We start from the raw sequence: 1139987 nt of genomic DNA, 5'->3' as shown, positions 1-1139987 counted from the left end.
TAAGGCTATTTAAACAAAAAGTCTTCACAGAAAGAGTTACCATTCTCATACCTGTCTCTTGTTTTCATGTCCAGATAAGCCAGTGGTTTAAACCAGGTGCTAACCTATCTGTGGAAATCAGTCACCATTCTCCTCTGTGCACCGTCTGGGGGTTTGGGTCTAGGTGCGTAGATCATTTCTGTGGCCGGGTGGAAGCCTGGGTAAACACAAGCATAAGCAGCATCGTGTGACGTCAGCCCCTAGATGTGGATTCAGGAAGAGTTCTGTCCAGGTACGCCCTGAATTCCTAAGCAGCAGGCTCTGAGCTGAGGCCAGAGGGAGCCTCACAACAAGCTGGGTTGGGTGGGGAAGGCAGAAAGCTCCTTTCACAATTTGAAGTGTCCCTTGTTTCTGGGGACACAGGCCCGAGTTCCCCAGCTGTGGCCCACCTTTCATCTAACAAAGAAAATCATTGGAAAAGGGTTGACTTGCCTCTGTCTTTGAAGGTTGTCAGCTTTCCCTCTCCACTGGGCCCGGCTCTGACACCCCTGCCATTTCCTCACCCGTCCTGTACCTTTATCACACTTTTGCTTCTCTCTGTACTTTCTTTTTCCAACTGCTGCCCATCTGCCTCCTGCACTTAGAATCCCAAGAAAGCACAGCCCAGCACTGGAAGGTGAGTTGCTAAACTATACAGGAATGTTCAACTGTAGATGATTGACATGCTCTGCCTTCCACTTCGGTGCATTCTGTTTACCCTGTAGCCCGTCTCAACAAAAGCCTCTGCCTCTATTCCAAACATGTCTTGATATGCTGATGGAGAGCACACAACCAAGGATAGAAAAGAGTGTTAGGCTAAATATTTTTGGAGCTAAGGGTACAAAGGAATTCCTGAATTTGCTTCCTGGAGAAAAATGTGCTTAGTGACCCGGAAACTAACTAAACATATCAAACTCAGAGATTCTGATGGTGACTCTATTAACTTTACCCTTAAGACATTTTAAAAGGAAAGACTTTTGTCAGACCTGGGATTCCAGAGTTTTAATAGAAAATTGGGGCACTTCCTGGATAAGTCAAGCCAAAATTATTTTCTGGGTTTGAATGGTTAGATAGTTGCTCAGTTCTCTGCTTCATGTAATCAAGATCACTTGACTCTACACAAGGCTAACAGAAGAGACGTTGTGGTTTGAGGTGTATGTATCCAAACCTTGAAGATTAAGGACCTGTCATTCAAAACTAGCAAATAAGGCCAGCTCCGTGCAAAATAGACCCTAATTCAAAATATGCCTTAATTCTGTACTTAAGAATCAACTCGTCTTAAAGGATGCATTTTTTTTTTTCTTTACTTAATGCAATGAGGAAATTCCCAGGTAGCCAATTCCCTCTTTAGTGCTAGCAGCCTTCAACAGGCTTAAACCCCACTCCACAAGGCTAAAACCCTGCTTCATTTCTCTGAGATTCGATCTAATAAGAAATGAAACATCCCAATGTGTACTCACATTCTAGGCAGCATGAGGCAGCTGTCTTAGAATAGTTAGTTGTTAGTGTACTTAAGTTTAAACGTGCACAACATCCAACATTTTAGGACTTTTAGGTAATGGTTTATGGAACACAATTTAGAGAATTAAAGAAGGGAACTAATATTTCTCAGAATAAGCAAGAAAATTAGGTGTTCCTTGAAGAGTGCCAAACCATTGGGTTTTCTACCATGAAACCAAGTTTGCTTTCTTTCCCTCTTTCCACCTACGCTGCTTGGAGAAAATGAAAGTTAGCATGAAATCATCTTTCTCTGGATGAATCACTGTGGGAAAGTCAGTTCAACAGAGTGTGTTGTTAACTTGGTTGAGACACAGCAGCTGGAGGACCATAGGCATCGTTCATTGTTTTGCAATGTGATTATGGATCCTCGTAAGTGCAGGTGAGCCATGTGGGGAGTTCATGTGTGTTCAGTACATATATGCTGAACCCATGAGCAAGCCGGTTATCGGTCTTGGAGCTTCACAGGTTTTTGCTTTATTGGAGTTGAATAAATCTCGTCCCCCTACAATACCTGGACTTTGGAAATGAGCGTAAATTCAAGTGATTCTGATCCATTCCCATGGGTGGTACTATCCTCAGAGATCAGCAAAGGAAATCCAAAGCACTGAGGGCTTTGTTTTTATTATGATTAGTAATTACATTAACACACCTCTGTGTTTATTAGTATACAGCTAATAATCATGACAAGAACTCCATCTTTAAAAACAATATAAAAATCCATCATTAAAAGAAAAACTGGGGGCTTCCCTGGTGGCGCAGTGGTTGAGAGTCCTCCTGCCGATGCGGGGGACGCGGGTTTGCGCCCTGCGGTCCGGGGGGATCCCGCGTGCCGCGGAGCGGCTGGACGCGTGAGCCATGGCCACTGAGCCTGCGCGTCCGGAGCCTGTGCTCCGCGGCGGTGGGGGTGGGGCACGGCGGTGGGAGGCCCGCATGCCGCAAGGGGGAAAAAAAAAAAATATATATATATATATATATATATATATACATATATAAATCCATCATTAAAAGAAAAACTGGGACTGACTGTTTAAGGTCATGGGATAAATCTGAAATACACTCTGTAAGGGTATTAGATGAAGAATGTGGGCTGTGGGCTAAACCTCACCCTCCCTAGATTTCTGGGGCTTTGGGGGAAGTCTCCCCACCTTTTAGACCTCAGTGTCGTCATCAGGAAGTAATGGGTCTGGACTAATTGACGAGGACTGGCCGGTCCGGATCTGAGAGTCTGTGGTTTGGGAAAGCACTTTCTCAGCTTGCTGGACAGAAAGGTGAATTAGCAAGTAAATAACAGCATCCTGCATTTGTGCTTCAAACTTCCCTTCCTCCTGCCAGGCAATTTTGTGTTTTGTTTGTTGTGTTTGAAGAGGGAAGGGATAAGAGGCTAATTGCTGTTTGATTGGAGACAAAGAAGCGAAAAAGGCTCAGCTACCCCCTCCAATCCCGTGCCACACACTGGATAGAGTTCTTTATAGCAAAGAGAGATTGCTACCCAGACCAGAAACCAGAAAATACCCTCTGTGCAAAACCAGTTGTATGATTTCAAAGGTGCTAGATGAAGAAAGCACAGCTTCCAAAGACTACAAAAACACTTTGTTGTGTAGAACACATCCTTGCCATGGCAGCTCTTGTAATTATGCTGGTTTATGTAGATAAAATCATATATAAAGTGCCTGTTCACACCTAGTCATTCACAAATGAATCACTATTTGGCTTAAAATATCAAGACCCAGACACGTGATGATCAGAGTCCCCTTCTGCATTTTGTCAAATTTCCTTTTTTGAAAATGATTGGGGACCTTCTCTGAAGACTGTCCAGACAGTGGTAAACTCCTGAATTTGACATACCTTTTACAGGAAGTCCTACATGGAGGGAAACCAGCAAAGGCATGGACCAGTCTTGTGAGGATGGATACCTTCTTTCCTTGGGCTACAAATACTCCATGAATCCTAATCCAGGAAGACCTCCGCAAAAGAGAAAAGATCAGAGAAGAAAAAGACAAACAACTCAGGAGAGGGAGAAAACTGTAGAGGGATATGTAAATAAAAAATCTTTGGCAAGTGGGAGTTTAAGAAGAGGTGTGACATTAGCAGTGCTGGAAGCTTCTGTAATACTCAACGTTTAAGATCTAATAAGAAAACAATGAAGTAAGAAATTCTGTTCTCTTGGGAAACTACAAACTATTAGCTGTTAAAATAGGTATTAGGTAAATGGATAGAACTAGATAACTAGGAGGATTTTTTTAAATTAATTTATTTATTTTTGGCTGTGTCGGGTCTGTTGCTGCGCACAGGCTTTCTCTAGTTGCAGCGAGTGGTGGCTACTATTCATTGTGGAGTGCAGGCTTCTCATTGGCTTCTCTTGTTGCGGAGCATGGGCTCTGGGGCCACAGGCTTCAGTAGTTGTGGTGCGCAGGCTCAGTAGTTGTGGCGCACGGGTTTAGTTGCTCCGCGGCAACGTGGGATCTTCCCGGACCAGGGCTCAAACCCGTGTCCCCGGCATTGGCAGGCGGATTCTTAACCACTGCGCCACCAGCGAAGTCCCAGAGGATTATTTTTAATTACAGTACTTTCCTGAACCGACTCCATAAAATAAAGTTCATAAAATTCTGGAAAATAATAGGCATCACCAGCCCTTCTCCACGTATTCAAAAATGATCAAGGCCTTTGGGCAGGGCAGAGAAGAGCTAGCGGGGGGCTTGCTTTCTCAGCCAGTTTAAACTTAGATGAGAAATAAGGCTAACCCACAGGATTCTTATGTGTCCCCACAGAGGCTCAGGATTTGTAAAATGCTTTTTTTTCCTTCAGAGTATTCTCTTGGTTTACAGATAAATCCAGCCCTGCTGCGATGGGATCCCTTAGCTCTGCCCTTAAATTTTATAAGGAGATGGGGGTGCAGGCCTATTACCAAGATAATCTTACAAATAGAACTTCCTCTATTCAGAGAGTTCAGAGTATGATACAAACAGTGCTTGGTTTTTCTCGTGTTAATTTTTCAGCCAGTCCTCTGTCAATCTGGAAAGAACCTGAAGGGAGTTTTACTCTGCCCTCATGGAAGGCATGAAGGAAGAGTGTTTTATTACCCCCGGGATTGGCCACCTCTTTCAGCACAATTCCCAGGTGCTGTAGTATCTATAGGGTCTCTTTTCTTTGCCTTAACAAAGAGTCCTATCAATTATCCTTGCTTGGAATGGGCCTGGGCCCCAGGAGGTCAGCAGTCATGTGCCCTAGATGATAGGGGATGAATGGAGGAAACTCAGCCTTGTCAGTAACAGACAACACTATTCCCAGTAAGGCTGGCACAGTCCCAGCTCCCATCCTTCTACCTTCACATGGTCTGTGCCCTGGAGCTTCCCCTCACTCCTCTCTCCAAATCAAGATGTACATTTCTTCCAGGACTGTTGATTTTAACTAGCAATTTGAAGGTTTAAATTTATCAATCTAACTCATATGATTGTGTGATTGAGCATTATTTCATGTTCACTTTCTAGCTGGTAGAGTTTTAGGGCATATAGTAGAGAAAAATTTTTAAATTTAGGCAGCGAGGGGAGAAATGTGGACAAGAGAACCTTATAAAACCACAAAATAGAAGCGCTTTAAAGGTTTTACCAAGGGATTGATTCCTCTAGCCATCAAGCTGCTTGGTGAATGGCTTGGGACCAGAACAACCATCTAGGACGGCTCCCTGGCACTAAGCAGCTTCCCTCCAGAGCAGGCCAGCCTGCGTGGGACTTTGCCCAGGTTCACACCATCAGCAACTTGTGGTGTTTTCAGCTATTCCAGCACTTTTGAATTCACAGGTTCTCTACTTGTCAAGAAAAAAATGGAAAAATCTCACTTGAGATGTACCGAGTATGCTACACACTATGCTGAGTACTGACATAGTGGGGTGTGACTAAGACCCAGCACCTATGTTGAAGGAGCTCACCTTCCGCTGAGGAAACCACCTTGCAGCGCAACAGGTGTTGGGAGTCGGTCCTGCCTTGATGTTCCCACAGAATCCTCTATTCTTTAGCTAATCGGCTTGGGAGATCAGAGAGCTTTTCCTGGCAGATGCAAACCTGAGATCTTATGAATGTTTGCCTGGGGGATTCCTACTGCATGTGTGTACAGGGCCGGGAAGCCATACATGGTTATATTATTTAGTTCTGTACTGGAGTAGAGGAGGAGTGGGCACTGAAATCCAACCCCAAGCTGCGTATGAACATATACGGAGGCTGCCTCCAACAGGAGGAAGGGGGACTTTATTGTAATTCATCCTCCCCAATAGGGTACCTTTTCCCACTTGACACAGAGACTCTTTTTTTTTTTTTTTTTTTGCGGTACGCGGGCCTCTCACTGTTGTGGCCTCTCCCGTTGCGGAGCACAGGCTCCGGACGCGCAGGCTCAGCGGCCATGGCTCACGGGCCCAGCCACTCCGAGGCATGTGGGATCCTCCCGGACCGTGGCACAAACCCGTGTCCCCTGCATCGGCAGGCGGACTCTCAACCACTGCGCCACCAGGGAAGCCCGACACAGAGACTCTTGATATGCAGGGAGCAGCCTTCCTATAGGGCACAAACAAAATGCACTATTCAAAGAACCACCTCGTGTTTGTTACGGCTGAGTTAGGGTTCAAGCTGAGGCTTGAGACATAGTCAGGATCTAGAGGAGAGGTTGGAGATCTGTGCTGAGAAATTGCACTATATCCAAAGGTCTATGTGAAACCACTGAGGGATTTTAGCAGTGAGGTGACAAGGTCAGAGGTGCATTTTAGCAAGAAAACACTGGCTGCTCAGCAGAGGATGAATTGGTGCTGAGGGGAGGGAGTGGGGAGGATGGAGAATTGGGGCTGCGGTAGGGGTGATCATAAGAATAACATAGAGGGGCTTCCCTGGTGGCGCAGTGGTTGGGGGTCTGCCTGCCGATGCAGGGGACATGGGTTCGTGCCCCGGTCCGGGAAGACCCCCCATGCCGCGGAGCGGCTGGGCCCGTGAGCCATGGTCGCTGAGCCTGCGCGTCTGGAGCCTGTGCTCCGCAACAGGAGAGGCCACAGCAGTGAGAGGCCCGCGTACCACAAGAAAAAAAAAAAGATAAAAAAGAATAACGTAGAGGAACTGGATAGGAAATCCTTGTCTTAGACCAGGCAATAAGTTAGGAGGGTCTGAGCCGAAACAGGGAAGATAGAGAGGAGGAAATAGATTCATAAAATGTTAAGACGGCGAGATAAAAGCCCTGGGAGAAGACGACTCACAGTGTGGGTGTCCTTGAGAATGAAGAGGAACTGAGGCTGGGGGCAGCAGTTGTTTGTGTTATGGGCCAAATTGTGTCCCCCCTAAAAAGATGTGTTGGAATCCTGGCACCTAGAATTGGTACCTACGTGCAACTCCTAGTCTCAGTACTTCAGAACGTGACCGTATTTGGCGACAGGGTCTTCTCAGAGGTAATCAAGTTAAAGTGAGGTTATTAGCGTGGGCCCTAAAACAATACAACTGGTATCCTTAAAAAGGGGGAAATGTGAAGACATACATACACAGGGAGAACGTCATGTAGAGATGGGGTTACACTGCCACTAGCCAAGGGACCACCAGAAGGTAGGAGAGAGGCCTTCCCTTGTGTCTTCAGAGGGATCATAGCCCTGCTGACACCTGTATCTCAGACTTCTGGCCTCTAGAGCCCAGAGATAATACATTTCTGTTTAAGCCACTCAGTTTGTGGTACTTTGCTACAGCAGCCCTAAAAAACTGTCTCTTTTATGATTAAATTATGTGTTAGTTGGAGTCTGCCGTTAATTAAATCCCTCTAATAAAGAGGAGGTTTATAAAGGTATTAGGTAAATACAGTTTACCTTGAACTCTGCAACTACAATCATTCCATTTTACTGCCAAACATCCTTTTAAGGTTCCATACTTTATTTATTACCTTCAAGTGCATCAATCTTAATCAATGTAAAATGAATAGGGAACTTGAAATGTTTACACAAATCAGTGAATTCTATTAAATACATATCACGAAAATTGATGTGATCCAGTCCTGAGTTCCAACCCATGGTGACATAGAATATGTGGGTGAAATGGCAGAGTCATAAAGGACTCTGGAGAAAATAATATAGCCCTCATTTTATAGATGCATATACTAAGGTCCAGAGGATTTATGTGAGCCGGAGCTAGTGAATTAATAAATTGGTGACAGGGCTAGAAGTTAAGATTTCCTCTCTTGACCTGTAGTCTATTCTTTCTCCTTATACTGCTGGTTCAGTGCTGAATTTCTCTTTGAACTGAATTGGTCTGAGGCCACCCCAGGTTTTTGAACGCAGGTGTGAAAAGTCAAATTATCCAGGACTCTCCATTTTGCAGTAGTTCAAGAAAAGAGATGTAATAAAAAATAAATAGCAGAGTATAAGGGAGCAAGCACAAAGTTCATGTAAAAAGAAAAAATTTTTTTGTTATCAAATCTATCTCATTGGCTACTGCTCAGTTTCCTTTGCTGATTGCTTCTTAATCTCAAAACACTGGATTACCCCAGGGATCAGGGACTCCTTTATTTATCATCACTACATACTTCATTCAGTCTCATTGCTTTAAAACCCTCTGTCACCCGGTGACTGTTACCGGGTGACTCCCCATCTGCAGTGCTAGGCCTTCTTCTCAGAGATGGATTCACTTCGAAGCTTGCATAGCTTAACCTTTAGGGCCTCTCACTTGTACACCCCTTCTAAGATGCTGTACCTAATTTTGAATTGAGTCTTGAATTCTTTGTCTTTTTTTTTAATTGAAGTACAGTTGATTTACAGTGTTGTGTTAGTTTCAGGTATACAGTAAAGTAATTCAGTTATACACATATACATATTCTTTTCCATTATACATTATTATAAGATATTGAATATAGTTCCCTGTGCTATATGGTAGGGCCTTGTTGTTAATCTATTTTATACATAGTATTGTGTATCTGGGTTTTTTTTTGGGGGGGGAGAGACACATACTGTTTTTTTATATCTTTATTGGAGTATAATTCCTTTACAATGTTGTGTTAGTTTCTCTTGTACAACAAAGTGAATCAGCTATACGCATACATATATCCCCATATCCCCTCCCTATTGCATCTCCCTCCCACCCTCCCTATCCCACTCCTCTAGGTGGTCACAAAGCATAGAGCTGATCTCCCTGTGCTATGAAGCAGCTTCCCACTAGCCATCCACTTTACATTTGGTAGTATATATATTAATTCCCAGCTCCTAATTTATCCCTCCCCCTTGAATTCTTTAACTTAGAAAAACTTCCCCTAGAATTATATAACTCTTGGTTCCACAAGCTAGGGTCCACCCCTTACTGTCTCCTGGGCCTCAAACTTGTGCACTACACCTCCACTTGGATGGCTGTGTCCAAAAGCCAAAAACAAAAAACCTCCTGATTTTCTCTTCAGCGGTAGTCATTGGTACTAGTCACCAAATATTTCCACCTCTCGGATTCCCAGACATGTGGTAGGGTTGCATTTCCCATCATCTTCTTTGAAGTTAGGCAGAGCTCTGTGGTGGCTTTTTCTGATTAAATGTGAGGGGAGGTGACTTCACTTCCCAGCAGGAGCTTGAGAAGCCAGAGTACAATTCACTAGGTTCCCTAGGGCCTCAGTCCCCCTGGGTCCCCAGATTAATAATCAGAGAAGAGCTCCCTGCCATGGTAGTAGACATGCACTATGAGTGACAGAGAGAATTTTGTGGGTTAATCGAGTGAAACTTGGGGGTCTGTTTGTTACCACAGCATAACCTGATGGATACACTTCCCCAATCTGTGCCTCTTCTCATTGTTCCACTCAATAAATACCATTCAATCTTCTGGGTAGCTCAGAACGAATCACTTGGCCTCACCCTGGACCTCTCTCTCTTTCACTGTATGTCAATAGTTCTGTAGACGGCACCGTCAAATACATCTAGAGACTGAATACTTCTCTCCACCTCCAACATTTCCCCAGTCAAGATGCTATCATGTTTTACTGGATTGTTATCATGTTTTACTGGATTATTGCAACAGTCCCAAACCCTTGCTTTCCTATGGTCCCTATGCCACATACCAGCTAGGGTGGTGGTTTAGAGCACAGGTCCCCTTATGCCACCCATCCCATCATTCACATTCCTAAAGTGCTTTCACATTTCACTCAAAGTGAAATCCGAGGTCCTGTAAGAAAGACATAACCCTGCCTCTCCCCCACCATCTTCCCCCTTGTTCATTCAGATCGAGTCACGCTCACCTTGTTAGTCCTCACACACACTAAGACTTGTCCTAACCATCCCCTTGGCCTGGAGCAGTCTTCCCCAGACAGCCCCATGGCTCAGTCCCTCTTCTTCATCAGCTCGGCTCGGATGTCTCCTTCTCAGTGAGGCCTTCTGACTGATCCTCCCCGGTGATACTGTGCTTTACAGTAAGAACTACATATTTGGTCTTCGTCCCTGTTTCTGACACACAGCTCCTAAACTCTTAGGATTTCCTAAGTGACGAGAGTGATAAAGGCATCTTTTGTTGTATTAATGAGGTGACTTTTGGATCAAACTTAAGGATGGGTGCTGGTTGCCCGGAGAATCAACCATGAACCAATCATGGGACAAAAGGGTTGGATCTTTTAGTCCCACCCCCATCCCTTGACCCCAGGGAAGGGGAGAGGGCCTAGAAGTTGATTCAATCACCAATGGCCAATGATTTGATCAATCATGCCTATGAAATAAATCCTCCATAAAAACCCAAAAGAGGGTCTTCAGAGAACTTCTGAGCTGGTGAACACGTGGAGATTCGGGAAGAGTGGAGTGCTCAAAGAGGGCATGGAAGCTCCCTGCCCTTTCCCTGTACCTTGCCCTTTGCATCTCTTCCATCTGGCTGTTCCCGAGTTATATCCTTTTATAACAAACTGGTGGTCTAGTAAGTAAATATGCCTCTGAGTTCTGTGAGCCACTCTAGCAAATTAATCAAACCCAAGGAGAAGGTTGTGGGAATTTTCAAAATATAGCCAACAGGTCAGAAATACAGGTGACAGTCCGGACTTGCGATTGGCATCTGAAGAGGGGGAGGCAGGCAGCCTTGTAGGACTGTGCCCTTAGCCTGTGGGATCCGACTCAGAATTCAGCTGAATTGTCGGAGCCCCAGTTGGTGTTGCAGAATTGCTTGGTAAGAGTGGGGAAACCCCCTCCACACGCTGAATTGGGGACCAGAATTGCTTCCCCTAAAGCATCAAGCCCCTCCCCAATGTGCCCATTAGTTTGTAATAACGTGTATTGAACTTCCTGCTGTATGTTAGGTTCTCTGTTAAACTCTTGACAGAGATCAACTCATTTAGTTACAACTATCCTATGCAGTAGAAACCATTCTTATTCTTACTGAAGGGGTAGAGAAGCTGTGGCATATAGATGTTAGAAACTTGTTTAATGTCACAAAAGCTGAGCGCCACAGCTCAGATTTATCTGTGTCAGACTCTAAGTTCATGTTCTTAGTTGCTCTGTAATTTCACTCCATAGATTAGGAAAATTTTGAAGTCATAAGAACACTTGATTTTTGCCAATTTTTCAGATAAGTATTCATTTTATTCTATTGGTGAACAAATTCAGGCCTTTCACAGCACAGAATTCAGAGCTCGCTGAACAATGGTGCCCACAGACTGTGGACGGGTGACAGTGTAGCCTGGAAACAGGTTTGGAACGGAATGACAGCATTCTCACTCTGTCCTGGTCTGCTCTCATTTTTATCACTGACCAGCATGAAGACTGAAAAGGTCACAAAACCGATGTGGCATCAATATTCAAAACATTTTGTTTTGCTGCAATAAAACCATAATAAAAACAAATCAGATGAAGCTTGACAGACTGTTAGGTTCAAAACTCACTCTTGTAAATTCAAGTGGAGAAAATGGGTCTTACAAAGTTCACGTAAAGGACCCTAGTGATTTAAATTGACCTGTCTCTCCACTGGACCAATAGTGTGACATCACACAGGTGCTTTTAGCAGCCATCTCAGTCTCACTAAGAAAAATCTCGCATCCAGATGGAGGAAGACTAGAGGTCTGTGGCCAACTGGGTTGCTAAACCATATCTGTATTATTCCATCCTAACATTTTTTCATCCTATTGTTTTCAGTTCTGAAGCTTTTAGAGGGATATTGATAAACTCCGGAGCACCAAGAAGACAGTGATAAGGATAGTGAAGTTTTAGGAATCAAAGCCAGGTGAGACTTTGGCAGGACCCAGAGTTGTTGAGCCTGAAGGGAAAACCTGGTGAGAAATAACCACTGTCAGAAGGTTTTAGTCTATTGTGTAAAAGAGAAGAGTAAGGGTCCAAAAGTGAAGATTACAAGGAAGATTTCAAGTCAATGGAAATAATTTTCTAATGAATAAATATGTCCTGTGTCCCTAATGGTTACAGGAGATATTCTCATGGATAGTAATGTAACCATACCCCTGCCTTCAAAGTGCTCACTGACCAATAAGAGAGACAGTTCGTTGACTTGTAAACATGGACTTGCTTAAATGCACGCTTTGAAGTTGCTGGAGAAGGCAGCAGTGGCACAGGGGAAGGAGTGATTGATTCTCTCTCCCTAGGTGGTCAGGGACACTTCACAGAAGTGATAATTAAGCATAACTTAGAAGCACAGGTATGAATTTTGCAGGGGGATACATGCGAGGGAAGTGTTCCCGGGAGAAGCCAGTAAGGGAGTTCAGGATACAGTAAGTCTTCTACATAACGAACAAGTTCTATTCTGAGAGCTCATTCATAAGTCCACTTTGTTTTTAAGTCCAACAAAGTTAGCCTAGGTACCCAACTAACACAATCAGCTATATAGTACTGTACTGTAATAGGTTTATAATACTTTTCACACAAATAATACATAAAAAACAGACACAAAAAATAAAGAAAATACTTTTGCTCTTATAGTACAATACCTTGAAAAGTACAATAGTAAGTACAGCAGCTGGCATCCAGGGGCTGGCATCGAGTGAACAAGCCAGAAGAGTTACCGACTGGAGGAGGGAGAGGGGGTGGGGGATGGTAGAGCTGAGGGATCCTCAGCAATAGGAGACGGAGGGCGAGCTGCAATGTCACTCACGCCTGACGTGGATGGCACAGGTTCTGGTTCCTTGCTGGATTCTATTCTATCTACCCTCTTGAGAAAATGACCCATAGATGTCTGGGTAGTAGTTCTTTTATTCTCGTCATAGATGACACGGTAGCACTGGATTGCATTCTGAACGGCTGCTGCAACCTTCATGTACAAGTCTACATTTCCGTCCTGTGCCTCAAAAACTAACGGTGCCTCTTCACATAAAGAAAATCCCCTCGCCATTCCCTGTGTCGTGAATCTCTTCGGTTCTTCAGTTCCTTCTTCCTCTTGTCTCTCTTCGTCCTTTCTCTGGGCCTCCAATTCCTGGCGCTTCTTAGCAGTACCAGCTACAACACCGCTGCTTTTTTTTTTTTTTTTTTGGTGGTACGCGGGTGTCTCACTGCTGCGGCCTCTCCTGTTGCGGAGCACAGGCTCCGGACGCGCAGGCTCAGCGGCCATGGCTCACGGGCTCAGCCGCTCCGCGGCATGTGGCATCTTCCCAGACCAGGGCACGAACCCGTGTCCCCTGCATTGGCAGGCAGACCCCCAACCACTGCGCCACCAGGGAAGCCCATCACCGCTGCTTTTAAGCTTGCTTCAAGACATCCGGACCTTGAAATAAAGATACTGTACTACTGTACTCTATACAGTACTGTACAGCAAATTACACAAAAGCACAACCACTTGTAGGGGATGGACGCATGGGACAATGTCTGTATGTCAGACACGTGAACTTACGTGATTGGGCATGCAAACGCACGTTTGCATCTTTAAAAGTTCACAATTGAAGGTTCGTATGCAGGGGACTTGCTGTATCATAAGGATGGGAAGAAGCTAAGCAAGAGTGCCATTTCACGTGAAGTCTCAGATTCACCCCGAGCTCTGGATCGTCAATGACACCTCGGTGTTTGTCCTCCTTGGAGTAAGAGAGCTGGGCTTCTCTACTTCCACACCAGTCTGTCACTGGTAATGGGCTACAATGATGGACGAGCAGAGGGAGGGGATGAAACTCCCAGGCATATCGGGAATAAGCAGGGCATCTTCAGGGTCCTGGGTGCCGGGAGGGAGCCACTAGCTGCAGAGCAGGCAGAAGTCAGAGGAAGGGTGCCAGATATTGTTAAAGGATCACATATGGTTCCAGGGATCTGGGTGCACACCAACCAAGTCCTCTCTCAGAGTCATGAAAGGGAGGGCCTTCTAGCAGAAGAAAAAGCTGAGCGAAGGTATAAAAAATGATATGTGCTTAGAAAAATAGACTCAGTGTTCCTCCACATAAAGGGCAAATAGAACATAAGGGACAACAGGCTAAAGAGCTATAGCGCGGTTAGACTTCTGTGGTGCCAAGGGGGAAAAATCCCAGCAGGCTCAGGAGAGGCGGGGATCTCAAGTAAGTCTAAGGAGAACTGCAGTATACGGACACATGATGGAGGCTGATTCTGGAAGGCGATTCAAGATTCGAGGATGCCCTGGGGATCTCACAGGCAGGTGTTAATGGATTAGTACTTTAGGTCTCTGACAGATTTTCTCAAAATTTCCTGGTTCAAAAATCCAGGGTTGAGAATCTCTTGGCCTAAATAAGCATCACTAACCTTGTCCGAGCAGAACTTTTTGTATCAGCAGACTTCTGAATTTGCTGTAAAGCTTCGGGGAGATACCTGACTCTGGTGCCCAGCAGCTGTCACCAGGAGTACAGGGCAATATGTCATAAGTCACAGCTATCCGGACACATATCACAGGACACAGCAGGGAGATTAAAGGACCGGTGGCCGTGGTACGGGCGCTGTGATTGGTCAGAATAAACCTTCCAGGAGCCAGATGGAGAAGATCCTTTTATCATTATCCATGGCTGTGTAACCAACTACGCAGGACCAGGACCATAGGGTGAGGTGAGGGAGGTGAGTAAGGTACCTTTGGTACAAAATGTAAGGAGGTTCACGTTCAGGGTCACGGAAATACGAGTGAAGCCCTGCTTACATTTTGTACCCTGGGTGCCTCACTTCCCTGGCCCTATTCCAATCTTCAGCCACCCGAAAACTGAATGGTTTGGCTCACAAACCCGTGGGTCGGAAATCTGGGGTGAGCTGAGCTGGGCAGTTCTTCTGCTGGTCTAGGCTGGGCTCGTCCATGTGTCTGTGGTCAGCTGGGTTTGGTGGCTTGATGATGGCCTTGGCTGGAATGTCTAGGATGCCTGGACCCTCCCTCCATGTGGTCTGTCATCCACTGACTTGCTCACGTGGATGTCTAAAGGTCTCAAAGGAAAGCAAGAGAGGGCTTTTTCAATCTCTGCATGTGTCAACTTTGCTCTTGTCCCATCAGCCAAAGCAAATCACACGCCCAAGCCCAAGTTAAAGCAGTGGAGAAATAGACTCCATCTCTTGATGGGAAGAACTGCAAAGTCAGTTTGCAAAGGTGCATACACACAGGGAAGGGAAAATTTCATTGCCACTTTTCAATTTACCAAAATATCATGTGCAGAGGAAAGGAACATGGTTTCCATCCCATGGCCAAGGGAGCCGTGGATGTCTTTTAAGCTAGGGAGTCATGATCAGATTGGGTGGTGAGAGATGTCACTGTGGCAGCTGCAAGAAAGAAGGAAGACAGGCAGTGTGAGATGGGAGATGGGAAACAATCAGGTGCAGGTGAAAAGTGATGAAATCTTGTACCAAGAGAGCAGCAGTTAGGATGGAGAAGAGAGGGCAGGATCAGGAATGTTCAACAGAATGAACAATCATGGATGATATAATTGGCTGGAAAAGAAAACTGTGGGAGTGCAGATTGAAGCTTCCCGGTCAGGGTTTCCGGATTTAGCCGGGCTCTCAATGATTCCCTCTTCCCGTGGTCGGTCCAGCCTTCACTTTTTTTATAGAAATGACGTTTAATGGTCTTTTGCATTATGCTTTATCACAGGACATTGACTATAGTTCCCTGTGCTGTACAGTAGGACCTTGTTGTTTATCTGTTCTATATATAATAGCTTGCATCTGCTAACCCCAAACTCCCACTCCTTCCCTTCCCTGCCCCCGCAGCCTTCACTTTCAAAACCCCTTCCATCCTCAGTCCTATTCTCTCTCAGCTGACCATCTTGCCTCCTGATTCACCAAGAAAATTGAGGTCAACAGGGGACCATCAACCCAACTTCCATCTTCCTCCATCTATTCCTCACATCCCTTTTTAACTGGTTTGTGTCTGTACCCAGTGTGACTATTTGCCAGGGCTCTCCAAGGACAGTCTCTTCCCACACAAGGTTAAGACCTCTTCCTGTGGTCGCCATCCCATCTTCTCTGCTCTCTTTGAATCTCACTCTATCCGCTTTTACAAAAGGCTATTGTCCCTGTTATAAAGTTTGAGCATTATGGGGATAAAGACATTAAATGTATTATAACGTATTATAGAGGTACGCTTGCAAAATTTCTGTTATGAATACAGCTGGCAAATAGTCAAGCACTTTAAAACCAGTTTGGACATTTTGTACAGTAAGGTGGACACCATAATGAAGTTTCTTTGTTCCTGGTTCCAACTTTGGAAAAGGGTATGAAAAGGGTTAACCCGAGTCCACACACCATGGTTTCCTTCTGGGTAACTCTGGGTAACTCTGGTTTCCTTCTGGGTAACTCTCATCAGTGAGGTGCCCTGGGGCCCAGAAGAGATGGAAACACTGGAAGAAGATCAGAGAGTAAGGACAGACATGACTGAGGGAGTAGGAGGGATTCATTTATGTGGAAACATGAAAGCAGGACTAACTAGGCAGTGACTAATGATATGATAACTGTCTACAAACACCCGTGTGTATGATTTGAATGCCAAGAAGTCATTGCCTCATTTGGCACAAAGTTGCAGTCTGAGCGGTAATACGGTAGACAAAAAAAAAAAAGAAAAATAGAGCATCCTTAATTACAGTCACAGAAGAAAAAAAAAAGAGTAGAGATAGACATGATTTCATGAAGACTACTTCCTTTCTCTAAGGACAACTCCTATTAATTAATTCCTTTCTTTAACAAACTTGAAATACTTAAGGAGCTATGAAGAAGACACCTCTTCAGCTTTCCCCATCCCACCTCAGAGGTCCCAGTTGCTAACCTTTCCTTTATTTCCTGAGTGGCTTCCTGAATCCTCTCCATTCAATGTTCGGCCAAGAAATTATTGATAAAAAGGCCAAAGCAATAGCATCTTGATGTATAATTTAACTCATCTAAGGAAAAAAAAAATCCACAGAAGGCTTGACACTGCATTCAAGTTGCCTGTTGATCCTGGAAGCAGGCCATCCTAGAAGGATGAAGCTTCAGCCTGGGGGATCACCACCACTGTAAAAGCCCACCAGGGTTTCTGTCACGGCCTCCAGATCAGCACACTGCTCAGTACTCCCCCGTCATGGACAAATTCTCCCCTTCTCCCGTGTGACATTGACTCACCCCTACAATCATCATCATCTTCATGGATCACCAGGGCAAGTGCAAGGCCCATGTCAAAGCAGATCTACTGACAGAGCGCCTCCTCTGGGGAAATTTATCATGAACATCACTGAAGCAAAGGAAATCGCAGTTTCACAATGACCAGTTCATTCAATAAACCCACATGGAGTGCAGGCATCACGCTAGGCTTTCTGCTGAAAGCTTAAAGCTGGTCTCACCTTCGTGAGACATGGTCTCAGCTTCGAGGAGCTGTCTGAGGGTTGCTTGCACCACTAGGTACACCGAGTTAGGAACTGCATTACACAGTGTCGGTGTCTAAGGCTGTGTGGAATGATGGTAATGGAGGGTCATGGGAGTTAGGTGTGTGGATGGCATAGGGCCAGACAGGAAGGAGTTGGAAATTCAGCAACAATTTGAAGGAGGAAGCCAAGAAGGCTTAGTTAATTGTGGAGGGATGCGGATTAGAGGTGGAAAATTGCTAAATGTATTAGACCGAGCACAGAGAAAGTGTGAGTCTGAGAATCCTGTGCTAGCTCCCAGAGACAGCTCAGACAGAAGGGAAGGGCCTTGTGAAAGATCAGGCAACCACTCACAGCATCTTGAACTTGAGACTGGGAACTATGGATAAAGGCACAGACTGCTGAACTTTTGGAACTGAATTACCAGCTTTCTTTTTTTTTAACTCCACTGATAACTTCAGGAACAATAGGAGTTTTAAAAAATTTATTTAATTGAAATATGGTTAATTTACAATGTTGTTAGTTTCAGGTATACAGTGAAGGGATTCAGATACATATATATATATATATATATATATCCTTTTTCAGATTCTTTTTCATTATAGGTTATTACAAGATACTGAATATAGTTCCCTATATTAGGCCCTTGTTGTTCATCTATTTTATGTACAGTAGTGTGCAGAATTACGAACTGTCAAAAAAGAAAATGGGCTTTAGATGTTAAACGGGTCTTTATCGCCATCAAGTGGTGGAACAAGGTAGCTCTAAAATAATCGGCTGTGAATTAATTTTTTTGAACACAGAGAGGCTGGAAGTTATTAAATTTGAAAGTAGAGTTTTAAAGTCTTTATTCCTTTAGCACACCATCACAATTTTGGAGATTTTCCTCTTTTTATATGTTTTGTATTAGTTGTCCCCTGATTTCTACTTCTAGCTAGATCAGCTGATTCCTCTAGCTTTAGTTGCTGACGACTGTATGGTTGGAGAAACGCTGCCACCTTGTGGGCAATGTGAAAACAAGCACTGAGGGCAAGAAAGAAATGGTTCAGCTTTGTGAGAGGGAAAATTGTGAGGCTTGCAGAACGAACCTTTGACATTTCTGTCTTCCTTTTTGTAGGGAAAGGACATACACTATTTTTGAATTATAGTTTGGTCACTTCCGTGTGGCTATAGGTAAATGAATTTTTTAGCCTCACTTTCCTTGTCTGTAAAGTACACATGACACATATATAACACAATAAATATTATTCTCCTTATTTTTTGCCTTCTTTCTTACAAGAGCTTCTTGTCTTTTTCTATCCCCCAAATGGAAACAAAGCGCCCTGTTTACATTAATTCTCCTAAAGTATGCGTAACCGCTCTGCTGTTTTATAGTTATGGCAGTCCATGAAGTGCAGGGGTGCAAAAATAAATCTTTATTTTTACAACTGAACATACTCTTCTAGACCTTGAATCTTCCCCATCCCTCCCTTTGGAAATTTCTAGCTTTTTGAGTTCCACTCGGTAGAATTCCAGTCAAAATGATGATTCAGTCCACTGGGTCCCTGTTTAAAGCCTCCACGGCCACTTCCTCCCACAGGTCACCTTGGGCCAGTCATCATTTACTCTGGTCTTTGTCTTGCACACATGGCAGATCCTGAGTGCAGGGGAGCCCACAGGACTCACAAGACACAGGTCTCCCAGAAAACAGCTCAAGGACATTGTCTAAATCCTATCTACTTAAGAACATGGAACCCCGGCTTATATATTCTTCTTCCTGTTTCTTTACAGTGGTAAAGGGAGAGATAGATAATAAAACTGGAAAAATGCTTTTTAGGAAATCATTATTTTAAACAATGAATAAGAAAAAGGGCCACTGATTTCCATTTTCCAAAATAAACACCTTGAAAGATGGGAACCCGTGAACTGGAAACCTGGGAAATTCCTATATGATTTAAATTTTTCAAGACATTTTGCTTATTTACTGCAGGTCCCAAGTGCCACCTGCCTTCTTTAATAGTACGGTAGTTGAGGAGAACACAGATTCCCAAACCTTATGTGGCGATCCTGAGGGCTCTGGATTTTCTGGGGAAATCCTCGCCCTTCCCGGTGGCCAGCAGGGGGAGGCCTGCGGCTTTCTCTGAGAGGAAGGCTTGGCCTCAGCTTGGGGTCTCCTTGGCCCCTTCCCATTCCACAGATCTTTCTCTCTGCAGGATTCTTAGCTTTTCTTATCTTTAATTTACATGTAAGAACAATAGAATCATAGATGCTTCAGTTCGAGAGGGACCAGACCTACTTACAAATATATTTTTTAGGAAACACTTGGAAGGCCTCAATCTTGAGTTTTAGGTAAATACGGAAGAAGGAGCAATTACATAATAAAGTCATTTCTGTGACAAGTGTAGTAATTGCTGAGGGGTGAAGAATAGGTTTAGGTGGCATTTCCAAAACGTCTCCGAAGATTACTCTGCAAAGTTTAGACACAGGTAAGATGGGGGGGTATTGTGGCTGGGTTGCTACCTGTTACCTGGTAGTGTTTTGTTAGTACATGTGCAGGACATTACCTTCAGGGAGAGGGCACCTGGTTTCCATTGTCGCCTTGGGTTCCTACTGTGTTTCTGAAAGGTGTTTCCGAATATCTCGAGGTGCCCACCGGTGGGCCCAGCAGAGCTCACCGTCAGCCTGTCACTCAGGAATCCCGCGGGGGAGCATTCCTTTAGCTCATCTCCTTCCAATAGTGACAAAGGTAGTTTGCCTCCCACTCAATTCCATCTGTCCGCAGCACTTTGGCTCCTTGGAAACATTTCCGTCAGAGACGGGTCCTCAGGTAGGCGGTATGGACAATCCCTTTTCCTTGATGCAGGGGCAGAGGTGAGTCAGCCGACAGCAGCAGGCACGTGAAACGTATGCACGCGCTCCCGCCTCCCAGGCACCCATCCCAAGCTCTGCGTCTGGGTCTGACCCTGTCTTCACCAACACCAGGCACCAATGATCATGATACTTCCTCTTTTCTGATGCTTTGGGATAGAATCATTATAAGTAAGTGATCCTGACCTGGAGTTCATGGATAGGTTTCAGAGGACCTGTGACCTCCTGAAATTGTAAGTGATGTGTATCTGTATGTGTTTTGCTATGTATGTTTTTCTGAAGAAAAATTCCATGTATTTCCTAGAATTCTCAGAAGGACTCATAATTCCTCAATGGCCTGTTAAATGGCTTTCCAGGGAATACCAGTCTGGTCCTTCAGACCAGTGAGTTACCTTCTTGGGACCCAACTATTCCATCTGCTAAAAGGAAAAGATGAAAGTCAACCAACATCTACGGAGCATCATCTCTAGGCCAGGCACGTCCGTAAAGAGTGCTCATCTCATCATCTCAACAACCACGCAAGGTCACTACCATTCCTCTGTTCACAGATGGGGGAGTGGAAGCCCACAGAGGTCAAGTAACTTGCCCAAAAAAACCTGGCATTCAAGTAAGAACAGGCAAACTTCGGAGATATTGTGGGTTTGGTTCCAGACCACTGCAATAAAGTGAATATTGCAATGAAGTGAGTCACACGATTTTTTTTTGGTTTCCCAGTGCATATAAAAATTATCTCTATACCATAATGTAGTTTATTAAGTGTGCAGTAGCATTATGTCTAAAAAAAAATCAATGCACATATGTTAATTAAAAAATACTTTATTGATAAAAAAAATGCTAACCATCATCTGAGCCTTTCAGCAAGGGGTAATCTTTTTGCAATAGTAACATCAAAGATCACCGATCACAATCACTATAACAAATACAATAATAAAGAAAATGTTTGAAATACTGCAAGAGTTACCAACATGTGACACAGAGACATGAAGCAAGTGTTGTTGGAAAAATGGCCCCAATTGACTCGCTCCACACAAGGTTGCCACAGACCTTCAATTTGTTAAAAAAAAAAAAAAGCATTATCTGCAAAGGGCAATATAGCAAAGTGCAATAAAATGAGATATGCCTGTATTCCAGACTCCAAGATGCACACGCCAGCCGCCACCCCCATGCACTGATGATCCGGCATCCCGCTTGGCTTCTTTGTCAACTCTCTCTTTATTCTTCCTCTTCAGCCACCCTCTGTTTTGTGAAAATCAACCCATTCCTATCTGGCGGGTGTCTGACCCTTTCCTCACTCGTTCTTTGCCTACACACTGGTGGGCCTTGGGTCAAATCTGCCCTGCAGTCATGTTTTATGATGAATAGTATTTTACCAATATTTAGGAAGTAGAATAATTCACATAAAAGTTTGGATGCCAGACTGCTTTGGAAAAAACTCAGAAGATCCGGCAACACCAAGCCCATGTTCTCTCCTGATCAGCGCAGGCTGGAGCTGAGTAGACAGGCCAGCGTTCCTCAGTTCACCGCGGTCCCCACCACCCACTCTGGACTCTCCTCCTGGCCAGCGCATCACTCCCCCACGTCATCTGCTGAGAGCCTTCGGCATCTGAGTATTCAACTCTTGTCTTCTCCCTTTTCTTGCTTTCTTCTTCTCCATCCCTCTGGCTTCCATACTCACCCAGCTATGGGCACTCCCTCCCCACAGTAAACTCCTGCGTGTCTTTGCCTTTCTCTCTCATGCTCATCTCTGCTCTCTTTCTCCTTCTATCCTAATAAAGAACCACAGACAAAGAGAGACAAATGGAGACGATGCTGTCTCTCCACTAGAACGTCTGAGCAAAGCACTAAGTAGGGTGAAATGGCCCAGGGCTTCCCCTGGTCAATTAATATCTCCTTTCTAGTGTTTCCCTTAAAAAGAAAGGAACAACCTGACACACATGAGCACTTTAGATGCCAGTTTTATCCCAACTGTCTTGCCTCTCAAAACAAACCAAAAAAAAGCAAAATGATCAAATCGGAGGTACTGAGGAAACAACTGCAAGTACATTGATTCCACCTGTGCCTCCCATCTTCTGTACCCCGTCACACACTCAGACCTTTGTGGTCTCTTGGCTGCTGAAGGCTTTTTCTGGGATGCTGGGTGTGTGATTGATTTTCAACATTCCGCTCTCTGAGTTAAGCTTCTCAAGGCTAATGTGATTGGATGTGCCACCACGTGGACTCATTTTATGGAGATTTTCTTTAGTGTTAAGTTATGCTCAAGTTCCAACGTGTCACCCTTTCTCTTTTGCAAATCTGGGAGGCAGGAGATGAGGGGGAAAAATGCCCTGGGGGATGGAGTAGTACTAAGGGTTCCCCTCCAAATGGCAAAAGTGCATTTATCAAGTTCTCCAGGGTCAAACTTCCTGCTCAGTTCAGGGATTTGAAGAGGGGAAGTCAGTCCCCCGGGGAGAGAGTGGTACATGCTATTTGTGAAGAAACCCACAAGGCCCTGCTGGTGGCTGTCATCCTTGCCCCTGCCAACATTACACACAGCGTGGCCTTCAACGCCCCACTCTTTGTTCAATGGACTTGTCCTAAATAGTATGTCATTGCAATGGGTTTGGTGAATGGAAACCTATTTTCCCATTGGCAGTGGGCGCCCCACTTCAGAGACGTTTAATCAGAATCTCTGGCTGATCTTTAGTAGATAGTGGCTCTCACCTCTAAGTTTACTTACCCATACCAATTTCTCCATTACATTTTCCGTCATGGTTACACCTCATACATTTAACGAAATCAGCTAGTCCAATGACTTTAAGTTTGAAGACTAGAGATCCCCGAGGGTAGCTAAGTTAGTGCAGGAGGCCAGAACACTAGCACTGCCGGTACTAGTCTGTACTGACTACTCACAGAATGATGAAGGATGGGCTAAACTGTGTGAGAACACAACAAGGTGGCAGCGGGGCACTGCCCCCAGGTGGAGCTCCCCTGCATACACTGCACCAGCAGAGGACCCCGTAGGGGAATCCTTTGGCAGCAGCCGCTTCACTATGTCTGCAAAATATCGTTTGTGGTATTAGTCTGAAGCACTCCTTGTTTTCCTGCTCTTTATTTTCCAGTAAGGTGTGAAATGGAAGGCCAGTGTATGGAGGAGTAGGTAGGGATATAGAGTTACCTGTACTGTGGTTTCTTCTCATCTGCCTTAACTCCCTTCTCTTCGCTTGTGGGCCACAGTGGACAACATTCTTCTGGCGAACATAACGTACCTTCCAGGCATTGTGGAGTCTGTCTCTGCTCTCCTAATGCCTTTGACTGAGGCCCTGATGTTGGTGTGTGGTGTGTCCAGGAATCGCATGAGACCTGATAAGATTTCCAGAAGCCCTGCCATCTGTCTGCTCTCTTCTGTCTCCTGATGGGCCATTGCCCACTGTGAAATCGCACGTTCAGGGAACGCTTTATCTGACCTTGAAGAGCTTATTTAAGGTTCAAGAGTTTTGATTTTAACCTGAGACCTGTCCCCAATGTGTCCTATGGTCTCGGACTGTTCATTGGGTTTCTTGAGTTCTCTCTTTCGTGCACTCATATGTAGGATTGTTAAATAAAGTGTGTCTTTCTGTTTGGAAAATATTAGCTGCTTCTTTTAAGGAATGTAGTTCAAATATTTCATATATCTACCACATGCATGTAAAACACTATAGTAGATACTGGGGTAGGGAAGGAGATGCAAAGCAAAGAAAGGAACCAAGAACTTTATGTTGAGGGTGTTATTCCCATTTTACACGTAAGTAAACTGAGGCTTGGAGAAGCCAATTAAGTCATAAAAGGGCCACCGACCTTGGAAGCTCTGGCATTCAAACACAAGTAGATTTAATATCAAAGGCTATGCGTGTCCTTCTCAATGTCCCATATTTGCGACAAAAATGATTGAAATATGGCTTCTGTCCCCAAGGGGCTTTCAGTGTAGAATGGGTGATAGTACATAAACAATAGCTACAATTCAAGGAATAGCCTTAAGTTCTGCATAACAGAAAAAGCATACAGCGGTGGGAGAATGGTAAATGCAGCGATTACTTAGGGTTATGTTTGGGTCTTTGTTATTGGTAGTGTTGTTACCAGAGTTATGGCTTGAACCTTTCTTAGAATTCTGAATTAAAAGCTGCACAGATGTCTATGATGATGCTCTGACATTACTGGCTAAATCCGTGCCATAGATGACAGCAAATGCTGGTGTCAAAGATGTTCAGGGAGTGGTAAGTGTTCCAACAGCTGTGGGGATCAGGCACTGGTGCGTTACCCCGACTCTACCCTGCCCTTTCTACCCATGGTTCACAATTTAAGCCTCTTTGTAGCACAGTGACGTAGCCAGCTCCTCTAGGAACCGGGGCTGATCGGAGCTCGCCCTGCCTGTGCTACCTAAGGTTAAGCGAACACCACTCCCCAAACGTGAGAATGAAGGATTTTGAAAGTCCCACTGCAACATTCCGTAAGGAGCCAAACACTCGTGCTCAGCAAAGGTTAAACCCCAGGCCGGATTCCAGATTCTTATCCTCTGAAGCTCTAGGAGAGAGTTATTACTGCATTCAGAGAATAAGGAACTGGCCCAATAAAAACAAGCCAAGTTATAACTGTGTGACAGACACATTCTGCTTGTAACTCTCAACTAAGAGGCATTCCGTGCTAGATGTGCAGCCCCATGACCGTTGTTCCTGTCATACTCAAAGCAGCGTCATCTGATTTTTAGGTACAGCATTTTTGGGATCAGACCCACCAGGCTCTGCAGCCCCAGAAGGCTGCTGGGTTTGGAACACCTGTAGCCAGTGCACGGGAATTAAGAAGCACTTGTTCCAGCCCTAAGCCTTGCCAAATGTCTCTGCACCACAGAAATGGAATCTGGCCTGTGTGGAGGGCAGAGGGCCCCCAGCTCGCATCACATTCTTCCAGGCTTAATCTACTCAGCAACCAAGTGGAAACAGCTATCCCCGACCCCGTGGCCAACCGAGTGTACAATAGAGTCTACTGTGGCCGCAGAGCAGGCTTCGTGGGTGACTGACTGCCCTGCATTCCCCCAGAGAGCTTTCTAGAACTCTGCTGAGGGCACGATTTGGGGGACAACAGTTCTTTCACAGGAAGGAGAATAACCTAATATGCATCTGGAAAAAGGTGAAGCTTTGAATGGCAATGACAGTTTAGTTCATGTTTATCTCTAAATTTCTTCTTGGATTCAGTGGAACAGGTAAGAAGACATTATGGTTGTGGCGCAATAATACAGAACAGGTGGTTCTGGAACTTCTGTTACAACTATGATCTTGTGCCTTCAAGTGGGACCCAGCTGGATGGGCGAACATACAGTGTCTTCAGTGCATCTCTCCATGACTTTATTCCTCAGAGCAGGAACTGGGCAAGGCAGCTTGGCGCTGACTTCACAAAGTGTGACCAGATGAGCTCTCTGAATCGGTTTCAGAAAAGGCGGAGCTCTGACTGTGCTTTGGGTTTTCTTACCCGCCTCAGGCAGCTCCCGGGAGGAGGACTTTTCAAAGACAAGAGGCAAGTGTCATCTAGCGTTTGTTTAATAGTTTTGTTCATACTAAATCTATAATTTCCAAAAGTATTTCTAACAAGGGTCCCTTTGTCAACTAACCTGTCTCAATTTCATCTCCTTTATCCTGTCTCTTCTTCCTTCAGAGGGAAGATAATGGAGTATCCTGCAGGAGACTTGGACCTGATTTCTTTCCCCCGAAACTCTGATTGAGGAGAAACCAAGAAAAATCTCATTTAAAATTATTTCAAGTATTTCCTGCCTTATTAGAAATGGCAGGTTGGATTTACCTTTGGGACATACTATCCTTTTGTTCTGGGCAAAACTAAAACAAAGCAGAAATACTTTATTGGTAGACCAGTTTCGTCTTGAAAAGTAGCCGTCACTGTTCTTGGAAGAAAAACTAAATGCAGTGAAGCAACTCAAAACTGAGAAATGAAATGTTCTGCTGGTAATGCAGTCAGTGAAGGTTAGTAACACTGCCTCTCTTATTTCTTGCTGTACTGTGAATGCTGAGAAGGGGTAGTGTCTGTTGCCCAGCAGGCACTCAATGCATATGTGCTGACTGATGGCCTGACTTGTGGCTACAACTTTAGAAGTTATGGCGGTTGCTTTGTTCCATATTGGGTGGGTTTCTCATCTTGGTCTGCAAGAGGGTGGGCCTTACCTTAAGCAAATGCTATGTGTTTCTCAAGTGGTGTCTAACTTGAATTCTTACAAAATAATCATTTAAAATGCACCAGGAAAAAAGCATTTAGAGGACCCCACTGTGAAACTTCTGTGGTGATTATCTTACAAAGATGAAGGTAGAATATGTCTCATTTGTTTGCGTTTGTATTTTAAAGCAGGCCATGTTTGCAGTTCGTTGGGATTACTACCACTGATAGAATTGAGAGTTTCTTTTGCCCCAAAAACTCTATGTTGGTTTTTTTCTTACTTTTTTTTTTTTTTCCACTGCAAAATTTCCTTTTGGTCTTTATTTTTCATTCTTAAACAAGCCGTCCATCCCACAGGCTATTCTCTGGCCAACTATGTGTTGCCCGGACTGATGTTCCATCAGTCCGTTGGAAATCTCTTACATACAATTTCTTACATTGTTGGAAATGATTATATCTCACCATATTAATTTCCCTTAATATTCCTGCTGAGGTCTTACAGGAAATCTGTTCTGCATGCATGCAACTTTTGTTCACTGATGGGAAGGGGTCTCCTTTGAGCCCCTCAGGAACATTGACAGGAGAAGGTTCTGGAAAGAGATTGTGAGTTTTGGTTTGTTCTGTTCTCCAAATAGCTCCTATATGAGTGTAGTGAGAGGCAGAGGGCAAGTGCATAGAAAACCACTCATAAGTTGGAAAAAAATAATTCAGATCCCCAAGGAAGAGAGGACAAATAAAGATAAAGCCCCAGGACTACTGAAGTCACCATAAATATTTTAAAAATCGTTGTATTCATGCCTAAAGGATATAATGCATTACTAGGGAATGCACTACAGTCAAATGTACGGCATCTCAATTTAAAAGAAGACTAAGATGAAGAGGAGGAGGAGGGGAAAGAAATCCCACAAGACAAAACAATAAAATTGTTTGGTTAAGTAGTACTTATGGTTGCCTAATGTGTTTTTTGTTTGTTTGTTTGTTTACAGGCCAGTCTTATCTTTATTTAAAACTTTGATAGTTTGCTCATCACGAATTTTTTTGCGTTAACTTTGATTTTTTATTTTTAAAATTTTTATGTATGTATTTATTTATTTATTGGAGTATAATTGCTTTATAATGTTGTGTTAGTTTCTGCTGTACGATGAAGTGAATCAGCTCTATGTATACCTATATTCCCTCCCTCTTCGACCTCCCTCCCACCCGCCACATCCCGCCCATCTAGGTCATCAGAGAGCACCGAGCTGAGTTTCTTGTGCTTTATAGCAGGTTCCCGCTAGCTATCTACTTTACGCATGGTAGTGTATATATGTCAATCCTAATCTCCCAGTTTGTCCCACCCTCCCTTTCCCCCTCTGTGTCCACATGTCCGTTCTCTATGTGTATGTCTCTATTCCTGTCCTACAAATAGGTTCATCTGTACCATTTTTCTAGATGCCACATATATGCGTTAATATATATTTGTTTTTCTCTTCCTGGCTTACTCCACTCTGTACGACAGACTCTAGGTCCATCCACATCTCTACAAATGACCCAATTTGTTCCTTTTTATGGCTGAGTAATATTCCATTGTATAAATGTGTTTCTTCTTAAGCACTATTTGTCTTCAAGTACAGAAGGATCTTCTCATAACAGCTATTGATTATATGGGTTCAATACCTTGTAGGTCTGATGTTTCTGGAATCAGGGCAGCTACAGAGGGTGATAGCCTAATGGATCACGACTGTTAAGCTCCTAGGTTAAGTGTGAATCCAGTTCCTTTGTCTATGGCTTAAAGAGTTTCTACTGTGTCTGTCACTTAAAAATACTAAGCTCAGAGTTTGGTCCCACACCAGCCTCGTGGGCTTCTTCGCTCCACAGCCTGTGAGCGATAGCCCTTCACTCACACCTGACTGGGCCTCTGGAGTGAAGAGGTGCTGCATGAAAGGAAATCTGAGGCACAGAGAAGTTAACTGTCTGATCCAAGATGACAAAACTAAGCTGTGTGGCTGACAGGGTCTTGGTGCTCTGGCCTGGTGTCAGGCCTGAGCCTCAGAGGTGGGAGAGCCGAGTTCAGGATATTGGACCACCAGAGACCTCCCAGCCCTATGTAATATCAATCAGTGAGAGCTCTCCCAGAGATCTCCATCTCAACGCTAAGACCCAGCTCCACTCAACAACCAACAAGCTCCAGTGCTGGATACCCCATGCCAAACAACTAGCAAGACAGGAACACAACACCAGCCATTTGCAGAGAGGCTGCCTAAAATCATAATAAGGTCACAGACACCCCAAAATACACCACTGGATGAAGTCCTGCCCACCAGAAAGACAAGATCCAGCATCATCCATCAGAACACAGGCACTAGTCCCCTCCACCCAGAAGCCTACACAACCCACTGAACCAACCTTAGTCACTGGGGGCGGACACCAAAAACCACGGGAATTACGAACCTGCAGCCTGCAAAAAGGAGACCCCAAACACAGTAAGTTAAGCAAAATGAGAAGACAGAGAAATATGTAGCAGATGAAGGAGCAAAAACCCACCAGACCAAACAAATGAAGAGGAAATAGGCAGTGTACCTGAAAAAGAATTCAGAGTAATGATAGTAAAGATGATCCAAAATCTTGGAAATAGATTGGAGAAAATGCAAGAAAATTTAACAAGGACCTAGAAGAACTAAAGAGCAAATAAACAATGATGAAGAACACAATAAATAAAATTAAAAATTCTCTAGAAGGAATCAATAGCAGAATACCTGAGGCAGAAGAACAGATAAGTGATCTGGAAGATAAAATAGTGGAAATAACTACTGCAGAGCAGAATAAAGAAAAAAGAATGAAAAGAATTGAGGACAGTCTCACAGACCTCTGGGACAACACGAAATGCACCAAAATTCAAATTATAGGAGTCCCAGAAGGAGAAGAGGAAAAGAAAGGGACTGAGAAAATATTTGAAGAGATTATAGTTGAAAACTTCCCTAATATGGTAAAGGACATAGTCAATCAAGTCCAGGAAGTGCAGAGAGTCCTATACAGGATAAATCCAAGGAGAAACATGCCAAGACACATATTAATCAAACTATCAAAAATTAAATACAAAGAAAAATATTAAAAGCAACGAGGGGAAAGCAACGAATTACATAAAAGGGAATCCCCATAAGGTTAACAGCTGATCTTTCAGCAGAAACTCTGCAAGGCAGAAGGGAGTGGCAAGACATATTTAAAGTGATGAAAGGGAAAAACCTACAACCAAGATTACCCAAAAGGATCTCATTCAGATTTGAGAAATTAAAACCTTTACAGACAAACAAAATTAAGAGAATTCAGCACCATCAAACCAGCTTTACAACAAAGGCTAAAGGAACTTCTCTAGGCAGGAAACACAAGGGAAGGAAAAGACCTACAATAACAAACCCAAAACAATTAAGAAAATGGTAATAAGAACATACATATCGACAATTACCTCAAATGTAAACGGATTAAATGCTCCCAGCAAAAGACATAGACTGGCTGAATGGATACAAAGACAAGACCCATATATATGCTGTCTAAAAGAGACCCACTTCAGACATAGGGACACATAGAGACTGAAAGTGAGGGGATTGAAAAAAGATATTCCATGCAAATGGAAATCAAAAGAAAACTGGAGTAGCAATTCTCATATCAGACAAAATAGACTTTAAAATAAAGACTATTACAAGAGACAAACAAGGACACTACATAATGATCAAGGGATCAATCCAAGAAGAAGATATAACAATTATAAATGTTTATGCACCCAACATAGGAGCACCTCAATACATGAGGCAAATGCAAAGAGCCATAAAAGGGGAAATCAACAGTAAAACAACCATAGTAGGGGACTTTAACACCTCACTTTCACCAATGGACAGATCAACCAAAATGAAAATAAATAAGGAAACACAAGCTTTAAATGACACATTAAACAAGATGGACTTAATTGATATTTATAGGACATTCCATCCAAAAACAACAGAATACACTTTCTTCTCAAGTGCTCATGGAACATTCTTCAGGATAGATCATATCTTGGGTCACAAACCAAGCCTTGGTAAATTTAAGAAAATTGAAATTGTATCAAGTATCTTTTCTGACCACAATGCTATGAGACTAGATAACAATTACAGGAAAATTATGTAAAAAATCCAAAAACATGGAGACTAAACAATACACTAATTAATAACCAAGAGATCACTGAAGAAATCAAAGAGGAAATCAAAAAATACCTAGAAACAAATGACAATGAAAACATGATGACCCAAAATCTATGGGATGCAGCAAAAGCAGTTCTAACAGGGAAGTTTATAGCAATAGAATCCTACCTCAAGAAACAAAAAAAATCTCAAATAAACAACCTAACCTTACACCTAAAGCAATTAGAGAAAGAAGGACAAAAAAACCCCAAAGTGAGAAGAAGGAAAGAAATCATGAAGATCAGATCAGAAATAAATGAAAACAAATAAAGGAAACGATAGCAAAGATCAAAAACTAAAAGCTGGTTCTTTGAGAAGATAAAGAAAATTGATAAACCATTAGCCAGACTTATCAAGAAGTAAAGGGAAAAAACACTCAAATCAACAGAATTAGAAATGAAAAAGGAGAAGAAACAACTGACACTGCAGATTACAAAGGATCATGGGAGATTACTACAAGCAACTATATGCCAATAAAATGGACAACCTGGAAGAAAGGGACAAATTCTTAGAAAAGTACAAAAAGCCAGGCTCTTCAATAAGTGGTGCTGAGAAAACTGGACAGCTACATGGAAAAGAATGAAATTAGAACACTCCCTAACACCATACACAAAAATAAACTCAAAATGGATTAAAGACCTAAATGTAAGGCCAGACACTATGAAACTATTAGAGGAAAACATAGGCAGAACTCTTTATGACATAAGTCACAGAAAGATCCTTTTTGACCCACCTCCTAGAGTAATGGAAATAAAAACAAAAACAAACAAATGGAACCTAATGAAAGTTAAAAGCTTTTGCCCAGCAAAGGAAACCATAAAAAAATATGAAAAGACAACCCTCAGAATGGGAGAAAATATTTGCAAATAAAACAACTGACAAGGGATTAATCTCCAAAATATACAAGCAGCTCATGCAACTCAATATCAAAAAAACAAACAACCCAATCCAAAAATGGGCAGAAGACTTAAATACACGTTTCTCCAAAGAAGACATACAGATTGCCAACAAACACATGAAAAGATGCTCAACATCATTAATCATTAGAGAAATGCAAATCAAAACTACAATGAGGTATCACCTCACACCGGTCAGAATGGCCATCATCAAAAAATCTAGAAACAATGAATGCTGGAGAGGGTATGGAGAAAAGGGAACATTCTTGCACTGTTGGTGGGACTGTAAATTGATACAGCCACTATGGAGAACAGTATGGAGGGTCCTTAAAAAACTACAAATAGAACTACCATATGACCCAGCAATCCCACTACTGGGCATATACCCTGAGAAAACCGAAATTCAAAAAGAGTCATGTACCAAAATGTTCATTGCAGCTTTATTTACAATAGCCCGGAGATGGAAACAACCTAAGTGCCCATCATCGGATGAATGGATAAAGAAGATGTGGCACATATATACAATGGAATATTACTCAGCCATAAAAAGAAACGAAATTGAGCTATTTGTAATGAGGTGGATAGACCTAGAGTCTGTCATACACAGTGAAGTAAGTCAGAAAGAGAAAGACAAATACCGTATGCTAACACATATAGATGGAATTTAAGAAAAAAAATGTCATGAAGAACCTAGGGGTAAGGCAGGAATAAAGACGCAGACCTCCTAGAGAACGGACTTGGGGTTATGGGGAAGGGGAAGGGTGAGCAGTGACGGGGCGAGGGAGAGTCATGGACATGTACACACTAACAAACGTAGTAAGATAGATAGCTAGTGGGAAGCAGCCGCAAGGCACAGGGATATTGGCTCGGTGCTTCGTGACAGCCTGGAGGGGTGGGATGGGGAGGGTGGGAGGGAGGGAGACGCAAGAGGGAAGAGATATGGGAACATATGTATATGTATAACTGATTCACTTTGTTACAAAGCAGAAACTAACACACCATTGTAAAGCAATTATACCCCAATAAAGATGTTAAAAAAAAATTGAGGGACTATAAATTATATAAGTTTTTAAATGTTAAAAAAAAAATCTAGAAACAATGAATGCTGGAGAGGGTGTGGAGAAAAGGGAACATTCTTGCACTGTTGGTGGGAATGTAAATTGATACAGCCACTATGGAGAACAGTATGGAGGGTCCTTAAAAAACTACAAATAGAACTACCATATGACCCAGCAATCCCACTACTGGGCATATACCCTGAGAAAACCATAATTCAAAAAGAGTCATGTACCACAATGTTCATTGCAGCTCTATTTACAGTAGCCAGGACATGGAAGCAACCTAAGTGTCCATCGACAGATGAATGGATAAAGAAGATGTGGCACATATATACAATGGAATATTACTCAGCCATAAAAGGGAACAAAATTGAGTTATTTGTAGTGAGGTGGATGGACCTAGAGGGGAGGGGGAAGGGTAAGCTGGGACGAAGTGAGAGAGTGGTATGGACATACAGACACTACCAAATGTGAAATAGATAGCTAGTGGGAAGCAGCTGCATAGCCCAGGGAGATAAGCTCGGTGCTTTGTGACCACCTAGAGGGGTGGGATAAGGAGGGTGGGAGAGAGACGGAAGAGGGAGGGGAGAAGGGGATATATGTATATGTATAGCTGATTCACTTCGTTATAAAGCAGAAACTAACACACCATTGTAAAGCAGTTATACTCCAATAAAGATGTTAAAAAATAAAAGAAAAATACTCAGTTCCCAAAAGCTATATCTAACAAAGGGTCTGACAAGGAAGTTGAAAAATAGATTGGTTCAATTCCTTGGAGCTCAACGTCAGCATGATTTTGGCTGACAGGTAAATACTGACTAAAGCAGACCTAAGAGCTGAGAGGAGGCAGACATGCAGAAAAAAATCCCTTCCTCATTCCTGGGGCAAAGGCCACAGTTTTTATTTTTCTTAATGATAAAAGGCTGTTGGAAGTCAAGCATTACATGGCGATGGCAATGTGCTCCCTTTCACCTCTGTAGGAAATGTAACTAATTCTGTCACCCTCCTGAGGCTATGACAGGAACTCAAGAAAATAGGCAGAGGGAAAAATCAGGGAGTGTGGTGTAGTGGTTTTAACATGTTGTAACAGAGACGAGAGTGGAATAACATGCCAGAGGTGACTAGAGATACGGAGTAGGGTAAATTTTTAAGCCAGGCATGTGGAAAGTTATTTCTGTACTCACCCTTAACAAATTTAGTTTTACAAATTCTGCTCCCGTATAGCAAAGTGTCTTTCTAATCTGTCATTGCATATGAATTAATTTTAGGGTCTGCTGTAGGAATGATATTAAGTTGATGCAGAAAGTGGGAGAGTAACATTTTACAGCAAATTTCTTTATGCTTCTTCTGGAAATGAAGACATGTTTCCCTGACTGAATAATGAATACCAATAATAGAGAGCATTATTCAGCCTGAAAGGCAAATTGAGTATACATATCTAATGAAAATAATAGCTAAATTTATTGCATACTTCTGATATAACAGGCATTATTCTAAGTGCACTGCATGGATTATGTCAGTCCCCATCTGGTCCTTTGCGGTCCAGTGGCCGAGGTGGATTCGTCCTCCATGGCACTGCCATTGTCTCCCATGCCCCCTGGCCTGATGCTTCTGCCTCCCCTTTTAAGTATTGGGGTGCCATCTAACTGGTCTTCTTGCCTTCCCTGTACCTGCTGCATCCCCAGTGATGTTCTTGAAGCCAACACAGGTCTTGGCTGGATTAGAAATGGATACTCGCTTAGAACAGATTAAGCATCTGAGCTTTCCCAGAAAGTAGAGCTAGCTATTGCAGACCCGTGGTTTTAGGCAAATGAACAGAACTGAGCCAAAAAGATTCATGAGCGAAGTTGGGGCGGGGGGGGCCCGGGTCAGAGCAACATGATGGGAAGTGAAGGAGGTGATTTCCCGGGCCACTCAGGACCATTGTAGTTTAGATGATAAAATGCCTTTCTCACACGGGGGATAAAGAAGGGGGACAATGCCGGGAGGTGGGTGGGCAGAGCATGCAGGAGTTCAGTCTGGCAGAGCTCAGAGCCCTAGATGTCTGAGACCTCGTGTGAGGAGGAACAAGCCTGAGGTGGGGTCTGCACTGTGGGTGGGAGAGGAGAAGGGCAAGTAAAACGGGCATAGTCCTTTGGCTCCCTTTGCCCACAGGTCTTATTTTTACTTCTGTAGTAGCTTTTCATCATTGACTTAAGAATGGTTATGTCAACACATTTCTTCAAACACTTGTTGGGAAGGTCCCACATTGGACAAATAATGCCGCTCCCTGGTGCCCACCCCCGGCTGCTTCAGTTCTGACACCTCCAGCCAAACCAGAGAAAGTGGCTCTGTGAATGGTCTGAGGACCCGCCCAGACCTCGCCTAGCATGGCGGCCAAATGCAAATGACCATGGCTGAGAGCATGGCCCAGCTCTGGTCCTGATGGGCTGATGAGAAGGAACCAGAATCTGTGCTTGAAAGGACATGAGCTGAAAACCACTTTGGGCTTCATTAGCACCAGGAACCCATACTCTGAAACTCATCCATTTCTCTGCTTTTGTGTTTTCCTTTCTTACCTTTGGTTGCTCTCCCACTGTTGTTTTGTAGTGAAATTCTTTTAGAAACATTCTAATCTTTCCTCAGTTGAACTGAGAGGCTGGGCCCAGGTGAGCTGAAGCCACAGAAAGGGAACTGCTTTGTTATCCCTCCAACATGGGTGCTTTCATTCAAATGGAGTCTTGATGGTTAGGGTCAAAGGGAGTCCCTTGTTGGGCATCTAATACCTTTCAAGAGCACTTTGTCAAACATTAGTGAAGGTAAGTGTTGTATCATCACTTGGAAAAGATGAGCCAGAGGAGACTGAATAATCGGACTCTTGACCACTTCCTGGGTCAGGGGTCACAAGGAGTCACTTGCATCTAAATTCAGCCCTTAGGAGTCTGAGTTCAAATTTCAGATTCTTCAACCAGTTTACTAGACATGAGTATCCTGAGGAGAGGAGAGAGCATGAGAAAAGAGGTAAGAGCACAGGCTTAGAGTCAGACACACCTGGGCAGAAACCCTGCCGTTTTATAGCTGTGTGGCCTTGAAAAAGTCCCTTAATCCCCCTGTCTCAGGTTCCTTGATGGCAAACTGAGGATAAGAAGTCACTGTAGAAACATCTTAACAATTAGATGAGATAATATAAGTAAAATTATCATTAGCACAGACAGTGGCCCATAATAAAATCTCCTAAATGGACATAGTACTTATTTATCTTGTACCTAATTGAGTGTCTGGAATATTGGAGGTATAAAATCATTATTTGTTGAATTTAATTGAATCCAAATTTTTTTTTTAACTGGACACATTCCAGTGAAGTGAAGTAGCAGAAGTTTAATACAAGGTTCTAGGGACTTCCCTGGTGGTCCAGTGCTTAAGACTCCGTGCTGCCAACGCAGGGGGCATGGGTTCAATCCCTGCATGCTGCGAAGCTTGGCCAAATAAATAAATAAAAATAAATAAAAATTTTTTTTCTTTTTTTGACAGTTTGACTCAGGTTTCAAACAAAGTGCACCCATTGCATTGAACTTTAATCCTTTTCAATCAGGAGCTGTTCTTAGTCCATCCTGAATGTCCCACATTCTGGATATTTCTGTGTATTTTCTCATTGTATCATTTAACTTGATCCTTTTTTTTTCTTTTTTTTTTTGCTGTACACGGGCCTCTCACTGCTGTGGCGTCTCCCGTTGTGGAGCACAGGCTCCGGACGTGCAGGCTCAGCGGCCGTGGCTCACGGGCCCAGCTGCTCCGCGGCACGTGGGATCTTCCCAGACTGGGGCACAAACCCGTGTCCCCTGCATCGGCAGGCGGACTCTCAACCACTGCGCCACCAGGGATGCCCCTAACTTGATTCTTTAGCTCTTGTATTTCTTGTAAACTGGAAGTTAGTTTTAATCACATGAAGTTAAACGTTTTTGGGGGTTTGGTGCAAAAGTCCTTTATAGGTGGTACCGTGTAGTTCTGTTGCATCACCATGGGAAGGTATAAGATATCTGGCTGCTCTACTTTGATGGTGATTTAATGTCATCTAACTCAGGTGTCATAAACTACGGCCCATGGGTCAAATCCCACCTACCACCCACTTTTGTAAATGAGGCGTAACTGGAAGACAGCTACACTCATTCCTTCAAGGATTATCTATGACCGCTTTTGCCCTACGATGGTGGAGCTGAGTAGTTGTCACAGAGATGGTATGGTCCACTGAGCCTAAAATATTTATTATCTGGCCTGTAACAGAAAAGTTTGTTGATCCCTGGTTTAGTGTGGTAATGTCATGACAGACTTATCCTTTAAATGAGGAACCTACGCTCTAAATGCTGAATGGATTTGTCGCACAGTCAGGGAGAGGAGGAAGCAGGGTCCTCCAAGCCTTTTATCTGTAGATCCTGTCTCTGCTCCTTCCTCCACTCTTTGCCCTCCCAATATCCTAAAAATCAAGTGGTCAGACACCAGTAAAAGTTTCATTCTATCCCTGGCCCATCAGCGTTCAAACAGAGCTGGAACCCCGATATTTGACAATGCACAGAGAAGGAGGTGTAATCTGATGTTTTTAGCTGTAACAGAAATCTGACTCAAAGTGGCTCAAACAGGAAATGTATTAACTCTCATAATTTGAAGTTAGTGGTACCCTCATGGGCCTGGGTTCCTTCTATCCCTCTGCTCTGCTCTGTGCCTATTTCATTTTCAAGTTGGTTCCCCTCGTGGTCTCAGACGGTGGCCAATGGTAATCAAGGCTGCAAGCATCCTTGCCACACCCAGTAGGAGAGAGAGATGAGAAACCTTATACTTTCAAAGACGGTGTATGAGTCCTTTCCTGTAGTCTGATTAAGTACCCCCTGTCCGTCTCTGGAATAATAACAGTAGTCAAAGAATTCATTAATTGACAGAGAATAATCAAGAGTCTCCCTCTAGGGCTAGAAGTGGGGTGAACACTTGAACAGCAATTAAGATTCTGTTAGGGTTTCCCTGGTGGCGCAGTGGTTGAGAGTCCACCTGCCGATGCAGGGGACACGGGTTCGTGCCCCGGTTTGGGAAGATCCCACATGCCGCGAAGAGGCTAGGCCCGTGAGCCATGGCCGCTGAGCCTGCGCGTCCGGAGCCTGTGCTCTGCAACGGGAGAGGCCACAACAGTGAGAGGCCCGGGAGAGGCCACAACATTGAGCGGCCCGCGTACCGCAAAAAAAAAAAAAAAAAAAGATTCTGTTAAAAAGAAGGGAGGGGAAAATCAGTTTGAGGGAGAGCTGTAGTTTAGGATCGTTGGGGACTAATAAAACTACATATTTCCAGGGTGATTAAAGGATGTTAATTGTTAACTAAATTTATTGTCTCCAACCAATTGTGTTACTGTAAGTTAGTTTTTTAGTTCAGAAATTCTGATTTAATCACCTCCCCCTGACCAGGTAATTCTAGCCTACACTCAGCTTTAGTTGGATCTAAAGACAAGCAAAGACCCCACAGAGGTGACTTCTCTTCTGGGCCTAGACCTTAGGTCTGCTTTCTAAACCTAAGACCCTAACGGTCATATTTCATTGATTCTAAGATGCCCTCAGCCTCCGCTCACCTCCACCAAATCTATATATACAGTCTCTGAAATTGGGACGTAATCAGCCAGGCTAGGTGCTCAGCCTGCCTGAGTGTGTGCATCATCACCTGTGACAGCAGTTTGGAGGAAAATGCTGGGACCAGTACAGTAAGTCCCCTATATATGAACCTTCAAGTTGCCAACTTTCAAAGATGCAAACGTGAGTTCCATCAATGTCAGGTGTGAGTAAAATTGAAGCTTGTCCTCTGTCTCCTATCACTGACAATCCTTCAGCTCTACCATCTCCCACCTCCTCTCCCTCCTCCAGTCAGGAACTCTTCTTTTCACTAGATGCCAGCCCCTGTATGCCAGCTGTTGTACTGTACCACTGTACTTTTCAAGGTCCTGTGCTGTAACATTAAAAATGTTTTCTTTATTTTTTGTGTTTGTTTTTTTTAATGTATTATTTGTGTGAAAAGTGTTATAAACCTATTACAGTACAGAACTATATAGCCGAATTTGTTAGTTGGGTACCTAGGCTAACTTTGTGGACCTACCAACAAAGTGGACTTACGAACGTGCTCTCAGAATGGAACTCATTCGTATGTAGGGGACTTACTGTATTGCAGTCCTTTAAGAAATGTGGTATATCGTGTGTTGCATGGACTCCCAGGACTCTCAGTCAAAAAGTGACTCAGAAAAGTCAATTCTCAAAGAGAGGGAATTTTGGACATTCTTTAACCAGCTTATTTTGCATAGATTTTTCATTTTAGGCATGCACAAGAGAAATGCATAATAAAATCTGTCCAAACAAATCTAAAAAAGCCTCTTGCAATAAATATAAAAAGAAAAATTCTAAGTGAGTGGAAAACTTTGGGTCATCATTTAATAGGTAGCAATGTTACCTCCTTTCTTGGTGATATAGAATATAATGGTGTATCTTGCAACCAATGATATCTTAGATTTCATGAAATATGGTATCAATGTAGTGTTGGAATAAATATATTTTCAAAAAAAATTATTGATTATAAGATGGACAGCATCAAAGAAACACTCTTATTTCTTTACTCTTCCTCCTGTGGTAACAAGATATTTATTTATTTGAAAATCAGCTTCTCCTTTCTATCTCAACAAGGTTGTCTCTGTACTTCAATCAACATGGGGCTGTCTATCCAGATAGTTTTTCTGACCCTGCTTTCAATATCCTTTGTCAACACTGGTTTAAGGGGGAGTCACTAGCTGTTTTGATGGCATACTTTGAAGGATGCTGAGAAGTTTGTCGTAGACAAAAGCACTATCCCTCAGCAACATCCAGACTTTAACAGACAGAGATTGTTTACTTTGGGTTAAGGCATTATCATTAGATGGTGTTCAATATATGCTTGACAGAGGTAGTACATTAAATACCTCTTTCTCCACTAATAATTTAGTAAATTCGCTTATTGGAGTATTTCAAGTGTGTGGTCGTCTGAGGATAGGATTTGAGATGCGAGAAGGGGAGGGAGAAAGAGTAGAGAGATGTGTCCAAGACACTGGTATGCTAGTATAGGTTTAACAACTGGCTGGATCTCCAGGGAGAAAAAACGCCCTGATCTGTAGCATTTGCCAATTTCCATGGTGTAAATACTCCCACCATGGCTGATTTCAAGCTACAAAGTGGTCACTGAACATGGAGTCGGGAAGAGACTCACAGGGTCAACGCACGTGAGCAGGCAGGAGTTTGTTCCAGCACGCCCCTGGGACACCTGGGGGAAGTCGTTCTGAGAATCCAGGAGATAGAAGAAACACAGGGGAACCTGGGAAAGTTCTTCAAGCAGACAGAAAGATAAAGTGGGCAGAGAGGAGAAGATTTTGGGCTTCCTCAAGCCATGCTAAAGGAATGTGCCTTCTGCCTCAGGATATGTTCTCAACCTATTTCTCTTTCCCAGTTTTTCAAGTATAATGGACACAGAGTTGTAATCTCACCATTATTTTTTTAAATTAAAAAAGGTATGGGGTGTGTTCATGACATCATAGTTCAATGGAGCATGGTTTCTTTCTCCAACTAACACGTGTAGAATTGAGCTGTAAATCTGTGTGTCTGGCATATTCAGTTAGCTCCAGTCACATGGTGGACGTGCAAGTATTTTTGGCTTTAGATCAAATAAATTAGAAGATTCTCATATTTATGGTCCTCTTGAATGGATATACCACATTATTTGTGGAGAAAAGACAGATGCCCAAGTACCAATAAAATCCAAGAAAAAAATATTGTGTTATTTTTATCTTATTAGCAGTTATTCCTTAAAAGAGGATGTCTGTTATGCTTTGCCCTTCAAAAGAGAGGGAATCATTGCGAGGCTTATGAGGTGCCAAACATTTCAAACTTTTGAGAAAAAGCATGAAATAGTAAGTACTTGAAACCGGCATTTTAGACTCTAAAGAAAGAATAAACTTTTCCTAGAAAGACATGTGGGTTAAAAGCTGCCTTTGGGATTTCTTTTCCTAATTATTTCTAATTAGTTATGTGTTGATGGTATGTCTGTCCCACATCAGTCACTTAGTTCCTCCCCTGAGATCAGTCCCTCAGTCATCAAAAGTCAGGATCCTCTGGTCAGGAAGAAACTGAAACGATTTTATTTATATAATGACATAGTGGATATAAAAGGCATAATAAAAAGGAAGATTTTAAGTAAGAGTTAAAGAAGTATAATATAATCCCTTTACCATTTTTTAGCAGAAGAGGGATTTTAAATCTCTAAATTTATGATTCTACCTGAAACTTACATATGGGCTCAGATTCAGAAGAGTAGTTTTTGTCAGATTTTTCTCATTTAATGCTTTTCCTGTCCTTCCAACTCTCTCCTTTCTCCCAGAAGATGAGGATCTCTGTCTTGGGAGAGGCTCACAGACCACAGACAGTCAGTGAATAAATGCTTTCCGGCACCTTTGCTTTCACTGTAGTGATTTGTTCATTTCACGGTCATTCGGGCCCATCAAAAATGTTTGTTGAACTTAGAAGAGTGTCAGGGTTTGGATGGGTCTCGAAAATAATTGTAATAGTTTTTCTTGCCCTTGTTTTTGTTTTTTTAACAAGAATGTCATGCCCCAGCGGCCATTTAATAGAAAAACAAACAAGCAATAAAACACCCTGACATAAATTCTGGTGGAATCCCTAATTTATAGATTATGTGTCCAGTTGAGTAAATCTTTGTTTAGTTAATACAAGTAGAGAAAATTGGACTAGGAGTTTTCAGCAGATAAGACACAATTTATGAATAAATAAAACTAATTGTCACTAGTATCAGAGACAGATGGATATCTTTGTTTCTTTTTTCTTTTTTTTGCGGTACGCGGGCCTCTCACTGTTGTGGCCTCTCCCGTTGCGGAGCACAGGCTCCGGACGCGCAGGCACAGCGGCCATGGCTCACGGGCCCAGCCGCTCCGCGGCACGTGGGATCCTCCCAGACCGGGGCACGAACCCGTGTTCCCTGCATCGGCAGGCGGACTCTCAACCACTGCGCCACCAGGGAAGCCCTTTGTTTCTTTAAGTATATAAATTTTTAAAGATATATTTAAATACATATATGCATATATTTCCAGCCCTATGAATTTTATGAAATGTTTTGTTGGCTGGCGTTGCTGGTGAGCACACCTTAGCCCCGATTTGCCAGCCGACTGACTTCCTTGTCCTCCACTTGCTAATTTTTGTCAATTCTTTGGAAATATAAATATAGTCCCTTGTAACTCTTCGATTCTGCATGCCTTATGACAACAAAGCAAATCTTTCCCCATGATGGCTGACTTCTAAATTGTTAAGGTTTTCCAATACTATGACTGGGTGAGGAATATACAAACTTCACGGAAGGGTGGCTTTGATTAATTCGGGTTTGCCTTTTTGAGCTGGGGTCAGTGTTTGATACTTCTCTTTCTTCCCAGGCCACCTCTTACTCTCTTCTTGAGTTACTAGCCATCTCAGCCACGAGGTCCGTATGCCTCCAAGGTGTTTATGGGGCACCTGCACCTGAGAATTTGATAAGGAATTCCTGCTGTGATAAAAAGTGTTCTTAGGTCAAATGTGTAGTGGTAAAATTAATTGCTCTGAGACTGTGTGTCTCAAGCCATCTATAAAAGCCATATTATTTACTGCCTAGGATGCCACCTGTATAATGCAGCTGTCTCAACCGTTTTGCACACATATACACACCCACACACACATACAGATTTACAGATTGAGAAAGAGAGACAGAGACAGAGAGAGACAGGGAAATTATATTCAAGGGGAGGTTTTATTTGGGTTAAAGCCCTACTCTCTGGAGGTTTTGCTTTCCCCTAATTGAAAACACCTACAATACTTCTGCCAAAGAAACCAGAACACGGGTCAACCTGGAGATGGGGCCCTCTCGCCTCTAAATCACGAATCACGGATGATCTTGCCTCATATCTAGGCCCAAGTATTGTACAAGGTTCTGCTTATCAAGTAAAAATAGTAGCAAACAGCAGGATCACTGAACTGACAGCTACCTGATTCTCAGCCAAAGAATTGTCTTTAGGCTTTCAGTCCCCAAATGTTTCTTGGAAGTAGCTGAAGTGAGGCTAATTTTAAATATCTCAGGGAGCTCAGGGAAAGGTCTTTTCTACTTGTACTCCCTGGTGCATAGTTTGTATTGCCATTTGGAATTTTCTTGCCCTCTATTGCCCAACTTCATTTCTTCTTATAGATTTGAATAGTAACAAGGCCTCGTTCGGTTCATTTATCTCTATTAATATATGAATCTCAAGTTAACTTATCTCTGAGATCCAGGATGCAAATAGAGCAAAGACCATTCTGAGGCCAAAAGAGGGGAGGCTGAGGAAGCTACTGTTTCTTCAGCCTAGATCAGGGCTTGGCAAACTGTAGACAACAGGACAAGTCTGACCTTTTGCCTATGTTTGTAAACAACGTTTTTGAGAACACAGCCATGCCCATTTATTTGTGCCTATCGCTGCTCTGTCATAATGCAGAGTGAGAAGGCGTGACGGTCCACAGAACTGAAGATACTGATTTTCTGGCTCCTTATGGGAAGCATTTGCTGACCCCTGACCACTAGGGGTTAGTGTTTGAGGACTTTCCTGGGTGTTAGAAACAAGTAAGCAAGTGGCCAAACTCTTGAGCCTGTGAAATAAAGTATAAGAGAAACCTCTGGAAAATGATGGCAGCAGGACAAATCTGGCCTTTGTATACATCAGTGGTGGGCTGTCTGTGAGAACTCACCACCCTGGGTGTATCTAAATGTGGAGAGGATATATGAAATTATATTTCCCAAACGTTGTTTCATAGAACCTTCGTGTCCTTCCAAAGTGAAATCATGCCATGGTGAAGCGATTCCCTTGGGGAAGTAAGTTTGTTAAACACTTGGGCTAAACAAAGTTCAAGAGTTTTCTTTACTCCAGGACTTGTAATTCACTCATGTGCTGTGGAACACAAGAGGAGTATTATTTGTACTCAAATCTTACTTGCCCATAGAAACCTTTCTCTTGGGACATCTAGAGATATCTTATGAGCTATATTTTCTCATGGAACACAGTCTAGGAATCCTCTCCAGGGTCCCAGCACACATGAAATCTGGGTGTTTTCTTTTTTCAAAATTAATTGCTCCAATTCTCCTTTTCATCTGGTAGCACTGGTATTTGCTAGGCACACAACAGTACAGTTTGTCCAGTTGTTAAATGGCTTGAAATACCTGTTGGCAAATAACAGCTTCTCTGAGCCCTCAGATATCTCCTGCAGCCCTGGCTATCCTGGCTCCTTCCCTGAGATTGTCCAGACTTCTGCTCATTCTAATAAATAAAGGTTATCATGTGCAGAGTAGTGGGGGGAAGAGGCTCTAGGACCATGTTCTAACACTACCCGTGTGTGTTCTAACTGGTCACTGCCCACACCCTATGGGCTGTTAAGTATTTTGAATATCACTATACAATTTTCAGCACAAGTGGGTAGATTTTCTACGCCACTAATAAATGTCTTGCCTGCCATGATGTAAATGTCACAGCTTTGCTGAAGCCAAACAGATTATGGTGATACATCAAGTTTAGCAACATCAGGACCATTGTATTGAGGAACTGGAAGGTTAGAACAATGGCCTAAATTCTCAAGTAGGCATGTTATTTCTCCCAGCCAAGTAAAAGTGGCATAAGTGGTGTGAAAGGTATCATGGGGATACCAGGAGTATTCTCTGAACTATCAAAAAAAAAAAAAAAAAAAGGTAAAGTTTGGAATTTTAATGATTATTAGTAACAAACTGGTGAGACATCTGAAAAGTAATTAATCTATATCAGTATGTAAGATGTGTTGGTCTAATGGGGGACTCAGACCAATAAATGGCCATTGTAATGTGATGGATAAAGGTTGTGATGGGAAGAAGCACAGAGCTGAGTAGCTCAGTGGCACTTCAGCAGAAGAAATTGATCATAAAATGTTTTCTGGAGGAGGAGACATGTGAGCCAAGTCTTAAGGTAGGAGTTGGTTAGGATGGGAAGGGGGTTGGTGGGGGGTGTTCCAGGTAGAGGGAACAGGGTATTCTGAGATGAATTCTGTTTCTCAGTCTCTTCTGTCTCATTCCTGTCCCAGAACCTACCTGCTGTGAAAAGCTTAGCTCAAATGCTATGTTTGGCTTTAAATTCCCTTATGCCATCAACCTGGTGGCCCTCTGCTTTGTGCTACTGTAGGCCTTGGTATTGCAGGGCAGGAAAAATAATTTTCCCTTTACCCTTCTGAGTTCCTAGTTGAGACCCCTGTAATAAAAGACATGTTAACAAGAGAAAAATAAACAGAAGTTTACTAACCTGTATACCTCATGGGCTACCCAGAGGAAAATGAGTAACTCCCCGAGGTGACCTCTAATTCAGGATCAAACAGCATCTTATAGGGAAAGCAAAGGGAAGATGTAGGATTCTCAGGGAAGAATAAATGATTTTTAGGAAAGCTGAACGGGCCTTTAGAAGAATAGGTGGGAGGTGTGATAGTTTGTGACAAGGTTAGTCAGGCTATGGTGTCCACTTCTAGACTCCTCTCCTGTGATGAGAGTCAGTCTTCCCCAGTTGATGAAACTCCCTGGCAGGGGATCTGTGACAATTGAGTATTGGTGGGGGGGCGAAGGGTGAGGAGGGTCTGTCTTTAGGCAGATAAGGGAAGTTCAGAGAAAGCCTCCCTCTGCAAGTGCTGTTTTCTCAAGTGGCTTTAGCTCAAAGCAATCAATATACCAGAGCAGCATATTTGGGGTGGCATGTCCTGCTACCCTTCCATACTTCCCTTGTAGTGCATTCCCAGACTTCTTAGTTTGTACTGAATTTGTACTTCTTATTTGGTACCCTTGTCTTATCTCGCGTATTAAACTGCAGTCTCTTAGAGAGCAGAGTCTCACTATCTTTTTACGTATTCACCAATACTTTGTACGTTGTACCAGCTTAAAAAAACTTTTGTAAAATTAAGTTGGGAAAAGTCCCCATTCATCTGATCTCCTGCTTTTCATTTGTTTTTTCATAACCTGCCAGATTCTCTTGCCACATTCCTTTTTGGAACTCTTGGAGAGAGCTAGATAATGTCTTTTATGTGTAGGGTACAATGGATGGTACCCTTTAATAGAAAGTAAGTATGTTCTCGAGAGGGAAGCACTATAATCGTCTGTGTCTTGAGAATCTGATATAATTTCACAGACTAAAAATATTTTTGGATAATTTTATTATTCACTTATTATATTTTGCCCATATTGTTTGGCTAAACATGAATTTGGAAAACAAGGAAGGGATAAATCCCAAATCGGATGAGTCAACATTTCTCATTGTAAACTCGATTTTATTGTCTTAGTATTTTTATCATCCAAAGATACATCTCCATCAATTGCTTTGGCAAACCCACATCAAACCAGTAAAAATGATGTTTCAGTTTTTTCCTGGAGTTTCCTAACAAGCGTCTTAAAGATTTCTAAGGACTTCACACTCAAGCACATAAAGCAGTTACCAAAAGAGCTAATCACCACGTGTTAGATGCTATTCTAGGGACATTAAGATATGGTTTTAGTCAAATCTCTTTTGAGTGCTAAGTGATAGAAATCTGTTTCTAACTATTTCATGTGTAAAGGGATTCAATGTGAGCCTATTGAATTAACTCCTGGCTATAAGGTCAGGAAGCTAGCAAAATATCATGAAGAACAGGGACTAAGAACTGGACAGCTATCCAGAACCCAAGGGGACGTGTTCTCTCATTTTATTTTGTCGTCCCCTTACCTCTTTCTCTTATTCTTTGGGCAGCTTTTCCTGCTTTGGCGATGCACAAGGCTAAATACCACCACCCACATTTTATCTCCTCAGCTCAAGTAACCAACCTAGATTTCCTAGAGTTTCTTATTTCTAGGCCAAGATTGTGGAAAGATTTGTTTGGATAACTTACTTTCTATTCAGTCTTGGAGATGAGGCTACTGTCAGACAGAACAAGTGTTCCTGGGAGCCTCTTATGTCCTATGGGGGTGGAACAGAGGTGTCAAGCTTGTCTGTGATGCTTACGCCACTCAGTATAACAGGGATCCTATGAGGCAGCTCTTATTATTTCCACCTTATTGAAGAGGTAACTGAGCTTCAGAGGGACTAAATGACATCCTCCAATCACAAAGTCAAGATCCCAAATCAAGCATATCTGACCCCAAATCTGTTCTCATCTATGTCCTCTCAGCTCCTGGAGAGAAAACAATTTGTTTCAGACGGGAGACCGTAACACACTTGGGCAAAGTAGACTGAATACTTGTCTGATATGACAGGGGTTGTGATGGTAGGCTAGCCATTCCCCACTTTTATCCCCTTTCTCATCTGAGAGCAGAACCAGAGGAAAACAAAGAGTATTTTCCTGGAGCTAGTCTTAAAGGGAGGTGGCAGAGTCTTTGGTCCAGAGTGGCATGGACTTGGGTGATGCTTGAGGCATCCATAATACCTTCTGATTTCAGAAACCACCTGTACTCTCAGAGACTGGTTGAATCATTAATATCTTCAGGAGCATGTAAAAACTATATAGATAGAAATTTTAAAAGATATCTGGAAATCAAGATTCAGAAATCAGCCTGATATTTTTCTTGTCCAATGAAATATATCTTCATACATAGAAAAAGTAGAACTGCTGTGTATTATTCAGCAATGCAAATGGGCTCCTAAGATTCTCTTCATACTCTTCATTCTTCAATCCATGAAAAGCCTGAAAACAGGTTTACATGTGGTCTCAATTATGGGTCTCACTCCCTCGAAGGTTTTGCTCCCTTTCACGTAAGCAGGATTTTTCAGCAGGTTTGTGACACTCAGCTAGACAAAGAACTACACCTTCTTGCCTGCCCTCACTTTGCCCTCTCTTTGCCCATATTTCCCCCAGAGGAAGTTCTGCTTATTTTCCCCTCTCTCAAAGGGCAATTTTCTCCTGTTTACTTCTCATCTTTGCAACGTTTTTTCCTTCATTCTTTTAAAAATCCAAGGTGTCATAATGCATTAACTTCCTTAAAAATGTTACACTTAGCTCTTCATCCTTATTTAATAAAAGTTTGTATAAAGCGATTCAGGGATGTAATTTGGCAGTGCCGTCGTTAGGCACGTTTCTTCATTCTCAACTAAGCTCCCAGCTTCCCTGGTGAGGTGTTTCTAAACATCTGTCCCGAAGTTCACATTGGTGAATCCTCCAGTGACACCTCACCACTTCTGTGATACCTCCAGACCCTTCAGCTGCCTTGCAAAGCATGCAGGCAGCACATCACAACCACCCAATGATTGCATAATGCAGACTTTCATCTGCATGGTCTGGGAATTGTCACTCAACAGCTATTGGTTAAGCACTTGCCTATATGGCCCTCCACACTGTGTGGAAAGCCCTGGAGACTGGAAAAAAAGAAGAAGAAGAAGAAGAAAAGAATATACAGGTCTTGTGCTGAGGAAGTTTATAGTCTAATAGGGACAATACTAAGTCACACAAAGACAACTAACAATAAGAGGAAGCAGACAGTAAGTGCCAAAAGAGAGGTGTGGTCATTAGTGGGTTTTAGAGACCAGACGCAGGAGGAGAGCACTTCTGCTCAGGGTGGGCAGGGAGGGCACAGGGGAAAGATCGGGAAGAGTGAATATCAAAAGACAGAAAAGCTCATAGAATGTGTTAAGCACTTTCTCTAAAATGGAAGGATCAACACCAGTGGGAGACGAAACTGTGAAAAAATTTAGGACAACTTGGGAACAGGACTTAGATATAAAAAAATAAAATCAGGATTTATCCTAAAGACAACCCCAAATTTAAATATTGTACAGTATGATCTGTCATTCTCCCTCTCTCTCTCTCTCCATTTGTTTATACAGTTGACCCTTGAACAGCATGAGTTTGAATGATGCAAGTCCACTTATACGCAGATTTTCTTCAATAAGTAGTTACCACAGTACTACACGGTCCGAAGTTGGTTGAATCTGTGGATGCAGAACCCCGGGTATGGTGGAACCACAGATATGGAGGGCTAAATAAAGTTGTACATGGATTTTTGACCGTGTGGAGGGTTGGCACCCTTAATCGCAATCCCACCACCTGCATTGTTCAAGGTTCAGCTGTATAAGTATAGAGATATAATATTCATCAAATATTAAAAATGTTTATTATCAGGTGGTAAGACTTGGGATCATCTGTGGTTTTCTTTTTTTATACTTTTCCTTGTTGCTTAAAACTTTTTTGTCATGAATGTGTATCATTTTCATAAAAACAAAGTCATCATTGTAAAAATTTGTAGGTGTAAAGTCACTTGCAAAATGATATCCTAAGTGTCACGTAGAACACAAGTTACAGGGAGGCCATGCGATCTCATTACACACAATGACTCCAAGTGACAGTGGGAAAGTCCAGGTGAATTCTTTGTGAGAGTTATTTTTTTTTTAACATCTTTATTGGAGTATAATTGCTTTACAATGGTGTGTTAATTTCTGCTTTATAACAGAGTGAATCAGCTATACATATACATATATCTCCATATGCCTTCCCTCTTGCATCTCCCTCTCACCCTCCCTTTGTGAGAGTTTTTAAACATTTTCATTTCTGAGCCCAAGTCAAATGACTGAACCAGCTGGAAAGTGAAAACTGAAGTCTAATTCCTTAACAACAGCAAGTCAAATGGTGTCAATCATCTCAATAATTTTTTAAGCTTTTTAAAACAGATCTGAGATTCACACATCCAACAACTTTCCACTTGGCTTCTTTCTATCCAAGTGAGAAATAAAAACAATTAATAGGCAAACACTAAATGATATACACATTTAAAACTTTTTTTTTCAAAGTACAAATGGCTTTACTTATAATAGAAAACACATAAAATTACACACACATATGACTTGGTCTTATTAATCAGTTTACAAAATATTAAGCTTTTTTTTTTTTTTAAACCAAGGACCGAATAAATTGCTAATGGGGGTATGACTCAAAATTGCAACAAAGATAAGGGAAACCAAGCTTATCATCACTCCTTTGAACCTAATATTAAACATGACCACTTTGCTTCAAAATGGAATCTTGATGGCCCCGTATTCTAGGAAGTGGTATCAGCGGTTTTTCAGTGAGTTTTCAACAGGAAATCACCTTTTCTGCATATTAGTATCAAAAGAACAGATTCACTGCTTCAATAGAAAATGTATCAATTATATGCACTATAATATCACATTCATATCTTAAACATTATGATCGATCTTTTTATCAAGAAATGTTCTAATTAAATTTGCATTTTATTAATTTTTGACTTAAGACATTTAAAACGTTTTTAACGGTATCAATTTATTTGGGATTTCACCACCTACTCATCCACACTATCTTGCAAATGTGTGAGGAGGCCCTGGGCACCCTGATAGTGTGAGGAATGCAGACTTTGAGTGCTCGCCCAACTTCAGGAGAATGAACAAGCACTGGACCATTCAGCCCCAAACTAACAATTGCTGCAGACATTACACTGTACATTGACTGTTTCAGGTCATAGGGAGAGAGAGGTTAACATAGATTGATGTATAGATGTTAAGTCAGAGCTCATCTTAGGATTTTGTTCTAATTATAAGGCATTTACAGTTCAGTTGGTTTTTGAGAAAGTATACATTTGCTTATAGCAAAGTCCATTATTGCACAGTCTCATTTACATCGTCAAACATTTCACCAAAACACGCCTTCATAGATTACTATCTAAGTAAAAGCCTGTTATATGTACCACTCTCGACCTACAAGGCTAATTCGTCCTATACCCCAATGCCAGCAATTTGTGGCAGTCTGTAGATTTTTAGTACTTGATAATTCCTCTGCTTTTTGATAGATATTTAAATTTGCATTAGTCAAACAACACTTTGGTGATTACAAGATTGAGAAAGAAAAAACACTGAGACACCTCTGGAGCTCACACAGGATTGTGAGATTTAATTCCCAAAGGGTCAATGTATAGATGGATGAGTGAGTCAATCAGCTGGGTATTACATAAGCTTCATAAGGAGATTTTTTCACTCACTGAAAACTTAATATAAAGGAAAACTCTGACTTTTAAATGATTACCTGGATGGTTGTTTCAATTCTTCAGTGTGCTTTGTTAGAAAAAGAGGCCCAGTTATAGAACAATTGTATTTTAGAGCTGGAAAGGACCTAAGAAATGGTTTCACTCGACTTTTTGAGGGTGAGAGCAAATGACACATTATTATCTATGATGATTTTCCAATTCTTCATTGAGACTTAAAAAATCTTATTTATGATTATCAAGCTATTAAATGCACACTAAAGAAAATTTGATGAGTACAAAATCTTATTTAAATCTGGTCTATTTCCTTCCAGAATTTTTCCCATATACCTACTACATAATGTCTTATCACAATACCCTTAAAAATGTTTTTAAAATTGTTGGGGGACATTCCATCATGTGGATGAACCACACTTAATTTAATACTTTAGTTACATTTTTGGACACAGATTTTTCTCTGAATTTTTGTTACGATAAAGCTGTGCTTACCTCTCTTTGTGTGCACCTCTGATTATATTTCAGGATTAATTTCTAGAGGTGGAATTCTTGTTGAAAGGTAGGGATTGTTCATCTGCTTTTCAGAAAATACAATAACAGTAGAGGAAGGTGCCAATTTATCTTTCTTAACTGCAGCACTTTATGTTTTCATAAACGTGCAAATCATGTTCTTTCTGGTGCTATAATGAGTTGAGGACATGCCTACATCATTATAGAGATAAGGAAACCAAGAACCAGATTGTGTGGTTGAATTGCCCAAGTTCACATAATTAGTGGCAGAGCTAAAGTTAGAACCAGACTCTCTTGAATTCCAATCTGGTGCTCTTTTGCTATAATTCTTTACACAGTCCTTAACCAAATATATTTATTATCATTATGGCTCTAACTATATATTTTTATTCATTTTAAAGACATTTATAGGTGGACACTAAGACATCAAGGTACTCAGTGTTTTATGCTGTGCTTTTTCCTTTATTTAGGAAATTTCCTTTTCTCCCCCTCATCCAAGTACCAGAGATGTTAAACTTGTAACATCAGTATCGTCTTGTTAGCTTGTTAGAAAAGTAGAATCTCAGGCCCTATCCAAGTCAATGAATCAGAATCTGCATTTTAACAAGATCCCTGGGTAGTTTACAGGCACATTAAAATTTGAGAAGTATTGTGCTAAAACATGTGGGTTACCTTACCTGCAAACTGGAAATTTTTTTAAATTGTCATATTAGAGGGAAATAAAAACATGTATTAACACCTTGAATTGAATTGATGGATGATATCTTTCCCCAAAATATGACTAAATAGTTCCTGGACAGACATAAGTTGGGCCATAATAAATAAAACTTTTATTTTCTATAGTGCAATAATAAACTTAAGGATTTGTCCCTGGAAGCCAATTTCTACCATAAAATCAGCAAATCTGATCACAAAATAAAGAAACATAATATAAAACAGAAATTAAAAATTTTAGCCTATTAGGAAAAAAATATTTATTTGGTAAAACCAAGCATTTTTGCTGTCTTTTGAGGCTTTCTGTAGGGATTGAATCGATGATATATCTTAAAGTACACATCCAGTGAAGTTAGGAGCATAATATAGATTTTTATCCCTGGCAACCATTTGTATTGCAAACAGAGGTATTCTTCATTGCTCCAGGCTTCTAAATTTTATTCAAAATTATGGCAATTGCTCTTAAAAAAGTTCTTGCTGGACTTCCCTGGTGGCGCAGTGATTGAGAGTCCGCCTGCCGATGCAGGGGACACGGGTTCCTGCCCCGGTCCGGGAATATCCCACATGCCGTGGAGCGGCTGGGCCCGTGAGCCATGGCCGCTGAGCCTGCGCGTCCGGAGCCTGTGCTCCACAACGGGAGAGACCACAGCAGGGAGAGGCCTGCGTACCGCAAAAAAAAAAAAAAAAAAAAAAAAAAGTTCTTGCTAATTTCATGCATATGAACGTTGGAGAAAATCTTTGAACGAGAAATGCCAGGGCAGCACTGGGGTCCTTTGTTACCTTGTGGTGGCCTCCTGCATTCCGTTCTTTGGTTGCTCGTTAAGATGAATTTCGTTTTTCCTTTGGATGGCTTGTGTGTGACAGAAAAACGTGTAAGTGGTTCATAGGGTTTTTTAAGATCTAGATCTCTATTTTGATGCAGCTCTAGGGGAGGTCCTTTGCCTACTGACTTCCTGGGCAGTTCTCTGAGAAGACTGATGTGCTGGCTGCGATGGGGAGAAAGGGAGGCCGCTGTAGAGGGTACACCCCTATTCACTACAAGTCTTCTCAAAACTTTCAAGGAGTCAGAAGAAAATGTTAAGTTCAAAGCTTTTGACTTTCAAAGAGTTAGTATAAAAGGACCCTTGAAATTAAAAACTTAATATAGAAATTATAGCAACTGCCAACATTTAAGACACTTTTTTGGGTCACTTTATAAGATTTAATGACAATTTGCTGTAGGATACAAAAACATAGCTGAAAAAAAAAGTTTTACTTTCCAAACATGAGATCCATTAATTTGGACTTTATGAAACCAAAGAACTCATTTGATTATCATCAACTTATCTTCCCCCATCACCCCACCCCAACCCCCTAAAAATGTACCGCTAGATATTTATTCAATCTTACTTGCCCTTCTAGACAGAAACCAGTTAAACTGCTTACCCACAAAAACTGTATCTTTTCCATTTCTGTCCAAACTTCTTTAACTTATGGAATAATAGTTCCACTTTCCAAAATGCTCTCAGAGAAAAAAAGAATAATTTTAACCTAACTTCTTTTTAAAAATTTATTAGCCAAAGGGAATTTTTCTCCCTCAGTCCCCCTCTTGGTAAAAATTGATTTCTTCTTTACAATGTTGATAATCAATAAAAGCCTTTACTTAAACTCCCCAAAGCACAGGTGGTAACCTAGTCCTTCGATAAATCTAGGGCCTCTCCCAGGGGTTTCCAGGCCAAGCCACACCACCACCACTTTTATGATGATATATGGGGGTCAGATCCAGGGACTTACCCCACATCCTCTAAATTAAAAGTCATTGGAGCAGGTAGTTTAAGGAACAGATTTATAACAAGTTTCAAATGAAACAAAGGTATTCCTCACAGCTGTGAGCCATCTGCAACCAATTTTCTCATACTCAGTGTATATTGAAGATAAATATTATCCCCGTACCCATCCCACCCCGTCAAGCACACACAGAGACTCGTATAATATGCCACCCAGAGGAACCTTAACATTTCCGAAGTGTACAGCTGCTCAGCCTCCCTTCGGCCTTTCTCTTGTAGTTTATATCAATTTCAAATCACTACTACACTTATTACGCAGACCCTTACATTGTTGTTGAGCCTGAATAAGCTGGTTGGAAAAGTAAGGATCATTTAATTGCCACGAAGTTCACTGCTATGACTGATTATTCAATGTGGTGGTGAGTAATATTAGAATCACAGTCTGGATAATTTCCCATAAGAGTGCAGAGAAAAATAGGGCTATAGAGCAATGTATCCCAATGGTCAAGAGCAGGGCTTGGGTCTGACAGACCTGGGTTAAGGCCTTCTCCTAGCTGTGTAAACTTGGCCTCCATTTTCTCAACTGTTACCTGGGGATATGAATAGTATCTGCCTCAGGGTTCTTGGGAAGATTAAATATGATAATGTATGGAAAATCTTCAGAAGGTATTTAGCTTCCAGTAAAGATTAGTTATTATTATCTTTATGAATGATAATATGTCCAAAGTTACTTTTATTAACCATGATGTCATATAATAAAATATGAAAAAGTGATCAGGTAATCTCTTTGATCTGTCGCCTCATAGCACAGCATCCTACACTACACAGCACAAACTGTGTTTATTCCAGCATTTACTTCCCAAGCTGTCCTTCATAGAACATCAACATCCCATAAGATGTAACATCTCCCTCCTTCTCTTTCTATTGATAAACAAGATAGAGAAATGCTGAGATGAATACAATCAAATAGTCTTTCCTGCCAGAACTTCACAGAGTCTTTAATATACTGGTTGTCTGTCAATTTCAGCATGGTGGTGATAGCAGCGGTGGCTACTTTAACGGGGTTGGGGGGATGGGGGGATTACATTTTACATCGTTTTCCAATCTTATTTTACCAAAGAACACTTTTTCATTGTTTGTTTTTCACAGAATATCCATCTAGGTGGTTTATTGAATGGTCTGAATTTGAGGTGTGTATCTCAGTCTGTTTGGGCTGCTATAACAAAAATATGGTAGACTGGGAGATTTAAACACAGAAAGCTATTTCTCACAGTTTGGAGGCCGGGAAATCCAAGATCAAGGTGCCTGCAGATTAGGTGTCTGATGAGAGCCCGTTTCCTAGTTCATAGATAACTGTCTTCTATGCTGTGTCTTCTTGCTGTGTCCTCACATAGAAGAAGCGGCAAGGGAGCTCTCTAGAGTGTCTTTTATTAGGGCACTAATTCCTAACCCTTCATTAGGAATCCATCCTCATGACCTAGTCACTTCCCAAAGGCCCCACCTACATCTCATTGCATTGGAGACTAGGTTTCAACATAGGAATTTTGGGGGGACACAAATATTTGGTCTATAACAGTGTGGTATAAACATGAAATAATTTTTTTTTTAGTTACCTTCTTCAACTACATACCTTGTGCCAAAGTGATACAGTCAGATCCCATAGCTTTCTAGTCATTCTAGTCCAATCCAGTCCAGTTAAAAACTTCAGTCTCCTTTCCAGTGTGGTACTATACACCATTCTCTTCCCTCAGCACAGGCATTCAAAATAGGGAGGGGGCTTGGTTTGCCCTTTCACCTCTTTTCTCTAACTTCTGGGTTCTATTTTGTCTGTGTTGGGATAGGAAAGAAAAATTAAAGGTTACAAAGAGCAAATGCTATTTCTGTGTGTGTGTAAATGGCAATGTAATTTAATACACTATTGTGTGTCACTTTTGGGTGACCTGCTTAACTGTGAAACCCTGTGTGTGACTTGGCAAGACAGACATTCAAATGCTACTTCTCTCATAGGGCCCTTGTTTACTTTCTCTGAGACATGGATCTTCACTGCATAATGCACTGATGAGCTCCTGGATTGATCGCTTACAACATTTCTCAGTTCCCACCTGCATGGTAGACCCTACAGCCTCTTGCATCTGGGGACCCCTCATCAACTGGCTGCCCTCCCAGGTGGAGTAGTGGCTCAAATCCAATGATCTTCATGGGAGTGCAGGTTGTTCCACTGCCACTTCTCTCCACCCTGGCTCCTCTCTCTCTGCAGCCCAGCTCAGACAGCCACAGACAGTAGACTAGCAAGTCCGTCGCATACGTGGACATTTGACCCGGGATTTAGATGTCTATCCCTCCTTCTAGAAGGATCTGCCAATTTCTAAAGGAGTCTCAACTAGCACCTTCTTTACTTGGCTTTTGGGGTGAGGAAGCAACCCTTCTTTTCAGAAGGGAGAGAGGGAAGAGCTATAGTACTAGGAGGAGAGCTTTGGCGCTTCGTGCCCTTGAACCTATGCCTTCCCTTCTTCCCCTCCTCCCTCCTATTCTTCTTGCATGGAAAATGGGTTTGGCTTGGGTAAGAATGGCAGTTATTGGAGGTAGTTCAGCTTCCAGTCACTTACTAAGCCTAGACATAGTAAGAATCTGGTCTCCAATTGCTTACAATTCTCTTTATCCTTTAGAATAGGGAGTATTCCTGACTTTGGGTCCTGTTCAGCAGAAAAGTCTGCTCAACATTTTGCAACCATTATTAAGTTCTTGTAGGACACTGAAGACCTGTGAGACACAGTTCAGCAAATGCTGGATTCTAGGTTTCATGTAGACAGGGTCTGTGATTCTTTTGTTCATTTGCATCCCCCAGTATTTTGTAGGAGCTCAGTAAATGTTTGTTGAATGAACATATTAATGAATAAATGATCAAGCCTAGACATTCTTTAAATTTTAGAATAGAATAAGAATCACTCATGGAGCTTATTTTAGTACAGATGCCCAGGCTTCAATGGCAGAGATTCTCATTTAATAGGTCTGGGGAGATGGGACACACTTTGAGAAATACTGGTTAGTCCATGCACAGCTTTACCTTGTATGGTTCTACACTTACTGGCTAATGATTGCTTCAACACATGTGTTTAATGCTGATTTCAACAACTTTCTCCTGACTGCATATGAAATAATTTGTATATATCCAGACATGCAGACACAACCACACACACATCACACATAGGTAAGAGAGAAGAGGAAATAAGATATGGGATTGATGCCTGAGTCAATACTTTGGGACTCATGAACACATAACCTCGAGGAAACTGTCCTTGGAAAACCCTATAACCATTTCTGACTTTTACAAATGGGTAAAAGTTCCTTTCCTAATTGTGATTAAATCACATGTTTGTATGCTGCAAATCAAGTTTCCTTAATTCCCAGGATCCTTGTCTGTGTGAAACCTAGGAAGGAGCCATGGGTAGGGCTGTGGTGCTTCCACTTTGTAGGTGGTACCAGTTATAAGAATAAATTATGGTTTCCTTTGCTGTGCAAAAGCTTTTAATTTTCATTAAGTCCCATTTGTTTATTTTTGTTTTTATTTCCATTTCTCTAGGAGGTGGGTCAAAAAGGATCTTTCTGTGATTTATGTCATAGAGTGTTCTGCCTATGTTTTCCTCTAAGAGTTTGATAGTGTCTGGCCTTACATTTAGGTCTTCAATCCATTTTGAGTTTATTTTTGTGTATGCTGTTTTGGAATGTTCTAATTTCCTTCTTTTCCATGTAGCTGTCCAGTTTTCCCAGCACCACTTATTGAAGAGGCTGTCTTTTCTCCACTGTATATTCTTGCCTCCGACGAAAAGACAATCCTTAGAATGGGAGAAAATAGTTGCAAATGAAGCAACTGACAACGGATTAATCTCCAAAATTTATAAGCAGCTCATGCAGCTCAATATCAAAAAAACAAACAACCTAATCCAAAAATGGACAGAAGACCTAAATACACATTTCTCCAAAGAAGATATACAGATTGCCAGCAAACACATGAAAGAATGCTCAACATCATTAATCATTAGAGAAATGCATATCAAAACTACAATGAGATATCACCTCACACCGGTCAGCATGGCCATCATCAAAAAATCTGCAAACGATAAATGCTGGAGAGGGTGTGGAGAAAAGGGAACATTCTTGCACTGTTGGTGGGAATGTAAATTGATACAGCCACTATGGAGAACAGTATGGAGGGTCCTTAAAAAACTAAAAATAGAGCTACCATATGACCCAGCAATCCCACTACTGGGCATATACCCTGAGAAAACCATAATCCAAAAAGAGTCATGTACCACAATGTTCATTGCAGCACTATTTACAATAGCTAGGACATGGAAGCCACCTAAGTGTCCATCGACACATGAGTGGATAAAGAAGATGTGGCACATGTATACAATGGAATATTACTCAGCCATAAAAAGAAACGAAACTGAGCTATTTGTAGTGAGGTGGATGGACCTAGAGACTGTCACATAGAGTGAAGTAAGTCAGAAAGAGACAAACAAATACCATATGCTAACACATATATGTGGAATCTAAAAAAGAAAAAAAATGGTCAGAAGAACCTAGGGGCAAGACGGGAATAAAGATGCAGACCTACTAGAGAATGGACTTGAGGATATGGGGAGGGGGAAGGGTAAGCTGGGACAAAGTGAGAGAGTGGCATGGACATATATACACTACCAAATGTAGAATAGATAGCTAGTGGGAAGCAGCCGCATAGCACAGGGAGTTCAGCTCGGTGCTTTGTGACCACCTGGAGGGGTGAGATAGGGAGAGTGGGAGGGTGGGAGACGCAAGAGGGAAGAGATATGGGGACATATGTATATGTATAACTGATTCACTTTGTTATAAAGCAGAAACTAACACACCATTGTAAAGCAATTATATTCCAATAAAGATGTTAAAAAAAAATTGTAATCCCAGTACTTCCAAAGAGTGGTCATCATCACCATACTTGTATAAAATCTACTTAAACTATGTACCAGGGTTATATGAATCCCAAAGAATCTGATTTAATTGGGAAAGATTTGAATTGTCAAAGATAAATATTTTTAACAGAAGTGAACTCAAACAGCTACAACTTATTACATATATTTCTTTCAATTTTTTTATTAAATAAACATACATACAAGAAAATGGACTTCATACATTTGCTCTTATTTTTAAGTTGTATAACTGAAATTCTGTTAGAAACAGGATAAATATATATCACATATTTTCTAGAAGTTAGAGGACATTACATGACATTTTACTATCAGATATAGTTGACATCTCAGAGAAAAATCAAGGAAGATATAAAGTGAAGGGGGTCACAGTTTCAAGGGTTTAAAGTGATGAATTTTTCAAAGCAAATGTCAGGAAGTACTTCCAGTCTTCAAGCTTCTGAGTTTTGAAATAGCCCCAGTAGCCCCTTTGCCTCAAAGATACTGCTTAGAATGAGAGCTATGATGATACGAAGAAAACTCAGAGGGATTGATGCCAAAGCTTTCTTAGATACAAGTAGAGACTCAAAGATTCATGACACGATGTAAATTATGGGATTTAAAAATATGTCTTACCAAGAAATAAATCAGCAAAATTCAAATCTTCTATCGTGAAATGCAACAGCTCATTTGTAGTTGGATATTCTGCTATGCCCTCTCCTCCCCTTCCCTCTGTTTCTTGCCCCTCCCTTCTTTCCTTATTTCCTTCCATTTTGTTTTGTAACTTCAGATTATTAATTTCTATTTGGACAGACTTAAACCCCTTATAAGGAAGAGGCTACAGTATGGATAATAAAAATGAACCACTACTCTGTCCCTAAGTCCTAGAAGAGAGGTCTTTCTTGAGTCTGTATTAATATCTCTGGCCCCTTGGGGACATGTGTGGAAGGGAAGAGAAAAAACCTGGGGAAAGAAATAAGACCAGGCATTTTAAATCACCTATGACATCTACTCAGGGCAGGCTTGTTTACTTGTCCAAAGCATTTCTGAAGTTTTAATTCCTTTCAACATAGAACTCTAAGTACTTCTAGAGTGGTCATAGAAAACCTAGTTTGATCCAGACTCCAAGGGTAGAATTCAGACATCAACAGAAAATCTGGATAATCTCTATAGTGTCTCAGAGAAGAAGCTGGGACAAAAGAGAGGTCTAGGAGTCCCCAGAGGGCAGGACATGGCTTCTGGGGTCACTTAATTCTCACTGTAATCCCCAGTGGCTCAAGTATTGTCCGAAGCTCAGCACTGTTTACAGACCGTAGGGTGTGGCATTTATAGAACCTATGTGGTACATTTTGATTTAACCACTTCCCAAATATGTTATGATTAAAATTGATCTTTCATCTTTTTAAAAAGAATAAGAAAATGCAAAACAAAAACCCAAACCTCTCTGCCTGGACATAATTTCTAACACTGAAACTAGACATATATGCCACTTCATTACCTGACATTGTGTTCAAAGCCCTGCCGGGACGTACTTCAGGAAGGTGTTAGCTTACTGAGCAAGGAAAAACCCAACCTCTTGAGGGATATAAAGCCATAGATACAAACCTAGAGGGTTCTTATATCATGCTGACTGATTTATGGATGTGAAAGGGAAATTTTAAAATGTACTCTATCTTTAGGGCTCTCTGTAAGTGTTAGGAATGAAAAAAATTCAGGAGTCCAATGAAATGTTTTAAAATGTTCTCACTGCTGTTTTTTTTTTTCTTTTCTTTTTGCTTTGATTCTTTAATAGAAGTACTCAACAGAAAACATGAAAACACATAAAAGTGCATGGCATAATTATGACCTAAAATTACAGTTGTGAGTCACTATTAGGCACACGTTTATGCATCCGCATGAAGCTAATAGCTCTCTTGCAATGATACCCAGATACTTTTCTGCTGAACGAACACAAAGGCATCTTGTATTTTACTGTAAAATTTCTTTTTCAAGTGTACTATTCCAATCTATTTCTTTACAAATTTTTATGAATTCATGGTTATAGCTCATTTCCTAGGGGTCTACTGTATGTTGATGATTTTACAACTATTCACAGCCTGGGTTATTCCTCCTCATGATATGTTGGAGGAGTTTCTGTCAATAAAAAAAGAGAGGTGCTGGAAACAGGCTGGGAACTGAAACAAAGATCAAAATTGTCCGTATGATTGGGATTGACATATACACACTGTGTATATATGCATAAAATAGATAACTAATAAGAACCTGCTGTATAAAAAAATTAAATTAAATTAAAGAAAAAAGTGTCTATATGTCTATGGGTATCTTTTTTTAACTGATATGCATCTCTAAAGTTGATAGCCAAATATAAATTATTTTTTGGTTATTCACAATCTGAATCCAAAAAACAAAGTGAAATTTTATGACCCAAATAAATAAATGGATACTCGTTATCAAATGGTTTTCTGTCTCTTAAGTGGGCATAGCCTAGCAAGCTAAATTGTGCCCAATTTTCAAATGTGCCCAATTTTCAAATGGATCAAATGCTAACCTTTGATTCTTGTCCCCAAGAATAGCCTTGCCAGTGCAGTTGCTCTATACTATGACTTATAGGACAGCTTTGTATATCCCAAGTAAAAACACAGGGCAACTAAAGGAATATTGATAAGCTTCTATAACTTACATGTTTATTTGTAAATATATCTGTGTTATGGTCTGAATGTTTATGTTTCCCTCAAAATTCATATGTTGATCATATTTGGATGTGGGACCTTTGGGAGGTGATAAGGTTTAGATTGTATCATGAGGATGGGACCCTTATAATGGGATTAGTGACCTTACAAAAAGAGAAAGAGAGAGAAATCTCATTCTCTCTGCACTAGCAGGCACTGAGGAAAAGCCATGTGAGGACATAGCAAGAAGGTGGCCATCTGCAAGCCAGGAGAGGGCTCTTATCAGACACGGAATCCTTGGCACCTTGATCTTGGACTTCCAGCTTCCAGAACTGGGAGAAATAAATTTCTTTTGTTTAAGCCATCAAGTCTACAGTATTTTGTTTGGGTAGCCTGAGCAGACTGAGACTGTCTGTTAGGAATGTATTACTCAGCTACAACCAACAGAAAACTCTATGAGAATGGGTGAGTGTAAGCGCCTGCCATTAAGCTTGTGATTATGAAGGCATCCATCTCAAAAGACATCTACTCTGATTAAGTATATCCCCAGCTGTATGACCCTAGCAGAACAATCAGGTAAGGAACTAGGCCACCCACACTCCTGAAGTTCCCTGCACCGCCTGGATAACAGACCCTATGTGTGATCCTCCCTCTAATCTCCTGAGCCCTGATTCCCCCTCATGCTTCGTATTAGCCCATAATGAGTGACCCTGCAAAACCCCAGACACCTCACCCTCGGACCCTAACCAAAGCAGAGCCCAGGTCCCTTCTCTCCGTCTCTCTCTCTCTCTGACTCTCTCCTCGTGATCTTGCTGTGTGGCCCTCGGGTGTGCAGTATACTTTCCAGAATCTCTGAGTAATAAATCTTGTTCCTTAAAGTTCCCTGAATTTTTTTTTTTTTTTTTTACTGAACTGTCTCCTGTGATCATAATAAACACTGCAAGTGTGGGCCTAGATACAACCCTGGGCCCAGATGTGGGCTTGGGAATGTCTGTGGAGCTTGCTAGGAGGGACAGGGCCCAGGGCAAGTGCCTCAGGCCTTCCTAGCCCAGAGCATTACCGTTAATAGGCTGGGACCAACAGGACAGAACAAGGGACTTAAATATTAGGATTCTTCTGACACACAAAGAAATGCAGGGAAGGGAAGCCAGCCCAAGGCAGGTGTGGTGGCTCAGGAGTACCATCAGTGACCCTTCCAGCATCTTTAACACGTAAGCCCTCATTTCCATGCTTGTTGCCTCATGGTCACAAGATAGCTGCTGTACCCCCTAGCCTCCTGTTTGTGTTCCAGGTGTGACCAAAGGGGTGAAAGAAATGTGAATGTTGTCCTGTCTTACTAACGAGGCCTTGTCTTTTTACTTGGGGAAGGTTGCCCTCACCAGGGACTTCTTTCTCTCTTTGGCTAGGCCACCTGACCACTCTGACCTGCAGAGAATGTTGTATATCTGTCTACAGATTCAGGGATCCTTTAGCAGGGAAAATGTGTTTTACCACTTGACCTCCTTGGACAATCCGCCATCCATCCATACCGTTCTTCACATAAGTGCACTTTATACTGAATGCATTTCCAGCCTCTCCAAGAGAATAACCCCAAGTTCTCTGCCCGCTGCTGTATTCCTCTTCAAGCTCAGGATGCCTAGCTGATGTGTAAGTCTCCCTGGCAGATCTGTGTGCGGCTCCACTGTCCTGGGAGGCTCATCACCCCACGTGGGCTGCACTGACCACTGACCTTTGGGTGTACCGTGGGGATGAAAATGGGAGGCACCAGCGAATCTACACATTTGTGTCCTTGATGCCACCTATAATGTTTGCACTTTTTTTACTCCTTTAGTAATAAAACCTAAGTGAAAGCAACCTTGAACTGAGTCCAAGTCCGAATTCTTGCTAACTTAGACTAGGTTTTGTGGTCAGGCCTAACTCATGGGGCTGGTTTTGCTGCTCTATGAGTCGTCAGAACGACTGGTGTGTTTCAGGGAAGAAAATCAGTTCAACCTGTCTGACTGAATCAGGGGTTAATTCAGTCAGCCTGGTCAATCTTGTAAAGTTATGTAGACTCAACTTCAGAGTTTTTCTGATACACAAACTCCAAAAGGGCCCACACAGACAAACACAATATCTTGAATATACTCACATCTTTCACCTGTACTTCCTTCTAACATGAGGCTTTTTAGAGAATTATTACCAGCCTCTCCATTCTTCCTGCAAAGGCCCCACTCCTTCCCTCAGTCAGATGAAAATGCCAGAGTTCCTAAGAAGTGGGCTGCATTCCACATTTATATTTCATTGTAAAAACAACAGTGCCGTCTGATTTACATTCCCTCTGGGACATGTAGAAGGAAGGCCCTGCTTGTAGAGCACAGGTTAATTGCCACCGCTGTCTTCTCTGTGCACTTTACAGCTTTTTCCTAGTTTCTGATCGATGGGGGGAGAAACTGAGAAATGCTTCCATACCCGAAGCTGATGAAATGAAGCATGTTTCCTATAAAAGTGTCTTTCAGTCTTTCTGAACCCATACCCCAATCCTGAGTTACTGGGCAGGGACAGCATGTGGGTGCCCATGTGCCATTTAATACAGGCAGGCAAATTATTTTGAAGAATCCACTGAGTGTAGGATTGACCCTACGTTTGTATGTCTCCGGGCACCTTAAGAGAGCTTCTGAGCCCCTAAGATGGCTGTTACTGCTTGAGCCGAAGCTGCATTTACTTTAGCCACTAGGGGGCAGCACCACACAGAAAGTGAGGGACAGGTAGAAGACACTTGTTTGATTTAAAGGATGCGAAGCAGCTTTCTGCGGCCTAGGGCAAGCAAGGAGGGAGTACCCCAAAAGCAAACAATCAAAAAATAACCCCTACAATTACCTCGTATGAAAAATTAAACAGATGTGCGATGATTGCCACATTTCTTTGGAATTCATGGTTGCACTAGAGAAAAATACACGAATATATTTAGATATTTATCTCCCATACCAGTAATGGAAGAAGCAACCAACTACTCAGTTAAACTGAGGGAAAGGTGCCAAAATCAGGAAGAAAGTTTAAAGTATACTTTCACTCATTTTGGGGACATCACACTTTAAAGCATTTACACCTAGGTTTATATGTCATTTTTATCATTTGCTGAGCTTTGTGATGCTGGAAAGTGTTTAATTCTCTAAGCTTCAGTTTGTTCACCTGAGAAATGGGGATAATAACAATAGCTACCTCATAGAGGGGTTGTAGCTTAAATGGAATCATGTATTTGAAGAGATTAACTCAGCTAGTTAGCCCTCATAAATATAGGCTCTGGTTATGCTGAAGGTCATCCCACAGCTCATTGTTAGAAATAAACTTTGCCCTTCCCAAGTCTTTTAAATCCTGGATTCAGGCTCCTAAGGGAGATACAGGAGTCAGGAATAAATGGGGCCAGCAGGAGAAGGAGGCAGAGGCGACAAGGCCAGCACTGTGGCCAACACCCTGGTCCTCCCATGGGCTTGGGCAAGCTGCCGCGGTGTAGGCAGGATGCTGTGGCCACTGGTTGGCTGGCTGTGTCCTCCAGGCTCCCTGCAGGAATGAGCAGGCTGGGAGCTCAGCTCAGGGATGGGCTGGAGGGAATGACAGTGGCTGATTCCTACCCCTCGTATCTTTGCCTTTAAAATGTTCTGCTGAGCTTGAAACCACAATGACGGGAAAGGCGATGGAGTGGGTAGTTAAGCAGCCTGCCCAGCCCAGGGGGAAGCCCCTGCCTCTTTTTCTAGTCTTACTACCCTTGGGAACTCTTTTCCTTAGTTCCTTCCTCTCTTGCTTCTTTCAGTCCTGCTCTAAGCTTATCAAACCCTCTGTTCTGCCAACAAGTATCTCCTTTATTTATTCATCCATCCAATAAGAATTTATTGAGGACTGACTGGTGCCACATATTGGGAATACAGTGCTGAATGGAGGTGAGAACCTTGCTTTAATGAAACTCTTTAGTGGGGAAAACATACAATAAACAAACAAAAAGTCAGATAATTTTAGATCATGGTCAAGTTTCAGATAAGTTAAAAGTTGAGGTGCATAAGATGGTGCAGTCAGGGAAGGCTTCTCTGAGGAGGTGACATTAAAGCCAGGGCCTAAATGATGGCCACCCAGGCACAGGTCACAGCATTCTAGGCAGGGCGAAGGCCCCAAAGTAGGCTTGTTGCACTGGGAGACAGAACCAAGGCCCATGGGAGGAGACAGGGAGTGGGGACAGATGACATCAGAGGTCAGCTCAGCATGTCAGCCTGTCAGCCTTTGGAGGTCAGGTTAGAGTCTGAATTTGCTTCTAAAGCAAAAGAGGAGTGACTTTTATGTCTTAATAAAGTGTTCCCTCCTTTGATGTCATAGATAATGTCTAATATTTTCTTCTATCTGTTTTGCAGTTTGGTTTTCTACTCAGTAGAAATAGCCTGGGAAGAAGATTGCTTCCTGTGGGGGAAGAAAATGATATGCAGAGAGATTTACAAATCAAAGGAACATAACCAAAATAATTGGGATCTCCTCTCAAGGCCCCTCCTGAGTGAATAATTATACTAATTCTTGCCTTGCAATTTCCTTGCCTTCTAAAGAGAATGAATGTGGAGACTAACATCTGAATGGTCTTCTGGGCAACACGGGCTGGCTCAGATATGAGGCGGAGCAACATGAAAGAGTACTAGGAAGTACAAAAACAGTACATATGTTATCACTGGCAATTTACAGCATAGCCCTTGCCAAACAACAATCTAAACACTGCCTAAAAGAGTGAAGCCAGCTGAAATAACTCAGACGTTCCCCCTGTTTGTAAAGTAAAATACACCACAGTAAACTGGGAAAGATGACATCAAAGTTGTCTGCAAGGCCAGGGTCTTCATGGAATCAAAGACATCCCTAAAGCTTTCAGGCATCTGCTCTGTACCATTGCCTGCGCTCCTCCAATCTGACCAGTGTATATCTGGAAAGCACACATCTGGAAACAATGTCAAAAGTACTTCAAAAGTTAATTCTTTCTTTGATAAGACTGTTACTTTCTTCAGGATGAAATAGTGCAGGTTTCCCAGTTAGGCAGATTCTTTATCTCCAAGAATAATAAGTAGTTTCCAGGTATAATCTAAAACAATAGAACAGAGATTAATAATAATTATAATTTCCAACAAAACCAGTTGGAAATTCTCAAATGTCAAAGTCCTTACTCGGACTTGTTTTGATTAAGTCTGTGCACGGATGTAAGATCTTCTGACACGTTGTGGGTATGTTCTCCTCATATCTTCTTGGGTCCCTTACCATTTCCATGCACAGTGGCCAATACCTACTCTGGGCTGCTAGAACCTGCTTTGCCTATTGAAATGCCTAGGAATTAATGACTCCCTAGGGGCATCCTTACAAATTACTTGAGGGTGGGAATACAAATATCCTAGCTCCCCTGCCCCTTGTCAGGATAACTCAGGTGTGTATGTGTTGATGCCTTTTCCCAGAGCCTCTCGTTGGATTAGGCTCTGGTTGCCCCCGAGGTAGCTGGCTTCATTCTGGGCTCCAATTGGCTGCCTTACTTGTTCTGTCTCATCTAACCCTGAACCTCCCAAATAAAACGTACATTCAGTCCACATCTTGGGGTCTGCTTCTCAGAGAAACCCGACTAATACACACCCCTGCTGAAATAATTTCTCTCTCCTTAACATTTATATGGAAAGGAAGCACATCTCCTAAAAAACGAGGGATGCTGCAGGATAAAAATCAGCTGAAGTTTCCTATCATCTGTGCAGCTGCAACCTGGCTGCAGATCCATGAAGACTTTAGTGTTACCAGCCCTGCCCTTACTCAATCCCTTCCACCTTCTTGTGCTCGGCTCTTCTTGCAGTGTGGGAGGAATTCAAGTTTAGAATAGAACCCTTAGCATGTCCCTTCCCATCACACAAAGCAATGAGGTTGTGGATACCATGAAATACTCCTGGCTAAAGAAACATAGGGGAGGTGGAACTTTTATGTTAAAATAGGAGGTTCCAAGATGATATATAAAGTGTATATTTATCTGCTTAAGAAAAGTTTGAGGTGTCTATTAACACTAGATTCCCAGCCTCAAGCCTCAGAAATACTGATTCAGTGGGTCTAGGGTAAAATCTAACGATCTGCTTTATAAATAAGTGTAGCAGCTTTAAAACATGGCCCCGTATTCTTTGACACTCCTGGCATTGAGGGCTGAGGTCCATGTCCCCTCTCCTTGACTCTGGGCACACTCATCACTTGACTGATAGAGCACAGTGGACGGGATGCTGTGCAGATTTCTGGGCCCAGGACTTAAACCGGTAGCTTTTACTTCCCGCCTCTTGGGATGCTTATTGTTTGAACCCAGCCACAGTGCTGTAAGGAAGCCAAGCAGCTGTGTGGCGAGGCTGTTTACAAGAGTTCCAGCTGACCCCCCAGTTGAGTGCTGACACCTAGCAACACCCCCAAGTCACGTGACTGAGCCCGTGTTCTGAATTCCAGTCCCTGGATACGGGTCACCTTTAAGCAGTACCTACTGACATTTTGTGGAGCAGAGACAAGCCAAGCCTGCCATGCTCTGCCCAAATTGAGGAACAATTGTTGTTTGCTCAACAGCAATACTAACCAGAACAACAAATTCTCCAGGTGATGCTTAAGTGCATTGCTCACATTCTTTTGAAAAATACTCTTTCCGGCAGTCAGCTGTGTCGGGAGATTATGCAGAAGTGAATGGGATTAAAAAGTATTAAACAAAATAGTGGTCAGTAGGGGGATGCAGAGGAAAAATATTTTAATATGAGGCCTCCATCCATAACGTGGAGAGCGTGAATCTTAGTCTATCTATTCAGAGGTATCAGAGAAATAACTTTGAAAAAATTTGATGACACAGCTCAGTTTGTTCTTTTCCTCCTTCCATTCCTTGGCAGTGCCGAGGCACTGGGGACTTCTGATCTTGGCCACCATGTGGTCGCTCTTTAGCATCCACTGATGCCTCCTTTGTCCCATGTCCATCAACAGAGATCACTGCTTGGGTTTCTAGTCCCCAGCTCCAACTCCAAGTTCCCTCAGCATCCAGATTCTGCGCTACATCTGTCCCTCCTTAGGACGGCACAGCAACACACTGTCTGTAGCCCTCTGGTCACTACTCTGCATCGTGTCGCCTTCCTCGGGCTTCAAGGAGAGAATAAACCAGTGAAGTGGACCAGTTCTAAGACAAAAGGGGCTGCCGTTACTTTGCTCTAGCTAGTTGCTGCCATGAGGGAAAATGGGCTGGAGTGCCAGACATCCTGGTATTTTGAGAGGGTCCTGAGGTGAGAATTGTTTTGTAGGCTGTCCCGATATGAACGGTGTATAACAAAGACACGATTTAAAAATATATTAATGTCAAACAACACTCATCTGTGGGCCAGCCATACAGCCTGCCAGTTTGTATGTTCTGACTTAGTTAATTTTATGTGTGTGGAGCTGTGGAGGACACAAAGAACAAAGCAAAGAATAAAAAGAGATGTTGGAACTGAGGTCCTATCTGTGAGTTTAAAACTTTATTATTCTAAAAAGAAAAAAAAAACAACTTTATGATTCCAGTAAAGGAGAGGAACTAAGGAACAGTATGAAACTGGATGAAAATGAGATTTCAATCTAGTTTCAAATGGGGGCAGTCTCTTATTATGTGTAAAATAATCAGCCACGCAATAAACAGTGTCCTGCCCAGATTTCAGAGCACAGAGAGCCCAGGGTCTGGAGAATTACATCTGAAAAGGAAAGGGGAGAGGCAAGAGAACTCAGTAGGAGCAGGCTGTGAAGCTCAGAGAAGTCAATTTATAGAGATTTAAGCAAGCAGGCTTTCTGATGGCCATTTTGAGCGTTACATTCATCCTCAGATTCAAAAGCAGAAGCAATTGAAATTTACAGTCAGTTCCTCATTTTGAATACGATCCCATTCTAAGAGTTATCATGCACCCTCCCACTCAGACATAATCAGAGCTAAGAGTTTAGCTCCTAAAACGTTAATTAAAACAATAGATTAAACTTAGGGGTCCAAAAATGAACAAGGGGCAGAGGAATGCAAAGGTTTGCTAGATGAATATGGGTCAACTGAGACCCAAGGAGGAAGAAGAGCTTAGTACAAATGTCCTGTGTGCAGCCAGGTTCCAAGATCAATGCTGTGGCTTTATTGGGGAAGGTCCAGAAGGAAGATTATATATTAGCTGGGAGATAGACAGAAAATTGGTCTAAAGTTCTCCATAATATGGGAGCTCCCTTTCCTTGTGGAAGGCATGGATGAGGGCATTTGGCGAATGCATAAGAGTGAAGGAGCATTTAGAGTTAGGACTCTCATTGAAGGTGACAAAACAAAACCTCCACTAGTCTAAAGCCAGAAGGAAAATATTTGCTCATAGAACTGACCAGTCCAGGGATACGACTGGTTTAGCTCTCAGGGTCTCAAATGATGTTACCAGGGCCTCAAATGATGTTACCAGGACTCAGTTACGCTCTTCTCTTGGCCCTGACTGGACACCAGCCTGGAAGCTCCAGGCTAACGTCTGAGGCCCAGGTTCAAGTCCAGTAGGAAAGAGAATATCTCACTCTGGTGGCTGAAGCCCAAGCTCCAAGATTGGCTCTGATTGCACCAAACTGAACTACACACCAACTCTTGAGCCAATCATGTGGTCAAGGGAAGACGAACCCTCTGACTGGTTGGGTCTAGGGCAGTTCACACAATCCAACATCAGAGATTTTTATTTTGTTTTTTTTCCCCCAGTCCTTTTTCTCTCTATGCTTCAGTTGAGGTCCTTTGCTTTGACCTTTCAGCTGATGAATTTTATCTTCTATTGTGTTCCATCGGCTTGTTAAACCAGTCTGTAGAGTTCTTACTTTCATGTCACATTTTTTTTTCAATTTTAGAATGTCCACTGGATTTTTTTTAATGGATTCACCCAAAGCCATGTACAAGTATGTTTTAAAAAAAACATTATTTGTAATAGCCAAAACTGAAACCAAAATAATTTCTATCAAAAGTGAATGGGTAAATAAATGGTGTTGTATTCCTAGAATGGGATACCATATACTAGTTAAATGAATGAACCCAACTATAGCCAACAACAAAAACTAAAGTTGAAAACATAAAATTAAGATAAAGACATCAAATGCAAAATATTGTGTGATCACATTTATATAAAGTAGTTAGGGAATACTGTTTAGTTAGTAAAAGTATAAATAAAGGCAAGGAAATAATTACAAATAAAGCCAGTACATGCATTTTTGGGTGGATGTATTATATTTTGCAATAAAGAAAGAATTAGATAAAGGAAAGGGGTAACTGTGGGTTTTGAAAAACCCATGAGAACATAAGCAGTTCACCTCTGCCTCTTATCTCTGTGGTCCTCTTCTCCTGCTGCCTCTTTTTTTTTCTTTCTTTTTCTTTTTTTTTTGTGGTACGCGGGCCTCTCACTGTTGTGGCCTCTCCCGTTGCGGAGCACAGGCTCCGGTGGCACAGGCTTAGCAGCCATGGCTCACGGGCCCAGCCGCTCCGCGGCATATGGGATCTTCCCGGACTGGGGCATGAACCCATGTCCCCTGCATTGGCAGGCGGACTCTCAACCACTGCGCCACCAGGGAAGCCCTCCTGCTGCCTCTTTTAAACACCATCGCAAGTTTCCACAATGATGATGAACTTTTGTCCTAGCAAAGTGGTAAATAACATTGTCTCCAGAAGTCTTCTGTTAAAATTAATCTAGCAAGGTAGAAAAGAAGTCAGTGTGTGCTCTAGAAGGAGTTATACCAACTGTCTCTACCATCACTTTGATAGGAGGTAGGTTCCAGGGGCCAACATGAGACAAACCTCAGCTATAGGAAAGGTGGATTTAAGAGACATGAGATGGTACCCTGGGAGTTAAACTATAAAATCAGGTAATGAATTAAAGCAGAGATTTGCAAATTTCTACTAAATAATAGGTAATATTTATTTAGTATTTACTAAGGCTAATGTGCTAAAAGCTTTACAAGCATACCCCTTACAATAACCTTGCAAGTTAAATGAGATTATATTCTTAATATTGCAATGGAGGAATGAGGTTTAGGCTATTTTCGATAAAGTCTTCAAGGTCATGTGGCCAAGAAGTGGCAGAACTAAGGTCATCTGGCTCCCAAGTCTCTGTTCTGAACCCCCTCATTATAATCCCTCGGCTGGAGAGGTCCAGTGGCTCCCAGGCCTGAGCAAAACTGGAGGGTACATGCTGTTATTTAACAGCAGAAGTGTGGAAAATCAGAGCAACTTGAGAGGCCAAATCAGACACTCTTCAGAAAGAGCAGCTATCCCGCCAATAGATTCTGGTTTTCATCAACCCTTTGGTTTAAGGCTGTTTCTACAGTGGGGCTGGATGTAAGTTTACTTAGCCTCATGATACTAAACGTTTTAATTATGCAAATAATCTCTCGTCTTCTGAGGTCTTTGTTAGCAAGCAGCTTTCTAATTATCATTTGACTTTCCAAAAAGAATCCCTTAGAATTTGGAGTCTGTCAATTTGAGTATGCTGGTGTATGTGTGACAGTTTTTGTTTTTCCTTGTCTTCCAATGTATTAGCATTCTTATATATACATTGGTTCCTTGACTTATGTGAATGTGAATTTTTTTCATTAGAAATTGACTTTGAATGCTGCATTTACAAAAATCTGACTTGTGAGTCTGAAAGACTGAGCACCAAGCTCTGAATTTTGACAGACTCATCAAGGTAGAGTTATCACAGGAAGTCTTTTGGGCAATAAACTATTGACCTTTTTCTATTCAGATTTTATTTTTTTTAATATCCCCTGTATCTTTCTTTCTTTCCTTTTCTTTCTTTCTTTCTTTCTTTCTTTCTTTCTTTCTTTCTTTCTTTCTTTCTTTCTTTCTTTCTTTCTTCTTTCTTCTTTTCTTTCTTTCTTTCTTTCTTTCTTTCTTTCTTTCTTTCTTTCTTTCTTTCTTTCTTTTTTTCACATCTTTATTGGAGTATAATTGCTTTACAATGTTGTGTTAGTTTCTGCTGTATAACAAAGTGAATCAGCTATATGTATGCATATGTCCCCATATGTCCTCCCTTTTGCATCTCCCTCCCACCGTTGCTATCCCACCCCTCTAGGTGGTCACAAAGCACCGAGCTGAACTCCCTGTGCTATGCGGCTGCTTCCCACTAGCTATCTATTTTACATTTGGTAGTGTATATATGTCTATGCCACTCTCTCACTTCGTCCCAGCTTACCCTTCCCCTCCCTGTGTCCTCAAATCCATTTTCTACATCTGTGTCTTTACCTGTTATGGAGTTTAACTTTTAAAACTTAACTTCTGTAAGCATATCACTTCACTTCACCTGGTGAATGATTGTCGTGCTATAAGGCAGAATAAACCATGAAGCCATTAAATTTCAGTGAATTGATATGGTAAAAGGCAGGTTAGAAGGGTGCTGTGGACTGAATTATGCCCTGCCCCCCAGATTTGTATATTGAGGTCCTAATACCCAATGTGATGGTATTTGCAGATGGGACCTTTGGGAGGTAACTAGGTTTAGATGAGGTCATGAAGGTGGGGCTCTCATGATGGGATTAGTGCCTTTATAAGAAGAAATACCAGAGAACTTGCTTCCTCTCTCTCTTTTACCCCACCCCTCAACCCCTTCCCCATGCAAAAAGAGGTTGTGATAATGGCCATCTACAAGCCAGGAAGAGAGCTCTCATCAGAACCAGAACATGCTGACAGCCTGATCATGAACTCTAGATGCTAGACCATGAGAAAATACATTTCTGTCGTTTAAGCCACCCAGTCTATGGTATTTTTTTATGACACGCTGGGCAGACTAGTACTCTTTTCCTAAGTGTTCACTGGAAAACAGGCAGGCAGCTCTTCTTTGAGTGACTGAGAGATGTGATGGCTGAGGCAGGACAGGCTCAAGAAACCTGAAAGGCGATCCCAAGAATATGAACAACCCAGACAGCATTCTTAAAGAGAAGAAATCTGAAAAACTACCTTTGCTTTTTTTAGGACTGTGTTGCACCTGGTATTCCATACCAGGCCTTTTTTCTGAGATTTTTCTTTGTTTCCCGCTTCTGTTTCATTCAGCAGAAGAGTTGCAGTAATGTCATCAACACTTAGAACATTTTTAGAAATCAAAACATTTGACTCAGGAAAAACATTTCATTATGTCATATTCCTTCTGCAGATCATTCTTTCCTTTCTGGAAAAGAATCAGGTTATCAAACCTTGGAAATGCAGTTAGCAGGACTTTTAAATGGTGTTTGATTTTTTAAAAAGCTTAGGCATCTGACCATGGGTTTTCCAAGTCAAACAGTAGTATAAAAACTTAGAGGCTTGGAAGTCAGGGGCCTGTAATGCTGTGGGGTACTTCTCTGTCTCTCTCCTGAAATAGTAGGTGAGATCAGATGAGAAAATTTGTACAGATACTGTTTGTGTTTCTCTACATAGAAGACCATTTCTTAAGAGTCTGCCCTATAAAACTTACTAAGGTTCTATAATATACTGAGCCACTTTTTGGAAATGTATAAGAAAAAAATTCAGTGTGCTGAGGAAATCTTGTTTAACCACACTGTTATTACTTTTTAAAAGTGTCATTTTTTTCTTCGCTTTTCAAATATGAATGGAAAGACCCAGAGTTTTGGAAGGCCACATAGCAAGCCATGACTAATCCTGATTTTAAACTCACAAAAATAATCTTTTTTTTTTTAAGTTGAAGTATAGTTGATTTACAATGTTGTGTTAATTTCTGCTGTACAACAAAGTGATTCAGTTATAAATATGTATACATTCTTTTTTTTAATACTCTTTTCCAATATGGTTTATCACAGGATATTGAATATAGTTCCCTGTGCTATTCAGTAGGACCTTGCTGTTTATCCATTTTATATATATATAATAGTTTTCATCTGCTACCCCCAAACTCCCACTCCTTCCCTCTCCTACCCCCCTCCCCTTGGCAACCACAAGTCTGTTTGATAGAGGCCTTTTTAAAGAATGCAAAGATCTCAGTAGCAATTCACACGTTACTATATATAAAATAGATAACTAATAAGGACCTACTGCATGGCACAGGAACTCTACTCAATACTCTGTAATGGCCTATATAGGCAGAATAAACAAGAGAAAAGAATCTAAAAAAGAGCGGACATACGTATATGTATAACTGATTCATTCACTTTGCTGTACACCTGAAACTAACACAACATTGTAAATCAACTATACTCCAATAAACATTTTAAGAAAATAATAGCTACCCTTTACATTGTACCTACAACATGCCAGTCACAATCCTTGTCATCTTGGATTATTTTTCACTGTTGCAGGACGTCAACAATGAAGATATTTATAGTGAATGAAGAAAGTAAGGTTCAGAGTAGTTAAGTAACTGGACCAAGATACGTTACTAATAAGAGGCTCGGTCAGAACTCTCCAACTCCCTGGCCCTGAAGTCCACATTCTTCCCACTACTATGCCATGTGACCTCCATAATGATACCTGCATTTCTGGAAAGACCAGATCAATCTATTAATAACTAATTTCTCATCCTAGAGTAGTAGAAAACTCACAGTGAGAGTAAAATGGATATTGGTGGTCTAGTGACGTGAAGGTTATTTCATTTCTCTGCTTTTGAAATTCTTCCAAAGCAAAGCTGATTTAAAAAATATATAGTGGTAAGAGTGTGCTGGAGAAAGGCCAGAGAGACTGAGGACTGTGCTTTACCAACAGGTTCTAATCATGCCATGATGACAGACCATCAAGGTATCGATCTGCAGAGCTTACAGCAATCACAATAATTCACATTTGTAGAGAACTCTATTTTTAGGTCTGAGATAAATTGTCTCAAAGGAGATAAGACAAGTAACTGGATCAGAAAAGAAGCTGTGCTATGTAGATTAGATTAGCTCTTTGTGGATTGTGGGGGGAACCTTGACTGGATCCAAGTTTCTGTGAGGGGAGCTGGGGAATTGGAGGTCATGAATAGTCACCAGGGAAGCAGTCTACATACAAAATACAACAGATAGAAAAATATGAAATTATGAATTGGTTTATTATAAAAATGGGGGAAATGAACACAGGTGATGAAGTTAAGGTAGTTACAAACACCCTGAGTAGAAGGAGGATTACCTGCAAAAATAGGGGTGAAAGGGCATCTTTGGGAGCAGTTTCCTGCACTAAAGAAGGAACGATGTCTAGTCTGCTCGACAGATCTATTTCTGTAGAGAAGGAAGGGAACTCAGTAGTTTTCCCTATCTTCATGGTAATGTTCCCAGGATAATCTAACCCCTGCAACTCTGATTCTGTACTCTCCAAGCAACCTTCCTATGGTGAATGAGTTTCTCCAACAGATTTCTCTTTTGGGAAGGAAATGAGTGGACAGACTGACATGACTATCCAATCGTCTTGGCAGTGTGATTTCTCACTGTAAAATTAAGACTCTGGCTCCTGCAAGCGATGTAGTTGGGTGATGTGTGTCAGGTCTTCTTCTGTGGTAGGCTAAGTATCAAGGCCCTAGGTATTGCTATTAGAAATGCTAATAGCGGGCTTCCCCGGTGGCGCAGTGGTTGAGAGTCCGCCTGCCGATGCAGGGGACACGGATTCGTGCCCCAGTCCGGGAAGATCCCACATGCTCCGGAGCGGCTGCGCCCGTGAGCCATGGCCGCTGAGCCTGCGCGTCCAGAGCCTGTTGCTCCGTAATGGGAGAGGCCACAACAGTGAGAGGCCCGCGAACCGCGGGAAAAAAAAAAAAAAAAAAAAAGAAATGCTAATAGCAACTATTTACATTACAGTAATTTACAGTTAATAAAGCTGTGTCACCTCATTTAGCTTCCATTATGTGTCCGTGAGATAGTTATTATGATCTCTATTTTATTAAGATTTGAAAAGGTTAAGTGAATTTCTCAAGGTCATATAGCTAAAAGCAGACAGGATGCAAAACCCAGGACTTCTGATGATAAATGCAGAACTCCTCCACCACAAGGAACAGGTGAGTACACAAATGTGTGGAGACTTGTGAGATGGAGTTTCCAACAACTTGCAGCCTCACTGATCTTTTGCTACAGCAGAGCCGGTGGGTAGAGGATGAACCTCTTTTTATTAAGCTTCTTTAGTCATCATCCCTGATCTCCCCATCATCTCCAGGCTTAGAAAACCACTAATCTACTTTCTGCCTCTATAGATTTGCCTGTCCTTGACATTCCACATAAATAGAGTCATACAATTATGTGCTCCTTTGTGACTGGCTTCTTTTACTTAGCGTAATGTTTTCAAGGTTCATCCATGTTGAATCAGTACTTCATTCCTTTTTATTGACAAATAACATTCCGTTGTAAAGATGTAATACTGCATTTTGGTTCCCTATTATATTTATCAGTTGATGGACATTTGGGTTGTTTCCACTTTTTAACTGTTTTGAATAGTGCTATGAACACCTGTGTACAAGTTTTTGTGTGAACATAGGTTTCCATTTCTCTTGGATATATAATGGGAAGTAGAATTGCTGGATCATATGATAACTGTATGTCTTAATGTTTGAAAAAACTATCAGACTCTTTTCAAAACAGTGGTACCAGTTTATATTCTTACTAGCAGTGTATGAGGCTTTCAATTTCTCCCCGTCCTCACTAGCACTTGTTACTATCTGACTTATTTTTAAGTGACTTTTTAAAAATTATTATTATTATTATTAATTTTGTGGTACGCGGGCCTCTCACTGTTGTGGTCTCTCCCGTTGTGGAGCACAGCTCCGGACGTGCAGGCTCAGAGGCCATGGCTCACGGGCCCAGCTGTTCCGCGGCATGTGGGATATTCCCGGACCGGGGCATGAACCCGCGTCCCCTGCATCGGCAGGCGGACTCTCAACCACTGCGCTACCAGGGAAGCCCTTGACTTTTTGATTAGAGTTATCCTAGTGGGTATGCAGTGGTGTCTCACTGTGGTTTTGGTTAACAGTTCTCTAATGTTTAATGATGGAGAACATTTTGCAATATGCTTATTGACCATTTGCATATTTTCTTTGGAGAAATGTCTATTCAAATCCTTTGTCCATTTTTAAATTGTGTTGTCTTTTTATCACTGAGTTGTAGTAGTTCTTTAGATATTCTAGACACAACACCCTTAAGAGAAGTATGATTTTAAAAAATACTCTCCCACTTTGCAGGTTGCCTTTTCACTCTCTTGATGTCCTTTGCAACACAAAAGATTTAATTTTGATGTTGTCCAATTTATCTGTTTTTTCTTTCATTGCTTATGCTTTTGGTGTATAGATGAATCATTTTGAATAAGAAGGAAACCTGATTAGATGTCTAAATACTGTTAACTGTTAATGTGATATTAAATATCACAGTTACTGTGATATTAAAAAAAGAAGTTTCAGAGGATAGGTATCAGCTTTCATGGAGTTGGCAAGGTGATGAAAAGGAAAACTAAAAAAAGAAAGAAGGTAGAAAACAGTAAAAGAAGGATAGAAAAAGTTTTGGTAAGGAATAAATATTGAAACTGAAAGTTCAACAATAGCTTATTCTAGCAATGTTTATTGTCCTGTTTTTTGGTAGTACAAACACATTATATCAGCAAAGTATAGCCCTTAAATAATATATTTTAAATTTAGATTCTTGGATGTTTTCCTAGAGGTGGACACAACTATGGCTGTATTGTACATTTGCCTTCAAAACTAGTATAAGTCAAATGAGTTGTCCATATATATTTGTATAAGATTTAACTATTTATTTTAGACTGACACTTTTGTGTCTATATCATTACTAAAACAGCACCTTGGTTTATATAAAAGGCTTAAATTTCCTCTGAAACTCTCATTTAACATAATATTGTCTCCTTATACAAACCAAGATATATATAGCTTCTATCTATGACACAATTAGATTTCCTGCCTGGTCTGTTGACAGGTATTTTATGAGTAACGTCTGTAATATCCAGTAATCTGTTGCAAGAAAAAGTGCTGATTTCATTAGAAAATAATTTGCCTTTCAAAACACTTTTTCATAAACTCTAAGAACTCTCTAATAATGTATCTTAATAATAGATCATCAAGGAAAATTCTGGGAACAGTAAAGAAAAAAATAAGTATATTCAGTTCAGTATTGAAAGGAAAAGTGAGAGGAGAAACTTTCTTTATCTATGCTTTTGCATGTATATATCATTATGATGGTTATAGTTGCTCTGTACCTACATTTATATCTAGGTTTAGGTTTATTAACTCATCAGAGTTAAATTTTGAAGTGCTGGTGAGCTGCAAACTCCAGGAATACTACTATGGTCCTAGAATTCAAACAACAAGGCTTAAGTGCTTAATCAAAGTTTTAACTAAACTGTTATTTAGAAAAACATATCTACATTAAGGCATTTAAACCTCAGCAAGAGTCAGCAAACACTGTACTTAAGAATGAAGTTCAAGGGTAACTTTGAAAGAAACAAAGTGTGGGTTATGATTTCTTACCTTCTCCATTTATTTTCAGTTTTTCTCTTTGAACGAATTCTAATTGCATTCTTATGCACAAATGCTTACCAGAAAGTTCTTCTCTGGTTGACCTTGTTCGTTCAATATGAAATTCAAATCTTCCTAGGTTTTGGGCCAGTTTCCCAGATTCGGGGATATTTTTGTAACAAAGTGACTTTAGGATTTTTTTTTTCTTCTCACATCTAACTGATTAAAAAGAATTAACTCCTTCTGCTGCCAGAAATAAACATATGCACACACACATAAAATATTATTTTCATTGTATTATATTATTTAATACTAACATTATATAATAATATATATACTCTACATAAAGTCTGTCTTTTTTAAAAAAATAAGCTTTAAAAACATAGTAGTGACAACACAGTGTTCAACATTAAAGTATCTTTTTGATGTGTTAAACATCTATAGTGAGGATAGTTAAATAAACTATATTAGATTTAAACAAAGGTGTCAATCCAGAGGAAAGTAAAGAAGAAATCGAGTTGTCATGGTTTACATTCTCAGTTATAAGTGTCAAGTGTTTGAAGTACTTTAGAGAGGGCCTCTGATATTTTCCGTATCTGGTGACCCTTTTGAAATAATCTGAGCCACAGTGACCTCGCAGGAGAGTGTACACTGAAGCAGCTCACAGCATTTTAGGATTAGGAAGGTGTTTTGACCTCTGCAAAAGAGATAAACTCTCCCATTGAGAGAAAGGGACTGCTGACCCCACAGATCAGTGTCCGTTCCCTTGCTCACACGCTCTACCCGGTCTTGCTAAGGGGACAGCATCAACAGGAGGAGGGTGAGGCCGCCCACAGGGCAGGGATGAGCCTAGAGTGGATTTGAGGCTCAGTGAAGTTATGACGGCAAATGGGGAACTTTTCCTTCTGCCATTCCTCATCAGATTTCAGTATTCCATTTCCCATTTAATGTTTTCCTCCACTCATAAAATTTACTGGGGCTTTGATTAGCAGCCCTCTGCCCACAGGGGAAGCCAGGCAAGCTCTGCAGGAAGCCCACCCCTCACTCTGCATCTGGGTGTCCAGAGCTCGGTTCAGACACCTGCACACTGGTCTATGATAGCACGAGTTTGTGGTTTTATTAACCAGCCCAGCACCCTTCAAGTCTGTTTCTAAGAAGTCTTCAGCCTTTTCTTTCCGAATGGCCTCCTTTCATCTTTCTTGGGACTTTGTCCTTAGTCTCCACCCTTGCCTGGAAACAGAAGCTCTGTTTTACCATCACTCTGTCATTTTGGATTTGTTCCATGATCAGAGCTGGCTTCATGGGCGTGTGACAATTACATATGGCCATGTGCTCAGAAGAGCCCCCTTCTTGGTTTACTGCTCTACTGTCACTATCTTGAAATTCTGAATAATTTCTGAACAAGGATCCTGGAGTTTTGTTTTGCACAGGATTCCACAAACTGTGTAGCCTGTCTTGTCCATGACACATGGCCAGGTTCTTTCCCCTGATTCGCTAGCACAGCCTGAGGCCCTGTGCAGAAGGAAGCCAGACCGATGGGGATGAGACTCCAAATACTTCTCTCCTTGACTAAATGGGAACAACTGTACCCATAGCTAAAGGGATTCTGTGACACCAGCTGAGGCTGCCATGGGGAAGCCAGGATTTGAGAGCATATTTAATAAGCAGATGTTGGAAGCTAGGACTGACTTAACATTTCCTTCTTTCAGGCAATGTTTTTTTTTTTGCGGTACGCGGACCTCTCACTGTTGTGGCCTCTCCCGTTTCGGGGCACAGGCTCCAGATGCGCAGGCTCAGCGGCCATGGTTCACGGGCCCAGCCGCTCTGCGGCATGTGGGATCTTCCCGGACTGGGACATGAACTCGTGTCCCCTGCATCGGCAGGCGGACTCTCAACCACTACACTACCAGGGAAGCCCCAGACAGTGTTTAATGAAGACCAAAGAGAGAGACAAAGAAGCAGCCAGTGCCCCTCATCCACCTCCCAATCTTATTGCAGACCTAAATGAGACCTAAGCTTGTATGGCAGAGATTTAAATTGAATGTGAGTTTGGAGCTATGTGGTTACCACGTAAGATTAACTTTTTACTTATTTAAGAGTGACTTACCATTTAATAGTAACCAGGAGAGCTGTGAGACCTGCCCAGCATTCATCCAGGGTCAGAGAAAGAACCAGTTGAGGGAGTGGGTTCAAAGAGTTAGTGGCAGAAAGAAAAAATTTGCCTTTTGCTTGTACTCTGTGGAATCCAGCTTATTTAATAATAAGCTAGACACAAGAGCCTTACTGCCTTAAGGCCAGTGGGAGAATGAGCAAGCAAATCATGAGGACATAACTTATATTAAACCACAAGTCCTATTCTTTTTATTCATGAGGCTGATCCTGAATTAATGCAGGGACTTATCTAGTCCCGACTAAAATAGTAACTACCAAGTTTTAGCTGTTTACTATGTGCCAAGCAAAGTAATAAGCATATTTTATGCATTATATAATTTCTACCTCACAATGAGGTCTTTTTTTTTGCGGTACGCGAGCCTCTCACTATTGTGGCCTCTCCCGTTGCGGAGCACAGGCTCCGGACGCGCAGGCTCAGTGGCCATGGCTCACGGGCCCAGCCGATCCGCGGCATGTGGGATCCTCCCGGACCGGAGCACGAACCCGTGTTCCCTGCATCGGCAGATGGACTCTCAACGACTGCGCCACCAGGGAAGCCCCAATGAGGTCTTTTAATAACTACATTACATAAATGAGGAAATTGTATGTTAGAAAAATTAAAGCCACTGAGTCATATAGTGGGTAAGTAAAGCAGCCAGCATCTGAAGGCAGCCCCATATAACTCCAAAGCTCATGCTCTGAACCACTAATTTATTCTGCTCTTAATGGAGCTAAAAGACTGAGTTATTCAGATTTTTTTAGCATGCCTTTCTGTACAGTCCATTAAAATAGCATCATTTTCAACCAAACAAAAGCAATGAAATTCCTTTCTCATCCCCCTTTCCCTATTCTCTTGCTCTTTCATAATTATACATATAAACTGTAAAACAAACAAAACACCCAAATATACTAATTATACTAACGTTAAAATTCAGCCATTTGTATAGCTTTTGTAAGTCCTGTTCTGCTAAAAACAAAAACAAAAAAACCCAGGTCTTATCCTAGTTTCTTGTCGATATCAAGTTTCAGATGATGAAGGAAACCATGAGAATCACTGTTTTAGATCAAAATCTGATCAACAAGAAAGAGGACCTGACTGCCCAAGAAGAGAAGGTTGTCCATGGTCAGATGTATCCTCAGAGTTCAGCAAAGGGCACAGAGTTAGGATCTCAGATTTCCAAATGTCCGTGAAGATATGAGGAGAGATGTAGCTGTACAGAGTTCTCTCTAAAATCTTGGCTTCATAAAATCAGGAATAAGATGCAAAAGGAGGAATATGCTTGTACCAGGAGTTACAAGAACCTGAAAGAAGAATAAGAAATAGGCCACTATTCAGAATAAACAAAGGTTTATGGGACTGCTCTCTAATCCTGGTTTAAGTGCCTTACACATCCAACAAAGATCTTTAAAGGACTCTAACTCCACTCTTGGGCTGGGGTTGGAGGAAAGGCTACAGATGTTTGGAAAAGGGACAGACCAGGCTCACCTTCCCAGAACCATAAATGACAGTGACAGCAGAGGGACTGCCCCCCACTTTAGGAAACTTGATCTGGCCCTTCAATGATTCTCCCACAAATTTCAGGTCATCTGGGCCAGGGAAGGCAGCACCTTCAGAACATAGAATAGGATTTTAATAGTTTTTTTTAACAGTTAGAAAAGAAGCCAATTTCCCTCCATCTGCATCTTTTCCTCTATAGCATGTGGTAGAAAAAATTGTATTTATCAGAATTTCCTTCTAGCAGAGAATGTCATCTTCAGAGAAAATTTTCAGTGAGCCCATTTCGAGAAGGTGAGATCCCAAAGGACCTGCCAGTGGGGATCTGTTCCCTACCTATCTAGAGGGCTGCTGTGAGCATGAGATGTTAAGTCTCATAAAGCGGGGGTTCCCAACCCTGGGGCCATGGACTGGTACCAGTCTGTGCCTGTTAGGAACTGAGCCACACAGCAGGAGGTGAGCGGCAGGCCAGTGACTGAAGCTTCATCTGTATTTACAGCTGCTCCCCATCGCTCGCATTATCACCTGAGCTCCGCCTCTTGTCAGCATTATGGTGAGTTGTATAACTATTTCATTATATATTACAATGTAATAATAATAGAAATAAAATTCACAATAAATTTAATGTGCTTGAATCACCCCCAAACCATTTCCACCACCCCCCATCCAATCCGTGGAAAAATTGTCTTCCAAGAAACCAGTCCCTGGTGCCAAAAAGGTTGGGGACCGCTGTCCTAAAGGACTGAGAACAATGTCTGCCATGTGGCAAGTATAATACCACGATACTTTATTGCTACTTTTTTAGAATCTTGCTCTGGATGAATCTCAAGATAAACAGTCTTTTATCTGCCATAGCTACCCTCTCTCCTTTTTAAAAATGAGGACAACATTTGCTGATTTTGACATTTCATATCTTTTCTATCTTTTCTTAGAAGACCACCTGCTTTCCTGTATGTGCTCCATGCTCTTTTCAAGCAGGAGGATATAATGTATGGGGGCCAAGGGGACTTGCACAGCCATTTACAATCTCCTTCCCTCTTTTGGACTTTGCTCTAATAATCATCACTTTCATTGATAGAGAAACATAAGTGAAACGGGCAGTTGGTAGTTATTCATTATATTATCCATCTCCTCCAAGGACCAGACCTGTGTTTTACCTACCCTTGTTCCTTCTCTAAGGTTTAACATTTTCATAGCTCTTAACATCTTGTATAAAGCTGGCTAGGGCTACGCCCACTCTGCCTGTCACTCTACCCAAACCCTCACCCCCAGGGGGCAGTGAGGGCTTCTGTGAGTCTGAGTTTGGGCAATGTCCCTTCATACTCACCCTGAAAGGTGCTTTTTTTGAGAACTAAGAAGGTGGGGAGGGAACAAAATGAAGAGTTGAAGGACGATTCCCCCTTGTCTCAGATTCTGACACCAGCCCCTTCTCCAGAGCCCACCTCTGTCTCTGTAGTACCTGAGCCCTCGCCCACTGTTGGCAGTTAGAGACATCCCATGGTGACTTAACTCAGGCCAATTCCAAGTGAAAGACTGAAATCTACTGAAGAAAGGAGATTTGTGAAAATCAATGTAGAATGTGTGAAGGTAAAAGCTATATGAATACCAAACACAAAAACATCAAACCTTATTTGAAGATAGAGGAAATTCCCCAAGAACATACCCTGAGAAATTCAACCTAACATCCAATTGGCATGACCACTTGTCCCAGGCCTGCCATGTTCTCATTTCATTAACCTTGTCACAATAACGCTCCTATTTTACATGTTTGAAAAAGTTTTTGGAGCTCATTTCTCAATATCATCAGTGGGGTTGGAAGGTATTTGTTAATTTATGGATTAATTAATTTTGCGGGCATGCAGTAATATTCCTACAGTAACGTTGTATTTTCCCTGACATAACACCTTCTAAGCAATACGTTTACACTTAGAGATTGTCTTTCCCAGGGACCTCAGAATATGACTAGTGCAGTGAAGTGAAGGGGGACAGAGTATTGCTATGAATTGGCAGCTGGGTTCTACGCTCTGCTTGGCCCATAGGCAGCTGTGTGATCTTGGATCAGTCAAATAATCTCTCGGGTTCTCTATCCTTACTTGTAAAATAAGAGGATTAAGCTATGATCTAAGATTTTTTAACTACAGTCATCTCATTGCAATGGTTTTGCCCTTTGTTTTCCTATTTATGTACATACCTTGATCTATGAATCAAAGAAGAATACCTATAATGGAGAGATACCTATAATGGCATTTATATGGTAACAGATGATTTAAAGTCATTCACATCCTGATGTTAATATCATGCTTACATCATTGACTTTCAAGGTATTTAATGGATATCTATGCACAAAAAGAGTTAACATAGCAGACCTGACTCCTGTCTTATGAATGGCTTGGCTGGCATCTGAGAACTTATATTTTGGGACGGATCATGTTATTCTAACTGGTAAGGGTGGCTCACAGTTTCTAAACTGTTTGTACAAAGAATTTGGCTAATGCTGAACACCTGCTTTCTTCTAGAAGTCTAGAATTTTGGTAAGTGCTAGGTAGAGGATGCCTATGTGCCCATCCCCCAGCAGAACTCCTGGACACTGTCTCTAATGAGCTTTCTTGGTAGAGAACATTTTGCACGTGTTGTTCCAGCCTGTTGCTGTGTGACTCCATTGGGAGAGGACTCTTGAAAGTCTGCTCCTGGTTTCCTCCAAACTCTGCTTCATGGGCCTTTTTCCTTCATTGATTTTGCTTTGTATCTTTTGGCTGTAATAATTATAACCATAAGTATTTCTATGTGCAGATCCTGTTAGTCCTCCAAGGGAATCATCAAAACTGAGGATGGTCTTGAGAACCCCTAACCCAGTATGCTTGAAATGTTTCCTTTTCCCTATATCATTTCAGGAACTAGTTCATTTCAGAGACATTTCTGGCAGGAACGTTCTATGTTATATACCAATTTCCAGCCCTGCATAGACTAAATGAATGGGGTAGCCATGTGAATTGACCTAGGATGTAAAAATACTGTTGCCTTTTTATCCAAGTGTTCTCATGAACATAAATGTTATAGAAAAGTGATTTTCAAACTTAATTTTTCAGTCATAGAATCCTTTGGGTATAGAAAGACCTTATGGGAAAGCCAGTCTATGTAACATTTCAAAGTAAGGATGCTTTGATTGAGGAAGGTCTCAGAGCCTTGCCTACTGCCTATCCTTCCCCCTTCCTGATATCAAGCTAGGAAATGTGACTTGGAGGTTACTTTTTTCTTTTTATAATATGTATCATAACTGTGAGTAGTCCCCTCACAGAGGGAGGGAGCTAGATGATTAAGCAATTGCATTACTTACCAGTGAGCTCATTAAGTGGAATGACGCAATTAGGTTATAACAACATCATGTTTAACTCTTTAACCAAAAAAACAAAACCTGAGCACTGGGGGAGTCACAGATGTCATAGCTAAAGGCATGGCTGAAGTCACTTCTGTACCTGACTGTTTTCCCTCAGTATATAAAGAGTATGGGACTAATTGTTTTAGATTTAGTGTGTTAGGAACGCACTACATATTGTTGCATTTAATTTTTAGAAAACCATTAGAGGTATTTTCCTCTTCATTTTACAGACCAGGAAGCAAAGTCTCACACTGGTGCAGAGTTGGGATTTAAATCTACCCTTGACTCTTTTTGCTGAAGCACATTGAGTCCCTAGGTGTCAACCTGTTAGGTTGTCTACTATTTGGCCCAATAGCCCCACTCACTAACCACATGTGCTGTGATCCTTTCTCTTGTGGCTGCTGAAGTCCTTTTATCCGAATGAAGAGTGGCTGCAAGGCCCTACTTCTGCATGCCCTGAGAAACAGACAGGGAGATTAACAGACTGTCATGTGGCCATCCTGCTCACAGAGGCGGTGCTGAAATCTGGATGAGCATTTAGCCAGAAATACCCTCAATGGTCTAGCAGTCCTTGCTAAACTGAGCACACAGGAAACGTTCTTTAATTACCACTGGCCGCAGCTATCTGAAAGATATTTTGCTGTTTTTGACTGCTTCAGCCTGAGTTTCCTAATTGTCTCCAGTTTTTCTGTGTTTTTGAAGTTATGCTTCAGTGAACCCGGAAAGCATTTCCTTTATCCTTCCCAGCTTGTGATTATCCCACTTCAGCCTGCCATACAACAGCTGTCTGGGATCCAGCTGTCACCCTCCAATGCATGTGAACAGTCCAGCAGAATGACATTAGTCTGTATTCTGGCTTCGCCCCAAGACTGTGGGAGGACATCACTCCCCATGGAGGGTGGAGGATTGAAGAACGAAGGATGTTAGGACAAAACTCATAGTTGTAAACACCCAATCCATCAGCAACGTGTGGTCCCAACAGGTGATACAGATTTGAACTGGGGAGACAGTATGTATCCTTATTTTTATTCATTCCCTGTCCTGAGGCTTAAAGACAACATTGAGATAGGGTACGCTTTTCAACACTGACTATGAAGCATGGTGAGAATAAGGGATTCAACTCTAGGCAGAAGGTGGGTCACTAGGAAACCAGCCTGTATGGCACGAAGGATGGGATTGTAGGCAATAGAAAGAAGTTCACCACTCATTGGCAAAGAATGAAATAATGCCATTTGCAGCAACATGGATGGACCTGGAGATTATCATACTTAGTGAAGTAAGTCAGAGAAAGACAAATATCATATGATATCACTTTTATGTGGAATCTAAAAATATGATACATGAACTTATTTGCAAAACAGAAATAGACTCACAGACATAGAAAACAAACTTATGGTTACCAAAGGCAAAAGGAGAGGGAGGGATAAATTAGGAAATTGGGATTAATAGATACACACTACTATATATAAAATAGATAACCAACCAATAAAACAGATAACTGTAGAGCACAGGGAACTATACTCAATATTTTGTAATAACCTATAATGGAAAAGAATCTGAAAAATAATAGATATATATGTATAACTGAATCATTTTGCTGTACACCTGAAACATTGTAAATCAACTATACTTCAGTTATAGTCTCAGGAATGGGGGGAGGACTGGTTCCAGTCCTTTTCTTAGTCTCAGAAGAAAAACAAAAAAATCCACATTAACTAAACTAAAAAAAAAAAAAAAAAAGAAAAGAAAAAGACCAAGCAGGAGCAAAATGGTTTCAGTTTGGGTTCAGATTGGGCTCAGGGAGGTCTGTAGAAAAATTACTAAAAGGATTACAAATTTCATTACTAAGGTACATTTTAATCCTTGCAATTTAAGAAGTATGTATCATCAGTACCATTTTATGAATGAGAAAGCCACAGCCCTGAGGGTTTAAGAAATTTGCCCAAGGTAAATATCATTAGTTCATGGTATAGCCAGGATATGATCCTGGTTCAGCTGAAGTGAAAGCCCTTGCCTGTCAACCATGCCACACTGGGATCAAAACCAAGGCAGCAGTATCAAGGTGAAATGTCAAAGATGAACTCTTTATCTCCCTCCAGAAATGAGCCCTCCTTTGTTCACTCCCTATCTTGGTTAAAGGCACCATGATTCCTGAGCTTGCCGAGTCTGAAACCGCAGATTCATCTAGGTACCTGCTTCTCCCTTACTCTTCAAGACTCAGCTCATAGGTCTCTTCCTGCACAGGTCTTTCTCAAACTCCTCCAGGATCAAAACTCCCTCTGCTATGCACCCATTCCACCCTTAGCATCTTGTAACACTGTATGTGCCTGTCTTCCTCCTCCACTATAACTGGGCATCTCCAGAGGTTAGGGACTGTGTTCTACACCTCTCTGTATGCCCAGTGCACAGCAAATGCCTGTCACATAGCTGGTACTTTAAATGAATAATAGAGAGAATGAATGAAAACCAGGATATCAAGGAAAATATGTTTCCTTTTATCTGTAAGTTTTTTCCCTTTAGCACTAACTGGTAGAGAATATTTCACCCAGGAGTGTTGAATATTATAGTGGGCATCATATTTGGTGGCAGTGTGCAGGAGGGAAATGACTAGCTCACAATATGTTTATGGTTTTAATAATCACTAATTAAGCACTTTGGATGGACACCACATATTTTTAAAAAAATGGCTTCTCCAAATTAATTCATCAAACATTCAGTTATGGGAAGCTATTTAGGCATTAAGATTTATATTGACCATCCTTTAGACGTGGCATTCATTCATTTATCTATCTATTTGTCTGACATAGACGCTGGATAAATGTGCATCCTGATTCCTTTCCCTTCATTGTACATAGCTTAGCAGAAGTCAGCTGGCAAGTGTAGGGCTAACTGTGAGACTGATCAGTTGCCCCCGCTTGATCACTGTGCCGTACCTGAGTCCCATGGAGTTGTTACTACATGTTTCACAAGGCTGGGGAATAAATATGGTCATATCTCTTGCATTTTTCCCAACAGTCATTTGAGAAGACCACTTTTCTTATTCATTAGAAGTCCAGAATCACACTTTTAATACTTTCTCTCACTAAATTGTCCAACAACCTTGAGAGTGTAATTCGTTTGGGGAAGGAGGCTGGGATTAGCCCTGCTTCCAAATGCCAGGTACAAGGAAAACTGGAAAAATGGATCAGTCTGTGGCTGCCACTGTCTCTGGTCACTACAGTCTGGTGTCAGATGGTTGGGGAGTGGCTTGCTGTCTGTCCAAGGGCTCATTGGAACCCTCTGCTTAGAATACTAGGCTAAGGCTCTTTTTAGCACATACCCATATGGCCAGTGGCTGTTACTAAAAGCACAGCCACTGGGCTAAGCTTCAGAGTGATTTCTGCCTTTGGTTATCCCCATGTTGGAACCAGTCCTCCCCCCATTCCTAAGACCTTGTGCTGAATGAAGGTCATCAGAATTGACTTTCCTTGAACAATGTGGAGCCTCTAGCGATCTTTGCTGTCAATAAACCCTAGTCAAAGCCCACTTGACCCACCAGCTTCTCTAAGTTACACTCTTAGGTAACCATGGGTTCAATCTTCCTCCCTCCTTGCCCCCAAATTCTTTGCTTCAATACGCAAACAAATCCCACTTTTACCTCAGAAATCAATTCTGCTTTTCAGAAGGAGCTTGCCTTGTTCCCTTCTCCCAGATAAGCGGGTTTTTCAATAAGAAGGTCAACTCCAGTGCTATAGATAAATAAAACAAATATTTTATAACATATATAAATATATATTTTAAAAATCATTCTGTTTTCCTCTTTCTGTAACTGTCTCATCTATGTATTCTATCATATATATATATAAAACCTCTTACAAATAATTTTCCATTTCTCCATTACTCAAGGGAGGAAACAAATCACTAGATGGATCTGTTCACACCACTGCTCTTTGGCACAGATTTATCACCAGTATCACTGGTCACAGAAAGAATAGCACCAGAGCCTGAGGACTGATTAAACCATGTTCCTGTAATAGCTAGAGAAACCTGTTAAACTCATTAAACTACAGGTCTATTGTTTATGAGCTGAGCATCCATGAGAAGAATATTTGTATATGGTAAGAACTGTACTTTTCTTCAACTAGTTATTGTTTATCTTATGGACACTCTGAATGTAACATTTGATTGTATTCTTCTTGGGTTGAAAATTCAGAACTAAATGGATGGGACCTTTTGGTATGCATGTATTTATTCTAATATTCCCCCGATTTACCAAAAATAGTTTAACTATACTTCCGTATTAACCCTGCTTTCTTTATTCTATTGAGTGAATACATTTCCTTAATGTATCTTTAAACCTTTAAACATATTTGGATAGAGATTATGTTTAAAAACTGAGGGTGGATTTGTAGTATCTTCTTCCTGTGCGAGGGCAACTGTTAGTATTATCTAGATCAGACGCTTTTCAGAAAAATACTCAGTGTGATTTACATCCTGTGCCAATTCTTAGTGTCTAATGTAATAATATACCCTAATGGACAAAATCTCATTGAGAAGATAATGAACCTATTTACATCTCTGAGGGAAGCAGACAAGGCCATTTGGATTTAAATATAGAAATATCTTTTGCCTTCACTAAAGAATGTATTTAAATGCAGGCTATTTAAAATATGCATTCATCAGAAGATGACAACTGATATGTAATGAAGTTCATTTGCTTAAGCATTTCCTAGAACTGGTCAGGAAGTCATCTCTAAGCACAGACAAAATTAAGAACAATTTAACGTCTAGAATTCATCTCTCACATGCCGTATTTGGAGGCTGTCTTGGATTATTACTTGAGATGTTAATTAACTAGTTAAAGGGATAAAAAGACTCTTGGTATTCTATCTGTTACTACTTAAGCAATGTTAAATAAAGAATTGAGAAGTTGCTGAGAAAATTCAATACAAGTTTCCCTCCCAATCCAAATACTAAACACTGGTTAACTCACTTCATTAGCATATGGTTCATTTAATGTCAAAACCAGGCTCAGTAACTTCAAGGGCCAGATAACCTCATGGAAAGAAAGAGCCACAGGCTGTGTGCACAGAGCACCAGGACTGGAAGGGACGAGGTATGAGCAAGGCAGGCACAGAGCTCATGGCGTGGGCCTGTGTTCACCAGATCATATTTCAAAGACAGAACGTTTGTTCACTGGCCTCATCACCTAAGTGCACTTCCAGGAACCAGAAGACCTATCCAGATGTGCCAAGCGCTGTACTAGGGGCTTTACATACATTATCTTATTCATTTATGAACTCAGATGTGAACTACGAAAAAGACTAGAGGCCAGGGTGGTAAGAAAAATGCAAACTATAGGAGCTGATGTAACTTCCTCATGTTATCGGATTTCTTGTTACCTTTTTACTACCCTCAGTTCCCTTAGAATGACAAGAACTTTTTTTTAGGGGCACAAGAAAATTTGGGGAGCCTTGTGGAGAACAGAGTTCAGGGTTGGAGAAGAAGGTGGCAGCAACAAGAAGAAAAACAAGAGAATCCCTGAGGCAGTGGTGAACTGGTAAATGTTTTAAAACTGGCTGTGATGGTAGGAGAAAGCCCTGATTTGTAACGTTTGTGGATTTGCCAGCTCTCCTGGAGTGAATTTTCTCACCACTGCCAAATTCAATACACTGGCATAACGTCACTGAACGTGCAGTTGGGAAGAGCCGCATACACTCGGCTACGTGCGCTGGTGGAGAGCTATCTCCAGCACGTGCCCGCAAAGAAAAGTGCCAGGAACTCCCTTGAGCCCAGAGACTGGAGCCACCTGGGGTTCATTTTAATGTTCCTGCCTTAGCTTCACGCTTCCTAAAGCTAAGACTGTGATTGTTCATCTTCATGTCCTTAACTTCTAGCACAGCATCTGACACATAGCCTGCCTGTAAATGGTCTGAAAGACAAGAGTCCAGATTCTAAATTCGGTCTCTATTACTGTTTGAGTGTTTGTCCTTGAGGATGTCACTTAAACCTCGTTTTCCTCATTTGAAATATTGGAATTAAATTTATTTATTTATTTTTGGCTGGGTCAGGTCTTAATTGCCGCACGTGGACTCGGTTGCCCCGTGGCATGTGGGAACTTAATTCCCAGACCAGGGATCGAACAGACATCCCCTGCCTTGGAAGGTGGATTCTTAAGCACTGGACCACCAGGGAAGTCCCTGAAATATTAGAATTTGAAGTAATTCTGTTCCCATGTCATTTCTGGCTCTGGGATGTTATGAAAAAAAGTATTTATTTTAAAAGTATTAATTTTCTTCAATCAAGATGCATGTGTACTCACTACTATATATAAAATAGATAACCAACAAGAACCTGCTGTATAGCACAGGAATCTATACTCAATATTTTGTAATAATCTGTATGGGAAAAAAATCTGAAAAAGAATATATATATAGACATATATAGATATATCTATATATATCTGAATTACTTTGATGTAGACCTGAAATTAACACAACATTGTAAATCGACCATGCTTCAATAAAAAAAAGATGCAAGTGTACAATGTTTCCCTGATTTCTCAGATTTTTTTTTTAAATTGAGAAATGGTGTTTAGTTTAATAGGAGTTATAGTTTGTAAATTTCTATGGGCTCTGAGCCATAAATGCTTCTTTTTCTAAGTGCTTAAAAGACTGTGGTATGAATTTTATAAGCCACAGCTTAGCTGTACAAAAACAGAACATTTGTTTTCTAAAACTAAGCTTCAATTCATTGTTGAATTCCAATTCCACTCTCTAGGAGCAAATGTAATCTTACAAAATCAAAGAAAACTCCACTGAATTCTGCAATTTCTCAGGCAATTCAGAGGTTTCCCTTATCTTGACACATCCAGGCTTGTGTGCTATCATTTTCACTTCTGCAAATGGAGGATCATTCAGAATTCATAAGAGCAGCATCAATTTGCTCTAAAGGCTCTTTACAAAAACACACGGGAATGGAGCAGGTTATCCTGACATAATCAAGTTAGTGACTCCTGTGATCTCTCTGAGAAGAGACCTTGGGCCTTGGTCATATCTCTGGCTAAGCCTGATGGGTTTTTTTTCTAGACTCCAGTGGCAGCCTATCCCACTCCACGAGGACCAACTAGGTTGCTCTTGAAGGGGGCGGTGTCCATTGTCTGCCTCGAGGACCTTGTGTAAGGATTTATATATGGAGCAGAAGCCTCACACAGGATGTAGGCAGACAGAGCTAACTCAGAGATAATTAGCTTCCTCCATACTGGGAAGGGAGACAACGTGGAAATTTCTAAAGTGCCCCCTAGGGCTTAGAATCAACCTCAAGGAGGAAAGGAAGAGAAAAAACCCTGAGAGAAGGTCTTTCTGAATCATAAACCTAAATGAGAAAATGGCTGAGTTGCATCGAGTTCAACTTAGAAACGAGTAGATTGTTTTCTTTATCAGCTAGAATTGTAGCTTGTAGACAGAAATCAAATTTGATTATTAAGTTGGTAATTGTGAAATTCCGACGCGATAAAATAATAATCTGTTTTAGTATTTTGTTAGAAATTGACACCAAATATGTCTATCTCCTCTTTTTTGGAGTGGCAACTTTTCTACTTCTTGATTCTCAACATTGCCTCTGTTTTCTGTAATTATGCAAGTTACAAAAATGAGCAATATTCACATTTGCAATTCTCAGTTCTTCAGGAAGGAATTCATCTCTGTCTGGAGATTTGTGTTTATTTAAAGCCACTAAGAGCTTTATTTCCAACTGCTTTCCACTTCTCCTGGGTTTCCATTCCCTTGCCATCATGCTTGTTCAAGTTTTCCGAGCCTGAAAATGACTGCTCCTTGTGGATTATAATGTACTTTATACTGAATGGATAGATAACACTTACTGTTAGCATGAGTTGTGGTTGATAGACGAAGGGTTATTATAACTAAGTGAAGCCCTGTAGATCATACAGTTGAAGTGAAGTGGGGAATTAATATAAATATGCAAATGAGCTTAGCCAAGAACACTTTTTAATTGATCTAGATAACATGGTTTTACAGCTTCAATTCTTTGGATACTTTAAGTGCTCAGGTTTGTCCCTTTACAGCCCACTGTAGATGAGGCTCACCTACAAAAAAAAGATGCTGTGGACAGATCCTTAGACAATTAGAATTTCGATTCCCTCCTGATTGGCCCAAGAAAGTCCAAGTCAAAGAATTAAGGGAAGCTTTTGAGATGCTAATAATTTTTCAATCTTTCTGCAGACTCTTCTCTGCCACCCTTTTCATGAAGACAGAGGTAGTTCACCATGACATTGAGGAAGCTTAAATTTCAAGGCCCTGAAGCAGCCCAAGCAATGTTTTCCTACAGACACGTGTTTTTGTAAGTTTCACAAACGTAGAATATTTAACTGTAATCTCTTCAGACATCTGAGTTGTTCTTCTCTGACCTCCTCTCTGTCATATTTACTCTCCTGTCAGGATGCCTTGGAGTGTCTGTGAACACTTTGGGGACTTGAGGTGAGAGCAGATTTAGGTTGGTATTATCTATGGGGTTTATAATCAGTTAAATTATAGCTGGTTTTTCCTCTGTGATGTGGTTTTCAGGTGTGGTGTGTGACACAAAGGTGCAGGACTTGAGGTGTATTGTGATACACCAGTACTTAGCACAGGAAGCAGGTGGGTCCTAAGGAGAAACATGGCTTGAAATATATAGACTCAAAAGCTAATTTATGGAAAATTATTTCAATCGCTGGATGTGTGCAGTTTTAAAAAGAGGATTTCATTCTTTTTGATTCCTAGTCAAAATAGAAGTTCTCTCATGTACAGAATATACTCAATAATGCAACATATACAATTGTCAGCCTACTATACTGTTAATTGGAGCTGCTGAAATAGAATTTATCAGAATTTATCTGTGTTTATTGGACAAAAAGCTGCACTCATTTTTTACAAACAGGGAGAAGGCCTGTGGCAGGGAGGCGTGGGTCATGTAATTTAATCATCTCAACTATTAATTAAAGAAAACAGATTTCAATTAGTCTTATTAGAAGAATGAATTATCTTTTTGTTCTTTCTATAGATTATTTTTTAAAAATTAACATATAAAAAGGTGATAAAGGAGCCTGCAACCAAAAACGTAGGGAAAAGCAATTACAGAACTATGTTAACAGTTATTTCAAAAAAAAACTTTTTGTTATTTTCTGGATTTTTGCAATGTCCTAGGTACTTTTCAGCTTCTTAAAATTTATAATTTGTGGTGATTTATTTTCTCATTCTGAACTAATATTCACTTTGTTACCTAATTTTGATATTTCAGTCTTTTATTCTTTTTCTTAACAATGTCTCCCACAAAACTAAAATCTCCCTTCACAAGCCACCATATTTCCAACTGATAAATTCTTTATCACTCTCACAGAAGAACACATTTCAAGTATTATTTATTGAGAAATTATGATGTACAAAAGCGTTTCATAGTTATGGTCTGACTTAGGGAAATTTGCTCAGCCTCCCTGAGGTGAAGATTCTTTATCTATAAAATAGAAAGCACAGGATGGCTCACAGCATTGCTTTCCAGATTCAATGAGGTTAAATGTTGCACATGGAAATACGTTCTAAATTATCAAGTGCTATTTAAACAGTTAGCCTGGCATACAGGCCACTATGAGAATGGACCACCCTCTGTTATATTCTGGCTCTACTTTACTAGTGACACTTTCTTGAATCTACTCATCACTTGTAAAAATGGGGAAAACATATCCAATTCATAGGGCAGTTTGTTATAAGCCTTAAATGGGTAATCGCCATTATTATTATTGAATTAGAGCTGTTATTCATTACCAAGATCTATGTCAAATAATGCCTCTAAAGAAATACAGCAAGTTACAGAGACCTTTTTAAATTGAAGTATTGTTTTTTATTAAAATGTATTATTATTTTTGTACTTTTCATTTGTATGAGATTCACTTATTTTGCAGCCATGAATATTATACCAGCTTTTAGTTTTGTAACTGATTTTTTAGCTTGAGCAATATGAATAAGAAATACAGCAATACATGTAGCAGAGTCTTAAATATTTGGTCACATCACTTATATTGTGAAGACACATCAGGTCAAAGAGCAATAGCAGACACTATTAAATATCTAGGACCTTGTAGGCATCATAAAATTTCATGCATGATTTGGCAAGACAAATTAATAAAACATCTTTCTTTTCTACCAGGTTTTAAAAAAAATATGTTTTTCCTTATTCTTTCACTCCTCTATCATTTATTTCAAAAGGATAGAATTCAAGAGTAACACTTTCTGGATTTCTTCCTCATTTAGGTCACCACATAGCATTGAGTAGAGTTCCCTGTGCTGTACAGTAGGTTCTCATTAGCTATCTATTTTATACATAGTATCAATAGTGTATGTATGTCAATCCCAATCTCCCAATTCATCCCCCCAACTTTCCCCCTTGGTATCCATATGTTTGTTCTCTATGTCTGTGTATCTAATAATTTTCTTTTTAAATGAAAAAAAAAGAGTAACCTTTATAAAAAGAGCTTTCCCAAACTTATGCTCTTTTCATTTCTTACCCCAGAAGGAGAGACTTCTCCTTCTTTCAATTAAAAAACGTCTCCCTACTTATAGCTATAGCTCACATATAGTTAATCAGGGAAATTGTCTTGGAGCCATCTTTGAGGTATCTAGTGTAACATCAGAGATCAGACAACAAGTAGAGCCAGAGGATTAGGAGGAAGATGACAACATTTGCTGGTGCTAAAAAGATAAGGATAGGAAATGCTGCATACCTGTACAATAAGCACTTGAGTCTGGTTTCCTGGAAACATCATCTTTCCATGCCCCACCCTCAAACAGTGTGTTTCTTTTTTGCAGTGTATTTCCACCTCTATGGCTTCCCTGTGGCTCATGTTAAATGTTCCAGTTACTATTGCTGAAAAACAAACCACCTCTAATTCAGTGGTATAGAACAACTACCATTTTATCGTGCTCACAGATTCTGGAGGCCGGGAATTTTGACCGAGCACAGTAGAGACCCTTTTATCTGCTCCACAAATCTGAGGCCTCAGTTGGGAAGAGTAGAACAGCTAGTGGTGATTTGAATGGTTGAGAGCTGGAATCATCTGGAAGCTTCTTCACTCACATGTCTGACTTATGGGCTGGAGGGATTCAAGTTTGGCTTCATCTGGAACTATTGACCAGAAAGTCTATTTCTGGCCTCTGCATACGGGTTGGGCCTTCTCTAAACAAGGCAGCCATGGCAGTTCAGGATTCCAAGAAACAGCACTCCAGGGAACAAGGTGAAAGATGGGAGCCCTTTCATGACCAACCTCAGAAGCAACATAGTGTCACTTCTGTCATACTCTATTGGTCAAAGCAGTTATAAGCCCACCCAGATGCCAAGAAAGGAAACACAGACCTCATTTCTCAGTTGAAAAGGTGTCAAAAAATTTTCAGCTCTTTTTAAAATCCTGCCTTGGTATACAACTTCACTTTTACAACTGAGGATCAGGGGTAAATGCACATAATTGATTTCCCTGGACCACACACCTCAAGATAGAAAACTTGGTGAGAAAAGCGAGATGAGATCTTATGCAATCTAAGAGAGGCAATATTCTGTACTAGAAAGGGCTTTGCGTGGAAGGAACTGATGAGTCAAAATCCTGTGTTATATGCTTGAGCTTTTTGCCTTCAAGGATCCATTTTCTGGTCAAGGCTAATAAAATGTGTTAACATCCATGGTTGACATGAAGATCCACTGAAATAATGTGAAGACCAATATGTGGCTTTAATTAGCATGCCCTATCTCCAAGGCAAACTTAAGACAGAAAAAAGATCAAAATTCAATAGTCCCTTAAAATCCAGTCTGGATTTAGGTTAATGAATCACAGATTACATCTTGAAGGGAAACTGTGACAATCTGATAAGCATTATAAAGTTCAATTTTATGAGAAGCTTTGTGGCTGGCAATTGGGAGTATGTTTCACTGTTTTAAAGACCTAAGTTACCCTTTAGGCCAATCATGCTTTATGACCACATATCAGATTTATCTATGACACAAAGCCATAATAATATAGCAGCAAACATTTTTTAAGAGCTTATTGTGTGCCAAGTATTATGTTAAACACTTAACAATAGATCGTATGATTATTATCTGCATGTTAGGATGGAGAAACCGAGGTTTATGGGAATTATGTACTTGATGAAGTTCTGGAAGCATGTAAGATATAGAGATATAAGTTAAATCCAAATAGCATATATTATACTGACTAATGATACAAAGCCTTCTTTTTTGATAACCCTTTTTGGACTATGCCAACATGACATTAAATTAGGTTCTGATTCAGTCTAATTAATTTAATTCAATAAATGTTTATTAGATAACTTCAATCTACCTGAACTAATATTTAATGAGAGGTTAATAGCAACCACGCACTGACACATAGAGTTGACAAGATAAAACCTTCACTTTCAAGGAGAGTGCACAGTTTATTAGAAGAAAAGATTATTGCAATACTTGAGTGGTAAATCCCAGTCTAGTTTTAAACATTGTGTAAGTGCTACTGAGGCTAGAAAAATTAGCCAGGTACAGTATCTGCCCTCAAATACCTGTAATTTACTTGAAGAACTGAATTCTATTAACACAGCCTCATCAGATAATCCAGGCAAATATCCACTCTGGTTCCTGGTTTACGGTTTCTGATGACTATTGGTAGTTTCTTTAGATTTCAAGATAGTGTTTCCTGATGAAACATTCCAACTTTTTATGAATGTAGCCAAAACTGTCAGAAAATAACCAATGATGCTTTAAATAAAAGAACAACCAGCAGTGCCTGTATAGATGACTATAGCACCACACAGAATGACTGTCGTTGTGGATGCATTGCCTTTAATTTTCAAAATGTTAGTTACAAAAGAGAAAACCCATCCTTGAGAATTTCCTCTTGAATGGCTAGTGTTTTCAGTTAGTTATGTTTTGATCTATCTATTCAACCATCCATCCATCCATCTAACATTCATTGAACTTCACAAGAGTGTGATGGCATGTTAATGTCATCTGTCAGCTGGGTGCTGAATCTGGCTCACACAGGCTTGTGACAATTGTTAAATTTCCAGGAATTTGCATGTTTTAAAAAATTTGCATGTTTTAAAAATTTTTTTAAAAAATTAAAAAAATATTAAATTATATAAATCTACAGTGCAATGAATTACAAATAAAGTTAATAAGTACTCAAAACTCATCATTTCCTAATAATTTTACTACATTTCAGTATTATCTGTGCTCTTAAGGTTATTTAAATTTCTGATATCTGTATGGTAGAAATATTAGATAATGGTAAATTGCTTTGCCTCTTTTCCCAACTCCACAATCAGTGATGTCATGTTGGTAGCTTGAAACCAATCATAGTGGGAGTATTTACACTTTGGACACTAGCAAAAGTACCTTTATGGGATAAAAATGGCTGGGGTCAGTGTTTTAAGTAATGGTGAGCTCAGAAGGTGTTAATTTGTTTGTTGTTAATTTATTTTGTAATGAATATCTTTTATTTTATTAAGCATTTAAAATAGACTAAATATATATGATAGTTTAAAAAATGAATCATCTGGGGAAGCTTTATAAAGGAAAAAAAAACCACCACAAAACCAGTTGAATACAGTCCTACTCTACATGCCAACTGCTTTTAACTCTTAACTGTTTCTTCTGGTGGATATTTTCGTAGTTAGAAACAATATATTTTAAAGTTTAAGATGTACAGCAGAATGATTTTTAAAATTGAGATATAATTGACCTATAAAATTTTATAAGTTTATGGTGTACAACTTGTTGATTTGATACATTTATGTATTACAGTATGGTTACCACTGTGACGTTAGCTAACACCTCCATCCTCACATAATTATCATTTCTATTTGGTGAGGACATTTTGCAATACAGTCTCTTAGCAACTTTGAAGTACACAACGTAGTCTTGCTGACTATAACCTCCATGCTATGCACTAGATCTCCAGAACTCATTCATCTTGTAGCTGCAAGTTTGTACCCTTTGACCAACATGCAATATAAGAAACAATATTCTTAAAATGCATACCATAAAATGATTTCAGACACCAAGATACCAATCTTATATTGTATTTTTCTGCCCCAAAATGATTAAATAATTTTCACTTAAATTTTTTTTCAAACAGAAAATAATAATTTATATTGACTTCATTTTACTTAATATTTATAACTAGTGATGATTTCATAAACTTGTAAAACTATGTCCCTTCAAATCTACAAAACAAAGATTTACTACAGTGAGCACTTAAAATTCCACAAACCATCTCCATTTGCATTTGATTCTAGAATTTGAGATTGAAATTATTTTCTCTTGGAATTTTGAAGGCACTTCGCCTTTGTTGTCTAGTAGCCCATGTTGCTATTGGGATGTCTGCTTTCTTTTACCTTTGTATTTGATCTTTTCCTCTCTGGAAGTTTTTGGATCTCCTCTTTATTCCTAACATTCTAAAGTTTCAAAATAATATCCCTTTATGTGTTTATTTTCAATTTAATGGGCTGGACATTCATTACACCTTTCATTTTCCTTTAGCTTTGTTACAAGAGAATTTCTTGACTTTATTATCCAACCATGTTATTATTATTTTTTTTAATTTTAAGAACTGTATTTTTAAGTTTTCTGAAATGTGTTTCCAAATTACTTTGTTTTAAATGTATCATATCAACATTTATTGGATTGTAGTCTATATCCAGTCTAAGAATCCTTTTGCTATTATAGGTGACTTCTAACCATTTGTTCATTGATGTGACATATATATTCAGTCTTAAATTTACCTTTTTATTTAATGTTATACTCTTTGCTTTTCATTCACTTTGTTTGGGCACTTGATGGGATTCTTCAAGCTGCAAATCAGAGCCTCATAGACAAATACAGCATGGTATTGGGGTTTGTTAATTTCATAACCTAAGGACTGAACCATCTTTTATTTCTCTAGACCTTTCCCAGCTATAGAATAATGCTGAGTTTATGTTATACATGTAATAGATATTGTCTGTTTGACATTCTACAGTGTATTTACTATATAGAGCTTGTCAGTGACCAAATTTATTTAATTCCCTCCAGTGCTTAGTGTTATTGGGCTTTATAAAAATTATTTATTGAATGACTAAGTGGTAAGATTAACCTATCCAGAGAATAGTTTTTTAAAAAATAACTTGTTTTCTCCAGATTAGTTTTTATTTGTGCACTATATGGTGCAAATATGTCAGAAAACCCAAACATGATCTATAGGATAGGAGAAAGACAGTTGTGAGCACTTCTTGGGTTATAGAGTTTTGAAAGAAGCTGCAGTCCTCAGTATTATACTACTATTTTTCTCTGGGAATCCTCCAATTTGTAATAGAAGTCAGTAGGGGAAATTTTCCTTATAGAAACTTACTCTATGATCTAAGTCAATTGGGCCCATCTGTTCTATAAATAACACAATGCCTATAAAAAACAATAACAAAAATATCCATTACACGATTTTCATACTTATCACATTATTAGATCTCTTTTAAATAAGACAGGCATTCAAATAGTTAAATGACACAGCATAAAGTATAACCCAAGATTTTCCCAGTTTAACCCCATTTTTTTTTTTTCTGGCTCCCTTTAATTAGCCTGGTGGAGTGAGTTCAAGATATCAAGTCTCATGTGAGCCTCGACCAAGTTCCCAGCTCATTCATGTCCAAGTGTAGCCAAGTTTCTCACAATTTTCTCCTTAAATGTAATACATATCAAACTCTATAGAAAGGAGAGATCTAAGATGATTCAGATTTGGCTTTTTGTGAATCCAAAACGATATGCTCTGTAGAGTTTATTCTTATGTGAAAGTTGATTAGCACTTGTAACTAACTAGGCAGTTTCTGGGCAAAGTCCCACTCAATTGGCTCCAGGATCAATCTAGAAAATTATCTCTCTCTCTCTCTCTCTTTTTAATCCCTTATTTCCTTCTTTCACATTTCCTTCCTTCCTTCATGTTTAGATGAGAAGGAACCTGTCTTAGTCCTTGACAACATTTCCATTAGCCTTTCCTGGTTCTCCTGACATTTGACATAGTCTGATGAGAAGTAGTGAGAGGCAGGGAATTTGGCCAGGAGATAAGAGTGAGGAGAGTGGGGTTGGTGTGTGCCAGTTCTCAAAAGAATCATCAATAGCCTGTGCCAGGCCTGGCACACAGTGTATGAGGAATTTAAATGGACATTTCAATCTTGAGATTGCCATCTGGTTCTAACAATAGACTAAAAGAGCTCTGAGAAGACCACATAGCTGATAGCCCTGTCTGCCTTCCTTGTTTCCCTTGGAGCACCACTCTGTGCCAGACACCACTCTGGTGAACAAAACACATAGGAGGAAACTGACAAAGAAACAATATACATACTAGGTAATTTACTTATCTAGGATCTTAGGAGGCGGTAAGTACCAGGGAAGAAAAGTAAAGCAGGGAAGGTCACAGGGAGAGCTGGAAACGGGGATTGAAATTATAGGCTCTACCCAAATCTACTGAATCAGAATATTCAACGGTTTGAGGATCAGGTATCTGAATTATGAACAAGCTCCCCATGGGCTCATTTTGCATTCCAAAGTTTGAGCATCACTGATCTAAATAAAATTCCTTGTGTTGCACTATATGTCATAAGAAAGAACAAACATAAACATTCTTCTCCAAAAGTTTCATAGATTTTGTTGCTTATTGAAGCTTTCTTCATTTGCTTTTCCTCTGAACAATTGAAAATTTCAGCATCCTCATGCTCTTTTCCATGGCTCTCATGCTGATCTCTGAAGGTTGGCTTTCAGAGGAGATGGTGAAGGTAAGAACACCAGAAATCTCTGTCTATAGGTAAGACGCACTGATTGGTTTCAGTCAAATAACCCAGAGAAGATGATACTTAGACAACAACGAGTTATCATAACAAAATAATTAACTGTCATATTACTTTATTCAATTACATAGAAGTGCTTTTGTTTGGACTTGAGGATGCAATTCAATTTCCTTTTGCTAAAAACATGCATGGTCATAAATTTTTATTATCTTTATCTATGGAAACAGGCTACTCTGTATGACTCTAACATCATATGACCTGTTGACTAAACATTTGGACAGCCCAATAAATCTTGATGAACTTTGTCCAGTGTTCTTATTAGTGAAAGATTAAAAACTGAGATATAAAGTAAATGATTTAATAAGTAACAGAGGCAGCGGGATTAGGGCTTGCTGTAGGGAAATGCAGTGGAGGCATAACTCTTTCCTTTCAGCTTCCCGTAGCAGCCTCAGGTTTCTGTCTTAGTGGATCCTAGTGTCCTCACATGAGCTGGATGTTTGTGCAGGACACAAGGAAGTGCTTTTGTCCTGACCTCTATCTGAGCCATGGGAAATAGGATAAAATGAGGACAGGAAATGAATAGAATATTTCCCATTCATTTCACAGTGAGAGTGAGTTATTAGTTTAACTCTTTTTCTAAAACAAAGTTACTGAACACCAATATTGTTGTATATTTTAAGCATACAACTTGAATACACTCCAATTTAACTTTGGTTCCAAGCAAAGAGGGTATACTGGGATTTTAACTGACGAAGTAAACATATTCTCTTTTCTGTCTAGAGAGCCTGGTCCTTTACTGAATGATTCTTAATTTTGAATTTGCTGGTATTTTGTTTCAGAGCTTGAGAAGTTAAATAAATGAGAGGCGTCTTGACATCGTTGAAAAAAATCTGGCGTTAGGTTTAGAAAACCTGATTTTGAATTCATATTACTACTAATTACCTCTGTAGCCTTCACTTTTCATTGGCAAAACTTGGAGTAATATGTAAATCCTAGGACTGTTGGGAGGATTAAAAAAAATAATATGCAAAGGCAGCTGGCATAGTACCTAGCATATAGAATAAGCTCAATTGACGCTAGTTCATATAACATGATACAACATGGCAGAAGGTTTCATTCAATAATCAATGCATATCCTTCAGTTGGTAAAGCTTTCTATACCTGCCTGTAGGAGGACTTTCATATGGGAAATGGTAGGGAATTTAGTATCAATGATTTTAGCAGAAATTTTACACTTGTTGGTAACTTTTGAAAGCTGCAACTGCTGGACATAATCATGCCAACTAAATGCAAAGAACTCTGGGGCAACATGCTATAAAATAGCATCTATGCATTTTAATAATTCTCTTCATGAAGGGAAGATCTGCTTCAAAAGACAACCCCAAGACTCTGTATGCTTGATTCTGTTGGTTCCCAAGAGAAAAGGAAACGCTGTGCTGTGTGTTTGGGTAGGTAGTGGAAGAGACTGGTATGTGTGTGTGTGTGGAGGGGGTGGAGCGTTTATCAGGACTCTGGGTTTAAAGGTTTATAAATATGGGGAGAACTAGAGCAAGATCACAATGCTGACCATGAGAAAGTAACTGCTCTGCATTAACTCACTTCTTCAAGTCTGGGAGACTGTTTAGCAACTTGGGACCCTGCCCTAGACAGGAGGATTGCTGTCATTACATCCTTCTAGTTTCTGGCTGCCAGAGGACATAAGACAGCAGCAATGAAGTTTATCTCCATCCTTAAAAGGCGAGCCTTAACGGCGGCTGTAGTCAGGACTTCTAGACAACATAGCATAGATATACTGTCTTGCTTTTCCTCCTTATTTGGGAAATATACTTGACCCGACCCTGTGACAGACACTCGCTTGCTTGTGAGGCAGAAAAATGAAATGCTCGTCTTCCAGACCAACAGAACCTTGGTGTCGCTATTACTACCCAGCCGTGATGCACACCTTTCTAGTCTACAGATTGCTAAGCTTGGCACCGCACGTTAGACTAAGAAGACAGAGAGTTTGTAGTGTAAGTTCAATTTACAAATTGTTTTCTTGTACAAAGGACAGTCTCAGAGGGTCTTTCATAAGACACAATTCCTTTTTTTTTAAAGTCCTATGTTTACACAGACTTGAGCCAGCAAATGTCTTTTACAATTAGTCTTTACTTATTAAACATTTCATCAACTCTTCCCAATGTGAGGATATAAACTTCAAAAGATTAGAAGTGGAAAATGAAGTAGTTCAATTCTAAAATAGTAATATTATTCCCAAATCAAATAATTTTTGAGGCATCACTATTTTCTTTAGCCCATTAGTAAGACAGTTTTGTCCATTCAGATTTGGTTTTTAATTGCTCCTCAGGAGAAATGTTTGTTACAGTTGGAAACTTTTTCGGAAAATTTGCCCAAGGGGCTAGAATATAAACTTCCAGTGTCACAGAACCAGTTTGTCGTAAGGCATTTTTCCCTATAAAGGAATACAGTCCTACTCAGTAAAGTGATTTATTTCAAAGCAATTCACTTAAATTGTACACAGGATAAGGCACTGTGGGAGGGGTGATGAAGAAGAGGGGAAAAGTACTAACTGTCCAAGTTCTGCTCCATACAGGCCTTCAGCCTTATTGAAGAAGGTAATGGGTAAATAGGATGCAATTAAATGGTAAAGCAAGGCCGCACTGCAGGGTTCCTGTGCCAAATCAATTGTATAGGCAGAAAGCGTTCTAGGAATGGAAGTCCAGCCAGCCAGATCAGGCTCGTGGTATGAGTAGCGTTTACATTACTCTCCCTGAGGCCTTTGGACGTTACTTAAAAGGAAAGGAGGAGGGACTGAAGAAGGATGGAATGAAGCAGGTGGAAAGTGGTGTGAGTTTTATAGACTTGAACCTGGCGTAGCAACATCTCTAGGGCTTGCAGATCCAAAATGCATGGTGGAAGTTTTTCTTCAGCTACGCTTCATGCTCCTGAGTCTCCCAGACACCTGATACAGTCCCTCATCTACCTAGGTGGGGATCTTTTTCCTTTAACTAAAGTCAAGTTGGTATAGGTGATGAACTGAATAGTCCAGTGACTTTGTTTCTCTGCCTCATACTATTAACAGGGTGAAATTAATAACTCTGAATCAAGTCATGAAGGCAAGCCATATCGGGTCAGACAGACTTTATTTACTATCTCAGAGAGGATTTTAGGTGTAATGTAGACTCTGCCATTGATTACCATCCATATTTTCTCTTTCCACAGATGATGTTTATTACTGGAACCAAAGCACATACTGGAGACTTGTTTCTGGCACTCATTATAACAAAATATTATAGTGTTTGGGGATGGATGTGGGGTTAGATCTAAGGATGACTTAAGTTAAAGAGAATTTGTAGAGCAAGTAGGGCAAATAAAATCTTCAATCTCAACCCTTTTCATTAAGGCTCCCTTCACCTTTAAGATTCTTTTTCAAAAACAAGTTTTCATTACAAACTAGGAAAATGATTCCTTGGCGTTTTCCTCCTGTGCCAACCATCTGGCAGTACTATTCTTGGTGACAGAAGCATATTTTCCCTATTATTTGTTAATGTTGGGGTCACATGTCACTATCTTCCAGCATTTTGGGGGATGCACCTGTGAAACAACAGGGCTGATTCTCGTCTCCTCCCATCCCAGGCCTAAAAACAAGTTTGCGAAACCATACAGGGCAGTAGGATGTGAACCAGGCAAAGTCGTGCTCTGACAGAGACCTTTAAAAGTAAACAAATCAGGGCTTCCCTGGTGGCACAGTGGTTGAGAGTCCGCCTGCCAATGCAGGGGACATGGGTTTGTGCCCCGGTCCGGGAAGATCCCACATGCCGCGGAGCGGCTGGGCCCATGAGCCATGGCCACTGAGCCTGCGCGTCCGTGCTCCGCAACGGGAGAGGCCACAACAGTGAGAGACCCATGTACCGCAAAAGCAAAAAAACAAAAAAAACAGTAAACAAATCAACCCAAGTTACTGTCAAGGTGAAATGTAACCTCCCTCACTTCATCTCTTATTCAAAGCTTCCTCAGACCAAATCTGGAAGAAATGCATCATTTTCTTCAACTCTAGAGTCAGTGAAAAAGGATCTATGATTTGATCCATTTCACTGTTAGAAGTTAAAGCAAATCTATAAGGCGCGTGGGATCTGAACAAACTCAGGATTCTGTGGCTCGAACACCTGTGGGTCTTTGAAGACTGTTACTGTGTGTGCCCTTCAACAAGGGGTCCTCTGCTCTTTAAGCTGTTGAAAGTTCATTCCTTTTGGCATCTGCATCTCTGGGCACAGTGGCAACAATAGGGGGCCCAAAATGCTTTGTCAGCTGTTACGTATGGGGTCTCCTGACACCACGTGCGACCGTACGTCTTCCCCGTGTGATTTAGCCATGCCACACAGCAGTTGGTGGCCGTTTCATAGACGAGGTGCGAGGGTGCCTCACAGCCCGTTCTCAGTGCTCTAAAGAGGCATCATTTCTATTTAACCTCTCCTGACTCTCCCTTCTTACTTGTTCTGCCCATAGCCCAGTGCTCCGTTACATGGCTAGCCATCCTGCCTGGTGTTTTTGATAACAATTTATTCATTATTTATATGCCATTTAATACAAAATGTTTTTTGAGATGATTTTGCAATGCTCTAGATCCCTATAAATGTGGCTTCTGCTGAAAGGAATGGGCAATAGTCCTTTTTTTCCAAACTGATAGTTCTTGCATTCACCTCAACTCAGGAAAAGGCCACAGATTTTTTTTTTTTTTAATAATGTAGGCGTACGTGCTGCAATGAACGTCATTCTGGAATAACAGAACGAGGTGACAATGCTCCTAGTCACTAAATAGCAACAGAAACCAATGATAAGTCCTTCTCAATAAGTTACCCTCCTACAGTAACATAAAAGGCATGTGGGATCCTAGCTCCCCGACCAGGGATCGAACCCCGGACCCCTGCAGTGGAAGCGTGGCGTCCTGACCACTGGACCACCAGGGAAGTCCCCAGTAACATAAAACCTTTAAACAGAGAAGTAACTATCCCCCTAACAGAGTCTGAAATGCTTTGTGGTTGTTTTGCATTCAGAACTTTCCTTTAAATTCTTCTTATTTTAGACATGGTTTCTATCAGAAAACAGGCCTTTCCAATTTACAGTCATATAGTACTTAGTCCAGAGTATAGTAAAGAAAACAGAGGAGAACACTTTTCTCTGTTTAAATAAAGAGATTCTCCACCACATGAAGAAAACCGAATAGAATTCAGTGTTCTATTTGATTGAAATTTAAACATATATATATGTATTAGAATTCAGAAAGAGGTTTCCTGCAAGTACATTCCATTGCCGAGTTCTAGACGTTTTACTTTGCTCACAAGATTTTGGGTTACCATAAGAGATTTGAAACAAGAAAAAACAAAGAGAGAGAGAAAAAATATATATCACTCAGTAAACTGTCGAAAGAAAAAGTCCATATTCCACATCTAGTTATGTGAAAAAACACCTGTTTTCCCCTGTGGCCCGCTGAAACAAATTGTTGGGAACAGGACCTTGCCTTAGTATGAGGAAAATATACATTCCACACTTTAGGTAGAAGGTGAACATGGTAAACAATGTGTGTGGGGAAGAAGTGGGAAAGATTTTGCTGCTTCAGTAAGAAGGGGATGCATGTCCATGCCACAGATTGGGGGTAGAGAGAGGGAGGTACAAAAACAAAGGAATTCCCTTAGTAAGAGGGGTAAGATGGGCACACAGGGTCAGAGGCATTCCTCGGATCTCTCTCTAAAGACACTTAACTGACACACATAATGATGATGGATATGTTGACTCCATGAGCTGTGCTTCTTAGTGAGCTCAGTAAATGCAGCATTTCTGTGTGCATTTGCCGCTAAATTTCTGGAAAGTTTACATCCAGACATTAATGACCCATCACATAATCTGTCAGATCAATGGATTTATTTTTCAATGACTTGCTAGATGATCCTGATTTAAGTCATCTACCTAAAAATCATATTCAAAGAGCTAGACAATTAAGATATAACCACTGCATCCCTAAATGGCTTCAATAGTAGTCCCATAAAGACAGCCAGGGAGACCCCATTCCCTTTCTTTGCTTCCTTCTACTGGTACCTCTAAGCACTCTAGCCAGGCCATCCAAGGATTGATTCTCTCTTGCAATGATACACAGTCCAACAGACTCAAGGGGCTGTGATACCTCAAACCCTTACCTGTCCATTTTATATTAATAGCGTATTTGAATTACTAGTAATTCTATATTATTAGCAATTTTAGTAATTACTAATATTATTAATAACTTTAAATAGTATGTTAGAATTAAAGGTAGCAGGCATATTAGAATTATTAGTAATATATTACTAATATAAAAATATATATAATGTATATATTTTACTGAATATATTATATTTACTGAGACTAATCTATTACTAATATAAACAGTAGTAATATATAAACTATAAATATAAATATTAGTAATAGATTAGTCATTCATTCAGTAAATAATTTTTGAATATTCATTTGTCATTCTTTTAGATCTATAAACAAACTTAAAACAGACACAAATCCTTGTAAATGCAGAAGTTTCCATTCTACTGGGGGAAAAAAAGAACAATAACCATAATAAATAAGTAAATTAAATAGTTGATGACTGCTACAGAAAAATTAAAAGTAGAGCAGGACAAGGGAAATCAGTAATGCTGAGGGGAAAGAGGCAATTTTAAATGAGGCAAGAATCACCGAGAAGTTGAGTCTGAGCAAGTCTTGAAGGAGAAGGGGGAATACCTGGGGGACACTAGATCCAGGTAGTAGGAGCAGCCAGTGCCAAGGCCATAAGGCAAAGAGCTAGGTGGAGTGTTCAACAAACAGCAAAGAGGCTACTGCAGCGGGCACGGAGGGGCCTGGGGAGAGTAAAAGAGGATGAGGTCAAGAACCGAAAAACAATGGGTGCAGAGTGGGAAATCTGATCACGAGTGCCCCATAGGACATTACAAGGATTGGGGCGCTTATCGTGAGTGAAATTGGAAGCCACAGTAGGGTTTTAAAAAGGGGCGTGACGCGATCTGATTTACATTTTAAGAGAATCACCCTGGCTACGTGGGGATAGAGTATAAGGGGGAGAGAAGAGGGGCTGAAAGAGCAGTCAGGAGGCTGCTCTGATAATCCAGTACAGGATGAGGTGGCCTGGACCTGGTAGTAGCAGTGACGGTGGTGAGAGGTATTCTGAAGTTACTGCCAACAGGATTTCCTTATGGATTTGATTACATCAAACCCTGCAGTACTTCTGAGTGGCATCCTTTGCGACCACTCCGCTAGTGCTATTTGGCTTTGGGTATGTCTGTCTGTAGATCAGATTAGGTAAAACTATAGCCCCATTCCTTTGCTCTCTCCTTCTTCATCTATTTCTAACTAAATATTTGCTGTGCATGTTCTTTCATTTTTCAAAAATTTTATTAAAGTATAGTTGATTTACAATGTTGTGTTAATTTCTGCTGTACAGCAAAGTGATTCAGTTATACATACATATATATTCTTTTTCATGTTCTTTTCCATTATGGTTTATCACAGGATATTGAATATAGTTCCCTCGGCTGTATAGTAGGACTTTGCTGTTTATCCACTCTATATATAACAGTTGTGCATGTTATTTCTTGTTAATAATCTTCTTCCTTTGACACTTAGGGAAAAAACAATAAGACATAACATGTGTTTAACAACTATTTAAATCAGGCCCTGTGCTGGGCACTTTAAATGAATATAAGGAATTAGCTAATATTTATTGAGTGCTTACTAAATGCCAGGCATTGTGCTAAACACTTTTATACAGATCATCTTATTTAAGCCTCTCACCAATCATGTGAAGCTACTATTATTATCCCTTCTTACCAGATGAGGATATTGAGGCTTAATAAAAGGTGAATTACCTGCCTAAGATTATCTCATAAGCAGCAGGGCAAGGAATCAAACCCAAGTTTGTCTGGAGCACTTAAGTATTTTGCTTTCCATTTAATCCTCACTCCCCATCCCCCAAAAGGCTGTGAGGGAAGAATTATTGTCTCCATGTAAGTATAACAAATTTCCAGTCAATTTGCTGTTATTTTTTATTGCTAGCATGCATATGTATGCACTTGCATATAGAAAAATGGAGTATATGCCACAGCATCAAGTATGATGCCTTGAGCGTAGTTAGGGTTGAGTAAATACAAGTTGATTGATTTTGTGCTGTGTTGTTTCATGACATCATCTTACACCACATGCAGGGTCAGATTCTACTTCTTTATGCCCCCAGAGTGCGCATTACATAGTGTATGCTCCAGAAATCTTATCCACAGCATATGTTTGTTACTTAATCTATTTCTATCTTTGCAATTCTGCTATGACTCTTTCAGTTCTCACCCAGCTATTTTGTCTGCTATGACTCTTATGAGAAGAAACAAATACTATTTTTTTTTGGAACATTTTTATTGTATTCCCACTTGGGCAGATAAAAATGAATCTGACATCAGGGCTCAAACAACAGCAGTGTTCACATGGACTTATTTTTCCTATCTTTACCAATCTCACGAGATCTGTAAATATAGTACTCTTAGCTTCTTCAACAGGTCCTGCAGGCCAATTGGAAAGAGATAGACAGCAATTAGAGCCAGGTCAAGGAAACAAGGACAGGTGTCACTGGATAATGTAAAGAAAAGGCATAAGGGCTTCCCTGGTGGCGCAGTGGTTGACAGTCCGCCTGCCAATGCGGGGGACACGGGTTCGTGCCCCGGTCCGGGAAGATCCCACATGCCGCGGAGCGGCTGGGCCCATGAGCCATGGCCGCTGAGCCTGCACGTCCGGAGCCTGTGCTCCGCAACGGGAGAGGCCACAACAGTGAGAGGTCCGCGTACCGCAAAAAAAAAAAAAAAGAAAATGCATAAGCCTAGCTGCTAATCTAGAGGTCAGAAGCTTAGGTTGGGTTCCTGAAGAACACAGGAGATCTTGTAAAGAATTGTATGTCAGTTACACACTAGCTTCTTGCCTTTCATTGAATAGTCTATTCTCGGGCCATATTGGGGAGCTCCACTTCTGAAAAACAAACAAACAAGTGAACAATAATGGCAAGAAGACATTAAAAAGCACATTCACCTACTACTTATCCTAACTTAAAAACGTTGATTTTCGTCATCCATGATAGGGTCTACATTAGTCAGCTCAGGCTGCCATAACAAAATACCATAGACAGGGTGGCTTAAACAATAGACATGCATTTCTCACAGTTCTGGAGGTTGGAAGTCCAAGATCAAGGTGCTGGCTGATTCAGTTCTTGGTGAGGACTCTCTTCCTGGCTTACATTCTTGCTATGTCTTCACATGGCAAAGAGAGAGAGAGATCTGGTCTCTCTTCCTCTTCTTATAAGGACTCTAATCCTAAAATCCCTTATGACCTCATTCAATCTTAATTATTTTAGTAATAAAGGTCCTATCTCCAAATACAGTTTCATTGAGGGCTTGAGCTTCAACGTATGAATTTTGGGTGGACAGAATTCAGCCCATAATAGGGTCTATCTTTGTGATTTATCTAAGACTGGGTTCTATTTATTGAATAGTTAAATATAAATTTTCTTTATCTATAGAATAGTGCTCTCACTTGTCATTGTTTTACAAGTGATAGATCTATTTCTGGAAAAGCTGAGTGTTGTATTATTCCTATTTTAAGATGAAATGAACAATAACTTTAACAGCAAAAGCAGATATTTAAAGTCAGCCTTGGGAGCCTGAATGCAACTGTTATCATTGTGTCATCAGAAAATCTCATTAACAATTTAGAAGGTCCCTAAAATGATGAGACAAATCTATTCTACTATTAGCTCTAGGATACAGATCATCCTTTTCAGGTATACTAATTTCCTTCATTGAGCACTGATCATAAAACAATAATATTCTAGGCTAACTTTTAATATCATGTTGTTAAATACCACCATATCCTTGGCTTTATAATTTAGTCAAAATAAAATCATGTCACTAAACCAGCAACGTTAGGAGGAAAAAGAATACTGTTGATCCCTGGCTTTACCTTACTAAAGCCATCTTCATCTTACTAAAGCCATCTTCACCTCAAAGGTGTCTTCACCTACTCTGCATGACTACATGCCTACTACTACTATGTCTACGTGATTTTCTAAACAACAGACAAGTTTTAGTCAATTTAGGGAAATAGCTAGCCAATATAATCAGAGAGAAAATCAGAGTAGTCAAATTCATTTTTGGGATCACATACATGTCGTCATGACTGTACTATTTATTATCCCATTTGAGTCAAACATATAAATTGTGATTGTTAAAGGCACTTTTGGAATATGGGCTGCAAAGTTCAGATTCTTTTGAAACAACCCTGAAAAAAAGGAGCTTAAGAGGTCTTCCAGCTCAACCTCTTTTTGGTGGCTGAAACAATTATTGCAGAAGGAAGGTAAAAAGATAAGAGCCAATACCCAGCAGAACCTCGACTAGAACGAGGGGCCAGGTTTCACCATATTGTATCAAGCTTCTCACCAATATCACCCCATTCTAGGTTTAGATTATTTTCGAAATACACCTCCATGTTCTTTCTCCGCCCAGTAAAACATTCTTCCACCAGTGATACCTGAAACATTTCCGATGAAAGGGTTTGAGATCCATACGTATTCTTAAAAGAGTATAAGAAGTTGCCTTTCTTTGATTTCCTAAGAACCGTGTGGACATGATGTCTGTAAATTGCCATATTCAGTTTTCTTCTTATAAACTTATAGTTTTAAAAAAGAGTTATGGGCTTCCCTGGTGGCACAGTGGTTGAGAGTCCGCCTACCAATGCAGGGGACTACGGGTTCGTGCCCCGGAACGGGAAGATCCCACATGCCACGGAGCGGCTGGGCCCGTGAGCCATGGCCTCTGAGCCTGTGCCCCGCAAAGGGAGAGGCCACAACAGTGAGAGGCCCGCGTACCGCAAAAAAAAAAAAAGAGTTATAATTTGGGGGATTTGAAGAATGTTCCTGAGAGTCTTAAGTTTTTATTTACTAGTTCCATTCCTCCATCATAACTATGTTGCTTTACATTCCTTTCCTGAAATCGTGAAACTTCATTTCCCTCTCTCACTAGCTTGGAAGAATCTACTCGTACTAACTAGATTTGGTGATTATTGTGGGTGAGAAAATCATGTGTGCCTATGCATGTATCTTCAGCAGGAATTGGTGAGTTGTCACCATTTGTTTTTGAAGACTCTAGAAATACGAGAATATATCTGCATATCATACTTTTAAAAACATATTGGAATCATTTCCTATATCTAAGTGGCATGTGATGTGCAACAGCTGAGATGTTTCAAAAATGGGGCAGATATATTAGAAAACACATGTACGTGAAAGACTTAAATTTAGTATTGGGTTTTGATAAATAGCATGAGAACTTCGGAGAGTCTAAAGATTTTCCAGTGTGTGATAAACTGAGGGTGCTGTCATATTTATGTGGCGTATGGTCAAACTCAAGCATGAGAAATAGCTTGGTTTTCTCATGCAGAGTGAGCAGAGTCAGATCATTGTGTTGCTGAACTGAATTAAGCAATGGTAGATACTCTCTATATGGACATATATACATTTACATGCATGTATATGCATTATATAACTGTAAATATAAGTATACTATAAAACCACATGTCAATATATAAATAAGATAACCTATATACAAATCAGGGTGCTAGATTCTGTGAGAACTGCAAAGACGAATAAGAGAGTGTGCTTGGGGAGGCAGGCATGTAAACATTTTAATAACATTGGTTAGAAAATGACCAGGACTCTTACAAAGAATCAGGAGACTTTAGACTCTAGGTAAAGGAGTCCTGAAAAGGTAAGGAGACACTGAGATCAGTGTTTCCCAAACAATGAAGAAACCCTCCGAACAAAACAAACAAAGCAAACCAAAAACAAATCCACCCTGCCTCCTTCACAGTTGTTTCCAGGACCCTTGATGAACCTAGAGTACTTTGAAAGATACAACAAAAACAACTCAAAACCCTCTCAGTAATTTCCAGATAAATGCCTCCAGTAATGTTTGTGTTTAGGCCTTTGAGCCTACATCATTAAACTGGCAACTCTTCTCTCCTTCAAGGATGCTAGAGTTTTATTGCTCTGTCTCTCTCTCTCTCTGTCTCTTCCCCCGCTCCCCACCTTGACATTTCAGATTGAAGCAATAGATACCTTTATGCCCTTTAGGTACTGAAAAGGCATAAATTGTTTCTTTCCCTAGGAAGACATATTTAATTTTCATTGATTAACATTTCCCTGGAAGAAGTTGTTGGAAAGGGGAAAATTTCCCTCTTGAGTAATAGTAAAATTGACACAAGACTAACAGTGCAAAAAGAAACATTTTAATTCATGCACATGGAGGTCTCATAGAAATGGGACCTAAGAAGTGGCCAAAGCAGGCAGCTTTTATTCTTTTTAGAGAGACAAAATATAAATTTGTGAGAAATTGACAGCATAAAGAAACGTAGGTTTTGAGAGCTCAATTAGTGAAGAATCTAAACAGAGATTGGGCTTGAGGCAGTAGATTAAAGAAGTAACAGTGTTTGTTTATGTAAGCTTCTTGGCCCTAATTCCCTGTCTCTGGCAATTAAGGGTGCCCTTCTACCTCCAGATGCAAAGAGTGTGGCTTTCCCATGAGAGATTTAATTCTTGTTTCAGGGCGACGGAAAGGAGGGTCAAGGTGTCCCTCTTGTGTTGGCCATTTCTTAAATTCCTTTAATTAAAAATAATCACTATGCCATTGAGGTACATTTGGGGGTGGCCTGCCTTGAATCCCAGCAAAGTCTTGGAGGGAGGAAAGGCTGGGTGGACATTTTTACTTTAACTATTAACCAAAATGTAATAGTTAATGTGAATAAACAGTGTGATCTTTCTAAAGTCATAGGACACATAAAATCATTTATCTCATCAGCAAAAAAAAAAAAAAAAAACAAAACCCAGCAAGATTTGAAGCAACAGTCTCAACTTTTAGTTAACTATGAAGAAATGGGAATTCAGAGGTTTTATATATCAGACTTGGAAAATTTGCTTACCTGATGTTTAACAGAAAGAAAGTGACTTGTGATTAAAGTCAATATGAAGAGAAAATGTCTGCACATACTTAAGTGATTCAAATATTTTTCCTCTTTGATTAACTACCAAATGGTTACTACAACCAAGTAAATTAAATTGAATAGCTTATCAGGGAAACAGCAACGGTCAAGTTTTCAAAGTGGTTGGTTGCTACCAAAAGTTATTAAAATATGCATGCTTGTGAAGAAACTAGATTTCTATTAACTATCCTGCATGTGATATCTAATTGCATCTCAGACTCCTAACAGAGTCCAACGGGGGTAGAAAAGGACACGGAGGAGACTGACCAAAACTTCGCAGAAGTGCAGGTAAGTTTGCCTGAAAGATCAGGTAGACAGGTGAGCCTTGGCTCTTCTAGAAAGAGGCACTCAGTGACTTAGAAGAACTAGAGGGATTAGGGAAAGAGACCAAGCATAAATGAAAGTGAAAGAGGAAGCCATCAGGAAAGACAGAAATTGACTTTTGTAGCAGACAATTTACCATTTCCATGCACCCAGGCCTGACTTCTAACTGTTGGCACCATTGGTCCTTGCCTGCAGGCTCTCTGACTGCCAGGAGAGGCTGGCAGTAAAGGGGAATTATTGCCCCTCAAAAAGGGGAGTTATTTCCCTCCAATCACTCATAGGAGTTTGTGGACAAAATGCCCAGCTCCCTGCAGGGAAAACTCTGAGCTGAGTCCTCATTGACTCCTAGAGCTCCCAGTGGGGATAAGTGCCACTTGCTTGCGGTGGTAACTGGCTTGATCTTTCCTCTTCACTGGCTTCCTTTTCCCTCTTGTTCTCTTCTCTGCACTCTACAGGGTTTCCTGGCACCACCACCTCACTAAACTACTTACACTGGAATCTTGTCTCAGGGTCTGCCTCAGGAGGAATTCAAACTAAGACAACTCAACCCAGCAAAGCACTTGGAGAAGAAGAGGACACTCTTTGTCAGAAGATGGAAAATGGCAATGTCCATACATTTCCTTCTTTCTCTCCACAAAGGCCACCTATGGATACAGATGGGAGCAAATGAATACCATTAACAATTCTTCTAAGCTATAGTAGCCCTTCTAAGTCTCTCCCATTGGAAAAAGAGGACTGATGGTCTCTGGTGTCATTCAACTTCTTCCTTCTGAGGTATGCTTCAGGTTGCCTGCCTTGCCACCAATCAGGAAACCCACACCTGGCTGCCCCTGTTCCTGGGTGATCTACTCCAAGTGCCAGTTTCTGCTTCCTTGAGTGACAGCCAGGCACTAGGCAGGATGTATGGTAGCAATTTAATGCTTAAAGAATGACTCCTCTATGCACCTGTATTTGGCAATGGATTATAATAAAAAAGCAAGCAAGGCAAATTCCTAGGACACCAGGTCAGACAGGACTCTAGCTGTTCACTTTGCGCTAGCTATTCACTTAGCACAAAAAAGCTAAGACTCTAATTCATGTCTCTGTTAGTCCACCATGGGTGATGTTGCAAACCTCACAATTTTAGGAGCTCTGATATGCAAGTGGCACAGCATTTCTTGAAGTGTTCCATGGTATGGTGAGAGCTATCATGCAATGAAGGATGAAAGAAACAAAGAAATGAAAGGTAACTAACTAAATTTTGGGAAATATTAGACCAAGATTAGACTAAAAATTAGACTAAAGAAAGTTAAACAGAGTTCTTTCATGAAGCACACCCTATAGACTTTAAGATGTCAGGATGCAATAGGAGTAGGAATTAGCTCATGTCTGCGTTTCCCAAACATTTTTTATAGCCAAACTTGTTTTCTTTTTGGCTTGAATTAGAAAAACATATGGCCTGGGTCAATTCTTTAAAATACGCAACTTCCATTGAATATCTGATGAAAGTCATACAGGTATTTTCAGCTCAGATGTCTCTATGAACTGGGTGAAAGCCTGAGGTGGGTAGAGATAAGAGTCTGTGACAAATTGGGAGATATTTTCCCAATCCCAAAGCATTTAGATTCAAATTTCTAAAAGCATCCTTCTGGCCAGGTATATTAGTTGGCTGTTACTGTGTAACAAATTGTCTTAAGGAAATTAGCATCTTAAAACAACACATGGTTCAAGAACCTGGGAACAGCTCAAGGTCTCTCATAAGATTGTAGCCACAAGGGTGCTGTCATTTGAAGCCTTGACTGGGGCTGCAGGATCCCTCCCAAGCCTAGGCCTTTGGCTGTTGGCTGGAGGCCTCAGTTTCTTGCCACGTGGACCTTTCCATAGGACGGCTCACAACATGGCATCTGGCTTCCTCCATAACCAGTGATCCAAGACAAAGAAAAGGCAGAACATTTTGGTGCCTTCTATATTGCTTCCAATTTTCTGTAATTATAAAATAGACTGCAATGAACATCTTTACAGTTAAATATTTTAGACATTCATAGTTTCCTTCACATATATTTTTAGAGGTAGAATTGTGCTCACACTGCCATCACGACTCAAACGTCATCGCCTCTGAGAGGCCTTCCCTAACCAGTCTAAAGTAGACATCTCTCCTGTCACTGCTTATCCAATTATTCTGTTTTATGTTCTATAGGATTATCACCGTCTGAAAGTATTTTAATAATTTATTAATTTCCTTCTTCTCATAGAGTGTAATCTCCATGAGGACAAAGATTTTGATTGTTACTTTACTATATTTCTGGCATCTGGAATAGTGCTTGGCATGTGTAATGTGTTCAAAAAATTTTTAACACATAAATTAATGCATATGAGTCCATTTTCCTGCCAACTACCTATCACTATCATTAAGAAAAAAATCTTCAAATAAGTAAAAACTGACATCTTGTTGATGGTGTCTTTTATGTCTTTGATCAATGTTTAGTTTGAACTTTTTTTTATATTCTTGCTGATGACTGTAGTTCTACTTTTAAATATTGTTCTTTCATATTCTTTCCCCAGTTCAAAACATTGGGGCATTGTTTCTTTTCCTATTGATCAGTAACAGTTCTTTATATTTTGACACTTTGGTTGCCATTTATATTGCTGGGGCAAATTGTTCCAAATTAATTTCTCTATGCAGGCCAGATCACTTGCAGGCATTGACTTTTTTTTTTTTTTTTTTTTTCTGTACACGGGCCTCTCACTGTTGTGGCCTCTCCCATTGCGGAGCACAGGCTCCGGACGCGCAGGCTCAGCGGCCATGGCTCACAGGCCCAGCCGCTCTGCGGCATGTGGGATCTTCCCGGACCGGGGCACGAACCTGTGTCCCCTGCATCGGCAGGTGGACTCTCAACCACTGTGCCACCAGGGAAGCCTGGCATTGACTTTTCAGTTCCAAGATGACAGTGACAGAGACTGATAGTTTGAATCAGAATGGCTGAAAGGACCCATTCTGTTTCTGGAAGTGCAGTTGCAGCTGCTATTTGCAGAATCTGAGCCTTTTGCTCGCTCTGAGTTTCATGTGTTAGCCTAAGGTCTTTAAAATTACTTTCCCATCAGACTAATGTGACAAAGCTGGGCCTCATCATTTGAAGCTGTGCTTCAAGGAATCCTTAAAATAGTACTCTTGTGCCAACCTGCTTGTGGCTGCCCTACTTTCACTCACAATTATGGAAGTTCCTTGAGTGTCTGGTGGTCATCTGTTTCCCACATGGGGTCAGTTTCATAAAGCTATGCCAAGATAAATGTCACTCTATTGTTGGAGTCCCTGGCAGGCCATTTCCTGGTCCATAAGTTCACAGGGAATTCCACTGGAAATGCTCGAACAAGAAGTGGCTTCTGAGGTAGGTACGACTCTCAAAATGTTCAGAGTTGGGCTTTAGTCTTTCAAGTCACACTCTGCCTGCTGTCATCTCAAAGGGCTTAGCCTTGTTTGTTCAGGTTTCTTCCTTGTCAATCTGTGCAATATTGGATTGATAACTTCCTGACACATTTTGGAGATGGCTTCCACCTTTGCATGACTGAAGAAACTCTTTAAAATATGAGTATATTCCTCTGAGGCAGTTTAACCTGTCTTGATCTGCTTTATCTCTTTCTCTCTGTCTCTCTTTCTCTCTTCTTTCTTTCTCTACCTATTTTTCTATGAAGAAGAGGAGAATGGATTATGACAAGTGGCAAAATGCAAATAAATATGGTCCAGTACCTCTGACCTATTCCTTTGGTGATGAGGGACTAAATTATATTATATATTCCTAGAATGGGTTTTAAATGAAACGATTACAATGGCCTTTTCTTCAAATTAAAAAAAGCAGGGAAATAGTAAGACCTTTAAACTTCAGCTCCATGCTAAGCTTCCAGTTGTTATAAAATGGGATGACTGGCGTTGGGCAGGGATGGACCAGGAAGTGAAAGAAGGTCATCATGTTGCCATTTAATTGGGTTGACCTCACGCTGCTCACTGAACTTTATAAGGACATAATTGGAATGTGTAAATGTAGCACCTCAAAATCAAAGTGAATCTTCTATAAAAGTTCTGTATGAAAACTCAGAAACACTTTGCTATGCTTTTTTTTTTTAGAGACTTGGCCTTCTCGGTTCAACATGTAATTGAATCAGGCCAGTGATAGAATCTTCTACTCAGAGATGATTGCAAAATTGTTCTTCTTGAATTGTTAATGCAGATGTGAAATTGAGGTCATGCTGTTAATTCTCTTGCTTTTTTTGTTTTTGATTGAAAACTGTATGACTTTTTGGTGTTTTCTTCTAAGAAAGAACGGTGGGAGCCATAATCTTTTGATTTCATTTTCTGAGAGAGCACCTTAATTGGGCCATGGTCATCTTCATCTCTACTTGGGCTACAGCTGAGAATCTGAATGGATGCAGACTACAACTTCAGAGGTCCTGGTAGAAATCTTGTTTTTGAAATTACTGGCTCTAAAGAATCCCTGGGCTTCTGTGGCTTGTTGCTAGTACACCCCTCCATCAGCTTGGGGGAAACAACTCCTGTTTTAGAAAATGAACTCTACTAACTTTTCGACTCTGGTCTTTTCTCCTTTGCAGAGGACGAGGAGCTGTGCCTCCAAGTGTGGCTGACGAGCTAGTACTCCACAGTGTTGAGGTACTTTACACACCACAGCAGCAAATCCACCAAAAGACCCGTGCTGTAAGATGTGCTGCAGTAGGGGCCATTATGGCAAGAATCTAAAACCAGTGGGACTATTGTTTTGTCTTCTTAAAAACAGGATTGGGGGCTTCCCTGGTGGCGCAGTGGTTGAGAGTCCGCCTGCCGATGCAGGGGACACGGGTTCGTGCCGCGGTCCGGGGAGATCCCACATGCCGCGGAGCGACTGGGCCCGTGAGCCATGGCCGCTGAGCCTGCGCGTCCGGAGCCTGTGCTCCGCAACGGGAGAGACCGCAACAGTGAGAGCCCCGTGTACTGCAAAAAAAAAAAAAAAAAAAAAAAAACAGGATTGGTACATACCATGCTACGAACGATTAGCTCCTGCATATAGGAAGGCTTCTCTGAATAGCTGATAATTTTTATGTCCTATATTTCCTTTTCATTCCCATTCTTGCTTGTACTTGAGTACTATATTCTTTCTATGCAATTTGGAACTGTTGGAGGAAGGACATTTAATATAAAATAGAAAGTAACAGTACAATAGCATTTCAATTGGACCCATGGTGCAGACCGTGTATGGCTCTTACTGTCACACTTACCACTTCAGTGGTGTCCTGGAGATGCTTATACTGGCTTCTGAGAGCTACTTTGCTCCTCTCTTCCCAGCCCCACATTTAGTGATGTCACGTTGGTAGCCTGAAATTAACCACAGTGGTGAGTCAGCCGTCATTTTTATACCTTTAAAAATCAGTCGTATTTCCCCTCTACCCCCACCACAGGAAGCCCAATTGTTAAACATTTCTCAATACATCTGGACTAATGGTCCACAAATGAAAGCAGGAGGACAAAGGTGAATCATAAAAATCCACCACTGGAAGTCTTCATGATGGTGGGAATATTACAGCTACTCCAGTTATGCAACAGCCCATGTTAACAGAGACTCTAAGGGCTGAGCAGTTCTTTTGAACAAGCACAACAAAATAGGGAGATCTAAATGTGTTTCCTTTCAAAATTCCTACTAGGAAAAATGATGCATTTTGTTCTGTTTAGCTGTCATTGCTCAAATTAGTTTTGAAGCCTCTTCTTGAAACCAGTTCCAGACAAATGTATATGAAGCACGTACACGTTTTATTACTTCATAGTCTGAGACGTAAGATGCAAAAATGCTGAAATATCTCAGTCCTTACCACACTCTGACATGCAGCTGGTAACATCAGCTGGCATTCCTCCACTAAGTTCTCTGCCCCTATGCTGCAGGGGTTCCCAGCAAGATTTCCAGTGTTCCATTTTCCTTGCTTGAATGGCATTTCAAAGATGAGCCAGCTCAGTTCCTAATCAGATATGTAACCAAAAAATGAATCATCAATCTCTACTTCCCAGTCACCGCAAACCTCATCAGACTTCTTGTGGGGCCGCCCTCCTTTGGATTCAGGGAGGCAAAGTCCTCTCGTCCCAGTAGGGGGAGCTGAAAGGAGGAAATAGTTACATTGCATAACACACTGTACTCCCCTAAAAGATGAAGTCTTTCTAGCTCCCATTTCTCCTCTTATATCTCTGAGGGGCGAGAAGAGGGGGAATAGAAATGCCTTGTCCTGACACCTCAAGCCTTGGAGAAGTGGTTGGACGCAGCTTCTCACAGTTCTCTTAGAAACTTAGCACCTTTTCTCTCAGCCAGGGCCATAATTGTTTAAAAAACCAAAGTCTCATCCAGCACCTAATACCAGGGATCTGGTTGTAAAAATAGTGGGGTTTTTTTTTTACAGCTTTTATGCTTAGAAACGCAATGTGTGAATAAATGGAGGCAATGCAACACAGATTTTTAAACACTACGACAGAATAGTAAATGGTGAGTTGTGTGTGTGTGTGTGTGTGTGTGTGTGTGTGCAAGCTTGTACATAGAGGAATCAGGACTTTCCTCTTTTTAGCAGCTCACAGAAGTCTCCTCAGGGCTGCTTATATTACTGTTCATTCATTTTTTTGATCTATGATTTTTATCTTTACTTTCTAATCTTTTGGGGAACACTATCATTTCAGAAACTTCTCTTTTAGTAGTCCTCTTGCCACTTGAAAAGAAACTGTGGAAGGTCAAGTAAAGAAGAAAAGCTTTGAGAAACTGTGTGATAAGTAACATCTACTCATTTTTATCCTGTTGGGAGAATCACATTCACTTAATGTATGCCACTGATTCGAAACAGATGGACACAGTTGTAGAAAACTGGTAGGAATGTTAGAAATTTGGTTCTTATCACAATTTCTCCCTCTCTGTGTGGTCAGTATCAGCATCTGAGGTACTGGATGCATTTGACTTAGAATTGACTTGAATTTGGGGATGAGATCAGAGCTGCATGTAGAAAGCTTAGAGTCAGGAAAGAATAAGAAAGAAGAGAGAGAGGACCTCTGGAGGATGGCAGTGGCGAAGGCAAGGGTAGGTGAGATGGGCTGGAGGTTCACCTGGATTAATAGGCAGGATGAGTGGAAGAAAGGGCGCTGCTGGGAGGGAGATATTTAATGAAATTGAATTCTATCGTAGCCAGTCCCTGGGAAGTGCTGACACAGGCTGAAGGATGTGTTTGGGGATGCAAACCACTATATAAATTATATTCAATGAATAACACATGGGAGAAGTCTTAGATGTGTACCTGATGCATAATGGAAATTCAATTAGTATTAGTTTTCCTTCCCTTCCTGCTGGTGATGATGCTACCAGGTGGCAGATAAAACATATTGTGTGAGTTTGGGTCAAAGCATCATTGTGACAGTATTGTCTCAGCAACATTTCCAATGCAGGTAAAAGTTGAACTCAATGTGTGAAATGGCTGAGTGAGAAAAACAGCAGTCACGGATCAGGATAGAAATAAAACTGCAGCCTTAGCTGGAGTTGAGAAAGAAATAATAGGGGTCTAGTTTCCCTTGGGGGAAGCAGGACTATCTTATATCCCTAGGGGCCCATCCATGAGCTAGTGACCATGACTCTGAGAGGCAAACTAAGCCTAGGGAAAAATGTTGGGAAGTCGTAAAAAATCAGGTGATATGGGAGTCCATAGATAACGAATCTTAGCATTTGGACGCATTCAGGAATTAAATCCATTTTCTATCTAAGGAAGCTAGGATGCACAGGACAATTAAAGGGGCAGAGATAGGAAGCTGCCTGCTTCTATGTGCCCTCTGGGTAGGGCTTGGAAGTACTGAGGCTGGGCCCTTGGAATCTTCTGCTAGCTAACAGGGGTCTATAGTGTCTCAATTGTTTGAGTTGCCTTTTTAGGGTTCCTTCCAATTATGAAATTTACACCTATTTGAGAAAAAAATCAAAATGAAACTTTTCTTTTCACTATTTAATCAACCCTTCAATCTATATTTAGATACTTCACACACACACTACAAATTAAGTTATTAATTTTCCACTACTCTGAAAGCCCTTCATATCTACTTGATCAGATATCACATTATGAAGCCTTCTCTACCTCCTTCCATTAGGATAGTTAAGCTTTCACAATGCACTGTAACACTTCAGAAAACTTTGGCTTGTGTAATGGACCTGCAACACACTTTTGAAACAACGCTGATTTAATTATCTTTGTATTAATTTGTAGGACAGTTGTTTATTGTTTTCTGCCACTCACAATCCATCACCTCCTCTTTTTTTGCTAATGGTGCCTTATTTACTTTGGGGGAGAATTATCTCTCTTCCATTGGTGTTTGTGATCTTTTCCCCAAAAGAACATATCCTGCCTTCTTCTAGTTGCAAGGTGGGCATATGAACCACGATGGCCAAGTAGACTCTAATGGAACTCTCTCTAGCTATTTAAGCGGAAGGGGATTTAGTACAGAGAACAAGGCTTCCAGGAATTACTGGCAGTACAAGATTGGTGTGCAAAGAGAATGACTCCCATCAGGAAGCTGAGGAATTAGGAAGCCACCATGCCAGCTTCTGGTGCCCACTGCAACTGTGGGCTCCAGGAATATGCCACCTGAGCTGTGACCTGGGGTTAGAATTCACTGCCAGAATTGGTGGTTCCAGAGCCATGACATCTGCTGGGACTGTACCAATAATATGGATGAGCTGTGCCATGCCTCTCAACACTTATTAAGCTAGTGGTTGGGTATTGGAACCTTGGCTAGAGATGTTGCAGAAAAATCAAACATCTTGATATCCACGCTCTGGAGTAGAAATTGCAGAAGCAGCACAAGTGTGGTCTCTACCTCACTTCTGCCTTTCCAATCTCACAGAAATGCATGTGACTAGTTGAATAATAATTTTCTTCCAGAACACTGGCTGCAAGGGAGACTGGGGAATATAGTTTTTAGCTTTCTAGCCTTTACCATAAGTGAAGGGATCCTGGAATAGGGCAAAATGAATAGAGAGCATCAATCCATCATGTGAGCAATGGACTCTTCTCCACACGTGGACTCTTGAGCCTAGCGACTGAAGGACAGAAGAAAAATGGTTGGAGCCAGTGCAGGGTCCTGGAGATTTGCCACTTAGATCTCCCCAAAGCCCTAGTTCTTGTCCTTTCAGCCTTCTGCTTCTTCAGGTTTCCCCTGTGAGCCCCACCCTGACCTCATCATGATTTCCCTTTCATCCGCAATTAGCCAGAGTTGAGTTCTGGTATTTATAATCAAAGACCATAAATGATACATATATGAACACTGTTTTGCAGTGTCAACAATCCCCAAATTCTTGCTGAATGCATGCATTAAACTCTGTATTTAGAGGTGTCTTGGAATTCTAGTTTCCTAGAACTCAAAAGCCAAAGAAGTTCACAGAGATCAGCTTATTCAAACTCCTTTTTTTTTTTTTAAGAGATGAAGAATCTGAAGGACAGAGAACAGCTAAACTCATTTCTTTTCTCATCAGACACATTCCCTTATTATTAGCATTATAAGGATTCTTCCTGAAATATTTCATCTATATAACAGCACAGTCCTAATTGTAACAGCATGGAAATCTCCTTGGAAGAAAAAGGTAGATAAACGCACTTTAAAAAAAATTAAAGTAACATAGGCTTTAGGTTGCTCTTGTCATTAGCTAAGAATTTTATTATAGAATTTGTAGCCAGATTTGTGAAAATTTATAAACATCTTATAGAAGTTTCTTTGATAAAGAAAATCACGCTCAGTGGAAAGGTTTTTGGGGTTTTTAATGCAGCCATTGATCTCCCCTTAAATTTTAAAACTACAATGAGCCCATCTGTCAAAACCTACTGTAATGTAAACTTTGCATATGGTCCAGCCACAGTCTTACATCCTATGAAGATTTCAAAATATGCTCCATGTCCTCCCTGCAAAAATACTTTCTGATGAAAAATGTTAAACCAGGTTTTTTGTTTGTTTGTTTTGGCGATACGCAGGCCTCCCACCGCTGTGGCCCCTCCCGTTGCGGAGCACAGGCTCCGGACGCACAGGCTCAGCGACCATGGCTCACGGGCCCAGCCGCTCTGCAGCATGTGGGATCTTCCCGGACCGGGGCACGAATCCGTATTCCCTGCATCGGCAGGCGGACTCTCAGCCACTGCACCACCAGGGAAGCCCTAACCAGGTTTTTTTTATAGTAGTGGCCCAAAGACTTTGAAAAACATCCTCAAGAAGCTACTACAGGAATTTCCAATTTAATGAATTTTAACAGCTGTTCTGCCACTAGGTCTATAAGTAGAAATTGATTTCCCCTTGCGGCAATTCTATTAATTTGTTTTTATTATTTTAGGATAGCTACTACGCTTTAGCTGGCTGGGTTCTGACACTAGAAACTGTGTGTGTGGCAAGGCAATTCTGGTCCTAATCAGTACTCCTCTGAGGGCTTCCGCTAAAGACCACCCAGACCGTGGACAGTGCAGGGCTGGGGTGTGAGTGGTGCTGAATTGCCCCATCCGGCACAGAGGGGTGGAACTCTTCTGCTAAGCACTCTGGAGAAGTTCTTGGAAGTTTTCAGTGCTATTATATGCCTAAAATGTGGAAATAAAGATGAACACATTTTTAAAAGGAATACTTCTATGTATTAACAAAAGTTTTCCTTAGATAGGAATCTGATATTAAGCTTACCTAAAAACTTTGTGCTTTAGAGATCATTTCCCTCTCCATACAATGAGGTTGAGATCAGGTTTCTCTTTTTACAATTTTATAGCCACAGGTGAATTTCAAAGGGAAAGAAGTTAGGATGTTTGGATTTTTTTTTTTTGGCCTCGCCATGTGGCTTGCGGGTCTTAGTTTCCCGACCAGGGATTGAACCCGGGCCCCCTGCTATGGAAGAGCACAGTCCTAACCACTGGACTGCCAGGCGATTCCCAGGATATTTCCTTGAAGAATCTGAACAGTTTGCTCAATAGGAATTCTCTGAGTGATTTATTTCCAATTTAATAATTTTAGTCCATTAAAAAAGTCTTTACATGACAGTATAAGGCATAGTTCAGTCCTTTTAGCCAAATTAATTTGTTAGCTTCTAACATAATCATTCAAAGTAAGAATGATGAACTTGAATTGCTAACTAAAGGTTCACATAGTTGAATTAATGCATTTTGGTACAATGACACGGGCTTTGTGTGTAAAATACATACATACATGAGAGCATGTAGGGAAAGAATCGAATCCTGCAACTGAATTGGCTCCCTGTGGTTTGTGTTGGGTTATGTCTCTATCATAACAAGTCATTGCTTGGGTCTGCCTGACTCATAGCGCCAAGCTTTACTCTACAGTTGATTGAATTGCGAATGATTTCTCAATGAGTAAAACAACTCTTATTTTTATTTTTCTCTTTGTAAAGCTGACTTGAGTTTTCATTTGATTATTGTTGCTGATTTTTGGAGTAGGCAGTCCTGCAAAGATGTGGATGTGGCTAGAAATTTTAAAAAATATATTTGTTTTCTAGTTTCAAAAAGTGTACATATTCACTGTAGAAAATGTGGAAAATTCAACAAAGCATGAGCAAGGAAGTAGAAATCACCCAAAATGGCACTATCCAGAGCAAGCCATTTCTATCATTCTGGTATAATTTTTTCTTCTTTTTATGTCCTATGTATATTTTGGTTTTTAAAATATGTACTACTTTGTGATCTATTTTTTCCTTGACATTAAACATTATTTACTTGTTCATCTGATAAGTATTTACTGTTTCAATTATATGTTTTTAAAGAGCTACAAGAAATTCAACATTGTCCATGTTTTACTCTGATCAACAAAAGATGGGAAAGGTATGGCTTTTTTTCTTTCTACTGTGTGTGTTGCCCTGATTCACCTAATTGAATCATTGTAATTGTATCTGAATCATTCCCAGTTGAATTTCTAAAGAGTCTAAAGTTTGAAGAACTCCTTAAAATCAGGAATTATTGTCATTGTCTCTGTCTATGAGTTATGAACCATTTTTTTACATTAATCTTTTTCAATTTATAGAACTGCTAGCCAACATCACTGACTATGGAAAGAACCTATAGTTTAATAAATAAATACCTTATGGCAAAAACTCTCTCTGTACAATTTAAATAAGCTTAAATCATTAAATATTTTTTATTAAAAATGATAAATATTGTATCCACCTTTTCCTTTATATTGGAATAAATTCAACAAATATGTTATAGAATCTATAATACAGAGACATGGAGCAAGAGGATACAAGGATAAATATACCATGATCCCTACTCACAGACAGCTCACATTCCAGTTGGGGACCCAGTCATGAATGTAATTATCTAACACTTACTTGGTGCTGTACTATAGATATAAATAAATAAAGTGCTATGGCTGCTTAGAGGAATTCGAGATTAATACTGATTGGGGACTGGGGGAAGTTTCACAGAGCAATTAGCATTTTAGTTTGCCTTAGAATTCCCTAGACAAGACCCTGATATCTTAACATGAGGATTTATGTGCAAGTGGTTTATTAAGGAGGTGCTCCCAGGAGAAATAGTAAGGAATCTAGGGAAGCAGGACAAGGAGAGAAAGAAGCCAAGCACAAGGGCAAGATTTCAGGCAAAGTCTGGCAGAATGTACCTTCAATTTGACACTGCAGGGTGCTCTTGAGTGTGTTTTATCTCAGAGTTAGCCTGAGTCAGACAGCTGGGTTTTCATGCTCCTGGACTGTTCAGTCAGAGCCAGAGTGATGCCCTGAGAGTGGGGGATAGGAGGTGAGGCAGGGCATAAACTCCCAAGCTCTCCGACCTCTTCCCCTTTGTGCACAATCTCTCCGGTAATTTCAGGACAGTCCTCTGAAGAGTCATAAGTACAGGCTATTAGAAGCAAAAGCTGAGAGGCACACAGAGCAGTAAAAGGGGTCTGAGAGGCTCTGGGTGGAACACTGGCAGTATTCACAATAGTGTTAGACATTCAAAGGAAAAATGCAGAGTTTCAACAGATTTGGAAATAGGGAAGAACATTCTAGAACTGTGCTATTCAATATATCAGCCTTTAGTCACATGTGGGTAGTAGCTACTGTACTGGTCCATGCAGATATAGAGAACACTTTGCCAACAGAAAAAGTTCTATTGGACGGTACTCTAACTAGACTGAGAATAGGATGAATAAAATCATGGAAACTTGGAGGAGCAAATAGTTTAATAGGGCCATAATGAAGATAGATGGCTGGAATACAGGCTGTGTTCAAATTTTAACAAGCTTTGGAAGCACTGATCCTATATCCTATATAGCCTCCATACCTGGCCTTATGCTGGGTCTCTTTGTGCCCCTAGCTGAAGACCTGGTCTTTACTTTGGTCTCTCTTTTCCTTTGGCTCCTTCTCCAGCCATTTCTCTTGTCACTTGTGCCACTGCCTGCTTTCTCAGCTCTGGCTTGAATCATAAATCCTGATTCAATGGTTTAGAGTACCTACCTAGCATTTTAAATTTCCTCCCTCTCTTATCAACTACTTCCCAGTCAGCTCCAATTTGTATATAAAGCCCACATTATACATATTAAGAACTAGGAGAGATAAGAGGTAGAGTGAGGAAAATTGGGTTAATGGATTTAGGAGTCCCAAGATGTTGGGTAGACTGCACGAAAAGCACCAGTGGGGATGGAGAAATGAAAGAAACAAATGACAGGGGAGATAATTAATGGAATAAGAAAACGTTAGAGAACAAGAAAGTTTTAGGAAAACAGTCTTCCTTAATTTCCTGGAAAGAACATATTTCCTGTCATCACTATCTGCTATAAAATGGAGACCAAGGCTATTGTACTAAGTCCTTGTGGTTTCTCAAGCTTTCTGTATAGAAAAATCTTAATTCCATCCTTTCCTCAACCTACATTTTTTTCTACATATGAATTTAAAAGAGGAGAAAATGACAAGACTACAAGCTTAAATCATGGAACATTTTATCTTTAAAAAAATTAATTGTGGTAAAATACACAGCAAAATTTAGTCTTGATCATTTTTGGTGTACATATGGTTCGACAGTGTTAAGTACATTTACATTATTGTGCAATCAATCTCCATAATTTTTCATGTTGCAAAACTGAAACTCTGGGGGATTGGTTCAAGATGGCAGAGTAGAAGGACGTGTGCTCACTCCTTCTTGTGAGAGAACCGGAATCACAACTAACTGCTGAACAATCATCAACAAGAAGACACTGGAACTCACCAAAACAGATATCCCACATCCAAAGACAAAGGAGAAGCCACAGTGAGACAGAAGGAGGGGTGCAAGCACAATAAAATCAAATCCCATAGCCACTGGGTGGGTGACTCACAAACTGTAGAACAATTATACCACAGAAGTCCACCCACTGGAGTGAGGGTTCTGAGCCCCACCACAGGCTTTGCAACCTGAGGGTCCAGCAACAGGAGGAGGAATTCCAAGATAATCAGACTTTGAAGGCTAGCGGGATTTGATTGCAGGACTTCAACAAGACTGGGGGAAACAGAGACTCCAGTCTTGGAGGGCACACACCAAGTAGTGTGCACATGAGGACCCAGGGGAAGAAGTAGACCCCATGGAAAACTGTACCAGACCTACCTGCTGGTGTTGCAAGGGCGGGTAGCTGTGGCTCACTGTGGGGAAAAGGACACTGGGAGCAGAAGTTCTGGGAAGTAGCCCTTGGGGTGAGCCCTCCCAGAGTCCGCTATTAGCCCCACCAAAGAGCTCCAGTGCTGGGTCACCTCAGGCCAAACAACCAACAGGAGGGAACCCAGCCCCACCAATCAGCAGACAAGCGGATTAAAGTTTTACTGAGTTCTGCCCACCAGAGCAACACCCAGCTCTACCCACCACCAGTCCCTCCCATCAGGAAGCTTGCACAAGCTTCTTGGATAGCCTCATCCACCAGAGGGCAGACAAGAGAAGCAAGAAGAACTACAATTCTGCAGCTTGTGGAATGAAAACCACATTCACAGAAAGAATAACAAAATGAAAAGGCAGAGGACTATGTACCAGATGAAGGAACAATATAAAACTGCAGAAAACAACTAAATTAAGTGGAGATAGCAACCTTCCAGAACAAGAATTCAGAATAATGACAGTGAAGATGATCCAGGACCTTGGAAAAAGAATGGAGGCAAAGATCGAGAAGATGCAAGAAATGTTTAACAAAGACCTAGAAGAGTTAAAGAACAAACATCTAGAAGAATTAAAGAACAAACAAACAGATGAACAATACAATAACTGAAATGAAAATACACTAGAAGGAATCAATAGCAGAATAACTGAGGCAGAAGAACGGATAAGTGACCTGGAAGACAGAATGGTGGAATTCACTGCCATGGAACAGAATAAAGAAAAAAGAATGAAAAGAAATGAAGACAACCTAAGAGACCACGGGGACAACATTAAATGCTCCAACATTCACATACAGGGGTCCCAGAAGGAGAAGAGAGAAAGGACCCGAGAAAACATTTGAAGAGATTATAGTCGAAAACTTCCCTAACATGGGAAAGGAAACAGCCACCCAAGTCCAGGAATCACAGAGAGTCCCAGGCAGGATAAACCCAAGGAGAAACACGTTGAGACACATAGTAATCAAGTTGACAAAAATTAAAGACAAAGAAAAATTATTAAAAGCAACAAGGGAAAAATGACAAATAACATACAAGGGAACTCCCATAAGGTTTACAGCTGATTTCTCAGCAGAAACTCTACAAGCCAGAAGGGACTCGCATGATATATTTAAAGTGATGAAAGAGAGCAACCTACAACCAAGATTACTCTACCCTGCAAGGATCCTATTCAGATTTGACAGAGAAATTAAAACCTTTACAGACAAACAAAAGCTAAGAGAATTCAGCACCACCAAACCAGCTCTACAACAAATGGTAAAGGAACTTCTCTACACGGGAAACACAAGAGAAGGAAAAGACCTACAATAACAAACCCAAAACAATTAAGAAAATGGTAATAAGAACATACATATCGACAATTACCTCAAATGTAAACGGATTAAATGCTCCCAGCAAAAGACACAGGCTTGCTGAATGGATACAAAAGCAAGACCCATATATATGCCATCTACAAGAGACCCACTTCAGACCTAGGGACACATACAGACTGAAAGTGAGGGGATGGAAAAAGGTATTCCATGCAAATGTAAATCAAAAGAAAGCTGGAGTAGCAAGACTCATATCAGATAAAATAGACTTTAAAATAAAGAATGTTACAAGAGACAAGGACGGCCACTACCTAATGATCAAGGGATCAATCCAAGAGGAAGATATAACAATTATAAATATATATGCACCCAACATACGAGCACCTCAATACATAAGGCAAATGCTTATGTATTGAGGTATGTATAAAAGAGGAAATCAACGGTAACACTATAATATTGGGGGACTTTAACACCTCACTTACACTAATGAACAAATCCAGACAGAAAATTAATAAGGAAACACAAGCTTTAAATGGCACAATAAACCAGATAGATTTAATTGATATTTATAGGACATTCCATCCGAAAACAGCAGATTACACTTTCTTCTCAAGTGCACATGGAACATTCTCCAGGATAGATCACATCTTGGGTCACAAATCAAACCTTGGTAAATTTAAGAAAATTGAAATCATATCAAGCATCTTTTCCAATCACAATGCTCTGAGATCAGAAATAAATTACAGGGGAAAAAACACAAACAAATGGAGGCTAAACAATATGTTTTAAATAACCAAGAGATCACTGGAGAAGTCAAAGAGGAAATCAAAACATACCTAGAGACAGATGACAATGAAAACACAATGATCCAAAACCTATGGGATGTAGCAAAAGCAGTTCTAAGAGGGAAGCTTACAGCAATACAAGCCTACCTCAAGAAAAAAGAAAAGTCTCAAATAAACAATCTAACCTTACACCTAAAGGAACTAGAGAAAGAAGAACAAATAAAACCCAAAGTTAGTAGAAGGAAATAAATCATAAATATCAGAGCAGAAATAAATGAAATAGAAACAAGGAAAATAATAGCAAAGCTCAATAAAACTAAAAGCTGGTTCTTTGAGAAGCTAAACAAAATTGATAGGCCATTAGCCAGACTCATCAAGAAAAAGAGGGAGAGGCCTCAAATCAATAAAATTAGAAATGAAAAAGGAGAAATTACAACAGACACTGCAGAAATACAAAGCATCCTAAGAGACTACTACGAGCAACTCAATGCCAATAAAATGGACAACCTGGAAGAAATGGACAAATTCTTAGAAAGGTATAAGCTTCCAAGACTGAACAAGGAAGAGATAGAAAATATGAACAGACCAATCACAAGGAATGAAATTGAAACTGTGATTAAAAATCTTCCAACAAACGAAAGTCCTGAACCAGATGGCTTCAAAGGTGAATTCTGTCATTTAGAGAAGAGCTAACACCCATCCTTCTCAAACTCTTCTGAAAAATTGTAGAGGAAGGAACACTCCCAAACTCATTCTATGAAGCCACCATCACCCTGATACCAAAACCAGAAAAAGATACTACAAAAAAAGAAAATTACTGACTAATATCACTGATGAATATAGACTCAAAAATCCTCAACAAAATACTAGCAAACAGAATCCAACAGCACATTAAAAGGATCATACACCATGATCAAGTGGGATTTATCTGAGGGATGCAAGGATTCTTCAATATATGCAAATCAATCAATGTGATAACACCATATTGAGAAACTGAAGAATAAAAACCATATGATCATCTCAATAGATGCAGAAAAAGCTTTTGACAAAGTTCAAAACCCATTTATGATAAAAACTCTCCAGAAAGTGGGCACAGAGGGAACCTACCTCAGCATAATAAAGGCCATATATGACAAACCCACAGCAAACATCATTCTCAGTGGTGAAAAACTGAAAGCCTTTCCTCTAAGATCAGAAACAAGACAAGGATGTCCACTCTCACCACTATTATTTAACATAGTTTTGGAAGTCCTAGCCATGGCAATCAGAGAAGAAAAAGAAATAAAAGGAATATAAACTGGAAAAGATGAAGTAAAACTGCCCCTGTTTGCAGATGACATGATGCTATACATAGAGAATCCTAAAGATGCCACCAGAAAACTACTAGAGCTAATCAATGAATTTGGTAAAGTTGCAGGATACAAAATTAATGCATAGAAATCTCTTGCATTCCTATACGCTAACAATGAAAGATCAGAAAGAGAAATTAAGGAAACAATCCCATTCACCATTGCAACAAAAAGTATAAAATACCTAGGAGTAAACCTACCTAAGGAGGTAAAAGACCTGTACTCAGAAAACTGTAAGACACTGATGAAAGAAATCAAAGATGACACAAACAGATGGAGAGAAATACCATGTTCTTGGATTGGAAGAATCAATATTGTGAAAATGACAATACTACCCAAAGCAATGTACAGATTCAATGCAATCCCTGTCAAATTATCAACGGCATTTTTACAGAACTAGAACAAAAAATCTTAAAATTTGTTTGGAGACACAAAAGACCCCGAATAGCCAAAGCAAACTTGACAGAAAAAAATGGAGCTGGAGGAATCAGACTCCCTGACCTAAGACTATACTACAAAGCTACAGTAATCAAGACAATGTGGTACTGGCACAAAAACAGAAATATAGGTCGATGGGACAGGATAGAAAGCCCAGAGGTAAACCCACGTACCTATGGTCAACTAATCTATGACAAAGGAAGCAAGGATATACAATGGAGAAAAGACAGTCTCTTCAGTAAGTGGTGCTGAGAAAACTGGACAGCTACATGTAAAAGAATGAAATTAGAACACTCCCTAAACACCATACACAAAAATAAATTCAAAATGGATTACAGACCTAAATGTAAGACTGGACACTATAAAACTCTTAGAGGAAAGCGTAGGAAGAACATTCTTTGACATAAATCACAGCAAGATCTTTTTTGACTCACCTCGTAGGGTAATGGAAATAAAAACAAAAATAAACAAATGGGACCTAAGGAAACTTAAAAGCTTTTGCACAGCAAAGGAAACTATAAACAAGATGAAAAGACAACCCTCAGAATGGGAGAACACATTTGCAAACAAATTAACAGACAAATGATTAATCTCCAAAATATATAAATAGCACATGCAGCTCAATATTATAAAAACAAACAACCCAATCAAAAAATGGGCAGAAGACCTAAATAGACATTTCTCCAAAGAAGACATACAGATGGCCAAGAGGCACATGAAAAGCTGCTCAACATCACTAATTATTAGAGAAATGCAAATGAAAACTACAACGAGGTATCACCTCACACTGATTAGAATGGGCAGCATCAGAAAATCTACAAACAACAAATGCTGGAGAGGGTGTGGAGAAGAGGGAACCCTCTTGCATTGTTGGTGGGAATGTAAATTGATACAGCCACTATGGAGACCAGTATGGAGGTTCCTTAAAAAACGAAAAATAGAACTACCATATGACCCAGCAATCCCACTACTGGGCCTATACCCAGAGAAAATCATAATTCAAAAAGACACATGCACCGTGCCCCCCGCCAATGTTCATTGCAGCACTATTTACAATAGCCAGGTCATGGAAGCAACCTAAATGCCCATAGACAGATGAATGGATAAAGATGTGGTACATATATACAACAGAATACTACTCAGCCATAAAAAGGAACGAAACTGGGTCATTTGTAGAGAAGTGGATGGACCTAGAGACTGTTATACAGAGTGAAGTAAGTCAGACAGAGAAAAACAAATATCGTATATTAACGCATATATGTGGAATCTAGAAAAATGGTACAGATGAATTGGTTTTCAAGGCAGAACTAGAGACAGAGATGCAGAGAACAAACGTATGGACACCAAGGGGGGAAGTGGGAGGGGGGGTTGGGATAAAAAAAAAAACTTGTTACTTAATATGGTAACAAAGTGTTTTTATGTGGGAAAAACAAAAAAACTGAAACTCTGTACCAATCAAACAGCAATTCCCCATCACCCCCTGCCCCTACTCTTGACAATCATCATTCTACTTTCTCTTTCTATAAAATTGACTACGTACTCTCGTTATCTCATGTAAGTAGAATCACACAGTATTTGTCTTTTTGTGACTGGCTTATTTCACTTAGATAATGTCCCCATGGTTCATCCATATTGCAGCATGTGACAGAATTTCCTTCTTTTTTAAGGCTAGATAATATTCTATTATATGAATAAGGTGAGTAATATTCCATTGTATGTATATATCACATTTTGTTTATCCAATTATCTGTCAGTAGATATTTGGTTTGCTCCCATATTCCAGTTCTTATGAATCATACTGCTGTGCTCATAAATCATGGAATTTTTACAACTAGCTCTTTTAGAATATAGCCTTAGCTTGGTACCAGTCATCATCTTCTTCAACTCATTTAAAAGATATATATTAATAATCATAATGGGAAACTAAAAGCATGCCAAGATACTTAAAGCTATCAGAAGCATTGTTCTGGAGGCCAGATTCCTTATTCAGGTATTTCCTTTTTTATGTTCTATTTCCAATCACATTCATAGTGATTACAAATTCAAAAGGCTACTTTTTAAGATATTTAATATCTTACTCTGTTTTTAGGTTACCGTTTTTAAAGAAATAATTCAATTATATTCCGTATACTGAGTTTCAAAACAGAGAACACTAGTCTAACACATTAGCATGATTCTCAAAAAATAAACATTGAAATAAAAATTGATTATGGGTAGCATTTTATCTTACCAGAATATTCACTTAATCAGAACATAATAAGTATGTCAATGCTTTACTGACTATACTGCAACCATAAAGAATTGTGCTTCAAAGGATGTGAACCCTTGTTTTAATCAAATGTTGAAAGACTAAAAATGGCATTTGTGTGTGGCTAATTTGGGGTAGTATGTCCTCAGCCACATGCAAGAACAGCATTTCAAATAGGTCGTTTCAGGACTGAACTTAACCCCAATACATGAGGCAAATCTTTTTAGAAGGATGAAGAATTCCTCAGCCAATTCAGCCAAGTTTCACCAACCGTAATTTTTACTGTTATGAATGCCTTCTCTCAGGATTTTTGTTCCTTTTTTTGGAATCTGTTAAATTGCATGGTGAGGTCTTTTTTGCACCACACACTCACTTGTGGTCCCAAGCCAACTAAAGACCTTGTAGCACATCTGTGTAGCTGATAAGCAAGCTCACAGAACAGTCACAGGGAACAACAGAAAGCCCTGATTTTCTAAGTGACACTGTTCTCTTCAGTGTGGGAGAAGGAATGTGTGATATTGAATGAAATAGCAAATAACCAGGCATTTAAATGCATCACTTGGGCCAAAAAAAATTTAGTCAATCCGTTAGTTTCATTAACCAAAATTGAATCACAGTACAGCTTGATTCACAATCTTATTTCTTTAGTCCTTTTTGGCTTGTCAAGGTGTCGATATTTAGATTCGACTTGTAACACCCCCGTTATTTTTTCTCCATCAAGGAGAAAGTGGTTATTATAATATCCTGCTCTTCTACCTCTCTGTTTAAACTTCTCAGTGTGAAAATCAGCAGGGCTGGCTTCCTGGATAAAAAAGACTTGGTTTTATATTTTCTACATCTCAGTACTCTTTAAAAAGAAGCATGACAGATACAAGGGACCAAAATTCAAAAATCAGAGCCTGCTGGCAAAGCTTGTGATCATGGCCAGCTAGAGTCCATGGTTTCCTACTAAACCTGTCCTTGAGTGGGTAATATCTGTTCTCTTTCATTCCAGTTCCTTCCCGAGGGATATAATTTTGTCACATGGGCGCTGTCGACCAAACCAGCCCGAACAGACGGTGAGTTGTATGACTGTGTACATGGGCAAGGGCCTCGGGAGGAATTTGAGGCTGTGGTACACAGTCACCCCAAATGGGGAGGGATTTCCTGGAAACTGAACTTTAGCCGAAACCCAGGAGTTTAAAAAAGGTAAGAAAGTAAATGTCAGCTTATACCACTGGAATAAGTTATTGACAGTGGATTATGGGGAAAAAATCATAGTAATTATCTACACATCCCTATCAACTATGTCTTTTTTGTAATTTAATAATACTTCTACTGGGTTTTAAAATGGTTTCTCAATGTTCATATTCGTGTGTGTATGAAAACAGAATATATTTAAAAAATAAGTGAAAACATAAAATATAAAAAGTTTGATTGTCTGTCCAGTTTATTTTCCTGCCTACCTTTTCTAGGTTCACAAATTTCAATGGGAACTCTGTAAACTAATTTGTCACATGATTCTTACTGACTTGAGAACTGCAAAGGAAAGATATTTGCAAAAGATGAAGCATATCATTGTGTTTCTTTCTCCTTTTCTCTACTCTGAAACTATCTAATTGCTTTTAGGAAAGACTTTCTTTCTTTGTTTCACTTTGGCCAATGTAACATGTATGGTGGAGACATGTATAACTCCAGGTCTACATATTCTTAAAAATTTTTTCCTGAGAACATTCAGAAGAAAGTAGAGAAACATGAAAAACTGTCATTAGACGCCTTTACTCAGAAGATCTGGGTTCAAGTTCCAGCTCAATTACTTAGCAACTTTGTGATCCTGAGTCTACATTCTAAGAGTAATGATACCTGTCTCACAAAGTGATTTTCTGGATTAAATGAGATGATGGATGTAAAGCACAGAGTAAGCTGAAACACACCACACGAATTTAAGACATTATCATTATAAGGTTTAGGTAGGTAAGTTCAAAAGACACCAAGCAAAGAAATTCATATTCTGGCCTTGAGAGCACTGAACTGATATGATATTATATGATATATATATATATAATACACACACACACACACGAATAATTCCTTGAGAGCCTCTAGATACTGTTCAAAACATGATTTTATTAATCTCCTCTATAATCCCCTGAGGTACTATTCTCCCATTTTACAGACATGGAAAAATGCTTAGCTGGGATACCCTGGTTGTATTTCTAATAGGTGGTAGAATCAGGATTCAACCACTGGTCTTGATGGCCTGCTGTCTAGGCCTCTCTACCAGCTACTTATGATACAGATTGTGTTCCCAAGAACTCTGTGAACTATTTTAAGAACTCCAGAAACCGTCTAATGATACTACCATAGGTCCTTATGGCTCATGTTCGTAACAGATAGATATTCACAGGATTTTTGAGATTCAGAGCAGAAGATAATGAGGCAGCATGCTTTAAGTACTTACTGTAAGCCAGACACAGCTCTAAATAATGTTTATGTATTGCTCATTTAATCCTTTTAACCCAACAACGTAAGCTGTTCTTTAAGGCCATCCCCATTTTACAAAGGAGGAAACGGCAGCAAACAGAGGCTAAGTAACTTGCCCAGAGCTGCACAGCTGGTGAGAGGAAGAAGAGGTCCTTGAACGTGCAGTCTGGCTCCAGAGGCCCAAGTTCTTAACCACTACACTGTGCCTCTGATGGTCTGTGGAAGTAAAAGCATGGACATAGAGTACTTGATTCACATTACTTGATCCGAAGCAATATAACTTCAATTTTGTTGTCATTCTTTTCAGTCATCATTTACTCTGCAGAAAACATATACATTCAGGGTCTCCATGTTCAATCATGAGATGCTATCTTACACAACATACTTATCATTTTCCTAAGTTCTAGCATACATGGAAAATAAATCATGTATGAAATATGATCAAAATAAATCAATCCTATCTCCTTGCTTTTTCTTTTTTGCTTCTGCTTCTCAGGAATCCAGACAAGTACAGCAGAATAAGCATGGCCTTTGGAAGGGGATTACTGTCCTGGCTTCAGCATATCAGCATACTAGCCAGGGTGCACTGTGACCTTAGGCAGGTGGCTTAACATCTCTAGTCTTAGAGATCTCAAGTCTTAGTTTTCTCATTTATAAAATAGAGATGTAAAATTTACTTAAAGGTTTATTATGAGGAATACAGAGATCATTTTGCAACGTGTCATGTTACCTAGGGTAAATGCGTAATAAATATTGATTCCTTCCACTTTTGCTTCTTTTGGTATGCATTACAGTTATCTAAGCATTTTTGCCTTCTATTTTCTTAAAAAAAACCCCAGGGCTTCCCTGGTGGCGCAGTGATTGAGAGTCCGCCTGCCGATGCAGGGGACACGGGTTCGTACTCCGGTCCGGGAAGATCCCACATGCCGCGGAGTGGCTGGCCCGTGAGCCATGGCTGCTGAGCCTGCGCGTCCAGAGCCTGTGCTCTGCAACAGGAGAGGCCACAATAGTGAGAGGTCCGCGTACCGCAAAAAGAAACAAACAAACAAACCAAAGCCCACCAATTTATCTGAATTTCTGAGGATATCTGATGCCTAAAAAGGTTTCCTAGCCATTTTCAAATATTTAGTGATCTTCGTGTATCTAGCGATACAGTAAGTCCCAGGTGGTATCTGATGCGCCAAAGGGTGACCCCAGGACAAAACCTGCCTTAAGATTATTCTGACCCTCACAATGACTGATTAGTTTAGCTGACATGAGTTACATTTATCATTAAAACTATCAGAATCATTTATTTCAAATGGTAAATCAGGGGAAGGTAAAGGTACAGTTCTGGCTGCTGTTACCGGACACACATTTTATTTGTTTGTCTGTTTTTAGACGAACTGATATTCCTGGACAGAGAAACATTCTTTCCAGATCTCTGGAGAATTTGTTGAGTGGGAAAGAAGTATTTTCTGAACAGGGGAAGCTGCTGGAAGTCTTGAAGAGGGGGATTCCAATGGCGATTTTTGCAAGAACACAGACACCAATGCCACTTCAACTTAGATAGTTCTGGAGAAAAAAATTGTCTAATATGGTCTGGCACATAGACTTTCTGCTCAGGAAGGACGACACCAAGAAATGCTTCCTTGTTGATTCTGGCAAAATCAAGGAAATTAGATGAGAAAGAGACCCTTGAAGGAGCTAGAGCATTTCCAGAGTAAGGAAGAAAGCAAAGCAAAATTGGAGAACTCTCATGTCCTCCAATATGCAAAGATAAAAAGAAAATTTAAAAAAGAAAAAAGATGGTAGAGAGGTTATTACACTACCAGAGATGAAAGACAGAAAGAGGGCCCCAGCCAAAGAAATGATGATTATATGCCAAACCAACATTGTCCAGCTACAGACTATTAAAATGAAAGGTCAAAGCACAAAAGAATTTCTGGGCAGCCTAATGTTGATGGTAAGGCACTTATCTGGTATAGTCAATTGGCAAGCATAGATGAAATTATCTAGGATTTACTCTATGTCCATAAGCCAGATAAATGCTGTATATTAACAAACTGAATTAGAGCCAGGTAGAAAGTAGCAGACTTCCTGGAACATAGGAAAGGGCAGATACCCAGTTAAAGCCAATGCATAAAGGAAAGCAGTGTAACCCTCAAGGAATGGCAAAACCTAGCCATGTCCCCAGATAGCCACAAGGGGAAAATGTTGACGCTTTGAAGCTGAACAGTAACTAGCCCTCAATAGAGTGAGAAACTGTGGTGGTGGGAACATAGTGGTACTTTTGAGAGTAGGAGTGTCTATGATTTTTGTTCAAGAATCCTAAAGAAACTAAACTTTTACAAAAGTATTTTCAAAATAAAAATTAACTTGCGTATAACATTCACTTAGGTTTAAATTGCATTTTAGAGCATGAGTAATGTTCCTTCAACAGCAAAAACATCTCAATTCTCAGCATTTTCCACAAGAGTAGTTGCTAAATTCTTCATGAAGTTGGACAATAACATGTGCAATAGGCATGGAAGGGTTTTTGAGTGAGATTAGTCCAGTTAAAATTAGAATCACAAATTATCAGTTTCCCAGCATGAGAATAGTAAAGCTTCGTAACCAAGTAAAACTTTTAGAACATTTTTTGGTCACATTTTTAGCTGTGCTTAAATATGTAGGAAATATTAAAAGAGGAAAATATGGAACTCTAAGTAAAGGTGAATAAACTAGAAAAACTTCCTGCTAGGTGAAGAAACTGCCCTTCAAAGCAACAGTTGGTTGGGAGATTCATACGAGCTCTGAGATATTGCCCCAAAACATTAGGATACCCTGTGTAATACTAAGTCAAATTTGATGACCAAACACATTTAACACTGTCTGTCAAAAAGTAGAATTGTTCATTTTAATATTTACTCAGTTGGGGAAACATTTCTTACATGCATGAAATTTAACTTCTCAAGACTAAGTTTGGTGAAAATATTGGTATTTAGAGATGAACATAAAAATAAAAAAAAACATGCTTTCTATCTATGTGAGGGTGTTATGAGGTGTGATGATTTGATTTTTTTAGAAAATAGGCCTTGTTAAACTTGGTTAAGAACATACCTTGAAGAACATACTTTTGGCAGACATATCGATAGGAAAGTACTAAATCTGAGTTTGAAGTGATCACTGCTGTTGGAGCTCACAAAGGATAACCTGAAAGAAAAAATTAACTAGTTGTGGTAAATTACAACTAGCTCATCCTTGGAGTACTAGAGGGATTAAGTATGTTTTCAGTGAATGTTTATCACAGTAAGTTTTCCATGTAACCAGCACAGCTGTTGTAACTCACTTAGCGATAGCTGGAAAGTCGACTGCCAAAGACTGAATGTTTGTTTTCCCTCCAAATCCACATGTTGAAACCTAATCCCCAAGTGATGGCATCAGGAGGAGGGACCTTTGGAAGGTGATTAGGTCAGAGAGTGGAGCTCTCAGGAACAGGATTACTTCTCTTATAAAAGAGACCCTAGAGAGCTCCCTCATCCTTTTCCATGTGAAGACACAGGGAGAAGATGGCCATCTTATGAACCAGGAAGACAGCTCTTATCAGACACCAAACCTGCCAGTGCCTTGATCTTGGACTTCCTAGGCTCCAGAAATATGAGAAATAAATGTTGTTTACGCCACCCATCTTTTGTTATAGCAGCTCAAACAGACTGCTATAGTCTACAGTCTTAAAACCAAGTAGTAAATGCACTGAAATTCAATTAAATATGGCTGTGTCAGTTAACCTGTGCTGGGTAACAAACTACTCTAAAATTTAGTAACTTAAAATAACAGCTATTTATTTGGCTCTCTACTTTGTATGTTAGCCGTTTGGGCTAGGCTGAGATGGGCAGTTCTCCTTGCTTTACCAATCTTGGCTAGTGTTACAAGCTGAATTGCATGATTCCCCCCATGTGGCCACTCAAATGCATATTTGCATATGACTGGTGTCCTTGTAAGAAGAGAAAATTTGGACAGGGATGCATACAGAGGGAAGATGATGTGAAGATACAGGGAGAACACTATGTCAACATGAAGACAGCTGTCTACAAGCCAGCGGGAGAGGCCTGGGACGGATTCTTCCCTCAGAGCCCTCGAAAGGAACCAACGCTGCTAACTTTGACCTCAGACGTTTAGCCTCCAGGACTTTGAGAAAATAAATTTCTGTTGTTTAAGCTACCCAGTCTGTGGTACTTTGCATTAAAAAAAAAAATTGAAGCAGAGTTGATGTACAATATTATGGTAGTTTCATGTGTACAATGTAGTGATTTGACACTTAAATACATTACAAAGTGATCACCATGATAAGTCAAGTCTAATCCCATACAGAGTTATTACAATATTATTGACTATTTTCCTTTTGCTGCATATTATATCCCCATGATTCATTTATTTTATAAATGGAAATTTGTACCTCTCAATCCCCTTCACCTATTTTTACCTAACCCCCCTACCTCTGTCCCCTCTGGCAACTACTAATTTGTTCTCTGCGTCTATGAATCTGTTTCTGTTCTGTTTGTTTCATTTTTTGAGATTCCACATATAAGTGAAATTACACAGTATTTGTGTTTCTCTGTCTGACTTACTTAACATAAACCCTCCAGGTCCATTCCTGTTGTTGCAAATGGCAAGATTTCATTCTTTCTTTATGGCTGAGTTATATTCTAGTGTGTGTGTGTGTGTGTGTGTGTGTGTGTGTGTGTGTGTGTATGTGTGTGTATAAGCCTTAGCAGACTAATACAGCTGGGCTTTCTCATGCATCTGCAGGCAGCTGGTGGACTGGCCAGGCCAGCTGATTATGATGGCTTCCGCTGAGGTGTCTGAAAGAACTGGGGTCTCTCTCACTGTGTTCTCACCCTCCAGCAGGCTAGCCAAGTTTGTTCACATGGCATTTGCAAGTTTCTCAGAGAGTAAGAATGAAGCTATAAGGTCTTTTGAAATGGAGACTTAGAACTGGCACACTATCACTCTTGCCGTATTCTATTGAGCAAAATAAGTTCCAGGGCCAGCACAGATTCAACAGTTAGGAAATGGACTCCACTGCTGGGTGGAAGGAGGTACAGGGTCTCGAGGTCATTTTTGTCATTTACCACAATAGCCATTTGACATTATGGCACAAAAGCTTTCCCACAGATCAGAAGTGTAGGCCAACATTATGCTCCAATATCAATTCTGGAAACCTCTTGAACAGAACTTTCCATCAAGATTATATTGAGGCCAATATCCAAAAAATAAGGACTAGGTTGTTAAACATCATAGATGTTTTTAAGTACATTCTATCCCCATAAACCAAGTTCGTTTCAAGTAGATGCTAACATACAAGACTGGATCCTTGATTTTAAAAAAAAAAAGAAAATTAATTCTCTATCCAACAGGCTGGTTATTAGATCTTAATTTTTATAGATAGAATTAAGCAATTAAAGGGATTATAGGAAGTCATTACCTGCTGAAACCTGCCTTTCCCCAGTTTAGGATTTTGAAAGCAGAGTTCATCTGCTTTGTTTTATAACTCAATGGCCTATCTGGACTCTTTAGTATTACCTTTTTAAGTGTCTTCCATTGATTGATAATTATTTAATGCGTTTACTTATGAAATAAATAACAGCAAGGGCCTTATTACTTACAAGGTCCCAGTAACACATCAGTGAACAAAGTAGACTTGATCTTTGCTCTTGTAGAACTTTAGTAAAGTAGAAGAAGACATTAAGTCAATAAAAGAACACACACAAACATAATTAAAATTGTAAAATTTTATATAAACATACATAAAGTGTGTAATAAAGGATTACTCATTCAATAAATATGTATTGAGTGGCTTATTATGAGCCAGTTAATGTGCTAGACAACGGAAATACCAATGTGAATGAGTCAGAGACACCTCTTTTTTTTAATGGAGCTCACTTTCAGCCCCAAAGACCAATAAGTTAATTAATTACAAATAAACAAAGACGTAACAATAACTTGTGATAAACGTTACGGGAAAACAAACGAACAAAGAAAGGGACAAAAGTGAGGCCATCTTTAGAGGCTGTGAGCTGATAAGATTTCCATAGAGAAGGTGATATTTCAGCTGAGATCTGAAGATGAAAGAAGTTGTCATTTTAGGAAGAGGTAGAAAATTTCCAGTCAGAGGAAACAGGAAGTGCAAAGTCTTGAGGGTGAATGATCGCGACCGGATGGAGAAGAAACCTTAATGGAAATCCAGTGACCAGAGCTGTCGGGGGCTGGGGGTGGGTGGGTGGCAGGAGCCAGATCACAGGGCTTTCGTGGGACAGCGAGAGAAGTGGGGATTTTATTCTAATGAAGTGGGAAGCCCCTGAAGGATTTTAAGCAGAGAGTGATCTGACCTATTCTAACAGTCTGCTGCCGTGTGGAGAATGGATTGAAAGGATTAGAAGTAAGAGTAGTGAGACCAGTGACGCAGCTGCTACAGTAGTCTAGGTCAAGGATGATGGCAGCCCAGACCGAGGCCACGGAAGGGAGGAATAGAGGAGCAAGTGGCATTTTAACGGGAATGAGGTAGAGCAGGAGGGTCAAGAAGGCTTCCCTAAGTAAGGTTAATGGAAGGTGAGACCCACGGCTGGAAGGTAAGGAGACGCCTTCATTCACACAGTGAAAACAGGATTAAATTAAGATCTAAAGAAGACTTAAATTCTGAAAAGACTATTGTTTTCCTCTTCCCCAAGACACATGAATAGCGATGTAATTCAAAAGTGAAACAGGACTAAACCACAAAATAGGTGGAAGCAAGTTCCACCAGATTCACAGTTTTTCCACCACGACTAGGTTAGTGTTTTCACTTTTGAAATTTTGAATATTGAATAATTTCAAGATAGTTTTGCTGATCTAGACCTGCTGAGCCTTTTTGTTTAATCTAGCCTTTAACAAAGGCCCTGAGAAGGGAAAGTGTTTGGAGTGTTTTTGACTGAAAGTAGGCTGCCTCCTATTGATGGATCTGCAGACCATGCAGTAACCTGCAAGCTAAACTGGGGACTGGAACTTCAGAACAAAGAAGGAGAAGGTGACACACCTCGGGGTCCTGCCCGGGGGGCGGACAGCGGGATGGAGGCGATCCTGGAGCAGCACCTGAAGGATGCGGTGAAGAATCCATCCACCGTTGGAGTCCTGTGCACAGGTTCACAAGGACTCGATCTGGGCTGCTGCAGAACCCTGTCAGCTGAGCATGCTGGGGTGATATTTGTTCTAGCCCAGCAAGCAGCTAAGCTGACCTTGGCCCCCACTGATATTCCTATGGTGTGTCTAGAATCAGGGAACATTATCATCATCTAGAAACGCGATGGCATTACAACGGCGGTGCACAAAACGGCCTCTTGACATTTCGTATCCGTTCCCCAGCAGCCTGTCACAGGGACTCAATCATACCTTGTGTTAATTATCTTATAGAACTGCGAGAGTTCCAGTAGTTAGGCCAGTCATGGAATGTGCATTGGACACTTTTCCATTAATTTTAGAGTAAGCTGCTTTTGGACATTCTATGGATTGACTTATCAAAATACTAGTTAAGAAAATAGCTTTTTGTTTTGTTTTGTTTTTTGGTCCAATGAGCTGGAGATCACAGATTCTTGGCTCTTGTCCCACACGGCTATCAATAAGCCATGTATGACTTGGTTATGTCTCTTCATTTCTCCAGCCAATGAATGAGAGTTTGGAAATTTCTTTCTAAATCGAAAACCCTCTCTTTGTTCTTTTCTTTTTTTTTTCTTTTAACATCTTTATTGGAGTATAATTGCTTTACAATGCTGTATTAGTTTCTGCTTTATAACAAAGTGAATCAGCTATACATATACATATATCCCCATATCTCTTCCCTCTTGCGTCTCCCTCCCTCCCACCCTCCCTCCCACCCTCCCTATCCCACCCCTCCAGGTGGTCACAAAGCACCGAGCTGATCTCCCTGTGCTACGTGGCTGCTTCCCACTAGCTATCGATTTTGTAGTGTATATACGTTTGGTAGTGTATATATGTCCATGCCACTCTCTCACTTTGTCACAGCTTACCCTTCCCCCTCCCTGTGTCCTCAAGTCCATTCTCTAGTAGGTCTGCGTCTTTATTCCGTCCTGCCCCTAGGTTCTTCAGGACCTTTTTTTTTTTTTTTTTTGGTTCCATATATATGTGTTAGCGTATGGTATTAGCATGTTTTGAAGGTATAGGTCGCTTTGTAGAGAGACTTTTGTTATGTTTAATAAATCTGGTTAGAAGGCGGGAAAAAGAACAAAGAAGGCTATTAGAGAGCAAGAGAGGAGCAGGGAAGTTCTGACTGGACCTGACTGCACTGACTCCACGGAGAAATGGGTGTGGCTAGATTACAGGTGCTGACTGCAGTGGCGGAAATGTTTTCTGTCCGTCAAAAGTCAGGTCAGATGATTCCGGAGGCCAGTTCTGATCAGAAAATGAATACCTTAGCTACTCTACTATTTTTTAAAATGCACTTATTTGTATACCATTTCTCTATTTTTTTTTTTTTTTTTTTTTTTGCGGTACGCGGACCTCTCACTGTTGTGGCCTCTCCCGTTGCGGAGCACAGGCTCCGGACGCGCATGCCCAGCGGCCATGGCTCACTGGCCCAGCCGCTCCGCGGCATGTGGGATCTTCCCGGACCGGAGCACGAACCCGCGTCCCCTGCTTCGGCAGGCGGACTCAACCACTGCGCCACCAGGGAAGCCCCATTTCTCCATTTTGAGTGGAGCAAAGCAGAGTTGAGAGTTACTTTAGTTGGTGTGAATAAAATGTCAGAGGCAATGTATTGGTCTAGTGACTTCTTCAAAAGAATTGAAAAATGTCATCATTTTTATATTTGGAAATTCACTCTCATTTTGTTCTGTTTTGATCTATATGGTTTGCCTTAAAGATAATACTGTAGCTATCCTGGTCTGTATGTCTTGCAGTGGCTTTTAACCAAACCCATTAAAATTCTGACCTGTAATAATTCACTTTTGACTGTGCCAACTTATTTTTTTTCTACATTTTTATTTTTCTTGACTCTCCTATTAGGCGATAAGCTCCTTTTCAATGTTTGAATTATCCAATTCTTTGGTCCACAGGTTTCAGAAACTTGAAGTGAGGAACCCATTCATCTTTGTATCTTGAGCAGAAAGACAGTGCATGAAACAAAACAGATGCCCAGTCTGCTTGTGGAATGGAATCTGGACAGCCCTGCCCTCAGGGAGATTGTGGGTGACCTGCGGAGTCAGCTGCATCAAAAATGACACAGTGCTGTTGTAAGTGGAACAGGGGAAGCATGTCATGATACAGAAGTAGAAGAGGGAAAGAGAGTGAGATGAGTTATGCATCAAAGTGTCAGGGAGACCATGAAAGGGGAGGGGATTCTAGGGGAGCAGCGGGGGAAGGACACCCAGGTGGAGGAAACACCATGCAAAGCAGAAGCAAGAAATATTCAGAGATTATAAAGTTCCACAATTCTTAAATGGGCTAAAATGTGCAGAAGGTAACACATATAGAAGGAGACAAAGTCTAGAGATAAGCAGGAGTAAAAACATCCAAGGCTTTGTAGGTCATGTTATGGAGTTGGGACCTTGTTTGGCAGGCTGTGAGGCAGGGGGCAGGGAAATGTCTTAGTGTGGATAAGCTGAGTCTCAGTAATATGAGATTGCTACGTCTCACAGCAATAGGATCAGACTTGCATTCTGCAAAGAGCACTCCGGCTGTGTCATTGGAGTGAGTTCAAGTGCACCGGGGGATTGACTTGGTAAGGTGCTGTGACAATGATGCAGATGGGAGTGAACTAGAACCTTCAGTAAAGCAGACGCCATGCAAATGAAGAGACCAGGTCAATTCAAGAGATGTATAAGATGATGCAAGACTTGATGACTAGATATGAGGATCTGGGGAGAGGGAGGTAACAGATTCATGGCTTAAGAGACAGGTAAATGATGGTGCTACCTACCAAGGTAGGGAATACAGGACTGTTTGTGGGGGAATGGGGCAAGTTGATAGTAAAGAGGACAAATCAATCTTTTGGGTCATTTTGAGTGTGGGGTAACTGCGGACCTTTAGAGTAGAGGACACTGCACCTCAGTGTCCTTGCATAACTGCCCAGGCAAAGGCAGTTTTTCACAAATATTTTTAATAACATTCATGCCTTTGTTATCCCTGTATAGCACCCTCTATATTTCATTGTTATGCACTTCACTTTTTAGAAAATCTGCATTTTCTCCTGTGCTTTCCATCCCCATTAATGGTGACATATTCTCCCCACTTAGCCAAGCTCATCACCTCAGAGTCGATCTCAATTCTTCTGTCTTTCTTACTAGTCACATCCAACATGTCACTCAGAATGTTCCTAATCACTCCCCTCCTCTCCTTTTTCTGGTCACTGTTTGGTCCAGCATACCTGTCCACTGCCATATACACCTATATCCCCAGCCCTCCCCAGTCAGTTTCTTTCTCCAGACTCTTGCAGTGATTTTCTAATTCCTATTTCTGCCTCTAAGATTTGCCCTGGAAAATTACTCATTACACACTATTGCCAGAGCAACCTTTCTGTAACCAAGTCTACTCATATCACTTTGTTACTTAGAAACATCAATGGCTCCTCAATCCCTAAATGGTTATGTACAAATACCTTGTTATCTCATAATTGGCCCAAACTTATTTTCTAGACATAGCAAATTATTCCTCACTTCACAAATGATACCTAAATTGACTTTAAACATTGTGAGTCAAAGGCACTCTGATATATTAGTTTTATGACTCTGTATTATTTCAGGTAGGTGTTGGACAGGTGAAAGAGGGACTCTGTCTCACTCCACCACTGACACAGACACACACACACACACGTGCGTGCACACACACACACTGTTAGGTTCAGTTCCAAAATTAATTCACCAAGGATACTGTTATGGGTTGAATTATATTACACTGAAAATGGATGTTTGAAATCCTAATCCCTGGTACCTAGGAATGTGACCCTATGTGGAAACTGGTCTTTGCAGATGGGATCAAGTTAAGATGAGGCCATTAGGGTGGGCTCTAATCCAATATAACCGATGTCCTTATGAAAAGGGGAAATTTGGACAACAGTCGCAAAGGGAGAGTGCTACATGATGATGGAGGTCCTGTAGCTACAAGACGAGGAATGCCAAGGATTGATGACCACCAAAGAGGCAAAGAAGGATTCTCCCCTTCCAGTTTCAGAGCGAGCATGGGACTGACAACATCTTGGTGTTAGACTTCTAGTCTCCAAAACTGTGGGACGATATATTTTTGTTGTTTGTGGGACCTGGTTTGTGGTAGTTTTTGAAGGCAGCCCTGGGGAGCTAATACAGATTCGAGATTTCACAGGATGCAGAGTGGCCACAAAGCCTAGCTTCTCCCAGCCTCTAGCATTTCTGGTGGGCACAGCTGCTCTGGCGGCACTGTCCCTGCATGGCAGAGGTGCCTTGGATCTGGAAAAAGTGCCACCACTGCACTTTTATGTGTAAACTTACAGCACCATCCCTGAAGAATTTACAAACTCTGGCCTTCTGTTCAAGAGAATGTTTACAAACGTGGCGTTCTACTCGTTCTTGATCCAGATTCAACATTGACAAAGCCACAACTTCATCCAAGGGGAGAAACGACAGTGAGTGTCAGGAATCTCTTAATCATATCTTTGTCTCTAGCTCCCTGGAAAGCCCATTTCCATGCAGACTCACTTTTTGATAAAAACTGTAAAATGTTACCTAGGCTTATACTCAGAAAGCTACTCCTATTTGTCTTTTTTCAGCATTGTGATTTACTTTATCAAAGGCTTTTATATCTTATTTTTCTTTGTAGGTGGTGTAGGGAGTGATTTTTGAGCAAAAGCAGTGAAATCCTGACCTTACCTCAATAAGGACCTTGTGGCATTTTACTTGACCAACTTTATCAATTTTGTTCTATTTCATTCGTTTCCAGGATACGCTATGCTTTTTTTTTACATCTCCTGGCTTTTGCATGTGTCATTTTCCTCACCTAGAACATATGCCTGATTCATTTCCAACTAAAGAACGCCATCACTTCGCTAATTATGATAATCAACACTGTCCTGGGTACGACACAGATATGATCCCATTCGTATTCACAACCTTGTGATTTAGACTGAGAGAGGTTAGAGTGATAAGGAGGTGGCACTGGAACCTGTCTCTTTCAGATCACAGAATCAATGTTCCTGTTTCTTAACCTCTTGCCAAGCCAGAAATCTTCCTTAACGTTCCTAGCCAAATATTCACTTTCTCCTCCAAGTTCCTGGAGAGTTTTGTACTTACTTTTATTGTGATAAGTCACAATAATTTATATTTTAATTACTTATTTGGGTTTGTAGCCCCAGTAGGTTGAATTCCGCAAGACAAGAAATGGCTTTTTGCCCACCTGCTTTAATCATGGCTCATAACAGACGCCCTCCAAATATTTGCTGAATGGATTAGAGCACGCTGAATAAATGCACGCATGGATTATAAGGCCACAGCATCTTCTATTTGACTGTGAACTTCTAGAAGACAGAGACCTTGCCTTTGTAAATTTTGAATCCCCAAAGTTGAATAAAAGTCTGTTGGCAGAATGAATGATTTAGTCAATGAATGATTTGGCTGAATGAATGATTATAGGTGACTAGAAGCCCAGCATGTGGCAGTTTTCCCTCCGTGCTTTATAAGATTTAGGAGCAGGACTTCCCTGGTGGTGCAGTGGTTAAGAATCCGCCTGTCCATTCAGGGGACACGGGTTCAAGCCCTGGTCCGGGAAGATCCCACATGCCGTGGAGCAACTAAGCCCGTGTGCCACAACTACTGAGCCTGCGCTCTAGAGCCTGCGAGCACAACTACTGAGCCCGTGCGCCACAACTACTGAAGCCCGCATGCCTAGAAGCCCGTGCTCCACAACAAGAGAAGCCACCACAACCAAGAGTAGCCCTTGCTTGCCACAACTAGAGAAAGCCCACGCACAGCAATGAAGACCCAAAACAGCCAAAAATAAATAAATAAATAAAAATTAAAGATTTAGGAGCAAGTGATATAAGATCATACAAAGAGGCAAAAATTTGTCTAATCTCTGTTAATCTCAGATTGAATGCAGCTAATCCAGCTTCATGATGGGGACTATAATCTGATTTTAAGATCAAGAAAATGAAAGTACTAAAAATGAGGAACAGTTTCATTATTTCATTCATTTATTCATTCATTCACTTACTCACTTACACTTGGGAATTGAAAAAGCACCCGAGAGCTGAGTAATTCATATCCTTCTTTTTTTTTTTTTTTTTTTTTGTCCAATTGTTGGAAGCCTGAGCTTGGGAAGCCAATTGGGCTGAATCCCAAAGACAGCCACTGTGGTAAGATGCCTTTGGGACCATCCATGACATATAAAGGAGTATGGGGCTTATAAATTAGAACAGTGGTTCTCAAAGTGTGGCCTGGCAACCCATGGGAGTCCCCAAGAGCTTTTCAGGGAGTTACAGATCAGAATCATTAGGACAATACTGAGCTCTTATCTGCCTTTTTAATTCCCATTCAGTGGACTTTCCCAGGCACTACATGGTATGTGGTATAACATCAGACTGAATGTAGAGGTCAGTAAGCAAATCTAGCTATCTTCTATTAAGTCAAACATTAAAAAGATTTGCAAAACCATAAGACAATGCTTCTCTTCACTATGTTTTGGAAACAGCTATTTCTCATAAGATGATGTCATTTATGTTAATATTTAATGATGTATACCAGTTATTTTAAGATAAATACTTACAAACATTTTCTCAGTTTTACTTTTGAACATGATGAATGTTGATAGATATAACCCACATAAACAAAAGTACGTTGGGGTCCTTTAAGACTGTAAAACTCATCTGAGACCGAAAATGTGAGAACCACTGACTTAGACAAACACGGACTCATAAGAAGTTTCAGACCCACTGCCCTCTCAGGAAGCATTGCCTAGAGTGTGCTTCCTTCTAGCTGGTGTGTAGGTGGGGTGTGAAGGCAGAAGGCGAATCATTTACAAGGATCTGGACACCCACCCCCTTCACAACTTCATTCCTCTGAACCTACTCTCTCCACAAGGGCCATGTTATTTCTGCTTCATCAGGGATCTGCAACTGGAACCAGATATTTACTCTCTGGTCTGAGGCCAAACTCTGACGTCCCTTCTCCCTACTGCAAGTCCCTCAAAGCCATCTTCTTCCAGCACCAGGGAGCCTCAACTCCTACAGAAAATCTGTTCAAGGGCGAGTCATTACAATCAGCTCCTGGAGAGTGGGCTGATTATGTGCTTTCTGAAATGTTCTCTCAATAAAGGAGCCATTCAGTGATGGGGGAAAATAAAATAACTCTTAATCACAGTTGCAGAATTTCTAATAAAAATCTATAATTAAAAAAGAAATTGATCCTCAAGCATTTTTACTTTTATTAAATTGCCAGAAAACAGAGTCGTGTTCACCTCTGGTCTTACAGGAAGGAGCCTAGCAACATGTATACATCCACTCAAGAAATAATGATGGACCACCCATTCTGTGTTAGGGATACTGGGAATGTTTGCAAATACCTGGCTGAGAAGATACGGTGCATCCTATGGCCAGCCCCTGATAAATAGTTACGAAACCTTGGCCTTTATAAAATGAAATAGAGATCAGAACAAACGTAGGAACCTGTTTTAAATGGACCACACCGACAATTAAATTGGTGGTTTACTCCCAATTCGGGTCTCCAGAGGGAAGCTGGACATGTAAATTGCCAAGTCGGTAACAAAGAATAGCATGGTCAGAGAAAAGGAGAGGGTCACGTAGCTTAGGTTAATCTGTGGTGATCCCGATTGGCCAGATCATGAAATAAACAGTAAGAGCTGACAGTATGCTAAGACAGAAGACTACGTGGTCTTGTTTTACCGGCTTCTTCATGCAACATGCCGGCTTGATACAGGCCTGGAGATGATTTATTATTTGCTTTCCTTGAGCAGATGATTCTGCCTGGCATTATGGCATCCAATAAGCTCACTTAGCGGCACACTGTTTACACACACTGAGCAAAATCTGAAAAACAACTTGACCCTCTGAAGTACTGAAACTAAACAGGGATCTCAGTTACCCTTCTTTCAGGGAAGTGTTATTGCTGGCTGATTAAATGAAACCTTCTGTGTCTGGAGGACTTTCTGAGAGGAAGCAGCAGTTACAGACAGTCTGGGTCTGGGAAATAGGACAACTTTATATCTCCACTGAGGTCCTAATGGCTTTAGTTCCTCTTGAATGGTTACATGGAAAGATAAATATAGTTCAAGCCAGGTTTTTGCTGTTTAAATGACAGGGTGAGCAAATAATAGCCCATATCCACATGGCACAATACTCTAAAAGAGCCAAATGAAAAACAATAACACTCAAGTTGTCTTTATCTATCTTTCATTACTTTGGAAGTTGTCACTACGTCTAATACAATTAACGTATTATATCTTTTTTTTTTTTGCGGTATGCGGGCCTCTCACTGTTGTGGCCTCTCCCGTTGCGGAGCACAGGCTCCGGACGCGCAGGCCCAGCGGCCATGGCTCACGGGGCCAGCCGCTCCGCGGCATGTGGGATCTTCCCGGACCGGGGCACGAACCCGTGTCTCCTGCACCAGCAGGCAGACTCTCAACCACTGCGCCACCATAAAAGCCCCAATTAATGTATTAATAACAACGACATAAACAACAAATGGAACAAACCAATAACAAAACTCAGCTACTATTAAGAAACAGTTTATGATATCCCAGTGTAACTGAAAGTGCAGTCTGGCTGCTTGTTACTCAAAAGCCAATAGAGAGGCAAGGTTGGTGGAAAGGAAAGTTTGCTTTATTTTGGATGCTGGCAGCCAGGGAGAGGGGAGGGTGGACGCCTGTCCAAAGGCCGACTCCCCACTTCCTACAACCAGTGGGCAAGAGCTTTTATAGATGGAGGGAGGGGGCTACATGCAGAAACAGTACAGTCGGCTCTGACAGTCATCTTGAAATTGGTCACTGGTGATCTGACCAGCATCATCTTGATTGCTTCAGGTACGGTTAATCTTCAGGTCAGTTTGTTTCCATTTCTTTGAGGCCAGTTCTCGGAATTGTAGCAGCTTATGTCATGGCTACAGCCTGCTCATGTAGTTAACTTCTTCCACCTGGTGCGGGCTTCAGTATCTTTAAGACAGCTCACAGGACATGGCTCAGAATATTACCTGTATCCCTTAAGGAGGAACTAAAGGTCCTTGACTATGTTTAATGACTAAACTACTTTTATTTGGTCTCTTTTGAGTGTTTTCCTTTGTTTCTCTACTTTTTCACTTCTCTGATTAAACTTATTCTTTGGCTAAAGTTTTTCCACAGACAAAAGGCAGGCTGAGGACATGGGGTGCATAGACCACAGGGTCCTGCTCCATTTCACTAGGTATTACTAGGTAGGCATGGATGTTCTTTTAAAATTTATAGCTAGGGCTGCCATTTATAGAGCTGTTGCTATTTCCATTTGTTGGGCATTTGGCAACTGAATGTCAAAACAGCCAACACATCTCTAGTTACTGTACCCAAGGTTGTCCTGTGAGATGGAATTATTTCCCAGCATTCCAGAACAATGTTGCCTTCTGGCTGGAAGTTATACTTGAGTGGGGATTTAACGTCCTTCTTTTATTAATGGACTTCTACTGAATGAGTACCTCGAAGAAGAACTCATCTGGGCTGCATAGGAGTTTACAGTTTAATCCTAAAACAGGTACACAAACATAGGATTATAAAACTGTTTGATAAAAGCTGTGACACAGGCAAAGCCTCAGTCAGATCCTAGCATTAGGGAAACAGGCTTAGGGGCAGGCCCAGGGCTGTGTGAATGTCCAGAGCACAAGCACACACAAAGGTAAGTGTATTTGCTTCTGCTATCTCTCCCCTCACATTCAGCTCCAATACTGCATACAGGAAAGCGTTGTGGTCTCTCAGCTTCTAATCCTTAAAATCACCTTCTTCTTCCACAAAAATTTTCCATCAGGTTACAAGCATGTCCCAGCCCTTGAACCTCCAAACCAGTTGAGACGCTATGGAGCTCTTAGCATTACTGGAGTGGCCAGCAGAAGGAGGCAAGGCTGCCCTCGGGGGTCTTTCCACTCTAAGTGTGATTCGCGGACCAGCAGCAGCGGTGTCACCTGGGAGCTTATGAAAAATGCAATGCAGCATCTCAGCCTCCTCCCAGACCTACCGAGTCAGAACCTGCATTTGAACAAGCTCCTCGGGTGATCAGATGCACTGGTCTAGGGCTGCCTAGGAGGCCAGTGTATTCCTTCGATATGGACACCTCCCAAGGCAAGCTACATAATTCAGCCTGACGTGCTGGAAAGCCACATTAAAGATTTGAGACTTTATAGTAAGCGCAGTGGGAAGGCCTTGGAGGTAGAAATGTTTGGGGATTTTTATAGGCCCTATGCACTCTGACTTTTGGAGGCTCTACTTCCACAGCATATTAAGCAAATATATTGGCATCACGAAAATGCAGACATATTTAAAAAAAAAAATTAATAATTTTTAAAGTTGTGTTTTTATATGGCTAAATTATTCCTTTTGTTTTCTGCTTTAAAATTGATAATATATATGCATATACATACAAATATACACATATATTCACACGTACACTTGAATTGCTAGTTTGCATAATGTCATCCTTTGTAGATATTTAACTCAACACTTTGTATTTTTCTCTTTTGTAGCACAGGGGGCAATGATTTTTTTCCAGGTCCCATATAATTCCACAGGTCCACAGGTCCTTGCTAACATATGGCTCTAAGCACTGTGGCTATATGCCTATTAGATTAATGGGCTTTGAGCAGAGAAGTGGCAAAGTCTGCTTTATGGTCTAAAAAGATCACTGACAACAGAGAGGCTAGCCCTAGGGCTAGGGCTTGGTGTGGGAACAGGAGTGGCCGCTGAGAAATGACGAGATGACTCTCTCGGCAGCTCAAGCAAGAGAAGATGTTGATGGTGGTGACAGAGGGAATCTCCTGAATATTAGAGAGAGGCGTGTGGCAGAATTTTCAGGACCTTGGGACACATTTCTTATGGGGAGTGAGGGAAAGCAGGACACAGGGATGACTCCCTAAATTCCAAACTAAGAAATCTAACTGGAAAACAGCTTATTCGTATAAGAGACACTGAAGGAGTCATTAGTTCTTGGGAACAAGTTGTTCCTTTACTTTTGGACATGTTGATATCGAGTGACTTGTATCTTGGTCCCTGAGGGGAAATATCACAAAGGTAGCTGAACAATCTGCTCTGGATCACGGAAGAGAAGTGCCACGTGGCAATGGAGATTCGGGAGTCACCAGCACGCAAATAGGGATGGAAACGAGGGCTTCTCTATGCTTCTCCGTCTTTACTGCGGAACTTAAAGGGGGCGCTACTTTTAAGAGGTCGGTCACTGACAAAGAGGAAAGACAACCTTGCTTAGGGGAGCAAGGACTTTCAACATTTACGGTTAGAGACAGAGTCATTGGCAAGGGAGACTGGGAAGGCGAGTCTACTGTTGTGAAGAAGGAAAGAAACTTGGGAGAATACGTGGTCACTGAGGTCACTCCTGTGAGAAGTACCTGCATTCAGTGCTGCTGAGATGTCAACTAAGATACACGTATTTCTAAGGAAACTAGAAATTGGTGACCTCTGAGAAAGTATCTTCGGTAGGGTGGTGGGAAGCCAGATTACTGAGTGCAGTAGGCAAAAGGACAGCTCCCTCAAAGTACATGCCCTAATCTCTAGAACCTGTGAAGATATTACACTTGCAAAAAAGGACTCTGCAGATGTGATTAAGGTAGGGATCTTGAGATGATGAGATTATCCTGGATTATCTGGGTGGACTGAATGTAATGACAAGGGTCCTTATAAGTGAAAGAGGGAGCCAGGAAGGTCAGAGTCGGAGAGAGCTTTGAAGATGCTAAGATGCCGGCCTTGAAGATGGAGGGGACCACGAGCCAAGGAACATAAACTTCCAGAAGCCACAAGAGGCCACAGGCAACAGATTCTCTTCCACGGCCTCCAGAAGGAACACGGCCCTGACGAAACCTTGATTTTAGCCCAGTGAGACCCATTTCAGAGTTCTGACCTCAAGAACTGTAAGGAAATAAGTGTGTGTTGTTGCTTGGTTTAAGCCACTAACTTTGTGGTAATTTGTTACAGCAGCATTAAGAAACTGATACACTGAAGGTCAAAGGAAAAACAGAGGAAATGAAGACAGTGAGTGTGGGAAGCTTGAGGAGGAGCTGTGTAAGATATAACAGAAGGAGCCTTTGCTTAAGGTGGGAGAAACTTATAAGCCATAAGCTGAGAGAGACATAAATTCCTAATGTATATAAATTAGCATATATATACATATACATATATATATATATATATATATATATACACTAATGGAAGGATATCAGTAAGAACAGGAAGATGAAAGATTCAGAAGTAGAATCACGAGGTTGAGGAATAAAGAGGGGCAGGGAGGGATAAAGAGCACAGGTGGGAGCACAGACGGGATGAAGGACACATCATCCTAAGAGGAAGTGAGGGAGGAAAGGACACATCCTGGTGCAGAGGGGTTTCTAAATCTGATGTGGGAATACTGAGGTAGCGCCTTACTAATGAGTTATACTTATTCTCTCCGTGCCTCAGTTTCCTTATTTCAAATAATAATAATAAGTAATAATGATAATAATAGTATCTCATAGGGTCTTCATGAGGATTAACTGCCTTAGCACATGTCAAGTGCAGTGCTCATATGCATTGTATGGGTTCCACACCTGTTAGTTATTATTATTATATTCGTTTTTCTAGGGCTGATGTAACAAAGCACCACAAACCGGGTAGCTTAACAACCACCCGGGAGCTTTACTGTCTCCCAGTTCTGGAGGCTGGAAATTTGAAACTAAGGTGTTGGCAGGGTTCGTTCCTCCTGAGGACTGTGAGGGAAGGGTCTGTTCCAGGCTTCTGTCTTTGGTTTGTAGATGGCCATCTCCCTGGGTCACTTTACATCATCTTCCCTGTATGTGTGTCTGTCTCTGTGTTCAAATTTCCCCTTTTTATAAAGACATCAGTCGTATTACATTAGGGCAACACTGTAGACCTCATATTAATTAACCACATCTACAATGACCCTATTTCCAAATAAGGTCATGTTCTGAGGTACTGGGAGTTAGGACTTCAACATATGAATTAGGAGCGGGGGTGCGGGGCGCACGATTCATTTCATGACAATTATTATTACTCTTTTCTCTGCAAAGAGTCAGTGAGGCTACCCGCCATGAGTAAGAGTGGTGAGAAGAAGGTTTAAAGAAAGAGGAAAAAGTTGGCCATTTTTATTATAATAGAGAGAAAGAGCTGACCAAGTAAATTTAGCAGGATTGCTAGGGAGTCTTTAGCAACCAGAAGTGGTTGGTATCAAGAATTTACAGTGGCCAAAAACCCTAACTTTTTATTAGTGTCTCCAGGGCCCTGTGCAATCTGACTCCAAGCTTTGCCCCACTGACTTATCCTTCATCACACTCCTCCAAGCTCACATGTTCCAGCCACCATGGCCTTCTTCCTGCTCCTGCACCTCACCAAGCTCCTTGTGGCCTCCTGGCCTTTGCTCTTCCCTCTGCCCTGCATGCACTTCCCCTGGAGCATCCTATGGTAGGTTTTATCTCATCACTTAGGCTTCACTCAAATGCTCCCTCTTCAGGGAGGTCTCCTCTGACCACCTCTTGGAAGTCGTCTTCCAAATCCAACCTATGTTCTGTTTTATGGTCTTTATAACACTTGTCAATATTGGAAAATATGTCTCTTAATTCTTTTTTTCTATTCTATCTCTCCTTCTCCAGAGTTTTTTTCTTTTTGCCTTATTCTTTCCTTTGCTCAAATATTCTACTCCCATTCCCCTTCTCCCACAGAGGCAAACGTTCCAATGTGCTAATTTTATATCTTTTTATTTGTATGTGTTTTTGCAAATTATTTTGTGCATATTTTTGATCTATGCAAAGAGTATCGTGTTATATATATACATATCTCAATTTCTTTCATTTTTCCATTAGATACTATATATTTAAGGTATATCATTTTTCCTTGTGAATATCAAATCTGTTGTTCTAAGTACTGTATAATATTCTACGGCATATCTCCATGAACAATTTACATATCCATTCTCTTGGAGATGGATACCTAAGTACCTTCCCTAACCACAATAACACAAAAGAAGCTTCAATAAACGTCCTTGTACGTGTCCCCATAGGGACCTGTGTGAGAATTTTTCTGGGCTATATAGTATACTCAGAAGCAGAATTGCAAGTGAGCTGTACTTAATCTTAATTTGAGCAAAGACGGCTCTCCAGAATGGCTTGACCAGTCTAATATACTACCACTGACCCAGAACTTCAGTTCCATGAGAACAGGGCTTATATTTACCTTGTTCCACTAGCACTCACTGTCCAAGTATAAGAAAAAGAAGATTAAAAAAGAAAAGAAAAAGAAAAAGAAGGTGAGAAGTGGGATTCCTCCAGGATGGGGGCTTCATCTGGCTGTTGCAGAATACATCGTTGGGGAGAAATACCAAGAGTGTGAAATAATGGACTGCACACTAAACTGAGTAAGAAGCAGCGTAAAGACAGGGAGGAAGAAAACAGAGGGTCAAAGAACTAGAGGTCACTTTAAGGTCAAACACACATGAAGAGAAAATAACTGAGCAAATAAGCTTGAAGGATGGAAAGTTGTGGTCACAGAGTATAAGGGCTTATCTTAGCCTGGGTTCTCTAGGAAACAGAGCCTGAGGCAAAGCTCACATGCTTATTCTTAATGGGGGGGGTGCTATCCTAAGGAAACAGGAGTGAGGGAGAAAGAGAAAATGATGGAGAGGAGAGAAAGCAGATTCAAGGTGATGCATTACCAATCTGTCACAGCTTCTCTAGAAAATAAAGCTGGTTGCTGAGTCATGCCTGATTAGCCAGAAGTACAGAACCATTGCATCTCTGAACAGCTCCTGGATGGGCAGGAAGGGTGAGCAATTACCTGCTGGCTTCTTCCTTGCTGTTGTCTCTCAATGGTCAGAGTCAGCTCCACAGCACATTAATTCCACTATATCTCTAGGGTAAGTTTTGGGCCCCTCCAGGCAGCAGCTAGGGAAGCCAGAACTTCTGTGGGTCCAGCCAGGTCAGACCTGGGAGCTGGAACCACTGAGGCTCCCTCTCCGGTGGGTGTTACGGAGGCCATGCTGGTCTGGTCCTGACTCCAGAGGAGGCTGAGGTCGGTGACAGGATTCACCGGGGCTTTACAACCACTGGAAAGGCATGAGCCCCTGCTGAGACCACTGTGTCTAAGAAGAAAAGCAAAGGGCTAAAGCCTTGGGGGCAGGCAGGGCCAAGATGTTCTGGGGTGCACAAGCCTCCATAATTTTAGAGAAGATTCCATGTCTAACTGTGGCAGTGAATGCCTGAAACTGAGTGGACACGAAGATTATTGGATACGAGGTCTAAGGAGTTGGGAGGCCAAAGTGCTGGATGGATGGTCCACATGGATTTTGAAATAGTACAGGATGTGGGATGCCAAACACTGTGAGCCTAGTGCATAGTTAGTGCACATTGGCTACACCCATAACTAGGAAAAAAAAATCACTATTTAGGAACGTCAGTGCACTAGGGACTAAAACTCAGTATGTGCAGGTAGAAACAGAACATAAAATGTATTTGTATATTGGTCTTTTGTAGTAAAATTTACTACTACCTGCTTGCTAATTGGGCAGACTATTAATTTCTAAATTGTGTCATTATTCCAAACAATTGTCTTTATTCCAGAAGGAAAATCAAGAACACATTTCAAATTCTTTCTACAGAATTTCAGAAACTTAAATACAATTCTTCTAGATAGTAAGTCATAACTCTCTCTATCCCTAGGATTTGGACCTTCAGTGGGTGCTGTGAGAGACACAGGGGAGATGAATCAGATGTGAACCATGCCCTCCAGGTATTTACAGTCAAGTAGAGGAGATAAGCAATGTAAATAGATAACAATAATACAAAGTAGAATGTGATAAATACCACCAGAAGGGCTGAGATAAAGTGCAGCTCTGAAAAAAGGAAGTACACTGAGAAGTGATAATTGAAGCTATGAGGAGCGGGGGGGGGGGGGGGGGGGGGGGGGGGGGGGGGGGGGGTGGTGGGTGGGGGGAGAGAGAGAGAGAGAGAGGGAGGAAAGGAAGGGAGGGAGGAAAGGAGGAAGGAAGGGGCTAAGGACAGAATCCTGGGAAAATTTAGAACGAGTAGGAGTGGGGTAGAGGAGGAAGGTCTTTCAAGGAGAACGTGGGCAAGAGACTGGTCAATTTAAAATGGGAGGCACTTGTAGGCTACGGCTGCTGCCTGGAAGGGCCAGGAGACTACCCTAATGCGCTGTGAGTTAATGCGCACAGGGCTCACCCTTCTCCCCACCAGGGATCAGCAGGGAGGGATTTGGCAAATGAGAAGCCATTGTCCCCTTGGAGACACAAAAGTGGGATGGAGAACTCAGCACTAGGCCCAGAAGATTGTGTGCTGTGTGTAATGGGCTCCCATAGGTTTCTTTCTCAAGTCTCTAGTATCCTAGCAAATAGTTTTTGTGCTTTTTGTTTGTTTTTTAAGAAAACAGAGACAGTAGATTAAAGAGTGGAATTGGGGGGATTGTTTTTCGCATTATGAAAAGACTTCAGCTATGTATGTTCTGAAGATATGAGTTAAAACAACAATGTCCCTGCTCTGATGTCCAGTAAAGGATGGAGACAAGCTGACGAGCCTTTGAGACTTGGGGCAGCACGCTCCTGTGGGGTCACAGAACCACCACTCGGCAGAATCAGGGAGACTTCATGGAAGGAATAAATGGCTTTGAAGTGAAGAAAGGGATGGTGGGCTGCAGGGAGGTTAGACAGCAGGAACACGGTGGTGGAATCAATTGGTCCTGTTTCATAAGCATATTGAGGATGCCGGCCCCTGGACAGCAGGAATGCCAACAGCAAATGGTAGTATTTCTCCTGGGTTAAGGTTTGGCAAAGCTGAAGTGAAAGAAGGGCACAGTGACCTAAGCTTTTGGCTTTAGAAATTGAAATGGCTTCTCACGAGGTCAGTCTGGTGAGATAAATAAGCATGCAGACAAATGAAAGAAGACAAGAGAGAAGGGAGCAGAACCAGAGAGACAGGGAGAAAAAACTGGGAACCAGGATGGTGGATGTGCCCCTCTCGTGCCCTCAGAAGAGCTTCTTCTGGTGACACAACGGAGAGAGCTCAGCTTGCACCCCGGGGTGCTCTGAGCTGGGCTCAAACTTTGTGAGCACAAAGGCTGATCTAATGGGGCAGCCAAGTGCAAGGGCAACTACAGAGTCTCCTGTGAGGGCATTTATCCCCAAAGAATAGTATTTCATCTAGATGAACGTGAACCAGAACTTAGTTAGGCAGGGCCTTGGGAGTCTGAGCTCAGGGGAAGCAGTCTGTTCCCAGCTTAGTCCCTTAGATGCATGTCCATGTGAGAAAGAAAGTACAAGAAACAGATTTTTCTAAAACACCAAGGCTGCTTAAGGGCTTCTTAACACAAAGATGGGCATTTTACTCTCCACATCTCCACAAGCCATCTCTGAGCTTTGACACCATGAGAGCGCTAGCGCTCTGGTGACAGTGCTTGGTGGGGACCATGACACCCAGTGGAGCAGAGGTACACCCAGTACTAGAGGATTTATTCATGAACATGGGTCCTGCACTACCAGTGGGCCCAGAGAAACCTTGCAGAGGGGGCCTGGAGGTTGCGCTCTGTTCCTCAGTCAGTGGCCGGGAAAGGCCAGTGAATTCTGGCTTCTCACCATCTCCGTAGAGGCAGAAGCCAAGATTTTAGGCTCTGGAATTAGATTGATTGGCTCTGTGACTTATAAGCTCTGTAAACTGGATCACGTTATTCAACCCTTTGAGCTTGCTTCCTCAGGTACACTTACCTTTATGGGTCGACGTAGTAAATGAGGAATTTCATGTACACCTTTAACAGGTGGCGTGGTCAGACCACACACGCGACTCCCTCTGCCTGAAGGTGCGTCCTCCTTACTTCTTGCTGTTACTCATCTTAAGTTTAAATGTCATTTATTTCAGAGGCGTCATCCCTGAGCTCCTGTAGCAGACTCTGGATTGGCTACCCAGCATCCACTGCCACCTTCTCCTTTTTTGTTTAAGTATCGACTCCTCAAAGAATGCAATCCTGAAAAATTCAAGGGCAAATCCTGAAGAGCCTTGACCAATTACGGTAATCCTCAACTCCCTGCCTCCGCGGCCCTCCTTCCCAGCATTTAGACATGCGTGGGTATATGACTTAGTTTGGACTGATGACGGGTGAGAAGTCTGCTAGAAGCTTCTGAGAAAGATTTCCCCACTCTGGAAAAAGGACATACTCTGCTACCATGGGGCACTGTCAGGATTGTCTGTCCTATAGGGAACTGCTCTGGACCGTGGGTGGGGCAGACCCAGTACCATGCTGGCATGCTGGAGATGGCAGGGGGAATAACGGAACCGGCCCTGGGCCTTCCCTGACAGCACTGAGCTGCTGAATTCACTAGATAGAGCCTCTTGACCTTGGGACTTCTTGCCATATGAAACAATAAATTTCCTTATCATTGAAGACATTTTAAATTGGGTTACTTATTAATTGTAGCCTCCCTCATCTAAATTATGACACCATCATTTTTGCTCTCATATCATATTTTCCTTCATAGCATTTATCACATATATAGTTACTTTTGTGTTTAGTTGATTGATGTCTGTTTCCCCCAACGGATTCTAAAGTGCCGAGATCACATGTTGACTTTGGTCACCATTAAATTCCCAGATTTTAGCACCGGGCCTAAGGCTTAGAAGCTGCTCAAGCACATTTGTGGGAAGAATGAATAAAGAGCTCAAACATGGTCCCTTTTCTTCTCCTCTTTCTCACCCTCCTCCTTGTTCTCTATAACTCTGCCCTGTTGCCAGAGCACAGGATCCCTAGGAAGGAACCTAAGTTCTCCCTCAAACTCTGACTCTGGGCAGCAGCCTGCACTACATCAGCGCCTTTCAAGTTTTACCTCAAGGAACAGTAAGAAAATACATATTACACGGTTGACCCAGTACACACACATTTACCTATTTAACCGAAGAGAAAGGTTTATAGAGCATATTTACTTGTACTATGTGTAAATGTCTCTGACATTTTTATCCTATTCTATTTCATTAGAAAAATGCAAGTTCTGGCCCAATACATCAATTTTTGGACCCATTAATTAGTTACCCACAGCACCACCGCCATGTACTAAATTAAATGTAAGGACTTTGAAAATCTCTGATTTTCTCTTTTTTTTGTTGCTTAACGGTCCATAAGGCCATTGACTTAAATGTCCATTATTACAGTGACTTAACAATGACTTAATTATTTTCCCTTTTCCTGTGGAATTCTTCTCCATCCCCATCTCCTCTAGTTGGGCTATTTCGAAGGCCTGCGTAAAATGGAAAGACTCTCTCATGTGTTCATGAAAAAGTACTTTGTACTTTTGCCGATTTTTTTCCAGTTAGCACACACACACAAAAACCAGGACTACATTTTCCCTTCTTTGAAATTTAATGGCCCTATTCAACATATTTTACGTGGGCCTAACTTCTATGTAAGTTTATATATGTACTAGTGCAGACCGGCATTACATGAGTCCCATTGCCACCCTGTGGTTTAAAACCCAAGGGAGCTGGGTTCTAACATTCTCTAGAGGCACAGTGAATAGACCCTCACTGTAGTTCCCATTCCTCCGCACAGAAACTGCCCTTGTCTTCCGAGGATTTACCAGTGAAATTCCTCTGGAGGCAGGAGAAAAGGGGACAAGCCACACGGAGATCTCACAACTCCAGGGCACAGCAAATAATGCGGTGGGGTATATATATATTTAGAAAACCATAATGCGAGCCTCAGGAAAAAACATGTAATCAAAAGGCGACGGGGAGAGGATTACCAACTTGGGTGATCAAGAAAGCTCCTTGCCAGAGGACCTAGAGATTCCGAAGGTCCCTTGAAACTCGGTTCAAACCACTGCCCCCAGCATCATGTGAACTGGCAAACTCGATACAAGTTATGGCTCCAGAGTCCGGGAAGAGCGCGTCGCCAAGCTGCTCCAGGGTCACATGTCTTCTAGAAGGGGACCGGTGTGACAGAGGAGAGCACGTCCGGGGTACGTGCGCCTGTTTGCGCTCTGGGAGTGAAGGCGAGGCGGGAGAGAGCCTGCAGTGAAAACGGACCTGGGGGCGGGGGCGGGGGGAGAGAAGGAGGGGAAGGAAAAGACGAACACCTCCCTGAACTTTCCTCTAGCCTCGTCCCACACACTTGAAATAGAAACAATAACATGAAAAAAAAAAGCTTACAACCACGACGCTATCTCCCTACTTAAGTTCTCTCACTCTGGGCGATGCTGTTGCCGCTACCGTGTCTCGGGAGCAAAGGCTGGGGCCGGTGTGGGTGCGCGGGCGGGTGACCCCACCTTTAGGGAAGCCGGCTCCCTGTTCTTCCACGCCATCGCCCCGACTGACCCCCGCCCCCTCCCTTTCGTCCTCGCCTCTCCTCCCTCCTTCCCCCCTCCCTCCCTGCCTCTCTCCCTCTCTCCCAGCGCGTCTTCTCTGCACCGGCCCCCGCGGAGAAGCCAGGCGGCAGCACGGGAGTCGCCGCAGCCTCTGCGCGCAACGCCCTCGCCCGTGCCCCCCGGTCTCACGTAGCCCGAGCGGCGGCGCCGGCAGCCCCGGGCCCGCGCTACGCGCCCCGCGCCCGGCCTGGCTAAACTGACCTGCGCCCGGCTGGGGCGCCGTGGGAGGCTGGGGAGGGAGGGAGGCGAGAAAGCGGACACGGAGACGCAGGGGCGGCGGTGCCGAGGGGACGAGCTGCGCACCTGGAAAGTTACCGGCTGTCTGGTGAGGCTCGCGGGCTGGGGGCTCGGGCACCGAGGGGCGCCGGGGGGCCGCGGCCGGGGTCCGCGCGGGTGTCGGCTGGGCATGCAGTGCGTGCGGTGCGCCTCCGTTCCACACCCAGCCGCTCTCGTGCCTGTGTTGCTGGCGTGTGGACGTGTGCACGCTGTGCGTTCGCTCGGGGTGGCAGCCAGCAGGGAGCTCCGGGAGGCAGGGGGAGGCTACTGGATTTCCAGAAGCTCGGCTCCGGGCGGGAGGGGCGAGCTCAGCCCGGGTGGGGAGACGTCAGGTTCTCATTCCTTTAGCCCCGGCGGCCGGGGAGACTGCTGCTCCGGGTTAGGGGCTTGGCAGTGCTCTCAGGGCGTGCGCTCCCGGCTTCGCTTCGCCGAGCTACGGGGAGCTGCTAGGAGACGAGGACTTGGGCGAGGACTTGTAAACTTGTGTGGGTGTCCTGTGTCACTCTCGGCACCGTGCGGCGCTTTCACATTTTTCGCTCTGTTTTTCCTGGTGAAGAAGCAAGAGTAAACAAACAAACAAAAACCAATCCGTCACTTTGGGGATGAGAGAAAAAGCAAGGGGTTCAAGTTTGAGAAGAACTAGGGTACGGATGCATAGCAGTTGAGACCCTGCAAAGGCACAACGCAGGCAGAATGAACAGGTAGAAAGGATGAAGCTCTGGTCTTCATCTCGTCGCTGCAGTTCCCAGGGGCTTCTCTATAAAGGAGGAGAGCAACAGACACCTGCCTGCGCTCCCCACCCCGAACAGTGCCTTAGAAATTGTTGTCTCTTTTCTTTGCAAGTTTCCATTTAACTCTTGGAGAAGACGATTACCTACATAACACACAGTAGGTGTTGCCAGTACTACTGTTCAGTTTTACGCAGGAGGATAGGCGCTAATATGGTGGAGAATTATCTTTGGAGAATTAGAGGCCATCGTCTCCATTGGAACATTGTGTAACTAAGAATAAACGACATAAAAAGATGGTACACAGAGATCTTTCTCTTTTACCTGAAATGCTCCATTTCAGTCCTCTGAAATCCTTACAAGTGAGGGCTAATTCACCTCACAGTGAAGGCGTATGTTGCCTGGATGCTGCCCAAGTCTTTTGAGCCCGTATTGTCTTGCTTCCTCTAGGCTATTTTCCTATCAATTATCCCCTCTTCTCCTATGTTTTCATTTTCTCTATATTCACTGATTCATTATTTGGGGCTTACAAATACTCTTCAAGTTTTCACAATTCTAAAAATCCACTGCCTGAAACATGGTACCATGTTGAAGTCTCTGCTCTCAGTGTCAGCTCTTCTCACCGTCCTTTGTAATCCGGTTTCTATCCCAACTCTTCTGTGAAAGGCCAAATTCAGTATATTTCCCTCATGTGCTTTAATATGTCTCTGGGATGTGAACTGCAGCTTGCTCACCTCTTGAAAATCTTATCTTTATGGTTTCCAATGTACTTCTAGATCTCTTATTGTACAACTGTTCCTTCACTGCTTTTATTTGCATCTCCTCCCCCTCTTCTCCTATAAATAATATCCACAGGTACCATCTAAATGTACATACGTAACCATAGAGGCATTCCTTTCTTTTTTTCCCTCAGTGATCTCATCTACTAGTGGGACTTCAGTTCTTACCTATGAAGTGTTCACTTGCCTTGACCTTTCTTCTTTGCTGCCATGTGTTAGACATTTCCACCTTGATGACTCATAGGCACCTCAAAGTCAACAAATATAAATCCAGATTCATCACTTTTTCCATAAAGCTTGCTTATTCTCTTGACTGTGGTCAGTGTCACAGTGCCTAACCCAACGATGGTGCTCTATTCATTTTTAATGAATGAATGAGTTCATAGTACTGCCTTCCTTCCTCCCCGCCTGCCAAGATCAAAACATTGGAATCTTTTTTGACTCCCCTTTTGTGTGCACCCACTTAATTACCACATTTAGAGATTCTGCCTCTGCAGTATTACTCCCACCATCTTGTCTTATACAGTTAATCCCTCCACATCCTTTCTCTAACACAATAGCTTCTTCTTAGCATCTCTAGTTTTTCTCTCAAACTTCATATAGACCTAAACACTTTTCTTCTCTTCATTGCCAATCTAATGGGCACTTTTATCTACTTCTTCAGCTTCAGCCTTTACTTATGATTGCTAGGTATTTTCAGCTCCCCCTTTTTGATTTTCTAGTCCCTTGTTTCTTACTGCCTACTGAACTTCTTGACCTTAAACTTTCCACAGTTTCCTCAAACTGTCGAAAATTAAACTCACTGTCATATCCCTCAAATCTGCTCCTCAGTTTGGTTAATGACATCTTCTCTTACCCAGTTGCCACAGTGGAAACTTCCAGATCTTTGTCTTTCTTCTTAACATCACTCAGATTCCATCAGCTACCATCTCTGGACCTACACCTATATAATTACATTTCTGTGTGTTTGCCTCCTTATCTGCTACTATGGCACCCCAAAATAGCTGAATGGAATGCCACTACATTTGGCAGTGAACATATGGGATATGTGGCATTTATAAGACTCACTGTAAACATTCTGTGGGGTGTGTGTGTTAGGGCACCATTACAAGGAGATAGCCTCAGGAGTAACTGAAACTTTGGTACAATAAAAGCTCATATGACTGCCTGACAAGAGAGAATTACTCCACAAATTAAAATGCCATAGACAGAGAAAACAAGCAGTAGATTCAAAACCGAGCCCAAGGTCAACAGTCACAAGGTCAGATGGACAGACGCTTTTAATTGTAGAATCAATATGAAATTGAGCTGTTTCTCACAAGGACAACTCTTTGTGGTTGCTTCAGGGAGGAGCAGCAGGGGGTTATATACTCAATGATAGTTAATTATTTTCTAAAAGACATTTGGTGAGACAAAGTTAAGAGTAACACCAGATGCATCGGTTTCATATGTACTTAGAAAACTATCTCGAGAAGGCTGTGTCATTCATTTGACTTCAAGCTAACCTGCCCATATCATGAAAAAGAATCTATTCTACTTTTCATGATTTATTGAAGGGAAGGAAATTGCAGAGTTGCCTATAGCCATAGCTTTTGCCAGATGCCCTATGATATTGTTTTTCTCTTTTGGAAATGGCTACCATGGAAATGGTTCATTTTTTCTTGAGTTCAAGATATTAGAATAGGGTTGGGACGCTTTCTGATGTTAACCCTGTTCTCATCCTCTCTTACTTGGATTGGTGCAGTAGCCTCTTATTTTGTCTTTCTTCCTCTAAGCTCTTTTCACTCCATTCCATATTTATTGCCAAAAAAAGTTGTTTATTTTTCTAAAGGACAGATCTGACCATATAACTTGAAAACAACTTGACCTACACTAAAATCCAGATACCGTAAATGGCAAATGAAATTTTTCAGTATCTCATTCTATTATCTTACTTTTTTAGCTTCACTTCTCATCACTCTCCTTCACCCATCATACATTTCAGCCTGTTCCTTAAATATGCCATCAGCTTTCTTCTGTTCACTCCTAGTACATGTTTTGTTTTGTTTTGTTTTTAATTAATAGAATTTCTTTTTTCAAGCAGTTTTAGGTTTACAGAAAACTAAGGTGAAAACTATGGAGAGGTTCCATAGTCTCCCCTTCCCTTTCCTATTCTTAACATCTTGCATCAATGTGATACATTGATGGACCAATATGGAAAAATTATTAACTGAAGTCCATAGCTTACATTAGAGATCATTTTTTTTTGTTGTTCAGTTCTATGGGCTTGGACAAATATATAATGACATGTATCCACCATAACAGTATCATACAACATAGCTTCACTGCCCCCAAATTCCCCTGTACTCCACCTATTCATTCCTTTCTCCCTCTCCCCAATCTCCTGGAAACCACTAAACTTTTTACTGTCTCCAAGTTTTGTCTTTTCCAGAATGCCATATAGTTGGAATCACAAAGGATGTAGGTTTCACAAATTGGCTTCTTTCACTTTGCAATATACATTTAAAGTTCTTCCATGTCTTTTCAGGGCTTGATAGTTATTGCTTCTCATCACCAAATAATATTCCATTGTCTGGATGTGTCACAGTTTGTTTATCCAGCCGTCCACTGGAGGATGTCTTAGTTGCTTCCAAGTTTTGGCAATTATGAGTAAAACTGCTGTAAACCTCTGTGTGGGCCTGTGTTTTCATATCAGTTGGATAAATACCAAGGAGCATGGTATCTCATTGTTTTAATTTGAGATTCTCTAATGACATAGGATATTAAGCATCATTTCATATCCTTGTATGTCATGTGTGTATCTTTTCGGTGAGGTGGTTGTTTAGATCTTTTGCCTATTTTGCAGCTGGATTGTTCTTTTTCTTGTTGTTGAATATTAAAGAGTTCCTTGTATATTTTGGATAGTAGTCCTTTATTAGATATGTGTTTTGCAAATTCTTTCTTCCAGTCTGTGTCTTGTTGTTTCATTTGCTTAACAGTGCCTTTTACAGAGCAGAAGTTTTTAGTTTTATTGAAGTCCGACTTATCGATTTTTCCCTTCATGGATTGTGCTTTCAGTGTTTTATCTCAAAAGTCATCACCAAACTCAAGATCACTTCCATTTTTTCCTGTATTGTCTACTAGCAGTTTTATAGTTTGTGTTTTACATTTAGGACCTTGATTCATTTTGAACTAATTTTTGTGAAAGATGTAAAGTCTGTTTCCAGATTCTTTTTTTTGCATATGGATTCCCAGTTGTTCCAGTACAATTTGTTCAAAAGGCTATCTTTTCCCCATTGAATTGTATTTGCTCCTTTGTAAAAGAACAGTTGACTAAATTTTTGTGGGTCTGTTTTTGGTCTCTCTATTCTGTACCATTGATCTATTTGTCTATTCTTTCACCAGTACCACGTTTTCTTGATTGTTGAAGCTTTATGGTAAGTCTTGAAGTCTGGTAGTATCAGCACTCTAACTTTGTTCTCCTATAATGTCCTGTTACTTTAGTACATATTTTTTGATCAATAAGTTTTTCCACTAAAATGAGTTGTTTTATTGGCTAAATAATGTTAACAGTAATAACAATAATATTTAATGCACATTGAACGCATACTATACGTCAAGCCCTGTGCTAAATGCTTATCATGGTTTATCTCATTTAACCCTCTAACAATTCTAAATGATATGCAACATTATTTTATCTATCTGTCAATCTATCTATGTGTCTATCCACCTCTTCTATTATTCACATTCATGCCCAATGTCAAGGCCTAGGGCTTATAAATACTAAGTGAAAGTGCTTGGATTGGGACTCTGGCTCTATAACATTAGCCAGCACTATACCATCTCCTGTATGTAGAGATATATATATGTCAGAATCCAGACGGGTAGAGAGAAAAATAGATACTATCTAGATCAGAGCCAAGATTTTGGTTTCAAACTACTTTAGAGCTGGAGGAAAAACAGACAACAAAGGCTAATTCCTCCCACATTGGCTGTCAGGCGTTAGTCTGCCTGCAAGAGCGTCCACAGTCAGTTTTGCTTTTCCTGTGTCTTTTCTAGTTACCTCTTGTATATGACATTTCCTAAATCATGATTAAATTAATGTAATAATAATTTATAACTTTATACAATTTTCCTCTCTTTTGCTAGATGCCACTGCTCATTGTATTCCTCGCTCCTGTCCCTGGCTGCAGAAGAATATCCCCTTCAAAGTGAACCATGTTTTTTGTTGCCTTTGAAGATTATTAGGTGGGCCCTTTTGGTTTAAGGATTTCAGTGTAATATGTGTAAATAGATAGAGGCTACATAAGGGAATGACAAAGGAGGAGTCCTTGCAGTCCTGGAACCTGGGCTGCGTTGCTTATGAAACTTTCTGGTCGTCATCTATTGGTGGGGCTTTGCTTAACTGGGAGGGTTTCCCAGGTTGTTAGTCCCAGAATGACTTTTTGTCTTAATGAAGACAGAGTAAGGATACCCCTCTCCCCTGCCCCCAATAATTTTCATCTTTAAAGACCTCTTGTCCGGAAGACATCCAGTCTACTAGACTTCTTCCCCACCCAGTAATGATGCCCTCTGGGCATTTCCTCATACCAAGTCACTTAGTGCCTTGCTAGTCACACACTATAAATGCTACTTGGTGTGTACTACATGCCTGACAATGCACAGGATACCTTACAAACATAATCTTCATAATAAATCTATGAGATGGGCATAATTATATCCACTTTCTAGATTAGAAAACCGAGGATTCTAAGTAATTTGTAGAAGGTAACACAGCTGGGAAAAGGCAGATTGTTTTTCTACCCTGGCTGGCTTGACTCCATTGCTTATGTCAAATCCTGATCTTCGTCTCCATGCTCATTTCTTATTACTTCACTATACATTGAAAACAAACAAACAAACTCATAGAAAAAGAGGTCAGATTTGTGGTTACCAGAGGTGGTGGTGGTAGGGGGGATTGGATACAGGCAGCCAAAATGTACAGATGTCCAGTTATAAGATAAATATTAGGGATGTCAAGTACAGTATGATACATATAATTAACACTGCTGTGTGTTATATATGAAAGCTGTTAAGAGAGTAAATCCTGAGCTCTCATCACAAGGAACAATTTTTTTTCTATTTCTTAAATTTTGTATCTATATGAGATGATGAACGTTCACTAAACTTATGGTAATCGTTTCATGATGTGTATACATCAAATTATTTTGCTGTACACCTTAAACTTATACAGTGCTATATGTCAATTATATTTCAATAAAACTGGAAGGAAAAATATCCTGATCTTTATCTCCAAGCTCATTTCTTATTACTTTGCATGCTGTTCTCTGATTACAAGAATGATTCTAAGAACCTATAGTTGCTAGATTGATGGAACAAAATCCTGTGGTTCAGTTGTGACTGGCAATACATATTTGAGAAATAGCTTGTCTCTCTTAGTGACTGATGCAGACAGGAAACAGAGGGAGTCTAATTAGGTTTTATGAAGCCAGACACTCGAAGCCTTGGCTTGAGGGACACCAGAATTGAAAGGGGTGAACTAAGTAAGAAATCAGACTTAGTATTGAGTCATTCAGTAGTCCTTACATATCTTAAATTAGCGACTTGAAAGATGGGTTAGTTAGTCTCATTTCATCCCTCTTTAGAATTCTAAATAGCTCGAAAGATTTATTCAGCTTCCAAACTGACTTCATTAAAGCCAGAGAATAGCTGGTGTTTTGGGAGAATTTAACCACCTCTGCCTAATTGTGTTTCAGGTTTGTAAAATTATTGGATTGGTACAGAATGTTTTGACTACCATACATAGAGCAAAAATGATTCTAAGCCTTTTCATATTTAGAATGCTAGAAGTCTTCTCTGTGTCGAATTTGACTGCAAATTCATGGAGCTATGCCCCTGGTATAGTACATGACACTTAGTTTGGTCTTAGTAAACAATTGTTCTATGAATAAAGAATGAGTTGTTAGATTTTAAAATGTTTGTGCTTACTTTTGTTCTTTATAAGGCAATTTCTTTTCTTCCACCCATTCCCCTCCCTCTATCCTGCCTTGGATTAGGAATGCTTGCCCATGAACCAAAAAAGCACATCTAGGAGATGTCTCATTGCTGCATGTTAAAACTTGTGCGCACATGAATTTAAGATCCCTTTGGGGGTACCCTTCTCATGCCTGTCATTCAGAATCTCATTCAAGTTTATTCTCAGGTCCCAATCTAATATCTTCTGAATTGCTTATTCAGGCTACCACAGTGTCCTGGGCCACTTCTTTGAATTCTAGTCTTCTTAACCTTTTTATATATTCCTAATATATAGGAATAGTAAATGCTGCCGAGTCAACAGAAACTTAAATGTTAAACCTGCCACATCTCTGCAACATATTACGGCAGTTCCCTGGAGGCTAATGTTTATTAACGACTACTTTGAACCTGAATTCTATGAAGAATGTCTGGGTATTGCAAGATTACTTTTATAAGTGCATTTATTTTCTGTTTCTACCATCCATCTTAGGTGACCTGCATTGACTATTTGGTTGCATCAGTTTGAAACTTAGAGGCTGTTTATGTCTCTGTATTGGTTGTAAAGGTTCATGATGATTCCGGTAGAGCTAGTGAAATCAGTCTAAGCTTTTATTTCTCTCAGAGTTTGAAATTTGGGGAGAGAGAGGGCCAAGAATGTGTGAGATTTATAACTTCAAACTTCCATCTATCTCGTATTAGATAATAAGCGGTCATTCAAACTTAGTTTACAAGTTTCTTGGGTTATGGCTGTCAAAAATTACACGTGCAAAGGTATGAAATTTAAGTAGCTAGCTTAAAAAGACTTAAACCTTATGATAATTAATCAAAGCAGTATTTTCCAAACTTCAGCCTTTCAAGTTCTTTTTGATTTTGCTCGTATGTGCTTATTAACTGCAGATGATTTCTTTTCTATTTTCATTGAATTGACTCAGTAAATCTAACTATCTTACTGAACCTCAAACTTTTGTGGTGCCAATTATTTATATTTCTAATGAATGTTAAAATAAATACATAGCTATTGAACTAAAAAACATTTTTAAAAAAATAAATTTTATTTATTTATTTATTTTTTGGCTGCGTTGGGTCTTTGTTGCTGTGTGCGGGCTTTGTCTAGTTGCAGCGAGCAGGGGCCACTCTTCATTGCGGTGCGCGGGTTTCTCATTGCGGCGGCTTCTCTTGTTGCAGAGCACGGGCTCTAGGCGCGTGGGCTTCAGTAGTTGTGGCTCACGGGCTCTAGGGCACAGGCTCAGTAGCTGTGGCGCATGGGCTTAGTTGCTCTGCAGCATGTGGGATCTTCCCGGACCAGGGCTCGAACCCGTGTCCCCTGCATTGGCAGGCAGATTCTTTTTTTTTTCTTGCGGTGTGCGGGCCTCTCACTGTTGTGGCCTCTCTCATTGCAGAGCACAGGCTCCGGACGCCCAGGCTCAGCGGCCATGGCTCACGGGCCCAGCCGCTCCGCGGCACGTGGGATCCTCCTGGACCTGGGCATGAACCCGTGTCCCCTGCATCGTCAGGCGGACTCTCAACCACTGCGCCACCAGGGAAGCCCTGGCAGGCAGATTCTTAACCACTGCACCAGGGAAATCCCTAAAAAACATTTTTGAATCAACTAAAATCATGCCTCATAATCCCCAGTCTGCCTGTTACATCCTGAGACTCACTGGATTAGTAACTACTTTGGGGCCTACACTGAGGATATTCTTTACAGGAAAATAATACAGTATCGTACCATAGGTTGTCATTTTTTGGACAATCTTGGCTTTAGGATATAAAGTAAAGGATGTAGAAGAACCCCCATGCCTCTGTTTTACCTTCTGGTAACTGCCATCCAGAAGTTTGCAACAGCGAGCGTTGTCAGAAAAGCCAAACGTAATAGGCACACACGGCTGGAGAAAAGTGCTAATACAGCAACACCAACTGTGCCTCCTCTGCCCGAAGTGCAGATGTGTTATTTTCTAAACTAGGGGGAGGTTTCTTAGTGTAGCCACTCAGGGTGCTGTGAGAGTTGTGACATTAACAAGCCTCTGCTGCGGTAGCTGCAGCTGCTCGTTGGTGTTTTATCTTTGCCATGCTGACATCCGAATCGCAGTTGTGTTGTGATGCTTTTGACAGCTGTCCGGAGAGAACGACCAAAGAGAAGAGCAGGTAACGCAGGCCGTTTGTGCAAAATGCTTATTAGGTGGGATGCTTGGGCCAGCAAAGGGATGGGGAAGAACGAAACCAAGTGCCAGCTCCTCCTCATTGAGGGACAAAGGGAATCAATCCGTTGCTTTTCTTCTGGAAGCGTGGGGGAATTTATTGCTTACCCAACAGTGATGAGCGCTGTGTTTCTCTTTATGAAACAGAGCAGATTGAGAGGGGTGGCGGTGGCGGTTGGGAAGTGAAACTCCACTAGGGAATCCCCAATTCTCTGCCCTCTCTCAGGTCCTTGAGCAAAATGGGAAATGGTTCCGTGAAACCCAAACATTCCAAGAATCCAGATGGCCACTCCGGGAACCTCACTACCAGTGCCCTCCGGAGCAAGGTGACAGAGCTGGAGAGAGAGCTGAGGAGGAAGGATGCCGAGATCCAGGAGCGGGAGTACCATTTGAAGGAGCTACGGGAGCAGCTGTCCAAGCAGACTGTGGCCATTGCAGAGCTCACGGAGGAGCTCCAGAACAAGTGCATCCAGCTGAACAAGCTTCAGGATGTGGTACACATGCAGGGAGGAAGCCCGCGTCAGGCGTCTCCGGATAAAGTGCCTCTTGAGGTCCACCGCAAGACCTCGGGATTGGTCTCCCTCCATAGCAGGAGGGGAGCGAAGGCTGGTGTGTCTGCTGAGCCCACCACCCGAACCTATGACCTCAACAAACCCCCTGAATTTTCCTTTGAGAAAGCGAGAGTCAGAAAGGACTCCAGGTAAGTTCCCACCCGCTTTTGGACTCAGGTGGCCTTAAATATTATGAAACATTAGAACGCTATTTATTGAGTCTCCTCAATGGAGAAGCGCATATTAACCCTTTCAGATTTTGGGATAGAGGGGCTTCTGAAAGGGTTTTGTTTTGCAACAGCGTCTCCCTTTAAGTAGAACTTCTCTTTAAAGCAGGACTCCTGCTTTACCTGGACTTTGATTTGTGATTTGCATAACTGAGGAACCGAGTTTACAAAAGTCATTTCTGTTACCTTGAAAACCCTAGGGGAGTGCAGAGGTGGTTCTAGGGAGTCTGCCCATCTCTCTTCCAAAGAAGTAGACTTAACGGGTGTACACAAATCACACTGAATTATGAATATGTATAGCAAAAGCCACTTCTTAGCACTTAGTCTGCAAGTGTCATGAAAAAGGGATAAGCTGATGCCTCTGAGGGGGGTGCATTCATTCATTCATCCCACAGTTTTAGTTAAGCACTGCCTTCTCCCAGCCACTGTGTTAGATGCTAAGTATATATCAGTGAATAAATAGACACAGAGCATTTCCTGTGGGAAGATAGTATACCCGGAAACAAGTAAACATTGTGTAATTATTAATTAAGATGAATGATATGATGAAACTGACAGTAGAGTGGGTGGTGTCTGGGATTAAGAGGGAGAGAAGGTCAAGGAGGGGACAGAATTGGGATTGTCATGGAGACCTGGTTGAGGAGGTGACCTTTAACTGAGACCCAAAGGAGAAAAAGGAGAATAGACCAGGTAGAAGGGGCACTTACTTCAGGCAGAGGGAACAATTAAAAGCTAGAATTAATTTTAAAAATAAGGATTTTTAAAAGAACATGTAAATATTTCCCACAGTATTCTTGTGTGTGTGTGTGTGTGTGTGTGTGTGTATGGGTACGTTTCTTTTCTGGCTCAAGTTTGAATTTCCTAACCAGGAAAGATTGATTAGAAACATTATGGTTAGGGTCTCCTTTCTGCACTATTTTTAAATGAGTAAATATTTATCAGTTGAAATTAGATCTTTTGCCTTGATAATGTCTTGGCTGAGCCTGGGTCCTTCTTGCAAAATCCAAGATTTGTGAAATTAAAACAACTTTAATTTATTCACACACATAAATAATATAAATCAAGATAAAACATTTGACTTAAACAAATAAATGATTAATTTTGATAACAGGATTATAAAGGGAAGTTTAATTCATCAATTTGTTGACAGTGCTTGGCACATAGTGAATGAGCAATAAATGTTTGTTAAGGAAACAAGTCATGCCGGATTATAAACGTACAATACTCTGTGGTTGAAAGAATCTGATTGACGTTAGAGTTCAGAAGACTTTTTTTAAGCCAAGAGTTTATTTATTAGTTGGCTTAGAAAGGTCTTCTGTATTCCCACTGCAAAAATAATAATTATTTATTTTTAATGGTGTGAATTCAGAAATTATAAACGTTGCTTACGAACTTACGCTTGTTTTTCAAAAATTGAACATCATAGTGTTCTCTTTTGATGTATAAGAGATATATGCACATATAATAATTGTATTATGCATTCTCTCTATATACGTACTATACACATACATATGTTATACATACTATATGTGTATACATAAGACAATATATTGTTTACCCACAAAAATTCTTTCAATAACAATGTGCTTATATATCTAGGAGAAGTGCGAGAGAATTTAATAGTAATTCATCTTCTTTGACCCTCTTCCTACATATTCCACCAGATTTCTCCTCTTGAATGAAGATTATTTTCAATTATTTTTTCCAAAGACTTATGCCCGTCTTGAGGCAAAACACTATTCTCCTGGTGTTAGGTAACAGAACAATCCAAGATAAGTACATTCTACTGTATTTTTTATTAGCTCTATTATAACGAGGTAGAGGAAATCAATAGCTAAGCACAGTTAGTTTTTGGGCCAAACCATCTGTCTGTAGTGAGTGGGACACAGGAGAGGAAAGACATTACAGCCCTTAGAAGGATGGATGAATAAGGATGAGCAATGATTCCCCTCATCCATCATAAAGGCAGGCCCAGTGGGTACAAGTTTGTGTTGGGGATACGATGAAGAAATGGGATAACTGATTCCTTAATGATTAAATCCTAAAGAGACCAAATTAGATTATTTATGCCTTCATAATCCCTTTATGCTTTCATAGAGCCTTTTAGTTCTAAATTGAAAAGTTAATTAGAATATGGGAACCACTCTTTTGTCATTGACTGGTTTATGTCTTATTTCCCCTTGCAGACATTTGTACCTGAATTTTCCCTGCAATTTCCCTTACAAAATGTCTTTCCCCTTAAGTCTGGAATAAGTGGCTAAACGCAGATAACATCAATTCAGAGATTTAAAAATGTCCAATTCTTTGAAAGTGCTCAATATTACAATTCATTTTCCATTTTCAAATAGTTCCAGTTTTAGAGAAAGTCTGTAAGTAAAGTTTGGATAATTTATCCAAATATAAATTTTATACAGTCTTTATATACAGTCTTTATACAGTCTATCAAAAATTTTGGAAGAAAAAACTTTCTGGAAGTTAGAACATTAGAAAAGATGAGAGCACCATTCATTGATAAAAGGATAATGGACAGTGTCCATTGGTTTGGCTACTTTTCCAAGCAGTTCCTGTTAGATAGATATTAGAGAATTTAAGGTAACAGTCAAAATGGAGCCTTCATTTAGTTTTAGGTTCTCATGATTTATTTGTTGAACTTTATAAAGTTTCCTGGCTGACTTTATGAATAAATTTGTTTTTACTAATACGTGTCAACTACATTTTGGATCAGGTTCTCCCTCCACACTGGATCAGAAAGTCATTGAATGGTGTTTTAGTCTTTTTGTCAAACAGTATGTCTCTGATGAGTACTTACCAATGAGAAAGAAAGTGGGGGGAGATTCCAGCCCTCCTGCAATCAACAGCGTGGGGGAGATATGAAGTACTGAGAGAAACCAGAGAATAACATTTGAGGGGATGATAGATTTCGAATTTGAGGATTCAGATTGGGTAATTCATGAGAGACTCTCAAGCCCATGCCACCGCAGTCTGCGAGTTTGCTGAGGCCCCTGTGCTCAAATGTATTGTAAATGGCAAGTGAACCTCAGCAACTGCCAGGAAGCCCACTCATGCCATCTTTGTTGTCTTGTACCCAGCAAGTGTACTTGTAAGGTAGGAAGGGGGAGCTTAAATAGTATAGTTGCACCTCCCTGCTTTATTTGGAGGAACTTGTATGCTCTAATGGCATTGGAGAACTCTTTTAATTTGTCTCTTGCAAAATTCAAGGGGCTACTTTTTAAGATCAGGTTCTAGAATAACTCAGTGCTGTTCAAGAGAATTTTCTGCAATGATGGAAATGTTCTAGAATCTGTGTTGTCTGATATGGTAGCCAACAGCAGAATGTAGCTGTTGAGCACTGGAAGTGTGACTAGTGCCCCTGAGGAATTGAATTTTTAATTTCAAGTTATTTTAAAATTAAATAGCCACATGTGTCTAATGGCCACTGTATTGGATACTACAGTTCTAGATTATGTGGTTTTGACTGTAACCGCTATCTTTTGAGGTGGGAATTGTGACCGTAGTGAAGTTTGAGAGAACTTACAGACAAAATAAGACCTGTGTTCGGTATTAGGACAATGTCACAGAAAATGAAAATGAGCCTGTCAGATTGAGGTGGGCACAATGTGGAATCCCTCTTCAGCTGAATGGAACCTGCAGTCTATCATAGCCTTTTGTAGGGACTTGGCTTTGTGCCCACTGACCATTTTAGATCTTCAGAAGCATACAACCATGTGGGCATGTAGCCCGTTTTATTATAGGTACTCAGCCTTTCTGAAGTATCATAAATCATGATCAGTCAGAGCATTCCAGCATATCATATACTCTGATCCCTGATTTAATCTATTATAGTAACTATCAGAAGACTTTAGGGCTGGAAGAATCTTAGAGATTGTTTCACGCTTCTCCCCTATTGCAGAAGTGAGGAAACAGGTGCAGGGGAGTGGCAGAATAGGCCATGGTAAGTGGCAGAGCTAAGATTAGAACCCAAGATTGACTTTGAAACCAGTTCTTTCCCTCTACAATCCCAAAAACAGTTGCGCAAAGACTGGATTTGCCTCTGGGTAGGTGTCAAGCCAAAAGACACTACCAAACCAAAGAGCAGAAGGAAGGATTTATTACCTGCAGCAAGTAAAGAGAACACTGAAGATATTTCCCAAAGTAGTATGTCCCTGAACAGCAAAATTGGGAGAGTTTTAAGCTAAGGGTACATGCATATTTATGAAGGGGCTTGGGCATTGTATGCATATTCATGGAGGAGAATTCAGTGTAGAAGTGGGGCAAAGACTGACAGAGTCCTGGCTCTAGTTGACTGAAATCAATAAAGGTCAGCATGATCATTCCTTAGGTTCCAGTTAGTCGGGTGGTTGAGTGCTTGAGGGAGTTTTGGATCCTGCAGAATAGCTCAAGAATATGCTTCAGACTGATCTTTATCTTTGAAATAGAACTGGGAGTCTTTACAACTGACTTATTGTCTCCAATATGGTTATTTTCTGGCCTGATCAAGAGCAAGCATTGTGGCCAGACTTAGATCACAAAATGGCTTAGGCCTAAAATGACTTCTCTTATGTCAAGAAAGATATGTCTGGTTCTCTTCCTCTGGGGGTCCCCCACCCTACCTACCTATACCAGTGTTCTTAACCCACAAAGATCAAAGGGCTCAAGTCAGGTTAGTTTGGGCACCAGTCTGCTTTATTTTGATACACTGTATTGGTTGGTAGGAAGAACAATGCTGCTTCCCAACTTCTTCCAAGCAGAGTTGAGCAGAGCTTACCCATTTCATTAATATTCACCAAGTGCTACATCCTGAGAGCTCAGACCTGTGTGAAAAGGACACAGAGAATGGATTTGATCCATCTGATGGTACAGACTGATATATATGGAGGGGCACGAATGGGTTCTGAAACAAGTACAGAGCTTCTCAGGGCTGAGAACTGAATATCAGTGGCAAAGGTGGGTGAGAAAGAGCTCAGATCGCATTTCTGTCCATGTCTGACCTGCCTTGAGCACCAAGACAACCATGCCTGCAGAGGTCAGACCTTTTACTGAAATTAAATTTTCTGTTGATGTAGACATTGTTTAACAAACTTCAGCACCAGCAGAACAAAATTATGAGCTCGTGCAGAATGTCTGGTGGAACACAGGCAAATTAATCAGAGACATCTGGCAAGTCGCTGGTATGACTTCCTTTCACTGAGAACGCTTTAACTATCATCTGAAACTATTGTTCTTCTTTGAAAAGGAGAGGTAAAACAAAGACTTGCCATCAGACTTCAGATGTTGACTCTAGTTTTAGGAAGGACAATGAGTCTCATTTGTCACTCCCACCCAGAATAGGAGCAGAATAGGTAAAAGTGGAAAATGCTAGTGAGTAACGCATTTAAACAAGATGTGGAAAAACAGCCAGGAAGAAAGAGTATGTTTGTTATTATTTGTTCTTCCTTTCGAAAGCAGTGCCGAGCATTTGAATGTGCGTTACAGAAATACAGCTCTTTTACTGAGCAGAAGTGTTTTCATGGAATGATAACGATAATAGTAATAACAACATTTATACATCGCTAATGATGTGCCAGGCACCACTCTGAGTGCTTCACAAATATTGGATTATTTAATCCTCACAACAAACGCATGAAATAGATATTATTATCACCATCATAATAGATGTGATTATGTATCATTTTATATATGAAGAAACTGAGGCTTACAGAATTAAATAACTTGCCTAAGGTTACACAGCTTTTAGTATTGGAACCGGGATTCAAAACCAAGAAATCTGCTATCTAAAGTCTGTTCTAAATAAGGACTGACTGTCTAGCACAGGGAACTGTATTCATTATCTTGTAATAACCTATAATGGAAAATAATCTGAAAAAGAATACATATATATAACTGAATCACTTTGCTGTATACCTGAAACTAACACAATATTTAAACCAAGTATACGTCAATAAAAAGTCTGCTGTAACAACTGCAATATCCCACTATACCAAAATGAAAATTAGAGGAGGATTCTTCATATTTTAGTTGGGAAGCCTCGTAAAAAATTAAATAAATAATTAGAAATAGATACGTTTCTAATTTTTTTTCCATATGGTTACAAACAGCTCCCTGCTATTGTTGTTAGGATGTTTGAAATCAGAATGTTTTATAGCAATAACGTGCATTTAGACATCCAGATCAGAGCTGGCTACTCAGGGATGGGGTGAGAAAACCAAGCGTTTGGGCAACTGCTAGACGTCTGTTGTTTTCTGTGTATTATCTCATGGAGACTTGCCTGGTGAGGTAGGTGTTACTTTAACCTTGGACCAAAGGTGAAACGGAAGCTCAGAGGCGTTCAACAGCTTGCTCAAGGTCCTCTGCTGAACCAGGTTTCCAGTGTGAGTCTGCCTGATGTGAGAAGTGTGTTCTCTACCGTTGTGTGCACGACTCTTAGAGCCAGAGCAGCCTGCAAAGTGAATGGTTCCCCCTTGGGGTTGGTGAGGGGTGTAGAGGGGATAGGCAGTGCTGTTAAACTTCAGAAAAAGGAGGGGTTAGGAGCACGGAGGAATTGAAGAACCTGCCTAGAATTCATTGGCAGCTGCCTTGACACCTCAGAGAAGTGAGATAGATTTTGGCAGATTTTCCAGAGTCTTGGCACCCAGCGCCCGGGACTTCCTGCCCCTGCCTTTTCTTCTTTGTCTCTAGAAGCCAAAGGGCCTGGGCTCTCCTCACTCTGCACCCCACCTAAGCCCTCTCTCAACCTCTCAAATTACCCTCTGCTTGGTTTATAGCCGCCCTCTGTTCCTTCTCACTTTATCCTCACATCTTCCAGTCTGTCAGTTGCTAGGTGTTAGGAAAAATGTGTAATTAAGCCTCAGGAAACACTCAGGACTCAAGGACTAATCGTTGTGAAAATCAAAAATCGAAATGCTGACTCGGAACCACCTTTCCCTTGCCTGGTGGTCGGCGTTCCTGAGTCACAGCATGTTCTGTGATGTGTTTATACTACTGCACAATAACCACAGCCATTTTTGACCCCATAGGCTTGGCTAGAAACATTCCCTTTATGCCTTCAGATGAACACATTCAGTTCAACAAATGTTTATCGAATATTGAATTCTTTAGTTTTGTTTTCTTTCCTTTCTTTTCTGTAGTTCTTTCTGTCTCCTCTCCCCCATTTCTTTCACTTATATGTTTATTTTGTTTGCTCCTAATTTTCCTCCTCTCTCAATTTCCTTTGAATCGTTCCAGGAGTGGTTGTTTGTCACGACAAATTAATTTGAATTAGTAAATTCCAAGCATCAACTTTCGTAGTCTTTTTGGGGTTTACAAATCAAGCTCTGAGAAATATGAAGGAAAGAAAGATCTGTAGCTTCCAGTCTCTTCTCTCCAGATGAGGTGAGAAAAAGGGAGGTAAAAAGGGATAGCCCTTGGAACGAGAAACTCAGGGAAACCCAGGTGTGTTTGTTTTCTATTGTTGGATAACAAGTTACCACAAACTTAGCAGCTTGAAACGATGCATATTTGTTATCTTGGCATTTCTGTGGGTCAGGAGTGTGGGTGAGGCTATTTAGGTCATCTGCTCAGGGTTTCAGCAGGCTGCAGTCAAGGTGTCAACCGGCTGTGTTCCTTTCTAGAGCTTTCTAGTGGAAGAGGTCCTCCTGTAAGCTCAAGTGATTGTTGGCAGAATTCAGTTCCTTGTGGTGGTAGGACTGAGGGCCCCATTTTCTTTCTGGCTGTCAGCCAGGGGCTGCTCTCAGCTCCTAGAGGTCTGCCCAGAGTTCCCTGTCATATGTCCCCCTCATATGACAGGGGCCCTCTCACAACATGGCTGCTTACTACTTCAGGGCCAGCTGGAGAATCTCTTTAGTGTTGACTAAGATGAAGTCTTATATAACATACGCTGGGTGACCCTCCCATCACAGTTGCTATATTGTGTTGTCAAGGAGCAAGTCCCAGGTTCCATCTCCACTCAGGGAGAGGGGATTATATAAGAGCTTGACACCAGATGGGTAGAGACAGTGGGGCCATCTTAGACTTCTGCACACCATACCAGCCCCTTTGCTTCTCTGGTATGAGATTCTCTGACTAAGAATCTGGCCATGCTAGATATGTAAAGCCATATATAAAAAGCCCAGAGTCTTGTACATGCATATTCATAGGAGGGAAAGCCCTTCCTTTTTCATGCTACAATATGAATGAATCTTGATGACTTTATGCTAAGTGAAATAAGTCAGACTCAAATTATTCCACTTTATATTAGGTACCTAGAGCAATCAAATTTCTAGACACATCAAGTAGAATGGAAGTTTCCAGGGGCTGGGAGGAGCAGGGAATGGGGAGTTATTGTTTAATGGGTACAGAGTTTTAGTTTGGGAAGATTAGAAAAGTTCTGGAGATGGGTGGTGGCGATAGGTGCAAAATAATGGGAATATACTTAATGCCACTGAGCTGTGCACTTAACAGTAGTTAAGATGGTACAGTTTGTGTTGTGCATTTTACCACAATTGAAAAAAAAAGTCCTGGGGCTGATTTGACAGCATACCTCTAAGTGCCAGGCTGTTTCAAGTTCCATATAGGATGCTGGAAGGAGGTAGAGTGATGATTTTCTCTTTTCTTATTTTTTTTTTCTCTTATTGGTTATCTTGTAAAGGAGAATAAGATACAGCAAAGTCTTGTGACAAACGAACATCAATTGATTATTGTTAATTAATCAGCCATTAATTACTTAATAGTAATTAATTGATTGCTTGTTGAGCCTTCAATGGAGGCTTGTTCCCAGTGCTGTGGGAAAATAGAGGGAATGAACAACTTCAAACTCCCTTGTGTTTTCTTGTTTACAGCTGTAATTCTTAAGCTTAAGTGCACATTGTAATCACCAGGGAAGTATTAAAAAATATTGATGTCCTGGTACGACCTCGAGGGAGTCTGATTAAATTGGTTTGAGGTAAAGGCCCTGAGTATCAGGATTTACAGAAGGTCCCTTGATGATTCTAATGTGCAGTGACAATTGAGAACCATTTTTTTTTATAGGAACAGGCTTCCCTGCAGCTGACTCTAGAAATATTCAGTTTGACACTCTAAGAGCAATGCTCATTACAGGCATCTAAGAGAACTATTTACCATTTCTACCTAATTACCATGCAGCGCAATGATGATTATGCATATCACTGAGTGTGTCAGACTAACTTCCTTATATGTTTTGGTTTTCAACATTTCATTATTAAGCTCTGTTCTTTGATGCTCCCGGAAATTGGATCATCTGCACACATTTGAGAAAGGGAGAGAGAAATGTTTGCTGTAAGCATGAAGTAACAGTAAACATGATTCAATTACAACTGTACTTAATTATGTGGGCAATAGGGTAAGAGAGTTGACAGGACAAAGTCATGCTCATTTTCTGATTATTCATGGAATGACCTCATCTTTTCATGCTGGTTTCTCAAATTATAAACGTGTGCATTTATTAGCTATTTTTTTCTTGCTGGTTTATTACTCAAAAAATTTGGGGGAAAAGTAAATAGATGTTTATCTTGCTTATTTTCTGTGCCTGTTTAGTGGATGATGGACATTTCCCACCTCCACTCTCGTCTCTGTACCCAGGATTTTTAAACTAGGAGAAAGAACTTGAATGTCCTTTAGTATTAATTTTGTTGAGTCCCTATTTTGTGCCAGGTGCAATTCTGATTTTAGGTAAGAGGATGAAGAAAGTGTTGTCACCCTTGAAGATCTCGGTCTCTTTGGGGAAATTAAAATGTATTGCAGTCTTGTGTGATTGATATTCTAAGAGATGGGTGTACAAAGGACGGAGGGAGCATCCTGTGCTTGGTGGGATCAGGGACACCTCCATAGATGAGCGCACGTTGAGCTGGGTTTTGAGGAGATATGGATGGCTGGGAGACCAAGCGGCCTGACACATCTGGGGACCTGCAAGCAGTTCAGTGGGCCTGGGGTACCCCGAGCACAGGGAGGCTGGCCAGGCGGGGGACCTGGATTGTCAGGAGTTTTACTCACATTGTGAAGGAGTCTCCCTTAATAAATAGTGGCGGTTCGCAAGTATAGAGTTTTTAGAGCTATTTTAACTCGAAGATTTTAAAGTTGCTGGTAATTTGCTGACATATAATAGTACAGCTATTCCTTCTGTAATATATTTTATGTGCCAGGCCATGTTCTTAGTGCTCAGTATTGTTAACTAACTTAATTCTCATAGAAATCCTATGACCTGTGGACTGTGTTTATTGTCATTTTACAGCTGAGAAAACTTGAGATTAAGTGACTTGCCCAGAGTTCCACCGTTCGTAAGTGGCAGAATTAGGAATCATTCCAGCTTTAGATTTTGGGCCCTCGACAAATATGCCTTCTAATATACTTCCTATTTGTATATATAATTAAGTTATGATATGCCACGCAAGTAAAGTTGCCTCGGCCTTTGTGCTCACAAGAAATTCTTGACAGATAAGAAAGTAGGTGGAAGCCCCTGGTCCCTGCTTGGCACTGAACCTTGTGCAAAGAAGTTTGCAAGACACATGCTTTGTCTGACCTGACAAAAACAGTGAGAACACAGGCTTCTAGTAAACAGTTCCAGAGAAGGAAGATTGAGGGCCCAGCTTAACAAGAACTGTCAGTGGACTTTGACAAATTAAACTTCCTGAAGCAACTTAGAGGACAGGAATTTATTGCTTCAAAGAATATTGATTATGTAAGTAGGGGGTGTAAAAGGATTATGGCACACTGCCACTGATGTACATACATTCGAGATCCAACCCTATTGGAGGAACTTTGAACTAAGCAGAGAGTCTTGGCAGTGCCTCTTTCTTTCTTTGTGGTTTCTAGAACTTTTCATACCCTTCCCCACAAAAAGCATACCATAACCACTACTATTGCCAACTACTACTATCACTGCCATTTATTAGGCATATATTAGCACCTTATCTGAGTTAATGTGCACAGTATCCTTATGATGCAGGTATGATTACTCAGCTCTATTCACAAAGAAGAAATCTGAGGTCCAGAAAGGTTAAGATCACACAGCTAGGAAGTGGCAGAGCTGGGATTTGAACCTAGGATCTTCTGCCTCCAAAGCTATGTACACATTTTATTTATTAAATGAATTTTTTATTGACGTGAACAAATCATAAAGTGAACACGCCCATGTAACCACCAAACAGATCAGGAAATCAGAAGCCCCTTTTGCTCCCTTCCAATCCCTATCCATTATCTACTTCTAAGGTAGCCACTATCTGCACTAGTATTATCATAGATTACTATGCCTATTTTTGAACTTTATGTTAGTGGAATTATAGAGTATGGTCTCTACAGACTCTGGCTCCTTTAGTTTATATAGTGAGAGTCATTTATGATATTGTGTGTAGCGATGGTTATTCATTATCATTGCTCTATAGTGTTTGTTGTGACTATGCTACAACTTATCAGTTCTACTGTTGATGGACATTTGGTTGATTCTGGTGTTTAGCAATTTTGAATAATGCTGCCATGAATATTTTTGCACTTTTGATTTATATATGATTTATGATAGGTATATAACTAGGAATGGAATTGCTGGGTGGTACATTTTATCTAAGTTCACATTTTTGTTTTATAAATTTATTTGTTTTTTACTTATTTATTTTTGGGTCCATGGGGTCTTCGTTGCTGTGCATGGGCTTTCTCTAGTTGAGGCGAGTGGGGGCTACTCTTTGTTGCAGTGAGCGGGCTTCTCATTGCAGTGGCTTCTCTTGTTGTGGAGCACGGCCTCTATGCATGTGGGCCTCAGTAGTTGCGGCACGTGACCTCAGTAGTTGTGGCTCGTGGGCTCTAGAGCACAGGCTCAATAGTTGGGGCACATGGGCTTAGTTGCTCCACGGCATGTGGGATCTTCCCAGACCAGGGATTGAACCCATGTCCCCTGCATTGGCAGGCGGATTCCCAACCACTGTGCCACCAGGGAAGTCCCTAAGTTCACATTTAATATAGATTGCCAAATAGTTTTCCAAAATGGCTGGACAAATATATACCCCCCACCAACAGTGTATGAGTATTGCTACTCTCCATCCTCACCAGCATTTAGCACTGTCAGTCTTTTTCATTTTAGCCATTCTGGTGGGTATGTTTATGTTGTGGTATCTCATTGTGGTTTTGACTTTCTTTTCCTTGATAATTAACAGGGTGAACACTTTTTAATTTATGTGTTTTCCATTGATGTCTGCTTTCCCTCTGTATCTCTGTAGTACAACCGTTGTCATAAATCAAGTATCTATATATGTTTAAGTGGGTTTTAGTTCTTTCTATTCAGGTCCAAAGGTCTTTTTTGTGCCTCCTTGTGCCAAGAGTATAGTCTCTCAATTATTTTGATTAATAATATTTTTTTTTTTGGCCACGCTGTGCAGCTTGTGGGATCTTAGTTCCCCAACCAGGGATTGAACCCAGGCTCTCGGCAGTGAAAGCGCAGAGTCCTAACCACTGGACCGCTGGGGAATTCCCAATAATAATTCTTGCTATCCATTACCTTAAGTCTTCTAGTTTTGTTATTGTTCTTCAATGTTGTGATGGCTATTCTTGGGCCTTCTTATGATTGTAAGAATTTTAGAATTAGCTTGTCAATTTTCATAAAAAATTTTTTAGAATGTCGATTGAGATTTCATTGAACCTGATCAATTTGAATAGAATTGACATCATTAAAAAATTGTCTTCTCATTCATGACTCTGCTATATGCCTCCATTTATTTAGCTATTCTTTCATTTCTCTTAATATTTTGTAATATTGTTTGTAGAGGTTTTACACATTTTTGTTATATATAATCTTATATAGTTGATCTTTTTAAAATGATATCATTTAAAAATTAGCATTTTCACTTTGATACTGAGATATAGAAATATGATTGAGTTTGTTTACTGACCTTGAATCCAGTGAGATTATTGAAATCACCTATTAATTTTGATGGTTTTACCCTGTCCATTCTTTTGAGTTTTCAATTTACATAACCATGTCTTTTGGAAAGAATGACAATTTTACTTCTTCTTTTACTGTGTTTATATCTTTCATATATTTTTTCCCTTTTGTTTCTTTTTTTCTCAATTTATTAAGTTTGCTCAGACTTTTTATTCAGGGTAGAATTGAAGTGTCCCATTTCTGATATGTGGAGGAAAGCTTTCAATATTTCACATGTGATATGATACTTTCTGTTTTTGTTTTGTTTTATAGATTTTTTTATCAGATTAAGGAAATTCCCTTCTATTTCTAATTTACTAAGTGTTTTTTTTAAAATTTAAAACTCATATACAGGTGTTTAATTTTATCAAATACTTTTTCCTCATACAATAAGATTTTGCTATGTATTTTTCTCCCTTATTCTTTTCATGTGGTTAATTACATTAATTTTCAATCTGGTCTAGACTTGTTTGTTTTTGACTTTTGTACCTATCTTCATTAGGAATATTAACCTTTAATTTGTCTTTGTTGTAATATGGGTTTTTGTTATTAGGCTATTCTGACACTCTAAAATAAGTTGGGAAAAATTTCTTTTTTCTATTTTCTGGAAAAGATTATGTAAGATTAATAATTTTTATCCTTGGGCTTCCCTGGTGGCGCAGTGGTTGAGAGTTTGCCTGCCGATGCAGGGGACATGGGTTCATGCCCCGGTCGGGGAGGATCCCACATGCCGCAGAGCGGCTGGGCCCGTGAGCCATGGCCGCTGAGCCTGCGCCTCCGGAGCCTGTGCTCTGCAACGGGAGAGGCCACAGCAGTGAGAGGCCCACGTACCTCAAGGAGAAAAGAAAAAAAAAATAATAATAATTTTTATCCTTAAATGTCTGGAAAACTTAATGGTAATGTCACCTTGGTCTAGAATTTTCTTTGTGGGATAGTTTTTATTTCTTTATTGCTAATCCAATTTTCTATTTTTTTCTTATATAAGATTTGATATGCATATTTTTCTAGGAAATTTTCATTTAATCTAAATTTTTAAAATAGTTGTTCATACTGTCCACTAATTTTTCCTATCTGTAATATCTATAGTGATGTCCCTTTTCTCATTTCCAACACTGTTAATTATCCTTTCTCCCCAACCCCCCATTTGCCATGAATTTTTTGGTTCTATTTGACTCTTCAAATAACCTATTTAGGACTCTTTTGATCTTCTTCATTGCACTTTTTTCTTTCTGTGTTATCTGTTTCTATTTTGTTATTTCCTTTTCCCTTTTTTGAGCTCAATTGCTTTTCTTTTTCTAGCTCTTTGAGATAGACACTTAGTCATTCATTTTTAATCTGTTTTCTTTTGTGATGTATCTATTTAATACTGTAAGTTTTCCTCTTAGTATTGATTTAACTGCATCCTACAAGTTTTGATAATCACATTTTTATCATTTATTTCAAAATATTATCTGACTTCCCTGTGATTTAATCTTCCTTTGATCAATGAGCTGTTCAGAAATATATTACTCAGTTCTCAAACATTTGAGGATTTTCTGATTATTTTTGTTACTGATTTTGTTATTGATTTCTAGCTTAAATTTTTAGCTTCTATTGTTTGCAAAGAATATACTCTGTATTATGCAATCCTGTGAAATTTGTTAGGTTTGATTTACAGTCCCCATAAGGTCAGTTTTCGTGAAGGTTCCACGTGTACTTGAAAAGAATGTGTATTCCAAATTGGTTGACTACAACCTTTAAAATAGCTATTAGGTCAAGAGATTAAGTAAAGTTTGATAATCAAGAGTTTAGATCTTCTATCTTCTAACTAATTTTTGTCTGCTTATTCTATTATTTCTTAGAGAGATATTTTAAATCTCTCAAAGTGATTGTGGATTTGTCTATTTCTTCTTTTAATTTTGTCAGTTGTTTTTTTGTCAAGTTGATGGTATCTAACTAGATGGATACACATTTAGAATATATGTATTTTCCTGAACATATCAATATAAAATATTCCTCTTCATTTCTAGAAATAATGTCTTTCTTTAAAGCCTACTTTCCTGTATCAAGGAAAATTTTCTTTATACAGGCATACCTTGTTTTGTTGTGCTTCACTTTACTGCACTTTTTTTTTTTTTTTGTGGTACGCGGGCCTCTCACTGTTGTGGCCTCTCCCCTTGCGGAGCACAGGCTCTGGACGCGTAGGCTCAGCGGCCATGGCTCACGGGCCCAGCTGCTCCGCGGCATGTGGAATCTTCCCGGATTGGGGCACGAACCCGTGTCCCCTGCATCAGCAGGCAGACTCTCAACCGCTGCGCCACCAGGGAAGCCCTACTGCACTTTAAGATATTGCATTTTTTACAAATTGAAGGTTTGTGGCAACCCTATGTCCAGAATATCTATAGGCACCCCATTTTTCTGACAGCATTTGCTCACTTCATGTCTTTGTGTCATGTTTTTGTAATTCTCACAATATTTTAAACATTTTCCATTTTTACTGTATTTGTTATGGTGATCTGTGATCAGTGATCTTTGATGTTACTACTATGACTTGCTGAAGGCTCAGACGATGGTTAGCATTTTTTAGCAAAAAAGTATTTTTTAATTAAGGAGTGTACATTGCTTTTTAGACATAATGCTATTTCACACTTAATAGTCTACAGTATAGTGTAAACATAACTTTTATATGCATCTGAGAAACCAAAAAATTTGTGTGACTCACTTTATTATAATATTTGCTCTATTGTTGGGATCTGGAACTGAACCCAAAATATCTCTGAGGTATGCCTGTAATTGGTATTTACATAGTATATCTTTTTCTGCCTTTTTACTTTGAATTTTTCTATATCATTATCTTTAAGGCATACCTCTTATAAGCAACATATACTTGGTATTTTCTTTTTTATTTATTTATTTTATCAGTCTGACAATCTGGTCTTTTAATTGGGGTATTTATTACATTTATATTTAATGTAAATACAAAATATTTGGGTTTAACATGAACATCTTACTATTTGTTTCTTATTTGTTTCATTTCTTTGGTTTCTTTTTCTCTATTTTCTTTCCATTTTCTTGAATTAATTAAATACATACTATTATTCCATTTTCTCTTCTAGTTAAACATTCTATGTCTAATCTTGTAGGGGTTACCCTAAATTGTAACATGCATCCTTAACTTGTTCAATTTCCAATATAGATTAGTGCTTTTAAATTACGTTAACTAACTCCATTTACTGACCATGCAGTTTTGGCTGTTTGTTTTCATACATTTTGTTTATCACATATTTCAAACTGTACAAGGTATTATTATTACTCTTTTATAAAGATGAGCTTCCTTTAGTCACCCAGATATTTACTTTTCCCATTCTTTCTTTCTTCTAACATCTACTAGTTTCCATCCAGGATCATTTTCCTTCTCTGTTAAGTCTGTTACCAACGGAATAACATTTTGAAAATATATTCATTTTGCTCTCATTTTTGAAGGCTGTTTTCACTGGGTAAAGATATTGGAATAGGCACTCTGAAGCACTTTGAAGGTATTCCACTGTCTTCTGGTTTCCATTATTTCTGTTGAAGAGTAAGTCAGTCCTGTTGTTGGTTGTTTGAAGGTAATATGTCTGTTTTCTCCAGCTGCTTCATAGATTTTTCTTTTTGTATTTCAATAATTTGACTATGATGGGACTAAATAATTTTTAATGTATATATTTTGTTTGGAATTTATTGTCTATGGCTTGATACATTTTCATTGATTTAAGAAAATTCTTGAATATGTTACCTTCATGTATTGTTTCAGGCCAATTCTTTCCCTTTCTTTGGTGGTCCAGATTACATATATGCTCAACTTCTCTATCATGCCATATGTGTCTCCTGTGTTTTGTTTTGTTTTTGTTTTTATTGTTCTATTTTCTGTCCTAGATCTTCTCCAGTCTTCCATCTGGATATATTCTACCTGCCCATATTCAGTTTGTAATCATTTTCAGCTGTGTCTTATCAGATTTTAAACCCATCTATTGAGGTCCAAGCTTCAGATATTGTATGTTTCAATTCTAGAATATCTACTTGATTTTTAAAAAGGTTCATGTTCTCTGTTGACATTTTCTATTTTATCCTTGATTTTCTTAAACCTATTATAGTTGTACTAAAGTTTGTGCTTGATACATACAATTTTTTTAATCTACTGTGGGTCTGTTTCTATTGTTTTTTTTCCTCTTGGTCTTCAGTCATTTGATCTTTTCTCCTGGTATGCCTGTTAGTTTTTGATATCATGCCAGATACTCCTTATGGAAAAATTATAGAGAAAATTTGAGTCCTAGATTTTGTGAACATCCTACAGAAAATATTCACCTTTGCTTCTCACAGGCAGTTAAGCAGGGGCAAATAATTTTAGCCAAAATAGGAATAGTTTCAAAGTTGGTTTGGGACTCTTTTTGCCTGTTTTTTTGTTAGTCTTTACTTCTAGTTTACAGCCCTTTAGATGTCCCATCTGAAATTCTGAGTGTTTACCAGGATCCTCTTTCATGGTGTGTCTTGAACACTGACCTGTGTCTTCCCAATCCTTTGAGACTGCCAAAACTCTGCTTCATGCTGCCTACATATCAATAAATGCCTTGAAGGAAAAAGCAGAGGTGAATGTCAAATTCATGTTCTCTTGTTGATCATCATTCATCAAGCTGTTGCTAAGTTGATAGTTCTCCAATGCCGTCAAACAGATTTGTAAATATATATTTTAATCAACTTTTATACTTGTTTTGTGTGAGCAGGGAGAGTTGTGCTTATAATAGCTGGCCTATATCATAGTTATAGGAGAAGTTACAAACTTCATACTCTTAATCACTGCTGTATGCGGCTTTGTAAACAGAAAATTCCAGACAAGACCCACTCCTCTAAGTATTTATGATTTAGTTTGGAGAAAACCTCATAGAGAGAACTCTTTTCTTTCTTTTTTTTTTAAATATATTTATTTATTTATTTATTTGGCTGAGTTGGGTCTTCATTGCTGCACACGGGCTTTTCTCTAGTTGTGGCGAGTGTTGTTGTGGTGTGCAGGCTTCTCATTGTGGTGGCTTCTCTCGTTGCAGAGAGACTCTAGGCATGCGGGCTTCAGTAGTTGTGGCACGTGGGCTCAGTAGTTGTGGCTCATGGGCTCAGTAGTTGTGGCTCACGGGCTCTAGAGTGCAGGCTCAGTAGTTGTGGTTCATGGGCTTAGTTGTTCCACGGCATGTGGGATCTTCCCAGACCAGGGCTCGAACCCGTGTCTCCTGCACTGGCAGGTGGATTCTTAACTACCATGCCACCAGGGAAGTACTAAGCACTCTTTTCTAATAGAATATTACAATGTGTTTATGGACTAAACTAAATTAAGAGGATCTGGGAACTCTTTGAGGCTATGGGCCATGCTTTACTAATTTTTATGTCTTAAGTATTTGCTTGATAAATTTGATGAGTTGGATGGACATGAAAACGAGTACTCTAGGAGTTTAGGGTAGAACAGAAGGATTGTGTGAGCTACAGTATCCAGGTAGAGTTGAGTAGGTCATAAGGGGTTTCTTGGTAGATGTCTAATGTTTGGGTAGGTTGAGGGGAAAGGAAGCTAAATTCAAGGAGAAAACATGTGCCAAGCCTGAAGGGAAAGCTGGCAAGCATAGGAGACAATGAGGAGACCAGTCTATCTGTAACAAAGGATTTGTGTTAGGGAGTAAGTGCTAGATGGATAGAGTGGAGGCATATGGTGGGAAATGGGGAATCCAGATTGTGGGAAGTTGATTGTCTTCCATGGCAAAAGGGTTTTCATAATACTTCCATGGAATGTTAACAGAAGTTAAGCCAAAAAAAAAGAAATAAATAAAGAAGACACTGAGGTTTGAGAAACATTGGTTTAAACAGATTTGTTTACTGCAAGATTTCTTTGAACCTTTAAACTGTGCACGCTGAATTTCCAAAATTGTTTAAACTCAGCAAACTTTTGATTATAAAAGAACAGTGATTCTTGGAACATATTTTGGGAAATTGGGATATGTGGGCATTGAGGAAACTCTTGCTGGAATGTTACACTAGCATGAAAGACTCATGAAATCTGGAACTTTTATGATATTGTTCACAGTTCTACCCTTGAGAAGAATATCTTGCAAAAGTATTTTCTCGGTATATCTTAATTGAATGAATTGTTGGTTTTAGTGGATGAAGGAAGAATGAGATCAGGGTGAAGTCAAGATGAATTTACCAATGTGAATCTGATAGTGTGGTATAGGATGGACTGCAGGGGGAAGAGGCTAGAAGCTGAAAAACCAAAAAGGAAGCTGTTAAAATTATCCAGACCTAAGATTTTTTCTTGGACTTGGTGACCCTTGAAAATGGAAACTAAAATGGATAACAGTGATATTTTGCAAAGAGAATTGACAAGACATAGTGATAGATTAGATGAAGGAGGAAGGAAGTTCTCAAGGAACCCAGAGAGTTCAGATGGCTCTGAGGTTGATGGAGTAGGGAAGAAGGAATTTCTGTACAAGACTTTGTTCTGTTTCCTTCATGAAGCCTAATGATTTGATAGATAGGATCATAAAGTATCTAATTCCATGAACTTTTTACCTTGTGTTTGAGAACTTTCTTTTTTTTTTTTTTAATTTAGCCATGCCACCTGGCTTGTGGGATCTTAGTTCCCCAACCAGAGGTCGAACCCAGACCCCAACAGTGAAAGCGCTGAGTCCTGAGTCCTAACCACTGGACCACCAGGGAATTCCCTTGAACACTTTCTGTGTAGAAAAGATCACAAGTTTTTAAACAGCAAAGCTATGTATGGGAGAGAGTTTGAATGAAAAATTCAGGAAAATACCCATATTTTAAAAGAATCACACTGAATTTGAGTGAAAGCAAATATATTGTGCAAAGATTCTGACTTAGGCAACTTTTCTTCCAGCTCGTAATTCTATGATATCTACATATAAATTATGCTAATTAGAACATTAGAAATTTAAGGTGATGCAGATTAGGCAATTATTTTGAGCTACTTCTTTTCCAAAAGAAACTGGAGTGTTCTAGGATTACCAACAAGTGGGCTTCTGATTTGGGGAGTGAATAGGCTGGGAGGTTGGAAATGTAAGTTCTGTCTAGTCTAGACGTACTAAGAGTCAAAACATAGGCAAACCTGAACTATCACCATCACCCGCTATGTCTGATCAAACCTTATGAGTCCCAAGGGAGCTGACTTCTCCACCTCAGAAGGAGCAACAGATGGAATGGAAGCAGCACAGACTTCAGACTCAGACTTAGATTTAAATCCTAGGGGAGGATAAGTTGCTTCTTAGCTTTTAGTCTACTTATCTATAAAGTCGGAATAGTCATCTCACAGGATAGTAGTGAGGATTAAATAAGATATAAAAGGACTAGCACTGTAGGAATTAGGCACGCGTGTATACATCAGTGAATGAATACTGTGTTATAGTCCCTTAGGTACACCTTCTACCTACCAACCAGACCTGCTTCCCATCTAAAAATCATATGTCCATTAGTATTGCATCTAGGGACCTTGAAGGTTGCTACCTTTGTGATGATGACAATTAAGAGTGATGATAAAATTGATTTAATAATAATTTTACCAGAAAAAAATATTCAAAACTGTTTTCAAAGGATTTCCAAGTAAAGTATGGTAGTTCTAAGGGTCAGGTGTTGGTGGGGCTAGAAAAAAATTTTTTCCTTGCTGGGAAAGTTGTAAATACATAGGTAGTAATATCAAGAATAAAAATGAAGTGACTCTAAACAGCAAATCACGGTTTTCACTAATTGTAACCAACATCTTCTTTCCATTATACCAGTGAGAAGAAGCTCATTACAGATGCCCTTAATAAAAATCAATTTCTGAAGAGACTGGATCCTCAGCAGATCAAAGACATGGTGGAATGCATGTATGGGAGAAACTACCAGCAAGGGAGTTACATTATTAAGCAAGGAGAACCAGGAAACCATATCTTTGTACTGGCAGGTGGGCTTCACAGATTTTTCCAGTCAACATATAATAAATATTTGCCTATAGTTTAATGATTTTTTGCAAACATTTATAAAAATGCAAAATTGGTTGCTCTATTTGTAGAAAACATAACAGATTGAGCTCATAGAATAGTAACCTTGTTGATCATGTTGCTAATACTTAATATTTACAGAATGCTTTCTCTATGTCCAGCATCCTACTGAGAACTTAATAGAAAGATCTCATTTCAACTCACCGACTCTGTTAGGCAAGTGCTACTATCTTCATGTTACTATGTGGACTGTGTCACAGAGAGGCCACACAGCTCATTAGTGGTGGAGGTAGAATGCAAATTTAAACAATCTGATTAGAGAGTCCATACTTTTAATCACAGTGCCACTCACTCAACAAATACAAGAAGGTGTTTCAGAGTATTCAAAACTGCTGCTTGTGTTGACCTTTTTCCATTGTTGTACCATGGAAAAGAAAACAATTATTTTTGTGACTTTGTAAAATATTTTCGTTATATACCAATGATTTCAAAAGACAATTTAGGTACATTTAACCAACAGATAAGTCAAATGGAATGCCTTAAGGTTAAAGCTGGTGTTTTTAGAACCATTTAAATGGCTTCCTCCATACATGATCCCTTGAACATGCTTCCATGCTGGGTAGATTATAATGGTTAGATAGGAAAAGGATTTATTTCTCAAATGCTTATCAAACACATAAATCTTATACTGGAATTCAACAACTTTTTTTTAGATATAGAAGCAAGAAATCATCTGAACAAGGCTTACAGTTATTGAATGCCCTGTCAAATTCTGAATTGACCCCAATTTTTGAGTTTTAGGGAAAAAAGTTAACTGGCTTGTTCAGAGGTAGTGGTAACCTGGGATGTGCTGTGGCGTTTTACTTTGCACTATAGGTCCTGACGATCTAAGCAATGCTTTATAAACTTTATAATTTTTTTTTTTTTTTTTTTTTGCGGTACACGGGCCTCTCACTGTTGTGGCCTCTCCCGTTGCGGAGCACAGGCTCCGGATGCATAGGCTCAGCGGCCATGGCTCACGGGCCTAGCCGCTCCGCGGCATGTGGGATCCTCCCAGACCAGGGCACGCACCCGCGTCCCCTACATCGGCAGGCGCACTCTCAACCACTGTGCCACCAGGGAAGCCCATAAACTTTATAATTTTTTATTGATGGCCAACTATGGTCAAAGCCCAGTGCTGAGTTCTGAGAGAGACACAGGTGAATAAGACATGATTCCCATGGGAGGTTACATTCTGGTAAGTGACCTGCAACTTTAGACAAATCCTTGTATAGCAAGGAGGGGTAAAAAGAATCACAGAAACTAAGAAACAAAGTTAAGCAATGCTTAACTTTGTTTCCTTGAGGCCTTAGGTGTGGAGCAGAAGTTGCCTATCCAAACAAATTAATACACATCTATTGACAGCGTATAAAAGATTGTTTTCTCTATTTTGATCCTTTAAACATGCCAGTTGCATAATTACTAGTGTATTATTTGCCACATACGTCTTTGTAAACGTCCTTAAAACTATAGTCATCCTCAAGTAATTATTCTCCCCAAGAAGTGAATTACAGTCTTAATTTAGCCAGCCTTCAAGTTTTAGGGACAGGTGACCCAGAGCAATTTCCCCCTCTTTCAACTTTTCTCTTGGCTCTTTCACTTCTACTTTAGCAACACTAGAACATTCTGGCAAGAGAAGATAGGGCATTAAGTCAACCAATATTTAGGAAACCTGCAAGGAAAGATGAGAAACTCATGTCAGCTCATCTTGTTCTTTGCCAGCAACTCTGATGAAAGGCTTGGGGAGAGAAGGGTTTGAACAGAAGTCAGTATCAATATAGTTATGGAAGTCAGGGCTATAGCACACATGGAAATGAAAATTGGATGCTTTCTTATTTGAATTAATTATGATGTTATCTAAGAATTGAATTGTGTGATTTAATTGATCGAGCAAATTAGTTTGTTAATTCAAAATCTCCCCTTTATAAAATAGAGCAAGAATAGCAAATAGTAAAAGCATATTTAGCTTAAAGTTTTGGTATTCCATATAATTGTTCAGTGTTGCTCAAGTCCCATGTGCCATAACGAATTAGAAAAAAACTTGAAATGCATAAAGTTCCATGATACTAACTCAACAGTGAAGCTAAGTAGTTTTGATGGAATAGAATTTAGTTATAATGAGAAATTATTAAATTGCATAACTAATATATAAGATTCGGAGCCAAAACAGAATTTATTTCTTACTAGAATATAAGTTCTAACAGGATAAATATTTTTTCTGTTTTGTCTACCCTGTCTTTCTTTCACCTGGGATAGTTCCTGGCACAGCATAGGTATTCATATCAGATGCACTGAATGAGTGGTTGGACGGAGATGACCCAGAGCTACTTAGTGGTGAATTAGGAGAAGGAAAGACCAGTTCTTCAAGGGAAAGAGAAATAACCCCACCATTTTCTTCCTCTAAAAATATAGATCTTTTTTGCAAAGCTTTTGATTAGCTAAGGTTTTATTTGCATTTGTTTGAAGGGAAAAGAGAAGAGAATTGCCAGGGCAGAAGCATGGTGAGGAAGTTGCCTCTCCCTTCCCCCAAACTCTGCTTAGCCAAAGATTGGTGTCAAGCACTCTTCTTTTTCTTTTTTATGAATTTAATTTTTAGAGCAGTTTTAGGTTTACAGCAAAATTGATAGGGTGGAACAGAGATTTCCCATATACCCCTGCCTCCCCACATCCACAGCCTCTCCTGTTATCAGCATCACTCACCAGCAAGCTACAGTTTTTTTGTTTTTGTTTTTTGCGGTACGTGGGACTCTCACTGTTGTGGCCTCTCCCATTGCGGAGCACAGGCTCCGGACGCGCAGGCTCAGCGGCCATGGCTCACCGGCGCAGCCGCTCCGCGGCATGTGGGATCTTCCCATACCGGGGCACGAACCCGTGTCCCATGCATCGGCAGGCGGACTCTCAACCACTGCGCCACCAGGGAAGCCCTGTGGCTTGTCTTTTAATTCTCTTCTTAGTGATTTCATTTATTAATGCATTTCAATGAATGAGGGGTTAGGCAGCAAGCAAGGCACGGTGAAGTAACGTACCCAAGGTCACATGGCCAAAGACTAGTCAGAGCCAGGCGGCCTGACTCCAGGGCCAGCATACTTCTCAGTTATGACAAGTTAGTCCTTCCGCCAGTGTGAACACCTGTGCTGTGTTTTCAAGACGTACAGTGATTGTTGTGTTCCTTGTGCAAGAGAAGTAGTTTCATGTGCTACATTTTTCATGGGGTAGAATGAATTTTAAATGAACCACTTGCCATCCACTGCTTCAGGAAAGAGCTTTGTAACAATCACAATAATAATAATATGGGATTTCGTTTGTTTGTTTTTGTTTTTTGTGGGTTTTTTTTGGCTGCACTGCACAGCATGCGGGATGTTAGTTCCCCGACCAGGGATAGAACCTGTGCCTGCCTGCAGTGGAAGCGCAGAATCTTAATCACTGGACTGCTAGGGAATTCCCAATAGCTAACACTTACATGGCATCTACTATGTGCTAGCCATGATCTGTGATCTTACCTGTAGTAACTTATTTACTTCTCACAACTGTATGAAGTAAATATTATTAATATTATCCCCATTATTGATGAGGAACCCAGGCAGAGTGGGTAAGTCTTCAGGCTAATCAGCTAATAGAGAGTGGGCTTCAGTCTGCATTCTTAACCACTTTATTATAATGAGAATCATAATATATCTTACCTGTATGCTTTGTATACCTTCTGATTGTTTTTTTTTAACTTATGGAATCCAGGTGGATTTTGATTACTTGTGTTTTCTTACATTCTACTTGATAGAGGGTCAACTAGAGGTGTTCCAAGGGGAGAAATGGCTATCATGCATTCCTATATGGACAACATTTGGGGAACTAGCCATTTTATACAACTGTACAAGAACTGCCTCTGTGAAAGGTAACAGGAGATGAAATGCTGTATTTTTTAAATTGTTACACAACGTTAAAGATAACCTAAGACACTGTTGCATCCTGAGTCTTTTTGTCTCCCGTTGTGCCCCATATGCTCTTATTAATAGAAAGGCTATGCTTATAAAAGGATTTATATTGAAGCCCTTGTCTAAATGATTCAAGCTTAAAAAGATCTTTCCGTCAGATACCTGTATATAAAATATGAGTATGGATTTAAACAGAATTGATTCCAGTATTTGCTATCATTGCCACTTCAATTTTGTATTATGTAGACATTTGCCTTTGGCTCATCCAGCATGTTTGCTTTCTATTCTCCATAAGGTTCTGACCATATTACAAACCAGAAAATTTAATTAAACCAATAAATGTGTATAAATATCAAAAAGGATATGAATTAATTAATGAGAGTTTTCATGAGTGACTTTTGGGATTAGTTCAGTTGCTTCTCCTTAGGGTTCTTGTTTTTATCGACTTTATTCATGGTAATATCAGGTTTTCTTCTGAATTACTTAGATGTGGTGTTTCTCAGAGTTTGGGATGAGGTTATGTGTGTCAGCATTGTTGCAGTATTTGATAAAAATGCAGATTCTGAGGCTCCACTCCAAATAATCTCTGACAGTGGGGCCCAGGGATCTCTATTTTTAACAAGAATGTCAAAATAATTCTAATTCACTCTAAAGTTTAGTAAACCAGAGATTTTGATTTTGATCTCTTCTGTAGGCTCTCATCACTCCTTTAAAAAATATCTTACTACCATAATTTCATACAGATTTTTTAGAGCTGCTACTTCTGTTCTTCTTCCTTTTTAGGTTTTATTCTTGATTTTAATGTCTTTCCTATGAAAACGTTGTCCCAAAAACTGTCTTGCATAATTTCTTTGAAAATGATTTTATATATTTTATGTAAAAGTAACCATAGAGATTCTTAAAATATATTGGCTCCCGTTAGCAACAGTGTCTAAACAACATAAAAAGACATAAAAACAGACTCACACGCAGAGATCTTTAACTCTCAGTTCTCTGCTTGTGAATTCTTCACTCTCTGGATTAGCTACAGGCTGGCTGGCTTTCTTTTGTATCACAGCACAAATCTAAAATACCTCCTGATGATGTAGTGTGTAATTAGGGATTGCAAACTAATTTTAATATCATCCTAAGCAAAACATAATTAGAATGGAAATCTTTTGCTGCTCACTTTCAAATCATCATTTATTTCAAAGCCAAAAATGATTTTATAAAATTACCTACTCTTTACATCACTACTTCCTTCCATTTGCATGCTTAAATAATGCATTGTCCAAGAAATATCATTTTATGAGAGTACATGAAAAATTTATTGATTAACATGTTGGAATGTTTTCTTAATCTAAGAGCTAAACAATATTTTATTATTTTCTTGATTTTTCTAAAGCTATTACCAATGTTAAAACATGGGCACTAGATCGAGAGGTATTCCAGAATATAATGAGAAGGACAGCTCAAGCCAGAGATGAAGAGTACAGAAACTTCCTCAGAAGGTAAGAATAACACGTTGGTGGCAGAAAGAGCAGAAGGTGGTATAGCCATATTGTGGATATGTTGGTTTTATCAGAGTAATTATTTTACTACAATCTTTCTTATTTAAACATTTTCCATATGATTAAGCCAAAGGAACAAAAGAATTCTCTGGCAGTAAATGACACTATATATATGAAGAATTATGTTTCATTCCCATTAGCCTTGTTCACTGATTTATTTCTCTTGCTAATTTTGCCCTTGTGTTGATGGAGTCATTGCACATAGTATAGAATAATGTGCATAAAATCCTAAAATATTCACTTGGGTTGCTCAGTTGACTTTGAAAGATGTCCTATAATTTGGAAGTAGATAACAAAAAATAATGCTTTGCTTAGAATAATATTAAAATAAATGATTTTACTATCCTTACTTGCTTTACCTGAGACATTTTTTCTCATTGGCATAGCCACGCCATCTTCCAAATTACTATTATTTGCAGCAAATTAACTTGCCAAAAATGTTATTATGCTTGCTATCACGACATGGATCCTTGGAACATACACATTTTGTCAACTGTTCTGAACCCCCAACAACTTGGACGCATCAAATTACAGAGAAACAAGTACCTATGTAACTGAAAAGGTCAGCTACACATTAAAAACATTTTTTTTTTGGAAAGTATAAGTTCCTTATTTAAACTATTTCTGTGTCTTTTGTGGGAGATTTGACAGTCTCTGAAACTGCAATACATACTGTAATGAAATGTAACCTTTGATAAGTGGTAATAACAATAAAATATCCTGTGGTTTCCAAAAATAAATTCCAAGTTCTTTTTAAGTATAGTGACTTTATCTTGCATAACTAGCCTGCAAGGTCAATGATTTTAGGGCTGTGCTGTGCCTATCATGTAGTGAGGACTCAGTGAATATTGAATGAAGGCATTGTTAATCAGTAGAACATTGCAGGCATTGAGATTTTTCATATGGACTCTTGCTGATTTACTTTCCCGGAAACAATAATGACTCCTGGAAGAGAACTGCAGTAATGACAAGAAGGTGCCTTACCTATACGATAATCAGTGCCTTAACCATCATGTTATGGGGTCTACCTGAGTATAGGTAATCTCAAAATCCAGCAACTGAGCAATGCAGGTCAGTATTTAAAGCTAATAAACTGCACTTATGCAAGGGCCAAAAAAGGATACATAAATAAACTGGTGCCCATGGGTTGCATCATGTCTGAGATAAAACCTGAGCCACTAGGTTTTCCCTTGGAGTCTAGTGCGTTCTGCCTTAGTGGAGGGAGCTCAGAGAATTTACTAGTACAGGTTCCTTCCCTCCTTTTCTTCTTTTTGGTATCTCATTCATGCATTCATTCATGCATTATTGCCAGGGGTAAACATTGTGGATTCAGTGGTGAACAAGATAAACCTGATCTCTGCCTTCATAGAGGGGAGACAGACAAAAGATTTTTTCTCATATCAATTTCCTCACCAATCCCCAAAGGTGATAGGCTTACAGGAGAGAATTTTCACTAACGCTACAGCGCCCAGTTTGGACCCGAAGTAGAACTTTCATGACAGGCATGTGTTAGTCAATTAAACCAAAGGAACAAAAAGTATTCCCTTTTCTTCTATATGCCACTATATAGAAAAAAGTTCTGGTTAACCCTTTTACCTTTTCATCCATAAGGAGACACATTAGAGAAATACATTTCTCTTCGTTTCATAATATACAGTAAGCTCTTTTTCATTTACATCTTTTTATTATGAAGTATCTGACATGTATCAAAGGATACATAGTACATATGTAAGTTTTAATGACATAATAATAAAGTGAGCCCCATCAAGCCACGGGCCCAGCCTAAGTAGAAAGTTAGCAATGTTGTTGGCATTCTCATTTGTTCCCCTATGTCATTTTCTAGCCTTCCTCGGGGTACCTCCTCTCCTTGGAGTAGTCTGTATTCTGAAGTTTGGTAACCGTAACCTTGCTATTCTTTATTATTCTGCCTGTAGCTTGGTTTAACCTTTTTTTTTTTTTTTTTTTTTTTTTTTTGCGGTACGCGGACCTCTCGCTGCTGTGGCCTCTCCCGTTGCGGAGCACAGGCTCCGGACGCACAGGCTCAGCTGCCATGGCTCACGGGCCCAGCCGCTCCATGGCACGTGGGATCTTCCCATACCGGGGCACGAACTCGTGTCCCCTGCATCGGCAGGCGGACTCTCAACCACTGCACCACCAGGGAAGCCCCGGTTTAGCCTACTTTTGAACTTTACAAAATTGGTGTTATTTTTGCAAGTCAGTTTTTTCACTCAATACATTTTTTAAGGTTCATCTACTTGGTTAGTGCAGTCATTTCTCCTGTTGTAGAGTTCTGTTATCTGACTCGACCACAGTTCATATATCTGCTCTCCCATTGGGCATGTTCCAGTGTTTTGCAATTACAAGTGATTCAGATGCAGACATTCTTAGACCCAGCTCCTGGCTACATGCCTCCTGGTCCTTGTGTTCAAGAATGAGTCTAGAGCTCTCTTTTCAAAACTCAGATCCAATCATGTATTTATGGAGGTGCATCATTTTTTCCTTAGGAGTGTCAAATTTTAGATGGTAAGAAAGAAGTATCTATCTTATAGAAATTATATCAACAGTCCTGAGTGAAAATGAGTAAAGTAGAAATTTCTCTAAAAGAACAATTTAATCATACTGATGGGTTAATCATACTGAGTGGAATTTTTTTTTTTGCGGTACGCGGGCCTCTCACTGCTGTGGCCTCTCCCGTTGCGGAGCACAGGCTCCGGACGCGCAGGCTCAGTGGCCATGGCCACGGGCCCAGCCGCTCCGCGGCATGTGGGATCTTCCCGGACCGGGGCACGAACCCGTGTCCCCTGCATCGGCAGGCGGACTCTCAACCACTGTGCCATCAGGGAAGCCCCTGAGTGGAATTTTTTATATTTTTTTCAAACAATTTCAGTATTCTGTCATTCTCTGTATATTATTATTATCTGTAAAAATGTTCCTATTACATGCCTCTGGCTACCATTAATTTTAAAAGACAGTACAATATGACTAATAATCAAGATCATTTCCATGCTAATTCCTACATTCCCTCCTGGATTCAGTCTTTACTTAATTTCAAGGATTTAGATGAAAATCTGATTCTCCTCTGGAAGCAGAGGTCCTCATCCATGCTAATAAAAGAGATATTGAGATGTGGAACACATTTCTGGATGTGATTCACTTCGTAAGCCAACAACAAATGTAATTTTTTTTTCTCCAAAGAAACAAAATTTGATTTTTTTCCTTTCATGGGGTCTTACTATTTTTATTTATTTACCTGTGATAAATGTCTGCTGTTATATGTAATTATATAATTTCAATGTATCTGAAATTCAGTTATTTATGTGTGATATATTTGGAGGTTTACTTTGGAAAAATTAAAGTGCATTGTATTTTTTAAATGCATGCATGAATCTATGTAGAGGTGTATATTTATAGTTTAATTCATGATGATAATTAAATAAAGGTTTCTTTTTAATTTTGCAGTGTATCCTTGCTGAAGAATTTACCTGAAGATAAATTAACCAAGATCATTGACTGCTTGGAAGTGGTAAGAAATTTTAAAGTAAAAACTATATTTCATTAAAAGATTATATGATCTAGTCATTATTAACACTGTAAATGATTAAAAAGGAAAAGATGGTGATCACCAGTCCACAGAGACCAGGAGCCTTTTTCTATTGTGAAAACTCACACTGAATTAAGGGGCTGGGGTGGGGTTCAGGGACTCTTCTGAAATATATAAAAGAAAATTGGATTTGCATGTGTAAAGTGACATTTGATTTACATATTTTAATCTTTTTAGTATATTTTATAAAACTAATCTGCCTCACTCAAGAGGCATTTGATTTTCTGCAATTAACATCACAATTCCTTACAGAGTTTTTGTAGTATGAAGGAGTCAGTGATGCATAATTAGGTAATGGAGTAGAGAAAGGGTATATTGGGACTTTCGTGAACAGGCTTCTGAATCAAGGTATGAAACATTCCATACTTGAAAACTCTAGGCTATGAAGACTTTAAAGAAAAAAAAAATAACAAAAAAACCCTGTACTTAAGAAGCACTTTACCTATTTTAACATCTAGGGAAAAATGGCGTATTGGAACGTGTTCAAAAATTCATATTAGGCATCACGCCGATGGTTGGTTCTTGTCCAAGACTAGTCAAGTCTTTTTGTGAATAATGCTTTTATGATATGTACCTTGGATTCTAATAATTTTCATTATATGAAAACCTCTTCAGAGATTAATATTCAAAGTAAATAACCTCTGTCTAACTTTTTTTTGGTGTGTGTCGGTCAATTTCATTGAAACCAAATTGCTTTTCGGGAATTTAAAGGAGGTAAGGAATAGTAAAGGAGTCAGATGTAGACTTTAAGATTTTATAAAGCTATTCTCAGTGGGAGACAAAAAATACCCTGCAAGACTGATTGTTGACAGATTCATGCCTCTGTCAATCTCAATATACAATGTAAACTAATACCTGTTGAGAAGGGAGCACCAACCATTTTATCCTTAAGTGTAAGTGACACCAGTAATGTTTCCATTTACAATTCATGGAACCCATCCAGCAGTTTATCAAGGACAGGCCATGATGACACAGTGCCTGGCCTTGTGTCCCCAGAGCGTTCAGATATGAAGTCATTTTCAAGAGGACTGCTTGCCCTGCATCTCTTGGGATTTTCTCAGTGTAACATAACCCAATCACAGATGTTACAAATTAATAATTCATCCTAATTTCTGAGTGTTTTTTTTTTAAAGCTGGAGAGGCCCTATTTTTTTTGTTAACCGAGGAAATCTGTTTTTAATATAACACTAATAGAGTAGATTCACCAGAGGGGAATTCCATGCTGACAGAAAATATTAAAATTTAGTATCATTAAAAATAAATGGTAAATTAGACATATTTATAGTAGCCACAGGCAATAGCTACAGAATATATAGATGGGGGCTCCAACCTAGTATTAATTAACACACAATTCGAATTTGAAAGTCTCATCTTTTAAAACACCCTAGAAGGCTTTATTATATATTAGCATTTGCAAACAGCAGCGTGGTTTATAAAGGGCTCTTTATTCATACCTGGCAAACAAATGTGTCTCTGTAATGTGTGAAAATTCACAAATTCGAAAGTGATTAACAAGGGAGTAATGGGATCTATTTAGCGCTAATAAAAGCACATAATTTGCCAGCATAGCTTGGACTAATGACCCATCAACTGGGTCCTGACCACAGCCAATCACTAATGCATTGGAGTTATGACAGAGCACCTGCTGAGTTCCAGGGCCAGCTGTCCCACAAACTGGCTCCATAATCTTTGAGAAAAACAGGCTGAATCTGGCATGCTATTTAGGAGTTGATTTTGGGTGGTTTTAAGTTTTTGTGCAGGGGGCGGGGAGGGAGTATCAGAATTTCCCATCACCAAGCAGTTGTTCTGATGTGTTTGTTAAGACTTTGGTTTGTTGAAGTCCTAGACCACATGGCCTGAATGTGCAGTGTTCCAACAGCATTTCTTTCTTTAGCATAAATCACCCAAAGTATTCAGTTCTGGAGGCAGACATTGCCTTTAAACCTCTTCTCGTGGTCTAATGGGAAAAGGAGGGTGGGAAAAGTAGCAACACATTCACTGGTGTGCTTTAAGAGTTAACTAATGAATACCCTAAAGCACGACACAGATTCCAAATGCAGTGTGACTATTAATGATAATGAAAATGACAATGTGACTTCTGTACCTGGCAGTTGGGTAGTACGGAAGACAAGAGTGGGAAGAGTTTCTGTTCCCACTCTTGGTGAGAGATCCGGGCGGCCCGGGATTTGACTGTGTGGTGGATCGAAACGTTACGGAACTCTTTGTTACAGAGATTTAGTGTTTGACCCAGTGACCCTCTGCACTGCCACTCTGACATGGCATCTTTCATGAAACTGGAGCTCCAGTGGGAGTGGGACTGGGGTAGGGAATGTGAAATGTCCTTGTCCTTAATCAGATCACCAGTGATGCTATTAAAAGGCAGATTCCCAGGTACTACCTCACACTTACTGAATCAGGAACTCTGGGGTAGGGACCCAGAAATCCACATTTTAACAACATGATTCTTTTTTTTTTTTTTTTTTTTTTTTGTGGTACGCGGGCCTCTCACTGCTGTGGCCTCTCCCATTGCGGAGCACAGGCACCGGACGCGCAGGCCCAGCAGCCATGGCTCACGGGCCCAGCCGCTCCGCGGCATGCGGGATCTTCCCGGACCGGGGCACAAACCCGTGTCCCCTGCATCGGCAGGCGGACTCTCAACCACTGCGCCACCAGGGAAGCCCAACAACACGATTCTTAAAGTTTAAAGTTATGAATTGAATACATATATTTAGGATTTGCCATAGTCTGCCTCATTAGTCACAAGTTTTCCATTTTTCATCGTTTTTTGAAAGTCTAGTCTTCCTTTCTTATAGTTCCTGCTAACACTTGCATAAGCCAGAGGGTTTTTCCCATTTTAATGGTTACATCTAGAACCATAAGAAAGTTGAGATAATTGTGGATTTTGCCAGTTTAGGAACTTGTTAAATAAAGGGGGGGTGCAGCTAGGTGTCCTAGAAAGTTAGCTAGTCCAAAGTCTGGAGCTTAAGGTTTATGGTCAAGCCTCTGTCCCTCGCAGCTGTCAGTTAATTGTGGTGGGCATCAGGGTCACCTCATCTATAAAATAAGGGGGTGCTGGGTCACATCTGTACGGGCTGTCTCAGTGTTTCAGTTACAAAATTCTATACAGTTGGCTCACCCAAATGGAGGAATTTCTGTTGATTTTCATTTTGTAGGCTCCAGTTCCTTGGAAATAAGCAATCAGATGCTAAAATTATGCTGGAATGGTTGATAGGGTCCACCTAATCCAGGTGTGTTTGCTTTAAAATTTCTAAGGTGTTTTAACTACTGTACTTGGACAAACAAAAATAGCTGGTAGCAAACCCCAATAAATGTATACAGTTTTTTAAACAATCAACTTAGGGACATGGTCACATGATGCAGGGTTGTGTGTGTGTGTGTGTGTGTGTGTGTGTGTGTGTGTGATCATACATCTGACTGTGTATCATCAATTCTTCTTTGTGATGAAGATTTCTAGCCGCACACTAAGGAAACTAAGGAAATCATAGGCTTGCTTCTTTGTCTTTGTCCTCCATCACCTTAGATTTTAATTCTGGTTGCATATATTCTATTTACAGGCACTCAGGCTCTATCTATCATTTTGCTAGCTATCACAGAATGAGCATTTTCTTTACATGAGAAACTCTTTCCATCTTTAGCAGTTTCTGATGTATGGTTTTCTTCTTCTTCTTTTTTTTCCAGTGTATGGTTTACTTTTAACCTCTATCTCTCAGTCTGCCCTGGAATTGATTTCCTAAGTTTCCTTTTGGCCATATACTAAGTACCTACTCTCAGTGTTTCTAGATATCTTCTTTTAAATCATCTTTTTCAGACTGTGGGACACAACTCATTAGTAGGTCATAAAATCAATTTAGATGAACACTTTAAAAAAATATCAGGGTAGTAAGCACAAGTATTGTTCAGATATGTTTCAGATTTATACAAATGTGTGTGTGCATGCTCACATGTGTGTATGTGAGTGTATATATAAAATATGTTTCTTACTGTAGGTCAGGGTAAAAACTGCTTGAAAACCATCGCTTTACAGGGTAGGGTCTATGGCTTCTTGGTCCTCTAAGGGACCCCTTTGCAATGTAACCACAGGACAATAAACCACACTGTTTGAAGTTCTCTTTTTGGTGTTGGTGACCACCCTGGCTAGACTGGCTGCACTCCCCAGTTGACAAACACTGGCTAGTGTGGCATCGTAGCCAGTACTTACCACTATATATTTATGGTCTGATCTACATCCACAGCCTTTTCTCATCTATGAAGTTACTGTCAACACACTGCGAGGTATTATTTATCTTCCTCCCATGGTTTTGGGTGACAAAGACTCATCCCTGGGAAAAATACCACCAGGAAGCTTGCCCCTTAAGAAACAACAAAGCGCTTTCTCAGTGTTCCATTTCCAGCTTCTGCCTTTTGGCTTATCCGACTGACAGAAATTAAAGCTGCACATCTGCACAGACCAGAGGCTGTATAATAACTGAAGAACAGCCTATAAGCAGTTCAAAAATTCTCCAGATTCCTTCTGCTCTGTCTGGGTAACGGGGACTGAGATTGAGATAGGAACAGGAGAGCCTGAGACCGCCTGAAACAGGAAAGCCCACCGTGACACTAGCAGTTCTAGTAAAGAGAATTGAGCATTAACTATATCATGAAGACTCCTGCACTGCAGTGTCATGGTCACTCACTTAACCTTTGCAGGTCACAGTCATCTGAATGGTAAAATCACACTTGAATCGAGTGAAGGTTTGTGATAGAGCTATAATGAGAAAAAATAGAGAGTTGGAGTAAGCAGTTTGTGATGTAAAAACTCAAAATATTATTTTCCGGGTAGAACAGAAGCATGTTTCTTGCTCACATAACAGTCCAGGGAGGATGGTCCTAGGTGGCTATGCAGAATCCTTCAGGAACCCAAGCTGATGGCTACTCTGCCATCTTCCACATGGTCCCTCTCCCAGGATTTCTCTGGGACATGCCGTTACAAATGGGGCACAAGTATGAAGGCATGTGTCTGGAATGGTTCATGGGCCTGGCATGGAAGTGGCATACGTTGCTTCTACTCAGACCCTTTTAGCTGGAAGTTAACCACATGGCCACAGCTAACAGCAGGGCAGCTGGGGAATGCAGTTTACCTGTGGAAGACATTGATGACCAGCTCACAGACTCTTTCGCAGGAATTAACAGTCACCAGGTGACTATCTCACTTAATCCTCACACATCCTTAGGTGTGGTAGGTCATACCATCTTAATTTTACAGAATAGGAAACTGAGGTCCAGAATATTTAAGTAACATCTAAGCAAACCGTTCTCAGCCTCCCCCTTAACATGGCAATCATTAATTGAGTATTTACTACATTTCAGGTGCTTTTAATGCATCAAAAATTAATTGTCTTTAATTGACTTATGGTGGTAGGCAAAAATGGACCCCCTCCAAAGTATCCACATCCTAAACCCTGGAATGCATAAACGCGTTATGTTACATGGCAAAAGGAACTTTGCAGATGTAATTAAGGTTTGGGACCTTAAAATAAGGGAGATTATCTTGGACTATCTAGGTGGGTCAAGTATTATTACATGGGCCCTTAAAAGCAGAGAATTTTCTCTGGCTGGAATCAGAGAGATGCAGCAGAAGTGGAAGTCAGAGAGATTCCAAGTGTATGAAGAATTTCATGTGCCCTTACTGGTTCTGAAATATCAGGGGCTCTGTGCAAGGACAGGAGAGAAGTCTCTGGGAGCTAAGGGGGCAGCCCCCAGCTCACAGCCATCAGGGAAATGGGACCTTATCCTACAACCGCAAGGAACTGAATTCTGCCAACAACCTGATTACACTTGAAAGCAATTTTTTCCCCGGAGCCTCCAGAAAGGAACACAGCCCTACTGACACCTTGACTTCAGCCTCGAGAGACCCTGAACAGAGAAATTCAGGTGAACCACACCGTGCCTGGACTCTCTGTCCCACAGAAACTCAGATAATAAATGGGGGTAGTTTCAAGCCACTAAGTGTGTGTGGTTATTTGTTACAGCAGCAATAGAAAACAAATGTGCTTATCTTCTCTCAATCTTTGAGTATAAATATTCTTATTTGAATTTTCTGGATTGATGAAAGTGAAATTCAAAGCAGAACTGAGATTTGAATCTAGATTTCTGTGGCTTCAAAGTGCCTTTTCCCCTGAGATATTCTGCTTCCTTCCATGAGATTTTGAATGCCTTGTAAAATGTACATAGTGCTATGTAAATAAAAGGTAAGTTTATTAGTATTAGGAGTAATGTTTATTCCATAAATGTAAATATGTTTTAAGAGTAAATGACCAAAAATGATACTGAACTATAGCAGACACAAAAGTAGTTTGTTTGGATTTTATTTTCAAGTCTAAAATAAAAATAAGAGAGAGCTATTGTGTTGTTCTTTATGCGTTTTACGAAAATTAAACAAGCCCATTTTTGTTTGTGTAAATAATTAAGAGATCCATTTTAGTTCTATGACTTTGTGCCAATATCAAATTAAAGCAAAGTAGGGATGGAAAGTTTAATCCATCTTTTATTTTCTAAGACACTGAATTACTTTTTTGGTCTGGCAGGTGGAAGAATTACTTTTCCCTGACAAGAATTCTCTGATTACACTCACCTATATGAGGGAAACAAAGAAATAAGTGACAGTTTAGGATTTCATGAGGTTAAACTTTGTTGAAAAACAGAATTTACATGTAAAAATTCTAATGTCAACCTTTCATGATGATAAATCTTTGGAAAGAATCCATATGAAAGAGCTCCTTACTGTGTATGTAGAATTTTCCCAACCTTTGCTCTGAAAGAAATTAGGAATTGAGGCTGATATTCCTCCTATCCATTGAGGATAATATTTTCAATTTATTAGATAATATTTGTCCTCTTTCTAAACTCTAGCGCCAGTTTCAGACTGTTGCAGATCACTGAACCGTTTGTATTTAGATTATTTGGGTGAAGCCCACCTGCGGATCGGTGATAATTGCCTTGCTCTCGTTTCTTTGTGTCTTCAGTGTCCATGCTTGAAATTCAGTATTCCAGGTGAATTTTTTTTTCCATGAAAGATAAACATAAATGCAGATAAACAAGCAAAAGTCTCCTTACTTTTTTATGGTTTAAGACTACAATATTTAAGAAGATTACAATTACAATAAGCAAAAAAATAACAGAAACAGGTGTGGAATGCTCATTTCTAAGACACCAGGAGTTCTATTTCATTTGTGTCATCTGAACGTCTCCGCTGCATCTAACTTTTTCTTTTTCTCTTGTCCCCATAGGAATACTATGACAAAGGAGATTACATTATTAGAGAGGGCGAGGAAGGAAGTACCTTTTTCATTTTAGCAAAAGGAAAGGTAACTATTAGTTAAAGCTTACTTAAAGTAAATCAAAGAATCATATCAAATCTGTTGGCCATAAACGCAGCAGTGTTCTGCATTGCAGCCCAAGTCCTCTGTCTGCAGTGAGCAGTTAAAGGACCTTCTGCTCAGAAGAGTCCTGGGGAAGTGGCGGGGGGCAGTCTGAGCACTGGCTTTGGGCCCACAGGAGACTTGTCTTGGGTTCCAGCTGATTTAGTAATTTCTTAGTGACCTTAGTCAGGTCACTTGGCTTTCTTTGGATGTTGTTTCATTGTGTATAAAATGACTGGATTATTTCTAATAATCCAATGAGTATGTGATTCTCAGCCCAGGGGTCTAAGATCAAGGGCTGGAACATTTCCCCAACCCACTGATAAGACAAACAACAGGTGGAAGAGAATGAACTAGACAATTGAGGACAGAATGATCAGGCATCAAGCTGTAGAACAATATGGCTCAGAACTTCAATTCGTACACAGTTGCTCAAGTTGATTTAGATGCTGATGAAAATTTTACGCTAATATAGACAACAAATCTTTTTTTTAACTAGATGTTGAGTGGATAACATGTTGTCGGTTATTCCCAGCTTGACTCTTTACAATGTTCCTCAGAGACAAAAAGCATTTGTGGAATGTTGATGGAAAGGATAAAATCTTGAGCACCTGTGTCTATAAACTGTCAGATTTTCACATATGCTCTTTCTTCCATGGAAGAGTTTATCATCAGAGAATCAGACACTGCCCTTTGTAAACTACTTTTGTGGTTGAACTTTGAACTGGACCCCCAGTGACGGAAAAAATTTTTTTAACATAATAGTTTCAGAAACTCTTCAACACTCAGAACCACTTTTTATCATTTCTCCTCAACCTGGACCTCATACTTTGAAAGAATCCTGGTTAATAAACAAATTGCATTTATCATTTAAAAATTTTTAAATTTATTGTGATTTCCGTAAGTGCTAACCAGAATTTCTAATCAGAATGATGCAGTCCTTCTTACCATGTTGAACTGGAATAATTCTAGCCACAAAAGGGAATATTGAAGTTTTTGTTTGGCTCTGCTATGGGGGTTCTTGAACCTTCCTGGGCTGTGGATTGCATTGGGACTGTCATGAAAGTTGTGGACCCTTCTCTATATCCACATTTTGCATTCAGTTTTAGAGGGTACACAGGAATCAACAAGTCAGTCATGGACATGAGATTTAGAATTCTTGATACTCAGTCTTATTCGTGATTGATTTGTCAACTCCATTTGGCTTTTTGAAAAAATAAAGTTCCCACAGGACCATTATTATTTGCTTTGAGCATCCTTAAAAAGGAATAACTGGATTCATGTAAAAAATTATAACTTTGAGTCGTGAGGTTTGGATGGAGAAGCTTCCTCTTATAAAAGGTGGATTGTGTTCAATCACAGGATTTTCTAGTCCATCCAAATGAGGTGACTATAGTTAGATTGTCATAACTACTGCAAAATTAAAGCAAAGGCTTTGATTTTTCCTTATTGAGTCAAGTTTATACAGAACAGGAGGGTCTGGATGAATGGATATGTGTTCAGATTTTCCTTATTTTCTTCTCTCTCTCTCTCTTCTTAAATTATTTGACATCATTTAGGTAAAAGTCACCCAGAGTACTGAGGGCCATGATCAACCACAACTGATAAAAACTCTGCAGAAAGGAGAATATTTTGGAGAAAAAGCTCTTATCAGGTGAATCTATGAATTTATATTCCATACTTAAATAATTCTTTGGTTGTTTTGCATGTGCACCTACCCACTGAGAGTTGTCAAACTGAGCTACCAAATTAATGGCAGCCATTATCCAGGAAATAAACAAATTTTTAAACTGAATTCTAAAATTTTCATTGTTAAGCAGGAAATAAGTATATTAATTCTGCGTGGGAAATAATTTAGAAAGTCTTAAGTCTACTAGTGAAAATAAAATTGGTCTTCTCTTAGAATTTTTAGTTTAAAAGAGAAAGAAATTAAAGGCATGAAATTTTAAATTTTCCCATAAGAATGAGTTTTTATATTTTCAAGGTTTGAAATATTGTCCTGTTTTACCCTTTAAGAAATGATCAAATAATGACTTTACGTATTTTTTGTGTTTTTAAATCATTATGTCAAAGGTAATATTTTCTTAAGAATTTTTATTGGCTCATTTTGCAAGCTTTAGAAACAACTCAAAATAGTGTATTTGACATTTCTACCTGAACCTTAGGCCTTTTGAGATATGAGTTTATTTACTGTTGATCTAAGTTATGGAAGAAACATTTGTAAAGATTAATCAAATTGCTCAGGAGACACTATGTGCTTCCTGGAACTCAGAAAACAACTTCAAGTCTAAAAAAAACTTTTCTTAAATATAAATAACTTTATAAAAATTCAAGTTAGAATTTTGAGCAACACACTCTTTTTTGGAGTTACATATGTTTTTAAATGAATACTTGAAATTAATTAAGAAAGAATTTAAAATTTATGTTATTACTAAATGCTTTTTATTTCATATTTATGCTTATAAAAATGAGTAGTGTGTCTGCTCATTTTTCTTCCTTTTTAATTTTTGTCTGTGAAGCCCTAGTTCTGCTGATTTACATGTCAGGATTACATTAAGTACAGAGCAAAGAAAAAGTGTTCATATATTACCTGAAGACAAATTTGATTCTTTAAAAATCATAAAGCTCTTATTTTTTAAAGAAAATTAAACTACTTAATCCTAGTAAGTTATGGCTGTTTTGTAAACAATTTAAAAATTGAATTTAAAGGCAAGTTGAATTTTTATTTCCCATTTTCTAGATGGTAATGAACTTGTTTCAATAACAGGGAAATTGTCCTCTTTTGTTTGCTTATTTGTGACAATATGAATTTGTTCATGTAATGTAATCATGTAATACCATTATTCAAGACTTCAATGTATTTGTTCTTAACATTAACACATTATTTTTCTCATACCTTCAAGCAAAACTATTAAAGTTTGAAAGTGCAGAGAAATTATTTATAAATGCACTATAGACTCAAGATAGCTCTGGAAAGGAAATATGCTGTCTGGTTATGCTGGATCTGAAATAATTTGTGCTCTATGTTGCAACCAGCCAATTACAGTGTTTTCCCATGAGAAACATGGGGATTTATATTTAATAAAGACACAACTCCCCAAAGCATTTAAAATGTAAAGCTAAAATCAATGAGGAGGAGAGTTGGATACAAATATTTTTACATTTTTGTACATTTTTATGCTATCACTTTTTAGGGTCACTGACTGTGGCTCAATGTTCCTTATATTCTGTGTATTTTCCATGTATTTCCATTAAATAGTCCCAGGAGTTCTTTCAGCATTTTATGTGCAAAAATAAATCCGTGGCACTTACACAGTTATTATGAAAGAAACAGATGTGTATTTGTAAACATCTAATACTTGTGCACTGTTTGCAGAGAATATTCCTAGTCAAAATCATGACACTGTCAAGTGAAAGGATGCCATACCTCTTTTTTTTTGAACTAACAAAGCAAATAGTTTACCCATATCCAAGATCATATCATATAGATATCTACACACATGCAAGTTGAGTGTAAACTACCCAGCTCCCAACTCAAAAGCATATCAAGCTGAAAGGTTTCACCAGTGTCTTCTAGCAAGGATCCTGTAAACTTGGGAGGGACTGTGAGTTATGTCAGAAGGTTTCTGGATGCCAGCTATGTGGATGGGGGACCTCTCTGGAATGAGAGATGGGCTGCCAGCGTTTTCCTGTCCCATCGCTAAAGGAAGATGAAAGAACTATACTTTTTGTGATGCTGTTTTTGATGAAGTTGCTTAGAGCAGTCTTAATATGATTGCTGCTCCAAGTTACCTTAAATAAATCTCAGAGCACTGAGTACCATATGGATGTACCTTCTTTTCAGGGTCTTTAGTTTGTAACTAATAGAGGGAGACAACTAACATAAACAAAGGTCTCTAAAGAAATACTTTACCTGGTGCTTGACCCATTGGTATTCATTAGGTAATTAAATTTGCCATCATTAGATCATATGCTATAATTCATTGTATCTAAGGGGATTATTGTGAGATGCACTATTATATTATGTACCCCTGAGAAAGAAAGACAGTGCTATTAATTACACTATGACTCATCGTCGATTGTAAGGCATGCTCTGATTTCAGAGATTTTAATGGAAAATGTACATCTTAGACTATGAAATGAAAGATTTTAGTATTTCTTTAATTCACTGGGTGATATGACACTAAAAACACTTTCTTCAGGTTTTATTCCTAACTGGTTTGTTAGAAGTTAATACTTCAATGTTTTTCTTATAAATTTCTTTGATCGGTTCATTTCAATTTTGGCTGCTTATTAATTAGCAATTCCTGTTTGATCAGAGTGGGGCTATCTTATTTGGGCTGACACAGAGCGCAGAATGAAATTCCACGCACAGTTGCACTCACTGATTCCTTTACATTCTTAGTGCATTTAGCTTCTTCTCCTCTGTATTCCTTGTGTGCATGCCCTTTATTAGGACACATTTCAAATCCTTTTTTTGGGAAGGGGTAGAGTATAAATTATGATTTTTTAAAAAAAAGCATAATCTTTGGAAGGTTTAAGTGACGGTGTTTCATACCAGTAGCAGATTTCCCTAATAAAAATGGATGTTTAATTTCTCACTAGAAAATTGACTTTCCTGTTTTTATCTGCAGTGAAGATGTCAGATCAGCTAACATTATTGCTGAAGAAAATGATGTTGCATGCCTGGTTATAGATCGTGAGTGAGTATACTGATGTTGTCGGAGAATGCAGGCTACTGCCACCTTTGAAGACTTGGCCTTCTGTTACTACAAGGGCCCATCTGTCTTCCCTTTCATCAGCACTTGGAAACGCTGGCCAATCCTCAGCTGCGAGTACATTCGATTAAAATTCATGGGAAGGAACTGGGCCTTCTGATCTGAATCTGTCTGCGGCAGTGGCAGATGCTGGCAGGCTAAATATTTTGTGTGCAGAGTTTGTACATAAATATCAGCAATAGACTGGTTTAAATTCTGCATCTTACAGAGAAATAAGCTTATTAGTACTCTCATGGATTTTTCCCCATACAATGTAGTGAACAATTTCATAATTTATTGCTAAAATGCTCTAAGCTGTCAAAAACCTCTCTCTCTCAAAATATAAAATGTTCATTAGCTAGATGTATTCCCAGAGAAGTTTTAGTTTAATGCTTGTAGTAATTTGCAGAAGATGTGTGTCAATATTAATCTCTAAATGTCTGAGGTTATTTCTCAGAATATTTTATTTTGTGTCCTTAACTCACTTCAAATCAAATTTGAATCTGACCCCTTGGATCTCTCATTAATCAGTTGAATATTTATTGACTATCTAGATATAAAAAAGGAAATTCAAATATACCAAAACTAGGCCATTGTCTGACAAAAGCCATGTATAGTCAAAAGAAATAGGGCATACTCATATGAAATATTAACAAAAAATAGTAAAATGACAATAGGTATCACAAGAGTATGTAGATGATTGCTAATTGAATACAACATTTATTGAACATAGAATCATAGAGATTTAGAGCTGGAAAGAACTTTGGAATATTTTACAAAATCTTTTTATTATGGAAAATTTCAAACATATTAAAAAATAGGATGATATTATGGACCCCATCATGCAAGCTCAAGAATTATCAATTAAAGCCTCTTCTATACCACTTTGCCATCCTCTCCCTGCCTTCTACACACTATTTATAAGCAAATTCCAAACATAAAATTATTTCATCTATGAATTTTACTAGCATCTCTAAAAGCTAAGTATTATTTATAATACATGACCACAATAACATAACATGCCTAAAAAGTTACCAATTCTTTCTTTCTTTATTATTTTTTAATTGAGGTATAATTGACACATAACATTATATTAGTGTCAGGTGTACAACATAATGATCCAATATACGGATACATTGCAAAATGGTCACTACAATAAGTCTAGTTAGCATCCATCACCACACATAGGACAATAATTCTTAGTATCACTTTGAGTTACTTTAATCTTTCCCTTACAGATAAAAAAAAGTAAGTCCAGGTCAGTTAAAGAATTGCCCCCGGGCTTCCCTGGTGGTGCAGTGGTTGAGAGTCCGCCTGCCGATGCAGGGGACACGGGTTCGTGCCCCGGTCCAGGAAGATCCCACATGCCGCGGAGCGGCTGGGCCCGTGAGCCATGGCCGCTGAGCCTGTGCGTCCGGAGCCGAGAGGCCATGACAGTGAGAGGCCCGCGTACCGCAAAAAAAAAAAAAAAAAAAGAATTGCCCCAACTGTGTCATCTGTGATGGAACAGGGGCTTCTGCCCAGGTCTTCCAGTGCCTTTCAGCAGTCTTTCCACCATGCCATTTGGCTTCCATAGCATGTGTTCAGAAGGGAAGCAATCACAATACTGTGAAGTGGGAACAGTTTTACTTTATTTTTTAAGTGTGGAAATGGGGCTTAAAATTCACAGGAGTTTTCTAGGCAAAGAGGAAATGTGGAAATCTCTCCAGGTGAAATCAACCTTAAAAACAAAGGCATAGGGCTAGGAAGTGCAAATCATGTTCAGATGAAGGTAATCTTTGGTGGCAGCTCTCAAATGGAAAATATATTGATATGGTATTGCCCTGACAATGCGTTGTTTTGTATATGAGTTCCTTAAAAATATATGCATGCACTAAATAGCATTAGCGGTGTGGTAAAATCTTATAAATTGCTCCAAAATGCAAGGACTAAAAACAGGATAGAAAGGAAGAACTCCTCCCCCTTTTCTTTATTATAATCACATAACCAAATATCTATACAATATCTCATGGATTCATAATCCATGTAAAGGATGCAATGGTTTTTGTAGAGTTTATAAATTATTTGGAAGTTTATAATTTTAAAACGCTTAATTTACATGTGCATAGTTGAGATTCTTATAACATAAAGAGTACTGTCCTGTTAGACACAATGAGACATTAAAAGTTACATGAATTTATTCTGTGCATAAGAGAAACTGAATATCAGGTATGACTGGGTTGACCTACATCCTGGATTTCCTGGGACAGTTCTGGTTATTCCAACATGTTTATGATTGGCACTCCCCTTCACTCTGGAAAACATTCAGTTTGAATGATAAATTATATGATCATTGTAGCTATCACTTATAAAGCTAGATTAAGATCCCGTAATAATTCTCCCATAGTACCCTTACATCATTGTTCACACTTTATTTGATTGCTTTATTTAACATCTGTCTTCCCACTCTTCTGTTTCTTCATGAGGACAGAAACATTTACTTTGTTCGCTGCTGTTGCTGTGCCAGCATTTGACATAGTCCTTGGCATAACAGGAAGCGATCCAGATGCTGGCTTAATAAAGGACACCATCCTTGCAATGAAATATAGTGACTGAAAGCCTATGGCTCTTTATTTCTTCTTTCCTAATTCATCATTTTAAAAATGCATACTTGAATGTTACAGCTAGAATGTTGTAGCCGTTTATACTTTAGTTTGTGGAGAATTTCTATAGACCTGTGACACCAGTGTCACATTTAAAAAATCAAATTTCTTTACAACAATACTTCAATTAGTTTCATAGCAAGCAAGATAATGGTGACATGTAGAATAAATAAAATCAGTGGGATAGGGAGGGTGGGAGGGAGACGCAAGAGGGAGGGGATATGGGGATATATGTATACCTATAGCTGATTCACTTTGTTATACAGCAGAAACTAACACAACATTGTAAAGCAATTATACTCCAATAAAGATGTTAAAAAATAAATAAATAAAAACAAAAAATTAAAAGAGACCAAAAAAAAAAAAAAGCAAAGTACAAGAAGTATTTCCTTTTACTTGAAAATTTCAACCATTGGGAATTTGAAATTGCATGGCAATACTCTTTTGTTTCTCACTACTGTACAGTCAGCAAAGGACGGTCCACAGAGCAGGGCAGAAAAGAGTGCCTAGTAGATCTGAAGGGGGAAATGGAAAATACCCGGCACAGTGCATAAGGTATACTTAATAATGTAAGTGTAGGTTGGTGGTCAGTTAAATGTGGGTAGAGGTCTTGAGGGCTAGGCAGGCAGTAAGTGGCAACAGTACACTAATGAGGGGAATTCTGGCTTATTGGTTTCAGTTTTAGGTGTTTTGAGGTAAATTTTCATTCCTTTCATTTCTTTATGTCCAGGAGCTTAAGATTTACTGAGGTGATTAAAGCATGGTTTCTAGAAGGATACTGTTTTGTAGTAGGGAAGAGAACTACCCTGAAAATCACGAATCCAGGTAGATTGTCAAGTGTGGGGTGCGGGAAGCATTGGAAGGATAATCCAGAAAATAGGTTTGTTTGGTGAGGAAGGGGATTCTTTTTTTCTCATGGGCAGTGCCCTATGTAAGAATTCCAAGAGATAAGGGACCAGGGACAGGCAGATTAGATGGGACACGTAACCTGTGATCCGTGAGGGTGAGGGAGGTAACGGGAAGATGCTGGCTGAGCCTCAGACAGGGAACTACTAAGTTAAGGTAAACGATTTGGATTTAATTATGAAGGAATGTGAAATGAGTAATATTATCTATGGACAAAGAAGAGATAAATTGTATCCTTGACTTTAAAAATAAATAGCTTAATTAATTTGGTTAAGCAAAGTTAGAAAAATCTGGAACCCATGTAACCTGTTGATTCAGTAAACAGATCATGTAGCCTATTTCCTTTTCACTGTCTTCTTTAAAAAAAAAAAAAAAAAGAACAATATTGGTAAACCTGAACCACAAGGGGGAAGATTACAGAAATGGTGTCTCTTCTCATTGATAGCCTCTTTGCTTTCAGAAACTCAAAAGATCAATTATATAGCTTCCAATAACTATTCTACATGTGACAGCAATTTTAATGTAACATAAATTATTGAAAAACAATTTGCAAAGCTGTGAATAACCATACAAATAGTCTTTTATGAGCTTAAGAAGAATGACAAGTTGCAATGGTAACTCTCAGCGCTGAGCTTTTTATTTTATCTTATTTTATTCATTTAGAACATTCAACCAAACAGTCGGGACTTTTGAAGAACTCCAAAAATACCTTGAAGGGTATGTGGCAAACCTGAATCGTGATGATGAAAAAAGACATGCGAAGTAAGTGGAGGAATATTTTCCTAAGCCGGATGTGGCAGTTGATAAAGAAGGGGACTGAAGGGTGTGGTTTGCTGTGGCGTAACTTTTAGTGTGTTGCCATTAGAAAATTTGGGGGAGTTCTTTTAAATTGTTCTTCCACAAAGAGGATACCATTTGCCTGGTATCCTCTACCAGGATAATAATAGTATGGCTATTATTTTAGTCAATAAATAGTTTCTTATTTTCAGTGATGGGTAGTAATGTTAGGAAGAAATTTCCTGATAGAAAACCTTGGGAAAGGGATTCTTTACATTGACTGGTGACTTAGTTCAAAAGGACATTAATTCAGAAAGGAAGGCTCTCTTGCCCATGGAAATCAAACAGGAATACCAAGGCATAGCGTAGCCCATTCATTCTGATTCCAGGTAAAGAGCTAGGGCTAGAGTCTGGGTTATTTCAAAATATAAGGGAGCTGTTGCCCATGGCGTTGTGTGTTGGGTTCTAAATGTAGTAATACTGATGAAAATGGTTTTTTGTTTAATAGAAACAATACTTTGTAAAATTAAAATTATTTGAAAATCCTTTGCTAAAACATTTTGTAGAATGAATACTTAAGCATATATTCACCAGATAGTACCATTACAATTGAAGAGTCAAGAGTTCTAGAAGACTGACCTTTGAGTTAAATTAGAGCATTCAGTCAGGACTGCATAAGTTTGTTTTTGCTTTTTTTTCTTGCAGGGAGTATACTTGCAGTTTTTATGCCAAAGGCCTTTTGTAGTGAGAACAATTTATAAATACGTAACCCAGAACAGTAAACTCTAATTAAAAGAGAATTGAGTATTTCCAAGTAACAATACTTAGACATAAAATATGAACTGTATTTTTCATGTTTCACAAAGCAGTTATTCTGGTTCAGCCAGAGAAATCTTCAAGATCTGACAAAAGTAGCAAAATATGGCAAAGATTCTCAGTGTGGAATCCTCCTGTGTGTGCAACAAAGGAAGTGGCTCTCTTTTCTGGTTTTATTTGCTCTCACTGATTCTTTGTTTTTTAAACAGCTTTATTGAGATGTATTTCAAATACCACACAATTCACCTGTTTTTACCTCTCATTGATTCAGTTTGACTTTTGTCTATTTTTTATTGTGTGTGAGTATATCTGTTTTTTATTTGTATAGTCTATTGTTTTTCTCCCCAGATGTAACTGAATCTGACCCTATAAGAGTTGAGATAAGCTCTATGGTAACTATGGGCAGTAATTACTGGCAGAAATAAGACTGTTGTAAGGGTGGAATTTATGTGTGCCGTGACCCCTGCTTGCCCAAGGGAGCGTATGTAAAGTTTCTCTTATCTCCTACAGGAGATCCATGTCTAGCTGGAAGCTGTCCAAAGCACTCTCTTTGGAGATGATTCAGCTGAAGGAGAAAGTGGCCAGATTTTCCTCATCATCCCCATTCCAGAACCTTGAGATTATCGCAACACTGGGCGTTGGTGGGTTCGGAAGAGTTGAGCTTGTAAGGGGTTTACGTTTCAAGCATCTGAGAGAAGCCTTTTGACTATTTTTTGTTTTGTATTCCAGTGTATGTCAGAGGAATATATGCATTGTTATTGCTATCTAAACATTGCTTTGAACAGAAATTGAGAAAGTACACTTTTCACTCTTTATGTTGTGTAATAGCAGGTCTGTGCTAGGAACTTATAATATAGCTGCGATTTCAAGCCTCTTACATCACATCCTTTTGTGATTTTTTTTTTTCTTGAGGGCAGTTAGTTATTGGAGAATGTACCAGTAACCATACCCAAAGGCTACAAAACATAAAATGTGTTTCCTAACAGCAAAATGTATGTATACATACGTTCACGATGCATTAACTGTATGCTAAAGCAAAGAAGAATGTGTCCAGTGAAAGTGTCATAGAAATGAAATCTTTAATACCATAGCTCCATTTCTTAAACAACTCCCCTGCCATGTCTGTATTTGGCTTTCATTATTCTATTTTTGGGTTGCCAAATTTTCTATCAAAAAAAAAAGCTGAATGCAAGGAGATATTTGAAGAGCAGCCTTCTGTAGTGCTGGTCAGGACAGCTGGGAACTTATGGCCTGATTTCGGCTGCATCTTCCATATCACCACCTCTCTGAGCTTTATAATCGCTTCCAAAGAGTAGCAGAGCGGTGCTGTCAGATCAAGTGCTCTGAGGAAACAGTAGAATGGAGATCTGTGACCTTACTGGGTAGAGATGGCTCTGAACCCTTGGCAATTACCAAGCCCTTCTTTGCCCAGCAGATTTGTAACAATTTGCTGTACATTAACCTTGGGAACTATGCTGACACTTCCATCTGATGGGTGGCCTGGGTGTGAGCAGATCTGAAATGCTGCCAGGAGACTCTGGGTAGTAAACTTTACACCCAGTCAATTCTTGGGTAAGGGGGGAAGAAACGATTTCTTAATAGGCCAAAGAGTATTTGTAGTGTTTCTTCTGCCATATGGAGAGATAAGGGAGAGATCCATCTGCTGTATTTTTCATCAAAATCTTGGCAAAAGGATTGAATTAACAATGCTGAGGTTTCCTTTTTATATAGTTAGATAATAATAATTGAAACAATAATTCCACCATTGATTTAAAAGTCATAGGCAGCACTAATGGCAACTGTGAGCAAAATGTGGGGTGCAACCATTTCTGCACAGTTTCATTACTTGTCAAATATAGTCTGCTAAAGGAGTTTTAAAAGTCTATCTGAATGCTTATTAAATTTTAAAAATTTCCTTTTAAGGGAAAATCCTGTTTGTCCATCTAGAGCATGGTCTCCAACAGAGCTTTCTGCGCTGATGGAAATGTTCAGTATCTGTGTGTCCAGTAGGGTAGCCACTGGCTATATGTGGCTGGAGAGCTTTCGGATCACGCAACTGAGGAACTGAATTTTTAATTTTAATCAATTTAAAATTAACCTTATGTGACTAGTGGCTATTATATTGGATCGTGCAGATATGAATCTTGATTTAATATGTTTTGTTTTGAAACTCAAAGAAGTGACTATTAAGAAAAAACAGTTTTTGGCAATTCTGGCCAAAGTTTTTCATGTCACATACTCAAAACTGAAGAGATTTCTAAACATTCAATCTTCTAACTAGAGTATTTTTCTTGTTTCAATACAAGCATTCTAGAGCCATGTTCCAGATATGTGAACTCTTTTGGAAATTACAGTGAAAAGGAAGTGTGTACACCTGGATAAAATTCAGTTCCCGGAGGGATAAGTGGTTAAAAGCTTACATGCTATTTAAATGTGAAAGAATTCGAACTCTCATTAGTTAACATGTTTTACGTAGATATTGCAAATCTTTCCTAGTAAGTTCATTTTGAGGGCTTGTTCTCTTCTTCCCTAGGTTAAGGTAAAAAATGAGAATGTTGCTTTTGCAATGAAGTGTATAAGGAAAAAGCACATAGTTGACACGAAACAGCAGGAGCATGTCTACGCAGAAAAGAGGATCCTGGAAGAGCTGTGCTCCCCCTTTATCGTGAAGTAAGCGAGCATCTCGCTCCCAGAACTTAGCATCTTAGGCTCTCCTTTTGAGTGTTTCCATGCAAGAGGACAGAGGAGGAAGAGAAGGCCTCGCTCTGAATTCTCCAGCCCAGTCACAGCGATGATACATAAAATGTTAGAAGTTTGAGATCTGAAGTCAAGAGTCCAGATTTTTTTATTCTTGGATAAATCTCAGGAAAGCGTGTAGGGTGTATGTGTGTGTTTGTATGTGTGTGTGTGAATATAAAATTATTGTGGCAATAATTTGAACTGCTTATTTAACTCAGACCCAATGCAGAATTTGGGAAGCAAGAATTCATTCAGAACCCTTCAGGGGACGTGCTGCTGTTGAATTTCGACAAGAAGTGGCATCTGGACGTATTTAGGTTGTTGAGGAGCTGGTCCTAACAGTGCCTGAGTGCCAGAAGATCCACCGCCTTTACAGTTACTGCTTTCTTTAGCTATCACCAGAGTTTGCAAGAGAAATGTATTATTCTAGGCCATGGCTCTCTTGTGAATTCATGGGTTAGTGGTGTAGGCCAGTTAAGGCATATTTTTTCCTACCTGTCTTAATGCTCCTGGAGTGTAGCTTTAGAGATTTCTGGGTGATGTAAAGTGCCTCTATAATGAGTAGCATCTATGCTTTTTTTTTTTTTTTTTTTTCGGTACGCGGGCCTCTCACTGTTTTGGCCTCTCCCGTTGCGGAGCACAGGCTCCGGACGCACAGGCTCAGCGGCCATGGCTCACGGGCCCAGCCGCTCCGCAGCATGTGGGATCTTCCCGGGCCGGGGCACGAACCCGTGTCCCCTGCATCGGCAGGTGGACTCTCAACCACTGCGCCACCAGGGAAGCCCCCAAAGTGTTATTGATGATGCTCTTAAGCAACTTGGAAGACATTTTAAAACTGGGTTTCTAATAATAACTGTGCTTTTCTTTATCTTCACAGATTATATCGCACTTTCAAGGACAATAAGTATGTATACATGCTTCTGGAGGCCTGCTTAGGTGGGGAGCTATGGAGTATATTAAGAGACAGGTAATGAAAAAGAATAATAAACAATAACTTTTGTCTCCTCCTGTGTCATCTAAAGGATGCTATGTTCATGATCATTTAAAGAGGCATGAAGAAAGTTATTAAGAAATGAGTCTAAGAACGTATTATCACTTGATAAAAAAGTAGTAGTAGTGATATTTTCTTAGCTAACATTATAATCATGTAATAGGCACCCTGTAAAGCAGTTATTGTCATTCTCATATTAGGGATTAAAGAAGCCCAGGCTTAGAGTGTGAACCATCCATGTCACATGGTTAGTATGAGGCAGAGTAAGTATAAACCCAGATGTTACTGATTCCGAATCTTGAGAAGAGAGATGATGAAAGGGGTGGAGTGTGGGGAAGCCCGGACTGAAAGGCAGAGTGAAATGTCTGCAAAGATTCCATTTTACAAAAGGGGTGATTTCCACACAATCAAAACCACAGGTATTTACTAAGCTCCACCTATGTATAAGGCTCCATAGGAGACAGTGTGGGAGTTTTCTAAACAAAGTAAACTGTTCTAACCCCTCAAAGTATAACGTTTTCCTCCACTGAGTTTAGATTTTGTTTTGGGAGATAATGTAATGTGCAATTCTAAAACATTTCATTATTTAACGTGAAAACTAAATATGACAAAGAAGTTGGCAGTTTGTAACGAAATGTCCAATGAGTGTTGTGGATAGTGAGCTTGGAGAAGAGGAAAGATAGAAAAATGTGATGGTCAAGGAAGGACTTGAGCTAAACTCTAAAGACAAAATTTGGAAAGGCAGAGAGGAAGGTAAACCGCAGGAACATTAGGATAGGATTAAGTGTCTTAACTTGCTGAGTAAGAGCAGAATTTGAATAGAGGACAAGGGCAGCAGAAAAGGAGATGGGAAGGTGGCTTTGCATTAGGCTGTGGAGGTTAATGCCAGGCCAAACATTTAGACAGCATTCCCTGGCTTAGTGATTCTCAGCCCTGGCTTCACGTCAGAGTCTCATGGGTAGCTTTTACAAAGTAAAAATGCTGGGCCCTAATGCCAAAGGCTTTGATTTGGTTCAGTTGCAATGGGTCCAGAAAATGACTTTTAACTGCCTTTCAGGCAATTCTAATGTTCATTCATGGTCAAGAATCACCGACCTAGGTAATAAGAGACTTTTGAGCATCTGAGTAGAGATTCATGTGTTGTACTGGGAACATATTGTTGGATGGATCTGAATGCGGGAAACCTGGAAGGGTTGAGGAAACTTGCATGATACCTGCAGAAGCATTTGCGTCTTCCATCTTTGCTTCCATACGCAAATCTTTTTAGAAAATATAAATCTGTTTAGAGGTGGGAGTTCCTACTCTAGTGTTAGGCACTTTACCTGATCCATAAAACAGCCTGTTAAGTCAGTAGTAAACCCATTTTGCAGATACGAATCTGAGGCTCAGAACAGCAGAACAACTTGCCTAAGGATGCAGTTAGTGGAAGAAGAAGGAGTCAAAACCAGTTTCTCTCGTTCCAAAGCCACAGCCTTCTATTATACCATGCAGCAAATCACCACCACATTTCAATAATTCAGTATGTAAACCTACACACAGTGCTGACACAGGGCAACTCTAATATCATCAAGGTGCACTAAATAGGAAAGAGTTATGACCCCGTTTCTACATAAGTTATTGTTACAAGCTATACAAACAGGAAATGAAAATGGTCACTTGAGTCGTTTTTAGTCAAGCAATCAAATGGAGAAGTGTGGTTCAAGCGCTCCATTGAAATAGTTGCTTTTTCCCCAGAGTTTGCCAGAGATGTCTTTGAAAAGTTTTATTTTCTTGTCTTTCCATTTTATATGTTCATATATGATTGCCAGAAACAATTGTTTGGATGTAGACACTTTAATTTTAGTGAAGTGGTTCTTGTTTGCATCAAGTATCCCCCTAAATTTCTTTATAATCAGTGGTCTAATTCATTGGCAGCATGAAGTATTTTTTAGTGCTAATGCCATACAAAACGTTTATATTGCATAAATTTACTGTATAATAATTGACACCTAGAATCTAGAACAAGGATGTGTGTCTAGAGTATTAAGAGGGAAAATGATTTCATTGCAGAGGCAGCTTTGATGAACCCACCTCCAAGTTCTGCGTTGCTTGTGTGACAGAAGCATTTGATTACCTGCATCGACTAGGTATTATCTACAGAGACCTGAAACCAGAAAACTTAATTCTAGATGCTGAGGGCTATCTTAAATTGGTAAGACAAATTCTGCAACTTACAGTATCGTATGAGATATTTCTAAACACAAAGCTGTGTTACAGTTGCAATTCTCTTTTAATTTTGGTACATTTGTTATTGTCATTCTGGGGGATATGGCCTTTGAAATCAGCACACTTAACACAGGGAGCTGTGCTACAAGTACATTCTTTTTGGCCTAGGCCTTTCAGGTTTCAACCATATTTGTGACTCCTACTAAGGATTCAAATAATAGAAAGCCTTTAAAATTGGATTTTGTTAGCATTTTTATATAATTTCAGGTAGGTTTTAATAAATTCCTGCTACATATAGGGATTAGCTATGAGGAATAAGGAAAGAAGATAGTACAGTTTCTGTCCCAAGACAGCCACTGTCTGTAGAGGGGGAAAAGATACACATATGAATGTTGGTAGTTTAAAAAAAATATTTGTGAGTGATTCTAAGGTACAAGCAGGGTTGAGAATCAGAACACAAGACTGTAGTTTGCTTGAGGACAGAGACTTTCCTTGCCATGCATCTTTGTAATGGATAGCATGCCTAACATGAATCCCCTTGCATGTCGCACAACAGAAAAAAATGCTACCAGTCATGTAAACTGCTTCTGGTGCAAAACTGTAAGAGAAATGGGCAGTCACAATAGTAGAAAGCAGGCATTTTGGATCTCAGGAGGGAACGTCATCAGGATGGGGAACCCAGGATGAATTTTCCCTGAGTCCCTTTTGTCAGGAGCTCAAGGACATTAAACCATCTCTGAACTTAACATTTACAAAGGTATTAGAAGTTTCTAATAACAGAACTTTTTTATATGGAAATAATAATAGCTACCATTTAAAGTGTAAAGCTGTGCTAAATAAACATTTTGCAGTTAATATATTTAACAATTGATGAGATGGGTTTTATCATCCACATGTTATAGTGTTCAATTTAAACTTAGGAATTAAATTCACGATGTGTAATTGCTAGGTGATTTCTCTCCATAGTGAAGGAATAAAGTAAGTCCTTTCATGTGAAATCTGGCTGACTTCCAAGAAACATTTTGATGCATTCAAGCTTTATTTTATCCATGAAAGACAGCTTTGGGAACTGGTGAGGTACTAACACAAGGCCTTAATCACTTGTCTCCTTCACAATTCCTTCATTGGGTATGCCTCTTACAGCTCTTTAGAAAAACCTTTTGGAATATTCTAGAAGTAAAGCCATCATGAAGGATGTAGATTATCCATTAAATTCATTCTTTTTTTTCTATTCAATTTTTTTTTTATTGGAGTATAGTTACTTTACAATGGTGTGTTAGTTTCTGCTGTACAATGAAGTGAATCAGCTATACGTATACATATATTCCCTCCCTCTTGGACCTCCCTCCCACCCCACACCCATCCCACCCATCTAGGTCATCACAGAGCACTGAGCTGAGCTCCCTGTGCTATACAGCAGGTTCCCACTAGCTATCTGTTTTACATATGGTAGTATATACATGTCAGTGCTGATCTCCCAATTCGTCCCACCCTCCCCTTCCCCACTGTGTCCACATGTCTGTTCTCTACTTCTGCATCTCTGTTCCTGCCCTGCAAATAAGTTCATCTGTACCATTTGTCTAGATTCCACATATATGCATTAAAGTATGATATTTGTTTTCTTCTTTTCATGCCTATTTTTAAGAAATCAGGTAGTATATTCAGTATTTATAGGCATAGACGTCCATAACCATCTCTTTTGTTAGCCATTGTTATCCATCAGCTAACTCATTTGACAACCAGCTAAATGAAGAGTAATAACTAAAGCCTTTAGAAATTAAAAAGTAAATGTTGAGTATTTCCATTTCTAGCTATATTTCAAACCAGATATATTGAAATTCTCTTATACAAAATGTCTCAAGTACTGGAGGAAACATGAAAAGCAGTATTATATGCCTGGCTGACTTTGTAAGACAGCACTGGGAGTCCCCTGAGGCCAAGAACCAAACTTGGGCAGTAGTGAAGGGTGGAACTCAAACATTGAAGCTGCTGTCTTGTGGGCACCCAGCAATCCTAGGTGGCCTAGAGGTTTTATTTTAATTGCTGTACCTTCTGGGAACAGGAGACCAAGTTTTGGACCTGGGCAGTGTGGAAAGTTGAATCAGAGAACATTGTCAAGAGCCAGGAATCATACAGATTGTACTTTCAGAGAAAAAGAAAACAGGGGAAAAATCTAATGTCTAAAGGCAGAGTACATGCAAGAAAACATGCTTTTCTCATTATTGGGCTCTTGGTAGAGGAACAAAAGAGTCTAAGAATACTTGGCCACAGGCTGGTCCTCATGGGGTTTTGGATGCCCAGTCTTCAAGGATGGAGAACCCCAAGAAAAAATTTAAATGAAAATGGATCCATGTTGGTAGCATGCCCAAGTTTCCACAAATCAATGTATATTCTCTCTGGAAGAATGTTCTCTCAACTTAGGATACAGAGAACTCCCAGAGATAAACTTCCAGGGAATATAAGCTCACATTAAAAAATAATGTTATATGCATGAGGAAAAAAGGTGCCAGGAACATTATTTGGCAGGCACATAAAAGTCTCATATATTGCAGTAATCAGATACAAAATATAAAATAAATACATCTAAGTCTTTTAAAAGTAAGAGAGGGACTAACAAATGAGTAAGGAACAGAGACTCTCAAAAAGGATCTAACATGTTTAGAAAAAAAAATAACAAATAAAACTTCTATTAAGAATATAATAATTGAAATTAAATATTCAATGGAAGTTTTCATTAATGGTGGAGTAGCTTGCATTGGACTAATCTCCTTGCTGAGGTTAATTATAATATATGTATAAAAATGTGTGAAAGCTTTGGAGAACAATAAGAAATAGACATTCAAACCTTGAAAATAGGGAACCACACTGGGTGAAATCCATATTAATACAGCTGTTCATTTCAAAGCACTCTTTATTGTATAAGGTATGAAGAATAAACTTTAGTTAACATCATACCTGACAGTGAAATATTGAATATTTTCCATTTAGATTATGAACAAGATTATTTTCTTTCACTACGATTTTTCAAAATCGTAACAGAGGTCTTAGCAAAAGAAATAGAACACAAAAAAGCAATGAAAGGCCAAAGATTAGAAAGGAAGAAGTTACCTGTCTTTATTTGCAGACAACATGATTGTTTATGTAGAAAATAATGAAGAATCTACCAACAAGTTCTGGAAAGAATAAATAAATTAAGCACAATTACAGGTACAAAGTCAATATACAAATAAAAATTTAATTTTTATATACTAGCAGTAAATATTTATAAATGAAATTAAAATGCCATTTGTAATATCAAAACATAAAATAAATGTGTAAAAATGTGTAAGACCTCTACATTGAAAACTACAAAGTTTTATTGACAGAAAAATGACTAAATGGTAAAATACACTATGTTCATAAATCATATAACTCAGTATTTCATAAGATGTTCAGTCTTGTCCAGTTGATCTACAGATTTAAGGCCAATGCAATAAAAATTGGAGCAGCCATTTTTAGAAACTGAGACGTTTATTCTAAAATTTACACAGAAACGCAGTTTAGAAGAGTCAATAACCACTTTGAAAAAAGAAGAACAAAATTGAGGAATTTATAATATGTGATGTCAGACTCACTATAAAGCTATAGTAATCAAGGCAGTGTGATAATGGTGTAAGGACAAATTACTTAATCTAACAGAATAAAGTTCAGAAATAGACATACACAGTCAACTGATTTTTAGAAAAAATGGAAGGGCTAGTCTTCTCAACAGATATTGCTGAAACAATTGGATATATATGGTCAAAAAAAGGAACATGACTCCCACCACACACCATATAAAAAAATTAATTCGAGATGGATCATGGACCTATAAAGCATCCATAAGTAAGCATAGAGTAATATCTTCACAACATGGGCTAGGCAGAGATTTCTTAGAACACTAGTAGTAAGCTTGAAAAGTTCAGGCTACTATAACAAAAATACTATAGACTAGGTGGCTTAAACAACAATTTATTTAGTTCTAGAAGCTGGAAAGTTCAAGGTCAAGGTGCTGGCTGATCTGGTGTCTGGTCAGGGCCAACTTCCTGGCTTATAGAGAGCTGTCTCCTCTTTTCTTCACATGGGAGAGAGACACAGAGAGAGACACACAGAGAGAGGGCTCTCTACTATCTCTTCTTATAAGGGTACTAATTCCATCATGGGGGTTTCACCCTCATGACCTAATTATCTCCCAAAGGCTTTACCTCCAAATTCCATCACATTGGGAATTAGGGTTTCAACATATAAATTTGGGGAGGGGAGATACAAACATGCAGTCCACAATAATTGGACTTCATCAAAATTAAAACATCCTCATCATCAGAATATACTGTTAAGAAAATGAATAGCCATGCCATAAACTAGTAGAAAATATTTGCAATATATCATTACATGACAAAGGACTTGTGTCCAGAAATATATAAAGAACTCAGTAAGAAAAGACAAACAACCCAGTTTTTAAAAATGATCAAAGATCTTGAAAAATCACTTTACAAGAGAAGATATAGGCATGATCAATAGACAATATCAATAGTCATTAGGAAACACAAATAAAAACCACAAAGTTGTGACATTTCACATCCACTAGAGTGGCTATAATTTAAAAGATTGACAATACCAAGTGTAGGTGAGGAAACTTGCCTAAATTTCAAGTGGGAAAGCAAAATTATAAACTGTTTGAAGAATAATTTGTCAGTTTCTCATAGAGTCAAACATACCCCTATTCTACAACAAGAAATTCCACTCCTTAGTAGAAATTCAACTCCTTGTTATTTATCCAGGAAAATTGAAATCGTGTTTTCAAAATTCTTGGACAAGAATCTTCATAACAACTTTTTCCTGAAAGCCCCCAAATCAGAAGGAGCCCAAATACCCATCATCAATTCAATGTATAAACATATAGTAGTATATTCATCAATGGAACTCTCCTCAACAGTATAAAGCAATGAATTACTACAGGCAACAACATGAATGAAGTTTAAAAACTATGTGGAGCAAAAGGAAGGCAGACACAGAAGACTATCCCTCTTTATGATTACATCTGTTGTAGAATAGATGGTAGAAATTAATGCAACGGTTGCCTCTGGGAGGAGCATTTGACTGGAAAGGGGCATGAGGGAACTTTCTGAGATAATGCAAGTGTCTGTCTCTTGACTATATATGGTGGTTGTGGTTACATGAGTATAATCTGCATCAAAATTCAATGAACTGTACACCAAAAATCTGTGCATTGTATTGCTTATAAATTATACATCAATTTGAAAAATGTAATGGAAAGGTTAAATAGTGGATGATTCACAAGTGAACAGAAAAATCAGTGAATTGAAAGATAAACTAATTTACACAGAATGAAGCATAGAGACACAAAAAGATGGAAAATAAAAGAAATTAGGAAACTTGGGGAATAGAGTGAGAAGTTCTTAAAATGTTCAATTGGAGTCCAAGATAAAAATATAGAGAATGAGAGAAAAGTATTTAAAGAAATAATGGCTGAGAATTTTCCAGAAGTTATAGAAAATACCAATCATCAGGTAAAGGAACCCCAGCAAATCCCAACTGAGAAAAATTGTATTTATTGTAGCTTCTGTCTTTGTGTAACAAATCACTCCAAAATTCAATGGCTTAAAATAACAAGGATCGTGGATGATCTCTCACAGTTTCTGTGGGTCAGAGGTTTGGGAGTAGTTCGATTGGTTGGTTCTGACTCAGGGTCTCTCAGGAAGTTCTGTCAAGTGTCGGCTAGGGCTGCAGATCCACATTCAAGGTGACTCACCCCTCTGGCTGGCAAACTGATGCTGGCTGTTGGTGGTCTTAATTCTTTTCCATATGAGTCTCTTTCCGGGTTGAACGTCCTCATGGCGTGGCGGCTTGGCTTCCCTCAGAATGAGTCATTCAAGAGACCGAGGAATAGCTACACTGCCTTCTAAGACTTACTCTCAGTCCCACACTGGTGCTTCTACTGTGCTCTGTCGGCCACACGGGGCCAGCCCTGATTTGAGAGAGGACACCTCTGAATACCAGGACAAGGGGATCATTTAGGCTCTCTTGGATGTTGGCTATTGTAGTGGTAAAAGTGCAGAACAAAAGCAAAGTCTTAAAACCTACCAAAGAGAAAGGACAGTTTACATATAAAGGAGTAAAAATTAGGCTTTCAGTTGACATCTCAACGGCAACCATAGAAACAAGAATGCAGTGGAATAATAGCTTTAAAATTCCAAGAGAAAACAAATTTGAATTATAAATCCAGAGAAATTATCTTTCAAGAAGGGTGAAATAAAGACATTTTTAAACAAAGATAAAGAGTGTTAACCACCTACAAAAGGATGTGCTTAAGGGAGATGAAAAATCCCTGATGAAGGGTTTAAGATGCAACAGGGAGTGGTGACTATAGAAAAATGGTAAACATGTGGTTAAATCTTTCAAAATTATGGTATAAAGTAATAATTCTCACTCTGCTGTGTAGTATTAAAAGTGAGAAAATGCTAAATAACTGAACAACAGCAGCAGGTAAACTGAGAGTAGGTGTAATTGGAATAAAAGTGGGAGAAGATGTCAATCATTTTAAAAGAAGGAAGCAAAGGAGAACAGGAAACCTAGAAAAAAAATCAAAGAGAAAACACAAATTGAAAGTAGAAAGAAATTTAACATATGTAAACAGACTTAACTCTTCAGATAAAAGCCAAACACTGTCAAATAGATTTCAAAAATAAAAATGATGTTTACAAGAGACAGACCTAAAACATGAGGATGCAGAAAGGTTGAAATTAAAAGGATAGAAAAGAATGTGTCTGGGAAATATTCAGCAAATTGAAATGCAGGTTTCATTATGTTGGTATCAGGGAAGAAGTATTACTAAAGATAGAGAGGGTTACCATATGACGATGGAAGGTTCATTTTACCAAGATAATGTAACAATCCAGATCTTTTATTTACCTACCAAAATGCTTCAAAAATAAGAAGCAGAATTTGACAGAACCAGTAAGGAGAAATGGACAACTGTTGGAAATTTTAATACTCCTCTTGCAGAAATTGATAGAACATTCCGACCAAAATTCACTAAAACTTTAGAAGATGTGTACAACACAATTTATAAACTTGATATAATTGGCATGTAGGATATTCCCAATATTTAGAGAATGCACATGAACAAAATTTGATCATATACTAGGTCATTAAGCAAGTTTCAGCAAATATAAAAAAAATAGGAATTGGGCTGGCAGCTGGCAGCCTAACAGTGCTGCTGCCTTTGAAGGTTCCTGAGGGGGTCCCAGTAGAAGTGAGGGCAGTGAGGATGCCTGGTCCAGCACCTCAGGAATGCACGTCTGGGTGACGGACACTGGGCAGTCCAGACTTGGACATGAATGTCCTTGAGGATGAAAGACTCCTTGAAAGGATGACCTTGGTCTCATTCTTCAAATTTTCATAAGTGGTGTTTTCATCTTCCTTTATCATTTCTTGGCAATATCAGTGAGAGGTCAGATATCTAAGGACAACAATAAGGAAAGACTTTTTTCCCCTCAGCAAAGAATAACCAGCAAAAGCCTGGAAAAAAGACCTAAGTAGGAGAAAGGTCTGCATTTTGAAAGTGTCTCTCTAGAGGCTATAGAGGTTTGCTCTTTAGTGATCATTACAGAAGATGTGTTTGTAGTGAGGGATGACGACTTGATTCTACTCTTCTTCCCCAATTTATGATCGAGAGTGCAGACTGGTTCAGTCCCACATGGAGCCCACCTGGTCTAAGCCATCTCCATCAGGAAACATATTAGGTGGAGAAGAAGCATTAGCAGATACTACTAAAGGACAATGGATATTCTCACATTACCATCTCTCTTCTGCCCATCCAATAATTTCCTAATTTTTTCTTCACTTTCAAGGCCAGGGGGAGCTGATGAAGGCAGTCATGGTTATGAGTCCTCCTTCTGGTTATAATGAATGAATCTGGGGTGATATTAAGATGTAGGACAGTACTTAAAGAGTTAAAAACTGACCTTGTTCTCAACCCAAGCAGAATTTATATAGTAGCTAGCCTTCTTGGGGTTGCACAGGAGAAAACTTGGTTGTAATCCAGTAAATCTCAGCTGTCACTCATCAATAAATGTTCTATATGACTGTGCTATTAATTCATGTGATCAATACACCTCATGTGATAACAGAACACCTCAATCTTACATTGAGTATTGTTTAAGAAAATACATTAAATGTTGATATTATTGCCTGCTTCTTTATGATCTCTGTGCCCGTCTGTGCTGATAGCCCCATAATGGCAGCAACTGTGCTATGGTATTTACTGCTGGACGTTAACACACTGCTTAGCACAGAAGAATGAATGAAAGGTCAATGAGGGGATTTCCCTGGTGGTCCAGTGGATAAAACTTTGTGCCCCCAATGCAGGGGGTACGGGTTCAATCCTTGGTCGGGGAACTAAGATCCCGTATGCTGCACAGCACAGCCAAAAGATAAATAAATAAAAAATATAAAATGACTGAGTAAACAATTTGTTAAAAAAGAAAAAAGTCATTGAGGTCACTTCCTCTTCACTCCCAAAATATTTAGGAACATAAAGCTTTTGTTCAGTGACATCAAAGTAGGTAAGGTAGAAATCAATAACAAAATTTAGAAAACAGGACTCCAATAAAGATGTTAAAAAAAAAAAAGAACTGTACAGCTGACTTAAAAATTGCTTCAAAATTTAAAAGGCTAGATCTCTTGTTAAGTGTTCTTACCATAATAAAAATTTAAAGTAAAAAAATAAATAAATAAAAATAAATAAAAAACTAAGAAATCACTAAAAATGTTTGAATTCATCTCATTGGAATTTAAAGGATATTTCAAAATAACTCATAGGATCAATGAAGAAGAAATTTTAATGAATATTATAAAACAGAATTGCATAGTAGAAAACACTACATATCAACACATGTGGGTTGCAACTAAAATGACAGAATAATGTTTATAGCTTTTAATGTTTCAACTAGGAAATAAAGAAGGCTAAAAATTATAAGTATTCAACTTAAGAATATGGAAAAGGGGGAAAAACAAAGAAAAGAGAAGGAAAAAACAAAGTTAAGAACATGAATTTATAAAATATAAAAGGATATGAAGTCAGGATGTTTTGAAAAACTAATGAAACTAACAAACTGTGAAAATACTGATAAAAAGAAAAAGAGAAGCGGTACAGATAAATGCTATAATGAGTGAACACAACTACAGTTATAGTAGAGAGTTACATGATTAGAAAGTATTTGGGCAACTATACTACTACATATAATATAGTATATAGTATATTATATATATAAATGGTTGGGTGAGAGCTCTCTTCCTGGTTTGCAGGAGGTTCAGTATTTTATAGGAGGCTCTACCCAATGCAGAAAGATACAGGTAAAATTAAAAGAAAGATTGGAACATAAACAACAAAACCTATTTTCCCATGTGATACGATTAACTCTATAGAAATCCAGAATGTAACAGCAAATTATTAGAATTTACTAGAGAGTTCAGTATGGTTGCTGGATGATAAGGTTAAATACCAGAAACATAATTGATAAATAGGAATACAACTGCCATTTACAAAAAGCATAAATATATAATCTATATATTTATATAATATAAATATAATCTATCTAGGAATAAATCTGACAAAAATATGTGAAAGCTTTACTGAGAAACATACAAATTTATAGAAAGATATTAGAAAGACCTAAATTAGTAGGTTCATTCTCATTTCTTTTGGGCACAGAGCCAGAAAACTTACCCCAGCCTTCTTTGTGGCTAGTTGTGACCATGTGACACAGTTCTAGCTCGTGAAATGTGAGGTGACACGCTTTGCACCGCTGTCAGACCTGGTCTGATGGTGATCTGTGCAGCTAATTTCTATGCCGTCTTTCTGGCTTGTGGCCGATGAACACAGCAGATTTGAAGTTGGCAGAACCCTAAGATGGAGGGATCCCGCGTCCCTGAACCACTACTTGGAGGAGATTTCCCTGCTGCTCAGGAAAACCCATTATGTGAGGAAGAAGTAAATTAATGGAGAGTGTAAGCTTCTGTACTTTCTTGGATATCTTTGTTGCAGTAGCTAGCATTACTCTAATTAACTCAGAAAAATGTATTAGGTTTAAAAATAGAAAGACTCAACATCCTAAAGGTATCGATACTTTGCAAAATGATCTGCAGATTTGATCCATTTCCAGTGGAATTCCAGCAGAGCTTTCCATGAAGCTTGGCAAGCTGATTCTAAAGTTTATACAGACTGATCAAAGGCCAAGAATAGCCAAGACATTTCTGAGGGCAAAGAAGAACATGGGAGGGAACTCTCTCAGATATCAGAACTAATTATAATGCTGTAGCTCAAAATAATTGCTAATGGGAGGTTGCAAGTTAAAACCACAGTGATTTAATACTTACAGATGGCAAAAAATAAAAGTTGATGTCACTAAAGGATGGTGAGGATGTAGAACAATAGGAACTCTTTACCACTGCTGTTGGTGAAGGGGTAGGTAATATAGGACCTAAGGAAAATAATTTGACAATAAGCAGTGAAGTTGAACATACCATGTCTTTGACCCAGAAATTCTACCTTCTTACACATGTCCAGTAGGCAAGATGGGAAATGATGTTAATAGAAGCTTTTTGTGTGATAACACGTTATTGGATATAAGACAAATTTCCATCAACGGCGTGAAGGACAAAAACTTTACACCATTTACAGCATGTTCTTTCAGTGGTGTATGATACAGCAATGTAAGTGTACTGCAAAATGGATTAAATTCAAAAATACGATTTTAAGTGGAAAAAGGCAGTTTGCCCAAGAATAGATAAGATTTATCTAAAAATTTTAAAAATGAGAACTATATATCATATAAGGATATTAGATATGTGGGAAAATTAGAAATGAAGGCAAGCAAATGATAAACACAAAAAGTCAGGGTAATGGTGACCTCTTGGCAAGGGGTAGAAGGACAGTGTGGAAGGAGCACAGAGGGCTTCTGCATTGGTTCTGTTCTAATTATTAAACTGGTGGTGGATACTGGGGTGTTTTTATTCTCATACTTTATAACTTGCATGTATGTCACATTATTTTACATGTGTCAAGTATTTCTTAACTTGAAAAATAAAAGTAATCATTGACTCTAACTATATTCTTTTTGACAGACCGTTATTAGCTGTACTTATTAAGTGACAATTAAACTTTTCCCACTAACATGCTTTTTATGTTGCTTTTTCCCTTAAAAATCTACTTACTAATGAATTTGCCTGTAATGTGAAGGTTCCTTTGGAACCTGGTTTCAGTCTCATCTTAAGTCTCCATGACCTTGCTAGACTTTAATTTTGTCATCTTCAACATTGAGATATAGTCCCTAACTCATAAAGTTGTTGTGAAGATTATACATGTACATCTTATTGAAACGGATGTTAACAGTTATGTCTTCATTCAGATTCTTTCATCAAACACATGTTGACCATCTGCTGTGCTACAGATGCTGTAGGGGGTACAAAATTAATAGGATGTAATGCCTCTCCTCCAGGAGCTAGATTTATTCACACACAACTAGACAGTGCTGCCGTAGGGGAGGTCATTGTGGAATAGAAACTGTTAAAGAACCTCAAAGAGAAAGGAATTGGTTCTGTAAATTCAAGGGAGGCTTCAAGGAGGCGGCGGCCTGTGAGTTGAGCCCCCAATGATCTGATTTTTTTTGTTTGCTCTCGTGTATGCAAAGCTCCCCATCATCGTTCCCACTTTCCACTAAACACTCTAAGTATTTCAGGTGAGTCACCACAGTCACCTAAAGAATAGGGTGTGGCTGTGAAGGCCTCGTCCGTACCATACCTTTGCCTCTCTCACTTGCTCTTGCCTCCAGTGGAAGCCATCCACAGTTGTCCGTTTTAGTAGATGGACCTTAGTATCACAGGGACATGAAATCCTCCTTAGTTGTTGGTGGATAGGATAAATAGATTCCACTTTACCTTTGTCTACACTCGGGCAAAGTAAGGGCCCTAAAAATGCCACATAAATATTTTTTGGGGGAATGTTATGTCTCCATGAATCATCTGGCTTAATTAGACTGGTCCTTTTGTATCCTTTTTTATGTGACCAAGAGAACCAGTAGCTGACAAATTTACTGACCCAGAGAGAAACTTCTGGGAAAAAGCTAATACTTACTGGATACCAGCTCCAGCAAGCCACAGCGCTAATTTTTCTTTCTGAATGAACCAATCATTGCTTCAGATATAGAAGCATCTTATAACCTTCTGGTGTGTTAAAATCTTTGGAGACAATGTTTTTAAGCTTTCAGCATAATGTAAGCTGTCTTTCATAATGGGAATTTAATAGAGACAAAGGAAAACCTGTGTGCAGCTTCTCCAGAGATTCTTCTTGAAAGCTCAGTTCTTCTAGGAAAAAATTTTTTTAAAGGGAAGGTGTCTATTTTCTTATCTTCTAGAATGAGCCCTTTGAAACATAAGCCAAGCCATGCATACCCCTTCTCTACCGCTGGAGGCTACCCCTCCAATGGCCTCCTAGAAAACAAATCTGAAACTCTTTCTATGGTTTACTAGACCACTCCACAATCTGCCCTCACTTCCTGCCACTTCCCGTCATACACTAGGACCCAGACACAGTGGCCTTCTTGCCAATCCTTGATCTTCACCTCGCATGTTCCCGAAGGTTAGGGCCGTTGTGCTAGCTCTTTATCTGTCAGAATCATTCTTGCTCAGATTTTTACAGAACTCTCATTCTTATTTCATGAATATTTCTGCTCCAATCTGCTCAAATGCTACCTCCTCAGAGAGACTTTTCTGATCACCCCATTTAAAGTATAATTCCTGTTGATCTCTGTACCTAACTGCTGTATGTTTCTCCATTGCATATATCACTATTTGGCAATATTACATATGCTATGATATATTTTTTTACTTTTTTATTGAAGTATAGTTGATTTACAATGTGTTACTTTCAGTACAACAAAGTCATTCAGTTATATATATACATAGGTATACATGTATATATATATATACACACACACACACACACATATATATATATATATATATATATATATATATACATTCTTTTTCAGATTCTTTTCCCCATGGGTTATTACAAAATATCGAGTATAGTTCCCTGTGCTACACAGTAGGTCCTTGTTGGTTATATGATATTATATTTTTTATGCATGTTCTCCTCTTTCTCTTAAATGTAAGCTCTAAGAAGACTGGGGACTTTGTCTGTACCCTGGTGATTGGTACATAATGGTTTTCAATAAATATTCATTGAATGAACAAAGGAAAGAACTTACATTTCTATTGACTAGAAGATAAAGGGTTAAAGAAAAGATTGAGGCTTCGTGGTGGTATCCATGCTGGTACAAGACAGAGGTAGTGTGAATTTTTATAGAAAATACACAGAACTTCACATCAGAAGATGTGGGACCTTCTATATTTGGCACATGACTTTGAATAGGTCTGAGCATCAATTTCCTCCAACCAAATGGATTAGACTAAAGTTGATAAGATCAAAGGAGATAAAGGAAGTGGTAAGTTTTCATAAATCTTAAAATCTTAATATAATTATTGCCATCTCTTTGGGTCAATATGTAAATACAAATGCAAAATCAGGTACTCAAATTAAAATTTCTTACTTTCAGAACTAGAAAAGCTCTCCTAAACATCTAATGAAATTCCAGTCATCCTTACATGGGAAACTTAAGTGCAGTTTAAAAAATGAGTTGAAGGGCTGTTACAGAACTACAAAATATAATATTTCCATACATGCATGGATGCAAATGAAATTATAAGCATTGCTTTCTTGTTTCTTAAATTTCAGTCTTTATAAAATTAGTTAAGATTTTCATATTGGTTCTTTATCTGAGGAATAAGTAGATATGCTAATTTCAGCTAGTTACAAATTTTAATTTCATAATATTCCCAGCTATCTCTTAGGTACAATCTTTGCGAGTCATTCTGTGTAGATAAAAGAAAAGAACAAAAGCCCACTTCAAATTAGGTTGTTTAAATTCCCTTTTTTCTAATAAGGATATCCTTGCTGTTATGTGATAAATACCAAAAAGCCTTAGTAAAAAGGTAAATTTCTAAGAGATTTTTAAACATATGACAAATGTTTTAAATATTAATATTTGAATAAATAAATGAGGGCTAGATTTTATAGTTCACTGATTCATATTTTTTTAAGTGAGGGCCTATTTTGATGTGTTAACCTGATTTATTTAATTTTTTTTAGCCATGATTATTGCCATATTATTGAGATAGTCCATGTATAATGAATCTATTAAAATGTGCATGTTGAAGCCCAGCTATAATTTATGTGTCTGTTTACTTGGAGGTGGAGGGTGGTTTTACTAAAATAATATCTTTATGTATTGGAGATGAAAAGTACATGCTAAATCGCCCCTGTGGAAGGAAACCAACTTTGTTTTGCAGGGCAGGACTTCAGTCATATACACTGCCTCGATTTAATGAGCGCGTCTTCTGTTGCTCCAGCTTTCTTTCCTGTCTTTATTCAGTTCACGGAGTTCATTGAATAGAGTCTCAGAGAAGTGGAAGGGCCTATCCTGAAAAGACAGAAGAGGGTAGCACCCATTCATCACGCTGGGAGAGCTCCTAATCCTCAGTCAGTGCTGAGCTCAGATGTCACTTCTTTTTTTTTTTTTTTGCGGTACGCGGGCCTCTCACCGCTGTGGCCTCTCCCGTTGCGGAGCACAGGCTTCGGACGCGCAGGCCCAGCGGCCATGGCTCACGGGCCCAGCCGCTCCACGGCATGTGGGATCTTCCCGGACCGGGGCACGAACCCGTGTCCCCTGCATCGGCAGGCGGACTCCCAAGCACTGCGCCACCAGGGAAGCCCCAGATGTCACTTCTTAATGACGTCTTTCCCCACCATCTTCTCCCTAATGTTCCAGAATTCTATGTCTTTTGGCTCTTTGAGTTTATACTTTGCATAATCTTCTACTATATCCTGTCTCACATGGCAGTTTTTTAATCACATCTGTTTAAGTATTCCCAGTACTCTGAGCTTCTCCTAGTCAACACTGTATCTGTAGCACAGAGCCTGGCCTATTGTGAGTGCTGACAGTATTTTTGCAGAATAAATAAGTTAATGCAAGTGCTGCCACCCTGAGAGAGACTGAGGGTGTACAGAGTTCAGCCAAAGTTGAGATGGGATGATCCTTGCTTTTACTTTGGACTGCCAACATTTAGAGGGTGCAGACATTGTGCATAAAGGTTTTTAAAGACTGTCCAGAATTTTAAGCCCCTCTTCTCAACAATGGTCCCTTTCCCAAACTCTCAATTCTGCTATCATTTTTCCTTTTATGATGACGCTCAAAGGGCGCAAGTGTCTATCACTTCCCCCTTCTCTCTTCTTGTCAATGAATACCACTATTGATTTGCAAGTTACTTGTCTGCTTGCCCTGAACTTCACCTTGGTTATAAGGGTCTCTCCTTGCTAAACCATCCCTCTCATCCTCGTGGGCGTAGAGATGTGTGCATGGAATTTTCTCCAATGTAACGAGATTTACACCTGGCCCTGCAAAAGAATAAATGAGAGGGTCAGTGGAGTGTGTGTGTGTGTGTGTGTGTGTGTGTGTGTGTGTGTTTGTGTGTGGTGTGAAGGGCAGGGTGGAGGTGTTGAAAGAAGATTGAAGAAGTTAGAGGAAGACAAAGAAGAATGTGAGTTTTACGGTCTCTGAAAATTTCTTTGATCTTCTTTTCCAGGTTGACTTTGGATTTGCTAAGAAAATAGGATCTGGACAGAAAACATGGACATTCTGTGGAACTCCCGAGTACGTAGCTCCTGAAGTCATTCTCAACAAAGGACATGACTTCAGTGTGGATTTTTGGTCCCTGGGAATTCTAGTGTATGAGCTCCTCACGGGCAAGTACGTACCTTGTGTTTTGTCTCTTCTTTAGAGAAGTGCAAAAATAACTTACTAATGATAAAAAATATATGATTTAAGAATTTAACATTTTGGAAGTGTTTTTGATTAAGCATGATGCCTTTTCCTCTTCACATTATGTCATATATAACATGCTTTCTAGCTTGTAACATGGTGAAAAGATTCAGGAAGGTGCAGGAGTACAAAATTGCTATGGTTTACCTAGAGTGGCAAGGCCTGTTATTATAGATAATATACCAAGTGTGTGAAGGTTTGGGGAATCCATCATAAAAATAAGAAAGGAAATTGAAGTTGTGGGCTGTTATTATTTCCTCATATTTTATTTTGTAGTTGAGAAAATAGCAATCATAATTCCATTAAATCCATTGATCAATTAAATTTAGCCGTGTTCTTCCATTTTCCCAATAAATCATTAACCAGAAATGCTGAAAGAAGGCAACATTGCTGGATTTAAATTTTAATCCCCTTGTCAACTGCTTTCTAGAGGTGCTAATGAACAGAGACAAGACACAGCAGGAGTTTTACAAGTTAAAATTGGATTGCCATTCCTGAAGCGATTAAAGGGCTGTATTAATGAATCCAGGATCCCAAATATTCAACCTGCCTGCACACACGTACACACTTATACACACACATATTACCTCACATCTGTAAAGCCCTTGACAGCTTACAAAGCACTTACATGTGTATTATCTAATTTTGTTTTCACAAGCTTGTATGGAAGTTAAAGCAGGAATTGTTTATTATCTTATGGTTTAAATTTGTATTATGATTATTTTATGATTTAAATCTTATAGATTAGAAACCTGGGTCAGAGAGCTACTTGCCTAAGATCAAGGATTTAATCTCAGGTCTTCTGACTCTAAATATGACACACTTTTCATTAAACACGTGTGCCTTATACATAAGAGTTTTTTAATATAATGCATGGCTGTATAGACAGGATTCAGATCAGGTAGTTTTCTTTCCTCCATTTCTCATTAACTGATTTGGTCATTCTTTTAAGCCTTTACAACCAAATATTCTCAGTCTTGATGTCAGGGAGGATTTGCATTTGAAATGGCACAAGAAATGCTGGAATGAGCCCAGTGACGGGGATTCCAGTCTCAACACCTGCGTTACAAAAGGAGAGTTTTGTAGAATCTTCTTGAGCTTTTTACACTGCAGATTTCAATGTTGGGTTACCCATGGCTCCATTCTTTTTCCTTGTCCACATGAAAGATTATTTGAGGACTTCCCTGGTGGCGCAGTGGTTGAGAGTCCGCCTGCCGATGCAGGGGACACGGGTTCGTGCCCCGGTCCGGGGAGGATCCCACATGCCGCGGAGCGGCTGGGCCCGTGAGCCATGGCCGCTGAGCCTGCGCATCCGGAGCCTGTGCTCCGCAACTGGAGAGGTCACAACAGTGAGAGGCCCGTGTACCGCAAAAAAAAAAAAAAAGATTATTTGATATCTGTAATCATTTTCAAATATTCATTGCTTAAGATTTTGAAGTAAAAAAGAGAAAAATTTCCAGGTAGTCATTCAGGGATAAAGTTGATTAAGGTCTCAGGACACAAGGATTTCTATTTCAAGGGTTTGTTTCCTCATCCCTGGAAAATTTGTCAGCTGCATTTCTAAGACATTCATGATGGCTCTTGTAGGTAACTGGAGAATATGCATTTCAGTCTTCATCAGCTGGAATAAATTGTCACAAGAAGTAGGGAAATAAAGTGAGAGAATAAGGAAGGGGAAAAAAATCCTCAATAACTTGGAGTTGCTGAAGTGACCTTGAGCTGTCATGAAGAAGGTGCAAAATTGCTGTTATAAAGGCTTTCGGGGTAGGGCGTGAGAAAAGTTCATTTTAAATGCCCTAAAGTCAGGAGGTAAAACAAAAGAACTAAAAAACCAAACCAAAACAAAACACAACCTACTTGTAAATATATAAATAAGTTGAAGGAATTGTAGCAATGGTTTTTGTTTTCTACCTCATTTTCTTTTCAAGTGAAACATAGATTATTGAAAAGTTGGTGCAACGGACTTGTTTCAGGTTCATTACCAAGAGTGGGAACTCTCGGTATCCAAAGGTCTCAAGCGTGACCAAGGTACAACAGAGTCATTCATGAAAATCATCTTTAATTTTCAAAAATTAAATGATACAATAGAATAGGTATGAAAGTGTTTTTAAAAGCAGAGTCCATGCATGAACGTGTTATCCAAACCCAGTGGTTAATTTCCAGTGCTTTCTTACTCGTCTTAGCAACAGTTGCCTTGAAATTCTCTCTTCGTGGTTTCTAGGACCTCCCTTTCTCTCATTTCTCTTCCCATGCTAGAGGCTCCAGCTCAGTGTCTGTTGCTGGATTCTTCTTGTCATCCTGACCTTCTTCAGTGGTCATCGGGCCACTTCAGTCCTTGACCTCTTTCCTACCCACTCACTCCTTGGGTGATAACATCAAGCCCTATGCCCTGTAGATACTGTCTGATGACTCCCCGGAATCATACCTCCAGCCCTAACCTCTTCCCTGAATGTCAGACTCATAAATGTAACTGTCTGCTTAGCATCTCTATTTGGATGTTCAAGATGCAACTCGATTCTCTTCCTCAGAACCTGCTCTGAACCTGCGCACCCCCAGCGTAACCTCCACACCAGTCTTAGTAAACAGTATCTCCGTTCCATAGGTCAAAACACTTCAGTATCCTTCTTGAATCCTTTCTTTCTCCTGCGTACCACATTCACCCCAGTAGCAAATCCTGTTGACTTTATGCCATCGAAATAATCCAGAATCCCACCATTTCTCACCACCTTCACCACTACCGTTCGAGTCCAGGCTACCAGGCCTGCCTTCCCCCACCGCTAGTACCATCACAGTTTATTTTCAACACATTTTTAAAAAGCTTACTCTGACTTCTGTAAATTAGATCACCTGACCTGAGAGTATTCCCAGGTCCTTCCCGTAGCCCGCTAGATCGAGATAACCATGCTGCCCTCACCTCTTACACTCTCTCCTGCTTCCTCACTCCACCAGCAACACTGCCCTCCTTTCTGTTCCAAGAACGACCCATGTCCACTCCTGACTCCTGGCCTTTGTACTTGCTGTCTTGGAATCCCTTGCCTGTTTGGCTCATTCACTCCCACCTCTGCTCAACTGCCAACATATGAGAGATGCTTTTCCTATCCACTGTGTCTAAATAAAACCACACCTCCTCTCTCTCACTCTCTGCCCTCCCCTTTATTTTTCTTTTTAGTGATTATCACCACTTGACAGATTACCTCTGTGTGTATGTGTGTGCGCGTGTGTGTGTGTATTTTGTTAAGTGATATGAAATTATTTTCTAGCATATATCCAGATTTGCTATAAAACAACTCATGAGAGGGAGGGAGGGAGGGAAAAAAAGAAAAGAAATTTAGTTGTAAATGTGTCTCAGATGCTGGTCCTAGTGTCCTATTTTGGCTTTTCTCTAGCCCGCCCTTTTCTGGGGTTGACCAAATGATGACCTACAATTTGATTCTCAAAGGAATTGAAAAAATGGATTTTCCCAGAAAGATAACCAGACGACCTGAGGATTTGATTCGGAGGCTTTGCAGGTGAGAATGACTATTAAAAACCCCTTGTTCTTGGGGGAAGGTGTGAAGGCTTCTCATTTCTGCTGCCACACATTTTAAAGTTAGGTGTATATTTACTTTTTGTACTTTTCTATGTAGTTAAATTATATTTAATGAAAATCATTTTCTATTTTGCCGTCTGTGCTAGAAGTTTGAGTTTCCTTCATGTAATACACAGTACCTACTCATAGTTTAAAAGAGATGCAGATTGTTCAGATTATCTTTGAGAATCATCTTTGTTAGAGGAAAATAGAACCACAAAACTTAGCTTAATAAAAGAGTAGTTTACAGCATTGTTATTTTGAGAGAAAATTAGTGGCGATGATAAAGTGTTACTGTATGTCCTCTTTCAATCTTCATTAAAAAAAAAAGTACCCCTATTTTAAATTACTCCAAATTTCTACTTACCACTAAAAATAATTTATTGGAGAACAGAAGACTTCTAGAATTTTGTTTAAGCTTCATTTTGTTGCAGTTTTCTTGCACACTTGAACTTTTTTAAAAGCTTTGAAATTTAGTAAATTTAGAACATGAAACCTAGCTGTGAGTTGCCCACAGAAATTTCTGCATGCTTCTAAAATTTCAGCTCTGTTGTAAATGATTCTCTAAAGCTTTCCCTGGTTCCCTTAGCAGACTTGGTAAGGTGGCATCGTCCTGTTCTTTTAAGCATTTATTCATAGCTCATTTAAAGCACTGGGAGATACCTATATCTATATATCCGTATGTATATACCTATATCTATATATTGGGATATATAGATATTGAATACATATATTCATATTCCTGACTGTAATTTGACTGTGGCTCCCCCAGAGGGGGCATGTGTTTTCCATCTCCTTTATTCTCAGATGTGCCTGGTCTATGAATATTGTTGACAAAATGAATGAATGAATAAAGAAAAATTGTTAAATTTTAATGTAAAATTCACTCAAACATAATTATTATAAATTGACTTAAAATTTTTATTTTAGGCAAAATCCAACAGAAAGACTAGGAAATCTGAAGAATGGAATCAATGACATTAAGAAACACAGGTACACAGTTACTTCTTTGCCCAGAAAAATCTAGAAATTTATTTTTAAAGTGTGGTAATCTTGAAGCTTCTCTCAGTCTGTAAAGATCCCTACACAAATGATCAAGTTTTCCTTTTTGGTGCTTTATTTTTAATTTGTGTTTTACTAGCTGCGATGAAGTTATAAAACAAATTACAAAATCACATATTCAAGTTATAGCAACTTAGCTTTTTATCTGCTGTAATCTCCATTATTTTTTAATATTAACTTGGATTCTATAAAGGAATCAAGTTCTAATTTTGACGTTTCATTTACAGTTAAAGTAGGATAGTTATTGTTCTCAATATTCTAGAGAATGGGTCAGCTAAACCAACTGTTAAATAGTATTCTACTTCAGTTTTAACCAATATTATATATTTATTTAAAATATAATTTTCCTTTGACCAGCTCTCCACATTTTGAAGCTTCCTATCGTATTTTACTTTTGGGGTAAAGTACATTGATTTCCACAAAACCTCAAACAGTGTTTTATCCTTATGTAATAGTCTACAAAGCACCTTTTTCAGGTCTGTGAATTTCTAAAGCTGGTCTTTAAAACCATCAATAACTTCCATAATATAAACTCTCTGATTTCGTTCCATATGTGGAAGTTCAGGCCTTGGAGTTTTTTTGTTTTTTTTTTTTAAATCTATGCCTAGCTAAATCCTGCAATCCTTGAGATGTTTTGATTTTACTTATGATTTACAGAAGTGAAACATCACCTATTGATAGTACAAAAAATAAATTTGAGAATTTCATTACTGAAAACCTTTGAGCACACTGCTGTGTTCACTTTCAGAAAGAAAAACACCTCTCAACATTTTATTCTTCTCTGGATATTTTTACTGAAGAATTAGGGGCACATCAACACAGTGTGAAAATAAAGGGAGAGATGCTGCTGAATAGAAACACTATTCGTTTTTCTGAACAGTAGTGGTGCAGCTCAAAAAAAAAAAAAAAAAAAATCCCCAAGCTGCCAGCCCTGCTCTATCTATTCATGAACTTTCTTGAAATAAAGCCATGTATTCAACATTGTAAATTCATATCGGGCTCTGCCATAAGGATATATCAGGACGGGGATGGGGAAGCAGGGAGGGAGGAAGAGATGGAGACAGACACATCTGTGGATTTTATAGACATCCAAATACGTATTTTATTGTTCTTTGTCATCTTTTGGATTGTCTTTCGTGTAAAGCTCATTATTTGTCTTAGATTCCAATTTATCTCTCTTCCTATGTGCTGTTATCACAGTTTCTTTTCTCATGATAAAATGACACATAAACACACCATTCATATTGAACAAACAAGTGTTCAGTCAGTAAAAGTCCCCCCTTCCAATGTATTTCCTCTTTTATCTCATTAAAGAAGCATCTTCATGTTTGCTCTGGGGTAGGTGGGAAATAGAAGTGATATAATTGTTAACAGGTTCCCGTTTTATCTCTTACTTCTTATTTACCTGAGGCTCATTTAAATATAGCTGTCAAGTTGTGATTAGATGTACATGCAGATTCATGCTGAAGGATTTTCTCACTTCAGCATGGTAATGAAGAATTTTGAATTTCCTTCCCCATAGGGATTAATTTGCCCACTCTTCTTAACAGGGTGTTCTTTGCCAAGTAGCTGAAGCATACAGCTGAAGCTGCTGTGTGTAGGGCAGAGTTCACTAATAAGATGTACCAAATTTACACAGTGCCTTCCGGTGAGCTCAGGGAGATCAAAAACATTATTTCATCTGATTTTCATAGTGCTTCTTAGCATACAAAGATGGGGCACGGGGGTCTGAAAAATAGAACTCTCTTTGCTTTCAAATAGGAGTGTTCTATAGCCTTGCGTAAGTCTCCAAGGCACATATAGCTTCACTACCCAGTATATTCTTGTAATGTTTTTTTAAAAAAGCATTCTTTCTAAAATTTGCCATGAGATTTTCCCACTCCTCTCTAAAGTAAAACATCTTTTTTCCTTGGAGAGTCATTTACTTCAATTTTGTATTTAACAACAATACACTTAAACGTGGCATATTGTTATATGTTTGTTCAGTCTGTGTTAAATCATCTTTCTTAAAAATAGAGTTCCTCCCTCTCCTATTTATAAGTTAACTTATAAACTAGGTACCAATCATGTCTCCCAACACCTCTCTGAAAAGAGGGATAATATAGTTGTAGGGTACAATTAAATCTTTCCTGCTAGGTAGAGGAGTAATTTGTTTCAGGTCTCTTAATGTTACCTTTAATATTTCCAGTCTCTAGAATTTTACTCTCAAGAATAGCTACTACTCTTTTAAAAATGAAGAAGCAATTTATGTACAGTTGCTGCTAATATTTCTTTAGTGAATATTTTTCACACACGACTGCATGCTGGCACTTGGATTACTTAAAATGTGGTTAGTGTCAAAAAGGCCAGGTGTTAAGTGAATAACCACTCATGTTAAGTAAATATTGCCATAAGTCAAATTGTAACAAGTACTCAGCAAGAAATGCATAGGCTCTTTGATTCAGTAGAGTAACAGTAATGATTTTTATTAATATTTATGGAGTAGCATCTGGGTAGAGAGCATTGTAAAATATGTGAAAAGGAATTGTGTCAGTCATCGGTGGCAAAAGAAAAGAATCCACAGAACTGTGTGCCTAGAAATCCCTAAAAATGGAGCCTCGGTCTGTGCAAAGAAGGTGATGGGTGGATCATGGAGAGGACTTCTGTGGTTTTGCAGCAAGGACAATGGAAGTCATACATCTAGGATTGCTGTCTGACTCTCACTCTTTGCTTAGAGACTCAACAGTGTAGACCAAAATGGCACTTTGGGTTAAGAATGGCATCTGAAATGGAATGTACTAAGAGCCCGCCCTCTCTGTTTTTAGTACTTTTTCTCTTGCTAAGCTTAGACTTGGAATGAGAAATCCAGTCAAGGAGTGACCCAAAACCAACTCCACGAGAGGGAGGAGATTGAAAAAGGTAGAAGAGGGTAACTTCGGATACAGTTGACAGACTGATGAATACGAGGGCCTCCTAAAATCTCCCAGCCTTCATTCTGATACCTCCCACCACCACCCTGACCTATCACGCCCCCCACTGCGATCATTCTTCACATAGCAGCCAGAATCGTCTTCTGAAAACGTATTTAGATTGCATCACTTCCTTACAACTTTCTACTGGCTTCCCGATAAGCATAAAATCTTGACTCCTTGTTGTGTTCTACAAGACCCTATAAGATCTGGCCTCTGGCTGGTTCTCAGACATCATATTTTTCTCTCGTTTCCCCTCCACTCACCACACTTCAGCTCATTCCTATCACTTTCTTCCATTCAGAAGGTCATTGCCACAAATCTTCCCATGGCTTCTCCCTTCTCTTCATTCTGGCCTCAATTCAAATATCACTTCTTCAGATAGCACCCTAGCTAAAAGCAGCACCTCCCAAGCCATCCGTATCCCAGTCATCATCCACCATTTTATTCTCTTTTATCTTCCTAGTACGTATTAGTATATGAAATTAATGTAAATGTTCGTATTGTTTACTTTTTTGTTTGATTACTTGTCACCTCCTGCCAAAATAAAAATATCTTGAAAGCAGGGTCTTTGTTGTTTTTGATGCCTGGGACCAAGTTGACTTTCCATAAATTTTTGTTGGCTGGCAGACCTGACCTCAGTGTCCCAATAGAAAAGATCAGTGGATTTAAACAGTATTATTCCAGGTTCTTTATAAGATTCTGAGAGACACAGTACATTGTTTCTGTCTGAGAGGAGCAAGTCCTCCTCATTTCTGGTGTTGCATTTCGAGCTCACCAAGCCTGATACGTATCCTAAAGACCAGATCAGTCCTTCCTTTTAGATTAATAGTTTGGAAGCAATAAATGAAAGAACTTCATCTGGCCATCAGCCTTCTCTCATTACAGATAACTGTAAAATACTTTTTATCTTGGAGCCTCTTATATACATTTCACCAATAGCATCACCACCATGGCAGTGTGTTACTGTAAGACATGATAGTTAGAGGTCCTATGTAAGGGTGTTCTCTTGTAGAGTCATTCAGTTATTCAACAGACATTTATTGGAGCCCCTGTTTTGTGTCAAGTACTGTTGCAAGTGTTAGGGACACAGAAGGAAAGGAAACAGACAAAAACCCCTACTCTCATGGAGCTTGCATTCTAGTTGGAGAGAAAGAAAATAAAGAAAATAATTAAGTGTATAGTAGGTATATTAGAAGGCAGTAACTTATAAGGAGAGAAAATAAAGTATGGAAGGAGGATGGGAAGTACATGGGGGTGGGGTTGGGGAGGGGTTGCCATGTTAGACTGGATGGCCAATGAAGGCCTCTCTAAGAAGATGACCTTCGAGAAAATACCTGATGGTGTTGAGGAGACAGACCATGTGGAAATCTGGGGAAAGGACAATTCAGCTACAGGGGCTCAAGTGCAAAGGTCTTGAAGTGGGAACATCCCATGCTTGTTGGAAGAATGTTGAGGAGACAAAGGAGCAAAGAGAGAGAGAAAGAGAAAGGTAGGGCAGTGGCAGGGTGGGGGAAGGGTGGTGGTGGAAAGGGTGATAAGGCCTCTGGGTTTTAATAAAGACATGGTAATGACTTTGCCTTTTACACTGAGTGAAATTGGAAGCATTGGACAGTTTTGAACAAAGGCATGATGTGAACAAAGGCTGCAATGGCTGATGGCTTCAGGCAGGCAACATTTAGTGTTTACTGGAATGACAGGCAACAGTTTTTTTTGTCTGCAGTTGATACAGTGATTAGATTACTCTTTCAAGTTTTCCTCCAAACTTAAAATGTTGGAGGAAACATTTCCTCCAAATGACTTGCATTTTAAATGATCACCCTTGCTGGGCTGTTTCCCATGGACAAAAGCAGGAGGACCCGTTAGGATGTTATTATACTAATACAGGCAAGAAATAACTGTGGCTTGGCCCATGCTGGTAGAGTAGAGGTGTTGAGTATTGGCCAGGTTCTGAATACCAACGTATTTTGAACGTAACAGACTAGATTTACATATGGAGTGAGATAGGATGTGAGAGAAAGGATAACTCCAAAGTCTTTGGTTTGAGCAACTGGAAGAGTTGAGGGAAGTTCGTTGCGGAAAATTTGGAGCTTCAATGTGGACCTGATACAGCTAGATGCCCGTTAGACATCCAGTGGGGAGATGGTGAATAGCACTTGTAGCTAGCAGCCTGTTAAGCAGTGTGTGTGTGTGTGTGTGTGTGTGTGTGTGTGTGTGTGTGTGTGTGTGTGTGTGTGTGTGGAGGGGGGCAGGGTGGTGGTGGAAATAGCAGTTTGGGAGTAATCAGTTTATACATGCTATTTAAAGCCACAAGACTGAATGAGATTTCCTAGAAAGTGGGAGTAGTTGGAAGAAGAGGTCCAAGGACTGAGCCCCAGAGCATGCCAACTTCCTATGGAAATAGCAATGGAAAATGAGAGAAAGCACCCAAGATGGTAAGAAGAAAGCCAGGACAAGGGCATGTCTCTGACGCCAAGTGAAGAAAGTGTTTTGGGAAGTGTGAGTGATGAGCTGTGCTAAGAGTAAGATGAAAACTGAGAATTAAGGGAATTCGCTGGAGTGGAGAGGGTGAAGCCTGATTGCGGTGTGCCTAGGAGAAAATGGGTAGCGTCGACTGAAGAAAAACACAACAACCTAAAAGTTGCAAGTTATGTTTTATTTGGAGACCTTACTGAGGACTATAGCCCAGGAGACAACCTCTCAGCTCTGAGGAACTGCTGCAAAGAGGTAAAGGAGGAATCAGGATATATAAGAGTTTTTGCTTTAAAAACAAAAACATGTAGTACAACATTGGAAGATTACTGCTGAAGTGGGGAAGGGCCATATAGGGGTTGGGGAGTAAGAGGTACAAACTATTAGGTATAGAATGAGCTATGAGGATATATTGTACAACACAGGAAATATAGCCAATATTTTGTAATAACTATAAATGGAGTATAAGTTTTAAAAATTGTACATCACTATATTGTACACCTGTAACTTACATACTGCTGTACAGCAACTATACTTCAATTTTAAAAAGAAAAAGAAAAAAATTTACCGCTAATCACAAATAGAAGACATCTCAAGTCAACGATTTTACTGCTTTTCTATATATGGGAAGATGTAAGAGTTTGGGCTCCTTGAAATTACCCCTTAGATATGCATCTTAACTATCTAGGACCAGTATTCAGTTTTTCTCCATCCTGAATCCCCCATCAGGTGGCTGCAATGGCTGACGGCTTCAGGGCAGGCAACACTTAGTGTTTACTGGAGTGGCAGGCAACAGTTTTTTTTGTCCGCAGTTGATACAGTGATTAGTTTACTCTTTCAAGTTTTCCTCCAATGGGAAGAGAGAAATGGAATGAGAGTTGGAGGGGAGTTCGGGTCAAGGGAGATTGCTTTGTGGTTGGAAGAATTTAAATGTTTCCATACTGATTCGAATGCCCCAGGAGAGACGATGTTAAAGATTCAGGAGAGAGGAGAATTTAAGGAGCATGTCTGAATAGAGAATGTCTACAAGATCAAATACACAGCAGAGGAGCTGACCTTAGAGAGAAGCAAGGGCAGTTTATTCATGGTGCAGTAGAGAAAGGGAACACACAGATGTGCCTACACAGGCAGGTTTGCTGGTGGAAAATTGTAGAAGTTCTCTTTTCTGCTCCTGGTTTCTTAGTGAAATAGGAAGTCAGGCCACCATTTGGGAGGGAAGATGGATAGGAGGTCTGAAAGTTTGAGGAGGGAGGACGAAGAATGGATTATGAGTCTAAGGGAGTGTGACGAGGGGAACAACAGGGAAACCTAGACTGACTGCTGGGCAGCATTAAAGGCCCCCCTGAGGGTAGTGGGCATGGATTTAATGTGAGAGACACACATGTGTGTGGGCATGGTTGGTATTTGCAGCTATACTGTTGCAGGCAGGGAGCAGGCAACAAAATGGGTGGACAGATGACTTGACATGCTAATAGTTTATCAGATAAGTAATATTTCTCTGTACTTTTCTGATTTCTCAGGTGGTTAAATGGTTTTAATTGGGAAGGACTTAAAGCACGGAACCTTCCATCACCTTTACAAAGAGAGGTATCGTATCTACTATATTACTCTCTTGATTTTTTTCCAAGTATTTGTTTTTGTAAACAGGTTTTAGGGGCGTGTGTGTGTGTGTGTAGAATAGATTAAAAATTTTTTTTAACAGTTTTAAAATTTAAGTGAAAATGTCTTTGCAATTGTGACTATATGGTCTAAATAGTATTATGTATTCAATGGACCTTAGCTCAGCTCTTAAGAATGGATTACATGTAAATCTAAATCCCAAGGTAGCCAGTGTTGGTCAGGCTGACAGATGGTTCTAAAAATATAATATGAACCTATATGTAATTTAAAATTTTCCAGTAGCCGTATTAAAAAAGGTAAAAAGAAATGGGTGAAATTAATTTTAATTATCATAATACATTAAAATATTATTTCAACATGTAACAAACACAGAATATTAATATATTAATAAAGATGTTACATTTATTTTTTTCATACTGAATTTTCAAAAATGCCAAGTGGTTTTTCCACTTTCAGCCATCTCAGTTCCGACTAGCTATATTTCCAGTGCTCAGTCCCCATTGCTGGTTGGACAGCACAGCTCCAGAGAAAGCAGAACATCTGCTAAGTTGGGGAGGGAGGGGGATGACTCAGGAATAATCTAGTCAACACCCTACAAATGTTATGTTGTGTTCTCTGTAAAGGAATTTTGAGGATCTTTGTCTTTCTTTGTACCTTTTTAGATTGACATCTGAATTTTTTCATTACTCGTCTAAGTCATTGTGGAAAATGTAATTTCGAGTATGTTGTAAATATTGACATTTTATAGTAAAACACTACTCTCACTTTGCCCCTTTAAATATATCCAGTGGAATCTAAATGCCATTGAGATATGAAACCCATCAGCCATTTAAAAAATAGACAGAAATATTACATGACTACTTTTTCTCTCTAAACTCCTATTTTCATGTTTCCATTAGATTTTCTCTATAAAATTTCATCCTAATGTAAAAGATTTTTATACTGGATGGTCTTCTATTAATCATTCTTTAAGTGCCTTTCAATTTTAGTTTTTATAAAATTAAAAATTTTTGTGAGGATAAAAATTTCGCTGGCAATACAGATATTTCTTCTGGATTCAGTTATAATTACATTTTTGTAGCATGCAGTATCAAACAACATACATATATTATAAATTTTTAAATAATTATTAAACAAAAATGTTTTGAAAAGAAATTATTAATGTACTTGTGGATGAATATTATTTACTAAAAAATGGGATCAGATTCCACATCAATTCTATTTCTTTTTAAAATTATTTTTCTGTAGATGAAAGTGCTAAGAGTTGTGTTCACATAAATAAGTAAATGAGAGTGGAGGATTTTATAATAGCAATGTCACTTTGAGCACCTTCTGAGTAGTCTCCTTATGCCCCCAAAAAACTCATTATGATGGATCATAAATAGTATTTTTAGTGATCTATCAGCTGATAATTCAATTAGGTACTAATGAAGATTGTTTGAAAGCAAAGAATTGGAAACCACTTGATTTGCAAAGTAATTTAATACCAGAGTAATTTCACTCTTTCAACAAAGTCACTAGTATTTTGAATTGTCCCTTTGTTTGACATTCTGGAGAATTTATACGGGTCAATTAACCCTATAAAAATTCAAGATCAGTGAGAAACTTTATTATAAAGTGGAAGAAGGATTCTGGCAAATTTTGATATTTTTAATATTTCCTTTTAAAATATTTTCCAATTTGAAAAAAAAAAAGAGACATCATTTCTGTCACCTTTTCTTTCAGAAATAACCCCTTAAGCCAGGTAGCTCCTACTGCATGTAATTCTGGGACCCGATCCATTTGTTCTAAAGGGGAGATCTCATGAGACTGAGAGTGTGACTCAAAAATGATAACTGGTTCTATTTTCCTTACATGTACATTACAAGTGGTTGCAGTAGAAAATCAGTGTTCAGATACAGAAAGCATTCCCCATATGTTCTAGCATGCTTTGTCAACGTTATCCTCACCTTTGGTTTCATCCTTTTTCTACTAGCTAAGTGGACCCACAGATCACAGCTACTTTGACAAGTATCCTCCCGAGAAGGGGGTGCCTCCTGATGAGCTGTCAGGCTGGGATAAAGACTTCTGACAGAAGAAAAGATGATTACTGCCCTACATACACAAAAGGACTATAAGGACCAACAATCCAACACTGATTATTTCTCTTCAGAGTATTATACTATCTTTTAGAAGACTATTAGAGAAAAGAAATCCCTGCCCATGAGCTGGGGGTGGGAAATAGTAGGTGCGGAGGTGGTTCTGAATGATAATGTCTCATTTAGATGCTGTGAATTATTCGTGTGTTCTGTTCTTTGCTTTTCTCAAATGTTGAAGGCTATCCTATTCCCCTCTTCAAAGTCAGAACCATTTTTGTCAAAGGGACATAATTTTCTCTGCAATCTGTTGCTCCGTCCCAATCATATTTGTCTCCTTTGAGTCCTAGTAAGGTTTAAAAAGTGTCTTGCCCTTGAGCAACTAAGTCATTCAAATAGAAGAAAGAACAAGGGTGAATTTTGGAAGATTTCCCCCGTTCTCAACAATCCCACGTAAGCATTATGGCATCTTGAAGTCATGGCTTGCCGTAAACTTGGTAGTCAACAGAAGTTCTTGATTTTCACCTGTGTTCAACCTAGAACTATATTGATAGGCTTCTGAACCTAGTCTGGGGAAAGGCAAATTTGAGTATTAGTCATTGGTACCACTTTCTAACACAGATGAGTTAATGAATCTAGCCAGGTAATTACATTCTATTGGGGAACTTAGAAACAATAAACAAAGCAAAAAATATTTTTATTCTCCTGTGACCAGCTGTGATACCTCAGAGACTTTTCAAAAGTCTTGTTAAAGATGGTTATAATGTGTGGTTAATTGATGGGCCTTTGGAAAGGTTTTATCTTATATATTAAATATTTTCACAATCAAATTAGAAAACACGCAGGAACTACATTGTGAAGGCTTTTCCTTCCCATTACATATGGAGGAGAAAAAATTCTAAAAGGTATAAATGCTGACTCTTTGAAACTCTGAGATATTTTGGCCAGTTCTGTGATTGTTGCTATTAATAAACCAAGAGTATAGAAATAACCACAGTTAATTTTTAATGGAAATCCCATTGGCAGATATTGATGCACGCCTAATCACTGCTGCATTAATAACTTTAAGGAGACATTTGAGTCATGGGAGTGTTTATAATTTTAGATTGTTAAGGCAGGCAAGCCACTAGAGAAGGGATGGGACGGTAAAAGGGACATCCAGCATCTGTCCCCCTCCTGGCTCCTCCCTGCAGTCTTCCAAATAACAAATAGATTTGTTTCAATAGCATTGGACGCCAGTAACCTAAGAACTGTACTAGTAGAATGTTTTATGTACCGATCATGATCATTCTTCCACCCTCCTTCCCAAATGGATGGGAAACAGATTTTCTTTTTATCTTTTTGATCTGGCAGAGTAAAAATAACGTCGAAGTTCCTGCATTATTCAAGCTTCTGGTTATACTTTCCTATGCTAATGTTCTATAGGAAAAGCATCGCTATCCACATCCACCCATATTTTCAGCATTCAGAGAGTCATCTATCTGCTTCTGAAGTGTTAAACCAGATAAGTGAGGCCCAACCCAGGAAGGTGCATCCTTAACAAATTAAATTTCCACATTTAGAATCCTTTTGCTGAACCAAAGAATTTTTGTTTCCTGTAGTAGTATTTTTAAAGTTTATGTATTGTACATAGAAGAACCATTTTTAATAGGATCAACATAACCTGCTTAATGAATTTCTAAGATTTTTTAAAGATTTTTATTTGAATTTGGTTTGTAAGCACTGTATGTTTTTCCATGTATATATTTTTAAATTACCCACCTATAAATGTAGGGAATTTATGTATTGGGTGGATATTAGAACTGTACAGTTATACTAGCAATGATATTCTCAAAGGTGATCAATAGTTGTAATTCAAAAAAGACTTACATATATACAAATAAAAACCAACTTAGGGTACTACAAGTTTATTTTGGCTATGACTGGCCATGTCAATATATAATCTCCACATGTGATTTTATTGTGTTTACTTTGGAGTACTTTATGAAGATGGAGAAATGAGAGACTGAACCATTAATACAATCCCATTTCTATTTTGTAGCTGGGTGACTTTGGAAAAATGACTTCACTTTTTTGAGTACTAGCTTTCTCACCTGTAGAAAAAGCACAGTAAAATAATACCTACTTTAGGCGCCTGTTTTGGGGAGTAAATTGATACCTAGACAGTCCTTTGCCAATTTCAATGAAATAATCAATGCTGCATAGATGGGAGCTACTGTTACTATCTCTATTAGAATTAAAGGGGCCTTAATAACCGTTTAGTCCTGGACCTTATGTATCATTGGTATCTGTATGCACAATTGTACCAATTAAATCCAGTATCAATCTTTTCTTTTTCTTTTAAATCATGAAGTAAAGATGGTTAATCAAATTTTAATGCATGTGATGAAGAGTTAACCCTCACCAAAATGAAGTGCTTTATTAAGAGTTCACTGCTCGGGCTTCCCTGGTGGCACAGTGGTTGAGAGTCTGCCTGCCGATGCAGGGGACGCAGGTTCGTGCCCCGGTCCGGGAAGATCCCACATGCCGCCGAGTGGCTGGGCCCGTGAGCCATGGCCGCTGAGCCTGCGCGTCCGGAGCCTGTGCTCTGCAATGGGAGAGGCCACAACAGTGAGAGGCCTGTGTACCGCAAAAAAAAAAAAAAAAAAAAAAAAAAGAGTTCACTGCTCACCTAAGTTCTAAGTTTTAACTTTTTATAAATTAAGGATATATATGTATATGTACATATATATATTCTTAGAAAATACAGAAAATTATCCCCCTATATACAGACCCATCATATTCCTAATCATTAAGTCATTCCTAATCTGTCTTTTCTGGGTGCAAAGTTAATTTTTCATTCTTGAGCCTCTTCTCTGCAGGGCCAACTTTTCATGACGATAGTTTCCTAATATGTTCTCTATTAAAATGTCTGGAGGGAGGAGAATGTAGTGGTGAAAAGTAAGACTTGGAGTCAAAAATTATGGGTTTGAATTCTTGCTCTGTCCAGGTTTGTGTGACATTGAATAACAAACCACATCTTTATTCACCTATAACTTAGAGATGGTACAGATAAAGCTTTGGAACACTGGGCCAGAATATTATTACTTGTAGGTCATTGATAATAATCATTTGGAAATATATCTGTTTCTTTTTGGTATAATAATAAATCCTTGGTTTTTTTATTGCCAGGTATTGTACTAGGAGCATTTGCATCCATTGTCTCATACACACAAGATTCTAAAATAATTATAAACACACTGACTATTGACTGCCTTCAAAGCTAAATATTGGCCTCAAATATGCCTTTCATTCTCAATTTAGCTGTGCTGGTTTTACATAGCTTAGATCCAGTTGCTATAACAATATAACAAATTAACCCACAACTTAGTTGCTTGGAACACCATTTTATTCTTCGGGATTCTGTGGGTCAGGAATTCAGACAGCACATGGCAAAGATGGCTTGTCTCTGCACCACAGAATCTGGGGCATCAGGTGGAAAGATTCAAAGACTGGGGTGACTCAACGGCTGGGAGCTAGAATCGCCTGAAGCCTTGTTCACTCATGTATCTGGAGCCTGGGCTGGGACAACTCAAGGACTAGGACTGCTGTTCAGTGTGCCCACACGTGTTCTCAACATGGTTTGAATTCCTCACATTATGGCATCGTTAAAGTAGTCAGACTCCTTTCATGGTGGCTTGGGACTTCAAGAGCAAGTATTTCAGCCAACAGGGAGAAGCTGCACTAAACTTTATGAACCAGCCTTGGAATCACATCACTTCGCTTCTGCCATACTCTGTGGGTAGAAGCACAAGCCCACCCAGATTTGTGGGGAGGGAACATAGGCTCCATTTCTTAATGAAGAGAGTTTCAAAGAATTTGCAAGCAAGTTTTAAAACTGCCACAAACCACTTTCTGTCCACAGACTACTTACATTATTGCCATATGCAAAATAAATTCATTCCCTCTCAAGAGTCTCCCTAAAAATATCATCTCATTACATCAGACTCAGGGTCAAGGTCCGGGATCTTGTCATCTAAGTTCAATTCAGGTGTGGATAAAGACTCCTCGGGTGTAATTCCTTGGATACATTCTTTTAGGTCAGAAAGCCTGTAAACTTAATTAACAAGTCATCTGTCACCACACTCACAACACTGAATGGCGAGACAACCAGTGGATAACCACAACAGATTCTTGCATTCTGAGAGGGAGAAGATGAGAGGCACAAAGCAGCACTGGTCCATAGAATTCTGAAATTTGGTGTGACTCGTGTTACCATTTCACTGCTCACGGCTCAGTCCTACTCCCTGTGAGTTGTTCTCTGCAGCTCTTGGCCCCACCATGTAGAATCTGGGTTCTGCCTCTGAGTTAGCCTTTTCGTTTGTTTGTTTTTTCTATAAGATATGGCTGGTATTTGCAACTGAGTAGACTTCTTAGCCTGTTTCCTGCCTGTAAATGTTTGGTGGTAGAGATGCCTTTTTAAAATTTGTCTCTCTCTCCATTGCAAGCTGATACATTTCTTTTAAAAACTTTGTGAATTTCCAATGTATAAATTCATGATCCACTCTATTAGGCAAAAGCTACACTCACAAATCTTTTCTGTGACGATGCTGTGGAAATAATGATTCCTAGAAGTTCTATTTTCTTAAAAGTGAGGGTGTGTACAGCACATGCTTAAGATGCTTGGAAGGTCTTTTGCCTTTTGAAAGGCTCTGGTAGTCAGTTTCAAAGATGCCTTCCAATGATCCTTGCTTATGGTGTCCATGCCCTTTTATAATCCTCTCCTCTTGAGTGTTGACTGAATCTAGTGACTTCCTTCTAACAAATAGAATATAATAAAAGTGATGGGAAGTCACTTCTGAGATTATGTTACAAAGTGAATCTGCTTCTGTCCTGTTCACCTTCTCTTGCTCTCTCATTTGCTTGCTCTGATAGAAGCCAGCTGCCATGATGTGAACTTCTCTATGGAGAGGCTCATGTGGCAAATAACTAAAGGAACCTCTAGCCAACAGTCAATGAGGAAATGAGGCCCCCAGTCCCACAACCTGTGATGAACTGAATCCTGCCAACAACCGCAGGAGTGAGCTTGGAAGTAGATCCTCCTTCACTTGAGCCTCCAGATGAGACTGTAACCTTAGCCAATACTTGGTCAAAGCCCAGTGAGAATCCATGAGCCAGGGGAGCCAGATAAACAACTCCCAGATTCCTGACCTGCAGAGACTGTAAGATAAGAAATGCGTGTTGAATTAAAGTACTAGGTTGGGAAGGAAAGACGGACACGAAGTAAGGGAAACAAGAACAAAATGGACACAAGAGAACAAACTGGCAAGCCAGAACCCAAGAAGACAAACTTTTGAATCTGTGTCTTTCATGGTTGCCAACCTTGGCCATATGGGTGGCTTGCAGGATAAGCTGACACCTTTTACGTGTACCTGGCTCGGGATGTGCAGATGCCAAAGGAGCAATCTGGCTGGAGCTAAAGGAACCACAAGCCTGAATGCTGCCCTTCACCACCAAGGTGAGGCAGCAAATCAACAAAAATGTGCATGAGCTCCAACTGTGCTTGGTCTTGTGCCGACGTCTGGAGTATAAATATGGCTGCTATCCACTTTGGCATTTCAGGTCTTATGCAGATTTCTCTTGTGGCAAGGCCAAACTCAGAACCACACAGAGAAGGAAAATCTGGGAACATATTTCTGGCTTAGCTGAATTGACACAGTACCAAGTCACTCAATTTCAAACCTATATATGTCATTATTTTTATGTAGTTTACTTAGAAATTTTAACTAATGAGATTTGCTTCCTGTCTTTCTACCCACTTTCACTTATCAAAGTGCACCTAGAGCACAGGCCACATTACTCAACTGAAACCAGCAATATCGATTTATCTCAGGTGATTTACAGGCAAGCTCTAAATTGAGTTAGAGCTCGAGCATTTTCAGTTTTGGAAAGTACAAAACCAAGATATTTTTGTTTATTTAATTGTTTGTTATAAATTGAAAATGGTGTAATAAAAAGTAACATGAAATTTGTTTTGACAAATACAAACTTCCTCAGTGAGGAAAAACCAAGTGGGCATGCATTGGGAAAATAAAAAGCAGAAGAAAATATGATGAGATCAAGGAAGAATACCAGCAATGCATCAATCCTTGAAACCAAGTAGAGCAAATGGGGCAAGGAGAGTTAAAATATTAAGGTATGCCTAGAAATACTTAAAAATTCGATCCATGAGTCAAGGCCAAAGAAAGAAAAGAAAGGCTAGTAAAAATATTAATATATATATATATTTTTTAATCAAAGGGAGTAAGTGGAATCATTCTAAGGAATAGTGAATGTGAAGAAAAATATTTAATGCATGTCTTAGTAGATTCATTCAACGATTATTAATAGAACACTGTTCCAGGCACTCTTCTAAGTGCTGAGGATACAGCAGGAGGACAAAAATCACAGTCCTAATATATATTCATACTTATTGGATGACTAGGTGATGACCTCCAGGTGGTGTGATCATGGATATTTTCTTCTAAGTTTTATACATTGAACTTATATCTTATAATAAAGAACATTCACTTTAAAACATATACTTGCATCAGAGAGATAGGATAGACACCAGAAAAATTATTGGGAAAAAAAGAGGGACTGGGGAACATCAAGTACAGATTTCACTGTATCAAATCACTTTAAAGGCAGGTGACAGATATACCCTCTCAGGCCTCTCCAGCATTAAGCTCTTATTTACATAAATCTTTGCATCAAACTTTTACAGACTCTTTGTTCCTTACCTCTAAATTCTGACCTATTTCTACAGATCCAAATTAAGGCTTTCACTTGTTAGCAACAGGTGATTTACTTCACTGGGTGTTTTTAGCTGTTTTTGAAAAATATCTAGTTCTCCTTCTGCCAGATCTCCTATGCCTTGTTCCCCCATCTTCTCTATCATCCCCAGGCAGAGTGTCTTCTGACACCAAATTCTCTCCACTACATGCATATGCATAAATTCATTAACTAGCTAATTAACCAACTGATTGATTGATTCCCTCCACAAATATTTGTGTGACTACTCTGTACCAGACCTGGCGTTTAGCAGTGAACAACATAAAGACCCCTTCCATCGTGAAACATATGTTCTAATTGCAAGAGGATGACAGGAAATTGTTAAACAAATGGAGGTCATTAAAAAATTTAACAACATAAAATCTGGATGTGCATAGATAAAATATAACTTAAAAAATGATGATGTTTATCTCATCTCCTTTGGGCTTCCACCTACTGGTTAGAGGGAGAGACATGAAAAGTCTCATCTAGTTTAAAGTTAATCCAATGAAGTAATTTAAACCGTCCTTTTAGGGCAGTGGTTCTCAAGTTTTGGTGGATATCAACTTTTGATGGGAACTAATACAAGTATAAAGGCCTGGGCCTTACTCCACTTCAAGGAGCCTGGGTCACTATGGGCTTTTTAAGCTCCCCAGGAGGTTCTGATAAACCACAGAGTTTGAGAACCATTGCTCTACAAAAGGTTCAGTCTCTCTTAGACAAAATTTCTCAGATTCTCCTTTAGAGAGAATCTAATTACGTCCCTGAGCAAGATGGAGGATAAGTCAAAGCTCTAAGGCCAGATATCTACTTGGTTGCTGTGTGTTTGACTGATGTTCATGGCAGAAGTTTATGGCTGGAGAAGCTCATCACTTATCCTCTCTGGGCTGAGACAGGGCCCAAGCCCTCCCTCGATGACTCAGCTTCCCTGTGGTTACTACTGGCACTAAAAACCTTTGGGGATTGCCTGTGGTCCCTTCCAGCTCTAGCTGAGACCTGCTCACTGTAAAGCCACCTACTGCCTACTAAGTTGATGCCCTCTGATGAGCGACCTAGCAGACCTTCAGAATTATACGTCCTGTTTTTACAATGCAGAAGCCAAGGGGACTTAGGATGAAATAGCTCAGAATCTCGTACTGCAGGCTACGCTGTGTCCCCAAAGTTACTATGCTGACGTTTATTCTAGAGCAGCCTGTCATGAGTCCCAAACATGGGAAGGAGCACCTTCCTCTCCTCCCTCTTTCCTTCCACAGTTCCCTGAGGCTAGAAAAGGGCAGGCTTCCTCCTCTTTCTCTTCTGTCTGGACTTTTCTTACGTACATAAAATTCTCTGGTCTCTTCCACAAAGCCTGATCCTTTATAAGCTAAAGGACATAGAGGAATTTAGATAATCCTTTCTCAGAACCAAAGCTTGGCTTTTGAATTCCAAAAGCATAATGTCACCTAAGACTTTCTCAGTTCTACCCTACTGGAACTAATCCTAATCAGCAGGTGGATGATTCTAGAAAAGAACCAAGATGTATTCTCATGAAGCCAAAAACAAGATCACATTAATAATTCAAAAGTAGAATTATTCCCTCTTTGCAAAAATAAATTAGAAATTTTCATCACAGCAATAAACTCTATTAATATAATTAAGTAGGTTAATATGACAGAGTGAGGCTGAAGAGAGGTGAGAATGGCTTTGAATAAGTGGTAAGGAAATGCTTTCCTGAGTAAGTGACATTTGAGATGAGATTTGAATGGTACAGAGGAAACAACCTTGAGACTGTCTAGGAAAAAGTGTTCCAGGCAAAGAAATTAAATGCAAAAGCTGTTGGGGGTATTAATGAATTTGACATGTTGGAGAAACAGAAGTCTTGTAAGTTTCCAGAGTAGTGACAGCTCAGAAAGGTAGGCAGGGCCAGAGTAGGAGAACCTCATGGACCACAGGCAAGTGTTTGTTTTTTATCCCAAGAGAAATGTGAAGCCTTTTTTTTTTTTTTTTTTTCCTGTAGAGCAGGAGAATGACTTGCGCTGATCTATGTTTTCAAAAGATCACTCTGATGACTGTGCTATCTTCATAGCACATAGCATAGATGGGGGAGTAAAGGAAGCAGGCAGATCAGTTAGCAGGCAGTTGAAGTGTTTAATTCAGAGGAAAACTAATGGGAACTGGTTCTGACTAGAATGTCAAATGGGTCACATACAAGGAGTGATACTGAGGTTGTGTTTTGGAAAGAGGTGACAGGTGAAAGGACTGGATGCAAAGAATGAGATAACGAGAAGAAGCAACAAGAATGATTCTTGGGATTTTCAACATTCTAGGTGAGTAAATAGATGTATACTGGTATATCTATATGTGTGTATATACGTATATGTAAGTATATGTGTATATGTATATGTAATTTTTTAAAAAATATTCTTTCTTCTTCTAAGAACCGCTTGTGGTCTCAGTTATTTTTCAAGTAGTGTTGCCATATATTGGTGATTACATTGTTCAAGTTAAAAGTAAAAAAAAAGGAAAGAGATTAACATCTTAAGCACTTATGTGACAGGCAGTGTGCTAAGTCCATTACAAATTTTATCTCAGTTGAACTTTATGCCTCAACTTTATGAAGTAATAGTTTCTACTACTTAATAGACGAGGATATTTTACTCTGGAGGGAAAAGAAACTTACACACTTCAAACATGTATTCAACCAACATTTTAAAAGAAACTTCTGTGTGCATTTTATTCATAGTTGAAGCTCAGTATGGATAAATAACAGTATTCCCATTACTATGACCATTTACTAGGGGAAAAAAAAAGGTCTTAAATCCTACTCATTGTGTGGTATATTTTCTGGGTGCAAAACTAGTTAAAATGAAAGACCTTGCCTTTCATGTACTAATTTAAACCAGACATAACAGTAGTGCTCAAAAATACTATCAAGCATATGCTGTTCCAGGGTGTCAGTCAAAATATGTATATTATATACAAGTCATGTTGTAGTGGTTTTAGATGGCGGAGTGTTTCAGTTTTTTATCCCTCTTCATGCTAACTTCAATTTCTACTATCTTTTTAGTTTTTCTTGGAACGAAGCAGAGTTGGGCTTCCAGCTGCTCTAACAATCCTCTTCACTTCTTGGATTCATCACTTCTTTCTTTTGTAGGAGTCTACATTCCTCTCTTCTATGGAATAGATCCAATCCACAGACTCCAATGCAGCTTTCTTAGTTCTCCTTGGTTAGTTTTCTAATTTTTTTCCAACTCAAGCTCAATTCTGGTTATTCCTAGCAGGGTTGTCCCATCAAATTTATCTTCTAGCTTTCACATAAGACTTTATTATTATTATTATTTTTGCTTCTATGACTTGCATTCATGATATGCAAGTATGAAAATAAGGAACAAGATTATTTTTAGTGGGAAGAAGTATATATTCAAACGATTCTTGGCTACTCAGGGAAGTCACCTATAGAATCATGCTATGAATCAATTTATCCTTTACTCCAACTTCTCTCTAGATGGAAAAGGCAACCTAAAGATATATGGAAACACATCAGAAATCCATGCCAGCCAAGTGTAAAAATATAGACTAATAGGATTGATAAGCAATACCATTTTGGTTCAGAATAATGTGTTGCTATCAAGAGAAGAAATGTACTTTCTTGTAACCCAGGAGATTGCCAAAATTTTTGGAGTGTGTAGCCTCCCAAGGAAATGTCTTTAGGCATGGAGTAAAGTTCTAATATGCTTGCTAAATATTAGGTCATACCACCTTATTCACACCTTCCTCTTCCACTTGCCAGGTTTTATTCATCTTTTAATTTTTCTTACTACCTGAATTAACGCTCACTGCTACTTCTACTCTTTAGTCAGACTCTGGACATTTATTTACTGTATTAGTTTTTGTACTGGTTGCTGAACATATCTAAAACACAATTCCTCTTCTTTCATCCCCCCAATCCTGCTCTTCTTCCCACATCTCTCAAGAGAGGGTCAAAGAGCTATCAGACGCGGCCTCCGTGGCCTATACAGGCCAACTAGCCTATATAAAGATACAACTATCAATTCAACACTTTGGACTTAATCCTCTATTCAGGACTCTGGTATTCACTTTCTCTTCATTCCTCACAACTGCTCTCTATCAAATCAAATCTTCGCTACTTTTCTCAATTCCTTTGGCCCCTCACTCCTTACAAATGGCTCCACTTCCTACCTTATTTTTTACTATTATCTGTGTAACTGTAACTCCAATTTCCTACCTCTAGAGCAGACCTTACAGCTGAGCTGCAGGCCAACAGGACTCTGATCATATCCCCTAAATTTTCTAGCTATCACAAACTCAGTTCAAAACATAACTCCTCATTCTACATCTCTCATCTCTGTTCAGCCTTGTTAAATCTCATCTCTTGCTGAGATTATTTGAACTCTTTAGGATTGTTCTCCTTTCTTCCACTCTACATCTGTATCAGTAACCATTTGTACTTCTGTTAGAGTATTTTTTTCCAAGGCACAAATTTAATGACAGAAAATTACTTTGTCTAAATTCATTTTTCTTAAAAACACTAAATCCAAATTAAAATTGTTTTATATTAAATTAACTTTGAGATAAAGGGTCTTTAGATTTATCAAAGATGTACTTATTGTGTTCAAAAGTAGATCGGGGGGCTTCCCTGGTGGCACAGTGGTTGAGAGTCCGCCTGCCGATGCAGGGGACGCGGGTTCGTGCCCCGGTCTGGGAAGATCCCACATGCCGCGGAGTGGCTGGGCCTGTGAGCCATGGCCGCTGAGCCTGCGCGTCCGGAGCATGTGCTCTGCAACGGGAGAGGCCACAACAGTGAGAGGCCCGCGTACCAAAAAAAAAAAAAAAAAGTAGATCAGAAAAAACAACCAAGCATGCAAGGCAATAAAACTAGAACCAATAATAGGATAGCTCCCAAACAACTATCGAGTAGGAAATTACTTTTTTCCCAAATGACTCTATGTTTTAAAGGTGACTTTAAAATATAAAATTTCAAGGTAGAAATTAAGAAGAACATGAGCAATACATTTCAAAAACTTGTGAGATATAGTTAAATAGTACTCAGAGGAAAATGTTTATTCTTACGTGAGCTTACTAAACCACTGTAAGAACTGAAAATAAGTAAACTCCATATTCCCCATAAGAGGGTAGAAAAATAAATAAATAAATACAAGGAAATTAGAAGAAACTATTTTGCTGATTAAAGCACTACCTAATGAAAGGGGAAAAAAGCTAATTTTTTTTAAAAGATCATTATAATAGGAAAAATATGTAAGATCAACATGGGGGAAAGAGAGAAAACATAAATGATGGTAGGAATAAGAAAAGGAAAAACTACAGATGTGGATTAATTTAAATGATAAAATAAATTACAGGGCTTCCCTGGTGGCGCAGTGGTTGAGGGTCCGCCTGCCAATGCAGGGGACACCGGTTCGTGCCCCGGTCCGGGAGGATCCCACATGCCACGGAGCGGCTGGGCCCATGAGCCGTGGCCGCTGGGCCTGCGCGTCCGGAGCCTGTGCTCCGCAACGGGAGAGGCCGCAACGGGAGAGGCCACAACAGCGAAAGGCCCGCATACCGCAAAAAAAAAAAAAGAAGAAAAGAAAAAATAAATAAATTACAAATGTAGATAAATTACAAATGTAGATAAAAAAACATTACAAATGTAGATAAAAATAAATTACAAATGTAGATAATTTCCAAGAGCATGTAAATCACTAAAAATCAACTCATGTAGAGTTATAACATCTGAATAGATCGAAATGAAATAATTCCCTACACCCACAAAGAAATCAGCCCAGATCCTTTACTAGCGTTCAGACCATTCCTTTGATACTTATACTCTTTCTGCACAAAGAAAGAAAAGTACTTCCAAATTCATTCTCTTAGCTAGTAAAACCATGATATCCAATTCTATCAATACTATATAACAACAACAAAAAAAGTGCACCAATCCTATTTATAAAAATAGTTGCAAAGTCTTAAAAACATCAGCAAATCAAATCCAAAACTATGTCACAAGATTCATTCACTGTAACCAGGTAGAGTTTAACTCTTAACTATTTGGAAAAGCATTAATGGAATATATAAGATAAATAGATTAAGGAAAATATATTTAATCATACTGATAAATCATTTTATAAAGATAAAATTTAAGATCCAATTTGGAAAAATCTCTTTGTAAGAGAAGCTATATATATTTCTAATGAACTTGACAAAATGTTTCTGAAGTTGATCTGGAATAGTATATGAAAAAGAATAGTCAAAAACTTTAAAAACAAGAACATGATACCTATCATATATTTGTGAAGAAATTTACAACTTCCCAATCATTGTCATCTGAATTATTAAATTTGATTGATTTGAGATGCTGATAGCACAGGTACTGCTGCCCTCCCCATTCAAGCCACCATTATCTTTTACATAGACTATTGAAATAGTCACCTTGCTGGTCTCACAGTTTCTACTTCTGCCCCCATTTTATTAATTCCCAATATGGCAGCCCAAGCGATCCAGTCAAATATAAGCCAGACAATATCACTTCTCTCTGCAAAACCCCATGATGACTTCTCATCACATTCAGAGGAAGAACCCAAATCACTCATTTCCTATAGTCTAACTCACTCCACCTCCATCTCTGCAATCTCCCTGACTTCCAGCCCCACTTCTTTCTCCTACTCACTCCACTCCCGTCACACCAGCCTTCTTGCTCTTCCTCAAACGTGGCAGTTCCACTCCCACCTCGCGCTCTTTGCACTGGCTCCTCCCTCTGCCGGGAATGTCTTTCCCCCTCACATTTGCCTTCTTTGATTTTGACTCAAATCTCACCTTCCAGTGTGCTTTTTCTTGATGACCCTACTTAGCATTGCAAATGCCTTGCTATTGTTTATCCCTATTCCTCTTGGTACTTTATTCCACAGCACTTACCATTCTCTAATATAATCTATATTTAATATATTTACCTATGTATTTTGCTGATTTTCTGTTTTCCTCCAGTAGAATATAAACTTGATGAAGACAGAGTGCTCTACCTGGTGTCTAGAATAGTGCTTGGCATATGTAGGCATTTCTTGGATGAATGAATGAATGAATGAATGAATTGTGGGTGAGGTAACTGAGCCCAGAAGATTTATGTAACTTCACTGGTGTCAGCGAAACTATTAGTGCCTCAGTCTTCTGATTCCCTAATCCAATATATTTTTCCAGTATACTCTTTTACCACTATGATATTCATATATTGAATTAAATTTGAATTTGTTTGGTTGTCTGTTACCTTTAAATACTTCCCAATGAATAGGGTTTGTTTTCATTCACAAAAATCTCAGAATTTAAAGCATGGCTTGAATCTGTTGATTTCACAAATATTTTCTTTTTAGAATTTAACTGCTTTTTAAAAAAAAACCAAAGCTATAACCTAACACAGATCCTAAAATGTTCAGATTAGTATGTTAAATAAAAGAGCATATTAGACAGAGTTGTACAAATATGCCAAATTCTATTTTTATGAATGCAATGAGATGTTGATACATTATCCAGAAATGCCAACATTTATAGTAAATTCAGGGGATGTCATCTTTAAATTTTTATGGACATTATGCAACGTTCTGACCTTCACATCAAGCTGCAAGACCTAATCTATCCTCATACATTTTTGCTTCAGAATGTTAGTGTTTGTCAGAGAACTAGGAAGAGAGAAAATAGATATTACATTACTTTTCTGCCTGAACGGTATATTGTACATTAAGAGAAAACCTACAGAGATAGGAAATAATATATATTATATATAAATATATATATATATTTTAATAATATATATATTTTAAAGTATCAAAAATATACCAGGGAGTTTTGTTTAACCTGAAATCTTCCTCTGTCTTGTAAGTCATATTTATGGTGCTCTATTACTGTCTGGTTAAAAGGTTGATTATTTTCCAAAGCCTCTTTTAAATGTCTCAATCATTCTCAAGGTAAGTAATGTGAATGTTGATGAAGGGGAGGCTCTGTCACATTTGTTACCCAGTTTGAGCTGTTTAGAGGGGAACAATATTAGACATACTAGTATAAACCTGTAAGGAGTTATTTTCTCTATTTCTAAATGAGGATTAAGTTAACTGATGGTAAGCCTCCTAGGGAAGCTGGGGCAATTCGTTTCATACAAATGAAGTGGAATGATTTTGAATTTTAAAAAGCACGAGTGCTCAGGGTTAGAACTGCCACTTGGGGTTTTGTTTGCCCTACTTTCAGCCACGTCTGATTTGTGTTTATATTTGATAGGTCAGGGAAATGCAGGTGGCTTTTAAAAACTCTGCAAATTTAAGCAGTATTCAAAGCTTAGAAAAGGATGACAATTGCAAAATTTGCCATGTCCTCTCTGAAAACTGATCAAACAATAATGTGACAAAAGGCACCCCTAAGTATCATTTTCTGAAAAAGTTGTAATTGAACATGTGCTCAAGAGGAATTCCATTCCAGATCATGTGGCATTTAATCCTTTAGATTCAATGAGGAGGTGAAACTATTTCTTGATTTTTTTTTTTTTCTTATTTCAGTGCAGCAATATTATCTCACCAGGCAAATCTAATAACTCAGAATGCTTTGGGAGCAGAAATATTTGACCGAGGACAGATATCTGCCTGAGGGATGCACAAAATACTCTTTCTCTTTAAAAACAATAAAAAAGAAAGGAGAGAGAAGGAGGAGGAGAGGGAGAGGAAGTGGGAGTCTAGGAACATTTAAATGCAAACTCGAAATTCTGCTGAAGAGCCTCACAAAAGGATAATTAATTCACAACAAAGAGAAAGACAAAACACTTTGATCTCCGGACTTATCTAGAATTGTCCCCTTCGGAAGCAAGGGCTGTCACAGAGCCTTCTGCACGGTGGCGGGTCACCTTCTGGGTGACCATGGAAGCTGGGATGCCCTTCAACATGCAGTGTTGTCTCGTTCAGACTAATAACTGGACTCCATCTAGTGGTCATAATAACAAACCGGGATCTAGCTGCTTCCAGAAAGAGACTTTACACCAAAGCAAATCAGTCCTCATCTTGAGATTTGACTTGCTGCTGTTGTCCGAGGGGGCTGTCATGACCGAATAAAACAACGGCAACACACAAAGCACACAGCCTTAGGCCTCTGTGTCAGACATTCTGCTACCCTCCTTTTGCAGGTAGGAGACCGTGTGGCTGAGGCCCTGTTGGCCGTGCAGCACTTTTCCTCCCTCTGATGGTTTGTGTGACGTATTTTATTATTATGTGAAACGTGGGAGGTTGGGGGGCACAGTACTGGGTGAAGCGTCAGGAGCATCATTTCTGCTATGTGACTTCAGGCAGATCCTGGGGCTAAACCTCTGTGGGACAGATTCTGCAAGTCTAGGGTGACAGCGTGAGATGCACAGCTTTTCTCCACTTGTCTGTTTAGTACCAGCCAGATCCTCTGCTGAGTACTCTGTGGGACTCAAAAATTTTAAAGTTCAAGAAAGAAATAAGTGTTTAAAGTAAATATTGAAAATACATTCTAGAAGGTACTAAATTCCATAGCAGAAGGCCACAAGAGAGTTCCATGTAGATGTCTGAGGGTTAGATAATTACTCATAGGTGTAGGAATGAGGAGGTGCCATAGAATATTAAACTGTATCTGTGTCTGTAACTGTGCTTGGCTATATCCTTGTCCATATCTGTTCTCTGTGTGTGTATACATATGTAAATATATACACATATAAATATATACACACATACCTCACAGTCGATTTTTTTTTTTTTTTTTTTTTTTTTTTGCAGTACGCGGGCTTCTCACTGTTGTGGCCTCTCCCGTTGCGGAGCACAGGCTCCGGACACGCAGGCTCAGCGGCCATGGCTCACGGGCCCAGCCGCTCCGCGGCGTGTGGGATCTTCCCATACCGGGGGACGAACCCGCGTCCCCTGCATCGGCAGGCGGACTCTCAACCGCTGCGCCACCAGGGAAGTCCTCACAGTCGATTTTAAAAATTCACAATCAGCCAAAGACAGATGACCACTCAGGGAAAACATTTGGAACATGAACAACATAAAAATTTTATATCATTCATGTATGAAGAATTTTTACCAATGAATAGCAATAAAAAAAAAACCTCCTTAGAGAAAAGAGGAGCAAAGTACATAAACAGGTCATTCTCAGACGAGAACTACAGATAGTCAAAAATCCATTAAAAATGCATTTAAGTTTACCAAGCAAATAGATAAATTAAATCAACTTTTAAGTAGTGAAATTAGTTTTAATTATTATTTAATTATGCAGTTAACTAAAGTTAACTGTTAATAACAATCTTTTATTATCTTTTATTATAAGACTTTGTGCTTTCAATCAAGATGGAAAAGATTCCACTTTTAGTATATCTAAAAGAAACAACTGGATGGACAGCTACACAGAAATGTATTTCTAATAACCTTCGTTGTAGCATTTTGTATAATAGCAAAGGAAATAGAAAAGAACCAGCAACAAGCAACCAACCCTAAATATTTTGCTATTTAGGAATGGTTAAATAATTGGGTTAGAGCCACATATTAAACTGTTATACTATAATGAAAATTTTTATAGATCTACATTTATAACATAAAATATTTATAATACATTAAGGACATCTAGCTTACAAAAGAATATATGTATGTCACAATTTTATTAAAATAGTGAATTGTCTATGCACATGAATTACCATGGAAAAATATCCAGCAAGATATAAATTAAAACACTACTAGTAGTTGTCGTTTGGTGGTGAAATTACAGACAATTTTCACTTTCTTTTTATACCTTTCTCTGTTGTTTGTATTTCTCACAAGTATGATAAATTACTTCTATTATCAGATAGATTAAGCAACTTTTATTGAAGATGGGAATAAAGCCTGAGCAACTGGGGCAAATTTCCACAAAAATCTCTAACTACGCCTTCCACAGTGTTTCCTAATCTCAATGTATAATTTCCTGTTTCAGTTTATTGCACTACAGAGCTAAATAAAGGAACTAACAAGAGAGATGTATCTTTCACAGACCATAAAAGTTCCATTTCACCGATAAAAAAATTCTCTCTTCTCATATCCCTTAGGCACGATATTAAGGCTCCATATGGAAGGAGGTAAAAAGGAAACTTGCAAAGACAGAAAGACGGTCTCTGCAGGAGGCAGGGTAACAAAGAGCTTGCATGGTCAGGACACATCCCTTCTGCCCGCAGTCATCACCCCACATGGTGGTGTGTGTGCTGTGGTCAGAATCAGGTGTCAGAGCTGAAGAAATGGCCAGTGAGAGATGAGCGTAGACAAGGGGGTGGTGGGGATGACTGAGGATACAGGCCTTTCCTGGGCTCACCGGTGACCACAGTGGTGACCATCCTGTCTCTATACTTATGGGCCAGGTCCCGATTGTCTCCCACCTAAGCTTCTCTGAGGACAGTCTTCCTCTTTAGTCCTTAATATTGCTGTCAAACTTACTCCATTGGCTGCTACAATGAGCCCAACAGCACTTGTGTTTAAATCCTGGCATTACCATTTAATATCTCTGTGATGCTTGGACAAGTAACTGAACTCTCCAAAATTTTAGTTTTCTCATCTGGAGAGCAGGGGTAATACCACTGCATCTAATTCTTGTGATGGGTTAGGTGGCGATAGCTGCAAGAACTATGACTGCACATAGTCAGTGTTCCAGAAATGAAAATTAAGCCATTCACTGTGTTTTAAAACGAAACAAATATTAACCTCCATTAGACATAAGGTGGGCGACCATATAATTTATGAGAGTAAAAGGAGGTGCTTAATTAAGCCAACGCAAGATGTAATTTGGGAACTGACCTGGGCAAATTAAGATGGATGATCATTCTGGTTATAAGGTTCTTAATTTGATTCCCTCGAACTGTACAGCATTCACAATGGCTGGTGTTTTATTATCAGCACCGAATCTGCATGGTTTCCTTATGGGACATGGGTTGGGAGAATCCGATGGTGCTCTGAGTCCACATCTATGGTGCACGGATGCCGCATTCCTATCATTTGCTTGCACGTCAGTGTTCCCGTGATGTATTATGTGACTTTTCATCCCTGGTGCCTAGCATATTGTACATGCTCAATAAATGTTTATTGAATTTATGACCAGATGCCCTGGAACAATTAGTCTCAGATGCCAGGAAATGGCTTCTGCATTTTCTGGGTGGTTCTTGGCTGTAAGCCCAGCTTTCTAGCAGTTGGATAATTGTACTGTGATGGCCAGCCTGAGGCAGCAACAATCATCTCTACTGCCTGTCAGGTCAAGAATAGAGGTTGCTGACTGCTGCTCTCCATATGATGTGCTAGGAATTTTTGAGGGGGCAGGACACCACCTGGTCTTCTTGGCATCCTGGCATGTCCTTCTGCTTTGCCGGCTGAATCACCTGCCCACTGGACTGTGGGCACTTTGAGATCAAGCACCAAGATAATCTTGTCTAAGCTTGTATTCCCAACTTTGACAGAGTGCCTGGCACAATGCTCACTAAATAACTGGGGAATAGATAAATAAATATGGTAATAATGAAATAATTACAAAGTAAGAGAATCGAAAACTAAAAGGTGGAAAGAGTATCATAACTTGCCATATACATTTAGAAAATATTATCTTTGAGTCTCACTTCTACTATTTATAGAATTGAAGTAATCGTATCTCATAGAATGGCATCCTCTTTGTCAGTTGTCATAAGTTGGAAACACTATTAATAGAGCAAGTCTGTCAGTCGTAATGGCTATGCTGTTAGCTTTGCCTTCAGATTAAATCAGAGTTCAAATGGAATCTATCTACCTTTTCTTAACTGTAAGATCTTTAACATTTACTTACCTTTTCCAAGTCTTGGGTTCTGCTGTTGTAAAGATTAAACTAGATGTGACGAAAAGAAATTAGTATTGTCCGTTGCTTAAAAAATGAAAGATACTATGAATATTATTATTCATACTGAGGATCTTAGAATTTTATGACTTTTGTTTCTATCATCTATGTAACACCTGTAAAATAAGAGTATTCTTAGCATTCTTATTCACACTTAGAAAGTCAGGAAGATTTATTAGGTTTAGGTTATTGGGAATTGAGAATGAATTGATAGATACAATGCATAGAAACCAATAATAGCTAAAAGTTATATTGTATTTTATGGTGCACAAAGTATTCCACAATAAAAAGATTCACAACGCTGGAATAAACTATGGGCTGTTGATAGGTTTCCATGAATTACTGTGGATTGCATTTATTCTTCTCCATATTATTTGGGAATTCCCATGAACACTGAAAGCCATGTGTAACTCATTTACCTGGCTGATTTAAGAGGCGTCTGATAGTTTCCGAAAGTTTCCACTCTCTCTTTCCTAGCCAGAAAGTCAGAATGCAGGTGCATCAGAGAGACGGGAGAGAGTTTAATGTAGATTTGTTGAGTGGGGGAGAGTAGTTGGAAAAACACTTTTTTGTAACTGTATGTGTGTGGGTGTGTATGTGTGCATAAACACACTCTGTCCACACACCACAAAAGAGAAAGAATAACGGCAGGGGAAGAGCTCTTCCTGCATGAAATGAGAGAGACTATGATAAAGAGAAGCATAACAGATTTGTTCTGAGCCATGGAAGAATTTCAGAGCAAGTTCTTTCCTCTCCAGTCTTTCTAAAACTCTCATTTAAATCTACTCAGCTTTGTAAGTAAATAAGTATACTAATTTATGGATTTCTCAACCAGAATTTATGAACACTTCTCAACCTTAACACTTTATCTATCCATGTTATTATATTATCATCTTGATTACCTATCATTGCTCAGCTTCCACTCCAAAAATCTTACTTCAGTTATGAACTTTTTCTCTAAACTGACTTGTAAGCAAGAATGAAAAAATTCAGTGCTCATCTTCATTTATCCATTCATCTCTGTAGATGGGATGCTGAGGAAAAAATTCTAGAGCTACCCACACATTTTGAAAACATAACTAAGATATATTTTACACACATGATCCCATTCTTAGTCCAGAAACATTAACACTTGCAGTCAGTTGACACAGGCTTGTGTACCCTGGAAAGTTAAAAACAATTTTTAAAAAGGGTTTTAGAGGGACGTAAGTCCTTCAGAAAACAGAGAGCAAGTATATTCTCTCTGGGTTATAGAGACTGAAGATTTCCCCTCAGCTTCTCTGGGCAAAGACCCAACATCACACAGAAAAGAAACTGGCAAGTCTGAAACTGACTGCTTTTGTCTAGTTTATACCCACAACTTTCTATTTTAGTCTGGAAAATGGCTACCTTTAGGACATAATTATTTTTAAATATTTATTACTTATTTTAATAGCAATCAATCTGTCTCAAAGGAAGGAGGACAGACAAGAAATTTGGAGAACCATTTCACCTTTTTATAAGATGTAAATATATAATTTTAACAATACTGTGATTTTTTTGTGGGGAGTAGTGTAAGGCCGGAAAGAGTAGCACAGCTGGGTTTGGTAATTAACATCTGTATCATAAATAGCAGGTGAGTAAAAACTGGATCCAGTGCCAGGAGAAATGACCTGAGGCAGATTTTAGGTTAGAGGGTGATTAACATAGAATCTTAAATAAGTACGGGTTATAAACTACACACTGTAATAGTTTGGTTTTTTTTTTAATGTTAGTTAGCCAGGAGGGCCCTGCATCTTTTACCACGTTTCAGAGCCTGCATATTGGCCGAGGATCTCTGTCTTTGATAGTGCACCTTGTCCAAATGAGAGACATAAAACAGATAACATTTTTCTGAAGAGTCAAAGTGAAACGACTTCCTGTTTATCCCTTAGATTAGCGCTATCCAAGAGAACTTTCTGTGATGATGAAAATGTTCTATATCTGTGCTGTTCAATAAAGTAGCCACCAGTCACATGTGACTATTGGGCACTTGAAATGTGGTTTGTTGGATTGAGGAACTGAATTTTTAATTTTATTCAGTTTTAATTAACTTGAAGTTAAACAGCCCCGTATGGCTAGTGACCACCGTATTTGTGCAGCCTTAGATTCAAGCTCTCCTAACTCTTTGGTCCACAGAGGGAATTTTCCTGAATGGTTTAGTATCAGATGCTAAACCTTTGAAACCTGGGCCAAAACTAGAATTTAAGTTTCCTATCATTCAAACTACTGAAGAGCCTCTTATTTAGGGTCCCTCCACTTTCAGCCACTACTATTTATATGGATTAATGAATACATTACTACTGAAGACTGCTTGTCATTGGTCATGTAACACTCTTCAAATTCCCAGTGGTTCAAAACAGACATTTTTATTTTCTTTTTTTGAGTAAGAGGTTTTATAAGCAAAATAATTATTTTTCATCAGTCATAAATGTCTAGGACTTGATGCTGTCATTTTCCCAGAAATACAATAAATGTAAAACAAAATCCTTTCAATCAGTAAATATTGAATGTGTAGATTCAATCATTCCATTTTGCACTTATTTTTTTCTGTGTATCCTAATTCAGGTTTGTAGACCATCATCTATATGTGCCTGGTAACAATTCTTGGGGCTATTGAGCCTTCTCACAAATTCAGATTTTATTCCGGAAAGCTGCAAGTGGCCTAAGAAAGAATAATAACACAGTCCAATATTCTTTAAGCTTTTTAAAAATATAAATAAAATACAACATTTTAATTTAAATCAATATACTCATGTTTGGGTGATTTCTCCCTTGTTCTCAAACCATGGGGTCATTTTCTTCCATGTCTAATAGGTAGTTCAAAGCAGAATGTAGTAGAGGAGTCTGCCTTCTGCAAGACGGAAATATCTCATCTCGATGATGAGTTCTAGACCTTAATTCTGTAACTAGTTGGAGTGGGATAGAATTCAAAACAACTCCTATACATAATAATTTGCATCTGCTAATCCCAAACTTCTAATATAGAATGGATAAACAACAAAGTCCTACTGCGTAGCCCAAGGAACTATACTTAATATCCTGGGGTAAGCCATAATGGAAAAGAATATAAAAAAGAATGTATATGTATGTATAACTGAATCACTTTGCTGTACAGCAGAAATTGACACAACATTGTAAATCAACTATACTTTTTTTTTTTTTTTTTTTTTTTTTTTGCGGTATGCGGGCCTCTCACTGGCTCACGGGCCCAGCCACTCTGCGGCATGTGGGATCTTCCCGGACCGGGGCACGAACCCGCGTCCCCTGCATCGGCAGGCGGACTCTCTACCACTGCGCCACCAGGGAAGCCCCCAACTATACTTTAATAAAAACAAAAACAAAAAACCAAACCAACAAACAAAAAGCAACTCCTATACCACTCTGCTAGCAGAATGGGAACTACTGATGACTTTAGCAACTTCAAAGTGCTCTCAGCCCAATCTATCAAATCTTAAACTTCGTAATATTTGTTGTTGTCCCTTGGAAGTGTTACAAAGTGAGCTTCAGATCAAAGGAAGTAGAAAGCACAGCTCCAAAGGGCTCAGTTATCTCCTGATGCATGTTCACTTGCCAGGCAGGCTAGCCACCTCTGCACTGTAAACTCCTCCAAACACTACCAACAGCTCCAAGTTTCCCAACTCATGTTATTGACACCAGAGCGTGGGCTCCAGTTTCCATATAGCGTTTGTCTATGTGACTGTTTCGACTGCCAAAATTTTGATATTGTGTCATTAATTTCTCCCATTTCTAACAAATAAGATGACTTAATGAAATTACATAGGCTGGACCCAATTTTAAAAGTCCATGCACGTTCATATGTATGTGTGTCAGTGTTTATAGTGATGGAAAATCTCCAGAAAGCAGAGCTGAAGTCCTATAAACACCAAAATGTTTCTCTTAAGTAAGTCCATTTTGGGAAAAGCTCTGTCACATGGTTCTTGCACATAACTGCCTCACCTCTGAACTGCTGCCTTCACATCTGGCCTGAGCCCCCATGAGGTGGGGCTTGGTTTTGACTGGAACCTGATGGCAGTTTGCCTGTGTTCTGAACCTGAAAATGCAGTTGGCTACCATTTTGAGTCAAGGGGTTGGAATATAACCATACCTCCCTCCCTGCTTCAGCGACACTGCAGTGGACCTAGCATCTATGTGTGTGTGTGTGTGTGTGTGTGTGTGTGTGAGAGAGAGAGAGAGAGAGCAAAAGATACTGGGCAAGGGCTGGGATGAAGGGAATGGGGGGGGGAGGAAAAACACCTGCTATTCTCCAATTCAACTTTCTCTGGGACTGGATTTCTTATTGCCCTCACAGCAGTGTTTCAATGCCCCAGATGGAAATGAGGACAAAATGAAAACCAAGTTGTCACACACTAAAATCGACACCCTTAAGGGTGGGGGGAGGAGTATGTTTCATATTCTCACCTTGTCAATTATCAGCAGCCTCCAATTGTCTCACAGGATAGACGTCTCTCTCCCTACAAGGCTAGAGCTCAAATACCCAGACAACCTTGGCCTTGAGGCAAATCAAAGATGGGTTTTCTTTTGACATCCTCTGATGGGCCTGGAAAAAATCGGCATAATAAACAGGGTAGGGGCATTCTTTTTCTTTTTTTTTTTCTGGCTGCGTTGGGTCTTTGTTGCTGCACATGGCTTTCTCTAGTTTCGGTGTCTACTCTTCATTGCAGTGCGCGGGCTTTTCATCGCGGTGGCTTCTCTTGCTGCGGAGCATGGGCTCTAGGCGCGCGGGCTTCAGTAGTTGCAGCACGCGGGCTCAGTAGTTGTGGTGCACGGACTTAGTTGCTCCGCGGAATGTGGGATCTTCCCGGACCAGGGCTCGAACCTGTGTCCCCTGCATTGGCAGGCGGATTCTTAACTACTGCGCCACCAGGGAAGTCCCCATGGGGATTCTTAAAAAGCAAATCCTAACAGCTACCTGAAATGATTGCTGTATATTGTGTTTGCTCCTTTTAGGTTGATGACAAACGTTCATTATAATTGAAAAAGTGATAGAAGACAGTTTGGATCACAAGGTATGTTAGAAGAGGCACTTTACCCCCCCCCCATTCCTCACCTTTCCATAAATGGGGCTTTACTTCTACCCCACTTGGCAAGAGGGAACATAGCAGAAAACACGTCTTGGGAAGGAGTGGCTTCCCCAGGGGAAGAGGAGTAACGATCCTAGTGGTGACAGACTCAGAACCAGCCATTCGCCAATTGGTCCCTATTTCTCAGTGGGGACATGGTAAGATTAAAGATTCCAGTCACTTGTGCTCTTGTTCTCTTGGGCTCTCTGAGCTGAATGGGATGTAAGGAAGTGCCTCACTTCCCACGTGACCGCATTATGGGGATTGGAGAAGGCTCTGAGTAACACCCCACCTCCCTCTTGTATCCCACACAGGCAGTGACGGGTCCTTTGTCCTCTCTGTGAGGGAACAGTGTGGGAGCACCCTTTTTAGTTCCTGTCTCCATCTTTTCTTTGTAAAGGGAGCAACTGATCTGATTGATGTTGTGAAGAAATGGAGACTGAAAGTACACAGTTCAGCCCTTCTCTGACTTTCCCGTTTTCAGAATTATCTGTTTGAAATACACATTTTTCCATGTTCCAGGATCTCAGCTCATGGGACAGTCTCTACACCACTTGGAGCTGGGCAGGGAAGTTCAGCTCCAGGGGAAAGGCCTCAGATCCAAACACTAGTCAAGCAAAACTTATTTTTTGCTCCCTATCCAATCCCCTTATTTCCCCCAAATTTTTCAGAACTCCAAGGGAATACATATTCTGATGGCTTTTTTAAAGTAGAGGCGTCTGAAGCAAAGTGGAAAAGAAAAGGACAGGGTGAGTCAACCACTGCTTGAATCTCAGCTCTGAAGCTACCATGGTTCTGACTTCAGTTAAACCAGTGATTCCCCTTGATCAGTAAAATGAGGATAATCCCTGCAATCCTACATCTCAGGTTCAAATGAAGACTCATTCATGGAAATGTATAAAATGCATTTAATAAATCAAAAAGCTAATATTCTAGGACATTTACTTTGTGCTGTCAACATTTCTAAGTGTTGCATGTGTAATAACTCAAGTAATCCTCACAACTCTGTGAGGTAGGTTCTGTGTTTTGTTCTTCTTTTACACGTGAGGACATGAAGCACAGAGAGGGTTAATAACTTGTCCCAGGGCACACAGCTAATAAGAGACAGAGTTGGGATTCTAATGCAAATAGTCTGGCTCCAAGCCTGAGCCCCTAACTCCCATGCTGTCCTCTCTAATTAATGACAGATGAATCTAGTTTAAAAAAAAATTATTTTCCTATTAAAATGAGAGAATGAGTGCTTTAAGTTAAATACAGGCATGAAAGGTAGAGGCATCTCAAAAGCACCATCATATGATAGAAGTGCAATAGAATCCCTGATCACCTAAGTTGAGGGCAGGTTGACCCCCTTTCCTAGTCCTTTCTCACCTGCTTTCCACTCTCCCTTTCATCAGTACTTTGGCTGTTTCTTCCTAAGACATGATCAGGACAAAAATTCTTGGAAGTTGTGATTTAGTAAGAATGTCTGGATCATAGAATCTGGTACACTTGAGAAGGAGGGGTCTCCACTGAAGAGAAAATTAAGGCCACCAGGTGGTGAAGGAACATAACAAAGCACACGAGCCCAGAGCTTAGCAATGCCAGGGCCAGAATCCAGGGTTACACCAAATACAGCCAAAAAAAATGAACATTATAACCCAATTTAAGTGTGAAAACTCATACCATGAGAAGATCCTTTTTTTGTGAACATAAGTGCATGAAGAGAAGACCTGTGGATCCTTAAATTTTGTGTTGTGGATCTAAATGTATAACCCTGTGGCATTGTGGTTTTGCCCACTGTGATAATGTTTTAGCATTATTTGTTGATATTCATTTGATAATAGTTACATATACCTAATTTCCAGTTCTGAGACTGTGGACAACTTAGACATTGATGTTCTATATCATCAAGCACATCTCTGCTAACTAAGATAGGGTTTGTTTTTTTGTTGTTGTTTGTTTGTTTGTTTTTGCAGGGACAATGTCATATTTATTTTTACATCCTCTAAACATCTGGCATAGGACCTTCTTCGCACTGAATAGATGCTTACTAGGTGTTTTCTGTTTTATTTTTTCAGTTATAGCTATATGCATATAAATGAATAAGCAATATTGCCAAATATGTATAACATTTTACAATGTTCAGAGAGCTCTCCCACCCATTAGCTTCTTTGATTCCTGCAACATTACAAAGGTAACTGGTTTTGTGACTTGGCAGCAAGCAAGCCAAAAGTAACTTTATTCCAACTCACCACTGTCCCTTTAAACCTAACACCATAGAATCAGTCTTCTCTGTCGCTGGATAAAATCCCAGAGAGTTCTTGTAGCTTTCCCCACCACTTCAAGATTTTGAAAGTCCCAGTCCAGTCTAATATTAAAGTTTCAAACCCTCATTCAACATCTAATTTCTCCCCTCCCCGAGCTTGGGTTAGTGCCAGGCTCAAAAACCTACATCGGGGAGTTGTAGGAGCATGGACAATTCAGCTTTGGTTTCTCTTTGCCTTCTTCGGCACTGATGGTTTCTGGCCTCTCCAAAGTCAGGTAAACGGAAGGAAAAAGAGATAAGAAGGCCAAGGAAAGGTCTCTCTTGTTAGGCACAGGTGTAATCTGGTGTTACGGCCCCTCCCTGGGTGTGGCAGTTGTCCACATGTGGACTTGATTCTTTCTCTTCCGTGACCCCCTTTATAAAAACTTTTTATTTTATATTGGAGTAGAGCCGATTAACAATGTTGTGATAGTTTCAGCTGCACAGCAAAGCAACTCAGCCCTACACGTACATGTATCCATTCTCCCTCAAACTCCCTTCCCATCCAGGCTGCCACCCAAGGGATTAGTCTCCAAAATTTAAAAACAGCTCATGCGGCTTAAGATACGGTTTTGTACAAGCTGAACAGTCTTTAGGAATACAAACATCCCATGTCTTTACGATTCGCGGATACCGTGTTTTTTACAAATTGAAATTTTGGGCAACCGTATCAAGAAAGTCTGTCGGCACCATTTTCCCAATAGCTTCTGTTTACTCTGTGTCTCTGTGTCACATTTTGGTGATTCTAACAATATTTCAAAGTTTTTCATTCTTATTATGTTTGTTATGGTGATCCGTGATCAGTCAACTTTGATGTTACTGCTGCAAAAAGATCACGACTCGATGAAGGCTCAGATGACAGTTAGCATTTTTTAGCAATAAAGTATTTTTTAATTAAGGTCTGTACATTTTTTTAGAAATAATACCAGTGCACATTTAATAGACTACAGTAGAATGTAAACATAACTTTTATATGTACTGGAACGCCAAAAAATTTGTATGACTCACTTTATTGCAGTATTTGCTTTATCGTGGTACTCTGGAACTGACCCCATCTCTGAGGTGTGCCTGTACTAAGTGATTTATAGGATGATATGGATTTGTACTCAGAGTTCTTATTCTCAACCCTTACCTCCACCATATCTTCTGCTGATAGCTACAAAGTCTTATCCTAAGAGGTATTTCAAGGCAATTCCTCTGGCATGAGAACTGAGTCAATGAATTACAGCAGTGACCTTTTTGGAAGTCTTCATGAGTCACAGAACTGGCCACCCTGATGGCATGATGACCTGGTTATTATTCCTCAAGGGCACATGTCACCCTGATATTAACTGGCAGTGCCAGGATTCTAATGTAAAGTTTTTTTGACCTCAAAGACATTGCTCTCTCATGATGCTCTCTCTCTCATTCATGATGTTACGAAGGGTCCTAATACCAGTTTTCCTAGTAGTTTGTCAGATGACACTGAGCATACTCAACAACTCGATACAGTGTAGTCAAGATTCTTTTGGCTGCAATTTAGACATGGGCTCAAACCTGCTTATGTAAGAGTTAGCCCGTTACTGAGTTTGCAGGGATATCTCATGTCATCCAAGGACAGAAACTGCAGTTTCTGAGAGACAGGATCAGAAACAGGAATATCATCAGGAACAAGGCAGCTATTCTCCTTACTCTGTAAGGCTCAGTGTTCTACCTGCGCCAGATTCATTCTTCTCTCTCTGAATTGTCAGATGCCCATCTTTGTTAGTGTCAAGGAACCCATGTCTGTTGGTGGGAGCCAGTTTTCAGAAGAGGGCATGATGAGCAGACAACCAAATAGGTGTAAACCACAGCATGTCTACATTTCCTTATTTGGAAAATGAGAAGACTGGATTAGATAATAATAATAATTGATAGTAACTAAATCTTTATTCTGCTTCAGGTGCTTGGCAACATAATTTATGTGTATAATCTCTTTAAACCTTGTAACAACCCTAACATAACTTATGTGTATAATCTCTTTAAACCTTGTAACAACCCTATAAGGCAAGAAGTTTATTTTAGATAAGTGAGGCATGGAGAGATTAAGGAACTTGTTCAACGTGATCTTCAGAGTGCCTGGTAGTTACAAAATGCTATGGTTTTTTCTTTTTTTTTTTGTGGTACGCGGGCCTCTCACTGTTGTGGCCTCTCCCGTTGCGGAGCACAGGCTCCGGACGCGCAGGCTCAGTGGCCATGGCTCACGGGCCCAGCTGCTCCGCGTCATGTGGGATACTCCCAGACCGGGGCACGAACCCGTGTCCCCTGCATCGGCAGGCGGACTCTCAACCACTGCGCCACCAGGGAAGCCCTATGGTTTTTAATTAAACAACACAGTCTGAATAAATGTAACAGAGATAGATTAAATGAGTGAAAATAATATGAAAGTATATTTTGTTTCTTAACCTCAGGTCATTTTTCTTCTTAAAGAGAAAGGTATAGCCTAAACAAAAATGGTGAACTACATCACAATGATCAGATTAATTAAATTAGATGCTTATCATCCTAAAATGGACAGGACATGGTAACAATGACAGATGAAATAAAGTTATTGTCAAATAGCAGGCATCCAGAAAAAATTTTTCTAAGTGGAGTTTGTGGTTAAACAAGAAATGCCGAGAGAGAGAGAGAGAGAAAGAGAAAGAGAGAGAGAGAAAGAGAAAGAGAAGGAAAATATGAAACAATTCAAATTGAGTTTCTCAAGTTCGGAAGACATAAGAGTTTTCTCCTTATGGGTATATTTCAATATTGTCTCACAGTGTTAATTATATTTCATGTTATGTTGTTTGTAGGTTATGATGCTCCATTCATGATACCATTTGAAAATGTTCAACTCTGTGCCCAAACTTTATTATCTCTTTTCAAATGCACCACAGTTTTTCAACTTTTTCAAGTTTTGAAAATGTAGTCTTTCCCAATGATAAGTAGAGGAGAATGGGGAGGAGTTCAGTTAAGCAATTTTATTTCCAAACTGTATAGTGAAAAGCTCTCCATTACTGGAGGAAAGTGATACAAAGCCAGCAAAGCTTACACATCAGTAGTGAAGCGTCCTTCACAGTTTCACTGCAATACGCCCCTTTAGCAAATGTACTGAAGAACCAAATGTCATTTTGCACGTAATAATTGTAGTAAAAAGAACCTTTTCTCACCATCTAAGTACGAAAATTATTACCATTGTAGATAGGAAGGCAATAGTCATTAAATAAATTAAAAGCATCTTTAAAGTTTTTCCATATACATATATAATATATATTTTCAAAATTGCCATCGACTGTACAAGCATTCAGTTCTCAACTAAAACATTTACAGAAACTACTGTAGAAAGCCGAAGGGAAATCTTGGTTTTTAGGAAAAGGGGATCATTTAAGCACCTATAAACTACATTAAAATACAATTCTCAAGGGAAAAAAGATATACAGAGAAGTCAGACTTAACCAAGGTATCGTATTTAATCTCATATTTAATCTTACACATCAGGTGTGCAAAACTATTTTTTAACCCAGCCTTGATTCAACCAAATCAATATTCAGGCATTTCTTACTTGCTAGCACAGAGAAAAGTGAAAGACTAAAACTGAATAATGTAATTATATAAAAAATTTTTATAAGCCAGACTGATAATAGTATTATACACATATGATTGTCTATGAAAATAATAAATGGGCAAAAAGGGTTTTTTTTTTCAGAAATGTTAAAGTAAAAAATCTTAGCTTAATGAATAAATGATCATCAGTTAATATATAGCTAGGTGAGTGTCAAAATTGATCTGGAATATTGTAGTCCTGAAATCTGGGGAGTCCAATCTTCCAGTTTAAATTCTACAACCCCAAATCCTGTAAACTGCATATTATTTACACAGGTTACAACAAAAACCTTTGAAAATACTATATCGACATCAGCAGTCCCTGAATTTGAATTCAAGAGAACAGTTACTGAAAAAAAATTCATTTTTAACTAACTGTGTGTGTGTGTCTCATATGTAGGAATGGGGGTGGGAGGGTGGTTGGAAGAGAAAGAGGCATGATTTAGGAAATGGCATTATAAATATAATTTCCCTTCTCATTAAAGCCACTTTAATATCAAGACATTTATAAAAAGTTTATATAGTAACTATATAGATACTAGTACCTAACAAATTGTGAAATAATCAATTTTCCAACTATTTCATGTATATTTTTATTAATTAAAATATTAACTCATTTATTTCAACCACTTCAACCCCTTGAAAAGTAATCTTCCTTTACTTTGGGGGACTAAACATTTTCCCATTTAAACTGTAATATTTGCTCAATACGGTAGAAAGTGATGGTTACAAGGTCACCGAGAAATAACTACTGCTCAAACTCTTTCATTATGTTGTAATTTTGTCATATCAATTGTTCTTAAAGATAAAATATTAATTAGATAATTTTTTTTTTGGCCATTGTAGGATTTAATCTGTAACAAGTGGGCATCAATTTAAATGAAGAAAGGTAACAGACAGACATCACAATAGAAAAAGGCTGAGAAGTACAACTGGACATTGCTAGAGGTTTTGGTTGATACATTTCTAGAAAAAACTACATTAAGAATTTCATTTCAATCTACCAATGAAAGAAAAGTTTTCTTTATTGAAAGACACTATGACCAGGATAGGGCAGCCACACACTGCCTCACTTCTACTACATAATTTTGCTTTCAAATTTTTGACAAAATTTAGTAAAAAATAATTTCATCCCTTGTCTCATTTTGAATCTTTAACTTTATGCTACCAGAACAGAAAATGACTGGAAGAAACCATAGTAACTCAGGAACCAAGACTTAATTCATTATTTAGAACAGGTGTGTCTCATTCATGGCGTCAACACACACTCCAGAAGTGTCAAAAACTTCTTTTCATGGCACTTTTTTAATGGGTTTCCAGTAAGAGAGAAATACTACTTAAACCATGGAGGATGCCATACTCACTCATAAACAACGAAGAGTAGGATGTTTTTTCCTTTGGTTTATGAATAGCTATATTTGCAGTGTTTTTAAGCTCTATTGCTACCATCCATTCAAGGAAGATGTGTGTGACCTAGCGAGTCCTGTACTGTAAACCCAAGCTTTCGGTAGCAGAAGGAACTTCCAGCTCAACTAGTCAGCCTCTTTATTTTACCAGTGAAGACACTGAAGTTAACACATGTCTTTCAGAAAGTAGATGCTCAATTAGTATTATTAAATTATGAACCACCATAGATAGCTATAGGCAGGGACAGAACAAAACCCCGTGTCTTCTGATACTTCACAGCCTCTGAAATGGCTTAGTTGACTCTATTCAGGTCAGACTGAACTGAAATAAGGATTAACCACAGATAGAATATCAGCAACAATCCATGGTCTGACAACATTTCTGTCACACACATAAATATAGTGAGGAAAAGATTTTTGAAACAATTTCTTGAAGGCAAAAGTGTAAGAGGAGATATTTATGACAAATAGAAATGGGAAAACACCAAGAAGTGTCTATATTTGACTCCCATTCTTGTTGGATAATTTTCAGTGAGTTTTGCTAAAATGTAGATTCCCCGTCTGAGCCAAAGGCCTTGATCCACGTGAAAAAGTGCCTGGACCTGGATGTGGCTGAACAACGATATTGAACGTGTGATTGTGATTAGATTGATCACTTAAAGAAATCGCCAATATTCCCTTCACTTCTGAGCCTCGGTATCTATTGATTACTTCATAGGAAGTAAAGGCATATCAAGAGAATTAAACAACTGAATTTTTAAGTTCCATTTAAAAGAACAAATGAAAGCACTCATGGAAAATAGATATGGAAGAAGAATTACGTCTGGGTTTTTGAAAATTGGGTTGCTGGTTCCCTTTCCTGGGAGGCCATGAAATGAAAACATCAGTATTTCCAAATAAATGGCTGAGCCAAGTGGTAACTCTCTGCATATGCTTTTGGATCAGTCTATTCTTTTCGGTAAAGTTCTCGTAACTGAATGGAACTTGCCAGAACATGAAATGAAACAAAACAAGAATCCTGTGCAGACTGAATTATAAAGCCATGTTAAGCAAACCTTCCTAAAGAGGGCACAGGCCCCTGGCAATGTGCTCACATCCATCTACACAGAGCACACACTCTGCACTCAGCTAGTCACACAATGACCTGTAGAGACAAACACAGGTAAACTAGTCTCCATAAATTTTAAGACAAACATCAGAGCTGATAGGATTATTTAGCACTTGATGCATTGCTCAGGAATCTAAGGCCATAAGCCTGCTTTAAGATATGAAATGATTCTATTCTCTATGAGCAGAGATCAATGATAAGCTATTGGGTTTTTCCAATCTATTTTCAAAGCCCATTACAAAAATAAATCAGTTTGTTCTCTAATAGTTCTAAAAACAGTTTGATCACTTGTCTTGCTTAATTTTTTTTTTAAAGAAAGAGATGTCCATATTTTCTAAAATCTTGCTTTGAATTACATTCAGAAACAGATACAGTCCAGTTCTCCCTGGTGGAAATCATCAGTCTATTTACTCATTCTCTTTTGACCATTAAAAAATCTTTTGAAATGAAAGGCATTGGCAGTGCAAAAAAAAAAAAAGTCCATAAAAATAAACTAATGATTGAATTAAGCATTCAGATGAGTTCTTTGCTGGGTTATCTGCAAGCGCAAGACTCTACCGTCATGTTTGGATATACCTTAAGTACCACATTCTTATTTTCATCAAAGAATAAGATGCTGAGCGAGGACATCTTTTCTGGCACACAGCAAGGCTCAGGAATCCCAGGAACGACGCCAACAGCTCTCACTATACTCTGGATGGTAGCATGATTTGATGGCTTCAAAGACTGGAAAAGAAAAGAGAGAACACCAATTAGGTGGAACTGCTTTTCCGCTCTCCAGCCCTCATCGCTAAAATGTATATATTATGAACCCGTTTCAACAGCTTACTAAAGCCCTGGCATCGTTACACATTCAACCCAACCTCCAATATCACCATCACCAAAACGGTGATTTGTCATTTACTAAGTGCCGGCTCAGTGCCAGGCATGTTCTGTGTAATATTTCTAATCCTTACAACAAAACAGCCATCTCATACATTTTACAGGTAGAGACATAGACTCAGAAAGCTTAAACGACATGTCTAAAGTCATGTAGACATGTAGAGTGAGGATTTTAATCCAGTTTTTAAAGCAAGAATTGTTTAATTAAAAATGAGTTACTCCCCAGAGAATTAATACACCCTAGGTTGTTCTGTATAACAGGTTTGCAACGGAAACAATTTGATCTTGATCCTATGCTAATCATAAAGAACCCTTAACAAGAACCTATTTAACATAGATATTTTTGCCACTGCTATAGTGAAATTTATACTTTGTTTTGCAAATTTATATACAAATACATATACAAAATACATATACAAAATACAAATACATTTTGCAAATGTATAAACAAATTTATACTTTGTTTAATGATTACCACCAGGATGAATTGATGGTGATTACACAATTGGCCACTGGGGGTCACTGTTGCTCAATGGGTTCAGACTTAAAGGTTGTAGCGTCTTCTAAGTCTGGGGCATATCCTCAGGGAATAATCTAGAGGGCCTGAGGTTATCCCATGGCTGTCAGAAGTTTGACCAAAGAAACCTGGGTAAAAGCTGTTCCCCAGAAATGCCAAATGGGATCATTAACGTCCACGGGAGACGTGTGGTTTTATCTAGAGAGTATCATCCAGCTCTGCTAAGCATTGAAGACTGGTCACTCTTCCAAGCCCAGAATGCTTAGGTATTGCCAGAGTGGTAAGAACTTCTTCATGAGCGGTGCCACAATTTTCAACATTAGTTCTCCCCAATGTCTCTTTTAAGCAGATGAAACCAGTTTTGTTTCAAACAAATTTAAAAACAGGAATTTGGTAACTTGCCAGGGATCATGTGTCAATTCAGGTGTGGGATTTAGGCCAAAACTCTGGTTTTCTAATGTCAAGATTTTGAGCCATGTTTCAGAGGCACCTCTGCCCCCAGTGAATTAATTGGTATTCTAATTTTACACACCTAAAACTCTCAGTATGGGAAACTGCAACAAGTTAAAAGGTTAAGAGTATATACAAGCCAAGGAAGAAGCAAATAATATAGAAAGCTGGCACAGTGTAAAAAAAAAAATAGGACTGGGGGGAGGGGGGCAGAAAAAGGGCAAATCTGATTTGTCTCATCTCATCTTTCAATCTTAGTGAAAAAAATTATCCATACATTAGACTTCAACATTATTGCTAACAGGCATAAATTATTTTAAAATTAGTCTGATGATGGCCAGCTGCCTTATTTACTCTTTCTTCCTAGAGATTTTAAGTGTATGTTAAGAAGAGTAGTTAACTTACAATTAAGTAGCATTGCAAAGAAAGGTGTTCTCTCTCCTTAAGGATAAGAAGTCTATGTTGCTCTATTTTGCATATCATGTGCCCTGTGGCAACAATACTATCTGTGTAACTGACAAACTGCAATCCATATTGTACAACAGGGCTCAATGGCCACTGTTTGCTATTTCATTAGTATTGGTGATTTCTAAAGAAAACTTTTGCAGCTACACTTTTCTCTATTAATTTATTTTTAAGATTCAATCATCCAAACAGCATATGATAATGCCCCAAAGGATTTTTTAAAAACCATAGATTTTATGACAATATTCTGTTATTGTTAATGTTTTACTGACTCCTATACTATTTAATTTTCATATAAAGTAGATCTATTTAAGTAGACGAGGACTTGATCCATAAATCCTGCTGTGCATGGCTGGTCCTCAGTGCCTGAAGCAGAGCAGGCTTTCTAGGCACTGAATTAATACTTGCCAAATGGATGAAATACTTATAAATAATAACATACCCTCCACTGTACCTATTTCTGTGGAAATAATTCCCATCAACAAAAATGAAAGGTTCTGAGCAAATGACCTGGCGCAGATATGGAAAATATTCATGGGTGTTCCCTAGGAAAATTCCTGTCATTTTTTTTTTTTTTTTTTTAAGCTCTAACTCACAAATGATAGATTCAGGAACTATGAGCTGTCTCTGGTGGGCTCACTGGAATCCAGGTGCAAGCCCTTGATTCCCTGCTGGTGTGTCTTATCAGCAACCTCTCAGTTTTAGAGGGAGTTGTCCCCTTTTTTCTCACTGTGAAGTTCTCTGATCAAGCTGCCGTGACCAGGAATAATTATATCATGCACAAAAGATCCATGCAGTCATTTGCTAGTGTGGAGCATTTGCCAGTTTATCATTTTTGTTTGTTTTTGAGCTCCGATTACATTTCTCAGGACCCTCTTTACGTAGCTTAAGAAACCTAGTGATGGCAAATGCAAACCTGTGTTGTTTTTCTCCCCAGTCTCCCTTTTTATTGAAGGTGAAACATGACATTGACATCTGTTTAGGTCATTTTTTTTTTTTTTTTTTTTTGCTTAGGTAACTCGGTACATCAAGATTTAGGATTTTTAGAGTTCATCTTCATGATCAGAGATTGGAACTGGAAACCTCAGGAAATTAATTGAGGGCACATCATTTTGACCTCATCCATGTGAATTTCTTCTTTATATAGGATGCTTGGTTCAAAGTGTTTAGCTTCCTTGCTCCCTAGTTCTGTGTCTTTGCTATTCCCAGCCTTAGCACCATTCCATGAAAAAAGTCCTTCACTCCTCCAATCCTTGCTGGTTTCCTTGGACCTCTGTCAGCAACAATGGCTCAATCATTTTCATCTGAAATCTCTGTTTTCCATCTCTTTTATGGTGGTGAGGGGAGGCAAAAGCATACGGCTTGGCTAAAGCTACATGGGTATTTCTCATCTCATGGCAGAACGCCAGGGGTCTCTCTCCCTGGGAGGACAGATTGGCTGTAGGGGCTAGAAATCAGAAAAATTCAAGCTGCCGTGTCTGTGAATGAAATCTGCAGTGGTCAGGCCCGCACCTGCCAAGCTGTGGATGATGTCCTCGAGTTGAATTTGATTACAAATGCGTTAGCAGGGGAGAGTATGTCATCAGCTCCAAGCCTTCATTCCTGACTCAGGCCATGGGGTTTTGCTCCACACTCTTCCAGCCCACATGGGTGTGATAGCCCAGAAACTATCTAATTGGAATCAGTGAAAGGGCAAAGCCAGGAATTTGGGAAAGGCAGAACACAGCTGTTCTGAATTACAGACAGGTTGTCAACTTTTGCAGACAAAGAACCCGCTCTAGAGAGCAGGCTCTCACTCAGGAGGCCAGAAGGAAGGAGGGCCAGCAGAGGAGTCTGGCCTGGGAGAAATTTTCTCTGGGGCAAAATGTATATCTACAGTCTGAAAGTTCTTTGGCACCTCACTTATTCCACATGTGTTTGTACTGATCTGGTCAGAGACCTTGTTTTCCTCTGTTGCTCAGACTATATTTTTATTTAAATAGTTTACTCTGCTTACCATGCTGGACACTGCTGATAACAGCAACACTGATTAGGTACCCCTGATGTCACAGCTTCACACTACTTCACGCTTCCCATCCTTTAGGTGACTGTACCATTTGAAAGACACAAAGCCTGGAACACTTAAAGGGAATCACTAAAAAGCTTGAAAAGCAGATCCACACAACGTGATGAGAGACTGAGAACTCCACATCACAGCCAAACTTCTACTCTCAACTTGGCAGAAGGACATCTCCAACTCAGAGAGAAAACACCCTTATCCCTGTTAACTCTCCCTGCAGGTCTGATGCCATCTCAAGTTTTGACAACTATTATCATGAGTTCAGTGCTGCAACCAATGCCCTCCTGATTCTATTACCCTCCAAAGAGGTTATGGACTGTTGGACTGAAGGGAGAATCCAGTTTGAAGCTTTGTGATGTTAAAAAGGGGTAAGAAACATGTACAAAACTTTTTCTTGTCTTACGTCTTCTATTCTTTTGATCCCTTTTCCTAAGTGGTTTTTCTTCAGTCCCCTACATTTGATTTTCTATTCTCCTCAGTCCATTGGCCATTAATACAACAATAATAATAAACAATGGCCACGAATAATCATGTCAATGGCAAAAATTTGTTGAGTGCCTACTAAGCACAAAGTGCTCTATGATCTCATTTTCCCACTGTTTTCATTATGTAGATACTACGATATTTTTATTTACTGTGGTACCTCTTTCAAAGATGAGAAACCTAACATACAGAAAGTTTGAGTAACTCCCCCCCAGCCAAAAAAAAAAAACCACAAAAAACCACAAAGCTGGTAAGAGGTGGAACCAAGTTTTAAGGCAAAAGGATTTGACGGCTCAAAGTACGATGTGTGGACCAGTAGTATCAGCAACATCTAGGGGCTTGTGAGATATGCAGAATATTAGGCTCGACCCTCAGAACCACTGGATCAGAACCTACAGATTAACAAGATCCTGAGGCAAATTGCAGGCATCTTAAGGTTAAGAAACCCAGCTATGGTCGAGCACGCACATTTAATCATTCTGTTGCACTACCACACTTCTTTCCTTAAACTTATCTCTTCTATTCTTAACTTTTGAATTATTATTCTTTAGATCACTGAGAGCCACGATGAAGATCTATGGAAGCAATGTTTTTGAACAGGAAAAGCAAGAGGAGCCGACAGGAAATGGGAGAGGCAAACTGGGGTAATGTGGAGACCAGGCCAGGTAAGCCAACTGACTAAGTATCGCCACATTATCATGGCTCCCTGGGTCTTAAAATCTGGAGTCAAGAAGAAAGAGGGAAACTCCTTCCCCAGGCTACCTAGAAGGAACCACAGTTTATGAGAGTGAGAGGGATTATTTGGAAAACTCAGAGACCCACTTAAAATCAGTCATCCCAGGTTTAGAGACAGTTTGAATCCATTTCTGCCTCTCAATGCCACAAAGCAAGCCACACTGTAAAATAAAGATTCATCACTGCCTGTTATATTTGGCATCCTTGTTGTGTGTTTTAAATGCTATCGCAGTTTGACCAAGTTTCGTTTGATCAGTAAAATGTCCTTTATAAATATTTAGACAAGATAAGGCAGTTTATGTCATTATAAATGTATATAATGCTTACTTTGTGTTTGTGTTGACAAAACATGGAATTCACAAGGTCTAGAAAATGTAGAAAGCTCATCCTCCTGAGACATTGTAATAGGAAAATGGGATTTCGGTCAAGGTCCTGGCCCTGAGGCTGACCTGGTCTTGTTCAGTTGGCCCTTTGCTTTATGGGTGTGTTGCCCTTAGCATCCCAATGATCACAGGCCTGTAACATGAACAAGCTGCTTTAAAGATCTGTAAGCAGAAGTTGGTCACTTTTTGAGGCAAAGGGTTTTTTTCCTCCATCCACATACAATAGCAGAAGTTGATTCACTTCAAGTTTTGCAACAAACAAACAAACAAAAACAAAACAAAAAAACACTCTTATTCTTCCTCTGAATTCTATTTCTAGGAACACTTTTCATTGTATAATCCAAATTGTTACAAGCTAAGAATGAAAGTGCAGCAGTAAGCTTAATGGAAGGCAAAGGGGTACAAATATGTTTTATTAACTCTAAATTCAAAGAGAACAGTCGCTTGGACTTGCTGTGCAAGATGGAGGTGGGATTGGGAAGGCTTCTGAGAATATATCTGTCAGGATTCTGAGTACTGATAGGACGAAGTTCAGTCCATTGATTTTGGAAGAGGCACAGGTAAGCTCTGACTGGTTGAAACGGGTCTTAGAAGTCTACAGAGTCATTGTTCCGTATTCTGACTCCTGTTCTGATATTTATCAGAGAAGCAAACGATATAAGCATCTGGTGGATTTCATGAGGTAAGTTTTCCTAGCCCAACCCTGGTCCTAAGCCCCATGATGACAATTCATTGCACAAGAGACTATCAAAAAATGTTCTGCATCAGGGCATCAGTCCAATTAGTCCTTCCTTTTGCTCTCATGACTTTCACTCATTCCCTGAATACCCCCTCAAAGATCAGCCTTCTACCATTTGGGGCTTGCTTGTTGTGGACCGGCACAGATTCACATGTGACCAGGTAGCTGAATATGCACTGTGTTTGGAAACAATGCAGAAAACGTGTTTTACACATACATTTTTTTCTCATATCTTTCTTCATACCAATATTGACTTCATATTACTTTAACAACCATTAAAGAAAAACCAAGCATAACCATGTTACCTATTACACTTTAGAATGCAAGAATAAAGGTCCAGATGGATTTTGTAAATGGAAACACACACTCAACATGTGCCTTTCTACTCTGTGGAAATAGGAAGGACAGGACAAAGAACAATGGCTACCTTTGGCATGGGGAACTGGCATGCTCCGGAGCAATAATAGGCATCAAAGGACTTGGGGGAGATAATCCATTCACTCCAGCCAATATCTGCAAAGTCCACTTTAAGGTACCGCCTGGCACAGTTGCGAGGTTCAATCCATTGCTTTCTTCTTGCCTTCTTCAGGGTCTGTTCATCAAACTGGAGCGTCTGGCTCTTCTGGTGAGGTCCCTTTCTCTGTTTCTTTTTGTTCTTACTCTTTTCAGGGGGCTGAGTCTGAAGAGTCTTGTAAGGTTTTCTCTCCTCCCATACCCCATCCTCCTTATACTGATATTCTGCCCCAGGAAGCTCATTGTTCTGCAGAGGCAGCAGGACCCCAGCAGAGCGCTTCTTCCTCCGTTCAGTAGAAAGGGCAGCCCTGATATGGCTATCCAGTTTGGGCACAGCTCCAGTGGGGAAATTCCGGTGTCCTTGCAAGCTTGATACCACACTCTCGGGCTCAGAAATCGCAATATCATTGGCATACACCAAGATATAAGGCTCAGGAAAGGGTGTTATCTTCTTTGGCAGCTGGTGGCCTTTGGAAGTAATGTTAAATCCTATGAGGGACTCCTCATTTTCCTTGGCTTTCCTCAAAAGTTGAGTGATGTCTTTAGACAGCCAGGAAACAAAATCTCGATGAAGTTTCGCTCCATCTACTGAAAGATGACCCAGGAGTTGACTTTGGTTTCCGGTGGATTTGAGGATCCACGTAGAGAGCTCAATGTGAATGTGTTTCCTTTGGGAATGATGTGAGCATCCTTGGGACACAGGACAACTCAGGCTGATATTTATTAGCTCTCCAATATAGAAATACAGTGTGGCAGATAAAATGTTTTCAGACTTGGTTAGAGAAGTCAGGTTAAAAATATGCAGTTTCTCATTTTCAAGGGTTCCTAGGAAGAAAAAAAAGAAAGAAAGAAAGTAAACAGGAGTAAACGTGACCCCTACCTCACATCATATACAAAAATTAACTCAAAATGAACGAATGACCTAAATATAAGCACTAAAATCATAAAATTCTTAGAAGAAAACATAGGGGTAAAATCTTCATGGCTTTGGATTTGACAGTGGATTTTTATATATGACACCCAAAGTGCAAGTAAGAAAAGAAAATAACATATAAATCAAAAAAGTAGATAAATCCATAAAATAGATAAACTGGACTTCATCAAAACTTAAAATTATGTGCATCAAAAGACATTATCGGGCTTCCCTGGTGGCGCAGTTGAGAGTCTGCCTGCCGATGCAGGGGACACGGGTTCGTGCCCCGGTCCGGGAAGATCCCACAGGCCATGGCGCGGCTGGGCCCGTGAGCCATGGCCGCTAAGCCTGCGCGTCTGGAGCCTGTGCTCCGCAACGGGAGAGGCCACAGCAGTGAGAGGCCCGCATACCACAAAAAAAAAGAAAAAAAAAAAGACATTATCAAGAAAGTCTGTACAACCTACAGAATGGAGAAAATATTTTCAAATCATATATATGATAAAATCTAGGACCCAGAATATAAAAATAGCCCTTACAACTCAAAACAAAAAGACAAACAAACCAATAAAAAATGAACAAAGGAATCAAATAGACATTTCTCCAAAGAAGATATACAAATAGCCAACAAGCACATGAAGAGATACTCAGCATCATTAGTCATCAGAAAAATGTAAATCAAAACCAAAATGAGGTACCATTTGACATATACTAGACTGGCTATAATAAGAAAAACAAGATAACAAGTGTTAGTGAGGATGTGGAGAAATTGGAGCACTTTTACATTGCTGGCTATAATGTAAAATAGTTCAGCTGCTGTGGAAAACAGTTTGACAATTCCTCAAAGTTAAACATAGAAATATCACATGACCCTGCAATTCTACCTCAGGTATAAACCCAAAAGAATTGAAAACAGGTGTTCAAACAAGTACACGTACATGCACGTTTATAGCAGCACTACTCTTCACAATAGCCAAAAGGTAGAAACAACTCAATGTCCATCAGTGGGTAAATGGATAAATAAATGTTGTATAATCATATAATGGAACATTATTCAGCCATAAAAAGGAATGAGGGACTGATATTACTACAATGTGGATGAACCTTGAGAACATTGTGCTAAACGAAAGAAGTCAGACACAAAATGTCCCATGTTGTACGATTCCATTTACGTGAAATATCCAGAACAGGTAAATCCGTAGAGACAGAATGCAGACCAGTGTTTGCCAGGGGCTGAATGTGGAGAAATTGCTTAATGGGTAGGGGGTTTTACGTTGGGATTATAGAAATATTTTGGAACTAGATAAACCTGGTGGTTGCATAACACTGTGAAGGTAACAAATGCCCCTGAGTTGTTCACTTAAAAATAGCTATACTTAAATGATGTAATTTTCACCACAATTAAACAAAAGGAGTAATTTTATCAACTGGATGAAGATTAAGGCAAGGGTCAGCCATTTTTACTAATTTTCTCTTTCCTTTACTGAAACACACTTGTAAACATAGTGGTATGAGAGCTGGGAGTTCTGGCTTTTAATTATGAGACCGCCAAGAACTATTCCTAGAATTTTGGCACAGTGTCATGATAGCATCTTATCTGAAGCAGCGTCTAGCCTACTGGTTACAAGCATTGGTGGAAGGAAATTCACATTGATTCAAATCCTGGCTCAGCCACTTATTAACTATGTAACTATGTAACTCAGCCACTTATTAACTACGTAACTAGTGCTCTCATTCATTAAATGGAATAATACTCCTGTCATCAGAATTAAATGAGATGTGTGTAAATCAGTTCATAAAGGGTCCAGTAAGTGTTTCTTAAGTATAAATTATTATTGTTGTTCGTACTGGTGTTAACCATAATACAGGGATTACCCCTTCTTCTATCTTCCTCACAAAGTTAAGGGTGCAGGATGAGGGCGGGTAAGCAAGACCATATAGCTCCATCTTCAGATAACATCTGAAAAATGAGTCACACAGTCAAGCGTGTCATGAAGAAGTAGTGCTGTTGTGGAGCTTGTCTAAAGTTTATGCAATTACATGAATATAAGAGTTGAATTGCTTCTGTAGAGTGCGACAGAATTATCGAAACTGGGCAATTTGTATTTCCAAGTCTTCAGATGCAGAAATGAGAGAGAGTAACAGAATGGGCAATTGATTAGTAAGGGCAGAAATTGGTTCCTGTTCTTGAGATCATCTAATGACCTAATGGTAAGGCTGAGCTTAGGCTCAAGAATCCTCTGTCCTGGGATCAGTCACCAGAGCCTGGGCCCTCCTCCATACACTTGTTTCATATACATATTTATTTCAGAAACATACACGCAATCGTGAAATTATGCTCTTGATCAAAAACATATTTTAGTAAAAACAAAACATTTTTATAAAGATCTGGAAACTTAAAATGAGTTCATTGAGTCCTCATTTATAAGGGAAGTGCAGTGGGAAACATATTTTACTCATTTCTAACATTGTGTGAGGGAAAAGGAGTAAACTGCCATTTGTGAATGTTTGTATAATCCATGACACCAGGATAATATTTTACAGACGTTTATAACAAAGCCATGGCATCAGGCTTGTTCAGACTCTAGCTTTAATTCATACTTTTAATTCATACATTCAAAGAGCGTGTACTTTTACCCAGATGGAAGTTTTAAATGGAAGGAAAGAGAAGTCACTCTGTTCTAAGTATGTGGCAATCAGATGGTTGCCAAAGGAACACACTGGCAGGGAAGATATGAACTCCGAGGGATGTGGGTGATGGTGTCTTATTGGGGAAACCAATCCTACTCCTTTTGCCTACATTTTGCTTCAAAATATTTCCTTCTTTCACACATGTTTCCAGACACCTTGTGCTCTGCTGTTAACCAGCCTTCACCTTGTGTCTAATCTTCAGTATCGTCTCATAAATGTCACAGAACTCGCCATACTGCCTCTTCTGATGGCTTTAATTTTAATTCAGTGCCTTCGTTTGAAGTCAAAGCCCTATGGCCCTGCCTCAGCTCCACCACACCCAATAGCTGTACTCAGGCAAATTACCTAAACTCTTCAAGTCTCAGTTTGCTCACCTGTAAAATGAACCCAATAGTATCAACGGCAGAGTTGTGAGAATTAATTGAAAGAATGCAGGTAATGCACATAGCCCTTAGGAAAAACTCAATGAATGTTAGCTAACTAGACCTGCAATGTCCACTATGATAGCAACTAGTCACTTAAGTTTGAATTGAGATGTGCCGTAAGTGTAAAATACACACTGTATTTTGAAGCCTTAGTATAAAATATCACATTAATATATTTTATATTGATTACGTGTTGAAATCATAATATTTGGATACACTGGGTTAAATGTTGTGATACTGTGATTTATAATAAGAAATACATATTTGGTCTTTGTCTCCGTTTCTGGTCTAGAACTCCGAAAACTCTAGGAATTTCCTAAGTGATGAGAGCCGTGAGGTGTCCTTTGTTATGTTAATGAGGTGACTTTTGGAGGTCACCTAAGAATGGGGTCTGGCTGCCTGGGAACCAACCCTGTGATTGGGGATTTGCACTTTCAGCTCTAATCCCCACCTCTGGGGTGGGGAGAGGGGCTGAGGGTTGAATTAATCACCAATGGCCAATGATTTAATCAGCCATGCCTACATAAGGAAGCTGTAACAGGGAAGAGCCAAATGTGACTACATACTGGATCTGTTTCTTTTACTTTAACCTTTGCTTTCCGCTGCTTTTGTTCACCAAAAGGATACCGTCTATACATAATGGCCTGCCTCAGGGAACCCTGCCCCTCTGCCTGAATGTTAAACCAAAGTGCCTTTGTTCAGGGAAGCATCCGGACCCTGTCCACCTGAGGATGGCTGCAAGAAAGAAGAAATTACCACACCCCCTCCCCGAGGCTGGCCATTCCAGGGGATATTTCCAAAACTTATGGCCTTTTTACTTTACTTCCTTATCTCCTCCCCCTCTCTGTGCTATAAAAGAAACGGGCATCCAAACCCTGATAAGATAGTTTTTCAGAGACACTAGTCTGCCATTTTCTTGGCTTTCCAATCCAATATTTTGTCCTGTCCTGTGGTGAGCAGAGCGAACTTGGACTTGGTAACAAAGCCTCCATAAAAATTTTAAAAAACAAGGTTTGGAGAGCTTCTGGGTTGGTGAACAAAATGGAGATTGGGGAGAGTGGAGTGCCTAGAGAGGGCATGGAATCTCCAAGCCCTTTCCCCTACCTTGCCCTCTGCATCTCTTTTATCTGGCTGTTCCTGAGTTACATCTTTTTATACTAAACTGGTAATCTAGTGAGTAAATGGGTTTCCTGAGTTCTGTGAGCCACTCTAGCAAATTAACCAAACCCAAGGAGGAGGTTGTGGGAAACTCCAATCTGTAGCTAGTTTGGTCAGAAGCACAGGAAACAACCTGGGTTTGGGACTGGCATCTGAAGTGGAGGACAGTCTTGTGGGACTGCGCCCTTTACCTAGGGAATTTGATGCTGTCTTCGGGTAGATGGTGGCAGAATTCAGTTGAATTCTCAGACCCCTTGCTGGTGTTCAAGAATTGCTTGTTGGTGTGGGTGCAGAACATTTAAAATGTAATATATTATTGAAATTAATTTCTCCTTTCACTTCTCATGTTTTTTAATGTGGCTACTAAAATTTTTAAATTACATATGTGGCTCACATCTGTGGTTCAAAGTAAATTTCTCTTGGACAGTGGAATGACCACCATTTTTGTGGTCATATAGTCCAAAAGGAAAGAAAAAAGGCATTGTTTTACAAAGGCGGTGAAGAATTAGGAATTTGCTAAACATGAATATGCAAACCAAAACATAAGTTGAGCAAAAGATTATTTTCTTGGAATGCAACACACCTTCCTTTATTAAGGACATTATATTAAGATAATTTTGGTGAATACTTTTAAATTTTCCCTCCAGCTGAAGCTAATCAGTTCAATCTGCAATCAAAAGTCTAAGACCAACAAACTGCTCTAAAATAGAGTTAAATGGGCAGTTGAGCAACAGTGCTTTATGGCAAAGCAATTATACACATAGCTTCAATTGTGTTATTTGTGTATTACACATATACAACCACTACAACCAACAAAGAACAGGAACTAAAGCAAAACAAATGTTTTACTTTAACAAATATGAATTGAACACCTATTAGGTGCTGGACCCTTGGCTGGGTCCGCTGCCCTGTGGCCACTGCTGTCCACACCAGGACAAGGGGAAAAGATCAATATGCAGGTAGCTACGCCGTGATGATGCTACTTTCCGTCAAAGGTGTTAACTATGCTTTTGGAGCACAAAGGAGGGAGCAATGAACTTTCCCCATGTATGGGGAAGAGGGACATATGGGGAAGATGCAACCTTTAACCAGACTTTTAAGAATGAGGAAAGAAAGGCAAATATCATATGATATCGCTTACATTTGGAATCTAAAAAAAAAAAAAAAAAACTGATACAAATGCGCTTATATACAAAATAGCAATGGACCCACAGACATAGAAAACAAACTTATGGTTACCAAAGGGGAAGGTGGGGAGGGATAAATTAGGAGGTTGGGATTAACAGATACACACTACTATATATAAAATAGATAACAAACAAGGAGCTACTGCACAGGGAACTACACTCAATATTTTGCAATAACCTATAAGGTAAAAGAATCTGAAAAAGAATATATATATGTGTATAACTGAATTACTTTGCTGTATACCTGAGACTAACATGGCATTGTAAATCAACTATACTTCAATTAAAAAAAAAATGAGAGGAAAAGGGAGTGTTGGGCAGGAGATAAAAGCAGCACATTCTAGTCACAAGCAGTGTTGGACATCTGGAAGATTTTGCATAAGCAATATTTCCAATGTTTAATGGGAACTTATAAAAATATCCCAGATTAACGTAGTTATTCGAAGTCCTTACAGACACCTAAACTGCCGAAATTCAGAAAAGGAATGGCCAATTCACATTTAGCTCCTAACTAAAGGTGTTGTATGATACCTAGCACTCGATGCCTTTGCTATTTCCACCCAGATGAGGAGATGCATTACCTCTGCCTGTCCTAGATCTCCCTCCTCCCCATGTCTTTTAAAACAGTGAGCTAGAAGTCTCAACAATTCCACAAAACATTCCTTGAACCCATACTTTATTTTTGCCTTCCCTGACTTTAAGCATTTCATTTCCGTGCAAGTCAATGCTCTTTTCCCTAAAACAAGTCAACAAGTACTTAGTCTTTATAAATGGACAAAAAGAGTAGTGAGAGAGCTGCATGGAGTCGAGTAGATGAGTGCAGTAGAGTATATAAGATAAGATAAATACCTCCCTGCAAGTTGAAATATGTGGTAATAATATCTATTCAATTACTCTCATGCTTTTTTAGATTTTATATTAATTTATCTTTTCAAAAAAGTATCTTCTCGTATACTTAACAACAGGAGTTTTGCAGTAACATTCTCTCTCTTCCCCATGAGTAGCAGACTTATCTGTGAAGAAGGTATCTATGTTGAAATATCAGTGAATGGAAAATACTTTCGTGTTCACTTTTTCTATTCTTCTGAAATATTCCAATACTTACCTATTTGGAATCGATGAATCCGGAAACGGAGGTATACTTTCTGGTTAATAAGAACAAACATATAATAATAATATTAAAAAGCAATGGCAGATGTTATCAGGTTACAAAACAATAGTTTATGTATTTTTAGGCTGTTGGTAGTCTTCAGGTATTAGAGAACGTAACTGTGCCATGCCAATCCAATTCTATCTAGAGTTGCATGCTTAATTCTGGGTGCTCTTATTTTAACTAGCTTATTGATATAAAAGAGAGCAACTAGGAAAGTAACCAAGATGTTGGTCTTAAAGTTATTTCTTACAAATTTGAGTTAAATAGAGAATACCTGCTCTGGAAGAAGAAAAAAAAAAGGTTAATCGGTGACGTGAGAATTGTTTGCAAATATTTGAGGGGCTGCAGAGAGATCAGGGTTTTTCTTGTCAGTGTCAAAGATGAGAATTAAGTCTAAACGTGATAGCTGAATGGAACCAGAATAAAGGTCAACGTAATGACTTTCTAAGTGTCTAACCTGAGGGTGAGACCCCTGTGGGACCAGGCAGACAGAAGAGAGATGGTCATAATTCAAGACTATTACAGGAGGATCTCTTTACGGTAGGGAAGGTGTGAAAAGTGAACTAGATAACCTCTCAGATCCCTTGCAAGGAACTACCATAGGCTATATTTCCAGCTCTTCCTAAGGAAATGTTTTTGATGCCAAAATATAACTACCAATAGGTGGTGCTGTTTTCTTACTGTTTGCTGGCACTAGCACAAGCTTGGATTTTTCCTTGCTGAGAATACGTCTACTGTGGTCTAGTTAGGATGTGCCATTGGCATGATAATCTTATTCTGAATTTTCTAGAGTCATAATACCTGTGAATTGGAAAGGGGTTTAGAAGTCAGGTGAGTTTCAGAGCAAGCCATACTTTCCTTTGCACATCTGTTAGGACTTTGCCGCTGCTGCCATTTCTCCCTGAAATGCTTTTACCCAACGTAGTTCTCCTTGATTATTATCCAGATTCTATTTTTAAGGCAAAGCAGAGGCAAGCTTGTCACGACAACCCACTCCTTCGGTTCAGACCCCTCGTCTATTACTATTTTCATTATATTGTTATTCCTTCCTAAGCCCATAAATTCCGTAAAGACAAGGCTCTGTAGTAATTACATCAGACTCTTCAGTCCCGAGCGTGGGGCTTAACTCTTAAGCGGTGCTCAATAAATGCTTCTTTTGTGAATAAACAGATTTAGTCCAACCTATTCATTGTAGAAATGTAAAAATGAAGGCCCATAAAGGCAGCCAGCTGGTGAGCATTGATTTTGGAGAGGAACCCAGGTCTTGTACTACCTATATGGACTTTTTTAGGAGTTTGGTTATTAGATAAAGGTACAAGATCTATTTCTGTTTTCATCTGAAAAGAAAGCACCTGCACCTCATGAAACCAAGGGCTCAGTAAGGAAACTGTGACTTGGGACCAGCTGTACTATTGCGACAGTTCAATTCCTCTCAGGGAGCAGCTGAGGCAGTGCCCAGGGAGTGGTGAGTGGAAGGTCACCTTGGTGCTGGCCCACACAGAACGTTTTCAAAGGGAAATAGAATATACAATGGAAAGCTTTCTATGTAAAGTCTGATTTTAAAACAAATAGACTAAATGAAATCTTGATGATTTGTTAAATCCCCAGGAAGCAGGGAAAACATTTTAGTCATACAGAAAATATGTAACTAAGAACAACTCTTTTTTTTCCACCTCTTTCTCCAAACAAAGCACAGCTGCTAGAAATGCAGGGGTGCCTAGGACAGGACCATATACGCCCATGGTCACTGGCTGAATATTTGCTGTAGATTATGGAGTCAAGGCTGCAGTTCCTCTATGCCACCTTCGGTTTCCGGGCAAAGGTGAGATGGAGAGATTCTAAATAGAACACAAAGTCAGAATGTGGTTTTTCTTGCAGTGTTCCAGTCAAATAACTGACTTTTATGGGATCTCAAAACAACCGTTCTCTATGTCCAAAGTAAAACATGGCCAAAGATGGTATAATGTATGTTTTTCTAGAACAGCAAAATGTTCACTAATCAGTTTATCTGCTCTTAGCCTCCACCCGAGGGCATTCCTAGACTGTGAGCTCTCGGAGGGTAGACCCATGTCTGGATAAAGTTTTGAACTCCTAGTTCTTTGCACAGTCTGGAGCATTGATATCCTGAAAAATACTTGCCAAATTTGTTGAATGAGCAACGGTATAAACTTACCAGATTCTAAAGTGTTTCCTACTTCACACTAAAGTGAAAAAGCTTTCAAGTGAAAAAACTTTCAAGTCAGCAAAAGGCCTTCTTGGGGATAAGTACTGTTGGAGTTTCAGTTCATCAGAAAAGAAGCATTACAAGAACAGTGGTATATAAAATAGAATAGTTTTGCCATTCAACGTATATTTTGTAAAGTGCCTCATGGAAAATTCTTTCATGGCAATCTTATTTTTAAAGGATCCTTTGCCTGGCAAATAGTTTTTCTACTATTTTTTCTTATCTAGTCCTCTGAACATCTAATTCAGGTCAACTGAAATATTTACTGAGTGCCTACTGTGTGGCAAACTATGCCAGGCCTTCAGAATACAAGCATGAAATGAGATATGCCCTTTGCCCTCCAGAGACTTGGCCCCTGCCCCATCATCCTCTTTCTAGCAATCCTATCAGGCCCCAAACTCTCTGCAGCTGTGAAAGAAGGGTAAGACGTCTTTATCAACTTACTTTTGAACTCCTCCCCAGGGTAAAACTGTCATAAAGACATTAATATACCTTCCAAAGTGAAAGAAAGTTACCCTTACATAAGTTAATAAACCATTTGTCTGGGGGAAAGGCCCACTAAAAGGGCCAGATGAGACCAGAACTAGAACGTTAATCAATCCTAGATTTCAGACGCTGGTTAAAAGATACTCAAAACTCCAGAGACGTGAGCTTAGAACAGAGTGTCTCAAACATGCATCAGAATCACCTTGATGGCCTGTGAAAACAGAGATTTCTGTGCCCCAAGCTCAGAGTATGATTCAGATGGTTTGGGTGGGCTGGAGAATTTCTAACAATTCCCGGGTGATGTTGCTGCTGCCAATCCAGGGACCATACTTTGAGAAAAACTAACTTCAAGAAATCACTATAAAAAGGTGCAACTCTGCTGCATGCAGCCACCAAGGTTAGGACAGAAATGGTAATTTCTCGAATGTAGGTTTGGCATAGCATAGATTGTATTACAAGAGGACTACTACCGGTTCGTATTTACGTTTCTACCCAAATATATCCTTTGTGCTACAAACAATTGCAATTATTAATGTTTTACGTAGGTTTAAGGTTTTGTGGGAAGCTAGAGAGAAACAGTATCTCCAAATATTAAGAATACCTCATTTATATAGGGCTTCCAAACTTTTAATTCATTTTCACACTCAATTTTTTTCAATTAAGTTGCACCATCTTTCTGTGAGACTAGCACAGTAGGTGTGACTTAAGCCATTTGATAGATGTCAAAACTAGGCCTAGCAATATTAGATAACTTTATTAATTAGCAATTCAGCCAAGATTAACATTTAGATCTCTTAATGCTAAGCCTCAGGAAATAGAAAAACTGAAACTCTAGGAATTTATTCTCTTCTTGAAAACCATTTATCTTAACCCATGCCTAAGTGCAGCAATTATACTCAACTCAAACAGTCTTTAGATTAATACCATGCAATTAAATTAAAATTTTCTTTGAAGGAAAAGCAAAGAAGATCACGTTGGGCCTCAATAGTTTTAATTGTAAAATCAGAGGACTGGGCAAAGAAGCTTTCATTTCTAAAGCTATTGGATGCAATTATTTTATACAAGGAATATTTAACACTTACTATAATATTTAATAGGAATATTTAATATTTACTCACTCAATAAAGGAAGAACATACTGAAGTTGCTAATACAGTAGGATCAGTTTGTCCAAACACTTTTATTTACAGTGTGCCCAAATAAAATCAAGGCACTGCATTTACTGTGGTTCTATTGCCAAGAAATGATGGGTCGTAAAGGAAGGTAGATCATTGAAGGAGTCAATAAAACCCCATGGTCAATTGGCTTTATGACTTACATGCCGATGTTTCAGATGAAAAAAGAGACATTCGTGCCTTTAATAATATCATCCCTGAAAATATTCTAGGACACAGCCACTACTAACATATGAATAGACTAGCAATATTAATGGATTTTTAAATATATTCCATAGATGAGGGCTCTTTGGTCATACTGTCATGGTTTACTATGGTCCAAAGTAGATATTATCCTGGTATACTTGTGTCACTTGATTAATACTATGTCAGTGTTTCCATTACAAAATTCTATTTTAATGTGTTCGTAACGTAAACCTAAAAATTCACTCTGAATTGAAACTTGGCGTAGGAAAGTTCAAATAGAGACTCTTTGTGATGCCAAGCTTCTTTCCACCATACCACTGAAATAAAGTTATTAAGATACTGATTACTAGGGTATACACATTGGATATATGAGAAAACCATTAAAATTTTAGGAGAAAAGTTCTGACGTAGGAGCACAAAAATCCTGAATAGCAAATACAAAGTATATGCAAAGTTGCTCAATAATTTTCACTAGGCTTTTTGATAGGTATGAGCTTTATTATATCTAATAAATACAGCAAACAAATTGGGATTATATAAGAGATTTGATAGGTATCTATAACCAAGGATTAATTGTGGTAAAACATTAAAGAAGTGATGTGCATGACCTCTAGTGAATTTTTCCACAAATAAAGTAGCTTTTCTTTTAAAAGAATAATACCAGATTAGATGTAAAATAATAAATATTAATCCTATAGAAGAAAACAATGAAGGAGAATTCATAGGGAAACAGGCAAAATCAAATTTAATGACAGAAACTCTAAAATTACATTCAGAGAAGTTTAAGATATTTAATCAGGAAGATGGTAGAGTCGGCCCTTGGTATTCGCAGGGAACTGGTTGCAGGAACCCTGCAGATACCAAAATCCACAGATGTTTAAGTCCCTTATATAAAATGGCATACATAGTATCTGCATATAACCTACCACATCCTCCCGTACACTTTAAACCATCTCTAGAGTATTTATAATTCAACAAAATCAAGTTTTGCCTTTGGGAAATTTCTGAAATTTTTCTGCTCAAATATTTTCAATCTGTAGTTGGATCCTTGGTAACCAGGGATGTGGAGGGCCAACTGTACAATGCCAACTGGACTCAAGTCCAAAAACTAACAATGTAAGTAAACATCCTGAATAAACAAATGAGAAATGAGACAGTTTTCAGTCATAATATTCACTTGAATTTTGCATATCTTCTTTCTTGAGAAATTAGGAAGGCTCTGAACCAATGTTTACCCAAATAGATATCTTAGAACCATAATTCTCTAAAATGCTCTCTTGGGGAGAAAGTGATCCACGCTTAAGAGGGTCCACTAGCATTTAAAGGACCTGAAAGGTCCCAAAGCAAACTGATCATTTTTCCCAAACTTATTTGACCAGGGAATGCAATTTTATGTAACAACTGTTAACATCTTTTAAAGACCCTCTTTTAAAAAATTTTCTCCTAGAAAATAAGATGATTAGAAATCATAGGTTTTGAGATAAGCTCAGTATGTTTGAAAAACTGTCTGGCAAATACATCATGATGCCCATTGCTTCTTCCATTTAAGTAAGGGGTTGGACTTGCTTTCTTTAAAGCCTCTTCCAAATACAAAATTGTATAATCCCAAAATGCTTAAGAGCAGGTTTGACATCCACATCTCTATTCAATTCTTAGAAAAATCTGAACTGGGTCAATCAAGTGCTTATAAATTTCCACTGCTTAGATAAAATGTCTGTAACCCTTTTAATATATTCTTAATTATGTATATATTTTTAATGTACAAATATTCCCCTAGTGAATTATCTGCTTAGGCGATGTTTTTCATTGACCCTCATGGTCTCTTGGTCTCTTTGAGTGTGTCTAACTATACTAAAAAGCTAAATTTAAATTATTTTCTATGTAATACATTCTCTTTCTCTTTTCCATTAGCATAGATAATCAAGAATTCATGGTTTTATGGATTTTTAAATGTCAGAGATTGTAAAGCTGTCTTGTCTATTACAGTAAAAACTTCATTAAGGGCTATCATGTATTCAAAGTAGTGTGTAATTCAAAGCAGCTGCACATCCAGCTCCCCCTCTCCAGATGTACTATTGTTCTTGGAATAAAAACATCAGATAATCTAAGTACTCTTTAATTTCAAGCCTAGTTTCTAGGTGCCAGGAATTTCAAGGTAACTGTGTTTTAATAAAGTTGTTACATCCCCTTGCCATCAAATCCATCAAAAATGATGCTTTCCCACTGGCCCATGCATTTTACAGGACTGGCTCCTATTGGAATGATTGTTTAGCCCTTAATTATATCTTTCCTAAAGCCTTATATTTTAGACTTACACTTCAGAAACACGTCACTTTACAATTCTTCATTTTTAAAGACTTTTGGTTACAGTAGGAAAGACTCTCCCCTTTCTCACTGAAGGAAAATATTCACTTTTGGGTCTGACTTTCCTCAATTTTCTTTTCTTTTTGTCTCTGAAGTCTATGTGATTTTTTTTTTAAGGTGACATAAATCCACTGAAATGCAACCATTTTTGTAGTTACATGTCATAAATTAAAATAATGATAGTTTCCTGATAAGAACATCTGTGCTTTAATTGCTTTCCCTAAAGAGGTTAAATTTATGATTAAGAAAAATAAGATTAAGTGACTATGGAAATGATGAGAAACTAATGAACACAAAGTATGTATCTTAAAGGACCAAGCCAGGAGAAAACCTCATGTAAAATACTCTTTTTTTATTACATAGAAGCCAAGGACAACTTAAACTAAGATTAAAATAAAAGCTGATTTCATATCCCTCTTGTCTTCCTTTAAGACGGTGTGTTTTTCTAAAGCCGAACTTCTCTGTCATCAATAATTTTGTAAATTACCTTTTACAAAGGGAAAGATAAAACGTATCTTTATGTAAACCCTTACACATCACAAAAAGACTTATGAGTTCTCCAAACTTACGGTTTTGGCACACCAACTGCACACCATTGAGGGAGGAGAAAAGGGTTAGCAGAAAGTGTATTTAGGATGAATGCCACCCACCATCAAGTAATGGTTTAAGTAGAAAGTAATCAGAGGGAGACCACAGCAGCTAAATTTCAACCAAAGATATTCTAGGTTTAGAACAATAAATAATTTTAATCAGGTATGTTCCAAGGAGCAAATAGGGCTCTAAGGCTATAACTCAGCCTGAATAAGCACTGGGAAAGTCTGCCAGAACAGCAGCCACTCCATAGATAGAGCACACACCTGACCTTCCATTAAAATCTGTAACATCCTTGGTACGGAGAAGCCCATACATTGTGAAACTTAAACACTACGGACTAGAAAACATATCTAATTTATTAATGCAGACAGCATCTTTCGCCTGCATCAGAATGTATGTCACAAGCTGAAGGATGTTACAGAAATGCTGTTATGGATAAAGGAGAGACACACACACGAAAGCCTTAGCACTTTCCTGGAGCCCTGCCTTATTAAAGCCAGAACTGCCTCATAATAAGGTCCTTCTAGTGTGTTAGTAACTAAACACTCTTGGAAGGGGTCCAAGGCGAACAGTCTCTCCAGAAGTCTCCAATGTAGTAACAGGACACTTCAGCTTCCACAAAAACCAGTGTCTACATTTGATGAATAAGTCATTAAGACAGTCTCTAGGATGTTAAAGGAATTACTTTTCTTATCAGGGCACGCAGCCTTGTATATAGGCTTCAAGCTGCAATTCATCATTTCAAGGGAACTTCTGGCCTCTGTATCAGAGTTTATCATTTGATGGTATAAGACTACAGAGAGGCTGATAAGGGACACTCTGAAATTATAATGCATGGAGTGAGTTGGACCCCAAAAGTAAAGGGGGCTGAGTTATTCAAATCCTTATCCATCTCCCACTCATGGTTCCCTCAGTCTAAAACAAACATACAAAAACACTATACAATAGTTGTGAATGAAACAAACTCACATGCTACCTCCAAACCTCGTGATTCATACTAAAATGAAACTTGCCAATACCAAAAATGCTATTCACCTTTTGGGTACCTCAGCTACTCCCTGGGAATAGTACCAAGAAAATGAATATCGAGATAAGAATGATTCCAGTATCTTCATTATTGCCACCTGCCTTGCCCACCCAACTACCCTTGTTTCTCCCACACTACTTCTTCATTGAGCTCTGCCCTTGGAGTTGCACTAAAGTAAACAGGGCATTCACTGGTGTGGTCAGCTGTCAGGACAGCCTTCTCAAGTGGCTGACACAGTGTGGATGAACCAGAGCAGGTTTCTGTTTCCGTAGCAAAGGCCAGCTCCTTATAGATCATGCTCGTGGTTTTAAGAAGAAAGTGAAATCTGGTTCAGCTCAGACTATAGCTGAAGACTCCTGCATTAGAAAGCATAATTCACGTTTATTGTAAATGTCATCATGCCTATGAGCTCTAGAGTATATTTACAGTGTCAACCTAGGGCTTTCCTTGATGGATGCTTTTGTGTTCCTCTTTTCCAGGAGTCCTACATATCAAAGCTTTGGGAGATTTCTTTCTAGTGATTCTGACAGAATTGATAGAGCGTGAGGCACGGCCTCCTTACTTGAAGTTCTTGGCTATTTTTCAACGGTTCACTGAAGACAGGTCCCTTTATCATGAATGTAGTGAACAAAAAAGCCTGGTGCATCCTCAAAGCACATAAACCGAGTTAGTGTCCAGGAAACTTTCCCTCAAGCTGTTAGCACAAGGGAGGCAGGCTGTTAGCATAAGTTATTCGCTTCACCGCAGGGGCCAGGAGAAACCTTGTTAAGCCATGAATTTCAGTCCGCAGTGATCTGTGTGTTGAAAAACGGGATGAGCAGATTTTCATCGGCGGATTCCAAGAGGTGTTTACATCCTCGGCTGCTCCCCTCCCTTCCAGCTCCTCCCAGGGTGGGTGGTACAGCCCCTATTTGCCCAGATGGGTTTTAAATAATCGAAACACCCAAGCACCTGGTTTAGTTTGTGTGTTTGCCACCAAGGGACTATCAAGTAGAAAGTGTCAAATAATAGTAACACAGAGGACTCGAGTTAAGAGGAGGTGCAAGGTCTGGAGAAACGACTGTCTAAAAGCCCAAGGGAAGGCATCTAGTTCAGGTGTGACTTTTCTCTCTGGTGCCCCCGGGATTGGCATAAAATGACATCTGCCTCTAGGTAAACATGGCTAAAGCCCAGTCCAAGGGAATTTCCGCTGACCGACTTAAGAAACATCAGCACAAGATACCCCAGAGAAGCTCCAGACACCCAGGGCAGGAGGACCCGGTGGGCGGGGTGGGGGGCAGCCCCTTCCCTTCTTTCACGCACTTCCTCCAGCCGACTCCCTCCAGGGCTCAGCGCCCTTTTCTCCACTTCTCCCTCTCAATTCGGACTCTACCATTGGGCTGACTCACAGGCGGGATGCGGGGTGTGACAGGACCGAGGGGCTCGGAGGGCAGCTGGAGGGCGAGGGAAGGTCTCTAGGTAACACAGGGCAGATGAGGAAGCCGTGGGGGTCCCGGGAGACACCTGGGGCGGGAGCGCGGAAAGGGGGCGCCTCGGGCACTCACCTGCTGCTGCGGCTCGAAAGCTGCGAACCGTGTTGCCCTCGCTCAGGGGCTGGGGGAGCAGAGGGGGCGAACCCCGTTCCGAGGACCCCGGTGTCCGCGCCGCCTCGGCTCTGCCGCCGCCTCTGTACCTGTCGTAGAGCCGCAGCATGTGCTCTGACACCTTGTCGAGCGGCTGCGGGAGGGGGTCTGGGCCACCACCTGCCGTACGGTCGCCTGGCACGGGCTCGCGGAGCTCCGGGAAATGCTGCTTGAGTCTCTGTCCGTGCGCCAGGCTCACGCACAAGCAGCCCAGCCATAGATGGAGCAGTCTGCGAGCCCCAGCCATAGCGAGGTCCGCGTCCGCTGCTGCGTCCTGGGGGCTCCCTCTGCGGCGCGCAGGGCCGGCGGCAGAGAGGAAGGTTGAACTCCCAACGAGCTGAGCGAGGGCGCCCGGAGCCCGGACGCTGCCTGAGCAGGACAGCGACCAGCCCCACTTTTTGCGCCGGTCGATAGCGGACCGGCAGGTGGGCTCTTCCCCGGCAGCGGCGCGGACCTCACCAGCGCAGGGCGCTGCCGGCGCAGTCTCCACTCGGACCCCAAGAAAGAGCTGAAGTCGTGGCGTGTGCGGCCGGGGTGTTTTCGGATCTGTCTGTACCCTCCCTCCCCGCTTTATTTTCGGGAACACCCGGCCGAAGTTGCCGCGCTGGGCACGGGGACTAGCGCCGTGTCGGGCGCAGAGACTGAGCGGGGTTGAGCGCCGCGGTTCTGAGGACGCTCGCTCGCCTTTTGCAAGGATTGGAGCAGCCGCGGTGCGGCCAGTCCGAGTTTTGAGTGTATGCGTGTGTGTGTGTGTGTGTGTGTGTGCGCGCGTGTGTGTTGTGTGCAAGAGAGAGAGAGAGAGAGAGAGAGAGAGAGAGAGAGAGAGAGAGACTGCCTTCGTTCTCTGGCTGATCTGTACAGTCGGCAGCCAATCTTGCTGTATCCCTCGCCCTCGCAGACGGCTGGGACCCCGCTATAGCCGGGAGAGAACGGAAGGGGGAAGTAACCAGCAAACCAGCAGTGGGAGGGAGAGAAGAGGAAGCAAAGTTGGGGGTGGTAGGGGAGAGGAGGGGGGAAAGGAGAAGATCGAGGAAGAAGGAAAGGGTAGGAGGGACGGGGTATTACTTTTTTAATCCCTTCAAGAACATTGGCTATGTCCCGGCCAACAAGAGAGCAGAGGAAAAATAAACTTCTTCCTGGACACTTTCGCCTCTGATTCCAAACAACATCAAGATGTGAACACCATTCTCGCTTCCTTTCGTGGGCCTCTCGAGACCCAGGTTGCGGACCCTGCACCTGTGCCGGGTTGCCATCTCTCCCTGTCTCTCTGAGAGCTTACCCATCATCGCTCCTTCTCTTCTGCATCTTCACTTTGAATCCACCTCATCCCCCCTGCCCCCAGGAGAAAAGTATGTGCGAGTGGAGTCAATCCCGTCTTAAAACAATAAACAAGCAAACACACTACAAACCCCCCTCCCCCCTACACACACATTCCCCCTCGAGAGGATTCTCTGCAGGATTGTGAGCGGTGGTGAAACGGAAAGACTTCTGGGACACGCCAGAATCCAGAGTGGGCTCTCAGAGTTAGCACCTCTTACTTAGATCCTTCCTCACCCTGTCTTTCCTGTAAAATGTAAAATGGTGATTAAACTACTAGCTAACTAACATTTTACCCCACACTTACCATGCCCTAGGTACTCGCTGTTCTTTTGATTTCAAGTGTATTGTCTTTAAAGGATTTTAACGAGAAAGCCCATTTTACCGATGAGGAAACTGAGGCAAAAGGACACTCCTAGATGGCAGACCTGAACTCCAAACTCAGGGAGTCTGATTCCTGGGCTCAAGCAGTTAATCATCACACTATTAATAATGAAACTAGCATTTATTTAATTTATTTTTTAAACATCTTTATTAGACTATAATTGCTTTACAATGGTGTGTCAGTTTCTGCTCTATAACAAAGTGAATCGGTTATACATATACATATGTTCCCATATCGCCTCCCTCTTGTGTTTCCCTCCCTCCCACCCTCCCTATCCCACCCCTCTAGGTGGTCACAAAGCACCGAGCTGATCTCCCTGTGCTATGTGGCTGCTTCCCACTAGCTATCTATTTTACACTTGGTAGTGTATATATGTCCATGTCACTCTCTCACTTTGTCCCAGCTTACCCTTCTCCCCTCCCCGTATCCTCAAGTCCATTCTCTAAGAGACTAGCATTTAAACTGAATTTTCAGTGTGACAATTCAGGTACATGTTCTTAGCACAGTTCCTGGCCTCCTGCAGTAAAGACCCCAGTAAATGTCTGTTGCAGCGTATCTATCTGTTCCCTCGGTGGGAGCAGAGTGGGGTTTATGGAAAAGAATATAGGCTGTGCGATCACATTGGGCTTCCAAATCTCCCTTTCTTCTTTGAAGGTGAATAAGCACACATTCCTTTTAAAGTTTTGTTTGGATGACAATGGAAGACAGTGCTAAAGTGACTGGCACACTGGCTAGCCTCCAGTAGGGGCTCAATCTCTTTGTATCCCAAATTTATCCCAAATGCAGACTACATCCTCCCCACTAAGTCACTTCTCAATCCTTTGTGGTTTGGATTTTGCCCTTGGCCACCCCTGGAACTGTTCTGCAGATAATAACACAAACTTCAAGGCTGGTTGTGAGACTTATGTGAGATCGTGTGTGTGTGTGTGTGTGTGTGTGATCTTTGCCTGGCATAAAGAACATAATAGCTTTTGTGATTAATAATGAAGACCCAATTGCAAAATTCAATAGGCCCTGGAAATTCTCTCCCCCTTTGATTTTCCTCTGTGAATCTTTGGTTCATTCTCTCTGCTTCTTGCTCTCTCTCAGCTCTGTGATCTGCCTCCTCTTTCTTGGCCTGCCTTCAGTGTTTCTCACATGTTTATAACCTGCCCTGAGAGGATACCAAATTGAGAAAAAAAATCTCCTGCTTTGGTGGCCACCTCTGACCTTCAAATATATAGCTCTGGAGCTCTCTCAGCCCCAGTCTGCATTGCTTAAATTTCACCTTCCTCCATTTTGAAACCATCCCCAACACTTCCCTTCCTTTAGCTCCAGTGCATAGCTCCATTGCTACCTCTGCTACTTTGTACTCGATGTAATTTCTCCTTTTTAGAAGCTGTGCTGTGACTGCTGGAGTTGACCATATGTCTTCAACATCTACCCTTACTTCTTCCTAGATGTATACACTTTCCCTTCCTTGTGCTGCCATTTTCTTATTTGAGTCGTAAGTATAAAGTAATAGTTCCTGTTGACAGAGTCATTGTAAAAAATCATGGGACAGCCCATGTCAAGAGATTAGTACAGTGCCTATCACATAGCAAATGCTTAAGAAGAATCAGCTCTGAGCTAAGAGAGATTGCTTGTATGTTTTTGTCTAAAGCAGAGGTCAAAAAAAAAAAAAAAGCAGAGGTCAAACCATACTCATCTTTATATTTTAGTGACCAGCCATTACATTCAGAGTAAACAAAGTGACAAGGAGATACTAAGCAGGTAGACTTACCCCTACCTGGGACTCTCACCTGTAATTGCAAGACCAGATTGAAAAGTGTGGATAAAAGCTGGCAAACTGAAGAACACTTGTAGCAGCCAGATCCTGGACCAAAAGTGCCTCATTTACAGCTAACCTACACCCAAGTAGATGGAGCAAGGGATGAACAGTTCAAGCCAGCAGCATAATGTTCTTCAATGACAAAGAAATGACACTCATGTCAGACCCTCTGAGTGACCTCCTGAGAAACTGAATTGAAAGCAAATTGAATTGGGAGTAATAGTTCCTTCATCAGAGTACCTAGAGATGCCATCTTATGATACTTCACAACCGTAGCACAATGTTTCTTTTTTTTTTTTTTTTTTTTTTTTTTTTTTTTGCGGTACGCGGGCCTCTCACCGCTGCGGCCTCTCCCGCCGCGGAGCACAGGCTCCGGACGCGCAGGCCCAGCGGCCATGGCTCACGGGCCCAGCCGCTCCGCGGCATGCGGGACCCTCCCGGACCGGGGCACAAACCCGCGTCCCCTGCATCGGCAGGCGGACTCCCAACCACTGCGCCACCAGGGAAGCCCCACAATGTTTCTTTTATCAAAGTTCACAGAATCAGAGATCTGGATGGTTTAAATTGTCTCAGAATGCTGGCATCTTTAGATGCCTTCCTCCAAAAGGGATGAAAGATGGGATTCATAATTCTGGCTCAGCATCTGTCTTACCTGATACTTGGAGGATTTGTAGCTATGCAAAACAAGGAACTTCTGAATTGAATCCAATGGTGGTACATGGTCTGATTTCTTGTTGAGTCTGGTTAATTAAAATCTGTCTTATATTTTAGTAATAGGAGTTTCCTATTTTTATCTTAGCGAGTAGCTGTTACTGTTACTGCCAACCACTGAATCATAAGACACATAGTCTCTTTTCCTAAACACAAGGAGAGTTAAAGAAAGACATTTCTGTAATTTAACAGCAGATGCAAATTAGAGATTTTAGTGGATTCCGTTGAGTTGAGTTCTACTTTTGACGACAAAATCATGTCTCTGTGTGTGTGTATATATATATATATGTATGTATATGTATGTCTCTGTGTGTGTGTATATATCATGTCTCTGTGTGCGTGTATATATGTATATGTATGTATAGACATGTATGTACATGTGTGTATGTATATATATAATGCATGTCCTCTTATTAGCCTTCTTAAGCACTATATACATTTATTTTCTAAAAACATCCTGTGGACAATTTTTATTGAATACTTACATAAGGCTGCAGTAGCAATTGTGGGGAAAATATATAAGAAGATTGTGTCTTAGGCTTGGAGGAGTTTAACCTTCTAGTAGGTGAATCAAAGAAAGCCACATGGGCCAACTAACAAATAATGGGAGAAGTAGCGTTCAACCATGTTTTGTAGACTGTATCACAATTTGCTGTGTCAGTCAAAAGGAGGAAATCAGTGGGAGATGGAGTAGCCAGAGAAGATTTCCTGGAAAAGGTGAGTCTCTTTTTAGCCTTGGAAAACGGGTAGGACTTTAGACAAGTCAAACATAAAGGACTTGTAATTTAGGAAAGAATAGCAGTAAGAGATGAGTTGCAGAAGTAAGAATGAGCTTGCCATGTTAATAAGACTGTGCCTGTTGGGACTAAGGTTGATCTGATTTGAATAGAGCATGTATGTATGCTGGAGAGTACAGGAAATAGAGATGGATTGTCGGCTAGAATGAGTTTATGGAGGACCTTGAATGCTAAATCAAGGGGAAAGTAGGGAACCATAGAATGTTTTTGAGAAGAGAAGCATTTCTAATGGTCCAAACTCTCCAAAATGGTCTGGAAAGTTTTAATAACTAATAAATTTCCTGCCTCTGGAAGTATGTAAACATAAGGTAGATGACAACTTGGAGAAATTTTAGAACTGATTCAAATATCAGAAGGTTGATTAAAGATATTTAAAACCTTATTAGTGGGCTTCCCTGGTGGCACAGTGGTTGAGAGTCTGCCTGCCGATGCAGGGGACACGGGTTCGTGCCCCGGTCCGGGAAGATCCCCCATGCCGTGGAGCGGCTGGGCCCGTGAGCCATGGCCGCTGTGCTCCGCAATGGGAGAGGCCACAACAGTGAGAGGCCCGCGTACAGCCAAAAAAAAAAAAAAAAAGCCTTATTAGTTGCAAATTTACTTGACTGCAAGGAGATATATATATATATATATCTGATTCACAGTGGCTTAAACATGATATATATATATATATATATCTGATTCACAGTGGCTTAAACATTATATATATAGATATATATATATATATATCTGATTCACAGTGGCTTAAACATATAGGGATTTATTCTTCATCCTGTTGTAAGAAATCTGCAGATAAAGAGCTGTTGATATTTTTTCAGTGGCCTGACAATATCATTAGTAATGTTTAGGTGACTCATCTTTTCTTTCTTACTGCCTCAGGGTCACCAGATGGCTCCTGCAACTTCAGCCATCCAGCCCTTGTTTCAGGAAGAAAGAAGGAGGAAAGGGGAGGCACCATCTATATCTCTTCCTTTTCATCAAGCAAAGCAAACGTTCTCTCAGAGCTCTGGCTGTTATCACTTATATCTCACTGGTTGAAATCTTATCTCATGGCCATCTTTACCTGCAGCCATTCAAAATTATCTGAATGAGGGGGACTGGAGTATCTTGTCTCAACCTGGGCACATTGCCATTGCAAATAGAATCTGAGTTCAGTTGTCAAGGAAGAAGGGAGAATGGAAAATGTAAAGTAACTAACAGGGTTTGATATAAGGACCCTCCCAATGTTGAGAGTCTATGAATCTTCAATCCATTTATTAGTTATTTTCTATTCTGCCTGTAAACTTGTTTAGTTTTTCTCCATTCTAAAAACAAAAACAAACATCAAAACTCTTTTCCATATCTATTTCACAAACTGTCATCCTCTCACTTTCTTTTCTTTGATCTCTGAACTTGTTTAAAAAGTAGTCTACACCTAATATTTCACTTTCCCACTACCTATAATCACGTCACTTCATTTTATTTCTTACCATCTGTAACAAGTTCTTTGTACTCTACTGAAACTGTCCTTGTATTAGGCACTAACCTTCTAATCACCAATCCAACTGCTACCCTCCTCCCACCCCCACCCCCAGGCTTCATCCTTACCTGAGTGTTTGACACTATCTACCACCCTTTCCTTGAAACTCTCTTCCTTTTTTATCTTACCTATTCTGGTTTCTTCCTATCTTTCTGATTGCACATATTGTTGTTTAATTCATTCAACAAATATTTAGTGTCTACTGTGTTTTATTTATTTATTTATTTATTTTTGGCTGCGTTGGTTGGATCTTCGTTGCTGCACACGGGCTTTCTCTAGTTGCGGCGAGCAGGGGTTCCTCTTCGTTGTGGTGCACAAGCTTCTCATTGTGGTGGCTTCTCTTGTTGCGGAGCATGGGCTCTAGGCACATGGGCTCAGTAGTTGTGGCTCACGGGCTCCAGAGCCCAGGCTCAGTAGTTGTGGCGTGTGGGCTTAGTTGCTCTGTGGCATATGGGATCTTCCCGGACCAGGGCTCGAACCTATGTCCCCTGCACTGGCAGGTGGATTCTTAACCGCTGTGTCACCAGGGAACTCCTCTACTGTGTTCTTGATGCTTAGTTTGGTATTGAGAATATAGAGATGGAATGAAATTGTCCCTATCCTCTGGAAACTTGGTCTACTGGGGAGATAGGGATATTATCACTTAAGAAACCTTAAGATAATTTTGAATGGCTGAATAAAGTGCTACATGGATGAGATGATACTTGAACTGAGATCTGAAAGTTAAATAAGTGGTTTTCCAGGACCATTTCAGATATGATATTCCAGGCAGAGGAAGTATCCAGAACACAGAAGTAGGAGAGGCCTTTCTTCTGGGATGTTCTTCCAACTTCATACCAATCTCTCTCTCTAATTATTTCCTTGGTAGTTAAGTCACTTTAGCTATATACTTTTATTTACTTTTCAGAAACTCCCCAAATGATTTTCCTAACCTACAAAATTTCAGACTCCATTTTTTATAAGCTTGTGGATGTTCTGTTGGCATCATAAATTCTGTGCATCTGTAATGAAACTGATCATCACCCTCCCCATCATCTTATTCTTGGTTTCCATTCTTCTGTGAATGGCACCATTATCCTTATAGCCATCTAGGTTCCAAGTCTTAGAGTCACATTTGCCTTCTCTCTCTGACCACCATATCTAATCATTGCTAAGTCCCATGCAAGTTATCTCTGTGATATCTCTGCCATCTGTCCCCTTTATTTTTATTGCAATCTCTTTCATTTAGTTGCTATTATATTCTAATCTGGATGAGCTGTCTCCCAAATGGCTTCCGGTTCCTCGTCACTCCAACTGTTTTTGATTTCTATTGCTGCATAACAAATCACCACACACTTAAAGGCACAAAACAATGCCCATTTATTATGTCACAGTTCTGTAGGTCAGATCCAGTGGGTTCATCTGGGTTCCTGCTCAGGGTCTCAGATTGAAGGTGTTGGATGGGTGGTGTTCTTATCTGATAGCTCTGAGTAAGAATCTTCTTCCAAGCTCATTCATATGTTGACAGAATCCAGTTCCTTATGGTTATAAGACTGGGTTCTCATCTTTTTGTTGGTCTTGTTATCAGCTCCCAGAAGCCACTTGCCATTTCTACCACGTGGTTCTCTCCATCTTCGAACCAGCAATGGAGAAGTTCTTGCATGTTTTATACAGTGCTTCTAATCTCTTTCTCCAGAAAGAATCCCCATCCTTTTAAAGGACTTGCCTGAGGTCAGGCCCACCCACCAAGGATAAGCTCCCCTTCTTAAACTCAATTTTGCCATATAGTATAATCACCAGAAGGATATCCCATCATATCTATAGCTTTCTCTTACACTGAAGATTGTACAAATGACTGGAGTCAGTTTAGAATTCTGCCTACCATGGTAATCATCTAAATACTGCTACTAGATTTATCCTCCTAAAACTTACTTCAGTAATATTATAAGCTTTCTCAAAAACAAATAAGTAATTGCTCATTACCAACTAAACTTAAGCAAAATAAAATAAATCCTCAGTTTGATACTCATAGCCTTCCACAGTATGTCCTCAGCCCAGTTTTCTGGTGTATCTCTATTCTTTCCCACATATTCTCTATGCTCTAGCCAGAGTAGATGGTTCTTTTCCACTTTTTTTCACTTGCAGTCTTCCTTTGCCTGGTTTGTAATCTTCAAGATCCATCTGAAAATGTTACCTTTTCTGTGCAGTGATTCCTAATCAGTCCAATGGCTTGTGAGCTCTTAATCCTTTAAATCTTCATAGCATTTAGTACCTCTTATAGCACTTAAGAGATTCTGTCATATGCTGCTTTTGTTTACTTTTATAAAGAAATAGCTGCTTCTCTAATAAAACCCAGCTCCCTCACTGTTGGCAGCAATGGGAGAACATCCACCTGCGGAAGAAGTGGTTGGAACTCTTGTCTGACTCTCCGTCCCCAGAGATTTTCCATCTGCCCCATCTTTCTCTGGCTGCTTCCTATTTTTACTACTGCACTGCACAAAAGGATTCTGCTACACCTTCTCTCTCATTCTAGCTAAGCTTGAACACACAACTAATTTAATTTTGGATTTTTGTCACATAGTTGAAGCAAGCCTGGAACTTGCAAACAATAATTGACTAAAGGTTCATGGAAATAAACACACAGATATCAACATACAGCTCCATCATCTGACTTATACCACATTTTGATTTTCTGCTTTTTGGGTCTTTTTCTTCCTGGCTCCTGTCCTACCATAATTTTTGCTAACAATTATTTAACTGAACATCCATCGTGTATCAGAAATCCCTCTGCGGTGCTGGAGAGGCAATGGGAACAACATGACTTTTTTTTTTTTAATCTGGGGTCAAGTTAGTAAGACCCAGAGAGGCAGAGGCAAGTGCTTCCTCATCTATTCATTAATATTCATTGAGCATACGTTATAAGCCATACGCTATTCTAGAAGTTGGGGATATAGCCACACAAAAGACCATTGAAATCCTACTCTCATGGAGTTTATATTCCAAGAGAAATGGACAATAAAACCAAGCCGAAAATTTAAGAATTTCACAAAAGTATCATGAAGATAATACAGCAAAGTAACAGGATCTAGAATGGTATGTGTATCTGGAAGGGGATGCTGGGGTATTCCAGGACGATGAGGTGGTCAAGAGACATCCTCTGAAGACCCGGCATTTGAACTGAGACCTGGAAGTGTCCTTACATTGATCCGACTTCTTATTAGATGCAAAGGCAGGGAGAATTATTCATCTTTTACGCCCACCACCTTCCTCTAATTTCCTTACACTTCATTACATGCTTAACATAATATTTGTGGAACAGAATCCAACTGAATAGTGATAAGATGAAGGGGTGTTGCACCAGACATCTCCTACCAAACACATTTGTCTTCCTATGTAAATACATAGAATAAAGCGTGTTTATCTTCCTATAACACAAAATAACTTGATTTTAGCTGTTGCTTATTCCCTTTTTTTCTGAATTCATTTCAACTGCTTTTCAACTAAGACATTCCTTAAAATTTGAACGATGTGAAAATTAAAGATGACTAAACAAATATAATAAGGAAAAAGAATTAGATCCTTAAGGGCAGAAACAGTATTTTATATACTTTCACATTATCCGTCGTCATAGGACCGAAAGCAAACCAAAATTAGCATCTTGGGATATAACTTCTCAGTCTCCCTTCTTCTGTGCCTAGGGCATAGAATATTTCCACGTGTTAATTATATCTTTAGAATCACACAGTATTTTGACTTTTTACTGTTTAATAAAAAAAATAAAGAAATTATATTGTGAGGGGACTGGATCCTTTTTTATGCTTGACGATGTTGATTCTGCTTCATAATCAACATATCAGAACCACATGTACACTAAGGTTTTATAACTGACATGCCCAGTCATATTCTCTCTTGTATTATTCAATTCCACCTATACTGAAAATTTCAACTGATAATGATGCTATGAGAATATGCCATTACACCTCCCCCCCCCCCAAGAAAAGGGAAAGAACCTTACTTATAACAACTGATGTTTTTCCCCTTGGTAGAATGTTTTGTGTCATGCTTGAATCTCAGCATGAGAAATTTTGCAAGCCTGTCTTGAAGCTTTCCTTCCACTGGTTGTTCATTTAGTCCTTGTGATTTGATAGCTGGAGTGTCTCCTCAAGTGCTGGTCCTACTGTTTTCCGAGTGTTGTCTATAGGATTTGCGTGTGGAACTCTACCTGCCATATTAATCAGCTTCTTCCTGCAGGCAGTTCAGGTGGCATCCTTCCTCTGGAATTCGTGTTTTAATTCTTACGGCCTCCTAAAGATCTTTTTACCAGCAGATTTCTCTCTCTTGGGCTTAGCTGTTTCTGTACATGGCAGCTTACTGCGTTTGATTCTTTTGGGAAAAGCCGTTACTTTAAAAAAAAAAAAAATCTCTTCTTCTTAGAATTCATCTCTCTGTTCTCCCTCACCCTTTTGGTGATTGTTTCCTAAACTGATTTCTAAAAGTGTAACACTTAAATTATTTTGTGACCTAGCACAATTCAGTGAATATTTCCATTCATATGTCCATAATACTCTCCCAGGTAGTCATGCCTCTAAGCCCCCAGAGGTGAGGATTACCTGGCAATGCAGAAATACATGTGGCTGTCCCATTCCTCTTCCGTTCTCAGGCTCACACCTCTCTCTCTACCTTTTCCTACTCTCTTAATTCCACCTCCTTTTGTCCCTCTTCCCTCCCAACTGGCCCTACCTCTAAATGCAGTCCATATGATGGTTGGCAGTAGGACTATGGATTGAAAAGGTTACTGACCCTCCAGTATCTGGAGGGAGGTGATCGCAGTTGTCACCTTGGCAACCCAGGGATCCAATCATTGGCATGGCTGCAAGCATCTGCCTTTTCACCCTGCAAATAAATTTCCAGGCGTAGCTGCTCAGATGACCCATGTAAAAGCCTTAACAGGATCAATTAAAGTTGCTTACGTATGGTGATGAATCCTTTAAAAATATGGACAGATGGGGGGTGTAGAAATGATAAATATCACCACGGGGAACTAATTTTATTCTCTACTTTCACTTTAGGATTTCCAGGTGTTTTTCTGTCATTTCTTCCTTGAGGGAAGTCATTTCAAACTGCTCCTGGATATCTGCCCACAGAAAAGCAAACAGCTTTCTTTGACCACAAATGATCAGCACCAACAACTCCTCCACCCTGTTTTTCAATTTTTGAACTCTGGGGTAAATTCTTGACTTATAAAATTAAGATCTAGATAACTCTGGCAAGGAGCCAGCCCCTGCAAACCCATCTTTACTAGGCAATGAAGAGTGATTGCATAAATGCTATATAAATGCTTCAGGTCTCCATGTCGTCAATCCTGGTAACCATTGCTGAGCTGTAAACAGAGCAGGAGTGTCTGGGTAGTGCTGGGCGAGCTAAGTAGGATTTGGCTGGACTGGAATTAACATGGAACGGAAGCTGACAGATCCTGAGCTCAGCAAGACCAAAGGCTGCTTCTTTTCCATCTTTGTCATCCTACATCTATGCTAAGTATACATTTTTATTGAAATCCATATTTTGAAGGAAGTGTAAATAATTAACAAGAGATTCGTGATGATCTTTGTAGCTAGTTCAGCATATATTTTTGAATTCTAAGGAATTGACAAGGAATACCCTCAAGGAATATGCTGCTGTCCTATGGCAGCTGTTCTTGCTTTAAAACACTCTGGTGCAAATTTCCTCCTAATGTGACACCCAAGCCAAACCAAAATGTGAATCTTCTCCAGATCAGCACACTTCAGATTTTATTTTTTTTCATAAAGTTTTCCTGGATGACTTCAGGCCATTATTATCTGATACATAAACATATGAGAAGTTAACTGACCATATAAAATGGGCATTTGTATACATTTGCGTCTCTATTTAGAATGCAGCCTCCTAAGAACAAGAATCACGTGTAGTGCCTGGGAGAGCTTTTTGCCTACAGTAGATATTCAGTAGCTACCCTTTAGAAAAGTAACTGAAATAAGAGCACTGAGGCACAAATAGTGATATCCTAGTTCTGTCACCTAAGATGACATAAAGATGAAAAAGAGAAGCTTTAAACTTGGGATAGTCTATTATATCTCCAAATCCCAACAGGGCTGTTATACAGAGGAAATTCATGTTGATAGCAGAAATGTGTTTCTTTTTTAGAGAAAAGCAGTACTACTCTTCCAGTGATGAAAAAGATTGGGAGAAAAAATTTTTTTCAGTACTTTTCTCTGTTCATTCAGCACTTGTACATAATGTGAGTGTAACTGCCTTCTCCAATATTTGTAAATGATGCATGTCATAAAAGATATGCAAGTGATCATACAGCAAACCTCAGCCCCTGAGTGCCTATTTCCCACTTTCCTTTTGAATCATGTGTAATAGACTGACTATTTGAAACTAATTTAGGAAATCAGATATAAGTTCCAACAAAGAGCAATAGACAACCAGGTATTTTTCTAGTGGTTTCAAATTGTTCCAATTTTTCCCCATTTAGGTAGGAAAAGGTCTTGAATGTTGCTGATCTTGGAAGTGCTGTGGGAAATGTCTGTCCTGCTAGGTGAAAGAAATCCCAGCTGGTGGCAGTGTTTGGATTGTACTCCCAGCAAATGTCAAGGCACAATTCACTTACTAACAATATTTGGGCACAAAGAATGGAGCGACAAAATATTTTCAGGGATCCTGCTGCTTAATGAGGAGGTGGCTCAGACAGAACCAGATGGGTCCTGACGTTAGAAACTTCTGGGCACAAAGATGATTCTTTTGTTCCCACTTCTGTCCTTAAGACAAAGCAAAACCTCAAAGTATACTGGTTGATTTAGTAGGAGAAGAGGTTTTCTCTGGAGATGTTCTCTGGGGTGGCAGCGCAGGGGGTGAATGGTCCCCTGGGCAGTAGACAGTGTGAGCAATGAGAAGAGAACAAACTGTCCATCAGCGGTTCAAAGAGCTCTTTTCCTTGGTTCCTGAAATTCATCCAGGCTTCAAGAGCTTCCTAATAAAAGGTAGGTTTCCCCGGGGGGTCTAACACTTTGAGCACTATCAACAGGTATCAGTTAACACCTTGAGGGAAACTTGGGAGAGTTGCCAGAAATTGGTAGAAAAAGAAAGGGAAAATAGAAACAGTCCCTGGGATAAAGTATTATCTACCATCCCTCCAGGATGGGCCCTGCTTTAATCTCCAGAACAAGTGGACTTCTGTCTTACCTCAGTGGCCTTGGGCAAGTCATTCAGCTAAGCTAGTTTCTGCTTTATCTGTTAGTAGGGGAGAGTAATCATTCTTTATCTCATGAAGGGTGTTGGGAGAATTTATGGTCTATAAAACATTTGAGATTTTTCAGTGTGAGGCAATTCATAAGTACAAAGTGTGATTAGTGGTTTTATTACAGGACTGTAAACTTGATCTATGTAGTATCATAATGGTAATATTTTGTGGAAGTACTTATCTCTAGTTCTGCAGAGAGGTGGACCTGTTTGTATCCCCTTGCCGGGCCATGGTAGAAGTCCTACTAACCACTGATGAATATAGAAGTCCTGATAGAAAGGAGATGTTGTTGACTTTTATTACCTAACACAGGTGTTTTATAGTATTTCTTATCAGAGAGTGATATCCGAATGCATAGCTAAGCCCCATTCAAAGCAGTTTGGATAGATTTTTTTTTTTTAATCCCTTGAAAAAGTGGAAGGCCTTCTTTTCCATGTCCACAGTCATTTCTATTCTCCCCCTCTTCCATGGCAGCCACACTTGTCTTCATGCCAGCTTAGAAGAATGGCTTGCTGATGTCCCCTATCTCTGTCCACACAGAAACAGGACAAGAACAGCCGACGACTGCCTGGCTGCTTCATGTTTCGGGAATCTCCAGTGACTGTCCAGGGCCTAACAGAGTTAACACTTGAACTCCTCGGTCCAGAATTCAAGGGCTTTTAACTTCCATCAGCTTAATTTCCATTTCCATTTTTCCATGAACTCAGTACATCCAATCATTTTGCCACTAATGGCTGACCCTCTGTGTCACAGCTCCATGACTCTGAGGACAGTTAGAGCCTCAGTACTGCGAAAAGCATCTGGTTCACAGTAGCTGTTCAATAAAGAGTTGCTGAATGCAGGAATAAATGATTTAAACCCCGAAACACTTTTCCTCATAATCTGTGTTGTTGAGTCATCAGGCTCAAAACTCAATTCCTTCAGGCAGCCTTGTAATCCAGTGTGGTATATTTGCCAGAATAGGCAAACTCATAGAGGCAGAAAACAGATTAATGGTTGCCAGGAGCTGGGGAGAGTGACTACTTAATGGATATGGGATTCTGTTTGGGGTAATGCAAAGATTCTGCAAGTAGCTAGTGGTGATGATTGCACATTGGTATGTGTACCTTTATAATGGTTTAAACGGTAAATTTTGTGTTACGTGTACTTTACCATACACACATGCAAGCTAATGCAGTGCTAAATTAATATAGTCTGACTTGTGATTGGCTAGATAACTTTGTGCCAACAATAATTGGAAAGATCTTGCAAATCTGTGTAACATTAATATTTCTTTTTGCCATGCAATTTACTGCAGGAAGAGACACTTTAATGTAGGATGATCACCTTGTCTTGGTTTGCCCAAGTCTATCCTGGCTTTAGGACTTAAAGCTCCATGTCCCACTTAATCTCTCCATCCTGGACAAACCACGATGGTTGGTCACTGGATTAGTCAAGGTTCTCCTGCTCTCAAGACCTTCAACTAATTGGACAAAGCCCACCCCACTATGGAAAATAATCTGCTCTATTTAAGTTCAACTGATTGTGAAAGTTAATCACATCCACAAATATCTTCACAGCCACATCTAGACCACTGTTTGATGAAATAGGCACCATAGCCTAGCCAAGTGGACACATTAAATTAATCATCACAGTCATGTCACTTTAAATGCCTCTTGAAATTTTGATGTCTACAATAATACAATCTTGAGGAAACAATGGAAATAAGACATTTCAAAAAGAAATCTCAAAAAAATATGGATATTGACAGTATACTTTGCAGGGCACTAAACGTGAAGTGAGCTATTATTATTTTTTTTATAAAACTGACATAGAATTGTGAATAATACTTCAGAGTGATGAAATAGTTGCATTTTCAGTTAGAGAATTTCCAATTTATCTGAAATTGAATCTAGAAGGACAGAGCAGGTGGAAGAGGGTAGCATGTTATGCTATGGTGCACGTGAACCCAGTGAGATTATTGTTCTTCAAATACAGATACTGCAGTGATGGACCAAAGAGACAGTGGGAGGACACATTGAAAACACACTGGCTGGAGTCAAAGAGTTGAATTCAAATCTTGGTTTATACACAGTACTATATATAAAAAATAGATAACGCACAAGGACCTACTGTAGAGCACAGGGAAATATACTCAATATTTTGTAATAACCTATGAGGGAAAAGAATCTGAAAAAGGATATATATATATATATGTGTGTGTATATATATGTATATATGTATACACATACATATCGGAATCATTTTGCTGTACACTTGAAACTAACACAACAATGTAATCAACTATACTTCAATAAGAACAAAACAAAACAAAATAAATCTTGGTTTCTCGACTAATGGCTTAGTGGACTTGAACAGGTTATTAAACCTCCATGAGCCTCAATTTACTCATTTACAAAATTTGTTGTAAGGTTGTTGGAAGGAGTACACAAATATCCTTTTCCCGCTGCAGTGTTTGACTCCATTGACACTCACTATATGGCAGCTACAGAGAGGGTAAGAGAGCGTTTGAATGGTTAACAGTCATTTCATACGCTATGAGCTGTACTAGTCATTTTACAGGCATTATTTGTTTAATCCTCACAATCACCAATTATGTAGTGATTGTTATCGGTCCTCATTTTACCAGTGACATAATCAGGCTTGGAGGGCTTAACCAATATTCCAAGGTCAAACACATAGTAAATGGTAGAACTAGGATTTGAACCCAGCTGCTGAGATTCTAGAACCTTCTAGCCTAATCCTTTTTTTTTTTTTTATAATGTTAATAATGCCTTGCAGGGTTACAGTGAGACTTAGAAATAATGAAAGGTTTTTTTTTTTTTTTAAAGAAGATGTTGGGGGTAGGAGTTTATTAATTAATTAATTAATTTTTGCTGTGTTGAGTCTTCGTTTCTGTGCAAGGGCTTTCTCTAGCTGTGGCAAGCGGGGGCCACTCTTCATCGCGGTGCGCGGGCCTCTCACTATCGCGGCCTCTCTTGTAGCGGAGCACAGGCTCCAGACGCGCAGGCTCAGTAGTTGTGGCTCACGGGCCCAGTTGCTCCGCGGCATGTGGGATACTCCCAGACCAGGGCTTGAACCCGTGTCCCCTGCATTAGCAGGCAGATTCTCAACCACTGCGCCACCGGGGAAGCCCTAGCTTAATCCTTCTTGCACGTTGACTGTTTGAAAAAATTAGTTAAGGTTAAAGTCCCTAGATGAGGCTAAGTTTGAATAATTGTTGAGCCAGTTATTTCCTAGATGGATGTCCTTGGGCAAGTTATTTAAGCTCTCTCTATTTCTCTATTAAATAGGAGTAATAATAATTATGGTCAATCCTTATTATGTGCAGATTCTGTATTTGCAAATTCACTAACTTGCTAAAATTTATTTGTATCCTCAAAATCAATATTTGGCACTTTTGCAGTCATTCATGAACGTGTGCAGTGTGGTAAAAAATGTGAGCTGTCCACCGTGCACATCTCCAGCTGAAGCTGAACAAGGCAACCCTCTGCTGTCTTACTTCAGCTCTCATACTATAAACAGGTGTCCTTTTCACAGTCCAGCTGATGCCATGTTTTTCACATTTTTGTGCTTTTTGTTGGTGATTTTGCCTCAATATGGCCCCAAGCATAGTGCTCTAGTGTGTCTAGTGTTCTTAAGCACAAGGCTGAGATGTGGTTTACGGGAAATAAGATAATGTAATGGATTTTTTTTTTTAACATCTTTATTGGGGTATAATTACTTTACAATGGTGTGTTAGTTTCTGCTTTATAACAAAGTGAATCAGTTATACATATACATATGTTCCCATATCTCTTCCCTCTTGCGTCTCCCAATGTAATGGATTTAATAAGATAATGTAATGTGCTTGGCACAAAGTAGAAACTCAGCAAATTATAACTAGATTTTTTTTCTCTTTCAAGATGCTGTATCACTTCATTCTAATTTAGAGAATATTTAGTACAAATTTTACTATGCTGTTCTAATATGTCATTTTTAAAAGTTACCTTTAAAAATACACGTTATAACCTATATCTCAAAGAAACAACAGAAAACATTTTTTGAATATTACAGTAGGAGGCAAAAACTGTTGCCTATTAGACCTACTGTGAATCCTCATGCGTGGATGCACAGAACTATGGAATAGAATCAAGTAATTAATGTTTCAAAAGACAAACTCTTATTGCCTTGATTCTCCCAATCATAAGAATAAAACATGGATTTAAAAAAATCAGGAAGCTTCTATAAATGCTCATACAATTGAACAGAATCCTTTACTTGGCAGGATTTTTTTTCTTTACTAAGGTCTTTTCAGTAGAACAAAGAAGAATGAAACACATCAAAAAACCTGTAAGAACTCATGTACTTCGTAAAAATATTGAATGAATAGGTCACTATTTTAAAACATTTTTATCTATCTCTGTTAGATTATATGGAAATGTTAATCTTGTTCAGCTGTTTTTGAGACTTTCATAAAATTTCTTAATTTCTCTCAAACAGGATAATTTCTTTACATCCTATTAACCTCGTCTCAAAAGAATATGTATTATTCCCTGGAAAGAAAACCTTTTAAGTTTAAAATTTACAAGATTGGTTTCAAAATCATTTAAATGTCAACACAATGGGTTTTAGTTTTCTGATTACTAGTCAGTTCTTTCTAGTAGGAAAGTCATCCACAGTGGAAACACGTGGCAAAAGCTTGCTTGACATTTGAGAGAGTTCAGATTTTACTTCCTTTGTGAAGTCTCTCCATAGCCAAGGGGAGCTTTCCAGTCTTCTCTGGAAGCATTCCCAGCATACTGTGTTGTCTTTTGTTTCACTATTAGTACCTTATAATTCCCCCTCTGCCGCCCCCCAGGGTGGTGAACAGTGCCTAGTACAAAGAGGATGTTCAGTAAAAGCTTGTTGAATGAATAAACGAATGAATCAACTTCCCAGTGTTGTGTGTGCGTGTGTGTATGTGCCCGTGTATGTGTGTGTATTTAGCTACAGCGTGTTTGTTGCTTTTCTTATCCAAGGCACATAGCTAGTAAGTAGCAGGGCAGGGTTAGGAAAAAAAAAGTTCTTCCTGATCCAGTGTTCTTTACACTTTATCCTTAATCTTTACACTCTAATTTTAAATTTGGGATCCTTGAGACCTAGTGTGTTCTGACAAGGAGATCTTCTGGTCTGTGAAACGAGGTGAGTTGATAAAGCCACGTCCTTAAGAATAAATAAGAGGTCATTCTCAAATGTGTTTTTCTTCCTCTAGCACTTACCTTTTTTGGTGTAATGAATGATATCTCCACCAACTGTAAAACAAACTTAGCTCTAATGCAGCATATGTTAACATTAAGGATCTTACTGATGAAGTTAAGATAAGAAACCTAGAAATCTAAGAACCACTCTTGACCCCGGTGCCTGGAGAGCTGTGAGCATTTTGACACGTCTTATCACTTACCACCGGTTTGAGGAAAACTTACTGATTTCTTGGTTTTCTATGGTTCTTAGAATGACTTAGCTCATTTATATTAAGAAATTATTCCTTTTCATGTGGAATTTCTCAACCAAAAGCTTCTCATAATTTTGCAATCTTTCCTTCCTCTTTTACCCTCTGTTTCTAATTGTTCTCGAGTTTTGCCAGTTCTTCTGGTAAAGATCTGATCCTTTTAAAAATATTCTCATTGACACCACTCTAGTTTACATTTCTGTGTCCTGAGGACTGTTTATGCAGCAACCTCATTAAACAGTTTTCTGACCTTTCAAATTCTTGATTCTCCTTCCCATCCATCCATTTTTGCATACAAGTAATGCATCATCTTTCTGCAGTACAAATTGATTCTGCCTTTTTTTTTTTTCTGATAAAAACACATCTGTGGTCCCTTTTGTCCATCTGACTAAGGATAAAAAGTCTGGGTAACTTAGGGGAGCTTCATCATCACTCTTACGTTTCTGTGACATGGACATAAAGTTTATGCGCTATGCCCATCTTTGCTCATGGCTCTGTCCCGGGACTCAGCAGGGCATGTGGCATAGAGGAAGCACTCATGCCTAATTTTTGAGTGAACAAATCAATTTTAAAAAACGGTGTTTAAATTCCATTTGACTTGGGTTTAACCTCTAAATGAAATAGGTAGTTCTGTGACATTTCATATTAATGTACATGGACTCACATACAAAGGCACTTTGAGCCTACAGGAGACATAAAGATATGAATTTAGTTCTAGTTTTGCTTCCCAGCCCACCTGTATGTATTCAAGTTTCCTTAGCATTTTGCCTTTATGTATTAAATTATCCAGAAATAACAATAGTTCTTGGATGAGTGATTGTGTCTAAGACTAGTTGTTATTGTTTTTGTTGTTTTTATTCATATTCCAGTAATGTGGGAAAGTGATGAAACAATGGGAGTTTGATTATTCAGTTTTTCCCTATTTCTTCCAGACCCATTCCTAATAGTCTTCAATTTTCCTCTCCTATCACCATTTCTGGGTAAAAAAGATTAGTGGGAAATCTCTCCAATAAATATTACGGAAGTTCAGCCTTTTCTGCCTCTTCTCTATTTCATCTCTAGTGATATTGCTATTCTGCTCCAGACTTGGGTTCTCTAAGGCTGCTTTATTTCTAAGCCAACTTTTACGCTAAGGAGAGGGGAAATCTGGTCTTCATCTCACCAGGAGCAGATGTGTATCATTTCACATTATTAAGGCAGTATAGATCAGCTTGACCATATTTACTTCTAAATACAGGCGGAGAGTGTTTCAATCCTTAGTAGTTGACCACTCTACCCACTAAACCTTGTGAATCCTTTCTTGGATTGTGACAAAGTCTGGGCTCAGCTGTGACTTTTTTATCAGCTTTCATGGGATGTCCAGACTGGCCTTTTCTACTTCTTCCTGGCACTTTTTCCCCTGCCCCTCCTCCCTTCTTCCCATCCTCTCTGCCTGTTACTGCTCTTGCCCAACATCTGCCCTTGGCCCAGAGGGCAATTTCCAGCTCTGGGTATTGTCTACTTTTTTTCTTTTTTACAACATCTCCTTCAGGGCAATAAACACACATTTGCATTTCAAGAGCAACTCCTGGCTATGTTTAAAAAGTACCACCCACAAATAATTAATATTTTAACACGAGAAACCCTGATTCCCCTTTCTGGTCTGTCTCCTCTCTGCTTTCAGAAGGGAGAGGGGGTTGGCCTAAACTTCTCACACACTGCTTGCTTTGAGTGCAAGTGAAACTTAAAATAGTCATGCTTGACTAATTGTGCTTTTCACACTTTGAACTTGTGATGACTGTTCGTCCATTTATGGTTGTAACTGCTCTCACCTTTTTCCTTGGGGACTCACCACACCTTGTTTCCTATAAACCATCCAATGTTTGACTTGCGGAGGGAAAAAATGGAGACTCCCTTCTCTCATTCACACCTTCCGCAGACAATCCCTCTCCATCACGGAGAAAGATGATTGAAGACTCTTCAACTTCTTTTGTACAAATGCTCACTTCTCCCTTTCCCACTCTACCCTTAACCTCACCCCCCCCCCCCACACCCCAGATAATGTAAAGGTAGATTGAAAGGGACAAAATCTGTGGAAACATACCAGGGACTTTTCACTTTTTTCAAGGAAGTGAAATAAAAATTACTTAATTGTGTAGAGCATTTGTAAATTCCAGAGTGCACTCATTTGAAAATTACAATGACCCTTTGGGGTAGGAAGGATTATTCAATTATAACATTATTACTATATACATTTTCCTAAAGAAGAAACTGAGGTTTAGAGAAGTAGGTTACTTGATCACCATTCTGTCAAAAACCAAACAAATGAAAAAAAAAAACCAAAAACAAAACCCACAACATATATTAGTCTGCATTTCCTATCCTCTTACAGTCCAAGACCAAACCCATTCATTTATTCATTCATCCAGCTAACATTTCTTGAATTCCTACTATGAGTGAAGCTGTGTCGACTGCAAGACTGGGAGGTGCTTATGTTAGATGATGTGGCTTAAAGTTGTTCTACAGATGTCTTAATAAACCTCTTCCCCCTCCCGCCCCCCTCCGCCGCTTGGTGCTTTGACACTATTTTAGCACTACACAGTTGATTCTCACATATTACGCCATCTATCCTTCCCATAGTGGACCCATGGGAACTGGTTTTCTGCAAGCTTCAGTTAGAACTTTTGTAATTGTTTATTGTAACATTCACTTCTCAAGAATTAATGGCTTCTTATTTGTTGGACTCAGATTCTCCTGCTCATGTGCTTTTCCAGATTATTACTTCTATTTACATTGTTTTTTTTGGGGAAAAAAATATCATGTATAAATATTTCTTATCCCAAGTTAACAAAGGTGCCATATAGATATTTCATTTGCCAACCTTCTATTAGACATTGAAAATAAGATATATGATTTTTAAAATATGTATCAATGCTTGATAATAGACGAATCAGAAAAGAAAATAGCAAATGAGTATATCTTTGTTGCAATACTTGAAATAACTTGGTCCTGGTGTAACAGGCAGTTCCATTCATTTGAAAATGTATGGAGGCAGGTAATGAGGAAGATGTGCTATTGTCATCCTAAAGTGTTTTTCCTTTAGTGAGCAATTAAAGTGATAACTTATTGGCACTAAAAACTTGACAAAAATATTTTCTCACATTGTAAAGTTACTTATACAACAATACAGTAGCCATACACTATAAATTAAGGGCAAGGTAGAAAGTGAGACAATTTTCTAGGAATGGGTTAAATTATATCAACAAATCCATAGTACAAATTGCACACCCTTCTTATTGTACAGAGCCATTTTTGAGGTAAGATGGCAATATACTTGTGTTGGTATCATCCAATGGTCAATTAAATTGATTCATAATCAGCCTAGATAAAATACTGAGTTAACTTTTATTGAGAACTTAGTATGTGCTAAGAACTACTCTAAGAACTTTATGTTGATTACCTTACTAAATTATCTTAACCCAATGAAATGCATACTATTATTATTCACTTTGCAGATGAGGGGCCTAAAGCTTCATGGGGTTAAGTTACATTCCCTAGTTCACACAACAAGTGAGTAACAAATAGGGACTGTGCTATGAACCCAGGCAATCTGGTTTCAGAAACATGAACTCTTGAAATTAGCTCATTCAAGTCCAAGTTCTATCAGATACATTTTGAAAGATCACCCTCATAAAGCCCATTGATGATAGAGAAAGTAAAATTCTATTCTGACCATATTTTCCAAACAAAAAATTAGTACACACAGTTTGACAAACAGTAATATACTCTGTATGGCACAGAGGGGCCACTCAGTAATTGCCTGGGGTGAACACGGCAAGATGTTTGAAATCAAGGTTGTCTTGGAAACCCTTGGGAGATTTGGTGTTGTATACATGCTCTTCAAGGGGCCAACCATAGACTTTATGCATAAGGTGAATATGTGATATTCCTCCTCTAGAATAAAAGACTAGTTGATATTCTTTTGCAAGGTCTGTTGGTATCCATCTAGTCATTCACCTAGAATTGAATCATTTAATCTTTTGTTGACTGGTAATATTTAATCCATGGTAATTCATGTATTGATTGAATACTTGACTTACCTGGTAAAGCACGAAGTCTAAAATCTTCTTTGTATTATTTATAATTAACTTTAATCTAGGTTTGATGCAGCATTATAGAATTTTTTCCTGTTCAACTGGGGTAACTATGTTGGGGTTTTTCTTAAAAATGAAATAGTGTACGCAGGTTACTATTTAGCAACCAAACATAAAATCAAAGCAAGGGAAGGGAAAAAGAAAGAGGAGAAGTTCTTTCTCCTTTAACTTGTTTATAAAAATAAAACGAACATTTCAAGAAGCATTGTCCAGTTCCAAACTTTAGGAGGTTACAGCCTTCCTAAATCACTTTGGAAAATTCCAACAACTCTGTCTCTCTATGAGGCAGGGACCCAGCAGCGATATTGATGAGTACAGAGTGGAAATTTCAGGATACTGTGTTAAGTCAGGTCTTTACATGAAAGAAAAGAAACAGTAGAAACAGCTTGTATCTGGCCTGTTATCATTCCTGCAGACCCTCACCTCCTGATGCCATGGAGCTTCAAAAGAATCTTTCAAAAATAAATATAAAAGGTAGGACTTAGTTCAACTGACTTGGAAGACATCTTAAGCATCAGCAGTGATGTGGTAATGGTAGTATTATGAAATAGAAGGTGTAATTAATGAGTTCTTGTGATCCTGAAATAGTGTATTGGTGAAAACATCCAGACACACATAGGAGGGCTGATATAACCATAGGAGAGAAGTGATGTATTATTTACATTACACTGTTTCATCCAGTTGGTTTTATATTCCCAGTGACAATTTGTGTGTAGATTTTACATTATGTAATTTTATATTTTTTTAAATTGATTTGTTCAGTCAAAATAATCCCTGAATCGGAATGGGTGCTATGCTTATGGGAAAGATGACAAATGGATATTATAAAGACAACTGAGTTTTTTTCAGATATTCTCCTGTGTATGTGATATATATAATGCTGAGTCACTTGTACTTTTAATTGTTACATTCACAATCTTTTCTTTAAAATGTCACCTGAATGTAGAGGTTTTGCCATCACCAAAGAATAAAAAATAGTAAAAATAAGCATATGAAGTATTCTTAGAAGCAATATATCAGGGTGGATAAGAGAATGAACGGGGGCTCAGCTCCATGTGTTCAAACCCCAGTTCTGCTGCTTAGAGCTGTGTGACCCTCAGAAATTTACCTGACCTCTTTGTGTCTCTGTTTCTGCATCTGTAAAATGAGGACAATTAATGGTACTTCCTTCAGAGGGTTGCTTAATTAATTAAGATTAATTAAGATCACACAGTCAAGTCCTTAGAACACTGTATATATGTGCTAGCTACTTAAATTAACTGCAAATCCATTCCCTGCTGAAGAAATAGTTTGCAAAAGTGCAATCAGGAGAGCGTCCCATTCTAACTGAGGTACCTAAGCTGCTTCTTCAGGAGATAAAAATAAGAACCATAGCCTCATTAATGTTACTGCACACCAACTGATGGTGTGTATCAATGGAAGATTGGAATTGGTCAGGGGAGACAAGGAGCAAGAATTTATCAGTACAGACTAGATCTGGCAAAAATAGAGGTTCCCCTGTCAGGTTAGGCCCATTGTAGACCCAGACATAATGATGTTATTCTTGAGTTAATCCAAACCCCTTTGCACCTACCCCATGCTCGCTCACCAGAGCCCTTCTGAGAGGAGTTTAGTTTCTCATGTGCTGGGGACAGAATAGACCCAATCAACCTGAGTATTACCATTTTCTTGGCATCTATATTTCTTTTTATAATTCTTTCTATAATTACATTTTGGGTCATATCAGGTTCTGTAAGTTTTACTTCGAAACGTAATATAGTATTGTGCAGAAGTTCTCAAATTTGAATGGGTAAAACAATCACTTAAAATTTGTTTAAAAAATTAAATGTCTGTCCCCCTTCCCCAGCAACACACACACACACACACACACACACACACACGCACGCATGCACGCACACACACTCCAGCCTGGGGTCCAGGAACCTAAACAGACACCCCAAGTGCTTCTTTGGACCACACTTTGTATTGGCATATCAGGGAAAATTAGCTTCATAATTAGGGAGACCAGGGCTTGAAACCAAGCTCTGCCTCCTACAATTTGTATGATTTGGGGCATTTCTCAACATTTCTGAACTTCAGCTTCCTCTTCTTGTATAAGATGGGACTGATGAGGCTCTAGTGAGTACTAAAATACGTATTGTGGGGAAAGTGCCTGATAACTGTGTGGCAGTTATTATTATTTCATCAGTGTGAGGCAGGCTCTAGGAGCCTATTCATCTCAAAGAGAAGTGAAGCACCTATTAATATGCTCCAAACCATGAACGCTCGAGACTAGACCATAGAAAATGTCACCCCACCAAGATGTTACCAACTTAGTGTACTTACCTCAAGCATCTAACCCACTGTGGGTGCTAACTGGAAATCAAACTCTTTCCCTCCTGCATAGACAGGAGGCATCCCTTATTGAGATCTTTTACTTATATATCCTTTGTTTCAGAATTTCCAAGATGACCAAGCAAAGTTCCAAAGCACACACTGGTACATCACATTTAGTCTGTTTGGGACAAACATCCCCAAAGTTAAAATACTTTATTTTACTTGTAGAATCCCTGAATCTTATCTATGAAGTTAAAAAAGTAAACTACACCCTAGTGATGCCCTTATTTGTGTTATAGAGATTTGAGGCTGAAAACGACCTTAAAATCATCTGGTCCAGATCCTGTCTAATGTAAAGATGAAGAAACTGAGGCCTGCAGACACTGGGAGCCAGGTCTCAATTCCTGTTTCTTATCCCTTCGGTTCCTCCAGTTTTTAATGGTTCTCTAGGTAGATGTGTCACAGCTACTCAGAGAGCTCTGTTCCATGAGTGTGGCTCAAGAGGGGCAGGTTTCTTGGAGAATAGGCTCTGGTCATTGTAAGAAGGTGGCTGTGTGAGTGACTTTAACAGCTTTGCTTTGCTTCCCAGATGAGAATCTGACGAAGTCCAGGCACTTTGGAGACTGCTGTGTGCTGACAAATGGCTTGACAAATGGGAGACGTGAAGAGGGTGCTGGTGGGTGGGAGAGGGGCTGATTCTTCCCTTGGGAATACTTTAGACCAAAAGCCAAGGGCTACAAAGTGATTTCTGAGTGTGTGGCCTCATTGGATTTAACTGGACGGCTTCTTTTTGTCATGAGTAGTTTTGTATTTCACTTGATATTCAACGTCAACTATCAGAGAATTGGTCCTTTTTCTTATAAAGGCTAAGTTAGAAATTCATTTTGGTGTTAAACAGTGTATCAGGCAGGGTCATTATGGGAATAAAAGGAAGTGTACTTTGTGCGTTCTTTATAGTACTATAATCTTTTTTCTCTGTAAGATATTAAGATCTGAAAGTTATATGCACAAACATTTAGACCTTAACCTTGGTTTGTACATACTGAGAAGGGTCAAAATTCAGCTGCTTATCCCAGAAATTAATTTTTCACTCCAAACTTTCAATGGGAGTGTTTTATATGCCTCTGGGTAAACTTATTTGACCCTCACAACACATTTTTGTTCCCCCATTAACAGATCCTCACTCTGTGACTACTTTTTGTATCCTATTTGGCCAAATGACTTTTGCAGGATGAATTATATGTGGTATACATCATTGGTAAACAGTGTCATATATAATTTCAGACTTGATAACCAAAGAGCAACAATAAAATAGTGTTAGGGAAAGAAAGAAATGAGGAAGAGGGGAAGGAAGTAAGAAAGAAGGAAAGAAAGGAGTAAAGAAGGAAGGAAGGAGTGATGGGAGGGACGGAGGGAAGAAATGAGGGAGGGATAAAAATACAAACTACAGGGAGAAATTCACTGTGTGACTAAGTTAAGGCCTAAAGGAAAGTAGTGTGTTTCTATGAAAATGAAGGGCTTGTAAAAGTAGAGGGAAGATTATGTGCAAAGGCAAAAGCTCTATTCCTGTTCATCCCTCTCTCTTTCTGAGAATCATCACTCTATGCTACCAGATAGTTCTCTCCCGTTGAAATATTTTATTGAAGACTTGTCTACTGTGTGACTATTCCCTTGTGTTCTGCTTCCCTACTTCTGGTAGAAGCATCAAGGGACTGAGAAGTGTCTGTGTTCAATGTCCTTAATGCCATCACTTATTGACTCTGTCCAGACAGTCTGCTCTAGCAGGAAAGAATGGAATTTGTAATCTTACATGTCAGACTAAAAGCACATGTCTTCAATATATCTACAAGGTGGTCTTGCACAAGTTATAAAACCTCTCTGACTCTCAGTTTCCTCATCTGCTTAATGGGGATAATAGGCTTTTAGAGAGGTGTGCTGGAGGGGCTTGTACCAGCTCCTAAGAGCCCAGTGTGCATAACTCTTCTAACTCCGTGATCAGAGATGTCATATCAGTAGTTTGAAATTGAAATCGTAGTGGTAGAAATATTTACACTAAATAAATTGGCAAAGACTACAGATCAAGGCCCCCTTTTTATTTCAGAGAGCCTATTGTTAAACATTTATCAGTACATCTCTGCCTATGTATAAAATGAGATAATGAATAGGTTCTCATCAATTGTAGGGAGGCAATATGAATTTTCCTTCACCTGAGCCATCCCTATAGAGCACATGTGTCTGAAAATCTTTGATTTCAACACCTCTAGACAAAACAGAATGATAATAGATTTTTACTTGGAAACTTAATTTCATATTATATTATGTGACTCAGTTCTCTACTCTCTGTTTCTCTCTCTCTTTCAACCCAGCTCAGACAAGATCAGAAATTCAGCCTCTTTTCTCTAATTCTCCTTACCTATGCCTAATACAGTGTCCGTGGAGATCATTATAATATTGCACTTTGGTGACGGTTTTCAGTGTGTGCATAGATAGTTCAACATCACTTTTAACGGACTAAGAGGCACAAGTTTAACATGCTAAGAGTTATAATGGATTTAACACATACTAAAGGAGGAGAAAAGATTTCACTAGGGAGAGGGTATTTGTGCTGATGTGCAAAATATGGTAAAATGTCCCTGGGAGAAAGGTGAGAATAAAGGGTAAGATAGGTAAGTGAGAGAAACCTTAGCTGTGTGACGAAGGGCAGAAACCCAGGATACAGCTGATACGGGTCAGGCTGAGACTACATCTTAAAAGGCAGACAGAGCAGTTTGTACTTCCTTGACTAGATAAGGGAAGGCTGTGGAGTATGAAATAATCAGAATTTTACAAAGATAAATGAAGTAGTGTGAAAGATGAAATGAGGAGAGAAGAGATTAGAGAGTTGTGGAGAGTATCAGTCTCCCCTAGCTTCAGTTTCTTTGCCCATCAAGTGTGAACAGCAATGTTCTCTTGTAGGGGTTATGATGATGATCAAATGAAGCTTCATCTGTAAATGATGGACATGCACCTGGCACAGGATAGGTATCAAGAGGGCCCTTCTCTCTTTCCAAATTCCTCTCCTTATAGTTGACTTTCAATTCCCCAATTTCAATTAGGGGAAATAACAGCATGTTTCAGACAGAACTGGGAGCTGATAACATACAACTGGATGGAAAAGATGCCAGGAATCTGTATAGAAACAGATGGAAATTGTTTTCCTTAAAAAGACTGAAGACAAGAGAAAGATATGTGAGAGGCAGACAGGCTATGGAAAAACCGTTCTAGTGTGTAGTCTCTGACTCGCAGCATTCACGTAATTAGCACGTCTTGACAGGGGGAGAGTGGCCACCCAGCCTCTCCCTTTGAAGGGCCAGAGGTCATTGACAGCTGCTGCTTGGGCCTTTGGGGGGATATGCTGCTTGAGACCAGCTGGGGGAAATAGATCCCCAGGAAGAGTGGTCACTCAGTGATGAGAGCTCTGTTCCTTTTTCTTGTAAACAGTGAACACCCTTGAAGGCCCATCTGCACTTTTCCAATACATTCTGCACCTGGGTTTTTGTTTTCTTTGCTGAAGAACAGTTGCCTGGTATGCATCAGGAGTTCCCATCTGTCTCACAGATAGTCATGGAACTCTTGACTGTGTGCATTTTATCTGAGAATGAGTGACTCAGTTCATTCTCACTCCAAATCAAAATCTCATCCTGGTTCCAAATCTCAATATTATGAATGTTTCAGTGGCAGAATAGGATTGTAACATAAAATACAGAATTATATACCTACATAAGACTTAGAAATGATAAACTTCTTGCCTGTCATTTAATGTAAGTCTTATTCTTCTTCAGACTTCGACTTCAGAATTTTTGGCAAACTGCAGTGTCTGCAAAAATACTGTTCCTCTGAAAATTCCCAAACACTTTACTTTTGTCATTTGGTGAGGAATACTGAAATTTGTATTTTATAAGTTAAAAAAAGCAGGAAACGAAGGAGAAAAATACTTGCCAATACCATTTTTGAAAGCCGGAGAAACAAAAGGGCAGATAATTTAGAAATCCAGAAGCACCCAACTTCTAATTCAGAGGACTTCACCACTAGGTGGCAGATCCTCTAGATAGGAGTAGGATTCCTATTCCCTCTTCCCGGGTTCTATCGAATTGCGTTCGCTGTGTGAAGTGGAAATCTGGTGGAGTGCCCTCAGCCAGTGATTCCAAAGTGCCTTTTTTACAGTGATGGGGTGCCACTGAAAAACAGTTCAGAACAGGTTTTGGCATTTACTGCCCAGTGTGCCTAGATGAGCAAACTAACTCCACAAAGATATGGATAACAGAACACTTATGTGTGCTTTTCACAGAATTTTATTTGGTTTGTCTCTGTCCAAGGATCTTTACCCTTAAAATGGGGGATAATGTGTAACTTGCAGTGTTGTCTCAAGAGTGAGATGAAATAACCCTTGAAAGATTACCTGGCACATACTAGTTCCTCCCTAAATATTTGTTCAAAGAGTGACTGAATTAGTCAACAAGAAAATAGAGGTAGATAGTTTTCCTGAAATGCCCTGAATTGAACATGGCCTTGTCCAAAGAAAAGGAAACTTAAAAATTATCTTACAAGAAAATAAAGTAGACAAAATCTTTTTATAAAATACAAATATATATACATATAAATGTAAAATACAAATATATATATATATATATATAGTTTAAAATACACTTTTCCAAAATTTCTGCTAAAAGGTGACCTACTGTCTGGCAATACTATGAGAGAAGAGTGGGTTATCACTCTAGGCCCTGGATGAAGGTCTATTGCAAATTCAAGGACCGTGGTAATTCACTAATAGTGTATCCTTTTCCCTTTGAGCTGCTATTTCTTTGAGGACTCTGTAGCTGCAGATGATGGAAAATAAAGTGTAAACTACTCAGTATTTTTTAGATGTTTAAAAAAATTGTCGACAATAATATAAATCCATGTCTATGTATTTTGAATAATTAAGTAAGTCCATTCTAAGCTTAAGACAGCTTCCAGGATTTACATGGTAAGAAGCCTTCATTCTATCATTTAAAAAGCTATACAAATGGAAAGAGTAGGATATATGATGAACGTACAGTCTTAAAAAAAAAAATTCTCCAAACTCTGTCATGTTAAGATACTTAGACATGTTCAGACACTTAGACACTAACAAAATCCACTAAAAACAAAGTAAACACACACAGTACAGCCCCAGCTATCTCAGTTCTGCCATGTGATTTATTGTGTAGATGGCATAACTGCAGTATAAGTTTTCATGTATTTCAAAACAAAGTCTCCTAAAACATCTCACGAGTGAGTCAAATTATACACATTTTTTGGTTTACTTGTTTCTTGGATGATAAGATTCCCTTTCATTTGACTCTTTATTTCATACACTATTCTCACTACATTTCTCTTTGCAACATCCCTGTAAGTTACGTTCATTATGAAGATGAAGACTCTGAGACTCTGAGAGGCTCTTTCTCCTCAGCCACACAGCTATTACTACTCAGTAAAAACAGGATTCAAATCCAGATCTTCTGACTACAAGTGCAGTGCTCACTCACTTAGCAAGGCCGTAGGCTTCTGGGTGGTTTAGGAAACTGAATTTGGATCTGAATTAAGTGAGTTTTAGCTGTAAAGAGGACTGCTGATCAAGTCCTATGTCATTTCCAACTGTAGCAAGAGTAAAGGAACTAATACTAGGCAGGTTGGGACAAGAAAAAAAAAAAAGAAAAAGAAAAATATTTATAATAAGGTAAAAGAAACAAAAAAGAAAAATAGAGGAGAAAATGAATGGAGACATGGGGAAGAAAGCCACACATGAGTTTTCAGATCATTTCTTTGGAGTTTGCTCCCTTCCACACGCACAGATCCCGTGACACATTTAGTTACTTCTGCCACGTACTTCTACAGAATACTGTATCTCTCAATTATTACCACATCATATTATATTGCTTGTTTAATCATTTCCTTGTTATTTAGTAAGCCCCATAGAGGCAGGTGATATCTTTCACACCTTTGAAATTGGTATGTGATATGCACTTACTAGATGTACTTTGAATGCATTAATAAATAGGTAGGGGATAGTCTAATACCTTGGGCTGCTTGGATGCCACTACATTTTGCCCACATATATTCTACAGGGAAGGGATCTAGAAGCTGGAATGTTTGCTTGAAAGTGGATCACAAATGGTTGGATCCTTAAGGAGTTGCCGTTTGGATTGACTAATTTGGTATTATTCAAAAAATGTAATGGATATTCAACACTTTAAATACATTGAGAGAACAAGTTCTCCTCTTTTGAATTTTGGATTATTTTCTGAATGAGTGCTGATTACACTCTGTTTCTTTTGGGTAGAGTTTTCAAATTACATAATTGGACACGATTCATGTTATACTCATATTAGAAAGTGAATTTATTCAATACTACCGAATACCATAATTTGGCGGTGGAAAGTTTATTTCTTTTTCTTCACTAATTTGATTAGGAAGCCCCTGTTTCATTCTCTTATAATAATAATGGCTGTAATGTTTTTGATCTGTGCCCGAGGTCATTTATACCTCAAGAGATTTATGCGTCTTTTCTATGTTGTTTCACTTCCTGAGTTTAAGACTATCTCTATTAAAATATTAGGTAATTAAATAATAGGTAAGGGAAAAATGTCTCTCCAGGGACAAAAACAATTTCTTTAAGTTTTATGTTATAATTAATAAGAAATATTTGAACTTTATAGAACCCTAGAAAAATCTCTCTCCCTGCTATTTAAATCTTACTTAAACTGGAAAATAGGCATGTGTTTTTAGACCACAGAAAATCATAAAATGCAACTCTTCAGCTTACTCTATGTATTAATTACTTCGACTAAATTGTATAATATGGATTGTGTTATTAACATCAAACTTAAACAAGTAAAGATTTTGTTCTTTGAAGCTTAGAACTCCTTTAAAATTCTGAGTTTCTGAGACACTAATCCTAATCTGTCTGGTGAATAGTTCAGAAATGTATTGGTTAAGAAGACTTGAAATTCTATTAAGTTTAAGATCAAAGAGAGCTGTGTGTATGTGTGAGTGTGTTTATGTGTCCTGTTCTTTGACTATGCATTTTCAGTTGTAAAAATGTCTTTCAATGGGCATATTCTGACTATGTGTGCTAATACAGAGTCCTCTATATGGAGGCAAGGCAATTGCTTAGGCTGGGGATAGGGTCTGGAATTTCTGAAAGGGAAGCAAATTTTATAAATAAGATTATTGGTTTAGTGTATTTTTTTTTTTTTTTTTTTTTTGCGGTACGCGGGCTTCTCACTGTTGTGGCCTCTCCCGTTGCGGAGCACAGGCCCCAGACGCTCAGGCTCAGCGGCCATGGCTCACGGGCCTAGCTGCTCCGCGGCATGTGGGATCCTCCCCGACCGGGGCACGAACACGTGTCCCCTGCATTGGCAGGTGGACTCTCAACCACCATGCCACCAGGGAAGCCCTAGTGTATCTTTTATCGAGAGTTTAAAATCTTTATTTGGTCTAGTGTTGGTTCCTTCCTCCTCCTCCTCTTTCTTTTTTCTTCTTTCTTCTCCTCCTTCACTATCTCCAAGTTCTTAGTAAAGTCTATTTAATGTGTTGGCTTATTGCCAGTCATGCCAAGAGCAGGCAAGGGAAGTCATAGATGAGCACTGAGGCCACATAGACAAGAGAGCAGTGGCCCTGGATGATGCTGCGCTCTTGGCAGCCATAATTAACGGCCTTTCTCCCATATGGAGGATGCATTTCCAAGGAGACAAAAGTTAAGGTTACAATGCCTACTGACTTTTTCCCATGTGGAGATTATTTTGTATTGCCAACCTTGAAAAATCTTAGTTTATATTCAGTAAATAAAGATAACAGTCCTGTAATTGGGTACTCAGATAATGGTTGGAGAGTATATAAAGAAGAAGAAAGTGTAGTCCCAAATTTAAAGAATTTGAAATAATAAGAAAAAATATTAATATTTGCATCCTACATTAGATTTTACAAGGCACTTCAACACACATATCTCGTAATTTTGCCATCGTCTTCATTTTACAAATGGAGTGGTCACTTGCCTAAAGTCTCTGGTAGCTCAGCCTGGGTGACACAAAACAGATTTGCTGTTGTTCTGACTTCAAAGCCACATGTTTTTAAAACTATTACATCATCTGGTGTTTTAATTTTTATCTTTTCCTTAAAAATTACAAATTATGAAATATTTATACATACCAATACCAAAACTTCAGAAAATAATAACACACACATATATACTACTACTAAGTCAAAGAAGATATTCATTTTTCTCCTTTATTTGTTTCAGCTTTCTCTTTTTCAAAACCTCTCATTTTGAACAATGTAATACATTAAAAAACCAAACAATTAAAAAAAAATACGTTGAAGAGCACTGTTGCAATTCCCATCTATCTCATACCCACCAACTATGGGTAACCACTTCTACTAGCTCCCGTTTTTCTGTCTCTCATTTTTGCTTCAGCAAAGAACATCTACTAACTGCTTAGTGCCAGTGATACACTAGTAAAAAATACAAACAGCCCTTGGACATTACAGTCTAGAGAGAGAGGCAGACAGTAAAAATATACACAAATAGTGGAAGTATTACAGATTGCAGTAAGTTACTTAAACAAAATAATAGATACTGAGATGTCAGTGGTTCTTAAAACTGAATGGGCACCAGAGCCATCTTATTCTTTTAAAACAGAATATGTTAATACATCCACCTTGTAGAAATAAACTACATACAACAGAAAACTATATAGTAAAAAGCATATATATCCCCCAAATGCTTTTCCTCAGAGGTTAAGTTGTAATAATTATATGCATTGCTCAAGTTATTTTATATATTAATTCAAACATATTTATAGGTACATATATAATAAGATGTTAAATATGACTTTTTTATCTCAGAATTTCTGCTGAGGCTCCAAAGCAATAGATCTATTGCTCCTAGAGCAATAATAGACGTACCAAGTTCTCCTTACATAGTAAAGCAAGATGCCAGACTGTCTATACAGGATGTATTGAGAAGCCATAAAGCTTGTGTGGCTGCTATTGGCTCATCACAAGGCAATAAAAAAAATTGGGAGAACAACATTTTTAGGAAGTCATTTTTCTGCTGTATGGGTTCCTTTCCCCAATGAGGGGCACTTGGGTGATCCTTCCTCTTCACATTAGCCCGCTTGGGAAAGGACACTTCAAGAGAATTGCTTAGAGATCTTGCCTTGTGCTATCTGGGGTTTGGAGGACACAGTGACCTTGACTCATGTTTGCAACGTCAAGGACAGGAGACTCTTGAGGGACAGAGCAGATTGAGGACTGCAAGTACCTATTTTCTGAAGGAGAAGATGCAGGGAGAGGCAAATGTAGGTGAGCGGAAGGAATTCTATTGGGAGTCATCTTAAAAGGTATCTCATCTAAGAGGACTGCCTGGAAGGGCCATGTAACCTCAATAAAAGGCTGGACTGTCTGAGTCCAAAGGCTGAAAGAATGACCTAAACAATCAGCCAGAGAAGTAGTCAGAGACCATTTGGAGGTCTCCAGCCTGAAAACTCTGGCCTCAAAAGAAACCCGTAGGAGAAGAGTTATAGTGACTGTGCAGCCACTGCAGTCATGGGGAACCAATGCCAGGTTACAACTGCACCAGCTACCTAAAGCTGTGTTCTTTCTCCCCAAGCTCCTTTCATTTGAAGCCCCACCTTAGAAAGATCAGCAACAGCAGGTACTGAGTGGCAGAGGAGAATTACGAAAGTAAGAAAGGAGAATAGACAAGATGCTTGTCATGGTTTCCAAGCTAGGTTTCCAAGCCTAAAGCTAGCCATAGTCTTGGGGTTAAGGGAATGGAGTATTATTATATTTTAACTTTTTTACTACTTTACTTTTTAAAAAACTTTTTATTAACATCTGTTTAATGTAACATTTATGCTTAGAGTATAGTGCACAGCCTTAGGGAGGGGGTAGTTTTAAGACAAATTTTATGTTATTCTATTTGACTGGTGTTAGTAAAACTATATCCCCTCCCCCCAATCCTGATTTTTAGCATTCACCAATTTTGTGAATGCTAAACGATTGCCAACATCAAGCTACCAAAACTTTAACAACTAGCAGGAAAGGTCTCCGAATAGTAGATACATTTTAACCTCAACTGAGTCGGTGCAAACTAGTTGAGATTGTTCTGCAGTAAACAGAGAAGGGAAAAGTTATAGGATAAGTTCTTCCTCATGGAGTCTAGGGTGGGGAATTGGTGTGGGTAAGAGAACAGGCCAACAGAATCAGTTTAACAGGGAGTGTTGAGAAAGAATTACATATCTGTATGAGGGTTCTCCAGAGAAACAGAACCAGCAGGATATCTTTTTATCTATCTATCTATCTAACGATTGATCAATCTATCTATCTGTTAAAAGGAATTGTCTCAAACAATTATGGAGGCTGAGAAGTCCCAAGATCTGCAGTCTGCAAGATGGAGACCCAGCAGAACTGATGGTTTACTTCCAGTCTGAGTCCAGGTTGAAAACCTGGAGAGACAAAGATAAAAGTTTCAATGCAAGTCCAAGTCAGAAGACAAGAGAAGACCCATGTCCCAGCTCAAAATCAGTCAGGCGGGGGGGGGGGGGGGGGGGGGGAGAGAGAGAGAGAGAGAGAGAATTCTTTCTTACTCAGCCTTTTTGTTCTATTCAGTCCTTCAATGGATTGGACAATGCCCACCCACATTGGGGAAGGTAATCTGCTTTGGTGAGTCTATTGATTCTAATGTCAATCTCATCCAAAATCACTCTCAGGGTCACACCAGAAATAGCGTTTAACCAAATATCTGGGCACTCCATGGCTAGTCAAGTTGATACATAAAATTAACCATCACAATATTTTTATTATTGAACTCAGCAGACTTGAGTTTAAATATCTGTGGAACAGGGTGTTAAAGCGACTTCCTAAATGTTGGCTAAGACTGAAAGTGGAAAACAATAAGAGATAAGTATTTCCCTATTCTAAAGAGAATTACTACATTTACCTCCTCTTTTTGCATGATGAGTGAGCTTGTCTCTTAACTAGCAGGACTCAGCTAAAGCATATAGGAAAGAAAATTACAATTTGGAGAAATCAATTTCCTAAAGAAATGTGTCGCAGTAGGAAATATTTTGACTTTTCTCTTCCCAGAGAAGAGAAGAGGGTACTTCTTTTCTCAGCCAAAGGAGAGTCTCTAAGTCAAGAAACACTTAAGAAGACTGGGCAGGCATGCACCAGATATTGACTAGGCTGAAGCACAGCTGTGGGCATGGACCAAAGCATCAGGTATGATCTCAGTGCATGTTCTCTAGGGGTCGGGAGTGTATGTAGTTATAGGGATTAGTGGTTACTTCCCAGCTGGAGAATTATGAAAGTGGGAAGCTAGCAGGGTGAGGAAAGCAGGCCACAGCTGGGTAAGCTGCCCATTGGTGGAGAAATAGAGCATGCCATTTCCTGAAGATCAGGGACATTTCGGATGGTGGCTAGGTCTGAGCTGTCTTGAAAGGAGCCTCCCCCAGAGTGCTGCCTGCTGGGCTGGGCCATGGCACCCAACTGAAAGGGGATATCTCATGACTTCTAATGACAGTATATGAATGTGCCACTGCCTGAAGATGTTGATTCCTTAGAGCTAGGATGTAGCTTTATTTTTAAAAGACTTTCCCAATTACTGAGTCGAGCTTAAGATCCACTGGATTTTTAGATGATAACCTCTGTGAACATCCCTACACAACCACCTGCCTAACTATCTTCATTACTGCCTCCTTACAAGTGTAACAAACAATCTAGAAATAGTATACATTCAAACTTTTAAAAAACTGCAAGTATAACATCTAAATGCGAACATACATGTAATTAAAAAATGATGTTTTACTTCCCTTACTGCTCAAACAAATGCATACTCTTTACTTCTAAACAGAATCTTTTTCTTTAGCATATTGCTGTTATGTTGCTGTATACCCAGAAACTGCTAATCGCTACTCAGAGAAGATATAACTATCCTCAGTTCCACCCTATTTTAGAAAATGGCGGGATTAAAATCCAATAAAATAGATTAGCTTTCTGATATTTTCTTTTTAACCTTAAGATGATTTTGATCTCATATTTCAGCATCTTCTGTAATTTTCAGCAATCTCAGTTAAACCCACATAGAAATCATACTATACAGCCGAAGATAACACTTGAATGATATACACATATTATATGCTTTTCGCGTGGGAACACTTTTTGCTGCTAGTGCTTTTTGTTTATTTTAAGGTATAGTATTTTTCCCCGTGTTTCATAATATCACTTGCACTATAAAGAGAATGGCAGCAGAGTTTAGGAGAGCAAGTTGTTATAGATGAGTACACACCTGCTCCTGAAGCAGGTTCAGCTTTGACAGCTGTTCCCAAGAGCTGAGCTTCACCAGGTGCTTTTGATTATTACCATTTTGAGACACTGGCCAGGGAAATGGCCAAGATCTGTGCTTTTATGACACATGGCTGGCTTCAGGAATTTATTCATTAGCTTTGATTTCTAATCTATTGTTAAGATCTAGCTCTGAAAATTTGGAGAAACTGGGTAATTTTCCTGGAGTATGAACCACCGAGGGACCTGGTGTATGAGTTTCTGAAATTGTACAAGTCTGGCTGCAAGTCACATCCTTGAATCTCTCAAAACAAACAAAAAACATAAAAAAACCACCCAGCTCTATATTCCTTCTTTTAGACAGGGAAAGTCTTATACATGCACAGATAAATCAGATAATGAGCCCCTTCTGCCTCATTTCCACGCACAATCCTTCTCCTTTTATCTTAATACCAAACTCCAGCCAACTGACACTGTTCTCCTCATTTCTCCCGCCTCAAGTTTCTAATCTGGTGTTATGCTGCCCCAAACAGATCCATATGATCACGGATTCCCCAATTCTGGGGACAGTGAAATATATTCACACCCAGACCACATCCATTTCAGAATATGTTCATCGGATGTGAATGCGGCAGAATTATTGATGCTCACATTTTGCACTGGGGCAGAAATTAGTTGAGTGGGTTCAGCTTCTTAATTTCACTACGAGAAAACTTAGCTCTTAGCCTCCTGGAGTTAATATCCTGTGTATATCATTTCCTTCATTAAGGATAATATGATTGACCTGTTGCAAGTATTTGGATGGAGTGACTGGCAGGTTTAGCCAAATTGGCTTTTCTATTTTCTATTGGCAAAAATACCATACAAGGCTCAGAAAGCCAGAGACTGAATAGGATTTCAGAAATGAAGATTTATTATGCAAACCCGGTGTAAGGCTGTCCCCAACATAGGGAAGTAGACTAGCCTGTTAAGAATATTGCCATCCAGTGTCCAAATGATATATTACAATTTTAACCTTTCACACACAAGACCAAATGGATTACCACTTTACCAAAGATGTACAAAGCTAAGTGCCCTCAAAGATAAAGTATTATTCTGTCTATGGCCTACCTTTGTGCTCAGAAAAGAAAAGCATTTGCTAGTCTGTGGCCCTGGGCACAGAGAGCCTATAACTTACAAAGTTAAGGTTTAGACTATAGTCGGAGATGACTACCTCTAAGTTTCCTGAACTTTCCTGGACATCATTTTCTTCAAGTTTTGTGAGTATTAGAGGACATAGTATGCAAAAATACTCTAAAACAGTGCCTGCATATAACAGGTATTTGGGAAATATTAATGCCTTTTCCTTTGGCCAAGTAAAATTACATAGAAACGACTCTGAGAGTGGTACAAAAGCCACTTCTGTGCATCTTCTTTACGTATTAATGACATGCTTGGCCAACATTTTAGAAAACATTTTAAATGAAAAATCATACTAAATTATAAACTTTTAGCTCTTGGATAATTTTCAGCTGCTCCATGAAGATGCTGGGCTAATGTGTGCGAGTCAACATAATAAATAAAGCAAGGTTTTCTCCCACCTCCACCATGAACTCTGTGCCACTTTCACTAGGTTTACTATCGCTTAATGCCATCATCACTTTCCCAGTTTCCCAGGCTGGAGATCACTAGGTCATCTGCAATGTCTTCCTCCCTCATAGCCAATAGGTCTCTAAATCATGTTAATACTACTTCCCCAATATTTCTCACATCTGTTTTCTTCTTTCTAGACCTCTGTCACCCCCTGATGATTCGTTCATGAATTATGGCAAGTGCCTCCTAAGTGACCTTCTTGTCTCTCATCTCTCCAGCTCCAATGTTTCCATTACACTGAGTGATCCAGTCATATCTCTGCAGAAGCTCAAGAACTAACCAAGCCTCTCCTTTTCTCTCTTCAATCCCATGTCATCTAATCTACTAATTAAAATGCCCCTTCTTCCATTCTGTCTTACCTCAATCCTATTGATATTTCAGCTTTTTCTGTCTAGTTTTCCCAGGTTTGTCAATACAAAATACAAATGCATGGGTAGCATGCAGGAGACCTTTCATGATCTGGCTGTTGTTCACCTCTTCTTCCCGTCTCGCCGGGCACATCCTGCTGCAGACACTTTGTTCCAACAAGCCTCGTTTATGCAGAGTTCCTCAAACACATCCTGTTCTCTCTCTGTGTCTTTTCCTGTAGATGTCTCACCTTTGCCTGGGTCTTTCCTCTCCTTCTTTAGGACTTATCTTAGGTATCGCCTCATCCAGAAAGCAGTCTTGGTGCATCTTCTTTAGACTATCAAATAATCTTGTGAAAACTTCTGTCATACTCTTTACCCCATTTAATTAAAATCATTTATTTATCTATTCCTACTACTATGTTCTCAGTTCTCAGAAATTCTTAGAATTTCTCAGAAGCAGGTTAATTCACCAAAAGTTGAATCATTGAAAATAAATCATGGAAAGCCCATCAGACCCTTAAGTGAATTAAACAAGTATGAAGTGGCTGAGAATTTAAGCTTCCTGTGGGCAAAGCCCTATATTATTAGGTTTGGTGTCCCCAGTTGCTCCTCTAGTGCCCAGCAGAGCAGGCATTCAATACACAATGTCCCCAATATAAATTAATTACTTCTCCCTTTATGTCTCGTAAATGTTGTCAGTTCCAACAACACTGATTTTCTTGTTTCATAGAAATACCATTTTCCAACAGTGCCCTTTTAGAAGTAGAGTCAATATTATGTAGGAATAATGAAGTTATTTTCTATGTCAAGAAGGTGATTCTCTTTTCTGAAAATATTGAACCAGTTTCCTTATCCCTCTGTATGACTCTCACTTCAGCCCATATAATTTGCACTTTCTTTGGCGAAAAAGTCCCAAATCCAAGGAGGACATTCTTAAAACATTTATGTGGTTATCATTTCTGGGAAAATCATTGCCCTGTCATCCATATGTTTGGCACATTTGTCTCACTCTGTCTGCCTAGGGTTCTGGGCTGACATTGCTTAGAGACAACAACATTGTCATTTTCAAAATATGGAAAAATAAGGAAATCAGAGAATGGAGAAACAAACATTGGAGCATCATTAAAGAACCATATCAACCATAGGGAAATTGTTCAGACTACAAGAATGGTCATGGTCTGAAGATTATCTACAATGTTTATTGCATTGTATGTTACAGAGAGACCCAGATGATACTGTTGTATCAGAAGATTTTTATTATGACTGCCTTCTAAAACTGTAATATGATATTTACTCTTTAGTACCATAAAGATAATTCAATAAAATTAGTTTTAAAACTCTAAAGTGTTCCTTTTAAAGCAGATCAGATATGTTATACCAGTTCTTTAAACTAGTCATGAGGAAATGACATAAATGTGTGCATTTTCTACACATTTATTTATTCATTCTTTTATTCTTTTTGTTCAACAAAAAAAGTCTTGAGTATTTATTTACAATGACCTGAACTCAGAGCATTGGGGGTTCAAAGATAAAAGTCAAGATTCTTGTTCTTGAAAAGCTCATAGATTTAATAAGGACAAAACAACATTTCTGTATTAAGAAGTTAGAAGGAACTAAAACAAAATTAAGAGACATAAACAGGGTAAAGAAAGCACAGAAGAGAAAATGATTCATCTCCTGCTAGAGAAATCAGAAAAGGCCACTTGGAGGAGATGGCAATGGATTTTGAATTTGAAAGACAACTAGAATTTCAGCAAGTGGTGATGAAGAGGAAGCAATTCCAGACAAAAGATGTGCAAAGGCACAGTGGTGGGAAAGTGAAGGACCGATTTGGAGAGTAGCTTATAGACATTTCTTAGATATGTAACGGTGAAGGGAAATAGTGGAAGATGTCTACAATAAAATTATAAATTCTTTTATATATAATGTTGACTCACTGGAGTTACACTTGACAGATGAATGGTTGCTACAGTCTTGAGCTGGTATAAGAGCATAGGGATGTTCTTAAATTGACTAAACTAGCAGCACATGAGTATTCATTTTCAATTGCTGCTGTACCAAATTAACACAAATTTAGTGTCTCAACACAAAATTATTATCTTCTAGCCCTGTATAAAGGTCAGAAGTATGATGTAGGTCTTGCTGGACTAAAATCCAAGTGTCTGCAGCACTGTGTTCCTTTATGGAGACAGTAGGGGAGAATGATTCCCTGTCCTTTTTTTTTTTTTTTTGCTCTTTCCAGCATCAGAAGCTGCTTGCATTCCTTGTCTCTGGCCCCCACCCTTCATCTTCAAAGCTAGCAACCTTACATCCTCTGACCTTTTCCATTTAGTCACATTGTCCTTGGATCACAGGAGGAAAGCTTCTCTGATTTTAAGAATTTGTGATTAGGTTGGGCCCACCTGAATAATCCGCAATAACCTCCCCATGTCTAGGTCCTTAAACTTAATCACATCTGCAAAGTCTTCTTTTGCTGTGTAAGGTGACAAAGTCACAGGTTCTGGGAATTAGGATATGGCCATCTTTGGGGGCCATTATTCTGTCTTTCACAATGTAGGTGGATTGAAACTGGGAGGAGGCTCATCTTAGGAATTAATTAGGTGGCTTTTGATCCTCCCTAGGTAGGGAACAGGATGGACTTGGGCCAGGGCAGTGGCACTGAGAATGTAAAGAGGAATTGACACAGGATTGGACTTTGAACTAAGTAGAAGTCCTTGGATATCATAGAATATCAATGGGAATGGAAGTATCAGGAGAAGTACAAAGTTTAGAAAGAAATATTACGAATTCCATTTTGAATTTGTTGAGCTTAACGTGCCATGACTTATTCAGGCAGAAAAATTCAACAGGCAGTTGGTAAAATGCATCTGAGTTTTGGGAGACTGGCTGAGGCAGAGAAATGTTATAGTAAAAATATATGTTCCTGTATCAGGGGGCTATGCATACCCCTACTGACTATGTGATACAACAACTTAGATGAAACATCCTTATATAATGTCCATTGTAAAAATAAAAAACAGACTGCATCTTGTCAAATGAATACAATTAATGGAGGAAAATTGGTAGTCCCCAAATTGAATTCTAATCTATAATATTTTCTCATTTTATGTTGTCAGCTTTCAGAATGAAATGCAAGCATTTGACTTGGCATTTAATATTTCCACCCTAAATTTCATTATGTTTAGTAAATTTCTTTGGCATTTTTTAAGTGGGTTGCGTCTATTTCAAAGAAACATATCAAAATATCAAGCATTGGAATCTCAGTCTAATATCAGGGTATTGAGGTTTGCATCTCAAAAATGCTAACAGTTGAGATAGGATCATCTGTATTTAATTTGGGGTTTAGCCACCTCTTTCCTGGCCCTGCGCCCGTGTTGTTCTGCCATTGCCTACTGATGCTCTGCTGAAGCTAACAGAACATCAGGATATGTTTTACAATGGGCAACAGGAAGAATTCTGCACTTTTGGGTATTTTTGAATTGTTCACGAGCCTTAAAAAGGACAATTAAAAGAAGACATAGCATTGAAAAAGAATGTACTTTTTGAAGATGACTTTAACTTTATAAATATGTTTCTCTTTTTCAATATTTTATTGCAAGGGGTTGTTTCAGGTCTTATATCAGTTAATTCTAACAAAATGTATATGATTATCGCTTTTTTTCATGTGAGGAATCTGAAGATTGGAAAATTAAATTGTGATTTTCTTAAAATAATTCAGCTAAAATGTGAATAAACTGGCACACAAATGAAGGTCTCTTGAGTCCAAAATCATAGCTCTTTATATTATGCTACAATTGTTCCTCAATCTTAAAAGCACAGTTGAAAGTTATAGAATAATGCTATCCTTGGCTGTTTCTTTGTCTATTGTCTGTGTTCCTCACTGGAAAGTAAAATCCCTGGGATCAGGGGCTTTGACTATATTGTTTACTGCTTTAGTCCCAGGGCTTAGAAGCTTGCCTGGCACATAGTAGGTGCTTAGTATTTGTTGTATGAATAAATAAATAATACACACTGTAACAATGTCATTATTAGGTAGTGAATATTCATATTTCTAGGCACTTCACAGTATGTGACAGTGTCAGATGCAGGCCTTCAGGTTGATGCTATGTGGTGCATGCAGACTCTCATCAGGAGACAATTGGATGAGTGCCCACAGGCTCTTCCTAAACCCATATGAGGGGGTGAGAGGCCCTGTACAATATTCTAAACTGTGTTTGACTGCAGTCAAGGAATTATGACACGTGAGAGCTGCACGGCTGAAGATGGGCCCAGAGCAGTTAAAGAACTTACTCAAGTAAACTGCAGGGGGTAGAACATCAGAAAATGAACCTGGATCTTCTAAAACTAAGGCTGGTGAAGGTTTTTGGGATGTTTTGGTATGTATGGCGTGGGAGAAGTAAGTAAGGGTACCTTCTTACTTTGCATTACAGATATGGCTGGGCAGAGTTACAGTCAACAATAACAGTTGTAGAATTTGGTAAATGTGCGTTTAGGTACAGTAATGCAAAATCATAGATTTTTATCACTTACATTTCCAGGAGTCTCTTGAAGGTTTTTATTTATTTGATTCCACACCCCCACCCAACCCCTCCATTTATATCTGATTTTCTAAGTTTTCAGTTTCCTTAGTACACTTTTGGACTTAGACTGGAATTTCTCATCATTATAATAGTTAATCCATTGTACAGTGATAAATAGAAAGAAACACTGACCAATTTAAAAATAATTGGCAGGAATTCTGGGAAGGAACTGCTCTGTATACCATGCAGCCTCCTCGGAGTTGTAGTCCTGGTCCTGAGGCAACTGCAGAGTGAGCGCATCGTTTATTTGTCTCTTCAAATCTCATCTTGCAGAAAGGAGGGGGAATGAAAAAGACACTGAAGCCATGTGGCTGACAGGGTCTTGGTGCTCTGGCCGGGTGTCAGGCCTGTGCCTCTGAGATGGGAGAGCCGAGTTCAGGACATTGGTCCACCAGAGACCTCCTGGCCCTATGAAATATCAAACGGTGAAAGCTCTCCCAGAGATCACCATCTCAATGCTAAGACCCAGCTCCACTGAACGAACAGCAAGCTACAGTGCTGGACACTCCATGCCAAACAACTAGCAAGACAGGAACATAACCCTACCCATTAGCAGAGAGGCTGCCTAAAATCATAATAAGGTCACAGACACCCCAAAACACACCACTGGATGAAGTCCTGCCCACCAGAAAGACAAGATCCAGCCCCACCCACCAGAACACAGGCACCAGTCCCCTCCACCAGGAAGCCTACACAACCCACTGAACCAACCTTAGCCACTGGGGGCAGATACCACAAACAAAGGGAATTACGAACCTGCAGTCTGCAAAAAGGAGACCCCAAACACAGTAAGTTAAGCAAAATGACAAGACAGAGAAACACACAGCAGATGAAGGAGCAAGGTAAGAACCACTAGGCCAAACAAATGAAGAGGAAATAGGCAGTCTACCTGAAAAAGGATTCAGATTAATGATAGTAAACATGATCCAAAATCTTGGAAATAGAATAGAGAAAATGCAAGAAACATTTAACAAGGAGCTGGAAGAACTAAAGTGGAAACAAGCAACGATGAACAACACAATAAATGAAATTAAAAATTCTCTAGAAGGAATCAATAGCAGAATAACTGAGGCAGAAGAACAGATAAGTGACCTGGAAGATAAAATAGTGGAAATAACTACCACAGAGCAGAATAAAGAAAAAAGAATGAAAAGAATTGAGCAGTCATAGAGACCTCTGAGACAACATTAAATGCACCAACATTCGAATTATAGGGGTCCCAGAAGAAGAACAGAAAAAAAAGGGACTGAGAAAATATTTGAAGAGATTATTGTTGAAAACTTCCCTAATATGGGAAAGGAAATAGTCAATCAGTCCAGGAAGCACAAAAAGTCCCATACAGGATAAATCCAAGGAGAAACACACCAAGACACATATTAACCAAACTATCAAAATTAAATACAAAGAAAAAATATTAAAAGCAGCAAGGGAAAAACATCAAATAACATACAAGGGAATCCCCATAAGGTTAACAGCTGATCTTTCAGCAGAAACTCTGCAAGCCAGAACGGAGTGGCAAGACATATTTAAAGTGATGAAAGGAAAAAACCCACAACCAAGATTACTCTTCCTTGCAAGGATCTCATTCAGATTTGATGGAGAAATAAAAACCTTTACAGACAAGCAAAAGCTAAGAGAATTCAGCACCACCAAAGCAGCTTTACAACAAATGCTAAAGGAACTTCTCTGTGCAGGAAACACAAGAGAAGGAAAAGACCTACAATAACAAACCCCAAAAAATAAAAATAAATGGTAATAGGAACATACATATCAATAGCTACCTTAAATGTAAATGGGTTAAATGCTCCAAGCAAAAGACATAGACTGGCTGAATGCATACAAAAACAAGACCTGTATATATGCTGTCTGCAAGAGACCCAATTCTGACCTAGGGACACATGCAGACTGAAAGTGAGGGGATGGAAAAATATATTCCATGCAAATGGAAATCAAAAGAAAGCTGGAGTAGCAATTCTCATATCAGACAAAATAGACTTTAAAATAAAGACTATTAGAAGAGACAAAGAAGGACACTACATAATGATCAAGGGATCAAACCAAGAAGAAGATATAACAATTGTAAATAGTTATGCACCCAACATAGGAGTAACTCAATACATAAGGCAAATGTTAACAGCCATAGAAAGGGAAATTGACAGTAACACAATCATAGTAGGGGACTTTAACACCACACTTTCACCAATGGACAGATCATCCAAAATGAAAATAAATAAGGAAACACAAGCTTTCAATGATACATTAAACAAGATGGACTTAATTGATATTTATAAGACATTCCATCCAAAAACAACCGAATACAGTTTCTTCTCAAGTGTTCATGGAACATTCACCAGGATAGATCATACCTTTGGTCACAAATCAAGCCTTGGTATATTTAAGAAAATTGAAATCGTATGAAGTATCTTTTCTGACCACAACTCTATGAGACTAGATATCAATTACAGGAAAATATCTGTAAAAAATACAAACACATGGCGGCTAAACAATACACTACTTAATAACCAAGAGATCACTGAAGAAATCAAAGAGGAAGTCAAAAAATACCTAGAAACAAATGACAATGAAAACACGATGACCCAAAACATATGGGATGCAGCAAAAGCAGTTTTAAGAGTGAAGTTTATAGCAATAAAATCCTACCTTAAGAAACAAGAAACATCACAAAAAAACAACCTAACCATATACCTAAAGCAATTAGCAAAAGAAGAACAAGAAACTCCCAAAGTTAGCAGAAGGAAAGAAATCATAAAGATCAGATCAGAAATAAATGAAAAAGAAATGAAGGAAACAATAGCAAAATCAATAAAACTAAAAGCTGGTTTTTGAGAAGATAAAAAAATGATAAAACATTAGCCAGACTCATCAAGAAAAAAAGGGAGAAGACTCAAATCAATAGAATTAGAAAGGAAAAAAAGGAGAAGTAACAACTGACACTGCAGAAATGCAAAGGATCATGAGAGATTACTACAAGCAACTATATGCCAATAAAATGGCAACCTGGAAGAAAAGGACAAATTCTTAGAAAAGCACAACCTTCTGAGAATGAACCAGGAAGAATCAGAAAATATAAACAGACGAATCACAAGCACTAAAATTCAGACTGTGATTAAAAATCTTCCAAAAAACAAAAGCCCAGGACCATATGGCTTCACAGGCGAATTCTAACAAACATTTAGAGAAGAGCTAACAGTTATCCTTCTCAAATTCCTCCAAAATATAGCAGAGGCAGGAATGCTCCCAAACTCATTCTATGAGGCCACCATCACCCTGATATCAAAACCAGAAAAGGATGTCAAAAAAAAAGAAGACTACAGGCCAATATCACTGATGAACATAGATGAAAAGATCCTCAACAAAATACTAGCAAACAGAATCCAGCAGCACATTAAAAGGATCATACAACATCATCAAGTGGGTTTTATCTCAGGAATGCAAGGATTCTTCAATATACTCAAATCAATCAATGTGATAAACCATATTAACAAATTGAAGCAGAAAAACCATATGATCATCTCAATAGATGCAGAGAAAGTTTTCAACAAAATTCAACACCCATGTATGATAAAAACCCTCCAGAAAGTAGGCATAGAGGAAACTTACGTCAACATAATAAAGGTCATATATGACAAACTCACAGCCAACATCATTCTCAATGGTGAAAAACTGAAACCATTTCCTCTAAGATCAGGAACAAGATAAGGTTGTCCCCTCTCACCACTATTATTCAACATAGATTTGGAAGTTTTAGCCACAGCAATCAGAGGAGAAAAAGAAATAAAAGGAATCCAAATCAGAAAAGAAGAAATAAAGCTGTCACTGTTTGCAGAAGACATGATACTATACATAGAGAACCTAAAGATACTTACAGAAAACTACTAGAGCTAATCAATGAATTTGGTAAAGTAGCAGGATACAAAATTAATGCACAGAAATCTCTTGCATTCCTATACCCTAATGATGAAAAATCTGAAAGAGAAATTAAAGAAATACTCCCATTTACTATTGCAACAAAAAGAATAAAATACCTAGGAATAAACCTACCTAAGGAGACAAAAGACCTGTAAGCAGAAAACTATAAGACACTGATGAAAGAAATTAAAGATGATACAAACGGATGGAGAAATATACCATGTACTTGGATTGGAAGAATCAACATTGTTAAAATGACTATACTACCGAAAGCAATCTACAGATTCAATGCAATCCCTATCAAACTACCAGTGGCATTTTTCACAGAACTAGAATGAAAAATTTCACAATTTGTATGGAAGCACAAAAGACCCCGAATAGCCAAAGCAATCTTGAGAAAGAAAAATGGAGCCCAAAGAATCAGGCTCCCGAACTTCAGACTATACTACAAAGCTACAGTCATCAAGACAGTATGGTACTGGCACAAAAACAGAAATATAGATCAATGGAACAGGGTAGAAGGCCCAGACATAAAACCACGCAAATATTGTCACCGTATTTTTGATACAGGAAGCAAGAATATACAATGGAGAAAAGAAAGCCTCTTCAATAAGTGGTGCTGGGAAAACTGGACAGCTACATGGAAAAGAATGAAATTAGAACACTCCCTAACACCATATACAAAAAGAAGCTCCAAATGGGTTAACAGACCTAAATGTAATGCCAGACACTATAAAACTCTTAGAGGAAAACATAGGCAGAACACTCTATGACACAAATCACAGTAAGATCCTTTTTGACCCACCTCCTAGAGAAATGGAAATAAAAATAAACAGATGGGACCTAATGAAACTTAAAAGCTTTTGCACAGCAAAGGAAACCATAAACAAGACCAAAAGACAACCCTCAGAATGGGAGAAAATATTTGCAAATGAAGCAACTCACAAGGGATTAATCTCCAGAATTTACAAGCAGCTCATGCAGCTCAATATCAAAAAAACGAACCACCCAATCCAAGAATGGGCAGAAGACCTAAATAGACATTTCTCCAAAGAAGATAAACAGATTGCCAACAAACACATGAAAGGGTGCTCAACATCACTAATGATTAGAGAAATGCAAATCAAAACTACAATGAGGTATCACCTCACACTGGTCAGAATAGTCATCATCAAAAAATCTAGAAACAATAAATGTTGGAGAGGGTGTGGAGAAAAGGGAACCTTCTTGCACTGTTGGTGGGAATGTATATTGATACAGTCACTATGGAGAACAGTATGGAGGTTCCCTAAAAAACTAAAAATAGAACTACCATATGACCCAGCAATCCCACTACTGAGTATATACCCTGAGAAAACCATAATTCAAAAAGAGTCATGTACCACAATGTTCATTGCAGCACTATATACAATAGCCAGGACATGGAAGCAACCTAAGTGTCCATTGACAGATAAATGTATAACGAAGATGTGGCACATATATACAATGGAATATTACTCTGCCATAAAAAGAAACGAAATTGAGTTATTCGTAGTGAGGTGGATTGACCTAGAGTCTGTCATACAGAGTGAAGTAAGTCAGAAAGAGTAAAACAAATACTGTATGCTAACACATATATATGGAATCTAAAAAAAAAAAAAAAATGTTTCTGAAGAACCTAGGGGCAGAACAGGAATAAAGACACAGACGTAGAGAATGGACTTGAGGACACGGGGAGGGGGAAGGGTAAGCTGGGATGACGTGAGAGAGTGGCATGGACATATATACACTACCAAATGTAAAATAGATAGCTAGTGGGAAGCAGCCACATAGCACAGGGAGATCAGCTTGGTGCTTTGTGACCACCTAGAGGGGTGGGATAGGGAGGGTGGGAGGGAGACGCAAGAGGGAGGAGATATGGGGATATATGTATATATATAGCTGACTGACTTTGTTATAAAGCAGAACTAACACACCATTGTGAAGCAATTATACTCCAATAAAGATGTAAAATAAATCAAAATTGGCAAATTAAAAACTAAAAATTTGGTTTATAAGCTTACTGACCTTTTGACTTTGACATGTGGTTATGACTTGCATAGTAAGCACATTTTCCCCCACTATCACATGCCAGCTATGGAATTAATAAACTGCCAAGAAAAAGCAGAAATTATTTTTCAATTTTAAATATTACTTATTACATAATGAGATTAGCAAACACCTACTTATTTGATTTCCTGAAAGAAATAACCACAACACATTACTGGCTGAATGTTCATATTTTTTGGAAGAAAATTATGCCTGAGAAGGGGAAATCTTTCAGATAGTGTTCTCTTTTTCCATTATGAGCCAGTTGAAAATGAAATAAAATATCTTTTCTTAAAAATTGACAGTTTTGATCTTTAAAAATAGATATTTTAAAAATAAGAATCATCAGTGGCAAGGATTGGGAGAACCAAAAGGAAGATTTGAAAGCTGGTAGTATTCACTCAAGTATTGTCCAAAGTGTAAGAACAGAGCAAATGAAATATTGGAGAAATTGAGATCCAAAGTGGTCTGGTGAGAAAGAAGTGAAAGTAAAATAAAGACTGATTCAAGGTATCAGTTACCAGGTATCCAATTCTTATGCATGTTTTCATGGGCTATTGGAGGCTGAAACCCACCAATTAGAAAACATTGCTTGATTTATGTTTATTTGCTGTTCATCATTAACTAATAATTTTCTGATTATTATGGCAGTACCGTACAATTTAAAGTCTTCAAGGAGGCTGGTATTAAGTGCTATCACACTAGGAGGACTTGATGCAGTTTTCCTAACCTTATAAACACTAAATTATTAAATCTAATAGAGCCTGGAGGGAACCCCTATTAATTAAAGTCTGATAAAATGGATTGAAAAACATGTGATCAAAAGCAAACTTGTCAAACTGAAGAAGGATATGTGGTGCTTCACACACCCACTAATTATGGCCTCAAGATGCAAAGGCATGATCTATACCTGTGGTTCTCAACTGCTGACGATTTTGCCAACCATGCGAGTTCTGGCAATGTCTGCAGACATTTTTTCTATTACAAATGTGTAAGGATTGCTACTAGCTAGAGGCCAAAGCTGTTGCTGTACATCCTACAGCTCACAGAATATTCCCCTCTACAATAAAGAAGCTATTAGCCCAAAACATCAATAGTGCTGATGCTGAGAAACCCTGGTCTACCTTACCTAGAGGGTTGGATAGGAGTCCTCTGCTGTCTTGTGCTCCCCTCCCCAACCTTTATTTTAAAAATAATTTCATCATTTGTCCCAATGAAGTATTTCTTGAAACATAAAGAGCTGTTGTAGCTGAAAATGCACAGGAATCTTGGAGATCCATTAGCTCTGCCTTCTATTGCACTTTGAGATGGTCCTTAAGACTTTTAACCGTAACTTCAGGGCTCTGAAGAATACAATTTAAAAACAGCCACTATGGAGAACAGTATGGAGGCTCCTTAAAAGACTAAAAATAGAACTACCATATGACCCAGCAATCCCACTCCTGGGCATATACCCTAAGAAAACCATAACTCGAAAAGATACATACACCCCAATGTTCACTGTAGCACTATTTACAATAGCCAGGTTATGGAAGCAACTTAAATGTCCATCAGCAGAGGAATGGACAAAGAAGATGTGGTACATATATACAATGGAATATTACTCAGCCATAAAAGAGAACAAAATAATGCCATTTGCAGCAACATGGATGTACCTAGAGACTGTCATACTGAGTGAAGTGTCAGACACAGAAAGACAAATGTCATATGATATTGCTTATATGTGGAATCTAACTTAAAAAAGGGTACAAATGAACTTATTTACAAAACAGAAGTAGAGTCACAGATGTAGAAAACAAACTTTTGGTTACTGGGGATAAACTGGGAGATTGGGACTGACATATACACACTACTATATATAAAATAGTTAAGTAATAAGAACCTGCTGTATAGCCCAGGGAACTCTACTCAGTACTCTGGCCTATATGGGAAAAGAATCTTAAAAAAAAAAAAAAGAGTGTATATATGTATATGTATAACTACTTTGCTGTACACCGGAAACTAACAGAACATTGTAAATCAACTATACTTCAATAAAAATTTTTTAAAAAAAACACTGCTCTCTCACATGTGTACCATTATTTTACCACTCTTAAAATAACTGCACAAGAAGAAGGAATCCTTGCAGTAGTGTGTATGTATGCCCCAGGTACAAGACCCTTGAGCAGATAAGAAGAATCTTGGTAAAAGTGCATGCTGGGAATAACAATTGTCACAATATCTTTTGGTGCTTGGCATGATGAGCATAGGAGAAAGTCCTAACTCAGCCTAGGACAGATACACAATATAAATGACTGCTAAGGACAGCTGCATGCGTTCTGCTGTGGTTGAGGAACATATGTGAGTAGATAATTCAAGCAACATCCAAGTGCAGAGTGAGTGGAGACAGTGGAAATGTCACCATCTTCCAAGGTCTAGATAGATTTTACTTCATTGGACAATTAATTTAAGTGGCTAAAATTTATTGAGTATTTACTATGTGACAGATATTATTCTAAATGTGTACATTCCTTATATGACCTTTTGGAATTTGAAAATATTAAAGATAATGTAAAAAAATTATTGTGTGAACTATAAAAAACGTAATGAAGATGAATGTGCTCTAAAGGACATTAAAAGCTATTATAAGAAAAAAGAAATTAAAGCATGCAATGACCCAGCAATACATGAGATAGAGATACTAGAAATGAACTAAAAAACGGGTGAATTTATTATGATAAATTTGGGATTTTAAATTAGTGAAGAAAAAGTGAATTATTTTGAAAAATACTGGGACAAATTAATAGCTATTTCAGAAAAACATTATGTTAAATTTCCTGCATCATCCCTTATATCAAAATAAATCACAAATGTGCAAAAATGTACATCTAAACAACAATAAAAGTATCAGAAGAAAAATTTTAATGTTATTACCATCTTGGAGTGGGGAAATCTTTCTGCCATTAAATGCAAAAGCTAAGCACAATTGAACTTGACTACTTAAAAATTAAATCCTTTTGCACAACAAATGTTACCATAGAAAATCAAATAACAATAAACTGAGAAAAATATTTGCATCACATATTTCAGAAAAAAAGAATTGTTTATATATCCCAAACTTTCTCAAATCAATTAGAAAATAAAGAACATCAAAATAAGAAGTAGGCAAAAATGCAAAAATACATAAAGGTATTCAATAAATACATAAAAATATGTTTAAACTCACTTATGATTAAATAAATACAATGAAACTACAATGGAAAACAAATATTTACCTATTAGTGAGGCAGATAATGAAAAGATCGCTAAGATGCAGTATCAGTGAGGAGAGAGATGCACCTTCATATGCACTTTAGGGCTATGAATTGGTGTAACATTTTGTGATGGCAATTTGATAACTCCCATAAACATTTAGACATACCTTTTGACCCAGCAGTTCTATGTTCAGGAATTTCTCTTACATGTAAATTCACTCCATGGCAGAAAAATACATGAAAAAAGGATGTTAACAAAAGTATAGTTTGTGACAACAAACAGTTAAATACCATAAATACCAGACTGGTTAAAAACATTATGGCGCATTTCTACAATGGAACAGCATGTAGTACTTAGGAAGACTAAAATATGTTCATGTTCTCTTGGTCTTTTTCTTGCGTAAATAACTACAACAGCAGGCATCTTAATATTTATTGAAGTGAGTGGGTGACCTTCATTCTAAGTATGGAGCAATAAGAAGTGGCATGTAGCAATGATCCCAAGTATTTAGGGGAAAAAAAGCCACACATACATATACATGCAACCACAGACAATTTCCTGGAAAGAGAGAAAAGAAACCATTAGCAGTAGTCTTTTCTAGAGTGGACTGAGTACAAGAAAGCAGAGCCAGACCTACAGTGAGGTGAATTAGGCACCTAGGCTACAGGTTACAGGAAGCACCCTGAGATTAAGTACCTCCTTAAATTTTGTGCCCAGGCATCTAACTCACTTCACTCCCCACCCCCGACCTATGAGGGAGGGGACTTGACTTCCAGTTTTCTATTTTTCAATCCTGTTTGAGTTATTTGCCGTGAGGAGGTAAATGTAATTTTGGAATTTAAAAAAAAGGAAATTACTTGATAAAATTAGAATTTAAGAATAGAGATTTCATTCTATAAAAACTTCAGTCCCTTATAAAGGTACTGAAGGTGACATTCAAGCACTTTAAAAACAGAATTGAGAACAACTATCATAAATATTGCTACAAAACTGATTTTAAATTTCAGTAAATATTATTGAAAGAGAGGATATATTAAAAATGAAAATAATATAGCCTTATACCTTAAGATTACATTAATAAGTACTGAAAAATGTTGGGAGTGGTAATAAATTGGGCACTTATTTATCAGACAAATAAAAACAGATATAAAGTAGGGCTGGTATTTTAAATTTCAGAAAAAAATAGGATGCAGGTTAAAAAAAAAAAGGAAATTGAAGGTTCTTTTCTTTTAGTAAAGGTAAAATCAATGCTGACAATGCCCATGAACAACAGCAAAAGAAGAGTTTCAAAATTAATTAAACAAAAATTTTTAGATTTACAAGGAATAATAAACACTTTTTAGTAGAAAGCTTGACTATATCTCTGTTAGCCTCTGATGGGCCAAAATATATACATTCATACATATGTACATACATACACAGATATACACATAAAATAAGAGATATAGGTACTTGGATAATATGTTAATAAAGTTTAAATGCATATTAAAACAATACTCAGTTTTTTCAACCATCTGTGGAACACTAAACTAAAAAAATAAAACTAACTCTAAGCTAAGTAACAAAAGAAAGAAATAAAATCCCCAAAGTAGGAACTATAAAGGCAAGGTTCTTTGACAACAATGCAGTAAAATTAGAAATCATGTTCACAACCTTAGACAAAAGTAATTAGGGTTACTTTGAAATTAAAAAAGGATTCAACAAAAATTTTGTGCTAAAGTCAAGTGCAAATCTACAAGTGTGGAGTACTTAATAAATAAGAAAAATGATGACACTAATTCTCAAAATTTGTTGATTGTGGCCAAAGCTGTTCTCAGAAGGAAAGATTTTGTGTTAAAAGCTTTCATTATTTTAAAAAAACAGAAATAAAAAATAAATGACTAATCACAACTCAAGGAGTTTGAGCAAAACAACAAAACATACCTAAAAAGGCATAAAGAAGGATGTGGTGAAGAATAAAAATTAAAATAAAATTAATAAGAATCAATTAAAAAATAAAATAGTAAGCTCTTTAAAACCAAATATCTTATGAATATAATTAAGGGAAAAGGTCAACACAAATTTTAAAAATAGGAATTAGATATTTTATATCACAAAAAAGTATAGAGGAAATATACTATGAAGATATTATATACTATTCTATGAAAATATATTAGAAAATTTCAATGCAGTAGATATCTGAGAAAAATTTAACATTCAAATTGTCTCAAGAAATAAAAAGCATTATTTTCTCTTATCAGAAATAATCAAAAATTTTTTGTGAAAAGCTATGAGCCATGTGGTTTTACCGTTGAGAATTATGTCAAACTTTTTAAAAAAGATAGTCGAAATTCTACATAAAAACTTTTCTCAAATATGGAAAAAGCCAACTTTGATTTTTAAAGAGTCTTTTAAAGATAGTATGAAAAAACTATACTGTATACTTTAAGAGAATGAAAAGAAAAGCCACAGATTGGGAAAAAAATATTTGCAAAGTGTATCTGGTAAAGGACTTGTGTCCAAAATATACAAAGAACACCTAAAACAATAAGGAAACAGTCCAATTAAAAAGTGGACAAAATATTTGAACAGATACCGACCAAAGAAGATATACAGATGGAAAATAAGCATATGAAAAGATGCTCAATATCATATGTTATTAGGAAATTGCAAATTAAAACAACTGAAATACTATTACATACGTACTATGAAGGCCAAAATCCAAAACACTGACAACACGAAATGCTGACAAGGATATAGAACAATGGGCACTGTCATTCACTGTTGGTGGTACAGCCACTTTGGTAAACAGTTTGACAGTTTCTTGCAAAGCTAAACATAGTCTTACCATATGATCCAGCAATCACAGTCCTAGATATACACCCAAATGAGTTGAAAACCTGTCCACACAAAAACCTGCACATGACTATTTATAGCAGATTTATACCATAACTGCCAAAACTTGGAAGCAACCAAGATGCTTCAATAGGTAAGTGGATAAAGAAACTGTGGTACATCCAGACAATGGACTATCATTCAGCACTAAAAAGAAATGAGCTCTCAAGCCATGAAAAGACATGGAGGAACTTTAAATGCATATTACTAAGTGAAAGAAGCCACTCTGAAATGGCTATGTACTACATGATTCCAACTATATGACATTCTGGAAAAGGCAAAACTATAGAGACAGTAAAAAGATAAGTGGTTCCCAGAGGTTAAAGGAGATAGAGGGAGAGGGATGAGTACCTGGGCACAGGGAATATTTAGGGCTCGATATTTGGATATCTGCTTTGATAACTGTTATGGTAGATACAAAACAGTACTTATTTGTCAAAATCCATAGAACTAAATGACAGCACAAAGAATGATCCCTAATGTAAACTATGGACTTAGTTAATAATTTTTCAATTTGGTTTATTAATTGTAACAAACATAGCACATTAATGCAAGATGTTAATAACAAGGGAAGCCATGTAAGTATGGGGAGAAGAGGTATATGGAAACTATACTTTCTGCTCAATTTTTCTGTAAACCTAAAACTTATCCAAGAAAATAAATTCTATTAATTAAAAAAGTTACATAAAATTCAATATCCAGTGTCCATAAATAAACTGTTATTGGCAAAGAGGAAAACTACATACATAGAAAGCACTCTCATAAATAGAATTGCAGAAATCTCAAATAATATATGAGCAAAACAATTTGGATGGTCTATTGAAGAAATAATTCAAGAAGCATTTTTACCTGGAAGACATCTCAAAATTTATACACATAGCACACTGTACAACTTAATTTTATTCATAATAATTTCAACTGATGGCAAAACTGCATTTGGAAGGAAACACTGACATCCATTCCTGGTTAAGTCTCAAAGCAGCATTAGGAATAGGAGTATATTTCCCCCCAGATTAAAATATTAATATTAAATCAAGAGTCAACATCACACTAATGATTTTTAACTAAGTGTGTTGCTAGTTTCAAGAGATTTCATAGTAGATATTTCGTGGGTGTCTTCCCAACTTATGATAATCTCCCCTTCTCTAGAAACAGCCCTTGAGACATAGGGATGAACTTCCAAGTGTTATGTCTACCATCCGACCTTGACCATTGCTGACTGATGCAGTGGGCGACACCTGACCCTCCTGTGGCTGATCAGGTTCCATCTCCTGAGAATTTGAAATTTGGGATTGACAGAGACTGGGAAGTGGATGGAGCTCTGCTTTATTTACTGACAGTGTTTGACAGAGAGGTTTCCAGAATTCTTTATTCTTTCTTTCCTGAGTCTTAGCTTTCAACGATTCCTTGGATTCTAGTATACTCCTATATCTGCTTAAATGTGTGAGATTTGTTTTTGTGGCTTGCAAACAACAACAGAAAGCCTCTGGTAACTCAGACACTAATAGGTGTTTGATGGTGAAAATGGAGAGGTGTTGATCAGTGGACAATTTGTGTGGGAACTTAAACAAACTTACAGAGCTGTCTTTATTTTGGAACTTCTCAGAGTCAATAAAATGCCACATTGTAAGTCTCTAGGAGAAATCTGTGGTATGCAATTTCTCAGCCTTATGCGACCACAGAAAATTTTAATTTTTGGAAGATACTTTAAAAAGACTAGTGTGCTACAGAACATACTTTGGGAAATACTTCCTTAGTGGTATTCCCAATAAACCAGCATGGTCATCCTCATGACTTCATATGTTTCTGGAAAGTCTTGGCCAATCCATGGAACACCTGTAACAATCTATTGGTAGCTGTAATGAGGAGGAAATCCATCCATAATAGCAGCAGCATCAGCAACAAAAATAAAAGCATAAGATCCCTCAGATTTCTTTTTAATCCAAGTTGGCGAATTTCTTGAGGGAAGCACTTATTCAGTATTGTGCCCCTGGAAGAGTATCTGGCTCACAAGAAACAAACAAATGAGTAAGTAGTGTGTCCTCTATAATTAAATAAGTAGATATTTCTTTTTAATTTCCTTGAGATTAATATAGTTTCTGGTTATTGTCGATTGTTTAAATCAGATTATTCTGGAAAATACAATAACATTTGAGGAGGTTGGTCATAGATCAGGCAGGTTTAATTGTATAATTTCTTATCTTAGAAAGCTGTGTTATAAAGCAGGAATCACACAAAAAGAATATTCATCCAGTCACATTGCCACTGCTGCTTTTCTTGCTTTTGTCACCACCAGTGAAAAGAGGAAGAATGAATTGCTACTCCAATGACTGAGTACCTTAGCATCCCAGACTTCTCCCTTTTCTCTCTCCTAAACTCTCTCTCTATTCCATTGAACTGGGTGCATTGTTTTGTCACAGAATTACCTGCTTTTCTGAAGATTCTCATTCATTCACAAAATTGTTATAGTTGTATTAAGGAGAACATAAATCTTCCCAGCCTGACAGTTCGATTTTAGTGGGGCTTGGCTCCCGACTGATGCTGAGTCAAGTTTCCCTTCTCTGGGCAAAAAAGAGAAGGACTTGGGGAAAAAAGAGAAGGGTGAAGGGAGGGAAGGAAAGAGGGAGGAAGAGAGAGAGGAAGAGGGAGAGGGATGGAAAGGGGGAGAGGAAGAGAGAGAAAAGTGTGTCTGGAGAAACAGAGAGGCTGTTTCGTTGGAAAGAATAATGATGCACAGGGAAAAATACAGTAATGAGATAGAGCGGGATGTCTGATAGTGTTCAAGTGTTTGATTATGATTATTCCTGGGATGCAGGCATATTCCTTTCTTTAGTTCTGGGAGACCCCTCAGTGTTTTTATAATAAGGCTTCAAATTGGTTAGCCATCACTTGCAACTAGAGTCTTGGACAATGCACTTAAACTATCACTTGGAGAAAATTACACTTACCTAGCAAGGTTATTCTGTTCATCTGAGGGAGTCTATAAATAGATTAGAAAAACAGCAAGGAGAAATCATAGATGTTTTGTATTTTGAAGGGACCTTCAAGAGCCAAAGTCTGGAGAGATAAAGTGATTTGGCCAATTACCAACATCAGCTTGCCAAACAGTCTGGTTCTTAATGCTCTTTACTTTGTATTGCATTGCTCGATTTCTGGTTTCATTTCCTTTCTGTTGGCTAGCTCATTCTTTGGTCCTGTGTCTTTGGCCCGCTGTTCTGCTGATTCTCACATTCATTTCACATATTCCATTTCCTTGGCCCTGCATTCAACCATTAACTTCAAGTTAAAATTACTTTCTTCGTGTACCCTGGACTCAGGCACAGCAGCTTTCTAATTGCTCTCTCTTCTTTACTGGGTAAAAGTCAACCTAATGAGCTTCCATAAAAGGAATTTCCACTTACTAATAGTTGCATTAGTTTGACCTCAGTACTGCGACCACAGAGCAAGGTAAGATGTGAGAGATAAGCTCAACAAAATGGGATGTTATTTAAACATTTATAGGAATTGTGGCTCTGTTGACAGAAAGAATATGAAAAAAAATCAGAAATAGAATGAAACCTTGAATATCAGTCAACCTGGGTGGGTGCTGCAAACTTAAATCAGGCTACAAAACTAGGCAATATGACATCTGAATCCAAGGCCATCCACATTTAAAAGACATGAACCTCAGAAGGAACCCTCAGAAGTCTAGACTTGGCTTAGCATTGAACGAGACATTCTAATCATGAGAATGTCCTGGGTATTTGTAGTCCACAACCCGTGTTATGGGCCAAATTGTGCCCAAATTCATAGCTAAAGCTCCACCCCGCCCCCCCACCCCACCCCTGGTACCTCAGAATGTGATTGTACTTTGAGAAAGGGTGTGTAAAGAGGTAACTGAGTTAAAATGACGTCATTATGGTGGATTCTAATCCAATCTGACTGTTGTTCTCACAAGAATAAGAAATTTTGACACATGGAGAGACACCAGGGACGCCTGCACAGAGGAAAGACCATGCAAAGAACAGCAAGAAGCATGCCGTCTGCAAGCCAAGGAGAGAGGCCTCAGAAGAAACCAAACTTGTTGATAACTTGATCTTGGACTTACAGTCTCCAGAAGTGTCAGAACATAAATTTCTGTTGTTTCAGCCACCCAGTCTGTGGTATTTTCTTATGGCAGCCCTAGCAAACAAAAACATCCCATAACCTAACTCAAATCTCTGTTCAGTATTTACTATCATTAAATTCAGTTCAGAAGGTAAAGTAAAAATTACTTGTGATGACATAATTAATTTTTGTGTCTTAAACCATGGGACTAAATATAGGAATAATCTGTAAATATACAAAGTATTTTAAATATTTGAAATACCTACACTTAAAAATATTTAAAATAGTTAAAACATTTAAGAAACACTGGCATAGTAGAGGATAGAGTATTTAATATGTAAGCATTATTTTTCCAGTTTAAAATGTTTACAAAACAGAAACAGACTCACAGGCATAGAAAACAAATTCAGTTAAGTCCCCTACACACGAACAAGTTCCGTTCCGAGAGTGCGTTTTTAAGTCCAAAAAAGTTAGTCTAGGTACCCAACCAACACAACTGGCTATATAGTATTGTACTGTAATAGGTTTACAATACTTTTCATACAAATAATACATAAAAAACAAACAAACACAAAAAATAAAGAAAACATTTTAAATCTCACAGTACAGTACCTTGAAAAGTACAGTAGTACAGTACAACAGCTGGCATCCAGGGGCTGGCATCGAGTGAACAGGCAAGAAGGGTTACTGACTGGACGAGGGGGTGGAGGTGGGAGATGGTAGAGCTGAAGGATCGTCAGCAACAGGAGACGGAGGGCAAGCTGCAATTTCACTCACGCCTGATGTTGATGGCACAGGTTCTGGTTCCTTGCTGGATTCTATTCTTTCTACTCTCTTGAAAAAATGACCCAGTGATGTCTGGATAGTAGCTCTTTTTTTCTCATCATAGATGACATGGTAGCACTGGATTGCATTCTGAACCTTGCAGAAGGTTGCATTGCTTCAACCTTTGTGTACCATTCTACTTTCGGGTCCTGTGCCTCAAAAACTAACAGTACCTCCTCAAATGAAGAAAATCCCCTAGCCATTTGTTGTGTCGTGAATCTCTTCAGTTCTTCAGTTACTTCTTCTTCCTCTTGTCTCTCTTCCTCCTTGCTATGCACAGCAAGTTCCATTGTTATCGCTTGGCGTTTCTTAGCAGTACCAGCTACATCACCGCTGCTTTTACGCTTGATTCTGGACATCCTGGGCTTGAAATAAAGATACTGTACTACTGTACTCTATACAGTTCTGTACAGTAAAGTACACAAAAGCACAACCACTTGTAGAGGATGCACACATATGACAATGTACGCCAGGCACGTGAACTAACTTACGTGATTGGAGATGTGAACGTACTTTCACATCTTTGAAAGTTTGCAACTGAAGGTTTGTATGTAGGGGACTTACTGTTTATGGTTACAAAGGGGAAAGGAATGGGGAGGGGAGGGATAAATTAGGAGTATGGGATTAACAGATGCAAACTACTGTACATGAAATAGATCAGCAATAGGATTTACTGTATAGCACAGGGAATTATATTCAATATATTGTAATAACCTATAATGGAAAATAATATGAAAAGTATCTATAACTGAATCACTTTGCTGTACACCTGAAACTAATGCAACATTGCAAATCAACTATACTTCAATAAGAAAAAGAAAAAATATCTAAATTAGATCAGCTGAGAGGCAGCTCCTAGAAAAAAGGGATTAAGAGAAATTTAAATCTTGATAGAAGTTACTTTTATTTAAAAATAAAATAAAATGTGATATTTGAATAGTTAATTCAGACTATTTTAAATTGAAATTTTATAAATTTATGAACTATATTTAAACTTTAAGAGAACATGAATCATTACAATTTTAATTTATTAAATTTATGACAGCTATTTAAATGTGTATGAAAGCTTATTTGTTACTTGGAAATTTGAATTCATTAGAAAATTGAATGTAATGAAGTTCATAAATAAAATTTAAAATGTTTAAAGGAATTTAGTTAACTGAACTATGGAAGAAATAAAAATGATTGCTAAAATTTCATCAAATCTATAGATAGAACAAACTAATTTGTGTACATACTTAAAATATAAGTAGAGTTTTGAACTGATAAATATAATAAATCAAATTATTTTATTTCAAAAACAATCTCAGACTTACAGAAAAGCTGCAAGTACAGCACAAATAATTTTTCCCCATAAAATTTTATAAATAATTTGCTGACATGATGCCCTTTGACTCCCAAATGCTTTAGTGTAATTTCCTACGATCAAGGACATTTTCTAATATAACCACAACATAATCATCAAAATCAGGACATAAACATTTTTATATTACTACCATCTAATCTTCAGAAATCATTCAATTTTCACCAGTTGTCCCCAAATTCCCTTTATACGGTACGAATGAAACTCAGAGTCTTGTGTTGCATTTGATTATCATGTCTCTCTAGTCTCACTCAATCTGGGACAATTTCTCAGTCTTCTACTTTGATGATCTTGACACTTTTGAAGACGTCAAGCCAGTTATTTTGTTTAATGTCCTTGGATTTGGGTTTGTCTGTGTTTTCTCTTGATTAGATTCAGGTTATGCAACTTTGGCAGGATTATTACAAAAGGGATGCTGAGTTCCTCTGTTGCATCTTCTTCGGTGGGGAACAAATTCAGTTCACCTCATTACTAATCATATTCTCTTTGATCACTTATGAAAGTGGTGTCTTTCAGGCTTTTCCATTTTTCCCTCTGTAATTAGTAAGTATTTTATGTGAGATACTATGTAAATATCCCATTCCTCATCAATTACTCATTTACATAGATCAGTATAGACTCATGGTTTCCTATTTTATGCCTGTTGTTATCACTATTTATTTTGATGCTCAAACTGTCCCAGATTTGGCCAGTGGGAACACTTTCAAGGTGGATTCTGTGTCCTTTTGATAAGTCCCCTTCATTTTTCCAGAACTGCTTTGCTTTCTGGCACAGAGATTCCAGACTCTTTTATTTTCCCTGCCTCAGCCCTGGAATCAGTCATTTTTCTAAGGATCCCTTCTTCCCTTTGGCAGAAAATGGTGTTGAGAAACTAAGATCTGGGTGCTAGGTGTGCTGTGCTCACTGATATTGGGTGCTGCTGCTCCAAGGCACTCTCAGTGGATGGAGCATTGGAATATGCAGACATACACACATTAACATATATTCTGTACCTGTTGTATATATTGAAAATGATGAGATCACACCAATATATCCAATTCTAATTTAACACCACTCTACTCACCTAGACTGAGATCTGACACCTCGTGCCAGACCATCACCTCCATCATGAATACAGCCTTGTCACCCCATTGCAACCGGGGAATTCCTGCTCCAGGATCTCCCACCCCCGTACCCACACTGAGCAGACTTCTACCTTGCTTGGCTCCACCTAATTGCTTTAGAACTGGATTGTTTAGAAAGGGAAGAAAGACAATGGGAAGGAGAAGAGGAAGAGCCAAATATGAATCTTAAATCACAAATGGCCTCTGAACATCTTTTCTGCACAAAAGTCACCTGCAGGGGTATATTAGGAAAACATGTTCTTCACTCTTCTGAGGTCCTCATTTCTCTAAAATCTTCTGGTTTCCTTTAGATTTCATTTTCTCAGCTTTATTGTCATGGGGTTCATGTTGTCCAGGCACATAAACATATCAAACACTTCAATCATTTTATACATCATCACATGGGATATTTCAGATTATATTTACTCATGTAGTGCTACTAAAAACCTTGTATTTATATTTCCTTATGCCTGTCTTCCAGTGATTTCGGGAGCTAGCACTGCCATGTGGTATAAGGCTTGGCCTGCTATATTTGGCAATAGTAGGACCCAGAACATTTTTGGAACATTTGGAAACGTGGAAAATCTGAGGTACAAAAGAAGTCACTAATTACTATATCTTTGAAATAGCCATAAGATTTTCTCCCATGAACTACTGCAATCAGCTTCAGTGTTTAGGGGGAAAAAAATTAGAAAAACCTCAAATCAGATTAAGAAGTTATTTGTACCACAAAACAGATAATCAAGATCATGATTTTCTTTCTAATTTCTTTATCAACTTTTATTATTCTGATTTGCCTTATAGCTACAGGACTCATTTATTATTCTAATTTGCTTCTGGTTATAGGAGTCATTTAAGTTTAGCAAACCATTAGGAAACCATCTAACATGTTGGTAGTTAAGTCTTTCTTCTGGAAATGTGGTCAAAAATGACAGCTTGTATGTAGAGCTCTGTCTGGATAGGGGTTCTAGTAGAGTTGTCACCTGGTTGAGCCTAAAATACAAAAATCATATCGTTAATCAGTCCAGTCCATGTAAATAATTAGCATTAAATGAAATTTCTTCGTGCTTCAATGTTGCAGCAAACAGAACTAAGAAGGCTGTGGCCATGGAGATATGTTTGTGTTTCCCCCCAGATTCTTTTTCTCAGGAGCGGTAATAATTCCAATCAGGAGATTTGAGGCCCTGGGTTGTGACATTACTGAAAATATCTAGGATCGAAGCAGTGTTCCCCAGGTTCATGCTTGTCTAGACTCTGCTGAACCCCATGGGTCACTAACTCTGCAAAGTTCCCAGGGGAGGGTTTTATAAACACATGTGATTGCAGGGTAATAAGTCAAAAAGAATGCTATCTTGATTTCAAGTTTGTCAAATAAAAATGTCTCAAGTTTGGAACTGGTTCAGACTAGTGTAACTAACTACCTGTCCCTGGTGGGTTTCATAAAAAATTTCTTATCAGTTTAAAAACTATTTGATCTACTTTTTTTCCCCTTTGTATTGTAATCTGTGAAAAAAGGTTTGGTCCTTTTGCCTTTATTCACGATAGTCTGTCATGCTTACAGGCTCCTAGGGAATGCCTATGGGGGCAAGTGTTCACTAATGTGGTACTGGTAAGAGAAAACAGATGCTAAACGAGTCAGACAATATCTACAATTGCAAAATATTAGTCATTGGGCCTTTTCTATATTTGAAGTACAAAAGAATGATGTTACTCGCTCTCCTTCTCTTGTAGGAAGAGATGATAAGAAATTTAGATCTGGGACTAGAGAGAAGCTTTGATATTGCCTTTTCTCCATAGTATTCATTTTCTTACACTAGTGAGAAAGAATATATTTGACCCATCTTTGGTTAAATAGAGTTTGTAAAATTGTAAAGATTTTGAAATGGGTAAAACGAAAGGAGTGGGTGTCTCGAGTGGCTTACCCATCCACGTTTTTGTGCCATTTTACAAATCTTTAAGTTGGAGAAAACTGATAATAATGCAGTATATTCTTGTCTACAAAGATGCAAATTAATTACGCCCAGTGGCATGCAATTGATTATTGCCCTGTGTTGGGACCTGCTTTGTACCAATTTGTAAATTAATTTTACATATTTTCCTTTTTGCTATTTTTGCGTTTTGTTTGTGTTTTCGGAACTTTTACAATGAATAAATTATTCCCCGTTGGTGACAACAATGATTCGAAATTTGATTTTACGTCTTAACCTTAGTGATCTCTGTAAATAGATTAATAGATCACCGAGATTTATTCTTTCTTGAGGGAGAGATAACAGAGAATCTGATTTGTTAGCAGTTTTTCTTTATTTGTTTACTTGTTTACTTTGAAGAAATTAAGAATCCCATGTGCATCAGGAAAGAGGACAACTCTTTGATATATGGACTGGTAACTTCTTTGCATTTACTTTTGAACTGTGGCTAATGTTTAGATTTGAAGCTATACGTTCCCTACATGTCTGTGTGTATATATGCTTAGAATTCAGAAAGGCCTTTACATCTTTATGTGTGAGTATATAATATTTTCCTATCTCTGGAGGAATTCATAAATTAGATTTAAAATTCTCCTAAATTAAAGAAACTCTGTTCTGATTGGCCTATAGAGTTCTTACACAAGTAAGTTCTTATGTAAGTCAAATATTTATAAACTTCCAGGAAAATATGGAAATTAAAGTTTGGATACTTTAAATGTGCTATCCTTAAAAAGTTATTCTCACAGAAATGTTTAAACAACTTAAGGTCATTTAATTGAGATAAATATTTGGTAAATCAGACTACTGTAATAATTTTGGTTTAATGCAAACAGCTTGTCCTCTGATTTATCAATGTTAGGTATAACATAAGCATATACATTTTATTCTACTGTACTTGGGTTTACTTTTTTTTAACTTATTGAGATATACTGGTCAAATAAGCTAACATTACTCTGACACAATCTTTAAGATAATGAGAAATGCAAGTCTGTATTCAACAAAATCAAATCATTTTTCTGACAACTTTATGTCAACAGTAATTTTGTTTTTTACTATGTCAGCTTGAATATAATTCCCCAGATCTTTAAGTAATATAAAAACTTAGACAGCTGTTAGGTTGAATTACATAATGAATATTCATATGATACCCAGATAGTTTCTAATTGTGATAGAATACTGAAAATTTGATGCCTAATTATTAGGAATAATTTTAAGTTTATATACTTTGCTTATATCCAATGGAAAGTTCCTATCTTGGGTCATGTTAATGAACTGTTCATTTTGTCTCTTTAGAAAGGTCTGTGTGTGGCTGTACAAAGATGTAATATAAACTTTGCTTGTCTGTTAAAATGCTTTTAGGAGAGAGACAGTACTTAGTTATCCACCTCTAGTTTTCTCTATGAAATAGAAGTTACTTTGGTTAAAAATCACAATTAATATGAATGGTTGAGACTACATCATAAGCAATAGGGACAGACTAATACCACTGTCTCTTTGCTTTTGTGTTTCAAAGAGAAAGTAGTTATATCCTATAGTGGAGGCTTTATAACAGTAAATAGTAGTAATTATACGTATCTATATACACATATAACACATTTATATATAACATACATTTATATATTTATAAATATAATTTATATAATTTTTATATATTTATAATTTATATATGTTTATATATATAAAGTCACAATTATAGGAACTTCCCTGGTGGCGCAGTGGATAAGAATCTGCCTGCCAATGCAGGGGACATGGGTTTGATCCTTGGTCCGGGAAGATCCCACATGCCGCGGAACAGCTAAGCCCGTACACTACAACTACTGAGCCTGTGCTCTACAGCCCGCAAGCCACAACTACTGAGCCCACGTACGTACCACAACTATTGAAGCCTGTGCTCTGCAACAAGAGAAGCCACCACAAGGAGAAGCCTGCGCACGGCAACGAAGAGTAGCCCCTGCTTGACGCAACTAGAGAAAGGCCGCGCGCAGCAACAAAGACCCAACGTAGCCAAAAATAAATAAAATTAAATCTTTAAAAAAAATCACTGCTATACACCGTTATAATTATACACAATATATATTAAACATAACTATATAATGTATATATAGTAGTGCTTTTCAGGCTTTTCTTTTTTTCTCTTTTGTTCTATCTCAGAACCTCTGTAAAATCTTGGGACTTACTGAAGACCACAAAGAAATTTTATGTGGATTATAACTGTCAATATTTACCATACTGGAAGTGGAAATTGAGCAAATTTAAAATACTGATTCATTTGATTATAGCTATGATGAATATAATTGAAATGTTAACAGAAATAACATCTTACTATTAATATAAAAATTATTTTGAGTTCATGGATCTCCTGAGAATTGCTGTGATATGAAAAAGCAAAATGAAGGACAAAATTTGGAAGTAAATTTTCCTTTCCTTGGTTTATAGTACTTGAGTCTGAATAGAAGTGATGAAATGTGCTAAAATTTTAGTTAAGTTTGCCCTGTCTTGATTACTGGCTAATTCCTTTGCCTACTATATGAAAGTCTTTTCTTTTCTTTTTTTTTTATACCTTCTGTGTAATCTGTCTAGGTAGCAAATTGTGTCTTACAAGAATAATTTTCTGTCCTTTATGATGAATTTATTACATCCTTGATTGTTTAAGAAAGAAAAAAAAAAGAAACAAATAAAAGAAAACAAAGAACAAAAATTCCTCACTTATAAAGAGCTAAGGTTCTTTACAATCATGTTAATGTAATGTTTATTTTTAAATGTTTTATTGTCTTAAATGTTTAATTAGTCAACTCAGTATTATTTTTTGTAGCACCCTGATCCTATCTTAATCAAGTGTCCAAATATCTTCTGATAATTTTTTTCCTGATTTTTGACTTTCCATAATTGGATCCTAAGTATAAGAAAAATTAAATAAAACCTTCCAGATATATTTTACACCAGAAGCTATATTTGTGATTTCCCAGAGGGCCCCTGGAAAAATCATAAAGATTTATTTTTTCACCTTTGAAAAGAGGTGCCAGAAAGAATTAGATTTTTCTGTAGAATTCTGTGGGAAGAGTTGTTAAACCAGAAGAGGTGCTCAGCCTTGTCGAGGTTAGATTTGTATAGGTATAATATTATTAACATAAATATTTCAGATATTTTGTGTGCTTTTTGGGAAGTCCCTGGAGTTATGTCATTGCCCTTCTTGTCTTATAATATGGCTTTACCCTCAGGGAAAACACTGATTGCAACTCTTAGGAATATTTCCATCAGGTTTTGTTGTATTTAGCAGAGTTCTGGTGGTACTGAGCCTGATGATATTAGACAACAGTAGTATAATGTTATCTGTCATAATTTCAGCTCTTGTTTTTAAAGATACAAATGTTTAGGTCTTACTGCAGACTTACTGAACCTCTTACTTGACGTTCCTGTTATAAACAATTATATCTCAGGATTATTTTACGTCATATCTCAATAGTTCTTCCTCTATAAAATTATTTTCATCCATTTTTCTGAATCAAGTACAGCACTCACAAACTTCTTTTAAAATAAATTTAATCATTATCCTTAGATGGTTTGTCTTTTTTTTTTTTTGCGGGGGGGCAGGGAATGGCTTTATCATCTTTGTTTTGCATACCACAGAAAGCACTAACCATTTTGTTTTCTGCATTATTCTTATTATGAACCCTCATCAGACTGTTCACATTTGAAAATTATTAGTAATAAATCACTCAGACATTTTAAGTCCCTATCACCTACAGATGGTATTGTTTTACTCTGATGCTTTCTTGAAGTCTCTCTTATAGTTACAGGTGAGAATCTGTGTCTTCAACTAAGAAGAAAAGTGTCAGAATATTGTAGAAAATAACTATACCAGGTACTTCAATTATTGACACTTCAAAGCTGAGCTGACATAGATTAGACAACTTCCAAACTGCACCGCCGATTTCCAGGTCCTGTTTTGGCCAAACGAGAGGACTGCATAGGACAGCTAACCAAAGATCCAGTGGAGCAGGAATCAATTATAATAAGACTGAACGAACTAATAAGAGAAATTATATTGTGGCTATTTGTCTGGAATATTCTTGATATTCTTTTAAGCTTCTATTTTCAGATATATAAGAACTACCCTATCTCTCTCTTGTTAAGCAATATGTAACCTATTGCAATTTAGTAAAGTCTGCTTTTGTAAACTGAAGTGAAACATTTTAAAATGATATCTGATTCCCACTTCTCTTCCAGGATTCAGAAATTTATATTAAGTCTCCTTACTTTCCACGGCCATTTAGTTATTTGCATAGGTTAGTTAATGCTCTGTCAGCTATAATTGTACATAATATAATTGTACAAATTATAAAATCAGGGCCTTGACTAGAATGTCATACTTGAAAGTAATGCTTATTTAATCAGGTAGAAACAGCCACTCTTTTCAGGGATTAAGTTTGACTTTACTTATGGAAGCAATGTCTACGAAGCCCTGGCCTATTTCTTGACTTAAAAAGTCCAAGAATATTATATATTCTGTGTAACTAACTTGAGCATTCCTTAGGCTTGGTTTCCTAGCCTCAGGTCAACAAATAATAGAGGTTTTTAAAAATCCAATTTGAGAGTTCTTATGAAAATTTCCAAGCACAGTTTAATTTAGTATTTGTTCAAAATTGTATGGATTTAGGGTTTACATGGGCAACTTAAGGTGTCCAATATGGTAAATAAAATTTTTACTTCACCTATGTAAAAAATCAGTCAACTCTAATGAGACCAACTTTATTTTATAAGAATAATCTTTCTTTGAAATTATTATGATAAAAAGAGGGGAGGAGACTGTCAGGGAAAATTGTGAGAGACTGTGAAAGGGCAAAAAACAAATGGTGACTATCTTGACTACTCACTAATTTAGGTTTTCTCATCTTTGATTGATATTACAACTCTGTAAGTGGTAGAAATCTGATAATAATGCAAATACTTCTTGTCTGTATAAATGCAAAGCAGTTGTGTTTGATGGACTGCAACTAAGTTTTGCACTGATTTTGATAGACCAGTTTTGCATCTAGTTGTAAATTCATTTCAAAATTTCTTTTTCCCTTTATATGTCTCTGCTCTGAATTCTTCTTGGAATCCATAGTAACATCTACCAGTTCCTCATTAATTAATGAGTTAAAAATCTTTGATACATGCTCATTTTATATCTATAACCTTAATGATAGATAACAAGAATGCTAGAAATAATCTCACATATACAACAACAACAACAAACAATGCAGTTGGTTGAGAAAATTCTGCACTTAGAAAACTCTGACTCCAAGTTCACAGCACTGTAAGGACTTGCTAAAAGACTTCTGCCTGAAGTCACTACTAGGTCCCAGGAGAGATGGGGACTCCAAGCCAAATATAAAATATGAGTAAAACAAGACACTGAGATAAGATCATTGGTTATAAATTGCTGAAAAAGAATAATTGACCAAACAAAGTAAAAAGACCCTAAACTTACTCTACAAAAATCTGAGAAAAGTTATAGATTTAAATGTATAGAGGAAACCATAAACCAATCTACAAGAAAATATCATTAAGTACTTGCCCATTCTTAGTATGGGAATCTTTTTAAACATAGAAACATGGGAAGAAATCAGAAAGGGGAATCAGTAGTTTGGACTATATAAAATTTAAAATTTGTATGCCAAAAATATTATAAATGTGAAAAGATAGATATCTAAATTGGAATGTGTCACGAAGAAATATGAAAGCCAAAGATTTTCTACCTTTCATACTTTAAATTTAATGAAAAAAAAACCCTACTAAAACTCCATAGAAAAGTGTGTAGAGGGCAATATACTAACATGCATGTGAAAGAAATGTTCATCCCTGATAATAATTGAAAATGAAACTCAAAGTGACCCTCAATTAATCTGAACTATAAAATTAACAAAGCTTCAAAAGTATGCAAAATAAATAGAGCATGGTTTGGGGGCAGTCTTAAACAGTTCAGGTATAATTGTAAATTGATATGGGTTAACTGCCAAGTGATTTGACAATATCTCTCTAAAGCTTTACAATGTATGTATCTTTTGACTAAGCAATTTCCTTTTTAGTCCATCTTAAAGAAAAAAATCAGAAGCTTGGTTATAGAGAGTTGTTATTTAAACCTAGGGAGAAAAACAGAAACCAACCTAAATGTCCATCAGTGGGAAATCCTTATATAAATGATGAGTACTTTATAGGGTAGAATATTGTTTTACAGCTTGCTTTTTCCATTTAATAGTGTAAATAAACATCTATCCATACTAGCACATCAACTTCAATAAGTATAGCTTTAACTCATTTTTAAAGCTGCTTCATACTATTTCACTGTGATGATGTACCATAATTTATTTAATCATTGCCCAGTCATGGACATATGGATTATATCCAGTTTTTAACTATTCCAATAAAAAAATGAAATTCTTTTAGAACGTTCATTTTTTTCTAAGTTGATACACCATCAGGAAACAATATCTATTCACAGAGCACCTATTCAATAGCACATTAAACATGTTCTCTCATTTAATCAGCACAACAGCCTTGTGTAAAATGGTTGTTTTTTACAGATTTAACAGATGAGAAAACCGAGGTAGAGAAGTGCTCCGAAGGGGTTAAGTAATTTGCCTTAATCACGAAGCGGATAAGATCTATTTAACTCCAGCTCATTTTACCTATTGCCCCTCTTAAACAGCTTTTCCCTGCCTGAGTCCTGGTGGTTATTCCCCACACTTTGCCACTTGTCCTGTTGTTCTTCTAGCCCCTTTCAATTGATCCCAGGCATTTTGGAGAGCCCTTAGGTCTTCAGTTCTCAAATGGAATTCAGTAAGAGACTTAGACAGGTCTTGTGAATATCCTAAAATATTATTATATTACTCTGTGTGTGGCCCCATGTGTGCATTTTCTTTTCTGAGCAAATCCATAAAATGTATCAAATTGTTAAAATAAGTTGTGTTTCCCAAAAGGTTAAGAACCTATTCTCTGGAGAGCAGTCTCACGTGCTTGTTAAGGCAGTGTTCTGGGTTACCAAGTTGGGGCTGCCATTTGTTTGTTTGTTTTATTGTGTTTTTTACTCTTACTTCAGCTATTTGAGGCTATGTGTATCACTGAGGCCACCAATATTTATGCTGAAGACATCCCAAGCAGCAATAACCATTTAGAAGTTATCAACATGAGATTTTTCTCTCTTGCCAATGGACTTGATCACTATTCATGCTAGTGTGTTCCATGTTCCAATATATTTCAATATCCCTCAACCTGCTTTAGGATTTTAGTGACTCAGAAACTGTAAGCATCTGCTGGCATGGTGAATCGTTAAGGAGCTGACTATGTGTTCAACTGTTGAGACCCAGAAGAAATCATGCTCTCTTTGAATTAGAAATGATCCATTAACTGTGGTCTTGCACCAACAATGACTCCATGCCTGACTGTGTTTCTGGTGCCTGCTTCTCTATCATTAGTTATCAGTCTTTGAAATCATGAAGGAAACAATTATTTTGTTCTTATTTAAACCTTTCATTTAGCCAAGAAACTAACCTTCCATTCTTTCCTTCCTTGTCCTGATTTGTGATAAATTTTGCAAAAAAGTGAGCATGAATTGGGGCTAAAACTCTCTTCCTCAAATTTCTCCATTCTCATTTCTGTTTTGGCCTGTTTTACCATTGGCATAATGTTTGATTAGGCTTTCCTAGTCAGAGGCTTAAAACAATTTTCCTTTGTCATGTATGTTTTATTGAAATATATACTTTTCTTTTCACAGCAGATATTCAACTTGGACAGTGAAGGGTTATCATTCATACTTTCATTACTAAGCATTGATATATATATATGTATATAATTTTAAATTATATATTTAATTTTTTTCTTTCCTCCAGCTCACCTTTTCTGTGCTACACCTTATTTATGAGTTCATATATTGGACCCTTAACAACAATGTGCTTATCTCTAGGGGTTGTTGCATAATACTGCATAAAAATTAAAATCAGTTTTCCAGGTTGAGAAGAGGTCATCACATTTAAGCTTTAGGAGTTTTAATTCATAAAAGCCAAGCTCTGTTGTGTAATTTTTAATGTATTCCTCAAGGCCATTGATTTTAGCAGTTAGTTGAGTAAATACTTAATTTATATGTGGTGGACTTTCAGTTCAGGTATACCAGGTGATTGCCCAGGGGAGAAAATGTTTAAAAGCTCCTTAGTATGTGGGTGTTTTAGGACTATAATCAACCAAACATTCAATAATTTGGGCAGCAAAACCAGAAAGTTGGCAAGGCCTCCGCTTTACTTAATAACTGTGACTGTGCCACTGTTAAAAAGCAACTTTTACAAGAGCTCTCTGAGGAAAATCCAGGAGCCAAAAAAGTGGTGCTGGTGATTCAGTAAGTATCCCTTGCCCCATTAATTCAAGTTTGCGTGGAGTTGAGGGAACGCTGTTGGAGACTTTGAAGAAATCATAGTTTCTCTTAAACCTATTCTAGTCAATATGGGTTCTTTTTAAAACTATCCAATAGGAAATATACCTTGGCCCTGTAAAAAGACAGACTGTAAAACTGAGGACCTTCAGTGAGGGTGGAGCTTCAAGAGAATAAATTCGAACCATCTGCGGGAAGGATGTAGGAATGTTATGGGCCACCATTTTGAGAAGAGAAATTTCAGCCTGTGACAGGCTCCAGATGATTTTAACATAGTCAATGAACTGGGAGGCAGAATTAGGAGGCAATTAACACCTTTCCTACTAATAGTAGCAAGTGTTTGGGTGGGGGTTTGCGGAACAGAGGAGAGAGGAGCTGTGAGGAGGTATTGCTGGAATCGTCCTCTAAATTCAGCAAACAAACAACCAAAACCCCCCAAAACAAAAACATATGTTTTCATTAGTAGAAGTTATTTTTAATTTTAAACGTTGTTCACTAGATATTGTTTTGCTCGTAGAAAAAGAAAGTAAAATGTGGCTTTTTGATTTTTTGTGTCTTTTTGCATCTGTATCATATACAATAATGACTATACATTCATTTTTAAAAAATAATAAGATACCAAGAACCTAACACAGCGCCATTGCCCTGGACACCTAGAATCAGCACTCCAAAGTTCAGCAAAGGACCCCCAGGGTTAACTCACCTACCATGGACAGAAAAGCACCAAAGTCAATTACTCTGGCAATTTTCAACTCTTTAAAAATAGCATTAACTCTACATATGTTTCAAATGTCTAAGATCCTAAAATAGTTTAAAGTTAACCTCAAAAGTTTCCAGGATATTTTTGGCCCTCCTATTCATTTCTTTAGCAAATATTTAATATTCAGTTTATTCATTCCACAGATGTTTACTAAGCACCTGCCATATGCTAGCACTAGAGACCAGAAAGGGTTTCTGCCCTACGTTTCAGTTTATGCTTTATGAGTCTCTGTCATGTATGTTTCATAGAAGCCTCTGGGCAAACCTACCTGACAAAATGATTCTTGATGAGGCCATGACAGCAAGAATGAGTACCATCACCCTTATTCTATAATGATCCAAGTAAGGAAGGAAAAATTTATCAGTGGAAGCATCTACTGTGGTCATTCATATTACTGTGGAGGTTATCCAGAAGCCTTTGCTGTACGGTTTGTACTTTGTAGTCAGTTTGTGCAGTCTCAGGAATGTGTAATTTAGACTACTTAAAATTAACACTGTTGACTTAAAAGGTGTTTTAGAGGAATGAAGTTTGATTACCTTATGGACATATGGTAAGGTGAAACAATAGCTAATGATATATCACTATGAAAAGCAGTATATATCAAATCCAGCTAATCTTTAAGCTCACCTGAGGAGACATTTAAAAATACTCTTGGGCATATATCTGGAGAAAACCATAATTCAAAAAGACATATGCACCCCAATGTTCACCGCAGCACCGTTTACAATAGTCAAGACATGGAAGCAACCTAAATATCCACTGGCTGATGAATGGATAAAGAAGATGTGGTATATATATACAATGGAATACTATTCAGCCATAAAAAAGAACAAAATATTGCCATTTGCTGCAACACAGATGAACTTAGAGATTATCATACTAAGTGAAATAAGTCAGACAGAAGACAAATATCATATGATATCATTTATATCTGGAATCTAAAAAAATGATACAAATGCACTTATTTACAAAACAGAAATAGACTCACAGGCATAGAAAACAAACTTATGGTTACCAAAGGGGACAGGTAAGGTGGGGCATAAATAAGGAATTTGGGAGTAACATATACACACTACTACAAACAAAACAGAGAAACAACAAGGACCTACTGTATAACAAAGGGAACTATACTCAATGTTTTGTAATGACCTATATGGGAAAAGAATCTGAAAAAGAAAAAAAAAATAAATGTAGAACTGAATCACTTTGCTATACACCTGAAACTAACACAACATTGTAAATCAACTATACTCTAATAAAATAAAATATTAAAAAAATACAAATTCCTGGGCCTTGCCACAGACCTATGCAGTTTGAACCTCTAGGGGGTGGAGCTTAGTGTTCTCCTGATTGGCTGGCGTGAGGAGAGAGGAAGGGGAAATGCTATATAGAAGTGAAGGAAATTGCTACTAATCAAGCCATGGTGGGCTGGATGTTGATGAAGAGCTCTTGTGATAACAGTTTGCATTCCAAAGTAGCACATTTTTATGTTTGAACAGTTGTGATTTTCAAAAAGGGGAGACTGGGTTGGGGAGCACCTGCTGTATAGACAGGAGTATTGATATGTAAAGAGAAAAGAAATACATCCTGCTAAATCAATGCACGGTCTGCATTTGCATATTGTCCAAGTTCTGTGACACTCAGGGTGAACCAGAAAGGTTTATGCTATAATAATGTCTTGTTTCAATTTCTTACATCTAGTAGAAACCACACATCTCTAAGATCTTTTAACATTTTTGTTTGTTTGTTTGTTTGCTTGTTTTGTTATCAGCTATTTATCAGGGAACTATATTCAAATGCACTCTATTAGACACGAAACAAAGTAATAAAAAGGAGCCTCTGTCTTACTGAATTTCACATTTTTCATACAATTGATTTTCTTTTGAACACCAATTGGAGTTTAGCCAACAGAAAAATAACCTCCTTTCAAAATGTCTTAATCATTTTTGTACTCAGAAATTTTGATTCTAAGTCATAACACAAATGGTACAGATTTTCATTGAACTGTGCAGAATGGCAAAAACTCATTAGATTTGGCTTCCACTCTTGGAGTTCAATTTTCTCTCAAAACTTCTCTGCTATTTCTCTCCTTCCTGTACCTTGGTCTCAACTGCTTGCAGTTAAGAATCACCTGGGAGCTTTTAAAAAGTATGGATGCCCAGGCCTTCCACCCAGACCAATTAAACTAGAATCTTCGGGGATGAATCTTTGGGGATCAAATATTCTAAAACTTTCTGGGTGATTCTGATGTCTGGCCCATGCTGAGAATGACTCTTTAGCCAAAAGGAGCTCCTCTCCCTTCCCATGTAGCCGCATGCTCTGTGCTTCCACACCTTTTATGTGATGTTCCTTCCTATCAGTATACTCCTCTGCTCCAGTCCTCATGTTTTCACCATACTCATCCTTTAAGATCCAGTTCAGATGCCATCTCTTTCATTAACTTTTTTTTGAATGCTTTAGGTCCAAAGTAACTTCTTCCTCCTTTGAATTCTTGGAGCATTTTCTTTCCTCTCAGGTCACTTTCCAGCTTGCCATTTCTCTGCGTATTTTATGTTCTCACCCGCCCACCAATTAACCTATAAGCTTTTTAGGGCAAGAAACCCACCTTTCGGGTCCACTTTTTATACCTCACAGTGCCCAGTAGTTACTCAGTAAACATCAGACGAGGAACAGGAGGATGGAAGGAAGAATGAAGAGGCGACAGACTGACTAACATCCATCCACCTTTTTCTCTATACTCATCCAGCACTAGAACTAACTCTCTTTCTCTTTCCTAAGTGTTGGAGTAAAGTGAGATCTCTCAACCACTTTTTCTTCATTGATATATTCTCTAAGTTTTGTCTTTACCTGGATGGCCGGGTAGTTGTGATACTAAAAACGTAACTCAGAAACATCCTAACTGGGGTAGGGCCCCTAATTCTGGTTCTCTTTGCTCTTCACCTGGATTACTGTTATGCTCTCATTTTCTCCAGTCTTTCTCCCTAGTCTGTCGTGATCAACACCCTCTAATCTCCTTAAAACACAACTTTCTTCCTGTTATTTCCCTGCACAAGAGCCTGGGCATATTTCCCTATTTCCTGTCAGGTCTACTCCAAGGTCTTCATCAGTCTTGCATTCAAGGCTTTTCATGACCTTTCCATGCTCAATTCCCATTCTGCTCCTTCTCCAAACTAATTCAGCAGCCAAATTGAACTATTTAGGTTTTCTTTGCCTTTGTTTTACACTCATCAACCTTATCTTTGCTAATAGGTTTCATTCCTGGCATTATCTTCTTCTCCATCTCTATGAGTTCAATTCTTAATCATTCTTCAATTTCAGGTAAAAGATTACCTCCTCTATTAATAATCACCTAATAATCCCCAATGCTGTCCCCTCACCGTCTCCTTTCCACTGGCTCCTGCTTCAGATCAAAAGTCATCTCTTCCACTGAATCCCCAAAGCATTTCTCTTTTTTGCAACATATCACTTTCTTCCTTATGTTGCAGTTATATTTTTTACATGCCTGTTTCCTTAAAAATCTTTCAAGCACTTAAAGGGCAAGGGTTGAACTCTTGCTCATCTTTACATTCCCTATGGTGTCTCAAATTTATGTTTAACCTCCATCGCTAGAGTCTACTAATGATGAACTCTGTGACCTTGAACAAGTCATTTAACCTGTTTGTGTCAATTTGTTCATAAATCAAAAACATATTCTAATTTAACAGTCTTAATTTGAGACAGCTTAAATTACATATTCCTGGGACTGCACAAGAACACTTGAAAGCACATACCAAATAAAGGTTTCTGCATAACCTCAACAAAGCCTACAATTATGGCAACACTAGCTGTTTCCACTGATAAGTTCTTGTAATTTATTTTTTGACTTACTTGGATCAATACAGAGTGGTGTGACTGTACCCTTTCTAGCTATCACTTTTACCTCAAGCATCAGTGACATAATCCACTCCTCAACTTTGAATTATTATAGCATTATATTTGTGTGTTTAGAGGGAATCATTCATTTAATCATTTGTTCCATGAATATTTATTAAGTACCTATTAACCAGACATTTTTCCAGGTGATATGTTCTCACATTAGTTAATAGAAGAGGGGAGGGGAAAGGAAAAAAGCTGGTGTAACTGTGGAAGATGTTTCCTATTTTAACCATTTTATGTCATCTTATTAGTAGATCATGAAGGTTTTAGACCACCTATGTTAGGCTAAGACTCAAAGCAAACTCTTTCAGGTTAATGTTTCCTAAAAGTAAAAGAAAAATGCCTAGTTTTTCTCATTTGTCCAGATAGTGCAGAGGAGTGAGTGCAAACTGTGTCCCCTTAGTCCTTCTAAAGGTAATACAATGGAAACATTTTGGTGGGTGTGAATCACTTAGACAAGCATTCTTCACTCAAAAGTAGAAACTGAACTTATTTTTTCCAGATGTTATGCAGCTGCAGGGAAGTTAAAGCCAGTGGTCCTGTTTTCAGTGCAACCAAACTCTTATTGCATTGGGAATTTATTAACCAATGAACTCATATTACTTGTTCTAAGACCTGCACAATTTTCTTTTTTCCACTCTTACCATTCACAAACAACTATGTTTCATAGGAAACATGCTTCAGAATTAATGAGTCTACATCTGTGTTGTACAAAGGAAACACATCCTGTTTACCAGTGTTTCCACTTTTCATTTATCTTGACCCCTTTAATTTTAAGCATAAAATATTTCAAAGAGAGTACTTGAAGGAGAGTTGAGTTGTGTTGTTCTTACAACATTTTATAGCACTTTAACTATGAAGTTATTAGAAGGTGTTCATCTTAAGAAGAATTATCAGCAAAATTATTAAGAAGAATACTGACTATAAAAATGTAACTCGTATCGTTGTTTGTAGTTCAAAAAACTTGACATATTAGCTTATTTCTTCACTCTCCTGCAGGCCTGTAAGAGCTGCTATGTGGATGCATGAAATATAAAAGGATCATGGCTCTTTGAGGAGGGTGAAAAAGCTAAGAAATCAGGTAGGTGATGTACATGCTACTTTTATATCTAGTCCATAAAAATGAAAATATATGTGTTATATTTTGTTTGAGAACACTTGTGTTTGGGAACAGAGTACCAGATCTCTTGAGATTATTGTGCTTTTATAGATAAGACTTTTTCAAATTGTGGTTCATGGCAATCTACAGCAGAATCACACTGGCCACTTATGAAAATATGTACTTCTGGGCCCAGTTGAGTCAGAATCTCTGTGAATCAGGTCTGAGCCTGTAGAAGGACTCCAGAGATCAGAAAACAATGATAACAACAACAACAATAAATTCTCATCTTCCAGTTGTGAACAGTAAAGCCTAGGGAGGTAAAGTGAATTTCTCAAGGCCATGCAGCCAGTTAATAGTAAAGTAAGGCCTAGAATTTTGTTTATTAATGCTGAGACCGACATTCTTTTCCAGTAAGTTTTTATCTTTAAAAAGATAAGCTTAAAATAAAATTTAAAGAAATAGAAGTACCCAAATATCATTGGATGTCTCACCCAATAATTCTTTACTTTTATCATTAATTAACCAAATCCTTGTTCATTCTCCAAGATTTTGGAAGTAACTTTCCTTCAGACTCATCATGAATCTTTTGAGTTATAAGTAAAATCTTCCAGGAAAAAAGAGGAAGACGTTATATTTCATGGATTGTTGACTAAGTCTTTGAAAGATCATGATTGATTACTTTGTAAATGTGTGTTTTAGTTAAAGTTATTTGAACCAGTCAAGCAGCAGTTTGGATTCAATAATGATTCTTCAAAGACATAGACAAAAACTCTAATTCATGACATACATTCTTGATATATGTATATGGCATCAGTTAAAATAGAGCCCTAAAAGAGTCTGTGTGATATCATTCAAAACTGATTCAAAAATTTGTTTCATACGTCTTAATGATGCTATAAATCAATTTATATCTTTTCTTATGTACATAGTTTAGCCTTCAAAAAGGAAAAGACTCTGTGAATGCTATTTATTAAGTTTTCTGTAATTTGCCTCAAATGATAACATGTTCACACCCATCTATGTTGAGTATAGAGGCACCACCAGAGAGAAGATGCACTCATAAACTTCTCCGCTATTCATAGATTCATAATAAATATGGCCCTACTGATGTTCAGGTCCAGTCCCTCATCTTACTAATGAGAAACCTGAGAACAAAAAAAAAAAGAGTAATGTTCTTTTGAAGGAGATAGTGTTGTGTCAGAAACTGTCACCATGGTTGTTAACTCTAACTCTCCCCCTCCCCCAAGGGAATGTAAGCTGTGGGGAAGTGTTATCTTTGTCTCACAAGAAACCACCAGAAGAGAAAAACAGGAGGCCACCAGAACTGGTTAGAACTGGCCAAGTCTAAAATGGCTGATGACCTGGTCTTCAGTAGACCTTGAGCCCCATCATACACTCACTGTAATACACGAGCATGCTAAGTGACACGCTTGCCGGTGGCCATAACAGGAATTACCACACCATAGAAGGAAAAAAAGGAGGTGGCAACCAGTTCCAGGAAGAACCCCACCTATTCCCAGAAAGCCAATGCATATGCCTCCCTGTCATTAACCCTACCTTTAAAAATCTTGCCTTGATCACCCCCTGACTAGAAGTTGATTTGTGAACTAAGTTCCGGCTTCTCCATTCTCTGGCCATTGAATAAAGCTTGTGTTATTTCAATCTCAGCATCAGTTTTGTTATTGCCTGTGCAAATCTGAACAGGAAAAGAAGCTCCCTCGCCAAGGCAGGTGTCTTCAGCCAGGTTAGGGCACAAGGGTGGGGTGGGGGGTGCTCCATAAGGCCAATATAGTAACAGAACTGCTAGTTGTCTACGCAAACCTCTCTTCTCCTTTTTGTAGAACTCTTGTTCTACAAGACATATGACTACCTAAATAAAGATTACATTTCCCAGCCTTCCATGTAGCAAGATATGGCCGTGTGACTAAGCTCTTGCCATGGAACATAAGTGACCATGAGTGTGGTAGCTTTGGGGAAACTTCCTTACAAGGCAGTGGGGGCATGTTCTTTGTACCTACTCACCTTCTTCCATACATTCTGTTTAAAAGGTGGTTGTTTTGGCTGGAGATCTATGTTGGCCTAAGAGGATGAGGGCCACCTTGGCCCAGATGACAGTGTAGCTGCCACTCCAACTTTGGACAGCCACTATATAGACTTACAAGTGGGAGAGAAAGAAGTCTCTTTTCTCTTTAAGTCACCAGCTTGGGGTTTCTTGTGTTTGAAGCTGTATCTGATTCAGACAAGAATCTATTTCATGCTACAAAATTTCCTTTATTCATTTTTTGAGCACATAGTTACTAAGTACTTTTTATGAGCAAAGAACTACATTAAGTGGATATGAAACTAAATATTTTTTATTTTGAAAAACTTTTTGAAAAGGTTTTAGATTAAGACTCCCCTTTACCTTCAGTCCATTCTTTACCTACCCCAGGCATATCACACAATTTTATTCCTTCACTATGAAGAACTATTTCTCTTGACTTTGGATTTTAGACTGATATTGTCATGTGAGTAACATGTTTTCTAAAAGTTAGAAAAAAAACCCACCAAAGCAACCCAAGCACATACGACTTTTACGTTTCAACCTTCACCCCCAGCTATATGACAAATCATGATTAAAAGTCATGATGTAAACGTAGTCTTTGAAAATATGTAAGATGTAAACATTTGTCTTTGAACAAATTCAAAATATCATGGCACATGTTTTAAAAATATTTAAATCAAATGTATTTTCTAAGTTAATGCTCAGAAATGCAGTAAACACAACACTGTTTTCAGTGTTAGTCACATACAAAAAGGTATGTGTGTGAGGTGAGAGTCTCTCTTCCCTAAATGACTCATCTCCCTTTTCAGAGCAGAAAGTTACTGGACTCCCCAGAATCAGAGCAAACAGATTTGCTGTCACTGACTCCCTTACCTAATTCTGCTGTCAGGCATGAAGAAGTGTTCCCACATGTGAGTTCCATTTAAATTCCTCCCAAATTCTTCTTTGTTGATTTCTGATAATTTATTGTTTTGAAGTTTTTTTCTTTAAGGAGAGTAGATGCTCTAAGTTTCCACATATCTTTTCACTTCTAAATTTAAAAGCTTAAGGTCAAATATTTAATAATTTTTGAATGATGGTAGAGATACAATAAAATTTGAGGAGATACCTAAGTGTAAAAGCAGACTTACCTTAGGGTCCACGTTGAGAATTTTTCTGTCTCTTTTGTATTTGAAAAGTAAGCCTTCTGGATTATCAGCAATCACTTGGTAGTTGGGAGTTGAATTCCAAACAGCAACATGACTGTCCCAGTTGTAAAAACTATAGAAATAAATATTTATTAGGAATTAATATGCATAATGAATTAAATTGACAAATATATTTCAGAAAATATTTGGGGCAGTTCAGCTTCAAAATAAATGGATAGGATCACAGTCTATACAACAATGTAGACCACATGTGTGATTAAAATTCTTGCAGAAAAGATTAGACTGGGTTATTTTCAAATCATTTAGATACATATTTATGAATGTTTTGCATGATTTCCTGGTTTGGACACTCTAGGACCTAGGACCTATTCCAGTATCATATTCCCAGGAAGTCAAGAAGAAAATTGATGCAATTTAAGGCTATTTCTTCTAGTTCAGACTCTTCAAGATATTGAGTATTCAGGGTATTAAGAGACTGTTTACTGGAAGGAAAGGCAGGCTAAGTCACCTCTTTTCATTCAAAACAAATTAATTCATTTCTTTAAGGTTCTATTTTTCAATAATATGTTTCCCGGGCAGTAAGAAAACTACTTGTGTTTGAGAGGTTACCAGAGGCCAGGCATGATGTGATGTATTCTAAAACAACACCCATATGAATTTGCTCTTATTTCACAGACAAAGCAAGGATACTATGGGAGTTCAACTAGCATAGTTAACACCCTGCAACTAATACATCATAGGGTTAATATTTCAACCCAGATCTGTGTGTTTCAAAGCATATTCATGTTCTTTCTACTGTTCAACATTGCCTGTTCAATCCCTTCTTTGGAGGTTTGTCTATGGAAACTTTCTATTTTTTTCCATCTCTCATTTTATACTTACTTGTCAAAAACAAATATAATGCTGTTATGTTCATTGGAAGTATACTCAATACACTTATTTTTACATATCTTATTCCCATTAACACATTTCTAATATTATGTTTGCTTTTAAAATGACAGCCACAGAGATAAGTCATGTAGAGCTCCCAGCCCAGTATGCCTCTCAAATATTTGTAATATTTATTTTTAATCATTTTCCCCTTATCCTATTTCTGGGTTGTTTTTCCCTCTATTACTCCTCTTTTTCATTTTGAAAGAGTAGATTTCATTGATTAAACTCACTCTGAATTACATTGTTTTCTGAGGCATCACCTTTTTGCTACTACCTGAAAATGTAATATGTTTACTCTCAAATTTTTTAATACTCAGAAAAAACTAATTATATAGATCATATATTTATATCTTTGGGGGTGCATATTAGTGAGAACTAGTCTCTCTCTTCCCCTCTTACTCCTTCTGTGGCCAAGACATTGGAGTGTCTGCCTTTTCTGAGGCACAGAGTCAGGAAAAGTGGTTTTCCAACCATCTCTGTCTGTTTAATCAAGCCTCTGCAAGAGAGCAGGAATGACTATCTGATTAGTGAACTGAGAAAAGGAGCTAAACATTCATGGCTTTCTAGGTCCTCACTTTAGCCAGCTTTCATGAGTGAAGTTTATCATGGCAGGCTCAATGCCCAATAGGGTGATGATAGGAGAGCAGCCTATAGTACTGGTGATAAATTCAATCCAGTGGTAAAAGTATTACAAGCCAATTTGACTATGCACCTAAGCTGGGTCCCCCAATTCAGTTTAATTCATAATAAAGAAGATAAATTGACCTCTATTCTCCTGGCTGTTCAGTTAGGAGATTCACAAATTGGAACAGGGGACATGGGTATGATCCTCAACTATATATATATATATATATATATATATATATATATATACACACATACATATATTTCTGAGATATATGGATATACATAACCCCAATAAAATGCTTGAGTCATACAGGCAGATTTTATATATATACACTTTATCAAAAAAAGTTAATTTGTGTAGCACGTGGTACTTTTGATGAAGTGATTTGGATTGTTAATCAATACTTTTGTTTTACTAGGCAGGGAAGGGAAACAGGTTTCATCTCACATGCCAATTCTAATAGCTAATAATTATTAGTATTTAATAAAGATAACTAACACTTATTTAATAAGCACCACACCATGTGTTGGGTACTGTTCTGAGACTAATGAATCTATTATCTCATCAACCTTATTGTCAACACCATGAAGTAGGCATAAAACTATCCCCTTTTATACATGCAGAGCCCAAGTGATCTTGAAGTGTACTTGTGGATGAAGATGAGGGACTGGATTTGAGAAGACATTGAAAAGTGGATTTAATGGTTATGAGAAAGACATCAATGAGATAAGAGTCTAGGATTACTCTCAGATTTCTGTTTTGAATACTTAAGTGGATGGAATTATTTACTAGGAACTAAAATACGAGGTAAGGAACAGATTGTAGGAGGTGAGGTGGGGGGCGTGTAGTTCAGTTTTAGACGTCTTGAACTTGAAATCCTTATGAAATATCTAAGAAAATGAAAGCAAGGATCTTGGTTTGTGTTGTTTACTGCCCTATTTCCAATTCCTTTTTTCAGACCATGCCTCACAATGGTAGATGCTAAATGCATATTAATGGAAGAAATAGATAATGGATGAATTTCTGAAGTTAGAGACTTTTGTTAGATGGAGTAATGTATCTAGAAGTATCAGCAGTGTTTAAATTCAAAGAGGTGACTGAGATGGACAAAGGAGAAGATGGAGATAAGAATGAAATCTGGAACATCAATTTTATCGAGTAGGAAGGGGAATCAGCAAAGGAGAGTAAAAAACAGTGATCTGAAGCATCAGAAAGAACCAGGAAAGAGTTACTTTTTTGCAAAAACTGAAGAGAGGAGAATATATCAAGAAACAGTACTTTAAGAAAGACAATAGTGTCAAATGCCTCATATATTAGATAAGGCATGAAGAGAGTTCATCAAAATTTGCACTTGGAAGGATATTACAGGAAAAGCAGTTGCAGTAAAATGGTGGGGGCAAAATTCAGTTATAGAGAATTTAAGGGCAAGATGGGAACAGATTACTGAATAAAAAATTCCTTTATTAATTTAGTTATAAAGTAAACAAGAAAACTAGGGTAGCACTGGGGATATAAAAAATTAAAGTTCAGCTTTTTTTAAAAAAAAGATGAAATATTCTTGAACATGTTTCCATGGTGTGAAGAGGGAAAAATAGAGAAAGCAGGATCCTAAAGAGGCAGGAGCTATAAAAAGGCTTTGCCATAAAAAATTCTATATGAGAAGATGTATCTAATATACAACAGAACTATGATATTCCTATATATATGTAGGTTAATTTGATTTTAGTAAGAACCCTGCATATTATTTATTACTATTCCTATTATATAGATGAGTGAACTGGAGCTAAGAGAAGATAATAAAAAATTTGAAGTTTACATTACTAGTAAGTACTAGAATACAGTCTCAGACCTAGCCTATAGAATCTAAAACAAGTACTTTTTCTAAAAATTTTTATTTTATTGTGGTAAGAACACTTAACAGGAGACTTGCCCTCTTAACAAATTTTTAAGTGTACAATACATTATGTTGACCGTAAGTACAATGCTGTACCGCAGAGCTTTATAGCTTATTCATCTTGTTTAAGTGAAACTTTATGCCTGTTGATTATTAACTCCTCAATTCCCCCTCCTCCCCAGCCCCAGGTAACCACCATTCCATTCTTTGAGTCTACGAATTTGACTATTTTAGATACCTCATATAAGCGAAATCATACAGTATTTGTCTTCCTGTGACTGGCTTATTTCACTTTTCATAATGCCCTCAAGTTTCATTCGTGTTGTCACATATTGCAGAATTTCCTTCTTTTTTAAGGTTAAATAATATTCCATTGTATGTATATACCACATTTTCTTTTTCCATTCATTTGTCAATGGACATTTAGGTAGTTTCCACATCTTGACTGTTGTGAATAGTTTCTTTTAGACCGCATATAGTTGAGTGTTGTTTTTTAAAATCCATTTAGCCATTCTGTTTTTTGATTGGGGAGTTTAATCCATTTATACTTAAAGCAGTTATTGATAGGGAAGGATTTATTCTTGCCATTTTATTAATTGTTGTCTGTTAGTCTTGGAGTTCTTTTGTCTTTTTTTTTCCTCTCTTGCTGTCTTCCTTTTTGTTTTGTTAGTTCTTTTATTGATATATTTTGAATACTTGATCTTTTTCTTTTGTGTATCTTCTATAAGTATTTTTTTGTAGTTATCTTGAGGTTAACATAAAATATCTTATAGTTGTAAATGTTAATTTTAAGATGATAATAACAAGTTTAATCACATACACAAACTTTACATTTTAACTTCTCCCATCCATGTACTTCATGCTACTGTCAAAATTTATATCTATTCATACTGTGTATCTTTAACTTTTTTGTTATAATTATTTTTTAATACTTTTGTCTTATAATTTTTATAGTAGAATTAAAAGAGATTTACCCACTGCCATTACAGTAATACACTACTCTGAATTTTTTTTATATATTTACCTTTATCAATGAGTCTCATACTTTCTTATGCTATCATGTTTCTTTTTAGCATCCTTTCATTTTAATTTGAAGAACTCCCTTTAGCATTTTTTATGGGGCAAATCTAGTGGTGGTGAACTTTCTGAGCATTTTTTCTGTGTGGGAAAGTCTTTATCTCTTCTTCATTTTTGAAGGACAGTTATTCTGGGCATATTACTCTTTGGTAGTAGCTCTTTTCTGTCAGCAGTGTGAGTCTATCATCCCACTCCCTTCTGGCCTGCAAGGTTTCTATTGAAAATCTGTTAATTGTCTTATAAGAAGGCGAGGAGGGTCCATTGGATGTGACAAGTTGCTTTTCTCTTGCTTCTTTCAAAATTTTCTCTTTGTCTTTGATTTTTGACAATTTAATTATAATGTGTGTCTTGAAGTAGATTTATCTGATTGGTGTCCCTTAAGCTTTTTGGATTTGGATGTCCATTTCCTTCCCCAGATTTTGGAAGTTTTCAGTCATTATTTCTTTGAATAATTTTTCTCATCCTTTATCTCTCCTCATTCTTGGAATCCCATAATATGTGTATTGGTTCCTTGATGGTGTCCCATAACTCTCTTAAGGTTTTTTCACTCTTTTTCATTGTTTTCTTTTTGCTTCTCTGACTTAATTATTTCCAATGACTGGTCTTTGAGTTCATCGATGTTTTATTCTGCTTAATCTAGTCTGATGTTGAAACACTTTAGTGGGTTTTTTTTTAAGTTTAATTATTGTCTTTAGCTCTATGATTTCTGTTTTGTACTTTTTAATATTTTTTCCTTGTTGAATTTCTCCCTTTGTTCATTAATTGTTTTCTTGACCTCAGTGAGCACCTTTATGACAGTTATTTTGAATTCTCTTTTAGGTATACTATCAGTACCTTTCTGTAGTGTCAGTATCTGGAGATTTATCTTATTCCTTTTGGGGAGAACATTCTTGCCTGATTCTTGATTTTCCTTGACTTTCTGTGTTGCTGCCTGCATATTAGACAAAGTAGGCATCTCTCCCAGTCTTCATGGACTGGCCTTATACAGGAGAAGACCTCCACCAAGCAACCTGGACAGAGATTCACTGGCCTCTTCTAACTTTTTCCCTCCCCAGGGAGAAGCAGGCAGCTGTGGGTTTTGTCATTTGCTATGTGATGAGCAGGGAGTAAGATCTATGTATGATGTCTACCAGCCCAAGCTGCTGTCACCATTTTCCTCCAGGTGCATGGAATGTGCCTGGCCCACCAGAACTCCAAGACTGGCAAAATTGAAGTTAGTCCTCTGGGGACCCCCCCCCCCCCCGAGAAGAGCTGGGCGTCTGAATGCACAGACCAACCCCTGCCTCCCTTGGGAGAAGCTGAGAGTTAGGGTGTTTCTTTTTCATAGTATGGTGCTATGCTGGCAGTAGGGATTCCAGTAAGACGGTGTCCCAAACCTCTCTACTGGCTTTGGTGAGGCTGGCTTTGCATTTGCCTGGGGATACAGGGACCTTTCAATTAGCTTCTGGATTTATCACAAAGGGAATTTGTCTAGGAATTCTTGCTGAATCTGTGTATTTGTGGGAGGAGAGTCCAGGGCTTCCTACTCTGCTATCTTGCTGATGTCACCAATCCAAATGCTCTTTTTAATCTGCTATTTCTTGACTTCTTTTATTTTTAATTAATTTTTATTGGAATACAGTTGCTTTACAATGTTGTGTTAGTTTCTACTGTACAGCAAAGTGAATCAGCTATATATATATATATATATATAGCCTCCTTTTTGGATTTCCTTTCCATTTAAGTCACCAGAGAGCATTGAGTAGAGTTTCCTGAGCTACACAGTAGTTTCTCACTATTTATCTATTTTATACATAGTATCAATAGTGTATTTATGTCAATCTCAATCTCACAATTCATCCCAACCCACCTATCCCCCTTGGTATCCATTTGTTCACGATAAAACTTTTCCTAGAACTAACAAACATATGAATTTCAGCTAAACAAGGAAAAGAAAGAAAGAGAGGGAGAGAGAAAGAAGTAAAAAAGGAAAGAAAGGAATAAAAAGGGGAAAGGAAAGAAGAGAAAAGAGATTTAAAAACTTCCCCAAACTTAGATTCTCTCCAGGTCATCACACTTTTCTCCTAATATATTATAATTAAATCTATCTTCTCTATGCCAACTTACCTCGATCGCTGTTCCATCTCAGTTCTCTCACCTGAGCTGCTTATCCACATGACTTGCTCAATTGTAAATATTTACTGGGATAAATCATAGACTCCTCAATCTCAACATATTAGAAAATAAATTTTTCCCACCTTCCAAACCTGTTTAAACTTGCTGTACTCTATCTAACAATAAGTGGCACTCGAGCTTCCCTGGTGGCACAGTGGTTGAGAGTCCACCTTACAATGCAGGGGACACCGGTTCGTGCCCCGGTCTGGGAAGATCACACATGCCGTGGAGCAGCTAGGCCCGTGAGCCATGGCCACTGAGCCTGCACGTCCGGAGCCTGTGTTCCACAATGGGAGAGGCCACAACAGTGAGATGCCCGCGTACAGCAAAAAAAAAAAAAAAAGTGGCACTCAATAAATGTTCATTGACTAAATTAATGATATATGTCCATCTTTATTATTATTTGTGATACAGCTGATTACAGTATTTTTAATTATTACAGAATTAAAATAAAGAAGTAGCAAGAAAATTTACTTTAAAATGTAATTAAGAGAATTGATCTAGAACATTGATCTGGGACTTAGGAAATCTAAACCCTCATGCAGTGGTTTCAATTTTCTCTTATCTAAAGTTTAGAGGTTGAACTATATATTGCAAAGGCTCTTTACAATGGTAATAGACTGTTATTATGAAAGCTTCCTTTGATCCAATGAGTTCTTACACGTTATTTTAATTTACGTCTAAGTGGTCACATCTAGAAAATACTTGTAGAAAAGTTCAAACATACTGTATCTAAAATAGATAGAAGAACTTAAGGGGTAACTTATGTGAAATTATTTAAGGTTTAGGAATAAAAGAACAATTTTCCATTTGCTCCCCATGAAAAGCATCCAAGGTTTGGGCATTTTGTTGTATGAGAGTGTACTTATACACAACTTATACAAATAAGTTGGGATAGTGAATTGAGATAAATATGTGTAAAATCTGTTCACTAAGTGATAAGGGGGTCCTCATGTATGTTTTTGGAAACAATTACCTGTTTGTCATCTATTTTACATGATAACTCCTGATACCAGAGAAAATATTTTTATGACATTACACGACAACAGAGCATTGGACCACCAGGGGGAGTAAATTTCAAAGCCGTGTCTCCAGAATACTTTGTTTGCCCTAGTTTTGCTCAATATCTTCCTTCAAATGGAGTGGAAATGGCATATTTAGGGAAATCATGAAAGCACAAAATGGGCAATGCTATCAAAGATTAGAAAAATTTGCACTTAAAAATACATTTAAAGGCAATCCAAGGCCTTAGGGGTGAATACAGAACAAAAATAATGACTATAAAAATTGTAGTCTCCAGTACATAAAGCACAGGGAAAAAATAAGATCATTACCACAAGAACAGGGAATTTGAAATCACAGAGAACACATCACTGAAATAGAAGCTATTACCATCTAAGAGATTTTCCCCATGAATATAACCAATAGTTCATAATGATTAGGAGGGAGATGTTTCAATCTCTATTAATTATGGAATCTTTTTGGGTTTTAAACTGTTGGACAAGTAGGCATGTACAGTACCTAATACTTGAATATGCTTATACAGTTAAAAAAAACATTTCATTTGAGAGAAAAATAAAGAATATTTATAAGATATAATTTTTAGGACAGAGAGATATTCATATTTAAAGGAAATTTGTAAAAAACAGAAATAAAATTAAAAACCTACAAAAACATTTTTTGTGAAATCAAAAGATTTTTATTGAGGGACTTCCCTGGTGGTCCAGTGGTTAAGAATCCACCTTCCATCGAAGGGGACGGGTGTTCGACACCTGGTTGGGGAACTAAGATCCCATATGCCGTAGGGCAACTAGGCCCATGCGCCACAACTAGAGAGCCTGCATGCTGCACACTCTGGAGCCCCCATGCTGCAACAAAGAGCCTGCTCACAGCAGCGAAATATCCCACATACCACAACGAAGATCTCACATGCTGCAGCTAAGACCTGATGCAGCCAAATAAATAAATAAAAAGAAACACACACACAAAAAAAAACAACTGACAGTGGTTTACACCCATAGTTCACTTCTTTAAAAAAAAAAGATTTCTATTGAAAAATGAAAATTCAGGGGATTTTATGAGAGTCATGGGGACATTTAAGCATTAAACATTATTGTCTCCTTTTTAATCTCTGTGTAGACAGTCTGTAAGTAGGATGGCTTTACAATTTTACTTTCTAAACTAGGCTCCTTCTGTGAAAGAAGAAAGCTGCTACTAATTGTGCCAACACAATAAGAGTGAGCCCAGACGATGCCAGGAAAACTGAGATGTGTGGTCTCTACACCTACAAACCATTTAAACACTGCTGTTTTAGAGCTGATTTATCCAATGTTTGTGCAAAATGTTTCCAAAGTTTTGCCATGGATTTGCCAAAAATATGATAAAGTTGTTTAAAAAATGCTAAAACATGTTTTTTTATGGTTGATACTTTTTATTTTATTTTATTGCTGTGGAAAAATTATATTATATGAAATTGCAATTGTGGTATAGAGACATGAAATTTAATCTAGAATAATAAACACTCCTGTTCTTTTTCTATTTTTCAAATAATATCAAAGCAGTAAAACATTCTATAACAAACTAATTTCCTGAAATATCATATTCCATGTAAAAATATAGGTTTGATCAGTTATTTTGGTTGGTAAGAATATGAAATCTAAAGTTTAGTGTTTCCATAAGTTAGTTAACTTGGCTCCTATTCATAACTATATAATGTATCTCTAACTTCAATCAGCTATTTAATAAATGCATATGCCAGTTGGGAAAATATAAATAACTGTTGAACAACCTACTGTAATTATTAAAATAATTGAGAACATTAAAAGCCCTAGTAACAGGTAGTCAGAAGGGTCATTCAATTCAATTCAACATGTCAAAAATGCAAACAAAGGATTATAATACAGCATGAAAAATGATACAATAGAAATTTGTGTGAGGTATTTTTGGACTGTAGAGGTCAAAAACAATACATATCTTGCTGAAATATATTTCTAATGAGATTTTCCTGATGGAAAGAAGCAGGGCCAAGCATTCCAGGTAGAAAGGATAGTAAAAGTTAGATTAGATAAGAACTGAAAAATGTTCATGATCAGTGTTAACATTTATGAGAGATATTCAGTAGTTTATTGCTAATGAGGCAGAAAGCAAATTGCTGTGAATTGAGAATTGAATGTGAAATGTGATTATTAACTGTCTTCTACCAAAGTGCAGAAAGTTTGGGTGTGCATTCCCTTTGGGGACAGAGTGGCTCAGAGCAAAGGAAGCAAGGAGAGCTGGTAAGTTTGGCTTTCCTATCCCTTTAAGGCAGTGGATAGAAGGGAGTGTTCATTGCCAGTAGGCTATTGCTCTTAATTTTCATTTGAGTCAGAAAACAGATATCTATCATGTTCATCATATTATGTGCTCTGAACCCAAAGTGCAATGTCAAGTATATGGACTGGTTATGGAAGGTGCTAAGGGAGAGATGAATGTAATATAATACCTGGGATACTTGACTATTTGTGATAAGCCCCCAACGGGGACTTATCAGGGAAAGATTCTGAGGAAATATTCCATAACTGCTTCTATACTCCTATGCTGGCCTCCTCACTGAAGACCCTAGCCCTCTGGTGGGATGTCTGGAATGCTTCATTGCTAGCTCCATGCAATGGGAAAGAAGCAGGTGATAATCACAGATGTACTTATAACCATATCTTCCCATAGTAAGGCTATGGAGATAGATTTATGAGTTACACAAAGCTCTTTCTGATTTTGCAATCAGAGCAAGTATTAGAAACATCCTGAGAAGTATTTGCAACTTCTCAGTTGCAAATCATAGAATGAGAACCTCAAGGTCAAGCAAGAATGCCAGTAGCTAGTCCTATAGTGGCCATTCCCGGTGAAGAGATTGCAAAGAAAGCACTTTCCCAAGGCAGAAACCTGAAGGAATAGTACAGGGATGGGGTGGGTGTCCCAGAGAGCCCTACTTAATTTCATTCTCTTTCTGATATTATTATTGAAACAACTGACACTTGTTATTTTACATTGATGTAGTGCTTTGTCATCTAAAAAGAGCTTTCACGTTTATACTCTTGTTTAATGTCCAGAATAATGATGTATTAGGTAGGGTATTTATTTATAGCTTATTACAAAATATTGAATATAATTTCCTGTGCTATACAGTAAATCCTTGTTGCTTATCTATTTTATGTATAGTAGTTTGTATCTGTTAATCCCATACTCCTATTTTGTCCCTTCTCCCCTCCCCTCCCTCTCCCCTTTGGTAACCATAAGTTTGTTTTCTATGTCTGTGAGTCTGTTTCTGTTTTGTTATATGCATTTGTTTATTTTTTTGATTCCACACATAAGTGATAACATAGAGTATTTGGTTTTCTTGGTCTAACTTATTTCACTAAGCATAATACACTCTAGGTCCAACCACATTGTTGAAAATGGCATAATTTCATTCTTTTTTATGTATGAGTAATATTTCAGTGTGTGTGTGTGTGTGTGTGTGTATACACCAACTCTTCTTTATCCATTCATCTGTTGATGGACACTTGGGTTGTTTCCAAACCTTGGCACCTGTAAATAGTGCTGTTATGAACACTGGGGTGTATGTATCTTTTAGAATTAGTGTTTTCATTTTTTTTCCCATATACACACCCAAGAGTGGAATTGCTGGATCTTATGGCATTTTTTTGTGGAAACTCCATACTGTTTTTCACGTGTCTATATCGATTTATATTCCCACCAACAGTATACAAGTGTTCCCTTTTCTCCACATTCTCACCAATGTTTGTTATTTGTATGCACATTTTATGTTTTTGATGTCACAGTTTACACTGAGCATACATAAGAGATGAGCCCGAGAAGGAGACAGAGAATTGCATACGAATGTACGAGGAGTAAGACAGTGCCATGACAACCAAAAGGAATAGAAGGCATGAAAAAACAATGAGGAGATCCCCCTTGTCAAATGCAAGGAAGGAATGAGAAAATAACCAAAATGTGATGGCTATCATTGGTAATTGTTCTCTTTGGGGTTAGCGAGCATTTATCTTAGGCTAAGGAGATTGTATAGATAAGTAATCTCTGTTGCTTCTACTGAAATTACAAGATTAGAGTTCTGTTACTTAAAAATAACAAACATTCTTTGACTTAACATACTCTTTCTATCTGGAAGGTCTCAACAGCTCAAATTTTGTGAATATGAAAATATTTTGAACCATTGCTCCACTCAGCAACCTTTTACATTATGAATATTGCGATGTTCTTTAGGTTTACTGATCTTTCTATGAGTAGTATGCCAATTCTGCCCTGTAATCACCATAGTTTTCCTTCATATCTGTGGATATATTTCTAGAATTAGAATTTTCTAGTCATGACTATGTGAGAAGGCAAGGCTTTTCATTAAAGAAATGTCAGTATATTAGGGAGAGGAAATCATGGTGGGTCCTGGGTCCTAGGGACCAGGGAAAGAAACCAGAAGGGAAAACTGGAGTGTAAGTATGTTGTGAGGGAGACTGGCCACTCCCCCAGGCTCAGGCACTGTAATTGCGCTTTCAGGTAAAATGGCTTTGAATTTGTGTAAACTAAAAGAGATGTGCAATTTAGAACTATATTATAAATGAGTTTAATGAAACAAGGTTTAGAGTGAAGCTATGATGGAGGAACTTAATGCTGGAGGAGAGAGACTTCCTTCTCTCCTGCTATACTTGGAGACATCACCCAGGTTAGCAGTAGAACCCCAAGTCATTAAAGTACTTTTCTTAAGTAGATAGGAGTTTTGCTAGGCATTATCTGCCTGGTATGGTATGTTTGTCTAGGAAATGGGATCATTTGGCAGCACAAGTAAGATGATTTTGAGAACATTAGAGTCTCTGTGCTTAAATCACAATTCTCTAGAAAGGAAAGGCATCTGAGCTTCTAGGTGGCTGGGTTTCAACAGGCACAACGTGTTAAAAGGCGGCTCCTTGGCTACTGAAGATGGTTTTGTGACTTTGTGTCCTTCAAAGGATAGTAACCAAGACTTACTCACTTTGGAACAGGTAGGCTTGGTAGGCAGAATTCAAAATATCTTCTGTGGTCTCTGCTCTTTAGGGTTGGATCCGCAATATGTTATGTCACTTGGCAAAAAGGACTTCACTAATTGTTTGACCTTAAAATTGGGAGAAAATCCTAGATTATCCAGGTAGGCACAATGTAACCATAAGAGCCCTTCAAAACAGAAAAGCAAGCCAGAAGTCAGAGAAATTCAAAGCATGAGAAGGATTGGATGCACTGTTGCTGGCTTTAAGATGGAGGGACCACAGGGACCTCAGTTCTATAACTAGATAGAACTGAATTCTGCCAACAGTCTAAATGGGCTTGGAGTGTATTCTTCCCCAGAGCAAGCAGAAAGGAATGCAGTTCTGCTGACACCTTAATCTCAGTCTTGTGAGACCCTGAACTGAGAATCCAGCCACACCATGCCGACCTGTGGATGGTGACATGAGTGTTATTTTAAGCTGCTAAATTTGTGGCAATTTGTTACTCAGCATTAGAATGCTAAGATAGTAGGCATTGTAAGTGCTTTGGAGTTAGCTTAAGGGAGTCTGTTGAGGATGAAATAAACATTTTATCACAGTTGGGAGGCTGGGATGGATCGGAGGCTCAAAATTTATTTTGAATATTAAAAGGAATGTGACCTCATTTTGTACTCGAGATTGGTGAAGCAGAATATCAGTTATAAATATAATGTGATCAGGGAGAAATAACAAAAATAACACTGAAACAACACAGATGAAAGCAATGAGAATCCATGTAGTAGAAAAACAACCTTAGGCAGAAAGAGAAGCCTAACACTTCATAGCCTTTGACTTTTCATTGGACAATTTTGCATTTCTGTACATGCTATGTAAAACTATCTTCAAAAAGTTTATGTCTGGGGCTTCCCTGGTGGTGCAATGGTTAAGAATCTGCCTGTCAATACAGGGGACATGGGTTTGATCCTTGGTCTGGGAAGATCCCACATGCTGCAGAGCAACTAAGCCCATGCACCACAGCTACTGAGCCTGCGCTCTACAGCCCATGCTCTGCAACAAGAGAAGCCACCGCAATGAGAGGCCCGTGCCCCACAACGAAGAGTAGCCCCCGCTTGCCGCAACTAGAGAGAGACCACACGCAGGAACGAAGACCCAAAGCAGACAAAAAAAAAAAGAGAGAGAAAAGATGTGCTGGCTCTTCTGGGACAGAATGAAAATGGAAGCAGCTATTCATTGGGGCCCATCGTGGTGAAGGTAGTAAGAATTGAGGGGGCAAAACATTAAGTGGAAAGAATCAGAGCTGCTCATTCAGCTCTCCTTCCTCAACTGACATATCTCCCTTGAAGGCCTTCTTTATTTAAATAATAAAGTGTTTAATGATTTATATTTACAAGTGAGACCATTACCTTATACTTGTTCTTTTATACCAGAGCTCTTTCTACTACACTACAATGCTACTCAGTCTTTTTCCTGCAAATGATTTTCCTTCTTCCTTTGATATTTTTTTAACAGTGAAACAGAGGAAACAATGTTTTATCACGTTTATGAGCCATGATCTGATGAATGTGAGTCACCAGTAAGTGATACCACTATCCACCCTCGCACCTAATCTAGAAATGTGGGTCACCTCAGGCTTTTCCCACTTCCTCACCCTGCATCCTCTCTCCCATCAAGTCTCATAGATGCTATCTCCATAACCTCTCATGTCCACATACTCCTCTTCAAATGCTGCATCTTACGCCAATTCTTACCTGAATTAATACAATACCTTCACAATCAGTCCCCCTCCCCCTTTTGTCTGCATCCCCTATCATCTATCGTTCTTGCAATCACAGATATCTTTAAAAATATCGCATCAGCTATTACATTCCTGCTTAAAATATTTTCCTGACACCTATGGCTTTCTAAACACACTCTGTAGCTTAGCACACTAACTCTCCAAAACCTGGAAGCTGCCTCTCTGGCCGCCCCACACACTCCCAACCCCAGATTTCTCTTAAGCTTTTCCCACTATCTTCATTTCTTTAAACATGTCATTCCAGGCCCTGCCAGTGCCTCTCTACCATTGGACATGCTGTTTTCTTTGCCTGGACTGTCCTCTCCACATTTCTTTTTCTCACCTAGTTAAGTACTACTCATTCTCCAAATCCGGTATCATGCAATACCTCCCAAGGGAACCTTCAACCCTCACCTAGCCTAATTTATATTCCAGTCTCTGGGCTGAATAGTTACCTACTAACAGAAACAAAAGTTCTGTCCTGTAACAATTGATTTACTATTCTGTCTTCTCAATTAGCCTGTGAGCCTCATTAGGGTAGGAACCAGCTTTATCTGACTACTCCTAGAGCTTCTTGTGGTACCTGGCACTTGGTTATTTCCAACAAATGTTTAACCTTTCCCTCCACTACCATGAGACTGCCATGAGGGATATGACTTGACTTTCATCTTCAGCATCAGCTTCTCTTTTGCTCTTGGGTCTACTGTCACCTTCTTTGTCCTTTCGTCTTCACTGCTCTGCTAAGAGCTTTGATTCAGGACATTATGAACTACAAATACATTAGCACAAAATATGTGACTTCTTTCATTTGCCAATGTCATGGATCTCTAATTGTCGGGCTGTATGCTCTGTCACTTTTAAGAGGACACATTTTTGTGTGGGAGGTGAGGCAGTTTCCTGACTGTCCTTCAACCACATCACATACTCAGCAACCTCCTTAGTTTATACAAAGCATAACTCTCTTGTCAATATGACCGGAGCATCAGGCACCCCATTGGAAATTGAGTGGCACAGATCACTAGAGTTGGGTAAAACACACTGCCTTTAAAAATCCATTGTTTCACCCTTAAGAAAGCTGGTAAGATATGCCTTTGACAAGTATTTGAACTTGATAATAATGACAAAATGGAAAAAGGTAAATTAGCAATATTTTGTTCAGTAAAGATAGAGTAAGAAGACCAAAAGACACTACACATTGAACGTTAAAAAGCCTCCAGAGGAAATGAAAGGGAAGACATATAGGTTACGCTTTATTTGATTGGCACATATCAAGGGATTTCTCAAGCTTAAAAGTAATGGAAGAAATCCTAAAGGAAAAGATAGATCAGTTTAACTTCATAACAATTTAAAATATTTTTATGTCATGAGAAGTCATAAATAAAAATAAAGGCAAACAAAAAATAAGGAAAATATGTGGTATAAATTATAAAACTCTCTTATAGAGTAATTTTTAAAATTTCAATGATCCTAACTTTTAACATTGGGAGAGACCAAGGATAGATAGATCACGAAAATAAAATAATAACCAAGAAATAATTGAAATGAGCATAAACTTTGCTAATAATAAAAAGAATGTTTTTGACTTTTAAAATGGGGAATAATTAAGAAGCGTGTAATACTTCCTACTAGCAAGGGTGCCATGAGACTGTGCATTGATAGCTTGTGAGAGTGCAAGTTACTACATTTTTGGAAAGCAACTTGGCAATGTGCATAATAAGTCTTGTAAGTATTTATATCACTTGACCCAGCAATTCCACTTCTAGGCACTATAGACAAAGATGTATGCACATAAAGACTCTTCACAGTATTATTTATAAAAATGATGGCTTGAAATCAACTTATGTGGTCCAAACTCTTATTCTAGGCAGGCAGGAGGCCAAATTCTTACTTAAACTGGGTCTGCAACTAGTAGTAGCGATGAGGAGTTAGTAGTGGGAAAAGGCAGACTGGGAGGTAGAACATGTAGAGACAGTGGTTTTTAAACCGCAGCTGTTGTGAGTCTTTTTTGAATTGCAAAATCAATTTGCTGGGCCACAATCAGAATGAAAATCCAGAATGGTGTAGAATGGAGTAGAAAATATTGGAGGGCACTTTACTGGGTAATTTTTATAAAATGTTTATCTAGAGTATTTATTTAGAGACTCAGGGCATCTCCTCTTCCCCTTTAAAAAAATGTTTTTTGAAACATTTCAAACACACCTAAAAGTAGAGACTGGAGTAACAAATCCCCATGTACCCATTATCTAGCATCAATAATTATCCACAAAGAGTCTCTCAGTTTCATCTCTCTCCTCCCACAAACTCACTCCCACCAACCAAATTAGCAAGTTCTGGACTTTATATCATTTCATCTGAAAAAACTTCAGTATGGATTTCTGTGATATTGTGATATAATAGGAAATATATATTTGGTCTTCTTCCCATAAACCCTTGTAATTTCTTGAGCAGTAGGAGTGAGAGGAGAATGTTTTGTTATTCAAAATAAGCCCTTTTCAACCATCCCTGAGTGTATGCTAATGAGCAGACTTTAGGTGGGGTCCTAGATAGCTTCAGGATGGGGGTTTGTTGCCAGAGGAATTGACCTTGTGATTAGAGGGTTAGAACTTTCAGTCCCACCCTTGAACTTCTAGGAAGGGGAGAGGGGCTGGCTGGAGGAGCTAGAGATTCACGAGTGGCCAATGATTTTGGAGAGCTTTTGGGTTGGGGAACGCATCCTTGTGCCAGGAAGATGGTGCACCCCGAACTCTACGGGACAGAAACTCCTGCACACTTGGACCCTTCCAGACCTCACCCTATGAACCTCCTTCTCTGGCTGTTTGTCTGGGTCTTTTATAATATCATTTATGATAAACTGGTAAACATAAGTAAATATTTCCCTGACTTTCATGAGCTGTTCTAGCAAATTATCAAACCAGGTGGGGGAAGGGGGTGGTGGGAACCCCTGACTTTGCAGCCATCTTGGACAGAACCATGGGTACTTGGGGACCCACTGCTTTCAACTAGCATCTGAAATGAGGGCAGTCTTGTGGGACTGAGACCTTAAACCTGTGTAGTCTGACTCTAACTCTGGGTAGTTAGTGTCAGACTTGCATTAAATTGGAGGAGACCCAGTTGGTGTCCTGAGAGCTGGAAAATTCATGAGGGGAAACCCCGCACCCCATATCCGGTGTTAGAAGTATTATAAGTAGAGAAACAGCTTTGCTTTAATCTCTAAAAGATAGCCCTTTTTAAAAATATAACCACCAATTTTTATCATACCTTAATATGACAATAATTATTCAATACCACCAAGTACCCAGTTACCATTCAAATTTCACCAATTGTCTTATTAGTTTCTTCTTTACATAGTTTGCTCAAGTCAGAATCCAAACAAGGTCCATATTTTGTAGGAGTCCTGAGACTTCAACCAATGGAGGACGAAGAGCCTTAGAGGGCACTGAAATTATTTTGAAATAATGCTTAATAATTGAAAATTGGTTAACTAGAGACAGCACCATAAAGTGAGGTACTGGCAGCTGTTGTAACTGATATCCATGAAGAATTTTCAGAGAGAAGATAAAGTGCTTACTATGTAAGATTCAGAGTTGCATATATACAATAAGACAGCAAAAAAACACATCCATGAACACACCTACACATACGATTGACTACTTGACAGTTGCCGCCACCTTTGATAGATCTTTTCCCTCTTTATAGTAACATCACAGTAAAAAAGGGCAAATATGTTCTTGAATGCTTACTGGCCCTTAGAGCGACACATATACTATACATGCTGTTTTGTATATATCCTGAGAGACTATAATGAAAGGCAAAAGTGAAAGGTTGTAGTGGAAGAGATAGTGGTAGATGTGGAGAGAGGTACACAGTTTGGGACCCAGTTAGATTCAATTCCAACTCCACAAACAGGTGTGCCTGAGAATGTCTGTAACCCCCTCCCTGATTGGCTAGGGGCAAACTTGTATTATCAGCAATCCTTTGAAGGCAAAGCCTGTAACAACCAGGAAGGAAACCCTCCTTGGGCTAGTGATGTTTTCCCCTTTGGAATAGGTTATTTAATAAAAATGTAAATGTTTTTCTGCTCTTGCCTTTGTTTAGCAAGTAGCAGGCATGTAACTGATTATATGGCACACATTTGACCTACAGTCACTGAACTGAACAGAATTTTGCCCAATAGCCAATTTTCTATCTCTTCCTAATATATATGTGTGTGTCTATGTATGTTATACATACATATATTTTATATGTTATATATCTTTGTATACTGTTTATATTTATAACATTTAAAATAATTGTAAAATTTTCTGTTTATGACATTTTAATGTTTATAACACTTCAGGATTTTGAGTTAGGAGAGATTTTGATTTTCTCTTTTATACTTTATATGCTTTTATAGTTTACATGTTTTCCACAATGAGCATACAATAGTTTTAAGTCCAAAAAGAGCAAAATGTTTCTTTTTAAATAGAGGAAAAAGAAAACTCTTTATTATAATACATATGTTAAATAAATAAAATACATGGTTTTCTTTTGTTTCCAAGTATGTCTGGACATGATATGCTTTGCAAGATTATATGAAAAATCTTGAAGTATAAACTGGGGGGCTGATTTTGAGAAAAAAGAGTATTCTTGAGTTTTTATCTGGGACACTAAAAATTTACATGAAATCCATCTATAAACAGTAAGTTATTGTTTTATTTTTGAGAAAAATATTTAAAATTACCTCTCAAGCTTTTAGTCATAAAATCATGAAAAAGAGTTGTACCTGTTTCCTTACCTTTATATATTTAAATTTGAAAGTAAAAGTTAATGATATTTGTCAACTGTCTATCTCAAAACATATGTGCTATTCACATATACACAAAATAATAATAGTCATTCTTCAAAAACAGTAAACAAAACTGGTACTCCTATAAAAGGAGCATTATCACTGCTAATGGTATAAAGAACGACCTCCTTGGATAACTTCATTTTCTCTCATTGTGTTAGTTACTACTTATATTTTTAAAATTCCACATCCATTTCTCTGCCTGGACATCTCAGAGATTCAGAATTTTATATCTATCTACTGTATTTTAGATATTCCACTGGCACTTTAAATGCAACATATCCAGAACTGAGTCCTTGATCTTCCCCCTGAGCTACTGTTGCCCTGAATTTTCTTTCTTATATTTGTTGGTACCTCTGTTTATAGAGATATTCATGTTTTAGATCTGGAATTGGGCTTGACTCTCCTCTCTCCTCTCCACATAGCCCGTTTCCACTCAGTTCTGCCAGTTTCCCTTCATTAATATTTCTCATATCAGGTCCCTGGTCATCCTGCCTCCCTCGCTACTGCCCTAATCCAGGCCCTTAGCTTGTCTGTCTCCTTTCTTCCTGTCTTATATCTATTCAGTCCATCTTCAACACAGCCTCCAGGGTTTTTCTCATACTCAGATTTAACCACGTTGCTTCCCAATGCAAATCCCTTTCAATGACTCACCGTCACCTGTAGCATAAATTCCAAGCTTCTTAATTTGGTTTGCATGGGCCTTCATGTCTTATAGCTCCCAGTTTGAGGTTTAGGCTGTAGCAACCTTGAACTGTGAATAGTTCCTTTCCTATGGCATTTGTTGTTTTTTAGTTTTATGCCCTTGTTCATGCTGTTCCCTCTGCCGAAATGCCATTTCCCCATCTTCCATGCCTGGAAACGCCTATGCATTCCTTAAGAATGAGTTCTGTCGGCACCTCCTCTAGAAAGCCCTGTCTTTTCCCCACATGAATTCTTTCTATATTTTCCTCTATAATTGGATATGCCCTGGGCATATCTATATCTTGCTATTTCTAAACTGTTTTATAATTGTTTCTCTATGTCTCTAACTTTTTATTGGACAATGTGTTCCTTGAGGGGAGGAACTGTATCTTATCTTTTATAAAATCACTTAACGCTATGCCCAATGCATAGTAGGTTCATAAATAGAAATTTAGAAAATAAAATAAAGATATGTGGGAGGATAAACTGAACTATTTAAAGATTAAGGATATGAGAACTGGGCTTGGTGCTTGCATTTGTCAATTAATATGGGGGAAACAGTGTCATGAAAATTTAGACTGGAAGGAGACAAATGTGCATATTAATAAATAAGAAAATGGTTATTTAATTCATGAGAAATAGAATAAAAGTCAGGTTAATAGAAGTACTTTGTGGGTTTTAGAAGGATTAGGTTGAGTAACACTTGATAGGGAAATCATATTCTATTGGTAAGTTGGGTTTACTTTCAGTTACTTTTAAAAAGTTAGCCACAGCCAAGAATAGAAGTCCTCATCCCTACCTTAACCACATCTCAACCTTTCCTTTCCCAAATCCCCATGTATACTCCTAGAAGTATTAGAAACTGAGGCCAGAGCTTCTCGCTTCCTGTGGCAGAAAGAAGTCATGGATATTTAGGGGACTTCTGGACATTACTAAAAAGTAACATAAAGAGACTGGAGGCTGAGGCGTCACTATTTTGTAGTAAAAGTCACATATCTTAGGGCAGACTGGCTCAGAGACATCACACAGAAAGGAGCTAAAAGGAAGATGCATTATGGGAAGAGAAGGTAGGAGAAGGGGCTAGAACTAGAGGGTAAGAGGACATCCAAGTGGCATACCCTCTCAAGGTCTAAAGACATCATGTGAAGACCTAGGTCATGAATCTTGGCCTCTTCTGCAGTCCAGGAAGCAGGTTAGGTACACCAACACTACAATCTGGCTCGTATTCTATATGACCCACCCCCGTTTGATTTGCTTAGCATTGATTCAATTTGGTTTAGTTAGGAAATACTTTCATCTCCAGTGGGATCTAGTGTGTATTCAATGGAGAAAAGATAGATGAGTCACATTCAGAGTGAGGAGCTAGGAGTCCAGCTCCATATTCATTTGATGGATATTGACAAATCTGCTTATGACCTCACTTGTCAGGAAGGAATTTTGACCAGGATTATTGGTCTTGCTCTATAAGTTTGAAAAGGTATGTATAATTGTAGAAGTAACTTCAGTGCAAGATCCTGGGGTGGAGCTGGAGATGGAGAAGTGCATCACACAAGAGTAGTATTTTGCATAGAGGAGGTTTTACAAGTCCAAATTTTTACTAAGAATTAAAAAAAAAACAGTTTAGATAATTCTTTAAGAGAGAAGTTATGTCTGTGGCCTATATTGTGGAGCTGGATGGGGTATCCTAGAAGGCCCATGTACACTGGGGCACGTCAAACCCTGCCTATGCAAATGATCTGAGGTAGGCATCCTACTTTTGACACCTGAGGGAGTTAGGTTCATGTAAGAAAATTACAGCTCCCTTTGATATTATTTGGATGGTGATCTTTGCAATAGTAGTATCTAACATTGGCCTGGAATTATAGACACAATAAATTTTCCTTTAATGAACCTGATGTCCTGATTCTATGTGAACCAGATAAACCTGGACCAAAACAATAGAAAATGATGCCCACCTAGAAATGAAATGATCCAGACATTGAACTTGTGAGTCATGGATTTGACTCAGAGAGAAAATAGTTTCTCATGTACCTTGTAAAATGAGAGGACTGCTTAACTTGAAGTAACGGATAATTCAGTTTCACCTGAGGATCACATAGTAAGAGCTGAAGATGGAAAACACTGCAATAGCCTGAAATTATAACAGAAAATTCTACCCATTTGAATTATAATGTGCTGAAAACCGCAGATGACTGCATTTCTGTCTTAGACATGATTGTGACCTGAGGCTAAATTCTTGAACTTCATATACCACATTTGTCCAGTAAGTTGAATTAGAGGGTTGCATGGTAATTCAACATGGTTATTAAAACGTATGGAGGCTAAATACTGATATAATACATTGGATTATAACCTGAATTGTGGAATCTGGAAACCATTCTAACTAGGAATATTCTGTTTTGTAATTTGCTCCTTGTAGTATGCTTTAGGAATTAACATTTAGAACTAAATGTGCGTTTACTGAAATAATAAGAAGAAAATAAATCTAAGTCCTCAGGGTATTGGGTTCATTGCCAGATTGTGGAAACTACAGACAGTCTCTGGCTTTTGCTCATACAATTTACAACCAACAGTTACACATGATATTGTGTGTGGGCTCTTCCTTTACCCTCCTGATTGACAGAAGGGCCTGTACTGCTGCTGGAGACCTCAGCCACATCACAGTCTACAGATCTTTTACTTCTACTTAGCTTCCTTACAGATGGACACTGTAAGTAGAACTTACATCCTCAGAAACCACTTCCCTGAACCCAGAGTTTCCCTTGATTTAGGGGAAGCTGCTATTGAGGCAGCCCAGACACTGCCTGTAAGATGTCATTCAGCCTCTCTTCCTTACCTATCCCCCTCTCTTTGTTTACTGGAGCTGGATTGTGACACTTGTGCCTGAGTAGGGTAGGAAATTTTTTACCTTTAGGGTGGGAAAATTATGTTATTGGATATTATATATTATTAAATTATATTAAATATATTATTATATTAGATATTAGGCATAAACATTAGAACTTATAAAATGTTTTTTACATAAAACCACTACTATAGATAAAAGACAGTTATCAGTTTCCCATTAAAGTTTACAGACACCCCCATACACACAACACACTACAGAAGTAATAGTATCATTGAACAGATCTGACTTCGATATGTAATATTGTTGGAAAAATACAGTAAATGTTTCTAATAGCCAGTTTGCAAACTTTTGGAATATAAATCATTTGTAAATTGGGGTCTACAAAGATAAGCTAGATATGATTAGTCATAAATTAGATTATATCATTTGTTAGTTTTCCCCACCATTTTAAAGTGGGGGGAAATTTTACTTTGTTATTCATAGCCATGGAAACTAGAAATTCATCTTGTAATTAGAGTCAAGGCATACAGTAACAAAAGAGATATAGGCAAAATGCTTGTTTCAGATGTGTTGTGAATTCAACTGAATCATCGTAGGTCAATTGGAGATTACCCAGTGTTACCCAGCCGCTTTATGAGTTTAATAGAAAACCAGGGCAATGTAAGATACCAACATTTAAGGTGAAGAAATCAAAAAATCATGCTTGATTGGCATCTTCCTATCTTAAGAGAGGCTTTAAAAATATTTGCAAGGAGCAGAGCTAATGGTACAGCATGTAGCACTGAACAGATATCACATTTAATTCTAGTTCTAACTGTGTCATTAATCTGGACAGGAAAGTATACCATTTCCTACCGACAATTTCTATATCTATATAGGAAAGCATCTGGAGTTGGTGATTTCTAAAGTCCCCTGGAATGCTATAATTTATGTTTTTGTCTAATGATTAATTTAGAGTAACAGTGGTGAATGGATTGCTACCCTAGGAAATTATACAGAACAGAAAATTGTGTGATGTATTCTGGAAGTTGTCTGTGTTATGAAATGAGCAAAAGAATCATCTATTGTGTTTTTAGAGCCTATTTATGCTGTATGAAATCCTTCCTCAAAGCACAAAAGGCTCAGATTCTTTGGGAAATGCGCCATGGAAAGGAAATGAAAGCATTAGCCTGGTAACTGCTGGCGGTGACTATTGAACGATTTGGAGGCTTGTTTATCTGAAGGTTAGCCAAAATTCTGGTAAAGAATATGAGCTGGAGTTCCCTCAAACACAACATTTTACGTGAGGCTTCCAATACTTGTGTAAGTAATTACACAGAAGAATAGCTTCCCTTGAATTATTATGATATTTCTAATTCCTTTTCAAATCTAGAAACCAAAAGACATTCAAAATCTAAAACAGAGAAAATATTATTATTAGTTTTTCTTTTACCAAATTAAGACTGATATGAGGATAGAATTTTGAAGGGTAATGCATTTGAGAAGTGACTAAATTCATCCATACTGACCATGTCATTTTTTATCTAGACTTAGGTCTCTTGCCCAGATCTATTATCTGTAACACAGTTGTCTTTCAACAGCCTCCAGGACATGGTTACTTGGACGTGCCACCTTCATCAGGAAACTCAAGTCCAAAACTTGCTCATCTTCTCCTCTTGAAAGCTATTTTTCCTTGCCCATTTCTTTTAGTATCATCCTGGCTAGAAATCTTGGAGTCATCTTTGACTTTTCCATTCCTAATATCTTATACCCAGTGTGTCACCAGGCCTTTCCTTTCAGATAATTTCTTCCTTCCAAATGTTGCTCATAGTAACCACCTTCTCTCTACTGCTCCACACTTATCACTGTTGGGAAATGCTGGATTACTTAACTTCCTAGCTGGTCTCCCTATTTCCACACTTTCTTTCCTTGAATATACAACAAAAATTACTTCACCCCAGATTTTATTCCCTTGTATTTTATCAGTTACCTTTTCAAAAACCAATAATAGTTCCATCCTTACACTTGAATTGAGTTGTAACTTGGCTGCTCAGCTAGACTTTCAATGTCTTTTATAACTTATTTTCTCCTAATTATATAATCCCAGCAACCACTATTCCCTTTCTGTTAGAATTTTCTGGAACCTGCCCTGGCTGAATTGAAAAATAAGGAATTTATTAAAGTATCGGAGGAAGAGTTCCCAGAACTCACCCAAGGGATTAAAGTAGTTCAGGTTCCCTTCAGCTGAACTGTAGGTATCATAATATCTGGGTTATTGGGCAGAGTCATTGCTCTGAATCTGCCCAAACACAGCTTGAAAACAAATGTCAGAAGGATCTTACTGATTCCATATAACTTAATTACATTTCAGGACAAAGTGCTACACTCTTTAAAGGAATACAAAAATATCCAGCACCCAAAAATGTAAAATCCACAATACCCAGTTCTAATCAATATACTAGATATACAAAGAAGTAGGAACATGTGATCCACAGCCAGAAGAAAATATCAATTAATGGTAATATACTCCAAAGTGACAAAGATGATGGGCCTAGTTTATAAAAGAGCCAGTATATATGTTTTAAATATGCTTAACAATGTACCTGGGAAAGAGAGAACATGGAAAATATGAAAATAACCCAAATGAAATTGTAAAGAGAAAAAATATAGTATTGGAAATAAAAAATAAACTTGATGGAATTAATAGCAGATTAGACACTGCAGAAGGAAAAACAATACCAGTGAACTTGGAGACACGGCAATAGAAGCTATCCAAAAAAATGTAACAGCTCAGTGAGCTAACAAAGGTGTAATTGGAGTCCTCAAAGGAGGTTAGGAAAGAGAGGGAGGATCCAGAGGGGATAGTAAAGAGGGAATTCAGAAAAAAATACTTGAAAAAATAGAGGCCTAAAATTTTCTAAACTTAGTGAACACTACAAGCCTGCAGCTGTAAGAGGCTCAATGAACTTCAAGTAGACGACACATTAAAAAAAATACACCAAGGCAGCAATACACCGAAAATTGAGGAAAATATACCAAATTGTAGAAAATCAGTGATGAAAAGAAAAATCTTAAAAACCAGAGAAAAAGATACATTATGTGCAGATTAAAAAAAGGGATCAGAATGATAGACAATATCTCATCAGAAACTGTCTGCTAAAGAAAATGAAGTGACATCTTTAAAGTACCTAAGGAAAAAAAAATCTGTCAACCTAGAATTCTATACACAGTAAAAATATCTTTCAAAAATGAAGATGAAATAAAGATGCTTACAAAGATAATTGAGAGAAATTTCCAAACATTTTAAAACAACCCACAGATCAAAGAAAAAAATCACAAGAGCATTTAAAAAATACTTTAAATGAATAAAAGTGAAAAAAATATATAAAAATTTGTAGGATGAAGCTAAAGCAGTGCTTAGAGAAACAGCAATAAGTACTTATACTGGAAAAGAAAAAAGATCTCAAATCAATGATCTAAGAAAAAAAGGAAATAATAAAGATAAAAGTGTACTTTTATCAGTAAGATTGAGGACAGAAGAATGACAGAGATAAAAATCTATGAAATTAAAACCTTGCTCCATGAAAAGATCAATAAAATTGATAAGACTCCAGTTGGCTTGATCAAGAAAAAAGAAAGCAGACGTATCCTACAGATGGTAAAGAGGATAATGAAGGACTATTATGAATAACTTTCTGTTAAATAAATTTAACAAATTAGATGAGACTGACAAGTTCCTTAAAAGACACAAACTATCAAAGCTCAATTAAGGAGACAGGTAACCTGAAGAATCCTATATATATGCTCATACAGAGATGCTCACTGTCTTCATTATTAGAGAAATGGAAATTAAATCCACAATGATACACCACTACATTAGAGGTTCTCAATAAGGAGGTGGTCATTTGCCCCCAGGGGACATTTGACAATGTTTGGAGACAGCTTTTGTTGTTATAACTAGAGGATTGTTATTGGACAGGCATGTTTCTAAACATCCTACAATAAACAGAAGAAAAAATTATCTGGCGTCAAATGCCAATGGTGCTGAGCTTAAGAAACTGACACTACATACACAGTAGAGTAGCCAAAATTAAAAAGTCTCACAATACCAATGTTGGTAAAGATGTGGAGCAAAAGGATCTCATAAAATGCCGGTGGAAGCAAAAAATGTTACAGCATCTTTGGGAAAAAGTTTGGCAGTTTCTTAAAATGTTAAACATGAGCTTATTGTATCCAACAATACTCCTGCTAGGTGTTTACCTAAGAAAAACAAAAACGTATGGCCAAACAAAACGTATGACTTGTTTATTGTCATAGCCATTTTATTCATTTTAGCAACAAACTGGGAAGAACTCAAATATCCATCAACTTGTTAATGAATAAACAGATTGTGGCATATCTATATAATGAAACACTACTCAGCAATAGAAAGAAATACACCATTGATGCATGCAACAGCATGGATGAATCCTGAAAGCATTAATCTAAGTGAAAGAAGCCATACTTCAAAGACTACATGCTGTTTAATTCCATTTTTATGAAATTCAGGAAAAAGACATATTATGGTACCAAAAAGCAGACCACTAGGGCCAGATTGGGGGTTGGGGATTGACTACAAAGGGGTGAAAGTTGTATTTTAGGGGGTGATGAAAATGTTCTACATTGATTCTTGACTGTGGTGGTATTTGGTGGTATTTGCATGACTGCATACATTTGCCGAAACTCACAAATTGTACATTTTAAACTCAGGAAGTTTTATTGTATGTAGATTATGGAATAAACCAATTAAAGGCGGAAATAAAGAAAGAAACTGCATTCCAAATGAGGGAAACTCCTTCTATAACTCTGGGTTTCAGAACCACTCAGCCTCTGTCAAAATTGGGAAGCCCACTGCCCAAATAGGAAGCTGCCTCTACAATTCCAGTTCCCTCTACCCCCTTCAGAGCCATAGTTCACACTTCCAAACTGGATGCTCACCACCCGCCTCCCTCTCCATAAACACACATCCAAATTGAAGTAGGGAAACCTATTTTTCAGAGTCTAGCTGTACTGGGGTCTGAGCAATGTGATTTTTAGCTCCAGATTCCATAGCACATTAAGGCATATTAAATGGAAGTTGGAACCAAAAACAAATGAGCCAGTCCAAAGTGTTCACCACAATTCTTCAGCTCACCTTAAAGTAGTGACTGGCTAGTCTCTTCCCTGCTTCTCTTCATGTAATTTATTTTCTTCTTTCTCATTTGGGATCTCTCTCTTCCTACCTTCCAACCTTTCTCTCTCGCTTACTGTCAAGTCCTTCTTTATTCTTATCTGGATCCTTACTATCTTTCCAAGCCTAGCTCCAGCCCTTCTTTCTGGCAATACTGCTCCTAGACCCAGGGAAGCAGGGCTTACATATCAGGGGCCCCTATTCTTTGGAGTGCCCTTCTAAAAAATGTCAAAATACCTTTACAGTGGTACTTAGTGGTGGAGATCAACTGTGGTAGGCAGTGCTGTATGGGTGGAGAATCAGACCACCAAGACCTGTGTTTTCCCTGGTCCCCGTTTTCCCCCTTGAAGGTCCTCTCTGACCCTCCTTTATCCCTAACTCATGCTTGTGGGATCCACCAGAAGACTCGAGGAGCTCTAGGCTTCATACTTTCAGAGTCTTCCTAGACCAGTAGCTGGATCCTCTAGCATGAGATCACAAGAGATTGTGCTGCTAAGAATGGGGATGAAGTTGATTTTGAGTGAGCCTCACTTATGTCTGACACAGGAAGTATTCAGGACACCAGGTTACCCCTGATGGATGTGTCAACTTTGCCTGTTAGGATTGCAGCCCTGCTCAGGTCTACAGTACTCTATGGCCTACACAGGTCCCACGCAATGAAGAAGGCAGTGTTCCAGGACTGGTCATGTCAATCCTCTCCAAGGGCTTTCAACACTATTGCTCAACTGTGCCAATTAGCTCTTCCAATTAATGTTCTCTCTTGACTCTGACTAATAAGATGACATATTGTTTGCCTAGGTCTGTCTTAGGTCATATGGATCTAAGGTTGTACCTTCTTCATTCCCATTGACCATGAGTCCCTTGCCTGTCTCCTGGTAAAGACAGGTGTGTGGTGATAATCTGATGCCCAGGTATTCTCTAACTGCAGCCTAAATGTTAATTATGCTGGTGGAGGTAGAATAAGTTCTTGGAGAAGGAGCACTGTATCTTACATTTCTTTTGCATTTCCAGTGCATCTAGCTCTATTAGGCACTGGCATGCCATTACTGTTGTATGTTTGTTTGTTTTTTCTCTGACAGATTGGAAGGCCCACAGAATACTTAATCTTCTCAATAAATCAAACATTTCATTCAGGGGATCAAATGCTTAATATTTTCTCTGAAAAAAGAAGCTATTAAATAATGTTGGTCTATTGCCTTGAGGTCAGCATTCCTTAAATTAAAAAAAGGAAAATACACATTTTTTTCTTTAGATAATTCCAGCCAAATTCTGCTTGTGAAAGAGAGTTCTTTGTCAGTTATGTCACAGACTAAACCATTTTGCATGGTATAAAAAAAGTCCAAGTAAATAGACACAGGTTTCTTGAATGTAAAACAAGTGCCTCTTCCTTTTTTGTAAATCATTTTCCCTTTCAAGAAGTACTTCTTATGGCATTATGTTGATCCTGACAGAAGCAATTCTGATTTCCTTCCTCTGGTATGTGGTATGGTTTTAAAGGTTGGTATGATGTGCTTTGGTATGACATGAAAGTCATCATGAGATTTATGGAATTGACCAGCATCTTATTGCAGCCAGATTTTTTCCTAACAACCTAAGCCTGACATCAATTTGGATGATGAATGTACTCAACTTAAATTTCTTTTTAGCATACAGACAAATAAATGGTAAAAAAAAAAGAGAAAAAAATCTGCCATTTGGAATAGATACCTGGTTCTGAATCTATCCAACACCTGTGTTGGTCATAAAATTAAACCAAAAAAATGTTTTGATTCTCTTTCTTCTTTAATCAACACATTCACTAGTATATTTGATACGAAAATTCTTGTAAAACCAATTTGTATTTATGTCAGAATAATGTCTTCAGAAGTGAGTTTGGCAGAATAGAATGGGAGGAGTGTATGAGTGAAAAAGATGAGAAAGGTTAGAAAAAAGAGTGATTGCAATAGAAAAGGAGATATTTTATATATAAGATGGCTTAAAAAAAACAAAATCAAGCAAAAACTTTAAATAATGGATCTGACCAGAGGCAAAGAAACAAAAAAGGAACAAACCACTTATGTTTCATTTTATTTAGATACTCTTGAAGTGCTCAATTGTAAATGTATAAATACTTTAAATATAAATACTTATTTTAAGAATAAAATGTTAAGTTTGGGATGAGTCAAAAAACTGAAAGCCAAAGATTAGGAAAAGTTTGTAAGAAAAAGTGTTACTGAACATTTATTACATTATCCAAATTGCTTTTTTTTTTTTTAATTTGGAAGCACTTCTAGTAATCTATCTTGAGAACTAGAGAAGGTGGTACAAATCTTGCAGAGAACTTTGACTTTCTATTTCCCAGACTATTTTACTTTTAGAGTAGAAAATGATAACACTGACCATTTTAATGAAGTCAATAACTTATGTAAAATAAACTGTCTATTTGGAGATAAAGTTCAGATGTAAACTTTGTTGTGCTAATCTGCTGGGCTGAGAGGACTTTTTATGATCAAACATACATTTAGTTATTCTGAACCTTTTCCTTGCATATTGAATTTAGATGTAAATATCAATTTGTGGACTTTTTAAAGTATGAATTAATTCAAGCAATTGTTATTAAAAACATCATTAATAGCAGGTTGTTTGAATTCCATTTATGGTTTTCAAAAATTCAATTATTTGACTAAATTGAACCATTTAAAAAACCTGTTTTCGTTGCAAGCCTGCTTCAGAAATTGAATAGAGAGTTTAAAGCACGCTGTTTTCTAAATTTTACATAGGCCATTTTTTCCTTTTAAAAGCACAGAGATTTTATTTATCGTTTTGGAATTTTGAAACGAAATAACTTGTAAAAATGAATAAGAATTTAAAAATTATGGTAATTTCTCTTTCCACTTGAAGTTTAAGAAAGGCAAGGCATAATAAAAAAAACTTTCTCAGAATGAAAAATTTACAGCAGCAAGGCATACATTGTACATCAAATTTAAATGTTTCCTGGGACTCTAAAATACATATTACTGGTAGGTATTCCTTTGGAATCATTAGACCATTACATAATAGATTCATTTTTCATATCTGTTTAGAACAGCTAATTATGAATTTATCATTAAGATTGCCACAATTAAATTACAAATTTTAATCTGGTGCCATAGCTGGAAGGAAACTAAATCTTGTAACAAATATGCAGATAAATTCTAGAAAATACTGAACCCTTTTTTACTGCAACCATGAACTAGCCCAAGCACTTGCTAAAGTTTGGTGACTATTGAACAAAATATAGTTAATTGTTAGTATTCAAGTAGTAAAAAATATAAAGTCAATTGGTAAAATAGATTTGGATTTAAATTCACAGCCACTCTAGACGTATATTTTAAGTATGTGCTTACAGGTTTTGCATTTGGAAAATTGGGGAGAATTGTGAGAATTAATGAAGTTGCGTATATATTTGGTAGAGTAAAAAGCCTTTACAATGCTATGAGACTTTCCACAAGTTTGGGTCATAATCAGCATCAGGGCATGACTCTCATTAGCTGAGGGCTTAAATCAGGTGGGACTAGGGCAGAATGTGAGTTCAGATGTGTGTTTGTGCGCACACATGTACGTTAATGTGTGTAAGTTTAAAATGCATTTTCAAACATTTGCATTAGATCCAGAGTTATATTTTTGGTATAGATCATGCACAAGAGTAAAGTGGTGATGAAAGAGGTGAGCATTAACACCTAAAGATAACTTCAATAAACTTGCAAACTGCTTCAGCAAATATGTCAATTGACAATTTGAACAACCTTAGCGATTTTACACAAGGTATAGTACACCTATACCAACAAGGCAATTTGGCTTGCACACTTACTTCCAAAGGTCATTTTAATCTGGAGATGTAATGAGAATCAGCTCTTAAAGAAATGCTTTCCCTCTCCTGACTCTAATGTGTAGGGGCAGGTGCATCACCAAAGCAAAGTATGGAAAAATAAAATCCTGGCATGGGAGCAACTCTATCTTGGATCACTTCTCCACTAATTTTTCCCAAACCTTGTTACTTAAGCAGGTAGGAATGTCACGCTAAACCCATATTCTCAGAATATTAAACAAAGAAGCGGTGGAGAACAAAACTTGAACTCAGAAAAATATTCTTAAAGTTTAAACTCTATGGGACATTCTATCAGCAAAATAAATTAAGCGTACTTGACTGCGTTTTGCGGCTGTTTTCTCAGCGTTGATAAATGTAACCCGCAGGATTTGTCCACTGCCTGCAGTCAAGTCGTCATCATATACAGATGTAAAGTGTCTCAACTGAAACACCAGAGTTCATTACGCACTCGCTAACAGTGATTATTGGGGACCACTGAAAAAGTAGTAGAAGCGTTTGTGAGAACTGAGAAGTTCCAACACCAATGAACAAGACACTTCAGGCTCCCTGAAGCAAAGTTTGAAACCATTTTGCATTTGCCTGTTAATCTCAAGATGAAAAAGCATGATGAAAAATTGCAAGGATGAGCCCTTTGCCACAGGGAAACTGCATTGAAAGCTAACAGTAACTAAAAGAACCGTTTTCCCACTGCAGCAACAAGGTGATGGGGCATGAGCTCCCTTAAGCTTCCTGGCAGGTTTCTCCTGGTGAACTTGATGTATTTTTGGGAACCTTTCTGGGTGAGAGAGATTCAGAGTAAAAACACTGTCAGGAGATTTTCTTTGAGTACTAAGAACATTACTGCCGTGTACATCCAAGTCTTTTGAATTCTAGTCTTTTAAAAAAGACATATTTTCTGGTTAAAAACTATTTTAGTGATTAGAAGGAACAATGGAAAGCAGCCCAGCAGTCTCTGTTGAAGAGCAGGAATTAGATAGCAGTCTTTATCTATGGGCAAACTCACCAGTAAGTTTGGTTTAATAGCTGTTTTCCTTTATTCCTGGCTTTTTTCACTGAATGGACTAGATTCAAATATAGTTACCATTAAGCTGATGGACTGAAATGATCAAATAATTGAAATGATGAAAGTTGGTTGGCAAGTAGTACATAGGTTTGCATTGTAACCAGGGAGTGCTCTTTTAGTGTAATTAAGCATTTCCAGTTTTTCCCAATTTCAAGAAATGGGGAACTTTAATTTATAAAGTATAGGGAGTGGGAGTACTGTGTCTTTTAAAAATTGTTTTAACTTATAAAATTTTGATCATGTCTTTATTACAAACTCATGTAGAATTTCATTATCTCACACATACTTTTAAAATATCATAAAGCTGGATATTCTAACAACAGCCTATCACATTGCAAAACCATTTTGCATTCATCTCCCACCGTACAATGCTTTCTTCCTCATATTCAGCAGATGTTTTTTATCGCCTGTGACAAAGGCTTAAGATACTCATGTTTGCTTCTTATGACACATATCACCTCACCGGCTTCCCTGAGGATCAATATCGGTTTTACTGCATATCAAGATTCACTTCTTCTCACTAAGATGTATAAGTGGATGATTTTTATTATTAGGCTTTTGTCCCAAATTCCAGTGCATTATCTTGAGTGCTAGGCTGAACCATGGATGGCTTTCCTAGACCAGGTTGACTTAAGGCCTGTAAAAAACATGCTGAACAGCCTCCTTGTTCCTTTTATCTTGGCCTGGTTGCCAATATAGGTTTCTCCAGATATTACCACACCAATTGTGAGGAAAGGCAAAGCCCAAGGAAAAGTCCTTCAAGGAAAGTGAGGGGGAAAAGAGCATTCCCTTAACTAGGGTATGAAACAAAAAGATGAAATTATCCAATGTAGAGCTTCTTAAACCGTTCCCCATAGCATCCAAGCAAAAGGACCCTACCTGCCAATCTGACCAGGACCTTGGGGTGGGATGGGGTGGAGAGAGGCAGGTGTCTTTATGTCATTACTGCAGCAGGCCTCACTCATTGACTTGCCAATATGCACTCCACGACTCTAAAAATAGTTGAAGCTGTTCCCACCTGACTTTGAACCATGTTCTGAGATGCATTGCTTGGATTCAGTGTTCCTCACACCAAACATTCCTCCAATTGAATTTCAGGATTAAGCCAGATAACACTTAGTATCATGCTTGGCAGAGAGCAATGAAGGCAACATTTCCAAAAACTATACACTTGAAACTGGGAAACCTTCAATTTTACTTTAAATCCATAGATAATTAGCTAATTGCACTGCACATGTATTGCTTAAAGTAGAATCTAAAGCACACAAGTATATCATACGAATCATTTTGAAATAATATTACCTCTATGAAGTGTATTGCCAAATAAAAAGTGATAGAGTTTCTACTAAGTATATGTGTTTTTGGGCAATTCAGAAATGTTTCTCTATGTTCCTGATTAAGTATAAATTGTTTAGCTTTATTTTTCTATGAATCCCTGTATAAGTGCAGGGAGTAATAAAAATTTCTTGAGACTAATGACTATGTGTTACATCGCTGTGTATGTTATAGATAATCAAAATTATTTAATGGGTTTCACTGAATTGACTGATAGATGCCTCTCAGATATATGTTTGAGGAACTTTCTTACAACAAATAAAATAATTACAAACAGTCCCCAGCTTAACAATGCTTTAACTTACAATTTTTTGACTTTATAATGGTGTGAAAATGATACGCATTCTGCAGAAACTGTACTTTGAATTCTGAATTTGGATCTTTTCTTGGGCTGGTGATATGCAGTATGATACTCTCTCATAATGCTGGGCATTGGCAGTGGCAGCAGACACAGCTCCCAGTCAGCCATGTGGTCACAAGTACATATGGATAAACCACCCATATGCTTACAATCATTCTGTACCCATACAACCATTATTTTTCATTTTCAGTATAGTATTCAATAAATTATGTGAGATACTTGACACTTTATCATAAAATAGGCTCTCTGATAGATGATTTTGCCCAACTGTAGGCTACTGTTAAATCAGCAGTCCCCAACCTTTTTGGCACCAGGGGCCGGTTTTGTGGAAGACAATCTTTCCACAGACCAGGGTGGGGTGATGTTTTCAGGATGATTCAAGTGCATTACATGTATTGTGCACTTTATTTCTATTATTATTATTACATTGTAATATATAATGAAATAATTATACAACTCAGCATAATGCAGAATCAGTGGGAGCCCTGAGCTTGTTTTCACTTGCCACTCACTGATAGGGTTTTGATATGAGTCTGCAAGCAATTGATTTATTATGGTCTCTGTGCAGTCAAACCTCTCTGCTAATGTTAATCTGTATTTGCAGCCACTCCCCAGTGCTAGCATCGCTGTCTCAGTTCCAGCTCACATCAGGCATTAGATTCTCATAAGGAGCACACAGCCTAGATCCCTCATAGGCGAAGTTCACAGTAGGGTTTGCACTCCTATGAGAATCTAATGCTGCCACTGATCTGACAGGAGGCGGAGCTCAGGCAGTAATGCAAACAATGTGGAGTGGCTGTAAATACTGGTGAAGCTTTGCTTCCTTGCCTGCCACTCACCTCCTGCTGTGTGGCTCAGGGGTTGGGGGCCCCTGTGTTAAATGTTTTGAGCAGTTTAAGGTAGGCTAGGCTAAGCCATAATGTTTGGTAGGTTAGGTGTATTGATGCATTTTCAATTACAATATTTTTAATTTACAATTGGTTTATGGGGATATAACCACATTATAAGTTGAGGAAGATCTGTACTCTAAAAAAGAATTTACTAGAGCAGTTGAAATAATCTTGTATGACAGCATGATTCAAATTTTGAAAAAACCTGTATTAGGATCTACATATTTATGTGTACCTATATTGATATCAATTTTGCTATTGCTAATTATATATCTTCACAACTAAAGGGATACCAGAAGGAAATATCAAAATAATAACAGTAATATCTTGGAGTGATAAAATTATGGATGATTTTAACTTTCTTTATACTTTTGTATACTATTTGTCTTCACTAAAGGTAAATTAGCTTTATAATTACAACCAAAATAAGGGCGATGATAAGAACACTTATGAAAATAAGTGTTATGATAAGAACACCTAGGAAAAGTTCTTTGTATTTGATTTTAATTTTTTTTCTACGTAACTGTGATAGAACTAGAAATCTGCCTTCTGGAGAGGTAAACTTTTCCCTTTTCCATTCCCCAATTTCTCTGGAATTTTAGGTTGTTTGTTGTACCACTAGGAAAAATCTCTCCTTCGGCTATGCAGACCAATGATATATGGTCATGGACAACACCAACACTGAGGATTTCTTATCCCTGACACATCTGCAGACAGACATGTGATTTGAATTCTGAGGTCAGGGTGTCCCAGTGGGGCAACAGCTGTCAAAATGAAAGATGCTTTGTAACATTCCATAGTCTCCTCTATCCAAAAAGGTAGGAACTTTCAATATCATCTCACCAAAGATTTAGGTTTTCTCACTTTGTCTTTGCCAATAAATTCATTTAAAAGACTTATCTTTGACTGAGGATTCCTAAGAGTCTAGTAAATCATGATGACCTGGTTATAGTGTAATGCTTTATATGAAATTATACCAAAATATTGAAATAATCTCAATTTATTTGAAGCATAATAATATTCACTGATTATTTATAATATGTATACATAAATGGCATATTTATGTGTAAATATAATTCAATAATCCACTACCATAATGTCCTATATACAGGTATAGCTCAGAGATATTTCAAGTTTGGTTCCAGACCATCAAAATAAAGCAAATATCACAATAAAGCAAGTTATATAAATTTTCTGATTTCCCAATGCATATAAAAGTTATGTTTATACTATACTGTATTCTATTAAATGTGCAATAGCATGTCTTCAAAAAGTGTGTCTTCAAAGTGTGCATAAAATAATGTACATACCTTAATTTAAAAATATTTTTTGCTAATGTTCATAGCAGCACTATTTACAATAGCCAAGACAGGGAAACAACCCAAGTGTGCATCAACAGACGACTGGCTTAAAATGTGGTACATATATATACAATGGAATATTACTCAGCCATAAAAGAGAATGAAATATTGCCATTTGCAGCAACATGGATGGTCTCAGAGAATATTATACTTAGTGAAATAAATCAGAGAATACAAATACTATATGATATCATTTATATGTGGAATCTAGAAAAAGAATAAAAATGAATCGACATACAAAACAAACAGACTCAGAGATGAAGAAAACAAACTTATGGTTACCAAAGGGGAGAGGGAAAGGAGAGGGGCAAATTAGGAGTATGGCACTAACACATACAACTACTATACATAAAATAGATGAGGAACAAGGATTTATTGTATAGCACAGCGAACTATATTCAATATCTTGTAATAAACTGTAATGGAATATAATCAGAAAAAACAACTTGAAACATTTTGTTGTATACCTGAAACTAAAACAACATTGTAAATCAACTATACTTCAATAAAAGATAAATAAATAAAGTAGTAGGATTTTTTTAAAATTTTTTTTGCCTAAAAATGCTATCATGGGAATTCCCTGGTGGCACAGTGGTTGAGAGTCCACCTGCCGATGCAGGGGACATGGGTTCGTGCCCCGGTCCAGGAAGATCCCACAGGCCACGGAGCGGCTGGGCCCGTGAGCCATGGCCACTGAGCCTGCACATCTGGAGCCTGTGCTCCACAACAGGAGAGACCACAACAGAGAGAGGCCCACATACTGCAAAAAAAAAAAAAAAAAAAAATGCTGTCATGCATCTAAGCCTTTGGCAAGTCATAATCTTTTTGCAACAGTAACATCAAAAACCACTGATCACAGATCACCATAACAAATATAAAAATAATGAAAAAGTTTGATATATTGGGGGAATTACAAAACTGTGACACAGAGACACGAAGTGAGCATATGCTGTTGGGAAAATTGTGTTAATTGACATGGTGGGTGCAGTGTTGCCATAAAACTTATATTTGTAAAAAATGCAATAGCTGCAAAGCACAACAAAATGAGGTATGGAGATTGGTTCAAGATGGCAGAGTAGAAGGACGTGTGCTCACTTCCTCTTGCGAGGGCACCAGAATCACAACTAACTGCTGAAAAATCATTGACAGGAAGACACAGGAACTCACCAAAAAAGATACCCCAAATCAAAAGACAAAGGAGAAGCTGCAAAGAGACAGTAGGAGGGGTGCAATCACAGTAAAATCAAATCCCATAACCACTGGGTGGGTGACTAACAAACTGGAGAACAATTACACCACAGAAATCCACCCACTGGAGTGAAGATTCTGAGCCCCACCTCAGGCTTCCCAAACTGGGGTTCTGGCAATGGGAGGAGGAATTCCAAGAGAATCAGACTTTGAAGGCTAGCAGAATTTGATTGCAGGACTTCTATAGGGCTGGGGGAAACAGAGACTCCACTCTTGGAGGGCACACACAAAGTAGTGTGCACATCGGGACCCAGGGGAAGGAGCAGTGACCACAGGGGAGACTGAACCAGACCTACCTGCTGGTGTTGGAGGGTCTCTTGCAGAGGCAAGGGGTGGCAGTGGCTCACCGCAAGGACAGGGACACTGGCAGTGGAGATTCTGGGAGGTGCTCCATGGCATAAGCCTTCTTGGAGTCTGCCATTGGCCCCACTGAGGAGCCTCTATTCTCCAAGGCTGGGTCGCCTCAGGCCAAAGAGGGAGGGAACTCAGCCCCACCCATCAGCAGAAAAGGGGATTAAAGTTTTGCTGAGCTCTGCCCAGGAGAGCAACACCCAGATCTACCCAACACTAGTCCCTCCCATCAGCAAGTTTGCACAGGCCCCTTAGATAGCCTCATCCACAAGAGAGCAGACGCAGAAACAAGAAAAACTACAATCCTGCAGCCTGTGGAATGAAAACCACATTCACAGAAAGATAGACAAGATGAAAAGGCAGAGGGCTATGTAGCAGATGAAGGAACAAGATAAGACCCCAGAAAAACAACTAAATGAAGTGGAGATAGGCAATCTTCCAGAAAAAGAATTCAGAATAATTATAGTGAAGATGATTCAGGACCTTGGAAAAAGAATGGAAGCAAAGATGGAGAAGATGCAAGAAATATTTAACAAAGACCTGGAAGAAGTAAAGAACAAACACCTAGAAGAGTTAAAGAACAACAAAAAAAAGACATGAATAATACAATAACTGAAATTAAAAATACACTAGAAGGAATCAGTAGCTGAATAGCTGAGGCAGAAGAATGGATAAGTGACTAGGAAGACAGAATGGTGGAATTCACTGCTGTGGAAAAGAATAAAGAAAAAGAATGAAAAGAAATGAAGACAGTCTAAGAGACCTCTGAGACAACATTAAACGTGTGAATGTTAACATTATAGGGGTCCCAGAAGGAGAAGGGAAAGAGAAAGGACCCAAGAAAATATTTGAAGAGATTACAGTCGAAAACTTCTCTAACATGGGAAAGGAAATAGCCACCCAAGTCCAGGAAGGGCAGAGAGTCCCAGGCAGGATAAACCCAAGGATAAACACACTGAGACACATAGGAATCAGGTCGACAAAAATTAAAGACAAAGAAAAATTATTAAAAGCAACGAGGGAAAAATGACAAATAACATACAAGGGAACTCCCATAAGGTTAACAGCTGATTTTTCAGCAGAAACTCTACAAGCCAGAAGGGAGTGGCACAATATATTTAAAGTGATGAAAGGGAAGAACCTAAAACCAAGATTACTCTACCCTGCAAGGATCTCATTCAGATTCGATGGAGAAATCAAAAACTTTACAGACAAGCAAAAGCTGAGATAATTCAGCATCACCAAACCAGCTCTATAACAAATGCTAAAGGAACTTCTCTAAGTGGGAAAAGCAAGAGAAGAAAAGGACCTACAAAAACAAACCCAAAACAACTAAGAAAATGGTAATAGAACACACATATTGATTATTACCTTAAATGTGAATGGATTAAATCCTCCAACCAAAAGACACAGGCTCACTGAATGGATACAAAAACAAGACCCATACATATGCTGTCCACAAGAGACCTACTTCAGACCTAGGGACACATACAGACTGAAAGTGAGGGGATGGAAAAAGATATTCCATGCAAATGGAAATCAAAAGAAAGCTGGAGGGCTTCCCTGGTGGCGCAGTGATTGAGAGTCTGCCTGCTGATGCAGGGGACACGGGTTCGTGTCCCGGTCCGGGAAGATCCCACATGCCGCGGAGCGTCTGGGCCCGTGCATCATGGCCGCTGAGCCTGCGTGTCCGGAGCCTGTGCTCCACAACAGGAGAGGCCACAACAGTGAGAGGCCCATGTACTGGAAAAAAAAAAAAAAAAAAAAAAGAAAGCTGGAATAGAATACTCCTATCAGATAAAATAGACTTTAATACTTTTAATATAAAGAATGTTACAAGAAATAAGGAAGGACACTACATAATGATCAAGGAATCAACCCAAGAAGATGATATAACAATTATAAATATATATGCACCCAACATGAGAGCACCTCAATACATAAGGAAAATGCTAACATCTATAAAACATCCATCTGAAAACAGCAGGTTACACTCACTTCTTAAGTTCACACGGAACTTTCTCCACAATAGATCACATCTTGGGTCAAAAATCAAGCCTCAGTAAATTTAAGAAAACTGAAATCATATCAAGCATCTTTTCCGACCACAACACTATGAGATTAGAAATCAATTATAGGGAAAAAAACGTGAAAAACACAAACACATGGAGGCGAAACAATACATTACTAAATAACCAAGAGATCACTGAAGAAATCAAAGAGGAAACCAAAAGATACCTAGAAACAAATGAAAATGAAAACATGACAACCCAAAACCTATGGGATACAGCAAAAGTTGTTCTAAGAGGGAAGTTTATAGCAATAAAATCCTACCTGAAGAAACAAGAAAAATCTAAAATAAATAATCTAACCTTACACCTAAAGGAACTAAAGAAAGAAGAACAAACAAAACAAAAGTTAGTAGAAGGAAAGAAATCATAAAGATCAGAGCAGAAATAAATGAAATAGAAACAAAGAAAACAGTAGCAAAGATAAATAAAACTAAAAGCTGGTGCTTTTTAGAAAAAAAAATTTTAAAGTTTTTTTTGTTTGTTTATTTCTTCTTATTTTTTAATAATTTTTTTAATAAATAGGTTTTTCCTATTTTTTTTATACAGCAGGTTCTTATTAGTCATCAATTTTATACACAACAGTGTATCCATGTCAATCCCAATCACCCAATTCATCACACCACAACTCCCAACCCCCCCGCCCCGTGGCTTTCCCACCTTGGTGTCCATATGGTTGTTCTCTACATCTGTGTCTCTATTTCTTCCCTGCAAACGAGTTCATCTGTACCATTTTTCTAGGTTCCACATATATGGGTTAATATACGATATTTGTTTTTCTCTTTCTGACTTACTTCACTCTGTATGACAGTCTCTGGATCCATCCACGTCTCAACAAATAACCCAATTTCATTCCTTTTTATGGCTGAGTAAATTCCATTGTATATATGTTCCACATCTTCTTTATCCATTCATCTGTTTATGGGCATTCAGTTTGCTTCCATGACCTGGCTATTGTAAATAGTGCTGCAATTAACTTTGGGGTGCATGTGTCTTTTTAAATTGTGGTTTACTCTGGGTATATGCTCAGTAGTGGGATTACTGGATCATATGATAATACTATTTTTACTCTTTTAAGGAACCTCCATACTGTTCTCCATAGTGGCTGTATCAGTTTACATTCCCACCAACAGTGCAAGAGGGTTCCCTTTTCTCCACACCCTCTCCAGCATTTGTTGTTTGTAGATTTTCTGATGATGCCCATTCTAACTGGTGTGAGGTGATACCTCATTATAGTTTAGATTTGCATTTCTCTAATAATTAGTGACGTTGAGCATCTTTTCATGTGCCTCTTGGCCATCTGTATGTCTTCTTTGGAGAAATGTCTATTTAGGTCTTCTGCCCATTTTTGATAGGGTTTTTTTTTTTTTTTTTGTAATATTGAGCTGCATGTGCTGTTTATATATTTTGGAGATTAATCCTTTGTCCGTTGATTCATTTGCAAATATTTTCTTCCATTCTGAGGGTTGTCTTTTCATCATGTTTATGGTTTCCTTTGCTGTGCGAAAGCTTCTAAGTTTCATTAGGTCCCATCTGTTTATTTTTCTTTTTATTTCCATTACTCTAGGAGGTGGATCAAAAAAGAACTTGCAGTGATTTATGTCAAAGAGTGTTCTTCCTTGGTTTTCCTCTAAGAGTTTTAGTGTCTGGTCTTATATTTAGGTCTCTAATCCATTTTGAGTTTATGTTTGTGTATGGTGTTAAGGAGTGTTCTAATTTCATTCTTTTACATGTAGCTGTCCAGTTTTACCAGCACCGCTTATTGAAGAGACTGTCTTTTCTCCATTGTATATCCTTGCCTCCTTTGTCATAGATTAGTTGACCATAGGTGCGTGGGTTAACCTCTGGGCTTTCTATCTTGTTCCACTGGTCTATGTTTCTGTTTTTGTGCCAGCAACATATTGTCTTGATTACTGTAGCTTTGTAGTATAGTCTGAAGTCAGGGAGTCTGATTCCTCCATCTCCGATTTTTTCCCTCAAGACTGCTTTTGTTATTTGGGGTCTTTTGTGTCTCCATACAAATTTTAAGATTTTTTGTTCTAGTTCCATAAAAAATACCATTGGTAATTTGATAGGGATTGCATTGAATCTGCAGATTGCTTTGGGTAGTACAGTCATTTTCACAATATTGATTTTTCCAATCCAAGAACATGTATATCTCTCCATCTGTTGGTATGATCTTTAATTTCTTTCAACAGTGTCTGATAGTTCTCTGTATACAGGTCTTTTGTCTCCCTAGGTAGGTTTATTCCTAGGTATTTTATTCTTTTTGTTCCAATGGTAAATGAGAGTGTTTCCTTAATTTCTCTTTCAGATTTTTCATCATTAGTGTATAGGAATGCAAGAGATTTTTGTCCATTAATTTTGTACCCTGCAACTTTACCAAATTCATTAATTACCTCTAGTAGTTTTCTGGTGGCATCTTTAGGATTCTCTATGTATAGTATCATGTCATTGGCAAACAGTGACAGTTTTACTTCTTCTTTTCTAATTGTATTCCTTTTGTTTCTTTTTCTTCTCTGATTGACAAGCATAGGAATTCCAAATCTATATTGAACAATAGCAGTGCGAGTGGACATCCTTGTCTTGTTCCTTATCTTAGAGGAAATGCTTTCAGTTTTTCACCATTGAGAATAATGTTTGCTGTGGCTTTGTCATATATGACCTTTATTATGTTGAGGTAGGTTCCCTCTATGCCCACTTTCTGGAGAGTTTTTATCATAAATTGGTGTTGAATTTTGTCTAAAACTTTTTCTGCATCTATTGAGATGATCATACGGTTTTTATTCTTCACTTTGTTAATATGGTGTACCACATTAATTGATTTGCGTATATTGAAGAATCCTTGCATACCGGGGATAAATCCCACTTGATCATGGTGTATGATCCTTTTAATGTGTTGTTGGAATCTGTTTGCTAGTATTTTGTTCAGGATTTTTCCATCTACTTTCCTCAGTGATATTGGTCTGTAAGTTTCTTTTTTTGTAATATCTTTGGTTTTGGTATCAGGGTGATGGTGGTCCCATAGAATGAGTTTGGGAGTGTTCCTTCCTCTGCAATTTTTTGCAAGAGTTTGAGAAGGATGGGTGTTAGCTCTTCTCTAAATGTTTCATAGAATTCACCTGTGAAGCCATCTGGTCCTGCACATTTGTTTGTAGGAATATTTTTAATCACAGTTTCAAATTCATTACTTGTGATTGGTCTGTTCATATTTTCTACTTCTTCTTGGTTCAGTCTTGGAAGGTTATGCCTTTCTAAGAATTTGTCCATTTCTTCCAGGTTGTCCATTGTATTGGCATAGAGTTGCTTGTAGTAGTCTCTTAGGATGCTTTATATTTCTGCAGTGTGTGTTGTAACTTCTCCTTTTTCATTTCAAATTTTATTGATTTGAGTCCTCTCCCTCTTTTTCTTGATGAGTATGGCTAATGGTTTATCAATTTTCTTTATATTCTCAAAGAACCAGGTTTTAGTTTTATTTATCTTGGCTATTGTTTTCGTTGTTTCTATTTCATTTATTTCTGCTCTGATCTTTATGATTTCTTTCCTTCTGCTAACTTTGGGTTTTGTTCATTCTTCTAACTCTATTTCTTTTAGGTGTAAGGTTAGATTTTTTAGTTGAGATTTTTCTTGTTTCTTGAGGTAGGCTTGTATAGCTATGAACTTCCCTCTTAGAACTGCTTTTGTTGCATCCCATAGGTTTTGGATCGTCTTGTTTTCATTGTCATTTGTCTCTAGGTATTTTTTGATTTCCTCTTTGATTTCTTCAATGATCTCTTGGTTATTTAGTAACGTATTGTTTAGCCTCCACGTGTTTGTAGTTTTTACATTTTTTCCTCTGTAATTCATTTCTAATCTCATAGCGTTGTGGTCAGAAAAGATGCTTGATATGATTTCAATTTTCTTAAATTTACTGAGGCTTGATTTGTGACCCAAGATGTGATCTATCCTGGAGAATGTTTTGTGCACACTTGAGAAGAAAATGTAGTCTGCTGTTTTTGGATGGAATATCCTATAAATATCAATTAAATCTATCTGGCCTATTGTGTCATTTAGAGCTTCTCTTTCCTTATTTATTTTCATTTTGGATGATCTGTCCATTGCTGTAAGTGAGGTGTTATTAAAGTTCCCCACTATTATTGTGTTACAGTTGATTTCCTCTTTTATAACTGTTAGCAGTGGCCTTATGCATTGAGGTGCTCCTACGTTGGGTGCATATATATTTATAATTGTTATATCTTCTTCTTGGATTGATCCCTTGATCATTATGTAGTGTCCTTCCTTGTCTGTTGTAATATTCTTTATTTTAAAGTCTATTTTATCTGATATTGTATTACTACTCCAGCTTTCTTTTGATTTCCATTTGTATGGAATATCTCTTTCCATCCCCTCATTTTCAGTCTGTATGTGTCCTTAGGTCTGAGTGGGTCTCTTGTGGACAGCATATATATGGGTCTTGTTTTTGAATCCATTTAGCAAACCTGTGTCTTTTGGTTGGAGCATTTAATCCATTCACATTTAAGGTAATAATTGATATATATGTTCCTATTACCATTTTCTTAATTGTTTTGGGTTTGTTTTTGTAGGTCCTTTTCTTCTCTTGTGTTTCCCATTTAGAGAAGTTCCTTTAGCATTTGTTGTAGAGCTGGTTTGGTGGGGCTGAATTCTCTTAGCTTTTGCTTGTCTGTAAAGCTTTTGACTTCTCCATTGAATCTGAATGAGACCCTTGCTGGGTAGAGTAATCTTGGTTGTAGGTTTTTCCCTTTCATCACTTTAAGTATATCATGCCACTCCCTTCTGGCTTGTAGAGTTTCTGCTGAGAAATCAGCTGTTAACCTTATGGGAGTTCCCTTGTATGTTATTTGTTGTTTTTCCCTTGCTGCTTTCAATAATTTTTCTTTGTCTTTAATTTTTGTCAATTTGATTCCTATGTGTCTCCGTGTGTTTCTCCTTGGGTTTCTCCTGTATTGGACTCGTTGCACTTCCTGGACTTGGGTGGTTATTTCCTTTCCCATGTTAGGGGATTTTTCAATTATAATCTCTTCAAATATTTTCTTGGGTCCTTTCTCTCTCTCTTCTCCTTCTGGGACCCCTATAATGCGATTGTTGGTGTGTTTAATGTTGTCCTAGAGGTCTCTTAAGCTGTCTTCATTTCTTTTCATTCTTTTTTCTTTAGTCTGTTCTGCAGCAGTGAATTCCAACATTCTGTCTTCCTAGTCACTTATCCGTTCTTCTGCCTCAGTTATTCTTCTATTGATTCCTTCTAGTGTAGTTTTCATTTCAGTTATTGTATTGTTCATCTCTGTTTGTTTGTTCTTTACTTCTCCTCAGTCTTTGTTAAACATTTCTTGCAACTTATTGATCTTTGTCTCCATTCTTTTTCCGAAGTCCTTGATCATCTTCACTATCATTGTTCTGAATTCTTTTTCTGGAAGGTTGCATATCTCCACTTCACTTAATTGATTTTTCTGGGGTTTTATCTTGTTCCTTCATCTGGTACATAGCCTTCTGCCTTTTCATCTTGTCTGTCTTTCTGTGAATGTAGTTTTTGTTCCACAGGCTGCAGGATTGTAGTTCTGCTTGCTTCTGCTCTCTGCCCTCTGGTGGATGAGGCTATCTCAAAGCTGGTTCTTTGAGAAGATAAACAAAACTGATAAACCATTAGCCAGACTCATCAAGAAAAAGAAGGAGAGGACTCAAATCAATAAAATTTGAAATGAAAAAGGAGAAGTTACAACGGACACTGCAGAAATACAAAGCATCCTAAGAGACTGCTACTTGCAACTCTATGTCAATAAAATGGACAACTTGGAAGAAATTGACAAATTCTCAGAAAGGCATAACCTTCCAAGACTGAACCAGGAAGAAACAGAAAATATGAACAGACCAATCACAAGTAATGAATTTGAAACTGTGATTAAAAATATTCCTACAAACAAATGTGCAGGACCAGATGGCTTCACAGGTGAATTCTATGAAACATTTAGAGAAGAGCTAACACCCATCCTTCTCAAACTCTTGCAAAAAATTGCAGAGGAAGGAACACTCCCGAACTCATTCTATGAGACCACCATCACCTTGTTACCAAAACCAGACAAAGATATTACAAAAAAAGAAACTTACAGACCAGTATCACTGAGGAAAGTAGATGGAAAAATCCTGAACAAAATACTAGCAAACAGATTCCAACAACACATTAAAAGGATCACACACCGTGATCAAGTGGGATTTATCCCAGGGATGCAAGGATTCTTCAATATATGCAAATCAATCAATGTGATACACCATATTAACAAATTGAAGAAGAAAAACCATATGATCATCTCAATAGATGCAGAAAAAGTTTTAGACAAAATTGAATACCCATTTATTAAAAACTCTCCAGAAAGTGGGCATAGAGGGAACCTACCTCAACATAATAAAAGCTATATACAACAAACCCACAGCAAACATCATTCTCAATGGTGAAAAACTGAAGGCATTTCCTCTGTGATCAGGAACAAGACAAGGATGTCCACTGTCACCACGATTACTCAACATAATTTTGGAAGTCCTAGCCATGGCTATCAGAGAAGAAAAAGAAATAAAAGGAATACAAAATGGAAAAAAAGAATTAAAACTGTCACTGTTTGCAGATGACATGATACTATATATAGAGAATCCTAAGGATGCCACCGGAAAACTACTAGAGCTAATCAATTAATTAGGTAAAGTTGTAGGATACAAAATTAATGCACAGAAAACTCTTCTATTCATATACAATAACAATGAAAGATCAGAAAGAGAAATTAAGGAAACAATCCCATTCACCACTGCAACAAAAAGAATAAAATACCTAGGAATAAACCTATCTAAGGAGGTAAAAGACCTGTACTCAGAAAACTATAAGACACTGATGAAAGCAATCAAAGATAGCACAAACAGATGGAGAGATATACCATGTCCTTGGATTGGAAGAATCAATATTTTGAAAATAACTATACTATTCAAAGCAATCTACAGATTCAATGTAATCCCTATCAAATTACCAATGGCATTTTTACAGAACTAGAACAAAAAATCTTAAAATTTGTATGCAGACACAAAAGACCCCGATTAGCCAAAGCAATCTTGAGGGAAAAAAACGAAGGTGGAGGAATCAGACTCCCTGACTTCAGGCTACACGACAAAGCTACAGTAATCAAGACAATATGGTAGTGGCACAAAAACAGAAATGTAGATCAATGGAACAAGATAGAAAGCACAGAGATGAACCCACGCACCTATGGTCAACTGATCTATCACAAAGGAAGCAAGGATATACAATGGAGAAAAGACAGTCTCTTCAATAAGTAGTGCTAGGAAAACTGGACAGCTACATGTAAAAGAATGAAATTAGAACACTCCTTAACACCATACACAAAAAGTAAGTCAAAATGGATTAAAGACCTAAATGTAAGACCAGAAACTATAAATCTCTTAGAGGAAAACATAAGCAGAACACTCTGTGACATAAATCACAGCAAGATTTTTTTGACCTACCTCCTAGAGTAATGGAAATAAAAACAAAATAAACAAGTGGGACATAATGAAATTTAAAACTTTTGCACAGCAAAGGAGACTATAAACAAGATGAAAAGACAAGCCTCAGAATGGGAGTAAATATTTGCAAACGAATCAATGGACTAAGGATTAATCTCCAAAATATATAAATAGCACATGCAGCTCAATATTAGAAAAAAAAAAAAAAAAAAAACAACCCAATCAAAAAATGGGCAGAAGACCTAAATAGACATTTCTCCAAAGAAGACATACAGATGGCCAAGAGGCACATGAAAAGATGCTCAACATCACTAATTATTAGAGAAATGCAAATCAAAACTACAATGAGGTATCACCTCACACTGGTTAGAATCGGCATCATCAGAAAATCTACAAACAACAAATGCTGGAGAGGGTGTGGAGAAAAGGGAACCCTCCTGCACTATTGGTGGGAATGTAAATTGGTACAACCTCTATGGCAAATAGTATGGAGGTTCCTTAAAAAACTAAGAATAGAACTACCATATGATCCAGCAATCCCGCTACTGGGCATATACCCAGACAGAATCATAATTCAAAAAGACACATGCACCCCAACATTAATTGCACTATTTACAATAGCCAGATCATGGAAGCAACATAAAAGCCCATCAAGAGATGAATGGGTAAAGAAGATGTGGTACATATATACAATGTAATATAAATAGGAACGAAATTGGGGCATTTGTAGAGATGTGGATCGACCTAGAGACTATCATACAGAGTGAAGTATGTCAGAAAGAGAAAAACAAATATCGTATATTAACACATATATGTGGAATCTAGATAAATGATACAGATGAACTGGTTTGGTTCATCTGTATGGGCAGAAATAGAGACATAGATGTAGATAACAAATGTATGGACACCAAGGGGAAAAGTGGCTTGGGGCAGTGGTGTGATGAATTGGGAGATTGGGATTTACATGTATACCCCAATATGTATAAAATAGATAACTAATAAGAACCTGCTGTATAAAAAGATAAAATAAAATTCAATAAAATAAAATGAGGTATATCTGTATACTATTTTACTCTGTAAAAACAACTTACTCTTGTACTTGAACAGTTATAAAATCTAATTGGAAGTAAAAAGTTGTTTATCAACTTCTTTAAAAATTACTTCCAGGAATCTGCATTTATAAAAAGTGATGTTCTCTTGAAACCGTTTCTTCTGTGGTTAGCAAACCAACCATGCTTTTTTTTTTTCACCAAAGGCTGATGATGTACAGTCATCCCTCATCCACATCCTGGAGATACCAAAATCTAGGGATGCTCAAGCTCTTTATATAAAATGTAGTAATACAGTATTTGCATATAACGTATGCACATCCTCCTGTATATTTTAAATCATTTCAATTCCTTATAATACCTAATACAATGTAAATACTATGTAAATAGTTGTAAATACAATCTAAATGCTATGTAAATAGTGACCAGAGTATGAAAATTCAAGGTTTGCTTTTTGGAACTTTCTGGGTTTTTTTGGTTTTTTTTCTGAATATTTTTGATCCACAGTTAGTTAAATCCATGGATGTGGAATCTGCTGATTGAGGGCTGACTACTGCAGTCCTAACTAGAGATTACCTAAATCAGATTTGAAAAAAAAGAACAGTACTAAAAACCAGGAGCCATCTTCTGCCACATATTTATTGTAGATATGCAGATGGTTGAGACAGCTCTTACTTCCATCCTGGCCCCAGAGAAAGAAAGGGCTCTCTGGGTTACATGTTCTGCAGCTTCTCCTTCCTTAGGGAAAATGTTCAAACTTTTCTCACAGAGAAATGTAACTTCAGGGCATCTCACAATAAGAAAGAGGGAGGAACCTGACTCAGATGAAAAATATCACAATTTTACTATTTAAAGTTCCACTCTTGAATATGTGTAAAAGTGTGTAACTTTAGAGATGGGGATATCAGAGAATGGGGAGAGGGAAAGAAAACATTAGCCTAAGGCAAAAACTAATTGGCCAACTCAGGAAGAAGGGGGGGAATTTACCTGGCAATTTTTGAGAAGGAAAAATGAAAACTATTCTAAAACTTTGAAAGATTAATTTAGAGTTCTCTTTGGAAACTGTCGGCTTAATAAGTCTCTAGTCATATTTAAGCTAAACTAGGTATCCATATCTGAAAGAAATGAGAGAGTTGGACAAATAGCTGACAGTGATTGAGCCAAGAGGATAATATGTTAATAATTATTAAATCTGTAGTCCAGAAACCTGTCATTCTAGACAGTGGAATAAGATGAATATTTGCACAGTGACCAAATTTCAGTGGGTTTTAAAGTTCCAAGCAGATAAAACAAGCTGTCATATACCTGTGGCAATACCTAAGGACCATAAACATCTTAGAATTGACAAAGTGAAGGCAAACATCTTTCTTGAAAATGTTTACTATGATGGAATGTGAGAGCAAATGATTTCTGTCCTTTTTTCACCCTCAGAAAGACCCAGAATGTTTAATAAGAATATCCAGTAACATACATTACATAATTATACTGCTTCATCCAAGGGAGAAGAGAATGTCTCTAGCAGATCCTGAGGGCTGCTAAAAAAAATCAACCCTTTGATAAAGCAATGGATTTCAAAAATTTAAATTGCTTAATATGTAATGTGTTCGTGTGTGTGTGTGTGTGTGTGTGTGTGTGCATGTGCATGTGTGCATGTTCTAGTCTATGCTACAGATTCTATATTTGAAACTGTTTTATTCTGCATTGGGTATATTTTGTTTACCCTTCCACATTCCTTCTCCACCCCTTCATGCCCAAAGGGAGAGTCCTGCCTCAATACGCAACCTTGCCATCTGATTTGTGCATAGTTGCTTACTATGGTGGTGACTTGTGATTTTTCTCATGCTGTTTCACAACTGTCCATTTTCCAGTTTTAGAACCAAAATTATTCTAGCACTTCACGTATTTTTCTCAAAGTATATTCCACATGATAGGTGGTCTATGAAATTTACATTTTTACTGGCCTTCATAAATTCCTTTTAATCCTGCATTTTTTAAACCAACTTCACTACTCATTGACACTCAGCACTTAATGAAATAATTAACAATGCCTTAATATATTAAGTATCTCCTATGGGTTAGTTTTCATGCTAGGTACTTTACATGCGATACCATATGATCATATGATCCTCTATCATTTGAGGAAGATATTATTTATCAACTTTTATAAGATGTAGAAACTAAGGGTCATAGAAGTCAAATGCTTGTCCAAGATGACAGAACCAGAATTAGAAATGAAGGTTGAGTGATTCCAAAGCCCAGGCTCTTTAAATATAAGGCATATAACCAGACAAGGACATTGCTATTTTAATACCTCCCTATTATAATCATTGTGTAGTTATAGGAAATGGGCATGTACACATATAAGAGAAAAATATAAAAGAATTGATTTAGAATGACATAGGATGGGATGATTTGAATGCCATTCCGTTTCCTTTTTACTCTTCTATCTTGTCCTAAAGAACATTTTTAGTTCTCATATCTCTCTTCCTTGATTGACTACTATTCTCATCTACCCCTACCAACACACACACACACACACACACACCTGCAATTTCTTCCACTTTGATTTCTTTTCTCATCGAACTTCTAGAGTTTTCTACTCATGCTGTTTCTCTTTCTCCACCGCCAAGTCGCCTTTCAATCCACTACAATACAGTTTTCCCAATACCACCACCATGTGACAGAAACTGTTCTTATAAAGTTCACTAATGTTCTCCACATTTCCAGACACAAGGGACTTTTTAAAATGCTCATCTTAATCAATAGATGGCACTTCTTCATTCTTTTTTCCCTAGCTTTACTGAGTTATAATTGACATATAACATTGTATAACTTTAAGGTATACACTGTGTTGATTTGATACCCTTATATACTGCAAAATGATTACCACCACAGTGTTAGCTAATACCTGTATCACATCACATAATTAATATTTCTTTTTTTGTGATGACATTTAAGCTCTACTCTCTTAGCAACTTTCAAGTATATAAGAGTGTTATTAACTATAATCACTATGCTGAATTCCATCATATGATTGGGCTCTGCTTTTCCTTCTATGTCACTGTACCTTCCTTCTGTTTAGTTTACTGGGTTCTTTTCCCTTCCCAACATCTAAAATTTGGCATTTTCACATTATATCTCTTCTATTCTTTCCCCTAGTTAGCAACATTCCTTCCCAGAGATTTAAATACTAATTTTCTGTTGAATACTTTCAAATTTGTATCTCTAGACCTATCTCATAGGTAACTCAGACTTAACATGTAGGAAAAGTTAATGATAATGACAACCGTTTTTATTACACATATTATGTGTCAGTCACTGTTGTAAGTACTTTACACACACTAAATCATACAATCCTCACAGTAACCTTCTTTGGTAGTATTATTATTATCTTTGTTTTATAAACAAGAATAATGTGAGAGTTTGAGTAATTTGCCCAAGATCACAAAGTAAGCAAGAGGCAGAGAAAGTTTTTGACCCAGTTTAGTTCTAGAGATCTTGCTCTTTACTAGACTCTATATCTCTTTGCCTAAAATCATCTTTCCTCACTCTTCATGTGGAAAGTTAGGAAGCACTCTCCTCTTTTAGGAATAAGCCTACATTTTACCTATTCAGAAAAGCTGTCCTTACTCATCCTATCTGGAGGAACTCCTGCCTGCTTGTTCTCTCTTAGCCTCCTATTTATTTCTTTGAAATTATTTATTACAAATTGTAAGTCATGCAATTTACTCATCATTTACTTCTGTCAGATAACATGGATTGTTTTGCTCAATACCCATTCTAATCCCTTTTTGGTGTGCCTTCCTGAACTGCTGAGGTGGGAGGCCTAAAATCTACTTTTCTAAAATTACCTTGCAGCTGGGTTTTTCCATGTGATTTAGTTTCCACCATTTAGAAGCTCTCACAGGGGTAATTAATTTAGAAATAAGTTATGTGGGGCCATAAGGAACAGTTTTGCTCAAACAGATTTTGGCAGAAAAGGCACAGTTCTAGAAGTGGCAGGTGTGGCAGAAAATTCAAGGTACTGCAGCTCCTGATTGTTGCAGAACCAGCATGGTTCTGGAGCTGTCAACAGTGGTAGAAGCTTCTTGATAATGTAGTTTCCTGATTGTGGTGGAAGTTGCAGCTTTTTGCCAGCTCAGTTCTGCAGTGTGACTTAAGTGTAGAAACTCAGTCTGGAGTCTGTTTCTTCAGTCCTCCAAATGATTTTATGAACTTATATATTTATAAGTTATATAAATATTCTTATTAAATTCTTATTAATATTTATATTAAATCTCTTTGTGCTTAAACCAGATTTAGTAGACTCTGTTGTCTGCAACTAAGAACCTTGGTCATTATATCTAATAATTTTTGTTTCTGTCTTATCTGCCAGACTATAAGCACTTCAAGAGAAGTTAGCCTTTTACTGTTGATTGCTGAATTCCCACTGTCAAGTAGAGCTTAGCTCATAGCAGGTGTTAATATATTATTACTGAATTTCATGACAAAGATTTAAAAATGTTTAATTTCTTCTACAATTATAGAAACTGCTTTGGAATACCAGCTAAAAAACTTCCTGCCAGCCTACCTTCCTCTTTCTCTATGTGTATTATATTTCATTTCACCTTGGTCCTAGAATATGATGTATCAAGGAGACCAAGATTGCTGAATAGGTATCAGTTACTCACTGTTCCTAAAATTTGTCATGGTTTCTCATGAGCTTTTGCTCCTATTTGGAATACCCCGTCCTCCACTTTTCTACTACATAGACTCCTACTTGTTTTTCAAGGACAAGCTAAATTATTTTCTTGCAGCAGCCTCTCCTGTACTTCCCCCAAGTGATTAATTAATCACACCTTAATCTGTGTTCTTGTAATACATTGTAGATATTTTATTATAGTATTTATAACATTTTAATATTATATATTAATGTGATTAATAATAATAACATTTTATTATTCTGAGTCATTGTGTTACAATTACTAGGTGAAATAAAATGTATGGGTGAAGAACATTAAAACAACAAAATGCTTTTGTGAAAATGTGCTATAAACTCACAAATGTAAGTTATTTTTTCTTTCCATGTGACCAAATAGGGTTTATTCCAATAGTACACTCTCAGGAACTCTAACAACATAATTTTTATTCTTTCTCATTTTAAATCATGTCAAACTCACAGAACAGTACAAGAACAGTACAAAGAACTCTCATGTACCCTTTACCCAGAGACATTATTCAAGTTTTTCCAACTTTCCCAGTAATGTTCTTTAGGAAAGGGATCCATCCAGGATCATGTGTTGCAACTAGCTTTGTCTAGTCTCTGGGAACAGGTCCTCAGCCCTCCCTTGACTCTCATGACCTTAATATTTCAAAAGATTACAGGTCAGTTATTTTGTAGACTCCACAAGTTTGTGTTTGTCTGATGTGTCTTCCCAATAACATGAAGATTATGTGTATTGGGCAGGAACTACATATTGATAGAACGATGGGTGATGCTGCATCCCCTTGAGGGGCACTTGAAGTTGATTTGCCCCATGCCTGGTAGTTTGCTCACTAGAGTAAGGTGGCATTGCCCAGATGTCTCCACTATAAAGTTTCTCTTTTTCCCTTTGTAATTAATAAGTATTTTTGTGGGAAGATACTTTGACACTAGTAAATATCCTGTCCCCTGTCCAACTTTCACTCCCTAGTTTCTTTTTCTTTTTTAACATCTTTATTGGAGTATAATTGCTTTACAATGTTGTGTTAGTTTCTGCTGTGTAACAAAATGAATCAGCTATATGTATACATATATCCCCATATCCCATCCCTCTGGTGCTTCCCTCCCACCCTCCCTATCCCACCCCTCTAGGTGGTCACAAAGCGCTGAGCTAATCTCCCTGTGCTATGCAGCTGCTTCCCACTAGCTATCTATTTTACATTTGGTAGTGTATATATGTTAATGCTACTCTCTCACTTCGTCCCAGCTTACCTTTCCCCCTCCCCATGTCCTCAAGTCTATTCCCTACATCTGCATCTTTATTCCTGTCCTGCCCCTAGGTTCATCAGAACCAATTTGTTTTTAGATTCCATATATATGTGTTAGCATATGGTACTTGTTTTTCTCTTTCTGACTTACTTCACTCTGTATGACAGACTCTAGGTCCATCCACCTCACTACAAATAACTCAATTTCATTTCTTTTTATGGCTGAGTAATATTCCATTGTATATATGTGCCACAACTTCTTTATCCATTCATCTGTTGATAGACCCTTAGGTTGCTTCTATGTCCTGGCTATTGTAAATAGTGCTGCAATGAACATTGTGGTACATGTCTCTTTCACAAATGTAAGTTATTATCTTTATTTTTACATGCAGAAGCAGAGGAAAGTTATTGCTCAATTTCACTTATTTCTCTTTCCAGGTAGGTAGACCTCCAATTTCTTCCATTTATCTTCTTTTTGTGGACTGACTTACACATGACCTGACTTTTGGAAGCCCAAGAAAGAAGGGCCAGGAAGCCTTTGGCATACACATGCTAATCTGTATGGCTGACTTGAAGTGTAGAAGCCTCCCTCAGAGTAATTCCTCAGAAAATTAAGGAACAATTCAGTTTGGAGCTAGTTCATTCCTGCATACAAAACATTATAATACTGTCCTCAAACAGATAAACACAAGTGAATGATTTTTACTTTTTTTGTTCCTTTTAAATGATTTATACTCATTTTCAAAATCATGCTGTATTGCAAGTATACCAAAATGACTACTTCTCTGGTCATTTAGAGAATTTTCTTTCATAACATTTAATATATTAGGTGACTCATATTCAAACAATAAAAAGGTTTATTATTTCCAATATTTTCAATTTTCTTCTTTAGTGGCTTTTGTTAGCACATGTTTGAAAACAGGTCTTATTTTGTATTTTGAATATTTTATTTGAAATATCTAGCATTTGTAATATTAATACATATCTCCACTGATTTTTATTTTATTTTTGTTAATAAACAAATATTTACATCAAAAATAAAGTAAAAAATCAAAGAGATAATATTTACAATATTAAACATAAGCCAGATGTGGAAGCATGCTTTTCCAGATTAAACATTTACTGAGTTGGCAGAAAACGGCTTTCTTCCTCATTCATCCAAGTTAAGTTTTGTTTGAATGGATTCTAATTTCTTATTCCTTTACCCTTTTCACCATCTTTCTGTTGCTTTGTTTATGTAATAGTGATTTTTCCTTACCACTGCCTTCCACAGTTCTGTACAGCTGCTTCCCAGATGAGCTAAATAGCTCATTTTCATCTTTACACAAGTCTAAACTATGGGTTAATCCTACATGGCTTTCACAGACACAGTGACTGAAATCTCCTTGTGACAGTTCTCATATATACATGCATGTTTTTATTTTCTGCAGATATTCAAGTAAACTTGACTATAGAAAAGCACAAAACATCGTCATCTGGTTCTGCATCCTTCAAATCTTACGTATTCTTTGAAAACTAGTGGAGACAAGGTCTCAAATTACGAAGAACATAAAGTATGCATTTGGAAATAAAGAAAATGGACCTTTCCAGCAAATTGAGAGTTTCTAATTTTTTTCTTTTCTACTAAAGGTTGATTAACTAATTTCTACAGAGTATTTCACCCAAATGCCTTTAAAGTGGCTTCAATCAACATGAGCTGATGAACTAAAGCAATAATTTCCTTTCCTTTTTTTACTGTGTTCATTTTTCTGCACTTTCTTGACAGTTCATCACAGACAAAGGACTTAAGCACCAGCATACTCTCCAACTTAAACAGTAAAATCCCAAGGATCAGACATGCAGGCTTCCATTCAGATGGATGATAATGGACAGAGCTTGTGGGAACTAATAAGAAGGATTGTTGGCATTCCCAATGACTTGCCTTTTCATGTTGGACTTGTTTATTGCTTTCCTTATTTGAAGGTAAGGGAGGGAAATGAGAGGTTGAATTCTGGGTTATGGCTAAAGATGCTAAACCATTTAAAGTGCCATTATTCCATTTCATTAAATTTTGGCACAGAAGTGCATGCACATGTTACCAGATTGTAAGGTGTGTTCATGAATCAGAATTACACAGCTTGAGGGCTTATCTGGTTCACATTCTTTCTCGAAAAATGATTATGTAAAAATAAGTAAAAATCAAATATAAATGTTGATATAAAGTAAAGATCCTGAGAGTTAAAGAATAAAAATGTTGGTATGGAATTTTTAGATGCATGTCATCAAGTTAACTTCCCTTCTGTTGTGCCTTTACAAATTTATGCATGATGGAACATAAATGACTCAGAATATGAATGTGTTAACAAGCCTTTACAATATTTGTGTGTGTGAGAGTTTGAATATATACACTGTATTGCTGTTTCCATAGCTAAATAACATCAAATTGTGCTAATGTGGGAAAGTCAGGAAATCAAAGAATTATATTAATTGTTTCTGAATTCAAATGCTCAGGCAAACTGCAGTTGGGTTTGCCTTCTTCAGCTGAGTGTGCCTAGGGCTAGGTGTGAAATCTTTGTATGTTCCTGGATCCTCTTATAGAAATAGACAAAGGTAAGACATATCAGGATTTTGATTTCATTCTTCTCATTTGCTCATGAAAACAAAATTGAGAAATCATCAAATTGAACTGAATTATTTAATTCTTTTAAAATGAGCAGCCTTACTCGTAAAAGTAGGGTTAGGGAAAATAAAAAATAACACACAGAGTGTTCTCTTTACAACAAAATCTTTAAGATCAGCTTGATTTTTCAAATTGTTCTGGTTTTGAAATTTATGTGAAAAATTTTGTAACATTTGAAAATGAAATCATATATTGTTTAAAGAAACTGGTCTCACGTTGCTTCATTCAATTTCATAAATTAGTAGAACTGGAATGAATTTAATTTTACAAGTAATTTGGCAGTTCAAGTTCTAAATTTTATAAGCTCTTTTATCCCGCCTTACTGCCCTACACTCCCTTTATGTAACAAAGTAGAACCAAATGGAAATTTGATAATATAAAGAAATCATTTCTATACAAAAACCAGAAGAAAATTCAGATACTTTGTACATATCACACTCTATATTCTTGGACATTTATGAAAATAGTGAAAGATTATACTAAAATTTTAATTAGTTTTTGAATAAAAGAGGCAAGAGTGGGCATCCTTGTCTTGTTCCTGATCTTAGAGGAAATGTTTTCAGTTTTTCACCATTGAGAATGATGCTAGCTGTGGATTTGTCATATGTGGTCTTTATTATGTTCCATCTATGCCCACTTTCTGAAGAGTTTTTATCATAAATCAATGTTGAATTTTGTCAAAAGATTTTTCTGCATCTATTGAGATGATCATATGGTGTTTATTCTTCAATTTGTTAATGTGGTGTATCACATTGATTGATTTGTGGATATTGAAAAGTCCTTGCATCACTGGGGTACATCCCACTTGCTCATGGTATATGATACTTTTAATGTATTATTGGAGTCGGTTTTCTGGTCTTTGTTGAGGAGTTTTGTATCTATGTTCATCAGTGATATTGGCCTGTAATTTTCCTTTTTTTGTGTGTTATCTTTGTCTGGTTTTGGTATCAGGGTGACAGTGGCCTCATAGAATGGTTCTGAAGTGTTCCTTCCTCTTTCATTTTTGGAATAGTTTCAGAAGGATAGGAGTCAACTCTTCTCTAAATGGTAGAATTCACCTCTGAAGCCATCTGGCCCTTGAATTTTGCTTGTTGGGAGTTTTTTAATTACTGAATTAATTTCAGTACTGGTAATTGGTCTGTTCATATTTTCAATTTCTTCCTGGTTCAGTCTTGGGAGATTGTACCTTTCTACGAATGTGTCCATTTCTTCTAGGTTGTCCCTTTTATTGGTGTATAGTTGCTTGTGGTAGATTCTTATGATCCTTTTTATTTCTATAGTGTTGGTTGTAACTTCTCCTTTTTCATTTCTGATTGTATTGATTTGTGCCCTCTTCCTTATTTTCTTGATGAGTCTGGCTAAAGTTTTATCAATTTTGTTTATCTTTTCAAAGAACTAGCTTTTAGTTTCATTGATATTTTCTACTGTTTTTTAGTCTGTACTTCATTTATTTCTGCTCTGATCTTTATGATTTCTTCTGTTCTACTAACTTTCTACTACTAACTTCTACTAATAAACAAAACTTTTGGGTTTTGTTTGTTCTTCTTTCTCTAGTTGCTTTAGGCATAACATTAGGTTGCTTATTTGAGATTTTTCTTGTTTCCTGAGGTAAGATTGTATCACTATAAACTTCTCTCTTAGAACTGCTTCTGTTACATCCCATAGGTTTTGGATCATTGCGTTTTCATTTTCATTTGGCTCTAGGTAATATTTTATTTCCTTTTTGATTTCTTCAGTGATCCATTGGTTGTTTAGTAGCATATTGTTTAGCCTCCACATGTTTGTGTTTTTTGCAGTTTTTTTTTTCTCTTGTAGTTGATTTCTAGCATCACAGTCTTGTGCTTGGAAAAGATGCTTGATATGATTTAAGTTTTCTTAAATTTACTGAGGGCTGCTTTGTGGTCCAGCATGTGATCTATCCTGGAGCATGTTCCATGTGCACGTGAAAAGAATGTGCATTCTGCTGCTTTTGGATGGAATGCTATATAAATATTAAGTCCATCTGGTCTAGTGTGTCATTTTAAAGCATGTGTTTCCTTATCAATTTTCTGTCTGGATGATCTGTGCATTGATGTAAGTGGGGTGTTGAAGTCCCCCACTATTAATGTTTTACTGTCAAGTTCTCCTTTTATATCTGTTAACATTTGCCTTATATATTGAGGTGCTCCTGTATTGGCTGCATATATATTTATAATTGTTATATCTTCTTCTTGGATTGATCTTTTGATCAGTATGTAGTGTCCTTCTTTGTCTCTTGTAACAGTCTTTAGTTTAAAGTCTATTTTCTCTGATATGAGAATTGCCACTCCAGCTTTCTTTTGATTTTCATTTGCATGGAATACCTTTTTCCAACCCCTCACTTTCAGTCTGCATGTGTCTCTATATCTGAAGTGAGTTTCTTTTTTTTTTTTTTTTTTTTTTTGCGGTACGTGGGCCTCTCACTGTTGTGGTCTCTCCCTTTGTGGAGAACAGGCTCCGGATGTGCAGGCTCAGTGGCCATGGTTCACAGGCCTAGTCAATCCGCGGCATGTGGGATCTTCCAGAACCGGGGCACAAACCCATGTCCCCTGCATCGGCAGGCGGACTCTCAATCACTGCGCCACCAGGGAAGCCCTGAAGTGAGTTTCTTGTAGGCAGCAAATATACAGGTCTTGTTTTTGTATCCATTCAGCCAGTCTCTGTCTTTTGGTTGGAAATTTAGTCCATTTACGTTTAAGGTAATTACCAATATGTACATTCTGTGGCTTTTTTGTTAACTGTTTTGGATTTGCTTTTGTAGCTCTTTTTTTCCACTTTCTTCTTTTGTTCTCTTCTCTTGTGATATGATGACTATCTTTAGTGTTATGTTTGGGTTCCTTTTTCTTTTTTGTTGTATATCTATTACAGATTATTGTTTTGTGGTTACCATGAGAATTTTGTATAGGAGTCTGTATTTATAAATGCTTGTTTTAAGTTGCTGATCTCTTAATTTCAAATGCATTTTAGATACCCTGCATTTGTACTCTCCTCCCTCCATAATTACCATTTTTGACTTTATATTATACATCTAATTGTTTTGAGTATTCCTTAACTGTTTATTGTGGATACAAACGATTTTTACCACTCTTGTCTTTTAACCTCCCTATTAGCTTTGTGTGTGGATGATTTCCTACATTTATTGTACGTTTGCATTTACCAGCAAGCTTTTCCATTTTGTAACTTTCTTGTGTCTAGTTGTGGCTTTTCCTTTTCTGCCTAGAGAAGATCCTTTAGCATTTGTTGGAAAGCTAGTTTGGTGGTGCTGAATTCTTTTAGCTTTTGCTTGCTTGTAAAGCTTTTGATTTCTCCACCAAATCTGAATGAGAGCCTTGCTGGGTAGAGTATTCTTGGTTGTAGATTTTTCTCTTTCATCACTTTAAGTATATATAATAAGTATATCATGCAACTCCCTTCTGGCCTGCAGAATTTCTACTGAAAATCAGCTGATAGCCTTATGGGAGTTCCCTTATATGTTATTGTTGCTTCTCACTTGTTGTTTTTAGTATTCTCTCTTTAATTTTTGTCATTTTGATTACAATGTGTCATGGTGTATTCCTCTGTGGGTTAATCCTGTAGGAGAATCTTTGTGCTTCTTGAACTTGGGTGACTGTTTCCTTCCCCAGATTAGGGAAATTTTCAGCTATTGTCTCTTCAAATATTTTCTCAAGCTATTTCTCTCTTCTCCTTCTGGGACTCCTGTAATGTGAATATTAGCATGCTTGATGTTGTCCTACAGGTTTCTTAAACTGTCCTAATTTCTTTTCATTCTTTTTGATTTTTTTCTGTTTGACAGCAGTGATTTCCATTACTCTGTCTTCCAGCTCACTTATCCATTCTTCTGCCTCATTTAGTCTACTATTGATTCCTTCTAGTGTATTTTTCATTTCAGTTACTGTATTCTTTAATTCTGTTTGGTTGTTCTTTATATTTTCTAATTCCTTGTTAAAAACTTCTAATTTCTCACTCTATGCAACCATTCTTGCCACTTTTATTCAACACAGAAAAAGAAATAAGAGGAATCCAAATTGGAAAAGAAGAAATAAAACTGTCACTGTTTGCTATGCAGATCCAGCTTTTCCTCAGGCAGCCCTGATGCCTGGCATTGACAGGGGGAAGTAGAGGCATCCTCTAGACCAGTGGTTCTTAAAGTGTGGTGCCTGGACTAGCAGCATCAGTATCACTTGAGTATTTATTAGTAATACAATTTCTCAGGTCCTACTTTAATTTTACTAAGTTAAAAGCTCTGGGAGTAGGGTCCAGAAATCTGATTTTAACAAGTCTTCTATGTGATTCATGTGTATGCTGAAGTTTAAGGACCCATGATTAGACCAACTTTAACAGAAAACCCAGTGTATGGAATTACTGGACTACCATTGAGAAAGTTGACATTTTAGATCCATTAGCCTCTGTTTTTCTCTGCTTCTATCTTTACTCTCTCCATAGTTTCCTCTTAATTCTAGAGACAGCATGATCATGTAAAAATTTAATTCACATCACTTCTATTACATTTACCCTTTTGTGCTTAAGCAAGCCGTTAATCCTCTTCTCACTTGTGAGATTTACACGTAAGCATCCTTAGATATTTAGATTTTCAATCATCACCAGGTTGATAGTGTTCCCCAGGTTATGAATGTTGGACTTTTGAACAGAATCTACCCGGAATGTATTGATTTGCATGTATTCAAAGAATAGGAACTGATCTTGCCTACTACTCCAAAGAGCAAGATGTGTTCCCTGAAGCATGTTACCTTCCTTTATGATTCCATGATGGTCACAGATATGTTATCTGAAGGAAGATTATCATGGTGTGTCCCTACTTATTTAATTAACCCAAATGGGATGGTCACCATATACGTGAGGCAGGGAACTTGCAAGAGGGTGGAGACATTATTTGCTGTCACAGAGTTTCTTCTTGCTACATAAAACAAAATTAATTTTTCAAAAGAAATAATGGGTTTGGCATTTTGTGAGCTGACCTAGGAAATGGACTGATAGTTTCTCTAGGAAAATGGTTCTGAGTTCCATAAATAAGTGCAGTTTTGGTGCACAGTTTATCTACATATTAGAAATTGTTTATGATTTCTGACAGCTCTACAGTATAACTTTATTTGAATTCTGTTATAACAAATACTTTTATTCTGATTTAGAAAATTAAATGAAAAAACTCTGGATATCAAGGTTAATTTGCTACTAATAGTCTTTCTTTTAAAAAACATAGATTTTAAATAGGAAATAAACAAATACATAAATGTTAGTTCATACTAGTTTAGCTACTATAAAATTTTCCCAAGGAAAATAAAATATAGCTTTTCAGAAGAAATATTTAACAATTCTTCTTTAACTAAGGGGTCAAATTGAGTATCACTAACTATAAGACAATTTGACATTAAGAACCTTCTGATATGATGCAATACATAGTTGTCACCAATAGAGAATTCTTACTGAAAAAATATTTACACTTAATACAATCAAGCTTTTAGACTTATCTCCCAGTTTAAAGAAAATACAGATATGAGAGAAGCAAATCAAATAATACTCCAAGGAAACAATCAGACAAATCCAGAATACAGGACAATGTAAAAGGCAACTGGCCTTATCTCTTTAAAAAAACAATATCACGACCAAGAAAAAAATACCTTGTTGGAAAGTAGGGGAGAAGGTGTTATCTTAGAATAAAAGAGAGTCAAAATACATAAGTAATGTGATTTTTGTACACTGTTTGGATGATGGTTCACAAAACCAGCTACAAAACACTTTTTGGAACAATTAGGAAAATTTGAATATGAGCTGGATATTAGATAATAATGGGAAATAATTATTAATTTTCTTGTATATGATAATGGTAATGTTATATAGGAGAATGTTGTTATTCTTAGGACATGAATGGTGAAACATTTAGGGGTAAATCTGCAAGCTACTTTAAAATGGTACACACACACATACACACACACCAACATACAAAAGAGAGATAAAGCACATTTGGAAAAATGTTAACAGTTGTTCAGTGTAGGTTGTGAGTATATTGGCATTTATTGTACTGTTATTCAAACTTTTCAAAAAATTTTTAAATTTTATAATAAAAGTTGGAAGAGTTGCACAGTTTGAATGTACTTAATGCCACTGGACAGTACACTTAAAAATGGTTAAAATGGTAAATTTTATGCTATGTATATTTTACCAAATTTTTTTAAATGCTGGAAAAAATCTTGTGTAAAGAATAATACTGTCACAACCACAGTAAATGTTGTCAGTGAACTAGAGGTTGTCTCAGATCTCTAATTATTCACTTAAGGTTTACCCAGAGACACAATCTTCAGGGAAACACATTCTAGACAATTAAAGATACTACCAGATAATTGCTCTGGGATTCTGACTTTTTTTAAGGCAATGAGCCAAACAGCCTAGATAGAATTCTACCATAGAATAATGTAGACAGATATTTCAGTAGGAGTTCGGTAGGAACTATTCTAGTATATTTGGGTTTTATAGACCAACAGAAGGAGGTCCAGCTTTCAGATCTCTCTTCTCCATCCTTGAGTCTTCCATGAGAGATAGTAGTTAGTGTTTACCTTTGGATAAGGAAAAACTAAAATGAGTTAAGTATTGGAAAATTAAATTTATTTGTAAAAGAATTCCATGTAGATATTACAAAAATTATGTGAACCACAGTTCAGAGGATATGAATAGATTCTAAAAGTATCCTGGAACGTAACTGAGGTTCAACAAGTCAGGGCCAATTTTTTCCCTAAAGATTTTTAGGCTGAAGCCACAATTAAAGGCCACTTTTAATTCTGTCCTGAGCTCTTCCACACACAAAGCTGTGGGACACTATAATTCTTACTCATAGTGACTGAAAATAAAAGCCTGGTCAAGTACAAAGAGTTGTTTTCTGCCAAGCTCAATGAAAGGAGGAAGTGGCAAGGGTGGGTACAGGATGGCTGAAATTCCCCAGTCTTAACCATGGATAGCAGGATTGCTTAAAGTTCTGAAAAACAACCCCAAATTAGGTCTTGTCAAGTCAGATACACATCTGCAAAAGAAATATATGACAATGACTAGGATATGGATATGAGACCAAAGGGGAAAATATCTTTTCATGACAAAGTCCTAAAGTAGAATCATATAGCATCGATTAAAAAAAAATCATGGGGCTCCCCTGGTGGCGCAGTGGTTGAGAGTCTGCCTGCCGATGCAGGAGACACGGGTTCATGCCCCGGTCCAGGAAGGTCCCACATGCTGCGGAGCGGCTGGGCCCGTGAGACATGGCCGCTGAGCCTGCGCGTCCGGAGCCTGTGCTCCGCAACGGGAGAGGCCACAACAGTGAGAGGCCCGCGTACCGCAAAAAAAAAAAAAATCATGACATCTGGGGTTCCACAGATCTCTATTTGGTCCTGGATTGTGAGTGCAACCGTCTATGTGTAACTTTGGTTAAGCCAATTAACACCATTATGATGCATGTTCTTTGATGTTAAAATGTGAAAAATATTCCTAACCCATAAGGTTGTTGTAAAGAGTAAGTGAAATGATGTATATAAATTATTTAGCACAGTGCCTTGTGCACGGTAAGCTCTCAGTTAATTTTTATCAGCATCATAACCATCTCAGGCTTTGACTCAGACCAGTCACAGTGGTATGGAACAACCTGAGAGAGCCCAAGGGCTGAAGTTAAACCCGCCCAGAGGGGTCTAGCAAAGGAGATCATGACTGGGCTAATGGCAAATATGACTTTAAAAACCTAAGGTGGGAATTTAGACCGGAAGTCACAAACTCAAATGCCTAGAAGAATCTGATAGGTGTTATCTGAATGAGTGACTCAAGGATGACTGTGCAGTTAGTATGAGTGGGCAAGTCTCTGTTAATCTGGTGAGAACATACCCCATCTCACGGAGCAGCTTCTATTTAATTCAAGATCATGGCTGGAATGAGAGAATGTAGGCTCAGTGTGGGAAGACCTTATCAGTCTTTAGGAGAATCTGCAACTCAAAGATATTTTATGTGACATTTCCTGTTTCTAGAACATTGACATTGACACAACTTTTAAATATATTGTGCAGGCCAAATAAAACATGTCTGCAGCCAGACCCTATTAAATGGTGATCTCTAGTTTATGACTTCTTGTATCACACCTACCTAAGATCAGTATTGGTCCTAAAGATCAGGATGGGAGTGCACCTCTGGGTTGGGGACCAGCAGACCAGAACAGTGCTGTGTGTGTGTGTGTGTGTGTGTGTGTGTGTATAAGGTGAGCCATAAACATGAGCTATATATGTCATTTTGAATTTCCTAGTAGCCACACTAAAAACAAGTAAGAAGAAATAGGTGGAAATAATTTTAATAATATATCTCATTTAACTCAATATATCTAGCATATTATTATGTTAACACATAGTGAATGTAAATTTATTAATAACATATTTTATATTTTTATGATGTCTTCAAATTCAGGTGTGTATTTTACACTTACAGCACATCTTAATTCAGGGTTAGTTACACTGAAAGTACTCAATAGCCATATATGGCTAGTGGTGACCCTACTGGACAGCATAGGTCTACAGTATGCTTCTCAAACTTTAATATGCATATTGAAATTTGGGGGATCATGTTAAAATGCCATTTCTGCTTCACTGGTTGGGATAGAGCCTGAGATCCTTCACTTCTTACAGGCTCTCAGGTGGTGTCAGTGCTCCTGGTCCATGGACCACGCTTTGAATATCTAGGAGCTAGATGGTTATGGCAAGTCTTCTTCAATCAGCACTTTCTCCCCCCAAAGCACTCCCTTCTCTTTCAAATTTAGCAAATATCTGTTGAAGAGACTAAATTGATATTCTAATGTTTGGTCACCATATTTAGATGTGGAATAATATTAATAACTTTAAAATAGTCAATATTTTATATACCCCTTGTAGAAGCACTGAGTCATTTACTCCTTTTTTTTTTTAAACTTCAGAACCTGCCAATATGTTACCAGATGCTTTCATGAGAATGCGTTTAAGCACAGGATAAGTGCAACTTTATAGTTCTAACTTCAGAGATTTGGCACATTCAACGTTTTAATAAAACAGACAATGGGACGGCAAGGGAAATTTGACAATAATACCTCTCTAAGCTTTAGTATTTAGGGGCATTCCTCGGTCAAGGGTATGAATATTTCATGGACTCTCCAAAGAGAAACACAAAGAGAACTTTTTCATTTCCTCCTGACCATTCTATTTGAGGGATCGGTAGAGCTCGACAGGCAGACCTTAGATCTTTGTTCAACAATACATAAATACAGAAATTTAAGCAGCTAAATGTGGGGCAGAATGTAACTCAAGGATTCTACGTAGTGCAAATGTCCTCAGGATACAAACGCTTTTAAACCTAGAAGAGTGTTTTGGAAGTAAGCAGTGAATTCCTAAGAACTTGTTCTCACTTATCACTGTTTCACTTGTGAACTTTAGCAAGTGATTTATCCTCTTTTATCCTCCCTCAGATGTTAAGAATAATGCTTGTTGAACCTATTTCACAAAGTTGTTCTAGGGAAGTATAAAGGAACTTGGTAAATGGTAACATGCTATTTGCTTATAGTTTATTCACAATCATGCCCAAAGGAAGGTACTGAATTGTAAACACATGGTCAAGATGAAGTCTGAATTGACAAGGTGATCAAGTTCTCGGCCCTTTCTACTGCTGCATTTCATAACAGTTGCAGCTGTCTGCTCATATTTATGTTTTCCACAGTAAAAATGCAAGGCAGGATTCTAATCACAGAACTACTGTCTCTTCCTACACAGAATAAAACAGCATGTCAAAAGATAAGTAAATAGAAAGGGACCTTTTGAAAGCTTTATAAAGTCTTTGTTTTAGTTCTGAATCAAACTAAGTGTGGAATTATGGATACCAAAGATATTTTTTTCCTCTAGTAACAACTGTTTAAGTCATTTAATGGCATGAAATCTCTTGAGTGAAATATCTGAAGTATGATTCTGATGGATGGCGTAAATTAAACTCAACATGGTAAAGTTTTACAGTGGGATCTTCGTAATAGAGCTAATTTTGTTTGAAAGCTCAGAAATCTGGCACCGAGGAGGAAAAAAAACCCAAAATGACAAAACTCTTTAATTGAGAAAATTATAAAATATTATTAAAAGAAATTAAAGGGGCATAAATAAATGTAAGTAAATAAATGGAAGACTTAATACCATAAAGATGGCAATCAGTGGTACATTGGTCATAACTTGAAAGCAATTCCAATCAAAATTACACCATTTTGTGTGTGTGAATATTTGAAGTTGACTAAATTTATAAGAGAGAGTAAAGGACAAGCATAGACTAGATACGCTTGAAAAAGAAAAACCAGATGGAGAAATTGCCTTTCTTTATATCAAGAATTATTATGAACATATAACAAATGAGTAAGATTTTATTATTTTAAGGAGAGACTAGTAAAACAAAAGAGTGAGCCCAGAAACAACCCAGCACATACAGAACTCAACTTTTGACACAAATGGTGTTGCAGATGTGGGAGAAGGGATAGTGGACTTTTCAATAAATGTTGCTAGGACACATTATTAGTCATATGGAAGACAAAACAAAAAGTGCACCCTTACCTAACCACCATATATAGTTTTAAATTCAGGTAGGTTAAAGATATAAAATAAAAAGCAAAACTACAGTACTTTATAGGACAATATCTTTATGACTTCCAGAAAGGTAGGAATTTGTTAAACAAAACACAAAAAATGCAAACCTCTGAGGAAAAGATTAATAAAATGAACTAATCTATCAAAACTTCTGACTTCTGACCATCAAAAGTCCATGTAAAGGAAGTGAAAGGAGAATTACATACTGGAAGATTATATTTTTCAATATATATAAGAGGCAAAGGATTAATCAATATTCAAAAAAACAAAAGGAACTCCTACAATTTATAAGAAAAGGAAGAATAAATAACCAATAGAAAAAATGAGGAAAAGTCTTAATAAATACTTCAAAGAAAGGAAATCTGAACAACCAATAAAAGATCCCCAATCTGACTAGTAATCACAAAAATAAAAATTAAGACCACCATGAGACATCATTTATAACTTAGCACAGTGGAAAAAAAAAGTTTGTAGATGTCATGTGTTGGTAAGGATGAGGGCTAATGAGAGCACTTATATAGTATTTTTGGTGGATATAATATAGCATAACCACTTTGAAAACAATTTGGCACTATCTGTATACTCTTGTGCTTTCAGCTTTGCATTTTTTATAAACTAAGGAAAATAATAAAACATTTATTTTGTTTTTCTGCATGAATTGAATTCCATTTCAGGGCAATCAAATAAACAATGAGGAAAAGTTATTCTCTGTGGAAGAATTCTAGTTAAAAAAATGCAGAATGAATGATAGAATTAGAAAATCACCATTATACAAACCTTAGTAAAAACATTTAGGTAGACTTCATTATTGTATGCTAAAACCACTGGGTGAAATTTGATGGGAATTTTATAATAGAGTCATCAGACTGACACCACCTGAACCCACTGATCAAACTCACAGAGTTTCACATTAAAAAAAAAAAAACTTACCTAAAAAAAATTGAAACTGAATTTCATCAAGCCAGTTGACAGGAAATAGGAGGATAGAGGGAGTGTGTAACAAACAACAGCATGAGCACGATCAGTCACATTTAGAATATGACATTTCTTAGGACAAATGACCTAGTTTCTCCAACAAATCACAGCATAAAAGATAAAAAGAAGAAAGGGGGCTGTTATAAAGTAAAAGAATAACACAATATTATTTGGATTTTGATTTGGTCAAACCAGCTGTGGAAAGATAACTTTAAGATAGTCAATGAAGTATGAATAAGGACTAACTAGGTATTAGATGATATTAAGGAATTATTTTGTTAGGTATAATGTCATGATGGTTTTATTTAAAATGTTATCACATGAAGATTCATACTGAAGTGTTTACAAGTGAAATGACATTTTATATTTGCTTTAATATAAACAGAGCTTTTAATATAACAGAATCTAGTATTTTTAGTAAATCGTTAGTTATAGAGGTGGTGGTGATGGCGAGGAAGAGGTCTAGGATAACATTTGGATTTTGCCTTGGGTTACCAGGGTGGTACTATTTGCCAAGAAAGGGGACACAGAAGCAACAGTAGGTTTCACAGATAAAAATGATTTTAATTTTGAAAATAAGTTTTAGATGCTAATGGGATACCCAGAAGGTTCTCAAGTGAGCAATAGGATAATTGAGTCTTAAATAAAGAAGAGATCTGTGCTAGGGTTATAGTTTACCAGAAAACTGATCAAATCACTCAAGAGAATGCATATGGTAAGAAAAGAAGTCCAAGGATGAACCCTGGTGATTACCAACATGCATGAAATAAACAAGGGGAGAGTTCAATGAGAAATTCTGACATAAAATGTTAGAATATTTGAATAGTTTTGAGAAGAAAGAATTAATCAGCATAAGGATTAACCAACAGTAATTAAATAAGGTCGAGAAGTTAAATAAGATGAGAAATAAAAATAGTGCATAAGATTTTGAAATTGGCAGTCACTGGTGATTTTAGCAGGAATTGTTTCATTTGAATAACCGTGGCAGGGGCTTCCCTGGTGGCACAGTGGTTGAGTTCGCCTGCCGATGCAGGGGACACGGGTTCGTGTCCCGGTCCGGGAAGATCCCACATGCCGCGGAGCGGCTAGGCCCGTGAGCCATGGCCGCTGAGCCTGCGCGTCCGGAGCCTGTGCTCCGCAACGGGAGAGGCCACAGCAGTGAGAGGCCCGCGTACCGCAAAAAAATAATAATAATAAAAAAAATAACGGTGGCAGAGGGCTAATTACAATGGGTTAGCACCTACATGAGAAGTGAGAGTTGGAGACACTTGTTCTTTTGAGGAGCTTAGCAGGAAATTATAAGAGAGGTAGAGGATTTCTTTTCTTTAATATAGAAATGGTTCCAGCATGTTTAGAGGCAAGATAAAAGAGCCAGTTGGGAGAGTCAGTTTGAGAATGTATATATATAAAAAAAGAGAACGATAGATAAAGTATGGCTTCAGTGAAAAGAAGGGTGAAAAGGATAAAAAACAAGTTGAATAAATTAGCTCTAACCAAGTCAAGGAGTCCTTTTCTCTGAATCTGGAAAAGTGTGGTGAGAGTAGATGCATGTATAAAGGAATATTTCACTTAATAAAAATGAACTACTAATTTTTTTTTCCAGAAAAAATCTGTTTCAAAAATTAGAGAGTGCAGCCACTTATTTTATTTCAGAAATGTCACCAGAAAAGCCTGAGTCACTCTGAGGGCATATACTCCGTCGTGGTCTTTGGGGAAGCCTAAGGCTTGCTGTGTTGGGAGAATGTGGACAAGTGTGTAGCAAATTGGGCCTCTGAGAGGTGGGCTGAGGGAAGGAGGGCATGTGGTGTTCTAAGAGTTAGGGGCAGATGTGTTCTGAACATAGATGGTGGGCCCAGGGGCCAGTAGCAGCCAGAATGGAATTGTGACTGGGAATAATCAGAAGGGCACTCTGAGGGGGGCACCAGCTAGTAAGGAAGCTGATTTTGGTTGACAGAGAGACAGATCAGGTGTTGGTCTCTATGTTTAGACATAACGTTCTCTGTGAAATGTGAGGCAAATATGGACAGGAGTCAGGGTCAGCAGTTGAGAACAATGATTTTGAGAGAGAGGTGCAGCTTCAGAATATTTTGGGGGGGAGAATTGTAAAACTACGAATTGAGAAACAGCAAATAAATGGGTGGCTGAGGGCCAAAAAGGGGCTGGCTGAGTTTGGAGACCATAAATTATTGGTAGCAGCCATCCACACCTTTGTGAAATTTCTTAAAATTTCCTTCTGCGTTACCCAGGGGTCAAGCTAACGGTGCAAGCAAGAGGATAATTGGGTCAATCTGCTTTTGAAGGTCATCAGGACAGATACAACCAAAGCACAAAAAGACATGGGCCACTGGGATTATTGCAAGAGGCAAGTTAAATGATTTTGCTATGCATCTAGGTTGGATAGGAAAAGGGGTATGTCCATGAAATGGTGATGGGTTATGAAGTCTTTAGATAATAGCAAGAAGGATGGACACAAGAGGGCAGGAATGTCAGAGGAATAGTGTTGTTAAAAGTGTCAAATAATTTGCTGTACAGTGAAGTGGAGTTCCCTGTGCTATACAGCAGGTTCTCATTAATACCCCAATTAAAAAAAGTATTAAATAATCTGGATATGGCAGTGGAGAGTTAAAGCAGAATGCTGCTACTACTTTTGTGTTCTGTGATAAGTGAGAGGTATAGAATAAAAAGTTTAGCTTGAGAGCTATTCAGGAGGTGGTAGAAGGATCGGGATCTATAAATAGGTTGACTTTGTAGAGTAGATCCTATGTGGTGGGATAAGGGTTACAGAGGAAAGGATAGGGGTCAATAGTAAAAAGAATCATGAGTAGAAGAAATCCCCAAATAGGCCAGTGGTGAGAGTAAATGAAGGTGAGCTACTCAGAGGCCTGGATTTTGGTTGGTGACCAAAAAAAAAAAAAAAAAAAAAAAGTGGGAGGAGAATGTGGAATGTGTTCCATGGACTGCTCTTGAGGCTTTTAGACAGATGAAGTCCCAAGTAGTGCAAGAGCCATGTGAGAGTAGCAAATTTTAGGCTCTACTTATCATTTAAAAGGAATGTCACTGAGAATTTACTTATCTCATCTCTGAAGAGTTCCCTTCCTCAGGCTGTTAATGGAAAATATGCATCTATGTTCATTCCCTGTTTTAAAATGTATTTACTTTTTATTCAAACCACTCTTACCACATTCCTGCTATATATACATTAATGTTCCAGAAAATAAAATAAAAATCCTTATCTTTACCTCTGAGAAGCTTGCTCTCTTATTGAAGTTGTGAAAAATGTGCACAACTTACCTCATATCTGTGGGTCTTGGAAGAAGTCTTTTTTTTCCACTAAAGTAGACTTCAAAATCTTCAGTCTTTAGCCTGTGAGCATAGTCAATGTATCCTGACACCTCCTGCCCATGAGAATTTCTGTCACGAATAAAGATCACGGACTAGTACATAGAAAAATAGAGAATGCAGAGAGTAAATGAACAAAACTCATTTCAATAAATTTTACATGATAATAAAATCTACAGTTATTGAGTGATACCTGTGTTATACCCTATTCTAAGTGCTTTATGCTTCATACTTACCATGATCCTATGGGGTAAGTATTATTATTTTCTCCTGGCAGTGAAGAAATTTATGAAAAGTTAACTGAACATGCATATAATGTTTATATATAGCAATTGTATATAACAATATCAATAAATAATTCATAGAAGTCTTCCTAAGGACAGATATTATTTTCAGTATTTGAAAATAAAACATTATTTACTTTTTTCCCAGTCCCATTGTCTTCTCTTTGTCATCATTTTGCAAGTTAAAAAACTGAAAAACAGAGAGGTTGAGTACCTCACACAGCTAGTAAATTGAGAAGCTCAGATTAAAACCCAGGCTCATGTGTTTGTACTTCTAATCATTACATTCTTTTTCCATTTAAACAGCTATATATTTTATGTTATATATAGAAAAATGGGGTCCCTTCTTTTTACTATCATAAGAGTCAAAAAAAATCTCTACAAAATTAAAATCTCTTTGCAAATTAAAATCTTTTGGGACTTCCCTGGTGGTCCAGTGGTTAAGACTCTGTGCTTCTATTGCAGTGGGTGCAGGTTTGATCCCTGTTCAGGGAACTAAGATCCACATGCTGCACAGCATGACCAATAAATAAATAGTTTAAAAAAAATGAACCACTTAAAAAAAATCTCTTTACAAATTAAAATCTCTTTAGAAAATTAATTTTATAGGTCAAACCTATACAGAAAGTACATATTTCTCCTTTGTATCAATTCCTTCACGAATATCTTTGAGCAGCTACTACATGTGAGACACTGTTGAATGTGCCAAGGATACAGTGATAAGCAAGATAGTAAAGGTCCTGATCTCTTGGAACTTATGTTTAGGTAAGCAGAGACAGACAATAGACATGAAGAGAAAACAATACTTACAGTGAGGGATAAGTGTTATAAAGCAAATAAAGAAGATGGTTGGCTAGAGGAGTTGGTGGTGGTGAAGGCTACTTTGGGTAGAGTAATCAGAAAAGACCTTGAGGAGGTATTTAAGCCAAGACTTGAAGGCTAAGAGGTAAGCCTTGTAAAGATCTAGAATAGGAGCCTATCAGGAAAAGGGAACAGCTGGTAGAAAGGCCCTAAAGTGGAAACAAGGTAATGCAAATAGAAGAATTGTAGTCTTTTCCTGCTTAAGCCAGTAGACATTGATCTCAAGTTCTAGGAGGAAATAAAGAAAAAGAAAAAAAACACTAAGTGTAATTGGAAAAGTTCATAATGTATTCATTTCCAAATCTAGATCAAAATGTAGAATTTCATGGAGAAGTTCTATATTTGGAAGAACCTGTAAACAAGCCTTCCTGTTCCTCTTGAGCAATTACTGGATTGTTACTTGTTGGGTCTTTGTGTAGTCAATTATAGGGAGCACTAACACAGGTCGCCTCAGATAGCAGAGTTTCCAAAAGGGTGAAGTTAGAAAATTGAAATAATTCTTTCCCCTGCTACACCTATGAAAACAGGTTGCTAACAATATGCCAACAGAAAAATGGAGGAACAGAGGCACAACTTAGAATTATTTGTTATTCTGCTGATGCTTCATCTTCCAGCTTACTATGGAACAGCATTGGGTGCTGAGAAGAATTCTGAGGCACTTTCTTAGCCCAAGGGGAGGGAGGATTGTACTGGATTAGTGATGTTTCCCATAGATATGCCTGGATGAACTAATATTCATTGTTATTTCTGTGCCCAATTGTGTATAAACTCAATCCATAGTCCTCATTTCCCCCATGTAACTCCCAGTTAAATTTATATGGATTTCTCCATGCTTTTAGTCACCTAGTTTTTAGTTTATACAGCACAAAATTTAAATGGATAGTAACTTAGACTTCTTGAGATTCTCACACAACTAAACCAATAACTAACTTTGCTGTCCCTACTTAAACAAGGCCATGAGCTATACATATTTCATGTGTAATACAAAAGGTGCTTGTAAACTTTATTCAATCAAGGCTGCTCCTGATGTAAGGCAAATCATGCAGGGACTGAGAGGGGGAAAAATATCCAAAATAAGTCCTTTCCTTTCAAAATGGAACTCTATTAACAGAAAAGAAAGCTCCTCTGTCTCTCTCTGTCTCTGTTTTTGTCTCTGTTTCTCTGTCTTTCTCTCTTTAAATGAGAGACGGACCAGCCTTATTCTTCTAGCAGAATAGCATACCAGATATTGTAACTGACCTTCCTGCTGAAAACAAATAAGAAATCTGGATAAAATCTAAAAAATTTTAACATTTGTAACATGCATTTATACACTGGCAAGAAAATGATGAATACTCAGAGTCCAAAAAGTAAATGAAAGCAGGAGCCCAGAGAGGAAAGCAGAACCCTAAAGTCATCCTTGTCTTGCAGGTATTTGCCCAACCTTAGAGAATCTCAGCAAAGATTTCATGATTATGTCAGGTGGGGGTGACAGGAAACAAAATCCAGTCTTTCAGATAGAGAGACTAACAGGACCTATTGCAGCAACATAAAGCTGAGAAACAAATAAAGGATGAAAAAATATCTCCACTGTGTTCAGAGAAAAGAAGAATCATTCCAGAGTTACATCCAGAGAAAACACTTTTATGGTGAACAATATATAGATTTTTTAGACCAAATAAATAAATAAATAAATAAATAAGAGACTTGGCTAACAAGAGCCTCTTGCTCAAAGAAATTCTGCAGGATGTACTTCAGGCAAAAGAATGTGACTCCAGCTGGCAAGTTAGAGATAAAGAGTAGAATAATAAGAAAAAAAAGAATAGATAAGGAATAGAATCAAATATTATAAATATATAGGTCAATATAAACAAATGTTAACAGTATCTTCTGTAATAAAAATAACAGTATGCCTAAAATTTTTTATATAAATGTATGTTTGGAGAAAGTTGTCAGAGTTAAAGTTGGAGTGTCTAAATTTTTTAGAATGAGGGCAGCTATACTGATTAACTTTAGAATTTGCTAAATATGTATGTATAAATTTGGGTCATGACAGGAGATAGTGTATATCATCTTTAAATTATTAGAGGATAAAACAAAGTGAGGAAAAAGCAATCAATCAATGAAACAGAAGGCAAGAAGGGAGAGGAAAAATTTGGAAGAGGCAGGACAAGTAAAATACACAAATGTAATGATAGTATTATGGGCTGTATTGTGTTCCCTCAGAATCCATATGTTGAAACCTAACCCTGAGTACCTCAGAGAATGTTTTAGACAAAGGACCTTTAAAGAGTTAATTAAGTAAAAATGAGCCCATTAGGGTAGGCCCTAATGCAATCTGACTTTATAAGAAGAGGAAATTTGGACACACAGAGAGACATTGGGGGGTTGTGTGCATGGAGAAAAGACCATGTGAAGACACAGTGAGAGGAACCATCTGCAAGCAAGGAGAAAGGCCTCAGAAGAAACCAAATCTGCCAACACCTTGATCTGTTTTGGACTTCTAGCCTTGAGAACTATGAGAAAATAAATTTCTGTTATTTAAGCTACCCAGTCTATGGTATTTTGTTATGGCAGCTCTAGCAAATTAATACAATAATAATAAATTTAAATAATTAAGTAATTACAATAAATGTAAATGGCCAAATGTTTAAGTTAAAAGACAAAGATTATTAGAGTGAATACAAAAATATGAAGTAAAATATAAGGTTGAAAATTAAATAATCAAAGAATACACAAAAGAAAGTTCCTATCCAAAAGAGAGCTGGTATTGGCATATTAATATTAGGCAAAATGGACTTTAAGGCAAAACGCATTACTAGAGATGGAGAGTCACTAGATAATGATGAAAGATTCCATTTACAGAAAGATATAATAATTCTAAACTTGAATGAACCTTTGAAAACATAGCCTTAAAATAGCTAAAGCAAAAATTGATAGGACTGTAGAATAAGTCATCATCACTGTGGTAAATTTATCTCTCTCATTAAGCTCTAGATCCAAGAGAATAAATATTTAAATATTATAGAATAAATATAGATTGTAAAGAATTAAAATATACAAGCTTGACTGTTCAGTTTTAACTTAGTCAAGTACCTAAACATCTTTAGTCTTTAATGTTCTTGTGGATAAAATGACTGATTGTCTAAAATGATGTATATTTGACCATAATTTCACTATTTTACTTTATTATATATATCCTTGCCATGTGTGTTAAAGCCCTCTGCCCATGGAAATCTGAATAAATTTCAAATCTCACTTCTCTAGTCTTGTGAGAGTTAAGTGCCTGCTCTGTGATTTTTGTGAATCCTGAGATTTTGGGGTCTTCTGAAGCTAGATAACTTCAGTTAAGGCCAAACTGGGTATAAGTGTGATTCCCTCCATGTTCACTGTGTGTCTTTGGGTGGGTTGTTCAAACTCTTAATGCCTCTCTATATTCATAAGTCCTATGCCCTTAAATAGGTTCCTGCAAAATCCAGCAAGTCTCTACACCAAACCAAACTGAACACCCCCCAAAACAAAACAAAACACACCAAAATAAACAAGAGGTCAAAATCCTGCTTGGACCTAAGCATTTAGTTAGTTAAGCCTCCTCTTTCTTTTTTCTTTTTCTTTTTTATTGAAGGATAGCTGACTGATTCTGTATATTTTCACTTACATGTGAAATCTAAAAAATAAAACAAATATAACAAAAACAAGAAACAGACTCACAGATACAGAGAATAAACTAGTGGTTACCAGAGGGGAGTGGGGGAGGAGAGGGGCAAAATAGATGAAGGGGATTAAGAGGTATAAACCACTAGGTATAAAATAAATAAATTACAAGGATGTAATATACAGCACAGGGAACATAGTCAATGTTTTATTATGACTTTGTATGGAGTATAATCTATAAAAATATGGAATTACTATGTGGTACACCTGAAGCTGATATAACATTGTGGTTAAGCCTTCTTGCAACCTCTCCCTTCTACCTGTTTTTCTTTCCACTCTACAGAGTAACAGAATAATCTCTTCCTTTTGTCTTGCATGAAACTGCTAAATTCACATTTAGGTGCTGCCAAAGCCTTACCTTCTGCCCTATTCACCCAATTTGTAAACAACATGCAAATACTGTTTCTTTCCCAACAGGAATTCTGGTGATCATTGTATCTATGATTCCTTTTATTTTCAATAAAAACAAAATGTTCAACTAAAATTTCTATAATTTTAGACCTGGGAAAATATTCAGAAGGAGCTGTTTTCAGAAAAATCTGTACAGACCAAATGAAAATTACTTTATTCATATCTTTCCAAGTATGGTTACATATGTGTAAAAGTATATTTTTTAAAAAAACTTTTTAGTAAAATTAAAAAAAATTTGCTAAAATGAAAAATCTTCCTAATGAATAACACGCTTTATGAAATTATTTTAAAAATCTGGTTAGAACTGTTGATGTATAGTAATTGGTGATAGTCAGGAAATTACAAATTTAACTTTAGAAATGCATCATTAAAAAGCACAGTGTAGGGACTTCCCTGGTGGCACAGTGGTTAAGAATCTACCTGCCAGTACAGGGTATATGGGCTCAAGCCCTGGTCCAGGAAGATCCCACATGCTGCAGAGCAACTAAGCCCGTGTGCCACAACTTCTGAGCCTGCGCTCTAGAGCCCGCGAGTCATAACTACTGTGCTCGTGCCACGACTACTGAAGCCTGCGTGCCTAGAGCCCATGCTCTGCAACAAAGATGAGCCACTGCAATGAGAAGCCTGCGCACCACGCGAAGAGTAGTTCCCCGCTCACTGCAACTAGAGAAAGACCGCACACAGCAATGAAGACCCAACACAGCCAAAAATAAATAAATAAATTAATTTAATAAAAAAGCACAGTGTAGGGTAGTAGAAAAACAGTAAGACAGAAGAGGTGAGAGGTAGAGAATTAGAATGAAGTTAACTAATGCTCTTGATTAATTAATTTAATGTGTTCATTTATAAAATGTGTATTTTCCTCCAACGTGAATAATAATTACTCCTACCATTAATATTACTATCTATCATCTATTAAGAACCCACTATATTTTGAGCAAAATATTAGCTTTATATTTATCATCTTATTTAATTCTCTAAAGTATATATAATGGCTAGATAGCATTATTATCCTCATTTTATAAATGTAGGACCTCAAAGCATTGAGAGTTTGAGGAACCTCCCAAAGGACATGCAGCTAGAGAGTGGGGCACATACACTCACACACCTACTTCCCATGAAGCCCATGCTCCTAACCACCATGCAGTGGACACACAGACCTGGATCCAAATGTCGACCCTGCCACCTACTTACTTTGTGACATTGGTAAGTTAGTTATCCTTTTTAAGATTCAGTTTCCTCTATCACAAAATGGTCATAACACCTGCCTCTTAGGGTTGCTGTGTGAATTAAATAAGACTATTTTTTGCTAAGCACATAACAATGCCTAGTACATGATAAAACCTCAGTAAATATTACCTATTGCTTAAAAAAATTTTACTATATTGTCATTATTGTAGTTATACTGTGTTAAGAGTTTTGTCAATACCTTTGGGATAAGGAAATGGAATGATCATATCAGAATTCCATTACCTAAGTTTGTATAATTATGTTTAGGTTGCAGTACATGTTCAATTCATTTGTTAAATTTAGTCATCCTCAGTTAAAACTTTGGATGTATTTTGAAGTTAAAATTTAAACAATCTTTCCAGGTATTATACAGGATGGGCCTAATTGACAGTAAAATCATGATTCTGGCATCCACAATGGATATAATAGGTTAACAGAGCCCCTTTGAAGAACCAGGTTTATTTCAGCTTGAGTGTGACATATTTTAGTAACTGAAAGCTTTTTTATTTGGATACCTCTGTTGTTTCAATAGGAATTAGAAAATGTTATAAATAATTGTTTTAAACTTCTCTACTAACCTTTCTTTTTCTTTTAAAAAATATAATAGCATTATTGAGGTATAGTTTACATAACATAAAATTCATTCTAAAGTTTTAAGTGTATAATTCAATGACTTCTAGTAAATTTCTAGAGCTGTGAAACACAACGTAGCTTTAGAATATTTTCATCACCCCAAAGAGATCCCTTGTGCCCATTTGCAGTTAACCCTGTTCCCACCCCCAGTCCCAGGCAATCACTAATCTACTTTGTATCTCTATAGACTTTCCTTTTCTGAATTTTTTTTTCATATAAATGGAATCATACAATATATGGTCTTATTCATTCTAATAACCTTTTAATCAGAGTTAATTTCCCAAAAGACACATGAAAACTCTATACTTTATATATCGAAGGGCTCTTTTAAATGATGATGCTATGTTTATAAGAGGAAAACTTCCAAAATGCTCATAGTCCTTAGATAAGACCCTTTAATCTTTTCTAGAATAATTCAAGTTACAACCAACACAAGTATTTCAGTAAACCAAATGATACTCATTTGAAACCATGAATAATGGTCTACATTTATTTGCAACCTAAGCAAAAGACACAGATTTTTTTTTTAAGTAACAAAAACAACAATGAAAAGCACAAGAACAAGCTATTGATCAATATCAAGATACAAGCATTCCTGAAATGGAAGTGGGGGGTCAGACACCAAGGAGCATGTGGAACCTGAGATTTTACTGAGATGGTCTGTGACCTCAAATGTGAATCAAAAGACTTATGGAATGCTTAGTTAGGTTCTCATTACTTCTCATGTGTTGGGAAAAGATGAATTAAAGTACAATTTAGACCATTAATATATCATTTGGATCTCTGGCTGCTTGTGTTTTCCCAGAAGTGGATTAAAATACAAATTCATAAACTTGTTATGAGTTGAGTACATGTGTTGCCTGATTTTTCTTGCCAAACACTAATGAGGAGGCATAAACCTGATACATCGAAACGGGACTTTTTCAACAGTGAAGCCAAAGTCAGTTAAACAAAAAGCGCACTAAGCAGTATGTTGCTGCACAAAAACTGAAACATCCATTTCAGAGTATGAAAGCTGTCAGACAAGCTAAGTACTGGTGACTCCCCCACTGAGACTGTCAGTATGCTCCCTGATAAAGACAAATGAAGAGAGAATTTTATCTCCTAGAATTTTAAGACTCTGGAATGCCTTTATGAATCATTAGTTTTAGGGAATTATTTTGTTTTGGAAGAGAAATGATTTTGCAAATGGAGTCTAAGTTTGGACAAACAATTGTTTTCTAACATTTCAAAATGTCTGTCACTATAAATTTCTCTGATACAAGTTATTTTCTGAATTTTTTATGCTGGTAATTATTTCAAAATTCTATATCTTCTTATTCATTTGCGATTAGACATATCTTTTCACTATTCACACACTTCTCAGGGTTATGTGAAAGACAGCTTTTGTCCTCCCTGTTGGAGGCTTACTCTCAGAACCAGCAGACTTTTCCTTCCACATCCTGTTGCACAAAGCAGGTCACAGGCCAGCTGAGATTCAAGAGGCAGGCAGAGTGACTTCTCTTCTTGATGGGAGCACTTGCCAAGTGTCATTGCAAAGGGGCACGGATAAAAGACAAAGTGAAGAATGGTGGCTATTTTTTGCAATCTATAAGTATTTACCATAAAGAACCTAAGAGTTTTGCTCATATTTCGACAGTTGGAGATTTGATTTCTGAAGGGAATCATTGACTTTATTAATTTTTTTTCTCTCCCAGCTTACAAAAATGTCCATATTTAAAAAGGTTCTTCTTTGCATTACCAGTGAGGTTAAGAACTTAGGAACGTCCAATCTCACTGTTAGTATCCAAAATGTTCTGGAAATTTTAATGAATGAAAATAATATTAAAAGTATATATAAGCTCTAAATACTGGAAAGGAGAAAAATTATCATATTTGTATATAGAATGATAATTTACTTAGAAAATCAGAGACAGCTAACTAAAACCAGTACAAAATATCTACACACAAAAAAAATAGCTTGGTTTCACACTAGAAATAACCTATTAGCTATTGTGCATACAATCTTTATTTTCAGTATGCTTTTTAAAAATTATAACATTCTTCCAAACATCTTTTATGAAAAACTTTTCTAAAATAACATAAAAACTAAACAAAGAGGTTACATTGCTGAAGGAAATATATTATTATAAAATAAATGTATTAAAATTTTAAGCAAAATACCAGTGGGGTACTTTTGACTCCTTAGAATTTTACCTTGAAGATCGTGGTTAACATTATCTAAGATAATTTTGAAAAGGAAGAATAAACAGCAGAACTTGCATTATTAGATATGAAGTTACAAAAAGTAAATCTTATATCATTGGTAGAGTGATAGATGGATAATGGAAAGTAATACTTCAGAAACACACCCTTACACACAAATGTGTATGCGTATAGTGTATATGTTTTTCTATAGCATGATATTTTCTAAATTTTCTATAATGAATGCATACTCTTCTTTAACTACACGACCCCAAAATCTTTTGTCCAAACATACCACTCTCTGAACCTCCACCTCCTATTTTTCTAGCTAACATAATCTGGAAGCACTTTCAGATCTTTGGAACTGCTGATCCATTAAACTACCATGTTTCAATGTTTACTACCCTCTTTATATACTCGTTTTCCGCTTTATACAGCTAAGATTCCATGGTGGAGCATCATAATTGTTCACTTGCATACTTCTTTAAATTCCTTGCACATATCCTGTTACACTCATTGAAAAAAATTCCAGTACTGTTTCGACCCAACTTTCCTTTTATTTTTTTTGCATAGCTATGACTGAGTTTGGCAAGAAAAAAAGAAAACTATAATGACTCTTCTCACAAATATTAATGACCATAAACTCCTTTGGACCTATAGCGCTTGCATAATAATTGTCTATGATAAGCTCTTCCCCTCTCCCACACTCCCATTTTTTTATATCTTCTCTCCTCAAACTTTCAAAAATATCTTTTTTTCCCTCACATTCAATGATTTTTCCCTCTGAAAATAGAAGCATCTTGGGAATTTCCTCTGCTTGTTACCTGAGCTCCCATAACAGTTTAAAAAATATTTTTCTTTTTGCACTTACTATTTTATATTGTAGTGTTCAAGGTCCTTGGAGACTGGAGACTATATCTTTATCTAACTTTGTATGCTTAATATCTCCCCTGGCCCTTGGTTCAAAGAACATGTATAACCAACATGGTTTTGGATTTGAGGTGATTAAACAAAGTCCAACAAGATAAACTGCGAGCGTGCTATTTATTTAATCATGCTTCACAGAAAGTGTCACCATGTAACAAAATAATACTAGTGCTAAGAGCTAACTTTTAAAGAGTGTTTACTAAGTGCCAAAATTTCTCTCATTTAATCCTAACACAAGTTCCACAATGTAGGTAACATTATTAATCCTATTTTACAGATAAGAAAACTAAAGCAAGAGGAGGAGCTAGGGCCCAGGCTTATATGGTTAGCGTATCAGACAGAAGTCCAACAGAAAACAACGGCAACATTTGTGTATGTATGCAGGGATTAATGGATGGCATATATGGTCACCACAAGGGATCCTGCATGAAGCCAGGGCTACTAGTACTGAAACTGACACTATCCCTACAACAGGCCTCTCCCTCACCCCCAAGTGGGAGAGTTTATCAGAACCCAAGAGGGAAGGAGAGATGCACAGGCTGAGAGCGTGCTGGAGCAGAGCAGATAACTGATGTCAAAGGACATAGATAGCTATAGGTAATCTCACAGAAGGAGGATCAAGGGAATAAATACCTTCCTGCTGGAGCCTCATATTGGCCAAATCTAACTGGGTCCAGATCCCTGATACCATGCATGTACTCCATAGAAGCAGCCTCCCTAGGTAGAGAGTAGGGTGGAGAGAATAATGGAAGAGGCTATGAAGAAACAAAATCAATGTATGTGGAATAGTTAGTGATAATGCTGGGATTTGTACCCAAGCATTTGACTACAAAGCCTCTGCTATGCTCGTGGGGTGGCAGGCAGGAAGGGAAGTTTCCTTTACAATTCAGATTCCAAAAACAAAGTGATTCTTATGAACAAAGGGATTTTTACTTCCTTTCCACCATTAACATTGATGGAACATTCATTTTGCAAGGATAATACAATTGCTTAGGGAATAAGATAAAAATGACTATGACATCACATATAGATTCTTTTTAGCAAGCTGATAGGCACTTCGAATTTTGCATGGTGTTATTGGTTTGGATCAAAGGGCTTCAGGCATGATTGAAGACTAAGAAATCAGAAATAAGAGAGGCTGACAGAACATGGTCATCCCAGTGGGATAACTGCATCCTGACAATGAAGATATGACAAAGCCAGAACATAGTCTCTTCAATTAACAAGACTAATTGTGGGTTAAAACCACTTCCTTAGTGAGGAGAAACTATAAATTGGTATCTGAACTCATTATATAGTGAGGTTCTATAATTCATTGAATATGAATGTGTAGTAAATTATTTATCATTCTCATTATAGACTGGATTCTGTCAACCTCAAAAAATTTTTTCATTGTCTCCATACAATTCGAAGTTAAAAAACTCATCTATATCTTTTAATATAGGCTTCTGAACAGAGTTAATCATACTTTGCTTTGGAGGGGCTCATTCAAATATACTTATTGAAAGACCAGTGTGCACCGGGCGCTGTCCTAGGTGCTGGAGATACAATACTGAACGAAATAAGAACCTGACCTCATGGAGTTCACAGTCTAATGAAGAAGACAGGCAACTTCTCCATATGGAAATCTGGAAGGAACTTCTTCTCCTTTACCATCTGGGCATTTTCTCTTATTCTTAGAACTCATTTTCTTGGAGGATTTTGTGGACCTCTGCCCCTATGCAGTATTTCCACAGAACCCATTTCTTAACTCTCCTCTCAACTATCATACTGTATCTTATTGGTCTCTTGACTGTCCCCCTGTTAGACTGTAAGCTGCTTGTGATCAGGGATGTTACCATCATGTACCTTTGTTCCTCCACAGTCAAGCCTCATGTCCAGCACAGAGAAGACATACGATAATGTTTATTGATTAAATGCATAACTGAACAAAAGAGAGAAGAAAAATATCTTTCTTCTACCCACTTTCCAAACGTTAACCTCAAAATGGGCATGAGTCATATGCACACTTGATGGCGAAAAGTATAAGAGTCACAATTTATTGATAGTCCTCTATGTGACAGGGGCTTTACTTGCATTTCTACTAAGTAAGTTAGGCATTTCTATTTTCATTTTTTTAATCACATAAGAAAAATATTATATTTTGCCCAAGGACTCACAGCTAGTAAAGGCCGAGTTGGAACTCCGAATGAAAGTTTCCAAACTCAAGTCTTTGCTCTCTCCAACACCAGACCACCTCCCAGCAAGCATGGAAGAATGTCTCAAAATTAGTTGTAAATTGTTGTTATGACAATGAGCACATTCTCTAGTAAGATGTCCTCAACCCTATGTATAAATTAGGAACATGGTGGGATTGTAAAAACTCACACAGCCATACTTTGCCTTCTATACAAGATTGTGCATGGTCTAAAGGATATTGCCTATCAACATTGCCTGGAAGTGAGTACCTTCTGGAGGAAACAAGAACTTATCCAAGGGTTTAGTAAGTGTCCACCTCTCTGTCCTCAGCCCCCAAAGAGAGGTGATGCTGCCCCACCCAGCAATCATAAGCAAATGAACAAAGGAAGCCTGTGCAGCATTACCTGGAATGTGAAATGCAGGGTGACCATGTGGACAAGTGGTCCCCAACCTTTTTGGCACCAGGGACCGGTTTTGTGGAAGACAATTTTTCCACGCATGGTGGGGGGCAGGGTGGTTCAGGCAGTAACACGAGAGATGGTTCAGGCAGTAATGCGAGCGATGGTGGGAATGGTCCAGGCGGTAATGCAAGTGAGCGACGGGGAGTGGCAGATGAAGCTTTGCTCACTTGCCCACTGCTCACCTCCTGCTGTGCGGCCCGGTTCCTAACAGGCCAGGGTTTGGGGACCCCTGATGTGGAGAGTTAAAGGGATTAGGTAAAAGCTAACTGATATAAAAGTAGCAAAGTCCTAAACAATATTCAATGCTGAATACATTTCAGAGGTATGGGACGGGGAGTCAGTGGGGACGAGACTACTACTAAAGAAAGATTTCAGGTCATTCATTCATTCTCATGTTTAATGAATATTTATTGAGAATCCATAAGCAGATCGCTGTTCTAAACACTGATAATAAATGGTGAATAAGATAAGGTCCCTGCTCTCACTACAGTGCTTTTCAGTAGAGAAAGAAGAATCATAAATATGTAAACAAATAATTGTAGGTATAGATACTGTGCTGTGAGAACAATGAAGTTGATATTAATTGGAAAGGACCTAGCTACTTTAGATAGTGAGGTTGAATCAGGCCTCTCTGAGGAGGAAATGTTTTAAGTGAAACTTGAATAATACAAAAGCCATGGGAAGATGCTAGGTAATAACATACCAGGCAGAAGGAATAGCAAATGCAATGGTCCTCTTACAGGAAATCGCCTGGCTTGTTCAAAAATATAGAAAGAAGGTCATTGTGTCTGGATTACTGTGAGAACAGAGAAGTGGATGGGGAAGGGATGACATGAGGTAAATTTTAGGATTAAGTAGGACCTAAATTTTGTAGGCTAAGTGGGCTCTAAAAATGGCTTTCAATTTGATTTAAATGAGATAGGTCTGCGTCTTTATTCCTGCCTTGCCACTAGGTTCATCAGTACCATTTTTCTAGATTCCACATATATGTGTTAGCATACAGTATTTCTTTTTCTCATTCTGACTTACTTCACTCTGTATGACAGACTCTAGGTCCATCCACCTCACTGGGGAGGCTGGGACGAAGTGAGAGAGTAGCACTGACTTATAGACAATACCAAATGTAAAATAGATAGCTAGTGGGAAGATGCTGTATAGCACAGGGAGATGAGCTCGGTGCTTTGTGACCACCTAGAGTGGTGGGATAGGGAGGGTGGGAGGGAGGCTCAAGAGGGAGGGGATATGGGGATATATGCATACATATAGCTGATTCACTTTGTTATACAGCAGAAACTAACACAACACTGTAAAGCAATTATACTCCAATAAAGATGGGAAAAAATGCAATAGGAAGTCACTGAGTAGTTTCATGTAACAGAGTACCATGAGTTTTAATTTAAAGACATCGCTGGAGAATTTAAAAGGTCTTCTGGAGAAGAAAGTATGGGGCTGGAGCAGATGGTGCTGTGATAAGAATGGAGGTTGGAACAGAAAAGACAACTGAGATGTATAAGACTTTGTCCCAACCTTCAGGACTAGAAGGCTGCTGCAACCAATATGAACACAACAGCCATAAATTCTATTTAGTCATGTTTTAGACAGCAAATTGGCATTTAACTTACATTATTGTTGAAGAAATGATAGTAAGATTGGATTTAGCACGAATACCCCAGACCCTCAAATCCTATCCACTACCCACTCCTGCAAAGCATCTGAAGGAAATGAAAACTTAACGCTAGTGAACATTCCCGATTACTCGGAGGTTCTGTTGGCAACACGTGGTGTCATAGACTAAGGATTTAGGCTGAATCACGTGAAAGGGCAACTGTTATTAAGGTGCCCGAGGTGACCCTGCATCTAAGATTATAGGTGGCTGAAAGGCATCCTCTTCCCACATCCCATTTAAGCTCACATCCAAGCTTCGGTTATTGTTATTAAAATCTAATATTTATTAAACGATCAAACTGGGTCATGCACTGTGTAGACTGGGCCATGCGCTGTGCTAAACACTTCACATGCATTATTTCATCTAGTACTCACAATGAACTAACAAACAAGCACACTTATCACCTCCACTTTACTGATTAGAAAACTGTGACTTGAGAGAAGTAATTTCCCCAAGTTATAGCTATATGTGACAGAGCTAGAATTAGAATTAGAAACACGCCTCTGGCTCGTTTTCTTGCCAAGATTTTCTCATTAGCCTGGTAAACAAAGAATTACAGAAGACGGCTTGTGTGAAAAGGAGACAAGAAGTTCCTCTTAGTCTATTTCAAGTGTCTTGGGTCACTTCAGACAAAATCTAGTACAGACAAAAAGGCATCCTTCGTGTGGTTTAGTTTCGCTCATCATGGGATTTGGGACAAAAATCTCATTTTAAATGAGGGTACCCATTTGCCTGGATTATTACCTTAGCATTCTATTGGGAAAGTTTGTTGTCACACAAGTTTTAGTTGTCTGGGGATCAAATATAATTTTTTGGATTTAGATTGAAATATAACTGTAATACTACCTTAGATGTACCTTACATTACCAAGCATAATTTTGTAATATTTTAATTACTTTCTTGGTTTCTAAAAATCTTGTTTAAGGAGTACGTTATAATAGGAATTTATGAGCCTGTGTGGATTTGTCTGCTCATCTGGGCAGCAGAACAATACAGTCAGAGACTGTGTTGGAACATCAACTTGGGGGCGTTGTAAAATGTTATTTGCACAGGGACGTTTGTATGGTCACTTTGAGCATTAAGATCTTCAAGACCAGTGCTCTAGAGGTTATTTCCTTCTAGATAGGAAGAGTTTGTGACCTTTATTGCCCATGAGACCACAAAATCGAGGCTAATTGAACAGCTAGGCTTCAATTACGATGCCTACATCAGCCAAAGATGATGCACTGATTCCACTGTTACGTGATAGAGCAAAGTGAGCACTGGTCAGCAGCTCCACTATTCAGTGTATGTTTATAAAGTGTTTATTGTTATTGTGTGCTAGGCACATGGATGAACAGGACACCATCTTTGCCGTCAATCTTCCTCAATTCTAATGTATAATGACATATTTATCCTTCTTGGAAACATTTAGTTGTCATGAGTGGCAGTTTGGGATAGTGGAAAGAGTCTAGATTGGGTAAGAGGGAAAGCATCAGGGGCTTTTCTAATCTCTGCCTTTAACCAGCTATATGACCAGAGATAAGCAACTTAAGCATTTTGTGACTTATTTTCCTCATATGTAAAAGGAAAGTGGCAGGAATGTTTAGACATCTCAATCTAAAAATCTAAGAGGTAAACATTTTTTTTGAGGCTATTTTAGTTTGGTGTTTTCCAAAAATTCTGGAATAACTTGTGTGCTTAATAAATATTAAATAAAAATAAGATCATCTTGATCCTCTTCTTCCTTTGCTCATAAGTCCAGAGGATCTTTAAAGAACTTAAAACTCTTATGTATCATGCTAGGGAAAAAAAATCAAAACAAACTCTGAGAGTAAGCATAAGATAAAAAGAACTGCCCTTAATCCTAAACTCTCTGAAATTCAAAACATGCAGGATGTGGTTTAAGGGTAATGTGCAAATACAACATTGTGATCTCAAGATTAAAAAAATAATAAATGTGTGTTTATCTTTGTTATCTGCCCATTTAAAATACTTTTATTTTTAACCACGATAATTATGCCAAATAACCCAATAGCATCTACTTTTAAAACAAAATACCAACTTGTCTACTTATATTTACATCATTTTAAAATATCAAGTCATCCAAGTCCTTTCTGTCTGTATGATTTGTTTAGGCACTTTAAGGCTATCAAACATGTAAACATTTTTGATAGTCATAGCCATAGAAATAGTTGATGCTATTTATTAATGAAGATTAATTAATGAAGATTAAAGCATAACATACAGCATCTAGTTCAAATCACATATTTTGATTATGAAAAACATGAATTTGAATGTGGATCACTCAAATCTGAAATGTCAGATTTGTGAATTTTTAATAAACATGAAGCTATTAACATCAGCAAAGCAGATAGATTAATAGATGAACTTTTTCAATTTTCCTGAGTTAAGCACCTAAAAACAATGTCTTTGCATAAGGGTTTGCACAAAAATTTACTCATTTGCAACTCACAACAATCCTGTAAGGCAGTTTCGTCATCTGTAGAATGAGTACAATCTGTAGAGTGGGTACAACAATAACACTTCAGATAAATTCGGCTTCAGCATGGGCTGGGGTTTTCCTTGCTGGGACCTTGATCGTTTCTTGGATGTTTCCAGAAACTTCAAGGTCTCAGAAGCAAGGAAGGCAAGTAAATTGCTCTAGTGTGGAGCCACAGAGCAGAGGAGGGACTTTTATTACCTTGAAACACATTCAGGGGATTTTTAAATTGGGGATTCCACAGAGAATGTCTTTTAAAAACCACTTATCCCCTTGGGAATTCCCATTTGAGAATGTGATTTTAAGATGACAATGAAAGAGAATTTGGTTTTTATGAGAAATATACCTTTTTAAAAATAAATTATCTTCTATTTTTTAAATATACCCACAGTATAGCTTAGTGGTATACGTAGGAAAGAAATTGCTACAGGGGCAATTTTGCAGGGTGAGGAAACAGCACAATGGCCAAGATAACTTAGCTTGCCTAGAGTTAAGTCTGCTAGTGAAGGCCTGAAGGAGTAGGAGGCAGATCTCCTGATTTTTTTTTTAACCCCTTAAAATGTTCATTAGATCACACTGCCTTTTTGTGCTCATAACTGGCCCATGAATTCACCAGTACAAGACAGTATTTCCTTTCCTGTGTATGATGCAAGAAAAACATGTGTTAAGCATTTCTGAGGACATTCTTTGCTGTTCTAGACAATGACTTGTCATTTTCTCAGTAAATGCTTACGGATGATGCTGATAATGATGAGGAGGATGGGGGTGTGATACTGCTGAGCAACCAACAAATGTGCTATAATTACCCACAAGGGGCAGAACAGTATGATAAGCACAAGAGGAATACGAAGAAACATAATGAATATCATTTGCCACCACGTAGTTCACAATTCATTTGGAAGAAAATGTTAATCCATAGAAAAAGTAATGCATAATTCAAGGCAGCTCACATGTACCTACCAAATGAACAATCTACCAAAGAAACAGTTTAAATCTTTGGAAGAACCATATCACTGTGGACTGGCATAATCAGGATAGGTGCATTGGAAGAGAGGGATATGAATACATTTTGATGAATTTGTGGATTTGGGACAGGCAGAAATGTCCACATACCTAAAAAAAAATCGGCAGATGAGAGTCTACTAGTTTTCTCTAATGTTTAGGCAACACTTTCAGTTAACGTGTTAGAAAAACACAATGAATCAATAACTTGGTTACAATGGAATTTAAAGAACCACAAGAAGGACTATAGGTCAAATATTTGTGACCTCTTACTTTAGCTCTTTTTTTCCCTTTTGATAGGCACTGGTAAAATCAATATCTCCATCTCAGCTTGTTAATTTATAAAAATAGGATAATTCTTGTCTTTCACTTCAAGAAAGATCATCTAACAAGTAATTAAACAATATATTTTAAATAGTATTGCTAAAATTATTATATATCTTTTTTTTTAACATCTTTATTGGAGTATAATTGCTTTACAATGGTATGTTAGTATCAGCTTCACAACAAAATGAATCAGTTATATATATACATATGTTCCCATATCTCCTCCCGCTTGCGTCTCCCTCCCTCCCACCCTCCCTATCCCACCCCTCTAGGCGGTCACAAAGCACCGAGCTGATCTCCCTGTGCTATGCGGCTGCTTCCCACTAGCTATCTACCTTACGTTTGGTAGTGTATATATGTCCATGCCTCTTTATCGCTTTGTCACCGTTTACCCCTCCCCCTCCCCATAGCCTCAAGTCCATTCTCTAGTAAGTCTGTGTCTTTATTCCTGTTTCACCCCTAGGTTTTTCATGACATTTTTTTTTTCTTAAATTCCATATATATGTGTTAGCATACGGTATTTGTCTCTCTCTTTCTGACTTACTTCACTCTGTATGACAGACTCTAGGTCTATCCACCGCATTACAAATAGCTCAATTTCGTCTCTTTTTATTCCATTGTATATATGTGCCACATCTTCTTTATCCATTCATCCGATGATGGGCACTTAGGTTGTTTCCATCTCTGGGCTATTGTGAATAGAGCTGCAATGAACATTCTGGTACATGACACTTTTTGAATTATGGTTTCCTCAGGGTATATGCCCAGTAGTGGGATTGCTGGGTCATATGGTAGTTCTATTTGTAGCTTTTTAAGGAACCTCCATACTGTTCTCCACAGTGGCTGTATCAATTTACATTCCCACCAACAGTGTAAGAGGGTTCCCTTTTCTCCACACCCTCTCCAGCATTTATTGTTTCTAGATTTTTTGATGATGGCCATTCTGACTGGTGTGAGATGATATCTCATTGTAGTTTTGATTTGCATTTCTCTAATGATTAGTGATGTTGAGCATTCTTTCATGTGTTTGTTGGCAGTCTGTATATCTTCTTTGGAGAAATGTCTATTTAGGTCTTCTGCCCATTTTTGGATTGGGTTGTTTGTTTTTTTGTTATTAGGCTGCATGAGCTGCTTATAAATTTTGGAGATTAATCCTTTGTCAGTTGCTTCATTTGCAAATATTTTCTCCCATTCTGAGGGTTGTCTTTTGGTCTTTATGGTTTCCTTTGCTGCGCAAAAGCTTTTAAGTTTCATTAGGTCCCATTTGTTTACTTTTGTTTTTATTTCCATTTCTGTAGGAGGTGGGTCAAAAAGGACCTTGCTGTGATTTATGTCATAGAGTGTTCTGCCTATGTTTTCCTCTAAGAGTTTGATAGTTTCTGGCCTTACATTTAGGTCTTTAATCCATTTTGAGCTTATTTTTGTGTATGGTGTTAGGGAGTGATCTAATCTCATACTTTTAAATGTAGCTGTCCAGTTTTCCCAGCACCACTTATTGAATAGGCTGTCCTTTCTCCACTGTACATTTCTGCCTCCTTTGTCAAAGATAATGTGACCATATGTGCGTGGGTTTATCTCTGGGCTTTCTATCCTGTTCCATTGATCTATATTTCTGTTTTTGTGCCAGTACCATACTGTCTTGATTACTGTAGCTTTGTAGTATAGTCTGAAGTCAGGAAGCCTGATTCCTCCAGCTCCGTTTTTCATTCCCAAGATTGCTTTGGCTATTCGGGGTCTTTTGTGTTTCCATACAAATTGTGAAATTTTTTGTTCTAGTTCTGTGAAAAATGCCAGTGGTAGTTTCATAGGGATTGCATTGAATCTGTAGATTGCTTTGGGTAGTAGAGTCATTTTCACAATGTTGATTCTTCCAATCCAAGAACATGGTATATCTCTCCATCTATTTGTATCATCTTTAATTTCTTTCATCAGTGTCTTATAATTTTCTGCATACAGGTCTGCATACAGGTGGGAGCATTTAGTCCATTTACATTTAAGGTAATTATCGATATGTGTGTTCCTATTCCCATTTTCTTAATTGTTTTGGGTTCGTTATTGTAGGTCTTTTCCTTCTTTTGTGTTTCTTGCCTAGAGAAGTTCCTTTAGCAGTTGTTGTAGAGCTGGTTTGGTGGTGCTGAACTCTCTCAGCTTTTGCTTGTCTGTAAAGGTTTTAATTTCTCCATCAAATCTGAATGAGATCCTTGCTGGGTAGAGTAATCTTGGTTGCAGGTTTTTCTCCTTCAACACTTTCAATATGTCCTGCCACTCCCTTCTGGCTTGCAGAGTTTCTGCTGAAAGATCAGCTGTTAACCTTATGGGGATTCCCTTGTGTGTTATTTGTTGTTTTTCCCTTGCTGCTTTTAATATGTTTTCTTTGTATTTAATTTTTGATAGTTTGATTAATATGTGTCTTGGCGTATTTCTCCTTGGATTTATCCTGTATGGGACTCTCTGTGCTTCCTGGACTTGATTAACTATTTCCTTTCCCATATTAGGGAAGTTTTCAACTATAATCTCTTCAAATATTTTCTCAGTCCCTTTCTTTTTCTCTTCTTCTTCTGGAACACCTATAATTCGAATGTTGGTGCATTTAATGTTGTCCCAGAGGCCTCTGAGACTGTCCTCAGTTCTTTTCATTCTTTTTTCTTTATTCTGCTCTGCAGTAGTTATTTCCACTATTTTATCTTCCAGGTCACTTATCCGTTCTTCTGCCTCAGTTATTCTGCTATTGATCCCATCTAGAGTACTTTTAATTTCATTTATTGTGTTGTTCATCGTTGCTTGTTTCATCTTTAGTTCTTCTAGGTCCTTGTTAACTGATTCTTGCATTTTGTCCATTCTATTGTCCATTCTATCTCCAAGATTTCGGATCAACCTTACTATCATTATTCTGAATTCTTTTTCAGGTAGACTGCCTATTTCCTCTTCATTTGTTAGGTCTGGTGGGTTTTTATCTTGCTCCTTCATCTGCTGTGTGTTTTTCTGTCTTTTCATTTTGCTTATCTTACTGTGTTTGGGGTCTCCTTTTTTGCAGGCTGAAGGTTCGTAGTTCCTGTTGTTTTTTGTGTCTGTCCCCAGTGGCTAAGGTTGGTTCAGTGGGTTGTGTAGGCTTCCTGGTGGAGGGTACTAGTGCCTGTGTTCTGGTGGATGAGGCTGGATCTTGTCTTTCTGGTGGGCAGGTCCACGTCTGGTGGTGTGTTTTGGGGTGTCTGTAGACTTATTATGATTTTGGGCAGCCTCTCTGCTAATGGGTGGGGTTGTGTTCCTGTCTTGCTAGTTGTTTGGCATAGGATGTCCAGCACTGTAGCTTGCTGGTCGTTGAGTGAAGCTGGGTGCTGGCGTTGAGATGGAGATCTCTCGGAGATTTTTGCTGTTTGATATTATGTGCAGCTGGGAGGCCTCTTGTGGACCAGTGTCCTGAAGTTGGCTCTCCCACCTCAGAGGCACAGCACTGACTCCTGGCTGCCGCACCAAGAGCCTTTCATCCACAGGGCTCCTTAATTTGGGATGATTCGTTGTCTATTCAGGTATTCCACAGATGCAGGGTATATCAAGTTGATTGTGGAGCTTTAATCCGCTGCTTCTGAGGCTGCTGGAAGAGATTTCCCTTTCTCTTCTTTGTTCTCACAGTTCCCCGGGGCTCAGCTTTGGATTTGGCCCCGCCTGTGCGTGTAGGTCGCCGGAGGGCGTCTGTTCTTTGCTCAGACAGGACGGGGTTAAAGGAGCCGCTGATTTGGAGGCTCTGGCTCACTCAGGCCGGGGGGGTAGGGAGGGTCACGGAGTGTGGGGTGGGCCTGCGGCGGCAGAGTCCGGCGTGACGTTGCAGCCTGAGGCGCGCCGTGCGTTCTCCCGGGGGAGTTGTCCCTGGATCCCGGGACCCTGGCAGTGGCGGGCTGCACAGGCTCCCCGGAAGGGCGTGTGGCTAGTGACCCGTGTACGCACACAGGCCTCCTGGTGGCGGCAGCAGCGGCTTTAGCGTCTCATGTCTGTCTCTGGGCTCCGCACTTTTAGCCAAGGCTCGCGCCCGTCCCTGGAGCTCTCTCAAGCAGCATTCTCAATCCCCTCTCCTCGTGCACCAGGAAACAAAGAGGGACGTAAAAGTCTCTTGCCTCTTCGGCAGGTCCAGACCTTTCCCCGGACTCTCTCCCGGCCAGCCGCGGCGCACTAACGCCCTGCAGGCTGTGTTCACGCCGCCAACCCCAGTCCTCTCCCGGCGCTCCGACAAAAGCCGGAGCCTCAGCTCCCAGTCCCGCCCGCCCCGGCGGGCGAGCAGACAAGCCTCTCGGCTGGTGAGTGCCGGTCGGCCCGATCCTCTGCGCTGGAATCTGTCCGCTTTGCCCTCCGCACCCCTGTTGCTGTGTTCTCCTCCGCGGCTCCCAAGCCCCCCACTCCACCTCCCGAAGTCTCCACCCGCGAAGGGGCTTCCTAGTGTGTGGACACTTTTCCTCCTTCACAGCTCTCTCCCGCTGGTGCAGGACCCGTTTCTATCCTTTTGTCTCTGTTTAGTTTTTTCTTTTGCCCTAACCAGGTACGTGGGGGGTTCCTTGCCTTTTGGGAGGTCTGAGGTCTTCTGCCAGCGTTCAGTAGGTGCTCTGTAGGAGTTGTTCCACGCATAGATGTATTTCTGGTGTATCTGTGGGAAGGAAGGTGATCTCCGCGTCTTACTCTTCCGCCATCTTCCCGGAAGTCCTATATATCTTTAATTCAGGAAAAATAATGATTCCAGTATAAAAATTACTCTAACAATAATGATTCTGAAAATGGCTGAAAGCCTGGAACTGTATTTAGCAGCACTATACAAAGATTAAATATTTGGATGAGTAATGTTTTAAATAAGTATTTTACTTAAAGTGAGTGACTTTAGAAAATAATTAAGATTAAAAAATCAAAAAGGCTCTTTTATTTTCTAAAAGTAACTCGAAATATTAAAATCTCCTACATCATCAAAATTAGGTGGTGGAACTAGAAAGGCTAGATCATGGACCCCAAGGATATCCATGTCTTATCTCTGGAACCTGTAAATATGTTGCTTTACATGGCAAAGGGACTTTGAATATGTAATTAAGGTTAAGAACCTAGAAATAGAGAGGTTAGCGTGGATCATCTGGGTCAACCCAATGTATTCGCAAGGGTTCTGAAAAGAGGAAAAGGTTTCCCAATGTGATCAGGGAGGAGCTGTGACTCTTGAAGAAGGGTCATCAGATAGATGGAACACTGCTGCATTGAGTATAAAGGAAGGGGGCCATGGGCCAAGGAATGTGGGCAACCTCTAGAAGCTAGATAAGAAAACTAATTCTCTCTATAAATCTGCAGAAAGGAACTCAGCCCTGCTGCCACTTTGATTTTAGCCTGATAAAACTCACGTCAGACTTTCGAACTATAAACTGTAAGATACTAAATTGTGTTGTTTTAAGCTCCTAACTTGGTGGTAATTTGTTATAAGTTGCATAGAAAACAATGCAGCAAGAAATTTAGACTACTTACTTGGCTTCTACATTAGAAGGGGTTATTCAATTATTAGTTACAACCACGGATTATTTAGAAAAATCAAATCATATCATTAATTATACACAGGCTGACGGTAAAAGTGCTAAATCAATTTAAGAATTACAGTAACTAAGAATTAAGTAAATAGGGCCAGTAATTGAGATACAGAAATTTCTCAATGCTAAATATGTAACTGTATCTAAAATTGAAAAGTGAAATGGAAAAAAATTGAGCAAGTTATGTCATTCAGTAATATGAAGATATCAGACAGGGACTTTTCACTCATTTCGTTCAGGTTCCCTAAAAAGTGTTCTCAGAAAAGTATATGAGTCTTAATGGCAGCAAAGGATGAGAGATATTTCATTAAAAAAAAAATTAAAGCTAGTATATTTATTTCCCTCTTGCTGCTATGAAAATTACCATAGACTTGGTGGCTGAAAGCAACAGATATTTAATTCAATCTCAGTTCTGGAGGCTGTTAAGTCCCAAATAAAGGTGTTGGCAGGTCTTCACTTCCTCTGGAGGCTCTAGGGGGAGAATCTGTTCCTTGCCTCTTTAAACTTCTTGTGACTAAATTCCTTGGCTTGTGGCTACATCACTCCAATCTCTGCCTCTGTCTTCACATGGCCTTCTTTGTGTGTGTCTAATCCCTCCGTCTCTCTCTTATAACACTCGTGATGGCATTTAGAGGCTGCTTGCTTAATTCAGGACAATTTTTTTTTCATTTCAAGGATCTACTGTAATTATATCTACAGAAACTTTACAGTATATGTTAACATTCACAGGTTTCCAGGATTAGGACTTGATAGCTTTGGGATCACCATTCAGCCCACTATAGCTGATTTCTGGAGTGCTGGTAATAATGTTTTTTTGTTTTTTGTTTTTTAATCCTGATGCTATACTAAGTTGCATTTAGTTTAAGAAATATGTCTGACCCTAAGTCTTAACAAAACCTGCATTTTAACAAAATCCTCAGTTGATTTCTATGCACATTAAAATTTGAGAAGCACTATTCAATAAATAGTTGAAGGTGACATTGTCAGAACTTGAAAAGTGACTGGCTGGCAGTGAAGAGAAGTAAGGAGTAAGTAAGAAGGCAGTATGTAAGACTTTAGCCAAACTTTTATATTTTAAAGGAATAAAGTTTTAGGCTAAAGGAACAATGATTTTTGGGTCTAATGAGCACATTTCCAAAATGAGAGAAGAATGGCAGAGATATTTGTGTCAGTCTGTCACTGAAGTCTCTGAAATTATTCTCTGTAGGTGGATGCCCATTGTCCAGAGGTGCAAGTCTCTCCTGTAAGTACTGATGACAGCCTCCAGGCTCATCCAAAATGTTCCACAGCTAACATCATACTCAGTGACAAAAAGCTGAAAGCATTTCCTCTGAGATCAGGAATAAGACAAGGATGCCCACTCTCACCACTTTTATTCAACATAGGTTTGGAAGTTACAGCCATAGCAATCAGAGGAGAAAAAGAAATAAAAGGAATCCTAATTGGAAAGGAAGAAGTAAAACTGTAAGAGGCCATCAGAAAACTACTAGAGCTCATCAATGAATTCAGTAAAGTTGCAGGTTACAAAATTCATATACAGAAATCTGTTGCATTTCTATATGCTAACTACAAAATATCAGACAGAGAAATTAAGGAAACAATCTCATTTACGATTGCTTCAAAAAGAATAAAACACCTAAGAATAAACCTACCTAAGGAGGTAAAAGACCTGTACTCAGAAAACTACAAGACACTGATGAAAGAAGTTGAAGATGACATAAACAGAAGGAATGATATACTGCGTTCTTGGATTGGAAGAATTAATATTGTTAAAATGACCATACTACCCAAGGCTATCTACAGATTCAATGAACTTCCTATCAAAATACCAATGGCATTTTTCACAGAACTAGTGAAAATTCTTTTAGTCGTAAAATTCAGAGTTTCCAAAACACTTTGGCCTCACACGAAACATCAGCCATTGTAGTACTGGTAACAACATAATTGATACTTGCAACCATCAAGGGCTTATTTGATGCCTGGCACTCTCTGTGAAAGAGCTTTATGGTCTCAAATAATGTTTACAGCAACCCATGAAGTAAGGGAGGCACTTCACAGATGAGGAGACTATGGCCTTTCTTGCACATCTGGCCCCCGGTTGCTTCAGGATGCCTCTATCTCACTGGCATAGTGTCTTCAATCACAAGTGAGTATTAGAAATACTCACTAGTTCATTCATTCAGAAAATATTTATTGAGCGTGAGGTAATGTGAAGGAGCTGGGGTATATGTGCACTCTGAGGACAAAACAAAACAAAACAAAAACCAGAAAACCAAAAAACTGAGCTTCTTTAGATGCACATACAGTTAGGGAACAGCGACTATTTTCTGTATGAGATAACTGAAAGAGCTTTACCTTTTTACTCCTCTCTGTGAACTTGCAAACTTATCACTTCTATCTACTCTCCAATATACCACTGATTTGGGATGTTCTCAGCTGGCCTCCATTTCTTACTCTACTCTGGGCCAAAAATTAATCCCTGGAATTCACTGAGAAGGTTGATATGGGGTTGTCTGTGTATCACTGTATCAGTAATGTTAACGCTAGAGAGACCATATGTTATTTCACATCTACCAAGGAAGCTTTTTCCTTCATTAGAATAGGCACAGTCTGGTAGACAGTTTTCCATGCAGGGTAGGTTCCACTGTTTGCTTGCATTTGAAATTATTTATTCATTAAAATATCTCCAATAATCAAGCAGTCATACTATTGGGGGAGAATGAATGGATGTATGAAATATAGAGAAAAATCCTTAAACATACTTTTAATCAATAATATCATGTATTTTCTTATTAAGCTTATTAGAACTGCCAAGTGGTAATAAAATTGTCTCATTTATGTTTTGCTTCTTTTCCTTCCCTCCTGATTTCCTAAAAGTACGTGCTGCACACACTGTGTGGCACACAGTAGGTCCAGTACATGGTGTTTCTCTCCCTCCTTGCAGAACTGTTGATAATGCTATAAATTAACGATGAAGCAGGTAGCTGGGGAGGGCAAGATTAGTGTTAGGGAGGTCTCATGGGTTCTCAGTTCCCAAATAAGCAAATGTTGATTTTAACTATCAATATTCAATATATTTTCAGGTTTAAGAACATGAATATATTTGTCTTCACTACAGAACTCTGAAATTAAACTGATAGTACTTCATAAAATAGGTTTATGGGCTTGTAAATTATGCCTTTTATTATCTGAAATATTTGACCTACTTTAGGTTACTATGTTCAGTAAATACTGCAAAGTCTGTTTTGCATAATCACATGCTAATTGAGTAAAGTAAAATATCATTAAAATGTATGGTTAAGGGCTTCCCTAGTGGCGCAGCGGTTGAGAGTCTGCCTGCTGATGCAGGGAATGTGGGTTCGTGCCCCGGTCTGGGAAGATCCCACATGCCGTGGAGCGGCTGGGCCCGTGAGCCATGGCTGCTGAGCCTGCGCGTCTGGAGCCTGTGCTCTGCAATGGGAGAGGCCACAACAGTAAGCGGCCCGCGTACCGAAAAAAAAAAAAATATATATATATATGTTTTCTTAACCATATATATATATATGGTTAAGAAAACATAATTACTATAAACTCACAAAAGTTCAAGTATAATACTCTCTTCCAGGTATGAATATTTCAGGTTTAGACTCTTATAATACTTGGATTTAGAAGATTAAGAAAGCAAACATCAAGAGTAAAAGAGATATGCCTGATTATTTTTAAGAATAAGAATTTTTTAAAACTAAGTATCTCTAAATGGTAATAATTATGTCAAATTTCTTGAAATTTTGAGATATACTATCTTCTTGCTTCTAATGTACATGTAAAGTGAAAATGTTTATATTCAAATCTCTGATAAAAACATTTACTTAATCATTATATGTCTATAATAGAAAAACACATTCTCTAAGTGGGACCTCAGGTTTTGTGATAACAAACACTATTGCTTTGCAAACAAACTAAAAAGGCAGTTTATTGTTTACATAGGCAGTCAAGATTAAAATAAACAATCTTAAATCTTTACATTTTAAATTAAAGCCAAATTAAGGAAAAATTAAAACTTTACTTTGAAATTTAATATTTTTAAAAAGTTGTATGAACTTTTTTTTGACTAGCTGCAACAGTTTTTTTATAATTTTTTGAACCAAATTATCAACGATCTTATCTTTGGTGAGTACATGTCTTACTTTTATTTACCAATGTACTTTCGAGCTATTTAGTCAACAATGTACATGTACCATTTCAAGTAAAGGACATATTTCCCAATGTGATGCCATAGAAAATAGTAAAATAAGACTTAATTTAGAATTTAAAAATTTTTTTGGGATTTAATTACTGCCTCTGAGAGTTGTCACCATGTTGCACATCATAGCCCATAGTATGCATGGTGTCCCCTGGAGTTGTGCAGTGCACATCCTGCATCACTGTACATGACAGCCCTAACTAATAGACACATGGGAAACCAGTTTCTGGGGAGACTCAAAGCCCATTAGCATTAAACAACAAATATTTTGAATCATCAGAGGAGTAAAAATCCATTCCTATTGTGCTCTTTGCTCTGACACAGAAAAACAAATCTGACACATGTTTTCTGTGGAAGCGTTATTTGGAAACAGCTCCTGTAAACTTGCCGTGGCCTAGATTTATTATGAACGGGCATAGTACAGTTCTGACATGCAGAATTATTTGGAACACCATTACGGAGTAGCAGTTCCTACTGATTGAAGGATTTGTGTTCTCTCTTTCACACAATAGTGACTGATTTGGGAATGACTGGAAATGGAGTATTATACTTTTAAAAAGTAAACAAAAAGGAACAGAGAATTATTAGATGCTAAAATGGTGTGTCCTCAATATACATTATCACTGTTACACATTTGGAAGATTAATGGTATAGCTTTTATTATTAAAATACCTCTATAATATGAATGCAGATAAATACCACATACTATTAGTTGTCAAAATTTATTGTACATAACTGTCTCTTGAGAAGGCAGTTAAAATGTAGTTTCTGAGCCACACTCCCAGAGAGCCTATATAGAAGCATGGGAGGGGACCTAGGATTTGCATTTTTAATAAGTATTCCTGAATTCCTAATGCCATCAGTCTTGCTCTCCCATTTTGAAAAACACTGCCATAAATTGTATATAATGGCAGCTCTCAGCCCTAGCATCTCTGAGAAGTTTTAGAAAGATACAGATACCTCTCCATATATTTATTCCATGGAGTGAACTCCAGACATGCCTTGATTTTAAAAATGCTAAAGGTGGGAGGGTGGAAGGGAGGGAGATGAAAGAGGGAAGAGATATGGGGATATATGTATAGCTGATTCACTTTGTTATAAAGTAGAAACTAACACACCATTGTAAAGCAATTATACTCCTTTAAAGATGTTAAAAAAGAATAAAAAAAATAAAAATGCTAAAGGTGATTCTGACTCGCAGCTAGGCTGAGAAACAATGGGGTAAATAGAATTAACTTCTATTGGCTGTTCATTATTAAATGCTTTTAATATTTGACCTATTTAACTTAAGAGAAATAGTAAAACTTCTTTTGATATTTAGATCATGAAACTAATAAATTATATATAACATCCATTTCCATTAAAGTGTTTAAAAAATATTTTCATTATCTTGACCCCCTTCCCCAATACACCCTCTCCCATTATTCTTCAGTAAATGGCCATACCTTCTACCCAGTTGATGAGAGACTGTCTAGATAGTTGTTATGAGCATGTGTTTGGGAGTGAACCGTCCTTGACTGCAGCCCTAATTCTGCTATTTCCAATCTGTGCTACACTGCACACGTTACCCAGCATTTCTAAATTAGTAAATACCTCATAGAGTATTGTGAGAATTAAGTGGGATGATTTATGTAAAGTGCTTAATACAATGCCTGGGCCATGATGAGCTTTTTTAAAACTCAGTTGTTGGGAATTCCCTGGCGGTCCAGTGATTGAGTCCGCGCTTTCACTGCCGTGGGCTAGGGTTCGATCCCTGGTTGAGGAATTAAAATTATCCCACAAGCCGTGCGGTGCAGCCAAAAAAAAAAAAAAAAAATTAAAAAAAAAGTCAGCTGTTATTATCACTCTTAATTCCTGTTCTTCTCATAGGTAGTCACCATTTTCTGACTCTTTCACTTGTTAATCAGCTTGAATATTGTCCACTTGTATCCACTCTTGTTGCAATTACCCTAGTCCAGCCTATATGACCTTTTACCTGGATTACTACCATAATTTGGGGCCTTAATGAACATTTTCATTCCTGGAATGTGCTAGATTCCCTTTTGCTTCTGGGTCTATGTACATATATTTCCTCTGCCCAAAGCACATATCCATCTCTCCTCATCTTCTCCTCATTCCTCTGGAAGGTTATCCTTCCCTTCAACTAGGCTTGATCACTTTTCTATGGATTTGCCACCTTCATAATATACATGGTATTTTATTGTGATTATTTGTTCATTTGAGTACTTTTCATGCTGGGATATGGGAATCTGCATGGTCTTCACATGCATTATTTGACAACTGTGAATCCTATAACAAATTAAAAAATTTGATGACAATCTATAAAAATAAAATAAGTATGTTCTGGAAAGCTGGATGACTATGCATTTTAGTGTCCGTATTTATTTTCAATTTTTTAAAATTGTAAAATACATATAACATACAGTTTGTTATGTTAACCACTTTTAAGTGTACAGTTCAGTGGTGTTACATATATTCATACTGGTATGTAACCGTCACCATCATCCATCTCCAGAACTCTTTTCATCTTGCAAAACAGAAACTCTATATTATTCCCTCTTCCCTCCAGCCTGTGGTAACCACCATTCTACTTTGTCTCTATGATTTTTCAATACTCTAGGTACCTCATATAAGAGGAATCATATAATATTTGTCCTTTTTTTTGTGTGTGCCACACGGGCCTCTCACTTGTTGTGGCCTCTCCCTTTGCAGAGCACAGGCTGTGGACGCGCAGGCTCAGCGGCCATGGCTCACGGGTCCAGCCGCTCCGCGGCATGTGGGATCTTCCCAGACTGGGACACGAACCCGTGTCCCCTGCATCAGCAGGCGGACTCTCAACCACTGCGCCACCAGGAAAGCCCAATATTTGTCCTTTTGTTATTGACATTTCATTTAGCACATCTTAAAGGTTCATCCATGTTGTAGCATATGTCAGAATTTCCTTCCTTTTTAAGGATAATAATATTGCATTGTATATACATGCAACATTTTGCTTATCCATTCATCCATTGATAGACACTTGGGTTGTTTCAACATTTTAACTGTTGTGAAAAATGCTGCTATGAACATAGGTGTACAAGTACATTTCTTTGAGACTGTACTTTCAATTCTTTTGGGTATATATTCAGAAGTGGCATTGGTAGATTGTATGGTAATGCTATTTAAAAAATTTTTGGAACTGCCATATTGTTTTCTATAGAACCTATACCATTTAATTTCCATCAGCAGTGCACATGGGTCCAATTTCTCTACATCCTTCTCAGCATCTGTTATTTTCTGGGTTTTCTTTTTTTTTTTTTTTTTGATAGTAGCCATCTAATGGTGTGAGATGGTATCTCACTGCAGTTTTGATTTGCGTCTCCCTAATGATTAGTAATGTTGAGGTTTTGTTTTTGTTTTTGTTTTCATGTGCTTGTTGGCCATTTGTATATCTTCTTTGGAGAAATGTCTATTCAGGTCTTCTGTTGATTTTTGAATCTGGTTGTTTGGTTTTTGTTGTTGAGTTTTAGGATTTCTCTATATATTCTGGATATTAATACCTTATGAAATATGTGAATTGCAAATACTTTCTCTCATTCTGTAGGTTGCCTTTTTAATTCTGTTCATAGAATCTTTTAATGAAAAATATGGTTTAATTTTCATGAAATCCAATTTGTCTATTTTTTCTTTTGTTGCCTGTGACTTTAGTGTCATATCCAAAACATCACTGCCAAACCTAATGTCATGTCATGAAGCTTTTGTCCTGTTTTCTCCTGAGAGTTTTATAGTTTCAGCTCTTACATTTATGACTTTAATCCATTTTGAGTTAATTTTTGTATATGGTGGTAGGTAAGGGTCTAATTTCATTCTTTTGCATGTGGATATCTAGTTTCACCAGTACCATTTATTGACAAGACTGTCCTTTCCCCCATTGAATGGCCTTGGCACCCTTGTTGAAAATCATTTGTCCTTATATATGAGGGTTTATTTCTGGGCTCTCTGTTCTATTCCATTGATCTATATGTCTGTCTTTGTACCACACTGTTTTGATTACTAGAGCTTTGTAGTAATAGGTTTTCAAATTGGAGAGTTTTCCAACTCCACTATTTTTCAAGATTATTCTGGCTGTTTGAAGTCCTTTGAGATTCCATATGAATTTTAGGATGGATTTCTCTATTTCTTTAAAAACTTCATTGGGATTTTTATGGAGATTGCATAAAATCTGTAGATCACACTTGGTAGTAAGCACACTTTAGCAATATTAAATTTTCTAATCCATGAACATGGAAAGTGTTTCTACTTACTTATGTCTTCTATAATTTCTTTCAGCAATGTTTTACAATTTTCAGCATACAAACTTTTTACCTCCTTGATTAAGTTAATTTCTGAGCATTTTATTCTTTGTGATGCTACTGTAAATGAAACTATTTTCCTAAATTCCTTTTCAGATTGTTCATTGTTAGCATATAGAAATGTGATTGAGTTTTGTGTGTTGACTTTGTATCCTGATTTTTTGCTAAATTAATTTATTAGCTCTAAGAGTTTTTTTGTGGAATTTTTAACGTTCTCTACATATAAGATTGTATCATGAACAGACATAATTTTACTTCTTCTTTTCCAATATGGGTGCCTTTTATTTCTTTTTCTTGCCTAATTGTTCTCAGTAGGATTTACAGTACTATGCAGAATAGGAGTGGTGAGAGTGGGCATTTTTACTTTCTTCCTGCTATTAGAGGTAAAGCTTTCAGTTTTTCACCATTGAGTGTGATGTCCACTGTGGGTTTTTCATATATGGCTTTTATTATGTTGAGGTTGTTTCCATATATTCTCAGCTTGTTGAGTCTTTTTATAATGAAAGAATGTTGAATTTTGCCAAATGCATTTTCTGCATCAATTGAAATAATCATGTAACTTTTTTCTCCTCCACTCTGTTAATATGGTGTATTACATTACATCTATTATCATATGTTGAACCATCCTTGCATTCCATAATAAATCCCACTTAGTCATGATGTATAATTCTTTTAGCATGCTGTTGAATTCAGTTTGATAGTATTTTGTGAAGATTTTAGCATCAGTGTGTATGTTTACACTTATTGAGATCTTTATTTCCTCATATGGCTTCAAATTACTGTCTAGTGTCTTTTCATTTTAACTTGCAGGATGCCTGAGCATTTCTTACAGGGCAGGTCCAGTGGTCATGAACTTCCTCAGCTTTGTTTATCTGCGAGTGTCTTAATTTTGCATTAGTGTTCATAATGTAGCTCCACATATCGAATATCAAATGAGTCACAATATGATATATCAAGGAAAGCTTCATAGAAATGAAAATAGAAGTGATTTTACTCTTGACATTTTATTATGAAAATTTACAAACATGTGGAAAAGGTGAAAGAATTATACAGTGAATCCTCATATACTTGGTGCCTAGATCCTATAATTAACATTTTTGAAAGCAACTCTATTCAAATATTAATTCTATAACTTCTTAGCTGGGTAACCTTGGGCAAGTTAACCTCTTTGAACTTCAGTTTCCTTATCTAGAAAAGGAGGATAATGACAGTACTTACTTTATGCATTGTTGCAAAGTTTAAATGTTAGGATCTGTGCAGAATATTTAACACACTATCAGACACAAATAGATATATGCAGTCAGTGAAAGCTATAGTCGTTATTTGTTGAATAAATGAATGAATGAATAAACAAAGGCATAATAAATTTCCTGAATCTTCTAAAGGAACTTTAATGTCTATATTTCAGCTGCTGGATGTACAAAAGTGGTATATCTATTTAAGAATAAGTATTCTGAAGAATATGAATATGGAAATTTTTTCTTTTTTTGTTTTTTGGAAATTGTTTCTTAATAGCTGAAACAATGTACCTAAATAAGCATTGTACCAGCCAAATTATTTATTATTTAAATTCTGGTTACATGCAGTGAAAGAAAGTCCCCAGTATATCCCTTGGATTTCTTTCATAAAAACAATAAAAAGACAATATGAGGGAATTGTTACAGTTTCTGATTTATTAATATGTAGTAGTGATTGACTACTGGCTATACTGAGTTTCAATTATCTGCTGGAGCAAAGAGGAGAGGTATGGGAAACAGGAAATGGAAGGGTCCTAGGAGCAATCTTGGCAACACAAACCAAGCCTCTTGCTCTCTCCAGGTTTCATTCCTGTCCCTGAGGAGTCCAAGTGCATGTGTTTAGGGTTAGGGCAAGGGAAGAGGTGCTAAGTAGGTCCAGGTGGAATTTTTTAAGGCAAACTGGCTTTTCTCCAGCTTCAGGTTTTGCTCACATAATTTCTACAGCTGCATTGCTCTTAAACCACAGCTGGTGCGTTCTCTCTGGTCCAAGAATGGTTTTGACTATTCCTAAGATTGATGTAAGTTATTTTAAAGACCATCAGAGAAATTGTTAATGAGAAAAAAATGAGACAAAACCAAAAGATTTAAATTTGCTAGAATCCCTAAACAATTTGAGATAGTACCCAACTTTTTACTCATTTTTTTTACAGAAAATTACTGTACCATTGACAAATACCAAAGGAAGCCATGCACAAGATAGGCTGTACAATATTCTAGAAAGAGTATATTGTATTAGAAGCTTGAAATCTAGTTTCCATGTTAACTCTGTGCCCCTTCTTATGTGGCCCTTGGTTATGTTATGATACATCTTTGGGTGCAATAATTTTCTATTTTTATGCCCTCTCATAAATCTTATCCAGTTTAAAAATTATAAGTGAATTGAATCTTAGGTTTTTGAAGCCACAAAATTATAAAAGTTAGCTCTCCTTTATTTCTCCTGTCATGAATAAGCATTAATCAAAAGCATTGAGTGTACTGAATATTTAAAATACCAAGCAGGCTCCTTAAAGATGTTAATTATTGTATTTGAATATATTTGAAATATTTATTTCATAACATGATGAATGTTACTACATATATTCCTATTTATTCATTACCAACTTAAATCATATTTTCTGAATTATTTAGAAAAATATTTCAAACTCGAATTCATAGAAGAAAAAAAGACCTTTGTTGTCAATTCCAAGAAATCCAGTTCTGAAAAGTTTTCAAATGTTAGTGAAGGCTTTTCAGGTTACGTGAATGCACCTGCTTGATCAGACCTTCAACTAAGTATTTTCATTGGCAAATGTGTAATTTATGAATAAATAAGAAGTTGGATCCTGAGAAAGTGGAATAATAAGCTCCATGCCTTCAAGTCTTTGTGTAAACTCTTGCATGAAGTTTCTACCCAACTTCTGCAAAATTAATTTCAGCAAGTCCAAGTGCTTGGGATACAAGGGGATGACTGCATACAGAGGCCTTTTCGCAGTCAGCGGTTCTTTTCTATTAGCCCTCTTGGCAGTCCAGCAAGCCCTCGGGAGGGTCCTTGGTAAACTTCTTTCAGGTGTGTGTGTGTGTGTGCATGCGTGCGTGCGCACACGCACGCGCGTGTGCGTGTGTGTGTGTGTGTGTGTGTGTGTGTACACTGAGCCAGAGGATGGTTACCCATCCACCCTCAGTCCAAACGTTCCCCCTTGGATGAACAATCCTGCACTGTGAGTGTTCTGCAGGTGTCTCTGGTGTCAGCCGGCTTCTGTTTATTATTGGTGTGCTGTGTACAGGGAGGCCTAGTGGGCCATCAGTAACAACTCTTGGCAAATGGGTCAAGGAAATGAAAATAAATCCTGTGCAGCAGGAACTTCTAACGTCTGGGGTTTTGCTGGCAAGCTCTGCCTGAGTTCCTCTTTAGGTGCTACTTTAAAATTGCTACTTGTTTGACTTGGACGAGACTTCACATGGCGAGGCCGTGTGAGATATGTGAAGGGGGGGACCAGCTGCGAGCAGGTGTGCTGCTTTTCCATTTTAGCTTTCACCAGAACGCATCCTCTGCTTGGTCCTGAGGCAGTTCTCTTCTTCAGAAGTTTGTTTGTATAATTTGTTTTCCAAAAGTGAGGGAGGGGGGTTACTATTAAAGGAGCTAAGAATCATTCATATGATTTTGAACTATTTTATTTTTCAAATCTATTATGCACAGTTGAATAAAAAGAAATAAACATCTTTTCAAATGGGAACCGTTTTCCTCCTCACGTTACATTTTCAGAGACCCAAAACTAAGAATGGAGCTTCTTACCATGATGGTTCTGTGATGAATTTCCAAATGCCCCTTCATACATGGGAAGGTTACTGGTTTATTTACTAGGCTCACTCAAAGTCAAGTGTATGAGATTTACAATCTTAATTACAATATTCAAAAACAATTTCTGCTGAAGGAATTGCTAATTAGTAGAAATTACTTAGCATAATTGTTTTATGATAATTCAGTTCTGTGATCCTCTTTGCCATCTTTCCCCATGACTACTCTAATAATATTGTGGACCCTATTCACTACATTTAAAGGGATGTGGTAAAGTTAAAAGTGGCTCAGGATTATTAGGCTGGGAATCTTTTAACTGGTTCTCAGTGCTTAAAATATTCCTCTCTGTCTAATGACCTCTAGTATTCCAAATGGCAGCTTATATTGCTTGAGAAGTTGCTATTTCTTATATTCATAAAATCTATCATCAGTCATAAATATCTCCATTCATTCATTTACTCACTCAGTGAACACTGACTGAACCATCAATGTGTGCCAGGCAATGTGCCCGGCAAGGCAAAGTGAAACAAAGAGAATGATGGTGTCTTTCCAGCCCCTTCTCTGCCCGCCCACCACACTGATCCATTGCGTCCACAGGTACCCTTTAAAAACATGAGTCAGATCACGTCGCCCCTCTGCCTAAAACTGAGCTACACCTCTAAGGCTGGCACCTCACTCTCTCCCACCTCATGTCCTGCCCGACTCTTGCCCTTAGTCTGCTCCAGCAGCAATGGCCTTCTTGCTGTTTCTCAAACACACTGCCCCCAACTGCTTGTTCTACAAATTGTAGCTGCATATTTCTTTATTAACGCTCTGGTATTTATCTCCTGATCCGATCCCGTTCTCATTAATCTCTAGCTTTGGTCTGATCTCTTATTCAAGTTTCACGAGGTTAGAGTTTTTTGTTGTTTCCCTCTTGTTTCCCCTGGGTCTGGAACAGTCCTTCATATAGTACAATTTCAATAAATATTTGTTCAATAACTGAATGAATGCATCCATATGTGGTCTTTAGGCTACTTAGAGATATGTGAAAAAAGAACCCTAATATATCACCATAAATCTTTAGTGTTATCGTATAAGATGTTATAGTGATCATATACCTGTCTATATTTCTTAAAATGGAAATTTACTAAAGTGTAAATCCACATGTTACTAAAGAAGTGTTTAGAAGTCAGGGAAAGCATCATTTATTTCAAACTTTATTATATTACTAACATTTCTTTCGGCTACTGTGATACAGACACTTTTATCTGTAATTCTCTTATCACTTCTCAAATTGTCTGGAGGCCAAAAAAAGAAAAAAAGGAAAAAAGAAAAGAAAGAAGGAAGGAAAGAAAAAAAGGAGAGAGGGAGGAAGGGAGAGAGAAAGGAAGGAAGAAAAGCTACTTTCTGAAAATTTTCAGCTGGTTCTCAAGAACTTTGGCTAGTTAGACTTTCGAGTTAGTCTTAGGAAAACTCATCACAGTTTGACTGTCCATGAGAATGAAGCCTTTTAAAAGGTCTCTAAAATAGTAGGAGCCTGGTGTTGACAACACTTGTATTTGTTTTTGTCAGTTTTATATTAAGACTCTCACAGTACTTACTCAAGCTAAAAGCTTTTTTAGATTTTATGAGTTGGGATGTTTCCCAATAGACTTTTTTTAGTTTGGGTAAATAGAAAAGAAATGATTAAGGTCAGTGTTCACAGACATCATTCCTGTATCCTGGAAATGAATAATTCTATTGTTCTCTTACTTATCCTTATTATGATTGTAAGTTACAGCAATTTCCTCCTCTATACCAGTTAGCTGCTTTCTTTTTCTTTTTATTTGTCTAGACATCAAGTTAATTCTGACCACTTCCCTGGATTACTTGACCTGGAAACTTATTTCTTGTGGACTTGGTTAGTTCATTAGTACAACTTTTGTGTGAAGCCATTCTCAACAGTCTCCAAAATCTACCAGGTGGTTTGATCTCTTTTTTCAACTAACACACTCTTAACACTCCTAACCGTAAGTCTTAGGCTGCCTGCACTCCCTGATGTGGCTTGCCTTTCGTCAGTATTTTTACACCAAGGCTCTTCTAAAGACCTCCTGTGACTTTTCTGAAGCCCACAGACAGTTTTTACTCTCTGAAATTTTTCTCACATACTTGAAGCCCTCATAAATCCTACACAGCTTCTTCTCCTAGCTGAGGACTGACTGCTCAAATGTTATTATTTTCAGCTTTCTCTTGCCACACATGAAATCAGTTTCATATACAATGACTTCCTAATATACCTAAGTCAACGAAAATCACATTCCTCCAGTTCTCCTTGTATTGCACGTGTCCTCCAATTCATATAAGCAGTCATTTTTCTCACTCTGAGTTACATGTATACACTTTCCAAACCTGGTTTATAACAGTATGAAATGAAAGTATTTTCGTTCCCCTCCTGGGTTATTTTCTATTGAGAGAGAACCTCTCAGCTTACCTCCCCTTCAATGTGCTCCAGTAATTTAGGTGTTACTTTCTTTTCTTTCTTTTTTTTTTTCTAAGATTTTTAGTGAGTTTTATTTAATTCAATTGAATCATACCATAATGACTTAATAAGCAAAAATCTTAAAGAGTGGGTAAAAGGACAGCATTTCAAATAGGCAATATGAAGCCTGAGGGAGGAGGAGAAGAAGAGAGAAGGGGTGGTTCACCAGCCACCATTTTGCCAGGACAGTATATTATCCTGTTTGGTTTGACGGAACAGGTTTTTATGGGTAATATTTCCCAATCCAAAATCAGGGACTACTAGGTTGTTGTTATTGTTTGTTTGTTTGTTTGTTTGTTTTCAGGACACGGGCCTCTCACTGTTGTGGTCTCTCCCATTGCGGAGCACAGGCTCCGGACGCGCAGGCTCAGTGGTCATGGCTCACGGGCCTAGCCGCTCCGCGGCATGTGGAATCTTCCTGGACCGGGGCACGAACCCGTGTCCTCTGCATCAGCAGGCGGACTCTCTACCACTGTGCCACCAGGGAAGCCCATTATTGTTGTTTTTGTTTCAATAAAAATCATATGTACTTAAGGTATACAACATGATTTGATATACACAGTGAAATGATGACATCTACATCACATTTTAATGTGAAACTCATTGTTTTTAGTTCCTTATGTCAAAGTGTTACCAAGGCTCTCCAAATCTCTATTCTACTAGTTCTCTTTGATCTGCTTTTTCCAATTTCAGCAAATTATTGTACATCTAGATTTTTTTTTGGTGGGTGAAGGTGACTTGATACAACAGTTCCTTATATTTCCTTGAGAGAATGTAAAAGAATCTAATGATATGTTAAAGAGAAGAGTAATGATGCATTTACAGTTGAACTTTAATATTCTATTACCAGCTAAGATGTTGTCAGATAGAGCAATGGAACCAAACATAATATAGTAGACATAGTACATATAAAATAATTTAGTATATGAAAAAGTAGTGTTTTGAAACAGTGGTAAAAGAACAGTTTATTCAATAAAAAGCTATTGGAAAAAAAACTGGCAAACTATTTGGACCCAAGCAAAAGAAAATTTTTAAAAATTATTTTCTAAAATCAAAATAGATTACGTATTGATTAAAGCTGATTAAAACATAAAAGGAAAACTATGTAAGCACTAGAAGAAAAATAATAGCACTAGAAGAAAGTTGGGATGATGATGAACATAACGAACATGCCACCAAAGCCATAAATTAAAAAAAAAATATTCCATAATTAAAAGTTTTTTTAAAACCTTGATTTTAAGACACAGATAAAATTAAGAGGCAAAAAAAGTTTGGGAAAAAATATTTGAACCTACCTATAAAAATGTTTTTGAACAAGAAATAATTCTAATTACATACTACGTGCCAGATTTGTCCTATATGTGAATCACTGATAAAGTTTCTAGTCTAGTGGAATTAAACATATTTTATTATATTAAACAAATATCCACATGGGTGAATATAGAGTTAGAATCTATGATAAGATCTGTGAGGAAAAATTGCATGATGGTATAAAAAAATAATACCAAGGCAATCTAATTTGTATTTTGGGGTCAAGAAGACCACATTAAGGTAGCTGGATTTGTAATGTAATTTTAGTATATTCATATTAATACTTTAAAGCCAATTAATTTTAATTTATTCATATATCAATACTTACAAAATATATAAACTGTGAATATATACATGTAAATTATATTATCATTTATATATCAGTCTGTATATTAATATACTATATATTATATCCCATGTATTCTCATCACTTGATGAGAAGAAAGGGAATGGATTCACATTAGCACAATTCATAAGAATGAAATGCATATCAAAACTCCAATCTATTAATTTTCACAGAGTATGTAACTGACATGAGGACCAAAATATTTGTCTTGGCTGACAGTTGAAAAAAATCTCCTTGTGAAAACAAACTGATACCAGAAGTTTTCTTGATTTGTATTGTATCAGGGAAAAAAAGTGATGGTACTAAAAGATACCTGCTTTCAAATCGAAATAGTCCCATAATACCATTTTCTATATTAGAAGGATGCATTTTCCTTTACTGCTGAAGGTACACTGATATTTTTTTTCCAGACTTAATGTAGATTCTACATTTTATTTTATCTTTCTTATAGTTTAATTATTGGTTCTAAATTTGGAAGAATCTTATCCACAACCATTCACAAATCATTTGCAGGGTGAGTTGCTCCTGGGGAAATTCTGCATATATTTTATATAAATTATTATCCTAAAGAGGGTGTCTTTTTTAAAAACCTTATTCTCTAATTCTGATGTACTCTACTAATTCATTGACTTTACGAGTGTCTTTGTAGAAATGGTTTGTCAGATAGGAGTTTTATGATTATGTTGTAATAATTTTTTTCTGATTTCAAAATGTTTTTGTTGATACAATTATCTTTGGAAAGTAGCAAAATCTTTCTTATTTTTAATGTTACAAGTATTGTAAAAATATTTTATTGGTAAAAAATATTCACTGCAGTTTTCCATCACCACTCCCAACCCTAGTTCAATTCCTACTCAGAGGGAAACAATGTTAAAAATTTGACATATACCTTTCTAACCCTTTACCTATGCACTCACATTTAATCATATGTACTATACACAACATTCAAACATAATTGTGGTCACAGTTTACACAATGTTCTGCTACTTGCTATATTTTATTTTTATAATTGACTTGGAGAACGTTTTAGGGCTCCACAGTATGCTTACAACAAATTGATGGCTATAGTACCTATTTTAATAGATAATTGTTATTAATATTTATTGTGATAAGCAATGTTTGCTACCTTATTTTTCCTGCCATCTTATTAATTTTTAAACAAATGTCTCATCACTTAATACCATTATATATTTAGTTTGATGTCATCCTCTTTCTTGAGTTTTTTCATGTTTATTATTTCAACCTTCTTATATATTAAATATAACTAGAAAAGAAAGGGTCTGTAGTTAGTGACTTTCTAAGACCTGACTCTGAAAATTATTTTCAATATTGGGAGTTTCTTTTATTTCTTTGTTTATTTCTTTCCTTGCATTTTCTCAGTCCTATCCTTCTAGAACTCCTATTAGACAAATAGTGGAAATCGTAAATTTATCTTTTGTGCTTTGGCTTTTCTTTCACATTTTCCATCTCCAGTTCCTTTTGTGTTACATTTTAGAGATTATTTTGATCTTCCAGCTCATCAATTCAATCTTCAAAATGCATCTATTTTGTGCTTCAACCCATATATATATATGAAGCTGTATTATTTAGATTATCACATATATCAATCAGGGTTCCAGCTGCCCTCTGGCTAGATTAGGTAGAAAAAATTTAATAGATTAAATTAGATGTTTACAAAATCATCTGAAGGTCAGGAGGAACAGTCCGTAATTGGGAAGTCCTGAAACAACTCGCAGAGCATGACAGAACTGGCCAGGCTGAGGGCTGCTACTTGTGCTGCTGCGAAGAATCTGCCACCACAAATGCTGGCTCCATGTCTAAGTGCCTCAGTCCCAGCTCAGGGATAAGGTGTCATTACGTTACATCTCTGCTGGCTACAGAACATGCAGCCTCAGCCATGACATGTACCAGTAAACAGATGTCACATGCTGCTTCTGAATGCCCCTGAAGCCAGAGGACAGACATTTGGAACTCTGCTAGAGCTGCCTCAGAAAAGCCAAATGCCTGCCTGACTGTACTTGCCAGCAGACACAACAAAAGCAGCTCGAGTGTGGCCTCCACCTCAGCATGTTCACGTCTGCCTTCCAAACTTCACACATTGCATTCTCCTTTTAAGAATCCATCTAGGTCTCACGCAGATACCTAGAGGGAAAGGAGTTTGAGAAATACAGACTTCCCAGTCTCTAGCACGCAATAGGGAATGTTACAAAGGGGTTGGAACAGAGTTGAGAAAGGAAATCTGCTGCATTTGCCACATCATAGTTTTAATTTTACAAAGGTTTATTTCTCTTTCTTAGTAGCTTAACTTTATTTTATAGATGCAATATCTTCTCAACTCTAAGTACATTAAATGCCAATTTTAAAGTTTTTCTCTGTTTGGTTGCTAATTCTTCCGTTGAGTTTGGCACTTCTCTTTGGCTATTGGTTTTCATCAAATGTTTGGCAAGTTTGTTTATTTGTTCATATTTGTACTCAATAATTCCAGTTTGCCTTTGGGCAATGTAGGTGCTGACTGCACTGGCCAACTTCTTCTGACTGGTGTGTGTGTGTACGTTTGTGTGTGTGTATGTATACATGTGTGCCCAGAACATGTATCCATTTGAGATGTATGGGTGGCATGTCTTCTAGATTTTATATGTCTTGGGTGGCATGTCTTCTAGATTTTATGTATCTCAGGGCACTATCCTGATACCTGGGTCAGAATTTTCAATGCAAACTTTATCCTAGGAGCAAATTTTATTCTTTATTTTATTTTTTTCTCCTTTACTGTCCTTATGCAGATAAGAGGTTACCTCAGACTTTGCCCGGCTTATTTTTCTAGCGTCAATATTCACTAGGGACTTCCTCTCAGCCAAGCTGTTAATTTGTTAAGAAAGAAAATGAAGATTTTTTTTAACCTTCATTTTAAATTAATAGCTGAAAGCAAGTAAAAAGAACTCTAATTTCTAAATACTCCAAGGAAGTATTTTAACTCATGCATGTAGAGCTTAAACTAGTTGGAGATGTTAAAATGACTGCCAAATTACAAAGAATCTTAGGAAAAAATCATATGAACACAAAACTCACTGGGGAGTTGATTTCTTGCATATTTTTCTGTGGAATGTGTGTTCTGGCTCAAGTATTCCCCTTTCGTTGAAACTATCTAAAGGCCTTCAAAATCCATTATAAACATGAAAAAAATGCCTCTCTATGGGTTTACTAATGACATGATGACACTCATGTCCATCTGGGTTTGATACCAAATGCCAACATCAAGTACACTTCCAGAGCATGAAACAGGCACATGCTTTTAACAAGTTTGGAGGTTCCTGAGGAACACGTGTGGATGTCTCAACAACATTTTAAAAGGAAAGAACATCATTAGCTCACTTGTTTAAGGGAAGTGATGAAGTGTAATTGAATTCAACTTATTCAAACACACTTCACAAATCTTTGAGCAGTAGAATTCTGCTTCTTAAAGTTCTGGGATAGTGCAATGACGAAAGACAGAGAAAGAAAAATAGTTGTGCTAAATAAAACTTGCCAGTACTTTTGAGAGATAGCTAACATATATGCAGTCACATCAGATTGTAATATGTAGAATAATGTACACCAACTTTTAAAAACATAATTAGAAAAGAGAAAATAAACACGATCAAATGCAACCTATCTTTACTTAGCAATGAAAATAAATTCAGACAAAGTGACCAAACCGATGTTACAATAAGCTAAGGACTTTTCCAGTACTCCTTCAAATTTGATTTTTTTTTTCTGGGTAAGAAATTATACCAAATTTTTGGCTGCATTGGGTTTGGCTTCATATCTATACTTATATTTCTGACAATGATTTTTGTCAGAGTGATGATGTTATTTTCATTTATTTGTTAGTTTCATAAACCCATATGGCTACTCCACATATCCCCTCCCCACCCAATAGATGTTTAAATAAACTCCGGTTTCCTAAACTTCTGAATTCTGTGTGAATTAAATCAAAGTCTTGATTCATGTAAGTTCTGCCTCATTTGGTACAGATTTAGTTGATGAGCCATAGGTTTTATTGACAAGCCCAGAAGACTTATTATTTGGAACAGATACCTACTGCCAATAAATATACTAGGATAAAAAGAAGATGTCCTTCCTGTAAATACATATAGAGAGCCACTTTGCCTCATTGCTTGCTATCCTATATACAATGCTCCTTGATTTTCACAAAAAATCATTTGAAGAATTTAATATAGTTTTAAGAATAAACCTTTAAACTCCAGAAATATTCCTTTGTTCATGGAAACCTGCCTTTCATAAATCTAGTTGTTGAGTGATAGAAAACTGCTTCTCAGTTTATGTCAAAGACCCAGTATAATAATTTTCCTCATCTATTTAATGACAAACGTTTTCTTCTGTGTTAATAAGTGTACTTTAAGCATGTGGATTTTTACTTGCATATCAACATCTTGTGAATACAGGTAGAATAAGCATTTATATGGATCCTATAATTTAATAGGTGATGAGAGGTTTTCATATTAGTTTTATATTTAAGTGTTCAGTTAAAATATTTTAAAGTTTTAAAGCAACAGTTTTCTCCTCTAATTTAACATTTTGTGAAAGTTAATAGAACACTAAAAGAGAAAATAACACTTCATGTGAAAAGTCAATAATCTCTTAAAGAAATGTCTGCAGACTTTAATGGGTATGCTTGTAAATAAATATATTAGTGATATTGCTAGACCCAATGTGAAATATGGAACCAACATACATTGTAATGATTAATATAGAAGTCTCAACCATATTGTAGCCAGTCTTTAGTATAAAGTGATCTGAAAATTGTTCATGCAAATTATGATTAACCAAAGTGTTTCCTCTGTAGCCATTCCATTTTTAACACAAATGCTCTATTTTTCCTAGGTGAATGTTTTATTGGTATGAAAGCAATGTAAAAACTATTCCTGCTAATTTGACCATATTTGTTGTCTGCACTGGACTGCAAGGTCCAGATTAGATTGTAAAAGCTCTAAAGGTTTATCAAGCCCTCTAAAGTGCCTTGAAAATAGTAGGTGGTTCAATAAGTACTTACTAACTAAATAAGTGGAACAAATGCAAGCTACTTTTCATGATAAATTTTAGTGCTTCCACCACTCTTTAGAGCCTCTTTCTTCAGTTTAAGTGCCATTTCATCTTGGAAGCTTTCCTTGCTGAATTCCAAAACAAAGGAGGGGACTCTTTTATGTAATATGTAATCCCACTACATACAAATTTCTATCAAAACATTTGTCACCTGTACTTTAATAGTGTCAGTACATCCAACCACCTCTGCAATCTTATGGGAGGTAGGAACTATGTGTGCAGAGAAGCTTATGGCACCTAACAGGTGATCAATAAATGCTGAAGCAAAAAAAAAAAAAAAAAAAAAAAAAAAAAAAAAAAATCAAGGCAATCGGAAAACCGTTCCTTCCAGCTATGACTCATTGGTCAACTCAGCTTACTGGGTATAGACGATAGACACAACCTAGTCGCCATTTTTACAAGCTTAACTTTTGGAATTTTGGAATGTATAAATACATTACTGACTCATTAAAAAGAGACTTTATCTCCCACTGTTGAAACTATGTGGCTGCTATTGCAATCCCCTTTCACATAACTTAGTTGTTCTTCAGCTACTTCATACATTGCATTTTTATGTATTTATGACCTCCCATAATCCTGCCTTATTCTAGCTTTTTTTGATTCCCTGATTCTTTCCAAATTTCTGCCTTTATGTTTTGTTCTGCTTTTACACCTGCTCTCCTTTTCATCCAATTTTGGCTCTGGGCCTTCAGTTTACACCAAGATTAACCTCTCAAGTCTGAAGTGCCAGACGCCTTATCTTCAATCTTCGATGCCCTTTACAACCAACTCTCCAGTAGTGCAGCTTCTCAACTCACTGCCCTTTGAACACAAAGTGGACACACCTGACCCAGTGTCACAAATTTTTGAGTCAGCCAGCTGTGGTAAAGGGGACAGTCTGTAGCTGCAAAACTAAGTAGGCCATAAGGAGATAAAACCCATGGCCTTAGTTACGGTCTTTGAAGCACTATGTACAACTCAATGAAACAGTCACTAATACATCTGTCATATTAACTTAGATGGCAAATTTGGATTACATGTTTTCAAGCATGCAAACATTTTCATCTAAAGAATTTACATGAGAAACAAATTATTATCATAGCTGATCACAATGTATATAATTAAGTCATATGTTAAAGAATAGCTACACCGTGATGGCCATATATTATATATAATATTTGTTTTGGGAATATATCATATTTTTTGCAATTGATGATGGATACATATGCTTCTGGCTATCAATGTGACATGTATCACTGAAAAGGTATTTAAATATACATTTTGCATATTTTAAATATATAATTTGTATACTAACAATATCTTGATAAAAGATGATTGCAATTTAAATGAATTGTTTTGAATGGCAGATTTTTCAATAAATTTACAGAATCATATTATTCATAAAGTTCAGAGGTGATTTGGATCAATCAATTAACATTTATCACAGCCTATGGCATTAAAATTGCTCTAAGGAGTATAAAAATGTGTGGGGATAAGATTTCAACCTTATAAGGTTTATAGTCCTTCATGTGCAAAGGCAAAAAGGGAAGACAAGATAGGAACCAAATGAGTAGGGCTGATGGCCTTTCAGTGAAGGTTCAGAACAGAAAGCATTTGTGTCAGGCTGGAGTGATTTAATTAGAGAAGGTTTCACCACATAGGGAGGAATTGAACAGAGACTTGAAAGGTGGATAAAATGATGCCTACATATTGGCTTCCTGAGGATATCATAACAAATTACCACAAACTGATGGCTTAAAATAACAGAAATTGATCACAGTTCTGGAGCCCAGAAGTCTAAAATCAAGGTGTGGGCAGGGTTAGTTCCTTCTGGCAGCTCTAAGTGAGAAAGCATCCCATGCTTCCCCCTAGGCTCTGGTGTTGCAACAATCCTTGGTGTTCCTTGGCTTGCAGATGCATCCCTCTAATCATTACCTCTGCCTTCACATGATTTTCTTTTCAGTGTCTTTCTGTGTCCTCTCTTCTTAGAAGGACACCAGACAAGAGATTTAGGGCTCACTGTAAATCCAGGATGATTTAGCCTCAAGATTCTTAAATAATTACATCTTCAAAGCTGCTATTTCCAAATAAGGTCATATTCTGAGGTTCTGGATGAACATGAATTTTGGAGGGACACTATTCAACCCACTGTAGATGGCTAGGTAGTGCTCACAGAGGTAGAGGACTCTGATTATATTTCTTCAAGGACTCGGAAGTAATAAGTAAGTTACTAGACATCAAGATCAGTCTAAAAAATTGCAAATTCAAAAAATAATTAAAACATGGCTTGCCAGATAATATACTTCTGGAGGAAAGATTTAGCCAGAGGATACCTGGTGTGTATTCTCCAATAAACACCAATAGCAATAAAAATAGCTCTCAATTTGAGAGTGCTTACTATATGCCAAGCACTGTTATAAGTGTTTGACATGTTGATTAGTATTTGGAATTTTCACCAAGACCCTAAAATGTGGATGAGATTATTAGAGCCACTTAGATGAAGATATTGAGACCCCGAGTTGTTACATCACTGGCCCCCAGTCATGCAGCTGGTCAGTAATGTGACTAGACCTCAGATCTGGACAATCTGAATTCAGTAGGCCACGGACATTTCCAAACACAATATTGATGTAGCCCTATAGGAAGGGATACACCAAGAAGAGGAGTTTGGGAACAGCTTTGGAAGTTTGTGAAAGCCAGGTATGGGAAGTTCTGCAAGGAACAGAGTCACTGAAGTTTTTGGCAGGATGCATAACATGATAGAAACAAGGAACTGGGAAGATTGTGCCAATGGTTAGTGTCCGGGAGAGACTGAAGAATGAGGATCTTGATGCAATCCGTTAGGAGACATTTGCACTAAGAATCCTTGCAATCAACAGTCAAGAACAAATAAGGGTCTGAACTAGGGTGGTGGTAATTGACTCATTTCAAATATACACTTGGAGGGAATAATCCTGGCTGTGTAGAGATCTCTCATTCCCCTTCTCTCTTTCTCTTTCATAGAATTTAAAGATTCTCTCTATGCAGTTAAGAAAAAGTATGAAACATTATCGTAGAACACTTGCATGGTTTATTCTGTGGACAATTTTACTTCCTTAAAAGTTGCATCTAGATCGAAACAATGCAATCCTCCTGTTTCCACCCAAAGGATTTAGCTATAATACACTATCAACAAAACCATGAGTGATTCCTTCTCATATAATTACAGGGTGTGCCACGGTACAGATGTATCCATGCAAAGCAGGAGTAGCCTGCAATTAGTCAGAATTCTGCAGCAAATGTGGTTAGAGGCAAAAGGTTTACTCTAAATTTGACAGCTTGAGCTATAGCTATAAATAGTTTGTTGGGTTAATTTTTTTTTTTTTTTTTTTGGTCTTTGTCAGGACATTTTTGCTTCATCTGAGCATTTTCTGCAAAATAGTGAGTGTTACAGCTATGGATGCCATATGTAAAAGCTGTTTTTGCTTTGGATTGTTTTTCTCCCCCCATTCAAAATGGTCTGAATAATCCATTATGAAAATGTCTTTGCATTTTCCCTGCATCTGGAAGGTATGCATATGAATTTATAATGCTTATGTGAGGCATAAGTTAGTGGCTAATCCATCTGATTGTAAATCCTGTGACTATGTACCGTGACCACATTAAAACTTAACCACAAATAAAAAGGGAGAGTGGGCTCTAACCTATAATTGTGGCTCTTAGAATCAAGACTCTTGCAAGCATTTAGTCCTAAATGTGTCACATGTAAAAGATGCTTGAAAAATCATATTAGTTAATGTCTAACATGTGCAGCACATGAAGTGACAGGTTAGCAGCTTTTGTAATGCTTATTTTATGGAAAGAGAGAAAAGGATCACTACATACTCAGTGCAAAGGCAGTAGGGTTCACCACATAACATATACTGAAATCAAAGATGTTTACTTCACAAAACTCAATAACTTCCCTGCACGTCAGAATTAACAATGTATTTTAGAGTAATGTGGAGTATACATTTGAATTCAGAATTAAGTTTAACAATTTTTTTTCATGAAATCACAGTGCTGTTCTGCAGGAAAATAACTTAAGATACAGACTGACAACACATCACTATGTTTGGTATTTCACGTTAAACTAATGCTTCCACCGTTGTGCATGCAAATGCCTTCACAAAGGTCATCCAAGGTAGCAGCATATTATGATCTATGAATGCCAAATTCCTTCTTCAAACAGAATTGTGATTAGTAACCGGCGAATCTGGTTTTGTCATAATGATAAACATATGGATCTTAGAAAATTTTAACAGCCAAATTAATTGGTTTGACTCAGTATTTCAGTATCAAAATGGAAATACTGAAATATAATCTTGTGAACTTTTGAATATTTATATACAGAATCCTTTAATTTATGCATAATATTTTTAAAAGTTCCATATTAAAAAATTAAATGCTTATGTCCCCCTTTGTTTTCTTTGCTCTTGACTAACAGGGTTTAAATTGCTCACAGTCCATAGGCAGGTTCTCTTCCTGGTTTTTCCTATTTGTGACGCCTGCACGCAAATTTTTGAAATAGGGCGATTCAACAAATGAGGTTGCCCCACCCACCTCCTCCCCTCAACCGTGACTTTTAATTATGACACAATGAAATGGGTTATGTTTTCATTTTAACTCCAAGATCCACCATTACTGAACTGAGGCTCCCTAGCACGTAAGTTTTGAAATGTCTGAAAACTGTTATTCGTCAGGAGAATATAATAAATTACTATCAGAATTTTTTTTTTAACGCATGATCTTTGTCATGTTTATTCAATGTGAAAGCCCTTCTTTAAACCACTTAGAGCAAAAGAACAGCATCTTTTCAGTTCATTGGGCCATAACCTAGGATTGATACCCAGGGACCTTTATTAAAGATCAGATTTTAAGAGTGTATTTTCCTACTAAAGTCTTTTCATTAAAAATTAAATAATTTTATGTATTGTACCTGAGTCACTGAATTTTTTGAAGGATGAAATAAATATCTCAAATGCTTTCTGATTTTTCTCTGGTGCTTCTTTGTGATGAGCACAACCTAAATTGTGCATGTTATTGCGTAGTTCAATACCTATTAGTTACTTCACAACTGGCAGACATATTTATTAATTTTGAATTTAAACCAAATTAACTCCAAAAACTGCAATGTAATTCTGTGTTTTGATTCGTGAGATGGTTATGCATTTACAGCATACATACATTTCACTGTAAAGATAACTTTTCTTTAAAATATTTGGGTTTATCTGTAGGCAAAATGGAGGACCAAAGTGTTTTATATTTATTCATCACCCGCATTATAAAAAAGTTTATATATTTTTTAATTTTAATTTTTTTTTTTGGCTGCGATGGGTCTTTGTTGCACGCGGGCTTTCTCTAGTTGCAGCGAGTGGGGGCTACTCTTCGCTGTGGTGCGTGGGCTTCTCATTGCGGTGGCTTCTCTTGTTGCGGAGCACGGGCTTTAGGAGCGTGGGCTTCAGTAGTTGCAGTTGCAGTGCGCGGACTTCAGTAGTTGTAGCACGTGGGCTCAGTGGTTGTGGCTTGCGGGCTCTAGAGCGCAGGCTCAGTAGTTGTGGCCCGGGGGCTTAGTTGCTCCGCGGCATATGGGATCTTCCTGAACCGGGGATCAAACCCGTGTCCCCTGCGTTGGCAGGTGGATTCTTAACCACTGCACCACCAGGGAAGTCCCAGTTTATATATTTAAACAAAAAAATCAGTCTTTAAAATAGAGAACCCTGTTTAAGGGGGATAATTTACTTCTAAGAGAAGAAGTACAACTTTACTTCTATAAACCGCCAGCCTTCCTTCAGTTGACAAGTTTGACACCTCATGAGTAGGTCCCAGGGTAATTCTTTCTTATCTTCAAAGCATACTTAATATGATTCAGCCTATACTTTTACAATTATTAACAGAGAAAATGATGTCTTCAGATGATTAAAAATCAACAAGATACACCCTAGAGATATTCTGGCATTTTCTACCATCTAATAGGTTTTAGATTTTCTTAATATATTATCATCTAAGAGGAAGTGAGTGCTGTGTGTGAACAGATACCTTGGAAGCCCTGTCTCCCTCAGGACCTTTGAAAGCCTTCAACTTCCTTTAGCGATGTCTGACACCTCCTTGTTAACCCAGCAAATTCCAGTTCATCCTTCAAAGCCTACCCTAAATGTCCAGGCCTTCTGTAGTTTCTACTGACTCTTCTCAATCACTGGAATTAATTATCTCTTCATTGCAGGTCCAATTGCACTGGAAAATGAACTCCACAGGGCAGGGATTTTTGCTGGTTTTGCTTGTAATGTATCTCCAGTGGTACACCTCTAGAACACTGCCAGGTTCATGATAGGAGTTCAATAAAATTTGTTGAATGAATCTCTCTTTGTAAATTCCTTAGTATTTTCACATTATATTTTGGTTCTGTATCTGACTGCCATAGGAAAGTTTTTCAAGGACATCTTTACAACTCCAGACCCTAGCACAGGGCCTGCTACATAGTAGATGTTCAATAAATACCTAATGGACTAAAGTTTAGTAACATGGTTTTAGAAAGCAAGCAAAGGGTCTTTTTCTGAAAACATAAACAGAGGTAGAAGATGCGGAATTATGAATTAACCTCTTTAACAGGACTTGATGTTAAATGATAACATTGGCAGTGTGCTCATCAATGACTGGCACATAGAATATATTCAAGAAATTGGGCATTTTCAATCATTAAATCAATCAGCATGATTTGACTTACCTCATTTTTAAGAATGTGCAAAGAGAAGTGAGTCCACAACCTCTCTTAGTTGCTATTTAGTAGTTTACTGTTCTGGCATTTAAGACCTCCTTCTTATATCTGATTTATTATTATTTTACATGTTATTAATTATTATAGTTCTCCCCAAGTATGTTATAGGATTCTTACATTTGTTTGTATTCTCAGAGCTTTTAGCACATTACCATGCTCTGAATAGGTATTCAAAGATTATTTGCTAGAAGTATTTTTGCTTTAATTTAAAATCACTTATTTTATGAACTAAAGAGATATAGTCCCTGATTTTGTGAAGCATTATAATTCAGTGGGAAGGCCTTACTTACATCAATTTCCTCTGAAGGTTTGTGGTTCTTTTTTTTTTTTTTAAATGTGTGGTGACAAAAACTGCACTCTGATAAGCATTAGAGATACAGAGTATAGTGAAAACTTGCAAGTGTTATTTTTGTATTTTTTAATATCATCTATAACATACGACATTCTCAAAATTTCTTTAACTTAAACACTGCACCCTGAAGTTTCTGTTTGTGTTCCCAAAATGAAGATTTTAATAATGAAAATGTAAAGTTTTGCTTCTCTGTACCTTAGTTTCTTTTATCTATAAAATGGAAATGATAATAATGGGATGACTGCAAAAATTAAGTGATAATATAGTAAATTCTCAAACATGGCAACACTCATTTCTTTATATCACATTTTCTGTAAGTTTGACTATTCTCAATTTGTCAAGGTCATCTGGAATTTAATAGTACTCTGACATAGTATTGTTCCTTGAAATTATTTAGAGATCAAGTATATGAATAAAGACGACAAGGAGCATGTATAATAATAGCAAATCAGTAGAAATAGTATCTAGAGAGTAGAGAAGAATGAAAGAGGCAATGGTTAAATGCTTAAATTTATGTATTATCTGCATGAAAATTTCACAAACCACAACAGAAGTCTGTGTAACTATATGGATAAGAATAAAGTAAATTTTCTTAAGTTCAGTCATGTTTGCTAATATACTGACAATATGTATGCGTCCATTATACTCACAAGTTGATTTACAAAACCATTTTAGAGGTATTTTTCCTAATATTTCTAATGATTCCACTGTTATATGTAAAGGTAAAAAACAAATCAGCAAATTCTCATTTATCTAGATGGATTGTGGGTGCTCCAGTTAATTGAATATTTTGGTTATAAGAGTGTTATTACCTCATAATTTATACATAAATGATCAATTTTCAAGAGATTAAAGTTATAGCTGACACAATTTAATAGTTCATTAACCACTGCTCTAAATGTTTTACATTTATTAACTCAGCTAATCCTCACAACAACCCTCAATTACAGTTTAAGTAACTTGTCCAAAGGCTCACTACTAGTAAGTGTTAGAGACAGGATTCATACCCAAGAAGACTGACAACAGAGTCGTGGCTCTTAACCCTTACATTATGTTGCACAGAGTCAGGTATAAAACACTTAGGTTAAGAAGACAATCAACTAAGACTTTTCTAGATCAGAAACTATGCGTCATTCTTGGAATCCTGCTCCCTCATACCCACTATCAAGTTGATAATGTCCATTCAGCTCTACTATCAATCCCCCTTCCCATGGCACCCCCATGATCACCACCTTAGTTCAAAACCTCCTCGTCCTTATAGGGACTACTGCAATAACTTCTCAGTTAGTCTGTTTGCTTCCAATCTGTCCACCTTAAACCATCTTTCAAACTGCCAACAGAGTGACACAAGTTGGTCATATTATTCCCCTGCTTAAAATATTTCTTATTGTCTATGGCTGGATCAGTCACTGTGGTGGCTGTGTGGCTATTAAAGCATTTGAAATGTGGTTAGTCCTAATTAAGATGCACCATGAGAGTAAAATACACATGGGAATTTGACAACTTAGTATAAAAAAATGTAAAATATCTCATTAGTAGTTTTTATTTTGATGATATTGAAATGGTAATAATTAGCCATATTCAGTTAAATAAAATATATTTTATATATTATGTATAAAATGCAATGTATTATATTCTGTATGTTAAGTATCACTAAAATTAATTTACCAGCTTTTTTCTTTCTTAATATGGCTACTAGAAAATTTTAAATTACATATGTAACTGGTGTTGTTTTCTACTGGACAGAACTGACCCATAGGATAGGATAAATGTAAGCCTCCCCTTGCTCCAGTTTCCACCTTCCTCTCCAAACCCTTAGCTGATCAATGAATCAGCCCATGGTCCAGGCTGTGACTCAGTTTGGTATACACTCTGTGACCCAGCCTGTGATACTTTTACATTCATTCAGACTTCTAAATATCCTAATCTCTTTGATGGAAAGCCTTTCAATTTTTTTTATTCCCTTGGTGAAATCCTAGTAACATTGCAAAACTTATTTCAATGCTTTTCTTTACGAGATCTTATCTGATCTACCCAGCTAACATTGACCACTTCTTCATTGATGATGCTCCCATATCTATATGTATGTTAATAATTTCCCTTATTGCACTATATTGTAATCATTGGTATACACCTGTCTCCTGTAACAGGCTGAGAGTTCTCCCACAAACTCTAGATGCACTTAATAAGTGTTCATAGGATGAAAGAACATAAATGAAATTTGGAGTAAAAAATTATTATTATTATTTTTTTGCGGTACACGGGCCTCTCAGTTGTGGCCTTTCCCGTTGCAGAGCACAGGCTCCGGACGTGCAGGCTCAGCGGCCACGGCTCACGTGCCTAGCCGCTCCACGGCATGTGGGATCTTCCTGGACCGGGGCACGAACCCGTGTCCCCTGCATCGGCAGACGGACTCTCAACCACTGTGCCACCAGGGAAGCCCTAAAAAATTATTTTGAATTATGTCCTCAACACTGATTACATAGGGGAATTTTAAACTTTCATTTAAATTCTAATATGCAGATAATGTAAGAGATTGAGCTGAATCTGTTAATTATTCTATTGTATGCCATTTGACACTCCTTTAAAAAAATATATCCTTTATATCAACTTCCTTGCCATTAACTTTTTGTCAATAAAGGACATTTCCTTATTTTATAAATAAAGATGTTTCCAGGTTTTGGTTTAAGGTTAATGAGAGATTTCAGTATAAAAGAATTACCGAAATCATACAGATTAATAATGCAATAATGCATAATTTAGAATGGCAATTTGTTACATATTGTATTTTTTTAACCTTAGGAAATTCATTATAGTTAAATGAACAAAAATTGCTTGTATAGAAGAAAGGCCAAGTGAAAGACAGTATAATCTTTTCAAATTATACCAAGTGAGGGAGATGGAAAGAAATGAAAGAAGGCATGGTGGGGCTCATTTCAAATATTGACCTTTTTCCCAGAATTTCTTCTAAACACTGGAGGTTTCAAATATCAAAGACTGTTTTTGATGGCAGAAAAAGTGGAGTGCATCTGAGAGCTTCTAAGATGGTGGAGGGAAAATCTGAAGTGCTCATAGATGACCACTAATGAACCGACATCATAGCAGCTAATAATAAAACCGAGTTGAAGGCATGTATTAGAGAACCCATAATTCTATTATTGTTTTAAAATGAAATATGATAGAATGAGAATAAGAAATGAAAAATAAACAATACCACAATCATATATACCACAACTCAAAGAACTCAACCACTTCTAAAAACATATATCTTGAGTAAATCCAGGCCTCAAAACGGATATGCTTAAGTGTTCTAAAACCTCTGTCCCATTGCATTCAAAATACATTTAAAATTAGTTATTTAATCCCTATTTCCATTCCTACATTCCCTGCATCTAGTCTTTCTGTTGTAAAAGAAGACAGGTGTTGGAGATAAGAATGTTTCCAAACCCTTTAATTAAAATGATGAATAAAACAATCCTATTTTGAAAGTTTTAGGCTCATTCATTTTGAACATTTAAACCATGTTTTGAAAAGTACAGTGTTTTGTTCTTTGTGCTAATTTGTAACTTCCTGCTTCAGCAAAAATGGCTTTATAGAAACACACAACATGTTTCTCTGATATCAAAAAGTGCTTGCAAAACATTGTTGTGCTGAATTAGTTGAAAATGAATCAGAAACATAAGGATTGCATTTCTACTGAACGTCACAGGAGCTTGAATGTGAGAAAGCAAAGACTGCTTTGGGCAGAATGGTTTTGAGACTTTACTTAACCCATTCTTGTGAAAGTCAGAGACATCTTTTTCTGCACAAAGGTTTGCCTCTTCCAATTTGATGGACAATCTACTTTGCTCTCTTTCGTCCTTCCCAGTTGATGCTATAACTCTACAGAGCTTGAGAAGAATCTGAAAACAATCCACCAGTGATGAGTGGAACATGACTGACACCCCTTCATGATTTCTTCTGCTAACCATGAGTAATAAAAAGCAAGATTCTGACTTAATTCATAAAACTGATTTGGAACAAATGCTTTAAAATGCAGCCTTTATTCTCTCTTATGTATGTAAATTTAATGAACAGCCTATCAACTTCTTGTCAACCATTTTTTTAAGTAATGACTAACAATACATTTTTCTCTTCATTTGGATTTCACTTCACAGAAAATTTCACTAAAAATTTTAGAGTAAAGGGATAAAAATCAATACATTACTTACATTTGTTATTCATGAATTTTATTTCATAATGCTTTTTTGGGGGAGGAATAACTATTGCAGGTAGAAAATTCTCAAAAACATTGTTTCAAAAATTAATCATTTAGCATCAGAAAATAATTTTTGAAGCTCAAAATTCATTGTTTTTGTTGTTAAACAAGAAGTAGGTGTCCCTCAGTTACATGTTCAGGAAATAAGAAAATTGGATATCATTAGATCCCTACTTTCAGATAAATATTATGGGAGGACCAAGCCCAGAATCTCCCTTTGATCCATAGCTAAATATGCCCAAAACATAAGATGACCAAGTTTTTAGTTAGACCTAAGAGTTGTACATGGATATATGTTGATCTTGCAAAATTCAAACTGCTTACACAAATTGGGTTGTGGAAGGGATAAATGCAGAAAATCTATCTGAACAAACATTTCAAAATACAGATTATGTTTATGTAGGGATATAAAGAAAAGAAATTCCAAGTGTGGTTTACTTAACAACCTTCAACTATTTGCCTAACAATACTGTCTCAAACCCACAGCCACTGAAAAAGTAACATTTTCATGATTAAATAACATTATACTTAAAATTCATAATCACTATAATGACAGCATCATATATTAACACTATGATTCACCCAGAATTTCTAGAGTTGCAGCGCATTTCTACCTTTTCTAATGGTTGTTTAATTCTTTCACTATCGCTAGGAGGCATTTTCCTACTTACTTGTCTGGTCTATCACTCATGGTTTATGAATTTAATCCAAAAGAATACTAAATCCTACTGCAACTCAGTCAGAAAATTCAACTTTCTTACGAGACCAAATCAACCCAGATACAATTTTGCTGTACAGTCCTACCAGATGCCTACAAAAGCTTTACTAAGTCAATAGTGTGAAACAGAGATTATATTCTGTTTTTTTGTTATTGAAGATCCAACTTGGTGCCACTGAGATTAGATTTTCATTTAACTTTAAATAAATATTAATTTTAATATTCACATGTAGTAGATGACCATATTGGAAAATTATTACCTGATAAAAATTTCAAGCTACATACCTAAAATTATAGGTAATAATCTGATAACACTATATAAATTTTCAGATCAAATTTATTGTAACATCCAGTTATTAATTTCAACTGATTTGGTGTGTTTTCTGTTTAGTAGCTCTTGGTCAAAGCTGTTAATATTTGATAACCCTGCTCCTCGATGTTGTCTGCCAAGATTCTAAGAACATGTGGATAATTAAGATTTTATGCATTTTAAATATATATTTGTCAGTATTTCCTTGAGAGGGAATATGGTCTCAATTTCCTTTTTCAGTGAGCTTCTATAGTTTATATTGATCATTTATGTAGGCAACAATACACCTTAACTCCTTGAAATCTTTACTCATTGGTCATTATTCCCAGGCTCATTTTCTTTCTAAAGTCAGCTCGCACCTATTTAAGGGTTTGCAAAAGTGCAGTAAAGCAAAGACTGGGGGGAGAGGCAGAGTCAAGATGGCGGACTAGAAGGACGTGGAATTCACATCTCTGCACAACTAGGGCACCTACCAGGTACTGGTGGGGGAACACGGACACCTAAGGGGACGGGAGGTGCCCCCAGTGACCGGGTAGGATGTGGGGCTTGGGGGGAGTGAGGGGGAGTGAGGGGTGGAGGAGAAGTGGAGGCAGGAGGGGACTGGCACCCCTGAGGGGCGGCTTGGGGAGGGGAAGGGATCCCATGCCTGAAAGGGGAAATTGGGGGACCATTGCGAGGGCAGAGGATCAAAAAGGGAGTGTGGCCAGGTTTCCCCTGCTCACTTGGGCCCCCTGGCAACCTGCTGAGATCCCAGGCCTGATCCTCTGTACACAGAAGCCCCCTCCAGACGCCAGCAACCTGAGGGAGTGGGAGGGAGGGAAGGCAGAGCAAAAGTAAAGGCCAGACCTATGGGACCAGCACCTGTGAGGGGTGGCTGGGGGAGGGGAGGGGTTCCTACACCCAGTGGGACCCACCCATGGTTAGGGGTCCAGCAGGGTTGGGGGAGACCCTGGGGGGGGGAGCACAGAGGAACGGAATGTGGCCAGTGATTTCCCTGTCCACTTACTCACCGGGGAGCCTGTTGGGCTCCCAGGCCTAATCCTCTGCCCTTGGAGCCACCCTCCTACCATTCAGAGTCCAAACCCCACCCCTACACCCCCACCCAGGGCCCTATCTCTACACTTGGAGACCCCCTCCAACCGTGCTGGGCCTAACCCCCACCCACACACCCTCACCCAGGGCCTTACCTATAAACTCCAGAATTCCAAATTCCAGAGGCCCCCCTTTAGACATGCTGCCTCTCCCCTTCCACGCACATCCTAAGCAGAGGCCCTGCTCTGCGCTTGAACGTAGCCCTGCCTAGGCCCTGCCCCCAAGGGTTTTTCCAGCTTCATGGGTCCTGAGCCAAGGCCCCCCCCAGCTGCCTAGGTCCTGCCCTACCCTAAACCCCGCCCCTGCCTAAGTTCCACCCCTGCCTAAACTCTGCCCCCATACCCAAGGCTTTTTTTTTTCTTTTCTTCTTTTAGGTTGGGGTTCTTTCTCCTTGTTGTTGCTGATTCATTTATATTTTTATTTTTTCTAATAAATCTTTTATTGTTCTAATTTTATTTTATTCTTTATACTTTGTTATTGTTCTGCTTCTTTTGGCTTGTGCCCACCCCCACTTTTTTTTTCTGTTGTGGTTTTGTTTTACCTTGTTGCAATTACATTTTTATTTTTAAAATAAAAAATTTTTTTTTATTTTTCCTAATATATTTTTTATCTTTCTAATTTTGTTTTATTTTTATTCTTTGTTATTGTACTGCTCCTTTTATTCTTTTTTTTTTTTTTTTTGCCATGCCACACAGCTTGTGGGGTCTTGGTTCCCAAGTCAGAGGTTGGCCAGAGCTCCTGTGGTGGGAGCACAGAGTCCAAACCACTTGACTAACAGAGAACCTCAGACCCCAGGGAATATTAATCAGAGTGAGGCCTCCCAGAGGTCCTCATCTCAGCACCAAGACCTGGTTTTACCCAACTTCCCACAAACACCAGTGCTGCACACCTCAGGCCAAACAACCAGTAAGACAGGAACACAGCCCCATCCATCAAAAAATAAAATGAAATGACAAAAAAATATGTTACAGATGAAGGAGCAAGGTAGAACCCTATAAGATCAAATGAATGAAGATGGGATAGGCAACCTACCTGAAAAAGAATTCAGAATAATGATAGTAAAGATGATCTAAAATCTCAGAAATAGAATGGAGAAAATACAAGAAATGTTTAACAAGGATCTAGAAGAACGAAAGAGCAAACAAACAGTGATGAACAACACAGTAACTGAAATTTAAAATATTCTAGAAGGAATCAATAGCAGAATAACTGAGGCAGAAGCATGGATAAGTGAGCTGGAAGATAAAATGGAGGAAATAACTGCTGGGGAGCAGAATAAAGAAAAAAGAATGAAAAGAATTGAGGACAGTCTCAGAGACCTCTGGTACAACATTAAATGCACTAACATTCGAATTATACGGGTCCCAGAAGAAGAAGAATAAAAGAAAGGGTCTGAGAAAATATTTGAAGAGCTTATGGTCAAAAAATTCCCTAACATGGGAAAGGAAATAGTCAATCAAGTCTAGGAAGCACAAAGAGTTTCATACAGGATAAACCCAAAGAGAAGCATGCTGAGACACATATTAATCAAATTATCAAAAATTAAATAAAAATAAAAAATGTTAAAAGCATCAAGGGAAAAACATCAAATAACATACTTGATGGAATGTTAAGAGAATCCCCATAAGCTTAACAGCTGATCTTTCCGCAGAAACTATGCAAGCCAGAAGGGAGTGGCAAGACATATTTAAAGAGATGAAAGGGAAAATCCTACAACCCAGATTACTCTGCCTGGCAAGGATCTCATTCAGATTTGACAGAGAAATCAAAAGCTTTACAGACAAGCAAAAGCTTCGAGAATTCAGCACCACCAAACCAGATTTACAACGAATGCTAATGGGAAACACAAGAGAAGAAAAAGACCAACAAAACCCAGCCCAAATCATTAAGAAAATGGTAATAGGAACATACATATCAATAATCACCTTGAATGTAAATGGATTAAATGCTCCCACCAAAAGACACAGACTGGCTGAATGGATAAAAAAAAGACCCTTATATACGCTGTCTACAAGAAACCCTCTTCAGACCTAGGGACACATACAGACTGAAAGCGAGGGGATGGAAAAAAGATATTCCATGCAAATGGAAATCACAAGAAAGCTGGAGTAGCAATACTCATATCAGATGACTTTAAAAGAAAGAGTTACAAGAGATAAGGAAGGACACTGCATAATGATCAAGGGATCATTCCAAGAAGAAAACATAACAATTATAAATATTTATGCACACAACATAGGAGCAATACATAAGGCAAATATAAACACCCATAAAAGGAGAAATCAACAGTAACACAATAATAGTGGGGGACTTTAACACCCCACTTACACCAATAGACAGATCACTCAGAAAGAAAATAAATAAGGAAACACAAGCATTAAATGACACAATAGACCAGATAGACATAACTGATATTTTTAGGACATTCCACCTGAAAGTGGCAGAATACACTTTCTTTTCAAGTGCACACAGAATGTTCTCCAGAATAGATCACATCTTGGGTCACAAATCAAGCCTTGGTAAACTTAAGAAAACTGAAATCATATCAAGCATCTTTTCCAACCACAATGCTATGAGACTAGATATCAATTACAGAAAAAAACTGTAAACAATACAAAAAATGGAGGCAAACAGTGCACTGCTAAATAACCAAGAGATCACTGAAGTAATCAAAGAAGAAATTTAAAAATACCTAGAAACAAATGACAATGAAAACATGACGATCCAAAACCTATGGGACGCAGCAAAAGCAGTTCTAAAAGGGAAGTTCATAGCAATTCAAGCTCACCGCAAGAAACAAGAAAAATCTCAAATAAACAATCTAACCTTACATCTAAATCAACTAGAAAAAGAACAAAAACCACCCAAAGTTAGTAGAAGGGAAGAAATCATAAAGATTAGAGTGAGATGAATGAAATAGAAATGAAGAAAACCATAGCAAAGATCAATAAAACTAAAAATTGGTTCTTTGAGAAGATAAACAAAATTGATAAGCCTTTAGCCAGACTCATCAAGAAAAAAAGAGAGAGGACTCAAATCCATAAAATTAGAAATGAAAAAGGAGAGGTTACAGATGACACCGCAGAAATACAAAAGACCATAAGAGACTACTACAAGAAACTATATGCCAATAAAATGGACAACCATGAAGAAACGGACAAATTCTTGGAAAAGTACAACCTTCCAAGACTGAACCAGGAAGAATTAGAAAATATGAACAGACCAATCACAGGTAATGAAACTGAAACTGTCATTAAAAATCTGCCAACAAACAAAAGTCCAGGACCAGATGGCTTCACAAGAAAATTCTGGCAAACATTTAGAGAAGAGTTAACATCTATCCTTCTCAAACTCTTCCAAAAAATTGCAGAGGGAGGAACACTCCCAAACTCGTTCTATGAGGCCACCATCACTCTGACACCAAAACCAGACAAAGATATCACAAAAAAAGAAAATTATAGACCAATATCACGGGTGAACATAGATGCAAAAATCCTCAAGAGAATACTAGCAAACAGAATCCAACAACACATTGAAAGGATCACACACCATAATCAAGTGGAATTTTTCCCAGGGACGAAACGATTCTTCAATGTATGCAAATCAATCAGTGTGATACACCATGTTAACAAACTGAAGGATAAAAACCATATGATCATCTCAATAGATGCAGAAAAAGCTTTTGACAAAATTCAACACCATTTATGATAAAGAGTATCCAGAAAGTGGGCATAGAGGGAAGCTACCTCAACATAATAAAAGCCATATATGACAAACCCACAGCAAACATCACTCTCAGTGGTGAAAAACTGAAACCATTTCCTCTAAGATCAGGAGCAAGACAAGGATGTCCACTCTAGCCACTATTATTCAACATAGTACTGGAAGTCCTAGCCACAGCAATCAGAGAAGAAAAAGAAAAGGAATACACATTGAAAGAGAGGAAGTAAAACTTTCACTGTTTGCCAAGACATGATACTATACATAGAAAATCCTAAAGATGCCACCAGAAAATTACTAGAACTAATCAATGACTTTGGTAAGGTTACAGGATACAAAATTAATGCACAGATATCTCTGTAAGGTTACAGAATACAAAATTAATAAACAGATAGTGTATCCTATACACTAACAATGAAAGATCAGAAAGAGAAATTAAGGAAACAATCCCATTACCATCGCAACAAAAAGAATAAAATACCTAGGAATAAACCTACCTAAGGAGGCAAAAGACCTGTACTGAAAAAACTACAAAACACTTATGAAAGAAATCAAAGATGACACAAACAGATGGAGAGATATACCAAGTTCTTGGATTGGAACAATATTGTGAAAATGACTCTACCACCCAAAGCAATCTACAGGTTCAATGCAATCCCTATCAAATTACCAATGGCATTTTTTTTTTTTCGGTACATGGGCTTCTCACTGTTGTGGCCTCTCCTATTGGAGAGCACAGGCTCCGCATGGGCAGGCTCAACAGCCATGGCTCACGGACCCAGCCACTCCGCAGCATGTGGGATCTTCCCGGTCCGGGGCACGAACCCATGTCCTCTGCATCGGCAGGAAGACTCTCAACCACTGCACCACCCGGGAAGCCCACCAATGGCATTTTTCACAGAGGTAGAAGAAGAAATTTTACAATTTGTATGGAAACACAAAAGACCCCAAATAGCCAAAACAATCTTAAGAAAGGAAAACGGAGCTGGAGGAATCAGGCTCCCTGACTTCAGACTATATTACAAAATTACAGTAATCAAGACAGTATGTACTGACACAAAAACAGAAATATAGATCAATGGAACAGGATAGAAAGCCCAGAGATAAACCCCCTCACATATGGTCACCTTATCTTTGACAAATGAGGCAAAAATATACAATACATGTAAAAGAATGAAATTAGAACACATCCTAACACCTAACAAAAATAAACTGAAAATGTGTTAAAGACCTAAATGTAAGGCCAGACACTATAAAACTCAGAGGAAAACATTGGCAGAACACTCTATGACATAAAATCACAGCAAGATCCTGTTGACCCACGTCCTAGAGTAATGGAAATAAAAACAAAAATAAACAAATAGGATCTACTGAAACTTAAAAGCTTCTGCACAGCAAAGGAAACCATAAACAAAATGAAAAGACAACCCTCAGAATGGGAGAAAATATTTTCAAACAAAGCAACTGACAAAGGATTAATCTCCAAAATATACAAGCAGCTCATGCACCTCAATATCACAAAAACAAACAGCCCAATCCAAAAATGGGTGGAAGACCTAAATAGACATTTCTCCTAAGAAGACATACAGATTGCCAACAAATACATGAAAAGATGCTCAAGATCACTAATCATCAGAGAAATGCAAATCAAAACTACAATGAGATATCATCTCACACCAGTCAGAATGGCCATCATCAAAAAATCTACAAACAATAAATGCTGGAGAGAGTGTGGAGAAAAGGGAACCCTCCTGCACTGTTGGTGGGAATGTAAATCGATATAGCCACTATGAGAACAGAATGGAGCTTTCTTAAAAAGCGAAAAACAGAACTACCATATGACCCAGCAATCCCACTACTGGGCATATACCCTGAGAAAACCATAATTCAAAAAGATGCATGTACTACAATGTTCACTGAAGCACTATTTACAATAGCCAGGACATGGAAGCAACCTAAGTGTACATCAACAGATGAATGGATAAAGAAGATGTGGCACATATATACAATGGAATATTAATCAGCCTTTAGAGCAACGAAATGGAGTTATTGTAGTGAGGTGGATGGAGCTAGAGACTGTCATACAGAGTGAAGTAAGTCAGAAAGAGAAAAACAAATACCGTATGCTAATGCATATATATGGAATTTTAAAAAGCGGTACTGATGAACCTAGTGGCAGGGCAGGAATAAAGATGCAGGTGTAGAGAACAGACTTCAGGACATATGGAGGGGGAAGGGGAAGCTGGGATGAAGTGAGAGAGAATCATTGACATATATACACTACCAAATGTAAAATGGATAGCTAGTGGGAAGCTGCCTCATAGTTCAAGGAGATCAACCTGATGCTTTGTGACGACATAGAGGGTTGGCATAGGGAGGGTAGGAGGGAGGCTCAAGAGGGAGAGGATATGGGCATATATGTATACATATAGCTGATTAACTTTGTTGTACAGCAGAAACTAACACAACATTGAAAAGCATTTATACTCCAATAAAGGTGTGAAAAGGGGAAGATGGTGGAAGAGTAGGACGCGGAGATCACCTTCCTCCCCACAGATACACCAGAAATACATCTATACGTGGAACAACTCCTACAGAACACCTACTGAACGCTGGCAAAAGACCTCAGACCTCCCAAAAGGCAAGAAATCCCCCACGTACCTGGGTAGGGCAAAAGAAAAAAGAATAAACAGAGACAAAAGGATAGGGAAGGCACCTGCACCAGTGGGAGGGAGCTGTGAAGGAGGAAAAGTGTCCACACACTAGGAAGCCCCTTCGCGGGTGGAGACGGCGGGTGGCAGAGTGGGCGAGCTACGGAGCTGCAGAGGAGAGCACAGCAACAGGGGTGCGGAGGGCAAAGTGGAGAGATTCCCGCATAGAGGATCAGTGCCGACCAGCACTCACCAGCCCGAGAGGCTTGTCTGCTCACCCACCGCAGGAGCCGGGGCTGGGAGCTGAGGCTCGGGCTTCGGTCGGAGTGCCGGGAGAGGACTGGGGTTGGCAGCGTGAACACAGCCTGAAGGGGGTTAGTGCACCACGGTTGGCCAGGAGGAAGTCTGGGTAAAAGTCTGGACCTGCCAAAGAGGCAAGAGACTTTTTCTTCCCTCTTTATTTCCTGGTGCGCGAGGACAGGGGATTAAGAACTATGCTTAAAGGAGCTCCAGAGACGGGTGCGAGCCGCGGCTAAAAGCGCGGACCCCAGAGACAGACATGAGATGCTAAGGCTGCTGCTGCCGCCACCAAGAAGCCTGTGTGCGAGCACAGGTCACTATCCACACCCCCCTTCTGGGGAGCCTGTGCAGCCCGCCACTACCAGGGTCCCGTGATCCAGGGAAAACTCCCCCAGGAGAACGAACGGCGCGCCTCAGGCTGGTGCAATGTCACGCAGGCCTCTGCCGCCGCAGGATTGCCCTGTACTCCGTGTCCCTCCCTACCCCCCGGCCTGAGCGAGCCAGAGCCTCCGAATCAGCAGCTCCTTTAACCCCGTCCTGTCTGAGCGAAGAACTGACGCCCTCCAGCGACCTACATACACAGGCGGGGCCAAATCCAAAGCTGAGCCCCTGGGAGCTGTGAGAACAAAGAAGAGAAAGGGAAATCTCTCCCAGCAGCCTCAGAAGCAGCAGATTAAAGCTCCATAATCAACTTGATGTACCTTGCAGCTGTGGAATACATGAATAGACAATGAATCATCCCAAATTAAAGAGGTGGACTTTGAGAGAAAGATTTATGATTTTTTCCCCTTTTCCTTTTTTTGTGAGTGTGTATGTGTATGCTACTGTGTGAGATTTTGTCTGTATAGCTTTGCTTCCACCATTTATCTGAGGGTTCTATCCATCCATTTTTAAAAAATTTTTCTCTTAATAATTATTTTTATTTTAATAACTTTATTTTATTTTACTTTATCTTTGTTCTTTCTTTCCTTCCTTCCCTCCTTTAGACAACAAATCATCCCAAATTGAGGAGGTGGACTTTGAGAGCAAGATTTATGATTTTTTCCCCTTTCCTCTTTTTGTGAATGTGTATGTGTATGCTTCTGTGTGAGATTTTGTCTCTATAGCTTTGCTTCCACCATTTGTTCCAGGGTTCTATCCATCCGTTTTTTTTTTAACCTCTTAATAATTATTTTTTTATTTTAATAACTTTATTATATTTTATCTTACTTTATTTTATTTTACTTTATCGCCTTTCTTTTTTCCTTCCTTCCCTACTTCCTTCCTTCCTCCCTCCCTCCCTCCTTTCTTTCTTTCTACTTCTACTAATTCTTTCTTTCTACTTTTTCTCCCTTTTCTTCTGAGCCAAAAGGCTCTTGGTGCTGCATCCAGGAGTTAGTGCTGTGCCTCTGAGGTGGGAGAGCCAACTTAAGGACACTGGTCCACAAGAGACCTCCCAGCTGCACATAATATCAAATGGCGAAAATCTCCCAGAGATCTCCATCTCAACACCAGCACCCAGCTTCACTCAACGACCAACAAGCTACAGTACTGGACATCCTATGCCAAACAACTAGCAAGACAGGAACACAACCTCACTCATTAGCAGAGAGGCTGCCCAAAATCATAATAAGTCGACAGACACCCCAAAACACACCACCAGACGTGGACCTGCCCACCAGAAAGACAAGATCCAGCCTCATCCACCAGAACACAGGCACTAGTACCCTCCACCAGGAAGCCTACACAACCCACTGAAGCAAACTTAGCCACTGGGGACACACACCAAAAACAACAGGAACTATGAACCTGCAGCCTGCAAAAAGGAGACCCCAAAAACAGTAAGATAAGCAAAATGAGAAGACAGAAAAACACACAGCAGATGAAGGAGCAAGATAAAAACCCACCAGACCTAACAATTGAAGAGGAAATAGGGAGTCTACCTGAAAAAGAATTCAGAATAATGATAGTAAAGATGATCCAAAATCCTGGAAATAGAATAGACAAAATGCAAGAAACATTTAACAAGGACCTAGAAGAACTAAAGATGAAACAATGATGAACAACACAATAAATGAAACGAAAAATACTCTAGATGGGATCAATAGCAGAATAACTGAGGCAGAAGAACGGATAAGTGACCTGGAAGATAAAATAGTGGAAATAACTAATGCAGAGCAGAATAAAGAAAAAAGAATGAAAAGAACTGAAGACAGTCTCAGAGACCTCTGGGACAACATTAAATGCACCAACATTCAAATTACAGGGGTTCCAGAAGAAGAAGAGAAAAAGAAAGGGACAGAAAATTTTTGAAGAGATTGTAGTTGAAAACTTCCCTAATATGGGAAAGGAAATAGTGATTCAAGCCCAGGAAGCACAGAGAGTCCCATATAGGATAAATCCAAGGATAAATATGCCAAGACACGTATTAATCAAACTGTCAAAAATTAAATACAAAGAAAACATATTAAAAGCAGCAAGGGAAAAACAACAAATAACACACAAGGGAATCCCCATAAGGTTAACAGCTGATCTTTCAGCAGAAACTCTGCAAGCTAGGAAGGAGTGGCAGGACATATTTAAAGTGATGAAGGAGAAAAACCTGCAACCAAGATTATTCTACCCAGCAAGGATCTCATTCAGATTTGATGGAGAAATTAAAACCTTTACAGACAAGCAAAAGCTGAGAGAGTTCAGCACCACCAAAGCAGCTCTACAACAACTGCTAAAGGAACTTCTCTAGGTAAGAAACACAAGAGGAGGAAAAGACCTACAATAATGAACCCAAAACAATTAAGAAAATGGGAATAGGTACATACATATCAATAATTACCTTAAATGTAAACGGATTAAATGCTCCCACCAAAAGTCACAGATTGGCTGAATGGATACAAAAACAAGACACATATATTTGCTGTCTACAAGAGACCCACTTCAGACCTAGAGACACATACAGACTGAAAGTAAGGGGATGGAAAAAGATATTTCATGCAAATGGAAACCAAAAGAAAGCTGGAGTAGCAATTCTCATAACAGACAAAATAGCAAAGATCAATAAAACTAAAAGCTGGTTCTTTGAGAAGATAAACAAAATTGATAAACCATTAGCCAGTCTCATCAAGAAAAGAAGGAAGAAGACTGAAATCAATAGAATTAGAAATGAAAAAGGAGAAGTTACAACTGACACTGCAGAAATACAAAGGATCATGAGAGATTACTACAAGCAACTCTATGCCAATAAAATGGACAACATGGAAGAAATGGACAAATTCTTAGAAAGGCACAAGCAGCTAAGACTGAATCAGGAAGAAATAGAAAATATGAACAGACCAATCACGAGCACTGAAATTGAAACTGTGATTAAAAATCTTCCAACAAACAAAAGCCCAGGACCAGATGGCTTCACAGGTGAATTCTATCAAACATTTAGAGAAGAGCTAACACCTATCCTTCTCAAACTCTTCCAAAATATAGCAGAGGGAGGAACACTCTGCAACTCATTCTACAAGGCCACCATCACCCTGATACCAAAACCAGACAAGGATGTCACAAAGAAAGAAAACGACAGGCCAATATCACTGATGAACATAGATGCAAAAATCCTCAACAAAATACTAGCAAACAGAATCCAACAGCACTTTAAACAGATCATACACCATGATCAAGTGGGGTTTATTCCAGGAATGCAAGGATTCTTCAATATACGCAAATCAATCAACGTGATACACCATATTAACAAATTGAAGGAGAAAAACCATATGATCATCTCAATAGATGCAGAGAAAGCTTTTGACAAAATTCAACACCCATTTATGATAAAAACCCTGCAGAAAGTAGGCACAGAGGGAACTTTCCTCAACATAATAAAGGTCATATATGACAAACCCACAGCCAACATTGTCCTCAATGGTGAAAAACTGAAAGCATTTCCACTAAGATCAGGAAGAAGACAAGGTTGCCCACTCTCACCACTCTTATTCAACACAGTTTTGGAAGTTTTAGCCACAGCAATCAGAGAAGAAAAGGAAATAAAAGGAATCCAAATTGGAAAAGAAGAAGTAAAGCTGTCACTATTTGCAGATGACATGATGCTCTACATAGAGAATCCTAAAGATGCTACCAGAAAACTACTAGAGCTAATCAATGAATTTGGTAAAGTAGCAGGATACAAAATTAATGCACAGAAATCTCTGGCATTCCTATACACTAATGATGAAAAATCTGAAAGTGAAATCAAAAAAACACTCCCATTTACCACTGCAACAAAAAGAATAAAATATCTGAGAATAAACCTACCTAAGGAGACAAAAGACCTGTATGCAGAAAATTATAAGACACTGATGAAAGAAATTAAAGATGATACAAATAGATGGAGAGATATACCATGTTCTTGGATTGGAATAATCAACATTGTGAAAATGAATCTACTACCCAAAGCAATCTACAGATTCAATGCAATCCCTATCAAACTACCACTGGCATTTTTCACAGAACTAGAACAAAAAATTTCACAATTTGTATGGAAACACAAAAGACCCCGAATAGCCAAAGCAATCTTGGGAATGAAAAACGGAGCTGGAGGAATCAGGCTTCCTGACTTCAGACTATACTACAAAGCTACAGTAATCAATACAGTATGGTACTGGCACAAAAACAGAAATATAGATCAGTGGAACAGGATAGGAAGCCCAGAGATATACCCATGCACATATGGTCACCTTGTCTTTGATAAAGGAGGCAGGAATGTACAGTGGAGAAAGGACAGCCTCTTCAATAAGTGGTGCTGGGAAAACTGGACAGCTACATTTAAAAGTATGAGATTAGATCACTCCCTAACACCATACACAAAAATAAGCTCAAAATGGATTAAAGACCTAAATGTAAGGCCAGAAAGTATCAAACTCTTAGAGGAAAACATGGGCAGGACACTCCATGACATAAATCACAGCAAGGTCCTTTGTGACCCACCTCCTAGAGAAATGGAAATAAAAACAAAAATAAACAAATGGGACCTAATGAAACTTCAAAGTTTATGCACAGCAAAGGAAACCATAAACAAGACCAAAAGACAACCCTCAGAATGGGAGAAAATATTTGCAAATGAAGCAATGGACAAAGGATTAATCTCCAAAATTTATAAGCAGCTCATGCAGCTTAATAACAAAAAAACAAACAACCCAATCCAAAAATGGGCAGGAGACCTAAATAGACATTTCTCCAAAGAAGATATACAGACTGCCAACAAACACATGAAAGAATGCTCAACATCACTAATCATTAGAGAAATGCAAATTAAAACTACAATGAGATATCATCTCACACTAATCAGAATGGCCATCATCAAAAAATCTAGAAATAATAAATTCTGGAGAGAGTGTGGAGAAAAGGGAACCCTCTTACAATATTAGTGGGAATGTAAATTGATACAGCCACTGTGGAGAACAGTATGGAGGTTCCTTAAAAAACTACAAATAGAACTACCATATGACCCAGCAATCCCACTACTGGGCATATACCCTGAGAAAACAATAATTCAAAAAGAGTCATGTACCAAACTGCTCATTGCAGCTCTATTTACAATAGCCCAGAGATGGAAACAACCTAAGTGTCCATCATCGGATGAATGGATAAAGAAGATGTGGCACATATATACAATGGAATATTACTCGGCCATAAAAAGAAACGAAATTGAGCTATTTGTAATGAGGTGGATAGACCTAGAGTCTGTCATACAGAGTGAAGAAAGTCAGAAAGAGAGAGACAAATACCGTATGCTAACACATATATTTGGAATTTAAGGGAAAAAAATGTCATGAAGAACCTAGGGGTAAAACAGGAATAAAGACACACACTTACTAGAGAATGAACTTGAGGATATGGGGAGGGGGAAGGGTAAACTGTGACAAAGCGAGAGAGAGGCATGGACATATATACACTATCAAACGTAAGGTAGATAGCTAGTGGGAAGCAGCCGCGTAGCACAGGGAGATCAGCTCGGTGCTTTGTGACCGCCTGGAGGGGTGGGATAGGGAGGGTGGGAGGGAGGGAGACGCAAGCGGGAAGAGATATGGGAACATATGTGTATATATAACTGATTCATTTTGTTGTGAAGCAGAAACTAACATACCATTGTAAAGCAATTATACTCCAATAAAGATGTTTTTTTTTTAAAAAAAAGTAAAGAGACTCAGATTTTAAGAATTCTGCAAGGTCAGTGAGAATCAGATATCATTTTAAATGTATTATTTCAATTATAAATGCAGAGTTACTGTTTTGAGTTGCAAATAGCTTAAGAAAAAAGCAAAAGGACTTCCATACATATCTGGAAAATGGCACATTCAAACAACACCAACAATATTGAAAATAAATAGACCAATGTAATTTCTCTCCTTGGTTCACTCAATCCTATGTAATTAGTTGGGTTTTTTAAAATTTGTTGTTTGTTTTTCTGCTGGAGCCTAGGTTACCCATATGCTTGCAGGTGGCTAACTTTTTGTGGATTAAAATGAGCCTTGGAAATTCCGAGTCAGTTCACTGGTATGGTCTGGAAGTTATCTGAGTGATGTCTGCTCAGAGAGGCTCTACCTGCGAGTCTACGCTTTAGTGTCAATAGTTTGAAGTGCCTGATGGAGTACTTTTCCACAAAGCTCTGAGACTTTCTTTCTTGAAAGCACATTTTCTGGGGACTGCCCTGGTGGCCCAGTGGTTAAGAATCCACCTGTCAAGGCAGGGGACACGGGTTCAAGCCCTGATCCGGGAAGATCCCACATGCCACGGAGCAACTAAGCCCACAAAAAAAAAAAAAAAAAAAAAAGATGTGCAAAAAAAATGCAGTAAAGCACGTGTTATTTTACTTCTCCTTCACCAATAATGTGATTATTGGTGATTTCAGTATTAGATTCTAATGTGCATGAAGGGTTTACTCCTAACTTATCAAAATATGTACCACGTCTCAGTAATTGCTGTAACTGCTAATATATATTGAAGACCTCCCTTGTGCAAGAATGGTACTAAATACTTTCTGTGGATTATCTTACTTAATCCTCTCTACTGTTCTTGAAAGTAGGTATCATTATTCCCATGGTTATCCCCTCGTCTAAGAGTCAACGAGGTTAAATATTTGTCCAAGTTCACACAGTTAGGAGACAACAGAGCTAGGAATCAAATCCAGTCTGTCTGACTTTAAAGCCCACAGACTTAAATAGTTTTTTCCCCTGAAACTCTCATCCATAACAGGGAAATTTTACCTTTTATGTTCATGAAACAAAAGGAGACTTGCTAAGTAATGTATTTCCTTTCTCTAGAATAATAATGAAAATTACAACCAGTCAGAAAATTCAACTTCAAACTTTGTTAATGTTAAGATCTAGTTAAGGTCTAGTCATTGAAAATTTAAGAGATTTTTTGTTTTTCCCCTGAGGGAGAAGGCATGCATGTTTGGCCTTATATCATTAGAAATTGCAAAACCTCACTTATATAGTTCATGGTTTGAGATATATTCAAAAATAAGTGTCCCATTAGAATTTTAACATGGGAACCGTTTCTGCTATTCAGGATTTTGGATGGAATATTACTAATCTCATCCTTAATTAAATGTTCTTTGCTCACATGTCTTTAGCAGGTAAATCTCCTAGTTTATCATCTGTATGCTGATTGTGGTTCAAGATGAATCCCAGTGTCTATGAAAAAGAAAATCATACTGTGACAAGTAAGACAGGGACTTCCAAACCTTTTGGAGTTTGTGAAATCTGTCTCTGTTGTACTGCAAAGTGGTAGTGTGAACTAGAAAACAATGGAGAACATCCTTTGGCCACAGGTAAATTCATATTTCAAGGAAACCTACGCATTTAAAATGGAACCTGGTGGTTTTCAAACTCGTAAATAGTAAATGAGAATAATGTTTCAATAAAAATGATAACACTTGATCCTACTTTATGCACAAAAGAACTATAACAGGACTTTGCATGGAAATGCAAAAAAAAAATGGATTTGTGAGGAGAGAATATAGTGATGTAGACTCTGACTTATTTGATGGATGATCTTGAGCAAGTCTCCTACTGATTCCTACTAAGGAAATAAAACACTGGTATATTAGTACCTACCTTACCTAGCCATTATGAGTAGAATATGTGAGGGTAGAAAGCACATTTTCATTTTTTTCGAAAGCAAATTAACTCTTAGGTGAGGGGTCTATATCAGCAAAATAATTGGATGGCTAACATACAGAGAAAGTTAATGCAGTTTTAAAATGTGTGAACAGGTGAATAGATTTTCATCCTTGATGAGGAGAATTTAGCTGAAATGTAGTAAATTCTAGATTTGCAGTCAGGAACTGGTCCCACATCTGCTTACTAAGAGTTATTTTCTTGGGCAAATCTCTCTTATTCAGAGGTTCTGTTTGTTCATCTCCAGGACAGTGATAAACATCAGCCATGTGAAGAATAAACACATGTCAAAGAGCCTAAACATAGTATATGCTTAATAATGTTTGGTTTTTCATTCACAGATGGTGCAAGTAACTGAGCAGTGATTTGTAAGGATGTTTAGGATAGAATGATTTATCAGCGTTTTAACAAACTCATAATAATCCTATATCAGGTAATTTTCTGTTAGTATTAACTTTTATCCAAGTTAATGAAGTTATTTAAAGTAAGTAGAGTAGATTAGGTTCTAACTGAAATCAATTCCAAAAGTTCATTCTGCTTTCCTCGCAAACCCCCGCCTAAGTATATGAAGAAATCAGTTTGGCACTTAAGTCACTCCAACATAGGAGTAAGATATTTCTCAGTTTTCAGGATTTTGGTGGTAAGAATAGATTCAATGACATTCTAAAGACCTGACAGACTGAAGCACCTTCCTTCCTGCCCAACCCTGGTCAGAACAGGCCAGTTGTGTATTTCAATCAGATGTTAGCTGTTCACCTATACTTCCTAGAATTTGAGACTTTCTCTTAGTCAAAATCCCTCCGTGTTTTAGTGTACACACATGCAAAATCTCCAGATGGAAAACTAACCTCACACTATATGTTAATCATTATTCAAGAACTGTATTTCAGCAACCCTCAAGTGACTTGGCAATGTGCCAAGGAGAGCAGCTATAGGAGATGAAGAAAGTATTAGATGTTTATGTTAAGTTAACCACATTTAATTTAAAGGTTTATCCATTCCAATGAAAACCAAAGCTTTGAAAATTCAAGAACATATTGTCTAACCCTAAACCACTTTTTAATAAACAAGGACTTTCCAGTTACCACAGAAAATCATGTTTCAGAGACCTATCATGTGTCCTCTTGTCCTCTATGTAATAGCTTTTTTTGTCCTCTTGCTTCCATTGCTCACCCCCACCCCTCCATAGAAGCTGACCAGTACAAACTGTGCAGTTAATATGGTTAGTAGCCAGAAGAGAGAGACTTTTCAAACAAATTTATTCATAATTCTAATAAGATACTACTTACTAAGTACTTAAGATGCACTAGCAATGAGCTCATTACTATACACACACACACACACACACACACACACACACACTTCAAAACCAATAGAGAGGATTATATCAAACATATATTTATATATGTAACATATGTCAATACATTTCATTTAATAAAATAACCAGATATGGGTTATCCTAGTTTTTAATCCATAAATATAGATGAGGAAACTGAATGCTTGACAACTAAAATTAGATACTCAAGTTACCAAACAGCTAGTTCAGCTAGTTGTTGGTACAATAAGATGCATTTCTGCCTCTCCCCCAAGTCTATAAGATTTTATTTCTCAGTACTGATTGCTTACTGAGTGTCAGGCACTGTGCTCAGGTACTGAAAGTACATAGAGTTGCCCCTTGGTATCTGCAGGGGGATTGGTTCTAGGGCCCCCTTGGATACAAAAATCCCTGGATGCTCAAGTCCCTTATATAAAATGGCTTAGTACCTTAGGCTCTCCTCATCCATGAGTTCTGCATCCATGGGTTCTAAACCAAGTCCTTTGCCTTCAAAGAGTTCACAGTTGAGTTGGGGAAACCCTACATTGTCTTATCATTTTCTATGTTTGATTAGAACCTGGAACAGTGAGTCTCAAAGTGTATCCCTACATTACCAGTATCAACTTCTCCTAGAGACTTGTTAGAATTTCAAAATTTCAGGCCACTTCAGATCTACTGAAACAGAAACTCAGGAATCTGAACTGCAACAAGCCCTGCAGGTTTCGGTGCACACTGAAGTTTGAGGGCCTAAGTACACAGGGATTAGAAAGAAACACACGGGAGAAAAGGGAACCCTCCTACACTGTTGGTAATGTAATGTGGTGGTAATATAAATTGGTGCAGCCACTATGAAAAACAGTATGGAGGTTCCTCAAAAACTAAAAATAGGGCTTCCCTGGTGGCGCAGTGGTTGAGAGTCCACCTGCCGATGCAGGGGACACGGGTTCGTGCCCCGGTCCGGGAAGATCCCACATGCTGCAGAGCAGCTGGGCCCATGAGCCATGGCCGCTGAGCCTGTGTGTCCGGAGCCTGTGCTCCACAACGGGAGAGGCCACAACAGTGAGAGGCCCGCATACTGCAAAAAAGAAAAACAAAACAAAACAAAACAAAAACAACTAAAAATAGAGTTGCCATATGATCCAGCAGTCCCATTCCTGGGCATATATCTGGAAAAATTATAGTTCAAAAAGATACATGCACTCCAGTGTCCATAGCAGCACTATTTACAATAGCTAAGACATGGAAACAACCTAAATGTCCATTGAAATGAATGGATAAAGAAGATGTGGTACGTATATACAATGGAATACTACTCAGCCATAAAAAAGAATGAAATAATGCCATTTGCAGTAACATGGATGGACTTAGAAATTATCATACTAAGTGAAGTTAAGTCAGAAAGAGAAAGACAAATACCATATGATATCACTTATATGTGGAATTGAAAATATGACACAAATGAACTTACCTACCAAACAGAAACAGACTCACAGACATAAAGAACAGACTTGTGGTTGCCAAGGGGGAGGGCAGGTGGCAGAGGGATGGACTGGGAGTTTGGGATCAGCAGATGCAAACTATTATATATAGAATGGATAAACAAGGTCCTACTCTATAGCACAGGGAACTATATTCAATATCCTGAGATAAACCATAATGGAAAAGAATATGAAAAAGAATGTATATATATGTATAACTGAATCACTTTTCTGTACAGCAGAAATTAATATTGTAAATCAACTATAGTTCAATAAAATAAATTAAAAAAAAAAGAAACACAGATGTTAACTTGGAGGTTAACTGATACTTGAGCTGTGGGGAGGATTTATAAATTTTTTCCAGGCAGAATGGACATTAACAAAAGCAGAGAGGAAAGAATGCCATTTGTTTGACATTCCTAGAAATTGAAAGTAAGAGGTAAGGGACGGTAATAGATACACTGGAATTGGAGTGTATGTGTATGCCTTAAATATTGCAGGTCTTATCTCATACAGTGATTCGTATAAGGGCTGGAGCAAATAACTTCAGGGACCCACTGTGAAAAGGACCTGGAATTGATGTAAGATTTGGGTTTCCTGTTTGCCATCTGCTACAGACCATGGCTTTCCGGAACTTCCTCAGGATGCTCTTAGGTAGTGTGAGGAAGACACTTTGCTGTCCAGTGCTGGGAGAGAAGGAAAGAATCAGAAGAAGGGAGGGAGCCTCAGACTCAGGTGCTTCTATATAGGTGCAGAAGCTCAGGGACGCAGCTGGGCTGTGACAGATGTAAGCAAAGGTGACTGAGCTGGAGTAAAGAGAGGGAAGAAAAGGGGTGGAAGGATAGCAAAAAGTGCTTTTAACTAAAGTTCCCTTTATTCTAAATAAAACAGACACACACAACAATAACAAAAACAACATAGGGGGAATTAAATTAACCACATAGATATGTATGGCTATTATATAGTTACTATAGATAGTTCACAGACCAGGAGATAGAACATTATCTGTACTTCATCATCATCTAAGATACTATTGACAATGACAGGGTCAAGCATCAGCTCTGCACACTTTCATTTATTCCTTCTGTTAGTTTCCCAGCAATCTGTTATTTACAAGTTTGGGAGTGTTATTTTATAATCATCAAGCCCATTTTATAGGGGCAATCTCTGAATATCTTACCTGTCCATTTTATTGATCCAGTGTGTCAGAGGGACAAACCTCTTAGCACAAATGGTATAAACATTTTGAGCAGTGAGGGATTACATTTAAAGTGAATATTTTGTATCAATCACTGGGGAATCTGAGTTACAGAATGTGGCTGACTTGAGAATTGGTAGCGCTGCAGCAACCCAAAAGCACTTTCGAACTCTGGAGCCTCCAGTGGCTGAGGCACAGCTACAAATTTAGCATTCCCTCATTTTAAACATTCCAAAATATTTTAGTGATTGTCTTGATAGGATTCCAGTAAAAAACAGCTGTCAAAATGTATCATATATTTGCAAACCTCCTACACAGCACTGTTACTATAATTGATTGAGGGTTTTTGGTTTTTTTTTTGACTTTAAAAAGGTTGGGCAAAGCGTAATTTAGGTTTGGTCAAACTTTTATTAATGTTCACTGGAGGACTATAGTCCATAATTAGACTTCAGTTTTTAAGTATTTCACATTTGAAAAGTAAGCAAGCATAGAGGTGGCAATTTTTCTTTACAGCTTCATTAATCTGAAAGTCAAACCCTCTTGGACTGTAGTATGTACATAGTATTGCAAATCACCACTTTTTAATCTGATGTATCTGCTCCATCAAAGAGCCAAAATAATTTGGTCAGCAGTGTTTTCATTGGTTTTAATATCTCCTTCCCCACCCCCTTTCCACTCCAAACTATGACTTAATTGCACTAGGGTTATCCTTTTAAAGCCCTGACATTAAAATAGCCTGGAGTACTATAGTTCTTTCTGCAGAAACCATAGTCCACTAAACAGAGGGTCTATTTCACCAGCCACATGTCTATCACGAGGTCTTAGAGTTTAGGGTAACTAGTTTACTGGTTAAATCAGAGCCAAAGACAATAGCAATTCCAAATTGCAAGATTTCTAGAAAATATGTGGAGGTCCTTTCTGACATTGAAAGGAAAAAAAATTAAAACTTATGAGGTTTTTTTTTTTTCATTATTCCATTCTGCTTGGCCCTGAGCATTGAGCTTTATTGCCAGACTCAAGAAGAGTAACTCAAAAATATTATTTTTGTGCTCTGAGTTTCTTTAACTGTGTTTTGAAGCAAGGCACTTTCCTATATTGATGAAACCAATTACAGACTCTTTCAGTTAAAAAAAAAGTTACACTGTGAAGAATATTAACTCTAGTAATCACTGGGAAAAATATCTATTCATATGGCTTCAACAGGCAGCTCTATATGCCTCATGATCAAAACTTCTATCCTGACTTTTTATGCTCCATGCGGTCTAATGACTCTTACTATCTACAGACGTTGCTGTGTCATCATTATCCAAAGCAAGTGTGTTTACATAAGACTCCATAATTTCACTTTAGTAAATGAATGTTTGATGCATTTAATGCATGAGCCCAGCAGAGTGTTACTGGGGTGATTAGAATATGGATTGAAATTTTGACCATGGAAATGAAAAGAAAATGGTGATCTTAGGGATGCTCTGCAAGAAAAATTCTAGACATGATGGAGAAGAAAACACCTTAGCTCAAGGACAGAAGTACGTGGGATACCATTGGAAGAGGTGGGAAAGTAGGGCACCATATATAGATATCCCTGAAAGTATAACCTTTTGTTTTCATCAGGGAACTTTTAACACATATAAATAAGAATCTTAGCTTTAAATAAATAAATAATGACAAGCTAAAGATGAAGTGCTAAAGCCACAGTGACATGGAAAAAGAGGTTTCTTTTTGTCGTTAGGGTATTCACAAATACTTTCTCAAATAAAAGTGATACTAAAATTTGGCAAAATGTATCAGCCAACTTGATTCTGTTGAAATAATGTTTTAAATAAAATTGTTGGATACAACTTGTCTTCTTTATCAATCAGAAAGCATTTACCTGTTCTGTAATATGGAACATGCCATATGAACAGCAGAGCATAAGGGTATTTGTACAGTCATTAAACTCTTGACTTTATCAACTGGGTAAAGCCTTCTAAACATACAGTTGGTCCAAAAAAAGTCAATATGAAAGGATGAAGAAAAACAGGCTATTTAAAGCAAGAAGAAAGAAGGAATATGGATGAAATATTAACCATTCAGAATATTTTGGTGAGCTAAAATTTTTTGGAAAATCCCCTAAAACTGTGCTCTACATAGGGTTAATTTTTCACTTTACTTACAATTTGCTTCTTTCCAAGTAAGTTATTTACTAGTTAAAGGTGTAGGGATGTTGGGCTTGTCATTCTGTTTGCCTCCGTGGAACATCTTTGCCCGTTTATGCCTGGCTCCATTCCCTGAACACTGATCCTGAGAAGTGCACTCAAGGCTCCCAAACTGGCTGGCTTCTGTTTGGGTTTGGCCAATGGAGATGCCAGGAAAGTTGCTCCAAATGCCTTAATATACATGAAATCTCTTTGAAACAACCTTTTGCAAAGATATATTATTTTAAGCCTCACTAATATTTACTACAGTTTTAAAACAAAGACATGTTTCAACATTAAAGTGAGAGAGACATTGTTTTACATTCTATAGTTTTACATCCATATATGAAGGAAAATGAGTTGCTGAACACATTAGAATTAAGTAATAAATAACTTTTACTGAGACAGTTAACTAAAAAGCATTGCATTGTGATTAAGAGAGCAGATTCTGGAAAAAGACTGTATAAGTCCTAAATCTTGGGGGTTTTTTTAAAGTTTTTTAATAATTAATTAATTAATTAATTTTTGGCTGTGTTGGGTCTTCGTTGCTGCGTGAGGGCTTCCTCTAGTTGCAGCGAGTGGCGACTACTCTTCCTTGTGGTGTGCAGACTTCTCATTGCGGTGGCTTCTCTTGTTGCAGAGCATGGGCTCTAGGTGTGCGGGCTTCAGTAGTTGTGGCACACGGGCTCAGTAGTTGTGGCTTGCGGGCTCTAGAGCGCAGGCTCAGTACTTGTGGTGCATGGGCGTAAGCTGCTCTGCGGCATGTGGGATCTTCCTGGACCAGGGCTCGAACCCGTGTCCCCCGCTTTGGCAGGTGGATTCTTAACCACTGTGCAACCAGTGAAGTCCCCAAATCATGTTTTATCACGTAATAGCTATGTGACCTTGGACAAATTACTTAAATACTCTGTCTTAATTTCTTCATATTTAAAATGGAGATAATAACATACTCTTGTATGGTTAGCCAGTCTCCAAGGTGGCCCCTGATGGTCCCTGCCTCCTGGTATTCACGTCCTTGTGTAGTCGCCTCCTACACTGAATAGGGATAACTTGTGTAAGCAATAGGATGATATGCAAGTGGCAGAGTATCACTTCCAATACTCAGTCATGAAAGACAGTGAAGTTTCTGTCTCTACCGGATCATTTACTCTTCTCTCTTGAAAGTGGATCCTCCAGCCCCAGTCAAGTCTTCGGGTGTCTGTAATCCCAAATGGCATTTTAGCTCAAACCTCACGAGAGACTATGAGTCAGACCAGCATCAAATAAGCTGAGTCCAAACTCCTGACTTACAGAAACTATGAAACAATGAATGTTAAACTTTGGTGTAATTTATTATGCTGCAATAGGTAACTAATATACCCTGCCTGATAGGTTGTGAGATTAAATGAGATAAGTATGTGAAGCCAACAGAATAGTATCTAGAATATGATGAATTCACATAAGTGTTTGTAATATTCCTGAGCACCAGTGTGTTTTAGAAACTGGGATATATATACATATATGTATATGTATATATATATCTCCTATCCTCTATCCTAGTTCATATATGTATACATATGTATTGTCTCACTTAAACCTCATATGGTTAGCATTCTTTATGTTTCAGGTGTCCGAAGACTCAACTCAAACTGGCTTAACTGAACACCCCTCCCCTCATAAAATAAAGAATTTTTGGTTGAAGTAACTAAAAAGACAAGGCAAGAGCTTCTTTCACAAACTGCTAGATTCAGGGGCTTACACAATACCACCTTGTCTCTCTCTCCATCCTTGTGCTTTGCCTTCTTCCCATGTTATTTTAGTTCTCAAGCTCTCCCCAGCAAAGGCTCCCAGCAGCTTAGGCCCTAGATTCTTCTCGGTTCCAGTCCAGTGGGAAAAAAAATGCCTCTCTCTCCCAACAATCCCAGAAAAATTCTCATTGTATCACTGTTGCTCTGACTGGACAACGTAAATGTCTCTGACCCAATCACAGAGCCAGGGGAAGGGCACCATAATTGGTCAGGTTAAATCACATGCTTCCTCTGATGAACATAGGTTAAAAGTAGGGGAGGGGTGGCTGCCAGAAGAAAACTAGGGTACTAGGGTCTCATGATTAGAAGAAGGGTAAATGGATACTGGGCAAAAATAATAAATATCTCTCATACCTCACAACAATTATATGAAGTAGTTGATATGATTATTACATTCCACAGGGGACACTGAAGTACAGAGCTTGAGTGGCTTGCATGGACTTGCACAGCCACACCTGGAAAGGCCAGTCAGATTCCTGATTCCATGTGCTACACCACATTATTATATTACCTCTCTAAGTGATCCTATGAATTATTATTTTACTGTGGCTTGGTGATTTGAGTTATTCAGACACTACACCTGTTCCACTCCCTCTCTTCTAAATTATACTCCTACCCTGTATAATCTGGTCAGTTTCTTCAATTATCCTATATACTCAGCTATGAAACCTAAATTTTTGAGTCATGGTCTGGGCTATAGAAAATCAGTGTACAATCTTGTTAATTAAGCCTTCCCTTGTGGTTACTGGATGAACAAGTGTTAATAATTTCCCTCAGGCCTTGCAAATGGTCTTATTCTAGTTTCCAGCAAACCAAGATCAAGGGCTGTGACAGTCAAGTTTTTATTGGCTATCCTTTCTGCTCTTTATGTAATCTAACCCTTGAAGATTAAATCTCAAAAACAATCTACCGTTCTAGAATACTATACAAATATATAGGTGCTTACCTATTCCTCTTCATTTAACATATCAGTATTGCATATATCTGTTTTATTTGACATCCACTCTTATCCCAGGCTCTTTTTTTTTTTTTTTTTTTTTTGCGGTATGCGGGCCTCTCACTGTTGTGGCCTCTTCCGCTGCGGAGCACAGGCTCCGGACGCGCAGGCTCAGCGGCCATGGCTCACGGGCCCAGGCACTCTGCTGCATGTGGGATCTTCCCGGACCGGGGCACGAACCCGTGTCCCCTGCATCGGCAGGCGGACTCTCAACCATTGCGCCACCAGGGAATCCCCCAGGCTCTTTTGAAGTACCACTTTAATATTGCTACTGATTATTAAAACCATTCTTAAGTTTTTCAAGATCAATGATATTAATCAAACAGTTCTGATGATGATAAAATAATTGCCCTCTTTGTCACTTTCCCTGAAACAAAGAAAATAGTATGACTTTTCCCCCAAAATAGGATTCTTTAAACTACTCAACAATATCAGATACTTGAAGGCATTAGAATTTTCTTCTTCCTTTCCTTAATATCTCATACTATGAGATATTAATATCTTAATATCTCATACTATGACTTCTTTAACTTGATTAATTATAAATCTCCTTTAAAGAAAACAATATGGTATGATAATGTCTAAATATGAAAAGTATACAATTATGAATGTCATAATTATGTAATACACATTTTATATAAATTTCTTATGGCTGAAGTTTGTCACAAAGAATCAGCATAAGCATGAAAATACATGGGTTTGGGGTCCAATTCATAGGCATAACATACTTAGGGAAAAAAATCAACTTAACCCTTTTTTATTTATACCAACTGCATTTCTACCATAAACATAGATTTTTATTTATACATACCAACTGTATTTCTACCGTAAACATAGACTGTGTGTATTTAGTCACTGACTGTGCAATCACTGACAGGCTTAGATATTACTTTTACATATGTTTCTTTCCCAGATTCAGTTGTATAGGCATATAAGCAAAACTATTTGAATTTTCATTAGTATAAGTCATTAGGAATAACTCTATGCATATGATCAGAGACAAACATTTTTCTAACTAAAAGTCTGTAGCAACAGATTTGAATGGGATTATTGGTTTTAAGTGAACTATGAGGCCAATAAGAATCATTTGCTTGTTTCTAAGGTTACCCGGAATTTAAATATTTTCCTTAAACACTGTGTACCTCATATAATTTCTATACCCCAAGCTATGATGTTGTAAACATTTCAGTTATTCATTTAACAAAAAATGTCTGTGTAGGCCTTATATGTAGTATGCTCTGCTAATTGCTATGGGAATGCCAAGAAGTACTTTGCCTGATTAAGTAGTGGCAAAGATGGGATTCTGAGAAAGTTGCACTGCCATTCAAGAGCTTGTAATGGCACAAAGAGACCATCAGAAGTCATAAATCCCAACATAAGCCAACATATTATTAAATGCCAAAAGGATGCATTGGTACAGGCAATAGCAGCCAAAGAGATGCTGGGGAGCAAAACAAGGAATGGGAGTGGAGTGAGAAAAGGAGGCGGTGTCTTAGATAGAGTTTGTTTGGAGAATGAATAAGAATTGCAAATGTGGAGGGGAGGAAGGAGAACAGTTCAGGTAAGGACAAAAAAGTATGAATCAAAACAAACAATGAATAATCATGGCAACAAAAATGGAAATGTGGAGAAGAGGAGAGGAAGGTCCAGAGGGGTGGAATGAGTTGTATGAAATAATGTAAAAGTGGAATAAATAAAAGCAGAGGTGTTTTAAAGCTGTGTTCCACGGAGCCAGGAGCTTTTATTCAACGGGATTCTGGAGACCTTTTTCTTTTTTTTTCCCAATAACTATTACATACTGGAATTTCACATATGCTTTCTTCAAAGAAGAGTACTACTCTTCTCACACATAAATAAGTAAATAGAAACTGACAGCCAAAGATTGAGAAGAAGACACTACAATGCTGAGTAGGAGAGTGACAAGGTGAAGATTTAGGAAATGATGTGCCAGCTGGATGAGAAGAAGAATAAGTGTCATTGTGGTGGGTGAAGAGTGGAGGCAGGGCTGGAAGAGGCCGGAGGAAATAAAAGGGCTACAGTCTGTTACAGTATATATATGAACAGTGTCTGAATATCTTAATTTATTATCTTGAGGAACTGAGGTGTGTAATGACAGGGTCTGGACCCAGCTGTGGTGAAATGAAGAAGGAATAACAGATTCAAAGGGAAAGAAGGCAAAAAATTCTTGTTATTATCTCTGCAACACTGTGCTAGACAGTTGACTTGCTGAGTCTCACTTAATCCTCATGCCACTCCAGTAAAGTAGGATAGATAGATAGCTAGGTGCTGGGCCAGCTGTGACCTGAACTTAGAGTCACAAAAAATAACTTTTCTGTCACAGAACTAGATGACATATTGAAATAGAGATGTTGGCTCAAAAAATTCTCAATTATTAAGCCCATTTAGAAAGTATGGAAGAGCTGAAAAATGAACTAATTTGTCAGGGCATACAGTGTAAAGATTAAGAGCACAGACACTGGATCAGAATGCCTAGCTCAAGTTTGTACTTTCCCCCTGGTTTACTATGTGACACAGGAGTGAAGTACTTAAACACTCTGTGCCTCAGTTTTTTCATTTTTAAAATGGAGAGAATAAATAGTGCCTACTTTCTAAGTTTGTTCTGAGTACTAAGTGAGTTAATATATGTAGGATGCTTAGAACACTGTTGGGCATATATTAAATACTATATGTGTTAGTTATTTTTATGATGGTTCAGTTAACACATGGTAACTGTACAAAAGCATACAAGTGAAAATGTGTGGGTTAACCTATACATTCAGCAAAACTGCAAAAACCAAGTACATATACACAAAAAAGTACAAATAAAATTAAGGAAGTCTGGATAAGATTGATGGGTTGTATCAGTATCAATATACTCGTTGTGATAGTGTACTATAGTTTGTAGGATGTTAGCAAAGGGGAAAACTATGCAAGAAGATATTATTTCCTACAACTGCCTGTGAATCTACAATTACTCAGAGTATAATTTAAAGAAGGTGTGGGTTGTTCTCTATCCCTTTATAAATCTGTGGAAGAAATGGCTGTGTTGCAGTGCACTGGTTTATGTGAAGGGGAGGATTTCATGTAATACAGAGAGAACAGTCATCTTTTAAGGGCTTAAAAGCAGTTTGTACCAGCAGTGTGAAAGAAGGTGGTAGAAAAACCAGTGAGAGGAGGAGGGGGTAGTTAATCAGTAATTTTCTACGAAAAATAAAAATCAGTTTGAATAGCAGAGCCTGGATGATGGAGAAAATATTCCATAATCCCAAGGCTGTCTCAAGAACGTGTTCAATTTGTTCATTAAACAATAATGCCCAGCTGAGGGATCAGCAAAGGCTGAAACCCAGATCCCAAACAAGTGGCCTCTGCTAGAACCTTTTTTCTAATTCACACAAAGGAGCTCTAAGGACCAGTACAGGTACACAGTAAGACTTGCTCCTCTCCAAATTGGTGTATAAAGCACATTCTGTACAGGTGGTTTGTAAATATCTGTTGCATTTTAGCTAGGAAGTCTTGAAGTAGTGTCTACATCACAAATTTGAAAGAAAGAAGAAAAAAATTTAAAAATGATTCTAAGCCTCTATAAAAGGACTGAAACTTTGGAATCTAGAATTGTTGCTTTGACTTTTTGTGCTTCTGAGGAAATACCTGGGATTTCGGTATAATAAAATAATTCCACAGATATGCCTTTTTAAAATATCAATTGTAATCTCATTTTGTTCAACTCAAATAGCTGGAAGTAATTTCTTTCTCTTTTTAAAGTTTTGGCTTTTTTATTATAGAAATGTTCTAAAACACAAATATAGGTATAGTAATATGGTAGATTTCCTATATTCATCAACAAGCTTCAAAAATTATCAACATGGTGGGACTTCCCTGGTGGTGCAGTGGTTAAGAATCCTCCTGCCAAAGCAGGGGACACAGGTTCCAGCCCTGGTCCAGGAAGATCCCACATGCCGCGGAACAACAAATCCCATGTGCCACAACTACTGAGCCTGCGCTCTAGAGCCCACGTGCCACACCTACTGAAGGCCACGCGTCTAGAGCCCATGTTCCGCAACAAGAGAAGACACCGCAATGAGAAGTCCATGCACTGCAACGAAGAGTAGCCCCCACTTGCCACAACTAGAGAAAGCCTGCGTGCAGCAATGAAGACCCAACACAGCCAAAAACAAATAAAATTAATTAATTTAAAAAAATCATCAACCTGGTAAATCTTAAATCTCCACTGAATTCTATTAAAGTAAGTCATGAATATCATATTACTGTGTTTGTAGTTTGGTACATGCCTCTAAGAGTTAAGGGCTTTAAAAAAACACATCCAAAATAGGATTATCACACTTACAATTCCCCAATTGTTTCGCAAATGTCTTTTTTCAGTTTATTAAAATCGGGACACATGCAAAGTTCCAGCACTGCATTAGATTAATATGCATTCAAGATAATTTCTCCTCTCCCTCCCCCTCCCCTTCCCCTTCCTCTTCCTCTCCTCTTCTTCTTCTTCCTTCTCCTCCTCCTACTTTTCTCCTCTCCACTTCTCCTCTTCTCATTCTCCTCTTTGTTCTTCTATCTGTCTGATGCAGAAACCATATGCCATTAGAATTTTTGACATTCTGGATTTGGTTGACTTTATACCTGATGACATTTAACATGATCTTCTATATCCTTATGGCTTTTATAGTTATATTTATAGCTTTGATCAGATTCATCTGGTTTTCATAGTTTCTGGTTCATAGTTAGGTGTCAGTCTTGCTATAGCTTCACTGAGGGAAATGTGTTTTTTTTTTTTTTTTTCTTTCTCTCTCTGGCTGTTTTTACAATTTTTTCCTGTTTTAAATTTTCAGAAGATTTTTTTATGGGATACATAGGTGTGGGTTCTTTTCATTCATATTCTTTAGGATTAATAAGGTTTTATTAATTTATGATATCTTTAGTTTATTATTTTTTTAAAACTAGTATCTCTTCAAATTGTGCTTCCACATCATTATCTCTCTCCTGTATATTAGAACCCCTGTGACAGGTTTTCACTGGGTCCCATGTGTCTTACATTTTTTTAATGTATCTTCCATCCTTCTTTCTTTCACTGCTTTAGTATAGTTTTTATCTGCTACTAAACATATCAGTTGTGCTCTTAATTTCATTAATTGTGTTTTTCACTTTTAGAATTTTCAATTTTTGCATACATTATGACTCTATGGTGAGTTATCAATACTGTCATTTATTTTCTTAAATATATTAATCAGTTGTTTTAAAGTCTACACCTGGTAACTTCATTATCTTGACACTTCCAGGCTCCCTTTTTATAACTTGTTTTCCCCTCTTGCTTTTCACTTGTCTTGTCTCCTGACATTTCTGGTAGTTACTGATTAAATGTCAGGCATTGAGTATGAAAAATTATAGAAGTTCTGGATAAAGTTATGTTTTTCCAGAGAGGATTTACTACTCTTCAAGTTGTCAAGAAGAGTTGGTAAAAATCAAGAACTTTGATCCAATCAAGGGCTGAGAGGGATCAAAGATGGGAGTTAGGTTTTGTGAAGTCTTTCTAGTTTTGAGTTTGCTCTTAGTCATAGACCATAGTCTTTCTGAGGTCTCAACTGAAAAACATGTATTTTCCAAGATTCTTTGATACTTTTAGGTTTCCTTTCTATTATGGCACTGGCAGCCCTAAAATCCAATATTTGTCCCTCCATTTCTGTGAGAGAGACATAAAGTCATGTCTGCTTTACAGGCTAGACAGTCTCTGAGAAAACACTCAACTCTGCCCTTGTCCTGCAGAGCAGCCACAGACATTATGTAATCCAATGAGCATGGCGTATACAACAGGCCAGATCTGGCCCTCGGGTAGCAGTTTGCTGACCCCTGCTTTAGGTTATTGTTTTCTGTTGCACCTCAGTGCTGTGACTAAAATTTGCCTAATATTCCATGGGGAAAATGGCAAAGGAAGTTGAGTCACCTAAATTTCTTTCTGGAATGTGGAGCCCTCAAATGCTGGCTGCTTTGGTTGTTGTCCACTGATTAACTTTAAAACATTGTATTTATTTATCTATTAATTTTTTATCCTGCCTTTATAATTATACTAAGTAGAAGAGATGGTCTGATGATAGAGATTACTCCATAGTAGCCAGAAATAGAAGTTTCATTTACCTATCATTCTTCTTTTTTGATTATGAAACTGTCTTCCACACAACCCCAGTATTCTTTGAGAGCTTCCTTGATTTCTAGCATGTCAGGATATTCTAGGTTTATGTCCTATGTTTGGAGGAGGGCAAGCATTGCAATCTTGACAGGCTGGCTTCACTTGAAAAATAAAGACATGAAGTAGGAGATAAGAAATACGTTTTTAACTGGGGAGATGGGGGAGGGAAGCAGGGAGCAATCCAGCTTAAGTGAACAGCAAATCAAAAGCCCTGAAATGGAAGTTTGTGTGGAATGTTTTAGGAACAGTAAGAAAGTCAGCATGGATAAAACTGAAGAATAAGTGGCGGGGGTGTGGACAATAGTAGAATACGTTAAAGGGTAGAGGGATACATACGGTATAAGGCCTAAAATTTGCTAAGCATTTACTGAGCATTCTTCAGTTTTCTACATGTATACAATATAATAAAAATATAAATGCTGTTAAAAATTGAATGTAGAAAAGATGGAAAGAAGAGAGCTGTTCTAGAAAAATATGTAGAGGTAATCTTTTCTAATTCTTATAACACTATGAATTGTATATTAATATTTCCATTTTATAGATGAAGAACTTGATGCTTTGAAATGTTATATAAAAGGTCCAAGATCACACAATTAATAAGAGATAGAACTAAGAATCAAACTGCAGTGTTTTGCATCTGTATGACTTGTATTTCTCCATATGCCATGCTGGAAAATGTAGAAGCATTAGTTAAGATCAGCACTGATGTAATTAAAGAGAACCTTGCCTAATCTGAATGAAAAGTCCAAGCAAGCACATGAGTGACTTAACAGTAGGTGAGGCCAAACAATCAAATGTCCTAGTGATAGAAAAGAGTAGATCAAGTAGGTGTGGGGGCTGGAGTAGAAACGGGAGATATGCAATTTCATTATACTTTATGGAATTGTAGCAAATATTACATCTGAATACATGAAAAATTATTTGATTTTCAAAGATGAGAAACATTTGTTATGGTTTCCTCCCAAAGGTAAGCATTTCTCTATTAATATAAGATGAGGGTACAGAATAGGAGGAGGATTAATCCTCTTTGGTGTGTGTGGTTTAGATCACACCTGAAATTTGCAAGCTGGGAACCACACTTGAAGAAGCAATAAATGATCAAAGTGGAATATGTATAAAAGAGAGTGGACATGGTGATGGGGCAACCAGTCTCCAGAAAGGAAATGTTTAAGAAAATAGTGTTTAGAGTGGAGGAGATTTTAGGAGTAAATGGTGAAGTATTTGTTCTATTAAAATGTTATAATCAGCTCAAATGACTAGACTTATTCTGTTTTGTCCCAGAATGAATGTGTGTGTGTGTGTGTGTGTGTGTGTGTGTGTGTGTGTATTTTTTAAGTACTTGATCTATTTGAAAATGTAATCAGCTACCTCTGCAATGGTTCTTAATTCTTTTGAGGATGCTCACATTTTTGGGAACTTAAGATATGAAAACTAACACATGAATCCAAAAATTTGCATGTAACTTCAAGGTATTATATGATCCCTAAAACTTGTTTAGGTACTCCTATGGCATTTGTGACCCCAAGTTAAGAACCTGGGAGAGATTGAGAGTTCTCTGTTCTAGAAACATTTAAGTAGAGGCTGAGCAACCACTGTGGCCTGACATTGTAGAGAAGCATGCTTTGTTGAACTTCTGGCTACGGTCCTAAAATAAGTGTGAAAATTGCCAAATTAGCATGATATATCTCTATGTTCCCTCTCTTGATCACCTGTACAAGGGTATCCTTGTATCCTAAACAGTCATAAAAGCCTCATTACCTTGAAGCATTTCATCCATTGCACCTTTTAAATTATTTCCATGGTGTTAGAATTGGCAAGAGAATACTTTGAACCTGGTGGCAACGATCTCAATCCAGGGGCACAAAAAAAGTAAAAGAGATGCAACCTGAGCCAGAACCACCATCTACTCTACAAGACAATTTCTTTTATAAAATGCCAATATCCTCAAATGGCATCAAATTGTCATATTTATTTTGTTGACTTAGTTGGTTCCTAAATTGCAATTCAAATCACTTACTGGAATATTCCAATGTGTTAAAAATAATATCGAAGCAAACAAAGACTCATGCGTTTCTCACTTCATACAACCATTTTGTTTATGAATTTACATCCCAGACAAACTTGTTTTATTTGGATGGCCAGTGTTTCAGAAATATTCTCCAAAATGCTCCCAAGCCCAAGATTTTAAACTTTTGTACAAACATATTTGCACTGAATTTTTTTTCACTTTTAGTGTTCTGGTGCTTCTTTTAGTTAATTTTCAAATTATTTCTTGTTTTGCAGTGTAGTCTCAGTCAAAGAATGCTTGCTTGGAATTTGGAAAACTGTGCTCTAATTTCATTCCCTAAACTGATGAACTAGATGATCAAAAATTACACCAACTAAATAGAGCCAAATAGCAAGAAAATAAATATGGTGTGTTACAGATGGAAGAGGCCTAGTCATGAATTAGTGAATAGAATGAATGAATGAATATATAAAATTGAATATCCCTTATTTTTGTTATATGCTTTAAATAAATAATGTATTATGTATAATTATTAAAGTAATGCATAACCATTGAGGAAAACCTGGATATACAGAGATGCATAAGGAAAATATATTTTAAAATCTGTAACTCTAGCAACCTGAGATATTGAAATTATGTTGTAATACTTTATTGTCTTCTTTTATACCTTACAAATATATCTCTCTATACTACATATTCATTTTGATTAGAAGCATATTTATACATAGGTTTATAGCTTAGTTCTCCACTAAGCAATATCCTCATGAAATTGTTCTGAAACTAAGTTTTTAATAGCTACATCATAGTTCACCAAATGAAGACAACTTTTTAATGAGTCTTTTCTTTGGATGTTTAGTTTTATCCAATTTTTTAAAAAGTATGACTGTGATGAATATCCTTGCCTGTAAATATTTTGAAACAGAACCAATAGATCAAAGAATGTGGATGTTCTAAGCTTTTTGACATATATCACCAAGGTATATGCCAGAGAGTCTGCCTGTTTTCCAGATTCATTTTACCAGGACATCATTACCCTGATACCAAAATCAGACAAAGACACTACAAAAAAAGAAAATTACAGGCCAATATCTTTGATGAATAGAGACGTAAAAATCCTCAACAACGTATTAGTAAATTGAATCCAGCAATATATAAAAAGTATCATATAACATGATCAAGTGAGATTTATTCTAGGAATGCAAGGATGGTTCAGTATCTGCAATCAATCAATGTGATATGCCACATTAGGAAAAGAAAGAATAAAAATCACATGATCACCTCAACAGACACAGAAAAAGTACTTGATAAAATTCAACATCCATTCGTGATAAAAACTCTTCAAAGCTGGTATAGAGGGAACATATCTCAACATAATAAAGGTCATTTATGACAAACCCACAGCTAACATTATATTCAATAGTGAAAAGCTGAAAGCTTTTCCTTTAAATAAGGAACAAGACAAGGATGCCCACTCTTGCCACTTTTATCTAACATAGTATTATTGGAAGTCCTAATCACAGCAATCAGACAAGAAAAAGAAATAAAAGGCATCAGAATTGGAAGGGAAGAAGTAAAACTGTCACTATTTACAGATAACATGATGCTATATATAGAAACCCTAAAGTTTCCACCAAAAAAGTATTAGAACTAATAATGAATTTAATAACATAGCAAAATACAAGCTTAATATACAGAAATCTGTTGCTTTTCTAAATATATACTAATAATGAACTATCAGAAAGAGAAAGCAAGAAAATAATCTGTTTAAAAATCACATCAAAGGGCTTCCCTGGTGACACAGTGGTTGAGAGTCAACCTGCCGATGCAGGGGACACGGGTTCGTGCCCTGGTCTGGAAGGATCCCACATGCCACGGAGCGGCTAGGCCCGTGAGCCATGTCTGCTGAGCCTGCACGTCCGGAGCCTGTGCTCCGCAACGGGAGAGGCCACAACAGTGAGAAGCCCGTGTATCAAAAAAAAAAAAAAACACATCCAAAATGTCTAGGAATAAACTTAACCAAGGAGGTGGAAGACTTATATTCTGAAAACTATAGAACATTCATGAAGGAAATTGAAGATGATACAAAGAAATGGAAAGATATCCCATGTTCACAGATTGAAGAATTAATGTTGTTAAAATATACATATTACCTAAAGCAATCTACAGATTTAATACAATCTTATCAAAATATCCATGACATTTTTCACAGAACTAGAACAAATAATCCTAAAATTTATATGGAACACAAAAGACCTCAAATAGCCAAAGCAATCTTGAGTAAAAAAGAACAAAGCTGGAGGTATCACGCTCCATGACTGCAGACTATACTACAAAGATACAGTAATCAAAACAGCATGGTACTGGCACAATAACATGGTACTGGCACAAAAACATTGATCAACTGAAGAGAACAGAGAGCCCAGAAATAAACCCACACAAACTCACACACATATAGTCATTAATCTTTTCTCACACCAAATATAAAAGTAAACTCAAAATTGATTAAATACCTAAATGTAAGTCTGGAAACCATAAAACTCTTAGGAGAAAACATAGGCAGAATACTCTTTGACATAAATCGTAGCAATATTTTTTTGGATCTGTCTCCTAAGGCAAAGAAAACAAAAGTAAAAATAGACAAATGGGACCTAATTAAACTTAAAAGCTTCTGCACAGCAAAGGAAACCATTGCCTAATCAAAAAAAAAAAAAACAACCTACTGTATGGGAGAAAATATTTGCAAATGATATGACCAATGAGGGGTTAATATCCAAAATATACAAACAGCTCACACAAATCAATGCCAAAAAGAAATCTAATTAAAGGATGATATGAATAGACATTTTTCCAAAGAAGACATACAGATGGCCAACAGCACATGAAAAGATGTTCAAAATCACTAATCATCAGAAAAATGCAAATCAAAACTACAATGAGATATTATGTCATATCTATCAGAATAGTTATCATAAAAAAGACCACAAATAACAAATGTTGGCAAGGATACGGAGAACAGAGACCCTAGTACACTGTTGCTGGGAATGACATTGGTGCAGCCACTATGGAAACAGTATGGACGTTCCTCAAAAAACTAAAAATAGACCTATCATATGATCCAGCAATTCCACTTCTGGTCATATATATGAGGAAAATGAAAACACTAATTTGAAAAGATACATGAACCTCAATGTAGCATTATTTACAATAGCCAAGACATGCAGGCAACCCAATTGTCCGTTCTCTATGCCTGCATCTTTATTCCTGCCCTGCCACTAGGTTCATCAGTATGGCTTTTTAAAATTCCATATATATGTGTTAGCATATGGTATTTGTTTTTCTCTTTCTGACTTACTTCACTCTGTATGACAGATTCTAGGTCCATCTACCTCACTACAAGTAACTCAATTTCATTCCTTTTTATGGGTAATATTCCATTGTATTTATGTGCCACATCTTCTTTATCCAATCATCTGTTGATGGACATTTAGGTTGCTTCCATGTCCTGGCTATTGTAAATAGTGCTGCAATGAACATTGCGGTACATGTAAAAGATACTTAGTTTTTATATGCACTTTTGTTTTGTTTAAATTGGTATTACTCTTATTTTTCAAAATATAAGTATTACTATCCTTCCTCCTAAGAAAGTATTTGTGTCAAATTTTGGTGACTGTGAGGTTAACTCTTGTGCCTGGAAAAATTAATGATAGCTATTTGGATTCTTTAAATACTAAATTTAATAAATTCACAAAATCACAGATCTATTTTACCTAAGACTTTAACTTCAAATTTTAAATTATCTTACATTTTTCTTCATTATTAGTTTCATAAATTGAGTAAATTTTAACAATATCTTTCAAGAGAGCCTTTGATTAATGTTTAACCAGTCTAATATAAACAAACTGAAATTTCTTAACAATCTCTACCATTTACAAACTTAGTTAATTAAATTTCTTGAAACACTTTCAACTACAGCTCATGTATAAATTTGTTTTTAACTTTCTTTTCAAGTAATTCAGTTATTCCAAGTTAGAAGTTTGCTGGAGTACTTAACTTTAGTAACCCAAATATATTAAACTCTGAAGTATGACACCTAAGACTCACTAATAACATGAAAAATTCTTTTATAACGTTAGACCTACAAATTGCAAGTCTCAAAAAATTACTCAGGTACACATTTAATTGAAATCTAAGGCTCACCTGCTAAATATCACTTCCAATTTCCTTATTAAAATATTTAAAATATCAAATAAATGACTGATAAAATTATTACAAAAATCTGCATTTCTAGATTTAACAAAAATATAATAAGGCCATGCTTACAATTTACTCTATCACTTATATTTGCAATTCTAATACTTCTGGAGTTTTAAAGAAAATTATCCACCAAGGAAAAAAGAAAATTGGGATAACCATTTTTTTGCAGAATGAAAGAAAAAATGGACTGCAGACATCCAGATGGATTTTTCCCTTGCCAAACAGGGACACATTGGGCCACTAGTCACTATAACAACCATGGATTCAAGTCCATACCTTCCACATGGTGCTGGCTAACATCAACTCAGGGCTCTCAACTCAGGAAACTAGCAAAGAATATCTTCTGTCTGGTTTGAGTCATACCCTACTCACTTTAATACTTACTAGGATTCCATGAATCTATCCCCTGCTTCATGCTATTCTGAATTTGTTTCATATTCTTACAGTATGCCAGGCCATAATTCTTAAAGGATATTTAAATGATATCTGATTATATTCCTTATATCTGAGCTATGCTAGTTCTGAGTGCATAATAGGAAAATGTGCTTTCTCAAGTGGTTATAGACAAATATTAACCTAATTATATGTGAGATTTTAGTTTAATGATTTATATAGAGTCACTATTTTATCCAGCCTAGAGATGAGTTCCCTGAGATGGGAGCATCATCTGAATAGAACTGAATGAAATTAATAGCACTTATTCCCCCACACTATTGTGTTCCATGTCTTTATACGTCAGTCATATCCTCTTTTCCTCACAACCTCTGAAGCAATCAGATGCCTGCACCACACTTTTTTCTGGCAACTCTTAACATTTTTGTCATGTTTCTTCAGGCTCCATTGATGTTTATAATGTCCTTTGTAAAGGAAAAAAATTCTACTAATTTCTTATTGACCACTGATCTTTACCATTTATTTGGTTGCTATCTTAAATGTGCTTCTCTGCCCAGAGTCAGTAAAACCTTAGATTTTCATACCCTATGTGATTTGCCTACCGTTGGTTAGCCAGAAATGATAGGTCAAAACCAGTCATAACAACCTGAAGTACTGGCCAACAACACTCAGGGCAGCAATTACAAAATATGTCAGTCACTGCTAATGGTCCTCTGATCTTCATTTTTCTTTTTTCTATGATAATAAAAAATTTTGGCTGAATCTGCCATTGTTCATCAAAGACTAAATTTCTTAGAGACCTTTGCAGCTAGGAATGGCCATTTGACTAGTCCCTATAAAAAATGGGATGTGAGAGAAAGCAACTGTTAGTCATTCTCTTAAATAGAAATGTCCATGGACATGCCCTCTCTGTTCCTCCCCTTGTCCTTGTTAGCTAGAGTTACAGCAGGGGTCAGAGGAGCCACCTTAGAGTACATAATGGACATAATGGAAGACATGTTTTTAGGATGGCTGAGCAACAACATGGAAGGGGCATGGGTCTCTACCATATCAGACCTAATTGCTTATAGTTAGCCTAATACTTAAGTGAGATTAAAAAACCTATCTTATACTTTACCATTTATTAGTACTTGAATAGACTTCTAACTAATAATATAAGCTGAAAAGTTGCACACAGAAGTGCCAGAGTAGTTTTTATTGGTTGAGATCATGTAATAGATTTTATTCAATTGAATTGACTGGGTACAAGAACAAATTTAGTTATATTAACTGTACTAACCAGTATTGTAATTAATGTTTATATATGTAAGATGTTTCTGTATCAAACACCTATATTTCTGAGCAAATATGGATTTATCTCTTTATGGGTGGGAGGTAAATAAATTTGGTCTGTGCCTGATACTTTGAAAAAGCATGTACATCTATCCTGGCTTTAACATATTAAATTATGAAATATGCTTCAGAATAACTCTAGGAGATGGCAGTATAACCTAATATTAAAAGAAGGAGCTTTAGAGTAAAAGAGGTCTGGATTTAGATTATGCCTATTTCAAGAGATTAAAAGTTGTCTCACACACTTCAACCAACTAGAGGACCTCTAAGAAGAGGAGCCAAAGAGAAAGCAGTTATCTCACAAAGATTTGTGAGTATGGATTTGCCTAATGGAGTGAATGTCATGGAAATTCATGGAAGGCCCAAAAAGTCCTTGAAAAAATTCTATTAGTACAAACATCTCAAGCTTGGCTGAAAAGGACAGAGGAAGTACAAAATGAAAGGAGGCTGTTAGACTGCTCCTCCCCCACCCCCGCCCTGAAATTCTGCTGCCAAGAAGCAGGCAGATAAACTACTCAACTGCAAACTACTTTTCATAAAGAGAAAGGATGACTCAGAGGGTGAAACCTAGAGCCCAGAGGGTGGAATGAAGAACCACAGAGAATTATTCACAGCCTTTACAAAGTAATCAAGAAACTCTGGATTACAGAACTGTTTTGGACCAGTGACTCCTTTTGACCTTCCATTTCTCTGCTTTTGAACCAGAATGTTTATAATCTGATATGCCTGTCTCACCTTGTATGTTGGTAATGCTGTGAACAGACTACTTTTCTGTTTAATTTTATAGATCTACAGGTGGAGGGGAAGTGTGCCCCAAGAGTTGTATTTATGGATTATGGTAGGAGCCTCATCTATACCCCATTAAGATGATTTGGATGATGAAATGTTTTTACTTTAAGCTAAGGAGATTTAGATACAATTTTGGACTTGACCTGAATGGATTATGAAATTTTTGTTTAGATGATGGGATTTTGGACTACAGCTGATGGTGTGATGAGATAAGTCTTTGGGGGACTTCAGAAGGGGAGTGAATGTATTTTGCATTTGTAAGGGCAGACAGTTCTGAGAGGGCCTCCAAGATTTTGGTCCCCTGGTGTATACACCTTGTATAGTCACCTCCTTTCAAATGTGGGTGGAACCTGTGAATATGATGGAATAGCCACTCATTTTCAGGTCAACTTTTACGCCAAATGGTGATAGGATTGTCACTCATTGATTACTTTACATTATATAAGACTCCATCATAACAATCTATAAAGGTATCTAGAAGTCAGAGGGATCAGCTTCTCCTGGCCTGGAAGAAAGCAAACACTCACATTGTGAGCTTCTTATGGGTGTCAGCTGGAAAGGAACTGTGGGCAGCTTCTAGCTGCTAAGAGCAGTCCCCTGCCAACAGCCAGCAAGAAGACAAGGACCTTAGTCACAGCCACAAGGAAATGAATCATGTCAACAGCAGATAAGCTTGGAGGAGGTTCTTGAACTTCAGATAAGAATCACAGGCTTGGTGAGACCCTGAACAGGGGACTGAGCTAACCTGGACCTGTACTTCTGACCTATAGGACTATGAGATAATAAATGTAGCCACTAAGTTTACGGTTATTTTTTGCACAACAATATAAATCTAATATAGCTATAAATAAGCTATGTCACACTCAGTAAAATTCTATAACAGACTCACTAATTCTGAGTTAGAGAATCAGTAAAATAGGATAGTAATACCTCTGTCATACTACCATGTATTGAATGAAATAATTCTCATTAAGCCAAAGCAAAATGTCAGGCACCTAGCAAGCAATTAACAATATATATATATATATATATGTATATATGTATATATATATATATATATATCATTATTTCCAAGAAAATTACAAAATCCTTAAATTTTTCTTTCAACTTACTATATTGACTTCTATCAAAGGCTTAACCTAAGGTTATCTAATCTGCTCTGCTTATCTACTTAATCTCCACCTTTAGAAAGTATTGCTGTACATCACAGATCAAATTAATATCTCTTGTTGCCTAAAGCTTTACTTGAATCCTCTCAGACAGCATTAATCAGTCCTTCCTTGGAGCAACCACAGTATTTGTTATTTGTAGTTCTATTTAAGGCATACTTTATCCTACCCTCTATCTGGATGTTTGCATGTCTATATTCCCCTTAAATGTCAGACTGTTTGAAATGTTTTATTTTTCCTGGTATCTCTGTCTTCGACCCTTGACCCCAGAATCTAACAAAGCATCTGGTACACAGTAGAAGCTTAATCAATATGTACTGAGTTAAAATGAATCATCAGAAGGAAATTCTACACGATGTATTCAGTTAATAAAACACTTTGAATTTCCCATAGCAAAAAAAAACGTGATTTTCTGTATACTTGTGATGGTTAAATATTGGACCTACTTAGGCAAAGCAATAGAATAGGCCTGCTGAATAATAAATTTATTTTCATGTTGCAAATATGAATCTATCTTTAACATTGCTAGTAATTACATGCTAGTCTTTATATAGTATGGAACAGCCAGAAAATTTATAAAGTTCAGTTAAAATCAAATGTTTTGTTCAGTAGATATGAATAAAATATCATCTGGATAGATTGGATTTTTTATATTTCCACTGAATTTTTTTCTCATTAGAGATTGTTGAACAATCTCTATCTCCTTGACTTTAGGGTAAGCCATTATACTTAAAATAGTAAACAGATACAAGTTACTATTAGGTGATGCCTTCTTACTTCTCAGGTGTATGCATCGTATGACTTCTTGATAACATCTGTGGAAACCTCTACACTTTTTAAAAGCTGTGTTTTAGAATCTTAGGTAGCATTTTTAAAGTTTGGTTACTGATGATTCAGCCTTCCTGAAAGGGAAAAAATGGGTGCTAATAATGTTGATGGCACTCTGGACCTCACTTATTAAAATGCTCTCACTTGCAAAACTGAAACACTAAATATATTTTCAAGTCCAAAGCAAACATATTGTGTATAACTAGAAATAATACATTTTACTAGAAATTACAGCACTAGTTTTAAAACATGAATGCTAATATTAATTTATTTGACAAAGATGTACATAGGGTAATTAAAAGGAAATGATAAATAACTAGTGGAACAAAAAATAGAGATTCTTCTTTGATGAAGGAGAGTTGTATTTGATAAATAATAAATGGAAAAATCAACTTAAGTTCTTCAAAAGAATGAAAGTCATCCAATAATAGAGCAATAAGTCAGGTGATAAAAGTCATAAGAAGGAGACAATTGAATACTGAAAATAATACTAAGTCTGTTATTGTCCTTATTGCATCATTCAGGGCTTAACAGAAATGCAACAAGACTCATATCTGCTTAAAACTAAAATCTGCTCCTTTAAAACACATACACACAATCACACAGTTTTTAACAAGTTGACTCTCCACTTAAGATTCTTAAATCAAGGAGTTAAATAGGAATGAGGAAATGGCTTTATAGCAATTTGCAAAGCAAAATTTGATGAGATCCGGCAAAATTTCAGTTACTTAGACCTCAAATACAAAATGTCATTTCTAGAATGTTATCTGGCACTCACAAAATCCCAACATTCATGATAGTTCTTTTTTTGTTGTTTTTTGGTTGCTTGCTTGGTTTTAATTTGTGTGGCATAATAAAGAGAGTGAAGGAATGAGTCAAAAACGTCTGAAGAAGTCTCAAAGTATTTTAGAACCTCAATCTCACTCTCTGTAAAAGAGAAATGGTACTCCTGTCTGATTTAACTCTGTGTGTGTGTGTGTGTGTGTGTGTGTGTGTGTGTGTGTGTGTGTATGTATGTCTGAGGGCTATGTAGAAATGTTGTCAAAGTGTTGTATTAGCTGAAAAGACCCCATAAATGATATAAAACTAGTCTTTGGCCATTGCTAATGATTTCATATTTCAACTGTGTAGAGAGGATAAAATTCAATTATCTTAAGTGCTTAAAAATGAGCAAATTATTTCCTGTATATATTACACATCTGTATAAGTAGAATATTTTACCTAAACAACAGTTTAGAATTCTAGTGTAACATTTATTGTCCTTGTGAAAGTTGAAGCTATTTTCTCATTGTCTTTTGATCTCTATTGTTGTTGACGTTTCATACTATTGTGTACATTTTAACTTGTCAATCTGTTTTTCTTTGGTAGATGACCTGGATTTTTTCTATAGTTATTTTGAGTATTTTCTTTGTTCTTGTTGCTATACATTTCACTATATTCTGTCTAGGTGATGGTTTATTTTTATTTATCCTGCTGTTAACTCATTATGCTTCTCAAGTCTTAAGATTCATGACTTTCAACTACTCAAAAAAACTGGGGACTATTGTTTGTTTAAATTTATTTTAAAAAAATTTTACTTTTAAAAAATTGAAGTATACTTTGATTTACAATATTATATTAGTTTCAGGTGTACAACATAGTGATTCAAAATTTTATAGATTATACTCCTTTTATAGTTATTATAAAATATTGGCTATATCCCCTGTGCTGTACAATATATTCTTGTAGCTTATTTATCTTATACATAGTAGTTTGTACCTCTTAATCCCTTACCGCTCTCTTGTCCCTCCTGGCTACTGTTTTTTCAAGTACTGCTTCACTGCCATTTTCTCTGTTCTGTCCTTCTGAAACTTATAGTAGATGTGTGGTCCAACATCTCATGTTATCATTTGTGTGTCATAACCTTTTTATTAATTACAAAATATTATATCTCTATACTGCATTCTGGGTAATTTATTTAATTCTATATTCTGAATTACTAATTTTCTCTTCCATTTTTTTAATGTTATTTAATCTGTCCATTGAGGTTTTCCCCTCCTTTAATTATAATACAATGTTTTTATTACATTTTAGTTCACATCAGTTCTTTTAAAATTTAACATTTTCATAGTGTCTTGTTCTTTCTGATGACCTATTTATTTTATTTTTTAATCTATTCATTTAAAAACACTAATTTTAAAATTTCAATCTAATTATCTTAAACTCTTGAAACTCTAGTTCTTTAGTATATTTATGTCTACCAATTAATATAAAGTGAATTTTCTTGATATGTTTTATAAAGCATAAGGCTTCCTGAACCACGTGGGTAGAGTAAATTTGGACCTCAGCAGGGGCTAGGCCCACATCCAGCAGTTGGACTTCTCTTTTTTTTCCCTTCCTATGCAGTATCTTGGAAAAACAGATAGCCCTCTTGTGCCATTAGGCAGGTTACCTGCAGTCCACTCTTTCACCAAGTGTACATGTCACGGATTGGGTTCTCTGAAATACAGACTGAAAAAAGAGTTTAGTGCTCAAGCCATTAGGAATGCTCTTGGGATTAACACCTCTGGAAGGAAAAGAAAGGAAATAAGATTGGACAATGGAAGAAGTTAAGCTGTATGCAATTACATTAAATGCCTCTGCTGACCTTACGTGTGGCTTTGGAGTTGGGATGGCCCTTTATAGTTTTTTCTCACTGAGGAAACAGGGCCAGGTCTTTATACCCTTGTCGATCAGTCGTTGGATGCTGGCCACCCTGGGACAGGGGCATGGCTCTGGTGAAATAGCTCTCTTTAGCTGAGGCAATTTCCAAAGGGGGCTGGTAGCAAAGGACTGTCTGCCAGGCACTCCTAACAACTGGAATAATAAGCATTTTATTGAAAGGGGATCTAGAAATACGTCATTCACTACAGTACAGACTTTAAGGGCCCCAACTCCCCTCCTCTGGTGGGCTCAAGACCACATCTCCTATTCCTACATGAGCCTTAAACTTACGCTCTAACTTACTGACATCAAAACTACAAACTCAATTCTCACCATATTCCATCCCCCACACCAGGACCAGGTGCATTAATAGTCCATGAGCTTCTAGTTCCTGTTTATAATTAGTGGAGTCATCCAAACCAAGATATTTTTGGAAGTCCACTTACACTTGGACGGCAGGACTGTCCCAGGCAAAAGGAAAAGCATATCATTTATTTCACGTATCTTTCTTTCTTGTGATTTTTATCCACGAGATCAACATTTTTATATTTCATCCCCAGCATTTCTATGTATGTGTGGGAAGTTTTTGATGTTATCTTAGTCCATCAACTTGCAAGAAAAGAAACGTAGGTTTTCAATTTTTAAAACTTAACCTAAATTTATCAGATTGCATCAAATTAATATATGCATATACTGTTATATTTTTTACCAAGTTAAAATCCAGCACCATTTATGGAATAATTAATAATTTATCTATTGATTTAAAATGATACTTTATTATATTTGAACCCCAAACACACATAAACATGCACAAAGATATTCAACCACATTTCCGTTCTTGTGTTTTCTATTCATCTCCATTAACCTGCTTATCTACTTCTGTACCAATATCACATTATTAGATATTTGTAGATTCATATTTCTTTTTACTATACAGGATTCCCTTATGCTCTCCTAACATAGTTTGACTATTACTTAAAAGAAATATTAAAATCGCCTTTAAAACTAGATAAACTTGCATTGGAAATTTGATCAGAGCTTGTTAACATTATTTAAAGCCTGAATTTTTTTGTTAAGCTATTTCTCTAATTATTGTCTAATTATTTTATATTTATTATTAATTTTCATCCTTTACAGAGTTGGCTATTGTAGATATAGAGGAAATCTTTTGCTTTTTTTCCTGTATACATTGTGTAGGCATCTACTTTATTGAATATACATTTTAGGTTTTTTTAAATAAATTTATTTTTATTTATTTAATTTTGGCTGTGTTGGGTCTTCATTGCTACACGCAGGCTTTCTCCAGTTGCAGTGAACAGGGGCTACTCTTTATTGCGGTGTGCATGCTTCTCATTGCGGTGGCTTCTCTTGTTGTGGAGCATGGGCTCTAGGCACGTGGGCTTCTGTAGTTGTGTCTCGTGGGCTCTAGCGTAGGCTCAGTAGTTGTGCCACACGGGCTTAGTTGTTTCACGGCATGTGGGATCTTCCCGGACCAGGGCTCGAACCTGTGTCCCCTGCATTGGCAGGCGGATTCTTAATCACTGTGCCACCAGGGAAGTCCCTATACTTTAGTTTTTATAGCCTGGGTATTTGAATCTAAGGTGAAGCATTCTCTTTTTTCCCCCTATATTGATACAAATATATAAATTTTTCAGTTTTGAATAGTGCCGCACATCATTGCAACTAGAGATTGACCATGCTGATAACAACAGGAAGTAATGCGCCCACGATTGTGGTTTCTTTAGTAGTCTAATTCTAAGCAAAGTTCCACTTGTTTTAGTTTACAGGAGAGTCCTCTTATATTTTCCTTTGGAAAAACAAAGACCACCATAGTGACCACCCAGAAGTAAAGGACTTGTTGCTAAGAGGATATGGAGAGAGAAAAAAACATTTTCTTAAACACATGTTCTTGTTTATATTATACTTCTAGACAAATTTAAATTGAGATTTTTTTAAAAAAATGCAGTTTCTATCTGATATAATTATTTCTAAAACATCTGCTGTGAGACAATAATATCAATTAAAGCATACTTTTATCTAGGACCAGAAGAACTTTTAAATGACAATCCTCAGATAACTGAATTACTATCAAAATGAGTATGGGGACAGGAAGAAATTAAATATATTTATAACAGTTTACCAAAGAAACAGTAATTTGTTCATCACAGGTTACGCAGTCCTCCTGGGGACTCAGCATTCTATTGATAGTTATCCTGAACTTTTTTCAGTTCTCCCAAGACACCATGATATCTCTTGGTTCTGGGGCATTTCACATGTTTTCACACGTTCCTTCCTCTACTTCTCTCCCCCATCGTCCATCACATCTGTTCACCCATCAGGTATTAGTTTAGATGTGTCATTGCCCAGGAAGTCTTCTCTGGTGAACTCTTTTGGAAAGGCCTCTGCTGTTCCCATTTTTACGGGTACTTCTTATTACACTTTTATTTTGTTTCTTACATTTTTGTCCCTGAAAAAAGTTGAATTCTGAGAAGAAGTGGCATTCTTGTTTAGAACCGCATCTTCAACAACTAACAAGGGGCTTGGAAACTTGTAAGTGCTTATTAAATAACTGTAAAATAAGTGAAAGTATATATAAATGATTTTTTAAAAAGAGCAGTGTGGTAGTTTTGTACTGTGTCAACTTAGCTAAGCTGAAACTGTTTCTCAGAATCCCCTTCCCTGGATAATTCCTGGCTAAAGTTAGGCAAAAGAGAAATTTGCACAGGGTTTGGAAATTGGAAATTACCCAGTGGCCATTGCGCTTTGAATGCCATTGTGGTTAGATATGGTGGAAATAGATGCAGAGGGGGTAGTGGGTCTTAGTTTGTTCTATCTCTCCCTTGCTCTATGTCCAGCTCTTCTTCCTTCCGGACACCTAAATTATTCCCCAACTTCTTCCACAGCTATGTAAGATGCAATTCCTACAATGGGTCCATTATTCCATAATGCTCATAGTAGTAGTTCTGCTTTGTGATGAAACCCTGATTGATACAGAAAGTAATAACCACTATTTCTCTCTTTCAGGTTATTTCATACTTTGTTAAACATGCTAAAGATCAAAATTCAGGTTAGTGATTTCTTAGTAGATGTTCATTGCAGAAATAAATTGAGCCAATATGAAAATTTAAAAAGACAGTCTAGCTTTGTGAAGTTTATGAAAGCCATAACGTTGACTAAATCAGGGTAAGCTAAATAAAGATTTTTCTCCGTCCTTGGACATATTTCTTAGACTTGTAAAAAGGTTGTCTGCAGCTATGGGCAAACTTAGCCATAACATAATCCCAAATAAAAAACTGCTGTGATAAGATCTAGAGGGTTTTTTAATATATAAGGAAAAAAATGCTTAAGGAGATTAAGTCCATATTGAGGTAAATAAAGCTATGGAAAATCAGGAATAAAATATGGGATAAAGTTATGGAATTAATTAAGTTAGTAAATAAATTCAGTGTAAAAGTTATGCAAATCATCATTATTTTTATTTTTGTTAAATCCCTGTAACACTGATATCAAATACTTCCAGTTTTCTATGTTTATGGCAAGTCTGTCCTATACTCTAACAACAAGAACAACAATAACATAATTCCAAAAAAAAAGTATAATAATTCCACAAACAAGTGAAATAATGGTGATGTCAAAATTGCCATGGATATACAATAGTCAATATTATTAATTTGATATTTTTTCCCATTTCTTAACATAGGTCAGAATATTTGTTGAAAGGAGCAACATAAAACAACAAAACCAAACATATAAAACAAAAGACAACTTTGTTCACATTTTTCTTCTATGGTTTTTAAGTACAACTATAATCATAACTACTATCCACTCATAAGTTTTTAATGAGTACAAATGAAGTTCAAAGTATAACAATGGCATTCAAGTTTTTCGCTTTAATAGGATCTCAGACTACCACTTTAAATCTTTTTTCTCATAACCTTATCTGATACACATTTGGCCATGTAGGAATTGTACAAATTCTACATCAACTGTTGGACTGTGAGCACCTGGAGAATCAGTCTACATACTGACCAAGTGTATATCCTCCTTCAGAGCCTAACACAGTGCCTGGCAAATAGAGGAATTCAAAAAGATTTATTGAAATAAAGTGATTCACTAAAACCACGCTAAAAAAAGAAATAGGAAGTTTTAAGCACGAATATTACACAAATCAAGTTTTATGTCTTTTTGTGGTCATGACTTATTTTTTATAAAAATATAAATATATTTTTCAAAGTAATTTCAGTGAGCTTCATCACCTCTTTTCCAGAGTTAATTTTAAGAATAAGAATCCAGGACAGTACAAAAAACATTAATAATGCTTTCCTGCTATTTTAATATTTAGAAGATGGTAGGAATTCTTTTTGGCCAATACAATTTACCCTGATTTTATCCATATTTGAGGAAGTTTACTTCTGCTTTCTGGACATCTTTGACATATAATTCTCTCTGTTTTGCTAGCCTTAGAAAATATACCATCTTTACATGCCTGACATACATTTTTTTGCAATCAATTTAATAAAACTTTGAAAAGGGCAATATTGTTATATCTGTATTAATATCATTTAGGTCCACAAAGTTATGTCCTTTAGAAATTCTTTATTATCCTTTATTGTTTATATAATGCATATGTTATAAAACATAGGTCTAGGAGGAAATACCAGTTTAATTCAACTTAGATTGGGAAAATTAAAAAAGTGATTTTGTGGAAAAGTTAGAACTAATGTTTAACAATGAAAAAATGTCTACATTAACTTGCTAATGTCTAATACTAAGCTAGCAATATGAATAATGGAATCTTACCTCTGGTAAGAAACTATAGAAGCTTTCAGGATAAAGGTAACAAACCCAATTGTTTGTAGTCATGAGAAATACAATTTTAAAATTATTTTTTACTGAATTTTGAATCTTAAACAATCTTTTTTTCTTTTATTTTGCGGTACGTGGGCCTCTCATTGTTGTGGCCTCTCCCGTTGCAGAGCACAGGCTCCGGATGCGCAGGCTCAGCGGCTATGGCTCACGGGCCCAGCTGCTCTGTGGCATGTGGGATCTTCTTGGACCGGGGCACGAACCCGTGTCCCCTGCATCGGCAGGTAGACTCTCAACCACTGCGCCACCAGGGAAGCCCCAATTTTTTGATTAATAATATATTTTTAAAATTGAACTTTCAGTAGTTATCAAACATCTGATATTTTACTTCTAATTATAATTTTTCTTTCTCTTTTTAAAAAATTCTGTTCAATGTCTCATATAAACTAATGAAGAGAGATTATAAAAACTGACTTACCAGAACATTAGAAAAACCAAACATTGATGTGTTATGGGAATAGAAAAATAGTACTGATTTCTAGGTGTGGTTTGAGTGATTATTTTCATTATTTTAAAATTGATTAAAACCCCAACCATGGTGTGGACATTCTTGGGGAGGAATCAGTATTAGCTGCATGTAACCACAAATATCAACTACATTATTTTGTAAAAATCCAGTACATTTTAGGACATCATGAATTCTAGGTAATGATAACAATGATAACTCCTTTGCATCATCTACTGTTTGGCACACTTCTTTCTCCTTGAAATATTCTTGATCGTGATCAATCTAGATACTTTATAGACAGCAGAGGCCAACAAACATTTCCTGCTAATTGGCAGATCAGTATTTTAGGCTTTGTGGGCCATACAGTTCTGTGGCAACTACTCAACTCTGCTCTCATAGCAGAAAGCAGCCATAAATATTTCAAAGACACACGGGTGTGGCCGTTCCAATAAATTACTGAAAAATACTAAGCAAATAAAGTTCTAATAAAACTCGATTTATGGCCATTGAAATTCGAATGGCATAATTTTCATGTGTCGTAAAATATTATCCTTCTTATGATGTTATTTTAAAAATAATTTAAAAAATATGAAAACCATCCTTAGCTCCTGAGTGTACAAAACAAGTGATGGGCTGGATTTGGCCTGTGGGCCATAGTTTGCCAACTCCTGACACAGAGTACTGAGGAGCCTGTCAACTGAATTCAGTTGTGGGATAATAATCTTAAGCCCACTGATGGTGGTCAAACAGGAAACTAATCACAGGTTTTCATACTTAAAGAGTAAACTGTAATATGTTTGTATAAAGACAAATAGATGCAGTGACACTGTGCAAAGGCAACCAGCCAAATATCTAAACCATACTTTCTTCAAAGAAAGAAAAAAATGAAAAACTTGGGGCACAGAAAACAAAACTAATGAAGACACACATTAATCTAACATGCTATTTGATTGTCTAGCTGGAGAACTATTACAATTGATTCAAAGTAGGCATAGTATTTTCTACATTAAAACTACCTAAATTGCAAAGCAGAGGTACATGGGCTTCCTCTGAAAATGAGACAGGCTGGGACCTGGGACCTGGAACCCTTTGCTGCAGTGCTTGCATCTAGACAAACGTCTCTTCAAGCAACAGAATACAAAGAAAAGATAAGGGACTAAAAATAACATACTCAGTTGGAGCAAATTATGAACAACATGATACAAAAAGACCAAGTGCCACTTCTGAGGTGTTGGGGGCAAAAGCAGGGTCCTGCATAGGATCCCTGCACACAGCACCACCAAGTGGGTGAGCAGAACACCCAGGCCACCCTTCCTGCCTGACCCCAGGATCTACCCTTACCCTTACCCTACTTAAGGAACAAGCTCGCCCCCCACTCAGGGAGTAAGCAAGGGAAACTGTTACCTGTTTTCACTCCCTCATGTTGTAGCATGAGTCCCAAGAAAGTCTTGCCTGAATTTCTTGTCTGGCTTCTTATCAATTTCTATTGATTAAGGAATCCAAGAACCCTGGTCAGTGACAAGAAGATGAAATTTTGAGGGACAACAAGGGGTCTAACGGAGGACATGTGTTTTTCCCTTCATTTCACGACCTTGGGTAACATGTTTTCTTGAAGGTGAGAGAGCAGAGTCCACACAATATAGCTCTCAGATAACTCTAATGAGAGAGACCATGGGCAGGATGGGAGGGTTGCCCTAAAACTGACACTAGCCCTTTGTTACCAAAAGCACCAAAGGAAAGAAACAGGCCTGCTTGAACCAGTCTTTTTTATTTATTTATGTAGAAGTACAAAAATACTTGCTAGTAAAATGAACTAAGCGGATGTTTCTGCTGGCCACAGAGTTCTAATGAAAACTTCACTGCTCACTGACCAAGAATTAGAAAGGGAGCCCTTGAGTTTCTCAAGGATTCACAAAGACCTATCTAGGACCTATCTTGGATTATGTTGGATTTCCACTTCCCATTTAGCTCAACTTCTACTTTCATTATCACCCTGAGGAGTAAAAGGTGAACTTAATAATTGAATGAAATCATTTTCTACACAATCTTTTAAGTATTTGTTCTACAGGATTTATGGTCCTTTAATTTCATTCTCAAAGTATTTTGTCATAATATATAATTGAGAAAACATTGAAGAATGGTTTCAAAATCAATCAAATGAAATGGAACGAAGTATTAGATTTTAATGTCTTACAAAGAGTTTAGCATTTTTCACCCATGATTTGTGTTTGGTTGTTTTTCTTTTGTTAGATCTGACTCCAGAGCAGGCAATTTTGTATTTAGCCTAATGCCTATTGGTTCTACTCACCTCTCTCAAAGAGCAGACCAAACAATGGTACATTATGACTCTTTCTATAAAACTATCAGGCAACAATAGTAGAGAAATAAAACCACTGCCCATGTATCTACCTCTTCCCTCTTCACCCCATCCATAGACTCGGCTCTATCTCATTTGGTTACTATCGACCTAGAAAACCTCAGACTGCCTGGACCTCTAAGACTAAGATTCTTGTTGCCGATTGACCATTAATGACTTAGAAATGAACACCTGTTTCCACACAGGAGGTAGACAATACCTACAATACCTTCGACAACCTGCAAACACAACTTTTCTTGAACTCATCAGAGTTGAAGTCACAAACTAACTAACATGAAGTCTACGGAAAGGCAGGCATCTCCACAGACAGAATACAAGTTTTCTTGCTTACCTAGAGTGGATCCCAGTGAAAAACTGGAAGAATTCAGCTAAAAATTTTAACAAACTGCTGAAGGCTGACTGTGGACAGCAAGAGAATATAGAACATGTGAGAACCACAAACACAAGGGAAATTCACACAAGCACTCAGGTTCTTCCTGCAAAAAAAAGACCAATGAGAGTCATGAGAAAGTATATGTAAGGCACATGCCTAGGGGAGTTGAAGAGTGACCACTTTTAGAAAAGGCTCAACACCTGACCAGATCTTCCTCTTATTTCCCTAGGGGGAAGAAAGGCCTTAAAATGGTGGGGGAATGCCAAAAAAACTGTCACCCTTAGGGACCTCCTGAAAACTCACTGCAACTAGAAGAATGGAACTAAGAAAAAGTCCACTTCGCCCCTGGAGGAGGAGAGAGGAGGGGGATATATGTATGACCCAGAACTGAATCCGGGATTGGGACAGAGTCACTGAGAATGCCCTATTTCAATACCCATTGACAGAGTGCTTACCTACACCTAGTTCTTAATCAAGAAAAAATGCCCCTGTCCCCCACCCCAGCAGGATGGCAAGCACTGAGTAACAGCAGTCTTCTTACTCTTGGGAGAGGGACAAGAGGTGGTAGGAAGACAGTCTAAGGCACTATGCAAAGGGAAGACCTAAAGTTCAGGGTGGAGCAGCCTAAAATAAGTATATTAGAACAGAAAAAAAAAAAAAAAAGAAGAAAATCAATAGTCCCTAGGTATTCATCTCAGAGAGACAGAAAAACAATAAAAAATAAATGAAGAAAAATACAATGAGGGGAATATAAAAGATAAAAGCAATAGAGTGGAATCTCATAGACAAATTTAGATCTTTGATAATAATAATAAAAATGTCACCTGGTGATACTGACTGTTCAACAAAAGAGAGAGAGAGAAAGCATAATCAATTCCAAGAATGAAAAAGGAACATTACTTCAGGTCATACAGACTTTAAAAAGGTCAGAAAAGAGTTTTACAAAGTTTATGCAAACAAATTGGAAAGTCTGTGAAGATATAAAATTCCTAGAAAAGCATATCCCACTACATTGACATAAGAAGAAATAATTTCATTGAATACATAAATAAAAATCTTTCTTACAACAAAACTCTATCTCAGGGCTTCCCTGGTGGCGCAGTGGTTGAGAGTCCGCCTGCCGATGCAGGGGACATGGGTTCGTGTCCCGGTCCGGGAAGATCCCACATGCCGCAGAGCGGCTGGGCCCGTGAGCCATGGCCGCTGAGCCTGCGCATCCGGAGCCTGTGCTCCTCAACGGAGAGGCCACAACAGTGAGAGGCCCGCATACCGCAAAAAAAAAAACAAAAACAAAACAACAACAACAAAAAAAAACAAAAACAAACAAAAAAACTCTATCTCACTCTATCTCAGATAGTTTCATCAGTAAGTTTTACTAATCACTTAAGGAAGAAACAATGTTAATCTTGTAAAAACTCTTCCAGAATACTGAAAAAGAGAAAATACATCCAAATTTGTTTTATGGGGCTAAGATAATCTTGATGCCAAAATCTGAAAACATTACAGGAAGAGAAGATTACAGGCCAATCTAATCGATGAATATAGCTACGAATATTTATGTTCAAAATATTAACAAACGAGGGAATCCGCCTTCCAATGCAGGGGACACGAGTTCCAGCCCTGGTCCGGGAAGATCCCACATGCCGCAAGGCAACTAAGCCCGTGCGCCACAACTACTGAGGCTGCACTCTAGAGCCCACGAACCACAACTACTGAAGCCCGCATGCCTAGAGCCCGTGCTCCGCAACAAGAGAAGCCACTGCAATGAGAGGCCCGTGCACTGCAACGAAGAGTAGCCCTCGCTCGCGGCAACTAGAGAAAGCCCGCGTGCAGCAACAAAGACCCAACGTGGCCAAAAATAAATAACTAAATAAAATTCTATATAAAAAAAATTGACAAACGAATTTTAGTCATATATTTAAAAAAATCCATCATTGCCAGGTTAGGTTTATTAATATTAGAAAATCAGTTGAGGTTATTCAACACATTAAGCAGAATAAAGGGGGGGGAAATAAAATTATTCCCTCAAATAACATCCAGAACGAAGCATGTGTAAATTTGTGATTTAAAATATCTCAGCAAAATTAACATTAGAAGGGTATATTCTTAATTTTATAAAAAAATCAACAAAAAATTTAAGCAAATCTCATAATTAGTGGTAAATCTTTCCCTCTGACACCAGGGGAAAAAATGGTTGCCTGCTATTAGCAATTCTATTCAAATTGTAGTGGAAAGCCTCATCAATGAAATTTTAAAAAAGGAGAAAAGTAAAAAAAGCAACATCTATGAGTTTTAAAAGAAAAAAATAATAGTTTATTTGTGTATAATATGATTGTATATATAGGAAATGCAAAAGATTTTTTTAGAGTAAATGAATTTAACCATTTGGCTTGATAGAAAGTTAATATTTTTAAAAATCAATCATATTTGTATTTAAGAGCCACAAAGAGTTAAGAACATGACATTTTCAAGTTATCATTTATGATAATAACATCAAACACTTATAAATCTAGTAAAAATTTTAAAACATTATCTTGAATAATGAATAGAAGGAAATATCATATTCATGAATTGAAAAGGCCATTTTTTTACAGGCTCCCGATTTTCTCAAAATGGTTTATGAGTCAATAAAATTCAAAATTCCATCCAATATTTTTGTGAAAATTGACAAAATGACTGTAAAACAGTTATGGACATGCAAAGGTCAAATAGCCAAGACAACCTTGAAGAATAACAAGATGGGAGAACTTATTCTGCTTAACATCAAGGTGTGTTTGTGCAAGTACAGACAAATAGATCAATGGAACAGAGACAAAAGTAGAGACAGTTCTATGGAATCAATCATCTCATTTACAAGAAAGGTGCCTCTGAAGGGTAGAGGGGAAAGGAAAGTTGTTTCAGTAAATGGTCCCAAATCCAAGGGATATCCATACAGGGGAAAAAAATAAAACCTGACTTCCCTACCTCATTTTATGTACAAAAACCCATTCTAAGTGTTTGGTAAACATAAATATGCAAGATAAAATGGGATAACATGGGAGAGTATCTTCATGTCATTAGGACAGGGAAATATTTCTTAAACATGGCAAGAAAAAGGCACTAACCATAAGAAAGAGATTGATAAATTGGAGTACATTCATTTTGGGAGCTTCTCTTCATCAAAGACACCATTCGAAGAATGAAAATGCAAGCTATATGGCAGAGATGATATGTGCAACCCATGTGTATTAGTTTCTAAAGCTTCTCTAACTGATTACCAAAAACCAATACAACAGAAAGGTATTCTCTCACACTTCTGGGTGACTGAGGTCTGAAATCAACATCACTGGGTCAAAATCAAATTGTCAGCAGGCCCTAGAGGGAGAATCTCTTCCTTGCCTCTTCAGGCTTCTGAGGCTGCGAGGACAAGGCTCTAAGTCTTTGTCGCCTTATCTTCTATGTCTTCGCCAAATCTCCCTCTGCCTCCCTCTTTTCTTTTTCTTTTTCTTTTTCTTTTTTTTGGCGGCACGCGGGCTTCTCACTGCAGCGGCCTCTCCCGCTGCGGAGCACAGGCTCCAGACGCGCAGGCTCAACGGCCATGGCTCACGGGCCAAGCCGCTCCGTGGCATGTGGGATCTTCCCAGACCGGGATACGAACCCGTGTCCCCTGCATCGGCAGGCAGACTCTCAACCACTGCGCCACCAGGGAAATCTTCTCTGCCTCCCTCTTAAAATGATGTTTATGATTGCATTTACAGTCCATCCAGATAACAAAGTGTCATCTCTCCATCTCAATATCCTTAATTATCACTTCTGTGAAATTTCCATCACATAAAGTAACATTTATAGGTTTCAGAGATTTGGACCTGATATATCTAGAGGGCCGTTATTCAGCCTACTGCACCATGTACCAACAGAGGGCTCAAATCTAAACAATATAAAGAATGCTTACAAATCAACAAGAGAAAGGCCAAGACAATAAAATATGAAGCACACAACTTCACAAAAGAAGATATCTAAATGGCCAATAAAGATAACCAAAAAAAAAGTCAACTCTATATTAGAGTTTGCAGGGAAATGCAACTCACTAGAATGGCTAAGAAAGAGACTGACAGATCTCAAATTTTGCTGAGGCTCTTGAGCAACTGGAAGTCTCACACATTCCTGATGGGGATGTGTTAAAACTACTATGGAGAACTGCTAATATTTTGTACTACACGAGGAGCTAACGACAAAGCAATTCCACTGCTAGGTCTATTTCCTATATTGATGTATAGAATGTATAGAGAAGCATAGAAGTATAGATGTATAGAGAAGTCCACCAAAAGACAAGTCAAAGAATGTTCAAAGCAGCATTATTCATAATAGCCAAGGGTTGGAAACCAACCCAAATGTCTGTCAACCATATAATGGATACATAAATCCTGGTGTATTTATACAATGGTATATTATTTGTAACAGATCTTCAGCACTCCATCCATATGTCCTTGTACTCCTTTGCCATCTTCCTTGGTGTACTTTCATTTTCAGCAGCCAACACCTGCACCTAGATCAGGCTGTCTTTAGACTACAGGAACCTAATTTATTGTGCACCCAGAGAGCCAGAAGTGCCTGAAAATTTATGTACCTTATGGGCAACCCTTAACCAATGAGTGATAGGTGCAAGAGTCTAAGTTTCCCAATTCCTCTAGCCCTGATCCAGATAGCTCTGTCTTCAAGTTACTCTGCACAGGGGTCCCGTGTGAGACTGGGCACAATTCCTCCTGGCAACTTTGCTTTATATTGTACTTACCTTGCTTGGCCTCTAACCTCTATCCCCCTCCCACAGTCCCCTACCATTTTTTTCCTTGGGATTTTATTAGGAATGATAAAATCAGTTTAACATAATCTGTTATCCCAGGTTTTGCTTCTGGGGAACATAATCTAAGACATTTTCAAACATGAAAATGAATAAACTATTGCTACACACAACAACATAAATCCCACAATAATAATACTGAGCAAAATAAGCCAAACACAGAAGAATACATACTGCATGGTTTATTTACATAAAATTCAATACCAGGAAAAACTAATCTATATTGGTTTGCTTTACGGAGGAGAATAAAAAGGAGGAATAATGTATCGGTGATGAAAGAGGTTAAAGGAGGGCTTCTGGGATGCTGGCAGTGTTTTATTTCCTGATCTTGGTGGTATTTATGTAGGTGTGTTCACTTTGTGATAATACCTTGAACCACAGCTTGTGATTTATGACTTTTTTTACATTGAATAGAATATTTAAATAAAGGTTTAAAAAATTAACAACCGCATACGTAACTATCATAATAGTTATAGCATGGTCTAAGTTATCCATGAATCCTCTATTTCTAATTTATGTTACAGCAGAAATAAATTTCAAATTAAAAAATATATAGAATGAATTATTTAATATATCATCAAGAAGTTGGATCATGTCTCAATCATAAGTAATTATTCAAATCAAAATAATAAGCTGGATGCACATATAAACTCTGTGATATAAAAGACCAATTTTAGGTAATGGTGTAATTTAAATACACTTATTTTGCTAGCCTACCATTTTGCCTAAAATTAACCTTAATAATACTCTTAGAAAGTTCTTCTTAATACCAATTTCAGTTGCACTGAGAATCTTGGTAGTGTAACAGAATTGAGAGGTAGATAATATGTTTAGATGTAGAGAAAGTATAGATTTTAGAACCAGGTGCTAGATAATGGGCTTTCAAAAATATTTAGAGTTGCCTGCTTCCTCTGGACCAAAAGTGATAAAGGGGAATCAAAGACAATTTCCAGATCCCTGGTGGTGCAGTGGTTGAGAGTCCACCTGCCGATGCAGGGGATATGGGTTCGTGCCCCGGTCCGGGAGGATCCCACATGCCACGGAGCGGCTGGGCCCGTGAGCCATGGCCGCTGAGCCTGCGCGTCCGGAGCCTGTGCTCCGCAATGGGAGAGGCCACAGCAGTGAGAGACCCATGTACCGCAAAAAAAAAAAAAAAAAGACAATTTCCAGCTACTTGAGAATTTTGGTTATTCATCACCATTACCATTATCATCATCATCCTTGTCCTAATTTTCAGCTTTGTCATAAGTAAGTACTTCTACTTCATATCCTTAAGTAAAGGCTCCATAAATCACAGTCTGCATTATTTTAAGAACGTATTAGATTTCATCTATTGAGATTTTTCTTATTTAAAAATACTGAAATGGCTTTTTCCCCCCTAATGACAGATGCATTTCTTGAAGTTGTTCTTGGTATCCAACTTTACAGAGACATTGTCTGTAATACCACAGACTGGATGGCATATAAACAACATAAATTTATTTCTCACAGTTCTGGAGGCTGGGATGACTAATATCAAAGTGCCGAAAGATTCAGCGTCTGGTGAGAACCTGCTTTCTGGTTCACAGATGGCTAGCTTCTTACTATGTCCTCACATGGTGGAAGGGAGAAAGGAGCTCTCTGGGTCTCTTTTATAAGGGCACTGATCACTTTGATGAGGTCTCTGTCCTCAGGACATAACCACCTCCCAAAGGCCCTACCCTACTTCCAAATACCATCACACTGAGGATTAGGTTTCAACATATGAATTGGGGTGGGGGCTCAAGCATTTGGTCTATAGAAGACATATTAAATTAGTATGTGGAAAAAGTAATAGTAATTATATTGCAAATAGAATGCTTCATCTTTTCAGTATAGGAATAGTTGCAAACAATAGAAATGTAAGCTGAACTTAAACCAGTCTGATTATGTTTTACAAAAATACAACACCATTTCTTTCAAAAGAATATTTAATATTTAACGAAAAGAAGACAACTCAAATTAGGATGTCTGCATACCTTTATAATTTTTCACTTCCTGGTTTACAACTTGTTAATTTTTTAAAACTTAAATGTAATTTAAAAAATGGTCTTTTTCCCCCTTTTAAACTAAATTACCTAACTCTTTTTCATTTCAGATTCTTATTCCGGAGTGATAGCAAAGAGGTAAAACTATAGGGAAATGTATTAAGGCACATACACTTGGAAATAATTTTGGAAAACAGACCATGTATACACTTATAACTAAAACAATCTTTAATATAGAATATTTCTTTGAACTGAATATTAATGCAGAGGGCTTGGAATGTTTCAACATTTCTCTTGCATAAATAACAGCTAAGGACATTATACTTACTTTGCTCCCTGAAAAATTAATCCTACTCATGCATACAATATTATTATATTCAACATATTAAGTATTTATTGAAAATGACTATAGCCCTAAAATTCAAACCTGTCATCATGTGATATGTATGTGAATTTAGGAATATATATTTCCTCTACCATGAAACTTTCCTAAATTTCTTTGGCTGGAATTAATTGTTCTACTCTTTTTGTATTCTAATTTGCTCAAAAACATACTATAGAAACTTATATTGTGCTCCCCAAAATTCATACGTTGAAGTCCTAACCCTCAGAATGAATGGATTTGGAAAATGAGCTTTAAAGAAGTAATTTAAGGTAAAATGAGGTCATGTGGGCTGACCCTAATCCAATATGACTAGTGTCTTTATGAGGAGAGGCAATTATGACACAGAAATACAGAGGAAAGACCATGTGAAAACACCAGAAGAAGGCCATCTACAAACCAAGCTCAAGAGGCACCTTAGAAGAAATCAAACCTGCTGACACCTTGATCTTGGACTTCTAGCCTCCAGACTGTGAAAAAAAAATGTTCTGTTGTTTGAAGCCATCCAGTGTATGGTATTTGGTTAAGGCAGCCCTAGCAAACTAATAGAGTACATAATTTTACTCTTTAGTTAGAGATAATTGTACAGGTGAATATTTTAGACATTGGAGAGCAGGGATCTCATCTCTTTCCTCTTGTTCTGCTCCCTCTTCCTGTCTTTTCTTTGTCTTCTTGCCATTCCTTCCCATCTTCTTCTTCTTCTACTCCTTCTTCATCATATTTCTCACAGTACCTGTTTGTCAGTTAATTTTTTAATAAATAAAAATTTGTGAGCAGCAACTCTGATATTCAGAGAAGGCAGAGTAGAGAAAATCATGGAAACACTTTTGGAAAAATGAAAGTAATAACACTAACCTGAAATTTTCAAAGAATAAACTTTAAAAGATAAGAAAATTGGAAAGACAATTCTCTCTTTTGAACAAAGCTCCTCACTTGCTTCAACTTTTACTACTCTGAAGGCATGTAATTGATAAGACTTTGTGTTTGGAAATTTATCATGCTGCCTGGAATTCATACTTTCCTCTTCCTCCCTCCTTTCTCAGGCCTATATTATAAGTTGACAAGTAAAAGGTGAACCAAACTTCTGAAACTCTGAACATGGTATTAACTTGCAGCATTCTTTATGATTTTGTCTTTCTTGAAGAATAGTTTAAGCAGAGTCTGACATAATCCAAAGCATGTTTTTTTCTGATGTCACAACATGATCAAACCATGGTATTGCAAAAGTAACTCACACAGGGGCTGCGGCTTTCAATATGACTTAAACACAAAGAATCCTCTTCCCATTTAAGTATGCAAAGCACTTAACAATGATCTAGATGTGTCAGGCATATTGTGAATACTTTAAAGTGATATCCTTTAATTTTTAAAAATATTACTACTTTTGAATGTAATTCAACAAGGGTAGCAGAGAGACTTTTCATTATAATACCATTTTAAACAGTTTAAATGATTTGTCATGAATTTGTATAACTTATTCATACAATATTAGAAATTTTACTTTAGAAAAAATAAGTATTGGCACGTGTCATATTTTAGAATATATTTTATAGTATAAGCAATCATTTCATACAAAAGATTTATCTTCCTAAGTTTTACTTTAGTAATTGCTAAGATTTATTAATTGCTTACATAGTGCTAGGTACTGTGATAAATGCTTCTTTTTTAATCCTCACAACAGCCCTATAAGATGAGATTTTATTTCCATGTTATACATAAGGAAACCAAAACAAGTAGCTTGAACAGCTCTTACGTGGTGCAATGAAGATTCAAAACCAGGTTGTACATTCCAAAGCCTTGTACCTCATACTCAGTATTACCTCCATGCATTGAACACCATGTAGCATTATTATTCATGATTCCCTAACTATTCAATAAATGTTTTAAAATAAGTGGATGAATGTTCTTTTTCTATTTAATGGCATGTAAATAGAGCCCTACCATATATGTCTGCACAAATGTTTCCTATTAACTAGTGAATGTGAAATGGTTAAAGAGAAAAAAATCATATCATTCTATAGAGAAAGAGAAAATTAAGAGAGTTGTTAATTAGGAAGTAGTATGGTCTTCATGCTGCTGTATTGTATATATGGGCAGAAGTTTACTTTTAATATTGGACCCCAAATGTTTACCAAAAAGAAAGATTGAACCCCACCCATTGTTGCAGTGTGGCAAAAAATACACAGGCTGAACACATGGGCAAGTAATCAGAATGTACAATCCTTCCAAGAGGGCAAAGCCAGTTCCAGGTCTATAAGCAAATGGTGGCAGAGCATATGGATGAGAAGAGATCGCCTTAGGGATATGATAAATAAAGACACTGTATTAAAATCAATTTGAGCAAATTCACAAACAGTGATAACATCTAAAACCAAAAAAGGGATATTCCAGCATAAATGAGAATGTGGAAAACACCATGATACATTTTATCCATTCAACAAAAATATACTAAATAGGGCTTCCCTGGTGGCGCAGTGGTTGAGAGTCCACCTGCCGATGCAGGGGACACAGGTTCGAGCCCCGGTCCGGGAAGATCCCACATGCTGCGGAGCGGCTGGGCCCATGAGCCATGGCTGCTGAGCCTGCGCGTCCAGAGCCTGTGCTCCGCAATGGGAGAGGCCACAACAGTGAGAAGCTCATGTACCACACACACACACAAAAAAACTAAATAGTTACTAAGTGTCAAAAAAGAAAAAAACAGTTATGTTTTCCTGGAGTTTACAATCTAGTAGGGAAAACAGACACTCATCTAGGAGAGTGAAAAGAGATAAGGTTGAATAAGTCAACAAGATGAAATTATGCCCAATTGTTTAAGCTACATTAAGGGATAAAGGGATTTTTATTACTCCAAAAGCATGGGAAATCACTGAAGGGGGTTAAACAAGGGAATGACAACTTAATATTTGAATTCTATCCTTTTTTTGGGGGGGGGTGAGCCTCGAAGCATGTGGGATCTTAGTTCCCTGATCAGGGATCAAACAGACCGTGCCCCCTGCAGTAGAAGGGTGGAGTCCTAACCACTGGACCACCAGGGAATTCCCCTGCATCCCAAATAGATTACTCTTCAATGTGAAAAAGGCACTGGGGCTACAGGGTAAATGTAAGGGTACTAATTAGAGAGCTGTTGGTGTAATCTATGACTTGATGGTGGCTGAAAAGAGAAATATTTAATAAATAGAAGGCAGGATTATGCAGGCGACAGTATATAACAGTTGAAAAAGAAAAGGTGGGTATAAAGGATGATTTCCTAGAACTTGGATAATAGGTGTGATTTACCTAACAAGAGAACATTGGAGAGTTGTAGAAAGTTCATGAGTTCATTTTTGGACATATTTGATTTCAAGTGCCTGTAAGCTGATAAATCAGGAATTCAGAAAAAATGTTTGATCTGTAGATATAAATGTGTAATTTTTCAGCATATAGCCATGAATACAGATAAGAACACCTGACATGGAATAAACAGTGAGAAAAGAAGAAAGTTTGAGTGAGATCACTATGAATTTTACCATTTCAAGTTGAATATCATAGAATTTGACCAAAAAGACTGAGAGTAACAAAAAATCAGCTAAGTACTAGCTGTGTCAGGGCAGACAAAGGAAAATGCTAATTGAGTAAAACTAGCATGCAGTCAACTATGCGGAATGCTACCAAGATATTATAGAAGGTGAGAATGTAAATAACACAAAAAGAAACCATAGGAAATCCTAAAGATGTCACCAGAAAAATACTAGAACTAATCAATGAATTTGGTAAGGTTGCCAGACACAAAATTAATGCACAGAAATCTCTGGCACTCCTATATAATAATAATGAAAAATCAGAAAGAGAAATTAAGGAAATAATCCCCTTTACCATCACAACAAAAAGAATAAAATACCTAGGAATAAACCTACCTAAGGAGGCGAAAGACTTGAACTCAGAACGTGATAAAACACTGATGAAAGAAATCAAAGATGCCATAAAGAGATGGAGAAATATACCATGTTCTTGGATTGGAAGAATCAATATTGTGAAAATGACTATACTACTCAACACAATCTACAGACTCAATGCAACCTCTATGAAACTACAAGTGGTATTCTTCAGAGAATTAGAACAAAAAATTTTACAATTTGTATGGAAACACAAAAGACCCTGAAGAGCCAAAGCAATCTTGAGAAAGAAAAATGGAGCTGGAGGAGTCAGGCTCCCTGACTTCAAACAATACTACAAAGCTACAGTAATCAAGACAGTATGGTACTGGCACAAAAACAGAAATATAGATCAATGGTACAGGATAGAAAGCCCAGAGATAAACCCACACACATATGGTCACCTAATTTATGACAAAGGAGGCAAAAACATACAATGGAGAAAAGACAGCCTCTTCAATAAGTGGCGCTGGGAAAACTGCACAGCTACATGTAAAAGAATGAAATTAGAACACTACCTAACTCCATACAAAAAATAAAGTCAAAATGTATTAAAGACTTGAATTTAAGACCAGACATTGTAAAACTCTTAGAGGAAAATATAGGAAAAACACTCTCTGACATAAACCACAGCAAGATCTTTTTTGACGCACCTCCTAGAGTAATGGAAATAAAACCAAAAATAAACAAATGAGACCTAATGAAACTTCAAAGCTTTTGGACAGCAAAGGAAACCATAAAAGAGACAAAAAGACAACCCTGAGAATGGGAGAAAATATTTGCAAATGAAACAATGGACAATGATTAATCTCCAAAATATACAGACAGCTCATGGAACTCAATTTCAAAAAAACAAACAACTCAATTAAAAAAATGGGTGGAAGACCTAAATAAACATTTAACCAAAGAAGACATACAGATGGCCAAGAGGCACTTGAAAAGATGCTCAACATCACTAATTATTAGAGAAATGCAAATCAAAACCACAATGAGATATCACCTCACATTGGTCAGAATGGCCATTCTCAAAAAATCCAGAAACAATAAATGCTAGAAAGGGTGTGGTGAAAAGAGAACCCTCCTGCACTCTTGCTGGGAATGTAAATTGATACAACCACTATGGAGAACAGTATGGAGGTTCCTTATAAAACTAAAAATAGAACTACCATATGACCCAGCAATCCCACTACCAGGCATATACCCTGACAAAACCATAATTCAAAAAGAGACATGCACCACAATGTTCATTGCAGCACTACTAACAATAGCCAGGGGCTAGACCTTCAAGCTGGCAGAAGAGTAAGATGTGGAGATCACCTTCCTCCCCACAAATACATCAGAAATACATCTACATGTGGAACAACTCCTACAGAACACCTACTGAACACTGAAAGAAGACCTCAGACTTCCCAAAAGGCAAAAAACTCCCCACATACCTGGGTAGGGCAAAAGAAAAAAACAGAGACAAAAGAATAGGGATGGGACCTGCACCTCAGGGAGGGAGCTGTGAGGGAGGGAGCTGTGAAGGAGGAAATGTTTCCACACACTAGAAGCCCCTTCACTGGTGGAGACGGGGGGTGGTGGGGGAGAAGCTTCAAACCACAGGGGAGAGCACAGCAATAGGGGTGCAGAGGGCAAAGCAGAGAGATTCCCACACAGAGGATCGATGCTGACCAGCACTCACCAGCCCGAGAGGCTTGTCTGCTCACCTGCTGTGATGAGTGGGGGCTGGGAACTGAGGTTCTGGCTTCCGAGTTCAGACCCCAGGTAGAGGACTGGGGTTGGCCCCCTGAAGGGGGCTAGTGCACCGCAGCTAGCTGGGAGGGAGTCTGAGAAAAAGTATGGAACTGCAGAAGAGGCAAGAGGCCATTGTTTTGGGGTGCGTGAGGAGATGGGATTCAGAGCACTGCCTAAACGAGCTCCAGAGATGCATGAGAGCCGCAGCTATCAGCATGGAAACCAGAGATAGGCATGAGACGCTAAGGCTGTTGCTGCAGCCACCAAGAAGCCTGTGTGCAAGCACAGGTCACTATCCACACCTCCCCTCCCAGGAACCTATGCAGCCCACCACTGCCAGGGTCCTGTGATCCAGGGACAACTTCCCCGGGAGAGCACACGGCATGCCTCAGGCTGTTGCAAGGTCATGTTGGCCTGTGCCACCACAGGCTTGCCCCGCATTCCATACCCCTCCCTCTCCCCGGCCTGAGTGAGCCAGAGCCCCCAATCAGCTACTACATTAACCCCATCCTGTCTGAGCAAAGAACAGATGCCCTCAGGTGACCTACATGCAGAGGCAGGGCCAAATCCAAAGCTGAACCCCAGGATCTGGGCAAACAAAGAAGAGAAAGGGAAATCTCTCCCAGCAGCCTAAGAAGCAGCAGAGTAAATCTCCACAATCAACTTGATGTACCCTGCATCTGTGGAATACCTGAATAGACAACAAATTCATCCCAAAATTGAGGCAGTGGACATTGGGAGCAATGATATATATATTCTTTTCCTTTTTCTCTTTTTGTGAGTCTGTATGTCCATGCTTCTTTGTGTGATTTTGTCTGCATAGCTTTGTTTTTACCATTTCCTAGGGTTCTCTCTGTCCATTTTTTGTTTTGTTTTGTTTAGTGTAGTTTTTAGTGCTTGTTATCATTCGTGGAATTGTTTTTTGGTTTGGTTGCCCTCTTCTTTCTTTGTTCTTTTTTATTACTTTTTAATTTTTTTTATTTTTAATAAGTTCTTTTTATTTTAATAACTTTATTTTTTTCTTTCTTTCTTTCTTTCTTTTCTCCCTTTTCTTCTGACCCACGTGGCTGACAGGGTCTCGGTGCTCCGGCCGGGTGTCAGGCCTCTGCCTCTGAAGTGGGAGAGCCGAGTCCAGGACATTGGTCCACCAGAGACCTCCTGGCTCCATATAATATCAAATGGTGAAAGCTCTCCTAGAGATTTCCAACTCAAATCTAAGACCCAGCTTCACTCAATGACCAGCAAGCTACAGTGCTGGACACCCTGTGCCAAACTAGAAAGACAGGAACACAACCCCACCCATTAGTACAGACGCTGCCTAAGGTCACAGACACCCCAAAACACACCACCAGACACCTGCCCACCAGAAAGACAAGATCCAGCCTCATCCACCAGAACACAGGCACCAGTTCCCTCCACCAGGAAGCATCACAACCCACTAAACCAACCTGAGCCACTAGGGGCAGACACCAAAAAAAATGGGAACTATGAACCTGCAGCCTGCGAAAAGGAGACCCCAAACACAGTAAGTTAAGCAAAAAGAGAAGACAGAGAAACACACAGCAGATGAAGGAGCAAGGTAAAAACCCACCAGACCAAACAAATGAAGAGGAAAGAGGCAGTCTACCTGAAAAAGAATTCAGAGTAATGATAGTAAAAATGATCCAAAATCTTGGAAATAGGTTGGAGAAAATACAAGAAACGTTTAACAAGGACCTAGAAGAACTAAGGAGCAAACAAACAATCATGAACAACACAATAAATGAAATTAAAAATTCTCTAGAAAGAATCAATAGCAGAATAAAAAAGGCAGAACGGATAAGTGATCTGGAAGATAAAATAATGGAAATAACTACTGCAGAGTAGAATAAAGAAAGAAGAATGAAAAGAATCGAGGACAGTCTCAGAAAACTCTGGGACAATGTTAAAAGCACCAACATTTGAATTATAGGGGTCCCAGAAGAAAAAGAAAAAGAAAAGAACTGAGAAAATATTTGAAGATATTACAATTGAAAACTTCCCAAATATGGGAAAGGAAATAATCAAGTCCAGGAAGCACAGAGAGTCCCATACAAGATAAATCCAAGGAGAATCATGCCAAGACACATATAATCAAACTATTAAAACTTAAATACAAAGAAAAAATATTAAAAACAGCAAGGGAAAAACAACAAATGACATACAGGGGAATCCCCATAAGGTGATAAGCTGATTGTTCAACAGAAACTCTACAGGCTGCAAGGGAGCGGCAAGCTATATTTAAAGTGATGAAAGGGAAAAGGCAACAACCATGATTACTCTACCCAGCAATGATCTCATCCAGATTTGACAGAGAAATTAAAAACATTACAGACAAGCAAAAGCTAAGAGAATTCAGCAATACCAAACCAGCTTTACCACAAATGCTAAAGGAACTTCTCTGGGCAGGAGATACAAGAAAAGTCCAACAATAGCAAACCAAAAACAATTAAGAAAATGGTAATAGGAACTTACATATCAATAATTACCTTATATGTAAATGAAGTAAATGCTCCAACTAAAAGACATAGACTGGTTGAATGGTTACAAAAACAAGACCCATATAAATGCTGTCTACAAGAGACCCACTTCAGACCTAGCGACACATACAGACAGAAAGTGAGGGGATGGAGAAAGATATTCCATGCAAATGGAAATCAAAATAAAGCTGGAGTAGCAATTCTCATATCAGACAAAACAGACTTTAAAATAAAAATTATTACAAGAGACAAAGAAGGACACTACATAATGATCAAGGGATCAATCCAAGAAGAAGATATAACAGTTGTAAATATTTATGCACCCAACATAGGAGCACCTCAATACATAAGGCAAATGCTAACAGCCATAAAACAGGAAATTGAGAGTAACACAATCATAATAGGGGACTTTAACACCCCACTTTAACCAATGGGCAGATCATCCAAAATAAAAATAAATAAGGAAACACAAGCTTTAAATGATACATTAACCAAGATGGACTTAATTGATATTTATGGGACATTCCATCCCAAAACAACAGAATACACATTGTTCTCAAGTGCTCATGGAACATTCTCCAGGATAGATCATATCTTGGTTCACAAATCAAGCCTTGGTAAATTTAAGAAAATTGAAATAATATCAAGCGTCTTTTCCAACCACAATGCTATGAGAGTAGATATCAATTACAGGATAAAATGTGTAAAAAATACAAACACATGGAGGCTAAACAATACACTACTTAATAACCAAGAGAGCACTGAAGAAATCAAAGAGGAAATCAAATATACCTACAAACAAATGACAATGAAAACACAATGACCCAAAACCTATGGGATGCAGCAAAAGCAGTTCTAAGAGGGAAGTTTAAAGCAATACAATCCTACCTCAAGAAACAACAAACACCTCAAATAAACAACCTAAACTTACACCTAAAGCAATTATCAAAAGAAGAACAAAAAAACCCCAAAGTTAGCAGAAGGAAAGAAATCATAAAGATAAGATCAGAAATAAATGAAAAAGGAATGAAGGAAACAATAACAAAGATCAATAAAACTAAACGCTGGGTTTTGAGAAGATAAAAAAAAATGATAAAACATTAGCCAGACTCATCAAGAAAAAAAGGAAGAAGACTCAAATCAATAGAATTAGAAAGGAAAAAGGAGAAGTAACAACTGACACTGCAGAAATACAAAGGATCATGAGAGATTACTCCAAGCAACTATATGCCAATAAAATGGAAAACCATGAAGATATGGACAAATTCTGAGAAAAGCAAAACTTTCTGAGACTGAACCAGGAAGAAACAGAAATTATAAACAGACCAATCACAAGCACTGACATTGAAACTGTGATTAAAAATCTTCCCACAAACAAAGCCCAGGACAAGATGGCTTCACAGGGGAATTCTATCAAACATTTAGAGAAGGGCTACGCCTATCTTTCTCAAACTCTTCCAAAATATAGCAGAAGGGAAGAACACTGCCAGACTCATTCTACGAGATCACCATCACCCTGATACCAAAACCAGACAAAGATGTCACAAAGAAAGAAAACTACAGGCCAATATCAGTGATGAACATAGATGCAAAAATCCTCAACAAAATACTAGCAAACACAACCCAGCAGCACATTAAAAGGATCATACACCATGATCAAGTGGGGTTTATCACAGGAATACAAGGATTCTCCAATATATGCAAATCAATCAATGTGATACACCATATTAACAAATTGAAGAAGAAAAACAATATGATCATCTCAACAGATGCAGAAAAAGCTTTTGACAAAATTCAACACAAATTATGATAAAAACCCTCCAAAATGTAGGCATAGAGGGAACTTACCTCAACATATCAAAGGCTATATATGGCAAACTCACAGCCAACATCGTTCTCAATGGTGAAAAACTGAAACCATTTCCATTAAGATCAGGAAGAAGACAAGGTTGCCCACTATCACCACTCTTATTCAACATAGTTTTGGAAGTTTTAGCCAGAGTAATCAGAGAAGAAAAAGATATAAAAGGAATCCAAACTGGAAAAGAAGAAGTAAAGCTGTCACTGTTTGCAGATGACATGATACTATACATAAAGAATGCTAAAGATGCTACCAGAAAACTACTAGGTTTAATCAATGAATTTGGTAAAGTAGCAGGATACAAAATTAATGCACAGCTATCTCTTGCATTCCTATACACTAATGATGAAAACTTTGAAAGAGAAATTAAGGAAACACTTCCATTTAGCTTTGTAACAAAAAGAATAAAATATCTGAGAATAAACCTACCTAAGGAGACAAAAGACCTGTATGCAGAAAACTATAAGACACTGATAGAGAAATTCAAGATGATACCAACAGATGGAGAGATATACCATGTTCTTGGATTGAATGAATCAACATTGTGAAAATGACTATACTACCCAAAGCAATCTACAGATTCCACACAATCTCTATTAAACTATCAATGGCATTTTTCACAAAACTAGAAAAAAAAATTTCACAATTTCTATGGAAACACAAAAGACCCCCAAAGCCAAAGCAATCTTGAGAAAGAAAACGAGAGCTGGAGGAATCAGGCTCCATGAATTCAGACTATACTACAAAGCTACAGTCATCAAGACAGTATGGTAGTGGCACAAGAACAGAAATATAGATCAATGGAACAGGATAGAAAGCCCAGACATAAACCCATGCACATATGGTCACCTTATTTTTGATAAAAGAGGCAAGAATATACAATGGATATAAGGAAGCCTCTTCAATAAGTGGTGCTGGGAAAACTGGACAGCTACATGTAAAAGAATGAAATTAGAACACTCCAAAACAGCATACACAAAAATAAACTCAAAATGGATAAAGACCTAAATTTTATAGTGTAAGGCCAGACACTATAAAACTCTTAGAGGAAAACATAGGCAGAACACTCTATGACATAAATCACAGCAAAATCCTTTTTGATCCACCTCCTAGAGAAATGGAAATAAAAACAAAAATAAGCAAATAGGACCTGATGAAACTTAAAAGCTTTTGCACAGCAAAGGAAACAATAAACAAGACGAAAAGGGTACCCTCAGAATGGAGAAAATATTTGCAAATGAAGCAACTGACAAAGGAGTAATCTCCAAAATTTACAAGCAGCTCATGCAGCTCAATATCAAAAACACAAACAATGCAATCCAAAAATGGGCAGAAGACCTAAATTTACATTTCTCCAAAGAAGATATACAGATTGCAAACAAACATATGAAAGAATGCTCAACATCACTAATCATTAGAGAAATGCAAATCAAAACTACAATGATGTAACACCTCACACCAGTCAGAATGGCCATCATCAAAAAATCTACAAACAATAAATGCTGGAGAGGGTTTGGAGAAAAGGGAACCCTCTTGCACTGTTGGTGGGAATGTATATTGATACAGCCACTATGGAGAACAGTATGGAGATCCCTTAAAAAACTACAAATAGAACTACCATATGACACAGCAATCCCACTATTGGGCATATACCCTGAGAAAACCATAATTCAAAAAGAGTCATGTACCACAATATTCACTGCAGCACTATTTACAATAGCCAGGATATGGAAGCAACCAAAGTGTCCATCAACAGATGAATGGATAAAGAAGATGTGGCACATATATACGACGGAATATTACTCAGTCTTAAAAAGAAACGAAACTGAGTTATTTGTAGTGAGGTGGATGGACCTAGAGTCGGTCATACAGAGTGAAGTAAGTCAGAAAGAGAAAAATACCATATGTTATCACATATATATGGAAACTAAAAAAAAAAAAAAAAAAAAAAAAAAAGGTTCTGAAGAACCTAGTGGCAAGATAGGAATAAATATGTAGACGTAGAGAATGGACTTGAGGATGTGGGGAGGGGGAAGGGTAAGCTGGGATGAAGTGAGAGAGTGGCATGGACTTATATATACTACCAAATGTAAAATAGATAGCTGGTGAGAAGCAGCCACATAGCACAGGGAGATCAGCTCGGTGCTTTGTGACCACCTAGAGGGTTGGGATAGGGAGGGTGAGAGGGAGAAGCAAGAGGGAGGAGATATTTGGATATGTGTATACGTATGACTGATTCACTTTGTTATAAAGTGGAAACTAACACAACATCGTAAAGCAATTATACTCCAATAAATATGTTAAAAAAATACCCAGGACATGGAAGTAACCTATTGTCCATTGAAAGATGAATGGATAAAGAAGATGTAGCACATATATATAATGGAATATTACTCAGCCATAAAAGGAAACGAAATGGAGTTATTTGCAGTGAGGTGGATGGACCTAGAGTCTGTCATACAGAGTGAAGTAAGTCAGAAAGAGAAAAACAAAGACCATATGCTAACACATATATATGGAATCTGTACAACAGAAACTAACACGGTCTTGTGAAGCAATTATACTCCAATAAAGATCTATTTTAAAAAAATAAAATTATTGCTTAAAAATGCTAAAAAAGAAAAAAAGAAAAGAAAAAAAATCATAGCCAGGATTATTCTTATTGTCCATGGCTGCCAACAAGATAGTAAAGAAAAGGAAGTGAAAATTTGCTTCAGAACTCTATTATATAACTATCTTATATATAGCTATAGTCTCATGAAGAAGAAGATTAACAAACTGGACTACATTCATATTGGGAGTGTCTGTTCACTGACACCCCATTAAGGAAATAAATGTAAAGGCAAGGTACAGAGTGAGAAATCATTTTTACAATCCATGTAATGGACAGAAGCCTCAATACAAAGTATGTAAAGAATACTTATAAATCAACAAGCAAAAGACAAACCAATAAAAAATTCACAATTGCTTCCACAACCTCACCAAAGAGATATCTAAGTGGCCAGTAAACATATGAAAAAAATTGTCAACTCCATTAGAAATCAAGAAAATGCACACTTATACCACAATGTGGCACCTCTATAAACTCACCAGAAGGGCTATAAAAGGTCAACAATCCCATGTTTTGGTGAGGTTGCAGACAAACTGCAAGTCTCACACACCAGTAGGCATATAAACTGTTAAAACTACTATGGACACCTGTTAATATTTTCTACTAAATGTGGGCCTAAAAACAACCTATGGTCCAGCAATTCTACTGCTATTTCATACACACACACACACACACACACACACACACACACACACACACACACATATATATGTATATTTCCTATAATAATGTTTGCACAAGTCCACCATAAAAGAATGTTCACATCAACATTATTTGTGATAGCCCAAACCAGAAACAACTCAAATGTCTGGTGTTTGTTTCCTCTATCTGTTATTGACCCTAATCTTTCTCTTACAAAGTTCTGCCCAGTTTTAAATCATATTTCCTAAGAACTGTGTCAACTCTCATATATATCACATCAAACTCACTGAAATTAAGGAATCTCCCTATCCATATCAGAAATAATTTTAATTAGGTAAAATTTGTGTCACAGTGGAACAGACACATGCACATAGAAACAAAATCATCACTGGCTGGCTAGTAGCTGCCTCTTGCTATTCCAAGACAAACTACAGGGCTAAAACCTGTGGAAATCTGGGAAGTGTCATTATAAGAATGAAGCAAAGAGACATTGAAAAAGGGAAAGAGAAAAAACATGATAGACATCAATCTTTGCTTGGAATATTGATTTTTAAGAAATCCAGACAAGGGCAGTTAAATCCCAGCAACTCTATTCAATGTGATAAATCTTTATCACTCCAGTAATATGATGTGTACCTACTAACTGCTGGGTGCTAAAGAACAGCTCCCCTTAAACCACTGATAATCCCAATGAGCAGATTAGAAAGCCCTCAGCTAACAACTGCACAGCTAATGAAGGCATACCACTGTGCTTAAGGTTAAGTACCAACAGTCCTGGCACCCTCCTTTTTTTTTTTTTTTTTTTTAAAGTGACTTCTCCTCGTCAAAGTAATTTGATTAGTCGTGAAAGCACAGACTCTAGAACTACTGCCTTGCTTTAGGGAAACAGAGCTGGATGCTTGGGCTATTGTCCATAGATACGCTAATGGCATCTGTACTGGAAGAAGAAAACAAACTCATCTGTAAGCCAGCTGAGCTCCAAACACAAGGTTGCCATTTGTTTGCTCACTGATTAATTTCATTGAGGCTTTCTAGTTCCACCATGCTCCTCCTTAAAAAAATTAAAATAAAATAAAGAAAGCTTGGACCCAGGAATATTTCTTTTTTGTGCATGTAGCCATTCTTTTTTACCCAACTTTGAAAAATGTGTTCAGAAACATTGGCTATATTGGGAGCCTCAAAGTTCATTAATTTTAATGTTGTTTTGTTCTCTCGAAGCAGTAAACAATTAGACTACCAAATGAGTCTGTATTTCCTATGATTATAATTATTATCTAGAAATATGTTCAGTGTGCAGGCTGTTGAACGTGCTAACTTGGGAAGAGCACATGCCTTTAACAGAGACAATAATATTTGCTTTCAATGGCATTTTACAATTTTCTAAGTGTTTCCATTTGGAGGCTATACCAGATTCAATTAATCTGCACAACAATATTACTTATAGATAAAACAATTCCAACTTATAGATGGTCCCAACATGAAAATGTTTGTTAAAAAATAGAGATTTTAAGCAACAAACCTAGCTGGAACTCAGGATTCTGGTCAAAATGCCTTTTTCTCCAGTTTCAATTTTTATTTTATATTTAATAGTGATACTTTTAATGTGACAAACTGCATTCTCTAGACCTTAATTATATAATCAACTCATTAGGATATAATAAGCATCACCTTAGCATCACTTGATTATTCAGTTTATTAATTGCATATCTTCTTTCTTATTTTTGGCTCCTCTTATTCTATTTGTGAAAGCTCTTCCACTCAAAAATGGCAACCCCACCCAGTCCCTAGAGCTGGAAAGGAATTATTTTGTGCATCATCTATTTATGTTCTAAAGTTTCATAAATTTAATTAATTGTTGATTTGAGATATTCTGCCAATTGTTTCAACCAATTTACTTCTGAGTCCACCTTAGACTTTGGTGTCTGGAATTGATGTGATAAATATTATGCCCTTTGCTTAAAACAGAATTTGACTACATTAGTAAAATTAAGATCAGTATCAAGCTAGCATCTACATTTATTGAAATCTTAAAGAGCCGTGGAGTAAGTTCATTTGTAAATTTCTCAGTCATGTACTGTGTATATATTAAACTATAAAGTTTCTTCCATACCTGATATATTCTGAAACTTTACTTAGTAAAAACTTAAAGAGCGTTTAACCATAGTACACATGTATAAAGAACTTCTATATACTGCTTGGAGCAAATAAATTTATATTCCTACTGGATGTATTATTTCTAAGTCCTCTTTATATTTAGATATACTTTACAAATATATGGAACCTATTTCATGGAAATGTTGTGTAGTAAATCAAACTATTCCAGTGCTTTTTTGAGATTAATACAATTCTATTACAATAATGGAGGACAGATTAGCTAAACTATGAAACAAAGACAAACAATCAAATATCCAGCTCACCCAGGCAAAACCTATAAATCTCCTTTATATTACAGAGCATCAAATCCTATCTGCAAAGATTTCGACGGTCTCTCTGACATACACCAGTGGCGCCCTCTCCTTTTTTTTCCTGTATCTTTCTCTGCTTCTCCATCTCAGTAGGTCTAAAACCATCTTCCACCTGCTTCAGATAAACTTAAAATTGGCCTGTAAATAGAGATTTCTTCCAAAACCAAATTAAATAGAAAGCAGAAAGAAGAAGCAGAGAATATTAAATTTCCTTTAGGCTCCCTGCCTAATTCTTCTTGGGCTCAGAGCCCAATTTCCATTGAGCCCATTCTGGTTTCTTTAAAGCCATGGATACAAAGGCCAGTACTTATTATCATTATCACTCAGTCTTACCCAACTTGTCATATTCTGAGGACCATTTCCTAGTTCCTAGTTTGTTTTTCTAATGCCCTTATTTGTGCACACAAGCTTTGAATGGGCTTGATTAGGTTACTTTTTACAGGCTAAATGAAAAATGCATTTCAGTTAGACTATATACTATCTTTTTTCTATTTTCACTATCCACTTGAATAGAAGTCTATAAAAACAGCCGTCTGTCCCAATACTAGATTATTTTCACTATAGAATTAACTCCTGTTTGACTATGAATGTAATTTTAATCATTAGTTACTCAAGGGTGATTAGACACTAAGGAGCTGACCCATCTCTGCTCCTGAAGGAAGTCACAACAACCTGATTGATATCAACCTCTAAATTTGATGAACAACGAAATTTTAGCACCCTAAAAGCTGAATAGATTCTAGTGAAACCAAGTGCAAAAAATGTTACTTCCCTTAGTATAATAGTATATATTTCCAAATTAAATATTTTCACAAATTAAGTAGGCTTACTTCTCAAGTCACTCATTTTTAATAGATTCTTATAAAGCACTATGCTGTGCCCAACTCTTTACATGTGGTATCTAATAATATTTTTAAAGCTACTACTTATTAATAACATTATATCAAGGAACTATATCAGAAATGTAGCATGCTTCATTTATTTTAGTCCTTAGAACATCCTCTAAAGTGGAAGGTGGCCCTTTACTGATGAGTAAACTGGCTCTAGGAGATTATTTGCCTCAGTACAAAAATCTAATGAGAGGTTGAACCAAGACTCAGGCATAGGTCCTTTTTGTTTTCTGTGATGTTTCCAATTTTTTACTTGCAGAAAAGCTCCAGGTCCTAAATTGCTTGTACCTTGGGTTTTTACAACATGACTACCTCAACTCAGATAGGACTGAGAACCAGAAGATTCTAGGAAATTGAGGTAGAATTTGAATTCTTTGGGAAATTTCTTAGCTCAAGACACATATCAGGCAAATGAAAACACAATCACACAAATCCCTACTGAGGGATGTTCTGACCAGTACTCCTCCAAATTGTCAAGTCTTCAAAAACAGAGAAGCCAAGAAGAGGTAAGGAAACATGGTGACTAAATCTAATGCAATATCCTGTGTGGGACCCTGGAGGAGAAAAAGGACCTTCGGTAAAAACTAAGGAAATCTGAATAAAGTAGGGACTTTAGTCAATAATAATGAATCAATATTGGTTCATTAATTCTGATAAATGTTTCAAACTGATGTAAGACATTAATAGTAGTGTAAACTGAGTATGTGGTATATGGGAACTCTATATAACCATCACAAATTTTCTGTAAATCTAAATCTATTCTAAAATAAAAAGTTTACTAAAGAAGTTTAAAAAATGCTACTCTATACTTCATTTTTACTAAATGAAACCTATAAACACAATTCTCAAACTGAATGCAAACTTTTTGAAGACTTCCTAGAAACATATAAAGGAAATTTTATTTGGTGCAGCATACCCACGTGCAATATTCCAACCTGCAACTTAATTAATTAAGGTTTGGTTCATATTATGTTGGATCTGCTGGTCATTTTAATAATATTTTTATACAAACTATGTCATTAGTTTCATACATACCGTCAAGGCAAAACTTTTCACAAACTCCTTAACTCATCTCATTCTGTTTCTTTTTTTTTTTTAACATCTTTATTGGAGTATAATTGCTTTACAATGTTGTGTTAGTTTCTGCTATATAACACAGTGAATCAGCTATATGCATATGTATATCCCCATATCCCCTCCCTCTTGCATCTCCCTCCCACCCTCCTTATCCTATCCCTCTAGGTGGTCGCAAAGCACCAAGCTGATCTCCCTGTGCTATGCAGCTGCTTCCCACTAGCTATTTTATATTTGGTAGTGTATGTATGTCAGGGTTACTCTCTCACTTCGTCTCAGCTTACCATTTCCCCTGCCCATGTCTTCCAGTCCATTCTCTATGTCTGTGTCTTTATACCTGTCCCGCCCCTAGGTTCATCAGAACCATTTTTTTTTTTAGATTCCATATATATGTGTTAGCATATGGTACTTGTGTTTCTCTTTCTGACTTACTGCACTCTGTATGACCGACTCTAGGTCCATCCATCTCACTACAAATAACTCAATTTTGTTTCTTTTTATGGTTGAATAATATTCCATTGTATATATGTTCCACATCTTCTTTATCCATTCATCTGTCGATGGACACTTAGGTTGCTTCCAAGTCCTGGCTATTGTAAATAGTGCTGCAATGAACATTGTGGCACATGACTCTTTTTGAATTATGATTTTCTCAGGGAATATGCCCAGTAGTGGGATTGCTGGGTCATATGGAAGTTCTATCTTTAGTTTTTAAAGGAACCTCCATACTGTTCTCCATAGTGGCTATATCAATTTACATTCCCATCAATAGTGCAGAGGGTTCCCTTTTCTCCACATCCTCTTCAGCATTTATTGTTTGTACATTTTTTGATGATGGCCATTCTGACTAGTGTGAGGTGATACCTCACCTAGTTTTGATTTGCATTTCACTAATGATTAGTGATGTTGAGCATCTTTTCATGTGCTTGTTGGCAATCTGTATATTTTCTTTGGAGAAATGTCTATTTAGGTCTTCTGCCCATTTTTGGATTGGGTTCTTTGTTTTTTTGATATTGAGCTGTATGAGCTGCTTACATATTTTGGAGATTAATCGTTTGTCAGTGCTTTGTTTGCAAATATTTTCTCCCATTCTGAGGGTTGTCTTTTCAGTTTGTTTATGGTTTCCTTTGCTGTGCAAAAGCTTTGAAGTTTCATTAGGTCCCATTTGTTTATTTTTGTTTTTATTTCCATTTCTCTAGGAGGTGGGTCAAAAAGGATCTTGCTGTGATTTATGTGATAGGGTGTTCTGCCTATGTTTTCCTCTAAGAGTTTGATAGTGTCTGGCCTTACATTTAAGTCTTTAATCAATTTTGATTTTATTTTTGTGTATGGAGTTAGGAAGTGTTCTAATTTCATTCTTTTACATGTGGCTGTCATTTTCCCAGCACAACTTATTGAAGAGGATTTCTTATATCCATTGTATGTTCTGGCCTCCTTTATCAAAGATAAGGTGACCATATGTGCCTGGGTTTATCTCTGGGCTTTCTATCCTGTTCCATTGATGTATATTTCTGTTTTTGTGCCAGTACCATACTGTCTTGATTACTGTAGCTTTGTATTATAGTCTGAATTCTGGGAGCCTGATTCCTCCAGCTCCATTCTTCTTTAAGATTGCTTTGGCTGTTTGGGGTCTTTTGTGTTTCCATACACATTGTGAAAGTTTTAGTTCTCATTCTGTGAAAAATGCCATTGGTAGTTTGATACAGACTGCATTGAATCTGTAGATTGCTTTAGGTAGTATAGTCATTTTCACAATACTGATTCTTCCAATCCAAGAACATGGTACATCTCTCCATCTCTTTGTATCATCTTTAATTTCTTTCATCAATGTCTTATAGTTTTCTGCATACAGGTCTTTTGTCTCCTTAGGTAGGTTTATTCCTAGGTATCTTATTCTTTTTGTTGCAGTGGTAAATGGGAGTGTTTCCTCACTTTCTCTTTAAGATTTTTCATCATTAGTGTATAGGAATATAAGACATTTCTCTGCATTAATTTTGTATCCTGCTACTCTACCAAATTCATTGATTAGCTGTAGTAGATTTCTGGTAGCATCTTTAGGATTCTCTAAGTATAGAATCATGTCATCTGCAAACAGTGACAGTTTTACTTCTTCTTTTCCGATTTGGATTCATTTTATTTCTTTTTCTTTTCTGATTGCTGTGGCTAAAACTTCCAAAACTATGTTGAGTAATAGTGGTAAGAGTGGGCAGCCTTGTCTTGTTCCTGATCTTAGTGGAAATGCTTTCAGTTTTTCACCATTGAGAATGATGTTGGCTGTGGGTTTGTGATATATGGCCTTTATTATATTGAGGTAGGTTCCCTCTATGCCTACTTTCTGGACGGTTTTTACCATAAATGGGTGTTGTTGAATTTTGTCAATAGCTTTTTCTGCATCTATTGAGATTATCATATAGTTTTTATCCTTCAATTTGTTAATATGGTGTATCACATTGATTGATTTGCATATATTGAAGAATCCTTGCATTCTTGGGATAAACCCCACTTGATCATGGTGTACGATCCTTTTAATGTGCTGTTGGATTCTGTTTGCTAGTATTTTGTTGAGGATTTTTGCATCTATGTTCATCACTGATATTGGCCTATAGTTTTCTTTTTTGTGTGACATCTTTGTCTGGTTTTGGTATCAGGGTGATGGTCGCCTGGTAGAATGAGTTTGGGAGCATTCCTCCCTCTGCTATATTTTGGAAGAATTTGAGAAGGATAGGTTTTAGCTCTTCTCTAAATGTTTGATTGAATTTGCCTGTGAAGCCATCTGGTCCTGGGCTTTTGTTTGCTGGAAGATTTTTAATCACAGTTTCAATTTTAGTGCTTCTGATTGGTGTGTTTATATTTTCTATTTCTTCCTGGTTCAGTCTCAGAAAGTTGTGCTTTTTTAAGAATTTGGGCATTTCTTCCAGGTTGTTCATTTTATTGGCATATAGTTGCTTGTAGTAATCTCTCATGGTCCTTTGTATTTCCCCAGTATCAGTTGTTACTTCTCCTTTTTCATTCCTAATTCTATTGATTTAAGTCTTCTCCCTGTTTTTCCTGATGAGTCCAGCTAATGGTTTATCAATTTTGTTTATCTTCTCAAAAAACAACCTTTTAGTTTTATTGATATTTGCTACTGTTTCCTTCATTTCTTTTTCATTTATTTCTGATCTTATCTTTATGATTCCTTTCCTTCTGTTAATTTTGGGGTTTTTGTTCTTCTTTCTCTAATTCCTTTAGGTGTAATTTTAGGTTGTTTATTTGAGATGTTTGTTGTTTCTTGAGGTAGGATTGTATTGCTATAAACTTCCCTCTTAGATCTGGTTGTGCTGCGCCCCATAGATTTTGGGTTGTCAGGTTTTCATTGTCATTTGTTTCTCAGTATTTTTTGATTTCCTCTTTGATTTCTTCAGTGATCTCTTGGTTACTTAATAGCATGTTGTTTAGTCTCCATGTGTTTGTATTCTTTACAGATTTTTTTCCTGTAATTGATATCTACTCTCATAGCGTTGTGGTTGGAAAAGACGCTTGATATTATTTCAATTTTCTTAAATTTACCAAGGCTTGATTTGTGACCCAAGATATGATCTATCCTGGAGAATGTTCCATGAGCAATTGAGAAGAAAGTGTATTCTGTTGTTTTTGGATGGAATGTCCCATAAATATCAATTAAGTCCATCTTGGTTAATGTGTCATTTAAAGCTTATGTTTCCTTATTTATTTTCATTTTGGATGAAATGGATTCATTTGGATTCATTTCTGTCCATTGGTGAAAGTGGGGTGTTAAAGTCCCTTATTATTATTGTGTTACTATTGATTTCCCCTTTTATGGCTGTTAGCATTTGCCTTATGTATTGATGTACTCCTCTTTTGGTTGCATAAATATTTACAATAGTTATATCTTCTTCTTGGATTGATACCTTGATCATTATGTAGTGCCATTCTTTGTCTCTTGTAATAGTCTTTATTTTAAAGTGTATTTTGTCTGATGTGAGAATTGCTACTCAAGCTTCCTTTTGTTTTCCATTTGCATGTAATATCGTTTTTCATCCCCTCACTTTCAGTCCCTATGTGCCCCTAGGTCTGAAGTGGATCTCTTGTAGACAGCATATGTATGGGTCTTGTTTTTATATCCATTCAGCCAGTCTATGTCTTTTGGTTGGAGTATTTAATCCATTTACATCTAAGGTAGTTATCAATTTGTTCCTATTACCATTTTCTTAATTGTTTTTGGTTTGTTTTGTAGGCCTTTTCCTTCTCTTGTGTTTCCTGCCTAGAGAAGTTCCTTTAGCATTTGTTGTAAAGCACGTTTGGTGGTGCTGAATTCTCTTAACTTTTGCTTATCTGTAAAGGTTTTAATTTCTGCATCGAATCTGAATGAGATCCTTGCTGGTTAGAGTAATCGTGGTTGTAGGTTTTCCCTTTCATCACTTTAAGTATGTTTTGCCATTCCCTTCTGTCTAGTGAAAGATCAGCTGTTAACCTTATGGGGATTCCTGTGTATGTTATTTGTTGCTTTTCCCTTGTTGCTTTTAATATTTTTTCTTTGTATTTAATTCTTGATAGTTTGATTAATATGTGTCTCAGTGTGTTTCTGCTTGGGTTTATCCTGTATGGTACTCTCTGTGCTTCCTGGACTTGACTATTTCCTAACCTGTGTTAGGGAAGTTTTCAACTATAATCTTTTCAAATATTTTTTCAGATGCTTTCTTTTCCTCTTCGTCTTCTGGGACCTGTATAATTCGAATGTTGGTGCGTTCAGTGGTCTCTGAGACTGCCATCAATCTTTTTCATTCTTTTTTCTTTATTCTGCTCACTGGCCGTTATTTCCACCATTTTATCTTCCTGCTCACTTACCGTTCTTCTGCCTCAGTTATTCTGCTATTGATTCCTTCTAGAGTATTTTTAATTTCAGTTATTGTGCTGTTCATCACTGTTTGCTCTTTAGTTCTTCTAGATCCTTGTTAAATGTTTCTTTTATTTTCTCCATTCTGTTTCTGAGATTTTGGATCATCTTTACTATCATTACTCTGAATTCTTTTTCAGGTAGACTGCCTATTTCATCTTCATTTATTTGGTTTTGTAGGTTTTTACCTTGCTCATTCATCTGTAACATATATTTTTGTCATTTCATTTTTTGTTTTTGATGGGTGGTGCTGTACTCCTTTCTTACTGGTTGTTTGTCCTGAGACATCCAGCACTGGAGTTTGCAGGCAGTTTGACAGAGCTGGGTCTTTGTGCTGAGATGAGGACCTCTGGATGCCTCACTCAGATTAATATTCCCTGGGGTCTGAGGTTCCCTGTTAGTCCAGTGTTTTGGACTTGGAGCTCCCTCCACAGGAGCTTGGGTCTGACCTCTGGCCTGAAACCAAGATCTTGCAAGCTTTTTTTTTTCCTTTCCTTTGTGCTTAGTCTGGTTTCACTTGCTCACAGGATGCTGTGTGCAGAGGCCTTGCCCCCAGCACCTCAGACCAGAGTTCCTGGTGCGATGTGGCTGCGCCCATCACTTCAGCTTCAGGACCGTGGGCAGAAGTTGCAGACAACACTCAATTCAAGATGGCGATCTCTCATTCTGTTTCTTTGTGTTTAAAGTGGGGATAAAAATTGATAACCCACAGGATTGCAGTTGGGATGAAATGAGATAATGATATCAATACTAGTAGTACAGATGAACCTATTTCCAGAGCAGGAATAGAGACGCAGATGTAGAGAATGGACATGTGGACACAGTGGGGGGAGGGGAGGGTGGGATGAACTGGGAGATTAGATTAGACATAAATACACTACCATGTGTAAAATGGATAGCTAGTGGGAACCTGTGGTATAGCACAGGGAGCTCAGCTCAGTGATCTGTGATGACCTACAGGGGCGGGATGGGGGTGGGGGGAATAGGAGGGAGGTCCAAGAGTGAGGGGATATATGTATACATATAGCTGATTCATTTTGTTGTACAGCAGAAAGTCACACAACATTGTAGAGCAATACTCCCCAAAAAAGACTAGTGGAAGATCTTTATATGTTACCTCTTAAAATATATTGCACCCTATTCAAACATTATTTTTGTTGAGTATAGGACATCATATTTTGCTTCCCTGCTTGTAACCATCTGAACACTTTCAGGGTCATGTGGAGAAGATTAGAAATATCCCTTTGAGATTTCACTACAAGATGGGCTAAGGCACATGGCCTCTGGATGAATCACCAAACGTGAGTATTGAGGTGTTACAACACTGTGATGTGCAGCCACCATTTCTGAAGATTTGCTGTGTCACTGCCTCAAGGTCATGTCCTTCTCTGTGACTTAATGCCTGCCTACACTGTGGAGTTGGCTTAGACACTTGTATGTTTATGATCTTCATTTTAAAGTCAGTGTTTATCTGTCCTTTTCAATTTTTTTTGGCCAGATGAGTCATTTGGCTTTGTCTTGGTTGAAACAAATAATACATTAGAAATTCCTCTTTGGTAGGGCAAGCCTTAGTTCAGAATGCTTTTATTCATCTACCAGAAATGTTTTCTTATCCCTCACTGCCACATATAAGGTGACCAACCCAACTTCCCAACCAGTGGAGTAGTATTTTGCATAACTTTTGAAGTGATCTGTATCTGAGATGATTTGGATTTTTTTCAATCATGGAGCTCACTTTCTCAAGTTGAGGAGAAATTTGAGGCTTATTATTATAAAAGGTGGTCAAATTCTTAAAAAATCAATGTACTTCCTGTAAACTATATAAATGACTAAAATGAATAATTTATATGCTGGGTAGATCTTGTGTGTTAATAGGAATTAATAAAGTAAACAGCCTTTAAAAAGGAAAACAAGAGAACCATAAAAGGTAAGAGAAAGGAGGTGCTCATAGGCAGGAAGCAGGACTACCTGCCCAAAATGGTGCCCTAACATTCAAAATGTCAAGGCTGACCTGCATTAGTAATATATGTATATCAAGTTTTTCAAAAGTGAAAATAAGTGCCTATTCATCTATTTTTCACTATTTTCCTCCTGTTCTTATGAACTATAGTAAACATCTCTGAGTTGGCTGGTCAGGGTTACAAACAGAGACACAGACATAGCAGGGATTACAACTACGACCTAAATGAGGCACAGTGTCCTTGGATTCTTTCTAGGACATCTGAACAATGGAAAGACAGCAATAGCACTTCTTATAAGGTCATTATATTGCTCTCTTTAAAATGAGATGTCTCTGTTGTGAAGAAACTGCCATCTTATTTTCCTACCCTTTTCTTCTATTATCTTCTTTCACAAAAAATCATGAACATTCAGTCTTATCCTGAATTACTTAAGTAATGTTATCGTATTCTTTTAAGAGATAAATGAAATAATCTAACTTACAGTTTGTAGCAAAATACAAAGATATTATCTTTATGGAAAACTCACATCTGTAAAGAGTTGAAAACAGATTGAACTAAATTTCCCAAGGAACAGCCTGGGTCCATATTTACAATCTGGCAGTAATCATATTTACTATAAATGATGAAAAAGACCACTTGTGTTATACATGTAGGCATGAAAGACCTTTAGATATATTTGCTTTTATGGCTTCTGACATGTGGCAAATTAAGTCATATTTTATAGATTTCAATTCTACTCATTCTCAAATACCACTGAGCAGCTGAATAGTCTCTTTTAAAGATCCCTACTTAGACTAAGCCAGAAAATAGTTCATGAAAACCAAATCATTATATATTGTAGACTCAAAATTCAATTTAACATTATTTTATATTTATAATCATTTATATGCATGTATTAATGGCTATCATAAAATGCATTTCCTATTTTATCGGAGGTCAAAAGCTAACCATGGGATCAGATAAACCTGTGTGTGTGCATGTGTGTGTGCGTGTGTGTGTCTGTGTGTATGTATGTGTGTGTATATATAGAAAATAGTATAAATAAATATAAATTATCTAAAGAATTAGTTTGGGTTATGATGTTCAAAATTTTCCTTCCTTTTTTGTCATTTCTAGCAACATGTTATATGTGTATAAGTCATAGTTCTACAAATACTTTTCGCTGAATATTTCTGTGCTGGTTTGAGATTGCTCCTTTACCATTTACATTCCAAGTTACAGGATTAGCATAGGAAATTCAAGGAATTATGGACCAAAAGTGAGCACTGCTCAATGTGGAATGAAGCTTGGCTTCTGACCACATATGACAGTACGTTAACTTTTTAAAATCAAGTGTATTTTATGAATTTAAATGCATATTTATCAGTTATTTTTATGATTTTGGGGGCAAGGATTTAGATCTCCTCTATAAGGAAGAAATAAGAATTGTTTTATCTATTTAGACATATTCTTTCAAAACCTAATATTTCCTTGTGTAATCAATATCTCACTAAATGGGAGTAAAACAGTTTGATTTAATTTTAGAGGCAATATGTTCTCTCAGATCTAACTCCTAACTGCTGATGAAGAGAACAAAATTCTATCTTGTCTGAAAATGTTACCAGCTACCTGAACTTGAAAAAGAAACCAATGACTTCAACCCAACTTCTTCCTAGAGATAAAAATCATACCCGACTGTTTTCTATTAACTAATTACCTGCCAACATGCCTCAAAGAAACCCTAATACTTTAATGATCATTTACAAAATAAGTTTGAAAAGTTGCTTGAACCTTGTTATGAATGAAACACAGTATTATATAACAGACATATTGTGTGTATAAACATACACTATATATATACTCACACAATGTTTCAATGACATATAAAATAAATATCAAATTTGACAACAAGCTACACAATCAGGTTGAGTCAAATACAGAAGTTGTTAGATGCAAATATTCTTCAAAATTATCTCACTTGTAGAAAACCTTTTCAGATCCTGATCTCAACATTCTGATAAAGAGCTCTTCCCTTACCACCTATCAAAATAGCCCACTCATTCTCTGACCTGTCAGTTTTCTTCATAGCACTTACCAGAGGCTGACATTATTCTTTCTATCTGTCTGTCTGTTTATCTGTCTGTGTCTCTTTATCCTAAGTATATGATAGATTTATTTATGGTCTATCTCTACCACTATAATTTCACCTCCCTGAGGGTAGGGAATTTGGTTTCTCTCCTGCTACAGCCTAGAACTAGAATGGTGCCTGGCGCTTTTTAGAAACTCAATAATTATTTCATGAATGACTAAGGAAATGAATAAATAAATTTAATGACTTTTATTAGAAACTGCCTTATTTTTCCTATAAGAGTTCTATCTATACACTTCTTATTTTATTCCCTTTCTAATGCCCTACGTTAAGCTGAGACAAAATTAGCTGTTCATTAAAATTGGCATAAGTTCAAAGAGTAACTTGGTATTTCATTAAAAATTTATTTGCATGCCTTTACAAGTGATTCACAGATTTTCAGTTATAGTTCAGGCTAGTAGATTTATGTAAACTTCAAAATTATTATATGCAGAACTTAATATATTATTGTCTCAAAATTATAGACACATGCAGATGATAAGCAACCATAATCACATTACTGATGTGGGCTCAATTAACACTGATTTAGTAGTATACGTGTATATTCCAGGGAGTTTTGAAAGTAACCCATGTCAAATGCTTCAATAAGGCTTATAATTCATCAAGAGTTAGAAAACAATGCTACATTTATTGTCATAGCTCTTGGCAAATAATGAAAAATTTATCCTGAAGTTCGTTCTTGCTGCCTTTCCTCAAAACATTTGTTGAGAGTCTATTATGTAACAGACTCTTTTCTAACAGGAGGAATACAGAGAAGAATGAGCTCAAAGTCTAGAGTAAACAGAAGAGAATACAGCAATGTGACAATTACTCAGTGTGGGGACTCAGGAAAGGGTATCAGAGAATACCTTTCTCAAGTTAATCTTGAAGTTAGAAGAGGAATTCGTGGGGAAAAAGGAGAAGAATAATGACCCTTAGGGACAATTGCTACTCTGCATCTAAAAGTTGAATTGGAACAGTAATAATTAAATATTACAGTGTTGCAAAATAATTCTTCTCCAGTTGCTGTTTCTTTTCTTATTTATAGTTGAAAACTCGTATGCATGTCTTAAATAACCCTTGTATGTGGTCTCACTGTGTTCTGTATTTCCAGTCAAAAGGGAAGATACTTTCTTAATTATTGAAAAGCTGAGGAAGCAAGGTTAATGTGTAATCGAAAAATAAGCAGCAGGTCATTCTATGCATCTGGAAACAGCAAGGAGATCTAATAGGTCAAGGTGTGTGATTCTTAAAGCAAATTCCCAGAGTATCTATGGCTTTCCTCCAAGTAAACAGCAAGATTTATGAAGGAAAACCATTAAACTGAACACTTTCTTTCAAATATTCCAACCTTCCTGGAACACTTCCAATCAGATTGGTCTTTTTCCTGCTTTCAGTGTCTACACTCAAGACATACAATATATATATATTTAATGCAGGGAAATATTTGTACAGCATTTTAAAGGAGAAATCACATAACAAAAAGAAAAGTTTATGAAAGCTTTCAGAAATGAGGCAATTTGGGGTTATAGCATAGCAAACACATGAGAAGCTGATAATAAAAACTATGAATTATAGAAATAAATCAGTAAAGAACCACACTGAGGGCTGATGAGAATTTAAAAAGTCAGGGAATTTTTAGAATTCTATACCTAGGAAATGAAGTGGTCATAATCGTGACATTCATTATGAGAAAACTTATGAAAAGCTGATGAAAGTCAACTTGGCCAAAGGCTTCTATAGTTTTAGGCCAATGAACTTAAGAATACAAGGTCACTCACTACTAGATTATGGTGAAATCAAGGAATTCTTTTCCTTTCCATGGATAAACTGAGCTTGCCAAGGCAGTGCTAAATGAGTGAACGATGAGGGCGAAGAGATGGAGTGGGCACTGGGGTAACACCCAGTGATAACGGGATTAAGTAAAAACAAAAACATGTTAAGAACCAACCACACCTGCACCCATTAAAGCTTAGTAATGGCCACTGGGCCCTGACAGAAACCAGAACGTTTGACTTCTTGTAATTTGAAAGTTACTTTACAAGCCATTATTGTGCATTTCCCCATGCATGCCTTCCTTTTTATTGTCAGTGGAGGTTTCTAGGAAAATTGCCACAGGGCTTTTTTTTTTTTTTTTTTTTTTGCGGTACATGGGCCTCTCACTGTTGTGGCCTCTCCTGTTGCGGAGCACAGGCTCCGGACGCGCAGGCTCAGCAGCCATGGCTCACGGGCCCAACCGCTGTGCGGCATGTGGGATCTTCCTGGACCGGGGCACGAACCCGCGTTTCCTGCATTGGCAGGCAAACTCTCAACCACTGCGCCACCAGGGAAGCCCGCCACAGGGCATTTTTAAAATGCAGAGGATCTGATGATTTTACTGTGTCTGCTTTTTTACCCATATAGTCTAACTTAACATTTATTCCAACAATGTGGAACTACCTTGTACATGCTTCAGTATGTGATTTGATTGGCACTTTGAAGCTTTCAAAAGTTAAAAAATAAATAAATAAACCAGGGACCTACTACTCTCACAAAGGTTTTACTTTATATGAAAAGTAGGTGTCATCTTTAAACACACACACAGAGAAAAGAGGCACATAGAATTAGGTTATATGTTTATGAGTCAGAAGATCTCTCAATTCATTACAACAGAAAGTCAACAGTCAACAATTTCTATACTTACAAAGCATAGAAATAATAGAGAGGAAGTGCTATGTAATTTTACCATCTCAGGAATCTCATAGTAAGACTAGAAAACAAGTGAAGATGAAGGGCAGATAGGAAGAAGAAAGGCATGCGAAAAGGAGGGAAGAAATGAATCAACTCGGTATGTATGGGAATTTCTAAAGTCGTTCAGTACTTTAGCAGTGTAATTAAGCTAATGGCAGCCAATGCATTGCATGGAGGTGTGATAGTTGTAAGGAACAGTGTATTGGTTATTTACTGCTCAAATGACCCCTAAAATTTAGCAGCTTAAAATAACGAACATTTATTATTTTACAGTTTTTGTGAGCTAAGAATCTGGTCCCAGCCGAACTGTGTGCCTCTGTCTCAGGGTCTCTCAGGAGATTGTAGTCAAGCTGTTGACCAGGGCTACAGTCATCTCAAGGCTTGATTGAAATAAAGGATTAATTCCCAAGCTCACTCAAGTGGGTTTCTTCCCAGGACTGCTCATAACATGTCAGCTTGCTTCCCCCAGAATGAGCCATCTAAGAGAGAGTGCTCAAGAAGGAAACCACAGTCTTTTTATAACCCAATTTCAAGAGTGACATACCATAATCTCTGCTGTATTCTATTTGTTAAAAGTGAGTCATAAAGTCCAACTTATTCGAGGGAAGGAGGTAGCATAAGTGCATGAATATCAGGAGGGTAGGACCATTGAGAGCTACCTGCCTAAGAGGCTGCCAATCACAAACATATGTAAATTTCCTTCCAGGCATGCTTAAGGTGGCACTGCTGAGGCTGAGGGGTCAGCAACCTATAAAAGCTCTGAGGTGGCACTGGTGTAAGCCAAAGCTTTCACACAGAACCTTATATACTGTTCTGCCTATGAGACCAAACTGGTGGCCTCAGTTCCAGATGACTAGGAAATCTGTGAAAGCTTTGTGGCAGCACCCAGAGTAGACACTTATTAGGATAAAGATGCATCTACCTTCCATTTTTTGTGTAATCTCAATCTCATCATTGAAGGGGGACAGCCTACAACAGCAATCTGCAATCTTTTTTTTCCATCTACCTAAGAAACTTTGTCTTGGTTAATCGAACTCACTTTTCCTGATCACAGGAAAAAGGAGTAGATCTCTTTTGGTTGTATGTGGGTTGGGGGGAGCAAAAGCATCCTTTAAAAACTGAGTGTACATTGGTGCAAAGGTCAAAGCAAGACACTGAATAGGTAGGCAGGAACCAACAAAACTAGGCTTTATCTCTCACCCTAAAAAGCCTAGATTTGCCCTATGGGCAATGTGTGACTTCTGAAGGTACTACGTTTTATAGAGATCACATTGACAGTAACGTGGAAAGAGTGGGTTTGAAGGCTATGTTTCAAGGATGATTATTTCTTCAAGTCCTCATATTTGGGACTGGTGCAGGAACTAAGACAGGGACAGAAAAGACACAGAGAGAATGGAATTGAGAGACTTTTTTTAAAAGTAAAATGCATGAGATGATGATTGATTGAATGCAGAGTATATGGAAGAAGGAAGGATTTAGGTTAGTTCCCAGTCTCCTAGTTTACTTGATGAGATCAATTGGGAAGACAGAAGGAAATGTAAGTTTGAAAGTAATTATAACAGGAAAAGATAAATATAGAATATGGCTCTGAACAGTTTCATAAATCTGAGGTCAAAAGCAAATGAAGAAAGAACTAAAATAAGTGTTGTTCCTGGAAAAAGAGTATTATTTTAAAGAAAACAGAATCTATAGTAACATTCTTCAGTCTACTGTTTTTTGTTTTTCCACAATATTTTTAGTCTATTACTCTGCTATCATTGTAATATGTAGAAAGTGCTAAGCCAAAATTTTTTAGACTCAGAATTAAAGAGAAAAGCACTAAGATTAGAGTAAATAATATTCTACAGGTTTGGAAAAATAAGGGGATAAAAAAAGAATATCACTATTGTGCAATAAATCATATCAGTTTTAAGACTACTTACTGAGGATTGAATATGGAGATATTAAGGATAGTTTCCTTTCCAAAACCAACTGGAACTTTGTTATTGCTATTAATTTTTAAATTGTAATATGTTCTGAAGGAAAATCCCTGATATTCATGGTTTTAGACATAGCAATTGTTCTTTTGTTATTCATTAAATGCATAATTGACTTGAGCTTTTCTTAGACTGCCAATTAACAGTTGCAAAAAGAAATTCTATTTATAAATTTATTAATATTGCTGTCACTTCAAAATAGGATGAGGAATTTCCGAACATATTTTGCCAGTAAGTTCACATTTGTTTTCTAGACCATTTTCTGAAATATATTTTGCTTGTCAATGGAAGCCTAGGAAATCAAGACTCAAGACCTAAAGATCTGTCCCAAATCTAACAACAGAATATTCTTGGGCAACATCTTAAAATGATTTTCCTTGATTTGGTAATAATGATAATAATAATAATATTGTTACTAGTTTATGATAATAATGACAATTAATACATAACATTTATTGAGTTTTTACTAAGTAACTGGCCCTATGTAATGCTTTTTATGTCTTACCTTTCTTTAAATTTCTTAACATTTTTATGTGGTACTATTATTAGCCTTATTTTTAAAATGAGGACACCAAGGGCCATGCTTCCACAAGACAATAAGTGGTGGAAATAAGATCTGAACTCATGTAGTCTGGCTTAAGAGTCCATTACTCTTAACCACCTCTACATATTTTTCCAGGCATTTGTTGTCCTTAAAGCAAAAACACATGGTAGTGCATGTAAGTTAATACAATTCATATTCTACATTCTTTATCCTCTTGGAGGAGTAAAGTGAAGTACAGCCTAGTTAAATAATTTTCAGAAGATATTCTAGCTATTTTAAAATATTATAGCAGTAAAGTAGTAAATAAAATGTTCCAGAAGGAAAATAAGAACATGTAGATACCTTCATTAAATGACCTGGAATGCTGACTATGTCATATTTTACTAGTGAGCTGAAATAAAAATATTTTTTCTAGAAAGGATACATAGACGTTCTTTCACATTGAAAGTAAATATTTTCCTTAAAATATCTAAATGTTATCTTGGAACATATAGGACATTGCCCTAACTCATGGCGATCTATTTTCTTTTATTTATTTTTTACTTTATTTTTCCTGGAAGGCTGGGGGTGGGGGGTGGAAAGAAGAAACCTTTAGATTTTCTCTGAGGGAAATTACTGAACTGAAAGAAAAACAATACAATCATGAAAAGTATTCCTAGATGAGAAAAGACCAACTGATAAACACATATCTGCATCCAACTGATTATATAATACCTCATGGGTGTTGTGGTAATACTGTCAAAACATGGATTGTATCTTTGAAATATCAGATTTAATTTAAATCAATTTCAAGCCAACTACTTTATTCCACCATTGGTGAGTAATACAGCCAGTCCCCACAATGTTTAAGTTAGTGAAGAAATGGAAAATCAGGAAAAGAACATATGCTAGTTTTGATCTGCTATGAATGTGAAGTGCCAAAAGCATTACAGAGAAAGATAGCTCATAACACATTTCAACACCAGTGAAGTGTGGGGGAAAAAAGTTAATCTTCTTGATACATTTTGTTTTTTCTTTCCTTTTAATTCTCATTATTTGATAATTACTTATTCAACTTTGAACACAGGTTGTATAAATGTATTTGTTTTATTTTTAAGTATATTTAAAGTAAGTATACTTTAAATATACCTATATATTTAAAGTAACTATACTTTAAATATACCTAAAATAAGTATAAAAAATTTATTTGGAGGCTTTTTAAGAGGCATTTTCTTCTCTCTTCTAAGATAAACTTACCAAGTATTAGTGATCACCTGATGGGACAGTTTTTTAAAAATCCAAAAGAAAACCCATCCAAACACTTGAAAATTACAGACAGCTTCAGTATATAAATTTTAATGTTATAATTCTAATTATGTCATACAGGAAGAGTCTTATACATACAAGCTTCTGGTTAAATTTGACAGATTGAACACACTCATTTACCTCTGCTCCCCCTGGAAAGCCTAATGAAACAACAGTAAAAGGATACAGATTGCATGAACTCACAAGAGCAAAGAGAATTAGGGAGGAAATGAGTGACAAAGAGAGAAATCCACAAAACCACAGAAGGTATCAAGCAGATTGTTGAGCACCAGTTAACAGCAGAAGAGGTTGATGCCCAAGTGTTCTCTGCATAGGGGAAAGAAAATGAGAGGCACTCGGTGTAAGAGGGTTCCTCTGGGAACGGGGCAGAAATCAAAATTATGTGAAAGCCTAAATGGATACCACTTAGAACTATCTTCCATCCCCTCCCTAGGTTTGGCAGCCAGGAAAGTGTCTCTCCTTCCCTTACCAATGCAAGAGTTCAGAAAAGTTGAAAAACACAGGGTCTCTGGAACTCAGAGATCAGTCAAGCAGGAGGATCAGAAGCCACAGTGAAAACAGGATCATGAAGTGAAAGACAACAAACCAGAAAGTCTGAATAAGAAGACACCAGGCCTTCCCTGGTGGCGCAGGGGTTGAGAGTCTGCCTGCCGATGCAGGGGATGTGGGTTCGTGCCCCGATCCGGGCGGATCCCACATGCCGCAGAGCGGCTGGGCCCGTGAGCCACCATGGCCGCTGAGCCTGCGTGTCCGGAGTCTGTGCTCCGCAACGGGAGAGGCCACAGCAGTGAGAGGCCTGCGTACCCCCCCCCCAAAAAAAAAAAAAAAGAAGACTCCAGCCCCTTGTTCTTAACGCTCAGGTTGGCAGTGAAGTCTATAGTTGCCCCTTTTTAATCTCCCTTGTGGGCAGAAGATGAGAGAAGTCCTCACTGGTGCTGACCTCTGGAGAGAAAGAATCTGACTTGGAGTAGGGCTCCCATAACTAATTAGGTTCTTCTCCACTCAGTACCTCCATGGTGAGATATACTTTTGTACCTTTGGAAGAACTCAGCCACAGGGATAGAGACCTTCCAAATGGCCTTTTCAGTGCATTTTCTTAAATATAAGTAAACCAAGGATCTCCAGACATTGGAGGGAAGTTTCTAACATAAAACAAAGGTGATAAAAAAGACAAACTGAAAAGGAGACTCGGAAATATAGTCTCTTCATGCTAATGAAGAAAGCAAAAATAAAAACCTCAAAATATATAAAATTAATATCCTCAAAGAGTTAAAAGAAAGAAGTTCATCCATGATATAAAAAAGAAACATTCAGAGAATAAGGCAAATCTTTTGGGAATTAGAAAAATAATGAAAATAAACTATTCAATAGGAAATATTAAGAAAGTAGTTGGATGTAGTTGCATATTAAGGGTGGGATGATGGAAATGGCCTTACCTGGGTACAGGCAAGAAAGGGGTGCACTGTGTGTAGAAAATTTTAAAAGAATAAAACCAACTAAAAGTAGTCTGCTTTTTATTAGTATCATGAGCCAACAATTCTAAACTGTGTCAGTGATAAAACAGTCTTATCCATAACAAGTTTGTGTGCATCTAACTTCTAAACAGTTGTTGCAGTTGCTGTTGAGTCTATGAAGAAATGAACTCAAGGAAACAAAGATATGGACGGTACTAAAATTTCTGGAATTTATTGTGAAATGAAATGAGATATTTATGTTTTAACAGAGGTCTATGTATTATCATTTCTTACCTTGTATAATGTTGCTTCCCTTCCCTTTTTCCTTTTGAAATTAGCTGGTGGTTTGTCTATTATCTTAGGGGTTTTTTTGTAACAGCAAGGTTTTGAATTATTAGTTAGGTAGGCTATTTATCTATTGTCTACCTCATTATCTCTACTTTTATATTTAATAATTCCTTTGAGCTTCCTTTGATTTGTTGTTTTTTATCTAGTTTTTTTTTTGTGGGGGGCTGTAGGTATTCAACTCATTTATTCATTTTATTTTTATATTTTAATAGGTACCATTGACATACATTAAAATATGCACACATATAAAGTGTACTATTTACGTTTTAGCTACGTAAAACCATCCTGACAATATGGATAATGAACATACCCATTACCCACAAAAGTTGTCTTGTTGCCTTCCATACCCTTCCTCCTACTTCTCCCCAACCTCTCATCCCAAGACAATCGCAGATCTGCTTTCTTACACTGTAGATTAGTTTGCATTTTTAGAATTTTGTATAAATGGAATCATCTATGGACCCTTTTATCTGGCTTCTTTCACTCAGCATAATCATTTTGGGATTCATCCACGTTGTAACATGTATCAGCAATTCATTCCTTTTTTGCTAAGTAGTATTCCTTTGTATGTATATACTACTGCTTTTTTATCCTTTAGCCTGTTAATGGATATATGGGTTGTTCCTAGCTTGTGACTGTTATGAATCATGCTCCAACCATTCATGTACAAGTCTTTGTATGAGGATATCTTTTTGATAACTGACTAGGAAAATAAGTCATATAGTAGGTGTATGTTTAACAGTTAAGAAACTGCCAAAAAAGTTCTCCAAAGTGATTGTACCATTTTACATTCCCACTATAGAGTATGAGAGTTCCACATCCTTGCCAACAGATGGTATAATCAGTCTTGTTTATTTTAGACATATTAATAGGTGTAAAGTGGTATCCTGTTACAGTTTTAATTTGCATTTCCCTAGTGAGGTTAGTAATGTTGAACACTTTTTCAAGTGTTTATTTGCCATCCATGTATTGTTTTTGGTAAGGTATTTGTTCAAGTCATTTGCCTGCTTTTATTATTGCATTGTTTGTACTCTAATAATTGAGTTTTGAGAGTTCTTTATATATTCTGGATACAAGTCTTTTATCAGATATATGCTTTAAAAGTATTTTTACCAGTCTGTGGCTTGTCTTTTCATTCTACTAAGCGCATCATTTGAAGAATAACATCCTAAAGTTTAATAAAATACAATTCATCAATTTTCCTTTTATGGATTATGCTTCTACATATGTTAGAAAACCCACAACTTGTCATTATTTTTGCTTTAAACAGTTTATTATATTTTAAATATATTTAAATAAATTAAAAAATCTATTTACCAATGTACTTATCATTTCTGGTGTCCTTCATTCCTTTGTGTAGATCCAGGATTCTATCTGGTGTAATTCTCCTTCTGCTTAAATGACTTCCTTTAACATTTCTTGTAGTACTGGTCTGATGGCGATGAATTATTTCAGCTCTTCTATGTTTCAAAATGTCTTTATTTTGCTAGTTTCTTGAATAATTATTTTGTTGGGTAAAAAGTTCTAGTTTGACAGTTTTTTCTTTCAGTTGTTTAAGGACGTTTCCCTACTCTCTTCCCACTTGCATTATTTCCTACCAGAAATATGCTGTCTTCCTTATCTTTGTGTCTTTGGATATAATGTATCTTCTCTCTCCTCCCCTTCTTCCAGCTGCTTTTAAGATTTTTATCTCTGATTTTTATCTCTATCACTTGCTTTAAGGAATTTGATTGTGTTGTGCCTTAGTGTAATTTTCTTCATACTTCTTAGACTTGGGGTTCATTGAACTATTTGGATCTGTGGGTTTATAGATTCCATCAAATTTGGAATTTTTCAGCCATTATTTCTTCTCATTTTTTTTTTTTTTGCTATCCCTGTCTTTTCTTTGTGAACTACAATTGTACATATATTAGGTTGTTTGAAGTTATCCCTCAGCTTTCAAAATTGCTATATTTTTTTCATTTTTCTTTCTGCGTTTAATTTTGGATAGAGTCTGTCATTAATTCAACAACTGCATCTTTTTTGTTAATATTTTTTCCTCAATGTCTAATTTACTATTAACCTTATCCAGTATATTTTTCATTTCAACTGCTATAGCCTTTATCACTAGAAGTTCAATTTGGGTCATTTAAAAAATACCTTCCAACTCTATTTTTTGCATTGTACTCGGTATTCTTTTTTTCTTTTCTTTTCTTTTTTTTTTAACATCTTTATTGGAGTATAATTGCTTTACATTGTTGTGTCAGTTTCTGCTTTATAACAAAGTGAATCAGTTATACATATACATATGTCCCCATATTTCTTCCCTCTTGCATCTCCCTTGCTCCCACCCTCCCTATCCCACCCCTCTAGGTGATCACAAAGCACCGAGCTGATATCCTTGTGCTATGTGGCTGATTCCCACTAGATATCTATTTTACATTTGGTAGTGTATATATGTCCATGCCACTCTCTCACTCTTTACTTAACATGTTCAGTCTTTTCTCTAATTTCTTGAACATATGGAATACAGTTATAATAACTATTTTAATATCTTTGACCATTAATTCTATCATCTGTGTCAATTCTGAGTCTGTTTTGTTGGTTGAGTTTTCTCCTCATTCAATAGAATCTATTATGTGTAGTATTTTTCTGTTTCTTTATATTTTTGGTAATTTCTATTAGATGCCTGACATTGTGAATTTTAACTTTTTGGAGTGCTGGATATTTCTGTATACCTATAAATATTCTTGAGCTTTATTCTGAAGTTGTCTAATTACTTGGAATTAGTTTCATCCATTCAGTTTTGTTTTTAAGGTTTGTTAAGTGGAGCCAGAGCAACATTTAGTCTAGGGTTAATTTTTCCTATTACTGAGGCAAACCCCTTCTGAGTACTTTACCTAATGCTCTGTGAATTGTGAGGTTTTCCACTCAAGTTACTGGTCCTGTGTTGGCTTTAAAGATTGTTCTTTCTAACCCTTTCAGGAAATTAATTCCCCCCAACTCCAGACAAGTTGCTCACATGCATTACTAATACTCAGCTGATTGCTTGAGAGAGACCCTCTACAGATCTCAGATGTTGTCTCTCTGTGTAGCTTGCTCTTCTCCAGTCAACTGCTCAGTGAACCATAGCTGTCTTGGCCTCCCCAGGTTACCAATTTCATCTCTTCATCTCATGGAGACTTCTGGACTCTGCCTGGTTTCCCCCTCCCTGCATTGCAACCTATACACTTTCTCCAGGCAGTAACCTGGGAAAACTGCAGGGCTCATTTCATTTATTTTCCATTTTCAGGGGTAACTGCCCATTGTTTTCTTGATATCCAATGGCAGGACAACTGTTGTTTCATACATTTTAATCTATTTCTTTAGTTGTTTCATGAAGAAGGTAAATCTGGTCCCCATTACCCCACAATAGTCAGATATGAAAATATCTTAACTATTTGTAAACTATCCAGGGCTGGTATCTCATTTACCTGCTTCTCCCCCACTTCTCCACCTATGTACTAAGATGGTAGCAGCAAAGGTCTTAATTTAATAAGTTTTTGGATTTTCTTCTGATTACTGTTTAAATATATGCCATTGGTCCTGATATGTAGTATTTTTAATTATTATTACTATTTGCAAATTCTGTTAGATCAGTTTATTTTTCCCTTTTTATCTGAAAGTTGTTTAATAGAAGATTTTATTTTTAATTTACAGATGTAAGGACCTTTTTGGTCTTTATTTTATGAATAATTTCTAATTTTATTGCCTTGTGATTGAAGAATATTTTTTGTAATATTTTTACATCAGGATACTTACTGATGTTTTATTTGTGACCTAATATATAATTGACTTTTAAAATAGAAATACGTTTTTAAGAATTATTTTATTTTTTGTTCTTATTTTCAGTACTTTTAAAACCTTCTCTTCCATTAAATTCCTAAAGTCTCCCTACCATCAATTGTTTACTCTTTTTTTTTTTTTTTTTTTGGCTGTGCTGTGTGGCTTGCAGGATCTTAGTTCCCTGACCAGGGATCAAACCTGTGTCCCCTGCACTGGGAGCACAGAGTCTTAACATTTGGACCACTGGGGAAGTTCCCAATTGTTTACTCTTGACAACTGTTCCAAAATACTATACAGAGACACTGCTACTGTATGTTTGCTTGAATGAAAATAACTGTTTTAAGCACATTCCTTATTGAAGAGATCCTTTCCCCCTCCACCTGTATACTCAATTCACAGAAACAGTGACAACTGTTCCAAAATACTAAACAGAAACATGGCTCCTATATGTTTGTGTTGATGAAAATAACCATTTTAAACACATTCCTTATTGACAAGATTCTTTCCTCTCCATCTGTATATTGTTACTTTTTAAATTTTTTAATTTAATTTTTATCTTATATTGGAGTATAGTTGATTTACAGTGTTGTGTTAGTTTCAGACCACCTGTATATTCTCCAGTTCACCAAAAAATTGAGCATAATGTGGGTACCACAGATACCAAGTTGAAGACTTGGTCCCTGTCCCAGAGGAAGCATGGTAATCTGCCATGTCTTTTTTTCTCCTTGAGTTTTGCTAGAATCACTCATAGTTTTGTTCCATATTTTTAGGTACAATGTTCCAAAGAGTTAGTACTGCCATGCAATGTTACTCAAATTATTGTAGAGTCTATCTATAAAAACTATATTAATGATCACTATAACAATATTGTGTACCATCTTCACCTCTTCATGTTCTCGCTTACCCTTCCCTGAGTTATAAAGACTCTGGCTCCAACAATTAGTAGGGCATTACTATTACCAAGTGTAAAGTTAAAGGAGAGGTCATAGAAAAATAATACATACTGGAGAATTAATACACAGTTATAATTATAAAACTAAAAATGGTCAAAAAATTATAGTGATTAATAATAAGAAGGTATTTGTGAAATGGGGAAAGTCAAATGCTTTAGCTAGCACACAGTTGCACATGTAATATTTTATAAAAGTAAGACTTCATGATTAATAGAATAAGAATTAGACAAACTGCACCTCAATTTTTATTTGCACAGTATGGTGATAAAAATATCAACTTATGGGGTTGTTGATAAGATCAGAACTAATGAATGCTATGCTTGACACAGAGCAGGTGCTAGATATATGGTAGTTCTCGTTTTCATTATTAGTGCATTCTTATATAAAGATAGACATTAAAAAAAAATTTTTTTAAAACAGTGATCCTGAAACATAAATAACTTAAAGGCCTTTACAGGATACATTTTGGGGGAATTTAGATATTTTGTCTACCAGTAGTTGGAAAGAAAGAGTAGTAGTCATATGTGATTTTTGCTGACCTGAGTTTATTTCCAGTAACACACAGTGGTCACAACAAAGCATTCAAATATGACTTTGTATATCTCAAATGTCATGGGAGAAGCTGGAACTACACAGAACAAAATCATTGCCAGACTTTCTGGTTCTCTTCTCTCATTTAAAAACAGCTAACTCAACTCATCCTTCGGTTTTTTGCTTAAACACGCTCACTTCCTTAGTGAAGCCATTCCCTTTAGGCTAGACTCCTCTAAGTGTCCTAACCTCAAATTCCCCTATCATAATATTCATCACATTTTTTCATAGTTATTTTTTAGCTGTATATCTTCTCAATATATTACAAACTCCATAAAAATAAGAGGCCTGTCTGTCTTATTCATTGTTGTTGCCCCAGCACTACACAGACTGTTTGGCACAATGTTGTCAACTCATTATTTATTGAGTAAATGAATAAATTCCCTAACAGACATGGAAATTTCAGTGTACAGCCAGAGACAGTTCTAGAATCTGGGTCTGAAGTAAACACCAGAGAACATGCAAGCACACTCCTCCAAACGTCTTGATAGAATGAGAAAATTTTATCTGCATCCCCAGAGCAACTTCTCTATCATTGATAATGATGACAGACCTTCAGAGACCTTCAGGATTGGCATTGCTTTGGAACGAGCAAAGATTCCTTAATCCACAGCTATGTGTTGAATACTTACATATTCAGATTCAACTAAACTAGATTGTAGAGAACTAGCTATGTACTAGGCTAAGAGCTATGTGCTTTATCATGCCATTTTACTCAGTGGCACAAACTATAAGGGCGTAGGATGATCATTTCTACTATAAATAAGTAAAGTGGCCATAAAATATGTCATAACTGATCAAAGTCATGTAGCTTGGTAGTAGAAGAACCAGGATGCATATACAAGATGTAAGTTTACATGTTGGGAGTGAGTGTTTTAAGGTAAGACACAGTGAAGTGATTACATTCAAGTTGTTTTTGCATGGGTGTAAGCAGGTGCACGTGTCACCAATGGACTCAACTGAAGCTCAAACTAACGTAGTTATATCATATATTAGGAGCCAGAGTTATCCTTACTGACATTCGCCTGTTGTCAGACATTAGATATTTTAGCTTTCTAAGCTTCCTTTTCCTTATCTGCAAAGTGAAACTATGTGCCTTGTTTCTCTCACAGGATCGTTGGGAGGAACAAATAAATATAACATAACAAATATATGTTTGTTATATTTATATATATAACATATATGTAACATATATAACATATAACAAATAAACAAACAAACAAATATAGAAGCCACATTGTGTTAACATATCGCTTCAAAGTTTTTAAGGGATTGTTAACACACCTATCATATTGATTTTCTTACTCTATTTTACTGAACAAGGTCTGCTTTCTTCCTTCTTTCCATTGGAGTTTTATAGCGTTATAGGTTACAACTCCTGCATTCTTTCAGTCCCATGAACATTATCCTAGTAAGTTTACAAATAGGAGAATTATTTTCAGTTTCTGACATAATGAGAATCAAACCAGGGTCCCAGAAAAATAGCAATTGCTTACAGTACAGGTTTGTTATCTCTTAGGTACACCAAAATGGGTACAAATTCAAGGTTTGTTGGAAACACTGGACATGACTTTTAAACGCAGCTCTGCATTCATTATCATTGCAACCATTAGTTTGAAATCCTTGCCAATAAAATGGGGATACTAAACTCTAAACTTCTTAAAATCATCAAATGCCATCAATTTTTTTTGATATTTGAATTTTATTTTATTTTTTTATACAGCAGGTTCTTATTAGTTATCCATTTTATACATATTAGTGTATACATGTCAGTCCAAATCTCCCAGTTCATGACACCACCCACCCCCACCCCACCGCCACTTTCTCCCCTTGGTGTCCATATATTTGTTCTCTATGTCTGTGTCTCAATTTCTGCCCTGGAAACCGGTTCATCTGTACCATTTTTCTAGGTTCCACATACATGTGTTAATATACGATATTTGTTTTTCTCTTTCTGACTTACTTCACTCTGTATGACAGTCTCTAGATCCATCCATGTCACAACAAACGACCCAATTTCATTCCTTTTTATGGTTGAGTAATATTCCATTGTATATATATGTACCACATCTTCTTTATCCATTCCTCTGTCGATGGGAATTTAGGTTGCTTCCATGTCCTGGCTATTGTAAATAGTGCTGCAAAGAACATTGGGGTGCATGTGTCTTTTTGAATTATGGTTTTCTCTGGGTATATGCCCACTAGTGGGATTGCTGGATCATATGGTAATTCTATTAGTTTTATAGAAAACGTCCATACTGTTCTCCATAGTGGCTGTATCAATTTACATTCTCACCAACAGTGCAAGAGGGTTCCCTTTTCTCCACACCCTCTCCAGCATTTGTTGTTTGTAGATTTTCTTATGATGCCCATTCTAACTGGTGTGAGGTGATATCTCATTGTAGTTTTGATTTTCATTTCTCAAATATTTAATGATGTTGAACAGCTTTTCATGTGTTTCTTGGCCATCTGTATGTCTTCTTTAGAGAAATGTCTATTTAGGTCTTCTGCCCATTTTTGGATTGGGTTGTTTGTTTTTTTTTAATATTGAGCTGCATGAGCTGTTTATATATTTGGAGATTAATCCTTTGTCTGTTGATTCATTTGCAAATATTTTCTACCATTCTGAGGGTTGTCTTTTTGTCTTGTTTGTAGTTTCCTTTGCTTTGCAAAAATTGTTAAGTTTCATTAGCTCCCATTGTTTATTTTTGATTTTATTTCCATTACTCTAGAGGTGGATCAAAAAAGATCTTGATGTGATTTATGTCAAAGAGTGTCATTCCTATGTTTTGCTCTAAGAGTTTCATAGTGTTCGGTCTTACATTTAGGTTTCTAATCCATTTTGAGTTTATTTTTGTGTATGGTGTTTAGGGAGTGTTCTAATTTCATTCTTTTACATGTAGCTGTCCAGTTTTCCCAGCACCACTTATTGAAGAGACTGTCTTTTCTCCATTATGTATTCTTGCCTCATTTGTCATAGATTAGTTGACCATAGATGTGTGGGTTAATCTCTGGGCTTTCTATCCTGTTCCATTGATCCATATTTCTGTTTTTGTGCCAGTACCATATTCTCTTGATTACTGTAGCTTTGTAGTGTAGTCTGAAGTCAGGGAGTCTGATTCTTCCAGCTCTTTTTTTTTTCCCTCAAGACAGATGTGGCTATTTGGGGTCTTTTGTGTCTCCATACAAATTTTAAGCTTTTTTGTTCTAGTTTTGTAAAAAATGCCATTGGTAGTTTGATAGGAATTGCATTGAATCTGTAGATTGCGTTGGGTAGTATAGTCATTTTCACAATATTGACTATTCCAATCCAAAAACATGGTATATCTCTCCATCTGTTTGTATCATCTTTAATTTCTTTCATCAGTGTCTTATAGTTCTCTGCATACAGGTCGTTTATCTCCATAGGTAGGCTTATTCCTAGGTATTTTATTATTTTTGTTGCAATGGTAAATGGGAGTGTTGCCTTAACTTCTCTTTCAGATTTTTCATCATTAGTGTATAGGAATGCAAGAGATGTCTGTGCCTTAATTTTGTATCCTGCAACTTTACCAAATTCATTGATTAGCTCTAGTAGTTTTCTGGTGGCATCTTTAGGCTTCTCTATGTATAGTATCATGTCATTTGCAAACAGTGACAGTTTTACTTCATCTTTTCCAATTTGTATTCCTTTTATTTCTTTTTCTTCTCTGATTCCTGTGGCTCAAACTTCCAAAACTATGTTGAATAATAGTGGTGAGAATGGACATCTTTGTCTTGTTCCTGATCTTATAGGAAATATTTTCAGTTTTTCACCATTGAGAATGGTGTTTGCTGTGGGTTTGTCATATATGGCCTTTATTATGTTGAGGTAGGTTTCCTCTAGGTCTACTTGCTTTTTTTTTTTATCATAAATAGGTGTTGAATTTTGTCAAAAGCTTTTTCTGCATCTATTGAGATGATTATACAGTTTCTATTCTTCAAACTGTTAATATGGTGTATCACATTGATTGATTTGTGTATATGTAAGAATCCTTGCATCCCTGGGATAAATTCCACTTGATTATGATGTATGATCCTTTCAATGTGTTGTTGGATTCTGTTTCCTAGTATTTTGTTGAAGATTTTTGTATCTATATTCATCAGTGATATTGGTCTGTAATTTTCTTTTTTTGTAATATCTTTGTCTGATTTTGGTGTCAGGGTGATGATGGCCTCATAGAATGAGTTTGGGAGTGTTCTTTCTCCTGCAATTTTTTGGAAGAGTTTGAGAAGGATGGGTGTTAGCTCTTCTCTAAAGGTTTGATAGAATTCACCTGTGAAGCCATCTGGTCGTGGACTTTTGCTGGTTGGAAGATTGTTAATCACAGTTTCAATTTCATTACTTGTGACTGGCCTCTTCATATTTTCTATTTCATCCTGGTTCAGTTTTGGAAGGTTATACCTTTCTAAGAATTTGCCCATTTCTTCCAGGTTATCCATTTTATTGGCATAGAGTTGCTTTAGTAGTCTCTTAGGAGGTTTTGTATTTCTGTGGTGTCTGTTGTAACTTCTCCTTTTTCATTTCTAATTTTATTGATTTGAGTCCTCTCCCTGTTTTTCTTGATGAGTCTGGCTAATGGTATATCAATTTTGTTTATCTTCTCAAAGAACCAGCTTTTAGTTTTATTGATCTTTGCAATTGTTTTCTTTGTTTCTATTTCATTTATTTCTGCTCTGAAACTTATGATTTCTTTCCTTCTGCTAACTTTGGGTTTTGTTTGTTCTTCTTTCTCTAGTTCCTTATGGTTAAGGTTAGATTGTTAATTTGAGATGTTTGTTATTCCTTGAGGTAAGATTGTATTGCTATAAATATCCCTCTTAGAACTGCTTTTGCTGCATCCCATAGGTTTTGGATTGTCGTGTTTTTATTGTCATTTGTCTCTAGGTATTTTTTGATTTCCTCTTTGATTTCTTCAGTGATCTCTGGTTATTTGGTAACATACTGTTTAGCCTCCATGTGTTTGCATTTTTTACATTTTTTCACCTGTAATTGATATCTAATCTCATAGTGTTGTGGTGAGAAAAGATGGTTGATATGATTTCAGTTCTCCTAAATTTAGTGAGGCTTGATTTGTGACCCAAAATGTGAACTATCCTGGAGAATGTTCTGTGTGCACTTGAGAAGAAAGTGTAATCTGCTGGTTTTGGATGGAATGTCCTTTAAATATCAATTAAATCTATCTGGTCTATTGTGTCATTTAAAGCTTGTGTTTCCTTATTAATTTTTGCTTGGATGATCTGTCCATTGGTGTAAGTGACGTGTTAAAGTTCCCCACTATTATTGTGTTACTGTTGACTTGCTCTTTTATATCTGTTAGCACTTGACTTATGTATTGAGGTGCTCCTCTGTTGAGTGCATATATATTTATAATTGTTATATCTTCTTGGATTGATCCCTTGATCATTATGTAGTGTCCTTCCTTGTCTTTTGTAACATTTTTTATTTTAAAGTCTATTTTATCTGATATGAGTATTACTACTCCAGCTTTCTTTTCATTTCCATTTGCATGGAATACCTTATTCCATCCCCTCACTTTCAGTCTGTATGTGTCCCTAGGTCTGAAGTGGATCTCTTGTGGACAACATATATGTGGGTCTTGTTTTTGTATCCATTCATTGAGCCTGTGTCTTTTGCTTGGAGCATTTAATCCATTCACGTTTAAGGTAATTATCGATATGTATGTTCCTATTACCATTTTCTTAATTATTTTATGTTTGTTTTTGTAGGTCCTTTTCTTCTCTTGTGTCTCCCACTTAGAGAAGTTCCTTTAGCATTTGTTGTAGAGCTGGTTTGGTGGTGCTGAATTATCTCAGCTTTTGCTTGTCTGTAAAGCTTTTGATTTTTCTGTCAAATTTGAATGAGATCCTTGCAGGGTAGAGTAATCTTGATTGTAGGGTCTTCCCTTTCATCACTTTAAATATGTCCTGCCACTCCCTTCTGGCTTGTAGGGTTTCTGCTGAAAAATCAGCTGTTAACCTTATGGGAGTTTCCTTGTATGTTATTTGTCATTTTTTCCCTTGCTGCTTTTAATAATTTTTCCTTGTCTTTAATTTTTGCCAATTTGATTACCATGTGCCTCAACGTGTTTCTCCTTGGGTTTATCTTGTATTGGACTCGCTGCATTTCCTAGACTTGGGTGGCTATTTCCTTTCACATGTTAAGGAATTTTTCAACAATAATCTCTTCAAATATTTTCTTGGGTCCTTTCTCTCTCTCTTCTCCTTCTGGGACCCCTATAATGTGAATGTTGCTGCATTTAATGTTGTCCCAGACGTCTGTTAGGCTGTCTTCATTTCTTTCCATTCTTTTTTCTTTTTTTTGTTCTGCAGCAGTGAATTCCAACATTCTGTCTTCCAGGTCACTTACCCGTTCATCTGCCTCAGTTATTCTGCTCTTGATTCCTTCTAGTGCATTTTTCATTTCAGTTATTGTATTGTTCATCTCTGTTTGTTTGTTCTTTAATTCTTCTAAGTCTTTGTTAAATATTTCTTGCATCTTCTTGATCTTTTTCTCTACTCTTTTTCCGAGGTCCTGGATCACCTTCACTATCATTATTCTGAATTCTTTTGCTGGAAGGTTGCCTATCTCCACTTCATTTAGTTGTTTTTCTGGGGATTTATCTTGTTCCTTCATCTGGTACATAACCCTTTGCCTTTTCATCTTGTCTGTCTTTCTGTGAATGTGGTTTTTGTTCCACAGGCTGCAGGATTGTAGTTCTTGCTTCTGCTGTCTTCCCTCTCACAATCAAATTTTAAATAGCAATGTTATTAAAAAATGTATGTAAGGAAGACATCCATTCAAGGGAAAAATGTGTATTTTCTATATTTAAAAGCAACTTTTCTTTTTTAAAAGACAAATATTTTATTTCTGAAAAGCACTTTCCCATAATGTTAAATAAATTGATGAACAATGGAATATATTTCTTTGACATCACTCTGTAGGCTCAGTTAGGTGTTTCAGAAGTGCAATATTTATGACAACCCTCAGGAAATTAAAATATATGCTATTTCTAGATGAGAAACAAGAAAAATAATTTATGCCATCACAATATTTTTGTGGAAAATATTTCTTGATCTGTTATTATCAACAGCAAAGAGACCTAAGTATTGCCAGGATTTGCAGGGATATCAAAATATATCTGTGGTAAGCCAACTTGCCTTTTTTTTTTTTCTCGTCTCTTAAAGTTTGGGTCATACAGAGGGAGCAAATGTTTTGTGTTTCTTTTTCTGTGTTCCACCCAAATCATACATCCAAGTTTCCGTACAATTATGTTTATATAGTGAACTTCAAATACCTATTTCCTAATTTGGATTGATCAGAACATCTTCAAAACATCTGCCCAACTTGGTACATTGCCCAGGAAGTCTAATGACTTTTGAGAAGAGAAAAGAGATTTATTGGCTAAGACAGGGAACTACCTGGAAAATTATGAGGTTTTAGTAAGACTATCAATACTCCTAAGTTTGCCAAGAGTCAGCCATGTGGAATGCAGTAAGAACTCTAGGCAGCCTTAAAATAAACTCTTTGATTAAATGCAATTATAAAAAATTGTCAGCTGTCAGAATTGATATTTTTCCTTGGAATAATGTAAGAAGTCATCAATGTCGGAAGTATGATTAGTAGATTTCCAAAACGGGCTCAATTTTCTACATGATATGGTCTGGAGGTAATGGAAAAGCCAGCTTTCTCAGAACTCTATCTCCCTTCCAAGTTCTAAGATGGAGATGCTTACAATTTGAGTTTCTAAACAGGTCTTGTAAAACTTTCCAAAGGGAAGGGACATATAGCCAAGTAAGGGTGTAACATAGAAAGACAATCTGGATTATTGCCAAAGAGCATTAAAAGAGAGCATTTTCCTTGATGGATTCACCATTACTCCAAGCCTATCCTCAGGGTGTCAGACTTAGAATTTGATCTGGGAGCATTCTGGGAATGGATTTGCATCTCAGAAACTGACTCACACTAACCAAAGGTGACAGACATGTAACAGATAAAACCAGATGCTATTTTAGGGATTAAAATTGAGAACTATAATGGACTGTGTATCCAGGTACTTCACCTTTACTCAGAGAACCCTCTCCAGGTAGTCCAACCACAGTGAAAGTTATATTATAATCAGACATTTGCTTTGAAGGACAGAATCTGAATACGGATGTTTTTACTATGTAATTTGCATGCTTATATTCATGATACAGGATCACTATTTTAAAATTAGAGTTAGTCCTTCTAGGAAGTAACCCATTCCAAGTACTTCTGAAGCCTCTCTCTTTACTTTCTAACCTTGTATAGCCCACTCTTCATATAAAAATATCCTCTAGGAGAAATATCCCACTGAATCACTAATAATCATAGATGTTAAAATCAGTTTCTCAGATAACTTTTATCCCAAGAGGTGGGAAAGAGAGCATTAAATCACAGATAACCTAGTGAAGAGGATAAAAGTCAACAAGAGCTGCTTGTAAATTTTGGAGATTAATCCTTTGTCAAACTACCCAATCCTAAAATGGGCAGAAGACTTAAATAGACATTTCTCCAAGGAAGATATACAGATTGCCAACAAACACATGAAAGAATGCTCAACATCATTAATCATTAGAGAAATGCAAATCAAAACTACAATACAATATCATCTCACACCGGTCAGAATGGCCATCATTAAAAATCTAGAAACAATAAATGCTGGAGAGGGTGTGGAGAAAAGGGAACACTCTTGCACTTTTGGTGGGAATGTAAATTGATAAAGCCACTATGGAGAACAGTATGGAGGTTCCTTAAAAAACTACAAATAGAACTACCATATGACCCAGCAATCCCACTACTGGGCATATCCCTGAGAAAACCATAATTCAAAAAGAGTCATGTACCACAATGTTCATTGCAGGTCCTTTTACAATAGCCAGGACATGGAAGCAACCTCAGTGTCCATCAACAGATGAATGGATAAAGAAGAAGTGGCACATGTATACAGTGGAATATTACTCAGCCATAAAAGGAAACAAAATTGAGTTTTTGGTAGTGAGGTGGATGGACCTAGAGTCTGTCATACAGAGTGAAGTAAGTCAGAAAGAGAAAAACAAATACTGTATGCTAACACATATATATGGAATCTAAAAAAAAAAAAAAAAGGAGAACCTAGGGGCAAGACAGGAAGAAAGACACAGACCTACTAGAGAATGGACTTGAGGATATGGGGAGGGGGAAGGGTAAGCTGGGACAAAGTGAGAGAGTGGCATAGACATATATACACTACCAAACATAGAATAGATAGCTAGTGGGAAGCAGCCGCATAGCACAGGGAGATCAGCTCGGTGCTTTGTGACCACCTAGAGGGGTGGGATAGGGAGGGTGGGGGGGAGGGACATGCAAGAGGGAAGAAATACGGGGACATATCTATATGTACAACTGATTCACTTTGTTATAAAGCAGAAACTAACACACCATTGTAAAGCAATTATACTCCAATAAAGATGTTTTATAAAAAAAAGTCTACAAGAAATAAGGGTGAAGAGACAAGAAGGGCTGAAAATATATTCTACTACTTCATAAATTTAATAGGGCCTGCTTTGTAGCTTACTTTTGTTTGGGTATGAGCAGACTCCTCCAGAGTTTAAGCACCTGTCTAATGACTGCAAACTTGGAAGTTAAATGCCTCTTTGAAGCGTGGGCAAAAGCAGTCACAAAGCCCACTCACTTGACTACTTTAGTAGACAAGTTTATTTAGTTTTTATTCTGAAAGTCATTAGTATTTTATGCAAACTTAAAGTTATAAATAAAATAAGCTTGGTTGCATAGCATAGTAGCTAAGACCATAGCTCTAAAAAAGATCTGGCTTTGAGTCTCAGTTCACCCAATTCCTAGCTGTGTGACCTTCTCTCAACATGGAGATAATGAGTACCTAACTCAAAAAGTCACAGTAAGGACTGCGCTGGAGCATATAATGTCTTGGCAGAGTTCCTGGCACCAAGTAAGCTCTCCATAAATTCTGGTTGCTACTGTTGTTGCCACTGATGTTACCATTGCTGCTATTGGTGATGTCTTTGTGGGATTCTTCTGATATCCTCGAATTCTTCCTACATTCTAGAGAACGATTTATTTTCTATGGAACAAGAACAGCCTACTTCAGACCATCATCATCTCTTGCTTGGCCTCTTGCCTTGAAGTCTGATAATTGTCTTTTCAAAATTGCACACAGCTGCCTGTTGCACAGCTGGATATGCAATTCTTCTGACTTCAGCTCTTCAGTGGCCTCCCTTCAGGGGCTCAAACCCGTTAACAGAATCCTTGTAGCCAAGCTTTTGCCCAACTCTCCAGCCTCTTCTTTTTACTTTATGCTCCATAAACACCATTAACCTTTAGTTCTTTATACTTTGTGCTGTCTCTCACCTCCACGCCTCTGCTCCAGTTTCTCTGCTCTCTTGGAATGCACTCTCATGTCCCATCCATCAGGTTAACTCCGGCATATTCTCAAATAGTCAGTTCTTACACCCTCTCCTAGGCTCCCAATTTAATGGTTGGCTCACCACTATTCCCTAGCACCCAGAATAGTGCTTGGCACACTGTTGGCTCTCAAAGAATGAATGGATGAAAGGATACCCCTCTGATAGGGTACCTCTCCCCCCTACAGAGAGATGATGAAATGGAGGCATATGAAAGTTTCTGTTTACAGGTTCAAAGTACAATACTGGTCAGAGTGTACAAAACATGTGAACATAGCAGAACCTTTAGTACCATTTTGTTAAATCTAAAGGTCAACAGATCATTTTTGGACAAACTATTCACTGACTTATTGAATTAATCAAGTTATTATGGAAAGACAAATGATTCCAAATCATTTCTATATTTGATTTTTAAAAAGTCTTTGGCTCTACAACAACATTTTGTTGTTGATTTGAAAGTTTACAGTTTACTCATTTTAGTGAAGAAAATAATTAAAAATTGTTAAGTATGGATCGTAAAATTAGTCATCATTACTGACTTACACATTTAATTTGTTCAAGTCAAAACGACAATTTTTTTTTACAGCCAGCACTGCAAGCTCAAGCTAGTAGCTAAGAAACGAAGATTGCCAGTGTTAGCTGGTCTTCGTCATACTTTATGTTATCACATATAACCTAGATTCTGGACTTAGTACTTATCTGAAGTTTTTGTTGATACATGAGGTTAAATGAAGCCAATCTACTCTATCCTGGCTGTACTGGCTTTGCAATGTTAACAGTGGTACAGATGCAGGGTTTTCTTCTCAGTATGCTAAACAGTCATAATTCAGATAGTACTTAAGGAGCAGATGTTAGGAGATAATGGCTCTCAGGGCAGTATGGCTGTTGAGAAGTAACCACATGTGTTAAATACATAAAGGATGCATGTTGTCAGACACCTGCACCTTTAGCTTTCAAGAAGTATGGTTACCTCATTACCACAGCCTCAGCATGTGTGAACTTACAAGAAGTTTGGCTTCATTAAACTTTTGAGGACTTTTTGAACAACATTTTAAACTAGATAACTATTGCCTCTTCAATACTAAAATGAAAATTTAATGTTAGTACATTAAATTAATTTTACAAAATTTAATTACAGAGGATCCTGTGGTTTAGAAATGCAAGCAAAATATAACTTTAAACATTGGGATGATAACTGCAACTTTACATTTTGATCTGCTTTAAGAATCAATTCTTAGAATTTGTGTTCTACAATGCCTGGTCAAAGAAGTATCTCTTAAGCCTACTGGGAGGGTCTATCTTGAAGTAACCTTATTTGATGAAAGATAGCAACTCATTTTTACAGCATAATTAGGACATATGTCACTCTGGATGAGAACATCTCCAACATGACTAAATACTTCCACTTTTTAGGTTCATAATTTAAAAAATAGCAATAGTGAACACTAGTTTAAGGAAGTATGGTACAATGGGAAGACTTTCAATCTTGGTTCCAGTTAGGTGAGAATTAGGACCGTGGCCCTGCTACTCACAAGGTATGTGGCCTCAGACAAGTCATTAGCATCCCTTAGGCTCAATTTAATCATCTGTAAATTAACATAATGTTACTGACCCTGTAAGGTGGTTCTGAGGGTTACTGTCAAGCACATAAAAGGAGGCCAAAAACTAGCCAGTATTATTGTTCATTCTATCATTATCTGCAGAGACTGATGAAATTTTAGAGCAAAAAACAAAACAAAACAAAACAAAACTAACAACAGCAAAAGACAATAGAAAGAGAAGTATAGAGACTGCAAAATCAAACACTGTCAAGGGCAAACACTGTCCTCCTTGAGCAAGGAGGACAAAGGGTAGAGGAGGGGAGTCCTGGTAGAATCAGGAAATGTATAAAAGCCTCTTTAAGGCTTTAGATTCAAATCTTTTAAACATCATGGACAAAAAGTCTCACTTCAGTTCTTCAAATTAGAGACCACGCCATCAATCTGTAATGCAAGATATTCCAACATAATTATTTTAAAAGTAAGAAAGTCATTGCTCAGAGAGACTGTTACTTGTCTTAATCACCCAGCAGCTTGGCAGAAGAGTTGGAATTAGAACTTGCTTCCCTGGTAGGTTTACTTGAGCTTCTTTCTCTCAATCACAAGTTTGTCCCTTTTTGGCATCCCTAAAAAAATCAAATTTCCTTTTCTGTTTTCTGTATGTTGCTTTCCTTAAACAAAGGAAACCTTTTTTTCTCAATCATCCTTGCCAATGAGAAGACTTCACCTACCTCCACAATGGGTCTCAAATAATGAAGCTCAGATAAAATGCTCTCCCAGTTCACATTCTTCTGATTTTTTGACCTTGAAGATAGCTGGCTACAGAGCTTCCTTCCCTCTTTGAGCCCCAATTTTTAGTCCTATAAAAATTTGTTCAGCTACTCGATTATCACCATGGCCTTATATAATTCAATCTTGATTTATCATTCTCATCATTCTGAGATCAATTTCTCCAGCTGGCATTCAGATAAATTTGACAGTTTCCTAATAGCTATTGATTTTTATTGGTTATCAGAGATATGAGAAGTCAATCAATTGTGCACTACTTACTGTATATGCATAGCTGTAAGTATTAAGTATACGTGTCATAGTGTGCTGTGGCTAAATAACTGTGATAGTTGTTAACATTCATTATGTGCTTTATAACTGTCATAGGGACTTTAAAGTTAAAATAATTTTAAAGAAAATGAGAGTCCCTGTTATCTACCGGCCCAAGCTCCCTCCTTATCTTCCTGCCTTTCTTCCCCAGATACGTCTTGAGCTCCGACAATGTTGAAGCAATGTGTTTAAGCAAAACCCAAGATTTTTGCACACTGCCACCAACATGAGTGAAATCTAGATCACTGTATAAGTGTTGACTTAGCAAAACACACTTCTTGTTCAACCAGTCTGATCAACCCTGTGCCTGATGACCCAAAGGAACCAGGCTGTGTTTGTGTTGCATTTTATCTAGCTTACAGATGACAGAACACCATGGGCCTCTACTGAATCAGATTGTCCAGCATCTGAACTACTAGGGGATGGGTGAAGCACTAATACACTCAAATTGAAGAAGAAATTTAAACTTGGGAAGAAACTTGCTCAATAATTGTTCTTATTCATAGGGGTAGCAATTTATATCAAAATATGAATGAGGATAGCAGCAATATATAACAGTGCTTCTGACAACCATGATATTTAACCCAGATTACATATACATTTTACAGGCTTATACTTGTTTGCAACCTTGGCAAAATTTTCTTTTGTCTTTATACTTTACAACAGCATCAATTACTTTCATTTACCAATACAACAGAGAGGCTGTAAGTTAAAACGTCTTTCAAAGAAGCCACTTCCTTTAACAAATGTAAAACATGTGGAAGAATCAAACAGCTAAAGTCCAAAAAGAAAAATGGATTTTTCTAGCTACTGACTGATATCTAAATGCAAAAGCGCTTGGCTATAAGAATATATTTGCCTTTGTTATAACATTTACTGGGCTCACATTGGTTTGGTACACTTTTTCCAGCTATTGGAAAAAAAGTAAAAGTGTTAATAGCTATAGTATTTATAATAGTAAAAACAGAGCTGACATTTATTTTGTGTGACTGTTACAGGTTTAAGATTGATACTCTACAGATCAGATGTCAAATTAACCATACCCTGATTCCCTCTTTAAATATAGTTTTTCTTTACATTTAAAACAATGCATATAGTCATCTATTTTAATATTTTAAGTTGTGCTCTTGGTTATTAGTAACTAAAAGTTCAAATTCAAGGGCATTTTCTTATGATTTATCATCCTTACATGTTATTTGCTTTTTAACCACATTATTATTGCCTAAGTGACTCTCTCCACTGAAAAAGCTATTTGAACATGTCCATATGTACTTCTTTCAGTATGTTAAAAATACTAACATCAAAGGCATTTTTTCATAAATATTTTACACTAATTTAAAATAGAATCCTAGCAAATCTTGTAAGAAAACTACCAACTGACAGTCTTTCCCAATTGAATATCTCTATAAAGGGAATAATTTGAACTGTAAATAGTACATTGAACCTAATAAAGAAAATGCCAGACATCATGTGGAATGTTGGACTCACTTTCACTTATATTCAGTAAAGTAAAAAGAATCTGGAATACATTCACATAAAGAGCAAAAAGATTTAAAATAATCTATCTCCTACTAGGATTGGACTCTTTCCTAGGTGGTCTGCAAAGACAACAAGAATGTAAAAGCACATAAATAAGTCACAGGATGTTATAAAAACAAAGGAAATATAGTGAATAATATTGTAACAACTAGTGATGGATGATAACTGGTCTTAGTGAAGCAATCATTTCATAACATATGAAAATATTGATTCACTATGGTGTACCACTGAAACTAATATAATATTATATACTAATTATAGCTCAATTAAAAAGTGTAAAAGCATAAAGCATAAATTTCATCAGTCCTTTTTTTCCAAGCCAGCTCAAAAGGAGGACTGGTTGAAATCTAAGAAGAAAACATGGTGTAAGAAAACATGGTGCATCAAACTGTGAAAATTATATCAAGTGAAACAATTTAAGTGAAAAACTTGCCCACAGTTGGATTTGCTGGTAAGCAGCTATCACTCAGATATACTAGTGAAGTTAACATTCCTGACTGCTATTGATACTGGGTCCAGATTTCCTGATTTGAAACCAATAGTGTCAAGATTAAACTACCTGTCCCTCATGGATGAAAATAATTGAAAGCTCCTGATTTGTGGTGCCTAGATCTGCAGATAGTACCTCTTCAGATTCCGGAATTTTTCCTTCCTCCTAAGACCACTTTCTCTAATTCATCACAGCTAAAGTGGTGGTGACAAATAGCCACATGTACAATGATACTTTCTTGAACTAGAAGAAAATGCTCATTTACTACAATTTTGTGTTTGCTGCACAGATAGTTAAAATTTAGTAACATGTGTGACTCACTCAATGAAGTTTTAAATATTCAAAATTAGAAATAATGGGATTACTGTCCAGAAATGAGACAGAAATAAACTTGAATGGAACATTTGGAACTTTAGAATTTGCAATGCCTAGAACAGGAAGAGTGGGAATTAAGAAGTGTTGTGAAATAAATAAATACTTGGCAGGTTGAGCTATTGATCTGTAGTAATGGTGAGGTTGTGTATGCCCTAGAAGTTACACAATTCTAATACACAAAATAAATGATAATTATGGCATGGACTAAAGTAAAGGCGATCTAAACATCAAAGTGAAGAAGTACATTATTGGTGATTATAAAGATTACCAGGAGAGAAAGATATAATAAGTTTGTGTTAGTTGAGAGACTGATAAAATGGCATATTAACGAATGTAGCTAAAAGAAGGAAACAAGTTGCATAAGAATGAAACTGAAGACACAATACACTGGTGAGGAAAAATTGGAGGCTGCTATGGCAAGGTAACCATAAATAATGAATAAGAATGAGGGGAAGTTGAAAATATTGGAGTTTCTTGTTTTATAAATTTGATAATGCTGGACATGAGCAGTTTTGAATGACACATGAAGGAGTCTTGCAAGTGGATAACTGCCATGATGTACCAATGAAACCTAAAAGAGCCAGGAAAGATGAGAAACTGTAAGATCAGAACATTAAGACTGTCATTATGTAAATGTTGAAGTTACTAAAAGTAAATATAACTAATGCGTAAAAGAAAAAAGTGTGAGTTTGCTATTAATATACTTGAGGAGGATAAATTCATTCACTCTTTCATATAACCATCTAACATTTATTGAGTTCCTTCTGCTTTTCAATGACACTGAATCAAGTGTAAGAAATTACATATTTTTTTATCTTAGAGATAAAGGTGGGAACCAAATTTATATGGGAGTAACATGAATATCAAAAGAAACTCAAAAGAACTTAATTCTTTCATCAATACTAAATCAAACCTAAAAGAAATGTTAAAGAGCCTTCTCTAAGTGGAAAAGAAGTAAAAATCTATAGGAAAGAGAAAATCCCACAGGAAAAGTAAATATATAGTAAGGACTGAGGATCAAACACTTAAACCAATATAAAGATTGTAAAAGACAAAAAAGTGTAAAAGAAACTATAACTACAATAAACAGTTAAGGTATAACCATGAAGATGTAAAATATAACACCAAAAACACAAAATGTAGGGGGAGGGAGTAAAAAATTGTAGATCTTTTAGAATGTGTTTGAACTTAAATGACTACCAGTTTAAAACAAATAGATATAGTGATAGGTCAAGGTATATGAACCCCATGCTAACCACAAATCAAAACCCACAATGGGTACAATACTAAAAAGAAAGGAACACAAGCATGCTAACAAAAATCATTAAACCCCAAGGAAAGAAACACAAAGAAATGAACAATGAAGAACTACAAAACAACCAGAAAACAAGTAATAAAATTGTTATTTGCAGTAGGTAAATATTTATCAAAAATTACTTTAAATGTCAATGGACTAAACACTCCAATCAAAAGACATAGGGTGGCTGATTGGATAAAACAAACAAACAAGCAAACAAACAAAACCAGGACCATTTGATATGCTGCCTGCAAGAGACTCACTTCAGGGCTAAAGACACACACTGACTGAAAGTAAGGGGATGGAAAGAGATGTTTCATGCAAATGGAAACAACAAGATAGTTGCGGTAGCAATACACATATCAGACAAAATAGTCTTTAAAACAAAGGGTATAACAAGAGACAAAGAAGGGCATTACAGAATGATAAAGGGATCAATACAAGAGACATTAAGCTCATTAACATATATGCATCCAATACAGGAGCATCTGAATATACAAAGCAAATACCAACAGACATGAAGGGAGAAACTGACAATAATACAATAGTAGGGGATTTTAACACCATACTGACATCAATGGACAGATCATTCAGACAGAAAATCAATAAGGCAACAGTGGTCTTAAATGATGCAATAGACCAGTTGTACTTAATAGATATCTGTAGGACATTATATCCAAAACAGCAGAATACACATGCTTTTCAAGTGCACATGGAGCATTCTCCAAGATAGGTTACATAATAGGCCAGAAAATAAACCTCAACAAATTTAAAAGGATAGAAATTATATCAAGCATTTTTTCCAACCACGATGATATGAAACTAGAAATCAATTACAGAAAGAAAAACGGGAAAATAACAAACACATGGAGACTAAACAACATGCTACAAAAAAAAATTAGGTGATACTAAACAACATGCTACTATAAAACTAATGGGTGAATAAAGAAATCAAAGAGGAAATCAGAAAATACCTTGAGACAAATGAAAATGGAAATACAACACTCCAAAATCTATGGGATGCAGCAAAAACGGTTCAAAGAATGAAGTTTATAGCAATACAAGCCTTCCTCAAGAAACAAGAAAAATCTCAAATAAACAACTTAAACTATCACCTAAAGGAATTAGAAAAAGAACAAAGCCCAAAGTCAGCAGAAGGAAAGAAATAATAAAGATCAGAGAGGGAATAAATAAAATAGACATCAAAAAGAAAAGAAAAGAAAAGATCAATAAAACCAAGAGGTGGTTTTAGGAAAAGATAAACAAAATTGAAAAATCTTTAGCAGAGCTCACAAAATTGAAAAATCTTTAGCCCAGCTTTTAGCAAAAGATAAACAAAATTGAAAAATCTTTAGCCCAGCTCACCAAGAAAGTAGAGAGGACACAAATTTTTAAAAAAAAGAAATGAAAGAGGAGAAACAACAGCTGATACCAATTGGACAACCTAGAAGAAATGAGGAAATTTCTATAAAGATTCAACCTGACAAGACTGAATTAAGAAGAAACAGACAATTTAAACAGACCAATCACTAGCAGTAAAGTTAAATTTGTAATAAAAGGACTCCCAGCAAAGAAAAGTCCAGGACTGGAGGGCTGCATGGGATAATTCTGTCAAACATATAAAGAGGATCTAATACCTATCCTCAAACTATTCCAAAAAATTGAAGAGGACAGAAAACTCCCAAATTCATTCTACCAGGCCACCCTGAAATCAAACTAGACAAACACTACAAAAAAAGAAAATTACAGGCCAGTGTCTTTGATGAATATACAAGCAAAAATCCTCAACAACATATTAAAAAACTGAATCCAGCAATATATAAAAGGATCATACACCATGATGATCTTTGGAATTTATTCCAAGGAGGCAAGGATGATTCAATATTCACAAATCAATCAATGTGATATATCACATTAACAAAGAAAGAATAACAATTACATTACCATCTCAATAGACAGAGAGAAAGTATCTGACAAAATTCAGCATCCATTCATGATAAAAATTCTCACCAAAGTGGGTATAGAGGGAACATATCTCAACATAATAAAGGCCATTTATGACAAAGCCACAGCCAGCATCATACTCAATGGTGAAAAGCTGAGAGCCTCTCCTTTAAAATCAGGAACAAGAGAAGGATGCCCACTCTCTCCATTTCTATTTAACAGCGAATTGGAAGCCCAGCCACAGCAATCAGACAAGAAAAAGAAATAAAAGACATCCAAATTGGAAGGTAAGAATAAAACTGTCACTAGTTACAGATGACATGATATTTTATATAGAAAACTCTAAAGTCTCCACTGAAAAACTATTAGAACTAGTGAATTTAGCAAAGTTGCAGGACACAAGACTGACATACAGAAATGTGCTGCTTCTCTATACACCAATAATTAACTATCAGAAAGAGAAAGTAAAAAAAAAAATCTTGTTTAAAATTGCATCAAAAAAGAGTAAAATACCTAGGAATTAACTTAATCAACAAAGTGAAAGACCTATATTCTGGAAACTACAGAACACTGATGAAGGAAATTGAAGTTGATACAAAAGAATGGAAAGATATCCTGTGTTCTTGAACTGGAAGAATTAATATTGTTTAAATGTCCATACTACCCAAAGCAATCTACAGATTTAATTCAATCCTTATCAAAATACCCATGACATTTTCCACAGAACTAGAACAAACAATCCCAAAAGTCATATGGAACCAAAAAAGGTCCCAAATTGCCAAAGCAACCTTAAAAAAAAGAACAAAGCTGGAGCTATCATCGTCCCAGACTTCAGATTATACTACAAAGCTACAGAAATACAAACAGCATGGTATGAGCACAAAAGCAGACACATAGATCAATGTAACAGAATAGAGAGCCCAGAAATAAACATACACACCTATGGTCAATTAGTCTATGAAAAAAGTGGCAAGAATATACAATGGGGAAAAGACACCCTCTTCAAACTGGACAGCTACATGTAAAACAGTGAGATTAGAATATTTCCTCACATCATATACAAAAATACACTCAAATGGATTAAATACCCAAATGTAAGACCTGAAACCATAAAACTCTTAGAAAAGAACATAGGCCAAACATTCTTTGACATAAATCACAGCAATATATTTTTCAATCTATCTCTCAAGGCCAAAGAAGTAAAAGCAAAAGTAAGCCAATGGGACCTAATCAAACTTAAAACCTTTTGCACAGCAAAGGAAACCACTGACAGAACAAAAAGACAATCTATGAAATGGGAGAAAATATTTGCAAATGATGTAACTGACATGGGGTTAATATCCAAAATAGTTAAACAGTTCATACAACTCAATATCAAAAAAGCAAACAACCCAATCAAAAAGTGGGCAGAAGACCTGAATAGACATTTTTCCAAAGAAGACATACAGACAGCTAAAAGGCACATGAAAAGATATTCAACATCACTAATTATTAGAGAAATGCAAATCAAAAACCACAATGAGGTATCACCTCACACCTGTCAGAATGGCTATCATCCAAAAGTCTACAAATAACAAATGTTGGTGAGGATGTAGAGAAAAGGAAACGCTTGTACACTGTTGGTGGTTATGTAAATTGGTGCAGCCACTATGGAAAACAGCATGGAGATTCCTCAAAAAACTAAAAACAGAACAACATATGATCCAGCAGTTCCATTTCTGGGTATATGTCTGGAAAACATGAAAACACTAATCCAAAAAGATACACATGCCCCAATGTTCACAGCAGCACTATTTATAATAGCCAAGATATGGAAGCAACCCAAGTGTCCATCAATAGATGAATGGATAAAGAAAAGGTGGTATATATATATATATATATATATATATATATATATATATATATATATATAGTGGAATATTATTATATACGTATAATGGGATATACATAAAATGTATATTATATATATATATAATGGAATATTACTCAGCCATAAAAAAGAATGAAAAGTCTGCCATTTGCAGCATTGTGGATGAGTCTAAAAAATCTTATGCTTAGTGAAATAAGTCAGACAGAGAAAGACAAACACCATATGATATCACTTATATTATGTGGAATCTAAAAATGAAACAAATGAATGTATATAGCAAAATAGAAACAGACTCACAAATACAGAAAACAAACTAGTGGTTACCAGTGGGGAGAGGGAAGGGGCAAGGGGCAGGACAGAGGTATGGGATTAATGGACACAAACTACTATGAATAAAATAGAAAAGTAACAAAGATATATTGTATAATAAAGGGAATTATAGCCATTATCTTGTAATAATTTTTAATGGCATGTAAGCTGTAAAAATGCTGAATCACTATGCTGTACACCAGAAACTAACATAATATTGTAAATCAATGTACTTCAATAAAAATCTTAATTCTTATAACTCTTAATTTGATACAGAATTTTATTTTATAACATCACCTATTTTTCTTATGTTTTTATTTTAAAATAAATACATCAGATATTTACCACCCCCAGTCCTTGACCTTTATGAAATATCACCTTATTTACAGCAGAATTGCTGGACTGATTCAGTATTTTTAAAAACATAATCTGAATTGGAATCAGTAATTGGAATCTAAACTCAATATTTTCCTCTTTTTCTATCCAAATACACTTATCCAAATTATGATGATCACAACAGTGAAAGTGATTAATTTTTATAAATCCACCAGAGAGCCTCCTGGAAATTACAGTCGCTATTAAAAAGTAATATTAACTAAACCTTATATTAGGAGATAAAATGTTTCATGGTTTTCTTTATTCAGTCAACATTTTCTGAATACCTACTATATTGCAAGCACAGTGAAAGAAGAAGTTAGAAACATAAGTAAGATTTGAAGGCTGTATTTGGAAAATTCATGTTCAAGTCATTGGAGACAAATGCTAACATGTAATATAGAATACAATAATATCAAAGCTATAAAGAACCTGCTGGGGTGGGAACAACTAAATCTTCTAGGAGAATCAGGAAAGGCTTCAAAGAATAGTTAGTAATGAAGCTGTGTCATGGAATGCTGATAGGGCACAAAATGTTTAGGGACGTTAAATGTAGTTTGGTTAGACCACTGAGTGAAGGAGAGGATCACATGCGGTGGTGGTGAGTGGGAATGATGTAGTGAATTATTTTCTCAAAACATGCATGTATGATTTTATCCTTCATGTAGAACTCTTTAATGGCTTACCCTTCACTTTGAATAAATCTAACTTCCTTTTAAAGTATGAAATACCTTGAATAATGTCTTTCCCTCCATCTATGCCACTCTTTTCCTCACATGCTATGCTACATCCCACAAAAACAAATTTAGAAACATATTTACTGAGACCTATTCGGTGCTGGGGGTGCTGATGACCAAAACAGGCTCTGTCTCAGGATCTTTGCACACATTGTTCCCTTAATTAGGACACTCTTCCGTCCATTCTTTGTAAGAACAACTCTTCTTATCATTTAGGTTCAACTTCGGTGTTCACCATAGAAAAGGATTCCCGATTCTTCGATATAATGGCGACTGATCATTTATTCTTTTTCAGTTTTGCTTGTTTCTTCCACTAGAATGTAAACTCCATTAGTAAAAGGATTTTTGACTTTTTTTTCTCCAGTAAGTCTACAGTGCCTAGAATAGTGTCTGGCTCAGAGAAAGGAACTCAGTAAGCATTCTGAATGAATAGCGTTAGCTACACTTTATAAATATTTCACACGTTTATTTTTTACTTTATTTTACTTAATTTTATTTTATTTTTGTTCTGCTATCCAAACTTGAGTGAAAACCCATGAAAGCAGGAATTAAGCCTGTCATTCACCCTGTACCTTCTCACCAAGACTAATACAGTACCTGGCACTTAATAGGTGCTAAATATTTATTAGATTTATAAATGGAAAGAAATGAAGGAGTTGAGGAGGTTGAGGAGTTTAGTAACTGCAAAGATGTAAATCATAGAGACATTCTTGATGAAGGTGCTGTATAGCCAATACTATATATGACATCACTTAGAAGCACACATCAAAACAGACATCACTATCACCATTGACTCACAGATAGCTGCACGATTCTAAAGCAAGAAAACTTTTCCTTTAAAAGGACAGATAGTAAATATTTTAGATTTTTGGTGGTCAAGACACAAAATTGAGGAAATTATGTACTTATGTAATTATAACAATACACATTTTATTGATGAAATTCAAACAATAATAGTAATGATAGAATTCAACTTTTTATAAGACAAGCCTATTACCAAAAATTGAATTCCTTGTTTTTTTAAATAATAATTTACTTAATTAAATTTCAAATATATTGTTCAAATCAATTGCAAATGCTCATCTGTTAATGCTGATCTTCGATGAGATTTTATGTATTTCATATTTGAGAATGTCTTTTCACAAGACAGGTATTGCCAACTACTGATATCAATCTATAAAAATATGATTTTAATTGAGTATATTCATTCCTTGGAAGGAATCTGTTTAGTTCTACTACATTAATCTTTTTATATTTTCCCTTAAGCATGTTATTACACTGCAGATGAATCACTTCTAATTGAGAGTTATGTCAAAGCTTCTCAATGGCACAGTTAAGTGGATTTTTATTTATTGAAATTTTCTTTGTACTTACATAGAGGTCTGAAAAACACTACTGGATCTATAGTTTGAGTTCAGAAAATATATCCATTGCAAATTTGTCTGGAAATGGAGATCTTGCTTTTCATTTTACCATTCAACAGCAATGGAAGTGTATAAAGCACCTTGACATCACTAATGTGTGGTAGGCAGAATTCTAAGATGACTCCCAATATTCCCACCCTCTGTGTACACACCCTGTATAATCTCTGAGACTGTGAGGGGATGGAATTTACTCCCATGATTAGGCCTGACCACAGGAGCCCTTCAAACCTGTTCTAGAGGTCAGAGATAGAGGAAGTCTGAGATTCTAAGAATGAAAAGGATTTGATGCACCTTGCTGGCTTGAAAATTGAGAGTACCATGTGGAAAGAAATGTGGGCAGTCTCTAGATGTTGAGAGTGGTTCTTTGATGAAACTGTCAAGGAAACGATTTTTTTGTCCTAAGACTAAATGGAATTGAATTCTGCCAACAAAACGAATGAGCTTGGAAGTGGATTTTTCCCTAGAGTGCCCTTAGGAGAACTCAGCCTGGCTGACATCTTGATTTCAGCATACAGAACTGTGAGTTAATAAATAGGTTTTGCTTTAAGCTGCCTACTTTGTAATAATTTGTTACACATCAATAGAAAAGTAATATATTTAATAAGTCATTGTTGAAATGACTTTACTGCAATAAAAATTGCACATATATGCACTGTTTTGCTTATAAGTTTAGGTTGAATCCATTAAGAAACATTACCAAGTCTGAAGCAAAGCTAATTTCCAAAATCATTTAATATTCAAAAATAGTCATTGAAGGTTGTTCTTCCTATTCAGAAAAACTTCAATCTCAGCCTTGAGTTAAAAAAGAAAACTATAATAAAACTTGACCACTGTTACACCATTGAACTGCCACATGGTGGGGCAACTCAACATATTCAGTCTCTATTTCTGACCAAAAAATGCCTAGAAATGACAGTCGTTAATGCCACAAGAGTGAACGAAGTTCACCACTAACACAATTAGCTCAATAATACACTACAGATTCAAATATTTCCCACAAAGTCCCCGGTGATGAATAATAGTTTAAACACCTTTTCATTTTCACAAACTTTGTAAATTTGTATAACAAATCCTTCTCTGCTTGATATATATCTTCAACACTATTATAACGTCTTAGCTGATTCCGCTTCAGGTTGTACTGAATTAGTGTTTTTTTCAAGTTCTTTACAAATTTCTTGCCTATGGTCTATTCATAGGGGCTAATTCTTCTGTTACTTTACACTTGGCATTGACTGTTCAAATTAACAGCAGTATCAGCAACATTCGTGGGCTGATCAACAGCCAAGGAAATCACTTGTTTTGTTTTTCAACTGACTATTGATGTTCCTCCCAACATCCTCAATTCTTTCAGCAACTGTTCTTACCAAAAAACTAATAGTCTTAAACAAGTTTATTTTCTCCCGATAAATTTCTTCAACTATTGCAATCAAACATGATTTAACTCAACATCAGCAAATGACTTTCCTTGTTTAACAAATGAATGATTCAGAAACTTACTATGGTTGCATCTTCATTCTCATTTTTATTTTTGTGAAGGAATTCTGCTATGGTGAGAAATTCCATTTTAATTTTCTAATTTTTTGACTATTGTTTTCTTATCAATTTGGAATATTACTAGTGCATGCTTAATTTGGTGATGTTGACATATTTTATTATTTTAGCACAACCACAGTGCCACTGCTTTGCCAATGACATGATATGACCATACGTGTGGCACTTGAAAGACTACATAGAATTATAACTGTGTCACTGTGATTTGAAGTGCACTGAACAGCAATGAAAAGTGATGATAGCATACCATACAGTGGTTGCTACTTAATTTTGTCATTATAGCATATGAACTGCCATAGGTGATATGTAAACAGATGAGCATAAATAAAACTTAAAAAGCTTTATTTTATGGGCACTGAAATTTGAATATAATTTTCACGTATCATGAAATATTCTTTCAATTTTTTTAAACCATTTCAAACTGTAAAAACCACTCAGCTTATAGGCCCAACAAAAACAGACAGGCCAGATTTGGCTCACAGGCCATAGTTTCCTAGCCCCTGTTCTACAGCTGAGATATTTCATGTTCAAAGGGAAACTGGGTGGGTTATTAATCAGGAACTTCATGTGTCACTACAGAATTCAGGTTAAATATGGGTGGCACAAAATATTCATTTCAAAAATGTCGTTTTGCATAAGGCTTGATGTAAGATGCATGATAAAGGAGTTGAACATTGAAATATTCCTTGAGTCACTCCTTAAGGCAGTGTTTCTGTTTTTTTTTTTAAACATCTTTATTGGAGTATAATTGCTTTACATTGTTATGTTAGTTTCTGCTGTATAACAAAGTGAATCAGCTATACGTATACTTATATCCCCATATCCCCTCCCTCTTGTGTCTCCCTCCCATCCTACTTATCTCACCCCTCTAGGTCGTCACAGAGCACCAAGCTGAACTCCCTGTGCTATGCGGTTGCTTCCCACTTGCTATCTATTTTACATATGCGTTGACATATATACACTACCCAAGGCAGTGTTTCTTGACATGTGATCCATGGAGCAAGCACCTTGGAGGGGGTGCTGATAATAAATGCATATTCATGCCCTTCTAATTTTATTTCATTGGAAATCTACACTTCTATTAAGCTATCTAGTTAATTTTTGTGTGTACTTAAGTTCAAGAACAACTTTCTTGATATGGAGATACTTTGGTAGGTATTATTTAAGTGATGAAATCAATGTTTCATGCTTATTACTGAAACCAGAGAAGCCCATATGTATATCTAATTATCCATAGAAATGTCAAAACTGACTGTAGCATAAAACTATTCAGTAAATCTCACTCTAACGAATTGGTATGAGAGCAAAGGGAAACTGCAAAACTCAGTCTTACATGCATGCTAAACATACACACGTGGTACACACACAGAGACATACACATTGCCACACAATCCTCTGTCCCATAGCAGGAAGAAATTCAATGTATCTACGAAATTTTTATAAATTTCTCCTTACAATTATTCAGGCTATAATTCCATATATGATTTCATTAATGATTATTAGGAATTTGTACATTTGCATGTTGGGAGGGTATTAGGAGAGAAGAGAATAATAATTTCAAATATGATTTGAATTCATGTTTTTCCCAGAAACCTTACTTTTTTGGGAAAACCTTTATTCTTTGAAACTTTGAAGCTTGTGCTAACTAGTGAGGCCAAGACTTAATATAAGTAATTTTTCCTTTAATCCTTAGACAATATAGGGATTCTGGAATATTCTCATTTGTTTTAATTAAAATTTTTAACATTTTAAGATATGTTCACACAAACCCAACTCCCAAATATGAGAAAAAATAAACAATATTTTCTTAAGACATAGCACAGACCACAAAGTAACAAAGGTCAATAATGATGACAATTTTTTAAGGAATGCATCTGGGCATACTTGCTAATGAGAGCCTACATTCAAAGTCAAGTTAAGATTATAAGAGAATTATAATATGAATTTTGAAAAATCCATAGTAGGCTTTTAAACATAACATATACATTAACATAACATAGGCACTTAAACACATTTGAGAAACTTGTACTTACCATTTAAAAAGCAAGAGTTTTTATTTATTGCATAAACAGTATTGAGGCAACAGCAGACATTTTTTAAATGAAAAAAAAATATGTAAAATCCCACTACTTTAACAAATGAATATTATCATCCTCTTTAGTCAAAACGCACTCACTATTTTTTAAATTTTTTTTTGTTAGGTGAAAATTTTAATTAAGAAATAGTCTGGAAATTCATAAAGGACATATCAGCTAAAAGTACCTTTGTAACAGCTTTATCTCACTACAATTTATATACAGTAACATTCACCCATTTAAAATATATAATTCAATCGTTTTTACTTTATTTACAGAACTGGCCAATAACTAAATTTTAGAATATTTTTAAACATCTTTATTGGAGTGTAATTACTTTACAATGGTGTGTTAGTTTCTGCTTTATAACAAAGTGAATCAGTTATACATATACATATGTTCCCATATCTCTTCCCTCTTGCGTCTCCCTCCCTCCCCTCTAGGTGGTCACAAACCACCTAGCTGATCTCCGTGTGCTCTGTGGCTACTTCCCACTAGCTGTCTATTTTACATTTGGTAGTGTATATATGTCCATGCCACTCTCTCACTTTGTCACAGCTTACCCTTCCCCCTCCCCATATCCTCAAGTCCATGCTCTAGTAGGTCTGTGTTTTTATTCCCATCTTACCCCTAGGTTCTTCATGACCTTTTTTTTTTTTCTTAGATTCCGTATATATGTGTTAGCATACAGTATTTGTTTTTCTCTTTCTGACTTACTTCACTCTGTATGACAGACTCTAGGTCCATCCACCTCACTACCAAAAACTCAATTTCGTTTCTTTTTATGGCTGAGTAATATTCCATTGTATATATGTGTCACTTCTTCTTTATCCATTCATCTGTTGATGGACACTTAGGTTGCTTCCATGTCCTGGCTATTGTAAATAGAGCTGCAATGAACATTTTGGTACATGACTCTTTTTGAATTATGGTTTTCTCAGGGTATATGCCCAGTAGTGGGATTGCTGGGTCATATGGTAGTTCTATTTGTAGCTTTTAAGGAACCTCCATACTGTTCTACATAGTGGCTGTATCAGTTTACATTCCCACCAACAGTGCAAGAGTGTTCCCTTTTCTCCACACCCTCTCCAGTATTTATTTTTTCTAGAATTTTTGTTCATGGCCATTCTGACCAGTGTGAGATGATATCTCATTGTAGTTTTGCATTTCTCTAATGATTAATGTTGAGCATTCTTTCGTGTGTTTATTGGCAATCTGTATATCTTCTCTGGAGAAATGTCTATTTAGGTCTTCTGCCCATTTTTGGATTGGGTTTTTTTGTTGTTGTTGTTATTGAGCTGCATGAGGTGCTTGTAAATTTTGGAGATTAATCCTTTGTCAGTTGCTTCATTTGCAAATATGTTCTCCATTCTGAGGGTTCCCTTTTCATCTTGTTTATGTTTTCCTTTGCTGTGCAAAAGCTTTTAAGTTTCATTAGGTCCCATTTGTTTACTTTTGTTTTTATTTCCATTTCTCTAGGAGGTGGGTCAAAAAGGATCTTGCTGTGATTTATGTCATAGAGTGTTCTGCCTATGTTTCCCTCTAAGAGTTTGATAGTGTCTGGCCTTACATTTAGGTCTTTAATCCATTTTGAGTTTATTTTTGTGTATGGTGTTAGAGAGTGTTCTAATTTCATACTTTTACATGTACCTGTCCAGTTTTCCCAGCACCACTTATTGAAGAGGCTGTCTTTTCTCCAACGCACTCATTATTTTTACAGTTGCCAATCACAGTGGGGATAAGACTTTGTGTCCTTGGAAAAATAAGAATTTTCCACATTGCCTCATCGTCAAGGGTCATGTATAGTTGTGACACTGAACAGGTGAATTCTAAAACAATTCAACAGTTTTCAAATGTTGGATAATGAGTGTAATTGCTGATTTCTTAATTTTAAAAATGTATTCAAACAAGGTCTAACTAGAAGGAAACCAGCCACATGTTCCCAAACATGAAGTGGCACTTAGGGTTAGGTAAGAGATAACCTTCCATATTAGATTAATATACCAGTTACTGTTGTCACAATGCCTACTAAGCAGTTAGCATGGCACCAACTGTGAGTTATTCTACACCCCTTTTCCTCTTTTCCTAGGCACACAACTAGATTACATTCTTAGCTTCCCTTACAATTAGGATTTGCCACATGACAAAGTTCTGGATAATAGAACAAAATTTAGCACAATCAACGTGCTACACTTCTATATTGGCCCATCAAACTTCCCAGAAGCCAATTTCCAGGAAACTTCTCATTCTTTCATTGGGAGGAGACAACTATACAACCTTGGAAGCCATGTCTTGAGTATGGCAGAGACTTCATTTACCTGGGTTCCTGCATGACTAAGCGGAATGAAACATTCCTTACTTTCCACTAAACTGGAATAGCTCAGGACTGTTTTGTGAGCAAGAAACAAACTAGTTGTTCAAGCAATTATAAATGTTGTGGCACATTTTTTATAGCAGTTAGTATTACCCTATTATTATGTAATTGGGGATATAGGTGAAGAGGAAGTTACATTTTCTCTTTCTTCTTTCTGAGACAAAACTGCTAGCACTCCTTTCAAAAAAAATTAAAAAAAGAAGAAAACTGCTAGCACTCTTGTCCCTCCAATGCCTGTCAAGCACTCCTGACTTTATTGTCATTACTGTCTCTAGTTTCTACTTGAACCTGTATTAGAGTCTAAAGCCAATGGTTCTATGATCTCCTGTTTATACAAAAACTGGGTGAGCCTTATCCAATTACTATCATTGTATCTAAAATGGGAAAATAACCATTTAATCCTGTAGTCTTAGTTCTTCTTAACTGACAGCTCCAGTAATGTAAAACCATGTATATCAACATTCTATAAAACAGAATTTTATATTTATTAGAATTGATTGAAACCTCCATAAGTGCTTGGTACATCTGCAGATATAGTTCTATCTAGGACAGGCTGGTATTACATTAGATTATTTTTTAGCAACCAATAGTTATCCATTTTGTTAATATTAAAGGCTTGAAGAAAGGCATGCTGCTTCTGCAATTTCAGGAATGTCTGATCTTTTGCCAACAATAACACTGACATGTAATTATGCCTTTTATCTGCTATGTCTATCAGGAACCTAATCATAAAATGTAACTGTACAGCATCATGCCTTATTCTTAGAAATGAACAAAAAATGAGATTCCTTAATTGCAACTTGCATCATCTCTATATGTATCTAATCTCAACTAGGTCTTCAATTTAACTTTGCATTCCTTAAATTCAGCTGACAACCTATCTTATTTCCTATGATAGCCCTTCCAGAACTTTTCTACTCTTCTTAAGTGTCTATCATCTCCAACCCTGCATTTCTCATTTTCAGCAGTTATGTTACTGAGAAGATGCAGGCCATCATAATGAGTTCACTCAAATTCTTCAACTTTCACCTATCTATAAAATAACTCTCCAGCATCTCTTTGAAGCCTTATCATTCACTACCTCCTAGACTCTAGATACAGCCCCATCTTTACCCTTGATTCAGTTTATTTTCACCTCCTCCAGGTTTTCTCTATCAAGCTTCCTCATTTTCCCAGTACATACAATTTTCTCTTCTTCTCTATTAATTTTCTCAGTCTAAAGCAAAATTCTAAGGACAAAAAGAAAAGAGAAAGGAAATCTTCCTCAGGAACTTGCAACATTATTTCACCTTTCTCCTTTTTACTAACAAACTTTTAAAAGGATAACCTACATTTTCTGCTTCTTTTCCTTTCCCAGCTGCTGGTTTCTTAATCAGTTTTAATCTAGATGTATGAGGAAGTGGGCTGGATATTGTCCACTGAAGATGGACTAAGATAGGCACAGAAATAGAAGAGCAAAGTTGAGACAAAAAGACAACGTTTTTGGAAGGAAATATATTTATCTTGTTGGGTGGTTGTAGAGAAAGAAAGGGAGAAAGGGCTAAGAAGTAGACTATGATAGAGTGTAGAGGGTCCTGAATATCAACATCTATGTAGCATATTCAGAATTTTCATTACAGTTATTTTTAAGCAAATAAATATTTCATAACCTCTAGAAGCACCGAAATATGAGAATACACTTTAAATTCAGGAAAATGGGTAAGTAAGGAAATTTAGCTACTCTTCTTGGTCCCAAATCCTTGTATTTTGCTACATCCTATCACTTATTCCTTGCTATTATATTCTTCTGCCTTTAGACCAAATCTAACTATCTACGTCCTTATCACATTACAACAATTCACAGCTTTCTTTGCCACTATCAGAACTGACATTTTCGTATTTTATATTTCCCATAATAAATGAAGTACAGTGAAGAGAAATCTGAGTGTGTAAATAAGCCATTAATACAGGATATTCTGGTTAAAAAATGAGGAATAACTAACCGTTTACCATCACTTCCAGTATTTCTTATGGGCTTTTTGAGATATGATTCTTTCACAAGATTGCTGTGACTATAATGGGGAACTTACTGAAGAACTAATTTAGCCTTACAAATAGATTTGCTCTTTCAGGAATATATACAATTGTCACTGTTCCTTCTAAGCTTTCTCATAGAGTTATGGTGTGTAATGGGTTTTGGGTGCCTGCTGAAGCAAAGTCCATGGGCTAACCTGATATGTGCATAACTATCTACAGGAATTGATTTATTGATTGTTGACTTGTTGATTTTTTATGTGTTCCATACACTGTTCCATATGCTTTACATTTATTAACTTATTTATTTATTTTTTTTTAAAAAGAAAGGTGGCTTGGAGAAGCCAAGGGTTTGAGCTAAAGTAGAAGAGACAGGATCTGCCCAGGTAGATGAGTAGGTGGCCCACGCTCTTTTCATCACATAACTGGGACTTTTCCTAAGGCACCAAAAGCTGCTACTGCTATGTACAACCTTTCCCAAGTCCCAGTAAAAACAGGTCATGCAGACAACAAAGGCAAGGAGTGTTTTTACAAAAATATCACAATTTAAGGGAAAGTGACCTGAGAAAGAGATGTTCTATTTTCTCCCAATTACAAGCAAACTTGTGTGCATCAGTTTACCTGGTTTTCAGATTAGATATTGCTCTGTAATAATTAAATAGAAATTTGATTATTTTTCTGTATGGAAGTGAAGGGCCAAGATTATTTATGCACTGTTGATTACAGAAGGACAAATGGGCAGTAACAGAGAAGACAGGGGTGGAGACCAGAGAGAATTCTATAGATATTTCTAAAAATTTCTATAGATATTTCTATTTTGTTTATAGGTCTTAATTTTCCAGGGTTCAAGTCTTACTGTTTAAAATTTTCATCCTTGGTCACAAGAAAGTTCCTGTTATTCTGTACAGAAGGACAAAAGATATGCCAATGATCAATATCATTTCAATAACTGACTATATTAACACTTCATTGTCTTTAAGGAGATATATATATAGGGCAAGCTAGACTGATCCTTCCTTAGGTCTTCAAAAATTGACATTTCCCCTAAGGTCATAGGGTGTTAGCTACAGACAGCAGTAGGTCAGTAGATCCAGGTCCAATCAAAGACAGTCTTTGATCACAAAGATTTCAGTTTAATGAATAAGAAAACTACAGATGTTAATTGAGGTTAACCTGAAGCAACCAAGACCTATTAACTTCTTTATTAAGAAGACATATGCTATGTTTGTGTTAAGGGGCAGGAGTAGATTCCCCTCCAGTCCCACTAAGACAAAACAGGTCATGGAAGGTGAAACAGACGTAAGTAGGAAGAAGACAGCTGAGTCTATGTCGAGCTGGAGGTTGATCTAACTATGAAGGATGGCATTAGCACAGTTTATTTCCATAATATCTTTCCAGAAAGTTAAGCATTTTTTCTTCCATTATGTCAATTTTTCCAAGGCTAGTTCTGAAATGCTCCATGAATCAGAATACAGACTCAATTGGAATAGTTTCCAGTTTATCTGATGAGGCTTATTTGTTATATGATACAAGATTTTAAACCCCATTAGCAGTTAACTAGCATGAAATACTTAATATAGGCAAACTTAATTGAGACTTCATATGTTTATTTTTAAAAATATAAAATGTAAAATATTTGCAGATTCATTTCTTTCTTACTTAGCAGATGTTGTGAGGCAAAATGGGCAGGAAAAAAATATTCAATGAAATTCCAGAACTTACCCAAATAGCAAAAACTTTAAAAAAGGGACAGATAAAAGTAGTTGCATGGTCTTATCTGAGTACAGTTTTCTAGAATGACCTAATATCCATCACAGACATGCAGATTAGCTTGTACCGATGCCAACATTTCAGACATTTGGTAAGATATTTATCTCCATTCCACTAAGGAACAGCTTAGTGCTGTATATTAAAGCAGAAAAATAAATTATTTCTGCAGCATTTCCAAGAGAAATTTTCTGTGCCATAAGTTTCTTTAATTGATAAATGTCTTTTAAACAGATGGGAAAAATGCAATAAACCAAGTATGGATTCATGAAATGTATGGAAAAAGAGTTTCTGGAAAATGAATATTTACAAACATTGAAATACATCCTCTACATTGTATTAAGCAAAAGAAAATACAGGGTAATGAGTATGGAGAATGAGAATGAGAACGTCCTAACCTTGTGATTAACTGAAAAGGGCTGAGAAGATTTTTGAAAGGCCATTATAAAAATAAATCTATTTATGCATCTCCTCAAGCATCACTGTAGAGTTTTTCCACTCCACCTCATTCTCCCACCTGTTTGGAAAGATATGTCCTGGCAGTGTGTCTAGAACCTAATATCATTCCTAACCACATACAAATTGAATTCCAGCCTCATAGCATCAAATCTCTGGGGAATAAAATCTGGCCACATACAAAGAACACAAACTGTTCCTTAACAAGATGGCAGGTATTTGGCACATGATTTGGATTTTGTTTAAACAAGCTGATTAGCAGTATCACGTTGGCAAGTTCATTGTTTATAATCATTCTATTTCATTTGCCTATTAAAAGTAGAAGCACACATTCTGTTTTATAAGCCTGGTATGAATCAGTACAGATTTTTTTTCCTCTCAAGTAAATACTGCATAGATAAAATAAGGGGGAAAAAGATAATTTAAGTACAAGGGATTTTAAAGCCCACCAACATTGCTATAAGGAAAAGGTTTCTGCTAACAATTACCCCATTAACAACATTCAAACTATTGTGGAAAAAAAACAGACAAATAGACACACCAGTAAATCTCACTGTATTTCCTGCCTAAAATCAGTTTAGATAAATGGACTCACATCTAGGATTATTATTTTTAAATATCACTTTCAAATCCTTCTTGCCAAAGGAGTCTTAGCACTTCCTCAAGAGAACCAACAGATTTAGGTATTCTTGAAAAAGCAGTAAGTTCATTAAAATTGTTTGATGACTGGTGTTTGACAACTGAATATTAGGATTTAGACATTTTTAATATAAATAATATTTCTGTTTTCACAGTGTCCAAGGTATGAGAAATCTGTTCTCTATATCCTCTCACTCGTTTAATATCTTCCTTTCTAACCCAACCCAAAGATTCTTCAATCATATCCTCAACTATATGATGCTCTTGATTTATCCATTCTTTTAAAAAAATATTGAAATATAGTTGATTTACAGTGTTGTGTTAGTTTCAGGTGTACAGTAAAGTGATTCAGTGATACATACATATATAAATATATATATTCATTTTTTTACATTCTCTTCTATTATAGGTTATTACATCGACTTTTCCATTTTTGTTCTCAGTTCTAACCCGAACTCTTGTTTTTAGGATCACTGTCCATTATCCCTTTTATTCCAAGTATGGGAAGCAAAATAGTACAGTGCTTAAAGACAATAACTTTGGTAACAGGTAGTCCTGGGTTCAAGGCCACACAGTCCAGCTTAGCCTCTCAAACTCCAAGCTTTCTCATCCAGTACCCATCTTGCTTGGCTCTGAGGGTCCAGTGGGATAATGCATGTAAGTACTTAGAACGGTGGCTGACACAAAATAAGTATGCCTTTTCATTAGTAAATAATTAATATTAGTTTTTATTTTGATTTTTATTGAGTATTTTCCTTTCCTTGCCATCCTCTGGCTTTGTATAAACTCAGTCTATAAATATATTAAATCTAGTTTTTTATTTAAAATATTTTAAGATTTTATTTTTAAAAAACTTTATTAAAAAATTCTTCCTCTCTCTGACTACTGCCATACATATTTTTCTCTCATCTACAACTTCTTGAACGAATATGCTAGACATCCTATCATCACATTCTCATTTTATTTATTCCTGAACAAATTGGTTTCTGTTTAGTTCCCAAACTCTAGCACGTTTTTTTAGAAGGCAATCTTACCTACTCACATTCTTCTAGCCAGACCCCTTGCTAGAACTGCAGGCTCATCTTCTGGTGGTACATTGCTACCTGAACATATGACTGGCACCTCAGACTCAGTAAGTCTAAATTAAAACATTACCTTAGTTTTCAAGTATACTTTGCCTCTTCTATTGCCCATTCCAATTAGTGGCACCATTACCATCCATTTGATAAAATAATAAGTATTATATTAACTACAAACTATAACAGCAATGACTAAAGCTATCTGAATGTTTACTGTGTGCCAAGCACTGTTCTAAGTATTTACAAATATTAACTCACTAATGATCCAAAAAATCCTAGGAAGCAATTACTACCATAGCTGATGAAAAGCAGGCTTAAGTAACTTGCCCAAGGTTACACAGCTAGTAAGTAGTAAAACCAAGTATTCTGCCTTTGGAGACTGCATATTTAACCACTTTTGCTATACTGACCTCAGCTTAGAAGACAGAAAGATGAAAGTCACCTTTAACTTCTCAATTTCCTTCACCTCCTTTATTGGGCTAGTATACCAAATTCTACACATTTTATCTCCTATATACCTAACAAATAGATTGCTTCATATTCTCATGTTATCTCACCTATGTGGTTACTACATTCTTTGCTTCTAGTTCTTTCCAATCCATCTACCCTAATCCTGCCGAAAGGATCTGTCTAATATTAAATCCTGATGAGTTACTTCCCTGCTTCAATGGTTCCCAATAACTTTGAGGATAAAAACTAAGTTTCACTATACAGATACTGCCTACCTCTTCAATGCCAACTCTTGTCATTTTTATCCACACATATAACTAGGGATCCCAAATTGAGTATAGACTGTGTCCAGAGCTGAAGTTCAGGCATGTGTGATAACCTAGCAGTCTATTGAGGCAGGGACTTAGGAACTTTCTGGGAGAATTTAAACCCAGGGACAAAAAAACAAACCCAGTAAACCAAGAACTAGCTGAAAAAAATGGGACATGAGATTAGGATTCAAGGTAAGTTTGAAAGGTAACATAATGAGTTAAATTTTTGAAATATTGAGTTTGAAGAGCCAGTGGCATATCCATATGGCAATGTACAATAAACTAGTGTAAACTTGCACTAGTAACAAAGCCCTGGTTATCAGAGGTAAGGAGTTATTTCATATATAGCCATTGACCATCTCTTCAACTGTTCTATGGAACTTGACTACCTGTAACAATTGAAGAAGCCGTAAAATATTAGCTAACAGCATTTCTCGGGCAACTCTAATAAGGTATAAGTCAGAGGAAAGTCACCTTCCCATTGCCCATTTTGCCACAGATTGCTTCCCATCTTGGGCACTATGGGGATTCAGAGTGTTTCTGGTACTGCCTGGTGGAATAATAAGTATGCTTTCTGCATCTGGGGAAAATGTGGCAGGTGGTTGGGAATTATGGGGTCTGGAAAAGCAGCCATAGATAACATGGTATCTGTTGGAGCAGCGATGAAGTTGTAGACTGAAATGTTGACAGGCAACCCATAGCCCAGCAGACAGCCTGTCCTGCCCAACAGAGCAAATGCAGAACCTGTTTGGAACAAAGTTTTTTTTATAAACACGTCTGAGATAATACTGACTAGTCTCAGACAAAACTAAGTTGCTGGGGTGAAGGGATGTATCAATTATACCCCTTTGGGGTCTGCGAGCTTAAGGCACTTACTGCAGAGGAGAAAGAAGCTGCAAAATTTAATTATCACTGTTAAGTGATTTCTTTGGTACCAGTAAGCTTATGAGGACTGAGGAAATTCAAATTGTGCCAGAAATATTAAACATTTAGTAATTTTCCAAATAAGCTTAACATGCTTAGGATTCTAATTCTTATCTGTGTTGGAATTATTTTGCGGCATATGTTGTGAAGTCTTTGAAGGCAATGATCATCTAACTAAGAGAGTGCTTAATATATAGTAGGCACCTAAAAAATATTTACTGGATTGAAAGTCGAGAAAGAAATCCAATTAATTTAACTTATTAAGAAATTCAATTGCAGTAGAGTCAGTCATTCTTTTATTTATTCAAAAACATTCATTGACTACCAGGTCACTGGGCTAGATTCTAGAGATGTAAATGTACTAAAGAAAATATCTGTCCTCAAGGAGCCTATGGTGATAGAAAACAGTAATGGCAACTGCTAATTTGGGGTATTTACTATAGGACAGACACTTTGTTAGTGTCTGCAAATGAATTATTTCATTTAATTCTCACAAAAATAATGATGAAATTTGGAATATTCCCCCCATTTTATAAGAAGTGGTCCCTCAAAGATTAAAGTGATTTGCCAAAGTCATACATTTAGGACGTCAAAGCACCAGAAGTTCAATTTTGGTATCTATGTTAGGTCAAGGCTCCCATTCCTCAATCTTCCATCGTTCAGCTATGAAGTTGACAATTTTTGTCATATAAGGTACTATTTCCATTTAAATATTACCTGTCTAAAGCAATACTGTCTACAAAACCCTTAGTTTGATTTGTTATAGTTCTTTTCTTCATAATATTCATTAAAATAAATATATTTCTAACAAAATTAAAAGTTTGTCCTCATGCAACCACAAGTTATCTTGACTGCCACTTTGTATGGACAGATCTTGAGACATACCGCCCCATGTCACGCGTGGTAAATTGGAGGGCTAAAGTGAAGCTGAGTAGTAGCATCCATAAATCTTGCTCTTGTCCACTTCCATTGTGAGAAATCTAAATGTTATGATCATGCTTACCTTTCACCCTGGTCCAAAGCCACAATTCTACAAATCTAAGAGGTTTTCATGACACTTCCCAGGGAGTAGCCCCTACTACTGTCACCCAATGTCACTGCTGAGGTTTAGCCTAAGTTGTGTAGGTTCATAACACCAAGTCCAAAAGGCCAGGAGCCACTTGATTCTTGTTTCAGTCTGTCTTTTGCAGTTGCGGTTTATTCTGTTTATGTATTCATTTGTTTGGAGATGAGGCTAGTCGTGGCTCCTGTACTTGCTTGAATAGACTTGGAAAGCTGAGGCAATAGGGTTCTATTATGAGAGTGACAGCAATTAAAAAGACAACAAAAACAGTGATTGCACAAACACAATTTGCTTCTAAAATTACCCCCAAACCTTAGGCTATCCTATAAAGAAATTCATCCTCCTCAAGGTCCCCTTTAACCAGGATCTCCATTTCTGAGATAGATCATTTTCTTGGTAACTAGAAATAACTGCTTTAAGGAATGTTTAATTTTTAAAGATTTAAGTACTTTGATTAAAATCTTTTTAAAAGCATCAGTCTATATGGTCTCAAATATACTGAACTTCATTTTTTTCCACTGACACAACAGAATATAATCCAAATTGCTTCTCTTCACAAAAGGTCACATGTGATTTGTGTCTGGCTACCTCCTCCCACCCTCATCTCATACCACTCTTCCCAGTGCTTACATAGTCCAAGTATATTGGCCTTCTTACTGTTCTTCATGCACCTTAAATTCATTTATGCCTCAAGGTCTTCACATTTACTACTCCTTCTGCCTGGAACACTTTCATCAGTTCTTCCCTTTGCTCTTCCAGCCATTCAGCCCTCCTCTCAAATGTCACTTTCTCAGATAAGCCTTTCATAACCACCTTTGAAAGTCTTTATCATGCCTTGTTTTCATTCCCTTTTGTATTTTTCCCATGAAATGATCAAGTTTATTTTTATTTATGTGTGTCCCCACATAGAATGTAAATTACATAGAAAGAGGAGATTTGCCTGTTTTATCCTCTGTTCTACATTTTCAGTGTCCATATCCTTACTCACTGTTCTATATCCTTATTCGCCATTCTGTATCCTTACTATATAGAACACAGAAGACAGTAATTATTAAAGAAAGAACCATTTTAGAGAACAGGTGATGAAGTCTGTAGATTCACTGTACTTTCACAGATCATGTGCTGCTTTCTTTATTTTTCTGTCTCTTATCTTGGTATTTGATTGTCATTTGTCACTTTTAACTGCTGTCAGGAGGTTCTCCTCTCACCATGGTGCAGGAAAACCATACTATTCTGCATAATCCAGCTTCTCCTCTTTCCTATATGTCCACTGAACAAATGACTCATTTTAAATTAGTAACTTTAAGTCATAGTGACTCAAATTTTTCTTCTATAATTTTTTTTTTTTTTTTTTTTTTTTTTTTTGCGGTACACGGGTCTCTCACTGTTGTGGCCTTTCCCATTGCGGAGCACAGGTTCCGGACGCGCATGCTCAGCGGCCATGGCTCACGGGCCCAGCCGCTCTGGGGCATGTGGGATCTTCCCAGACCGGGCACGAACCCGTGTCCCCTGCATCGGCAGGCGGACTCTCAACCACTGTGCCACCAGGGAAGCCCTCTTCTATAGTTTTAAAAATACTATATACATGAGGCTTTTGTCTATTTATGCCCAAGTTTTTGTACCATTTAAGGTGATAAAAATGTGGTTTGCATTGGTGGATTTCTGATACAGTCAACTCTAGCTTTATGAAAGGAGAGGAACATTTGAGGATGTGGTGGTGGGGAGTAACACAAACAAAATTTATACAGGTGCTCACATCCATTTGGGTCATATTTTCATTCTGAAAAAAAAAACAAACAAAACATGTGGATGGATAAAATACAGCTTGCCCCATCTGGGTAGTGAAGGTACCTGCCAAGGACGGCAACTGGACCTCAATGCATGTGAGGAAGCTGTCCCTGGAATAAGGTAAGTGGGAAGAAGCTAGGTGGTAAAAAGCAAAAAACAACAACCAAAAAAACCCAAGAAGGTTCTAGCAGTCCATATATTATCACTAGACTTAACTGGTAAGATATGCTAATGAAATCAATTTTACAATATACCTAGGATTATCCAGAATAGTCCACACTGCCTATTAGTTAACAACACAGCAAATATTTCCCCAAATGAATGATGAGGTACGGATGTGCTATCGAAATATTATCCTGTGCCTAAATAAGAAAACCATGTGCACATTCATATTAATGTGGCTCTCATCACATATATGTGTATACTTAGTTTGTTTAATGACGCTATTTTGAGACATTTCCAAACACTATAGAGTGTATAGGGTTTGTTAGCAAACCTAAATGGTCTGATAACCACTAGAACAATTTTAGCACCCCAAATTTGGCCCCTGCATCTAAAAATAGGTCAAGTTATGGAGACTCATGGAAGCTACACAAATGAAGTCTTGGTTTCTGCTTTGGACTCTAAACCTTATAATGCATTTGTTCTGCACAATTAAATCACAGTAGTTTTTCTTTACGTTACTTTAAAAAGTGTCAGATTCAAGACACAATGAAAAAAATTTCAACTAAAAACATGTTGTAAATAATCTGAGATTTCTTAAAAATAGTAAACATGTTTTCCACCCACAATTGACATTTATGAATAATAAACAACAATTTCTAATGAAAGTAAAACTTTTTAAAGAGCTATTGCCAAGTTAGAATTCAAAATATCAATTAAATATTAATTATTCTGGCAAGTAATAATTAAATTCACAAACACTACACAGATACTGGCAACTCTTTTGCACACCTGTTATTACAAATTACAATGAAATTTAAATATTCAGTGTATTTGGCAAGTCATCTACTTTGAAACTATGTTGGTAGATAAAGTTGAGAGCAGTATATAGATGTACCCTGTTCCTTCTTACTGAGAAAACATTACCATATATAAAACTACTGGTGACCAGCATCTGGTCTTGCAAAATAAGAATAAAAAACACAGACTCCTCCACTCTCAGTCAGGTGGCATGAGTGCTGAGCTTTTTGCTTTTCATTAGAATCTGCAGGAAAGAGCTGAAGAACGCCTGTCTTGTGAGACATATGTATTGACCTCAAAGGGTGAAATGCAGGGCACTATTTATTCAGGTGAAAAAATACAAAGCTTTGCGTGTTGTTCAGCAGTGATCAAACAAAGAAGATTCCAAAGAATGTACTCCACGTGTGACTTTCAGAACTCAACTGTTGTATTTCCAATATTAAGTGGTGAGGCAGAAACACCAGTTCTTAGGGCAGTGACAATTTTATTCATAGTAAACTTTAAAATGGAAGTTTTAAAATAATTTTTATGTATAAATAGTAAATACTAGGAATGACTCCCTCTATGATTAAATTTAGCTGTTTATGACAGCTATAAGGGCATTAATCTGCTGAGATGAAAGAAAGATTTTTACAAATTATTGTGTTGGCCAAAAAGGTCATTTGGATTTTTCCATAAGATGTTACAGAAAAACCTGAACGAACTTTTTGGCCAACCTAATATTTTTGTTGCAAAGTTTCTAATGATGGAAGCCAATACTCTACATTTTGGATAGCCTTTAGATGACGAAAAATGGTCACCATTTTCCATCATGTAAATCTGATCAGGATGTCATCATCAAATTATTTACAAAGCACCCGTTACATACTTGCTAGGTGATGAGTATGAGACCCAAACTCTGATCTCAAAGAATTTACAATTGTGATGCCCACCCACCACCCACCCCCTTCCCCAGGGATAAATCCTTCCTCTGTGTATCTTTAAAGCTTTCTTCAATAGAAAGCTATTAATTTTATCTTCCATGGCTCTCAGTTTTCTTACTTATAAAATGAGCTTATTAAAATAGGTCACTTATAAAGCTCCCTTTAGGTATGAAAATTCTGAAATCCTACAATAACTAATTTCAAGAGTTTTGAGGCTGAGGAGATCCAGGTTGGTAGAGCTGGAGTTTGAGATAAGAATGTGAAATATGGAGGTTTAATAAATAGAGAGGAGGGAGGAGCACATTCCAGGGAAACGGAATTGGGAGAGCACAGATTAGAGGAGAGTTGACATAATAGTTTCAAAAGTCCAGTGATGGGTCAGATTTGTTCAAGTGAAGACACATTGGAGAGTGGCAGGAGAGAAAGTTGACTAGTAAGTTGGGCCAGATGGCATAGTGACTTAATTACCCAGCTCAGGGTTCAGGATTTATTTTAGAAGCAAGAGTGTTTTCTAAGGAGAAGGGGTAACTTTTGCAAAGTACGTTTTATAGAGATTTATGAAACTGATATGTGTGGGTATTTTAGAGGTGATAAGTCCAATTAGCAAGCTATAGGGATATAGGAACAAGTATATAAGGAGCATAACTCAGGAGGTTTCAGCTGGATGTGTAAAGGGAAAAACAGAAATGTTATACCATGCACATGGTCTCCAAATCACTGCACTGTAGAGTGGAGATGAGTTTTACATGCAACTTTGGAGGAAATTAGTCCATATTTTCATTTGATGGGGCAGATGCTTCACATTGTGGTAGAAATCTAGGCTCAGGAAAGGCCATATCCTGGTTAAGTGCCAAAGATATGATCAAAAATTATATTCTCTGGAAATCTTCTTGCTCCTCAGAATTAAGAATGGCATCTATGTGCTGCCACTGCACCATAAACCCTGCCATTGTGCAATAGCAATAAGACCCATGAAACAGGGAGACCTGGGGCAGCATTTCTGTATCCAGTAGGGTGACAAAATTTTTCTTCACATGCATTTGTATGATCATAATGAACTAAAAAATTACTCAGCTCTAATGATTCTTTTAGGAAGAGAATAATATTTGTAATGCAAATAAAAGGATTTTTATAACATAATCTCAAAAAGGAGCAAGAAGAAAGTACAAAAATGCTAGAGAGGCATATGAGCAACTGGAGGGCAGAAGGTTGCAAAATGTGGATTTCACTAGATAGGTCAACAATCTAAAAAGTTCTCTTAGGAGTTGATCCTAATAGCATCCAAATGAAATTTTCACCAAAGTTCTCATGGATTTATTTAATCCTCAATACGTAGTCTATATTTGGTTGGTTAGGGCAAATTTGCAATTAAATTGTGAAAATGGTTCTTAGCATGTTACCTCTGGGGTCCTTTTTTCTAACTTAGTTCCCACAAGAAGATGAAAAATATTAAGAACCTGAATCACTCAGTAATACTTGTGCCAGATATACTATGTAGATCCCATGGCAGGCATACTTAATGAGGGAGTCAGTTGCTGCCTCAGTTCTAATTTGGCCTTTCCCAGTGTCCAATATGTTTCTCTCAGATGAACTGGTCCACTGGGAGCTTCAAAAAGTCAGGGTGTATGAAGAGAAGGAACAGGAAAAATTTCAGCGTTATGACAGTTTTCTGCAAGCTTTATTTTTTACAAAGTTATGCTAATTGATTTCCATGGTTTAAATTAACCAGAGCATAGGCACCTTAATTAATCAAAAAATCCCCCTTAATATCAATTCACACACATGCTACCATTCCACTGTAGAGTAAGATATTTCTTCATTGTCCTACATATGGTCCAAATTAGCACCTGCATAGTTCAGTTATTAAATGAAAAACAGCCCTTTACTTGACCTAGAGAGTTCTTGTATACAAGAACCTATCCAACAGCATTATGTCTTCCCTTATCAGATCTGTGTGGTATGACATAATGAATGTAACACTTCAGTGCAATTGGCAAGATTTCAATTCCCAAGCACGGGGTCACATTTCCCTGCTCATTGTTTTGAAAGCAGACATTATGTGTTGGGTAGCTAATGGTGACGCTCTGCAGTTTTCCCCTCAGAGATCTCAAACCAAATCTAAGAAACTAGTAACCTAAATTTAATAACATTCTGAAAATTCATTCGCTGAACAAGAGCTTCTTAGAATAAGTGATGAAAACTACAGAGAAATGTTAGCTGAATGTGTGAGGCCAGCCCCAAAGTCTCTTTTATCTGAAAATTTTAAAGGACAATAGCATTGTATAGAGTATTCAATTCTGGCTTTGTGGATAAGTTTCCTATTTGTGTCGTCTTGATAAAACAACATACAGATACAAATTTTAAATAATTTTCTAATATCATTTAAATTGTGTATAATTACACAAATAATACATATCGATATCATTGTACTGTTTATATAACTTAAGTATTTTACCATTTCTATTTTTAAAATTTTTTCTGAGACGTTACTGGGACAGACATAATATACATGTATGTCTGAAGTGCCTAGGCTTCAATGGAAGAGAAACAGTTTTGTTTTTTGTTTTTTTGTCTTTTTTTTTTTGCAGTATGTGGGCCTCTCACTGTTGTGGCCTCTCCCGTTGTGGAGCACAGGCTCCGGACGTGCAGGCTCAGCGGCCATGGCTTACGGGCCCCGCCGCTCCGCGGCATGTGGGATCTTCCCGGACTGGGGCACAAACCCGTGTCCCCCGCATCGGCTGGCGGACTCTCAACCACTGCGCCACCAGGGAAGCCCTGAGAAACAGTTTTGAGACTGTGTAAACAGACATAATAGAACCTACAGAAAGATGGACTTTTACTCAGAAAAAGTGTGAAGGTAATTGTAATAAGAGTTTTTAATGATGTAAAGCCTAGTAGTCCTGGGTAAGAGTGGCTAAACCTTATCCATTGGGTGAAGAACAAGAAAAATGGAATTCATTTCAAAGAGAAGGGGTCTAGTTTAGATAATATTAATGACTTCCTGATTCTAAAAAATTAAACCAGCATATAATAGTTAGAAAGATTAAAAAATAGATATCTCAGGATAAATGGCAGAAATAAAACAAAGAAAAACATCTTAAGATGCCCTGGAACAACAAATAATGGTCACTCATACCTAGAAGTTTACATTCTGATTAATCAGTTATGGAACAGAAAAGATACAACTACTCTGGCAAAGATTCAGAAATGGACAACTGCAATTAGCAAGGATGTTATGTAGCTCTCCTACAAGATTATATTAGAAACAACTGGGACTCCAGTTTGTAAAGTGAAATTTAAAAATAGATATGATTAAAGTCTATAAAATCCTAAAACTTATAAAAATGGACTACTCCCCCAAATGTTAAGACTAGAACTAATGTGCACTCCTTGACACTCAAAGAAAGACATTTTATAATACGGAAAAGAAAATACACGAGATTTCCATAACACAAAAGCTCTTTAAATAAATACTTATTGAGCATCTGTTATGGATAAGGCACTGTGTAAATAGTATGTACTCAATAAATATCTCATAAATTTTGTGCTATTCCTATTTTTCAAAACTAAAATTATAAAAAAGTTCTAAAATATTTATTTTAGGCAGTTCAGTAGTAAACATATGGAACTCATTAACCTTAAAAGCAAAGCTAAAAATACAAATATGTTCAAGAGATATTTCATTAAATTCAATGTGGATAGATCCACATTAGGTTAGTTAAAAGAAAATGGAGATTTTCCAGGTAATCCTGTAGGTTTTATGTTATAAAATAAATACCAGTCTCCTCTATTAAACATCTTTTGGTAATGATAAAATAAGACATTATGAGATAGAATGTTCAAGGGGAACTTCTGCAAGACTTTTTGAGTTTATGAAAATTTAGACATCAGCCACTAGGTTTTGTTACTAAGAAGCATGAGGACTTATAGATATTTAAGAAATAAATAATATAATTATTAATGTATTGGCATGGAGCAGAATGTATTGGGAGACCCGTTGAGATATTTTCACTTTGTGAACTTAAAAATAATAGTTTATAGTCTTCATATTTACACTGTATTCTGCCCACCACCATCACCACATCAGCCCATAGAACAGCAAATTTATTCTCGTATTATCTTTAAGATAAAGGTGTTATACTAGAGAAGGAAAAAGAATTTGACAAAAATCTGTGGACCAGGTTTTTAAAAATGGGCTGAATGAGAGTTAATTCACAACCTGTAAATCAGCAGCCTGCATAGAACGTTGAAGGATGAATTGATACAATGTAAGAACTGCTCTCTGGCAGATGACCTCAGGGCTCTGCTCTTGGTACCAATCTTTTCAACCGTCTTATCAACAATTGGGATGATGACAGGGAAGGTTTTATCCATTGGCAGCCTTCAAGAGCTAGGAGAAAGGGGTAGGATGTCAGAAACATTGGAAGGATCTCAATGGGCCAGATTTGATAGAGTGAAACTTGAAAAATGAAATCTAAGTGATATGCATAAAATACTGGCTTAGTGGGGAAGATCTAGACTAAAAGCAGTGAAAATATGACCTTTGAGAAAGGGACTTCACCTTCTCAGGCTCAGTTCCCTCATTTATGTGATGGAGGCAGTAATATGGTTGTCACAAAGAATAAATGTGCTATGCGCATAGAATGTACAGCTTAGCACTCAAATCTTAGCTATTGTTCTTCTTATTCAAAAGAATATGAAATAAACAACAAAACAGATCACAGTTTCCTACCCCAAATGTAAGGTGAGAACTTATCTGATAATAATAATTGTGCATTAGACTAAAAGTTTGATTTAGACTGGACTGGACTTTTAAAAACTGAAAGTGAATTTGAATTAACCGTAAGACTATCTTTAGTGGGGAAAAAAAAAATAGAAAACTAAGCCTGTGATATTGTCCAGGGAAAAGGAAGGCAGATTCCACAGGACAAATCTAAAAGCAGTGGTTGGAGAAGAATAAAATTGACCTTTTTTGTATATCCCACTGAAATCAGCCCGTTCAACAGCTAATTTCTCCCTTTTCTCTTTCACTTATATTCCAATATCACCTTGTATCTCTTTTCTCTACCACTTTCTAAAGTTGTAAGTTTCCAAGGCCTTCCCCAAAGTTCTGGGAACTTTTGGTGGTCTAATATTCTGCAAGTTCTTGAATTCAAGGGCTGCCTTTGCATTGGGCTACATGGATGCAGGCATGAGAATTAGCCCTTTGGCAGTTTAAACACACCAAAATGTTTCTCACACAAAGCATTCATGAGCTTAGGGGACTTTATTGAATATTTCGTAGTTACTGGTCAGGATCACAATTATGCATCTTATACATCTTGCCATCTGTTAAATTACCTTTGGCTAATGCTATGCTACATTACATTCTCTTTCTAATTTCATCCAGTTTTTATGCTTCACCCTTCCCTTTCAACACGTCAGGAAGAGTTCTCTCCTTTTCTCTGCTTCTATACCTCTAGGTCCCTGGGCAACTAAAGATGTGGGTAGTCCTAATTCTAGTTCAGATGCATAAGTGGAAATGTTCTCTACTGCCCCAGTTTCCAGCATTCCAGCCCCAAACTTTCCAGTTCTACAAGCTTCCCACCGCCTTTCCTCCACTGGCCTCTCCTAATTGTTTGCTTCTGGTGCTAACCCCTTGTGATTTTTCTTGTTTACCCAACTTACTTCTTTCTGCACACCTGGGTACAAGTTGTCTTTCATCCTTTGTTAAACTTCCACCTCGTCAACCTCCTGATTGATGGGGCATTAACAAACATATGCATGTACAGAATTCACAAGAGATTTCCCTTTGCCACAGGAAGGGCTACACATATATTCGATAGAGAGAAGGACTACTTTTCATAATCATAATATTAGCTAGGAGTAGGTAGGGAAAGGAACTAAAATGCTATCATGCAGAATTTCCAAAGATTGTATTTTTCATAAAAACTTCAGAGTTAGAACACATCTAGACATAATCCATTTCAATACCCTCAGTATAAGGATAAAGAAACTGAGGCCAAGATGGATTAGTTTGCTGATGACCACATAGCTAGTTAGAGACTAGAACCAGAATCTCTAAACTTCTCAACTATTATTCAAGGTTGTTTCCATTACACAATAATGTCTTCTTTGTATTCTAATGGTTCAGGTATTATTAATATCCAAAAATATGCAATATTCTCCTGCACTAAAAAAAAGATGGAATACTAATTGCTTTGATTCTATGCCCATTTGTGTGGCTGAGTAAAAAGAGGACAAAAAAATGTGGTTGATAACTAAAATTCATATGAAATTTCAAGGCACCCCAAATAGTCAAAACAACCTTGAAAAAGAACAAAGTTGGAGGTCTCACATTTCCTGATTTCAAAACTTACTACAAAGTAATCAGTGTGATACCAGCATAAAGAGAAGTATAGACCAAGAGAATGGAATATAGAACCCAGAAATAAACCCTCACATGTATTCTCAAATGATTTTCAACAAGGGTGCCAAGACCTTTCAACAGAGAAAGAATAGTCTTTTCAAATGGTGTTGAGAAAACTGGATATCCACATGTAGAAGAACAAAGTTAGACTCTTACCTTAGAGCATAATCAAAAAATGAACTCAAAATGGATCAAAGACCTAAACATAAGATCTAAAACTATAGAATTCTTAGAAGAAACAAAAGGGGAAAATCTTCATGACACTGTTTTTGGCAATTATTTCTTAACTATGACATTAAAAGCACAGACACAAAAAGAAATGTAGATAAATTGGACTTTATCAGAATTACAAATTTTTATGCATCAAAGGATATTATCAACAGAGTGAAAAGACAGTCCACAAAATGGAAAATATTTTCAAACTATACATCTGATAAGGGTTTGATATCCAGAATATATAAAAGAACTTTTATAACTCAACAGCAAAAAAACAAACAACCCTATTAACAAATAAGGCAAAGGACTTGAATAAACATTATTCCAAGGAAGACATACAAATGGCCAATAAGCACATGAAAAGATGCTCAACATCCCTAATCATTAGGGCAATTAAATCAAAACCACAAAGAGACACCACTTCACACCCACTAGGATGGCTACTATCAAAAACAAACAAACAAACAGAAAATAACAAGCATTGGCAAAGATATGGAGAAATTAGAGCATTGCTTGTGGGAATTTAAAATGGTATAGCCACAATGAAAAACAGTAGAGCAGTGTGAAAAAAGTTATATATAGAATTGCCATATGATCCAGCAATTCCACTTCTGGATATATGCTCAAGATAATTGAAAGCAAGGACTTGAACAGATATGTTTACACCCATGTTCACAGCAGCATATTCACAACAGCCAAAAGGTGGAAGCAACCCAAATGTACATTGACAGATGAATGGATAAACAAAATGTGGTATATATATATACCATGGAACACTACTCAGTTTTAAAAAGGGATGAAATTCTGACCATGTGACAACCTGGATTAACCTTAAGGACGGTATGCTAAGTGAAATAAACAGTCACAAAAGGGAAAATATCGTGTGATTTTACTTGCATGAGGTACCTAGAGTAGTCAAATTCATAGAGGCAGAAAGCAGAAGGGTGGTTCCGTGGGGCAGGGGCTAGCTATTTTAGAATGGGAACTTATGGTTTAATGGGTACAAAGTTACTGTTCGGGAAGATGAAAAAGTCCGGAGATGGATGGTGCTAATAGTTGCACAACCATCTGAATATACTTAATGCCATTTGACTGTACTGTTTAAAAAAAGTAAAATAGCAAAATTTATGCTATGTGTATTTTACCACAATATAAAATGTTGGTCAATAATTCCATTCATATCTCAGTAATCCTTAATCAAAACCATGCATACGTTCAAAATATTTAAATATTCAAGGTCCAAAAACTGAAAGCTAAAAACTGTGGGGATACAAAGAAAAAAACATAAACTATTTCTTAAAGAAAATTACAAAAGAGTAGAACAGAAAAAAATCATCATGTAAATAAATGAATTCCAATGTATAAAACGATAAGAGAAGTAATAGAATTTGAGTGATCTAGGAACTGGAAGATTACATTTGTAAGGGTGAGGTTAGGGCCGATTATGGGAAGAAAATGCAGAATAAAGGCTTGACCACAGGAAATTCTGGTTTAGGTATGAATAACAAAAGCAGTCCTGTTTGTCTGTAGTACAGAGTAATGGAAGGATAAAAAGAAAATAAAAGTAGATGAGCTGATCTTGGAGAGCCTTGAATGCCAGACTATGGAAATTGAAGGCAAGCCAGTCATAAGAAATGTTCAATCACTCTTCATCCCTTGGGAACTTTGATGTTAGGCTTTCTGCTTCAGCTGTCCAAAATATCAGATGGTACCATCAAGGTTTGATAGAAGATATGGTGCTTGGTGAGTGTGACTACTGCATCTTCTTGCTTAGCTCCTCCCTATTTGGAGGTATCTATGTCACATGTAGAAATCTAGTTGCAAGACAGTCTAGAAATATGTAATTTTATTATTTTCTGGCATCTAGAATTTGAGAAGTCAAAATAGAAAGGGGCTGGAATGGCTGTTGAATGAGATAACTCTGCTATCAGTATTGAAAAGCTAAAAGTGATAAGCCTTGATGAATATTGTGGGAGATTAGGTTAGAAGGAAGATATTATCTATAGGATGATGTCCATGTTCCTGGCCTTTTCAAGTAGTAGTGGGGAAACACGGGGCTTGGAATAGGGGTAAATGAAAAATAATAAGTTCTGTTTTGGAGAAGCTGAGTTTAAAGTGTCTGTAGAACAACTCAGTGGAGATTTCCAGCAGCACTTGATGATATGGTTCTGGAGTTCATAGGAGAGAGCTGAGATGAAGAAAGATCTGTTAGCCTTGAGCATGAGGTGAAAACTTGGGGAAAAAAAGAAGTACCCAGGGTAGAGTAAGTTTAATAAGAAAGGAACATACAAACACGAATAAAATTCAGATATATTTAAGAGGCTAGCAGTGACATGAGATGCTGCTATGAAAAAGTACCAGGTCTGGAGTAGAAGGGAGAGTTAGAAAAAGGCAAAAAGCTTAAATGCCTAATACTATCAAATGCTACAAAGAGAATTCAATCAAGTCTTAGAAGTGAGCAATAGATTTAGCCACGGTACACAATTCTAACCCCAGATGTCTCATAATTTTGAGACATACAAGTAGTATATTAAAAAATATTTTAATGATACTTTTGCATTATCAATATTTAGAAAATATTTTTAAAATATTGATAATAATTCAAAATCATTTTTCACTTCAAAATTCATAATAATGGGTATCAAAACTATTTTTATACTTTAAGTGTTAACTTTCCTTCCAAGGAATCCTTTAGCATTTAGAATCTTCATGGAATAAACAAGATTACTATAGATGAAAGTTACATGTTTTCAGCAGTAGTTTAAATAGTAGATGCTGACCCCAAATACAAATGATAATCAACATTTTTCTTTTTGTTTGGAGATTTTTTATGAAAAAATCCAAAGCTTTTTTTAAATAATAAATTAAAATTTAAGTTAATAATAAGGTACGCTCAGAGAGGTAACATTTTCAAAACGTTAAAAATTTAAAAAAAATTAAAAAGAAATAATTTAAAAATAGAAGAAATGTATGGCTGGACAGACACAAGAATTGAATAAAAACATGAAAGCTAATGAAAAGTCACAAAGTTCTAGCTTTGTCCTAATAACAAGAAATATATGGCAGGGAGCACATTAATTATTTCACATGGCTTTGATAAAAGCAAATGACTATCTTCAATAACTCAAAATTGTATTAATAATTTTGAGGGGTAATCATAAAAAAACTAAATAGAATTTTTTGGAAACTGTGAAAAGGAAAAATTTCTCTACCTGTTGTCAAAGAATTTTCTAAAAATTTTCAAAGTGTACATTAAGTAACTTAAAATATATCTCAAAGGCCCCATAACAATAATAGTCCATTTTGTACAGTATCAAAATGCAACAATAATAGTTCTGCCTTAAAAATGTTCAACGCAAACTGAAATAGCCAAGAAGATAAAGTCACACTTTCTTTTTAATCGGAGCTGAGCATTGGTCTATGCATATTCAAAATGATGCTGCACAATTTACTGCAGCTGCTCATTTTGAGCAGATGAGAGGAAATCATTAAAGCAACTTCAAACCACCTGACTTCCACCTTCAAATAGAAGAAGTACGTGGCAGAGAGCAGGGAGATGGTTTACATGTCAACAAAGGGAAGAGGGTGACAAAATGTAAATTTCTTTGTGATATCTGCGAATGTTTTCATAAAACGCAGCTGGCAGCTTTCCAGCTTTCCTTGAAGGGTCCCCACGTTTATAATTTCAGTAGCTAAAATCCACATAATTACAATTTCAATTTCAGTTTGAGGATATTGTTGGTCTTCTTTTGTGCCTGATCAACTGAACAGCTGTCTTCAAGTTGAAGTGTCTACTCACTGTTTCAAACATTTTAAGGAAATAAAATGAAGATAATATTTGGGACTACTATTAAAAGGAAAAAAATATTCTCATGCCCTTGGAAGATGAGGGGACTGCTTTATTATTCGCTCTTCAAGAATGATACATGCATAGCATTTGTGAAGCCAACACAGCTGCAGGACCCACTTACCATACCAAGTCTGTCTACCCAGTATCCTTTCTAGCTTTTATATAGATTCAGATTTAAGACACATGAAATGTATTTCCTGCCATGATTCCAGAATATATTGGTTTTTAAAATAAGTATTTCAGTGATATTGTATCAGGTACCAATGGAAGATAGCTTATCTTAGTACTTTTCAGTGTCACCTTTACTTCATAGTAAATCCTTTCTTTCTATCCACTATGCTAGAGAGACTGTTTAGCAAATAATTACTGGAAATGATAAATGGACAACTGATATGTTATCAATAATTTAATGGAAAAAACCTATTCAAGTTAATCAGTTTCACTGAAAATCTTCACTGTCTTTCATTAATTCTGTGCAGAATACAAACTCCTAGGACATTATTTTTAGAAATAAAAGTAATAAGTTAATATTGATAATTAGGTGGCATTGCCTAGAATTCACCCTTAATGTCTTTTATGAAAATATTCCCTTGGTCGGGGGGGCTCTGACTAAAGGGACTAGGAAACAGAAGTCTTGGAATATTTCTTACTTATATAAGTGGAAATATCTATTATTTTTTAAAACCAATATTTAGAATAATGAATATAAAATTGCACAAATTAATAAATTAGTGCAATATAGGTGGTGTATCTGTGGACACTCTTACATTTGTGTGCTTACTTTAAATTTCTATTGACATTTTATCCCCAGATAATCATTCATTTACGTCAGAAAACTTCACAGTAAGATTAACCAGACCTGAAACACAGCGTGACCAAAAAGCTGAAAAAAGGAAAGAAACCAAGAACCATAAACACATTATTTAGTATAGGGTTTGACAAGACCTAATAAGAACTATCAGGTCTTTGGAGCACCGCAGAATTTAAGAAAATTCCATGAGCCATCTACACTGACCAGTAAATACCACCTAAATACCTGCCATCTAACTTTATGTCTTTCTTTTTGTGCCTCTCTTTATCCTAAGAACATAATGAATCACTAAATATGCTTCATCTTCCTTGAACATCAGCAATTAGACAGATACACATGAACCCAATAATGTATTAGTATTGTTGATCTTCTTAATCAGCTTTCAGAAGATGTCTATCATTCCCCAGTACTCCAACATTATGGAGCTTTATAATCAGGTTAGCCACAATTTGAAGCAAATCTTATACCTGAAATGGAGTAACTGCAATGAGTGAGTATCTGGAAAAAAAAAATCAGCTTAATGCTTGCCTATTGCATTCGTATATAAAAATGAATTCTCCCTAATTAGCACACTATGCATACCCACATCTACATAACAGACATTACTAGTATGTGAGCAAATTGGACACAGACTTCATGGCAGTGAATAATTTCATAAAACACTCACATGAAATGTTCAGCAAGAAAAGAACACTACATGGCTGTCCAATTTATTGAGAAAAAAATATCTTAGACTATGAAAAAATTTCAATATTGGAGTGTAATAATTCAAGTGATAAACTTCAAATAATTATAGTGGAAATCAAATATAAAAACGAAGTGTTTCTTGATGCCATCATGAATATCCACCTTGTATCATGTAAAGTATTATACAACTGAGTAACCACTTTTGAGATAGTTCTTAATTTTCCCTTTGCTTTCAGGATGTCAGCTGTCTCCTCACATTTTTTTGTCTGTGCCTACCTCACAAGTACTTTCCTCTAGGAGAACTGGGAAACCAGATAGTGAAATTTATTATACACTATATTTAAATTAGATGGTCAGGATTATGAATAGCCCTTTTTATATTGTCAAAACTTTTAATTTTATCCTGCCTTTCCTAAATAGCATATATTCCATAACTATCCTAAATTTATGCTATTTTATTAACCTTTTAAAGAATATGCACTATAAGTAAAATTAAAACACAGAAGTATTTTAAGTTTGTACCATTTTTGTTTATTATAAATAGATAAATATATACATATATATTTATTACTTTACTAACATGGATGTATGTTTAAACACAAATCAAATATATTTTTAAAGGATGCAATAGAGATGAAATATAGAATTATTTTTTAACATCTTTATTGGAGTATAATTTCGTAGTATATATATGTCCATGCCACTCTCTCACTTCGTCCCAGCTTACCCTTCTTACTCTCCATGTCCTCAAGTCCATTCTCTAATAGGTCTGCGTCTTTATTCCTGTCCTGCCCCTAGGTTCTTCATAACCTTTTTTTTTTTTTTTAGATTCCATATATATGTGTTAGCATATGGTATTTGTCTTTCTCTTTCTGACTTACTTCACTCTGTATGACCAACTCTAGGTCCATCCACCTCACTACATAAAACTCAATTTCATTTCTTTTTATGGCTGAGTAATATATATATATGTGCCACATCTTCTTTATCCATTCATCTGTTGATGGACACTTAGGTTGCTTCCATGTCCTGGCTATTGTAAATAGGGCTGCAATGAACATTGTGGTACATGACTCTTTTTGAATTATGGTGTTCTCAGGGTATATGCCCAGTAGTGGGATTGCTGGGTCATATGATAGTTCTATTTTTAGTTTAGAATATTTTTTAAATAAACATGCTTCATTTCCCCTCCCCCCTAAATTTACATCTAACACTTTGTAAAATAGTGCTTTAAAAATCTGGTTCTAAATTTGGATTAGCTGCCCACTTGCTCTTGATGTCTGTCAGAACTGAAAAAAGATAACCCACAAACTTACTTAGATGCAAGTAGAAAAGTTACAAACCAAGATGCACTCACTAAATCATGACACTCATTTTTCAATTACATCCATAAATTACACAATTTTTTTGGTTAAAATTCAGCTAGCAAATTTTCATCTTCTCTAATGTTAATTTTTTTCCAGACAAATTAATTGAAAGATATTAGATATTAGAGCTTTTATCTACTTTTTAAATGTCTTTTATTTAATCTAGTCTCCCTAAAGGAAGATTTTCCTCACTTAGAAAATTTATTCAATTTAAAATTTATTCAATGTATTCATCATTAGTATCATTCCTAATCATTCCTAATCAGCAGGCTTTCTTTCTTTCCCACCCTCACTTTCTCCTTTCTTCCATCCTCCCTCCCTCCCTCCCTCCCTCCCTTCCTTCCTGCCTTCCTCTCCCCTCTCTCCTTTTCTTTCATTTTGCAGAAATATTTGTTAGTTTCTTGTCCATTTTCTGAAGGTTAGTTTAATTAAAACTAGATATTATAATCAGTAAATCCAATTAATTTGTCACACATGAACTGCAATACGTTAATATATGCTGAAAGGAAGAAAATAAGTAAAGGTACCACTAGCCAATTGCTAGAGTTTTTAAATTCCAACTTGCTCCTCAATATATCTTGTTACTGTTCATAACCAATGGCCATAGACTATATAGATTGAATGAAAAAAAAAACAGTGCCAATCCAGCCAATACATATTTTAATACTAATAAAGATTAATTTCTTCCTAATTTTATATATTCACAACAAACACAAAATGTTCTCAGCACAAAAAAGAAATTATAATTATGTGATGTGATAGAAGCAGTAGCTAAAGCTACAGTCTTAATCATATTGAAATATATAAACGTATCAAATCGACTTGTGGTACACCTTAAACTTACACAATGTTATATTGTCAATTATACCTCAATAAAAAATAAATTAAAAAACCAAATATAAATATGTGTTAATGTTTTCTTCCTGCACTACACTGGTTTGTCTTGCCCACCCTTAAGGTTTGCACTTTGGAGACCACTGATATAGACATTGAGGAGAAATGCTTTTTGAACAGGAGGATGATATTGATAGATCGATGTTCTAGGATGTTCACTCTGTGTAGAGAATAAATTTGAGTAGGCAATATGATAGGTCAATAAGGTCATTTGTAATTTTTAATTTGTTACTACATACATAATCTAGCTGAGTAAAAATGAAGCCCTAAAACTATAGCAGTGAGAGGGAAGGAGGAAAGGAAACAGATGGCCAGGGTGGAGTCACTGGAAATGAATGGGGGACAAGTTCAGGGTGCCTCCTATGACTCTTATCTGCACCATTTGGCAGTAGCCCTGCAATTCATCAACACATAGCACAGGAAGAGGAGGTTTAGGGTAAGTGTGAGGAATTATGCATCCACTTTAGTATATGTTTGCTATACAAGTAGGGCATGCAGCTGAATATAGAAACGTGGAGCTGAGAAAAGAGGTTTGGGATAAAAATTAGACATCATTTCAAAGTTTTAAGTGGACAGCAGAAGCGTGGGCCATTGTCTCTGAAGGCCATCGATAACAAGAGACAAAGGAGAGAAGAGGCTCTATGTCTTTTATTAACAATTTTCATATAGTATTAATGTTTTAGACTTGTCTATTCACCATTTGGAAAACATGGGGGCCTGAATCTGAGACTCTATGGCAATAGGGCACATGTAAGATAAGTAACTTGGGAGTGAGTCAGGTTTAGAAGCTCAAGCTCATTAATATGCTTCTTGGAGAGAACTTACCCAAGGTATTTTGGCAGAGAAAACTGAACAGCCATATCAGGAAGGCATCCACCAGAGAGCAGTGAGAGAGCACCAGAGGCAGAACAGAAACACAAGACAGATAGGAAGGAGGTCAACACAGTGTGGAAACGTGATGGGGGAAGGGGAACCAGACATGAAGGAAGTATCTGGCACACAGGACACATTCAGAAGTATTGACTATCACTGTATTTATTTTAGATACTTTTGTGATTTCAAAAATCATTAAAATATTTTAATAGCTTCTTCAAACAAAGCCTAGGCATAATGTATACATAAGGGATAATAATGATAATAACAACTTGTGTAACCACCACCACTTTGAACATTCTCAGTAACTTGTTGCCCCTATTTACCCTATTCACACTCCCTTTCCTCTCTCCCAAAGGTAACTACTAACCTAAAATTTATGTTTTTCATTTTTTACTTTTCTCTATAGTTTTGCCAAATATATAAATACATATTTTCTAAAATATTGTTCATAAAATTTTTGTACTTGGTGAAATTTCACCGCATGCAGAGAATTCACTTGATGAAGTATTTTTGGCACTGTTGAAGTTCTATATCCATTAACAACAGTATTTCATCATCTAAAATGTACAGTGTCCCTTCTAATGGGAAACATTTATTGGCAATCATGCACTGAGTTTCAAGTTTTCATCAGATGAAAATTTCATTGTGACAATCACAGCCTAATTTGTCTTGAGTGTTTTGAGAGACTTAATCATACCACTGACTTTTTATCTCCTAGCATAAGTGTAGATTTTCATCTTCATAGGAATTCTCTCTTCTGTTCTATTCTCAAAACCACCCAAATACACTAATTCTGAGTAGAGTATGTCCTAGATTTTAAGAGCATTATCTTTCTTTTAGAGAGAATTCATTAGCCCCAGAACATTTTTAAGGCCTTAAACTTGCAACTTAAGTGAATCCTCAAATTCATAAATATATGGACTGTTTAAATAGGCTTTGACTTTTTCCTGAATGAAATTGAATAATATGTAGTGGATTAATATTTCAAAATTTATCTGAGTGCTTTTTCCTTTTATGTGCCCATTTACAGCCCCATACCACACACAGACCCCCCCCCCACACACGTGCATACACCTAACAGCCTAGACAAAGAAGCAAGATATTTAGACTAGACAAATCAAATTATAAATATCTACATTTCAAAAATGCCATAAACAAAATATCAAAGCAAGGGACAGGATGAGGAAAATATTGGCAACTTAAATGACAAAAGGTACCATATAAATTCACAGAAAAGTACATTAATGTGCAATTCACAAAAATATAAATAGCCAATAAATGTAAAATATGTTCAACACCAAAGAAATGATTTTTAAGCAGAAAACTACAAAGAATAAAAATAACAAAAACAATGATGAAATAATGATGCTACCTAGGATGGGAGAGTTTAGAGAAAGTAGGCATTTAAATTGGATAGCCCTTTCACACTATGAATCAAAAGCCTTAAGACACTTACTGCCTACATCCTTGTACTGTCCTCTAAGAGATGGGCACAAATATTTAGGTCTCAGGTAGTTCACCTTCATGGTTACATTAGAGGCAACATGAACAGTGTAAATGCCCACCACAGATGACTAAATAAAATATGATATATCAATATGATAACATTTGTGTAAGCCTTAAGATCCCGTTCTTAAAAACTGATTTAGAGGACTTCCCTGATGGTGCAGTGGTTGAGAGTCCGCCTGCCGATACAGGGGACACGGGTTTGTGCCCCGGTGTGGGAAGATCCCACATGCCGCGGAGTGGCTGGGCCCGTGAGCCATGGCCACTGAGCCTGCGCGTCCAGAGCCTGTGCTCAGCAACGGGAGAGGCCACAACAGTGATAGGCCCGCGTACCGCAAAAAAAAAAAAAAAAAAGATTTAGAATATTAAAAAGATGTTAATGGGATATGCTAAGTAAAGAATTAAGTTTAAAAAATGATATATCAATATAATTTTTGTAAGAAAACAGTAAAAAGAAATAGTTTACATAGTTTTATGTATCCATAAAAGATATATCCTACAAATTATTTTGGGGGGATGGTAGGATAAAAAGTAATTTTTTTGTCTTACTGATGTTTCTAAAAAGTTTTTCGTTAAGTATTAATTTAAAATTGTTATTTAAAAAATGAATACCTCATACACAAAAGTTACAGCTCTCAATTTGTGAATACTATGAATTCTGCAAACGCTTGCAAATATTGACCTTCCCAACATATTTTTAAATGATTCTATATATGAACTGTATTCATATTTCTCATACCACATGCATTATATAAGGCATTTCTGTATTATGAAGTTATTTTGTCACTATTTTGCTTATTTACAAGCTAACCTCTCAAATGAAAGCCCGTTCAGCACTGAGAAAAAAAAGACACAATTGTACTTCTTTCCCTTATTAATCATGAATAATACTGAAAGTCCATTTCACAAGGAACGTATTTTTCAGTGATTTATGAAAGGAAACTCCTTAATGCCTAAACATACATGAAACTGGACCATATGACAACAATTAGGAATCTTTCAAAAACATTTAAAATCCATTTTAGTGGTCTTTTAATAATAATACAATTTGAGCAAACATTTTATTTTTCTACAAAATAAACTTGTATTTTCATTTTATTTAGAAATAATGATCAGTTTTGATCTAAAGGTTTTTTAAATTAATTTTTAACTTCAGTCAAATGCCTCCAAGATAGTTAGTGGTGGACTTTCTGAATCTAAGAGAAAAGGACAAATAAAGCAGGAGGAAATGATAATTTCTTAATTTAAATTCCACTAATTTGGAATTTATTTTTAAACTTCAACAGTAATTACCTTAAAATGAAGGGAAATTGTTTGACTAAAGTCATAAATTATTTTCCATTGCACCATATCAGTATCACTGTCTCTGGTCTCTACCTCCTTCAAATTATGCCCAGTAAGTAGATCCGAAATATGGATCCATCAAAATGAATTAAATTAAAGTTAAATTTAAGTGTCATCTCCCCTATGAAGACGCTTCCCTACAGGCAGAATTAGTCATTGTTTCATAGGTTCTCCCATAATACTTCATACCCTTCTTAACAGATGTTCCATAAATTAACAATCAGTGTCATTTGCAGACTCAGGCAACGTCAGTGGCTCAAAAAAGACACTTACTTAAAAGGTCCAATGCCTTGGCCTTCAGGCAGCTCCCTCCCTCCCGATTCCAGGACCAATCGCTTCTACCCTTCTTTATAAGTACTTTCCGCTTCTCTTGTACCATCCTTTGCTGAGTTTCCTCTCTGCAATTACCTTTCCCTCTATCTGCCAGAAAATTTTAAGACTGAGTTTAAACTTACTTCCTATGTGAAGTCTCCCCTATTCCCTTACTGGGAAGGAAGCCCACCATCCACTGATTTCCTTTGTATCAATCTGATATTGTCTTGTTCCTACTCTTCTTTCTAGAGAGCCCAGGCAGGATCTGAATCACTTTTGAACATTCTAAAATAGAGTATTTGAAGCATATTTTGATAAAGAAATACTTTTTTGATGAAAACTTATATAAATCTCCCAATATATTAAAATGTGCCTTAGAATTTCTTGTTTATGTTTGCATTTATGATCTTTACTTATTTTGTAGTTAATCAGTGAAAACAATGAGGCTGTTTTGAGAGACCTTTGAAAAGAGAATCTGAGTAACATTTATTTTCATGCCTAACAGCTGTACTTTTTCACTTATTTCTGAATTTTCTCTAGGTTGTACAATAACAAAAAATCATGACTCACACAATTAAGTTGCAAATGGTAATAGATTTTTAACTCCTTATTTTTCAGTCTCAAGATCTTTCAATAACATTGCCCCAGAGCATGAAAGAGGAATAAAAGGAAATGTCAAAGTTGAATTATGGTAGAAGGCCTCTTCACTGACAGACTGGTAAGTAGTCTGTGTGTCAAAAAAACAGTTAAGGAGAGGATTATGAAAGGATACAAACAATTTAATTTTTCACGTAAAACATACAAAGGTCCATATTGTGGCCGTTTAAAATTTTTTTTTATTGAGGTATAGTTGATTTACAATGTCGTATTAGTTTCAGGTGTACAGCAAAGTGAATCTGTTATACATATACATATATCCACTCTATTTTAGATTCTTTTAGATCCTTTTCCCATTACAGAGTATTGAGTAGAGTCCCCTGTGCTATACAGTAGGTCCTTATCAGTTACTTATTTTATATATAGTAGTGTGTATGTGTCAATCCCAATCTTTCAATTTATCCCATTTTAAAACTATGGATAAGCCTTTTCTAAGTAAGCAGCTGCTCCTCAGAGCTCCTTATGTATCATCTATAAAGTCTAGTATCTGTTTCTTTAAAACATGACAGGAACTCAAAGATATTTAGAAGCAACTGGCACATGAAAATCATCTAGATTTTTATGATTCTTTTTCCAATAATTTATAATTATTTTTTCTACACCTAATTTAACTGTGATTTTAACCAAAACTTTCCAAAGCATTTACCTTACTTTTCTTAGAAACAACATTTCTTTTGCTCCCGTATTTCATCTCCTATGTAACACTCAATTACGTGAACAATTAAATATTAAATTTAATGTAATGGTAAATAAGAGAACAACTAGCATACACAGGTAGGGAAACAAAAATAAATGGCTCTTGAGTGGCATGGACATATATACAGTAACAAACGTAAAATAGATAGCTAGTGGGAAGCAGCCACATAGCAGAGGGAGATCAACTCGGTGCTTTGTGACCACCTAGAGGGGTGATATAGGGAGGGTGGGAGGGAGGGAGATGCAAGAGGGAAGAGATATGGGAACATATGTATATGTATAACTGATTCACTTTGTTATACAGCAGAAACTAACACACCATTGTAAAGCAATTATACTCCAATAAAGATGTAAAAAAAATAATAAAAAAGTAATAAAATAAATGGCTCATGATTAGGATACAGCACAGCTAGAGGGAGCAGGAGTGCACAGGGCTGCAGCGGAGTATTTCACTAACTTTGAACACCCATCCTACCATGGGCTTTCAGAGGAAATGGATCATTTCATAGTCCAGTGAGTCATGAAATGTAGATTTAGAGGCTTTCTACTGTACTAATTACTTAACAATATTTGGAATTCCTGTTAGAAATATAAACTGGAGAGGAAACATAAAATACATGTGAAATCTATCTGTAATGCCATTTTAGTACTTGCCGTTAAAACATTATTTCATGTTATTCAACGGACAACAAAGATAAGACCATCCACCAAACAAATGTATCTGAGACTTGACTGATTTTTAATTGAATTCTATGCGAGTAAGTTGAATTGATTAATTAATGTTCATTGACTCCCAAAACATGCAATAAACTGTGCTCAGTTCAAGAAATATACTGATAAAAAGATCCATTCCTTTATAGAACCTATATTCTTTAGAGTTGTAGTCTCTAAACTTATTGTTCACACATGTCTACCAGTAAAAATATTTGAGGATTATATATATCTCTTTATTTATAAATATATGCTTATCTATATAATTATCTATGTACATATATGCATATATACACATATATGCATGTTTATATATGTATATTTATAAATTATATGATGTACATCTGTACATATTATGCTTTATGAAATATTCACAGTCAACTTTGGATTCCATGGTTCTGAATGTAGGAAAATTATTTGTTACTTCCACCATTTTACATAAGGGGACATGCACAGAAGTGAGTTTTTCTTTTTAACATGACCAGTGCAAAGATACAGTCATCCATTTGATAAAAAAATTATCAGATGAGTCAACTGCACCATGATTGAGAGTTTATTCCATGGTCTACACCAGGGGTCCCCAACCCCAGGGCCATGGAGCAGTACTGGTCCACAGCCTATTAGGAACCTGGCACACAGCAGGAGGTGAGTGGTGGGCAAGTGAGCAAAGGTTCATCTGCCCACCTGCCACCCCCCATCGCTCGCATTACTGTCTGAACCATCCCCCCTCCCCGCCCCGTCCGTGGAAAAATTGTCTTCCATGAAACTGGTCCCTGGTGCCAAAAAAGGTAGGGGACTGCTGGTCTACACCAGAAATAAATACACCTGTCTTCATAAGTAAACAAACTGGTGGACCTAAAAAATTTTACAATGCACATGAGAGTTTTTTAAATTATATTTTAGGGAATGTTCACAGAGTTTCTGTGAAACCCTAGCATTCACTAGCACATGGTTTGAAGGACACTACCCTCTGGTCTGGGGCATGTAGGTCCACTGTCTGGCACAGACGCTCTCTCCATAATATTTATTATTTGACACGTTATTTTAAGGAGAATTGTTCATATACTTTAACAATAAACTACTCCTACACTTCATTTTCCAGTGCTTGGAAATATTTATATATTCAAAAAACTGAAAAACCTAATTGAAATCCAATTTCAAGTCTTTTTTTTTTCACTCTATATATTTCAAAATCACAGTGTCAGATTGGAGAATATAATATAAAACCAAAACATTATTAAATAATTAAGAATATTTAATATTATTAATATTATTAATTATATTTTTAAATATTATTAACCCATTCTGCATTTATGTTACTTTATTAGCACACAAAATATGGCTTATAGTTTGGAGAAAAAAGAGGGAGAGGGAAGAGACAGGGACAGGGAGAAAAGGGAAGGTGGAAAGAAGAACAAAACAATATCAAGAATTTCCACGTTATCTGGAGTCTAGGATTTAGAGAAGACAGTGAATATCACCAGTCAAAATGCATTGTTTTCCAGGAATGAATATGATAAAACTGTGACACATGACCTTGTTTTCTGATAAAACTTTCAAAATGATTTGGATTGCTTTTTTTCTAACCTTTCAAAACACTCAGAAATTAAAGCGGCTCACACAGGAGATAATTAATTAAATGTAGAATTTGTAAACATGAAACTGAGAATAAGACTTTTTCTGGAATAAACTGCAGCACTCATATTCTGGGCAGTAGATCTATTGTAATCAGCTGATGAGAAATTAGGATAATAAGTCACCAGCAATCAACAATTTAAATTGGATGCAGGAAGCCAGCATTGGCATGGTGCTGTTTGGTGACAGGAAAGACATCATGGGAGAATTTCCAGGCTGACTAAATATCACATCTGGGTGAAGCATGTCCACTCCTTTCTTTTTCTTTTTTTTTTAACAAATATTGCATGGGATGAAGGAATGTCAAGGCAAAACTTTCTAATACAGATGCAGAACACATGCATTTGTGCCAGCTCAAAGCAAGATTACAGACACTGGAGGCACTGTTGTGGTTTGGCAGTTGAAATCATCCATTTTCATTAACTTGTGGTTCAAAGATACAACCGCGTTTAGGAAAGGATGCTGCCTTTTCGGTGACTGTGTGTTAAAAGCTCAGTCCTAAAAGCTAAAGAGTGAAACAACCACATGTTTGGAGATCATGCTAAATTTCAAATATTTCGGACTGAAAGCAATTCAACCACAGTAAAAACACAGGTTCTAAACAAACATTCTTTGCAGATAATGTCTACCAAGCACTTTCCTCATTTTTACTTGATATTGTTTGTGAGAAAAGGCACCGCCAGCACTTAACCTTCCGAGTCACGAAGGCCTTGGAAAATATGCCAAGTAATAGAAAGAAACCCACACAATAGAAGCCAAATGTCTCTTCCCCACCTCAAAAATAATCCAAGTGATGGGAATACATTTCAAGCACCCAGAGAGCTATTAGTTCTCCCATTTTTCCTAGTTATTTTACATTTCATAAGTTAGATGACTTGCAACTGACTGTTGCAGGGTGACCTAAAGAAGTAATTAATTCAGCTTCTGAATATAACATTAATTTAAATCAGCTATAATTCTAGGCAGTTACTTGCATTATATAAAGTCAAACCTCTTGCTCTCAATGTCGTCTACTTGGATAATGGCATTCTAATCTTTCAAGGCAAAATAAAAGTCAGACTACCTCTACAATATAGAGGGGAGTTTTCCCTGGCAATATGATTTTTGACTAGTATGGGTTTGGGAAGTGGAAGATAATTTTGCATTTTCTAGTTGGGGACACAGGTCATACTTTGCCCAACAAAGGGAGCTGATTAAAGGCGGGGACCCAGCAGCACCACTCTGCTGTGGGATGCTTCCCAACTGCACAGCTCCAGTCACACTGAACAAGTGTGGCATCAGGAGATTCACCGTCACACGTGGGCTAGACATAGGGGAAAAAATAAGCCCTAATTATGTCCCATAACCAATTTATTTTATTCTTTTAATTCTCCTGTGTTTCCAAACTCATACACTAAACTCTTACTGTACAAGTGTGATTTTATTGGAACACCTAAGAACACATCAGAAGAAAGGATATTCCTGACCCCGTAGCCTCATGCTACTCATATCATGTTTGCTTTGACATTCTCTCACTCCAATTACTTTATAAATATTTGACACCCCACTCTACTGTCCTTTTGTTGTGTGTGCGTCTAATTTGCACACATTTTCTAGGGTGAACCCATGTGTTAGGTAGAATAGTGGCCCCAAGAGACACTCACATCCTGATCTATAGAACTCAAGAATATGTTGGTTACTTGGCAAGGGGGAATTAAGTTTAGAGATGGAATTAAGTTTGCTAATCACTGACTTTGAGACGGGAAGATTAGCCTGGGTTATCTGGGTGAGTCCAATGTAATCATAAGGGTCTTTATAAGTGGAAGAGAGAGGCAGAAGAACATAAACACAAGAGATGCAGCATGGGAAACATGAAGCCCAACATTCGGAGAGGGATCACAAACCAAGGAATGCAGGTGGCCACCCTAAGCTGGAGATGGCAAGGAAACAGATTCTACCCTTGAAACTCTAGAAGGAATGTAGCCCAGCCAACACCTTCATTTTACCCCAGTGATACCTGTTTCAAGCTTCTGACCTCCAGTGTTTTAGAATCATGAATTTGTGTTGTTTTAACTCACTAAGTTTGTGGTAATTTGTTACAGCAGCAAAAGGAAACTAATACAGGGAAATAGAAAAAAACAAAGTGTATAAAAGATGCTAAATATCGGACTTTCTGAAGGCTCAAACTGGGGAGAATCCACTTCCAAGCTCATTCTCACAGCTTCTGGCAGGATGAGATGAAGTAATTCATGGGCTATTGGACTGTGGGCCTCACCTCTTTGCTTGCCGTTGAAGAGCAACTCTACATCTGGATAAATGATAGACATCTCTCTGGTTCCCCCTCTTCTGCCTCTGTGTGTTACAGTTATAAGAACTATAAGTATTTTAAAGACCCTCAACATTTGTTGAGATGGCAAACATTGGAGAACAGTGTTGGGAAAGATGCGCAATTCAGCTTGAGCAATGTCAGGTTTCCAGTTTTGATCTAATGAAGAGCATCTGTATGTAAAGTAGGTACTCTGGAACTCAGGGAGGAAGTCTGAGCTGGAAGACATAAATGGGGTAAGACTTCTGTGGGAGAATGTTGTGTCACATAAGTTAGATTAATAAAGTCTTTCAAGAAGGAAAGCAACAAACACTGATGAAAGATCAGTGAGAGTGGAGGTGAAAAATACTTCTGCGTCTAATATCCTTTTTTCTTTTTTTGCTCACAGTTTTGCTATGAATTAGGCATTTTAAAAATTATTTCATTTCATAATGAAGCATGAGAAATATTGCCCTTTGAAGTTAGGCAACAGGCCCAGAGTCATACATAAGCCCATTACAGGGGCAGCAGCTGCCTCAGGCATAAAATTCTTCCAAATAGGTTGCAAAATCCACTTAAGGAACAGAAGTTGGCATTCTCTAAACTTCTGAATTAGGCTTCATAGAACACTTAGACAAATACTTATTATTGTTTCCTTCAACCCAATTACCAACTGATCTGTAATTCCATGGGGATACAGGAAGAAGAAAATAGGATAGTAGTATGAAAAGTCCAAAATATGAAAAAAGTCAATATAGTTTTTTTATAAAAAGAACCATAAAATTGAATTGTTAAGTCTGGTTTCTGGTGTTGGGTGTGTTACTGAAGGATGATATTGAATAATTCAGTCTCTATACCTGTTTTCTCTTTAATTTTTAATTAAATAAAAGTATATTCATTATCATCAGTGAAACAGTGAAAAGATATGTAAAAACAAAGCTATTAATCCCTCCATCACTCTTTCATTCTCATTCCTCAGAAGTCAGTTAATGCTAATAGCTTACTATGTATCCTTTTGCATTGATTTTTCATATTAATAACATGATATACAAAAATATACACAAGACACATACTTTGTTTTTATAAAATCTGGGATCATAATAACTACATTACCCTATAACTGGCTTTTCTCACCTGACAAAGATATATTGGAAATACCTCTAGTCCAGTAGCTATAGAGCTAACAAATTTATTTTCAAATAACTACATAGTATTCTCCAGTGTGGATGTACCATAATGAATTCAACTACTTCCCTATTGATGGACATTAGAGCCATTGACACTATATCTTAGAATTTGCATGATGCAAAAATCAATATCTCATACAGATACTAAAGCTGCCTGTACTGCCTAATGTTACAAATATCTTTCAAAAGACATATTACATTGTAACATGAAAATTTTCTCTTTTTTCCTTTAAATCTATTATAAAATAATATGTTTCTGATTATTGATGAGAGTTACACAAAAAACTCATTCTCAGCTAATTTCCTTGATTCTTATTTTTCTGAAGCAATGAGAACTGAAGCAGTAAGAACAGAACTTCCATATGTTCCCTCAATCATACCTTCCAATCCCTTCGTCTGGACCCCAAAACTGTATTTTCCCTTATCATACAGGATGAATCATCCATCTTCCTATACAAGAGCCAACTCTCCAACTTGCATGCTGGATGCCATTGCCTCTCACCTATTCAAAGACATTGCTCTAGAATTCTTCCCTTTACTTACTTTATCATCACGTTTCCTTCTCTAGTGGATTTTTCCATCAATAAACAAATATCCTACAATTTCATCCACTTCAAAGCAGACAAGCCAATGACTCCATGACCCCTCTTTCCTCTCTAGCCACTGGCCTCTTTCTATACTCTTTATTATGGCAAAGTCTTCTGATAAATGGTAGGGTCTTTCACACTTATTCCCTCTTCTTTTTTTTATTGGTCCCACTCCACTCAGGTGTCTATCCTCACCCTTCTCTTCAAAGCAGCTCTTCATGAAGTCACCAACAACTTTCATCTTGCCAAATATAATGACCACTTGTTTGTCTTCTCCTTCCTCTACCAGCAGCATTTGACCCAGTAGGTCACTCTTTCCTTTAAACAATTCCTTTACTTCTGCTCCAGTTTAGCATCTCTCTGGATCTTCCTCCTATTTCATTCAAGTGTCCTTAGCTGTTTTTCTACCACTAAAATGTAAGCTCCATGACAGGAGGGTCTTAGTTTCTGTCCCTTTTATTAACTGCTTAATATCCCAGCACTTAAAGTAGGGTCTGGCATGTTGTAGCCCATGTAGTAGGTCTATGGTATGCTTGCACAACTATTGACTTTTCACCAAATTACCAAGGTAGATACTGGTAATTTTGGCACAGTGAACCTCAAGAGTTCCTACTAATTTGTAAAATGTCTAAACAATTGATTATATTCTCTCATAAATCAACTTTTCTCCTGACTTTCCTAGTTCAGTTAATAATGCCAACATTCATTTCCCTGCCTGGCTAGATTATTCAGAATAGTACTTAAATCCAAATTTAATCAGTTGCCAACTCCTGTGAGGTTTTATGTTTACTGTATCCCTTCCAACTGCATCCCTTGGCCTCTATCCTTCCATAGTTTAAATTACTCTTCACACTGTTAACAGATTAATTCTCCTAGACAGAAGATTTAGAATGATAATTTGCAATTTATAAATGTTTTAACTCCCTAAAAACAACAGATTAAGCACAAACTCCTTAGACTGGCCTTTAAAGGCCCTATTAAATGCAAACACATCCCCCCTCCATTAGCTTCATTTAGTTACCCCTAAATATCCATGAAACAGAACCATCCCTTTTTCCTGAAGTAGGTACCTGTCATTGATTTTACAAGTTCCTCGCTACCCCAAATGACCCCTTCATTAAGTATTTGCCGAATTGTACTTTGCTTGATTTCAGCTTACACAGATTCTCCCTATCCCATTTGCTTAACTCATATGATACGTTTTCCTGTTCAGCTCAATGATATGTGAATGTCCCCCACTGTGTGGCCATATCCATGTGATGCCCTTTCTACTCTTTCTTGTTACAATCATTTGTACTTTCACAATGTAAGCTGTGGGTAGATTTCTTATTCATGATTAAATTCTGTATAGCACCTAGCACATACCTTGTACAAAGTATATAGTTAATTTTAAAAGTAATTAAACTAAGGTGATAAATAGGGCAAAATATTGTGCAATCTCTGGATAAATACCACTGTGATATTGGATTTAAAAGAGAAACTTTATGTAGCCAAATATGCTATGATGAATATATTAAATTTGCAGAAATGACTTTTAAGTTATAGATATGATGATGTTATATCTGCATAACTATACTGATTTAGTTTTTAAAATGCTTTGATGATCAAAAAATCAAGTCTTTCAAAATAATACCCTGTATAATAAAATTTTTCAAATTCATGTAATTCATCTGATATCATATTTAGCAGTAATTAAATTTTTCTATCTATAGTGACAGACTTACCCAGAAAATTTAGCTAATGGACATAGCATATTTATTTACATATCCCATTAATACCTCCATGGAAATGTAAAATATTTTTATCTAGATTTTGTTGAGCAAAGTATGGATGATATTCCCTAATGATTAACTGCAGAGGTTGTCACTTTCTATATACAGGGGACCACTAATTAATCTTGAGTAACCCTCTGAGACACAGAATGTAAGCAATGTGCACACAGGAGAAGAACAATAATTCACCAGAAAATAGACACAGATTAAAAACAGACTACATTTAAACAAATACAATGAGTATTACAGGTGGTATCTAGTGTCACTACTGGAGTTCACTTTGGGGGAATTTTAAAATTCCCAGGACTAATCCTGAAACATGATTACATGTGTTTCTTAGCACTCCGTGGAGGAAAATATGTGAAGATGAATTTGGGGCTGCTGCTTAACTAACCACTGGCAATGGGAATACTCTGAGTACTGCTCTGTTTTCACAGGCTAATCAGTATTAAGCTCTGAACTTGAGATAGGGTTACTGTGCCCAAGGGCACAAGACCTGAACAAAACAGGTGGCTAATTAAGAGGAAAGAAGGGTAAACCTCATTGGGTAGGCAAGCAATGCTACGGGCCAAAATGACCTGGTCTCAGTCTACTGTTCCAGCTCTCATCTCCTCTCAACCCTGACACACCCACACATATGCCTCTGGCATTCGAGCAGATCTAAGGACTCAGCATTTTCCTAGCTGCTGCATATCAGAGCTGGATTCATGGGCATACCTCCCAGCTGTCACATAGTGCCCTGGACTCAGAAGAGCCCCACACTTGGTTTATTTATTTTTTTATTGTGATAAAATAGACATAACATAAAATTTACCATTTTAATCATTTTTAAGTGTACAGTCCAGTGGCATTAAGTACATTTACATTGTTGTGCAACTGTCACTGCCATCCACTGCCAAAACTTTTTCATCATTCCAAACAGAAACTCCGTATCCCTTAAAAAGTAGCTTCCCATTCTCCCCTTCTCCAACCCCTATAGCCACTTGTCTACTTTGTCTCTTTGAATTTGTCTACTCTAGGTACTCCCGTATAAATGGAATCATACAGTACTTGTCCTTTTGCCCATACTTGAATACTCCACTGTCACTGCCTTGAAATTCTTAATAATTTTAGAACAAGAGCCTCTCCAGTTTCATTTTGCACTGGTCCTCTCACAAGTTATGTAGCTAGTCCTTCTGTGAATAATTGTAATTACCTCCATCTTCTCCACACCAAAATCATCTCCATGTCCTTCTAAGCTTGACTTAAATTTCATCTCTTCTATGAGATGAATAACAGACGATACAGCCCACTACACTCCTTAGAGTGTTTGTATTTACTCACTGATGGCACTCTTCACATTGTATTGTGATTCTTTCTTCTTAAATCTGTCTTCCCAGCTAGAGGAAATGTCTTACTTATCCTTGTATCCTTCATGCCTGGTGTAGTTCCTGAATTGTTCTCCCCCCGCAAAAATGCGTATGTCGAAGCCCTAATCCCCAGTATGATAATATTTGGAGATGGGGCCCTTGGGAGGTAATCAGGTTTAGATGAAGTCATGGTAGGGGGTTACTGCACTCATGATGGGAATACTATCCTTATGAGAAAAGAAACCAGAGAGTTTGTCCTTGTTCTTTCTGTTGTGAAAAGACACATTCAGAAAGTGGACATATGCAAGTCAGGAAGAGAGTCCTTATCAGAAATCCACCATGCCACCACCCTAATCTCAGACTTCTAGTCTCCAGAAAATGTGAGAAAATAAATTTCTGTTGTTTAGGTCAACTACTCCATGATATTTTCTTATGGAAGCTCAAGCAGACTAAGACAATCTGATACAAACTGAGTGCTCTAATATGTTCACTGAATATAAGAATGGCTGCATGCTCCCATAGTGGATCACAATTGGCATTTTTATAGGACTTTAAATTTAGTAAGAACTGATGGGGAAACGATAGAACACTGGGAAATGTGATAGCTTTGGTGTCCAGAAACTCTAGTCAGGGACTTGGTCTAATCACTGAAACTGTGAGCTGTAACCTAGCACTTATATTCTCAGGAAAGCATGATCCAAGTCTTAGACTCCATGTGTTAGTCATCCAATAGGCGTGCCCTAGTGTTTCTGATTCTGGAAGTCTCTAGATCCCTTTTTTTGGAATAAAAAATAAGAATAAGGCTACCTTACTTGTTTGTACCTTTCATGTCCGCCTTGTATTCTCATCTGGGGACCTATGACTAGACCTAAGAAGGATGGCTAAATAGGTTTCAAAGCTTATATCAGTATAGTGCATGATAATATATAAATGTTGAAGGAAATGTCCTCAAATTGGATCCCTTTGGCATACCTTAACTCCTTGCCACACCTCAACAAATAAACTGAATAAAAGCTCTCCAAGTAGGGAATTAAAGTAGTACTGTGCAGAGTCTACGACAGAAGGTTGGCGTTATTTGTTTCTAGTCTATCAGCCACACCCTTACACATTGTGTAGCTCTGGAAATAAGGCTCTCTGAGCCTCAGTTTCCTTATCTGTCAACACAAGAGGGTTTGGTGAGGTGAATCTCCCTGAACTCTAAACACTACAAAAGTCACCAGTTTCCCTCCCATCTCTATAAGTGCAAGTAGAAAGTTAAAGAAGCATTGTCTTTATTGCTAGAAATCAACCATGATACTATAAATTAAATATTATTTTAAGAGAGTCAACTGTGTGTGACAAAAGAAACACATTGTACTGACTCTTTACCAGTGGCTTCTCCAGTGAAGACTGGGAAGTCAGGCACCATGACCTTTGGTTGAACTGCTGCTTGGACATGTTGTTTTTTTAAAGGACATGATAGAGATTACAGACTTTTGTTAATTACTCTTTTGCCATTCTTTTAAGTCATCTAATCGGCTCGTTCTAGTGTTTCTGTTAGCTCCTTTTCTATGGAATGAGACTAGCTTACTTGCTTGTATCTTTCATGTCAACCTTATATTCTCATTTGGGGACCTATGACAAGTAAACGAGCCTGGCTGGTGAAGAGCTTTACATAAAACGAAATGCTATAGTGCTGGGAATTCTTCTTTAATTTTAACTTTAAACTCGATCTTTCGGTTGCATGACTGACCACCTTATTATTACCTGTACTGAAAAAGGTCCCATCAATACTGAATGTCTTAGGTCCACAGACCAAAGACAAATGCTGCCATTGTGCACCATGGTATAATCTGTCAAGGAAATGCACAGGCATTGACAACCATTTCTTTCCAAAGTAAGGGAGTTTTACAAGAATGAAAATGCATGTCTATCACTTCTCCTTTTTACTGTACATTATATTATATCTATTATACCTTGCTGACAATGACTTTTTTTCTCATTTACCCTCTATTTTGTTGGAATACAATTTAGAGAATATTACCCATACCTTTTATATAGCCTTTCCATACTAAGATTTTATGTTCATTAAACATAATACAATGGGTTTTAGATTCTTGATCTCTAAAAAAGGAACAAAAGTAATTTATGAAAGACCCAGGCTTTATAACATCCATGGATGGCTATAATCTTTATTTTTGATTGGAGATTCAGAGTAAAGTTTCAAACTATTTTTTGATAGGCACATTGAACAACACTTTTTAAAACACTGAAATTGTTCTCTTTTCTAGCACACACTCATACCTTAGTTCTCTACACCAGGGGTTGGTGAACTTTTTCTGTAATGAGCCAAATAGTATGTACTCTATATTTTGGGAATCATACAGTCTGTGTTATAATTAGTTAACTTTGTCATCTAGCACAAAAGCAGCCATAAACAATATGTTATTGAACGAGCACAGATGTGCTTCAATAAAATTTTATTTACAAAAATAAAACAGGCTGCATTTGGCCCACAGGCCATAGTTGCTGACTCCTGCTCTATCCTATTCTATATATGGTGTTGTGCAAATCATAAATATAGGATGCCAAGATATGTTCATTTAGAACAAGCTTTTTCATCAACTATGTCACTTTGGGCACATCTCTTAGCCTCTCTGAGCTCCCTAATTTGTAATGTGAAGGTGTCTGGTCTAGGTGAATGTTAACAAATCCTAACATTTCAATAGTCACTTGAGCATCCCCTTCACTACTGGTGGACAAATGCTAAAGAAGCTAAATGCTACAACTTGTGAACAGGTTTTTTTAAATCTTAAAACAATTCCTTTTTGCAAAATATTTTATTTTTTATTGCTTTCCTTTGAAAAGTAAACTTTTAGAACCCCTCAATAAAATTTCTGAGTGGTTATAAATGAAACACTCCATTCATCCATAACTGAACTTTTAATATTGAAAAGAAGGGTCTGAGAAGGAACTGGCTGTGACGTCTGATACTGCTTTAATGGCCAAAGTTAAGGCTGCTGTTCTGTCCTCTTTCTCCCTCTCAAATCGCTGTCTGTACCCCTGAAGAAGAGAGTGAGCTTTCAGGAGAAGGAGGGGCCTTTATTTTCTGAACCTTCTGAGGAATATTAGTGACCATGATACGTGACAACTGCGATAGTATCCAAAAGGTTTGTCATTTTGGTAATAATATAGTACTCCTATTAACTAACTGAAATGCTGATAAGATTTGCTATTCATGGTACATTTACTTTGGGTATTAGTGAATTTATGTGAAGTTTCTTCCAAGAAACATATAATTTATAATTCTATCAGAATGTGAAACTATCCAATTATCAGTGGGCCATATTTAACCAAAGATCTAAGATCTCCAAATTTTCTGCAGTTACCTAAGGTAGTAAAGTTGAATAAGTGAGGGCCCATGATTGTTAGAACACTACAAATTGATAGATGAATGCCTGCTGCTACTTTCAATACTAACATGGGTCATAAAAATCCACTTCCTAGCAAATTACTGCTGTATTACCTGAGGGGAATCTGAGGGCAGCTGTGAAAACGTAAGTGAGCATGTAAAATAATGAAATGACCTGCTTATTTTACCTTTACGTTTCTCTTTTATTAATTTCAATTCTAAGAATAAGTTACAGATGAAGAGTAAATAGCAGTCACTAACATACATTAAATTTATGAGCAATTTTGTTTCAGAGAATTTATCTTAGCTTTTAATAAAATGCTGTATTTTAACAAAATTTAAAAATGTAAATCTATTTTCTTTGAGTATTATTTATTTTGTCTAAACGTAATGGAAGTAAAGTAGGAAAGTGAAAGTGGCTGTTAGTTATAGGATGGCTGTTTGCAGCAGGAAGAAAAAAGGAGAAGGAAAAGCAGATTCTAGATCTGTACTTCATGGTAGGGAGATTGTATTCCAGATTCAATATTCTGGGGGGGCTAGTTCTCTCTCATGAAACACACTTCCTGTGGGGAAAGCTGCATATATGACAATCACTATTTCAGCTATTTCCAGCTTAGTTCCATGTATGTTAAACGTCAACATGAGCTAAAATGTTATAAATGAAAAGTTTCCATAAACATTCATGAAATTCATTTCCTACTTTATAATTATAAGAATTACAGAATTTTATAAAGCTAGATTACTCTAAGGGTGCCTATATTAAGAAAGTACAATTTTTGTACAATTAATTATTTCATATATTAAATTCCTTTGGGAGACAGCATAATACGAAATGATTTACAATGACCTCAGTGGAATACATAATGTTAATTGTATTTCACTATTCACATTTTGATGATTTCAAGTTAGAGAATGCATAGCCTACAGCTTTTATATTTTAGCAATTCAAGTTTAACAGGCATTCACTAAATGGAACTCTTTGTCAACATAACTTTAATACAACTACAATTAAATGATAGTAGATGTTCATAATGATGTCTCCAAAGAACGTAAAAAAAAAAAAAAAAAACCCCTAAGTGCTTTTAGAAGCTTACAAAATTCAGATTAGTAGATCCAATGTGGTTGTGCTTTTGAGTACAATTTAATAATTCAATTATAGTAGCCTACCAAAAAAGTGTGTTTTGTCGCCCATGTTCAACCTCTATGCTCTAAGATCACATTACTTTACAATCATTGCAATCAAGGTAAAATGTTTAAACAGCTAAGTGAAAATGTTAAAAAATAATAGCAAATGTTAATAGAGTGTTTATAAAATAGCAGGCATACTCTTTTAAATGTGCCTATGTATATATACCTATATATATAATGAAAATGACAGTCTGAGGAAGATATTATCTTCTCTATTTTACACATGAGGGAACTGAAAACCACAGAGATGATCTTGCCCAAGAAGTTGACAGCAGAGCTCATTTGAAGTGAGCTTAATCTGCCTCTAGCCCCTTCACCTCTACTCTTCACCATTATTCTGTGCTATCTCATGAGTTTTCCTCTCAGTGAGCAAGAATTTACACTCAGATTTTTGTTTTAATAGTTTCATGGTTCTCATTCTCTGCATACTAAAAATGTTTAAAGAGGGAAAAAATATTAAACCATGAAGAAAAAAAATCTGTAATTAAGACTAATTATTTTCAGGAAACATTGCTTCTCATACATTAATGCAGTTGGTATTAGTGTACAAATTTAAGCAAAGTAAATAATCAGTACAGTTCAAAATAAATTATTCTCCCGTGAAATTCAGAAACAAAGGAGCAAGATTTAATTTTTCAATGGTAGTTATAATCTTAATTAGACTCAAAGAAAATTCAAGAAAGAAAGTATCTACATTCCTGATAGTATCCTGCCATATATAAAACCCTAAAGCCATGGCATAATCTAATAAAATGTGTCCTAAAAACAAAAAATTAAACCAAGTAATAAGGTCTATTAAAATTACCAAGGTAATTTTTAAACTCTAATTTAAAAAGTTAAGTAGTAATGTTCACATTTTAAAAAAAGAAGATTCTATTACCATAATGTATATGATTTACAAGTTTCCCAATTTTAAGTGTTAAGATAAACATTTAATTTTTTTCAAAAATGGCATTTTAAAGAGATGAAAGATAATCATGTTTAATATATGCCCTTTCAGCAAATTTTTGTCTTAATTGTTGTATCAAATACAAGTCACTCATATAAAATTTTTTATTCATCATATTGTGAGTTTTCAACACAATATGGATTGTGCTTATTAAAATTACATTGTTCACATAGATTATTTTTACTCTCTTTTCTCTCTTCTTTTACAAATCAGGTAAATGGGTTTAAAAAATTTCCACTAATGAGATCTTAGGAGATATTTAAATTTCTATTTACTTGATAATATTTTTTCTCTAGTTCAATTATCATTGTGTTGAATATATACAAAGAAACTTGCAAAAAGGCACCTCCTCACCAAAAAATGATTTTACTTCTCATTATACACATGAAAAGTGGTAAGTGTATGTATTCTCATAAGCATGTATATGTAAATTAGTCTGCCCCACATAAGTCATTATTCTTGTTCTTTGTTTTCTTCATAGTATTGTAGTTACCACTCTACATTTACTTATTGTTTATTGTCTATCTCTCTTAGGGAGCATTAATTTCCACGATATCCAGGGACTTGTCAAGTTTTATCACCAGCAGCTAGCATTTGATAAGCACATAAAAGATGCTGAATAAACGTAGATTCATTGAATGAATGAATAAATGGATTAACTAATATGGAGAAAAGAATAAATAAATAACTCAGTGTTAATAATAACCAGGAGTATTTGGCCTTTGTGAAAAGAAAGTCATATTGTTATAAAAACAATTTTTTTTAAAAGGGGGGAATCATTCTTTTTTTTTTTTTAAATTTTATTTATTTATTTATGGCTGTGTTGGGTCCTCGTCCCTGTGCGAGGGCCTTCTCCAGTTGGGGCAAGCGGGGGCCACCCCTCATCGCGGTGCGTGGGCCTCTCACTATCGCGGCCTCTCTTGTTGCGGAGCACAGGCTCCAGACGCGCAGGCTTAGTAATTGTGGCTCACGGGCTTAGTTGCTCCGCGGCATGTGGGATCTTTCCAGACCAGGGCTCAAACCCGTGTCCCCTGCATTGGCAGGCAGATTCTCAACCACTGCGCCACCAGGGAAGCCCCATAAAAACAATTTTGATACAAGAAAATGTTTTTTTATTACGAAGTGTTCATATCATAATGAAATAAATCAATAAAGTGGACTACAAAATGAAACCTCAGATAGAATGTTCTGAATAACTCTAATTTTCCAAAATGCTTTTACTATTGTTAACATGACAAAAGCAATCATAGTCCATGATGATATGGATTAAAAAGAAAAAAATTTGAAAGAAATTTATGCAAATTGATTTGAAAACAATATGTTCATACAGTCAGAATTATGCTAGTATTTGAACATTGCAAGGGGCAAAATGAAGTGCCTCTCATTTTCAAAATGAAACAGATAAATACTTGAACATCTGAGCTACTAGGATTATAATATACCAAAAAGCATAAAGGAAAGAATGCTAACTTAATGGAAAATTATTAAAAGGGAAGGAATGCATATGGCCAGGAATCCCACCATACATATTTTTCTTTTTTAATGTTTAATCTTATCAACTACTAATTTCCAGCCCTAGTGTTTAATTCATAATTTGTGCTTCATACTTATATGAGCATCTATTTTAAGTATTTGCGTTAAATCTTATGATGTTTATATAATTTATTACTTAATAATGTATATTTAAATATAATTAACAAAGCATATATTATATAATATAATATCAACAGATATTTCATATAAAATCAATTATAAAATAATAATGCAGTTTACTATTCATATCTACTAATCTGGTAACATTCAATAATCACAAAATCAACACTTTTATTGTGTTTTTTATTAAAGTACTGTTGTATCTTTTATTAAAGTTAAAAAGATAATCCTAGTGACTATACCAGTTTAACATATCAAAGACTGGGCCAATTGATGTGAACACAATGTTAGTTTATAATTAATTTAAACAACACTATTCTCTAATACAGGAAGTAACTGTATTTTATGAATATCCCTACAACTGATCATACTTCTCTTATACTTTCTAATTTTAATATTTTACCAGTCTAAATGGCATCTTCCTGTCATTAAGGGGATTTGGTGAGGGTCTATTCTCATATTAGACCTAATTAATCTCCAAAATATGTTGTGCTAAAGTAATATGTTAACATAACTCTTACGTATGCTTGAGTGAAAAAAATAATTTACAAGTCTGCCTATACTTGGCATTGATTTCATGGAAAATCTACCATGAATCAAGTAATATCACTTAAGTTCTTATAAAAAAATATCATGCAGTTATCGTCAATATATTACTTAATAATAAATGGATCATTAATTTCCATCCATAGTACTAACATGTAATGAATAAATAATTTAAATGCCATGTACTAAGTAATTAAGTGTATATGCTGAAAACTTTATCATCATAACTTTGTTCTTCTTTGAATGAGTCCCATGGTCCTAAAGCACTGCATTTTCCAGGCCCCTGGGCTATTTCAAACTTTTGACAAGTTTATCCAAGTAGAAGAAAAATGAAAGATTTTCAAGGAAGAAAATCAAAATACAGAACTATTTCTGTTTCCAAAATATAAAGACAATTGATATTTTCAAATATTATACCAAGGAAACTACTTTATAAGTTGTAAAGTTTTAGGAAACTATTGAAGATACATTTATAAGCAAGCCCTTAAAAGAAAATAAGAATCCTGAGATATTGATTTATAGTTGTGATGTAGTGTGTGTGTGTAGATCATATATCTTAGCAAAACTGGAACTTTTAAAATTGAATTATTAATATGGTCTCAAAATTTCAACATATTGCATCACCTAATTTGGTGGTTTGTTTTTTTAATTTTCTAAGAAATTGTGTAATTTGGAATGTGTTTAGAGTCAGGATTATGATCACCAACTATCACTGAACTGTAGATCTACTGAAGTGGCGGTAATCAAAGTTTTGCTATTAAAAAATAAGCTTATGTCTTTCATTTGCCTTGAACAAAATATGCCTAGAATAATATCAATGTTATAGTTGCCAATAAGGTCTTTTCTAAAGCATTCCAAAACATAATACTTTTTAAGTTTATTATCTCATAATTTATTTAAAAATTGCACTCTTCTAAATTTAGTTATCACTCAAGCTACAGTTTTTAAAACAATGGTATTCACCAATTTACAAAGCAGACTGCAAATTTTCCTTTTAAGATATCTTTAAAGACAGGACTTTTCTGATAACTGCTATAATGTCTGGCATATGCAACTTTCACAGACGCAGAGTGATGAGGTTGAATTTGAAATAATTTTACTCTACCATTAGTCAGTGTTTTCCTTTTCTCTGTTAGAAAAAAAATATAAATAAACAGACAAATAACAAATATTGCTTTTATTCCATTACTTCCATTAACTGCTGGAAGTTCTATTGAAATATGTTGAGCCTCTCAATCTACCCTCCGTATCTCTTGGTTGTTTTATATTTCTCATCTCTCTGCCTCTCTGTGCTACATTCTGGGTGAGATCCTGAGTCCAATCATCCAGTTCACTAATTTACTCTTAGATGATGTTCAATCTAGAATTTATTCCATCTAATACTTTTATTAACTTCAATAAAAATAGTTGTATTTCCAAAAGTGTAACTTGGCTCTATTCATATCTAATTATTTTTATTTCTTTTCTGCCTTCTTTGTTTCTTAATTTTTGTCATGAATATTATTATCAGACTATTCCCTAAAATTAATTTCATCTTGGGTGCATTCTTGTGAACATTTACCTAGTTTGTTGGCTGTGTTTCTTAACATTAAGTTTGCTCATATACTTTGGAATCTTGGTTTGCAAGTTCATTTGAATGAAAGGAATCCCCTCTCTCCTCCACCTTTTCCTTCTCACTTCTCTCTCTCTCAACTATTATAAGCCCTTCTTATTCTTCTGTATTTTAGTTGTATCCACTTAGGTTCCTAATGAATTAAGTCCAGAATCAGACAATAAAATAGGTCCTTCTTTGTGGTATATCAGTGATAACACAGGCTTTAACCACTAAGCCAATGAGCAACTTGACTCATTTTCAATAAAAAAAAAAAAAGTAATGTATTGGTAGTCTTGCCTACTTTGACCTACAGTGTCTTATAATGCCATAGTCCCAAGCTCACAATCACAACCATAATTCTAACCTCCTTTCCTGAGTGGCACCAGAATAAGCAAGAGTCATTCCCATCCCAGACATGAAGCAGTAAGCCCACTCTCTCTAGTTTCAAGTATTACATAGAGACTTTTAGACCATGTGACTCATACCATGTTTTGGGTCTATAGAGATCCTAATCTTGCTTTTGAGCCCAGCTATATCTTTTAGATATTCTTTATTTTCATCTTTCACTGCTATTTTTTGAAGCAGAGGTGGTGCTTTAAATATGAATCCACTGTGTTATCCCAACCTGTAATGCAAGTTATTGTTAAAAACATATGTATAAGAAAAATTATAAAGACTGGTAAAGTTAACATATTACGAGAAAAGATGGTTTTAGAAAAGATGCCTATGTAAAAGTCTTTATCTAAGAAAGAACGTTTTGGCATACTGAGATTTGAAACAGAGCGCTGATCAACATTCTCTGATCTAACTCATCTGAGGATGGCCTGATCCAGACAGTAGGGCCATGGTGCAGGCAGAATCATTCCATGTTGATGTGAAGAAGAAAACAGAAGCTCCCCCGTATAGGTCACAGTACACCTGGACTGTTGTATTCCTATTCAATGCCCGTCTTCATCTTACATCCCCTCTCACCTGACTATTGCCACAGTCTCCCAATTAGTCCCCCACTATCAGTTTCTCCTCTTCCATGACCAGAAGAATTACTATTCTAATAAAAATGATCATGGCAGATCTTTGTACTAAAGAATCCAATTGTTCCCCAACCTTACAGAAAAGAGATTGACTTTCTAAGCATGACACTCAAGGCCTTTAGCATCTGGCCCCAACTTGCTTCTTCATGCTCAGCTTGTTGTATTGAACTTTAAGTGCCTTCTTTGTCCACAAAAACATTCCTAACACAATGCTTCACTCTAAGACTACAAAAGTCTTTTTCCTTAATACATTCCCCTCAGCAGCCCACACTTCCCCCAATGTCCTAGAAAATTCTCACTTCCTTAAAGATCCAGGCCAAATATCTGCCTTTTCTGCATGCCCCAGCACTGGGTTGACACCTCATTTGAAGCACTTATCATACTGTATTAATTATTTATAAGCAAATAATTACAACTAAGATCTTCTAGAAAGAGTTCTTATCTCCTTCACCCCAGGATCTCCAATGTTTGTCTAACTATTAGTTGAGCTTTTTACTCAGTGAGTCCAAAAGCAATATTTTTAGAATCTGGTATTTAATCTTTCATAAGTCTTCATAATGTTAACTACTCTCTTAAATAGGTTCCAAGCTTACTCCTTGGGAAAAGGGAAGAAGTCCTCTTCAAGTGGCAACATTCACAGCACACATTTCAAAGCATCTTGGATAAAACTGATGTGGCTTCACACCCATAACTGGATCCCGGAAAAAAAATATTTTTCGTAATATACCAAATATTTAAGGCAATAATTGAAGGAGGGAAGCTCTCCACTGGAAATACTCACAGGGACCACTAGAAAAGGGTGTCAGTGACTTTACTAAAGGTCACTCACTTGATGAAGTAGATAGAGCTGTTGAGACAGTTCCAGAGCCTGGAAGTAGCAGTCACAGAAATAGCTCCAATTTACCTAAATAATGTAGGCCAAGTGCTCTAAATACTTGTGTCATTCAGTCTTCATCACAAACCAACCCCCAAAGGCAGACATCATTTTTCTTATTTTATATACTAGGAAAGTAAGGTTTATAGAGGATAAATAGCCAAAAATCTCACAGCTAGAAAGTAGCTAGGCCAAAATTTGAACCCAGATCTACTTTGCTGTAAAGTCAGGGCTCTGACTTTCTACAGGGCACAGATTTAAGGATACAAAAGAGACAGGAGAGACTATCAGTCAGTCAGTGTAAAGTTGATTAAACATGACCTCAAAGAACTAATTAAATCAAGGGATGAGAATGATGACAGGAATGAGGAGTCCAACCTGAATTTATCATCAGGAATAAAGCCATTCCCCTGAAGCAATAGTAACATAGTCTTAAGTTCACTCAATCGTAGATCAAACAGAAAATACAAATGAAAGATTTATTAAATTCATTTCAAAACTGTTTTATGAACATCTTTGAATAAAGTCACAATAGCTCTCAATCACAAAGCCCTTTCAGAAATCTTCCTGTGCTATCTCTGAGAGTAGAACTACACCTCCTTCATTACCAAGACATCCCTGGCACCTCTGTAGTCACCTCCTTTTCAACAAATTTCTCTTTTCATTCTTCTCTGGAGTCATCCACTGATAAGCCACCCATAAATAAAGTTATACATTGTATTACTGCCCTTATCAATAAGCAAGGGTAATGGCAAACATTCAACTCCAAAGATTCTTATCTATAAATTTACTGCACAGCCTTGACCACTGTAATCTACCTACAGGTGTTGAGACAAGTGTGTACTGTTGCATGGATTTTTTTGTATCTTTTTTCATAAATGTAACTTGTGAAAATATATGCATTCAACCTAAGAACAATAACAGTAACAAAATGCTTTGTATTTTATATCACATATTTTAAAATTGTTTCCACAACTCTGTATTATCTCATTCTCTCAATGCTTTTGACTACTAATGGCATTTTTCATTAATATATCAAAATGTTTATATGGAAATTGGAAAACAATAAGTTTACAGATCATTTAGTCATTTTTATAGTAGAAAATGGACTGCTAACAGCATCATGACAAATTCTCTCAACCTCAGCTTAGCCCATTGCAATAGAGAAAAAATATTACAAAATCATTGTATTAGATGAAATCACCCTGGAATATATCCCTAAACATAAAATGCATATGTGGACAGATATTTTACGTCGGCAAATAAAATCAACTGTCACAGAGAGTGATAGGAGCTTAGAGAGTGAGAGGTTTAATAGGTGCTTAGTGAAGATCTGTTTGCACTGTGTTTTGAGATGAAGGAAAATATACTTTATTTCAGTCCTTCAAGAGTACTAAATATCTGCTGAATATTTAACTACATTCTAGATACATAATATGTGTAAGGCATCTAGTTGGGTGGCTGGCACATTAAATATAATATTTTCTTCTTTCCTTCTTTTAGGATTGAAGAAGATAATAAAGGTTAAGGAAATGAGTAATTAAATGTTTTCCAACATTAAATGTATTCAGAAAACGCCATGTGTCTAAACAGGAAGTTCAATTATCGAAAAATACAAGATAGAAATAGAATGTCAACTCTAAAGGGCCTTCAGTGCCCTCTGAAAGGCCACTGCCTTGAGCAGGCCACTGCGACCTCGTGGCATTTTGATTCAACAAGTTTTGATAAGCAATGTATCCCTAACATATCACAATGAAGTGTAAACTGGAGTAGGGATCTTTCCCAATTATTTCCTTTGGTGATAAACTGATTCTCACTGGATTTTAATGCTGTATAGGTAATTCTTTTCATATCTAGTTTGTATTTTCACAGGTTCAGACAAGTCAGTCAATTCTAATAAAATATTCAACAACTTAAAATTGTCCCTGAGCTCTGAATGTCTTTGCAAAACTGAAAGGTAACCAAAGATCACTTTAGTAATTGTGATATCATGATTTATAAGAAATAAATATAGACTTGGTCATTCAGATGACCAAAATATATTTCTCATATATATTTGATCTTCATCCACGTTTCCTGGCTCACAGCTCCCAAAACACCTGGTATTTCCTAAGCAATAAGAAGAATAAGAACAGCTTTTATGACAATATTTGGTCTCCTATCCTCAGTCTCTGAAAGTGCCTCAGAGCCACAAAGATGAAATGGGTGTTTTGTTATTCTTGACAAACCCCTTTCCATCACTATTGAGTCTACATTCATATTATGGAAGGTGACTTTTGGAAAGTACTAAGGATGAGGGCTGGTAGCCAGGAGAACCAGCCATGTGATTAGAGGGCTGAAAATTTCAGTGCCCCCCCCCCCATGATTTCCAGGGAGGAGAGAGGAGCTGGAGGTTGAATCAATCACCAGTGGCCAATGAGTTAATCAATCATGCCTATGTAATGAAGCTTTCATAAAAACCCAAAAGGAGGGGGTTCAGAGAGCCTTCAGGCTGGGGAACCAGATCACTTCCAGGTGCCACTATGCCAGGCCCCAAGCTCCACAAGTATGGAAACTCTTTTGCTTGAGACCTCACCCTATATATCTCTTCATCTGACTGTTGATCCATATCCTGTAATATCCTTTGTAATAAATCAGGACTCTAGTGAGTAAACGGGTTTTCCTGAATTCTGTGAGCTGTTCCAGTAAATTAACCAAACCCAAGGAAGGGGTCATGTGAACCACTGATTTATATAGTCAGTGGGTCAGAAGTACAGGTAACAAACTGGACTTGTAATTGGCATCTGAAGTAAGGAGTGGTCTTGTGTGACCAAGCCCTTTACCTGTGTAATCTGATGCTATCTCCAAGTAGATAAGTCAGAATTAATTCAAATTCTTGGACATGTACTGGCGTCCAAGAATTGCTCATTGGTGTGAGGAAGCCTACACACACACACAGACACACACACAGATACACACACACACACACACACAGACACACACACACACACACACACACATACACACATGCTGGAATTGGGTCCTCCTGGACTAATAAATTGGGTCCCCCAAAAGAGTAATAAGTATTACATATATAGATGTCACACTTCCTCTATTTTTAAAAAATAATTTTTATTATGAGTTTCACATGTGCTTTAAATAAAAATTTTATTTCATTCCTGCTATTAGAAGGTACTTATTTTAAGCCCTTAACTAGTAGTTTGTTCTATTTATAATATAGTAAACCCTACTCTGACTACAATAAGTAAAAATCCACTTGTTATTAGCTATCTCCTCTTCAATTGAATTGGGAAAAAATGATATATATATTTTAGTTTATTAGTAATAAAAATCGTGTTAATAATCAGAGTTCAGTGACTGATCTGGCTGCAAGACCCTTCAGAAAGAAATCCCTTCCTGCTACCTCAACTATTTTTATATGATTTTAGTTTGTGCTTCCATTTTATCTTCTAAGACTTCATCGATATTTACCTAATATGATTTCACCTCTAAATTACTTTTATATATCTCTAATTCTTTTCTTTTTTTTTTTTAAAGAAGATGTTGGGGGTAGGAGTTTATTAATTAATTTATTTATTTTTGCTGTGTTGGGTCTTCGTTTCTGTGCGAGGGCCCTCTCCAGTTGCGGCAAGCGGGGGGCCACTCCTCATCGCGGTGCACGGGCCTCTCACTGTTGTGGCCTCTCTCGTTGCGGAGCACAGGCTCCAGATGTGCAGGCTCAGTAGTTGTGGCTCACGGGCCCAGTTGCTCCGCAGCATGTGGGATCCTCCCAGACCAGGGCTCGAACCCGTGTCCCCTGCATTAGCAGGCAGACTCTCAACCACTGCGCCACCAGGGAAGCCCTCTAATTCTTTTCTAACACAGTAGAGGTTCTTAACTTTTTTGTATCCATGGTACAATTTTGAATATAAGAATACTTGATCACAAACTTGAAAGACTTAATATTTAATTATTATCAAATTACGTATTTGCTTGGTTGTCCTTCAGTCCTGTGTCTGTTTAAGAAAAGCTGTTTACTCTCTTTACTTACATGCTCATGAGATAAAAATCTTACATGTTGTAGATAATACCTTTTTCTTTAAATATAACTTGACTTCATACAATACCTCCTACCTCTTAATTCCAAGAGTAAACCTTGCTCGACCTCTTATTTTTTCTTCAAAAACCTAAAGAGTAAAAGCTTATTCTTTCCAGGCTTGACCTTCATTAATATAACCATAAGATGCTTATAGGTTATAACGGATTCTTAACCCTTCATTGTAATTTTATATGTTTGGGGGCAGCCAGAAGGCTAGGGCTCACAAAAAAAGAGCGACTTTGGCCTGGTTCCAGTCTTGACACCCAAAATGAAGTTAACAGTTTACCTGGGAAGACACACAAACAAAATTTACATGAAAATAGAATATGATACAACATAATACAATACAACACTATGATACTTGTTATAATTTTACTTGAGGTTAACTCTTAGACATCTGAGGTTGTATTAACCAATCAGAGGAAATAGCTCCCCTCTCCTGGAGAGGGTTAGTAACTAAGCTGTGGATAATTACAGTTAATTACCAGCTCCCAAGCAGCTGAAGGAATGGCGTTGAGAGTAACCCCCAGACTGCTCTACTTTGAAGGAGATAGTGAGGGCCCAGATACCCACCCAACTACACCTACTCTACTCCATGCCCACAAGCAATAATGTGTTTTTTTCAATAATGCCCTTCAGGTCTTGTAAAGGTTGCTGAGTGAAACAGGGGAGACAGAAATTAATTCTAAGCTAACATTGTTGAAAATACCAAGATGCATGCCCACCTAGGGTGAATCAGTGGTGTCAGTTTTCTATGCTAAAGTAGACACATTGCAGTTAGGCATTAAAGTATTCCTAAAGATTTACTTTGTAAAGAAGTTTGACTTCCAATAACCCATAATACTTTGTTATAAATAGATTGAAATATTAGAAAAAAGTAAACACATTGTTATTTACTTTGCACTTGTACAAGTTTGCTTCCATATCATTATTTACCTAGCCAATGAACAATGTTTGACCAGTAAATAGCCAATGATTTCTAAATTCTGCACTGTTTACAGTTCCCTAAGCTCAAATCAGGATTTCTAAAGCCTAGTACACTAATTTGTTCATATTAGTAAATATTAGCAATTTCAGTTCTCAGTATTAGCCAAAATTTGACTACACAGAGAGAAGGAAAGAGTTAATGAAATAAAAATACAGATTTTCAAGTAAAGTATACTATTAAAATACAAATGAACTTTTAATACTCTTTACCATTGAGGAAATCCATAATAGAATATGGTATTTAAAATATAATTAGTTGATAAACATTTAAGTATATCCATAAAGATATGGGAAACTTGAGCCTATAGTTAAAAATAGTTCATAAAATTTTGGTACAAGTGCAAGCAAAGGTGTTTTCTTCTTGTTGACATTAAAATCATGTTTTTCTCTTCTGATCAGAAAACCTTTCAAAACATGTCAACGTCAAACAACATTTTAATAGCATGTGTATGCAATACTTTTTCAAAACTTTTGGTAAATGGGACTAACTCATCTACTTTTTTATAGGCAGGGATAACTAGAAATTTTATTATTTAGTTTTGAAGTAAAGATCTATTAACACTGAAATCCAGGTAACTGACATTCAATGCAATAAGATAACACATTACTGAAGTATAGTTGAGTTACAATATTACATTAGTTTTAGGTGTACAGCATAGTGATTCAGTATTTTTACAGACTATGCTCCATTAAAACTTATTACAAGATAATGGCCATAATTCCCTGTGCTATGCAATATATCCTTGTTGCTTACCTATTTTATAGATAGTAGTTTGTATCTCTTAATCCCAAACCCCTAATTTTCCCCTAACTCATTTAAATTTGACTTGTAACCACATTTAAAAAGAGCCACATTGCCAGAAATTGACAGCATTTATTCTTACAAGTTAAAAAAAAAAAAAAAAAAGCATTGTCCCATATTACCTAACTTCTCTGTCAAACAAACTACATGAACTTTGACTCCTAACCTTTCAGGAGTGCAGCTAGGCTTCCAAGGACACAGTGACACATGCTTTTCCAGCAGAAGACCTGGCCCCAGTTCTTCCCCATCACCCACATCAAATCAGAGCCATCTTCACTAATTAGAGTATCTGTGATATCTGCTACATCAAGATCTCCTTTTTCAGTAGAAGTGCCTTTAATTTAGAGACAATGCCTCCCCACTGCCATGTACCTCTGTCATTTGTATTAGATATAGAGCTACAGGGACCTGGTCACTATTAGTCGTACAAATGCACTTCCTAGGACACTTTCTGTCAGGAACACTCTATGTGTTTTGAATCACCCCTTGAGACAAAATATTTTAAGATAGCAGTTAATTTTAATAAAAACTCTTCTCATTAAGATAGGAAGAATATCATAATTTCAGTGTAAACTGACATTAAAAATCTGTTGGGGTAAACCTAACTTGTAAATGGATGATTTGTTATATATACAGAGAGAAAAAATGGAATACAGATTACAAATGTACTTAACGAATAAGACAGGGGCCCATGAATAATAGCATCAATTAACAAAACCCAATTCCATACTAATTGGGAAACAACAGTAATAACTTAAAATAATTGGAGAGAATGAATCAAATATGTTCCAGCCTGCTTTTTTTGGCAAAGGAACAGTAAGAGCATGGCCAACAGTGTTCAGAGTTATAAACCAAAGACAGACATTTGTTTTCCCCATCACTTCTGTCTCAGTTAACAGCGTTTTGGGCAAGCGTTAGTCTTTGTAGTGTAGATGGATTGTAAAATGCAGTCAGTGCAAAACACCACCATCATATGTACAAAGGGAAATGATGTTGAACTAAAAGACAGTGGTTCTCAGATTTAAGTGCCTAAGCCCCAGTCCCTGATGACCTAATTCAGCTTTCTACAAAGAGCAACATAGGTGATTCTCATGGAGGTGACCTGTGGATTGCATTTTGTAAAATACTGCTACATGGTAGGGGTGCATATCAGTAAAACATAAAAGCCAGCTGAAATGGGGCAGGAGACAAGTGCTTCTGTTTATCCTGATTGGCATTATGTATGTGACTGAGTTTTGGGGAGAGAGTGAAGGAAATAATGTAATTTGGGATTATAATGAATTGAGTTTAAGGAACTGAGTTATTTAAATTTATTTGAGACAGCCGAGGGGCCACATCAGTTTTAGAGTTAAATGATTCAGGCAGTGACAACAAAAATATGTAAAATAATGTATTAATTATCTTTAGAAAATGAGAGGTTCCACAAAAGACATGATACCAATGACTTCAAAGCTCTGTATATTTTAAACATTTCCATGGATCTCCCTAAAATGAATTCTCTACTTCTTGCTCTGACAAACACACTAGACAACATTTACACTCACTGTATAGGTGACTTATGTCAGCCTTCTGACTTTTCCCCACAGGATTAAGGTAAAATATCCTGAGTTAATATCCCAATTCTGTTGCTTACTATCCTTGAGGAAAATTGCATGCCTTATGCCGTAGCCTACTTATTCGTGAAATAAGTAATGTACCTCATGTACTTATTTGTGAAATAAGTAATGTACCTCATGTAAGGTTGTGAGCATTAAATGTGAAAGAGCCTAATAAAATGTCCAGCACGTCATTGTTATTTTCCTTTCTCTCCTTCCCTGTTAGTTTTTACCTTCTCGCTATGGTACTTAATTGTTTTGTGTTCGTGCTTCTTATCTTCTAAAGGTGAATAAAACAGAAAAACAAGATTCTTAAGAACCATGCATTAAATGGAAGAAGACTTGGAGTGATAGCCCAAGGCCACAATGTTAGGGTTTGGGGTGTTCAGAGGCATTTTGCACCTAATTGAGAGGATTGTTCAAAAGCTATTTAAGTGGAAATAGTATTAGAACACTTTAAACCACAGAAAATTATTTAGTATAAGGATTATCTAGGTAAAGAAATAGGAATAACTCAATTTTCACAAATCATTTATATAGATAAAGAGATTCCACAAAACACAATACATTTTTTTGGAAGTCCTAGCCACAGCAATCAGAAAAGAAAAAGAAATAAAAGGAATCCAATTGGAAAAGAAGAAGTAAAACTGTCACTGTTGGCAGATGACATGATACTGTATACAGAAAATCCTACATATGCTACCAGAAAACAACTAGAGCTCATCAATGAATTCAGTAATATTGCAGGATACAAAATTAATACATGGAAATCTGCTGCATTTCTATACACTAACAATGAAAGACAATAAAAATAAATTAAGGAAATAATCCCATTTACCATAGCATCAAAAAGAATAAGATTCGTAGGAATAAACCTACCTTAGAAGGCAAAAGCCCTGTACTCAGAAAACTATAAGATACTGATGAAAGAAATCAGAGATGACACAAACAGATGGAGAGATATACCATGTTCTTGGATTTGAAGAATCAATATTGTGAAAATGACTATACTACCCAAAGCAAACTACAGATTCAATGCAATCACTATCAAATTACCAATGGTATTTTTTTGCAGATCTAGAACAAAAAATCTTAAAATTTGTGTGGAAACACAAAAGAACCCGAAGAGCCAAAGCAAACATGACAAAGAAAAACAAAGCTGGAGAAATCAGGCTCCCTGACTTCAGACTATACTATAAAACTACACTAATCAAAACAGTATGGTACTGGCACAAAGACAGATTTATAGATCAATGGAACAAGATAGAAAGCCCAGAAGTAAACCCACATACTTATGGTCAACTAATCTACAAAGGAGAAAAGAATATACAATGGAGAAAAGACAGTCTCTTCATTAAGTGGTGCTGGAAAAACTGGACTGCTACATGTAAAAGAATGAAATTAGAACATTCTTTAATACCATACACAAAAATAAACTCAAAATGGATTAAAGATCTGAATGTAAGACCGGATACTATAAAACTCTTAGAGGAAAACATAGGCAGAACACTCTTTGACATAAATTGCAGCAATGTCTTTTTGGATCCACCTCCTAGAGTAGTGAAAATAAAATAAAAAATAAACAAATGGGACTAATTAAACTTAAAAGTTTTTGCACAGCAAAGGAAACCATAAACAAAATGAAAAGACAACCTACAGAATGGGAGAAAATATTTGCAAACGAAGCACCCAACAAGGGATTAACCTCCAAAATATACAAACAGCTCATGCAGCTCTACATCAAAACAAGAAACAACCCAATTAAAAAAAGTGAGCAGAAATCTAAATAGACATTTCTCCAAAGAAGACTTACAGATGGCCAAAAAACACATGAAAAGATGTTCAACATTGCAAATTATTAGAGAAATGCAAATCAAAACTACTATGAGGTATCACCTCACATGGGTCAGAATGGCCATCATCAAAAAGTCTACAAACAACAAATGCTGGAGAGCGTGTGGAGAAAAGGGATCCCTCCTACACTATTGGTGGGAATGTAAATTGGTACAGCCACTATCAAGAACAGTATGTAGGTTCCTTAAAAAAATAAAAATACAGCTACCATACGATCCAGAAATCCCACTCCTGGGCATATATCCAGAGAAAACCATAATTCAAAAAGATACATGCACCACAGTGTTAATTGCTGCACTATTTACAATAGCCTACAGATAAACAGAAGAAATTGATAGATGAGTGGATAAAAATGATGCAGTACATATATACAATGGAATATTACTCAGCCATAAAAAAGAATGAAATAATGCCATTTGCAGCAACATGCATGGACCCAGAGATTACCATACTAACTGAAGTAAGTCAGAGGGAAAAAGACAAATATCATATGCTATCATTTATATGTGGAATCTAGAAAAATGATACAAATGAACTTATTTACAAAACAGAAATAGACTCACAGACTTAGAAAACAAACTTATGGTTACTGAAGGGGAAACATCAGGGAGAGGGATAAATTAGGAGTTTGGGATTAACATGTATATGCTACTTATATAAAATAGATAATCAACAAGGGCCTACTGAATAGCACAAGGAACTCTACTCAATATTCTGTAATAACCTATATGGGAAAAGAATCTGAAAGAGAATAGATACATGTATATGTATAACTGAATCACTTTGCTGTACACCTAAAACTAACACAATATTGTAAGTCAGCTATACTCCAATAGAGATTAAAAATTTAAAGAAGAATCAAAAAACACATCATATTAAAAAATAGTAATTCATTTTTAGCCTTATATATGGTTGAGGTTGTTTCTATAAATAGGATATTAGTTGATAAAGCTTCAAATAGATACTTCAGATGTCTTCTCATCAGACTCTAATGTAATAATTTCCAGACAAATTAAATTTGCATTGTGCTTTTGACATAAATTTTTTAGTTTAGTAACACGCTGGGTCAATCCACCCTTTTCACTAAGTTTTAGGCTCTGTTTTTTTAGTTTACTGTTTTTTGTTTTTTTTTCTCCTTAGGGGAAATAAGAAAATGGACAACACAGGGTAAGAAACAAGGTACAGAGACAGAAGAATTATATATTTCCTTTGTGTTCTGAAAAAAGTAAAATACAATTTTTTGCTAATAATTGTGGTGGATAACTGTATTCGTGTCTTCTTCACAGTATCACTAACCTAAGAACAAATGGCACATACTTTCTCCTTGAGGGATGACAACAACTACAACAAAAACTCTTTACACTACGACCATTATCAGTGATTTGTGACGTTCACACAGTATTCATTCATTTACCTAGTTGACTTTTAGGATATTGACCCAAACTTTTTCCCTCACCCTCATGTACATCAGACCAGATTTGTATTTCAAGAATTCTCTACCTGGGACAGTGTATGGAGTTCATGGTATGGGCAATAATGACACAATTTGTTTTTTCTCATTGCTTAGATCCAGACCTACCATAGAGAGTGGTAGCACTACCAGTAATGTATTCAGTCTCCTGGCTTCCCTTTCATCCTTCAGTAAATGGGGAGTTAAGAGACCAAGTCCTCAGAACTTTCAAGAGAACTCAAGAGAGTTTGCTCAATGGAGTTCAAATATCAGGCTGAAAGCAAGTTGCAATTTTGACTTGAACCCTGCTTCCTACTAATGTCTCAACCCAGGTGTGACCTGCATTTGATAAAACATTAACTTTGTTCTCTGTGTAAATAAAATGGTGGCTGTCCAGGTGCACCTGCTGTATGGTATTACAGGCAAACACAAAGTTATCAGAGGGTAAGGTAGAAAAAATAAACAGAACAAGTGTGCTAAGGGACATATTTAGATTGCCGTTGTAGATTATGTATACAGTTAAATCTTTCTGTCAAATAAGTTTAATGCAGTTACTGAATATAATGTATAGCTCACATGGAAGCTAATTTCCTCAAGGTTCCCTGATTTAGGGGAATATTTTTAAAACCATCTTATGTGAGAATGTTTTAAATTCTCTCAACAATTACATAACTGGAAGGTACTGAAAAGTACTGTGGAGAAAAGAAAAAAGTGTTGCTAACTGAATTTGGAATAAGCTATGCTTCCTTTTAATATCTTTTGTGAAATGACAGAATGATAGAGAGTACTGGGCACATTTATTACTGACAGGTGTAATTTCACCCCTACTTGAAAGGCCATGACTTTAAAAGGAGATGAAAGCCTCCAGCTGATGAATGGGGGAAGAAAAGTCTGACAGGAATAACACGACTGTCTCAAGGGAATTGAGTCATGTGGTCCTGCGGTTTACCATTTGGCCATGAAGTTACAAAGATTTACAGTGTGCTCTGAAGGGGTTTGGAACCCGTTTATTTGCATTTACTTCTGGAGAGCTGATAGAACAACTTAGTGAACCTACAAACAGTGTGACCAGCTCATCCTGCAGCTGATAATGACATAATGCTTATAGGCCACCCAGAGCAATTGAACCATGACTGATGAAACCCTCCTGCCAGCAAGTTTCTGGGCTAATCACAAGATTTAAGACAGGGACCTGGGGCTCCCCTGGTGGCGCAGTGGTTGAGAGTCCGCCTGCCGGTGCAAGGGACATGGGTTCGTGCCCCGGTCCGGGAGGATCCCACATGCCGCGGAGCGGCTGGGCCCGTGAGCCGTGGCCGCTGAGCCTGCGCGTCTGGAGCCTGTGCTCCTCAACGGGAGAGGCCACAACAGTGAGAGGCCCGCATACCGCAAAAAAAAAAAAAAAAAAAAAAAAAAAAAGACAGGGACCTGGGTACAAAAAGTTTTTATAATTATCACTGAACACAAACCACAGGTTTACATTTAGAAAGGATCTTATGTCACTTTTTTAGATTGTATAGTATTGAGAATAAGGTCCCAAAGGACTTTTTAGCTTTAAGTCCATTCTGATAAAAGGTCTTTAAATTGTATTGATTAATTAAACCAACATACTATTATCATTAAGGAACTGGGCTTAGCAACAGTGAGTTTAAGAAAAATTTTAAATGTGAAGGAGAGAAGATGTAAGTGTAAATTACTATAATATAAGGAAGAATGTAATGAGTGTCACAGGAAAGACATGGGATAGAATGGGAGACAAAAACAAGAAGTGGCTATTTCTCTTTAGGTATCAAATTAGCATACCATTTTGTTAGAATTTACTCTTTGGGGAGAAAAATAATTGCAAACCATATATCTGACAAGAAGTTCATACCCAAATTATATGAGGAGCTCATGCAACTCAATAGCGAAAAAACAAATAATCCTGTTAAAAAAATGTGCAAACAATCTGAACAGACATTTTTTAAAGCAAACATAAAATGGCCAACAGGTATATGAAAAGCTGCTGAACAACACTAACCATCAGGAAATGCAAATCAAAACCACAATAAGATGTCACCTCACACCTGTTCAAATGGCTATTATCAAAAAATTAAGAGATAAGTGTTGGAGAGGATATGGAAAAAAGGGAACCCTTCTACACTGCTGATGAGTATATATATATATATGTATATATATATATATATTCAGCCATAAAATTATAATTATGAAATATTATTGAGCCATAAAATAGAAGGAAATTCTGCCATGTGCAACAATATGGATGAACCCTGGGAACATTACACTAAAAGAAATGAGCCAGACACAGAAAAACAAGTACTGTATGATCTCAGTTATATGTGAAATCTTAATTAAAATAGCCAAACTCACAGAAGCAAAGAGTAGAATCGTGGTTGCTAGGGGCTGCGGAGTGGTGGGGTGAGGGAGGAATGGGGAGATATTAGCCATAGAGTATAAGATAAATAGTTATAAGATGTATAGCTTCTGGGGATCTAATGTACAGCATGATGACTATAGTTAACAATACTGTATAGTATACTTGAAATTTGCTATGAGAATAGATCTTGTGCTCTCATCAAAAAATGTATGTGAGGTGATGGACATGGTAACTAGCTTGATTGTGTTAATGATTTCATAATATATATGTAGCTCAAATCATCATATTTTACATTTAAATAGATATGATTTTTATTTGTCAATTATATCTCAATAAAGCTGGAAAAAATTGCTCTCTTCTCCTTAAATGTGCATCTTTTTACTACTTCAGCACTATGTCCATTTGGGGTGGACTGGGGGTTCAGATGAATTCAGAGGTATTCATTCCTGTGAAACCAGTGTAATGTCTTCTGTGAACAGAGAGCAGACTCTCATTTCCCTCTGCATCTTGCTGATGTTATTTAATTTTATTAGAGCTTCTATTAAATTAAAGAAGTTAATGTGATCAGAAAGAGGCACTACAAAGGGGAACTGAAATCTCTTCAATTAATAAATTAGATCTACCTCATAAAATATAAAGATTAAATAAATATGCAAATTACCTGAAAATCCACAGATATTAATGAGTATTATTCTGCCTTTTGTAAAGTTTCAAGAAACTTCCCATGGGTAAAATATTGGCTGGATATGATTCAAAGAAGGAAATAACTACTAAAATGCATTTGGTTTGTTCAAAGACAGTTTAGAATTTTTGGCTTCTTTTCACTTTATCATTTTGAGGGTCATTTATGAACTATTAAAACAAAATCATTATTTAACCAGACAAAAATCCACTAGTGGGCACAGGGATATGGTCACAAAAAGTCACAGAATGTAGCATACAAACAGGCAAATACATAGGCCGGCTAGGTACCACTGAAAAGTTACCAATACATACTGTTATACATAAAATAGAAATTATAAAAAAATTCACTAATGCCATATAAACAAAAAGACAGGGAGAGTTGTAAACATTCAAGGCACCATTAAAAAATCGTCAGACCACTCCTTGATATTTACCCAAAGAACTGAATGCTTACATCCACAGAAAAACCTTCACACAGATGCTTGCAGCAGCTTTATTCATAACTACTAAAACTTGGAAGCAACCAAGGTATCCTCCGGTAGGTAAATGGATAAATGAACTGTGGGATATTAATCAATACTAAAAAGAAATGAGCTATCAAGCCATGAAAAGATGTGGAAGAAACTTAACTGCATATTGCTAAGTGAAAAAAGCCAATCTGAAAAGTCTACATACTATATAAAACCAACTATATGACATTCTGGAAGAGGCAAAACTGTGGAAACAGTATAAAGATCAGTAGTTGCCAGAGGCTGGGGGACAGTGGGGAGTGATGGAAAGGCAGAGAACAGAGGATTTTTAGAAACCCATAGAATGCACACCACCAAGAGTTAACTATAATGCAAAGTATAGACTTTGGGTAATCACAGTGTGTCAATGAGGTTCATCAATTGTAACAAATGAACCACTCTGTTGAGGGATATTGATAATGGGGAAGGCCACGCATGTGTGGAGGAAGGGGACATATGGGGAGAAAGTAATAACTATGAATATTATTCAGATTTCTTTTGGGTGAATGCAAATCTTTTATTATCTCAACAGAGATTTGTGTTTCTAGTATACATTTTTAACTATATGCTACCCAAGTAGGTAAAATGCTTTTAGATAAAAGTAAAGCCAGTCCCCAAACCAGGGCTTCTTTTTTTTTTTTTAACATCTTTATTGGAGTATAATTGCTTTACAATGGTGTGTTAGTTTCTGCTTTACAACAAAATGAATCAGTTATATATATACATATGTTCCCATATCTCTTCCCTCTTGCGTCTCCCTCCCTCCTACCCTCCCTATCCCACCCCTCCAGGCAGTCACAAAGTACTGTAAAATTTTGCTAGTATAAATAATTATAGACAAGGCAAGAGTCCTACTGATTTACAAAGTCATGTTATTTAACAAAATGTAAATGTTTTTTTCCCCCAAAACAACCTTAAGTTTCTGGATATAGTAAGGTGCTCAAATAGCAAATAGTATAGTTATACAAAAAGCCCTCAGAAACTTTTCCAAGAAATTCATCCCTACATTTCTTTATATTGAGTTATAAGCCCTAATTTAAAAGTTTCACACACTTTGTGAACCTCAAACAATTGAAATAAACTTAAATGTAGGTAATCCCAAATCATTTGTAGAATTAAATTTTATCAGGAAATATTTTCACACGTTTCCTTATTTTCACCTCCTTTTCATCATCCACTCCCTCTCAACCTCTCTTTCTCTCTCTTTCTGCATACATGCCCACAGATACACACACACACACACACACACACACACACACACACACACACACACACACACTGTTAGCTTTACTCAGTTGTATATAAGAATTCTAACCCTTTTCTGACCCTCAACATGATTATTCTAACTCTCTATTATTCCTCATTAAACCTCCTGGCTTCATCCCATTAGGTAACACCTGCTTTCTATCAATGCCAAGAAAGACAGGTTCTTTGAATAAACTTTCTTTACAAAATAAGAATAAAATGTAGGCGTTGTATGGATCTTTAAAAAGCAGAAATCTAGGTTCTTTTATTACATCCAAAATGAGTTTTTCTATATGAAAGCCCTCCATTTACTTCATAAAAATTGGAAAACAACAACATCTGTGTATTGCAATAAAAGCACTACTTGTAACTGCCATTCATCAAGCCAGTGAGTAATTTGGAAAACGGTAGCAGTAGACCTTGGAGTGTAGTATATGTAGGATGAAGCCAAAATGTTTTTCTAACTTGTAAAGGAAACTTTTCCATGAGCACTACTTTCTGCCAGTTGCTTCTTCAAGGTATGAGCAGCATCAGCCTCCTGTTGATTTAACTCCAATAAACTGAGAGGAAATCCAAATGAGGCATATTCCACAGGTTAACAAATGGTCCTATTAGAGTATAATTTGAATCCCACCTTCTGTTATTGTTGACATCAATCATCAATCAGGCATATTGATAATATGAGAATATTGATAAGTAAAATGAACAAAAAATGTGCAACCTGCTATTAATCATTTAAATATTTCATTTACTTTCCTTTCAAGAACCCACTTTCCAATGTTGGTGAAAACAGACATATGGCCCAAAAAAGGAGAGTGAAACAGAAAAAGCAAGAAGCTTATAAATTGAATAATCTACTTCCTAATTTTTTAGGTTTAACAACACTTATGAATGGTATTAAATTTCAGATGGTTCATTTGTGAATGTGAATGTCTCTATGCATTATAATTATATTTTGTATGTATATAGAGACATATAGAAATATAGATAAAGAGTTATATAATTATAATGTAGTAGATTCAAAAAGAAATTTTAGCTAGGAAATGTTTTATAAATGTCTACATTACATTCTAATGTAAAATAAAAATAAGCAAAACTACCTCATGTAAACTTCACACTCTTATGTTACATGAGCTTTGAGTCCAGTGCAATTTCCAAGTGGCCCCTCTATGATGGATTCATGATCGTAATTATATTCCTATTCCCACAGTGTTAGGAATACAAAGCAGATATTTCATCTTTACAGTGTTACCTTTCCCAGTTATCTTTGCACCACTTCATGGAAAAACAAGTCCTCCAAACAATCCTCATTCTGGACCTTCCAACACTCATAGCTTTCACTCTGCAGTCAGAAACCAAGCTATGGTCAACTCCTTTGGTTTGCTGAAAAATGACCCAGTGTTTCCCTATTCTAGTCAGAAAATACTGAGATTCTTATATCTGTGAGTTTTTTCTTTCTCACCATTCATTTTTACCTATTTCTCCCATATTTACAGCTCTAACTCCTGGCATCATCAACCTTCTCATCTCCCTCCTCTCCTCCCTCCCTCAATCACTCCTTCCCTTCCTTCTTTTCTCTCTCTCTTTCTATTTCTCTCTCTCTGTGTCTATATCTCCCTATCTCTCTGTCTCCCTCTCTCTAATTCTCTCCTCTCCACCACCTTTTTGCTTTTAACAAATGCTGAACACCTAGACATCCTCATGTAGAGAATACACTGACAAACAAGACAGACACGATCCTTAGGGTGCTTCTTGCTTCTGATCTAAGGAAACAGACATTGAAGGAAAATGCAAGTGTGATAAAGAAGTTTAGGGTATGACAGGACCATACAATAAAAATATTTAACATTCTATTTCTTATATTCTTTCTGAGGAAGTAAGAGTCAAGCTGGCCTCTGAAAGATATAAAAATTACATAATATTTTAAAAGTATGCAAATACAAAGATATAAAGCATAGTAGAAAACTCGTAAGTAAAGGCAATCATAATCTTGTCTGAAAGGTCCCTCTTCTTCTCCACTTAGGTAAAGGAAACTGTCCCCAAGAGACTAGCCTTCTTTACTTCTTTCCCTCCCTTTCTACCTCCTTCCCTCCCTTCCTTCTACAAATATTTTCTGAATGCATACTGTGTTCCAAACACAAGAAATATCAAATGACCATTATCAAAATTATTTAACAATTATTATCACCATTTAAATGCACAAATACCCTGCTAGAAGTTTATTTTATAGAAACTCAGTTACGATAAGGATATTTGTTAGTTCTGTAACAGCAAGAGGTAAAAAGAAAAAAATTAAATACTTATCATTTGTAGTATGGATTAAAAAATTATGGCATATACACACAATGAAATATTATGCAGCTTTTAAAAAGATTGAGGTAGATCTATATGACCTAATATCACAAGCTAATTAACATATTTTGCTACGTGGAAAGAGCAAGCTGCAGAAGAGTATATACAGTATAATCTCATTAGACTATATATGGAAAAGGATTTCTAAATCTGTATCTGTAATTCCACTTACAAATGTATTTATAATTCTATATATGTCTATAACTATTGGGTTTGCCAAAAGGTTAGTTTGGGTTTTTCCATAACATCTTATGGAAAAACCCAAACTAACTTTTTGGCCAACCCAATATATACCTGTTTCTATAGTGATGGCCATACATCTTTGTACATCCGTAGAATTTTTCTGGAAAGTTTTACGAGATACTGTTAGTTGCAGAAGGAGTAGTGAGATTGGAAATTGGGACTTTCACTTTTAAAATGTATACCTATTGTTAAGACTTATTTACTTGCTAACACATTTATTTATTTATTGTTTTTTAATTTATTCATTAGGTAGAATAGTTGGGAGCTTCACTGACTCTTTTTTCAACAAGTGGAGTGGCCCCTCTTAGAATTACAAAAGAAAGGCAATTTGGTTCCTGTTGCCCTAAGAGGACTTGTGAGGACTGGCTACAGCTGTCCTTCCCTGGAAGCAGGGATGTTGCCCATGAAACACACAAAACAATGCAGCATGACTAACTTTTGTTTAAGTACTCAATATATTAAAATTTTGAAAAGTGTCCTTAAAAATGATAGGTAACAATAGGTGAATCTGGGTAAAAGGTATACAGATGCTGTCTATATTATTCTTGTGTCTTTTCTATAGTTTAAAATTATTTCTCAAGAAAAAGATTCAAAAACAAAAAAAGAAAGCTGGCATAATGAAGTGTTATCAAGTAGGTGACAAAACAAACTTTTTTTGGTTTTCTATAAAAACAAATAAATGTCCTCTTTTCATTTCATTTGTAGGTTATGTTTAGAGCCAGAATGAAATACCACAAGCAAAAAGCTATTCTTGAAAGAACATTCCTAACATTTGTTTCTATTTCTTTTATTTAAAAGGTAATGTAGTAAATCAGTAGGAGTATTTCATAATGCTATTTCCTCTTGGCTATATAATCTAGTTTTTCAGCTTTCCAGTCTGTATCTAGAGTTAGATGTATTAGTGTAACTTCTTTTATGTTTAAGGAAAAATTATTATTATGGAAACGCATTAGGAAAATCATTTTGGTATTTTTCTTCTCCCATTAGGCCACTTTTTACCCTTGGAAAATAAAGTCACAGACATACTTATTAAGCATTTGGTTGAAAAGTAAATGTTGTTCAAAAGAAAATGTATTTGTACAGAAGTATCTCTTCAATGAAAATCATCTAACTCCCACTTTTTAAAATATGAATAAATTATCTTAACATGACCTCAAGTAGGATACAAATAACAATTTCTCTTTTAATTGAGGTATGAATTTTATATAACTCAGCCATGAAAAATGGAGCTTTAAGTTTTTTTGTGTATAACTGAACTTACCTCGTGAGTCCCCATTTCAACTGGTGGCAAAATATGTAATCGTGCCAGTGTAAAATAAACTCAGTTACTTTAAACACTTTCTCTGAGAAAAATATTCTGATGGCTCAGAATTCTCCTCCTCCCTGTTCTCTTTTTGATCCTCCCAGGGTTAAATTTTTCCTCCTGGTATCACACTGGCCTCGGGGGACACGTGTCCAATCCAAGGTCACTGACATCTACCCATTCTGCCTTTCTGATGTGATGTGCAATTCATACTTTTGTATGACTCATACTTTGATTATTGATTGTTTTCCTGTGTTCACTTTGAAACATGGGTGTCCCTCTTTGCTTCCTAGTTGCCAGTCATGGGCAAACACCACCAACACTTTACAGTCCAGATAGAACATGGGGGTTATCAAGAGAAAACTGACAAGCAGAGAAGCAGCAGAACACACAGCATTCCCAACCCTCAACTCTCATCATCCACTGCTCATATCCATGTGCACATGGCCAATGTTCCAGCAGAGAGGAAGTTCGCGTCAGTAACACCCCACATATTTGTAAGGCTAAGGGTCAGGGAAATCTATGAGATCTGTATCAGTAGAAACCTCCTCATCAGGGGATGGCCCTGTTAGAAAGGGGCTGCCTCTGGACCCCAGTGACTGTTCTTCTGTTGAACTAACTTACACCTTCTGAGCCAGTTCTCTGCTAAGCAACCAAGAAAGGAAAAGAGGTTAGTCACCAGGGCTGCTGGAGTTGTCTCTCATCAACCTAAATCTAATGATTAATTACTTTTTATATTTAAATTTTTATCCTGGAATTCTCTGGCAGAAGGCAAAGATCTGATATTTGGTCTTCTCACCTAGTAGTTCCAATAATTTTTCATTTAGTTCTATTGAACTTTGAAAAAAATGACATCATCGTCCACTATTGATTCTTGGAATTCTTCCTTTCCATGTTTACATATATGTTTTTTATTTCATTATGTTATTTCTTAAGCTAGAGCCTTTAGGATAATGATAATCGTACGCAACTGCAGTGATTGCCAACATTCTTGCCAGGTAGTCCAACTTTAACAGGTCTGCATCTAGTGTTTCATCCCTGCATTCTCCTCATCTACACTCACTTGGAACCTCTTTATTTTTAAGAAAACTGCCTGTTCTACCTCTTACTCCTCCCTACAGAAATGGACAAGTTAGTAATCCTTGCTTCTCTCAACTAGGTAGAGCTAAAAAAGCTGTAACTGTGAAGTGGTGTAGTGATCCTAGGTAAATGAAAACTCCACTCTGTAGAGCGAACTTTCCCTTTAGACTAGTTGTTCCAAAATCTATCCTGGGAAAAAGAATAGCAATGGCAAGCCCATTTGCTTTCATCCTAAGCCACCCATTCAATATATATTTATTTATCTGTTTTAAGATCAATATCATTTTCCCATTCTGTCTGATTTTAGGATCTTCTCTAAATCAAATCCAAATTTAGGTGAGGAACAGAGAAATCATATATAATGTCCTCAAACTCCAACAGTATTTATTGTTTATTTATTCATACAACTTACATCTCAAAATGCACAAACTATGGTATATTTTCCATTAAGGAAATTTCATCAAATGAAAAATTTTAAATATCCAAATCAGATAAACTCAAAATTTAGGCAAAAGTTAAGTTATACTAGCACAAATTTCCATTTTAAATAATGCTGTATGATAAAACAGTGAGATTTAAAGCTTAACCTCTTCAATTTACCTTGTTAGGTAATTAAGATAGCTATAATAACCTGTCACCTCTGAGTCTCAATTTCATCACCTGTATACAAAAGGTAACTGAACGTTATTAATCTTTCCTAGTGATGCCATTCTTCAACCCTCTGGGAAGGTCACTACTTTATATAATAATCTTGTGTGTAAATCTTAATAATTAATATTTATTGAGCACTCACTAAGTACATCACACACTCTGTCTCATTTAAAGCATTCCATAATCCAATGACTGAGAGCCACTATCATCCTTATTCCATAACTGAGGAAACTGAGGTACAGAAAGGGCATCTCATTTTTCCCAAAGTGCTCAAACTAGTAAATATCAGAGCTCAGCTATAAATCTAAAACCCTGAATCCGGCACCTACTATTTTTTTTAATCACAGAATAAGTCTAAATCCATTTATTAGAAAAGTTCTTCCTTATATTTTGGAAACCCAGAACCATTCCTTTAGGAGCTGTCCATTTCCATGGAAAAACATCTTAAGTTTTCAATGATGAAAAGAAAATAAACAGCTACAGTATTTAATAACTGTCATGAGAGCTACAGTACAGACTTGATGAAGCAGTCTTAATTTTGCCACTTTTTGCAGCTATAAAAGACTTTAAGACAAAAACTTATTTTTTGTTTCAAACCTCATAACAGCACAGGGAGGCCAGTCTGTATTATCATACATTTGCATTTGGAAAATAAATTTACACTGTCAAAGGAGAAAACCAACAAACAGAAGCTGATTAAATACTTGAAAATAATTCAAGTCACTATACCACTGAAGTGATTCCAAAAAGTGACATGGATGTAATATAAGATCCTGAACTTCATCAGAACTCCAGGAATTAGCAAAAGGGTAAGAGGGGAGTTCATTCACATAGAGGAAGAGAAAATTTTCTTTGGACTAGTTATATCAGATAATATGTTTGTTTAAGGAAAAATAAACAGGTGGGAAAAAGTTCTGCATGCCTAACATGGAAGGAAAGCATATTTGTGCCTAATATACTGCAGAAACTGTTTTAGTACAGCTCATTCTTTCAAAAATACTGCTCCCATACAGTGGCCAAGGTCAGTTTGAATTTAGGTAATCTGCTATATATAAGTGCAGATCATATATGTTAAACTGATCTCAGAGGTATTCTGACACCCTACCTTTTAAAAATATTTTCTCTGTTTATTATTCATGGATTACTAATTTTTCTCTTTGAGATCTGGTCATCTTTAGCTTTTTGTTTTGTTTTGTATCCCAATTTCAAGTGTATAACATCCAAGTTTCCAACTGATAATCAACAACCTTTATTCCTTCATCACTAAAGGCACATATTATGATTTGGTCACATGCCTTATAAAAACACTACTGTAAATGTTTCAGGAATAAATGATCCCTTGTAATCTAAACACAAGTTTTCAGACCTCAAAGATTTCCTAGGAGTGTAACAGTAGTAGCTTGCAAGATCAGGAGCGGCAATACCTCATTTTACATGAAATTCACAACAACATGGTCATGAGGTACACCCAAGAGAGTTTTGAGTCTGTATTCATTGTTAATAAGGGTCCTTAAATTCAATGCCTCTGCAATTCTGAAGTCCCACTTTGTGGACTAGTGAAAAAAGAATAGAACTGGACATGAGGGCATTTATTTTCCAGACCCCGCTGGCCACAAACTACATGACTTAACCTCTAAAAGACTCAGTGTCCTTGTTTCTCATTACCAAACCTCTGTATGACAGTAGAGAATCAAAGGTGGTTCACAGGATAGGAATATTAGGCATGTGGCTGTAAAGAGTCAAATACTGTCACTGCTGGAAAGAACTTAGAAAAGCACCTTGTAACAAAGAGGTGTCTCAAAGAAGCAATATCACAGGAAACGATCTGGGAACAAATTACGTGGAAAATGAAGAAAATTACAGAGTTGTGGACTCACTAGCAATATAAGTGACAGACCTCTAAGTTAGGTATATGGTGTGATGGCAGGGATCCATAATTCATGTTACACTCTTCATAACATCTGAAACAGTGCATTGCATAAAACAGGCACTTCGTAAATGTTGCAACTGAAATGAATGCATGCTCAGGGACTTTTTCTTCTTGAATTTGGCTGAATAAAAGCTACTCTGCACAGTTTTTACTTTCACACTGTTGGAGGTGGCTGGAGGCCAAATGTGACATTTGGGCATGCATCATACCATCTTGTGGATATTCCTTCTCGCAGAGGTGAAATAAATTGACACTGGAAGTAATTTACTCTGACAAGAATGTAGGCAATATTTCAGCATTAGGTGCCCCACTCAAGACTACCTAAAGTGAGAATTCAAACAAAGATGGCTTCTCTCAAGATTTCCTTCCTAGAAAAGCTGAGGAAATATGATCTGGATGACAGTAAGTTAGACATAGTTGAACAGTTTTGCTCAAACAAGGTTTGAGCTTGGGAGCAATGTCAGCTAGAGGAGGAAGGTTTCTAGTGTACCAAAGATTTCAAGATATGATCCTATAGTATCCAATATTCCCTATTAGTCCCTTGCTTATCAAATCTATAAATGTTGAATGTCTGTATGTATGACAGATAGCTAACATGTTGGATTAATTATTTAGAATTCCAAAGTATCCTGATAGGTTGAGACAAATAACCCAAATAACATGAAAACCTCATAAAATGCTCAAGAAAAAAATATAAATTATTGCTTTTATATGCCAACTAATTAACTCCATTAGTGCAGAATGAAGCATTTGGCTTAACAAATCATATTAAAAAATATGACATTCTGGCTTGCCATAACATTGAACTAAGTTTATGTTCTGCCTTGACTGTGGCATAAGCCAACACAATCATGGGATACACTACTGAAGGTGGTATCCAGATGGCTAGAATCTATAGTACACTCTGCCCTATGTTAGTATGCTGTACTCCACACTAACATGTAACAGAGTACTGAATGTAATTTCAGGTGATGTGTTGGCATGCCCCTGGGCTCTGTCTTCAGGCTTGTTCTCAATCTATGCTCATTTCTCTAGCAATAGCAATCAATCACATAACTTTAAGCAGCATCTTGTACGCTGAACACTCCTAAAACTTTAACTTCAATGCTGACCTCCAGTTGGAAATCCAAATTTTTATATCTATGCCTGCTTGGCGTCTTTGTTAGGATGTACAATAGGTATCTCAGTGGAACTTGACCTCTACTTCACACCATATTTGAAAAAGTAATTGCAGGTAAAATATACATCTAACGTAAACATTAAACAATAAAACTACTAGAAGATAACATAGGAATATATATTTATGATCTTGGAATAGCATAGATATCTTAAACAGGATAAAAAAAAAAGCTCTAGCCATAAAGGAAATGATTAATAAATTAGACTACATTAAAACTAGGAACTTTCATTAAGAGAGCAAAAAGTCAAGGTACTGAGTGGGAGAAGGTATTTCCAGCACAAACAATCAACAAAGACTTTTTATCCTGAATATATGGAAAATGCCTTAAATCAATTAGAAAAAGGCAAAAAAATACAGCAGAGAAATGGAAGAGTCTTGAACAGACACTTCTCGGAAGAGGATATCCAAATGACCAATGAACACATGGAAGACCTCATCAATAATCAAAGAAATGCAAATTTAAACCACAATGAGATAACATCACACACTTATTAGAATTTCTAAAATCAAAAATTAAAATAAATGAATGTTAATGAGACCGAGGCAATAGGGACTCTCATACATGATTGCTGGGAATGTAAATTGGCTCAATCACTTTGGAAAGTGTTTGGCATTATCTACTAAAGCTAAACATATATATAACTTATTACCTGACAACTTCATTTATAAGTATATATCCAATAGATATAGAAATATTCATGTACATATGCACACAAAGGCGTGTGCAAGAATGTTCATAGCCCCATAATTCTTAGCAGTCCTAAACTGTAAACAATCCACAGTCCATAACAGTAAAATAGAAAAATAAATTGTGTAATTATACAGTGAAAAACCACAGAAATGAAATACTATATACTACAACTACACACAACAACATGGATGAGTCTCACAAACAACATACTGAGTGAAAGACCTCAGACAATCCGGTTTTATTTACATAAAATTTCAAAAATGACAGAACTGTTCAATGGTGTTAGAAATTAGAATATGATTATATTTGGGGGTAGGAGAGTAGTGAATAAATGGGCACAGAGGGGGCTTTTTTGATATCTATAATGTTCTTTTTCTTATTCGGGGTATTGATCAAAGGGTTTGTTCATTTATGGCAATCTATGAAGCGGCACATTTACAAGTTGTGTACTTTTATATGTATGTTATAATTTAATTTTAAGAAGTTTGTTGAGGGACACTGAAAATTAGGGAGTTTCAAGAAAAAAATCGGAATACTGAATGTTTAAATAAAGAGTGATTGAAGGAAATAAAAAAGTTAACTTAAAAAGGCCAGAAAATGTGAAAGAAAAAAATGAAAGCTATCCTCAAAAATCAGTGTGGCAGCAGCATTATTTTATATTATTCCAGAAGACAGGTAACTAAGAGGAGGCAGATTTTTCCCAGCTCTAACTGTTAGACTCTGAAATGTAAATGACAACCTACAGAGAAATGAGCTCCCTGCCAATGAAAGTATTTAAACTATTCTGTCAGAGAATCTGAAAAAGGGATTTCCATATTGGAAAAGGGTTGAACAAGATGCACTCTGCTCCCTTCATTTCTAAGATGAAGTTGGTGTTCATGATGGTTCATGATGAAATTGGTGTCAAATATATCTTGTCTTTCTCTCCTCCCTCCCTCCCTTCTCTTTGCCCTCATTCCACAATCCCTCTCTGTCCCCCAGACTCTAAAAAGATAACAATAGAAAATGAGATCTTTTGTTTTCCTAATTCTATTTCCTTCAGGTGAATCACACAAAGACTGGTAAGTGCGATGGCAGCCCTCACCATGGGCCAGATGTAGAGTGCTACATAGTCCGTGCCCTGCCAACTTCACTTCTCCCAAAAGAGAAAATATTTTGGAACTGGATGTTTCTTCTCCCCAAATATTATACCAAGAATCTTTAAGAACTCCACTACCTCAGAAAACACACAAGTAAATACATACATAATAAATATTTCAAACCTGACTACAGATGCCAAAGTGGTATACAGAATTCTTTCAACAATACCTTATCCCTTAGGTCTTCAGAACAACAGCATTTGGTTGAATTTTATATTCATTTCACCATATTAGTTCTCAAATAATTGAGATGTCATTTTATTTTTAACCCCAATCCAATAAGGTAGAAAGCATTTAATTAAGAAGTCATCTTAGTTCTGGCCTATCAAATAACACCTATTGCAAAGCCACACATACACACAAAGTGTTGAACAAGCCCCCTCAACATAACGCCCGAAGAGTTCCTATATAATTTGGTGTATATATTACATTTCTTAGTATTCCTAGAAATCTTTAAAATATGGGAAAATGTGCTTTACCAAAAATTACATTAATAAATGAACAGAACATTTTCTTGTATAATTTATAAATTATACATCTATATGAGCACACTCTGCTCATATCAAACGTTAGATTCTTGGTGGTGAGGATACAGTGGCATAATTCTGTTTTAAAAAATAAAGCTCTGTAACTATCAAGGATTAAAATATACCTGTCATTATTATTAAAAGAGAATCAGGTATAACTGGGCCTATTCACAAAGGAGGAAAGGAAGAATGGATGGCAGGAGGGAGTGGGGAGAGAACTGCACCCAAGTAGGGAACCAGTTTTATCAGCCGAGCCTTGGAGAAGCTCAGAACTCAGAGATTCCACTTACATAAGTGCCAAAGGCTAAGAAGTGAGCTAGAAACAAGAAAGACAGTCAAAATATACTCCACCTGCATGAACACAATTATCAGTAGCTAGACAGTCATGATCCTCAAACACCCAAAGAATTGAAGATTAATATCTAAAGAAACTGCACAAAGTCCCTGGGGAGAATCAGAACAGCCACGGAACAAAGTCTTCCATGTTTAAGAGGGCTGCTGCGTTATGGTAAGCTCCTTGACCAACCACAGGTTAATGCAAAACCCATCAGAGCTCATAGTCAGCTTTTATGCTGCCTTTTTCTTAAACATGAATGAAGAATCTTGCAACATGATAGACAAAAATACATAAAAAATGATTTCCCCCAGAAGACAAAGAAGTAATTTTGGCAACAGAGAACATTAACAAACAAAAAACCAAAACCTCTAGTCTCCTCAGGGGTCACATAAGAACACAATACTAGGATGAAAGAACATCAGCTAGAACAGTGATATATTAGTCTGTTGATCTCAAATGATAAGACCATGGCAGTAAAGGAAGAAGAGGCACAGGTAATCAAAGTTAATAAATTAATCTTAGACCTTGGGGCAATCTTAGAAGCTGGAAAATACCTAAATATTTGGAAACTAAATAATAACTTTTAGATAACTCATGGGTCAAAAAGAAATCCAAGGAGAAATCAGAAAGTAGTTTGTACTGCATATCAAATGAATTGCATGAAAATGAAAACATGACCTATCAAAATATCTGCTGGAGCTAAAGCAGTGCTTAGAGTGTAATATATAGCACGAAAACACCTGTATTAGAAAAGAAAAAAAATCTCAAATCAATGACTTAAACTTTCATCTTAAGAAACTAGAAAAAGAACAAATTAAATCCAAAGTAAGCAGGAGAAACAAAATAATAAGGGGCAAATATCAATGGCATAAACAATATGAAATTACTAAAGAAAATCAATGAAGCAAATAACTGGTTCTATAAGGAGACCAATAATACTGATAAACTTCAGGGCCAGACAGCTCAGGAAAAAAGAGAAGACACAAATTACCAATATCAGGAATGAAAGTGGATATCACTATAGATCTAACAGATAATAAAATGATCAAGGAATATTATGAATAACTTTATGCTAATAAATTTGACAAATTACAAGTGCCAACAAAAAGTGAACATTCAATAAAAGACAATTATCTTAATTGTAATTTGTAAACACTGCAAAGGCTCTATGCTGATCAAATTTGAAGAGGAATAGAGATTTCTAAAAAAAAAGAAAAAAAAAAAGAGTGACAGATAAAATGATCCTTCTGAGATTTTTCTTCCATCTCCCAAGAACTAAAGCTGAGTATAAATGTATTTGGCCCCCTACCATGCCAAAGGAAGCAGGTATTCTTGCTATCTTGAGTTTAATGAAGACATTGGTATAGATCTGGTCCCTCCCCTGGAACCTCCCTACCCAAGATTAGTAAATATAGAGACCAGCAATGGTCAGACATGTAGAACTGGTCCAAAGAAAGGCACCTGGCAACACTACACTGTTTTTCTCATCTAAAGGAACACAATCTTGTCATGTGCTTAGAGCTATAATACATACCTTTGCTTGGACTGGAGAATGTGGGAAAAAAGAAGAGCACTTAATTAATTCACCACATACTGGAGTTAAAGAGGAAAAGAGAAATCAACACGGCTGCTAAGTTTCTGTTTGTGATCCAGACCTTGCTAAGAACATATCTACTAATCTCTTAAAGTTCTAAATTATATTCAATTGAAAAATCAAAAGAAAAAATCTTTTGAATATGATATAATTTTTTCCTAACACCACAAACATTAAATTAGAACTATTAGGTATTACAACTTTCTGTCAAATTCACCATCATGTTTTGCAAATTGTGTTGAGCAAAAATGTTAATAAATTTTAAAGAGCAATCTTTGTTATATCCCTCTTATTGTGCTGAAGGTCAGCTCTATTATTTATTATAGTAAACAGCTAATTTTCAGTAGAAACTTCCTTATGAGATCCTCTGTTAATTTCAGGAAGTGAAACTATCTGTTGACAGAAGAGCTAGTTAATTCATTCATTTCTAAGAGCATATTTTATGTATCAAGAAATTTTCTTTTCCTGTTGTTTTTGTATCACTCACTTTATGAAAATCATCGTGTTTGTTAACATTAAGTAGCCAGAAGTTTTTTCTTAAAATTTATGGATTTGAAGAAAGAAATATTACTATATGTTACACCAATGGTCAAATAGCCTCATGAATATACTGGTCCTCCACTGCACATGTCCAAATACAAAACAATCTGTAAATGTTTCCTCGCTTATATAGAGTAACAGATGTATAATTTAATTAACATATAACATTTAAAAAATAAAAGCCCTTGTGTATGTCACCACAATTGGCACATCCATTAATTTTACATTTCACTGGACTCAGAGCATTTTGCATTGCATCTCTCGAAAATTTGTTTCAATTAACCTTTGAATTGCTGTGTGAGAAGTAAGTATACAGAACTGAGTTTAGAGGAAGTAATAGGTTTCTTAGATTCACATGGAGCATGAATCCATAGATTCCAACTCTACCAATGCTTTTGGAGGTTTATTCTAGATGAAATTGGAAATATCATATTCCCACAAAAGGATTTTGCTAAATGATTATCCCCTCTCTATCAGAGATAAACTTTACTAATTGTAAGATTGTAGGTTCCCTTGCTGTAAACCAGGAATTGGACTCTAATTTAAGCAAAATGGAGGTTTTATTGGAACAGTCCTGCAATATCTCCCAGATTCAAAGGCAGGATTGAATGTTCAAAACTTAAGAGTAGATACATAGGCAGCTCAGATAACTCAGCAGTTGGAGTTCATGGACCATTTCTCTTAGCATCAATGCCTTCTTGGTAGTGTATCTCAGCATTTCTAATGTCACTTCCCACCAGAGAACATCCTATTGGCCCAACATGAATCAGTCATCCAGAGCATAGGGGAAAGCAGGACACCTGTGGCCTCTGGAGGCCCTCTTCTGGATCTGGGTTCCATTCTCAGAGGCAAAAGAATTGTGAACTGCCACCCCAAAATTTGCCCTGTGCGTTTGACCTCTTGGCTGCATTTTTTTTGTTTATTTCCTTATAAAAATTTAAAGGGCTTCCCTGGTGGCTCAGTGGTTGAGAGTCCGCCTGTCGATGCAGGGGACACGGATTTGTGCCCTGGTGAGGGAAGATCCCACATGCCACGGAGCGGCTGGGCCCGTGAGCCATGGCCACTGAGCCTGCGCGTCCGGAGCCTGTGCTCCGCAACGGGACAGGCCACAACAGTGAGAGGCCCACATACCACAAAAAAATAAATAAATAAATAAATTTAAACTCACTCATTTAAAATTTTTTCCAAAAATATTATAATCTTTTTTCCTTCCATTTATGACTATGAAATATTTCAAGCATAAAGAAAATTACAAAAAATATTAACATGAATAATATTTATTAACATAACTACCATAACTACTACATCTTAGCCAACATCCAGCTAAGTAACTTGCTTAAATCTTTACATTCTCCCATACTGGCATCATAAATTTTAAAGAAATAAAACATTACATAAAAGTCTGTTCTTCAATTCTATTCTTCTCCTCTCTTTCCTTTCCAACCTCTTCTCACCCTGCACAATATAACCACTTTCCAAAATCTGGTGTATATTGACCCCATGAAGTTTTTATACAATTAGAACTGAGTATATCCGTAAAAAATGTTCAGTGACTTTGTACGTTTTTAAAGCTTACATAAATGTTTTCAATAATGGTATTTGTTGAGAATTTACTGTGCTCCAAATAGAGTTCCAAGCACTTTGCTTGTGTTAGTTCCTTTCAACTTCACACCAATTCTACTAACTTAATACTGTGATTAGTTCAATAGGCAGATAAGGAAACTGAGACATAGAAAGGAACAGAGCTTGTCAGTGACTGAGGGAGGGCCATCCTGCACATGTCATTCTGAAACACACTTTTTTTTCTTTTAACATAAAATGATGTTTTTAAGATGACTCCACGTTGATATACAGAATACACCTAGCTTTTCACATTGACTGCTGTACATCCCACTCCATAAATAGACCACAACTTGTTCTCATGTCTGTGAACATTTAGGTTATTTTGCTATTCTAAGCAATGCTATAATGCACTTACTTGTAATCATCTTCTTATATATATGATCGACAGTTTCTCTTAGATATATATCTACCAGTTTAAAGATTGTGTACATCTTTCTTTCAGCCAGATATTGCTCTCTGAAGTGCACTTAACAATGCACTCTCCTGCCATCTCTGAACCTGGTTTCCTACTTCTTCACATCCTCACCTGCACTTGGAAAGATCAGTCTTTTTAATTTTTGCCGATTTTATGGGCATGAACTGTAACTCATTTTAATTTTCATTTCTCTGATTACTAGCATAGCTGAGCATTCTGTCTTTTCACACTCCAGTACCATATTGACTTAGTAATGATAGATTTTTAATGTATATTATTATCTGGTAAAACTGGTTACCCACACCATTATTCTTCTTTTTCAGAGTTTGCCCATTATTTTTAGAAATGTAAACGTCATTCATTTACTAAAGATCACTGATGGCTTTAATTAAAAAATAATTTTTCTGTGAATAAACATTCTGGGAATATGACACAGCAATATATATATATATAATATAATGTGTACATATGCATATGTGGCAGACCCCAGGAACATCTAGGAGCTCATCAATCACATTTCCTTTTCCTCCTGTCACTCAGCTAGACTGCATTTCCCAGTCATCCCAATTAGGTGAGGCCATGTGACTGAGTCCTAAGCACAAGAAGTGGGACAGAGTACTGTAAACAACACGTCCAGGCTTGACCCATAAAGAAACATCTGCATGATTCTCCTCTCTCTCTTCCCTGAGTGGATTCTCAATAACAAGAGCATTTTCAGAAGCTATATAATGAAGATAATAGAGCACATCTATCAATATAGGTTCCTGAATGAATGCAAGAAACAGAAAAAGCCCTACTGTGAGTTTAACTTGGACAAGAGACTGAGCGTAAAATGAGAGAGCAATACATTTTTATTGTATTAAACCACTAAGATGTGTTTTGTTTTCTTATACAGTTCACTGCACCATAATTAATACTTTGTATTATATGTATACAGATTCATAACTTTTACCTGAAATCTCTGGAGCTAGAATTGTTTTAGAATTCAGAATATATGGATTTTGGTAAGCATGGTGGATATTCAAATATCAATCCACATTCCCACAGAAGCCTAGGACAGCACCCATTAACCTAACGCATTAATTTTTCTGTGATGAACTAAAAGGATAGTCACACTAAATGAGATAAACTCCATAAATAGCCTCATGTCAGGTCAGGTTTCAATGCCAATTTACTTTATTCCAAACTTAAAAAGTCCTTTGGTTTTCAGAATTTTGTGGATTTTAGATTGGTGGTTAAGGGACTGTGGACTTGGAAATCCACAAAATCTTTCATATCAGGGCACTTGCTGTCAGTAAACTGGTGCTTTTTTAAAAAGCATTTTTAGCTCTATTTTCATTTATGGAGAAAAGTGATGCATTCTTAGGATGTTCAGACCTTCGTTAATATCTAAACAATTCTACTACATTTCACCATTAGACAAAGAACCAAGGTAACTGGTTTGCACAGAACATTGGGGATATAATAACTCCATAATGTGGCAAAGAGATTCATTTTCAAATTTTGGTAACCATATATCAACTTTACTCTTTTTCATATCCCACAAACAACCAAAAGCATCCAAAAATATTGTACTAGATGTGAAAATGCATTGTGTTTAGCAGGTAATAAACTGTATCTCCATTCCTTATAATGACTTTATTTCTTACTATATTCACAAACATATCTTTGGTGAATGCACTGCAACGTGAGGTTGGTTGCTCACTCATGAGTAGAGTCACTAGTCATTGATTCTGTCAATCCTAACAAAACATTCTATCTATATGGGGACATGTACTAGTGGAAGTAAGACTTAAATGGGAAAGCTTATTAACATATGCAAAATTTCTGGACCTGAAGACTATGTTTGAACTTCTGATTATTTGTAAATGAAGAGGCCTTTGCAGTATAATACATTTTATTTTAATTCAAATGATTATGGAAAGGTAACACTAAAGAAATAAATTTTTGTATAAAAGTGATTGATAAATTTAAATATTTTAAAAATATTTTTTGTCTATAAGATTACATTATTGAAAGAGGGGCATTCTTTTCTTTCAAAAATGGCTGAAACTGAGCTTTTACATCTGAAGAGTATGTTGGTGGGGTCCCTCCTAGATCCCCTTTTCCCAGGCTGGTACACTCAGTTCCAGATGCTGCAGGTGTTAATGGCTAATGGTTCACACTTGCACTCCCCTCAGAAAGGACTGTTCTTTGGTGACTGGAGCCACTTTCCCTCCTCCCCCAACCCCTGTGGCAGCTGAGAATTAATTGATGGAGACAGGAAAGGGGACAGATAGTGTATATAAGCACATCCCCCTTACCTCAAGGCAGAACGAATCTGATACGATTCATGCTCCACAGCCCCCTGTGTGATCAGACTGAGGCTAGATTTCCACTGAAACCACATCTCTGCCTACCTTTTTCTTCTATACAATCATGCATCCCTCATTCCCTTAACAGGTTTCATATGCGAAAACTTTCTCATGTAATCACTTGCACCAAAATCTGCATCTTAGACTCCGCTTCTAGAGGACCTGAACTAACACAACACATACTACTTATAATTTATTAAACACCTACTAAGGATTAGGTTTATTTGTGCTTTAAACATGGTATAATTTTATTCTAGAAGTATCTGAACTATATGAAAATTATGATCCCCATATGGTTGGTGGGGAAACTCAGATTGTAGAGTTGAAGAACTTAGTGTATAATAAGTGGGAAAGCCAAGAATCAAACTCAGCTGAATATGGCTCCATAATCTCTACTCTTTAGAATTTCTTGCTGCCTCTGTATCATACTTTTATCCAGAAAATAAAAAATTAAAGATCTACTTGACTATACTTTTTTTTAGTGAAATGGAAGTTGATGTGCATTCTATTTTCCAAACATTGATGTAATTTGTTTAAAATGAAGGTAAGATTGTATGAGTCATATAATTTCCATAGGGTTTATTAGTGGACAAGCATGGATTCAATTAAAAAGGAAATAAACATCTGTATAATACCTTCATTTTCTTGAAAGGGAACATTTTATATAAGTTGGAAAACAGCAAGGAGGGAAAAGATCATGTCAGCACAATGTTACTGGTCATATACAACGCAATCTTATGTTTCATAGAGATTTCAACACAGGAAATGGGTATATTAGGAACTGCCTAATTCATAGGTTTTCCTGCCCCACATACAGTAGTTTCTTTGAATGACTCTGAAGGAAAACCTGTAAGCAGTGCTTTTATACCAGCTTCAATAATGCATACTTCAAAGCCCAAACTAGTCAGCCATGTAACTGTTTACACAGTCAACATTCAGTGGGAAAATAAGTGTCAACAGGTTCTATTTTCCCAACCCATAACAGCTGTGACCCTTCATTTCCATCTTCATCAGTCTCTGATTAGGAAGGGACTTTTTGTTTTTGTTTTTGTGGAATCAATAAATGCAGGATTCTTTGTTTACTACCACCTGAAAAATAACAACTCCCCTCACCCACCCCCACCCTGCCACTTAGCTACTTAAAAGAGTTATGTAACCCTATCACACTAGAAACCCTGTAGGGAAGGCCTGTGTCTTTTTAGTCTTTGGAAAACAGCAAATATTATGGCAAAGAGCAATGTGGTTTGCACAGAGCAGAAAACTAATGAAATGAACTGTGGTTTCCTATATGGTTTCCTATAACATTAAAAAAAAATCCATAACATAAAGTCTTTTTAAAAATACTCTGATTGCTATAATATCTTGCCAATGACTAACAATCTTTAGATCTCTAATAAAATCTATTAGTATCTATGGTCTCAAGGAACCCTTTCCACGATTTTTTCTAAAAAAGGATTAAAAACTATTCAATGCTTACCTTAAAAACTATAAACAAAAGTATTGCATACTTTCTACAATTTCTATTTTATTTACAATTTTAGCTCTAGCAATGCTACATTTTCTTTTACTGCAGAAATCACATTATTTATTTATTTTTATTTTTTTATACAGCAGGTTCTTATTTGTCATCCATTTTACACATATCAGTGTATACATGTCAATCTCAATCTTCCAGTTCATCACACCACCTCCACCCCCGCCACTTTCCCCCCCGCTTGGTGTCCCTACGTTTGTTCTCTACAACTGTGTCTCAATTTGTGCCGTGCAAACCGGTTCATCGGTACCATTTTTCTAGGTTCCCCATATATGCATTAATATACACTATTTGTTTTTCTCTTTCTGACTTACTTCACTCTGTATGACAGTCTCCAGATTCATCCACGTCTCTACAAATGACACAATTTCGTGCTTTTTATGGCTGAATAATATTCCATTGTATATATGTACCACATCTTCTTTATCCATTCGTCTGTCAATGGGCATTTAGGTTGCTTCCATGACCTGGCTATTGTAAATAGTGCTGCAATGAACATTGGGATGCATGTGTCTTTTTGGATTATGGTTTTCTCTGGGTATATGCCCAGTAGTGGGGTTGCTGGGTCATAGGGTAATTCTATTTTTAGTTTTTTAAGGAACCTCCATACTGTTCTCCATAGTGGCTGTATCAATTTACATTCCCACCAACAGTGCAAGAGGGTTCCCTTTTCTCCACACCCTCTCCAGCATTTGTTGTTTGTAGATTTTCTGATGATGCCCATTCTAACTGGTATGAGGTGATATCTCATTGTAGTTTTGATTTGCATTTCTCTAATAATTAGTGATGTTGAGCAGCTTTTCACATGCTCCTTGGCCATCTGTATGTCTTCGTTTGAGAAATATCTATTTAGGTCTTCTGCCCATTTTTTTGATTGGGTTGTTTGTTTTTTTAATATTGAGCTACATGAGATGTTTATATTTTTTGGAGATTAATCCTTTCCCCATTGATTCGTTTGCAAATATTTTTTTCCCAGTCTGAGGGATGTCTTTTCGTCTTGCTTGTAGTTTCCTTTGCTTTGCAAAGTTTTTAAGTTTCAGTAGGTCCCATTTGTTTATTTTTGCTTTTATTCCCATTACTCTAGGAGGTGGATCAAAAAAGATCTTGCTATGATTTATGTCAAAGAGTGTTCTTCCTATGTATTCCTCTAAGAGTTTTATAGTGTCCAGTCTTACATTTAGGTCTCTAATCTATTTTGAGTTTATTTTTGTGTATGGTGTTAGGGAGTGTTCTAATTTCATTCTTTTACATGGAGCTGTCCAGTTTTCCCATCACCACTTATTGAAGAGACTCTCTTTTTTCCATTGTATATCCCTGCCTCCTTTGTCATAGATTAGTTGACCATAGGTGCGTGGGTTTATCTCTAGGCTTTCCATCCTGTTCCATTGATCTGTATCTCTGTCTTTGTGCCAGTACTATATTGTCTTGATTACTGTAACTTTGTAGTATACTCTGAAGTTAGGGAGTCTGATTCCTCCAGCTCTGTTTTTTTCCCTCAAGACCGCTTTGGCTATTTGGGGTTTTTGTGTCTCCATAAAAATTTTAAGATTTTATGTTCTACTTCCGTAAAAAATGCCATTGGTAATTTGATAGGCATTGCATTGAATCTGTAGATTGCTTTGGGTAGTATAGTCATCTTCACAATATTGACTCTTCCAATCCAAGAACATGGTATATCTCTCCATCTGTTGCTATCATCTTTAATTTCTTTCATCAGTGTCTTATAGTTTTCTGCATACAGGTCTTTTGTCTCCCTAGGTAGGTTTATTCCTAGGTATTTTATTCTTTTTGTTGCAATGGTAAAAGGAACTGTTTCCTTAATTTCTCTTTCGGATTTTTCAGCATTAGTGTATAGGAATGCAAGAGATTTCTGTGCATTAATTTTGTATCCTGCTACTTTACCAGATTCATTGATTAGCTCTAGTAGTTTTCTGGTGGCAACTTTAGGATTCTCTATGTATAGTATCATGTCATCTGCAAACAGTGAAAGTTTTACTTCTTCTTTTCCAATTTGTATTCCTTTATTTTTCTTCTCTGATTGCCATGGCTAAGACATCCAAAACGATGTTGAATAATAGTGGTGAGAGTGGACATCCTTGTCTTGTTCCTGATCTTAGCGGAAATGCTTTCAGTTTTTCATCATTGAGAATGATGTCTGCTGTGGGTTTGTTGTATATGGCCTTTATTATGTTGAGGTAGGTTCCCTCTATGCCCACTTTCTGGAGGGTTTTTATCATAAGTGGGTACTGAATTTTGTCAAAAGCTTTTTCTGCATCTATTGAGATGATCATAGGGTTTTTCTTCTTCAATTTGTTAATATGGTGTATCACATTGATTGATTTGCATATATTGAAGAATCCTTGCATCCCTGGAATAAATCCCACTTGATCATGGTGTATGATCCTTTTAATGTGTTGTTGGATTCTGTTTACTAGTATTTTGTTGAGGATTTTTGCATCTATATTCATCAGTGATATTGGTCTGTAATTTTCTCTCTTTTTTTTTAGTATCTTTGTCTGGTTTTGGTATCAGGGTGACGGTGGCCTCAGAGAATGAGTTTGGGAGTGTTCTTTCCTCTGCTATTTTTTGGAAGAGTTTGAGAAGGATAGGTGTTAGCTCTTCTCTAAATGTTTGATAGAATTCGCCTGTGAAGCCATCTGGTCCTGGACTTTTGTTTGTTGGAAGATTTTTAATCATAGTTTCAATTTCATTACTTGTTATTGGCCTTTGCATATTTTCTATTTCTTCTTGGTTCAGTCTTGGAAGGTTATACCTTTCTAAGAATTTGTCCATTTCTTCCAGGTTGTCCTTTTTATTGGCATAGAGTTGCTTGTAGTAGTCTCTTTGGACGCGTTGTATTTCTGTGGTGTCTGTTGTAACTTCTTTTTCATTTCTAATTTGATTGCTTTGACTCTTCTCCCTCTTTTTCTTGATGAGTCTGGCTAATGTTTTATCAATTTAGTTTATCTGCCCAAAGAACAAGCTTTTAGATTCATTGATCTTTGCTATTGTTTTATTTGTTTCTATTTCATTTATTTCTGTTCTGATCTTTATTATTTCTTCCCTTCTACTACCTTTTGGTTTTGTTTGTTCTTCTTTCTCTAGTTCCTTTAGGTGTAAGGTTAGATTGTTTATTTGAGATTTCTCTTGTTTCTTGAGGTGGGCTTGTATTGCTATAAACTTCCCTCTTAGAACTGCTTTTGCTGCATCCCATAGATTTTGGATCATTGTGTTTTCAATGTCATTTGTCTCTAGGTATTTTTTGATTTCCTCTTCGATTTCTTCAGTGATCTCTTGGTTATTTAGTAACGTATTGTTTAGCCTCCATGTGTTTGTGTTTTTTATGTTTTTTTCCCTGTAATTCATTTCTAATCTCATAGCGTTGTGGTCAGAAAAGATGCTTGATATGATTTCAATTTTCTTAAATTTACTGAGGCTTGATTTGTGACCCGAAATGTGATCTATCCTGGAGAATGCTCCGTGTGCACTTGAGAAGAAAGTGTAATCTGCTGTTTTGGGATGGAATGTCCTATAAATATCAATTAAATCTATCTGGTCTCTTGTGTCATTTAAAGCTTGTGTTTCCTTATTAATTTTTTGCTTGGATGATCTGTCCATTGGTGTAAGTGAGGTGTTAAAGTCCCCCACTATTATTGTGCTACTGTTGATTTCCTCTTTTATAACTGTTAGCAGTTGCCTTATGTATGAGGTGCTCCTATGTTGGGTGGATATACATTTATAATTGTTATATCTTCTTGGATTGATCCCTTGATCATTATGTAGTGTCCTTCCTTGTCTCTTGTAACATTCTTTATTTTAGAGTCTATATTATCTGATATGAGTATTGCTACTCTATCTTTCTTTTGATTTCCATTTGCATGGAATATCTTTTTCCATCACCTCACTTTCAGTCTCTATGTTTCCCTAGGTCTGAAGTGGGTCTCTTATAGACAGCATATATATGGGTCTTGTTTTTGTATTCATTCAGCGAGTTTGTGTCTTTTGGTTAGAGCATTTATTCCATTCATGTTTAAGGTAATTGTTGATATGTATGTTCCTATTACCATTTTTTAAATTGTTTTGGGTTTGTTTTTGTAGGTCTTTTTCTTCTCTTGTGTTTCCCACTTAGAGAAGTTCCTTTAGCATTTGTTGTAAAGCTGGTTTGATGGTGCTGAATTCTCTTAGCTTTTGCTTGTCTGTAAAGCTTTTGATTTCTCCATCGAATCTGAATGAGATCCTTGCTGGGTAAAGTAATCTTGGTTGTAGGTTCTTCCCTTTCATCACTTTAAATATGTCATGCCACTCCCTTCTGGCTTTTAGAGTTTCCACTGAGAAATCAGCTGTTAACCTTAAGGGAATTCCCTTGTATATTATTTGCCATCTTTCCCTTGTTGTTTTCAATAATTTTTCTTTGTCTTTAATTTTTGTCAATTTGATTACTATGTGTCTCAGTGTGTTTCTCCTTGGTTTACCCTGCCTGGAACTCTCTGCCCTTCCTAGACTTGGGTAGCTATTTCCTTTCCCATGTTAGGGAAATTTTCTACTATAATCTCTTCAAATATTCTCTTGGGTCCTTTCTCTCTCTCTTCTCCTTCTGGGACTCCTTTAATGTGAATGTTGTTGTGTTTAATGTTGTCCCAGAGGTCTCTTAGGCTGTCTTCATTTCTTTTCATTCTTTTTACTTTATTGTGTTCTGCAGCCGTGAATTCCACCATTCTGTCTTCCAGGTCACTTAACCGTTCTTCTGCCTCAGTTCTGCTATTGATTCCTTCTAGTGTAGTTTTCATTTCAGTTACTGTTTTGTCATCTCTGTTTGTTTGTTCTTTAATTCTTCTAGGTGTTTGTTAAACATTTCTTGCATCTTTTCAATCTTTGCTTCCATTCTTTTTCTGAGGTCCTGGATCATCTTCACTATCAGTTTTCTGAATTCTTTTTCTGGAAGGTTGCCTATCTCCACTTCATTTAGTTGTTTTTCTGGGGTTTTATCTTGTTCCTTTATCTGGGACATAGCCTTCTGCCTTTTCATCTTGTCTATCTTTCTGTGAATGTGGGTTTTTTTTCCACAGGCTGCAGGATTGTAATTCTTCTTGCTTCTGCTGTCTGCCCTCTGGTGGATGAGGCTATCTAAGAGGCTTGAGCAAGTTTCCTGATGGGAGGGACTGGTCCACATTATTAAATACTTGTCATGTATCATGCAGTGTGCCAAATGTTTAACCTTTATTTTCTTTTCAATACTCAATCATTATTAAGATGAGGGTACCCTTTTAATCTCTACATTACAGAGCAGGACATTGTGGTTTAGGGAAAAGTAGCATAGTCCTTTAGAAATTTGTAATACTGGGTAAATAGTAAATCTGGAACTTTAGACTAGTTACTGTCTACTGCAAGTTCTATGCTCTTAGCCACTGAACTACACTAAATCCTCTAAAGCCAGGATCACACTTCTCTTCCCATAAATAAAATTATCATCAGCTGTTTATATGCTCCATTGAATCCCCCAAACAGAAATGCATAAACAGTATTCAAAACTTCCTCTCACAATTTCCTTATCAAAAAAACAAAGTTATCTCCTGAATTACACAAATCCATCCTTTCCCACCACTCATTCTGTCATTTCTCTATCCCAGCCTTTTATTATCTATCTGAAATGTTACAGTGGCCTCTCAGTTGATCTCCCTGTCTCATATCTCATCTCCTATCTCTACAGACACGTGCTTTTCCTTACATCCTGTCCCCGATGTACTCTTAAAATACACATTGGATCACATGGACCATTTGTCTAAATTCTTTCATGGACAGCCATCATCTTCAGGGCATTACCCACGCTACTGAGCACAGCACAACAGAGCCCTCCGAGCTGGCTGTCACCCACCACTTTGGCTTTCTTGCCACATCTCCCACATTTATTTGAGACATATTTACAAGGTAGAGTTGACCAGGTTTGGTCACCAACTGGGTGTGATAACTGAGGAATAGAAGAGGAACAGAAATTTGATTTAGCTATAGATTAAATGTAAGTATCTGAGGTATAGCAATGTGGAGATAAACATTGGAATAGAGTTTAGATCTTCTTCTCCAGCTCTCTACTTAACATCTCAACAACTTCTTTCGTCAAAGACAACTCAAACTCAGTATGTCCAAAATCAGACCCATGATCTCTGTACCCCATTCCCCATCTTTCACTGCCCCATGTCTCAAAGAGTAGCAGCACCTACTATCCAGCTGTGAAGGCCAATTATCCATGGCCACTCCCTTTGCCTCAGCTCCCTCCTTAGCCATATCCTAACTGTCACCAATTCCTACCCACTTTACCTTCTAAATAACTCTCAAATCTTCTTTATCTTCCCTATCATCTTCCTGGTCCAGGCTACCATCTCATCTTCTCTTATCAGATCTTGCAATGCATTTATTGCATTGCAAAAGATAAAGCATCTGCTTTATGCTTTCTATAAATTATTCTCTATATTGATAGCACACTGATCTTTTTTGTCTAAAACTCTGACCATATCATCTCTCAACCTACTTAAATGCAATCAGATCTTTTTGTGTTTTGCATTCATAGCACTTATCACAGTTGCAATTTTCCTTTATCTGTATGTTTACTTGATCATACACTTTCTTTTCCAAGCAACTCTAAGCTCTGTAAGGCACTTGCCATCCACTGTATCCCCAGAAGCTCATATAATGCCTTGTACAGAACCAGTTATCACCATTTACTAAATAAGTGAATAAATTAATAAATAGATGGACAACAAAGAGCTAAGCCTCTGTAGCAAGAAGCATACAGTTAGTGAGTTCATGGGTCTGGGTGATTCACCAAGGGAAAATGTGTATAGTGGAAGAGATGCAGGTCAAATGGAGGTATATGGTCGTCAGCCCAAGAAAGAGACTGAGATCAAAATCAGAAGAAAATTGGAAAACTATAAGATAATCATGTCACAGACACCAAGATAGGAGAGAAAAAAAGATTAATCAACTATATAAAAAACTCAGAGCAGTTTAGAAAGAAATTGGATACTACTGTCTCAGAAGAACTCATTTTACCTCTTCACTCTGTTGTCTATCTAGTCTTTTCTTTATACAATCAACACATCTTGACCTCAAATATTTTCCTTAGTCTCTATCATGAACATGAAATGCCCTCAGGATGTAACATCTTCATTCAAGCATCCTCTGTAATTCAACCATTTCTATTAAGACATTTCTGGAAATTGTAAAAAAAAATTTCCCTTTAATCCCACTCTTATTTAAATATTTAATTATTTAACATTTCCACTGATTTTTCTGAGAAAATGCATTTTGCACTATCTCATATGTTCACACAATGTGTTCAGTTCTCTGTGAATTTTTTAATGTCCACTAGCATCACTATGATTTGCCTCTGATCTGAGTTTCTGGATATCTAGAACCAGGCTTGTTTAACGTGCCTTCCCAAGCACTTGTTATAAACATACACTTAATAAATGGGTCATTGTGGTGGCAGTGTTAAACACTTCATAGCATGAGCAATAAGAAAACTACACTTTCCCAGGAAACAATAAATCTGCTTACCAATGAGAAGAAAATGGTTAGTCATTTTAGTCTTTTAAAAAGTTTTAAATCTGAAATACATGAGTCATGAGGTAGAAATGTTTTCTTATATGAATAGCTCACATTTAAAATAAAATTAAATAGTTATATTACTAGGAAAAAATACTTATTGTAGCTGTCATTTGAAGTACTACACAATTAATCCTTTCAAACATTTTTGTACATGAATTACACATAAGGCTCAATGTTTTGTCTAAACAAAATGCATGGAGCATCATAGTAATTTAAAACAGAGTATTTTGGAAAAGATGTAAAAAAAGAAATGTGTGCTTATACATACATATATATATATGCTTATATATAGTGCTTGTATATGTGTGTATATATGTGTATATATACATATTCATATATTATACATACACATTATTTTGTATATATTATATACAAAATTCAGAGGCAATCATGAAATAATACTAATTCTTGAATTAAACTGAGTTACCTCTGGCTTACTACAAGCTTCTTAAAAACGGACTTATCTAAACAATATCTATATCTAGAACATCTGACCCACTGAGCCACTGAAAGCTTTAAAGGAAGTACATTTGCAAGAATTTTTATTCTTTAAATAGCAGCTATATAAATTTCTAATTTTCATAAAACCCTATTCTCTCCCAGGGCATAGCCCAAGACTACACACCCAAGCAGCAGCTTTGTGGGAATGGTATAAATGTATATAATAAGCAAATAATCCTATAACTTGCACATTGAAAATATTAGGGTGGAGGCCCCTGGAGATGAGGGGGCAGAAAGGAGTGATGTTTTCCTAAGCTCCAGGCTCTATAGCAGAGTAAATTCAAAGCCTAAGTGGAGAAAACTAATAAATCACATTTGCAATTAGTTGACCAGAGGGAGAAAGAGGACACTCAGAACAAGATCCAATTACACTAAATAGCATTTGAAACCTAGGATCACCAAACTTAAAAATAAAATAAAAAGTTATGAGTGTGGGAAAGTAAATCTAATCTTCTTCTAACTTCCTAGCTACATTTAAAGAAAATTACCTAGGAAAATTGCTATGAAATTAGCCTTCAAACCTTATTAGGCCATGCAGGTCAAGTCAACTACGTCAGTTCTAAAACTCTAACATAATTTTTTCTCGTATGTACCTTCAATAAGATGAAACAAAAAGAGTAGCAAATGTGCCTCTGGGTTGAAGTTCTCCATTTATTTTGACCCTACACATTATGTAGAGAAATCTCAATGCTCAGGAAATAGTCATTTCCCTCAGAGAGTTCAGACCTCATAAAATTCACATGTAATTTCTGCTGACAGTAAATTAATATAGATTCAAATCTCATGAATATTGTATATTTTATAGGACTACTTTTAAAAAAGCATATCCAGTTAGTAAATGGATTTTAAAGTAAGCCCATGATCCTAATAATTAGATCTTTCTAAAATATATTGTATTCTGTTGTAAAGTGTTTGCTCTAAAACTATTTGGAGTCTTCATTAAGACAAGACTAGGACATACAAAATTAAGCCTTAAATGCCACCCTTGATACAATGATATGTAGTCTGCTGATTATAATAGTATCACAAATTCAAAGGCCCAAATAAATGACCATATGTTATTTTCAAAGTCAGCAAGCAAGCTATAAATCTAAAAAAGATGCTTGTTTCCAAATCAATGACAATCTACCCAACATTAAATGACTTAAAAAAAAGTTAAATTTATGATATTTTCTAAGGGGAAAAAAACCATAACGATGTAATTAAAGGTCATTTGGAGCAGCAATGTAGAAAAAAAAATAGATAAACTCACAGCAGAGCTATCTCATCTTCCCATATCTAAATCCATCAACCTATTTGGCAGATGTGCCTATATACTCTTTCTTCCCTCCTGCTAGTGGCTTCTGCCCCTCTCAAAGACAAACCCTTTCCTGGTGCTCTGAATCCCAGCAAAGATCCCCTTTGTTCACTGTGCCATCAATATCCCTCTCTCTACTGGGTCATTCCCGTTAACATAAACTTGGTTAATATTATCCATCTTAAAACAAACTTTCTAGACCCCCAGCCCTGTACCAGCTGTCATTCAAGATCTATGTTAGACTTCACTGCAAAAATCCTCAAAAACAGTTGACCTCCTTATCTTCACTTACACACTTTCTTCTTTTCTATACATACTTCAATGAGACATTTAACCACAGCCCTCCACTGAAGCAGCCCTCATCAACATACTCAATGATACTTACTTAGCCAAAAACAATAGCAAACTTTTCATCATTTGTATGTCCCTGCCCCCCGCTCCAAAAGATATGTTGAGATCTTAACACTTGGTACCTGTGAAAATAACCTTATTTGGAAATAGGCTCTTTGTAGGTATAACGGAATTAATATTAAGTTGTATTCAACCAGGGGAGGGGGTGCTAATGCAATGACTGGTGCCTTTATAAGAAAAGAAGACAGAGATACAGATACATAAGGAGAATGCCATGTGATGATGCAGGCAGAGGTTAGAGTGATGTCTCTACAAACCAAAGAACACCAATGACTCTCAGACACACCAGAAGCTAAGGGAAAGGCATGGAATAGAGTCTCCCCTAGATGCTTCAGAACGGTTCTGCTGACACCTTGACTTCAGATTTCTGGCCTCCAGAAGAACTGTGAGAGAACTAATTTCTGTTGTTTCAAGCCACTCAGTTTGTGATAACTTGTTATGGCAGCCATGAGAAACTAACAGATCATCTTATTTAACCTCTCAGCAGCATTTGACATGGTGAGCATTCCTGCCTTTGAAATTTTTTTCTTTTCCCATGTCTATATCATGGCTCTCACCTGATTTTTCTCCTACCTGTTACTTAGCTAGTTCTTTCATACATTTCAGACCTCTAAATGTTGCAGTGTCCTAAAAATCTGTCATAGAACCTCACTCTTTCTACCCACACTCTCTGCCTGGTAAACTTTTGCAAACCCATGACTTTACATACCATTTAGATGTTGATAGCTTTCAGATTTATATCCTAGCCAAAACTTCTCCCAAGTTCCAAACCAATATATGTAAGTAACCAATCAACTTCTCCACTTGGATATCTAATAGGCATCACAAAATTAATATAGCCCAAACAGAGCTATTTCATTATTGATTCCTGAAATAAGTTTCCCTGTCACAGTAAGTGCCACCATCATCCCCACCTGTTCAAACTAAAAACCTAGAAGTCATCCTAATTTCCTCTTTTTAATATTCCACATCCAATCCATCAGTGAGTCCTGTCTGCTTTGCCTCCAAAACATAGACACAATTCAGTAACTTCCCTCCATCTCAACTACAACCATGATGCCTTGAGAGTTTCATCTCTTGCTGGTTGATTACAAGAGCTCCCTAACTTATCTCCTTGCTTCTGGCTCTACATTTCTTTACCACATTCTTCTACCCCACACAGCAACAATGAGATCAATCTTTCTAAAGTGTAAACCAGATCGGGTCACTTCTCTGCTAAAGATCATCTGTCCATCAACTTTCTATCACAATAATAAAAGAATAAATATAAAAATTAAAAAAAGATAAAATCAAAATTCCTTAAAACCTACATTATCTGGCTGCTGACCTCTTCTCTGATCTCATCTGATTTTCTAATTCCCTTCAATAGCTGCCTTCCAGCCATTCTGGTCTTCTTACCATCTCTTGAATATGCCATGATTGCTGTTATCGCAGGAGATTTTAATACATGTTCCTTCTTCTTGGGATATTTCTCCCTCTCAAATATTTATCTCTTTGGGGTATCTCACCCTTCAAATTCCATGGCTATCTTCCTCATTTCATTCAAGTCTCAACAGATGTCACCTCTTTAAAGTAATTTTTCCTGTATACAGTAGATAAAGCAACCAACCATTGTCTATTCAATCTCTCTATATTCCATATTCTATGTTCTATGTTCTTCATAGCACCTATCCAGAGCTGAAATTAATTGTTCCATTTTTATTTTGTTTACTAATTTTTTATCTCCCTCTCTAAAATATAAACAGTTTAAGGTCATAGATTCAGCAGTGCCCCAGTGTCCCAGCGACTAAAACAGTTCCAGGCTTGAGCAGGTACACAAGAAATATATATTGAGTGATTGGAAAATGGATGGGAGTTGGCCAAGAAAATACACAGGTGTATCATTTAGGAGGCTGTTACAGTAATATATTTAAGATATGATGGGTGTTTGAATCTAGATAAATGGTATTTGAGATGGTGAAAAGTGAAGCGATTTGACACATTTAGAAGAACTTAGTGGCTCATTCAACATGGGTGAAAGAGAATAAAGAGTTTATTATGGGACTTCCCCGGCAGGCCAGTGGTTAAGACTTCACCTCCAATGGAGGGGGTGCAGGTTCCATCCCTAGTCAGGGAGCTAGATCCCACATGCCTCATGGCCAAAAAACCAAAACATAAAAAACAGAAGCAATATTGTAACAAATTCAATAAAGACTTAAAAAAAAGAAAGTTTATTATAACTGACATCTCATCTGGGTAAATGAGTGGATGATGCCATAATTCATTTTTAAAGGAAATACCAATAGGATAGAAAGGTTAAAAAGACATTTTTGAGAGGAAGTATACCACTGCAGTAAAAAAAACATGGGCCTAGCGTCTCTAAAGCTGTTTGTGTTTGTTGATGCTACTGTTTAACCATGGGCCATTTTTTTTTCAACCCTAAGAAACCTTATTTCTATCCTTCCTATGAATGAAATTTGTTCTTGTCAATTTTTTTTCTTTCAAATGTGCATGTTCCCAAATACAACAGATCCTTTTTCAGTTCTTATCCTGCTTGATCACTGATGATCGTTTGTTCCTTCTTGAAAGTCCTTACCATGGATTCCTATGTCACCACATTTTTCTGCCTTTCTTCCTACCTTTCTATCTTCTCCTTCTATTAATGATCAGATAAATTCCAAACTTTTCTGTTGTGACTGACTAGTCTAGTCCCCACCCATATTTCCAACCTCACTCAGCCCACTTCCACCAAGAAACTTTCCCTGCTTTCAAGTCCAGGATCATTCTATACAATTCTCTAACAAAGGCATGATTTCTTTTTCTTTCTGAAGAACATTGAGGATTTTATCTGCATGTGAAATTTTCAAGGGACATGATAGTGAGAAAAATGCCAACTTTTTTATTGAGAAAACTTTGGTAAAAATAGACATCCTTATAACATATTTTTCTGTTGCTCTAAATTTTTCATTGTACTACTTCTGATTATTTTTCTGTAATTCACTATTACAGTTTCAGCATGAATATTTGTCTATTTTTATCCTTAACTTGGAACATTTTGAGACTTAAAGAAGACTGTTATCACCAATATTATATTAGCAAGCATGAAAGCAAATATTCCAAATAATATTAGCAATTTTAAATATTTGATCTAGCACATATTTTAATAAAGCAAGAGCATGCTCTCCTTGTATGATTCAAAATCATATCTCTCCATTATGTGGTTTCTATCACACCTCCTCAGATAGGACGATAGGATGACTATAGGGGTAGCACAAATCAGGTAGGTAGGGGAAAACATTGGGGATGAGTGGATGACATGATTTGGAGAAGTGTAGTAGGAGCTTGGGTTGAAAAGAACCATGAAGTTTCAACATAGGAGTAGCACAGAGTTGGAGATGACAACCAGTCTGCCAAATACAGACATTTTCCCCACAACAGATACACAGAATACTACTAATATTTTTCACCATTTGGCTACTTCTACAGATGTAAATTGGAATAATTTTTTTTTTTACCTATATTCTTATAATATATAAATAATAAAGAGCTATATTACATCCCTCATGAATTACCTTTCAGAGACAGTAGTAAAAGTTATGTTATTAACTAACTATATATTATATACTAACTGTGCCTTTAAGGTATACATTTTTAGCCTTTGAATGAAATGTACTCACGCTCACTATTCCATTGCGATTGTCTTCTTCTCTCACTGCCAGAGCCTTCAGAAAATTATCATGCAGGTCTTTACCAGCACTTGTTAATGTCCTATAAAAAGCAGGTCTTCAGTTATAATATATTAGATAAACAAATATGTTGAAAATACCCTGGGTACAAAAAACAATGCTTGTTTATTCCAAGTGACAATCCCTTTAACACTAAAACTATATATACACATTATACAAAATCATTATAAACCATAAACAATTATTATAATCTATTAGATACTTCAATTTAATTTCAAACAGTTATACAGTCTTTATTTACAAATAATTGGAATCAAGTTTATAAATAATATCAATACTGACACCAGATACAGTTAATTCCATTTATGTGCCCATATTATTCTTTTTATCATGCCATGAAAATTCAATATATTTATTCCCCTCACTACAAAAAATAATTTTAAATTGCCTGTAATTTAAGTACAATTTATTAATTTAATATAAGAAAACTAAAATATTAGCCACTTAAGCCAATTCAGTTACTGGAACAGAGCACTGTTTTAGTTTTATGAGTGGAGATAATCAAGGCAAGACAGGAAACTAGGTTATCTTTGCCAGATAAAAGAAAGCATTAGAGAGAAGAGGGGAAGATGGCGGAAGAGTAAGACATGGAGATCACCTTCCTCCCCACAGATACACCGGAAATACATCTACACGAGGAACAACTCCTACAGAAAACCTACTGAACGCTGGCAGAAAACCTCAAACCTCCCAAAAGGCAAGAAACTCTCCACGTACCTGGGTAGGGCAAAAGAAAAAAGAATAAACACAGCCAAAAGGATAGGGACGGACCTGCACCAGTGGGAGGGAGCTGCGAAGGAGGAAAGGTTTCCACACACTAGGAGGGCCCTTCGCTGGCAGAGACTGCGGGTGGCAGAGGGGGAAGCTTCGGGGCCGCGGAGGAGAGCACAGCAACAGGGGTGCGGAGGGCAAAGCGGGGAGATTCCCACACAGAGGATCGGTGCCGACCAGCACTCACCAGCCCGAGAGGCTTCTCTGCTCACCCGCCAGGGCGGGCGGGGCTGGGAGCTGAGGCTCAGGCTTCGGAGGTCGGAACCCAGGGAGACGACTGGGGTTGGCGGCGTGAACACAGCCTGCAGGGGGTTAGTGCACTGCGGCTAGCCGGGAGGGAGTCCGGGAAAACGTCTGGAGCTGCAGAAGAGGCAAGAGACTTTTTCTTCCCTCTTTGTTTCCTGGTGCACGAGGAGAGGGGATTAAGAGCCCTGCTTAAAGAAGCTCCAGAGACGGGCGCGAGCCGCGGCCAAAAGCGCGGACCCCAGAGACGGGCATGAGACGCTAAGGCTGCTACTGCCGCCACCAAGAAGCCTGTGTGCGAGCACAGGTCACTATCCACACCTCCCCTCCCGGGGAGCCTGTGCATCCCGCCACTGCCAGGGTCCCGAGATCCAGGGACAACTTCCCCAGGAGAACGCACAGCGCGCCTCAGGCTGGTACAACGTCATGCCGGCCTCTGCCGCCGCAGGCCCGCCCCACACTCCATGCCCCTCCCTCCCCTCCCCCCCCCCCCCCGGCCTGAGTGAGCCAGAGCCCCCGAAGCAGCTGCTCCTTTAACCTCGTCCTGTCTGAGCGAAGAACAGACGCCCTCCGGCGACCTACACACAGAGGCGGGGCCAAATCCAAAGCTGAGGCCCTGGAAGCTGTGAGACCAAAGAAGAGAAAGGGAAATCTCTCCCAGCAGCCTCAGAAGCAGCGGATTAAAGCTCCACAATCAACTTGAGGTACCCTGCATCTGTGGAATAACTGAATAGACAACAAATCATCCCAAATTGAGGAGGTGGACTTTGAGAGCAAGATTTATGATTTTTTCCCCTTTTCCTCTTTTTGTGAGTGTGTAGGTGTATGCTACTGTGTGAGATTTTGTCTGTATAGCTTTGCTTCCACCATTTGTCCGAGGGTTCTATCCGTCAATTTTTTTTTTTAAATTTTCTTTTCTTAACAATTATTTTTTATTTTAATAACTTTATTATATTTTACCTTTTTTTTTTACTTTATCTTCTTTCTTTCTTTTTTCCTTCCTTCCCTCCTTCCTTCCTTCTTTCCCCCTCCCTCCCTCTTTTCTTTCTTTCCTTCTATCTTTCCTTCTATCTTTCTTTCTTTCTTTCTACATCTACTAATTCTTTCTTTCTACTTTTTCTCCCTTTTATTCTGAGCCGTGTGGATGAAAGGCTCTTGGTGCTGCAGCCAGGAGTCAGTGCTGTACCTCTGAGGTGGGAGAGCCATCTTCAGGACACTGGTCCACAAGAGACCTCCCAGCTCCACATAATATCAAATGGCGAAAATCTCCCAGAGATCTCCATCTCAACACCAGCACCCAGATTCACTCAACAACCAGCAAGATACACTGCTGGACACCCTATGCCAAACAACTAGCAAGACAGGAACACAACCCCACCAATTAGCAGAGAGGCTGCCTAAAATCATAATAAGTCCACAGACACCCCAAAATACACCACCAGACATGGACCTGCCCACCAGAAAGACAAGATCCAGCCTCACCCACCAGAACACAGGCACTAGCCCCCTCCACCAGGAAGTCTACACAACCCATTGAACCAACCTTAGCCACTGGGGACAGAGACCAAGAACAGCGGGAACTACGAACCTGCAGCCTGCAAAAAGGAGACCCCAAACACAGTAAGATAAGCAAAATGAGAAGACAGAAAAACACACAGCAGGTGAAGGAGGAAGATAAAAACCCACCAGACCTAACAATTCAAGAGGATATAGGCAGTCTACCTGAAAAAGAATTTAGAATAATGATAGTAAAGATGATCCAAAATCCTGGAAATAGAATAGACAAAATGCAAGAAACATTTAACAAGGACCTAGAAGAACTAAAGATGAAACAAACAATGATGAACAACACAATAAATGAAACGAAAAATACTCTAGATGGGATCACTAGCAGAATAACTGAGGCAGAAGAACAGATAAGTGACCTGGAAGATAAAATAATGGAAATAACTACTGCAGAGCAGAATAAAGAAAAAAGAATGAAAAGAACTGAAGACAGTCTCAGAGAACTCTGGGACAACATTAAACACACCAACATTTGAATTATAGGGGTTCCAGAAGAAGAAGAGAAAAAGAAAGGGACTGAGAAAATATTTGAAGAGATTATAGTTGAAAACTTCCCTAATATGGGAAAGAAAATAGTTAATCAACTCCTGGAAGCACAGAGAGTCCCATACAGGATAAATCCAAGGAGAAATATGACAAGACACATATTAATCAAACTATCAAAAATTAAATACAAAAAAAAAAAACATATTAAAAGCAGCAAGGGAAAAACAAAAAATAACACACAAGGGAATCCCTGAAATGGTTAACAGCTGATCTTTCAGCAGAAACTCTGCAAGCCAGAAGGGAGAGGCGGGACATATTTAAAGTGATGAAGGAGAAAAACCTGCAACCAAGATTACTCTACCCAGCAAGGATCTCATTCAGATTCGATGGAGAAATTAAAACCTTTACAGACAAGCAAAAGCTGAGAGAGTTCAGCACCACCAAACCAGGTTAACAACAAATGCTAAAGGAACTTCTCTAGGCAACAAACACAAGAGAAAAAGACCTACAATAACGAACCTAAAACAATTAAGAAAATGGGAATGGGAACATACATATCAATAATTACCTTAAATGTACATAGACTAAATGCTCCCACCAAAAGACACAGATTAGCTGAATGGATACAAAAACAAGACCCATATATATGTTGTCTACAAGAGACCCACTTCAGACCTAGAGACACATACAGACTGAAAGTAAGGGGATGGAAAAAGATATTCCATGCAAATGAAAACCAAAAGAAAGCTGGAGTAGCAATTCTCATATCAGACAAAATAGACATTAATATAAAGACTATTAGAAGAGACAAAGAAGGAACTACTTAATGATCAAGTGATCAATCCAAGAAGAAGATATAACAATTGTAAATATTTATGCACCCAACATAGGAGCACCTCAATACATAAGGCAAATACTAACAGCCATAAAAGGGGAAATCGACAGTAACACATTCATAGTAGTGGACTTTAACAGCCCACTTTCACCAATGGACAGATCATCCAACATGAAAATAAATAAGGAAACACAAGCTTTAAATGATACATTAAACAAGATGGACTTAATTGATATTTATAGGACATTCCATCCAAAAACAACAGAATACACATTTTTCTCAAGTGCTCATGGAACATTCTCCAGGATAGGGAGAAGACTCAAATCAATAGAATTAGAAATGAAAAAGGAGAAGTAACAACTGACACTGCAGAAATACAAAAGATCATGAGAGATTACTACAAGCAACTCTATGCCAATAAAATGGACAACCTGGAAGAAATGGACAAATTCTTAGAAAAGCAAAACCTGCCAAGGCTAAATCAGGAAGAAACAGAAAATATGAACAGACCAATCACGAGCACTGAAATTGAAACTGTGATTAAAAATCTTCCAACAAACACAAGCCCAGGACCAGATGGCTTCACATGCGAATTCTTTCAAATATTTAGAGAAGAGCTAACACCTATCCTTCTCAAACTCTTCCAAAATATAGCAGAGGGAGGAACACTCCCAAACTCATTCTACGAGGCCACCATCACCCTGATACCAAAACCAGACAAGGATGTCACAAAGAAAGAAAACTACAGGCCAATATCACTGATGAACATAGATGCAAAAATCCTCAACAAAATACTAACAAACAGAATCCAACAGCACATTAAAAGGATCATACAACATGATCAAGTGGGGTTTATACCAGGAATGCAAGGATTCTTCAATATATGCAAATCAATCAACATGATATCCCATATTAACAAATTGAAGGAGAAAAACCATATGATCATCTCAATAGATGCAGAGAAAGCTTTTGACAAAATTCAACACCAATTTATGTAAAAAACCCTGCAGAAAGTAGGCATAGAGGGAACTTTCCTCAACATAATAAAGGCCATATATGACAAACCCACAGCCAACATCGTCCTCAATGGTGAAAAACTGAAAGCATTTCAGTTTAAGATCAGGAAGAAGACAAGGTTGCCCACTCTCACCACTCTTATTCAACATAGTTTTGGAAGTTTTAGCCACAGCAATCAGAGAAGAAAAGGAAATAAAAGGAATCCAAATTGGAAAAGAAGAAGTAAAGCTGTCACTGTTTGCAGATGACATGTTACTATACATAGAGAATCCTAAAGATGCTACCAGAAAACTACTAGAGCTAATCAATGAATTTGGTAAAGTAGCAGGATACAAAATTAATGCACAGAAATCTCTTGCATTCCTATACACTAATGATGAAAAATCTGAAAGTGAAATCAAGAAAACACTCCCATTTACCATTGCAACAAAAAGAATAAAATATCTAGGAATTAACCTACCTAAGGAGACAAAAGACCTGTATCCAGAAAATTATAGGACACTGATGAAAGAAATTAAAGATGTTACAAATAGATGGAGAGATATACCATGTTCTTGGATTGGAAGAATCAACATTGTGAAAATGACTCTACTACCCAAAGCAATCTACAGATTCAATGCAATCCCTATCAAACTACCAATGGCATTTTTCACAGAACTAGAACAAAAAATTTCACAATTTGTATGGAAACACAAAAGACCCCGAATAGCCAAAGCAATCTTGAGAACAAAAAACGGAGCTGGAGGAATCAGGCTCCCTGACTTCAGACTATACTACAAAGCTACAGTAATCAAGACAGTATGGTACTGGCACAAAAACAGAAAGATAGATGAATGGAACAGGATAGAAAGCCCAGAGATAAACCCACGCACATATGGTCACCTTATCTTTGATAAAGGAGGCAGGAATGTACAGTGGAGAAAGGACAGCCTCTCCAATAAGTGGTGCTGGGAAAACTGGACAGCTACATTTAAAAGTATGAGATTAGATCACTCCCTAACACCATACACAAAAATAAGCCCAAAATGGATTAAAAACCTAAATGTAAGGCCAGAAACTATCAAACCCTTAAAGGAAATCATAGGCAGAACACTCTATGACATAAATCACAGCAAGATCCTTTTTGACCCACCTCCTAGAGAAATGGAAATAAAAACAAAAATAAACAAATGGGATCTAATGAAACTTCAAAGCTTTTGCAAGGCAAAGGAAACATACACAAGACCAAAAGACAACCCTCAGAATGGGAGAAAGTATTTGCAAATGAAGCAAGTGACAAAGGATTAATCTCCAAAATTTATAAGCAGCTCATGCAGCTCAATAACAAAAAAACAAACAATCCAATCCAAAAATGGGCAGAAGACTTAAATAGACATTTCTGCAAAGAAGATATACAGACTGCCAACAAACACATGAAAGAATGCTCAACATCATTAATCATTAGAGAAATGCAAATCAAAACTAGAATGAGATATCATCTCGCACCAGTCAGAATGGCCATCATCAAAAAATCTACAAACAATAAATGCTGGAGAGGGTGTGGAGAAAAGGGAACACTCTTGCACTGCTGGTGGGAATGTGAATTGGTTCAGCCACTATGGAGAACAGTATGGAGATTCCTTAAAAAACTACAAATAGAACTACCATATGACCCAGGTATCCCACTACTGGGCATATACCCTGAGAAAACCAAAATTCAAAAAGAGTCATGTACCAAAATGTTCATTGCAGCTCTATTTACAATAGCCCAGAGATGGAAGCAACCTAAGTGTCCATCATCGGATGAATGGATAAAGAAGATGTGGCACATATATACAATGGAATATTACTCAGCCATAAAAAGAAACGAAATTGAGCTATTTTTAATGAGGTGGATAGACCTAGAGTGTGTCATACAGAGTGAAGTAAGTCAGAAAGAGAAAGACAAATACCGTATGCTAACACATATATATGGAATTTAAGGGGAAAAAATGTCACGAAGAACCTAGGGGTAAGACAGGAATAAAGACACACACTTACTAGAGAATGGACTTGAGGATATGGGGAGGTGGAAGGGTAAGCTGTGACAAAACGAGAGAGAGGCATGGACATATATATACTACCAAGCGTAAAATAAATAGCTAGTGGGAAGCAGCCGCATAGCACAGGGAGATCAGCTTGGTGCTTTGTGACCGCCTGGAGGGGTGGGATAGGGAGATTGGGAGGGAGGGAGATGCAAGAGTGAAGAGATATGGGAACATATGTATATGTGTAACTGATTCACTTTGTTATAAAGCAGAAACTAACACACCATTGTAAAGCAATTATACTCCAATATAAATATGTAATAAAAAAAAAGAAAAGAAAGCATTAAGAATTCAAGAGAGAAATGACTTTCTTTGGAAATAAATTTTAAAGAAAATTTATCACAGTGATCTTGATCAAGCAACACTGAACCACAAAATAAAGACTGCGTTCAAGAGTGATTTGAGAAATAATAAGCATTTCTTTATTTAGCAATTTTCTATATATTCAACAAACATTTCTATTGCATGTCTATTATGTACCAGGAACAGTACTAGGGACAAAGATAAATGAGACATAATTCCTGCTTTCAAGTTGCCTGTGGTCTGATGGAGGTGAACAGATACAGGAACATTATAATATCATACCATGTGATAAGTGTAATAATAGAGATATGGATGGATATTGAATCATAAGAGAAATACCTTACCTATTCAAGGAAAAGTCACTTAATCTTTTTTTTTTCACACACAAACTGTATTTTATTTTTACAAGAGATAAATAAGTCACTTAATCTTAAGTTTTAAAGCCATCGTTGAACTAAGTGTTAAAAGATGAGACAGCATTAGCCAGTTTGGGGGTGAGGGTGGTGGGAGACGGAAAGAGTTTTGAGTAACTTCAAAGGAATTAAAGAACAGAGATGAAAAACTGCCAGGTGCCCTTGGGTAACTGCAAAACAGTCAGAAAGTAAGCACAGGAAGTGAAGGAGAAACCATACAATATTAATAAAAGCTAATATTTTTACAGACATACTGTTGTAAATATTTAGTTAAGGCCACTCAGCTAATCGGAGCAGACCTGTTTTCAAACTCAGGCAGTCTGGTTCCAAAACTGATTCTCATAACCATTAGGCCATGCTGCCTTTCCAGGAAGGCCTTGTATGCTACATTAAGGAGCTTGAGCCTTATCTTGTAGGAGATGTTGAATCACAAGTGTCGTATGCAAGGAAATAAGATGGTCAATTTTGTGTTTCAGTAATAGTATCCAGGCATTGTGATAAACATAGCATGGAGGAGAGCCACAATGGAAAGATTAATTAGGGAGCTTTAGTAAGAGATGATGAAGACCTGAGTTAAAGCAGTGGTGGTAAAAATAAGAGGGGATAGATTAAGGAAATATTTAAAAGGGAAGTAGACCTGGTGATTTCTTTTTGTGAAGAGTTCAAGATTACTACCAGGTTTCTTTAAATCAATATAGGCATGTACAATATGTAACCTACTGATAATTTTGTTGAACTATAAATTCAACTCGTTAAGTTGATCACAGTTTGTCAGCTTTTCCTTTTCTAGTTTTATGTGCCTTGGCTTATAGTATCAATATCAACTAGTACTCAAAATATCTAAATATACATAAACTACTCATTGGTACCAATGCAGAGAATCAGATATTTGAGAAATTTCTCAATTTATTGTGCTATTCAAAATTGAGTCTTCCATATTATAATACACCTATGCACTGCTCTGACACTAAATCTCCAAAATATCAAATTTATTTTGTCAGAAGCTTGCCCAGAAAACATGTATTTTTTCTCCATTGCTCACAGGTTAATCTTTTCATCACTGGTCAGTTTCTACCTAATTTCCTGCTTATGGTCTATATTTAAAACCAGAACGAGTTAGAAATTCTTTGTGAAGTTTGAACAGAGAATTAGTTTTACAAGTGTATCAATCAGGACTGGTTAGGTTATACTATAGTAACAAGTGGCCCAAATGTCTGTGGTTTATAATTACAAAGGATTATTTCTCAATAGTGCTATGCATCAATAGCAGGTTGTGGCTCTTCATCTTGAAGGGATGAACTGGGAGGCTCATGAAATAGCCTCTATCTGAAACATCTTTGGTTATTGTGCAGAGGGAACATGGTCACATGCTGGCTCTTAGAGCATCTGCTTGTAAGAGACTCATGTCACGTCCACTCACATTTGATTGGCCAAAGCAAGTGCCATGCCTGAAATCAATGGGATGGAAAAGTATAATACTGCCCAGGGAAGAGTAGCAAATATCTGTAAACAGTATCCTATGTACCCCTTGCTTCTATAGCATAACCAAACAAAGGCTGAGAGTAGATAGCTCAGTAAACAAGAGCAATAAAGAAAACAATTTCTGAGTAAAATTTAAAGGTATACAAAATGTGTTAAATAATGTGGTTCATTGCAATTTAACCAAATAAAGATGCTTTTGTAAATTAAGATCACTAATCTTAGCTCCAAAGCAGAATGTTTTCCCACAGACCCATAAAACTTCTAAAAATTATGGTTGAAGGAATGAAATAGACTGGTATGTGGTCTTCTGTGATAGTCATAAACACCTGTTGGTTTTGCCTCCCTGACATCCCTTCCCACTTTTGATAACAGAACCTAATTTTTATTTGGAAAATGGTCCCTCCCACTTGCTATGCTTTGTTAACACAGTCATTTAAGGTACCCACTCACTCACAACTCTTACCTCCCAAATCCCAGCGAATGAATATGCCTCAAGCTTAACCAATATCACTTAACCTCAAGAGAACTTACATCATAAACAGAGAGACACAAGGATGAAAAGCAACTGGAATTGTAGTGATTGTCCTTAATTCCTACTACATAACCTCATCATTCAACTTTTTCTTCAAATCTATGATAACCAGTGCTCCTCCAATAAATCTCATTTTTTTATTTAGTTCATTAGAATTGGTTTCTATTGCTCACAACCAAAACCTATAATTGACATGATGGTTATCTAGCTAAGATACTGCAGAGCTCCTAAAGGTTTCCATATAGTAAGTCTACTCTCCACTCCTCCCACCTCCCCAAATACACCTGACTTTGCTGTAAATCTTTAGAACATTACAGATAAGTTAAAGTCCAATTTGATCACCAACTCCTGCCTCAAAACACCAAAGGTAACCATCATTATCATTTCTGCATGCATCCTTCAATGTTATTGTCTATTGTTTACGTATATACTTGTGTACCCATAAAAGCATATATAGTATCATTTGGTGAGTTGTTCATTTTATCACATATTTTTCAACTTACTGTTTTGTTGCATTGTTGTTATTGTTCCTGGGAGTAGATGTTTATGAGAGTGCCAAGGAAGATCAAAATTATTCCCAAGTTTATCAGACATGAAAAGTCAGAATAATAGATTTCTAGGTACCATTCACTAGCAGGGAAGGAACTCCTAATATTCTGCCAGGCCTAGCTCACTTGCAAACAGCTGAGGCTTTTAGCAGGTATCTGGGCAGGGCAGGAAAAGGAAATAATTGCAGTAGAATTTTTGCTGTCCCTGGACACTTACTTTGACCCACACTGTTTTCCCTTTTTCCTTAAAAATAAAACCCTGGTTTTCACCTGAGCATGTAGCTTCCTGGAATAAAGACTACATTTTCTAGGCTTTTTTGCAGGTACTTATGCCCATATGACTAATTTTTGCACAATGGTATCCAAGTGAAAATTACATACAACTTCTGTACTTAAAGGGGGTGGGTGCCATTTTGCCTGTAGTTGGAATGCCATATAATGACTGTTGCTCCAGCTGCCATCTTGACTTAAGTGAGAGGCCACTGTTATGGAGAAACAAGAGAAAGAAGGAGAATCCCTGGCACCCTGGAGGACCAACCCAGCCTTGATTGACACCATCTGGACATCTGGAATATGAGACTAAAAAGGGTTTATATTTGGTTTCAGCCACTGTCATTTTAGGTTTTTCTATTATTTTTAACTAAACTTAATCTAAACAGATACATTCACCATATGAAATTGCTCACCCTTCCGACAAAGATGGTGTTGTGGGATTGGCTTGGTGATCAAACTAGACTTTAACCTTATCCGTAATATTCTGAGGATATCACAGGAGACTGTATTACTTATCTAATTAAAATGAATTGTTTTTTAAATAGTCAAAATGTTAAGTATTTTAAATGGAAGCATGAGATAATGGAAATTAAGCTGAAATATAAGATGGGACATCAGTCTTTAATTCTTATCCATTTACCAACTGATTAGTCCAAGTCATCATGTTTTTCTGAACCTGGATTTCACAATGGGCTAAATAATCTCTAAGCCCCCTAGCAGTTGTACAACTTGTAATGTAAAATGATCATACTCTATCATCAATCACCAAACATCATTAATTTATAATCAGCTTAAGAAATGTGACTGTCACACTGACAATACATTAAGAGCATATTGTTCAAGTCTTACATACACAGACTTACATCATTTCTTATAACCTCTATGAGGAAGATAAAAGTATTTTTGTTCTATAAACTGGGAACAGAGAGAATATGGTCTATAACCCCTAAGCTATTTGCAGCAGAGTAAAACAAATTATATAAATAATCAATTATTATAGCATGCTACATCTGAGAACCTGAAACTTCTCAGCAAGGAGAAATATTGGAAAAGAAAGGTAATACCGAGGGTGTGGTAAGGAATTCTTAAATCTTTAACATGCATTACTCTTACTTAACTAGATTTATTTAACAGTCAGTGACCTGAGAAACCTTGCTTAAGTAAATATTACAAAAGGAGTTACTTCCTCAAGAAGTGAAGTAGTTCTGTTACAAAATCTGAGGGCTATAAGTTTTATAAAGGCAAATACTCCATCTTTGTTTACACTCCACCACACTTTCAAAATGGCATAAAAATCATATGGATGAGTTAAATTTTACCAACCTTGTTTAATCATTAGCTAAACATATTTATATAATTCTACATGAATGACTAAATATATTCTTAATCCTCAAAAATTAGGCTACTGGCTTTATGGTTTAATTACGTTGCTTATATATCCCACATTCACATTTCATGTTTCTAGAATTTACATTCAACTCATTAGCACTTGTTTCAATATGTAATTCAACCTCTCTGTGCCTCAGTTTCTTTAAAAGGATTTTTAGTAACTCAGTTTGGAAAAATTAAATGGAGAGTATAGTAAAAAATAAAGTAAAAAATAGTAAATGAGTAAAAAATTTATTATAAAAACTCTATAATATTATCTTCTAAAGAAACAAGCACACTTTTTATGAAAAAGTAGTTTTCATAAACAGCTTTATTTCCCATGATGAGTTTACTGACAAAACTATTTGTATGTATGTGTATTTGTATGGTCTCAAATAATATAATTTTGATTTTTTAGAGGCCAAAATGGAAAAAATTGTTTGCAAAGTTGATAAAATATATATATAATTTTAGTTAAACAATGTGTGAATTTTTAGATAAGTCATTTGAGTGTCTGAGTATGAAATTGGGAGATATGTTTTCATAGTCCTTTATCATAGGGCATCTGTTGCTTTGTTAGAGAGTGATGATCTTGCACATTTATTCCAGGACAACATGATACCTTTTGTTTTGTCCTTTACATAAATTAGGAGGAAAAAAATCTTATTTTTCCCCCAATAAAATGTTTTATGAATATTTTTAAATTGGTAAATCTTCACATTTCTTTTCTTAATTTGTCATTGTATATTTGCTCTGTATTAATTAGCTCAGGCTGCCATAGTAAAATACCATAGTATTTTATTATGCCCACAGACTGGATGGCTTCAATAACAGAAATTTATTTATCATAGTTCTGGACATTGGAAGTCTGAGGTCAGGGTACCAGCATGTTCTGTTTCTCTTTAGCTTGAAGCTGGCTGCCTTCTCACTGTGTCCTCACACAGCAGAGAGAGAACAAGAGCAAACTCTCTGGTATTTCTTCTTATATGAGCACTAAACCCATCACGAAGGCCCCACCATCATAATCTCATCTAAACCCAACTGCCTGCCAAAGGCCAGTCTCCAAATACCATCCCACTGGGGGTTAGGGTTTCAGCATATGAATTTGGCAGGGTGGGAGTGGGATGAGAGGTGCACACAATTCTATTCATAGCATATTCTTTCTCCCTTCAGAACTCGTTTCCCACACTTTATTTTTTCTTGCAATATTCTGTCTTGCTTGCCTTATCACTTCTTTGGTACAATTTTTTTTTGGGGGGGGGCACACCGGCCCCTCACTGTTGTGGTCTCCCCCATTGCGGGACACAGGCTCCAGATGCGCAGGCTCAGTGGCCATGGCTCACAGGCCCAGCCGCTCCGCGGCACGTGGGATCCTCCCGGACCGGGGCACGAACCCACGTCCCCTGCATCGGCAGGCGGACTCTCAACCACTGCGCCATCAGGGAAGCCCGGTACAACTTTGATATTTCAAATTTTCTTTTATCATGTGGGATAACTTTGCAAGTTTTTACCTCTTGAGATATGCTAGATTAAGTTACTGCAGTAAGCTATTTGTTCCTCTCCAGCTATCCTTAGCAAGGTGCAAACAATTTCAAGCCAGATAACCACAGAAAAATTCCAAATGCCTGACCATAGGAATTTGCCTCAAATAGCATAGAGAAAAATTCCCTTTTCCTTATCTTGAATGTGAATTTAGATGAAAATAATACATGCATTATAGGACTATTTTAACTTTTATATGTGTGGAATATAACTAACATACATAAAAGCAGCATAAAACTTTGTTAATCTGTTATGACAAAGTCAACTCCTGTAGCTCAACACTTAGTCAAGAAATAGAACAATGATGACACTCCAGGACCTCCGCTTATTCCTTCCTGCTCACAACTCCATCTCCCACCACCATCATCACCACAGGTAACCACTTTCTTACTCTTATGAAATCCACTCCCATGCTTTTCCCTTATCTGTCTTCAACTTTCATGATCATCATTACCTTTTATCACTTAAGTATGTATCCTCAAACAATATAGTTTAATTTGCCTGTTTTTGAACTTTCTAAAATGGGATCATGAAGTGTGTATTTTTAACATACTGTTTCTTTCATTAATATTTTTGATGTACATTTTTGCATACATGCTGATGCATGGGGCTGTACCTCACTTTCACTGAATTCTTTTACATGAATATACAATTATTTATTTATCCTTTTTATTAACATAGACCACAAAGTTGTTTCTCATTTGGGTGTATTATAAACATGCTGCTAGAATTTCCTGTACATGTGTCCTGAGCATAAATTTCTCTAAGATATGTAGCTAGCAATGGAACAGCTGTGTTGTAGGATATTTGTAACTTTAACTTTACAAAATAATGCCAGCTTCTTTCCAAAATGGTTGAACCAATTTACACTCCTACTACCAGAACATGAGAGTTCTTTTTGCTCCATATCATTCCCAAAATGTTGCATTTTAGGACTTTTTAATATTAAGCAACTCAGTGTATTTGTACTAGTATCTCATCATGTCTTTAATTTGCATTTCCCTGATTACTTTTATGTTTTGTATGTACATACTTTTATGTCTGATTTGTATGTCCTCTGAATACCAGAATGAATACCAGAAATTGTGTAGAAGGAAAAAAGCAACCAGTGAACAATTTCAAGTCCTTTCCTTTGAGCATAAATCTACCTTTAATACTGGAGGGGTGATTTTTTGAAGATCCAAGAGGAAAAATATAGTGGAGCTAAATCCAATGTGTGGTTTTTGAGTCTCCTGTCTTTTCGTGTAAGCTATTCTTGGTGGCTTTTCTTTCTTAAAATATAATTGAAACAGTGTTCCTTAGCAGTCAAATCAGTCAGGAATACATTTGGAGACACTTAAGGTTTAGGAACTTTTATACCATATACTGTGATTCCCACAGAATTTCCAGGAGGTCATCAATTTATATTCTAATAAATTTCAGAAAAGGAGACTACTTGAGAAATGAGATTCATTTATTGGTGAGAAGGAATGAGAATCAAATTTCCATTAAGAAGATGAATGGCACCACCTTCCCCACACTTTTCTGTGTGAAAGAGTTTTTAAATTATCAAATGTACAGTAAAGCTATCAACATCTCTGGGAAAAAACTTCAACTGTCAGAAGCACACAGACGAAAGACAAGAAGTGCTAACATGCACACTGGACAGCTGTTTCTTTTCATTTTCTATTTTGAGAAAAACCCAAGTGGGAGTCCTGAAAAATCTGTGGTATCTTACATCAGTCAAACTCCACTTCGCCTGGATGAAAATTTGTGCTTTTTTTTGAGGGAACGAAATGGTTTGGCTTCTGTGTGAGAAAGTGTCAATGAATTCCTCATTTTTTGGTACATTTGGCAAGTTTCTCTAATTACTTCTTAAATATGGTAGGTTAAGATGTTCTCACACTTTGAGGAGAAAAGAAATTGCTTAGAGAGAAAATAAATGCTCGTAGTTTCTGAACGTGTTTGCTTTTATTCTGTAAACACATTAATATATAACTTTGCTTTTACCCTCCTCTGGGAGGGAGCTAAATCTTTTATCTGTTTTGAAGTATATTCCCTCATCTTCTGGTTATATTTATACAGTAAAGCCAGTGAGAAAATAGAAAGCAAGGAAAGTAACCCCTGGTTTGACATGCTTGCCTCCAAACTCCTATCTGTGGGAATCAGCCTTATTGCTCCATAGAACACTGAGGTTGTCATGCACATGAGGCTTTAGAAAGCTGAAGGTCTTGAGGCTCAACATCTTTATGCTAAATAGCTAGTCTTTATGTGTGTGTCTCTTGTTAATAATTTTTGAAAGATTCTATATAAAGAGGAAGACAATTTGATGCAATGAAATTCCAGGGGGCAATTCCTCACCAGAGAAAAGCAGTCTAAGCAGAAGCCCACACTGCATTTCTCAACAACTGTATGAGGCAGTAAGGTCTGTCATGTATCGGGAATAGTGGACATATGTGTGCTCAGAGCAGAAGAGTATACAGACGAGGGGGGCGCTGTATGGGAGGAGAGGGGTATCCATGTGGGACCTTGAGGAGAAAGATACCTAAAGAAGGCTGTTAGGAAGGCTTGCTTGAAAAAACTTTAAGACTTTTTGCAGATCTTTTTTTCCTTAGGGTATATCCCAGTAGAGATGCATGACCACATTACTGTGTTGTAAAGTCACCACACTTGAAAAACATCCCTTCTTTATAGCTATGATCCCAGCTAGATACATAATTAGGTTCATTTATTTAATTTTATTTCACTTTTTAAGCTATTTTAAAAATTGCCTTATAATTATAGAAAATATTCTTAGAATTCTAAAGTCAAATCTACAATTTAGAGATTTAAAGAAGTCTAGCTTGTATCTCTCCCAGTTCCCTCTATCCTGTTCTATTACCTCCCTTCTATATAGATCATCATTTTAAATAAAAGGATTAGCTTTATATTGCCTTTTTAACTGTTATTTTTTTAAATATAAGCATATCTATCTATCATCTAGCTAGCTAGCTCTATATTTATTTTGTAAATAGTAGCATCCTATACTCATTTATCTCAACCTTGCTTTTTCACTTAGCATTATATTCAGGGAATTATGCTATAGCAGTAAGAGACATTTTCACTCCTCTTTTAGTTGCATAGTACTCTATTATAATATAGTCACTTAGCTACTTATGGTCATTTGGGTTGTTCTCTGTTATTTGTTATGACAAATATTGCTTATAGCTTTGGGCATAGGTCATTTCATATTTTTTGCCAGTATATTTTTGGAATAAATACCTCAGTGCAGAATTCCTGGTCAAAGAGTGCATGAGTATTTTATTTTGTTAAATATTATCAAATTCTTCTTCAAGGGGTTGGGCTATTTTGCAGTCCTCCCTGTCATTTATAAGAGTACCATTTATAAGTTTCTGCACAGACTCGCCAAAAAAGTATGTTCCAAAGCTTTTAGATTTTTGCTGATTTGATAGGTGAGAAACTATCTCAGTAAACTTTTTGTATTTATCTTATTTTTTAAAAAACGTTAACATATTTTCATATGTTTAGACTATTTGAATTTCTTTTTCTGTGAACTATATGTTGATATCTCATTTTTCTATAATATTCTTGGCCTCTTTTCTTCTTTAAACATGAAGAATTTTAGCTATTCTCTGTGATATGAATTGCAAATATTTTCCCAGTTTTTCATTTGTCATCCTACTCTGCTTAGAGTGCATTTTACCAAGAAAATGTTTTATTTGTGTTAGCAAATTATCAATCTTTCCCTTCCTGACTATGGACTTTGAATCACTTACAAATTATGGAGGAATTCATGTTGTTTTCTTCTAGAACTTGAATGGTTTCTTTTTTTATTTGTTTTAACATTTATATCTCTAATTCCTTGGAATGTACCATAATTGTCTGTGTGATAAATTGATCCACTTCTAACTTTTTCCATTTGCCTATTCCCAACACCATTTATTTAAAAGTCCACCTTTGTTTTTTACACTGATTTGAGATGATGTCTTTATCAAATAATGAATTTCCATATATGCCTGAGTCTATTCCTATGTTTTCTATTTTGCTCAGTTGCTTTGTCTGTTCATACATTAGTACCACAGTATATTGATTATAGAAACTCTATCTTTTAATATCTGGTAAAGTTACCCCCCTCACTGCTATTCTTTTTTCAGGGTTTTTGTGGATATTCCCACTTATTTGCTTTTTCCAAAGCAAATTACTTTTTAATTTTATAATTAAATTGTCTAGTTCCCAAAATCCCTCAAAAACTGATGATAATTTACCAGGATTACTTTAAATTTCTAAATGTCATAACTTATGTTTCTAAAGATGGTTGCAACAATATCCCCCATCTCATGCATTCTTTTTTTATTTTATAACATGAGTTTTGCTCTCTCTCACTAAGAGGTAGAATCTACTCCTCTCTTTGACCTATACAATATAGCAGAAGTGACATTAAGAAATGACATTAAAAAGGCCAGAAAGCTTACACTTCTGCACTTTGGGGAAGCCAGCCACCATGTGTAAGAAGTCCTGCTACTCTGAATCTGTCCTATTATATGAAATCCCAAGCTAGCTACTTGGAGAGTCCACATGAAGAGAGGGAGATGTTTGGCCAGCCCCCAGCCATCCCAGATGAGAAGACATGTAACTGAAGAAGCCATCTTGGATATTCTAGTTCCAACAGATGCCACACAGAGTAAAGATAAGCTATCCCCACCAAAATATGCCCAAATTGCAGAATCATGAGCAAATAAATAAATGATTACTATTAACCACTCAGTTTTAGGTGATTTGATTTGTAGTAATAAATAACCAAAATAGAAATGATCAAGATTTTTCTCCTTAGCATTGTTTATATGATGGATTTTATTGTTTTCTATCTACTTCTATTGAATCATCCCTGTATTCTTAGGATAAACTGCACTTAATCATGATGTATTATTTTTTGATGCACAGTTGTAATTTATTTAAGATTTTTGTATCATATTCATAAGCAAAGTTAGTAGACATCTCTTTACATATAAGCTTTGTAAGTTTTGTGAATCAATGTTAAACACACTTCATAAAATGAATTTAGAAGTTTTCTTTCTTTTTCAATGTTCTGAAGTAGTCTAATACCTGGGACTATTTGATATTTAAAAGATTGGTGGAATTCCTGTGACACCACTGTGACTGGAACTCTTTTTTGGTGCAGCTCCTTAACTAGTTTGAATCATACTAGTTAGCCATAAAAAAGAACAAAATTTTGCTATTTGTAGCAACATGGATGGACTTGGAGGGCATTATGCTAAGTGAAATAAGTCAGAGAGAAAGATAAACACTGTATGATATCACTTATATGTGATAAAAATACAACAAACTAGTGAATACAACAAAAAATAAGCAGACTCACAGATATAGAGAACAAACTAGTGGTTACCAGTGGAGAGAGGGAAGGGGGAGGGGCAATATAGGGGGAGGGGAATAAGAGGTACAAACTATTACGTATAAAATAAACTACAAGGATGTATTGTACAACATGGGGAGTATAGCCAATATTTTATAATAACTATAAATGGAGTATACCTTTAGAAATTGTGAATCACTATATTATATACTTGTAACATAATATTGTACAGAATTATGCTTCAATTAAAAGAAAAGTTAATTTCAGGCCTGTGTCAATCCAGGCCTGCCTAAGAGAACAATCTCTAATCCATTTGCACAGAACTGTTTTCTTTAGAACTACAGAATGGAGATAGATATGGAATTTCTGTCTGCTCATCTGCTGTATGGGACTGCACTGGATTGAGGGAGCTTTAAATTGAAATGTAGGCCTTGACTAGAACAGTGTAAAAGATTGGCATGAAACTGGAATCACAGCTTCTCTGTGTCATGGTTATCCACATGTATCCTGGCTCCTGTAGATGCTGTGTACCTGAATTATTGCTATGCCTTTCAAAGAGAGTAAAATGCTTCACTGTTTTATCTCCAGTTCTATATTTTCCATTAATCTAATAAATGTAATATTTGATTAAAACCATGTGTTTTCATGAGTCTGATCACCAAACTGAACTCATAAATACTATCATACTGTGCACCATCTACTTCATTTCTGTCTATAATAATTGATCTATTTACACAATCTCTTCCATAACCAATTTTGGATAGTTGTATTTTTCTGGAAAAATTGATCTATTTCATCTATTGCTTACAAATATAAAGTAGTCTCTATTGATTTTTTTAAAGTCTTCTGTTTTAACAGTTAAAACACCCTACCATTTCTCATTTTATGTACTTGTAGTTTCTCCCTTTTGTCTTAGCTGGGTTAGCTAGCTGTTTGACTATTCTGTTAATTATTTTTCAAAGAACTGGCATTTGGATTTATTATTAATTCTACATTTTTCTCACTTTTTTGGATTTTTTTGTTTTTGTTTATGTGGTACACGGGCCTCTCACTGTGTGGCCTCTCCCGTTGCGGAGCACAGGCTCCGGACGCGCAGGCTCAGCGGCCATGGCTCACGGGCCCAGCCGCTCCACGGTATGTGGGATCCTCCCGGACCGGGGCACGAACCCGTGTTCCCTGCATCGGCAGGCGGACTCTCAACCACTGCGCCACCAGGGAAGCCCTTATTTGGATTTTTAAATTAATGTCTTCCTTTTACTTTTGGGGGTACTCTGTAGTCCTTTTTCTACCTTTTGAATTGGGTACCTAGTTCATTTGTTTTTATTGATAGAGATATTTAATGCTATACATTTTTCTCTGAAAACTGCTTTAACCATATCTGTAGATTCTGATAGTTGTATTTTCACTATTTTTATTTTAAAGAAATTCTGCTATTTCATTTTCTGTTTCCCCTTTGACCCAAGAGTTATTTAATAATATGATTTTAAAAGCCTCATTTTAAAGTCGTTTTTATTGTTGTTGTTATTAATGTCATTTAATTGGATTGTGGTCTGATAATGCTCTTTGTAGTAATCAAGGGAGTGAAATTTATTAAGGGGATATATATATATATATTTTTTGGTGCACATGTGTGGCAAGATATAGTTCAATTTGGAGAATGTTCCATGTAGACTTGAAGAGGTGAAGTCTTTGTTATCAGAGTTCAGAGTTTACTATATACTAATAAAAACGGATTTATTAATTACATTGTCTTTCATCCCTCTAGTAAATATTTGCCTGCTTGTTCTGATTTGGATTGAGATAAACGTGCTAAAGACTTCTATTATTAGTGTGTTTCTGCCATTTATCACTTCCTCTACTGTGTTTCTGCTCTATCAATTTGTGTTCTTGGGTTATTAATTGGGTAATATTAACTCATATCTACAATTGTGAATTATAGCTTTAAGCACTATATTTTGTCCTTCATTGTCTGTTAATGCTTTTTTATTTTAATACTAATTTGTTATATGTCAAAATTATAACTCTTTTATTTGTGTCTGGAGTATTTGCATTTTTTTATTTTTACATTTCTGTATTTCTCTAATTTATATATTTTATATAAAATATGGACCATTTTGTTTTTATAGTTGAATTAAGTTCATTTACATATACTGAGGTAATTGATAAATTTGGCCTTAGTTTGTGTCATAATTCTTTATATTATAATCTGTCATACTGATTCGTATTGCATATAGTGCACACACACACACACACACACACACGGTTTTTCCACTATGAAGATACATCTTTTTTTCTATGTATTCCCTGGCATTATGAAGGTCCTGTATTTTGTTCAAGTGATTACCTTTATATGAAAACACCTTTATATAAAACTCTTGCCCATCTCTTTTTCTTTTTAGCTAATGTTCATTGTTCCTACTATGAAAAATATTGAACTTAGCTAGCAGCATTTTTTTCTACCACTCTTTCCTATCTCTAAACATCTAATCTGGAATCATATGCCTTTTCCTCTCAGTTAATACCTATAAGGCAGTTAGTGAATTTACTTTATTCTTCGTATACTTTCCCTTATTTTTGATAGCTAATTCTATCTGTATTGCCAGTGTATACAACAATGTTATACTATATTCCCTCACTTATATTCCATTTAGTCTTAGTTTTACAGATAAATATATATTTATTGTTGACCACGAGTCCTTTGATTTACGTCTTTCTGGTCATCTTGGTAGTCTGAAGTGTCTTCTTTAGTTAATTCCTCGGGAAGGCTCATGGGAAAAATATTCCTGAGTTTCTGCATGCCCAGGAAAGCGTGTTTGCAGCTTTTGTACATGAAGTTTAGGTTGGCCGGAAAAAAATCCTTGGCTCATAATTTCTTTCTTTGAGTCTCTTAAATGTTCTCCATTATTTGCTGCATAAAACACTGAAAAGTCTGATGACAATCTGAGCTGCTTTCCCTAAGAAGTCTTTTTTGCCTGTATACCCAGAGGCATTTTTTTTTCTTTTTCCTTAAATTCTATTTTACATGTCTTGTAGGCTATTCTGTTTATTTCTGGAAAAGTAGTGTGCCCTTCCAGTCTTTTATTTCCGAAAATTTCCTTAAAGTATAATGCTTAGTTCTAATTTTATGTTGTTGTTTTGTTTTTTTTTCTTCTCCAGGCACTCCTACAACGTATGTGTATATGTATATGTATATGTATATTTGTTATTCATGTTCTTTATCCTTGTTGTGTTAGCTCTTCAATTTTATAATAATGGGAAACCAACATGCCTGTTTTTCTTATTAACATTATCTATAAGATAGAACTATATATCTTACTCTGCTTGGTGAACTCACTCTGATTGACATACCCAAGTTGAAAAAAAAAAAAAAGTAAAAGACATCAGACAAATGCAACATTGATAAAAACGTCTGCTGCCTGTTAGCAATTCTTGGCAGCCCAGAATGAAACTAGAATGAAAAAAGATCGTTGATAACAACAGTATATAATGCAGTAGTATTGCTGTGGGCTCTAAGATAATTTATGCAAGGCCCTTAGTACATTGCATGGCACATAGTAAGTGCTCAGTAAATAAAACTATTTTTTTATCATTATGATTATTATTGCCATCATTTGATGGAGGATCAAAACAGAGAAAGAGATATCTGGTGTAGTAAAGTTATACTTTAACATTTAAATTTTGAGTCTCTTTTATCTTCACCTGCCTCTCTCTATGCTCCAATCAAGGAGATATGTGGGCTTCCCAAATAGGTAAATCATAAAGTATCCATCTAGACCATTGCTTTTTAAAAGATTTATTGGACATTGTGTTAGACTGCATTTTTCAAAATGGCAGCAATAGTATCTCCCATCCTACATACTCGTATGCATTGCACTCGTGCCATCCCTCCCAGCAGAAGGAGTGGTCTTTTTTTCTCCACCTCCTTGAATCTGATTATTTTGAACAACAGAATATAGGGAAATAACACTGTGTCAGTTCTAAACCCAGCTTGTACTTCAATTGGCATCTTTCCTCCTTCTCTCTTGGAACATACTGTCTCAGAAGCCAACTGCCATGTAAGCCAGCTACACTGAGACAACATCCATGCTGTGAAAAGCCCAAGCCACCAGAAAAAAACCCTGGAGAGGGAGCTGTCACTTGGAGAGAAGGAGATGGAGAGACAGACAGACAGACACTGGTAGACAGAGTACTGAGGCCACAGACATATCAGTGAAGAGGCCATGTTGGAAGTGGACCCTCCAGCTCCAGCCCCCTCAGTCTACTGAGCAAAGACCAGCTTTCCAGACAAGCCCTTCCTGAAGTCCTGACTCACAGAAGTATAAGCAAAACAAAACAGATATCTAAAGCTGTGGTGTGTTTTGCAAAAGACGGGATAACCAGAACAAATATTTATTTAGAAGATGTAGAATGAAGTTTATTTCCTATGGGAAAAATATTATAAACCTTCATGTTTATGTTCAAAATAAATGATTCTCAAATTCAATGAATGGAAAACCAATTTTAATTTATCTTTCATTTCATAAATTTGTCTACCATTCATAACTGGCTATTCATTCACATATGTTCTAAGAATAAAGCTTCTAGGTGTAGTAATAAACTCTTGTTCCAAATATATTTAGGGCTTCCCTGGTGGTGCAGTGGTTGAGAGTCCGCCTGCCGATGCAGGGGACAGGGGTTTGTGCCCCGGTCCGCGAAGATCCCACATGCCGCGGAGCGGCTGGGCCCGTGAGCCATGGCCGCTGAGCCTGAGTGTCTGGAGCCTGTGCTCTGCAACGGGAGAGGCCACTACAGTGAGAGGCCCGCGTACCGAAAAAAAAAAATATATATATATATATATATTTATTTATTTATTTATTTAAATCTTTGTAAAGTCAGCTTTCATGTTAGCAAAATATTTCCCTTTTTCTTTTCCTCTCTACGGCTTCCTTTGTAATATTCTAGACCATACAAATACATAGGAGACATATTAGAAGACTTTAAAGTCTAGATAATTAAATATACCACTCATTTCTAATAAAAAGCACTATGGTCCATGCTGTTCTGGTTGGGAATTTCACCTGGCTGGCTCAGAGTTGGTGGCACAATTATATATATGCTACGAAAGCATTTTACAGGCCAGGGCCAGGGAACAGATATTTTTCTTTTTCATTTCCTTTTGATGGCATTTTCTACTTCATTAAAAGCAGAATCTATTTCTATTTCCCCAAATACAAAAGCAATCAAGTTGGTCACCTGTGTTACCAGCACCATATTCCAATTTAAACCAGCAATATTTTAATACCTTTTATTAACTGACGTTCCAAGCAGCATGTACTAGTTAGGTTGCCCCAATAAGGAAAACAAACAAGATTCTATTATTTAAGTGGCTATTTGTATCTAAATACTACCTTGAAAGGCAAAGAATTTTATTACGTTCTTATCTTAAGTAAATATAATGGTTTCAGTTTCTTTAAAAACATTAGTAGATACATAACTTACATGAAAATCTTTTATACATCAAAATTCAAGTATTAGTCATCTGAAGAAATCTTAGATTTAATATTGGAAGAATTGTACACATAAATTTCCATGTATAAAACTAAAACCCACTCCAAGGGAAAAAAGTTTTAACACATGATATTATTTATAGTACAGTTAGTTGATATCTGGACTTAGAATATGAATTAGAAATAACAATGCATATGAATTAGAAATAACAATGTATATGTTGTCAGAATAAACATATTTTATTTATGTATACCCTATCTTTCTATCATGTATTTTATTTCTAAGTTAAAGATACTTTTAAAATGTGCTATCCTTTATAAGAAATAATTGGATTAGGAAGTCATTTTTTAAAGCTTAGATTGTTAGTCATTTTGACATTGTTGGCATGTTGTCAGCTGAAAATTCTACCATAAAAATTTGATTGCTACTTACATAATCTAATGTACAGGAAATGCCTTTGTAAGGATCTTAATACCGCATTTTTATTGTTTAATAAAATGAACAAGTAATTGTAAAAACTACACTTAGTATATGATATTTGAAACTCCACAGAGTAAACGATTTAAAAAATATTATTATTGCTCACAACTTCAGTTGAACAGTTTCCACAGTTATGGGAGTTTTGGCTTACACTGGAAGTCCACACCTGACCAAATATTGGCACAAATGTTTCAGTTAACAGAGCTACCAGCAGCATGTCCCATGTCACTTACCCAGCATTAATAACATATATATATATATATATATATATATATATATATATATAAAATTTCTTTATCAGCTTTCTGCTAAGTTTGTAAAACCTACCACTTCCAGAAAGGGGAAAAAACTATAACTGAGAAGCTCTTCTTATATGGTTATAGCATAGCCCAGTATATGTGAAGAGGTAATTTTTGTCCTTCATATTTCATATTTAGAAGTGTGTGTCTGTGTGAGTATCTGTGTGTATTTGTGCATGTGTGTGTGTGTGTTGAGTGATACTTTAAATATTTAGAAAATATTCTAAGTTATATACGTTGCTACAGCCTGAATCATATGAGACGTTAAGTTAGGAACAATGTTAATTTTAGGATAAGAATGGTAGGGATTAAAAGAAGGATCAGGGTCAAACTCTAACTTCATTTTCCATATGAATAATTAATAATAGTAAAATAAAACAGAACCTATTTTGAAGCCACTTAAGAAGATGATATTACCTAGTCAAAAATCTAAAGACTTTTTTTCTTAACATCTTTATTGGAGTATGATTGCTTTACAATGGTGTGTTGGTTTCTGCTGTATAACAAAGTGAATCAGCTATATGTATACATATATCCCCATATCCCCTCCATCTTGCGTCTCCCTCCCACCCTCCCTATCCCACCCCTCTAGGTGATCACAAAGCACTGAGCTGATCTCCCTGTGCTATGAGCTGCTTCCCACTAGCTATTTAAAAAATCTAAAGACATTTGAGCCTTAAATTGAGACATGGCTACGAAAAAGTAAAATTTGCCTATATCAGATCAGCCCAACTTATGTAGATACATGTGTACTTAAATGTAGGAAAGAAAGAGTTGGATATGGTGACTCAGGATTCAGATGATTCAATTAAAATATAAAGGGATACTTGCACTTAATATCAATCAATAAATATTAACATTGGCTAATTTTTTATGAGACATAATTTTCATGTCTTATTTATAATTTTACATGCCTAATATAATATTTAGCTCAATAAATATTGTTGAATAGACAAATAAAATCTCCTGTGATAGATTAATGTTATATTGTGTAAAATTTTAAGTAGCTGCATTTTTTTTATTTCTACAATCACATATAATAATTATAAAATATTAATTAGAATGACATTTTGTAGATAGTTAAATTTTGCATAATATAAAAATGTTATTTAATGAATTGGTAAAGTTTAAGGAGTTTGAATGAACAGAGGAAAATTTTGACAAAGGATAATTTCCGTAGATCAATTTTCATTTTTTCCTCTTACCTTGCAGCAATGATAAAGTGCATTTATAACATACAAACTTTTTTCTGTCTAATAAACTTATCAAACATTATATTCAGCTTTCAATGGTTTTTCTAAAATCCCTTTTTATCTCAATTCCAAAAACACATAAATACTCTCAATCAGCTAAAAGAAAAATTTATTAAAATTCAGTATTTAATATGTTTCTATGAGAGCTCATTTACTCCTTTAAGCAGCAAATCACAAAGTATGTTCAGGAAAAGACTAAGTCTACAAGAATTTCATCAAATACAAGAGTTTTTATTGTCACCCTGCTGAAAATCCACAGTGCACATTAGTGTATTAAAAACATGGAAAACTCTTATAGTAATCTTTTTAACTTTGCCTAAACTCAGTGTTTCCAAAATTCATTTGACCACAGAATGAGTTTCTGTCATTTCACAGAACATCTATTAATATACGTGTAACAAGTATATACATAAACATATAAAATATGTTTTTGGAAACATTGTAAACATTTCAATAGTTTAATCATGCTATGTCCTTCCCTCTCACTTTTCACCAAGTCTTGCTAAGTCTCCCTCTATAATATATCTAGAATCCATTCAACTTCCTCTGTCTTCTTTGCCACTATCCTAAATCCAACCCATTGTCATCACTTATGTTCAAAATTACAATAGCCTCTTAGCTGGCATCTCTAAGTTTACTCTCCAGTCAGTTTTCCTCATTGAAGCCAGAGTACCCTAAAAATATGTGTGTCTGTATGTGTGTGCATGTGTGTGTGTTGTTTGCTTGATTAAACCCTTCTAATTAATTGTTTCCTGCAGAACTTGGAATAAAATATAAAAATCACAAACCTGTCCTGAAAAGCGTTGCAAGATTTTTCTTGCCACTCTCTCCCTCTCACTACTTTGACCGTACTGGTCATGTACAGTTCTTGAAACATGTAATGCTGTTTCTGCCTCAGGTCTCCCTACAAGATGTTTCCTTTGCTGAAAATACTATTTGGAATATTCTTTTGTCTCTCTAATTCCTGCTTATCTATAATATATCAACTTAAATGTCACATCCACAGAGAGTCCTCCCTGACCTCCTTTCTAATTTCGGCAATTACACAATTTCAATGAAAGATAATTACAGCACTTGAAAACACAACAGATTAAAACTAAGGTTTTATTACAAAAGAAAGTAATACTAAGGGGAAAATGAGTTAAGCAAACCATCATATCCTGATCAGAGCTTTAATTCACACAAACTCACACAGAGTGAGGAGATTGGTAGGGCCACAGTTTCCCTCACAGGGAAAAGACAAAACACACTGCAGTCATACAAACTGAATTTCTCATATCTTAAAGTTTTCATAATTAATTATGTAGATGGATATTTCTAGCCTAGCTCTCATGTTTTACAATAGTTTTTTCTTATTTTTCTTGTGAATATGCCTTCAAACTTGATTCCCTTGCCAATCCTTGGCCAATGGCTCAGTAGTGGCCTAGTACCATGATAATAAATAAACTACTTGGAATTCCTATCACATTATTTTAGAGTTTACACGGAATCCTTTTCTTTTTCTTTATAGCGATTATAACATTTATTTTTGTGTTGTATTGGGAAATGTCTATTATCCTCACTGGGCTGAAGCTGGTGAGATCAAGAACCTTATCTACCTTGCTTAACTCTGCATACGCAATGAGCAGCAGAGCGCTTCAATAAATGTCTGTGAACTGAGTGAATTTTTGTATGAATTACCTACTGTATCAGTTACTTTGATAAAAACTAGAAGAAGAAATGTGATAATATATCCTCCTTTTAAAAAGTTATAAATGGGGCTTCCCAGGTGGTGCAGTGGTTGAGAGTCTGCCTGCCAATGCAGGGGACACGGGTTCGTGCCCTGGTCCACAAGATCCCACATGCCGTGGAGCGGCTGGGCCTGTGAGCCATGGCCGCTGAGGCTGCGCGTCCGGAGCCTGTGCTCCGCAACGGGAGAGGCCACAACAGTGAGAGGTCCGCGTACCGCAAAAAAAAAAAAAAAAAAAAAAAAAGTTATAAATGAAATAGAAGAAGACAGAATATTAAACAGAGAATTAGAAGTTTGATAAAACCTGTGAGGTACGAGTGCCAAATAAACCTGTAGAAATGGCATATAACACTACATCAAAAATATCCTAACATTCTCTTAACTAATGTAAAATGTTAAGAAGAAAAATATTCATAATATGAATATGTAATATATATATATGTATATATTTAATGCATTTATAACTTTGATTGAACTAACCCAACTGTCTCTTGGAAGAAATGTTTAATCCTTATAATGGTCAAAACTACCAACCACAATGAAGCAACATGAAAACAAAGTGTTCAAATAAACATAACCATGTTTATGTGGAATACACATAAACAGAGAAATTATATTTCTGCAATGTCTAAGGAAAGTTAGAAAAAATGGCATGTATATTATTTCTCACAATAATCTTTCCTGTCATATGAAACATTTATTTTCTGTGCATATTATGTCTAAGTCACATAAAATAATATCTCCATCATGTTTCTTGGAAAAGGCAACATACATTACTAAATATCTTAGAGGAAGAAAATTTCTTTTTTGTAACAAGGTTTTAATTTGACTAGGACACAAAGATCAGAGCAAGAAGTGAATCATCTGCTTCTCTGATCCTTCTCTGTGGTTAGCAGCTCTGATAATTATCAAGAATAAAAATCCCCATCAAAGAAACATATGAGAGTTTTGCAAGAGTTGAAAAAATTTGTTAGATAGCCCCCTGCTAATCACTACAAAGGTTCCTTATATGACATAGGAAAAAAATTACTTGGGGCCATTTGTGGCACATTAAGAACTCTTCATTTTTTGTAAGTTTCAAGTATACATTATTTACTTTACATCATGGAAATAAAACCTACATATAGAGAAAATACACACTTCATCCTTCTTATTTGAACCAGAGGTTTTTAGCTTGCTATCCATGGGTAGGGGTGTGCTGAACATCCTGACGTATGATCGCCAACTCTGTCTTTCCTCTCTCTGTTCCACATAAACAGACTTTGTTTTGGTTTCTAACTAAAGTTATTCATTGTAAAGAGTTGTTTTCCTCTAAATCTCTTTGTGTCATCAAAATAGTCATATATTTACAACTGAAGTTTACAAGTTAATTTGCCTCCTTTTCATTTCCTGTCATTGTTTGCGGTATTGGAATTACACAATCTTGCAGCATATTATTTGTTTAACCCACTTACAATTTCTGCCTTTCATCATATGGTTCAGTAGATACTTAAGTTTCAAGCCATAATTATTTTATTGATATTCATGTTTAATTAAAATAGTTAAACATATTTTCAATGATTTATGTCTGGATTCTCTATTTATTAAAAGAAAATTCAGGAAAATGTAGACTCCTAGAAAGTCACTGTATATCTCAATGTTCTTAGTTGCAAACAACAGAATCCACTCTGGCTAGGTTAAGTATAAATCAAATTTAATCAAAGGATCTTAAGGAGATCACATAACTTTGAAAAAGGGCAGAAATCCAGAAACAGAAGCTACTCAATTACTTTGAATTGATAGCTTTAGCAAAAACACTAAGCCTCTGCACTTAGCCAAGACATTGTGCTTTTATAGACTCCATAGCTCTTATCAAAAATACTAAGATTAGATTCCAGAAGATTCCCCACTGCAGGCCCCAAGAACTAGATGCTTTACTCGCCAAAAAAATGTATTCCCAATGTCTTGATTCCCTCACCTTGGACACCTCCAAATACAGATCTCTTGCAAATCAAGAGATTTGTAAGTTGAAGTCACATGTTCATGCTCTAGAAGCAAGAGAGGCTAGGATAATGATCCTGACTTCTACTTTGAGGAAGCATTCTGTGTTTTGTTTTGTTTTGTTTTAATTCTGTATTTGTCTATTTGGCACTGAATAATCACAGAGCTAAATTAACAGCTAAAATTGTTTACATCTCCCTTGCAATCCAGCTTTTGCAGGTATATGAAGATGATATTATAAACCCTCCAGCCAATCAAGACTCCATACTCCCAACCAACTCCTTTACCTAACTCTCACACACCAAGTCAATATGCTTCTTGTCCTAAATCACCCAGAGCCAGGTACCAAACAACTAGAGACTACCCATATTGCCCAGAGCCAGCTGACATTATTCAAACTAGCCAACCCTAAGTTGTTTCCCTTGCCCTGCCTTGCTTTTCCCACAGAAAACATGATAAAGGCTCTCAGCCACGCTCTCCCGCTCACTCCTGCTTCGGCCTCCTGACAAAACCTGGTGCTTCTCCATGTAGCCCTCTGGAGCATGGCATGTCCCTTCTCTTAGAAAATGTAAGTAATAAATTCTTCTTTCAAAGGCAGATATCTCCTTGCCTGTCACCTTACCATATCTAATTAGAACAAAATCCAGGGTACAAATCTTAAACCATGAGTCCAAGGCATATAATCTGAAGAACCATCCAAATACAGGTGTTTCAAAGATGGTGCAAAGCCACAAGTATGATAAACGACCAGTATATCTAATAAGTAAATGAGATCATTTTAATAATAGAAAGTTTTCCAGTTAATTAAATTTAGTGAGAGAAATTGTAGACAAATTTCAATTTAGGATACTTCCCTGGAAAATCACCAATATGTCCTTTAAACTTGTCCTTAACCTGAAGATGTCTTTAGTGCTGTGAGACAAGTAAAAGCCTACTAAGGAAGTCACAGTGTAGAAATGTGAACCCTATTGTTTATACAACACATTTTAAAGTACCTTAATCTAAGAGCTGTGGATGATGTAGCACTCTTCTATGAGTTTTTGTTAATGAAATAATATTCATCTAATGAATCTCAGTAGGATAATTAAAAGATCTTTAAATGATACATGTATTTCATGACTTAGAGTTACCTAGTGGAATAATTATGCAGATTTGTTTATGTAGAACAAAACTAGAGTCATAAAATCAGAGAATCTAAGGATTCCTACCCAGTGTAGTGAATCCTTGAAAGGATTCACTACACTGACATCCTTGAAAGGATGACATCCTTGAAAGGCAGTAATTAGTGACATCCTTGAAAGGCAGTAATTTGGATTCTGCAGCAATATTTTCCACGGCAGGAAATTTCTGAAGGCCAGTTATCCCATTGTTGAGCAGTTCTAATGATTAGAACATGGTTCCTTACACTGAGTTGAAATTTTCCTCCCTGAAATTACTACCTACTGCTTCTAGTTTTGTTTTCCTAAGCCTCACAATTATGCCATCTATCGGGCATACCTTTAACTACTTGAGGATAGCTTTTCTGTGACCACCTTATACCTCACCTCTTTATGCTAAATATCACCAGTTCCTTAACAACTTCAACGCACATGGTTCTAGAGCTCTCATTAGTTGATGACCCTTCTCTGAATAACCTCCAATTGTAAAGTATTTCCTATAAAATAAAGTTCCCACAATTCAGAACTATACTCTGCAGATGGTTAACTGAGAGTACAATGGGAAAGCATTTCTGCTCTACACTTGTAAGCACTTACATCATGCTGTTGACACAGACTGATTTTAACAAATCTTAAAGTCACTTCTATCTAATTGCCCAAGGTATTTGCAAGGTTCAGTCATACACCATTAAAGCTCAAGGCTAAAAGAATGACTATCAAGCTAGTAAATTTATCAAAACAGGAAAAGAGTTTGTTAAAATTCCTATTCTTAAGAATCAAGGTTCTCTTCTAGTGTTAATATCGCCCCTTCACTAAGTGTTCACCAATCAGTTGTCTATTTATATGTTCCAAAACAGGGCTAGGGATTGACATGAAGTTCCTCAGTCTAGAGTGTCTGAAACTGAATTCTTTTCCCATTTGGAAAACTAAAGTAGGATCCCCTGTCATGTCTCTCACTCTTAGAAATGACTCTGAAAACAAAATGGCCACTCTATTCTACTCCTAACATGTGAGTTCTGGAGGCTAAAAAATGGGACTTAGAAAATATGCTTCATGCTTAACTTTTTATATGTTTATGGTATGTGCTTTGCCCTACCCAGGTTGAAAATGATTCTCCTCAATGAAACAGGCACACACACAAATTAGCTAAACTATGAGTCTCTTACCTTTGTCATGTAGTTATAGCCCATCATCTCATCCAGGACTGGCATGAGTGGGATGAGAGTTCTCTTTTAATCCTTACTATTTTTATTGTTCAGAAATCAGGTAAAAAAAACCCTGCGGAATCTAGAATTCTTAAAAGACTTCTTGATAGTCTTACAAATTTCTCTCTGGTTATTCCTATTATCCAAAGGTTTCAATCATTCCTACATTTAAAAAAAGAAGGGAAAAAAATCCATGTCCAATTAAAAATACTGACGAATAATGAAATCCATTTATTTTCTTTAAATTGGAGATTGTCATTCATAAATTTCCCAGCGTGATTCTTAAAATATCTTTGTCCTATAAATGTGTTAGTAAAAGAAAATGTCTTTAATAACAGGAGCCCATGGCTTACTTTCTTTCTGGTTTTTTGGTTGGTTTGTTTTGTTTTTGTTTTGTTTTGTTCTAATTTTTATTGGAGTATAGTCGCTTTACAATGTTGTGTTAGTTTCTGCTGTACAGAAACTAACTAAAACTATACGTATACATATACCCACTCTTTTTCAGACTTCTTTCTCATTTGCCCATGGCTTATTTTCTGAAACAAGAAGAAAATGTCTTTATATTCCCAACATAAAACTATAAATTAAAAACCTTATTTTTTATATTCAACTGATTACCAACTGTGGAAGTAACCAGATAAGGCACAAGATGGACTAGCGCATGCTAAGCCCCATATCAGCAAACCAAAACTTATCTATGTTCCTATGCTTGACTCTCTCAGAAAGGGAAAGACTGAGTCAACCACTCAACACTTGCCAGCTCAGCACAAGTGACCTGACCCGGCTCTAATACTTCCCTTTTTTCCACCCAAGGAAAGTAACCCTGCTTTAACTAATCAGCAAATGCCCAGTGTAAATTCCTTCTTCTTCTCACTTTGGTCTATAAAACCCTCTTGCCTTATACAACTCTTTGAAACATGATTGTATTTTCTAGACTAGATGCTTCTTGATTCACTAAATAAAAGCCAACCGGATCAGTAAATTGTCTGTGGAAAATTTTCTTTTAACACCATAGTAAATCATTTTGTTTCTGTGGATAAATAGAACAAAAGTTAAATTTGTTAAACCCTAAGAAAATCATCAAAATCTTAAGAGATAATTTTCTATTTCTAATTATCAAGATTAATTGTGTGTTATACTTAAAGTACATTTAACTACTAAGACCAGGCCAGCATACATTGCCGATGGAATCACCTCACATAGAAATGTTATAAAAGTTATCTGAACTTTATAAACCTTAACAAAAATATATCAGAAAAATTTTGGTTGATTTCTTTATGAGTTTTATGTTTAATTTGCAGATAATTTGCTTTTAAGGAAAGATTCATAAAAAAATTTTTTGAGCTTTTTTTAATGTTATAAAATAACAAAGTCATTTCTCAAAGGTTCAAAAATCAGAGATAAACAAAAATAGAAAAATAAAATAACCTTTAATCCACCTCCCAGAAATGATAACTTTTACTGTTTGGGGCAAGAATTTTAAATATGTAGCATTCAGGACATTAGTATCCTTTTCTTTACTTATGGCAGTTATCAATAATTAATCTTAGTATTCTCTCCCAGTGATGACAATGTTTGCCTCACAATTATTCTGAGTCCAGTGCTGGATCTAATCAACAGTTATGTATATTCCCATTATTTTTACATAATACAATGCAACGTATCTGGGGTTTTATTTCTTACTTAAGAAGTCAAGAACATATTCCTAGGTTATAAAATAGTTGTTTTTTTTTTTTACAATATTACTTTAAAGGGCAACTTAGTATTCAATTGTATGCGGGTTCCATATTTTACTGTAGAAAGCTTCCCAGGTTTTGTCTTATAAATCTCTCTATGATGAACATCCTTGGACCATGTGTGCATATGATGTGAATTCATTGACATTAAAATGCTTCTGATATGTATTGCTAAATTGTTGTTAGAAGGTTTTTTGATTGTTTTGTTTTGTTTTGTTTCAAACATTGAAAGACTGTGAGAAACGGCTGGACCTTACATATTTAGTCCATACAATCAGCCACAATCCTTTTTTAAAGTTTCCCTGAGGCCGGAAACCCAGTAGCTTTGTTTTGCCAACTGTTAAGGCTCTTCTATAATTAAAATTGCAAAAGGTATACACCCTGAAAGGAAAAAAGTATTTAGTGGCAAAAACTTCCTTTCTAGCTAGAGTCAAAAATAAGGTTTAACGAAGAGACTGCGACATTCCAGTAAAAGAATTTATAAATAGGAATCCTAGAATTCCACACCTGTGCATACTAATAAATGTTAACAACATTCACTCAAGTTTGTAAAGACTAAAAGGTAGACAGCTTTAGGGAACCATGCTTGAATACCGTGTTTTTATCTTTTGTGTTTGGCCAGGTAACCACTGACAGCTTCAATTACCCAGCTACTATTATGCAAATGAAATTGAAGTCAGAAGTCGTGCACCTGTGCTTGCCTCTGGATTTAATATTTCTAATGAGTTCTTAAATCCTGTTCCACAGACAAGCATGTGAGATTGCTCAACTCAGATTACAGTAAAGCAGGTAAAAAGCTTTTTAAAGGAAGACAATACTTTCAAGGAATTCAATAAGGCATAGTACATATAAGGTTTAGACATTGTCAGATGGAAAACAGACACAACAAGAATATAATAAATTATTAAGAAGTTTTTTAGTGTTGAGATGCTTGGCCCAGTGACATTAAAGTAATGGGAAGAAAAAGGTAAAGAACAGTACTTAGCTAGCCATTAGGTTTCTCCTTGTAGGAGGTCCTTTGTACTCGCTTGGCAGACAACTTTGGTGTAACTATATCAGATCTGTGGTCTCTCTAGCTTTGTGGAGTTTTCTTTCTGCTTTATAAACAATGTGTTCAACTTAAAGTTTATTTGCCAAATTTTTTACTGTGTTACTCAAATAACATAGATTTCCAAATATCAATGAAATAACAACAATAATAGTAGCAGTTAACATGTAATTAGCTCTTACCATATGCCAGACATAGGCTGTGGAATTTCATAGGATTTACACAATTTACCAATATTATGTCATTTAATCCTCACAACAAACTAATCAGAAAATAACTATTGATCTTATTTTACAAACCAGGAAACTGAACCTTAGCCCACCCATATGATTAAGGGACAGAGCAGAAGACAATTCTAAATCTACCTGACACTACAAAGAATGGGCAAGATAAATATGGCTTTCCAATCTTACATTCCAGAATGTTGCAGAGAAATGACCAAAAAAGTCAAGAAGTTTATAATGGACTAATAACTATTTTTTAATATCTTGTTCCCTTCTAACAAACCTTTTCCCAACACTTAGCAGTAAATATCTAGAAAAGTGTCACATTCTTCCTTATGCTTATTTCTCTTATTTAAAAAAATAGAAGTATTAAACCGTGATAAGATATTCCCAAAATAGCCAGATCTCCAAGACATTAAATACTCAATTGAGATTTTAAGACAGCTCAAAGTAGGAAGAAGAAGAAAAGGCAGTAGGGAGAAGCACCGCGTCATCTTCGTCTTTGTACCTTAAAAAATCATTCCCGGAGTCTCATCACCTGTGCTTGCCTTTTACATTTTAATGGTCAAAATTGGGTCACATGGCCATGTCTAGTTGCCAGGGAGGCTGAGAAAGCAAGTATATTTAGCTGGGCACATTTCCACCTTGAACCAAATCAGAGATCTCTCTTTAATGAAGAAAAGAATGGATATTCAATAGGTCACTATCAGTTGCTTCTCACAGACTAAAATAGTCTTTCTGTTTTTTTTTTCTGTAGATTTTTCAAAGATGATAAAAGACTATAATTTAGTATTATAATTAAAATATTAATCCTAAATTGGAAAATTGTATCAGCTGCAGGTGGAGTAACATTTGAAAACAAATCTTTGAGCCACAAGCTCAAATAATAAAAACTAGTAAAATTATCAAGTACTTCATTTTGCACTTTAAGAATTATTTAAAATTATGTTCTAAACATTAAAAAGCAATGTTTAAATTGAAATATAAAGGTAGGTAACAAAACTATAATTTGAAAAGATACATGTACCCCTATGTTCATAGCAGCACTATTTACAATAGCCAAGACATGGAAGCAACTTAAATATCCATTGACAGATGAATGGATAAGTAATATGCAGTATATATATATAAAAATACACAATGGAATATTACTCAGCCATAAAAAAGAATGAAATAATGCCATTTGCAGCAACATGGATGGACCTAGAGATTATCATACTAAGCAAATTAAGTCAGAAAGAGAAAGACAAATACCATATGATATCACTTATATGTGGAATCTAAAATATGATACAAATCAACATATCTACGAAACAAAAACAGACTCACAGATATAGGGAATAGACTTGTGGTTGCCAAGGGGTACGGGGGTAGGGGAGAGAATGAATGGGAATTTGGGATGGGCAGAGGCAAACTATTATATATAGGATGGATAAACAACAAGGTCCTACTGTGTAGCACAAGGAACTATATTCAATATCTTGTGACAAACCATAATGGAAAAGAATATGAAAAATAATATATATATACATATATATATATGAGTCATTGCTGTATAGAAGAAATTAACACAACATTGTAGAAAAAACTACACTTCAATAAAATTTTTAAAAATGATAAAAAAGAAATATAAAGGTAAAAAATTTTAAATAATTCACGATTTCTTTCTTTCACTCACATTTCACATCTAAGACATCAGGAAGTCTTTTGAAAGCTACCTTTAAAATATATCTGGAACCTGGCCATGGTTTTCTATTTCCACCCTCTTACCATCCCAGTCAAGCTATCCTCAACTCTTGCCTAGATTATAAAACTAGACTTTTAACTGGTCTTCCCACTTCCTCTTTTGCCTCTCAACACAGCAGCCACAGTCATATTCTAAAATGTAAACCATTTTTGCCTCTGCTTTTAACCATCTAAAAGATTCCAATCTTTTTCCAAAACAAAACTTCAAGTTTGTATGTTGACATACAAACTTGATCACAAGGCCCTATGTGATCTCTGCCATCACCGACTCCCACATCACAGATCTTGATCTCATTTCCTATCGGCTCTACTACTTATCCACTCTAGCCACTCCTGGAAGCACACGTCCACCTCAAGCTCTTTGTACATGCTTTCACTCTGCCTGGAGCACTTTCTCCCCCAAATTTGCTTGGCTTTCTTCCTAAATTTCCTTTCATTTCTTCTTCACTCTCATCATATTGATTAGGCATTGCTGGGGGACACTATGGAAAAAGGCAGCCCAGCCCCTCTCCTCCAGCATTCTGTATCCTACCTCTTCTGCTTTCTTTTTCTTCTCTGCATTTATCATCCTTGTAACATACAATACATTGTCTTGTTATTTATTGTCTCTCTTCCCTCCACAGAGTAGCCTCTATCAAAGTAGGGACTTTACTTTTTGTTAACTGATGAACCCTTGTGCCTGAACATGGTTGATACATAGGAGATACTCCATAAATACTTGTTGAATGGCTTGATAGACATCATTAGTTAATAAAAAAAGAAGAAATGCCTTATAGTTCAGAAATAGAAAAAGAAAACTAGATTACAGCTTAATTAAATGACTTTCTTTTTTGCATAAGATTTCTACAAATGATATTCTCTAGAAAATATCAATTTGGTAGCAGGGTACCCATATTATCTTAAAAACATTTCACTTGACTGTTCCAGGAAGTATTTATATGTTACAAATAAAATCTATACTATTTCTGAAAGAAATCACTAATATTAACATGATATATTTTGCTACTCTTGGCATTTCAAATTTTGAAACACTATGATCATAGTTTCAGACATATTTTCAAATATATTTGTGATGTCATTGCAATTACATTCCAAGGCAAACATCGAGATGTTGAAACCCCTTGTGTATTTCACATAAATATTCTCTCCATACTAGTGAACGTGTGACCTGCTTTGCTAACTCACATGCATTTTAAAAATTAGTATTTATAGTCTGTAAGGAAAATATTTCAACTTGGTGATTTATACAATTTCTTCCCTCAGGTCACATTCTTTTTCCCTCACTGTGTTCAAATATTGCTTTCAAAACAAGAGATTAGGTGTTTTAAAATTTTTGCACCATATTAGAAAAAGGAAAATCTGCTGTCTTTTTAATTTGTATGTAATTCACTGTCCTTCCTTTGGGTCCACAGGTCCTCTCACCTCCCTGGGTTTTTCTTACAACCTACCTTGTTTGCCAACGAAAGGAAGGCCCTGTGTCTAAACAAGGAGTTAGCAAGTACAGGTGAGCAAGGAGTCCTTAGACTCTCTCCATGCACACAGAAAAGAAAAACAAAAGCTAAAACTAAACACAGCAGCTCCAAAATAGCTCTTTAAAATATTTCTCTGCTAAAATTCAGGATAAAAATGTGTTCATGTGAAATACATGACTGTATTCCAGCAATGGTTAAACCACATTAGGGTGACCCAAATGGCCAACTAATTTTACTGTAAATGAGTGAAACTATCAGCCAGATTGAGAGGAAATAAACAATCCAACATAGAGATACAAAAGCATTGAGTACTGTTTTGAAAATTCAACTATGTTAGTTCATGTTTAGAAAATAAGAACATTATTTGTCTTATACAATGCAGTATACTATAAAAATGAACCAGGAAAGGTTTCTCAAACTGTTCACATGACTAAACTGAGACCTGAGACATGAGTCATACCTATTCTCAAGAAGGAATTGGAAGAGAGCCTATGAGCAGAGAACACAGCACATGCAAAGGGCTGGATGTAAGAGAATATGGTGCAGGCAAAGGTGCAAGAGACTGGGGCTTGAAGAATCCAGCAAGAGAGAAGAAGACTGTTGCCAGATCACAGAAGTCACTGAAATGTTTCATTGAGTTTGAGAAAGATTGTTTTGGCTACATGCAGAGAGTAGATTGAAATGAAGATATTCTGAAGGCAGATAGAGAAAGTTTGTGGGAGTAATCCAAACAAGGTAGTTCCATGGCCTGAAATAAGATAGTGAGTGAATAGAAGTGAATGTATTTGATATCAGTAAGGTAGTAAAAGTGGCAGGATTTAGGAATTGTTTGGGTAGACCAAGAAAGGAGAAAAAAATGGTCAGAATAAGCAAGAGATATTGGGACACTGAAATTTAAATACCAGAATGAAAGCTGGAGTGAATAAGATGAGTTTAGTTTTGAATACACTGTCTTTAAGGTTACTGTAGAATATTCAAAGCCAAAATCCAGGAAGAACCCTTGTCTCTTCTCATCTAGTCCATGAGCAAAGCCTACAGGCTCTAACTTCAAAATATATCCAGAGTCTGATCTGACCATTGCTCACCATTTGCTCTGCTCTTATCCTAGTCCTAGATATGGACTCTTGGGATTATTGCAACAGTCTCTTAATTGGCCTCCTTGTCCCTTTATAATTGATTGTCAATATAGCAGCCAGAGTGAACCCTTTAAATTTAAGTCAGATTGTGTCATTGCTTGGCTCAAAAGCCTCCAAAGACCTCCCATCTCACACAGAATGAAATCCAAAATCTTTAGATATGACCTTGGGCATAGCCTCCAAGGTCATGCCCCTCCAACTAGCCTCTCTGATCACATCTGTAACTATGCCGTCACCGTTCTCCTTGCCATTTCTCAAACAAGCCAAGCACACTCCCATCTCAAGGCTCTGTACATGTTCCTCTTTCTGCCTGGAACACTTTGTCATCAGATATCTGCATAGCTCACTGCTATACTCATTCACTTTATTAGGAAGGTTTTCCCTGGTGAACCCATCCTGAGCCTATCTAAAATACCACCCTGCCCCTTTCAAACTGTTTAACCATTTTTACTTTTCTTCATAATATAGTACTCATCACTACCTGAAATTATACTATGAATTTATTTATGTGTCGATCATCTATATCCTTGTATGGAATGGAAAATACATGAAAAAAATTGGTCTGTTTTGATCACTATTCTTATCACTTAGAAAAGTTCCTGGTCATATTAGGTGCTCAATAAGTAAATTTTTAATGGATTCAAGAGGAGATATCTAATAGGCAGTTGGATATATGGGTATGAAAAGACCCTAGTCAACTTGAAATAAAGCTTTGGTGGTCCTTAGTTACAGTAATTAAGGACATGAGAGTAAATGTTTCCCAAGGAGAAGAAACTCTAGCATTGACAAAATTGACATAATTGACAAAACAATCACAGAACAAAAGTGCTAATACATGTCTCCCAAATCTGGATGCGGGGGTTCCAACTTTCTTTTACAGGTTTTATTCTCCTATTTCTTTGTTTCTTCTAGACATCTCTACCTGACTATCACACAAGTGTACCGATAGATAGCACCTTTCCTTCCCACAGGCCCATAGTTATGAAGCTTTATCAAACCTAGTGCCTAAATTATCTCTTGATTCTCTATCCTTCTCTGTCCTTCTCTCCTCTGCCACTGCATTCATTCATCCACTCATTCAAAAAATATTTATTAGCTATCTATTACACTCTAGATACCATACTAAGAGCTGGGAATGCCAAGATAAATAAATCAAGAAGCACACAGTTTAGTGAAGATGACAGGACTGTAAATAATTATAATACAATGTGGGACATTGTGATTAAAAACACAATGTTGCACGAGAATGCAAATTCACATTTTTGGAAGTGGGTTGGCAGTGATTGTGACCCGTGTCTGGAAGATAATGAGGACTGCAATGCAATGTGGGAGAGATGTGGCATTTCTGAAGGGAAAACAAAGGGCAAGTTCAAAGCTAGGGAGTGGGAGGTGTGAAACAGCATGAGATGTTTCTGGAACATGAGATGCTCTTAACTGTGTAAGGCTCTAGTTTAGGGTATAAGGCAGTAAAGTGACAGGAACAGCAGAACTTAATAACTATCAGCAGAAAACAGGAAAGATTTTTTTCTAGAAGAAAGGAATATTGCCAAGAGTGGTAGGTTGAATTCTCTGAGAATCAGACTTTGAGCTTCTAGGATTATGTGTATGAGGTTTATTGGTGAGTGTTCTCATCATTGCTGTAAAGGAATGTGCAAGGGGAAAAGTTTAACTATACTGCGGTTGCAAAAGGGGGTCTCACAGAGACATTATAGCTCTTCAGAGTTATTCCAATTCAAGGCAAGAAGACCAGACATTTATATCCTGACATCAACTGGTTATTGGATGTGGGCTGCATGTGAGGTCTGGGTAGTAGGCCTGGGAGGGGAGCCAGGCAGCGTCCTTCTGTAAGGGCAATTCTTGGAGAGGAGCTCAACTGTTTGGCTATAGCAGCCAATAATCTCCCCGCAGCTGGAGAAGAAGGGCCTTAATCTGAAAGGGGGTTGCTATAGACAAACGTTTATGTTCCCCCCAGATTTATATGTTGACATCTAATCCTCAGTGTGATGGTATTAGGAGGCAGGGTTTTGAGGAAGTGACTAGGTCATAAGAATGAAGCCCTCAGGAATGGTATTAGTGCCCTTATGAAAGAGACCCCAGAGAGCTCCCTCGCTCCTTCTGCCATGTGAGGACAAAGTGAGAGACAGCCTTCTATGAACCAGGAAGCGGGTTCTCATCAGACATTGAATCTGCACAGCCTTGATTTTGGACTTGCCAGCCTCCAGAACTGTGAGAAATAAATTTCTGTTGTTTGCAAGTCACCCAGTCTATGGCATTTTTGTTATTGCAGAGTGAAAAGAATAAGACAGGGATCTAACCATCTCTCCATGATGTCCACTACAAATGGAGACACTTAGACATTAGACTCAGAAGGTTCCATGAACCATGACTCTAAAGAAAAACGGCTGGAAGGAGACACAGGAAAGTACTTGCCTTTTTCTTTTCAAACAAAGTGGCATAAGCATGTTGTAGGGAAAGATCCAGGAGCAGAATGAGGTTGCAAATATAGGAGAGAGGGTCTAATGGGCTCAAAAGAGGACTAGAGGAATTCTAATGATTGGCATTAAATTCAAATATGGAAGGGCTTCCAGTAAGATGAAAACTATCGAAGAGCTTCCGTTATATCTCCTTCCATTTATTTATGAGAATAACACACAACAAAGTGAAAAATGCAGCCACACGAGAAATCAGAAATCTTAATAAATAATCTACCAGACTGCAAGAATTGTCCATTATCCAAAATGTAGAAGGGGCTCTGAATCAGGAAATAGGAGAAGGAAGTTAAGGGTGAGAGCCACCCTCAGCTGCTTGCAAGCCTAATGCAGAGATCACAAAATTTGTCAACCAAGAAGACAGCAATAATTCTCTTCAAGGTCTGAGATGGCTAAGTTCTTTAACCACCCTTCTCCAACAATTCTTTTCTTTGTATAACAACATCATAGAGTATCCCTTCTTTTCAAGCATACACACAATGTTGGCAAAAGCAATCATAAGAAGCCATAAAGACTTAATAAACTCTGAAACAGAGGGGGCACACCACGAAAGGAAAGGGCATGAATGGAAGTGCAGATGTGAGAATGGTTATGCAGTTCCAGTGAAATGGACAGCAGACCAATCCTACTAGGGCAGCATGTACGAGAGAAAAAGGAATCACTGGTGAAAGATGGGGAAGGCCTGATTATAGAGGGACCTTCACTCTCTGATTTTAGCTTTGCACACTGTCTTCTAAACAACAGAAAGTTGTTAAGGGCTTTTGTAAAAGGTGGATAAATGAAAAAAGTGGTATTTTAGGAATATGAATAAGGCCCTATGCCCTTCTTTTGCTTCTTCATTGCCAACACCTACATAGGCAAACATTGTGAGAAAAGATGCAATAAACAGAAAAAGGTCACAGGCAAATTCTTATAAAACCCTCCAAGTCTCTTCCTATGCTAATCTGTCATGAAAACTGCTTCTAATCTGAGTAGGATAATATTTTTTACAGAAACAAATGTTACTGTTAAGATTAAACATTTTTACTAGCAAGTCCCCAATGATTCCATGACAAGCAAGCGTGATGTAGCACTAAGGAGCACATTTCTGAAAGATGATGATGAATTTATATAAAGAGCAAATAACAACTGCTAATATTACCTGAATATGTTTAGTATGAGCTAGGCATTCTATTAAGCTCTTGTGTGCTTTATCTCATTTGATCCTCGCAATAATAAATGAGGTAGGTATTGGATGAGGAAAATGCAGCTTGAAAAATTTAAGTAACTGCCCCAAGGCCACACAGCTGATATCTTGCTATTGTACACTGTACTTTGGAAAGAGATGGAAAAAGTTCAAAGTGCACTTTTTGTCTACTTAATTGTAACATCTTCAAAATAAAGGCCTTATATACGTGTTTATTCAAAAACTAGATATTAGGCTCTTAGGATGCGTACAGTGCTGGCAAGACTGGGAACTAAAAGGGGTATAAGACATGATGCAATAGAACAGCTAAGTAAATCCATTCTTCTTGTCTATTTGTTTATGTTTGTTGGTCAGTTTTAATTAGAATCACAGTACATAGCTTACAAACTGTAGAATAACCTTATTTACTAAAACAACAAATTACCAAGAGAGCCCATTAAAAAAATGGCAATACCTCATTTGATTTTAAAGTTATAAACTGCAATTGTAGGATCGTACTAATGCAAAAAAATCTATACTCATTATTAAAAATCGTTAGAATATTTAGAAGGTTTCACTTCCCTTTTTTTTTTTTAACATCTTTATTGGGGTATAATTGCTTTACAATGGTGTGTTAGTTTCTGCTTTATAACAAAGTGAATCAGTTATACATATACATATGTACCCATATGTCTTCCCTCTTGCGTTTCCCTCCCTCCCACCCTCCCTATCCCACCCCTCCACGCTGTCACAAAGCACCGAGCCAATATCCCTGTGCCATGCGGCTGCTTCCCACTAGCTATCTACCTTACTACATTTGTTAGTGTGTATATGTCCATGACTCTCTCTCGCCCTGTCACAGCTCACCCTTCCCCCAGCCCATAACCTCAAGTCTGTTCTCTAGGAGGTCTGTGTCTTTATTCCTGCCTTACCCCTAGGTTCTTCATGACATTTATTTTTTTCTTAAATTCCATATATATGTGTTAGCATACGGTATTTGTCTTTTTCTTTCTGACTTACTTCACTCTGTATGACAGACTCTAGGTCTATCCACCTCATTACAAATAGCTCAATTTCGTTTCTTTTTATGGCTGAGTAATATTCCATTGTATATATGTGTCACATCTTCTTTACCCATTCATCCGATGATGGGCACTTAGGTTGTTTCCATCTCTGGGCTATTGTAAATAGAGCTGCAATGAACAGTTTGGTACATGACTCTTTTTGAATTTTGGTTTTCTCAGGGTATATGCCCAGTAGTGGGATTGCTGGGTCATATGGTAGTTCTATTTGTAGCTTTTTAAGGAACCTCCATACTGTTCTCCACAGTGGCTGAACCAATTCACATTCCCGCCAGCAGTGCAAGAGTGTTCCCTTTTCTCCACACCCTCTCCAGCATTTATTGTTTGTAGATTTTTTGATGATGGCCATTCTGACTGGTGTGAGATGATATCTCATTGTAGTTTTGATTTGCATTTCTCTAATGATTAATGATGTTGAGCATTCTTTCATGTGTTTGTTGGCAGTCTGTATATCTTCTTTGGAGAAATGTCTATTTAGGTCTTCTGCCCATTTTTGGATTGGGTTGTTTGTTTTTTTGTTATTGAGCTGCATGAGCTGCTTGTAAATTTTGGAGTTTAATCCTTTGTCGGTTGCTTCATTTGCAAATATTTTCTCCCATTCTGAGGGTTGTCTTTTGGTCTTGTTTATGGTTTCCTTTGCTATGCAAAAGCTTTGAAGTTTCATTAGGTCCCATTTGTTTATTTTTGTTTTTATTTCCATTTCTCTAGGAGGTGGGTCAGAAAGGATCTTGCTGTGATTTATGTCATAGAGTGTGCTGCCTATGTTTTCCTCTAAGAGTTTGATAGTTTCTGGCCTTACATTTAGGTTTTTAATCCATTTTGAGCTTATTTTTGTGTATGGTGTTAGGGAGTGATCTAATCTCATACTTTTACATGTACTTGTCCAGTTTTCCCAGCACCACTTATTGAAGAGGCTGCCCTTTCTCCACTGTACATTCCTGCCACCTTTATCAAAGATAAGGTGTCCATATGTGCATGGGTTTATCTCTGGGCTTTCTATCCTGTTCTATTGATCTATCTTTCTGTTTTTGTGCCAGTACCATACCGTCTTGATAATGTAGCTTTGTAGTATAGTCTGATCACTTCCCTTTTTTTAAAATTTTATTTATCTATTTATTTATTTATTTATTTATTTTTGGCTGTGTTGGGTCTTCGTTGCTGCATGTGGGCTTTCTCTAGCTGCAGTGAGCGGGGTCTACTTTTCATTGCGGTACGCGGGCTTCTCATTGCAGTGGCTTCTCTCATTGTGGAGCATGGGCTCTAGGCGCGCGGGTTTCAGTGGTTGCAGCACACGGGCTCAGTAGTTGTGGCTCACAGGCTCTAGAGCACAGGCTCAGTAGTTGTGGCACACGAGCTTAGTTGCTCCGCGGCATTTGGGATCTTCCCGGGCCAGGGATCGAACCCGTGTCCCCTGAATTGGCAGGCGTATTCTCAACCACTGCGCCACTGGGGAAGCCCTCACTTCCCTTTAAGTTGCTAAGACAGAATGCTATTGAAGAGATGACACACAGGTTTTTAATTTAAATTTGCTTTTTAATAAATATACATTAGCATAAATAGTAGAAACTATGTCACTAGTTTCTAGAGATTTATTATTTTAATTTACTATGTATTAGTCATATTTGCATGAAAGACTTTTTTAACTGGGCAGTAGAAAGATTTGGGGCCCTAAAGGAATAGAGAGTTATTTTTCACTTTAAACTTCTGTTTAATATTATATAATGAATTTTCTATTTTCTATGCCAAAATGTAGTCTTTCAAGCTACTTTCCAAATGAATACAATTTCTTAATTTCTTGATTAAAATTCCTGAGCAATTCATCTCAGTTGAAGTTTTCCGAGTATTTAATTGCGGCCTATCTTAGTCCATTCGGGCTGCTGTAACAAAATACCACAGACTGGGTAGTTTATAAACAACAGAAATGTATTTCTCACAGTTCTGGAGGCTGAAAGTTCAAGATGAAGACACAAGCATGGCTGCATTCTCTGGAGAGGGCTGTCTTCCTGGTTCATAGTCAGCATTTTCTCTCTGTGTCCTCATATGGTGGAAAGGACCAGAGATCTCTCTGGATCCTCTTTTTATAAGTCACTAATACCATACATGAGGGCTCCATCCTTATGACCTAAGCACCTCCCAAAGGCCCCACTTCCTAACACCATCATCTTTGGAGGTTAGGACTTCAACATATGAATGGGGGGTACGGTATAAAACAATCAAATCATAGCACATCCCAAGTAGAGGACCCAGCTGAGCTATGCCTGGACTCCTGACCCGTAAAAACTGTTAGATATATGACTGCTAAGTAGTACATGTATGTACTGTTCTCATTCTAGAATCAGCTGATATTAAAAACTAAACAAAGTATCCATATCTCCTATATGATTGCAGTTTCCTGAACTAACTCTCTGATCAATTATTCATCTACTAAAACAAAAAAAAAATTAAATGCCTATTATGTGTCCATCAACAGAGGAATGGATAAAGAAGATGTGGTATGTATATACAATAGAATATTACTCAGCCATAAAAAGAAATGAAACTGGGTCATTTGTAGAGACGTGGATGGACCTAGAGACTGTCATACAGAGTGAAGTAAGTCAGAAAGAGAAAAACAAATATCGTATATTAACACATACACTTGGAATTTAGAAAAATGGTATAGATTATCTTATTTGCAAAGCAGAAATAGAGACAAAGACATAGAGAATAAACATATGAACACCAAGGAGGAAAGAGGTGGGGTGGGAGGAATTGGGAGACTGTGATTGACACATATACACTATTGACACTATGTATAAAATAGACAACTAATGAGAACATACTGTATAGCACAGGGAACTCTACTTAATGCACTGTGGTGACCTAAATGGGAAGGAAATCCAAAAAAGCAGGGATATATGTATATGTATAGTTGATTCACTTTGCTGTACAGTAGAAACTAACACAACATTGTAAAGCAGCTATACTCCAATAAAAGTTAATTATAAAAAAAAGCAATAAATGCCTATTATATGTCAGACCTAGTACTTCATGCAGAGGCTAAAAAGTAAGCAAAATCAGACATAGCCCCTGCCTTCATAAAGCTTATTGTCTAGTGGAAGAGAGAGACGTTATTCAATTAACCATAAACTCATTTATAACATTGAGACTGCTATAAATTCCAAGAGGAGGAATTTGTCATAAGAAGAGTCTATATACATAGAGGTCAGAAAGTTTCTCTGAGGAAGTGAGCTGGGTGATGATGAGAGGTAAAATCTTTCTAGGTGAAGGAAGAAAATGTATACAGAGACCCTGTGGCAGAAGGGAGAAAAGGATCTTTAAAAAGCTGAAATGACTGGAGCAGACACAGTGAAGGGGAGCAGTGAGGGAGGAGACCAGGGATCTTGATAGGAATGACCAGTTAGCAGGAGCCCTGGAAGTTTTGATAAGGAGTTTTATCCATCAAGAACTCTTGAAAGCCTTTGGAAAGATTTAAGCAAAAGGGGGACATGAATATATTTGCATTTCAAAGAGATCACATTGGCTATATGGTAGAGAATGGATTGGAGAAGACCAGAGTGGATATAGACAAACACATTAAAGAAGACACTGCAACAGTCCAGATAAATGATGACGATAGACTGGAACAGGTTCATAAGAAAGGTTGAGGAGGAGACAGATGGAAGCTGGTAGATATAGATAAACATGTTAAGATAAAATGCACGTGTTGGTAATGGATTGATTTTCTAGGGAGGCAATAACACCCTAAGATGACCCCCAATGAGTCATGCTCTTATATAATCCCCTCTCCTTGAATACAGGTGGGACCTGTGACTTGATTCTAACTAATAGAATATGGCAAAGGTAGTGGGATCTTACTCTTGATTAAATTATGTCATAGAAGGCTGTCTTAACAGACTGGAGAGAGATTCTTTTTCTGGCCTTGAAGAAGCAAATACCAGATACCGTGAACTGCTTATCAAGATGATCATAGAGCAGGGAACTGTGGGTAACCTCTAGGACCTGAGGACAGCCTCCAAACAACAGCCAGCAAACAGTCAGGGCCCTCAGTCACACAGCCACAAGGAAATGAACTTCAACAACAACCAAAAGGAACTTGAAGTAAATTTTAACCTAGTCAAGCCCTCAAACGAGAATAAAGCCCTGCTGCAGACTTTCCCGGTGGCGCAGTGGTTAAGAATCCGTCTGCCAATGCAGGGGATACAGTTCTATCCCTGGTCCAGGAAGATCCCACATGTGCGGAGCAACTTAGCCCGTGGGCCACAACTACTGAGCCTGCGTGCCACAACTATTGAAGCCCGCACACCTAGAGCTCATGCTCCACAAGAGAAGCTACCACAGTGAGGATCCCACGCACCACAATGAAGAGTAGGCCCCGCTCACCGCAACTAGAGAAAGCCCACACGCAGCAATGAAGACCCAATGCAGCCAAAAATAAATAAATTAAATAAATAAATTTATTTTTAAAAAAGAATAAAGCCCTGCTGACACTTTGATCACAGCCTCGTAAGATCCTCAGCAGAGGAGTCAGCTAAGCTGTGTGCGGACTCCTCTTGACTCACAGAAACTGTGACATAATAAATGTGTGCTGTTTTAAGCCACTAAATTTGTGGTAATTTGTTACACATCAGTAGATAACGAATACATCTAGAAAAAGAGAGATATCTAGGTTCTGGCTTGCATAGACAGAGGGTGTGGTGTTTTTCATTGAGTGAGCAAGGATTGGTAAACACCCAGATTTAGAGACAATTAGTTTTGTTTGGGGCATGTTGAATTTGAGGCTCCTTGAAACACTCAAGAGGCATGGTAATTAGATATTTGTATATATGGAGCTAAAAGAAGGCTTAGGCTAGATCAATGGTGATTTTGCCCCTCAGGAACATTTGACGATGTCTAGAAATGTTTTTGATAGCTACAAATGGGGGTTACTACTGGCATCTAGTGGGAGAAGCCAAGAATTCTGCCAAACATCCTCAAATGCACAGGATAGATCTCCACACCAAAAAAATCCCACCCAAATTATCGATAATGCTAAGGTTGAGAAACTCTGGGCTAGATATATAAATGTATACATAGGTGTGTGAATAATGTATGAATCAATGGGCATGGTATTAGATTATCCAGAAAAAAAGCATAAAGTGAAAAGTTGAGACAATTTAGAACTGAGCCTTCAGTAAGGTCAACATTTTATGGCTGGAAAGAGAAAGATTAACCTGCAAAGGAAACAAAGATGGAGTTGCAAGAAAAGTAGAAGAGAGTACTATATTAAATAGAAGTTTGAGTTCTTCCAGAGTTTGTCCTAGGTATTTCCCCTTCTAGGCTGTATTCTCCTTCAATTATCTCATCCACGATTGTGTTTCAAGAGAAGTGAGTGTTCCAGGGTTAATTCCAAGGTTTGGGTGTTGTAAAACTCAGTGGTATATGACTTGATTCCTATGTTCTCAGATATATGTGGATTAGTATAAAAAAAAATCACCCAAGTCAATTTCCATTCTTAGCTAACATGCCTGGCCAATTAAAGCATTCACCCAATAATGAACACATTATAACATTTCATCAGAGTAAGCAAGTTTATGTGCAATTTATCATAGTGTCCATGGTCTTAGAAATTTAAGTCACTTCTTCTCTCAGTCTTTCCTTGTCCAAAATGAATCCAAAGTATTTCATCTGTTCTCAAATAAATATCTACACATCACTCTTCTTTCATGCCTTAGAGGGTGTTTGAACATGATCTTCTAGGCATGGGTAAAAAGAAAGTCTCCTGGAGGTCAAAAGGCATCCTTGAATTTTAGTGGTCTTAATGACTACAGTAATTTGAAAATCGTTGATCAATTTTCTTGTCATGAATAAATATGTGAAAAGTTGCTCAACAACACTCATTAATAAGTACAGTTGACCCTTAAACAACGTGGGGGTTAAGGATGCCAACTTCCCTCAGCGTATTGAAAAATCAGTGTTTAAATTCATAGTCAGCCCTCCAGCCCTCCTTATTGGTAGTTCTCCATCCACAGATTCAACCAACCGGAAGTCTTGTAATACTGCAGTACATATTTATTGAAAAAAAAATCCACTTATAACTGGACCCACACGGTTCAAACCTGTGTAGTTCAAAGGTCAACTGTACAGGTAAAAATATAGTGGGGTATCATTTTTCATTTGGAAATTTGAAAAGATAAAAAAGAAGTTTGATAATAGCCTGTGGTAGCTGAGTACAGTAAATCTCATAGCCCATTTTTAGGAATGTAAGTTGGTAAAATTTGGGGAGGACTATTTGGAAATATCTATTAAAATTTAAAATATACATAGTTTAGCCCAAGGATCCACTTCTCAGAATTTACTATACTAATACACTAATAAAAGAAAGCAAATATATTAATATATTCACTGTAACATTTTTAAATTTTATTTTTTATTGAAGTATAGTTGATTTATAATGTGTTTGTTAGTTTCTAGCATACAGCAAAGTAATTTAGAGATATATATATATATATATCTGAATGGTTTATCACAGGATATTGAATATAGCTCCCTGTGTTATACAGTAAGACCTTGTTGTTTATCCATCCTATATATAATAGTCTGCATCTGCTAATCCCCAAATCCCAATCCATCCCTCCTCCACCTCCCCTCTTCCCTTGGCAACCACAAGTCTATTCTCTATGTCTGTGAGTCTGTTTCTGTTTCAAAAATAAGTTCATTTGTATCACATTTAAGATTACACATATAAGATTACACATATATTTTTCTTTCTCTTTCTGACTTACTTAACCTCGTATGATAATCTCTAGGTCTATCCATGTTACTGCAAATGGCATTATTTCATTCTTTTTTTATGGCTGAGTAATATTTCATTGTATATATATACCACGTCTTCTTTATCCATTCACCTGTTAGTGGACATTTAGGTTGCTTCCATGTCTTGGCTATTGTAAATAGTGCTGTTATGAACATAGGGGTCCATGTATCGTTTCAAATTATAGTTTTGTCCAGACATATGCACATGACTGGGACTGCTGGATCATATGGTAGCTCTATGTTTAGTTTCTAAGGAACCTCCATACTGTTTTTCATAATGACTGTACCAATTTACATTCCCACCAACAGTGCAGGAGGGTTCCCTTTTCTCCACACCATCTGTAGCATTTATTTGTAGACTTTTTAATGATGGCCATTCTGACAGGGGTGAGATGATACTTCATTGTAGTTTTGACTTGCATTTCTCTAATAATTATCAATGCTGAGCATCTTTTCATGTGTTTTTGGCCATCTGTATGTCTTCTTTGGAGAGATATATATTTAGGTCTTCTGCCCATTTTTTGATTGGGTTGTTTGTTTTTTGATATTGAGTTGTATGAACTGATCATATATTTTGGAAATTAAGCCCTCGTCATTCATATTATTTGCAAATATTTTCTCCCAGGCCATAGGTTGTCTTTTCGTTTTGTTTATGGTTTCCTTTGCTGTGCAAACACTGTAGCATTTTGATAAAGGTAAATAATTGGGAAAAATCTAAATGTCCATCAATAGGAACCTGGTTAAATAAATTATATGACATCCATATATTAAAGTAATGAGGTAAATCTATATCCACCAAGTGAAGTGATATTTAAAATATATTGATAACTGATTAAAAAGAAGGTCACAATATATTATTCCATTTATATGTAGAAAGTACATGTATGTGTACATATATAAAAATTATATACATTTTCTATTAAAAAATGTCTGAAAGAATGACTACCATAATTTTTCAGTAGCTTACTCCAAGGAGTATATTAAGGATATAGACAGAGAGACTTTTGCTTTTTATTTCACACAATTTTATTTTTTAACTTTTTAAATAAATATATATTGTTTTGTAATAAAAATATTTTAGAAAAACTATAATACAAAAACTTTTAATAAAAAATAGCAATAACTTCAACCTGAAAAATTCTAGTAAATAGTGCTAGTTTCAAAAAAAGATTAATTATATTCTTTCTACATATATGTGTATATTTAAAATTCTCCTCAAAAATAGATTTAATAACATAAAATAAACTTTCCAGTATGAATTACATATAGAAAATAATACAGAAAATTTAATATATTTTTAAAATATTTCCCTTAAAAGGACTTGAATATGGTTGAAGGACAAACTGGATAAAAGTCAGAATAAAGAAAAGAGATTTATAAGAATGCAATATGATTTTTTTTAAAATAAAGGGATGCTTATGGGGTAGTTTGGTGAGGAGGATCCTAAGGGCCTGAATTATGTAGACAGAATGTGGAAAAATAAAGGAGGTCAGAACAGTGGTAAAGAAGACTGCAAATAGGGAAATGGCATTGAAGATAGATAGGAAAAAAATGCGTTCTGGATATATTTATGAGATAAAATAGGTAAATGTTAACAATTGACCAGAAATTGGGGGCAAGACTATGGGAGGAGTCCAAGATGACTCCCAGTTTCATGGGAGATGAGAGTGAACCCAAATAATGCAATGAATATTGAAGAACCTATTTCAAGCAGGACATACAGTCATTTTTTAATGGATTTAAATATTAAGGTAAAGGAAAATTTGGGGGATTCAGTAAATAAATTCTGGGAACACTGGGCAGGTGGTAGGTGATCATCCTGGGGTAAGTGATCATCAATGAGAGTCTTAATAATATTACCAAAGTTCTGGCAAACAGTCAGGCAGCAATCACTGGTGGGAAAGCTTAGTAAGTTCTAGTAAGCAACAAGCTTTAAGATTCAGGGTTCCAGGGCTGGCATCCTATCTTTGGCCACATAAAGCAGGACCTTAGGTTGAGAGAAGTGAGTACTGAGAAGGATATCACATAGCACTCTAGCTTTCAGAATCTGTTTTATGTGCTCTTCTGTTCTTCAAGGTCATATTCTTCCTCCCATTACCCTAAGATTCTTCACTTGCTAGGACACCAAAAATGAATACTAGGAAATCATTAGATCTGAAGATGTTAGATTTCCAAGACATTTGTGTTTAATGATTAAACTGCCGTTTAACTCTTAATAACATAAAAGCCTTTGAGACCTAAAGTGATAGTGAGGGAGATATCTTTGAGTAAAAGGTATCTCTTGGCAGTCTTCAGCTCGTATACTAGCAGTAAAATCTTACTTTGTCTACTTAAAAAAAACTCTTCATGGGGCTTCCCTGGTGGCGCAGTGGTTGAGAGTCTGCCTGCCGATGCAGGGGACACGGGTTCGTGCCCTGGACTGGGAAGATCCCACATGCCGCAGAGCGGCTGGGCCCGTGAGCCATGGCCGCTGATCCTGCGTGTCTGGAGCCTGTGCTCCGCAACGAGAGAGGCCACAACAGTGAGAGGCCCGCGTACCGCAAAAAAAACCCTCTTCATACTTAAATTCCCCTTTCTACAACTCCTCCTTCTTCCTGAGCTTGCTTTAAGTCTCACTTTAATACATTTGTATTAGTCTAATTTCTGCTGTTAGACTGTGAGCTCCTTGAAGGCTGAGAATACGTCACCTATAATTTTATTTTTGGCACTGAAAATAGCACAGTGGGGGGTAATCGGGAAGATGGCAGAAGAGTAAGATGAGGAGATCACCTTCCTCCCCACAGATACACCAGAAATACATCTACATGTGGAACAACTCCTACAGAACACCTACTGAACGCTGGCAGAAAACCTCAAACCTCCCAAAAGGCAAGAAACTCCCCACGTACCTGGGTAGGGCAAAAGAAAAAAGAATAAACAGAGACAAAAGAATAGACGGGACCTGCACCAGTGGGAGGGAGCTGTGAAGGAGGAAAGGTTTCCACACACTAGGAAGCCCCTTCGCGGGCAGAGACTGCGGGTGGCGGAGGGGGAAGCTTCGGGGCCGCGGAGGAGAGCACAGCAACAGGGGTGTGGAGGGCAAAGCGGAAAGATTCCAGCACAGATGATAGGTGCCGACCAGCACTCACCAGCCCGAGAGGCTTGTCTACTCACCCGCCGGGCAGGCGGGGCTGGGAGCTGAGGCTCGGGCTTCGGTAGGAGCGCAGGGAGAGGACTGGGGTTGGCGGCGTGAAAGCAGCCTGCAGGGGGTTAGTGCACCACGGCTAGCCGGGAGGGAGTCCGGGGGAAAAGTCTGGACCTGCCAAAGAGGCAAGAGATTTTTTCTTCCCTCTTTGTTTCCTGGTGCACGAGGAGAGGGGATTAAGAGCCCTGCTTAAAGGAGCTCCAGAGATGGATGCGAGCCGCGGCTAAAAGCGCGGACACCAGAGATGGGCATGAGACGCTAAGGCTGCTACTGCCGCCACCAAGAAGCCTGTGTGTGAGCACAGGTCACTCTCCACACATCCCTTCTGGGGAGACTGTGCATCCCGCCACTGCCAGGGTCCTGGGATCCAGGGACAACTTCCCCGGGAGAATGCATGGCACGCCTCAGGCTGGTGCAACGTTCTACTGGCCTCTGCCGCCGCAGGCTCGCCCCGCATCCACACCCCTCCCTCCCCCCCGGCCTGAGTGAGCCAGAGTCCCCGAAGCAGCTGCTCCTTTAACCTCGTCCTGTCTGAGCGAAGAACAGACGCCCTCTGGCAACCTACACCCAGAGGAGGGGCCAAATCCAAAGCTGAGGCCCTGGGAGCTGTGAGACCAAAGAAGAGAAAGGGATATCTCTCCCAGCAGCCTCAGAAGCAGCGGATTAAAGCTCCACAATCAACTTGATGTACCCTGCATCTGTGGAATATCTGAATATACAACAAATCATCCCAAATTGAGGTGGACTTTGAGAGTAAGATTTACTATTTTTTCCCCTTTTCCTCTTTTTGTGAGTGTGTATGTGTATGCTTCTGTGTGAGATTTTGTCTGTATAGCTTTGCTGTCACCATTTGTCCTAGGGTTCTATCCATCCTTTTTTTTTTCTTTTCTCTTAAAAAAATTATTCTCTTAATAATTAATTTTTATTTTAATAACTTTATTTAATTTTATCTAACTTTATTTTATTTTTTCCTTTCTTTCTTTCTTTTCTCTTTTTCTTCCTTCCTTCCCTCCTTCCTTCCTTCCTTCCTCCCCTCCCTCCCCCCCTCCTTCCCTTCCTTCCTTTCTCTCTCTCTTCTCTCTCTCTTCTTTCTTTCTTTCTTTCTTTCTTTCTTTCTTTCTTTCTTTCTTTCTTTCTTTCCTTTCTTTCTTTCTTTCTTTCTTTCTTCCTACTTTTTCTCCCTTTTAATCTGAGCCGTGTGGATGAAAGGCTCTTGGTGCTGCAGCCAGGAGTCAGTGCTGTGCCTCTGAGGTGGGAGAGCCAACTTAAGGACACTGGTCCACGAGAGACCTCCAAGCTCCACATAATATCAAAAGGCGAATATCTCCCAGAGATCTCCATCTCAACACCAGCACCCAGCTTCACTCAACGACGAGCAAGCTACATTGCTGGACACCCTATGCCAAACAACTAGCAAGACAGGAACACAACCCCACCCATTAGCAGAGAGGCTGTCTAAAATCATAATAAGTCCACAGACACCCCAAAACACACCATCAGACGTAGACCTGCCCACCAGAAAGACAACATCCAGCGTCATCCACCAGAACACAGGCACTAGTCCCCTCCACCAGGAAGCCTACACAACCCACTGAAACAACCTTAGCCACTGGGGACAGACACCAAAAACAACGGGAACAACGAACATGCAGCTGCAAAAAGGAGACCCCAAACACAGTAAGATAAGCAAACTGAGAAGACAGAAAAACACACAGCAGGTGAAGGAACAAGATAAAAACCCACCAGACCTGACAAATGAAGAGGAAATAGGCAGTCTACCTGAAAAAGAAGTCAGAATAATGATAGTAAAGATGATCCAAAATCTTGGAAACAGAATAGAGAAAATGCAGGAAACATTTAACAAGGACCTAGAAGAACTAAAGAAGAAACGAGCAATGATGAACAACACAATAAATGAAATTAAAAATACTCTAAATGGGATCAATAGCAGAATAACTGAGGCAGAAGAATGGATAAGTGACCTGGAAGATAAAATAGTGGAAATAACTACTGCAGAATAGAATAAAGAAAAAAGAATGAAAAGAACTGAGGACAGTCTCAGAGACCTCTGGGACAACATTAAATGCACCAACATTCGAATTATAGGGGTTCCAGAAGAAGAAGAGAAAAAGAAGAAAGGGACTGAGAAAATATCTGAAGAGATTATAGTTGAAAACTTCCCTAATATGGGAAAGGAAATAGTTAATGAAGTCCTGGAAGCACAGAGAGTCCCATACAGGATAAATCCAAGGAGAAACACACCAAGACACATACTAATCAAACTATCAAAAATTAAATACAAAGAAAACATATTAAAAGCAGCAAAGAAAAAACAACAAATAACACACAAGGGAATCCCCATAAGGTTAACAGCTGATCTTTCAGCAGAAACTCTGCAAGGCAAAAGGGACTGGAAGGACATATTTAAAGTGATGAAGGAGAAAAACCTACAACCAATATTACTCTACCCAGCAAGGATCTCATTCAGATTTGATGGAGAAATTAAAACCTTTACAGACAAGCAAAAGCTGAGAGAGTTCAGCACCACCAAACCAGCTTTACAACAAATGCTAAAGGACCTTCTCCAGGCAAAAAACACAAGAGAAGGAAAAGACCTACAATAACAAAACCAAAACAATTAAGAAAATGGGAATAGGAACATACATATTGATAATTACCTTAAATATACATGGACTAAATGCTCCCACCAAAAGAAACAGACTGGCTGAATGGATACAAAAACAAGACCCATATATACGCTGTCTACAAGAGACCCACTTCAGACCTAGAGACACATACAGACTGAAAGTGAGGGGATGGAAAAAAGATATTCCATGCAAATGGAAACCAAAAGAAAGCTGGAGTAGCAATTCTCATATCAGACAAAATAGACTTTAAAATAAAGACTATTAGAAGAGACAAAGAAGGACACTACATAATGATCAGGGGATCCATCCAAGAAGAAGATATAACAATTGTAAATATTTATGCACCCAACATAGGAGCACCTCAATACATAAGGCAAATACTAACAGCCATAAAAGGGGAAATCGACAGTAACACATTCATAGTAGGGGACTTTAACACCCCACTTTCACCAATGGACAGATCATCCAACATGAAAATAAATAAGGAAACACAAGCTTTAAATGATACATTAAACAAGATGGACTTGATATTTATAGGACATTCCATCCAAAAACAACAGAATACACATTTTTCTCAAGTGCTCATGGAACATTCTGCAGGATAGATCATATCCTGGTTCACAAATCAAGCCTTGGAAAATTTAAGAAAATTGATACTGTATCAAGTATCTTTTCTAACCACAATGCTATGAGACTAGATATCAATTACAGGAAAAGATCTGTAAAAAATACAAACACATGGAGGCTAAACAATACACTACATAATAACGAAGTGATCACTGAAGAAATCAAAGAGGAAATCAAAAAATACCTAGAAACAAATGACAATGGAGACCCAATGACCTAAAACCTATGGGATGCAGCAAAAGCAGTTCTAAGAGGGAAGTTTATAGCAATACAATCCTACCTTAAGAAACAGGAAACATCTCAAATAAACAACCTAACCTTGCACCTAAAGCAATTAGAGAAAGAAGAATAAAAACCCCAAGTTAGCAGAAGGAAAGAAATCATAAAGATCAGATCAGAAATAAATGAAAAAGAAATGAAGGAAACGATAGCAAAGATCAATAAAACTAAAAGCTGTTTTTTTGAGAAGATAAAAAAAATTGATAAACCATTAGCCAGACTCATCAAGAAAAAAAGGGAGAAGACTCAAATCAATAGAATTAGAAATGAAAAAGGAGAAGTAATAACTGACACTGCAGAAATACAAAAGATCATGAGAGATTACTACAAGCAACTCTATGCCAATAAAATGGACAACCTGGAAGAAATGGACAAATTCTAAGAAAAGCAACCTGCCAAGACTGAATCAGGAGGAAACAGAAAATAGGAACAGAACAATCACAAGCACTGATTTTGAAACTGTGATTAGAAATTTTCCAACAAACAAAAGCCCAGGACCAGATGGCTTAACAGGCGAATTCTATCAAACATTTAGAGGAGAGTTAACACCTATCCTTCTCAAACTCTTCCAAAATATAGCAGAGGGAGAAACACTCCCCAACTCATTCTACAAGGCCACCATCACCCTGATACCAAAAGCAGACAAGGATGTCACAAAGAAAGAAAACTACAGGCCAATATCACTGATGAGCATAGATGAAAAATCCTCAACAAAATACTAGCAAACAGAATCCAACAGCACATTAAAAGGATCACACACCATGATCAAGTGGGGTTTATTCCAGGAATGCAAGGATTCTTCAATACATGCAAATCAATCAATGTGATACACCATATTAACAAATTGAAGGAGAAAAACCATATGATCATCTCAATAGATGCAGAGAAAGCTTTCAACAAAATTCAACACCCATTTATGATAAAAATCCCTGCAGAAAGTAGGCATAGAGGGAACTTTCCTCAACATAATAAAGGCCATATATGAGAAACCCACAGCCAACATCGTCCTCAATGGTGAAAAACTGAAACCATTTCCATTAAGATCAAGAACAAGACAAGGTTGCCCACTCTCACCACTCTTATGCAACATAGTTTTGGAAGTTTTAGCAACAGCAATCAGAGAAGAAAGGAATCCAAATTGGAAAAGAAGAAGTAAATCTGTCACCGTTTGCAGATGACATGATACTATACATAGAGAATCCTAAAGATGCTACCAGAAAACTACTAGAGCTAATCAATGAATTTGGTAAAGTAGCTGGATACAAAATTAATGCACAGAAATCTCTGGCATTCCTATACACTAATGATGAAAAATCGGAAAGTGAAATCAAGAAAACACTCCCATTTACCATAGGAACAAAAAGAATAAAATATCTAGGAATAAACCTACCTAAGGAGACAAAAGACCTGTATGCAGAAAATTATAAGACACTGATGAAAGAAATTAAAGATAATACAAATAGGTGGAGACATATACCATGTTCTTGGATTGGAAGAATCAACATGGTGAAAATGACTCTACTACCCAAAGGAATCTACAGATTCAATGCAATCCCTATCAAACTACCAATGGCATTTTTCCCAGAACTAGAACAAAAAATTCCACAATTTGTATGGAAACACAAAAGACCCCGAATAGCCAAAGCAATCTTGAGAATGAAAAATGGAGCTGGAGGATTCAGGCTACCAGACTTCAGACTATACTACAAAGGTACAGTAATCAAGACAGTATGGCACGGCACAAAAACAGAAAGATAGATGAATGGAACAGGATAGAAAGCCCAGAGATAAACCCACGCACATATGGTCACCTTATCTTTGATAAAGGAGGCAGGAATGTACAGTGGAGAAAGGACAGCCTCTTCAATAAGTGGTGCTGGGAAAACTGGACAGGTACATGTAAAAGTATGAGATTAGATCACTCCCTAACACCATACATAAAAATAAGCTCAAAATGGATTAAAGCCCTAAATGTAAGGCCAGAAACTATCAAACTCTTAGAGGAAAACACAGGCAGAACACACTATGACATAACTCACAGCAAGATTCTTTTTGACCCACCTCCCATAGAAATGGAAGTAAAAACAAAAATAAACAAATGGGACCTAATGAAACTTCAGAGCTTTTTCACTGCAAGGGAAACCATAAAGAAGACCTAAAGACAACCCTCAGAATGGGAGAAAATATTTGGAAATGAAGCAACTGACAGAGGATTAATCTCCAAAATTTACAAGGAGCTCATGCAGCTCAATAACAAAAAAACAAACAACCCAATCCAAAAATGGGCAGAAGACCTAAATAGACATTTCTCCAAAGGATATATACAGACTGCCAATAAACACATGAAAGGATGCTCAACATCATTAATCATTAGAGAAATGCAAATCAAAACTAGAATGAGATATCATCTCACACCAGTCAGAATGGCCATCATCAAAAAATCTAGAAACAATAAATGCTGGAGAGTGTGTGGAGAAAAGGGAACCCTCTGCACTGTTGGTGGGAATGTAAATTGATATAGCCACTATGGAGAACTAAAAATAGAACTACCATATGACCCAGCAATCCCACTACTGGGCATATACCCTGAGAAAACCATAATTCAAAAAGAGTCATGTACCAAAATATTCATTGCAGCTCTATTTACAATAGCCCAGAGATGGAAATAACCCAAGTGTCCATCATCAGATGAATGGATGAAGAAGATGTGGCACATATATACAATGGAATATTACTCAGCCATAAAAAGAAACGAAATTGAGCTATTTGTAATGAGGTGGATGGACCTAGAGTCCGTCATACGGAGTGAAGTAAGTCAGAAAGAGACAAACAAATACCATATGCTAACACATATATATGGAATTTAAGAAAAAAAAATGTCATGAAGAACCTAGGGGTAAGACAGGAATAAAGACACAGACCTACTAGAGAATGGACTTGAGGATATGGGGAGGGGGAAGAGTAAGCTGTGACAAAGCGAGAGAGTGGCATGGACATATATACACTACCAAACGTAAGGTAGATAGCTAGTGGGAAGCAGCCACCTAGCACAGGGAGATCAGCTAGGTGCTTTGTGACCACCTAGAGGGGTGGGATAGGGAGGGTGGGAGGGAGGTAGACACATGAGGGAAGAGAGATGGGAATTTTATGTATAACTGATTCACTTTGTTATAAAGCAGAAACTAGCACACCATTGTAAAGCAATTATACTCCAATAAAGATGTAAAAAAAAAATAGCACAGTGTTTTGAAGCAGACATTTATTAAATATTTGTTGAATGAATGGATTGGTTTTCAAGGTAACACTGTCTAATAAATAAAAGACTGATTCAGCAAATTATCTGATGTCTTATTCATTTGGGATGAATTTCAGCTGCTTCTATAGTGACGTAGGGCATTCCTTGAAGTTTACTTAAAATGATAAAAAATCTCTGGTTTAAATACCATAATGGGTATTTTTATCATTCTCTCTTTTGAAAATATCATCTCATGTAAGGCAAGATGGATTTCTATTGTATGAGCATAAATTACAGTACAGATAGTACAGATTTGTTCAAGAGCATACTGTGATAAAAATCAGAACTGGGTATGAGATTCAAAATTATAGGTTCCTGTTCTGCAACCACTAGGCTATTAATGAAAAATTTCCCCTGAATTTATTGTATCATTTACTTGTATTTACCTTTTATTTCAGGGAAATTTCTGAAAGTGGTAAAATAACTCTTTAATATTTTAGTTAAGTAATTTACCACTTTCAGAAAAGTGTATAAAACATTTGGCACAGAACAAGACATTTTATGCATGTTAAAATAAAACCATTTTCTTACTTTTATCATAGCCAAAGACTACTTGTGATAACATTCAAGTATAAAAACATTAGTTTCATATAACAGAAATAGAAACCACTTCAATTTAAATCAAGGAGTAAAATATTCAAGTGAACATCAATTTTGTGATAGTCATATAATAATTAGAATAAAATTTATCTCTTATTTTGCCTAGGGAAAATCTGTACCAAATCTGATATCATTTGGTGAAAGTTTTACTTACAATACATACAAGAACTGGTTTTTGTCAGTTTAATCCTTCAGGAATGAACCTAAAATCTCCATCATTTCAGGTATTAATATCTAATTTTTTGTACTATTTTTAAATTTTCAAGTGATCCTAAGACTTTCTCTTGTCTACATATTTGGTGTCATTGCTCTTATGGCAAAAGTTTTCTCTATTTCTTTATGTACATAATTCCTTTGTCCTGTGAGCTCATTTTTTTCATTTTTTATAAAATTTTTAAAGTTTACTTTTTATTTACCCTTTATTACAAAATATGGGCTATATTCCCCATGTTGTACAATACATCCTTGAGCCTATCTTACGCCCAATACTTTGTACCTCGCACTCCCCCATGCCTATATTGCCCCTCCCCCTTCCACACTGGCAACCACTAGTTTGTTCTCTATGTCTGTGAGTCTGCTTCTCCTTTTTTCACTGACTGATAAAAAACTTAAATTGATGGCCCACTATTCACAAGCATGGCACACTGTGGTATGTGTTTTCATAGACATCATAACCCTAGTTCCATATATCTTTATTTTTTCTTCATTTTCTTTTTTGTTCCTAAATTATATTTGCTTGCTATAAAGTACCTTAAATTATTTGTAGGATAAGTTAGAACATAATTTATAGTTTTTTTAAAACCACCATAAAGTCTTCTTAACCACAGTTTTAAGTTTTAAAAAGGTGTCAACTATCTTTAAAGTCACTTTTCTGAAAGTATATATGACTTAGGTGTTTTCTGCTAGCACAACCACTTATGCGTGAGTAGATATGAATCATCAAGGTCTCATCTTCTCACATACAAGGCTGACCTCAGTACCTTGAACTTGTACACGAGTGGGGCATAATTTGGTGAAGGTGTATTATAGCTGAGCTACTGCTTGTAGGGAATGTTTAATGATGATCCATGGGAAATTTTTCCCACATTTATTGGGATGTAATTGACATATAACATTGTGTACCTTTAAAATGTACCAGGTGTTCATTTGATATACTTACATATTACAAAACGATTACCACTGTAGCATAAACTAACACTACCATCACATCACATAATTACCATTTCCTTTTTGTGAGGAATACATTTCAGATATACTCTCTTATTTTTCAAGTATATAATACAGTACAAGTAAATAATACAGTATTTCAAGTATAATACAGTACAGTACAATATAGACACCATGCTGTACACCAGATCCCTCAAATTTATGCATTTTCTAACTGGAAATTTCTACCCTTTGGCCAACAATCCTCCATTTCCCCCAGCTCTAAGGCCCTGGTAACCACCATTCTACTCTCTGTTCCCACAAGTTTGGCTTTTTAAAAGTCCACATATAAGTGATATCATACACCTATTTATCTTTCATGTCTGACATTTCACTTAGCATAATGCCCTCAGGTGCATCCATGTTGTCCCAAATGGCAGAATTTCCTTCTTTCGCATAGCTGAATAATATTCCATTATATATGTATATACCACAACTTCTTTATCCATTTGTCCTTGATAGACACTTAGATTGTTCCATATTTTGGCTATTGTGAATAATGCTGCAATAAACATGGAAGTGTAGACACTTCATTGGGATTCTGTTTTCATTTCCTTTGGCTATATACCCAGATGTGGGATTTCTGAATCATATGATACTTCTATTTTTAATTTTTTGTAGAACCTTTATACTATTTTCCATAAATGCATCAATTTACATTCTCATCAACAGTGTTCCCTTTGTTCCGTATCCCTGTTCCCCATCAAAGGTTCCCTTTGTTCCGTATCCTTGCCAACACTTGTTATTTCTTGTCTTTTGGATAAGACAGGTTTGAGATGCTACCTCACTGTGCTTTTAATTTGCATTTCCCTGATGTTAGTGATGTTGAGCACCTTTTCATGCACCTTTTAGCCATCTGTATGTTGTTTTTAGAAAAATGTCTATTCAGATCCTCTGCCCAATTTTTTTTTTTTTTTTTTTTTTGCGATACGTGGGCCTCTCACTGTTGTGGCCTCTCCCGTTGTGGAGCACAGGCTCCAGACGCGCAGGCTTAGCAGCCATGGCTCACGGGCCTAGCCGCTCTGCGGCATGTGGGATCTTCCTGGACCGGGACATGAACCTGTGTGCCCTGCATCGCCAGGCGGACTCTCAACAACTGCACCACCAGGGAAGCCCCCAATTTTTATTCAGATTTTTTTTGTTACTGAGTTGTATGAGTTACCCTTTTATTATATATATGGTTTGCAAATAATTTCTTCCATTCCATAGGTTACTTTTTCATTTCGTTTTTTTTTTTTCTGTTAATAACTTTGATTTGCGTAGGGAGGTATCTTATTGCTCTTGATCAATGGGGCTGTCATATGAAAATGAAGATACATTTCAGAATACACTCTTAATAAATTTACTGATACTTCATGTGTACTAGATAATGTTCTAAATTACTGAATAATAATGCTTGAAATAGGTCATTACTACTTATCCGCATTTTATAGTTTAAGAAGCTGAGGTTATGTAATTGCCCCAGTTACACAACTAATAAATATTAAAGTTGGGCATCTGAAGATAAGCATTTACTATGTGATAATATCTGCTTGTAGTGAGAAAACACATACCCCTAAAATAATGCAGCACTATTTTTAAATTAATTTTTATTGGTGTATAGTTGATTTACAATGTTGTGTTAGTTTCTGCTGTACAGCAAAGTGAATCATATCCACTCTTTTTTGGATTCTTTTCCCATATAGGTTGTTACAGAGTACTGAGTAGAGTTCCCTGTGCTATACAGTAGGTTCTTATTAGTTATCTATTTTATATATAGTAATGTGTATAAGTTAATCCCTGTCTCCCAGTTTATCCCTCCCCCCCTTTCCCCTTGGTAACCGTTTCCTTTGTTTTCCTCTGACTGGGTATTTTCAAAATTCCTATCTTCTAATGCACAGATTCTTTTTCTATTTGGTCTATTCTGTGGTTGATGCTTTCTATTGCATTTTTTATTTCATTCACCAAATTCTTCAGCTCCAGAATGTTTGGTTCCTTTTAGGACTTCTATCTCTTTGTTAAATTTCTCATTGTGTTAATGATTTCATTGAATTGTCTTTCCGTGTTTTATTGTAGTTCACTGAGTTTCCTTAAAACAGCTTTTCAAAATTCTTTATTGGGTAAATCATAGCTCTCCATGTCTTTGGATTCAGTTACTGGAAGAGTATTGTGATCTTTCATAACGTTTCCTTGACTTTTCCTGTTCCCTGGAGTTTTGTATTGCTGTCTTCACATTTGAGTTAGCAGTCACCTCCTCCAATCTTTATTAACTGACTTCAGTGTAACAATACCTTCCATCAGTCCTGGTAGACATTTTGAGGCTTTCTCAGACCTTGTATGAATATGCCTACTCCATACTTCTTGCTCCCACTGTGGCATAATTCTTTGTTTTTTTTTTTTTTTTTTTTTTTGCAGTACTCGGGCTTCTCACTGTTGTGGCCTCTCCTGTTGTGGAGCACAGGCTCCGGACGTGCAGGCTCAGCAGCCATGGCTCACGGGCCCAGCTGCTCCACGGCATGTGGGATCTTCCCAGACCGGGGCACGAACCCGCGTCCCCTGCATCGGCAGGCGGACTCTCAACCACTGCGCCACCAGGGAAGCCCCAATAATTCTTAAGCTTGTATGTCTTCTCTCAGTCCTACAGTGCAACAGCTTGGCTGCTGATAGCCTCTCTTTGTTTTCCTGAATGTAGCCCTACCATGGGACTTTTTAGTGGTTTCCCTCTGGCCCACAGAACCTGGCCTGCTTTCTGTGCTTGCTTACTCCTACCAAAGCTCACTCTCCCTGCTTTCTGGAGTGACCATAGGGAGCCAGCAGCAGAGTAGGGGGAAGTGGGTAAAGGCATGCAGGTACTGCAGGTACCCAAAGGCCAGTTGGGGGAATTCACACATGAGGTTTCCCCAGTGGCTCATGGGCAAGCTTCCTAATGGAGTCCACTATGCAGCCATCAGAAACTACATCCCTTTAATACCTTCCCAGAATCACATCTGCCTCTTTCCCAATCTCCTTCTTCCTCCCAGTCATGAAGCTCTCAGTTTAGGACTCTGGATACTGGAAGAGAGAAATGAGTCTCTTTGGCAGCATCCCGCACAGCTGGAGAAGCCTCACATTCATTCACCATTTCTCCCTTCTCCCATGGGAGACATCTCAGGCCAAATGGGTCTCATTTAGGCCTAAGCTGTGCCACCTGGGAGATGGGTGATGTGGGCGAAGTCAAGTTATTCTCCTTATCCACTCCAATTCATCCAAACTCATATTTTTTTTCTCTCCAGCAGAGTGCTACAACTTCTTCTCTGGAAACCTAGATTTCCACAAAGGCTCTCTTGTCCCTCCATGGGTAACTGCCCAGGTCAGTGTTCTCCAGGTGCTCTGGACCACTGCCGAGAGGGCTGGAACTGCTTCACAGGCTACTGCAGGGTCCACAGCTGGTACTGAGGTCTGTCAGTCTATTACCCGATGCACAGGTGGGCGAGACTCTTTCCAGGTCCCTTGGCATATGGTACTGGATCCCACAACTCCCACAGAGGCAGTTTTATTTGTGGATGAATAAATGCCAAATTTTTGTTGTTATGGGGGTGACAAAAACGAGGAATGTCTTATGCTACTGTGATGGTGATGTCACTACCATCTTGGGAAATGTTTTGACAATTCCATATTAAAGGTAAAGGTAAAGGAGGAAATTTTAAGGAAAAAATTCTTAAACAATCAGTAGATTCTTTTGGCAGATCAAAGTATAGCCCTCCCTAATGTGTCAGAGAAGGTAATCACAGAAAAAATGCTGACAGAGAACAGGACCAAGTGAACTAACTCTAAGGTATGTTGCTAAATATACCCCAGCTAGCTGGTAAAAGTCAACATTTTGGTGCTCAGAGGAGATAAAATGAGTTAAGGAATGCCCCTCCCAGAACAATGTTTTAGATAGGCTTGTTTCTCTCTGCTTGTGTCATATGATACAATTAAACATATTAAGTACTCAAAACAGAGTGAACACATAGAAAATTAAATAGAGAACTTTTAAAGAGCTTTAAAAGTCAACATGTGCTTCTTTTATACTGTCTTCAAAGATCTGTTGGCAGCTCTCCAGTAAGACCCCCAAACTCGTGGTTGCCTAGAATGGAGATGGGGAGGCAGGCAAGGAGTAGAAAGCCTGTATCTCTTTCTGTCCTGGCCCATCCCAACGCTCACTAACTATAGTTCTTACACTATATGAATCATAAAATTATGTGCTCAGAACTCAAAACGATGCTCCAGGTATGGACTAACTTGTAGGTTTCTGGGCTCTTACCCACTTTGCTTTTGTAACTTCTAGTGAGCGACATATATTTGGGGATCCATGATTTGGGTCCTTTGTATGACAGTATTGACACATATTTGGCTATGGTCAGTTAAAGCCCCTACATTTTCCAGTCCTAAACTGCTCTTCAGCTCGGCTTACCCCCACACCACCACACCATTCTGTACTTAGCTTGTTGACTTCTTGAACATGAGGCTAAAATTGTATATTGGTCCCGACATTAGATTACACCTCAATGTTTTTGGCCCATTCCAGTCTGTTCTCAATTTTTTTTTGAAATCTAACTCAAATGTGTTGATTCCTCAAAGCTTTAGGTAACTGCAAATGTATTTGTTCAACAAATAGTAACAGAGTGCTTTCTATGTGCTAGTAACTATGCTAGGAAGTGAGGTTACAGATATGAGAAAGACAAAAATAGTTTTTATTTAATCACCAGCATTGATGAAACTTTTTTACTCCTTTACAACCAAGCCTTATGGTCTACTACTCCTGCCCACATACGCTGTGGCTCTATCCATACTCAACTTTACAGCATTCACTTTACTTGAAAAGTACTTGCATAGTTGTATTTCTTAGTGTGTGCTATTCCTTCTGCCTGTTACAGCTTCCCATGCTTTTTTTCTAAGCAAAGTCCTACTCACTTTGTCAAAACCTAGCTTAAATGCCAAACTAGACTGTTCTGAGCAAGCTGAGGGTCTCACAGTCCCATTCACCAGGGCAGGAAATCTGATGCATGTTAAGTCAGCATTCCTCTCTCAGTCCTGTTATCTTTCCACCTAAGGTGTAACCTTCGTCGGTCATTTTCTCTCTCTTAAATTCATATCTCCATACATTTCTGTAATTCCTCTCATCTGACCAAACATTGGTTTTCCTCCCTCTAAAAACAGAGTGGTCCCAAAAAAGTATTTCATGAAGAACAAAGAGACATGCATTCTGAACATTTTCACTGAATATCTTCTCTATGTCCTTGCCTTGATTCAAACCTGGTTTCCCCATATAGAACTCATGGGTAAAATCTGCTCATTTCCTCATATTGTTTTATGTTAGAGTCAAGATGACTAGTTATCATAATCCCAGCTCCTCAATGATGCCTCTACATCTTTATGCCTACAGAATTCCATGAGAACCTCTGATCTTTAAAGGCTTATGCTGCATTCCAGCTTTCTACCCTCTAAATCTCCTTGTTACTATTTATCTATCAATCTCTTAGCCATTGCCCCACATTCACTGAAGGCTTCTCGCTTCTATCAGCATTATTTCCTGTACACCAATTGTTAATATCACCTTGAGTATCTTCAAAGTCCAAAAGCACAAGCTTAATCTCTCATGCTTCCTCATCTTCAGTGAACCTCACTTCTACTCCACTTTACCACCCAACTCTCTTTTCTGTATCCTGGTTCTTTTCATAACCTGCAACTGGTCCACTGCCAAACTCTGAAACTCAAACAACCACACCTGTCCATCATCCTAGCTCTATAACTCAACTTTTCTCCCCCTTGCACCAGGTATTAGGTTTTAGTAAGGTACCCAATTTCTAATGCTTCTACTTTCTCCCTATCAAATCCACTAATCATATCTCTACTTTATCTCCTCTCATATTCAACTCCATAGTGCACCGTACCAATTGCTCTTACTATGTCCTCAACTCCCTCGCTTATCCCTACAATACACCCTCACTGATTTAAACTGAATGTCTTCCTTCTAAACCTGCAAAGCTGTACCTTGCTAGAGAAAATAAGTAATGCATGTCAGTGTCACTAAATATCTGTGGCCTCCAATATCAACAGCTCACTTTACTGTCTAGGACACTTTTAGGTATCACTAGCAAATGCTCTTTCCAGTCCTCATGCAGCCTTTTCAAAAAAATCTCCACTCATCTCAAAACTCTGGCTATACCCTTGCTCAATATAAAATAATAACCTTAGCATTACACAACAAAAATTAAAGCCAACAGCATCCCCTCAATTTTCTGCCATCAGACCTACAAACTTAGCTGCACCAACATGCATGTTTTCTGTCTTCTCTCCTGTTACAGTGGGAGAGGGGTTTGGCCCCCCAGTAAGGGCAATTTTTTACTTATTCCAGCAATTTCAATATGTAGTTATTGAACTTTGAAGCAACTATGCTTTTATCTCCATTATATATTATTTTTACTTAAAAAAGGACATAAAATGATACTCTTTTTTAACAACTAAAAGAGGTAGATGAAACTAAGAGAAAGGAATGAGAAAGGTAGGGAAAAAATTGCCAGGTATACAAAAATGTGGTTAGGAATGAAAAGAGGATGTAGAGCTCAGTGCTTTGATGGGATTCAATTGCAACATCAAGGGACTAGTGGGCTTTAAACAATCATTTTAATTTGATAGTGGCTTGCCGGTCACCTTTTGGTAATTCACCTGAATTAGCCCATTTTTATGCCAATAATTCTCTTCCAATTGACTTGAAGAAAAACTTTTAAAACTCTGATCCACTCTGATACTTTCTTTTCCCATCACATGCTATTACAGACACTTATAGTTTATTGTAATTATTGACTACCTCTTAGTTTAATTGTAAAATTGGCTTAAGTGTTATTAAATTCCTGAAAGATTAATAACATGATCAAAGGAGCAAAGCCCATTTCTTAAAGTGCAGTTCTCAAACTCTGCTTTCAAATTACCGGCCGAAAAGTTCACGGCCTACTGATGTCCCAAGCTTTCCTCCTCTGTAATATGGTGCATTTTTTAAATTGATGTTAGGCTGAAATCACAAGCCATCTCTCTGAACATGAAAGAAATTTGTAACATAACATGGAAAGTATATTTTTAAGGGGCTCCAGAATAATTATTGATAAGCTTTCAACAGCAAGTCTGAAGAAATTCATGGGCCCACCATTCACCATGACAAGAAATTCAGTTATTTCATGGGTACTCTCCCCTCCACATTGTTTTTTTCTTCCTTCATATTTAAACGTATATGGGTTAAAGTTTCTCAGTTAATATCTCACTTGGGGTAATTTAGTTAATTCTCCTTTAGTGTATCCTAATAAATGTGGATACTAATGACTGGCTATTTTTCAAGTAAGAATTTTATTATTCGCATTGTAGCTTGGATGACTTGAAAAATAATGCCATTAACTTAAAATAAATTAATATATTTTTAAAGTTTAAAAACTATTATTGCTACTCATTCATTCATTTAACAGATATCTGTTAGGTGCCTACTGCATAGCAGACATTATGCTACATCCAGGATGATACTTCCAGAAGCCAAGAGTTTACCTGAGGATGAAGTTGACTAATGAAGTTATAGCTTCCAAAAGATCTTTCCTCTACTGAATAATAACACAGACTCCTAAGTACTGCACAAATAAAAATCTTAACATGTTAGATATGTTAATATGTTAGGGGAAAAAGTGGACTTGCATTTTTGAATGTTTTGAATAAAACATGTTAGGAAGGAGTAATACTTTTTTACTTTAAAGAACGTGGCAAAATATTTGGAGGAATGCCTCATAAAGCAGCATTGGTAAGAATGACCAGGCAGAAGAACTGATGTTTATTATGACTGGACACAATTCGCACCACTACGTGTGAATCACAGCCTGAAAAGTTCCAGAATTTTTTAGATTATAAAAGCACATCGCAAACAAATTCTCTGTACTAGGTAGGATGTACATATGCTGTATCAATCAAAGCACAATATCGTTGAGAGTCAAAGACAGTGTTATGAATTATTATGCTGGGATAACTGACACAATCTGACACTATCCAGACAAAGTCACAAGCAAAAATGGTCTCCTTAATATCAGGGGACCAAAGAATGAATGTATAATTCTTCCATACATTTTTATTTAAATGGAAATTCAGCAAAGTTTAAAAATTTGAACTCAGCTTGGGGTATAATTGGAAATATTCTTGATCTACTATTTATTTTATGCCTTCAACAAAATTTAAAACATGTAATTAATTTATTTTAATCATTATCAGTAATCATTTATGTGGAGACAGAAAGAGAAAAATTCTAAAAATGTCAAATATGGTACTAGATGTAATTGAAGTTAATCCTCTAGAGACAAGTACAAAGTATTGTTTTCCTCAATATTATTATTACTTAGTCATCAAATATATTTTACTAAACTTTCTTGGTCTTCACATCCAGAGATTATTTTTGCACAAAGGCTCTAATGTAATTTCTCTGCAGCTGGATTATGAGAAGTTACTTAACACATTGGTTGAGAACTGATTACAGGTGCTTATCAGGTTACATTACAACTGCTTGAAATCATTTATTTATGGATTTATTTAAATATTATTGCCCAACTACTTCCCCCTAAAATGGCTCTTGTTGTGAGGTTATATTTTGAGTACTCTTCAAAGGAGCTGTGGGTATTTCCTAGGCCTGGCTATCCCAGAGAAGGTCAGTGAAACACCTCTGAGAGAGGAAAACTGATTAAAACCCATTTGTATTGCTCTGGCTTTGCTACCACTTAAAGCTGTGTTAGCATCTTTTGTGCATTCCCTTCAGGCTCTCTCTAGGCCCCAGGAATAATGTTGCTGCAATTGGTGCATATGTGTATTTTAATAGGGTTGAAAATGCAGAGGTGTGTTTGAACAGGTTTTAAAAACTTCTCTATTCATTATCAATTTTCATTTAAAATTCACAAAAATTCAATTTTATTTTTTAAAAAATAAAAAATGTTGAGGCAGGTAAGCCAAAAAGATGTCAAAAGGAAATAGGCCCATTTATATTTCTTGTATTCAACATGCATTTATTGAGCATCTACCCTAAGAGATACAGTGGGTAAACAAGACCCACAATATCTGTGTTCTCATGTCTGCCCTTCTCAAAGTTATTCAAATACACAAGACAATTTTAGGTAGTGGCTTAGGAGCTGTAAAGGAAATAAACAGTACTCTAAGTAAGTGAATGAAAGACAGTGACTCTAAATAAAGACTGCTTATGTTAAACTACCTTAGTTTCTAGATTCTTCTGTTTACCTTTCCATGACACTTACTTTCACTAAATATTAGAACTGAGGCTATCTACTTCTCTTTACAGTTAGCTTTACCCCAAGGGTGTCAGCCACCTCTCCAATCACTCATACCCACTAATACAAATCAATTGGAATTGCAAAATTCCAATTTCACTACTCCAGTGCAGGGGCACAGATTTTTTTCCATCAGAGGAAGGGAGCCACAGGTAAGGCTATTAGTAGGTCACACCTTAGTGTGTATTTGCCAGTTGGTATTGTCCCAAGTGCTGATCACGTAAGAAAAAAGAGTTTTGAATTGATGGGAAGGGGCAAGAGGGTAAGAAGTTATTATTTTAACACTTTGTGATAAGGCAGACACAAGAAAAGCACTAGAGAAATGGACTTTCAAAAACCAGTGTGGGCAGCTTAAAGGCATTATTTTTTAAGAGTGGCTAAAAAGGGAATATTGAATACTAGAAAAGAGACAAGAGTGCAGAAGGGGAGATGGAATGCTATAAAAAAAAAAATTTCAACAGCTTCATTATTTTTCCCAGGCCAGGAGAGTAAAGGTGTTATTGAAAAGTCTGATTTCTCTCCCCTTATACCTAGAGAAAGGCAGCAAGAGTAACAATGGTTTAGGAGAAAGCCAAATATAGGGACATGGTAATTCTTCAGCTATATATTTTCTATATACATATAATATATATAGACACACACACTCATATATATACACACTTGTGTATATATGTGTGTGTCTATTATATAGAGAGACACCTTATATATATACATACAATATATACAGAATATATACATTCTGTAATCCTCACAGAAACCCTATGAAGTGGGTACTGTACTATAATTTGTTTCACAGATGAGGAAACTGAGGCACAGAGAGGCTAAATAATTTCCCCAAAGTCAAAGTCACACCACCAGCAGGGATATGAGCTGGGATTTGAACTCATGCAGCCTGTCCTTTGTGTTTGGACTCTTGACCACTATGATATCCAATATTGGGACTGGTGTCAGGGGCTGTGGGAAAGGTACAGTTGTTTACAATATGTTAGCAGTAAAGTCTAAAATTTAATTTTCAAAGTTGCACTTTGTAAACTATAACTTCAAATGCTCCCTGATTGAATTTAATAAAAATTTTAATTACACTGAATGTTCTTTATCTAAGCAGGCAAGTTTTTAAATAAAAATATGAAGTACAAATCAACCAGTTTTGCACTGTACTTTCACAAGCTGGCTTTCAGCATGGATTTCAACACTAGAATTTTGTTAGAATGTAAATATGGCCTTACTTCTGTGCTTTCTAACTTATGTACCCTTCCATTACAGTGGCTCTGGTGAGCTAAATATTTGTGATTGTATTTAGGTTAAAAAATTTGCAATGACTTTGAAGCTATATGTTAAAGATTCATGGCATCTGGTTCCTATTTACAATCTTTCAGTCCTCCAGGATACATTAATGAGGAACACAATGAGGTAATTTGGATTTTTACAGAGTTATGCTTATTGATAAACATTCTCCCTGATGCAGTCAGACATGACCATACCTAAAAATTATATGGATTACAAAATATTTCAAATTCCATACTTTTAAATAATGTAATGATAAACATAGAAAACAGGTACCAAAGGGCAAGGAATCCTGAAATACGTTAACAGTACTAATCACTACAAAGTAGAAATCAAATAGGAATTTTTTTTCTTGAATTCTGTACAAAATTTATTACTAAATTGCCAAATAATAAAATTAAAATAGTCAGCATTTATTGAGTGATTATTAAGTACTAGAAATTGTTCTAAGAATAATACTCCTTATAATAACTCCATCAGGTAGTTATTATTATTCCCATGTTTCAGATGAGAATACAGAGACAGTAAGAAGTTAAGCCACTTACACAAGGCCTCAGCTGCTAAACAGTAGAGCTGGGAATTTGAACTGAGGCAGTCTGATCTCTTGAGCTTAACTGGTAGCTTCTGTCCTATAGTACCCCACTACTAAATGGCTCTAGTTGTCTTGTTGGGCAGCTCACACATATAATATATAACTTACTCAATAAAAGCCTTGAGGACTGCATCGTCATCTGGGTCCAAAATATGTGTCACTACACTGAGTACTGCCATTTAGAGCTATTCTCCATGTGTGCTCCATAAGCATATCGCTGCTCTATAAGTTGTTCGTTAGAAGTTGAGTACAATTTTCTCTTGCAAGACACAGCTCTTCCTAGCATAGCAAGTTGCATCACTTTCTCCCATTTTCTTCAAATTAGTAGATATTGAGGTAATCAATCAGGGAGATGGCTGATGGGAAAAGATGTGTTTTATTTTATACATACATAAAAAACTCCCAAGGTACTAGTATATAGTGTGTAAAATGTGTGCCTGCCATCTCTACCAAACAGAATTGACTTTCTATTATTTTCCTCTTCTATGGTTGTACTTCATCTTCATTTTAATCTGATTTCACACATATAAAAGTGTTGGGAGTTAGAGCTGAGCAATTTGGTTTGTCCCAGGTCCTAAAAAAACTGAAGGGGGCTGAGGGGACACTCTCTTAAAAAAAAAAAAAAAAAAAACAACTTACATATGTTGATCAATAATTAAAACTTAAGAATTTTTAAAAAATCAACTTCTAGGCCTTATGAATCTCTCAGGATTTCATATGAAATCTTAGCCTCAATGTAGTAATCCTTGCAGTGATCCTAAGAGAAATTAGCATTAAGGCAATTCCTGAGTTAATATAACTTTAAAGAGAAGAGGACCTGTTATTTTATGCTTGGTTTGACTACAGTTATTGGACATACCATTAAGATATATAAAGATTCTCTTCAGTCAATCTTTAGGTCAAATGATGGGTCTGGGGTCAGGTAGCTTTATAAATGTTGCAATATGGTTTGTCTGAAGATTCTGGTCTTTAATAAATTCAAGAAAAAGAAATACACCCTAAGTGCTGCACAATGACGAATTTCATTATCACATCCATAGCCACTAACTTCATTGTTAGTAACTACTGACTTACCAAAAACCAGATATTAAAATATCAGTCTATTCACTTTAGTATAAAAATATGAACTGGTAGTTTTGAATACTTCAATATATTAGTTATATTAAACCATTATTTTATTTCTTCATAGAAAATATTAGCCAAATTAAGATAGTAATCATTTTTTTTTTTTTTTTTTTTTGCAGTACGTGGGCCTCTCACTGTTGTGGCCCCTCCCGTTGCAGAGCACAGGCTCCGGACGTGCAGGCTCAGCGGCCATGGCTCACGGGCCCAGCCGCTCCGCGGCACGTGGGATCTTCCCGGACCGGGGCACGAACCCGCGTCCCCTGCATCGGCAGGCGGACTCTCAACCACTGCGCCACCAGGGAAGCCCCAAGATAGTAATCATTTTATCAATTCAGGAAAAATCATTTACAAATCAGTATTGACTATAGCTGTAATACACTCAAACATAAATTATCAAATGCTATGGGCATCTCCTGTATTTCATGTCAAAAGTAACAATCACCAACATCAATAGAATGCTTCCCATGTGTCTCAGTTCTAATCATTTTATATGTACTTAGTTTATTCATGAAGTAGGTACTTTTACTATAGTTATGGAGAGGCACAAAGAGGTTAAGTAGATTGCCCAAGATAATATATAGATAAGTGAAGTGGGACTTGAACTCAGTCCAACTTGAGCAACCATGATCTTAGCTTCAGGATGGGGGCTGGCTGCCAGAAGAACCAACTATGTGATTAGACAGCTGGAACTTTCAGCCCCACCCCCAGAACTCCAGGGAGGGAAAAGAGGCTAGAGGTTGAGTCACCAATAGCCGATTTAATCAATCATGCCTGCATGATGGAACCGCCATAAAAATCCCTAAATGACATAGTTCAGAGGGTTGGTGAACACATTGAGGTGCTGGGAGGATGGTGTGGTCTGAGAGGGCATGGAAGCTCTGCACACACACACCCCTCCCTCCATACCTTGCCCTGTGCATCTCTTCCATCTAGCTATAATTTTCTTGCGTTCTGTGAATTGTCCTAGTGAATTATCAAATCTGAGGGGAGGTCATAGGAATCCCTGAATTTGTACTCAACCATGCAGAAATGTGGGTCTCCTGCGCACCTCACTTGTAACTGGTGTCTGAAGTGGAGAAAATCTTGGGACTGAGTCCATAAACCCGAGGAGATGGACACTAATTACATATAGTTAATATCAGAATTAAGTTCTAGGACATTTGGTCGGTGTCAGGAAGGAAAACAAAAATAGAATAGGACACACATTTAAAAAGTATCAGCAGGTCCATTTCATCAAGGAATTTTATAATTATAAAAATATCCAATATATTTTATTATTTTTTTGAATTTTATTTATTTTTTATACAGCAGGCTCTTATTAGTTATGTATTTTATATGTATTAGTGTATATATGTCAATCCCAATCTCACAATTCATCCCACCACCACCACCACCCACCTCCGCTTTCCCCCCTTGGTGTCCATACGTGTGTTCTCTACATCTGTTTCTCTATTTCTGCCTTGCAAACCAGTTCATCTGTACCATTTTTCTAGATTCCTCACATATGCATTAATATGTGATATTTATTTTTCTCTTTCTGGCTTAGTTCACTCTGTATGGCAGTCTCTAGGTCCTTCCATGACATTACAAATGATCCAACATCATTCTATTTTTATGGCTGCGTAATATTCCATTGTGTATATGTACCACATCTTTTTTATCCATTCGTCTGTCGATGGGCATTTAGGTCGCTTCCATGATTTGGCTATTATAAACAGTGCTGCAATGAATATTAGGGTGCATGTGTCTTTTTTTTTAACATCTCTATTGGAATATAATTGCTTTACAATGGTGTGTTACTTTCTGCTGTATAACAAACTGAATCAGCTATATGTATACATATATCCCCATATCCCCTCCTTCTTGCCTCTCCCTCCTAACCTCCCTATCCCACCCCTCTAGGTGGTCACAAAGCACCAAGCTGATCTCCCTGTGCTATGCAGCTGCTTCCCACTAGCTATCTATTTTACATTTAATAGTGTATATATGTCAATGCTACTTTCTCACTCCGTCCCAGCTTAATTTCCCCCTCCCTGTGTCCTCAAGTCCATTATCTACATCTACGTCTTTATTCCTGTCCTGTCCCTAGGTTCATCAGAAACACTTTTTTTCAGATTCCATATATATGTGTTAGCATATGGTATTTGTTTTTCTCTTTCTGACTTACTTCACTCTGTATGACAGACTCTAGGTCCATCCTCCTCATTACAAATAGCTCAATTTCATTTCTTTTTATAGCTGAGTAATATTCCATTGCATATATATGCCACATCTTCTTTATCCATTCATCTGTTAATGGACACTTAGGTTGCTTCCATGTCCTGGCTATTGTAAATAGTGCTGCAATGAACATTGTGGTACATGTGTCCTTTAGAATTGTGGTTTTTTCAGGGTATGTGCACAGTAGCGGGATTGCTGGGTCATATGGTAGTTCTATATTTAGTTTTTTAAGGAACCTCCATACTGTTCTCCATAGTGGCTGTATCAATTTACATACCCACCAAAAATGCAAGAGGGCTCCCTTTTCTCCACACCCTCCCCAGCATTTAATGTTTGTAGATTTTTTGATGATGGCCATTCTGACCAGTGTGAGGTGATACCTCATTGTAGTTTTGATTTGCATTTCTCTAATGATTAGTGACGTTGAGCTCCTTTCCTGTGTTTGGTGGCAATCTGTATATGTTCTTTGGAGAAATGATTGTTTAGGTCTTCTGCCCATTTTTCGATTGGGTTGTTTATTTTTTTGATATGGAGCTGCATGAGCTGCTTGTGTATTTTGGAGATTAATCCTTTGTCAGTTGCTTCATTTGCAAATATTTTCTCCCATTCTGAGGGTTGTCTTTTTGTCCTGTTTATGGTTTCCTTTGCTGTGCAAAAGATTTTAAGTTTCATTAGGTCCCATTTGTTTATTTTTCTTTTTATTTCCATTTCTCTAGGAGGTGGGTCAAAAAAGATCTTGCTGTGATTTATGTCAAAGAGTGCTCTGCCTATGTTTTCCTCTAAGAGTTTGATAGTGTCTGGTCTTACATTTAGATCTTTCATCCATTTTGTGTTTATTTTTATGTATGGTGTTAGGAAGTATTCTAATTTCAGTCTTTTACATGTAGCAGTCCAGTTTTCCCAGCACCACTTATTGAAGAGGCTGTCTTTCCTCCATTGTTCATTCTTGCCTTCTTTATCAAAGATAAGGTGACCGTGTGTGTGGATTTATCTCTGGGCTTTCTATTCTGTTCCATTGATCTATATTTCTGTTTTTGTGCCAGTACCATACCATCTTGATTACTGTAGCTTTGTAGTATAGTCTGAAATCTGGGAGTCTGATTCTTCCAGCTCCGTTTTTCTTTCTAAAGATTGCTTTGGCTATTCAGGGTCTTTTGTGTTTCCATACAAGTTGTGAAATTTTTTGTTCTAGTTCTGCGAAAAATGCCAGTTGATAGTTTGATAGGGATTGCATTGAATCTGTATATTGCTTTGGGTAGTAGAGTCATTTTCACAATGTTGATTCTTCCAATCCAAGAACATGGTATATCTCTCCATCTATTTGTATCACCTTTAATTTCTTTCATCAGTGTCTATAATTTTCTGCATACAGGTCTTTTGTCTCCTTAGGTAGGTTTATTCCTAGGTATTTTACTCTTTATGCTGCAATGGTAAATGGGAGTGTTTTCTTAATTTCACTTTCAGATTTTTCATCAGTAGTGTATAGGAATGCAAGAGATATCTGTGCATTAATTTTGTATCCTGTTACTTTACCAAATTCATTGATTAACTCTTGTAGTTTTCTGGTAGCATCTTTAGGATTCTCTATGTATCCACAAACAGTGACAGTTTTACTTCCTCTTTTCTGATTTGGGTTTCCTTTATTTCTTTTTCTTCTCTGATTGCTGTGGCTAGGACTTCCAAAACTATGTTGAATAAGAGTGGTGAGAGGGGCAACCTTTTCTTGTTCCTGATCTTAGAGGAAATGGTTTCAATTTTTCACCATTGAGAATGATGTTGGCTGTGGGTTTGTCATATATGGCCTTTATTATGTTGAGGTAGGTTCTGTCTATGCATGCATGTTGGAGAGTTTTTATCATAAATGTTTGTTGAATTCTGTCAAAAGCTTTTTCTGCATCTACTGAGATTATCATATGGTTTTTATCCTTCAATTTGTTAATATGGTGTATCACATTGATTGATTTTCATATGTTGAAGAATCCTTACCTTCCTGAGATAAACCCCACTTGATCATGGTGTATGATCCTTTTAATGTGCTGTTGGATTCTGTTTCCTAGTATTTTGTTGAGGATCTTTGCATCTATGTTCATCAGTGATACTCGCCTGTAGTTTCTTTTTTGGTGACATCTTTGTCTGGTTTTGATATAAGGGTGCTGGTGGCCTCATAGAATGAGTTTGGGAGTGTTCCTCCCTCTGCTATATTTTGGAAGAATTTGAGGATAGGTGGTTAGCTCTTCTCTAAATGTCTGATAGAATTCACCTGTGAAGCCATCTGGTCCTGGGTTTTTGTTTGTTGGAAGATTTTTAATCACAGTCTCAATTTCAGTGCTTGTGATTGGTCTGTTTATATTTTCTATTTCTTCCTGGTTCAGTCATGGAAGGTTGTGCTTTTCTAAGAATTTGCCCATTTCTTCCAGGTTGTCCATTTTATTGGCATTTTGTTGCCTTTAGCAATCTCTCATGATCCTTTGTATTTCTGCAGTGTCAGTTGTTACTTCTCCTTTTTCATTTCTAATTCTATTGATTTCAGTCTTCTCCCTATTTTTATTGATGAGTTTGGCTAATGTTTTATCAATTTTGTTTATCATCTCCAAAAAACAGGTTTTAGTTTTATTGATCTTTGCTACTGTTTTCTTCATTTCTTTTTCATCTTGTCTAATGTGTCATTTAAAGCCTGTGTTTCCTTATTTATTTTCATTTTGGATGATCTCTCCATTGGTGAAAGTGGGGTGTTAAAGTCCCCTACTATTATTGTGTTACTGTCAAGTTTCCCTTTTATGGCTGTTAGCATTTGCCTTATGTATTGAGGTGCTCCTATGTTGGGTGTGTAAATATGTACAATTGTTATATCTTCTTCTTGGACTGATCCCTTGATCATTATGTAGTGTCCTTCTTTGTCTCTTGTAATAGTCTTCATTTTAAAGTCTATTTTGTTTGATATGAGAATTGCTACTCCAGCTTTCTTTTGATTTCTATTTGCATGGAATATCTTTTTCCACCCTGTCACTTTCAGTCTGTATGTGTCTCTAGGTCTGAAGTGGGTCTCTTGTAGACAGCACATATAAAGGTCTTGTTTTTGTATCCATTCAGCCAGTCTATGCCTTTTGGTTGGAGCATTTAATCCATTTACATTTAAGGTAATTATTGATATGTATGTTCCTATTACCATTTTCTTAATTGTTTTGGGTTTGTTATTGTAGGTCTTTTCCTTCCCTTGTGTTTCCTGCCTAGAGAAGTTCCTTTAGCATTTGTTGTAAAGCTGGTTTGGTGGTGCTGAATTCTCTTAACTTTTGCTTGTCTGTAAAGGTTTTAATTTCTCCATCAAATCTGAAGGAGATCCTTCCTGGGTAGAGTAATATTGGTTGTAGGTTTTTCCCTTTTATCACTTTAAATATATCCTGCCACTCCCTTCAGGCTTGCAGAGTCTCTGCTGAAAGATCAGCTGTTACCTTTGGGGGTTCCCTCGTATGTTGTTTGTTACTTTTCCCTTGTTGCTTTTAATATTTTTTCTTAGTATTTAATTTTTGATAGTTTGGTTAATATGTGTCTTGGCATGTTTCTCCTTGGACTTATCCTGTTTGAGACTCTCTGCACTTCCTGGACTTGATTATTTCCTCTCCCATGTTAGAGAAGTTTTCAACTATAATCTCTTCAAATATTTTCTCAGACCCCTTCTATTTTCTCATCTTCTTCTGTGACCCCTATAATTCAAATGTTGGTGCATTTAATTTTGTCCCAGAGGTCTCTGAAACTGTCCTCAATTCTTTTCATTCTTTATTCTTTATTCTGCTCTGCAGTACTTATTTCCACTATTTTATCTTCCAGGTCACTTATCCATTCTTCGGCCTCAGTTATTCTGCTATTGATTCCTTGCAGACAATTTTTAATTTCATTTATTGTGTTGTTCATCATCATTTGTTTGCTCTTTGGTTCTTCTAGGTCCTTGTTAAACATTTCTTGTATTTTCTCCATCCTGTTTCCAAGGTTTTGGATCACGTTTACTGTCATTACTCTGAATTCTTTTTCAGGTAGATTGCCTATTTCCTCTTCATTTGTTCGGTCTGGTGTGTTTTTACCTTGCTCTTTCATCTGCTGCATATTTCTCTGTCTTCTCATTTTGTTTAACTTACTGTGCTTGGGGTCTCTTCTGGAGGCTGCAGATTCACAGTTCCCACTGTTTTTGGTGTCTGCCCCCAGTGGGTGAGGATGGTTCAGTGTCTTGTGTAGGCTTCCTAGTAGAGGGAAATGGTGCCTGTGTTCTGGTGGGTGGGGCTGTGCCTTGTCTTTCTGGTAGGCAGGGCCGTGTCAGGTGGTGTTTTGGGGTGTCTGTGAACTTAATATGATTTTAGGCAGCCTCTCTACTAATGGGTAGGCTTGTGTTCCTGTCTTGCTAGTTGTTTGGTATGGGGCATGCAGTACTGGAGCTTGCTGACCTTTAGGTGGAGCTGGGTCTTAGCATTGAGTTGGAGATCTCTGGGAGAGCTCTCTTTGACTGATATTATGTGGGCTGGGAGGTCTCTGGTGGACCAATGTCCTGAACTCAGCTTTCCCACCTCGGAGGCTCAGGCCTGACACCAGCCCGGAGCACCGAGATCCTGTCAGCCACATGGCTCAGAAGAAAAGGGAGAAAAAAAGAAAGAAAAAAATAATAACAGAAAAAAAAATTTAATAAATAATAAATTACTAAAATTAAACAAATAATAATAAAAAACAAAGAGAGCAACCAAACCAATAAACAAATCCACAAATGATAACAAGCGCTAAAAACTAAACTAAGATAAACATAAAAACAAATTAGTCACAGACAGCAAACCCCAAGTCTACATTTGCTCCCAAAGTCCACCACCTCAATTTTAGGTTGATTCATTGTCTATTCAGGTGTTCCACAGATGCAGTGTACATCAAGTTGATTGTGGGGGTTTAATCCACTGCTCCTGAGGCTGCATGGAGAGATTTCTCTTTCTCTTCTTTGTTCGCACAGCTCCTGGGGTCAGCTTTGGATTTGGACCCACCTGTGAGTGTAGGTCGCCCTCAGGCATCTGTTCCACGCCCAGACAGGAGGGGGTTAAAGCAGCAGCTGATTAGGGCACTCTTGCTCTCTCAGGCTGGGGGGGGGGAGGGGTACAGTAGTCATAATTGGAATGCGGGGTGAGCCTGCAGCGGCCGAGGCCAGCGTGACATTGCAACAGCCTGAGGTGCACCATGTGTTCTCCTGGGGAAGCTGTCCCTGGATCACAGGACCCTAGCAGTGGCTGGCTGCAGAAGTTCCCAGGGAGTGGGAGCGGGGGTGTGGATAGTGACCTGTGAACGCACAGAGGATTCTTGGTGGCTGCTACAGCAGCGTTAGCGTTTCATGTCCATATCTGGGGTCTGAGCTGATGGCCACGGCTTGCACCCGTCTATGGAGCTTGCGTAGGCAGTGCTCTGCCTTCTGTGGGCACACAGGAAAGGAATCCCCTCTCCTCGTGCACGCCGAAACAATGGTCTCTTGCCTCTTCGGCAGCTCCAGACTTTTTCCCGGACTACCTCCTGGCTAGCCGTGGCGCACTAGCCCCTTCATGCTGTGTTCATGCCGCCTGTCCTCTCCCTGCGATCCAACCGAAGCCCGAGCCTCAGCTCCCAGCCCCAGCCTGCCCCGGCGGGTGAGCAGACAAGCCTCTCGGGCTGGTGAGTGCTGGTCGGCACCAATCCTCTGTGCGGGAATCTCTCCACTTTGCCCTCCGCACCCCTGTGGCTGCACTCTCCTCCATGGCTCTGAAGCGTCCCTCCCCACCACCACCCCGTCTCCACCAGTGAAGGGGCTTCCTAGTGTGTGGAAACTTTTCCTCCTTCAGAGCTCCCTCCCAGAGGTACAGGTCCCGTCCCTATTCTTTGGTCTCTGTTTTTTTTCTTTTTTCTTTTGCCCTACCCAGGTACGTGGGGAGTTTCTTGCCTTTTGGGAAGTCTGAGGTCTTCTGCCAGCGTTCGGTAGGTGTTCTGTACGAGTTGTCCCACATGTAGATGTATTTTTGATGTATTTGTGAGGAGGAAGCTGATCTCCATGTCTTACTCCTCCACCATCTTGAATATATTTTATATCTTAGAACTGGCTGTACATGAATAACTATCTTATAACAAAGTGTGAACATAAAGTTCCCAAATAAAAAATGAACTCTACAGGCAATAAATTAGACAATAATACTGCCCTTGTACTGAATAAGACTTTAAACAAAAATATTTAAATTTATAATTAAAGTTACCATTCTTTGAATTTCTTCTGACTTATTATTGAGATAAGTTTTTATTAATTATTGATTTTTCACTTGAGAAAATTGTAGATTCACATGCAGTTAAGAGATATAATACAGAAAGATCCCTTGTATATGTTTTCTAGTTCCCCAATGGTAGCATGGTAGTATAATACCATTATAGTATAATATCCTAATCAGAATATCAACATTGATACAATCCACTAATATTATTCAATTTTCCCATTTTATTTGTACTCAGGTATGTGTGCATGGATTTGGTAGTATACAATTTTATAATATGTGTAGCTTCCTGTATGTACCACCTAGCCAAGATACTGAGTTCCATCACCATAAGAATCCCTCCTGTTGCCCTTTTGTAACCACATTCATCTCCCTCCCACCTCCAACCTTCCTTTGTTCCTAACCTCTGATATCCACTAATCTGCCCTACATTTCTAAAATTTTGTCATTTAAAAAATGCTATAACTTGGAGGGTATTACGCTAAGTGAAATAAGTCAGACAGAGAAAAACAAAAACTCTATGATATCACTTATATGTGGAATCTAAAAAATACAACAAACTGGTAACTATAACAAAAAAGAAGCAGACTTACAGATACAAAGAATAAGCTATTGGTTACCAGTGGCAAGAGCGCAGGGGAGAGGGGCAATATAGGGGTACGGGATTAAGAAGTACAAACTATTATGTATATAATAAACTACAAGGATACATTGTATAACACAGAGAATATAGCCAATAGTTTATAAAAACTATAAATGGAATATAACCTTTAAAATTTTGAATCACTATATCATACATCTGTAACACAATATTGCACATCAACTACACTTAAATTTTTTTAAATGCTCTATAAATGGAATCAAGGTATGTAACTTTTGGTGATTGGCTGTTTTTTATTTTTTTTTTTTATTTTTTGTAGTACGCAGGCCTCTCACTGTTGTGGCCTCTCCTGTCGTGGAGCACAGGCTCCGGATGCACAGGCTCAGCAGCCATGGCTCACGGGCCTAGCCGCTCTGTGGCATGTGGGATTTTCCCGGACTGGGGCACGAACCCATGTCCCCTGCATCGGCAGGCAGATCCTCAACCACTGCGCCACCAGGGAAGCCCTGCTTGGCTGTTTTTCACTCAGCATAATTCCCTGGAGATTCACCCAATTTGTTGTACGAATCAGGTCCTTTCTTTTTATTGCTGAGTAGTAGTTCACAATATATATGTACCACAGTTTGTTTAACCATTGATCTGTTGAAGGGCATTGGGGGTCATTTCAGCTTTCGGCTATTCCAAAGAAAGCTGCTATGAACATTGTACAGGAGTTTAAGTGACCATACGTTTTCATATCTCTGGGATAAATGCCTAGGAGTATAATTACTGGATCATATGGCAATTGCATGTCTAGTTTTATAAGAAACTGCCAATTTGTTTTCCAAAGAGGCTGTACCATTTTACATTCCCACCAGTGACAGACCTAGTTTCTCCACATCCTCTCGAGCACTTGGTATCATCACTATTTTTTTTTTCACTTTTGCCCTTCTGATAGCTGTGCAGTAACAACTCACGGAGGTTTTAATTTGTGTTTCTTTGATGCTGAACATATTTCCATGTGCTTATTAGCCATCTGTGTATCCTTTTCATTGAAATGCCTCTTCATGTTGATTGTCCATTTTCTGTTTAGACTATATTTTACTGTTGAATTTTGAGAGCTCCTTATATACTCTACCTTTTAGTCTTCTGTTGATAAATAGCCTGCAAATATTTCCTCCCAATCTGTAGCTTTTTTCATCCTTTTGACATAGACTTTCACATAGCAAAAGTCTTAAATTTGGATGAAATCAAATTTACCCAGTTACCTTCTATGGGTCTTCGTTGCTGCTCACAGGCTTTCTCTAGTTACAGCGAGTGGGGGCTACTCTTTGTTGCGGTGCACGGGCTTCTCATTGAGGTGGCTTTTCTTGTTGCGGAGCACGGGCTCTAGGCACGTGGGCTTCAGTAATTGTAGCACGCAGCCTCTGTAGTTGCGGCTCACACTCCAGAGTGCAGGCTCAGCAGCTGTGGCGCACAGGCCCAGCTGCTCTGTGGCATGCGGGATCTTCCCGGACCAGGGCTCGAACCCATGTACCCTGCATTGGCAGGCGGGCTCTCAACCACTGCAATCCTGAATTTTTTAAGTTAATATTTTCATGTATACCTTTTTCTGTCTTTTACTTTCAACCTAATTATGTCATTGAATTTGAAACAGCACACGGTTGTGTTATTTTTTTAAGCCACTCTGCCAATTTGTCTTTTGATTGGTATATTTTGATTGGTACCATTGAGCTGTCAATGCTCTAGAACTTGTCTTCCCTTTTTATTAAATTTTTTTCTGTTTCTTTCTCCTGGAACTCATTCTTCTGTTTTTCTTTTCTTGCCTTTCTGTGGGGTAACTGAATATTTTTTAGGATTCCAGCTTGATTGATTTATAGTGTTTTTGACTGTATCTCTTTGCGTAGTTTTCATAGTGTTGCTCAGAGAATTACAGTATACACATGTGACTTATAATACTTTACTGGTATCATCATTTTTACCACTACTATTTAAGTGTGGACACTTCACTTCCATTTAAGTCACTTTACTTTCCTCATCTTTAAATATCATTGTCTTGTGTACCAGATGGTTACATCTGATAATTCATAACTTTGCTATGATCATCAGAATAGGATTTATAAAGCACAGGAGAAAAAGGATAGCCCATTATATGTAACCACACCTCTGATTTTTTCATTGTTTCTTTTCTTCTTGCTTCCTGAACATCCAAGATTTTTTCTTTTACAATTTCCTTTCTGGATATTCTGTAAGGCTTCTCTCATTCTAATATGCTATGAATTCAAAATCTTTCCAAAGAAACTGAGTTTAAAATAGGCCATCAAAGAAATAAACATTTTAGAAGTCTGAGATTGGAGTCAGAGATGGTCTAGAGCTGGGGGCCTTACTGGAAACACCACACCAGAAAGTTAGAGGGAAGTATATATCTATGAAGGAAGATTAATTTATACCCTCCACAATTATGTCTTGGACAATACTAAATTGAAAGAAATTTACCACTAAAATAAACCATCCTAGAAAGGCCTTTCATTCAAACATTATAGAACACCTATAATGTGTCAAGAATGGTGCAAGGTGGTGGAGATGCAGAGATGAGTAATAAATGGTCCCTCTCCTAATTAGTGATTGACTCAGACAGAGGTACCTAGCAGCAAAGCCTGAGTCAGGTATTCGGGTACTTTTGTACTGTTAAGGGACTGCTCAGAGGAGAAACGCAGTGAGGGAAGCAGGACAAGTCAGAGGACAGAGGATGATCAGGGAATCAGTTTTGTGATAAATCCATGCTTTTTCTAGGTAACTTTATCATTACTCACCTCAATGAAACAAAATGTTCAATCTTCAAAATGTATGGTGATTTTCTGTTGCTGATTAGTTAATTCTAACATCGGTAATAGTCAATTCTATGTGAAGAAATAATAATTATGTATCCCTAATGTATATGGCCTAATAAATTCTGTTGCTAGTTACTATTTTTTTCAGAAATAGGCAACTTTATAAGATCACAATATAGAGTTCCAATGTTCACACTTAAAGGTCAAGATTGAAGGTTTGACTAAGGAAAACTGCTATGAGTGTATATAACAATATATTTTTGACTACAAGCCACATTCACACGTGTTTATTCACACATAACAAAAGATTTGGTGTTTACTCAGCTTTCATTCCATTTTAAGTAAAAGCCTACTTCATGTGAAAGCAAATACATCTTAAAACTTTGTTTCCGGGCTTCCCTGGTGGCACAGTGGTTAAGAGTCCAACTGCCAGGCTTTGCTGGTGGCAGCAGTGGTTGAGAATCTGCCTGCCAATGCAGGGGACACGGGTTTGAGCCGTGGTCTGGGAAGATCCCACATGCCGCGGAGCAACTGGGCCCGTGAGCCACAGCTACTGAGCCTGCGTGTCTGGAGCCTGTGCTCTGCAACAAAAGAGGCCGTGACAGTGAGAGGCCCGTGCACCGCGATGAAGAGTGGCTCCCGCTTGCCACAACTAGAGAAAGCCCTTGCACAGAAACTACAACACAGCCAAAAATAAATAAATTTATTTAAAAAAAAAAAAAAATAGTCCATCTGCCAATGCAGGGGAAACGGGTTCGACCCCTGGTCCGGGAAGATCCCACATGCTGCGGAGCAACTAAGCCCATGCACCACAACTACCGACCTACACTCACTCTATAGCATGCGAGCCACAATTACTGAGCCCAAGTGCCACAACTACTGAGCCCACATGCTGCAACTACTGAAGCCCGTGTGCTGCAACTATTGAAGCCTGCGCACCTAGAGCCCATGTTCTGCAACAAGACAAGCCACCACAATGAGAAGCCCGTGCACCACAACGAAGAGTAGCCCACGGTCGCTGCAACTAGAGAAAGCCCGTGCACAGCAACGAAGATCCAACGCAGCCAAAAATAAATAAATCAAACAAATAAATTTTAAAAAACTTTTTTGTTTCCTCTGTGTGCAGAGTACTACTGTCTATAAATACTCACATTTAATTCCGCCTCCTCTACTCAAGCTTGTTCTAAAATGCTTTCACATAAATTCAAGATTTAACAATATATTTTAGCATGCTATAGACTAATAAAAATAAAGGGTGCCATGCTTTTACTTTTTATAAGTTGTTTAAAACAAAAATTACATAATTTCACATATTTAGAGTACATGAGCAAATGTGTTTATTATTTAATTTATATAAGCCATAATTAGGTATTTAATTCCAACCATACCATATCCTGTGGTTTAAACATCTTCCCTCATTCCCTTCATTAGTCACCAAGATCATCATGGAAACACCTGGGGGCAGGAAGTTATCTTCCAGATTTATAGTCAAGAAAGGCTAAACTTCTAGAGCTGACCTCCAGTTCTAGAAGTTTGTGGTTCTCTGTCTAAAATGTAATCTCAACCGTTTCCCATATTGCTCTGTTGGCAACTTGTCATTTGGCCTGTTCTGGTGTCTGGAGAGCTGTGTTCCAGAGAAAATCTATAAACACCGAGTAGAGGAGGCAATTCACCATGAACTTGGAAATTTCTCAGTGTTGGATCTGTAAACCTGAAAATCTCTGAGGGTGGCTTTTATTTATTTATTCTTAAGCACAACAGATAGGAACTTATTTATCCACGGTGCTTTTGTATATATGATGGAGAGTATCTGGATTCTCCTCTTGTATAGATCTCAAATATTCCCAAGGTCAGGGCAACCCCTATTCGACAGTTCCTGTAGAAGATATTTTTGCCAATCAGAGCTGTATAAAGAGCTCCATATACCAGCCAAATGGCCCCTGAAATGTAGCTAAGGAAGCAATTCTCCACTGTCATCATATGAACTGTGGTTGTCTACTGACTTAAGGATACGTATTAGTTAAAACTTTCAATATATTTGAAAAAAGAGATGTTTGAAGTAGGTATGAAGCTCTACCCACATATTCAGTTGTAAGGGAAAACAAAACCTTTATTTTTCTATAAAAATTTAATTTCTGAAATCACCCAAACTCCAGCTATTTTTGCTTAGGATTGAGTATACATGCCAAGGGTCTGATGTAGTATTAAAACATAGGGTTGGGAGTGTTCCTTGGTGACACCTGCCCAGGCTCACACGTTCTGAATCTTACCTAATCTGTGGTCTGGTCCTTGGAAGTCAGTCTATTGAGGTTACAATTCTGTCAAACCTAATTCTCATTCATAGGATCTTATCCAGAAACTCTCTCCTTTATTTTCATAACCTTTTGGGTGCCTGAGGATTTTTAGTCACTGCAGAGCATGGTGGTCCATGGGAAAACTATGGGTTAACCTCAGGGCAGTCTGCTTAGACGTGTTATGTAGCCATCTCTACTTGCCAGGTCTCCAGGTCCCAGGCCCTTCCATAAGGGTAAGGTCTAGGTCTCCTCTGCTCTGGGATCTCAGTTGAGATCTCTATTGATCTTCACCTGGGGCTCGACTATTAGAGGGAGGCAATCAGAGTACATGACTCTTTTCTCAAGGATCCCCCAGACTGAGATAAAGCCTTGATCGATTCTCCTTTGAATTTCTCCCCAGCCCCATTCCTATACCCTCCTGAAGGAAGACATTCTCTTGCTTTTCCCTTTATTCTCAACTTTTTTCTGAGTATTTCCTTCTCTTGAGAAATGAATAAAGACTTCTCCAGCATACTGAATAGCAGATGGACCAAGATCCACCAAAATTCTGGTTAAGAAAAGTGGAATATACTTAAAACACTATCGGCTACAAATGATTTCATTTAATGTTTATAGGTTGATTCACAGTTATTTATTTTTAATAAAGGACTGTTGAGCCTAACTCTTAAAATGGATATAACTTGCATATAATACCTTCTTAAAACGATTACACTTAGGTTAATTTTTTCATGTGTATCACATAATTAATTAGAATAAAATTGTAAAATGACATTTCCTGTACCCAGGAACTGATAGCCTGTATCTAGAACTGATAGCTTTATTTATACACATTTTTCAGACAGCCAAGTGACTATAAGCATTTACAAATCAAGTTTATTTTAAAAATTTTATGATGGTCTTCTAACATATATATTTTTACTCCTCCTTAAATAAGGAATAAGACTAGACATGAAGACGCCTTCTAAAATTTTTTCCCAAATACCCATGTTGCTTCAAAATGTTTAATATCTTGATAATGTATTATAAAGTTTAATCTCTGAACAATACATATGGTGCTGACTACAGGACTGACATTGCTATTCCAGGCCATCAACGTTCCAACAAATTTATGCAATGTGTGGTGGTCTATTTGGAGACTTTATGAGACTTTTAAAATATCTGAAAATGTGAAACAACTGGACTTTGTTAAAATGATATTCTGTTGTATATGGTGTCAGGAATAAAATAAAAATTAATTCTTACTTTGTTTTAAACTTTACCAAAAGTATAGTCAACATTTGGTTTTCATTATTACACCTAAGTTCTAAATGAAGCCAGTTAGCTCTTAAGGAACTGTTATAAGAAGTTAGATTCATCTAAAGCAACCTACTTGACCTCTTTCCTTCCTTCAAAGAGAAGCAAGATGTTAAAATACAGATCATATACAGCAAAGGAAACCCTAAACAAAGCAAAAAGACAACCCACAGAATGGGAGAAAATGTTTGCAAACGAAGGCACCAACAAGGGATTAATCTCCAAAATATACAAACAGCTTGTGAAGCTCTATCAAAAAAACAAATAACCCAATTTAAAAAAATGAGCAGAAGATCTAAATAGACATTTCTCCAAAAAAGACATACAGATGGCCAAAAAGCACATGAAAAGATTCTCAGCATCACAAATTATCACAGGAATGCAAATCAAAACTACATTGAGTTATCACCTCACACCAGTCAAAATGACCATCATCAAAAAGTCTACAAACAATAAATGCTAGAAAGGATGTGGAGAAAAGGGAACCCTCCTACACTGTTGGTGGGAATGTAAATTGGTACAGCCACTATGAAGAACAGTATGGAAGTTCCTTAAAAAACTAAAATTAGAACTACCATGTGATCCAGCAATCCCACTCTTAGGCATATATCTGGAGAAAACTGTAATTCGAAAAGGGACATGCACCCTAGTGTTCACTGCAGCACTATTTACAATAGCCAAGACATGGAAGCAACCTAAATGTCCATTAACAGAGGAATGGATAAAGAAGATGTGGTATATATATACAATGGAATACTACTCAGCCATAAAAATGAATGAAATAATGCCATCTGCAGCAACACGGATGGACCTAGAAGTTATCATACTAAGTGGAGTAAGTCAGACAGAGAAAGATAAATATCATATGATATCACTCATATGTGGAATCTAATTTTAAAAATGATACAAACGAACTTATTTACAAAACAGAAACAGACTTACAGATATCAAAAACAAACTTATGGTTTTTACCCTTACAAAAGGGAAACGTGGGGGGGGGCGGAAAATCAGGATCTTGGGATTAATATACACACACTGCTATATATAAGATAGATAACCAATAAGGACCTGCTGTATAGCACAGGGAACTTTATATTCTGTGATAACCTATATGAGGAAAGAATCTGAAAAAGAATGAACATATGTATATGTATAACTGAATCACTTTGCTGTACACCTGAAACTAACACCACATTGTAAATCAACTACACTCCAATAAAATTTTAAAAATAAAATAAAATAAAAACAGATCCTAACACTAATAAAGATTATTGAAGACACTGAACTTGGATTTTATCTAGGATTTCAATCTGATAATGGGCAATAAATCAACACAATTCCCCAAGAGAGAAAATATGGTCTAAAAATTAATCAAAGAGTAATAAGGGTATTATTTAAAATATTTACTAATGAATAGTCAAGTTGTCAAGGTTGCCAACAGTATGTTTTAAAATTTAATTCAAAAGGTACCCATGTACTATTCATTTAAGAAGAGGTTTGAAAGCATCAAACAAATCTTAGCATACAATAAAGATAATTATTAGATATACAACAAATAGTATTTCTGTGACACTGGTAGAATCCCAATAGAGAATATATATGTGATTCATTTATTCAACAAATAATTATTGAACATGTATTATGATACAGTTACTGAATGTGTAGTGGTAAACACTTGGTACCTGCCCTCCATGACGGCACATATGAAAATAGGCAGGGTGATAAGGTGCAAAAATATGGCTTAGTATAGGATGCAATGACTGCAGCTAAGAGGTGCAGCTAATTCACTCTTGACATGGGGGCAGGAGGGGAAATAAAGCCTTCCCAAAGGATGTAAAGTATAAAATAAGATTTGAAGAATGAATAAAATTACAGGGTGAAGATGGAGAACATTTGCATTGTGTTTCATTCATTCATTCATTTAATAAGCATTGTTATAACCCAGCCAGGCACTGTTCTAGGCATTTGAAAATCAGCAGGGAGAAAACTAGTGTAAAGTCCCTATCCTCCTGGAGCTTATATTCCAATGTGGAGATACACCATGACCACATAAGCAAGTAAATACATATTCAGTCATATGGTAGTAGGTGGTAGGGTTGGCCTCACTGAGAAGGTGATGCATAAGCAAAGGTGCAAAGGAGGTAAGGGTGTGACTCACGAGGAAGGGTATGATCTGGAAGAAGAGTGTTCTAGGCAACAGGAATAGCAAGAGCAGGGTCCTTGAGTTAGGAGTTTGCGTGACATGTTAAGGTCAGTGCGGCTTCTGTGAAGTAAGTAATGGGGAGACTGGTAAGAGGTAAGGTCAGAAAGGTGAAAAGAAGCCAGTTTGGGTAGGGCTTCGTAAGCCATCATGTGGACTTTGACTTGTACAGTGAAGGAAAAGAATATGTACTGAAAGTTTGGGGTAGAGAACTAAACTGATCTAAATTAATATGATCATTCTGACTATTGAGTTGAGAAAAGAAAGTGGTGGGGAAGCAGGAAGGGCACAGAATCAAGCAGACCAGTTAAGAGGCTATTGTATGGTATATATATTCCAGGCTAGAAATGGTGGTGTGTAGACCAGAAAGGTAGTAGTGGAGTTAGTGAGCAATGATTCAATTCTGGATATATTGTAGAGGTAGATCTTACATGATTTGCTGACAGATTTGATTTGGGGTGAGGTAGGAAGAGAAGGATCAAGGTAACTCAAATATTTTTTGGTCTGAGCAACTGGATGGATAGATCTTCCACTTCCTGATATGGGAAAGCCTGTGGGAAAAAGAAGGTTTGGAGATGGAGTGAGAGGTCAGAAGTTCAGCTTTGGACGCAGTAAATTTAAGTTGCCTGTTAGACATCTAAGTAGAGATGCCCAATAGGCATCTGAATATAAAAGTCTGGAGTTTATGGGAGAAGTCTGGAAGTAACAACATGTAAGTGGATATGAAGAGGTCAAGATCTTAGCTCTAGAATACTCAAGCATTTATAATTATGGAATATTAAAAGTAACCAGTCAGTGAGACTGAGCAGGAATGACCAATGAGGTAGGAAGGAAACTAGAGGAATATGGTGTCCTGAAAGAGTCTTAGAAACCAAGCGGAGATGTTGTTTCAAGAAGAATAAAGTGATTGTCTCTGTCGGATCAGGACTGAGGATCAGCCACTGGAAAAAACAACATGGAAATCAGTAGTGACCTGAGCAAGAGTAGATTAAGTGGAGAGAGGTGAGGATGGAAGGAAGCCTGGTAGAGTAGGTTCAAGAAGAGAAGCATTGCAACTTTATGATAGCGAAAACACTGGTATGTGTTTCAAGTCATAGCACCCTGCAGTAAGACCGTACCAGAGAGCATTGCTAATAAACTATCTTTCTTGCTAGTGAATACAGTCCCTCCAAGATAAAATGGTAATTATCATGTCACAAAGGTAGGTACAAAATACCCCATGATTTTTTTTAAAAGTGAAATGTCACATTTAAGTATCTTTTCATTGGGAATTTTAAAAAGGAAGACTATTTAATAGCCATGTTTTCAAGATGATAGAAAGCAAGAAGGTTTTAATAATATTAAATGGAAAAATTATATAAAACTCACGGGTTCAAGAAATCATAAAAGAATAAAACAGATTTTGTACACTACATGGTGCTAATCAATAAATCTGAATACAATTTTTTCTAAGGTGAGAAATAATAAGAGGAGAAGACTTGGATGCAGAAAGTATAAATAACTATCTCAAGTAGTTTTGTTGTAAAGAGAAACAGAGAGATGGTATGATATGTGGAGTGAAATATGGACTTAAGATTGGGATTTATGAGATGAGAAAAATTACAGTAAAATTTTCCACTGACATGAATGACCTAATAGTGAGAGAAAAGTTTATGTTGAAAGAAGACAGGGTGCCTGGAGAGATGTCCTTAAGTTGGCAAGAGGGGACTGGCTCTAGTATATCAGTGTGTGTGTGTGTGTCACCATATTGTTTTTCCAGTAAATTTACTTTAGATAGTCAATAGAGCTGATTAGCATTGAAGAGATAGGGGCTTCCCTGGTGGCACAGTGGTTGAGAGTCCGCCTGCCAATGCGGGGGACACGGGTTCGTGCCCCGGTCAGGGAGGATCCACACATGCCGTGGAGCGGCTGGGCCCGTGAGCCATGGCCGCTGAGCCTGTGCGTCCGGAGCCTGTGCTCCGCAGCGAGAGAGGCCACAGCAGTGAGAGGCCCGCGTACCGCAAAAAAAAAAAAAAAAAAAAAAGAATTGAAGAGATAAAGGGAATCTGAAGACAACACCTACTTGATACAGGATAGAGTCATTACAAGGTTTATACAACTAAGTTCTTACTGCAAAAGTTTCTTCCTTATTTTGTTTATTACATTAGACAGAAAACGAATCAAAACAAAAAATTGCATTTACGGGACCATCTATTCCATAGAATTGGTTGAATCAGAAAAAAAATTATACCTTTCTACCACACGATAAAAAAATAATTGTTATACTGAACTATATCACAGAATAATATCTTTACACAGTCCTTCTCTGTGAAGAAAGTTATTACATGGATGGTCAATTTATTTGGATATTAATATTAAAAAGGAAGAAGTGTGGAAATTTCAGAATATAGGTAAACGAGTAGAAAAAAATCAAATTCAAACTAACTGCTTCCTCTAAAGAAATAACACCTTTCTCAGTATAATCTAAATATAGGTTTTTAAATTTTTTTTTCCTAGGGTGCAGTAGACATGACATAATTTTAAGGTCTCAATTATGTATTATTCTTGTATACCAGCTGAGACCAATTTTAAAATTGTATCTAGCTAGTATAATTAAAGTTATTTTGGTCTGACTAATTATAGTGTACAGTATAAAGACAAAACTGACACAAAAGTGTCATCTGTCTTTATATGGAAATCAGTTGTAATTTATTGTTTTTGAATCAAGAAAAGATAACATAAATCCCCAATAAGTGAAGCTTCTGGAATCTGCATCCATTACAAAAGTTCCTAAAGCTTAGAGTTTGGCACTTGTAATGTGTTTCTGCTGTAAAAGCATCAGATAGGGGGCTTGTCGAGAAGAAGAGCCAAACTGCAAGCACCCAGACCAGGTAGGAGGCCAACGTGGTGGTTTTCTCCGGCGGAAATGATGTGATTGGACCAGGACAGTGGCAGTGAAAACTGGCAGATGTCAACAAATTTAAGATCTCTTTTTGAACTGGGATCAACATAATTTGGTGATCGATTAGATTTTAATTAAAAGTCAATCTTCCAAAAGAATACTTGTGAAAGATCCAAGAAAGTGATGCTTCTAAAGCTAGTATTATTAAATTAATGCAACACTCTGAATGTACTATTTAGAAAATTGCCTCAACTCTTGTTATAGGATATAGTTCTGAAGGCTCCCAAACACACTAACAATATTTTCAAATAAGTATAATCAGGATCTACCTTAGAAGCAGATGGAGTGGGAAGACCATGTGATGCTCCAAAGAATGCCCCTCCCATCACATTGCCCAAGGCTTGTTACTCTGAAGTTTAACTATTAGCAATGCCTTCAGGAATCTATGGCAACATGATGACCTAAGATGATAAGGACAGCTCCTTTCCCCAACTACCGACATACAAACACATATATGTTTCTTATGAATATGAAGAAGTAAACCTCCATAAAAAGAATGTGAGCAGATATGAGATACAGGAGAATCAAAATCTCTAGAACTAGAAATAACAGGACAATCTGATACTGAGTTTTAAATGACTAAGAGATGGATTCTTTGAAGTAAATTCAGTTCCCCATTAAAATGCAAATAACTCTGGAAAGTACTGTAGCCTTATCATCTAAAAATGAAAAAATATTGTTAGATAGACTTTAGTTCATAGAATTGGATTAATCACCATGGGCCATGCATGATCAACTTTTCTTTTTTTCTGTATTTTATACTGAACTTCCATGAACTGAACAACCAACTCTGGAACTAGAACACTGACAATAATTCACACCAATCTATGTGTTATTTTCTTATATCCCACTGCTTTTGAGATGCTTATCAGGTAATTGAGAGTTGAAGTTTATGAGGCAGATAAAGAATAGCTAGGAATAGCTAGGATGTTAGGAATAGGAGAAGAGCTTTGGGGAACTAATTCAGGAAAAAAGGACAAACTTTGTCCAGTTCGCAATTCAGTCAAGAGCTTCCTGAGTATTTTTTTAATTATTTTTTTTTATTTTATATTGTAGCATAGTTGATTAACAATGTTGTGTTAGTTTCATGCGTACAGCAAAGTGATTCAGTTATACATATACTGAGTACTTTATATCAAGACATCAGTCAATATATTGACACTCATTCAAGTGACAGAGAAATTAGTTTGTTACCCTAATTCTGTTTCCCTACAAAACCATGAACAGATATAAAAACAAAGGTCGTAGTAAAAATTTCATTCTAAGAATTTCATAGAAATAGCAAACCACACTTTCACTTAGCTAGTCTAGCCTCAGTGAGATTTCCCCTCTGACAAGTACACTTTCTCACTATACTATTATTATCTCTGCATCTACACAACCCCCACGATTTCAATAGTCACATTACTATAAAAAAGAATATTCCCCACATCTAGAAATCTCTTTATGTAAATATGTGTCTCAAACAGTTTCACCTGGATTTACTACAACCAAAAATTCTTAAAATGAGGACTGATGTTAAAATGTATCTATCTACCATAACTCAGTCTAGAGATTTATGAATAGTAGAATTTTACATTTAAAATCACAAGCAATTCAGTGTCATTTTTATCACTTACATCTAAATGTCATCTCCCACACTGAGTCAAGAAAAAAGCATAAAATAAGTACATTCAAACTTATCCACAAGCAGAAAATGCCAAGCAGACATTAAACAAAAACAAAACAAAAAAGTCCCCACAAAGGTATGACCCATAGGATTTCCTTTTGAGGTAATAAAAAATATCTTTTCTTCATATATTATAGACTTTAACCCTTCAGAAAAAGTATCTTCACATATATTACTATACATACTTATATCTTAATAAGCACCCTTCTTATATCACTTAATATCTAAGTGTCTTGGGAAATAGGCTAGGAAAATAAGAGGTAGTTGAACTTATTTTTCGTAATGATATTCACATTTTATACAACTTCCACTTTTAAATTTTGTACAGTAATAGTCATTTTTGTATTGTTATTTTTAACAGTTTTATTGTATCATTCCTAGCCTCTGTCCAAACAAATACAACTGCACAGGAAAATGATGAAAGCTTATGTCACTCCCCTGTAGTAAAAGGATATCATTTCATAGGTCAATTAGCACCTACACAAGCGAATTAATGCAGAAAAGAGCATTACTTTAAAATGTAACAAGCTTGTTCCTCCATTCAGAAAATAACTGGATTAAATTTTGGTCACTACATGTATAACTTAGCAGTACAGTTCAATATTTCAAAGAATATAAAAGAAATAAAAGTTGCAAATCATAAGTACTAAATATATTACTACTCTAGAAAAGAATTGTGAAAAGGTAAGATGTATTTCCATCTCTTTTATATATATATGTGTATATATGTATATATACACATACATATGCCTTCTTCATCATATATGTATCCTATATACATATATATCCTTTCATATATATGTGTGTATAAATATAGATATATATATATACATATACACATACATACACACACACATAGAGTGAGATAGAAAGAAAGAGAAGTCCTTTCATATATGCCCGTCTTCATCTTCCTCTTCATTCCTGTTCCTTTTAGCCTTAGTAACCACATGCTACCCTTTTCTCAGCCCACTTGCCTTGACCTTGCCAAAAAGTGCCATGTAATCTCTCATTTCTAAAGTGCTTTCTTACATCTATTTTCCACAAACTCCCCAAAATCTTAGAAATTGAGGTCTTAATAAACAAAAACTAAAATAATTTAATGTATTTCCTTCCCAGTAGTGCATATGTTTTTAAAAGGGAAGCTTCATTTTATTCTCTGAATAGAATTTTAGAGACGATGTATTCCAAAGGAAAAAAATCTATAATGCTGGGATTTTAAGTACAATTTAAGTACATATATAAGTAAAAATAAAAAGGTAAGTTAAAAAAAATCATAAAGTACAAAATTTGAGTAAAAATGCTGGGCAGCTGGCTACTTTGCTACTTTGTATGTTTTTTAAGGCTTTCCTTGGACATGAGCTCCAGGAAGGACTATCATGTATGTGATACCATCTCTTTGTTTTTTCAAATCCATCCAAGTCTCTCCATCTTCCTAACGTTACTTAATCATCATCAAACTAATGGAGACATCTCATCATCAACCTAAGATATCAATTTAGATCCTTTCTAGGCCTATCCATCTGCTCTTCACATTGCAGGCAGAGAATTAGTTTGTTTTTTAAGTGCAAAACTGATAACACCCAGTACTTAAAATGGTTTCCCATTATTCTCACAATACAAAACATACTCCTACTCTACAAAGACCTACCTCTACTGTGCCATCTCCTACCATGTTCTCCCTTGCTCTCTCTGTCCCAGACACACTGGCATCTTTCCCCCATGCTTACCAGGTTCTCTCTACCACCAACTTGATCATCCATCCCATCTCAGAACATGTATCAATTCCTCAGGGAAGCCATTCATAACCTCCTAAATCAAGTCAACCTCCCCCCGATGATAAGAAACGCCACATACCACCCCTTCATAGCACTAGACAGTTTGAATTATATATCTATTTGCATGATTATTTGTTTAGTATCTTTCTTAACCACCATCTATAAAATTCACAAATGCATGAACCTTGTTTCTTTGCTCACCATCTCATCTCTAGTTCTTAGCAGTGTGCCTGGCACAGAGTAGGCTATCCATAAGTATTTGTTGAATGAATGAATGGTTCTGATGCATAATAGGAAATACCACCCGATCAACTAACTAAAGCCTGAACTTTAATGCCGTGGCATCCCTTTCAACTCAGTCTTACAAATATCTATTTTTTCATTTACTTTGTGGCCAGCACAAAGGTGAATAAGACAGCTTCTTCCCCCAAAAGGCTTGTAGTTTGAACATACAGGTTGATATATAATAAAAAAGTGACAACTCAGAAAGTGACTGCTTAATACAAGTCAGCCACTGTTCTAAGAAATAAATACCTACCTAGTGGACAAGTAAGTTCTTTACATGAAATATCTAGTCTTTCTAGAAATTTAGAAATGCTTGATGTATTTAAAGGTAGAAGTAGTGGAATAATGCTTCTTGTAAATAGCTTGTAAAAACTGACGGGAAATACTATCTTTGGAAATGAAATTGTTAAACCTCCTCTCTGAACAATATACTCTGTGCTTGTTCATTGGGTTGAGGGAGGTGGGAGGGAAGACTGCAAAAGATGTTTTGCTAGTGCGTACTAGAACATTTCAACTTATCCACTGCTCTATATGTTACATGCATTTTGTTTAACTTTATATATTACATATATACTGGACAAATGGGTCCCAATTTTATAATATCTAGTCTCTAGATATTAAAAAGGTTACCAATGTATGACACAAGTAGAGTCAGTAAACTAATACATTTTGTACACTTTGTGTTAAAATTCATTGGAAGGGGGCTTCCCTGGTGGCGCAGTGGTTGAGAGTCCACCTGTCAATGCAGGGGACACGGGTTCGTGCCCTGGTCCGGGAAGATCCCACGTGCCGCGGAGCGGCTGGGCCCGTGAGCCATGGCCGCTGAGCCTGTGTGTCCGGAGCCTGTGCTCCACAACGGGAGAGGCCACAGCAGTGAGAGGCCTGCGTACCACAAAAAAAAAAAAAAAAAAATTCATTGGAAGGCCGTCTTCTGAAAAGTACCTTTGGAAGTGAAATTGTAAATCACATCTAAGTGACACACATGCCTGTACTCGCCCACTGTTGGATGGATGGCAGAAAGGAGGAATTGGGAGAAATGAAGCGTTCTAGACTAGAATGTTCTTAGGTAGAAGACACTTTCAGATATAACCATTGTTACGTGTGTAGTTTATTCAACACTACTGTGTATACACTTAAGTCCTTATTTAAAACATCTAGTCTTTCTAGATGTTTAGAAGTGCACAAACTATGTTAAAGGTAGAGGTAGTGAAACCGCACATTTCATAGATATCTTTTTGTTAAAATTCATGTGAAATATTGTCTTCTAGAAATGGAAAGATCAAAATGATCAAACCACCTCTGTGAGCAGTACACATTATTTTATTTGTGCTGGTTCAGGGAGAAAAAACAAAGGTGCAAAGGGCTTTATACCAGTATGTTTTTAGTTAGGCAAGATTAACCATTGTCCTATATGTCTCTGCATTTTGTTTTACTTAGCTGTGTATACAGTGTACATAAAGGACAAACGTCCAAATTTACAATATCTAGTCTTCCTAGATGTTAAAGAGGTGGCCAGTGTATGACAAAAATAGCAAATAAACACATGGTGCACACTTTGTGTTAAGATTCATAGGAAAGACTTCTGAAAACAACTGGAAGAAGTGAAATTGTTAAAATCCTCTCTAAGCATTACAGATGCTTATTACACTTGTCCACGGGGTTGACAAAGATGAGAAGGGGAAGGGTTCTAGGCCAGAGTGTTCCTGTTTAGAAAACACTTTGAGATTATAGCCTTCGTGTGTAGCTCATTCAATGCTACTACATGTATGTATAGTGGATAAACTAAAATCCTTATTTGACATATCTAGTCTTTCTAGATGTGTAAAAGTGCACAACATTAAGTTGAAAGTAGTGAGTTAAAGTAACACCTTTTAAGTATTTTTTTCTGTTAATTCATAGGAATGGTTGTATTTGGGGAGTGGAATTATTAAACTTGAGTCTTGGAGAGTAAGCTGTTCACTGGGTAGTGGGGGAGAGGAGAGGGGACAGGGAAGGAAGTAGAGAGAGAAGGGTTCTGTGCCCATGAGTCTTTAGACAATTTCAGATTGTCTAACCACTGTTCTATTTGTGCATTTTAGTTAATATTGCTATGTAGTAAAGAATAAGCAAGTCCTAATGCCCAAAGTATATTAAAAGTAGAGGTAGTAAAATAACCCCTTAATAAATGTCCTTTTGTTGGTTTTTAGGAAGGGCTGTGTCTTCTGGGACTGTCTATGTTAATCCACCTCTTAGAGCTAGATGTAGTCCTGTACTTAGTCGCTGGCTGATGTGCTGGAGGAGGGGTAAGAGGAAGAGTGAAGGGAAGGGCTCCTGACTAGTATCTCCATATCTAGAAGACAGTTTTAGGTTATAAACTTAGGTCTATATGTGTATTTTTGTAAAGTACCTATCTTTATTATAGCCAAGGTTCATTCTTTATTTTGCAACATCTAGGCTTTTTAGATGTTCTGGGGTGACTATGTATGATAAAAAGTAGAGCTAGTGAATTAACTAATTTGTAAATATCTTTGTTAAAATTGATAAAAAAGCAGTATCTTGGACACGGAATTGTTAAACCATCTCTGAGAAATGTACGTCAGGACTTGCTCATTAGGTTGACAGCAGAGGGCAGTATAAAGGGAGGGATGTATGTGGATGTGCTCATATTTATATTTTGATAATAACCATTGATGTGTGTGCATCTCTCGGCTGTACTATAGGAATACATTATTAAGTAATTCAATGGAAACATACATCCTTGCTAACACTTTAATACTTTAGATCAGATAATGAATCATCTTAGAAACATACTTTGTGTACTCTGTTGCTTTATGTCTCATTTTTAATTGAAAATTAAGGGAATGTAGTATTTTAATCATAACTCTGCCAATATCTTTATCTAGAGGCCCATTGCCATTTTTGACTTTTATGAAATTTTTGTTGCCAAGAAAGGCAGGATTACATTTTTTCCTTCCAGATTGAGTTGGTGTAGTGTATTCTTGTTTATCAGAATATTCATAGCTTTGGGACTTTGAAACGGTAAACATTCATGATGTGTGAAAAAACATGATACATAACTGTATGATCTTAATTATATATAAATGGATGCTTAGTTGTATAGATACACAAACGAGACCTGGAAGGACACATCAAACAGTAACTGCTTGTGATCATGGATGACTTTGTTTTTTGCTTCTTGTGTTTTTTGGTTTCCTATTATGCACATGTTAACTTTTAAGAACAAATGTCATTTTAAAAACCTTAAAAAAAAAGAGAGATACCTATGGCCCTTACAACAACCCTATGAAGTACTATCATAAACTTGTATAAGATCGCGCAGGTAACAATCAGAGGAATCAGGATACTGATTCCAGGCAGTCTGTGACCTGGGTCATTGCTCTTGGCATCAATACAACACTGCCTCTTGTGAGCATGATACAATGGGAACATAATAAAGTCACATAAAAAGTTCTACGAAAACCCGTAGTGTAGGAAACTTGCAGAGGCGCAATATTTCATTGGACTTTGAATGATGAGTAAGAGATGCTCACCAGGAACAAAATGTGGAAGAAAAACAACAATCTAGGTAAAGAAAACAGTGGAAAACAAATGACAAAGTATTAGGTGTACATTTATGTTTAGGGACCAACCAAGTAGATCAGAGGGAGTTCTAGAAATTAGATGAAAATTAACTTGAGATATGACAGACTTCAAGTCCTAGACTGAAGGGTTTTAACCTTATTTTGTAGATGATAAGATAGCACTGAAGGATTTTAGTCAGGTATCGTTACCATGAGAATGATGTTTGGCAAATTCAGTTTTAGACAGGATGCAAGAATCTTGCTTGTTCTTCTACCTCTTCATGACATCATTTCCACCATGCCTTCAAATTCCATCTCAATTATCAGTTCCTCCAGGAAGTCTTCCCTAACCACCCTTTCCCCAATGGGTCAGATTCTTCCTTTTATTTTTCTAAATTATTTATTTATTCTCATAGCTCTAATGGAGCTTTATTCTAACACCTACCACAGCTTGTAACTATATGTTTCATGGGTGATCCAGGCTCATGAGCTAAGAAAGGGTTTGTATGCATATAAAACTGGGTGTTATCAGTAGTTGAAGCCATAGGAATAAATGAGATGGACAAAGAAAAACATGCCAAAAGGAGGACAAAAAAGCATATGTGAGAAACCTAACTAGTAAAGTTAGGTAGAAGAAGTAGATCTGGAGAAATAGCCAAAAAAAGGATCCCAGAAGGCAGAAGATAAATTAAGAGAGAAGTGTGACATGGTAGGCGGAAGCTGAGATATTATCAAGGAGGTGTTGGTCTCAGTGACAAATGCTATCAAGAGATTGGGTAAGATGAAGATCAAAAACAGTAGTGGACTTAGATTTTTCCAGAAGAACTCACAAAATGGTGGGAGGAAATCAGATTGATATTTAAGGACTGAGAAGTAAAAGCAGTGAATACAGACTGACATCTTCAAGACATTCTGTGGTAAAGATAACCATAAGGATGTCTTGGAGAAATCAAGAGTTGAGAGTAAGCTTGTTCAGACATTAAAGGACAACAATCTCTGTTTGCCAGTTCCATGTAATTCCTCGGGTTTTCTGTGATAACTCAGTTTAATAATTCCTACCATGGAGGGCAGATGGTCTTTCAAAATCCTAGAGATCTTTGGATCTCACACTTTCTCTCACATGCCCTTCAGGAAATTAACAACACGTTTCTACCCTTCCCCACCCTTGTTCACTTCCCTACCTAAACTTTTACTCCTCTCTAGAGTTTGATCAATTGTGCACCAGGTTAAATTCTCAGTAAATGAAAAGCGTTTAGTCAGGATCTCTTATTTGCCAGTTTCTATCTGGAACCACCTGAGTAAAGAATATCTGCAAATTTAATTTACTTGATAAGTGGGTACGTGGGGCAAAATTAAAGAAAGCATCAAATTTGACTCATTCATCTAAGCATTTCATAAAATAAAAAGAGTAGGAGAGGGATTATATCATGGCCTTTTATAAAATCAGTCATCTTGATCAAGAATAATTAAAAATCCCTTGTGGCGCAGTGGTTGGGAATCCGCCTGCCAATGCAGGGGACGCGGGTTTATGCCCTGGTCTGGGAAGATCCCACACGCCGCGGAGCGGCTGGGCCCGTGAGCCATGGCCGCTGAGCCTGCGCGTCCGGAGCCTGTGCTCCGCAACGGGAGAGGCCACAACAGTGAGAGCCCCGTGTACCGCAAAAAAAAAAAAAAAAAAGAAAAAACAAAGAATAATTAAAATGGACCACCCAAAACATAAAAGTATTTCAAATTATTTACCATGGGGTAAAATATTGGGCAGTTGGGCAGAACTGAGCAGAACCAAGACAATGAATTATAACATTAGTAAAATGATCAGAATAATTAAAATTCCTCCTAAAAAATGAAAAACCATATCTTCCAAACTACTAAACTTTACATGTTTCATTTCCTCTATTATGTTATAAACAAGAAAAAATAAAGAGAATAAATATTACATCAAACATAGTGTCATCTGTGAACACTGTAGAAATATTTTTCTGTGTTCAAAAATGTGGAGACAAGTTCAAACTGTTAAGACAACTCTTAGAAACCTACTCAGTTACATGAATAGAATTTTTTTATTTTAAGATTAATTTTAATAAATTAATTGTGACATATGTTTATATATTTATATACTAAAAATATACACTTATTTCTATTTATATATAAAAATAGAAGTTAATAAAGAATACATTATTGTAATTACAAAAGAAAGTGTCTCCTGAGAAAAATTAAGTCCACTATTAAGCACAATGCACCAATTCCATTTTTAGTACTTTTGTTCCCATTTAAAACAATTTCAATTCCAATAAGCAATAACTCATATTGTAAATACAAATGTCCAAGAGCAGTGATAAGGTAAGCTAGAGTTATGAAGGCCCATGTTATCTTACAAATTATCAGGAGGGTTGACCATTAATGCACCAGTCTGTACTTGCTGTGACCACACATTTTACAAGCTTCAATGGGCTTTATTAAAACCCCCCGTTTCAGAAAAATCAGACTTAGACAGCTATCATTTTAGTTATATGTCCACATTTTATTTAAGTAAATAAGATTGCCTTCCACTTGGTTATTCCAGTAATTTTGAGTACTTAGAAGATCCAGGAAATCTAAAGTGCCACAATGAGCACGTAGGCGGCCTGCTGGAAGGGAAAAAAGGTTTTAAAAAAAGAACTAAAATCACTTCCTGTGGTTAACGTTTTAGAACCTAGTCCAGAACAGTCTGTACCAATATTGTGGGTTTGTTGGTATCTTATTTATGAGCATCGGAAACAGACTTGCACTGGTGCCATACTCTGAGTAGGACGCACGTGTAAGACAGATGGAACTTGTATTTCTAACAGATATAATTAAAGACTTATTGAATATAGTGCCAAATACCACAAATATTAAAACATTTGAGAATAAATTTACCATTGCTTTGACAGCAGTTTCAACAAAATAGCTGGTTATTCCAACAAATGAGAAATTGGATATATTGAAATAGCAAAATTATTGCAATTTAAAATATGGTAGCTTGTTATAGTCTAATTTTACTAATACTGTACAATCTACACAGATTTAAATTTAAGGATTTTATTATAATAAAATATATCAGGCTCTTGTATGCGAAAAATTAGGAGACAACTTTTAAATGAGCTCTTCCAAGGAGAAATTAATAATCAGAAGAGAACAAACTCAAAGACTAAACACTGAATGAAACTACCTTCCATACATGGAAGAAGGCGACCCAAAGGAGACTGCCCATTAAGACACTACTCTCTCACAGTTTCTCACCATATTCTTCTGGGAACCCCTTTTCAATAATGCCAAAAGCATCAGAGAGTTTAATTAGGAGAGTAGTATTAAATGACCAATGGATTGATTAACTAGAAGTCACTGGTGATGCTGACAAGGGCAATTTTAGTTGAGATGGGAGTTCATCCCAGATTGCAGTGGTCTGAGGACTAAATGGAAATGACTTCCATTTAGTGGAAGACAGAGGTAATATTACCTCTGACCAGAAAAATCAAGTGTTAACATTTCAAAATGCAAATGCATAGGCCTGTCATAAAAAAAGAGCAACAACAACAACAAAATGAACTCAATAAAATAAGTAGGTTTCTAAATTCCTTAGAGCTAGGCTGGCTATTAATGGCTATTTTATGTAAATAAAATATGAGATTTAAAATGGCAAGGCTTAATTAGAAGTTATGAGACATTTTGCCATCATACTCTAGAATGTGGGCTTTAATCAGAGAAATCCTGACTTTATGTTTATTATTAAACTTAGAAAAAGAGCTATCAAGAGGAGGTAGAGGAAACAACCTAAGTATGCATTATGGATGAATGGATAAAGAAAATGTGGGGTGTGTGTGTGTGTATATTCAGTCATAAAAAAATGAAATCTTGCCATTTTTGACAACACAGATAGACATTGAGGGCATTAGGCTAAGTGAAATAGAGAAAGAAAAATATCATATGATCTCACTTATATGTGGAATTTTTTTTTTTTTTGCAGTACGCGGGCCTCTCACTGCTGTGGCCTCTCCCATTGCAAGGCACAGGCTTCCGGACGCGCAGGCTCAGCGGCCATGGCTCACGGGCCCAGCCGCTCTGCGGCATGTGGGATCTTCCCGGACTGGGGCATGAACCCACGTCCCCTGCATTGGCAGGTGGATTCCCAACCACTGCGCCACCAGGGAAGCCCTTATATGTGGAATTTAAACAACAACAAAACTCATAGATATAGAGACCAGAATGGTGGTTACCAGAGGCAGGGGATGGGGAGTGGATGAAACAGGTGAAGGGAGTTAAAAGATAAAAACTTCCAGTTATAAAATAAATAAGTCATGGGGAGGTAATGTACAGCGTGGTGAATATAATTAATAATACTATAATAAATATTTGAAAGCTACTGTTAGAGTAAATCTGAATAGGTCTTATCACAAGAAAAAAAATTTTTGTAACTATTATACATATGGTGATGGATGTTAACTAGACTTATTGTAGTGATCATTTCGCAATATATGCAAATATCATTATGTTGTACATATGAAACAAATATAATGTTATATGTCAATTATACCTCAATTAAAAAAAGAGGAGATAGAACTAAAATGGCTGAAGTAGCTCATGGACGTATACTGCACCCACCCACTAAAATTAACACAAATTAAACAAAAATATTGAAAGTAGGCTAAAATCTCTTTTTAACTACCAGAGAATTTCCACTTAGATGAATATAAATTTTTTAAAAATATGTGCACACTGTTAACAAGAGACATACCTATATCAAAATACAAAAAAAAGGGAAAAATTAAAGGGATGAGAAAAGTACATGGGGCAAATGTTAGTGGTATGTACAATAATGCAGAAATGTTAATGTCAGAAACATTAGATTCAAGGTTAAATCATTACATGGTAAAAATAATATCCATTAGTGTTCTAGTAAGCAAATTCAAGTTTGAAGCATATTATCATTATTTTATTATATTACAAGAAAAGAATAATGTGAAATATAAAGTACAATAAAAATCCTAAACATGGGACATCCATATTATGATATTGCCATTCAAAATTATATTACATGAAATCACTATCTTGAAGAGTTATTTGTGCTCCCATGTTCAATGAAGCATTATTTATCTTATCCAAGGTATAGAAACAACCTAAGTGTCTTTAATAAATGAATGGATAAAGAAAATGTGGTTTAAATATACAATGGGATACTATTGTGTTTTTAAAAAAATCCTGGCATTTGCAACAACATGGATGAACCTGGAGGGAATTATGCTAAGTGAAGTAAACCAGACAAAGAAAGATAAATACAACTGTCCTCGGTATCCATGAGATATTGGTTCCAAAACCCCCCACAGATAAACAAAATCCATGGATGCTCAAGTCCTTATATAAAACGGTGTCATATTTGCATATAGCCTATGCACATCTTCCTGTATAATATAACTCATCTCTAGGTTACTTATAATACCTCATAGAATGTAAATGCTATGTAAATAATTGTAAATAAAATATAAATGCTATGTAAATAGTTGCTGGTGTGAGGCAAATTGAAGTTCTGGTTTTTGGAGCTTTCTGGACTTTTCTTTTTCAAATATTTACCATCCGTGGTTGGTTGAATTTGCAGATGCAGAACGGATAGGGAGGGCAGACTGTACTACATGGTCTCACTTACATGCAAAATCTTAAAAAAACAAAACAAAAAAAACTAGAACTCATAGAAACAGAGTAGAAATGGTGGTTACCAGGGGCTGGGGTGTGGGGGAAGTATGGAGAGGCTAGTTAAAGGGTAAAAACTTTCTGTTATAAGATAAATGTGTAACATCGTGACTACAGTTGATAATACTGCATTGTATAATTGAAATTTGCTAACAGAGTAGTACTGAAGTGTTCTCACCAAAAACTAAAAAATAAAAAAGTTAAATATGTGAGGTGATGGATGTGTTAATTAACAGTGGGTATCCAGAAATCCTTTCACAATGCATAAGTATATCAAATCTTCATGTTGTATGCCTTAAATATATAAATTTTTATTAAAAATATATTTATAAATAAATAAACAATAAGTTACAAAAAATATGTAATGATTTTGAACATTGCCCATAGTATACTATTAGGTTAAAAAGCAAGTTTCAAAATGGAATGTATAGCATGATCCAAATTTTAAATAATATATAAAATAGAGATTCACATATATATATAAATAAAGGGAAAGAACTATATCAATATACCAAAACAAGGTGACAGAATTACAGGCAATCTTTATCATTTTTGCTTATTTTTTTATTTTCTATATTGAATATCATTTTTATAAAAGGTTACTTTTAGAGTGACAAGTATTAACTTTATCTTATTTGATACTCTATTCCTTACCTTTTAAATAGACATATTTCTGTTTTACTTCAAGAGTCTCATTTATCAAAGCCACTTAAGGAAATCTATGTCAAAAGAAATGACAGCAAACTACTGGTTCCCAGTGCGGGGCGGGGCGCGATACAGGGATGGGGAAGTGGGAGGTACAAACTACTGGGTGTGAGATAGGCTCAAGGATGTGCTGTACAACACAAGGAATATAGTCAATATTTTGTAATAACTGGAAAGTGTAAATGGAAAGTGACCTTTAAAAATTGTATAAAAATAAAATTTTTTAAAAAGTAAAAAAAAGAAATGGCCAAAGTCACTTATTAACTAACAAAACTTGCATTACGGCTTTAAGAAAATTAAACAAAAAAATTGATATGCATTGTATAATTACTTTGGTAGAAATTAAAGAAAATTTTCTTCTAAATAAAGAAAAACTATAATTTTTTTTACCCACATTAAAAATTTCACGATAACCAAAAATTGACAGCTAAATGTGTCTGTGATATTTATATGATTTCTTAAAATGTTATGTTAAATATATAGGTAAAATTTGTTCTTGCTGCTGATGCTTTTCTGCTAGTAAAGTAAGCGATATAAGGATACATTTCAAGAAGGAAATCAGAGTTTCAGCCAAATTAAATAGTTTTTCCTTCTCCTTCCTCTTGCTACCTTCATTGTAAAATGTAAGCTAATACTGAATTTTCACATTGCGGACGAACACCAAATCCATAAAATCTAGCCTACCTTTATATGCCTTAACAAAACAAAATAAAATTTAGCATATAAATTGTGATGATTTTCTTTTAAAAGATGAGGTAAAACAGAGACATCTCTCTGTAGATTATAGTTGAGAAATTGCTGGACCTGGAGTCAAATATACTGGAATTAAGACTCTTAATTGCCACAGATGATCACTTTGATTTTTCTGAGTCTACCATATGTATTAATATATTGCTTTATTCCACAAGTATTGACTATGTGTATATTCCAGTCACTAAAACATAAGGGTGATATTAGAGCAATGGGAAGGAGAAAGAGACTGGGTCTCAGCTGTCTTGAGGGTTTCAATTCAGTGGAGTAAAAGACAATAAATAGCTGAATAACTAAACATAATTATAAATTGTAATTTTTTAAAAAATGCTGTGAAGGAAATAAAATTGACATAGGGTTAAGGAGTAGAGGATGGGTTAGTTAATTCAAGTGATCAAGGAAGACTGCTTAAAATAACTGCCGTATGAGCCCAGACCAGATGGATGAAGAGTCACACATGTAGAACATGTAGCAGAACAATCCAAACAGAGGAAATACAAGTCAGGGAAACAAGAATGCACTTGGGGTGTGATGAATGGAAAGGAGGCTATCATGGCCAGAGGGTCATGAGCACATGAGGACAGGTAGAGTATGAAATACAGATAGAAAGCCAGGAAACCGTCAAATCATGTAGGGACTGATAAGCCACAGTAAGAAGTTTAGATTTTACTCTCTATATAAAGGGAAGCCAAGCAGAGGTTTTAAGCAAGGGAGTTACCTGATCAGATGTATGTTTAAAAAAAAAAAAATCGTACTGCCTATTATGTGAAGTACTACAGGAGAGCAAAACGTGGGAACAGTTAGGGTACTTTGATAATGACTTGGTCTAACATAGTGGAGTTGGGGATAATGGGAAGAGGAGCAGTTTGGGATGAAGGATGGGTTTGGAAATCAAGCAAAATGTTAACTTCAACAATATAATACAACCAGGTATGAGATGTTGATGACACAGTTCAGGCTCAAGTTCAAAGAGAGGCCAGAGCTAGATATAAAGTCATTAGCATATAAGGAATTTTAAAGGCATGAGAATGTATGAAGCATGCAGTTAAATGAAATAAATTATAAATACTATATCGACCTAAAGGGTTGGTGAGAGACTTGTATTAAGCATCTCTTTATTCTGATGCTGTGACAACTGGGGCCTCGCTGACCCTGGAGATTTGGCCCCTCCTTGGGCTAGCCAATTTCCTAGAGACAGTAAAGGACCCTCCTCTCCTTACACCTTTCGTGTATAAACCAATTGATTCAAAGCCCCAACCATATATACTCCCAACCATACCTTTTATCAGACTCTCACACCACAAGCTACTATCATCCTGCCCTAATCACCAATCCCAGGTACCATACAACTAGACACAGCCTTATATATACTCCAGAGCCTGTTGAAACCATTTAAACTAGCAACTAGCATTATACTATACCAAGGTGTATTTCTTCCTGACTCCTTTACACATACTTGCAAGTCCCTCCACTTTATCCTACATAAAACCTCTCTGCCTTTGACCTCCTATTGGTTACAACTATTTTCCCTGCATCCCCCAAAGAACTAGTTTATCATGAGCCACTACACGCTTATTTACTTTTACAAACATCTCTATCGTTAACCTTTCTTGACACTGGATTGTCAAAAATATTAACTCATGAAATCAGGTGAGAATGAACTGAAAAGTAGAAGCTTTTCAAAGTTATTACACACAGATATGGGCTGTATAATATCGTGTTTACCTGACTACAACAAAACATTTCCTTAACTAGAGAAAGAAAATGGCTATATTACTCTTATGTCCTATTTATGAACGTTAACTATGGTATCTGTATGCATATCATATGTGCTGTCCTGCAGAACATATTTTCCAGATGAGTTCTTTTTTAAAGCCTGAGCAAAACTCATTATTGTTTAAGTGCTTTTATCAAATGGCATTCAGAATTCTAAGTTTAATTTTCTACCTCTATTTTTATGAACATATGAAACTTACAAAAAAATCTGGTATCCAGCCTATATAAATTCTATTTTTAAACCATGAAATTATCCTTAGAATTTTTTTTAAATCTTTCTCATTAAAATAATCATTACATAAAATGTGTGGTCTTCCTGAAAAGCAAATTACAATTATTTTCATTAGAGTTAAATAATTTTGATCCACAGCTTAATGACATCCATATTAGACAAAATTAAACATATTAAAAAAGCATTTCATGTCAGAATATTTTTACTCTTGGCAAACACTGTTAAATGCTAGATTGAACTTTTTGTTGGGAGCATGACAAGCTACTCAGGCACTGTTAAAACAAAAATTTGCCTTTCGTAAAATGGAGATGCAAACAAGATTAATTAACCAAGAAAAACATCCTCTTTATAGAAATACTAAAGAAAACGAAATTTGTATAATAAAAAGTTATGAGTAGAGCTGTCTTTAAAAAGGCAGTAAGCCCTTCTGTAGAATATTTTACTGAATTATTGGAAAGTTGTAAGGGTTTAAATTTTATACATATTTAATGCACTGGATTTAAAACTATGAGATCTCAAAACAAATGCGTTTGATTTTTTTTAAGTGCCAATTTAAACCAAAAAAAAAAAAAAAAAATCCAGGAAAGTTTTGTCAAATGTGAAGAACATAATTGGGAATTCCCAGAATATATAAATTATATTATTTCTAGAAGAAGAAATATCGTATAAAGAGGCACTTGGTTCAGCATTTATATAATATCTAACCTCTGTTATAATCCAGGAACAACTCGGGGTATTAGTGAACGAGGCAGAAGAGGTTTCTGCACCCATAGGTCTTATACTCTATAGGGTGGACATTGATAAAGTAGAACAAAAGTAGATGGTGACTTGTTAAATCAAAGATAGGAGGCTTTGTAAGAGAGGCAATATAGGCAGGCTGAAACAGAGAAGTGAAACAAAGAAAGACCAAGTACCAAAGAAGCTAAGGTTTAGAAGAGTCAAAGTCAGGAGGCATAGGTAAGTATTCTGAAATCCTCAGGTGACACAGCCTTGAGAGGATTTACCTAAGGCAAAAAGACCCATATATTCACCACGTGAAAAACAGTAGTGAGAGGATGAAGAGACCCTTATAGACTTGTCCAGGATCCCCTGAGTTGGGTAGATTATATTAAATTTCACAGAGCGATATTCAGTAGAACAGAAAGAGATATGTCAGGGAAAATAAGAATGTATATTACTATTTATAAAAACCTAAGTCATCATAGTTGACAAAGATCATTGTTGATAAAGTAAACATTTTTTAAATTTTATTGAATGAAAGATTCTTTAAATTCTACAGTGCTTTCCAATCTTCAGACGTTTCACACACATGATTTCATATAATCCCATAATAACCCTTTTTCAAAATCCCCTATTCCTATATTGCCCCTCTCCTCTTCCCTCTCCCCACTGGTAACCACTAGTTTGTTCTCTATATCTTTGAGTGTTATGTTGCCCTATTTTTATTTTATTTATTTTTTTTGTTTTTTAAGTTTTTTTTTCACACACACACACTGTTATTTTTACGAGATAAATAAACTGACACCAAGCATTGTAAATGGATGACCACAACAAAAGCAACAATGATCGCAATTACCAAACACGAAACACACTCATACTATGTCATAATATTGACATTCAGTCCAGTAATCCTCCACTGTAACAGCTCCTGATAAAGTAAACATTTAAAAAAAAATTAAATGCATCTTCCATTATTGCTAAAATAATGTACTAAATAATAGTTAGAAATTACTAAATTTATTTTTTGCATGCCTTTGGTGATATAAGTTCTGTATATTTTCCCAAAGTATTGACATAATTGAAATAATGTTACACTACAGCAGCACCTAGAAATGGGGAGGAAAAAAGCCAACCTATATAAAGTGCCTAAATATACTTGGGACTTGACATTCAAGAAGAAAGTTCTGCTTACTATAATGTTATAGTCTATAGGAGATAGTATAGATCTAGAAAAATATAAAGTCAAGTTGCAATGAGGACTCCAAATGTCTGAAGCAGTTGGCTGATCACACAGGCAGGTTGTCTCATGTAAACAGGCTCGGGGGATACTGATTTCTGCTAACCAAATCCCCAAGAGATTGCTATAAAACCAGACAGCTCATCTGCATTGGGAACTGTAACTGCCAAAAAGAAATTCAACAAAGAAAGCATATTTAAAATCAGAAGGTGGCTTCAATGGTCATGGATTCCAACAAGAGCAGATAGTTGAATAATCTTAATGGTCAATAAAAATAAAGTTATAATTAGTAGCCTGATAGATCATAACTTAAGGATATATTTGCCAAGTAGTCTGACAAGTTTGAATGCTACGGTAGAATCATCAGAGGAACTTGTTTCAAAACTTCTTATACAAAAGCAGTACCTTATTACAGTTAGGTAGCTCAAAAGGTGGGAAAATGAACTCTGATTCCTAGCACCAGAGATAAAGAGGAGGTCAGCTGTCTGAAATAAAGTAGGTTTTTATATGTAACCATGGTTACTTGTACCTCTCCAGCTAGACGAATATCCCAATGCCTTACATGACATAGCCCAGCTAGATGAAGGGCCATGTTTGCTTTCTACATTTGCCTTCCTTAGCTTCCATATTATCTCTTGTCTTCTTGTGACACTGACTGAAGTTGAAACTTCATCCAGTAATAGACCCTTAATTTTCATGCTGCCCAAAGACCAATTGCTGGTACATTCAACCCTACCTCTCTCCTTGGTCAGCAACTGAAGAGAATTGCCAACTTCAGGGCTTACCAAGATGAGCCAATAAGTGAGCAGCAGACATCTGAATGGCAGCTCCCAATTCAACAAAAGGATACATGAAATCGCTTTAAAAATAATAGTAAAAATACCTTTAGATCTACCTTGTTGGAGAAATCTATGTTGTCCAACTAGCAGGAATCTAACTCTGGACCCATCTCCAAGAAGAAACAGAAAAAGTAGAGAAGAAACATTCAGGGAGGCCACAACACCTTTGGTTCCAGCTGACCCTTTCTGTTAAATCTAAATAAATATTGTTTTTTGAAGACAAGAAAATGGAGTAATTACTTTTGTTTCAGGCAACCATTAAGGTGAATCTGGGCAGTGCCAAGAAACACATTGACATAAGCTTGCCATCTGATTCCAGGTTCCATGCTGAGCATCTCCTTTTCTTTCAACAGAGTTTTTCCTTTGCAAAAGATATAATAATATATTCAGTTGATTAAGAGCAGTTACCATGGTATTTTGTTTGTTGCTCTTTTACCTAGCACAGAGCCTGCTCCATAGTAAGGTACAGTCAATAACCACTAGTGAATAAATGAATGGATGGTTTTAAAATTTCTCAGCTGCAACCACAATCCAGCTCTACCTTTCTGAGAAAACATTCCAGTATACTTGATTGGGATTTTTACGTGTTTCCAAAACTCCTCAGGATTCATTTACACCCACTCTCTTGGGTTACTTCTGCAGAGAGTTGTTCCAGTTAAGTCTTCATTTTACTACTTAAACATACAAAGGTTCAAAGTATTTTAACATTCTTAGAGATCTCTTCACAGGTTCATCTATATACCAATTGGAAATATTATTTTGTCTAAAATTATTATTTTATATTTTATGTATACTAGTAAATTATATTGATATTCTGTCCAAAATTATTACTATTAACTTTTTAGTGTCAAGCTTATTTGAAGTCATGATATTTAAAAATTAGCAGGCATAAGAGTTTGAAGTTGCTATAAGCTATATCATTTTCCAACAGAGATACAGAAAACAGACAAGATACTGAACCATTACTACTTTACCATCTATTGCACTTTCCCATGGATGAATAATTAGAAGACAATGTCAGTCCTCAAATAATGTCATTTTTTTCCCCAAATGTTTCTACAGGTATTATAGGAAAGTAAATTTTCTTACATAATTATAATTACTACACTTAACAAAATTCCATTAATATCATTTAATATCATTCCTATTAAATTTATCCCAATCATCTTCAAAAATATCTTTTAATAGTTGGCTTATTAAAGTTGGGATCCTAACAAAATCCACACATTTAATTTAGTTTTTTAATTCTCTTGTAAATAAGAACCACCTCATTCCACCCACCTATCCATGCCATTGACTTGTTGGAGAAATTGGGTTGGTTGTCCTGAGAATACTCCATATTCTGAATTTTTCTGATTGCTTCCTCTTTTATAATTCAGCTCGTTCCTTTATCCTCCATATCTCATAGAAATTGTACTTAGAGCTAAAGGCTATATTAGTCAAATTCAACTTCTTTAGCAAGACTACATCATAGATGGTGCTGTGAAATATATACAGTATCGTATGAGGAAACACATAATGCCTCTTTGCCTCCATTTAGTGATGCTAAACCCAGGTGATTACAGCTCAGTCCTTCCATTATAAACTTCCTTGTCACTCTTTCTCCTAATGGTTTAAGCATTCATCGCTGCTACTAATTCATTTATTTCAATAGGATTGCAAAATGTGATTTGCTAATGCTGTCATTCCTTCTATGGTTCTTAGCTGGAATTTTCCTATAAAAAATGTTCTCTCATCAACTAGGGCCATTTCTACCCTGAAATATAATTTGTATAGGACAAATAGGAAAAAAATTTTTTTTTCCTTTATCCCAGCTATATAAAAACATATGCAATAAAAAAGAGCAGGAACACTTACAGTGACTGGGTTAGTAGGTGCTGAAATTTGCAATATTTTTTCTTTATATTTAAAATTTTGTATAATAAAATTGCATTCATAATGGTAAATTAAAACTAAAATTTGGGGGCTTCCGTAGTGGCGCAGTGGTTGAGAGTCCGCCTGCCGATGCAGAGGACACGGGTTCATGCCCCGGTCCGGGAAGATCCCACATGCCGCGGAGCTGCACCCGTGAGCCATGGCCGCTGAGCCTGCGCATCCGGAGCCTGTGCTCCGCAACGGGAGAGGCCACAACAGTGAGAGGTCCGCATACAGCAAAAAAAAAAAAAAAAACTAAACTAAACTAAAATTTTTTATACAATTGTTTCTGATGGAGGAAGGCAAATCTTACAAGAAAAAAATTTTTAGCTTGTAGTCCTGTATTTCAAACAATTTCTGCCATCAGTATTCACTTCATTTACACTCATTCAGATAAAAATATTATTAAGTTACAGTTATCATTTATTTTAACACAACAGTGCATCTTGTTAGGTATCTTTAGTGAATATGATTTAGATGTTTTTAGTAGAAATCAATTTTTTATATTTGATCTCTTCAATTATTCATTTTATTCAGGCATTACAGTTACAGAGAAACTGAAATTAATAATATTTAGCAGACAATTAAAGTTTGTTTAAAAAGCTACATTTCACTAAGACCAAAAAACCAGGAAAAGAGAAAGGTAAACATATGCAAGTTGAAAGCAAGTCATTTATTATTTTAAAAATCACTATACTATTTCAATACCTCTTCCATATTTGAATCAAATGATCTTTTCTCTACCATGTTTAGCATTAAGAATTTGCTCTTTTAAAGAAAATTTTTGAGACTGTTATAAAAACTAATGCTTTCAACACTATTGCCAAAAAATCAGGTATTACAAGTGGTGTAGAACAAAACAATTTGAACATTCAAGTATCCTAATTATTTAATTGTAAAAGGAAATGTTTTAACAAGAGATTCAAAGTTTACTTAAATAATTAACAGCAACAACAAGAGTCTAGGTCTTTGATTCACAAAGGGTCTGGGACAAAAGGAAGAAGGAAGGAGGAAAGTTTTAAGAACCCTACTTTTAAGATATTTTCAACATTTGATGTACACAGTTTTGAACTGACTACTACAAACTACTCCTGAAGATTTTTTATTATTTTCATTCAGATTTTAAAAATTGACCCCATACTTCATCTAGTTATAACTATACTTTAATCTTGCTTAAACACATTTTAAAAGACTATGGAGAAACTTAGTATACAATGAAGACAAAATTGAGAATGACAAAAAGATTTTTAAAAATATTCGTATCCATAATGCAATGAAGAGAATAAAAAGTAGGAAATCATCAATGTAACTCATCATAATTAGAAAGAAAGAGAATGATAAAACTGCACCTGGTGTATTAGTTTTCTACTGATGCTATAACAAATTACCACAAACTTCGTGATGTAAAACAAAATATATGTATTATAGTTCTGTAAATTAGGGCTCTAGGGGAGAACCCATTTCGTTGTCTTTTTCACATTCTAGAATGCACCTGTATTCCTAGATTGTGGCCTCCTTCAATCTTCAAAGCCAGAATGCAGGTCAAATCCTTCTCACATAGGATGCTGTGATCACATGACTTCCTCTTCTGCCTCTCTCAGACACTTTCAAACACCCCTGGGATTACAATGGCCCACCAGGGTAATCTAGGGTAATCTCCCTACTTTAATGTGAGCTGATTAGCAATCTTACTTCCATCTACAGCTTTATTTCCCCTTTGTCAGACAGGTAACATTCATAAATTATAGGGATTAGGACATGGACATCTTCGGAGGCTCATTATTCTGTCTACCTCAGTTCTCTTTGAAGTCCCTTCTTTGGAATTTACATATACACTAATAAGTACATTTAAAACACTAAAGTTGAGGTGACATTTTCACCGAGAGCTAGTGTTCAGAGAGACACCTGATTCAAATTTCAGCTTCAGCATTTAATGGCTATTTGATTTAACATATTTTTGAAATCATCTGGGCAATGCTTTCCTTACCTAAGAAACTGAGACAAAAAATATCTCATAGGATTATTGTGAGGATAAGGGTAAATTACGTAAAAGATTGGACACAATACCTGACTTAGTATAATCAGTCCTTCAAAAACACTAGTTGATATTATTAGATTATTGAAAACAATATACTATTTGCTACCTCCTCAAATATCTGCCCAGAGTTAAGACTTTTTTCCTTAATTTATTCTCTACTGCTTTGTTCTTTATTGTTTTACTAACTTCAACAATTGCTAAAATGCATATGTCACGGCAGCCTGAATGCCAAGATATTTTATTAAGTGCATGTGCTAAAACTTTCTTATTTCTTGGATGACTTAATAAGAGATTTCTTAGTAGTGTTAAAATCTTGAGTGGCATTTTAATCTTTCCAAAAGGAATACTTTATGGGTAATATTATTATTAAACAAATGATAGAAATATCATCTAGACAAAAGTGACAGTCCTTGAGACTTCATTCTGAATTTCCTCTCATGCTCTAATATCGCTTCATGGTCAGAGAAAAGAGAAAGGGCAGTTAGAGCCAGTACCGATATTACTACAAACAGTAATATGTACTTTCTTATTATCTAGTACACATTTCTGGTAAAAGAATTTCAAGCGTCATAAAATCTTTCCTTAAATTCTATATTCCCAGATAGAGTTGCCACCTGTGCAGTTATAGAGCCATTTTACACTTCCACTTCTTTTATTATTATCCAGTTTTAGATAGTAAGCCTTTCTCATATATTCACTCAAAACGTGTGTTCCCATATTTTCAAATAATGCCATATATACCAGAACACAAAATATTTTGTCTTTCCACTTCTTGGAATAGGATTTCTAATTAAATGTGTGATATTGAGCATTAGCCATGTACCAGGTCCTAAAATAAACCAGGCTCATATTGAAAAATTCTTAGAGGAACAGAATATAAATGGGGGAAAAAAATACATGGTAGCACCGCTATCACCATATGTTAACTGGTAACAATAAAGACATACTCGTTCAATAATATTTTCTATTTTCAGCTTAGAAGTAGGAACACCTGTATTTTAGCCCCAGCTCTGCTACCAATCAGCATGAAATTTTTAAACAAGTCACTTTTAAGCCCTCAGGGTCAGGCATGGTATCCTCAACCTGTAAAATAAGGAAATAAAGACTAGATTTCCAAGTTTCCTTCTAGTTTTAAAACTTTATCCACATTTAGTGGCTACAGTCAGTAATCAAAATTCTCTAAAAAAAACAAAATTCATATTAGCAAAATTATTTCATGTGTACTTTGCAAAGCCAGTAAAATAGGTGAATTTACTCTTTCAACAGAGTTTTTTAAAATGCCTTAAGCTGAGTGAAGTCTCTACAGTGAGTTTCAATTTTGTTAACTTAAAAAAATCAATAGCTCACTAATACACATAGATCTTAAAATATGTTATTTGCTATGCCTTTGGGGGGATTTAAGTGGTGGTAATTAATCATTTTAGCACATTATTTTGTTTTTGTGGCATAAAGAGATTTTTCAGAAACAACCAGCTATGAACTTCACAAGAGCATCTTCATTTCAGTGAAGTACTGGCATCCTTGTCTAGACTATTTGTCTTTACAAGTCAGACCCCAAATCCTCAGAACATCTATTGGCTGCCTCTACTGATACTAAGCCTTTCCAACAAAGCGCTGCCTCTTCTTAGAAGTATCTATGACTATGCTTTCCCATCTGCCATACATGACAATGTCATTGTCTTTGAACATGCCATTTCTGCTTTCATGACTTAATGAGACTAATAGTCTAAAAATATGTCTTTGGGGCATTTTGATACTTTTCCAGGGATAATGATTGACTTTCTGGCCATCAGTTGATATTTAACAATAGCACATACTTGTTCAGATAATTTATTAGCTAAATTAATATAGAATGATTTTAAAAAAAAATACTTCATGGACAAATGCATATTTTATTGCACTCTGTAAATTGAGTAGAGCTATGAATAATGAGAACAAATCCAATACCAGAACTTCAGAGGTTTTTCTACACATACTGTAATTGGAAATTTATTTTGATTGGAAATACTATCTTGAAAATGTAATTCTTTGAAACAATCCATCAAATAAACAACCAGAAGCATCTTTACAATATCCACTTAGACACTTTTATCCTTGGAGTACTATGCAATCGATAAGGAAGCATGGGGATAATACTTGAACAAAGAACACAGTTAAAAGTTTTGTATTAATTTGTTTTTAAGGAAAATGCCCTAGTACATTAAGGGAAAGAATAAATCAGGGCTTCCCTGGTGGCACAGTGGTTGAGTGTCCGCCTGCCGATGCAGGGGACACGGGTTCGTGCCCCGGTCCGGGAAGATCCCACATGTCGCGAAGCAGCTGGGCCCGTGAGCCATGGCCGCTGAGCCTGCGCGTCCGGAGCCTGTGCTCCGCAACGGGAGAGGCCACAACAGTGAAAGGCCCGCGTACCGCTTAAAAAAAAAAAAAAAAAAAAAGAATAAATCAAATAGGTACTGCCCAGGTTCACATTAAGTTGTTATAGATGGGTATAACCATTAAAAAAAAAGTCTGGATACAACTATTAGCAGATATTTGGCCAGCATAAATCAGAGCACATGTTTTAGCTCTATGGCAATAGGCTGTGAGCTTTCTGTCACTTGGTTCTCTTAAGGCTTCCCAAAATGTGTTAATGTTCCAGGTGTCCACTTAATTCAGTGAGTACTGAATAAGTACAATATAAAGATTTTTCAAGATGTAGTCTCAATTTCCTGAACTAACCAATTTCATTGGACTAAAGTGATGTAGCACTTTCTAACGCTGCAGTAAGTTCTACATGACCACTTAACATTAAAATACCTAATTTGAATTTTTTAACTAATGGATTTGTTTACAATGCCATTATTCCAAATAGACCAGTTTTCATAATAAATAATTCATTACTTTATCAGTCTGGGGCAAAAATTTGCACTTTTGACCAGAAATATGTCCTAGTCTTACCTCACAGTTGTAAAAACCAATTAATGATAGAAACATTTATTTAATGTCTAATCTGGTGCTTTCTCAGAGTGTGTTCCACAAAATTTTAAAGTATTTACTGCTTTTCTTATGCATGTTAGCATATTAAATGATCTGAGAAATCTGGCAAAAAAGAAATCAGTTTGATTTTCTTTAACTCGGCATTTCCCAAATTTATTTGACTATGGAATCCTTATATCTGATAAAAGATATTAACCTCATGCAGAGAGTACTTTAAAAGGCTTGGGATAGAAAAGATACCTCCAAGTTTTCATTGTATACTTCATTTCTAATTCTTAAATAATTTGTTTTCAAGTCTTTCAAATTATATCTTTTTACTTTGAGCCCCCTATGTCTCATTCTCTTTTTTGTTTTAATAGAGACTGTTGATAAACTGGCAACCTTAAACTCAACTTTTACATAATTCAACTCAATGCAGTAAATATTCACCAAGGTACTGTGCTTGGCATTGTAAAACTGTTATATCACTCCTTAGCTTTCACTTTGATAGACTAAATAGACCAAAGTCCTACTATTTTTTTTCCTTATAAATCACAATTTATACCCATTTGACCATTCTTCTGGAACCCTAACTTTTCAAAAATATCTACAATCATTTTGAATTGTGATAATCGACACTAGGCATATCAATCTAATGAAGACAGCATATTCCAAGAATCAGGAACCACTTTACACATCAAGACCTGTCTGACATTACTGCTGCACATTCCCTTTTTAAAGTAGGCTTCTTTGAAAATTTTATGTGAAATCAACACATCAACACCCTCCACTCCCACCCTCATCCCCCCAAATATGGCTTTTTTTTTTGCCAGGGCACTCCACTACAGTCATGTCTTTCTAAGCAAGGATTTTAAATTTCATAAATAAATGATAATAAATTAAATGATAATAAATATATTAAGACAGGGAGTTAAACTTTCAATCTAAGGAAAATGCAAGGAAATAGAATCAACTCACACCCAACTATTGCATTCAGAAACAAAATGGTTTCATTGGGTGCATATATTTATTGGTGCTTAAAAATTGTCAGTCTCTTTCGAACCTGAACTTCCAGTAAATTTGTTTTTATTTTTAGGCTTATTATTGTTTTATGAAATACACAAAAGATTATTTATTTGATCATCTACTTCTAAAAATATTTGCACTGACAATAATCCATTAACTACTTTAGAGGCTAGAGGACTATGCTAATGGAATACAAAGAATTTGTAAATTTTTATTTATAGGCATTATTATTCCAGATAAGTATGATAAGGACATAAATGAAAGACTATCAAGCACAAAGAAAAATTCATTAGAACAAAATAAAATTCTGTAGGGTAAGTAGAATGGAATTAAAGTCAAACATTAGTGACAAACATTTTGAATTGTTATGGAAGAGCTTGTCTGGGTTTTTAAATGGGAAATAGTGGACATATCTGCTATGGCATTTAGTTTCCATTGGATACATTTTAAAAGGTGGCATACAATATACCAGGTGTGACATTCTTTGTAATAATTTAAATTATGGTGAAAATATTAGATATAAACTTAAAAAATACATGAGGATTGTAGAGTTTTTCAAAATTCTTCTAGGAGTAAATGAACAATATGTTTGAAGACCACTGATTTAGGAAACTGGGGGAGTAAACAAATGCACTAGGGAAATATTGTAGGATTGCAGGAGCACTAAGGGTTCATGTAGGTTAGTTCTTAAGAATTCAAAAAAAGACCAGTCACTTTTGCAGGATTTTCTCCAGCTATGTTCAGGTCTGCAAGTGCAGGTGTGGAGGGAGAGGAGAGTTGGATTTAACCAGAGTTGGAGTTTTGCCAAGCAACAATAATAAAGCAAAAAATAGAAGCAAGTGAGTTGACAATGTCTGCAAGGGAGGGATTATAATGATGCACTATGGAATTCAAACTAACTTGGGAGGGAAATGGGAGGGAAATGGGAGAATAGGGACTTAAGGGATAGTTTTTAAAAGGTGTAGGAACAATGGGCTATAGGGCTCATGAGAGTCAAAGAATAAATCTAGAGAACTAAAGAGAGACCTGTGGAAATGTCAGTGGTGGTGTTGAGAAAATGAAATATTTGAAATTGAGATTATGGAGGGACTGCAGATATCCCTGCAGTCCCAGGGGTATGAAAGTGTAATGCAAGGTCTAGGGTCTGATGGTGTGATGAGTGGATAAGGGTCATTGGTGGACAAGCTCATTGGAGGAGAAGAAAACCAGGATCTGAGTAGCCAGACTGAAAGGTTTACCTCCATGCTTATTGAATCCCCAAGAGTATGATGGGCATGGGGATTAAGTTATTTAAACAACAGGCCATTTGACTGAGGTGACTCTAATGTCTTAGAGGCCTATATAAGTAAGCAAACCAAAATCTAAGCAATAAATTCCTCAAGGTTACAAAATTGAAACCTAAGGACAACCTATCAGAAATAGCCAGCAAGGCTTTAAGCTGTAGTCAATAAATAATTTCACTGCTTTGCTTCTGCCTTTTCTCTATCAAAGTCTCTCCCTGAGCTCCTGTTGGTGGAGCTCTCCTAACCACTTCTGGTTTGGTGTTGGCTGATTAAAATCGTTTTTTGCTCAAATAAACTCCTGAAATTTTTCATAGGCTTCAGTTTATCTTTTAACAGTTTGAAAAGACTGACAGATCCAGGAGGTTAAACTGAAGTTTGTAGAGAACATCAAGAAGCAGGGGTGGTAGATGATGTAATCTGAAGACATGATTTTCAAAGCTGGGAGACTGGAGCAGACAAAGGAAAATTGTCCAGAAACAGCAGTCCCAGGGTATGAAAGTGTAAAATTCATCATCATTCAAGAGGGCTGCAGGGGAGATAGTGTCCTTGAGGAAGAGCCAGTAGGCAATGAAGAGGGTGATCAGACAAGAGCTTCAGAGAGCACAGTGAAAGGGATCCAAAACTTGGAAAGAAATTGAAGATAGAGTCAGAAAAGGAGATGCATAAGTGGAATGAAATTCCAGGGGATAAGGACTCCTGGAAATCTTGAGTGTCTGTATAACTGACAGTGAAACAGAACATGAGATTAATCCTGATGCCATTATGGGAGAACCACTTGGACCCCAAGAGTTGGTATAAAGATTAATTTAAGTGAAAACATTTGAACTATAGAAGATGCAGAAAGAAATATTATCTGAATTTCATCTATCTGAAGTAGAGTCTTCCAAAAATACAGCTACTTTTAAACCCCCTCCAAGGGAGTTTCCTATGAATTCAGCTACCATGAAGACAGACTACTCATTCCCTTTAGCATCAAAAAGCCCAACAAAACTTTCCATACCTTCCCAGTGAAACCCTAACCCAACACCCCACCCTTGGAAGTTTGGTATATAAACCTTTTATCTCTGGCTACTGAGTGAGTTACTCATCACTGAACACCCCACATATACCCCATACCTGTGAACGTACAAATGAACCTTGTCTTTTCTCCTGTTGATCTTTCTATTGTCAATTTACTTCCAGGTCCCCAAACACTAGACCCAAGTTGGAAGAGGACAAGTTTTCATCCCAACACTATCAAGGCAGACAGAAGTGGTTGGTGAAGTTGTGAGTGTTAAGAAAGAAGGGATCTTTCCAGGAGCTTGGAGATTCAAGAACTCCTTCATTACTCCTGCCATTGATGCTTTAGTGGTTGGAGGAGGGACAGCCTTATTACAGCACTTCATCCATTAAAAAAACAGACCACTTGGTTTCACCAGGGACCAGTAAGAGTTCAGCAGCCTCTGCCAACTAAAGAATGTCACTAGCCATCTGGCTCCACAAGGATTGAGTCATTAGCCACTGCATTCGCTGACCTTCAACACACCCTGAAAATAGTTCAGGACAGAAATCAGGAATGAGCCACTCTGTGCTCTGGGAAAACCACCAGAACATGTCTTCAGACAGATATTTTCAGGAGAAAATTTTGTGAACCCAATTTCTTGCATCTTCTCATACTTAGAAAAGCACTAAAATCATTAAGTAACATATCTGTGCCTTGTGACTAGCAGTAACCTTCTACCAAGATGTGTGCTTGATTGCATGCACCCCTTTTCTATAAAGGTACTCTTCACATATATGCTGACCTTACCTCTTTGGAGCAGTTCCTCAGAGCTGTCTGAGAGGCTGTATCCTGGGCTATAGTGCTCAGTAAGTCCCCAGTAAAACAGAACCTCACAGCTCTCACAGTGTGCATTTTTATTTCAGTCAACACCTCTTTCTTTACTGACCTCTGGGACAGCACATTCTCCTGCCTTCCACCCTGCCTCACTGACTCTCTTTCTCAGTGTCCTTGCTAGATCATCCTCCTCTCCTAATGTCTAAATTTTGAAGTGGTCTAGGACTCTGTCCTTGGCCCTCTTTACTTCTATCACTTCCCCTGGAGGCTCTCAATTAGGCCCACTAAGTTAGTTTTAAACACCTGTGTTCTCATCACTGAACACCCCGCATATACCCCATACCCGTGAACATTCATTTGTCCGTTTATTTGTACTGCACCACCTCAAGTCAGCCAAGGCACCATGTTCTGCTTCATTTCCTCACACTATCAATTAACACTTAAACCTGGATTTCAAATTGATGTGTTTACTTCCTCACTAGACTATAAACCCCATGAACACAGGCATCATGTATGTCTTTTTCATCTCTGTATCCCCAAAACCTTGAATGATAGTTCCATGACCAAATAATATTGCTGAAAGAATTGAGGAATAAGTGAATGGTCAATTTATAAATATATTCTTTACATTCTCATTTTTTTTTGCTTTATATACTAAATCTCAAATTCTACTCACTTATATGACTCAGTTTAATTCTTCTTTGTAATCTGCAAAATATTTCTAACCTGACCCATTTCCTGAATCCCATTATATGATATAAAGCCATATTTAAATAGTTGTCATAGTATATTGATGGTGAGATGCAGGGATTTTTCTTTCCTTTTTATAACTGAAGTATAATTGACATATAACTTTATATTAGTGTCAGGTGGGCAACATGATGATTCAATATTTGTATACACTGCAAAATGATCACAATAAGTCTAGTTACCATCTGTCAAGATACAAAATAACAAAAATTCTTCTTCTTGTGATAAAAACTTTTTAAGGTTTACTCTCTTAGCAACTTTCAAGTTTCTTTTTTTTTTCTTGTTGAGTTTTATGAGTTTCTTATATAGTTTAGATCTTAATCCCTTATTGAATATATGCTTTGAAAATATCTTCTCCCACTCTGTACCTTTGCTTTTTCATTTTGTTGATAGCTGCCTTTGCTGTGCAGAGCTTTTTTTTTTTTTTTTTTTTTTTGCAGTACGCGGGCCTCTCACTGTTGTGGCCTCTCCCATTGTGGAGCGCAGGCTCAGTGGCCATGGCTCACGAGCCCAGCTGCTCCGTGGCATGTGGGATCTTCCTGGACCAGGGCACAAACCCGCATCCCCTGCATTGGCAGGCGGACTCTCAACCACTGCACCACCAGGGAAGCCCTGTGCAGACCTTTTTAGTTTGATGCTGTCTCACTTGTTTATTTTTGCTTTTGTTGCCGTGGCTTTTGGTGTTAAATATGAAAAATCATTGTGAAGACCAATGTCAAGGAGCTTGCCATCTGTATTTTCTTCTAGGAGTTTTATGGTTTCAGTTCTTACATTCAAATCTTTGATCCATTTTTTAGTTGATCTTTGTGCATGGTATAAGATAGTAGCTTAATTTCACCTTTTTGTGGCTGTCCAGTTTTCTGAATACTATTTATTAAAAAGACTGTCCTTTCCCCATGGTGTATTCTTGACTCCTTTGTTGGAAATTAATTGAGACTATATATGTGTAAGTTTATTTCTGGTTTCTCCATTCTCTTACAGTAATCTATGTGTCTGTTTTTATGCAAATACCATACTTCTTTGATTACTATAGCTTTGTAATATAGTTTGAAATCAGGACGTGTGATGCCTCCAGCTTTGTTCTTCTTTCTCAAGATTGCTTTGGCTACTTGGGATCATTTGTGGCTCCATACACACTTTAGGTTTATTTGTTCTATTTCTTTGAAAAATGCCATTGGAATTTGATTGGGATTGCACTGAGTCTATAGATCACTTTGGGTAATAGGGACATTTTAACAATATTTATTCTTCCAATCTATGAGCACAGAATATCCTTCCATTTATTTGCATCACCCTCAATTACTTTCATCAACGTGTTATACTTTTCAGTGTACAGGTTTTTCACCTTCTTGCTTAAATTTATCCCTAGGTATTTTATTCTTTTTGATGCAATAGTAAATGGCATTGCTTTCTTAATTACTCTTTCTGATAGTTCAGTGTTACTGTATAAAAACACAACAGATATCTGTATATTGATTTTGTACCTGCAACTTTATTGATTTTTTTAAATTAATTCTAACAGGTTTTTTTTTTTTTGATGTACTCGTTAGGCTTTCTATATATAAATAATTTCAATTGCAAATAATGACAGTTTTACTTCATCCTTTCCAATTTAAATGTCTTTCATTTATTTTACTTGCCTAATTTGCTCTGGCTAGGATTTCCAATATAATGTGGAATTAAAGTAGTGAGAGTGGGCATCCCTGTCTTATACTTCATCTTAGAGGAAAGATTTCAGCTTTTCACCATTGAGTATGATGTTAGCTGTGGGTTTGTCATATATAGCCTTTACTATGTTGAGGTATGTTTCCTCTATACTCACTTTATTGAAAGTTTTTTTTTTATCATAACTGGATGCTGAATTCTGTCAAATGTTTCTTCTGCATCAATAAAGATCATCATATGATTTTTATTCTTCATTTTGTTAATGTAGTGTATCATGGTAATTGATTTGTAGATGTTAAACAATCCCTGTATCCCTGGAATAAATCCACTTGATCATAGTATATGATCCTATTAATATACTGTTTAATTTGGTTTGCTAATATTTTGCTGTGGATATTTGCATCTAGGGTCACCTGGGATATTGGCCTATAATTTTCTTTTTGTGTGGTGTACTTCCCTGATTTAAGTATCAGTAATGCTGGCCTTGTAAAATGAGTTTGGAAGCATTCCCTCCTCTTCAACTTTCTGGAAGAGTTTAAGAATAGGTAATAAATCTTTGAAAGTTTGGTAGAATTCACCAGTGAAGCCATCTGGTTCTGGACTTTCATTTGGGGAGAGATTTTTGATCAGTGGTTTAATCTCCTTACTAATAATTAGTCTATTCAGATTTTCTGTTTCTTCATGATTAAGTCTTGGAAGAGTGCATGTTTCTAGGAATTTATCCATTTCTTCTATTATGATCCTTTGTATTTCTTTGGTACACCTTGTAACTTCTCTTTCATTTCTAATTTTATTTATTTGGGTCCTCTCTCTTTTGTTCTTAGTGAGTCTAGCTAAAGGTTTGTAAATTTTGTTCATCTTTTCAAAGAACCAGCTATTAGTTTCACTGATCTTTTCTACTGCATTTTAGTCTCTTTCATGTATGTCCACTCTGATCTTTCTTATTCCATTCTCTCAGCTAAATTTGGGCTTCATTTGTTCCTCTTTATGTAGTTCTTTTAAGTGTAAAGTTAGATTGTTTATTTGAAATATTTCTTGTTTCTTGAGTTAGGTCTGTATCATTATGAATTTTCCTCTTAGAACTGCTTTTGCTGCATCCCATAAGTTTTGGTACGTGTATTTCCGATTTCATTTGTCTCAAGGTATTTTTTTTTTATTTCTCCTTTGATTTCTTCCATTGGTTGTCCAGTACCATGTTGTTTAATCTCCACATATTTGTAATTGTTCCAGTGTTCTTATGGATTTCTAGTTTCATACCATTGTGGTTACAAAAGATGGTTGATATGATTTCAATCTTCTTAAATTTATTGAGGCTTGTGTGGCCTAACATATTATCCTTCCTGGATAACGTTCCATGTGCACTTGGGAAGAATGTAGTCTACCTTTTTTGGAAGGAATATTCTGTATATATCTATTAAGTCTATCTTGTCCAATATTTCATTTAAGGCCAATGCTTCCTTATTGATTTTCTGTCTGTATGACCTATACATTGATGTAACTGGGGTGTTAAAATCCTCCACTATGGTATTGCTGTCAGTTTCTCCATTTAGGTCTATTAATATTTGCTTTATATATTTGGGTGCTCCTATGCTGGGTGAATAAATATTTACAAATGTTATATCTTCTTGTTGGATTGACCCCTTTTCATTATGTAATGCCCATCTTTGTCTTTTATTACACTCTTTGTTTTAAGGTCTATATTGCCTGATATAAGTATATCTACCTCAGCTTCCTTTTGGTCTCCATCTACATGAAAAATCTTTTTCCATGCTTTCACTTTCAGTCTGTGTGTGCTTACATCTACAGTGAGTCATTTATAGGCAGCAGATAGAGGGGTCTTGTTTTTTATCCATATGGCCACTCCAATCCTTTTTTTAAAAAATTTTATTTTACTTATTTACTTTTTTTACAGCAGGTTCTTATTAGTTATCTATAATATATATATTAGTGTATATATGTCAATCTCAATCTCTCAGTTCATCCCACAACCAACACGCCCACCTTGCTTTCCCCCCTTGGTGCCCATACGTTTGTTCTCTACATCTGTGTCTCTATTTCTGCCTTGCACGAGTTTTCTAGATTCCATATATATGTGTTAATACACGTATTCATTTTTCACTTTCTGACTTACTTCACTCTGTATGACAGTCTCTAGGTCCATCCACATCTCTACAAAAAATCCAATTTCGTTCCGTTTTACAGCTGAGTAATATTCCACTGTATATATGTACCACATCTTCCTTATCCATTCATCTGTCGATGGGCATTTAGGTTGCTTCCATTACCTGGCTATTGTAAATAGGGCTGCAATGAACATTGGGGTCCATGTGTCTTTTTGAATTATGGTTTTCTCTGGATATATGCCCATTAGTGGGATTGCTGGGTCATAAGGTAATTATATTTTTAGTTTTTTAAGGAACCTCCATACTGTTCTCCAAAGTGGCTGTATCAATTTACATTCCCACTAACAGTGCAAGAGGGTTCCCTTTTCTCCACACCCCACCCCCCGCATTTGTTGTTCTAGATTTTCTGTTGATGCCAGTTCTAACTGGTGTGAGCTGATACCTCATTGTAGTTTTTTTTTTTTTAATTTATTTTTATTTTTGGCTGTGTTGGGTCTTCGTTTCTCTGCGAGGGCTTTCTCTAATTGCAGCAAGTGGGGGCCACTGTTCATCATGGTGCGCGGGCCTCTCACTACCGCAGCCTCTCTTGTTGCGGACAACAGGCTCCAGATGCACAGGCTCAGTAGTTGTGGCTCATGGGCCTAGCTGCTCCATGGCATGTGGGATCTTCCTAGACTAGGGCTCGAACCCATGTCCCCTGCATTGGCAGGCAGATTCTCAAACACTGCGCCACCAGGAAAGCCCCCTCATTATAGTTTTGATTTGCATTTCTCTAATAATTAGTGATGTTGAGCAGCTTTTCATGTGCCTCTTGGCCATCTGCATATCTTCTTTGGAGAAAGGTCTATTTAGGTCTTCTGGCCACTTTTTGATTTTTTTTTTAATATAAGCTGCATGAGCTGTTTATATATTTTGGAGATTAATCCTTTGTCCATTGATTCATTTGCAAATATATTTTTTCCCATTCTGAGGGTTGTCTTTTCATCTTATTTATAGTTTCCTTTGCTGTGCAAAAGCATTTAAGTTTCATTAGGTCCCATTTGTTTATTTTTGTTTTTATTTCCATTACTCTAGGAGGTGAGTCAAAAAAGATCCTGCTGTGATTTATGTCAAAGAGTGTTCTTCCTATGTTTTCTGCTAAGAGTTTTATAGTGTCTGGTTTTACATTTAGAGTTTATTTTACATTTTGAGTTTATTTTTGTGTATGATGTTAGGGAGTGTTCTAATTTCATTCTTTTACATGTAGCTGTCCAGTTTTCCCAGCACCACTTATTGAAGAGACTCTTTTCTCCAATGTATATCCTTGCCTCCTTTGTCGTGGATTAGTTGACCAAGGAGCATGGGTTTATCTCTGGGCTTTCTATCCTGTTCTGTTGATCTAAATTTCTGTTTGGGTGCCAGTACCATGTTGTCTTGATTACCATAGCTTTGTAGTATAGTCTGAAGTCAGGGAGTCTGATTCCTCCATCTCCATTTTTCTTTCTCAAGATTGCTTTGGCTATTCAGGGTCTTTTGAGTCTCCACACACATTTTAAGATTTTTTGTTCCAGGTCTGTAAAAAAATGCCATTGTTAATTTGATAGGGATTGCACTGAATCTGTAGATTGTTTTGGGTAGTAGAGTCATTTTCATGATATTGATTATTCCAATCCAAGAACATGGTATATCTCTCCATCTGTTTCTGTCATCTTTGATTTCTTTCATCAGTGTCTTACAGTTTTCTGAGTACAGGTCTTTTACCTCCTTAGGTAGGTTTATTCCTAGGTATTTTATTCTTTATGTTGCAATGGTGAATGGGATTTTTTCCTTAATTTCTCTCTCTGATCTTTCATTGTTAGTGTATAGTAATGCAAGAGATTTCTGTGCATTAATTTTGTGTCCTGCTACTTTACCAAATTCATTGATTAGCTCTAGCAGTTTTCTGGTGGCATATTTAGGGTTATCTATGTGCAGTATCATGTCATCTGCAAACAGTGACAATTTTACTTCTTCTTTTCCAATTTGTATTCCTTTTATTTCCTTTTCTTCTCTGATTGCTGTGGCTAAAACTTCCAAAACTATGTTGAATAATAGTGGTGAGAGGGGACAACCTTGTCTTCTTCCTGATCTTAAAGGAAATATTTTCAGTTTTTCACCAAGGAGAATGATGTTTGCTGTGGGTTTGCTATATATGGTCTATATTATGTTGATGTAGGTTCCCTCTATGCCTACTTTCTTCTTTTTTTTTTTTTTTTTTTTGCGGTACGTGAGCCTCTCACTGTTGTGGCCTCTCCCGTTGCAGAGCACAGGCTCCAGACGCGCAGGCTCAGCGGCCATGGCTCACGGGCCCAGCGCTCCATGGCATGTGGGATCTTCCTGGACTGGGGCACGAACCCATGTCCCCTGCATCGGCAGGCGGACTCCCAACCAATGCACCACCAGGGAAGCCCCCTTACTTTCTTTTTTTATCATAAATGGGTGTTGAATTTTGTCAGAAGCTTTTTCTGCATCTATTGAGGTGATCATATGATTTCTAGTCTTCAATCTGTTAATGTGGTGTATCACATTGATTGATTTGCGTATATTGAAGAATCCTTGCATCCCTGGGATAAATCCCACTTGATCATGGTGTATGACCCTTTTAATGTGTTGTTGGATTCTGTTTGCTAGCATTTTGTTGAGGATTTTTGCATCTATATTCATCAGTGATATTGGTCTGTAATTTTCTTCTTTTTTTTTTTTTTTGTAGTATCTTTGTCTGGTTTTGGTATCAGGGTGACAGTGGCCTCAGAGAATGAGTTTGGGAGTGTTACTTCCTCTGCAATTTTTTGGAAGAGTTTGAGAAGGATGGGTGTTAGCTCTTCTCTAAATGTTTGATAGAATTCATCTGTGAAGCCATCTGGTCCTGGATTTTTGTTTGTTGGAAGATTTTTAATCACAGTTTCAATTTCATTACTTGTGATTGGTCTGTTCATATTTTCTATTTCTTCCTGGTTCAGTCTTGGAAGGTTATACCTTTCTAAGAATTTGTCCATTTCTTCCAGGTTGTCCATTTTATCGGCTTTATCAGCACAGAGTTGCCTGTAGTAGCCTCTCAGGATGCTTTGTATTTCTGCAGTGTCCATTGTTAGTTCTCCTTTTTCATTTCTAATTTTATTGATTTGAGTTCTCTCCCTCTTTTTCTTGATGAGTCTGGCTAAAGGTTTATCAATTATGTTCATCTTCTCAAAGAACCAACGTTTAGTTTTACTGATATTTGCTACTCCTTTTTGTTCTTTCTATTTCATTTATTTCTGCTCTGATCTTTATGACTTTTTTCCTTCTAGTAACTCTGGGTTTTGTTTGTTCTTCTTTCTCTAGTCTCTTTGGGTGTAAGGTTAGATTGTTATTTGAGATTTTTCTTGTTTCTTGAGGTGGGATTATAATGCTATAAACTTCCCCTTTAGAACTGCTTTTGTTGCATCCCATAGGTTTTGGATTGTCATGTGTTCATCATTTGTCTCTCTAGGTTTTTTGATTTCCTCTTTGATTTCTTCAGTGATCTCTTGGTTATTTAGTAACTTATTGTTTAGCCTCCAAGTGTTTGTGTTTTTTATGGGGTTTTTTTCCGTGTAATTTATTTCTAATCTCATAGTGTTGTGGTCAGAAAAAATGCTTGAAATGATTTCAAATTTCTTAAATTTACCGAGGCTTGATTTGTTACCCAAGATGTGATCTATCTTGGAGAATGTTCCATGTGCACTTGAGAAGAAAATGTAATCTGCTGTTTTCGGATGGAATGTCCTATAAATATCAATCAAATCTGTCTGGTCTGCTGTGTTATTTAAAGCTTGTGTTTCCTTATTAATTTTCTGTCTGGATGATCTGTCCATTGTGTAAGTGAGGTGTTAAAGTCCTCCACTATTATTGTGTTACTGTTGATTTTCTCTTTCATAGCTGTTATGTATTGAGGTGCTCGTATGTTGGGTGCATATATATTTATAATTGTTATATATTTTTCTTGGATTGATCTCTTGATCATTATGCAGTGTCCTTCCTTGTCTCTTATAATATTCTTTATTTTAAAGTCTATTTTATCTGATATGGATATTGCTACTCCAGCTTTCTTTTGATTTACATTTTCATGGAATATCACTTTCAGTGTGTATGTGTCCCTAGGTCTGAAGTGGGTCTCTTGTATACAGCATATATACAGGTCTTGTTTTTGTATCTAATCAGCGAGCCTGTGTCTTTTGGTTGGAGCATTTAATGTGTTCACATTTAAGGTAATTATCAATATGGATGTTCCTATTAACATTTTCTTATTGTTTTGGATTTGTTTTTGTAGGTCCTTTTCTTCTCTTGTGTTTCCCACTTAGAGAAGTTCCTTTAGCATTTGTTGTACAGCTGGTTTGGTAGTGCTGAATTCTCTTCGCTTTTGCTTGTCTGTAAAGCTTTTGATTTCCCCATCGAATCTGAATGAGATCCTTGCTGGGTACAGTAATCTTGGTTGTAGGTTCTTCCCTTTCATCACTTTAAATATATCGTGCCACTCCCTTTTGGCTTGTAGAGTTTCTGCTGAGAGATCTGCTCTTAACCGTACGGGAGTTCCCCTGCATGTTATTTGTCGTTTTTCCCTTGTTACTTTTAATAATTTTTCTTTGTCTTTAATTTTTGTCACCTTGATTACTACATGTCTCGGCGTGTTCCTCCTTGGGTTTATCCTGCCTGGAACTCTCTGAGCTTCTTGGACTTGGGTGGCTCTTTCCTTTCCCATGTTAGGGAAGTTTTTTACTATAATCTATTCAAATATTTTCTTGGGTCCTTTCTCTCTCTCTTCTCCTTCTGGGACCCCTACAATGAAAATGTTGGTGTGTTTAATGTTGTCCCAGAGGTCTCTTAGGCTGTCTTCATTTCTTTTCATTCTTTTTCTTTATTCTGTTCTGCAGCAGTGAATTTCATCATTCTGCCTTCCAGGTTACTTATCCTTTCTTCTGCCTCAATTATTCTACTTTTGATTCCTTCTAGTGTATTTTTCATTTCAGTTATTGTATTGTTCATCTTTGTTTGTTCTTTAATTCTTCTAGGTGTTTGTTCTTTAATTCTCCTAAGTCTTTGTTAAACATTTCTTGCATCTTCTTGATCTTTGCCTCCATTCTTTTTCCAAGATCCTGGATCAACTTCACTATCATTATTCTGAATTCTTTTTCTGGAAGGTTGCCTATCTCCACTTCATTTAGCTGTTTTTCTGGGGTTTTATCTTTTTCCTTCATCTGGTACATAGTCCTCTGCCTTTTCATTTTGTCTATCTTTCTGTGAATGTGGTTTTCGTTCCAGGACTATAGTTCTTCTTGCTTCTGCTGTCTGTCCTCTGGTGGATGAGGCTATCTACGAGGCTTGTTCAAGCTTCCTGATGGGAGAGACTGGTAGTGGGTAGAGCTGGGTGTTGCTCTGTTGGCCAGAGCTCAGTAAAACTTTAATCCACTTGTCTGCTGATGGGTGGGGCTGAGTTCCCTCCGTGTTGGTTGTTTGGCCTGAGGTGACCCAACACTGGAGCCTACAGACTCTTTGGTGGGGCTAATGGCAGACTCCAGGAGGGCTCATGCCAAGGAGTACTTCCCAGAACTTCTGCTGCCAGTGTCCTTGTCCCTGTGGTGAGCCACAGCTACCCCCCCACCTCTGCAGGAGACCCTCCAACAGGGTCTCAGCAGGCAGGTCTGGTTCAGTATCCCACAGGGTCACTGCTCCTTCCCGCTGGATCCCAATGCACACACCACTCTGTGTGCACCCTCCAAGAGTGAAGTCACCACTTCCCCCAGTCCTGTCAAAGTCCTGCAATCAAATCCTGCTATCCCCCAAAGTCTGATTCTCTGGGAATTCCTCCCCCGGTTGCCAGACCCCCAGGTTGGTAAGTCCAACGTGGGGCCCAGAACCCTCACTCCAGTGGGTGGACCTCTGTGGCACAACTGTTCTCCAGTTTGTGAGTCACCCACCCAGGGGCCATGGGACTTGATTTCACTGTGATTGTACCCCTCCTACCATCTCACTGCAGCCTCTCTCCTGTCCTTCGATGAGGGGTATCTTCCTTGGTGAGTTCCAGTGTCTTCCTGTCAATGACTGCCCAGCAGGTAATTGTGATTCTGGCACTCTTGCAAGAGGGAGTGAGCGCCTTCTACTCCACCATCTTGAACCCACCACTCCACATCTTTTGATTGGAGAATTTAGTCCATTTACATTTAAAGTAAGTTTGATAGATATGTACTTACTGTCTTTTTGTTAGTTGTTTTCTGGCTGTTTTGTAGTTCCTCTCTGTTTCTTCTTCTCTTGCTCTCTTCCCTTATGGTTTGATGACTTACTTTACTGTTATGCTTAGATCCCATTCTCATTACCTTTTGTTTATCTACTGTTCATTTTTTAGATGTGGTTATATGAGGCTCACATATAATAGCCTATGTATGTATATTTGTGTATGTATAGTAAGTTTCTTACATATGAACGAGTTCTGTTCCAAGAGCACATTCATAAGTCCAACTTGTTCATAAGTCCAACAAAGTTAGCTTAGGTACCCAACTAACACAATCGGCTATATAGTACTCTACTGTAATAGGTTTATAATACTTTTCACACAAATAATACATAAAAAACAAACACACAAAAAAAGAAACATTTTTAATTTTACAGTACACTACCTTGAAAAGTACAGTAGTACAGTACAACTGCTGGCATATAGGGGCTGGCATTGAGTGAACAGGCAAGAAGAGTCACTTACTGGAAGAGGGAGGGGAGGTGAGGGATATAGCTGAAGGATTGTCAGCAATAAGAGATGAAGGGCAAGCTGCAATTTCACTCTTACCTGATACTGATGGCACAGGTTCTGGTTCCTTGCTGGATTCAATTCTATCTACTGTCTTGAAAAAATGATCTAGTGATGTCTGGGTAGTACTATACCAGCTACATTATCACTGCTTTTACGCTTGCTTCCAAACATCCTGGGCTTGAAATAAAGATACTGTACTACTGTACTCTATACAGTACTGCAAAGTACACAAAAGCGCAACCACTTGTAGAAGATGCATGCATGTGACCATGTATATCATACATGTGAACTAACTTACGTGATTGGACATGCAAATGCACATTCACATCTTTGAAAGTTTGCAGCTTGAAGGTTCATATGTAGGGGACTTACTATATATATATCATTCTATTTTAAGTTGTAGCAATTTAAGTTTGAACACATTCTAAAACACTACATTTTTATTCCCCCTTCCCCACATTTTATGTTTTTGACATCACATTTTGCATCTTTTTATTCTGTGTAACTAATTATTGTAGTTATACTTATTTTTACTACTTTTGTCTTTTAATCTTCATACTAGCTTTATAAGTGATTAATCCCTACCTTTACTATATATTTACCTTTACCAGTGAGATATTTATAATCATATGTTTTCTTGTTACTAATTAGTGCCCTTACTTTTCACCTTAAAGAAGTCCCTTTAACATTTCTTTTAAGGTCAGTTTAGTGGTCATGAACTCCTTTACTTTTTGCTTGTCTGGAAAACTATCTTTCCTTCAATTCTGAATGATAATCTTGCCAGGTAGAGTATTCTTGCTTGAAAGTTTTCCCTTTCAGCACTTTGAATATATCATGCCACTCCTTTCTTGCCTGCAAAGTTTCTGCTGAAAATCTGCTATAGTCTTATGGAAATTCCTTTGTATATAACAAGTGTTTTTTCTCTTGCTCTTTTAAGATTCTCTCTTTAACTTTGATATTTTGCTTATAATGTGTCTTGGTGTGAATCTCTCTGGGTTCCTCTTATTTGGAACTCTCTGGGCTTCCTGGATCTGGATGTCTATTTCCTTCCCCATGTTAGGGAAATTTTCAGCCATTATTTTTTCAGATAAGTTTTCTGCCCCTTTCTCTCTCTCTTCTCCTCCTGGGACCCCTATAATGCAAACGTTGTTCTGCTTTATGTTGTCCCATAGGTCCCTTAAGCTACCTTCACTTTTTTAAATTCTTTTTTCTTTTTGCTATTCTGTTTGGGTGAGTTCCACTGGCCAGCCTTCCAGACCACTGATCCTTTCTGCTGCTTCATCTAGTCTGCTGTTGAACTCCTCCAGTGTATTTTTCAGTTCATTTATTATATTCTTATTCAACCACAACCTCCGTTTGTTACTTTCTTGTATTTTCTATCTCTTTGTTGAAGTTCTCATCTTTATGACCATTACTTTTAACTCTTTATCAGCTAACTTACTTATCTGCATTTCATTAAGTTCCCCACCCCCCACCCCAGGGATTTATCTTGTTCTTTCATTTGGAACACATTCCTCTGTTTCCTCATTTGCTTGACTCTCCATGTTTGTTTCTATGTATTGGGCAAAAAAGTTCACTCTTCCAGATTTGAAGGAGTGGCCTTATATAAGAAATGAATCTTATCATTCAACCTTGCCCTAGTTCTTAGTTGTCTCTCAAACCTTTGTGATTGTTTAAGCAGCCTGATTTATTCTTGATAGGTCCCAGTTACTGAGGGTGTGCCAAGACCTGTCAGCATTCCAGAGGGAGGGATCTCAGTCAGCACAAGTTTCAGGTTGAATGGAAGCCAGACCCTCAGGCAGCAGCTTTTGAAGTATGCACACATATACAGTCCTGTGGGACCTCAATCATAAACCCTGCTGGCTTCCAAACCATGTGATCTGGAAGTGTCCTCTTCATTAAAGTTACAAAAATCAGGGGTCCAGACAAGTGTATAAGCTCCTTTCTGGGAAGTACTGGCAAGCTGTAGCAAGGCCAAGGGAGAGTGCAAAGATGGTTCCCCTGGCCCACATACTCTGAGAGCACCTCAGTAGCTTCTAGATGTGTGAAGTCTGTTGCTCAGACTGAAGCTCCAGGACAAGTAAATAGGCCTTTTTCACAGGATGACTGGGGATGTGTTTCAGTCTACTGTCTGTGCAAAGCCTGCCAAGAACAGTCTCTCTGATTGTTTTCAGTTCTGCAGGGGACAGAAATGCACAACCTGATGGCAACAAGCATCAACAGCTGCGTGGACTGTGTGCCCCCACGAGCTTTAGCACAGTGACAGGAGAGTGTGAGGCCAGTGTGCTCCTGTTGACTTTAGCAGGCCCATAGGTGACCATGAGGCTGGGGCACACCTACCAGCTTTTGTGGGACTGTAGGAGAGTCTGGGGCCAGGGCATGCCCACTGTTGCTAGCAAGGTAGATGATGAACACAGAAATGGCACCCAACATCACCTCTTTTCCCAGAGAGAGTGCCAACAGGCTCCTGCCACTCCAACAGATGTTTTAAGATTAGCAAATGAATCTCCTTCACATATGATCTATGTGCTTTTCAAACTGCTGCTTTTGTGCTGGGTCCCAGGGTGAATGACTCTGTGCATGAGTCCTTCAGGATTGAAATCTCTGTTCCCTATAGCCCGTTGGGTCTCTTGGATGTAAGTCCCTTTGGTTTTCAAAGCCAGACCTTTTGGGGGCTCCTCTTTCCAGTGCAGGTCCCAAGGGTTGGGATGCTTGACGTTGGGCATGAATGCCTCACTCCTCAGAAAGAAGTTCTGTATTTGTGAGATCCCTCCTGACTGTGGGAGGATCGAATATTTGGTGAGACCATGTCTCTGCCTCTCCTACCATCTCGATGTGGCCCTTTTATCCTTTATTGGGGAGGAACCATTCAGCTAGTTTTCAGGTCTTTTACAGAAGGACTTGTTTCAAACGTAGAACAATTGGTTCTACATACACAATTTGTGTGTCCATGGGAGGGGCTGAGTCTTTAGGATCTTCCTACACTGCCATCTTGAATTGCCCCTCAGAAAATTGTTTTAAAGTCATATTTGAACATATATACTCTTCATCCCACCCTACCATGTCAAAGAAGAAAACTGAATTTGTTTTAGATTGCTTGCTTTTTATAGATGAACAGGGAATTGTTCAATACCTCACTAACCTTAAGTGCTCCAAAACTGACTTTATTGTCCCATCCAGGAAATTTCTAGGTGGAAAAAACATTTTCTAATTACAATCACTTTCTTCCATTTTAAAAATAAGGAGCATTATTTGTCAGATCTGTAAACTCACTGTTCAGCTTTTTGAAAAGAGTCATAATTCAGTAAGTTAAAACTATATATAAAATCGTATTTACCAGATAAATTATGTACCCAAACATTATTGTTCAAATAAACACATTTTTCTTATTCTATTATTCAGCATGTCCTTTGCTTAATGAAAATGCTGATAATACAAAATTGGAGAAACCTGAGACACAGCCATATGTGATGAAAACATTTTTTTTTCCAGCTCCCTTGAGATATATAATTGAATATTAATGTTATGTAAGTTTAAGGTGTACAACATGTTGATTTAATATACTTAATATTGCAAAATGATCACCACCATAGTGTTAGCTGCATTATGTCACATATTTCCATTTCTTTTTTGTGGTGAGAACATTTAAGATCTACTCTCACAGCAACTTTCAAGTATATAATACAGTATTACAAACTGTAATCACTATTCTGTACCTGAGGGCCCCAGAACTTATTCATTAAATTTCCATTTTAATTTCAACATATTCATTAAATTATTCAATTAAATTAAATTTATAATTCAACTTTATTCATTAAATTAATTTAATTTCAATTTTAAAATCATAATTTTAAATAGCCAAAGCATTTTAAATAGTAAAAAGAATGATTTATAATAAACTTTTTTAATAGTAGAAATTTTTTGATAGCAAAAAGATTTTTAGTTTTAATGTAGTTTATAATCAACCTCTTTTTGGTAATTCATGGAGTAAAACAAAATTTCTAACTTTTTTGAACAGGCTGTGCTCTTTCTATTTTACTCCCAAAGGGCACAAAATATATAAATAAAAGAGATATTCCCTGAGAGACAGTCCACCTCCCTAAAAAAAGTAGCACCTTGGATTTTTTTTTTTTTTAAAGCATGGGATGTTTTAAGCCTATCGAAAACTACAAATTTAAAATTAAACCCTAGAACCACTTGGGAAGGATTAATGATACTGGCCTCAGACTCATTTTACTGAATTTGTTTTGTAGAAATATGTTTTTGGTTTTGGGGATTCATACATCTCTACCTTCCGCCTAGAATATTCTTTACCCAGATCCTTACCTGGCTGGCCTCTACTCACCTGTCAGGTCTCAACTTGGCTGTATCCCCCTCTGTGTACAGGCTTTCCTGGTCCCACAGCATCTGGGTTAGGGGTCCCTCCTGTGGATTTCCAGGACATCCTGTACTTCTCTTCTTATTTATTCTTATTGTAATGGTCTATTTGCTTGTCTCTAACCCCTAAACAAGTTTAAGCTCATTGTGGGCAGGAGCTGATTATCTTCTTCAGCAATGAACTTTTGGAAAGCATAATTTGTTTCATGAATCAATTAATCACATCAGTCACATTCACTGTAGTTGAATATAGCCACAGTACCTGCTATTTCCCAAGAAATTTGGAGGTCAGTGCACTCCACTCACTATTCATTCATCAGGGTCTGAGAGCAGTGGCACATATTTTGATGAAAAGATTAATTATGCATCAAATTTTTCATGAAAAGTAACATCTAAAAACTTTAACCGTCACTGCAAAGTTGTATTGTTATAGATTTCTTTTGCTTTAATATCTTGTACCTGAAACCTATGAAGCCTCAAAGAAACATTATCCCCCTCCTGTCTTGCTATCTATTTTGCTAAATAACTAACTCATTTTAAGTCCATGATCCCTATTTTTCAAGCATTGCAAATGGAGAGAAATATCTTAAGTCCATATAAAAGCAAAAGTTACATGAAAACAACTCCCCCGCCCCACTCCCTTTTTAAAGTTCAACAGTATTTTCAAGACATAATCAATTCCAGTTTAGGATTTTAGAAAATGTCTGTGTAACATTCTAAAATGAGTGAGATTCAACAAACTGATTTATATGAAATTCCAAGCTTAGGACTCCTGAGTCAACATTCTAACAGTGCTAGCTAGTGAAAGTGCAGGGACAGTGCGGCCTGCCATGGCTGAAAGCAAACCGAAAGCTGTGAGTGAGGGATGGCTGCGGGTCATGTGCTGCCAAGGCCTCAATGTAAACACAGGTGTGTGGGAAGGCGCGCAGGGCTCTCCCATCTAGCAGCTAAAGAAACACTGGCGGTCACGCTGTGGAGTCTGAATGCGAAATTCTGAAAATAGACCGTTTTTGTAAAATTGCTACATCTTAATTCGCAGGTTAATACATCCTCAACTTAAAGGGTCCATGAAGCACACCTGAACCTCATATCATTGTTTTACATTGAAAATTTTAAGAGATGGAAAGCAGATCTTTTTTTTTTCCCCTGCTGAGCATCTCCCTGCTGAGTAAGGTAGTTTGAAGTTATTACCACCTCATTTGCTGGCATTTAGCAAGGATTCTTTTTATGGTTGCATGGAATTAATGCCACAAGAGGATTATTCTTGCCAAAGTCTGTTAAATGGCATAGCAGTGCTTTTTAAAAATATATTAGGACTATGCCATACATTACCAATAAATGTATCAATAAAAATAACATTTGTTAATAGGTTTGGATTTGGGTTTTCTTTTTTTTCTTTCAGTTTTTAGGGCTTTGCTCTTTTGAAGTTGTTTTGGTTTTATATGGGTTTTTTTTGGGGGGGAAAGGGTGGGTTTAGTTTTCTGATATATCTCTCTGTTATCAAAAACAGTGTTAAAATAGTGTATAATAACTTTTAGGGTAGCCAATGGTTATAAATATAGGTTGTAACACACCATTTGTAAAGCAATTATACTCCAATAAAGATGTTAAATATATATATATATATATATATATATATATGTTGTGAAGGCAGACAGTCTCAGTTCATATTTTAGCTGAACAACCTATGAGGCTTGAGCAGATTATGTAAATTCTCAAGCCTCAGGCCTTCCTTTACAAAATGGAGATAAGTATGATAGCTCCCTGTAGGGGGTTATTTTTTTGGTTATACAGTGCCTGGTAATAGTGTAAAATTACTATTAATCTCATTATTACAACTTTTTAATAATATCAAACTTATTTCATTTAGAATTTAACTTCATTTGATATGGTTCCCAAACTGCTTGATTGTATGAAATGATTGACTATAAAATGCAAATAAATAAATTTGTAATTAACTTCTCTGCTAAAATATAATCTCTCTCCCCTATTCTATTCTATTTTCTCAGTTTTGAACATTTCTCTTGAGTCAATTTTCTGCTGTATGAAAGATGGTACTTTGGTAAAAACTGTCGAAATGCATCCCAGGATTTCATTAACAACATGTCATGCCATTATTCCTGATTCACAGAATAACTGACAAATTTTAAGTCAACATGAAATTGAGACAACTGTCATATCCACAACTGAATCTAAAGAAAATAAAAACAAGTACGGGCCATTAAATGACATCAAGTGACTCAGTAACAATACATATAATAACAATTACAGTTGTATAAGGTATTAAAAGTATCATATTTCCATTTGAGGTGATATCTACACGAACTGAATACCATGTTCTTAATGACAAAATGAATTTTATTTATTAAAACATTGCCCTAAACTTTGTTCTGGAAGCCAGTATACTCAGGCACAGCAATAGAAAGAGAGGGAAAGAGAAGAAGGCAGATGCAGAATCTATTCATTCATTGTTTCTCCATTCATTTAACAAATGGTATCTATGTGACCAAAATTTTGTATACATCAGCTTCAACTTGTGTAGGGCTTTGTTATTTACCAAGCATTTTTACACAGATTTTCTTATTTGATCTTCATAATCCATTTAAGAGATGGGGGAACTGAATATATGAAATGTACAAGGTAGCAGAGGCTTGTGGTTGGTTTTCCTGAATACTGGCTAGTGCTCTTCTCACTATGTGGTCCCGGAAAATCATTTTTCATTATGCAGAGGAGAGACTGAGCATGAGGAAGCTTATGACCACAGAAAGAACACAGAGGCATTCCTTCAGTATGGAGACTTTTCCTGGTATTCCTAGCATTCTTAAGTAAAGTCATTTTACTAAACCAAATGATACTCTTAGGTTTTTTATCCTTTCTCTCTTCTATTTTTTACTAAGACAAAATAAAGTAAGTGTGAAGGAACTTATAATTAGGGACTTATACAAAATAAGGTGAATTAAAAAAAAATAGAACCAAGGAACTAAGGGAAGTAAATGTATTATACAAGAAGTCTTGAGTAATTGATGGGATTGAGTATCAAATTGGGCCCTGAGTATCTTAGCAACCAAAGTAAAAATGAACACATGAAAAACTATATAATTCTCATAAGCAGAAATGAACAAGGGCACATATTTCTTGGGGAAAAATAAAACATTTTTCCTGCCATTAAACCTTTAAAGGAAATTTCTCACCTGTTTTCTTTGATTGGACACCCACAGATAATATATTAAATGATGCCCTTTCCTAACATCCTAACCCAGCATCCTCCTATATATTGTTAGCTATTGTTAATACTATTATTATTAATATTAAATGTATAATAATGCCGAATTTTTTACGTGTTTTCACACAGAATATCTTTTGAATTAGGTACTGTCATTATCCCCACTTAATGGATGAGAAAACCTTTGTACACATGAGAAAAACTTAGTAGCTTGCCCCAGGTCACATAAATAGTAAATACTCATGCATTTCATCATAAACACTTATGCTCATCCTGTTACTACAAATCCCATGTTCTCTTTCAGATAAAAAGACAGCACAGCATTGGCAGTCAACTCTGTGGCCACAGCCCAGAAGAGTGGTTCTCAAAACCAGCAGGCATCAATCACCTGGAGGGCTTGTGAAAAACACAGATCGCAGCCCCCCATCCCCCCACTCCCCCACCCCTCCACCTCTCCCCCACCATCAGAGTTTCTGATTCAGTAGACTTGAGGTGTGGCCAAGAGAATTTGCATTTCTAACAAGTTCCCACATGATACTGATGTTGCTTGGTCAGAGACCACTTACTGGGAACCACTGGCCTAGAATTTTAAAGCTTCTAAATATATACCTCACTGAGATAAAGAATAATAAAGAGGAGTATCAAGAAATAACATCCCTTTCTTTTTTTTTTTCAATTAGGGTATTTTTTTATTGTGGTAAAATAAACATAACATAAAATATGCTATTTTAACCATTTTTAAGTGCACAATTTAGTAGTATTAATTATTCACAGTATTGAGCACCACTACCACTATTTACAAAACTTTCCATTATCCCAAATAGAAACTCTGGACCCATCAAGCAATAACTTCCCATTACCCCTCTCTCCAGCCCTTGATAAACATTAATCTACCTTCTGTCTCTATGTATTTCCTACGATATTTGTCCTTTTGTGCCTGGCTTACGTCAAGGTTCATCCATGTTGTAATATGTATCAGAACTTCATTCCATGTAATGGCTGGATATTATTCTATTGTAATTAACATCCCTTTCTAAACCACATTTACCTACGAGTTTTCTAAAGCTAACAAAGGAACCAATGTTCACTTTGGTTCTCACTATCTTCTTTTATTAAAGACATTTACAATGGTCACATTTTTTTTGTTCAATCTTATAAGTGAAAAATCTGGATTACATATAAGGGCAAAAAAACAAACAAGTAAAAGACAGGTAACACAATGCCTATGTAGTATCAACTTTTTCTTTCTCTCATGCACACTTGTATCATATCACTTAGCATTAAGATCTACATTATTTAGTCTCTACTACATATTCCAGCGTTGGAGGACACATGAAAGGAAAATATTCTCCCACATGTTGAATAAGAGGGATAGAGGTGCAGGCAAAGTTGTGGACTTAGAAGCCTGCCAGACTGAGACAAGGCAAAGAATTGGGGAACTTTCTGGGAAGAGATTCAGGAGGCAGATGATTTTACAAGAAGGGTGGAATGGGAAAAGTTGGAGAGGGGAAGTGGATTAGTCTGGAGAGGAAATCTAGAGCAAAATGAAGATGAGAAAAAAGCAGAAAAATGAAGCAAGGTTTGCATTTTAGGAAGTGGTTAAGACAGTGGTACCACCAAGGTATTGGCTTAGAATGGTTTTAGCTGCTCTGCTCCAATCACTATCAATATCCCCAAACCTGGCTGGGGTAGGGTAAAGGAGGGACAGAGGCCCTGATTGATAGCATTTGCCAGTATGAATGGTGTAAAGGTGTAAACACTCCCACCTTGGCAAATTTCAAGCTACCAACTGATGGCCTATCTGGGAAGAGAAGTGCCCAATGGTCTTGCTAGTTTGTGAAAGCTGGCTCCAGCACACCCCTGCCCCAAACCCACCTAGGAAAACACAACCTAAGAGAAAATCAGTAGACCCACTATTCAACACAGCTTCAAGACAATAGCTCTACAGCCTTCTTCCAGCTCTCTGCTAGAATGTTGACCCTAAAGTCCTCGGTAGAATGGAGAAATATCTCTTCTCTGTAATTGAGAGAGAGGCATGGGATTACCTTCTTCAAAGTTTCTAAACAAAGCCTTAGCCTGCAGCTATTTCATCTTTTGGTACTGACATACATCTCTAGCTGCTTTCATTGTACATACACCCTGCAGTGTAAGGGTCTGAGGTGATGCAAGACTGCAGCAGCCTGGGTGACAGAGCATTTGACGGGGTGGTAAAGATTACTTGAGGTCAGCTTCAGGGGCTACATCAGCGAAAACAGAATTCAAGCGCTGAGGGATGAAAAATGCTGCCTTCGGCTGACCCTCTGTGATATGGGGTGGGCTGGTAAGGGGAATAAGGCTCTCTACCACAGCTGGCTTCAAAGTAACTAGAAGGAAAGCAATAGCCCAGGAGCAGAAGGCCTCCATGACCACCTACCATAGTTCTAGTGCTGGTCAACAGTCCATAACAGGACCATACCTCCAAACTGGGCCTTCAGGTTAAACATTTTGAAATATGGTTCTAAATGCTTTGTACCTATTTTAGATTTTTAGGCATATTTATTTTAAAAATACTTTGAGAGAAACCATCGCATATTTTGTTTCTTCCAACATTGATAAGCAATTCACAGAGAATTTTTAAAACCTTAAAATACTTGGTTCCTTTTGTTTGAAAGAACATAACAATGACTATCCTGGTGGTATTTCCATGACTTATACTTGTTATTCCTTTTTTCAGAAAGGGTCTAGAAAGATTTGGGCTCAAAAAGGGCTTCTAATTTGTACTTTGTGCCATTTTTTTTGTACGCAAGTCGATGCCATTCCGGTCTGAGATGACATTACATAAAAACTAGATATTTTTCCCTTGATTATTAGCTCATATACATTTTAAATTACTAGAAAATGATTTGAGTTTTTTAAGGTACCCTGAATTATTTTCAGGCATCCTCCTTTAAATTAGAAAATTGCAACTGGGGACCTCAAAAACTGGAAATTCTGTGCTCCTCTGAACCTGTGCGAGGATCTGTTTCTTCCCAGAAATTATGGCTGCTGAATGAAAGAGGAGTTTACATTCGTCTGTGTGTGAAGTACAGCTTGAGTTGCCCGGCTGCAATCCTCAGGGTTGTGAACATTAATCACACAAAGTGTTTATTCATTAGGCACTCCTTTTTTGTTTTCTTTGGGACTGCCTGTCTCAGGAGCCTTGCTCATGTATGTCCAAGGAAAGAACAGTTTTCAGAGGGTTAAAACATTAAGGAAAAGCTCCAAAACGTGTCAAAAGGCTGTGATTTGTTAGTTTGTGTGTTGGCTTGGTTTGTTTTTTTCATTCTGTGTCACTCACTCCATTTCTTCCCATGGTTTCTTTCTCTTTCACTCTCCCAAGGGGAGAGAGGGAGGGACAGGGATCTATTTTAATTTCCTCATAATATAGCAACAGTTTTTAGGGTGTGGAAGGGATGGAAGGGCAGTGATAGATATAGAAAACTGAAGTATTTGGTTCCCTCACTCCAGTCCCGATGCATAATCTCAGGTTGCTCCCCGGATCTGTGGGGCATTTTGGAATCTTTGCCTCTGCGACTCTCTGCCACCTCTTTTCTAAAGCAGCCCACCTTCCTGTCTCTCCCTTCACAGGGAATTATGACCTCCCAACATCACTGCTCTCCTCCCCTGTCACCTTAGTCTGTATCTCTAGCATTTTTGTTATCTAAATTTGGGTATCATATAAAACAGAAATGCCAAATTCTATTTTTGTCTATTCTTGACTTATGTCTGCTGGAAAATAAGGTCCAGTACATACAATGCATGGTAATTTAATAAAATAATCCAGATCATTTAGGTTACACACACACCCAGGAATCATAATTTTTATTGCATTATTAATTGTAAATCAACTTTGATCAATACCTGAAAGCAACTTAGCCATGGGAAAATCATTTTTACATGGAATTATGAAATAATTTATAATTTTAATGCCATTCTTAATAAAAAAAAGTTTAGGCTCATCATAGAAGAGAAAAAAATACTAGCTAGTTTTATCTTGCCAGAGTAGAAAATTAAATAACTGAAAAAGTAAAAGACATAAAAGTGTTCTCTGCAGTTCACAGGTTCATTGTTTTTCTATTAATCAATAATATGCCAGGTACCTTTTTAATATGAAGCTCACTAGAAGATGTCAAAATATTATGAGAAAGTAGAAGAAACTATAAAATCTCTGGAATTTACATTTTTATGTCATTTGGTAAAACTCACAGAAAGTTCAACCCATTTAAAATTTATTAAAAATGAATTATTTCAGTACTACTAACTTTATCTGCAAATGGCAAATGCAAGAAAAAGTGTGTTTAAAAGGAAAGGTTACAAAAATAATGGAAGTAAAACAAAAACAAAATGTTTGCTAGTTTGCAGTTTATTTTTTAAGCCTTTGAAGTTTGGAATCCTGGACGATATACCTCATCTGTAAAGCTCTAAAATGTTAGGAGCAAAGTTTTAAATATTGGAAAATTGAAAGACACTCAGTGTTTTTAAAGTTCTGCATCACACACTATGGGTGTACCATTTAGCACTGCAACGTTTTGAGTGGCCAATGAATGTTACCTTTTTCACTGCTTAGGTAAAAATCATCATTTTCTTAGTGAATGCTGAAAAGAGTAAAATGCACAGAAAATACAGCACATAGTTTCATGTGTCTTGAATTAAGCAGCCACATTCAGTTTCCTTTAGCTTAAGGACTAGTAGTGTTAAGTAAATGTTACAGTAAGCAATTGGCAGCACAGTAATGTTAAGGTTCTAGCAAACTTCTACATTTTAGGGAGTTATAATTTGGTTTTAACATTGGCTCCGGGCTTAAACTTGGCATGGAAGTTCTTCACTAGAGTGTGCAATATTTTTTTTTCTTTTACCTTACAAAATAAAGTCAAAATTAGTTTTCTTGTTATTTAGTCAAAGGTGGCCAAAAATAACATGGTCTTGGCTAGAATCTAGATACTTTTATGCATCTCTCATTTAAAGTCAGTTTTAACTTTAAAAATGAAATGTTGCAGACATTTGTAGATAATGAAGACCAGGTCTGACTGGCAGAGCTTTAACGTTTGTGCATATGAGCCTATGCCATGGGAGTAATAATATTACCTAGTAAGCAAAGTATCACTTCAGTGAACCTCTACTGTGTTTAGTATAATGTTATGAACTGAATTGTGTCCCCCTAAAATTCATATGTTGAACCCCTAGTGCCCAATGTGACTGTATTTAGAGATAGGGCCTTTAGAGAGATAATTAACGTTAAATGAGGTCATAAGAGCGGGACCCTAACATGATAGGGTTGGTGTACTCATAAGAAGATATGTTTAATCTCTTTAAGGTCATTTCCTTTTGTTCGTGAAATTCTTCAGAGCAGTTTCTTGATTATACCTCATGTTCTTTCTTCATATAATTTATAGCATTCATTCCTAATTGGTTCATTCCTATGATAGTGTTTCTAAAATAGCCATTTGCTATACATGATTTTCACAAGTTTTGCTTTTCTTCTGAGTGTTTAATTGCCTGTTTCTTTTTCTCTGTTATATAAAAGTTTTAATAAGTCTTGTGTTAAAAAGATTTTTTTAATATTTAGTCATTTTATTCTGACTTACTGTTGCCAAAAGATAGATTTTGAAGATTTTTCCTGTCCCACTCACTATCTGAGGGGAGCAGGTGATTTATTTTCTCAGATGCACAACTTCAAAACAACCTGACATGCATACCTTCCTCTTCTACTTCCCGTTTTGCTCAGATATTCACCTGGTCCTATTCTGTCATCCTTAGGAGTCAACTTCTCCTGCCCTCACAACCTCATCCTCCAATACTCTAGACTGAAGTGGTATGTTGAAGAAAAAAAGAACTAAAACTTCCAGTATAGGCTGTTATTAGGACTCTGTTACCATTAAAAAGGGAAATTTAGGAACAGGAGGAAGTTTCCCTGGGTGATAGGCTGATGCGTGCACTTTGGGACATGTTGAGTTTGAAGCATCTATGGATCATCCAGTGAATAGTTGAATAAACAGATCTGAAACTGGGCAGAGGTTGGAACTGTTGTAAATTGGGAAAGCATGTGTGGGAAGAGATCACTTAGAGTCTATAGAGAGAGAAGAAAGCAAATCAGTACCACCAGCATGAATAGATAAATTGATGGTGGGAGGGCAAGAGCATAGAGATAGGAAGAAAACCAAAACTATGTGTCAAGGGAAAATGTTGTGGTGGGGGTAGGGGAGTGACAACAGCATGAGATCCAGCAGAGAAATCAAGGAAACTGAGACAAGAAGGGTGCTGATGTACTTTTAATTTAAGAACTACAAAGTCTTGCTTAACAAACAAGCAAAACAGCTTAGTGAAGCGATGGAGACAGAAGTCTAGCTATGGTGGGCTGAGGAGGAGAAGAGTTATGTAGATAGCTTTCCCAAAAAGGTTGCTCATAAAAGAGAAATAGAGCAGGAGTTCGAGGAGTTTAAAGGTTGAGGAAGTTTTTTTTTTTTTTTTTTTTTTTTGCGGTATGCGGGCCTCTCACTGCTGCGGCCTCTCCCGTTGCGGAGCACAGGCTCCAGACGCGCAGGCCCAGCGGCCACGGCTCACGGGCCCAGCCGCTCCGCAGCACGTGGGACCTTCCCAGACCGGGGCACGAACCCGCGCCCCCTGCATCGGCAGGCGGACCCCCAACCACTGCGCCACCAGGGAAGCCCAGGTTGAGGAAGTTTTGTTTACTTGTATTTGTTTTTCATAGGGACAGAATTGACTATATACTGAGGAGGAAAAGTATCAGTAGAGAGGATGATGTTGAAAATACAATAAAGAAAATGCAATTATTTTCTCACTCAAGAAATTTGTTTTGAACACCCACTATGTATCATGTACCGTGCTTCATGTTGGGGATCCAAGGATGGGTTAAATTAGCATGACTGCTGCCCTGTTGAGATTCTCAGATGGACCAAAGGCTCTAAGAAGGTAAATGAGATGAATATCCAAATGGAGCTATTAGCCTCAAGGAGAAAGAGAATCAATTCTTTCATAGAACTAGGGTAAAGTGATGAGTGCAGGCATGTTTGTAGATGGAGGGAAGAGCAGGATAGGAGTTGGGTAGGAGTTTGAAAAAGTTCATACATCAAGGTCTTTCCTATTTCTATAATACAGGATGAAAATCATATACCCAAATTAGGATGTCATAGTAAAATAAATAAAATAATTATTGAATGAAATGAGAAAAAGAAGAAATATGATACACAGGGTGATCATCGAGCACAACTGACAATCCAGCTAAAGTTGAAGGTGGTAGATTTTGGTACAAATCCACACAATGGTGAGAATTTCTCCAGTGCCATTCAGTGACAGACCAAACATGGGAAAGAAAAAAAAGGCAGAGGTGTGGATCTATCTTTGGTTGTGATAACACCAAATGCTATAACAAATTAACTTAGAAATTTCAATTGTTTAACAAAATAGAAGCTTATTTCTCATTCATTTAAAATTATTTAGGAGTAGGGATTTATGCATGAAGTCATTTAGGGAGTCAAGCTAGTGAAGGCTCACCCATCTTCAACATGTGACTTCCAAGAACACCTTGAGTGTTGTCATCCAACCAGCAGATGGGACTCGGGGAGAGATGAAGGGTCATGCGAGAGGTTTATTTATAGACCAGGCCTAGAAGTGGCACACATTATTTCCACTCACAACCTATTGGCTAGACCTCAGACACATGCTAAAACCTAACTGGATGCCTATGTGCTAGAAAGAAATTTAAAAAAAAGGTTTTCAGTGAAGAGCTAGCCAAGTTGCTGACATAAGGGGTAGGTTTCAGTAAGTTAGGATGGATGGATGGATGGATAGATAGATAGATAGATAGATAGATAGATAGATAGATAGATAAAAAGAAAGATCAAGAGGAAGATATAGATGAAGGAAGGAAGAAAGGAAGGGAGGGAGGGAAAAGGAAAGAGGCAAAGACAGAGACAAGCTAAGAAGTTGAGAACACAAGCAAAGGAAGATTTAAGTAGTAAGAGAAAAATGAAGTTAAGCCAAAAGGGGAAGGAGAGATGGAGCATAAGCAGTTAAGGAACTGGAGATTAAGATTACCAAGGAGGGGAGAGAAAGCTAGAAATATTAGAGATTGTGACTAGAAGTAAAGATAGTAGAATTTTGGAGTCCAAAGAAGGAGGAGTACTGGGAATGAGAGGTTCCAGGATGTAGCCACCTGGCAGGTTATCGTTAAGAACTGTGAACTTTCAGAGCTGTGTGAACCACAGGAAGTAATGGTAAAAAATGAAGGCACTTGGAATGACAAGTAAAATTTTGACCTAGGTGCCAAAGCCCTTGACAAACACAAGAGGTGGATTAATATGTCACAGAAGGATGGAGATGGATGTCAGGAATAAGTCTCAAAGTAGAAGGAGGATTGTTACTGGAAGATGCAGGAAATGGTGTAGAAAATCAACAGGGAACTACAAGCTCTGTGAAACACGGGATGGATAAATAGTCTCTCTTGCAGATGGCTGCCAGAAAAATCATATCCTCAGCAGGGGGACCTAGCTTCAGTTAGGGCAAAAATGAAGTGTTGCATGAAGCAGTCTATGAAAAATGAGTGTTAAAGTAGAATGTAGTTAAAGAAGGCCTGGAAGGCATTTGAAAATAACCCATGGGGCAGGGAAGAACCAACAAAGTTAGGGCTGGCTCAGGAGAAAAGCTATGACTAAAAAACCTTGAATTTTTGAGCAGTAGCCTATGAATCAAGGGCAAAAATGAGATGGTACTGTATGATGGTACTATACGGAACTCTTGCACATAAATTTGTTCCAGTGCCACCTGAAGATCACAGAAGAATGACGTTTGTTGCCTCTAGCCATAGAGGCCCTGGAAGCTGAAGGTTTCTCCTGTGTCACACCTGGTACGGCTAGGGCCCTCCATTCTTGGGGATCAGGTTCCTTAGGCCCATGGTGCAAGGTACTGCTCTAAGGTGGGAATGGATTCCCTCCTACTCAAAAGATCTGACAGCCTCTATCCTACTGAGTCAGGAAGAAAATCTGTTCTGTACCTCTCCTTACTTTCAAAGATTGGGCTCTCTCTGCCCTTCAGGACTCCAGGCAGAAGCTCTAGGAAAATATCAATAAATGAGGGAAGGAAACACAAAGGACCAACAAATAATATCTCAACAAGTTAACATATATTGTTGTATCAATATTTATAATAAATGAAGTATTAAGAGCACTCTAGGCACCCAAAGAATATATTAAAAGCAAGAACTTTTCCTGCTACCCTGCCAATGCATCCAAGCCAAAGCGATTCAGTGGTTAAACATCTATCACTCCATTTAATTTTGCGTAAGTGAGAAAACTCAAAGAATATGTTTTAAAATACCACAAACAGGGTAGCCTCTTTGACTCTCTTCTCCAAACTAGGGAAATTACCAAAAACAACTTTCCAACATGTCCCAATAATGATTTCAGGTTTCAGAGATGCTATTAGGGCATAGGCAAATAACAAAGACAGTTACTCAATGTCCCATGTGATTTATTGGGGGGTTGGGGGGTATGCTGCCTGTGGATCATCAAATAGCGTAATCCTTCCCTTTCAATTTAGTGGTTAACTCAATAATTTACTTCTACTCTGCTTACTTCAAAGTTGTATTTGAAGTGGCTACATTTTGGTATAGTGTAAACTACTTGTGCAGTATAACTCTCCTATTTTCACTTATTTTCACAGCCTCATAAACAAGAACACTATCACTACCCATTTGCAGATGAAAACATTTTTATAAAAGCATTTGGAATGACTGACTACTGCCTCCTCCTCAAAATACTTTTCTCTCTCGGTATCCAGAACACCATACTCCCTTTGGTCTCTTCCTGGCTAACCCTTCTCTGTCTCCGCTAGGAAGTTCTTCCTCGTCACACGGACCTCTATGTGCTGGCATGTGGCAGGGCTCATTCCCTGTAACTCTTCTTGATCTTATCCATTCACATGACTTTAAATACTACTATACTTGAATGACTCACAAATTAATATCTCCAGCCCAGACCTCTCCACTGAACTCCAAAAGGCTTACCCAACTGCCCTCTCCATCTCCACTTGGATTTCTACATGGCATCTCTAACTTGATATGTCTGAAACACAAACTCTATAGATTCCAACCCTCCATAAAATCCTCCTCATGACCCCACACCCAAAAGCACCTTTCCTATCTCCTTTACCTGCTTTATTTTTTTCCAAAGTACTTATGACCATCTATCATACTATATATTTTTGGGTTTTGTTTATTGTCTATCTTTCCCAACAAAAACATAAGCTCTGTGGATACAGAAATTTTTGTACGTTTTGATCACTGTATTGATCACTACTTGGTACTTAGAGTAATGACAGGCAAATAGTAGATGCTCAATGAATACAAGATAATGAATGAATAAAGGATAATTCATTGATGTGTGAATCACTGAATATTGTATACTGGTGACTGTCAAAATTTGTATCTGAAAATAGTAACTTTAAAACTTTAAAGGCACTTCAAGGAGATGCTTATTCCCTTGGGCTATATGTTATAAAATGAAATAGGTCAGTGTATTTTTTTCCTGCTATCTAGGAATTTTCCTCAACTTTACTGGTCCTACATTTGAAATCTTTTATTGTGCCTATATTTTTAAAAAAATCTTACTTGTTCTCCAAGTGTTGTTTTCGCACAGCATTGTATCCTTGTTTTTAAGAATACTGAATAGAGTGTGAAAGTGTGTATGAGTGTGTGGTGGGAGAATTCACTAAAATCCCCATATAATTTGAATAAGTATCTGTTTCATTTGTGACTGTGTGTGCATTTGTAGGCATTTTTAAATATGTTTACCCTAGTTTTTCTTTCTTATGTTTCAAGTTTTCCTCAAATATCTGTTGAACCTTAGTCATCTTTTCACATTTAGGAATGAGGCAATAAAAACCTAAATAACGTGGCAATGTGTGCACGGATGCTGGTGGAATTTTTCAGTGATGAACTGGTCCTTATGCTTGAGAACTCCTACCTCCCAGAATGCTGAGGTCTTTGATCTCAGCACCAACTCCCACACCAGCTGTCCACATGCATTCAGACAGTCACATTTCTAAAATAAGGACCTTCCAACATTTTGCTTAAGTGGGTTGATGGTCATTGTTGGGTACCCTGTCCACCATGTGAAGTATAAGATTATGGTGACCTTCCATATATAGATCTTAATGGCCTTGTTTTTCAACTCACTCTTCACTCCTGTTGTTCATCAGAACTGGCATCCCAGAATCTTGAGGCTCTCTAGGATTCAGCAGGGTAGATCAACTCCCTCCCAGGTCCTGGCCCCCTCTATCCTGCTTCTTCCAGTAGCTCTCCCCAAACTGCTTTCTGTCTGCCAGAAAATTGCTGAAAATTGTCAACCATTAATGGTCACCTCCTATTATCTTCAAAATGATGTATTTATATGTTTTAATCCCTTTGAGGTGTCTGAAATGGTAAAGGACACCATACCATGTGATTAGTGTGCCATCATGAACCAAAAATCTCTGACCTTTAAAGCTACTGTAAAGCTAAAATGCTAGGAAAATAGCTACTTAGGTAAAAATGAACATCAGGCTTGGGGATTATCTTTAAGGAATAATTTGAGGATTAGGTGTATGTGAATTTTTAAAATTTTTTCTTTAGAGCATTTCTAAAGTTTGTTAAAAATTTAGATTACTGGGCCAAAATACTGACTAATTAAATTAAGATGTATAGGACAGGATACATGCACAATAAATTTGGGAACAAATGAATTAAAGGGATGATATATGAGAACACACCTCTTAGTATGAGTATTCTTAAAGGAGTGTAAATGCCTCTGCCTGAATGCTCAGAGAAAACTCTGTTGTCTATTAAGAATTGGAGTGTTTGTGATATGCAAGTTCATTAGACAAAAGCATGATCTCTCCTAATAGTTTTTATTATTTTAAAACCTTTTCTTAAATATAAATAAATAAAAGGGATTGAGTTCTCACTGCTTACTCTATAGCCTTGTAGAATAATAGGTGAGTGCATGCTATATCAATCACATGAAACTTGGTAAGACTGCAGTTTCTATGAGACTCTACTCAGGGCTTACGTTGACTCCTGAGTCAGGCATCTTAATAACCTGTGCCAATGTTAGTTTCTCCTCTGCTCTCAATCCCTGTGCAAACACCAGGTGCTGCTTTAATATAAACATTCTAAGTACCAAATGCATCATCATGGCCATGTGCTTTCACTACCGTTTCTCACGGTGTCTCTGACTTCAACTAATAATGCAAACATCATTTTCAAATTAATCATCAACAGAGTAGTGTGAATTGTTTTAAGTTAAATTAACATCCCTGAAGATGACTAATGGAAAACACCAGTGTGAACAGATGTTTTCATTTGGAAAAATGTGTTATATCCCTTCAAACAAATCCCATAATCTAACCCCACAACTCCTACTGCTTAACAAGTAATCAAGTAGAATACAATAATTTAATTACCTTATTTTTCAGACTTATTGTTGTTGTACCACATTGTTCTCATTCAGCTTGGTTTGATGGCCCTTTTAATGTTAGTAGTATTAACAATAATAGCTTTAGCTCCAAAAGGCATTAAATTTCTGTCATCTAAAATCAATCATGAGATGTATTTTACAATAGTCTTTACCCAAACAGCAGCATGTTAACATAACTCAGCTAGTTCCATACAGGATACCCAAGGCCTTTACAAACCTGAGAGACCAACAATTCTCAGAAGAAATTATAAAAGTAATTTTATCCACTTCTCTTTCCCAGAAGTGACAGTAGCCAGAAGAAAACTAATTTGGAGTCACATATCCTGTAACTTATTCTGCTGGGCGTTCCTCTGTAACAAGAGGAACAAGTGGGGAATGAAATGAATAGCTGAGGGCCTGTTTGCCCCAACAGGATGATATAACCGACTAAAATATACCCACAGAGCCATGCAAAGACTAAACTGCTCCTTTAAAGTATGGAAAGAATTCAGGTTACGACATACAGCTTACTGTATGCACCAATCATGACGTGGCAGCACTCCCAGGCAGAGGGCAGGCTTGCCTGCCTCAAGTCCCCAGCAAACATCTATCAGCAGAGTCGTGTCTCTTCAGAGTGAAGATATCCTAAGGCCTTCTGGAAGTTACTTTTATATTTCTTCTGGTGGGTTTATATGTTTACCCTCACCAACTGTTCTTGTACCCATGAGGCACAAGTTAACAGGTAACATCCCTAGCATTTTTCTGAGCGTTTACTGCAGGACCTAAGTGTTTACTGGTGCACCATCAGTTTTCTAGGAACAATTTTCCAGTTAACAGGCTCAGGATTTAGGTATGATGGGATCTAGTCTTTCACTGAGTAATTATCAGATCAATATAGACAGTCTTAAATGAGGCCCCATCTTCTCAGTAGCATAGTTTGTTAGAGTAATGGGCGAAAGTGAGGAGGAGACTAAATTAATCTAAGCCATCTATCACTGACATTTCTAGCCTTTGTATAACGTTTTGTATAACAGTTGTCAAAGAAGAAAGGAAATGAATGGCTTATATTGTCAAAAGATTGAAAACAAACACTAAATCAAGCATTAAAAAAAGTTTAAATGAAAGCAGTATTTCTGTAGATAATTAACTATATTAATTGTATACCTGACAGAACTGTTTCCTTTATCATTACTGAATATCATGAAAATCATTCCTACACTGAAAGATATTAACTCAAATTTTTAAAAATGAGCTCCTACAGAGTCTCAATTGCATTGCTGCACCCCTATCTTGGGCTGAATTGTATCCCCCTAAAATTCATATGGGAAAATGCCAAGCCCCAGTACCCCAGAGCATGATTATACTTGGAGATACACTGTATACGCAGACCCTATTCCAATCTGACTGGTGTCCTTATAACAAGAGGAAATTTAGACACACGAATAGATACCAAGGATGTCTGTGCACTACAAGAAAGCAGCGACCAGTAAGCCAAAGACAGAAGCTTCAGAAGATGCCAGCCCTGCCAAAATTTTGATCTTGGACTTCCATCCTCTAGAACTGTGAGAAAATGAATTTCTATTGTTTAAGCCAGCCACCAAGTCTGTGATACTTTGTAACAGCAGCCAGAGCAAACTAATACAACCCCCATTCACTCAACAAATACTACCTGAGCACCATCATGGGTTGGGAGGGCGCTAGCTACTGGGATGAGTACAGCACTGGGAGACTGGTCCCATCCCAGCTGCTCAGTGCATTACAGAAACCCTTCACGTAATTGAGAAGCACAATTACTAAAACACTGTATAAAAATCGACAAAGAGTTTTCAACTTCCCAAGAACAGTTATCTTCCCTAATCTACTTTAGCTTTACCTCATTTGTTTTTTTATTCTGATGAAAATTATCTAACTCCTTCACTGCCTGTTTTCAAAGATGCTGCTTCTTTCAGCCCTGATAATTTCACCAGTTATTGACACTATTCTCCCTTGCTGCATTATAAAGAAGTGACTCACAGCCTTTTTTTCATGACACACATAGAAATAAAATTTTCACAAAACTGACTCTGGGAGCATCTATATAAGACTTAGAGGAAAAAAGTGTTACATTTCCTTTGCATTTTATGATTATAATATAAATAAAATACAAAGTATTAGGGAAGATTTAAAATATCAACTATAAATGCACTTTCCAAAAAATGTTTTCTAACTTTTAATAAGAAACATGAAATTTCGTCTGTGGACATAATGCTTTAGTATACGGTTTTATGTTCGAAATAGCTATACACAAATCCTTATCAAGACTTTTTAATGATGATCTCCTTAAATTTTTCATAGTGATATTAATGACAAATTTTGTTCACACAAGTAGGTGGTATCAAATGAATATACGTTGCTTGTATTTCAATTGCTTTCTTACAAAATTACCAGAATTCAGATAATTCTGTTTAAATTATATCAATATTTCATGGGAGCAATCAGTCCTTTAAAATGTCTTCCCTCTTTTTTGTGTGGGACAAATTTAACAGTGAACAGTCTGGTGGTAATGCTGACTTTAAACCTTCAAGTATTTAAAAATATTAAAGATTTTCCTTAATCCTACACAGATGTTGCTTTGCTCATCTTAAATGTTTAGGATTCAGATTTTTCCATTAACTCTATCAGTACCTGTTAAAATACTTTAATTAAGCTCCTTAGAAGCTGAAAAAATACAAAATGCACTGTTTTGAAAGCCAACAACAATGCCTTTTAAAAATATGCAAAGTAAGAAACCAGCCCCTCCTCTTCCTTACACTCCTTCATCTCTCTCTCTCTGTCTCTCTCTCTCTCTCTCTCTCTCTCTCACACACACACACACACACACACACACACAATTCATCAATAATTTTATAAATTCTTGCCTAACTCTCCTTGAAGAACCAATGCACTTCAGTATGAAATTGTGTTCTGATCATATTTCTTTGAATAAAGATGAAAAAGATATTTTAACAGCTTGGATTTAATTACCATTATATACATATTACCCTCATTTTTTATTACCAATCACCATTTTAATAACATCTTTTAATATGGACTGTAAATCTATGGACAAACACTGACATATATAAATATATCTAATGTGAATTAAATAATGTATTTTTGAATTCTACGGTTTAAAAAGAACTTTTGATGTAAATCTCATGTTTTCCTACAACCTAACATAACCTTCAATGCCCAAAGATACTTTGGTGAGTGCTTCCTTAGTATGTTATTGGTTTCAAGTATCCCTTTACCACTTTGAACATTTTATTCTCAGATATTTGATATAGAGCTTCTTTGGAACAAATAATATTCTTCCAAGCATTTGTCTTCAGGGATTCCAAGCTGTATGATATTAGTAAGTATATTACTTCTGTGGAATCATCCACGTGTAATGAAAACTTTATGATGTACTATTCTTCTGGATTCATGTTGTCTCTCTCATATTTGATATGAACGTCAACATATTTACTAATAGCATTGTTTGAAAAGGCAACTTTTTTATTCTCTTCCCCTCTTTGATATCAAATACAGTATTGACAAGATTTTATATAGGCTGGTAAAATTAAAGGTTTGCAGTTATGTGAGGTGTCTTTTTTTCTAGCACTAGGACTTAATTCTAAAACTAGCTTCTTGCGCTTGATTTGCTGTTATAAGCAATCTCAAAATAATGGGTTTTTTTTAAATTTTGTGCCAGCATAATGTACTTTGCTCCACTGCTTTATAGCATATCTTTTCCAGGCAAGTAAGACATGTGGGAAGAGGAAGAGAGAAATTATTGGGGGACCAAAAAGCTATTTGAATTAGTAACAAGGTAATCTACCTTATGAATCAGTAACCTTCTAGCTTTGAGAAAGAAGTTGTACATTTTGGTGAAAAATTAATATCTATAAGTATTGAATTAAAAATAAAGTACTGAAGGAGACTGGGGGACTCTCTAGCTTCAGAAGATAAGTTTGTCAGTGTTTTTTAGATGTTGGCATTCTTAGAAATTATACAAAACAAAATGGATTGAAAACTTGATAGCTAAGCACATGGTTAGCAAAGTAGAAAATATTATAAATTATTTCATTTCATTGTAATCCTGGAAAATTCAAAAAATATAATTATCAATTATGATCATTATTTTAAATGTTTTTAAAAAATAGATTTCTGAATCCAGTAAGACACACAATCATGTTTAACAAAATTATTAAATTATTTTCATTTATTTGCTTTTAGAAGTAAACCTTTTCTACCTTTACATGAAAAAAGTTGTGAAACTGCATCAAGAATCAGGCTTGGCTAATTGTTAATATCAGTAGCCAATAAGGAAATAAGGAAAATAAGAATGAAGCTAGAGATAATTTAAAAAGTAATTCTGTTTTTATTACAAAAATAATAAAATTAAGCATGAAATAATTTCATTGTGAAAATTCAGAGGAAAATAAATCTTAAGAAAAACTGAATATTTTACTTGTACCCACAAAACAAAGAACTTTATTGATAAACATCATGACTTAAATAATAATCAGACTATGGTAGGAAAGTGAGTGGGATAGTCTCCATGCCATCATGCAAACTTTGACTAAAAATCAAAACAAAATAGAAAAATGCAGGTGGTATATCTTTGCCCCATTGGGATATAAGACCATCTGCAAAATGACTCTATACTTTGCAGACTGTACCAGAGGAATATGTGGATCTTCTTGTCTTGACTTAAATCTCCAATAAGTACATTAAGCTGCTTTGCCTGATGTTTTTAATTTAGCTCTATCCAGAGGGAGACAGAAGATTAGATGATCACTTGGCGTATGTTTCTGTCACAGGATCAGTAACTGCCTCATCATCGTTATATACACAAAGCCCAGAACACCAAAACTCTCACTTAGAAATATGTTTGATAACTTTCTATACTGGATATGTCATAATTTCATTAGAATAATAAACAAAATAACTGCAATTTGAATTCTAAGAATTATCTGAGGCTGAAAATAAAGCATATTAACTGTTAAAATTGGGTCCGGAGATGTGTTTTTCTCTATTATGTTCAATGTTACTAACACCCAAACACAATTGAAAAAAAAGGCCTAAGTATAAACCCAATAACCAAAAAGACACATTATTGTACCTTAAAGATCTACTGAGGAGTATAAAAGAATATTTAAATAAATTAATAAACAAATCACATTCTTGTATGGGATGACTCAGTTGCTATAGTCATTTATCTATTTATCTATCTGTCAACTATTAAGTGCAATATAAATTAAAATACCAAGAAAATGTTGAAATCAGACAGAGGGATTATACATTTCAATTGGAAAAATAAGGAGGAAAGTCTAGAAATTTCTAAAAGAAGTCATATAATTAAAATAGCTTCTTAATGAATTTAAAAAATTGATAAACAGATGAATGCAACAGAAGTAAAAAAAAAAAGCTTAATTCAGGTAAGAATTTATTTTAATTCCTTAAATGACAAAGGTAACATTTCAAATCAATGGAGAAAGAAAAAGATTACTCAATAAATTATCTTAGAAAAACTAGATAACCTTTTGGAAAATTCTCTACCTTAACTCTTACAAATGGATGAAGCATGTCTCTCTCTCTCTCTCTCTCTCTCTCTCTCACACACACACACACACACACACACACTCACACACATAAAACCATAAATTTGTAGAAGAAAAAAAAAATTAAGTTTATATTGCCAGAGTTAGGATGACCTTTGGAAGCTGAACAATAAACGGATAAGTAATAGGACACCTCCTGCTATTCCTCAGACACACAAGGCCCACTGTGGGCTCAAGGCCTTGCATTTACTGTTGGCTTTTCCTAGATCTCTTCCATCCACCTCAAATAGGGCCCAAACAGCCTCAAGGTTTGCTCACTTATTTCAGATTTTTATTCAAATGTTACTTGCTCAGTAAAGCCTTTGTTCTCAAATGGCAACCCACTGGAATCTTCCTATTCCTCTATTCCTTTACCTTGCATTAATTTTCTCCTTAGTACTTGACACCACCTAAAATATTATATGTCATTTAATTTATCTCACTTATTATCTGACTTCCCCTACTAGACTGCAAGTTTCATGAAAGCAAAGGTGCTTTTTCTGTATTGTTCCCTTCTCAGTGCCTACAAGACTACCTGGAGCATACAAAGTGCTCAAAACATATTTGATAAATGAAGAAAGAATGAATAAAAAGTCAAAGGAGTAAGAAGAAAGCCTAGAGAAAATGGTGTAATTAAACCAGAATGGGTAAAATGACAACGGAGCCATAAGCTGTAAGAGATCAAGTTAGATAAGCAGGCAAAAGTACACGTTAGAACAAAAATTAGAATGTCACTAATGACTTTGGCAAAAGCAGTTTGGGAGACAGTTCTCCATGGATCTCTCATTTCTACACCCATTGCTAGTAAGGATACTGACTGTCCTTTATTCCAGAAGATCGTTTCAAGTATGTTTGTATTGTGAACAGCCTTGGAAGATGTGGTATTTACTCTGCAGTAAGAGACACATTTGTTTACAACTTTGGAAGATAAAGACATTGTCTCCCCTCTGTAGCAAAAGGCAGGATGCTTACTACCCATTAATAAAAACTCTGGGCTCTGTATGCTCTGGATTCTTCTCCTGTAATGCAACCCATGGAGTGTGCAGGTATCAGCTCACCCTCTTTGTGTTTCCTTATGGGAACTGGAGCCCAGAAAACAGGTGCAAAAAATGCTGATTTTCTGGTTGCTGCTAATGCTGTGAATAATAAATTGTTCTGACCCAAGAGCCTTGTCTCCTGTCAGCATCTATAAACCTATAGCAGGCTAACTTATTAGTGTGCAAGTAGGGTAAAATCCCAGGCCTTTTTACAGTTCTAGATAGAGAGATGGCAAAATAACAGGATTTTTGTATAGCTACACTAGCATTAGCACTGATATAGTAATTTACTTCCACTCAATACAGTACTAAATTACACCTTCAAAACTCAAAACCATTATTCAACTTCTCTTTCACCTACATGATATTCATAAATGCATAATAGTTCACTATTATGTAGGACAGTTCACTACAGTCATTTATCTGGCTCTCATAACTCTTAGCTACAAACAGTATACACACTCATATCTTAGGAGAAGTATGAGAATATGAAGCAGAATTTACCATTTTACCTGAAGTATGAAATAGAACTGTTCCAACCAATTCATAAAATCATGAGCAAGAAATAAATGATTATTTTTGTATGTCACTGAAATTTTTATATTGTTTGTTATGCAGCAATAGCTGACTGATACAAGACCCAAATATCAACCCTCTTAATGTAATAAAAGTTTACTTCTCCCTTGTGAAATATTCTTAAGGGAAGCAATACAGAACTAGTATGGGAGCTCTGCTACACAAAGTTACCCAAGGACAAAAGCTCCTTCTATCTTACTGATCTACCTTTCCAACAAAATCATCCTTAGTTCTTGTTCCAAGGTAGCTCACTACCTCATTTGTGTTCGAAAAAATGGGATAGAGGAAGGATGACAGAAATGCAACACACTTGCCTTTTAAAAACATCCCAGATTCTGCACCCACAAAGTCTCCTTACATCCATTAGATATTAGTCATGTGGCCACACCTAACTACAAGGAAGGTAAAAAACAACTTTATTTTTGGCAGTCCTGCACATAGCCAAAACTCAGAGGCTTTACAGGCATACCTTGTTTTGTTGTGCTTCTCTTTATTACACTTCAGAGTTATTGTGTTTTCTACAAATTGAAGGTTTGTGGCAACCCTGCATGGAGCAAGTCTATTGGTGCCACTTTTCCAACAGTATTTGCTCACTTCATGTCTCTGTGTCACAGTCTGGTTAACTCTCACAATATTTCAAATTTTTTCATTATTATTATATTTGTTGTGATGATCTGAAATCTGTGATCTTTAATGTAACTACTATGACTCAACTGAAGGCTCAGATGATGATTAGCATTTTTTAGCAATAAAGTACTTTTAATTAAGGCATGAACGTTGTTTTCTTAGACATAATGCTATTCCACATTTAATACACTATGGTATGGTATAAACATAACTCATACACTGGGAAACAAAAAAAAAATTGTGTATCTCAATTGTGATACTCACTTTATTGTGGTGGTTTAAAATTGAACCTGCAACATCTCAGAGGTATGCCTGTGTCTCTGTTAACTGAGAGAATGGACATTTAAATACAACTAGCATTATTTGCCACAGTCTATTCATGTGGCAACCCAAATATCCATCACAATCTCTCTCCTTCACATAGAATACATTGATCACCTCCACAAAGGAGAAAATTCCGAAGTCCCACTGGTTACTGTACCCAGCTAAAAGTCTCCCCTCTGGATGACGTATAGCCCTTTCCCTTCATTAATCATGGATGTGGAGCCTCATGATTTGGCAACCTACAAACTAAAACAAGTTTATCTGTCCCCATACACTCAATACTCACGGCTTGTGAAGAAGTAGATATTGCAAACTAAACTGCCCCTATTGAGCAAAGAGGGATTGGGAAACTTACAGCAGTCTCTGGGCCATGGCAATAATCAAATCCTACTAGATAGGCGTTACAAATATTCCATGAACCAACAATGGATTAGTCTCATCTGGAAGGCCCTGATTCTGCTTTCCTGGAAGAAATGTGTGCTTTCTTCCAAAGCCTTTGGTTCTACCCCCTGGCGGGTGCTTTCCTATCTTTTGTCCTCCCTTGCCATGAATCAAGCAGGTGGTACAAAGATTGCTCTTCTTGGAGACTGCAATATTTTTGTAGCCTTCTCCTTGCTGGTCCAGATTTGGCGGCCCAGGAATTTTCTAAAGGGTTGAACAATTACAGGCTTTTGCAGGCTATGTTGTTGTTCTGTAGCCATACAATTCCCTCAAAACCTTAGCAAGATTCCAGGCAATTTGTTTTGGATTAGTTCCATATGTAAGTAACTATAGCCAAAGATTTAATCTAGATGTACTCTTTAAGCCTGAAGATGCTTGTCTTTTCCTTATTACCCTCTGTGTTTCCTTACCCCCTCTCTGGATGGAAGCTACATCCAGGCTATCTAAACCATTTTGTTTGGGTGGAAAAGCAATACTCTTAATTTGATTTTGCTTCTCGTCTGGCTCGCAAATCTGGCAGGACATTGAATTTATCTCCTAGTAAGGCAGTGGCTTTGAAGCTACCAGCTATAATTGCTTTGGTTTGGAATACAGAAGGAGTTGACTTTTTCAACCCTCAAAGGCCTCAAATTATAGGACTCTCAGTGAAATTATTTTGCTAACCTGGCACAAAGAGCCTTTCTTAACAGAACTATATGCCCTTCCACCTCTGCTTGCAGACTGGTTAACGCTAGCCTGAGTTCATCTCTGTCATAGGATTTTGCTGGAAGAGCAAGAAGCTGCCAACACACATGAAGATCCTGCAGCTTTCCAGTGATTTCCCCTAATGTTATATATGGCCTCCGTCACCATTTAATCTGCCTTCTAAAATACTGTAATCAACAGTTATATCAATGTTTTGCCTCAGCATATCAGGGATCAACCAGCTTTTCAACTTCCAATATCTGTGTCTGTGCTTCCTGCCTCCCAAGTGCTAAACATATTATGCCACAGACCTAGGTTATGCCACTTCATGCACCCCATTTCTGGTACCAAATTCTGCCTTAGGAAATGCATAACAGAGATTCAAATACAGTCCATAAAGAAAATAGGGCTTCCCTGGTGGCGCAGTGGTTGAGAGTCCGCCTGCCAATGCAGGGGACACGGGTTCGTGCCCCGGTCCGGGAAGATCCCACATGCCGCGGAGTGGCTGGGCCCGTGAGCCATGGCCGCTGAGCCTGCGCGTCCGGAGCCTGTGCTCCCCAACGGGAGAGGCCACAACAGTGAGTGGCCCGCGTACCGCAAAAAAAAAAAAAAAAAAAGAAAGAAAATAGAGGTTTATTCCTTTCACATTACAGTATGGAAATGATAGTCTAGGGATTTTATGGGGGACCCAGGCTTTTTCTATCACGTAGTTCTGTCATCCCTCAGATACTGCTCTTATCCACATGGTACAAGATGATCCATCACCATAAACACTTTTCAAAGCAGCAGGATGGGGAAAAGGTGGCAGAGGGCCAGCTCTTCGTCCTTTAAGGAAAATCTGGAAACCGCACACATCACCTCCAAGGGAGCTTAGAAAATGTAGTGCTTACTCTGTAGCCACATGTCCTGCTACAAAACAAGAGTCCTTTCATTATAGGAGAAGAGGATCACGGATATCAGGGAGCAAAAAATGTCCTTGCTACAGCCTTAAAATAAGTGACATTATTGGGATCTAACATGGTGTTTTGTGAACCAGTATTTATAACAATAAGAACTAAGGTGAATAGAACATTATTTTAGGAATAACTGCTCACCTAATGATATTTATAGAATATTTTCCAAGGTATAACATCCAAAATATAAATTTTGATATAAATAAATGTAAATTTAGTTTACCTTTTGCATTAAATATCTGATACATAATAGGCATTTGATAAATAATTGTTGAATGAAAGAATGAATGAACTGACTAAGCAGCAAATATATACTGAATCACTGCAATGAGGCCATGATTGTGTAGACACCAAAGACATATTAAAAAAAGGTATGACATATGGAAGGGGTTGGCAGCATTTTACTTGATGATACTGGCAACGTGAAGTGCTATACACATCTAATAAACATATAAAATAATAATAATATATAAATAATAAATATAATAAATTTTCTACACAATTCCCAATGATTATACAGAAAAATAAAACTTCCTAAATTAAATTTTTTCTTAAAATAATTTTATAATTTCAAATAAGATAAAAAATTGGGTATCCTTTTTTTAACTCACTCTTAGTAAGAAGGTTACTCTAAGACCAAATGAATTAATTGGTATTTATTTATGTAATTTTTATATTATACTGAATCTTACACTTAAGATTTTAGTAAAAAGTAACAACATATTTAGCATGAAATTGTGACATGTAATTATTTGCTTAAAATTGGAATGGTTTTCAAGTAATTTAAATCAATGACACATACATGAACTATTTCTTTATAACCATCAAAGCTATTTGTGCTTACATACGAAGAATAAAATAATTCATTTGTAGCTTTGAGAAACAGAAAAGAAGAACTTGAACCAATACTTTCAATGAGGTAAACTATTCTTCTCATTTTTTCACAAATCTTTCTCTTTTCTATTCTTCCATTCCTAGAAGCAGCATTTAGTTATCACCATGGATTATTTTTAGGAATGCATTGCTATAGACTATTGGGATATATTATTTTGAAGGCTGTGCACACATTAAGGGAAATGACCTGTTTATAAACATATATAAAATGTTTGTTTTATAATCACTCAGGTGCATGACACACCCAGATGTTTCTACAGAATAACACCTTAGGAGAAATCACATATCGTTAGGCTTTGATAACTTTTTTTCTCTGTAGTTTTGCATATTTGGGAATGAAGAGATGAACAGAAAAAAATTAAGGACAATAGGTGCAGGAAAACAACTGCTCAATACCTGCCTTGTCACACAAAGAACAGATATTTTTTTAAGTCTCCTTGATGAGAATGAATTTTTGTTCTTTGAGAGTGGACAAAGTCATTTATTGCTCTGTCAAGCATATAAGGTGAGCAAAAAAGCTGAGAAGTATTTTTCATTACAACACATTTATTAAAAAATATAAACATTGGTGAAAATATTCTGGGAAAGATGGCAAGCTAGGCACACTCATTTCTCTCCATCCAGCTCCAGATTCCCATTAACATGAATGAAAGTATATAAAAAATAGGGTGTACACTGTATAAGAACTGGAAACTTTGTGCCAAAAAATGACAAAGACTTTTTTTAGAAATAGCATAGATAAAACAAATGAAAGAAAAAAACTATGTTCTTATTACCAATATTTTATCATCATAAAATAGTTTTCATCTTTATTTTTTTATAGATTTTTATAGATTTTTTATAGATTTTTCTATCTATAAGTGTAATTTAGACATTCCTTCATTTATTCAACAAATATTTATTTTCGTGACCAAGGCAGTGTCCTAGGCCTTGCTATTCAAAAAATGTTCCTATTCTCATAGAGCTTACAATTTACTGCCATGGAGAACAATAAATGAGTTTGTGAATGTAGCACAGTATCATAGGAGGTACTAAAGGAGGGTTATCCAGAGCCACGATGGTGGGCAGCAGCTTGGACACTCACTAGAAGAACAAGCCACTCCCCAAACAGAACGTTTGCAGCCACATATCAATGGCATTCAATGACTGGTGAGTTGCCAGGAGCAGAATTCAAATTATAGGGTTAATAGGCTGTGACTCTGATAGATGCGCCACGGCTTCAGTAGGGACCGCTCCTCTCTAAGGGTCTGAGCCTCGCCAGCTTCTCCCCCAGGAGACCGTTGCAGTCGGCCAGCCGCTGCTCTTTGGTAACTATGTGTGATCGAAAGGCCGTGATCAAAAATGCCGATATGTTGGAGGAGATGCAACAGGACTTGGTGGAGTGTGCTACTCAGGCATTGGAGAAATGTAGATAAGGACACTGCTGCCCGTATCAAGAAGGAGTTTGACAAGAAGTAGAACCCCACCTGGCACTGCATTGTGGGGAGGAACTTCGGTACTTACGTGACACATGAAACCAAACACTTCATCTACTTCTACCTGGGCCGAGTGGCCATTCTCCTGTTCAAATATTGTTAAAAGCATGGACTGTGCCACACACCCAATGATCCATCCAAAAACAAGGACTGTAGCCTAAATTCCAAATACCACAGACTGAAAACTTCAGTCTTGCCCAAGGGAACACCTCGACCTTTATTGTGTTGCTTTGTACAGGGCATACTCTGTACTAGTTTGTTGTGGTTACAAAGCAATTAGCAAAACAAAACAACAAAAAAAATAGGCCATGACCCTGAAGATGAAGAGGCTTCTATGATGTCCAGGCAGCCCACACCTCAGGAAGACTAGGCACGGATTTCCCAATAACCAAGTGACTGCCAATCCAAACAATGAGCCAGAAATAGAAAACTGGCTTTAACTCAGCAGCTTCTCCAAGCCTATTAAGAACAATGAAGAAAGAGGAGGAAGAAGAAGGGGGCCGGGGAAGGGAGGAAGGAAGGGAGATAAAGAGGGAAGGAAGAAGGGAAGGAGGGGAAATGGTGAGGGAAGAAGGAGGGAGGAAAACCCTGCAGAGATGTGGTTCCTCTGCTCTGGAGCCCCACATTCCACTGAGGATTTACCGCATGCCAGATACCACTCCAGGTACAGAGCAAAACATGAAATTTCCTGCCCATGGAGCTCACATTCTAGCAGGAGAGGAGCTAGCAAAAGTACAAAGGAAGTAAAATACACAGTATGTTAGGCAGGGATAAATGCAATAAAGAAAAACTTAGGAAGGAACATAAATAAGGAGTGTATAATTTTTCAATAGGTCAGGGAAGGTTTCACAGAAGTTAGTTTGGGAACAAACCTGAAGGATGTGAGGCAGTGTGCCATGAGTAAATCTGGGAGATGAGATTTCCAGCAGAAGGCCCTCGGGCTGAACCATATACAGTGTACTGGAGGAACAGCACGGAGGCTAGAATGGCTGGAGTTGGGAAAATGAGGGGTAATGAGATCAAAAAGACAATGGACTAGAGATGTGTTAGAAGAGAAAGAGAAGTGAACGACAGCTCTTAGATTTTTGGCTGGGGATACCATTTACTAAAATGGAAAAGCCTGCAGGACAAGCCAATCTGGAAGGTACAATCAGGACTTTACGTGTATCAGATATTAAAGAAGATATATGGAGTGAACAATTCCATAGTGAACCTGGAGATCAAGGGAGAGGTCTAAGTTGGAGACTAATGAGTAGGCAGTTGTCAGAGTACAGAGTGTATTTAAAGCCATGCTAATAAATACAATCATCAAGGATGCAAAGAAGACAAGAAGAAGAAGTTCAAGGACAGCCCTGGAGCATGTCAATATTAAGAAATCAAGAAGATAAGGAGGAACCAGCAAAGGAAATAGAGAATGAACAGACAGAGAAGAAAACCTGGGGAAATCCCAAAACTAAGTGAAGAAAGAGTTGCAAGGTATTGAAAAAGATCAGCTCTGTTGAATGCTTCTGTAAGTCAACTAAGATGAGAACTAAGAATTAGTCATTGGATTTGTTTGTTTATTGTCTTCTCTCCTGCTATAATGTAAACATCATTATGGTAGGAAGTTTCTTCCTGTCTTAGTCATTAGTAAATTCTGAGGGATAGAACAGTGTCTGGTACATAATTCATGTTCAATAAATGCATATTAATAAATGGATGAATCTCTGTTGTGAATATAAACATAAAAATAAAATATAAAGTGAAAAATATTTTATGATGGTGAAATGCTTGTAAACATTGTTAGATAGAAAAAAGTAGAACTTTGCTATAAAGCTTCAGGTTCTACATAGCACCAATTTAACTACAAAATGCACAGAGAGTTGATAGTATACAGGAAGAAAACTTGGAAATAAAAAAATAATATGCATCCCTAATTTTTGCTTTAGCATCCAAATTACTTATTTTACCTAAACCTTGCATATTTACAAACATGGCCATTTTACATAATGTTTTGCAATGGCACATTACAAATTACAGCTCTTAATCCCAAATTAACTTCTTTCAAAAAGCAATATTTAATTCTATTGGAAGACACTGAAGAACTCCACTAGAATTACATTAGTTGTTCAACATTTCACAGCCTGCTTGAAACCAAGCAGGACCCTGTGGGGCCCTCCCAGGTACAAAAGCCTTTTCATGTCCCCACTTTCATTTGTAGGGAAAAGACTTCAGCCTCCTAAACCTTTCCTGAGTTTCAAAGGTCAGATTCAAACAGTTACTAAGCAGGAAAGTGAAAGAATGCAGAAACAAAGGAAAAGCAGTCAAACAATAGTGCAGCAATAAGGTCCTAGCTCCTCCTCAAGGGATGTACCTAACTATCTTTGAGTTCTTCTGCAGGAAGTAAGGACTCCACCCAGGTGGAGGACGGTAACTTCAGGCTGAGCACAAGATCCCTGGAGCACCACCCTGTTACCTCACTGCCAACCAATCAGAAGAAAATCACACAACCTGCAGCCCGCAACCCAAATTCTGCCTTTAAAACCTCTTTCCTGAAAACCATCATGGAGTTTGGGTTTTTTTAGCATGAGTTGCCTGTTCTCCTTCCTTGGCCCTCACAATAAACCTTTCTCAGCTCCAAATTCTGGCATTTCGGTTTCTTTGGCCTTACTGTGCGTCAGTCACACAAACTTGGATTCAGCAACATGCTCACACTCCTAAAATCAAATTTTAGACTCACACTATAATAGCCAATCTGAGTCTATACTCTCTGAATACCACTATAATATTTTCCATGAGGCAGAGTCCATAGTTCTAAATGACATAAAATTTCAGCACTATAGCCACCAAAATAAATTAACAAGTGAGAATGTTGATGGCATAGTAAGAGTACAACAGTAACATGTCATTAAATGAAGTTAGAGCAGAAACATTTCTAAGAAGTTCCTACTTAGATTTTATCCTGAGATATATAGATATTTCTATAACTTACCAATAATATAATTGTCATATTATCAAAGATACAAATTCAACATATATTTTCTCACCAATTTTTAGGCAAAAGAATATTTGAGTCTTTCAATTAAATGTGTCCTATTGTTTCAACAAGTCTAATGGAGAGTTATCTTATTCAGATAAATAACTCTAGAGCAATTAGTTAGTCCCAGCTGATGACTGATTTTACAATATTAGTTGAATATTGGGTGGGATGCAAGGAAACCTACCAGAATTTTCCTAGGCAATTTGCCAGAGAGAATTCTTGTCAAGGAAAACAGTGCTGTGATTTCAACTTTGAACCCTGAACTGTACATTGTGTGAACATGTCAAATACTCATCCCCCAAATAACCTCATGCTCTTTCTGAAAATCTTGCCAAATGCAATGAATCTGATTTAGTGGAAAAAAAATTTTAAGGCCAAGAAAAATACACACGTTGTATATGGAGTGTCAGTAATTCCGGAAATATTAGTTTACCTCTATTCATGATTTCACTTTAAAAGAATGCAGTGTTGTTTCTGCTGAAAATTTTTTACCATAATTAATTCATTTTTCTCCCAAGGAAACATTTTCTTCATATGTTACTACACTTGTACATTATTTTCTTAGAGTAATTAATTCAGCGTTTTCAAACATGATGCTATTAAGGTCAAGGTTTCAGATTTTGCACCCTCAGCCATTCCCCATTCCCGGGCGGATCACTTAAATTATTAAAATTACATGCTGGGACCTAAATCCTGCCCACATCACTTTATAGAATACAGATAAAAAATAGTCCCTGCCTGTTTTCAATATAAAATAGACTTTTTATAAAAAGATGTTGGATGGATAGGAATAGTGGAAGAATGAAAATAGAAATTTTATGGAATTAAGAATCAAACTGGAAATAAAAGGACAGTCATTAATGGGAAGTTCTGTGATACAGAGCCAAGGAATAGCATCAGAACAGGTGTCTGAAGTAACAAAACAGGAGTAAGTTTAGCTGTTCAACAAACTGCTGAAAATGCATCCCTTCAATTTCTGTTTTTTTTTGGGGCGGGGGCGGGGAACACCTTCTGCAATGGCCTGCTCTCTAGCATATTAACCTTACTAATTATTGTCCAAGAAATGTAAAGTTCAAATGAAGACTTATCCCTTAAAATCACCTGATGATTCTTCTTTTTATTTCATAATATCTAATATATGGCACTAGTCGCTATTTAGTAGCCATTTGTGAATAAATATAAACAGACAAAAAAAACACATCAGGAAACTAAAGCAACAATAAAAAAAATTTGAGTCTGCTATTTAATATAAAAACATGAAGAGTGTTACTTCCCCTGCCCTTTTATACAAGTTATAATCATTATAGGTAGTTGAAATAAAATGTCCTAAATGCCTTCACCCATATATTATAATGTATCTTTATATCTTGTTTAGATACATAAATTGCTGTTTAATGCAGTACCTTGATTTGGGAAAGGAAAAACTACACTAATGGTGGCAACTACCTCCTATAGAAGAGTAGGTCTTAATCTTACAAGGGTCACAAACTCTTTGAAGACTGAATTTTAAAACAATGAGCCCTTTCTACAGAAATGTGCACACCTTACACAAAATACCATACCCAATTTGGGGACTGTTCATGCCATTCATTGGAACCTGAAAAGGTCCATAAAATGCAGATTAAGAGAACTTCCTATAGAGGAGATGACAGTAAAGTTACAGATTTGTTATTAACTTTAAAAAGCCAAAAAGATTAATTATATCAGTTCATAGTACAACATCCCACATATTGTAGAAACCAAATAAATAATTTTTAACTTACATTTCCCAAGCTAAAATTGGTTTTAATAGTCATTAATAGACTAAAACTTATTAATTGGTTATATGCAAAGTAAAATAAAATGAAATATACTGGAGAGGAATTATGTAGTTAAATAAATTTGGATTATTTAATTATGTAGAATTATATAGTTAAATGCTAGATTAAACTAAGTTAAGCAAGAATTTCTTTACTACATAACTTTTGAGAGTTGTTACTATATAAATATACAAAAATGGGATAGATTATGTACCATTTTCTCAACTTTTTTTGACCATGAAGTCCCCTTTCCCTCAAAACACCTGTTACCTGTTGTTGGAAATTACTTTTGATGGGTGTGGTAAGAGCTACAATTGCTTTTATTAATACTGAATTTTGAATAGAAATAAATCTACATTTAACTTATATTTTATTCCTCTTGAAAGAAACCAAGATATCAGAATAAAAGAAAAATAATATATCTGAGCAGATTTCTTAGAAAATTTCTTTAGATCAAAACATGAGAGAAATTCAGAGAGGTAAGGCAGGTTCACAGGTAACAGTGAGGCAGGTTGAGCCCATCACAGAGGGACCCTGCTAAGATGGTGAGGGTAGAAAATTTAGCCCACATATTGTGGGGCTAGAGCAGCCCTAAAAATGGCACCTTTTTACAATTCTTCCCCCAGTGGGAGTGTTTTCCTCTACTTTTCACAGACACTGTGTATATTAGCAGGAACCCTGAAGCAAGGATACAGATATTGAGAAATAGAAACTAATTTCTTAAATGTTATATTTGGGTTTTTAACACATTTTGCACTTCTTTCTATAAGCATTCCAAATTTCTTACCATTCGTAACCCAAAGAAAATGAGAAAGAAACTTAATGAAAACAAAAATGACAAAAACTAAAATATTGCCCTACTGGCCAATGAACTTGACCCTACTCCCATACCTTACCCCTGACTGAGTATGGAGACTATTTTGTAGTTCCTGTGCTCAGCAGAGTGGCACTGATATTACCCCATCTACAGCACTTTATCTCTGGTTTATCTTTTATAAGTAATAAGTGGGGCAGATGAGTGGTAGTTAAGCTAGAGTGAAACAAGGAAGAGGTAAATGAACTATTAGGTAACTGATGGTTGAAGCAAAAAATGTAACACTGTCTGATTGATTAAATGTATGGAGAGGAGAGGTTTAAAACAATTATGTTCTAACAAAGGAAAATAAAATGATTAAACGGTTGGTAAGCCTTCTATATTTAACTCAAACGAGAAAAATGATAATAGTGGCAGACTGTGATAAATTACGTACATATAAATATAATTAATCAAGTGCAACCACCAAAAAGCTACGCAAAAAGACACACCAAAAACAATACAGATACTGGACACCCTATGCCAAACAACTGGGAAGACAGGAATACAGCCCCATCCATTAGCAGAGAGGCTGCCTAAAATCATAATAAGGTAACAGACACCCCAAAATACACCACCAGACGTGGACCTGCCCACCAGAAAGACAAGATCCAGCCTCATCCACCAGAACACAGGAACTAGTCCCCTCCACCAGGAAGCCTACACAACCCACTGAACCAACCTTAGCCACTAGGGGTCGACACCAAAAACAATGGGAACTACGAACCTGCAATCTGCGAAAAGGAGACCCCAAACACAGTAAGTTAAGCAAAATGAGAAGACAAGGAAACACACAGCAGATGAAGGAGCAAGGTAAAAACCCACCAGACCAAACAAATGAAGAGGAAATAGGCAGTCTACCTGAAAAATAATTCAGAATAATGATAGTAAATATGATCCAAAATATTGGAAATAGAATGGAGAAAATACAAGAAACATTTAACAACGACTTAGAAGAATTAAAGAGCAAACAAACAATCATGAACAACACAATAAATGAAATTAAAAATTCTCTAGAAGGGATCAATAGCAAAATAACTGAGGCAGAAGAACGTATAAGCGACCTGGAAGATAAAATAGTGGAAATAACTACTGCAGAGCAGAATAAACAAAAATGAATGAAAAGAATTGAGGACAGTCTCAGAGACCGCTGCAACAATATTAAATGAACCAACATTAGAATTATAGGGATCCCAGAAGTAGAAGAGAAAAAGGGACTGAGAAAAAATTTGAAGAGATTATATTGAAAACTACCCTAATATGGTAAAGGAAATAGTCTATCAAGTCCAGAAAGTACAGAGAGTCCCATACAGGATAAATCCAAGGAGAAACACACCAAGACACATATTAATCAAACTACCAAAAATTAAACAAAAAGAAAAAAATATTAAAAGCAGCAAGGGAAAAACAACAAATAACACACAAGGGAATCTCCATAAGGTTAACAGCTGATCTTTCAGCAGAAACTGCAAGCCAGAAGGGAGTGGCAGGATATATTTAAAGTGATGAAGGAGAAAAACCTAAAACCAAGATTACTTTATCCAGCAATGATCTCACTCAGATTTGACAGAGAAATTAAAACCTTTACAGACAAGCAAAAGCTAAGAGAATTCAGCACCATCAAACCAGCTTTACAACAAATGCTAAAGGAACTTCTTTAGTCAGGAAACATAAGAGAAGGAAAAGACCTGCAATAACAAACCCAAAACAATTAAGAAAATGGTAATAGGAATATACATATCAATAATTGCCTTAAATGTAATTGGATTAAGTGCTCCAACCAAAAGACACAGACTGGCTGAATGGATACAAAAACAAGACCTGCATATGTGCTGTCTACAAGAGACACACTTCACACCTAGGGACACATACAGACTGAAAGTGAGGGGATGGAAAAAGATATTCCATGCAAATGGAAATCAAAAGAAAGCTGGAGTAGCAATTCTCATATCAGACAAAATAGACTTTAAAACAAAGACTGTTACAAGAGACAGAGAAGGACACTACATAATGATCAAATGATCAATCCAAGAAGAAGATATAACAATTGTAAATATTTATGCACCCAACATAGGAGCACCTCAATACATAAGGCAAATGCTAGCAGCCATAAAAGGGGAAATTGACAGTAACACAATAGTAGGGGACTTTAACACCCCACTTTCACCAATGGACAGATCATCCAAAATGAAAATAACTGAGGAAATACAAGCTTTAAATGATACATTAAACAAGATGGACTTAATCGATATTTATAGGACATTCTATTCAAAAACAAAAACAACAGAATACACTTTCTTCTCAAGTGCTCATGGAACATTCTCCAGGATAAATCATATCTTGGGTCACAAGTCAAGCTTTGGTAATTTTAAGAAAATTGAAATCATATCAAGTATCTTTTCTGACCACAATGCTATGAGACTAGATATAAATTACAGGAAAAAATCTGTAAAAAAATACAAACACATGGAGGCTAAACAATACACTACTTAATAACCAAGAGATCACTGAAGAAATAAAACAGGAAATCAAAAAATACCTACAAACAAATGACAATGAAAACACAACAACCCAAAACCTATGGGAAAGAGCAAAAGCAGTTCTAAGAGGAAATTTTATAGCAATACAATCCTACCTTAAGAAACAAGAAACATCTCAAATAAACAACCTAACCTTACACCTAAAGCAATTAGGGAAAGAAGAACAAAAAACCTCCCAAAGTTAGCAGAAGGAAAGACATCATAAAGATCAGATCAGAAATAAATGAAAAAGAAATGAAGGTAATGATAGCAAAGATCAATAAAACTAAAAGCTGGTTCTTCGAGAAGATAAACAAAATTGATAAACCATTAGCCAGACTCATCAAGAAAAAAAGGGAGAAGACTCAAATCAATAGATTTAGAAATGAAAAAGGGGAAGTAAGAACTGACACAGCAGAAATACAAAGGATCATGAGAAATTACTTCAAGCAACTATATGCCAAAAAAATGGACAACCTGGAAGAAATGAACAAATTCTTAGAAATGCACAACCTTCCAAGACTGAACCAGGAAGAAATAGAAAATATGAACAGACCAATCACAAGCACTGAAATTAAAATTGTGATTAAAAATCTTCCAACAAACAAAAGGACCAGATGTTTTCACAGGCGAATTCTATCAAACATTCAGAGAAAAGCTAACAGCTATCCTTCTCAAACTCCTCTAAAAAATTGCAGAGAAGGGAACATTCCCAAACTCATTCTACGAGGCCACCATCACCCTGATACCAAAACCAGACAAAGATGTCACAAAAAAAGAAAACTACAGACCAATATCACTGATGAACATAGATGCAAAAATCCTCAACAGAATACTAGCAAGCAGAATCCAACAGCACATTAAAAGGATCATATACCATGATCAAGTGGGGTTTACCCCAAGAATGCAAGGATTCTTCAATATACGTAAGTCAATCAATGGGATACACCATATTAACAAATTGAAGGAGAAAAACCATATGATCATCTCAATAGATGCAGAGAAACTTTTGACAAAATTCAACATCCATTTATGATAAAAACCCTCCAGAAAGTAGTCATAGAGGGAACTTACCTCAACATAATAAAGGCCATATATGACAAACCCACAGCCAACATCATTCTCAATGGTGAAAAACTGAAACCATTTCCACTAAGATCAGGAACAAGACAAGGTTGCCCACTCTCACCACTCTTATTCAACATAGTTTTGGAAGTTTTAGCCACAGCAATCAGAGAAGAAAATGAAATAAAAGGAATCCAAATCGGAAAAGAAGAAGTAAAGCTGTCACTGTTTGCAGATGACATGATACTATACATAGAGAATCCTAAAGATGCCACCAGAAAACTATTAGAGCTAATCAATGAATTTAGTAAAGTAGCAGGATACAAAATGAATGCACAGAAATCTCTTGCATTCCTATACACTAATCATGAAAAATCTGAAAGTGAAATTAAGAAAACACTCCCATTTACCATTGCAAAAAAAATAAAATAAAATACCTAGGAATAAACCTACCTAAGGAGACAAAAGACCTGTATGCAGAAAATTATAAGATGATGAAAGAAATTAAAGATGATACAAATAGATGGAGAGATATACCATGTTCTTGGATTGGAAGAATCAACATTGTGAAAATGACTCTACTACCCAAAGCAATCTACAGATTCAATGCAATCCCTATCAAACTACCACTGGCAATTTTCACAGAACTAGAACAAAAAATTTCACAATTTGTATGGAAACACAAAAGACCCCAAGTAGCCAAAGCAATCTTGGAAAAGAAAAATGGAGCTGGAGGAATCAGGCTCCTGGACTTCTGACAAAGCTACAGTAATCAAAACAGTATGGTACTGGAACAAAAACAGAAATATAGATCAATGGAACAGGCTAGAAAGCCCAGCGATAAACCCACACACATATGGTCACCTTATTTTTGACAAAGGAGGCAAGAATATACAATGAAGAAAAGACAGCCTCTTCAATAAATGATGCTAGGAAAACTGGACACCTACGTGTAAAAGAATGAAATTAGAACACTTCCTAACATCATACACAAAAATAAACTCAAAATGGATTAAAGACCTAAACGTAAGGCCAGACACTATCAAATTCTTAGAGGAAAACATAGGCAGAACACTCTATGACATAAATCACAGCAAGATTCTTTTTGACCCACCTCCTAGAGAAATGGAAATAAAAACAAAAATAAATAAATGTGACCTAATGAAACTTAAAATCTTTTGCACAGCAAAGGAAACCATAAACAAGATGAAAAGACAACCCTCAGAATGGGAGGAAATATTTGCGAATGAAGCAACTGACAAAGGATTAATCTCCAAAATTTACAAGCAGCTCATACAGTTCAATAACAAAAAAACAAACAACCCAATCCAAAAATGGGCCGAAGACCTAAATAGACATTTCTCCAAAGATATACAGATTGCCAACAAACATATGAAAGGAGGCTCAACGTCATTAAAAATTAGAGAAATGCAAATCAAAACTACAATGCAATATCATCTCACACCGGTCAGAATGCCCATCATCAAAAAATCTACAAACAATAAATGCTGGAAAGGGTGTGGAGAAAAGGGAACCTTCTTGCACTGCTGGTAGGAATGTAAATTGATACAGCCACTATGGAGAACAGTATGTAGGGTCCTTAAAAAACTAAAAATAGAATTACCCTATGACCCAGTAATCCCAATACTGGGCATATACCCTGAGAAATCCATAATTCAAAAAGAGTCATGTACCACAATGTTCATTGCAGTTCTATTTACAATAGCCCGGAGATGGAAACAACCTAAGTGTCCATCATCAGATGAATGGATAAAGAAGATGTGGCACATATATACAATGGAATATTACTCAGCCATAAAAAGCAACGAAATTGAGTTATTTGTAGTGAGGTGGATAGACCTAGGGTCTGTCATACAGAGTGAAGTAAGTCAGAAAGAGAAAAACAAATACCGTATACTAACACATATATATGGAATCTAAAAAAAAAAAAAAAAATGGTCATGAAGAACCTAGGGGCAAGATGGGAATAAAGACACAGACCTACTAGAGAAGGGACTTGGGGACACAGGGACAGGGAAGGGTAAGCTGGGACAAAGTGTGAGAGTGGTAGTGTATACATAGACATATATACACTACCAAATGTAAAATAGCTAGTGGGAAGCAGTAGCATAACACAGGGAGATCAACTTTGTGCTTTGTGACTAGCTAGAAGGGTGGGATAGGGAGGGTAAGAGGGAGGGAAACGCAAGAGGGAAGAGATATGGGGATATATGTATATGTATAACTGATTCACTTTGTTGTAAAGCAGAAACTAACACATACACACAAAGAACAATACAGATAAATGAAAATAAGTTCTAAAACAGGTTCAAGAAATACATAGGAATATAGGCAAAAGAAAACACGAAACAAAAAATAAAATGGCAGACTTAAACCCCAACATATCAATACATACATTATATGAAATGGCCTAATACACTTATTAAAAGACAAAGATTGGCAGAGTGAATTAAACACATGGACTAACTATGTGCTGTCTAAAGAAACTCACTTTAAATGTAACAATATAGGTCACCTGGAAGTAAAAGGATTAAAAAAGACATATCATGTAAACATTAATCAAAGGCAAATAGGAGTGGCTCTATTAATATGACATAAAATAGACTTTAGAGCAAAGGAAATTACCAGAAACAGAGAGACACATTATCTAGTTATAAAAGGGTAAATCGACCATGAAGACATAACAATCCTAAATGAGTATGAACCAAATAACAGAGCTGCAAATTATGTGAATCCCAAACTGCTAGAACTGAAAATAAAAAGAAGTAAATTCCAAAGTATACTTGTAGACTTCAACACTCCTCTCTCAACAATTGATAAAACAACCACCAAACAGAAAATCAGCAAGGACATAGAACTTGACATTATCAACCAACAGAATCTCAACATTTATAGAACAGTTCACCCAACAACAGCATAATACACCTTCTTTTCAACTGCCCAAGAAATATACTCCAAGATAGATATTCTGGGCCATAAAACAAGTCTTAACAATTTAAAAGAATTCAAATCACATGCAGTGTGTTCTTCAAAAAGAGATTAAGCTAGAAATCAACAAGAAAGATAATGGGAAAATCTACAAACACTTAGGAATTAAATAACACACTTCTAAATAGTAAATGGATAAAAAAGGAAAGAGTCAAGAGAAATTAAAAATACATTGAACAGAATGAAAATGAAAATACATCATCAATTTGTGGGAGACTGCTAATAGTGCTGAGAGAAAAAATTTATAGTGTGAACTTAATGCAGTAGAAAAGGAGAAAATTCTCAAATCAATAATTTAAGCTCCCACTTCAAGAACCTTGAAAAAGAAGGACAAAATAAACCCTGAGCAAGCAGAAGGATGAAAAAAAGTAGAGAGCAAAAATCAATGAAATTGGAACAGCACAGAGAAGCCAGAATGGGCCCACACAAATATAACCAATTGTTTTTTGACAGAAGTTCAAAAGCACTTCAATGTAAAAAAAATCACCTTTTCCATAAACAATGCTGGACAATTAAACATCCATAAACCAAAAAATAAAACTCACCTAAGTCTCACTCTTTATACAAAAATTAGCTCAAAATAGACCACAGATTAAATCTAAAATATAAAACTATATATATATATATATATATATAAAACTATAAAACTTTTGGAAGGAAAAAAAAAATCCTGAAGATCTAGGATTAAGCAAAGCCCTCTTAGTCAACACCAAAAAGAAAAAAATGATAAATTGGAACTTATAAAAATTAAAATCTCTTGTTCTGCAAAAGATCATATGATAAATGTGAAAAGACAAGCTATAGTCCAGGAGAAAACATTTACAAACCACATATTTGCCAAAGGACTAGCCTAAAATATCTAAAGAACTCTCAAAACTCAACAGTCAAAAAAAAAATCCGATTAGAAAATGGGAAAAAGACATGAAGAGACATGTCAACAAAGAAGATATACAGATGGCAAATAAATACAAGAAAATATGTCCAGCATCATTAGCCAGTAAGAATGCCTTAAAACCACAATGAGATACACCTGCAAGAATGGCTGAAATAAAAACTAGTCACATGCCCACATGCTGGCAAGGATACAGAAACTCTGGATCTCTCATACTTTGCTGATGGGAATGTAAAAATGATACAGAACTCTAAAAAGTGTGGCACATTCTTTAAAAACTTAAATGTGACGACCATATAACCCAGCAATTGCACTCCTGGGCATATATCCCAGAAAAATAAAAAATTACATTCACCAAAAAACCTGTACACCCATGTTTATAACAGCCTTATTCATAACAGCCAAAACAACCCAGATATCCGTCAATGGGTAAATGATTAAACAAACTGTGGTACATCCACACCATGAATAACCACCAAGCAATAAAAAGGAATGAACTTTTGATACACACAGTGACCTCAATGAAGCTTCAGAGAATTACGCTGAGTGAAAAAAAGCCAATCCCAAGGTTACATATTGTATTACTCCAGTTACATAACATTCTTGAAATGACAAAATTATAGAAATGAAGAACACATTTATGGTTGTCAAGGGTTATAAGGAAGGAGTGGTGGTGAGTGGGAGTGGCCATGGCTATCAAAGGGCATTAGGACGGATCCTTGTACTGATGGAAATGTTCTGTATCTTGACTACATCAGTGTCAATGTCAAGGCTATGGTGTTACAGTTTTGTAGAATGTTGCCACTGAGGGAGAATGGGTAAAGGGTACATGGGATCTCTGTATTATTTCATACAACTGCAAATAAATCTACAAATATCTCAAAATAAAAAAAATTAACTGAAGAACATTTACATAAAGAACAATAAATATGTTACCAATCTTTATTACCAACAGAAAATTAAGAGATGCTTGTGGAAATTAATACATGAACCTTAGTTTCTTTATTCAGCTCCATCACCTGTCTTGGTTTTATCTGGGTTTTATCTCTGAATTTCATCTAAAACCAACCTCTTCTGCCAAAGGCCCAGGCCAATTCTGTGCTTCTAGCTGGCTGTATTCCACATTGTCTCCCAGCAATGCAATGTGGTCCAGAAAGAAAGCAAGAAATTTATAAGCTTTTTAAGTATTTGCCGACCTTTATCTTCTATGCAAAGGTACTATTCTGAATCTTTTTTAAATCCAGTGAATCATGAGTACAGACCTGTCAGAATGGACACCAGACCATGAAAGTCTAGGTAAATATTTAGCAAACAGCTCTGCGGGGGGATGGTTGGGGAAGTTTGTGGAGTTTGCCAACTTGTGAACATTCCTGCCACGTTCTATTTCAAGCTGCCAATGAACCTGGAAGAGATATGCAGAATTGCCACTTTTGAGTGAATATATGATACCAAGGACTGAAAAACGAATACTAAAATCCCTAAGATTTTGACCTTCAACCTTTAAAACTTGCAATGAAACTAGGAGGTATGCGTGAATTGAAGTAAACTTATGTGGTGTTAAATTAAGTAAACAAAGAAGCCATCAGACTGCGGTGGTACTAATGTCTGGGTGGCCTATGTAAGCAAACCAAAATCTCAGCCTGTAAATGCCTCATGGTTTTGAAATCAAAATGCTAAGCACAACCAATCACAAACAGCCAGCAGGGCTTTAAGCCAATCAATAATTTCCTTTCTTTGCTTCTTCATCCTCTCTAGGTAAGTCTTTCCCCTGGCTCCTGTCCAAGGAGTGCTCCTAACCACTTCTGGTTTGGCACTGCCCAATTCAAGTCAATTTTCGCTCAACAACACTTTTAAAAATTTTAATATGTCTCAGTTCATGTTTTAACAGTGGTCACTCAAAATTGGTCACATTTTTTTTTTCTGAGTATCTCTTGCTTAGTAGCTTTAATGATCAAAGGCAGGTGAGTGCTGCACGTGTCCTTTTCTACAACTCACCACCAGAATATGTGAAAAACAAAGTTAGCTTCACAATGAATTCCCCCACATGTATAAACATTTATAGAAAGGAGGCACAAACCCAGGTCTGTAAGCGAGATGAAGTCCTCACTTGCCCTTGGGCTCTCCAGGAAGAGCCTCACATTAAAGATTCAGAGACAAACACAGCATTCTGTGGGCAGGATGAGCTGATCTGAGTGCCTAGCTGAATCACACAATGGCCCATCCTTTAAGTGTTGGGATAAAGGACTGAAGGAAAGTCAACATATCTGTATCAATCTGAAGGGATCAAGCTGACGGACGATCCTAATTTTTCTACCTCAACCATGCAAAAGTGGTGGTGCATTATAGTATCTACCCAATCCACGTAAATTGACAGCTCCAATTTAATCAATGAAAATGTTTTTCTAAAATCACTTATGATAGTTAATAAACCCTCTCTTGCAGATTCAGATAATCGTCTCTTTGAATGCTAACTAACTTCCCTTAGCCTGTGGATTCCTGATTAGGTCATTTCAAATGTTAACAGTTGTGGTTTAAAAACAATTTACAGGACTTCTCTGGTGGTGCAGTGGTTAAGAATCCACCTGCCAATGCAGGGCACATGGGTTCGAGCCCTGGTCCGGGAAGATCCCACATGCTGCAGAGCAGCTAAGCCCCTGCACCACAACTATTGAGCCTGCGCTCTAGAGCCCTTGAGCCACAACTACTGAGTCTGCATGCTGCAACTACTGCAGCCGGCATGCCTAGAGCCTGTGCTCCACAACAAGAGAAGCCCTCACACCACAACGAAGAGTAGCCCTCGCTCGCCGCAACTAGAGAAAGCCCGCTCACAGCAACAAAGACCCAACGCAGCCAATAAATAAATAAATAAATTTATTTATTTTTAAAAAAACAAAACAATTTACACATATATATCACACTTTCTATGCTTAAGTATTTAAAAGTAACTTACAGACAATACAACAAAAACCATCTTTTAGATCTGTTGCAACATTTTACTTCAGGAAAATGCTGTATTTTTTAAAATGCCAGAATATATGTGGCATAAATGTGCCTTTTTTTTTTTTTTTTTTTTTTTTTTTTTTGTGGTACGTGGGCCTCTCACTGTTGTGGCCACTCCTGTTGCGGAGACAGGCTCCGGACGCGCAGGCTCAGCAGCCATGGTTCACAGGCCTAGCCGCTCCAGGGCATGTGGGATCTTCCCAGACCGGGGCACGAACCCGTGTCCCCTGCATTGGCAGGCGGACTCTCAACCACTGCGCCACCAGAGAAGCCCAAATGTGCCTTTTTGTTAGGGAAAAGCTCAAAAGACTGAATTAGCTTCAAAGAGCTGAAAATAGCATTTTGGTTCATTTGATTCTCACATTAAATAGTAGCCAACCTATTTAAATAATCAGTGTATTTCATAATTTCTTTGAGAAAATTTATTTGAATATGTACTAAATATTATACTACAAATGATAGTAGCTAATATTTATTGAACGTTTACCTAGTGCCAGGTCTTGTACTAAATACCTGACACAATTTACCATCTCATCTAATCCATACAGCAACCCTCTTAGTAGGCATTACCACTTCCCCCATTTTATGTGCGAGAAAACTGAGGCTTAGAACTTTTAATACCTTCTCCATGAATAACCTGTTAAAAAATGATGAAATCAAGGTTCTACCTCAGATATTCTAGTCCCAAACACCTGCTCTTAACCACTACCCAATGTTTTGTATGTTAAACAAGCACTCCAGGCCGTCTCCCTGGAGATTCTGATTCTGCAGGCCTGGGGGACCCAAGAATCTACATTAGCAAGAAGTCCTCCTGTAAGCAGATGTGATAGGGGGTCCCTGGAGAAAGAGAACCAGGCATGGCTTTCTTGACATAAGAGAAGCTATTTTGGGCCTGAGCCATTTTGTGATCTAAGCCGGGCCACAGTGCTTGTCCTTGAACAGATCTCAGTAATTAATGATCCTTAGGGAAGTAAGGGAATTCAGGAACAAAGGAAAAGCAGTCAAGAAACAATAGTTCAGTGATCAAACAGAGTCCTAGTTCCTCCTCAAGGGATATAACATGATAATCTGATACATATCTCTGAGTTCTGCAGGAACAAAGGCCTTCACCCAGGTGAAGAAGGGATGATGATGTTGACCTTTCCAGACTTCAGTCAAGCTAGAGCTTGGCCTCTGAAGACCTTTGCCCCACTTCTATGCTGAATTCTCCTCTGCTGAAACCCCTTCATGAATATGCATGATGTTTAGTTTAAAACTTCCCCAATTTTGCTGTTCAGGAAGACATTACTTTGGGAAATATCCCTCGTGTTCTCCTTACTGCTGCAAGTAATAAATACTTCCGCCTCCCGATCTTTGGCTTGGTTGTGCCTTTTGTCTTGACACTCACCAAGGTGACACACCCAGAAGATCTTATGAACAAGCAAGTTTGGGAAATCCCACACTATGTTATGCTGAATCTCTGAAAATTCTAACATATATGTCACCTAATTTCTAACATATATTAACCTAAATTCATACATTTTATTTGTTTTCTTTACATCTTTATTGGATTATAATTGCTTTACAATGTTGTGTTAGTTTCTACTGTACAACCAAGTGAATCAGCTATATGTATACATATATTCCCATATCTCTTCCCTCTTGAGCCTCCGTCCCACCCTCCCTATCCCATGCCTCTAGGTCATCACAAAGAACGGAGCTGATCTCCCTGTGCTATATGGAAGCTTCCCACTAGCTAGCTTTATACATGGTAGTGTATATATGTCAATGCTACTCTCTCAATTCGTCCCACCCTTCCCTTCCCCACCTGTGTCCACAAGTCCGCTCTCTACCTCTGCGTCTCTATTCCTGCCCTGCCACTAGATTCATCAGTACCACTAAATTCTTACATTTTAGTTTTTTTGTGTACTTTTTTACCTGAGGATGAAGAACAGCAGATACTTTTTCATCTGTATCTATTCTCCACCTTTTGAGAAAAACTCCATATTAGAGAACTCCATATTCCAATATAAAGAAAATATCTAGAGTCTTCCAGAAAACAGAGCAAAACATAATGCATTGATCATATTAAAATATACAGTAAAAAAATAAAGGCTAATAAGAATAACTTTTTTCCCTTTCATAATTCCTTTTAAAAAATAACTGAAATAATCTCTATTAAATAAGCATTGAATATGTTCAGGTAAATAAATGTGGAAACAGTCAACATGAAATAAGTCTAATATTTGTTAAAAGTCAAGTAACAAGAAGAAAACTGACAGCCCTAGGAACTCTGTTAAACTGTCTTTGGTTGTGTTGGGGAGGAAGTATCATTTTCCCTCCACCTTTCCAGGTTCTCAGTTGAGATCATCTATAATAAAACACAGATTAACAGGAGAAAACAAACAGAAGCTTAATACTATGTATACATTTTATAAATATGGGAGATACCCAGGAAAACTGGGTACCCAGGAAATGGCCCAAGCAGCGCCTTAAATACCATCTCCACCTAAAGACAAAAACGTTGGGGTAGGGGAACCAGTTATGGGAAATCATCAGGCAAAGCACAATAAACAAGGCTAACACTGTTATACAGATTTAAGTCATAGCCTTCTCCATGATAAGAGTTTCTAGAGATTTGGTCATCATCCTCCTCCTGTTACAGCAGGGTGACATCCTTCCAAATGGAGATTTCCCTTATAACTGTCAACGTCTCTTACTTCTATTCAGTTTTCGAAGCTTTTCTGTTCCTGCTGTTTCTTAAAAAATAACCAGGTAAAGGTAATCCTTATGCCAAACAGGCATATTTTGGGGTGGCAAAATCTGCTCCCCTTCCCTTCAGAGGTCAATTTTATTAAATATATTGATGTTATCAAAATTTTAATATACATAGCTGTCGACTAAATGATCCTTTTCTGTGTGTTTAGATAAAAATTCTACTTCATCTATAACCTTAAATACACACACACACTTGAAGCATTTCTAGTGAGCACAGCTTTCATCAAGCATTTTTACCAGTCTTTTTCACTTTAACCTAAGAGTCTGATATTTTTACACAAGACTATAATCATTCCCCAGTGTAAAATCACTCCCCAGGCCATTCAGTGGCTTAACTGGCAACACCGCCTTTTTACTAACAGCTCCACAATAAAGGAAATGTTTTTAAACAGTGAATATGTAACAAGGCAGCATGTGATTAAAATTCAATACATTATCTCTCTCGAATTTTATTACTGCAGGTGCAAAAAACAACTGTTCAGAGGCTTGCTAAGGGCAAGGCTCCCTTTCATTGAAAACAATTCTATTTATACACCTGTTTTACAAGGATTCTAAATGAAAAGACCTAGGAACAGATAATGGAACAAGAAAACAACACTAAACATTTTCTTCACAAAGCCTGAATCAGTTCTCCCCAAGGACAAGAAAGGGTGAGAATAATCCCTGGTATAACAAAGGTATCCCCAGAGCTATGTGAGTGTGTTCTCAGAAATTTATCTGTAGTAGTAAATAACAGGAAAATATTTTTTATTATCCCCCAATGGAGAAATAATTACCAGGAGTAACAGCTAAGCATTTTCTCTGTGCCATTTGTTATACAGTTATCCTTTTTAATTCAATAGGTATGTATTAAGCAGCTATTATTCATTCAACAAATATTTATTGAGAGCTTACCATAGGTCCTCAGAGTACAATGTGAAAAAAAAAATCATGTGAGAAACTATGGGCTAGGCCTTGCAAGAGGTAAAAAATGACTAATAAATAAAACAGTCTCCAGGAACAGATGGTACCATTCCTTCCAAACAATCCATGGACAAAGTGCTGATTCTGGCTAGGTTGCCCTTAGAGTGTGTAGGGTCCCTGTCTATATAAACTAGTTGATTAAATAATGTATTTTAAAAATTCATGTATCTATATGATGTCTAGTGATTGATAACAATTTAGTAAAATGGGTAGAAAACAGGTATTTAAGTATTTTTGTATTGTCCAATCAGTGTGTGTAAAACCAAGTACCCCTAAAACCGAGTTTCTCTGTCAGATTAACTTCTTTATCCAAAACTTTATTCTCTTTCTTGCCCTGCCCTCTGTTCCCATCAGGATTGAGAAATATCAAAGAAAAAGAACGGTTGAAACCAAGCAGGACCATGCAGGGCCTTCCCAGGTATAAAAGCCCCTCTTTGTCCCCAGTTTCTTATTTGTAGAAAAAAAACTTTAGTCTCCTAAGCCTCCCCTGAATTCCAAAGAGCAGACTCAAGCAGTTACTAATTAGGGAAGTGAGGGAATGCAGAAACAAAGAAAAAGCAATTAAGCAAGAAAAGTAGCTTAAACAATAATTCAGTGATAAAACAGAGTCCTATTCCTCCTCAAGGGATATTTATAACAAACTGATGGATATCTTTGAATTGCTCTACAGAAACTAAGATCCCCCTGCCACCCAGGTAGAGGTCAGGACACACTGACCACAAGCAGCAGACCCTAAACTGGTTAGAACCAGAAGGTTGATGGTTAAGATTCCTAAAACATCACCCTGTTACCTCACCACCAATGAATCAGAAGAAAGTCCATGAGCTGTAACTCTCACCCCAAATGTTGCCTTTAAAACACCCTTACCTGAAAGCCATCAGGGAGTTCAGGTCATTTGAGCATAAGCCACCCATTCTCCTTGCTTGGTGCCTGCAATAAATGCTATACTCTCCTTCACCACAACCCAGTGGTGTCAGTAGATTGGCTTGGCTGTGTGGTGGGCAAGCAGACCCAAATTCAGTCCAGTAACACATGTGACAATTCCTCCTAACGTCTAGGTAGCATCCCCTCTTGAACAAGTCCAGGAACTATCTCTTTGTGTTCTTTATTATCAAGTGTGCTTTTCTTGGTTAATTTCCTATCCCCTTCAGCAAGTAAAAGCTAGCAGCACTATTATTACTCATAATGCCATGACTCTTTGGCACTTGTTTGTATTGAAACAATATACACCTTCTTGCCTCTGCACTTCCCTAATACCAGTTCTTTCATGCTAATTACGTCATTCCTTATGCCTCATCCCTCATGCCACTCGTGAATGCTGGCATGGCATCCAGTGACATTCAAAAGATGATACTTGCTTTACTGATGATAACCACAAAAGCAAGTCTTACCCAGAGCATGCAGGAAAGTGTGAATGATAATTCATTTTCTGGTCATATTAAATTTACCTTTGGATTTTTATAACACAGAACAAACATCTTTCAATAGTGCCTCTTCCTGAAGTCTTCTGGTTATAATCACTGCATTCATAGAATGTGGATTCTTTTGAAACCACAACCCTGCCTCCCACACACTGCCACTAGTGTCCTGGTTAGGGGAAGAGCCATGGTCCGCAAGAGAAGAGTCCCACCAGAGTAAGAAATGTCCCTCTTTTCCGACATAGCTTAAGATTGACCAGGAGAACATGCATCTACATAGATCAGAGACAAGAGAGGATATCAATCAGTAGGGCCCACTGGTGTTGAGAGCAATGATTTCTAAAGCTCTCAGAGGCAGAGGCATGCCCACTTTGGAGGAATACCTGCAGAGAGGTGGGTGGCTGCCCTGGATGCCAGTAGTGGGAGGGGTGGGCAGGGGTGGGGAGTGTTGAGAGTAGAGTAGACTCAAGGCAGCACCACAGTTGGAATACACTGACAATGCCTACACCTGCCCAAGTGGTTCAAGCACAAGGTTCTTTCAGTCTCCCAGAGCCCTGAATTTGTTCACTGACCTGCATGGGTGAGTCACCAATAATCTGTATGTCAGTACCATTCTTGTGACTCAATCTTGCCCAATCAGAGAAAGAATTACTGCACCAGTGAGAAGAGGGATCTTCCCAGCAGACTGCCCCCCAGAACCCCAGCCAAACTATGGTGGACTGAAGTGACCCCAAAAGCTCAAGTCCCAGAGCTCCCGTGACATCTAATTGGCTTCATCCTCAAGGTAGAGAGTTGGAGAGCTCCCCCAGCAGGAAACACAGGAACTGCAGCCCACACAGTCCAGAACTTGCCAGGTGCTGCTCCAGAACCCACCACTGGTCTTAACAGGTCCCAGGAACCAGAAGAGAACTCCAAACATTTGAGGAAAGGGCTTCTGGCAACCAAACTTAGCTGGGTGTCCTATATTTTTATTTGCTAAATCTGGCAATCCCAACTATATCAGGCTATTCTAGGGATTACCAATAGTCCAGTTATTATATCATGATTTCTCCATTATTAATTTTGATTAATTTTTGTCATTTAGAATAGTTTTCTGATGGTCTGAATATTTTTCGTTGCATTTGATCCCAGAAGCTCTGAAATCCAGCCCATCATAATCCAATTAAATTTTCAGGGTTCCTTTTCTCCTTTCTGTTCATTTATTCGGGAAACATTTATTGAGATACTATTCTTGCCTGGCACTGTGCTCTCTTCTTTTTCCACTGTTTTCTTATTGTATTTTTTACCCCCAGTTTTATTGACATATAATTGACACACAGCACTGTATAAGTTTAAGGTGTACAGTGTAACAGCTTGAATCACATATATCATGAAATGATTATCACAGCAATTTAACATCCATCATCTCATATAGATACAAAAAAAAAAGAAAAAGAAAAAAACCACTTGTCTCCTTGTGATAAGAACTCTCAGGATTTACTCTCTTAACAACTTTCAAATATATAACACAGCAGTGTTAGCTGTAGTCATCGTATTGTACATCACATCCCCAGGACTTATTTATAACTGGAAGTTTGTACCTTTTGATCACTTTCCTCCAATTCCCCCTCCCACTTCCACCCAGCTCTGGCAACCACAAATCTGATCTCTTATACTATGAGTTTGCATTTCTTCTTTTTCTTTTTCCTTTTTCTTTTTTGGTTTTAGATATAAGTGAAATTATACAGTATTTGTCTTTCTCTGTCTGCTTATTTCACTTAGCATAATGTCCTCTAGGGCCATCCATGCTGTCACAAAAGGCAGGATTTCCTTCTTCTTAATGGCTGAATAATATTCCATTATATATACCACTTTTCATTTACTTTGAACATACTCCCAGATATGGAATTGCTGGATCATGATAGTTCTATTTTTAATTTTTTGAGGAATCTCCATACTGTTTTCTGTAGTGGCTGTACCAGTTTACAATCCCACCGATACTTCACAGGGGTTCTCCTTTTCTCCACATTCTCACTAGCATTTATCTCTTTTTGGTGATAGCCATTCTAAGTGGCATGAGCTGATATCTCATTGTGGTATTTATTTACATTTCCCTAATAATTAGTGATGCCGAGCACCTTTTCATATACCTGTTGACCATTCATATAGCTTCTTTGGAAAATGTCTATTCAGGTCCTTTGCCCATTTTTAATTAGATTATTGTCATTTCTTTTTATTTTTTGCTATTGAGTTGCATGAGTTTTTTTATATATTTTGGATATTAACACCTTATCAAATATATGATTTGCAAATATTTTTCCCGTTCTGTAGGTTGTCATTTTATTTTGTTGATAATTTCTTTGGCTGTGCAGAAGCTTTTTAGTTTGATGTAGTTTCACTTGTTTATTTTTTATTTTGTTGCTTGTGCTTTAGGTGTCATATCCAAAAAATCATTGCAAAGACTTAAGCTTTTTTCCTATGTTTTCTTACTTGGAGTTTTATGATTTCAGACCTTACATTTAAGTCTTTAGTACATTTCCAATTCATTTTTGTGAGTGGTATGATACAGGAGTATCCAGTTGCATTCTTTTACATGTAAATATCCAGTTTTCCCAGCACCGTCTATTGAAGAGATTGTCTTTTTTTTTTTTTTAAAGGCTATATTGAATTTGTTACAATATTCCTTCTGTTCTATGTTTTAGTTTTTTGGCTGCAAGACATGTGGGATCTTAGCTCCCCGACCAGGGATCGAACCTGCACCCCCTGCATTGGGAGGTGAAGTCTCAACCACTGGACTGCCAGGGAAGTTCTGAAGAGAGTATCTTTTCTCCATTGAGTATTCTTGTCAAAAATTAATTCACAATATAGAATATTTCTTAAAATAATGTTTTCAAGAAAGGCACATAGGTAAGGATGTGTTAGTTGATGATCAGTATGTTTGTCTGTTATACATATACAGTACAAGTATCCAGGCAGAAAAAAATAGGTTCTCTACATGAAAATGTGTAAATGACTGTGAAGGCTATTTTATATACATTTTTATGTATATAAAATGTATACTGATCATCTACTAATACTTTATCCTATCTAATTACCCTATCTAATGGCCAGGGCAGGGTATTGACTGCCTGAAGACTATATCTTACTTATCAGTAAGTAAGATACTTGGTGCTCAGTCCTGGTACAGGGTACTTACTCAATAAAAACTGGTGGAATAAATAATTGAGTTAGTTAACTCCTTTTAAGGAAAAAATAACAGGATGAGGAAAAGTAAAATGCTGAAAAAGTACAAGGCCCTGCAAGGAATCTCATTTGTAAGAAACTTAGGTTCTATGTATGAAGGTCTTGGGAGATGCAGTTAGAAATGCAGCTCACTAACCATGCTGTGGAGGGCTAAGTGGAAGATTTTTTTCTTAATTTGGGTAGCACTGGAAAAACCAATGCTTTTAGATTACTAAGGAGGAAAACTATTTATTTCCTAAACTACAGAGGACTGTTCTCCATCAGGTATGTAATATCAGTGACTTTATAGGACACTGAATTATGGTGGATAGTTATGAGTACAACTTCAATGGAATGAGAGTGGCATTCCAGAATCATTGCATTCTCTGTTTCCTTAAACCTTGGCCAGCTTTAAGCAAGGCAGCATTTTTTCACTCTTTTAGTATTTAGGGAACAAATCACATGCTCTTTCATAATAGTATACCAGCCCTTGGGACTGCTGTATTCACATTTTTGTATTTTATCTCATTAAGACAGGAAAAAAAATGACTTTGGCATTCACTTCTCTAAGTCTTACTAATGAATGGTCTCTTAGTGAACTATACTAAATAACTGTTCTTATCACATGGACTTTTGCTGACAACAATAATGCCTAAAATTAATTTATACATAGAATTTAGTTTCCAAAAACCCTTTCATATATAATGACCTTTTCTGAAATTCTGGGATAAAGTAGAAGGATGAAGAAGACTAATTAGAATGGTGGGGTTCTTTGTTCTTATTGTTGTTATTTTGTTTTGCTTTTGTGTAAAAGATTCCTTTGAGAATTGGATAAAAACTACTGACTCACCCACAAGATCTGCATATAATATCATGGAGTTCCCAGACCCTCTAAAGGCCATTCATGGAATCCCCTCTTTAAGGAGTTTGGGGAACATACGTTCAAAACCTGATTTGGTCTACATTAAATTATTTTCTATTTTTTTCCTACTTATCTTTCTTATCCAAACATTTTAAATAAGAGAAAGACAAGACAGAGGGAAATAAAAATTCATGGGACTATAAGATAAGTAATCAGTAAGTGCTAATTATTTAGAAAGCTACTGTACCAAGACCACAAAATGTCATAAAGTAGATATATCAGTCTCCTCATTTCTCAACATGGAAATCAGTTTGAATTAAAACTGGTCTAAAATCTAATTTCTGTTTTTTTATTCTGCAAATGCCTATGACAATCTAAAAAGTACCACACTAGGGATTATGGAGAAAGCCAAAGGACTAAAACAAAATCTATGTCCTCAAGGAGACTATAATCTAATAGAAGCTCTAAAAGCCTTACATAAGTAATGATAATGCAAGACTGAATGTGATTTGTCATGAGCAAAATACAGATAATGTGACAATATGTCATAAGCTCCCAGAAGAATGGGGCTATCAAGGTATAACATGGAAGATTTCATGAAGTATCTCAGTTGGGCTTTGAATAATGGATAGGATTCTACAGCATATGAGGAGGTTAAGAAAGACAGGTGCCTGGCATGAAGCAGCCCCAACACTTGGTTATTCAAAAAACAAACAAAGGAATATGAAAAGGTAAAGAAGCAGGGCAGTCCAAGGCCTGTGTGAGCCATAAGAAGCATCTTATCTTGGTCAAAGTAAATAGCAAGAGGAGAAGTGAAGAATTTGATAGTAAAAGTAAGTTGGAACAATGAGTGAAGGGAAGCTGAGTGAACAATGAGTGAAGAGTAGCCCCTGCTCGCTGCAACTAGAGAAAGCCCACGTGCAGCAACGAAGACCCAACACAGCCATAAATAAATAAATAAATATCTCTCAATTATTTGCTGGATTATGACCTAGAGAGAAGCAAAACCAGAGCTCTGTTTTAGTGAGAGGAGAGTAGGATATAAGATCCAAGGGCAGAGATGAGGGCTGGGAGCCACAGAATCATGGGGCACGTCATAACCACCCCCTTGTCAAAACCTCCCTAAAACATGGCAAGGCATCACCCGGCATCTTAGGTGCAAAGCTCTGGAAACACTCTTCAGTGTAATGAAATATAGAATATAATTGGATTTCAAATTGCCACCCAACAGTGAAACTAATCCTTCTGTAATAGTAAAAATGACCTAGTATTGGCAAAATAGAAACACAACAGGCTGAGCGCCGCCTCAAGGAAAGAGCCACCAGCACAACATCTGAGCATTTATTCTCGATCTCACATGCAGAATGGGGCTATCTTACTGTTGGTGAGCTGTTGTGATAGAACTCCTGCCACGGTGCCTTCCTTTTCTGAATGTCAATGTTATGGGCCTTTACCAAATCGCCAGGTTTCAACATCTATACGTGGGAGATCATTTTAAATTAATTTTTAAGTCAGTAATTATAACACAATGATGCAATTTATAAAGTAACTTCATTTATTTGGTTTGCTCATTATAACAGCATCTTTTGAGAACTGTCCTCATTTTACTCAAATCAGTGAATGGTAGGATGAAGTTTATGGAAATGTCATAGAGAAAGTTGCTATACTTCTTTTATTTCTGATGAGCAGAAATGTGTGGATATACAAGTTCAGACAAATAGGTGGTGCCGCCATTTATACCTATGTAGACTATGCAGACAATGAAATAATCAGCACTCAAAAGAAATGAACTATCAAGCCATGAAGACATGGAGGAAACTTAAGTGCATATTTTACTAAATGTATAAAACAATCTGAAAAGGCTGCATACTGTATGATTACAAAGATACAATATTCAGGAAAAGGTCAAACTGTAGAGACAGTGAAAAGATCAGGGATTGATAGGGGAGGAATGAATAGATGGAACACAGAGGATGTTTAGGGCAGTGAAAATACTCCATACGATACCATAATAATGGATACGTGTCATTATACATTTGTCCAAATCCACCGAATGGACAACATCAAGAGTGAACCATATTTAAGCTATGAATTTGGGGTGGTTACAATGTGTCAATGTAAGGTCATCCGTTATAAAAAATGTACCCCTGTGGTAGGGGATGTTGATAATGGGAAAGGTTATGCATGTGTCGGAAGGAGGCATATGGGAAATATCTATACCTCCCTCTCAATTTTGCTGTGAACCCAGAAATCCTTTAAAAAGTAAAGTCTTAATTAAAAGTCTTAATTAAAATATTTAAATACATATACACATATATAAAACAAAATTCAAAAATTTATTTCACTCAGATTCAATGTGTTGAGGTAGGATTATACACAAATTAATAATCCACTATACAAGTGGCAGTAATTTTTATGCAAGTGGTAAATGTTTGAAAGAGTATTTTTTTATTTGACCTCCTTTACAGTATAGAATTATTTGGGGAAAAAACTCAGAAATGGAAAATTAGTAACAACTTTTAAGCCTCCTAAGTCATTTTTTTAGGCCTGAACTGCACCTTAGTTAATCCAGAAAGACTGGCAAATTTCCACTAGATATGTTATCACAGCCACAATTGTAATACTACCAAGGAACACTAGATAGAGGTTCTATTTTTATTTTTAAGTTGACTTAATTAAGCGAATATTTATTGCACAACTACTAGACTTTTGTTAGGTGAATGGTTTTTACAGTGTGACACGGTCCCTCTCTTTATAATTTTATTAATTTATCTATATTCATTCAATACAACTATGGCTTCAGCACATCTGTGTTCCAGCCAGGGGTCTGGGTTGGTAGGGTCACCCTGGTGAATCAAAAAGTTCAACAGTCCCTTCAAGGTCCCTAACATAAATGTATATGAAACTATTCACATAGAATGCACATGTGAAAATGAAAAGTAAAATTAAAATAAATATGTCAAGAAAGATGAAATTCCTCTACAGTACACCAAGGGTAATTTCATGTGGATGCTGGATGTGGAAAAAGGGCTAGAAATAGAAGTAGAAGATGGAACCTATTAGGATGTAACATATATTTCAGAGAATGGGGCAGCGAGGGTTCCATACCCCTTGACAATACTTCTGCCACAGCACTCCACCCACATCTGTTCTATCTTGTGCAGTTGCACATGAGATTTCATTTGCAAAAAGATTCTGCTGAAGGAAAAACAAAAAACAAAAAAAATTGAACATCACTGACCTATTTACTATGCTTCATTTTATTCCTTAAACTTGATGCAAAACCACTTTAGAACTATGTAAAAATCCTTTGATTATCATGGATAAAGTTTTGAACTGGTTTCTATTAAAAAATTAGATTTGGAATAATATTCTTCTCTAGCTGCGTTTTCCAGACATATCCCAGTACATCAGAAATGCCCATCCATTTCCTGCATGGCCTTCACACCCCACTCCAAGACAATGACTGGGTCTGCTTTTCAGAGAAGATATTCATGCTCGTTAAGAGGACAACGGACCATAGACTTTGCTCCCTTAGCCAGAAGTGACTGGACCTGGGTCAATCACACTTTTTGCTCCTAGAAATCTGCAGTTGTGACTCATGACTTTTATGAGTTTCTGATTGCTTGAACAGAAAGATATATAAGGCTGCATCCATCATTTTTTGTCATAAACACAGAAATAGAGAAGCAGGATTGTAGCTAAAGACAGAAAAGAATGACACAGATAGGCAGACAAAGCCGAAGTGAGTGACCATGAGACACTGGAGAGGCAGAGAAAGAAAACTTCATTCCTGACTTTTTAGTTCCTGGGTTCTGCTGCCTTATGAGACCCAGCCATAAAATGGGCTTCTGTTCCTTTCATCCAGAAATCTAAGGCATCCACCACTCTCCACAGTTCCTCCAGTTTCTTGGTGCCTTCATTGTCCCAGACTTTTCTTCCTCTTTTTTACTCTTGTAGAGTGAGTTTCAGACTCAGAAGTCTGTATATCACAAACAGGGTTTTACTAAAGGTAATAAGCCACATTTGCAGGTGTTAGCCCCTGTCTGCATAGCTGCAAGCAGCCCCAGCTCCTGAATCTCACCTTGGGAGGTGTCACAGGTGAGCTCATGCACAGTCTTGTCATCTTTCCCCACTCTGGTCCCTCTCAGGAAGACTGCTGCTTGTACAATCATTTAAGGGTAAGACTTCAAAGCTGTGGCCAGCACCACAGTCAACACCTAAGTAATGACACTAATGTCTGGGTCTATACTTGGGTCTACGGTTGCTGTCCAATTCCACTCCTCCCATTCTCTCTTAAAACCATTCCAATTAGACTTTTACCCCTATAATTGATGTTATCACACAGGCAGCTTTGGGATACAAATGTAACATCTTTTCTAGCCTTTTAAACTCTGCTGATAAATCTTCCTTATAAGCCTAGAAATTTTTAAGGGTCTGTTTAAGCAGTGTTTGATTGACATTTTGTTCCATTTATAAAATTAAATACATTCAAACATATTAAAGTGCATTCATAAATTCAATATACTCAATTTCCTTTTTAAATACTTCAATTATCTTCCTGGAAAAAAAGCTTTCCGAAGCATTTAAGTATTTTTTATATATTTAGTAAATTAAACATATAAAAAGGGTAATCTTAAGTTCTCTTAAATGTTCTAATACAACATATAAATTTAGAAATATTTATACATAAAACCACAAGTTGAAACTACTTAGTCAATTACACATTTTAATTTGAAGCTACCAGGTTATCATTTTAAAAGCTTGAGATCTGCTCATTTGAAGCAAACACAATGTTAATTATGAAGATTCTTCCTTAACACAGAGATATTAATGCTCTAAAATTTTGAGTCTTAAACACCTTTACACTCATTTTAAATCTTCTTGAGGTTGAAAAAATGCATACTTGGGACTTCCCTGGTGGCGCACTGGTTAAGAATCTGCCTGCCAATGCAGGGGACACGGGTTCGAGCCCTGGTCTGGGAAGATCCCACATGCCGCTGTGGGATCCCACATCCCACAGCAACTGGGTCCGTGAGCCATGGCCACTGCGTCTGCACTCTAGAGCCCGCGAGCTACAATTACTGAGCCCACGAGCCACAACCACTGAAGCCCACGTGCCTAGAGTCCGTGCTCCGCAACAAGAGAAGCCACCACAATGAGAAGCCCGTGCACTGCAAGGAAGAGTAGCCCCTGCTCACTGCAACTAGAGAAGGCCCACGCGCAGCAACGAAGACCCAACGCAGCCAAAAATAAATAAATAAATAAATAATTTTTAAAAAACTGCATACTTATTAAGGAAGACAATCACCATCCCAATTAACTGATATTACTTTAACCAGAGATTTGATAAAAGAGTGAATAGCCAGATGGATGGATATGTGTGTGTGTCAAAGTGCCATTTCTGATGTTCATAATCCAGCAAATAATTGAGAGATATATCTACACATTGCTGCATTCCCTACAGTCCTCAATGGGCATAAGCTGCTGGAAAGAATGTCTCTCTTTCCCTTACTGCACATCGTATGTGCCCACGTCTTGTAGTTACCCTACTTAATACATATCCTTTAGCTCTCTCTCCCTATAGCAAGCTCCATGGCACTACACTTGCCAAGTGAGAATGAATCTGTCCCTCCTCTGTGCTTCTGGAATATGTTGTTTATACTTCTCTTATACCAGTTAGCACATTCTGCTTCAAGCAATATATTTAGTTGAATTTATGTGTTAATCTCTCTGAACTATAAGTTCCTTAACAAAACAAAAAGAGCTTTTTCATGCTTAACTTTTATCCTAAAATGTGTCATGCAAAACGCATTCATTTTGGTCATAGCTTAGAAGAAACAAATAATTATTTGAATTGTAACGGTTCTATGTTAGTGTTTAATAAGCAAAAAAATAAAAACACTATGTTGATTCAAACTATTAATTAGAAATAAGGTACAGAAAGCTTGGATTATTGAAATGACAGTTATGAGATTTTCCATAGGCAAGGTGATCTCAAAAAGACAGGCAGCACGGTATGAGGCCAAAAGCAGAGTTACTAGATTGCCGGAGTATGAATCCTTACTCTTCCACTTACTAGCTGGGTGACCTGATTCATTAGCTAACCTCTTTGTGACTGTAGTCTACATACAACATACTCTGTTTCTTATTCCATAAGAGGAGCCTAATCAAAGTCCCATTCATAGGATGAGTATCAGGATTAGATGAGATAATACCTTCAGAGCATTTAGATGATTACCTGTCATACAAAAAAGAAACCACTGCATAGACTGTACCATAGATGGTGCCCTCTGTGGCACTGACTTGAAGTGTTCAATAAATGTTATTTATTATCTTTCTTTCTCTTTACTACAAAGTAAAAGAAATCTAAATTATGGAATACAAAAGAGAAATTGGGCAGAGAGAAATCTTATCCTAGAAAATAATATTCAAGTGCTCTTAACATTATTTGCCTGATAAGCTTCCCAAGAATCACAGCAATGAAACAGTAATGAAACAGGGTGAAAGACTTCACATTTCTACTACCCTAACAAATTAAGACTTCATAATACATAGCCGCAGGTTCTTTAAAGTTTATCATTGGATAGATTAATGAGAAAGGTATTATTTTTCTAAAAACAAGATAAATACTGTAGTATGTTAATTGCTAATCTTTTAATTTAAAAAATAGATTGTTTATATCCCTTTTATCTATTTAGATTTTCCCAGAAGTATTTTTACTAGAAATACAAAGAGTCAGATTAAGTTCACTCTAAACAAACTTTAGGCAGTGATAAAGTTAAATGAGGTATTGACTGAGGACCATTAAGAATCAGTGAATCAAACATCAAATTAAACATATACCATTTGATTCATTTAAATTTCCTCTAAAATAGTTATATTATCATTTTGTGTTTAACTTAATTGTGGAAGTTTGCAATATCCCATGTCACTCATGTCTTTAGGAAGTATAGATGCTCAAACTTCAAAGCTTATTTGAATTGTAAAGTTTTTATGATTCATGAGGCCACTATTCAATTATCCTAACTATAGATCAAATAGCCAAAGTAAATAATCATCTTTGGTTACATAAAGTGCTGCTTTAGTGAAGGGGAGCAATTTAATTATGATGTATATCACAAAACATCACAAATTTTGCTTCAAATCTAAGTCTGGGTCATCATTCATTCAACACCTATTTCCTTATAGTCTAATGATGATTATTACTTTTGTACCCACATTCTGTTCTTAATAATAACAGAAGCTGGCATTATTAATGAAGAACACATCTAAATGTGTATAACCTCTCATTAGAACAGAGACAAACAAGAAGTTCGAACAAGAATTCTGCCTTTGTCACTAACTCATAGAAGGACCTTAAGCTAATGACTAAATTCTCAAAGTCTTGGTTTCCTTATATGTGAAAGGAGAAACACACCACCTGCCTCTGATTGAGATAATTTAGTGCAATGCCTGCCCTTCCATATCACAGTAGCTAGCATAATCCCTGAATTACCATTGCATTACCAGAAAGCTCTGGGAAGAAAGAACATATATACTATAGTTCTACAAATGAACAGGTAAGAAATACTTTCTCCTCTCTGGTCCAGTCACTAATATCTATGTAGTTAGAAGGAGATCAGAGATACTCAGGGGAACACCGGGTAGCCCTTTGATCTCTGCCTTTGCTGAATTCTAGCTTCTATCCTGGGATAGATACTAGTAACTGACTATCTTCCAGGTAACTCTGAAAGAGTAGAAACAACATGCATAGAATCTCAAAGTGGGAAGAGTTTCAAACAGAGAAACTGGGTAGCTCTCTGCACTGAGGTGGAAGACACTTAAACCGTCCTAGGCAGATGGCTGTCTATTCCTAGTTTTAAAGATCTCTAAGGATTGAATTTCCCTATATTCCTTGGTTACCTGTTTCAATGTTTAATCCCTTCTTCATAGTTATGTCCATCCTTATGATCAACTGAACTTTTTCTCTGGCTACAGTTTAAAACTATTTCCTTTTATTTGGTCTCCTGTGGAAGTAAAGAACATCTGTTCTGCATCTTCCATATAATAACCTTTCAAATACTTGAAGACAGTTAAATCACCCCTTAGTCTTCCCTTCTCCAAGTTAAACAGTCCTGATCGCACTGAGCCCTCTCTTAGGAGCTAGTCCCCGTTCCTTACATCACTTTTGCTGATCTTCGCTGGACCTTCTCCAGAGTCTCCATGTACTTTGCCAAATGCAAAGACCAAAATCGAACACAGCAATAATGCCAAATAAAGCAAAAGGATTACTTTTCACTTCTGTATCCCTCTCTTGATAAAACATTCCAAGTGGTGTGCTTGCCCTTTTTTCCAAAAATATATTGCTCTTTCTAATCCTCCTTGCTTTGTAATCATGTACGCTATCATCTTGTGGTACCTTCCTCCAAGGCTCTGATCAGATTTTGGGTGCTTCAAATAATTCCTCCCTGTCAGTAAGGACCAAATTTAGAAGTGCACAGCTTCAGCACATTTTTCTACCTTCTATCAAAGCTAAAATAGAAAAGCTGTGAAAACAAAATCAAAATTCACACAATCCATGAAATAACCATCAACATTTACATCTTGATGACATTTAAGAAATACGTTTTCTTCACATGTATGTAGAAATCCATTTTCTTCTAAGTTAAGATGACATATTCTAACAGATTTTATAGGAGTAACATGTAAACAAGTAATAACAACACCAGAAACTAAAAGGTTAAAATTTACAGATGAATTTGTCAATAAATTTGTAAAACTGGTGAGGCCAGCACATTTTAAATCTGATTTGAGTTTCATAATTTTAATCTAGACTCTATCTTTTAATGATATACATTAAGCATTTTCAGACACATATTGCTTTAAATGTTTAAATGTATTTATCAAGGGATACATTTCAGAGGGTGTTAAGAATTGCCAGTAACTCTAATTTTTTATCTTGAACTATTATAAATAACTATATTTGAAACCAGCTAATAGTTCTCATGTTTTTTCTGTTTACCTTCATGAAGCTACCGAACTATGTACAAATTCTCACTTCACAAACATGTTAAGCCAGAATTATACAGTTCCCTAACACATATATTTATCAGTTGTTCATATTTTTAAGACATCACTTGACCACTTTATTGTTTAGGAATGCTAAAACTGAAAGACGTAAAAAGAAAAGCATTACAATGATTTGAAGAAAAACAGTAAAGGCAATGTTTTCATTTTAGAAATTAATTTTTTAAATAGGGAATTTTCTTCCCAATTTGTTCCATATTTTCAGAGCCTCTTCTGGGTGCCTGCCATTCTTAACTATTCTCTTAAACAGCAGCACACAATCTAAGTAATGTATGGAAGAGAGGACAATATGCATCTCTGTTTTGTGTGTGACAATGCAAATGTATAACTCACTCCATGACTCTTCATAACCTCACACCCAAATTAATTTCACATTCTGACTATCAAAAGACACCTTAAACTAAGGGAGAAGACAAATTACAGACTAGAAGGAACTACTTGAAGTATACAATCCTGAAACAAGTATAAATAAAATATTCCTGCAAGAAAATAAGAAAAGCTCAAAAGAGAAACCTATATGGCCGATAAACATATTGGTATTTTCAATTCAATTTCTTTCGTGATTAGGGAACACAAAACTACATTGAGAAGTCACTTTAAAAACATTCTAGTGGGCTTCCCTGGTGGCGCAGTGGTTGGGAGTCCGCCTGCCGATGCAGGGGACACGGGTTCATGCCCCGATCCGGGAAGATGCCACATGCCGCGGAGCGGCTGGGCCCGTGAGCCATGGCCGCCGAGCCTGCGCGTCCGGAGCCTGTGCTCCGCAACGGGAGAGGCCACAGCAGTGAGAGGCCCGCATACCGCAAAAAAAAAAAAAAAATTCTAGTGACAAAAATAAAACAAAATTCTGACCATACAAGTATTGGGTGGGATGGAGAGCCAAAAGATATTTTATTAATTGGTAGTAGGAAGGCAAATTGGCTCAACTACTTTGGAAGTAAAATTAAACATTCACATACTCTACAACTGATATATCCCAGTGTGTGGGATATGTCCAGGAGAAACATGCATTAGGAGATATGTTCACAACAGCAAGACCTATAAGCAACCCAAATTCCTATCAACAAGGATGTTTAAGACTCAGTGCTGATACCATCAACAGAATGTTATACAGAAGGCAAAAAATAAATAAAATATAGCAACACACAACAACATGAATTATTCTTAGTAATAAAATATTATGTGAAAAACTAAATCCCAAAAGAGGATATTTAGCAATACCATCCTTTGTAAAGTCAAAACAATTAAAATTAAAAATTTACTTTTTAGGAACACATATAGATATAAAATTATATTAAAAGGAAAGCAAGAAGATAGTGAATGCAGAATTCAGAATGTTGGTTAATTTGTGATAATAGAAATGAATCAAATTATTTAAAAAATGGGCTCAATCTTTCATACCTCTCCCTACAACTACCCCCTTTGCAATATCATTTTGCACCTTCTTCCATCAAGAGGCAGAGTCTGTTTTTCCATCCCGTGAGTCTGGACTGGCCCTGGGACTCGCTTTGGTGAATAAGATGGTATAGAAATGATAGTGTGCTGGTTCCAAGTCTGGGTCTCTCTCCCTTAGATCCCTGCCTCTGCCAGGAGAACATGCCCAGGACCCATGCTACTAACATTCTGGAAGCAAATATACAAGATCATTAAATAATGTGTGCTGAATATATCGACATCCCTATGCCTCTTTAAAATTATTCCTCTTGGGTCTTTCCTGTGTGTGATTTACCTTTTTTATTTTTCAGTTAAGACATGGCATACCCTGATGGGTAGGTACAATAAAAAATATCACAAATAATTCTGCAGTTTTTGATCAGCCAATTTAAAAAAAAGCATGTGAGCTGATAATAATTATTGTCAAGGCTAAATATAATAACTATATCCAGGATATAGTTAATACTTTTTCAGAAGCTGAAAAAAGACAAAAATGAAAAAAAAATAATATGCTCTTCAGAAAATGACAAAGGAAATTCTGACACATGCTACAACATGGATGAACCTTGCAGGACATCATGTTAAGTGAAATAAACAAGTCATAAAACAGAGAATACAGCATGATTCCACTTACATGAGGTATCTTAAGAGCAGTCAAATTCAGAGACGGAAAATAGGTTGCCAGGAGCTGGGGGGAAGGGGAAACATAGGGAGTTTTGTTTAACAGGTATAGAGTTTCAGTTTTGCAAGACCAAAAAGTTCTGGAGATTGGCTGCACAATAATGTGAATATACATTTCTGAATTGTACACTTTAAAATGGTTAGGATGGTAAATCTTATGTAATGTATATTTATACCACAAATATAGAATTTATATTATATATATTATATATATTATATATTACATATAATTGTTACTTAACCATTGACTTGTTAATCATTGCCATTGATTCACAATCTAAATTAGGAGCAATTTGCCTAAGTACCTAATTGCACATAGACGTAAGTTTGGGGTTTTTTTTTTTTTTTTTTTGCAGTACGCGGGCCTCTCACTGTTGTGGCCTCTCCTGTTGCGGAGTACAGGCTCCGGACGGGCAGGCTCAGCGGCCATGGCTCACGGGCCCAGCCGCTCCGCGGCATGCGGAATCTTTCCAGACTGGGGCACAAACCCGTGTCCCCTGCATCAGTAGGTGGACTCCCAACCACCACACCACCAGGGAAGCCCAGATGTAAGTTTTTAAAAGATATATGGAGGTATAGGTTTTGGCAGTGTGATTTATTTTGATAATGTAGGTTCAAAGTGCGTGTGTTAAGTTTCTGAACTCGGGTGAAGCTCTTGGGTGCCATTTCTGGGACTCCATTGTCAATGCTGGATAAACATTAGTGTTGCAAATTGAATGACAAATCATTTTACTGCTACCTTGTCCATAATACATCCAGTACCTGGCACTCTCAAGTCCTGAATCAAAAAGTCATTTATTCAACTAGTAGTTGAGAACCTACTATCTATCAGGCACTAAGGCTGACTTTGGTGAGCCAGTGGTGAGCAAAAGAAAAACGCCTGTTCATACAGAGCTTACATGTTGCTGAGGAGAAAGACTGCATATATCAATCAATCAATACAAACAAAAACCTATGAAGTTTGTTTTTTTTAATTTATTTTTATTTATTTATTTTTGGCTGCATTGGGTCTTCGTTGCTGCACTCAGGCTTTCCCTAGTTGCAGCGAGAGGGGGCTACTCTTCATTGCAGTGCGCAGGCTTCTCATTGCGGTGGCTTGACTTGCTGCAGAGCATAGGCTCTAGGCACGCAGGCTTCAGTAGTTGTGGCACACGGGCTCAGTAGTTGTGGCTCGTGGGCTCTAGAGCGCAGGCTCAGTAGTTGTGGCGCACAGGCTGAGTTGCTCCGTGGCATGTGGGATCTTCCTGGACTACGGTTCGAACCCATGTCCCCTGCATTGGCAGGTGGATTCTTACCCACTGGGCCACCAGGGAAGTCCAACCTGTGAAGTTTTTGACCTCAGAGAAGAATAAAATAGAGCAATGTTGAAGCAAATGACTGTGGCCAGATTAGATTGACAGTCTGGGGATACCTCTATTGAGATATTGAGATACGGACTGTGATCTGAATAACATAAAGAAGCCGGCCACATAATGATCAATCAGGCAGAAGAGTTTTCCAAACAAAAAGAACAGCTAGTGCAGAGTCTATATCAGGAACAAGCTTCATGTTCACAAAAGAAACAAATCAAAACTGTCAGTTAATATTGAAATAAAAGAGGAAAAGGATTCAAAAGAGCAGGATCCTTTTAAACCTATGCGTAACAGCCTTGGACTCCACAAACAAGTTACTGCCTCTAGCCCCTTTTGCTTGAAGATTATTAACTTATTACAAGTAGAAACAATTCCTATTAAAAGGAAATGTTTTGTTGCACCTATGTAAACAAATTTTATTTATTTATTGCTGCAGGGTTTTCCAAAATTATTTAGATTTAGACTATTTTTCAATCATAGAAAAAAAAATTTAAGGAGTCCAAATTTATTCTTAGGCTGAGAAAGTCTGTTATCGCTGTCCAAATCCAGGTGCAAAAACATTTTTGCTAATGTTACAAATTCACTACTAAGAGAGAAAAGCTACCCAAACACACCTGCACCTTTTCAGAACTGATTTAATATTGTGTTAAAGTAAACATATTAAGGACATGAAGTTTAGTCATCAAAAAGCTCTACTGCCCAATTTGCTACTTAAAGTGAATTAAACAAGCTACTTGGATTCTGATAAAGATAAACCTTCGCATTTCGTGAATTCTGTTTCAAATCCAATATTATCAGGTGGTACTTGGTGCTTATAATTTCACTTTAGTATTACCTTGGTCATAAGACATACGTGATTAAGAATACACAGCGTAATGTACTGAATATAAGGGAGAGACTATGTACTGAGGATATGGCATTTAATGACATATTTCATTACATGAGGCAAGGAGTGTAGTAGTTAAGAATCCAGGCTCTAACACCAGACTGCTTGCGCTTCATCCTACATCTGCCTCTTAATGGTTGTTTAAACTTGTATATAAACTCTATGTACTGAGTTTTTCCACTGTAAAACGGAGATACTTATATCCACGAAGGTGGTTGTGAACATTAAATAAGTTAAAACACATAAAATGATCTATGGTGCCTGGCACATATCAGCAAATGATAGCTACAATACTACTAACTATTATTACTATATTATACACAAAATATACTCAGATCACTATACTGTCAAACTATTCACTGCCATGAAAGTTTGTTTTTAAATACATATATATGTATATATTCTTGTTCTGTGATATATGTATATATCATTCAACATACAGATATAAAGAAAAAGATAATATATAAACTAAAGTCCAAAATTAAAAAGTCATAACAGGGCTTCCCTGGTGGCGCAGTGGTTGAGAGTCCACCTGCCGATGCAGGGGACACGGGTTCGTGCCCCGGTCCGGGAAGATCCCACATGCCGCAGAGCGGCTGGGCCCGTAAGCCATGGCCGCTGAGCCTGCACGTCCAGAGCCTGTGCTCCGCAACGGGAGAGGCCACAACAGTGAGAGGCCCGCATACCGCAAAAAAAAAAAAAAAAAAAAAAAAAAAAAAAGTCATAACATTAGCCCAACAAATAGGGAAATTAAATTTTAATGTTAAAAATCTAGTAGCTTTATGATGATAATTTGTTTCAAAGATGTGCCATACAATCATTTAATGTTATGGCAAAAACAAACAAACAAAAAACCCCTCTGGTTTAAAAGAAAATCTATGTTTTCTAAAATGTATAAGTTGTGTCAAGTAAAGAAATTAGCTCACATCTGGAAATTATTTCAACATTTTAATTGAAAAAGATCACTTACAATCATCTTGATTGGGATAATTCTACTAGTAGGATTCTGTACACTGGAAAGAACTTAATGCTTACTACCTGTCTCTAAAATTAATACTGATGCTAATAAAATTCATAGTATAAAATTTTAGAAATCATTATCTGAATTCATATATATGAAATGTTTTATATATATATATATAAAATATATATTTTATTTTCTCAATGGATGTTTGCAATTACCCTTGAAAATATGTTTGAGGAAAACAAGGGTGTTTACGAGGTACTGAACTGACTCATGAGAAACTGGAAGAAACTCTGTTTATCCTGCTCCTGACACCTCTCCTTATTATACATTGATTACTGGAAATGAACATTTCTAACTCTAAGTAGATGAAAGGACCATTGTAGTGAGGTTTTGCTATCCTTCTCAGATCAAATATATGGTTTGATGGTTATAAAGAATTTTCTCATCAAATAAAAACTAAAACAAAAAAGAAAAATAATTTGTCAACTAAGCAAACTAGTTAATCGAATATGCTAAAAAACTTGAGAGCAACATATAGCAATGTGGAAAATAGCTATTGTTCCATTTACTTATTTTCACTCAGTAGTGACTCTAAACACATTAAAAGAGAAAGGGAGAGGAAGAAAAGGGAAAGAGAGAATACGTGTGTGTGTGTTCTGTGTGTGTGTGTAGAACATAAGCATTTTTTAGGTTCTCCAGTTTCAATCTTAATACCATTCAATGTTAACCTATTATAATAAATACAGTAACCAGGGGTTAAAGGAATTAATAGATCGTTAACATAGTAAATTATTCAATGACTTGATAAAAAATGAACACTTTCATGGGCTTGAATTTAGTTTTAAAACTTCATTCAAATTAATAAAGATAGCAAAAAGCTACATGCCACAGATTTACTTAAATCATTCCATTTCTTTATCCAAATTTTTTACCTAATAACTTGTAATAATCAGGTTAAGACTCATTAAACTTCTCACTTAAGGCATGATACTTAGAAAATGTTTAAAAATCTCTAGTAATCAATTCTTAAACTAGAAAACCACTGTGGGCTCTGGCCTAGATTTAAATCTTCAGCTACATACCAACTGAAGGACTTTGGCCATGTTTCTTGATTTCTCTGTGCCCAATTTCATCATCCATGAAATGGTTTTAATAAGTAAATACTAAAAAAAGCATTTTAGTACTAAATATCTGAATGTTATTATGTGTTCAATAATGTCAGCTATTTTCATTATCAATTAAACAATCGAGGCAGAAAGTAAAAATGCCTCTAACTAGCTCCGTTAGCCAATGAGTTACCCAGGTAGTAGATCTTGATTTCTTAATGACAGAATCAAGCCCCTGTCTTCAAATAAACATTTTCTGCCAAAGTCTTATCATTCTACTCATCCCTGTTCCCCTGGTACAGTTAAAACCAAAAAGTATTCTATTTATCCTTCATCCCTCAGATACCACTGATTTTCTGCTGGGGTTTTTGTCCATTCCAAGCACAGGTCCCTTGCCTGGACTATGGATTTAGAAACAGCTGGGGACTGCCTTGTTCCTTAGTTCCATGAGGACCAGACCTATGTTAATTAAGTGTGTTTTTAAAAAATCCTTAGACTCTTAAAATGGGGCTTATAAAAGATTGATTTAACCCCAGAGGGGAGAGGTAGGGGAATGAAATAGGGAGATGGTTAGAAGGGAAAGTCCTGAAGAGAAGAGTTAGTTTGTTAAGGTGATACCAAATAAAGTGATTAACAGGTAATATTGGTAGAAAAATCCAAGAGACAATCCAGATAAGTTGCTATTATCTGAGTCCAAAAATGAATAAGAAACCTGACCAACTTAAGTTTATACCAGGAATGCAAGGATAGTTCAGTATTAGAAAAACCTTAAGTATCTTTCTCCACTTTAATAAAGGGGGAAAAAAACCCATATGATCGTCTATCTCAGTAAACTGAATATAGAAGGGAAATTTCCAGGTCAAACACATACAAACACACGCATGTGTACACACACACACACGTGCACGGACACACACACACACACACATACACCACTATAAACAGGGAAATAGTAGACCCATCCCCTTAAAATCAGGAACAATATAAGAAAGCCCACTATCAACATTCCCATTGACCCATGTACTTGAGTGCCTCACAAGGACAATTAAAAAAAGAAAAACAAATTAAGCGAAATAATTGGAAGAAACAATATGATATCATTATTTGCAAATGATAGGAATACCTACATTGAAATCCCACTGCCCCAAATAAACTACTAACAAATTATAAGAAATATAGTATATATAGTGCAATTCATATTTCTGCAAAAATTTAAACATGATTTTTCTAGAAAGCATACATTTAAATGTATGAAAAGAAGAAAGCGCGGGAAATAAATTAAATATTCTAGGGTAGGTATATTAGGAGGAAGAGAAGTGCAATGAAAAATGGGGGATAAAGAAGGAAAACATTAAAATTTTTTCATTAAAGAGGAGCCTAGTAAGGACTCATGGAAATAGCATGCAATGGAAAGAAGAGCACAATCAGATAAACTCTGTGTTCTGAGGTCCTTAAATTAAAAAGGGACTGGGAAGCATGACATCAGCTTTGCTTTCTGAAACAAATACCTTCAATGTTCTTGGTATTCTTTTTAAATTTTTATTGAAATATAGTTGATTTACAATGTTGTGTAAGTTTCAGGTGTACAGCAAAGTGATTCAGATATATATATATGAATATATAATTTTTTTTTACATTCTCTTCCATTATAGGTCATTACAAGATATTGAGTAGAGTTTCCTGTGCTATACCGTAGGTCCTTGTTGGTTATCTATTTTATATATAGTAGTGTGTATATGTTAATCCCAAACTCCTAATTTACCTCTCCCCCACCTTTGGCAACCATCAGTTTGTTATCTATGTCTGTGAGTTTATTTCTGTTTTGTAAATAAGTTCATTTGCGTCTTTTTTTTAGATTCCACAAAAATATAAGTGATATCATATGATATTTCTCTTTCTCTGTCTGACTTACTTCACTCAGTATGACAATCTCTAGGTCTATCCATGTTGCTACAAATGGCTTTATTCCATTGTTTTTTTATGGCTGAGTAATATTCCACTGTGTGTGTGTGTGTATATATATATATATATTAAAATATATATAGATATATTTTATATATATAGATATATTTTATATATATATATATATATATATATATATATATATATATATATATATATACCACATCTTCTTTATCCATTCATCTGTCAACAGACATTTAGGTTGCTTCAATGTCTTGGCTATTGTAAATAGTGCTGCTATAAACATTGGGGTATATGTATCTTTTCGAATGATGTTTTTCTCTGGATATATGCCCAGGAGTGGAACTGCAAGATTATATGGTAGCTCTATTTTCAGTTTTTTAAGGAACCTCCATACTTTTCTCCATAGTGGCTGTACCAATTTACATTCCCACCAACAACGTAGGAGGGTTTCTTTTTCCCCACACCCTCTTCAGCACTTATTATTTGTAGACTTTTTGATGTTGGCCATTCTGACCAGTGTGAGGTGATACCTCATTGTAGTTCTGATTTGCATTTCTCTAATAATTAGTGATCTTTTCATGTGCCTCCTGGTCATCTGTATGTCTTCTTTGGATAAATGTCTTTTTAGATCTTCTTCCCATGTTTTGATTGGGTTGTTTGGTTTTGATATTGAGCTGTATGAGCTGTTTGTATATTTTGGAGATTAATCCCTTGTCAGTCACAGTGTTTGCAAATATTTTCTCCCACTCTGTAGGCTGGCTTTTTTTGTTTGTTTATGATTTCCTTTGCTGTGCAAAAGCTTTTAAGTTTAGTTAGGGCCAGTTTGTTTATTTTTGTTTTTCTTTCCATTACTCTAGGAGACAAATCCAAAAAGATTTATGATTTATGTCAAAGGGTGTTCTGCCTATGTTTTCCTCTAAGAATTTTATAGTATTCAGTCTTACAGTTAGGTCTTTAATCCATTTTGAGTTTTTTTGTGTGTATGGTGTTAGAAAATGTTCTAATTTCATTATTTTACATGTAGCTGTCCAGTTTTCCCAGCATACTTATTGAAGAGACTGTTTTTTCTTCATTGCCTCCTTTGTCATAGATTAATTGACCATAGGTGCGTGGGTTTATCTCTGGGCTTTTGACCCTGTTCCATTGATCTATATTTCTGTTTTTGTGCCAGTACCATACTATTTTTATTACTGTAGCAATGTAGTATAGTCTGAAGTCAGGGAGCCTGATTCCTCCAGCTCTGTTTTGTTTTTTTTCCCTCAAGATTGCTTTAGCTATTTGGGGTCTTTTGTGTTTCTACACAAATTTAAAAATTTTTGGTTCTAGTTTTGTGAAAAATGCTATTGACTGTTTGATAGGGATTGTGCTGAATCTCTAGATTGCCTTGGGTAGTATAATCACTTTGACAATACTGATTCTTCCAATCCAAGAACATGGTGTATCTTTCTATTTTTTTGTATCATCTTTGATGTCTTTCATTAGCATCTTATAGTTTCAGAGGACAGGTCTTTTGCCTCCTGAGGTAGGTTTATTCCTAGGTATTTTATTCTTTTTGATGCAATGGTAAATAGGATTGTTTCCTTAATTTCTCTTTCTGAACTTTTATTGCTAGTGTATAGAAATGCAACAGATTTCTGTATATTAATTTTGCATCCTGCAATTTTACTGAATTCATTGATGAGCTCTAGTAGTTTTCTGGTAGAGTCTTTAGGATTTTCTATGTATAGTATCACGTCATCTGCAAACAGTGACAGTTTTACTTCCTCTTCTTTTCCAATTTGGACTCCTTTTATTTCTTTTTCTTCTCTGATTGCTGTGGCTAAGACTCCCAAAACTATGCTGAATAAAAGTGGAGAGAGAGTAGACAACCATGTCTTGTTCATAATCTTAGAGGAAATGCTTTCAGCTTTTCACTATTAAGTATGATGTTAGCTGTGAGCTTGTCATATATGGCCTTTACCATGTTGAGGTAGGTTCCCTCTATGCCCACTTTCTGGAGAGTTTTTATCATAAATGGATGTTGAATTTTATCAGAAGCTTTTTCTGCATCTATTGAGATGATCATATGGCTTTCATTCTTCAGTTTGTTAATGTGGTGTATCACACTGATTGATTTGCAGATATTGAACAATCATCACTTCTCTGAGGACAAAGAAATGCCAAGAAGAATCCTAACAAACAGGCCTTGCTAAGTTTCCCCCAGTTTACTATAATTACCTCATACTCCTTAACCTGTTATATTCCTTGATAACTGTCCACTTTTCATCAAACCTAGTATAAAATACTCAGGTCTGTTTCTTTAGGTCTTTATTTCCTCTTGAAGGATCCTGTATCATGTAAAACTTATATTAAATAAATTTTTATCCTTTTCTCCTGCTAATGTGTTTGTGAATTCAATTTTCAGATGCATCCAGGGACCCTAAATGGGTCGAAGAAATTTTTCCCTTCCCTACAGCTCTCAGAACCAGGAATATCTACACTTTTTGTCAATGGTTTTGTTGCTCCAGGTCGACATAATGAATTATGTAATGTAAATATTTACCTCTTTGCATTATCTTCCCAAATCTGGCATACATTTTGGGCACTAAGCTCAACCTCAGCTTCACTGCATTTCTTCCACCTTTACTTTTTCTTCTCTACCTTTTAAAGTCTTGTTGCTATGAGATATTCCTATTTCCCTTGTAAACTCATATTCATACCTCATATTCTTTTATAGAGATGCATATTTAGATGCTGATAGAAAGAGGAAGGAATGGAATGAGGAAGGGACAGGAGGAAAGAGACATTTTGAAAGCTGTTTCACAGATGTATGATCAGGCAGCATGGTATTAGAGAATGAAGAAAGTTGAGATTGAGCAATCAGGTAAGACATCGCAATAAAAGTCAATCTGAAGAAAAATTGGATTAGCAACGTGTAAGTAGAGTGAAAAATGTATGAACGTAGGAGCAAATGTGAACAAAGGAGTCAACAGAAATCCACTGTTAATTGCCTTTTAGAATTGCTCACAAGTAGACTTTGAAGATATTGTAAAATATAACGCCTATAGAGTTTTTTAAAAAATGGTATTACTGGCATTAAAAAATGGAATTTTTTTATGGGGAGTGGATCTGTAAGGGAACAATAATGAGACTTTATTTTACTATTTTGGTATTGGTTTGACAACACAGTATTAAAACAAACATGGAGTTAAAAACCCAAGAAAGAAATCAGGATTGGAGATCTGACACAGGAAAACTGGAAACGTAAAAGTGGTTGATATATGAAAATAGTGGAGTATTAAAAAGGGTGAAAAAAAACAAAGAACTGTCCTTTGGGAGAGATCCAAATTAGTGAGAAGGAAGAAGATACAGCAAAGATAGTGGACAACAGCAAATAGAAGAAAATGGGAGGTTAAAGGTAATAAAATTCAAAGGGAACATTTCAAGAAATGGATAATTCCAAATTGCTGTTAAAGGCATCAGTAGACATCAACCAAGCAAAGTGAATCTGAGAAGAAATCCTTGAATTTGCCTACAAAGGGACTATGAATGAGTATTGAATGAATCAACACAATTTAAATCAAGAGCTAAATTAAGAACACAAAAGAAACAAATCTAAATAATATTCTGAAGAAAAGGACTATAACGTTTTTAAACATGTGAATTTCATTTGCTTTTGATTAATCATTAGCTGAACTGTTATCAATATTGGATTTTGTCTACATAGTTTTCTCTGTGACTATTTTTAGATTTATTTTAAGCTCAAATAGGCTAAGATCTATAAATGTGGCAATGTTAACAACTTGCCAAATACAAAAATAATCAATTCATCTAAGCAATGGGTCCATTTACTCTCTGAGGCAGAATTAATTGCACTTATGAGCACGTTCATATAAGTACTCAACTAAAGAATAATATGGATACACCTGTAGACAGACAGACAGATAGATAGATAGATACAGATAATATGATGTTCCTTGGAAATATCAACACCATCTGTAATTGCTTGCTTGTTGGACAGAAAGGGAGGGAGGGAGAGAGAAAGAGAAGGAAAAAAAGGGTGAAAGAGAGGCAGAGGGAAGGAGGGAGGAAAGGAGGAAAAATTCAGTGTGTAATCTCAGTAATGTTACAATATCCAACTAGTTGAGAGTGAGCATTTACCAGTACCATATATTGCAGGCTCAGAAGTGGAGCTAAACCTCAAGAATCCAGGGACTTGTAATTATTATAAAGACCAACAAGCTCAGAGTCAAGGACCCTAACCTTGAAAGTCATGAAGTTGGTTTATTGAACACAACATCCCTTGAGGCAAAATAGATAGGCGGTCAACAAAGGTACTACTCAATCTGTATCACAACAAGAAATCAAAGTTAATTATCTGAGGTTGAAGGCAGCCATCACAATAGAAAGTCAGGATGTGTTGCCCAGTATCTCTACCTGATCCAGTTCTCAGACTAGGAACCTGCTGACTAAAGAAGTTACCCTGTGCTAGAGGAATAGACCTGTAACACTATATCAATTATCCATTGCAATGATTCCCTCTGTTCTTCCCCCAAGGAATCTTTAACCATTTACTTAAATGAGTAGATACTAAGGAAAGGAGAATAGCCAGATAGTTGATAGAGTATTGGGTGCAGGGTCATAGCTGAGATTGGTATCTGGAGATCCAAAGCAACACCATGGTCCCACTATTAGAGTGAAGGCATAGGAGGGTAGGATAACACATGGAATCCTGGCCAAGGGTTGGTTTATAATAGGTCCACTGTGTCCATGGATCCACCCAGGGATCGTTGATCCAAATATCTGCAATGATCTTATTCCCAAATCAGGTCACATGCTAGGGTACTGGCCATTAGGATTTCAACATACCTTTGCTGGAGAACACATTTCAACCCATAAAATTCAAGGATGGCCTTAAATTACAGTAGGGAAGAAAAACTTTCCCAAATGGGCAGAACTTCGGGTGACACATCTGATCACCCACTTTGTGTAGAAGGATAAGGAAAAAGAAATGTCCCAAAGATTAGAAGAGACTCATAAGCAATGGTGAATGGACTGGCTGGCTGAGCAGGAAACTGTGAAGCAAAAAGGTGGAGACTAGGAATGTCTGAGTCACGTGGATGGACATAGGGGAATGAGTACAAGTGTGAAGATTTTTATAACACCCACCAAAAATGATGCACTAAACAACCCAAACAGACAAAAGGGCTCAGCCAGTCGATGTCAGCCAGCCTTGTCAGCAGTCTTCTCAATAATAGCATGATGGACACATGAACAATGTAGAGCAGATGAAGGTTATCCAAGGACCCAACAGAATAGACTCCCACTTACCAAGGCCAGTCTAGCTACTTCTACTTCTCCATGTCCAATTTGCCAGCAACAGAGACCAATGTTGAGCCCCTAGTAGGTCATTATTCCTCAAGGAGAACAATGGACTCAATCTGACTACACTGGGTCCTTTTTATAAACCAAGAAGGGACAACAGTTCATTCCCACAGGAATATCTACCTATTCCAGATATGAGTGTGCCTTTTCTGCCTCCTTGGTCTTAGTTGGTCCCACTATCTGGGTACTTACAAAATGCCTGATCCACAGGCATGGAATACAACACAGCATAGCATCCCAACCAGGGAACCTGCTATACAACAAAAAAGGTGTGGGAGAGAGCTCATGACCATGGGATCTTCCGGCCATATCACACAGTGCCCCATCAGAAGCTGTCAGCCTGAAAGTGTTGGAATGGTCCACTTAAGGCACAGCTGAATCACCAGCTTAGAGGCAATATTGTTCAAGGATAGGGCGCCATCTTTTAGAACACTCTCACCAGGGAAAACAGCAAGTGTCTCACTGAACTACAAACTATGGCTGCCACGTGAGCACTTTGAGCGTCTTGTGCCCAGGGAACAGCAGGCAAGACAGAGAGACACTATCTTGTGAAGAGTAATTGCTGCTGATCAGCAAGAGAGATAGGACTGTTGTTACAGAATGGGGGTAGAGAGTAACAAGTGACAAACTCGAGCGGCCCACCTAGCTACCTCTTGGTACTCCCTTATAGAGTTTTAAATGAGAATGAGAAATGCAACAACCCCAGCCTAAGGACAGTAGGATTACCAGGGCCTCCACCATCTTATGATTGAGACTCAGAGAGGTGACAGCTGAAGGCAGAGGATTTAGGATGGTTAATGGAAGAAGGAGATGATGAGAACCACCTCTGGCCTCCAGACCAACAGCAGTGTTGGGGACTAACTTTCCTCTTCTGAGTATCCTGCCCAGGAGAAAGGCCCTTGGTGCTCTGGAAGAACTGCTCCCTGCATGCACAAAATGGATCTGTATGTCACAAGGGGCGAACTGTGGCAGGCATATGGACACATCACTCAGATACCCCTTGGAGAAAGGCCTCTCTGCCTGGCTGTGAGGAGTTGCTGAGCTGACAGCCTCCAGCTGTGAACATTTTCAGGGTCTGCCTCAGTTTCAAGCTGAGATCACACTTTTGGGGGCAGCCCTCAGGCAATGACTGGGCACAGAAGAGGTACCAGGGCCTGAACATTTCACCCAATGTGGGACTTCTTTAATGGACAGCCTTTACCCTGGAGCTTTCCACTGTGCTGGGAGAGTCTCTGAAACTTTGGCATCAAGATTCTGACCCTGCTTAGTCCTGTTTCCTCACTTTTCCTTTCACAGGTGTTACGTCCCCATCAAACTTTCTGCACTCTTAACCCTCACTGTCTGCTTCCTGGAGCAGCTAGTCTGTGACAAGACACAACTCCATATTTTTTGTTTAAGAGCTATAAAATGTATCAGAATAACTTTTAAAACATAAAATATTTGAAACAAACCAAAAAGTTGAAACCATTTCACAGAAGCCAGATTTTATCTAGCAGAACATTTTAAACTTACAGAAATTCATTTAATTCACTAGCATATGGTATTCACTTTTGATCATAAAGTGAATGGAGTAAAGTCATTTTACATGAAACAAATTTTGGCCTTTTATCCAACTTCATCTTCATAAAATTAAAAGAGCATGTTATCAATTAATAGATACTTCCACCTCCTATTTTTAAAAACAAATTGAAGAAGAATACTCCAGTCACACCAGAAATAGTTGACAGTTGATAAACTGACTAGATTGGCTAGAATAAAAAAGGCTGGGGACTTGTCCAACTTTTAAAATTTAGTCCCAGATGTACCAGAGGATAAAAGGACACAAGAGCCTTCTCCTTAATCACCACAGATACCCTCTTCATTTCAGCAAAAAGGATCACAGGGATCCCTATATATTCAGCATCTGAGACTCCTGTCAAGCTCACTTTACAAGAATTCCCAAAGGCTCATCACAAAGTCTCTTGAGAAGATAGCAACAACCAAGCAGTATAATTATCAGTTCCATCAGGGCTGCCATTTATTCCATCTATGTTTCAGATTCTGTGTTTCAGTAAAATAAGGTCATTATCTCAGAAGCAGTTTTAAGAAGTGCTAATTCATCTCCTACAAAGATAAGCTGACCCAAAGTGAAGAGGCCAATGGTCTTACAAGCTCGTCCAGGAAAGTGTTCCACCTGAGAGATGACTCAGTTACAACTACTAACTAGATCCCAAGAACCCAATATTCAACTTCTGTGCAGTCAAAGTCTATCTCTCCATCACCCATAGAAATCAACTGAACTTCTCACTACAAACAGAAATTCTCCAGGACTTATGATAGGAGCTACCTCAGTGACCACCAGCTAAACTTATCCCATCCCTTCTTTCCAAACTTTATAGTCTCTGCCTTGTGGCTACTAAACCCAGCTGGCATGAATCTCAGGGTAAGAGAGATGAGAGATGCTGTTTACATGATAGTGAAGCAGAGATGGCTTTGAAGCAAAGCTTGAAGAAGCTAGGAGAATGCAGAGCCCACCTACCACCACCATTGCCACCACCACAAATCCAGTACACGTGGAAATGAGTGGCCTCTAGCTGGCACAACTTTAGGGGGGAAAAAGTCTTAGCAAGGGAATAGGCACAAGTTAAAACAAAGAGGTAGAGAGAATGATTTGTGAAGAAGAAAAATTTATAGAATTGAGGCAAAGTAAATGTGTCCATTTTCATACCCTTGTTTGCCTGCTTGGCTCCTACTTATCCTTTAAAGGTAAATTTAGCAGTCATGCCTTAAGAAGAGCCTTCCCTGTTCTCCACATCCTTCAAATCTTGACTTAGTATTACTTTAGGGTGTTGCCACAACACCTATGATAGCATATGTTATCTTCAGTTGTAACTGCCTTTTTTAATTGAGATATAATTCACATACCATAAAATTCAAACTTTTAAGGTATACAATTCAATGGCTCTTAGTATAGTCACAAAGTTGTGCAGTCATCACCCATATCTAATTCCAGAACACTCTATCACCTCAGAAGGAATCTCCATACCCATTAGCAATCATTCTTCTTTCACTCTTCCTTCCAGCCCTTGGCCACCACAAATCTACTTTCTGTCCCTATGGATTTACCTATTCCGAATATTTTATATAAATGGGACTATACAATTTACAATCTTTTTGTCTGCCTTCTTTTGCTAAGCCTAATGTTTTCAAGGTTTACCCATGTTGTAGCAGGTAAGAGTACTTCACTCCTTTTTATGACTAAATAATATTCCATTTTATCTATGTACCACATTTTTTAATCCATTCATCAGTTGGTGGACATTTGGGTTGTTGCTTCTTTATGGCTACTATGAATAACGTTGCTAGGAACACTGGTTTTTAAGTGGACCTCTGTTTTCAATTCCCTTGGATATACATCTAAGAGTGGAATTATTGGGTCATATGGTAACTCTATGTTTAACTATTTGAAGAATTGCCAAACTATTTTCCATTGTATACTCCCACCAGCAACGTAACTGTCTTTCATTTATCTAACCCTCAAATTTCTTGAGGTCAGGGACTAAGTCTTATGTTCTATTGTATCCCCAGCACCTAGCATAGTGCCTAATGGCGTATGGTTGTCTATGAGTATTTGTGAAGTGAATGACTAAATAAAGGGTCAAAATAATTTTTTTCACTTTATGACTTCTTCTGGCAAAATACTTATCAAAATACCCCCTCCCAATATCTTTAACCAGACCCTTTTTATCTATGAAACTATTCTAAGTAAGTGACATACTCTTAGGTGCCAGCACTTCTTGAAACGGGTGCTCTATGATTGCTAGTGAAGAGGATTGTGATCTGCTTGGGGCTGCTCACCCACACATTAGAGAATTTAAGATAATCTGATAGTAGAATCACGTGTTTCCAAGTTGGTACCAGTTGGCGGGCAGTCACATGTTCATGCATATTTTCAAAGTGATCCTCAAGCAAATATAGGCACAGGACATATTTGGTGTCCACACTCTGCTGGCCCTGCTGCCAATAACACTACAATGGACCTGGCAGGGAAGGAAAGAGGAAACATATGGGGCCCATCCCACTACAAAGGCAGATGAGAAGATGCGCAGATGAAAAGGCTTTCCGATTCTAGCAGCTCTGTGTGGGGATTAGTCTCCCAAGACTGGCACTTAAGTAGTCTGATGACTTCCAGCTCTGGCCAGTTAAAGAGACTATCGATAGAATAAATACTCATTTTGAGCCAAACACAAAATGAACATGTACATGGATAGAATTTATACTGTAAACATGACCAACTCCTCTTGATATAAAATAGGATACATCTCTAATAAAATATGAATATACATTAATTCCTTATAAAATCTCACAAAAATCTCTACACTTCTGCTCCTGACTGATAAACATTTATTGATTAAAAACAGAAAGAGAAGACTCCCCTGATGTTTTATATGACACATCACATGTACACATATATTTTGCATCATTTCAATTTTCTACAAATAGAAGCCAAGTATACTTGTGTTGCATAAACTAGTGAAGTTTTATATAAATTTACCTTTGGTAAGAAGAATGGCCCCTTCAAAGATCCCCATGCCTAATCCTATTAGTATGTTACAGTACGTGACACAAGGGACTTTGCAGATGTAATGAAGGTTATAGACCTTAAAATAGGGAGATTATCCTAGATTATCTAGAGGGACCCAGTGTGATCACATGAGCCCTCAGAAGGAGAGATTTTTCTGTGGCTGGAGTCAGGGAAGACTTGCATAAGGAGAAGTCAGAGAGATTTAAAGGTTGGCAGGATCTTGACCCATTCTTGCTGGCGGGCAGCCACATGGAAAGCATGAGAAGGAATGTGGGCAGCCTACAGGAGCAAAGAGGAGTCCCCAGATTGACGGGTGACAGGGAAATGAGACCTCAGTCCTATAATCACAAAGAAATGAATTTGGCCTAAATGAGGGTGGAAGCAGACTCATTCACAGAGTGTCCAGAAAAGAACTCAGTCCAGCCAACACCAGGATTTTAACTTTGTGATATATGTAGCAGGGAATCCAGCTGAGCCACTGTACTCTGATTTCTGACCTACAGAACTATGAATAAATACGTTTGTGTCGTGTTCAGCGACTACATTTGTGGTAATGTGTTATGACAGCAATAGAAAACTAGTATATTACTGAAGGTTACTGTATTAAATGACAATATTCTAGGGTTCTGAAATACAAGAACCACTGGAACAATCAATTAAAATTGCACATTCCCAGAACCAATTCACATTCCACTACCAAATGTTATTTTTATAATAAATACATGGGAGACTTCTACTCATAATTACTGGGTATTTTTTAAAATGTTATCTAAGAATAATATACCAATTTCTAAGTAATTTTTCTCACCAACATTTAAAACTTTAGCATTCATTTTTTAAAAGTAAATAGATAATTACTTTGTCAAGTCTTTTTCAGATTGTCTTAGTTTGATACGGTTCACTTTAGGTGTACATCTCTTTCCTAACATACTTTATTAGATTCATATTTTATATAACCACATATGAGTCATATTAACAAAAGCCAGTGATCGTTTAAATAGAGTTCAATGAATCAATGTCTACAAAAATGTGAGAACATAAATGAAGCCAAAGATTTACAGGCCTCGAAAGTACAAAGAACTCTAAGGCAAAGGTCACTCATACTTTTAGTATATAAATGTGTAAAGCCAATAATACTGAGCTATGCGTAAACAGGACTTTATTGGTATGATGGCCATATTTTGGTATTTATATTTTTAAATTTGTAGCTCCCAGTTTCATGTGGCTTTATCGCAATATCACAGTTCCTCCAGTTCCTGATCTGCAGAACAAACGCTTGGAATATTCCAAGTTCTACCTGCTCCAACCAATGTTTCTAAATTAAAACACTGCCAACAAAATTGGATTTTTCCAGAGACTCTACAATATAATATAAAATCCATTTGGAACATGGACACTTACTTTTTCTGAGTTCTTTCAGCCAACCTTGCAATCTCTATAGCTGCCTTCCTTGCTTCAAAATCTTCCCTTTTCACCACCTCTCCAGTCCCGCGGTAGCCTAGCTCCACCAACTGGCGGGCCAGGCCTTCATCCTAAAAAGAAAATCAATTGTTACATTTGTGGATTAATGAGACATCTTATTTTATCCAATGTATACTGAATAATTGTTTTAAATGAAAAATCAAATGGAATATTTAAATATGAGACAAGATCTATTAGATTGAAAAGTTAGAATTCCTTCTAACAATAGTTTTATAAACATCTGATTTGTCATCCCTTTCCCAAAGATGTAAGATGAAAAAAAAATAATAATAACATCAAGCACTAAATTTTCTCTAAGGGATTGCAGGACAAAAGTCTGTAATGTTTTTAATCAATTTATGAGAACAGCTGTAGGTAATAAAGTATCTTTAAAACAATAAAACTATAGACAATAGTATTTATACAAGAAAGACTTTTTAAAAACCAACTGCACAAAAAGAAAATTGGGTTGCTTTCAGCAAGTTCAACATTTCAGAGACTTACTTCCTTGAAGTCAATTAACTGATGACACAGAGCATTATAACTTCAAATACAAAACAAAGGGCAGATGAATTTCCTATTTGAGTAGAAAGATATTGTTTCCATGTAATGTTGGTACCAATAAAAGCAGAGAAGTAGAAACCCAAGAAGATGACAAGAAGCTTCAAACTGAAAAAAAAAAAAATTTCCCCACAGTCCTTTAGACCTTTTATATTTCAGTTACTTTAAGAACTGTCACACACATTTTTGTCACTGCATAGCATCTTCAAAAAAGAACAGCATTTCCCCAAAACTTGAATAGGTGACATTTTACTTGAAGTTACTAATATAAAGGCTTATGTATTACATAAAAATATGTATATTAACATATTACATTATCCTTACATTAAACATGAAATGTCTGAAATATAGAGAAAACAGCATATATTTTATTGTTACAGACCCTTACTACATCACTGCTGAATGCAAGAACTGTCTAACAGAATTAAATAAGAAAACTTAAGATTCGTGGTTAATAATCTATACAACCCATGGTGGCTATTTTAAAGTTCCAACTATTCTAACAAAAAAAAATTAGACACCATCAACCTAGAAAACTTTGCTACTTTGCTTTGCTAAACACTAAAAGCAAATTGCTGAACTCTGTGTAGCAATATGGATACATTTGCCAAGTTAAGGCAAAGCACCAGGCTTTGCACAAGGGCGCTTTGCCTTCTTTCTGACTTGTTCCCCTGCTCACTATACTTGCTATCCCAGGTTGCTGTAGTGCGAACAACAAAACTGAGCAAATGCCTCCACCTAGTGGAGTTAATATTTAAATGAAAAAGCGATGCAGATTTCGGGTTTGATTTACAAAAGTGGAATGACTTTCTTAAATACATTACTTAAAGTGAGCTTACGGGAAGAACTCGCAGTGAGCTCTGCTGAGACTGTGGGGTTCTTCTAGTGGAATATAAGTTGCTTGTGGTCAACAGAGTATTTTACATAATAAAGGGCATTAAAAATTTCCTGTACTAACTTTGTATATGGAATGAATTATGCATTCCTGTGTGCCTTACCTGAGCCACACAGAATCATTTGGATAGTTCTGCACTCACTGACACTCACGTATATTGCTACAAATGACAAGATCAGATACAAAGTTGAAGCTGTTGCCCCACTTAACCATTACCATGTTTTAACTGGTGGAATTACAAGCCATCTCTCTCCTGTAAATGGTCAATAATCTTTAAAGAATTATCTTTAAAGAAACTGAGAAATAAAATACTTTTATTTATTCACGTATTTAGCATTTCTGGTGATTTTCATTCCTTTGTGTAGACCTAAGTTTCCTACTAATATATGATTTTCCTTCTACCTAAAAAACTTTAACAATTCTTATAGTAAAGGTCTGCTAACAACAAAAGTATTGTGGCTTCTGTTTTACTGAAAAAAATATTGACTTCACCTTAATTTTTTTCTTCCAGTTTTATTGAGATATAATTGACTTATAGACATCACGAAATGATTACCTTAGTAAGTTTAGTGAACGTCTATCATCTCATATAGATACAAAATTAAAGAAATAGAAAAATATATTTTTTTTCCCTTGGGATGAGAACTCTTAGGATTTACTTTCATATATAACATAAAGCCGTGTTAATTATATTTATCATGCTGTATATTAGATCCCTAGTACTTATTTCTCTTATAATTGGCAGTTCAATACCTTTTCACTGCCTTCATTCAATTCCCCCTCCCTCCACACCCCAACCTCTGGTAACCACAAATCTGATGTTTTTCTATGAGTATGTTTGTTTGTTTGTTTTTGAAGTATAATTGACCTACAACACTAAGTTAGGTCCTATCACACAACATAGTGATTCGATATTTCTATATATTACAAGATGATCACCATGATATCTAGTTAACAAATATGTCACCATACAAAGATATTACATAGTTATTGACTATATTCCCCACACTGTACATTTCATACCTGTGACTCATTTAATTCTGTGCAACTGGAAGATTGTACCTCTTAATCTCCCTCACCTATTTCTCTCCTCTCTCCAGTTCCCTCCCCTTTGGCAACCACTGGTTTGTTCTCTGTATCTCTGACTCTATTTCTGCTTTGTTATATTTGTTCATTTGTTTTGATTTTTTTGATTCTACATATAAGTGAGATCATACAGTATCTTTCTCTGTCTGACTTATTTTACTAAGCATAATGCCCTTTAGGTCCATCCATGTTTTCAGAAATGGTACGATTTCATTCTTTTTTATGGCTGAGTAATATGCTATTGCAACCACATCTTCTTTATCCATTCATCTGTGGATGGGTGCTTAGGTTCCTTCTATATCTTGCCTACTGTAAATAGTGCTATGATGAAAACAGGGGTGCATGTCTTTTCAAATTAGTGTTTTTCATTTTCTTTGGATAAATACCCAAGAGTAGAACTGCTGGATTGTATGGTAGTTCTGGTTTTAATTTTTGAGGAATCTCCATACTCTTTTCCACAGTGGCTGCAGCAATTTACATTCCCACCAACAGTACATGAAGGTTCCCTTTTCTCCACACCCTCGCCAATACTTGTTATTTGTTATTTGTTAATAGTCATTCTGAAAGTTGTGAGGTGATATCTCTTTGTGGGTTTGATTTGCATTTTCCTGATGACTAGTGATATTGAGCATCTTTTCATATACCTCTTGGCCATCTGTATATCTTCTGTGGAAAAATGTCTATTCAGATTCTCTGTCATTTCTTTAATCAGGTTGCTTGGGGGTTTTTTGATGTTGAGCTGTATGAGTTCTTTGTATATTTTGGATATTAACCCCTTCTCAGATATATCATTTGTAAATATATTCTCCCATTCAGTATGTGGCCTTTTTGTTTTGTTGATAGTTTCCTTTGTTGTGCAAAAGCTTTTTAGCTTGATGTAATCCCATTTGTTTATTTTTCCTTTTGTTTTCCTTGCCTGGGGAGAAATATCCAAAAATATATTATCTAGACCAATGTCAAAGAGCACACTGCCTATGCTTTCTTCTAGAAGTTTCATGGTTACAGGTCTTACATTGAAGTCTTTTGGTGCATGGTGTGAGAAGGTAGTCCAGTTTGACCCTTTTGCATACAGCTATCCAGTTTTCCCAACAGCATTTATTAAAGAGGTTGTCTTTTTCCCCTTGTATATTCTTGTCTGCTTTGTCAAAGATTAATTTCCCATTAAAGTGTGGGTTCATTTCTGGGCTCTGTATTCTGTTCCATTGATCTATGTGTCTGTTTTTGTGCCAGTACCATGTTTTTTTGATTACCATAGTTTTGTATTATAGTTTGAAATCCAGCTTTGTTTCTTTATCAAGATTGTTTTGGATATTTGAAGTCTTCTGTGTTTCCATACAAATCTTAGAATTTGTTCTAGTTCTATGAAAAAATCCCATTGGTATTTTTATAGGGATTGCATTGAATCTGTAGATTGCCTTGGGTAGTATGGTCATTTTAACAATAATTCCTCCAATCCATGAGTACTGTGTATCTTTCCATCTGTTTGTGTCACCTTCACTTTTCTTCATCAGTGTCTTAAATTTTTCCAAGTACAGGTCTTCTGCCTCCTTAGTTAGATTTATTCCTAACTATTTTATTCTTTTTGATGCAATTGCAAACAGGATTGTTTTCTTAGTTTCCCTTTCTGATAGTTCATTGTTAGCATATAGAAAAGCAACAGGTTTCTGTATATTAATTTTGTATACTGCAACTTTACCAAATCCCTTGATGAGTCCTAGTAGTTTTTTGATGACATCTTTAGAATTTATTATGTATAGTATCATGTCATCTGCAAACAGGGACACTTTTACTTTTTCCTTTCCAGTTTGGATTCCTTTTATTTCTTCTTCTTCTCTGACTGCTGTGGTTAGGATTTACAATACTATGTTGAACAAAAGTGCCATGTGTGGGCATCCTTGTCTTACTCCTGATCTTAGAGGAAACACTTTCAGCCTTCCACTGTTGAGTATGATGTTAGCTGTGGGCTTGTCATATATGGTCTTTATTACATTGAGGTATGTTTCCTTTATACCCACTTCGTTGAGAGTTTTTATCATAAATGGATATTGAATTTTGTCGAAAGCTTCTACTGCATCTATCGAAATGGTCATATGATTTTCCTTCATCAGTTTGTTAATAGGGTGTATCACTTTGATTGATTTGTGGATATTGAGCCATCCTTGCATCTCTGGGATAAATCTCACTTGATCATGCTGTATGATCCTTTCCATATAGTGTTGAATTCAGTTTGCTAATATTTTGTTGAGAATTTTTGAGGCTATTGGGCTGTAATTTTCTTTTTTGGCCTGATTTTGTCTGGTTTTGGTATCTGGGTGATGCTGGCTTTGTAGAATGGGTTTGGAAGCATTACTTCTGCCTTAATTTTTTGAAGTGTTTGAAAGGTATAGGTGCTAACTCTTCTCTAAATATTTAGTAGAATTCACCTGAGAAGCCATCTGGTCCTGGGCTTTTGTTTGTTGGGAGTTTGTTTATTACTGATTCAATTTCATTACTGGTAATTGGTCTGTTCGTATTTTCTATTTCTTCCTGGTTCAGTTTTAGGACATTGTACATTTCTAGGAATTTGTCCACTTCTTCTAGGTTGTCCATTTTATTGGCATATAGGTGTTCATAGTAGTCTCTTATGATCCTTTGTATTTTTGTGGTGTCAGTTGTAATTTCTCCTTTTTCATTTCTGATTTTCTTTGTTTGGGTCCTCTCTGTTTTTTCTTTGATGAGGCTGGCTAAAGGTTTATCAACTATGTTTATCTTTTCAAAGAAACAGCTCCTAGCTTCAATGATCTTTTCTATTGTTTTTCTAGTCTCTACATCATTTATTTCTGCTCTGATCTTTATGATTTCTTTCTGTTTACTCACTTTGGGTTATGTTTGTTCTTCTTTTTCTAGTTCCTTTAGGTGTAAGGTTAGGTTGTTTATTTGAGATTTTTCTTGTCTCTTGAAAACCTTCTTTCATTATACACTTCCCTCTTAGACCTGATTTTGCTTCATCCCCTAGATTTTGGATCGTTTGGTTTTCTTTTTCATTTTCCTCCAGGAATTTTTTTAAATTTTCTCTTTGATTTCTTCAGTGATTTCACCTTAATTTTTGAAAGACATTTTTGCTGGATTAGTGTTCCAGGCTGACTTTTTACCTTTCAGCACTTTAGAGATGTCATCCCATTGTCCCATGACTTGTATTATTTCTGATGAGAAGTTCAATCTTTCCTGTCTGAACTCATCGTTGCATTCCTATGATAAATCATACTACTTAGGAGTAGTATTTAGTAGTCTCTGATCTATTATTTCTTAATATAGTCCTAGATCATTTTTCACTTTTTTCCTCCAGTTCATAAGTAAAATTAGTCTTTAGCTTTCCATTTTGTGCTATTCTTCTCTAGATTGATGTCAGGGTTACACAAGTCCTATAAAATGGTTTAAGAAAATTACATGCTTTTCTTTTCATTAATTTTTAATTATATAAGTCAGACATAAATACATTCTCCTTGTGAAAAAATTAACATGTGGCAGATGTAGTGAATTTGTATTCTGTCAACTTAGCTAAGCTGGAGCTTTGTTTCCATAATTTTTCTTCCTTAGATAGTTACAGGTTACATTGGGCCACAAGAGACATTTGCAATAGATTTGGAAGACAGAAAAGGAGAAGCCATATTGTTCTAGCTCTTATAGAAGCTTCTCCTGTACCTCCTCCAACTCCTGGGCCAAGTGCATGAGTGTGTTAAGCTCTGTGACTAAAGGTGCCAGCTTCTTCTGCAGATCTCTTCTACCATCAAAGTTGGAGGTGTGAAAGAGGTGAGGGCCTGATCCAAGTTCCAGTTTGTCCTTATGAATTCTAGCTCATCCTTGCAGGTCTGTTTGCCCTTGTTTCCCATAATTCTCATGTACGTTTCCTTCTTGGCTGTCTGTCCTAATGACTTCAGGTTCCAGCACCAGACACCAAAGAAACAGCCTTTCATTGACCATTTAAACAGTTCTCATAATTGTGTAGGGGCAAATCTCTATAAAAAAGTAAATACATGTGACACACATATATCTACATCTACATATATATGTATGTGTGTGTGTTCTGCTTCTCTGACTGAACCCTGAATGAGTCACAATTAGCTATTGGCAATGGTTCCAGAGGAACAGAAATTTAAGGGTGGGTTCTCTGAGTGGGTTCTGGTTACCTAGAATTGGTTCTCTGATCTTATTAAAAGTATTACAAGCCCTGTTTACACTAGAAAAGATTACACTGTAGTCAGTGAAATGCAGAGGCCAAGTTATTTATCACCTTTAAAGACATGCAATGAAAACAGAGCTTTAGGTAACCAAGTGTTTGCTTCCAGAGGACAATTTAGTGGCAATAAGAAACATAATGGTATTGGTTGCTTCCAAGTGTGTTGAAGGCCTTGGGAAAAGAAAATGAGAAGCTCACGGTTTGGGGATTAGCCAGCCATTTGGTGGCAGGTTAGTTACACAGGACTACCCACATTATGAAAGGGGAAAATATTTGACATAGTTTCATGATTTTTAAAAGCTTTTTTCCATAAAGATATTATGCCATATATACACAACTTTTCAAATAATTATTATTTTTTAGTATCCATATAAGAATTACCTGTTTGTTAAATTTGCTCATTTTTCTATTGGATTTTATTTACTATTGATTTATAAAGCTATATTCTATACAGCAAGTCCTTGTTGAGTATACATTTTACAAATATTTATTCTCAGCTAGTTGCTTATCATTTGATTTATATTTTGTCATACAGAGTTTAAAAATTTTGGCAAGGAAATTGTATATGAAACCTTAATAAAATACACAGAAAAAGTGCATCAGTGCATTTAATAGAGAAAAGAAAGCTTGAAAATAAACAGCTAACCATTTAACTAGAGAAAGAATAACAAAATACATCAAAATGATATAGAAGGAAAGAATAAAAACAACTGAATGAACTGTTCATTTCATTATGAAACTGAATAAAATAGAAATTAAAATATACAAATCCAGTCAGCTTTAATTGTCTAATGAAAGCCAAGAGCTTATTCTGTTTTTTTTAATTGAAGTATAGTTGATTTCAAGAGCTTCCTCTTTGTTTTGTTTTTTTTAATATTTACTTATTTATTTATTTGGCTGCACTGGGTCTTAGTTGCGGCACACAGGATCTTCAGTGCAGTACATGGGATCTTTAGTTGCGGCATGCGGGATCTTTAGGTGTGGCATGTCGATCTAGTTCCTTGACCAGGGATCAAACCCAGGCCCCCTGCACTGGGAGTGCAAAGTCTTAGCCACTGGACCACCAGGGAAGTCCCTCAAGAGCTTATTCTTTTAAAAGACCAATAAAATAGATAACATTTGGCAAGATTTATGGTGGAAAAGAAGGAATACACAAACAATTTTAGAAATCAGAAAAGAGCCATAACAACAGATAAAAGAAAACTACATACAAGTTTATAGTAATAATTTGAAAATCTGTGTAAAAATATATGAAGCATTTGCTCAAGTTATGAATTCAGAAGAGATCTGTAGGTGGTTTTATGAGTCCTTGATTTTTCCCCAAAAATGTCTTCATTTTGCATTCCCATTTGAATATTAGTTTATTTAGTCAGAGTCCAGGCAGGAAATAGATGATGTATTTACATGGAGTAACTGAAGGAAACTGAATGGCTGAGTTAATTTACAAAGGTATTCACCAGGTTAAGAGAAATCCAAGTGGGACAATGAAATACCCTGCAGCTAGCAACAGCAGTAAGCTACTGTATTAGTAGCCATTAACCTATGCAAATGAGGTAAGGGGAGGGAGCAACTAATAGGACACAGGGAGATGGCTGTAGGACAGTGTTATCAGACCCTGAGTTTTGGCTTGGTGGAAGAAAATATCGACTGCTAACCTGCAGCGTAGTATGGAAGGAGTCTGAAAAACAATGCCCAGCCTCCTGGCTTCTAATTTCTTACTGGTGCCTCTTATTGGCTGAACCCAACTGGCCAAATGTAAAGGGAGTCCAGTTGAAGTAGTCAACAGAAATCAACCTCTTGGGGCACACAGCACAGAGCACGTTGGGGTAGGATAGAACTCAAGGTAAGACAGAATCTCAGGGGCCAAACAGGGACAGAATATAGCCAGGGACAGAATTCTAGGCTCAAAGTAAAGTTTCCTAAGAAGTTTAAAGATATTACTCCATTTTCTTCTAGGAATCACTATTAGGAATGCAAAGTCTAGGATCAAGCTGATTCCCATTTACAGGTTATTTGTTGACACTCTGAATTATTTTTAAAATTGTGGTAAAATATACATGACATAAAACTAACCATTTTAAGTGTACGGTACAGTGGTATTAAATACATTCATGTTATTGTGACATTATCATCACTACCATCTGCCACCACAACTCTTTTTATCTTACAAAACTGAAACTATGTGCCAGTTAAACATTAGCTCCCCATCTTCCCTTCCCCCAAGACCCTGGCAATGACCATTCTACTTTCTGTCTCCGTGAATTTGACTACCCTAGGCACCTCATATAAGTGGAATTACACAGTGTTTGTCTTTTTGTGGCTACTTATTTTGCTTAGAATAATGTCCTCAAGACTTCCATGTTGTAGCATGTTTCAGAATTTCCTTCATTTTAAAGGCTTAATAATATTCCATTGTAGATATATACCACATTCTGTTTATGCATTCATCCATCAGTAGACACTTGAGTTGCTTCTACCTTTGGCAATTGTGAATAATGCTACTATCAACATGAGTATACAAATATCTATTCAAGTTCCTGCTTTCAATTCTTTCGGCTACATAGTATCCAGAAATGGAATCTCTAGATCATATGGTAATTTTCTTTCTAATTTTTTGAGGAGCTGCCATACTATTTCCGCAATGGCTGCACCTTTTCACATCCCCACCAGCAGTGTACAGTGTTCCAGTCTCTCCACATCCTCACCACCACTTGTCATTTTCTACTTTTTTTTGATAATAGCTATCCTAATGGGTGTGAAGTGATATGCCATTGTGGTTTTGACTTGCATTTCCCTAATGATTAATGATGTTGACACCTTTTTATGTGCTTATTGGTCATTTGCATACATTCTTTGGAGAAACATCTTTTCAAGTTCTTTGCCCAATTTTTAATTGGATTATTTGCTTTTGTGTTGTTCAACTGTAGTTTTTTTCCGTATTCTGGATATTAACCCCTATCAGATATATAATTTGCAAATATTTCCTCCCATTCTATGGGTTGCCTTTTGACTCTATTGATGGTGTCTTTCAATACACATAAGTTTTTAATTTTGATGTCATGTAATTTGAATTATTTTTGAACTATCATTTTATTCTCAGAGTTCTGTAATTCTACCACTATCTGCCAAGGTGTGGATCTTTTTCATTCATCCTACTAAGCAAGTGATTGTAAGATGGGCACTTACAATCTTGCACTTATCTCCAACACAGAGAATTTTTGTTGTTGTTGTTATTTCATTGATTTTTTTTTTTTTTTTTTTTTTGCGGTACGCGGGCCTCTCACTGTTGTGGCCTCTCCCGTTGTGGAGCACAGGCTCCGGACGCGCAGGCTCAGCGGCCATGGCTCACGGGCCCAGCCGCTCCATTGCATGTGGGATCTTCCCGAACCGGGGCACGAACCCGTGTCCCCTGCATCGGCAGGCGGACTCTCAACCACTGCGCCACCAGGGAAGCCCTCATTGATTATTTTATCCCCCTCATTTTCTGTATAATTTCTTTCTGGAATGTCTATTAGATAAATATTGAGCCTCCTGGAATTATTTGTTCATACTTTCCTTCATATAATTCTTATTCTCCTCATTTTTTTCGTACTGCATTCTGGGTAATTACATCAACTTTAACTTCCAGATCATTAAATTGTCCTTTAAAAGTGACATTCTCCTTCCATTAATTACCTCTTTTAAAAATGGCATCAAGTTTTTAATTTCTAAGGATTCTTTCTTGCTCTCTGATTGCTCCCTTTTCATACCAGTCTATTATTTTGCTTACAGACTTCATATTATACATATTAAAATGCCTGTAAGGTAGAAAATTGGAATTTATTTAAAGTTGCCTCAGGGTTTTGAGTGTTTTGTTTTGTCTGACATTACTTGTTCTCCTCTATTCATCTTAGGCCCTCTCTTTCATGCTCCTGTGTTCCCTCAAACATCTCGGAATACATAGTTATGAATAGAGAACTGGGTAATTAGCAAAGTCATTAGCATGGATTCCCTCTATAGTCGTACAGATCTGATTCCCTAACTGGTTTCTCCTCTGAATAGATGAACTGAGGAAGTTATGTGTAAAACAACAGAGTATAGCAATGTACAGACTCCACTTGAGGATGCGGACATGAAGAAGGAAGGCGGTCTGGGGTAAATCCCACCCTCTCCAACCTAATTACCAAAATAAGAAGGACTTGGTAATAAGGGTAACTCTCTCCAGATTATCTTCTCCTCTCCAACATCTGTTCTGGACTTCTAGCACTATCTAGCTACTTCACACTTAGTTTTGATTATCTCTCAAGCCCCTTTACCTGCTCCAGGATTCCTTGCTAGGCACTTTTTATAGAGAGCAGTTCTCTCATTTACCCTTGGGTTAAACATTGTAGGTATATGCTGAGGATAGGATACACCTCTGGCTTAGCTAAGGCAGAATTAACTTCTTTAATCAATTATAGGTTCTCTCTTGCTCTTTGTATTATTGTTACCTCTGACTTTTCTCTAAATCTGCTTTACCTTCCCAACACTGTTCTTATTTATTAATTTTGGGCTATGGTTTTCTCTATCTTGTCAATCTCTAACTTATCAGAAATAAGCACAATTTCTGATCCTGTAGAGTAGCATTCTTTCATGTCTCCTAGTGCTATTGTAGATTTATTCTATTTCATATTTACAAGGAAAATGGATAGACAGATGACGGGTAGGAAGGAAAGGAAGGAGGGAGGAAGGGTGGAGTGTGAGAGGGAGGGAAGGAAGGAAGCAAGCAAGGAAGGAAGGAAGCAAGCTTGATTATATCCAGGGCTCTACAATCCACAGTGTCTACTTCAGCCACAACTTCTTCTTTTTTTAATATACCTAAAAAGCTTCAGAAAAACTCTCTTGCCTCTAGTTGTAAAACAATCCAATCCATCCTTCCAATGGAAGACTGAATGATTAAACCAGAAAGTGTCCATTGGATTTAGTGACACATCCCTCACTTGTCACCATGGCAAGAACAATTTCTATTGAATGTGAAGATGGGAGCCAGCTAGCAGTGGGTTGAAAAACGGAAGATGGAGGAAATGAAGATTAAGGATTTTACAATTCATTCAAAAAGGATAACTGTAAAAAAGGAAGAAAAGACAGATATGGAGGGGAAAATGGGAGCTACCTCACTGAGCACAGAAGGGACTGTTGGAATTAAAGGTGAGAGGAGCTAATCAATAGAGGTAGTTCCCTAAATATATGAAAGGAAAGGGTAGAGAATGCAAGTGACCATCATCAGTCAAGCCTATTAGTTGTAAACAGCAGGGTTTACTGTAACCAGTCCAAGCATAAAAAGGAATTATTAAAATACAATAGCTCAAAAGATCCCTGGGAAAGTGAAATTTGAAGCCTACACAGCCAGAAACAATACTCTAAGCCATACAAACTATTTCAGCAAATATCCCTCACTGCCACCACTGAAAACATATACTGCAACTCACCATGTTGACCTAGGACATTACACGCCTGAATTTATGCCACTGCATCAACTGAAAGTCAAGAGCCTCAACCACCTCATTCAATACAAAATGGATTCTACATGGTGCTTTCTTCCTCACGTCACTCTTTTCCTATACAGCAGTCTCATGTAGGTGTATATGATTAGCAGTGCCTAAGTCACACAAGGATACACTAGCCGCAAGGAAAACTGAGAAGATGAATTTCTGCCTCTACCTTAGGGAGGTGGGACTCAGAGTTGGGAAAATTCCCAAAACATTATAATGATAATGGGTGTTCAAATGCCAGATTCGGTATATTCAGATAGGCACCATGCATGGTAGACACCATTAACACAGGTGGGAAGGAAGAGAGGATGGCCAGAATTTAAGGTGGTTTTATAAGTTTCATGGTAGAAAACCGAAGAGGGTTCCAGCCTGATTGACTCTTTTTGTTGATTTAGAAGATGAAGTCATCCACTAAGAGCCTGAAGAGAGGAAAGAAAGTTTGAAAAACAAGCTGGGGGTGGGGGGCGGTGGAATCAAGGAAGAGCAATAGGCAATTCGCAAAAGAAATGCAAATGGCCAGGAAAAATGTAAAAGATGGTCAACCTCACTAATAATCAGAGAAATTAAAATTAAAACAACGAGTTTTTTTTCACATATGATTTGACAAAAAATAAAAGGGTCGACAATATCAAGTGCTGGTGACTGTCTGAGAGAAAAGGTGTCTCATACATGCTGGTGGGAGAGTAAATGACTACTCTGGAGGGCACTTTGACCATGTTTATTATGACCCATCAATTCTACTTTTTGATTCACTTACAACTGCACACAAAGAGGATGTACAAAAGACACTCATTTCACTGTTGTTTGAGATATTGCAATAAGGAAAATGAACTTCCAAAGGACCAACCTAAGTAAACAGTGGATTCAATGTAGCAACTTATAAAGAATAGGAAGACCTATATAGAGTGACATTAAATGGCCTCCAAGATTTAATGTCATTTTTTTTGTTACAGAAAGATATAAATATTACCTTCTGTGTGGAAAATATAAATGAAGAATAATATATATATTTACATATAATGAAAATATTTATGTAGTATAATACTGAAGCCCATGTGCCCTGGAGCCCGTGCTCTGCAACAGGACAAGCCACGGCAATGAGAAGCCCCTGCCCTCCGCAACTAGAGGAAGCCCGTGTGCAGCAACGAAGACCCAACGCAGCCATAAATAAATAAATAAATAAAATTTATTAAAAATATATATATTTTTGAAGACTACTCAGATGTATGCAAGAAGAAAGATACTGGGGTAAACTTCAGCCCTTGTTGCTGCAGCTTGACTCAGAACCACACAAATACCATCTCCTACCTCTGCCACCTAGTCTAGATTCTCCTCACCCTCAACTAACACCTCTACTGGTCTTGGTAGCATATCAAGTGGTGTGAGCCAGACCCTCATTCCTGAGGGCTCTGAAGCCCTTTTCAAGTCTGGGTTGCTGCCCTTGTACATTTACCACCACAACTGAGAGAGATTACCAAGAGGCATCCAAGTGAGTCACCAGAATTCCAAACACGTTCCTTCATGACTGATTTTATAAGTCCTAACTTTTCCTGACAGTAAAGCTCAATTATGCTTGCCAAGATGGTGACTCTCTTCTTGCCTCCTGATTCCTAGACAAGGAGCCTGAAGATTCCAGGCAAGAGTTATAACTCCTAATTCAACTGACTCTCACCAAGTCACCTGATGGCATGTTCCCCCATTTAGTACCAGGACAATTAACCCGCAGAGCCCCCAGTGAGGAAAGAAAGTCCAGATTCTTTAGGTTAGGTGCTTTAACCTCTTAGTTCCCAGAAAAAGGGAACAAAGCTCAGTGCAAAGATCTTGGATGCTAAGTATATGCTGTATCATGGTGGACGGCACCCATTCTCTGAAACTATCATCTCCAAATTGGCACTTATTTATGCTTTTAGCAACCCATTCCAATGATCTATCTGCTGGCAGCTCTGAATGTTTCTGAATATATCATTAAAAGTGAACCACATGCTCAGGTCCTTATTCCCACAGCTCCTCTGTTGTAGCCTAGGTCCCTAGTCTGACACAGTGGTAAATGGGACCCTGTGCCTGTGGATGAAATAGTCATTCCATAAGACCCCATCTATAGATGCTATGCAATTCCCATCAAGATTTTAATGACAATTTTTTACAGAAGTAGAAAAAAAATCCTAAAATTTATATGGAACTACAAAAGACCCCAAACAGTCAAAGTAATCTTGGAAAAGAACAACAAACTGGGAGGCATCACAATTCCTGATTTCAAGCTATATTAGGAAATTATAGTAATCAAAATAGTATGGTAATGGTATAAAACAGACACATAGACCAATGGAACATAATTGAGAGCCCAGAAATAAACCCATGCATATGGTCAACTAACATTTGACAAGTGAACCAAGAATATTCAATAGAGAAAAGACAGTCTTTTCCATAAGTGGTGCCAGGAAAATTTGATAGTCACATGTAAAATAACGAAACTAGACCCAAATCTTACATGACTCACAAAAATTAACTTGAAATGGATTAAAGACTTAAATGTAAAACCTGAAACCGTAAAACTCATAGAAGAAAACAGGAAAAAAGCTCATTGAAGGGTCTAGGCAATGATTTTTTGGATTTGACGCCAAAAGCATAAGCAACAAAATCAAAAGTAAATAAGTGGGACTACATCAAACTAAAAAGTTTCTGCACAGCAAAATGATCAACAAAATGAAAAGGCCACATATGGAATGGAAATCATATATCTGATAAGGAGTTAAAATCCAAAATATAAAAAAAAGAAAAACTCATATAACTCAATAGCAGAAAAATAAACAATCTAATTTAAAAATGGACAAAGAACCTGAATAGACATATTGTCCCAAGAAGATATTCAAATGGCCAACAGGTACATGACAAGGTGCTCAACATCACTAATCAGTAGGGTGAAAATCAAAATCACAATGAGATACTACCACAGCCTGTTAGAATGGCTATCGTCAAAAAGACAAGTGATAACAAATGCTAGTGAGGATATGGAGAAAAGGAAATGCTTGCAGCCACTATGGAAAACAATATGAAGTTCCTCAAAAAATTACAAATAGAACTACCACACAAGCCAGCAATTCCACTTCTGGGAATACATCCATAGGAAACAGAAACACTATGTTGAAGAGATATCTGCACCCGCATGTTCATTATAGCATTATTTACAACTGCCAAGACATGGAAACAACAACATAAGAGTCCATCAACAGATCAATGGATAAAGAAAAGTGGTGCACCATTCAGCCATACTGAATACTATTCAGCCATGAAAAAGAAGGAAATTCTGCCATCATCAACGACATGGATGGACCTTGAGGACATTATGCTAAGTGAAATAAGTCAGACTAAGAAAGACAAATACTGTATCTCACTTATATGTGGAATCTAAAAACAAACAAACAAACACACAAAAAAACAAACTCAAAGAGATCAGATATGTGGTTACCAGATGAAGGGATTGGATGCCCGTGGTCAAAAGGTACAAACTTCCAGGTATAAATTAGGCCTGGAGATGTAATGCACAACCTGATGACTATGGCTACCATTGCTGGGTGGTAGAGCTGAACGTTGCCAAGACAGTAAATCCTAAAAGTTCTCATCACAAGGAAAACACCATTTTTTCTTTTTTTCTCTTTCATCTACATGAGATGACAGATGTTAACTAAACTTATTGTGGTAATCATTTTGCAAAATATGTAAGTTAAGTCATTATGCTCTATACCTTAAACTTAGGCAGTGCTATATGTCAATGAGATCTCAATAAAGCCAAGAGAAAAAAATATTCCATTAGGTAGCAGAGCAGTGTTATGACTACAGCCAGAAGAGCAAACCCATTACTACCAAATGTGGCTGTTCCTATCACACTGAATTGCTGACCCTTCCAAAGTTGAAGGGGCCCAATGCTTTTAGTTGCCACCAAGTGGCTAGTTGATTCCCTTGAAAAATGGTGCTGTATCGGAGGCATTCGACTTGCTTGCTGACAGTCGAATGCCTGTCATCCAAGTTGGACATTCTGAGGTAGCCAGTAGCTACATCAGCCTTGACAAGTGGAAGCCAACCCTACTGGGCCCATGTGTAGCCTCCATCTTCCTCCCTGTGCCCATCATGCCAGCGCTAAGGTGGCCAATGAAAGAGGCTGGTTGACAGCAACTGTCTTAACCAATGCCAAATTTAAAAGTAAATTTCTTTACCTTTCGCCTAAACATGGTCACCATTTCCCATTTTGCAGAACTTTAAAATTCTGATTGATGAAACAAAGTATTAATTTCTCACTCCTAATCAACGTTAATGCTCTTAGTTTCTAATTCACGTGAAAAAAAAAAACCTCTGCCTTTAAAAAAGTTGAAACCCTTCTTAAGGATATCAAGCTTAAGCTTGACAATTTTCCACAAGTGCTACAAAGATGATTATAGCCTATTGGGATATTTATTGTCTATATTTCATTCTTGTTTATTTAGATATTCAAAACCTTAGATGCAAACATTGTTTGGCACCACTACTATTTCCCCTTCATTGCAGTGACTTCCATGCAAGGCATAAAACGGAACCTTCATGATTTTAAACATGTTATCTGTATAAAATATTCAAAAGCTTGTTTTTGAAATCAGAAGATATGTTGGAAATACCACCTGGCTTTTTTTAACAGTTAATTCCAGAAAGATCAAATTATCCGTCCAAGGTCACACAACTTGTTCTTAGCAGAGATAGGACTAAAATTAGATGATTCTAGCTCCTTAAAATTATGTTCCTATCTAGAACATGAATGTGTTTTGGAGGATAAGCACTTTTCAGACCTTGGAACCTACACTGAAGTAAAATCTCACTTTGAACATGATCACTGAAGTCCAAAAATTTCAGTCCCCTAAACGGCTGAATCACGTTGTTGCGCATAAGGAGTTTGGGGATTGGCTGCAGGATACAAATCCTTCTCAGACTCAGGTATGGTGTGACCCCAAACAGAGGCCCTTGTTCTTTCTGGCCTAAATAGAGAGGGGCAATTGGCGGCTCTGTGGCATGGGTCCAGGGCAGGAGAATCCAAGTCAGTGCCCATTTAGTCGGCCTAGTCTGGGAATACGCCACGGCTCTAGGGACCACTGTCCACCTCCTGCTTCCCAGGACTCGTAGTCTATTATTTTCCCCGCTCAACTTGGTTCTCCCCAAAGAGCACAAGAACTCCATCCCTCCGCGCCGCCCCCCCACCCGCCCCCTATCAGCTTCCTGCCCATCCCCACACCTTTAAGAGGCAGGTCGGAGGATGGCTGCTGAGAGGAAGACAGTAGCCAATCCCAATTACGTCCGATTTTGCTGTGTTGCAGGATTTTTTTTTTTTTAACTATCAACTATAGTTGTGAACAATCAACTCGATAAAAATGAATCAGCTCATGCCTGCAATGCCAGGGAGCTGTAACGTGTATCCGTAATTAAAGGGCTTTCTGAGTCAACTAGCTTGGCGTGGAAGTTCATGGAACCAAATGCCTAGTATATACTAGATACACCTGGGAGGATACTGTCTTCTGTTCTTTAGTACAAACTGGCAAAGGAGAGAGAAACAGTGTCAGACCTGAATTGCAGACCCCGGAAGGGTCTCAGTGGGCCTCGGAATCCAGCCCCGTTCCTCAAAGGAGCAGGACTTTGGAAAGGGTACGGACCAGGAGCGGGGCGACGGAGGCCGCCGTACAGACATTCCAGGCCCCGCAGCGAGTGTACGTGCGCGCGCGCGCGCGTGCGCGCGGTTCTGTGCCGGTCACGGACGCCAGGGCCCCGAATTCTGTACGGACCCAGGCCCCGCCGTACAGCAGTCGGGAAACTGCGGAGTCGGCCGTTCCCGCGGTCCACCGCCAGGCGGCGAACACCCCACGACGCGGGGGCTCGGGAGGCACCGAGGAACGCGAAGCTGTGGCCACCCTGCGGGGCTGCCGCCCTTACCTCCAGGTAGTACAAGTCCAGTGTAGTAATCTGCGAATCCAGGAAATCTTCATAGGTGTTGAACTGAGTGACTATATTGTCCACGGTGGTCCACCCCTCTTCCTGATCCATTGCGGTTGCCTTGATCGGAGCGTCCCCAGCAACGGAGGCGGGTGGGGGGGGGGCGGGGCAGGGTCAGAAGGTTCCACCCACTTCGTCCCTTCCAATCAGTTGGGAACCGGTGCGGAGCTGTGGACGTTAATCCCACCCCCGTGTCTTGCTAGCGTTTCAGGCTTCCTTCTAACTCCTAGGAACGCCGTCTCAAATTACCCAGTCCAAGTTCAGGTCTGACACCATCAACTGACCGGACTTCGGCGAAACATGCAGCCACGGGAGAGATGCAAATTGCAATCCAAAATTTAAAAGAATATGTAGACAAAATACTATAGATCAACGCTCCTAATCTTGTTCTAAAACAGTGCTGTGAAGGACAAAAATTTCATGGTTAGTTCTCAAGTAACTGAAGATCCACTTTTGCAGGGAGAGTATCTCAAAACAAGTTTCTGGAAATGGTCTTGTGAACAAATCCGATAACAAAATACATTAATGATTGTGTTATTTCAAAAATTTTGGTTACAAGGAAGAATTTGTGAATTTCCTAAAGGAAAGAAACTCAACGAAATGTCTTTGAAGACCTTTTTTGGCCCCAAGTGCTTGGGGTTTTTTGTTTGTTTGTTTGTTTGTTTGTTTGTTTGTTTGTTTTCCAAGTGCTTGTTTTTAATTTTTTTTTTTCTTTTTACTTTTTAAGTTTCAGTAAGCACACAATGAAAGACCTTGGCTTGTTGAAGCTGTCTTTTTCAAAGGGTACAATATCTGTGGAAACTTAGACAGTAAAGGTTTTTACTAAAGACTTTTCCTTTAGAACAGTTTTGCATTTTTAAAACATGGATTTAAAGTAATCCAACCTGGCAGCTGGCAAAACTTTTCAGAATCCATTTTTGGATTTTAACGTTCTACAAATGGTCCTTAGGAATTAACACATAATACAACACTTGAGCCTGAGGTAGTTGCTCTCTAAGTACTTATTGAATTGATTCTGAAGATTTTCACAGAAGTGCAAAAACATTTTTTAATGAAAACATCTGGTAAGATACTTCACCTTGAGTTAGCTTTCTTAGTTTAAAAAGTCATCTCAAAATTAGGATGTCATGAATGTACAAAGTTTAAGTGATGTAAACAATAATCTCTAGGATATTACTGACTTGTCTTTTAAATAATATATTCTGAAATGTTTTAAAAGGCACTTTGGACATTATTTTTAAATGCAATGTAATCATTTAATTTAGGAGAACAGAAAGAAAGGAGAGAGAAACCCTGGACACATAATAACAACAACATTAATAATAATAATACCATTTATTGAGTGCACCCTGCATACCAGGCACTGTCCTAAGTGTCAACAAAGAATTACATCTTTAACTAGTATTTATGCTAAAATTAACAACCACCAACACTTTGATATCATCTAATCTAAAAAGATTTTCATGTCTAAAAAGACTTGAAAATTCAAACAGCCCAAGGATGAGAAGAAATCCATGTGACTTAAGACATTCTAATTGATAAGGGACACAGGTCTCAGTATTCTCAATTATCCAGAGAGTTCTATAAATGCCTCCTGAAAGAGGCATTATTCTGGATGAACTGAGCATAAGGAAAGGCTTAGAAAAGTTCTAGCCACTTACTATGTATGGAAAATATATATTTGTTTCAGTATGATAATATTTATTAAAACTTTACCATGTGCCAGCCCTGTTCTAAATACATACTTTACATTCATTATCTTGTTTAATCATGACCTCAAATCCACCAGGAAAGTAACACTAGCGTTATCCATAATATAGAGACAGAATGAATTTTAGTGGATTGGCCAAAGTCCTAAAGATAAAAATAGCCACACAACAAATTACTCCTGATTTCCCAGAAAGAGAAAGCAGAGGTGAATAGAGGTTTGAAGGGCCACATGGAATTAACTATGAAAGTTGGTTTTTTTGTGTTTATTAGAAAAATAAGTCCAATTGTGAGAGGGAATACAGGTCAGTGCAAATAAAGGAGCAAAAGGTGATGGCATATTCCGAGACATGGAGGCAAGGAAGATTGTGTAGGGAAGAGCTGCACATCGATCCGGCAGCTGTGAGGGATCCAGTAAGGAGAGCAGAGGAAAGGAAGCTGACTAAGGAGGAAAACTGGTAGGAAGGTTTTGAGTGCTTGGATGAATCGCTTGCAGAGATAGTAATCGTGGAAGAAGAGAGGGTAAAATGAAAATGACTGTGAGTGATGATCACGTACTACTGAACAAAACGTGTCTTACTCTTAAAGCCTCCAGAGTGCTTATATTTATTATATTAGCTTTGAAGTCCTCCTCCATCACAATCTCATCGCTTTCAAGAAACTGTAAAGCATCTAGGGAATCTTTGGGTTCATTAAACTATGGCAGTTTGATTACAAGGACCTATATGTTAGTAAAATGTGAGGTTATTGTTTGCCTGTATATCATTCTATTATCTATTATCCATTGTGACTATGCATTTTCAATGGAAACCTCATTAAATCAACAGCTCTTTGATGAAGTAATCTCTGAAACATCTAAATTTAAACAATCATGAAAGTATTTTCAGTCAATGAATCTAGTAATGTGTTCCAACTCAAAACACTGAGGATGATTTTCAACAAATTAGTTTTTCTATGAATAGTGAAAGAAAAAATGAAAATGTGTAAACATAGGCTTGGTTCCCACAGAAAGGCTTGCATGATAATAGGCCTAATTTAATTGTATTTTGCTTAACTTTCAATTTAAGTTCAAAAGCAGTTTCAAACCTGTGCCTGAGAAATTGCATGAAAGAAATTGCGTGACATAGCACAGAGAGATCAGCTCGGTGCTTTGTGACCACCTAGAGGGGTGGGATAGGGAGGGTGGGAGGGAGGGAGATGCAAGAGGGAAGAGATATGGGGACATATGTATATATATAACTGATTCACTTTGTTATAAAGCAGAAACTGACACACCATTGTAAAGCAATTATACTCTAATAAAGATGTTTTTAAAAAAATTGCGTGAAAGAAATTAACAAGCTTCAGCAGGTTTCTATTTCCTATTGCAAAGTCTTTGTTATGATCGGGAAATACTTTATTTTGGATAACATGAATTCTTACATAAAGTTGAGGATTTTTAAAGATTGAAATCTGAATTTAGCACCCAATCCCAGATATTCCATTTTTTTGCAAGAGGACCAGCAAGGATTATATATATTCACAACAAAACTCTAAAAGATAAAAGAAACACGTGCTATGTAAGAGTAACAAAATATATACCATATTTAGCTTAGTTTACTGAGTTTAAAAAACTGACACAATATCAAAATAAAAATCATAGGACTGTAAGCAAAATCTAAGCATCATTATCTCTTTGAAATAAAAAGGCTCTGGTATTATACTTACTTGGTGAAAGTATATGAAAGAATTTCAAATTAAAGTCTATGCTTTTCTATGTCCAAATATCTAGCAATATACCATGAAATCTGGGAAAGTGAATAGAAAACATACTTTTGATATTTTGACGTGCTAAGAAGGGGAATGCCCTGCTTATTATGTTAATAAGATGCTAAACACTCTAAGAACTTGAAGCTCTATTAAAATGGACTTAATACATTACCATATTGTAAGAAAGAAAAACATATGCTCACGCTAAAAAGATAAGAGATTTGTGTCTGATGTTACCCAATTGCTTGTAAAGCTTCTGTGGATTACAGATGAGGACTATTGCTTAATCATCAGCTGAAGAGAGCTCTTTTGTGCTTTATAATAATGACGACACTGAATTTAAGATATTTGTTGTGATGAGATCACTGGACTTCCACACCATCTTATTTATCAAAGGTCCTGGAGTTCTGGTTCCACAGCTTCTCGGTCATGGAGACATGATGGGTTCGTGTGTCATAACTCCAGAGTTCTCTCCTTGCCTATATCTGACAGTGTAAAAGGAAGGATCCAGAAGAGAGAAAGACAAGTATAAGAGGGAACTGCTCCCAGGAGTGGAGATGACAGGTGTCAGAAGCTAATAAAAGTTTGAAAGTTACAGTGCTTTCAAGTTACAGTGCTTTCAGTTACAGTGGGATAGATGATGGATATGGTAGCCTCAACCATCTCCTTGGAACAGAAAAAAACTTGGGCTCTCAGTGACTCTATAGGATTTTCCTAACAATTTCACTGAAAATTCCCTCACCCTCCTTGCCTATATGGAAATCAGGCTCTACCCTGAAACACCACTTCCCTTGAGTGACCAAACACTCTCAAAAGACACCACCCGTGAATAGACCGTCATCACAATCAATGCAGAGCTGCCAGTTTCAAATGGCTGCTCAGCACTGCCCCCGATCTTTACTATGTTTTTTCCCTTCAATTCTCTCTTATTTCCTACAATGACTTTTCCTACTCTCTCTTCTCTCTGTACTCCTATATCCTCCGGTCTCAAAGCAGACAATCTTAACTCCTACATCACAAGGGAAGAAAAGGTCTTCGGATTAGATATCCTGTAGTCAAATATACAAGCTAACTCACATATCAATCCTTTACTTCTTCCCTTTTGTTTCAAAGGAAGATATTCATGTTCTCTTAGACCTTCATTCTACATTGGTTCTCTCCTTCTGCCTTCTCGGGATTTCTTACTTTCATTATCCCTTCTCACTACTGTATCACTATCTCTCTTCCTCTCTCTTTCCCTTCCTCTCTCTCTCTCTCTCTCGTACTTCCTTTCCCATTTTTAAAACAAGCAAATGAACCCCAAAACAACCCCCCATCAACCCCACAGCCTGCTTCAGCTATAGGCTCTCTCATCTTTCACAGCAAGGCTTCTTGAAAGAGTTAGCAACAATCCCTATCCCCATTTTCTTACCTTCCACTTTCGGCCCAGCACATTCCAATCTAGTGTTACACACTGTTCCATGAAACTATCTTCACCAATATGATCTCCTACGCATTTTTTCTGTCCTCATAGTACTTGACTCTCAGGGGCATTTGCCTCTGTGACCACTCCCTTCTCTTCAAAACTCTCCCATAGCTTCCATCACATTACTTTGCCCTAAGCCTAGTTAGTTGGTTGACTGGTTGGTTGGTTTTCCATTAGCTGGGTTTTTTTCTGTCTCCTTTGTTGGCTCCTCTTCCCCTTAACTAGCTTTTAAAAACTGGAGAGTCTCAGGGTTCTCTCATAGGCCTGTTTCTGCTTCTATACTCTCTGACTTTGAAACTAAATCCACATCCATAACTTATAACCTACATGCGTACAGTTCCGAGGTTTATACAACTAGCCCGGTCACTCTCCTGAGCTCCAGCCCAAATAACCAACTGCCTACAATACATCACCAGATGATAACATGTATAAAATGGAATTTTTTTCTCTTCCCATGCTTCCTAAACTTGCTGCTCCCCATGTGTTCCCTCCTTCAGTATACATCTTTCTTTCTCCTCTCTGTGGTTCATGGAAGAAACCTGGAAGACAGCTGTGATCCTTGCCTCTCCTTTACCCTTGAAATATATGACCTGTTATTTCAGTCTCCCAAATACATCACTTGAAGGCTTCAATTTCTGTCCAATCTCATTGCCTTTGCTTTCTTGCCTAAGCCAGAGACTGACATCTAGACTCCAAAGATAGCCCCTTTTCTGGTTTCCTTAGATCCCATAGGCACCCTTTCCATTCCACTCTTCACAACGGAGTCGAAGTGTTTATTTAAAAACACTGATCTGATTTCAGCACACTCCTCTGAAAACCTCCACGGGTTTCCCATTGTCCTCAAGAGTAAATTTTCTTTCCTTTTTTTTTTTTTTAAACATGGCTGACAAGGCCATCCACATTCTTTCATCTGACAATCTCTATCCTCCATCTCACACATTACACCTAGGAGAGATGGATTCTAGAAACCTTTGGGGAAGAAACTGTATAGAGGAACAACTGATTTCAAGTTCAACACATACTTTTACCCTCAAATAAGATTCAGAAAATTTTCATTTCAGATCAAACTTTTGCCTGCTCAAAATAAGAAATACAGTGATGTGGTTGGTTTTTAATGAAAGCTTGCAACTACTTAATAAACTCAAATAATGAAGCACTGATGTGAATGTAAAAAGAAAATTCAGATGAAATTTCTGGAGGAAAAAGAAAGTGACACTTTTAAAACTCCAGAGACAAGGTGGAAACAAGCTGCTTCCCTGAGGAGTATATTTAGCACCTCTAAAATACGCACTGACCTCTATAGAATTCATCAGAGGAGAAGCTTAATCTATTTTAAACCAACATCTTCTTTCTAGCTTCTGAGTACAGTGTCAGGGCTCATCAGGTACTAAAGTGTTTTTGCAGCCATGGTAATAATACAACTCCAGTCACAACTAAGCCAATACAACACAGGGAGAAAGATCACTAGACTTCTTTAATCGCTCTAGAAGAAGCATTAAAGGAAGGGACGCCAATTCCATTAAGAGGAAATTCACTCATTGAACTTGGCTCTAATTCTCCAGGATATCAAACATTCTCTGACTACAAAAAAATTAATCACAGTAATTATAATAAAAGATGTTTTGTCCCATCTTTCCCACTGACGCTTACTTATCACAGCAATAAACTTAATCACTCGGCAATAATTTAACATAACCAGATCAGGCACTGTGCTAGGCCCTGAAAGTGCAACAAAAAATAAAACCTGGTCCTTTATAGCTTCAAGGATATTATAATTTAGGCATGAGAGATAGCCTGAACTGGTAGTTGGTTGAGTAAAGGAAAAGAAGAAGATGAACTAAGCAGAATTGGGAAACACATTTTAAATTTATAGGAGTTATGATAAAAATATTTACAATGTACAGAGTGGGATATAGGTGAGAAAAATTGCTTCTATGTGTGAAGGACATACTTAATAGAAAGAATGCAAGAATGTTGTATTTTAAGAAGTCAGAAAATAATTTTGTCTTCTCTAAGAGAACTAGATGATCTGTGAGATCACATCTAGCTTCAAAATTCTGTGATACTCTAACATAACATAATGTTTATTAAGTGTTTGGATTTAACCTAAAGAAAGTCTCTGAAAAGAGGGGGAAATAGTAGAATTGCTCCCCTATAATGGGTTTTGCCTTAAGAAAAACATATATTGTACTAAATTATTTTATGACCAAAAATCCCAGCACGCTTGGGAAGACTATCATATTGTCTTAGTGTGTCCAAAAAATGTGAATTTACAATCTTCTCTCTTATTCAAAATTGTCTCTTTCCTTCTCCCTCCCTCCACCACTACTACCCACCCAATACTGACATCTACACAGCAATTTAATTTTTGAATGTTAAAACAGATCAGATGAATATTATTTTTAGGAAAATTCAGACTGATAAAGCTAACCCTAGCCAAATAATCTGAACACAAAATATATTAATATCTTAGAATGTATTTATGAAAAAAATGAAAAGCTTATATAAATAGATACTGTTACCACTTGCCAAAATGATGTGGTTAACTTTAGCTAAGGCACACAAAAATATTAATTTCAATAACCAAGAGTGAATATTTCTAGCAACTACAGTGTTTCAGCAATACGCACATTAAATGTGAAGTTATTTTAATGAACATAACACGAATGTGTTATTGTGTGACCGTGTTAAAAGATCCCCAGCTGCCACCTTTTCTATCTGGACCTCATTAACACTTTTATTTCTCAGTCCTTTTACCTTTCTCCTCAGACTTCTCCTTTTCCATGTCCATTCAGAATATCTACTGTCATATATAATGCCCACATTTTCTTTTTCAAAATTGTTGCTATTCTCAGAATTTCAAATTTCTTTAAAACTTGTTTGCTTCCAGGACACATTAGTGTTAGTATCTCTGATTTGCATTATAGAACATTGAGACAGATGAGGTGATGGCAACAACACAACTGAAATGGCTGTGAGTGAGTCTGTGATAAAGTTTTATCACATAAAGTGTAGCTCTATATGCATACCTATCAATAACCAAATGCATTAATAATGATAACTTAGGCGTCTGTTTACGATACCATGTGTAATGCACTATGCTTCTAATTTTTTCCCTTTCCATTTACTATTTAGTTTATGAGTCAGTTACTGGATTTTGAGGGATTTTGTAAAGGGGCTGATAATAAAAATTGATTGCAAAGTACTCTGAGAGCCTTTCATGGTAACCACTCCAGGGAGCAGAACACTGTTTTTACTTTGTGTTCTTTCATAATGTTTCCCAGTAGATTACGTATTCCAGAAAGAGTGTACATGTAGTATAAATTCCTGAATTTTTAAAAAATGTAGTTTAAGAATATTGTCCCTTACTTTAATTAAAAATCTAGTTATTTGCCTTAAAGTATTACTGCAATGGCAGCTATCAAGAACATGTGACTCTACAAAGCTATAGTAATCAAGATAGTATGGTACTGGCAGGAAAACAGAAATATAGACCAGTGGAACAGGATAGAAAGCCCAGAGATAAACCCATGCACCTATGGTCACCTAATCTCTGACAAAGGAGGCTAAAAAAATACACAATGACGAAAAGACAGCCTCTTGAATAAGTTGTGCTGGGAAAACTGGACAGCTACATGTAAAAGAATAAAATTAGAACCTCCCTAACACCATACACAAAAATAGATTCAAAATGGATTAAAGCCCTAAATGTAAGGCCAGACACTATAAAACTCTTAGAGGAAAACATACGAAGAACACTCTATGACATAAATCACAGCAAGATCTTTTTTGACCCACCTCCTAGAGTAATGAAAGTAAAAACAAAAATAAACAAATGGGACCTAATGAAACTTAAAAACTTTTGCACAACAAAGGAAACCATAAAAAAAGATGAAAAGACAACCCTCAGAATGGGAGAAAATATTTGCAAACAAAGCAACTGACAAAGGATTAATCTCCAAAATATACAAGCAGCTCATGCAGCTCAATAGCAAAAAAACAAACAACCCAATCCAAAAATGGTCAGAAGACCTAAACAGACATTTCTCCAAAGAAGACATACAGATTGCCAGCAAACACATGAAAAGATGCTCAACATCACTAATCATTAGAGAAATGCAAATCAAAACTACAATGAGGTATCACCTCACACCGGTCAGAATGGCCATCTTCAAAAAACCTAGAAACAATAAATGCTGGAGAGGGTGTGGAGAAAAGGGAACCCTCATGCACTGTTGGTGAGAATGTAAATCTATACAGCCACTATGGAGAACAGTATGGAGGTTCCTTAGAAAGCTAAAAATAGACCACCATATGACCCATCAATCCCACTACTGGGCATGTATCCAGAGAAAACCATAATTCAAAAAGACACATGTACCACAATGTTCATTGCCACACAATTTTCAATAGCCAGGACATGGAAGCAACCTAAATGTCCATCAACAGAAGAATGGATAAAGAAGATGTGGCACATATATACAATGGACTATTACTCAGCCATAAAAAGGACTGAAGTTGGGTTACTTGTAGAGACATGGATAGACCTAGAGAGTGTCATACAGAGTGAAGTAAGAAAGAGAAAAACAAAATATCATATATTAATGCATATATGTGGAATCTAGAAAAATGGTATAGATGATCTTATTTGCAAAGCAGAAATAGAGACACAGACGTAGAGAACAAAAGTATGGATACCAAGGGGGGAAGTGGGCAGGAGGAACTGGGAGATTGAGATTGACACATATACACTATTGATTCTATGTATAAAACAGACAACAAATGAGAGCATACTGTATAGCACAGGGAACTCTATTTAATGCACTATGGTGACCTAAATGGGAAGGAAATCCAAAAAGGGGGGATATATGTATACGTATAGCTGATTCATTTTGCTGTACAGTAGAAACTAACACAACATTGTAAAGCAACTATACTCCAATAAAAATTAATTTTAAAAAAGAAAAAAGATGTCTTTTGCCAATCATTCTGATTAAACTAAGTCACTCAATGTTTCCAAATAATTATTAGTACAAAGGAGGAAATCTAATTTTTAAGTTAAAACAAACTAAAAATATGCTAAGTAATTTTAAAATAGAATTAACGCTTCTACTGATTTCTGAAAGTTTGGCCTGCATAATTATTCAAGAGTAAAGAATGATATTATTTTTATGAAATACTTGCACACTTTCTATTATAGGCCTATATAATTATTGACCAATATACATGATTACATAACGAATTTGTTCCTCCACATGCTAATCAATCTTAATCAATAGCTTTCTTAGGCTAATGTAATTTTTATGTAGGTCTTTGGATACTAACAGAAAAAAAGTAATTAAACATTTTGTTGTGTCAAGAAAAAACTATTTAAGACAGTTTTCCTGAGAAGCCAGCATTTAACATATCGTGTTGGTTTAGGTTCGAAAAAATCAAGGCCCAATTATGTTTATTTAGCTGGGAACCATAGTCAAATCCTATAAATCCTTTATATCTTACTTTATTGAGAGACAGTGATAATTACAGCTTCAAGCCATAGTTAAACAGTGAAGTTAATTAAGAGAAATGAGCTACATAAAACAGAGACCATGTTTTCTTCCTTTTTTTTTGAAGTCATGAGCTCTTCAATCCATAAACTCTGCACCCAAGACATTAGATGACAGCTGGCTTCTAATCACTATTCAAAGTTTTTGGTCCAGAACCAATTGCCCTAATTTATACACTGTGTTCCAACTAGTTTCTGACCTCTCTATTACTGATTAAGTTTGTTACTCTTCCATTTACAATCTGACTTTGCCTTTCCACCCCATATTTTACCCTACTCTCCCAGTTATGACCTTGGCCATTGCTTCTGGCCTGGAGATGGATTTTTCTTCCACGTTGCTTCCTCTTTCCCTGAGTAATGCATTTATTCCAACTTCCTGTGGGTGGCGCTCCTGCCTGAGTCTCCCCAATCTGAAAGCATGATCCAATGGTTACTTCTGTGTCTGCCAATGGTGCCCTTCAGGAACAGCTTTACCTACAGGTGAAAGCTGTAATACGGGGTGGTTTGAAGGGCATCGGGCCTGTCAGCCAAAAACTCCGCGGGAAGCCTACCTGAAATTCCAGCCGAGGATCATTAGTGTTGCTCCTTAAAAGAACTTCGTTGTTTTGACTCTGAATCCTTCTTGCACCCCTCCTACCTTTTCCTCTTTGAAATAATTGTTTCCCTACATGATTATTGAGAACTCAAGGTTTCCTAAGATTTCAACAATTGCGCTTTAGCAGAACGGATGGTGCTTGGCAAGCAAGATTTTTACGTTTCTTGTAATCCTTTTATTCTACTTTAGTATTTAGAAAGGAAAAAAAAAGTGTTAAAAATAAGTTTGCCTAAAGACAAGAGATTGTATGCACCTAAGAAGAGAGTGGCCCAGGGGTGATGGTAACAGAAGTAATGGAAACTGTAACCAGAATGAGAAAAATCCAAGCAAACACAGGTACTCAGGGAACATTCCTCACCAGATGATTCTACTTCCTAAAACACAAGAAGTTCTGAGTTTTCCTTTCCCTGTGGATGTTATTTTCCTTATAAATGCCTTCTGAGGGCTTCCCTGGTGGCGCAGTGGTTGAGAGTCCGCCTGTCGATGCAGGGGACACGGGTTCGTGCCCGGTCCGTGAAGATCCCACATGCCGTGGAGCGGCTGGGCCCCTGAGCCATGGCCGCTGAGCCTGCGCGTCCGGAGCCTGTGCTCCGCAACGGGAGAGGCCACAACAGTGAGAGGCCCGCGTACCCCCCCCCAAAAAAAGAACACGTTAATTAGTAAATGGATCATTAAAGATACATTTAATTAATTAATTAAGCTGCTTACAACAGCACAGTACTTCCTGGAACAAATGGAGACCTAGCCATGTTGATTTGGGGTAGGGAGGGATGAGGAATCAAAGGAGTGAGCTTGGTCCAGGTGAGGTAACCTGTTTGGTAGAGATTTAAGAGCAGCCAGTGATAAACGTGTGGGAATACAGGGTGATGGGGTGTTGGAAAGGAATCACCAACATGACTGAGAGATGCATAAAGGAGGGGCAGAGGAAACCGAAGGATCTTTTTAATCTAAAGCTTTAAAAAATATTTCTTTATTGAAAATTGTAACACACCAAGAGAAAAATACCCAGAATGATTTATACCAAGTGAATACCCATATTAATTCCCCCAAGGACAAGAAGTATTTCCAGTACCCTTCCAAATCCTTTTTTCTCCTTCTACTTGCTGTTTTCTCTCTCCCCTACCAAAATGTTAGTTATACTGATTTTTGCACCAATCTCTCCTCCCTCAAAGGGAGATCTTAACCAAGTTTACCATTCTGCCCAGGGTTTAGAGTTAAATTGCTCTGAAAATGTGTGCTCCTTGCAGAAAAGAGGGAGTGACCATGGAAACGTACACATAGGAGGATGTCTTAGAAAGAGTAGTTAATATCTACTCTCAGGCCCAGCCCCAATATTTACATGGCCTGGAGCCCAATTCTCCCCTCTCCTCTCATCCCTGATGCACATGCAAAGGTTTATTCTGGGTCCATGCCTAGCCTGACCACCCTTCAGGCAGAGTCCATACACCTGCAGTGTGGAGGCCCTGTTAACAGAGAATTCTGGAATCCCAGTACCAAAAGCCCAGTCTAAAAGGAAAGGATCCAGATCTGAGTGGAGTTGTTCTTTTAACCACTTAACTCTTCAAATTGGGAGGGGCATGGCAGGAAAAGGAGGGTGCACTTAAAAATACAGAGCCCAGGTCTTCCCTGGTGGCGCAGTGGTTGAGAGTCCGCCTGCCGATGCAGGGGACGCGGCTTCGTGCCCCGGCCCGGGAAGATCCCACATGCCGCGGAGCGGCTGGACCCGTGAGCCATGGTCGCTGAGCCTGTGCATCCGGAGCCTGTGTTCCGCAGCGGGAGAGGCCACAATAGTAAGAGGCCCGTGGACCGCAAATAAAAAATAAAAAAATAAAAAACAAATACAGAGCCCAGGCTTCAGTGTCCTCCTCCCCATCCCCCGTCATGAGGAAGCAGATTGATTGTGAGCAGGGCTGAAGGACCAAAGGGCAGTTTATAAAGTGGCCCGTATCCCATACTGTGACTGCGACTAAGAACACTTGCTAGCCCCTACTGGGCTACAGCTACACTGGTCCTCATTGCATTTGGTCATTTTTTTTTTCTTGAAAAGGGGGAGAAGAATAAAGGAGCAAGTGGACTAGAATCCAGCAGTTTTTTAAGACTAACAAAACATCTTGTCATTCCTCCCTGTTCAGACTGGAGGGAATCTCAAGTCATTTAAAATTGTGACACCGTACCATAAGTTGCCCAATGTCACATTTCCACTGCTGACTTTCCTGTCGGGTTGTATGCACACACACAATTTTCATTTAAAGTGACTTTCAAAATTTAGTTTAAGGCATGTACAAGACTTTATTAACATCACTTAGAATAGAGGGTGCTTCCCTATGAGTGAGAAATCATGGTGTACAAATATGGGTAAAATTTCTGATTTCTCTAGAACAAAGGTCAAATGTGTTAACCTCTGCTCTCTGGGTCCTAGGAGAATAATCTACTTTACAGCTTAAAAATCATGTTTCATTTTACAGATGAGGAAACTGAACTCCTATGAGTCTAGACATCTAGACCGTACTTTGCGCATTCACACTATGTGCTTATAAATATCTGTTGGATGATGGAAATATTACCCAAAGGCAGAGTTAGTGACAGAGCCAGTGTTAGAAGCCAGAAGGACTCCTAGTTCCTGGTCAGTTGTTCTGGCACTATTCATCCTCATATTTTCCCTAGCCATAGTCAGCAATGCAATAAGACATAATTGTAGTCATGTAGGTCTGAAATCCAGTAAGGAAAAGAATGTACTCCCAATCACAGAAATGCATCTTTGTACACTTCTAGTTAAATGAAACATAATGCCTATCCTTTTAAAGGGCAGAACAAAATGTCTTTGCCTGATGCTCCATGGGCACAAGACCCTGGCAAAAAGGAAGCTATTCTAACCTTCTGCTCAAAAGAGGTTGAAGAAGTGTTTTAACTTCTTTAAGCCAGATGCACCAAAAAAAAAAAAAAAAAAAAAAGTTTTGAAGTAAATCCAAATGTACCTAAAACTCTTTCTTCTGAAGAATTACTAGACAAAAATCTGGCCTACGATAACTTCCTAGGTACCTTAGCAAAGGGCCAGTGCTGATTTTATTTTACAGTATTGAATATTTTAACACAATAGTTACTTGAGACAGAGAACCGGATTCAGTGAGTCCTTTATTAATAGTCTATTGTTTTTTAAAATACTACTACTACAGGGGACTTTCCTGGCGGTCCAGTGGTTAAGACTCCATGCTTCCACTGCAGGGGGCATGGGTTCGATCCCTGGTCAGGGAACTAAAATCCCCACATGCCACAGCGAGGCCAAAAAATAAATAAGTAAAAATACTACAATTACAGATCTGCTGAAAGCATGGAGTCATTCCCTACTAAACCCATGTTCCAAATGTAATTCCATCTGCTTGATACTTTGACATTTTAGGAAAGGAAAAGCACAGGGTGAAAGATGGCAAAGAGCGGGGAAATTTTAATTCAGAAGCGCAACAACTCACTTAGAAGAGAGCTTTAGGAAAGCAGAATCCAAAACCACTGTGACTAATACATTTTTCAGATTTATTAAGTAGAAAGGCTCAGAAGCAAAAGAGAGACAAGAGGCAAACAGAATTGGCTCTTGCGCCAGCTCTTCAGGATTCTGGTGCAATGCCCTAAGATTATTTTTGTAGCTGGGCAAGAATGACAGGTTGTAAACGTATAACTCGTTGGCAAGACAATACTTTCTGAAAATAGTCTTTTCTACTGAGATATCAACAAAAAAGATGGATATAGGGGTTACACCAACTGTTTCTCTGGATATGGTGCACCTGTTAAAAAAGAAAAAAGTCTAAAGAATTTGTTCTCCTATTTCACATCCCTTGACCTTTTCAACTATAACTTCACAATGCTAGTAAGCATTGTGACATACCAAAGCTTAAATGAATCTGTATTTTCGAAGTATAGTGGATGTTTCTTCATCCAGAACAAATAAAGTTCTCTTCAGAAATGTTTCCTTATTTTGCACAGGTATAACTGGAAAACCCATGTTGAAAGGACTGGATACTTAAAAGTGTGTGTTTGTTGCCTCAGAAATAATGCTTTCCTTGGCCACAGCTGTATTTAAATATAATTCACATACCATATAATTCACAAATTTAGAGTGTATAACTCAATGGTTTTTAGTCTATTCAAAGAGTTGTGCAACCATTAACACAATTAGTTTTACAACATTCTATCACTCCCCAAAGAAACCCTGTACACTTTAGTTATTCCCAGCCAGCCAGACTCCCACCCCCAGTCCTAGGCAACCACTAGTTTACTTTCTGTCTCTGTAGATTTGCCTATCCTGAATAATTTATGTAAATGAAATCTCAAAATACATGGTATTTTGTGTTTGACTTCTTTCTCTTAGCATCTGGTTCATCTATGTTATAGCATGTATACACACTTCATACCTATTTTTAGCCAAATAATATTCCATTTCATGGATATACCACATTTTGTTTATCCATTCATTAGTTGATGGACATTTGGGTTGTTTCTACCCTTTGACTATTATGAATAATGCTGCTATGAAAATTAATGTACATGTCTTTGTATGTATATGTTTTCATATCTGTTGAATATATACCTGGAATTTGAATTCTTGGGCCATGTAGTAACTCCATGTGTGACTTTTTGAGGAATTGCCACACTGCTTTGCAAAGTGGCTGTACCGTTTTACATTCCCACCAGCAGTGTATAAGGATTCCAATTTCTTCACATTCTCATCAACCCTTGTTATCTGACTTTTTGATTATAGCCACCCTAGTGGATGAAAATATGGTATCTCATTGTGGCTTTGATTTGCACTTCTCTGATTAAAAAAACCTTTTCATGAACCTATTGACCATTTGTATATCTTCTTGAGAGAAATGTCTGTACATATCCTTTGCCCATTTTTTAACTGGGTTACTTGTCCTTTCAGTATTGAATCATAGGAATCCTTTCTATATTCTAGATACAATCCCCTTATCAGACATATGATTTGCAAATAATTTCTCTCATTCTGACAGTTATCTTTTTTTTTAACATCTTTATTGGAGAATAATTGCTTTACAATAGTGTGTTAGTTTCTGCTTTATAACAAAGTGAATCAGTTATACATATACATATGTTCCCATATCTCTTCCTCTTGTGTCTCCCTCCCTCCCACTCTCTCTATCCCACCCCTCTAGGTGGTCACAAAGCACCTAGCTGATCTCCCTGTGCTATGCGGCTGCTTCCCACTAGGTATCTATTTTACGTTTGGTAGTGTATATATGTCCACGCCACTTTCTCACTTTGTCGTAGCTTACACTTCCCCCTCCCCATATCCTCAAGTCCATTCTCTAGTAGGGCTGTGTCTTTATTTCCGTCTTACTCCTAGGTTCTTCATGACCTTTTCTTTTTATTCTTTCTTAGATTCCATACATATGTGTTAGCATACGGTATTTGTTTTTCTCTTTCTGACTTACTTCACTCTGTATGACAGACCCTAGTTCTATCCACCTCACTACAAATAACTCAATTTCGTTTCTTTTTATGGCTGAGTAATATTCCATTGTATATATGTGCCACATCTTCTTTATCCATTCATTTGTTGATGGACACTTAGGTTGCTTCTGTGTCCTGGCTATTGTAAATAGAGCTGCAATGAACATTTTGATACATAACTCTTTTTGAATTATGGTTTTCTCAGGGTATATGTCCAGTAGTGGGATTGCTGGGTCATATGGTAGTTCTAGTTTTAGTTTTTTAAGGAACCTCCATACTGTTCTCCATAGTGGTTGTATAGATTTACATTCCCACCAACAATGCAAGAGTGTTCCCTTTTCTCCACACCCTCTCCAGCACTTATTATTTCTAGAATTTTTCATGATGGCCATTCTGACCGGTGTGAGATGGTATCTCATTGTAGTTTTGATTTGCATTTCTCTAATGATTAGTGATGTTGAGCATTCTTTCATGTGTTTGTAGGCAATCTGTATATCTTCTTTGGAGAAATGTTTATTTAGGTCTTCTGCCCATTTTTGGATTGGGTTGTTTGTATTTTTGTTATTGAGCTGCATGAGCTGCTCGTACATTTTGGAGATTAATCCTTTGTCAGTTGCTTTGTTTGCAAATATTTTCTCCCATTCTGAGGGTTGTCTTTAGGTCTTGTTTATGGTTTCCTTTGCTGTGCAAAAGATTTTAATTTTCATTAGGTCCCATTTGTTTATTTTTGTTCTTATTTCCATTTCTCTAGGAGGTGGGTCAAAAAGGATCTTGCTGTGATTTATGTCATAGAGTGTTCTGCTATGTTTTCCTCTAAGAGTTTGATAGTGTCTGGCCTTACATTTAGGTCTCTGATCCATTTTTAGTTTATTTTTGTGTATGGTGTTAGGGAGTGTTCTAATTTCATACTTTTACATGTACCTGTCCAGTTTTCCCAGCACCACTTATTGAAGAGGCTGTCTCTTCTCCACTGTATATTCTTGCTTCCTTTATCAAAGATAAGGTGACCATATGTGAATGGGTTTATCTCTGGGCTTTGTATCCTGTTCCATTGATCTATATTTCTGTTTTTGTGCCAGTACCATACTGTCTTGATTACTGTAGCTTTGTAGTATAGTCTAAAGTCACGAAGCCTGATTCCTCCAGCCCCATTTTTCGTTCTCAAGATTGCTTTGGCTATTCGAGATGACAGTTGTCTTTTCACTCTTTTGGTAGTGTCCTTGGAAGCACAAAAGTTGTAAATTTTTATAAAGTCCATTTAACCTTTTTCTTTTGTTGCTCATGTCTTTGGTATTGTATCTAAGAAATCATTGCTAAATCCAAGGTCATGATGATTTATCCCTATGTTTTCTTTTAAGAATTTTATAGTTTTAGAGATTCCATTTAACAAATTTCAAGTTAATTTTCACATGGAGTATGCAGTAGTAGTCCAACTTTTTTTTTTCAAGGTGAATATTCAGTTATCCTATTGAAATTTGTTGAAAAGACTCTACTTTCCTCATTGAATGGTCTTGGCACCCTTATTGAAAATCAACTGACGATAGAGATGTTGATTCTTTTCTATAGATCTATATGTCTATCCTTATGCCAATACTATGCTGTCTTAATTACTGTTGCTTTGTAGTAGTGAGCTTTGAAATTGGGAAATTCGATTTCTCCAACTTTGTTCTTTTTCAGAATTGCTTTGGTTATTTTGGGTGTTCTGAATTTCTATATACATTTTAGGATCAGCATGTCAGTTTCTACAAAGAAGCCAGTTGGGATTCTGATAGGGATTTCTAATCCATGAGCACAGGATGTCTTTCTATTTATTTAGATGATTGGTTTCTTTCAACAATATTTTGTAGTTTTCAGAGTATTCGTTTCACACTCTTTTGTTAAATTTACTCCTAAGCGTTTTATTCTTTTTGATGCTATTATATGAATTAAATTGTTTTAGGTTTCATTTTTGGATTGTTCACTGCAAGAGTATATAATATATACTCATATATATATATATATATATATATATACACACAATATAGATTTTTTTAAATTTAATTTAATTTTATTTTATTTTATTTATTTTTTGCGGTACACGCGCCTCCCACTGTTGTGGCCTCTCCCGTTGAGGAGCACAGGCTCCGGATGCACAGGCTCAGTGGCCATGGCTCACGGGCCCAGCCGCTCTATGGCATGTGGGATCTTTCCGGACCAGGGCACGAACCCACGTCCCCTGCATCGGCAGGCGGACTCTCAACCACTGTGCCACCAGGGAAGCCCCTACAATATAGATTTTTATATATTTATCTTACATGCTGCAACCTGGCTGAATTTGTCCATTACTTCTAATGGTTTTTTAGTTGATTCCTTAGTTTCTTCTATATACAAGTTCATGTCATCTCAAATAGAGATAGTTTTACTTCTTAGTAATGCCTTTAAAATAATAATTTACCACATTTTAGCCTTAAATGAAATCATTGAGTATACTAAGTCCAAATGTAAGAATTTATACATGGATTTTTCATTTTTGTCAAATCTACTTTTCACTAATATATGATTCTCTGATAAATATTCCTTTTCTTCCCTTTTTTTTCTTTTCTTAAATATATGCTTGGACCGTTGTTTCCTCTGACCACTTTACTTCCCCAGAGTAAAACTGTTACCTTTCTGCCAAAAAATAAAGATGTTATTACCATTTATTTTGAAAGGATTATGTTATCTAACCAATTGCAGGGTCAGTAGTATCTGATTCAACAAAATAAGACAAATTTCTTTAGAATAGAGTTTTACACAGCAATCAAAAGTACAGAAGAGCAATGTCACATCACTATGGCAGTAAATTTGTAGTAATATAAATAAGACAATAGAACATCTGCCCACAAGAGGCCAATTAAAATTTTGATGTATGTGTCCCCCACATCACAAAACATAAATACCTGCCACTTATGGCTAATTTCTCCTCTACAGAAGAAAAATGCCCCTGTAGTCACTTTGTAACATATTGAATTAAAAAACAAATCTACCAGCATTTGGCACAAGACTAATAGCAAAGCAATAAAAATTAGTCAAGAATTATATAATTGATTCTGGGAACACTGTGAAGCTTTCAACATGTCTCTCTGTCTCTGTCCAAACTCCATCTATCAGCCACATATGGCTGTCTTCATTAGAATTATGTTTCTGAGGCACTCATTAAGGAGCTCAGCTGATGGGTTACTGTGTTACCAAAGAGGGTACCGAGTTCAGGAGCAACCTCCTGACCCCAGGATGTGGAGTGATCCCAGAACCAATGTATATTATAAGGAATATGTCCATGAAATTTCTGAGAAAATATCTCTTTTAAGGAGTTTTATCTAGAAGTTAGGAGAGTGACACACAGAAAAAGATGCTGCATTTAGAATGAGGTTAAAATCCTTAATCAGAAGGAAATAGATTAATCTGTGATAGAACTTCAGCTCTGTTCTGGGATATTTTGTATTACATGCTTCTAGAAGTGAAATATATATAATCACAGGAAAGGTTTAAGTAATTAGTCTTCTAGTCTGGCTGGTTATATTTCATATTTTTAACCACTGCCACTCATACATTTTTTTAAGACCAAGCTTTAACTGTTATAAAAACAGTTATTGAACATATATTAAAATTTGGCAGAGTTGATAGCCTCCGTTATCATTAATTCATAACAAAACAAACCGTGAGAATGCTTACTTACAAGTGACTTATCCGAACATGCCTCCACAAACTGTACTTAAATGCTGTTGATTTCAATCTCAGTGAAAACACTGGAGCATCCCTATTAGTAAAGAGGTAGGAAAGTCAGTCTAGAATTGACTCCAGAGCCTTAGCTATTAACCAGAATAATCTGAATTGTAGTCTTGGATCTACCCTTTTGTGGCTGTGTCATATTGGGTAAATCACAAAATCTCTCCTAAGCCTGCTCTCTTCTTTGTAAACTGAAAGTAATGGAACTACTTAGTTTAAGAGTTATCTTAAAAGATGAAATGAGAATATGTACATTGAAAAATTTAGCACAATGCTTGGCACATGGTAAGTTCTCATATAGACTTTGAATTCTATTCCTTTCTTTGCCTACTAATCTGAAAATCTTAACTAATAATTTGTCTTACACTCATGTTTATTTTAATTATAATTGAGAGCTAATAAGAATACACTATAATTTCCTCTTATAACATATATATTGATACTGTCTACTATTAGTATTACTGAAACACTTTAAATTTAAAAGATAAATATATAACATATCATATATATACCATATATGCTGTATATAAAGCATATATATTTATGTATAAAGTATATATATGCTATATATATTATATATATAATTTTCCAACTTTTGTACCTTAGCATTCACTTTATTATCTCCTTTACTTCCAGGAAGGCAGTACTACCTGTATGGAGGACTAGCAGATAACCAACCACAGCCTGCATTGAACCATATGCCCTCATTAATTCAACAGCTGCTATGATGTCTAGGGTGTATATTTTTCAGAGGCACTAGGCACACAATAGATGAGATATGACAACCCTATTTCCTCTATGTATCACCTAGAGGTCTTAGTATTGTACCTAGGAAATAGTAGGAGTTCAAAAAGTGTTCAATGAACAAAAACTACATCCTGTACCTGGTGAAAGATAGGGGGGAGATGATAAGGTAGATTAAAAACTCAATAATACAAAAAAAGTCCCCTTGGATATGCTATAAAGCAATATAAAAATATTTACTCTGTTTTGATACATATTACTGATAATTATATATTGGTACAATAGAACTTTATGCAATTTATAAATAAAGATATAAAATTTGGGGTTTGGGTTCAAATAATCTTTTATTAATAGGGTTAATTTTAAAAGGTATGGAGACTTTGGTGGGGGGTGCTGAAATAGCTTTCACCTATACATCTATCTACCTATTGATTCATCCATCTTTTTTTTTTCAGCTTGAAATTTCTCTCACCTGAAATCCTTGTTTAAATCCAGATATGATGGAAGAGAAAACAGGAGGTACAATTGATCACCAGTGGTTATAAAATGGATTGTGAAAAGTCTCTTAACATCTAATTCCCCAAGCCTCACACACATCATAGCATCCAAGAAACTCTACTTGTCAAACTCTTAATATGTATTAGAAATATTTCACAACTCATAGTTGGAGAACTTGTCTTGATATACAGCTTGCATCTCTCTTGCTGAATTAAAACAATCACCTTCTTATAAGTCCTCAATAAGATTTGTAGGAGTTTTGGATTGTTATTTTTGGTTTGTCTGTTTATTTTCATAAAAGAACTATAATTGCCTTTGTTTGTGGATGAACCCAATACTCTAATTCACCCACTTAGTGGTCTTTTTTGTTACAATTTTCTGTTATAGATTGTCCCCTATATAGGTGACCTTCCCTTATAAACATAAAAAATGTAATACATATTTATATCGTGTTTGTGTTATAAATATATATGAAATTGAAAAGGATGAGATAAAATGTAATCCATAAAGTTTTAAATAATTTTTGTTATTTACCAATAGTTCAAATAATTTTTGTCTCACTAATATTAATATTTTAATTAAGAGCAAAATGATTGAGTGTCTTGTAATGTTTTTAACTTGATTTAACCCTTTGTGGTACAGCAATTCAAAGCTATGGGTCTAAATTCAGCATGTTTCGATACACGATTTTAAATAGCTGTTATAACTGAAAAATATTCTTCCTAAGCTTCATAGACCCATATGGGAGAGGTGCAACATAGACGCTGCTTGTTGAATCACAATAGCATTTTTCAATCTCATCTGCCAATTAGGTAAAAGAGTTTTGTTGAAATCCAGCAAATATATCTCTGTCTTCCCTGATAACAATCTTTCATGCTAGTTAGAAAGAACTGTGCATCTTTAACTAGAAGAGGTCTCATTTCCTCCAGTTCAGTACTTCCTGGTTCAACCTCTAGTCCTGGCCCATGTGACTGCCTCCAAGACCATGTTTTGGTTAAAGAGAAGGGAATAGTTTTGCTATTAAGGCTGCAAATGTGTGTGTTTGTGTGTGTGTGTGTGCGCGCGCGCACGCATGCGGATGTGCACGCACTCACACATGCACACACGTGTATCCATAGGCACATATGTATTTTGAGATTTGTTAAAAGCATGTAAATGAAAACTGGCATTTATCAATTGACCTATGCCTCAACAAAAATGAAAGTTTATATGAACCTCTTAAGTGAACTTTTCTGACTTAATAATACTTGGAGATACGTTAGAGTAAGAGGGCAAAAGGGAAGGTAGGGAGAGAGAGAGAGAGGGGAAAAGAGTCCTTTTATGCTACAGCAGAACGAATATTTACAATATTAATATGTAAGAAGGATAGAGTACAGGAGCAATAAAGCCAGAGGCCATATCTGTCTCCTTCCTAAGTACTCCATTTAGAATCTGATCTTTGCACGGTTTCCAGATCCAGTGGTTGAAACCAACCATGATGAATGGACTGTAATAATTATATGATACGCTTCATATGGTACCTGTCAGAATCACATACTATCTGGAGCATCATTTATGAGAGGACGGGAATGTGCTTCTCAGCTTATAAGTTGACTTGATAATAAAAAAGAATCATGAAATCAAATTTAAGCACATCTAATCGCAGCTTGTTAAAAAAGGCAGCCAGAGAAACTTATTTTCTATAGCCAATTCCATTCCTTTCATGAAAACTTGATTTTACAGGTACCTGAATGGATTGCTTTCAACTGATTTTACAGTTGAAAGAGGTAAAGTGGACACTCTCAGTTCATAGTGTGAACTCAATTTCAGGAATTTCTGTGTTTCCCTTAGAGCATCAATCTTATTTATCAAAAGGGGAAAGGTTAACTCTAACAAATGAAAGAGCCAAAGGAATAAGATTCAAGGATTGAGATCTGTGATGCATCAGACCATGTTGTCTCTTAATAAGTAAATGTACAAATATCTGCTTTGCATGAAACTAAAGAAGGTGGAGGAAGGGTATTGAGTAGCACAGACAAGGAAACAGGTGCAGGGTACTTAAGTTATTTGACCTCACTGTAGAGCTTGTTAGTGGTGAGGCAGGTGCTCCAGTGTAGATTTTCTCCCTCTGAGACCAAGTTCTTTCCATGAGCCTCCCTACTTTCCCCTCACACAGAGCACAGTTGCAAAAGGGGCAGTGGGCTCTGTTCAAGGGTATACAACTCTACTTGTGCATGTGTCCAGCAGCCTGCAAAGGCTGCTGACAGGTCAGACTAGGAACAATGGCAGTGGCCTTGCAATCTAGACAGTCTCCTAATTGTGACAGGAGCTCTGATAACTCAGCTAACTGATGGCTGTTATCATCCCGTACTTAAATTGTGTTTTTAAGGAAATATCACTAACTTTCTCTTATGGTATCTTAAGTTCCAAACTTCAGGTCTCTACAACAGTGATTCTCAACCCAGGCCACCACATTAGTCATCTGAGCGAGCCTTAAAATTATGGAAGCCTGGGACCCCACCTCAAGGAAAATGCAATTGCTAGGATGTAGCCCGGAGTGGAGTTTTTTTCATTTGGTTGGTTGGTTTTTTGGTGGTTGGTAGTATTTTTTAAAGTGCCCCCAAGTGATGCTAATGTGCAACCACGAGTTGAGAATCACCTTTATACTGCTCCACTGTTAAGCTGTCCTTATGAAAGACTCTACTGCGAGTGATAGACCAAAGTCATAGCTAATATCCCAGGTCTTTTGAGCCTTTCTTTAGGAAAATTGTTCTAAGACTGTGTTCTCAAACTTTCCTATTCATGAGGATCCTCTGGAGAGCTTGCTAGAACACAGATTTCCATGCCCTAGCCCAAGGTTTCTACTTCAGTAGGTCTAGGATGAGATCAGAGAATTTGTATTTCACAGGGGATGCTGTTGCTGCTGGTCTAGGGACCACACTTTAAGAACCACTACTCTGAGCAGTTGATAAAAGCCCACCAGGTTTCTTCTTCCTTAATGATCTTTCCCCACAGAAGGCAATATTCTTTGACAACTAACTGCCAAGTCCCCTTCTGATCAGTACCTAACCTCTCGCAAATGTACATCCCTCTGAGTAGCTTTAGTAAGCGTCTAGCAGATTTTATCAGCTAGACTCTGCCATTTACTTCTAGTTCTTAAAGAACAGCTCTCTTTCCCTCAAAATATTTCTAATGCATTTGAAGAGTAACCTTCTAAAGACATGATCTTTTTCCACAGATGCAGCACAACTGCGATTACACTACACTGTCTCTTGTCCGTGCCAGGTAGATTTTGCTTCTTCGTGCAGTACAAATAAGTGGGTAAAAATGCCCCTGATTTTCCTTCTAAATGCATTAATTCAAGAAACCTGCTGTTGGTTAATAGGAAACTGATATTCAAAGCCTGGGGAACACCAAGGTAAACATAAATCGGGAAGATATGAGGATCATTTAAAATGTAGACTAAAAAAGGAACTAACATTTATTGAGTGCCTACCAGGAGCCAGAGCATTACACATTTTTAATTCACAAGATGGCCATCTGTGTTTTAGCAAGTGCTCCAGGTAATTCTTATGCAGACTAATGTTGGAGAACCATTAATCTAAATAAATAAATATTTGAATGTTGGTATTTTAGAAAAAAAAAAAAACACTTTGGCATTTTTAACAGGTCTGGTAAGGTTTCCCCTGAAAGAGAAACATTTAATGAGAAAAGATAGCTGGGAACTTGAGGAGATTACTGGGGGCGGACAGGAGCAATGTATAGAGAAGAAACAGAGCTGTCATCTGTTTCAAGCAATCCATGTGTGTGCCCTACTGCCTTACTATGGGGTACTCGCAGAATATGCTAGGGGACCCTTTTTGGAGAGGTGGAAGAAGGAGCTTTTATTTTATTTTATTTTAAACTATAGTTGATTTACAATGTTGTGTTAATTTCTGCTGTACAACAAAGTGATTCCAAGATATATATATACACACATATATATATTTTTTCAGATTCTTTTCCATCATAGGTTATTACAAGGTAGTGCGTATAGTTCCCTGTGCTATACAGTAGGTTCTTGTTGTTTATCCATTCTATATATAATAGTCTACATCTGCTAACCCCAAACTCCCAATCCTTCTCTCCCCCTTGGCAACCACAAGTCTGTTCCAAGAGTGATGTTTTAGACATAGCCTGACTCAGTGACTTTCAGGGATTACACCATTCTGAATGTTCATAGGACGGCCTCACAAGTATGTCAAAAATAGAGATGGAGTTCAGAAAGAAATCGGACTTGTGGGGAAGGATGGGTGATACAAAGCAGGGGAAGGAGGGAAAATGCTGCCGGAGTCAGACAGATTCAGACTTAATTCCAAAAGTCACTTCCTAGCTGGTGATCTCAGGCAAATTACTTAATCTAACTCAGGTTTTGTCCTTATCTGTAAAAGGGGATAATCATACCTACCTCAGAGAATTGTTGAGAGGATTACAAGAGATAATGACATGCTTGGTACCCAGTAGGAACTCAATTGTCCAAAGGCAGCTGGCAGACCCACTCTCCCTCTGGCATAATGGAAGTAGTCCTACCTTTTTCTTAAGATGAAGCTTTTCTAGGTGGGTTTTTGCTTTTCATTATCTGCTTTGTCTTGTATGAATAGAAATGACCAAAGAGAAAGAGCTCCGTCTTCCCCTGTGAGTAGGTGGGAACTGGTTAGTAGCAGCTTGCTCTCATCCGGCTCTCAACATTTCCAGTCATTCCCTCCCGGGGGGTGGGGGTGGGGGGGATGCCACCACAGGCGTGTCTATGTACTCTTCCAACACAGCCAGCTCTGCTCGGAGACTCAGCCTTAATTAGTCATTTACCTAGCATAACTCAGCAAATCTGTGTTCTCAGTAGAACTACCCTATATAAAACTTAATTTATCTATTACCCATTTTGCCTCAAAAAGGAGGAGAATGGAGAAGGAGAGGCAGAATGGAGGAGACTTAGGTCTTATTTTTTCTTCAATGTGCCTGGTTTGGATTGGGGAATTTTTAAAGTAAATACTTATGATTCATAGATGAATTCTGCATGCCAGCTACCTGTCAAGTGTAGCAAGTCCTCAGCCAGCTACTGCATTAGGTTTTGGTTTAAAGCCACTCTAAATGATTTATTGTTTTTAAATTATTTACATGGTATTGTTCCTTTCTTGTAAAATGCAATAGTGCTGTCAGGAACAGCACAGCAGCAAGGTTATGAATGGAACTACAAGTAAATCAAGGTAATTAGAAGCTACCAGTTGCAAATACATACAAGTTCTCCACCAGCCAGCCACCAATTCACTGACGATAATAAAATTTGCATGATTTCCTGACATTATACTCACCACATATTTTCATTGCATGCTTACTGTAATTACTTAGGTCATGATCTCATGCTCATGGCAAGCAGAACTTTCACTGAACCCAGCCGTGACTATTACAGATGCTTAGAAATGAAGCAGGTGGAATTAAGGGAAGAGTTCCCTACATAGTTTTAGGGATCTGTGATGTATCAACTGAATTTTGACAGCTAAGAAAAAGGGAAATATTCTCAACTACTCCCCAGCTACAATCAGGTCAAATTTTAACGAGACAAACGTATCTCAAAGACAGGATTTGAGTCCTGAGTTTTGTGATGATTGATTCCTACCATTTGTTTTCTGGTTCTTTGATGTAAAAATTTTTAAAATTGAAGGTGATATTAATCCCTGATATGTAGGTGTAACAACGGAAAGAAAAATTGTATGTTATTCATCAAAAATCAGAATGGACAATTTAGAGAAGAGCTATCACCTATCCTTCTCAGACTCTTCCAAAATATAGCAGAGGGAGGAACACTCCCCAACTCATTCTACGAGGCCACCATCACCCTGATACCAAAACCAGACAAGGATGTCACAAAGAAAGAAAACTACAGGCCAATATCACTGATGAACATAGATGCAAAAATCCTCAACAAAATACTAGCAAACAGAATCCAACAGCACATTAAACGGATCATACACCATGATCAAGTGGGGTTTATTCCAGGAATGCAAGGATTCTTCAATATACGCAAATCAATCAACGTGATACACCATATTAACAAATTGAAGGAGAAAAACCATATGATCATCTCAATAGATGCAGAGAAAGCTTTTGACAAAATTCAAAACCCATTTAGGATAAAAACCCTGCAGAAAGTAGACATAGAGGGAACTTTCCTCAACATAATAAAGGCCATATATGACAAACCCACAGCCAACATCGTCCTCAATGGTGAAAAACTGAAAGCATTTCCACTAAGATCAGGAAAAGACAAGGTTGCCCACTCTCACCACTCTTATTCAACATAGTTTTGGAAGTTTTAGCCACAGCAATCAGAGAAGAAAAGGAAATAAAAGGAATCCAAATCGAAAAAGAAGAAGTAAAGCTGTCACTGTTTGCAGATGACATGATACTATACATAGAGAATCCTAAAGATGCTACCAGAAAACTAGTAGAGCTAATCAATGAATTTGGTAAAGTAGCAGGATACAAAATTAATGCACAGAAATCTCTGACATTCCTATACACTAAGGATGAAAAATCTGAAAGTGAAATCAAGAAAACACTCCCATTTACCATTGCAACAAAAAGAATAAAATATCTAGGAATAAACCTACCTAAGGAGACAAAAGACCTGTATGCAGAAAATTATAAGACACTGATAAAAGAAATTAAAGATGATACAAATAGATGGAGAGATATACCATGTTCTTGGATTGGAAGAATCAACATTGTGAAAATGACTCTACTACCCAAAGCAATCTACAGATTCAATGCAATCCCTATCAAACTACCACTGGCATTTTTCACAGAACTAGAACAAAAAATTTCACAATTTGTATGGAGACACAAAAGACCCCGAATAGCCAAAGCAATCTTGAGAATGAAAAACGGAGCTGGAGGAATCAGGCTTCCTGACTTCAGACTATACTACAAAGCTACAGTAATCACTACAGTATGGTACTGGCACAAAAACAGAAAGATAGATCAATGGAACAGGATAGAAAGCCCAGAGATAAACCCACGCACATATGGTCACCTTATCTTTGACAAAGGAGGCAGGAATGTACAGTGGAGAAAGGACAGCCTATTCAATAAGTGGTGCTGGGAAAACTGGACAGCTACATGTAAAAGTATGAAATTAGATCACTCCCTAACACCATACACAAAAATAAGCTCAAAATGGATTAAAGACCTAAATGTAAGGCCAGAAACTATCAAACTCTTAGAGGAAAACATAGGCAGGACACTCTATGACATAAATCACAGCGAGGTCCTTTTTGACCCACCTCCTAGAGAAATGGAAATAAAAACAAAAGTAAACAAATGGGACCTAATGAAACTTAAAAGCTTTTGCGCAGCAAAGGAAACCATAAAGAAGACCAAAAGACAACCCTCAGAATGGGAGAAAATATTTGCAAATGAAGCAACTGACAAAGGATTAATCTCCAAAATTTGTAAGCAGCTCATGCAGCTTAATAACAAAAAAACAAACAACCCAATCCAAAAATGGGCAGAAGACCTAAACAGACATTTCTCCAAAGAAGATATACAGAGTGCCAACAAGCACATGAAAGAATGCTCAACATCACTAATCATTAGAGAAATGCAAATCAAAACTACAATGAGATATCATCTCACACCAGTCAGAATGGCCATCATCAAAAAATCTAGAAACAATAAATGCTGGAGAGGGTGTGGAGAAAAGGGAACCCTCTTACACTGTTGGTGGGAATGTAAATTGATACAGCCACTGTGGAGAACAGTATGGAGGTTCCTTAAAAAACTACAAATAGAACTACCATATGACCCAGCAATCCCACTACTGGGCATATACCCTGAGAAAACCATAATTCAAAAAGAATCATGTACCAAAATATTCATTGCAGCTCTATTTACAATAGCCCAGAGATGAAAACAACCTAGGTGTCCATCATCGGATGAATGGATAAAGAAGATGTGGCACATATATACAATGGAATATTACTCAGCCATAAAAAGAAACGAAATTGAGCTATTTGTAATGAGGTGGATACACCTAGAGTCTGTCATACAGAGTGAAGTAAGTCAGAAAGAGAGAGACAAATACTGTATGCTAACACATATATATGGAATTTAAGGGAAAAAATGTCATGAAAAACCTAGGGGTGAAACAGGAATAAAGACACAGACTTACTAGAGAATGGACTTGAGGCTATGGGGAGGGGGAAGGGTAAATGGTGACAAAGCGAGAAAGAGGCATGGACATATATACACTACCAAACGTAAGGTAGATAGCTAGTGTGAAGCAGCCGCACAGCGCAGGGAGATCAGCTCGGTGTTGTGTGACCGCCTGGAGGGGTGGGATAGGGAGGGTGGGAGGGAGGGAGATGCAAGAGGGAAGATATATGGGAACATATGTATATATATAACTGATTCATTTTGTTGTGAAGCTGAAACTAACATACCATTGTAAAGCAATTATACTCCAATAAAGATGTTAAAAAAATATCAGAATGGACAAGTAAAAAGGATTCAATACCTTAAAAGATCAGTGGGCATCTCCAGATGTATAGGCTGACATACATGTCATTCAGTACCCATAATCCTTATCCAACCAGTCATTTTGTTATTTCTCAGAGCTTGGTGCATCTCTCCTGTATACCAACACACAGATTCATAAACTCTCCACGTGCAGGCTCCGAAAACTGAATTTACATCTGACCATTTGCTCTTCTTTTCTAAACCCTATATGCCCCCTGTACCCTACCCCCCATAGCTGTCTCAATAGAGAAGGTAACATTTAGGTTTTGAACGGTGTAATATATAACAGAGTTTCAAGGATGAACACACTGCTTTTAAGCTAAAACTTGGGGAACACAGGGGCAAAAAACAAACCTGATTTGATTCTCAGTTTTGCCCTGTGATCCTAGAAGACTTAATCCCTCAGCCTCAGTTTCATCAGCCTGAGAAGGGAGAAATTACTCATTCACCTACAGTGGTTGTGAAGGCTAAAGATATAGGATGAAAGCACTGAGCACTGTACCTGGCCTATTAGAAGTAATGGTCGATTATGAAATGAAAAAATAGAGCTAATTATCTGGAAACAACCTTATTTCATAAGTCTTTTAGCAAGTCCACATAGAATGGAAAGCTTTACTATGGAAAGTTTGTGTCTGAGTTAAGAGAAAACTATGAGACAGCAAGAAAAGGAGCCTTACTTTCTAGAATTTGATAACACTCCACCAGACCTGAACAAAAAAGAGAATTTTATAAATCAGTCCTCTCTCCCCCCACCATGGAAAGCAGCTTGTGGCACAGCAATAAAAGCAACTTAACGTTGAGACAGTCATATCTTAGGAAGTTAATACCCCAAATCACAGTACTCCCAAACACAGAGGTATGTACTGGTAAATCTCTGAAGTAGTGAAATTCATGAAGGATCCCCAGATCTTAGCCGGGCTCTGGTCAAAGTGACAACCATAGTTACTGGATTTACCTCCTCTAGAACTGCTTTTTTATTTTATTTTTTTACACCTTTATTGGAGTATAATTGCTTTACAATGGTGTGTTAGTTTCTGCTTTATAACAAAGTGAATCAGTTATACATATACATATGTTCCCATATCTCTTCCCTCTTGCGTCTCCCTCCCTCCCACCCTCCCTATCCCACCCCTCCAGGTGGTCACAAAACACCTAGCTGATATCCCTGTGCTATGTGGGTGCTTCCCACTAGCTATCTACCTTATGTTTGGTAGTGTATATATGTCCATGCTTCTCTCCCTTTGTCACAGCTTACCCTTCCCCCTCCCCATATCCTCAAGTCCATTCTCTAGTAGGTCTGTGTCTGTATTCCTGTCTTACCCCTAGGTTCTTCATGACATTTTTTTCCCCTTAAATTCCATATATATGTGTTAGCATACGGTATTTGTCTTTCTCTTTCTGACTTACTTCACTCTGTATGACAGACTCTAGGTCTGTTACAATGCAGATATCTCTTTGCTTTGTGTGAATATGTTGGGGGAGGGGTTGCTTTTGTAATGGTAAGGTATATGAACTTGTAGTAACATACATGCAATCTTTAGAAAAGTGGAATAAAAGTCCATTGTAAATAGTTTGTGTTAATTACCGTTAAAGATTACATCAAGCTCTGCGGTAGGTTTACTCATCTTTAATTATATCCATTTTTAGACCAGTAGTAATTTATGAGATTTCTGGAATGTGTTTAGTAATCCACTGAGGAGACTGACTCAGTCACAGAAGAAAGATTTTCAGAGTGTCCAATTGCCATGACTGTTGACTTCTATCACTTGCTACCCACACTTTTACATGAATAGAGAATGCATCAAAAGTACAGAGTTCAATTAACACAATAGTAAGCATGATGCTATTATGTAGATGGGACATATTTTTTATTGGATCATATGAGTGGTCATAACTTCTGCTAAAAATATGTGTGTCATTTTCCTTAAAGTGCCCTTTCCTTTGCCCCCTACTGTATTCTGAAGACAAAACAGACTATCTTTTGTAGAACACAGCCAGCCGTTCATTTTCTTGTTGTTGTTGAGAACAAGAGTGTTCTCATTTCTCCCACTCAAGATATGTGGAAAATGAACCTTAACTCTCTCAGAGACAAGATCAGAAGCTTGGTTTAAAGCCACTCTAAATGATTTATTGTTTTTATATTATTTACATGGTATTGTTCCTTTCTTGTAAAATGAGTACCTCACTACTAGAATGTATGGCTTATCACTGAAATATTCAAGCACATCTTAAGGTCAGTTCCTATGTGGGCTATTACCATGGTTTTCTACTTCAGTGAGATTTTCAAAAAATGGCTTAAATTATAATTAATGTAGCAGCTGGTCAATCAACATATCTAAAACTAGTGAGTTTTATGTAATTTTAAAAGCTTAAATTTGGATAGTGCCTTAGAAGCAATTTAAGATGCAACTTCCTACATGTTACTATAAACATTTCTATCTTTGTCTTGTTTTTTGTCACATTTGTGTTTATAACTGTAAGATTTTCTCTCTCTCTCTCTTTAATTTGGAAAATATTCACTGTAAGAAAGGAAAACAAGTCTTAAAAGAGAATTGAGTTTCTATATCAATAGGTTAATGGGAGCTACATTAGGAAGTGTGATTTATTTGGGGAAAGTCAAGTTGAAAACAAGATTTAAATCTAGTAGGAGAGTTTAAAAGTTTTGGTTACCTCTAAATTGAAATAATCTCATCAACTCCTTCTACCTCAGAGTGGAATGTTATTAAAAGACTTTCGAGAGTTGACCTACATCAGAAAAGAAAGTAATCTTTGTTAATTCTTTCATTCATTCAATTAACTGTACTGATTAAACTAACCATGTCTTATTGATATCCTCTCCCCCTTCTCGCCCTATAGTCTGTAATTATTAAGTAGATCATTTCTGAGTGAACCATGTTCCAAAGTTAGAAGGACTCTGTGTTCTTACAGAAGACTTTGTCTTATTCCTATTCATCCACTAAGGTCTTCCTAAAGGAAGCTTACAGAGGTCTGTGGACTTTTGGTGGAAGAACAAAGAGTTCTCCACAATATCATTTACAGCCTAAACAGAGGTTCAACCCTAAATGTAGCCAATTTGGAAGCTGGACTGGAGGGAAAAGAGCAGAAAACCCAGCTGTGATGGTGAATTTTATGTGTCAACTTGACTGGACTAAGGGATGCCCAGATAACTGGCAAAACATTATTTCTAAATGTGTTTTGGAGAGTGTTTCCAGGAGAGATTACCATTTGAATGGGTAGACTGAGTAAAGAAGATCACCCTCCCCAATGTGCTTGGGCATCCTTCAATCCACTGAGGGCTTATATAGAATTAAAGATGGAGGGAGGGTAAATTTATTTTCTCTGTTTGAGCTGGGGCATCCATCTTTTCCTGCCCTCAGACATCAGTGTTCCTGGTTCTAGGCCTTTGGACTCAGACTGAATTATACCATTGGCTTTCCTCGTTCTCCAGCTTGTAGATGACAGATGGGGGGACTCTCAGACTCCATAATCATACAAATCAATTCCTATATAAATTGCCTCTTTAGATAGATAGATAGATGATAGTTACATAGACAGATAGATAGATTGATCCTATTGGTTCTGTTTCTCTAGAGAACCCTGACTAATTCACCAGCTCATGCTGCTGGGGAACTTTACAAATCAACAGCTTAATCCCCATTAAGATGTCCAACCCCTTCCAGTTAATTCGTGGCAGGGCCAAGGTCAGGACACTGACTCACATCTGCCAATTGCAGCTCTTTCTATTACAAGCAGTTCACCCAATGGCTCCCCGCCTTGGAGAATGCACCCAGTAAATGGAACAACTAACAGAAGAAGTCTTCTTTAGTCATTTTTACAGATTTGTACATAGTTTGTGTTTGATAAATATTATCTGATAATAAAATGCATAGCTTCTTAAAACTGTAATAACCCAACATATGCATTTCTAAAAAATCATGCAATACACAAAATTATGCAATAAAAACCACAGGAGAAAATTGGGGGGGTGTTAGGAATACAACACTCAAAACTTCCTCAGGTGACCCATTAAAAAAGGGATAGAAACCTAATAAAAATGGCAGATTATACATGTTAAATGGTTAAGAAATATATACATATGTATGTATATCTATACATATCTATATATATAGATATAATATATGTATAGATATATACATATGTATAGATATAAATATAAATATGCCATTTTACCTTTTCAAAAGTCTTAAGTTTGCTTATACTTAAGTTTCCAGTATAAGTAACAGAGAAAGAAAGCGATAGAAAAAAAGTGAGACAATACTTTTATAATAAAAGAGCGCTAAAGAGAGGAAAAGAACACAGATGAAAAAAATACCAAAAAGGCTAAGAGGAGAAAGGGGGAAATTAAAAGGAGGGAGGGTGCCAGACTGTGTGACCAGGGTGGCTGTAGGGAGGGGTGTGGCTTGTGAGTTATTGCCAAGTGGTTTGTACCAGTCTGCTGCGGCTGCCGTCACCAAAGCCTACAGAACGGATGGCTTGAACAACAGGGAGGGTAGAGGGAGCTCTCTGCTGCCTCTTACTCTTCTTATAAGGACCAATCCCAACCAATCCATCAAATTAGGGCCCCACTCTTATACGCTTGGCTAACTTTAATTATCTCCTTAAAGGTCCTATCCTCAAATACATGGGGGATAGAACTTGGACATATGAATTTGTGGGAGACACAATTCAGTCCATAAAATGGTTGAAGGAGGGTTGTCTAAATCAAGTGGAAAGTTGTAAAACCAGATGTGGACAGGTGTGACTCACTGACTTCATGAGAAGTGTGCAGTATATGTTGTGTATGTCTATGCAGTTTGGTTATCTGAAATGCATAATATTTCTCATGGATGAAATTTCATATAAGCAAACACAAATTCTCATTTTGTTCAAGTTGTTCCTTTACATATCAATCAAGTTGGAACAAATTAGCGTTCTCAAAAGAAGCATCGCAACAAAACTGACCATATTCATTCATTCAATCAATAAATATTGGGTGCCTCCTACATGCCAGGCACATTGCTTGGTGCCTGAGATACTGCAATGAATAAACCAAACAAGGTGGCTTCCCTCAAGGAGCTTACATTCTACTGGGAAGAGACAGACTACTTACATTCCCCTGGGGAAACCAGTAAACACAGAAGGATGTAAGATAATTAAGGAGTGTGTAAGATGCGCTAAAGAAAATAAAGAGAGGATGATATGAACTTGGGGAAGAGGCTTTAAACAGAGCTGTCAGAGAAGGCATCTCTGAGGAAAGAGAGAGAGTGCAGTTGGTGGAGAACTGGAGGGAAGGCATTCCAGGCCATTGTGTTTGGAGCAGAGGGAGTGAGGCTGCTGGAGAGTGGGAGATGTGATGGGAGAGTGAAGAGAGGACCAGGTCCGTTCTAGTGGGCAGAGAAGGAAATAAAGTGTTCTGAGCAGGGCTTTGACATGATTTAAGTTTTGAAAATTTTACTCTGATTTCTCTTGTAAAATCCACTCTTGCGAGAAGAGAGACCAGTTGGGAGGCTGTAGCAATAAATGGAGTGAGAAGTGAGGGTGGCTTGGACTGAGGTATGGAGTAGAGAGAGAGGATTCAGGATTTATTTCAAAGGTTTGGGCAAAAGGAGTTTCTGGTAGGTTGGATGAGGGTTATGAAAGAAAGAGGAGGCACAAGAATGATTCCTATTAGATTTTTGGCTCATGTCACTAAATATATCATCATGCTGTTTATTAAACTGTGGCAGTCTGGACACTTCAGCTGTTTGGGAACAAGGGTTGAGTTTTGGACAGTCTAGAGCTCAAATTCCTGTTAGAAATCCAAGGAGCAACGTCGAATAGGCAGCTGATTATGTGAGCCTGGAGCTCTGGGAGAGGTTGAGGTTGGAGATTTAAATTGGAGAGTCATCAGCATACAAATCACACAGAGAGTGAGTTTTGAGAGAGAGAGTTGAAAGGAGCCGAAAACTGAGCCCTGGGGTCCTGCAAGATTTAGAGGTCAGCTGCAAGAGGGGTAGCCCAAGAGATGAGGAAGGAACGGCTCATGAGTGTCACAGCAGTGAAGAGGGAATCTGCACGGAGCTAGCCACTGAGCTGGCAGGAAGACCAAGGGCATGTGGCACTTTGGAAAATAACTAAAACATGTGGTTCACAAAGGCGGGAGTGACCACCTTTTTAAGAGACTTTCAGAAATGGTGGTGGTAAGTCTCAAAATGATTACATTCCTTGCATAATTTTAGGAAAATACAGTCCAAATGCTTTGGTATAACACATACAAACACATAGACAGATGGCCAATATCTTGGTGGAGTGAAGGGTTGATGCCTTAAGATCACACTTAGGATAAAAAATAATTTAGGGGTTGTATAGCCACTGAAACGTCTGAATTTGGCATTGCTTATGAGTATAACGGTCTTTATGCCCATGAAAATGTTGAAATACGTCCCCCCAAATGTGGAAGGTGAAACTTCTAGATCCTATTCTTGTTCCTCTCTGAGTTTTCATTGGCAATCCAAGGTAACCCTTGGTGTTTAGTGCCCATAGTACATTTTCCTGGAGAATGGATTCCCTGGAAACAATCTGTGGCTGACAGTAGCACACAGAAGGTTTATTGGGGAGTACGCTCGAGAGCAACTTCCCTAAGTATGGTTGCCAAACTTAGCAAATAAAAATACAGGGAGCCCATGCAACATCTGAATACACTAATACTAAAACATTATCTGGTTTATACCTGGAATTTTAATTAAACTGAAAATGTTGTATTTTATCTGCATCCTTACCTGTAAGGAGGTGAAGAAGGCAGGTTAGAAGGAGGTGATCCTTTGTATGATTACAACAAAGGCCTCAGATGATCCTGGGAGCTCTTTGAAGCTAGCGTGATCCTCCTTATTTATTGCAAATTGTGGCAAGTGGGCTAGGCCATTGAATCTCTGAATCAGCCAGTCACTGGCCTCATGGTGCCCCTGGGAGTGGGTATAATCTTGGACAGGACTGTTCTCTAAGGGCCAAGGGCCACAGCCTTGAGTAGGTGCATTTCTGGCAGCTGGGGAATGAGTGTCACAGCACTGAAGAAGGAATCTGCACGGAGCACCACAGGGTTCAAGGTTCAAATGCCAACATTTTAGAAACTATTCATTTCCTTCAAAGTGTTTTAAATATACATCTAGTTAGGTAAGGTAGCTAAATATATTCTGAAAACCAAAAGTGCTAAGTTAAAACCAAAAAGCACTGTTCCAATATAAGGTAGTAGTAGTAATTAGAGTAGTCAAGTTCTGATACTAATATTATTGCCTACCTGGCCCAGCCCCTCCACTATAGCATGTATAGGGCTTATTTGCTGAATTGTCCATCTTCCCATCTAGACTAGAAGCTTCTTGAGAGAAGAAGCCATGTCTTATTTATCTCTGTGTACCCAACACTTGGTACTGTATTAGGTATACAGTAGGTACTCAACCAGTGTCAATGGAAAATAAAGAGGCAGGAGATGAATAAGTAAGCCATCCAAATGATGGTTTACAACAACTAGACCCACCCTCCATTAGGGTGCAAGGAAGGTAATATATTAGGTCCCAAATCTATGTGAGACTTCATTTTCATTTTTCCTTGTATTTTCTTCAGCGATACAAAACTCATAATACCCTCTCTGGCCTGTGAGTTTCTTTATTAGGCAATCAGAACCCTGACCATATCTTAAATCATTTGGTTTATTAGATATTCACTTAGTGCATTACTGTTTCAATGCACCATTCATGACAGGTTTTAAAGAGTTAAGGAGACAAGAACCCTTTCTCATTTGTGTGCCTGCCTTTGGGAAGTTTTGAGAGTTTCCTTCCTAAATGGAAGGTGGCATTGTACATTACCTTAACAGTGAAAGCCCTGGTGAGAAGTCCGAGAGGCCTCCATTTCTCCCTTAACCTGCAACTTCACCTCTTATGAATGCTTCCTTCCATTACCCCTTGAGTGAGTCACACTGATGCTTGATGATAATCCTCTGGTGGACATACTTCTCCTCCCAGAATGAGTGTTGACATGAAGAAGTCTCCAGATTCCCTACAGCCAGATCAGTGATCCCAAATTTTAACCACATTGGATCCTGCCTGCACATCCTGCCTCTGGTTCGACACCCACCTTTCCTCCCACAGCATGACCATGACCACAGAGGCAGACACTTGCAGGGTGGTCCTCTGAGCACACCCTGGGGGCAAGAGACACGACATACTTATTGACTGCGGGCCAACGTTACAGGAACACTGCCTGAAAGAACTGCAAGGGTGCCTCTGTAACACTCAAGGTAGACACCGCAACATTTGCCAACCCCCTCACACGTCCTGGGGGAGGTTGGTTTGCAGTAATCTTAGCAGCCCCCAAAGCAACAGCTGTTCTCAAAGGGAGTCTGATATAATCCTTTGTTTAAGACCAACAGTGGGAGGTAGTTTTGTTTTGTTTTGTTTTTAAGTTCTAAATTGTTAACAATTTTTCCAGCTTCCTGCAAACAGGTAGAATAGAGCTGAACATTTAGGCAAGACTCAGGGCCACGTTCACGTTTTGATTTTTTACCCACACACTTGTTCCTATCCCATGGACATCTTTGTCGTGGGAAAAATATTAGACTCTGGGAAGCACAAGTCAGTTTTTCCCATTTCTAAGCAATACTGAAATCAGTTGGCCATTGATCTTCCAATCCCAGCGATCAGGTCAGTGTTACAATAGACAGAATTAGAGGTCTCCATAGAAAAATGTACGTCCCATTTTCCTATGTTCTATTGTCTTCCTAATTGTCTTTCAATGAGTGTAGAATAATCTTCCATCTTTTTCAATAACCATTAGAAAGCATGCTTTCCAAAGGGAGCACCAAAGAATTTTCTGAAGTACTTCCAAAGTTATAATGTAACCTGCAGCTTAAGCTTTGGGGTCTATTGTGGTAAATAGTATCCTAACATATTACATTCTTTTGGCAAGAATAAGTGTCATTTTTAACTAACTGAGAACTGGATAAAACACTCAAAAGAAATAATCCACTACCCTGACGATAGAAGCAAGAATGTAAGTTTCCTCCCAAACAGGTGCTATGTTTAGTTCTATCCCTAGAACCCCAGCGCTATGCCAGTGTCTTGTAAGGGGTTAAATGAACATTGAATATCTTTATTAGAAATTTATTAGAGATTTCTGCCATAAATTATTAGCAACCAAGAAATCATTACCCCTTTTAGTTTGAGTGGGTTCCTTTGGACCTTGGAGTTTGCTGGACAGAGTTGATTTCTCATCATTAAATGTTAAACTCTCTTGACTAGTAGAGAGATCTTGTGGTTTGTGCTCTGTACCAGCACATCGGGCTCTGTTTTTTTCTCATTTGCTCTCTTGCTCTCCAGACAGTAAAGGCTGAGAATCTCAGGTAGCATGATTTCCAAGGTGAAAGCAAACTCTCACTCAGAGCTGACTCAGTTTTATAACCCAGTGATATATAAAGGTGGCAACATAACATTTACAGGAATTGCAGGTCTCAGAGGATATTTATAGTAGTCATTGCCATGACTGTTATTCTTTCATTACCTAAACAGAAAACATGTTTTCGCCCCTTTGTAATGCATCTTATATGCGAAGAGAGAGAGAGAGAATAGACAGTGAACATACAACTTTTGACTGCTTTTCGCTTCTAGACTTTAAGCTCGTCCTGTCCCATTCTCCATTAGGATGTTGACTATTAGGGAGGTCTTTGTATCTTCTTCTGGTGCATTTAATATTCTAGTATATTTCCACTTGCTCTCAGGAGCCTTTTACAGAGAAGAATGTAGAACAGCTAGCAAACTTTTAAAAATGTAAATATATAACCTGTGTCAAAGTATGGAAACAGGTTATGGAATGCATGCATCCCACAAAGAGAGCCCTATGGAAGACGAAGCAGGGCTGTGGCAGCAGAATGATAATTGCACTCCGGAGAGTAAAAGACATTGTGTTGCCTCCTCAGCAGAAATTCACCTCCCTGTATGAAAATCTGTTAAATTTTCCAGTTTCCCACAGAGGGAATGATAGAGAATTTAATGAGAAACACATTGGAACGGGACCTGTCACTGTGTGATTATGCATTCACTAATCTCTCTGTAGGGTACAGAAAAAGGCGGTCTTCTCTGAGAGAGTTTATCTGACAAAAGGGAAAAAAAACATGTCTAGAAACAAATTACCAAAAAGTAATGTCTTCACCCTCCCACTGATACCTACTGACACCCCACTGGACTGCTTATTTGGCCTGCAAACAGCAAAATCATCAGGATTTGCACAGTCACCTGTTTTTCTGATTGTCAATGAAACTGAAGTTTCATACGATGACTAATTTATTGATATTTAAATGCAGCTTGCAAGGGCCTGATATTTCTAGTCTGGACTTGGGATTTGTGTGTGGGAAATCCAAGCAGAGTGAGGGAAGCAGCCAGTGTTCTTACTCTTGTTGTTGGAGCCATTTTGTATCTCACAGGAATTCTCTTAACCATCATCAACCTCTTCATCAAGTAAATCTTATTCAGTGCTAATATCCATCCTACAAGCTTTTTTTTTGAGCACCTAACATATTCCATATAGGGACCTGTAGATATAATTATATAGCCAGTACTTTGAATAAATAGAATGTCCAATAGCCTCCACGAAGTGTTTAATTCAGAGGAACACATCGTTCAAAATTGCTATATCAGCTAAGAACATTTCTTAAGTTCCTTTTATTAGCCTGAACTTGGGTTGGGCAATGTGCAAGGAGAGAGCAGCTATATTCCCTGCAGGAGTTCAAAATCTAAGACTATGTTGATGTCAACCTCTACAAGGAACATACTGAACAAGTATTGAGCAAATGAAGAACTGTTTCACTAGCTGAGTGTCTTGGCGAAGCAGGATCTCAGAAAATACTGAATTATTGGGATAGTAAGGGAATGGTGGTGGAATGTCATGAGTTATACATATTTGAAGGAGTGGTGTCAAGATGAGATTATTCATATTTCTTCATGAATTTCTAGAAGGCTTCATGGAGAAAGTGTGATTTTGGTCAAAACAGAGATGTTCAATAATTACATGTTTAGTTAAGGTCATGAACTATGTATTATCAACAGTGATGTTACTCTGACCGTTCCTATCTGGATTAATAGGAAATTTGATTTAATTAATAGGAAATTACTGCAAATTTGCAAAGTCCCTTATGAAAAGGTAAGCCCAGGGGAATTCCCTGGTGGTCGGTTGGTTAGGACTCACTGTCAAGGGCCTGGGTTCAATCCCTGGTCGGGGAACTAAGATCCCACAAGCTTCTTGGCAGTGCAAAAGAAAAGAAAAGAAAAGTAAGCCCAGAATGGATTCCCATTTTTTAAATGTCTTGATCCAATCTCGCACTCAGTTTATTTTTCTTCTTAATCTAAGACAAGGCCTTTTTAAAATATCTGTTTATTATTTCTTTCACAATTCTTTTCATGTGGTTGTGCAATTTCAACTGGACATAGACTTTTAGTTTTGCCTGAAGAGGGACCATGTCCTCTTTTTGGTACGTCAACATTTTAAGACTCAAACAATCACTGATGACAAAGCTGAAAATGACGCTTGAGATAGCATGGGTGAAACAAGGCCTAGAGATTGACCTCCGGTAATCGCACATCAGAGTCAGGAAAAAGACAATAAAATTAGAAGTATGTAAGAGCTATTGCTTCCTAATCTAGTATTTTTATTACATAAAATTGTTTAAATACTGATGGATGATTTGTAGCTCAGTTGTCTGATGGTATCTCTGAATGTTGTATGTGATTCTTTTTTTTTTTTCTTTACATCTTTATTGGAGTATAATTGCTTTGCAATGGTGTGTTAATTTCTGCTTTGTATGTGATTCTTGGATGTAAAAAATGCCTCCACTGACTCAGGCTGCGTTCTCCTCCCTTCTTTCCTGTGGAATGACATAGAGGAGGTAACGCTTTTCTTGGACTAATGCCTAATCATTTGATAATCTTATTTCAAAAACCGACTAGTACAATTAGATGACTTACAAAAGAAAAATAGAGGAGTCATGTTCACTTACCTAAAAGTCTCTTTTGGGCTTCCCTGGTGGCGCAGTGGTTAAGAATCCACCTGCCAATGCAGGGGACATGGGTTCGAGCCCTGGTCCGGGAAGATCCCACATGCCGCGGAGCAGCTAAGCCCGTGTGCCACAACTACTGAGCCTGTGCTCTAGAGCCCACAAACCACTACTGAGCCCGCGTGCCACAACTACTGAAGCCCGCGTGCCTAGAGCCCATGCTCCACAACAAGAGAAGCCACTGAAATGAGAAGCCCGTGCACCGCAACGAAGAGTGACCCCCACTCCTGCAACTAGAGAAAGCCCATGTGCAGCAACGAAGACCCAACACAGCCAAAAATAAATAAATTTTAAATAAAGAAAGAAAAGTTTCTTTCAAAATGTGCAAAAAGATGATTGGCTTAAAAAAAGATTTTAAGTGATCAAAATTTAGTTGTAGCAATGAAATAAATCTTGAAGAAGGTGTAGAATTCCTTGGACAAGATATTTTTGTTTTCTTCCCATTGCAGCATTGTCTACAATACTGTTTTTATTTTTTAAATTAACTGTACAAGAAATTTTCTGCAGCTGTAAAAATCATGCCAGAATTCAAGTTTTTGGTTAGTGCAGTATTTTCATTTCGTGATTGAAAATGTGGGAAGTTATAGCTTAATTCCGCTGTCCTTTGGAAGGGTAAAAATGTTAATGTAAGACAATTGTTCAGTTTTCTATTTCAAGATCAACTTTATAGAAAATTTACCTACTAGATTTATGGTGTTTTATTTTCAGGTACAAGAAATAAAAGCATCTAAGATGATATAACTGTTAAATTTAGAAATAACTTTTGTCAGCGTCCTTTATCGCCATCACACAGTTTTATACAGCTGAGTCACTATAACTCAGCTAAAAGAACTAAAAGATAATTTATATATAACCACACTCTCAAATTAGTTTCTTGAGAAAGAAGTGACAGTATATTTTGCAAAATAAAAACCATGATATTATTACATCTTATTGAAAACCTCTATTTACCTCTACTGATGCTCCAAATAAAGATTATCTTAAATTAAATTAATGTAATTAATAAAGTTGAAATGTCATTCTGAAGGTGTTTGTCATCTCTCTTCTAGACAAATGAGGTTCCAAAATTGTAATGTAAAATTCATTGACATTTTTAGGTGAACACAATCTCAATTAAACAATTTTATTTAATATGAGATAGGTCTAGTTACTTCAAAATTACCAAAACTACATAAGCAAAGACCCCTTTTAAAAGGCCTAGGGGGCTTCCCTGGTGGCGCTGTGGTTGAGAGTCCGCCTGCCGATGCAGGGGACACAGGTTCGTGCCCCGGTCCGGGAAGATCCCACATGCCCGCGGAGTGGCTGGGCCCGTGAGCCATGGCTGCTGAGCCTGCGCGTCCGGAGCCTGTGCTCCGCAGCGGGAGAGGCCACAACAGTGGGAGGCCTGCGTACCGCAAAAAAAAAAAAAAGTGCTAGGTATTGGTAAGGAATTATATTTATACATATTTTCTCTACATGAGTTCTTTCAATTAATTAATTTAGGTAACTTTTTGCTTCAGTGAGCTTTAAATAAATATAATTGTGTATGGCCAGTAAACTAAAGAGAAGTGTAATTTAAAGTTATTTCTTTTTAATTTTAGCTTGGCTTTAAATTTTGAAATTAATGAATCCTGACTTGCATAATATATATTTGGTAGCTATTCTACTTGAACTTCCAAATGCTAATCAAATCAAACTAGGAGTACAAGATAAGGTAATTTTTTTAGTTTAACATAAATTACCAGCAACATTTGTCGAATACAATATATACATTAACTTAGTTTGTTGTTAATCATCATTAAAGTCATCTTTTCCTTGCCCATTTAGGGACATATGTCTACTGTTCTCCTGTTCTGCAATTTTATTTCTCATGTGTAGTAAGAACTTGATATACAGTGTACAATTTTTAACGATATATTAAAATAAACTAGAGGATTATTTTTAGCTTTATACCATGTATATATGTGATATACCAATTAGATAAGAGTAAGATATCTGTGTTGGCAAAATTTCATTTCATTTAATCCAGGAGATTTTTAATGTATAAATTAGTTAAAACTATTGTAGCATTGTATTTTGTTTTTAAAAAATCATGTATTAAGGGATGTCCCTGGTGGCCCAGTGGTTAAGACTCCATGCTTCCACTGCAGGGGGCACGGGTTCCATCCCTGGTCGGGGAACTAGGATCCGGCATGCCTCGTGGTGTGACAATAATAATAATAATAATAATAATAATAGATTTTAAAAATAAAAAATTATGCATTAAATGCAAACAATGTTTAATCATATTATAGTTTTATAATAAAACACCATTCTAGAGTATACGTGTGATGTTTTAGTTGATGGATGGATTTTATATATATTGTATAAAATATATGTGTATAGTTTCCATTAAAACAAAGCAGTCTGCTTAAATGGTAGTAAGTTCAATTTTGCTGAGTTTCTATTTTGCATTTGTGCATCAAAATAAAACATACTTTGTTTTTAAAAGAAGTTTAGCAATATTCTCTAAAAGAAAAGAAACATGCTTAAATACAAACCATAAACTTTCTGTGAATGCTTTTGTTCTTCCTATGAGACATACTTTTAAACATTAGCTTTACCGTTTTTATTGCCACATTTCTGAAGATAAACACTTATGTTTCATAGAACGCCATAAAAATGATTACCCAAGAAAATAAATTATATAAATTCTTTTAAGTTAAATTTTCTGTGATTTATGCCCAACATCCAGTATTTGGGTTGACAATTAAGTGCCGTTTTCAACTCATCAAATTCCCAAATTAAGTTTCCCATATCGCACAGCCAACTTTTTAAAAACATACATCAGAAATTTTCCTTATAAAAGGGCAGATCTATTCACTGGGATGGTTACCTTTAGGATAGGAAACTCAAAGTGTGTTTAACTGAGTAATAAGAATATTTTTGACAATGGGACTTGACATGGGTAACTGTTACATGATTCATCTCCTTCGGTTCTCTGTGTGTTTCCACTAAGTGGGTTGCTCCCTGTGGATCTATACAGTGGAGATAGAAGAGGGTCATAAAAGAGGTATTTTAAGCACTCTGGTTTCATAGTGTATGTTTGATGGACAGAATAAAATGTATTCCTCCAGCAGTTAAAGAATGAGGGCAGGGTAGATAAAAGGAGAAGTGAAGGCAAGGCAGAATTAGATATCAGTAAATGCTGCAAACTCAGTGTACTTGTACCTCTAATCCTCTTCCTTATCTCCAACTTTTAATTCCACCAAAAAAGTCCTTATATTTTCTCCTTACTTCCAATTCATTGTAGCCCAGCCACCAAAAAGACAGGATTCCATATAATAGCATGAATTTATACACACACACACACACACACACACACACACACACACACACATACAAACCCAAGCTCAACATTTGGTGCTGTTGAAGAGAATTTAAACATTTTAAGATGCAAGACTAACTTACATTATCTGAGGTATGGTAAAAAAAAATAATCACAATAAAAATTAAAAGTGCAATGAATAAGAAAAATGAAAAATAAATCCACATGTTATAAACAGGCTATAAACACATTTATAATTCATAAATTGCATTAAAATGGCTGTTTTATGTCTTATTAATTAAAAATAACAAAAGTAAGAAAATATGCTCAATGCAAGGTACTTTAAAAAAAACCAAAACCCAAAAAACAAACGTTAATAAAATATTTTTATCTGCATCAAAATAGTCTTTGGAAACCAAAAATAAAAATGTATCGTATGCTTTTTCAGGTTGATCTGTAAAAGTCAGAAAAATACATAATCCCCACCATTTAACTTTCTGGAAACAGAGTCCCAGTATGCACCAAGCATAAAGCAAAAGGCTTTATGTCATACTGAACTAAAGCAGTGAGCTCCCTGTATTGGTACAAAGAATTCCAGTTTAGTTCCTATCAGGAGACATTTTTGTTTCAGCCAAACTGAAACAAATGTCCTGACTTCAGTACAGTGTAGTGTAACTGAAGCTGTGTCCAAAAAGTTGTCTTCAGAGCACAAAGACACCTACAGAAACTCCTGAAGGGAAGGCATGGTTTCTCACAAGGCCAAGATGAGTATTATCCAAAGCGAAACTTGAGTCTGTATTTCACTGTGTTGGGACTTCTCCGAGGTGCGGAGAGGGGAACCTTTGGCTTGATGGGATTAGGTGGCTTTTTCTTTTCAGGAACAGTAACTGTGAAAGAAAGTTCTGGCTGCTCTGATTGCTTGAATCTTGGCAGAAAGTGGGTAGAGATGTGCTGAGGTTTAACACGGGGGCTGCAGCCCCGTTTAGCTTTCCCTCTCTTGTTCAGGGCCACGTACCACTCCCGCCCCGTTTTTTCAGTTCGGTGTATTGCTGAGGCATAGGTATTATAGCTGTTTTCTTGAAATCGCTCCCTGAACTTGCAGTCATCTGTAAATTTGGCCTAGGGAATAAAAGAAGAAGAGGAAATTCAAGTAGTGATAATATGTTCAGCATGTAATAAAATGAGGTCTTCTACTGTAAAGAAAAAACAGAATTCCGTTGACCCCTGCCCTCCTACTCCATTCTCTTTTATAAAGACACATTTGCTTCTTTTAGAGTTGCTTTAAAATTACTATTTTCGTTTCTATATTCCTACTTTATTCATCTTTGTAATGCTGATTTCTGTTTATTATGTACAATCGTGAAATAATATCAATGTATATAAAAGTGATAACAGGAACTCGTATATTTAAATTCTATTACTCTTTCTAATTACTTTGATATTTTTAGTTAAAAAGTTAACTTATAAGATTTTTCCCCCTCTTAAGCCATCAAGAAAATAAATAGTTCTATATTATTCAGAGGAATGGGGTCATATTATCCTTTGAAACAAGAATACATTTTTCAATCTTATCAGCATGCTTCATGGTGCTGAGAAAGGGGTAGCATATGGCCCTATTAATATTGCATATGTTAGAGTTCTTTAGGAAAGAATGTATCTTCACACAGTGATACAGGAGAGTATATTTGATGGCAGGAAGAAAAAAATTACCTTTGGAGTCACTAACAATACTTCAGCCAGATCTCTCTCTCTCTCTCTACACACACACACACACACACACACACACACACACACACACACACACACAACTCTGCCCTTGAAATGCTCACAGAAACAGTGGATTAAGCAAAGAAGTAGACATCCATCACGATGCAGCTTGATAAATGGAATTATGACAGCGGTATGCAGAGGATACAATGATAGCATAGAGGAAGGGCATCTGAGAGGATGGAGGTAGCAGGGAAGAGGGCAGGAAGTCTTCCTAGAAAAGCTGACTTCTGAGCTGAGTCTTCAAGTCCGACAAGGTGTGAGCAAGGCAGGTGACATGAGAAAGGATTTCAGGGAGCAGAACTGGTGTGTTCACAGGTCAGCAGGACAGCACTATAAGTAGTTCAGTGTGATTTCCACTTAGGACGCATGGAGAAAGGAAGAAGAGATGAGGACGACAAAGCAGGCCACAACAAGCTCTGAAAAGGCTGAGTTTGCCGTATTGAGGAAATTGAATGACCGCAGTACAGGGGAAGCAAGTGAGAATGTGTCAGACAGACATGCAATCAAATGTCAATCCTGCCAGTTGAGTTCTCAGCTTTAGGCTCTTTATCCACAATCCTTGCAACTGTAGGGCTATTGTGAGAATCAAAATATTTTTCTAAGGAAAGGATCTGGAGCTTTTATCAAATACAAGATTCCATAGCCCCCAAAGAATTCAAATCCCTAACCTGGACTAGACCAACATGTTTCACAATTTCAGGGAACACCATTTGTATAAACGTCCTGGGCTTAGAAATACCAAATATCTTGACTCCTATATAAGAACACTACACATACACACACACACACACACACACACACACACACAGAGAGAGATATGATTCTTTCTATATCAAACCAAGAGGTTCTAACATGGAATTAAAAGTCCTTTAATTCCTTTGCTTTTCTAATAATGCCAAACTTTCTTCTGCAATACAGATCCCAACCCTGTAATATAGAAGTCTGAACATTGCAAGGCAGTTTACACAGAACTACTGTTGATGGCCACGTGGAATTTTTGAGTTGTGCAGGGTACTGACAATATCAGGAGACAACCAGTTTCAGAGTATTTCCAGCAGCACATTTATCTTATGTACGATAGTCTATCCAGGTTATTTACATTCGAGTGTAGTTCAATCAATACAGCTCTTTATTTGGAGGCTATGAAGCTATATACCCTGGACTGGGTCTCTAGCAGGCTGTAAGCCGCTATTTTAAAGAACCACTGCCAATGGCTTTCTCTCATCCCATCATAACCTACAAGCCCCTGACCAGGACAAGGGTGCTATGTTGCCATTCCTTTAGAAGAGCACACATTTATTGTTCCTTATTTTTTTTTAATTAAAAAGTCTTTCTTACAAGTCAAACATAGATTCGTCTGCTTAGCTCTTGAAAGGACTTCAATGCTCTCCCATTCAATTAGATAATCCCAAAGTTTTACTTTAAAATAAAAGCTATAACCATCTGGAATATTTTCTGCTACAGAAAAGACCAAGCATTTTAGAAAGGTGTGGGAGATTTCACTAAAAACGGTAGCAGGTATATTTACCCTGCCTCAGATTTTTTTCCTAAAATTTATTTGAATAACATTTTTAATGTATAATACATTATAGACCTGACTTCTACCCTTGTTTCACACACAAAAAATCATTTTCCTGAAATAAAGATAGCAGTGATTGCTTTATTCAATTTTGACAGTTAGATTTTTTTAAGTGTACTGCATAATTTAACCTTATTTTTTCCTTAATGGTGTCAAAAAAAAAATAAAGAAGGAACATGTCTTTTTTAATTGATGTGGCCAACAGACACACATGCGTGTGCATGCACACATACACACACACACACGGTATATTAACCTATAGCAATTCCATCTTACTGTCTTTCATGGGGTGAAAACCTACCGATGCCACCCCCGAAAATTATTCCATCTGAAAACTTTCTCTTTCCCCCTCAAGGTTCATGTTCTAAGTTCTTTCTTAAGAGAAGACTTAAAGAGGATGGCTGTTCAGGCTCTAGATTTTTCGAGGGTCACCTAACTGTCACATGGGATAGGGATGTTCAGAATTCTGAGGACCCACATTACTTGCTGGCCCTCAGCCATTCCAAACCCCACATTAAAACAGGAGTGAAGGCAGTCAGACTGTTTTGGATTTCTTAATTGACTTCTAATTTAATATTTTGTCTGAAAAATTCTTCCAGCTATGATGGAACAAAACCATTTGAAACAAACATAGTGAGTTTTTCATCAGGAGATCTGGTTTCTTCTGGAGGGATGGACTGTCCCTGTCAGTATTCCCGGCCCTGTTCAGACAACACGGCGACATTAAGCAGTTCATCTCTGTCCCTAATGTTACGTATGAGGCATCTTCACAACAGAGTCACCAAGCAGCAGAGCCATTTAAATATATTTACCATTTACCATTACACAATTTTAGATAATAAACTTTCCAGGTTACTTTTAATTTTTGAAATCTCCTTTGAATTATAAAAAGTGCTTTAGCAATATATATACTTTTAAAACAATAGAACTGGATTATTTCCCTAGAAAATGGGAAGAGGATGTAAAGACTTTATCTACAGTTCAGCTGTGAAGTAGAGAGGTAAATCTAATTTCAAATAAGCTATTGAAATCAGGACCCCCATAACTTCCACCCTACCACCATCAGCCACTACAACAAACGCATTCATTAAAATGTTCGTAAAGAGCCCCTATCTTTGTTTCAAACTCAGTTTTTTGTGGATTCATTCCACAGATATTTATCGACTGTATATCACATGCCAGACACTGTGCTGGTTGTCACTTTTACAATGAAAAACAATATAGCCATGGTCCTGCCCATGTTCTTTGTTGACTTAAATTATCTATGTTTTCCTCTATAATTTCTCCTTGATCTTGCAAGTGTAAAAATAAGTTATAGTCAACAAGCCATAATTGCAAAACTAACAAGTTTAAACTGGCTGATTTCTACGTAATTTAAAGGAGTCTTAACTGAAAAACATAGATGAAAATGAAATTAAACTACTTTTGCCTGAATATGCAAATGCAAATTATTCAGAGGTGGGGCAATATAGTGCTATTAAATAAAACAAGAATTTTGGGCTTAGGAGGATACTTTACCTTGATTCTACTCATCTCCTCATGTGATGAGGGCACACAGTGAATATTTAAAAGAAAGGTCAAATTCAGTTCAAAGAAAGTAAAACTTTGACTGTGATATTCCAGAAAAGACCGATTCTGCTTAATTAAAATCTGAAGGTCAATTAAACCAGAGAATTCTTTCTGAAACAATATTTTTAAAAACTTTCTAAAACCTCTTAACATAGATTCGTTCCTTAGTAAACGTGCTCTATGATGATTGAGAATATTGTAGCAAATGCATTGAGGCTATGCCTACAAGTCCCGATTCTCATTACATGTGACTGAAGAAGTAAATACGCATTGTATGAAAGAGGTATATAAAGAGGATTGAACTTGGACTAACAGTAGTACCAACCCTGGAGTCTGCAGATTATTTAATCATTTAATCAATTTTACTTCTTTATTTCACTTTGTTTTCTTTGATTTGCCTCTTTCTCTTGAAAAGCTTTATAAAGTTAAGAAATAATTAAATATAAGCAACTAAAATGCTATTATAGACTATATAATGTTATTAAATAATTAAACTATTATTATAGACTGTAACGAAAACAATTAAAGACCAGATTGTGCTCTAAGCAAAGTTTTCTTGCTGCCTGCATCCCTACACTTCTTGTTCCCCTGCCTCCTTTCAATGCATTTTGGTTCCCACCCCTAGTCTCACCAATGGGACTGCCCGGGTCAGGTCCCCTAAGCCCAGGCTGTTTTGTATGGCTGTGTAGGATGTGCCCAGCACAAAAGCACCCACCTTTGGTGGTGAGTGAAGGCTGAAAGCTAGACCCTGCTCCAACTGCTCCCAAGCAGAGAACCCCAGAACAGAGCAGCATGCATGTACAGGAGCTGCCTCTTTCTCTTTAGTTCACAAGCCTTATATGGGTCAGTTGATGTATGACCATCTCCAGAGCATGGTCATACTTCCTGCTTGGCACTAGGTATCTGGCCATTCTGTGTCTCAGTTCTTCATGCAACCAAGGGAATATACAAGTTGGATTTAAATCAACCTGAGGTAAGGTAGTGAAGAATGCTAGCCACATGATTTCTCCTCCTCTGAACCTCTTGAATTTGACTTCAAATTACTCAGGGAGCCAGGTCAAAATGCAGATTCCCAAGGCCCTATCTCCAGAGATTGTTTTAGTAAGTCTGAGCTGAGACCCTGGAATCACATCATTAACCAGCATCCTGTGTGATCTTGATGCAGGTGAGGTGAGAACCACACTTGTAGAAACATGGTATAAGATAGTTCACTGTCTGATGCTCTTAATAGCTCAAAAAAGCTGGGCTATTGAGGGCTACCATGTGCCAGGTGTTTTACATATATTATTTCATTCTTGATATAATTCCATGACTATTAGGATGTTATTACCTGATTTTCCAGACAGAAGAGTAAAGAAAAGAATTAGTCTAAATCCCCTCATTTATCACGTGCCAGGGTAGGCCTGTGACTTAAATCTCACCTACTGATTCCTAGATTCAAACTCTTTCAGTAACACTGTACAAACCCAAGGCATCTCCTAGGTTTCTATATAGTCCTACCTGCCCTGCAGTTGCTCCATATTAAAATACTGATGAAAAACAAGTGCCATTCCCCCAACCATCTAAGACGTAGAACACCATCTCTCACTTTAGGCTGAAATGGATCTCTGAAATTACAAGTCGATTCATCACAGGCAGATTTCCTCAATAAAATAAGCCCTCTAACCAGATTGACATAGTGTGAAATTAAGAGAAAACTGACATTTACTGCAAAGGTAGAACACTGAACTCATTTTTTAGCCTGAATTACTAGCTATTCAGTTTTACTATGTAAATTGAAAGCTCTTAGAGGGCAAGGCGAGTTTCTATTCAAGGCCTTTATAGAGCTCAGGGTCTTGACTGCAAGAGTGGAGTGCTTAATAACTTATTTTTTTAATGATGATGATAACCGTTACTCAAGATTCCGTTTCCCCTTTCAATAAACATGCCCAGCTTTAGGGGCTGCGGACTCATCCTCACTCTGCCCCCAGCTCAGGAAGTCTAGTCCAGACTCTCATCCCAGGCAAGCCAGCTGGCGCCCTCTGAAACCAGGAAAGGAGGCTGTTCTAGTCCTTGCTTAGGGCTGATCAAGCACACATTCCATGCCTATTTCGTAAACTCTGCAATTAGCTTTCCTTCCAAACACGATTCCCTAAAACCCTGAGAAACAAAAATAATTCCACCACGTGCTTCTTTCTGTATCTTTAAAATGAGCAAAAATGTTTTTCCCCCAACAGGCAATAAGTGAACATGCATACTTAATGAAAAGACTGAAGAATTCATGATAACCACCTTTTTCAAGATTGAGATTTTTTAAGGGGAAAACCACAATGCACAAGAAGGATCTTAAAAAATTATGAGATTATGACCATTGGAAATCCTTGCCTCTTTAAGATCTTGAACCTGGGAATTTTGCTTTCAAATTAGGTTCCTTGGAAAAAGGAAAACCCAGAAGAAAAGGGGCTACTGTATGCAAGATGAGTTTGGACCTAAAGAAAAAAGGGGCAAATAATAAATGGGATTTGTGGCTGGTCTAAATATCTGAGGGGGTCACAGCTGCTTGACCCCAAAATCAGAAAGTATTCTGAGAGGAGATAGAGGATCATCAAACAGCTGCCTGAGAGCAAATTCAGGAAGATCTGTTCTAACATTAAATGCTGAATACTTTCCAGGAACTATTCTAAGTGTTTTATACATATTATCTCATTTAAAATGCTCAACTATCACCATGTATTTTTACTTTAATTTTCTTCCATGTATAGCTGATAAAACCAAGGAATAGAAAGATTAAGTAAAATGACACAGTGTATCTCAAGTAGAATGACACAATTGAACTGTGCTCTTCACCACCACACTCAAGACCTTCTACACTTACATCTGGACACACCTCAGATAAATCCAGAAAGGCTGCCTATGCAACTTTGGATAAAGACAGTAAACCTGAGGAGAGAGCACAAACAGACAGGCAGGCAGAGGTAGAGACCAAAAGAGAAGGGTGCTCAGCCCCACAAAGCACCGCAGTCTGGGAATAAGTCGAGAAAGAGGATACAGGCCACAGTGAAGGCTCTGACTAACCCTCATGGCTCTTGGGGAAGCAATTACCTGCTCTTACTCTCAGTGATTCCCAAGGCATCTCGAGAAGAAGACCAGACACCTTCATCCTTGTAAAGAATGCTGAAAAAACCCTGCACACTAGGAATTGAAATGCATTGTCTACTTAGGGTCTATCAGTCAAGGTCTTAAGGAAAGCTGCAAGGAGATTACTATGAGTATATAGGTGGACTGAGTGCATGAGCAGAGCACACCGAGATGGCTGAAGTTCAATGAAAACTTCTCTTACCAAATTAACAAACTTAGCACACAAAGGAAATCAGCATATATGTTACCTAAGTTTAAACTTTCTGGCCTGATAATAGTGTTTACCATCTTCCTGTCCACTGACAATGAAGCATTTCCTAAATGAAGAGTTTCTGTGAACAAAACAGATCTCTTTTCTGTTCTGAAAGTACATCCTAAAAGGGGTTCCCTATGCAACTCATCTTCACACTGAATAACCAACATTTATAAAACTGTGTGACAAGTTTTGTGGTGCACACATCCCCTCCTTTCTAGACTTTAAAATCAAGTAGGAGACACAGAAGTAGAAGGGGAAAAAAGATCCTCCAAAAGGGTTTGGAATGAGAGAGAGTGAGAGAGAGAGAGAGAAGCAACCAAAAATATTCTAAGGATGAACCACAGTATTCATTCTTTAAAACGTAATACAAAAATATTATTAAAACATACAATTAATAATTCCTATAAAATAATAGCTGAAAACAGTGTAAATAGTTCCAAATGAAACAAAATGCCTTCTTTCAAGCTAACTTTTCCCTACCAAGTATTATAGCATTTAAAAGGAGAGAAAATTTTTGAATTATGTAATTCTGGTTCAATCAATTGTTACCTGTGGTAACTTAGGAAAATATTTAACATCTCTGAGACTATTTCCTCACCTAACTATGTAATGAGATAATGTGAATGAAAGAGATTTTAAAGAAATATGCAAATCTTTTACCTCTGCCAAGTAGCTAATTTTTAATAGTCTCATTGTTACTATAAAAACGAAGTTGAAAATCTCCTATTATCCATGAGTATTTCTCAATACGCTATAGGTTTACTTTCCCCAGAATTATATGACTACTTTAGATTTATAGTTTATATTTACTTTGTAAATAAAACCCTAAAGTTACTCTTTATTTATTTACATTTTTTTCTAGTTTTATTGACATATAATTGACATACGACATTGTTTAAGTTTAAGATGCACAACATGGTTTTATATACATATATTTTTGAAATGATTATAAAGGTATTCTTTAAATGCCTCTGCACAATTATTAATTTAAAGCAACTCACTAATCCTAAGCAACATTTAATCCTAAAAGTATAAGGGGTTTTAGCATTTTTAGTGGTGATGAAATTTTGTAAAAACCAAAACTAAATCAAATAAGTATATTTAAAGCTAGCTATAAGAACAATTTTTCAACATGTTTAACTAGAAACTGAAAAGAGGAAAGAAACCATCTGGCATAAAACTAATAATGGTTAGAATTAATACTATTTCAAAATTCAACTTCCTTAAAAATAAATCACTTTATAATTTAATTAGGTTTCCATCTAGAGAAAAAGTGCTAATAAATGCTAAGAGAAAGTGGGCTTGGACAAATGGTTTAGAAAGAATCCACATAATCGTAGGGCTTAATTTTTTATCTACAATTCAGCTCAAAGTCATCAGAATGACTTTTATATCAAAGGGCTTCAGTGAGTGACAAGAGCAAGGCTTGCTTTGTACTGTTTAAAAGTCATTATTCCATGAAATAACTTTAGCCTGCCAAGATGAGAAAGAATAACAGATGCTGTTTTTGCATTATCTGCATTATTTCGGCCAGCCATCCTTAGACATTTGGGTCAAGTTTCTGGAAATTTGTTACTTGCATTTGACAGAGGAATCATGTAACCTAACCTTTCAGTTTGACCTTTCTAATTGGCATCCATTTGTAGTACTTCGCTTTCTGTTGTAATTATCCTTAAGCTGCCCCAAGGTAGTCTATTTTTTTGCATGTACTAAAGCATGAATCAGAATATTTAAAAAATTAAGATTTTCACCCAAAACAAGCAAACCAATAAAAGACAATTTCTTTTTAGGCATTGCATATTGTTATGATGCTTAGATTTTGAAGGTGTTTCAATCTTTTACCACCTTAAAGTAGATCGAGGAAAAGTTATTCAGTGTAGATGCATTTGATCATTGTTTTTTATTTTGTATGTGGATTTTTAAAAATCAAATATTTTTTAAAAAATAAAATGGCATGTCCTACTTTTCCACAGCAATGAAGAACGTTTTCCCTTAAGATATGTAATAAATTAAAGAGCAATTATTTTATGAACACTGTATTGTGGTTTACTAGAATATAGTAACCAGCTCAGAAGATGAAATAAGTAAATCTGGTTATAATGCTTGTAATGGATGATCAGAGAGGTTACCAAAGATTTCCCATCTATCTTAATAAACTGAGATTTTAGTAGTTTATTATATTTAGAATATATTTAAATTATCATTCAATAATAGGTCATATTTATTGGGTACTTACAAGGTATTTAATATTGTTCTAACAAGCTTTATATACATTATCTCATTTAATCCTCAAATAACTGTAGAAATAGCTTGAATTCTACTGTCTCCTCCAAGAGATATTAACAAACCACATTTAGATGCTAGAGAAAGGAAAATTGAAAGTCTTAAACATTAAACCAAGTGAAATTCTCATTCAATTTTTTAAAGGTCTGTAAAGAAGAAATCATAATTAGCAAGTTCCAATTGATTGCACTCAGTTAAAACTTCCTATATACTTTGAAAACTGGAAAAGTGATATTTCTCCAATTTGTTTAATAAGAATTAAAGTGAATAAGGATTAAAGGAGTAGCTTTAAAGAAGAATTGCTTTTTAAAATAATTTAACATGACAAAACTCAGTACACTACAAAAAAAGCATAAATCACTTTTAAGGGCTGTGCATACTACTAATACTAATAAACAGAACCTGTGAGCGGGAAAACTAAGCTAAATATATTTTATTATCTTTAAAACATTTTAATGCTTCCCAAGTAATGAACATTTTCAGAACAAAGCATAGAAATCTATAATTTGTAAATTGATTACAAACTGTGTTAAGTGGGCTGAAGAAATTTTTAAGAGTGCAAAACTAGTCTTCATAGTTTTAAGAAGTGTTTTTGATGCAACAAAAAAACAAGATGAAAATTTCTCAAATGAGTCAAATTAAATTTCTCTATTAAAGGTCAAAGTCTTCTCACTATTTGTTTCTTCCCTCCATACTTATTAATATGAATATACGTTACATTACTTAGACTCCATTTTTGACATCATAAGTAGCTTTTAAAATTAAGAACATGATCTACCGAACACACACACACAACCACCATAAACATGTAAATTAAAAACATAGTATTTCCATAATATTTCTCCTCACTTGGACCACTTTTAAGAAGTAAATAATGGCAATCACTTAGAAAATGCTGTTTTCAAATACACTTACCCTTAAAACTTTTTGTGGATTCTATATTATCTTCTCAAGTAAATAAAATATTTAAACGATTACTTACAAAAACACATACATTTCTCTTGGTTTAATGTACATATAATTTTACAAAAACAAAAAAACATTAAGTTCTCTGGGCAAATTGTCCTATCAATTTGGAAAATCACTTCATTCCACTTTACAAATGTAAAATCTCTATAACACCTTTAACAAATACAAAGTGGTTCTACTTACACTTGCATGGAGTTTTCCTTTTTTTGACATCGCTAAAAATTTGTTGCTGAAAACTCCTCGTATTCCTACAATCCCCTGAGACACAGCAAATATTTCCAAAATACCTAGGATGACAGAAATCCCAAAATAAAACACAGACTCTTCTATATACCATTGTGAAGAATTAAATTTCTATGTAGATTGTCTCCATTCTTTATCACTGTGATTTTTAAAAAAGTATTTAACATCTTTATTTTTTGTGACATTTATTATGTAAAAGAAATAAAAAGGTCTAGCACTCAAGTATTCATTTAAAATAATAAATTTCAAGGTTCAAAAATTTGTGCTTCATTAGTAATTCTTTTTCTCCTTACAAATGATAAGTCACTTTTAGTAATCAATGTTTGACAGTAGAATCTTTTCAAGTTCTAAAGGAATGGCAAAGACTTTTTAAAATGTTTTACAAAACAGTTCTCATGCATTGTTTTTCTGTCAGAGATAATACAGTACTTTTAATATTAAAGCACAGAAGATGGTACTCAAGATTAGTATAAATCATTGGAAGCCTTGAAAATAATACTTATTTACATAAAAGAAATCCCTCTTCTCAAATGATCATAATACAAATCGATAAATCAATATATATCACACTCTATCATTTAGTGACTTGCTCATTTAAAGAGTATACATAAGATACTGAAAGCAATATAAATAATCTGAGACTATTGGCTCAGTGAAGTGTTTGATGGATTATGGTTTGAGACATCTTGCATTTTGAGTGACTTTTCTGGAAAAAATTTAATGAGGTATTTATTACGTTATTGTTTATATTTGGCATTTAGTAGTCAGAATTATCAAGTCGATGTCCCTCTGTCTCCTTTAATAATTTGAAAGTCCATATCCACTGGGTCAAGAGAGTCACACACCACAGTTTAGAGTATTTTAAGAAGATGAAACTCATAGTTTGTATATAATTGGGATTCCTGCCTGTTTACCATAAACTTGTATTAATGTTATATGAACAGAAGAAAAGCATAGAGCTTTTTGTTAATTGCCTACAACAAAATGCAAAAAAAAAAAAGGACAAAATAATATGGTTCACTAAAGCTAAAAAAGGACTTGTCCTGGAAGAAAGGAAGGAAGCAAGCAAGGATGGGAGGGAGGAGGGAAAAAACATCTCAACATTTCAATCTGTAATATTTTGAGTACATATTCTAATTAGAATATGTCAATAGGACTATGACAAATAGAGAAAATCACCAGGTTTTCTTAAAATAGCAGTCTCCCCCTGCAGTATTTGAAGTACATATAAAATTATTCAACTTACCAAATGCAGTGTATTGTGGATACACATATATATAATACATGTAAACACATATATGAATATCGTTATAGAGCACTTATGTTGAATAATGCGACCTAATACCTATAATTGTAGCAAATACTGTCGCTTATTTATTTAACCTGATTTCTTAAAAATAATTAATCAGAAAGTTTGTGAAGGAACTATTGATCTTGTGATGAGCATTCTTAGCCTAGAGTAAATAAAACACATCTCAAGAAAACTGCAGCTACCACTTTATTAGTGGATATTTCTTTAAAACAAACCCAAAAAAATCTAAAAACTTGGAAAGGAACTACTTCTGCTTCTAGGAAGAAACTCCTAAAAAAAAACTGTCTCAAAAAATTCTTTCCTTCAAAATGTTTTCAAAATGCTATTTACAATAGATTTTGCTATGCAAATTATTTGACTGTGATGCATACCCAAAAAAGATTTAAAAGCATCATCATTTTATGAAATAGTAGCAAAACACACAGAATCCTTTGTAAAGATAAATTTACTACACAATGTAGTGCTGTAATAATATTATTAATAAAACATGAATAGAACATCTGATACAAAGTTATATTTCTATCAAAATTACAGAATGATATTGAAAAACAGCATTAATGATTTTGGATATTTCAGAGATGGGAGATGTGATTGTGAATACTGTGTAAATGTCTGTTAAAAAATGAGACAGGGAGAACATGAGAAATCATCTATGTGTAGAATGACAGCCACAAAAGAGACAATGTGGAGTTGGTAGAAAAGGAGACTTGACCATATGTTTCCCCCAATTTACTCCTGGTTCTGCTTTGTTAAAGGTTTTTTATACCATTGTCTGGAAAATTACCTGGTTTTGTAAATGAAAATCTATTTTGTATTAGTGGGAAAAAAAATACATGGTAGCATAAAAGATAAAATTCTCATTAAGCATATATGTTTGCAGGCTATCATTTAAGAGGTCAAGACAAAAGGACTCTGTACATACTTCTTTAATGGGAGCATTGCTTTGCTTATGTAAACTATTGGTTTCTGACAACATATTCTATTTTTAAGAAAGACCCATTTTGACTCAACTTGTTTCCCAATACACTGTACATTCTGCATGTATCTGTTATATAAATTTGCATTGTAATAAATTTTAAATATGGGGAAGATGAAATAATATATGTGAAAGTGTTATTTTATTACATACTATGTGGTTTCTTTTCTTGTAAGTTCCAGTATAAAAAATGATATAGTGCCTGAGAATGAAAAGATTTTATAATATTAAGAAAATTATACTTAATTGAAAGCTTAAAAACATACTTTTACATACATCATTCTATTTAAAATTATGAAGAATGCAGGAAAGAAAAAAGATGAGATTAGATGAAATAATTGTTTTTTTTCAAATAGGCAACTTTGGTATGATGTTCTAAATAATGTAATTATGGTGTAATATTAGGAACCTTGTTAAGATCATAGTTTCCAAAGTAATTTCAACAGCAATTTCATGATGTCTTTTTTCCTAGAATATAGGAGCAGATTCTACAAGCTCCACAATTTAACCTCCTGCCCCCGCTCCCCAAAAAGATCACAGGCCTATTGATTTTTCATGCCAAGTCTCAGTAACTCATTAAAGAATTCTAAGTATTTTAAACCCATGTGCGTTAAATCACACGTATATAAATTCCAGAAAATATTTCTCTAAAACTGATTTATTTTTTCAATTTCAGTAATTTCCTCAGTAATAATAAATTTGATGGGAATTTACAATTCACGTGGAAGCCCAGATGGTATCCCTAAGCAAAATTGTGGAAGGCCAACTGTGTCTCACAGATCATAGATAGTCAATGAATGTTTGCTAAATTGGATTGTTTCTTTGACCTTCTCACTACCTCTCTTCCTTTTCAGGACACCCCATGTGTACACATGTATGGACACATGTCTTAGTACTCTCCTGCTATTTTGGCCCTCTACTGCTGGCGGAGTGGGGCAGGGAGAGAGTTAAAGTGCAAGTGACAATGTGTTATCTTTCCTAGGGTGTTCACATTTAAGAGGATCAAAAGAAAAAAACAGTGCTTAACTGAAGGAGTTATTCTCTCTTGGTGGAATTTTGTGATTGACATCTAGGTTGAAGGATGCAAGAACTCAGTGTCTCTCAGATTATACACTGTTTAATCCACTTACTTACAAGCATAAGTATGCGTTACAAAGTAAAATTATTCTGGATATAGATTTTCTTACTTAGCCCCCTCTAGAGTTTTTAATACATTAGGACTCTATCAATGATGGTTGATACAATTATGTAGACTTCTCCTTTTTCTCTCTTTTCTCAGTGAATGAGAAAGATATACAGATATTCCATGTATTCAGAAGCTATCAACAGCCCATCTGAAAAATCCTCAAAGAAAAATGATTTTTTTTTTAGATGTTGGGGGTAGGAGTTTATTAATTAATTTATTTATTTTTGCTGTGTTGGGTCTTCGTTTCTATGCGAGGGCTTTCTCTAGTTGTGGCAAGCGGGGGCCACTCTTCATCACGGTGCGTGGACCTCTCACTATCGCGGCCTCTCTTGTTGCGGAGCACAAGCTCCAGACTCGCAGGCTCAGTAGTTGTGGCTCACAGGCCTAGTTGCTCCGCGGCATGTGGGATCCTCCCAGACCAGGGCTCGAACCCGTGTCCTCTGCATTAGCAGGCAGATTCTCAACCACTGTGCCACCAGGGAAGCCCCAAGAAAAACCATTTAAAACTGAAGTTTCTCTACTTGTGCTCACACAGCAACAAATATGCCATGTCTTTATCAAATCTGAGTCTTGAAATATCCAGTTTAGTAGTCTTCATTGATTAAGTTAGCAACATAGAAATTTCCTACTTGAGTTTTTCCATACAGAAGATAGAGATTCTGGTTTATTTAGGCTTTGGGGACTATATAAAGTTTGACTGTACATTAACATCAAAATTGATAGTGAATTCAGATTTTTTAAAGTTAGTAAAACTGAGGGTTTGGTTTAGCCAAAATACATAATTGGAATTTCTATATTTTATGTAAACAATTTGGCTTTGTGTAGCTATAGCCTTAAGCTTTTGCTCCCTAAATTGACAATTACTTGATTGCCTATTCTTCAATGGCCCAAGATAAGCAAACAGAAGCATTGTTTTGGAATTAAACTTGAAAGCATAGAAATTAAAACAAAGTCTTTGTTTCTATTCAGTAGTGGGATTTTATCACCTATCTTGTCTGGCCCATCTTTCTTCACTCTTCCCTAGTATTTCCTTATAATAAGAGTTTATGTGCAATGAGCTTGATTCTTTTTCCTGTCTTCAAAACCTGAGATAACTACTGTATAAGAGAAGCTAGGAATATGTTAAGTGGTATTCCTTAACTAAACAAATTATGTTTCAAATCTATGGTCAGTGTACTTCTGATAGCCAAACTAGAAAATATTCACAGTTTGCAAAATTTTTAATGTCAAAAGATAGTTGTGAAACATATATTCCAACATATATTTATTTCTTCTGACAAACATTACAGAAAATTATTGAGTTTAAAAGAACCTGTTAGAATGTTTGGCATGGCAAAGTTTTGACTCTTTACAGAAGTAGTAAGCTGTGACAAAATAATGTAAGTTTTCTATCACTGTTAACTCACAGACCGTAGAATTAGATGATGAGGTAAAACTCTGATGTATTCTCCATGATCCTCATGGTCCGAGCTCGCTCAGTTTCTCTTGAGAGACTTGGACGAATGGTTCCTCCTCTACTCTAACCAACATTCCATAAACAACTCCTGAGGTTACATTATGTATCAGGAAAGCATCAAGTGCTATCTACAAAGAGGTATATGACCAACTGCAATTAGCAGGTCCTGTTTCTCTTTCACAGCTACTTAAAGACAGAGATTCATTTTAAACTTCCAAATTACTTGCTATCCTTTTAAACATGACGTATTTCATAAATTCTTCATGGATCTATGGTAGCGAAATCTTATGATATATTATTGGACATTCCAGACATCACAAAGCTGAAAATCACCATGATTTAAACACTTAAATTATACTTTCCTCTGTGAGAAAAACCTATGGAAGGCAAAGGAAAAAAAAAATCCCAACTAACCCCAAAGTAATCAAAATAACAAGCTTGGTGAGCTAGGTATCCTATGTTGGGTACATGAATAAATGGATAAATGAATAAGTGAATGATTGCAAGCCAAGTGAAAGGCACAGACTAAACTCTGAAAGGCTGTTATAAACTGAAATGAATTAGGAAAGTGTTCATTAAATTAAGAAAGTTTTATTTAGGCACTTCAGTTTTGTTTAAGAAACAAAGCAGTGTTTTGTGTCTGTTCTTTGTTAGATATCTTTCAAAGTGGATGTTAAAATAAAATGTACCTTGGAAATAAATACTGGCCAATGTCTTCTTTAGCTGAATGTGTTCTTTGTTGATCTGTTCTCATTTTCCTTTCTATCCTTTTCTACAATTTCCCCTCCACAAGGCCTAAGCTGCAAAAATCTTTGTCTCTTATGGTTTCTTCCAAGAGAAGAGGGTGAATATCTTGGGAATAAGTCTGGTTTTCAGAGATCCCTAGCACACCGAAACCCACCTCCCACACATCCTTTTACCCCCTGGGGTCCAATCTGCCCTCCTTACAGGCTAACTTTGGATGTTCCCTTGGGAACACAGAAGTTATCCTCTGTTGAGGCTGCAAGAAGAACAGAATAGAAACAGTGTTCATGTAAGTGAAAGGGGAAAATACTACTAGAAGTGGGGAATAGGGCTCTGATGGCTGGTGGAGGAAAAGAGTTTGGTGGGACAAAATGAGGACAAATGGAAATACTGAACTAGACACAACTCTTGCTTACCCTTAAATCTCAGGAAATTCCCCTTCGCCCTAACTGACCTTGCCTTTTATCACCGAAGATGGTCAGTTGCTTAGTGAGTGTAATGAACCTTAAAACATAAAAGCAGACGCCTCTAAGGAGTGTGTGGGAGGGCCTGGGACTCGCTGGGGCAGACAGGGAAGGCCCCTCTCGTGTTTGCTGCTCCAGGCCACCTCGCCACGTGCAACACAGACAGCTGGAGCGGCAGAGCCCGAAAGACCAGTCAGGGGCAGGAGGCTGGCGTGGACCCGCTCCCCTTCCGGCGCGAACCGCCAGCTCTTCCACTTCCAGCCTCCTGAATCCCCCGGAGGAAGCTTGCCGACCAGCCATCCCACAGACGTGCATACCTCCAACCCTTGTCGGGGGCGGGTGCCAGATGCCAGCCCCTCTGTGGAGCCCGCGCTCCTCCGGAGCTTGGGTAAGAAGAAACCCGTCGGGTCGTTGGTTTGAGACGGAGAAAGTTAAGTACACCTGGGAGCCACCAGGCTGACACTCCGGAGCCGGGTGACCGTGTGCGCATCGGTATCTCCTGGCCATGTTTCCGCTCTCCCTGGGTGCCTCTGAGGCCCGGGCTGTGCTTCTGTCTGTTGGACTAACCCCGGCTGGAAGACCATCTGGCCCTACGGAGGAAAAGGCCTGCAGAGATCTCCCCAGTCCCGCATACAACCGCAAATCATCTCTCCCCTCTGCTGCCTAGAGGGGCAGTGAGAGGAATCAGAGGAATGGCAGTGATGGTCTGAAAACTCAGACGGGGTGGAAGGGAGGAGAAGATGAGAAAGGAGGGAAAGAGAGCGAGCTAAACTCCGAAAGAAAATTTGAAACTTGGCTTAAAAAAAAAACCTACAAAATTTTCACCTGTACCGAATTAAACCGCCTCTGAATTTCTTCTAAAATAAAGAACTTTCCCCTAATTGTCCTTGGGGACCAAAGGCAGGCCACGCTTCCTCAAGGTCTGGTCATAGTTTCAAGATACTAAAAGGTGCTAAACCCAACTCTGCAATTATTAATTCTAATGTCCATCACGTCTTCCTCTCTAAACGTGTCCAGTTTTCTAGATCACTGTCTTCTTCCAAACAGGGAATGTCTGGTCTCCCGTATAATATACATATATATTCTATATGTATATAATGTGTAAATATGTACGTATCTACAATAGACATATCCGTATACACATATGTATATATACATTATATATAATATTAATTTGGGGTTATGGTAGCCGTTGTGAGGGGCAGTATGTGAGATTTGATTATTCTAAATAAAACTGTTCAGTTATGGGCAGGGAAAAGGGGTGCGCTTTGATGCCCAGTGAAAAATGCGAGTCTGGTAAACAGAAGCTAAACGAGGAGAAAGGAGATTTTTGGTTTTTCTCCAGGCACTGGCTGGAGCTCCTCTTTGGGACCAGGGCAAACTGGAAACAAGGTGCCTGTCTGCGCCAGCCTCCGGGTAGCCTATACCTCAGTAATCGCCATTCCTCGTACTCACGAGAGGGGAAAGTGTGTGCCCGCCACGTAGACGCATCTCCACGCAACCCGCCCGGCTGTTTCGAGGGCCGGCTGCATCCCAGTGGCCGGGGCTCCGGAAGGTGGGCTTGCAGACCAGGGAATCACCAGCTGTCCCCTCCCGAGGCTCCCGCCGCCCGCTTAGGACAGGTTTTGTAGGAGAGCAGGCAACTTACTTAACATATTGGCTTCGTGGGAGCCATTGACTTTGCCATCCGGGTAGATCTGCAGATGGAAACCGATGCCCACTCTGCAGTAGAGGCTGCCGGTCCGGCGCCCCGAGGGGGTCCACTGGAAACTGCTCTGCTCCAAGCCATTTCCTTGACTGCCCAGAGGAGCGCCGGGGGAGGAGGAGACAGAGGAAGAAGAGGAAGACTTCGTGCTACTGCTGCTCCGGCTGCTGCTGGCTCCTCCGGGGTTCCTACCGGTGGCAGCCTGTCCGGGTTGCCCTTTGGGTGCGAGGCGCTCCTCCCCTTGAGCCCAGGCGCTGAGGATCAGGTGACTGAGGAAGAGCAGGAGGAGGAAGGACAAGCTCATTCTTCCAGCCGCGGGGGTCCTAAGTGCATTTTGCAGGGCTGGTTCTGGGCTCTGTAGCCCGCGCGCGGCTGTGTGCCTCTGGCGCTGCCCCCCTCGCCGCACCGGGTGGACATAGCCTCGGGGAAGAGAGAGGGAGAGGGGGAGAGAGAGAGAGGCCACCCGAACGGATCTCGGCGCTGGCACTGGGATATTTATAACGCCAGTGATCTCACTGCTCGGTGCACGCCTGCGAGGCTTCCCCTCACCCGCCGCTTTGTGTACTCTCCGGCCGGTGCGGGGAGGAAGCCTCGCCGTCCCGGGGGCGGGGGTGTGGAGGAGGGAGGAGACGGGAGAGGGTGAGTGGGAGGAGAAGCCAGGCGGAGAGAAGCTGCGCCCCGACGCTGGGCGCGCGCACACCGAGGCCACGCACCCCAGCACTTCTCACGCGCCACACGGCCACCCTCCACTCGAGCTAACGCTGCGCGGAACTCAGCTCCCCGCGAGCCCTGGAGTCCTCCTGGGGCAGTCACGGGAATGGAAGGGTGAAACGTGGGAGTGAGTTCTCGTCTCTCGCACCTCTGCCGCAGGCTTGCGTCCCAGCAATGCGCTCTCGCCTACCCAGGACACAGTTTCCAGGTTCCCTTCCCTTTGCCCAGCAGACCCGACTGTTACAACCCCTGCCCCAGGGATCTCTCGGGAACTGCGTCCCGCCGAGGGATCCCACCGCTGCTAGCGTTTGCGGCCAGGATCCCACCGCTGCAACTGTTCGCAGCGCAAGTTGGAAGGCTTTGATGTGGCGCGGTGGGGAGAAGGCTTTTGTTGCTGCTACTGATTTACTAAAGAGCTAATGAATGGATTTACTCAGCATTTAGAGAGCCGCCCTAAGCCTTTACGCCAGGGCTCGAGCTGCTTTCCTGTTGGGAAACTCTTGGTCGCGCTAAGCATAATGCCACCGAATTTGTTTTTCCTTCTGGGAAGCTCTAGGTCTGCGCCCGGGAGAGTGAGCGCACACGCACACCGTGCTCGGAGCCGGGCAAGAGGGGTAGGTTCTGGGCACCGGCACATGTGACTAACTGTCCAGTTGTCCTCTCTCGCCCCAGGATCCCCGTGGCAGGAAGGATTAGCTAACGGCTCGCTTCAGCTTACTCAGAGCTGCCATTGACTGAAGGCCGACTCCAATGAATGATTAATGATGCGCGCGCTGGATTTCAGGAAACCTGAGAACGGAGAATTCCCGTGTATGCAATGCCCCTACTGTCATTTATCTGAGAAATATACCTGGCTTGCATTCTTGAAATATTTCCATCTGAAAACATATTTGAAGCTTTAAACTACACTCCGGCACATTATTCATTGCTCATTTTAATGAAAAGGCTGTGATTTGGACCGATAAGGTCAATTCATATAAGCCAAGGTTGATGCTAAGAGGTGGCTTTCTCCATTTTTGAGACCCACTTAAGGATTCCTATCTCAATAATGAAAGGCATATAAAACATATGTTTATTTTTCAGGATTGGAAATCTCCCATGGTTAGAATACTTAACATCAAGGCAGCTGTAAACAGAAAATCAACTGGACAACTTAGTGAAGCCACGGGGTGGTTGGGGGGGGGGGAAGAAAGGGCACATCACACATAGATGTGCATGGCCTGGGCACTATATAAGATGCTGTCCTGGGCTGAACACCCCTTCTTTTTCTGCTGTGCTAGGCTCAAGCTTTTTGCTTCTGGTTTAACCACCATAGGTAAGCAGACCCTTGCAAGGCAATCCTGAAAGTGGACATTGAGGACGAGTGGTCCCTCAGGACTATCCACTTGACTGGCATTGCCTCTTTCCAGGGTTAATGATTGTGGAATGCTGGGCCTGGGCACTGTGCTTTCTGCAAGTGATGTCCTTGGGTCTCTAAAAAAGCTGTCAGGGTTTAAGACCCATTGGTGGTGCTGGATGCCATCACTAAGTTCCCCTGTGTGTCACCCATTCCTCAAGTGACAAAGATTTTCCAAAGTAAATCCAGTTGCTTGTGTCTCACTGGAGACACTATCAGGCATTATCAGCCTCCTTCCCAAACCCAGGAGGTCAAAACCACTCTGGGGCTGAGCCTCTGGAACTGAGATTATGCCTTTTCTCTTCTTCTTTCTTTCAGCTCCTCAAGCCCCACCCCCAGTGAAAGAACCATTCCCGTATCCCTCTCATGTCCTGCAAGATTCCAGCTGGGGGTCAAACTCTTGTCTAGGGATGGCCCAGGAAGGCCAAGACACCTGCTCAGGTTTTAGCCCAGCTCAGCCTGGAGGGTGGCAAGGTGCACTCCGACCTCCTCTGGGGTCTGAGGTTGAAACTTTCAGAAAAGCAGAGCATTCACTAAGTGGAGAGCACTGACCAGCTCTTGTGACTGAGTTTGGCAAACTAGACCTCAGGTTCCTTCTCAACTCTCCTGGATGCTAGGAGACTTTTTTTTAAAGTGCGCCCTTAAAACGGAATCGGTATGGTGTGCGTGAGCAAGTAGGGTGGGTGCCAGTAACATTTTAAAAATCTACAAGAGGGTTGAACATGTATTTGGGTCTTTTTTTTTTTTTTTTTTAATGTAAAGACCTGCAAAAACTGAGCAGTGAAAGAAGACAGCACTGCGCCTGTCCCGTGCACTGAACAGCCAAACTCCCTCTCTCCGCAGCTCCGCCGAGAGAGGAGCCAGTCGCCCTGCGCTCCCGGCTGCGCCCTCCCTGGCCAGCGCGCTGCCTCACGCTTGGCGCAGCAGATCCGCGGAGCCTGGGTGCACCGCAAATCTGCGGTCGGAAAAATTCTCATTTCACGGTCTTGGCTACCCGGGCTCTACTCCCATAAATTCCACTCAAAAGAGAGTGCAAGCTTGTGCCACTTGTTTTTTGTTTTTGTTTTTTTTTTCTGGATCATCAAAAGCCCCCTGGCTGGAGACGATCCCTCAGTCCATTCACAGGCCAGTGAGCCTGGTCAAGGTCGCCAGGGCATAGGCGGAGACGCGCCCGCGGCCGCTGCGTCGTGCTGTTCTTGATTCATGCGCTCCCCCTGCCGCGGAAGCAAGGTCGGGGAGAAGGTGCAGGCTCCTGGCTACCCGCAGAGATAAAGGCTAGTTTCCACTCATCTCCACTGGACGGGGCACCGAAAAACTAACAGGTGAATGGGTCCCACCAGTCATCTAGGCATAGCTCTGGTCCCCATCTCTTCGGGTTTACCTTCCTCATCTCTTCAATCCCTCGGCCTCATGTTCTGTAGCCTCACCACCTCAGGTTCACCTTTCCTAGCCCCAGCACCTGAACTTTCTTTCCAGGCCTCCCCTAGTTCTGTGTGGGAACCAAAGGATGAATTTCTCATAGGTCTTTTGTAGCTATAGCTATGATCCAGTTACTAGCAACAGGAGTCAATTCAAAGCAAGATACGATGACTTGTATCCTCAGGCTGCCACTTAAAAGTCTAGGAAGAAAGAGATCAGGGCAAAGACAAGCTTCCCTTCACCCGAGGGACAAGCTTACTAATTACAACCCTCCTCTGGTTGTAAACAGATGTTGGAGGTCTCTGAGACCAGAGCTCCAGTGGAGAGGCCAAAGCCTGGTCCGTCCTACAGTGCATCACTGTGATGGAGGGAAGGACCAGAGATAGATGGTGGGATAGGATGAGCAACCCTGGGCAGTGCAAACCACAGTGCGCGGAAGGCTCTCCAACCCACGAACGAGGCTGCCAGGGTCCCCGCGGACCTCGCACAGGTTTCTGTTCAGAGCAAGTCAGTCTCTCCTCATTTCTTCTGCTGGAGGTGCCCACAATCTATGAGGTTTGCCTAGTCTGGTTTGTTGCAGTTCAAGGCAAGGACTGGTTTTCTTTGCTTGATTCTAGCAGACAAAAGCCCAGAGGATTTCAGAAATTTTTCCTAAGTGAAGGGCTTGAATCTCGCCCTCCCTCTCCATCCCTGCCGCCCTTCCACACACTCAGAGGCTGAATCCAGACAGCAGCACCGCTTTTTGCTAACCAGGTCCCTGGTGACCCCACAATCACTTCTAGTTCCATAGGATTTTTGTCGGAGGCACAATTGCATTGTGGGAGGACTCAGGCGCTGACCCTGTTGGGGCCGTCAGTCTGTGTTCTTGCCAGGACCCTCTATTTCCTCCAGGCCTGGCTTCTCACCAGCCAAGTTGGCAGCAATTACAGGAACAAATAGCATGTGGCTAAAGGAGCCCTGAGCAGGCTGAGCAGGGTGGGAAGGGCTGGCTGTGCGGGAAAGAAACAGAGAGCGAGGGCGCACAGGCAGGGTGCTGACAGAGTGATTAGGCACTCCGCAGGTCCGGAGGTTAGATCTCTTCTTCTTTCTCCAGGGTCTATTACTTCTTGCTGAAGAGGCAGCTGTTTTGAAATGGCCACAGGCAGCTGGTCTCCTCCATATCTGTGGAGTCAGAAAGCAAAGCAGCCCTTGCTAGTAGAAAGAGATCTTTTGTGAATTGACTCAATGAAATCCGTTACTTTTTCTCATAAAGCTCATTTCTAGTGCTTTCCAACTAACCTGGTGACTAGTTTTGCTTTAGTTTCTGGTACATCCATGCACTGAGTCCCAAAGCACTACAGGCCCCCAGTTATCTCAGCACACAATATCCAATTGCAGGAAATAACTGCTCTTAAAGTACTAGAAGCCCCTTATCCTGTCCAGGGCCAGCCATTGAAGATGGAGGATGTATTTCCTTGTACTGGCTACATATGAGTACAAAAGTCGTGATCTGAGATCATGCCACCATCCCCTGACCCAAACAGAGCCCACTTTGCCTTTATGATGGGTTTTGTTCCTGGCACAATCTGTATCTAATAATGTCTAGAGAGGTCGTTCTGAGCATAAGAGGAGAGGTGTGGTACTTCCAGTCTCAATTCTTAGTAAGAAGTGGGTTAGGTAGCAAAAAGAGTGAGGAATCAGAGACTTTTCTCATCTCTCATCTTTATCATGAGAGATAAAGAGGGTGAATTAGAGTTGCTGCTATTGTTGGTTTGTATCCAGAGAGACAGGCCATAAGCAAATGGGCACTCATTCAAGAAAAATGAGGATGGGGGGATGAAGAGAAAGGAAGCACAGTGTCCTCTTCTAGGACATCCCTTTTGTGCCAAATGAGACAGGAGGAAGAGAACAGAAGTGAGACCAAGCCTGGTACCAGTAATAAACAGATAGGAAGCTGCTGAAACCCAGGACACATGGGCTATCTTTTCACCGACCCAGTCAAAGTCCATTTGTTCAGAAAGTAATTTGATCAAAGCTGATTTCTCAGACTAAGTCTGAGAGCCAGTCCACACAGACAGTTTTTTTTTTCCCATAATAAGATGCTTATTTTTCTTCAGTTGTTAAAGCAGTATGGGGACCAAAATTGAAGATGCAACTGTTGGCTGGGAAGTACACAGAATTTGAAAGATATCTTCAACAATACCAAGTGGATGTTTTGCTTCGGTTTAGTTTTTTTCCCAATAAAACTTTAGACATCACATTCTAGAGAAATACTCCTTTCATACTTTTTTTATAATCAAGAACTTTCTGAGAAGCCCAAAAATCTTTTTCAGCTTAACCAAAAGCTGTTAAAAAAAAAAAAAGCATTCCATTCCTGTGTCCTATAGAAGAATTATTTGTGAACTGCCTTTTTTATTTCTTTCAATGTTTTTTTTTTTACACGGAAAAATACCTAGCTGAAAAATCCAGGACCATTCTTTTGGCAATCACAGTATAAAAGTATTTAATAATCACAGCATGTAAATTATTTATTACTCTATTTTAGTGAATCATAATACATTATTTATCCCTTTAATAATTATAGAGGGCTTCCCTGGTGGCTCAGTGGTTGAGAGTCCGCCTGCCGATGCAAGGGACACGGGTTCATGCCCTGGTCTGGGAGGATTCCACATGCCGTGGAGCTGCTGGGCCCGTGAGCCACGGCCGCTGAGCCTGCGCATCCGGAGCCTATGCTCCGCAACGGGAGAGGCCACAACAGTGAGAGGCCAGCGTACCGCAAAAAAAATAAATAATAATAATAACTATAGAAAACTGAAATAAAATATGCTCTTAGTATGTAATACACTAAGAAAATCAAAATAAAAGGCATAAAAATTTTAAACTTGGCTAGAGAGTTAAGAGAGGGGAATATAAAAGCCTACAAAATTGAAAATTGTATAAGCATTTTTAAACCATACATGATGAATAATAATTATATTGTTTACTGGACAAAAAGAATATCTATAAGTTTTCCACTTCTGTAAATTTGTTAAAATAAAGAAACTCCTGATGGCAAAAATAATAGAAATAGTAATCACAGTATGCAACAGCTAGAATTGAACTACCCATATGCCTCCCTTCAGCTCCCATGTAAACATGGGATTGAAAATGGAGCTGAGGGACTTAACAGTTATAATTTATTTTGCATATTGTGATCATATATGCATAATATGAAAATCATATTGATAAAGTCCATGACGTCTTCTGACCTGTGTCCTCACCCTTGGTGCATTCCACACTTTGCTTTTCATTCCACTCAGATCAGAGCAGTGAGAGGACCCTTAGCTCCTGAAACACAAATGAGTGACTGATGTATGTTCACAGATTTTTAAGAAAGAAATATTTACCTTATGCACACCATTCTGCTATCTGCCCTAGCTCTGAAGCTCATGGATGCTTCCTAGGGGAGGAGTTGAGAAGCACACAGCATATTACTATCAAGACTTTTCCTGGTTGTAAATGAGGCCATTTCCTGCTGGGAGGCCGTGGGGCGCACAGTGGAAGTCGCTGTAATGAGGGTCACCACCAAACGTATTGTGATTTGAGTATTGATTAGCTGTTTCACTTTTCTCATGGATGTATATGGGGCTCTCAAGTAAATCATAAGCCCCTCAAAGGCAGTCTCCTTCAGCATACACTGCCTTGTAATCCCCCAAATGCACAATAACATAAATTCTAAATGAGGATCCTTAAGAGGGATGGTTTCAAAAGATGCCTTAATAATCATTTCAATCTCTCCCCCAAAGAAGCGAGAACTTTAACATTTAAAAGTATATCATAATGCTGGGTGATCTGTAGTCTGTCATTTCCTCTATCCAGGGGAACAGAGAATTTGGGAGAGTGTAAGTGCGCATGTGTATGAGTTTTCATCGTTTGCATTACCGTAGCTCTTAATTACAGTAATCATTTTCACAAATGAGCTTTGTTTTCTACTCTGGCTCCTTGGCTTTTGGCAGCCTGCACCGGGCAAACACCTGTTGTCTGGTTGTACAGAGAAACACCTGTCAGTGGAGCCAGTAAGTACTAATGTAGAGACTGTCATCTGGGGTCTTGGGAACCTTTGCTATTGTCAGAAGAAAGGAAAGAGCACCTGCTTAGGGCCCGGGAGGGCTGAATAATAGCTTACTGACTTCTGACAGAAGATGTCGATGAATCCCTTCCCTCTACCTACTCCCCAGAAATGCAGCCTAGGGCCACAACATCTGTTAATGAGTGAATGAATGTGGTCAGGTTTGAGGAAATTCCTTTCTAAAGGAGACTGTAGTTTAACAGATATGAGGGCTTTGAGGCATCAAACTATAAATGGCTTTTATGTATGAATATCCAGTTGCTAAGAGTGGATGAAGGGAAGCAAGAAGAAAAGAGAGAGGATGGGAAGAAATGTTGGGAGAGCAAGAAAAATGGGACAAAGAAGATTTTTCCATATGACAACCTCCTTCAGAAAATCACCGTTTGGAGTGCATTCGTGGTACTGGGCTGGTCCTATGTAGAGACAGGTATAACCAGCTTAACGGACTTATCTGGAAAAAGTCAGTGTCAGTTCCTGAACTTATCGATTATTCTTTGACAGTTTAGCTATTAAGATACAGTTTATGTCCACACATGGAGAAGGAAGAAAATGAAATGATACAAAGTTTTGGGAAGGAGAGAGAGGAGATTAAAAGCCTACATTTTTCAAAGATAGATTTTAGCACCAATATTTATTTTTAGATTTCCTAACCTTTTGTTTCCCATAATCGAGATATATAGAAATCCACGCCAGCTCAGAGAAACGTCTTGATCCTGCCTCATCTGGTGAAAGATAACCCACAAAGCTAGGGAGTGTAAGAACGGGACCATCGAGCCTTTCCATTTGTATCTCTTTCCAGTAGGAACTGTTTTCCACTATATTGTGTGGGAGGAACTGTCAGCTTGAAATTCCTCCTCCAGATGGATTTTGCTTCTCTCTTCTGTCCCACTGTCTCCTTTCCCTACATTATGACTTTTCCTAGGCTCAGAGCTCTCTTGGCATTAGATAAAAAGAGGAAACGGGGGTGCATGAATAAAGTTGTAGGTAAGGAGAGCAGAGAGGAGAAATCATTAAGAGAACTTTTAATCTTGGATTCACTCTTGATTTTTCTCTTTCCTACACCCACTATATGCAATCTATCAGGAGCTCCTTTTGGCTTTATCTTCCAAATATATGCAGAATCCATACACTTCATACCATCTCCATTGTAACCACCCAGGTATAAGCCATCATCACCTCCCAAAAGACCTTGCTTTTGGCCTTTCCACCCTTTCAGTTTATTTTCAATGCAACATAGTAATCGTTTTCAAAAGAAAAGTCAGTGTATGCCACTCCTCTCCTTAAAACTACAAATCACTTCTCATTTCACACCTAAAATAAAAGCTAAACTCCTCCCAGTGGCCTTCCAGCCCCTAACTGAACCCCAGGCTCACTCTGTTCAAGCCAGACTGGTTCCCTGGCAGTTCTCAAAACTTAGCAGCCACACATTCATCTTACGACATTCACCAAGGTCACTTCCTCTGTTTGGACTACTCTTCTCAATATATTTGTCTCTTTCACCTCTTTCAAGGTTTTGCTCATACATTTTCTTCCCAAATATTACCTGCCCACCCTATAGAAAACTACAGGCTCCACACTCCCTAACTTTCATGCTGCTCTTCTTTTTAATTTTTTTTCCACAGCAGCTATTTGTTTAATAAACAGTTATGTGACTCTTACTATCAATCAGGCATTCTTGCCGGGTATTATTTCATCAAATGCACATAGCAACCTATGGAGTAGATTCTATTGTCTTGTCTATTTTATAGTCATAAGAAAACTGGGGCACAGAGAGGGTAAGTAACTTACCCAAGTCACACAGCTAGGGAGTGGTAGAGCTGAGGTTCAGGCTCAGTCTGATTCTAGGAGCAATACCCTTACAAATGTGCTCAAAGTACTTATCACTTTCTAATATACTATAGGATATACTTCTTATTATATTTATTGTTTATTGTCTGTTTCACCCTGCTAGCATGTAAGCTCCACGATGGTAACGATCTTTCTTCTGTTCACAAATATTTATCATTCACCTAGAATGATGCTTGACATATATTGTGGGTGCCAATAATTATTTGTTGAATGAATAAATAAACTGGATGATTGAGAGTCGGCTCCCCAGCTTGAGATACATTATTTTGGGTTCATTACCAAAACATCCACTTCTCAGTTTATCCTCCAGGGACTTCAGGTAGAATAAGAACAAGGAGAAACAGCATTCTAGTTCAGATATTTTATTTCACCCTACAATTTTTTTTTTTTTTTTTTTTTGCAGCACGTGGGCCCCTCACCGTTGCGGCCCCTCCCGCCGCGGAGCACAGGCCCCGGATGCGCAGGCCCAGCGGCCACGGCCCACAGGCCCAGCTGCTCCGCGGCACGCGGGATCCTCCCGGACTGGGGCACGAACCCGCGCCCCCTGCATCGACAGGCGGACGCTCAACCACTGCACCACCAGGGAAGCCCACCCTATAATTTTTGAATGAGAGAAACTGCCTCAGGGATGCTGCTGTTATTTCTCTCTAATTTTTTTTCACTGTAAGTTTCCTTTACAACTCCACCCACTCCTCTCCACCCTATATTTGGAGTGGGTAGATGTGAGAAGAGAGAAGTAAGGAAAGGAGTGAGGGTCGCACACACATACTAAACACCAGTTATCCTTTAAACCTTACTTCCTCTAAGAATTCTGTAATGATGACAACACGAAGAGAGACGGATCTGGAGCCAGAAAATGGGGATGGACTATGTGATAGCAATGGAGCTGGTTCTTTGTGGTACCCACACTTGACAAACAAAACAAAGCAAACCTCCTGCATCCAGATTTTTTTAAATTCCAGAGTGGAAGCCTGCAGTGAGTGCTTCACAACTCAGTTCATTTTGTAAAGACAACAGGGGCAATGGTGGAAAAGATCCCTAACAAGAACCAATATACCTGAATTCTAATCCCACAGCTCACCTCCACACATAAACACACACACAGTCACTGTGTGGTGACTCAAACCTTAGAGTCTCATTTTCATTCTCTGTAAAAATAGGGGTAATAATTTCTGTTTTGTTGTTCTTTGTTTAGAGAAGTAAATAGGAGCACAGGTGTGACTATAAATGTGAAATTATCACACAAATTTAATTTATAATTAAAATTATATAATTATAAAAATTATAGTTGTTCATATTAAATTTGTCAGAATAATGCACTTCCTTAATATACAAAAAATCTAACAATGTATGAGTATAAAAATATTTTAATCGGTTCACCTTGCCTTTGGAGAAATGTAGACGGTAAAATAGATAAATTTAATGCGCTGGTGTGTCATAATTTGTGACAGAAGACACAAGACAGAGGAACTCGGTCCAGCAACTTCTTACAAGGCTAGATTGTGATTCCCTATTGGTACTTCAGCAGCTGAAAGACAATCACAATGAACATTTCTGAATTATAAGATGAATGAGATTTATCGGCCTTATTTTGAGGAAAACTAAAGGAAAGGAAAATAATCGAAGTAAAGAAGCCCAATCTGCATTTGCCAGTGTCTTCTTCAAATAGTGATCCTAATACTGCTAGTACTTCTAAAAGCAGCAAGAGTCACTGGTGTGTCGTCTTTTCTGACTCTAAGGCCTTTAGCAGGTACAGCAGTTTGCAGAGTAGGAGAATTTATCCAGATAACTTGTCCTTTGAAAGAAAAGGAGTTCTGGTCAGATTTCCATATGGGAATACTTTGGTAGCAGACACATTGACGCCATGGTAGTGAAAGTTACTTGTCTTAAAATCAAACAAATAATTTACACAGACTGCATTGAATAACCTCAGTGTCTGAGGTGCCCGAGGAGAGCACTTTGAACAAACTCTAACCTGTTTTCACCGCATTTTCTCCATGAGTAAAATTGAGACACAAACGTGTCAGTTTTAAGAGTTTTCCTTATATATGATTAATTTTCAAAGTTTGTTTTAAAAAGCATTTTAGGACCTCTTACTTCATTAAGGTTCATCTGTAATGTGTTTTGATTTGTTCGGAGAAAGATGATCAACAGTGCTGTAGGTTTACTATAACAAGGCCTCATAGGGAAAATAGGGGGGCATGTCTAAGATTAAAAATTTTAAAGGTCAATGTGTTTTAAGAAAACAAAAAAATCAAAAAGAAACTATTTCAGTGGCAAAGACCACTGTTGGTTTGTTACCAAGGTAAAGCATTTTGAAACATTTGAAATTGTTATGGAAAATATTACCTTTGCGGGCTTCCCTGGTAGCGCAGTGGTTGAGAGTCCACCTGCCGATGCAGGGGACACGGATTCATGCCCCGGTCCGGGAAGATCCCACATGCCGTGGAGCGGCTGTGCCCGTGAGCCATGGCCGCTCAGCCTGCGTGTCCGGAGCCTGTGCTCTGCAACAGGAGAGGCCACAACAGTGAGAGGCCCGTGCACCACACACACACACACACACACAAAAAAATTACCTTTGCATTGATTAATAAGGAGGTAGGAAACTCTTGCACTCTCCATTGCAGTTGTTTCACACCTAATCTATTGACATTGAAAGCAGGACTGTTAACAAAGCAAAATCTGGGGGACACTTTGGTTACAGCTTCTTAAAGGGAATCACAGGAAACTAACTTCTATGTAAATTCTGGGAACCAGGAAGTACGGTACTGAGATCTTAATATGAATTGAAACAAGATGCAGGCCCAACAAGAGGAAATCAGCACCTAAACATGAGCATTAGAGGCTGATTGGATGAATTATGTAGCATTACTCCTCTCCACAAACACATCTGACCTTGGCACATGAAACACACACTCAATCATCTGCACAGGCATAATACTCCTAGCTCTGCAACCTGGACCAACTTTCTTAACCTCTCTGAACCTCACTCTACTCACTGGTAAAATGGAACTGGTGATAACCTCTGTCTCCAAGTGCTGTTTTGATAATTGTTGTAAAAGCTAAGGAACTAATGCACATAAAAGAAGCAGTACTATCCTTTCCTGGCACGTTGGGTGCCTCAGTACTGTTAACCATCAAAATGCAATTCCTCTTTTCCACTCACTTATTTTGGGGGAAATAATGTTGGAAGAGAGAGGGCTTCACATTTTGATGCAAGTTAACAAATGCATCTAAATGGGCCTTCCTTTTCTAAGTCAGATTTCTTCAGTTCTGTGAAAGGAAAAGTAAATGCTCTTTATCCTGATGGGTAAAAACCACAAGGGATTTCCTTTGTCATAAATATCAGAAACAATGTCATCAGATGACACGTAGCGAAGTGATAGGCATCCAATTTACCAACAATAGTACACAAGTTTTGCAGGCTATGGAATAATGATCACTCATGTCTTCCCATTTCTGGAGTGATGATATTCAGGCACCTATATCATGTGTTCTCCCAGTGCGGGTAGCATATCTTTTCTAGATACCAAAGACACCTGCCACCTAATGCCAGAATAAAGCCTTCAAATGACACTCCGTTTGTCACGTCCGTATGTCACAAAAAGTATTCTTCTTGCAGGGATTTTCCTAGCCAGTCCACATATTAGAGGCATATTAAAGAGTCCTTCCTGTATTAGAAAAATAAAACATAAAACACTCAAATAAAAACAAGTGCAAACAGTCCAGGGTAAGATTAGAATTTCCAGGAAGCACACATATATTTCTGTGTTACTTGCTGCTTCTTTACATGAAGCCCAAGGAGCAACTGGACAACAGTAGTCAGTGCTCTACTTTATTTCCATTTTGTTGTTTGTTTTTCTTTCTTTTAAAAATTTACATATAGTAAAATTCATTCTTTTTTGGCGTACCGATCTCAGTTTTACAAATGCATAGACATGTAACCATCGCCACAATCAAGACCTTCATTTGGTTGTAATTGGCCCTAAGATATACGTAACAAAATATAAATACAAAGTGTAAGTGATACAGTCCTTTAAATGGAAAACACAAAGAATGGGGGAAAATGTTAGAAGAAAGGTACATGGGCTTCTGTCTTCTGAAATAAGCCCTCCACTTCCCACAATTTTTCTTAACTAATTTCTTCTCTTTTGCTCCTTTTTTATAAAAAAACGATCTCAGCTTAAAAGCTATTTCCTCTCAAGTGCCTTCTCTGACTCATCTCCCACCCCAAATCTAGATTAGGTCCTCCCTTGATGTCTTTTCAATGTATCCCATTCTTTATAAAGTATTCTTACTTGCCACAATTATATCTATGCAGCTTTATTCTACATAGCTTTTTATGGGATAATTAACCAAAGTCCATCTCCCACATCACCTAAGCTGAAAAAGGAGTTGAGAATACAATTGGTCCTGCTAGTCTCTCCAAAAATGGTATTTTCTTCAACGATTTTTTCAGGCTCAAGGGTAAAACAAGCCTAATACTATCAAATATTTTTTTTATCTGTTTCATTTATTTTTTAAAATTGAAGTATAGTTTACAATGTTGTGTTAGTTTCAGGTGTATAGCAAAATGATTCAATTATATATACATATGTATATGTATGTATATATTATTTTTCAGATTCTTTTCCATCATAGGTAATTGCAAGATACTGAGTATAGTTCCCTATGCTATATAGTAGGTCCTTGTTTGTTATCTATTTTATTTTATTTTTTTTAATTTTTCTTGGAGCATAGTTGATTTACAATGTTGTGTTCATTTCAGGTGTACAGTGAAGTGAATCAGTTATATGTATACATATATCCACTCTTTTTTTAATTTTTAGATTCTTTTCCCATATAGGCCATTACAGAGCATTGAGTAGAGTTCCCTGTGCTATACAACACGTTCTTATTAGTTATCTATTTTATATATAGTAGTATGTATATGTTAATCCCAAACTCCTAATTTATCCCTTCCCCCTCTTCCACTTTGGTAACCATAAGTGTGTTTTCTATATCTGTGAGTCTATTTCTGTTTTGTAAATAAATTCATTTGTATCATTTTTTCAGATTCTTCATATAAGTGACATTATATGATATTTGTCTTTCTCTGTCTAGCTTACTTCACTTAGCATGATAATCTCTAGGTCCATCCATTTTGCTGCAAATAGCAATATTTCATTCTTTTTAATGGCTGAGTAATATTCTATTGTGTGTGTGTGTGTGTGTGTGTGTGTATAGATAGATAGAGATATAGATATTTATTTATTTATATATATACCACATCTTCTTTATCCATTCATTTGTTGATGGACATTTAGGTTGCTTCTATGTCTTGGTTATTGTAAACAGTGCTGCAATGAGCATGCATCTTTTTGAATTATAGTTTTCTCCAGATATATGCTCAGGAGTGGGACCATACCATACCAACCTTTCTCTAATGGTTGGGTAAAAACTGTGTGAAAGTAAAGATCAATGTGTATAGCTGAAAATCAGCATTAAGGTTTATAAAGTACATAAATGAAGTTAAATGTGGAGGCTTCCTTGTATGAACTTGTTTCCAATGAACAAATTGCATGAGACCTACCACCAGTGTCTCTCCTCCTAGGGTTAGACGCTATAGTCAGCTACACTTTTCAGTAGCTTTCAATGGACAATCAGCTCTAAGCCAGGCTGGCCCACAAAGGTTGATCTAGGTTCAAATACTGGCAAGAAAGGAAATCCTAACAAATGTTTCTTTCACTTTGTCTTACTACAGAACCAGCAGCCATATAGAGTATGGCTTACACACAGAAAGATCTTAGAAGGGAGTGCTCGTGACTGATCATTTCTCCTTAGTTCTTCACGCTACAGTGTGCAAAGTGTCACATTGGTTTATTCAGTCCTTTGAATAACTGACCAGGTAAAAGGAGACAAAAAACCTTAAGCCTACTGCCTTTTATACTATTCTTTTTCCATTACTCTAGGAGGTGGATCAAAAAAGATCTTGCTGTGATTTATGTCAAAGAGCGTTCTTCCTATGTTTTCCGCTAAGAGTTTCATAGTGTCCAGTCTTACATTTAGGTCTCTAATCCATTTTGAGTTTATTTTTGTGTATGGTATTAGGGAGTGTTCTAATTTCATTCTTTTACATGTAGCTGTCCAGTTTTCCCAGCACCACTTCTTAAAGAGACTGTCTTTTCTCCATTGTATATCCTTGCTTCCTTTGTCATAGATTAGTTGACCATAGGTGTGTGGTTTTATCTCTGGGCTTTCTATCCTGTTCTATTGATCTATCTTTCTGTTTTTGTGCCAGTACCATATTGTCTTGATTACTGTAGCTTTGTAGTATAGTCTGAAGTTAGTAGTATAGTCTGATTCCTCCAGCTCTGTTTTTTTTCCCTCAAGACTGCTTTGGCTATTCAGGGTCTTCTGTGTCTCCATACAAATTTTAAGACTGTTTGTTCTAGTTCTATAAAAAATGTCATTAGTAATTTGATAGGGATTGCATTGAATCTGTAGATTGCTTTGGGTAGTGTAGTCATTTTCACAATATTGATTTTTCCAATCCAAGAACATGGTATATCTCTCTATCTGTTGGTATCATCTTTAATTTCTTTCATCAGTGTCTTATAGTTTTCTGCATACAGGTATTTTGTCTCCCTAGGTAGGTTTATTCCTAGGTATTTTATTATTTTTGTTGCAGTGGTAAATGGGAGTGTTTCCTTAATTTCTCTTTCAGATTTTTCATCATCAGTGTACAGGAATGCAAGAGATGTCTGTGCCTTAATTTTGTATCCTGCAACTTTACCAAATTCATTGATTAGCTCTAGTAGTTTTCTGGTGGCATCTTTAGGATTCTCTACATATAATACCATGTGATCTTCAAACAGTGAGAGTTTTACTTCTTCTTTTCCAATTTGTATTTCTTTTATTTCTTTTTCTTCTCTGATTGCCATGGCTAGGACTTCCAAAACTAGGTTGAATAATAGTGGCGAGAGTGGACATCTTTGTCTTGTTCCTGATCTTAGAGGAAATGCTCTCAGTTTTTCACCATTGAGAAAGATGTTTGCTGTGGGTTTGTCATATATGGCCTTTATTATGTTGAGGTATGTTCACTCTGTGCCCACTTTCTGGAGAGTTTTTATCATAAACAGGTGTTGAATTTTGTCGAAAGCTTTTTCTGCATCTATTGAGATGATCACATAGTTTTTACTCTTCAATTTGTTAATATAGTGTATCAAACTGATTGATTTGCGCGTATTGAAGAATCTTTGCATCCCTGAGATAAATCCCACTTGATCGTGGTGTATGATCTTTTTAATGTGTTGTTGGATTCTGTTTGCTAGTATTGTGTTGAGGATTTTTGCATCTATATTCATCAGTGATATTGGTCTGTAATTTTCTTTTTTTGTAGTATGTTTGTCTGGTTTTGGTATCAGGGGGATGGTGGCCTCATAAAATGAGCTTGGGAGTGTTCCTTCCTCTGCAATTTTTTGGAAAAGTTTGAGAAGGATGGGTATTCTCTCTTCTCTAAATATTTGATAGAATTCACCTGTGAAGCCATCTGGTCCTGGACTTTTGTTTGTTGGAAGATTTTTAATCACAGTTTAAATTTCATTACTTGTGATTGGTCTGTTCATATTTTCTATTTCTTCCTGGTTCAGTCTTGGAGGTTATACCTTTCTAAGAATTTGTCTATTTCTTCCAGGTTGTACATTTTATTGGCATAGAGTTTCTTGTAGTAGTCTCTTAGGATGCTTTGTATTTCTGCAGTGTCTGTTGTAACTTCTCTTTTTTCATTTCTAATTTTATTGGCTTGAGTCCTCTCCCTCTTTTTCTTGATGAGTCTGGCTAAAGGTTTATCAATTTTGTTTATCTTCTCAAAGAACCAGATTTTAGTTTTATTGATCTTTGCTATTGTTTTCTTTGTTTCTACTTCATTGATTTCTTCTCTGATCTTTATGATTTCTTTCCTTCTACTAACTTTCAATTTTGTTTGTTCTTCTTTCTCTAGTTCATTTAGGTGTAAGGTTAGATTGTCTATTTGAGATTTTTCTTGTTTCTTGAGGTAGGTTTGTATTGCTATAAACTTCCCTCTTAGAACTGTTTTTGCTGCATCCCATAGGTTTTGGATCGTTGTGTTTTCATTGTAATTTGTTTCTAGGTATTTTTTGATTTCCTTTGATTTCTTCAGTGGTCTCTTGGTTATTTAGTAACATATTGTTTAGCCTCCATGTGTTTGTGTTTTTTATGTTTTTTTCCCTGTAATTGATTTCTAATCTCATAGTGTTGTGGTCAGAAAAGGTGCTTGATATGATCTCAGTTTTCTTAAATTTACTGAGACTTGATTTGTGACCCAAGATGTGATCTATCCTGGAGAATGTTCTGTGCACACTTGAGAAGAAAGTGTAATCTTTTGATTTTGGATGGAATATCCTATGAATATCAATTAAATCTATCTGGTCTATTGTGTTATTTAAAGCTTGTGTTTCCTTATTAATTTTCTGTTTGGATGATCTGTCCATTGATGTAAGTGAGGTGTTAATGTCCCCCACTATTATTGTGTTACTGTTGATTTCCTCTTTTATAGCTGTTAGCATTTGCCTTATGTATTGAGGTGCTCCTATGTTGGGTGCATACAGATTTACAATTGTTATACCTTCTTCTTGGATTGATCCATTGATCATTATGTAGTGTCCTTCCTTGTCACTTGTAACATTCTTTATTTTGAAGTCTATTTTATCTGATATGAGAATTGCTACTCCAGCTTTCTTTTGATTTCCATTTGCATGGAATATCTTTTTCTATCCCCTCAATTTCAGTCTGTATGTATCCCTAGGTCTGAAGTGGGTCTCTTGTAGGCAGCATATATATGGGTCTTGTTTTTGTATCCATTCAGCAAGCCTGTGTCTTTTGGTTGGAGCATTTAATCCATTCACGTTTAAGGTAATTATTGATATGTATGTTCCTATGACCATTTTCTTAATTGTTTTGGGTTTGTTTTTGTAGGTCCTTTTCTTCTCTTGTGTTTCCCACTTAGAGAAGTTCCTTGAGCATTAGTTGTAGAGCTGGTTTGGTGGTGCTGAGTTCTCTTAGCTTTTGCTTCTCTGTAAAGCTTTTGATTTCTCTGTCTAATCTGAATGAGATCCTTGCTGGGTAGAGTAATCTTGGTTGTAGGTTCTCCCCTTTCTTCACTTTAAATATATCATGCCACTCCCTTCTGGCTTGTAGAGTTTCTGCTGAAAAATCAGCTGTTAACCTTATGGAAGTTCCCTTGTATGTTATTTGTCATTTTTCCCTTGTTGCCTTCAATAATTTTTCTTTGTCTTTAATTTTTTTCAATTTGATTACTATGTGTCTCAGTGTGTTTCTCCTTGGGTTTATTCTTCCTGGGACTCTCTGCACTTCCTAGACTTGGCTGGCTATTTCCCTTCCCATGTTAGGGAAGTTTTCAACTATAACCTCTTCAAATACTCTCTCGGCTCCTTTCTCTCTCTCTTCTCCTTCTGGGACCCCTATAATGTGAATATTGTTGTGTTTAATGTTGCCCCAGAGGTCTCTTAGATAGTATTCATTTCTTTTCATTCTTTTCTCTTTATTCTGTTCCATGGCAGTGAATTCCACCCTTCTGTCTTCCAGGTCACTTATCCGTTCTTCTGCCTCAGTTATTCTGCTATTGATTCCTTCTAGTGTATTTTTCATTTCAGTTATTGTTTTGTCATCTCTGTTTGTTTGTTCTTTAATTCTTCTAGGTGTTTGTTCTTTAATTTTTCAAGGTCTTTGTTACACATTTCTTGCATCTTCTCGATCTTTGTTTCCATTCTTTTTCCGAGGTCCTGGATCATCTTCACTATCATTATTCTGAATTCTTTTTCTGGAAGCTTGCCTATCTCTCCTTCATTTAGTTGTTTTTCTGGGGTTTTATCTTCTTCCTTCATCTGGTGCATAGCCCTCTGTTTTTTCATCTTGTCGATCTTTCTGTCACCTTTCATACTTTTAGGCTGGGGGAATAGGCCACACCAGCAGCCAAGATCCTATCAATGAGGAATTCTTGCTACTCCACAATTAAATATTCCCACATTCTCTTTCTCATGTGATCATTGGATCTATAGCAGCCCAGCCATGGTCTCCATGGTCATGAACTCCATTACAGTGGGAACTGTGTTTATTTTGGTCACTAGTTGAATCCACATGATGCCAGCAACTGAGAATGCACTCAGGAAATATTTGTTGCCTGAGTGGAAAAATGAATGAGTGAATGCATCAATGGGTTCTGGTTCTGTCTCTGCCATCGATTAACCATGTGGTTGCCAACTTCTTTATTTTCTCCATACATCAGGTTTTCCTCAACAGTAACATGTAAAATCTGAAAAGCAATTCGATTAGATAATCACTAAGAGTCTTAAAAGAAAAAGACAGATGTTATAAACACAGGATCAACAGGAAAAGTCACTTATCCCTACATTATTTCAGGTTTTATAGACCACGTTACAGCCTATTTCAATTAAACTACATTAAATGATGGAAAGAGTATAGCTTAGTCCTGGCAAGGTTGATTATTTGTATGTGGTTTTGCATATTATATAAACTGCATGGACCTTCATTTTCTTATATACAAACAGGAGAAGAATCAGATATTTCTGACCATTTTTATCACCAATATTTGATTATTCTAGATTTTTTAATATGTTTTTTTGTTTAAAGTTACTCTTTTTTGTGAAAATTCTTGAATTAGTGTCTTTTAAATACCTAATTTCCAATAATTTTCTTTAAGCTTGTCAAACTAACAAGTTCTCTAAACCTTATAAAGACAATAAATATTGTAGAAAACAGTTACTTCCGAAAAAGACAATAGACAGTATATACAAAACCAGGAGAAACAAAGCATAGAGGAAAAGTTGATATCCCAGGAGATGGGGATCACTGTGCTTGCAGAAGGATTAAGATAAGGAAACATGATCACAGCATCCTTGCCACGAGAAGAGTACTTACAAGAGTGGATTAACATAATTTCATCTTCCAAACTCTTCACTTTTTGTTCTCTTTGAAACAACAGTTTTGATTCAAGCAGAACAATTTTACTTTTCCCAGACACAAACAGCTTTCATTATTGCAAGGATTTCTTTTAGCGTTTGGAAAATTGCCAAAGATCCAGGATTTCTCCAGATTTTAACCACATTTCTGACACTGTGTATCCAATAAGATATGACACATGGACATAACAGGTTCCTAGAGATTTTTTTTAAGAAAATAAAACTCACTTTGTTATAATACTAAACCTCTCTTAGACTGACAAGACCAAGCATGATCAAAATATCTTTTATTATGTTCTTTCCCATTGTTTTTAATGACACTGCTTTGCATTTGATGAAATAAAGGCTCATGGTAGGGAACATGCCCTTATTTAGAGCAATTAGATTTAGGAATAAATTAGGTGTGGTCCCAGGGCCAGAAACTCAAGAGAGACGAAAGATTCTCTGAAAAGAAGCTAGACCTGTATATAGTCACATATGATCCATTTGAGGAAGAAAAAGTTGAGGCATTTTAAACAAATTTTCTGTTTAGTAAACTTTCTTAAGATCTCAGACTTTATAAATAACAACAGTAAAATAGGAGAAGGGGCACAGAACAATGATAAATGCACATAAGGAGCAGAAAGAAAAATTTTGAAAGGGTGAAGAGCAAAATGGATCAAGACAATGGAAAGACTATTTTTGTGATGCCAGTAATTAATTTTTAACTTTCTAATATACATCTTCAATGAGTCTCCCAAAGACTCCTAAAACTTTATCATGTCCTAAATATAGTTCATTATCTTTATCTTAGATTTGATCAGAGCCCGAGACAAGGATTGGGTGTAGATGGTTTATTTGGAAGATAAACCTAGGAAGCAGACAAGAGAAATGAGAGAATGAAAGCAGAAATGAGGAGAGAGCCAAAAAAAGGATAAATTATTGAACTGGTTTCCAGCATCAGTAGCTGGGGCACAGACCCACAGGGGACATGCTGGGCACCTTGTAGAAACTGGCTTAAAATTGTCTCATAGAAGGATGGGGAAGTTGGAGCAATTATCCATTGATTCCTCTTCCTCCCACTTCCAGGCTGCATCTACGTGCTGGATGAGGGTACTGTCACCTTAGAATAAAGCCCTGTGGTAGAAAAGTAGAGAGGTACATTTCCTGTTTGAGATGTGACCCTGGCGATACACAAGGAGCTGCTTACTACAGCAAGGATGAAATATTTGGGCAAAAGAGAGATGGTGCAAAGCACCACATCATCTATTAATATCTTCACTCCAAACTGCTCCTCTTCATACATATTCACTTCTTCCATTAATGCAATAACCCTCTACCAAGTTTCTCCAAGCCAGAATGCTTTGAGTGATCATATTCTTCCCCATCCATCATATCTAATATTGAAGTTTGCTCTTTTCACACTTTTTTATAATTGTTGTAAACACACACATAACATAAAACTTACCATCTTAACCATTTTTAAGTAGTGTTAGTTCAGCAGTGTTAAGTACTGTCACATCATTGTGAAACAGACTTCCAGAACTTTTTCATCCTGCAAAACTAAAAATTTATACCCATTAAGCAACAGCTCCCCTTTTCCCTTTTGTCCTTTTAAGTCAGGAGACAGGCCACGTCAGCACCCAAGATCTTATCAACTGGGCACTCTTGCTTCTCCACTATTAAATTTTCCCAAGGTCTTTTTCTTATGTCATCATCAGATATATAGCAGTTTGTTCAAACAAAAAAGATGAAGGTTATTTTAATTTTAGTATTTAAAAGAATATAACTTTTCATTGAAATATCATTAAAGAGAATTAGAAAGCTATCAGAAGGGGGTGGGAGGACAAATCACTTATGATTCTAACCCCTAACCATACTCGCAGTCAATAATTCTGATCTGTTTATTTTCTTTTTCACTTCTTTTAACAAGTAGTGTATTTTTCATATAGTTTTAGTCACACTGTATGTACGATTTAGTTCCTTTTAAAATTTTAACATGGTGAACACAGTCAATGTGAAAATGGATAATGATAAAGCCCTACATGTAGGCTTAAAAAAATCAATATCTCAGGTACAAGATAGATGGGGCAGAGAATCTAACATTGTTTGTGTTAAAACATTCACAAGTACAACACAGGTAAAAGACCTTGGGACAGTTAGTTTGCCGCAATCTCAATGTAAATCTCTATTGAGACAAGGCTTCTCAAAATCAATTGCAGTATTGGGATACTTTAGAAAAGATATGGATGGGACTTCCCTGGTGGTCCAGTGGTGAAGACTCCATGCTTCCACTGCAGGGGGCACATTTTCCATCACTGGTCAGGGAACTAAGATCTGCACATGCGGTGCGGCGGGGACAAAAAAAAAAAGAAGATATGGAAAACTGTTTCCAAAACAGTGTGACATATTTTACAACGGGACCAGAAAGTTACAGAAAATACAGTATAAAAGATCTGATAATATTAGTATTTAATTGAATGATCAGAGGATGTTTATCATAGAAAATAGAATTGGAAGGACTATACCTCTTTTTGGAGTTATAACTTTTCTACATTTACTTGGTTGTGTTCCCAATTTCAATCGAAATATAAAAGTGAGGACTTAAACAAAACAGAGACCTTATTGCCATAACTATTAGAGTTGAACAATGATTAACAGGATCCTTAATGATTCATGTATGAAAACCAAGCATCTCTTAGGGATAAATTTGTCACTGTATAAATTTGTCACTGTGTATAATTTCCACACCAGAAGAAATTCTAAAAGCAACTTCAATTTCATGTATATTTCATATATAGTTATAGCATAGATTGAGATTTACTTTTAAAAATATGTTTTTATTTTTAGATATTAGTTTAAATTTTAAAAAGAATGCAAACATTCAAATAAAAGGGACCTATATATTTTTTTAAATTAGGGTATAGTTACTTTACAGTGTTGTGCTAGTTTCTGCTGTACAATGAAGTGAATCAGCTATATGTATACATATATACAGATCCTCTTGGATCTTCCTCCCATCCCTCCATCCCACCCATCTAGGTCACCACAGAACATGGAGCTGAGCTCCCTCTGCTATACAGCATGTTCCCACTAGCTATCTATTTTACATATGGTAGTGTATATATCTCAGTCCCAATCTCCCAATTCCATCCCACTCCCCCTTCCCCAACCCATGTCCACACATCCTCTCTCTACATCTGCATCTCGATTCCTGCCTGCCAATAGGTTCATCTGTACCACTTTTCTAGATTTCACAAATATGTGTTAATAATATACGATATTTATTTTTCTTTTTCTGATTTATTACACTCTGTATGACAGACTCTAGGTACATCCACATCTCTATAAATGACCCAATTTCATTCTGTTTATGGCTGAGTAGTATTCCATTGTATATATGTACCACATCTTCTTTATCCATTCATCTGTCCATGGACATTTAGGTTGATTCCATGTCCTGGCTATTGTAAAGAGTGCTACAATGAACACTGGGGTGCATGTATCTTTTTGAATTATATTTTCTCAAGGTATATGCCCAATAGTGGAATTGCTAGGCCATGTGGTAGCTCTATTTTTAGTCTTTTAAGGAAGCTCCATACTGTTTTTTTATAGTGGCTATATCAATTTACATTCCCACCAACAGTGCAAGAGGGTTCCCTTTTCTCCATACCCTCTCCATCATTTATTGTTTCTAGATTTTCTTGATGATGGCCTTTCTGAACGGTGTGAGGTGATACCTCATTGTAGTTTTGATTTGTATTTCTCTAATAGTGATGTTGAGCATCTTTTCATGTGCTCCTTGGCCATCTGTATGTCTTCTTTGGAGAAATGTCTATTTAGGTCTTCTGCCCATTTTTTGATTGGATTTTCTGTTTTTCTGATGTTGAGTTGCATGAGCTCAACATATATTTTGGAGATTTGTATATTTTGGAGATTAATTCCTTGTCAGTTGGTTCGTTAGCAAATATTTTCTCCCGTTCTGAGCGTTGTCTTTTCATCTCATTTATGGTTTTCTTTGCTGTGCAAAAGATTTTAAGTTTCATTAGGTCCCATTTGTTTATTTTTATTTTCATTACTCTAGGAAGTGGATCAAAAAAGATCTTGCCATTTGATTTATATCAAAGAGTGTTTTTTAAAAATATAATCAATGTTGGTTAGTAGTATGTTCCTCCATGCCTTTTTCTGTGCTATTTCAAACACGTATCCCCAAATATATATATTTGGGTTGTTTTTTTTGTTTGTTTTAAGAAATGAGACCATATGATACACATGATTGTGCTTCCCTCATATAAAAATATGCCAAGTGTGGCCTTCTTAGACTAGATCAGTACATATGAATCTAGTTCATTCTCTTAAATAATTGCTCTATGCTCCATAGAATCATATATAATAAATATATATTCTTTCACTGTTACTTAAGTTGTTTCCAGTATTTTTTAACCATAGTTACTTGGAATGCAAAACTTTCAAATGTACCTTTGATTTTATTTCTGTGGGATAGATTGCCAAAACTGGGATAGCTGGGTCAAATGTTATGAGGAATCTTTATTTGAATAAGTATTGCCAGATTACTTGTCAAAAAGCTATATATCTCTCCACAGACCCCCTCCACAATGCACAAAACTCTTGATTTTTCACTTTTACAGAAACATAGATATTCTGGAATTTACACTTACATCTTCAATTGTTTTAAAAGATTTGCTAATGAGATTGGGCTATTTTGTATCATTCTAGAACATAGAACTAGCATAAGTGAAATTAGCTTTTGGCTTGGTATAATTTTTCTAGCAGTGAGAGCTGTTCATAAATGAAATAGACTGCCTTTTTAAGAGATCACTTTACTGTTTCTAGCTGTGCTTCAGAAATAACCTCCTTAAAAATAATCCTTAGGGGCTTCCCGGGGATTCCCTGGTGGTGCAGTGGTTGAGAGTCCGCCTGCCGATGCAGGGGACGCGCGTTTGTGACCCGATCCGGGAAGATTCCACATGCCGCGGAGCGGCTGGGCCCGTGAGCCATGGCAGCCGAGCCTGCGCGTCCGGAGCCTGTGCTCCGCAACAGGAGAGGCCACAACAGTGAGAGGCCCGTGTATCGCAAAAAATAATAATAATAAATAATTATAATAATATAATAATAATAATCATCCTTATATTTGCATAATAATTGCTTACATAGCACATTCATATCATTTGATTTCTATTGATCTTTGGATCTGCATTAATCTATTATTCTATAGAAATAAGTTTTTAAAAAATCTTGTTTTCTGAAAATGTATATTAACCTCTAACATACTCTCTCACTTCCCTCGCTCTCCCTCTCCCACCACCGAGTTTTCTCTTTGGCATTTTGGAAAAAAACCCAGAATATTATGGGGCACATCATTCACCCAGATGTATGTGGCATAGTCATCAATATCCTAATTATGTATCTTTCTTTTCTTTTTTTTTTTTTTTTTTTTGCGGTACGCGGGCCTCTCACCGTTGTGGCCTCTCCCGTTGCGGAGCACAGGCTCCGGACTCGCAGGCGCAGCAGCCATGGCTCACGGGCCCAGCTGCTCTGCAGCATGTGGGATCTTCCCGGACCGGGTCACGAACCCACGTCCCCTGCATCGGCAGGCGGACTCTCAACCACTGAGCCTCCAGGGAAGCCCCTAATTATGTATCTTTTACAGATCGTATACCAAGTTAATATTCACCTTAAAATCTAAGTTTAATTCAGACTTACCTGTAAACATAATAGGGCTCTTTGATTTCGACTTATCTCTATCACCTTAGCTAACATGAGTGTTGCTGAAACCAAACTTTTGCAAAATATCCCTTCCTTCGTCTCCCCCTAAGTAAATTTTGATATGACAATCAAAGGAGAAGACTTTGAAAACAAGCTTAATGGAGTAATTTTAATTAACAGTTAGATTTTATTTTGGTAGAAGTTGCAGTTCTTAGAAAGCTGGGGAGTGGAGGAGTGGGGAGTGTTCTTAGAACAGTAAACACCACAGACCTCAGAACTTGGTGGTTAAATATCTAGGCAACAAAGAGAGTGAGTACACCAGCTCAAGGACAGATGACATGATATTTCCCAGATGTCACTGTTTAGTTGTGTCACTGTCCAGCAGCAGCCACCAATTAAAAAAAAAAAACCTTTTCCCCTGAAGGAGCATAACCAGCACTGAAGGCAGCAGGGGAGATGTTGGCAAGGTACCGGAACAGGTGGCAGCAGCAGGTGTGATAGGCGAGAGATGACAAGGGCACAGAGTGTGCTGTTGGCAAGCTGTCGGTAACCAGAGTTCAGGAACTACTGATAGCAGAGAAAGAGCAGAGATGATGGCACGGGGATAGAGGAGCAGGGCAGAACAGACTGTCATAGCAGGGTGACAGGTACCCCCTGAACAAACAGGAAATGTGATAAGAGTGGAAGTGGTGGCCTGCAGCCCCAAATTAGCTTGGGAGGATCACACCATGATGACAGCGAAGCCTGCAGTACCCCAGCAGACATGCGAGTCACCCAGAGCTCCCATGCCAGAAGGCAGTCCACACACTGCAGCCACATGGAGAGAGGAAAACAAAGAGAAAAGAGCCTTAGTGTTATTTCTTTTTTTTCATCTATTGTTGATGATTTGCTTTTTTTCCACTCAAAGAACCATGATCTGAGAGGAACATCTGGGTGTCCCCAAATACTCTAAGAACCCAGAGTTCTTAGACTGAGATTAAATATCTTGTTATAGCCCCAATTCTATCTGCTTGATAGCTGTGTTGAGACCACATATCAAGATGGCTAATTACCGATGATTGTAAAACACTTCTCTCATACAATTCAATTGAGTAAATATTTACTGATGCCAGATTACTGCATTAAAAGTCCTATAAAATAAGGAGTCACTGAGGATTGCTACTGTGCTGCATTTGGATACTGCCTTGTCACTATGTAACTATATGATTACATACATAATTCACTGTGATAAAATTGCATCAATATTTTATTATGTTTGTTTTGACAAGTTGTCTCACATTAGAAGATATTCCTCCAGGATTCCAAAGTGTCAATCTTGCTGAGGGGAGAGTTAAGTTGCAAAGCAGAGTTTAATTTCAGTACCTTACTGTATATTATGTTTTCTAATATACTTAATAATTTTTTTAAATAAATATTTTTATTTTTGGCTGCGTTGGGTCTTTGTTGCTGCACGCAGGCTTTCTCTAGTTGTGCTGAGTGGGGGTTACTCTACATTGTGGTGCGCGGGCTTCTCATAGCAGTGGCTTCTCTTGTTGCAGAGCACGGGCTCTAGGCGCGCGGGCTTCAGTAGTTGTGGCACGTGGGCTCAGTAGTTGTGGCTTGCAGGCTCTAGAGCTCAGGCTCAGTAGTTGTGGCGCACCGGCTTAGCTGCTCCGCGGCATGTGGGATCCTCCCAGACCAGGGCTCGAACCCATGTCTCCTGCATTGGCAGGCGGATTCTTAACCACTGCGCCACCAGGGAAGCCCATTAATAATTTTTTAAATGGAGGTTCTTAAAATGTCAACCTATAGGTATGACTAGATTGGTTTATTCATTCAAAAATTTTTTCTTAGTTCTTACTTTGTACCAGGTGCTGTCCTAGGTACTAGAGGTGTCATAATAAACAACAGCAACAAAAAACAAGCAAGAATTTTGTTGAACTTTCATTGCAGTGAAGGGCAGCAAATGATAAATAAACCACTAAAAAATTAATCATAGTAAGCAGGATGGAGATATTTGGTTGGAGGATAGAATGTTGCTATTTTATATAGAGTGATCAAGGACAGCTTTTTATTTTTTTAACAAATTGCCATTGCAAAGAGATTAAAATGTGAGGAAGCAAGCTGTGCAGATATGGACAAAAACATATTCTGAAAAAGACATGTCTGGTGCAATTCAGGAAGGGCAAGGAGGCCAATGTGATTGAAACATAATGAGAGAGAATGAGAGTTATAGGAGAACAGGTGGATGCTTATCATGTGCGACTTTACAGATGATGGTAAGGATTGTGAATTTTATTCTGAGAGCTAAGGGAAACTGTTGAAGGTTTCTGAGCAAAATTATATGATCTGACTTAATTTTCCAAAGGGTCACTCTGGCCGTTGGGTAGACAATAGACTGTAAGGGGCACAAAAGTCAAAGCTAGAAGTCCTGTTAGAAGACTATTGAAATAATCTAGTGCTGAGATGATATGGTTGGACTAAGGCATTTGCACTGAAAGAAACTGAAGTGGTTGGATGCTGGATACATTTTGAAGATAGACCAGCAGGAGCTACTCATGGATAGAATGTATGGAGTACAAGAGAAACAGAGAAACCAGAAAGGACACAAAGATTCTTGAACTAAGCAACTTGGTAGAAGGGATATGCCACTGAGTGAGATAGGGAAGACTCCTGGAAGGGTCGATCTGGAGAAGAAAATCAATTGGGAGTTCTATTTTGGCTATCTATTGGGTAACCACATGAAGACATTGACTGGGTATTGATTGTAAAAGTCTGGAGTTTGGGAGAAATTGGCTCTAGAGATACAAATTCCAAAGCCACGGGTGTATACATGAAACAAAAGCCCTGAGGCCAGACGAGGTCACCTGGGAAACTTGTGTAGATACAAATGAGGTCTAAAGGCTTTTTTTTAAAACACAAAGTAAAATTATTCTTTAATTATATTTTCAAGCAATCCAAATGAGGTCTAAAGACTTTAAAGTTAGGCTACAAATAAAATGAAAACAAAACAGACTGAAAACCCCTGGCCAGTGAGGTAAGAGAAAAACTGAGAGAAAAGTGGCCAGAAACCAAGAGAAGAAATTATTTCAAGGAGGAGGAAATGAGCATTCACATTAAATGTTGACAGTTCGGCTAGATAAGAACGAAGAATTTGACCATTAAATTTGGCAACAAGATCCTCATCAGTGACCTTGACAAACGCTATTTTTCTAAATGGTGAGAAAGAAAGCCTGATTGCAGTGGGTTCAAGAGAGAACAAGAAAAGAGAATTTGGAAAATTTATTCATTCATTCATGAATTTTGTTGTTCAGGGGATCTAAGAAATGGAAAGGTGGCTAGAAAGGAATGCAGGAATGAGAAAAAAAAGTTTTTTAAGATAGAGGGTATTAATCGTATATTGGTATCAAGACAAAATGATAAGGTAAGAGGAAAGACTTGATGATACAAAGAAGGGAGGAGAGAAACGCTGGGATGGGACTCAGGGCTCTAGAGTAGGTCAGGATCTCTCTACCTCAGCACTACTGACACATTGGGCCAGACAATTATTTATTGTGGGGATTCTCTTGTAAACTACAGGACTGCTTAGCAGAAACCATGACCCTACTATGCATTAGATGCCTGAAGCACCCCCTCCCCTATAGTCAAGTTGTGATAATCAAACATGTCTAGACTTTGTCAAGTGCCCCCTGAGGGATAAAATCACTGAGAACCAGTGGTGTAGGACTTGGTCTTAGGCAAGAGTACAGATAGTTCACCCACAGTAGCAAGGGGAAAGGCAGAGTCATGGATTCAGATAATCTTGAAGATGTGATAATGGGAATATAAGGATTGATTCTGTTTCATCTGAGAATGTAAAGGAGAAAGAATGTACTGGAAACTGGAGAAGAGAAGAGCAGTATCTCAGAGAGTGGGAGAATGAATGGAGTAGGGAAACGTAGTTGGATTACCAGAGAGCCCTAAAGCTAATGGTAATGAATTTAAAGTAAAGCCAATCAGCATGGTTAAGGCATTGTGACTATGGTTGTGGGTGAAGGACAATATCCTTAGAGGAAGGCAGATCAAAGAACTGCAAGGGTATTGAAGGATGTATAATATGGATATGGAAACCATTAAGAGATAGTTCAGATATCATAAATTATATACATGAGGGGGGAGAGGAGATAACATCTTCAGGAAATAAGATCTGGGCATCTGTAGACATCTCCAGCAAGGAGCAACAAGGAGGATAGCAAGTGGTATAGTCCAATGATATGACTCCAAAGCTGGGATTCAGAGAAGTGAGGGGCAAGAACACATACCTCAATTCTGGCTCAATGGCACAAAGGGACTGAAAGACATAGCTGTGACTTGAGAAAGCTGTCAGGGAAGCACAGCCCCTTGTTTAGAGGGGAACAGAGATTAAATTAGAGCAAAAAGATGAAGGAGCATTTAGAAATGCAGTTGAAGACATCGTGGATTTTTCTCATGACAAAACAGGAGCTTCAGATGTCATAGTGGAAAAAGGGTGAAGGCTAGAGAAGAAGGTGGAAAAGGGTTAGATGAAACGTGCAAAGTTGTATGGAGATGAAAGCCTTCTGGATGCAGTCAGCCAGAATGTAGGACATGGTGGCATTAGTCCTAGTAGTCTCCTGGGCCAAGCTCTTAAAACATTTTCTTTGAAGAAGTGCATTTTATGTGGCTTCCAATATACACTTTCACAAACTAACACTTAAGTTAGCCATGGGTGAGACTTTTTATGGACTCTCTTTTCTTTTCCTATCTATGCTATTCTCTCTACAATGTTGTAGCCCACCAATAAGATTTATAACCCACTAATAGACTATGCTTAGCAGGTTGAAAAATGCTATCTTAATCAGGTTGTGTGGAGGGAAGATTGTGAATGGCTGAAGAAAGAAGCCTTGTCTTAAATACTTTTCAGTCATGGGGAACTAAGCACAACTCGCCTATAATGGATATGAATTTCCAAATTCTTAGGTGTGAGGAATATAATTCATCTTATGTAACAACTGAGTTTATTTCTCTGGGTCCTTATTATGTCAGACTGGCAAAATACTAGTGATTCCTGGGATCTTCATCCCTCTCTCCATGTTGGGGGCAAGGTGGGGGAAAAGTAGGGAGTCTTGGCTATTAACTGTTTGTGAATATAGGTTGCCACTGGAATGACCATTCATCCATCCTGAACTATCCCTTCAGAATTATTAAACTTGTGTTGGTGTATGCTGTATTTGTAGTATGAATTCACCAGACACTTTTCTCAAAGGTTTTCTTCCTCTCTGACAATGCTACCTGAGCCTCAAAGACCCCAAATATCTCTCTCCTCATATGTCTGCCTCCAGGCTACCCTTACCCACAATATTGGAGGTTGTGCTTTTATTCTGTGGGTGGGAGAGCACTACCTATGCCCTTGAGTTCTGAGGCACCTTGTTGATATCTGAGAATTCCCTTGTCCCTGTGTCTTCATCCACAAACCCTCTCAGTTCTCCTAAGTGTTGTTTGGATTTTCAGTACCTTGAAATACTTACATGGTGCTTCGGCTTCCACCCAGCCATGTAGTTCCTCTAGCTCAATAAAGTGTATAGTCAGCCACTTGCTCTGATGGAGATCAGGGGAATGGGAAATACAGAGAAAAAGGAATTTAAATTAGCAACTCAAGGTATTACCTAATCACATTAAGAAGCTATTCATGGCTACTCCTAATAGACACCTCTAACAAGGGTCATATTTTGAAAATTGTAAATATGCTTCTCTCCTTAATCTTTCTGAGTGTAAGATCTTTACCAAGCTGATCCTAAATATACAACTGCCTGGAAAGGGAAAATAATGGTAAGAATTTGCTAGAAAACATGAAGAGAAAGGATAAAGTAATATTTTACTTCTGACATGGAAAACAGGATTAGGCAGCAGGGCTAGTTAGGAATAGCTTTGTCAAATGGACTACTGTCTTGATAGACCAGGGTTTATCAACCTCAGAAAAGCTCCTCTGTTTTGGGGGGACTGTCCTGTGCATTGTAGGCTGTTTAGCAGTATGCCTTGTTTCTACCTAGCAGCACCCCAAGTGTGGCAACCAAAAATATCTACAGACGCTGCCAAATATCTCCTGGAGGAAAAAAAAAAAAAACATCCTTAGTTGAGAACCACTGTGGTAGAAGATTTAATGAATTCCTTTTAGTTCCATTTAATATATCAAGCCAGTCCTGAAGGATTTACATGATAAAATCTTCCAAAGGATGGAGAAAATACCCCTTTCACCTAGAGTAGCTAAGCCATAGAAAAAAGATATAATCTGAAGAGAGGGGAAAATGTACAATTAGGCAAAAGACCCCCTCACTTTCTTTAAAGCAGTAAAAATATGCTTCCACTTTTGGTCTAATTATCATCCTCTAGAAATCAATTTGATTATTTATTTAATTGCTATTCTATTTAATAGCACTTCAGCTATTTGAGGACAGTTGTCATGTCCAATCTAGTTCTTCCTCTTTTTGAGTTAATCTTTCCCAATTCCATCAACCAATTTTGCATGTTGGTAAATTTTTGCTGTGAATCATTTTCATGGGAGCCCTGGAGGATAAAGCATAAGGTGTCTTTGTCTCTGTGTGAACTTAAGCAAGAGGATACATCCTCAGGGCTTCTTTACACACTCAACAGATATTCCTCTTAAGACACTGACAATATCCACAATTCTGTTTCTTTCATGAATGCATAATTATCTTATAATATCCCTTATTGGCATCTTACAAAAGTGAGGGTACTCACTTCTGTTCTGCTAGTGGCAAGCCAGGGTCTACTATAATGACTCATAATACTCAAGAAGTATGGGAGAACCCAGGAACTCCTAGGACTGGAGACACCAGCCTCTCGTCTAAGCTCCAAGATTAATGGTCAGTGTGACCCTTACTCGGTGACTTAAATAACTGATATTTCTTCTTTTTAACAATAATTGTATCTTTTTACCTGTATCCTGAAGCTGTAACATGATAACTACTGCCTAAAAGGGTAAGAAGTAATGATTGAAAGAATCCAGTAGCAGTTACAAGAAATTACCAAAGGAAGAAAGAATGGGGAGAATATGCTAGAAAAGAAGTTAATAGCCACAGAAAGGAAGGTGTGGGGGTAGGGGGAGAGGTAGAGGAGGAACAATAGTAGGAAAATAGCCAAAAGGATAGGGTGCGAATACATGCTTTCTCCTTCTCCTTTTTAGGAACTGACAACTCCTAGTCAGCTATAGCAACTGGAAGGAGGGAGTGGTGAGGAGAGGGTATGGAAGGACCTGAGGATAGAGAAACTGAACACCTGAGAAAGGAAAAGGAAGGAAAGTGAAACTACAGAGAGAGGAAGTGTGAATATTCAAAGGTATTCCAAGAATTGGTGTATCCCAGATGAAAGAATGGAAAGTGAGCAGAAGGAAGAGAAATCTGAATTTAAAATAGAAGTAGGTAATCAGAATAAAATGTAAAGAAGGCAACAAGCAATGAGACCTTTGTTAAAACTCGCCTAATAGATAGCTTAGAGCTTCTCTCAGATTATTATAAATTATAGAGATATATTTATATATTATATGTTCTATATCATACAATTATAAATATTATATTTATATATTATATTATATATATATATTATATTATATATATACATAATTTCCAAGAGAGTTAACTAGGTGATATAGTCAAAATGAGAAGGCATTTAGGAGTCTGCTAACTATGATGCTGTGTAACAGGGAATGTTGGTTCATTTGACCAGCAGGGAAAGTTGAATGGTTTTCCAAATTCTCCTTATATGTTGCCATGGTAAGAAAGAATATTTTACAGCAATTGTGATTTCAAGAATGAACCTATGTGGGCTTCACTGGTGGCACAGTTGTTGAGAGTCCATCTGCCGATGCAGGGGACACGGGTTTGTGTCCCAGTCCGGGAGGATCCCACATGCTGCGGAGCGGCTGGGCCCGTGAGCCACGGCCGCTGAGCCTGTGCATCCGGAGCCTGTGCTCCGCAACGGGAGAGGCCACAACAGTGAGAGGCCCACGTACCGCAAAAAAAAAAAAAAAAAAGAATGAAGCTATGTAATTTAAATTTTGGAAGGAGAAAATGCATGAAACATTTTCAAGGAAACTGGGGGCTTGGGTCTAGTTTTATGATATGTTTGTACCCATGTTTTGTAACAATGAAATACTAAGTTCTGCTTAACACAAGAGGTCACTGCAAAGAAACCAGGCCTGATTACTTGACCTCCTCTTTTACCATACTGTACATTTGACTTAGAAAATAAGCACAGAGCAAATTTAAAAAGTATTAGAATAAAGAAATATTTATTTTAAAATTATTCTATTGTGCTTTTAGACTGACTAACTGTAGTAAGCAACCAATCCAACTGACTTGACCTCAAAATGGCTATGTTTATTTATTTGCCATGAAGTTGGGGAGGAGGCTAATGTATCATTTCCAAAGAAGTGCTTGTAAAAATTTAAACCTCAGAATGAGAGGAATAAGTATGTTAATATGCTATTTAAAACATTATTTCTGGGTGGGGGAATTGGATGACAGTGGTCAAAAGGTACAAACTTTCAGTTATAAGATAAAGAAGTATTGGGGATATAAGGTACAACATGATGAATATAGTTAAAACTGCTGCATGGTATATTTGAAAGTTGTTAAGAGTTCTCATCACAAGGGAAAAAAGATTTTTTTTTTTTTATCTATATGAGATGATGGATGTTAACTAAGCCTATTATGGTCATCTTTGCACAATATATGTAAGTCAAATCATGCTGTACACCTTAAATTTATACAGTGCTGTATGTCAATTATATCTTAATAAAATTGGAAGAAAAAATAAAAATGCTTAAAATGATATAACACAAAATGTTATTTATTAATTTTAAAACTAAAAATACATTTGTGAATCATTTCCAGGGTTGCCATGAAGATCAGATGAGAATGTGTAAATGAAATGCTTTGGTAAGTATAAAATGCTAAAGAAATTCAAGCTCTATTATTCATATTTCTTCTGAAATAAAAGTCATTGAAAATGTGCATTTCTGATGGCTCAACTAAATGAAAACATTAAATGATAAACTACATGTGAAGAAAGATAATTCAATTCCTACACATTTAGAGGAAAATAAAGTTTGGAAGATACAAATATTTAAAAGAGAAAACCAAGTAATGTGGACTAAAGTTTAAAGAGGCAAAATATTTACTACTGTTAGTCTTATAAAGAGACGATCACCCTTGCAACATGGAAACTTATGAAATTTACTCATGGGGAAAATTTCTGGTAGAAATACCTTGTATTTGTAGGACACATTTCAGAAGGAATAACAAAAATAGACAAGCAGTAGTTTTGTTATAATGTACAATGTTAATAATAAATAATTTTGTAAAGATGGGGAAGTTTAGTAAAGAGAAATAGTGCCTCAGATCATTTAGATAACTGGCACAAAGATAAATTAAATTAAATTAAAGTGATATAAAATAAAATAAAATGTCAGTAAGCAATGGAAACCCTGTAGAAGATGAGTGTCAGGAATGAAGGGAGAGTTTCTGGATAAAAGCTGCTTGAAAGAGTAAGGGAGGAAGGGAAGAGGTGATGCAAAGCAGACCAGCTTGGTGCCAATGCACAGGCAAGCCAGGGATCTCCTGACTGATTTCAGGAAAATGTGAAGTAGGGTCAGCTTCATGGTCACGTGACCTGTGCAGGTGCTCAGGGCCCTAGGCTCAGAAAGACCCTGCTTGGTTTAACACTCTGCTCTTGCTACCTTGAAATTTTTAATAATTTTATCATTGATATTATGTTTCAGATATGAAGTCTAGTGGGACAAGGAAGTATGTGGGAGAGCAGAGAAGATATGCCTAACATGAGTGTCCACCTCTGCTCCTCGCTGCCCCACTCACATTTCGTGCTTGTGATCCCCATGAGCATAGAATACCAGTGGACCCATGATGTGTGGGAGTTCATTGAGGCACAAAGCCAGTACCAGGTAAGTTTGATACATCTAAGACCAAGAAAGGGGGATGAGGGAGCACGGCTGACAGTCCCCAAGTGCCACACTTTCAGTCTGAACCAGAACTTGCTTTGACAGCAGAAAGAAGGCAATGGTGGTGTGCTGCTTTCTTGTATTAGCCAACGACTTATGCTGAAAATAAAGACATAGAAGGAAAGGAAAAGATAGGACAATGCACGATTTCTTTTCCTTTCAGGCCTTCCTTACTTATCAGGAAGCCAAAGGCAAAGACTATTGGTAGAACGTGTGCCTATTAAGAAAAGAAATAAAAACAGTTGAGTTAGTGTTGTGCAGATTGCCACTGTTCTGGTAAGAACAAACTACAAAGCCACATGTATGAGGTACAAAATAGAATTGTGTAATTTCAGTGATTGATTCTGCAAACTTGTTCAATATTCTTATATTTACATTTAAAGCTAGCATCACACAGTATGAAAATAAACAGTAAACTTCATGCAATAATTTGCATTTTTAAATTTTCTTTACTTAGAACCATATTAAATAGCTAATAAAAAAAAAAACAAGTTGAGAGAGAGAAGCAGAAGAAAAGGAAAATCTTTTTTATTTTAATACCGCTAACGGCGCTCTTCTCCTGCTGCACTTGTTGTGCACTGGGCCCTGCAAATCCTGTAGCCAGACTAGTCTGGGACATCTCCACCATCTCCCAACCATCACCCAAAATCCCTCTCCACCTACTTACTGGGGCCTCAAATTCTGTTAAAATGACACAAAGTTGTCATTTAACAATTGCAAAGAAGCTTACAATGCTCAAAGAGGTGTAATACAGAGAGCAGAGATTTGACTAAAAGAGAGGAATCGAGTCCCAAAACTGTTACCATGTGTATTTGGGGAAGTTACTTACATATTTTTGCCCCTAATTTCCTCAACTGTAAAATGGGCTAAATCTCCTATCTGTGAAGCCACTTCAAGCTCCAAGGAATCTGTAATTATAAGAAATTACAGACAGAAAAATTCCAGCTAATAATAATTAAAGAAGAAATGTTAGAATGTCACCATTTTTCAACATTTGATGAAATAATGGATCAAGGCAATGACCATCAATGGTCATTATCATTCCTAAGTGAAACAACAGACAGATGGCTCCTGATGCATGTTCACAGTACCACCTATGAAGAATTCTGATCAAGTCTCTAGAGATCTAACTGTCAGTTTACATGAAATAAAGGTGACAGAGAAACATGATTTAATGACACTACCATGCAATCCAAAAAACCTAGAATGTAGGAAATTTTATAAGACAAATGGCCAATTTTTTCATGAAATAAATTACAAGAAAAAAGTAAAGAACAGAATTGTAGATTTTAAAAGGTTTAGGAAACATATAGATCAGTTGCAATTTAGATCTTTGTTCAAACAGTTTGTAAAATTAGTATGGGACAACCAGGGAAATTTAAACACTGATTTGATTTGATACTTGATGATGTTAAGAAATTAGTCTTAAGTTTTAAAATGTGATCATGGTTTTTTTTTTGAAAATTTATCTTTTAGGATTACATATGATTTGCTGTCTGGAACATGCTTCAAAATAATCTATTAAAGCAGAGAGTGGGAAATTAGAGATGAACACGAATTGGTCATGAGTCAATTGTTGTTGAGTTTGGGAGATAGTTACATATGGGTTCATTATTCTATTATTTCTACATTTGTATCTGTTTGAAATTGCCCATAATGAAAACCATCCAGAATTTAATCATTTACTGCCACTATCTCTACCACCACTAGCCTAGGTAGAGCTGCAATCACTCTCACCTGAATTAAACACATTGATCCCACGTTTATCTCCCTCTACAGTCTATCCTCAGCACAGCTCCTGGAGTAATTAGTTTAAAATTTAACGTATTAATTTTGTATCCTGCAACTTTAACGAATTCATTAATGAACTCTAGTAGTTTCCTTGAAACATCTTTAGGATTTTCTATATATAGTATCATGTCATCTGCAAACAGTGACAGTTTTACTTCTTCTTTTCCAATTTGGATTCTTTTATTTCTTTTTCTTCTCTGATTGCTATAGCCAGGACTTCTAAAACTAAAACAAACAAACAAACAAAAAACAAATGAACTTACTTACAAAACAGAAATAGACCCATAGACATAGAAAACAAACTTATGCTTATCAAGGGGGAAAGGAAGGGGGAGGGGATGTTAGGAGGTTGGGATTAATACATACACATTACTGTATATAAAATAGATAACCAACCAACAAGGACCTACTGTATAGCACAGGGAACTATATTCAATAGTTTGTAATAGCCTGTAAGGGAAAAGAATCTGAAAAAGATTCTTTATATATATATATATATATATATATATATATATATATATATATATATATCTGAATCACTGTGCTTTACACCTGAAACTGACACAACTGTAAATCAACTATACTTCAATAAATTTTTTTAAAAGAAAAGCAAAGAAAAAAAGTGGATAAAATAAAATTTAAGTCAAATCAAGTCACTGAAGGTGGAAAAGGGCTTCAATAAGGAGAAGCATTAGAAGCTTTTGATAATAATCCAGGCTTGAGATCATCTTTGCTTGGATCAGGCAGTTGGTAGTGGCAAAAATGATGAGATGTGTGTCATATTCTGATACATTTTGATATAGAGCCAACAGGATTTATTGATCATTTGCATGAGGAATAGGAGAAAAATAGAGGAATCAAGGATAACTCCAAGGTTTTTAACATGAGACATTGTGAGCATGGAATTGTATATCTTTTATAAGGAATAATCATATTTTCCAAAACCAAAATTAATTTAGTAGGAAGAGAAGCTTTGTTTTACATTTCTGTAAATCTCTTTACTATCTGGATTCTCCTATCTGCATTCAGTCTGTTGTGATAGCACACCTCCTATTGCCTCTGAAACACCCCAATCCAGTGTGAGAGACTGAGATTATATGAGTTAGTATTGACATTATGGACTCCCCAAAAGTATCTCAGGGAGCTCTGAACTTTCAGAACTGTTGTAATATACCACTGGTAAATATATAAGTTTGAATGTCTGTTTTTACTTCTAGAATATGGCAATAACAATTAAATCAACTCAGATTTTCAGAGGCACAACTTTTCTCCAGCTTTCAATATTCACCTTCTATGTCTGGCACAAAATGAGCATTCTTTAAATGTTGGTTGAATAAATCACAGACACCTTATACTGTCATTGGTTAGAAGTATAACAGTGCCAAGACCAATAATGGACCAATAATGGACTACCTATTAGTCAGTAAATTTTAAGCAGCAGTGTTCTTAGGAAAAACTGGACAAAGTATTTAATATGTAGTTTAAAATTGTGCTGTATCTGATATTTTAGTACACACCAATGGTATATTCTTTAACAAACAGCCTTAGAAAAAAGAATTTCAATTAAGAGGAAACCTAAAGATTAGGTCAGAGGTTTTAGCTGCCTCTGATTATTTTTCTAGGATTACCCTCAGCTTCACTCACATTGAATAGACTAATTCATGTTGTATGCAATTTATTTGGAGTACTGAGCAACACAATAATCCATTACAACTCAACACTTTCAAAATAGTGATTACCCTGTTTAATAAGAATAATATTTTATTACATTATATGCAGATTAAAAACTAATATCATGTTCCCTAACTTAATAAAAAGTGACTGTCAAAAACCCAGCAAAGTCATAATGACATAATAAAAATTTTCCCATTAAAGTCAATAGAAGACATAGATGTCCAATATTCCTTCAATTCAGCATTTTAAAGATCCTAGTTAAATGCAATAAACCAGAAAAAATAATAAGAGGTATATATCTTCAGAAGGGAGAAATAAAACTGTCATTGTCTGATGATATGATCACTGATGTAAAAATCATCTAAGAGGGTCACCTGACAAACTATTAGAATTAAGATTTTAAATTAATATTTAGAATTAATCCATTTAGGTAGACAGACACAAGATCAATCTTTAAAAGTCAGTAGCTTTCTTTTACACAAGCAATCATGAGAAATGGCAAAAGAATAAAAGGTTTCATTCACAATATCAATAACTATAGCATGACTGTGAATAAAGCTGGCAAGACCAGTGTATTAGAAAAATACATTAACTGAAGGACATAAAGTGACATAAAAATTTCAGAGATACATATTCATTGATGAGAGGACTCAACATGCCATTTCACCCCATACTGATATGTGAATTCAATGCAATTATTGACTTTCAGTAGAATTTTTCAGTAACCTTCATAAGCTAATGCTAAAATTAATATGAAAGAGTAAATGAGCAAAAATAGCAAAGATAATTTTGCTATTAAGCTTGCTATTTGAAGAAAGAAAAAAAGGTTTTGATATGCCTGTTAGCGAAACATGGGCTACTTTTTAAAATGTGTTACACAGGTATGCATGAATAATAAATAATAATAAATTAATAATAAAGTGCCCAGGAATAATTCTGTGAAATTAAGGAAACTTACATTATCATAAAAGTAAGAAGATGTCAACTATTCATCAAACGGTATAAGGAATATTTATCATCCATTTGGGGAAAATAATGAAATGAGATTTTTACCTCACACACAAAAAATAATCCTTAGAAAATCTGAAGACTTGGGGAGAGACCTTCAAGATGGTGGAGGAGTAAGACATGGAGATCACCTTCCTCCCCACAAATACATTAGAAATACATCTACATGTGGAACAACTCCTACAGAACACCTACTGAATGCTGGCAGAAGACCTCATACTTTCCAAAAGGCAAGAAACTCCCCACATACCTGGGTAGAGCAAAAGAAAAAAGAAAAAACAGAGACAAAAGAATAGGGATGGGACCTGCACCAGTGAAGGAGGAAAAGTTTCCACACACTAGGAAGATCCTTCACTGGTGGAGACTGGGGGTGGCAGGGGGGAAGCTTCAGAGCCACACAGAGGAGAGCACAGCAACAGGGGTGCGGAGGGCAAAGCAGAGAGATTCCTGCACAGAGGATCGGTGCCGACCGGCACTCACCAGCCTGAGAGGCGTGTCTGCTCACCCGCCGGGGCGGGTGGGGGCTCGGAGCTGAGGCTCGGGCTTCGGAGGTCAGATCCCAGCGAGAGGACTGGGGTTGGTGGTGTGAACACAGCCTGCAGGGGGCTAGTGCACCACAGCTAGCCAGGAGGGAGTCTGGGAAAAAGTCTGGACCTGCCTAAGAGGCAAGAGACCATTGTTTCGGGTTGCGTGAGGAGAGGGAATTCACAGCACCACCTGAACGAGCTCCAGAGATGGGCGCGAGCCACGGCTATGAGCGTGGACCCCAGAGACGGACATGAAATGCTAAGGCTGCTACTGCAGCCACCAAGAAGCCTGTGTGCAAGCACAGGTCACTATCCACACAGCCCCTCCAGAAGCCTGTGCAGTCCGCTACTGCCAGGGTCCCGTGATCCAGGGACAACTTCCCCGGGAGAACACATGGCCGCATCAGGCTAGTGCAATATCACCCCGACCTCTGCCGCCACAGGTTCTCCCCACATTCCGTACCCCTCCCTCCCCCTGCCCTGAGTGAGCCAGAGCTCCCTAATCAGCTGCTCCTTTAACCCCGTCCTGTCTGAGCGAAGAACAGACGCCCTTAGGTGACCTACATGCAGAGGCAAGACCAAATCAAAAGCTGAACCCCAGGAGCTGTGTGAAAAAAAGAAGAGAAAGGGAAATCTCTCCCAGCAGCCTCAGGAGCAGTAGATTAAATCTACACAATCAACTTGAAATACCCTGAATCTGAGGAATACCTGAATAGACAACAAATCATCCCAAAATTGAGGCGGTGGACTTTGGGAGCAACTGTAGACTTGGGGTTTGCCTTTTGCATCTAATTTGTTTCTGGTTTTATGTTTATCTCAGCTTAGTATTTAGAGTTTATTATCATTGGCAGATTTGTTTATTGATTTGGTTGCTCTCTTACTTTCTTTTATATATATAGATATATATTTATTTTTCCTTTTTCTCTTTTTGTGAGTGTGTATGTGTATGCTTCTTTGTGTGAATTTGTCTGTATAGCTTTGCTTTTACCATTTGTCCTAGGGTTCTTTCTGTCCTTTGTTGCTTTTTTTTTTTAGTATAGTTTTCAGTGCTTCTTCAGTGCTTCTAATCATTGGTGTATTTGGTTGCTCTCTTCTTTCTTTCTTTTTTTTCCTTTGTTTTATTACTGTTTAATTTTTAATAAATGTTTATTTTTTACTTTAATAACTTTATTTTTTTTCATTCATTCTTTCCTTTTTTCTCCCTTTTCTTCTGAGCCCTGTGGCTGACAGGGTCTTGGTGCTCCAGTCAGGTGTCAGCCCTGTGCCTCTGAGGTGGGAGAGCTGAATTCAGGACATTCATCCACCAGAGACTTCCTGGCTCCACATAATATCAAATTACAAAAGCTCTCCCAGAGACCTCCATCTCAACGTTAAGTCCCAGCTCCACTCAACAACCAGCAAGCTACAGTTCTGGACACCTTATGCCAAACAACTAGCAAGACAGGAACACAGCTCCACCCATTAGCAGAGAGGCTGCCTACAATCATAATAAGGTCACAGACACCCTAAAACACACCACTGGATGCAGTCCTTCCCACCAGAAAGAAAAGATCCAGCCTCATCCACCAGAACACAGGCACAAGTCTCCTCCACCAGGAAACCTACACAACTTACTGAACCAACCTTAGCCACTGCAGGCAGACACCAAAAACAATGGGAACTATGAACCTGCAGCCTGCGAATAGGAGACCCCAAACACAGTAAGTTAAGCACAATGAGAAGACAGAGAAACAAACAGTAGATGAAGGAGCAAGGCAAAAACCCACCAGACAAAGCAAATGAAGAGGAAATAGGCAGTCTACCTGAAAAAGAATTCAGAATAATGATAGTAAATATGATCCAAAATCTTGGAAATAGAATGGAGAAAATACAAGAAACATTAAACAATGACTTAGAAGAACTAAACAGCAAACAAACAATGATGAACACAGCAATAAATGAAATTTAAATTTCTCTAGAAGGAATCAATAGCAGAATTACTGAGGCAGAAGAATGGATAAGTGACCTGGGAGATAAAATAGTGGAAATAACTACTGCAGAACAGAATAAAGAAAAAAGATTGGAAAGAATAGAGGACAGGTTCAGAGACCTATGGGACAACATTAAATGCACGAACATTTGAATTATAGGGGTCACAGAAGAAAAAGTGAAAGAGAAAGGGACTGAGAAAATATTTGAAGAGATTATAGTTGAAAATTTCCCTAATATGGGAAAGGAAATATTCAGTCAACTCAAGGAAGCACAGAGAGTCCCATACAGGATAAATCCAAGGAGAAACATGCCAAGACACATATTAAGCAAACTACCAAAAATTAAATACAAAGAAAAAGTATTAAAAGCAGCAAGATAAAAACAACAAATAAAATACAAGGGAATCCCCATAAGGTTAACAGCTGATCTTTCAGCAGAAACTGCAAGCAAGAAGGGAGTAACAGGACATATTTAAAGTGATGAAAGGGAAAAACCTACAACCAAGATTATTCTACCCAGCAAGGATCTCATTCAGATTCGATGGAGAAATTAAAACCTTTACAGACAAGCAAAAGCTAAGAGAATTCAGCACCACCAAACCAGCTTTACAACAAATGCTAAAGGAACTTCTCTAGGCAGGAAGCACAGAGAAGGAAAAGACCTACAATAACAAAGCCAAAACAATTAAGAAAATGGTAATAGGAACATACATATTGAGAGCTACCTTAAATGTAAATGGATTAAATGCTCCAACCAAAAGACATAGACTGGCTGAATGGATACAGAAACAAGACCCATATATATGCTGTCTACAAGAGACCCCCTTCAGAACTAGGGACACATACATACTGAAAGTGAGGGGATGGAAAAAGATATTCCATGCAAATGGAAATCAAAAGAAAGTTGTAGTAGCAATTCTCTTATCAGACAAAATAGACTTTAAAATATAGATTATTACAAGAGACAAAGAAGGACACTTCATAATTATCAAAGTAGCAACCCAAGAAGTAGATATAACAATGGTAAATATTTATGCACCCAAAATAGTAGCACCTCAATACATAAGGCAAATGCTAGCAGCCATAAAAAGAGAAATTGACAGTAACACAATCATAGTAGGGGACTTTAACAACTCACTTTCATCAATGGACAGATCATCCAAAATGAAAATAAATAAGGAAACACAAGCTTTAAATGATACATGAAACAAGGTGGACTTAATTGATATTTATTTGACATTCCATCCAAAAACAACAGAATACACTTTCTTCTCAACTGTTCATGGAACATCCTCCAGGATAGATCATATCTTGGGTCACAAATCAAGCCTTGGTAAATTTAAGAAAATTGAAATCATATCAAACATGTTTTCTGAATACAAGGCTATGAGACTATATATCAATAACAGAAAAAAATCTGTAAAAAATACAAACACACGGAGGCTAAACAATATGCTACTAAATAACCAAGAGATCACCGAAGAAATCAGAGGAAATCAAAAAATACCTAGAAACAAATGACAATGAAAACACAAGGACCCAAAACCTATGGGATGCAGCAAAAGCAGTTCTAAGAGGGAAGTTTATAGCAATACAATCCTACCTCAAGAAACAAGAAAAATCTCAAATAAACAAGCTAACCTTACACTTAAAGCAATTAGAGAAAGAAGAAGAATAAACCCCAATGTTAGCAGAAGGAACAATATCATAAAGATCAAATCAGAAATAAATGAAAAAGAAATGAAGGAAACAATAGCAAAGATCAATAAAACTAAAATCTGGTCCTTTGAGAAGATAAAGAAAATTGATAAACCATTAGCCAGACTCATCAAGAAAAAAAGGGAGAAGACTCAAATCAATAGGATTAGAAATGAAAAAGGAGAGTAAAAACTGACACTGCAGAAATACAAAGGATCACAAGAGATTACTACAAGCAACCATATGCCAATAAAATGTACAACCTGGAAGAAATGGACAAATTCTTAGAAAAGCACAACCTTCCAAGACTGAACCAGGAAAAAATAGAAAATAAAAACAGACCAATCACAAGCACTGAAATTGAGACTGTGATTAAAAATCTTCCAAAAAAACAAACGACCAGATGGCTTCACAGGAGAATTCTATAAATTCTATAAAACATTTAGAGAAGAGCTAACACCTAACCTCAAACTCTTCCAAACTAGAGCAGAGGAAGGAACACTTCCAAACTCATTCTACAAGGCCACCATCACACTGATACCAAAACCAGACAAAGATGTCACAAAGAAAGAAAACTACAGGCCAATATCACTGATGAACATAGATGCAAAAATCCTCAACAAAATACTAGCAAACAGAATCCAACAGCATATTAAAAGGGAACACCTTGATCAAGTGGGGTTTATCCCAGGAATGCAAGGATACTTCAATATAGGCAAATCAATCAATGTGATGCACCATGTTAACAAACTGAAGGACACAAACCATATGATTATCTCAATAGATGCAGAAAAAGCTTTTGACAAAATTCAACAACAATTTATGATAAAAACTCTCCAGAAAGTAGGCATAGAGGAAACTCACCTCAACATAATAAAGGCCATATATGACAAACCCACAGCCAACATTGCTCTCAATGGTGAAAAACTGAAACTATTTCATCCAAGATCAGGAACAAGACAAGGTTGTACACTTGCAATCTTTACCCAGCTACCGATGGCATTTGTCACAGAACTAGAACAAAATATTTCAAAATTTGTATGGAAACACAAAAGACCCCAAGTAGCCAAAGCAATCTTGAAAAAGAAAAATGGAGCTGGAGGAATCAGGCTCCTGAACTTCTGACTATACTACAAAGCTACAGTAAACAAGACGGTATGGTACTGGCACAAAAACAGAAATATAGATCAATGGAAAAGGATAGAAAGCCCAGAGATAAACCCACACACATATGGTCAGCTTATTTTTGATAAAGGAGCCAAGAATATACAATGGAGAAAAGACAGCCTCTTCAATAAGTGGTGCTGGGAAAACTGGACAGCTACATGCAAAAGAATGAAATTAGAACACTCTAACACCATACACAAAAATAAACTCAAAATGGGTCAGAGACCTAAATGTAAGGCCAGACACTATAAAACTCTTAGAGAAAAACATACGCAGAACACTCTTATGATATAAATCACAGCAAGATCCTTTTTGACCCACCTCTTAGAGAAATGGAAATAAAACCAAAAATAAACAAATGGGACCTAATGAAACGTAAAAGCTTTTCCACAGCAAGCAAAACCATAAACAATACCAAAAGATAACCCTCAGAATGGGAGAAAATATTTGCTAATGAAGCAACTGACAAAGGATTAATCTCCAAAATTTACAAGTAGCTCATACAGCTCAACATTAAAAAAACAAACAACCCAATCCAAAAATGGACAGAAGACCTAAACAGACATTTCTCCAAAGAAGATATACAGATTGCTAGCAAACACATGAAAAGATGCTCAACATCACTAATCATTAGAGAAATGCAAATCAAAACTACAATGAGGTATGACCTCACACCAGTCAGAATGGCCATCATCAAAAAATCTAGAAACAATAAATGCTAGAGAGGGTGTGGAGAGAAGGGAACCCTCTTTCACTGTTGGTGGGAATGTAAATTGATATAGCCACTATGGAGAATAGTATGGAGTTTCCTTAAAAAAACTAAAAATAGAACTACCATATGACCCAGCAATCTCACTACTGGGCATATACCCTGAGAAAACCATAATTCAAAAAGAGTCATGTATCAGAATGTTCATTGCAGCTCTATTTACAATAGCCATGGCATGGAAGCAACGTAATTGTCCACTGACAGATGAATGGATAAAGAATATGTGGCACATATATGCAATGGAATATTACTCAGCCATAAAAGGAAATGAAATTGAGTTATTTGTAATGAGTTGGATGGACCTAGAGTCTGTCGTACAGAGTGAAGTAAGTCAGAAAGAGAAAAACAAATACCATATGCTAACACATATATATGGAATCTAAAAAACAAACAAACAAAAAATGGTCATGAAGAACCTAGGGGCAAGACGGGAATAAAGACACAGACCTACCAGAGAATGGACTTGAGGATACGGGGAGGGGGAAGTGTAAGCTGTGACAAAGTGAGAGAGTGGCATGGACATATATACACTTCCAAACGTAAAATAGATAGCTAGTGGGAAGCAGCCACATAGCACAGGGAGATCAGCTCATTGCTTTGTGACCACCTACAGGGGTGGGATTAGGAGGGTGGGAGGGAGATGAAAGAGGGAGGAGATATGGGGATATATGTATATGTATAGCTGATTCACTTTGTTATAGAGCAGAAACTAACACACCATTGTAAAGCAATTATACTCCAATAAGGATATTTTAAAAAATTAGAAAATCTGAAGACTTAAATAATAATTATAACAATAAAATGATATAAGAATTAAATGAAAAAATCGTATATAAGATAAATATATAAAACATATATTTGTTGTGAGAGTGGGAGTGGTTTTTTTAAGCAAGATACCACAATTAAAGTAATAAGAGAAAGAATTGAAAAATTGACCACATAAAAATATTTTAAAAATTATGACAGTGAAATCATAAAGTTAAACGTCGAGAGAGACTTGAAGAATATTTGCATAAATATAACCAAAAATGACTTGACAGTCAAAATATGTAAAATCTCCTAGAGATTAGTAAGAGAAAGCACATGATGCAGTAGAAAAGGGGCAAAAAATATGAATAAGAAATTCACAGAGGAGGAAATACAAATACACAATAAATGTACAGAAATATGGTGAACATAATTAGTATTAATAACTAGGCAAGTACAATTTCAAACATGAGATACCATAGAAATGATCGAAAATGTAAAGGTGGGTAATGACTGTGGACATGGGTGTGAGGAGTCCGCTCTTCTGCAATTGCTGCTAGTTGAGAGGACACTGGTGAAACACTGAGAGACATTGGGAGAGCCATTTGGCAGTATCTGTTTACATGTTCAGTGCCTCTTTCCTATGATCTAGCAATTCTCTTCACAATATTCAGTGTAGAGGAAGGTTTGACCATGTGTAGGAGAATATACACACATATACACATTGTTTCTAAGAGGAAAACGAAACGACTGTGCTTATCTAGGAAAATGGGTAATTCAACTATAGACATGTTCATTCTCAAAGACTTTATGCTGTAGATCAAAAGAATGAGAGGGATTTATAGGAACCAACATGTACATAACTCCAACATCTTTTTTTTTTTTTTTCCTGCGGTACGCGGGCCTCTCACTGCTGTGGCCCCTCCCGTTGCAGAGCACAGGCTCCGGACGCGCAGGCTCAGTGGCCATGGCTCATGGGCCCAGCCGCTCCACGGCATGTGGGATCTTCCCAGACCGGGGCGTGAACCCGTGTCCCCTGCATCGGCAGGCAGACTCTCAACCACTGCGCCACCAGGGAAGTCCCCAACATCTATTATTGAATAAAAATCAAGCACATAAATGACAGAACAATTTGTTCGATGTTATATAACATTTACTTTAAAAACACATGTACATAAAACGAAACATGTAGTACATGTATATAATAGTAGTATGGTACATAAAACATGTAGTACATATGTATAATAATAGTATGGTGTATATTCTAGCTGTTTGAAACATTTGAATGTAAATATGTATCACAAGATCTGGAAGAATACACAAAAGAAGCTATCTTTGGGCCGCTTTGGAGATTAGACCTTGTAAACAATGGAAGTGGCCTCGTCTCTGTAATATTTCAGTATTTTACATGGAGAAGTTATTCTTGTATTATATTCGTGCATGAAAATAAATTCAACAAGTAATACTGTTCAAATTAGGTATTATATGTAGAATGATTTAAATCATACCTGCTGTTTTAACATTTGTTTTCAGATATCAAATATTTTCTTCAGTAAGATCTTTTCAAAACTGGTAGAAATTATGTTAAAAGGACCTCTATTACAGTGTACTTAGATGAGTGTTGAGTGAATGATATAAAGAGATAGTCTTTTGGAAGGTAAGAATAAATCTATGTTATTTCCCTACGAATGCCTCCATTTCATAGAGAAATGAGATATTGCAGTATTTCTGAGTTTAAAAACTGCTGACTTGGGATAATTCTTTTTTAAGAATAACTGAAAATCAATATAGTTATGAAGAGGGCATTTATTCAACTGGGAAGCCAGAAAATTGTAACTTTATGTCAGACAGCTTAGTGAAAAGTACACAAGACTATATATACACAAAGATATGCTTGCAAAGTGACTTTTTATGTACAAGTAGTGGTACTAACAATGTAATAGCAGCTTGTGAACATTTTCATGCTAGTCAAGCCTCAAGCAAAAAAATGTGTTAGATAAACAAAAATACATTAGGCATTCACATTTTAGAGTCATTGCTTTTTAAAAAGTGATTCAGAACATGAATCTAATGGATCACTAGGGAAATTAAATCAAGAATGATGAAATTCAGAGATTCGATTCAACAGGTGTTGACACTGGATGTCTTTCATCAGCACTAGTGTTTGTGACAAAAAGCAGAAATTGAGCAGCTGTTTCTAAGTCTTAGGAAGACTGTACTCTGGTTCTTTCACACTAATACAGCATTTAAAAGTCCATGAAAACTTCAGGAAATAGACACATGTTCTAGATGCTAGTGTTCAAATAGAGATATTTAAATAATCAAAAATAATATAGACTTAATTAGATATCTAAGAAGGTCATTAAAAATGTCACAATAGAAAATATACTTGAAACATAAGGATGTATGACCCAGTATTAGAAAGATTTCAGGAAAAAGAGTGAGAAATAGAAGAAATTTTTCTGGGAGGAATCAAAAATTCCAACGTGGAAAACAAAGTCATGTATAAAAGATTCAATGACAGGAATCAAAGCTAAATTTTTCTGTTTTTACGGGAAATAAGTTGAAAAAGTGACCTCTGGTAGACTCTTAGATTCATGTATAAAGTTTTGCATTTTGACCCAGCAATCCCACTACTGGGCAGATACCCTGAAAAAAACATAATTCGAAAAGATTCATGTACCGCAATGTTCATTGCAGCTCTATTTACAATAGACAGGACACGGAAGCAGCCTAAGTGTCCATCAACAGATGAATGGATAAAGAAGATGTGGCACATATATACAATAGAATATTACTCAGTCATAAAAAGAAACGAAATTGAGTTATTTGTAGTGAGGTGGATGGATCTAGAGTCTCTCATACAGAGTGAAGTAAGTCAGAAAGAGAAAAACAAATACCATATGCTAACACATATATATGGAATCTAAAAAAAAACAACAAAAATATGGTCATGAAGAACCTAGGGGCAAGACGGGAATAAAGACACAGACCTACCAGAGAATGGACTTGAGGATACGGGGAGGGGGAAGTGTAAGCTGTGACAAAGTGAGAGAGTGGCATGGACATATATACACTACCAAACGTGAAATAGATAGTTAGTGGGAAGAAGCCACATAGCACAGGGAGATCAGCTCCGTGCTTTGTGACCACCTAGAGGGGTGGGATAGGGAGGGTGGGAGGGAGGGAGATGCAAGAGGGAAGAGATACGGGGACATATGTATATGTATAACTGATTCACTTTGTTATAAAGCAGAAACTAACACACCATTGTAAAGCAATTATACTCTAATAAAGATGTTTAAAAACAAGTTTTGCATTTTGAAAAAAATAAAAGTTTTTATTATGAATATAAGTTGCTGAAGACAGAATCTTGATAACGTATCTTAAAAACAGATTTAGTAACATAATGTATTTATTTTGATTGTTTTCAAAATTTAAAAATCATAATTTCAAAAAGAGTTCATAAATTCTCCTGACATAATCTAATATATTTAAAATAAACTTTAGAGGACTTCCCTGGTGGCGCAGTGGTTAAGAATCTGCCTGCCGATTAAATTGCTGCAGGCGCTGCGGGCTGGTTGTGGGCTTTCTCCGTCTCAAGCGTTCGTGAGTTAGTTCCGCCGCTCGTTCTCATCTTCTGAAGCCTAAGCCGGCTACACCTTCCTCCTTCCTTCTGCCAGCAGCCGTGTCATGGCGACTCCGCCACCATGTTCGAGGCGCGCCTGGTCCAGGGCTCCATCTTGAAGAAGGTGCTTGAGGCGCTTAAGGACCTCATGAACGAGGCCTGCTGGGACATCAGCTCGAGCGGCGTGAACCTGCAGAGCATGGACTCGTCCCATGTCTCTTTGGTGCAGCTCACCCTGCGCTCCGAGGGCTTCGACACGTACCGCTGCGATGGCAACTTGGCCATGGGCATGAACCTCACCAGCATGTCCAAAATACTGAAATGTGCTGGCAATGAAGACATCATTACAGTAAGGGCTGAAGATAATGCGGACACCTTGGCACTTGTATTTGAAGTTCCAAATCAAGAAAAGGTTTCAGACTATGAAATGAAGTTAATGGATTTAGATGTTGAACAACTTGGAATTCCAGAACAAGAGTACAGCTGTGTAGTAAAGATGCCTTCTGGTGAATTTGCACGTATATGCCGAGATCTCAGTCATATTGGAGATGCTGTTGTAATTTCCTGTGCAAAAGATGGAGTGAAATTTTCTGCAAGTGGAGAACTTGGAAATGGAAATATTAAGTTGTCACAAACGAGTAATGTTGATAAAGAAGAGGAAGCTGTTACCATAGACATGAATGAACCAGTTCAGCTAACTTTTGCACTGAGGTACCTGAACTTCTTTACAAAAGCCACTCCACTCTCTCCTACAGTTAACACTCAGTATGTCTGCAGATGTACCCCTTGTTGTAGAGTATAAAATTGCTGATATGAGACATTTAAAGTATATTTGGCTCCCAAGATAGAGGATGAAGAAGGATCTTAGACATTCTTAAAATTCAAGGAAATAAAACTAAGCTCTTTGAGAACTGTTTCTGAGATGCTAGCACATACTTAAGTCTGTTTTGTCTTTGTACCTCTGAGTACATATGTAGGTATTGTTTTCTGTAAATAACTTTTTTTTTCTCCATTCTCTACAGTTTGTTCAAAGAGTAAAGTCCAAAGTCAAATCTGGTCTTGTTAACCGAGTAATAACTTTGCCTTACCTAGGAATACACCTTATAATTTTTATAAACAAAAGGGTTTTGACTCTAAATGCAGTTTTAAGTATTGTTTTCAATTTAAATAAAAGTCATTTGAATTTCAAGCATCACAGGACAGTGCCTTCATTTGGACCACGATGGTTGCAAGTATCCTAGAGAATTCACAATTCAAGCAGCTCATGTAAATGAGCTTATTTTTTCAGTCTAGAGCAGGTTGATATGACATTAGATACAGTGATAAAAAGTATTCCAGATACAGCAGGTGACAAAGTATTTTGGGGGATTCATTTGCCAAACTTATTTTGGTATTCTGACTTAAGCTCAAGAAATGAAAAGGGGAGAGTAGAAAAAATACATAATATTTTGTCAGTTTTGCTAGCAGAAACTAACACTTTACAGAAGCTTAATGTACCCAAAGTTCTGTCAGCTTTATAAGACTAGCATTGTTACCGGGAAGTGTTTCATTAGCCTAGGGAGCCTTGTACAGGAATCTTGGAAGTTTTAGTAGATCTGATAGGTCCCAAGGAGTATGTTTGTGCAAAAATAATTTCTCTAGCGTAAGTAGCCTTTTGTGGGGACTTATTCCCTTAAAGGATGAAGGTGGCTTAGTTCCATGGATGTTGGATTCAACCAAGAAAGTGAAAAAGGCCAAGCAGTAATTGTGCTACAAGGTCACAAATTGGCATGCTGCATACTGAGAATTCCTTTATTGTAGTCCTTTTTTCTGGTGTATTTTGTGTTTGGTGGATTAAGTGACAGATTTCTGTTGTACTTGCAGTGACGGTAGAACTCACTGTATCCAGTAGGTAACTATTCATTACCTTTCTGTGTGCCTGGGTTTGGGGAAGGATACTGGCTGCAAAGGGGCCTGATGGAAATTTCTGGAGTGATGAAAATATTTTATCTACGTTGTGATGATGGCTCCAAGACTATATGAATCTCTCAAAACTAATCCAATTGTACTTTATCATATGTAAATTATACTTAATAAAGCTCGACATTTAAAAAAAAAAAAAAGAATCTGCCTGCCAATGCGGGAGACACAGGTTCAAGCCCTGGTCCGGGAAGATCCCACATGCTGCAGAGCAACTAAGCTTGTGTGCCACAACTATTGAGCCTACGCTCTAGAGCCCATGAGCCACAGCTACTGAGCCCTTGTGCTGCAACTACTGAAGCCCGTGCTCCACGACAAGAGGAGCCACTGCAATGAGAATCCCGTGCACTGCAACAAAGAGTAGCCCCGCTCGAGGCAACTAGAGAAAGCCCGCCCGCAGCAACGATGACCCAATGCAGCCAAAAATAGATATAAAATAAATAAATAAATTTATTTAAAAATATAAATAAATAAAGTTTAAAAAGTACTTTTCACACATGGAATAGCGTTTATCGGCCAAAAATGCATTTCCAGTCGGACCAGGACAGACACGGTTTAGATCTATAAGGAATGAGTGATAGGATCTCACCAGCACTTGCCTCTGTGGGCCGAGTGCTTCATTTCTTTCACCTCCCACTTTGCCTGTCAACAGCGCACCTGCAAGACTGACCCACACCACGTGCTGGTTCCTCACATTCTAAAATAAGGCTGGGGCTTCCCTGTTTGTGCAGTGGTTAAGAATCCACCTGCCAATGCAGGGGACACGGGTTCAAGTCCTGGTCCGGTAAGATCCCACATGCTGCAGAGCAACTAAGCCCGTGCACCACAACTACTGAGCCTGCGCTCTAGAGCCTGTGAGCCACAACTACTGAGCGCGCACGCCACAACTACTGAAGCCTGCGCGCCTAGAGCCTGTGCTCCGCAGCAAGAGAAGCCACCGCAATGAGAAGCCCATGCAGCGCAACAGAAATTAGACCCCGCTCACATCAAGTAGAGAAAGCCTGTACGCAGCAACAAAGACCCAACGCAGCCAAAAATAAATAAATAAAATAAATAAATTTATTTAAAAAATAAATAAATAAAATAAGGCTGATCCACATAAAAGAATGAAATAATGCCATTTGCAGCAACATGGATGGACCTAGAGATTATCATACTAAGTGACATAAGTCAGAAAAAGACAAATACCATATGATATCACTTACCTGTGGAATCCAAAATATGACACAAATGAACGTATCTATTAAACAGAAACAGACTCACAGACATAGAGAACAGACCTGTGGTTGCCAAGGGGTATGGGGGATGGGGGAGGGATGGAGTGGGAGTTTGAGACTAGTAGGTGCAAACTAGTATATATAGAATTGATAAACAGCCAGGACCTACCTACTGTATAGCACAGGGAACTGTATTCAGTATCCTGTGATAAATCATAATGGAAAAGAGTATGAAGAATAATTATATATTTATAACTGAATCACTTTGCCATACAGCAGAAATTAACACAACATTGTAAATCAACTATACTCCAGTTAAAAAAGTGAGGCCGATCCTCTGCAGGGGCTCAAATCCTCTGATGAATAAGTGCCACAAACCAGCACCAGTTGTTTCCTGACTTCAGGATCTTGAAGGAAGTTCATTAAAATGTACACATTGGAGACAAGATGTTGATTTACAGTAGGGTGATAAAATAGTAAAAGTAGAAGAGGTTCTCACCAAGTTAAAGATGATATTTCTCTTCAAAAATCACGATATACGGGCTTGCCTGGTGGCGCAGTGGTTGGGAGTCTGCCTGCCGATGCAGGGAGTGCGGGTTCGTGCCCCGGTCTGGGAGGATACCACGTGCTGCGGAGCGGCTGGGCCCGTGGGCCGTGGCCGCTGAGCCTGCGCGTCTGGAGCCTGTGCTCCACGACGGGAGAGGCCACGGCAGTGAAGGCCCCCCCCAAAATCACGATATATTCTAATAAAAAAAAAGAAGAACCATATTTTCCCAAAGAGCGAAAAAAGTTAAGATGAAATTTCTTGAATATAAAAGCAAATATATTCAGAAACTGTATTTTCAAGTAAACATAGAAATTCTGTGCAAGTTCCAAGGAGCATAGAAAATTCCTGGAATGATCATTTTACTCTTTCTAACCCAGAGAAACTGTAATTTTTGATTAGAGTTAAAAATTAATTAAAAATTAATTTCTGAAAATTTGTAAATTAGTAATCATCTTGAGGTGAGGAGATTTTTAGAAGGAGAACTTTATAGGTCTTCTTTAACTAATATAATATAGTTTTATGGGACTAATAAGATTTTCAGTTGAAAACCTCTTGTAGCTCAACCCCACACCCATTCAGAGAAATATTAAAATGGAATGGGGTGTATAAGCTTAGTATTACTTTCATCTATTTTTCATGTTTTGTTTTTCCTTTTTACTCAATTCCTTTAGAATGAAAACTACAGAGCCACGAATTTTTCATCCTTCCTGGTTTAAATTCTTCTAGCATCCAGGTAATTTAGGAAAAAAAGGAGAACTGGAAGGCTATTTAAAGAGAAAGGATAATTCTTTTCCAAAGTTAAACGTAGAGATCTGAAAATATTCTATATAGAATCATCTTTTAGGGCTCTAATAGGATAATATGCTAATAAAAACCTTGCTTTTATTCTTTTTTTTTCTTTGAATACAGACTTCTTAGCGACCACTTGACAATTTGTCTCACCAGCCTATACAAGTGCTCGGAAAGTGCCTTACGTGCTTAAGAAGCCAGCTTATCAAGACCTCCCATGCTGCTCACTCTGAGTCTGAGTGAGCAAACAGGTCTGGTCTGTGTGCCCTAAAGGCCAGCATTCCTGGGCTCCACCAGACCACCAGGGAAGGGAGCTCTCTGGAGTAGTGAGCTTCCAGAGGAGTCTGGGGGAGTGGATTTTTACCCAAGATGTTGAGGGGAGGTAAGGAATCTATTCTGTCAAGTGGAGGAGTCCGTGGTTCAGGCTCCAGCTGTATTTGTCTTAGTTTCCCACCTGCAATTCTCAGGAAAAGAAACAGCCTGCATCCCAGGAAATCTCCTTTCATAGTTTCCCAGCAACATCCTCTTCTTTGTACACATAGAGTACCAAAGATGCCTCCCTTCATTCACAAAAGGGAGAAAACAGTTTATAAAGTTGAGTAACCCCAAGGAAATGGGAAATTCACAAAGACCTAGAAAGTGGGGTTATGAAAATAATTTTTATGCATCTAGTGCCTACTAGGTGACTTGGACTTCCAAACTTTATCTCCAGTCTTTACAACAACCTTATGTGGTCTTCAGTATTCCACTTTACAGGGGAGAAAACTGAGGTTCGGAAAAGCAAGGTGACTTGCCAACAGTACACACTGCACAGACAACTACCGAGAAGAAATGCTATGGTCTCTCTGACTCTGATACCTGTTTTTGGAGTCAGAAAACCTAGAAAAGCAAGAAAGGGCAGTGGTCATTCCTTAGGTCATCAGTGGTCTCAATATCTGAATAATCATTCTTATTAGCTGCCTAGCCAAAAATTCTGAACCCTGACTTAAGTTTTTTCCCACCAATGAACCAAAAGAAAAAGAATCTCTAACAAGATGAAATAAAATAAAAACTTGTGACTTTTTTCAGTCCGCCTAGAAGCCAAATCCATCCACTCAAATACACAGAGGTGTTAAAAATATCATATATAAGCCCCAAATGAAGGCTCTACCTCTAAGGTAGATAGAGAAAGCCATTTAGGCAGCTTGTGTAGTCTGTCAATTAATATGCTTTACAGAGTGCAGAAACAAGAGGGCAAAGAATTGTTATGATTTGAGATACTGAAAAAGAAACAAAGACTTTGAATCTCTCAGGCATTTGTTTGACTCTTAGAATAGTGGAATATTCTAGGCTGCTTGCCAAATGAATGTTTGGTTGAATATAAATAAGCTTATTATCATGCATATGTATAAATGTGCTCAATAGAACTGAGGGTTAATAAAACATTTTTCTGTTAAGCAGACCAATATTTTATCAGAAAGAACTATTGTCAGTTTTGCCTGTATTTCTGGGACAACTTTCCATCTTAACTCTCTCTGAATTCTAAGTACGAGCAGTATTTCCAAACTATTTCATTATACTACAACTTCTTTCTATCAGGAGCCATAGAAAATGCCTGGAATTTAACATGTACGACTTCAAAAATTTCTTTTCATTTATTGTGAAAAAAAACCTTTGACTTTTTAAACTCTGCTTCCCTGGAATGTGTATCAAATGAAAGTGCATTTGGATAATAAAAAGGAAAAAAATCAATGCAGTCAAAGCAAAGTTACCTTACAAAGTACCCATTCCATGAGTCTGTACTTAGGATGCCTTCTTTAGTTGAAATGGAATATTTTAATAATAGATTCCTAGAGCGGGAATCATCTCATTATTTCATATGTTCTTTAGTACTCTTCCACTACAATGCAGGGGAAAATGCTATCTTAAAGAGAATAATAATGGTAATCAGTTGACAGATGTATCTGTTCAAGGAACAGATATATTAAATTATGTTGAAATTTAAGTCATAGATCAATCTGATAGTTTTTTTCAAACCTATAGAGACTGCTTCCCTAATGACATGTGTCATGACCTTTAATTTGTCCTTGTCACATCCAACCATTATTTCAAACATGCAGTATACCCCTCTCTCATATTTTATTGCTGAAACTACCTACGTAACTGAGAAATTTGACAATATATAACAGGCTGGTGACATTGATAATGAAAGTGATGTGAAGCAGCCATGTAATCTGATAGAATAAAGAGTATTTCACACTATTAACTGAAATTTTTACCTCTGAAATTAGGTGGATCTGGTTATTCATATAGAAAAAGCAATAGAGGAGAAACAGTTATGCATTCTAAGAAGACAGGTAGTTTCTAGCTACATTTCTGAGACTTAGAACATTATTTTTCTGCAGTTTTGCTTGTTTGAAAATAGAATAGGTAAAATGGGCAAAAAGTATCACAATATGCACCTAAGAATCAATTATTACTAAAGAGAACACACAAAAAGAGGTTCTAGGAAGAAAAACTGAGACCCTAGATGTCTTCTCTGTTCTCAGCTGTCAGTAGCAACTTTCTGTGACTTTATTAGAATAAATGTACTCTGGAAAATTAGCCATTTCTCTCTCTTTTGTTCCTTTTCCTTTCTTGCCTCTGTTGGGGGGTGAGGGTGGGACAGAAAAAGGGACAAATAAGGGAAGTTACTAGAAATAATACAATTAGCATTCCCTAGGGCCTTATCTCTGGATAAAGCATCGAACAGAAGTTTGATATCAATCTTTCCTATGTCTTCTAACTATTTTCTTAATGCTCATATAAATGCAGTTTCTCACAATTAATTATTTAAAGGTTGAGTGATTATAGCAAACTACCTATCTGTAGTATTTCACGACACCTACTAACTTAGCATGCTTCCTTATTTCCTATAGACATAATGACATTTGCACATTAAATCCATCCTATTTGAAAGGGAAAGACTTCTACCTTAATGCTGTACAGCAAGAAATTGTATCCAACAATTTGAGCCAAAACAATTTGATAACTTAAGCTCCCTGAATTACATCACCTGAAATAAGACCTTTTCCGAGGGCATACACATAGTAGGGTTAACTAATTAAGAATTGTGACACTCTTGTTACATACCAAGGGCTATTAAAAGGGAAGCATCTTTAAACTCTCCTTTCCTTCCCTGGCCTATGGTAAGAAAGACCTACAGAACTACCGAGTAATTAATATTATCCTTCATGCTTATTAAAGGTCAGCAACAGTAAATCAGTTACTAGCAACTTCCTAAAAGTTTAGGACAGGAAACAATAAAGGATGCTATATCAAAACAGAAGCTGCAAGGATAACTTAGCTGGATAGAATGTAATTGCTGAAGTTAAAATTAGCCAGGTCATCTTACTCTTATGGAAAAAAAAAACCCTGGGAACCTGGCAACCAAATAAATAGGTAGGAACTTCATTCCCATTAATAAGCTTCTTTCAGTTTTGTGCTGAAACATTACTACAAAGACATACACCTATTAACTCACCAACACTGGTTCCTAAACCAAGTTTGGGTACTCTCCTAATTATTAAAAAGACCGTGACCTTAATAACTATAAGCATGTATTATAGATATATAATCTGAACATATTAGAATTGAAAATGTCTAATAAATCGTGTAGTTCAACCCCATTTTTTTAGATGAGGAAACAGTCCAGAGCTGTGACTTGCCCAAGCTCAGTCAGCTATATTTACATTGGTTGTTTACTATATTACTGACCTTTTGTGGGTGGTAAATATTTAATATTTAGTTGTAAATTCTTTTGTCACTTTAGCTAAATATCTTTGATAAAGATTAAGTTCAACTTTATCAAGCAGCATATACTACATGTGTATGAGCAGTTGCTAAATAAAAGTAAAGAATATATAAAAGTCAAAGGTGGTATTGCAGCTAAACATGGAAGACATCCTTTCATTAACAAAGCGTAATTATTCATGATCAAAAAGCATTTTAAAACATTTCTTGTACTAACCATTTTGTAGTTTAAACCTAAATTACAACCAGATGATTCTGCCTATTTTCCACTAGGTGGCAATATATCTTTTTCTTTACAGTCTAAATTTGTTTTTCCAGGGTATGATGAAAATTACTTTTTTTGAGTAGTTTTCCTTTTTAGTTGACCCAACTAAAATTAAGACTAAAGAAACCTTAAGAAAGAGGCATAAGGAATTAAAGATGTATTAAGATAGGGAACAGGGTTGTCTTATAAAACCCAGAATTAAAATTAATAAATTTCGCTTCACATATGCTCATAATTAAAATTTACATTAAATTTACATGATCACATTAAAAATTTGGTAGTGATTTATTTTTTAATTGAAATCAGGTTTGTTATTTATTGTTAGTAGCAAAAAGCACTGAAAATTTTCTTAGTCCTGTTTAAAACATCATCCTCAAGATTAGGTCATAGCTTTCACTTATTTCCATAGCCTATCTTCCATCAAGATTTTGAAAAAAAAAAACTCATTAAATCACTTGTGCGTGTGTGTGTGTGTGTGTGTGTGTGTGTGTGTGTGTGTGTTTAGTTTGTGTCCATACTAGATATAAGTTGGTTCTGAATGAATAATAAGACAAATCCTATTTTCTTTGAAGTCAGATAAGTTTCAGAAAACTTTGACTAATATATTAGCTTTCAAGGGCTACCATAACAAAACAGCGCAAACTGGAGGTCTTATACAGCAGAAATTTCTTTTCTCTCAATTCTGGAGGCTAGAAGTCTAAGATCAAGGTGTTGGCAGGGTTGGTTTCTTCAGAGGCTTCTTTCCACGACTCGCAGATGGCAGCCTTCTCCTTGTGTCCTCTCATGGTTGAACGTCTGTGTTGTGTGTGTCCTAATCTCCTCTTCTTACAAGGCCACCAGTCATATGGGATTAGAATCCACCCATATGACCCTATTTTACTTTAATTACCTCTTTAAAGGCTCTATCTGCAAATATAGTCACATTCTGAAGTACTAAGGGTTAGGACTTCAACATATGAATTTAAGGGGGGAACACAATTCAGACCATAACAACGAGTAAGTCTGTATACACAGAATGCCCCATTTTCTAAACTGAGGTATTGTGGTAGAACCAAAAATCCTAGATTGAAAGTCCAAGTTCTAGAGCTAAGGAAAGACCTTAGAGATTACCTAATCCACTGATTATTGACCCTTGACACACAGAAGAACTTTTAAAGCACACCAATGCCTGTTCCCAGACCCAGATATTCTGATGAATTAATTTGCAGTGGGACCAGTCATGAGTATTTTGAAAAAACTTCCCAATCATTTCTGAGACCTGAGTAGAGAATCACTGATTTTAGACAAATATTTCCCAAAGGCGGTTAGAGAATCACCCAGAGGGTTTATTAAAATGCAAGTTCCTACACATGGGCCATTGCTGTCTTCATTCTGAATCTCCAGAAATGGAGCCATGTCTTTTTTATCAGGTGCCCTAGTAATTATTATGAACCCAAAAGTCTGAGAAGCTCTGATCTAGTCTAACCCTCTCATTTTACAGGTGAAAAGGTTGAGGCTTGGTAAAGTTAGTTCATCCAAGGTCACACAGCTAGAGAACGGCAGAACAAGGAGATTAGATGTTAGATCTGAAATCTAATCTAATTTTTAGCAGGATTCTCTGTTCTAATATAGCACTGTGTGGATATTAAAACGATCTTGTAGCTCTGGTCCCAGTATTAGACTGCATCTACCCTTGAATTCAGGCGTGTCCTGACAAACTTAGAAGCCCAATAGGGCAGGCTCATTACAGTTATATTTCCATTAAAAATGCATTCCAGGGCTTCCCTGATGGCACAGTGGTTGAGAGTCCGCCTGCCGATGCAGCGGACACGGGTTCATGCCCCGGTCCGGGAAGATCCCACATGCTGTGGAGCTGCTGGGCCCATGAGCCATGGCCGCTGAGCCTGTGCGTCCAGAGCCTGTGCTCCGAAATGGAGAGGCCGCGGCAGTGAAAGGCCCGCGTACCGCAAAAAAAAAAAAAAAAAAAAAAAAAAAAAAAAAAATTCCGGGAGCCTGTATTGTGTTCAGTGACAATGGGCAACATCAGAACTGATGGGTTATTGTGAACACTGCATTCCTCCTCCACCGTGCTGCCAGGCTTTGCTGGCCACCTCCTCAGATTTAGGCCTGAGTCCTAGGTAGAAGCTGTAGTAACGAGTTAGCAAATTCAGGGAGATGAAGCCAATGGTGGAGACTGTTTGCCTGGCACCAGTAGCTTCTGCAGCAGGAGTCGTTGGCTTAGAATCACTCACCATTAGAAACGGCAGCCTCTGTGCAGGCATCAGCAGAGAAGTTGCAGTGGTTGATTGGTCATCTGGAACAGGGAGCAAACAGGTAGCTCAAGAGATTTTCAATTCTGCTGCTATTACCTATCCAAAATCCATGGGTAAAGAGGGCTTTTAGGAGCTTGGGGTCAGAGTATGAGTTGGTGCAGGCTGTGAACACACATATACAAGTAAGTTGTGACATGATTTTAGAAAACCTAATGTATCGAAATCCAAAAAATAAAAATTAAACCCCTCGGCGGGTGATAATCCAAGAACAGTTAAAAATTTTTCCATAAAGATTTAGCTTAAAGGTTTTCTTTAACAGAGGCTTTCTTATGCATTTATATTGTTTTGTTGTTCAAAGTGACCAAGACTTGAGTGAGAAAAGAACAGCAAAATGTAGACATGTTATGAAACACCGGAAATGGAAAAAAATCGATCTGAAACAAAGATAGAGCATCACTGAAGAGTTTTTTTAATTTAATGTATATTTATAGCACTATAATTCAATTTAGCCTCAGTATTTCAGAAACAGAGCAATTTTCTAGACTGAGGACGCACACATTTTACTTTAAGTTTCTATAGGGCTGGTTGCTGTTCTAACCCCTGCACTGTATTTCTCAAAGTGTGCATCGAGAACCACCTGCTCTAGAATCACCTAATGACTATTTAAAATGCAAGATTTTGGGCCCCTCATTAGATCTACTCAATTTTTGGAGGTGAGTTTGAGAATCTGCATTTTTAACAGCTACATAGGTGATGTAGAGATTTCCCTCTCTGTCTCTAGGGTCTCTTTAATCCCAAAGATATTACTTTTCCTCTGCTCTGGGAGCTTTTAATAACTCTTTAATAGAACAGTAATGATAGAAATGATAGCTCTTTCTATCATTTCTGATGAAAATTTCTGAGAATGTGAGTTTCTGGGAATTACTTTCTTTTGGAGTTGTTCTCTCACTGAGTTAATGAAATTGTGAACTTGTTACAGAAGTCCTCTTTTTTTCAGTATCTTTACCTGATTTTCCAGTTGACTATGCTCCTGGGTCCCTGAACAGGCTGTTGTAAAGAACCGATATGACACGGACTCAGAAACTGTACATATTAAACTTTAAGTTTCTTCTCCTGAAATGTGTTCAAAGGAAAGCCACCATCCCAGAAAAGAGAAATTTGTGTTATCTGAAATCCCAGGTTCCTGTTTTTGAGCTGCTATAAAATTGCCTTAATACCAAAATAGATGTATTTTGCATATTTAAAGGATTTAAGAAATTCAGATGTGAGCTGCTGGCAATCTTGTAACTTGATGAAACTTGTCTTACCATGCTATTATCTTTACTATGCATGGAATTAGATTTTTGAAAGGTAGGTTTTCTAAATATCTCCCTGGTTTTAAGTTTAGACATGTTTGCAAGCTTAATAAAGACTTTCAAGTGCAGTCTCAAAATCAAAGATCTCTGATTTGAAAGCAGTTTTAGGCATTATCACCCCCAAAGAGAAGTACCTCTGCATACCAATGTCTCATCTTTCCTTAGATTGTTCCAAAATTAGAAATTAAGCCCCAAAAAGCAAACAGAGGAAAAAATACCTTCAAGTCAATTCAAATTTTTTTCTTCCTATTTATTCATACTGGTGGGAATTTTCTCTACCATCTCTTTGCTGGAGGGGAAAGGACTAAGGGAGATCTAATAAAGCCATAAGGCAGAGGCAACTGAGGATGAGAGGTTCTGAGATGGAATTCAGAGAGCACATTAAATGTCCATGAAGATAAACTTCATGGCATTCACTATTTACCTCTATCCAGCCCTGCTAAAGCAAATAGTTTAACTTACACTCTCTCCAAAAGGATTTTAATGGAGAAGTCTGATTTACCCCTCTTTCTAGGAGGGACCCTGCAGTAATATTTCCTCCTTTTTTTTTTCCTCCACCTCCATTTTGGACCCCCTGAACCTAGAGAATCCTATGGATACTAAGATTTTTCTAACTGCATGATTTGCATCATTTTGGGGGCTGGGTGTCGCTGTTTGGCTATGTTTTTCTTTTTCAAAGACCCAGTGAAATCTTGCCAGAGGGGAAAACAGATCTTACTTCGTTTGTCTGTCTGGGAGGAAAAAAGTCATCAAATGCTTTCAAATGCTTTTTTTTTTTTTTGTTTAAGTTGCACGCTTCACCAAAAAAGTTACTAAATACTGAAAAGTCTACTTTGAGTTCTACAAGCAATAGTGTAACACCGGCACACCCAGCTGAGATGAATCCCCAGAGAAAAGTGTAATCATGCTACGTTTTCCCAGATTCCAAAGAAGATTCCCCCAAAGAAGATGTGCTCTGGGTTGCTGGTCAAGGGTGTGCCTGTTTTCTGGATTTCTCCTATGAAACCCACAGTCCAGCTTTTCTCCAGAAAAAAAAAAGGGGGGGGGGCTGGGATGAAAGAAATTTGGAATTGGTGGCTAGACATCTGAAAAGAAGTGAAGGGACAAAGAACTGATAGAGTTAGTTACTTTTCTCCTATGATTTTTTCTTCCAAATCTCATTCCTGTTCTTGGTTTACAAAGGCTCTTAATATTTCCCTGAAGAATTTACTCCCTGGAAGATTTGGGAAAGAGAAGAAGATAGTGTAGGTACTCTTCAAATCTCCATTATAAAGGAGGGGAAATGTACAATAAAATAATGCATTCTAGCTCAAGGTCCATTTAAAAACACTAAAAAACGTGAGCTGGAGTCAGGGCCCCCTTCTAATGACATTGACTCGTTTTTTAGTATCATTCATGAATCCCCATGACCTGCAGACCCAGAGTTGTCTTCATTAAGCACTGAGACATCTTTCTAAGCAAGATGCCCTTTGTTACATGGTACTCAGGAAGAGAAATGGGCTACTCTTCTACATTTTGATCATCTTTTCTACAGCAAGGCAAATTATAGCTAGGACTCCTCTTATAGCCCATTTCATTCTTAGTGTTTTGATCGCATATAAGTTTTAAGTGCCGGGAACACATTGTACTCATAGTTTAAGATTATTCTAACTAAGGCAATTAAAACTACATACCCCTGGATGGCTTGCTTGATTTTGTTTCTCAAATTTTTTTTCAGTGACCCTTCTGTAAGTTTGGGACATAAGGAAGAAGCATTGAGTAGTTAAATACACATCCACAAAATCAAACCAGTTGTTACTCCCACCTGTGCTTAAAAATGAGCAAAGATCATTAAAGAAAGTCAAGACCACAGAAGATTTCTTATAGTGGTTCCTGAGGATTTCTTTTTCTTTTTTTTTTTTTTCCTGAGGATTTCTTATAGAGGTTCCTGACCACCTGAGGAAGATAAGTTGAGGCTAAATGTATATCTCTTTCACTAACTGCGAAGTCAATCGTGTATAATAGTATCAAAGCTTCTACATGAATGATTTTATTTGCTTTTCAAGACACATCTGTGTGATAAACCCACAGGTAGTATTATTCACAAGTTCAAGTAAAGTAAACTGAGACACATAGAAGGAAGGGTCACAAAATTCGGACAGGCTTTCTGACTCAGGAGCCACTATTCTTTCCATTACATTCTGGCGTTGCATCTCAGCTTTCTGTTCCAAGATGACAGCCATACCAACAACACAATCCTAAAACCTGACGGAGTGGGACCCTTAGGAAGTTTCCTCCTGGGTAGATTGTGAGAATTAAACCAGGTCAACATATGAAAAGTACTTAGAATAGTGTCTACCAGTTCTGTGTCTATGTGTGTACTAAAATGGATATGTACATTTGTATATGTGAATATATATATGTGCACATAATATATACATATATGTGTAAATATATACTATGTGTGCAAACATGCATACATATATATTCCAGCACACACACACACACATAACTTGAAAAGGGATAAGTAAATAACAATTATCATAACCAGGTTAGCTATTCAAGTAGAACACCTTACCAGACCTCTAAACCTAGAGAGTTTTTAAAAAGAACTTTTTATAAGAACTTTTACTTCAGGTTCTTCATCCTCTAGTCCTGGAAAATAGACATGTTTCTAAAAAGTTTTAAGTCCAATTTAAAATAAGAAAAGCAAAATTTGCCTTAGGAATAGGATCTGTGAAGCAGAGAGCCAGAGAGTGCCCCTTCTGCCCTCCCAGCCAGATTATGGAGCCAGCAGGCACTCAGGTCCACCCGCCTAACACTTAGGTTTCTGCCTCATCATTCTAGGCTTCATGGCCCACCTGTCAACCAAAACGCATTTGGAAGAGGAAAAGGAGGTGGCCCAGCTTCTCACCCATCCCCAGTTCAGTTTCTGGGCTGAACTGGGAATGTTGTCAGGTATTTCTACACCCCCTAGAGGTATTTTTGCACCTTCAAGGGACGACAATATTTCCAAGCAAGGCCAAAAGCACATCAGTTCAAAAGTCAGGACGGCTCCTTCCTCTCCTTGGAGGAACCGTTCAAGAAGCGACACACATGTGTGTGTGTGTGGGTGGGTGTTGGGGGGGGGCTGTCTGGGTGGGTACTGGCATTTGCCCATCTCTTTGAAAACCCGGGTAGGGTGTGCAGTAGTCCTCAATGCCCAATAAATTGACAGTGCAGTCTCCCGTTGGTCTGGTGAGACTACCATAGGAGTTAGTTGCCTGAATGCTTGAGAATCATCAAAGAGGGGTTTCCTAATAAAACTCCAGGAAAGATCTCAAATCTCCAGAAGTACTTAAGAGACGGAAAAGAGCGTGGAAGTCAGGAGGGATCGAGGGAAGGGGAAACGGGAGATACCACAGAATAAGCTAACCGATTGCAGAATATGGGATTGGGCAAGGGGAGAAAAAAGAAATCTAAAGCCTTTTTTAGATTTGCGCGTGGATCCTCGGTCGCCGCGCTTGCCCGCGCTAGGTCGGTCGGTCGGCGATGATTCGCTTACGCGCCGAGTCTCTGCGCCGCCGAGGGCTGAGGGCTGCCACAGACCTGGGCTTGTGCGCCTCCCTAAGGGCATCTGCCCGGGGCCCTGCAGACCAGTCGTGGACTCCTCCACCCGAGCCGGCTGCACGGTCCTAGCGGGCGGAAGGGAGTCTGGGCCGATCATGGACACGGATGGAGAAAGAGAGGAGAAGCCCCTGACTCACGAGGCGAGGCCGCTTTGGGGTCCTCGGAGTCGGGGGAGTAGGGCGTGCACTTCCTGGTCGTTTTCTGGGTATGACTTGTCCCGGGTGTCCCAGGTTTCCGCGCTGGGGGTCACGCTCACTGGACAGGGCGCCTAAAGAGATAAGCTGCGGGGAGGGCAAACTTAATAGAGGACGGAAAGCGGGCGGTGCACAGCGGTTCAGAGACGGGAGTGGGAGGGAGAAATGCACCATGCCGCTGGACCCCTGTCCCTTCACCTCCACCGAGGCGCCCGACTGCGGCGGCTGCGGCAGCACGTGCTCGAAACGGGCTGGCCCGCGGGCGCGAAGGCTACACAAGGTCCTCTGGGCCTCGGAGAGCTACAGAGCCCAGGAGTGGGCCCAGGACCTTGGGAACTTTCCCAGGTGGGTCCGGTTTCGGTCTCGGCTCTCCAGCGCCTGCGAACAGGTGCAGAGATGTGCGTGCATTCTTTCCCCAACCCTCCGGTTTCCGCACGCCTGTACGCGTCAGCTACACTCTGCAAGCTCATCTTGGGAAAATAAAGGCGTCCCCCCTCCCACTCGCAAACGCTCAAAGAGGAGAGGGGTTCGCAATCCGCGCAGAGAGCACGCTTGGAGATCGCAGACGCTAGGCGCCGGGTCAATCTCAAGCATTCTGCCCCTGACTGGGACACAGCAAATGCTGGTGCGGCAGCTGCTTGAGCTGCCTTTTCCCCAGTCTTCGGGACGTGCGATTTCGGCAGGCACTCGGAGCTCAGGCCCCCAGCCTGGACTTCACGGCACAAGCCTGCATGACCCTGTGACCTTGTTTGCTCCGCAGCTGGGTGCAGACATTTACGCCTACGGCTTCAGCCCGCAACCTCAGCTAGCCTGGCAGATGAGTGGGGTTATGGGATTTTAGAAACTCTCATTTGACAAAGTTAAGATACATCCGAAAGCTTGAAAATGCAACATTAAAATAAAACATTTCTCAGTTTGTCTTGGCTGAAGGCAAAACTAGCTTTGGGCACCCTTCCCCTACTGCTTCCAGCCAAAGAAAGTCTTGTAAGCAGACTGGTCAGCAAAACTGCCCAGCCCTAGAGTGTCTGCCATTAACACACCTACCTGGATTGCCTGGGCATTAGCTCAGCCAAGGCTCGGCTTTCTTCCTGATTGTGTGATTAAATTAATGACCATGTAAAGGAAAACACAGGGGGAGCTCAAAATTGTCTACATGCGTTCTTCAAAAAATAAGATTCTACACTATGGGGAAGTCTTTTTCAAAAAGCAGTATTTACTTACTGTTTCTGTAGACCTAAGTTCATCTTTGAATCCCCAACATGTAATAAAACTAGTGAAAGGAAGATTCTGGAAGGATGGGACAGAAACAAAGGGGCATTCCAGGGTTTTTTGTTTGTTATTTGGTTTTTGTTTTTAAGTTAGGCCCTATGCAACCTGGGTTGGTTGGTTGGTTTTTAAGAAACTTTTGCTCTAGAGATCCACTAGTGTTCCAGGCATGGACAATTTAGTCAGCCTCTCAGGCATAGTGGTTTAAGGATCTCTTGTGGACCACCTTCCATTTACCTCCAAGTATCTTTCTCACTTCTTGCCATCAAATTTACTCCAAAGCAATCTTGGCCTTTTCTCTAGAAAGCCTCCTTTAGATTTCATTGGAGCCTATTAGACCATTAGAAAAAACAATTCTCCAGTGCCAGAAGTGCTTTAAAGATAGCAGAACCTGTCTCACTCATTGTACAGATAAGAAAACCAAAATGCAGGTAAATTAATGATACCAATAATGATGCAAGGTCATACTCGTCATGCAGAGAAGAGTTAGAACGGGAATTTTGGACTGTTCTTCTCATCACACTTTGCTGGGGATTAGTGTTTCAGATCACCTAACTGTTGCCTAGGAAAAGTGAGATCAGGCCTCAAAGAAATGTAGCACAAAAAGTACTTGGATAATCTTAAGAAAGTCAACCTGCTTTTTCCACCAATCACACTATGGATACATCTCTTTGCCTTACCCCTGGTCTCTACCTGCCTAATGGTAACTCGTTATGTAGTCCTCTTAAGATAATGAAGGTTTCAAAATCCTTTTAGGGAAAACCATCGAAGGCCTGCAATGAGACCTTGTGCAAGTTTCGCATTTCAGAACTTTTCACAAATATCCTTCTTCTGACATAGGGGAGGGTTGGCAAGATGTGAAGGAAGGAATTACAAATGGGAAAGAACACCTCTTGTGATAGATAAAACAGTGTAATATTGGTTTCTAGAGCACCTATGGAGTGACTCTGAAGATGTCCATGGATTAAGTACAAGCTACCCTAAGACCTAAAGGATCATCATTCATTTGGTTTTGCATCTAATGGTTTCTGGACATACCACATACACCTACATACATACGCTCTGTTTCAGAACTGTTGT

The 1139987-nt window shown here is 37.5% G+C and overlaps 4 protein-coding genes, 1 non-coding gene and 3 pseudogenes across 7 annotated transcripts; 5 read left to right on the top strand and 3 right to left on the bottom strand.

Moving 5' to 3' along the window:
* The first annotated feature begins 145968 nt into the window (after window positions 1-145968).
* LOC132597317 (ragulator complex protein LAMTOR5 pseudogene) lies at window positions 145969-146196 on the top strand (annotated as a pseudogene).
* A 20442-nt stretch (window positions 146197-166638) lies between these two features.
* Window positions 166639-262739, top strand: PRKG2 (protein kinase cGMP-dependent 2). Of its 2 annotated transcripts, XM_030878098.2 has the most exons (19): window positions 166639-166805; window positions 176682-177155; window positions 197919-198085; window positions 201937-202050; window positions 203475-203580; window positions 207100-207163; window positions 214528-214605; window positions 216219-216313; window positions 219294-219362; window positions 223628-223726; window positions 225068-225221; window positions 227091-227227; window positions 228174-228263; window positions 230337-230478; window positions 246237-246400; window positions 249859-249981; window positions 250971-251033; window positions 258043-258109; window positions 260118-262739. In XM_030878098.2, exons 2-19 carry the CDS (start codon window positions 176695-176697, stop codon window positions 260211-260213), a joined length of 2289 nt encoding a protein of 762 aa, XP_030733958.1. In that variant the 5' UTR covers window positions 166639-166805; window positions 176682-176694; the 3' UTR covers window positions 260214-262739. The 2 variants fall into 2 exon arrangements, with proteins under 2 accessions (XP_030733958.1, XP_060155521.1); XM_060299538.1 differs by lacking the exons at window positions 166639-166805; window positions 176682-177155; window positions 197919-198085; ... (5 more) ...; window positions 219294-219362; window positions 223628-223726 and having other exon boundaries at window positions 225068-225198.
* Window positions 262740-293901: 31162 nt separating this feature from the next.
* BMP3 (bone morphogenetic protein 3) lies at window positions 293902-318041 on the bottom strand. Its single transcript, XM_030877983.2, has 3 exons — window positions 317717-318041; window positions 300508-301418; window positions 293902-294093 (listed from the first exon to the last, which is right to left on the bottom strand). The coding sequence occupies exons 1-3, from the start codon at window positions 318039-318041 to the stop codon at window positions 293902-293904; spliced, it is 1428 nt and encodes a 475-aa protein (XP_030733843.1).
* Window positions 318042-382769: 64728 nt separating this feature from the next.
* CFAP299 (cilia and flagella associated protein 299) lies at window positions 382770-1005581 on the bottom strand. Its single transcript, XM_030877981.2, has 6 exons — window positions 1005457-1005581; window positions 987183-987313; window positions 762700-762790; window positions 473859-474001; window positions 401222-401351; window positions 382770-382892 (listed from the first exon to the last, which is right to left on the bottom strand). The coding sequence occupies exons 1-6, from the start codon at window positions 1005565-1005567 to the stop codon at window positions 382797-382799; spliced, it is 702 nt and encodes a 233-aa protein (XP_030733841.1). The 5' UTR covers window positions 1005568-1005581; the 3' UTR covers window positions 382770-382796.
* TRNAR-UCU (transfer RNA arginine (anticodon UCU)) lies at window positions 474613-474685 on the top strand. Its single transcript has one exon. It is a non-coding gene; the product is annotated as a tRNA-Arg (tRNA).
* On the top strand, window positions 932877-933178 carry LOC115864401 (dynein light chain 1, cytoplasmic-like; annotated as a pseudogene).
* A 43585-nt stretch (window positions 1005582-1049166) lies between the features above and the next one.
* Window positions 1049167-1070967, bottom strand: FGF5 (fibroblast growth factor 5). 2 transcript variants are annotated; one of them, XM_030878097.2, is made up of 3 exons: window positions 1070490-1070967; window positions 1062644-1062747; window positions 1049167-1052036 (listed from the first exon to the last, which is right to left on the bottom strand). In XM_030878097.2, exons 1-3 carry the CDS (start codon window positions 1070848-1070850, stop codon window positions 1051689-1051691), a joined length of 813 nt encoding a protein of 270 aa, XP_030733957.1. In that variant the 5' UTR covers window positions 1070851-1070967; the 3' UTR covers window positions 1049167-1051688. The 2 variants fall into 2 exon arrangements, with proteins under 2 accessions (XP_030733957.1, XP_060154773.1); XM_060298790.1 differs by lacking the exon at window positions 1062644-1062747 and having other exon boundaries at window positions 1051904-1052036.
* A 50819-nt stretch (window positions 1070968-1121786) lies between these two features.
* On the top strand, window positions 1121787-1122506 carry LOC132597316 (proliferating cell nuclear antigen pseudogene; annotated as a pseudogene).
* The last annotated feature ends 17481 nt before the right edge of the window (window positions 1122507-1139987 follow it).

The sequence above is a fragment of the Globicephala melas genome, chromosome 5, assembly GCF_963455315.2.
Source record: "Globicephala melas chromosome 5, mGloMel1.2, whole genome shotgun sequence".
In the NCBI taxonomy this organism is placed as follows: Eukaryota; Metazoa; Chordata; class Mammalia; order Artiodactyla; family Delphinidae; genus Globicephala; species Globicephala melas.
Note: the sequence above shows the minus strand (reverse complement) of the source record. Positions and strands in the feature narration are given on the sequence as shown.

Coding starts and splice junctions, on each gene's coding strand:
- PRKG2 (XM_030878098.2), top strand. CDS start 176,695: ATGGGAAATGGTTCCGTGAAACCCAAACATTCCAAGAATCCAGATGGC. Junction 216,314..219,293: donor GGAGAAAAAGCTCTTATCAG/GTGAATCTATGA, acceptor TTTTATCTGCAG/TGAAGATGTCAGATCAGCTA. Junction 228,264..230,336: donor TGGAGTATATTAAGAGACAG/GTAATGAAAAAG, acceptor ATTTCATTGCAG/AGGCAGCTTTGATGAACCCA.
- BMP3 (XM_030877983.2), bottom strand. CDS start 318,041: ATGGCTGGGGCTCGCAGACTGCTCCATCTATGGCTGGGCTGCTTGTGC. Junction 301,419..317,716: donor CTTTCGAGCCGCAGCAGCAG/GTGAGTGCCCGA, acceptor TTTTCTTCCTAG/GAACCCTTGAAAATGAGAAA. Junction 294,094..300,507: donor GCCAGTTCCCCATGCCAAAG/GTAGCCATTGTT, acceptor TTTCTTTTCCAG/TCTTTGAAGCCATCAAATCA.
- CFAP299 (XM_030877981.2), bottom strand. CDS start 1,005,567: ATGGATCAGGAAGAGGGGTGGACCACCGTGGACAATATAGTCACTCAG. Junction 762,791..987,182: donor GCTGAAAGAACTCAGAAAAA/GTAAGTGTCCAT, acceptor TGCTTTTTATAG/GACATTAACAAGTGCTGGTA. Junction 382,893..401,221: donor TTCTCAACGTGGACCCTAAG/GTAAGTCTGCTT, acceptor TTTGTATTTTAG/GCTCAACCAGGTGACAACTC.
- FGF5 (XM_030878097.2), bottom strand. CDS start 1,070,850: ATGAGCTTGTCCTTCCTCCTCCTGCTCTTCCTCAGTCACCTGATCCTC. Junction 1,062,748..1,070,489: donor CCACGAAGCCAATATGTTAA/GTAAGTTGCCTG, acceptor CTGTCATCCTAG/GTATTTTGGAAATATTTGCT. Junction 1,052,037..1,062,643: donor AAGGAAAACTCCATGCAAGT/GTAAGTAGAACC, acceptor TTTATTCCCTAG/GCCAAATTTACAGATGACTG.